Source organism: Lonchura striata, chromosome 10, assembly GCF_050655825.1.
Source record: "Lonchura striata isolate lonStrDom1 chromosome 10, ASM5065582v1, whole genome shotgun sequence".
In the NCBI taxonomy this organism is placed as follows: Eukaryota; Metazoa; Chordata; class Aves; order Passeriformes; family Estrildidae; genus Lonchura; species Lonchura striata.
The window spans coordinates 22,415,085-23,551,035 of NC_140712.1; the positions used below are offsets into that span (position 1 = coordinate 22,415,085).

At 45.5% G+C, this 1,135,951-nt stretch overlaps 31 protein-coding genes, 1 long non-coding RNA gene and 6 other non-coding genes across 99 annotated transcripts; 15 read left to right on the top strand and 23 right to left on the bottom strand.

Moving 5' to 3' along the window:
- Positions 1–1,530: 1,530 nt before the first annotated feature.
- Positions 1,531–55,302, bottom strand: PCSK6 (proprotein convertase subtilisin/kexin type 6). 2 transcript variants are annotated; one of them, XM_085588965.1, is made up of 24 exons: positions 53,625–55,302; positions 48,801–50,459; positions 48,523–48,632; positions 43,548–43,648; positions 30,747–30,851; positions 26,019–26,129; positions 25,267–25,410; positions 24,624–24,700; positions 23,903–23,991; positions 20,596–20,768; positions 16,743–16,955; positions 15,021–15,121; positions 13,379–13,482; positions 12,788–12,905; positions 11,765–11,953; positions 11,377–11,513; positions 9,279–9,458; positions 8,590–8,692; positions 7,834–8,030; positions 7,324–7,411; positions 6,127–6,218; positions 4,736–4,865; positions 3,620–3,732; positions 1,531–3,187 (listed from the first exon to the last, which is right to left on the bottom strand). In XM_085588965.1, the coding sequence occupies exons 3-24, from the start codon at positions 48,575–48,577 to the stop codon at positions 3,090–3,092; spliced, it is 2,718 nt and encodes a 905-aa protein (XP_085445091.1). In that variant the 5' UTR covers positions 48,578–48,632; positions 48,801–50,459; positions 53,625–55,302; the 3' UTR covers positions 1,531–3,089. The 2 variants fall into 2 exon arrangements, with proteins under 2 accessions (XP_085445091.1, XP_031361565.3); XM_031505705.3 differs by lacking the exons at positions 43,548–43,648; positions 48,523–48,632; positions 48,801–50,459; positions 53,625–55,302 and adding an exon at positions 35,774–36,007.
- Positions 53,053–79,765, top strand: PLEKHO2 (pleckstrin homology domain containing O2). Of its 2 annotated transcripts, none has more exons than XM_021552602.3 (6): positions 53,053–53,213; positions 57,645–57,797; positions 64,019–64,135; positions 70,965–71,069; positions 72,958–73,056; positions 75,296–79,765. In XM_021552602.3, the coding sequence occupies exons 1-6, from the start codon at positions 53,205–53,207 to the stop codon at positions 76,532–76,534; spliced, it is 1,722 nt and encodes a 573-aa protein (XP_021408277.3). In that variant the 5' UTR covers positions 53,053–53,204; the 3' UTR covers positions 76,535–79,765. The 2 variants fall into 2 exon arrangements, with proteins under 2 accessions (XP_021408277.3, XP_085445092.1); XM_085588966.1 differs by lacking the exon at positions 53,053–53,213 and adding an exon at positions 56,773–56,943.
- A 2,077-nt stretch (positions 79,766–81,842) lies between these two features.
- LOC144246942 (uncharacterized) lies at positions 81,843–93,102 on the bottom strand. 4 transcript variants are annotated; one of them, XR_014957708.1, is made up of 4 exons: positions 92,923–93,092; positions 91,230–91,362; positions 90,295–90,466; positions 81,843–86,114 (listed from the first exon to the last, which is right to left on the bottom strand). XR_014957708.1 is itself a non-coding variant. In XM_085588984.1 (3 exons), exons 1-3 carry the CDS (start codon positions 92,953–92,955, stop codon positions 90,396–90,398), a joined length of 237 nt encoding a protein of 78 aa, XP_085445110.1. In that variant the 5' UTR covers positions 92,956–93,092; the 3' UTR covers positions 81,843–90,395. The 4 variants fall into 4 exon arrangements, 1 of the variants encoding a protein (XP_085445110.1); XR_014957707.1 differs by having other exon boundaries at positions 81,843–90,466; positions 92,511–93,102; XR_014957709.1 differs by lacking the exon at positions 92,923–93,092 and adding an exon at positions 92,459–92,598 and having other exon boundaries at positions 81,843–90,466.
- Positions 92,629–105,610, top strand: ANKDD1A (ankyrin repeat and death domain containing 1A). 9 transcript variants are annotated; one of them, XM_085588973.1, is made up of 16 exons: positions 92,629–92,765; positions 95,074–95,177; positions 95,822–95,963; positions 96,484–96,582; positions 97,023–97,127; positions 97,369–97,467; positions 97,875–97,973; positions 99,101–99,199; positions 99,538–99,636; positions 99,852–99,950; positions 100,511–100,609; positions 101,917–102,012; positions 103,022–103,223; positions 103,941–104,072; positions 104,148–104,229; positions 104,315–105,610. In XM_085588973.1, exons 3-16 carry the CDS (start codon positions 95,907–95,909, stop codon positions 104,424–104,426), a joined length of 1,479 nt encoding a protein of 492 aa, XP_085445099.1. In that variant the 5' UTR covers positions 92,629–92,765; positions 95,074–95,177; positions 95,822–95,906; the 3' UTR covers positions 104,427–105,610. The 9 variants fall into 9 exon arrangements, with proteins under 9 accessions (XP_085445099.1, XP_085445095.1, XP_085445096.1 ...); XM_085588969.1 differs by having other exon boundaries at positions 95,822–95,920; XM_085588970.1 differs by having other exon boundaries at positions 95,822–95,920; positions 99,541–99,636.
- On the bottom strand, positions 105,240–116,695 carry SPG21 (SPG21 abhydrolase domain containing, maspardin). Of its 2 annotated transcripts, none has more exons than XM_085588983.1 (9): positions 116,643–116,695; positions 112,878–112,971; positions 109,371–109,532; positions 108,501–108,581; positions 107,753–107,898; positions 107,197–107,305; positions 106,640–106,747; positions 106,143–106,283; positions 105,240–105,894 (listed from the first exon to the last, which is right to left on the bottom strand). In XM_085588983.1, the coding sequence occupies exons 2-9, from the start codon at positions 112,938–112,940 to the stop codon at positions 105,772–105,774; spliced, it is 933 nt and encodes a 310-aa protein (XP_085445109.1). In that variant the 5' UTR covers positions 112,941–112,971; positions 116,643–116,695; the 3' UTR covers positions 105,240–105,771. The 2 variants fall into 2 exon arrangements, with proteins under 2 accessions (XP_085445109.1, XP_021408262.1); XM_021552587.3 differs by lacking the exon at positions 116,643–116,695 and adding an exon at positions 115,768–115,918.
- Positions 116,696–116,890: 195 nt separating this feature from the next.
- On the top strand, positions 116,891–136,118 carry CLPX (caseinolytic mitochondrial matrix peptidase chaperone subunit X). Of its 4 annotated transcripts, none has more exons than XM_085588967.1 (14): positions 116,891–117,020; positions 120,495–120,655; positions 122,001–122,118; positions 126,433–126,587; positions 127,407–127,566; positions 128,739–128,780; positions 129,255–129,431; positions 130,563–130,727; positions 131,034–131,122; positions 131,648–131,812; positions 132,430–132,729; positions 132,860–132,952; positions 133,173–133,329; positions 134,298–136,118. In XM_085588967.1, the coding sequence occupies exons 1-13, from the start codon at positions 116,951–116,953 to the stop codon at positions 133,281–133,283; spliced, it is 1,806 nt and encodes a 601-aa protein (XP_085445093.1). In that variant the 5' UTR covers positions 116,891–116,950; the 3' UTR covers positions 133,284–133,329; positions 134,298–136,118. The 4 variants fall into 4 exon arrangements, with proteins under 4 accessions (XP_085445093.1, XP_021408234.1, XP_085445094.1 ...); XM_021552559.3 differs by having other exon boundaries at positions 133,173–133,279; XM_085588968.1 differs by lacking the exon at positions 128,739–128,780.
- A 148-nt stretch (positions 136,119–136,266) lies between these two features.
- Positions 136,267–140,666, top strand: PDCD7 (programmed cell death 7). Its single transcript, XM_031505707.3, has 5 exons — positions 136,267–137,018; positions 138,086–138,224; positions 138,554–138,790; positions 139,390–139,477; positions 139,845–140,666. The coding sequence occupies exons 1-5, from the start codon at positions 136,332–136,334 to the stop codon at positions 139,960–139,962; spliced, it is 1,269 nt and encodes a 422-aa protein (XP_031361567.3). The 5' UTR covers positions 136,267–136,331; the 3' UTR covers positions 139,963–140,666.
- Positions 139,928–153,644, top strand: UBAP1L (ubiquitin associated protein 1 like). Of its 5 annotated transcripts, none has more exons than XM_021552651.4 (6): positions 139,928–140,066; positions 144,093–144,247; positions 145,512–146,264; positions 147,152–147,361; positions 150,327–150,428; positions 151,285–153,644. In XM_021552651.4, the coding sequence occupies exons 2-6, from the start codon at positions 144,116–144,118 to the stop codon at positions 151,417–151,419; spliced, it is 1,332 nt and encodes a 443-aa protein (XP_021408326.3). In that variant the 5' UTR covers positions 139,928–140,066; positions 144,093–144,115; the 3' UTR covers positions 151,420–153,644. The 5 variants fall into 5 exon arrangements, 4 of the variants coding, with proteins under 4 accessions (XP_021408326.3, XP_085445103.1, XP_021408325.3 ...); XM_085588977.1 differs by having other exon boundaries at positions 139,930–140,066; positions 144,096–144,247; XM_021552650.4 differs by lacking the exon at positions 139,928–140,066 and adding an exon at positions 140,804–143,963.
- Positions 153,645–154,773: 1,129 nt separating this feature from the next.
- KBTBD13 (kelch repeat and BTB domain containing 13) lies at positions 154,774–156,649 on the bottom strand. 2 transcript variants are annotated; one of them, XM_085588978.1, is made up of 2 exons: positions 156,513–156,649; positions 154,774–156,272 (listed from the first exon to the last, which is right to left on the bottom strand). In XM_085588978.1, the coding sequence occupies exons 1-2, from the start codon at positions 156,555–156,557 to the stop codon at positions 155,175–155,177; spliced, it is 1,143 nt and encodes a 380-aa protein (XP_085445104.1). In that variant the 5' UTR covers positions 156,558–156,649; the 3' UTR covers positions 154,774–155,174. The 2 variants fall into 2 exon arrangements, with proteins under 2 accessions (XP_085445104.1, XP_021408327.3); XM_021552652.4 differs by having other exon boundaries at positions 154,774–156,557.
- Positions 156,650–156,902: 253 nt separating this feature from the next.
- Positions 156,903–172,732, top strand: RASL12 (RAS like family 12). 5 transcript variants are annotated; one of them, XR_014957706.1, is made up of 8 exons: positions 156,903–158,791; positions 159,140–159,256; positions 159,334–159,390; positions 160,478–160,551; positions 160,636–160,826; positions 163,615–163,765; positions 164,654–169,283; positions 169,756–172,732. XR_014957706.1 is itself a non-coding variant. In XM_085588981.1 (7 exons), exons 1-7 carry the CDS (start codon positions 158,383–158,385, stop codon positions 164,822–164,824), a joined length of 1,170 nt encoding a protein of 389 aa, XP_085445107.1. In that variant the 5' UTR covers positions 156,903–158,382; the 3' UTR covers positions 164,825–169,498. The 5 variants fall into 5 exon arrangements, 4 of the variants coding, with proteins under 4 accessions (XP_085445107.1, XP_085445105.1, XP_077642063.2 ...); XM_085588981.1 differs by lacking the exon at positions 169,756–172,732 and having other exon boundaries at positions 164,654–169,498; XM_085588979.1 differs by lacking the exons at positions 163,615–163,765; positions 164,654–169,283; positions 169,756–172,732 and adding an exon at positions 161,464–162,410.
- SLC51B (SLC51 subunit beta) lies at positions 162,991–169,229 on the bottom strand. 2 transcript variants are annotated; one of them, XM_077785938.2, is made up of 5 exons: positions 169,107–169,229; positions 165,649–165,748; positions 164,864–165,004; positions 164,359–164,449; positions 162,991–163,608 (listed from the first exon to the last, which is right to left on the bottom strand). In XM_077785938.2, the coding sequence occupies exons 2-5, from the start codon at positions 165,686–165,688 to the stop codon at positions 163,389–163,391; spliced, it is 492 nt and encodes a 163-aa protein (XP_077642064.2). In that variant the 5' UTR covers positions 165,689–165,748; positions 169,107–169,229; the 3' UTR covers positions 162,991–163,388. The 2 variants fall into 2 exon arrangements, with proteins under 2 accessions (XP_077642064.2, XP_077642065.2); XM_077785939.2 differs by lacking the exon at positions 169,107–169,229 and adding an exon at positions 166,509–166,596.
- Positions 172,733–173,960: 1,228 nt separating the features above from the next.
- MTFMT (mitochondrial methionyl-tRNA formyltransferase) lies at positions 173,961–181,368 on the top strand. Of its 2 annotated transcripts, XR_014957710.1 has the most exons (11): positions 173,961–174,112; positions 174,891–175,103; positions 175,512–175,634; positions 176,437–176,539; positions 177,094–177,169; positions 177,714–177,805; positions 178,330–178,411; positions 178,724–178,806; positions 179,122–179,340; positions 180,276–180,433; positions 181,008–181,368. XR_014957710.1 is itself a non-coding variant. In XM_021552562.3 (9 exons), the coding sequence occupies exons 1-9, from the start codon at positions 173,988–173,990 to the stop codon at positions 179,320–179,322; spliced, it is 1,098 nt and encodes a 365-aa protein (XP_021408237.3). In that variant the 5' UTR covers positions 173,961–173,987; the 3' UTR covers positions 179,323–179,561. The 2 variants fall into 2 exon arrangements, 1 of the variants encoding a protein (XP_021408237.3); XM_021552562.3 differs by lacking the exons at positions 180,276–180,433; positions 181,008–181,368 and having other exon boundaries at positions 179,122–179,561.
- A 2,931-nt stretch (positions 181,369–184,299) lies between these two features.
- CILP (cartilage intermediate layer protein) lies at positions 184,300–195,560 on the bottom strand. 3 transcript variants are annotated; one of them, XM_021552607.3, is made up of 9 exons: positions 195,486–195,560; positions 193,669–193,792; positions 192,749–192,832; positions 191,954–192,007; positions 190,304–190,489; positions 188,889–189,203; positions 188,673–188,781; positions 188,074–188,231; positions 184,300–187,478 (listed from the first exon to the last, which is right to left on the bottom strand). In XM_021552607.3, exons 2-9 carry the CDS (start codon positions 193,724–193,726, stop codon positions 184,972–184,974), a joined length of 3,471 nt encoding a protein of 1,156 aa, XP_021408282.3. In that variant the 5' UTR covers positions 193,727–193,792; positions 195,486–195,560; the 3' UTR covers positions 184,300–184,971. The 3 variants fall into 3 exon arrangements, with proteins under 3 accessions (XP_021408282.3, XP_077642066.2, XP_077642067.2); XM_077785940.2 differs by lacking the exon at positions 195,486–195,560 and adding an exon at positions 195,333–195,472; XM_077785941.2 differs by lacking the exons at positions 190,304–190,489; positions 195,486–195,560 and adding an exon at positions 195,333–195,472.
- Positions 195,561–205,243: 9,683 nt separating this feature from the next.
- On the top strand, positions 205,244–208,423 carry LOC110482996 (gonadotropin-releasing hormone II receptor). Of its 3 annotated transcripts, none has more exons than XM_085588986.1 (4): positions 205,244–205,383; positions 206,618–207,130; positions 207,395–207,596; positions 207,879–208,423. In XM_085588986.1, the coding sequence occupies exons 2-4, from the start codon at positions 206,624–206,626 to the stop codon at positions 208,283–208,285; spliced, it is 1,116 nt and encodes a 371-aa protein (XP_085445112.1). In that variant the 5' UTR covers positions 205,244–205,383; positions 206,618–206,623; the 3' UTR covers positions 208,286–208,423. The 3 variants fall into 3 exon arrangements, with proteins under 3 accessions (XP_085445112.1, XP_085445113.1, XP_021408291.2); XM_085588987.1 differs by having other exon boundaries at positions 205,259–205,383; positions 206,621–207,130; XM_021552616.3 differs by lacking the exon at positions 205,244–205,383 and having other exon boundaries at positions 206,332–207,130.
- A 5,725-nt stretch (positions 208,424–214,148) lies between these two features.
- Positions 214,149–218,793, bottom strand: PARP16 (poly(ADP-ribose) polymerase family member 16). Of its 2 annotated transcripts, none has more exons than XM_021552568.3 (6): positions 218,560–218,793; positions 217,569–217,706; positions 216,762–216,968; positions 215,516–215,687; positions 215,034–215,175; positions 214,149–214,410 (listed from the first exon to the last, which is right to left on the bottom strand). In XM_021552568.3, exons 1-6 carry the CDS (start codon positions 218,749–218,751, stop codon positions 214,266–214,268), a joined length of 996 nt encoding a protein of 331 aa, XP_021408243.2. In that variant the 5' UTR covers positions 218,752–218,793; the 3' UTR covers positions 214,149–214,265. The 2 variants fall into 2 exon arrangements, with proteins under 2 accessions (XP_021408243.2, XP_085445114.1); XM_085588988.1 differs by having other exon boundaries at positions 216,762–216,989; positions 218,560–218,792.
- A 29,878-nt stretch (positions 218,794–248,671) lies between these two features.
- On the bottom strand, positions 248,672–344,497 carry IGDCC3 (immunoglobulin superfamily DCC subclass member 3). The gene is made up of 14 exons (XM_021552600.4): positions 344,205–344,497; positions 334,011–334,316; positions 287,440–287,584; positions 284,561–284,691; positions 279,971–280,108; positions 272,990–273,148; positions 265,631–265,796; positions 256,629–256,876; positions 255,917–256,081; positions 251,017–251,205; positions 250,658–250,762; positions 249,523–249,661; positions 249,096–249,303; positions 248,672–248,989 (listed from the first exon to the last, which is right to left on the bottom strand). The coding sequence occupies exons 1-14, from the start codon at positions 344,269–344,271 to the stop codon at positions 248,825–248,827; spliced, it is 2,331 nt and encodes a 776-aa protein (XP_021408275.2). The 5' UTR covers positions 344,272–344,497; the 3' UTR covers positions 248,672–248,824.
- Positions 344,498–348,119: 3,622 nt separating this feature from the next.
- On the bottom strand, positions 348,120–435,878 carry IGDCC4 (immunoglobulin superfamily DCC subclass member 4). Of its 2 annotated transcripts, none has more exons than XM_021552575.3 (20): positions 435,680–435,878; positions 405,609–405,938; positions 398,810–398,951; positions 393,655–393,788; positions 377,647–377,781; positions 374,991–375,146; positions 374,051–374,461; positions 373,188–373,352; positions 372,056–372,193; positions 370,458–370,628; positions 369,644–369,877; positions 365,267–365,374; positions 364,810–364,993; positions 364,064–364,191; positions 363,687–363,857; positions 363,044–363,181; positions 362,439–362,544; positions 361,293–361,527; positions 354,343–354,507; positions 348,120–352,780 (listed from the first exon to the last, which is right to left on the bottom strand). In XM_021552575.3, exons 1-20 carry the CDS (start codon positions 435,786–435,788, stop codon positions 352,256–352,258), a joined length of 3,885 nt encoding a protein of 1,294 aa, XP_021408250.3. In that variant the 5' UTR covers positions 435,789–435,878; the 3' UTR covers positions 348,120–352,255. The 2 variants fall into 2 exon arrangements, with proteins under 2 accessions (XP_021408250.3, XP_021408249.3); XM_021552574.3 differs by having other exon boundaries at positions 370,458–370,631.
- Positions 435,879–452,730: 16,852 nt separating this feature from the next.
- DPP8 (dipeptidyl peptidase 8) lies at positions 452,731–478,892 on the bottom strand. The gene is made up of 20 exons (XM_077785942.2): positions 478,818–478,892; positions 476,541–476,810; positions 474,947–475,059; positions 473,888–474,061; positions 472,841–473,009; positions 471,540–471,650; positions 471,068–471,196; positions 469,549–469,610; positions 468,400–468,500; positions 466,907–467,084; positions 465,557–465,716; positions 464,715–464,794; positions 464,174–464,326; positions 463,484–463,619; positions 462,587–462,732; positions 461,933–462,079; positions 461,375–461,527; positions 458,247–458,389; positions 457,473–457,584; positions 452,731–456,925 (listed from the first exon to the last, which is right to left on the bottom strand). Exons 2-20 carry the CDS (start codon positions 476,797–476,799, stop codon positions 456,803–456,805), a joined length of 2,649 nt encoding a protein of 882 aa, XP_077642068.2. The 5' UTR covers positions 476,800–476,810; positions 478,818–478,892; the 3' UTR covers positions 452,731–456,802.
- A 1,594-nt stretch (positions 478,893–480,486) lies between these two features.
- HACD3 (3-hydroxyacyl-CoA dehydratase 3) lies at positions 480,487–491,394 on the top strand. The gene is made up of 11 exons (XM_021552649.4): positions 480,487–480,604; positions 480,988–481,030; positions 482,076–482,149; positions 484,018–484,182; positions 485,088–485,139; positions 485,505–485,615; positions 486,227–486,354; positions 486,862–486,974; positions 487,472–487,578; positions 488,353–488,484; positions 489,447–491,394. Exons 1-11 carry the CDS (start codon positions 480,518–480,520, stop codon positions 489,521–489,523), a joined length of 1,089 nt encoding a protein of 362 aa, XP_021408324.1. The 5' UTR covers positions 480,487–480,517; the 3' UTR covers positions 489,524–491,394.
- Positions 491,395–491,558: 164 nt separating this feature from the next.
- On the bottom strand, positions 491,559–501,283 carry INTS14 (integrator complex subunit 14). Its single transcript, XM_021552648.3, has 12 exons — positions 500,968–501,283; positions 500,603–500,876; positions 499,347–499,454; positions 497,434–497,589; positions 496,311–496,429; positions 495,733–495,875; positions 494,919–495,011; positions 494,285–494,429; positions 493,898–494,031; positions 493,677–493,795; positions 493,236–493,301; positions 491,559–492,380 (listed from the first exon to the last, which is right to left on the bottom strand). The coding sequence occupies exons 2-12, from the start codon at positions 500,822–500,824 to the stop codon at positions 492,129–492,131; spliced, it is 1,557 nt and encodes a 518-aa protein (XP_021408323.1). The 5' UTR covers positions 500,825–500,876; positions 500,968–501,283; the 3' UTR covers positions 491,559–492,128.
- Positions 501,284–504,310: 3,027 nt separating this feature from the next.
- On the top strand, positions 504,311–518,739 carry SLC24A1 (solute carrier family 24 member 1). 2 transcript variants are annotated; one of them, XM_085589001.1, is made up of 10 exons: positions 504,311–505,382; positions 506,738–506,797; positions 507,267–507,375; positions 513,589–513,672; positions 514,055–514,057; positions 515,303–515,403; positions 516,020–516,220; positions 516,590–516,679; positions 517,525–517,691; positions 518,335–518,739. In XM_085589001.1, exons 1-10 carry the CDS (start codon positions 504,462–504,464, stop codon positions 518,582–518,584), a joined length of 1,986 nt encoding a protein of 661 aa, XP_085445127.1. In that variant the 5' UTR covers positions 504,311–504,461; the 3' UTR covers positions 518,585–518,739. The 2 variants fall into 2 exon arrangements, with proteins under 2 accessions (XP_085445127.1, XP_077642074.2); XM_077785948.2 differs by lacking the exon at positions 514,055–514,057 and having other exon boundaries at positions 513,589–513,696; positions 515,318–515,403; positions 518,335–518,711.
- Positions 518,740–519,428: 689 nt separating this feature from the next.
- DENND4A (DENN domain containing 4A) lies at positions 519,429–568,850 on the bottom strand. Of its 7 annotated transcripts, none has more exons than XM_077785943.2 (33): positions 568,721–568,842; positions 559,838–559,924; positions 555,010–555,342; positions 554,184–554,433; positions 553,101–553,170; positions 551,396–551,565; positions 550,485–550,723; positions 548,481–548,547; positions 545,402–545,460; positions 544,625–544,769; positions 543,894–544,069; positions 543,325–543,425; positions 541,583–541,801; positions 541,190–541,335; positions 538,013–538,146; positions 537,039–537,174; positions 536,294–536,500; positions 536,076–536,204; positions 535,671–535,815; positions 533,648–533,767; positions 532,055–532,195; positions 530,092–531,179; positions 529,128–529,338; positions 528,275–528,369; positions 527,326–527,501; positions 527,057–527,203; positions 526,363–526,606; positions 525,887–526,141; positions 525,262–525,379; positions 525,081–525,107; positions 524,444–524,606; positions 523,472–523,536; positions 519,549–523,243 (listed from the first exon to the last, which is right to left on the bottom strand). In XM_077785943.2, exons 3-33 carry the CDS (start codon positions 555,315–555,317, stop codon positions 523,107–523,109), a joined length of 5,688 nt encoding a protein of 1,895 aa, XP_077642069.2. In that variant the 5' UTR covers positions 555,318–555,342; positions 559,838–559,924; positions 568,721–568,842; the 3' UTR covers positions 519,549–523,106. The 7 variants fall into 7 exon arrangements, with proteins under 7 accessions (XP_085445118.1, XP_085445117.1, XP_077642069.2 ...); XM_085588990.1 differs by lacking the exon at positions 568,721–568,842 and adding an exon at positions 568,199–568,379 and having other exon boundaries at positions 526,387–526,606; XM_077785944.2 differs by lacking the exon at positions 568,721–568,842 and adding an exon at positions 568,199–568,379.
- An 18,225-nt stretch (positions 568,851–587,075) lies between these two features.
- Positions 587,076–587,147, bottom strand: TRNAQ-CUG (transfer RNA glutamine (anticodon CUG)). Its single transcript has one exon. It is a non-coding gene; the product is annotated as a tRNA-Gln (tRNA).
- A 223-nt stretch (positions 587,148–587,370) lies between these two features.
- On the top strand, positions 587,371–604,696 carry RAB11A (RAB11A, member RAS oncogene family). The gene is made up of 5 exons (XM_021552647.4): positions 587,371–587,501; positions 595,070–595,265; positions 596,175–596,368; positions 597,295–597,375; positions 603,013–604,696. Exons 1-5 carry the CDS (start codon positions 587,462–587,464, stop codon positions 603,150–603,152), a joined length of 651 nt encoding a protein of 216 aa, XP_021408322.1. The 5' UTR covers positions 587,371–587,461; the 3' UTR covers positions 603,153–604,696.
- A 1,946-nt stretch (positions 604,697–606,642) lies between these two features.
- MEGF11 (multiple EGF like domains 11) lies at positions 606,643–861,814 on the bottom strand. 12 transcript variants are annotated; one of them, XM_085588996.1, is made up of 28 exons: positions 833,746–833,864; positions 833,573–833,654; positions 803,596–803,708; positions 799,367–799,490; positions 797,262–797,363; positions 795,672–795,772; positions 774,970–775,062; positions 727,856–727,930; positions 700,894–701,140; positions 698,869–698,989; positions 693,004–693,140; positions 687,675–687,887; positions 681,041–681,215; positions 661,373–661,493; positions 659,787–659,950; positions 659,240–659,342; positions 645,421–645,567; positions 642,746–642,880; positions 639,428–639,556; positions 636,416–636,544; positions 635,594–635,722; positions 633,014–633,142; positions 632,635–632,868; positions 626,565–626,683; positions 619,807–619,873; positions 615,156–615,212; positions 609,222–609,428; positions 607,826–608,995 (listed from the first exon to the last, which is right to left on the bottom strand). In XM_085588996.1, the coding sequence occupies exons 4-28, from the start codon at positions 799,480–799,482 to the stop codon at positions 608,835–608,837; spliced, it is 3,411 nt and encodes a 1,136-aa protein (XP_085445122.1). In that variant the 5' UTR covers positions 799,483–799,490; positions 803,596–803,708; positions 833,573–833,654; positions 833,746–833,864; the 3' UTR covers positions 607,826–608,834. The 12 variants fall into 12 exon arrangements, 10 of the variants coding, with proteins under 10 accessions (XP_085445123.1, XP_021408313.1, XP_085445122.1 ...); XM_085588995.1 differs by lacking the exons at positions 833,573–833,654; positions 833,746–833,864 and adding an exon at positions 861,683–861,814; XM_085588994.1 differs by lacking the exons at positions 833,573–833,654; positions 833,746–833,864 and adding an exon at positions 860,809–860,947.
- A 15,198-nt stretch (positions 861,815–877,012) lies between these two features.
- DIS3L (DIS3 like exosome 3'-5' exoribonuclease) lies at positions 877,013–892,391 on the top strand. The gene is made up of 17 exons (XM_077785951.2): positions 877,013–877,270; positions 880,304–880,457; positions 881,158–881,286; positions 881,831–881,966; positions 882,702–882,878; positions 883,743–883,821; positions 884,711–884,890; positions 885,489–885,658; positions 885,983–886,144; positions 886,829–887,076; positions 887,823–887,915; positions 888,453–888,986; positions 889,746–889,900; positions 889,988–890,166; positions 890,787–890,932; positions 891,465–891,639; positions 891,712–892,391. Exons 1-17 carry the CDS (start codon positions 877,126–877,128, stop codon positions 892,018–892,020), a joined length of 3,171 nt encoding a protein of 1,056 aa, XP_077642077.2. The 5' UTR covers positions 877,013–877,125; the 3' UTR covers positions 892,021–892,391.
- TIPIN (TIMELESS interacting protein) lies at positions 890,400–899,130 on the bottom strand. 8 transcript variants are annotated; one of them, XM_021552593.4, is made up of 8 exons: positions 898,687–899,130; positions 898,184–898,343; positions 897,722–897,815; positions 897,427–897,502; positions 896,111–896,233; positions 895,573–895,636; positions 893,558–893,755; positions 890,400–893,270 (listed from the first exon to the last, which is right to left on the bottom strand). In XM_021552593.4, the coding sequence occupies exons 2-8, from the start codon at positions 898,314–898,316 to the stop codon at positions 893,119–893,121; spliced, it is 840 nt and encodes a 279-aa protein (XP_021408268.3). In that variant the 5' UTR covers positions 898,317–898,343; positions 898,687–899,130; the 3' UTR covers positions 890,400–893,118. The 8 variants fall into 8 exon arrangements, with proteins under 8 accessions (XP_021408268.3, XP_021408266.3, XP_031361574.3 ...); XM_021552591.4 differs by having other exon boundaries at positions 893,558–893,758; XM_031505714.3 differs by having other exon boundaries at positions 898,683–899,130.
- On the bottom strand, positions 894,606–894,740 carry LOC116184025 (small Cajal body-specific RNA 14). Its single transcript, XR_004148747.1, has one exon.
- Positions 899,131–906,572: 7,442 nt separating the features above from the next.
- MAP2K1 (mitogen-activated protein kinase kinase 1) lies at positions 906,573–940,252 on the top strand. Its single transcript, XM_077785952.2, has 11 exons — positions 906,573–906,893; positions 920,606–920,816; positions 922,741–922,887; positions 926,644–926,721; positions 927,223–927,274; positions 932,557–932,681; positions 934,790–934,997; positions 936,276–936,340; positions 937,519–937,580; positions 938,452–938,497; positions 939,340–940,252. The coding sequence occupies exons 1-11, from the start codon at positions 906,814–906,816 to the stop codon at positions 939,451–939,453; spliced, it is 1,188 nt and encodes a 395-aa protein (XP_077642078.1). The 5' UTR covers positions 906,573–906,813; the 3' UTR covers positions 939,454–940,252.
- A 435-nt stretch (positions 940,253–940,687) lies between these two features.
- SNAPC5 (small nuclear RNA activating complex polypeptide 5) lies at positions 940,688–943,778 on the bottom strand. The gene is made up of 3 exons (XM_021552625.4): positions 943,658–943,778; positions 942,689–942,778; positions 940,688–942,193 (listed from the first exon to the last, which is right to left on the bottom strand). Exons 1-3 carry the CDS (start codon positions 943,745–943,747, stop codon positions 942,080–942,082), a joined length of 294 nt encoding a protein of 97 aa, XP_021408300.2. The 5' UTR covers positions 943,748–943,778; the 3' UTR covers positions 940,688–942,079.
- Positions 943,779–943,904: 126 nt separating this feature from the next.
- RPL4 (ribosomal protein L4) lies at positions 943,905–949,310 on the bottom strand. Its single transcript, XM_021552624.4, has 10 exons — positions 949,249–949,310; positions 947,820–947,991; positions 946,559–946,665; positions 946,095–946,233; positions 945,645–945,769; positions 945,284–945,413; positions 944,726–944,882; positions 944,515–944,598; positions 944,213–944,333; positions 943,905–944,129 (listed from the first exon to the last, which is right to left on the bottom strand). The coding sequence occupies exons 1-10, from the start codon at positions 949,249–949,251 to the stop codon at positions 943,983–943,985; spliced, it is 1,185 nt and encodes a 394-aa protein (XP_021408299.1). The 5' UTR covers positions 949,252–949,310; the 3' UTR covers positions 943,905–943,982.
- On the bottom strand, positions 945,170–945,240 carry LOC116184027 (small nucleolar RNA SNORD18). Its single transcript, XR_004148749.3, has one exon. It is a non-coding gene; the product is annotated as a small nucleolar RNA SNORD18 (small nucleolar RNA).
- Positions 946,299–946,398, bottom strand: LOC116184028 (small nucleolar RNA SNORD16). The gene has a single exon (XR_004148750.1). It is a non-coding gene; the product is annotated as a small nucleolar RNA SNORD16 (small nucleolar RNA).
- Positions 946,736–946,806, bottom strand: LOC116184026 (small nucleolar RNA SNORD18). Its single transcript, XR_004148748.1, has one exon. It is a non-coding gene; the product is annotated as a small nucleolar RNA SNORD18 (small nucleolar RNA).
- Positions 948,063–948,163, bottom strand: LOC116184029 (small nucleolar RNA SNORD16). The gene has a single exon (XR_004148751.3). It is a non-coding gene; the product is annotated as a small nucleolar RNA SNORD16 (small nucleolar RNA).
- Positions 949,311–949,597: 287 nt separating the features above from the next.
- Positions 949,598–958,174, top strand: ZWILCH (zwilch kinetochore protein). Of its 3 annotated transcripts, none has more exons than XM_085589008.1 (18): positions 949,598–949,823; positions 949,913–949,964; positions 950,413–950,508; positions 950,616–950,734; positions 951,251–951,447; positions 951,931–952,010; positions 952,272–952,427; positions 952,643–952,714; positions 953,031–953,124; positions 953,498–953,553; positions 954,375–954,477; positions 955,048–955,127; positions 955,311–955,467; positions 956,052–956,080; positions 956,435–956,571; positions 956,846–956,941; positions 957,030–957,148; positions 957,779–958,174. In XM_085589008.1, the coding sequence occupies exons 3-18, from the start codon at positions 950,488–950,490 to the stop codon at positions 957,868–957,870; spliced, it is 1,608 nt and encodes a 535-aa protein (XP_085445134.1). In that variant the 5' UTR covers positions 949,598–949,823; positions 949,913–949,964; positions 950,413–950,487; the 3' UTR covers positions 957,871–958,174. The 3 variants fall into 3 exon arrangements, with proteins under 3 accessions (XP_085445134.1, XP_085445132.1, XP_085445133.1); XM_085589006.1 differs by having other exon boundaries at positions 949,598–949,724; XM_085589007.1 differs by having other exon boundaries at positions 949,598–949,679.
- Positions 958,175–959,358: 1,184 nt separating this feature from the next.
- Positions 959,359–966,328, bottom strand: LCTL (lactase like). The gene is made up of 11 exons (XM_021552618.4): positions 966,295–966,328; positions 965,949–966,058; positions 965,539–965,667; positions 964,464–964,559; positions 963,766–963,820; positions 963,523–963,684; positions 962,358–962,632; positions 961,916–962,042; positions 961,288–961,487; positions 960,716–960,779; positions 959,359–959,603 (listed from the first exon to the last, which is right to left on the bottom strand). The coding sequence occupies exons 1-11, from the start codon at positions 966,311–966,313 to the stop codon at positions 959,488–959,490; spliced, it is 1,353 nt and encodes a 450-aa protein (XP_021408293.3). The 5' UTR covers positions 966,314–966,328; the 3' UTR covers positions 959,359–959,487.
- A 19,975-nt stretch (positions 966,329–986,303) lies between these two features.
- Positions 986,304–1,020,805, top strand: LOC146766555 (uncharacterized). Its single transcript, XR_014957714.1, has 3 exons — positions 986,304–989,253; positions 1,014,134–1,014,286; positions 1,015,410–1,020,805. It is a non-coding gene; the product is annotated as an uncharacterized LOC146766555 (long non-coding RNA).
- Positions 1,020,806–1,135,951: the final 115,146 nt, after the last annotated feature.

Here is a 1,135,951-nt window from a genome sequence, read left to right on the forward strand (position 1 = left end):
CAATAGAATTGTAATTGCGAGCAGATGGATTCTGGGTCTCAGACGCTGCACACAAGCTCTCGACAGTCCTTTCTTTGCAGTGAAAACTCAAAGCAATGATTTTTAAGATCTGTTCTCCCCACCTGCCAACTGCACAATGGCAGATGGCCGTGGCTGCAACCCCAGGGCCAAACTGCAAACGAGGAGTCAGGCTGCGCTAAGATTTTCCAGAAAACAGCTATTATAGATTTGGCTTTGGTGCCAAGAGACAACAGAGAAATGAGCTTTAATAAATTGCCTAAATATGCATTTATCTTGAAGACACAGCCACTTTGATCCTCTGAGCATACCAGTCAGAATTTAATAGCTCTGAGCAAGTATTGCAACAGCTTGGAGAAATAATCTGAATTTTATTACTTTACAAGAATGATTTCTGAGGAAAACGCTGGAAGCTGATGTTGTTGCATGAATTCAATGTGCAGAATTTGTTTTTCTTTCCCTGGCAGGCTGGAAGGCAGCAGAAAGCAGGATAGAGCTGGAACTGCTGGGGACTGGTCATCTTAAATTGCCTTGCCTTCCCCAGTGTGTATTTTAAGTTATGTCAAGATGTAAGAGTAAGCATTTTCCTTTCTTTGTAGCATTTCAGTACATCTAAATATACCAGGGAGCAGTGTTTAGAGGCAGGCTGCTGTGAGCCAGAGAACTGGAAGGCTGGCACAGTACTCCTGATCCACAGCTCCTGTTTTCTCACTTACACAGCAGGAGAAATGAAGTTTGGTGTTTTCCAACCCAAGGGGCAGAAGCCAGGAGTGTGTCACCCCAGTTCTGACCTCTGGTTTGGCCTGAGACTGAAAGGGAAATCCTGCAGCAAAAGGAATCACTGTATGTGATTAATTCACATTTATCATCTGATGAATGTGAAGACCAACAAAATGCAGGAGCCCACAGCTGCACAACCCTGAGAAAGCATCTTCCCTTGTAGGAGGGCTCCATTTCTTTTATTTTTCCCCCCACTTAAAAAGCTCAGTTCCAGATTTCCAGGCACTACCCTGGGCACTTGGCCCATGGTTGTTGCAAAACCAACACGACAAACAAAGGGTTCTACAGCTCCCTGCATCCCCAGCCACAGCAGCAGCTCCTCTCCTTCCCAGACAGCCAACAAGGAACAGCTGCTGGGAGCTGCAGTGGGGAACTGGGAGCTCGGGATGCTCCTTGTATGAGTGGGGAAGGGGAGCAAGTTTTTCTGCCAGCTCATCCACACTGCAGAATACACCCACCCCAGCACGGCCCCAAACCCCAGTAAGATGGCCCTGGGTGCACCAGCCCGGCCTGGCACAGGGCAGGCACAGGGTGGTATTCTGGATTTGAGTTTCTTCTCTAGGTAAAAGACCTTTGCAACAACAATAGCGAGGTTTTTGCAGATGCAGCTCATCTGTTCCTGAGCATGTCTCCCACAGGTGCTCCAGCCAGGGGAGCTGCTTTGTCCAGCAAAGTAAGGACGTGCAGTGCTTCCAGTGAGGACTTAATGAATTTGGAAAAAGCACAGATTCATTTGTCAGGGGAGATCAATAGTTTATTAACTTAAAGATCAGTTCACCATAGCTCCATCTTTCCTTGGATTTGGTCCAGGCAGGTGAGGGCTGGAGACAGTGTGGCTTTCTCTCCTCACCTGGCTGAGGTGAGCTCTTGTGGGCAAGCCCAGGCAGGGCAGGTGTCGTTGCAGCCGAAACCAAGCAGGGATTATCCCAGTTCCGTGTGGAACTGGTGACAATTTCACTGGCAAGAGGTTTAACTCATTAAAACTATTAACAATGAAAATCAGAACATGCAGCGTAGGAAAGTTTACATATGTCTCGTGCAAAGAGTGGCTTTGCAGGGTCAGAGAGGAGAAAAGGAGAAGGAATAAGACACAAAAAGATACCCCACTCCCATATAAAAAATAGTCCACAGAGGAAAAAAACAAGGATTGTATAAGTTATTTTTTAAAAATCTGTAAAACAACATAGCCAAGGATATTTTAAACACAATTATATAAACACCACATGACTTACTATTAAGAGAGAGCATGAAAAGGTTTGTTTCAGGGAAGGGTTTTGTGGAATTAAGTTTCCTGGCTGGATCCCTGGAATGTCTCATTTGGGAAATAGATGCCCAAGAAAAATCACTGCCATGAACAGGAGGATTTTGTGTGAGAGAGAGAGGGGTGTACCCAGCGAAACAGGGGAAGGATCATAACACAAAATGCCAAGAAAGATTAACTGGGACAACATCTCGTTTAGAGGAAGGATTTAGCTTGTTCCAGAACTGACTTGATCAGCAATGCACAAGCAGTTCCAGGAGGGAAATACATTTCATGGTAAGGCTGGTCCATGTGGACAACCCCCCCCCAAAAACCCTACGACTCCTTGTAGGCACACGGGTTTTGCCTGGCTGCAGTTACCTGCAGGGCAAAGCCCCGCTGGGCTGACACACCTGCAGAGCCCCGTGGGGCAGCTCTGCCTTTGGTCCTCAAACCTCCAGTTATTGCCACGGCCAGAGGGAAGCAGCGACCGACGGAATCCGAACAGGAGCGCCCAAGGGGGCTGTGGGCCCTCTCTGGAGCCGCCTGGTTCATCGTTTTACCTATGTACAGAGCACGGCGCTGGCAGTGCAGGGTTAGCTCAGCTGGCACCTGGCACAAAAGGGTACCAAAAATGAGCCAGAATCGGCTCTTTCCTCGCAGGTGTGTGTGAAGTCCTGCATCCCTCGTGGCGAGGGCTCCCGCCGGCCGCTGGGAGCGGGCGGATCAGTAGGATTTCTGCGAAGAACCAAGTGTGTGTACATGGATCATGCATTGGTCCCGGCTCACCAGGAGTGTTTGAGAGTGTTAATATCACCACTTGTCTGCTGCTTCCAGGCCTTGATCACTCAGGGTACGCTCCAATCTCTGCTTAACATATTGCTATAGAAACGCGCCGACAGTGATATTAAAGCTATCAAACTTACGAGCGAATGCTTGACAGCACCATGTAAAGTCTCCCAAAGCTGAAAAAATAAACTTTTGTCCTAAACATTTGGCAAAACTGGGCTGGCAGTCAGTGGAAGTCCTGGATGGATGCAGCCGCTGAACTTTACCCGGCCATAAGACACGTCTGACAGCAGAACTGCACAAACAGCTTCTTTTCACAGAGCTTGTTTGATTTCACCATCTCACAGAAAGTCTTGTCAGCTGGGAGGTTGGGGTGAGCAACAAGAGAAAATGAGAGCAGATTAACATTTTAAATAAACAAACATTGCAGATAACAGGGTCAGCAACTGTGCCAGTGTTGCGGGAGACAGAATTGAATAGGAGTCGCTTTTTAAGGGCATCTTTCACGTGGCTTTAATAAAGGAATAAAGGGGCTTTGCTGTGAGTGGGAGAATTAGCCCCAAGACTAAACTATAACGAAATACAAGTGTTTGGATGTGTTTGAGCAACAGGCAGATATCCAGAAGCAATACCAGATGAGCCACCTGCCCTCCACAGCCAGAGCCCAGCCTGTTGCAGCCATGCCCCAGCAAGCCCAGGAGCTCCAGCACTTTGAATGGTGAAGGGAATCCCCCAAACCTCTAATTTTTGCTACCAGGAGAGCACTGCTTTGCCAGCAGCTCTGCCACTTACCATTGGTGCAGGTTTCGTTTGTCACACAGGAGCCACCAAGGAGGCTGTAACCTTCCTTACACCTGAGGCAGTTTCCACTGGAGCCCTCGCAGGCTGAGCAGTGGTCATCACACCTGGGGACAGAGACCTTGCTGTGACCTGAGCCAGCACCAACACCCTGGTTAGGCCACCCTAAATGGGCTGTCAGCCAAAAGACATCTGCTGGCACTGTGACAGCCAAACCAAACCAGAGGATGTAGAAAATGGCAAATTTGAAGCTTGAAATGCAATTGAAGCCCTGGGTTTGGTGAGGCCAGCTCAGTGCCCAGTGACAGCTAGTGACATCCCAAAAGCTCTTGCCTTCTGGGAAGATTCAGTGGGACATGCGCCTCACCTCCCAGCCATCCCAGCTAGAAAAAGAGCTGCAAAGGGAACCTGTGCTGCTCCCATCCATTTGCTCAGAGTAAAGAGCTCAGCACTGTGCTTCCTGCCTGGGGACAGTGGCTTGTGGAGATTGTGCCTGAAATCTCTGGGAAGGGATGCTGTTCCCTTGTTCCTCCCTGCTGAAGAAGCAGTGCAGGTGAGTGAAACCCCAGCAGGCAGGGATGGCGTTGTGTGTTCCCAAGTCAGTTTTAATCCTTGCCTTTCATGTTTGCTTTCATGACGCTGAATCCACTCCCACTCCCCACTTAAAGTGCAGAGCTCCGGAGAGAGTGGGAGCAAATTGTTGCCTCCTGGCATCTCCCTGTCTCCCGCACACAGCCCCGTGCTGGGCCAAGGAGTGGGGAACTCTGCTCCAACCTGGCCACGGGGCAAACAGAGCAGGTTTAATTGAAAGCTGGAATATTTATCTAAACATTGCTGTTCCTCCCACACCTCCTCCAGAGAGCCCGGGGCTGAGGCTGAGCCCCTTCCACCGTAGCCCTAAGACACCTTGGCAGGCTCTGGTGGGAGAGTGTGCAGCTCCACTGCTCTGAAATCCACAGGGCAGGGGCGTGTGGGGTCCAGCCCCACACCTGCCCTGGCTCCCTCATCCCTGTTTTAATTTCCATCAAGCTGTAAGCTGCTTCCAGCATGATCCTCTCATGGCTGCCAGTGTCCTCCATCAGCCCTGGCTTTGCTCTGGTGCTTTCCTACCTCTTGCAGACTTTGTTGGGCAGCCCGTGGCTGTCGGCGGGGTAGAAACCCTCTCGGCAGGTGGGGACACAGCGCCAGTGGGGTGCAGGGCCCTCGGGGGTGCAGGGGGTGCAATCCTCCTCACCTGGCCCTGTGGGGACAGGGAAAAGGGCAAAATGGCACCTGTGTGGTTTTGGAGACAGTGCAAGCGTGGCCATAGCCCCACATGTGATGGGGGCACCAGCTTGGCTTTGTCTTGCTCCTGAACAAGATGCTTGTTTTGCCATGGGGTCCCACACATGTTCTTGGTTCCCACCCATAAAATTCAGCTTCCATCCCAAAAAACCCAGCTGGGACCCAGTGTCTGTCTCTCTGCAGAGCCAAGAGCTGCCTACCAGGGCTTGGTGAGGAACAGCACATCAAAATCCCTTGTGGGCCATCAGCTGCCACTCCCAAGCATGCACAGGTTTGGATTTCCCCAGGGTGGAAAAGAAGATGCTGAACTGGGCCAGGGAGGAGCTGGAGGAGGAAAGTGCTCCAGAGAGGAGCTGGGAAAGCAGAGGGCCCACTCTGATGCCTGTGTGCTGTGGCTGGACAGCAAAGCTCAGTGATAGAGGTGGTATCATTAAAGGGCTTCCACGCACTAAGCTTGAGAAATGGTTATGCAGGAAAAGGAGGAAAGAAAAGGCTGGAAAAATAATTGTGGTGGAGTATGTTCACACTGACTGGAATAAGAATTAGAAGGGAAATCATTTTCTTCAGGGATTAAGAGCCCATTCCCTTCCAGCCTTGCCAACAAGATCAATAAATATTTTGGATTTAGACTAAGGCAATTGCCCATGTATGATAGAAGAGGTTCATGCCACTGAACACGGATTGTCTAGAGATCATATTATCATCAGATCTATGATGATTTCGAGGGCAGACGCAAACATTAACAATGGAAAATAATTGGACTTGCAGGAAGTAAGAAAGGCAGGATTTACAGGGAATGCTGATCAACTTGAGGCAGCTGGGGGAAGCCGGGAGCAGCCAGCCCAGCACCGTGGGGCAGCTGGGATAACATGGGATAACACAGGATAACACACCTCGGCTGCCTGACATTTTTATCCACTACAAAGCCACCTTCCATCACACCGAGAGGGTTTTACAGCCTCCCCTGCAACCTTATTAAACTGAAGCACCTGGCTTCGGGGAGCTCAAGAAATAAAAAATGGCTCTAATAAAAATGTAAAAACTCCCCTAAAAACCTTTCCAGCATGAACATATACCTCAGGGGACACGCTGGAGACTTGGGATTGCTTTCCCTCAAGCACGCTCTGCCTCGGCTCAGGGTGGGTGCAGTGGGGATTGGCATCTGCTGCAGGAGGGTTTGGGGTTTGGCATGGGATGCTGTGGGGCCAAGGACATACCTGTGCTGGCAGGGCAGGTCTCGCACAGCCGGGGCTCCCGGCTGAGGTACATGGCAGGCTGGCACTCTGGCACACAGCTCTCCCCTGCCAGGCTGCCGGGAAAGCAGAGAACATTTGCACCCAAAGCTATGGGATATGGGGACTCAGCACAGCCCGTTCCCATCTCCTCATCTCCCAGTGTCCTACAGCTTCCTTAGCCTGCAGCACAGGAGGTGTTGGAAAGCCAGCCAGTGTTTTAGGAGAAATTAAAGTCCTGCCTGGACCAAAGGGACAGCTGCCTATTCCTTAATTAAGCATCCAGGAGGAAATAAAATTATTTTTTTCCCATGGGCAGCCAGCCAGGCTCTCCTGAAGACCTTTTGCACTACTGAGGCTCCCTGGAATAAAAGGAAATTGGTTCAGCGCCGTGGCTGGGCCGGTGCTGCTTCGCCATGGCCGGGATGATTTGAATTCCCGGCTTAAAAGGATATTGGACAATAAAAAACAAGCGCCGTGTGGATTATGTCTGACAAGTGCCTCCACTTGTGCTTTTCTGAGGGAGTAGATAATCTTTTGGCAGTGGGAATTTCTTTGTCTGAGCAAGCCCCACTGCTACACTGTGGCCCTGGCTCACTTACAGTGCCTGAACACTACAGACTGCTATGGGATTGTACTTCCATGAGCAACTGGGTATGGAAAACAGCTTCTCCCTAGTGCTGGCACTGGGCTCTGTGTCCCACAGATGCCGTGGGGCCAGCAGCAGTGGCACCCAGTGGTCTTCACAGGGTCAGGGCTGCCCTGCCTGCAGTGCTGGAAAATCACTGTCCTATACTAGCCCCACTCAACAGGTACATCAAATAAAATTTTCAGCATGGATGAATATGAGGGAAGGGTTTCTGCATTTGCAGGGAGCATTCTCAGCCTGCCTGAAGCAGCTCAGGCTGGTACCAGCTCTATACAGCATTTACCCACCATCCTGGAAAGAGCTGGGAAAAATGAAATTAAATTTAAATCATGGTTTTCAGCTAAGAAAGAGACACTAATCACCACCTTAAAATTCCCAGACCTCCAGCACACTGCACCACAGCTGCAGCACCATGGAAGCAGGATCTCTGGTCTTGAACTTAATTCACTCTCTAATTTCCCATCGGTTTTCCCAAATTTAAACCAGAGGTACGAATGCTGCAGGTATGAACTCCTCCCATGCTGGTGTTTTACCTGAATCCTTCTTTGCATGCAGTACATTTGTCTGCTTCACCGACACATTTTTTACAGCTTTGATGACATTTCAGACAGCGTTTCTGACCTTTCAAAAAACAAAGCAAAGCAGAGAGAATAAAATCTGGACGGTGATTTGCAAGCAGCAGTTGGAGCCGCAAAGCTCCACTGCACCCCAGGGTGGAAAGGCACAACCCTCCCCAGCAGATCCCTGCTATTGCAGGTGACCTTATCTGTCACCACTTGCTAAAAAGAAATATGCTTTGCAAACAGTCAGGATCATTAATTGCAGTCTTCTAATTAAGAGCTTTGAGTCAAATACCTCTGCTTTGCACCACCCTCTGAACACCCAGTGGTTTCCCTCCTCCCTTCACCGTGCAAAGTGCGTCAAGAGGGAAATTCAAAGCCAATACTCAAGAATCAAGTTGTGTTCTCCACCCAGGGCATTTAAAATAGAAGCAACCCCTGCACATCCTCATGCTGCGACTTGCAAGTGATAAACATCCTTACGTTCCTCGGCGTAGAAGCCGGGCGGGCAGAGCAGAAGGCAGGTGCCCATCTCGGGGTGGTGGTAGAGGTTCCTCTTGCAGGCCGTGCACTGGCTGGCTCCCCTCCCGACGCAGCGCTCGCAGCCCTTGTGGCACCGCCGGCACCTCCGGGCGCCGTTATCACCGAAAAACCCAGCGGGGCACGAGCTCACACACATCCTGGGGAGGGAACCGGCGGCGCTGGGCTTTGGTGCCGGCATTGGCCACCTCCTGCCTCAGGCACCTGCCCCTGTCCCCTCTCCCGCAGCGTTTGGGGTGTCCTCCAGCCTTGGCAGCAATGTGAGCTCGTTTATTTCTTATTCTTATGTTTACAGTGTCTTGAAAGTCACAGCTCTAATACGGAGATGGGGAATCTCTTGTCACAGCTGTAGGTAAAGTTTCCCTGTGCCATCCCAAGAGATTGAGGAGTGGAAACCCCAGTTCCTGACAGTTCAACTGGCTGTCCCTTGGGTGTGGGTAACCTCAGCCCATAAAGCCAAAGCTTCTTCCCCAGCGTGATTATGTGGTCAAGATCCTCCAGGACCCTCCAGCTCCATGTCCTCCACCCCACTGTACCCTAATTCAGGACAGGGATCCTCACATCTCCTCCACCCATTTAATTTCTCATACACTTCTTTCTTTATGCAAACATCTATCACTCACACTAAGCTGTGAGATCTCAGGAAAGGTGCTGCTGTCCCCCCCAGGGACTCCACGGGGACACCCCACGATACCTCACCTGCCAGTTTTCATACTGCCCAGGCTGTAGTGGATGCAGTTCAAGCACTGGTCGGCGTTGGGGCCATCACAGCCCTGGTCACCGCACTCAGGGTGGCACGGGCCTGAGAAGGGAGAGAGCAGCACAGTGTGGAAGAAGCTGAGCACCCTCCAGACACCACTACCAGGATGCCCTGAGCACACTCTCCCTGGATTAAAGGACAACTGGACCCTTCCCCCATCTTATTCCATATCCTGTATCTATTATATTTTAAATTTTATCCTATCTATCCTATGGAGCTGCATGGCCTTGGGTGCTTGTCTTTCCTGCAGCTCATCCTTCCCAGAATGAATCCCACCCAGCCATACTCTGGCTGAACACTGGTGCAAGAGCAGCTTTGAAAGAGGGACTTGCTCCTAAGGGAGCAGCAGAGACACCCGCCCCTGCCTGTGCTGGAGGAGGGAAGGTGGGCAGAGGAGCTTTTTTTACCCCTCAGACAGCTGCACCACCAATTTGTGGCTGGGACGGGGCATTTTCCTACCTTCTAATTTCACCATCCTGCTGCCCTGTGCTGGCCACAGGCCCTGATCCTCCCAGCCTGCCTCAGCCCCAGGCAGGATCAGGCCTCGTGGCTCCCCCAGTTTTTACCAGGGTTTGCATTTTCCTGGGTACTCTGGGGGAAGCAACGTGGCAGCTCAGGCAGCGCTTACCCGCGTACTCCTCCTCCTCCTCCGCCACCTCCACCTGGCTCTGCAGGAAGGCGGCTCTCGATGGCTCCATCTCCGACGTTGGCACTTCCAGTGACCTCCCCCGGGACTGGGGCCCACTCAGGGCAGTGTAGGGGTGCTCGCCTGTCCCGTAGAAGATGAGGCTCCACTCCTTCAGCTTCCCTGCGGGGCAGATGCAACGTCACCCATCCCACTCCCTGTCTCCCCCATCTCTGGGGGACCCACTTTTGGGGGAAGCAGAAGGAGGGTGGACTGGACCATCAGGGTGTCACCACTGGCACAGCAATGCAGAAGAAAACATCGAATACCCAGAAATGTTCATGAGCCCCTGAGCTTCCAGCCCACACAAATGCAGCTGTTTAAGCCACTTACAAGGGATTTTTAATTCCATAACTCATTTTAATTCCATAACATCTGAGGAACTGCAGCATCACCACAGTCTCCGAGTCCAACACTGGAGAGAACCAGTAATTTTAAAAGCTCCACAATAGAGGATTATTTCTGTCTGACAAAAGCCACCTGGCACACACTGGATTATTTCTTGCTGCTGTTGCTCCAGCCCTCTCTTTGCCTGACACAACAGAAGTCTGAGCTTGGCATCCCCCAAAACACTGTAGTGCACCTGGTGAGACTCCCCCAAGGCCTTACACCCACACCAAGACCCTCCACAAGCCACATGGCTTTGGGGAGAGAGTCCAAAAAAGCTGCTCCTTCTTTCCAACACTGTTTTTCTTCCAATTCCCCATCAATGCGAGTCACTTCATGCCTGCAGTGTGCTCGGCTTTAACTCCTAATCCCTGTGTTACCAGGAAGGACTTAAAATTTGCAATACCCAAATCCCTTGGCTCTCCCAAAGGCAGGAGAGGACACACCTGCTGCACTCAGCACTGCTGGTGTGGAGCCTGCGAAGGGCCAAACTCCAGCAGCATCAGCTGGGGAAGTGCATTTGCCAAAAGAATTGAATTTCCTTTAAATCTAAAAGATCCTGCGTGAGGAAAGCCCAGGCTGCACAAGGCTGATGTGGGGGTGCAGCAGTACCAGTGACATGACACTTGTAGTACTTAATTTATATTAAATTAACGAATTTAGTGGTATTAAATTAACATTTAATACTCATTTCTGCTACAAGCTGGGAGCATCTTTTCTCTTTTTCCTCTTGCTGTCCCCTCTCTGCTTCAAACACAGTGCAGACTTTTTGAGGGGATGATTAAGGCACTCATTTTCATTTTGTTTTGCCAAGCCCTGATGCCTGTGAGGGGCTCAGAAACACCAGCCACAAACTGTAAATACCAGGGCAAAATCAGCTCTGTGGGCGCTTTGCTGCTGCTCTCTGAGTTCAAAAGATTTGGGGTGAGGGCAGCAAACAGAAACACTTTCTGTGCAATGCACCCCCACGTGCACCTCCCGCCAGAAAGTAGCGTGGGAGAAATTTTTAATATACTCCTGGCTTCCTATCAATGATTGTGTGGATTTTAACACCCCCACAACACACGGCAGCCCCAGGCAGGATGCTTCAGTCCTGCTGCCCCCAGCCAGCGAGGCGGGGCCGGATCCTGCCCACACAGCTCCTGTGCTGGGAAGGGGTCAGGGAGCAGGCGGCCAAGCTGGGCAAGGGGGACACAGCAGGGTTGGGGACATGCAGGGGGCCAGGCTGAGCCCGGCCACCCCCACCAGCATGGTGGCAGTCCAGGGAGGATGTCCATCCGTCTGCAGCCCGCGGGGCATCGTCCCCTTGCGCCGTTGCACAACCAACCCACATGCCAGATGTCCCAGAAGCGAAGCAAAACAAACAAACAACAATTACAGCTCTTGGGTTTCCTTGTTTTGACTCATTACAGTTTAATTTTGGAAACCTGGTTCTTGGGTGCAGGCAGTTTACTGCTACTGCTGCTGCTGCTGCGAGAAAACCAGCTTCCAGCTCAGCCAGACCAGCAGCCTCCTGCGTTCAGAGCTAACATTTCATTCCTATGTTTGAAAATCTGGGCAATACAGTACTCATAGCAAAATTTACAGCCAAGCGAAGCAGCCTAGAAAGGGATTTGGGAGCGAGAGGGCCTGGTGGGCTCTGGGGGATCCTTACCTTGCACGGCAGGGTTGCGCACTTGGGATGGCGTGTCGTGGATCTCCAGGGTCCACTCCCCTGCCGCCCGCTCCCCCCAGCAGTGGACAGTCATGAACTCCCAGCCCTTGAAGCCTTCATTGGAGTGGTCAAACACCCTGCAACGGCAATGCCACACACCAAGAAACTTGACTTTGAAATGTCGTATTTTATCAGAAACAGCAGATGGGTTGAAATCCTAAACTGAGGATTGTAGGGATCCCTGCACACCCTTGTCCACAAAGCTCTCCTGCAGCTGAAACCTGTTCATGTTTCCCACTTTTCCCCAAAAACCCAAGTAAACTTACAGCAACCCCCTGAAGGAGGATGCTGCCCAGCCCAGGCGTGCCGTGGCTCCGGCTGCTCTCACCTCCTGGCAAGGAGCTGTGACCGTGTCCCAGCTGGGGAGATGAGGCTGATCTGGAGGTCCCCCCGGCGCGGGTGGGCGATGCTGAGCCGCACCACGACGTGCTCCAGGTACAGCACGTGCTGGTCCCGCTGCTCGGCGCAGGCGCTGCTCAGGGTGCTGGCCCGCAGCACGTGGTCAGCTCGGATGTACCTGCCAGGGACGGGGCACGGCGTCAGGATGGGGACAGAGTGCTCCTGGCTCCCAGGCATGGACACCCTGTTAGATTTGGACCTGGTCTCCTGCTGCTTCACAGCAAAAATTATCTTATCTGCCACTGCAATTCCCAGTGTCCTAGCACGGGAATTTGCTGAATTGCTGGATGGTAACCAGATGAGTTTGAAGTGCTTCGAAGATCTATGCCTTATGGGCTCCAAGGGCGCTGCTTTATTATAATTACGAGTGCAGCACTCCTCTTTGGGCTGTAATTAGTGTCTGTATCAGATAAATAGCTTCATGAACACATTTGGCTCTGCACTCATTCCTGTTTTGCATATGCAAGTCTCTAAAAGACTTTTCTGATTAACAGCTCTCTTGCTCTACAGCCAGGCATTGGTTAATGAGTGTCCACTCGGTCAGATCCCTGATCCCACTGTTCACCTAGGAGAGACTGACCTACCAAGGATGAGATGTGAACCTGAGCTGGATTGAACCTGAAGCCAAATTCAAAGACAACCAAGACACTGAAAATTTGGTAATCTTTGCAACAAATTACCAGGTTTTAGTGTCTTCCATCAAGACAAAGTGTTCGGTGTAAGGGCAGAGAGACCAACACATCACTGCTCACACAGGACCTACCCAGCAGGCAAGGTGGGTTTGGTCTCTCACTGTCAGCCCTCAAAAATTCCCTGCTGATCACTTATCTGGGAAGTGAAATCTTGCAAAAGGAAAAAAAAAAAAACCCACCCACTGTCAAAACTGGCCCTGGAGAGCCCTAATGGGACCTGCACTTCACCGAGCCATAGGCACAGACCCCACAACACTCACTTGGGCACCCTGTCCAGGCTTCCCACGCAGATGTGCTGGGGAGGAACCATCCTCCACTTCTTGGCTTCCACCACAATAGCGTCAGCATCCACCAGCCCAAAGCCATATAGATGGCTAACTGGAAAGAGAGAAGACTCAGAAACCCTCAGCCTTCCCAGCAGGGATCAGGAGCTCCTCCTCAGTGCTTGGTGGAGCATCCTCCAACCATCAGGGAAGGTTTGGAGTTCACCCTGTTGGGGTTGTGAGGTATTTCAGCACATGGATCTCCTCACCCTGGCCAAGTTACACCCCAAATCCACACTGGCACAATGGAAAAGCCATTGCTGAGAGCAGCCCAAGGAAAGCAGCAGGAAATTCTGCAGCTCAAGAGAATCTCCACCAAACAAGTTTTCCAAATTTCCACCAAGCAAGAGCTCCAAGCATCTCACTCCATGAATTACTGCCCTCTCCTCCCTCAATTTAACAGCCTGAAGGTAGGAATGAACGTGATAATGGCCACCCACAGTGAATTGTCCCCATAAGTGAAGCTCTGGAGACCTTCATTTTCCCTTGGCTGGCCGTTCCTGCCCTGCCATCCCCATGGCCTCTCACCTTTATGCCCCGCTCCGTTGGTTTTCCAGTCGGGCGCTCGCAGGTGCCCCGGCCGTGAGGTTTTGACCAGCAGATGCTGGACATCCCTCCAGGTGAGCAGAGGGCTGCAATGACACGTGGCTCATGGGGTGCCTCTGCTGTTCTCAGTCTTCCTAGCAGCAGCAGGTACCCCACTGAGTTAAAAAAACCCCAAAAACCACACCAGCTGCCCTTCTTTCCTCTTTCCTGCTCAGAAAAAAAGCAATTAATGATTCAAATGCTGACACCCTCCACCACTTGAGGAGCCTGAGCAGAGTGGTGTGCCCCAGGAAGGGATGCCACATGCCCATGGGAATTGCAGGATTTACTCTTGATTAAGGCCATTTAGTTCTCAGGCTCTAGGGTAGAAATGAAGCAAATCAGGAAGGTTTTCCCCATTTTTTTTTGAAGGAGATGGGAGCAAAGCACATCCTGAGGCAGAACAGTGGGCTCAGCAGCTCGCTGATACACAGTGCTGAGCAAACCTTTCCTTTATAGGAATAACAGAAAAAAAACATGCTGGAAATAAAACCTGGGTTATTCATTAAACAGAAAAATTAAATCCAAAATGCCTCTACCTCCCCAGGCTGAGTTTGTGTGTTCAGAGTGCTGGACACTGAGTGCTCAATGCTTCTGAGCCCCCTCATGACCCCAGCTCAGGGATATTGCTGGAGAATTTTCCTGCTTTACTTACAATCAGTTGTTCAGCATCTCGAGCTGGGATTTATATTGCTCTTGAGCAACATTTAAAGAAAGAAATTCAATTTATTCTCTCTTGTCATAATGGAATGCCTCAGCACCAAGCTCTGGTAGTTAATGTTGCGGTTTATGCCTCAGCTAAACTATTCAAAAATTACATCTAAAGCTTTTAATGTATTTGTAATGAAAACTGCATCTCCGGAAATGCTCTTGCCCAACCTGGGTGTTGGGATTAAACCAGAGAGGAAGGAATGGAGCCACAATCACCATCCCTGGATGAGAGTGCAGCACTGCCCTGGGGCTTATTCTTATTCCCAGCCTTTATTTTATTTCCACTCTATAAAAATAATAATAAGCTCATGAGAAGACACTCCATGAAGCACAAGGATGCCCAAGGGCTGTTCCTGGGCTGGGGGACCATGATGGAACCAGGATGGGACTGGGATGGGGACAAGAGGAAAAGAGCAGCTGGTTTGAACCAGGGGTGTGTTGCTGACAATCAAATTCTGTGAGTTTTTGACATTATGAAAAAGTACTCCTTTTCTCCCAGAAATGCAACACTTGCTGAAAACCATCTCTTCTGCTGACATTTCCCAATGTCTGTGATATTTTCTGATTTTTTTTTCCCAGGAAGTATTTATAAAACTCCCGTTGGAGCTGGCTGTCAGCGATTTTAATGTACCTCCTGAAAAACCTGACTGATGTCACCAACCCCAAACTTTTCAACGCATGGCAACACGTGAAGAATTAGATCAATAAAACACCTGTGGGAAGATCAGATTCCAAACAACGACACTGCCAGAAAAGAGCAATTTGAAACAACTCATTTTGGTCACTCCAGAGGAAAAAAAGCCACCTTGTTTCCTTGAGGTTTTGCTCACCAGGTGCTAAATGTGGGAACATCTCCTGACCAGGTCACACTTACTTTGCCTCCAAAGCCAAGGCGATGATGCCCGCGACCATCGGGGCGGACACGGAGGTGCCGGTGTGGCCGTCGGTGCAGCGGTGCCGGAGATCCGTGGTGACCTGTGGAGAGAGCAGCTGCAGCCCCCAAAATGTTCCCAGCATGGCCACTACCCCATCCAGCACCCCAGATTTGCTTGGGATGCTGCTAGAGAGGAGATGAGCCTGCTGGTACCCAATGCCATCAGAGGGCACAGAGCCCCAAAAATGGGCTGCAGATACATTTGGTGCATGAGAAAACACCCCTGTACTTACGTTTTCCTTTGCTCAAAGGTGCAAAAACTATTTGAAAGGGGAAAAAAGTCAATTTGGGGGTGGATCAGCTGGAGGAAAATGGGGATGGAGCGGTGTGAGCTGGTGTGGGTACATGTTCAGAGGTTCATACTGAGCTGGGCCATATTAAACACATTCCTTAAAGCCTCCAGCTCCTGGTCTTGGACAAGAATTGCCATTTGCATAGGGGGAAAAAAAGCCATTTCCAGTTTTTTGGTTTTTTTTTTTTAAGACAGAGCATGATGTTTGGGTACCAAAAATTTGGATAGAGGTGGGGGGCCAAGAGATGCTTTCTCATTTTAACAGGCTCCTAAGTTTTGAGTTAACCTGGTGATTTCTGGATAGGAAGCTGGTTTGGGATTTTGCCCAACAGTGCTCCAGTAGCACTGGACTGGGGCTGGCCTCAGCCATGCAAACACTCCTGGAGTGCCATGAAAATGGCACTTGCATTCTGTTTTTTGGCTGGAAACTAATCTTTTGGAGGTCAAAGAAATCACTCCTTAACACACACACAAAAAAATTTACTTGTTAAAAAAAAAAATCCCACAATTTTTAGTCGGAAGACCCCACTTGGGTAGAAATCCCCAGGCTGGGTAAGGTGCTGTGTTGGTGTGAGATGTTCTACTTCCCAAGGTTCAGATGATGCACAGTGATGTCAGTAACAATCAGCCACGGTGTGACCAGGCCACAGCAGCTGTTGGGACAGGGCAAATACAGCCTGGGTAGCAGGGAAAACTGCACTGATCCACATGTGCACACACTTTCAGGCATCTCCTTGGCTCCAAAAAGTCTCATCTCCCAGTTTGGGGCTGCCACACCCTTGTTAAATGCCTCCATCCTCCCCATGTTTTCTCTCTCAGGCTAAAAATCCTTAAAATTCACTTTTTTTTTTAAGAAAAAACAAGATACAGTGAGCAAGTATCTTGGGGAACAGGTAAATATTTACATGGATATTTTTGCAAACCTCCAGCCCTTTCACCCATTTACCAGGGGAAACAGAATCACAGAACCACCAGGTTGGAAGAGACCTTCAAGATCATTGAGTCCAACCCAGGCCTAACACCTCAGCTAAACCCTGGCACCCAGTGCCACATCCAGTCTTTTTTTAAACATATCCAAGGATGGTGACTCCACCACCTCCTCAGGCAGGCCAGTCCAGAACTTTATCACTCTTTCAGTGAAAACCTATTTCCTAATATCCAACCTGTATTTCCCTTGATACAGCTTGAGACTGTGTCCTCTCCTTCACAAAACATGACATCCTTGAGCGAAAACCAGAGCAAAAACCAGAGCAAAACCCACTGCAGGCTAAGGACAAAGCCCAGCTCTTACAACTGAGCCATCACCCAGCCCAGCCATGCAGAGAACACCCGGGGGATGATGCCCTGCCCGATGTTGGGGTAAAACTCACAATTTTCCGCTCATAAAACGCCCCGCTGCTGTAGGTGGTGGCGAGGGTGGAGGCACACTCCTCCAGGTACCAGGGCTTGTAGCCGTTCTCGGTGGTGCTGCTGATGGAGATGGTGTAGATGCTGTTGGTGTAGCCATCACAGGAGCAGTAATCGCCCTCTCTGCCGCCGTTCCCCGACGCCCAGACGAAAATGGACCCCAGTCCCCTGCGACCCTGCGGGCACGGAGGGGATGGAGGGTTAGAGGAGGTGTTTGCCCAGGATGAGAGGTCATCTCAGCACGGGGAGGAGGGGTAAGTCTGATTTTTGAGTGTTTGGTTAGGGTGGAAGGATGGGTCCCACCCTGCCCAGCACTCAACCCCCTGTATCAGTCCCCACATGTGTCCCCCTGCTCAGTCAGTCCCAGTTTACAGGCAGTGACTTCCCAAAAGCATGGGAGAGCATCCAGCAATAGGATTTTGACATCTTCTATGGGGCAAAACATCTTGGGTACTCAAAGTCCCTGGACCAAGTGCTAATACACAGCATGGTGCTTTTAGGGATGGCCCTGCAGGAAGAACTGGCAGGGAGCCCCCAAACCCAAACCTCAAATCTTCCATGCCCACAAAGCTCCTCATGAACCACCCAAACCACCAGAAACCTTCTGCCAGCCTATCCTTTAAGGTTTCTTTTGCTTGTCTTTTATTTTTTAGATCCCACCCTTTTCTCCCCTCCCCATCACTTGGCTGGAACATCTGATGGAGCCATCCCCACTGGGTACAGCTATAGGACCCCACTGGGAATTGGGGGGTGGGAAGGGTGTGCCTGCTGCCCAGACCTCCCCGGAGCCAGGGGAAAATCCCACCTGGCAGCAGCAGCCGTGGTGCCAACGAGGGGGCCCTAAAGAAGTCAACCCCACAGGAACGAGCCTAATTCACCCCTCCATCCAACCACTGCCAGGACACCCAGGAACAACCCAGCCCCGCAGGGGTTCACAGCAAGGTGAACATCGCAAAAAGGAGGATTTTTGGTGAGCCAAAAGGGTTAGGGGCAGGAAATGAAGTGGCTGGTTCTCTTCCGTGCCCCGTAAGGCAGGGCTCTCGAGGAGGATGGAGCTGCTGGGCTTGGCAGGCGAGGGAAGCAGCGGAGCAGCCCCGGCCTCCCCGCGCCTGCTCCTGCCACAGAGAGATTTTGGTGCTCGCCTGGGCAGATCTGCTGTTTACCTCCCTCCCACTGCTCCGTGGCAGCTTCCTCCACAAAAAATAATAATAACAACAATAATAATAATAAAGCAGCTTTGCTCTGGAGGAATTCACTGGGATTTATTGTGGGCTTTAGGCGCCGGGGGGAGCGGGAAGGTTTATTACCTGTCTCACCCCCCTCCTGGGGCAGAGGCTTTCTGAGCTGACCCTGCCTCTGGATAGACAGTCTAAGTCAGGCTCTTTCCTTACTTTATGAAAGTTTTCATTATCTGGGCTGCCTCCCAGCAAAACTGGGTGGGTATTTCCCTAGCAAAGATTAATAGAGCTGTCTGGAGCTCTACAAGAAAAAGTGCAATTGCCAAGGGAATTACTGCCCTGCTCCGCATCACAGAGAGCTCAACCCAGCTTGCCAGCCCACCAAGCCTGCTGCTGGCATCTCCCATCTCATTTTCCAAGGTTTCCTGGATCTCCAAGGAGGCAGCATCCCAGCCCACAAACTCGGCGCAGACAGTGGCCGTCCAGCTCACCCACACCAAAGTCAAAACACCTCCAAGGATGGGTCCCACTGCATGCAACCCAAGCTTTCCCAAATCACTGATCAGAGGAATAAAACCAGACACAATTGGCCAGGCATCTGGAGATGGAGCAATGGTTTTGATTGGGATCAGAAGACTGGGAGCCCAGACCTCCCTTTCATCCCTCACCCCGAGCGTCACGCCCACAGGACCCAAGAAAGGCTCAGACCTGCTCCAAACCCACCTCCCCACGATGCCCAGGCAGGGCTGCACTGGGGGAAAGTGGGTTTGGAGACAGCACGGTCACATGAGGACATGAACAGGCACATGATTGACACTACAACAATGCACAGCTAACACCTGACAGCATTGCTTGGCAGAGCAAGAGCTCACCACATATTGCAGCTCCTTCAGATTGGAAAAATCCATTCTTTCCCTTTGTTCTCAAACAAGGAACAATCAAGATTTCTGTAAGCAGACCCCAAACATCCAGCTTCTTAATTTGCCATCCTCCTAAGACAATGCAATGCCAGTGAGGAGGTCCTGGCTGCTATAAAACCTGAAACTGGGCATCATTCAAACAAGGGAATCCCTCCCTGGCCAAGCTGGGGCTGATCCAGCTCATCCCAGCAGCTCATGGGTTGGCTGTGGGATGCACAGCATCTCCTGCTTCCACAGCACTGCAGGGCCTGGGTGTTTGCCCAACAGCACTCCATGAATGACCAGGATAAATATCCCCTCGTTAGCTCGGGAACTAATAAAGTGTGGCTGGAGGAACAAGAAACAAGATGATAAATTACCACAGCGCAGTCCTATCGCTAATAGATAAAGGTTATTTTAATGTTTCCATTAAAAACTCAATTTTAAGGATTTATAACTTGGTTACAGCTGTTTGCTCGGGCTAAAGGTGGCAGTTAACTATCTGCTTGCAGCTTTCCTCGTTATTTAAGGAGATGGAGTTGCCAATTACGAGTTGTGCATGTGGGATATTGGGTGCTGCAAACACGGGGTGGCAGTGGGGGGACCGGGGTGTCCCCTGGGAGGCAAAAACAAGCATCCTAAGGCAGTGGGGCTGTGCTAGGCAAGTACCCTGCTGCTGCCCATTTGCTCCTGCATGGAAAAACAAGGTCTAAAAAGCAGCTTGTTCCCCTATATTTACACGGCGTGAACTCCCCGGCACTTCAATGGATTCCTCGGCAGGCTCACCGCCCCAGCAGGAAATCAAGTAAACAGTGGGAAAAGCACTCCACCCTATTTTTAGATAAGAGGCTGCCCCAACTCCCAGCACACTGCAGGAAGAGGCAGCAGAGGAAGGAGTGGTGGCAGAGGTTGAAGTGGGGGCTTCACAGCCCAACCTGAGGCTGCTGGCAGTGGAATCCCATCCCTAGTTTTTCTGGAGCACCAGGGAACAGTCGCTCTGGAGCCCTGAGCCACTGCAACACTTACCCACAGCACCCACCGTGCTGCCAAAAAGGCCTTTATCCTAATGCTTTTAGCCAATATTTGGCATTTTTTTTAAGCACCTACAAAGGAAGGGGCACAGGAAGTCTATGGCATCCCCAGCAGGGACTGACAGCTGTGATGTTGGCCAAACAAGGACAACAATCCATTGTCAGATCCTGTGGCAACACCCACGTCCCTCCCCAGCCATGACACACAGCCACTTGTTCTGGGTGGAAAACCAGGGCAATGCTTAACGTGACAGAGCCCCCTGGGAAAGGACACCAGGAGCCCGAAGAGCATGGAGGAGAGGGTTGGGCATAGTAGGGTTTGGGATGCTGCTGTTTCCATCCACACCAGCATCCAGGGGGACATTTTGGGGTGCAAAATTACCCCCCAAGAACCACTTTGGGTTTCTCATCCCGGCAGAGCGTCACAACACAACCTGGGGCCTCCCTGCTCTGCCGGGACCGTGCTGAGGGCTCCCACCATCACCAGGCACCTCCCGCTGTCACCACCCTCGGCCACCAAATCCACCGGAGCTCTTGGGGACGCCGGGGGAATCTAGGAAAAGTTGGAGATGGTTGGCTCCCCCCGCCCCAGCCCGAGTGCTGGCATCGCCTCAGGGGGCCGAGCTGCCCAGACCCCGGCCGGCCACGGCCCTTCCCACGGGACAGGAGGAGGAGGGCGAGCGCGTCTGGGCGCTGTGGGATCCACACCTTTTTAATGCCTTGCTCAAAAGCCTGTTTGGCCAATAGACCAGGTCCATCAACTGTCTTCCCATCATCATCTGGCCCCCAGCTCGCGCTGTAAATGTCAATGTAATCGGGTCTGATGCCAAGCGACTTCGCTTCAACAACATCTGTTACATCTCCATCTAACATACGAATGCCTAAAAGCACAAAAACATCAGACATTAGGGCTTCATGGCGTGGATGACAGTGTGAGGATTGCAATCAAAGGGCTTTGTTAACGGCGGCGGAAACCACACGGCTCAGGCGCGCCTGGAATAGCTGCAGCCCGTGGCCCCGCATGCCAACAAGCCTGGCAGCAGGATGCTGGGGAGCTATGGGGAATGTTTTCTGCGTTGCTGGCTTCATGACAAGTGATGGAGAAGGGGGTGTTAAAATTCACTTCCCCTCCTCTGGTGGGGAATGGGTGGTAGTAGTGGTACTGCACTCCCCAGCAACAAAATCCCCCCACTAAAATCCTTTTTTCTCCCCTTTTAGCTCCTTGGTTAGCACATTTCTCCACCTGGAAGATTTTGGTGCTTCCTGAACACTCAGGCCCCCCAGCTTCAGGCACATTGGTGGGATGAAGACTTTCCCCTCGAGTGGGGATGACTGTGACTGTTCCCAAACCCCATCGCTGCCCAACTGATGCCAGCGGTTCCCTGGAGAGGGGAAAAACCCTAGGAAAACCCAGGCTGTGGTTTGTATGGACAAAATCAGAGCCAGGACCCCAACAAATGGTGGGACAAAAATGCCACCTGGGATAACTCTCACTTTCAGCTGGGAATGCCAGCAGGTACCAGTCAGGATGCTCACAGGCAGAGCCCACTAGCCATGGTGGGATGGGCTGGGGGATTGCTGCACAACCCCAGCCTCTGACTGCTGCAATATGACAGCACATCCCCCTCTGCTCTCCATCACCCTTTCCCTGCTGGATTTCCTCTCCATACACTGGGTAGAGGGTGCCAGGCACCCCAACAGGCTGACCAGAAGCAGCCCTTGAAGGAAAAGCGATGCTGGAAATTTCAGCATCGTATTTTGTCAGCCAGGGAGAGTCTGGTTTATAAAAACGCATTTCTTCTTCCACATGTATTTTGTCTTAAAGCAAACAAATGCAGGCAAGATGTCATTCCAGCTGCAGCTGCGCTCTGGACACCAGTCAACTCAAATATCTCCTTCTGACGCTGTCCCCAACCAGCCAAAACCAAGCTTAGAAATGTAAAATCAGGGAGCAGAGCTGTTCCCAAAAAATTTCACTTTGTCAACAAGAAAACACAAGGAGAAAGGGCGAAGAGCCAAGCCCAGGGTCTGAGCTGCACACGGCAAGGAAAGACAGCTGAGGGATGGGGTTTGTGCTTGCTGTATGTGGCTGTTCTCATCAGCAAGCCCAAAATCAGCCTAAAGTCAACCCAAAGCCAACCCAAAGTCTGCCCAGAGACAGCCACCCACAATGAGAGGGGCTCCCTGGTCAAACAATGGGGAGCAGGAGGGAGCAGGGGTGGCTACTGCAAAATAAATGAGCTTTGTGTCACACAGGGAGCGACCTCCAAAGCAAGTGTTGGAGGAGAGAGAAGGAATGGCAGGAGCCCTTTCCTTGAACAGTGATATGTTTTGCCCAGGGCATATGAAAAGCAATGCAAGAGCACTGAAGAGCAGCCAGTAAAATTAGATGGGAGCTCTCAGAGTGTGACAAATAGGCTTCCCCAACAAGTTGTGCTCATTAATCGCTGCTTTATTTGTGTAATCCATCTAAAATCACTCTCGCTGCAGCTATAGCGTATTTTCTTCCATTATTCCAAACTTGATACGGCTCAGACTCTATTTTTCCCCTTTGCCTACTCACATTGTGGGAAGCCCCCGGCCCCCAGCCCTCTGCCAGGTGTCTTGTCTCACTCAACACCTCCCCAGCACACCCCTGAGGCAAGGCACTCGTTAAAGGGAGCAAATTAAAATGAGACCCAGAGGTCGTCATAAAGTCAACAAGGAACGCTCGTCTCCACAGCTGCTGTAGAGAAAAGAGCGTGAAGGGAATGGCCTGATCCTGCAGGATCCAATAAATCCCACCATGAGCATTGCCTTGCTCTGCTGCTGCTTGCTGTGTGCTTCGAGATGGGTTTTTAGAGGCAAGGAGCCTCTAAGAAGCAAGAAGCCATCACACATGTAGGGGGCACAGGAGATGGGATGGGATGATGTGCCACAGCCCTTACAGCCCTACCAGTCCACTCTTCACCCTCCCTGGGGTTATTTCTTCCCTCTGGGGATTTTCCCAGCACAGACAACCACGGGAGGTACTTGGCCAAGAGCAAGATCCCTGTGGACACTGCTCCCATGCAGACACAACCCTAACAAAAGCTGTTTCCTGCACAGCCAGGATGAATAAACCAAAAGGAATTAAACCCCAAATCCACCAGTGGGCACTTGGATGCCTGCTGCTGATGGTCACTTCTCCCAGCACTGGGGTGGTAGGAGGGGCTGCAGGAAAAGCCCCTTTCCTGTTCCAACCATGCCAGGGATGGAGCTGAAGGCTGAAAGAAGCCAGCTCTAGGCATTTGCCCCTGACACAGTTCCACCAGCTATGTAAGGTGGGACACCACACTCCCATCCCCACTAAGATCCTCATCTCCCCAGAGCTGGCCAGAACTGCCCCAGCTCAAACCAGCTCAGCTAATGCAAATGAACTCAGCAATGCTAATTAGCACTAGGATTCAGTTTGGTGATATTCATTTGCTTTCCATACATGTTATTTGAGGGGCTGAGCAGAAAATCCCCCCTTATATGCATCTCTGGCCCCCTACTTTCTTGGTGTTTTTTCCCCCGAGGGTGTTTTTGGGGTTCTCCCCAGGCTCCCTGTTCTGAGCAGTTCCTCAGCATCCCTTGACCCCACAAACGAGCGACATCAGCTCTGAACCTCAGCCAGCACCACTGACCATAGCAAACACAGCCACTCCAAGGACAGACACCCCAAGAGCAGTTATGGACTTTTGGGGTGAAAACACCACATCCTCAATCCACATGCACCCTCACAGCAAGGATTCAGCCCAAGCAGAAAGTTTCCACCCTAAATACATGGAGCCAGAGTCCCCTGCATGCCATAGCACCCATCCTCCTCCCCCAACACCCCTGGCGCTCCCTGCAGCCAAGGCACCAAGGAGGAGGCTTTCTCCTGGGGGAGCAGCATCCCACCTCTCCCCCAGGAGCCCGTTGGTGTGACCATGGTCCCTCAGGGGGATGGTGAAGCCATGGTCCCTCAGGGGGATGGTGAAGGGCAGGGGAGCCGCGGAGGCGCCAGGCTCACCTCCGATGCGGGCGTTGTAGGCGATGCCCACGATGCAGTAGGAGTTGTTTGCTGCTGCTGCCACCTCCCCCGCACAGCGAGTGCCGTGCCTGCAAGGAGAAAATCCCATCAGCTCGTGCCCATGGCAAAGGATCCCTCCAGGCACACCCCACCCAGCACCCAAAACCAGCCCAAGGTTGGAGCACAGGAAGAAACTGCCCTTACCCAAAACCCACACCAAGCAGGTGATGGAAACCAATGCTGAAAGCAATTTGCTATTTGCATTTTGCACCTAAATCCAATTTGCTGTTTGCATTTTACACCTTGATACAACTTCCTCTTTGCATTTTGCACCTAAATGCAATTTCCTCTTTGCATCTTGCACCTCTATGCAGGCTGCTCCTTGCATTCCTATTTCCTTTCCACCTGTAACCATCCTGCTTTAACTGAAGCCCAAAAAATGCATCCAGGCTTTGCCATCTCAGCCACCCATCCTGACTCATGTGGTTCAATCCCCAGCCAGGGCAAGGAACCCCCTGGTGCTGGAGGATTCATTAGTAATTAGTGTGGTTGTCACCGGCTGAATTTGCATTAAACACAAGGACTTTGTGCAAAACCCTTAACATAGCCTCCTCCACAGCACTGAGAATGGGGAAGGGGACCTGGAAGACACCCCAGAGAGGCCACTCAGCCTCAGGAACACCCCCAAACCCTTTGCTCCATTACAATTATCATCACATACTTGTTCTCATTGCTGGCATCGTAGCGTGGAGTTGGGTCGTGGTCATTCCCATTAACATCATAGCTTGCAAGAGGGTCCTGAAAATATTAGATTCACCATTAGATCCAACTTACTAGGTGGTTGTGGTGGCCAGTAGCTGCAGTGATGACCAGTGCAGGCAAGCAGAGCAGAAAATTACATCTTCCCTTTAGTTTCTGTCTCTTTGCTCGGAATAAATAGTTTTAGACTGCAGTCCTGCATGTTTCCCAGGGGAAATATCCTGCTATCTCAAGAACTGCTCCTCCAAACCCCAAATCCTGCTGGGTTCAGCACTCCCTTCCCTCCCACTGTGGCCATGTGAGGTTTGAGCTGGGGCTGAACGGGTTTAAGCAGGTTTTTGGCTCTGCCCTGCTGAGCAAAGGGAGGAGGCTTCTTCCCAGGCAGCTGCAAAGGGAGTTCCCCCAGTCCTCTTTATCTAAAAACCTCATTTCCTTCTTAAAAACATCTCAAGTTTAAAAAAAAAAAAAAAAAAAAAAAATCCCAAACCTTTTCCTCTAAATATGCCAATGCACTGACTTCAGCTGTGTTTACACACTGAAATTCTCCATAAATCAATTCATGGTGAGGATCAGCCCCAGTCCATCCCGGCCATCCCCCAGCTCACATAGTTTTGCAGGAGGTCGGGGTGGTTCCTCTCTATGCCGTCATCCAGGATGGTGACCACCACGTTCTTGCCCGTGTAGCCCCTCTGCCAGGCTGCCAGGATGTTCATCTCTGACCTGCACCGACTGTTTTTATCACCGCAGTGCTACGGGGACAAACACAGCTGCAAAAGGGCTGCAACCCCATTCCAGCCCATCTAAGCAAACAGCCAGGCTGGGAGCCCATTTAATCAACCAGAAAATATATTTACAACCCACCCCCTGCCATATAACTTGCAGATTTGTTATAACTTTACTCCACAGATCAAACCCATCCTGCAGCAGTTAATCCAGGAAATGCTATCTCCACATTATTCTTTTCCTCTTCCATTGCAAGTACTATGGGCCCCTGGGTTTTGAAGTGTTTGCTTCCTTTCCGCCCTTAATTTTCAATGAATTTCCCTGTCAAATACAGATCGATGAAGCAGGCAGTAGAAAAATTATATTACAAATAGATGGCTGCAGCTCTGGGATGGGTAAAATACAGCGGTGCTGCTCCCAAGCCTTTGCTGTGCAGACCATGAAGAGGGGCTGCTAACAAGGGTGAAACACTTCAAACCAGACTCTCAGGTGTACCAATTCACAATTTTAAAATCCTGCTGCCAAGCACATTTGATGCTATTATTTCATTACTGGTTGGGCTGAGCAAAGATTGATGATGCATTTACTCAGAAATAAATGACCCCCCCTAAAGCAGAGACAGGGAGACACCCACCAGGTACCACATGTTGGGCCACACTGGGTCGTTGAAGGGCAGGGCATGTGGCTCCCCTCGGACCTGCCTCTTCACCCTCCTCTTCACCTCCTGCTGCTGCAGCCAGTCCACCTGCAAGCAGAGACCTGGGTCAGCATCAACCACGGGCACCGAGCCTGGCACTGCCCACTGAAATGGGAAGTGGGATGCAGAAACAATGCCAGCCTCAGCCTGAACCCATCCCCAGCATCGCCCCACGCCCTGGCAAACCCCCATCTCCGTGGCCAGAACTGCTGTGGAGACAGCAGCTCCATTTGGAAGGAGACAGGATGGATGGACAGACAGACAGGGTGAGCTCAGCTCATTGTGCTGTCTAAGCCAGAGCAGATTCCTCTGCTGCTGCAGCAGAACCCTGGAGCACAAATAACGCCGCCTGCGAGCACGTGCCTGAACCCCCCCGGCTCAGGGAAGCACAGAAGCACGCGCTGGAGTCAAACCACATATTTCAGTGTTTAGTCAAAGTTTTGGAGAAGACTCAGGTTCTTGGCTTCGACTTTGGGCTGATCCTTCCTGCCGGCTGGGAGGCAGCAGCTCAGCCCTGAGGCTCTTCCACCTGGCTCTGGGGCTGCTCATCCTTTGAGCTCCTTCCTCTGGATAAAATAATAACAACTGGGGGCACAACATGCATTTCCCAAAAATATGGGATGGCCACACACAGCTGTGGCAGATCTCAGGGGACGTGGTCAGCTCCACAAAAGTATTTTTGGCGGCGGCTGCATGTGAGGTGGCCTTGGAGCCGACCACTCTGACATTTGTTTGCGTTCCAGCGGGGCATGACACGCAGAGAGATCAAACGGGAAATGATCTGGAAAAGGCCATGATTGGGAAATGCTGGTGTTTGCCCACGGCGCTGCAGCAGGCGCTGCCTAAGGTGCTGCTTTGGAAGCAGTCCCATCCCATCCCTATCAAACATTAACCACCCCCTAGACCCTTTATTGCCACACAAAGGGCTTTCCTGCCTTCAGCATGGAGATGAAACACGAGTTCAGTGAAAAAAGGTTGTAAAAGTAATTTATAGACCAAATCTTTACAGATGTTCATGCTGGGGGAGAAAGGAAGCACGGGCCAATGGACTGTGAGGGCTGTGTGGCACATCCCTCCTTGCTGGACAGTTTCTTCCTGATGGCTCCGGGTGTTTTGGGAGCTGCTCATGGGGATGTCTCTATTGTTGTGACTAAGGTTTTGTAACAAAAGGAATAAAAACACAAGGTGCAACTTCTGTTGAGTTCATTTATGTAAAACTGTCAGCTGAACTGAGTTCTTGCACAGTTTATTGCTTTGTGCCTCAGATGGAGGTGGATGTCAGAAACCCGACAGCTTCCAGCCTACAGCTTGGGTTTTAAACACATATATATTATTAAAAAAAAGCACTGTTGAAAGGGGGAAAAAAAAATGTATTTCATAGAAAAATGATTTTCCACGGTGCCTTGGCTGCCGAGAGTGCACCACTTTGCTTACACAGTGATGGATTTAAACCCTGGAAGCAAAAATATAACTTCATGGTCTAGTTAAAAAAAAATAAAAATACATTAAATAGAGGTTATGGCCCAAATAACGGGCTTTTTTCCTTAAAGCACCACTCCCTGGCAGCATTTCCATGAGTCTGGCTGCCCAAGCCACAGCTACCACCTTTCCCTGCTGCTTTGCAGGATGCAGGGATGATGCTGAAGTGTGGGATTCTGGAGGTTTTGCCAGGAGCTGCCTCACAGGGATGTCTTAATCTCAAACAGGCTCCTGATCGACCCCAGCGCTGCCAGCCAGCAGTCAATGGAGTCATCGTGTGTGGACACAGAGAAATCAGCAGTTTAAGGACATTGATTTCAAGGAAGAGTTGATAAATCAATGTGGCTGGCATGGGAAAATTGGCAAGCAGGAAGGAGTTTGGGCATCCCTGCAACAGCTCCTGCAGATCATGAAGCTCAGATCAACTGATCCAGGGTGGGGAAAAGCCTCTTGGAAATGTAAAATAAAGGGGAAAAAAGATTTTTTTACTAATAGAAATGGCCCAAACTGTTATAGTCCTGAGGCCCAGTTCTACCCTTGCAAACCTTAATGATTGCAGAATCACAGAATGGTTTGGGTTTGGGGGGACCTTAAAGCTCATGTCACTCCAAATCTTCTGCCATGGGCAGGGACACGTTCCACCAGATCAGGTTGCTTCAAGCCCCATCCAACCTAGCCTTGAACACTTCCAGGGACAGGGCAGGCACAACTTTTCTGTGTAACCTGTGCCAGGGCCTCACGACCTTTGCAGCCAAGAATTTTTTCCTAGTATCTCATCTTCCCCTGCCCTGTCAGTGTGAAGCCATTCTCTCTTGTCCTGACACTGCAGACCCTCATCCAAAGTGCCTCTTCAGCTCTCCTGGAGCTCCTTTAGGTACTGACAGCAATTAGCAATAAGGAGGTGACTGTGAGTGGCACCAAAACACCCCATGAGGAAGCTGTGCACAGGCAGCCCCAAACTGGACCCTACACCCTTGCTGGAAACAGAACAGGAGCTTTTTATGTTTCCCCTCACTTTGAGATTTTCGGTGGATGAGACCCAGGTCTGGCCAGCCTGGGAGGCTCCACCAAGCACAATAACCAGCACATGTGAGGGTGCAATTCCCTTTGCAGCTCCAGAAAAGCGATAGTCTAACTTATCCCAGTGGCTATGTAGGAGTTAAAGTGGAGATCCAGGATAAACTAAATGGTTCCAGCACATGTTTGCCATAAAGCACAGCAAATAATTCAGATGGGGTTGATTTTGCCCTGGTGCATTGCCAAAGGCACAGGGACCAAGGCCATGGCATCCTCTGATGAGGATTAAGAGACTGGAGCCGTGAGGATGGAGGCTCAAGCACTGCATGGACCAACATGAGCATTCCACTGAGCAAGGAAAGTTTATGGCAGTAAACACAAGCAAGGGAAGTTTATGGCAGTAAGAGCTGCAAGTGGAACCCTAAGAGGAGTGGCACAGCATGGTGTGACCCCACTCTGCATTCCACTGTCCCTCCCCAGCTCCCACCACCATAAACTATCCCCAGAATTGCTGGATTTGCCACATCCTTCCTCCCTGTCCCTCACTTGCCACATCTCTTGGCTGGTATCAGCCCCAGCAGGAGCAGCCAGCTGCCCCAAGGGTCTCTTGGGGCAACAGGGCAGCTCAGCAGCAGCATGGTCACACAAGGATCAGGACCCTCTCTGCTTCCCCGTGTGTCCTGGAGTCTCCCCTTTCCCAGATTTCTCCTGGGGATGGAGAGCTTGGCCGTGGTCCTCCTGCCCAGCTCATGCCACCGAACCCCACAGCAAACAAACAACAGCGCTGGAAACAATGGCCCCCAGAAGGCAGGAACCACCCAACATCTGCAAGCAACTGGATTGGCTGGTTCCTCAGGATTTCTGCAAGATTTGTTTCCATCTTCCCTATTCCAGCTCCTGTCCTCTGCCTCGAGGTGATGTTTTCCTGCATGCATGCTAAGCTGGTGCCATCCAAATGCATCACTTAAACGATTTGTAAATGTACATAGAAGAGGAGGAGAGAAAGACATGCCAACAGGTTTTGAACTGATAAGGAAGGATTAAGAGAACAGGAGTTAATTGCTCCAGCTTGGAGCCCACAGAGCAAGGTAAGGTAAAAGTTAATATGACTAAAAGCCAATTGATTTAGTTTGCATTATAACCAGACTCATTTAAATGGGGGTATTTCAAATGCAGAGAATTCTGTTTGCTGGGATGCCTGTGCACCCCCTGAGGGCAAACAGCTTTAATTAAAGCCCAGCACACTTCCAGGGCACCAGGCTCCCCTTGACGAGGTTTCCCCCGCTGGCAAGGCAGCCACAAGAACGCCTCCTCCTCAAAAATGTGCTACAGACCTTGTCCAAATATTTAACAGCAAATCTCTCCGGAAAGCCTGGGGAGGGCAGGGCTGCTTTGCGTGTCTGGGGAGATGTGGATGGGACGTGTGATGCAGAGTGGGCTGGAGATGACTTGGGAAGGAGCATCCCAAGGGTGTCTGAGCACCCCAAGGATGGCCAGGCATCCCTGCAGGCACCAGCAGCTTGCCAAAATGGTTTTTTCTGCTTTTATGTCCCCCTCTCCCAAAAAAACCTTCCCACCATTAACCCTTCCCCTGCCCTACACAAGTCACATCTCACAGTGCTCAGTGGGAGCTGGGGGAGGAGGACAGCCAAAGGAGAGCCCCAACCCTTTCCCACTACTCCAAACCCAGCTCGCTCGGGTCCCTCCTTGCCTTCTTCTCCCCCTTCCCATTACTTTTGTCAATTCAGCTGTGCTGAAAATCCCTTTGGATGCTTGCTCTAGGAAAAAAGCAATGCAGAGCTATTGCCAAGGATTTCACACATAGCAACCATTGAGGCAGCAAATGTTGTGGCAACTGGATCAACACCCCAAGCATGCAACAGCCTTTCTGTCCTGGAAAGCTTTTCCCCCTTTTCTTCCTCCCGGCTTTCAGGCAGATGTTAGTGTTTAGTCACTTTTACGTATTTTTCACCACCGCTCTCTGTGCCCGTGTCCAATGAGTCACTCGTGTGTGTGCAGGGCTGTGGCTCCAGGGTAACATGGCATCCCGAGATGCTACAGCTCACTCTTGACCCAGATCAAGCCAACGGCCTTCTCCAGGGACAGGTGGGGACCCCCATCCCACCACCCCACAGGGGTTGGGGGACACCAGGGTGCCCAGCCCCGTACCTTGGGGTCCATGCGGAGGAAGTTGTGTGGTCCCCGGCTGCTCAGCGTGGAGCGCTTAAACGTCTTGCTGTGGTGAAAGTGGTAGTAGTTTTCCAAGCTTCCAATCTGGAAAAAAAAAAAAAAATAGAAGTTGTTTGGGTTGGTTTTTTTTAAAACTGTTTCCCCCTCCCCATTTTGTACTGGCAGCATCAGTGCAGCTATGCCCTGCACCCCAAATCCCTCCCTCCCACAGAGCTCCCAGGGCTGGGGAGGATACAGGATGCTGGCACGAGCCCTGGTGCCACCGCTGTGACAAACAGCATTGGTGGTCAGACGCTGCAGTGGCACAACAGAGCCTGGAAAACATTTTTATGATTTTTCACCCATTAAATGTATCTTTGAAAACTGTCTTTCATCAGCTCCCAAGCAGAAATAATGAGCTAAAAATGAGCTCAGCAGCTGCGGCGCAGCCAGGGGAGCTGTGCCTCATCCTCCTGCTTCTCCGCCCGACGCGCTTCGCCCTGGCTGCGCATAAGGAGAGGTGATGCTATCCCTGCTCGCCCTGGATGCTCCTGGGAAGCGTGGGATATAAATGTGCATTGCCTGGAGTGAGGGATGGCAGCATTTGCAGGAAAACATGGTGCCAGCCACACCACCCTGCCAAGCCCCGGGGTGGCTGTGCTACCTCCGGCCCTCTCATCCTGGCATCTGGAGACACCACAACTCCTCTTTTTTCATCCCAAAAGCACAGATAGGATAAAGTCCTGGGGCTATGTAATGAATCAAGGGATCTCAGCCAGACACCACATGTGAAACATCCCACGGGGATTCACAGCCAGAGGGATGGGAATGACCCAAAAGCTGCACTCACTGGTATGTGGCTCCTAGATCACATAAATTGGGTACAAATTGGGACTTTGCTATAAATTCACTTTTGCTGGAGTTTGGTTTGTTGGGGGTTTTTTTCCTACCCTGCCAAAAAACCCCACATTCCATGTCAGGACCGGGATGTTGGGAGCTGGTGGCATTCCCTGTGTCTTGCTCAGGGACCAGAAAGGGCCATCCTACAAGCACCATCTCCAGCCCATGAGGCAACATCTTGAAGACCCTGTGTGACCCAGGGGCCAGGGTGACATTCCTGAGGCCAGACCAGGCTGGTTGCAATGGAACAGCGGGGAACAAACAGGTTTGTCTGGATCAGATGCTAAAGCAGACGACAACTACTTGCATCTCTATCACACTTGATACCTTGAGATCTGCCAGTGTCTCTTATAAGCATTAAATATTTAATTAGTCTTGCTCTGCCTTTTATGCCAGGATGTCATTTCACCAACTTTACTGCTGTTAGTGTGACTTTTATAATTTATTTCCACTCAAATTAATTTGAACCCTCCCTCTTCCCCCTTCATATTACAGCACAACTGGGCATTTTCTTTAACATCCACATAAAGAGGTTGCTCATTGCAATCTGCATTTGCCTCTTAAACCCATTCTTCAAATCCATTTTCACTTAAAAAAGAGAAGGAGGGTGCTTCAACCTCTCCATATTTTAGGGGAACATTGACAAGGCCACTCTTCATCTTGTTCACTCTGCCTGGAAATCAGAGTATAGAGCTTGCCATAAAATCATAAAATCCTGCAATGGTTTGGGTTGGAAGAGAACTTAAAGACATCCAGTTCCAACCCCCTGCCATAAGCAGGGCCACCTTCCACTAGACCAGCTTGCTCCAAACTTCATCCAGCCTGGCCTGAAAGAGGGATGGGGCATCCACATCTTCTCTGGGCAACCTATGCCAGTGTCCCACCATGCCCACAGTAAACAATTCCTTCCTAAGTAAATTTCTTCCTTCCTTTTCACAAATAAATGCAAAATTACGACACAATGCAAAGCAGCAAAAGCACAGGGAAGGTAATGATCTGATCACAGGCTCTGGGGATTCATAGCCAGAGCAGCAGGAAAAGAACTCTGTGCCCCATTTCTTTATCCTCCTGGGTTTTATGGGCAGAAAAATAAGAAAAACCTTCCCATGCTGGGAATACCTTGAAAGTCTGAGCAGAGGTTGGTCCCGCTGGACCAGCCTGGTAGACCTCCAAATATCCTGTTCCACCTAAGACAGTCTAAGGATAAAAACTTGTAAATGCCAGTTTTCTTTAAATGAAAAAGGATTTGTTGTCCTCCTCATGGTCAGTCAGCTCAGTAAGGGCTCTGCAATGCAACTCCATCTCACCCGAACAACTTAATCTATGCAAAGTACAGCTACACTAGCACTGGTGCCTTCCAGAAGGGTGGATCCAACCGGGAAGGCAGTGAGCACTCCCCTCCTGGGGACACCACCCATTCCCGTCAGGGACAAGGGGTCCAGTCGCTGACCTCCTGCCTTCAGGAATGTAATTCTCAAATGATCACGGATGTGTTCAGCTCAGGAAGGATCAAGCCAAGAGCTGTGTGATGACAGGAATCCGGGAAAGCTCCAAATACAGCCCAAAATTAATCCCATCCCTCTCCTGCACTGCAGGTGAGACCAACTGAGGATGTTCCAGCCCTTCCAAAACTTCGTGTTGGACACCACAGATGGAAAAATGAATACAAACCCTGTAACCAGGATGGGAAGGGGGTCACCATCACCCCCGAGCCAGCAGCGCTGCCCGGGGCTCCGGCACCGTCCCCACAGCGCCCTCGGCCAGGGCCTGTCCCGGCTCGCCCCGGCACGGCCGGGGAACAAAGCCCGGCGGGGAGGAATGAGCAGGCGAGGAATGAGCAGGCGTTCGAGGGTGTAAAAGCCTTTCTTTTGTTTAGTTGTTTGCTTCACTTAAATGGAAGTTGACGCAAGTGATTCCCCAAGGGAAATGTCACTCTGCCATGACCCAGAAGGGTTTAGAGTGTGGTTTGGGCACAGGAAAATGCAGGGAGAGCTCAGAGCTGCGTGTGCCAGCCCCAGCAGTGCCTTTCCCGGGCAGTACCGTGTCAGGAGCCTCCAGGATCGCATCGCAGAGGAAAAGATGTCACCAGCCACCAAGGCAGGGCAGCACTCAGCTGGGTCCTCCAGCTGATCATCACCTCTCCTCCTCCCTCACCACTTCGGACTCCACTCGAACATCTTCCAGGGTGATAACATCCTTGGCAGAGTTTTCCAGCAGGTTCTGTCCAGATCTGGGCCCCCCAGGAGGGCACATCTCACTGGGGACAGTGCCATCATCAGCAGCTCCACAAGCTGATGATGCAGGAGGAGAAGAGTGGGACAGCCAGGTCCCCACAAGGCTCAGCATACCATGAACCTTGAGCACAACACTGCAAATGTCACAAATGAGCACACGTGCAGGGAAAGCAGTCCCTCAAGGTTTAACCCTGGACAGGACCCAGTGGGAAAGAGCCCAAAACCCAGTGGGAAAAGCTTGGAGAGATGGAGGGCTGAAGGCAGGGTGTTGAGAGCAGCTGGGGAAGCCCCAGAGGTGTGGGAGCCAGGAACACCCTGATGCAACCACAGAAATATTTCTCTTGCTCTCCAACCTGCACAGGGCTGCCCTGAGGAGAGGGCTCAGGGGGGAAGGATGGATGCTCCAGTGGAGCCACACTGCACCCATGGGCCAAATGCCTCCAGCATCATAGGGATGAGCTCACATAACCGGGATGCTGGGAAGGAGGGAGGGGTAACAGATGCTCCTGCAGGGAAGGGACACAGCAAAACCCCAAACCAGGAGCTGACGTTAGGCTGATGCAACTTGGGAGAGTGGGAAGTTCAATCAAGATATTCTCTGTCTGAAGAGGGATAAACACTGAAAAGCCCTTTGGGTTGCACAACCACCTTCACCCAGCCCTCAGATAGACGCAATTGAACAATACATGTGATTTTCTCCTTGGTGGGACGGGAGCTGAGCATGCAGGTAGGAGAGTGAGGGTGCGATGTGAGGAGTTATCCCCCACGGGAGCTCACAGACACGGGTGCACGAGACAATGTGCTCAATTCAGCCTCCCCCCAAAAAAATTGTTTATGCAGCACCCCGTGACCTTAATTATAGTTAAAAGCAGGGTTGCGATATAAAGCAAGGTTATAATTTGTAGTCCGGGAGACACCTTGGGCAGGAGGACAACCTGAAGTGTCACCCAGCCAAAAAAGCGCCGGGCAGAGCCATGGCAATAAACTCTGGAACAAAATCCGAGGACACCAGCCTGCATCTGGGATTGCAGAGGATGAATAAATTGAAAGGAAAACGAGCTGCTGTGTGTTAGACACCAGTGTTGTGCGGGGGTTTGAAAGCAAAAGTTCTCTGTGTTCCCAAGATCTCCGATAAAAACCCGGGCCAGAGAGTCCAAAGTTTGTTAAACCCACAAATACAACTTTCCGGGGTGGGAGGAACTTGTGCAACCCCCCAGCGGCGCGGGGCGAGGGCACCCCGAGGAGGGACATCCACTAGGGGGGAGCCCGCCCCCGGGCCAGAGCGCTCCGGCAGCATCCCCGCATCGGCCCCGTTCTCATCCCGACCGCCCCGGGGGGCTCATCTCCCGCTCCCGGGACCCCCGGCATCGCCTCGGTCCCGGCAGACCGGGCAGCTCGGCGAGACCTCCGCCAGCAGAGAGATCTCGGGGTCCATCTCCCGCTCCTGGGATCCTGCCCCGGTCCCGGGAGTGCCGGCAGTTCCACGGGATCCCCGCCGCCTCTCCGGTCCCGGGACCATCGTCGGTTTCCCGGTACCGGTAGTCCCAGTGCAACACGCCGGGCAGCTCCCCGGCGCCGAGCTCCCCGCTCCGGGGATCTGCCGCAGGCTCCCAGCGCCGGAATCCCCGGCAGTTTCCCGAGACCGCTCCGCCTTTCTGATCCCGGGACCCTCGGTAGCTTCCCAGAACCCTCGGCTCCTCTCCGGTTGCGGGACCCCTGGCGTGAGACCCCGGGCAGCTCCCCGAAGCCCCGCAGGCTCACGGTGCCACAACCCCCGGCAGCTCCCCGGTGCACCCGGCGGTCCCCAGTGCGACCCCCCAGCCCCGCATCCCCCGCTCCCGGTGCCCCAGCACCTGCCCGCTCCCGGAGCCCGCCGGCCCCGCCGCCCCTTACCTGCCCCAGGCTGATGTACCCGTAGGCGGCGGCGAGCCGGGCGGCCTCGGCGGGGCCCCCCCGCACCCGCACGGCCCAGTGGTTGGTGTAGACGGTGCGGGCGGGCTCGGCGGCGGCTCCGCGCCCGGGCAGCGCCAGCGGCAGCGCCAGGGCCAGCAGGCAGAGGCGGGCGGGCGGCGGGGCGGCCGCGCTCCCCGCGCCGGGGCCGGCGGCGGGCATGGTGCGGGGCCGGGCCGGGCTGGGCGGAGCGGGGCGCTGCGCCTTTTAACCGGCCCCGCAGCCCGCGGGGGCGGGGGGATGCTCGGGGGGGGCGGGGAGGGCCCGGGAGAGCGGGCGGACGGGGCGGCCCCCGCCGCTGCCCCCCCGCGTCCCCCCGCCTGCCGCCGGGCAGCCCCGCTGCGTGCCCGGCGCTGCTCCCCGGAAACCCCCCGGACACCCCTGCAGCCCCCCTGCCCGACTCCAGGCAGCTCCCCGGACCTCTCCGTGCGCGGCTCTGTGACCCTTCTCCGCGTATCTCCGGACAACTCCCTGTGCCCCCCAGCATTCCCCCTACGCGTCCCGGCGCTGGTCTCCGAACAGACCCCCTCGGTCCCCCCGCGTGTCGCGGTGCTGTTCCGCGGAACCCCCCCTGCCTCCCCGTGCATGTGACCGGACAGCCCCCTGTCCCCGCTGCATCCTCCCCTGCGCGCCCCGGTGCTGCTCCGTGAACAACCACCCGCATCCGCCCGCATCTCGCTGCATGCCCCAGCATCGCCCTCCGGGTTTCGCCCTGCGCCCCACTTCATCGCCCTTTGTGCTCCCGATTCCCGGGGCAACTCCCCTCCTTCCCCCGTAGACAGCCCCCACGCATCCTCCCAGCTCTGCTCCTCAGGTAACACATGGCACCCTTCCGAGAGAGCCCCCGCATCGCCCCCGCATCCCCCTGCATGCCCCGGCACTGCATCTTCTTTTGTGCATCTGCATTCCCCCCGGGCAGCCCTCCATGCATCCTCCCAGATCTGCTCTGCAGGCACCCCCTGAACCCCGCGAAGAGACTCCCCACGTAGTCCCTGCGTTCCCTCAGCCACCCATCATTCTTTCCACGGCTCCACTCCCCACGTAGCCCCTGCATCCCCCTGGGCAGCCAGTCTGAGCCCCCCTCCCCTTCTCTCCCTGGAATGCATTGGCACTGCCCACATCTCCCCCATCCCGTTCTCCCTGCATCCCCCCAGGCATCTCCCTCACCCTCATCCCTCTGTACTACCCCCACATGCACATCCCACTGCATCTCCCCCCTGCATCCCTCCAGCACTGCCCCCACACCCCTGGCATCCCCCCTGCACCCCCAGACGAACCCCAGACAGCTCCTCCTGGGCTTGGGAAAGGCCAGGAGGAACTGGCTGGTGGGGAGGATTTTGGGACAGGAGGCAGGATAAACCTGGCCGTGGACACACCCGAGGGGCAGCACCACAATCCACGAGCTGGGGCAGATGACTGGAGTGCTGACTCTGCCTCCCAGGGATGCTATTCAGGGAACTGCAGGGACCTCGGGGGGTATTAGAAACTGGGCTTTGTTTGGGGAAGGTGGTGGCACATACAAAGGCTGGGCTCAAGAGCAGCCCGGGGATGCTCTGTTCCACAGCCCTCCCTCCCCGCCAGTGTGGGCCCAGGCCGGCAGGGAGCTGACGACTGCCCAAAATGAAATAAAATTAAACCAGTGGCATTGCATTCACTCACACCACAGCTTTACCAGAATCATATCCGAGCTTCAGAAATGCACCCGGAGCTCTCAGGGCCCTGACAACGCGCAGCTGCATCTACAGGCTCTAGCCGGGATGGTCTCAGGGTGGCTGTGATTCCTGGAGTGGGTATTGTCTGTTTTCCAGACCCTGACCAGATTTGAATGGCATTTGGGCCACAAGCCCCACATCCCATCTCTCTGAATGCAAACACTTTCCCGAGCCCCAGACAGATTTGCAAAACCTACCTGGATGTGTAAGGATGAGGGGGCATCCAAGGAGCAGTAAGTACAACCCATCACTGGAGCTGAAGAGGAAAATCACAGCCTGGTGCCACCCACTTGTACCAGCCCTGCCACTGGGCAGGTGAGCTAGTGACAGCCTGAGGAAATAGGGAAGTACTCCCATCTTAACAATGAGATTAATGCAAGGGAAATTTATAGGGAGCCTGTTCAGATAGGGCCAAAATCCTCTGGCAGCTCCTGTGCTGGGCTGGCTTTGACCCATTTGCAGGCAGCAAATACATGGAAGGGGCAGATAGAGGTGAGTCCCTGTGCCACAGACAGGCTTATCCCAGGAAATTACAAATATCAGCAAAATGGGGATTTGGAGGGTTTCTGTGTGCAAAGAGTGTCGTGCTGGCATTAGAAATGTGACAATTTGCTGCCACAATTTGCAGGCACTGGGGAGTTTGGTGACTTTCACCATAAGATGTTACTGAAATCCCTGTGGGCTATCACTGCAGGGACACTGGAGCCTCCAGGACTCATCACCCCACATGTCCTCAACAGGGCTGCCCTGTAAGCACCCTGGGCAGAAAAGATGGGTTGTGTGTGACCATTCCTTCTGATTATGCAGTGAAGAATGGTTTCCATTAGCACCAACACATTGCAAATCCAATCCTCACTTCCCATCTGGTTTATGGGCTTTTCCTCAAGTTTCCCATTGATTAAGGTGTGTGAGATGGATGAGCAGGGCTGGCGGGTGCTAGATGTGCTACGTGTGTGATGCACATCCAGAGAGATGCAGCAGGGCAGAACCAGAGGAGAGGTGGGAATAGATGAAAGAAAACCCTTCGGTTTGAAAACATCCACCTCCCTCTGCTGGGGAAGGTCTGAGGGATGTCGGCAGGGGATGCAAAGTAGGGGCAAAGTATCTCCACAGGGAGCAGAGAAGGGCGAATGAGCTCTGGCAGAAGCAGGGAGGTTTTAGGTTATGGCAGTGGGAAAAGCTTTCTGAAGATTTTCAGAAGAAAGTGACGACAGGAAAGAGATTGCCTTTGTTGAGGGTGTGTGTGCAGAACCTCATTGTGTCTGTGCTAGGTGATAAAAAAATGGGCAAATCCCAGGAGAATCAGGCTAAATCCATGTTTGGGATTGCTCTGCATCCCACTGCAATGCTCAACAGTGATCATCATGGCCATCAAAACCTAGCTACGAGCCACTCACACACACTTCCATCCCAAGGCCATTCACCAAGACTCCTGATGTATCTGCCTGGGGAATAGTTACTGGTACCAGTAAACCCTGTGCCCTGCTGAGCCTGCAATATCATGTGAGCTGGGTGAGGTCCTTGCCCAAATGCTGACTGCAATGTTGGCACCCAGGTTTTCGTGCTCCCTGGTCCCTGCACTGCTCCTGACCTGTCTCCCACTGACATAATTTTGAAATTCAGGGTGGCAATTTTCCCAGATGAACCCAAGGGATTTACCAGGGGTGTCAGGAAAGACAGACTTTAGCCCCACATGCTTTGCAGTGGATGTAGACTAAGGCAGAGGTTCCAGTTAACTCTTTTCCTGGGATTATTTGAAAACCTGGAGAATTACACTGAGCCACCAACAATAAAATAAATTTTGTGAGCTAAGAAGTTAAACAGAAACTGCTGCAAAGGAAGCATGGAAAGAGGCACTGCTGAACCAGTAACGTTTAAACTCTCCTGAATAAAATTCATAATAACCCTGGCATTTTATACCTGTCCATGAATTACAGTTAAAATCCCACCAGGTCCCACACATGCTCATTGCTCTGTACAGCAGTAAGATTACAGCAAAGAGCTGGACGAGCAGGGAAGAATGTAATTTAAATGCTGCTCCTTTGAAAACCAAGCCCTTCTTTTTAAGGCACGTTCAGAAAAGGAAAGTATAAATAATGCACTCAGAAGGTACTATTTTTTCCAGGGGTGGGATGACAGGGCTGGCACTGAGCTGCCTGCCCAGGGCAGACAGGATTGTCACCCTGTTCCTGCCTGTGGAGGAGGGACAGGACAGTGGGAGCTGTGCCTCTGCCTGCTGCAGTGCAAGGAGTTAAACAAACAAAAGCCGTTTTGCAAACACCCACGGTTCAGAGGTGTCCCTGGGATGCCAGAACAGGGAAGCCACTTGGCTTGGAACCATCAGCCAGCCTTGCTGGCAGGAGCTGCCCGGTGAAACCCCCAGCCACAGGAGCCGGGGTTTTATCCTGTGCATGATGAGAGCCTGTCGACATGGAGATTACAGCACAAATCAGGTTAAAACCCATTTATCTGACCCAAGCAGAGCCCGTGTGCTGGGATGTGCAGAGGCGTGAGCGGGGCCATCGCCGTGCCGATGGCTGCGAACTTGTCCCGCTCTGCCGGAGAGTCTGACAAACCCCGTCCATGCATCTGTGCACGGTGGGTAATCCAGGGCATGCAATAATTACACCAGCATACCTGGAAATAGCTCTTTCTGTAGCTCCCAGGCTTAACCAAATGAATGAAATTTGCGCTGGCGTAATTAAAGCGATGCGGTTTCAGGATCTTGTCTGCAGCGGGGAGTTACTGCAGCTTGACTCTTCCCTCTCCGGTGACGGCCACGTGGAAGAACCCCCAGATCCAGCCCCTGACACGGCGGCTCCAGTGCTGACTTCTCACCATCAGGGTGCCCATTAACACCAGCCCATTAACACCAGTTCATTAACACCAGCCTTCAAACCTGTCCGGCAGCACAATGCCTCCAGCGTCCTCCGGCAGCTGCCCGGCTCACTCCAGCACACAGCAGCGATGGCAAAACACTCTGGGCTCTCGGCTGCAGTCCCTGCCCCCCTCTAAGGACTTGTAAATCTGCAGGAGAAATCAGTATTCTTCCATTATAACTATGCTAAACCACAACACATTTATATTCACTCATCTCAAACAATCTCTTTTTTTTTTTTTTTTTTTTTTTTTTTTCCTCTGCTTGCCCTTTTAGGTGTTAAAATAACCCCAGACTCACTAGTGGCCAGATGGTTTTGGGGATATTAATGGCAAAATCCTACACACAAGTGAGCTGCCAGTGAAACTTGCCAGTGGAAAATAAGATTTGGAGCCTCCGTGGAACTTCATTCCCATGGCTGATGTGTCACAGCAGCACTTGGGCTCTGGCAATGGCACCGGTGCTGTCAGTGTGCAGCAGCCACCAGCTTTGCAGCTGGGAAAGCCCTGGGTGAATTCCCAGGAGATTCATGCTCACTGGAAAAATCCTGTCCCTGCCTTTTTCCTTCCATTTCTAAATCTGGATTATGCTTTCAGTCTGAAGAGGTGACATCAAATGTGGCAGAGAGGAAGGAGGGGATGAGGTGGAGCAAAGCCCAAGGAGGTGTGGACAAGTGGCAGCTCTGTGTTGGTGCCCAGCCCTGGTCACAACATTGCTGGTACAGGGAAATTAATTTCCAAATTCTTGAAACACCCATTTTATAAATCTCTGACCCCTGGCAGCTCTCAGTGAGGAATGGGGAAACTTACAGGGGAAAAAGCACTCTGGCCAAGGTAGAAGAGCTCAGAAGCACAGGGATCACCAAGGAGGATGTGCCAATGGTTTTCTGCCATCCAGCACCTCTTTGAAGCACTGAAGGCAGCAGCCAAAGGGATTTAAATTGGGGATTAGAGAGGCTGCCTGGCTGCAGTGATACACTCAGGGTACAGAGCATCCCCAGTGCCAGAGGTTTTAGCTGTAATTAGACCAACATCTGTCCGGCAATGGTCGAGGCTTGCACAGTCGCTGTGTTGCTCCAGGCTGGGCTGGAGATTTCCCACAGGCTCCTCCTGCTCTGCTTTTCTGCAATTTCACAGATATCAGAATTTTTTTTCCATCTGATGAGTTCTTCCTTTCCAGAAAGATTAAATCTTGATTGTCAGGTACTGCTGTAGCAGGCAAGAAGATTTCCCTGACTAGTTCAAATGTCATCCTAGTAAAAATGCTAGTAATAAAAGATAAAAGAGAAAGGGCCCATTACGGACTCAGGCCTGAAAAAATATCCAAAAGATGGATGCTGAAGTTAAGAAACAATTGAAGCTTGGTGGCTGAAGGATGCTCTGGGGACTGCTGGGCCCAGCACACACATTCATAGGGTGGGGAAATCAATCAAAGATAATTGACTGTACTGGTCTTGAACTAAAAGGGAACAAACCCAAGCCTTTTCACCCATCTCAAATATGTTTGGAATTTATTGTTATTTTGGAAATTAGGGCATGGAAGGAAATGCCCAAGCAAGAGGTGGTAGAATGGGGAGATGCTCCACCTGAAGAGGGTGCTGGGACAGGGAGTGGACCATGGGATGTGGCACTTAACCCACTTGTGAAATAGGAATCTTTCCACCTATCCTGGTTGTTCCCACCATCCCAATTCATCTGAGAGCACTGCACCAGGGAGAAGCATTGGAGTCAAGAGGGAGCTGGTAATAAACTGAGCCAACCCAACCCCACCCCTGGAAGAGCAGGTCTTGGAAAAGCCGGTTACACCGGTGCCATGTGGGGACGTGTTGTCACCATGCAGGGGGGGCTATTTCAGGCTCCCCCAAAGGAAGCATGGCTGTTGCTGTCAGAATGATAGCTCCAGGGCTGGATTTGGGATCAAAAGTTGCACTCCTAGAAGGGGTTGGGGGTCACCAGGAAGGGACACTGCTGTCTGCTCTCTATGGCGGCTTTGTCAGATCAAACACGACTTTTCTATTTCACCCCCAGCTGGGGTGATGTACCAAAGACTTGGCTGTGACTGGCACAGGATGAGCCTCCCCACTGCATTTTCACTTCCCAAAAAACCCCACTGCACCAGGAGCAGAAGCACAAGAGGAGAGCAATGAGCTTGGAGGTGGAGAGATGCAAAGATCAAACCAGATCAAACCAAACCAGAGATGCAAAGACCAGCGATTTCAAAATAAAATCCAACAGCCCAGGGAAAACACGGTGTGTTCTTGCCAAGGCTATCATTTATGCCAATCAAAAAAAAAAAAAAAAACCAAACTGGCATGACACGAAGGAGAGCTGCATGGTATTTCCTGAAAAGGGTGTGGAGAGCATCCTTGGAAAGCCTGCCCTGCACAATGTGCTTGCTGTTTCCAGAAAAATAAAGTTTGCTGTGACCCACCTGTCCCTGAAAAGCAGCTATTTAGGGCTGGAACATGGTCAGCCTGGAGTCAGTGGCTGGGTCTGTCCTGACTGCAGAGCAGCTGGCACCTTTGCCAGGATTTGGGGTTTGGCATTTACCTGCAGCTTTTTAATTGCTGTAAAATGTCTTAGAAAAAAATGCAGGAGAGCTGCCCAAGCACCAAGTGCTCACAACTGAAGGTCTTTCCTCCACAGCTTTTGGCTGGTGGCCATTAACCCCCATACCAGTCCCCAGAGCCATGACAGAACAGGACAGGAGGGGTTTTCTCCTTTGCCACCTTTAGACTTTGGGAGTATTTTGACTCAGCTGGTAATCTGGGGGGTTTAAAGCAGCAGCTTTGGTGTTTGCTGTGGGAGTGATGGGTGGGAGCAGCCCCATGGGACAGTGGAGAGACTCTGCTGGCAAAGGACAGGAGAGCCCCCATTGGGAAGGGTCAGCTTTTGGTGGAGAAGGGAGTATCCCATGGGTTTGTGTCTCCTCATCCCCTGGCAAGCCAGGACCAGGACTCGCTCCCCATCCCAGTGGCAGAGCATGCTTGGGGCTCACCAAGGGCATTTCTGAAGGTTTTGGCAGCATGCCCAAGTGAGATGCTGGCAGCATCTCCAGTGATCTCCAAGTGAGCTTACCTTTGACATGGAATTTCAATGGAGAGCATGGAAAACAAACATAAACTCACAGTTTGGATGGGCTTTCTTCTGTCTGAGAAGCTCAGAAGCTGCAGGCAGGCAGTATTTGGGTGACCAGACTGGATCCAGTGTTCTCTGGGCGGCCACGATGCTGAAAGAGAAGCAGCTCCACCTTAGGGCAGGCACTGGTGCTGGAGTAGGGCCGACCTCGACACCAATTCAACCATCAGCCATCATCTGTGCCAGGGACTGGCAATATCTGCTTCAGCCTGCAGCCAGACTTGGAGCAAACACCAAGGTCTCAAGACTTGGGATCAGTTTGGGGCTGAAAATTTGAGATTCCTTTAGTCACATTGAATAAAAAAAACCTCTAATGTTTGTTTTCTTTCCTAATGAGGTTGGGGGGGTAAAAAAGGCTGTTTTCAGCAAATCACCCTTTGCATCCTGTGAAAGCACCCTGAGACCCACAGTGGGTGGAAATCCCACACAGAGCAAAACTCTGCAACAATAAAAACTTGTCCTTGGTGGAAAAATAACTTTAAAAAAAAAAAAAAAAAAAAAAAAGCCAGTCAAAGACAAAGCAGGGTTCTGTGAAGCCCTGGACATATCTGGATTAGTCCCATAAAAATCAGCTGTTGTGGCATATCGGCTTCCCTGCAGGAGACAGCAGGAGAGATGCTAACCTGGTCTTGATTTGAAAGCTGCTTATTAGTTCTCATCAAGCATAATTATGCTTCAAAGCCAAATGAGATGTCCAACTGAATTCTGAACACACATTAATGTTTTTAAATGTGAAAAAAACCAACAAAACCCTATTTATTGAATCCCAGCCAGACTCCAAATGATAAAATAGATGCTGCTAATGGCTCTGGGAAGGGAGGGCTGGAGCTTCACTGCAGTTTTGCCAATTAAATTGTTATTACTCACCAATTAGTCAGGAATCAACCCTGCTTTTAGTGATATCTGATTAAGTGTGTCCTGCAATTCAGCCTCAGTTGTTAACCAGGGGAAAGAAACACCTTCTCCCCATCAGCCCCACTGGATACTCAGACTGGGCAGGGTTTGTGCCCACCCTGCTCATGAAAAATCCCTTTTTCTTCCAGCACTACCACTGTCTTGGGGAAAATACATCTCAAGGACCCACGTAGGCACGGCAAAACCTTTCATAGCCAGGAAGGAAATGGGAAGGAAATGAAGGAAAAGGGGAAAATTAACCACATGCAGAGGGTGGCTTCTCCCCCTGCAGCTCGCAGGTTGCTGCTGCCCGGCACATGCTGAGCCATGCCCATTCACAGGCTTTTCCAAATATTATCCCAATATTTTCTTTCAGTTCCCAGATAAATGGGCCTCTTCAGCAAGCTTTAAGCTTGCTCTGTTCCAACATTTTCTTTAAAGCAGCAGAGGAAACCTTTGAGTTGTGCCAAGCTGCTGAATCCTGCTTTCAGGGCTGAGCTGCAAGGGGTTTTCCAACAAAAAATAGGGGCAGTGTTGGGCTTTTTCCTTGTTTCATCAGGAAATATGAAAGAGGCCACATCACCCCTTAATCTTCCTTTCTTCCTGCCTCCTCTCCCACCCTGCAGTCTGTCTTTCCTGTGCTTTCCTGTGGTCTTCAGAAATTTCTGAGCATATTCCCAGATCTCCATAGGATGCTATGGGTGAGGAAGAGCATCCTGCACAGCATCCTCCTTCTGAATACCCCTGAGCCATGGAGAAACTCCAGAGGACCTTGGTGTCCCCCATGGGGCTGGAACAGCAAGGCCACAGCACCTGAGGGAGCTGAGGAAAGTGCCTATGCAATGGCCAGGGAGGGTGGAGCCAGACAAAAGATAAGAAAACACAAAAGAATAAAAGAGCAAACTTTCAGAAAATGTTAGTGCAAAGATCCACTTCCTTCCAGGGACTGGGTGCAGCAATATGCAGAGGGTCCATCCAACCAAAATTATACTGAGCAGAGATGATTGCTCACCTCCTTGTTCCAGGTGAGGAGATAGCTCTGGATGCCCTGGCTGGCTTGGATAGCACCTGGACAGGGAGAACAGCCCTTGGCTACAGGGACAGGGCTGGTAAGAAGCTTTGTGGGGATCTGAGGTGCAACAGGGTGAAGGAGGGGAAGGAAAATCTAAAGATATGATAGCTTTGGGAGTCTCTGATGGGCTGGAGAGGGACAAGAGCAGACCTGGTACAAGGGGCATTCCTCAAGGCATTTCCTGGCTTCTTACTTTGCCCTACACATCTACAGCTGGTGCTTACAGGGCTTGAGGGGGGCAAGGGAGGTAATGCTCCCAAAGCACTGAGATTTGTGGGGTCTGTGGTAATGTGTCCTTGGGAAATACCACTAAGCACTCCAAAGCTGTGATGTGCAGGAACATCCCCAAAGTGATACCCAAAGGGGTCCAGCCCTGGTGATGGGACAAGCTCGGTGATTGGGGATGGGATGTGGCCCTTTCCCTTGTCCCCAGCTGGGTTCGTCTTCCTGGAAAGGGGGAAAATCCCGTTTTCTCGGTCCACAGGATGGGGCATGAGGAGGCCAACAGCCCCAGCAGATGTGGGATCCGTTGTGGTCTCTGCCTGTCCCCGTCCTCTGGAGCGGTGCAAAGGCCGCATCAGCTCGTTTCCTCCCACCGTTCCTTTATCCCGGAGCATCCCTCGGGGCTGGGGCACGAATATTCCCCGCAGGGCCGTGCCACGGGTGTCGGGGTGTAGCCGGGGACGTGGAGGAGATGCCAGTGTCCCCGGAGCCCGGGGAGCCCGGGGAGCCCCAGGGCTGCCCGCGGCCGGTGCGCCGGGCCGGCACTAGGTGGGGATGGCACCACGCCGCGGGGAGGAGGAAGGGAGGAAGGGCAGCGCCGGGGCTCGGGCTCGGCTGCTGCTGCTGCCCGGGGAGCAGCGGGGCTCGGGCTGCGGGGATGGGCTGAGAGGGGCTGTGGGGAACGGCTGAGGGGAGGGATGGGGCAGGGGTGCGGGCGGTATGGCTGCGATGCTGGAGACAGAGAGGCAGGGATGTCGGAGGCAGCAAGGACCCGGTACCACATCAGGCGTTATTGCAAAGGCTGTGCCTGTCCTTCTGAGGTCTGAGTCCCTCTCCTCGCCCCACTCAGGCTCGTAACGGTTCTTATTGACGTTAATTACATTTTGAAATCTTAGAAAGGAAGTATTTCCCACATGTTCTCAGTCAGACGTTCTCCTGCATCCCACAGCTTGTTCCATCCACGGCTCTGTGCTAAGGTGGGACGCTGGCACAGCTGAGAGCTGGGCAGTCGGTCACCAAGCTCTTGGAAAGGCTGGGAGGTGGCCACAGTGCTGGGAGAGGGATGCAAAGTGCCTTTGGCCTCAGTGCCACCTCACTGCAGGGCCAAAGAGGCATGGATCCAAGACAGGAGGAAAACTCCATCCCAGGGAGTGTTTCACACTGGCTGCCGGGCCATGCAGTACCTCAGAACCTGGCTGGGACACAGCAGATCAATGCAATAAGCCCTGCACTCAAAAGGATTTTCTTGCTGTAAATCTTTGCAGAATTCACTTGACCCAGTCCTACCTCACGAGTCACCACCAAAACCAGGGCACAGTGTAAATCTCACCCCCTCCCTGCTCACACCAAGACTCAGCTCATTTCCACAGCCACTGCACAAAGCATCTTCAGGGAAAGCATCACCCTAAAATCCTGATCCAAGAGACAAGATTTTTCCAGCCTCCTCCTGCAGGGACCCAAGCATTGGCAGCAGTAATTTGGCCATCAGCATCTGCAGGGAAACCCTGAGGTGAGAAACAACTGTTGATACACGTTTTTACACCAAATTTTGAGGAGCTGGTCTTACCACTGGGTTTGATCCATAGACCACAGCCATGGACAAGCTGTTTAATTTTTCTTTCCCTCTTCTCAACAAAAAAAAGCCCACAAACCAGCCCAATCCTGCAGCATGTTTGTCAAAGTCCATGTTCACCACAGAAATGGTGGCTCAGAATGAGCCATTGAGGTCTGCACCCTTGAATCAGGGGACAAAGGAAGTCAGCACGACTGGGACAGCAGCATTGAGTTAAATGTAACTATTGATTTAACCCCTTCTGCAGCCTCTCTGTGTTCCTCACATGCTCATCCAAATCAGAGAGAATGTAATTTCAGACAAACTCCATGGTTCCTTGCTGTGCAAGCCATCAGTCCCCAAAACTCACAAGTCCCTTTGTGCTCAGGAACCAGACAGGGTGGCAGGTAGGGATCAGAATCAGGATGGCCAAGGGAGAGCAAGAGTGCACGAAGCAGGATCATATTACTAGGGCCATCAGTGCTACAGGTACCAGATTACACCTCTCTGAGGGTTTGTTTCTTGCCACAGCAAACAATCCTCTTCTGAAGACATTATCATATATATATATAAAATATATTTATATAAAGCTGGTGGCTGCCATGCACCCTGCAATGTTGCTTCACCTTAAACTCATCTAAAAAAAATCCCTCCACAACCTTTGGGGCTGCAGCTTTACCTTCTCAAAGTGGCATGGACAGAGCAGAGGTGTTTTGGAGAGCTCCCATGCTTAGACAGAGCAGGGAGGCAGTGGGAGGTCAGGACTATGGAGCAGGAAGTGATCCCCCCCAAATTCAGTCCAGTTTGAAAGCCTGGCAAGCACTAACACTAACATACAGTCAGTGTGTTTATATCCCACCTTCCTGCTGGAGAGCAGAGGTTATTTTTGGCATATTTTGTCATTGGTGGAGATGTCAGTGAAGGCCAGGAACAGTGTAGAGCTGTTGGGAAAGCCCAGAGGCAACTGCCCCAGGCACAGGATGATGAGATGAGGGATGTGGGAAGCTGCTCCAAGCTATTTACATAAGAATTGGGTTTTGCCTGCAGGATATGGGGCACAGCCCTGGCTTCAAAACACCTGGGGATTAAGAACAGCATGGACTGTCCTATTCCAGCCCCATTCCAGCCCCACACTGCTCCCATTCACCCCATGCAGCAGTGGAGCAGGAGTGAGGAGCATCCTGAGCCCTCCCCCACCAGGTTCACTCCTTCCCACCTTTCCTACCTGTGCATGAACTGTGGCCATCAGCTGGGCACCAGCAGTGATGTTCTGGCATCATCAGTCACCTCTTCCACCCTGCACTCACTGTCTTTCATCAGGGCTTACTGCTCATGCTGAGTTAAAACAGAAAGGAAGAAGAGAGCACAAAGCAGCATCACTGTTGCCCACTTGCCATTGTGCCACAGAGCTTGGCCAAATTCCTTCCACTCACTGCTGGTTTTAAGATCATTTAAACCACTCACCTCCCATGTTTTCCCCCAGCAAGTGACCTCCTTACCTACCTGTAAGTAAGGATGACTGCTTTGTCCCTCCTGTGAGCACCAGACGTCCTCTGCAGCCAGGACTGCTCTTTCTGACAAAACCAGCAAGATCAGCAGGGAGAGCACACGAGTTCCCGTGAGTGCTTGCAAGCTGATGGCTTTGGCAGATAGTTGGGACTTCTCTTCCACACATAGAACTAAAATAGGGAGCATGAGTAGCTGGAAAGCCCAGGTTTGATTTGGGCAGAAGTTTAGACTGGTATCAGCCAAGAAAAAAAACAGGTAATACCAGGATTTTGGCAGGTCAGAAGTTACTGGCCAAACCTCACACCAGGTGTGATAACCCCAACTGCCCTACTGCAGCAGGGAATGTGGCTGGAAGCACCATCCTTTCACATGGCCTGCCCATAAAACACAAGATTTAAGCCCAAAAAGCTGGTAACAAAGAGAAACCTTCTTCCATGCCAGTTCCAGATGTTGTGGTTTCCCATCTCCTCCAGCCTTTGCTGTGGCTAATTCCCCATGCATCACCCACAGATCTGGCCACCCCACACTTCGTGTCTAGCACAGGTAGCACACTGCAGGCCACCTGAGAACTGATTTAGCCCCTCAACCATGGTGCACTTTGAGAAGATGCCACAGGCTCTACTTGGCATCAATAGTCTGAATTGAGCCCTACATTTGCACACCCATTCAGATCCAGCACTTTCACTGGGCCTCTTTGTTTTAGCCCCAACCAAGCAGATTGAAATGAAGAACATCCCCATTAATTCACCATGCATATGAAGGGATTGAGGATTTCTCCTCCAGCTCAGGAGCCCTGTGGCCTCACTGAGCCCAGCACTGGCTTCCAGTCTCACAGGCATGTTCACCTCCTCCCTCCCCAGTGCTGAGGAGATAACAGGGCAATTGCCATAATGAGTCTCTGTCTGTCCAGCCCTGCTCAAAGCAATTAACAAAGCCAGGCACTAATGAACTTGGCTTCAGAGCACCCTGGAGATGGGTTATTGTCATTTGAAGTGGAGGAAAACCAAGGCGAGAGCAGGTGGAGTGGCTGACCCTGGTCACGAGGTACCTTGGGTTGGATGCAGGAGACAGAGCTCCCTGCCTGGAGCAGGGAAAGGATGGCAGGTAGACACGAGGGCGACCACAGCTCTCTAATGTGGTGTCTGTGGCTGGAGAGACTGGTTTGTCCACGTTTGTGAGGGCAGGAGGGACTCCCCACCCATCCCAGTCCTGTCTCTGAGTGGCTGAGTGAATCCCTGAGTGGCTTTGGGGAAGCTGTATCTCTGCAACCAGAGCTCCTGACACCCACTTTGGTGGAACTCCTCTACATCCTGCAGCCCAAGTTTTGCAATACCCCAAATGTGGCCATTGAGGCACAGAGCAGAAGGATTCATGGGTCCCCTTGCAAAGAAACTTTCTTAGTCCATGACTCACCCTCCCACCCTCCCTGGTGTCACTTGTGACTCTGTTTCACTTTGCTGCAGCAGCATTTCCCCATCTCTTATCAATGCAGAAGACAACAGGGCAGCCTGTTCTGGCTGCAGACACACTCCCAACACTCCCTGCAGCATTTTTGGACCAACCTCCCCATTGTTGTGAACTGAACATCCTCTTGTAAACGACAGGTTCCCCTGCAATGCTGGAGGGGGTCAGAGTGGGCCTCTCCAGGTCTGCCTGCAAGGATGAGGATAGATGATAAATCCCAGGGATGTGGCCTCTGCACCGCATGCTCTCACAGCACACACGTCCTCACATGCACGTTGACAGCATGCTAAAAATATTCTTCACTTTTTGACCGATTAAAATTTTCCAGGAGAGTTGGAACCACAGCCCCCACCCTATCTGTACAGCCAGAGGCTTCCCCTCACCTCCCCCAGCCCTGCCAGGAAAACAGAGAATACTGAACAACAGTTCCGGTAATTTGGGGATTTTTGGTTCCTTTAAAAGCCTGGCTAAAATATAATATTTTTTCAATAGTTTATTTTGTGATGTCTGGCACCATTCTGGAGCTAAACTTGGCGCCCTGTCTTGCTCTCATACACCCACTGAGAAGGCTGTGGGTGAGCTAGGATAATCCCACTTCCCACCCAAAAACCCATTTTGATGGCTCAGGAAATTATACAAAGAAAATATGTTTTAAAACCAGCTCCCACTTGGTGTTAGGCAACAGAGAGCTAACACTGGCTTGGTGACAGCTCTGAATGTTGATGGCCAGTCACAATTTGATATATCTTTCAGAGGTGCCTGCTGTGCCAGGTAAAGAAGGAACCTGAAGGATGTTGTCAAATCCCTGACTACTGGCCAGGCCCCTCTGTGCCATCACTGATGCTTGTGGCAGCATTTTCTTTGCCTAATTTGGCTCTTGGCCATGGAGGGAAGGCACAGAAGGTGTTTATACAACATGGGGATTGTCTTGGAGACACCAGAGCCTTTGCCAAACTGAGCTGAGCTGATAGGAAGAAGATGTCATCAGTGTGTTTTTGATAATTATCACTAATAATTATTTGTGTGTAGTTTCTCTTAGGAGCTCCAGTCCTGGCTCAGCCCCTGCTGCTCTTGCAGCCCTGTAAAACTGAAGCAAACAGGGGGGTCCTACCCCAAAATCCTGCAGGTCAGAGGAGAGGGAGGGCAAGTGCAGTACTTGGGCAATGCCCTGACCATGGTGGCCAGCACAATGCATCCTCCCTCTTGATGTTCTCTCCCTGCTCACACCAGTCTGCTCACAGACACCCTGTCTGTCGTCCCTTGGCTTTTCTGAGTGTGTTTGGTGCCTCAGCCTCTTGTCAAAACCCAGATTCATCACAGCACAGCTATTAGCTGCTCCCTCCCATGTGAGATGTCTTTCTGCTGACACAGCAATCATTCTCCTGTCAACGTGCCTTGACAGTACCAGGATTTCTCATTTCAAGTCCTGGTGTGTCCCAGGGTGATTCCCAGCTCCTCCATTAACCCCTGGCCCTGCAGGATGGGAGTAGCCTGCCCTGATGGATGCTCTGCTATCCCTTCCACCTCTGGTTAGCAGAAGCTGCCTCTTGTTTTTCCTCTCAGCACTTGCTATACCTATGCAGAAGAGCATTTAACCTGGAGGTAGAGGGTGTCAGACTTTTATTCTCCTTTCCTTCTTATTTTCTGTGCTGAGAACAATGGAGGCAAGGTTTGCAGAGGGAGGTAATGTCTTTTTTTAGACTGACTGAAATAATTAGAAGAAAAACCAGGCAGGCTGTTGGGTACATGAGCCCTCCAGCAGGCCTGAAATAGCTGCAGCAGAAGTCTGCAAAGCTGAATACCAGTGGAGAACAATAGCTCTGAGCATGACTAGTGTTAACCACTTCTGCTAAAGACCACTCCCCAGCTGTTTTCCTTGGGGCATCACCCCTCTGCCAAAATCCACTGTCCAGAGACCACCCCATGGCCAGGAGCCACTGCTGTGGCTGAGGGAGCCACGTAGCTACACAGTTCTGAGCCCTGGACATTGCTCCATGGAGCATCCCTTGCCTCTCTCCACCCTGCGCCCTGTCCTGCTCCTGGGGCCTGACCTGACCCCAGCCCCAGTGACACTGTGCCACCCCGGACCCTGCCTCACCCTGGGACCCTGCCTGACCATGAGGAATCTCTGATTTCAGGCACTGTCTTACTCCAGGGTCTGACCTCATGGGACCCTCTCTGATGCCAGGGGACCTTGTGAGACACCAGGGAGCCCCCTGACCTTTGGGACCTTCTGATTTCAGCGACTCTCCTACTACAGGTCTAGCCTGATCCCTGGGGACCTTGCCTGACCCCAGGGGCTGTATCTGACCCCCGGGGACCCTTCCTAATCCTGAGGATCCTATTGGACCCTGAGGTCCCCGACAGACACAGGGGGCCTTCTGATTCCAGAGATCCTCCGATTTCACAGACATTGTCCCACCACGGGAGTTTTGCCGGATCCCTAATGACCCTATCCGACCCCGGGGTATCTCTCCTCCTCCAAACGCCATGTCCCGCTCCGGTTATCCTGTCATCCCTGGCTATTCTGCCCAGCCCAGTGTCCATGTCCCACCCCGTAGCCGCCGTCTGACCGCAGGGACCCCGTTCCGCCCCTGCCCTGGGCTCGGTCCCAGCCCGTCCCGGGGGATCCCACCCCCCGTTGTTGGCGGGGGGCCGGGGCCGGGGCCGGGCCAGGCGGGGGGGCCGGGCCAGGCGGCGGCGGGGCCGGGGCCGGCGGCGGGGGCATCCCCGCCTCCTCGCTGGCAGCGCCGGAGCCGCCGGAAACCCGGTGGTGCTGCTGCCGCCGCCGCTCCGGCTCCCCGAGAAGTTGTTGCCGAGGGAGAGCGGCGGGGCCCGGGCCGGCACCCCCGGCCCGCCCGGCATGACCGTCCGCCCGGAGCCCAGCGGGGCAGCGGGGCGGCGGCCGAGCCCCTGAGCGGGCGGCGAGGAGCCATGGAGCAAGTGAGTCCGGCCGGGAGCGGGACGGGCAGCGGGGGTGACCCCGGGAGCGGGGATCCCCGGGCCGGCCGGGGCAGCCGGACCGCACCGGCCACTTCGGGGTGTTTTCGGGTGTTGGCCGGCGCTGGGACATCCCGGCCCCGCTGCCCCGCGGGACGGCGAAGGAGACGGGCGGGGGGTTCCCCATCGCTGGCAGCCCCCGGAGCGGCTCGGGCAGAGCCTCGGCAGCGCATCCCCGCAGCCCTCGGGATGTTGGACCCGGCCGGGAGGGGCTGCCGGGCTCGGCCGGCGCTGGCACGGCCGGGCCGGTTCCACGCGGGCTCGGGCCATCCCGAGTGACTCCCGCTGGGGTGTTGTCCTGCCCTGCTGGAGCCCGGCCTGGCTCGAATCGCCAGCTTGGACATGTCTACGCACCTCCAGCCTTCCTCACTTCTGTTCTGCTCCTCCTTTCTGTTTGGGACGGGTTTAACTCGGAGAAGGGCAGTTCGATGCTTCTTCCGCACACGGTTTTCATGTCCACGGGATCAGACACCCCAATAATCCATCTCTGTGAGGATTGATTAAGATGCCACAAATTTGTTGGCAAGTTAAACAGGTCGCTTTCTCCCTTCGTCTGGCCACGCAATTATTGCTGCTTCCTTTCCTTGGATGAGGTTTTGCTGCTCATGCACAAAGAAAGCTCCCGGTAGGACGGACTGCCGGAGGACTTCAGGCTCTGTCTGGTACATGCGATCCCTGTAGCTGTGGCTTGTTTCTCCCCCCTCACACCCCCTTATTTCAGCTCCCAACATTCTGTGGCAAGAATGAAAGCTGTTTTAAAACAGCAGGGAGACAGTAAAGCAGCCCAAGTTGGTAGTGACTGAGAGTTGTTATTATCTGCTGGCATCCATGAAATTAATCCACAGCAGAGAAACTGCTTCCAGCTGGCAGCCACCGGCCAAAGGGGCTTCACACTTACCCCAGCGCTGGCTGGCCGTCTCACGGGCTTCTCTTCTTTAGTGATACATGAGTCCTCCAAGGATTGCTTGTAGAAGGGGTGTCAGAGGCAGTTCCCCAAGTTCCACGTGGATCTGAGCATTTTGTTTCCAGTGGAACAATCTGTTCTGCTCCAGCAGGCTGGGGAGAAGTGGAAGTGCTAACAGCAAGGTTTGGGAGCTAATGCAGAAAGGGAGTAAAAGAGTGGATGTGTGGGGATGCAGGTTGTCTCCTGGGAGTTGTTCATCAGCACCTTGGTAGAAGGGAGTGTGTGATAAGATGCTTGATTGAAATGAAGTTGATGTAACTGGCTAAGGCACTTCTCTGCTCTGTGTAACTTTAAAAGCACTGTGATTCAACTCATGGGGGTTTGTTTTGTTGGAAGACATGAAGATTGTGTGGGTTTGTGGGCCCATAAAATACAGGGCAGGGGAGGAGAGAAAAAACTGCCTAGTTGTTAAATAAAAAGCCATCTTGTCTGATTCGGGTTCTCTGCTGAGCTGCAAAATGTGAGACTGAACCAAGCTGAAGGAGTGTAACTTGTGTTTCACTTATAATGCCACCATGATATAAAATGCAAAAATGGCTCTTACTAATTGGTTTTGGGAGTGATGCCTTTGGCCTGAGCTGGCATTGGGATAATTTGGTTCTTTCATTTACACTGGCTCACTTGACTGATGTCAGGGGGCTTCTTGTAATGGAATTACCACAAGAATTAATCCAGCCCAAGAACATCCCAGAAAGGATATCTGAATATTCTGAATATTTCTTGTAGAATGCTCATATATAGCTGAGTTAACAACAGTAGCTCATGTCTTTGTGTCAAGTTCCCATTTTAATTGTGGAATTGCAGACAGGGGACACAGGATGGACACAATGCCCTGCTGCTGGTGCCCCTCCCTGCCCAACCTCCCATTGCCAATTTGGGGCAGAGCTGGCATAAAAATAATCTGCAAAAATGTCAGGCACCATCTCTGAGACTCTTCTTGCTTTTGCAGGAACAAAGTTTGCAGTTGAATCATCTGGGGTTTTTATGTCCTTAAGCCGCAGGTGAGACATTACCGCACCTGCCTCTGTTGTGGGATGTGCTGGGTACGTGTGAAGGGGAAGCTGCTGACCCAGAGCTCAGCAGCTCAGCATCTCTGTGATGCTGGATCTCACCCCTCACATCTGACTTGTAGCAGGGACTGGAGAAGGCAGCTCAGGCTTAGGTGACTCCTGTGCAGTGCAAGGGGCAGAGCCCTCTGCTTTTGGCTGCTGTCACTTGCTGAGACCAGCACTCTCCATCTCATTGCACCTTCCCTCACCTTCCCTCTCCTGGGCTGCTCAGGTGAGGTTTGGAGTCATGGATCCTCTGTGTGGATGCTTCCGGGGGCTGGCACAGCAGGAAGTCCTGCCTGGGATGGGGGGTTCCCCCAGGCATGGCTCCTTTCAGGCAGGGGTTCCAAGCAAGGCTCCTGATCTGGGGAGCTCCAAGGCATGCCTGCAGTGCCAAGGAGGAGAGATGCAGTCCCTGAAAGGCTGGAGAGCCAGACTCCAAACCAGCTCTGCCCCTGCTGTGCCTTGTACAGAGGTGCCAACATGAGCCTCTGTTGTTTTTCAGAGGTAGATGTTAGGTGCTGTGTCTTCACAGAGATACTTTTATTTTAAAACCAATGTAGCTTTTGCTCTGCAGAGCAGAGCATGGATAGACATATCTACCATGTGACTTCAGCCTTTTTGCCAGATGGGGAAAAAAAAGCCCAGCAAAAATTCACCTGCCAAGCAAAAAAAGCCTTAAAGAGTGAAAACATTTTAGCAGTTGTTGGTCTGGACTCACTTGAATAAACTCTTCATACAGCTACATCCATGCACAAGTGCTATGAGGGAGGTTAAAGTCCATGCCCAATTATCTAAAAATGACATCAAAAGGGTTCTCAATCAGGAAACCAGCAGGTCTGCATTTGTGCAGGAATTGATGTTTGCTGAAGTCGCAGATCTCAGCTGAATGCAACTTCCTGGCAACCTAAAAAGTCAAGTTTTAAAAAAAAACACGCTATGTAGTCCCTCCATTTCCCGGAAAACTTTTTGATGCTCAGTCATCCTGTATTGTGGCCATTTCAGATGCAGCTCAGTATAACTGAAATAACTTCTACAAAAGGCATCGAGGTTGTTAGAGGTTTCAGCCCAATTTTCTTTTAGGTGAAACAGTTTATTTGAGTTTCATGTTCCCAGTTTGCACCCAAGCCTACCGGCAAAGCCCAGCCTCTTCCAGATCTTAGTGGAGGTCAGAATAAATGTGGGTGCATGGGGTGTTTAAGATGTTTTTCTTCTTTTCATGGGTGCGAGCTCCCTCTTTGGAATAAGAGCTTACCCTGATAAAAGCTGCTGTCCAAGGGTGTGTTCAGTGGGAGTTTGGTGCATGAAACCAGATTCCTTAGCAAGGCTCTCCTCCAAATTTTTGAAGCTTGTCCATACACACTTGCTCTGTCCTGGCTGTGGGAGTGTCCAGCTCTGACTGTTCCATGCACTTGGGATTTTCTCATGTTATGAAACAAGATGTCTGAGCTTCAGCTGCTCCAGTTTGTGCAGTGAGGGCCATTTTGGGATGTTTGGGGCTCTCTTGCTTGTCACACACCCTCTTTTTGTGTGCCAGCTCTCTGCAGCAGGATTGCTGCTATTACATTTGGAGACATGGAGAAAACTAAGTCTGGGGGAAGTGGGGTCCCTGGGAGGAGGCTGGAGGATTTGGGCTTGGCCTCTCCTCACAAATCACAAGGTTGGTGAGGTGATTGTGTAAGGGGATTTGGCTCAGCGGGGGATTCTCCTTGCCTTGCTCCAGGAAAAGAGGCTTATTGAGGGGTCCATGGGGTGTGGGGGGCAGCAAGGTGCTCCAAGGGAGGGGTGCAGGGATCCAGCCTTTGCAAAGGCTCTTCCAGTGCGCTGGAGAGGAGGAAAATTTTCATCTTCAACCTTCTGGGAACATTTTAATGTGGATGTGGTGAAGTCCTGTCCCTCATGCTGTGGATTTGCCCACAGGAGTTGGTTTGGGGATGGTGACCAAGCATAGATGCCTGGAAGAAAAGCTTGCAGAAGTGGCCTTGGACTAAAATATAAGTGTTGCTACTGATTCCAGAAGAATCCATTGTGCTGGGATTCCTCAGAAAGCTGGAGGAGCAAAGAGGAGAGGAGGCTGCTCTTTCTCAAGGTGCACTTGGTGCACGAGTGAGCAAGGAGTACCTTCCCAGAGAGAAGCAGAGCCCCTGGGGGAGCAGAGGAGCAAGGTGGACTTGTTGCCATCCCAGCAGTGTCTCCAGGGATGGCTGGGGTCAGTCCTGTGGGAGCTGGTTGAGTTTTCCTCTGGAAGATGTCAGTCTCCTGTTGTGATGTAGTGGGGAGGGACCACGTTTGGTGGGTACCAAATCTTCTCTGGGCTGGCTTTCTGATGATGGAAACTCCTTATGCCTTCTGTCCTTGCAGGATACAAAGGAGGAAGTCTCAGAGAAACCAAAGTGTGCTCCAACTGCAGAGAAATATGGCTGGATTAAAAAAAGCAGCGGGGGGCTCCTGGGACTGTGGAAGGATCGTTACATCCAGCTACGGAAAACACAGCTCGTGGTCTACGAGGATGAGGTATGGTCACAGCTAATGGCCTTGAATGAGGGGCAGGAGCAGGCCCCTGGGGACACATGCATGTCCCTGTGTTTTTTACTCTTTCCTCCAGCCCATCCCTTCTGAAAGGGCTTCTCCAGTTATCTCCAGGAAGGGTAAACACTGTAAAAGAGACGGCAGCTGCATTTTAAATAGATTACATATTATAAATATTTTAGCCACTGAATATTTTGACAGAGCCATTGCCAAAATAAAAAAATAGGGGGCAGGACATCCTGTGAGAAGGTGAACAGTGTAAAGCTTTGGGTGGAAGCAGGATATGTGCAATGAGGTTTTGGCTTTTGAAGGATAAAAGTGGTTGTAGCAGGCTGATGTCCCACCTGCCACTTGAGAGGATGGCAGGCAACCCTACAGCCATTTGGCACCCCTCAAGCAGCTCAAATTGTTGCCAGCCAGACTCTTCAGGGATTCTTTTAGCCACTGAAGGATGCAGAGTGAGGTTGTGAGTGCTTGCTGTCCTCCTTAAGCATGGACAGTCTGGATTTGGCTCATCTATTCCCTTTACTTGAGCCAGTTCTGAGTAAAGGACCCCTGGGAGCCTCATCCTGGATTTCCCTAATAAACTTCATGCCTTAAGTTCATGGCCACACTTAGAGCTGTTTCCAGACAAATGAGGAGTAAGAGCCAAGCCAAATCTGTCCTGCATTTTCAGGCAAGAAGAATGAAAAGGGCAGGGCTGGTCCTGCCAGGATGCAAAGGTGGCTTTGTCCTGAGTCAAGCCTTGTTCTTGGGCTGGAAGCAGCTTCTGCAAGAGCAGAGTTTGCCCCAAAAGTTAGAAATGAGAGTGCAGAGCACAAACTACACCAAGAGAGGTTTGAGATGAGGGATGGGTTGGTCTGAGCCCTGTGCTGGCCTGTGTGTGCAGCAGGGTGGGGAACTGTGGTCTGCACAAGCACCACGTGCCTGTGAGGTGTCTGGCCCAAGAGGATCTGGGTCATTTGTGGGCATCAGGACGATATAAAAGCAAAATCATGTAAAACTTCATGTGCAGTGTGTCAAGGGAAGAAGAATGGGGAAATGTTTCAGCAGCTGCATTGCTGCAGTGGTTTCAGGAACAACAGGACCGACAGTTCAGTTCTCTTTTTTAAAAACATACTCTTGCCTAATAAAGAAAATTTGTTATAACAATTTAGGTTAAAGGGTACTACCTCTTCCCTTATGCTGAACACTCCTGCTCTTCCCAAATCCCAAAGCTTTCTGGTGTCATTTGTTCTTAGCTGTGAAATGTCAGGAAGAGTGCAAGAATAATGACAGGAGAAGTCAATGTCAGGTGATGAGCAGTTCAGAAGGCAGGAAAAGCAAGGGGGGGTTCTCTTACCCAGAGGGATGCAGCCTGGTCCTGCAAACTGTTGACTCTCTGTAGATCATTTCCCAGTGCCCTGGACACCTGTTGACTCCAGCTGAAGCTTCAGGAACCCGAAGATTCAAAATCTATAAACATGACGTAGGTTTTTTTTAAAGGGCATGCCCTTAAAAACAAGATACATGAAGGCTCTCATTACCACGAGGGAAAAGGAGGCTTTTAAAGTAAGATTAATTTTCACAGGCATTCAGAAGAAGGAAAAAATCCCAATCATTTAAAGGGTTATTTTATTATCTCAAGAAGGAAAATGGCATTTGTAACAACCAGGCATAATGTTTTCTGGTAGCCTGTGGATTGTGGTAACATCCTGTAATAAATTGCATCTGTAAGCTACAGTAGCTGCAAGGTCCCATTATTGTAAATAAGGGATCATGTTAATATCTATAGGCTATTAAACTGGCTTACAGTGAAGTCAAATGTCTTAGGAGAGGAAATTGCTGCAAAATTATCTGGTAGCACAATAGGATAACATGTGATTGTGCAGACTTACTACAGGGAAACCAAAGGAAATGGCAATTTTCTGCACTCAGGAGGGGTCTTGTTGCAACAGAATTGAGGCAGTTCATGTTTATTACTGTATTTATCTTCCTTTAATGTGAGTCAGGGCAGCGTGGCTGTCTCTATCTTACTAATGGGAAACTAAGTTTTTGAGATGGGAAGGGTTGATGTCTAGGCAGAATCTGTGGTGCAGTGTGCTATGGTGGTTTGCATTTCTGGAGTTCAAGGTGCCATTTTTCCCACTGGAAGTTCTCCACATATCTGCTCTATGTGACCCTGGAGAAGGACACAACATTCCAGACCATCCTCTGACTGAAACATTTACAAATGGGATTGTTCAGTGCTTGCTGAAAAGGAAAGGAGATAAAACCTCAGGCAACAGGAATAAAAGGCATATCTCCATATGTATGCTGAATTAGACTTGGATGGGTTAAATAGGGGGGTCAGCTTCCATGTGGGCAGGCAGGAGGCTGAGCATTTCAGCTGGTCTGAGCCCATCAGATTTCCAGGAACTGAGCAGTGCCTTGGACTCAGTGTGCTTTTCTCAGTCCCTCCCGTGTCCACCCCTTCACAAAGGGCTGCTAATGTTGCCTTTAGCAGTTGTTTCCTATGCAGGCCACCTCGTTGATGCAGTTGCATGAGCTTGGCTGCACTTGTAGCTGAGGTTTAGGTGCAAAACAAGAGCAGAGGGGACGGCCAACACGAGATAGAGACAAATACATTGTACAGTGTTGCTGGAAAGTATAGTCTGAGTAGCACACAAATACCATATATCATTATCAGTAGCAATCTCCAGGAATGTGCTCCTGACCTGCCCTGGGAATGTGTTCCCCAAGTTCCCTGCTAGTCAGGCTTTGGGTTTGGTTAAAAGCAGAGCCACCTCCTGAAGGAAATGGCAAATGCCTATTGTGTTACCTGGAGCAGATGGGGTGAATGAAAGTCATCCCACACGGATTCGGGTTTCTTTCAGTGGATGGAGAGTGAAGGGGGATGCATTTCTTCTCTGCTGTGCCTGCATTTACAGCACCCTGCATCTGTACCCTCACCTAAATGAAGATGCAATTAAGCAAGATGTTTGTATATTCCATACCCAGATGTCAGGAAAGGAGGCACTGATGCAAGTACAGGGTGCTCAGATCCCAAGAAACTGCTGTGCAGGTCAACATAGAACTAAGTGGGTTATTTTGTAGTGAGGTTTCTTGTCTTCTTGTCTCTGCATATTCTTGCAAGAATAAAAAAACCTACAGAGTTGTTTTTTTTTTCTGCCTGAAGACCAGGCAATTCTATATAGGGTGGCTAGACAGATCAATGTTATCACTTTATGGATTAGAAAGCATCAGTCTTGAGTTTGGACTTTTTTTACCCCCTAAACAGTGCAGCTAGTGCTTAGACTTGTTTTCTTCTTGTTTTAGGTTTTCTTTGTAAGTGTATTATTTGACAGGGAAAAATCCTACTAGATTCTAGAGACCAGAGGATCCACTTGGTGTTCAAGAAATGGACACTTAACATCTACATTTTGCCCCTGATAAAGTGATAGCAAGGTATACCCAAAACTGATTTGTTAAAACACTTTGAGAGCCTTAAATAGAGAAATATATTATTTCAGGTCTAAACATTTTACACTGAATGGAGGGTCTCAGCCCCTGAGTGTGTGTCAGTGAGGAGGTTTTTGCTGGGAATTACACCTTCATATAAATAAAAATTGCAGGGAATCTTTCCCCCCGCCTTTTTATAAACTTTTCATTAAGGAAATTGTTTACCAAGTGTGATTCTTCGGTTAAGCATATGCATTAATATGTCCAGGTGTTCAGTAACTTTCTTCTTAAGGGCCAAGCCAATAGACACAGATATGTTTGTCACAGGATGTGCTCCATGAAGAGTTAATGGAATAGTTTTTCTGCACTAAATCATGAATGTAAGGGTTCTGTACCAGGATTGGGCTTATCCAGAACATGTGTCAGGGCAGGACTCTGGAAGTGACCTTGTTTCTGCATGGTGCTGAGTGTCCTCCAGGTCCCAGGAAGCTGAAGGGACCTGGGGACCTGCATCAGGGTTGGATCTTTTTTCTGTATCTTAGTGTTGCAGGACAGACATAAAGGATCTCTTTGTGACCCAGGTAGGCTCACAGAGTGGGGATGGCTGCTTGCCAAGGGTAAAACATAGACAAAAGCCCCATTCTGGTGCTCCCTGAACTCAGATGCTTTTCCTTTGCCTCATACATGGAGTTTTTATAGTTCTCTGGCTGCTTTCTTACCTGCTTTCCCTGAAGAGGATAACTCACTTGAAAAGTTCAGGTCCTTGAGATGAAGGAGCCATAGCTTCAACAGTCAAGGTGTTTCTGGGAGACAGTGTCCTGCATGTCCACATCCTCTCTGCCCTTGTTCCCTGGCCAGGTCACAGTCCCCAAAGCCTCTCCAGGGAAAAGACAGGCAGCTTGAAGGCAAGAGGCAATCTCACAGCAAAACCACAACTCTCCACCCTGCCAAGTCCCCTTGTTCCCCAGCTTGGTGTTCCACAGCCCTTAGGAAGTGGAGCACAGCTTGCACGGTGAAGAGTTCCAAGAGGCAGGACGGGTGGCATGGACAAAGAGGGTGACAGGGGCTCTGCTGGGGACAGAAGCGCTCTTGAGAGCAGGGAGGGTTGGCAGGAGGCTTGGGGCTGGTCTCTGCTCAGAGTGCTGCCGGAGCTCTCTGCATCCTGAGCCCAGGGAAGGAGCTGGGAGCTGCACCGGCCGTGCGGCAGGGCTGTAACGTGGGCGGTCTTCCTCCGAAGGCCAGGATGAGATCACCCATCCCCGAGGCATGTATTCCTGACCTCACCCTTCTCTGTCATTTGTTGGCCGCGGAGGGGTTATTATTTCCATCCCTGTCCTTTTGCAGTGACATTGCGATACCAGGATTGCAGCAGGAGCCTTCAAAGGGCCTAGTAGCGTCAGCAGGATTTTATCGGCTGGGTTTTAGGTTTGGGCAGGATTAATCTCCTTCTCCTAGTATGCGTTTTCCCAGTTCACATTCACCTACTCAGTGTTAAATGAAATAAACAGTAATGTCATTAAAATAATAAACCTAAATTAGATCCAGACGTCCCTCGGTGGCTCAGGACTTGCTTTGTGTATTGGCATCAGCTCTCCAGGACCCCATCCCCAGATAGGAGGGTTAAAAAAACTGAAATGCAGGCTGAGTTCTGCACAGCGACTTAAATGTCAAGTGGTAAAGGGAGGAAATTCCCCGCAGCCCACTTCCCTCTGAACTCTCCATTCCCTGCCTCCAGCCACGCAGCAGCTTCCTGGCTATGACATGTTTCCTCATCCCACACCTCCTTCTCCGCTACAGGAATTGCTAAATACAAACTCATACGGGCACAAGGAGCTGCCTTGGGAGCAGATCCTGAGCTGGGGGTGGTTATGGCCAAGGATTTTAATTCAGGATGGTACTGAGAGGTTCATGAGCCATGCTGACTGTAGCACTTCACTGGCAAGAACTGCTCTGAGATTCTCACTGCTCATTTGTGCTTAGCAAAAAGGAGCTTTGGTCTCTGCTGGGATACTGAGACATGAATATTATCTGCGCAGTGTTACGCTGCAATTCCTATTAGGGATGGTGCTCTGCAGCTGAACTGAGCCACGCACCACGTGTGGAATTTTAGTTATGTTACTGGGAGAAATGAGCCAAGATCGCGGCCGGCAGTCATCAGTGGAGATACTCCAGAGATAAATATTCCCCACTGAGATGCTGGCCCAGACAGTTTTGCTGGCTGTATGGGGCTGTATTTCCAATCCTAAGCGTTTTGACAGCTCAGAGTGTGGCTGCAAGAGGGCTGTGTCCATCACACATGGCTCCTGCTGACCTTTGTGATGTGAGGACCAGTCTGCCCCAGCTCAGTGTTGCAACAGGGCTCCCCTCTTATCCCTGCTCTGGCTCAGGCTTCCTGAGGAGGCTGTTTGGACCATCGTGATGCTTGTGTCATCTTCCCTGTGAAGAAGCAGAATCACATCTCCTCCTTTCATTGTGGGATGGAGGTAGTGTCAATTCTGGCTGCAGATCCCTGGATGAGGCCAACAGCAATGACAGAAGCTGGTGTTACTGTCCCCAGCCTGTTATTTGCTCAGCCACTGTGGACCACTAGGCCTCTAGCTTAAAGACCAGGGTGTTTTCTTAATGAGATGCCAGCCTGCTTTATGGGGCTTTCTGGCTGCATGCAGGTTATTTTTAAGGCAGAAGAACTTTTAGACAGTTGCAAAGGGAAGAAATGCAGAATTTGATGATCTATGATTTATTTCAATGCCTCCTCTTCATAATAATGTTTCCTTCCCTCTCTGCAGGATGAACAGAAGTGCATAGAAACAGTGGAACTGGAGAGTTATGACAAGTGCCAGGAGCTGCGTGCACTACTAAAAAGGAAAAATCGTTTCATTTTAATCCGCTCCCCGGGTAAGAAGGTAGGATTGCCTTTCTCATCACCCTCGAGTTTGCTAACTCCAAAGTGAGTTCCAGCCAGCTGTACCCAGAGCAGATGAAAAGCTCTGAGACTGAGCTCCTTGGCAGCTGGGAGAAATGGCCTGTAGCTGTGACGGGTGTACATTGTGTAAGAAGGAAAGCCACTGTCATGTAGATTTCTTTCTTGTTGTGTGGGGAAAGGGTCTTCCTGTGGCTCGACCTTTTCCTCTTGTTTTTTTTTTTTCCTGCTTTAGCATTTTCTTTCTTCCAGTACACCCTAAGAAGTGGTACTTGTTAGATCATTCCCTATGGTTCCTCCTTGTCCTCTGAGCACATGTGGATGCTGCAGTTTTGCCCAAGTCCAGTGAAATCAATAATTCCAATCCATGTACTGAGACAGTTCCTGGAGTTAGAACCATTGATCTGAGAAACTCCAGTGCAAATTTACTTGCAGCCAAACACTTCCCAGGAGAAAAGATTTATTTTGCAGAATTCATGAAACCCTACATCTGCAACTTCCTGCACAGCATCTGGTTAGATCCAAAAGTTAAAAACCAGACTGGCATTGCAAAGAGACTATACATTCATCTGAGCACTGGGTGTATGCAAAGACATCCTGCTTTACTTCCTATCTGTATTCATCATCACGACACATCTTTCGATGTTCTCCTTAGCTCCTACTTGCATGCTATCCATTTCAGCATCTTTATGGGCTAGAATTCTTCATGGTTACTTCGGGGTATCGCACTTTGCCTTCTAATTTCAATGTGATTTTTTTGGCCTTAGAGTTCTTACTAAATCTCCCCGTGCAAATCTGAGAAATTTTGAGGGACAAAACACATTCATTTCCATAAGAACGTGAACAGGCACAAGTACCAACTTGCTGCATTCCCCTATCTCCATTTTGTTTAAATAAATGGAGATTGTTTGGTCCTTGTTGTCACTGTTGCTTATTCTTTCACTCCAGTCACTTAGTGTTTATTCATGTAATAAGACCCCAGCTGAGTTCAGAGCACCATTGTGCTAAACTTCATTCAAAACAACAAAACAAGGACTTTCCTGCCCCAGAACCCTGGGCTAGTGAGCTCCAGCAGAGCGCTGGAGCCCAGAACACATTAGGAAGGAATTCTTTCCTGCAAGGGTGGTGAGGCCCTGGCACAGGCTGCTCTGAGCAGCTGTGGCTGTCCCATCCCTGGAAGAGTCCAAGACCACGTTGGACAGGGCTTGGAGCAACCTGGAATAGTGGAAGGTGTCCATGTCCATGGCAGGAGGGCTGGAACCAGATGTTTTTTCTCTTCCAACCCAAATGATTCTAGGATTCTATGATTCTAAGTGTACACCTATTCCCAGGGAGGCCAATAATACCCTGTGTGCTCAGAGATGGGCAGCTGGTAGGAACAGGTATTATCTACCAGAATTTTACTGAGAGAATTGTGTAATAGCTGCATATATCTCTGCACTGCTCCATGAATCAATGCAGGGTGTGAGATGTGTTCCTAAACCTTTCATTTCTTGCTAGGAGAAAAATATGCCCAAACTGTGCCCAAAAGGGTAACTTCATCCTTTTGGCATGCTGGCAAGTTTACAGCTACCCTGTTTTTCATGCCACTGATTCAATGGAGACCTAGATAGAGGCTACTTTTTATAAGGCTCTTTTGGTGAAAGGAAGGGCTTTTACAAATGAAAAGTTCCCTGTTTGTGGCTCCCCTCCCACCCTTCTTTTGGCTGGGAATCTGGTGAGGGTGTTGACACACAACATACTTTGGCAGATGTTAGCACAGGCTTCAATTAGGAGGCCAACGTACACAACTGTCCTTCTTCTGTTTTGAAATCGCAGCTGTGGCGATATATATCAGTTAAACATTTTCCATTTGGGAGGCTTGCTGCCATCCACAGTTTAAAATCACCCTGTGAGCCAGCTTGCCAAGCCCTGCCACATCTTGCTAGGGTTTTTTTATTTTCACTCTCTCTCCTGAACATTATGCTGAAGAATGAGTTTGAGGGACTTAGCAACAAGCTAGGAAAAGCCATTTCTGTTTCAGTGCACAAATCTTGAATACAGCCCGGTTTAGTTGCAGGGGAATCCCAGTTTAAATCTTGGATGGGATATTTTTGAGCAGAGATGAATCAGTCAGTTAAAACTACTCTGCAGCTGAAGTTGCACCTGAATAAATAAGTTGTCCTGCTAAACACTGGTTGTTGATGAATGTACCCAAGATTTTGCTTGGCCTGTTGACAAGGATGACATTTTTGTTAAACTGTGACAATATGAGCATGTCACACGCCTGCACCAGTAAGGAACTGAAAGAAAGCACTGCCCCCTGAGCTTTAATTCTTCAGTGAAGGAAGCTGGCAGTGTGCAAAAGCCCTGTTCTGCTTAGAAATCTCAAATACTTCATTCCATCCACAGCAATTAAGGGAAAACTTTTGGATGCAGAAAGCTGAGCTTCTAAGAAAGGGCAGTAGCCTTGGCCTGGAGACTTTAAAATGTACTATTCACAATGCAGAAAAGCACTGTAAATGATGCTTGGTGTAAACTCTGAAAATTACCAAGACTGGCACAAGTCTGGTGCTCAGTGGATCTGAAAAGCTTCAGCTTCAGGGAAGTATTAATATTGGGAAGAGGGTGGTGGTAAGGAAAGAGTCCACCAGCAAGTCCTGCAGCTCCTCAGGCATCCTTGCACCTGTGGTCATGGATGGAAACTTCCATTGCTTATTTTTCCCTCCATCCATTTTTGAGGTACCTGGAACTGCCTTCATCAGGGGCCCAGCCTGGAAGCAGCAGTTGAATGCAGTGAGGTTTGGGGGGAGTCTGCTCCTGGGGTCTGCCAGTCTGGCTGAGATGCTGCATTGTTCCCAGGGATGATGTAGCTCTTGGTTCAGCTACAGAAAACCACCAGAATCCTCTGACAATTGTCTCATAGAAACATGGAATGGTTTGGTTTGAAAGGGACCTTGAAGATCACCTAGTTCCAACCTCCCTGTCATAGGCAGGGAGTCCCTTGTCTTCTCCTTTCCCCTTCATGTTACATAACCTGACAAAATCATGTAGAAGAAGGCAAGAAATGACCTCCAACCTGGCAGATAGATTCTGCTGCACTCCTGGTAGTTTAAGATGTTACTGACCTAACTCTGCTGCAGCTTCTGCTGGAGGTGACCATCCTGTACCAAAAGTCAGCAGAAGGGAACACATCCCCACCAGCAATTCACAGGCAATTCACAGTCCAGTTTAGCCTAGCCCTACCAGGCTTTGCACTAGAACAGAAAAGGACCAAGCACGGGTTTGTGTCACCTACCTCTGCATCAGATCTGCAGAATTCCTCAGCAAAGAAAAAGTGTTGGTAGCAGTCTTAAACTGCAGCTACAAGCTCTCCAGAGCTTGTCTATTAAATGACTTAGCACAGGTACAACAGACTGACCCCAGGAACACTTCTCATTCCTGGAAAGCAGGCTTGGCATTGCCATCAGCCTGTCAGTGCTGGAGAAGACTGATGTCTCAGGGAGGACAAGGAGCAGTGAGGGAGCTGGTGCCCGCTGCTGTCACAGACAGTGATCCGTGTGGGAGCTCCTGCTGCCTGACGTCTCGGCAGTGATTCAGCAGGAGCTGTGCTGTGCTCTGAGTAACTGTCAGTAAATTGTGTAGCCTGCATTCATGGCTTACAATGGTCACTAGGTTTGGCCATGACAGCTTTTCCTGGCACACCAGCCTGTTGTTTATGGCGTGACTCAGCCTCAGCTGGCTTAGCAAGGAGTGCAAATGTGTTACCCTGCCTGCTGTCCTCTCATATTGTCACTGACTCTTTGCCTTAAATTCCTGCTGGAGAGCAGACCCTGCTTAATGTTTTGTGGGAAATATCCATCCTTAGATGCATCTGCTGGCATCTGTAAATATTCAAATGAGTAAAGATACAGACAAAATAAATTAATTTGTTCCTTGTTTGCTGAGAGCCTGGGAGTCCCAGTGACAGGCAGGACTGAGACCAGCTTCTTTCTGTCTCTCCTCTGCAGCTTCCTTCTTTACAGAGAGCTCCCATCCCATTTGGGTGAGCTTTCTCTCCCCAGTGCTTTGGCCGAGGATAGGAGCCGAGGATGGATGCAGACAGACCAGGGACTGAAAGGCAGCAAAGAGGCTGTGGCTGGCAGCAGCCTGAGCATGAGCCTCTGAGTCCCAGCAGCCTGACTCTGCCTTGGTGTCTGTAGGTGTCTTATAAAAAGGAGAGAAAAAATTTCTAGGATACCTGGGCACTGGGAGGAACCTGCACCTCTGTGTCACAGCCCCAGGAAGCTGTGCAATCAGGGAGCAGAGCTGCAGCAACACGAGGCTGGCAGTGCCCACACTGCCCTGTGGGTCCCACTGTGCTGCTCATCCTCCCTCACCCAGCTCCCTTCTGCTGCCACCATGAGTCCCTTTCTCTCGCCATCCACTGGATCTGCACTGATGGCAAAGGGTTGCATGCCAGGGGGACATCTCAGCTTCTCATTAACGAGGAACTACCCCCCTGAGGTTCTCTCTGCTCTGCCACAGAGTTGCTGACACCAGTGCTTAGTCACAATCTGGGAGGCTTTATTTGGAATGAGGCACAGAAAGTGGCATTGGAAGAGGAAGCTTGAAGGGAGGCAGGAATCCTTCCCCTGAACAACGTGTATGGAGATTTCTAAACCCTGGTGCGGGCTGCCAGGTCTTTGCCAGGCAGTGCAGCAGCTCAGCTGCTCACAAGTAGAGCTTTCTCATAAGCTTTTATAATCACAAAGCTTTGGGGCAAAATCATTTCCAAACAAAAAAAGTTTTTAAGCACATACAAAACCAGGCCAGCTCGGACCAAAACAAAATCTGGCCGTCGCTCTGTTTTGGAGCCTTGCCTTCACTTACATTCCCTGGTTAGAGTGGCTCTTCTGCTTCCCAGACAAAGGGCTCTTTTTCCAGAGGGCTGTGGGTCAGGCCCTAACCTCCCCTCTGAGCTCTCAGGAAGGCATGGCAAACTGATCAAATAAAGAATCTTTCCCCAAATTACTCCTTAACTCCCTGCTTGCCATGATGGTTGTGAGTGTCTGGCACTTGGCAGCTGTGATGTAAATCCATGGCATTGGCATGAGAAATAAATACAGAAAGGAAGAACAGTTGGTTTCTAACAGCAAGAGCGGGTGTAAGGAGATCAGGCTTTAGTTCTGCAGAATTTCTGATGGTCCCTTCAGAAGTTGCTGAGACCCAGAACAGTTGCTGCTTTGTTGTGCCATGAACAGGGAGCTGCTAAGAGCACTTGACTGTCAGTCACCGTTAGCTTTGTCCCCATCATTTAATATAGTCCCTGTTTTATATAGACACTGCTGTGATTTTGGAATGTGGGGCCTCATTTAGAAAAAGGGTTGAGGCTACAACTGCTCTTGAAGGTAATGGGAAAGTGCAGAGTACCTATAGGATGTTAAATACCCCCAAAAAACTGCTCCAGGCAAAACCCCCATGAGGCTGTGTTTTGAACAAGCCTCTCTGGAGCTCACTTCTCCACCTGGAATTTCAGTTGCCCTGAAAAGGAATATGTGAAGCTCCCCAGATACTCTAGTGATAAGCAGGAAAGAAAAAAGACTGTCAGGGGAATCAGTAATTCTGTTTTCAGGGCAGGGCTGGAGCTGAGTGAAATCAATAAGACATATTGACCCAGGAGGATAAAACACATGATGGAATAACTCAGTAAGAAGTGCCACCCTGTTGTTAGGGACGGTGCTAGGAGTAGCACACACAGCAGGCTGACATCCCTGCAGCCCAGAAACAATAGGAGTGTCTAACTTTTAAGTGCTTCATTTTGCAATGTTGCTGGTGTCCTTTGGCACAGGAGTATTCCTGTGTACCTGTGCAGTGTGGATTAGGGCACCACATGGAGCTGTGTGGGTCCCAGCTGGTCTGCCATGGAGCCTCTTGTAAGGTGAGGATGATATTTCTCTCACCTGGAGTGTACTCTGGGGCAAAGCTACATAATACTGGTGAGGTGATCAGAGAAAACAGCAGTGAATTAAATAACACCCTGCCTATTGTCACTGCTGTGGGCAAGAAGAGATTGGAAACACTGAGCAAAGCCATGGGGCTGTCCTGGAGGAAGGGAAGAGCTGACTGGCTGGAAGACAGGCGATACAATCACCCATCCTCCCTCCTTATTTGGGACCCATACTTCTTGCCAGTTCCCTCTCATATGGCCAGCTCTTCCCTTCTTCTTGGGGCAGCTCTTCAGATCCCAGAGAGTGCCTGTCTGCAGTGTTCACTGCTGGATTTCATTTGCAAACAGAAAAAGATATGGTGAATTTTTGCACTTACATTGCTCTTAAGCTTCATCGTGTCTGTGCCCAGCTGGATCAGGGTTAGAGCAGCCAATGTCAGTGCCCCACATACCAGTATCAGTTCTGTTCTGCAGAGCCACAGGAACAGGGAAGCAGGCAGAACCCACTGCATGCAGCCTTCCCATTCCTGGTATTCTGGAGGAAGTGGGAGATAAACTGTTTTACTTCATCTGAACCAGCCAGTATGACTTGGACTTCCAGTCTGACTCTCTGCAGTGTGTGCATTTGCTGTACTCCACTGATGCTCCAAGAGCTATTCCAAGTGTTTTGCAGAAGGGAGAAACTTACGTTTTTACTACTTTAGTAGTTACCAAAATAAAACTACAACAAAAAGCTGTCCAGCATAACAAAATCCTGTTCATGGGAGCTATGCCAAAGCACAAAGGAATCTGTAGTTTAAACACAAGCTAGAAGTGCATGTTATATAGAAACTGAAGTGATCCAGAGGTACCTCTGGTCCTGAAAAGGAATGCTCAGCCAAAAATTCTCTCTCTGCTCTTGCAGGTTCATGATATCAAATTTCAAGCTCCAACTTTGGAAGAAAAGGAATCGTGGATAAAAGCTCTTAATGAAGGGATCAATAGAGGCAAAAACAAAGTATTTGATGAGGTAAGAGAAACAGTTTTCAAACTCCTGTGTTTCTGTATCTGTTCTTATTCATGGCTCCTTTAGCTAAAAACAGAACTTGCCTGAACTCCTGTTCTCCCCATCCTTCCTGCATGCCAGCCATGGTCCAAGGAAAGAGAAAGGTGGTGTGCAAGATAGGGCAGGTTCCTTCCCTTCAGAGCTTGGGATCAGAGGATTTCTGGGAGTCTGCCTCTCCCAATGGAAGCAGCTGGTGCAGAGAAGCAGCAGCAGCACTGAGTTGTGCAGAGCTGGGATGCAGCCTGGAGAGACTCATCTTCCCCACACTGCCATGGTCTACAGCACCAAGCAGCCTGGAAATGGAGGTACTTGGTTAGGATATAGCCCAGTCTTCAGGACTGGAAAAGTCTGAAGTGACTCAGTCCACCAGCTATTCTGCCTGCAATCTGGAGAGAAGTCTGGTGGAAAGTTACTCCATGGCCCTGGCCAAACCTGTCTGCCTCTCAGCTGGCCGCAGCACACCTGCACTTTCAAATTCTCCTCCCATCCTGCTGTACAGAGGGGAGGATGAAAATTGCACAATCTAGAGTCTGTTTAACCTTGCCCTGCTGCCTCTTAGTTTGTAAATCAGCCCTGAGCTAAACCAAAGGAGCAGCATCTCTTCTGCAGGTTTTTCATAACTGAAAGGAAATTAACGAAACCACCATGGGAATGACTCAAGAAAAAACGAGCAGGGTAAGGAGGGACAAGGAAATCAGCAAAGCTGTTTAGCAAAGGAAACCAAAGCACTGAGTAAAAGTTTTGAGAAAAGGGCTAACTTGTGTAGATACAGTGCTAGAGGTCTAAACTCTTACAAGTTGGACTTTGCTTTTTTTCAGCAGAGGGCAAAAGCATATAGGTACAGTGGGCAGTGAACTCTGCACACCCTTCAGCAGCACAGCAAGATGGGATCTTGGATCACCTCCCTGCCCTGTGATGTGGGGTTATCCTCCTTACAGAGGGATCCAGTCTCTAATTCTCAGTCATTCCAATAAGGATCAAACATCAGATTTAAAGTTTTTCCACACTGGCCAGGCATGGGCTAATGGGTCAAGACCTCAGGTGGCTTGGATTATCTGTTCTCCGCCGAAGGAGCTGTAAAACCACTCTGCCATACCAGCCATTTTTCTCTTTAAATCCCTTTTTCACCCTCACCAGCTTCCCTATTGTACAAAGCTATATCTGTTGTACCAAGGACACACAGATGTTCAATGTCCCTGGTCACTGGTGCTGCCCCTCCATGGGGAGCAGACTCCAGCCCTTGGCCATCACAGTGTGGGTGGATGGTCATAGAGCCAGCACAGAGAAACATCCGTCAGGGCACTGGAACCTCCCTCCTTAGGAGTGTGAGGCAGTGGATTTCTCAATCTGATTCCAGGAAATAAATTTGTTAATTCAGCTGGAGCTGCAATTAATCCAGGTCACTGCTCACACCTTCTCTTCAGTGTCCTGCAGTCATTAGAGCTGTGGAAAGGAAGGGCTGTAACAAAGTGCTGCTGATATAGTTCACAGTCAGGTCACAGTTATTAATGAGCTTTCACCTCTAAGATGGAAACAGCAGTTTTGGTGCTGTGTTCTGCCAGATGCAGGAGCTGGTCCAAGCACAGGCTGCAGTGAGGACAAAGCTCCTTGTGTCCTTTTTTCCCTGCCTCTTAGGTGGAGATAAGTTTAGCCATTGCAAACCTTTGAGACCTTAAGTATCCATCACATACATGCAGGGCTTTGCAGGCAGGCTGTAATTGAGCTCTGAGGTAAAGACTAGAGGTGAAATGCTTCATGTGTGCATTTCATGTGTGACAGTGACAACACTATGGACGTATCTTGAGAAATTAATGGCCCTCTTCTTTGTTTTCCTCCTCTTCCCCCATTAAAGGTGAAAGTGGATGAGAGCCTTTCCTTGGACCATGTGACTCGGGACAGGGTGAAGGTGTCCCATGGACGTCGGCCACCCACGAGAAGTCACCTAAAGGAGGTAAGTGCACCCTGATGGAGTGGGCCATCCCACCAGCTGGGATCCCCGAGAGCTGCTCCTTCCACTCAGGTACCAAACCCCAGGGGAAAGCTGACAAGGGAAACAACTTCCTGCAGGAAAGACTGTGCCAGCACCTCTCTAATGAAGCTCCAGGTTCCCATAGATCTCTATCTGCTGCAGCACCTTACCATATATTTAACTTTTCATAACTCATAAGCTGTTTCACTGTCTGGTCAGAGCCATTAGAGATTGAAGCTCCTATATTTATTTTCAAAGATAATTTTGTAGCCACAGTGGTCTAAGGGTAGAAGAACTGCATGGTCCACAGGGAGAAGCTGTATTTTTATTAAGCTAACCAGAGAAAGCAGACGAGCTTTCAAGCTTACAAGCCCTTCCCTAGGTCTGAAACAGAATACATTATTCCCCCAGGCAGTTTTATAGACTCACTTGTCTACTTTTAACTGATTTTCTGGGTCTGTCACTTTAAAAAAAAAAAGAAAAAACCACAAACCTGCATTTCATTTCCAGGGGAGAGTTCTTACTAATGTTTGATTCCTATGATTTATGAAAAAGTTTCTACAGACAGATTGATATTTTAGCAGAGCATTAATCACAAGCAAGGAAGGTTTTTAAATCAAACCTTCTTTCTTCAGACTTCCAAGACTCTGACTTATGTGCCTGCACAACACTCAGATGACCCTTGTGCATAAAATGATACCTTGAGACTTTTTACTTTGCATAGAAATGGAGGGAGAGTGTCTCTCCCAAAGAAATGCATGAGAATGAATCATAGATTCCCATCCTCCAGAAAACCGCAGAAGAAAACATGACAAAAGTCACAGCAACAATGAAGTGTGGATTCTGTTGCCTAATATGGGTTCAGTAAGGTGAGGAACCCTTCCCTGAGCATTAAAAACATCTCTCTTCCCCGCTCAGATCACTATTTTCACAAGATACCTCTGAGGTTAATACCTCTAAGACATCTCACCCTCAGCCAAAATCAGGGGAAACTGACTTACAAATTTAGCAGCAGGAATGAGGGGATAGAGCCTGCAGAAAGATGTGTATCATGGCTGCTGGCTGCAGATTCATGAAGGAAATGACATTAACATGGATTTTCAGTGTTCAAAGCCGGCCAGGTGTGGATGGGTGAGGGCCAAGCTGCCAGGAGGCAGCTTACCTTCATCTCTGTGCTGGCCTGGAAAGGCAGAGAGCCTTTAACTAAACTCTCTGCACTGCAGGAGCCTGGCCCTGGCTGCAGCTATGCCTTCGTGTGGTTTTGGGTTCCCTCACACAGGAACTGTCACTGCGGTTCTCCCTGTGGGGCACTGAGCTTACACACTGCAATGTCTTTGCTAAGTCCATCCTTTTTAGGAAAACCACCCTGCTAGTGAGATTTGCACACAGCCTGTGGTCTGAAGGAGGTTTAACCAGCTGAGGCTTGGCCCTGGTCAGGTCAGGATGACCAGGGGTTAGAGGAAGCAAGCAGAAGGTGACAGGATTTCAATCCCTGGCCAAGCAACCTAAAGATCAACTTGGTTTATGACAAGCTCAAAAGCAGAAAAGTGAGCCTTTGTGGGGGCACATTGTAAGTGAAGGGGGTAGAGGGATCCCACTACTACAGGACAGAGAATAAAAAAGCAGAGCTTAACACTAACGCCCACAGGAAAACCAAGAAATTAGGCTGTTGTGTTACAGGCTTTAAGACCGTCTTTTCAAAAGAAGTAGTAAAATAAGTTATGCACTTTTCTTAGACTCAGGGGCTGCTTTGGTTTGGAAGGGACCTTAAAAATCATCTGCAAGGGCAAAGAACTGTTCACTAGACCAGGTGCCCCTTCCAGCTTGGCCTTGAACACTCCAGGGATGGGGAGTCCACAGCTTCTCTGGGTAACCTGTGCCAGGGCCTCACCGCCCTTATAATGAATAATTTCTTCTGAATATCTAATCTAAACCTGTCCTCTTTCAGCCTAAGGCCATTCCCCCATGTCCTATCACTCTATGGTCTTGTGAAAAATCCCTCTCCAGCTCTCTTGGAAGTCCCCTTAGACACTGATAGGGACTTTAAGGTCTCCCTGAAGCCTTCTCTTCTTCTGGCTGAAAAGCCCCACCTCTTTCAGCTTGAAGCAGCAACCCCTTGCTTGCCATGCTGGTGGCAAGGGTTTTGCATTTTAACATGAAATTAAAGGATGAAACACAGGATCAATGATAGAAATTGAAAACTTTCTCTCTTGTTTTTCAGGCTGCCAAGTGTACATCAGATGGTATCCTGCGACTAGATCTGGATATAGTAGACAATGGACCACCAACCTTTGATTCCACTATCAGTGAAAGTGACAATGAACCACCTCAAAAAGAAACTCCCAAGCCCCCTATGCCACCCACAAAACCGACTGGCACAAAAGAAAACCAGGAGGCAGAGAACAATGTTCCTGACCAGGAACATAAAAAACCTCTGTCTCCTCCACTGCCTCCAGATAAGAAGCTTAAGGAATGCATCACATCAAAGGACAGTGTAAATGCCAAGGAAGAGGACTCTGGAAGTCCAGAGGAGAATGTGGAAGAATCCCAAGCACCAAGTGAAGAGAACAAGGAGAACCTCATTGAGGTCAGCAACAGGTTTATATCAAAAGCTCCAATTCCACTTCCTAAGAGCATGCCAGACAAGCTGAAAGTAGCTTGGGACCAACCAACCATTGAACCCAAAAAGACAGAAGACTTGGAATCATCAGGAGATGATGGCAAAGACAACCTGACTGAGATTGCTGCTGCAAATGTTTCAAAGCCTTCTGTTCCTCCTAAGGTGTTGCCAGAGAAAATGCTTGCCACAGAGAACTCCAGCCATGGTGACCTGGAAGCTGGGGTCTGGGAAGAACAAGAGTCTGGCAGCTCCAAGCCCCCAGTGAACGGGATCACAGCCAGCGAGGTAGCAGAGTTCACATCCCCGACAGCTGAAACAGAAGAAGGAAATGGGAGGACCACAGCCGAGAAGGAACAGCAAACTTCAGCAGAAGAGACAGAGACTTCCTTAGCTACAGAAACAGACCAGGAAAGTGTAAAAGCAACTATTGAGAAGAAAGATTCTACAGAAAACACTTCAGGTCTCAAACTTCGCTGTACTTCTCTGGGAGACTTGCTCTCTGATTCCAAAAATAAACAAAGAGCACTTCCAGGCCAAGGTTTCCCAAAGGATCCCCATCAATGCTTAGCTAAAATGGAGGAGAAAGTTGCTAATGAGAGGGAAAAAGCAGAAAAGCTTCTGCAGAAGGTTTTACGTGAAGGTTTGGAACAGGCCCAGGAGGGGAATGGACCCCCAGTGGTGGCAGAAACATTGCTCAATGAGGCAGTAGAACAGCTTCGGCAAGCTTCACAAGTTTTGCAAGAAATTAAAGGTCTTGGAGAACTGAAAAAAGAAGGAACACAGAAACAGAAAGAAAAGCAAAAGGATCTAGTGACTCTTTATAGGAGAAGTGCTCCCTGACACACTCTGTAGAGACTTCTTTTCCAAAATCAAAGCTAAACATTTGCATTTATGATTTGTACCATTGCTAGGCCAGTGTTTAAAGATGGTGTTTTGCTGTGTACACACCATGTTTGTGGGGCAGAATTGAGCTTTCAGTTATAGCATCTTTCTTTCTTCATGTTGTACATACCAGTCTGGTTCTAATCCTCTTAGCACAGCAGAAGGTTACAGGACAGTGAACAGTTTCAAAAATGTGAATGCTTTTTAAGGATTCTGTCCAAAGTCCTTTCAATGGATCAGGCCTTAAAAATTACTGGTAATCAGACCAAGCCAGATTTTTTGAAAGGAGCAGAATGGCTATTCTAGCAAAAGCCCCTGTCTCTCTGTATTTACAGGCAAGCAAATACCAGATTACACTGGCACCTATATGGTTTTCCTAGTTAAATCATTTAAGGATAAATGTAGTCAGTGTTCACTTGCTGGCATGGTTTCCCAGACCACCTGGCCCAGTAACATCTAGGGATGTAAAGATAAACGGTTTAATCTTCTCCAAAGATACTCATAAAACCACATCCACAGTTAAAAAGTGACCTCACACAGAGGCAAACCAAACTGGCCAATTCCTGACTCCAAGTAATGTCCCTGATGTGGAGCAGCTGTATGAAAGCTCTTTGAGGCTGGTTCTGCAGGGCTTTAGGTGTGCTAAGCACTGTGTGAGTGAACACAAGTCTCGAAGCATCATTGCCAGGCAAGTATTGATTGTTCCTTTTTCATTAATAGGGAAATTGAGATTACACTTGGCCTGTGAAAGTGTCTTCTACCAGGACAACACATTGATTATTGAGGACCATATCTCTCTGATAACTCTTAATTCCCTCAGCATTGTTAGGAACAAATAGCCAGGCATTTGGAGAAGTTGTGTCCAGGAGATCCCCAGGAGCTTCCTAGGGAATTGTCATAAAGCAGCTTTGGGGATGTGTGTTCCCTTAGTGTTGTCTTGGGATGTAACTGATGGGAGCAGGCACATCAGGCAGTGGGTCTGGATGAGATCCCCCCCTTCCCACTGAACATGTCTCTACCTGCTGTGTCCTGGCCAGCCTGAGAGCCGTGGTTTGGCCCAGATCTCTCTGATTTACACACATGGAGGGAAAATGCATTTTGCACACAAAACTTTGGGGCTGGTCCCAATGGCTTAAGTATATGAAAATAAAAATGCATTGCTATGGAAGGGTCTGAGGAAAGCATTGCAGAAGGCTCCAGCACAATTCCCAGTCTCCCCTGTCCACCACAGTTCCTGTGGTCTTCAGTCATTACAGCAGTGACAAAATCGTGTCTTTACACTGCTACTGTGTAGCCCTATACCCGAGCTGGGCCCTCTCCCCTATTCCCTATAAGTGTTTTGAGGAGAATTGTGTGACAGCCCAGAGGGCTTCTCCTTTTCTTGAGCCAGGCTCTGGAAACATAGAAAATGGCAATCTTCCCAGTCTGGTTTTGAGGAGCAACATGCTACCTAAACTCTTTTCTCTCATTTTCCAGTACTTTGTTCTTAGCTCATATGTTTCTTTTTCTCCTAATTTCCCAGGTCCCACAGTTCTGCAGGGGGATGCAAACACCACCCACAACAGCGGTAAAGTTTCATTTGAGCCTCCTCTTAGACTAGGCATAGGTACTTCAGGTATGAGCACAGAAAGGTTGGTTTTGGGCTTTCAGATACCCTGGTTTCTACCATCTGGAGCCAGCAAGACAGGTAGTGACCATAACTGATGCTTCTGCCTGTTTTGATTAAACTAGCCTTGGTTTTGGTAGTGAGTCCCCCTCTCAAGACAGACATAGATGTTGTATGAGAGTTTACTATTCTGTCACGTGGAAAGTTCTACATGGTCTCGAACACTCAGGACTCGGGTGCCACAAAGCTTTGCTTTGAGCCAAGGAATTTCCAATGTCCTAAGCCCACCTGGAGACACACAGCCTGAAGCAAACTCTGGACCTGTGCCATTTGCTGCCGTGGGTTCAATGTGAACTGTGGGTCATATTCAGCTTTCCAGACATACTTAGACAAGGGCTAAGAACACAGACAATACTGAGTGCCTATCTGCTATCTAAATGTATTTTTCTGCATGTGCACTTTTGTTTACCGAACACTGTGTGGTATGAATGTGAGCTGTCAGAACCTGGTGTGCACTGGAAGTTGAGGGACATCAGCTCCAGAGAGCAGGCAGGCTTTTGCAAGATGCAGTTCTGTAACAGCAGATAGATGGGGGAAAACCCAGTTCACACTAACAGGACTATACACAAACCAGGGCAAACTCTGGGTACAGGTTGATATCCCAAAGCTGAAGCCACTCCTGAACCTCAGGACAGGCAAATCAAAGCCTGGCACTGAAATCCAGGAGAATGACAACAGCTTATGGGGTAGCTCAGTCCCCTAACTTATACACAAATGCTTTTGCTCTCTCCAGTGTTTTCTTGTGGCAGTGTGTTCTGTGGATACTTGTCTGGCAAAGCACTGGTAAAAATACCCAGACATCCCTCTCTGTTACAGCCAAACCTACAGGATGTGCTTATATTTACTGTATATTTTTATATTATACTCAATATTCTAATGAATAAATGTCTGACATTTTACTGAATAGCCATCAGTAGGAACCCTAACAGATAAATACCCTCTACCTGTTAGGAAGTGGGCAAATTAAATAATTTTACAACCTACAGTTAATTACTGTATATGCTGTACTAACAGATCTTACTAGATTTGTATTATGTCTTGTAAATAGCTATAACTTAAGTGGAATCTCTGTATCACCCAGTAACTTTACTGCTGCAAATGCTATGTTAGAGAGTCTTAGTTTTAACTATTTTTTCTCATAGATTTAGCAGTTTCATCCTAAAACATCCAGCCTTCTATGGCAACTCCTATCTTCAGTGTACATCCTGCCACCATGCACTTTTGTTTTTTTAATCTTCCTTTAAACATGCATTTAAACTTGCATCTAATTCCTGGCTGCACTAAGGCTAGGGGGTTCTGTGCCTGAAAGCCCTCTGAGCTTGGAGTGCTGGAGTGTGAGTCTGTGTTTTGGGCTGTGCCACCAGTTTACATGTCTGTGACAGGAAGGAAGTGAGTTTGCAAGTGAGCAAGTGTGGATGACGATCTGAAAAGCAGCTGCTGCAGCTCGTGGAAAGGCAGCACTTTTTCTCCTGTTTGTAAAGAGCTTTGAAATTTGGCAATAAAACCTCCTTTTAAAAATCTGCTGTTTCAGAGTAACTTTGTCCTAAAGAGGAGCAAGGAAATGCCACCAGAAGCAGCACATCAAGGCTTTGCTCTGAAGGAGGGAATGCTGCACAGGCTGTGGTCAGGCTGAGGTCAGCTTGGTGCTGTGCTAACCACAAGACAGGAGGAAGGAGAAATGCTAGGGGCTGCAGCTGGCACAGAGCTGGAGCTGCTGCTGCACATAGGGCAGTTCCTGGCTCATCCCTGCCTGCCAGCTTGGCTGCCCTGGCCAGAAAGCATGGCTAAGGCCAGGATTTCCTTCTGGAAAGCAGTGGGAAGCATCACCTCACCAAGTGCAGTCTCCAGCAGAGCTGGCTGGGCTGCTCTTAACGCCTTCATGTGGACTCACTGGTGTCTACAGAGTGTGGAGCCCACTCAGCACTCATTCCCTTGGTGGTGAGCAACACTAGAGCCTTGTTCTTCTGCCCAGATGCCAGGAAGCTGCAACAAGAGAAGGGGGTGGTATCACAGTGACTGCTTCCCTTCTGGAATAACTGGTCAGAAATTGGCCAAAAGTAGGTAAGAAGTAGGTTCAAAAGTTACAAGGAAGCAGGGAAAAGAGTGCAAGAGTACGTGCCATCCTGTTGCACAATAAGAGCATTCATTTGGGTAAAAAATTGTGGTTAGCAAACCCTCTAACCCCTTGTTGGGAAAAGGGCTGTTCCTCAAAGGAACCTCCAAAACACAGGGAGATTTCTAAAGATACACTGTAGAGAAAGGCACTCTCATTAAGAAAACACACAACACATCACATTTTGGCCTGAAATTGGTGTTGATAAGAAAGGGAAATATCTAGCACTATGCAAAACAATAGAATATGTAAAAAAATACAAAAGAAAACATACATAGTATTGGCATATGAATAATTTGTCTGACTTGCTGTTAATTCAATGGATAGTTATGGTTTAGTGGTTCAAAGAGACTGTCTTGTGCAATAAATTCTGAAACAGACAGTGCAGGTCCTAGATTCCTTACTGTGACCCTACAGAACTCAATAATTTGCTACTGAAAAGGAGCAGAAAGATCTCTTCCAGTCCCAGGGGGCCAAAAGATTTACTACAACCTGAGCTAGTCTACACTGATGACTAATTATTCTTGCTATTAAAAAATGTGTGTTTTATCTTAAACATGAGTCATCCAGAGTGAAGCTCTCCAACACTTCCCCTTTCCAGTTTAAGACTCAGAAAATTTGTAGATGCAAAAGGTACCCACATTGTTTAGAGAATGGAGATCACTGTTTTGTTATGCTGTGAAAATTCACACACTCCAAAAGCCAGTGCTTAATTTATTCCAGGAAACTTAGTCACTGTGTTCTAGAGCCTTACCTCACAGCTAGAAGTCACTGTGATATTCTGTGATAGCCACTGGTAGGAGATGTTACAAAACATTAACAGACTCAGGGAATGATAAATCTCACAGGCTATTCATGTCTTTAGCCCTGGCTTCCCTCTCAGTGAGGAGTTGTGAGATGATCAATGTGGTGCCTCTGCAGACCCTGCTCACAGCTCCTCAGCCTGGCCTGCTCTCCCAAAATAGATCCTCTTCTGCTCTACATTTCAGTTCTCATCTTTCCTTACTTTTCTATCTCATGCCCCTTCTCTGCCAGAGCAACTGAGCTCTAGAAAGCTCAAAACTGTGTTGACAGAAACTTTACAAAAGTTTTGGTTGTGCAGCTGCCAGGAAAATCCTTACTCCCACCATCATGAGATTCACAATCCAGTTTCTAAATCCCTTGCATCTACAATCCCCATTTTTACATTTCCTATTTCCACCCCATGCCCATGAAGGATGTTTGTGCTTCAGAACATAGGCATTCTTGAAATTAATTTTAAAATTACTAGCTAAAAATAAATGAATAAAAGGGATCAAAATGTTCAAAGCTAGAACTACCTCTCTTCGTGGTTCTTTTATAGTGCTTTCTGGTACAAAGACCTAAAGGTGTTTTGTAGCCATGAATTCATTTTGCCTTGTGGTGCACCCAGGATGGATGACAGAGCCTCTCACCCTTCAGAATGAAGGCAAAAGCACAGAGCATTGAAGAGGTGGATTCCAAACCCATTCTCCTTCAGCAGATACTTTTATTTTTAGTTGGTGAACTAGTGACATTTTGCAATAAACATTGAATAATCAGAATATCCGATGACCACATGAAGTGCCTCTAAAAACAGAAAAAAACAAACAAACAAAGCCAATTCTGAGAACTTGTCCTTTGATGACTTTTCTTACCCTTAACAGGGATTGGGATGAACCTCCAAATTCTGCTTGTTTTGGACAATATGACAGTTAAAGAACTTGTATTCCCAGGCTATAAGTGGATAAGACATACTATGAAAATACTGTCTATATCTACAACATCAAGGATATTATTCATTTAAAACAAGAAATAAGAACTTGAAATATTTTGGAGATATTTTGTGGGGAAAAACAAAGCCATGTGGAGCAGAGACTATCAAGAGAAGAGGTCAGAGGCAGGAAGAGGGCAAGATGTGGGAATGCAATGCCAAGTACTAGCTGTCATTCATGGGTAAGGATATGACATTTATGCAATGCAAACAGATTCAAACTCTCCTTCCCCACAGAACTACACAGCAGGACATATCCAGAAATGAGGATATTTGAATGCTGATAACTGACTTTCCTTTACCCTTTATTGAAACATTTAATTCCCTCTTGGTCTCTAAATAGTTTCAGATGCTTGTGAAGTTCTTAACCATATTAATATTTTTCCTTTTCCATTCCACAAAAACTCTAGCTTTGGAGGAAAGATATTTTTTTCCTTCCAGAGAAACGTGCCTTGCACAGAAAGAAATGTTCCTTAGAGGACAACTTCTAATCTGCTTTAGATACAAGTTATCAAGCACACCACCATACACTGGGATATTGATCACTGAAACTGATAAAACATGAGAAGATCTCCAGAAGTCCAACAGATATGCAAGGCAGCATGACTAACTGGGCAAGGATCTGTGCAAACAAAACTGCAAGTTCCTCAGCTATTTCATTTGCAACAAGAGGCGAGTTTTGAAATGCTGGCAAAGTCTTCTGGGTTTGTTTATACCACATCACCATGACAGCAAAGCACTGCCCAGCTCTTCATGTATTGTACAGCTTTGCAAGAGACTGGTGAGGGGAAGCTCAAAGGAAAAACATGGCCAGATGTCATATGGGAGATCACAGGAGATACCCCAGCCTGTGGATAACCTTTCTCTCCAACCACAGAGCTTTCGACAGGCTCTAGAGCAACGCTGAATTTTCAACAGCATGGGTTGAATTTCCTGAGCAAGGCAAATATATTCCACTTATTTTCCATGGCCCAGAGCTAATGAACTTGTGAAAGGTCAGCAGTGCAAACAATAGTCATGTATTCAAAGGGCAGGACTGCTCTCAGCTTAGCCACACTTCTGGTCTTCCATCCAGGTGGGTTCAAAACCACCCACCTTCTCGGGTGGAACAAGACCTCATGGGAGTTGCTGGTGAGAAATTTTATGCCAAAACATTTTCAGGTCAAAACAGCAATGCAAGGCTGTTATCAGAGGACTCCAGATATAGAAAGTTGTGCTGGTTTAAAAACTGTACAAAAAATAATTTTGAGAAGCTGACATTTCAAAAGGTGACAATTTTGCTCTGCAGCTCAAAAACATGATTTCAACACTTTGGCTTACAATTTCTTAAGTAACTAACCCAAGCATTTTTAAAAATATGAAATTACATATGTTGATGGAGCTATTGTGATTGCTTCTTGGTTTTTCACAAAAGTTTAAAAATTTTTTAAATGTTTTTCCTTGCTCTAGATAAAGGGAAGAAAATTTAAGCCCTTGGGAAAGCTGAGAAGATGTGAAAGCTTTTTCAGTCCAATCTAGGCAAAGTAGGATTCCTGTCCATTTCATTCAAAATGAGGCACAAGGTTCCAGCCTGGCTCCTCTGCTCCTGAAAAAGGCATTGTTTCATTCTGAGATGATCCAGGCAGTCCATGAGCTGTGGTCCATTTATTTTGTCTCAAGACAACAGTAGCTGCACAGGTACAGAGTTGGTTTTTTAAATGAGAGAAAATGCCCACACAATCCCAGTAAATTTGCAGACATCAAAAGGAATCCCCAGAACGTCTGTAAGGAGTCTAGCCTCATTCCTGTGACAAGTTTGCATTCAAGAATGCCATGTTCTTCTAGTAAGCTGCTTGTTTGGAATTAAAGTATTTTCAGCACTAAACACAAGAGATGTAAATTTGGGGGCTTGCAGCCAAGGCCACCACTCCTATAGAATAGAAAGAGCACAAGCTGTTCTCTACAGCTCCTGTTCTGCTCATTGAGACAGAGGCAGAGGGCAACATCCACAGCAGCCCCATCCTGGTTAGACATCCTTCCTGTGGACTGTGAGACATGTCAGCAGAATAGAAGGAATTGTTCAGCCTCCAAATCAGGACCCTTGGAGGACCCTTCCCATTCACCACAGTGAATAACAGCAAATTGAAATGCAGCCACTGCCTAGCCCAGTTCCCTGCATTTAGCATATACTTGCATTAGTTAATTGTCACCAGTCCTGTCCTACCTAGAGCTCCCAAATATTGCAACAAACTGCTTTAGGGAAGAACAAGCACACAGGGGTCTGCACACACCAGAAATGCAGTGGGAATAGAAAGCATCTGGGTTTGAAGATGTAGCATCCACAGACTGGTTCTGCACAAATGCACTGATGAGGAGAGCCAGCCACTGGGTTCTGACCCCAATTTCTAGATTCAGCAACCAACAGAGGCCAACAGAGTTTAATTATGATTTTTTTTCCAAGTGGTTGGGCACTCAGCTGAGTTCCTGTGGCTGTAACTCAGCTGTGTTACAAGCCATCTCCAGCAAGAAGGCACTGGAGCAGGAGGTAATTGAGGGTTGGCTCCCAGAGGGAATTTTCCCTTAAAAGGATAACTACATTGTCATGAAGAAACCAGCTCACTTCCACTGCCCGCAGAGCTTTTTGCAAGCCCAGCTGCCAGAGCTGGGGGCGGTGGCGGGTATTAAGAGCAGACAGCCAGGAGCAACAGGGCAGTGCCTGCTCCCTACGTGCCACAACTACTGCAGCCTCTCTCAGCCATTCTCTGCCATGAAGGGCAGCAGGACATGCAGGCAGCCCCAGGAGGTCACTTCACTGCCATGGAACAAGATGCCAACTCCCATCATCTGCTTAAGGCAAAAAGAAACCCAAGTAAGGGATTGCAACAAGAAAAAAAACCCACACAAGAAGGATTTGCACTTAAAATGAGCAATATTTTCAGAGAGTGGAAGGCAGTGTTCCAGCTGAAAGTGTGCCAACTAATATTTCCAATTAAATATTTTTCCACCAGAAAATAACCAAAATCCCAGCTTTTCATTTGAGAGTTTGTGGAACAATTCTTACCAAAACTCTTAAGATGGGATCCAGGAGAATGATGAAAGAGCAGAACTCTGTGGTGGCCTCTCACCCAGCAGCAGACCACTGAGAAAGGAGAGCCAGGTTTAAGGCCAAGTTCCCCTCTGGAAGACTCAACCTGTTGTATTGAACCTCAGCTTCCCATAACCAAGAGGAAACTGCCCTGCTCCATACCCAGGATACCTTCTTGTCTGGACAGCCCACCCACCTGGAGCTTTGCACTGTGCTCTATTGTGCAGCTTTTACGCAGCATGAGGCTGGAATAGGAAAGGCTGGGGTTGGCCCAGCTGTAGTGGCAGGCACCAATTCCCATCTCACAGCTAAAGCTTCTCCTGGGTGAGGTTTTCAATTCTGACTCATGCTCCTCCAGTCTCTAGCACAGAATAAGCCACCTATCACACTGCAAGAGAAGGAACTGGGGCCTGGTGTTCCCCTGCACCCTGATGAGAGGACAAAATATGTGGAAGTGAGCAACAGCCAGGTCTGAAATGAGCAGATTCCTGAGATAGCAGTGTAACAGAGGCTTACACAGAGTAAAACACCATTCCTTTCTTTAAGGACAGGCAGCCCACAGAACCCCAGGCAGCTCAAGTCCTTCCACTGCAGTAGGAAGTCCAACCCAGAGAGTGGGTGAGACAGATTTCTGGTGACCAACACGTCATCACTGCTGGAAGCAGAATCTCCTAGTACTGAACACCTTTAAGAGATAGACCACCAGCAACTTCCTCCAGACCACAGAGGTCAGCTCAGGAGCTGCAGCAATTCTGCAGCTGCTCCATCTGGTCCCATCCGGTCCCATCCTGTTGCTATCTTTGTGAAGTGTCCACTTGAAATAGTTTAATTTCAGGAACTCCGCAAGCAGCCGTGGAGATTCAGCACACTTCCTCTTCACTTTAGAGGTAGAAAATTTTATTTTCTAATCAGTCTTCTTCCTCTCTAGAAAGAAGTATTAAAAGCTTCAGTAAGGTAAGTGTGTTAGTGTCAATAAACAGCAACTCATGCAGAGCAAAGCAGCAGAAAGCTGGAGAATTACAGGTGGCTACAGGCACAGACTGGTTGCCATTTGGCTTTTCATTTCTATGAGTAACAGCAAGAAAATGAGTCAGACTCTATGGCTGAGTCACAGTGAGTGAATATAAACTTGCTTTTCAGACCAAGAGAACTTGGGCAGGTGGAGGAAGAGCACTGTATAATCTGCCCTGGATAAACACAGCATGGTCCCCACGTGTTTAAGTCCTGCTCCGGGGCCTAGGATCTGCAAGCCTGTCCCAAAGGAAGACCTCATGGTGGAAATATATGATAAACATATGACAACATCTGCCTTCTGTTTCCTGTGCTGTGTACAGATTATCTCTCTCTACAGATAACCATGTCCTTTTCAAAGAGAAAGCTGGGGTTATGCTTTAAAAATACTGCTGATATCAGTGACAATTTGAGTCAGTTAATTCCGTACCTTTTCTCAGACCACGTGTATCACCACATCTCAGCACCATCTGCTCAACACCTGAGTGATGTGATTACACATCTGCCCGGGGTTGTTTGTTCCCTCATCCCTCCTGAGCACTGAAGCCAGAGGCAGGATAGGCAAAGTGTGCTTTCTGCATTCACGTGTGTGCTCTCTCCACACACAGAGTGGAGCTGATGCCCAGCTGAGCTCCCCCACCTCCTCTCCACTGGTGTCATTATTTTCCATGTTGCTTGTTGAGCCCAGCAGTGAAGAAGCCCATGTCAGAGCACGATCACCAGCAATTCCAGCAGAGGACTTTAAAGGGAAGCCTGATGGGCTGCAGTAAAGTAAAAATCATCAGGCTACAATTTGACATCACAGGGCTCCTTGTAGAACACATGACTCCAGCTGCTGTCCCAGCCCCCTCCCCGTGCCTCCAATTCCAAGACCATAAAATCACTCATTAGGCTTGGAACAAAACGCTCTCGGTGCACTTGCATGTGGCTGGAGGCAGAGACAGATGTTTTGGGCTCTGGAAGAAAATTGCTGAGAGACAGAAATGAAACACTTCCAAAGCTGCACTGTGCTTGCCTGCTCCTGTTGGACTGCATGGGGGTCAGATTAGAAGGGAGCAATGGCATCACTGAGCAACACTTTGCTTCCACTTAGCTTTTATTAAATCCTCAAACACAATTTTCTGTTTCACTTCAAGTTTTGCACTGAGTCCTTCAGCATGTCATAAGAGCAGCTCAGGGCTGTGCCTCTGGAAGTAGGTTTTATCACTTTGGGTTTATGGTTAAAAGATCCTACATTTCAGCTGTATTTTTGTCTTGAAGAGGGAGAGATTGCCTTTAGGAGCCAGACAATCCTCAGAGGCACAGGAAGCAGAAGATCCTCCCTCTTTTTACACATGCAGTAAAGTGAGAATAAAAACATTGCCTGCAGGCATGTCACTGAGGGGATTAGGATTCAGTGTCCCGATTATAGCTTGGTTTATACAAGGCAGCCGTTCCCACCTCCCATATCCAAACACTTGCTCAGTTAACCACCACATTCAAACGAGGGAGGGCAGTGACTCCAGCTCCATCACACCATTTCTCTTCTTAAATTCAAGAAAGAATATTCTGCCTTTAGATCCTTTCCTTTCCTGCTACATTTGCTACAGTAGGTGTTTTAAGACCATACTACTATTACATTCCTGGCTTTGAAAGACCAGGTTACATGATTCCAGTAAGGCAAGTAGTTCAAAGCACAGACAGAATGACCACTGCTACCTGATCACCACCATGAGACACAGACTGTCAAACCAGTAATCTCCCAGCTACTGGTCAAACCTAGTCCTCAGGCACTAAGAAAGTCTGAACGCAATGGGCTCAGACTTCCCTCAGCCAAGCATCACAGAAATAACACTTTTTTTCTCCTACATTTATTTCTAAGGTATCATTCAGGTACAAAAGACACTGGGGGGGTATTTTTTTGCCTCTCACATATTCCTGCAGGATAGATGCGAGCCCAATTCTCCACAGCTGGAAGGAGAATATATGGAGTTGGAAGATGTAGTGGCCGTCAGTAAGCTCCATGTGGAGGTCAGGGGTCAACAGGAGTGGCCAGACCCATCAGGAACACCCTCTGCCACAGCGCTAATTACATGTAAGCTTCACTTTCAAAGCTACATAGAAGCTTAAGCTCATTTATCTTTACAAGGGATTTAAAGGCCTATCGGCTTTGGGAAGTGAGAGTGACAGGAGAGGGAAGTGCCAAATCACCAGCTCAAACTTCCAGTTGCTGTTAATATGGACTGAGCTATCTGTGTCAGCACCATGCAGCACACTGGCAAGGCTCACTCACCAGCCCTGTCTGACATCTCTGCCTGGTTCCTTGAGACTTTTTCTTACCAACAAACAAACAAAACCTTCAGTTTCTCTAACATGATTTCCTCCCAATCCCATAATACTGGATTATTCTTAAGCCTAAAGCAAAGAATATCACTTTGTGATTCAGGCTGTTTCCTGAGCTAGGAGCAACAGCTCTGCTGAAATACCTCATTCTGTGCTGTCTGAAACATTACACAGCATCAGCCGAGTCTGGGAAGACAGGAAAAATGGAATTATAGGCTCGTGAAATGGACACTGACAAAAACCTGAAATGTTGAGCCCACTCAGATGCAGTCTGTGTTTAATCCAGCCATCAGACAGTCTCTGTTTAGCTAAATATTTGACTTCAGAATTGGGCCTGAATTATTATTGGCAAAACTTCCAAGCTCCACAGGTCCCTCTAACAAGCTGTTCCTCTGTGGAAGCCTTGCAAGGAAATGAATGCAGCCTTTGAGGAAACTGCTGGAACCCTTCTCAGGCTTCCAGAGTGGGTTTGCGGAGTCCCGTTAGGTGTCCAGCCTTCTGAAAGCTCCATATGTTGAGTGTTAGAAGCTACAGGGCTGATGTTTGTGTGCATTTCTGGGATGTTCCCAAAGGAGTTCTGGCTCCGCAGCATGTCACAGGAACAGAGTTATCAAAGAAAGCACCAAAAATAACCTAGTCTACAGAACAACTAAAAGCCAAACCCAGACAAAAAATAAATAAGCTGGAGCCACACATGAAGCCACGTAGCCAAAGTTGTAACGTGTGTTCCATTCTAATGGGACATATCTGAAAGAGCACAGAACTGGCATGGTTGGTCCCTTGTGGATACCCACAGCAGGGACATGAAGAAGCACAAACATACAATTCCTCATCAATGGCAGCTGTGTACCACAATGCCCAAAGATCTGGGTCAGGTGCTGCCAGGCAAGAGCCCATGGTTGCTATCTCACCACACTGGGAAGTTTGACACCTTGTCACGTAAAAACAGTCCATCAGCACTGAAAGAGGAAAGTGGTCATCCCCTCTCCCATGCAATATTCCATTTCCTGCCTGTAGCAGCATATGCCGAAAAACACAATCCTCCAAGGATGGGGGTTGTTCCTCAAACCAGGCTCCCCTGCTATGGGCAGCACCAGAGAAGCAGAAGCTTGGTTTCCCAAATTACAGGCAGCTGCAGGCAGGAGGAGTCACCTTCCAGTTTTGCTTCCAAAGGAAGATTATAAATTAAAGTCCAATTTGCTAAACCTCTAGGTAAGCAACTGTTTCTGCATAAACACACACTGGTTTGTGGGCTGTATTACATGGCTAACTGAAAATCTGACTGGCTTGAAAATCACACTGTATACAACTAAATCAGGGAGCTAACAGAGGCACATTTTTAAATTACATGGATTTAAGCAGCCTGGCTCATGATTTTTGAATGTGATAAAAAATAATGATTATCCCAAAGCACTACCAAAAAAATTGTGCATGCAAAATAAGAGCACAAAATTCTCTGACAGAGAGCTTCACTTCTAAGTGAGAAAGAGCACAAAGCTGGCTCAGCTAAAATTATTCATCAAGTGAAATAAAGTCAAAGATTTTAACGCCATTCTGAAGATGGGGTCAATGTCTGCAATATTTTGCAAAAAGGGGTCAAATTACCACCTTTGTGCTACAACATTAGTGGAAAAATCCAAGAGCTGTTTTAAGTCTGTTAGCTAATAAATGGATCGCCAGGCGAATGTTCAGTGTCATTAATAAATCGTCACAGCATTCTGTACTCAGTATCAGCAGAAAGTCTTGGTCCCTTCCACCCCTGAACACATACCACTTTGGGAAGGACAGAAGGAACTGCCTACATTGCCGTTTTTTCTGCCTGCTGGAAACATCCAAGCTCACAAACAGATGCGAACTCTCAGTGCATCTGCGCTATTCCTCCTCTGAGATCAGCATTAACCCGCAGGAGAGCCGTGGGTGATGAGTCCTGGCTGATTCAAGCTCTGAAAGACAATGACATTAACAGTGGCAGTTTAAATCCAGACAGCTTTCCATCCAAGGATCTCTTATAGCATAACAAAAGGCTAGCAAGTGCCGAGGTCCCATCCAAGGCTGGGATGCACAGCACCTCCATAGTCCGTGCAAGCAGGGATTATTCCCTGCCCTATTCAGGGTTGTTCCCCAGCCCCCAGGCACTAGGATACCCAGTGGGAAGGGCTCAGCCCTTCTCAGTCATCCCTGCTGGCGCCGTTCCAGTTTGTCTGAAGACACTTAAATATTCATCGAGAAAGCGCAAGACTCTGTCTTGCCGGGTGCACAGATTGCTCTCCAGGGAAACAGGACACCTGCCTTCTCCACTCCCTGCTCCATCAGATCATTAATTATTTAAAGTAACAGGAAAAAGCAAGAAAAACTCTCTGCATCAGATATGCTTGCTGCCTGTTGTATACAGTACTCTCTGGGGTCTTGTGTGGCCCGAGGTTTCCATCTCCCCTCCGGGAGAAACAAGGATCAAGCCCAGCTTTCCCCTTTCCTCGGGGAGGATGCTCTACCCGCTAAGCTATTGTACAAAAGAAGAGCTTCCCCTTTATCCAGACAGACCTTATGTTCACTTTTCCTACCAGAGAGAGTGTCTTGTTTTTTTTTTTTTTTAACTTCAGTTTGAATAAAAGACAAACAAAATATAAATCCAAATCTCTGAGAGCAGCAACTATCCATAAACCTCCACACATTCTGTATTTGCTCAAGAGCTTAGGGTCCACCTACCCATTTCACAGTTGGGCAGGCCAAGCTGTAGTGGTCCAACTGCATCAGCAAGTTGGCTACTGAATCTGTGGGTGATGGGTTTCAATGAAGTGGAAACCACTGTCTGCCTGCCCTGGAGACAGTTCTGGCGTACCTGTGTGCACAGAGGGACATGTCTGGAGAAGCAGAGGGTCTCTTCTTATCTGCCTCCCCCCATCTCCCAACACAAATGCCCCATCCTCTCTCACAGGAGCATCATGGATCCACACAAGGGTCCTCGAGATCGGGATGTATCCCAAAACTGTCCCAAGCCCAGGGAACAGCCCCATCTGCACCCTGGACTTTACTGCTAGAGCAGGAAGTCGCAGCAGGTGAACAGCACTGGCACCCTCATGTGGTGACAGGCATCAGAGTGAGCTCACAGCCAAAATCAGCTGTACAGAGAGAGATACTGCTCCAGGGGCACTTCTCCAGGGAATCCTTACAAAGACCATCTGCGGGCCAGCATAGACTAGGGACGGGATACAAACCTGATGTCACCTCTCCTATCATGAGACCAGCAGCAAAGAATCACAGAATGGTCTGGGCTGGAATGGACCTTAAGGATCATCCAGTTCCACCACCTTCCAGTATCCCAGGGTGCTCCAAGCCTCACCCAACCTGGCTTTGGATGCTTCCAGGATGGGGCTTCATATAATGTCTCCCCGGAGCTGTCTCTTCTCCAGGCTGAACACCCCCAGCTCTGCCACTCTGGCTCCAGAGCAGAGGTGCTCCAGCCCTTGGGGAATTTCTGTGGCCTCCTCTGGACTCACTCCAGCTACTCCATGTCCCTCTTATGTGGGGGAGTCCCAGAGATGGAAGCAGCATTACAGGGGAGCAGTACTGTGGGGGACCCACAGAAACAGATCTGATTATCCCCGCAACCTCAGCTCACCCTGGTTTCTTTCTTATCATACTATCAAAATGGAGAACAAAACAAAAGATAAAACCAGCCCAGACGCTGAAACTGGAGATTTCACTAAAACTTTGAGGGAAAAGCCCTTTTGCCCCCTGCTGCACCGCCTGAGGGACGTGTGGTAACAAGAGCACCTCATTCCCAGGAAACATCAACCCCTGAGCCTTGCTTTGAGGGGAAAACAAAAACAAAAATTTTTTTAAAAAGCCCCCGTATTTCCTACTGCTTAGAAATCCCTCTCCTCCCCAACTGCTCTGGAAACAGAATTAAACTAATCTTAAATTAAACCACCCACCACCTCGGAGCAGCAGCACTCAGCAGAGCCGCGCTGAGGCGAAAGGCGGCACCTGGTCGAAATGGCGGCAGCTGGATGTCCTCCCCAAACGGCCCGAAAACACCGCGTTCGCCTGGAAATTGGCTTGTTTTACGATCTTTTGCTTTAAAGAGCGGCAAAAGAGCAGCTCGGCGGCGGCGAGGCGGCCCGCGAGGAGGCGGGGACGCGGCTGTCAGCCCGCTCTGAGGCGGCGGGGACGGCGCTGGGGCCGCCGTGTCGCCGCCGTGTCGCGACATGGGAGACGACTTGGCGTGGGAAGGCGACAGCCGTGAGTGGGGCCGCGGCCGGCGGGGCTGCCCCGGCGGGGCGGGGGCGCAGCGCCGTGAGGGGCGGCTCGGCGGGCGGGCCTGAGGGGCAGAGCTGGCATCCCCTAAAATATAACGCCTGAAAACCCGCTCGGAAACAAAGCAGGTGGTTAAACCTACCCGGGAATCGAGATTGCTGTTGCCCCAGAGCATCCTGCGCCGCTGAGATGCTGCGCATAACTCTGGCACCCCGCACTTGGGGTTTTTGGCCCACTCGGTCCCCACCCCAAGTTGTCTTTGTGTCCTGCAGCCTCACGTAGGGCTCGGTGGATGGGTTTTGGACGTTTCTTTGCGTGTCTTTCTCCTCCTTTGCTGCTTTTTTACATCGCTTGCATAATAAACTGCCTGTGAGTTGGTGCACTGCATTGAGGGTAAATAATTTAAAATGTTTTCCACACTGTGATAACTGAATTCCTATTCAGTAAGCTATGAAGTACCCTGGAATCTGAGCTTGAAAGAGAAGGAACACTGCTGAATATCCACGGAAATGTTGCTGCTGGACAGCTGTATGCCATGATGAGGAGTGCACTTACGGAGCCGCTGTGGGTCTTAAATAGGAAACTCAGACCATCAAACTGTTACTCATGTGCTGCTGAAAATAAATAAATTGCAGCTTCTGCAGCCTTAGTGATGCCAGATTTGTTACTGCATCTTCACAGCTAGTGCAAAAAATAACTAAGGTGGTTTGGCATCTCTTGAAAATGATGCTTTTTGTGTCCATGAAATGTAAGGAAACATTTCTGTCACCTGGAGAGCAGGGTCAGCAGCATTTGCTTAATTGAAACATAGGATTTACTCCACTGAAGGGAGATAAGCATGTATAAGGAGGTGGTATGCATGTAGCCATTGGTGTTAATAATTAACAAAATCTCAGTGTGTTTTTCACCAGTTCTCTTGATATTTCCTCTCAAAGGAAGGGTCCATACAGGGTGAAATGCAATCCTGTTAACACAGCTGAAAAGGTGATAAGAGAGTCTTAGTATACAGCATAGGAAATCCAATTTCTTGCAGAAATCAGTGTCCAAATCCTATTGCCTTCATTGTAGCAGCAGGTCCAGCACTCTTGAATACACACTCTCAGATGACCATGTCTGCTGTTAAGTGGATAAACACACTATTGAATGAACCTGTCTAGCATTAAAATTTGTGTTATTTGCATTTTTCTTGAGCTAAAGTTCTTTTGTTTGAAGGCAAGGGGAATGGAAACTGAAGGATGAGGTTATACCTCTGTTGCTCTAAGTGTCCACGGTAGGGATGCCTTTCTTCTGTGCCCTACAAAGAGATGAATTAGGCAGCAAGTCTCCTGTTTGTGTCCCTCAGTGTGGTGGAATGGGAACAATAATATGTTTTGATGCCTTTTGTATGGCATGTGGGTGATACGCAGTCATTGAGCCCCTCAAACTGCAGCCTGGGCTCTGGAGAAGTGTAGAAGAGAGCAGAGCCTCTGGGCCAGCTCTCCAGTAGGATGTGACAGGCCAAGGGTCTGACTGAAGCACTTCTTAAAAGAATTCCCCAAAAGCACTGGGACAGAGACTGAGCCCAACAAACGCTGACACCAACCTTGCCAAAAGCCTTCAGAGCCTCCCTGTTGGGCTGTGGCAGTCACAGCCTTGCTCTTGTTTCTTGGCAGGAAGGTTTATTTGATGAAGGAGAAGATTGCTGGGGCAAGGCCCAGCATGGAGAGTAAACACTATTAAATTGTGCCTAACTGTGCAGGACAAATATTGCCAGTCATGGTAAATAATGTGCAGAACTGCCATGATTTATTAAGAGATGCAACACTAATCACAGGGCAGGCTGGCAGTTTTGTGCTGCTTGGCTGGTTCATGTTGCCTGGAGGGGGACCATGTGTAAAGGCCTCCTTGTAGGTGGAAGGGTGGAGGAAAGGGTCTGTGTCATCTCAGAGCCTTCACACTGACTCTGGGCCTCAGAGGGTATCCAGAGGATATGGACCTCATGGATCAAAAGGTTTTGCAGCTGGAGCAAATCCATGCAGAGGACGACACTGAAGTAGAAGAGAAGTGGGTAGGACTGGAAGAGCACTGATGTGGCACAGGGGTAGTCAGGGAAGGAGAGACAGTGGTAGAATATAAATCCAGTAAACATGTCAGCATCTGTACGTCTGGGATTCTTGCTTGAAGTCTTTTCTGCAGTCATCCTTCCCTGAAGCCATGGGGGCCGGTGAGATGAAGGGGAGGTTTGTTGGGGCATGCTGCTCCATGCCCCTTGCCAGCACTGTTTTATAATGCTCACTCTTCTGCTCTCCTGCAGTGCTTCAGTCAGAGAAGGAGTTCCATGACGCAGCGAAGCAAAATGATACAGCCAGGATGGAGGAACTCATCAGGAGAGGAGTTGATATCAAAGCCAAAAACAATGTAAGTCCTGGGTTTTTCCACCTCCATGCTGCAGGAAGTGCTGAGGATGTGTTTCAGAACTGCAGCTCCTTAATACTACTCTTCTCATTAACTGCTTAAATTGTCAAAAATTTAAAATACAACACCCAGTGCCAAATGGGGCCTGTGGGAACCAAGCACTTTTCACAACACACTGACTCCCAGCACTATCATCCTCGCCACACTGGAAAGCTGCAATTGCCAGATAGACATGATTACTATGAAAGGCTTTGATTTTCCTGTCACTGTACAGTAAGACTATGGGACAAACTCTGTTTCTGGTGCAGGTCTTTCCTTGTTGACTGGTAGGTTCATGGAGACACAGGATTGCTCCCATCCCTAGTGTTTCAATCTGCCCATTTATGGTCAGCAGTGTTCTTCACTCTGTGCTGTCATTATAATCCAGAACTGCAGCTCCTGAGCAGAAGGTGACTGACACCTGTCTGCCTGGCAGAAGAGCAGAGACAGAGGGCTGCATCCAAAGAAAACTCTGCACAGTGTGAGAAATTCTAGCTCCATAGATGGTCAAGGATATTTTGGCCTTCAGAAGGGCTGGTGGATGCACACACTGCATACATCAGCCTTCCCTGCCTCTGTCCTTCCCTGCCTCTGTGCTTCCCTTCCAGGCGGAGCGGACTGCCCTGCACTGGGCTGCGGGAGCAGGGAGCGTGGATGCTGTGAGGCTGCTCCTGGAGCACGACGTCCCCGTGGATGATGAAGACACTGTACAAAGGCGACTCTCCTTTGCATGTGCTGCAGATGTGTTCGGTGCTGGGGCAGCGCCGGGGACTGGGTGCTAGGCCAGCAGTTACAGACTGCACCTTAGCCCTGGGTGGGTGGCACAGGGTGGGCAAGGGGCTGGAGCAAGCCTTGTTGGCACGTGTGTCTGTGCTCTGAATTCTGGCCTTTTCCTTGCAGTGACTTGGAATAGGCTGGTAAAATCTCTGAAGTTTTCCACAGGGCATGAGGATGTTTGGCTTCTTCTGATTGTGTTGGTGGGGCTTTAGGATGACAGTGACAGCTAAAAAGTTTTCTCTCCTCCATGCAGCCAGGTTAATACACACCATTAAATAGGTAGTAGCTGCCAAGAAGCAGGTCTCTGCTCAGTTGCTGTGAATATCTGTGACAGAAATAATAATAATTGGAAAAAGTGCAACTAAAAAATATACCAGTGAGAAACAAATGGATTTGGAAAACTTCATTAAGCTAAGAGGACAGCTTTCCCTCCAGGATGGGGATGGTGGTGGCTGCAGTTTAACTGTAAGTATCTTTCTTCTTTTTTGCCCAGTTTGGAATGAATGCTCTTCTCCTGTCTGCCTGGTTTGGCCACCTCCGTGTCCTGCAGATCCTTGTCAATGCTGGGGCCAAGATTAACCGTGTCAATAGGGTGAGGGTCTCCTGTGTGGATCCATCACTTGGCTCTAGACAGTGTTGGGGGATAGAGGGAGGTTTACCTGTGAGCTCAGTCGTGTGTGATAGCATCTGATGGGGACTGCCATCTGCACTCTGACTTATCCCTGAAGCAGTTGTAATAATTGGAGCTCTGGAGATGCATAAATCTTCCTCTACTCATGTTTGGGCAGTGCTGATGTGGAAGGTGTTACAGAAATGGAAGATTGGTTTAGTGAATCGGCACTCCTTGTATGTTAAAACAGACCTTGTCTGGGAAAAAGGGGATTAATATTTCAGTTATAACTTGCTGTCTGCAGCAGAAGGAAGTTTAGTCCTGGAGGTGCAGGGAGGGCCCTTGCTAACAGCAGCAGGTTGTCAAAAGAGACTGACCACAGTCTTGGACTTTGAATGAGCAGTCCTTTGTCTCCTTTCCAGAATGGCAGGAACCTGCTTCACTGTGCAGCTCAGAGGGGCCACATCCAGGTCATGGAGTTTATCATGGAGGACTTGGAGGACATGTGTGTGGATGAGAGAGACAAGGTAGAAAGACTTTTCACAGCTTTGTTTCATGAAGTCTGGTCCTGCTCTGCTGAGCTTAGCAGGAATGTTGCCCTTGGTTTTGGGAAGAGAATCAGAGTCAGACACTACTCCCAGAAGTCTTCCTGCAGAGTGAGCTTGGGGATGATAGGAATTCTGGCTCTGGTCAAGCTTCTTGCAGCAGATGATCTGATCTTGTGCTTTCTGAGCCTTTTGAATTGTGTTTCTCTGTTTCCTTCCAAAGATGGACAGGACAGCGTTTCACCTGGCCGCAGAGTACGGGCAGCTGGAGGTGGTAGAGTTCCTCATTCGACTGGGTTGTTCTCACAGTGCCAAAGACAAGGTAGGGGCACAAAACCACATGCCAGGGAGGTGAAGTCCAAGGGTTAGGGGATGTGAAACAGAATTCCAGATGAGGCTCAGGCAGGCAAGTTGTCCACAGTTGTTATGTTGGCTGTGGATGTCAAGGCTTTTCTTCCCTATCTGCTTCAAGCAATTTTCTTGCTTAGTTCATGATTTCTCTCCAGGACTTTTCAGGCAGGATACACAACAAGCCTGGTGGACCATGCTCCATTTTGAGGTAGGAGGTGTTCTTCCCTTGCTGCTGCAACCATAGGAAGATTGCTTCATGTTTGTGCTGCTGGTTACAACCTGCTTTTCAGCCACACTGGATATACTCTGTGCAAGGTTGTGGTATATGATCGCTTAGTCCTGTGAGACATATGTTTATAAAGTAATGTTTACTTTCAGGAAGAAAATACAGCATTGCATTTAGCTGCTAAAAATGGACACCTCTCTGTGTTGGAGAAGATTATAGATGTTGGAGTGGACTTTGATGAAAAAAACTCAGTAAGTACACTTTAATCAAAACCACATCAGTTTTGCCCTTTTTCTCCCTAGAAATTCTCTCCTGCCACAGTCATCAGGTTGGAAAGCCAGTATTGACAGGAGAGGTCTAGAAAATAGCTGATTTTATCTAAAGCCGATGTGGGTGAAGGCAGGTCACACTTGCAGAGTATTAGTGAAAGGCGACATCCGTCTTGGACCAATTTCCGGCTTTAAAGTGTTGCCTTCTCTTCCTGCTGTATCTGCACACCTACCTTATCACTCCATTTAATCTCCCTTTCTCTCCCTGACCCTTGTACATTCAAGTGCCTAAATGGTTATTGAGTGTGTTTTAAACCAAACTTCATCGTGCTTTAAAGTATTGACTTAGTCACTGAACATATGGACCTTCTGTTTGAGATCTCTCTTTTGACAGATCCACTCTGGAAAATTATGTGGCTGGAACACAGTTAATGACCTAGATAGCAAATATTGGCTTAGTATCACAGTTATTTATTCCAGGGCACACTCCCAATTACGTTTATCAGCATTTTTTTTAGTCTTATTTGGTTACTGTCTTTAAAAAGTGTATTTGATTGTGATTAAGATCTGAAGGAAAGGGAGAGCCACCTTCTGTGGTAACTGGCAGCATTTGTCTACGCTCACATGAGCTGCCCTTTGTGCAAAGAGCAATAATAAAACCAGATGAAATCACTTAGGAATTCTGCTTGCTTGCTTCTGTTTTCTTATAATGAAATGAGCTGCAGCCCTCGGAAGGGAAAACCAGTGATAGAGGGTCACAGGTTTCCAGTTCTGTCTCTGAGCTATGGAAAATGGTTTGTCTTCACTGTCCGTGTGAAATCCTTCTTGGTTTATTGATGGGCTGGAGGGGAGGAAAGATAGTGAATACAATGTCTGTCTTGTGGCCCACAGCCAGTGACATTAAGGACAGAGCAGTACTCTGGTATGTCCAGGGCAGATAATTGTGTCCTCTATTTTTGTAACAATCAGCTGGAGATCCCTGGCACTCAGAACTGGTTTGTAATATGTCATGGATTCAGAAGACGGGGTAGAGTCTGTGACTCATTCCGCTGCTCTGTCTCGGCCTTGTCTACAGAAATGCTGCTTGTGTCCTTTCTTGCCTTGTGCAGGAAGGACTCACGGCTCTGCACCTGGCTGCTGAGGGGGGACACAGCCACTGTGTGAAGCTGCTCGTGGAAGTGGGTGCTGATGTCAATGCCCAAAGCCAGGTTAGCTCCATGGAGTTGATTCCATTCCCAAACATTACTATGTGGATTTATGCCCAGACCTGTAGTTTCCCAGGTCACCCATTATAGAGAGAGGTCATGTGGAGCCCTGCATTCAGGAATAGCACAGAGAGTTTAGAGAAAGGCAAACATGGTACAAAGAGGCAGGTGAAGCTCTCTTGGACTGGTTTGGCTGGAGACAATCTCCATGAATTTGTCAGTGCTGGGCCATAGGACTCTTGCAGGAGGGGGCAGGGAGTTCTTTGTGGGTAGTCTGTAACCACTGCAGCCTCTGGGAAGAATCCCTGAGTAACACTCCTGTCTTCTGACTTGCCTCTCAGAAGAAGATGAACTGCCTTCATTATGCAGCACTGCACGGCTATGAGGAGATAGCCAGGATCCTCATGGATGCAGGAATCCACACAGATGCTCTCAATCATGTGAGTCCCTCTCAATGCTCTCACCACTAAAAAAAGGGTAAATTCAGTTTGTGGAGCTGCTCAAGAGCACAAAGCAACTCTGGAAGCACCAATGCTGCAGTATCCTCATCAGCCCTCAGTGACTGGCAGCTGAGAATGGGACGTGCTGGGCACAGCATGGTCCTATCAGTGCTATGAGCTAAGCTCTCCCTAAGTGCAGGGTGTTCTTTCCACAGAAAAATGCATCAGCAATGCACATCGCAGTCCTGCAGAACTTCCCAGCCATGGTGAAGCTCTTCATCAGTGCAGAGTGTGACCTTGACATTCCAGATAATGTAAGACTGCAGCTCCTGTTCTTTGTGTTTGAAATGTGAACCAGTTTCATGGGGGATTTTATTACCTTGGGGACAGGATTAAAGAGGAGTGCTTTAAAATGTGGAGAACCTGGAAAGGCAGCTTAGGAAATGTGAAACCTGTGAAATTATTCTAAGTGTTACAGTGAGGTAATCACTTGATAGTGTTCAACATTAGGGCAGTCCTGTGTCCCTTGAAACATTGAATAGTCAAGCTCTCTTGTCCTTGCTGGAACAAGTAGGAGAAATTTCAAGATGGAATATATTCCGAAAAATGTTTGGAGGGTTGAGAATAGAAGGCAAACCTGGAGGTAGCTGGTTGTCTCACCAAACTGTAATTTTCTGAATGAGGGACTTCGTGTAGCTTGTTTCAGTTAATCTTCATACTTCTCTACTGATGATACCATAAAATTGACACATTTTATATTCAGATTTACTGGTTTCCTTTAAACAGTCCCAAGGCTCCTCCTGGTAGTGTTCTGTCCTTCCAGACTCACCCTTGTCCTTCTCTGAAGTGTAGTCCTTTCTCCCTCCTTCTGCAGAGGCAGCAGACCTCACTCCACATCGCTGCAGAGCACGGCAGGCAGGACATTGCTGAGATGATTCTCATTGCAGGAGTTAATCTGAAGCTAACAGACAAGGTAAAGGTCTTCATTGGTGAAACAGGTTCTGTGGGAGTATGGAGGGAAAATATACACAGAAGGTAATTTTTAATGTTTTTCATAATTTTCAAGGAAGGCTAGTAATATTAAAATTTGGATATTTCCAGGGATAAGCTCTTAAAACACAGCTGAGTAGGTTATTTTGATGTGTTTTCCAGGAAAGAAGTGACTGGTTCTTAGACAGGTAGAAAATAGATAACACAATGAACAACAATTTCCTTCTCAAAGTTGTTCTAGTTCCTTCTTGTACTATCATGAACACTAATATCAAAGATTTCCTCAAATAGTGGTAAGTAATATACCTGAAAAATTACAGCACACTTATTCTCATATGTTAAAAGGATCTGTTTGGTATAGATATGGCACAGTTCTGGGGTTTTTGGCATGTAATAAAACCAACAGAATTAATTTCAAGAGGCCTGAAAATGTAGTATGTGCCAAAAAATGCTGGAGGCCCTTGGGCAGGGATTAAAATAGTGTTTGCCATTACAGTGGGTTAGAGCAAGTGCAGACCTGAGGCCACTTCTCTGAACTGGCCTTCAGCTGTGGTGAATGTTTGTCACCTTCAGCACTCTGTGGAACTGCTGTGACACTCAGCACAGGGGACACATTCACACTTTTCTGTATGAAATTGGGTTTCTGCTCACATCTGAGGCTAGAACTGTTCTTCCTGTTGTGCCTGATGCCTGAGCTGGCTCGCTTTCCTTCATGCAACTTTCAAATCTTGTTCTTCTCTGCCTTCTGATTTTAGATAGAAATACAAATCTTCCCCTGCCCAATCCAAAATCATATTCATGAAATGAACATAGCCACATTTTCATAGCCTCATCAGCCTGTGCTTCTCCTAGGAGACCATTTTTAATCATGTGTATCTGGAGCCTGTAAAGTTAATGAGGTTGTATAAATCACTTTGGTTTCATGTGTCAGCAAACCTGCTGTGCAAAAGGCTATAGAAGACCTTGGACTGCAGAGCTGAGCTGGTCCTGTGATGGTAGCTCTCATGTTGGTGGGTTGCAGGAAGATTTCCAGTGGCTCCTGCAAAACAGGCAGATCCCTTGTAGCAACAGAGGAGATGCTGCAGAGCCTGGAAGACCACTCCCCATGCCCAGAATGCAGGAGCTTGACAGCAGCTCACATCTGTAGTGTTCACAGGGGGAGAACAGGTCCTGGTGGGTGCATTACTCAATACCTCATGTGCCAGCTGCTGCAGATGCTGGGTGGCCATGGAGGTGGTACCTCCTAAGGTGCAAAGTCTTTTCCAGCTCATTTTTCCTTTCTAATTTCAGCAAGGGAAAACATCTCTGGACGTTGCTGCCCGAGGCAATCACATCATCTTGGTGGACATGATTATCAAAGCTGATCGATTTTACAAATGGAAGAAGGTGAGCAGCTTACACAACAGCCCCTGTGCTTTCTCCTCTTCATTGAGACTCCACATACCAGCTGTCAAAGAAAAAGAAATACAGGACATCCTGTGACAGCCTGACCTCTATTTTCATTCCCCTACTTAAGAAAAACAGAAGTCCTCACCATGCCAACAGCATCTGCTTAAGGCTTTCCTTATTTGAAAAGGCCTCTGCTGTTAGAAATCCCAGGCGGCACTGATGGGAATAGGAGTTTCCAAAAATTATTTAACAGCTGCTCCCAAGGGGATAGAATTAATTCCTTTTCCCAGACGGAGAAACTGAAAGATTGAGCAAAAAAATGCTTGGCCTCAGGTCACCAAAATGGAATTTTGAGAGTTTTTCAGCAGTGGAAGGAGATAGCTCTCACTGGAGTCATACAACCAACTTCTCCCTCCAAGTGCAGCCTCTCAGCCCCAATCTCCCCTGTGAAACCCTGCCTACCCCAAGCCTGTGCCCAGACCAAGCTGAGCAGAGTGAGCTGAAAGTACAGCCCAATGCCACATCCCTTGCATGTTAAGATTTTGGTTGTCCTCCCATGGCAGTGCTCTAGAGGGGGAAGCGAAGGAATGAAAGGAGGGCATGTGCCTGTGGCTCAGGTGCAGATTCGGGGGTCATGCTCAGTGTATCAGACCCTTGCATTGGCTTCCCATGCAGCCCTAGAGAATGTCATGCAGCCTCTGCAGTCTGGCATGTAAGCACTGTGAGCACGAGCTGATGTTGCAGGGAAGCAGGAGATTTAATGAAATGATTCTGCCCCAAACCCCAGATAAAAGGGAGTATAGAAATGGAAATAGTAATCTGCATGGGCTTCCAGTGAAGTGGCCATTAATGGCGTTCTAACCATGATGAACAGAGAGTAAAATGAGAATAAAGGGAATAAAAAAATAACTGTGCCAGAAATAACTCACAGGGACCACAGAGCTGAGGATGTGGGAGGCTGCAGAGCTGCAGGCACTGCTGCAGCACTCCTGTTCTGGCTCTGCAGGACAACCTGAACAGCGACTCCGGCTCATGGGTGGCAAAGCACTTGACCTTTAAGCAGGATCACAGGCTGGAAACACAGCACATTCGCTCAGTCACGTGGAGATTAGCCACTAAGTACCTCAAACCCGGGGAATGGAAGAAGCTGGCACATTACTGGAAATTCACAGATGATCACATTAGGGCCATTGAGCAACAATGGACAGGTATAAAAAAAACTTCCCAGGTATTTTTCCTTTCTTTCCTTGGACTTTGTTTCTAGGAGGTAAAGCTGCAGTTAGAGGAAAGCATGAAGAAAGCCAGTTGGTTTATTTGAATCAACCAAAATATTAGGTTAAAAATTCTGCTTTTACTGAATGTGGAATTACCTATACACTGTAATTTATCTAGGAATAAAGCATGCAAGCAGGGGAATTAGTGGTTCTTTGCTCACTCCTTAGGAGACATTTGGCAGGGCTGCAAGTTCTTGCTACAATTCTTGTTCTATAGAACAGAAGAAACTTGCTGGTTTTACTTTTTTCTTTTGAGTAGCAATAAGGCAGTGAAATGAATTCTTTAGAATTTAAGAAATACATTAGCAACAGCAGGGTCCGAGGGCCAGAAACAGATCACTGCTAGTTCTGGCTGTTGCAAGAACTCTAGTTTGGGTGATGTGAGCAAGGGGCAAGCTGTGCTCTGAAGGCAGAAGTTGAATTGCCATTAAAGGCTGTGCAACAAACCCAAACTCAGCCATAGTCACTCCATTAAGTTCTACAGAAATCCAGCAATCACATCATAACCAGGAATTAAAACCATGCTTTACAGCCTCCTAGTAAAATCCAGAGAGGAGGGAGGGGTGTGCAAACACACCAGGGCAGAAGTCTGCTCTGGTCAGGGCCGTGCACTCTGAGTGTGGGATTTCATCTGTGGTTTGATCCTGCCAGGCACTAAAAGCTACAGGGAACACGGCCACAGAATGTTGCTGATCTGGCTCCATGGTGTGATCACTGCAGGAGAAAATCCAATCAAGGGACTGTATGAAGGCCTGGTGGGGATTGGGAGAAGAGATTTAGCAGGTAATACTTTTGTCTTCCTTTAAATAATGCAAACTGAGCATTATTTGAATTAATTTGCCCAAACTCTGCACTTAGACAAATACACAGAGGAAAACTTCAGGGAAGCCAACTCACACGAGCTGAAAGCCTCTGCTCTGCCCCCTTGCTTCCATTACATGTAATCTCTTTCTCTTGGGTTTGATAAATGAACAGATCCTGCCATGGCTTTATTGTTCTGTGCAGTAGATAATTCTCTCTTACAGAAAGTATCAGGAAAAAAGCAAATGCAGACTCCACCTCTCCACGAAAGTGCACAGCAATGTAATACCAGGAGCTGTTCTCACAGCCATAGGAGAAACACTTCTCTGCTGCTGAGAGAAGGCAGATGCAACCTAAGGGCTTCTTGTCACAAACTGCTGGCACTGCTGCACCCTTCTGGACAGGAAATGACAGGGGTAAAGCAAATGCTCATGGTCAAAAACATCTCTACACAGAAGGGAGGTTTTTATCAGCAATTTCAAATGGTCTGGGCGCTGTAATGAGTTTGGTGAGTGAGCCTTACTTGTACTGCATCAGGAAATTGCAGTCTTACTGTAAAACTTGTCTACAGAACATTTTTGTACATACATTTTCAACTGTCAAATTTTTAAGTTAATGAGAATGCTCTTTACTTATTTGGGGGTGTCTCATGTCTTAGGCATGTTCATGCATTCCCTCCCTAAGAGAAAAACTTAAGCAAAATCAAAGCTACTCTTTGGTCCTTTTGGAACTTGAGGGGTTGTGATCTTTAATGTTTTGACTCTTCACAAAAAGTTTGAGAATATCAACATATGCTGTTTATAAATGTACATTAATGTGTATGTTTATAAATCAAATAGGTGACTGACCTTTTCAAAACATCTTTTCATTTATCATGTAATCCTTCATACTTAGTTTTTACAGCATGTCAAGGGGAAAATGATGTCTGTATTTCAATAAATCCAGATTTTATCCTTTAAAGTTGCAAGTTTTATCTTGTCATCTTTATTAAAAAAACACTACAGCATTTTTTTTAGAGAAAAAACAGTAAACCTTATAGTTAAAGCTTAATCAGGTGGTGGTTGTTTTCTTCATTTCCAGAGGTGTTTGTAGAGGCAAACCAGTGAGCTTGGCTGCTGTTTTCTTGGAGTCAAAACAAGAGACACTTGCTGAAAGTGAAGTTTTATTGAAAACCATTTTTAAGCAGTAAGGAAGTTAAAAATTCAAATGCTTTATTTCAAATAGAAACAAACTAACTTACAACACAATGTACGAAGCAAATAAGTGATAGCAATATTGACACTTAAACATCTTTTAAATCAAAAATTCAACAAAAATATATGTCAGCTTTTAAGTACACAATCTGCATGTGGTAATATATACAGCCGAGTGAAAAATATAAAAAGAAATACCGTTCTGCTTAAGAACATGATATAGTGAAGACTTTGGTAGAAAAAAATGTCTTATTTTTAAAAGTGTAGTCTTCTAAGATGCTTCATTGAATCCAAAGACTAAAAATTAAACAGATCTATCCCATTACACTGCTGGAGGTTGCTGTCACAGGTAGTTCACCGACTGTTGATCCTGTTGGAATCACACAGTGATAATCGGCTAACACAAGGGAAAAGGCAGAGTGGGAACAGTTGATTGTACACAGGAAGACCACCAAACCAATGCCTCTGTTTCACTGGCACTCCCAAACCTACTGTTCTTCTTGCTCATTGCTATTGTGAAGGCTGATCTTTTGGACCTCCAGCTCTTCTGCACTGACCATGGAGGGATCAATGGCTGCGTACCGGGTACCATGGAACTGCAGCAAGTGGATCTGTTGGACACGGAAATAACACAGAAACAGGTGTAGGAGCACAGAATAGAAACCATGGCTCTGGACCATAAGAGTTGAGAGCCAGAAAACCCCCAAACCTGGCCCAGCATGGACACAGCTGCTCCCAGCCTGCCCTTTGGTATCAGCAGCACAGAGCACAGGGAAGTTAAGAAACAAAAGAAGCTCAGTGGGAGTTTCCTTCTGCTGTTGTGGCTAAACACATTCATAGATTGAATTCAGGAACTCACTTGAATGTACAGGTTGACCTCAGCACTCCTGCAGAGGTAGGGGAAGTTGCCTCCTGTTTTGAGGTGAGCTCTTCTGGCATTAGGGTAAAGCTTATACATTTCTTCTTTTGCTTCTGTTGAAAGTGCGCTTTGGTCAAACACCTGTGGAACAAGTCCCAGCAGTGAGTTCTGAACCTCAGATTTGTTGTTACATCAGATTGGCTGCATGCTGCTCCTGGAGGAGACCCTCAGCTTCTTTGTGGAATGGTGTTAATGAAACAAGCAAACCTGGGCACTGACAGCTACCAAGCCAATACTGCAATATTGAAACATATGGCACAGAACATCTAATTCGTAACGCGGCACAGGAAAGTCACAGTGTTGCCCAGTCAGCAGAAGGCTTCCCTAAATAGGAAGTTACACGCTGCAAATGCTTGCTAAGTTGCTAACTGAATATTGTGGCTTCATCTGCCAAAGGGAGGAAATAGTGTTTAATTAAAAAATTGAGATTCACTTACATCCATAATGGTTACAGGGATGTCTCGGATTTTGTGAGGTTCTACATAGGAGTTCTGGCAGTTGAGGGTGAGTCTCGAGGCCAGCTCGCTCTGGCCCAGGCTCTCCAGCTTGCAGTAGAGAGAAACATTGATTAACAACATATTTCACTGCAGGAAGTTAATGAAATATTAATAATACAGCCAAAGAGATTATAGTTTTAAGAGAGGAAGGTTGTAATTCCAATTTAGTATTACCCTGCATGGGACAAATGCCTAAGCCACAGTCCACAAGTTGTTCCTGCCCCCAGAGCATGGCCTACAGCTCTATCCCAGCATTTTCTCCTTTTCCACCTCAGTTCCTTAACTCCTCTTGATTGACACAAATAAACAGAACTCGGGCAGAGGGTCATTGAATCAGTTAAAGCGATTCAGTAATTGGCTGTGACAGACAACACCTGCTAAAGATCCACTTCCCACTCCTCCCTCCTGGGTCAGTGACTGAAGAAAGCAGCAGAAATATCTCCAACCTCCCACTCAGTGAGTACAGAGTGACACCACAGCCATCAGAGCACACCTACCCTGTCCACCATGAAATCAATCCCATCGGCCATTTCAGGATCTAGAGGACCAGATGCAAAATTCCCAAGGACAATTTTTTTCAGCATAAAAGCAGGCATCAGCCAAAAGCTAAAACAGAAAGAAGATGTAACAGTATCTTCAAGCACCAAGGATTCAACATCAAGATGCTGTATTGTAAATGCTTTCTTTCCTTGCAGAGAATTTGTGTTTTAACTTCAAATTAAATCCTTGAAGAAACTTCTAGTTACATGGCAAAAGTATACTTTAAACATGGTGAACAACACGTTTCTTGCTCTAAATGGTTTTGTTAGACAACAGGCAGAGCTCTTAAATCTGACCACACATACACAGAGGATCACAGAACAATTTGTTTAATTCCACACTCTGAATTGTTAACATTTCCATTCTCCTTGTGGTGTGCTTTTAAAAGTCACAAGTATTCCATCCCACATCATCCTCCCCAGGCCAGAATCAGGTTAGACATATATCCAACTAATCAATGTAACATTTCTTTGCAAAAAAAATTAATGCCATAAGTCTGCTTGTCTTCTTTACCTGTTTGCTGTCCATGTCTGATTGAAAATAGAAGTGTCACTAAAGGCATTACACAAGATCAAAGACTGGACTCTGGGAGATTTGTGTGTGTATTCAGCAAACTTTTGAGCCAGAAAGCCTCCCAGAGAAGCTCCAAAAAGGTGAACCTAATGCAAGGGAAAGAAAAAACCCAAACAGATGACGAAATGTAACCTTTGAGCACAGTGTTTCATTACAAAAATAGGTCATTCAAGCTTAGCTTGTCCTTATAACCCATTTTTTGAAAGAATCATTGTTCCATTCATCTCCTGGTTTTATGTGCAATATAAATGTGATAAATACTAAAAAAAGGAAATATTTTCCAAAGACTCACAGTGCTAATTTCTTTGTGTTTATCAAGCTTAAGAAAAAACTCAAACATTTCACTTTGTTCTCTATAGCTATTCCAGCCCAATAGACTCAACTGTGGTGTTCTGTACTATGTGTGTTAAGAAAGATAACTTCCACAGGATCTCACAAAAAATGAAGTTAACCCATACAATTTAATAGGCCTGGAATAGCAGTTGAATTTAGGCCAAGCATGACAATTTCCAAGGGCATTCACCTTCAAAAATAAACTAGTTTCAAATGTGAAATTGCAACACAGCCTCTTTATTTATATGCTGTATTTTTGTATCCTATTTTTCACACTGGCTCTTAAATGAGACTGTTTCAAATATCAGGTTTTTATTGCAACAATTTGTCCACTGCCTTGTCTCAGAGCACTCACTTTATCCAGCTGAAGGTGGTCTAAGAGTTTCCTGAATCCATCACAGAATTCAAGGTGATCCCAGTACACTGGATACTGCAACTGAAGTAGCACAAAGTTAGAAAAAACTGGCCGAGATCAATCTGCTTCAAAGTTGTACCAGTTCTCAAATTCAAGGTTTCAAGACAGTGCTTTGCCTCTCCCATGTTATGAAGTTCCTCTTCAAGGTCCCCAGAGCCTGAGGGTGCCAACACCTCCCCCTCAGTTACACAAAAACACAAAGTGCCACTGAGCAGAGTTTGCTGGGGAAAGTGCAGCATTGCCTCACTCTGTGATCAGTGGGAGTGGAGACTGGAATGGTTCTTCAGTGATTTTGTAGTGTGTAACAAACAGAAATCATTAATTGCTGCAAAAGACAGTGGTACTCCTAAAGCCAGGCTGTTTAATATATTGTACAAATCAACACTCCAGCTCAGGAGCTGAGAAGCCCCAGAAAAGCAGGTTGGAAGGATGTAAGGTGTGAATCTGCAGCTATTATATAGTCTGAGAACCATGTTATCCACCATTCCAAAGGAAAACATGGAAACCCTGAACTAACTCATGTGTTTGTCTCAGGGCTAACAGAGATGCAGCTGAAGGCAAAAAATATTTGTGTCCAGGACACACAAGGAGAAAAGTAGGCTGAGAAGTCAACATGGTTTTGGTAAATGCTGCTGTGGACATATAGCAGATTCCAGCCTGGATCCATATGCTAACTACTCTGTAGTGCAACTTAGCACAAAGTTTTTTGGTTGGTTCCCTAAGTCAAAACTAAGCAGTTCATTATCCAACCTCTAATCAGAGCAACAAGCACAAGTACACCACCTTTGACACAGGACTGAGAATACTCACAGCAATAACTCTGTAGCCCCATCCAGTCAGTGCCAGAATTTGCTGGAAAAACACATCTGCAGTTCCACTCACAGGAGGGAGAAATATGAGTGGGCAGCGAATGCTCCTTGGCCCTGCATCATACAGTGACCAGACTTTGCTGTCATCATCGTCTACTATTATCTGGAGAGAGAGACACAGAGGAGAGGAGAAACACAAGGCAGGTGAGGTTCTTCAACAGCTTCCAGGATGGTTTCTAGAAACTTCCAACTTCTAGTAAATGTTATAATACTCAAGGCCTTTTACTCTTCTTCACAATAGCATTCAGGCTGTTTTCTAACTGGAATGATAATGTGGATACACTTGGAGCAGAACTGTGGCCACACACCATCAGACTGAATATTTTGTGCATAGTGACATAAGCTGGATAATGAACTGCACATCAGGAAGGAGCCACCTTGCTCACAAGAGACCCAGGAGGTCAGTTCAGGGTACCAAGAGCAGCAGCTGGAGGCTGGAAGAGCCAGCACTGCCCCAGGGACAGCTTTTTAAACAGCCATTGATACTTGCACCCATGGACAGAAGATGTTACAGGTCTGGAACCACACAGGTCTGTGGAATTAAGCAGCTAGCACCACAAATTATTGATCTGAAACACTTACAGCTGCCTGCCAGAAACAGAGACACACAACTCCCAGGGCAGCACTGCAGGGCTGACCTGGAGGGAAAAATGCTTCCATCACCTGTCAGCATCTCAGGAGCACTGGATTGCCCAGGACACATGGCTGGCTGAGGGAGGTTTCTCACACACAAGGTGCTCTCTTTAATGAGCAGCTCCTCATACAGTACCACAAGTCCTAGCATAATTAGTGCCTTCAGAAGTGTTAAGAATTGGGTCTTCTTTCCTAGCAGCACCAAAGCTTGACTTGTTTTGACAAGGCCTATTCTACCAGAAACTGCTTTCTATACTCCAGATGTTCTTTCAACTCCACAACCCAGCAGAAGCTTCATCTTGTACCAGATCAACAAGCACAAACCCCTGGGGGAAAGCCTGAGTTAAGCATCCAGAATGCATCTCCTATGTATTGAGATTTTATAGCTTTTTGAACAGTAATATACAAGCACAATTTGCTTTTCCAACCCAGCAGTTAAGCTTCTCAGCAATCAGAGAGAACAGTGTATTACAAATCAGATTTGCTTGACTAACAAATCTGCTCCTAATAAAGCCAGTATTTCAGGCTCTGGGAGCATGTGAGGAATCACATGGTAATGTTGTTTTCTAGTCTTTATAAAAACAGACAGATTGCATACCAGAGCCTCCAGACCACTGAAACCATTTAAACATAAACCTCATACAAAAGCCTTCCCAATCCCCACCACGACAATTCCTTGCACACAACCCCTGGGCTCCAGGCCTTGCTGTTCTCAGCTGTAATTCCATCACCAATGCTGGATCCATTCAGGGTGGCTACTACCAAGTTTACCTTTAAGAGCATTTCCAAAGGCACACCATAGTCTTTGAAAAATCAACACCAAAGTTAGTTCATGCCAAGACAGTTGAGGCTGTTTCTTTCCTTGAGCCCAGACAGTGAATCAATGGTTTAAGCTCTTATTCTGGTTGATTTCTAGCCACATGCTGGACAGTTTAACTCCAACTCCTGAGCTGTATAGGCAGCAGTGTGGTTAACTCCTGATTTGGGAGGTCACCAAGGTTTTTCTTGTTCTGTTTGATCAATCAAGATCAGCTACAGTTCACACAGAAGGTAAAACCTGCACTGCCTCAAAACAAAGAGCAGAACTTTCTAGCAGGGCCTTGATGAAAACTTTTAGGAAGGACTCTGGTAAGAGAGCAAGTGGTGTATGCAAATGGAGGCACACAGGAAAAGCAGGAGATTTGGTTTACAAATGTTATTTTCTCAGCTGTACTTCCTATATCTAACATGGGCAGGAAGGAGGATGGAGCTGTGTATTTCCTGTGCCTGTCACGACAAACATCTCAGCACATTCTCAAACAAACTGCTCTGGCTCTGCTTCCTTAAGTTGATCTTACAGCAGTTACCAAGGCTGGTCATTCCCTCCTCTGTACTGCACATGCTTTGCACTTCTGGGGGAATAATGCAGGCAAATGTATTCCCAAAGACTGCTTCAGAGATTAATTGCATTTTCAAATCGGGCTTTTTAAAAATTTTTTTTCCAATAACCAGGACTAGTTTGTTTATGTATTCATAGCCCACATTCAGCCCTGTGGCATCATTTGCCTTTTGAGGAGATAGAAGCACTCAAGAGGGTAAGGCATTCCTCAGGCTGAAGGTCACCAGGTCACCATCAGCTTCAGCTTACACACATCCCCAGTTGTGAAACCCTGAGCACCGGCAACAGCTGCAGGCAGTGGGTGCTGGCACTGAGCTGCAGCAGAACCATGTTTCCTTGGAGCCAAAACCTCCAGTTCCTTCCATTCACCACCTTGCATCCCACCAAGCAGAGTCTCAGGGCACCAACACATCTTTCTGCTGGCCCTGGCTTTGGTGACCCAGTGAGGCACTGCCTGAAGGCAACAAGATGGGGTCAACAGCAATACACCTTTCTTATCTGCAGGACACAAACTGGCAAAAAATAATGAGAATGCTACAGCCTAAAGGTGCTTCTGCAGCCCACACAGTCATCCAGGCAAGGGAACCACACCAAAGTCAGCTTAGCCCAAAATCAAACTGTAACACACTTGAGGCTAGCCAGGACACTGCTGCTCAGCCTGTATAGCCACAGCAGCAGGGTGTAAAGGCAGGGCTGTCCCTCTGTCTGGCAGCAGTCTGGGCTGCTGCAGGTCACTCTGTAACCACAGCCCCAGCAGCCTGACCCGCAGAAGGTACATGGTGCTTTTCTGGGTCAGGAGTTACACACTGCACTGAATGCCCTCTGCCACTCGGCATGTAGAGAGCAGAAGTTGGAGCCCTGCACACCTCAAACACTCTCCTGTGGCTCAGTGAAAGGCTGTGGGGAAATCCAAGCAACAGGAGAAAGTGGTTGGACAGTGTGATTAAGCAGAAGAAACTGTCTGGGTTTTTCCCCCATGGTTAAAGTTATTTCCACTCTCAGGACTCTGTGTGCAGCTGACTGCTGGGAAGCTGCCTTTGGACATTGCTTTGGCCTGAGGACAATGGGCAGGAACAGTGGAGGTGGCTCTGGCAGCTCAGTCCAGTGCCCCCAGGCAGCTCTGAGAGGCCACAGATGAGATGCCCAGCACGCAGCACTCCCTTGGAGCCCCCTCCTCAGGCAGGGCTGGCACTAGGATGGCAGGTACTGCTGCCACAGCTCACAGCTGGGAGCCTCTGCTCCCCAGCACAGGCAGAAGTGACCTCCAAGAAGCATGTGAAGATGAAGGGTGTGCTTTCATGCACTCACATGACATGTGGGACAACAGTTCAGGAGATAAAGCAGCTCAGCAGCACAGCCACAACTGCTCTGCATTAATCACATTGAGTCTCTCCCCCTAAAACATGAGAGGATATTTCACCTACAAGATGTACATACCTTTTTAAGAGGAACTGTGCTTCTGAACCAGTTATAGTCAGGAGAGACTTTAATCTCTCCCATGATGTTTAGAAAAATCTCAGTTTGGGTCAGCCTGAAAAGAGAGAGAATGAGAAATCAATAGCACAGTTTCACCGTGGGCCACTCTCAAAAGCTGTGCTATGTAAATAAAGCAGTGCAGGCTGATTTGCTCTTATCAGTTGATGGCACTACCTCTGACTCACACCAAGTTCACTTTTGCTCAGTTTTCATCAAACCATGCAATTATTCTCCCAGGAGGCAGTCACCTGACTGCCTTACTGCACCAACCTAATTATGAAATGATGATGTTTCTGTAGAAGCATTCCCGTGTGACAGCTGCAGAGAAAGTCAATTGTATTTCAGGCTGTAAGTGGCTAAAAAACCTAAAGCATGTTCTTGGTTTCTTTTAAATTGATAAGGCACTCCAAGTTTATAGCTAATAAATATTCATACAATTCACTCAGGAATTCACACCACAGACATTATTTCATGAACCCACTCAGTATTCAGGTCTCGTTTTTCCATCTGAGTATAACTGACCCAAACGAGTCCCAGAGCACATCAGGAACATCACCTGATCCGAGGTTTAATTTACAGAAAATCCTTGAAATTTTAATTCTATCCACATGGAAGCAGGCTCTTGTCAGGAGTTACCAATGAAGAAATACTTGAAGCACACCAATTAATACAGCACAAATTGATTCTGAGTTGGGTCCACATAGGAATGCTACTAATTCATTCCCCAGCCAGAATGTCCAAGCATACATAATGAGTATCTTATAATACTCCATTAATTAGTAATAAACACTGACGTAGCTCCAAGATTTAATTGTTTGGGTTTTTTTTTTTAAGCAGCAAGAAACCATTAGCTTCCATTTATACAACAAATGTCATCAAACACTTCTGAAGTTTGCAGACTCAATAGCTTCACCCTGAAAGCCAGCTGCCTTGGGAGATTATTTTCATGAATTCACACACAGCACCGTGAAAAGACAAAAAGAAACTTTTGCGCTTGTTATTTAACAGTTGCCAAGTCTAAATCAATAGGTTTTGTTTCTTAATTCTTCATAAAATAAGACCTCGTTGTGTTCTGTGAGTCACTCCAATTCATTTGTCCCTGCAGGAGAGCTGCTGGTGAACAGCTTAACCAGTTTATGGGGTTACAGCTGGATTATCAGTGAGTTACAATTTCCTCATCTTTCAGTCTACATTTGCCATCTTCCAAGTGAAGAAAATATTAATTTTAAAAGGGAAAATACTTTCTAAACTACATGACAAACACACACCTTCCACAGAGCACGTGCTACACCTCCCATGTTCAAAGGTTTGAGATGGGTTGTTCAGCTGTGGCTATTATTTCAAATTTGAGTGGTTTCACTTTGCTGCTTGCACCAACTGTTCTGCTCTCTCTCAAAGTCTGGCAGCAGGTAAAATTGCAGCAAGGGTAAAATGAATTTATTCCAATGACCTGCAAAGCAGAGCAGGTGCAAGGATGCTTTCCTGGGCTGGGGGCCTGCAGCCATTGGAGCGAGGAAACCACGGCTCACACTAATTCCTTTCTGTAACCACACATCAATGGCCTCCTAAAAGCTCTTCAGCAAACGACAGTGTGACAAAATTATGGCAGACAAATTGCAGGAAATGCCTTAAAACACACATTATCTTGGCCTGGACCAAGAAGCAGAAGTCCTGGTCAGGGCCCCGCACGCTGGAGAGGGAGACTCTTCCTGCTGCAGAGGGTTGGCAGCCTCTTCCTGCTGGGATCACCTCGCTGCTTGTGCCACCTCAGTCTTGCAGCACCCTTGAGCGAATGGCTGGGGGCAGGGAGCACAGAGCTGTGCCATTACAGCTGATAAGGAAAAGGCAGCGTGCAGGTGGATTTTGTGCTGGCCCTGTACCTTGTCTGGTACCACAGCGAGTTTAGAGTCCATCCAAAACGCAAATTTTGAACTTCCCAGTTCACTTGTTACCACTCATGGAAGTGAGCCGCTGGCCACTAACGCCAGGGCTGATTGCCACCAGCTTTCTTCTGAAGGAGCACGTGTGATCACCACTCCTAAGGGCTGCCTTTCTTTCCACACAAGAAGAAACTTGTTTGTTCTCTTACTGAAATGGTTTTTTTTTTTCTCCTTTGCACAGAAATGCAGCATTAAATTTGTACACACAAATAACTGACATTAACAACAACTACATGTGATTTCCAGCCACAGAGAAGCTGAACCATGAACTCAAAACAGGAATTCAGCTACTGAAGGTAACTCAGACCACAAAGAGCCTGATGTTGATCATGATCAGCCTCTAAACACCCAAGTTTCATTTTTAGTAAAACCAAACAACCTGAAGAACTTCAAGCTTTTAAAAACAATTCCTCTGGAAGAATCACCTATGGACGTGCTCAGAGCATTTGGTAATAGTCTCTCTGTGAGTAATTTCACTACACTAATGACATACTCCATTCATTATTGATTTTACAAGACCATAAGAAGATTTATGGCTAACTGATGCGGCGGCAGCACCTTCCCCTCTGCCCCAGCGCTGCTCCCACCAACCCTGCCCCTGCTCCTTCCCCCTCCGCAACCACGTTTGGCCCCCCAGCTTTGCAGGGAGAAGGGGACAAACCCCCACACCCTCAGCACAGGCCGAGGCAGCCCCTTCCCCTGAGAGACCCCCCAGCAAACGGGGCCCGGGGGGGCTTCGGGCTCCCTGCGGGGCCGCGTCCCGACCCTCGCCCATCCCTCCCTCCCTCAGGGGCCGCCCCGCTCGCCTCAGCGCCCACGCGGCCCCTCAGAGCTCCCTGCTCGGTGCGGGGCGCTGAGCTCGGCGGCAGGCCCGGGGACCCCCGCCTCTCCCATGGCTGCGGGGCGCTCACCGGCTGGCCAGGCCCGGGGACGAGGAGCGGCACCGGGAGCTGCCAGCGGCACCGGGAGCTGCCAGCGGCACCGGGAGCTGCCAGCGGCCGCCGCCGCTGTCCCGCCCCGCCGGGAGCTCCCGCCGGCCGCCGCTTCCGGGTGCTGCGCCGTGCCGCCCACGTGACCGGGGCGGGGCGGAAGCGGCTCCGCCGCCATCGCTACCGAGGCGGAAGCCGCGTGAACTCAGGGAATGATTCGCCTTGGAAGGGAGTTTTTAAGAGTCGTTTTGTTCCAACCCCCCGCCCACGATCAGGGACTACCAGATCACGTTGCTCCGAGCCCCGTCTAACCTGTTCTTGAACACTTCCAGGGATGGGCCGCAGCTTCCCCGGCAATCTGTTCGCTGCGGGGCAGCTCAGGTTAATTGAGAAGAGCGACAGGTGATACCGAGTCATTCCTCTAATGAACAGCTGGAGTCAAGTAGCCCCGTTTAATTGCTATCTAATAAATAGGAGTTGAAGGTGAGCTGAAAGAAACAGACCTACAGTTGTCTGCAGTTATAGGTATATATAAGGTGTGTGTATATGCCTTATATATACCTATATATATACCTATATATATAAAAGGCGTGCCTAAAAAATACACTTCATTAGATAATATATATTTTTACAATACTCTTCCCTGATTGAAGACCGCCCCGCAACACACGGCATCATTTTCCATTCGCTCTCAAAATCGCTTCAGTTTGCCTGAAGTTTTTTTGCTCCTGTCTCAGCCTGATCTTTTCACGAAAGGCTTTAAAAAAAACACATTTCTGTGATCTAAGGGAAATATTCCTCTCGTATCGTATTTGGAAAGAGGAATTAAAGGGCGGAACCACCGGGAATAAACATACCTGGACGGTGTGCCCAGGACAGACCGAGAGAGCCGTGGGGGCGCTGCCGGTCACAGACTACACTTCCCGCAATGCCATGCGGCGCCCACGCACCCATTCACCGCTGGGACTACACTTCCCATGCCACCCCGCGAGGCGAGTGCGTTCCCGCGGGGCGCGCCGCGGCGCGATGCCCGCTGGGATCTGCAGTCCCTCGGTGACGCGCGGTGCCGTCACGGAGGCGTTACCGGGGCGGGCGGGGCCGCACCGTCGCCAGCGAGGCCTTGTCGGCGGCGGGGGGAGCCGGCCGGGCCCGCGGCCGCTGCACCATGTCCGCCTGCCACAGCTGCGCCGCCGCCGCCCGCCTGTTCGGCTCCACGCTGCCCTCCGCCCGCAGAGGTAACCGCGCTCCGGCCGCCGCCTTCCCTCAGCGGGCCCGGCGCGCTCGGCCCTGAGGGAGCCCGGCCCCGCCGCTGCCCTTATCGCGCTGTGACAGCGCCGGGCACGGCGGCCTTTCCCCCCTTTTTCCCTCCTTTTTGCCGGTTGCTGGTGCGGTGCGGGTGGGGGTGAGGGCAGCCTTACGCGCTGTGAAGTATCGGAGAATTCGCCCTCGCTGTGGGGAAGTGGGATGCGAAAATAGGGTTTATTTCTACAGAAGTGATGCTCGGCAGCTGTCGGCCAGTGTGTGTTACTCTGCAGTGGGAGTAAATGTGTTTCATGGGCTTAAAAATGGCTTAATTGCCTTACTTAATTAAAAGCCTACCTGTGTGGTAGCCTAAACTTGAAATATTTCTCATAAAAATGCGTTTAGTTAGCAATTAATTATTTCCAACTTGGTAGAAGGACAAGACTGTGCCAGCTGCTCGCTGGAAGTTGAGGGCTGTGGGAGGTTATTTTTTACTGTTTTTCCTTGTTTACCCTTTTTTTTGTATTCTTGGGGGTGCTGAGAGCAGACAAACAATGTGCTGCTTTGGGTGGAAAGCAGGGCACCCCCAAATTGTGCTGAAAAATATCTTTGTTGCCACTTTTGCAACAATATTTTCAATCACTCTACCCTCAGCAATAGCCTGGTGAGTCAGAGATCGTTTACTGCCCTTAAGAGGCGAGTTAACTCTTTGTAGGTGACTTTACATTTATATCTCGAATACCAGCCGTGCTGAAATGTTCTAACCTGTACTTTCAAATCCAGCCTGTCTGGCCCTACGCAATCCCTCTGAAACAATCAGCTTCAAAGCAAGCACTGTTTGAAATTCATTACAGAATTATCTTTTGTTAAGTTTGAGGGGTTTTTTGGTCAGAACTAAGATTCAAAAGGATTGTGTAAAAGAGCAAATGAGAATAAAATGTAGATACAGCTATACAATTATTTAACCACCGGCTTTCAATGAAAGTTGTTTAAAAATAAATGTATCTTACTTTAGTGTGTCTTTCATATTAAATTTGTATTAAATCTTGTCTTCTGCCAGGTGCTTTGTTTGCTGTTGCTGGTTGCTGCAAACTTGAGAGAGTTCAGAGTGCACAGATCAGTGAAATCAATCGAGTGTTATGTGGGACAGTTACAGTTTGTCACAATTTCCCTGTCACTTTCCTGAGCAGTAGATACCTCCAGGATCCCCCAGGCTTGCCCCAAAAGTCAGTATTTATTCTGTCAAGCATCAATTAAAGGTTAATAAGGTGTTAAGGAGCTTCCCATCATTTCTTAATGCGCCTGGATTGGTTCCATGGCTGCCAGGGACAAATCTTTTGAAGTTGGTGCTCCGAAAAAAAAAACATCACCTGAGCCACCCTGCCAGGTGTGTAAGCACATCCTGCCAGCTGTTACATACTGGAACATTTATCAGAGTCTGGATCCATCAGCAGCAGCTGCCAGGCATTGAGCTGGAATGTTGATTTCCCTTGGAAATCTCCCTCTGGGCTTATTGACTCAAGGAAGTAGTGGTGATAACTTTCTTATTGCTTCACTGTGGAATTATACCATGATATTTTGTCCAAAAACACCTCTCAGACCTCACAATAAGCACATGCTTAGCCACCAGCTGACGTAGCAGTATTAGGATGTTTTTCCCCTGGTTTAGGCTTCACAGCTCAGTAGTCAGTGCTGTGTAAGGTTTCATAGTTCATCCCATACAGTTCTCAGTGCATTTTCTGTCTCACAAGAGCATTCTGAATTAAAATGAGGACTGAAATGTTTCAGCTTTTGTGTTAGTGCTTCAGCCTTTCTCCACAGGTCAAATCCCCCCGTGTTACTTGTGTGACTCTAGGTTTTGTTCCAGGGAGGAGAGGTGGTCATTGTTTCATTTTTAAGGGGTCTTTTCTCAGTTTCTAAGCTGCTCAGAACAACTATTGCATTGTAAACACTCACCAAAGCTTGTTCTTTACTGACACACAGAGTTGTCAGAGTTCTCTGCACATTCAGTTAAAAAATACAACTGCTTCTGAGAGCCAGCCAGTGTTTTCAAGTTTTCTGTGTTGTTTTTATAGCTTACCCTCTGTAATCTAAAATGTGTTGCAATGGCACTCAGCAGAGGAATTTAAAATGGGGAAGCTCATTGATTGTTATTCCTCCCTCACGTTTACAGACAGAAGCAATGCTGTAAAGAGATTTTTAAAAAGTTAATTTTTAGTCATGTTAAAAATAGTACAAGTCATCTTCAGGTTAAGGAATCTTAAGCAGCATGTAAGTTAATAAACCAGCTTCAAATCTCATTTGACTGTCATCTTTATTGTGACTTTGAAGAGGCCTGTAAGAGTTTTCCTGGTAAATTAAGTTCCTTCTTCTTTATTTTTCTCCCTTCTTATTATAGTAACAAGGTGAATTTTCAGAGTATCCTCTTTCAGCTAAGCTCCCATCTCTTGGTTGTTGCTTCTTCTTTCAGAGCAAATGAGCTGTGCTTCTCTTGCCATTCCTAATTTTTCTTTTTTATTTTTGAAGAGTTTCTGGATTTTTCCATAGGATTCTCTTATCCTTATAACTATATGTTGTCAGCAAGTCTGTAGTTGCCATTGTTGCTGTATAGCTCTGCTGTCAGTAGAGCACAGAGTCCTGATCAAAACCAGCGAGCCAAGTGAGAAATTTGCCACTTGAAATGGGAGAGATGAGATACAGATTCCAGGCTGTTGTTGATGTTGAAATCACAAGCACAACATAGGTTGGCTCATGTCATGCCCTGCCATGAAATGCAATCCTGCCCGTGTTGCAAGAGGAGGAAAAGGCTGTTTAGTTTCTCAGTGAGGGTTTTTTTCATATTGGCAATAAAATATTTTAGCAAAGTTAAGATTACGCTGAGCTTGCCGGTGCCGGCCGTCGGTGAGTGCCAAATGGGACACGGCTGCTCAGTTTTCCTCAGCACAATTCTTGGTGCCAAGAGGTGCCTCAAATTCCTGGAAACTAATTTTTAATGGAGTTCCCAAGTGAAAGCCAAATCCAGACGTGCAGTCATTGAGTCTGAAACACCTAATCTTTGCATAATAAAGAGACTCTTCAAAAGTTTCTCTCGGGGAGTTGAATTATTTCATAATAGAAGCTGTAAGTCGATTGTGGTTATCGTTCTGAGGATCAGTTTCATAACTGAGATGTTCCCTATTTCATGCCACAACAGGACTCTCAGTTGTCTGATGTTAGAGGACCTGAAATTATTTTGGGGTCTTTTTTGGACAACCAAAGTAACTTTCAACAAGGTAAACATTAAGGTGGTAAAGATCATCTATTTTGGATAATTAAAATCTGTATGTTCAGAGCTGAATTCTGTTGCCAAAATCTTTAAGCTGCACTTAAAGTAAATCAGTTCTGAGATTTGGTGGCAATGGCATTAAAACAGGAGTATTTTAGTATTTACATTTTTTTTCTTTTTTTTTTTTTTTTTTTTTTTTTAGGTATTACTTGTGGTCGTACACGCATCCCTGTTTTAGGAAAACTTGGGACTTTTGAAACTTGTTCTCTAAAACGAATTCCTCTTAGAAACTTTTCAGAAACACCAGCATATTTTGCTTCAAAGGATGGTGCAAGCAAGGATGGTTCTGGAGATGGAAGCAAGGTAATTTCCACAAACTGGGGGTTTCAGTAGTTTATGTAAAATGTTCCTTGCATTTCTTTTTTATTTTTTTGCTTAAAATTAATCTTGAAATTTTGGCCAACTCCTGACATTTCTAATCCTTCAAATTGATGCAACTGGCAGTAAAGAAAAAATAAACTGTATTGGGAATTTTTTAGGAGATAAAGCTTGTAAACATCCCACAATGCTTTTCCCAGTTTTATAGCTCTTTTTGTTCAGTGTAAACTTGAAAACTTTATTGAATGTCATAAATCAAGAACAGGATTTCAGGAAAGAGTAGTAATCAGAGCTATTCTCCTTCAGAAGGCTGGTGCTTCCAAGTTGAAGTATATTTTAAATGCTTCTGGGTTTAGAACTGGTTTGTCTTAAGTAAGACAAGACAGTGAGGACATGAGCTCGCTTCTTGTTAGTCAGTTGTAGTCTATTTTTATCCTAGTAATTCTCTGTAATTATAGTTAATAAACAGCTTCTTCAGATAAATGATTACCTGAGAATAAAACTGCTCTTTAGTCAGCAAATAACATTTTGAGATTTTACAGGCAATAACTTTCCTTTAGTATGGTGTGTTGTGAACCTGAGGCGCTGTCCAGGTAACACAGGTCTCTTCTGAAGGTGCAATTAAACCTTTTAAAAAATAAATAAAGATTTTTAAATTTTTTTTTTCTTGAAAAGGGTTCAAGAAAGGTAAGGAGAAATCAGTAGGCAAGACAGGTTTAAACAATGAAGAATGTCTTAGAAATAGGAAGAGAGATTTTTTTTTGTTGTTTTCTACAATATAATAACAATACAATAATACTGTGTATTAATCACAGTATGAAGGCATAGATTCAGATACAAGTAAAAAATGCAGTATTTCCAAGCACTTTGAAACAAATGTTTTAGCTACACCTGCCAAGGAAGTGAGAGGAGCTGTGGCTTCAGAAATCCTTAGAACCCACACAGCTGAGATAATAAAATATTCTCTAAAAATTATTTGTTTTCTTGTCTGGCATTAAAACATTAAAATACATTATTAAAACACTGTTGACAGAGCTTGTTATTGTTTAGTGCCAGACAAGCAGCTCTAATGCAGGTATGGGGTAGCTCTTCTGTGGGCATCCAAGACTGGCAGACCTGGGAAATGCAGATGTATTTCTAAATGTAAAACACTTCCAAGTATTTGTCACATTCTTCTACATTTCCAAAGCCTTTAAAAAAATCCTGACAATAGCTACTTTGTTATTCAGCTATTGAAAAATTCAAATTATTTGATTCCATAAGCACACTGCTAAATGCTTGCTATACCAGCTCCATTGTTTGGGGCTAATTATCTGGAAATCTCTTTTAGAAATCTGTTGGTGAGGGTGGTGGTAAAAAGTCAAGTTCTGGAAGCTCTGGGAAAGGAGGGAACCAACTGCGCTGCCCGAAGTGTGGGGACTTGTGCACACACGTGGAGACCTTTGTGTGTAAGTATTCTTTAAAACTTCCTTTTTTTAAAATAGGCACAGATGTGACTTTGTGATTTAACATAGTCCTGACAGCTATGTGTTAGCCTACCTAATTACATGGTGTCAGAAATTTTGTTATGCTTAGTTTGGCCTTGTTGGTGTAACCAACATTTATTGTTTCCGTGGGTACATTTGTGTAATTCCCATGATGTGTGGGGATGTGGTAGTGGAATTCACATTGCATCTGTGAATATGCATTTTTAAAATAGTTCATGGCATTTTATACTTAATACAATTTGAACTACAGATACTTTCCTATTTCTGTTATATAAGTATATACTTTATATATGTACATTTGTAATGTCTGTCCTTTCTTTCCTAAAGAATATAACTTTAATCCTGCATGTACTATAACCAAAGTGCTTATCCAGCAGAGGAATTAGTATCTGACAGATGGCTTACTAGAACAGTCTTCCATGGCAAAGTCAAAGCTGTAATACATTCCAAATAGCAGGCTGGAAAGTCCAACTAGAAAAACCAAAATGCTTGTTCTCCAGCTGCAATTGCTTTTTTTTTTTTTTTTTAAGTATAATCCCAATTAATGCTATTTATTCTTTAGGTTCTATCAGTCTTGAAGATATTTCCTACCTTATTTCAGCATTTATGAGACCAGCTTAGAAAACAAGAGCTTTTGTCAGAAAGCAAATACCCATTGTTAGCTGGTGGGGCTCAAGGAGGAAGTATCAAGTCATAATCAGACTTGTGCACTAAGAGGCTTAAGACAAGGTCAGCATAAATGTGTTCCATCAGTTGTTAATGCTGGCAAAAATAATGAGTGGATGTGCTGTAATTTGCTGCTACTTGTATAAAATAGTATTTAAAATGATCAAATGTCACAAAACAGTTCTACAGTAATAACAATATATTTCTTTAGAGAAAGGATCAGTCCTCAGTAACTTTTTCTCCCCATAAATAAGGTTGTTTTTCCAGTCTGTTTGAAACTATAGGCAACAAGGTATTCTGCAAAACCTGGCACCAGCTCCTGGAACTGGAAATCTGATCCTGTCTGGTGTTCAGTGTGGTCTCTCCCTGGAGTAGGTGTGGTTGGAAACAGCAGAAGGATTTTTAATCTCATTTACCTTCTGATGATTCATGAGCAGGCAGAGATGTTTTTGAAACTCTCTCACTTCACTGGTGTGTTTCCCTTGGTACTGCAGGTTGTGCTTTTGTCTGGAAATGCCATTCAAGCACTGTCCCAGAACAATCCCTGGAAAGCAGGGATGTGATTTAGTGTTTTGTCAGTGTTGCTGGGAACACTTCAGCATGCCTGGAAACTTCCTTGGGAACATGATTTATTCATACCCACACTATGGGAGGACATATCTTGATAGATGCAATTTAAAATTCCCAGGTAGTGAACCCACTTGAATTGCAGCATCAGAATAACACAGGTTCTGTAAACAGCTTGGGACTGGAAATACACTTTTTTCTAAAGCTCCTGTGAGTCCTGGTGAAGTTTTTTCTGGACCTGTGTCATTCTGGTTTAATATGTTAATTTGAGCAGTCTGCTTCCCAACCACACTCTATAAAGCAGCTGGAAAACAGAAGTTTTAATTATCTTAAAATTTATTTGAAAAAAAGAAAAAAAAACCTAAGGAAAAGAAATCTATCCCATTCTGCCCAAAATGAATGGGTTGGAAGTTGTATTCAGTCTACTGTAACTTGATATTTTTGTTGTTGGTTAGTCAGGAAAAATGATGAATTTCCATAGTTCTGGTTAGAATTGCCAACCTGCAGAGCCTTAAATAAATATCTAAAACCAAAGGAAAACATGCAATTAGCATTTGTTTCAGTTTAGATATTAGATTTTCAGTCATTTTTTTTAGAGAAGTAGGGAAGCAAAATACTGAATAAAAGGCAAATTCCTTAGAAAATTAATTGCCAGTGAGTTGCAGTGTGACAGGCTGGTTTTCCAGTGGAGTTTGTTTTTGATGGAGCTTCTCTTTGTATCTGCAAATCTTGCAGAAAGATTTGCTTGGCAATGATTTTCCAGTAATTAACAATGAAGGGAAAATACTAGGCAAACAAAAAAGTCATTTTGCTTTGCCCTTCTTTCTCAGCAGTTCCTGTATTGTTTTGGGCTGCGAAGGTCTGTAAAGAGAGTTTGTGATCAGTGAAATAAGACTTGATCCTCAGATGTGGAGTGAAATCCAATAGCTGTAAAGCTGATTGACATAAGAAGCTTTATCTGGATGCTGCTTTTACTGTCTCCACCTGATGCCATCAGGTTACTCCACCCTCCAAAGCAGCACTTCCCTGCTGTTGGACATACTCAGAAGCCTCCCTGCTTTCTTTTTCCTGCTTTGGGGTTTATTTTTTACCTTAAAGCAATTTGATAGTAGCCCATTATCTTAACTCTACAACTCCTTTCAATTTTAATCCTCTGATTGTTTCTGTTTCCTGTATGTTTTGTAAAAACCTGGCATTTCTTTTTGGCAAGGTCAGCTCACACAGACTTTAGATGTGCCTTTGCTAATGCTGCCTCTGTGGCACTGTTGTCTGATCAAAAACAGTACTTGACTTGCATTTTGGCACACTGTAAATATTTGCAGACATCTTAATGACAGGGAGGTAACTTGACGTGGATGTTCTTTGTCGTGCTTTTATGTGTTTGCTAAAATAACATATGAAAACATGCCAGTATTTAGGATTAACAAAATTGCCTGCAACTCAGTTGTATACTGATTTTTTTTATTGAAGTTTTAAAGATCCCCCATAGCACTCTTACACTCCACTCATTATTTTCTGGGGTTTCTAAATGATTCATGTGGCTCTGTAAAGGGACCAACCGTTCTTATGGCTATTCTATCCTAAATAAGCCTTGTATAAGGAAGGAGAACAACCTCATGGCACTGTAGTCATAACAAATATCAGAGGTGTTTTGAGTGAGCCCTGGGAGGAAGGTTGGGTTGCTTTTTTTCCCTACAATATTGTTTCTAAATAATAGTTACGTAAGTGGAATGGGTTTGTGCAAGTGGGATTTCCATCACATTTCCATGGGGCAGATAACAGTAATTTGGAAGGTTGCCAGGAGAACTTTCACACTGTTACACAGATTTCTTTGAAGAAAAGTTAATAAATCTGTGTTGGTCGCAGTATTAGTTGCTACATTCTTAAAGTAATCTGTTAGTCTTGCTTATTCAGGTATAAAGTGGGATTAATGGTAAGAAAAACCCCACCCACTCCTCTTTTGCTGATGCCAGTCCTGTGGGAGACAACAAGTTATAAATAAGCAGCTTGTTTATTGCTAGAGGGTGTTGTTAGAGTCAGCTGGTGCTACAGTGCTCAAGCCATTTTCTAAAACCTTTTTATCATTTCAGAAGTTCTGACACTGAAGTTTGCACAGGGTTGTTTTTCTACGCTTACTTTAATTGAATACATTTACTAGTATATTTCATTTAAATCTATCCTATTGCTCATGATTTGCATTTAGTAGCATAGTAATATGGCTAGAAAGGATCTATTCTGAATTACTTCTATTCTGCTGTACTGTCTGTTTTAATATTTCAACTTGTTTGCCAAAGGAAAAGAAGAGCAATGCAGGTTCTCATTTTCAGGCTTATGAAACCAACCTATGCAGATTTCCTGGGACATAGTTCACAAAGTCAGCAGTAGGAGGGTTTAGCTTTTGGAATTTGAAAGATATTTGTCCTAGTCTTGACAGTAAAAATAAATAAGCAGAAGATCTTGCAAAACATCAAAGTCCTTGCTGGTCTGTTGCATACCAGAGCTGCCTCTTGTTGGGGTGAGCCCTTTGGGTGACCCCCCTGTGCTCAGTGTCCTGGGCTTGGGTGACTCAGGCCTGATCCACAGTGCTCCAAAGCCAGAGGGATGCAGAGAGCAGCAGCTGCCAGAGCCCTCCTGTAATGCTGTCTTTGATATTCTAGACTGCTTCCCTGCACTTTAGTCTGTGCCTAACCACAATATTTTATTTTGCTGTCAGTTTGAGAGTTAGGAACATTTCCTGCATAGCTAAAGGCTTCATTAATTTTGTCTTTCTCAGAAGTGTGATGCTACTGGATAAATATCAAAAAGAGTTTTGTGTTAAATCCATTTTCTGGTTGCTGCCCAGCATTCTGATTTTTTGGGGGCAAATTATGTTCCCTCTGTGTCAAGTTTCATAGGCCATAGGCTTTTAAAAGTTCTAAGGTGATCGAGAGAGAAGTGTTGTGTAAACACAGAGTGGCTGTGCTATCTTACAGGTGCTTGTCCTGTGTGATGAGCTTGGGCAGAAGCAATTCCTCTTACTGTTTTGTTTGACTTTTTCTGCAGCTTCCACCCGTTTTGTGAAGTGTGAAAAGTGTCACCACTTTTTTGTTGTCCTGTCAGAGGCAGACACAAAAAAGAGCATCATTAAAGAGCCCGAGTCAGCAGCAGAAGCTGTGAAATTGGCATTCCAGCAGAAGCCACCACCTCCACCGAAAAAGGTATGCTCTTAATTCCACCCAGAGTCCCCTTGAGTTGCAGCATGGAGAAATGTTTCCTTTAATCTGCATCAGGTGTGTAATGGGCTGCTGGGACGGAGCAACAAACAATAAAGATGATTAGCTCAAGATTAAACCTTTGTGAGCTGTGTGACCCAGCAGAGCACTGATAAAGGGAACAAGTAGATCCAATAAAGTTATTGGAGCTTGTTTTCCTCTGTCTTTGTCTTGTGATTTCATTTTTCTCCTGTGACCTTGAGGCTGACCTCAGCCCTCACCAACCATAGTAATTTTTCTTTCTCACTGTGGCCTTGCATTCTGTATGTTTATTTTAGCAGCTTCTTTCTGTAGCTGCAGAGCCTTTTTTTTTGGTGTGGGCTTGGGTGAGAGCTGTAGCTGATTAACTTGTGGCCATGATCCTTCTGAAGTCACTTGGTTTCCCTCTGGAGATTAGGGAGTAATCCTTTTATGTTTCTCAGTTCCTTGTGGACTATAATGGTTTCTGAACCTGCACACAGCTCCTTGATAGGTGTCTTTTAAGAAAATAAGTGCTCTTAAAAATTCTATTCCTCTTAAAAATTTGGGTGAAAATGGCAATGGGCTTATACATTAGCAGGGCAGAACTGAGACACAAAATGAGTGTGTAAGTGAATTGAATGTTTAAGTAAATTTATCGACAGGAATATGTTTTGTATTTTAGATGTTAGTTTCTGTTTCTCAGGTAATGACTCAGACCAAAGTCTGTATTTAGCAAATACACTATTTTTCCTTTTCTGCTGCAAGATGATTTAGAAGTGTTACTAAGATTAAGCTATTTTTCAGATTTACAACTACCTCGACAAATACGTTGTTGGTCAGTGTTTTGCGAAGAAGGTGCTTTCAGTTGCTGTGTATAATCATTACAAAAGAATTTACAATAATATTCCATCTAACCTAAGACAGCAAGCAGAAGTTGAGAAACAGTCTTCTTTAACACCAAGAGGTTTGTATGATATTTGGTATTTTTTCTGGTCAAATAAATTACCATTTCAAGGCCCTAACTTGGGAAATGTAAGAAAGGTTTTACCTTGACACTAGATGTTCTATAATTGAAATGATCTATAAGAATTTCTACTAAATATAGTTTTCACTGTGAACTTCTGTGATATATTTAAATGGAAATCAAAGGGTTTATGGTGCTTACCATATTAAATGCTTAGCCCTTTTTACTGATACATATTATGGGGTATTGTCCTTTAACTTTCTAAAGTGAGTCTCCTAATTTTTGCTTTCTAATCTCATTTACTACTTAATGGTAAATCTGCTGCTGAGTCTGAAAGCAGCAATGCAGATCAGGAAGGTGATATTTTGCATAGGTGAATTGATTAGTACTTAGATTTCTAACTTCCCTTGCTCCTGCTGGCAGCATCTGCTGGTCACCACAGTATTGTCCCACATCTAGCAGGTGTAGATGAAGTTACTCTTGGCAGTACTTCTGCTGTTGAGTAAGTGTGTAGCTATGCAGATCTAATTTATTTTTAGAAGTAAGATTAATTTACCATCTCTGACTCAAAGTGTACCTTGGGTGGTTTTTTTTTAACCGTTTTGTTCTGTCTTGCAAAATTTACCACAGAAATCTTCATTTTTTTGAATTAACCTAAGTCTCTTAAATGAAGAGGGAACATTAGTAGCACTCTTCTGGTAATGGTAAGAGAGCAGCTGTGTACCTGGCACCAGGAATTTCCTGACCCTCCACAGGGAGATAACAACATGGTCCATACCCACAGAGACTGACAGTGAATGTTTACATATTTCAGAGTTCTGTCTTAGAACAAAGAACATTGTAACACTCAGGGAGAGTTAAAGGAATCCTCTTCAAACCAAAATTGTTATTCCATTTTTCCCCTTCTATAATTGGTTTCAAAGTGAAAATCTAATTAGAGGTAATAGATTGTTGTTGTTTTTAGAAGTAGATAGCTAGCTGGCTTTTCAAAAATGTGCAGTTTGGGTTTTGGGTTAATTTTGACAGCAATAAAAATAGCTCTTGTGAGGATTTCTTGTTAGAAATACATTCATAGGAAGTGATGAGATGTATTCAGAAGAGGGCAAGAGGTGGAGAATTTATAAGCTTTTATAAACTTAGTTTTTTATGACTGTTTTCATCCTCTCTCTTAGAATTAGAAATCAGAAGACGGGAGGATGAGTACAGATTTACAAGTAAGTGAACCCTCTCCTCATGTCCTCTTCTGCAATATCTACCTTTATGACATGGAGAACAGTCTTTGGTGACTGCTAGTTTGAAATGTTGGGTGAGAGTGAAGCCCAGTGCTTGTACTTTTTCTTTGTCATGGAAATCAACAGCTTGGGTTTCTTTCTTCTCATATGTTAAAAAATAAAATAAAATGAGTAAATTTATAAGGACTGAAATTTTCTCTTGCTTTTTAATGTAGAAGGAATACTTTTAGGTAATCTACTCTGTCATTGGAAATTCTTTTCCTATATACCTCTGCAAAAGTATGGCTGCAACTCCTGTTTGAGTAAAAATTGTGCTGTATTTCTGGTGCTTCCCTCTCTGTAAGCTTCTGTACAGAGAGAATGCTAGGTTTGCAGAAGAACCTTGCTGTTATTGTCTTATTAAAGTAGTGACAGACCTGGTTGGTGCTCAAACAGTGCTGTTATTGTTCTCTTCAGAACTCCTGCAGATTGCTGGAATCAGTCCACACGGTAATGCTTTGGGAGCATCAATGCAGCAACAAATGAACCAGCAGATACCTCAGGAAAAACGGGGAGGAGAAGTACTAGATTCACCCAATGATGACATTAAACTTGAAAAAAGTAATATTTTGCTGCTTGGACCAACTGGATCAGGTATATGGATGCATGTTTCTATAGGTGTCCTATTTTTCATGGACTTTGTTGTTAATGGGTGATTTTCCTCTTCTGTGATTACTCAGATTAGCTTTATAAAAAAATTAAACTGGATTGGATTCCAGTGCTTTCATGCCATGTTAACATGCTGAACTAGTGGCCTTAAAAAAGAATGAGGTGTACTTGTGTGATTTTCTTTTTTTTAATGCCTATATTTACTGACTGACTAAAAGATGCTGATTAAGCTGCAACAAAATGCAGTTATAATTTCACTGCTTTAGCTGGCAAGCTGAGATGCTGCAGTTAGTGCTGTTGCACCTCTGGGACAGATTAATTGCAGGGGGTTGGAAAGAGAGATAATTTTGTATGTTCATAAGACTTGGGAGTGTTTGTGCTGAAGTGATGGCATTTTGCAGACTTTTTGGAAGAACATTCACTAAACATTATTTTAATTCTGTTTCTTCCCAACTTCAAAGCAGGAGCAATTGGACTTTGCACTGCACCCTGAGTGTCTGCAAAGGACTACTGATTTATTTAATCTTTAAACTCTGCAAGTACATGTATTATGGTTTTTATATTGTGTGACATTTTGTGATACTGTATGCATTTCAAGCTGCCTTAAATGTATATTATTAAACTAAAACCAGAAATACAGCCTGCCAATGTAAAAACCACTGCTTATGAAAGCTATCTCCCTTGGAAAATATTCTTGTATTAAGATGCTGGTATGACTCAGAATGTTTAATAAGAGTAATGATGGTCCTGTGGTAAATCCTTGAATGGTTTGGGTTGGAGGGTACCTTAAAGCTCTCCTTGTTCCACCCCTGCCATGGGCTGAGACACCTTCCACTATCCCAGGTTTCTCCAAACCCTGTGCAACCTGGCCTTTGACACTTCCAAGGATGAGGCAGCCACAGCTTCTCTGGGGAACCTGTGCCAGGGCCTCACCACTCTCACAGAAAAGGATTTCTTCCCAATGTCTCATCTAAAGCCACCCTATTTCAGTTTAAAGCCATTCCCCCTTGTCCTGTCTCTCCTCACCCTTATTAAAAGTCCCTGTCCAAGTACTTGGATTTGTGTGCTCTAAGAGAAATGTGGGTCAGTTCTAACATGCAGCTTTTATTTTGCCAGGTAAAACCTTGCTGGCTCAGACTCTGGCTAAATGCCTAGATGTCCCTTTTGCCATCTGTGATTGCACCACCTTGACTCAAGCTGGCTATGTTGGGGAAGACATTGAATCTGTCATTGCAAAACTCCTGCAAGATGCCAACTACAACATAGAAAAGGCACAGCAAGGTAAACTTCCACTGTGTGTTACAGAGACTGTTCATTTTGTTGAAGTACTCTAAGCTTTTGAGACCACCAGTACTCCTGAAATTCATGTCCTGCTGCCTGTACCCAAAGTTTAAATCAGGTAGAATAAACCTGAAGAGAGCTCAACGTGTATTTTTTTGGTTTTGTCCACAATTGGATAAAATTACACAAGTTTTTGCAGAGAGGAAGTAGAATAGATGCTGCTCCCTCAAATTTTACTATACTCTGTAAACTCTTGCTTCTCTTTAAAAGTAGGGTTGTCATTAAACCCATTTTCTGTAACTGCAGGTATTGTTTTTCTGGATGAAGTAGATAAGATTGGCAGTGTTCCTGGTATCCATCAGTTACGGGACGTTGGGGGAGAAGGTGTTCAACAGGTAAATACTTCCATGAAGTGATTTTACTTCTTGAGTGAACAGGACATAGGATCCTGTCATGTCAAAAAGCATGGAGTCACAGTTCTTCAGTTCCTTAGCTATTCACCTTCAAAAGGTGAGTCTTTCCTCTTGACTTCATTAAAAAACATAATCTCAAGAGCAGTTTGAGGCATCCTCATGGAAGCATTTTAGTTCAAGAATGTCTTTGCAGTATTCAGCCAGCCAGTTCATAATATTCAGATAACCAGTTACAAAGACAGGTAACATTTCCCATTTAAACAGAACTCTTAATGCAGCTAGTTGTTATATGCATAATGTGCATGGGAGCCATATTAAAGGGATGTTTTTATCCTTGAGTGGGACTGTCTCATAGGGAAAACTGACTTTTTTTGACACTTACTGTAAAGGTATAAGGGAGCAAAAAATACAGGTGTATTTGTGAATGTGAACATACCATGTTGTGCCCTTTTATATGATGGTACACAATGGGAATTTTTTATTGCTTATTTCTTCTTTCCTTCTTAGGGCTTGTTAAAATTACTTGAAGGCACAATAGTAAACGTTCCAGAAAAGAATTCTCGGAAACTACGTGGAGAAACGGTGCAGGTTGACACAACAAACATTCTGTTTGTAGCTTCTGGTGCTTTTAATGGTCTTGACAGAATTATCAGCAGGAGGAAAAATGAAAAAGTGAGTGCATCAGCCTGTGTCCAGGCTGAAAAATCATCATCTTGATTACTGTTCACAACACCAACTTTTACAGGTCTTGCTGTATTTGCAAACACACTAAATTTCTTTATTTCAGCAAATGGTGCCAAAAACCATCATCATCTTAGAACACTTTGTCCTGCATTTCACTGTTTCATAGATTAATGTCTGGGGACAGGGTTCTGGCTGCAGCATTCTGACAAAATATGCTCCCTGTCTCTAACACTAAAGGAGTGACTGAAATTTAAGTTAATGTTCATGTTAATTCATGTAGCTTCCCATGTAAGCAAACTTGCCTGCATTTGCTTTGCTTATGAAGTGTCACTGATACTTGTAAAATGACCAGAACATGTTGATAACCTTCTTTGTTTTAAGAAAAAAATGGCTCTTGTTCTGATGTATTAATCCTTTACTGAGGAAATTCAATTTTGTAAGAGCCTGATTGTATACAAGGGGTCTAATTTTACTCTTAAGTAGTTTCTTGAGCTCGAATTAGTATGTAATGACCTAATCAATCACTGCAGATTTTTTAATACTCATGGAGAGTAAGAAAATTCAGTTATTACAGTTCTCTAAGCAGAACATGTTTGTTCTTGCAGTACCTAGGATTTGGGACACCATCTAACATGGGGAAAGGCAGAAGGGCTGCAGCAGCAGCTGATCTTGCCAACATCAGCGGGGAGTCTGACCCACAGGAGGATATTGAGGAGAAGGATCGCTTGCTGCGGCACGTGGAAGCCAGGGACCTCATCGAGTTTGGCATGATTCCTGAATTTGTGGGACGTTTGCCTGTTGTGGTTCCCCTGCACAGCCTGGATGAGAAAACCCTCGTACGGATTCTCACGGAGCCACGGAACGCTGTGGTTCCTCAGTACCAGGCACTATTCAGCATGGATAAGGTTTGAGTTTTTATTTGATGACTCTTGGGTGTTCATTTTTATAAATAATGTTGTTTCAGTAATGCTTGCACTCGCCATGCCGAGTTATAAATTAAATGATTAACTGAACTTCCTATTTTTCTCTCTGTAGTGTGAATTAAATGTAACTGAAGATGCATTGAAGGCTATAGCCAGACTGGCCCTGGACAGAAAAACTGGTGCCAGAGGTCTTAGATCTATAATGGTGAGTAAATTAAGTCTTATAAACAATAAATGAAGCTTCTGGATTTGTGTGTATGGACCTAATCTTGACCATTTCCAGTTAAAGCCACACTTAGTTCTGGCCCTTACATGGATACAGTAAAGCTGTGAGTATTCAGAGTTCTTCCAAGAAGACTCTCTGAAAATCACTTGTTTATGTAGAAGAGGGCATAGAGTAATATTTTCCCTCTATTTTCTTGTAGGAAAAGCTGCTGCTGGAGCCCATGTTTGAAGTGCCCAATTCTGACATCGTATGTGTGGAAGTTGACAAAGATGTTGTAGAAGGCAAAAAAGAGCCAGGATACATTAGGTAAAATGGTAACAGAAGTAGCAGAACAGACCAGTAATACAACTAGACAGGTATTCTGATGGAATGAGCACAAATCCATGCACACAACTTAAAAAAGATTCAATGCTCTGTATATTGTACACAGCTGAATTAGTGCCTGTTCTGTCCTAGAGACTTTGGATTTGTATTGCTTTCATTTTTAAACAGAAATGTTAAAATAAACATATATGAAGTTACTTTCATGTGTGTATACCTGTAGAAATGGAAGTAAATTTTAAGGTAACAGTAAAAATTTGAAATTCAGTTGTGACTGTACTGAAATTTCTGAAATGAAACTGTTTCTTTCTTCCTACTTTTTACCACAGATGTGGGGGTTTTTATACAAGCTCCAGGCTGCAACAATTTTCTACATTACTCTTGCAGCAGTGGAGAGCCACAAAGGCACATTTATTGATTTGCTGAACTCTTGTTAAAATAATCAATTTAATGTTGTAAAGAGTATGGTAATGATGTAGAATGTTGAAAACATTGGACAAATCTGCATTTAAAAAAAAAATCTAACCATTTCCATGAATGGAGGGAATTGAGAGAGAATGGGTCAGGTTAAAACTGGTTAAAAAATTAATTTCTGAATTTCAGGCCTGAAATTTAGGAACTCTGTCTTGGTTTCTATCACTGACAATGTTGTTTGAATGGCTTCCTCCACTAAGGTACTTTTACTCATTCCAGCACCTTGTCTGTGCTGAAGCTTGGCTCCACCTTGTGTGGTTGGAGGGAGTGAAAATGTATTACACTGGTGGTTGCTTGAAGTAATTCTGTATAGCACCAGAAATACTAAATGTTATTGATTAAATCAAACAACTTACTGAAAGTCAGGCTAATTGAATTCAGCTAATGAGCCTGTGTGCTGGTGGCACTGCAAATGTGCACAGCAGCATTTCCAGATCAGAAGGTCAGAACTTTTGTCACGGGGCACTGTGCATGTGACATGTTTGTCAGAAGCTATGGAAAAGTATCTGATCATTCCTTCCAATCCTAGGGCTCCCACCAAGGACTCATCAGAAGAGGAGTATGACTCTGGAGTGGAGGAGGAAGGCTGGCCTCGACAGGCAGATGCTGCAAACCATTAAACACTGTCAGAACTCTCACCTGCAAAAAGCTCACTCGGTTCTTTCCTTGTGGCTGCCTCTGGCTCCAGCCTGTCCCCAAAGGCACCAGATCTGTCTCGGATACAATTCATGATGAGGACCTCCATTAGCTAAATCAGATCGTGTATTTTATTGCAGCATCACATTGATTTGATGGACAGAGTGTGGACTGGGATAGCATAATGTTCAAATATGAATTGTATATTACACTTGTTCAATTAAAATGTATAGCAAATGCAGCAGCACCTGCACTGCCCTTGCCAGAAACTAAACCAGCAGCACAGGTGCTGCCAATAGTTAGATTTAACAATAATGTTACTCTACAAGTGGGAAATCAAAATTAATAATTAGTAGAGGGTGCATAAACTTATCTTAGCTCCTGGTACAGCTCACAGGGGGTTATGTTCAGGTCAGTGTTAGAGTCCTGCTGGTGTGTGTAACCCAGCAGGCGCTGGAGTGGCTTGTTACATTGGTGGGGGAGGAAGCCCTTGTGGAAAAACTGGGACACACTTTGTGACACTGCTGGGACATCCTGCTAAAATGTGACACTGGTTTGTTACAGTCATTTGAATATCCAATAGTAATACCCTTCACGTCTCCATTGGGAGCTTTAATCACCTTGGATGCTGTGAAAGAAGGTGAAGTCTGGTTTTCCAGAGGGGTAAAGATTCCTAGGAAGCAGTAAAACCATCTAAATTTGGATGAGAAGTCAATATAAATTTTTAAATATTAATGTTCTAATATAGTACATTTTGTTTAACGTATTGGAACTATCATGCATCAATTTTTTGGTGCCAGGTATTTGCCCAACCTATCTTATAATGTTAAGAGATGAAAGAAGTAAATGTATAATATTTTTGCTGTAATCAGTAGTGATTGTTCACATGACAGTGCTTTTTAAGTTATATTCTCAAATGCTAGTATTGCATCTTGTGGATTTGTCTTTGATTTTAGTCTCACAGCAAGAAATCTTCCCTCTTCTGTTCTCCATCAAAATAAATTCAATCCTTTAGGAAAGCCTTTGTAAAAACACTAAAGGACCTGTATGTTTTTGATATGTTTCAGGAATTAAAATCGTCACTTAAAAGTTTTTGTCCTTTGGTGAAAATGTGGACTTGAGCTTCCCTAAAACTTTATTCACACTATTTAAATAAAACTTTCATCCTTCTTTTTAGTCTAGTGGCTGTTGTAGGACAGGAAAGGATACTGAAAAATCTATTGACCCTATTTTTGTTATTAATTTTTGTCATGTAAATTCTATGTAATACTTGTGTTCTTCCCTAGCAGCAGTGTGACATGCAGTTGTAGCCAGGTGCAACAGATACTTCCCGTGGGATTACAGATTTTTTTTCAGGTTAAATGACCCAGTAATGGTTCAGAAAAAGCTGTGTTTGGAGTTGAGGATATTTCTAAAGGCTTGGTCCCTTCAAAATGGGAGTTTGTGGTGAACTATCTGTAACTGCATCTTCACTTTCCTTTTTGTAGAGTGAAAAAACATAACAGCTTTTAATTCCGAATCCTTTAATTCAAATCCTTTTTTTAAACAGATAGAAAAGACACCACATTTTAGGTGAAACTGTTCAACAACTTAGTTTTGAAAGTTGTTTGGAATTCTGTAACCAAGAACTGTTTTTAAGGAAACAAAAATGCCATGTAATTACAGTTTGTACTTCACCTCTGGCGTTTGAATAAAAGCGAATATTCAAGCAGTAGCGAGTTGTCATCCCTGACGCCATCCCCAGGTATTTCGAGTTTTAGGAACTTAAGTTTTAAGCGGAGCGAGAGGCGGGTGGGGCGGGTCCTCCGGGCCGCCAGGGGGCGCTGTGGCCGCGGCGGCGCTGTCATGGCGGCGGGCGCTGAGGGCTGCGCTGAGGCGCTGAGGCGGTGCTGTCGTGGCGGCGGGCGCTGAGGGCTGCGGCGGGATCATGGCGCAGCCGCCACCTTTCCCCGCTCGCCTCCCGCCGCCCTTCCGCGCCTTCCCGCCGCCCTTCCCCAGCCCCGCCGTCCGCCCAGCGCCCTTCGCGGTGGGGCCGGCGGCACCCCCGCCTTTCTTCTTGCCGCCGCCGCCTGCGGGTGAGGGGGGACCGCGCTTCCCGCCGGGCGTCCCCTACTTAGCGGCGGCCGCGCCGCGGGCAGCGGCCGAGGAGGAGGCGGTGCAGCGGCAGCAGGACGAGCTGTGGCTCTCGCAGTTCCTGGGCCGCCGCCGCGCCGCTCCCCCGCCGCCGCCGCCGCCCGCCGCCGCCAGCCCCAGCAGCGCCCGGGCGCTGGCGGTGGCGGCGCTGCGCCGGGTGGCCCGGCTGACCGCGCTCTGCCGGGCCCTGCGGGGCAGCGAGCAGCGGGGCGACGAGCCGGGCTGGGCCCGGGCGCGGGAGGAGGCGGAGGCGGCGCTGCGGGAGCTGCGAGAGGTCGTGAGGCCCCTGCGGGAGCCCGGGTACGGCGAGGCGCTGCGCAGGAAGGCCGAGAGGGCGAGGAAGAAGAGGCTGCGCCTGCAGAGGAGGAAGCACGAAGCCAGGGCGGCCAGGGAAGAGGAGGCGGCCCGAGCCGCCGAGCGGGAGGCCAAGATCGACCAGTGGCGGGCTAAGTGCATCCAGGAGGTGGAAGAAAAGAACCGGGTATGGTCCCCAGTGCCTGGTCCTGCCTCTCCCCGGGGCTCCAGGACAGCGCGGTGGGGCAGGGCTGACCTGCCGGTAGTGGGGTCACGGCGGGCTGTGCCTGCCCCACACCTGCCTTTGACTCCCTTGCTTCATTGAGGTGCTGCACGACTTCAGCCTACTGAGAGACGTGCTGTTTCCAAGGTCTGCAGCCCTGCTTCTTGCTTAGAAGTCTTGGTGGGCATCTCGGTTTTGCCATCCTCATATTCTACGCCTTGACATGAAATTGGGGTTTAAGTTGTTTCTGAACTCCTGGAGGTTTTCCTCTCTGGTCCCAAGAGTCAGCCTGTCCACACAGTTACCCTGTGGTGATCCGTGCTGTTTCAGTATCCATCAGCCTTGCTTCCTGCTTTCATCCCTCTAAGGCTTGTGGTTTACAAGATTTTTGATCTCATGGGGAAGTAAAACATCTCCAAAGCAAAAAATACCGCCTCAAATTACACTGGGAAGTGCTGTAGGCACCTTTCTGTTTGTTTTTGGCTAAACTCCCTTTTCTGCTGTTCTACTGCTAGGATGGTCCAGAGCAGCTGCTGAGGAAGGGTTTGTGGTCAGACTGTGGCAGGTTAATGGTCTTAATTGCAGAACTGTGGAATTGGGATGGTTTCTGTTTATTGTAAAATATTTGCCCTAAATTTCTCTGGTTAAAGGTTCTCAGGCTTTCATAAATCATTTAGGAAGTGTTCAAAAATGTGTGGATGTGGCACTTGAGGATATGGTTTAATGGTGACCATGGTGGTGGTTCTGGGTTGACAGATGGACTTGATCTTTCCCAGCCTTAACAACTCCATGATTCTGTGATTTGGCCCAGATTTATGAGTCCCACAGCATTATTTTTTTTTTTCTGAAGTCTGTGGTATTTTAGCCTTTTTTCATAAAAAGTCAAGGCTGGATGGTTGACTTGACTTGTTGCTGTTACTGTGAAGTCACTCTGCTCTTCAGTGCTTTGCTAATGTCTGAAAATACCATTTTATTTGTGTCTTTGAGGAGTATTTCACACATCTCATCTGTTTTTTTCCTTCCTTGCCTAGGAGCAAGAGCTGAAGGCTGCTGCTGACAGTGTCCTGTCTGAAGTCCGGAAGAAACAAGCAGACACTAAGAGGATGATGGACATCCTGCGCGGGCTGGAAAAGCTTCGGAAACTGAGGAAAGAAGCTGCTGCCAGGAAAGGTTCATTACGAGATTGGTCTAAACTTTTATAATTGCACACACAGGAAATAAGATGAGGGCGCCCTGTGCTGACTAGCAAGGCACAGCTTCAAAAAGCTGTGTCTTCATTGTGATTTTAATTACAAGAATAGGTACAAAGTGCTGGTTTCAGTGGTTGTGTTCATATGTTTCCAAGCTCTTTGTGGAAGAAGGATTATTCCAGTGCGAATTCTGTCTGTTAACAAGGTTAAGCTCATGTTCCTCTGCCAGTTTGCAAGCTCTGCTCTCAAGTCTGGTATCAAGCCCCCTTCTGAATCTGAAAACTTAAAATCACTTCTGTTTCTGTTTAGGTGTTTGCCCACCTCCTTCAGCAGATGAAGCATTTGAAAATCAGGTGGAGAGTCTCCAAACATTGCTCAAAACTCGCACAGAACTTTATGAAGCTGAGGAAAGAGCATTAAGGGTTATGCTGGAGGGAGAACAGGAGGAGGAAAGGAAGAGGGAAATGGAAAAGAAACAGAAGAAGGAGAGGGAAAGACTACTACAGCAGAAACTGGAAATTGATTCTAAGCTGTTTGGGGATCCAGGTAAATTCTGCCTCCTGTTCTTAACAGTGTTTTTCCACATCACATCCCCATCTCACAGACACTGGATTTGAAATGCAGGCACAGATCTAGTTGAGAAAGGAATCATCCACTGGAGTAATTTGTGGTCTTAGAATGAGGGATAAACATAGTGCTGTTAACACCTGTGGTGTAAGAGGAACTGTTGCACTCTTCAACATGGACTGCAGCACATCTCAAGCTGGTTTCATGTTGTTTTGCAAGAAGAGGTTGTAGATTAAACTGAAGTGAGAATAAACTGAATAGATTGAATACTTCCAGAACCATAGATGCTTTAAGCTAGTGCTTTGGTAAGTGTAACTCAGGTAATCTGTAAAGATTCAGTATTCATATGTTCCCCTTTTTTAGATGGTGGAGTCAGGAGGTTTTGCTAGTCTTGGCTTTCCTCTGACAGCTGTGGTACAGACCAGGAAATGTGTAACACATAAACAGTGTTTCATATATTACTTATGGACCTGATGTCAGATTACATCTGGGCAGTAGCAAATGATTTTGCAAATTATGGGCTAGAATGGAAGGTTTTTCTGGATTATTAAACAATTTCTGTGTCTGTGTTTTTACAGCTGAATTCCCACTCGCCCATCTACTGCAGCCTTTCAGAGACTACTACTTACAAGCTGAACATTCAGTAGCAGCTCTAATCCAGATCAGGTAAAACCAAAGGAAGTATTTTATCATCAGGGAAGACAAACACTGTTTTTTGCAATTGTAAATTCAGTGCCCCTTTTGGTTTGTCAGCTTCCAAATATGGTTATGCAATGGATTGTTCTGGTTTTTTTCAAGTTTCATGCTTGAGTCATATCCAACAGATGCCCATGTGAGGCAGAGTGTACTTCCATGCATAACCATTCCATTTAACACCAGAACATTGAATTTTCACATTTGTCTTTTGAAAAACAAGTTTAAGAGTACAAGTATTGTGGATTTTGTATCGATCAGTAACGTCTATGTGGGTGTGGAAGTCTTACCACCAAATTAATCCCAGCTCTCCTCTCAAACAACACTTTCTCTGTTAAAGGCATGAATGGGATCAATACCTGGTGCCAGCCGACCACCCCGAAGGAAGCTGCATCCCTCCAGGATGGGTTCTCCCAAGTCTCCCCACCAATGACACTTGGGCCACTGCTGTCAGATAATTTCGCAATAAATTATTCCAACGTTGGAGGATTGTTTCGTTATAATTACATGTAAATATGAGAGGGTCCAAAGAGGAAGTCTCATCCTCTGTTTCAGCAGCCAGGTATTGGAATGTCTTTACTGCAACATCTTGAAAAAAAGTTTTAAGAATTGTTTTTGCTGATTGGCTGTGCAGGGAGATAGCTGAGCAAGCCCAGAGCTGCCAGGCCTCTCGTGGTGTGGAATTACAATCCAGCTGCGAGTTCGTGTTAAATCTCAATCTTAATAAAGGAACATTGCTGATGGTGGTATTTGTGCCAGTATTAACATCCTATTTTTAGTGGTTATTATCTTTATAAAGGATGATGAAAACTTCAGAAATGAAGAAATTAAAAAAAAAAAAGAAGAGGTCATTAAGTAAACATGTTTTTCTTCTGAAATGAAGCATGACAAGCATCACTGTCAAAATAATTCCTGTATTTTGGGGTGTAGAAACAAACCTATTGCAAGTTTAAACTAATTCTAAAGTACAAACAAGACAGGGTTTCTCAAGGTTGATTAAAGCAGCTGTTGACATTTTACTTTTGTGGACTAAAGCTGATACCAAAACATGGAAAAAATTCCCAGTTGTGGTAAAATAGGTCAGACAGCCATGTGAATAAATACAAATTTGATGAATAAGCCTGCTGGAAAAAAACCCTAATAAAATCTGAGGTCTAACCTACTGTGTTTTGACTATATAGATATTTTTGTATAGGGACATATCATCTCTATCATATTTGATTAAACATAACAGCTTTATTTTGTAAGCTGGTTGTTTTGTACAGAACAAGTAGAGAAAAATGGATTTTTGTTTAAAGCATTTTCATGCTAGGGAATAGATTTGTTTGAATGCTTGCATCGAATACAACTCCAACAGGGAGAGAATTGTTGGGAAAAGGTTTGTGTGAAGGAACTCCCTCCTGCAAAGTGACAGAGGTGACATCTGATATCAAAGCTTTCCATGTTCTGGACAGTTTGCTTGGAACTGTGATGGGCCATATGGATTTGGAGCTTTGCTGTTCTGCACAGATTGCTGTGGCACCTTTCCAGAGCTTCAGTCCTTATTCTTGCTTAGCTCCAGTGTGTGGGAATCGAGTTAATCTCTCCAGTGCTTTGCCTCTGGGCGTCACAACCGTGCGTAATTCACGTGTGTCATTGCCTAAATTCAGTACTTGGGCCTTAGGTGTCATGTTAGTGGTGTCCTGGCTGAACCTTTGCACTGGTTTTTGTCAGTAAGAGACATTAACTGGTAGTTCCTGATAGAACATGAGTGCAGAAGTTTGCAGTTCTTGCTCACCTGTAGCACCCCAAAATACAGATTGCCATGAAGTTCTCTGCAGTTGGTGTTCTGATTTGATCCTCTCTACATCCTCCCATCCCTAATGTCCCTTCTAGTATCTCATTACTCCAAACCCAAGGTTGAGTCAGATCCTGGGGAGTCTTCCCTGATGAAAACACACAAGATCAAATATAAAAATAAAAACAACTGCATAAAACAATACAAACTCAGCACTTTCAGTTCAGGCAGTTTAGTGACCAGAGGATGCTCTGCTTAAACAATTAAACAAAACTCCTTATCCCATCAGCATGTCTGATGGAACAGGCCAACTGCTTAAGCTATGATTATCTTAAAGCTGTCCAAGTCAGCTGCTTGTCTGACACTGCAGGAATTTAAAGAGCTGAGCAGTAGATAAGGAGGCAGCAAAGCAGCAGCCCTGTTCTCCCTGTCCTGCAAGGAGAGAGCTCCATGAGTTCATCTGATGGTAAGGACAGCTTCATATTGCTAATAAACATAGGGCTTGAAAATGCCAGGGGAGGATCCATCTTTTGGTGTGTTCTGTATATTTGCTCCTGTCTGATGATGTCTGCATTAAAATGTTTAATGGCTTTAGTGAGGAAGTTGTTGAAGCCATAGATGGGGAGGAACATTTAAAATCTCAACTCTTAAAATACATGGACACAGGGTATTAAATTAAAAAGTGTGTGTACAGACTCAACTCCCATTTTTCTGAGTATAGTATTTCCCACTGTTCTTGAATTTTAAAAACTTACTGTAGCTCAGAAGAAGAGAGAGGTTGGCTGTGAGTTTCCAAGATTCACTTGTATCCTATTCCTCTCTTGGTCTTGGTGCAGTTTGTGGTTTTCTTGCTGTTTAGGTATATCCTCTTCCTGATGTGAACTGGTTTGTGCACTGGCAAATGTCGATGTGAAAAGGGGCAGGGTTGGTGTGGAGAACATGAGGTCAGAGCCCTTGTAGGAGTTCCCTTCAGGTGGGAATTGGTGTTTATGACTGACCCTCTTTTATCCTCTTCTAGTAGCATTTTTGTCATGGTTACTCCTGCCCCAAAGTACTTCCTGTTTTCTAAACTGTTGTTTTGGGAATTAACACTTGTGTGAGTCTCTCTTAAAGCACAGCATTTAGGCAGTGAAATACAGAGAGGTACAATACCATCATCTTCTGATATTTTCTTTATTGTGGCTTCAAACACACTCACTACCCATCACCATCCCTTAAAGTATCATTTGAACTTGAGTGGAGCCACTCTGGGTGACAGATGCTGAGACACAGCTTTCCTCAGCACCCTGGGATTTTGGGAAGAGCCAGTTTACAGCCCAAGCTGCAGGGAAGGTCAGTCCCCCCCTGCATGCAGGGAGCAGCAGAAAGCTGAGGGAAGGTGGCTTTGCTTACAGATGTTTTCAGGCATCACCTTTGTCAGTGCTGACGTGGGTTGTCCCTTAGGCTGAGCCCTCGTAAGCTGAGCAGATGGCCTGGCTCCACGTGGGATCCCAACACGTTGCCTGTGTTGCATATTAGTGGCAGGACATGTGCAGGAGCACAAAGCTCGTTAGGGGCTCTGCTTGTGCAGGGATATCAAAGGCTCCTGGTGTAAGCAGGCAAAGTGACAACCCTGTTGTTATTCTGGTACAACCAGCTGAGTTGCCCAAGTGATTGTGCATGTTGATTGTGTGTGTCACTTTCTCTGCCTGGAAGCTCTTTGTGAGTCCTTTGTCAACACAGGAAACTGCCCTGAACCCCATCTCCCATTATAGGCTCTTTATTTTTGCTTTAAACAGGCAGTTTTATCATCCTTGTGTATATTCTTCTGCATATTTCCTTTTAGTGGAATGTTTATTCTTGTTGTCATAGAAGCTGTTTGTTTTTAAAGGAAAAACATAATTGGGAAAAGCACTTAGGGATGTCACACACATATTTACTGTGTGACCTGAGAATGAGTGCTGAGGACTTTGGGATGAGCAGGCACATGCTGCCAGTACCAGAACTTGGTGGAAGACTGGCTACCAGCTCCTAACAGTTTATAAAAGAAGTGATTTTACACACTGTCATCACTGGGAAGCTGAGAGCTCAAGGCTTCATGCAGCAAGTAATGGCTTTTCAGTAAATTGAGACATTTATAGAGACCTGATGGCGACACTTGAAGTAGTATTTTCCCTGAGAGCATTCCCAATTCACCAGCAATTTTTCTCTCCCCTGCAATTCCTGATCTAAAACCATCACCATACTTAAAATGAATGCATGGTTCCTAAAAGCTAATCTTAGAAATGGCTTGACATCCTCCTAATTCCCAAGCTTGCCTGATGCACCTTCTGCTTGCCTGGCTCCCAGTAAGCTGCTGCAGTGCCCGAAGGAATGCCCTCACCCAGCTCCCTCGGGATGCTCTGTGTGATGGCTTAGCTGCACGAGGCCATGTGCATGAGCTCTGTCACCACAGGTTGTGCAGACATGGGACACCTGCAAGGTGTCCTCCTTGGCTGTGCTTTCTCCTTCTGTAACTGGAAAAATTGCTCAGTCATCCCCAGCCTGGGGAAGGGAGCGTGCAATGGCACCAGAGGGAGAGGGAGAGACAGGAGCAATGGGAAGCAGCAGGGCAAGCATGGAGGAGAAAAATGCTCAGGATCTCTGCCAAAGGAAGCCATAAGCTTGGTCAAGTCCTTCTGGCTCAAGCTGAGAATAGCAAAGGTTAGTTCAGACAAAGCTTCCTGATGTCAGTAATTAAGATTTTGCCAATCTGTTTTTACCCAGCTCGTCTTTCTCTCCTTCCAGCCAGCTTAAGAGATGGTCTTACAGTTTCTGTTTCCCTTCCTCCAGCAGCAAGAAATCAGGCAGCAGCAATGAACTACCTGGATGAAGTTCCCTTCCGGACAGCCATGAGCCTCAATGGGGACTCAGAGGGAGAAATCCCTTTAGTCACTGCCCCAGACATTGAGCTCCCTGACTGCACTGACATCCTCATGAGCACCATGGTGAGTCCACACCCAAGTCACTGCTGGGGGATGCTCAAAGGGATGTCAGCAGTGTTCCCATGAAAGCAGGGAAGGGAAACCACCTAACTGATCACCTCTTCACTGGCTGGTTTGCAGCAATATTGGGAGGAGGTGCGGATGATTAGTGGTGTGTGGCAGTGATGATGGGGTTGGTTTGGGGTTGATTTCTAAAAATCCTTTCCAAGAAGTAAGGTTAAGGTTTTCTGGGATAGGAGGACAAACTTCAGGCTCTGCTCTGGGGTTGTTTTCTACTTTGGAGTTATCACTGTCTCATTTATTAACAATATTTATTAAATATTTACCAATAAATCTACCAGCTATAAGCAAGCAATACTACCTGTGCTGGAAGCATATATATATATATATATATATATATATATATATATATATATATATATATGCACCCGGTATTTCTCCCTATTTAGCGATGATCTAATGTTCCCCTCTGAGGCTAAACCATTGTGCTGCTGGTCCAGCCTGATCCTTATGGAGGGATGTGAGGGTGTTTTCCTTGGGGAAGCTGATTTGGGTCCACAGCTGACCCAAGTGGCAAGAACAGTAAAAACAGCATTCCTGGGCTGTGAATGTACTTGCCTGCCTGTCAGGAGGAGACCTTGTTTGGAGAGTTCTGGGACAGGCAAGGCTTGTTTGTTCCAGGAAAACCCTCAGATTTCAGTCACAAACACACTTATATTTTAAGCTGAACTATGTGGAAATGACAACTCTGTTTGGGGACCAGCCGAGACCCTGGCGCCACTAGATAATCTCATGGCTGGTTCTGCTTCTGCCTGAGGTGGCATCTCCCTCTTGCTGGCTTCCGAGCCCCTGAAGTGGCTCAGAAGTGGGTCACAAACAAACTCTGCCACCATTCTGGGGACAGCCTATGGCTGGATGCGGTGCCTCTCTGCAGCTGCCTAAAATTGGGATGTCTGCACACTCCTGCCTCCCACAGTCAAAGGGGCACAAACACCTCCAAGCATAAAATACTTCTCCAAAGAATTGTAGGTGCAACTCACAATAGTGACTTCATAGATAAGACTTTTTTGAAGTATAAATTTGGGGATTCCCTACAGAGATGAGGCTGGCACTGCCCAATCCTACTGCCAGCCCTAATGCTCAGGGAAATAGGAGCTAATATGGGAAGGCTGCAGCCCTTAAGATGCCTCATGGAGTGCACGGATTGCTCCATGCCACGCGCTCTGGGTTCTCATGTCCTCACCCGCTGCCTCTCGCTCTTCCGCAGCACGACTTCTCACTGGAAAGGAAAGTGCTGTACTGGGTGGAGGTGGCCTCTCAGCAGCAAACCTCCCGCCATCGAGTCACCTCTGAAGTTGTCCCCACGGCTCCCCCGTGCTGGCTGCTGCTGGTGGACCCCGCTGACAGCTACGGGGGGCGAGGTCGGGACGGGGCAGTGCGGCGCTCCATCAGCCTGAGCGCTGCCGACAGCTCCTACGGGCACGCCAAGGGCAGGGCGGTCCTGTCCGACACCGAGAGTGACACCTGGCACTCGGAGGAGGGCGAGTACTCGGATGATGAATACTCCTCCACCTCTTGGGAAGAGAATGACAAGGATGAAACGTTCCTCTCCAGGAGGAGAAGCTCTGCGAGAAGTGTGTCTTCACGCACTGGCTTTTACCAGACCCGACCAAAGACATCGCCCGGCTTGCTGGAGCCCTCACCAGAGAACAACATCCACAGCCCAGCCAGCCCAGATCCCAGCAAGCAGAGAAGATCCATGGTGATATTTAACAATATGAAGAACGAGCTGGGAGCTGCCAGGAGGAAGCTGGCTGCTTTGGTGCATCCTTTAAACAGAGCTGCCACAGGGAGCAGGGGGATCCTGGTGCCAAGGCTGCTGCCCCAGTGCCCCGGCACCAACCACAGCGTCAAGTACGGGCCAGATCCTGATGTGTCCCAGCAGAGCACCAGTGTGCCAACTCATCCGGCCACAGCCACACCGATTCCTCCCATCAAGCAGCACAAGCCCACAGTACCGGTGAGAAGCTTCCTTTGTTCATCACTGGGAGAGGAGCAAGGTGGGGGGCATTGAATTGGTCTCATTTGATGAGGGTTGGCCAGCAAAAAGGAAGCAAAATGGGGCTTTAGAAACACTGGACCCATGAGGAATTGCTGAAGTTTTCATGAGAAGTGAAGAAAGGGTTTGATTTTGCCACTGAGGTTGAAAGAAGCTTTCTGGGAGCACATTTACTTTCTCTGTCCAAAACATCTGTGTTTTTCCCAAGCAGGGTCTAATCTGATTTTCAATTGAAACACTAAAAGAAGAGTGAAATATGGAGGGATTGTCCTCTTTTTGCTACATTATCCCATTCTAACAGATAAAAGTGGGGTTTATAGGAAAATGTCCCCTTACAGTCTTTTCTAGGAAACTTTGGACTTCATAGTCTACTAGAAATACAGATCATTTAGTGATAGAGACAGTGATGTGAAAGGATGGAGTAAATAGTACTCTGTCAACTTAAATCCGAATTGCACCCTGCTTTTAAGAAATTGCATCTAATTCAGCTGCTTGAGAGATGTAGGAGATGAATTACTGAAAACTTGCAATAAAAGCATCAGACACTTGAATTACCAGGTTATTTATATGCAGTTGCATTTGACATGGAGTAATTAAGGAGAGATTAAATGCCCATGTGTATTTGTACAACACCCACCTTGAACATTCTTCTGTGACCTGTATCTCTAGCTGAGCCTGGATTTAATCCAGTCTCATTTGATGCTTATTTGATGTTCCTTGTATGGCTATTTTCCTCTTCTGGAGAGAGCAAGGTAACCATCAGTATTCAGAAGCATTGCCTCACCCTGGGTTGTTTCAGCTCATTCCATGACCTGGGGCAATAAGACCATCTGGTTTTTTCCTTGCAGTCCCTCAGCCCCTACACTTGCCTCCCCCCTGCCTCCACGCCTGGACGACCTCTCAGCTGCCACAGATCCCAGCCAGATTCCTCTGCTGACCTGCTCTCTGCACTGAGCCAAGAGGAGAGAGACCTCATCGAGCCCGTCATAGCCCTGGGCTACCCCACCCAGAAAGCCATCCTCACCCTCCAGAAGACAGGAAGGCAAAGCTTAAGTCAGGTTGGTAGAGCTGGCACAGCATTGTGAGAAACTTTTGGTAAAGGAAAGCTTGATTTTCATGGAGAAAGGAATGGCTGTCTTCTGTGGGGTAGATTTTTGAAGGCTTTGCCTTTCCACTTTGGTGTCAGACCACAGATGACAGGATTTTCCAAGAGATTATACTTTTGCTGTAATAAAATAGCAATGAGTTGCCCTTAGCTTCTCAGTGCATAATCACGGCTGGTTTGTTATCTGTTCAATCTGTTGTGTGAAGCATCATGTCCTTTTGAGGCACAAATTTTGCCCCCATATATGGAAACTTTTTGCACATCATTTTTCCCAGCTGTTGGATTCGTGTGATTATTGCCATGGCTCATCCTGTCAGAACGGGACTGTAGGAATACCTTGGAGATTTGGTTGGGCTCTCTCCAAAACACAACTTTCCTGTGCTGGAGCAAGCAGGGAATCCCTGCAAACATTGCAACGGAGTCCCAGAGCTCTTTTCCCAAGGAACCCTCTAAAATAACCTGAAATTTATTGAAAACACTTAGCCTGCAGCCTCCTCCTACCCCTGATATGTGAGTACATCCCTGCCTGCTGTGCTGCATCCTCATTCCCAATGTCTCTGGTTGTCCAGATGAATACCAGAAAGGTCCAGGTGGGTTCAGAGGCTCATGACATGAGGCAAGCTGCTGCCTTTGACTCCCTTGGCAAACTTGGGGCTGGACCTGCCCATCCCAGAGAGGAATTTAGGGCTAAATTATCCAAGTAGTTATTGCAAAGAGAGAAGGGTCTTAATCACAGCTGAGCAAGAAGAATATCCATGAGGCTGTCAAGCCAGGGAGCAGGAGCAGATCCTGGCAGGACATGAGCAGGCAGAGCACTGAGCAGCTGCTGCCAGCTGCCAGTCTCCTTCCCATTCCCCTGGGAGCTGCCTCTGCTGCGTGGGCCACGGAGCTGCTCTGTGGCTGGGTCATCCTGCAGCTTCCAGCTCCCTCCTTACTCACCCCAGCTGGACGAGCTCCCCAGAGCTCGCTGGAGTTTCAGGTGAGCTGAGGTGGGAAGGGAAGCTTTGTCTTCAGTCCATAGAGGTTTCAGCTAGGCAGAGCCCAGCCCATCTTGTTTCACAGAGCCATGCGAGGGCGTCTTGTAGCAGCTGCTGGCTTTAAAATGAAGAAGCAGTGTGTCTTATTAAGGGTGGAAATGGGTACAGCCTGTTCCCTTCATATAAACACCAGGACTCCCACTCCTTGCAGCACTCCCTACTGCACCAAAAGACAAGGTCTGCCTTCTTCATCAGCAGTTCCCATTTATGCCCAGTGCAGCCAAGATAAAGCATGACTCTTAAACATCTTTTAGAAGTACCAAACTACCAAAGTAGTCTAAATCTTCCTGGAAAATATGTTCCAGCTGAAGTTAAAAGGAAGACCTGTGCTCTTTATTGCTTGCTGTTGATACCTGAGGTTTTGATGTGTGACAATGACGACTTCAACTGTGAGGACTGATGGAAGTACTGGATGGTAGCCAAAAATTGCTCAACTTCCTTGCAGTGTCAAGTGAAACTGGCAGAGCCCACTCTAATAGAGGAGGCAAGGCCTTCTGTAGCTTTCTTTAGAAGCAATGCTTTCCTAATTTTGGTGGAAGAACTTCTCTGAAAGTCTCAAGCAGGATTAATTACCTCAGCATGCCAGAGGTTCATCATGTAGGATGACATGGCCAAAAAGGCACCATTGCATTTTGATCAATGATCAATTCAAAGTGCATCATTGGTCCATGGAGCCCTCAATGTACATATAAGCTGAGACATGACAAAAATTGTAGCTGGTCAGTGTTAAAAAAACTCTTCTTGTTTAGTCTTGAGGATATATACACACACACACACACACACACACACACACACACACACACACACACACACACATATATATATATACATATATATATATATACATGTATAATATTTTTAGTGATAAAATAAGTTGAGCTAACAAAGGCATTGATTTCATGCTGGGCTTGACCAGGCTGCCAGGACTATCTATGTTATGCTGTGCATGAGTGGCTGTTCTGCCACAAGAGAAGAAAACACAGCAATGATCTGGGGTTGTCATTAGCCTGATAACAAGGGAAAAAACATGAGGTGAAGAATGCAAATGACCAGTGACTGTCTCCTTTCTGAGTTACTGGGATGTAACAGCCTTAAGGCTGATATTTCTGAAAATCCCTACTTGACTGTTCAGCCAAAATAGATCAACTCAATGTTTGAGAGACTTTTTTGTCTTTTTCATATGTTTTATGGCCTTGCACTGAGTCCTTCTCCTTGTCTAAGGCAGTGCTGGGGAAGGTGGAGGTCTGTGTGCTGGTAAATCCGGGGAGAAATAAATCAGCTTCTCCTTGGTTGGAGAAGCTCTGGAGAGACCTATGGGATGTTTTTATTCCCCTTACTATTGTATAGCTCATTTATTACTGCCTGTCCCATATGTTTTTGGACAGTGAGTGATTCTTGCGATATTTAAAAGGTGCTGCTGGGAATTGTGCTGTCAGCACTCCAAGAACAACAGGAAAGCCAAAAATAACTGTTTACTTTCAGTAATGACAGCATACAGGTCTCCCCTGGGGAGCAAACCCACGGGTGCCTGAACCCCTTTGCATCAAAGGGATGCGGGGTCAGCTGAGTGAAGTCATCCCAGTGGGACAGGCTCTGTCTCACCCCGGAGGCCATCGCTCTGCATCTCCAGTGTTCACATGTTTGGTTTCCTCCTTGTTCCCATTCCCACCCTGGGAGGGTGAAGGTGGACCAAGACGTTGTCTCCCACTGGAAATCCTGCAGACAGACAGACAGACCTCCCTGGCTGAGCATTAGATGGGAACTGGCAAGTGGCTCATGTACCCTCCATGGTGTGTCCCTGGGAGGTGACAAGGGGGCTCCTGACTGGCCTTGCTCCCCATGCCTGCAAGGCTGGATTAACCTGTCTGTCTTCCTCTGCAGTTCCTGAGCTACCTGGGTGCCTGTGATCGGCTGCTGAAGCAGGGCTATGAGGAAGGGCAGGTGGAGGAAGCCATGGAAATGTTCCAGTACTCAGAGAAAAAGGTCAGAATGGGATGGCACAGCCCAGCCCTCTGTGCTGTGTCCTCCAGGCTCTCTTTTTCAGTGGGTTTCGCACCTCCCTCTGCCTCCACAGGCCCTCCTGCAGCCTCATGGAGGGCCAGACCCCTAGGGCAGTGTCACCATAAGGACCCCTGGGGTCCTTCACTCTTCTCCACCCTTCTTCTCACTGTTGTGTGTCACGATGCTCACTCAGCCCTTTGTGTGGGAATCCCGTCCCGAGCCCACCAACACTCACACTGTCTCCTGCCCTGACAGCTCTCCCTTCTACCCCCAGGGAGGAGAACTGGGCATTTGTCTCCATCATCAGTCTCCCCCTGGGGGTAATGGAAAGCCTGGGAAGGCAGAGCTGCATGCAATCCAGGCTGGCAGCGTTTGCCAGGATGCTGATACCTGTAGGATTGCTGTGTCACCGCTCCTTAGGGCAGTGGTAGTGGGAGGATGCCTGGGTTTGAGTGTCAGGGAAGGGTTTGTTTATTAAGGACATGGCTCAAGATGATGTTGTGGTGCTGGGGCCCAGCCTGAACAAAGCAGGGGAGCAGGACAAATGAATTCCAGCTGTGCTCACTGCCATTCCCTGCTCTCTTCATAATGCAGGCAAATACAGCATAGAATTTATATAAATAGTGTAAGGAATAGTGAAGCTAGAGGCTGGCTTTATTAAATATTCTTATTTAAGAAGCTTCAATGCTACCAGGGATATGTGTGCCCTCAATCTGCTGTCACAGTGATACAACTCAGCCAGATCTGAGTGCAGCCTTGTCCCACAGCACTGCTTTTTCTGCAACTACACAATATATCGATCCATGATAACATCATTCTCTCCTCCTTCCTCCTTCAGGCAGCTGAATTCTTGCACCTGTTGGCTCAGTTTAATGATATGGGCTTCCAGCAAAATGAAGTCAAAGAAGTTCTTTTGCTTTGTGGGAATCAGAGCGAGAGGGCACTGGAAGAGCTTGTGATGAAAACCCACTGAGCAGCATCCTGGAGCAGTCACAGCTTCCCCTCTCCACATCAGACCAGAAGGACTCAGGTGATTCTGCTGCTCCATCCCCGCCCCTGGAAGCACCAGACACACAACTTCAAAGTTCTGCCTGGTGTCTCATTTTATGGACATTGATCCTAAGAGTGTTTTTCATTCAGGCACTGAGTGCATAGCAGGAATGTTTATCTCCTCACCCACACATCCCCACCCTTGATCATCTCAGCTATTCAGATTAGAGAAGATCCAAACTGCCTTCGGCTTAGATTTTTGCAAAAACCAAACCAAACCAGTGTTCTCCCTCCACCTGGGGTGATGGGTGTCATGTTTTCAGCTAAAATCAAGTGGGGATTCTTAAAAGATTATATAAATCAACAGAATAAATTGTTTTCCTAAAATCGGAAGGCTCCTGCAGGAACATGTGTTAGTCCTGGCTTGGGAGGAGTCTCAGCTGACTTAGTCATGGTTGAATATTGTAATTTAAATCCACTTTGATCATATTAGCTTCTCCTTTTAAACCAGAAATATGAGGAAAATACACAGTTCCATGTGTATAAAGAAAGAAAACAAGCTGCCCTTGCTCTGAAATACATGAGGTTTATCCAGTGCAATGGAAACTGGTGGAGGAAAAGGTTTGTCCTCAGGCAACTTCATGAGATCAGAACAGAGAGATGGGGAACTGCTCACTGCCCTCATGCTCTGCCCAAATCAGGAAAATTCAGGGGATGCTTCCCTAAACTGTGAAGACAGTGGTTCCAAATGAAGTGAAGCATGAATGTCAGCATCAGGAACATCTGGATGCCCAAGGGAATTTTTGTGTGTAACTGAAGGACAGAGAATGGGAGATCCAGATCACTGTACAGGATGTGTGTCTTGGCTTGGCAGTGGAACAGTGGACAGTGTTTTCACATAAAGTGTGTTATTTTCTTGTGAATTAGAAACAGATGTAATTTCTTTGAGTAAAGATGCTTGGGGGGTTCTTCTGCAACATTTCTGTTTTTCTGTCAGCATGCCAACTGGCACAACCCAGCAGAGAAAATCTTTAGCTGTATTCGTACCATTTTCCATTGTGCCCTTCCAAACAATCTCCCAGTGCAATGTGCTTCCATCAAGGTAAAACACTATGTCCCTTCTCCTTGGATCTCCAGGTCGGTGCCAGACAACAACAGGAAGGTACAGCTCTCCATGGCTGCCTTCATTCTTGCCTGGATGCAACAAGGAAACTTGGCATCCATGATTTGGGGGAGTTGACCCATCCATCCCCAAGGATGTTTTATTCCTGCTCTTCTTTAATGGCATTGAAACAGAAAATGTGGTACCCTGTATGTCGTAGGGATATATTCCTGGGGAGCCCTTTTCTGAACTCCCAGCCCTGTTTTTCCTCCTGCTTTCCCTTGGTTATACAAGCTTTTATTTTTGATACAGCCCATATAAGGCAAGTCCATCTACAGACAGCTTTTCCTTACATTCCCCCTTGCCAAGATGATGTCACCTTAAAAACGAGACTTGCAAAAGGTTAAGCTGTGATCAGGCAGAGTGCGTCGCCTCAAACTGTGATCTTTGGCGGAGCAAACACCGTGAGGATGGAGAGGAGAAGATAAGGGGGCTGTGCTGGTGCCAGTGGTGCTGAATTCTGGTGGAGCAAAGCACCCTGGCAGCATTGTGCCAACTCACTGTGCAAAGGCTGAGCAGATTCTCGCCCTCCTTAGTTTGCTTGGTCCTGGATCTTGGATCATTTCTTGCAGAGGTAAGAAATGTATCTTTTTTACCTCCCTTTGCACCTAAAATTATTTTGGTTTTCTTTCTGGATCACAGTCTGGATTGATGGATGCAACAAATGGCTCTGGGGAGCATCCATGCCATACTCAGCTGCCTGCCAAGACTCTTACCTTCAAGTGCTACACTTAAAATCTTAAAACTTTTTGCATTTTGTTGACAAATTTCTTTGTAAACCCCTAAACTGTCAAGAAGCACCATGTGGAGGTGAGGAGAAGGTTGTATCACTTGGTGTTGGAGCTGAAGGGTTCGGGTGAGCCTGCCAAGTTCTGTGGTCTAGGGTTGGCCACAGGAACCCAACATAAATATTTTAGTAACAGAATTATTTTAACTTCATTTTAATGGATGTTTAAGCTGTTTGTTCAGCTTAAAATTGTTTTAAAGCAACATGTTTCCATGTGCTGCTCTCAGGAGAAGACAATGTGAAATGTTAATTCACAGAATTCTGTGAATTGTGTGAAATGTTAATTGGCTTTGTCTGGGAAGGGGACAATGATTTGGTTTGATGGGTTGCTCTAACATGCCACCTGGGGACTGCAATGCTGCTCAGCTCACAGTGCCCACAGTGCAGAGCTGGGACAGGTCTGTCAGTGTCCCCTGCCTCCCCCGTGCCACCACCAGACCTGCAGCTCCACCGGCAGCAGTCCCCTCATGGGTGACATCGGAGTGGTGGCCTGGCCCAGTGGCAGAGAGCAAATGGGGACAAGGCACATCCAGTGGTTTTCCATCTGGCTGTGGGTGCAAGCTGGGGTTTTCTGGTTTGTTTTGGTTTGCAGTTGTGTTGAGTGGGTTTATTCTCAAATGCGGGAACTGTTTTGAAAATGCTGAGAACTTGGCGGGGATCAGCAGCAGAGATATCTGAGGCATCCCAGCTGGTATCCCTTCTGCTCCCTCCCTGCCTGGACAGCACAGGCAGCCCAAAGCCTGCCCCATGGATGGGAAACCAGCTGAGCTGCTGCCCTGGTCCCTGTGGTCACAAAGGGGAGCTCTCTGCTACCCAGCCATCCCCAGAGCTGGTGCTGAGGGCTGTGAACCCCCAACACGAGGTAGTGGGATGTGATGGGAACAGATCCTCTGGCTGTGGAGCTCTGCAAGCCTGGTATCACCATGTAATGCCTCCCTAGCCCTCATTCCCTTTTGGCACTCTCTACTTCCAAGCTTTGCCATGTCCTCAAAAGACCCTGATTTGGCTCAAGCAAGTCTCTGGTGAGAGCCAGCACTTGCCACCCTGTTGGGTCTGTGCTGGGGCTTGAGGGGGGTGATTGATGGTTCCCAGGTCCCAGAAAACCCTTGGCACATTAAGCACCTGAAGCCCAGGAGCTGCTTTCCTTCATTCCCCATCTCCCCTCCTCCTCCCAGGACCCCACTGCAGCCACAGAGAATTCCCAGGGGAGTGCGGGGCTCTGTGGGAACCGCACTCCCACGTAAGGCTCTGAAACTGGGCCGCAGCTGAAAAAGCATTGGGGGCAGAAGCGAGTCCTGACACAGATCTCTGTTAGGAGGAATTTTCCTTCAGAAGCACGGGAGGAAAAAAATCCACAAGAGTAAATGAAAAACACAGCAATGAGAAGCTTTTCTATAGCTTTCCTTTTAATTCCGGCATGTAATGAATGATTTCCCATCAAGGCAGGGAGGAGGTGGAATGCTGCACACCCTCAGAGCACAGTCAGAATAAATAAATCCCATGTTTGCATCTCTGTGGTATCTGTCCTCTGCAGGAGCCACAATGTCCTGCACACAGCTGGGTTGTGAGCTCATGGCTAACAGGACTTTGTGCCCGTGCAGGGCAGGAAGAGGCAGACAGCAGCTGCCTTTCCCTCTGGCGGGGTCTAATGTCACCTCCAAGGTCCAACATGATGCATCCCTGGACCTGAGCACAGTTCCATGGGGGAGGAGAGGAGCCAAGGGGGGCAGTGAGTGCAGAGCTGAGGCCATGTGCAAGGAGAGCATCCTGACATGGGATGGGGGACCAGCTACGTCGCAATGTCATGGTCACGCCTTGGCAGCCGCAGGAGGAAAGTCTGCAGGGAGCCGCTGCGTGGGAAACCTGCCCGCTCCTTCTTCTGCTTCCAGGTCTCCTCTTCCACGGAGTAGAGGAGCGTCAGCATCTTGTTGACGGTGTAGATGGTGTCACCCCTGACGATGGCGGTGAAGAGAGCTCCCTTGCTGTTCATGAACTGCCCGGGCAGGGCACTCCACTGCCGGGACGTCAGGTTGAAGCAGTCGATGACACAACGCAAGAAGTCGTCGTAGGGGCCGTTGCGCATGACGTAGAGGTTGTCACGATGGGCCACCATGCAGTGCCCGTAGCTCTGGTGCCGCTTGAGCTCGGTGACGGGAAGCCACGCGTCTTGCTGGGTCTCGTACTCGTAGATGACAGTGGTGTCCAGTGGCTGCCACAAGCAAACGAAGATCTGCCCCAAGGCTTGGGCACAGGGTGCTGCCGTGCTCGGTTGCGGCAGGTCAGAGACGAACGTCCAGGTGCTGGAGGCCAGGTCGTACCTCTCCACGGACTTGAGTGAGATCTTCTCGTACTCGCCACCGATGGCGTAGAGGTAGCCCTCGTGGCCCACCAGCCTGACATCGTAGCGCAGCTGGTGAGGGCTGGGGAACTCGCTCCAGGCATTGGCATCAGCATCGTAGCAGAAGCTGCTCTCCACCACCTGCTTGTTGGCCCCGTAGACGCCACCCACGATGTAGATCTTATTATCCATGGTTGCCATGCCGGCTAGGAATGTGCTGGCGCTCAGCGGAAGGCAGGAGAGGGTCCTCCACGTGTTGGTCTCCTCGTCCAAGTAGCAGATGGTCCTGGAGAGGTCCTCCAAGAACTCGAAGGTGGGTGTGTGGGCACCCACTGCCACAAAGGTGCTGGGTAGGAGGGCTTCCACATAGGCCAGCAGGTCATCGGGGAGGCAGTCCAGGTACTCCTCCAGCTCAGCGTAGCTGTCCCTGATGTAGAGTGCAGCGCAGTGGAAGAGATCCAGGAGGCCGAATATGGCAGCGGCTTGGTACAGCAGGATGCAGTTGTCAGAATTGATGGAGTGGATTAAGTACTTGGCCAAGGGCTTCACCTGCAGGAAGGCAGCACATTCCACTGCCTGGAAGGTCTCCTCACTGCCAAGGACGGGCCTCTCGCCCGCCAGCACCCGCAGCATGGCGAGGAACCCGGCTGCACTCAGTTCCCCCAGCCCAATCTCCTCCTGAGTGCTTTCCCTCATGCCTGAGCGGAAGAGGGCACGGAAGTACTCACTGCTCTCCACCAGCAAGGTCTTCTCCACCGAGAATGACTGTTCCTCCACCCGGATACGCACCCGCTCCGGGGATCCTGCCTGGGAACCTTCCTCTTCTGGGGTCATCCTCGCCTGGGACCTCAGCAGCTCTCAGGGGTGGGGGAGGACCTGATGCCCCTCGGTGCTGTGCCCCTCCACAGCCTTCTCCGGCCTTCTCCACCCTTTGATGCCTTTGCTTCACTGCCCGGCAGCCTTGTAATATAAATACCTTGGGCTAAAGATAGCTGAGCTCGTGACCAGGGCCCTTCAAAGGAATCCACCAGGCTCAGCTGCCCCCCTCAAACTCAGGCAGGGTTCCAGTGTCACCAGCCAGCACTGGGCACGGCAGAGGTGCCTAGATCATCCCATAAAGTATGCCCAGCCACTCAGGAGAAACCGGGTTTTGCTGTCTCCCCTCTCAGGGATCCTCCTTATGATGCCCTAAGGAACAGTCTCCAACCTGGGGAGGGCAACACACTTGAATGGCTGGGAAGAACATCTGGCCACACTATTTTTTTTCCCTTTAAAACATAGAGTTTACAGCCCAGGGAGATTAACAACATCAGCAAATCTCACTGCCACCCAGCTTGGCCATGGGAAAGGAGCTTGGCTGTTTCTCAAGTGTTGCCATGGGTAGGGAGAGACCTTCCTTTGTGACCCTCCCTATAGCAGCAGCATCTGCAACATCCATCCCAGCTGCAAGGAGCCATAAGCCAGCCTGTGCTTCACTTGGGGATCTCATGGTGAAAAAAAGGAAGTGCAGCAACCTCTTCTCACCAAAAAACCTCTCCTCTGGCTTCAGGGTTTGCCCAGCTCCCCATAATACCTGGCTGTGGGAAGAGATAAACCTCTCTTTACTGACCCAGTGCTTGAGAATGAAGAAAAGTGTCATTTGTGTCACATCACTTGTTTGTGTGCTAATCACAGATTTTTCTGGCTAGAAATCCCATTTCAGCTCCGCCATGGAGTGCCAAGGAAGGCTGACATCAGGGGTCACCTGGGGGCTCCTTCCTGGATCTCCCCATTACTACCTGTGATTAGTTTGCAGCTGGTGTTTTCTTTTGATGAATAATTTAACCTGAGCATCTCATCCTGTTGAAGGTCTTTTTGCTCCCTCCTTAAGGCCCTCATCCCAGCAGCTGGGAACTTTCCAAGCAGTGCATGATGGCAAAGCTATTGCCTCAGAGTCATGGCCACAGCAGGTTCTCCCAAAAATCGGACTTTAGGGGAGAATGGGAGAATTTTGCACTTGCACCACTGTCATTGATCCTCATGGATATCCAGCTTAAAATACCATGTTTAGTTCCAATTGCTTTTAAGCATCCTAGACCTGTGACCAAAGGGGGTCTGGGGTAAAGGGTCCTCAGAGGGGCTCTGTTTCCCGCAGGGGAGTTATCCCCATCCTCCCCATCCCTGGGGCTTGCAGGGACTTCCACACTCCCAGACTATTTTGGGAGGGTTTAAAAATATCCTGCCTGTATTAACGGGCAATATTCCCAAGGGCGCAGCAGCCCCGCATGGCCACGGAGCAGCCTTGTCCCCCCAGCCTCGGCTGTGGCCCCCCCGCAGTCCCTCGGGGCCGCATCCTGTGGTCCCGGGCATCGAGCCCCATCCCAAATGGCTGTGATCACCATGACAACGCTGACTTCAGCCTCCGCCACCTACTCGGGCTCAGAGCCACTGGGTGCCGGCTGATGGATTGCTACGGGCACTGGTGAGTACTCCCCGGGCTCCCTCTTCCTCTTGGGACCGAGTCTTTTGGTTGGGAAAAGGGTATTTAAAATCTCTGCCTCGAAAGCCTCTGCCGGGAGCAGAAGGTGTCGGTGCTTAACCGCGCCCGAAGGAGCCGGGCAGGTGGTGCGCGGGATGGCACAGGCAGCTCCGGGCGCTGCTCCTGCCTGCCGGAGGTGTGATGAGTTCGCCGGCCTCAGACAGGACAGAGGGACCAGGTTTGGGCTGCTGGGGACACGGCGAGGAGCTGAGGGCTCACGAAGGTACCGGGACATGGCGAGGTGGCCACCAAGCCGAAGCACTGCAGGTCTCGGGCCCGGGGGTCCCTGCCCGAAGCCGGGGGAGCTCGGGGTGCCGCCTGTGCTCTGCCGGGGGGACCGTCCTCGGGGTGGCCGGGGCAGCGTGTCCAGCCCCGCGGCGTGGCTGCTTTCCTTACAAGGAGTTTGGCTGGAGCCCGAGCAGCGGGAGCCGCGCTCGCCTCCGCCTGCCTCATTCATCGCAGCCCCGGCCGTGCAGGGGCCGCTGCTGCCCCGGCCCCGCGCTCACGGAGAGCCCCGCGTCCCCTCCGGCCGTGGGTTTTAAGGTGGGAGGTACGTTTCTCTTCTCTTCTCTTCTCTTCTCTTCTCTTCTCTTCTCTTCTCTTCTCTTCTCTTCTCTTCTCTTCTCTTCTCTTCTCTTCTCTTCTCTTCTCTTTCTGGGGTGTGATGGGCGGGCAGAGGGCTGGGGGGGTCCTTCTCTTTCGGTGGGGTGCTGGCTGCCACTGTGGGATGAGGATGCCAGCCTGGCTCCAGGATGCGGATGGAAGAGAGGGGATCGCCCACCCTGGCGCTGCTGAGCCGCTCTCTACCCCAGGCTGGGGCACCCACGAGCCAGACAGTGAGGAGGTCCCTGTCCGACCTGGCAGCGGGTGCTCCATGTCCCCCCGCTCTTTCCCGCAGGACCGAGGATGTCCTCGATGTTCGGCAAACCCCGAAACAGCAGCGAGCGGCCGCCCCAGAGTCCCCTCCCCGAGTGCAACGTGGCCATCCTGGGGTGCAGAGGGGCCGGCAAGTCAGGTGAGACGGGCAGGGCAGGGCAGGGCATCGGGGAGCTGCGTGACACCTGCCTCACCTGCCTCTTTCACCTCCTGTAGCTCTGACCGTGAAGTTTCTAACCAAGAGGTTCATCAGTGAATATGATCCCAACTTGGGTAAGTAAGGCACGTCCTTATCCCATGGAGCATTCTTCCCATCTCCGATGTTTCCCATGAATGTGGCATGTAAAGAGAAAAAAAAAAACAACAACCCACCCAAAATTATATAAAAAACAACAAGAAGAGCTGGATTTGACCCAAAGCCATCTGCAAAAACAGAGGTGGAAGGAGTGCCCTCTCTAGGGGGACTTCCCATGGGAACGTTGGCTCCTTGCATTGCCCCCAAAAAACCAAAAGCTGAATTTTTGAGGCTCTTTCAGGAGCATCTCATGTCTGTTGCGCAGGGGAAAGGCTGAAGAAATGAGGATGGGCACAGCAGGCGACCCTGGGGCTGAGTTTTGCAGTGAGCAGTTCTGGGCATTTTTTTTTCAACTCATTTGAGAAATTAATAACTATTTTCCTAGGCCTGACTCCAGGCTGTGGGGAAGAATCATAAATGATTTATCGGGGACATTAAGGAGATGTGGACCTTGTCCAAGAACCAACTCCAGCCCCTAATAATTCAGTGACTCTTAGAAAGAAGGATAAATCCTTTCTTCCTTAGATATTTTTGGGAATGTGGTTTCATCTTCCCATGTCAAAACCTTTCCGAAACGCATCCGTTAAAAGCTGGCCCAAAGAAAACATCTTTCTCCTGGGGGAATGGCTCAATGGCTCTCCCTGCCTGCCTTCCTTCCAAAAGAAAGGACTGTTCTTCTCTCTTGATTTATTGGGAAACAGTCCCATGTCAAGCCTCCAGATTGCTTTATCTCATCAGGCCGTGGCTTTTAGATAAGGGCCAGGCCCTGGGTGCAGTGGTTGTTGTGCCAAGCTCCTTCCCCTCCCTCCTTCTCCTGTGGGAGCCCACACTTGCAGCACATGGGGAGAAATAAGCGCTCCTAGCCAGGCTTGCCCAGCAACATCACCACCAGTCCCCCAAAATAAAGTTGTCTCAGGAGGGAGTAAGGTGGGAGGCATTGGTGGGAGGATGCTTCTCATCAGGGCTGAAATTTTCCCGTGGTGTCCCAAGCATCCTGGGCTTTGCATGGCCTTGAAGAAGACAGAATGTGCCAGCCCATCCTCACAACCACCCTTCTTCTTGCAGAGGACACCTACTCCTCAGAGGAGCTGGTGGACCAGCAGCCTGTGCTCTTGAAGGTGATGGACACTGCTGACCAGGTAAGGCATTGTGGGGGTGATGACCAGCTGGACCATGGCTTGACCATGACTGGACTGCAGCTCAGCCACTCCTCTCACCCCCAGGATGGCCCCGGGAACTGCGAGCGCTACCTGTGCTGGGCCAGCGCCTTCCTGGTCGTCTACAGCATCGACAACAGGAAGAGCTTCGAGGGCTGCCAGCGCTACCTGGAGGTGCTCGCCCTGCACGCGCGGGGCTGCCAGCGCCGCTGCCCCGTGCTCCTGCTGGGAAACAAGCTGGACATGGAGCAGTACAGGTACCGGGCACGCGGTAAGGCTGCCTGCTCCCCGTGGGAGAGAGCTCACAGATGCCCATCCCTCCTGCTGGGATGCAAAACCCAAATCTGATTTCTTCACGGGTATTTCCACCCCCATTAGTATTCGCAACATCCTCCCACATCCCTAAAGTTGCTGTTCTCCTGCCTGAGGGCTGATGTGTTTATTTTGAGCCCGTTGATATTTTCAGTAGGATGTTTTTTGGCTGAGTGGTGAGGCAGCGTCACCATCCCTTGCAGGGCTTGAGCCAGAGGAGCCCCTCTGGACATGCCCTTCCCTTCCCTGGAGCCTTCTAGTTCCAGCCCCACTGCCAGGACTGGATGTGCCCAATATGTTTTTCTGGCCTTTTGTGCTGCTCTGTGGTCCCACGGGCCCGAGTCACGTGCATTGCTGGAACCCCCTTGCTCCCACGATGGAGGTATCCCCCTCCCCACAGCAAGGACCTGCCCCATCTCCTCCTTGCTTCCCAGTGCACTGTCATCACACTCACCCCTGGGTTCCTGGGACACATCCCTCACAGGAGAAGATATGTGATTCCCCAGGGACACAAAGAAACCATTACTCTGGGATTTTGAGAAAGGCAAAACTCTTTTGGACTCATGTACCTGCTTGTCCCAGGGCAGGGATGGGCAGGTGCTACCTTGGTGCTCTTTGGGAAGGAGGCGTGGGATGCATGATCTGTCACCTGCACCTTTTTTGGGTGGCTGCTGTGCTCCAAGGGATCCTGCACCCATCCCCTCCCGTCTCGCCAGGCAGGTGCTCTCAGCAGAAGGGATGTCCCTCGCCAGCAGGTTTGGGTGCCTCTTCCATGAGGTGTCAGCGTGCCAGGATTTCGCTCGGGTGCAGCACATCTTCCACGAGGCCGTGCGGGAGGTGCGGCGCCAGGCGGAGTGGAACCTCCCCGTGCGGCCACTCTTCATCTCTGAGGAGCAGCCCTGCCTGCCCGTGGCCACGCCGGTGGCCCTGCCCACCCACCACAGCTTGGCCACCTGCACCTTCAACACCCTCTCCCCTGTCAACTACAAGGAAATCCCCTCGGTGGCCCAGGCCAAGCTGGTCACCGTCAAGTCCTCACGGGCTCAGAGCAAAAGGAAGGCTCCCACGCTCACCTTGCTGAAAGGCTTCAAGATATTTTAGGACAACATCCCTGTGGGCTGCAGAGAGGGAGAAGAGAGACCCTCATCCACCCCCCAGCTCCACAGCAGCTGGGACCTTCTATGATGGACTCACAGGCACTACAGCAGCTGCTGGCAGACGGTGGCCCCGGTCTCCGTGCCGGGGCAAAGCCAGCAGTGGCAACCTGGCGAGCAGGCAGAGTGCCAAGGGTCTGACATGGGCTGTGGCATCGCTCTGCCTGCCCCTGCCCGATGCTGCTGTGGTGTTTGCACCCTGTCCTGCCACTGCCACTGGGGCCAGCCCAGTTTTCTGTGAGGATGCAAAAGCTCCCAAAGGAGCCAGAGCTGTGGATACCATTGGGAGGGGAAGGGCCAACCCCATGGCCACCAGCCAGCTTGGGCACCTGGCCCACAGCTACAGGAGCCCAGGAATGACGAACTAATCATTAATCCAGCATGGAGGCACCCATCTCGTTCATCCCACAGATACCCGACTAAGCAATAAGTAGGAGGAGTTTTTATTTTTTTTTAAATCCAGATAAAAAAGGTGCAGATACTGTTTCAGCTGCTTAAAGGCCTAAGGTGGCCTGAAACTCATACCTGCACATCAAGCTAAGTCACACCAAAATTGCTGCTTTTTTGCTCAGCTATTTTACACTATAGCATCCCTTTCCAAAGTCTTTGCAAAGAGATGCTTTGCTGACAAGGACGTGGTCTGCAAAGCCCGTGTTTAAAAGACTGATGTATTTCCAATAATGTCCTAAATTATTTCATGGCTTCTACACATGCCCAGTGGAGGACACAAAGGGAATCCTGGAGCAGACCAGGCTCTACCTGTGCCCAAGCCAGGGTCAAGGGCTGGATATTTGGTTTTAGGTGCTCTATCAGAGTAAATGTTCTGCTTCTCCATGGAGTCGCAGTTGCTTTGCAGAGTAAAATATCCATGTGTATATTTGTACATATAGCCATATAAATATATATATATGACCTTACTGACAGAGAGATTTAATATGGCATTTTGATCAACCACTTTGGAAAGTATTTTAATAAAGAGGATTCTGAAAAGAAGAAAAATGTCTCAGCTTCAGTGTTGCTGTTTTCCTGATGGGATGTGAGGGTGCTTTCCCTGGCTGACTGCAGGCCAAGCTTCCCACTTACTTCCCTGGCTCAGTTCCCACCTGTTTGCAGCACCTGGGGAAGGAGATGAAGCTGGCACTGGAGGGAAGGCTGGAAGCAGCCAGAGCAGTGGGGGAACACCAGCCAGGCAGGAGTTGAGCCCAGGGCCCCTCCTGCAGGTGCAACTCTGCTGCTTTCTTGTTTCACCCTTTTGTTTCTCCAGGCTAAACTGCATTTTTAAAATTGCACCTCTGTGAATTGAGACATTCTGATATCCTCCTTAAGGCCTAAATGGGATGATTCCAGCTGCCACTACATGGCCTCCTCAGACATCACTGTGTACAGGGACGTGACAGTCCCATCCTTCCACTGGACTGTCACATCCCCTGGTCTCTGGTCCTGGGGCCCTGGCTGCTGCTGTAGTGGCTCAACCTGGCTGTATTCCTGCACAGGCATCAGGGCTTGCTTGGCATCGAGGTCAGTCTCCTGTGTGGTTTGTGCTGCTTCTCCATTCACAAGGATCTTCCTTTTCCTGCAGGGAAGGCACAACAAGGACACACAAAGTGGAGCAAGCCCAGCCCACATCTGAGGGCACCCAGCCTGGTGAGGGTCACAGCCATCAATTTACACGGTGTTCCTGGAACACGCCAGCTGCTTGTGGGCAAACGCCGCCAGGTGAGCTGTGCCAGGTAAGTGCTCTGGAGTGTTTGAGCACACACAGATGTGGGATTCGCACTCGGAGAGCACCCAGCTCCTGACGCCAGGAGCAGCACGCAGCCAGCCATCACTAGAGGGAGAGCGAGGCAGGCTCGCAGCGTTAGCTCTTCTCGTCTGAAGACGGCAGCTCTGACACAGTGCTAAGTTTTCGTGCCTTAGCAAACAGCGAGTTTCTTCTCATCTGCGGGGTTGTGCAGCAACCAGGGAACTGTGTGGGGATATGGATAGGCTGGGAGTCCTACTCCAGAGCCCCTGTACTTAGGGGAGAGCATCTCACACCACCGTTATCATCACTTCCCTCCCAGCAGCCCTGTTGGGCTGGGCAGAGCTCTGCAGACCTTTATTTGATCCAGGGCCCAGAGAAGGGGCTTGTTCCAAGTGACACAAAGTGAGCAGGCATCAGGTAAGCTTTTATAACAAAAAATGGTTCAAAGGGAGTTTGTCTTTGCTCTTCTCTCCATTACTCAGGGCTTCTCCTGCCCTGCCAAACCCCTCTGTCTGTTTGCCTGGGAGGCTTTCAGGGCACCACCACACACCAAAAGATTCTCAAATTTTCCTGTCTCACCTGTTTCGCACAATGTTAATGGTCAGAAGAACAAGACCCAAAATCATGGTCGCAAGGGAAAGCGCAAGAACGGAATAATTCCATGTTGAGGCTGAGGGAAAGCAGAGAGACAGTGTTAGCAGGCACCACAGTGTGACCCACAGAGCCTGGCCAGGGGTTTTCTGAGGACATCCAAGATGCTCTGTCCTCAATTTTTGTAGCTTTGAAGTTGATCCTCATGACGCTGACTTGCTGCTATGTCAATCTGCTCCCTCCACCCTGCCAAAATCACAAGAGACCTTTGCTCTCTTGGCAGGCTCTGCCTGGAAAGAGGCTGAACCCCAGAGACACTATCTCAGCAAAGCCTCCTGACTGTCTTCACCTATGGCCTGCTTATTCCAGAGGCAAGACTGAGGGTTTGTGTGTCTGGGGTAAATCACCTCCTCAGGCAGTGCCCTCAGGCATCTCAGTTAGGCAAGAAAGTTAACAGCCTGTGCCTCAGCCCAGGAGCACCAATGGGACTTACAGTCTTCTCTGCGGAAGAACCAGAGCAGCTCCTCCAGCTGTTCCTGTTCCAAGCCCAGTGGAAGGGTAACGTTGCCTGTTGCATGCTCATCCACGTGTGTGCTGGCCATGGTGGTTGGGAGGTACTTGTGCTCTGCCTCAGCTGTGGTGGAAAGATGCAGCCCTTCAGACTGAAAGTGACCTTTCCCTTCACTCCCAGGATTGCCCAGCACATCTCTCCAAGCAGGCAGAACTCAGCACTGAGCCTGATCTCATGCAGTGGGAAGTGGAAAGTGTTTTTGGCTGCAGACCCCATTATGGTGAGGCAGCAGGGCTGCAAAGACTTCAGAATGCTGGTAGGGCCTTTCCACATTCCTCATCTCCCATCAAGGAGAGGCAGCTTCGTGTGCCACAATTCACCAAAGAGTTGCCTTGCCAAGACCAGTCCTGGAAATCTGACTCTGGACCACAGTCCTCCAGCAATAAATTCCTATTCATCAGACTGGCTTGTATACACAACTTGACTCTAGCATTTTTTAATCAAAAAAGCTTCAGTGTCTTCAAAGAAACCAACATATAAATGTGGCCAACCCCAGGCACAGAACATACACACAGAATGCAGATGGGAATGACACCCAGTTCTGGAACTGGGGTGCAATTTTTTACTTGGCTCAGTCAGGCTGCTGCTGGTGTATACTGAGGAAAATAGCCCCATAGAAAGAAAGAAACTGTATTTCCAGGAAGTTAAGGTCTTTGCACATATGACCTACTTTACCCACACCATTATCCTTTAAGCTAAGACTCTACCTTGCAGCAGGAAAAATGGGATTATCCAGAAGAACTTCATATTTGTATATGCGGGTGGGATGGATCACACCTTCACAGTATTTCTTCAGCGTGGAGATGCCTGCAAAATACAGAAAAACTAAGGAGTTGAGAGAGAACCTGATTCCCCTCCCTACTCAGCTCTTTTCAGAGAGGAGATCTCATGTACTCCAGCATCTGTTTCCTCCTGAGAACATGAGTCTGACCTGCCAGGACAGGGTGCAGGAATCCCTGGACCACTGAGGTGATAGCAGAGGGGGTCTGGCACAGCGTCTGCTGCCCAGGTTGGACCCCTTGCGAGGTGAACCTGTACAGGTGTGAGCTCAGCTGCTGTGAGCCAGCCCCTCCCCAGCTAACAAAGCTTCCCTGCTTGTTCCCCTGCCATAATCTCCAGAGAATATATACTTTGCATGTGACAACCTATTGCCAACCCATGGATGGCAGAATATGGGTGTGGAGATGAGGAAGTGGAAGGCTGAGCTCCAGGAGGAGGCAAGGCTGGCTTGCCATTGAGGCTGTGGTGTCTCCCATCCCTCCGGGAAACACAAAGTCCTCCTTGACCTTTAGTCCCTCATTTATTAGTGGCATCAATCCAACTTTTATGGCTGCTTGTCCAAATTAGTTCTTCGGAGTCCTTGGAAGGGACCTGCCCTGACCAGGGGTTCCTGGCTGTCCTGGTGAGACATTGAGGTGGCTCTCCCCAGCCCACTGCTCGCTGGCCATCACCCTCTGGCAGGTCAGTGACACCACAACACACATGCACCCCTCAGACATTCTGGCCCCACAGGCCATTAATTATTATATGAAGACTTTTACGTCAGTCTGATACTCCCAGCTTTTACCTGCCTTTGCTGTGTGGCCTGTTGCTGTCTGAAACTTGCCCCCAAGCATGTTCCACTGTGCCAGGCGTGTCAACAGCACTGTTGCTGACTCCTCTGGGAAGCATTTGTCCTGTCGGTTATAGACCTAATGATTGCTACTATTACCCCCCCCATTCTCAATGTCTTCACAATTCAAAGTTCACATTTTATAGCTAACCAGGCATTCAGGCTTACTCCCTGCTGCCAGAAAACCACTTCCTAGCAATTCTTTGAGGAGGGGACTCTCAACTATGCAGTCCACTCTGTATTTCAGAAAATACGGGTAAAGCTGCTCCCTGTAGTTAGGTGTGCCAATTACCCTTCCATCCAGGTAACCTTGAGCTTATTTACATGGATCACCCCTCACAAAGGAGGAAATAAAGTCTTGGTGCCAATGAAAATAAGTTACAAGTCAGCTGCACCCTAATAAGAAGTGGCACTTGAATGTGTTAAATCTTGCTGTGCAAGGCTTCTGAGTAATCATTTGCTCAAAGAGGAATATTTGACAAGCATGTTGCTGATTTTCCCCTAAGGTGTTTCATAAGCTATGGGCTACCTCCTGGTGTCTGTGCACAGCAGGGATGCTAGAAAGCTGGTGGAAGTACTTTGCTACTTCATCAAGTAGTGACCAGCAGCCAAATCTCCCCAGACATGGGAGGCCAGAACTTTGTGGGTAAAACACAGCAGCAGAATGGATACTTCTTGTGCATTAACAGGACATTTAAGTAAAAGAGTTTAAAACTTCTGTTATTTTAGAGATCTTTTATATCTAAGTCACATTAACAAATTTAGTTTAATTCAGAAAGCTACAAAGCAAAGTATTCTCAGGTCAGTGTGTCTACTCCAGCGGACACTGAGCAGAATTCTGCCTAAATCACCAGTTTCCCCAGTAAGAAAACAGTGACTCCTAGAGTTGGGCTGGACATGCTCTGAGGAGTTTGGATCTTCCAACCTGGAAGAGATTGTTAAAGGCATCTCCTCCAGCCTCTGCCACACAGCTGCTCTGTCCTGCTGCCCACATCCTAGTGTGGGCAAGCCCTGCTCCACGAGACCAGCTGGGACAGTGTGGGAGATGTTCTTCCCCACTGCTCCCCTGCCTGCACATCTCAGCAGTGGCTCTGGTGGCTGATGGACAAGGATGAGCCCTTAGATCCAGGTCTCTGCAACTCCGAGCGTGCACTTTGGTCTCCTCTCCCACTGAAGGCACCCAAGACCCTTTCTGAGGTTGCTTCCCAGCTTGGATGCAACAGGGAAAGCTCAAATGAGAGAGAGCTCATGCATTTTATGCTCATATGGAAAGAGGCAGAAAGAACAAAGAGGCCAGTGCCTCTCAAGAAACATTTTACCTGTGTTGAGTTTATATTGACTCCTGAACATCTTTGTTATTTCTTTCTTCTTGCAAATGGGATTTTTAACATCAAAAGCTGCAAAATCTGTACAGTATTATGTATTTCAGGAACAAAGAGTCACACAACAATGCTATTTCAAATCCTCCTGTGGATCTGTGGACTTTGCTAGCATTCAATGAAATCTCAAGATATTACAGGAAAATGTCAAGGGACTGCTTTTTGCTCTATGCATTGATCTCACCACTTTAATGGTAAAAACCTTTCTCATAATGGAAGCCCTTCAAGTTCTGAGACATATCACATACAGAAGGCAGAGCTGAGGGATTGGTGCTCTAAAGGTTGGCATAATCCAGCATGGGGGCTGTGCCATGTGGGAACATAGGAACACACACGTCCACAGCTGCACGTGGACTCTTTGCAGCCAGGGCACAGCACGTGGTGCTGTGAATCCACCCTGTGCTTGGTTTTTGTCAGCTCTGATATTCACAGTTCCTCGCCAAGACACATTCTGCAAATGAGAAGTCTTTAGATACGTATTATACTGGTCTAAGTAAAGATGGGGGGAAAGCTTTTGGAAAGACCATCAAGTAGAGCTTCTGCTGTGATGATAATGTCCTTCTGGGCTCTATATTCAAAACTCACTACACAATATGGGACAATGCATTTAGAATATCTCAGTCTTTTTAAATTAGTCTCCTCCTGTCATCAGACTCTCTCTCTGGTGGTTGTCCTTATCTTAGCAGATTGCATGAAAATGGGTCAGTTATTTCAAATACAGTAGTAAAGTGGGATGTCCTGTCTTTGGGATTCATAGAGGACATATATACAGTATCACGCCACAGACATGCAAATGGATGGTATGGTTTATAAAGGTACATTAAGGTCTGAACTCCATTAAGAAACACAAGGAATTGTTTAATATTTAAAATATTTAGGCAAGAAGGTAGTCTGTGCTATTTTTTAACCTCTGTAAAGTAAAAAAAGCTAAAGAACAAATCTAAGTTATATTACACATTTTCCTTTGACTCCTTTAATATGCAGGAGTTACCTCAGTCTGCTTCTTACTCACTATTCAGACAGTCTTTCCTTAAAAAGTTTGCCTTCACTTAAAATTTCCAAGGATTCAAGCTTTCTAACTGGAATAAATAAATAAGCCTTTCTTTACAGATAGCTATAAATTAACCCAGCAGCCAGTGCAGCAGGAACGCCCGTTAATCTCTGCTTAACTCACCAGAAACGTGGAGTTCCCAGCAGGGAGGAAGCTACATTTCTTCTTTAAGGCCTGTCATATGAAGACATCTCCTCCAAGCACCGTGGTAATACAAGGTTCCCTGTGCTCCTGCTCTGGGTATGCTACAAGCTGTGATTCACTCTGCTCCTGAGTCATGTGTGAAGGCCAGTTCAACAGGTGAGGTACACTCCAGCCCCTGAAAAAACACACCTCTTTAGTGGGACCATTTACAGCACGAGGTGAATGACCTTTTGCCAAAGAATGAGCTGTAGCAACTTCCAGTTTATTTGCTCAAGTTATTGGCATAATCAGTATTAAAAGAGCACGCTGAGTAGAATGACACTCAGTAATAAGTTACCCTTCAGTTAAAATAAATGATAATGTTCACTCTGCTTGGCTCAGTCCACATTGCATACAGGAAGCATGTCCTGATAAAGCAGATAGTATCCTTTTTATTTTTTTTTTTTTTTAATGAATGGCCATTCTAAGGCTGTCAGAGCATCTTACCAGAGCAAACTACTTTGAATGCAAAGCTTGAAGCACCAGTCAGAGATTCTGCCATCCTAGTTTCACAGGTACTGGTAATGCCTGGCCAAGTCAATAGTCTGCTAAGAGGCTCTGCAGACTGATGTGCTACTTTTTGTGACAGCTACATTGGGAAAGGAGGATTCCTCCCCCTGAACTACCTGATTCATGGTGGAGCTGCACACTGCAAAGCAAGAGAGACGTATCTCACCGATGGGCTTGGGACACACAGCTAACTCTGGTTAGCTCCAGCTGAACTACAGATGGTAGGTAGTATCCATATGTTTGTCCTGTTCTTGGAGGCTTTCAGCTTGAAATAAAGTGCTCAAGGCCATGTTTGACAGGGCTTGGAGCAATCTGGTCTAGTGCAAGGTGTCCCTGCCCATGGCAAGGGTATTGGAATGAGATGATCTTTATGGTCCCTTCCAACCCAACCCATTCTATGATTGTATGATCTTTGGCATTGAAGCTTTGTTCCATTGTGATTAATTCTCTGAATCCCATCTCACATCCAGAGTTTCCCTGGGCAGCCCCTGTGAAATATCACCCAGCAGACGTGTGCTCCCCAAACAGAGATATTTCACTACTGAGCCTCAGCCTGGCAGTGATCAGATGAGAGCTCAGAAATGCATCCCCCAGGAAACAAGAGCTGACCCCTGCTGCTGGAGGCATGTCCAGGCAGGACATCCCACCACATGGTAAATTGTGCTGTGTTTCCTTCTCAATTCCAGCTGGATCTTTTTAGACGTGCCACCATGGTGGGGAACACTTTTCTAGCATCTTTGGGAACTTTTTGTTGCCAGGGAAAGGGTGAACAGGGATAGGGCAGTAAGTGGTCTCACAATTAAACCCTCTGGCCTTGGGAAAGCACAAAGAAGACACTGGCCCCTGCAGAACAATCTATGAGTAGGGGGCTGGAGACACTGGCAATGATGAAGAGGTGACTGTAACATAAGGATGGTGACTGCAAAACTCCAGAAAGTTCCTTTTCATCCCAATTTTCTACATGGCTTGATGTATATATCTATGATCAGGATACAGGTAGGTGGCTGAGATATGTTTAGGACTCAGCATGATGTTCACAGAAATAAAACCAGTTCTCCACTGGTTAAAGTTGGCTCTTGTGCCCAGTAATCCTCTTTCCCAGAGAACCACAGATGTGCTCAGGAGTGCTCCTCTCCAGCAAGGGTGTATTTGGTTCTGTGTCTCTCCTGACAACACTGGCACTGGTTAATGGGAGATATCTTTTTACTTCTTGGAGACACTTGCAGCGTCTTTGGCCAGGAAGCAGAATGGAGATAAGATCTGATTCGTGTTGTTTCCTTCTCGGATTTGTCTTCACTACTCTTGGGAAGAATTTGTCTGACCTTGGTGTTTTAATTTTGCTTATCTTTTTTGATCCCTTCAGTGTCTTTGACCTGAAATGCCTGGTTACAGAATAACTAAACATTCAGGGTTGGAGTTTTTTTTCTTTCCATGTAGAAAAGCAGACTTCAAATGCAGCAGGAAAGCCAATTTTTTTTTTTTTTATTTTTGTGAAACAATCAGTTAGTTGCTTTCATTCTGAAAAAATTTATATAAAAATAAATCTTCAGTTAAAAATCAGGAACACTGCGTTGAAGGCATAATAATAAATAACAGCCATAATGTGTTTGAAATGTGCTGTCATAGCAGAGCTAAGGATGAATTACGTGGGAGCAAGTGTACTGGAGGGAATTTAAGTCCACTTCAAAAACTCACTGCAAATTAAACTTTAATCACTTTGTGCATATGTCTGGCAAAAGCTCAGTATGGAGTTACAGCATTTCCAGGAGCCTTAACTACAGCCAGAAGTGAGAATACATCTCTGGGCTTAAGTCCTGGAGGAACAGCAGGTGAAACTCAACACTCAGTGACATGTTCAGTGCCTGGATCTGATACCTGGAAATTAACACTGAGCAGCAGCTGGATTCTGGGTTCAAACCCACAACTTTTGGGCAATCCAGATATACACGTACGTCCCTGGGCTTTCTGAAGTGTCAGTGATGAATCCAGGGCTTCACCCAAGACCTCAGAGAACTGGTATTTGTGGTCACCACGCAGGACATCTCCTTCCAGCCTTTCTTCCGGCAATCACCCTCACTGCCTCTGTAAACCATGAGTATTTTTCAGCATCTGAGATAGTATGAGGTCAAATTTTTCACCATAAGAGATAAGGCTTGAAATTACACTCTGTGCTGAACAGTGCTCCTCGCGTTTGGGGCCTGACAGCCATGAGTGCCTGTAATCACTTAGTTATTGTGCAATGACAAATTGTTCCCTGTTTATTGTAAGTCAGACTGTTCACCTTCCCTTCTTTCCAAGCCACTTTCCAACATGAACCACGCTGGGAGCTTTAATCTCTTCTCAAGCACAAGCCATTCCTTCATCCTTGCTAGCCTCTTGTTTATATTTTATTTTTACTATCACCTTTCATTTATGCACTAAGATGAGGTAACCAGAGTTGAAGTGTACTGCCTGTGACTAAAACAAGTATTTTTATGGGACTCCCCAGTTAGTAGGGAATTGTAAAGGTTTTTGAGCATTTGATTTTTGCATACTGATTAGGAAATTACCTCAGTATTTGGTAGCATATTCTCCTTTTCTCAGGGTGCAGGAATGTAAGACCCCAGTTAGGATGGCCTGACTTTTTTTTTTTTTTTTTTTTACCAGTAACAGCAATTTTTCATTTTTTTCTCCTTATTACCACCACAGGAAACAATGGCTGAAAGAAGAAAACCCTAATGCTGGGAAAACAGACATGAAAAAGGGAAGGAATACATACAGCATTGCTTAGTGCGATACAAAATTTCACTTTTTTTAATTGATCCTTCATATATCCAACATAAAATTCTGCCATCCATTTTCCAAGTAATTTACATATTTCCACTGGCATATAGGACATCTAGAAATTCTCATACCCTATGCTGTAGAAATTCCTAGTGTCCAAGATTGTAGGATAGACTGTGATTTAGATGTGCAGGGAATTGATGTATGTGATTTACATTAAAAGCTACACAAATAAACCATCTTCCCATGGAGAGAAAAAATGTACTTAGCAGAATGATAAAATATTTTCATACTTACGTTATGGGAGTAGACAGTTCTTTAAGTGGTGATTCGGACCCCATAGTTTATAAGAAAACATTCTTTGAGTTACTGTCACTGTTAAAATGAAGCTGTCCATGGAGTCGGAAACTGAACTCTGTTTTTCAAATACTGTCAGAGCCAGATCAGTGGCTGTGGGGTCAACACCCCTTTCAGTCCCTGACGTTTTTCTGCATTATCTTTGCACTGAGGCAGCGCGGACAATTCCTGGTCAGAGTTAAGGGGCCACGGGTGACACCACTCAGGAGCATCGACACTGTGGGGCTGGAGCCATCGGCAGCACAGACCCTGAGGGCCGCCCTGATGGCTCCCACCACCCCACACCAAGATCATGGAATTGTAAGGGCTGGAAGGGACCTCTGGAGACCACCCAGTCCAAGCCCCTACCAAGGCAGGGTCATGCGGAGCATGGACACAGCGGGCCGTGTCCAGATGGGTTTGGAACATTTCCAGAGAGGGACACTCCGCACCCTCTCTGGGCAGCTGTCCCAGTGCTCTGCCACCCTCAACACAAGTATCTTCCTCAGGCTGAGATGGAACTTCTTGTGTTTTTATTTATGGACACTGCTCCTCATCCTGTTGCTGAGCACCACCCAAAAGACCCTTGCACTAGCATTTTAGCACACTAGGAGTTATTTTTGTGCATTAAAGAGATCCCCTGTCAGTGTTCTCCAGGCTAACCACATTATGAAGGCACTGTGCTCTTACAGAGCATCCAAAGGAGGCCACGAGGATGGGGAAAGTGTGGAAGGGAAGCTGTGTGAGTAGCAGCTGAAGGCACTTATTTTGTCACTCGTGGTCTTCAACCTCCTCCTGAGGGGCAGCAGAAGGGCAGACACTGCTCTCTTCACTCTCGTGACCAGTGACAACACCCAAGGGAACGACATAAAGATGAGCCCGGGGAGATTTAGGCTGGATGTCAGGAGAAGATTTCAGAGCGGCCTCTGGAAGGGGCTCCCAGGGAATGGTCAGGACCCCAAGGCTGTCGGAGCTCTAGAAGCGTTCGGACAACGCTCTCAGGCACAAGGTGGAATTATCGGGGTGTGCTGCGCAGGGCAGGACACCCCAATAACAGGTTGAACTCATCGGTCCTTTTGAGTCCCTTCCAACTCAGGCTCGCCGACAATTCTATGATTTTACGAGCACGGCGGCGCCGCCTCAGCGCTGAGGGCGGCCCCGGCGCGGGGCGGGTCCCGGCGCGTCATCGCCGCGCGCGGCCGCAGCCCCGCCATGCGGGCCCGGGTGCTGCGCGCCTGCCGCGACGGCGTGAGGGCGGCGGGGCCGCCGTGGCGCGTCCTGTTCTTCGGCACCGACCGCTTCGCCGTGACCACCCTGCGCGCCCTGTGGGCCGCCGGGTACCGCCCGGGCGCCGGGGAGAGGGGGCAGAGGGGACGCGGGAGGCGGGGACGTGAGGGAGGAGCCTGAGGGAGGAGATGGACCCTGAGGGGCGCGATGGACCCTGAGGGGGGAGATGGACCCTGAGGGGCGTGATGGACCCTGAGGGGGGAGATGGACCCTGAGGGGGGAGATGGACCCTGAGGGGCGTGATGGACTCTGAGGGGGGAGATGGACCCTGAAGGACGCGATGGACCCTGAGGGGCGCGATGGACCCTGAGGGGGGAGATGGACTCTGAGGGGCACGATGGACTCTGAGGGGGGAGATGGACCCTGAAGGACGCGATGGACCCTGAGGGGCGCGATGGACCCTGAGGGGCGTGATGGACTCTGAGGGGGGAGATGGACTCTGAGGGGGAGATGGACTCTGAGGGGGAGATGGACCCTGAGGGCCGCGATGGACTCTGAGGGGGAGATTTACTCTTGAGAGGCGCGGAGCCTGAGGGGACACAGCAGGGGCTGGGGAGGGTGAGAGGGGGTGGGGACCGAGGGATGGGAGATGAGGGCCGGTGGTGAGGCTCAGAGGTTATTGAGGGATGAGGTGGAGTCGCGCGGGAGGGACCGTGGGTTGGGCAGGGAGGATGACAGAGAAAGGAGCGGGAAGGAGCCTGAGCTTGGGACAGGGACTGGGATTACAGAGACTGTGGGGATTGGCACAGGGGCACAGCGAGGGTGGAGGTGACCCAGCCCTCGCCTCAGTCTACCTGCTCTACGCCTTCAACACCTTGTCCACCCCAGGGAGCCCAGCGAGGACTCGCTGGTGTCCCGGCTGGAGGTGGTGACCCTGCCCTCCCGCCTGCCCGGCCACCTGCCCGTGAGGAGCTGTGCCAGGGAGCTCCAGCTGCCTGTGCACGAGTGGCCACACACGGGACCCGCGGGGCAGTTTGATGTGGGTGTGGTGGCCTCTTTTGGACGTCTTCTAAGCGAGGAGCTCATTCTCCAATTCCCATAGTAAGTGCGTGGACTGGACATCTGTCACTGCTTCATTAGCAAAGCTGCACTCTTGTTTTGAGGCAGCATCTGTGATGTGCAGTAGGTGAGGTCAGCTTCCCTGTGTTCATATACTTAGCCTAAGCCCTATTGCTGTCATTTTGAAATTCAGTGTTCTTTGACACATGCGTGTAAATTTATGCAAATATTCAGCAGAATATTTGCCTTTATTCCTCACATCTCTTTTTGTGTTCGCTGAGAAACTGAAGTCTATATGGTGTGAATTTTCCTTCAAGTGCATATTTAAGCCAGTAACACATGAGAACGTATGTATGTGCAGATAGTAGTTTCACTGTAATATATATTGTACTCCATTTAGGTATGTTTCAGGTACCATTCCTGTTCTAACTTGTGAATATTTCATTCCAGTGGTGTGCTGAATGTCCATCCCAGCTGTCTCCCACGATGGCGTGGTCCTGCACCCATAGTCCACACGGTGCTTCACGATGATAAGGTGACAGGGGTGACAATCATGGAAATAAGGCCAAAAAGGTAGGTTTGGTGTGCCTGGCAGATGACTCATTGCTGTTGCCTCTCAGGGCTTTAAATAATTACTGCTGAAGTAATAATTTAACTCATTCTACATAACCACAATTTTTTAAATATATGTGATTCATTTTAAAGTTTGAAACACTTAAAAATGTTCATCTAACTATATGAGATTTGCCACAATTACAGTATTTTAGTAAGTGTGTGGTTTGCACTCTGGGCCTGGTTTCTAATTGTTAGCATTACCACAGGGAACAGAGAGCAGTCACACAGTTTTATCAATAGGCTTGGTATGACAGGACAGAAAAGATCTGGTTTTCAGACTTCAGAGTTGTCTGTAATGTCCTGCAAGTGGACAGAAAACAAGAAATTGCCTGTCCAGGCATGGGGAAGATGATATGTTTTAGTTTCAGCCCAAGGTCTGGCTTAAAATGCTTGTGAAAATACATTATTTTACTTTCCTTTCTTAGATGCTTGTCTAATAATAGATCTCAGGAAATTGTGAAGCAAGTTTCATCTTAAGTATTTCAAGTTGTTTCTTCTTAGATCTCATGTTCTGAACTGTAAATTGTGTGTTCATATTAGTCTCAGCTTGCTGAAGCGAATCTTGCTGCCAAGATTAGTATTCTCTTCTTTGTGTTGTCTTGTGAACCAAACATTTGATAATGTGAAATGACATATGAAAAATAGTTTTAGAGGGGATAAAAAATGATAATTAGTAACTGAGCTAATGTATTGAATGCAGACTTTTGAACTGCTAATTAAGCTTCAGCTTCTCCAGTAAGGTTTGTTTTCTACCTTGCAGGTTTGATGTAGGTCCAATTATTAAGCAAGAAGAGGTTGCTGTTCCTCCCCGCTGTACAGCACAGGAGCTGGAAGGGATGTTGGCAAAGATGGGTGCGAGCATGGTAAAGTCCTGCCAGCTGTGTCACCTCTGACTGGTACTTTGCTTTGAACATGTGCAAACAGAGTTCTTACTAATCTTGTTCTCAGCTGGCTTCAAATTTAGGAGGAGGATGATGTGAAACTTGGTGTTTGTGTGCACTTTGCCTTTTTGAGAGGAGAGCTCAGTGGTCTGTGATCAGGTGTCAGTGTCAATCCTGTATGTTGCTGTTGTGTTTCTATACAGTGAAGAACCCAAATGCTGTGGAAACAGTGCAGGCTCTTTCTTTTAAATGAATTTCTGCTTTTTTATTTTAATAGTCGGCTTTTGTCGTGTTCTGGGATTAATATCAGAGAAGTGATCATCCATTAAAAAAACCTTTGAGTTTTATAATTGTGATTCAGTGGGAATGAATATCTTTACTGTCTCTGTGTCAAGGATATGCATTTTCTGAATATACTGAGCCAATTTTCTGAAAGCTCACAGGACAGTTTCACTGTTGAAAAATTAGGTTTTACTATGTTTATTATTGCTTAAACTTATCTTGATTAATACTCTGTTCAAAATTTAATTTTGCAGCTGTTAGCAGTTTTGAAGAACTTACCTGAAAGTTTAAAAAATAAAAAAGAGCAGCCAAAAGAAGGAGTAACGTTTGGTAGGTACACATTTTTTTCAGTGTGACTTGTTAATTTTTTCCTTTATCAGCAGGAAAATTAATGTTTCCTGCCATGCTGCATTGTGGTTTTTTTAGATTAGTTTCTCCATGTGCTCTCTTCACTACCTTCTCTGGCTTAAAAAAGTCACACAGGAGAAAAAATGCTTTAGAATTCTTCAGACTTACTGCATTTTTTTTTCAGTTACTTGTACAATATCAAAAATCACTGTTGATGTCACAAGATCTGAGTTTTTTATTCTTCATTGTTGTAATGCAGATAGAAGGGTTAGAACTGTACTTAAAAACATGATACAAGTTTGCAGTGCAATGGGTAAATAAAGAGAACAACTGAGAATAAAAAATAATCCAAATTTAGATGTTTATAAAATCTTTTCTCCAGTTTTTTTCTGAGGTACCTTGGCTGAATGATAGGCCCACACTTGGTCAGGAAAAACTGAGGTTTAAAACAGGATAAAGTAGTACAGCTGTTTGCTAAAAGACATAAAGCAAAATAAGAAGTCTTATAATTTTTTTTTCCCCACAGCTCCGAAAATCTCTATAGCAAAGAGTTGTATAAAATGGGAAGAGCAAACAGCTGCACAAATAATTCAACTGCATCGTGCAATAGGAAGTATGGTGAGACTGGATTTTTTGGAACTGTTTTTTGTCCTGTAGCATGGCTGAGTTTGGTGTAGATATTTTAACTAATCACTATACCTCAATTTTAGTTATTTTAGCCTCTGTAACCTTGCATGTGTTTTAAAATCCTGGTAATTTGTCATTAGAGGTGGAATTTTCATGTACTTGATCCCAAATGTGGAATCAGCTCAAAAATTTTATATTGTTTCCTTAGCTCTGAGATTTTCCCTGATGTATTTGAGGAGGTTTGGAATGCTACAGTGACACCTCTGCATGGCAGTAAACAGTGCAGACATCCACAGTGAAGAGCTGCTGTAGCTAATTGTTTAACTAATTTCTGCATAGACTAATGGTTTAAGTTGAGGAAGACTCAGGAAAACTAAGTCTGATAAGAAAAATCTCCTATCTAGACATACAGCTAAATTTTCTCTTAATGTTAGTATCACAGGTATTTTGCTTGAGGAAAAAATAGCCTGGAAATGTGAAAATATTCTGAATGTGTCATCTGTTTCTGTTTCCAGTTTCCTTTGCAGACACTCTGGAAGGGTACTGCCATTAAACTCCTGGATTTTGTGGAAGTGGATAATATGCCTGGTTTTTCTGGTATTTACTCTTAAATTATTAAATTTTTTAAACCATTTTCTTTAAGAATCTGAGTGCAATGTGGGCCAAGGTGTGTGACTGTGATCAGGGTTTAGTGAGTGTTCATGGATCAGATATGGAGTAGTGCCAGAGAATAATTCTGTTCTGATTGTTTCTGTTCATTTGGTTATAATAAAACACAGAATACAATAAAATATTTTTCAGCAAAATAGTGACTCAAGATGGTTATCATGCTTCAAAGGAACAGAAGTGGTTCAAAATTTTGTGTACTTTTTGGCATAAAAATGCAGGATGATCCTTCTTTGCTTTTAGATCAAATACAAAATGACTGTGAAGTTGTTCCTGGTTCAGTGCTGTTCCATAAAAAGTCCCAAACATTGATAGCTCGCTGCAAGGTAGGCTTTCTTTATTTGTTTTATATTCACTGCACTAAAGATGAGGTTTTTAGTATTTGTGTGGTGCATAACTTTTATCTTAATTGTCCATTATTAGTTTCTGTACTAGTTTAGATCAGCACCAGATGTTTTATTTGATACCTTAAAGTTTTAATTTCCATTAACAGGCTTTGCACATTTGCAAGCAAGAATTTGACTTGTAAGCCTGATGACATTGATTTAAATGTTCTTCTGTAAGCCAGCCTATGGGAGCTAAAGATAGCTCTAAACATGAAGGAGCTTACTGCCTTTTTTTTTGTTGTTTTTTATATTTAGGAAGGCTGGGTTGGAATCAAAACAGTCATTTTAAAGAAGAAGCTTACAGCAGTTGACTTCTACAATGGATATATGCACTCTTGGTTCCAGCAGAATCCAAGAACAGTTCATCGGGAATGTAGATTTCAAACACTCAAACTTAGCATGGCAAAAAAGACTCTGAAAGAGAGGGGAACATTGGCACAGGATATAAAACCATAAATGTATTTTTCAATGTCTGTAAGTTAATATAAAATATTTCAAAGCCCACCTATAACATTGAACTTAATTAGGGGATTTCTTCCCATAGTGTTTGATCTTATTGTCATCCACATGTTTTCATGGTGGGTTCCTGAAGATACTTCTTCTCTTTCTTTGTTAAGGAGGAGAATCTCCATGAGTGCTGTAGATATTGAATAAATCCATTTCCACTGTTGAGAAATAAATTTATTTTTATACAACGTTTTTAGGGTGGTTTTTTTAGGACTTTGGTATAATCTTCTTCAGGCATAAGTTTTGGATAATTACTTTAATATGGAAATACTAAAATTCAGTGAGCTTTTTTAATGCTCACCAAGACTTAGACTGTCTAGTTTGATATTCTTGTGGATCCTAAAATTCTCTGTATCCCTGCATCGAGGTGAATAACTTAGCTAGGAACATAAAAGAACCTTTTCCTGTTCATCATGATTTTCTTTCTTCCCCTTTCTGTTTTCATGTCCTGGGATACATCCCATTTAAAATTTTTGTGCCCTCCATCCAGGAAATTTATGTTCTACTATTTCACTTTCTGATGTCAGAGGTTTTTACCTGATGAGGAGTTCTTAATCTAATCTAAGATTTTCCTCAACGTGTCTTTGCTTAGTTGCATATACAAGGAGTATTTGATGTCAAGAATCCCAAAACTTGTGTTTCTCACACTTTCTTGTCTTAGAAGAAGTAATGTAGCACTGAGTATAACAGCAGAGCAAAGACTGGCCATATTTTGGGAGCTGTTCTAATATTTACTAACTTTTCCTGCTTTTTCTGAGTTCTACTGAAGTAAAAGCAAAAAATCTAGAAAAATGTGTCATATCACAAGGATTAAAATGTTTCTGAAGAAGCATCTGTTAAAGCAGCTGCTGCAGTATTTTTCTTCTACTGCTGTTAGTCCATCAATTAATTACCTCTGACAGGTTTTCCAAAACACATGGTCCTCCAAGAAATCCAAGGCTATGAATCAGAGTCAAAAACTAGAAGCAAACAGCAAGGTGGAAGTCAGGCTCCTGTAGAGAATTCCTGTTGTTCCTGACCACAGACTCGGTGCAGTTTTGCTGCAGAAATTCTAAATCTGGCAAGTTTTCTTCCAAGAAAATGATGTATTTTTGTGTTTTGCTCCCTGCTACCTTTTGTAAGTGCAAGTTTTGGAGTCGCTTTGTTTTTATTCTGTTCAGATCAATCTGAAAACATTAGTAACAGCTTTATGCCAGTGGGAGGGTGGGTGGGTCAGTGAGTTTTCAGTGGTTTGTGGAGATAGCGGGTGGTTTGGAGAGTTTTCGGGGGTTTGCTACCTCACTATATGGCAAAACCCCACCACCACAATTTAGAGATAATTTTAAGCACTTACGGTAAAGAGTTATGGACTTAAGTGTTTTAGTTAACTGGGACTCAACAATTTCAGTGTTTCAGCATCCAACTTTTTAGATATTCCAGGTCCCTAGGCACTGGAAAATTAGTTCTTGTTCATTATAACTTGAGCAAAATGAGCAGTGCAGCATGACTCCCACAGAAAGAATACAGTCAAAAGTTCAGGCAGAAGAGTCCAAGTTAAAAGCTTTTAGATAATCAAACTGTTTTATCAATAGCTTCTTCCTAGCAGTGACATGAGGAAAACTCTTTTAACTCCTTTGTGTATCTTTCATCCTCAGTTTTAGGTCACGTCCGGTGTGAGACCTATTGCTGGCAGACAATAATCTGGCTCCCACTAAAGCATAAAGCAACATGAAGCGTTTGCCTGTGCTTTTGGGGAGTCTGAGGTGGCCTGTGCCCAGAATCCCTGTAGATGGAGCTCGCTGCATCCCTTTTGGGTGAAAACCAAGGACAGCTGGACAAAAGTTGGTGAAAATCTGGTACAGAATGCCTTCAGTTAGTTGTTTAATAGTGAATAATGTCTAAACCATATTTCAGCCAGGATCCCATATACTTGTAACTTAATCTTTTGATCTGTGCAGAGTTTGTTATAAGGCTTCTTTTGCTTTTTGTGTGAGAGGTTATAAAAGATTAGACCATTCTGTGTTGTTTAACAGCTAATGTCCTAGCTCTGAATATGCACAACTTTACCCAAGCCATTTTATGGAGCAAAAGAAGGTAAGATTAATTTATTTTTTTTATCGAGAAAGTCTTTGGCATGCTATTTTTGGCATGGTAGAGAAGTTTTAAATGGAATTGGTGTTCCCCAGGCAGCTGTTAGCCAAAATGTCTCTTTGGAAACTTTGCTTTCACCTGGCTCTGCAGGGATTTAACTCAATAAGTAATGAAAATCTGATTATTTTTGCAGAACAGACAAAACAAAAATGGGGCATTCGCTGATGAGGTGTGGAATAGCATGTCAGGGTTGACTCTGGAACACAGACAGTGATTCGATCCCCAGTACCATTAATGAGGTTGAGTACAGCTACCCTGGCCATTGGAACAGGATCTTAGCAAAATAAAACAGCTGTCCTTCTCTCAGAGGAGAGAGGGAAAGCAACAGAGGTATTCACAGACCCACTGTCCACCATGGCTCATTTTAACATCACTGGGACCAAATCACTGACAGAACTGCAAAATATTTGGGCACCAGAAGGGCTCTGGTGTGGGATAGGGGTGATTTCATCATGGATTTCAAATAAATGTTAGTAGAGGGAGTGATCCTTCCTAAGATGCTGGTGACTCACAATTAGATGCATCTGTTTCATGTTCTGCAACCTTACTACTCCCCCTGCTTCCTAGGAAACCTCTTTATTCTTGTTTTATGAATACATTACAAATAAATAAAAAGTATGAGTGAGTAATCAGAGAAGTACTTGAGCCTTTTTATAAAGTTGTTTGCAAAATCCCCCAATAATTTGCTGGTTGAGGCCAGACAAGAATATCTCTCCTTTTGTTTATCCTATCTGTTAGCGTCGTGATAGCTTCTGGGAAGCAATAGTTTCCTTCAAAAACAGGAGGGATAGGTCACTGGATTTATCTGTGGACTGGAAACAAAGTGACCTTAATGGGAGATGCTTTGCCATTAGCCACAAACCTGCCGATGTTTAGGAGCCAGGTCTCCTTCAGCCTGTTCCTCAAGGTTGGTGGTCCAAAGGCTAAGGCCAAGGGAGGAGCTGAGTCCCAGCCTTCCTGCATTCCTCCAGCTGATGGTCTCTGTTATGTGGGAGTGTGTGTTGGGTTTCAGGCTGCAGAAGGGACACTGCCATACACCGACCATAAACAAAAGTTGGAGGAGTCAGAACTGACATTGAACTGTAGCATAAAATTTGTGTGAGTAGCAGATGCCAGGACCCTGCTGTACCTTTGCTCCTATATAAACTTTTCTAAATGTATTTGGGATGGTGGCTCATCAGTAACGGTGAAGTGTTAGCGCTGAGTGGTGGTTATGTCATGGTTGTTTTCTGTTGGTAGTGCTTAAGCACCCGTGTTTGAAACCTGTGTCTTGCTCTGCGTCCAGCACAGTCTGCCAGAAGCCTCCTGGGAGAGCTCAGGGACTCAGTGAGTGCACAGATTAGTTTGTTCCTCCAAGTCAGTGCTAAGCTGCAGAGGGGGACAGTTCGGGGAAACTTGGAGAGCTTCTGGCTGTTCCAGGCTGTAGGGCCGTGACTATTTCAGTGCTGTTAAACACACATTTCTCCCCAGAAGGAAGAGCCCTGTAGTCTGCTGTGTTTGACTGGCAAGCCCACATGCAGCACAGGGATCAGATCCTGAGCCTGCTTTCATCCATCTATCTCCTGGGTTAGTCTGTAGAAGTCATTTGTGTTACTTCACTCTCAAAGTGATGAAACTAAGTTTGGGATTTGGCTGTCTGTCTGCAGAGGAGGAGGGGAGCAGAGGGAAGAGACATTTCTCTGCGTAAGCCAAGAGCTCTGTGGGAAGGTCCAAGCTAATGCTCCCCACTGGCCGCCTTGGCTCCAGCTCCTGCCAAGCCCTTGCAGCAGACTAGACACAAAAGAAAACACACTGAGTCTAAATTCATTGGTATGAAGAGGATGTGCCAGAGTATTCCACAGCTCTTCCTTTTCTGCTTTTCTTTGATAACTGTCAATTTGCATTAAAAAGTGGATTTTTAAGGGTTTTTTTACCTGTTAAGGCATAATTCAGCCTGCCCTTTGTCAGACTGGAGAACAACCTTGCTAAACGCTATTGAAAGATTCCCTATGCCCTTGATGGGCAGTGGGTATGGCAGCATTGGTCTAGAACTGGCTTCTTATCCATAGTGGGGGGATTAGGTAGGAGAGGGAAACCCATGTTGGAGCATGTGTTTGAATTCTAGTTTGCAACCAATTGTACTGCCCACCTTTTTATGATTTCTCTTGGTGGGAGTTTTGGTGTCAGAGACTTGCTGGTTTGTCTGCACCCCAAAAGTTTATTGCCAGTATTTGCAATGTCTTCTGTGCTGTGAGGTCCTTGATTTCACTCTAGGAAGGGTGGGGAGTTGAAAGGACAATTTAACAGGTCACTTGGAGAGGGATCACTGACCCCTTCTGTGGTCTGCTGTGCCTTTAGCTAAGAGCACCTTGTTGCCAGCTGCTTATGCTCACTGCTGCTGAGTGTGGAGGGGAGCCCATCTTCTCCCTGTCTCCACCCAGCACTGGTGCATAAACATTGCCTGGTTGCTGACCATCATTAAAGCACAAATTCCCAGCTCTCTTTTCCCTCCATCTTGTGCCACTCCTTAATTCACTCCTGCCCAGACTTGCTGCTCTGATTCTCCCAGAACCATTGCTGACTTTCACATGTCAAGCTGGGGAGAGATTCCCTGACTGCAGCATGCCATGGCCAAACCCTGGAGCTGCAGGAGAGCCAGAGCATCCACAAATGCCCTCACCCATATCCAGGATCAGTCTCACCAATAAAGTTGTGACCTGTTTGTGAACAGAAAGATGAAATCCTGCAGATTATTCTTTGATCAGCTCTACATGTGATTTATTTACTTGGGCATTTCAAACACAAAAGTGACACACATTGTCAAAGTTACAAAATTACTTTTTTTATTAACCTACCCTATCATAGAGCATAGATTTTCTTGTCAAATAATGCAAGAAGCAAGAGCAAACTCTAGCTGTATCTACGTGGAGCCTACAAATCCACATGGCTTCTCTGTGCTGTTGAGCATGTGAGTTCTTAGAAATGCAGCTGCCAGTAGTTTAGCTTGAATACAGTAATTCTAAAACAAGCTAGAAATAAATAAAATACTTACATTTCAAGTACGAAACCTTGCAGTTGAATTCAGTATGAGGAAATCAGTTTATTCCTTTTCATGTTAACCAACTACTGTACAAGTACTTGGGCTGGCAAAGTCTGCAGATGCAGAACAGAAGAATGTTTTATGTACATCACTTAATTGAATCGTATTTAGTCTTCCCTTTAGGCTATCATGTGAAGCTGTTTAATGTCAGGCAGAAAGAAGATTTTTATGGATGCATTTAATAAGACACAAACTCACTACCTCTGCTGGCCCCCAGTTCTCGCCTTACGTCTTTCCTTTCTGGTGGGGGAAAAAAAAATGGCACCTTAATTATGTCTCATAAATAATGACACCTACCAGCTTTCAATTACGTTATTTAGCAGGTTGATGTTACTTTCAAATTATATTGAATTGAGCATGAGTGACTTTACCAATGCTCCTATACAGCTCTAGTAGGTGGGACGTTGACCTGTCATTGGGATCCTGGCTTGGTTGTTATGGCGGCTTGCTGGTGGCCTTCGATACACAGGGCTTTGCCCTGGCATAACCAGGATGGACTGCTGGCCCAAGTCCCCTGGAGACTGCCGGACTGAGTCCCTTGGAGACTGCCGGACTGAGTCCCTTGGAGACTGCTGACCCAAGTCTCCCGGAGACTGCCGGCCTGAGTCCCTTGGAGATTGCCGGCCCGAGTCCCTCGGAGGCTGCCGGCCCGATTCCCTGGGAGACTGCTGGCCCAAGTTCCTCTGAGACTGGAAGATGCTTTGCTCTGTTGTGCTTCTCTCTGAACAGGTGAAAGTCAACCCAACGCCGACATCGCTCTTCATGATTCTGGATGTGCCATCAGATGTGCCATCAAAACACCTCCCCAGGGCAATTTCCTTGGCAATCCTTGGGTCTTGATCAGTGACTGTGTAGATGCCGTAGTTGTGTCCCAGCGGGTCAAGAGGTGCCAGCATTGTGTACTCACTGGTGTCATTGTTGGTGGCCATGGGGAGGTGGTTCACCAGGTACTCGTGGAGCATGCTGTTGACGCTCACTCGACGGCAGTTGCCTTGTGGGATCACTTTGACGAGCGTGCGATCCACACGGTCCTGGTCGAAGAGCATTCCGCTGCACTTGAACTCCAGGCAGGCTGCTGACACGTCCCGCTGCTGGGGGTCACGGATGCTGCGCACGTCCCTGATGCCGTAGAGCTTGCCGATGGTGCGTGGGTGTGTCCCACCCATGTTACGAGATCTTACATTCACTTCTTGGGGTCCATTTATTTTTACTTTAATGTAGCAGGCTCTAAATTCCATGGGCTTGGGCCACCATGCCAGGTAGTCATCGGTCCAACTCATGAGGTCATCTTCACTGAAGGGAACAGTGTTGTAGTCATACCGGTCTCCTTCTATCCTGTAAAACCTGAAGTGAGCAGCAGTGTATGGAGCTTCCTCACATTCACTGAGGTTTTCATAGGCATAAATAGGGCCATTGTTCTCTTCTGGCGAATTAGGGCTTGGCTTGGCCATGTTAATGCTGAATGCTGTTTTCTTGATGTTGGAGTCCTCATGGTCTGTTCTCCTGTAGTTAAGCTTGTTGAGGTATGGCTGTGGGACCCCAATAGCAGTAGGGTTGAGTTTGGGAGCAGAGGGCACAGCTTCGAGCTCTTCACCTCCCATGCTTGCTAAGATATAAGCTCCATAGGCTTCGGGGTTTTGTTCATCGCAGAAGGCAGGCACACAGGCACCATTGGGACCAGTGACTACACTGTCAAAACGGCCCCATGCTCTGGGGTTGGAGGAGAACCCTGGTTCTGGCTCCATGTTTATAATAGAAATCACAACCCCTTGGATCTGCTCGCTTTGCAGAAATCGCTCGCTTCTGTAGGCTCGGACTTTGACGTAGCACCGTCTGCTCTCAGGGACATCCAGGTTGAAAAGACGCCTCTCTTTGATCTCCATGTTCCCAACCAAAAAGGTTCTCTCCTCCCTTTTGCGCCGTGTGCTTCTCTCGAGGTTAAAGTCCCCTTCTTCCTCCCATAACCCTGTCTCTGGGTTCAGGGACCAAAGCTTCATCTCTTGCACATGCTCTGGCATCTTGACCTGAGCAGCATCCAAATGAACCTTCACCTTTTCTGCATTGAGGGACTCAGTGCCCTGTTCATCCGTGAAGTCCACAGAAAACATGCCATAAGTGCGGAGTGGAAATACATCTCCTTCCTCATCTACATAGTTCAGGTCACTTTGTGTCACAGGGGCTGTGGAGATGTTTCTTGGGTCCAGAAATGTCACGCTGGCTTTCACTTTGCCACTGTATACCTCTCCATTTTTCCTATAAAATGCATTGGGAGGAATTTCTAATTCAGCAATTGGATCATCTTCTTCCATTTCCCCCAAAGAAATCATGTTGGTTTCGGTTGATTCCAATGTAACAGGGGCTTTCTTTCTTAGTAGCTTGATGTCATGAAATACAGCACCTCCATTTTCCTTGAAGGGTAGAACTTTTGTTGTGTTCACAAACTTCTGCAGCCGGTCCACGAAAGTTAGAACCAGTCTCTCCATATCTGCTGGGACGTGGATGGAGAAGGTTCCTTTGTAGCCAGTCATGCTCACTCTCTTGTTCCCCATGTAGATGTGGCCAAACCTCAGTGGCTCACCATTATCTGCTGCTGTGGCTCTGCCTCGAACCAATATTTTAGTCTCAGTGCATATTTTGCAACCACATTCAACAATGACTTTAGTGGGGAGCGTGTAGCCATCGCAGGAGATGTCCCTGGTTTCCATCTTGGATACCCCACAGCAGTAGGAGACATTGTCCTTACACCTAAGTCCCTTATCCAGCTTCCCCACACAGGTCTTTGCTGGGCACTTGCCCACGTCGTAATAGAAGGAGTTTGTTGTTTTTTGGAAGCAATCGTGAGGAAGTCGGATGAGGTGGCTTTGGGGTTGGGAATCACAGGCTGCCTCTTGTCTTCCTGTTGAATAGATTTCTTAATGAGCAGCATGAAATAATTGTACAGTTATTGCTATGTTGTCTGAAACCTCCGAGCTAAACATTGCTCCTAAAAGTAGTGAGGTTTTCGCAGGAGTGGTGAGCTGGTTAGCTCATTTCAGTGAAGCAAGTAGCTCAGCTTTAGCTTTAGGACCCTGATTAAGAGCTGCTTGCAGGATCCTCCCTGCTCCTGCTTATCCACTATGGTCATCCAGCCCACCCTCAGCTAGATGCTCTGCTACTGCCTGGCTTTTTGACTATGGCAAGACTATGTCCCAAGACTTTAAAGACAACCCTAAACAAGCAGAAATACTCCCATGTCAGGCAGCAAGTCAGTGAGAAATCTCCTGACAGCAGCAGGTTGAGGTTGATAGGCCACCTGCAATCCAGAGCTCTCGTTTGTAGGGAGCATCTGGTTCATAACCAGCTCACTAAAGCTTGTCTACAAACAGATGAATAACATAAACCTCAAGAATTTTTCCTGTGACTTTCCTTTACCAGATGTATAACAGTTTCTGGTTCCTGCACACCAACACCTCCCCAGTTACTTGGAGAACATCAGGCACATTTTCTCTTACCTATGACAGCCAGCTTGGCAACCTGGGACTTTGCTGACCCCCCAGCACTGCTGGCCTTGCAGAAATACTCTCCTGACTGCTCTCTCTTCAGGTTCTTCAGAATCAGGTTGTTTTTATATTTGTACAAGGAGGGATCCAGCAGTGAGCCATTGTGGTACCTGCCAGGAACAGTTAAGGGACAGAGACTCACCATCTGGCTGGAGCACAGCAATGGCCTAATCCTGCATCCTACTATGTGGATTTTGCCAGATTTCCTGCCCCTGTTTCCCTGAAGTTTTAGTTTGGTTAAGTGGCATCACCTAAACATTTTTCCCCTATTCCAGGCAGTACTGTGATGTGGCTGCTGGACAGCTTGCAGGCAGACAGAGCTGCCAGTTGTGTCTGATGAGGTTTTTTAACTCTTTGTGTATTTTTCCAGTGAATCCTTCAGCAGATGACACTGCTGTGCCATCTTGAGGAAGCCATCGCTTGCAGCCATCAGTTCTCAGCGCATTTAACTGTTTTATAACTAAGCCCCCATTTATGGAGATGGTAAGGAGATAAAACTGGCATCCTTGGGACAGCTAAGACTTCTGGCAGATCAAATTCAAGCTCCTTACCAGAGGTAGCGGTCAGGAGCTGGGCTCCCTCGGGCATCGCAGCAGAGTGACACGCTCTGTCCCACTCTCCTGGCTTTGTCCTCAGGGCTCCTGAAAACATAGGGTTTGCCTGCAGGAGAAGGAAAAGGCCATCTCATTACTTTTCCTCTCATAAAACCACAGTTTATTTCTGATGTCCGCATAAAGCTTCTTAGACCCCCCCCTCTTTGGGGCTACCTGATCGGTGCAGCTGCACTTGGATTGCCAGGTTTCTCCGGTTGCTCTCAGGCACGGTGACAGTTGCTGTTGCATATTTGGCTTTCTTTATTTTAAGGGTGTTTTTCCCATCAGGACAAACCCCTGGGATCCTAAACATGCCTCTGTTATCAGCCATTGTCAACAGCTTGAGTTTCTTGGCTTGCAGGTAGACCCGAGCATCAGCAGCAGGTGACCCATCCTCAAGAGACACCTTCCCGTGCAGGGTGGCATCCTCACACATGCAAGTGTCACAGTCGGCGTTGACATGGCCCATGGGACAGGTGATGTTGCAGGCTGGAGGAAAAGCAGACAGGTCAAAAAATAGCCACAAGTCCCCACAACACTCACAGCATGTTCTTGCATCTGCTTTTCATTTAGATGCAATAAGGCAAATACTGCATAAGGAGTAAATTGTATCCAAAACATATTTTTCCTGATTACCCACAGCTGTGCATTAGAAAGTCAGGGCGATGTCATTTTGAACCTGACAATTAGTAGAAAGCAGCCACGTGGATATAATTACAGCTAGGAACTGTTATTTACCTTCCCCAAAGGGCTGAATTTCAGGGGAATTTGATTAGCATGTGAGCTCTTAGCTCAACCCTGGCAAAATTACAAATTCAATGTCATAAACTTTCTAGGTTTCTGTTACCAGTGCATGCCCAGAAGTTTTGACTTTGGTCTGTCCCAAAAGCTGTCTCCCCTTTTTCAATGGTATCCTGGCTTGGGCAGGATGTGGGGTAATTGCCAAGTTAGCATTACCAATGGGTTTAACATTTGGGCTCACAAATACTATTCTGTTCTCATTTACCTAGAGTGATTAATCCTAAATAATAATCTGTCTTTTCTCAAGACTTAGGCCATTCCTTTTACAATCACAGAGCATCACTGTACAGGAGCTATCTGATATTTCAAAGATGAAAATAAATGTAAGAAATCAGGGAAAACCTGAAACAACTTTTCTGCACAAAATGTATTTTCAGAATTTTTTCAGAATTATTTGGTTAAAAGGGGATTACAAGAATAATATAATTAATTACAAGCCCCTTCAGCAGTGACTATGGCAATTTGATATTCCCAAAACATCTCTTTCCTGGAGGTTTTATGGAGGAAGCTGTCTGCAGTCACTGGCTCCACCTTGAGTGCTGCTGTTATAAAAAGATTAATGAGGTTTTTTTTCTATATCCCCAAGATATTGTGAATCCCTGTTATCTTTCTGTTTGTTTATAAACTCGCCCTCCTCTGCTCTTTGTGATCTCCAGCCCTGCTCGAGAATCACTAAATTCTGTCAAAGGAGAGAAAGACGATAAAATGACAGCAAAGGGAGTTCAACACCTGGGCAGTGGTAAGACCACGACATCTTCCCCTGCCCATAAGTGAGTTTATAGGAGCACCTGAGCAAACATGTCCAATGCAGAGCCGCCCTTCCTCAGTTGCTTCATTACAGTGCACGCCCCAGAGGCTCTCAGCTAGGCAGGATCTGGTACGCTTCTGCACCCCGGTTTGGCCACACTTTGCTGAGCACTCGCTCCATTTTGACCATGGAGACAAAAACCTTTTTGAATCTTGCACCAGTGGACCTTGAATAACATCAGTGATGTGTTACTGAGACGCACATTACACATACAGCTGCCCAAAAACGGCCAGTTGGGTTTTAGCAGCTTCTATAGAGCTCAGACTATACATTTGGATATTACGTACCACATGGATTAAACAAAGTCAAAGCATGTTCAGGGAGCTGGAAATTAAAGCATGAGAAGGCGTCTGAAGGCTTCTGACTTAATTCCTCTCAGGCTGCCAAATTCAGGATGATTAAGATAAACCCAAGGGGAGCAAAGTGCAGGCAGCTCATGCTTAGTGTTGAATAACTTTGGCTTAAGGAAATCAAACACACATTCTCATTTAAATGTTGTTTGCGGGGCAATGCTTGTCTGTTTCAAATGTGGTAAATAGTTTAAATAAAAGCTAGAATGGTTAAATAGTTACCAAAAAAGGGTAAAATTGTTGGTATGATCATGTTAAATGTCTTTAACCAAATTTCAACATATGTTTTCTATAGGGGCAGTGTGTGTCCTATTGTGAGCACCATTTTTACTGAGTGCAAACCAGAAGCTTAAGATGCTACTAAGCATGTTGAACATGTCAGGAGCCAGCTGATTGGTAAAACAGAAAATTTGCAAAACACATTGGGAGTTTAATATGAGGTTATATTTTTAAAGTATTTTCTTTAATCGGGCTACTAGATGTTATTAATTTAAGCTACTTTGAATGGATGAGATCCACTCCAAGTCTGTGGTTTGGGCTTTTAAAAAAATGACAGTGTTCTAATAATGTTTATGAGGATGGACTAGTGACTAAAGTTTCTAAAAATGAAGTTTCTTGGAGACGTGTGCTATGTCATCTCCCATACCTATTCTTCCACCCAACTTGTAATAGAGCAGGTTGATTTGTTTCCTAGAAAGGCAGACAGGCACAGGGCTGGACTGTTCAAATTGTGAATGGGTGGTTGAAACCAATCCTGGCTCATAAAAGCAGGTGGGTGGGAAAGACCCTTGAAATGAGAGCAGATATGGAAGTGTCATGTCTGGCTTGGAGCGACCACTTGGCGTAAATGGGCAGGGTTTTAATCTGTTGGCACATCAGCATCTCTAGTTCAGCATCCCAAGTAGTGGGATCCATGACTTATTATTTAGCAATTTGAGGCATGCAGGAGGAGGTGGGCTTGGGGATGAGGTCACATCCTATGGGTAAATGCCTATTTTTGCTTGCCCCAAGCAAAAACTGGATGTGCAACAAATTAAAGTGGGATCTCAGCAAGATCCTAAGCTTGTTTGGGATCAGCTGCTTTAATCTGCAGGGCTGGTGATTATAGAAAATTAACAGGGGAATCCTGTGGAGGAAAATGGCATTATATGGCTCCAGGTAGCATTTTGACAGCAGAAAAAGCAGAACGTGGAGGATGAGGGAGAAGCTGAGGGATCGAGCATTGGTGGGACATGGAAAAGGACAGGGCTGCCCCGTGGCACTGGCTGGCAGGAACGTACTGCGTCTGACGTAGGTGAAGGTTGGGTCTCCCCGGCGAGAGCTGCTCCTCGTACCTGTGGGCAGAGGGGAGATTCAGGCAGGGTTTGCCAGCCAGGGAGCCAGCCCCAGTATCACTGCCTTGTGCCATCCACTTTCAAGGGGAAACTATTTTACCCGTGGTTCTCAAAAAAATACCCCTCAGTAAGTGGAGGGGACCTCTCAGTGCTTTGATTCTTCTCAGTGGCTAAGAGGGCTTCTGGGAGCTGGGGAAAAGGCTGGGAAAATCCACAAATCCTTCAGCATGGCCAGCCCTTTCAGTGCCTGCTGGAATTTAAATTCTAAGCCCTGGACAGTGAAGATGAGAGGTCAGGGCATTTCTTGGGGATTAATGAGCAGAGTGGTCTCTGCAGATTAATTAATTCCCCACAGACTTTAATTCTGAAGGAATGGTGTCACAAACTGCCCAGGGTGTGGGGCAGGCTGGGCAGGGTAAAGGCAGGTCAGAGCATGTGCTGGCCCATCCCTGGGCTCTTCTCACCCTCCCAGCCCGCGCGTGCCTCCCGCAGGAGCTGGGGCTGTGGTCACACGTTGACCTTCCCTTTTCCAGGAGAGGAGCCAACAGCATTTGTCAGTGATAGCCAAAACCCTACAGGAGGTCGTGGATGATTAACATTTATTCCATTGCCTAAATAATAGAATCATAGAATGATTCTAACCCTAAATGTCCTCTTCTACTCAAATAATACTGGTGAGTTGTAAGTTGTTGGGAAAATTGTCCAGTAAGGAAAATCCACCCAAGGTGGGAATTAACTTACTCTCCAAGCTGAGCATTACCAGCGGGCTGAAGGTTCTCTGTCCTATCTGGACCCTGGTGAGGGCTGGTTTCAGAATCCTTTGTCCTAAGGGTCAGTGAATGAAAGAATAAATTAGATTCAAGGAATTTGACATCCTTAGGCTCAATATTACAGCTTTCCCATTGGACTGTGGCTGGTTAGAGCTCCTGTAGGATGCAGTGCAGGAGATGCCAAGAGAAGGACACAATGGATATGTCCCACAGCATCACTGCAGCTCAAGTATGATACAAGTTTTCTATTTCTCTTTATCACCCAAGAAAAACTCTTTTATATTTTCTGTATTGGAGCAGCTCAGACCAACTCATCTTTTTATAGCTGGAGAGATAAAATATGTCCTTCCTGTCCATGTGCAAGGAAATATTAATCCAAGGTGGATTAATATTTGTTGTTTCTATGGGACAAGAGCTGGTTTCTGAACTTGCTGGCCACCTGCGTGCCTGATGGGAGCTGATGGCCGTGGCTGGTTCCTGGTTTGCTTGCTGGGAACAGTCCCATATAAACTGGAGAGCTGTGCCTCAGCACCAGCTCTCCCCTGTGCCCAACTCTGCCCCTGTGCTCTTCTGGGTGCAGACTAGACACTGGGATCTCAGAGACAGCAGGCAGGGATGGTCCTAGCATGACCAGTGGGCCGGGGAGCTCATCCCTGGTCAACCAGAGGCTCATTGACTCTCAGACAGGCTTTGCTCGAACTCTGGGGGCTGGATGGGAGCCAGTCCTTGTGTGGGAGTTGTCTGGCCGGGCAAACGCCGCAGTGACCCAGACCAGCACCCAGCATCGATGTCGGGCTGTGTCTGCTGGCTCAGCAGCTGCCAACGGACGTGCCTGCACTGGCACGGGCAGGGGACAGCACAGTGACCAGAATGGAAACGTTTAACCTTCACCTAAAACAGAAGTGGCACCCCAGAGGAGGAGGAGGATCCAGCCTTTCATGGTGACCATCGCTGTCTCCAGAGGTGACCAGGGGATTCCTGGAGTTTCTGCAGCCGTCCCACGCCTTCCCCAGTCCTGCAGAGACAAACCCGACCGTGTCAAAGCTCACCCAGATCCTGCTGCTTTTGGGGAGCTTCTCCCAGGCTGAGCCACTCCAAAACATGACACAGGGGCATTTATATCCCCTGTTCACCCATCCCCAGCAGCTCTTCATTTACTCCCCCAGGGGGAAGCAGCAGGGGCTCCACATCTGTGCTCGCATTCCCCCTGCTTCTCATCTGTGCCCAAATCTGAGCCCAAATCTATTCTGCAGAATACTACATTGTAACAGAATCTCCTTAACGTGCCTTGGAACAGCTTAAATACTTCTGCAGGGATCTCTCACAACCCACGCAGCTCTGCAGGTCCCCCAGCACCTAGCTCTTCTCCCCACAGGAGCAAGGACAGCCCCATGCCTCCATCCCTCTGCCTGCAAACTGGGCATAGTGTGAGCATCTTATCCCGGTACATCCCAGAGTGTGAGGAGAGGGGGGGCTCTGGAGCACTTCTGAAAACAGAAAAACCCATGTGCAAGCCAAGTCTTTCCTGCAAATGTAGCAAGAAGCTCAATATTTTCCTTTTCCCGCAGGCATGGATGTGGGACTGAGGCTTTGTGTCACTCTTCACCAGCTCAGCCACTTCAGATTTTGTTTTCAGTGAGTACCTTTGCCCTAGAGCATCAAGCATTTAGGTATTTAATTTCTGAAAGTACTTGTGGAGTTGATGCTATCCCTAGTGACCATCAGCTGGAATTCCAGGTGCTTTATTTTATGCACCCAAAATTAATGAACTGGGAGGAGGGAAGAGTATTACCCCAGCTGTTTGGTGCTTCAGTTTACCCATAAAATGGGGCTGACAAAGAGCAGTCACTGGCAAGAACACTTTGTTATTTGTAAGTGGTACTAACCATCCCCTCTGAGACCAGGGAATGTGGGACTAGGAAATACTTTGATTATGGCTCAGCAAATCCCAGTCAAGCAAAAATAACAAGCAACACATGAGCGGTATTTTGTGGGCTTATGGTGGGGTTGTGAACTCGCAGCCAGACAATAACCAGGAAAAAATTAACCCTGTTTCCTACTTGGCAACTATTTTTGGATCTGACTGCAACTTGTTCAGCACTGGGTTTGGTATTGGGATACATGCCTCTGTACCCAGACACGCGATGCTAGGAAAGGGGGGTTCCGGCGGCCGGATCTTGCAGCAGGGAAGGTTTGGAGCTGCCTGTGTCCCCTGTCTGGCAGGGGGCTGTGCGAGCCAGCGCTGGATAGAGCCGCGGGAGATGAAATCGCCCCACTTGAGCAAAGCCCCTCAGACCCCCGCTCCAGCTGTCCCACAGCCCTTCTTCCCCAAGCCCACTAGCTGGGACGAGGAACGGAGGAGCGGGACGCAGGGACCCGCATCCCCATCGATGTTTTCCAGCCTCTGTGCCGTCATCTGCCCATTAGTTAATTTCCACCTCACCTTAAATCACAGCCGCTCTTAATTACGCCTCCTTAACACAACAGAATTCTATAACCACTATCTGCCGCAGGTGGGAAAAAAAGCAGGATTGGGTTGGGTTTTTTCCTCTTACCTAAAAATCCATAAAAGCCCCACTTAAGGCGAGTCCCCTCTTCCCGCCGCGGAGCCGCCAGCCGAGCTGAGATCCGCGGGCGAGACGAGGGCTTTTCAGCTGCGTGTTCAGGGATTTGCAGCCGGTAGGGAAGAAGAGAGAACTGCGGCTTACCGAAACCTCCCCTGCGCCGAGCGGAGCCGGGCTGTGTGCGAGCCTCCCGCCGCCGAGGCGGCGAGGTCGCTTATATAGCCCGGCGTGTAGCTTAGGGGATGGCAGCGAGCCACCGGCCGCGAGCACAAACAGATCGGACGCGCGAGGAAACCGCAGCCTGAATAATCCCTTAATAAGGTGATGGTAAACAGAAACCTGTGGCGATACCACGGCGTGGCGGCTGCTGCTGGTGGTGGGACAGGGCACGGTGTGGGTACCACGTCCTGGTGTGGGCACCACATCCCAGCACAGCCAGGGGCTCAGCCAGGGTCTGGATCTGAAATAGATGCTGCTGAGTGTTGAAGGTGGAGATACAGCGAACAGGCAATGAGTTTTGGGGATGCTTTTTCGGCTTTACCCGGTTTGGGACAAACGTGGTGCCCACCCAGCAGTGCACGTGGATTTGCCCCATTTTGCAGGTGTGGGCTCAGCTGAGCACTGTTCCCTGCACTGCCTGTCCACCTCTGCCCCTGTGCTATGGGCAGAGGTCAGATGAGGATGCTGTGGGGATGTGAGGATGTGGGACAAAGCCAGTGGGATTGGTTTGAGCACCCATGGTAGCTCATAGCTGCAGAGGCAGGACCGTTGTAAATAAATGTGACTGCATCTTGAACCGTGGGGAGATCTAGCAACAACCCTCACCAGAGTTTCCTGCTTGCCCCAGTCTGGCTTCAGCCTTCCAGGCTTTCCCCCCCTCTGCAGCCACATTTTTCTCATATAACTTGTGGCAAATGGTCTGTGGACATAGGGCTCCTGGGTGTTGACAAGGCATGTGGCCTTGTGCAAGTGACTGCCACCCATGCATGCAGCCCTGGCGCCACTGGACTGTGCAGATGGTTGCTGCAGGAATGTGGTGTGAAAGCATGTGCTGTAGGAGCAACCCCCAACAGAAGGGGATGGGTGTTGGGGCAGCCAGTGGGGGGGTCAGTGGCGTCCCAAACCACCTCCCAGTAATCCTTGTCAGCCCTGCTGCCAGAGGGAGTGGTGCAGGAGGAACACAGATCAAGATGTCACATAAAAAATAGTCAGTGATGACCTACACTGGCTCCTGTTTATGTTTACGAGAGAAAAGGAAAAAACACCTGAGATCTGCCAAAAATGGTAGAATGTTTATCTGGTGGGCAAGGAGTGCACAGTGAGCTGGAAGCTGCAGACCTCTGACATAAACATGGAGATAATCTCTGTTTCCCCTCTGTGATGAAGATGAGATGTGGGAAAGGTGCTGTGGCAGAGCAAGGAATTTGTCTTCCCCAGATGGAACCTACCTCCCACCATGGCTGACCCACACTAAGCACAGCACCAGTGCCTTGGCAAGACATCTCCAGTCCCACTGGCTGCTTGCCCACATCCTAGCATCAATTCCTGTGGGTCGCACTGCTGGGTAAGGAAATGTGCTGTTCTACAAAGGGAATAAACTATTATTCCTTACATTATGGAAGTGGGATGGTAGTTCTAACCCAGTGCAGGTGCAGGCATTTCTGCAGGGGATTTTGCAGCCTCCTCAGCATGTCTGTTTTCTCTCTAGCATGTCTCCTTCTAGACAAGCTCTGGAGACATGTGTGTGGCTTTAGGAGCACGTTTGGGACATGTGAGTTCATGCAAACCCCAAGTCTCTAGAACAATTCATTGCACAGTTTCTCTTGGCTTGACCATCCTTGCTGCAGCTCTGACATGTGGCTGACCTTGGAGGGAACAGCATGAGAAGAGCCCCAGATGCTCCCAATGCTGAGCACCACCAGCTCTGGGAGAGGTTTTCCAGCTGCCTGGAGGTGAACAATGCCCCAACCCATGGGGTGGAGAGGACAAGTCAGGGGCTGCCCCATGTCTGGCGTATTCTGCAGGGCTGTAGTACCTGTGGTCAGTGACAAGGACACATCCCAGACCAAACTGCTCCTGTCTTTCTGCCCATAACCAGTGGCTTCAGCTGCCTAAGGCTGCTCCTTCCCATCAGAAAGCAGCAGATCCACAGCCTCTTGGACTCATTCCCCTTCTGGATTAATGCTGGGGAGCCTACCCAAATCTCATAGTTTTTTTCCATGGTTTCATCACTGATATGTAATTACAAAGCTATAAGGTATTTATGTGAATACTGCCATGCTTAATGCTGAGGCTGGGGCAGTGTCAGGGGAATGTGACAGCAGATGGTGCCAGCAGTATCTCCCTCCCCACACTTCTTTGTGGTTGTATCCATAACTTTTCTGATGTTCATCTAATAAATCCAGGGGAAAACTGGCTGATAATGCTCATCCTGGTTCTTCATGCCTCCCACCATTTCTAGTACAGAGTGGCTGAGTGGCCATCTCCAAAAGCCAACTGCACCATGCCAGAAGGATAGTAGGGTTGGAGGGGCTGTTCTCAGGGCTGCATGTGGAATTTACAGGCTGTGGGGTCTGCAAAATGCTCTGTGGGGCCCATAAATCCCCTTTTGGGCCAAGGCCATGCATAATTCCCTGCCGGCTGCCCTCGTCCTCCCTCCCTGTGCCCTCTCCACTCCGCCAAAGGGAGCTGACGGTTATTTTTCCCCTGCTGCATGTTTCTGGGCTTGCTTCTGTTTACGGAGATGGGAGTTAAAATAACTGATTGATGACTTTGTTCCATCCCAAACACTTTGGGGAAGTTTGCGTGGTTTAGAAGGGAGAGTTGGGAGCTGGGATTTCATTAAGCACTTGGCTCCCAGCACTTCTCCAGCCATGCTCCAGGGGTGGCTAATGTTGTTTTTTTAAAATCCTGTTTTGCTATCCCAGGAGCCGGAGTGGCGATTTCCATGGTTTGTAGGAGAACTTGGAGATGTAGCAGGTCCCTGAGGTTCCCTCTGAGCTCTGAAACACTAGCAAACCTCAATATTGTTTCACTTAAGCCCCTCCTCCACCGCTTCATCAGCACAAAATTGCACTCCAGCTGCCTAAAATCTTTGGAAAAGAGCCAGAAAAATGAATTACTGGAATTTGTTTTCATTGTGTGGATGAGGATTTACAGGCTATGACTGGGAGAAAAGGAGCGAGTGGACCTATTTCCCCTCTGGAAGTATTTGCTTGGGAGCTAAAACTTCTATGGGGACTCAGTAATGTTCAGCTCCATAAACATCATTTATGGAACAAATACAAAAGGCAGCACACAGTGGGGACACCAGGAGAGCCAGGATCCAGGAAAAGACTGATTTTAGCTCTGGAGATCAGGAAGGATTTTTCTGCAGTGGTGAAAGAGCCAGGAGTGAGGAGACAGTAAGTGTCTGTGCTGTTTGTGGGGTCTGTTCCACAGGGTAAGCCCTCAAATGTCTGCTGGCACCAGCACAACACAACTGACTCCTGACATGCAAAAGAGGGTGCCCTCTGTTCCATTATTCCATCTGTAAAGGAAAAGGGCTTTTGCTAGTGCTTTTGCAGGGCATGTTTGCTATTGGAGAGCCCAGGGACTGTCACCTTCCACCCTGCTGCACACACATAGACCCACGTACCCTGGGGAGGGATTCACTGCTCACTGTGATGTCCTGGACTGCAGAAGGGTCCCACTGGTATTTCCCTTCTAGGTGCTATGGCTATATCTACCATCTCTCCTTCCTGTCAGAGCTTGGAGAGGCAGAAACCATGATGCTGTGAGAGCACCAGAAGTGCCTCAATAGCGAATCCCTTTTTAATTAAGTGTCTGAGCTGGGGAAATTAAGATAAGAATACTGACTCATTTAGAAACTTTCTTTGAGATGGAGAAGGCCATTATTTCCAAGCTCTTCATGAATAATGGATATCCCAGCCTCTACCTGGAGCATTAACTGCTCAGGGACACTGACCGAGCAGCACCATGGTGTGGGGAACATCCTGCCCACAGATGTGGCAGGGCCTGAGCTATTGCACAACCTCTGATCAATGATGTAAAAGCGGTCACAGGATGGGAACAGGCGTGATGGGAATGTGGCCAGGTCCAAGCCAGGACAGCACCTCAATGGGGACATTTACACTGCAAAGGAAGGGCAGGAGCTGAGCTCCAACCCACAGTCCACCAGCTGTTTGCTTTAGCTCTGGACAAGGTTGGATGGACAAAGACCATCCTGTGTCAAAGTCCATGTTGATTTGGGCAATTAATTGCTTCTGAAGAGCTCCTTGATTTATTGCTCCTGTTTATGGGTATTGGCTTTGGGCTGGGATGCAATCCAGGCTGTGTATCCATGCTAGCATGGGGAGCAGCCTCCCACACATGGGATGGCAATCCCTGGTCTCATTTGTGCCTTCCATATTCTTGCTATAAACCAAGTTGAAGTGGGCAGGTTTGCAGTGATTTACACCAGCAAAATGTCAGCCAGTTTTCCCTAAAAACCAGCAAAATCCTGCCTGATCCATGAATGTGCAGGGGCAGGCTTGGTTCTTCCAGTTTGTTTTTGTCCTATTTTGCAGGGATTGCACTGGCAGCACATTGGAGAGGTGTAGGCTGTGTAAGTCAGAACAGAGGCAACAGTGATGGCAGTGAAAGTGAAGCTTTGAGTTAAAAAGTATTGCTTAGTGTTCAGACAAGCCTCTACATGGAATGGACAGAGAGATGGAGCCCTGAGGGTAGTGGGCACTCCTTGTTGAACCATGTGGGAATTTCCATCAGGTTAATTTTTGCACTGAGCAATGTGGAGCCGTGCCTGGGCTGGGGTAATCAGGGTTGATCCACCCCCAGGTTTCAGCTCCAAAAGGGTTTTCCAGCATTCCCACTGGCAAAAGAGAGCATGGAAATGCCTCCCCTTCCTGGAGTGCCTGTGGTCATGGGGGCGACCGGAGATGTAAAATATCTCATGACCTCATGCTCTATGCCAAGGACATGCTTGGAAAAGCCGGTCTCTGCCGAGCTAATTCCAGCACTGCTGGGATTCCCCCTGGAATACGTGGCCAGATCAGTTTTCACTGGAGGGTAAATGTGTGTTTGCCGGGAGCACACCAGAGGGTTTGGTGGGGCCAAGAGCTGCTGAAGGAAGGCCTGGCAGCTCCTAGTGTGAGCCTCTTGTCCCATCTGAGACAAAAACTGCTGGGAGCAGATTGCAAAGGAAGCCTGGGAGATGAGCACTTCTGCAGAGAAACAGCAGGAGCAACTTGGATGTTGGCTTCCATAAACACCTCCCTGGGAAGCCAAATCTGGATGGGGGAGATGTCAGCACTGATACTCATCCTAAGGGATAGTCACTGGATTCCTGCAGCCCCATAGCTTGGCTCAGAGCAGATTTCTTGTAGGAGGGTAAAAGCAGGGTTGGGGAGATAAATTATACCCCTCTGTCTCATCAAATTCAGCATTGATGATGCCTCACCCCACAAGACACTGATCCTTTCCTAAAAGCATAGAGAAGGATCATGTGCTTGCATAAAGTTCACCCAGGAGTATCTTTAAGCTTTGAAAACTGCTTGGAGATATGAAGCTCATGGAAAAGAGGAGTCAGGGGATGTGTTCACTGCTTTTTGCTCCTGAAAGCGCTGTGTAACTGCCAAGGGTCCCACAGGGATGTCAGCTTTCCCCACATCTCACCTCTCCCCCACTGCAACAAAGGAGAGCAGCCCTTGAATTTGGCCAATGTTTGGGAAGGCGCATCCAAAGGGAGCACCAAAATATGGCCTTGGGATGCACAATCCTATTTGAGGGCTTGGAGGGAGGAGGATATTTGGAGCAACATGATGGACAGGTCCCACAGGGAATTTAAAAAGCAGAGGATAAAAGAGGGCACAGAAGGCAAAGGCAAGGAGAGCAACTAAACCCTGTCCCAAAACAAGGGCAAAATTGTTCACTTCCATGGTTAGTCACAACGAAAACATTGGCATTTCATAACTTCTTCCAGCTCAAAAAAAATACCCCGTTAGGGCAGTGAGAGCCCTGACTGGGTCAGTGCATGCTGAAGCTGAAGGGGACCTATGGACCCTCCACTGTCCCTGTGGGTGATTTTCTTGCTTTACTGGGGACTGAGGTTCCAGGTGAAAGTTCCCAAATAATTTCCCCCCTAAATAAATTCCAGCCTGGGCAGGAAAGCAAAGCTGCTGTGGGGAAGCTCAGCTGAGTGGGGCAGTGATGCACACACGTCAGGTTTTATCGCTTGGTGGTGAACAGAAAGGGCTCAGCACCAGATCTCACCATGTTTCTTGGGGCATGACCTCAGGATTTGGTCTATTCCATCCTCTTTCTTTTCCAGTTTAGAGATGAGGAGGGGGGTGTCACTCAGATTGACATTTCCTGATGAAAGTTGGAGGAAAGACCCTGAGAGCTGCTGCTCTGCATGGGAAAGTGTAAATTTGGGGAATCACTGGGAATGATGCTCTGGACATCTGAGCTCAGCAGCATCAGGGACACTAGCCTGGGGTATTAAAAGGTGGGAATTGCAGCAGGTTTGAGCATGTTTTCCCCAGTATCTCTGTCCAACAGTGTGATACCCCTGAGAAGGGTTTTTATCAGTGAGGTTTTAATATACAAAGATGAATCAGAAACAGAGCATTGTCTCTCACCAAGAAATGGTCTAAAGGCACAGTTTACCAAGTAACAGCCTGGAAGGCAGAACAGATGTCTTCCTCTGCTTTAAACACAGGTTTTTAGGAGGGGGATGGGGTGACGCAGATTATCCCTAGGAGGGGCAGCAATTACCATCCCTCCTTGGCAGGTTGATCAGAGTGGCCAGGGCTGGCTGAGCAGGCAGAATAAGGTGCTGGTTTATCCCCGGTGATCACTGGGCTTTGTGTCTCTGTCTTTTGCTGCAGAGAGTTTGGGAAATTTTCAGACCTGTTTGTAAGCACAGTGGCACCATGCTAATTTTTATGATGCTGTTATTTAATGAAAAGGCTGAAAACTGGGAGCTTCCCAATTGCTTGACTTGTGAACTTTGGGTAAGAAGAGAAGCTGTTCCAGAGGTGAGCTCATTTCTAACCCCGGGAAATGACTTCATGGACGCTGGTATTTACTCACAAAAACATTGCATGTCAGATGTCCCTGACTAGACTTTCTGTTTCGAGTCCAGTATGAGACAAAAATTTCCTTGGATGAGCTGCTCCTAAGACAATTCAAAGTTTGGAGAAGGAGGAGAAGAATTGCAGGGGGGAAAAAAAGAATCAGCATTAAAAACACTCTGAAATCATGAGGTTTTTCTGAATAAAGGGAAATTTTTGGGCACCCAGCCTGGCAGAAGCACCTGTCTGAGGGGAGGGTTCAGGTGATGAATCCAGCAGAAGAATCACCCATCCTTACCCGCCACAACAACCAGCAGCTGGAGTTTCTCTCAGAGAGGAAAATACAAGTTTTTCTCTTTGGGAAGCCAAGCCCCCAGCAGTGATTTATCAGGACAAACAGCAGCAGGTTCCCTGCCCCATGTTTTCTATAGGTTAATGGAAATTATATCCCACTCTGCTCTCCCTTGATGAGATAGATCCCAGTATATACAGGGTGTCTGATGGAAAAACACAGTGCTTGCATTTTTATTCAGACTGTATTACCCAGTGTGGTTCCTGAGTTCTGTTTTCTCCAGCATCCAGGATGATCCATATGGATTTGGGGAGATCAGTCCTATTTGGGGACGCTGAGGGATGCTCTGTCCCCTCATGACCCAGCACTGGACTGCAGCTCTGGGGATGTACTGGGGCAGCATCCCAAGAGGAGGAGATTTCGGGAAGAGCCAAGCTGGGATGTATGGAAACAAGCCCTGCCTGCCAGCACTGTTTCCTAATCCTGGACACCAAAGTCCTCTGATCGTTAAACCAGTGTTCAGAGATTCGGCTGAAAGCTGCCATGCAGACAACATCCAAACTGACCTTTGAGGAGATGAGCAAAAGAAAAAAAGAGAAGAAAACACAAGGGGGTTACTGTGCAAATGCTGGAGAAAAGCAGTAATTTCAATAAGGGACCCCACCCTTAAAATAAGACATATTGCTAATGCATGCCCAGGACATTTCTGTGTGATGGTATGCTAAAAAAATCCCCTCCAAACTGGGACTAAAGGCTTTGTTGTGACATGAACAAGGCTTACACTTCCCAAGAAAAATCCTGTCCCTCTTTTGCATCATACAGCCAGGGATGGAGAGGACATTTCTAGACGAAAAGGCCATCAGCCAGGATGAAGGACAAACAGGGAATACATTCCTTACTTGCTACTTAATTGCTTTTGTGCAGGTGCAAAGGGCTAAATGAAAGGGAAAATAAGGATGAGTGTGTGTGGCCAAATTAATCTCAGCTTTAAGCAGGAACCTAATATCAGGAGGAGGTGGCTGCTGGAACAAACAGGCTTCCACCCAACTTCTATGAAGATTTTGTGCTATTTGTCCCCCAAGGGCCAGGCTCATTTCCAAGGCACTGGTGGGTGATGCCCCTATCATGTAAGGAGGTGATGGGGACAGTCCCATCCCATGTGGCAGGGCTGGCTGGTGCTCGCTGGCAATGCCAGCAGGGTCTGCTTTCCTCTTTCCCCCTGTATGGAAAACACTTCAGATGCAGGACTTGCCCTCTATGGCTCTGAGCAGAGAATTTCCATCCCGATTCCTTTTGGCAGCTCCATGAAGAAGTGATGGAAAGTTTAGGGTATTCCAGGGCAAACATGGTCCAGTGTCTGTAGCATCTCCTGGGTCTCAGGATCTGGTCCCTTTGCCACACAAGTTGACTCTTAAACCCACAAAGGTTTAAGAGTCAAATTGGAAATGGGGAAAATACCTTTTCTGCTTGTGCCCAGCATCACTCCTGCCAGCACAGCAGCCTCAGAGATGGTGCAACTACATTCAGAACTCAGGCATTTCCTCCTGAAATAAGTGGGAGTAGTTTTAATAATGGAAAACCTATTCCAGAAAGGGAATCTCCTCCTCTTGAAGAACAATGCAGGGCCACATTGCCAGCCCAGGATCTGCAGGGACCTGTATACCACGTACTCTTTAATTTAATAGCCTGGAAAATGTGAAGGTCTATCTGCATGTCATTAAAGTCCCAGAAAAGCCCCTGGGAGTGTGTTTGCCACTGCTGGCCCCCGCAGGGCTTGGGGCTGTCCCTCTTTCACCCCCACAGCTCCTTTGCTGGCCAGAAGATAAGGATGTCCTCAGTTTCCCTCCCTGTCCTTGCATTGCACTTCATATTTTCTAAGCTCTTTTGAGTTCTTTGTCCCTCTCAAGGTCCTTCCCTCTCACTGTGCTATGCTGCAAGAAATACAGAAAGAACAAGATGGGAACTAATAGACTGCAAGGAAAAAAGTGTATCCATTAAAATGGCAAAATGAACCACGTTTCTCCTTCTTAATTCCCTCCTTACAGCATTTCTAGTCCAGGCATGTACCTGTGATGCTTCCATGGACCTATGTGGTCCAGGAGCATCTCTGAGGTGCATGTGTGCGCGTGTCTGCGAGTCTCTCGGTTGTCTGAGCAACGGGACATTCATCACTAGCTCCCAGGATAATTAACTCATTTTCCTGTATTTACAGCAAACCAGTACAGGGACTGTTGGCACTTATCCCTGATGGAGCCACATTTGGCCACAACGTTTTGAATTTTGGCTGTTTCTTGCATTACGGCAGCTTTGTCATCATCCCTGCTGCCTGCTCATTAAGTGGGCAGCTCATTAAGCTAACAAGGGCAGGGGTGATGGTGGCTGCCTGAGCCAGGCTGCCCATGGGTGCCAGCCTCGGTGTGCCCCGTTCCTGGTTTGCCGGTGCAGGGGGTGTTTGCAGCAGAATTCCCATCTCCAGATGCCTGCATATGCCTGTGCTAACAGCAGCGTCGCTCCTGGCTTGCCTGCTGGCAAGGGGAAATTTTACTGCTTCAAGGTTTGTTGCAGGGATCTGATGCAAGGAAACATTGGAGCATCCTGACTCAGCACCGCAGCGGTGAGGGACCCGTGGGAAAGGCACGGAGCATCTTCTCTCAGCATCAGGGCATGCGTATGCCAGGTATGTTCCCATCAGCCGGGATAAATCCTGACCTGCACACAGATTTCTCGTTTATTCCAGACAAGCAATTTGGTACTTTTTAGCTGTTCTTTCTTTTTGCTGCTTGTTTGTTCAGTTGGTCTTTGGGGAGGGAGGGGTGAAGGAAACAAGGAGAAGGGATCTCGGGGTGCAGGTGGTGGGGCTGGAGGAGGGCGCATTGCTGCACGGTGTTGGCATCTCCTTCCTGCAGAGCTGGGGAGACAGATTTGATCTCTGTTGTTCCTGTTATTTGTACAAGGGTAAGGAATGCTTTATTTTGGAATCGGCAAACAGGAAGGTGCTTGAAACAGTAGGAGATGTGCTGTACCTGCAGCTGGGACTGTAAACAACTCGTGGCCGCAGGAGTTAGAAGTGTGTGTCCCCTGTGAGTTCTGCTCAGGTAAAAAGGGCAATGAAATCAAGCGTGGGGGACAACCACACTGCTCATCACTCCCCAGCCACCCCTGGTTTATGGAGGGTTCTACCTTTCCCTCCTCCTCCTGCTTTTCTTCCAGAAGGGAAAGGGACAGGGGTGTTGTGCTGGTGCTACTTGGGTCCTGGGAAGGTCCAGGCTCCTAAATGCCACTGTGATCCTCTCCTAGGAGCCACTGTAAGACTCTGGACAGTGTGGGATGCCCCTTCTCCTGCCTGGTCACCCCCAGCTGCTTCTGTCCATGACCTCAGATCTGGATCTGGCACTGGAGATGGATCATTAACACACTAATGGAAAGGGCTGTGGGGTTTCTAAAAAGCTGAGCCCTGCCTACAAGCCCCCTTTGGAAGGACAAGTCCTTGAACCAAGCACAGCTGCCCCAGCACAGGCTCAGCCAGCTCTGGTATGACCCATTCCCAGCAGGATGCTGGCAGACAGTGACTGGTTCCATGGTCCTGGCCACCATTCCTGCTTTCCCAGCTGCTCGGCCACCTCACAAAGAGCTAAAAATATATGTCTGTGTGAGCAGTCACTGTAGTTACAGCGGGGCCGAGCCAGAGAGGGTGGCCAGGCTGGGTCACTGTGGTGGGGGGAACACGGTGACTTCGCAAAATGGGCTACGCAGAGGGGACAGGCAGGGACAGGCTGGGACAAGACAGAATGGGAGACTGCTGCTGGTACCTCCAATGCAGATCCCACCATCTCCCCACTTGTCCATTTGTTGAAGCTGCAGCATTCTACACAGCCCCTAAGAAGGAGTTCACCTTTCTGCTTATGTTTCAGCAGGGGATGAGTGAGGAGCAGCTCCCTGCATCTCCCCACTGCCCCACCACGCGGGAGGACACCAATGCCTCGGCCTCTGCGTACCCCCAGTACTGGGTGGAGCCCCGGTTCACTCAAGCAGCGAAGGTCCGTGTGATCATCACAGCCATCTTCTTCCTGCTGGCAGCGGGCAGCAATGCGGCGGTGCTGGGCAGCCTGCTGAGGAAGAGGAGGAAATCCCACGTGCAGCCGCTGATCCTCAGCCTGGCGCTGGCTGACCTGCTGGTGACAGTGATGGTGATGCCCCTGGATGCAGCATGGAACGTGACAGTGCAGTGGTACGGAGGGGACATCTCCTGCAAGATCCTCAACTTCCTCAAGCTCTTTGCTATGTATGCAGCTGCCCTGGTACTGGTGGTCATCAGCCTGGACCGGCACGCAGCCATCCTCCATCCCTTCTCCCGTGCTCACCACCGCAATGGGATGCTGCTCCGTGCTGCCTGGGCTGGCAGCGTGCTCCTGGCTTTGCCCCAGGTAAAGTTCAGTGTCCTCCCCATGGAGTTTGCCTAGCAGGGGTGGTTTTGGAAAAGCGCTTCTCCATGCCAATATCCCCAACAAGTCCATCCCAATCCATGGACTCCACGAGCACCAGAATAAGGCATGAGTTAGGTGCCCAGAGCCTATCTCCCATTCTGACACCAGCAGGGAGGTGCTCTCCATGCACAGCCAGCAGCATCTCCAGGATATGGTGCTCTATTTCAAATCTTCTCTGAGTTATTATTTGGTTCTCCATTTCAGCTTTTCCTCTTCCACCTGAACACAATCCCAGGAGGGAATTTCACCCAGTGTGTTACTCATGGGAGCTTCCGTGCACACTGGGAGGAAACTGTCTACAACATGTTCACCTTCACCACCCTCTACATCACCCCCCTGAGTGTCATGATCGTCTGCTACATCCGGATCCTTTGGGAGATCAGTAAGCAGCTAAAGGTCAATAAAGGTAAGTAGATCCCAGCCCTTTAATGTCTTCCATGACTGAACTCCATCCTGGAATTGTTGTTGAGTGTGTCACAACATCCTTTGAAAGCTAAGCAGTTTTGCATAAAACAACTGAGAGGTTTCGCACAAACTTATTGACACCAGTCCTTGCTGTCTTTTGCTTCCTGTGGGACATGGAGAAGATTATGAGATTCTTCCATTTGTGGCAGAAGCAGAGTCATGGATGGTTATGTTGTCTTGGTTTTCCCCTATTGTCAACTATCTTTTTGACTCTCCTTGGCAGGTTTGACAAGAAATCAAAACGACCACATCTCCAAGGCACGCATGAAGACTATCAAGATGACCATAGTGATTGTTGCCACCTTCATCATCTGCTGGACCCCTTACTATCTCCTGGGCTTGTGGTACTGGTTCCAGCCAGCCATGATCCAGAAGATGCCAGAGTATGTCAACCACAGCTTCTTCCTCTTTGGCCTGCTGCACACCTGCACTGACCCTATCATTTATGGACTGTACACCCCTTCCTTTCGGGAGGACGTGCAGCTGTGTCTCAGGGGCATTGAAACAGCCATCACCAGGCAAAAGAGACACAAACCCATCTCAGCCTCAGAGAAGAACACAAAGGATGGTGCTGCAAATGGTGGGGTGGCATCAGGGGGCTCCAATGGGACAACTGTCAGCACAGTCTGATGAAGAGATGTACCCACAAGGGGATGGCAGGCACAGCTTTGGGACTGTTTTGTCCTGTAGGACCATTTTGGAAACTGTCATGATGAGGTTCCCTACTCAGCTGTTGTGGGGGAGGGTTTCTGACCAGAAACTGAGAATGTGTCTCCTCCCTGTACCCAGGGTGAAAAAAATTGGGGGTATTTCTGGTCATTCTGCTCTATTCTGGCAGTGCTGTGAAAACTAGAAAACATCCTTTTTGTACCTGAAACATGCTCCAGCTCTGATTCTGGAATCAAGCTTCACCACACTTCCAGAATCAATGTCTGGGAGGAAATTTACCATCTCCTCTGTGGTCCAGGGTCACATCTCTGGAGTGGCTGGTCTTCAAGTGCCCTTTGCACCTACACCCAGCTGTAGAGCTGCATGGATGGTGTCACCAGCTGTAGAGCTGCATGGATGGTGTCACCCAGCTGTAGAGCTGCATGGATGATCACACCCTGCAAAGGTGTGATCACAGGCTTTTACTCCGTTTTCTCCAGCCATTGTAGGAAAAGCTCTCTGGAAATTTCAGATCTCCTGACTCAGAACCTGTCTGGTTCTCCCTGGATATGTGACAAGCCCTGGGAAATATCTAAATATTTGGAGGTTGACTAATGCAGGGTCATTCATCCCCAGGCATGGTGGGCAGGGAGTGCTGTGGGGAGGGAGGGACTCGGGCAAGAGCAGTGCAAAGAACCACAGTGGGGTGGGGTGAGGTTTCTTCTCTCTTTTGAAGAGAGCCAGAAGAGAAAACAGTCCCTTCTACTGTTTTCTGGTGTGAAGGGGATGTACAGACAGACGTATCATTACACAGCAGCTCTATGGGACACAGGGCAAACCAGGAGAGAGAGTATTTGTGGTAATGAGAACCCGACCCGACACTGCCCAGCCCCCCTGACCTTTCTGTCCCCATGTCCCAGAGCACAGGCTGGCAGGTTGCAGGCCACACAATGGACACATTTGCTTTGCCCTATGCAACACCAGCCCCTCGGCTCTGCCCAGCAGAGCAGGTGCAGCCACCCCACAGGGGTTGTTCGAGGTGTCCCAATGACTGAAGTGATGGGATGCAGCTGAGAAGGGTCCATCAGGACCTTTAGTGCCAGATGGAGGTAAATGAAGGCTTCTGGAGGGATCACCTGAGCTGTGGTGAGTAATGTGGACTGTTTGCTTTCTACCATTGTGCCAAAAGCTACTTGTGAAGGCAGAAGTCTCTGGGTGTGGGTTGAAGAGATGAATTTATTTAACTGTGTTGTCCTTTCCAGGTAATTAGAAATAGTGGATTATTTCTTTTTTTCATTCTCTGATGATTGTTATTAAATGTGGGGTTTGCTTTTGAAGAGAAATTTACTTTTAAGCCAGGTGGGTTGTTATTTTCTTAGTTTAGTTAAATCTTTGGACAGCTCATGAGCTCTGGACTTGGCAGGAGGCCGTTCCTTGGCTATTTTTATGGCCAACAGCAGCTTTGAATGAGCATCTGGACTTTATCAGGATGAAAGAGCTTTGTTTTAAAAACAGCTCTTGTCTTGCTGCGGTTGCGTGTGTAGGGAGCTGGGAGATGTCTTCCCCTCAAGAAAACAAATCTCCTTTGGGCACTGAGGGGGCCTTTTCTCAACCCTGTTTCCAAGAGGTGTTGGCTCCCCATCAGCCAGAAAGGATCTGCTCTGGTCTCCCAGTTCACCAGCTAACAAATTATTGAAATTGGAGGGGTGGAAAGCAGCCCTTGCAGGCTGGCTGGGGCTGGGCAATGAGAACACAGGAAGCCACAGCACTCAGAGTGATGTTGAGCTGCACGTGGGTATCCAGCCTTTGCCCTTCTGGTACTAATTATTATTTATGCTAAACATGTAGCCCAGGGAGAAAAAAAAATCAATTAGAACTGCAGGAGCCCAGACCAACTGTGGGGACTAGTGTGAGCCATTTAGGAAGCATCCAAACTCCAATGAGATGCGTAATTGTAGTTTGGCTTTCCTGGGCTCATTCTGCCCAATGTTAATTACCCAGTGCTAACAGAGCAGGGGGTGCCTGATGCCAGAATGGCAAAAAAAAGGGCTTCTTGTAAGGTGGTGGAAATGGCTTGCAGTAGGGATAACTATTTATTCATCAGACACTCCTTTGGTCTCTTTGTTTATGGTGGTGATGGGAGGCAGACCTTGAAGGTGTGTTGGTTTTCTGGCAAACCTTGAATAAGTAGAAAAGTGTCTTTAATCTACTGAAAATTGTCTTCATCCACTTTTTGCTGAGTGGGAAAGAACAGATACAACATTGCTCATACACATGTCTCCTCTTGCCCAGCAACAGGAGACTCAGAGGTCTTCTCTGAGGAGCAAGAAATACTTTTTTCCTTGTGGGAAGGATTTTGCACCCCATGGGTACAGTAAAAAGGTAAAAATGGGTTTGGCTTCAGGGGGACTCGGTGATCTTGCAATAATTTAGATTGGATAATTTAGATCTCTATGAAGAGTAGGAAAATGGGGATTCTGGCAAGCATTTGTACTTTAGTCCTTAGGGGAAGCATGGCACATTCCTTGGGACTCTTGCAGGCACTCCAGTGTTGCTCCTTTTGCCCATCTCTTTCACACCTTCCCTCCTGTTGCTGATGTTAGAAGTGACATCTTGTGGAGTCTGGAGTGTGGGCAAGTTGCCCAATGTGATAGCTTTCATGAGAGAAGGAAAATGCCGCTGAAAGTGTGTGCTGCTAAGCCATGTGTCCACTGCAGGCAGGAAGGGCTCGGAGCAAGCAGGGGGGCAGCACCTTCCTGGGGAAGCTGGGATCAGTCTGGGTCCTGCCAGAGGTGGACCAAAGCCCAGGCCTGGTCTGGATATTCCTGCATTTCTGATTCTGCTTTTCTTGTATTTGCTCACACTTTAGAGAGCACAAGATTTTTGCATCACTTATTAGGAGCATGAATCCCCATGTCTTGCTTTCCCCCTGAACTCAGGGGTGGTCCTGCTTTCTGTGGTGCTTCCCTCTCTCTCCCCCATTGCCTCAAACCCTTTGTCTCCAATAGCACCTGCCCTTCTCCTCAGCTGGCTCCTGAGATCTCTGTATATAAATATATATAAAATAGAGAGAGAGAAAATACTTTTTATATTTATTATCTATTTATGCTTGTTGGAGGAAAATTCTCCCGCTTCCTCAAAACCTGCTCATTTCCACCAAGGAAACACCACACTTCTTGCAGTCCCAGCCAGGATCAGATTTGTCTAATTCAGTAACAATTCCTTAATATTCACCACAGTAATGTAATGAACATATTAATAAGAGCAGGTAGCTCTGTATTTTACAACTCCTCGACCTCACCCTGGGCTGCCTGCTTCAAACACAGCGGCCCTTTGTTCAGGAGGAAATTCTGATTCATTCCCTGTTAGTGTTTTTATAGCACTGTTCATGTTCAAAGAGCCAAGCAAGTGGCTTAAGAGGCTAACACAAACCTTGGGTTAATTCATAATACTGTTAGTTACTCAGCACAATACCCGCATTAATCCAGCTGACTGCCCCTCGCCACGTTGGGAAACACATGCTGAAATCAGCAGGGAGCTCAGAAAACAAGCGTGGGAGTAGGATATTAAGTATTTTGCCAGGCTGCTAGGTAGGATCTGAGCACCTTAAATGTATTTACAATATTTTCCCATTGGTGTTGCCTCGCTCCACAGCTGTGGAGCTGAAGCAATGATGAGGCTGTGCCCAGAATCCCTGCAGGCCTGAGCATGAGGTATGGGGCTGCAAGCTCCCTAAGGGATACTCGAGACACATCCATCAGGATTCAGCCCACACCTGAAACTGCCTCCTTTTTTTTTTTTTTGGGATCTAGTCAAACTGATCAAAGCAGGAAAAGCTGTTGTTTTTTTTTTTTTTTTTCCCTTTGATACCTGCTGATTTCATTGCAGAGCTGGACTGTACGTGTCTGCCATGAGCCCCCACAATGCTTTCTCTCTGGGGACATAGCCTGGAACTATTATTGCTTCTGCTTACTCAGAAACTTTCCTATGCAAAGAAACCCTAAGAAAAGAGCTTTAAATCCCTGCTGTGTTCTTTTCATCTGGCTCAGGAGCTCTCAGGATTGTGCCTTTCCGTGCAGTGCCAGCAGACAGCCATCCTACAACTGCTGCTCAACCTCCTCCTTTTCCAAAGGGCCCCAAACAGCCCATCTGTTCCAAAAGATGAGGTGGGTTTTTTTTTTCAAAAAAACCCAGGCTTTTACAAACCAGTACCCTTTAGACAGTGTCAAAAATACCTCCAGGTTTTCTTGCTGGCACATTATCTCCCCTAAATTTGTATATTTACATGGCACAACATTTAATATAACATGCTGAGGAAGATAAACATAGGCAAATATTCCCACGACCCCTGTGCACATCTCAAACCCCAAGTTTCTGCACTGAAATATCAAGGAGTAAACTATAAAGTTGTTGAACCTGTTGCACAATAAATTATTTGTTTATGTATATTTTAATTGCAAATCTCTGCTATAATTAGCACGGACTCTTCTTGGGCTGAGGCGCTGCAGTGTCCTTTGACAGTGAGCATTATTAACGGGCTGGAAAAGGCAATGGGGAATTGGATTATAATGTTCTTGTTTTGCAAGCTGTATGGTGAATAAATAAATTTGTTCTGGCAGCAAAATTAACTGGGATAAATGTGTTTAGCTCCAGTCACCAAGAAGAGGGTTGCTCTAAATGAACTTGTTCTCAGCCTTGAATTAAAAAATCTGATTACCAGGACATTATTTCTGGCAATTAGGTACCAGAACAACATCAGAAAAAGAAGAGATTTTCTTTGAAATATTTAATGAGTAAGGTAGTAATCACAGACTCATTTGCTGGAAATATGTGATGAGTTGGGGGGTTTTTGTGGTTAGGGTTCACTGTGCAATGAAAATCTGCATTTATCAAATCTACTAAAGGCTGGACTGAGAGACTGAACTGTGGCACCTATCTGACTTTTCCTTGCCTAGAATCCCTGGATCTTCATGGGGTTATCCCATCCCCAGTCACTAATTAGAGGACAGTGCTTTCCTCCTTTTTTGTGTTTCAGGCAGTTGTAGGGTGCTTTGCAAACACTAATGACAGGAGGGAGAGAAGAGAGCATTGCCCTGTGTATGCTGCATTACTAACTTGCACATAGTGTATTCTCTAACAAATCCCCAGTTTGGTAAGAACAATCCTTATTCAGTATTGATGCTGAAAACCCTGAGTTTGTCTAATCTGCACAGTAAGCTAGGATAAGATAGAGCAGGGCTGAGACCACAAGCCTTGTGGATGTTTGTGCTGGTTTTGTCTAGGATACAATGAATTTTCCTCATAGTAGTGCAGTAACTATGTTTTGGATTTGTGCTTAGCTGCCAGCTGGGATTAAAACGCAACCATGTTCTACAGAGGGGAAAAACACATACTAGAAACTGTTTAAGTTCTTCCATTTGGCAGTTGTTTTATTTCTTCTTGTTTTTTTTCTTACAATTATTATGCTCAAATATAAAAATTCCTGGCCAAAGTTAGTTTTAAAAGTTTAAAAGTAATTCCATCTGCATTGATACATGCCAAACATCATTAGATTCAATTTCTGAAAACATAATGATAAGACTCCAAATAGGTTGCTTTGCCTGACATCCAGAAAAATCCTCCTTTCCAACTTGTGCAAACACACTTCAGCTTGACAGAAAATAAGTTACACCTGAGTGTTTCCATGCTTAGTTTTCATTAATCTTAACCTTTTTTCCATGGACCCTTAACGATTGGCTCATGCTGAGCTGCACCACTGTGATCCTTTTCAGCTGTACTAGGCATCCTCATGAATCCCAGGAACACAGAAATAAGAATAAATGCAGAGGTGCCAAGAGGATTAATATACTGGTGACAGAACTGGGCAGATTTATTTCCAGAGCTCTGGAATAGATGCAGTGCACTGCAGATCAGCTATTGTTAAGGCACGTGGTGAAATCAACAGTTTATCATCTCAGGTGGTTCATCTCTCCGAGTCAAACATTCTGTGCCAGTAGTAGATGAAGGTTGGTGAGTTGCTAGCACCTATCACTATCAGCAACAGCAGGTACAGCATCATCAATACAGCAAAACGGTGGGTGTAGAACCAGGAAGATTCAGGAGAAGGCCTGAAAGGGGAAAAGGGCATGAATTCTGTCAGAGATGCACAAATGCCTTGGCAAAAAATACTTCAGGCTTCATTATTTTAAGCAAATCCACAAAACCAGAAAGTTGTTCCACAATGCCTGTAAATAATGAAGCCTGACTTTTTTACCACATCCCTTTTTCTTAAGCCTCCATGCACAATCCTGTCTTTTCTCCCCATGTTCACACCTTTCCCTGTGGTCTGGAGCTGTAGCTGCCTGGCCTGTAGACGTGTAGCTGAGTAGCTGAGTGAACACTGCCACTTAGGATAGATAAGGGCAGATTAAAACTGAGGCAGTTTTAAGAGATGCACTCACCAGACATCCACACTTGGTTTCCTGCCACAGACACTTAGACCTCTCAAAGACTCTAAGTGCTTAGAGGTCTGTCTGGTAAAAAAGCAAATTTAGCTGAGCCTGGGAATGTCAAAGAGGAAGAGAGAGGCAACATGATGGTGTGAGACTTATTTCCACAGGAAATGGGCTACATCAAATTCTGGCAGTGCAGTGTATCTTTCTTGGTTGTTTCCTGGGGTTTTTTTCCATCAATGAGATGTGTTTATCTGGCTGTTGTAATAGCTTATCCCTTTAGACAGCTGAACTCTTACCTCCTATGCTGCTTCTGTGAATACACTAGCAAGTATTTAACTCGTAAAAGCTGGTTGTTTGTGACAACAAAGTATTTCTGTGGTACATCTCCCCCTTCGCTATTTTTCACTCTTGCTCTTTTTCTGTCTATTTCTTCTGAATCTGAATTGGGAAAAGAAAAAAAAAAATGCAGTAACTGTAAAAAAGTAAACAACCAACACCCCCATACACACCCCCCAGAAGAATGGGAATGAGATAACCAAAAATCTAGTCTTGGTATTCCCCTGAATCCCTCAGCATCCAAGAATAGAGTGAGAAGTTTGCTTGAGGCTATACCACTCCTAGTCATCCTTGGTATGGGTGACATTATGGCCCAGACCAGGGTGACAAGGAGGTAACTCTCCCATCCAGTGCTCAAGAAGCCACTGATATTAACAGGGAAAGAAAAACAACATGAAGGACAGAAGTAACTACTACACAGTTATTACTGTGATAGATTTACCTTTCTTTTTCACCTGGCACTTTACATCTGGGTGGTCAATGATCTCACAAACAGCCACACAGCTGAGGATAGAGCCCAGAGCACTTTGCTGCCAGCCGAGACCATGAGGGCTGTACAGCAGAGCCAGGCTCAGGTCACTGGTCAGATAGGTGCCTTCACCAAACAGGGATGTCTGAAAGAGAGCAGAAACCTACCCTAAAATACATGTACTGCAAACCTCAAACAACATACAAGTGATCTTTCCTTTCAGACTGGCAGTTCTGCTCCTGAAGGTAAATTACGAAAGGCCTTTCTGACCCATGCTGGGCCTGGTCCATGCACTGTTTTTGTCCTGGCACAACTTCCCTGGGGTGGGGCTGCTGCCCTCTCCCATCCCTCAAATTAGCTGCTTGGCAGAGCACTTGGTGTGGACAGATTCATGCTTTCCCGGATTTGGAGTTAGTTTGCCAGCAAAAGTATTTTACATCAACATGACTGTGCTGCTGTTAAAAGACATTTCATCGATTTATTGAGACTGTCGTCATTCAAGTAATCCAAACTCCCCAAACAAGGCAAGGCTTTACTTCACTTAAATCCATGTTTTACTAGAAAAGAGGAAAGAGCTGTTCAATTTGCCACACTGGCTAAAATTACTACTCCAGTAAGTCCATTGTACCCAGTAAACCACTACTCATTGAGAATGTGGGGAAAAAACATACTTCAGGTTGACTGGAATGTCAAGCAGGTGCTGTGTCAAAGCTGCCTCACAGCTGACACAAAAAGCCAAGAGTCTCAACTTCCCTTCCACTGAAATCAGAAGATGTGCAAATCCTATGGGATGTTCCCTAAACCAAACCATTTTAAGAAGGCTCCACTGGCAAGTAGCACCTGAAACTTTGCTGATCTAAACAAAAGGCTAGGCAGAAACTCTCCATTATCCTCTGTCTCTGCAGACAGGCACTTCCCACCTGCAGGCTGTCAGACAGGCCAGGATTTTCAGAGGAATTATACCTCCTTATAAAGAAGCAAAGGACAGTCATAATTTGTCACGCTGGTGAAAAGAGTTTCATGCCACTTCCAGTTTTTGCCCTCAGGCTGCACTAGAAAATCCAACACAGCCATCCACAAAGGCCTACACTGAAATGAACACAGCAATACAAGAGCATCAGCACATTTCATACTCTGAAAGGAATCTGGGCCTATTTTTAAAACATGTCTCCAGCTGCAAGTGAGCAAGGGAAGATGCTGTCAATGGCAGGAGCCTCACCCTGTTCAAGTGGCAGTGCAGGCCGTGGTGCAGGATGGAATGGAAGTTCTCCAGGCGGCTCCCATGGAAGGCGTAGATAAGGTCCCGCTCTCCCTTGGTCTCAGCAAACTTGGTGTTCATTTGATCACAGTACACGATCTCAAAGAGGTAGTCTGGAGCAGGAACCGCAGCCCCAGACATCCCTGTGAGTTCCTGGATCTTCTCGTACTTAAAAACAGGAAGGAATCTCTCCAGAAAAAAACCCAACCCTGAATTATAATTATGAATTAATTTATGATGTGAGGACAATATCCCAATTCTACTTTGGCTACTAAGACAATATATTCATCAGCTGATCTTGCAAGAGAAAAAGCCATGAAAACAGAAGTTGTTTTCAGCTTGCTGCTAATCTCTACAACTATTTTGATCCCTGTTACAGAAGTGCCTCAGTGGCTCTGAACCTTTCCCTTTTTGGGGCAGAACACAAGAGCTGTCTTTCTCAGTGACAAGCAGGACCCAGCTCCATGACACCCGAATTTGTCTCTCTCAGACTAAATCATGCATGTACATGTTATGTTAACTGCAGTAACCAAATACAATCATTGCTCATCATCAACTACTGACACTGGTAACTATTTCTTCCAACCAGTGTTCCTGAAAATTTACTTAAAAAAACCCCTCTCTATATACAGAGAAGAATGGATTTATGTTCAGCTGTCAAGCTCTCACAAAAACCAACTTAATTCTGGAAGGAGGATATATTCTCTGAAGTGCAAGTTTGACTCAAAAACCAAATTCTAATTAAGATTTTCAGAATTCAAAACTTACCTCGTGTTTCTTAGTACTTTGTATCATGAAGACTTTAGATGATAGAATCCAACTAAACAGGTCCCAGGTCCTTTTATCTGTATTTGGAACAGACCCCAGAAGCTCTTTCAGGCTTGGCAGAGCCTTGGTATCTGCAAGCTAACAACAGAGGCATTTAGCAAAAGCTCCTTAGTGCCACTGCGATTAAACAGGGACCTCTAGTGAAAACAAAACAATATTTCACCCCAACAAACCGAAAAACTGGTTCTGTTCTGAGATATAAACACTTGTTTCAAGTTTGTGGGGAAGTCTGACGATTGCTCTGAACGCAAATACCAGGCAAGTTACAAACAGTGATATTTACCAGTATCTGCAGGGTTTGTACAGGAACAGTCAGACACACTCCTGAGAGAAAACAAGCTGTGACAGGGCACTATGTGCAGTGGACCCGACATGGGGGTGTTCAGACCATGTAATATGCAAATCCTTCAATATGAATTTGAATTTAATGTTGGCAAGCTCTCATAATTCACAGAACATTAGAAACATTAAGACTGGAAAACACGTCTGAGATGATTGAGTCCAACTCCTAAGGTAACTTTTCCAAGCCCACCTCTAAACCATGACCCCAAGTGCCACATCTCCATGTTTTCTAAACACCTCCAGGGATGGTGATTCCAACCCTTCCCTGGGCAGCCTGGTTAGCATTTCTAACCACCCTTTCAGGGTAGAAATGTTCCAGAATACTCAATCTTGAGCAGCTTGAGGCCGCTTCCTTTCGTCCTGCTGTCTCACTAGCTGTTACCTATCGCTTGTTACTTCACGCGCCGTCCACACCGGATCTGGGCGTTTCCCAGTGTGGGTTTATCGGTCAGAATCCCAGATACTCTTTTAAACCTGGATCTCTTGACTGGATGAACCCTTCATCCTGCTTTATCCGCTGCTCTCAGCTCTGCGGGCAGCCCGTGCTCCCCGTGGCGGGAGGTGCCCCGGCCCGGCCCCCGGCACTCACCAGCCCCTCGAAGTCCTTGCTGTCGCCGCTGGCGTAGCGGCCCGGGAAGGGCCTCAGCGCCGAGTCGCGCTTGTAGCTCTGCAGCGCGGCGGCGAACAGGCTGCACCGCAGGTCGGCGGCCAGCGGGTCCCGCCGCGCCGCCTCCCAGGCGCCCGGGGCCGCCTCGCTGGGGCCGGGGCCCGGCGCTGACATGCCCGGCGGCGGCTGCCGAGCGCCGGCCGCTCCGACGAGGCGGCAGCGCCCGCCCCGCCGGCGTCGCCCCTTCTGCCGCCGGGGCCGCGGCGTGGCCGCCCCGCCCCGCAGCCGCTTCCGCCCGCCCCGCCCCGCTGCGGAGCGCTCGGTCCCTGCGCCGCCGGAGCGGGGGCGGCCGGCGGTTGTGCCCGTTACGTGGGGACGGGGCGGAGGGACCCCCTGGGGGACGCCAGCCCTACAGGGGAATGGCGCCTTCGTCTTGGTAGGGACCGGAGGCCATTACAGAGGACAGTGCCATCTTCCCCTCAGGGAGAGCGGGGTTCAGGGGGCAGTGGCTTCTCCTCAGAGACTGGGACAGCGGTTCAGGGGGCAGTGGCATCTTCCCCTCAGGCAGAGACCGGGAGAAGGTTCTGAGGAACAGCGCTTTCCCCTCAGGCAGAGACTGGGGCAGCGGTTCAGGGGGCAGTGGCATCTTCCCCTCAGGCAGAGACCGGGAGAAGGTTCTGAGGAACAGCGCCTTCCCCTCAGGCAGAGACTGGGGCAGCGGTTCAGGGGGCAGTGGCATCTTCCCCTCAGGCAGAGACCTGGAGAAGGTTCTGAGGAACAGCGCCTTCCCCTCAGGCAGAGATCGGAAGAGGGGTACGAAAGAGAATGGCGCCTTTGCATCAGGTATGAGGAGGAAGTGGTGCTTTCCCCTCAGGATGAGACTGTGAGAGAGGTGCGGTGGGAAAATGGCGCCATCCCCTCAAGTGTTGATCAAGAGATGGGTGGAGTGGGCCATGGCATCTTCCCCTCAGGGGTGACCAGGAGAGGGGTATGGACAGCAGGGGCACCTTGCCCTCAGGTAGAGATTGGGAAGAGGGGTACAGGGGAAAATGGCGTCACCCTCACAGGTAAAGACTGGACAGGGGTATGGGAGAATGGTGTGCTTTCTCTTCAGGTGGAAACTGTGAGAGGCCTACAGAGTACAACAGCATCTCCTTCTCAGGTAGTGACCTGGAGGGGGTAAAGGGAGCAATTTCATCTTCCTCTTAGACACTGGAAGGGGTTGTGGGTTGGGGGAAAAATGTCACCTTTACCTCAGATACAGACCAATTCAGGTCCATGGCCCATGGGGGAAGGAAGGACATAGAGGGGGACACCATCTTGGGAGTTTGCATCCGTTTGAAACAGCAGATTAACCAGAAGGGCAAGACTGCTTTTTGTGTCAAATTTGGTTTTATGCAGCTCTAATTTTAACAGACAAGTCAAAAACATGTAGATGTCATTCCCTTTATCATCCAAATTTGTAGTCTCAAGGAAGAATCCTGGTTTGTTTGAGTCATCTCTGCAGGCTGGCATTGCAGGATTAAGGGAGACGAATTCACTTTTTCATTGAACCTCTTCATCAGGTTGCATTCCCTATGTTGCTTGAAATTGAGGCTCAGTGTTACTCCCTGGAATGCTGGTGTGGTGTTAGTGCTGCAAAGCATCTTTTCAGTCCCAAAGTGTCTTAGAAATTCCCATCATCAGGGTAGAAGCCTCCTCAGCCCAAAATACTTTTGGTGTCCTGAGTAAAATTTTGGAAATGTATATCAATATTTGATGTCTTCTAACACCTTGATTCGTTTCTTCATTCAGGAGGGATACTGCACATACCCATGAAGTAACTGATACAGGCATGCACAGATGCTCAGGAAAGTGCTAAGGTCAGTTGTGAATACCTGTTACTGGGCTCTCATCTCATAGCTGGATCTCCAGAAATAGCTGGAGCTGCAATTTTGCAGCTTTCTTGAACAGGAACACCAACTGTGTTATATCCTGTCTAATGCCAAACTGGTATCAAAGCAAAAAAAAAAAGAGGAACTTGATTCCAAAGTGCAGAATTCCTATTCTTAACTATCCACTTGAATGGCTTGAAGTTGAAGGTTTTCATAATTGTGAATACACTTAATAATAAGGAGATTTCAAAATTTTGGATAGAACCAGATAGATTATAGCCTGTGCACAGTTCCATTAAATTGTAAGATATTTCACAGTGATATATATAATTGAATTGAGTTGTAGCTTTGTTTGCTTGCTTTTTACTAGTTTATCCAAAAAAGCACTTTTCCATAGCAGCTGCATCAAAAAGTCTCTAACAGGAAGCCATCATTTCTAGGACAGTACAAACACTTGCTTGGGTCTGACATATTTAATGGCAACATGCAGACAAAAATATTTTAAAGGTTTAGTTTACATTATTCAATTTAGTAGATATCTGTACATATTTTTATCTTTAAAACATTGTCCAGTCTGTGAGGTCTGTGCTATGTTTTGACCCTCTTGCTCCAGAGGGTCTCCCACATGCCAGCAGCATGGATGGGTGCCTTAAGAAGAGAACTAGCACCACACAAAACCTTTTCTCTGGAGTTATGGAAATTACCCAGACTTGAAATGCAGCTAGAGTGATTCCTTTCCATATTTCTATATCCTTGAGAGGATGTATTTTACTTTATCTGATGTGGTGCCTTATTCTGGTGTAAATATCTGATATCTCTGACAGGCTGTTAGCAACACCATTCAGTGATCCAGCTCAGGACATATTTATTATCTCCCATGATATTAAATTGTTCTGTGTGATCCTTTTGAAAAATCAGTCCTTGGCTGTCTAATTGGATGATTTCATTCACTACTAAATCATTAGATGTAATATTTTTTGGTGCCTGTTGAAGAAGTTTAGAAAATGGTAGAGATGTCTCTTTCAATGCATTTGGGTGGAATTTTACATTGTTATTTTGAGCTTTTGAACTGATAGAATTCCAGTGCCCTCATTTAAGATACCAATTACTATGTTAGAGGAAAGAGGGGGAGTATTGCTCTTGATATGTGTGGGACAGGTAAAGACAGTCCATGTAGCAAAAGGTGTATCTCTTGTTTGGGAATTTCTGCATGCTGCATCTTTTACCTCACAGCATGCCCAGGGCTGTGCTTTTGGGACAGAGCATGGAGTCAAGAGCAGGACATGCAGGGCACTGCCTGCTGGGGCCCTGCTGTTGGAAGTGGGGCATCCTGGCATGTGATTAAGGAGTGGGAATAGGCAATAGTCCCTGAGGAGAAGCTGGAAGAGAAAGACAGTGTGGTGAAATGGGAATGGAGAGCTGGAGGGGAAAGGTTTTCCTTGGAACCACATCAGTTCTGGGGATGCTGGGCTTCCCGTGCCACCACTTTATTATTGTAAGAGAGTCAAAATGCAGTGAAAGACCTTCTGTGGCCTTGTTATGGTTTAAAGAAATGAACCCAAAATAGATCTAAAACATCACTGGCATTTTAATAGTTAATGGAGATTCTGAGAGCATTGATCCAAAACTGATGCCTACCTTTGGGATTCCAAATGGATGGTGCTCCCATTACGGCAAGCTCAGCTGCGTTTGGCAGTGACAGATACTGATGAGATAACAAGTTTGCTGTATTGATGTTGCCTGAGAGTGCTGCCTGCTCAAACTCATTTAACACTGGGCTAAACCCTGTTTTACAGAGCTGTCCCTAAGCCAGAGGTGAAGTGCTGAAAGCTTTTGGGGCTGTTTTAGGGGACGTGCCCCTTGGTGCACTGGTGATCCTGAACACCAGCCACTGTAAACTCAGGCCTGCAAAATGTGGGAGGATAAGCTTGGGTAACATCATTGTTCCTTTGGAGGGGAAGCACAATTCCCCTCAGGGTTAGCTGCAGCAGATAAGGTTTTCCAGCCTGTGCCTTGCAGAAACCCCAAACCCAAGCAGAGGTTTCTACTAATTTCTCTCCCGACAGCTCCAAGAGGCACTGTGGTGGCAAGGCTCTGGAGTCAGGAGAAATATGGAACAGCTGCTGGTTTAGCTTTGGTGTTGCTGCTTTTTAATTAAGTGCTGTGAGTGTGTGCCATGGGCTGGAGGTTGAAATTCAAAAGCATATTTCCAGTCCTCTGAAAAACAGCCCAATGAGCAATGTGTTGTACACCTCAGCATTTCTTTGTGACCACATCCCACATTCCAAGCTTTCTCCCACACCTTTGCGCCCCTGCTTGGTGTGTTTCGATACCTACAGGCAGGCAAGACTGGCTGGAATATTGGCAAGGAGCTCTCCTTTGGTTTTTTTTAGAAGGGCCCTTCAAACATGTTTCTCTTTTCCCATTTTATTTTCTTAGATAGAAAAGCTATCCTTGGTGATTTGCTGTGATTCAGTGCAGAGATGGCTTTGTAAAAGATACTGAAAGGGTCGTTGCCAGTGCAGGAATTTGAATAACATAGCTGTGTGGCTTCTTGTGAAATTGAAGATCTGATTATTAAACGTAGACTGTAATAAAAATAGTTTCTGGTGTTGGCGGATGCATTTCAGCAAAGAAATGTGGCTTAAATGTCTTCATTTAATTCCAGTGTGTTTAAAATTGATCTCATGGACCGGAAAAGAGGTTTTTATTCCCCCTTAACTAGGGTCTGTGAAGGAAATTAATACAGGGAAGGGAAAATAGAAATACAATACCCCACTCAGTGAAACAAATGCTTATGACTGAGGGCCTCGTTCCTTGCTAGCACCACTGGAACAGCCAGCTGTATAAGGTATGTTTTATTATGGAATTAACCTTGACCTAAGGTTCAAAGAGAAAGGTTAGTTTGAAATAAATCAGTAGTATGGTCAGGTCACTTCAAAGAGTCTAAAGCTGAGCTTGAAGATTGCATGCTGTTTATGTGTATCCAGTTGGAATAGAACATATGGTAAAGATAATAGGAGTAAACTATTTATCTCTTCCACCCGCCCCCACTTTGGATTTAACGCCTTTTTGTCCTTTGCATAGATCTGCTGCAGGGGATGTTTTTATCCTGGGATGTTTATTGAAAACAGAAATGTGGAATGAAACAACCTTTTTAAGTCAGCTGGGTAAAGCAGTTTTGCCTTTAACGTTTTTCCAATTGCTTAGATTAAAGTAAACCATTTTGGAAGTAGTCATGAATATGGTGAATCATATTTCTTTGTCACTTGTCTCAGTGAATTCAGACAGTCTTAGGAAAATCAAAATAAAATGTGCTCAGTTTTGAATTATTGTTGTTCTGACCTAAAAGCAGGATCACATTTCACTGTTACATGTGGGTTACATGGATTTAAGAGCTTCCCAAATACCAGATAATTCATGAAACATCCCAGTAAACTGGGCATGAGTATCCCAGCTAGCACAGGGAATGGGAACCAAGGATGGTTAAGCAATTTATCCAAAGCCACTTGTAAACTGTAGCAAAACACTCATTTGTCCTCATGGCTGCTTTAGATTCCAACCCTTTTTGATGGAGAGGATCAGAACCCTGCCTGGGAACTCCTGAATGACACTCTGCTGCTTTATCCAGAAGACCAGCTGTATCTTTTAGTCCATGTGCCCTTATTCTTTTGCTTTCTGTGCCATAAGAGAGGTACCAGGACATGAAAGGCAGCGTGCCACCAGGTTCAGCTTTGTGTAGGTCACTGCATAGGGGAAGTAAAAGAACTTTTCTCTTCTAAACACATTGGATGAAATGTGGTCTATTGAAAGGTGTTCCTGTCCATGGCAGTGGGGTGGAACAGGATAATATTTAAGGTCCCTTCCAATCCAACCATTCTTGAATGGGATGAAAGACAAGGCAGATGCAGCGAGGGGCTGGCAGTTGTCTTAGATGCAGAAGTTCTCCTTGTTGATTGCAGCACTGAATTGCTGTAGTGTGAGGCCAACACTGTAGTTTTGCAGTGCTTACAGGGAAGCAGTGGGAAGAGCAGTGCTTCTGGATGCTGGGAAGCAGAGGGGATCCTCTGCTGAAATTAAAACCAGCTGCTGAGCCAAGACATGGTCACTTGGTAATAGCTTTCCTCCACAGATTGGTTTTTCCATAATGCGTTACATGCAGTTTGCAGACAGTAGCATGTTTTAAGATTTATGATTGCCTTTTTCCATTAATAGGGAAATCTGATAATTGTCCATTTTAAAGCGATTGCTGAACAATAGGAAGGAGTATGCTTGTTGGAAGTAAACATAAAAGCGAGCTGGATCTATGTTAGGGTGCTGAGCCTTTGATAGATTTTCTCCTTACAGCAGTCTTTGATCTGCCACACCAGAAAATAAACTCAGTGGGAGACTGGATGGGATATAGAGCAGTTCACCTCTAGGTCATGGACTCCAATCCAAGCCAGGTCAGGAGTGAGGCTCTGGGTCAGTTCTGTCGGGAGCTGGGGGTGGCAGCACCCCCAATGTCTGCATTGCACCTGTGTCATGGCACAGGGGGTGTGTGGGTCTGCAAAGGGGGGACCTGTTGCTTCTTCCCCACATCCCAAATAAGAGCTTTGCAGCTTTGCTAAGAACATAAATTACATGGGAATGCCCAGGGAAGTGCAGGGGCTCCATCAGGATTTGTCTCTCAGGAATGTTCTTGCTGGAGAAAGCTGAGTGTTCTGGCTTGGTTTGTGTGCAGGTTGTGCCCAGTCTTTGACACCAATCTCTGTGTTCTCTATCTCCTAAAAAAAAAATGCAACAGCTGTACCTGTTAATTATCAGTTAATCTAAACAAAAGGGAAGTCTGCAAAGTGGTCATATCAGCCTTGTAGTAAGAGACGTGTTCATGTGCAGCAGCTGTCCTGGAGGCAGCAACATCTCTCTGCAAATAAAGGGTGATTTCCTGAGAAATATTTGAGCCCTGTGTCTCCCCATCTTTGGAGGGCTGATTTCAAAGGAAGAGCTGTGCAGCTTTATTTTGGAAGGAACAGAATGCAAATTTCTCCATGTAGGAAGCACAGCATATGTAACAGGTCACAAATAAATTGATAAAGTAGACTACCGTAAGGTTTTGGGGCTATAGAATGTGAATTTCTGGCTATGAACCTTGATATAAGCTGAGAAGGAACATGGATGAATTTAAACATCAGAACTGAAATACCAGAATTTCTCACTGTCAGGGAAGTCACTTGAATTTCTTTCTGATGGTTCCAAAAAGAGCAGAAACAGGGATTTTATTGCGCTTCAGCTGTGTCAGATGTGGGGAACTGGTTCTGTTTAATCTTGTGCAAGAGACAGCTGCCAAGCTTTATCTTTACAAGAGAGGAAACAGAAGTGAGAAAGGTTTGGAATCTCATGTAGCTCTGGCCAGAATTCTGTTATCTGAATGAACTGGTTATCTGAAGTTTGGCCAAGCCTCACTCTGCTGAAGAGTCTCAACAAGAGGCTAGATCTGTAGGGATAAATAGGAAGACCCAGGCTGTCTGCAAGGGGACTGGATTCTGAAGCTCTGGTCCAAATTCAGCACTGTGTGAACAGTACATAAGGAGCTGCCAGAGTGATCTGACTTAACTGAGTCCCAGCCTGGGACGCAGTGAGGCTTGTCCTTAACCTTCTGTGACTCACCTCCGTGGCTTTGGAGAGGATAAAGCGGCATTTAAAGGAAAATGTTGCCAGGAGAGGTCCAGCTTTCCCCTTTGAGCATCCCATCTGCTGCGTTGCTCTTTTTTGAGCCTAAGGATGCCTCTTCTCAGTGAAAACAGCCAAGGAGGGGCTTGGTGTAAGTGGTGTGTGTTGTGTCTGCTTTAGCTCTTGTCCCACAGAGAAGCCCTGTGCTGGATTCCAGTTGCCGGCTGATGGCAGCAGCGGATCTGCACAGAGGCAGCTCTGCCTCACCTGCCTCTGCCCTCCGCTGCTCTGACCACATTACTCCAAACATTGCAATTTCGGGTTATTCCCACTGCCCTGCTGCAAACCAGCCATTGCTTCTGATCAAGCAAGTCATACACAGGAGAATGGTGTGGAAATAATTCTGCTGCTTTGAAGGGGAAAAACTGCCAGAAACTTTCACTGTCTGCACACCCACCTGCTGATGTGTCCTTTCATGCACAGAACTGGTGAATCATCTCTAAAAATGTATGTCAGGTGCTGAGTTGTTCCTTTTTTAGACAGAGCTGATATTTCCTTGGGAGCTAGGAAACGATGGGACAATTCCCCCTCCCTTGGAGGGACTGTGGAGTTTGCCTCACTGCGACCCTGCTTTTCCCTGGGATGTGTCAGTGCATGGCATAGACTGAAAGGGAAAGATTCCCTGCTTGCCTTCTTAAACACAGTGATTTTAGGGGAAGAAAGCGGACAATATGCTATTGTTACATTGTTCCCTACCTCTGCCTCACACTGAAATATTTAAGGTCCCCCATGAATAATGCAGTCTCAGCCCCAAGCCTGTTTTACACTTCACACTAAGCGGGCCCATAAAACACCGGCATTGCTCCTGGCATACATTATGCTGTATAGAACATCTCCTACTGAGCAAAGCTTTGTCTTCACTGCCACAAAGGCTGTTGGGATTTTTTCCTCTGTCTCCAAGAGAGATAACGAGTACAAGAGCTCTTGTTTTAAAATGTAAGTGGGAACAAGTCACCTGTGGTGTTTTACCTGCTGCTAAGTAGCTGTGGTCCACACTGCATCTTCTTATGCTGATCCCATGTCATTCCCTTTTAATCCAGTGGCTAATGGCTTGAAGTTCATAACACACTCTATCACATCCAGCACGTCCCTTCCCAGGCCCCTGTAAAGTTCAAGAGAGATTTTTGTAGCATTTTAATGATCCTGTTATTGAGAACAGGATGCCTTTGGTGTCTGGTTTAGTCACTTCCAGCCATGCTGTGCAAAGGAAAACTGAGGCGAGAGGAAAAAAAATGTGTGGCCTCAACCCCTTCCAATGAAGATACCTTTGCACTCACCCTAAACTACAAAGGTGAGGCTCTTGATGAATTTTGGATTAAAAGGAGCATTATGTCTCCCTGGACATCTGGTTTGTCATCAATAATGACATTAGGATCTGTCACATAGGAATTGCCATCTGTGATCCGGTCAGAGGCCTTTCAAAGGGAAGGAAATAGGACGATGGAAATCAAGGAATGCTTTGGTGCAGGGAAGAGTGACTTAGAAGCCCCAGAGGTGACCATGCCCTTCCCTCAGCTCAGCAAATCACACCATTCCTCTATCAGCTCTAGGGCAAAGGTTTAAAAGTATTTTTGGGTTTTAGAAAAATCTTGGGAAGTGTTTGCTGAAGGGAGGAGATGAAGCAGGGAAAGATAGGATTGTATACAAGGTGGTTTAAAATAAAAGAGAACCATAGAATCTTAGAATAGTTTGGGTTGGAAGGGACCTTAATGATAACCTAATTCCAACTCCCCTGCCATGGGCAGGGAAACTTTCCTCTAGAACAGATTGCTCAGAGCTCCCTCCAGCTTGGCCTTAAACACTTCCAGGGATGCGGCATCCACAGCTTCCCTGGGCAGTCTATGCTGGTGCCATCCCACCCTCACAGGGTAAGATTTCTTTCTAATATCTAATCTAAGCCTACTCTTACTGAGTGCAAAGGTGCTTTCTTGCATTGTCTGGGTTACACCGTCTTCTAACTTGCTCTCAAACCAGTGCTGTTTGGAAAGGTGAACATCTCTGGAAACCCACCTAATACCAGCAATAATATTAAACCTCCCCAGGGACCCAATGATGCTATTTTTTCACATATTTTGTTTATCTCTTTATTAGCCAGGTATGAACTTTCCCCATTGATACTTAAGATTAATCAGATCATCATGCTATCAGCTGTTTATATAGAGGTAAATCCTTATCCTGTATTTTTGCCATCAATTCCCATTAGTTTCTCTATATGGGTGATTGAATAGTCCATTGCCTGTACTAATAAGCACCCATTAGTTGTCCCACAAAACTTTAGCTTTATTAGGAACAATTCATGTCAGTCTAGGCCAGAAGAAAGGCTTTTAGCTGGATTGTTTTGATTGAATTACTTAAAAGGTGGCTTTTGAGCACCTGGAAGGTTAGAGGGGTGCTGAATTCAACGGGGATGCCTTTGTGGAGAAATGCAGATGATACATCTGTGAGCAAGATGAAGATTTGCTGCAAGGACACACAAAATACATTTAAATCTGCAGAAATGGCTCTGTGGTTTGCCCTGTTTGGGTCAGTCTAGAAAGAATCTCCAAGATCTCAAAGTAAATGTTTCTGACACCTGTCTGGCTTAGGCCTTTGGAATGCCAGTCGATCTCAGGACATGCCATTGGTGTTTCTCTTCCTTTTTCATTCTCCGACTTCATTCCTCACACCACCAGCCCAGAAATTTCCTTTTTTGCAGCATTTCAGGCTGCAGTAAGCTAGTTACAAGCAATTTGGCTTGCTGCTCTGCAGAAAAAAAAGTGTGGAAGGCAGGAGGAATTGCTGCAAATCACTATTCAGCTGCTCTTCATCACACTGGCTCTGGCTTCCATCTACCCGACAGCCCTGCTAAAAGGATAATAATGCTTTAAAAATTAGAGTCAGCCGAACAACTACTTCATAAATTCATGGCCTTGCCCTGATCCTTTCCAGAAGTTTTTCTTTCAGATTGAGTCCACGTCAGACCTCGGATCTCTTCCCTTTGGAAATACTGCTGCTTTTCTACTTTGGGAGAACTCTCTGGGTCACCCACCTAAGCAAAGGGGGTTACTAATTATCTCTCATTACCTCAACAGAAACAAGCCTCATTTCAGGATAATCTTGTGCTCTCTCCTTCAGAGAATACAGGATAATCTCTCAGTGATGTTGTCTCATTGTGGGATTTTGTCCTTGATAGATAAACCGGTCCTGAAATCCTATTAAGAGATATTCTGCCTCCCCTTAAAACAGACAAACTCATAGATTAGACAAAATTCTGTGGAACGTGGAAGAGACCTTTGGCTTTGCCTACCTGATGGGAAACAGCTCTGGTTTGCAGCAGCAACTTCCCATCTGTGCAGCTTCTGAAAGCAGGTATAAAACAGCCCTGGCTTTTATAAGGGACTGATGGTTCTTCCCATCTGCTCAAATCCACCTCATGCTACCAGCAGGAAACCACAGCAAATGGACTGGGGGCTTGCTCGAGATGTGTTGGGAAGGGAGCACTGGTTGAATGGGTGGTACAGCATCTTTTCAATCCACATCATGTCCTACCAAGTGGCAAGGGATGAACTGTCCTGTTGGCTTTTCCACCTGCTCCAAAGGTGTGGAGTGCTAGAAAATGTGGATAAGAGAGATCCCACCATTGCCAGATGGAGGTGAGACTCAGCATTATTGTTCTGCTTCATAATTTGAAACTCAGCAGGAAGAATGCCTGACTGGCAGCTTCGAGGATTCTCAGCCTGGTCCCCTAAGGAAGGCAACCTCTTTGTGTGTTTCCCAAAATAACTTTGGTCTCACTTCATCTGTGTGAAGACAAGGATGAGATTGCCATTCATGAAGATATTAAAAGGCTCTGCAAGCATTAAATCCCTTCAAATTTAGGGTCTTTATGTCATTAAGGAAGTTTGGACAATAAAAGAAAACCATATCCATCAGTTGTGAGGGAAGCTTGAAAATGTCTTTTAGAAGGAAATTATATTACATAAAATTGAGTGAGGTGTAAAAATGAAATCTCTTATTTTACAAATGTAACAACTGCAGCAAAGTCAGGTTGCTTCTCAAGGGAAGAGAGAACCTACCCAAGTCTGGGCTTTGTAAAACTGGAAAGAAAATAGTTGATGTTGTGTTAGATTTGTTTGGGTTTTTCTTATTTATTCAGAGCTATTCAGCTGTGGAGGACTCAAATCCTGCTCTGTATCTGTAAGTTTTGTTGTGCATAGAATCGGTGTCTCTCTGTTGCTGTCTTTGTGACTAAAAGTAGTGACAGTGATCTATTTTCTTGGGTTCTTTTCTTAGCATTTTGCTTTTGGCCTTCTCTGAGCTTTGAGAGTCAGGGAGCTGCTTCACCCCTGAGTCAGGAAGCACATCTCCTGGTTTTGGGATGTACGAGAAGGGATCACCACACTTCTCCATTTCTGGGGGGAAAAATGTATGAATGGCTTTTTTTGAAAGTATGAATATATGAGATATAGTAATATATCTCATATGATAAGAATAATTTCCTTTCAGTGGTGTATTTCCATGTTCCCCCAGTTATACACTCCCCAACCCCTTCTAGTGCCCTTTCTTTTGGTGCACACAATAAATGCAACCGTGGAGATTAATTTTGGTAGAGCTGCAACAGGGTCTAGGTCTGGCACATCTCCACATAAAGAGAGGCTCTCTCCTCCAACTTGCAGAAGCTGCTGGGGCTGTAATCTGTCTCCTGTGCCTCATCCTCGCCCGAGGACTGGCAAGCCTGAGCCCAATCTTCAAAAATAAATCCATCACAGCAGCAGGGAGACGATGAAGCCTCTGCAGATATAAAGGTCAAACGATAAAGGCCATGTTAAAATATGCTCATAGGAAATGGCAGCTTATAAGTACTCTGTGATCTAATTACTTATGTCAGGCAGATAAGCCTGGACAGCAATTATTTTTAACCTAAATCACGCAAACAACTACTGTAGGAGCTTTGCCAGTTCTCAGCATTTATTTCAATTACTTTTGGAGCAAAATGAGGAGCTCTTCAGGACAAACAGCTGTCTTAAAGAATTGCTTTTCAGTTTTGTGAAGGTTTAGTTATGTATGGTTATCTTTCTTTTCCTCTTCTGAGAAAAATAAAACCTACATGTTATATGTAGTCCATGGGCAGCCCTGGTTTGCAGTGCACATGGAGCGGGACTGGGGTTTATTTTCCTGCTGGCATGGCTGGATATGGGCAGAGGGGAAAGCTGTAGCTGAAGACAATAGTTCCTCACACAGGAGGGTGTCAGCTCCTGGGATCTGCTGGGTTGGTGAGATTGAACAGTGATTTGGAGAGGGAGAGAGCTGGTCCCTTCCCTGCCACAGATAATGGCCTTAGGGGTTGAGCAAAGGACTGCACCTGAGAAAGGAGCCACACAGGAGTACATCAACTCTTGGTCTCTGTGAATAAAGGAGGTTCCATCTTAATTCTACACAGAGATGCTGTGAATTGACCCTAAGCCCAGAGCAAGAGCACAGGATAGGAACCTCATTGCCCTTTTGCAGGTGGCTGTCACAGCCTTCCGCTCCAGCCTGGCACACAAAATCCAGGTCTTCTTGGTCCAGCATCATCTTCCAGCACCTGCATGATTTAAAATTTTCCTTTGTGGTTCTGGAGAAGCTTTTTAGCCAAAAATATTTCTCTGTGTCTTAGAGAGAGATTTTGGGACCATATATCATCTTACATGATGCTTCAGTCTTGGCTTTTTGACCTGTGCCTGAGGGAGCTGCCACTGTTCTCTCAAGGTCATTTGAATATCAGCAGAGATGTTCATCATCCTGGGGCCTCAAGGAAGGTATTGATCACCTATGATGAATTGGCACATGTGCTGTGCAGGAGGAATGAGTAGTTAATGGATGAAAGATGTGAGAGCTCGTGCATTCATCCAAGTCACTGCTTTTTCTCCTTCTTCACATGAGGGTCCTCCTACCCCAGTGGTGTGGGAGATGCAGAGGGGAGAGAGACAGAGAAACAGAGAGCCAGTGGATGTTGATGGCCTTCTCCTGGGACACAGTCTGGTTGTTCCTACTTACTTTTACTTTCCAACTTGGCCTTGACTGACCATCTCTGAGCAGTGGGTTTGCAGCTCTAGCCATAAATGGTCCATAGGGAACACAAGAGATATGGGTGAGAGCCTGAGGCACCAGTGTGTAGTGGGATCATTTTGGAGTTCCATAGCTTTGGACTGAGGAGGAGGAGATGCTGTGTGCCTCTCAGTCATGCTGCTCTCCCAGCCTGCAGGAATTACTGCAAATGGTGATTTATTAAATCTTTGTAAACCAGCATGATATCGCATGTCCCCACTGAGAACTCTTCTGCACGAGGTGTTATTACAAAGGGCTGTTTCTGATTGATTTTTTTCACCTCCGATTTTTGTCCTGTATGAATGTTTTGGAAGAAAAGCATATTATTCTAAACGTGATTAAGTCATTTGGAAGAGGATTATGGTGTTTTGGAATAACACCCTCTTATTCCAGAATGAGATCAGTCACACAGGGAGTTAATCGGAAACAGCTATTTTGCTCCTCTGGGGAGCCTCTACCAGCATGACAAACAGTCATGGAGGAGCTGCTCCTACCCCTGCTGCCCACTGGTGCCTTGGTCCAGGTGGGTCTAAGGCCAGGTGGTACATTATGGCTCGGTAATTTAGAGATATAATTTAATTACTTCTGGCCTTGACTTTCTGGATTTCTGTAGTAGTGAAACCTCAGAGTCCCCCACAAAAGTCACAACAAATATAAGCATTTTGTGACTGAAAATCAAGATGATGAATAAAGGAGGTGTCACCTTCAAGAGATGTTTGCTTCCCCAAGAGCCTCTGTTTATTTCAGTAAGTGCTTGACTGAGCTGCACCAGAGGCAGCTGCATTCACCCCTCTGCATTGCTCTCCCAGTCAGCTGTGGCGAGCTGCATCCCTTGGCCTTCACACCAATTGTCATGAAGACGTTGGTGTGACCCGTGGTCTAGAGCAGCCTGGTCTAGCAGAAGTGCCCTTGCCCATGGCAGGTGGTTGGAGCCAGCTGACCTTTAGGTCCCTCCCAGCCCAAACTATTATAGGATTCTACAGTGCTCTGATCACACTGCATCCTCTGCACACACGGCTCTGCCGTCGCACTTCATGATGCAACAACCCAGAAACTTGTGGCTTCCATATGCCACAAATTATATTTTTTTCATCCTCTGATACGTATTTATTATTGAAATTAAAGGGTTTCCTAAATTTTTATTTCTGAGCTGGGCCAAACACAGCTTAGGCAGTAAGCAATGCATATTTATTTCCAGCTCATGAAGGAAAAATATAACATCTTTCCTTGTGTTTCTATAATTTCTTTTCTGTGCATATGCAAATTGCTGGTTTATTTGTGCAAGATTTATGCAACTAAATGATGGGGAATTATAGAGGCAATTCAGTGCTTAGAAAGAAGAGACACAATTGCTGCAATTTGCTCGTGCCATGCGCTAATTCCTTCGGAAAATGCTTTTGCTCATTTATTTGCACCGAGCACTGCTTTCTGCACCCCTAAGCAAGCTTGGGAAATGTTCTCTGGGCTCAATAGACTGCAAATGGTTTATATTTCTTTCTGCCTGTGCCATCACCTCTCCATAATACTTTATAGCAATTAGTAACAATAATGAAATATAGCTGTGATTTCTCAGCACTGGAGAAACGCAGCCAGCGGTTGTGAATCAAGCACATTTTCTGGTCAAATTGGCCATTTAAACATGCTGCTCAGGAAGCTTTAAATCCACCTCGATGGATCACTCTGAGCTAAGCTCCATGGGGGGCAAAACCACTGCTGGAAACACATTTTTTTTCCTTTCCAAAACTGAACCTGCTCTGTGAGGCAATGCTCACAGGTTTGGGAGAACCTCTCACCCAGGCACGAACCAACGCATTATGCTTGCTGACAAGCAGCATCCTCACTGCTGCAGGGAGACCTTGGCTCACAAAGAGAGTGGCAGCAGGAGCTGAGAGAGCTCCTAGATTTTTCTTCACATGCCTCCTTGGTGTGGCAAAATAGGGAAATCCTATGGGGCTGGGATCATGTAATGAAATCAATTAGGTTGGAAAAGATCATCAAGATCATTGAGGCCAATTGAGCCTCCTTTTCTCCAGACTGAGCCCCCTCAGCTCCCCTAAGCCACTCCTGGCACTCCAGGCTTTTCCCCAGCTCCATTCCCTTCTTTGGACATGCTCTAGGCCCTCACTGTCTGTCTTGGAGAGAGGGGCCCAAAACTGGCCCCAGGATTGGAGGTGCCTCAGCAGTGCCTAGTACAGGCAGACAGTCACTGCCCTGGTCCTGCTGGCCACATTATTGCTGATATGGGCCAGGTGCCATTGGCCTTCTTGCCCACTGGACACACTCTGGCTCATGTTTGCTGTCAGCCAGCACCCCCAGGTCCTTTCCCACCAGGCAGCAATTCAGCCACTCTTCCTAAGCTGTCATGTCACATGGGGTTGTTGTAACCCAAGTTCAGGACCCAGCACTTCACTTAATGCCTTATTTCCGATGCCCGGATGGGGACAGGAGACAGGACACAGGGATGGAGGTCCAGGGCCCCAGGAGCTAACCTGGAGGTCCTGCAAAAGGACTTGTTGTAGTTAAATGTCACAAGACAGCTGGTGCCCAGCACTTAGAGAAAGGGAAGTGATTTAGTTTTGGTCATTATCAGAAAAACATGTGTGGAGGACGGGCAATGAGAAGAGCAGCCGTTTTCTATTAGGATAAGAGTAGGTCAGGTGTAGTTAAAACTGGGTAAATGGAGCAGGAAATGTGGCTGTATATTACTCACCCAAGATATATTGCACACATTAGCCTTGTTTGATCGGGTTATTCGGAGATTCGGTACTCTGAGTGGTGTTTTAGGGTGGCCAAATCCAGGCTTTGTACTCTATTAAAATAAATATATTGCTCATGTTTAATAAAGTCTCTGAGTTTCCATTAACTGAAAGTCTGCAAGTGGTCTTTGCTGGAGTCTTAATGAGTCCCTGTCTGCAATAGGCTTTTGAAGGTGGAAGGTGTGATATTAATATTGTTTATGTAGCAAAATAATTTATGAATATTCATTTAATGATGTTGCAGGCTTCCAGCATGTATCTGCTCTTGGGAGCTCTAATGGGTTTTCTCTCCTGCCAGAGAGCTGCCTCATGGAAGTGCCAGAGGCTTTGCTGTGAGAGTTCCATGGGCTGCCCTGTGCTGTGGAAGTGTATCAGACTGGTGTAGCAAAGAACTGCAAGGCTGCTCTGCAATTTGGCTGTGAAAACTACCCTAGTTTTGCAGAAGAATTAGGAAAAGTTGCTTTTCTCTATTAAAAAGGCCCATGCCATGCAGAAGGCTTTATTAGCACTGGATGAGACAAAATATATTAGGTTGGGTTTTTTTTTAGTTTGTTAGAAGATTTTGAATCTTAATGAAGTGTGTCTTCTCAAAAGAAGTTGAGAGGGAGGTGCTAAGATGGACAGTTATTATATGCTTAATTTTACTTTATTAGATTATATTCTAAGAAATAATACCTTTTATCTCAACTGTATCCTTTGCAGCATCTTTGTCTGGATTTAGCTTTGGTGCTCTTTGACCGCCCTTTGTTACATGGACAGGCATGTTCCTTTAGCTCCTTCCTAACCTCTTGGATAAATATGATGGATTAATACATGCTTCTGGCATGGCAGCATCCTGCTTTCCTTTCAGAGATGGAAGACTGAGGTCCAGGTCTCTCAAATACCTTAGTCCACACAGGCAGGCTCTTCCCATGGTAGGGTGATATAAAAGGCAGAGCAAACCTCCCTGGGGCAAACCCTGCTCTGCAGCTCAGATCAGCTCTCCAAGCTCGGGAACTAGACATCCCAGCAGGACAGGGAATGAGTACAAGCAGGGAACCTCAGCCAAGCATTGGATCCACGAGACTTCCCAAATCCTGATGTCCAAAGAGCAGCCTTTGCTGCAGCTAAAGATGATGCTGCACATACAAAGTAGGAACCAAACTAAGTATGGGGGCACTTTCCCAGCTCTCTTTTCCCTGGCTGCCCCAGGGCGATGCTCGGTGCATCATCCACAACCACCATCCCATCTGTGGGCCGTAAATCCAGCGGCAGCCATCGGGGCTGACTGCGGCTTCGTTCCCCCTTTGCCTCTGACAAAGCTGTATTGTTTAGGTGTGACCTGCTTTTAGGAGCCCCCTGAGGTCCAGCCATATATCTGTCCTTGGCAGATCCTGGAGGGTGGCTGGGACCCCGGCGGGGTCAGCAAAAGGGTACGTCACGGCTGGACGGCAATTATCCTCTGGGCTGGGAAAAGCCAGGGCCGAGGCTGTGCCGTGACCTGGGGTCTCTTAAGAAACCTTTGAAAGGTTCCAGGCTAGTGAAGGTTGGGTTGCTTTGCCTCAGTGCCTCCTCCACATCCTCCCGCAGGCATCCTCTGCTAAAAAATTTCACTTGTTCTGCTTAACAGTTACTTTATTTGGACATCATGTAGCAAACACATCCTGCTTTGCCCTGCACTGGCACCCCTGGGCTGGAGGGAATGTCCTTTGACCCTTTCTTATGACATCCTGCAGGACTGAAGTACCCTGCTTCAAATCATTAGTCCCTTAGTTTCCCATTCTCTAGCTCTGGGCACCATCTGCCTGACAGAGTCACTAAATGGGCTTAAACCCAAAAGAAATGGTAAATTGTCCAAACTGCTGAGCTTGTGTTAATCAGGAGACAGAAGCAGAGTCTGGATTGAAATAACCAAACTAAACCCAGAAGACTGGTATCCAGGACAGCTCAGGAGGGGACAGCTGGGGAGGTGTCAATGTGCCCCTGTGATGGGCAGGAGGGGTGGCAGCCATTCTGGAGGGGAGCTCCACGTGCCACCTTCTGATGCTCGGCATCACTTTATTTCTTTAATTTCCTCCAAGCAAAAGCAGCCCAAGTCCCTCTCTAAGCAAGCTCCATGAATCAGTGGCAGAGCTGGCCAACCCCTTCCCATGGCTCCATCAGTCCATCAATCCACTAGAATAAAACTATGAGCAGAAGGTGTTAGTTTTGTGGGAAGGATACTGTCGCCCCGGGGAGATGCCAGTGTGTCCTGTATGCATTAATGAAACACTTTCTTTCCGGTTAGGACTTGAAGGATGCTCATTGAAAATCAGGCTGCCATGGAAACCAAAGGTGTTTAGTCTTTTGGGAATGCTGTTGGACAGAGGCAGGGAGAGGTGTGGGAGGCGGGAGAACAGTCCCTGAAGAAAAGGCATTTTAGCAAAACCCTCGATTCACCATCAGTCTGTGCCTGTCTGTTGCCTGTGGCTGCTGATTTTGGGAGGGAAGGGTTTATCCCTGTACTGGATGCTCTTCATGGCTCCAGGGGCCTCCTTGTTCTCAGAGTGTCCCTGGATGGATGGGGCATGTGGACCCTGCCGGCTGCAGGGACAGGGATTTGCTGTGGCAGCAGTGCAGGGTGAGGAGGGGATCGACAGCCGTGGAGCCCCGAGCAGCCTTGCTGCTGTCGGCACCAGGTCCCTGACAGGAGGCAGCAGTTCAGGGACCTTCAGCTGCTCAGGGACCCCGGTCCTGGCACCCTGCCCCTCCTCTCCCTCCTCTGCTCCTCGAGGATGAAACACAGGAAGGTGCAAGCATGGAGAAATAATGGAATTATTGCTCTGTCATGTACCATTCTTTTTAATTAACGCAGCATGCTGGCGCTGTGACAGCAGCATTAACGAAGGTTGGGAGATTACTCAAAACAATTTTGTCGTCCTACACCTTGTCACTTCCCAGCGCTGTCCCCTGACCAAATCCTCTCTCCTTCCCCTGTTCATTCCATTTTCCATTCTCAGGTCTTGCTGGGGGCTGCTCCCACTCCCTCTCGGCCCCGCACAACCCCTCACTATCAGAAGTACCTACTAACGCATATTTTAATTAGAATAATTAATAAGTTGCATTAGGGAAAGGACGGGAGTGGGTCCCTGTTGCACGCACAGAGCAGCTCTTTGTTGTGGCTCATACAAACCCTGCACTAATGCTGCAGGATGTTGTCATTAAGGCAAATTAATTGCAAAGATACCCTGTGCCTTCTGTTGGGCACCTTTGGACTGGGGGCTGCTCGGTGCAGCAGGGACAAACCCGCAGTGGCTCACCCTGGGCTTGAAGGCAAAATGCAAAGAAATAGATTAAAAGAGCTAACAGCCACCCTTCTTCCCATCAAATATTCCTGAAATCAGCACGTTCCTGCAGAAAACTTCAGCGCATTGGAAAATCCTCAGCGCTGAGGGCCGGGGCTGTCAGTGCCGGCTGCCTGAAGATCGATTCACCCGTGATTTGGATTTTTCCCTTCGCAGCAGTTAATGCTCTGCCCGTGTTTTGCCACCACATCCGGCTCCGTAATTACAGTGACTGCACGGATCAATTAGCACCGCTTAAAGCCATTAGCAGCCCAGCCCCTTAGCCTGCAGCTCATGGCCTGCAGCCCTGTGTGTGAGGAAGCCATGGAGGGACCCATCCGCACAGTATCTGCAGTGGGCAAGCCATCACTTCTTTTAAATTCAGCTTTATTTTGGTTTTCCATATTGTAACAATCTAATGATGACCTTAACAGGGACACTGGGACACACTTTGTCTGGATGAGAATGTTTCATTTCACTTGGATTTCCATATTGCCTCTTGGGGTTGCCCAAAAGGTGACAATTCTGTTTTGTGATGCGGTTTGTTATCAGAAATTTATTTTTGTTGACTGCCAAATTCAAAGCCTCTGAAGGTCTGGGACTGTCTTGAAGCATCCATTTGCAAGGGAGTAGCAAAAACTTTTCCCAGTGTCTCATCCAGGGGGATGAGGGAAGTGGGGTGAGAAGCAGAGGAGGGATGAGAGCAAACATATTTTCATATCTGAAGGGGAAGACAAATATTCTCTCAGTGCCTCAGTTTCTCTTTTAGAAATGCAAACTCTGCCACTACTGCCCATGTCACCTGCAGACCCAGAGCTCTGTGGGCTTAGTTAAATGATTTATCAACTGCAGGAAAACCAGGAGCCAGCCAGCTCCAGTTGGGTTGCTCAGTTAAAGGATGGAGATGAAGATCCAGGCTCTCCACAAATTAATCCCAATTTATTAATGAGCACAAACACCTCAAACACCAGGTTTCCATCTCTAATACAACTATTTCCATTCATTTTTTGTCTTACATCAGAATTTTCCCAAATGAGGGCTTTTCTACCAAGGTCTCCCCTAAAAGCATAGGTTAAAAAAGTCCTAGCAGAAGCCATGGCTGTTAACCAAATTTTGTAGCATTAACATTTCCCATGCAGGGACTTTTCCTCTCTTTTCCTTCCTTTGATGGAAGGCTTTTCTGGGTTTAATGCTGGCATGTCCCAACCTGTGTCCCCAGGCTGTCCCTGGGCAGAGCTGGGTGTCCCCAGCAGGGAGGATTCCTGTGTATTCAAAACATAAATAGCTCCAAGGTGCTTTCATTTTTTTTTCTTATTTCTTATTTCTCATAATTTTATAATATAAGAAAAAAATTAAGCTGGTGTAAACCCCATAGTTTCAACAGGAATGAATAACCCCATGTTCTGGAGACCCCACTGGGGATATGTTGGTCCATGAGGCAACTTGGTGGTCCCTGGGAGAATCTGGGGGGAGGGGGAGCTGATTTCCCAGGCCCAAATCATAAATCATGCATATAAAAAGTCACTCAGGGCACTCTAGCCCAGCATGGAGCAACTGTAAATATTTTTGATCTAAGGGATTATTTCCTCTTTGGGCAGTGTCTCACTCTGTGTGTGACATCTCATTCCTAGATCAATGTTTTATAGGCATGTGGGCCCTTGTATCTGCTCATGGTTAGTCGATAATGCCAAAACATATGGGCTGTTGTGTGCCTTTCCATGTATTCCTGCTATATAGACTCCGAAAATAACTTGAGGGTTAAAAACTAAATAAATCTCGAGGATGGTATTGTTTGTGCTAGATAAAATCCTGTGAACAAAGCAATTGGCATCATTTCACTTGCAAATTGAGCAGTGAAGCAAAATACCGTTTATGAAACTGTAATTTATTCTTGGAAAATCAAGCACTTACAATGTCGGCTTGTCGCAGGTTAAGTTACAGAACAGGGAAAAAATAGATTAATGATGAACGTGACAACATTTCAGGGGAAATCATCACAGCTAAAGCCTTTGAAAAGCCTGTTTGCTTCCTGCACAAATGGGATTTTTATTTTTTTCCTCCTAAGAATATTAAACCAGGGACTGCTTTGGGTTTCAGTGGTGCTGGGAGCAGCTAAGCAGGCAGTGGCAAGGTCCTTGTACCCCCTTTACCCCCATTCTGCTGCATCCTGTGTTGGGGAGCCCTCACTGCTTTTGGAAGCCAAAAAGCAAAGTCTGGCTCTTTTTTTTTTCCCCTGCCTACAAATAGTCCATTCCTTAAATATCTTCTTTCTTGCAGATGTTATTATATTCACAGAATCACAGTCTAGTTTAGGTTAGAAGAGACCTTAAACACCATCTAGTTCCAGCCCCCTGCTATGGGCAGGGAAGCCTTCCACTAGCCCAGGCTGCTCCAAGCTGGCCTTGAATGCTTCCAGGGTTGGAATATTCTTATGTTTTGGTTCTGTACAACTAACACCAGGCAACGTGAACAAGCAGCTCCCCAGTGGGGACATCACCAGTGCCAACAGTGGGGCATCAAACCTCATCATCAGCTCCTCCATATGATCCACAGATGTTCCTTGACAAAGATCTCCCAAGGTCTCTCATTTGCCCTGGCTTTTATTCCTTAGCCCTCTTAGCCTTTTTCCTTCTGGCCAGGAGACCATTCTCCACTGACAGATACCCCTTGAGAGTTGACAGACACCATGGAGTTGTTGCAATGGGGATGGGAAGGAAATGAATATAATTTGCACAACAGGACAGAGCTCATCAGAATAAGTCCATAGGTGATGAGGAGGCATAGCCTTGTCCCCTGCCATGTGAGAATTTATGGACCAGTTGGAGCCACAAATCCCAATATCCCAGAGCTGCACTCTGGGTGAGAATCTTATATCTTTATTTAAGGAAATATCAGCAAATAGTCCTAATCCCCATGATTTCTGCACCAGCATCTTTAAGGTCTCACTATTAAGTCCCAATCACTGCAATGACAAGGTATTTGGGGCAGGAACGGGTATTTCCATGATTCTGGCCGAGGCATCGCTCGTCCCCCGCGGCGCTTGCTGAAGGTGACGGTAAAACAGAGTTCACAACCCGAGGAGCGATTGCCGGCTGTAATAGTGTGTCACGTATTAAGGGAGCATGTTTGAAACCACGTTATATTATTAAAATTCATGGGAGTGATTTATAGGGGTTTTTAAAAACAGCAGCTTGCCAATATAAATTGGCTTAGGAAAGTCAACTGTAATCCACCCAGGTCCAAATAATGACATTTCCTCCAATACATCCAAAAAGCTGAAAAGCAGAAAATAATATCCAGGCTCCAGAGATAAGGCGAGCACCCAAGGGAAAAAGGACTCTGAAATATTCATGCAGCCGTAGATTGGATGGTGGAAATGGCCATTCCCAAAGGCTGCGTTTAGGGACTGATGAATTTAGTTACTGTACCTTTATATTTATCGCTCAATAAACAAGACAAGCTCCTTTACAAGGCCGAGCAAGACTAATTTAGCTATTTTAGCACTAAGGAAATGGCTTTCTGAGCAAGGCGAGGGGTTGGTAATTTTGCATGAAATTAGGAGACCTTTAATTTACCCAAGGCAGCGAGCACTGGCGGGGTCTGAAGGTGCTGGGAATAACAGGGCTGGAGATGACATCTGAGGGTTAAATCCCCCCTGGAGCAGTGGGGTTGGGGTGATCACCCTGGGTTTTGGGGGACCCCACACTGAGAGCAGAGCTTTTTCAAGCCACCTAGACCTGCTGATGAAGATGTTCCAGCTCTTGATTTTTAAGATGATATTTGGAGGCTTAGGCCATTGCTGTAAAGGTTTTACAGCAGCCGTGCTGGAATCAAGTGTGGCTCTGTAAAAGTGTCAGCAAATGAAGCGGTGATACCCGAGTGGTATTAACGCCAAAATGACCTTTGCGATAGTTAGGGCTTTATGGGATATTATAAATTCTCCCTGTGTTGGCAGGGTTATAACTAGGACATTAGCAGTAACATCTCCAGTGAAACCTGAGGCACGAACGCAGTGTTTGGAGCTGAAAACACCCAACTTAATTTTTTTTTAGTGTTTCTGTAGCTGAAGAGTTGATTTGAGGCGTTTCCAGCAGAAATTTGAATGCACATGGTCAAAAGGAGATTGCTTCTACTTAAGACGAATTTTGAGCACTCAAGTAGGGTTTTTTGGAGGGCTCTTAATATTTCCAACAGCCCAAAATCAAAGTGACTTAAACATATTGCTTGGGGTTTTTTATTTCCTTAGTTTCTAAGACTTCAGATTAATATTGTCAAACCTTTTTTTTTATTGCCATGAAGGCAGGGAAAGTCCTTTTTAATGAAAGCCACAAGCTCTATACAAAACCTTGACTCTGCAGCTGCTATCTGCAGTACCAGATTTCACTGAACTTACATGAAAATCCCCTGAGTGAGCCCACTCTGATCTTTTTTCACCTCTTGCATTTCCACTGGGAAATAAAATCAGTTTTTATGCTGTTATTTATTATAAAGTATATATTTAGACAATCCATGCTGCAATTTAGCAGTTCCGAGAGCTCTGGGGAGTTGTTTGCAGCAACTTTTCACTCGCCTCCTTATTGAAACCTCTTTAGAAAGTGCTGCTGGGCTCACTCTCGCTCATTTATTCTTCATAGCCTCTACTTTGCCTGTCCTTTGGCACTGAGGGCAGCAGCAGTAGTACATGGGACAGTGGCCATGGTTCACAGCCTGATTTGGGGAAAGGATACATCTTAGAATCCCAGAATGGTTTGGATTGGAAGGGGCCTTAACAATCATTCTGTTCCCACCCCCTGTCGTGGGCAGGGACACCTTCCACTATTCCAGGGTGCTCCAAGCCCCATCCAACCTGACCTTGGATACTTCAGGGATGGGGCAGCCACAGCTTCTCTGGGCATTTGTGCCAGGGCCTCTCCACCCTCACAGGTGCTGTCCTGTCAGTGCTGCAGGCAGCGGGAAAAGCAGCTGCAGCAATAGCTGAGCAAGAGCCAAGAGTAATTGGAAATTGATTTGCACTTCTCAGCACAGGTGTCACACTGTGACCCTGGAGGTCTCCTCTCACCCAGCTCCCAAAGAGAACCCGTGCTCCAGCAGGACTCTGCTGATGGCTTTGCTGGAGTTTATGAGGAAAGCATAAAAATAAAAACACTTCAGCCCTTAAATGCTGAATTTTGGAAGCTGCTCTTTGAGAGGAACCAGATTCATTGCCAGCCACTTGAAATGGTGATGTCCCAAATCGTCCTGAACAATCCCCACACCACAGTCCTGCATGTGAAAAGAAAAGCTCCAGACAGGCTCATTTATTCTAGTTTTATTTTTCTTGTACAAGTAGCCACAGGCTAAAATCTAAACAGAGCAAACTACAAAAAACCTGGGTTTTATTTTATTATTATTTTTTAATACAGAGCTAACAATCGTGGGATCAGTGGGATTTCAATATCAAGACAGTTCAAAGTAAGAAAGGTAGAAAATAAACAGTAGAAAAGTGCTTTGCAATTTGGGTTTTTTAGTATTACTCCTAACAGTTTATTCCCAAAAAGGACTGGGACAAAGGTTTATCATTGGTTTTATTATGACTTTCTTACAAATGCAAAGATATTGCAAGTTTAAATGATGGAAATAGGATCAAAGTACAAATCCCTCTTTGCTTTTTAAGTCAGACCCTGATCCAAAGCCCCGTGAAATCAGGCTTGTCCCCGACTCGCCGGGCTTCGCACTGGCCCCGTCCCTTCTTCTCACATGATGCTGAAGTCCAAGCTCTGCCCTTGGAGGAAACCTGGAGCCATTTCCCTGATTCCCAGTGTTCAGGGGGTTTCAGTGCCATGGCCCTGTGCCAGCAGCACTTTCAGCTGGGGCTGCTGGTGCTTCACTCGTCCCCATCTCCCAGCCCACAGCTCCAGCCCAGGCACCTTCCTTTTTCTTTCCCTTTTCTTAATTTGGCGGGTGAGGGAAATAAATGAGCCGGCATCAAGTTGCTCGATGGGATCTGTAACCTGCCTGCTCCGGCGCACACAGGGAGGGATAGATTTCCACACACTGTTTGCACAGATGAAGCAAGGAGCTCCCCCGCTTTGTTTTCATAAGCTTTTAATTTCCTTTTTTTAACCAATTTTCCCAGACTTAAGTGCTGTCAGAGAGGACTCAGATACTGCACTGATCCCCCCTGAAATGCCATGGGATGGTTATCCCACAGGAACACCCTCACAGGCAGCAAACTCTTCCCTTCACTATCCAGAAGCAACAACACTTCATAGCTTCTTTCCTCTTTTATTGCCAACTTAAAACCTACAGTCCCATGGTATAATTTTGGATGGAAGCTTTAAAATTCCCAAACTGGTCCAGCACTTAAATATATCAGCCCCTTTACAAAACAAGGAAGAAGAAAGATAATGGTAGACAAATAAATACCTGAAATCCAACAGTGTGAAAATACCCTGTCACAGCATAAAACTATTCCCTGTTCAACTAAAGACAATGTGGATACTATCCCTGAGGAAGCAGCCGTCTCTGGTTAACTTGACATCTCTAAGAAGAGGTTCTGCCCATTATGGGTTACCAAAAATAATTTAAAAAAACATCAACTTTTGGATATTTATTCTTTCCTATAATTTCATCTCACCACAGCCAGAAAATAAGAGGGGTTTTGGGATCAGCTGAGAAAAGGCAACAGGTTGAATTAGTGTAATTATTTGAAAAGTACTATAAGGATGAGATTCCTACCCCAAACAAAGGCAGTTTCCAGCAGTTTGCACCGGATCCAACACCTGCCCATCATTCAGTGGTTTTACCTTTGGGTAGAACTGTTTCCTCCCATCAGGGAAAAGTGGGGGAAAAAAAAAAGATTAAGAAACCTGGCAAGCTGTTCCTTAAATGTTATGGTATGTAAAGGAGTGAGAAGGGAGTGCTGCCCTTGGATGGCAGGTGGGTGCTGATGGTGAAAGGCGCTGGGAACCACCCTGGGACTGTCTGGCTGCCTCAGCCTCTGGTCTGGAGACATCAAAATGATGCCTCAACCCCTTTCCTATAGCCTATCTGCAACACACGGGGACCTGCTTTCCCATATCCACCCAAATACAATATGTCTACCCAAGTACAACTTGTCTACTTGAGTACAACTGTGCCCCAAACACAGAATGAAATTCTAACAGTTTCCTTCAAAACCAGGGCAGCAGATTGGATGAACGAAGGACAGACTGTCCCCCATGCTGAAAGCAAACACAAGCTCTTTTTAAAATTCCTTTTTCCTTCTCATTTCACAGATTAAGGGCCAGACATATGCTAGGTGATGTTTTCCTAAGTTTTGGACTGGGACAGCTTTGCTTCCAGCCCTGTTCAAGCACTGCAGTACAGCGAGTGGGGCTGTTACGTGTCACTGTACAAACAGCTTAGCGGCAGCCAGAGGCACAAAGCCAATATGTAATTTCGAGTGGGTTTTTTTTGCCCAGTTTGGTGGACTTAGATAATTTAGGGAAGACCATGGATCACCAGACTTCAGCCTCATCCCTTCAGGGACAGAGCTGCCACAACCGTCTGTGTTTGGTCCCAACGGTACTAATTGACAAGAGCAGAAAAGAAACCCCAAAAAAGAGGAAAAGCTAAACATCTAAAAATAGTCTTTAAAGATTTACATCCATCTTCAACCATCTCAAACCAACACAGAATCTGCATTGGTTTAAGCCACCATGTTTCTGCATAATTAAAAAACAACAAAAGAAAAAACTCTATTCTTGACATACTATTGTAATCCAACTAGTCAAATGGCACAGAATTTCCCTTTAATAAAAGGAAGTAGTGACAAATACTTGTTACTATTACAATATCACAATAATATGATATTAAATTAATAGCATGTTCACAGCTCCAGGAAGTCTGAGCTGAACACTACTCTAGGTTCTGTGTTCACTTTGGCAACGGTACTTATTCAATGTGAACGGCGGTGTTACACACACAAGAAAAACAATAAAAAGAAAAACTGGGCTGGAGTGGGAGTGGGATGGCAGGAGAGGGTCGGGTTATCTTTGATATGAGGTTATAACTTGAGCTGTTTGGTGTCTTCTCCTCCCTCCTGCCTTGCCCTAGCCCTGGCATCCTCTGGCTCCTGCGATGGGGTGGGCTGTGCTCTTGTCTCACACAGCACTGTCCCCCCACAGTCCCTCCCCAGGCTGTCTCCAGGTCCAGCATCACAGGTGTGAGCAGGGATCATCTGACAGCCCATTTAGCCTCTTTGGTGGGGTGGGGAAAGGTTGTTTGGGGGTGTTAATGAGAAAATTTAATCCTTTCCATCTTTTCTGTTCTGCATGATGTCTACAGGAGGACGAATTTTAATGGAAGAGGGCTAGGAACACTGAGCCTGAACAGCTCCTTGCTCTTGAGGTTGGTGCCATTACATCTTCTTGGGCCGAGCTGGATGAGGACAGAGTCATGTTTGCAGGTAACCCTGCCCTGCACCAGGACTCAGCTCTGGGAAGAGGCATTTGCTTAGCCTCCTATGTATTGTACTATTTACACAGTCATTGGTTGCATTCCATTGCCAGCTGGGCAGGTGACAGGGGTGTTTTTGACACAAGGGACTCTCCCACTGGTACCATTTAAAAAAATACAATTCATACTTTTTTTAAAACTTAAATGATTTTCCTTTCCTGATTCTGTTCACTGTCCTTGCAAGTACAGCAACGTTTGATTTACCACCACCTACACAAAGAGATCACACCTTCACATTTGCCTGGATTTAGCCACCTCACACAGCAGGGAAAGGGCTGCCCTCTGGCACCAGCTGGCACCTGGTGTCCCTGTCCCCTGTGTGTGCCCCCATCTCACCCATGGATGATGCTGGTCACACACTGACTCACAAGGCTGCATCATGCCAGGACAACCCAACCTCCACAGTGTCAGGTTGGTGGTTGATCTCTGGAGGGGACAAACCCTCTCTTTGGTGTCAGGAGCTCCTCTGCCCACCATGGGCATGGGAAGGGGCAGCTCTGGCAGCCCCCAGCAACCTCCTTGCCTTGTCCCTCCCAAGGAACCGAGCCCTTTTTGGCTCCACTCATCCTTTGGACGTTCCCTGTGGCTGGAAAGGTGCTGGAGGAGCTGGGGGCAGCTCAGTAGCATCTCAAGGGATTCTGGAAGTGGGTTTCCCCACGGGTTTCCTCACCGTGGTTTCCCCATGGGTGCTCCTGATAGCAGGGTGGGCTTTGGGACAAGACAGTGATGTCCAGGTTCTCACCTCCCAAGGGTGTTGTGCTGCTTATGCCAGCACATGCCATAGATGATCCTGGTGGGAATCAGCCTTGGGGAGCAGCACACTGATGGGGCAGAAGGGTGCTCTAGCCCCAGCACTGGAATCTGAGCACCCCATCCCTTCAAACCCAGGATGACCAGTGCCCAAATCAGCCCTGGAAAGGCAGTGGTGCCAGGGAGCCACAGGGCATCACACTGCTTGTCTGTGACCTCCCCAACAATCTTTAAAGTAAAAAACCACAACACAAATCTCCGCCACACAAAATCACACTGGAGCCCGCAAAAGTAAAGCTCATAACACCGGTGAAGCATAGTGCTTCATGTGGGGCTGGGTGGGAGAGGCAGGAATTGAGGGAGAGGGGAGGATACACACACACTCACACACACATGCGCACACACGAGTTTCTCTCACGCTTGAGGTAGAACATTGCTTTCAAAGGTTTGGAAGTGCTTTAGATGGGAACGACAACAAGGAAGCCACCAAGGTGGCGGGTACAGAGCGTGACTGCTGAGGTAGGACCATGCTTGTACTGACCAAGTGCTACACTACTTGTTTGTTTGAACACGAAGGAAGACGCAGGTATTTCTGCTTCCCAGAAGACATTCATTCCGGTTGAGGTAGGTTCTGAGTTCACTCGGGTTGTCTGTCCAAGTCTTTCAGTAGCCCTCAGGCATCCTTTGACACACACACACTCTTTTTTTTTTTTTTACCTTTTTTTTCATATTATTTAGAGTCCATCAGCAAAAAAAGTATCCTGAGAAATAGCAAAAGTGTACAAAATCATCAAATCCACGGAGAGACAGCCTTCCTAGGCCTCAATTTTTGGAGTCAAGTTAGAAGGATTTTTCCAAATCCAGTCTTATGGAAATAAAAATAGATCCAAAAAGTAGTTCTAAAGCTGCTGATGAAGGAAAAGTCTGGGATACCAAGAGATGGGGGCTCCACTGTATCCCCAGTCTGTCAGAGACTGGAGAGTTTGCCAAACTCTGCCAAGGAGTCTGTTACATAGCAGCTGTGGGGAAAATCCATCGTGACCAGTCTCCAGAGAGCCATCATTGGAAGAAATACATTGAGAGGCTCAAGAGAGGTCAGAAAGATAAACTTCACAGAGTTTCCAAAAGGCTGTATACATATATATATATATATATTTATATATATATATAAAAATAAAGCAAAACAAAAAAATAACAATCACACCATAGAAATCTTCAATTGACCTGAGATTGACAACTCGTAAAGACATCACCAGCCGCGGGTTTGGTTTCTGGTAACTCCTACAAGAGGCTTTGAATCTTGGCAGTTTTATCCTTCATTGGCAGGACCGTGGTTGGGAGCCGGAGCAGCAGGACTGCTGCCATGGGGGTTTTTTGGGAGGGGGTCCGGCTGCTCCTCAATGATGCTGAACTCATCCAGAGGGAGTGTGGAGATCTGGGTTTCATCGTGGGGGGCTGACAGGCTGTGAGCCGACTGGAGAGAGAGAGAAAAGGGGACAATGCAGTGACAGTGACAGTGACAGTGACAGTGACAGCTCTCCAATGCACAGCCAGGTGTGCTCCCATGCTGCTGGACTTACCATTATTCCCTTCTCCTGCTGCTCCTGGGATGGGGATGATGGGAATAACCTCTCCAGCTCGTTCATATCCAGCTGCTTTCCATTCAAGTCCCGGTCGTCCCTGTCCCTACGAGTGGCCCCATTCAGGACAAGGCCCGTGGCACTCCGCTGGCTCCGGGGGATCTGAGGGGTTGACAGCTGCTCCTGCACATTTTTGCACATCAGCAGCCTGAAAAATAAAGAGATGGAGCCTGAGAGTGAGAGAGGTGGTTCATCCTCTGTTCCTTCCCCCAGGCTGGCATCTGCCTTGTCCCTGTGCTACATTCCTTCATCCTTCAATCCATCTTATAAAGTTCAACATTACACTGGGGATGTGAGACTCAGGTGGGCACACCCACAGTACCAGGGAGCAGTATACCCTTGTGAGCAGTGGCATGAGCATCCCTACCTTCCTCGGTATCCAAACATAAGGAAGAGGATGCAGAATATGATGCATGTGACGCCGATGTGGATCCCGATGATGATGCCAGTCGTGGAGGTTTTATTGTTCTGCTCGTCCTTCATGCAGTCACAAGGAGGATTCAGCACTGCCAGGAAAAGGTGGATAAGTCAGTGGTGCTACTCTTCTATTGCTCCTCTGCCTTTTGAAGAGCCCAGAGCCAAAGTCAGAGCCTTGAGCAGTGCTGGGAGCTGTGTATAGGAAGAGGAGAACCATGTGGGAAGCAGGGGCTTGCTCCTGCCTATGCACCTCCCTTGCTCCCAGCACCCCAGGAAGGGAGACATAGCAAGCACAGGATTGGAATATCTGTAGTGAGCCAGCCCCATTACGTGGTTACTGTCATTAGACACAATTAATGAAAAAAATCCACTCTGATGATAATTTTTGCAATACCCCATGCTACAGTGGGAGGTAAGAGGCAGTCACCACACCAGAGCAGGCTGAAACTTGATGGAGTAGACAGATGCCAATGAGATTAGTATTTACTCCAGCACAGACAGAAGAGTAATAACTATCTCTTGAAGATATTCCCACTGGAGGCTTAAAAGGCTTCCAAGAGCAGCAGGATGTTTTTTACACATAGATGAATATGAAACGTGTGATAAGTTAAAGGATTCCCTCTAGAGATTTCTCCCTTGCTGCCATGTAACACAGGGCTCATGCTCTGCAGCCATTTCCCTTTCCAAAGCCACGAGTCCTCTCTTTTGACCAGTGAAGGCCAAAATACCCAGGACAGCTCCAGGAGAGCAGAGATGCTCAGTGCACCATATCTCACCTGAGGATGGCACCTGGTACCTTATACATGGGGGGTTGTTCATATTCATAGCTTCACCTCTGTCTTAGGGGACAAACCTGGCATGTGCAAAACATTTGGTCTGTCTTCTCCCCATTGGTAAAAAAGCCATCCAGGTGCTCTTAGCCCTGCAGAGTTTTGCTCAGCATTATTTGTGATGCTGAAAATAAATGAGTGTCTGAAGGTGAGATGAGGGTAATGCCACAGGGGGCACACAGGATGTGTTTGGTCCCACCACCTTCCTGCAGAGCTGTTTCCCAGACCAGCACTGAGACCACGGTCCCATCTCACCTGTCCTCTCCACAGTTTCCCTCAGGGACACAAAGCGGACAGTGGAGTTTCCGTCCCCGTGCTGGTTGTAGGCGAGGAGTTTGACTTCATACACCACCGACGCATCTGCCCAGGGGGACACAAGAGGGACAGTCAGGTGGAACCATGAGCCTTATCTCCCCCAGTGAAGCTTATATGGGAAAGAACACCTTACCAAATACACACGAGATGTTGCAAACAAGTACCTGTTGCTGGGAATGCACCCACAAAACCTAGGGGAAAGCTGCAGCATTTAGGGGCTGGGATACACATTTCAGCTCTCTCCTGCTAATCACAATAGGGTGGGCAGAGGGGACATGTCAAGGTGTCACCATACTCACCCAGGTGGGTAATGTTGTAGGCTGTGATGTTGCTGGCCAGGAGCACTGGACCTGTGTACTGGGAGAGGTGGACTTTGCGGTAATACAGCTTGAAGCCTTCATGCTGGCCCAGTTTGATGGAAGGTTCCCACGTTGCCTGCACAGTGGTGCTGTTAATGACTTTAATAAAGAGGGATGGCATGGCTGGGACTGAAACAGAGAGAGAAAGACAGTGGGTTGCATGTGCTTTTTCAGTCTGCATGATGAGAAATTCCCCAGCAGCCTTTCCCTGCAGTCACTGCACCAAAGAATGTGTCAGCTGAGACTGAGAAAAATCTGAGCAGACCAGAATCTGGTTTAACAGCTTTGAACTTCTTCAGGGAGCTGCAGGAGATTGCAAGGGTTCCCTCTGCTCAGATGAGCAAGGACAAACTACTTTTACACTTTGGCTGCAATATGATGCTCAGTCTGGCCGGGTCAGGGCAGGAATGCAGCAACTTTGGCAATACATTCTCAAATTCCAATTTTTGCCCTCACCCTGAGGCACAGACCTTTCAGAGTGATTAATCCCCCTGAGAGGAAGAAACCAGAAGGGACAGAGCTGGAGACATCTGTCTTAAATGTGTGCTAGGTACCTGTGCTGGCTTGCAGGGGGCTTGCTCTCCCCGTCAGCTTGAGGAGGGGGATTTGTGACTGTGCTGGGGATTCAGGGGAGAACCAGAGCATCTTCATCAACAGCTCCAAACAGCTGAGCAGCCTGAGATCCCTGCACAGCTGGGGCTGGCTTGTTTTGGGGGGCAGGCACTTACCTGGCCTGAGGGGCACACAGGGGATTAGCTGGGAAGATGTCCCTGCTGCTGATTCAAAGTCCACCAGGAACATGCTCCAGTCAATGCCCCAAAGCCCTGCCCTTGTTCTCGGGGTGTGCTGCAGAGTGGGTCAGACCATTCCCTCTCCAGATCCCTAAAAAGCTGCCTGTCCCCATCCTGCCCCATCGATCTTGCTTGAGAGGCAAAGATCTGCAAATTAAAGCCAATTTTCTTGTGATATCTGGGTTTTCCAAAGCTGGCTGTGCCCCAAGCCCAGCCTCATGCCCTGGGCAGCACTGGGGCACACAGTCCATGTTTTCCCCTCCCTCCCTTTCTCCTACACTGATCACACCATTACCAGATGTGTTGCAGCAGGACATTTCACTGATGATTTTTTTTCTCATTTCCACCAAACAACCCCAGGCTAAACTCTCCCATCAGTTCCCCAACCTTTGGCACCATCCAGAATGTGGATAGCATGAAGTGCTGCAGTCTCTGCCCTGCCCAGGGCTCTGCTCCAGCACTGACACCAGGAGGGAGAAAAGTTTTTGAGCACCAGGTACCAAGCTCAGCTCACCCCACAGCAAAATCATCCAGCAGAACAGCTCTACTTCTCCAGCATCCTCCAGGCTTTGAGGATTTTTCCAATCCCACAGGATTACAAGCTCAGCAGTTCCCACATACAAGGCTTGCTGGGCTTGCACTGGACCAAAGCTGCTTTCTGTCTTGTTTCTCCCCAAAGGGTCTCTAAGGATGAGTGGTGCAAACCCGACCTTTGGCAGAGAGTTCAGCACAACCATTAGTGAGCGATGTGGAAAAGCAGATGAAATGTGGCCATGTCAGAGTAAGACTGATGAGAGCTAAAAAGGGCATTTCCTCAATTTAACAGTAAATCTGCACAGCACAGCCATTTGCCTTTTCCCGGGTACTGAGAGCTCAACCTTTCCCATAAGGAGATTTTAGAGGAAGGATGGATGCCTCTCCAGTTGAGCAGGAGGGTCTGGGCAATCCTGTCTCTTCCCCAAGTGTTGCTCTCCCTCAGGCTGCATGGGCTTTGCTTGATGTCCTCTGAATAAGCCCATGGAGGTGAACAAGTCCCTGCTGACTGCCACATATCTCCACGTGGATTCAGGAGGAAAGACCCAGTGTTCTGAGATAAATGAGATTTCATCCTGCTTGAGTGCTGCCAATGGGAAAAAAATGGGCTGAAGTATTCCTTCTTGATAGGATTTATTCTGATGTGCATTTCATTGCTGGGAAGGCTGAACTTAACAATTCCTGGGTGCAAAACACAGAGTAAATTCTATTTATATCAGAATGTGTCATTCTTCCCAAGGCTGCATATTTTTGCAATCCAATTAAATTCTCCTTTTTTCTTATTCTCCCAATTCCCTCCAGGGCAAAAATTCCCTCTCTGAGAAGTTGGACCTTTGCTTAAAGCATCACTTTTCCAGCCAAGGGTGAAAACACCACAGAAAGGGAAATTATCACATTATCCCATGGACAAAGAAAGACTTATGTGGGCCATCCTGATTTGTGAAGAGTTGGCTTTATTTTATGGTTGCAGAGCCTTACATTTTATAAAAACCACAAGAATATCTCTCCTTTAAAATATGGAATATAATGTATTTATTCAAACTTTGAGTATATATATATATATATATGTATAATACTGATTATAGGTATATGCACTCGCAGAATGCATGTGCTGTTTATAATGTGATTACACAAATAAGTGTATACAATGGAATATATCTGTCTGTGTGTAAATATATGTACACACACCAGCAGATAGGTGCTTCACAGAAGTATATATTAGACATAATATGGAGCTAATATAAGGCATCTCCCTCATGCTAAGGGCTGGGATACTTGTTTTCCTCTTCCGTGCTGTTTGGAATTTTCCCCAGGTCATTTCAACTTTCTTCTTGAAGGCGTCTTTAGCCGAAGATGACTAAAGGAACAGTCTTCATCCTAGAGAAATGTCAAAAAGTCCTGGAGAAAACCCTAAAAAGCATTAAAAGACAAGAACAAGGAGTGTGTGCTGCTTAATGAAGCAGAGAGCGTTTGAGATTTAAAATACCATGGCATTTGTGAAACAGCATAAAGAGAACGACAGGGAGGAGGCAGAAAGGCCTTCCCAGAGAGTGAGGCTTATGGAGGAGGGCAAGGTTCACTCGAGTCCCTTCTCTACAGCATCTTCCCTTCTACTCTCCATCCAAAATCAGCGCTGGCACAAAGGAAGGAGCACTGTGTCTCTAGAAAGCATCAGAGGCTTCAGCCAAGCACCCTCTCAGCGTGCTGCCAGCCCTGAGAAGCTGATGGCCCCAAGCCAAAAGTAACCCTGTCCTCTGTTTTCTGTAGACTATTTCATATTCCTGCGCCACATAATTACCAGCATAACATGGTCACTCAGAGCAGTCTCCAGCTGGCAGCATCTCTGCTACCCTGGCTCCACTGAGCTGTCCCTGGTTGCCAGATATGGCATCTTGGAAAATGCACCTTTTCTGAAGCTGTTAGCACAGATCCAGAGGCTCCCCAAACTCAGGGGGAACTCAGCTCTCCTGCGCATCATTGTGAGGGCACAGGGTGAAGTGGCCTGGCCATGAGAAGAGACAAATCTGTGTGAAACCTGAATTTGGTGACAAAAGTCACTGGGCGCTGGCTCTCTGAGCCACTCTCTCCTCTATGAGCAGAAGGCAACAGGCACCTGAGTGAAACAAAGTGAACAAATGAAGCCAGAACTGGGGCTTTTAAATTTTTTTACCTTCCTACAAGGCAAACACAGGCTGGGTTGAGTGATCTGAACCAAGCCAACTTGTCCATCCAGAACAGGGAGCTAATTCCTAAAGCTTTGTTACACAGGACAAGCCTTTTTAAAAGGACAGCATGTCAGAGATACCTTAAAACTTCAGAGAGCCAGGAAATTTATGATCCCATTACCAGATACCTAACTATTCCTGTCATGATTGAAGGTAATAATGACAAAAAGTTCTCTCTCACTTGACCTGGACTTCTGTACAGTCACCAAGCTCTATAGAGCATGGCTGTCTTGTAGCCCCTGGGGCTGAACTTAGGGCATCAGGTCAAGAAGTTTCAAGCTTCCCCATAGGCCATCCTTCTGCCTCTAAATTGTGAGGAAAAACAAACTCCAAGGGTGACTGATTCCCTGCAGAGTACCAAGGAAAATAAACTTGCAGAGCAACAACCCAGCGGGTGAGGATTTACTGGTGTTTTGGCTTAAAGTCTGTAATAAATATCTGCAAGGGCTGAGAACAGAATGAAAGGGATCCCCCACCTGGAAGTCAACACACTTCCATTTGATCCTAAATAACATCCTCACACCCAAGGCCCTCTCCGTTGGAAATTCATAATTACTGAATGTTCATAAGAATGACTCCTAGGAAATTAGCCTCTCTATCTGAGACAAGCCAGGATTCAGAAATAGATGAGTCTCTAGAAAAACATTCTTCCAGTTCTGACTGACATATCGCACTGGGGCTGTGGTTTCTACCTGGTACCTGTGTGCAAGGGTCCTGTATTAAAACCCACTGTCTTTCTGAGGAAGCTAACTGGTGGCTAAGTCAGAAAAAAAAGCCTTAGAGATCACCTTAACTTCTCACTGAAACAGAAATCTGCTCCAGGGCATGGATTTATAGGTCAGGACAGCTCAGCTCTAGTGTGATTTGCCCTGAACAGAGCAGAAAATAATAAAATCTTTCAAAGTGTGGAACTTATCAAGTAAGAGCTGTGAGTACCAGGGCTGCTGGAAGATGATGAGATGCTGCTTGAACAGGAAGTCTGCATTTAGCAAGGAGTTTAGGAACAGCCCAGAGCAGCTGCAATGCACAAGGCCAGGCAGGTTTGCACTCACCCCCTGCTACAACATCAGCTGGGAGAGGCGATGCTGTGTTTAATCAGTGAACCCCCCTGCAAGGATACAAGTGAGTTTTACACAATATCCCAGAGTACAAGGAGCAGCAGGAACAAGGAGCAGCAGCACCACAGGCTACAGTGCCGCAGCGCTGCGGGGCGGTGTCGGGGTGAGCGGCGCCGCTGCTACGCACAGCGGGCGACGGCATCTGAGGGTCCCTGCACAAAGCGTTCCTTACCTTCCCCCAGCGTGCTCACCACTGTGACTTCTGAGGCTTTGCTGGCACCCCGGGAGGTGTAAGCCTTTATATAGAAGCTGTAGCTGGTCGAGGGCTCCAGATCAGTCACTAGCTGCTGGAAGGTGCTCTTGCTAACAGCCTCCTGGTACTCCATCTCTACAGGATCTGAAATGCAAAGGGAGAGAGAAATGAGTGGCGTTAGGTTTTGCAAGAGGTAAAGAGAATAAATAGATGTTGCATGCAGTAATTTTGGTCCCTGGGGTGGATATGTACCTTTTCACACACATTTCTGGTTACATTTCAAGGCCATTGAAATTGGTAATATTGGGACACGGTTTAACCTGATCTAGTGGGAGATGTTCCAGCCTCTGGCAGGGGTTGGAACTGGATAAGGCCCCTTCCAACCCAAACCATTCTATGATTCTCTGATTCTGTGATCTCTGTATGCTTTGCCAGAGCTAAATGGGCAGCAAGACTTGACTATGCGGCTTCATCTTCCCCGCCTTTTGATAATTACAATGGTATATTTAGTATTTGCAGGTATTTACAGTATATTACAGCCTCCTCTCCGCCCTTCAGAAACTGGGAGGTGACAGAAAACAGTGATGGCAGCATGGACCACTACAGTGCAGCGCTGGTTTTACTTAATGGGCTGTGTGGCTGAATTATGGGGAGGCTGAGGGTGCTCTGGGCAGTGGGTGTAACGCTGTACCTGCAGCTTTCCGGATGTGCAGCACGTAGCCGATGATCTCCTTGGTGTTCTGCAGGGGCTTTTCCCAGGACACCTGGATGGTGGTTGCAGAGACAGTCTCTGCCCTCACGCCCTGAGGAGGGCTGGGCAGCCCATCAGCCCACAGCACGGTGAGGCGGGCGCTGGCCTGCGTGGAGCCTGCACTGTTCTCGGCCAGGCACTGGTAGATGGCTTCATCTGCCTGGTTGATCCCATAGATGGAGAGAGTGCTGTGTGGGGACATGAGAGGGACAAGCATCACACTGACTGCTGTGGTCCCTGTGCTGACTCCCATGGCAGGGCATCCCACGGCCTCTGTTTCCACAGAAAGCTTTCTGGAAGCTATGGGCTGGTGCTTTTGGGGAAGAAGTCCAGGAGATGGATGTGTCATTCCCTGTGACTGGGCAGTTTCTCCGTCTCGATCTGCAGATACTGTGGTTCAAGTATAGCCAGATGTGGACACAGAGTGAGACAGGGACCAGCAGGATCTGAAGGTGTGGATTCAGGAAGATCCCAGCCACACCACAGAGCCAGTTTTGTGGCAAGTGCATCCACACAGCCAAAACAGCTTTAACTGGCTTAGCTCCAGTACACACCAGTGAGACCCATCCAGGCACTGCATGTAGTTACAAAGCCAAGTCCAATCAAACACAGCCAGAAAGCCCTCTGGTGATGCTCTAATTGCACTATAGCACATTAGAGCTGTCTAAGGGTAACACTGGGATTAGCTGATTTATTCAGCAGGGTTATAGCCTCAGCTCCCACTTCTGCACTTTCAGAAACACCATCACCAAGAGCCAAAAGCTGAAGCTTATGAGCAAGTCACAAGTTTTGTCTGCAGAACCTCTGAGTGTATTTTTGATGCTTGTGCATCAAAGCTTGCTGCCTTCAAGGGAAACAACCAGAGCAGTTCTTCCAGCCTGCTGTTGGAGGTTTCCATATCAGGTTTAGATGCTGTTTCCACCATCCAAGAAATGACAGGCACTGACTACCCTGGAAAACACCCCTAAAGCAAGGGGAAAGCCAGCCATGTACTAGCCTCCCAAATCTCTGCACAGGGACAGCCAGAATTTTAGTACATGTGGCCACATGAACTGGAGCCCCTTTCTGCACTGCAGGACCCTCCAGCAATGGCTGTGGACAACTGGAGCAAGTTCAGAGCCAGCTCAAAAGTTGCAACACCCAATATCTTTAAAACAACACCAGTGAATACTGACTTGGAAATAATTGTGCTCCACATTAGCTCTGTCTTGCCATTTGAACTCACAAAGCAGCTTTTCTTAATAACATCTGTTCACAAACAGGGACCCATCAATGAAAGCTCCACTCAAAGCCAAGCCAGAAACAACACGATTCAGGATGTTAACACATCAGACACAAGGCCTCCTAAATAAATAAATAAATAAAAAGTGTATCTCCCTTCTAAGGCATGGCATGGTCACTGTCACTACTGGGTACAGCTCTGAGCTGGAAAGGCAGATTTGACACAAGATGTTTTTTTACCCAGCTCTGAGACAGCACCTCAGGTGATGGTAAAATCTGCCTACAATGCCTTTGGTCCTGGGAGGACCAAAGGACATCCTTAGGAAAGCTTCAGAACATGAGCTTTTTCTTACTTTTCTGTAAGAAATGACCAAAACATAACGAAATCCATATCCACTACTTGCTTCTAAGGAGAAACAAATTACTTTTTTCTCCTGAAGTGAATTCTAGGTGGACCTGGAACTTGACTGCACATGAGTAAATCCCAAGCATCCCTGCTGATGCAGGGGGCATTTCAAGGCTTTTTGGGAATCACAATCAAAGCTGCCTTTTATGTAAATGAAAAACTGAACATTGGAAATGGAAATGATAAATAACCTGCCACTGCCTGCCTGTATGTCAGAAAAAATGCTTCTTCTAATTGCAGCAAAATATTGGTCTTCATATATTAAAATGTATTATTGCTGTTGATTTAACATTCCTATTTCTGCCTTGCAAATTATCAGGGGCATGGTGAGTGAGCAAATGTTTAACAGTCATCTATTTATGTCCTGTGCCTTTGTTTCCTTGGAAACATTGTAAATGGAATATCAAATGTGATGGTTTCAGCTGATATGGTGATTTTCGAGAATCAGCCCTAAGCTCCTCTCATAGCCACGGGCTCAACGTATCTGATTAAATGGAAGGAGAAAGGCAGAAGTGGGAGAGGGCGCGGGGAGGAAGGACCCGATGTGTGGCTCAGCTGTGTCAACAAGGGCTGACTCCTGTGAGGACAGATGGCAGAAGGCAGAATTACACCATCCCAGAGCTGCACTCCCAGCCCTGCACAAAGCAGATGTGTGGAAGAAGCAGCAGCACTTCCTTCTGCCCCATGAATGCAAGGATTATTTCCATGTGGCTGCTGTGCATCTGGGAACCCAGAGCGGCCAGGCCGGGCTGCCACACAGGGCTAGAGCAGCCTTAAGCTTCCCAAGCACAAAGCAGATCTGGACCAAGGAGTATTTAGGCTCCACCACCTCCAGGTGCATTTACTTGCTCTGCTTAAAGAGAGGAAGATGTGGAGCGAGGAAGGAAGAGGGGAGGTAGGCTGAAAAGCAGTGCAAGGAGCCTGATGGCAGCGCTGTGATTCTGTGACCAAAGACTTCTCTCTCCTTGGAGGATTTGGGGGTGAAAAAAGCTCCTCGTGTAGGACACAGATGATGTGAAGGATGCCATTGGTCATGGAAGAATAGCACTTGGACACTGGGATCTGGAGCTGAGCAGAGTCTCTGTCACACACAGTCAAGTCAAAAGAAATAAATACAGTATTTTCTAGGAAGTTGGCATGGCACATAGCTGGAAATTTGCTTCAGGCTTCAGAGAGTTCATTTTCATGGAGATTTCTTTGGCTGTGTTTGGATATGCTGTGCAATGAGAGCCTTGGCCATCCATTACCTGGAGCCCACATCGCCTAGAATGATACACAGGCAGTGGGACACTAAAACAGCTGGAGTTTTGGCTATGAGAGCATGCAGAAGCTGATGAACAAAATGCCCAGCATCTAGACATCAGCTCCATGAGAATCACCTCCCAACATGTGGAGGATGCAGTGCAGCAGGGCCAGTGTTCAGTCATAGGTTTTGCTGCTTTTTGTCTTTTTTTTTTTTTTTTTTAAGAAAGCTCAAACAAAAGGAAGATCTGTAGTTACCATGTGAGAAGGCACAGAGCGTCTCTGTGTGTCAACCATGTGAAATATGCAGTGTCCTTTTATTTCTTCCCATCAACATGAAAAAATCTGTCACTTTGGGACATCTGCTGCTGGAAAACTTTCCCGCGAGTGCCAGACTGGCAGCGCCGCGAGCACGTCAGACGAGGCGAGATGCCAGAAGGCTTTCTGCTGGTCACCAGAGCCGCTCGGCGAGCCGAGGGCTCCATCACATCTCCACACAATGCCCTGACAGGCATTGATGGAAGTGGGGAGAGGAGCTGCTGCAGATTCACACCCGGCTGAGCTGAAACGAGAGGCCTCCGCCGCTTGAAAGCCGCAGTATTCCCAAGCTGTCTTCCCAGTTCATAGGCAGTCAGGATGACTGATCTGGCTCGGGTCAGGGGTCCAGGCCGGTGACCGGAGATCGGCTTTCCAAAGGCTCTTCTGAAAAAGTCTGTGAACTGAAGGAAGCCTCTTCATCGATTCAGGAGCACAAAGAAGAGGGGCCCATCTGGGAAGGCATCAGCCTGCGCGCGCACAGGCACACAAAGGAGGGAGTGTGATGAAATTAATGCAGAGAGCAGGCTGTGGCTAGCAGGGACAGCATTCTGAGTGCCAGCAGATACAGAAAGCCACCAGTGCCACATTCAGATGCCCATCCCTACTCTAGCTCTGTTTGTCATGGCCTATGTTGTGCTGTGCTGCACTGAATGATCTGTTCCTGGGTTGGTGGCCTGTGACATGCTGGGAAGGATCCTTTGTCCCCCAGCTTTGCAGAAATTCCCTGTATTCTGAAGGTTGCCTCATACAGGCTGAAATTAAGGTGCAAAGCTTGAAAAGTGACACTCAGCAATCCAGAGGGACACTGCATATCATTCCCAGCATATATATGCAATATATATGAATATATGCATATTCTTATACATTCAGAAATTGAATATCATACAGAACATCCTAGGTGAAATTGGGTTGGGTTATGCAGAAGGACTAGTTTCTATTTTGCAGGTACTGCAGCTCACTGGCCAGGATTCCAGCCCAGTCTTGTGATTTCAGACTCATCCAAGAACAGCTTCTGGAAGGATGTTGCTCGTCCCACTCACTCTGTTTTTATGAGCCACAGAGTACAATCACAGACTTAACTGAATACTACCCCAGGAAGCAAAGAAGTCTTTACATCTTCAGGCCCATGGGGAAGCACAAAACATCTCAGGAAAAGCTACTGGAAGGGAGGGCAGAGCCTGTATTGGTAGGACTGCAAATACAGACATCTGGGAGAGCTCTCTGCTGCTAAATGGAAAGTCCCCCAAACCTTTTCCCAAGCAAGCAGCACACATACTGGAGAAGAAAAAGACCCAGCCAATTTAGGGAAGACTAATTTTAGGCTGCACCACGATGGGCTCAGTCCTGCCTCAAAGCCTCCTGTGTAAGGACCGTTCTCTGCCGATGGATTTTGCTGTGTGCAACAGTTGGAACAAACACTTAAACTCCTGACTCGATGCACTTCAAGAGCAGCTCAGTGGAGCAGTACAGAGAAATTACACAGGCAACTTGGCAGAAAAATAATCACAGCCACATGAGAAAGAGAAACTGATGCCTGTTGCCATTGGCTGATCTGGGGCTGCTGCAGGTCCTTTTTATGGGATATGGCTGTGTGATCCCAGCACAGGATCCCTGCTTGGAGCAGGGATCACACTGATTCCCCACTGCTTAGAGGGCTTTGTGCACTCGTGCAGCCATCCTCCTTGCAAAGGCCATTTCCACGTGACTTCCAAAGTCAAACCCATAAATTATCCTTCAATCAGGAGCAGCGGGTTCACATCCCCATTCTCCATGTACTTATTTGTCATGCTTCTGGGAACTGAAATATGATTTGCTATAGAGCACTCTTCCCTCAATCAGAATTGTCCTCAAACTCACAGCATAAGGAACTGCAGGCTTGCCTGTCCTCCCTTAAGTGGTCCAAAACCGTACAAATTGAAGTATTTGTAGGGAATGGGCACCATGAAGGGATATACAAACCCATCTGCACCTTTCCATGCCCAGCTAATGTAGGTTTTACAGAAAAAAGCCACATTGTGAATGACAGGCTCTGGTTTCCCTGGGTTTGGTACCAGAAGGGCTGTCAGGTCCCAGGTGCTGGGATGTTTGTACTTGAAGATCCCTCTCTGTTTCAGCACTGGGATTTAACAGCATGAGAACTGCAAGAAAAGCAAAGTTGCCTGATGTTTATTTACAAAGGAATATTTCCCCTGATGAGTCTTGAACATTCATTGCCCTGGAAGTGAGACATTTCCAGAGCACTAAACCAAGTGCAAACCAGTGAGGAGGAATTTACAAAGGTCACCGAGCAGAGCGAATGCCACCTGAGCCCAAATTCTAACAAAGCCTTTTTCCGGTGGAACAAATGAAGTCCCTTAATTACAATTTGTAAATATAATCTTCTTGGAAAATCAATATTTAGAGAGCCTGCCTTCTCTGAAGATGTTGGCCTTTGTTCCTTGCTATTATGGCAATATAAACCCCATAGAGTGATACACTTCCAGGCTGAAAATTACCCCCCTGAACCTGATTAGGTCAAAGGAAGAAAAGCAATAAACCTTTCACAGTGGTAATTTCGGGGCTATTTCATGCTTCCTTGTAAATGTTGAAGTAATAACCTAGAAACATAATTTTACACAAGCCTGTGTGTAAAATAATTTTACGCAAGTCCAACTTGGCCAGTAACCACACTTTCCTTCTGCAGCAGTACTCCACTTCTGGGATGGGCTGGTGATGCTGGGTAGGAATTTTGCTAGAAATTCCCTTTATACCGCTCAGGCATTTGGATCATGATCTATCAGAATCACTCCAGGAGCAACATGGGCATCTCTGATCAGCACAGAGGGACAAACTCTGCCACTGCAGGACACAGGGATGGCTCCACCAAAGGCCAAAAGGCTCCATCAGCTTCTCCCTTGGAGAGCTTGGCTCAGCACAGCATCACCTTGACAGCAATCAGCTGCATCCCCAGCCCAGGGGCTGCGTGGCAAGGCAGCCCCATCGTCAGCTCCTTCAGTCATTTTTATTCACAGCTTTTAATGGAAAAGACCACAATTCCCTATGCCTGAGCCTTCATGCATTTTTCATTAACAATTATCTGCTATCCCAGAACTGCTTTTGATTTTTTGCTAATCATCGATTGGCTATTTTGTTCCCACACAGCTGGCATTTTCAAAACATAACAACCACCTCTGGAGAGGGCACAGCAGAAGGCTGATCTTTAATGCTAATGTGCCCAGAAACCATCAACACATCAGGTGATGGGAATTCACATCTGAGGGACCACGAGAGATGAGATACTTATTGGATGCAGCCTGTGAGGCTGATTTTACTGTGCTGAAAGCCTGGCAAGTGAATGTCTGATGTTTACCAGCAGTCACATCCAATGTCCAGTGAATCCAGTCCTGAAGCTGCATCCCAGCAATGAAGGGTTTCTGGAGTCCCCTCACCTTGTGGGGTTTGCTCTCCTTGGATATGCAGTTACTGCATATGAGAGACAGTGTGGGGTGAGGCAGATGCAAAAGAGCCCTTCACAGCTTTGGGAAGCAACAGATCCACTGGCTGTGGGTTTGTGCTGCTGCCCACAGGGCCTCAAGCTTGCAGGAGTAGAGCAATATCTCAGACACACCATCTTCTGCAGAAGAATAACCTTGCTTTTGGCTGTGTTAGTTTACAAAAATGAAGTTGCTCCCAATGACACATTTTGCAATCAATTAGCACATGATATGTTTTGGGATGATTTACTCCTTTTTTTCCCCTAAAAATCCCTTAGGGGACATTCGGGCCTCTATGACAATATTAAGCAGAGTTTTAATCCAAATGAATTTTGTAGGAAACCATGTAATCTAATTAAAAAGCTCATAGTGTAGTTTAGTAGCTTCGTTACTAGTATATTTGAGATCCATCTTTACACAGACAAATATTTTCCAAGCGCAATAGACTGATAAATCCAAGACATAACCACAAACTGATTCCGCCTGGAACTAAGTGGGTTACAGCACTTAGTCCTGCCCATGAGAGTAGAACAAAGGGCAAACTTGAAAAAGCTCAGGTAAAAAATCATCCATTGATGTGTCTCCTCCACGCCATGGCACTCCCAGCCCTGCTGCACCAGTGAGGGCATTTTACAGACTGACAGCTTTGGAAACCACCAGGCATGGCCACTTGCCTGGAGCTGGAGGTTGGAGTCGACCAAGACTACTGTGAAAGACAACAAAAGTTCAGCACTGTTGAGTACAGCGGCCTGAGGGCTCAGCTTTACAATCGTGTTACTATAGCTTGAGAAGATGCCACGTGTCAGCTGAGCCCCAGGAACGGGCTGAGCTCCCTCAGCCTGTGCCAGATGCTGAAATCTGATCGTTCAGCTCGCTGTGGAAAAGTCCGATGCTAAATTGCATTAAATGACTCCCATAAGAAAACGATTACAGAGATGTTCACTGAGTTGCAGTTCATGGGCATGGGTAGCACAGCTCCAGGCACAGGGACCTGGCCAGGAGACGTGACCATGACCAAAGACCTGACCCCTGCTCTCCTCAAGTGAAGAGGAATGATTTCACAGGGAAAACATCTGGGCAAGACACAAAGCTGGATTCAGTGTCAGTTTTGCCATGGATTTAATGACCACTTGGACTTCATCACTTTTAGCTTCACTTCCTCATCAACAAAAAGGGATGCACTAAGTTCCCTCCTACCCCTTCTGCTCTGTTCATACCATTAAGGGCAAACATGCCTCAGAAAGCCATGCCATGAACTAGAAGACCACAGGCCTGAACTGTCATCTGTGTGTGCACAAAGTTTTCTGAAGCTCTAAAAATTCCAGTTTGGAGAAAACCTCCTCTGATTGAGATGGTTTTATTACCACTCACAACTTACCCTTCTTGTATCACACATCCTTCCATCACTCACATAACAAAGCTTTAAAACCCTTCAAATGAGAAAACAAAAAGCCACATTATACAGACACTCAGAAAAAATAAACTCACTCTTGTCCCCTGAGGAACAAGCCATGGTGCCTGCACAGCACTTCCCAACTGTCTAAACTGAAGGTCCAGACCCTCCAGTGAGGCTGGGTAGTTGCTTTCCTGAGACACATTTGTTAATATAGAGAGCAGCTCTATGACACCACAGAGTACAAACCTCTACCAATACATCAGGTTTACAACACAGGTGCTATTATTTTGTAGTATATTTTTTTCATGCTATTTCCATAGAAACTACATTGTTGACTGGTAATTTTCACACTAAGTGCATCATTTCCTCAGTACAAACATCCCCTCCCTTCCCAGGAAAATGCAGTTATTTAGTACTTAGAGTACTCACTCTTCCCTGGTGAGATAAAAGGCTAAAGTTTAGTGAAAGTCAGGCTCCACACAAATATTATTTCTACTGTATTTGCATTTGCACACCCAGGCAGGTCAATGTTCCAGTGTTAAAGCACAGTTCCTCCACTGAGGAGTCTATGTGGTCCCTGTCAGCTACAGGTACAACATTTAGCCCTTCCAGACACACACAGATGATGACCAAGACAAAACAGAAACTTTTCCTGGGTTCCTGCATCAACACATAAAAAATCATGGAGCACCAAACTGTAAGGCTATAAGGTGCAGCCAGCAGGACCGGAGCAGTGTTTCAGTTTATCAAAGCCCAAGCTGAATCCCCAGAACTGCTTCAGAACACTGCCACCTTTTCATCAACTCTTTGCTATGCAGAAGGAAATCCAACATCTCTGCCACTCCCATTTCCACAGCAGTGCAGAGCCCAGTGCACCAGGACCTACCTGTTGTTATTCTTCAGCTTGATGTGGTCACTGGTCTCCAGGATCTGCCCGTTCCTCAGCCATGTGATCTGGGGAGGGGGTTCCCCTTGGGCCACGCATGTGAAGATGGCAGTAGTCCCCACAGGTCTGGAAATGGACTGGGGATGCTGCACAAACTCTGCTGGGGCTGAGAGGAGAAAGGAGAAAGAGGGTGAGAAAAGTTATGATGATCCCACTTTATCCTGTACAAAAAAACACCTCGTCAATAAGTCTTGTCTACCTGGGAATGTGGAATATTTGGCCAACCCACAGCACAGGCAGCAGACAACTCTGGTTTGGATGGTGTGTCTGTAAATAATGCAAAGCTGCCTTTTGGTTGCCCACCCTGGCAGTCATAGCTTCACAGGAGGTGCCTGAAGGCCAAATCAGAAGTGATGGAAAGCCAAGATGAGTCCTGTGGGGTTCAGGCAAACAGGACCAAGGTTTAAGCCCCTTCACCTCTCCCTGGTCTCCCATGGAAAGCACCCCCAGTGCTGCAGCTGGAGAAATGGGCTGTTTCCTCAATGGCAGAGCTTGAGCAACATCCTGGCTGTGTCCAAAGGACCTGAATGGTATTAGCAAACTGCTTGAAACGGAAAGAAATGTATGGATATCATACAGCAATCTGGCAGGGTGTTCTCTCCCCAGTAAATATCAGATTTCCTGCCAACTTTTCCTGTCAGCAGAAGATTAGGGAACCTTTTTTATTCCAGATCTTCAGCCTGGGGCTTCTGCAATCCTGCCAAGCCTTGCAGAAGACTACACCATGCCTGTAACAGCTGCTCACCTTGTCACCAAATGTCTTCACCTTTGGCAGAAACATTTTTAAATGGAAAGCGATCTCTTCCTTCCAGCAGCTCAAATTAGATTTAAAATCATTTATCAGAATAAACCAGCGTATCAGCCTACAGAAAGCAGGGCCTGACAGACACTGTCAAATAGGTGAGATTATTCAAGCAGTTCTGCTTCAAAGGGCAAAGTGATAAATATACTGCATGTTGCTACTGAAACCTAAAATCAGGTGGAACCAGCAGCAGACACAATGAAGACAAACAGATAAGAGGCACAGACCCATAATAAATTTACTGACTAACATCACATAACGGATGGCTGACATTAAATTTTTTTGACAAAAGAAAGATCATTGAGGGAGACATGTTCAAAGCCACTCACTGGCACTTTCTAAGCATGAGGCTGGTGGCTGTGCCACAAGCAGAGATATAGGGATTGGAGAAGAGAGCAAACTGGTCTAGCAAAATACACTGAGGAGTGGCCAGGCTGCAGGTGGGGATGCAAGAGTTGAGCATGGCCAAAACACCCCTTGGGGTTTCCTGCAGCATCTTGAGGGGATAAAGGTCTTTCTCAGCTGTGTGCCAGTAAGGAAGAACATGGCCACTGCTGTAACACAGCCAAACTGCAGGGACAGGTGCTTGTGTGAGAGTAAAAGTCCAGATTCTAAGTCCTCCAAGCAGGAAGACAGACAGGTGCTTGTGTGAGAATAAAAGTCCAGATTCTAAGTCCTCCAAGCAGAAAGACAGAGGAATTCATCACAGAGCCCATCCCCCTTGAAGGAGCACCCTCCTTCATTTTTAATAATCAGAAGGAAGTGGAGCATGGCAGGTTTGACTTACGTTACTGGCAAAGGGTATCTGCCAGCAGAGTTTATTGTCTGGCCACCGCTGTCAGCGCTCAGCTCCACTAATGAACCTGATCACAGCAACCCAATGGACACGTACTTCCAGAACCTCCTGCTAAACTTCCCCATGTGCCAATCAATCTCTTGCCCTTTTACTTACCTTCTGTTTTTGCTCTAGACTTACAGATTAAAACAAAATTCAGGATGGGTTCAATAAAAGTTGGAAGCAAGGATAAACAGGGGAAAAACCCCTCATCCCTGCCATGAATGGCCCCTTTGTGGTGTACAGTGAGAGCATTAGAGACTTGATTTTCCTCAGCCTCCCGCCCTCCGCTTTGTGCTGGCGCAGTTTTGCAGGAGCAATTATTTTGCAAGTGGCTGTGCACCTCCCTGCTTTCATCTGGGCTCCCGAGCTGCACCCGCAGCACTCGCAGGTGCAAACCCACGATGCCAAGGAAGGGCACAGCCACCTTCCAGCTCCTCGCTGCAGCTTCATTAAAGATCCTCTTGGCTCTTTGCCTCTGCCTCCCCCTCGCTTCATCAAATCTCAAACCCGCCGTTTGTTCCAGCAGAAACAAAGTTGAAATATGGAAAGAAGCATCCGGCATAAGCCTTCTGGAACCACCGGCTCTCCTTATCCTCCCTTATTAGCCCGTGTCAAGAGGCGGTAATTGGAGCGGGGTCGTGTGTGACTCGGGGTAACGAACGTGCAGCTGCGGCCGCTGGCTCGGTGCCAGTCACACTGCTTGGTGCCATGGCCCGCGGGTTGCTCGGGTCCCTGCTCCCCTCTGCCATCCCTCCTCTTTGCTGCCTTGCTAAACACAACCCCAGCCCCTGCTTAACTTGCTTAAACTCTCTGGGGAGCAGGATCCCACCTCTGCTGTGCCAAGCTGTCCCCTGTTCCATGGCATCCCTCCCTACGAGACACAGATTGCCCTTCCACTGTTCCTGCTCTTCCTGGCTTTCCCCAGACATTGCTCTGTCCTGTTGAGGTCTCAACAGTGTAAAGTTGTAGTGCAAAAATGGCCCAGGTCAAAACAGAAACTGATGGAGTCAGAGAACATGCTCTGGAAACAGATGGAGTTTAAAGGACATGGATTGAGTGGGTGTCCCTCTGCTACCTGGACCAAGATGCACCCAACCTCTGTTCATAACCAGTGCCCCGAGGAAGGTGCCCTCAGGCGACTGCTCATGTGTGGCCTCAGAGCAAATGGTTCCTTTCCTGGGCAGAAAACCATCTCCTCTCCTCTCCTAGGTCCTCTCCCCTGCCCTTCCAAACAATTTCAACAGGATCCAAGAGTTTGCCTGGGTTAGTGGGGAAAGAGCAGAAGCCAACCCTGCCGACTGCCAGCCTTGTCTTCAGCCAAGCTCTGCCCACTGCCAGCCCTTCACCCTCCTCATTACTCATAATTAACAGAGCATCTTGTCAGGGCCCATCTCACCCTGCATGGAGGTGCAGTAGCCTGAACACCTCTGCGCCTTCCACACTACATGCCAAAAGACCAATGCAGGCAGCCAGAGGATGCATTTTTCAGTCCTCCATTAAGATTTAATAAAGATACTAATGGAGATCACTGTTAAGAGCAGAGGATTCAAACCTGGCAAGGAGGAGTGGGCAGGATCCAGCCCTGGCTTGTGAAATATGAAGAAACCAGAGCGTTGATTATTCAGGACTTAACAGGAGGGAGAGGATCATGCAGTTTTAATGAATATTTAAAGGCATGACATTGGCATCAAAAAGCAGTAACAGTTAATACTATCCCCAGAATTATTAACAAAGTGATTCAATAGCTTTTACTGTGCTCAGCAAACTGTGATAGCATGAAGATGCACTGCAACAGCAGCTTCTAACAGGAGACCCCTTTTGGGACATGTCAGCAGGGACCAGCAACCAGTGTGTCCCCCAAGGTATCAGGGAACTTTGCTGTCCTTGCTATGAGGTTGTGGTGTAGTGCTTATGGCAGTGCCTGATCGCTCACAGAAGGTCCCAAGGATCACTGAGAAGATCCTAAGTTTGAGAGAGCACTCACAGCCAATGCTCTGGTGCCAGACCAATGTGTGCCTCTTGCATCTCAGTAGGAAGTGTCATTAATTCTCAAGTGGACAGAGTGGCAAGGTCAGGGAAGGAGGCTGGGGTGAAGAGAAGAAAGAATAACATGGAAACAACAAAACCTCATAAATTAGGCTACTGGCACCCACAATAAGGGTATAAAGGAGAAGTCAGGTCAACGGGGAAGTCACTCAAGCACAGCAAATGGTGACAGGAGATTTAAGACAACTGCTTCTCACTTGGCTTCTCTCTATTCACTCTAGAGGATACTCAGATGTTTACTTGAGTAACTTACAGTAGCAGTGATGGGACTGCAATGGCCAAAGATGGAAACTGTGCTCATGTCCCCTGGAAAGCAGGCAGAGAACACTCAGGGGGGCTACCATGGAGCCTGCCTTTCATCCCTCATGAAATTCTTGTCCCAGCAAGGTGCAGGCTGGTGCTCCACAGCAGCAGGGTATGTTCCCATGTTATTCACAAGTGTGGTCCTGGAAGAATGGTCCACAGGGATCAGACACCCCAGTTCACTCCAGCATCCTGACAGACAAGATTTGAATATCCACCTGTCCCCTTGTGGTGGCTTTTCTTGAGAAGAAAATTGTGGACAGGAATGGAACTGCTCTTTGGGTGACTCTGACTCACACAGCACATATTGAAGCTGGTTTGCAAAATGAATTCAAGGCTAAACTCGAGGACAAACCAAGTACCACAGAGCCAAGCCTAAACCACAGCAACTGCATGAATTCCAGCCCCAGCCAAGGTTTGTGATGCCAGCAAGCAGGAACGATGGAAGAAACATCAGAAAGCGCAGCGGTGGCCGGAACTGCTGGACCAAGGAGCGCTGCCCAGTCCTGCCAACAGCAAGCAAGGCAAACAAGGCAGGCATTGTCAGCAGAGCCTTCAAACCCATGTCCTTAAGATGGGCCCTCATTTATGAGATGGGATCTCATTTTTCTGCATAGCTTTCAGGAGGAAATGAAGCGTGGAGTGGAGAACACTGGTGACCATCTGGCCATTCACAGCCCATCAGTTTGTTATGACACCAAACACATAATAAAGCACAAAAGATTGCACAGGAGGTAGAGGGAAAGTGCTTTGATAGATTTTTTCCCTTGCCACTGAAGCCTGCTCTTCCCTCGCCTCACTCACACGCACACCCTCGGTTTCAGTCGGCGCCGCATTCGGCCCTTCGACAACTCCCCCCGTGAGACTTTCATTCGAAGCCCAGCACAAAGCAATATTCAAATGGCTGCGCTGGGATCTGAAGGGAAAATGGAAACTTTCTTGTGTGAGAACCTTACAAAAGAGATCAAAGGAGCCTAAATAGCCAAGGGAGGGCAGGGAGGGAAGGAGTGGGGGATTGAGCCTTATCCTCTGGAGGGAGGAAGAATTCCCAGGAAGATAATAAAATGGTGTTAGATTATCTGAAGGGAAACCTGCAATGGAAAGGACATTACTGCTGGAGGAAGAGCAGAGCCCTGTGCTGGGACACCTCTGCCCATGCAGCTGCTGGATGGGACAAGGACCACCGCTGGCAGCAGGAGGGAGGACTCAGTGGTCTCAGTTCCAGCCTCCCGCTAACTCCTCGCCTTACAACAGGAAACATCGCCCTTTCTCCTCCAGTTTCCCACCTATAAAACGTCCCGCCTTCAAAAGACTGGAGCGAGTTAATTTGTGCCTCCAGGCACTTCAAGGGCCCCTGCATAAAGGCAGCAAGTACCTGGCCTGGTGTGCTTTGAGGATTCTGTATTGTTCTAGCCCTCTGCTAACTTCCTCTCCAACCAGGCTTTTGATAGCCCGCTCTTTGCTTTTCTTCTCTTTACGGATGTAATTTGCATCGCTGACATCTTGACAAAGATAAAACCCACAGTCTCCCATGTCAGTCATTATCAGTGTTTTCTTCCCAGACGAACCTGAACAGCAATCATTTGTACCTCTCAGCTGGAAAATTCAGGCAAAATGAGATGCAGAGGCAGGAAAAACTGCTTCCACAGGGAGGGTGAGCGAACCTGGGATGAGCTCAGCTGCCTGGCCAGGGTCTGCCCCTGCCCTGCTTGGGGAATGTTCCCCTAAAAAACCATGAAGCATTTTTAGAATGGGCAATACAGGCTGGGGTTCTGGACACTGCAGGTCCTGTCTAAGAGCTACTCCAAGGACACACTGGCCACATTTCTCCACACCACTGCCAGCTTCTCTGCTGATGCTGAATGCAGGAGGATCCTGCTTCCATAGAAAGACTGGGCTCCAATGGCCCCGTGAGTGACATTTTAGGGACAAATTCTTGTCTTGTCTTGCCAGAAGAAAATCCACAGTAATTCTGCATCAGCTTTGTTTTGGATCTGTCTCCCTGCCTCCTGGACATCGTGGCATTTCGACTTAGGAGACCTCTCCTACATGCACCATGTGCAGAGCTGTCCTGCAGCAGCTCTGAAGGGTTTGTATCAGTACAGAGAGGTTGCTCTTAATGCTGGGGTTGATGTTTGTTAATAAGGGGATTCATAGCTGCGCCACCTGGGAGGTCCCCTCATTGCACTGCTCACCCAGAAATCCAAGAGCAATAGAAACAATGAGTTTTCACCTTGTCTCATTGTCTGATCAGCACTTGGGGCTCAGAAGGCACAGGCAGCCCTTCCTACATTGCTCCTCCATGGCTGGCAGGATCCCTGCCTGGAACTCCTGCGATCTGTTGGGTGACATCAGGGCTGGAGCAGGTTGAGCATCAGGGCTGGAGCAGGGCACTTTCCCCATCAGCAGCAGAAAGGTTCAATTAGCAGCTCCGGCAGGAGGTGTGTAATTTTAGATTCAGGATATCATCAGTCAATAGTTAATGAGTGAACTGATGAGAGCGTGAGATGCTTTAAGTGGACTAGCTTGAAGAGGAGGTGAGTGCCCGTAATCAGGGGCGGATTGCTGCCATTCAGAGCACACTGCCAGCTGGGTTTGCCTCCTCAAATGCTTGCCTGGCTCCCCTCACCATGGAGACTGGTCGCAGGGAGCATGTGGTAGGGATTTGTGTGCTTTCCCTAGTGCTGATCTCTATTTTGAGCTGAACTGCCCTTTACAAGTAGCATTTCAGGACAGTTGCTGCAGGAAGAGGAGCAACCTGCATCCCATGGCCACAGTCCCCAAAGGGTGCTTCACTAGGTCCTGGCAACTGGCTTAGACATAGTGTCAACTGCTACATGAAACAGCCTCACAGGCTTTTTGGAAATGGTTTTAGACTTAGTGGTGTGCCATTTCAGTTGAAAAGCAATACTCTGTGAGTGGCATCCACTGCTGCATACCACTGCAGGAGTCATATCTGTCATTCAGAGGTGTCCAGTATAAGAACAGAGACCATGTCCTTATACCACTAAGGACCATGAGACAAATTTGGCTGATCAATTCAGGCTTTCTGCTGAGATGTACTAGTATGGTAACAAGTAACAAGCAGTGTCTGCTAAGACAAAGCCTGTGATGGGGTGAGAAATCACTGTAGGCCATACAGCTGATGCCTCAGTTGAACCATACCTGGTTGTGACTCACCTGTGTGGGACACAGACTCACACCCACTTGGGAAACCACATGTCTGGAAAAGAAGTTCTTTGTCTGGTACCACCAGAGAAGTGAAGTCAGCACCTGTCCAGCCCAAGCCCTCAGGGTCCCAGGGGCTCACCTTGCACCACGAGGCTGCCCTGTGCGGTGCGGCGCACGCGCGTGCCGGGTTTGTTGGCGGCGCACACGTAGATGCCGGAATGCTGCACCGTGAGGTCTGAGATCATCAGGTTTCCTGTGCCCAGCACCTGGATCCCCTCCACGCCAATCGGGCGGCCATCTGAAAGAAGGGGAGAAGGACAAGAGTCACATGCTGGACCTTTGGGCAGGTTCTCCGAGGCACAGCCCTCAGTGAGATCCAGTCTAAGTACTTATGGATGGTGCCATGTTCTGCTACTGCCATTTGCCAAGTAAAGTTAATGGGATTTAGCTGATGCTAAATCCCAAATCCCTCTTTGTTGCTGCTTAAAAACCCAAAATAATACCACAGGAAAAGTGAAAACTTTCAACCACATGTTCAGATTGAAATAAAGCACCCAGAACACAGTTCAACAGAATGGTTAAACCAAGCTAAATCAGGTTCCCTCAGTCATTGCCTGGGTTCTTGCATTAGAATCAGCAGGGATGCAATCAGCTCAATAGCCCATTTCCAACAGAAAGGCTTCAGGAAGAAGTCCACCTAACCTACTGCACTGCCTCCCTGATGCACTTTCCCAACCACCAGCAATTTATGACCTGCAGATTACCTGACCCAGAAGTTACACCACTTTACCTGATAACCCTTGATAAATTTTTGTGGCTTTTAAAAATAAGAGAACACTGGATTTGTAATTCCTTAGCCCTTGAACATACACTAGCTCAAGCCTGAGGAGCTGGTTTCTCAGCTGGTGGTTAGATCTCATTTACTCTGGCTTGGAAGGGCAACTGAAAGGGGCTGCCCCCACCCTGAGTGCTGGATATGAGGCACGTGAAATAGTTCAGTATCAGGGAATTCACTTTTATTCTGGTTTCTCTGGAAAATTCCCAACCAGCTCTAATTACAATGTGTTTCATTAGTATCAGGCTATTGCTTTCTATTGTTTCATTGATTTGTGTTTTAAGACACTGTCTGACAAAGGCAGCTCTAAATCAGGCCTAGGACATGTCAGGGTGTCTGAGCAGAGGGGCAAGGCAGGGGAGGAGTTTTACTAGAGGAGCAGTTAAAGGGAGCATATTTTCATCAGAAAGGAATCAGGAATTCAGTTCCCTCAGGTTTGCTCACGGAGTTTAAAGAACCTACAGAAACCAGAGAAGAAAGAACCAGCCCTGGTGATGTTCCCACCTGACCTCCCCCTGAGACTTCCATACTCATGTGCTCCACTACAGTAGAAGAGCCAGGTCTTGTGCTCCAAAGTGTGCTATAATCTTGCCAGGAACTTACACTTCAACACACACAGCATGCAGGGCTAGCTAAAAGTTACCCTGAAATCACATGTTTTGGATTTAATATCATGCTTTGCATAATAATAAATATTAGAGAATTTGGGTCATTCATAACAAACAGGTTCTGGAAGAGATTGGGAAAACTCCTTCTACACGGACTGCAGATGGATCTCTGCTTACCTGTGGAACTCCATGGGCTGCAGTGACACAGCTGCCCCACCACAGGCTGCACCCCAGCCTGCAGAGGAATCTCTGCTCTGGTGCTGGGAGCAGCTCCTGATCCTCCTTCTGCCCTGACCTTGGGGTCTGCAGGGCTGTTCCTCTCACATGTTCTCACTCCTCTCTCCAGCTGCAGTTTGCTCTTGTGCACTAACTTTTTTCCCTTCTTAAATTCGTTATCCCAGAGGTGCTACCACCACTGCTGATGGGCTTGGCCTTGGGCAGTGGTGAGCCCATCCTGAGGCTGGGTGGAATTGGCTCCATTGGATATGAGGAAGTTCACAGCAACTCCTCACGAAGTCCATCCCTGTAGCCCCCACACTACCAAATCCTTGTCATGCAAACCCAATCCAACCATAGGAGTGAAGGATCCTATTTCAGATTTCAGGCAGCATCCTGCTAGGAAACATGGGCAAAGCATGGGCTGAGAGCTACAAAAGCACTTTCCAAACCTATCTCCTGCCATGCTCTGCATATATTGCTTTTCAGGAAATTTTGAAGCTTAAAGGTTTTATTGCTTCATTAGACAGGAAATGCCAGACTTCTTCATTATCTGCATCGCAAAGAAAAATGCTTGGGTCTTTTAGAGAGAGAAAAACAATGTCATTAAAGGATCACACTGCTGGCCAAGCCACCACCGCAGTAAATGGTTTAGCCATAAAAAGGACAGTGAAACACGACCTGTCCCACATTTAATGAGCAATAACAAAGAACCATTCCTTCCAAACAGCATTTGAACTGAAGTGTAAAGAGGTCTGAATTAAATCCAAATTGAACTTGATTTCATCTTTTAAATTAGACCTTTTGGAAATCTGTATTACAATAGGTGTAAAAATCAAATCTCTCTCTTGAGGGAGGGGTGGGACCAGTGAAAAACACAAAGTGGTCGTACCTGGATCCTTCATCACATCACTGCCTTGAGAAATACCACGGAAATGTGACTTGAATGTCAGCAGTTTTACTGTATTATTTATAACGTGCTCCATCATTTAAGCATGCAAAGACAGCCCACAGCAGGTGCTCCCCCCTCAGTCCAAATACCAGCATCAGTATGCCCTCAATTATCTCTCTAACTCCAGCTATTAGAAGTCTGGTGGTCTGAGAAAACATCTCCTGTCCAAACATCTTTCATTTTCCTGGAGAACAAAGCCCTCCAAGCTCAGACGCCTTGGTGGATCTGCCATTTGGGTCAGTTTGGCCACCTCTAACAGCCAAAAAAGATCACTGTGCCTGATCATCTCAGACACCTCTCACTCAACTCCTCCCTTTCCAAAAGCACTGAAAAGGGCTTCTACAGAAACATCTCTACTTTCCCAGTCCGTTCCATCCTTCTCACTCTACTATGCCTCACTCAGCCTGAGCCATCCTGCAGTCAGCTAGAAGGTCTTCAGCTAATATATCATCCAACTTAGCAACACTGACAACGCATATAAATAATACAGAGTGTTTACACAAGAAATTCTTGCATCCTGAAAGCTCAGCATTTTGCAGAACCCCTGTGCTGAGGGACTGATGTCTCACACCTGCTTTGCAAAGGTTGCTATTTATTTTAACCCTGTTTTCTTTATACGGAGACCTGAAGAATAGTTTGGATCAGGCAGTCCAAACCCTGCAAATCCACCTTCCTTGCATCACCTGCCACCACAAAGTCATCTCTTCATGGAGGAGATCTGAAAGACTGCAAAACCCAACACTTGCTCAGTTCCTGAAGCTGTCAGGACCCAGGCAGGCTTGAAACCACTGCTCATTTAACATGACCTTCTACTTCTTTTAAAGAAGTCAAAAGCAGAAAATCTGAGGGCTGAAAAGAATCCAGTCTGGAGGGAAATGCCTGACAGATTTTCTCTTTCGATCCCTCAGCTGATGAGGACAAAAGGGGGAGGTTCAGCTCTTGTGAAGAGCAGAGTGACCTCTCATTAATAAAGGAGACCATTCTCCAAATGGGAGAGGTTCCCAAAAGATGCTCTGGCTATAGACAAGTAGAGACTTCACTGAATCACAGGATGGTTTGGTTTAGAAGGGACCATAAAGATCATCTCATTCCAATCCCTCTTCCATGGGCAGAGACACATTCCACTATCCCAGGTTGCTCCAAGCCCCATCCAACCTGGCCTTGGACACTTCCAGAGGTGAGGCAGTCACAGCTTCTCTGGGGAACCTGCACCAGGGCCTCCCCACCCTCACAGGGAAGAATTTCTTCCTAGCACCCAATCTAAATCTACCCTCTTTCAGCTTAAAGCCATTCCCACCTTGTCCTGTCACTGCACACCAGTGCAAAAAGTCCCCCTCCAGCCTTCCTTTAGGCCCCTTTAGGTACTTCCAGGTTCCCCATGGGGCTGAAGTCTGGATGAAGGATGCTTGCAGTTTGGGAGCCACATTATTTATTTTTCCAAGGTGTGTGTGATGCTTTCTGGAGCCCACTCTCCGCCTGCTGAGTGATTGGCACACCAGCACCAATTACAGAGCCCCTTAAAACGTGCCAGGCGATATGAATATGCAACAACACGAACGCCTTTCTTTTATAAGTAGCAAGTAGAAAGAAAGTAACAACTTTCTAATGTTGATCATTTAGGTCTTTTGTGAATTCTTTGTATTGTGTCATAGTAGCCTTCCACTTTTTAGACACATGGGTCTCCTGCTCCTGAGGACACTGGGCACTGTGGATTAGCATATTTAGAGTACATTGCAACAGTTGACTATTCAGTATGTGAAGTGGTGAAATTTACTCTATTATTTCTAAACACTTACGTGAACGGTGCTCCTGTCAACCAGTCAGCCATCTATTGCAAGCTTCTGTGTCCAATAAGTTACCAATTAATTGGCTCCTACAATTGTTGTATAGTTTACTTCTTGAATGGCTCCCTCTTTAGTAATTTCCTTCCCATTGTGCGGCCCTTTCTGACAACTTCTGTATAACGCTATCAGATAATCACTGTCCTTTCTTTCTTGCCTCACTTTTCTGTATCTCTCTAAATAGTTTATTATTCTGCTTTGGTACCTTTTATGGAGGCCAGCTCAGTGGCCTGTCAGTTAAAGGGTAAGGATACATTAAAATCGTCGTTCATTCAAAAGGCTTTGCAGTAAGTGCCCAGGATATTCATTTGTGCACACATACAGGTCCAAGCCTGAAGTGCGTAGCTCTGAAAGGAAAAGCCCTATCTTCCCTGAACAAACCCTTAATGATTTTACATCTCTCTCAGAGCCTGCTCTCTAATGAATGTTGACATTTCATGCACGGCAAGACATGAGAATTCTGTTTGTGGTCAGGGGCTACAACATATTCCCAAATAAATTAAATTCAAAATTGATTGTGTGACACTCAAAAACTGGCCCAGAATTTGAATGATTTCCTTCAAGCAAAATATAGCTAGCTGCTTTTCCCACTGAAAACCGGCCAGGTTTTAGCAAAGCCAAAGCAAGAAGTGCAAATGGTGTTTATGGATTGCTTTACCCTGTACCAGAAAGCTGTGAAAGTAAAATTGTTCTTTTGCTCCTTTTTGACAGAAGAAATGCTACAACAATGTCAAAACTGTGAGCAACGGGGCTCAGAGAGAGTTTCCAAAAAGGCAACGTGCCCTGCGCAAAGCCCCAGCACAACAGCAATGCCACAGCTCTTCCTTACTTCTACACAGCAAAAAAGATGCTCACACAGAATTGACTTCTTTTTTGCTTAAATTAAGCCATTCCTATTGTTAAATCACCTGCTTCTCTCTAAGACTTTGTGCTGTGGATTTTTTTTATTTCTGCAAATGGATTAAAAGTGATTTTTTTTCTTAAGTTGAGTGAGTTATCTGTAGGAGGAACTTCAGGAAGAAGACCTTCACATGGAGGAAGCCAGAGATGACAGACACTCTGAGGACCTCCCTGTCCAGCACAAACCCCTCTCCTTCCCCGTGATCACACAGACAAGGAGACATGAAAGTGCTTCCGAAATGGCTACAAAGAGATGACAAACCCTCCAAGTCATCAGAGAACCTGTGCACCGCGTCGCTGTCAGGATCACTTGTCATCTTAAATGAGACCTTGTGATGCTTTGGACAGGAAACATTCCTGCTGAAGGGAAGGGAAAAGAACAAGATCTTTTCCCATTCAGTAGTTCTGACTCTGCCACTGTGCTGCAAAGTAGCGTGGAGAGGGTATTTATTTTTGGTGGAAGGCAATGCTGAGCTCAGACCATCCAGACAAACATTACAGGGTGCTATTACATCTTCATTATTGCACTGCTCTGTAGAGACAAGTGTTTTGAAGAAGGTAATAAGCACTTATAATTAAAGCAATTATAAAGTAGTTTATTATAGTTGAGCACTAACATAGAGCTGTCTTGTGTCTAAGAGAACCAAACCAGTGATACAGAGTATCTGGGGAATTTTTAAAACAGCATCAATCTGATGCTTATGGCTCTGGAGGCAAAAATACCAGTTAGTGGTATACAAAGGCTGATTTTACAAGCCACTAGAGGATGCAAGGAGGGAAAACATGGAAAAAAATGTGCAATTGATACTGGATACAAGTCCTCATTCCCTGGCAGGCAGCTCTGGAGCAGGAAGTCACCCTGCCCATGAGCTGACCCTGACCCTCGGAGAGCCATGGGGGTGGAGTCCCACATCCAGCACAGCACCATGAGACAGAATTATCCCTGTTATTGCTTCACAGCCACCTTGGGAGACACTGGGAGATGAGCATCCCAAAGCTGATGTGACCTCGAGGACCACAAGATCTCTGGAAATCCCAGCTGAACCCAACCCCAGTGTGCACACAGGCAGAGTTACAAGCTCTGGGAGATAAAATTCATCAGCTCTTCACTCAGCACAGGTTTCTGTAGGGCAACGGCAGTGTTGCTCTGAGCAAAACAGTTTCGAAGTTATTGTCACAAAGTTAGAACCTAAAATAAACCTTAGAGAAACACAACCCTTTGCTCCTTCTCACTTGCATGATGCCATCAGACACTGTCTCTGGTTTCTATGCTGATTTAAAAACATATCACGGACCCCAGCAGCAAGCATTTGTTTTTTCAAGGCTTCAGACACACTTTAAACACTCTCTCCCCCTTAAAATTGTTTTAAAACTCCCTGAACAGGCAGAAAATTTCTTTCAAGTCTGTTTTTATGTGAAAGATGTGTTTGTGTATGATTTTGCTTCTCTAGGCCAACAGTGGTGATGTTTTTGATGCAGCAGCAGAAGATGCTGTCACTTGAGAAAAGATAAAATTATCACCTTTCATGAAACATCTACAGGTTTAACCAACCCACTTCTCTAACAGCTGAAAACAGAATCTTGGCAGAGAGAAAAAACAAAGTGTAGACATGAGGATAAAAAGCACTTCAAGCCTACAATTACCTTCTGTGGGAAGGGAGAGGGTGAATCAGTTGTTGTATAAAACAGCCAGTGGCACCTACCTATTTCCTATAGGATGGCTATGGAGAGGAGGAGGAGGAGGAAATCCCAGTGACCCAGGGCTTACCGAGGCGGCTCCAGGAGACGATGGGCCGGGGGTTGCCGGTGGCGATGCACTCCAGCACCGCGGTCTGGTGCACGGTCAGCGTCAGGTTCTCCGGGCCCACAAGAATCATGGGGTCCTTGTACACAGTGGAGTGGGAGCCTGCAATGACAGCACCATCATCAGAATGCTTCTGATTCCCTCTTGTTTAAAGGGAACATCGAGGACTTTGGGCATCCTCTAAATACATCCCTTCTAAGTACATATCCTCTTTCATCAGGAGCTGTAGTGACAGGAGTAATGAGTTCAAATTGGAAGAGGAGAAATTTAGGTTAGGTACTTGGAAGAGATTGTTCCCTGTTAGAGGGGTGAGGCCCTGGCACAGGTTGCCCAGAGAAGTTGTGAATTCCATCCCTGGAAGTGTTCAAGGCCAGGCTGGACAGGACTCAGAGCAACCTGCTCTAGTGGAAGGTGTCCCTGTCCATGGCAGGGGGTGCAATGAGATGATCTTTAAGGGTCCTTCCAATCCAAACCATTCAATTTAGGATTCTAAATTATGTGGCTGGTGTAACCCTCAATAAATCTCAGATGTACAGGAAACAAAAGGAGCACAGTGTTTGTGTGACAGTCACACTGAACATGTTTTAAGTGTGCATTGATTATTCCTGGGGAAAACCCCTGAAGCAATGATTCAGACACAATCAGCCCTGTTAACACCTAGATATCAGCAGCATAAAGAAGGAACTGCACTGTGAACTGCAAAGAGAAGATGTTTGTGGTATATAAGGAAAACACAACAAGAAAGACAGTAGGAATGCAAATAAATGAGGGAGCTGCTTTATCTTTCAGCATTTCAAGCCACAAAGTAATCCATACAGACCACAATGCCTGTCTCTGTGAGGATCCTCTTTTGCTGCTGGTGTCACTTGCTCCAAAAGATCTGGCCTGGGACAAGGTCTTGGATGTGATGGAGACAAGTGATAGGACAAGTGATGGAGGCAACAGTCTCTGACTCCTGCTGAGGAGCTTTCTGAGAGGAAACTCCTCTGATGACTGCACCCCACTTTTTCCTACCATTTTCCTGCAGGGTGAATATGCATCCCATTGCATTGATAGAACTGTGACATATTGGCTGCTCATGATACAATCCTTTATTATCCTTTTATTCCTATAGTAGCACCAAGTGGCAGCAAGAATAAAACCCATCATGCAAGATGGATGTACAGACCCATAATAGAACAAAATCCTGGCACAAGGACCCTGGACACCAGATAGGCACAAGAAAGGCAAAAGAAAACACATTTCACTAGACAGAATGACAGCATGGGACAAAAACACCATCCTGTGTTATGTATACCACAGCTGAACCCACATCTCCTGAGTCCCTAAAAAGTGCCTTATCCCTGGGCCAAAAGTCCCTGGTCCCATTTACTGGAAGCAAGAGATATTCTCAGTTCTCCATCAGTAAAAAGGAACACTGAAAATTAGTCTTCTTCCCCGTCTCTGATGAGAGCTGGGTTGTACTCCAGAAATGCTGAGTTCAAAGCAGTGTTTAAGGAATTCCATCAATCTTACAGCTGCTGGCAAAAAAAGCTGTGTACACCTGCAAAGAGAAATACTGGGCTGCTTATCTGCCCCAAGCAGGAGTGGGGCACAGGGAGGGCTGGGGAGCACAGCCCTGGCTGGACTTTGCCATAGGGATCAAACCACAATGACTCCCGTACACGGACTTCCCAATGTTTGAAAGAAATCTATCTACAGGGGCTTTTCTCCAAGAAAAACAATTTCTTCCTGCACTTTTAAGTGTTATCCTTTCACAGCAGCTCAGGGGCTGGAATCAGGGCATAGCAGGGGGATTCCACAGTGGTCCAAGGGCAAGCACAGATCAGAGCAGCTTGTTTGTTAATTGTTCCTACGGGGGCTAAGCCGGGACCGATAAAGCAACTCAGAGCTTGTGTGTAAATGGGCAAAATCCAAGAAAAATCACCGTGTCAGTGTGACTTAAGAGCTGAATTTCTCACTAAATGCATTTCACTGCAAGCCATAAAATGCAGATTTTTTGATGAGAACCAGAATGCACAATAAATTCATATGACCGGCTGGTTAACCCCAAGAGATCTGAAAAACAATACCTTCCCCTCAGTACCTCAGAGTGCCTTTAAAACCCTTGTAGATTTATTGTTCTGAATCACAATACTAAATGTTCACGCTTAGAATAATATGGTATTATCAGCGTATTATACAGCGATTTCAATATTTCAAAACATGGAGAAATGAAATGAATTGTCCAAGGTCACCCAAGAATATCAGCAAATGGGAGCCAAGCTCAAAGCAGAATTTATGAAACACACTACTTTGACAATAAAATATTTAAATATCACATTCTTTGATTTCTACTCTGAGTCTTAGATATTCAGTTTTTTTAGTGTGGATTCAGCTCCCTGAGTTTGGGCAAATGCCGTCCAACTCTGGAAATGGCATTTCCACCACTGCTCACCTTCTCCTGCAAAGGCCATGGAATGGCCCATAGCTCTGCTGCTGAGTCCACCACCCACAGCAGTGACAGCTCCAGGGCCAGCAGGGACTGGGACACAGCAGTCACATGCCAGCACTGCACAAAAGGGAACAACCATGTCCCAACATCAAGGAGGAGGTTTCCTTCTTCAATCAGACCAGGTCTTTGATGCAAGGTCAGGCAGGAAGGAGTGATAAAATGAGGGATTTTTGGCAGGCAAGTGCTGCTAGAGCTCAACAGGGTTCAGGGCAGCGCAGGGATTTATTCTGAAAAAGGAAAAGGCTCTAATGATGCCCGTGGCCCCCAGGGACTCAGCCAGCAGCAGTCACAGTGAGGATGGGGAGGTCCCCAGCACTGCCAGCAGTGACAGGCACTCCAGCAGGGATAGGAGCGTCGCCTGCCAGATCTTGATCAAAAGGACAGCAGCAGAGAGAGCCACAGCTCACACTGGAAAGGTGTCAGTGCAGAGAGGCAGGCAGCCCCCTCGGGAGCAGCTCCGCTGAGCAAGCACTTGAAAATAATCAATCAGCAGGACTGGAAGACATCTCCGTGCTGCTCACCGCCGGCAGCCCCGCCACCACCGGCAGGCAGAGGAGGGAGAGCGCTGCAAGCAGGCTCCTTCACTCCCCGCGGGCAGCTGCTCCTCCTCCTCCTCTCCTGCCGGCCTTGGCAGTGCCCTGCAGGGCACAGGCTTCCAGAGCCCATTCTCACCCTTTCCATCCTTCCTCCCGAGCCAGGGAGGAATTGGATTGGAAACCTCAGGTAGGCAGACCTGCTGCTTCTCTGTGGGTGAAGCTATGGCTGAAGCTGCTGCGTGGCAGGGAAAAGTGGGAGCCCTCCTGCCATCATGAAGAGCAGAGAGACCATTCCCTTCACTGTGACACAAGAGGGAGGTGATACAAAAGATTTTCAAGAATTCTGCTTACCCCATCATGCCTAATGCCATGTGCACAGCAGCACTCACGTTAGCTCAGTATTTACTGACACAACACCCACACCAGCAAAGCAATGCCCTGTGCACCTCTGTGGCTCACCACAGCCTCTGCTGCCGTGCCAAAGCCCTGAGTTCACATGCTAACACATACCTGCTGTCCTGATCTAACAGATATTTGTGTGTTCTTAGCAAACACCACAGAGTATAAACCTTTTCCATGGAGGTTTAACCCAGTACAATGAGTTTTCCTTGGAAATGGCCAGTTACAGCAGTGCAGGCAATGAAGCATGATCCAAACCCTTCAACAAACACTTACACACGGTGCCCATATACATCAACCAACTGCTTTAAGGAGAAGAAAAAATCACAAATGTTTCATGGACAGGAAACCTGGAAAATATCCATCTGCAATGAGGGATGGTCAGATGAGAACAATGAGAGCTTTCTGCCCTGCAAGAAATAATAACTCCAGCCACTAAACTGACACAAAGAACTTCAAAACATTGATAATTTACTGCTCTTTATTCCCTCTGTGTGGCTACTGTTTGCATAGATCAAGCAAACAGATAAGTAACAGGCACCCAAAGCTCCCAGGTCTTTCAGAACCAGTTAACCTGCTTTCTTTCCCCTACACAGCAACACTTTTCCCTCAGCTTCACCCCATTTCACATGTGCTGCTGTTTTACCATCAGCAGAGGCTAATATGACACTTGGTACAGGTGTTAAGTCTCTGCTCCAGAACCACTGGCCAGGCAGTGTTTTGGAGGGTGATGGGAAGCTGTGAGATGTATGCTGGAAAGCCTGCAGCTCCTGGGTACCAGCAATTACGTGTATATGAGGGACAGGAGCATCACAGCTCAGGGGAAAGACCTTTGGCTGCATGTAAGAAAGAACTCAGAAACACCCACTCAACCATCCCTGGGGAGACTTCCCTTGCCTGTTATCTCCAAAGATGCAATCTCCATTTCCACAGGGAGTCTGGGATGTCCCACACTGGAGGGGATCTTAACAACTAACAATGCAGAACAAGGAAGATGTTATGGCTGGACAGAGGAATGCCTCTCAGTGTGTTAGTCTGAAGCTCTCTTAAACTGTCCTGGTCCAGAACAGCAGTGGAAGAAGACAGGAAGGCAGACAGGACCAGTGCAGTGTAGCTGGCACTAACCTGACACGGTGAGTCGGGCCTCTCGGCTGAACTTCACGTTGGCAATGTTGGTGGCAACGCAGTGAAATATCCCACTGTCTTCTGCCCTCAGCCCCGTTATCTGGAGAACCCCCTTGGGAAGCAGTGTGTACCTGTGGGAAGAGAAAATAGAATCAAAAGCTTGCAAAGCAGGACACGATGTGACAGCAGGCTGCACACCCATCCAGGTGAGGCAAACTGGCTCCCTGCATTTCAGTGCAGAGGTGCCAATACCACCAAGATGTCAACACCCCTTTAGGCAGCCCACACCTGCTTCTGCATCAGTTTTTACTTTTTTGGGGATATTTGAGCCTCTGGTCTTCTTTTACGGGGATGGATGGATGGACGGGGCGGGGTGGTGGTGGTGGTAAAAGAAATTTATCTCCTGATGCATCCTTGAGAAATGGTGATTTTTGTTGGAAGGCTACAAAAAAGATGCTTCCTATTTAACCTGTGGAAAAGCTCTGGCAGTGCATTTGCATGTGAAGACAGCTGACATTAGAGTATTGTGATGTGGGAATTACCACTCATCAGCGGAAGCACAGTGACCATGGACAGGCATTAGAAACCTGTGCTCCATGCTCCCCACTCCAGGTGCAGGACTCAAATCCATATGACCTTAAAACCTCAGATGCATGAAAAGGTATGTTTAAAATAAATATTGAGTGGGCAAATGTAAACAGCAATAAATATTTTATATCTTTAAAACACAGGCACATTTAAATCATGCGTGCATACACACATATATGTACACATACATTACAGGTTGCTTGGCAACCACTTGTTTAAATTGGCTGATAGTAAGTCATTACAGTGTGATGAGTTAATAATCCATTTCCGCCCGGAAGATGAAGAATATCTTTCTCCATATCAGCATATGGTTAAGTGCCTATAACCTGCTCCCTGCGCCGGTTCCAAACGTGTGGCTCTGTGTCGGTGGCAGCATGACAGCAATCAGTTTTACATGGCCCGAAGTTGATTGCAATCTCTCTGGGACTTTAAAATGCCCATTGTTTTGGATGAATTATACTACAAGAAGCCTTCATTTTTGTTAACAATCTGCCCACAGCATTAGAAGATTCAATTCCAAGGCTATTATTCTGCCTTCAAAGCCTCCCAGTGCAAGACTCGGCATACAAATTTATATACACTTTATTCGCAGAAATGCACCAAGCATGATTAATGCAGAAATCCAATTCAGTTAGAGAAGCAACTCTCATCACCCAGGCTCTGGTGTCAGAGATTAATCTACTGAGCTGACAATAAAAAACTTCCCCAATAACTTTATTCTTACAAAAAGCCAAATCTCTTCAAAATCATGACACAAATGTAGGGAAACAGTTCCTAGGCTACATCCTCCAGGGCTTGGGCAAACTCCCTTCCCCAGAAGAGAAGCAGCAGGAGCAAGCACAGTTTGGATCTTTCTGGGTTGGAGAAAAGTCTCGGCTTCTTAGCCCTGGGGTTCCTCAGTCCTGGAGTTCCCCAGCCTTGGAGAAAAGAAGTCCTGGTCCTATTTAAATCCCTGCCACATTTTTGACCACAGCTGTGTCCCTGGGCTCAAATGCAAAGGAGCAATGATGCATGAAGGACTTCAGGGGAACTTCACTTGTCCTGCAACATCTCACTGGGATGTCACAAGGCATCAAGCACAGTTCTCCACCCCTTACTTCTGCTGATGCCACCTCGGATCAGTGGCTCTGCTCTACCACATCCCCAGTTCAGCACCTGTATGAGTAAGAAGCCTTCAGAGGAGATCAAGTTCAACAAATCAACACTGCGCTGGGCTAAAAAAAACTCAGCTGAAAAATGCAAGGAAAAACAAAACTTGACAGTTGCAGTTTTCCACAGCAGATTTGGGCCTCTTGGGTCCTTCTACTGTAAGTTCACTGCCACTCTGAGAAGGTCAGGCATTGTTCTAGCCCTCGTGTTTTCTCCTGCCTCCAAAGAGCCCAAACCACATTCTTCTGCAGAACTGACATTTTTAAGAATAGGGGCTTTCAAGAAAATATTTACACCTTCCTGGTTTCGCCTATTCCCAAGGCAGGGCCGTCAATCCGTGCTGGAGGTGTGCTGTGAGCGATTGTCTCCCAGCACCGGTTGTGCGGCTCCCGAGCTACAGCTGGGGCTGCCGGCAGCGGGCACGCGTTTCCTGCCACCTGTCCCGCGCCGGCCGGGATCAAACCCTGATGGGGAACGTTTCCGGCGCCAAGGGAGCAGCCTGTCAAACACAGGAAGCGGCGACGTGCTGCTCCAGGTCTAGGCTGGGAAGGGAGGCAGCTGGAGTTTCTCTTTAGGAGATTGTTTAGGAAATGGCAGCTCAGGGTGCTGTGGGAAGCTCTCTGCAGAGCCCCCCAGTTGCCACACATGAGGAAGTCCACCTGGGAATAGCAGCCACAGTGTAATTCAGCACTTGCAAGAGTCCAGGACCAATATGCAAGATCCTAAGTCAAAGATCTGTTTCAGAATAACAGAAGAGTTACACAAAATGGAGCCATGGAAGGATGAAGGATGCCAAAGCCACCCAGCTCTTTGAGGCTTGCTGGGCAGGTTTCAATGCTGGAAAATAAACCTCGAGCAGGGTTGATCAGAGACAATCAGTGCAAGCCCTTCAAAATCAGCTGACAGTTTTATCTACCTCTCCTGGGAAATGCCGGTACTCCTACAATATGTTTGGCCAAAAGGAGAACCAAACCAGAAAAGCCACAACACACTAAACAAGAGTCTTCCATGGTAGAAATACTGGCCAAGACCCTTAGCCCAGGTTAGTTGTGTCCAAGTACAACCATGGAAGCAACAGAAAATCTGGCCATCTTTTCCCACCTGGAGAAAGGCCAGCAGCACATGGCTTAGACATGCCTTACCTTTCGTTGTCTGTGTTGACAGGCATGCTGTTCTTATGCCATAGGATGACTGGCTCAGGCAATCCATGGATCTGGCACTGGAATCTTGCTACACCTCCTTCTTCCACCACTGCATTCTGAGGGTGGATGTGGAAGTCAGACATTGCTGGAAGACAAAAAGAGAGACAAAATTATTCACATGTGAAGAAAGACCCTTTGCTCCAAGGTCCTCAGCAAGGTCTGTTGGGGCAGCAAGGAACACGGACTGCACTGGCACTTATCAGAGGTCATTCCCAATAGCTTGAGCAGTCTTTGGATCCTAGTCCACATCTAAAGAGAGACAGATTCTTTCTGTTGCCATCAGTGTCTTACCTGTTGTAAATATCCTTCTGATATGTACAGCTTGACTCCTATTTAAATACCTTGAGCAGAAGAATGCCAAAATACCCTAGTGAAACATACAGCCCTCGATTTTCACCTGTTTGCATGTCCTCCTGCTCATTGCATACTCTGCCTTCCAGCACCACAGTAGGAACAGCCACAAGCCCAGGTTGGGGAGCAAAAGGATTCCGCCAAAAAAAAGAGCAGCTGCCAAGAGCTCAGCAAAATGAGGATTTTGGGGCTGGGGCCACCCAACAGCAAATGATAAGCCCCAGCACGCCCACACAGGGTGAATACAGACCAGCACATTCCAGCAAGCCACAGCTGTAACCACTGTGTGGAAGCACTCTGGCATGCTGCTAGAGCTACATAAATAATACTGTAATCATTACTATTAATTAATTGGAAGGTGCTGCCTGTTGACTCCGCAATAAACATATTCAAAGCTAATAAACATCCCAGTGGTTATTGAGCTCATGATTCATTTAAAGTGCTGCATCCACAGGAAGGTCTCTCGCATTACCATACAAAACAAACTCCAGGAGAGCCTCCTGCTCTGCCACCCCAGCCTGATGATGCCCCTCTCCCCAGCAAGAGAACCTTGTCAAATGCAATGACTGTGGGTCTGCTAAGGAACAAGCTGCCTATGTGTCAGGGCAGCTTAATCATTCATCTGCAAACTGCAGTTGGGCTCAGGCAGATGGGAGATGGCCATTAGCAATCATACATTAAATATGTGTTGCATTAACCTGCGCTGCTCCCGCAACCACCGCTCTCAACCCGCTGATGGCAGATTTGTTAAGCTGATGGAGTAACACGGAGCAAAGACCCAGCTCTGCACAGTTGCAGGGTTGGGAAGGTTTTGTGGGTATGAGGGTGGGATGGGCAGCCAGCCCCACATCGGGAGCCAGACCGGGGAGTGGCTGCATAATGTTCCAGCCAGATGGCAACACACCAGCACAAGGTGAAAGAGCACAGAAAATTGTATTTCTCGTTCCCAGGATAAAAGCCAATGCAATTATCCTCTCTGGTATAGGATTATAGGATGGAGCCCAATGGTGCAATGGCAATTTACCCAATTCATATAGATTTAGCCTTGAAATGAGACTGATCGTGGCCCAGAGCATTCAGACATGGAAAGGAACTCAAGGCTGCTAGGAGATCTCTCATCACCAGGTGATGCTGCTTCCAAGGTGGCAAGGGATGCTTCAAAAGATGCCTGCAGCAGGAGAGCTCAAGGGAGCCTGCAGAACATTTCAAGGCTGGAGACCCAGAGCAGGGTCAGCATTTTTGCAGAGCCCAAGCTTATAGATCCTCACCAAGAAATTAATCTAAGAATTACTGAGAATGACACAAAGCTCTCTAAGATAATTTTTCAAAAAGCAGGGATTCAGATGCCTGTAGGAAAATTCCTTTAAAATGTACAGGTGTTCAGTACTAAGGTTTTCTGGAGGCTGACAGGGTTGATAAAAGAGGGAGGTGTGAATGAGAATAGCCCCAACACAGACTTCGTTCTGCTGGCTACAGAATTCATCGCCATTCCCTTATTTCAATAATATCACCTCTTATAGGTAAAACTGCAGCAATAACCTCTACTCTTAAAGACACCAGTATTAATATTTATCATGAATAAAACATGGCAAGTTATAAATAATTCAGTTATGAGGATGTTAAGTAAAATATTACTCTTCAACGACACTATAATGTGGCTTTGAAGCACAGTTTTATGTTAAATGCCTAGGAAACACTGTGACCCTTGCCAAGACCAGCTGGTTTGCAGAAGATGCATTAAAAATTCATGCAATGAGCTACAAAATGCTATTTTTAAAACAGTTTTATGAGTTTATTTACAGTTGCAGAGACAAAAGACTTTTGGAGCATCTCCTGTAAAACAGCAACAAAACTTCAATGTGAGTGATTACTGGGTCTTCAGCCTGGGAATAAATTGCCGTGGAGAAGGAGAGGAGAGGGATAGGAGCTCAACTGCTTCACACAGCATTGCCTGGAGGAGCTAATTCTCTGCTGACCCATGAGAGGTTTTATATGTGTCCCAACTGGCTGTAACAAACTCATGCAGTAGTGTTTGCTCCTGTTTGTCACTTGTCTTCCTGTGGCAAGCAGCAGGACCCTGTTACCAGCCAGGCGCTTTTGTTCCAGCCGCCAAGGAGGAGAGCTGCACGTCAGCCCGGGTGGGGTTGGCCAGCAGCCAGGGAGCTGCAGCTCATTTCTATGCTAATGGCCATAATAATTTTAAAAATAAATACATGCAATCACAATATTCATCCACAAGCTCCTAAGAGGGGAGGCACTCACTAATCCATCTGCCAGCGGTCTCTGCCATCCAGCAATGCAGCATCCATGTGCCAATGGAGGGACTGGTGCTGCCCCAGGCCTTTTTTACCATCATCAGAGGGCTGAGTGCCACCATTAAACTTCCCTTTGCCATCTCCTTGTGTCATCAAGCCATAAAAATAACATAAATCACATGCACACACATTGCTCCACATTAATGCTCCAAGCTGTGATATCTCAGCGCTTCTGCTATCATCCCACCTGGATTTTGGCTGTGGTACTCAGCAACTGCCATAGGGCACAGAAAGACAAAATTAGGGCTTACAGCAGACAGGGAATAGTCCTAGCAGCCCTTTGATGCTGCAGGCATGGAGGAGCCTGCCCAAGGCTAAAGGCAGATTGAAAGTTGACTGTCTACAGGCACACAAACACATGAAGCAGAGGAGTTACTCTTCTTGTCTCCTTCTGCTGTGTTATATAACTAAGGACCTCAACTTGGGTGATGCTGGATCACAGGTGAGGCTCTTCCATAAAGAAACTCCCATGCTTGGGATTGCCCACCACTTAACCCCCACTGGGATGCAGTCCCTGAAGGTATATCCTATGGACACAGGTGAGCAGCAACTCTCATCCTCATCCATATTCATAGAGGATTCATTCTGGGGTCTCCTCTAATCAAATCATAAGCACTTTCTCCATCCCAACAGGCCCAGTGGAAAGGCCAATGGAATAAAAATGAAAATAGCTATCGAGTGAAATTTTCTCTACTCCATAAAAAAATAAATTGAAACCATTAGTGGCCAATCCTTTTTTTTGCTCAGTGCAGCATTAGTGCTAAGCCAGAGATTGACCTAGATTTGATATAGAAAAAGAAAACATTAACTTGGTATGTCAAAGCAAATCCCAGGCCTTTAGAGTCATTAAAACACAAACATTGTGAAGGCATAAGGCAAGGAGGAAGACTTGAAAGGTTCAGTGCCAAACATGGTGTTAGGAGAGCATTTGGGAAGGCCAGCTAGTTCTGCAATCAAATTCCCTCTTAATTTTAAATTACTTACAGGGAAACAGAGATCCAGGTTGGCTCTGACACAAGATGCTGGGGAGGAGTGAGCACCCACACCACCACAGATGCCACACAGTCCACAAATAGCAGCACACAGGTGAAGATCCTTTCTCCACATTTCTGCCACCAACCTGGTAAATTCAGACCTTTTCCAATGGAGGCACATGCTTAAAATGCCTCTCAGTTAACATAGTATAAGGAACAAGAGCTTTACAGGGATGTGCCTCCAGTACTGGAGTACTGGGCTTCCAGATGCTCCTACCAAGGAAGGCAGGATTCATTACCTCTGCCACAACTGAGGAAATTGAAATCTGGGAGGTAAATTATTTGCCCAGAGCAGAGTACAAGCCATGGGCAAGCTGTCCCCTTCCAAGATTGGCTGCATTCCAACAACCCTGAGCTGCTGATTTTTATACTGAATTTCTCTACTAATAAAATTGAATTCCTCCTCAGGTCAGCAGAAGCCAGGGTTGTTTTTAAAACACAACAAACACCATGCCAATTAATGCCAAACTTGAACCACTCTCAAATCAGGCTGACAGCTCCAGCAGAACCAACAATCAATATCTGTGAGACTCACGGAGCACCCACCTCCTTTTCCTGAAAGCCACCAGTGCCAAGGCAAGCAGAGGGATTAAATTTTCAATTCCCTCTTGGCTTAAGAGACCTTCACCACTAAGTCAGCAACCTGCCAGGGAACATTCTCAAAGAAGTCAGCAGGTGAAGGCTCTGCAGACTCAGGTCTTATTTGTCCCCTCCTCAGTCTGGAAATAGAAAATTTGCCAGTGAGAAGGAGCCAGCACAAAAGATGGGGGGTGTGTGGACACCACAAATACCATCCTCTCCTCTCTTCCCCCTGCCTTCAAACAGCAACGCCTGCCCAAGCCTTTAAGAAAAAGACACTGAATCTTCTTCCTATACTTTTTAAATAAAGATGCATTTTTATAAAGCTAAAAAACAAGCCCATGGCAGTCCAGCTCAGTGGCTACTCCAGCTGCAGAGCAGCCTCTGCGCCTGCAAGCCGGCCCTGCGTGTCTAATGACGCTATTGTGCGAGGTTGCTGCTGAACTGCCATCAGCCCAATTTTGAATGCAAGTTGCTTTGTGCATAGTGAAGCGTGAACAACAGCGCCGCCCATTTATCTATTTAATTCTCCAGGAGTAGCAGGAGCGGGGCCCTTCGCTCACATCTAAAGGGAAGAAAAATCGCCTTTCTCTCAGCTTTGGAAAGGGAGGGAAATATTAAAAAGCAGCCGTGCCTCTCCCAGCACAGAGGAAAATCCTCTCTGTCCCTGTCTGCTAATCGTAGCAGGGAAAATCCCAAATCTCTATTGTCCATGCTGAGCCTCAGATTTCAAAAGAATATGGGCTGCAAGATTCAGGAGAGTTTGAAGCAAGGAAGACATTTTAGAGGAATGTAGTTCATTTAAGAGGAACCTGGTAAGATAAAAGAGGGAGGATGACGCACCTTGGTCTGTGCAGAGGTACAGGGAAATGGTCAGTCCTGAACGCTTTTTATTTGGAATATTTGCAAACAAGTGCTTATTCCTCTTTGGCTTTGGCAGTTGGTTTCTTCCCCTGGAGCTAACAGGATGGCTCAGAGCATGAATGGAGGACGGTGCAGGCTCTGTTCTCTCTGCATTTTGCATCCTCGTGTCTCTTGTTTTCACCCGCAATCAAAGCTGACTGGAAGAATTTAAAACAGGCTGAGGAGACAGCACATCATACAGACCTCTCTAGCTGAGGAACAAAGTCTCCACCTGGCCTGTTTTCTTCTCCTGTCCCAAGCTCCTGGGACAGGGATGTAAAGGGAAACAACAGAGATAATGCCTCACAGTGGGACACAGCAGCTGCCCATGGGAGGGAACATGCAACAGATATTTTACAAGAAGAGTAGGGGGGGAAATCTACTACTTCATGACTCAAGTCAACCAGGAGGCGAATTTTTGTCTGGTCTGGGACTGTGGCTTCTCAACTTTTTGCATAACACATTAAATGATTGTGAGCCAAATCCAGCTCAGGTCACCTCCCCGCTGCATCGCAATGAACAGCCCTGATGGGCGCTACTGACCCATGACTTATTGTTGGGTTTGCTGCTTTCAGAAGCAGAAAAAAGCACAGAGCCCTGTAGGGGCTGCTTCCGTGCAGGGATGATAAATATCCTGTGAAAGTAATGAACACATCTTCGCTGCATGCAGAGCAGGGGTCAGAGGGAACATCCTCAGGAGCCCCTGGGTGCTCTACCCACCCTGCATGAGCGAAGGAACCAAGCTGTGGGAGAATGATGGGTTCTTCCTGAAAAGGTCCCTGTAGGGTGGCACCTGGAAACCCTTTGAATGTCTGCACTGCAGCTCCACTCCCCTTCCTGAGCATGACTGAATGTGCTGCTCATTGCCAGCACACCCAGTCTTTCCTGCACAATCACGGGTGTCTCCAAACCCATATTCCAGTCCCAGAGAACTTTGTATATTCACGGTATTTATTATAGCTCACTTATTGGAAAATTAACCATACCACCATCAGTTGTTGATGTAGGGGTAGTCTCCTGTGAGTGGGAAAGATTTTTGACTAGATAAATGCAGCCTCTGCACCATGCATGGAAATGAACAGGGGCCCTATGGCCCAAGGACTGTTTTATACTGCAGTATCTCACCATTTCTATAAAACTCACAAAATGCTGCACCTCTAGAGAGAGACTGTCCCCACACTGTTCCAGTACAACATGTGAGGGAGCATGCCCAACATTCAACAGCCCACCACCCATTTGTCTTAACTTAGGGGAGCAGAGAGCACCAGGGAGCTGCCAGAGGAAACCCTTGAGAGCATGTGGCATTTGCCATGCTCTCCCTTGTGCAGCAGCACTGCCCAAATGCTGCTTCCTGAGACCCAAGACCTACTACAATGTTGCTGCAGCCAGAAATCATCCCAGCCTGGAAGCTTGAGCAGAGAGTCCCTGTGCATTGGCACAAACACCCTCTCTGAGGTGCAGTGAGCAACCAGGGCTGTCTGAGCACACTCACACCTTTCCTATAAAGTCATTGCTTATTTTAGGGACAGGCACTAAGTGCCACCCATGGTCACAAATAAAACCCAACATCATCCCTCCCTTGAGTACCAATAGCACACTCTACCCATGAGGCAATGCTGCGCCTTATAAACCACTTTGAAAGATGCATCTTGGCAATCTCATTTCATATTTCTCACTTCCCTCCATGCTCAGAGCACATGGCAGCATCCCATCATGTTACCTGCTATGCCAAGTGCCCAGCAGACAGCCCAGGGTAGTTATTCATCTTCCAGCACCCTCTTGTTTTGCAGGGGTATCAACTAACAAACAGCCCCTTTAGCGCTCTCAAATTGCTTTCAGGGAGAGAAGAAGTTGCTGGTGGTGAGGGAGGCATTGCTGGGAGAGACCTTTATCAGGGAGCTCTATTGCAGTAATTTTTCAAGATGAAATTGCTCTCTGGCTCATGACAGCATTTAGTGTATCCTGAGGCGACCATTTGTGAAGCCAAACCTGTGGTCCTGCTGCCCTGCTGCTGGAGGGAAGGGGGAGTATTAAATGTCATAAACAACTCTTAATTTGCCTGGGTGGACTGCACATGGGGCTGATGATTCTGCAGTGCAGGAAGGGTTATCTGACAACTGCACAGGGCTCCAGCACCAAGGGTGGTGTTGGCCAGGCAACACTGGCTGCTGTGACACCTGCCCAGAGGTACTACAAAGGGCTCCTGTATTTTTGTGGGGTGACTTCTTAAGAAACCCCAGCATCACACGAGGCTCCTCCACCCTAAAGCAGGCCTCCCCTCCAGCATCACAGAAGATATCCCCTCCTGTTGCATTCACAGCAATGGCTTCTTCAGGACTTTCCTCCAAAGCACACATTAGCTCTTTGCAAAATAGCAATGATTTATCCCACTCAAGTGCCCCTGCAGACCCCTGAAGTAATGAGAAAATGAAAGGCAAGCTGTCCACAAGCCTATGGGAAAGGTTGGCTCAGCAAGGGCAGAGCAAAGCATGCAGTATGCTGCCAGCAGGCAGGTCTCTCATGCCAAAATCCAGAGCTCCTCGTGTTTTTCCTACTCTGACACACACAATTAAGACAAATTACATAGTTACCATTTTGATTTGTTGCACAATACTGATGTTTTCCATCCCTCTCCCAAATATTGATGGAGATAGTAAAAGAGGAAGCTCCCACACAGCTGGTTTTGGCCCTGGACCACTTTGTTTGCAGCCAACTCCTTCCAATATCGAGCGCGGATGGACGAGCCATCCTGCTTTTCATCAGCTCGGAGGGGCAGCGAGCCAAGCAAGCACGAGGTGTTATCCTCAGCAGCCCTCACAACACCTCTGAGTAGAAACATCCCAGTTCAGACCTCCCTGAGCAAAGTCAGCAGCTTCCCTGCCTTTTTGTGCTCACAGACAAGCGCACACTTTGTTTTGGCATCTCCAGAGGCACTGGTGGAATCCGTAAAGGTGAAGGCAAGGAAGCTTTTCATCACGGCTGCCCACGGAAATGCCATCAGCCTTGCTTTCAGACAGGGAGCTGTCCTGATTTACAGGCTAATGAATTTTAAATGAGATGCATTTTTTAATTTTTTGTTGTCAGCCCCCATTTTTCTGCCAGCAATCATTCCAGTAATAGCTTTAAATTTTCAGCATCTGTTTTTACCAGCTCTCTTGTAATTAGTTTACTAATGTATTTCACTGCGCCTTTGTTATTTTCAGAGAATTACTTCATTCCCAGCTATCAGAGATAGTGCACTTCAGTCTATAAGGAGTTTGGCCTTTGTTCCCCTGTGGTTATTCACATGGGGGAAGATGGCTCAGTGAATGACAAGCCTTTCTATCACTACACATTCTCCATTTAATGTCTTTATACTGGCTCATTAATTACCACAGAAAACTCCTTTCCAAATGGAACCTGTGATTTATAGAAGACTTGGGCAAGGTGCCATTTTTATCGGGTCGACAGCAAACAGCAGCAGTGCTGGCAATTCACTCTTCATTTTCCTCCTGCTGCAGCAGGGTCAGCCCTGCTGAGGTGGGAGCTTTGCAAGGGAGCTCAGTGAGGGCTCAGTGCTGCTGAGCTACAGGCATCATGCTTGGCTGGGATGGGATGGCCAAGCCCATGGCAAATTGAGATGCAGCCCGTTCTGCCTGCTGTACAGATTGAGATATTCCCTTGGGCAGCAGCTGGGGAGTGCCTGGAAGAGGTGAAACTGCCTCTAAGATGATCTCTTTCCCGAATCTGGTGGTCCAAGGGGTGGCAGTACATACAGCAAAGCATCTCGTAGGTCTTGGCCAAAACCCAAGCACAGCATGGAGACTCTGGCTTTCATGGTGGAGTGGGCAGCCAGAGGTGATGGGCTCTGTGGCACCCAGAGGCACCTCTCTGCTGTGTCCCATCACACAGCAGGCCTAAATGCAAACTGGATCCCTCAGACCCCAAAGCATTACAGACTTGCAAACCTCCCAGCACATGGGGTCCAGGCAGGGGGAAAAGCTGCCCAAAGACACAAGGCAAAGGCTCCCTGTGGACCCAAGGCAGCCAGAGCAGGGAGGAAAGGCGGCTGTGGAAGTACCCCAAACAACGGTCTCTCTGTCCGATGGAAATTAACTTTAAATCCTTCAGAACAGTATGTCTTTCACCACGTCCATACTCTGCTGAGCATGATAAACTATTCCCCTCCTTTATTAAGGAATGACACAGAAGTAGAAATGGTGCACACGATAACTAAAGAAGTTATTTAAATAGAAAAATAATCACAAAAGGCTGGATTCCCACAGAGGAATTGCCTTACATCACAGCAAGGGAAATACTCAGCATCCCCTGTGCACAGGGAGAGGAGAGACCACAGGATCAGAGCACTGAGCCAGAGCAAGTGGGGCACAGGGTTAGCATTGCAAAGAACTGCTCTAAAGCTCTTTTCTGCTCATTTTAACTCTGAATTTCACTCAAACACAGGTGATTTTTCTAAATGCTGAAAGCTGCTCTGCTTCCATCTCTTGGTGTTGAGCACAGATATTGTGCTTTGATGTTGCCCAGTCCAGATTGAAAGGGATAATGTCAAAGCTGTAGAAAGGACTGACTGTTGTGATCCTGAGAAAATCCAGGTTCCTCCCAGGTCTGCTTTTCCTCCTAGCAGCAGCTAAGCCGTTAGCTGTCATCTCATCCCTGTGGCTGAGTTACTATATAAATTCCTGTTCGCTCCTTGGCAATAGCAACAGCTTCCTATTTTGCTGGCAGCAATCCAGGGGAAATTCAAGCTGAATTACAGCCATTCTTCAGAAAAGAGGCCAAATCCACGAAAGCAGGACACATGACCGCAGACGTAGAGCTCGTCGTTTCTTCTATTTATTTCGCGGCGAGAAGCCCCGTTGGCTGGAAATAGCTTATCTCTGGAAGTCCCCCTTTCCGTTCACGCCGCCGCTCCTGGCTGCCAGCCAAACCATTACCACCTCAAAGAGAAAGTTCATAGCTCCAGCGTATCGGCCCCACGGTACAGGACGTGCGGTTTGATGTTTTCACTGATTTCTCTCTGGGAGCTCAGAGGAGATGGGGATTGTATTTCTGTGCACGAGGCAGTGAGTGTTAACTCCTTTCCTGCGCCTCCGCTGGGATGGGTGCACCTGGGGCTGTACCCCAGCATTGCCTGTCAGAGTAGACACAGTAGTGTGTATGCATGTGCACCTATGTGGACATATGATAGGAATAAATTTTAACCTGTGAGGGTGGGGAGGCCCTGGCACGGGCTGCCCAGAGAAGCTGTGGATGTCCCATCCCTGGAAGTGTTCAAGGCCAGCTTGGACAAGGCTTGAAGCAATCTGATCTGGTGGAAGGTGTTCCTGAGCATGGTAAGAGGTTGGAAGTAGATGATCTTTAATGTCCCTTCCAATGCAACGCAGTCTAGGATTCAATGATTTTATGATACAGTATGGGGGTGGCAACACAGGTCGGACTCTGCGAGCAAGGGTCCCTCCAGACACCCACTCCCACGACAAGGTGGCAGCTTCCATTTCATGCCAGGTCAATGTGAAGAAGCCACTCTATCAGAGCACCTCTGCCACCACAGTGAACCTTTTCTCCTCCCTGTGCACCCCATAGCATCCTAAATATGACTGGGAGACACATCACCACCCTGGCAGACAAATACAAGTAAGGATACAAGAAAATGTTTAAAGATAAGGATGTGGAAGATGGTGACACAGAGGAAGGAAGTGATAGCAGAGTTAGAAACCAGCAATCTCACCATCTTTATCTTCCTCGCTATCATCAAACCACCACTGAACCCGAGGAGCAGTGATGCATTCCAGAAAACACAGTTCTCCAGGGAGGACTGGCTTCTTGTCGATAAGAAACAGGGAGGTTTATCACCTAAACCCACTGTGACACCTCACCCTGGGCACAGTTTATCAAATTAAACTCATTACCTTTGAGGACTCATTGAAAAGAGGTGGCAGGAGAAAAGTCACAGGTCAAGGAGGCAGCACTGCCATCACCCTGCAGTGCTGCTCCTGGATCAGCGTGTCCTTTCCAGCACGTGCTGAGCAGCGGTGGCTGGTGGGACAACACTGCCTGGGAAATCAGCACCAGCACTGAACCATCCCAGAGCAGCAGATCAAGGAAGCAAAGTGACAGAAAAAGGGGACACATTGATTTCCTGACAGGCTCTCTGGTTTACTACACCTAGAGCTACACCAAGCAGGGCTTTGCTCGCCAGGTGAGATTCCTGATAGAAGATGATTTACAAGACCAGGTTTCAATACGGTAGAAAAACAACCTGGCTGTGCCCATGGGAGAGCCACAACTGTGACCTGCCATCACCCAACCTCTGTACTGTGTCACAGGCACATACAGAACTTTGCATATGCATCTCTTACTGCCACAGAGAACTAACCAAGTTCTTTATGTGAGGAATTTTTTTAATGAGCAGTCAAGCAAAACTAAATTTCAGCTTTGAGCACATTGCTAAGGCATTCAGATATATACTTCAGATGCTTCTAATTTTTTTTTGCTTTTTTATCCTTGATTAAACAAACACAGGTCACCTCAGGTGGTGCCTCTCCTCTTTTTGCAAAGACCTTTGGTACTGTTTATGGGCACAGGATATGTCAAGAAGCCCTGGGCAACAGGAGGAGAGGGCAGTGAGGCTCAGGAAGCCTTTGAAGAGCATTCCCATGGGATGCTCCAGGATTAGATAACTATCAGCTTGAAGGGCTACAAGGAGGGGCTTTATCAATTTGTTGGGAAAAGAAGAGGTTGGAAGAGCCTGTGTAAAAGATCCTACTGTAAAATTTGCAAATATTTCACCCAAATGTTTCTGCTTCTTCCTATGTTTGTGCACCCTGAAACTCGGGCAGGTTGTGGGGGGAAGGCAGCCAGACCACCTGAGCAGTGGTTCCCTGGCTAGGAGTCACAGATTCTCCTGTGACTACCAGCACCTAAGCCCTCTGCAAGTGCACCAAGTCCCTGTACCCTCCACTGATCTCCACTCATCCTACCAAACAACCCCTGGCAATAAAATTCAGTGCCATGGACAAAAGACAAGAGGAGGTGCTGAAAAAGAAACCCAGCATACAGTGCCAAGCCTGGAGAAGAGCTCAACCCTGACATTGCAGCTCCTGCCAAAGGAGGAAGAGTTAGAAGACATACTGGATAGTCAGGCAGCCACACAATTCAAACTTAAATACCAGCATTTCCTTTCAAAGACTGTCAGTGATGGGGCAGCCAGACAGTCCTGCAACTGCCTGGGACTCCTCTGTCCCCATCCCTGCTCATGCACTTGCTGTTCTCATTTGCTCCCCAGACTCATTCCCCATCCAGGTGCCAAGGTTAACATCATTTAGCCACTTAAGCTCTCTGTCAGCATGAAAATTCATTTTAATTAAAGCTTAAGTCTGGGATGCCCACATGAATGTGGAAAGCTGCGTGGGCTGGAGTGATGATAAATGCCAAGCAGCAGCACTGCAAAAGTGATGTGGGTTTTAGGGAGCAGGCAGAGGTCAAACACTGCACCTGAAGGGAGGGATTGCAGAGGGGCATTTTTAGTGAGTTTGAGCTCTGAACTTGAGCTTTGCCCCTGTGTTTGCAGCACACTGGGGAAATCAGAGCCAAAGCCCTGTAAGCCTGACCTTCAGGGGGCCCTTGCAGGGATGCTCAGTGTGTCCTGTACCAAACCTGAAGAATCAGTCCTCTCCCTCCTGAAATGTGCATCTTCATCAGGAGAAAACACTTGCGGCCCAAAACAGATGCCCCTCCAGTATTAACAAAAGAGATGAAAACTCTGTAACAAACAGGTGATTGTAGCACAGACTGTTAAGAGACCTGAAAAACTGCTGGAACACCTGAAATATTCAGGCAGGCAATTAAATCTATCTTAACAAAACCTCATGGCATATAATGGCCCCCCAAGAGACTCACTGTAATACCCTAATAAGTTGTTTATGTGACCCAAATGTCCAATGATGTTCTATGAGCGTGCGCATGCACATGGGACTGTGCACCCCACATGCATATTCAGGAAGAGAATAAAAAACAGGAGAAGCAAAGTCCTTAAGATACTTGTGTGGTGCAAGGCAGGAGCATCCGCATGGAAAACACTGTCAGCAACTTCACAGCCCTCGCCTCCACAAAGCAAATAAATAAATAAAGAGAGCTGCAGGAATTAGCTGTGAGGGTGACAGCACTGAAAGAAAATGAAAGCAGAAAGGGGGGTAAGAAAAAAAAAACATCCAGCCCGGCTTGCTTTTGTGTTCTCGCACAATGGGGCACGTCAGCTCCGGAGCCTCCGCAAGCCATCACCCGCCATCTGGCAGCGGGCTGGGCCGCTAATGGGAGGCCCGGAGCCCCAGCTGACTCCAGAGCCACAGGGGAAATCAAGCTGATGATCTCCCCACATTAAGCCATCGAAATTAATGCAGATGCGTGGCCCGATCGCGAGAGATTCGGGCGGGGAGCGGCGGCGAGGGGAGCGCAGCGCAGCGCTGCCCGCAGCAGGGCCGGGCCGCTGCGAGCCGCCCCCGCTCGTCCGCAGCACAAATCGGTGCCGAGGGGTTCTGGAAGCGCTGCCCTTTCCATCCAGCGCTGGCAGCTCGGCTGCCAGAGGCACAGCCCCGCCCAGATGCGAATTCTGCAGCAGCGGGGACAGCCCAGATTAACTCAGACCGTGCTCTCCGAACCAGCCTCGTTAACTAATGTCCCTGTAATGCCCTAACGGAGCAGACTGGCTGGGAAATTACCGTGCCTGGGATCCAGGCAAAGCAGGGGATAGAGGTGTCGATGTGAGTGCTCTGGGCCAAGTTCGGCAGCAGGAGCAGCCCCGATGGTTTTGGCAGGGTGAACCCCAGAGGACGCAGGTCCCAGAGGAACGTTTGCAGCCATGAATGTCTGAATTCCCTAAGCACTATGGCACTGGACAAGGGTGCAGAGCCTGGCAATGAATCACAAGGGAAAAGTCAGTGCTGGTGCAGCAGAGGACTGGCTGAGCGCCTTGTCAAGGATGTGAGTTCAGCTCCAGCCTCTCCCCTTGCTAGCTGTTGCATGAGGATCAAGAGAACAAGCCACAGGGGGTTAAAGATGCACAGTGCTCTCAAGGCATGGAAATGTGTGCTGGAGAGGGAATCTTCAGCCCAGGGGGACACACAATCCCTCCTTTTCCCCTGCACCTAACACAACTGTGCCTCCAAATTCTCCCAGGTGCTACCCTAGGGACATCTGGATGCTGATCCATATCTGTTGCAGGTCAGAGCTCTCTGAAGAGACTGAGCTCTGGCTGGAGCAATGCACAGAGATCTGCCCCCTCCATCTGGGTGCAAACAGGAAAGTCAACCTTCAAGGAGGAATTTTGTTTCTGCCCTCCGTCACTGGCTTCATGGAACTGATGGGAGCCCAGTTCCTGTAAACAGCAGTGCCACTTATCATCAGTGCCAAAAAACCACCACATACCTCCCCAGAGTGAGCTCCACCAGCAGAGGCCTCCTGGGAATTGCTGCGACAAACCTCAGACCATGTAAAACCCAAACTTTTAACAACTGAGGCACATTTCAGCCTCCCCAGGTCCAGCTGCTGTTGCACAGCCCAGGGAAGCTCTGGGGGTGGCAGTGATGCCTTGCAACAAGCAGGTATTTGGGGATCCATCACTGTCACTGACAGCTGAGATCCTGCTTACAGCACCAAGGGTAAGCCCAGACCCCTTCTAATGACTTTGAATTCATAACCTATTCCCCACAGATGGAAAATTTTATTCCCAAATGCACTGAGACCCACATGACAGCAGCCTGAGTGATTAAAGTCTCTGCTATCATTTGCAGGGAGGCAGAAAACCCCCCCATTTTACCTAAAGGGGAGGGTGGTAACATATGGTAGGCGTAGGTTACACTCAGCCCCAGGAGCAAAGCTGCAGCCCTTACACAGCTCACACTGCCTCTGAAGCCTGTTCCAGGTCAGTAATATCCCACCAGAAGAGAGGCAGAATTTTTCCTGGGGTAGGAGAAGGGGAGAAAACCTCCTCATGCAAAATTTGCTTCCAAATTCAAGCTAGTTGAAATAATCTGTTCGTAAACACAAAGCACCATTGGGGTAACAGCTGAGTGGAGGCCTATATTAAACAAGCATCTTCAGATGAAAATATCACTCATCTAAAAGGCATCACTATTCATTCATGCTCAATAAAACACAAAATGGTTACAGATAGAGCTGATGGAAAACGAGAGAGAGAAATGGAAGTAAAGGTAAAGCTGCCAGGCAGGAAACAGCACAAGAAAGGAAAAAAAAAAAAAAATCACTGTGAAGAGGTTGATTTAACATTCTGCTCTAGGAGAAATTTCAAAAGCAGGTTTTAATATCTGATAAGGCTTCACTGCTGGTTGCCATGCTGCCTGACAGAAGCACAGAAGGGGACTAATAGCCCTGGCATGCGACGTGATAAAACATTTTAAGCCGCATAACTTCACTTGGACTTGCCACTTTTCAGGCCGTTTTACGGTTCACTGCTATCCTTCAGTGTCCTACCAACAACCCCTGAGCATGCACAAGCTCTACTCTACCCACCAGGCAGGTAGCTTCCCCCAAGGATGAGTTTTTCCAGCCTGCAGATTGTCACAGGTGAATATTATCATTTGGCAGCATTGCTGCAAGAAACTGCAAGGGATGAGTGCAGGGTGCCCAGGCTGGTGGCTCTGGTCTTCTCACCAGACATCTGATTCCTCTGGGGCTCTCATCCCACTAAAACAGGATCCCTTCAAAGTCCTACATCATCCAAACCCTTCATCTGCCCAGCTGGATGCTGCTGAGTTGGCATTAACAAAAGACGTGGGGGGCTTGGTTTGAAATACACCTCTGCTTTATAGATGATTTCCCAACCTAATAAAGAGACAAAACATTATCTATCTTTCCTTCTCTTATTTCCCAAGGAACAGCAAGAGTAGAAACATCTTTCTGCCTCACCAATAAAACTTTTATAACCCACTTCCCTGGTGGCTTCTAAGCAAAGGCCCTTTTCCCAATGAGAAGCCTGGGAAAAATAGGGAAAGGAGAGGTGTGATCTGTATTCACAGCCCATCCTAGCTCTGGTGGTAGCACGAAACACTGGAGTCATGCCTGGATGCAGGCAGTAAAAATACTCCTTTTCCCTGGCTGCCTAGGGATTGTTCTTGCCAGGTAATCAATGCAGAGGGTTATTGGATACAGCACAGGAAAACTACCATTACCAAAACTTAAAAGCTACCTGGTTATTTGAAAAAGAAAAGAAAAAAAAAAACAAAACAAAACAAACAAAAAAAAAACCCCAGGCCACTGAAAAATAAGGCAATTAAAAAAACAAAGGCAACCAAGACCAAGATAGGGTGTATTGTTTAGGTTATTTTTTTCCAGTGAGCTGGTACCAGCTTTATCTACTGGCATCTATCCTGCCTTTTACAGTTTAATTTTACAGTATGAGAGGAGTGGAAAACTGGGTGAATTTGGGCACAGACTGGGTAGGTTTACCTACACATCCCTCTGGACACAGACCTCTCACTTGTAACTCTGCATTTCCAGGACTGCCAAACTGCTACAGGTGTATGGCCAAAACAGATGACACTACAGAGCTGGACATACTTTAAGTTAATTTTTTAAAAAAACACAGGATTATCAGCACACAAATACATCAACAGGTAGCAGTATCTCCACACTGTATTTCCAGCTGGAAGGAGGAAGAGCCAGCAGAAAACAGGCTGTCTGTCTGCAAGCAATAGTATTTCTCACTGTCTGCCCTGTGATTCTGACAGAATAATACTTTATAAACAATCACAAAATCGCAGAATGATTTGGGTTGGAAGGAACCTTAAAGCCCAACACATTCCACTCCCTGCTATGGGCAGGGACACCTTCCACTACCCCAGGCTCCAAAACCTGTCCAAATCAGTCCTGAACATTTCCAGGGATGGGGCAGCCACAGCTTCTCTGAGCACCTTCTGCCAGGGCCTCACAGGGAAGGATTTAATCTCAAAATCTAAGCTAACTCTGAGCTCCTTCATTTTAAAATCCCTCCTACATGGGAGACAAGCTCATCAGAATGTGTGAGAAGGGGCACAAACCCACTGACTCACATCACAGCTCCAGCTGAGTAAGGACAGGATGGGCCAAGGCAGGTGATTATAACAAAGCCCTAATAAGAAGGGACAGGAAGGACATGGAAATGGAAAAACATCAAAGCAATATGCTTAACTATCCTGGAGGAGCCTATCCCAAATGATTTGCTACAGCCTCCATCCACATATAGTTATCTTTTAAGATTGTTTCTAAATCCAGGAAACTTTTCCTGGCCATGAACACAGGGTCAGGAGGGGGAAGAAAGGAGAAAGCAAACTACTAAGGAGGAGAACAGGAAACTTATTTTTTAAAATGACATAAATCAAGCCAGGGAAAAGACTTCATGCCTCAGAAACCCAAGGCCAGGTTACTCATACATTCAATCATAAACTCCAGGAAGGAGAGGTCATTCCTTTCCTTCTGCAAAATGCTTTGGGTTTTTTTGGGTTTTTTTGTGGTTGTTTTTTTGTTTTGTTTTGTTTTGCTTTGTTTTTTTGGGTTTTTTTGTGGTGTTTTTTTTTTGGGTTTTTTTTGGTTTTTTTGGTTTTTTTTGTCAGGAATGGCTTTAATTAGTGTGCCCAAAGCTTGTGAGCAGCTCTGGGAGCTGAGAAGCCTGCTCTGCTAATGGTCTCAGAGAAAGTCAAGCACACCAGCAGGATTTGTCTCAGCTCCCAAATCTCATCCCTTTGGCTCCTTTGGAGATACCATTCCCATTTCCCTACACTTCTTTAGCCCACTCTTTAGTAACTGCTCATTAAAGCAGCATCTTGTTTAGAAGAGCCCACACCTCCTCCCTCTACATTAAAACAGCAACCTGACCTCAATAAAATATAAAACAATTAACTTACTAATTAGTCAACAAATAACTGTTTCACCCAAGTAGATACCAAGTTGTTAGGAAATCTATTAGCATTTCCACTGTAATTTCATGCTTTGCTGATGATGAATAAAACAAGGTTGAAAGGGACCTATTCATGTCCAGAGCACAATGCCCAGTGGCTGTAAGATATTTCGTGGAAAACTTCCTCAGGAGAGCCAAATACCAGCACCAGAACTAGAATCTGGACAATGTCACCAACACCACAGCAGCACCAAAACCTGGCAGGGTCAGTGTAAGGGCCAAAAGGAAGAGCAGAGGCTGAGAAATTCTGCCTGTACTTCCCAATCAATGTGTAGGACAAGTTCAAGTGTATTGGGCCAAATAACCCCAATGTTTTGCTTAAAATGATTCCTTTAAATTCCCTCAGTCAGCTCAACCATGGACAATACAAATCCTACTAAAAAACCCTCGGTTTTAGACACATCTCCATGTTTCTTTGTGCTGTGGTCAACAAGGAAGGCTATCAAAGTCTGCCCTCCTGCAAATGTGAGCAAATATTAATGTGTCTGTTCTGGTCCCAAGGATAAAAATTTGGGTCTCCCAGATGACATCCATTTTCCTCTTTCTGTGCCATCCTCTTCCCATGTCAGGACATGCTCCTTGGTTGCATTCTGAGAAAGGAACAGGGGAGATCTGAGAGCTGTCTAGTCCTGACTGGCTTCATGCCTGCCCTGGGTGTGCAGGTGGATGGGACCCCATCATGGCAAGGAAAAAGGACACAGCCAGCTCTGAAGTTAAGTCTACACAGTCTTGGATGAGCACACATGTCCAAGGATGTTCAGACAGTGATGGTAATACCTAAGGGACAAAGCACACAAGTTGCTGTTTAACAAGATGTACCAGAACTTAGGTCTCTGGTCTCTTTCCTACCTATGCATGTAAATCACCTAGAAAATGGGTGTGAAATTTGGATCTCATATAGTGAATCACTGGGTGCCCTGGACTGTCAGCAGGCACAGTCTGTCTGCCAGGGGTACATTCAGCCCACACCCTGACTTCACAGCTGCTCCCTGGCAAGGGCAAGAAGGCTGTAGACAAGCTGGTCTGTTCATATGGAAGCACATGGACAATCAAACCCCATGGCATGGGTCTTATGTAGAGAAAAAAATGAGTCACAATGCTTGGATCAGTGAAATATTCTGCAGCCATACACAGCTCTCCCCATTCAGGCAAGGGGCTGCTGTTTGGTTGCATTTAACCAACACTTCATTCATCCAGAAGACAACATCACCCTTGCAATTCCCAGAGAGCTTCTCAGAGACCTTGCACACAACACATCCAGGTCAGCACATCCAGCTGCCTGCAGAGAGCCCCATTCCACCCACACAACCTACACCCATGAAAAACATCCATTGCTTTCCTCTTAATCCAGCATCCACCAGCGTTGGAAAAAATTTGCATGTTAGAACAATTAGATGTGAAACATTACACGCCTTATCTCAGTGATATTACATAATTGGATTTGCGACGTACACAGATAATGGAAGCCAGAGCTTCCAGCAGTCAGAAATATAAATCATACGCTGGATTTTCTGCAGTTAAAGTTAGGAATATTTTAAGAGGTCACAGCAAATACATTGTTTATATTAAGAAATTGAATAATGTTATTAGGCTCGCTGTTCATCTAGTAAAATCTTTAAAAAGCTCATAAACTCGTTACTTTATTAGTTCAGACTTATTATATGTATTTGAAGCAATACTCAGAGGTATTGTTAAGCTACTGCAGGCAAGGGTTACAGGCCTTATGCATTTTCCTTTTGGTAGTACCAGATGTGTTGGAGGCAGAGGCTGTGCTGAGGGTTTGCTGGGAATCTCAAAGCCCAAGCAAACTTTCATGCGTGTGCTCCTGTTCACTGGAGACCACCGGCACATTTAGTGCACAGGCAGCTTTGCTTTTTCCACGGATAAATCTTCACCTGCCTGCCTGCCCACCCCTCCTACCCATCCTCACTCAGAAGAGGCCACCTGAGGGCTGCCAGTGTAAATGCAGCTGTAATCCTGCTCCAGAGGAAAGGATGCCTGGATTTCTTGCAGTAATTAAGCTAAACACGTTCCTGCTCTGCATCACCCATGGAGAGTGTGCAAGACCCTTCTCTGCATCACCAAAGCACCCACAGAGGGTGTGCAGAACTCCAGTGTGACATGTGTATCAGGGAATCATTTACAGTGCTGCTCCCACAGCACTTCATTTCCACCATCCTGTTGGATCCAGATTTAGGCAAATAGCTTAATGTGTTCATTTACATATTTGATGAATATGCATTGTCACACACATAGAAATGACAGCAAACATCCTAATTACCAGCACACAAGCCTGATCAGGCTGCAGGATGGAAGGAGCTTGAGAGCTGTGCCATGTTTCTGCTGGCTCCGGCTCCTCCATGCGCTGCCCAGCTGTTCCTGAAGCTGCTGCCCCTCATCCCATCAGCTCCTGATGTGCCCTCTGCATCAGGGCCCTCAGACTTTGCAGGGGCAGGTCAAAGACCATCTGATCCCAGAACGCTCCCAGTATTGCCAACACATGTGCTTTGATCTCCAGCCTTGCAATGGCCAGAGTTCCTTCCCAGCCACACTCGTGGGGACCAGCAGGAGGAGCTTGGCTTATTGGAATAAACAAACCCATCCCTGCTGGCTGCAGAGGAAAGTATCCTCTAAACATCCATAGCACAAATTCACAACACCAAAATGAGGGTAGTTTTCTTATCCTTTGGCAATCCTGTAATTTTTAACCCACTCTGTTGAGTTTTTGGGGTTGGACCTGACTCAAGAAAGCTGAAGTCTATCCAAAGCAGGATGTACAAACACAAGGACATGGAGCACCCCCAGCAAGCCTAAATCATGTTCCAGAGTCTCCAAGAGATGTTCAGGACCCAACTAAATCATTCTAGGCAGCAGTGCTCCAGTGTTCAATGCTTTCAACAGTCACTCTCACACAGGCAGGGCTTCACACCACCATCCCAGCACCATGAAAGATCTGCCCAGCCTGAAAACTGCACACCGAATTTGGCAGGCTATGGGGTAAAAGGCTCTCCCCACACTGCCTTCTCCATCCCTCTGCTTTCCCTGGGCTCCCTCCTCCTGGAGCAGCTGTGCACCAGGTGAGCTGGCCTGCAGGAAGGCTGGGCAAGGGGCTGGCAGGGAGGCTGGCAAGGGGCTCACAGGCCCCCTGACCCCACAGCTCCTCTCCCGCCTCCCCGGGGCCTGCCTGCCTTTGAAGCCTGGCTAATGACAAAATGACATCCTGCTCCCTTCACCTCCCCCTACCCACCAACGGGCCCCCTCGCCTGACCTTAAGGTGTGACGGCTCCTCAGGTTCAAAGCAAGGAGAGGATGCTCAGAGCTGAGCCCCAGGGGAGGTTGAGGGGGGGTGAAGGGGTTGTGGTGAGGAGCCCCACATCAGTCCACACTTCAGCTCTCCCCTCTGACCTCTTCTGACTGCTGGCTGAGAGGAACATTGCCATTTTGCAGCCACAGGGATGACAGATCTAATGGACAAGTCAAACCACCACGTTTCTCCTTCTACTGCAGCCCTGAAAGGCTCCAGAGATGGTTGATTTTCTCTGTCTCCTTTTGGTCAGCTGAAACCTCAGCAGATTCAATCACTACACTGAGATATTTTACCTGGAAATCAAGTCCTTTCCAGGTGATCAGCCACTGCAGCTCCCTGTGCCACCAGAGCCTAAATTCTTTATAAGGTCTAATTATTGATGCAGACAGGCATCACTCCTCAGCAGCATTTCAAAGAGGGATCAGATGAGAAGCAGCTCTCTATTTGATATGTCATTAAATCAGGTTTCCCTTACATGCTGCTCAGCTCAAACACTGGCAAAGAGAGACAAGACTATTTCTTACAGTGTTTCCTATCTCCTCTTTAAATAAAACCACAACAAACCACTAAACTTGAACAAAGCCATCCAAAGCTTTCCAAGCAGACAGGGAAAATATTTTTCATCTCTCCCTCTGCAGTTTAATATCAGCAATCAGTTACCACTGGCTCAGATTTATTTAACAGGATGTACAGCATGAACAAGCAACCCTCTACTATTAGAAACTGGGGATGCAAAAACTCCATCATTGGCGGCTGCAGCCATCGTAAAGGCCATTAAGGGAGCTACTCTGCCTAAATGCACATAATCAGCAAATTTATGGCCTGTTTCTTCTGCTCAGAGAGGAATTGGTAGAGTCTACAAAGATGTGTGATGCTGACAGCTTACAGGCAGGGCTGATGTGCTAGCTCAGAAACACTCTCAGCCCCAAAAGCGCAACAGTTTGGTGCACAAATGTGCCCCATGCATCTCACGGCAGCTCCATCAAACATGTGCACAAAGCTTCCCCCTCCAATTTAATTGATTCCCCCAAGGGCTTTGGGATGGGTTTTATAGTGCATAACTAATACTGATAAGCAGGCGTGATAAGGTAGTGTTATTACCCAACTAATGGGTCACTTCATCCACAAATACTTTCTAATTTAATTGAAAACAGGAACATGAGCTGCGAACAATCAAACCTCGGGTATCATCTGCACCAGCGTTCCTGGAATATTTTTTACTCTCCCCTTCCCACCTTCAGTAGCTGATGAACCTCAGCAGATGTCACAAATCCGTGTTTTGTGGCTACAGATTCACAGTTGAAGATCTCTGGATTCAATTCAGCCACGAAGCGAGGAAATGCAGCTCCCAGGAACTTCAAAGAGAATTGTATCCATCACTTTCAGCAGGGCTGAACTGGCCTTTGCTTATACCTACCTCCCTAGGTCTGCCCTGGAAAGGAAATTCCTGGAATAACTTTCATGTGCTTAACCCTTCGGAAATGGTAGGCATTAATAAAACCCTCCTCAGCATCCGCTTGCCTGGCAGAGGTTGGAGGCCATCCACGCCTGATCAGCAGCAATGTTTGCAGGTCATTAGCAGAAAAACATAACTCTGAATTTCCACTGTGCTGGAAAAGAGTGTCTTTCCAGTCTCTCCCGAGGACATTCCTGAAGAGCACAGTTACCATTATGCAAATTGCTATAAGGAGAGCCTGGCCTCCTCTAACAATACCTATGACCAGACAGAAATATCAGATTAACTTCTCAGTTACTGGGGTACTGAGGAAAAACACAGTGATTTCAAATTCAGAGAATAAAGTCTTTTCTCCATTTTCAGTTGGTCAAGTACAACTTCTCCTCCTTGGGGTATTTTTCCCTGTTCTCATCAATCCTGTGCCCAATACCATGGGATGTTACCACACTGCAATGCTCTAGCTTGGCTCACACTTGTAATCAGACCAATGTGTAAGGCTCGAACCAGGAATTATTAAGTATTAGTGATTACATCTCCCCCTTGTGCCTGCAAATGCTGTGAGAGACTACAAATCCATGTTCTGACACTGTTTCACATCAGAAGTTTTCTTTAACTGGGAGAGACAGACCTCATAGCAAAACTGAAGCCAGTCTAGCAGCAGAGGGCAAGGGCTTGACATGGTTAGAGTACCAGAGCACTGCTTGTGCCGTGGGTGGGCACACAAGTGAGCTCACACCAGGAGTGCACACCTCATTTGTCAGAAAACACTGGGTTTTTCTAAACTTTGCAAATCAAATGCTTCCCAGACTGTCTGTAAGTGCATTTCCCTTCATTAGCACTAAGATCAACAATTTAGCGGGAGGCAGCTAGGGGATAGCAAGACCAATCCAAACAGTTTTACTTAAATTCCATCTAAATGAACCCAGTTTTCTGGGCTTTTAGCAATAGAGGGATAATGTATGCCTATTAAAGAGCATGTCAAAGTCCCAGTCACACAGTCTGGGCATTCAGTTAAAGCGAAGGTCACAGATCTATGCCCTGGGGCCAGGGGAGAAAGGCTCAGAGGAAGAGGAGTGGCCATCTGGTCCCTCACTTATGCAGAGGTCACTGCTTTCTGTCACCCCCCCACCCGTGGCCTCTGACTTCTAGGACTCAAAGAGAAGGAAAAAAAAAAAAGCCAGGCATGATGAAAGTGGGGCCCTGATGTGCTGAGACAACTCGCTAAAAGAGCTCTAACTAAAAACAGCCACATGCTCTGCGTGGTTAAAGGGACAGCTCTCCCCTTCCCAGCGCACGCTGCAATGCCAAGATCTGCACGGGTGCATTTTTCCACACGTGTAAAATAGCTGGGATAAAATACTAAGCACGGTAAAAGCCGACCAAGCCTCCAGCAGCCCTAACGGGGAAGCCATGAGCCTTTTGTGACACGCAAATACAGCAGCAGCATGACTGGGAGGGAAAGAGAGGCAAAAAGCAGAAGTACAGCCTGTTTGCAAAGCTCTGTGAAGTGCCAGATACTTGCACATGCCTGAAAATCAGATTGATGCTATTCATGCCCGGCGTGCTCGTTTCCTGCTTGGCAATGGCATGTGCACTGAATCGAATCCACTAATTGTTTGTCTGCACCACGATTTGCAAACGAGATCGCTTAGGAGCCAAAAGAAAATAAATGAGGTGTTTATTAGAAGGAAGGCTGATTTCATATTCTTCATAAAAGCAAAACAGTTCAGATGCTCAGTGCCATCTCCAACCCGCCTTTCTGGTTGAGATGTGACTTTGAGCTGCTAAAGCTTTTATTCCTCTGGAGATACTTGTTCAGCATTCAAAGCAGAAAGGCATTATAGCAACTCTGCCATCTATTTTCAGAGTAAACAGGTTTCTTATTCATTAATTACATGGGTCTTCAGATAACACACAGAATTTCCCATTACCTGGACTCTGTGCAGTTTGTTCCCTGCATGCCAGCACACTGCAGACTTTTTATCAAGCAATTCTACTTCATTTTCATCTGTGATTTATCTGAGGGCCCAGCATCGATGCCTGAAGGGTATTGTTTAAGTAACAATACTGACGTACACATTCCCACATCAAATGTCAAGGGAGAAGAGGGCTGCTCCAGAGGATGCATGGGCTCAAAGGAAATCATTAAAAGCCACTGGCCTGCAGAAACTAAATTGTATTTGAAAAGAAAAACTAACAACAGACAGGAAGCTACTGGCAACCAGGCATTGCTTAGGAAAGTGGCTCTGAGGGGGAATAGCTTGGTTTCCCCTTACAAACTCTCATCATGGCCCAGATTTCTTTCTTAGGCAGTGACAGACACAAATTTAAATTCCAGTTCATACACACAGCCGCGGTGCATGGATCGGTGTTGTTTGGATTTAATTCTTGTTTTTCCCCAAAGTGCAGCAGAGTCTCACCACATCCCTTTGAGGCAACAGCAAACCTGCCACCACCCATGGATGGAGCTGGGATTTCACCAGCCTTCCTCACTCCCTGCCAGCTTTGAAGCCACTGGAAAATAGTGCAGCCCCATCAAAAGCAACAACTCCAATTAAAAGCTGTTGAGAACCTTCCCCACTTTATATCCCAAATGTGTTCCTGTTAAAGCACACCCTCGAGCAAGCACAGATCAGTCTCAGGAACGCCACAGTTTTGTGACAACAGGAAAAAGATATTTCATATTTGCTGACTCTGTCTATATTTGTTCAGGAAAAAAGAAATATTTATTTCTAGGATGTGATCTGCACTGTGATGCACTTAGAAGCTACTTTTAAATTAAGGGCAGGGCTATTTATAAGTGAATCAGTGCAATGCAGGGAGAAAGCAAACCATTAGTTTGGTCAGAAAAATCTTAAAAAGAGCTAATAAAGCAAGACTTCATTATCTCATTCCAGCTGCTCAAAAAACATCAACAGATGCTGCTAACACACCAAGGATGGAGGCAGCTTCCAAAGGTGTGCAAAGAGCCCTCAATCCAGCAGAGCAGCAAAGCACCTACACAATTTACAGCTGAGAGTAATGCCACCAAGTGTTGACTTCGTGGCTCTGATCCCAGAAAAGTTAACACTTCTGGAGACTCCAAGGAGATGGGTCCTACAGCTGCTGAAAAGCCCCAGGGTGCTGGCAGGAGCCCACACAGATGCCATTCTCCACAGACACATCATCTCTAAGAGTTTCCAGCTCTGCATGTACCTGTTCCTTGAGGGAACAGCACATTTTAGGGAAGTATTTGGGGCAGCTCTTCGAGCCCCACAACATCTCTTTTCCTCCAAGAAGCCCAACTCTTCAGCAGATCTTCAGGAGCACATGGCACAAAGCTCTGCAGGACTTCCAAAAGAAGGGAGCTACATAGGTGCTATTTCTTTAAGAAACCGATACCGAGCAGAGGGAGAAAGGGAGGATACTCTCCTTATTTGGCACCACCCCACTTCACTAGCAGGCAAAACCACAGCTACTTTAAATGCATTGTTTTGTTCAAAAATTAGACTGTTTTACTTTGCAGCTCCAGAAGTCCACATTCCTGGCTCACCAATATGATGGCTCCTCCAGCAATTAGGAGTTCACTCACAACTGACACATCAGCACAGCTGACATTGCCTGATCCAGGCCCAATTCAGGAAACATCCCACATAAGAACAGCCAACCAATAGGCTCAGCCTGGATTTACAGGTTCTTCAGCCCACAACGCCATGCTGCCCAAGATAAGCTGCAAGTCCAGCATATCTCACAGATCATCTCTCAGAACAATACAAAATACTCTCATCTTCAGGGAAAAAAAAAAAACATTTCCAATGTACTTCACACTAAGGAAGGGACAGAGGAATTAGATGCTAATTCATCTGCAAGTATAATTAAACTCTGCAACACTAAGACTTCACTGTTAATTTAGTTGCAGGCCCATGTCATATGTGCAACAAATCATAAACAGGCCTATTAATTTACAACTTTACATATAATATATTCAGAACATAGCATAAAATAGCAGGAATAGAGGCAGTTCCATCTAAAACTCTGCAGTTGGTAAATTAAATCTATTTGCAGCAAAGTAAATTGAAAAACATACTGAACTTATTACTGTCTCTGGTTTAATATCTACAAATGGGTTGGATTTCTCCAGGTGAATATTAGCCATATGCACTGAAAGAAATTTGGCTGTTTCCATCTCTCTGCTCAGAATATTGCTCTCATCCTAGAGGGGCTAATCAACCCTGACTGGCACTGGGGTTTGGGGTGAATGACGTGGCACATAAAAGTTTCAAAATTTGCCTGTTCTCCAAACATTTATAGGAATAAATATTGTATTTTCAAAACACATCAGTGCCTTGTAGTGACACTGCAAGGTGTCAGAGGCACAACTGGGAAAAAAAAAGGTGTTTTGGTCTGTCACAGAAGCATTTAGATGTTTTCATACCCTGGGGACCATCAAACATGCACTCAGGAAGGTCAGGGATGTCCCACAGGCTACTACAGCTGAGGCTTAGGACACAATGTAGGGTTAAGCAAAAATTTTAGGAGGAAGAAAATACTAATGTAACATCTTTTTTTCCACCCAAGACAGTTTCTAGTGGTAGGACCCCTTCACTCCCAAGCCAGCAAACCCAAAGGCAGTTGGACCAAATGTCTAATCAAGACACCCAGCCTGGGTGTGTAAGGATTTCCTAACTTCAGAGAGAAAATCCAGACCAGTGTGTGAGACTGTGCATGAATTTCATGCATCCCCTTTCTCCACCCCCACCACACTGCCCCTGCCTAATGGGCTTTATTTAAACTGGACTCACCAACAGCTCTGCCCCCATCCCCCTTAATACTTTCAATCCATAATGCCTGAAAGGCTCTTTCCCTGGACCTTGCACGGTTTATAGGGTTAATTGAATGCACACTGATCTACTAAGTGTCCATAAGAAGAAGCACCATTCTTTAAGATGTCATTTCTCCCCCCGGCCCCCTCCCTGGCCCCCCGGACAATGCTGCGGGGCTGTGCCCGGCCAGGCTTGGCCCCAGTGAGGTATTGTTCCCCTGCCGGGGGGGCCCTTGGAAAACAAAGCAAAACAAAAGAATCCCTCACATGCCTAAAAAAGGAGACTTCATGCCAGAGCTAACCTTTGAAGATTTATTCCCCGCTGCCCTTGTGACCCAATTCAACCTCCATTACTCAGGAATTCCCCAGACGAGCCCGGAAAGGCAGGGATGGAATTTCGGACTTTCTAACTCATTTGTTTGTGCAGGACAGGGTGGTCTGGCAACCCCAGCCAGACAGGGAACTCGTGTGCTGGGAGAGGCTTTATATAAATATACATCTGTATTTATAGGTACTTTAGGTATTATATGTCATTATCATGACGATTCCCTCTCCCTCTGCTTAAAATTGCAAATCCTCACCTTGCACAATGTGACTGGATTGTAATAAGCTTTTGTGTGGTTGCTTCCCTCAAGCCTTAGAATTCACCGCCTACTTTTGGGGCTGGAAACTGGAGGGGAAAAAATAAAAAGAAAGAAAAAAGAGAGGCTCATCTACATTATAAAACTGAAGCATGCTTCTCTTGAGAATATCTCTAGTGGGGTGAGAACTTGGGAAATGTTCTTTTGGGACATCTGCTCCAAAACACCTCTTGCAACAAAGCCTTGGGAGGGCTGCGGGGTGAGTGTGATCCATGATGTGCTGGGCTGGGCAGATCTTAATGCAGGGCCTAGGGAAATGCCCACAGAGATGTGTCTGTGCCTGGCAAAAAGTCAGAGAAACCTCAAAGGAAAGACATAAGAGCTATAAAGTCAAGACAGACCCACCCCAGGAGCATTATCTCTGCATCACTCTTCTGTCTGCAGATGGCTTTCCCAATGGCACCGGGGCGTCAGGGGAAGAAATCCAATTTTAACACTAAAAACTTGAAGGAAATAGCTTGGGAAGGAGTCATAAAAATGTCACATATGCCTAGTCTCATTAGTCCAGCAAGAGATGTGTCCCCACCCCCAGCATGCTGAACGCAAACTCATAGGGAGTGTGTGATTATCCCAGGTCCAGTTTGAGCCCTGGGTTTGAGCCCTGCTCTGCTGGGTGGTCACAGTCCACGAAAGCAAGGCCTTCACAGCCACTGAGGTCTGGGGCAGGAGCTGCACCCTCTTTTCAGGGTCCACTTTCTCTCGCTGTGCAGTAACGTGTGTGAGCTTTTTGGCCTGTATTTTGCTCAGGGCTCACTAATCAGCCATGGTTACCCTTGGACCCTTCTTCCAGGATGGCAAGGGGGATTTTACATGCCTCAGGTGCTGGGAACAATGAGATCTCGAACTCTGGAGGAGGGGGGACATTCTCTCCTTGTGGGTAGTGGTAGGTGACAAAACCTGGCTGAATGGAAAATAACTGCCTGGCTCTCCTGCTGCCCACCAGGAATGTTCTGCAAAAACAGATGCAAGCTGGCTGCAGAATTCCTCAGTTTTGAAAGAGCTCAAGCCAACATCTCCCCAAGGTGGAGGGGGACCTTTCCTGAGAATGCTCCCTACTCCAGTCCCACTGCATTGTGCTTGGTTGAGGAAAAATAACACTGTTAGAGCTGCTGAACACCTCACAAACTGAGAATCCAACAGAGGTTTATCTACAGAAAACCTCAGAGACACATTTGTCTTGAGACGAGGTGATCCACACTCCCACAGCACAAAATACTGTTCCAAAAGACATGAAACTGCCTGCCTACCTACCTGGGCAACAAGGCAGGAGCAGAGAGCTCTCACAGGCCATTAAGCCATGACATGAAAATATTCTGGGCCAAATGGAGTTTATACCCCAGCACAGATATAGCTCTTTGGAGAGCAGGGAGTTGTTGTCTGGTTCCACCACCATCCAACCTCAACAGCTGGCAACACCCTGCTCTTCACTTACAACACCAGAAAGATTTCACCAGCTCAAGAGTTACTCACAAACAGAGTGTCAAATCACTGAAGCTGCTTAAGTGCAATAATTAATGATCTTAGTGCCATTTGTGTGTTAAAAAGCATCGAATTAGAATGGGACCTTTTGATGTTGGCTTTGAATGAGCACGAATGACTCCAGCAGAGCAGGTTTGAATTCCTCCCCAGGCAGGGCACGCAGCCCCATCAAGAGACTGCAGGCTTTCCTGCTCCACATCAGCGCTGCAGCACAGCTCTGGACTGTCTCAGCAGCATCCCACCCCTCTTATTCCTTCCTGTGCCCTCTGAAAAATGACAGTGATACCGTTCACCTGCTCTGCTGGCCCTGCATGAATTCCCTCACTAATCTTGGCATAGTTCTTTGTAGATGGAGGGCTGTTCTCGGCTGGAGCTGTGCTGATACAGGCCAGCTGGAGTTCTGTTTCATTAAGGGGTAGGTGTTGCTGGGGTCTATGCTCAATACCTAGGAAACAGGCTTGAGAAATGAGGTTATGCACACAGCATGGTGCTGCACGTGAACTAGTAAAAAGAGCTTTACTTCTGCCTAGTTGCTGCAGCCCTGAGTGACTGCCTGATTACTCCATCTATATACAGTAAGGCTACACTGTAAATATGTCAGCATGGTGTCATACAGACCTCAGAAGTGGTAAGTACAAGGTGAGACTCTGGAATGTAAAAACAATCCCCCTTTTTTGCTGGTGTCTGCTAAGTACATTGGCTAAATGTCTAAACTGTTATAGGCAAGATCTTCAAAGTGACTGTCACTCAGCACAGCACATCTCAGGTGGATGCAACACAGCCCCACACTGGCCAGGGAAAAGTCATCTGCAAAATCCACTATACCATTATCCCAATCATTTACAAAGTCACACCAGAAAGCTTCCTGGATTTATTCTAAAACCTCTCTCCCTAGGAAAGACTGCAGAGGCCCTTGAATCCCATGCAGCCAAATCATCCCAGCCAAGCTGAAAAGCCCTGTAAACCTAAAATGCAGAGACATCTCCCAAACAAACACAAAGTAGGCTGAAATACCCTCACTAAGCAAAACTCCATTAAACTCCTGACCCTCCTCATTAAGATAAATGAGGTCTGACTGTCACTTTAACTTGCCACCCTTTCACTTAAAGCTGAGAAGGAAGCAGATGCTTAATTAGCATCCCTCATGGGTGTTCACAGGTCTCAGTGTAAGGAGGAAGCAATCTGCTACTTCTTCAAAATCCTGGGTGACATTCTCCATGCACCGACAGCAATGCACACTGCTCAAGTCCTTGGAGGAACAAAAACTCCAGGTGTGAAACTTGGGCTTTGCTAGGAGCCCATCTCTCACCTTCCTGTCCCAAGGCAGCCCAAGTCAAACACCTACAGCTACAAGGTCCGTGTGGTCTCTGTAGCTGTGGATAAAATTAAAGGTTTGCTGGCTCCTAGCCAAGATAAGCCATTCACTCCAGTTACAGACCCAGGAATGGAGTATTGTACAGATAAAAATCCCCATACGCTAATAGATGTGCAGTAAAAATAACCCAAACAAATAAATAAAGAAACCTCACCAAACCCCCCAAAATTTGTTTTCAAAACTTTTTAAATACCAAGGGTTTAAACCACTCATTTGAAGACCAGCAGCTACAAGGTGACTCTGACACAAACCACAAAACTCAAAAAACAAATGATGTGTATACAATGAGTGGAAATCTTCAGCCTGTTTTCAATCCTACAAAGACAACTTGGATTTAGCACCTTCATGAATTTCCCTGGGAACTTGCATCTTCCAGTACTACTCACCCAAATATCAGGAAGGAATTACTACAAGAAGCACTAAGAGGGAATAAAAAATCCCCAAGGTGCCAAGACTGTCTAAATAAATCACACTTTGAAGAGCAATTCAGCTATTCTTGTTCCCACCTGACAAGACACTCGGTGACTTTCTCCAGTGAAAACACAGCAAGTCTCCAAGTCAGAAAGAGCAACAGATTAGACTCCTTAGGAAAAAGATAAAATGGGCTATTGGTTGTTAAAGAGTCCTTGATTTGAGGATGGGATTGCAGTTCAATTTTATCAGCTGCTCAATAGGTACATTTAGTGAACCACATTTCTCAACTCAGGAATTAGCATTGAACTGGGAGAAAACAAAGCAATTTGACATAAAAATACATGACTGGAGCAACGTAGGATGGAGACCACTTTGACCTCCACAACACCGTGGAAATTTGCAGCTGAACCCATTGAGAAGTCCACAAATACCCTGGATTAAAATCCCAAAAAGTCACCTTTAAGCACCCCCTTCCTTTATTTTCCATTAAAAACTCCTGGTTGTGTAAATTGGATTCAAATGAACGTATTTACATTTGCAGTAGGAACCTGAAGTCAGGCTGTCAAAATGTCACTCTGTCACTCATGTTTTCATCACACCCCGTCACAACACCAAGATGTTTCACTCACCGCCTCGACAGCCTCCTTGGACACAAGGGAATGAGTGGCAGGAAGGAAGGACGGCTGCTGGGAGGGTGTCTCGTAAGGATGCTCTAGTGGAAAAGTGTTATTTGCCTGTGAATTCTGGCACACCAGGCTCTTATTGTTGTTGGATTTCAGCCAAGCACTGCCAGGACACAAAAAGTTAATTTATTTCAGGATTTTCACTGACTCACTACCGCTTGTCCCTCATGGTTTTGGGGCAGCTTATTATTGAAGCTGGCATTGGCTAAAAGAATACTTACTTTTCACGTAACCATTCATCCTAATTAACAGCATGCCAGGATGGAGAGTAAATTACAGCAGGACAAGATCATCTTCACTGTGAAAAATAGTGTGTTATTAATCTGGGACAAACTATTGTATGTCAAGGATTACATGATTCCTCTCATCTTAATTTAAAAAAAAAGTCCCCAGGGAAAAAACCAATTCTCTAAAATCAAACAGCTTAGAGCCATAAAATCCCACTCTTCTACATGAAGTTTCTGAAGGCAGTAGAAATCTCCAGAATGAAAATAAATCCCAAGTAGGACCAAGATTTAGTACTTGAGGCTCAGCTTTTAAGGGAAAGTATCACTGTATTGCTACTTTCTGTTCTGTAACAGGATGCTCACAGTACACTGGACATGAGGATATTTGCATCAGTCCCTACACAAGGACAGAGCAATGATGAAGAACTTAACCCCGTTTCTTCTAGTTTTTGTTCCCAGAACTGTTCTTTCCAGACTCTCTTTCCAGGTCTTTTGGGTAGCAGCTCCCAAGCATTTTGGAACCAACTTCAGAAAGCAAATCAGAGATGCACATGGGATGGTGTGAGACCAGCATTGTAGAGAAGACACTCACACAACCCAAGGGCAGAAATTCACCTCTTTTTTGGCTACTACCTGACAGATATTCCTGCAGAAAGAAACATCCAACTGCTGCCTCTCAGAACCCTGGTTTCACTTCTCTTCAGGAAAAATACCACAAAGGCCAGAACTGCTGCAACAGGATAAGGTTTTTCAGCTCCTGTCTAGTTACCTACCATGTCAGAGCAGTCTACTAGCTTTCCTGGCCCTATACTGGAAAGAAAAGCTGGAAAACAGTATGTTTACAGTCTCCAAAACCAGGACACTAGCCAAATTATCTCTTAGGAATCACCTCTTAAGCCCAGGTTATGATTTTTTAAACATAGCTACTCCCAGTCCAGAGATGGAAGCACAACCCATGAACCAGAATATCCAATGTTTAACTAATTATTTTTTAAATAAAAAATACTTATTCTCGATACCCCTATGTTGCTCTTTTCTCTGAACCAGCTGTTTTGGACCCTATCAGAATCAGGAGATTGCATTAACCAGAGCTGATGTACTAACCCATCAATTCTGCACTCCTCTGAGATGTTGCCTTCAAGCTCATTATCCAAAGCCTAAATTGACAGGAATCAGATACATTCACTCTGCATATCAGCAGGAAAAGGGGGAAGGAAAAAAAAAATCAAATATAATTTACAAGCCCACAATCTAATTAGGAGAAAAACTTCCAGTCCTGAAGCGTTTGTCAGTTTTTCATCCTGCAAAATGCATACTAATCCCCTGTCCCTGCCTGCTGCCTGGGATTGCCATTACTCCGCTTCCACAACATGCCAGGAATGATCAGCATTAGGCCTTCCTAATGTGTCTCCGAAACAATAGCAATTACAGAGTCGTCCATTCATATCTAAAGGCTTACAGACTACAACTTCCCTCAGGAGGCTAAAGACATTTCATCAAAGCAATTATATTTATGTAGCATTAAAATACTTTCTTTAAAGCCATGGCAGTCACCTTTTTGCATTCAAAGCAGAGCAGTAACGAGGAGCCCTCTCACCCCATCCAAACTCCTCCAAGCAAATTTTTTGCCTGTTTAAAGATTGCTAACACACACACACCTTGGGGGTTTTGCTGCCTTATTTTTAACGTTATTACACTCCTTTCCCCAAGGGATCTGACATGCAGATTGGAGCCTATTTACATGACAAGGGACCAGAATGGAAGAAGCTCATCAGTTTATTCAGCTTTCCCAGCTCTCATCATGTCATCAAGGAGCTTCTGATGTCTGGCAATGCCGTGAAACCCCAACTTCCAGGATTTCACAGTTCTGTCAACCTTAGCTCTCGTTATGCTAAAAGCAAAATGTTTTCAAGCTTCTTTTTTTCTCACAAATCACAAATGCTGGGAACATTTTTAAAGTGCATCAGCTAAAAGTCAATAGGCAACCTAAAGGAAATAATAATTTCTTATTTTTAAATATCAAAAATCCAGAGCAAGTGTTATGATTTTGGGAGCGAAAAGACAGCTCAGACCAGGTTTTTAACACTGGAAGCTGTCAATACAGAACATCATTTATTTTCCACTCTTCCACCTCACTTCTCCTACAGGAAGAAACACAGCTCCCTAGAAATATTCCACCTATGAATTTCACAGTATGCCTCACAAAATCAAAACGTGAAGCCTTGGCGTGACGTCTCAAATCTCTGCCATTCAACAGCTGATCATATTTTCCCTTTGAGCCGCACCAGCTGCACTCCACCGGCACGCCTGGCTCGCGCGGGGCTGCCCGCGGCAAGTTTGGCATCCTGGCTTGAAAAGACATTTCCTTCCAAAGCAAAGGCTGTGCCTTGCTCTGGTACAGAGGGGGGATTTTTTTGGTGCTTGAAACATTAACAAGAGGAAGGGATTTCTTGTGTTTGGCCAACATTTCCTTGGATCTGGGCTCTCTACCTTCCTTCCTGAGCTCTTTGTGTTGGTGGGCAAGAGCCATCACGACTCTACAGATGAGTGCTGCCCAGCTCGTGACCTCAGAAGGATCTCCTGCAGTTCTCCTGTGCTTTTTATGAAGTGAAATCACCAGCTTTGAATTTTGAAGCTAGTAGAGCACCTTGCAGGCACGAAACCTTACCCCATCCCTCCTGACTCCCTGAGTTCTGCTGTGGATGCCACAGGCTGGACCAGCTCCTGGCTGCTTTACCACGCTGCAGCCAAGCATTGTCCTGGCCTAAGGATGAACTTGTTGCCATGGCAGGAGTCGAGGCATGCGTTGCGCTGCCGGCATGGCGGCGAGCAGCAGCTCGGAGCGCCGGCTGCTCCGCCACAACGGCTTTTTGTTGTTCCTTTCTCACAGTGCGCCCGTCCTCTCTCCGTGCTGAAGCAGCCTGGCAAAACCCAGCTGACCGTAAAGCACAGTAGCACTGTGGCTGAGGGCTCAGCACTGCTTTTCTCTGCTGCAAACTCTTCCTCTTTCCTGCCCGCTGCAGGGCACAGCATGGGAAAGCCAATCCCATGGCACAGGTGAGCGTCCCACTGCAAAGACAGGACGTAAAGGGAAGCCAAAGTTCGGAGGCAGGAGCTCGGGCAGAGATTTTAAGAGAGGGGAGATAGCATCACTCCAAAAGGAGGTTGTCCCCAGCTAATGCATTTCCTCACTGCTGCTGGAATGTTTGCACAGGACAGGCTTAGCTTGGCTGCCTTTTAAAACTCCCTTACAGCTTTGATTAGCCTTGCTAAAACTAAGGGCATCTCTCTTTCACACACTAATTAAGGACAGGCTCAGAAGAGGCCAGTATCCCTCATTGCTGCAGATTTTAACAAGAAGAAATACAAAGGTAGACTTAAAATTAAAAGCAATGCTCCTTCCTGAGCAGTGGTTTCAGTGCCTCAGAGATTACAAGCCAGCCCCGCTCTGCGTGTCAGCAAGCCTTTCCAAAATAATGAGCTTGCTTCCGTCCCAAGCAGCTCCTGTTGCACTGGAGAAATGAGCAGAAAGGTATTATGGGCTCACACTCACCAGATGGATGTCCTGCTTTGTTCTCCACTTACTGAAAACCCTACACATACAGTTTGGATTATCTTCATTGTAATTCTAATCACCACCTCTCTGTTAGGGAAAGAAGCAGAAAGGGAGGGATCCTTGCCTCTGTCAGGAGAGCTAATTAAAAGTTGTGAGTCATCCAGACTTCTCCACACATTGGAAATGCTTTTGGAAGTTCAGGTAATCTCTCATTCTTGGGAGAACCTAGTTAGTAAAAGAAAAATTAAGCAGGCTCCCCTTGGGCAGGGAGCTGTAGGAGAACAAATCCATTTTCTGCACGGGATGCAGCAGTGTGAATCATTGAGGTGCTTCAAACATATGCAAACCACTGTCTAAAGCAGAAAGGCTCATACATGTTCCACAGCACAGCAACACAAACACTTCCCATGCACCTACACCATGCCAGCTTTTAAAACTCCTTCTCCAAGAGGCTTTTACATATGAATATCTATGGTGCAGGGACTTCTGTTTTCCCAGGAAAGAACTTCTGACCCCTCTGGCTGGTACCCGGATGGTTAGGCACAAGCTCAAAGGTCTCAGAAAAGTCAGAGCCAGAAGGCTCATGAAAATCGACAGCTGGCAGTGGCGTGAGGTGCACACAGTGCCCCAACTCCTCAGCCCCGATTAGGCACAGAGCAATCAGCACCGAGCAGCCGCCCCGAGGCACCCGGCCTCCCTGGCCCCACCGCGGTGGGAAGGAGCTGCCTGTGCTGGTAACGAGCTCTGACAGCTCCAAGTGGGGCAAGGGTCCCCCACACCAGCTGGGCAAGGACAGTGTGCAGGCAACGGGCCCCCAAACCCAATAGGAATGGGGAGATCTGGGGAGGACCAATGCCACCATCCCTAATTCCTAGAGATGCACAGTTGTCTGAGATCAGTAACAAGAGCCAGGCTTCCCAAGGCATCAACCAGGACACTGCTTTGGCAAAACAGTCAAGTCTGAATCCTTTAAGTGTAGCACCCAGACTCTGTATTTAAGATTTTGACCAGTCCCTGTCCTTTAGAGGTGGTGAGTGCCTACAGAGCTTGAGCCTGTGTGAAGGTCTACAGCACCCATGGATGTCCCAAGGGACAAGAAAGCTGTTTTCTCTTTGGTCATGCAAAAAAGCTTTAAAAAAATGGTAATTTCTGCTGTCATCGTTCCAATGGCCAGTCCAGCATGTGAAGACTTTTCTTCTCTTTCCCCTCCCTTTTTTTTGAGAGACAGTTCAAGCTGACCCCCTTGGGGCCCTGTCTCTTCTCCTGAGCATTAGGATCACTGATGGTAGATGCAGTCAGGACTTTCCCTCCCACCCCTTTACATGTTGCCGTGGGAAACTGTGGTGAGCTGGACACTGATGCTGCTCTGAGGAAACGAAATGCCTTGGCAAGCGCCCTCACCTCAGACACAGCTACCCTGCTGGGGCCCAAAGGGATGTGACTGCATTGCTTGGCCATTCAGGCAATGTCACCACAGGAGTCCAGGAAAAGAGCAAACCTCTGGACTCAGTGCCTGCTGGGGAAGATGCTGAGCTGCAGGGAAAAATATGTTTGTGGGCAAACAACGCCAAATAACAAGGGAAAATGAGATGCACTGCTGCTTCCACCTGATCATTTTGGAGATTTGATTGGTACCATAAATCTGTTTGGATTCAAATTCATTTAGGCTTTGCTTCATGGGAACCCCAAAGGCCCTGGAGAACTTCTTGGTGAAAGAATGCTCCAGCTGATGTTCCTACCTTTCTATCCGAGGCATATCTGGTCAAAAATAGACACAATTTTACCAAAGCCATGTGCAAACTAATTTTAACTGGCACAGCCTGGGCACCTGGACATTTGCAACCAGCCCATCCCAAACACACACTAGTCCTGACATTTTGTTGTATATTAAGGCTTAGGAAAATTGGAATCACACTTTTGCAATGCTTAGTGAAGCCATGAATCCAACTGGTGCAGTCTTGTTTTTCCTTGTCCTCCTTTCTGAATCCATGACATTCTCCTTGATGGAAGTTCACTGTGTCCCTTCCCTTTCTGACACCTCCAAATCAGCATTCCTCTGAGTCTCAGCAGACAGTGCAATCCTTGGTGGGGTGAGCTATGGCTTGGGATGAAAAATGGGCATCATCCTGCCCACAGAGCTGGTCAGGGACTTCCATGCACTGCACTCAAAAGGCACCAGGCAACGTGCAGTGTCATGCTCCAAGATGGACAAGGCAATTAAAAAATACAAGCTCCTGCTCCTGGTCAAAAACATCTCACAGGGATCAGCAATGACTTGATCTGGCAGGTTTGCTGTTCCTGCCCTTCCCAGGCACAGCAGGCAGGAAAATGCTTGGTTTTTCCTTGATGAATAAGCAACAGAAGAATCGATCAAATGCAGCTGAGTACAATGCTACAGCTGAAGTATGCACACACTGAACTCTTCTGCCACTGCAACACCGCCACTCATTTACACATCAGCAGCCTAAAACTATCTCTTTTGTACACCCAAATTGATCCTCACTCTTAATTAGTGCTCTCAGTTGCAGCAAAATTTCATTTGTTTCATCCAAATGTGGCCTGATCCATTGTCCCTCTCCCTTGACCTGTGAAAATTAGTCATTGAGCTCAGTGACAGTGGTAAGTGCAAAATGCAGCATCAAAGGGACATAATGGGGCCTCTTAGGACTGACAAAAAAACACCATTAATCAAGGCATGCTCAAGAGGTGCCAGCTTACTTAGGCATGTGAGTGGCGCAGGAGTGCAGGCCATCCCTCAAAAGGCAGAATGCAGAGGGATGCGTGGGTGCAGGAGAACCCCCCCTGCCCCAAGAACTGCAGTCTGCCCCACACTCCCAAGCACTCACTGCTGCTTCATGGGCAGATGGCCTCTGTTCTGTATGTCCCAGGCATTTGTACACCGGATTTCCAATAGAGGTTAAGGAGATGCACTTTTCCAGGCTGCTCCCTAGCTTGGAGAGCAGGAATGGAGTTCATCTTTAAAATGCTCTTTAAAGCTCTGCTTTAAGCTCGTCTGTGGCCTCTACTCTATCAGGAGTCATGTACAGGATGGACACCAGATCAGGAGGGAGATGTCAGCATCTGCTTTTCCAGAGCTAACACAAGAGTCTGCAGATTGACAGAGGTAAACACATGACGCTGTCCCTCCAGTAGCACCTTGCACTGACCCCCTTCTGTGATCCCAGAACCAAGCTAAGGGGAAAGACACAAACTGCACACACAGACCAGAGAGCTGTGGTGCTGGGGAATTAGACCAGGGATCAGGACCCAAGAGACCTATGGAGAAACCTGCACAGGTACAAAGATAGGGCAGCCCTGCAGTCAGTGAACTTTCAGGGCAGCTGAAAGGGTAAGGGACCAATTTTAGCTGGTCTTGCAGAGAGAGTTTTAACATCAGAAAACCAAAGCAAAGAGATAAATCTCTTCAAAATTCCTACCTCAGTAGCAAACAGTGTGTTTAAACCCTCTCTTGCAAATCCATGTCATTAAACAGAATAACTTGGACTCAGCAAATCCAAATGACTCTCACTTTCAAGGTCCTGCATTCAGAAGCCCACAATGGAGAACAATGAGGTGGGGAAAAAGCTGAGGATCTTGACGCTGCATTCAGGAGGCCATCTGGTCTGGCCAGCACAGCCAGCGCTGGGAACGGGCAGCATCATGGGCTGAGATTTAATCCGAGCCACTTATTGGGTGACCTCAGGCGAATCGTTTGACCTCCTTTTGCCTCAGTCAACCCAACTGTAAAATTGGGTTTAAAGCAAGAACCTCTCTGAAAACCATATGCTGTGCCTAGGAGGAGTGGGAGCAGACTCCTTTCCCAGCAACAGGGTAAGCCAAAACCAGAGCGGAAGAGGAGGTGCATAGTTAGAGCCAGCATCCCTTGGTGTCAGGAGGCTCTGGCTGATGTCTTTCCCAGGTCCCATCCTGCCACCTCTGGGACAGCAGCTTTGGCACCTGTCCAAGGGACTCACCTATAAGAAGGGATTTGTGAGGTCTGACCTCACTCATATCATTACTGCACGCAAAGGCCCAAAACATTCAAAGAAAGGTCCTCAAAACCCAATCTCAATGGTTACTCTCTAGATCAAGAGCATTGATTGCTCTGGTGATATGACCCCCCAAATTGATTCCTCCTCACAGTCCTGCCAATGAACAGTGGCAGAAAAGCAGCTTCTCTCTCACCTGAGCCCCAGTCTGGCCCCAAGACCCCTTGGAGAGAAGCAACAGTGAAGATGAAACACCATGGCCAGCTAACCTGGCTCCCTGATAAACACAAATCAGCAACTTGGCCCCCCAGTGTTCACAGGAGTGCGCAAATCATGGCACTGACTGTAGGCACATGCTGGCTTCACAGAAGGGAAACTGAGGCACAGCAGGTGCATGGATGTCACTGGCCACAACATAGCCAGCTGGGACCCTTGTAGGGCAAAATGAGAGTGCAAGCCATATAAGCAGAGACCTGCCCTCCTGACTAAAATAACACAGGAGAGTGGCCCAATACTTTGAGGAGAGGCTGGAGCAGAGCAGCAGGCAGAAGGACGAGCAGGGTACGAGCACATAGGGCTGGGCACTGTGCTGTCCCCACAGGACTGCTCATGCAGGTATCAAAGAGCTTCAACCCACCTTAAAAAAGAAGCAGAGAACTGCCTCATACTGCAGGTGCAGGCTGCAGCGATGTCAGAACTTCCTCAGCTGTGCTCCAAGAGTTAATTGAGACAAATAACTCAACAGTGCTGCCATTAATGAAATTCTTCTGATATATTTCCCCTGAGCTTTCTATAAATGACTAAGTGACATTACTGCCTGCAGTGCAAACCCCCTATATGAGAGAGAACGCTGCCGGAGCTAAGGTTGGCGCATCCACGTTAGAAGCCTTGGAAAGAAGTGCAAGATGATATTTAAATAACTATCACACTGCTAAGAAATGAGCAGCCAAAAGAAATATGGTCTTATAATATGCTCAAGTCTCAGGATGAATCCTGGCTGTTATGTGCAGACGCTGAAATGCAGTGGGTGGTAAGTGACAAACTCTTTTAATCCTGCAGATCTACTAAAATTCCCAGTCAAATCTCCAATTTTCCCCTGGTGACTCCTATATTTGTACATTTGTTTTGCAACACACACAGGGCCAACTGTACTGCAACAGTACAGATGTGAGAGGCAGCGTCATGTGAACCAGCATGTCCTAGGGGCAGCCAAAAGAGCTGATGGAGGGAAATAACCCATTCACCCATCATATCCATCTTCTGGAAACCTCTCACAGTGTTTCTGCTTTACTTAATTTCTTTTGCTTTCCTTTTTTTCCTCTTTAGTAATTCCTCATGGGTATTTTTCCCCTCTGACACCCACTGCTGCAAGCCCAGAATTTGCTCTGGGCTTGCCATAAGCACTCAAAGCACAGACAATATAGAAACATCACTGGCATTAGGGCTGAGCCCTTCTGCTAAGCACTGGAGAAGAAAGAGCAATAAATATGAGCAGAGCCACAACAGGGGTGGGGGAAATCTAGTTTATGGATGGAGGAAACTTGGTAAGTAACACCAACAGTTAAACTGCAATAAAATTCAAATGACCATTAGAAAAAAAGTTCCTGGGAGTAAAAGGAAGATGTCTCCAGAGCTGTAACTGACACAAGGGCAGACCTTTACCTCCAGCACATTTTGCACCAGTAAAGCAAGGAGTCACAAAAGTATCCCATATCCAAATGCAAAAACAGGTTAACTTGTCCTAAGCACAAGCCATAGGTAGGGCTCTGCTGCAACACAGATACTGTACAGGCACAAGATAAACCACCAGCAAACCCACGTGTTTAAGGTCTGCCTCGATGTTTTGAGCTGAGACTTGCAATCTGCATCCGAACAGTGGCATTGCCCAGGAAATACCTTGGTGACAACTTTGGTGCCACCTTATTTAAACCTTAATTTAAAATGCTAACTTCATAATGAGTGGAACAAAACTGTGTAAAAACATTTCCCACTCTAATCCTGGTTTGATCCCCCCCAGTATGGCCTTCTTTTGTAATTACATCCCTTTGTGATCTCACTCTAATGCCTTGTATTGTGACCCATAAAATAATCAGCCCCCTTTGTCTCTCCCTAATCCTTTTAGACTTCCTTCTTGTCTCTACACTCTTATAAATGCTGCCATTATTTGGGCTCAGCAGCTCTTCCCACCACCCCAGAGCCTGGAAAGGGGGCTGCAGGTTAAATCCTGAATATATTCTGTGCAGAGAAGCTGAAACGATGGGAAGATCTTTGGTGCTTTAAAATCCCTGTGATTCCCAACCTCCTCCCATAGCCACACATCTTGGCAGGGAAACCAACCTGCAAGTTTGCATATGCACTAGCCCTCTCCACTTCTGTATCTTGCTGATGACCTGAAGACCTTTGGCCTCGAGGTCACAGTGGCCAGTGTGTTTGTGGGGACCAGCATGCTTGTCCCCAGGCTGGGTGAGGGGAGCTGCTGCTGCTGTCTGCAGGGATCCATGCAGAGAGGAGTCACAGCATCTGCCTTGCCCAAGCTATCAATCCTGCCCTCCTGCTGGCAGGCTAAGTGCCATGGGCAGCCACACTCAGTGGGATGGAGGAGCAGAATTTGGAACAGGATGCAGAAGCAAAGGGGGTCAGGGAGAAGAGAAAAGCACAGGGATGTGTTCTGCTATGCTAACTACAAACCAGTCACCCTGCAGCAAGACATAGTGCAGAAAATGTCTTTACAAGCTCAGATCTGTTCAGAGTTATTATCAGGTCCTGCAGTACTTCAAATACTGGGCAGGTCCAATTCACCAAACTCCAAGAAATCTATTTGGCTGTAAATTGCACCATTGACTTAATTCCCCTTGTTCCTTTTTTTTGGTGTGTGGTTTTCTTTTGGTTGTTTTTAGTTGTTGCTGTTGTTTTTGTTTGTTTGTTTGTGGGGCTTGGTTTTTTATTTTTAGTTTTTTAGGGGTTTTTTTAAGCATCAGATCAAACAGGGAAAATTGCTACTCTCAAGCTGGATACGTGCAGAGCCTGATCTGATACCCAGTTTGATGGTGATTTCCAATTAGTGGTAACTGCTTGTTATTGAGTGATATAATCAATGGGTCTTACTCCACTGGCTGGGCTGTGATTTATGATGATGTAGAGCCAGGTCCATCAAATTACAGCATCGGCAAAAAGAGCTGTAAATGCCACGAGATGACACAATCAGAGCAAGTGAGGCCAAGTTAAGCAAAGGGTGGTGATGAGAAGAAAGGTGTCTGTGTTCTGGGGAGCCCACCTTCCTGAGGAGTGGACTCTGGATGTTAAAATTGCTGAGAGGGCATCTTCATCCACAGAGAGCCAAAGCATGTTCAGCTTCTGGCATGCATAAGGGAAATCCAGCTCCTCAGAGACCTGTGAATACACAGCCAAGTGGTGCCTCCAGAGAACACTCTGACTATGAAACTGATTTTAATTAAGACAGCTCACAGTCATGTGAAGCTACGAAACTGTCACTGAGAGACAGAAAAGATCTGTATTCAATAACCTGATCAGATTATAAAAACATGTTGCATTCCACAATCTTTTAAACTAACACACCAGGGTTTGAACAGACACAGAAAGAGCAACTGAAAGAATTCCAGCCGGGGTGTTAGGCAGAGAGTAGAAAAGCTGAGGGCCTCCCTGCTCAGTTCAGTCACACGTAGGCTTCTTGCACACTTGTTCTTGTTCAAAAAAAAGTTACACTACAAAAATGTTATCAATGTTTTTAGCACCTGACCAGTCAGTCCACAAACCACCCAAGGTCCACTTCCTTCTGCTGAGTATCTTTGATTAATAATGGTGACATACAGAAACACCTCAGAATTTAATGAAATCAATTTACTGAGTTAATTTTAGGAGGAAGGGTTTAAGATGCACCCACTTGGTGAGGAAACTGCCAGCACCTTGAGCCCATCAGGGCCGCACGTGCAGCGGCTGAGAGCAGCATATTCTTCCAGTTAAATTTTACTCAATGCCAAGTGTTGAAGTAAATTTGAAACATAAAAATATTATATCCAGCCCACATTTCCTGAATGCAAATATGTACATTCCTCTGAGCCAAGAAGATTATATTCCAAGCAATAATACAAAGCCCGGGTCTGTAACGGTGATACGAGACTAACAGCCTGCCTTTGAAGACAGCAAAAAGTGCAACAGAGCTCTCAAGGGGCTCCACTCTGTCAGATCTCTTTTATTCCTCTATAGCATGGCCTTGATCAACTTTCAAGATTTTTGTTTGTGAAAGGTTTTTATTTCTCCTTTGCTTTTGTGTTCAGATGTCAGGCTCAGAGGGAAGAAGAGATCAGCACTGGGATGAGGTTTTACCCACCGGCAGTATTTACTCTGCTCCGCAAAGGTCTGCTTAGCGCTTGGGTTTTTTTTCCTTCCAGGCAGCCAGCACCCATTCCTTCAATGCAAAGGTACCTAAAATGGGGATAATTACCCTTCTCCTTTGACTTGCTGACTGGGACTTGGAGCAAGGAAAATCACTGTCTCTTGTGTGTAACCACCCTGAGACTTCAGGGCTCAGGGTATAACTGTGATTAATTCTCAGGAGATTTCATCTGCGATTAAGCAGAGTCCTAAGTGTAAGTGTGTGTTCCTGTGGCTCAGGCACAGCAGGGGAGCTTGCCCTGAGCAGCAGGTTACATTTGCCCACAACATCCTGTTTTATTCCCATTATTTGCATGCACCTGTGGCATCAAGGCTGAGGGGGCCCTCTGTTTGTGCTGGCTTCACCCAGACCTCTTCTCAGGGCTGGCAACAAACCAAGCCTGAAGCTAGAATAGAGTCCAGAGTATTTCAACACGATCCCTTTTTCATTTTGATTCATGTGAAACTACAGCTACAAAAGGAAACACTATTCAGGGACACACAGCACATCACATACATATTGATGCAGGAGCCAAGATAACAGTGTTTATTGACAATCCACAGTCTCAAAGGTAATTCCTCTGGCTCTCATGTCTCCAGTTTACAGGTCCAAGAAGTTTGACATTGTGCTTGTGCATGAGTCGGCTTCCAGCTCATAAATGCCAGAGCCATTCACCAAAAGTGCTCCAAGGTTTAGCACCACAAGACTGACAAGTCTGAGATCCAGCTGCTAATCTGGCACGGCCCCAAAGCCCTTGGCTCCTGGACAATGTCACTTCTTACACTCCTGAAAAGCTAGGTTTGCAGATGGCCACTTCATGTACTTGGGAATTGTTATACACAAGGGCTGGAGTGTTTCCTTGGTGGGCTGCCAGCCGGCCCTGGCACTGCGGGGAGTGGGCGGCAGCGTTCCAAAAGGCCCCCTAGTTTGGGAAATGCACACAAGACCTCAGCCCCCAACTTTGCCTTAGACTTTTCCAGCTTTGCACCAAAAAATCATAGTGATATTTGCAATTGCAACAGAAGCATTAGTAAGTTGCTTGCACAGAAAGAAGAGCAGTAGCTATCTCCCAAACAAGTTGGAGAATCCTTCAGAAAACTTAACAAACCAGTGTTCCACCAGGTCTCGCAGCTGTACCACACACCCATCCTCACACTCACATAGAAATTGCTCCCAGCAGCAGCTTCTGGTTGAATGCAAAAAGAATCAGTGGCTGCACTCCCAGAGCCCCCAGACAGTCTGAGGGCAAAAAGAGCCACCAACACAACAGGGACAGAAACCACCACGGACCCCCCAGCTCTGCTGTGTGTCCTGGGACAAAAACCAACCAGCAACCAGAGCTGACAAAGGAGAACCAGGAGATCCAACAGGACAAACTGCTCTGACCAGGATAAAGCAATGGGCTAACATCAGGACATGTGCAAAGCTGGAGTCACAGCCTGCCCTGGACTTCTTCCTCCCCCACCTTTAAATTTCATTCCCTCATTGGCATTTTCATCTCTCTTCTCCTCCAGGCTCTCCCATCAGACAATCTGTCTGGTGTTGTTAGCCTTGCCCCCAAAGGCACTGCCACGCCAGGTAGTAAATAAGATCTTGCTGCCTCTACACTGCCAGCATTAAATAACAAAATGAAAGATACCATGACCTTCAGGAGGTCTTTGCCTATGGTTTGGGAAGCACTGCCTGCCAAGCAGAGCCCAGCTGTGCTGCACAGCAAAGGGGCTTCCAAACTCACTGCAGGAGATACACAAACCACAGACTACTTCACCACATGATCTTAATGTAACTTACACCTCCAACACAGAGAATTTGCTGTTGGAAGGTTGCTTTTAGTTTTCTACCCAAGAAAGCTGATGAGCTCTTCTTTCACATTTGGACAGCTACATAGATGCCTGCCAGATTTTGACACCAGCTCCAGGGCTTTTCTCTATTCCCTCTCTTTAATCCCCACTCCATGAAAACCCAGCACCCACCATGCTGCCCTCCTGCTTCCCAACAAAGCCAGTGCCCCTTGTGGGATTGCCCTGTGAGGTGGGGGTGGGACAGTGTCTGTACTTACTTGCTGCCTGAATCTTCGCCTTCCGGCTCACCAGCAGCCCGTAGTGGTTCTGTGCCATGCAGTCGTACTCGCCTTCATCCGAGGACCCATCTCCCCGGAGCCTCTGGAAGCGGGAGACGTAGAGAGACCCGTTGGCCAACATAAAGGCGTTCTCACTGTCCACGATCATCACGCCATTCTTCCGCCACGTGATGGTGATGGGCTGGATGCCCTCCACCTGGCAGTAGAGGATCAAGGGTTGCTCCTGCACTGCTATGTCATCACTAGGCTCCACAACAAACGCCAGTTCAGAGGAACGGCCAAAATCTAAAATGAAGAGAGAGTAGGGCAGAGTTAGCAGCATGTCCAGGAGCAGCAGGAAGAGTCAACTGCTATGGCAGGAAACTGGGGATGATGGAAATATTTTGAACGTGCTACAAACTGCAAGTGTTTCCGAGAAACACAAAACCCACAGGAGGCAGGCTTTGCCTCCCAAGACATTACTCTCTGAACCTCAGGATACAATTTCTTAAAGCACAACCACAGACAAAATCCTTCAAGGCTGCCTTTGGAGGCTCCAGTGAAGGGGACAGGCGGGCATACCCCTCCAGCAGCTTGCCAAACCCTAGCTCCACTCCCTACTGCCCTGAAGATTGCCTCTTCACCTCCCATTGCAGGTGTGCATCGTTAGACAATTAAAACTTGCACAAGCATAGGGCGTCATCCATTCCCTGCCCAGGAGAAGTGCACACCAGTGCTGGAAAGCCATTCCTCTCCTGACATAACCAGGCAGAGGGGCTGTGCCGTGCCCCAGACCCGTTTGCTGCACAGCCGGCGGGGGTGAAGGGAGGATCAGCAGCTCCCGATTCAGACCATATTGCCACCGGCATCTTCCCGACACTTCTCCCGCCTGGCAGAGCGGGAGGCTGTTTGCCTCTCGCACGCAACACCGTGCCCTTCTGTCGCTTTGGTCTCTCTCACGCTGTAACAGGCAAAGCATGGTGCTATTCAGCCCTTAATGAAGAGCAAGTTAAGCACCAAAATACAAATGCACAATGTTCCGGCTCAGCCACACAAAAGGTTTCTTGCAAAGCAATTACGCTAAACGATGTCCATGAGAGATAAGTTATTGCAGAATTTGTACCAACAATAGGGAAACCCTCACTTCCCATGACACAGATATGTCCTAATTTACTTCTTTTGCCACAAGAACATGCTTAAATGCTGTGTCTTTGGCACATTATGCTTCACTTGGTCACAGCACACCTTTTGAGGGTATAATTTGCCCTACAGTCATGATCAGACACTACAGAAGATGACAGAAATAGAACTATTGCTTAAAGACTGGCCAAAATACATGGAGACATGAAAGACAAAAAGAGACCAAGAAATGGGAGTTATATAGATATTTGAAGGCTGTAAATGCAGGAATGGAGGTGAACTGGGTTTTTTTAAAGAGGAGCAATGGTGAAGAAATTCCAGCAAAGAAAACTATAGTTTCATCCAAATATCGAGAGAGAGCCTTTCTAACAGACCCTTCAAGGTGGGGATTTCCCAACCTGTGATACAGCTTCTTTCCTCTTTCACAGGCTCAGGGGAACCAGTTTCACAGATGCTCACAGAATTGGGATGCACACAAGCAATATCTCTTGCCAAACACCAGCCACAGCACGGGTTTTGTAATGCCTGTCCCTCATACAGACCCCACCAAGGATAGGATTCCCCCACATTAGGCTCAAAAGCAGGGTGGAGGGCAGACTGTTAATTCATAGTAAGAATAACAGAGATGAGAAGAGGCAGTTACACTAAAGAAAGAGAAGAAAAAAAAGCTGTCTTTTCTGCTCTGCAAACCCAGTGAGATTTTTTTTTCTTTCTTTCTGTAAATCCCCACTGCTTTCTACGGCAACTTAAATTGGATTACGGGGGATAAACATTGAGTGCAACCTGAGCCGAGGCAGATGGACGGAGCAGACAAAGACAGCAGTGGCACTGCAGGGCCAGGCCAAAGGTACTGCCAACGAGGTATGAGTGTGTGCAAGGAATGGACAAACCCCACTTAGTGACAGGCACCTAAAACACACACTTTATTAACCCATTAAGTCTTAAAATGTCAGTCTAGCTCCAGCCATCTCGGTGATCTATCGCTCACTGTGACTCTTTTTTTATGAGATAGCCCTGGGGTCCTCTCAGCAAGTCAGACCGCAGCCAGCACAAACCCATCAATTACTTTTTTTTGGTGAAAATTAAGGAATTAGATGAATGCTCTGCATTTTTCTGCAAAGTGGCCAGAGTCTCAACACCATGCTGGGGCCCCATTCCCTATGTGGGTGCTCTGGTGAGTTAGGTAGGATAAGGACCCTTGCATCCTGATACTGAGCCAAGAGGGACTTGTGACTCAATTTTCTAATTGAAGATTTCAGAATTTAGCCTAATGCACAATCAGAAAAAAAAATCCACAATTAAATAAATGCCCCATCTTCCCCCAGCACCCCTGTACTCTTAGATAAAACAGCTTATTATTATATGTACAATAAAAGGAAGAATCAACATAATTACATGCCCTTCCTACAATTGCTGTCATTATAACAACCATCATTAAGGCCTGTGATTGGAGATAATCATGTTTGCCTCCATAAACATTCGGTCTGCATCCTCACTCCAGGCTGCTTGAACTGCAGGAGTGATGACGCTCGGAATTAGGACGGGGGTCCTCAGACACTTGCTGGAGTGGGGACAGACACTGGTCCTGAGGTTTCCTTGGGCTGCACTCAAGAGCAGGACTGTGCCTTGAGGAGTGACTCTGTGCAACTGGTTTGTTACCTGTAGACACCTTGCAGTGTCCAGAAGCACCCAAATTCCAACTCAACTCAGGTTTTTCTCATGGGATGTTTATCAGACTTTTAAGAACTCTTGCTGCCTCCTTCCTGGAGTTTCAGGCCCAGGTCACCAGCTAACCAGATGCATGGGGAGAAGCTAGTTCACCCTATCTGGGGATCTGGGAGAAGTCAAGCTCTGTCTTTCACCTCTCTTAAAGGCAGACTCTGAGCACAGAGCCCTCTTTTCCCAGGATGCTCAGGATGAGAGACAAAAGGACAGACACTCCCAGAGGAATCTCCCTGCTGGGACAAGAAGGTTCCTGGTGTTTGCTCTAGAGATCAGCTCAGAGGAGCCAGAGGGAGAGCACAGAAAGGATAAGGAGGCAATGGTGGGAGAAAAGAACCCACCCAATTCCATCAGCATAAAGAACTGATTACGGTTACCAGTGAGGCACAGAAATTATTCTGCAAAGTTGGAACTAAAGACACTCCGAAGACACGCGGAAATAGTAAAAGTGCAATTAATTGAGAGATCACAAGGAAATTGCTGAGGCTGTGCACATTCACTCAGGGAGTCTGAAAGCCCCATCCCTCTCCAACAGCTGGCTGTGTATCTAAACCCCTCTGATCCCACACAAATCCCAGGTACCTCCCAAAACAGACTGTGAGGCAGCGTGGCTCACAGGCACTCCCTGCTCGAGGCAGGAACTGTACAACTCTGCTCATGGCAGCTCAAGTTTGCAGTTGGAGTCGGGGCATCAGGCAGGCAGCTGAACAGCCCGCTTGTCTTGACGCCGCAGCGCGCGAGGGAAAACTGCTTTGCTCTCTGCAAAGGGATGGAGGGAGGAAGCGTGATTAGCTCTGACATAAAGGCCACAAGAAAATTACTGGAATCCTCATTCTACAAGTCTCCTTTTGAGAAACATTTACCATCTCCCTGAGCAATATAATATGTGACTATATGTGCAAATATTTAACAAAAACTATTTCCCCTATTGATCAAGCAGCCAGGCATACTCAGAGAAACCAATTAGCACTTGTGCTTTTGAACCAAGAGATTTATTTAGTGCTGAGAGAAAGAACTTTGAATTAATGGGAAGCTTAAACGACACTTTGAAGTACATTTAAAAAAAAAAAAAGTTTAATTATTTTTTACTTGACACTGTGATGCACATTCAGGGCTTCCAAAGAACTTGCTTGTACCCCTCTATTGTCCTTTTCCATTTGGGAAACACGATTTTGGCTTTCCGTCCTGTGTTTCAGTGGCTGACTAATGTCACCGCTCTAATTAGTGGTGACATCCATGGCCAAGGACCTCAGTCACATCCTGGCTCATCCTCCTGGACCCTATCCAGACCCACAGCCAGCAGGGCCATCCCTGCCTGGGAGCACATGGTCCTGACAGATGAAGCCCATATTATACCTCCTGTTCTAGACAGGGAACATTAATCACAGAGGGATTAAATAAGCTGCCAATGGCCCGTTCTGAGCTTGTGGCAAGGCAAGATATTGTGGGAGCAGTTGGGTCCACCCCACTTTTCCTGGTGCAGCATCATTGGGAGCACTGCTGGGGAGACCGAGGTAACATCAGCTCCTTCCTCATCACACAAACAGCACGACATCCACCTGCAAATTGCCTCACATCAGCACAAATTTGCCCCCTTCTGATTTACTGTGTTTATTCCCAGCATAACACAGCCTTAATCAGCAGCATAACCACCACCAAGGATAACCGCTCCAGTCCTGCTCCAATAAAGCCAAAAGAAGATGTGCAGGACCAGAGGATTTTAGTGGGATTTTATAGGTGAGTATCAGGACCAAAAACCTGGATGTAGATTGGGCCATGCACATGAAAAATAGCTCCTGTTTTTCTAGTGGTGGGTTGTTTTTCATTCAAATCCTTCTGCAGATGGAAGGATATGGAAGGAAGAGATATATGGACCTAAAAGATGTTCTCCAACAGATTATAACAAGCTTCAGGCTCATGAAATTGGCAGCCTAAAAATCCAGCTGGTGCCCTCTTAAATCTCCTTGAGCCTGACCCAGACCCTAAGGAGAAAAGCACTGCACCGCAGTAAAGTGCAAATTGGCTCTTTAGGGCATCCAGAAAATTTACATTTAAAGAAGAGGAGAATAGGCTGTAACAGGCCCCACATCTTGCTGGCAGTAAAGTTTACTAGCTCAGAATTTTTTATTCCCTTTCCTTTTGGACAGGAGGTTATATAAAGCGATTTTTCCATCAGGGAGCATAAACCACATCCACTCGTTAAACGATTGCAGGAGGTCTCTGACCTCCTAAAAGAGAGGGATAACACAACCTCTCAGCCACCTGACAGAGAGCCCAAAAACACCCAGCATCACTGACCTCACTGGGGACACCGATTTTAGCTGAGGAAGGCAAGGAGCATGGAAAGCCAAAGAAGTTGCCCAAAATAATTTTCAGATGTTTGAGACCAGACTGAGCAAATCCCAGGAGGTTGCTTGTTGAACACTGTGGAAGCTGGAAGCATTCACAGCACAAAGAGCCTTTCTAGGACAAGCTCCAAGTCCTCGTGGGCTCCCCCATCTCTAAAGAATGCAGAATAAAACCTGTTGGTATAGCTGGAAAGGGCAAAGACCTTTCCTGAGCTAATTACCCACAGTAGCTCCATCCACAGCAAGGCATCCTGAGAGCATGGCAGCAAGCCGAGTAGGATGCGCTGTTATTTGCATTCCCCACGTGTTTAACAGCCCTGACCAGATCACAGCCTCACCGCAGAGGGCATCAGCGACACAAACACAGAGCAGGAAACAACCGTGCACAAACACAGAGCAAAGGCACAGCCAAGATGGGAAATGCTGTGCCAGAGCCAGGGTCCCCCAGGCTTCAGCTCCCGAGGCTGCTTTAATGTAGGACAGGGGAACGGCTGGTTCATTCTCCAACCCTGCAGGAAAGCATCAGGGAGGTGGCTGTCCCCACAGCCAGGCCCTTGCACAAACCCAGCAGGAAATGGACTGGCCACTCAGTGAGTGACAGTGCTCATGGATCAGAGATGGTGGCTGGCATGATGGCACAAGGCTGCCAAAAAAGCCACAGGCACCTTGGCATCACAGTGCCAAACCCCACCAGCCAACACAGCCCTGCCACCAAGCCCTTGAATTTCAGCTTGAGTTCTGGCAGGCAGGGGTGGCATGCAAGGAAAAGGAAAGAATGGTCTTTCCCACAGGAAAGTTAGTGTGACAAACTGTGAAACTCTTAATTGTATCCAGGGGATACAATTAGTAGCAATACAATTACAAAAAGCAAACTCAGCGCTCTCTCCTCCCTGCTGCTCCCTCTGCCTTATCACCTCCCACCCTGAAATTCAGGATGGAGGAAAGCATCTTGGTTCTTTTCAAAGAGCAGAGCACTGCATGGATCCCTGCTCCTCCAAAACCAGCGCCTTGAAACACGAGCTCTTCTCTCTCTTTTCACGAACTCTCAGGTTTCAGCAGCAACGACCCTTCTGCAAAAGCATCTTCACAGCTCAGCAGAACCATTCACCACTACCCACATCCCCTGACTTGCCATCAGCTTCATCAACACTATCTCATGTGCTAGAATAACAACCACAAAAAAAAACCAAAACAAAACAAAAACAAAAACACCAAAACAGGCAGCAAATCCTTGACTCCACTCTGAAACTCTGGTTTTAAATTACCAACACGGAGCAGGTCTGGGTTGTTAAGTGACTGGGCTGCTCTCGAGTGGAAGGTGCGATACAATGGTGACATCTGATATAATAGCAAGGCCAGATCAGTGTGCTCAGAGCTTTCCTCATGCACTTGCCTATTTGCCTCTCGTCTCTTAAAGTGCAATTATTGACATGTTCTCCTTCTTAACCATCAGTTTTATATGCTTGCCAATGACTCCTGAACATGTGTAAACAATTATTTTTATTTTCTTGCAAAACCAAAATATTGGATATTCTTTTGGATAAGCAGACTCGGGTAGATTTTCATGAGCCCTGCTACATAATTTATTAGTTTCTAAACTCTGTAAAACTAAAAGCTCCACTAAAGTTCAAATAAGTTTGTGATTTCAAAGCAATTTTGAATGGACTATTCCTGTTTCTGACTAATGTTAGGCAATTGATTTAAATGGGAATTCTTAATCTACAGAGGTAGATTCTTGCATTGTTTTGTTAGTTAAATAAAAGGACAATATCATGGGCCAGAAGCCCGGGAGTGCAAATTATGAAATATTGTGGGGAAAAGGGACAGAGAAAAAAACATCTTCTGTCCCAGATCTGCTGCAGGCTCCAAAATTAAGTGCATGATCTGCTCATCCCATGGCTTTGGAGCAGAGTCTAAGGGTCTGTGAAGCAAGGGCTGGCACGGGGTCTGCTTGGCACTTCACACACTGTGACACAGGACCCTTAAGAAATAAAGAAAACCAGAAATAAAAAAGGTCCAGCAGACAGAAAGAGGGACAGAGATTTTCTCATTTGCACAGATAAAATGAAAGCAGTTTTGCAGCTCTCTGCCAGGCAGTGTTGCTGAGCTTAACCATGCTGGCCCATGCCAGGCTGACAGCACATGGGCCAAAACTGGGATTAAACAGGATAGAAGGGAGTGGGGAGCCAAGCTGCAATCCTGAATCTGGGACTCTCTGCCCAGATCCTCTCCCCTGGAACCCTCTACAAGCTCCTAAGTGAGCATGGGAACTTGTTCTGTGCCACATCCAGAGCCTGACAGGTAACAAGAAGAAGCACAAGTACACCAGCTTAATATTTCTAACTCCCTTTGCCAGGGGTGGTGGGGCAGATTAGAAAGGGAGAAACCTGTCCTGTTGCCCCCTCTCTCACCTTGCTTTATGCACTTCCAAAGTTTAATCTTGGCACCATGATGCCCCAGCAGGCACCTGAGTGCCACGAGCACAGATGGCTGCACACTCACACTGCTGTGCCAGCTCTGCCCCGAGCACAGGTCCCAAAGGTGGTGCATGCTGACACAGCTGTGCGACGCCTGCCCCATTTCATGGGCTGCCTGCTGCCTCCACGCGGGAAAACCACGTCCTGAGATTCTCCTGTTGAACTCCCAAGAGAAACAAAGTCCAAACGTGGGCTTGAATTTCATACCAAGTCTCTGAGCGTTCCTGGGGAAATGATACCTGATACTCTCTATGTATATTAAGAAAAAAGACAGGGTATTACACCAATTTAGTAGAAAGCAATCCTTCTTTATTTTTTTTTTTGTCTGAAAAAAGACAACAAAGCCATACAGAGTAGAAATTAGTGAAAGCTTATAGCTTCAATAATTTAGAAGTTAAGCCTACTTAAACATAAATGACGATGTTTAATTCCAAGGCTGTTACTGAGCAGAGCCGGGGAGCCTCTCGTATCCTATGCCTGCCTTTGAATGCCGGGCTCAGCAATAACAGACAAAAGCTGTCCACCACCCAGAACAAAGAGCTCCAGGAAATTAAAAAAAAAAAAAAAAAAAAAAAAAAGAAAATACTGTCGCGCTGCTGAGCCCACTCCCGCACGCTGACCAACAGCTCCCCGTGCCTGGTTCACAGTCGCCAGACAAGCGTTCTGGGGAGTTGGAAAACCACAGGGCTGGGAGTGGAGCATCGTGTCCCGCACTGCTCCGACACAGCATCCCCGGCGAGGCTGCTCCGGCGCTGATGGACACTGATGCGGGAGGGTTTATTAAACTCAGCAGAGCGCACAAACACCTTAGCTCGCTGTTATCCACGTCGAGAGCACAGAAATCCACTGAAAGGGGAGGGGGGGGGGAACCGTCAGAACCAAAAAACTTTGAAAGTATAGTCAAACACTCCTCAGCGGGGCCAGCAAAACACACTCCGAAGTCAGGAGCCACTGACCCGCCAAGGCGCAGCATAAACAAACACAGAGCAATTTGGACAGCAGCAGGCGATAAACCTAGACACAAATTCAAGTTGCTAAAGTTCTGCTTTTAAATATTCACTTCTTTTCATTTCTTCTGTCAAATAAATAAATAAATAAATAAATAAAGGAAAAAACCAAACCAAAACAAACTTTTTAAACCATCCTCATTTTACTACTCAAGAATCTTAACATAATAACAAGATCCACTTCTATTTTCCGTAAGTTACACTGGCTTCTCCTCCTCGAGCGGTTGCTACGGACCACGTGGCGAGATTTATGATACGACTAACCCACAGCTTTGCTTTCCAAACACCCTAGCAGCTAATCTTTGATAAATCTAACACACATTTTTCTCCCTCTGACCATGCTGGGCTGCTTACACGGCTTTTTTTTAATAGTTCATAGAATAAGCACAGAATGGTTTGGGCTGCAAGAGACTTTAATGACCGTCTCATTCCAACCCCCCCTACATGGGCAGGGACATCTTACACTAGCCCAGGTTGCTCAGGTCCTACTTTTCCTTATCTAGAAGGCTGTTAAAGAGAGACTAGAACAGGCTACACACGGGTATTTTGCTGCAGAACAGCATCTTTGTCAGATTAGACCCATGCTTAAGTAGCATCACCAGTAGAAGAAAAACACTGCCATTTATCTGCAGGACATGTGCACAGTAGGTCCAGGGAAAGCTCTCTTTTGATGTTTTGTTGTCCAGCCTGGTGGACTGTGTTACCAATGCGGACAGAGCTGGCGTTAACAGGAGAGCACAACATACTTATAAGTCTGAAGTTGATCGCCCTCATCCCTGCAACTTGTCTCCCAACATCTCTTCCCTGTCGCTATCAGAGCCTTTGCGGACGAACGCGACGCGTCCGTCGGGCGCTGCCTCCCGCTCCCACCGCGGTGACGATCCCGGCGGCTCTTACGATCCGGGCACGGGTAGATGGCCAGCCACACCACTGCCCCGGCAGCCACCACACCCCTTCCCCAGCGCCAGCGATGGGGGCTCGGGCTCCACAAACACCACCGTCCCTCCCTAGAGCCCCCCGCACTAGGGGTTTCCAACTGGAAGCACAGTTTCTGGGGAGCACTTCGGGATCTCTGCGCATGAAGGCGCTGGACGGGCTGGTGTGGGATTCTGCAGCCCCAAGCCACCACCCCTGCTCGCCCTCCCGGAGGGGGATGCTGGCCCGCGGGGACCCCACGCCGCCCCGGCGGACACACGCGGAGCTGCTCGGCCCCGTTCAGCCCCCGCGGCGGCCCGGGGCCACGGGGAAGGGCAGAGCGCGGGGCTGCCAGTGACCGCGGGCGAGCGAGGGAAACGGGACCGGCGGCGGGGATGGCGAGGGACAAGGGGACGAGCAATGCCCTGGCCAGCTCGGGGGTGATGAGGGGACGCGAAGTGCTGGAAGGACGGACGGACGGAGCGGCCGCGGGGAGCGGCGCTGGTGCCGGGTGCGGCGGCGGCAGGTCCATGTCCGCGCCCCTGCCCGCTCCCCCAGCCCAACCCAGCCCAGCTCGGCTCTTACCTCCGCGGCAGACAAGCAGCAGCAGCCCCAGCAGGCAGGCGGGCAGCGCGGAGCCCGGCGGAGCCATGGCATCCCGGGCGGGCGGGCTCGCCTCCCTGCGCCCCACGGGGAGGGAGCAGCACGCCGGCAGAGAGAGAGGGAGGGAGGGAGGGAGGGGAGGAGGGAGGGCGGCCAGGCGAGAACCACCCCCAGCTGTGGGGAGGGCGGGAGAGGGGGGAAAAAAAGGAAAGGGGAAAAAGGGGAAAAGCGGCTCTCAGCGGTGCTGCCCTCGGCGCGAACACGCCGCCGCGCCGGGCGGGCGGGGGGCGGCGCTGAGGGAGCGGGGCCGCCGGCGGGCGGGGGGCGGGCGGGCAGCGCCTTGCGCCATCTTGCGCATTCGCCGGGGCGCCGGCAGCGCCGGCCGGGCTGAGAGGCGGGGGCTGCTCCGTGAGGGGCCACTCCGCACCCGGGACCCGCGGGGAGTGTGCGGGGAGCCTCATGGGTCTGCCTTCACCGGAGCCCCCTCACGGCACTCCCGTCACAGAGCACGTCTCAACACCCACTCACGGGTCGAGCCTCACCGATCTCCCCTCATGTGTCTCGCTCACCAGAGCCCCGTCGTGTTTCTCCCTTCACAGGAGCCCTCTCTTCAGAACCCACTCACGGGTCTCCCCTCACTGGTGCCACTTCACGAGGCTCCCCTCACAGGGCTGCTCTCACCGGTGCCCCCTCACGGGGCTCCCCCACACCGAAGCCCTGTCACCGGTGCCCCCTCACGGGTCTCCCGTCACTGAGGCAGCCCCACAGGTCTCCCCTCAGCAGAGCTGCTCCAGGAGTCTCCCGTCACCGGTGTCCCCTCCTGTGTCTCCCTCACCAGAGACCCCTCAAGGGTGTCCCCTCCCTGCCACCGGAGCCCCCTCACAGATCTCTCCTCACCACTTTCGCTTCCCGGTGCTCCCTTCCCAGAGCTCCAGGGATACATCAGAGGGCTTCCCCTCACCTGTCTCCCCTCACTGGCGCAACCTCGCAGGGACACAGAAGAGCCTGGCTTGTCCCACCTCTGTGCTCCTGGTTTTAATGCTGTCCTAAGTGACTTACCCGAGTCAGTAATGCAGGTGTTGGACCAGCCCACTCACCTGGGAAGAAGCCCCAGTGAGGAAGGGCCAAGTAAGGGATGAGTGTGTTCCTAAATACTAAAGGACAGGACAATTTTCTGCCCTCCTGGCATAAAATAAGGATAACGTGTTCTCACAAGGCTCTCACCTCCTGTGCCCACACAGTATTTTGTGCCTTCCAACTGATCCTACCCTGTCCCTTGGCCCATGTTCTCCACAAACATAACTCATATCATCACTTCGAGCAGCAAAAGCCAGCTCTGCAAAGACAGCTCAGTGTTTTGTGGTGTTTGCTTGGCAAAAAGGAACTAAAATGAAATAAATGTCAATCCTAACCAATTTCTTTCTTCAGACTAAAACCAGATTTTGTGGACTGGGTTACTAAACCCTGTAACCATTCCTAGAAACCTGGGGAAAATCTCTTTTTGAAGAGGAGCAATGTGAGGCTTCCCTGGATGGTGCACCCTGAGCCTGTCGGAGTCGGCTAACGAGGAAAGAAGACGTCACTACATCTGCTCCACATTAAAGCTTCCTTCGTTTAGCAGAGGGTTGAGCTGTACGAGGCTCCTTCCAGCTGGGGAAGAATTTGCTCTGGCTCCGCCAGCCTCACGGTAACATCTGAATTTCTGTGCTGTCCCTGACCTTTTGGCACCAGCCGTGCTCTTGCTCCGACTCCCTGGCTCCTGCCATGAGGCCCCATCAGCATTTATGTAACGCTTGAAGCCATCATGGACTTGTGGCCATTATTACTGAGGATGGCTTGTGGGAATTAATAATTCCAAGAGAAACTGAGCACTATGTGCTTTACAGGGCTGCTTTCCCTGTTAACCACAGATTTTGTGTGCTTTTGCTGCCATGTGCCCTGGCAGCAGCCATGGGCTGGGGGAGGTAGATACGTGTTTAGGGTATCACCAAGTTCACCTTCACATTTTGCAAATTACACTGGTGCCAGCACTGGTGGCACATTCTGAAATCATCCACTGTGGCCAAACAATAGGACTTATATGAAAAACCATGAGATCTTTTAGGGAATAGGCAGGTTTGGGGCTTTTGGAGCCACCTAAGAGCAGGAATTCAGAGCACTCATATGTAAGTATGAGGGCTTAGAAAAGTTGCTTTGTACTGGAGGCAGGAATTTGCTTATCATACTGCGAGCAGAAATTGGAGCCTTTGGAAAAGCAGCTGGGTTACAGGAGTGACGGTGTCCAGCCCAAACTGAGGCTCCAAACCCTTTCCTGCAGAGCAGTTGATGGGTCCATTCTTCTGTCCCCCTTGCTGCTGAGGGGCACAGGATCTGTCTGTCCCTCTGCCCTCCCTCTCCATAATGCCCTCTGAGGGCATCGCTCACCCCTCACTCCCTGCACAGCAAATCTCCATCAGCTCCAATTGTGCTCCTGATTTACACCAATTAACTGCAAACTGAAGTCCCCAAGACACCATTAGTAGTTTCAGTGGATGAAGTGGGAGATTAACTTGTCTGAATTCACTCCATTTATTATTCTATGTGTAATTGTGGTTACCCTGCCTGCTAACAGCCTGGGAGCTTTTCCCTTATGTATGAAGATGCAGGGTTTTAGCATCCACTTCATGGTCAGTGAGCAACAGGGAGTGGGAGCTAAAATTGTGGCACTCACCTTGAGGCACTGAGCCAAGAGCCATGCCAGCAGTGCTGGGACAACCCCGGGATCTGTTTCTGGAAGACGTTTTCCCCAGCAGAAACCGTTTTCTCTGAGTCTGTTGAGAATCTGTGAAGCAAACCTGACCACCTCACTGCATCACACAGCCCACCGTCTCATGCTGTGCCTTGTTCCAGAGGGCTGAGTGGGCCATGCACTGCACTGGAAATTGTAACTCCCTGAATTACCTGAGACCAGGAGAAACCCAAGCCCACTGTAGTGTATTTCCAGCTGCATCCTTACACAGTGTGTCGGGGTGACAAAGGTTGGGAAGAGAAAGAAATGCAACCTGATGCTTTGCTGTTCACTTCTCTCCTGTAACTGCTGTGTCAGTCCATCTCTGTCATCCATTCCATCCCACCGTGGCTCCTCTCAGCAGCCTCCAATCAGCATCCTATGCTGTGAACTGGGAGCTGGAAGAGTGATTTGCAGTCACCCATCACCCCCTCCAAGGTCCTTCCTTGCTCGTTTGTGGGGTTACCTATCATTAGGAGAAAGACTCATCAGAGTTACAGTCTGACAGAGTTCCCTTTAACCACTATCAGAGAACACTGTGCTAAGTGCAGATTTATTACCTCTGTAATGCAGATAAAATGAGATTTTATGGCTCTGTAGTCGTGGCAGCATAAAGTAATAATGGAAACTATGTACTGAAGTAGGGAATGCATCCCAGGAAGGGAGATGCACAGGAGGGTAATAGTAGTGTCCTTGGGCACTGGCAGGTATCCTCTCACCAATCCTGCTGGACACAAGCCACCAAGGGCTCAGCCCAGTGTGCCATCCAAGAGAACTCTCACCACTCATCTGCTAGATGCCTCTACTTATTTTTACCATTAAAGTTTCCCAACAAGATAAAGCATGAAACTGGACAAATAGTTTTTCCTAAAGGAATCAGTTCAAAACTGAGAAAGCAGCAAGCATCCAGAAATGCCTAATGAATCCAAACTCTGCTCATGTCTGAAATTCCAGAAGAATCCCTAAGGAACCAGGTACCCACTGGTAACATCTCACAACCTTCACAGTGATGAGCTCTGGTGCTGAAGTGACGTGAGTGTGAATCCTGCATTCTGCTCCCACCACTGCTTCTGCCAGCAAGGTACAGCCTCACACAGCAGGAGCAGACTTAACTGTAAGATAAATTCCACTGTTTTTAAAAAAACATTTTATTAATAACCCATTAGTTAAGGAATATAAGGACAATGTATTACACTTTAACACTAAAGAGTATTTGTGGAGTAAGAACAGTGTCTGAAGAAAGAAAGTTATAATAAAGTACAGTATGGAACCAAACACAGACACAACCTTCAAACAAGATCAAGTTCTGGTTACACATCTTTATGCACTGTGCAGAAAATGAAATTTAACTTGAAAATACAAGCAAGGGAATACAGTAACAGAAGTAGATGGTAGATTTCTGCTGGTTAAACACTTCTTTTCTAACAAAAGTAGCAATTAGAAAAGACACAATGATTCCTTCAAAACACCTATTACTAATGAGATCAAAACCATATACAGCGTTCTATTAAAATGGTTGGGTTTTTTTACACAGCAATATTTCATGGGCTGATTGTTAGCTAGTAATGTAAAAAAAATCACAACTCTAAATCAGAAGTTATCTCATTTGAACTATTTAAACCAGAACTTTGCTGCCTGTTAAGTAAGAAATCAAGTCAACAAAAAGTTGATAGAGGTTTTTATCTGAGTTGCATGTTTCATGTAACAAGAAATGAAAAGAAATAAAAGGATGAGAATTGTGACTCTCACAGCAGCATGGGGAATATACAGTTGTGTAGCCAAAAAGTAACATTAATACTAGAAAATTATGCCAGTGAGACAAACCTGACATTTTAACAATGTAAAACAATATACACCAGCAAAAAAATTGAACAGCAATAATCTTTAGTGTTACTGAAAGGAAGAAAATGAAGAAAGGAGCCTGGTGTGCAGGAACATTAAGCATGATGGGTAATTAAAGGTATCAACAGTTTGTGTGCCTGTGAGAAATCTGCAAGAAAAAGCTACTTATTTCATGATAAAAAAATATATGCACTGGTTGTTTCAGCTTTACACATCAAAAGTGTATTATGTGTCTTCGATTCAGTTCCAGCTGAGACTGAAAGGTCCCTGCACGTTCAGGGCAGGGGGGACCTGGAGCACAGCTGAGTTGGACAAGGACATCCAGCACTGTGTGGACGTGTGCTCATCCAGGGACAGCTTTGGTGCTGCTGGTCAGTGGTGGCCTCTTGGCTCCAAGGGAACTGTCTGGCTTTTCTGCAACTCAGGTTTGCCCTACCAGCCCATGGCCTCCACAGTTCTTGGACAGCCAAACACTGCCAGCTTCACACCCTAGTATAGTTTGGTGAAGTGTAATGAGATCAGAACAAGCCTCAGCATATGGTGACAAAAGTGTTTTGGGGATGCATAAACAAAATTGTTTGTGGTCTGCTGCATCTCCCCAAAGCTCTCTGAGCCTCTAACTATTGTGTGGTTTGGTCCTCAGACCAAAGTGATCCAGGGGAATGGTGCCCACTGTTCCTGCTGCAGTGAGCTGCAGTGACAGGCAGGGACAGCCTTCAGGCAGCTCAGGGCTGTAGGACTGCTGAAGACTGTACAGGCAAAGCAGGGGGTGCATGTACAAGGGAGCACCCCCAAAAGTGTGGCACACTCCTCCATCAGCCTCTGTCCCCTTCCATCCCCCTGGATGGAAAGTGGCAATGGCAGTGTGGTTTGTGCAGGGCCTGTTCTGTCACTGAAGAAGGGCAAGAACTCTTCATGGAACTGGGACCTGAAGGCCACCCTCTCAGGTCAATGTCCCCCCACGCACTGCAGCGAGCGCCTGGCCTTGCCCAGCTGGAGGGTTTGTACGTCTGTGACTGCATCGCTCCCAGGGAACTGTGAATTGCCCTTATTGCCTGCAATAACACTTCACTGCTTATCTGTAACCCTGCTAAGTCATGAGTTTCAAAGTCTTGTGGCAGTGGGTTCTGGAGGTTATTGACACACTTCCTCTGCCCAGTTATGTTTCCTTGTGTTTTCCTCGCTCCAATAGCACACACACCAACTCCTGCATTCACCTGCTCACTGGCACTGATTTCCAGTCTCTGTCCCACAGATTCCAGAGTCATGGCTAGCTAGAGCACGGAACAGCATTTCTGAGACTCCTCAAGACACCAAGCTGGAGAAACAGAGCAATCCCAATGACTGGAAATACAGCTGGTTACCAGAACAGTGTGTCATACTGGGAGGAGATGCTGCCAGCTGAGGAGAAGTGGAAGCTCCAATATTCCTTCTCATCAGAGTACATGGAGGCTTGGAGGTTCTCATTTGCTGAAAAGCTGGAGGTAAAAGGGTTGCAGGGTGCTGGTGAAGTGACGTTTGCCATGCTGCAAGCAGTGGTACCTCCAACCCAGTCATCACCAGGAAAAACAAAATCTAAAGTCTTTTACAGGATCTCAAGTTGGCACACAGTTTCCCCATATACCCTGGGGAGAATTTCAGCAAGAAAAGAGGAAGGTGGGTATCTTTTCCTTCACTTTTTTAACAAATGGTGAGATGTCTGAATCCTCCAGGAAGGCAAAACATTCATCAAACACCCATGAACAGAATTATTGATCGTTGTTAACTCCAAGCAGCTGGTCCACTCTTGTAGCATTTGCAGTCAAACCGTGCAAGCCTAGAGCAGGACAGAGACCAGCTAAAAAAAGTAGAGAAAAGTCCACCTTCATCAGGGCCAGGCTGAGAGACATGTCAGCAGTAAGCATACAGCATCAGCAGGAAGAGTCAGTCGATGATTTTCAAGCCAGACTGACTCGTAGGAGACCAAAGATTTAATTTTAAGGCTCTGGTGGCATTCTGCTTTAAAAAAAAAACAAAAAGCACCCAAAAGCACTTTGGCCAGGACTATCAGAAGTGACTGGAAAATTTCACTTGTTCATCCAAGGCTTTCAGCAAGTCCACTGTTTACAGAAGGCTGGGTGCTGCTCTCTGTAAACCAAAACCATCTGAGATGTCTCCACACAGGCACCCAATAAAAGAGAAAATAAATACCTGCCCCCAGTATCACAAGTTACTTTTGCAATTGCTGGTTCTTCTTTCTATTTGTTAGTATAAGCTTGTTGAGGAAAGATGGATCGACATCCTGCCAGCTAAAGCAGTCTCCTTTGGCAGCTGCTGCAAAACACAGTCCTACAGAGAGACACAACCCAACTCTCTGGCTGTAGGGAAGGTGTCAAGAAACAAAGCATGAGAGACATCAGATCTGCAGCACTATGTGTTAAAGAAGAGTCAACAACCAGTGCAAACATATTCTTTAGAAAAAGGCAGTATAAGAATAAGTTAAAACCTATAATGGACTATAACAAATGAGTAGATCTACTGCTTTTTTTTTCCAACAGACATGAGGTAGTTGTGTTGTTAGGGAGGAAAAATAAAGAAAGAGAGAAGTAGTAAAAATGCTACTCTATACCACACACTATTCCACTTTATAAAATTAAATAATATAAAGATGTTCCAAGGAAATAAAAATACATGTTGTACATTAAAAGGACAGATGTGTACCTAAAATATTAGGTACAAGAACCTACATAAAACAAAGCCCAGGCTGGTGAAAAGACCCAGACGCTGCAGAAGGTTCTATATAGTACAAGTTGTTAGAGGCACTCGTAGAGTGTGTAATAAAAGGCCACTACATCAGCCTGCTAGTAGTAGTTACTGCAGCAGCGCACACAGAGAGCCTGGTAATCCTTCTAACCACGGGAGGGCAGAAAAGGCTGGTGCTTACAGCTCACTGCCTTTGTTTCTGGGGCTTCCACCCGCTCCTGGGACTCCTGTGCCAGAATTTATCCCAACGCTGCCAGGCAGTCAGTAGTGCCCGGGCACTCCCCAGGGAAGAGGCAGTTGAGAAGGATCCCTCGGTGCACTCTGCCACTTCCCAGTGTTAAAGGATGTCCTGCCAATCGCCTCGAGGGCCATGGTGAAGTGACAGCCCCAGCCTAGTGCAGAAGGCTCTGTTCCATCGTGGTTCCACGGCAGACTTTGGCAGATGGCTCAGTCCTGCTCCCACCAACACTCAGTTCTTCAGCAGCTTCAGTGGGAGGAAGATGGGCCCTTTCCAACCCACCTGGCTTCCCGAAGGCCTCTGTAGAGCTGACAGGTCCAAGCCCTGCTCTGGTGAGATGCTGCACCAGCTCCTGCTGGGCTCAGCCAGCTGAGGGCAGGCAGCACCTCATAGGGACAGGCTCTCCTCGTGCTTCAGCCCTGCTGTGATCAAAATCAGATTAGTTCATTCTTTGTGATTGTGGACATGTGGCATGTTCTCAGATGCTGAGGATGGACTGGTTAAACCAGAGTTACTACAGAGCAGGTCCTCCTCAGGTGCTGTGGAAAGCAACTGGCACTTGACTGGCTGCAAATCACCCCTGCCTTCCTGGCTGGAATCCGAATCTCCACTCTCCAAATCCAGACTTTCTCCATGCCTGTGGAAGCCATTGGTGAGCCCATGGATGCAAACAGCCTCTGGTTTGTCAGTCTTTGTGTTGGTACAGAGCAGCTCAGCCTGGGCCTGAACCTCCAAATTGTCCACACAGTCCACCACCACTTGGCCAGTGTCCTGCTGGGAACTGGGAAGAGCCAGCTCTGCTGAGGGGAGCTCTTCCAGCTCCCGGTCCTCAATTTCTGTCTCTTCGCTCTCCAGGGTGTGCAGCTGGGAGTTGTAGTCTCTGTCAGAGGCTGAAAAATCAGAATGGACGATGACTTCTGCTTCTACATGGTGGAGGCTGGCTGGCAGGTGGCTTTTCTTTGCTTCATTCTGTTATCAAGCAGGGGAGAAATTAAAAAAAAAAAAAAGGTAGCATAAGTGAAATTCAGATAACTGAGGCTGTGACCAAACCAAGCAATAAAATTTATTTATTTTTAATCCCATTGAGTGCAATGGGATGTACACATGTCTCTATTAAGCATTATCTTGATATGTTTCTCAGGGCTTAGGTCTTAAGAAGCAACTCAAATCATCTCAGGATCATTATTTCTATTTTACGTTTGAGAAAGCCAGTCCCAAGGGATCAAAGTTATTTGCTCACAGTTTCTTGGCAGGCTGGAGCAACCATTCCTCCAAGCTTCTGTCAAAGACCACAATTTTCAAATCTCATCAGTGTGTTTCCATATTAAGGGCCAGATTGTTAGAGGCTGAGTGGGCAGCACTGTAGGAAACTGGCTTCTGAGATGGATAAAGGGGCTCCCTTCACTTTCCTCATTTAATTTTGGCTACATATTACAAAGTGTGTGCTTGTTAAAGCCCTGGTCACAGCCTGCAAAAGTCTGTGTAAATTCAAGCACTTTAATTCAGAAAGAAAACAGTAAGTTCTGCTCCGCAGTGCTTAAGTGGAGTTCAGGCTACAGATCTCCACAAATCTGGCTGACAAGCAGGTCATTTTGTGAGATTATCACTCAATAATTTACCAGACAAATTATTGTAGAAGCTCACAAAGAGCTCCCTAGGCAATCAACGCTCAGATTCTGGGCTGAGTGTGATGTAGCAGCAAGAAGACAATTCAGAGTATGGAAGTGATATCCGACGTGTAATTTGCACTTTCTGTTGAAGCCAACTTTGAGCATCATTTACATATTTTAACACTTTTCTCTTTTGTTGACAAACTCTGATGGGTAAGCTGTGCTGTATATGCTGCCCTGTAATTGGGCTGTAAAACATTGTCTTAACTCTATCCACAATGTTAATTACATCCTGTGTATAATTGATTTTCACACCACAGCCTAGGTAGGTTACTTAGAAGTATTTGCTGGGGAGGGGGAATGAACTTTTTCAAAGAATAACCAAAGAAATCTGGTACAGAGTCAGTCTGAGCAGGTGTCAGCTTCCTTTGCTAAGACAGTTACACAGATGCACACTCTCCCAAACACAGGAGTGCATATTTATTCCAGTGATGCCATATCAGAAACAGGATTTCCTCCCAGAACACAAGCGCACTGAAAACTGCTCTGCCCTATCTGGAGAAGGGAGTTTAAATCAACCCTTGATCTTTGACTCCTCTTACAGCCAAAAATACAATTCCTCTGTCAGGCAAGCATGCTGTAGATCTTACTGACTGTGCTGAGCACTGCAGCTCCTAACTCACTCAGGCTGATTGCTGCCCAGCCACAGCAAAGACTGCAAGCAGACTGCTGGTGCCTGGCACCAGGTCCTCAGGAACCAGAACTGCCACAACCCTGCTGACAACCAAGCTTCTGACCCCACCTGGCCATCACCAGACCACCAAGCCCACAGAAAGGGGCTGGAAAAAGGAGAAAGGAAGATGGAGAAATAAATGGAAACCCACATGAGAACACACAAGTCAACAAAGCATCATCACCCACCATCACAGCGTCATAAACCAGGGCTTGTAAGAGAAGCTTCTGCCCTGCACTGGAGGGGAGCTTCAGTGACCCATTGACAGCAGAGAGAGGCTCTTTGGTGATGGTGTCCCCATATCTGGTGATGCTGTTTGTCCAGGCCTGGTTGGTTGATTTATTCCATGAAGACTGCAGGAGAAAAGTGGCAGGAGAAAAGATGCAGTTATCACAGACATGTATTCTTATCCTCATACACATGAAATGAGAAGCAGCTTGAAAAAGGAAAATGCAAGTTGTGAAAATACCATAAATGTGGAGGACACTTCTGATAGCATCAAAATAAAAATGCTGTGCAATGGACTCACACGGTCCCTGCCTTAGAACTGCCTTTATTGCTGTTACATGGGCTGATGCAGAGCACAGGGATAAAAGATGCCAGATGGTTCACAACTGGTTGCATAAGGGGCTTTCCACTGATTCAGTGGGTAAATCATGGCACAGACATCATTTAGAGGTCCACTAAAATCAACTCCCTGCAAAGCTGCAACAGCCCAGAGCAGAACAAGCCTACTGAGAAATACCACAGAGCTGGGAAGGGACAGGGAAATCTGGAGCTGAGTGACCACAGTCTTTGCTTTGGCAGAAGCCATGCTCCCCATCACAGAGGAGGACCCTCACCCTTGGGCAGTGCCCTGTGTGCTCCAGTAAGAGCTCGACATTCTGCTAAACCACTCACTCTGCAGCACAGACAAAAGCTCCTGCTCCAAGCCAGGACTTAGGAAAACACTCTGCCATTCCTCATCAACACAGAGGCACAAAACTGGGGGCTTTAATTTTTTTTAATTTTTTTACAACAGACCACCAAGCAATTCTTTGCTCAGCTTTAAATCCCCTGGGCAACCAGTGTTACCTTGTTTGTAGATCTAATTAAATTATATGGGCTGAACGCAATTTGTTCTGGGTTCTTTCAGCTTCCCCTTGCAATAAACTGTTGAATGCACACCTCTGTGTATGGGAAATGTGTGTCTTTAAGAGCTGAAGTTATTTAACAACTCAGACTATTAGTTCACAGGCAGAAAAGTATTTTCTTTCCAGGTTTTGATTTTATTGGGCTGTCCTGCATGTACCTGAGGTAAGTACTTGCTAGTACTCACATACATATACACATAAACACACAACTCATATTTAAGGACCACACAGGCCCATTATCTCTGGCTTTGTTCCACAGATGCTACATTATTGTGTGGGTACAAGAGAGGCTGATGCAGAGAAGAAGAGGAGAAAATCCTGACACGACAACAGCGACTTTACACATGCATGCAGAACACTGGTGATGTGAGGATGATGTTGTGTAGGGTGAAGATACCCTGCACATCTATTCAAACCCATGGACCCTTTATTGCTCACTGCCAGCAGAAGCCCAGGTTCCTGCTCTGCATATGTGGCTGCTCCTTAGGCCAAATCTATTCCAACAACTGCCAACGTAGTGTGAGTCCAGCTGAGACAGCGAGGAGATTTCTGACATCAGCCTGACCTTGGGTGAGTCATTTGACCTCTTTGTGCCTCAGCCCATCTGGCTGAAAATTAGGTAGAAATACACCACCAGATGTTGTATGTGAGCCAGGCATTCCTAAGTCAGCTATTTAGTAAGAAGCAAATGCCACCTCGTGCTGCCAGGGCTGGCAGAAGGACACTGCAGCACTCGTGTATGTGCTGAAGGGCAGCCAGAGCTGCTCCCAAGCTCTCTGTCCACCTTCACTCAGGCACCCAAATGGCTCAACACCTTGTGGGAGGCAGAGCCATGTTACATCCCAGCACCACCCCCAAGTCACAAAAGCTTTGCTGCTGCCTCAGGACAAATTTTTAGCAAATAAATAGTGAAAGGCTTCATTGATATGCCAACACCCTGCAGAACAGTGATGTCCAAGCTCAGCACTGTGGCTATCAAACATTTGCTAATTTAGATGTGGATGCTTGAGGCAGTGTCTTTTCCATTTCTCTCTCTGCAATCCTCAACAATATATTCTGAGCCAAAAGCCTTCCCTAATTGCTCTGTTTCTAAGTGGACAATCATTAAACTACGCTTTAATAGCGAGAAATCAACCAAGCGATCACAGAGAGCTCACAATAAGGAATATCTCCACATGCAAGTGCTCAAGGAGCGTGTTCAATTTGCTTCTGCTGCCATCTGAAAAGCTTTCTGCAGCTACATCCCTGACTGATGGCTTCTGTGCCTCTTCCAAGGAACATACGTTACTGAGCAAATAGTGCCTGGAAATTTCAGCGCTGAACCTACACAAATCTGCACACATGCACCAAATGTGTGTCCTGTTAAGAGATGCCTGCATGCATATTTGCCATCAGAGAGATCTGAGCATCATACGCAGACACACACACAGAGCAAACTTGAAAACCTTCTTGCAGGCATCTTGTGAATACCAAAAAACGTGGAAAGAAACAGGCAGCTCTACTGCAATCCCCCATGGACCATCTGTTAGCGGAAATGTCAATCTGCCATGTTTACATAGGTTTTGATGACTCTGGGAACAGCCTGTTCAGCTCTGGCTGAAATTGGCTGCAATGAAGAACAAACTTGTTTTGTACCAGTTTGCAACTTTCAACAAACAGAAAAAACCATCAGCCACACAACATGGCCTGTGTCCCACATGTTGTTCGAGCGCATTATGTTTGAGAAGGGGAAAAAAAAAAGCAAACGACAAACCCCTCTTGGGGCTTAGCCTCTGAGGTTGGGCATAGCAATTAACTCTAGGACTGTTTTCATCACAGACCTGAAGAAATCTTGTGTGCCTGAAAGCTTCACTGCTTTTTTAAGCAGCATTTTTTGGTGTAATAAATGATACTATTTCTTTTTACTCAAGGGAAGCTAGTGGGTGGCTGAAGGAAGGAAATTTTGTCTTGGTTTTTACAACACAGTAATGAAGGAAAGGAGCAAGGAGTGTCAGTCTAATACTAATATAAAGAGGGAAGAATCTCTTTGTCAGTTCACTGCAAACACGAGAATGAAAACTAATAAAAACATCTTCCAATAAAAGACATTTCCATTACAGCTAAATCCTTATCAAAGCAAACAAGCCTTTTCATTTTAGCCTTTTTATAGAAACTCCAACTGGTAAAAACGTGCCTAGATCGTGTTACCTTCTCAGTGACAAGTCATGATTTCATGCAAATATATGAGCTGAGAATAAACACATAGCAAAAGTTCAACTTGAAACCTTCCCTGTTTTTTCAGGGTGGTTATTTAAAGTAGCTTGAAGTCCTGTGCAAAACCAGGCTGGGGATATTTCAATGTGCCCAGGTTTTGAGAGTGGTGCAGCAGAGAGAAAGGATTCATTGCTGAACAGCAGTGGGTGGGAGTGGGAAAGCTCCGTGTCACGCAAACACAGCGACATCCCTGCCTGCATCTGGGATGCAACACAACACAGACCTCTGCCAGCAGATAAAGGAGTCTCTGCTTGCTGTCACCAGGAACACAGCTTTCGTCTGAAGCTTCTCAGAAAACACTGGGACTTCTTTTCCATGCAGAAAAATTTCAACATGAAAATGACAAACAACCCGGGTAGATCCAAGTTCCCTGATGTGTTACAGCTTCTGCTCTCCGAGTCACGGGGATGCTTCGTGGGAAGCGCAGTCCTGTGGGAAGGAGGCCCACAGGGAAGGAGAAGGGCAGCAAGCAAGGAAGGCTCCAGCTCACAAGAACAACAACAGCAAACATTTCCAAACCAAAATGCTTGGGTTTGGCTTCATTCAATGAAAAGCTGACGTTTTCCATGGAAAGCAGATGCTTTTTAACATTCTCCTCCACCCTTTAAATTGCTTGGCCCACAAGCAGCAGTGACAGAGATATCTGGAGCAGAGCCATTTTATCATCCTCAGCCCATCTGTCAGAGGAGACAGAGCTGCATCACCACAGCCCGTGCACAACTGTGTCATTTATAACAGGGCTACTGAGGGCATCAGTCCGGGGGGTGCTAGCAAGGGGAAGAGAGTAACAGAGGAAAATCACTTGTCAGTGTATTTAGAAATCCTTGTGTGTGACCACTGGAAACACATAAAGGAAAGAAAATGAACCACTGAATGGCAGGTTGTGAGCATCCAGAGGGGTCACATTATGACACCTTGACTGCAGTATTACCCTGCTGTTCTGGGGTCCAGGAGGTTCCTTTGTGACTCTCCCACCTTCCACTTGCACCAACCTGCACCTCCAGCACTGTCTGTAACAGCTCAAGAAGAATCACAGTCCTAAATTTGAAGGAGCTGATCTTAACCTGAAAATGACCAAGGGGACATCTCACAACTCTTCCCCACAATTCTTTGCAGGAATCAGCTCAAATCTCAGAGTTTTAAAGACTTCCTGCCCTCAGTCTGTTCTCCAGTCCCCACACCTGTAAAACGACACTCACTCATTTCTGACTCCATATGGCATGGGGACAGTCCCTTCTTTGTGTCTAACATGGAGCATCCAATCTCCACTGGAACCTCAGGCTGCCACAAGCATAAAAACAATAAAGAATAATCCATGGAATGGTAAGTAATGAGTCAGCATGGGAACAGCCTGCAGGGACAGAGCAGCCACTGCAAGTGCCAACCAGCCAACACAAACCAGGTTTCAGGAGAGTAACCTGAGGAGAGAGGGACAAGCAGGCAACTGGAGGTCACAGCTACACAAACCTGCCCTGCAGTGCCTGCAGCCTCAGCCCAAGGGTCTGCCCCAGCCAACGTCCTCAGCTCTGTGGTGACATGATATGCTGCTAAACAAAAGGGATTCTTGAGGCATTTCTCACTCCCTCTCTTCAGTGAATAAGACTGCAAGTCATAGTATCCAATCTAGAACACCCTGGGGAGCTTCCCCTTGCCAGGCTGGACAGGAATTTCCTTCCACAATGATTTTCTCTTTCCTGTGCCTCTCTTGCATTCCTTGCCATGGATTTTCACAGCCCCAACTTCACACAGCATGAGAGGAAAAAAAGAGAAGGCAACAAAAGCAGCTGGTCACTGCAGGGTGCAAAGCTTCCACAACACTCTGTTCCAGGCAGGGTCCCTGGGGATTTCCAACTTTAATGGATGCTGGGGGAAGATATTTGCAGCACACAGGACACCCACACCCACTCCACAGCCTCAGAGGCATTTTGTGTACAAGCAGGGAGATGCACACACTCACAACTGCTCCTGACTTGGTTTACACCCAGTGTAGGCACTAGGCATGTGTGCACCACTCTAGCCATGTACCTGAGACCTGCCCAACTAGGTAACATCTCATCACCATCCATGGGGCCTCTTGGCCACTGCAGCATAAAGGTGTTTCTTGGCCATATTCTTTTCACGCTTGATTATACAAGTCAGAGCAGAGAAAGGAAGTGATGGTGCTCAGGTGGCACTTCCAGCAGGAATGGGGCAGTGCAGGGAGCAGGGTCTCCTGAGTGGGAGCACATCTCCCTCCAGTGCCCGCTCCCAGCAACAACAGCCTGTTGCTCCCGGCCACCACTCGATCTTCACCTGCCGGGTCACCCTCCTGGTCGGCACGGGTGACAACGCTGCTCTCCGGGTGGCTGCTTCCCAGTGACCCCTGCTTCTCTAGCCACATCCATCAAAAAAACAAACCTCTCAGTGAATTTATCTCTCAGAGGCCGCTCCCCATCCAATTATGGATGAACAGTCCATCTCCCACAAAGCTCTGGTCTGTGACTGTGACTCTGCTGCTGGGCACTGCCCACTCTGAGGGCCCCCAGCTCTCAGGCTGGGCCTCACGTGGCCACGCCTTGGCACTGCCCTCTCCAGCCCCACTCTGCATGTATTCAAATCTTGGTGTAAGCCCTTGCGGGCAGGATTGCTGCTCTGGAAGAGAGAGCTGGATGTGCTGCCCCCAGAAAGGCCTCACAAAAAAGGAACTTCCCCCCACCCTGACCTGTTCTCAGGGGTAAGTCCCCATCACTGAAAACATTTGTTCCTTATTTAACTGAAAGAGCTGTAGGAAATTCCTCACACTCTTCGGCTTGGGTCCAGACAGGCAGCCACATTCCACCAAAATCCATAGATGTGGCTTGGCTGCAAACAAACAGCCTCTCCTCCAGCTGAGCGCTGGTCTGCCACAGCACGCAGGGATGGCCACGGGCACAGCTTCAGCTCGTGGGGCTAGTAAAGCCAGCAGAAGACTTTGTGTTTCCCAAAGATCACACCTGCACTGCCTCTAGCAGGCTCATGGTCAGCCAGGTACCTGAACTCACCTTCCCTCCAGTGACACACGAGTGCATCGTTGATGCAAACGTGAAATCCCATGTGCTCACAATGCATTTGTTTTACTGAACCTCCTAATTACTTTACAGGCTCTCCCAGGGCTACAAAGAGAGACATAAACAGATTAACTAAATTAGGCCAATTAAAGGTTCCCTAATGGAATGAAATGTTTCAGGCAAGCTTGAAAGAGGAAATGGGCAGGGAAGAATGAAAGACAATGCAGTGTCAGGCAAACCAAGTAGGGCAGGAAAAGACTACTTCAAAAAACAAGGTTCACCAAACCCTCTTGTTTATCTTCAAGAGTATTCCAGTGAACACACTATTTATGGAGACAGCTCCTTTTAGACAACCCTGGAAGGCACGTGTCTGCTCTAGACATCACACTTCCTCCCACCATCCACATGCCACAGCAACACGAATACCACAGCTTTCTGCAGCACCAAGTTTGGCAGCAGCTTCTCAGACTGAGGGGTCACTGTCCCAGGAGATGAAAATGGGTGATAGATTCACAAGGATCCCAAATTATATCCAACAGCCAAGGCTGAGCCAGTCAAGTTTTACAGAGAGGGGAAATGTGTGTCTGCCCAACACCAGCCTGCAGCCAAGACTTCTGTCACTGCAGAGCCAGGACAGGATCCCACCCTGGCTTCCCAGCAGCCACACACCAAACAAAGGCCCTTGTCAAAGGTGGCAGCCCAGTCACCATGTGCATGGGTCCTTACCTTCCTCTTCCCATGGAAGATGTCCTCAGGGAGGCTCGTGTGGATGAGACTGTGCACTTCTGCCAGCTCAGTGATGTCCCCCAGGGGCACAGGTGCATCTTCTGGTACTGGAGACATGAGGGACTCGAGCTCATGTGAGTCCAAGGTGGCACTGGGAGAGGCCAACCCTTGCCTGCTCCGGTGGTAGTATGTGTGGTTGCCAGCAGCCTGGGAATCCAGGCCTGGCAGGGCCTCCCTGAGGGAAAACAAGCAAGAGTTGACATCTCAGCTGGTCCTTGTGCAAGTGACTAAGCCGAAGTCATGCCCTGCCACTCCTGGGGATATTCTTTATCATCACATCCCACCATAATACCTTTCACTGCAGATGTATCTCTGCACCACCCTGGTTAATGCCAAAGCTCAGACAAATCCTACTGTGGGATGCAAAGCTGTCCCTCTGCCAGCAAACCCCAACAGCAGGAGATACTACAAGTCCCAGCACAAGCAAGAGCTCATCCACTCTGGTCCCCTGGTCCATGGGCAGCTGTGTCACTCCGGTCACCTGTGTTTTACAGGTTAGACATGCAACAGGACAGGAAAGTTTAGTGGCCACATTAGGATGAGACTTCAGAAGGTCTTTGTTGCTAACCCTGAGATCTGCTGTGAGCTCAGAGCTCTTCTGAACAACTGAGCTGTTTTCTGCTCATGGTCTTTTTCAAATGCTTGTGGCTGATCCAGATCCCTGGGACAGCAGAGGGCTTTGGGCTCTATCCAATCCTCCTTAAACTCACTACAAAGTCTTTCGTCATTTTCCCATGGAAGTTAACAAACCATTTCCAAACATCCTTAGAGCTGTTCAACCTCAGAAGCAAAATACTACCCAAATTAACACACACAGGTAATAAATCGGTTCTTCCATTTTCTTGGGGATTTTTCTTTCTCTGAAAAAACCTCTACTAGTCTAAGAATGCAAATTGAAGAGAAACTACTGAAAAAATAAATCAGTGAAAAGATTATACTAAATATACTCCTTATCCATCCACAGGTCCAAGCTGTGCACTAATTGGCCCCTACACCACATCCCAAGCAGCCCAGCTGAACAGGGGATGCAGCTCAGTGTTTTTGTCTCCTTCTACAGCAGCCCCCTTTACCTGAGGTATCACCCACCTGTGCTTGCTGTTGCGGAAGCTGGCACACATGCAGAAGAGAATGCAGAGCAGCCCCAGGCACACCCCCACGATGATCCCTGTCACAGAGTGGATATCCAGGACATCTACGAAGGGAAGGAATGACAGCCACATCGTTTCAGCTGCTAGCAGGAAGAGGGTACAAAGTGTCTCATGTTCAGAGAAGCACCAGCTGTACTAAACCAAACAGGTTTAAAAGGCCCTTCTTACCCAACTGTTCTGTGGTTCTCATTCTATGCACATAAACCAATAAAATTCTTTGGCAGTGACAATTCAGAGCAACTTAAAGCAAACTGGCATCTATGCCTATTCATTAATGTCATGCTACAGCAAGATGAAGGTTGCATGTACCCTTCCAGAGGAACCAGGATGGGGAAGACATGAAGTTTGGCTGTGGGATGGGTTCTGGAGCTGCACATCTGAGGGCTCTGCTGTGATCCTCGGCACTGCCCTGCAGGGAATCCTATCTCACATCCTACACAGCAACACCAGGCAATTGCTTGGCAAACAGAAATGTCACTGCTGACAAATCAGTCTCCAGCCATGCAATTCCCTTCCTGCCCTGGGGTAAGGAGGAATTCATACCAGACAGCTTCTCCCGGAGGGTGTGCACATCCTTAACGTTGGAATAGGGACCAGATCCCACCACTGTTTTTGCTCCCATCTTGAAGAAGTATCTGGTATCACTTTCCAGGCCATGCACTTCAGTGCTGAAGATGTTTCCTGACCAAAAGCAAATCAAAATATATTTAAAACGTTCTGTTTCAAGAGTACTCAGAGGCTACAGAAAGGCAGCTGTGGAATTTCTGGACCCTCAGAATTGAGGGATTTTGTGACCTTTTTGTACATTTCATACACTTCTTCAGTAATAATGAACTTCCTGCTTACAGATCCAAAAATACAGACTACTCGTGATGCCGCTGACACACATTTTTCTAGGAATTGCTGGCTGCCAGGCTACATCTGTAGATTATTTCCTGGATGATAATGGCTATTTCAGCCCCAGACACACATGATTTCATGTCTCTCAGTAGCCATGTCCCTGGACTCTCTGCTATGACCAGGTACAGCATATGCTTCAAGAAAATTACCAGGATGAGCTCTTGAATATTTATCTGTATGCAAAGTGAGGCAGAAATCAAGGCAGCAGGACTGAGCAACCAGGCTCCAGAGAGAGGAAGGGAGGCAGGAGGACTGTGGGGTATTGCAGTACCTGGAGGAGGCTCACCTTCTCGTGTCAGCAAGGTCCACATGTCATCTGGCTGTGTGTTGTTGGCATTGTACAGGATGAGATACTCCACAATGATGCCATTGGGCTCCACAGGTGGGCACCAGTGCACCTGGACAGCGTAGGGGTTGAGAGGGTGCAGCCGCAGGTCAGATGGAGGAGTGGAGGGCCCTGGCAGAGACAAATAAAGAGCCAGCATGAGCAGCAGGAAGAGGAGCAGAGCTTTCATGCCCAGAGGGCCTCCCAGCATGGACTTAAGGCTGTCAGAGCTTTGAAGGGGTCTGAGATCACATCTCTCAGGGACATATTAGGAAGGATCTGATAGAGACTCAAGGAAAGCCAGGAGAAATGAGGATTTGGTTCCCACAAACACTCACGGTCGGGCAGGGTGAAGCGCTCCACCACGCTGCCAAAGGGCCCATCGATGCCAACACCGTTGGACTGCACAGCAAACTCATACCTGGTGTAGGGCTTCAGCCCACTAATGAGAATGTCTTCATCTGAGCTGGAGAGAGAGCACACAGCACAAGGCCGTGAACACCTGAGGGGTTCTCCCAAGTCACCTTCACACCTCACCAGGAACACTCTAAGAGATTATCCTAACTCTGACTGTATTTGATTTTCCATCTCTTGCAGCCATGTGAATGCAAGAACACTCAGCTCCCATGGACAGAGCAAAACAGTTCCCAGTCTCCAGGACCATTTCTGATGTACTTGCAGGGAAAAGTGGAAGCAGCCTGGTTAGAGGCTAAAAATGGGCATAAGTATACAGATGTAAAATACATCCCCAAATGATAAAACTCTTAAACTCTAGCAATTTATAGACCAAAATTGTGAGTATCATCTCACAAATCATGAATGCATAATTGCAACCAGCCATGTTGTTAACAAGTCTGTAAGGTCAGCAAAAAAAATGCAGAGACCGGTTAATGATTCCTTAGTGTTCAAGACAAGTCCCACAGCCACATCTCAGCAGTCCTAAACATTATCTGTGACCATGGCAGATATTCCCAGCATATGGAACACCCAGGATTTTGCTAAATTCTGGAAATTCCACACAACTTCCTCCTGCCCTGTGTTCATTCCTGACATGAACAACACATGGCAGATGAACCCTCTGTACCTGGTGTAGTACGTCACAAGAGAGGCGTTTTTCAGGCCCCAGGGGCTGAAGCGCACGGTGTAGTTGACAATTTTGACTGTTGTGAAGTCAGGCTTCTTCCAGCGGAGCCAGATGGAAGTTGAGCTGTTGGACTCTGCATAGACTTGGACTGGAGGCAGTGGAGGCCCCTTCTGCACAGGGGGATCTATGGTGCAGCACAAAAAGAGATGTGGAGGTGTACATGACAGTAATGCCACTCACACCCAGTGGAAGAACAACCCTAATGAGAAGGGGGTATTTTCCTCCTTTCTCTCCATCCCAATGCCTCCAATGCATTTTGCAATGTCAAAGAAAGTTCCTTTATGTTATGACCTTCCCTATTTTGGTATTGTCCTTTTTGAAGTCCATCCTCTGTAATCCCTCCTCTGAAGCCACGTGCCAAGCAGAAGAGATACAACAACTGAAGGGCATTCCTCACCTACTGCTGTCACAGGTGCCTTTTCTGTTTTGCCCTTCCAAACCGCTGCGTACCCATCTTCGTGCTTATTGAATGCCACCAGCTTCACCTCGTACAGTTTCCCAGGAGCTGGAAAAATCAATCAGGGTTTGCCTTTGGTTATTTTTGTCACCAACCCTCCCTAGTAAGACACATTTTCTTTGATCCTGCCAGCTTTTCTCACCATCCAAGAAAGTAGGTTGAACATAATAAATATGTTTTTGTTACCTTATACCTAAGTAAATATCACCTAATACCTAAATTACAGCAGGGAGTCCCCCTTCCACTTACAGGCTTCCCACACACAAACACTGTCTCACAGCTGGTGTATGTTACCAGCACAGCTGCTTTTTGGTTCTCCCCTTGCTTTTGACAGAAATTATCAGCAGGAAGTGGGCTTGCCCCAGCCCTCAAGGGCTGACCAGTGTGCTGGCCTGTAGCAATCTACTCAGGATCTATAGATCTTCCTCTCTTACAAGCAACTAAAGAAACCTACACAGGCTGACTCCTCTCTCCACCATGGGAGTGACTGCACTGCACTGTTTATTCCTGAGGAGTGAGGACATTCTCTTCTCCCCCAAAATGCACCTCCTGTTCCTGAAGTATTTTCTGATTTATTCACTACTGTGAGGATCTTCCTTCCAGCAAGTCCTCAAATGCCCTGTTAAGTCACTGGCAGCCTTTGTTGCATGGTGTCTATTTTGCCCTCACAGTAGAGGTTTCCAATTTGCAATTAGAAAAGCAACAATGCACAGAAAACCCACACCAAAAACCTGAGGGTCCTCATTGCATGCTCTTCCCATCAGAGAGCCTCACACTCTGAGGAATCTCAAACTGAGCTGCAGGACAGGGTATTCTGTCTCCAAGCAGTGCTGCCCTGGTCCAAAAACCACTTCCCTCTTCCCTTCATCAGCTTCTTCATTTCTAATGGAGATATTTAATCGAAGAAACAACTTGGGAGATAAAAAGTTCTCAAAGAAGACATTCCCTGCAGCAGCCAGCCCCTTCAGGAGCTCAGCCAGAGAAGTCTACACTGCCTTTTGTTGCCTTGGCTGCAGTACATTGAGAAGTTTGTTAATTTGGGACATGCCTCTTCATTCCCTGCCCTCACAGATCACTGCTCACTTTGCCAGACAATGTAAGCAGAATGAAACCTTTCTTATTGATGCCAATTTTATTATTACTGCCCTGATTACATTCCCAAAGGCTGATGGTACCAATTACCAAAGGCTTTCTCTGCTCCACAACACATGCTCGCGCTCAGAATATAAAAACAGTTCAGCCACATTTTTCTCCCCCAAAGAATCCCAAAAGCAAACAGAGTTTTGTCTGCCTCCAAGACAGCCTGATCTGCATTTCCACACTCTCCAGCCACAGAAAAATGTTTTAAACACACACAAGGGGGATAAGGCCAAAGAGCACTCAACCTCCAAAGGGCTGGGACCACAGGCTCAGTGGAACAAAGAACCCCCAGCCCATTTCTTGCCAGCACCACACTCTCCTTCTGGCTGAACCTTGGGCTGGGCTTCACTGGGACATGAGCACATCATGGACGGTGCAATCCAAAACGATGAGGAAAAGCTCACAGATGTGAGGCAGCTGTGGGCAGCTCCTGTTGGAGGATGGAGTGAAGAAAAGGACAAGTCCTCTGTCTCCATCCCTGGGCAGGATCAATACAGCAGCTGCTTACACGTGACGCCAGGGGAGCTCGACTGCAAGATCAAGTACCTTACATCCTGCAAATAGGGGTATTTTGGATTTCTCAGTTAGAGGATTGGCTTCAATTTTTATACACAGGCCCAGATGTTCAAGCTCTTAGAACAGGCAGACATAAAACTCTATCAAGCTGTCAAGAAGCTGGTAGACAGCATGAAAACAGATGTATTTCACTGCATTCCATCATACATTAAATATAAGCAGAATAATCTAGTCCAGATCATTTTAAATCACTAATCTGGATGGCTGCGTAATATATCCAATATGCTAAATATGTTGCCTCACTTAGCATTTCAAGGTGCTTATATTGGCCAAGTGCCAGAAGCCATACTTTCCTTTAAGTGGGAAAACACCCTGATTTCCAGAGAGCAACTTTCAAAGGAATGCAATCTTCCTTCTTGGGAATGGGGAAGACAGGCTCACATCCCTGCCATTTATTTTTCACATAAATTATGGCCCTGGTAGTTGCACCTCAGTACAGGGAGTAAGTGCTAGAACATTAATGGAAGTCACTAAGAACTTCTCAGAGGAAACCCCTCCTGGTGACTCAGGAAAACTTCCTTCTGATTTTGTGGACTGATGAAATTGCTGGATTTCCTGTGTGCTCTTGACCAGCTGCCCATCTCTGACACAGGACTTCAGCACACACCTCTCAGACAAGACACATGGTACCATTAGTGATACCATTCTAAGGAGACATGGTTTGCTCCAGAGATTAGCACGAGATGGGAGAAGTCTTCGCTTTCAAGCCACACCTCAAACCAAGGCAAGGAGCAGAGCGCTGGCTTCAGTGACACTACAGAACTGTGGAGCCAAGGGACATGTAGTGACCACGCTGGACCTTGTCTGCACTGACATGAAACACACCACATCTGAGCTCAGCCTGGTATGCCCAGTGCCCAACCTGGGATTTCCTGACACCACTTCAAACACCAGAACACTTCCTAGAGCCGTGGTCGGTGCCTCAAGCCAATCAGTATCTAAAAGACAATTGGACAGAATTTGCTTTCATTTTTTATCAACACTGAGGTACCCAGGCAGTTGGACTCAATGACTCTTGAAGATAATCCCAAGAGATAGTGTTGTATTTGCTTTTATAGAGGGCTCTTAGGAGAGGTTTCCAGTGCTGTGCTTTCCAGTCAGACAACCCTGATCTGGGGAATCCCCCCAGCTAATTCCCCATCAGCCCAGATCACATCAGGGCAGCCAGCCCTTCCTGAGACCACTACCTGCTCTGTCTACAAGCTGCAGCCCTAGGTACTGGTACAGGGCAGTTCTGTGCCACAAAACTAAACCCTTCTAAATCCCAACCACTCCTCCTTGTTTCATGTGCAGAGCCCCTCCCTTCCTCAGCACAGCCAGATTCCTGACCCTTCCTTTACTGTGCGTGTGCAGGAGCACATCATTCAACAGCACAAGGGGAGCAGAGGGAACGTCCTGGGCTGGGAGAAACCCGAGCCTGCGCTCCCGACACAGGGATAGCCAATACACAGCCGCCAGATCATACGGAAACCATCAGGGCTTGACGGATGCCCAAATTCAAGGAAGTAATTACAGAAGAACAAGCAGCCTTCTCAGCATCATCGTGCCAGAGCATTTGGAACCAATTCAGCCCACTCCCAGCCCCTGCACCAACTGACTTGCCAGTGGTTGGAGCAGCACGTGATGATGTTCACATGTGGTTTCCTCTGCACAATAATTACAGACCTATATTCTTCAGAGAAACTCATCACTGTTACCACTCTCAATGGCAAGATGGCTGTGACAGAGCTGGAAACTCCACTTAGAGATGGCACAAACAGTCCTTCCAGGTGCTGCAGCCTGACCTTTACACTATGCATAATATATATGCTACAAGTGTACGATGAACCAGCACAACAGACATGCACCCTACAGTCTCCACTCACTGGGCAGTAACAGGGTGAAGCATAAAGTGGGGGATGGAAGAACTCTAGGAAGCAGAAAGCCTCTTTCAAGGGTGCATCTGCCACGACTCTCCATCCTGTATCAATAAGCAAATCAATTAATTAATACAAACAGATGTTAGGAACACAACCCCTTGTGGGAAATGCCAAGCACAGTGAGCCAGGCAGGCAGGTCTCACTGCTGCTCAGATCTTCTCCAGTCATGGACACTCACTCTTCCATCCCTCTTCCCTTAGTGGGAGGTGGAGGAGAATACTGGGCTAAAATTAGTATGCTGTGAATTATCCCATCTCTGCATTTTAATACAGAGAGATTTCAAACAGCATGCAATTATGGAGCTCCTTAGAAACAGACAGGGAAGGAGAGATAATTGTCCTGACTGGAGATTTCAATCTTGGCACTCTTTATAGTGACACAATAAAAACACTAATTAATTAAGAACCACTTATTAGCATATACAAAGTATATTGGTATCTTGGTTAAAATCCCTGCTAAATTTGCAGTAGAAATTTCTGTGCTTTAAACTCTGCTCAATACAAGCCTCAAGAGCCCCAGTCCAGAAAGGATTTTGGATGATCTTAAAACACCTCAGATGGTCCCGGCCCTATGTATCTCCAGTCATGCAAACAACTCTTGGGAGCATCCTGGGATGCTACAAAGTGCAAGAGACAGGCCCTGGGTTTCCACACCAAGTGGTAGGAAGATGAAGCCAGCTAACCTAGTCGAGTCAGCTCATACTGCTTCACTTTCTTCTTTAGTTTTATGGGTCCTACATCCCAGCTCTCATCTTCAGCACCATCCAAAGGGCTCTCATCACTGGACTCCTCTGGGCCCACCTCTCTGTAGTAGAGCTTGTAGCCAGATATCTGGGCATGGTTTGCTGGGGGCTGCCATGTTATCAGGAGAGACTCCATCTTCGCTCGGACTTTTAATTCTGTTGGGGCAAATGGAACTGGAAAAAGAAGACAAGAGAAAAAGATTGAGCCACATGTCTCCATTTCCCTGGTCTACTGAATCCTCCTGGTCCTCAGTAGTCAGGGAAGAGTGTGAGGAAAAGGCTGTCCTGAGTGGGATGTCTCTACTCCCTAACAGTGGAGAGTGGGACAGTCACACTCTACCACTGACTTTCCCAGCTGGGTGATATAGGAAACAATGATGTCACAAAGCCACTGTGCAGGTTTCTCAGTGTGTTCTGAGATATCACCATCTTTAACCACTGCTGGGGTCTGGCATGGGCTTGGCTCTGTTTGGCAAGATTGTCTATTCGCTCCCAAATGTCATAACACTGGGATCAGGAGTTCTGTTTGTTTTCTTTTTTTTTTTAAGAACTTTCACAGCTGCACATAGAGGGTGCAAAGTCCCGCTGCCCAGGCAAGCAGTGAGATGTAGAGGGGCTGCTGAGCAGCAAAGGTGAGCACTTTGGTCTGACCAAAACCAATGGCTGTAATTCCCAAAGGAAAGCAAATATCTCTGAAAATCCCTAAAGCTCCCCACACCCTATCCCAAACCCCAGGTACTCCCCAGTCTCCTACCATGTGTCTGGTTGTCTCTGTCAGGAGTCCGATGCTGGGTCCACTCGGAAGGGGCCCCATATCCCACACTGGTGCTGGCTGCGATCCGAACTTTGTACACTTTGTTGGGATGGAGTGAGTACAGGGTGATCTGGGTCTCATTTCCACCCACTTCGATGGAGGTGACCTGATCTGCTGGAACCAAGGGGACACCACTGAAAACAGGGATTTCCCAGCCAAAGGGAAGTACAGCTGAGCAGCCACAAGCCTTGTTACCCCCTCGTGGTCTGCACACCCTGGGCTGGCTTGGCTGTGCTCAGAGCAGTTTTATGCCACCAGAAAAAAACTGTAAGGTTGGGCAGAGCTGATATTCTGACTGACAACTCCCTTCATTACATTCTGAATTGCAAGCTGCCTTTAGCACCACAGAGCCTGCCCAGAGGGAGCTGTCAGAAACCTTGCTCTGATGATGTGATGGTGGAACATGAACACAGCTAATGGGAGCTGATGGCATGTTCCAATGTTTCTCACTGCTGTATTTAAACCCTCACCTTAATGTGAACCAGAACTGTCCAGCAGCCCTGCTTGCTGCAAAATTCACACCCTCATCCACACCTGACAGAGGTTTTACTGCTCCCTCTTCAGCCCACCCAAGCTCATAAGGGACGTAACAGGAAATTTAAACTGAGAATAGCCTGGGATTTTCACCATATCAGCTAACTGGTTTTGCTGAAGATTCATGTTTAGAGTACACAAAGGTCTTGATTTTAACTTCCTTTGCCGTTAACTCAGCCAGGAGCACTGTCCCTGCTATGTAACAGCATACTGCTGAGTGTGATCCCTGGACTACAAGTGTTTCCAAGGTTTTATGGTGCCACTGAGCCATGTGCAGGCTCAAGGCAAAAGAACCAGAGCCAGGAATCACAGCACAGACTACTGAGCCAATTCAAAGACATGGGAACATGTCCAGCACCTCATCACACTCACCATCCTTCTCTCAGGAAGAATCATGACCCTGGTAAGTGAGAAGCTGCAGAGATTTGACAGTTTTAAGAGCAAATACCCAGAAGGATTTGCAAAGCAAGCACACATGGAATTGGAACAGCCACATCCAGCAAACATAAATGTTACCATCCCTGCTGAACCCTGCTTAGTGTGCCTGACAATGTAAATAAAATCAGATAAAACTCGGAATAGAGCAACACAACCTGGACAGGGTATTTAGGGTTTTTTCCTACAAGGATCACTTTGATTGAACTCCATTTTAAGGAAATTGAAAGCATTTACTCCTCTTCCCCAAGCAGCATAAAGCTCTTTCCCCAAAACACAGTGCAGACGGCAGTGAAGGGCTACTCATGCAGACACTTCTGGGACAGCACAAACATGGGTCAGGCCATTCTCCTGGGGACACAGCTCCTCCACAATCACACAGAAAGGCACCTCGAGGTGGTGTGAAGTAGCACTGCCATAACCACCAGACAGAGCCAGGCTATGTAAGGGTTCTCCTCCCTTGGGTAAAACGGGTCCCTATTTCAGCTTTGCACCACCTGCCCTTCACATCACAGACTGTTAACATCACTGGAGCAGTCAACACAACCCCCAAATGGTGTTTCCCTCACCTTCCTTGAGGGTGCAGTAGTCGATCTTGTACTTGGTTATCTTGCCATTACTCAGCTCAGGAGGAGGAGGCAGCCACGTCACACGGATGTCACCAGGAGTCATGCTTGACAGGGACAGCTGAGGGGCTGCACTGGGAACTGGGTAAACAACCAAGAAAAGTCAGCAAAGACCAGAGCAACACCTCAACACATCTCTGCCAGCTCTCTGAGCTGGTTGGAGGCCACTGCCTTGTCTCTACCACAGCCACTGGTGATTTGGTGTCTGTCCTGCAGGAACCAACACACCACAGTCCTTTGGGGGTGTCTGGGAGGGGAGATGCTTGGCTGCTCCACTTCCAGGCTGACCAGAGCCTGCTGGCCCCAGCCACACTGCTCCCAGGGACCCGGGTCCAGGGCAAACTGGGCAGGGTGGCATACACCAACTCTCAGCTTGTGCTGTACTGTAGAGCATGAAGGAGACACAAAACCAAATGGCTCACAGATCCAAACTGCAGCCTGGGAATCCTCATTCCCTTGAGAACCACAGCTCTGGGCTGCAGGCAGCTTTCATGCTTTCAGCTCAGCCTTTCAGGCTTCAGACACACATGGGACCACGCAGGTCACCATGTCAGGAGTATTAAAAGCACATAATGCACATGAGGTCTGCCAAAACTATCTCTGCTTGCCTCTGTCCTGCAGCCTGTTGAAAGCTGTGCATGGCCTCCCGTTGGGCAGCTGTGCTTCTGGCACTCTGCCTTTACTGCTCACAAAATGCTATGTGATAAATGGTAAAATCAACACAAACTACTGGCTCTTAAGGGGTCTGACCTCAAGGCTCCTCCCACCCCTACAAATTGCAATAGATATTTCTTCTGAGCTGAAATCCAGTTTGGCCCAGAATGAAGCTTAGAGCAATATCACATGGGTTAGGTGAAAGCCCTTAGGAGCTGCCTGCAATTCCCAAAGGATTCTCATGGGCCTCACCATCAGCCAGGGTACTTTCATACCCTTCATCACCCAAGCTGATGAGGAGACTAGGGTGCAGGTTTAGGTTTCCAGGAGCTGCTACCACTCTCTGTAGCACATTCAGTGCTCACCATGAACCAGATCAAGAACATTTCCTAGGCACCAGTACCCATCTAATTCAACGCACCATCCTCCAGGGTCTGGACGACGATGGAAGAGGATGTCCGGCTGGCTCCGAGCTGGGAATATGCAACCACATAGAAGACATAGTTGGTGTTTGGTTCCAGATCCTTGACTTGCAGCTCAGTTGTGTCGTTATTGACAGCAAACTGGTATTCCACATTATCTGTTCCTAGAGCCAAGGAAACACTGATCAGCAGGTCAGTGAACTGCCAAGATACTCCTGAAAAAATCACTTAATTCACAAGGTCGACAGACTAAATCCACTTCAAAAATCACTGTATCTTTTCCAGTTTCCCCAGCACCTGCACAGCCTCATCTCTTATGTGAGTTTTTTGGGCAGAAATTCCAATGCCTCAACATTAATGTCTCCATTTAGACTCAAACTCCTTAATCCAAGCTGAAGCAGCTGCAGTTACCAGTTTAATTTTCAGAAGAGCTCTGGCAACAGTTCAGCAGGAGCATTGGCTTGCTGGCTGTTTGGGAAGACAGACCCCAAGACAGCCAGTGCCGCACTTCAGATTCTGGGTGTGGATAATCTAGTGATTGCCCAACACAATGCAGCTAGTTGATATCACTGTTAGCAATCACACTCTTTGCATACAAAATCATTATGTATAAAATCAGCAGTGCCTGGTGCCATAGAATCCAGACAACTCAGCTGTGTGGACATGCTACTGCCAATCAAGAAGTTAGAATATGTTGGCTAATGTACAGGCACTGTCGCCGTCTGATACTGACTCCAGGAGAAAATTCCTTTACCTGAAAGGAAAAGGGAATTGCCTGACACTTGTGACTAGCTGGGGAAGAAGGTCAGCCTGTGCCTTGTAGCTTTGACAGAGCTGTGCTGCCTAGGGAGGTGACACCTACCCACAGCCCGCTGGTAGTGCAAGGAGAAGCCGATGATCTGCTCGCTGTTGTGCTCCGGCCGCTCCCAGGACACGAGGACGGTGGTGCTGGAGAGGGACACGGCTGAGACCTTCTTGGGAGCGCTGGGCAAACCCTCCCGCACGATCACCGAGAGCTTGGCAGTGGCACAGGCCATGCCCAGGCTGTTCTCAGCCACACACTGGTAGTAGCCAGCATCCTCCAGGCCGATCTGGTTGATGACGAGGGTGCCGCTGCTCTGCACCTTCACGCGCCCGTTGGAGAGAATGGGCTCCCCGTTCTTCAGCCAGTGGATGGTGGGGACTGGCTCTCCCTCTGCCTTGCACACAAACCTGGCTGTGCTGGCTCGGGTGCGGGAGATGGTTTCAGGGGCCTGGGAGATGCTGGGAGTAGCTGGGAGGAGAGAGAAAAAATTAATGCAGGAAGGAGGAGGAAAAGATAGCAAAGCAAATCCCTTCTCCTCCCAACTCGGTGCTATGTTTTATTCAGTAGCAGCTTTGCTTACAAGATGGGATTTGCCAGGCAGACTCTAGAGGCTTAATTTAGACTGTGTCCAAAAGGAAAAATAAATTCTGTATCAATCATGTGCTGCATTCCCTGATCCTAGGCTGCTCTCCCTGCTGGCTTCCAGGATACTGAAAGTTAATTGCTGATAGAGATTTCCAACGGGGAGCCCTGGAGAACAAGAATAAGGCATAAAACGGTTCAGTAAATACCAGGAACTAAACCCCAAATTAAAGAGGAGACACTCCCACTGAGAGCAATCCCAGCTCAAGCTTCCTGGCTCTAACCTGGCTCCCATTTTACCCAGCACAGGCCACAAAGGCCACAAACCCTTGGGGATCTCCTGGATTTTGATTCATGCAACCCACAGCAAGCAGGTCAGCATTTGTACCTGAGAATTTGCCTGCTCTCTACTCACCGAGGATGCGGAGCTCAGCTGCGGCGGTAACGAACTGCCGGGTTTGGGGTTTGTTGGCTCGGCAGACGTACACCCCGGAGTGATGGGGCTGGCTGGAAGGAATGAGGAGATTTGTCCGGCCCAGCACAATCACATCTGTGGAAATGGACTTTCCATCTGCAGGAAGAAATGTGCACAAACATGGGAAGGAGCTCTAGGCTGCCCTTTATGAGGGCTTGTAAGCAATGCCAGGATCACAGCTGGGGAGTGGAGAGACCCCCAAACCACAGCACAGACAAGATTCCTGCCGGGACACTCCTCAGTGCTTGGCAGCCAGCTCAAGTCAACATTGCCTCAAGGTTTAGTTTAGCCTGTAATAATCCAAAAAGTTCTGATTTGGATCAAAACAGTCTCTGATGCCTAGGGTGTGCCTGCAATGAGAGCCCTAGAAATAGCCCATTCAAGGGAAAGCTGTGCTAACACACGGTTTGGAAAAGCTGCTGGATGTGCCTGCTGACCCCTATCATGAGCACAGGCACTCATTCATGCAATGTCAGCAAGACTATTGAATCACTGACAGCTCAGGGGCTTCTCCTCCTCCTCTGTGTCCTGGATGTGAACCCAAATTTACTGAGATTCCTGATCCATTCCTTGTTCACAGCTTGGCTGTGAGGTGTCAGAAAGACACCTGGTGCTCCCTGGGACTCTGGTGTTTATGTCAGACATGGGCCATGAGTTGCGTTCTCCTCATTCTCCAGGCTGGGTGCTCAGGACTGCTGAGTAGGGAAGGAGGAAAGGGCAGCTCCGTATCACCGGCCAGAAGCTAAGATGTCCTTCTACAACTTCAAGTAGCCCTGGGTTCCTCAGCATCACAGACAGGGCAGAGGCTGGTGCTGGGCACTTCATATTCTCAGCATCACTCTGAGGTGAGTAACTCAGGGATATGGCATTGGTACCTCTGAGAGTGTGTGGGAGACAAAGCCAAGAGCTGGGGACAAGCTGAGGAAAGGCTTGGATGGGAGGTCTGGCACAAGTCTACACCCTGGGAGAACCAGCCAGTTTGTGCAGTACCTGTGCACCACCAGACCTTGTTCCTCTCCACCTGCCGAAGCACCTCTTCAGCACTGCCTACCTTTATCTGTCCAGCTTCAGCTGAGCCTGGAGCTCACACAGAACAAACTCCCCATCTCCCCTGTGAATAGCTGCACTGACTTAGCGCTACCAGGGAATGTGGCTGAGAGCAGATCCTCTGTCCCCTCCCTGCATTTTGGGGGTCTTCAGATGGCCTCACAGTTCAGTGGCTGCACACTCAGAGCACACAGTCTGCACATCCCGTTTGCACTGGAGCGGTTGGTTGGAAAACTGACTCCAGATGGTAGCAATTAGCTGACACCACCAAGGCTGGCAAGAGCCAAACTGGAAACCTGGAGGTATATCCTTGGTATTCCCCACATGACTTATGGTCCAGTAACTCAGCCTGCTCCTTAATGAAGGCTTGGAAATAAACTTGTGTAACTCAGAATGACCTGTACTGTTACTCCATCTTTTTAAATTGAAGAGTCCACACAAGGAAGGAGAATGGGACCAAGAAAGCACTTGAAAATAGAGCATGGAAAGAACTGGTTCACCAATTCTTGCCCCTCCACTCTTGTCTTCCTTCCTTACGAAAAACTCTCATAATGATAATTAACTCTAATATTATCTACTTTACCATGGGCATCAGCAGCTCTCAGTAAAACAGTAAGTGATCTAGCATGGGAATGCTGAGCATTCGTAATTGTAAAGTGCATGGGATAAACTAAAAACATTTCTGCCATAACATTTAAGCCTTGCTCACTTGATTTCTGAAGTGGTATCCTCTGAGGGTTTTTTTGCTCCTTTTTTGTGGAGAAAAGTAAATATTTTTATATGCTAAAATCACCGCCTGCGGACAAATCTGGGCTGAAAACCAACCACAATAAATGGTTACAGGGGAGAGGAGTCTTAAATCATGACCTGGATTTATGAAAATGACTGAGAGCCTTTTCTAGGGGAGAATCAACCTCTTAGCTGAGAATATCTTCAGTCAGAGCCTTTGAAACACATCTGATGGATGTGACTCTCAGTGAAGTGACACTGGCATCCAACTCATGACTTTGGCTATCAGCCCTGGGTAACATCTGCCAGCCCAGCTCATTCATACACCTCTGATGAGACTTAAGCAGCTCCTCAATCCTACAATTTAACAAAAACCTCCCAGTAACAGTCCTAGTCACTCCAAGGATTAACAGATTTTATCAAGTTTTATAATGCTGCAAGACAATACAAGCTATTTCTCCAGTGCAATGGTAGATTCCACAGAATCCCCTGTGAAGCCTGGGGAGGAGTGGCACCTGACCCCATCTCATGACCTTTACTGCTCCAGGTCCCATGAGAAAGACTAATTTAGATCAAAAGGCATCCAGGCACAGGTCAAACAACTATAAATTGAACTGTGTGCTTTGTAACCTTCAAGATTTAATTAATAATTTCACTTTAGTAAGGACACCCCACACTGCGACACCACCTGTGTCATTAGGTATCGATGTTACAAGCAATCTTCCTGTTCCAGATTTTTCCACTCTTAATAGATTTTCGGACTGTAGTATCCACAGGTTCCTGTGGACAACAGAAATGTAGTCCTGTCCCTCATACTCACCCTGTCGTATCCAGGAGACAAAGGGGGTGGGATCAGCAGCTGCCATACACTCCATCACCACGCTCTCCCCAGCCACCACCGTGGTGTTCTCTGGAGCAGCAACGATGGTGACATCTCCTCCTGCTGCCTGGGAACCTAATGTCAAAAATTTAAAAAAAGTCTGTCCTTCCAAGATGCAAAGTTTCCAGAAAAAAAGAGCATTTAGAGTCCTGGCCCCCTAGCTGCACTTCCCTGGGCAGTCTCATGTGTGGAAATGGCTTGGGCCCAGCTGGGGGAGAAAAACAGGTCTTGCTTTTATCTGACTACAGAATTTTTACTAAAGAAACAAACAATCAACCCAGCAAAATTCACTCTAATCATGAGGGTCCTAATAACAGGATTTCCACATGGAAAACAAGTAGAATTTCAACCCAACACCTTAATGAACTGTTGCTACATGTTGCTTTGTTAGATGAAACAAGACACCACTGTCCTCAAACGGAGCAACACTATCACTCACCCTTCACCAAGGCACTGGAGCAGCTCAGAAAGAATCCAGTCACTTGGCTAAAGAAATTCTAATAGCCAGATGCTGGATTGTAAACTGCAATGCAGAGAGGTCATGGCTGCGTCCTGGCCTTCACCTGACAGCAGAAAAACTGATCAATCACCCCACATCTGGAGGAGACAGTGCTGTGTAGCTTGTACGTGCACAGACCAAGAGCCAACACTTAAATCAAGCAAGGTTTACAGGAAGGTCTCTGGGCTGCATTGCACAGTGCCTTGAGAGTGGGATGGGGATATTCTGCTTGAAATGAACCTTCTGCCTGTGCCTGCCCACTGCTGAGCAGAGGTTAAGGGAAGGTTAAGGAAATGCCTTTGCAGCGGCCAAATTTCTGTTGTCAGATGAAAACAACCGGAGCAGTCGTGAGCAGACCAGAGTGTTCATGACCCTCACCAGTTCCTCCAGCTCTCTCAAATACCTCTAACTCTAGGGGACACTTTTGTTGTTGTCCTCATGAAGGGAGAAATAACTGTAGAGGAGTCACGTAGTACCAGTAACACTTAGGTGTGCAATGAAAGTTATTGGCAGCAGGTATCAAACAAATAAAAGCAGGACCTTTCTGAACTCCGTGTATCAAGACGCTGCAGAGTTCAAAACCCAAGACATTCAGACATGCTCAAAAAGGACACATTTACCAGGACTGTTAAATATGGTCTCATTACAGTCCCCAAAATGTTCCTGGCTGCTGGGACACTCTGACTGGGACTCTGATTGTTAGATGCTGAGGGAGATGTCCAAGAAAAGCACCATATCCTCCCTGCTCAGTTTCTTTACATGTTGTCCTCTAGCACCTGCTCTGGTCACTTCTGGAGACCCTCACTGGCCATTCATGAAGCATCCAAACAATTCACCCATATGTGAATTCCTTGGGGATACAAACCAGTGGAGCTTCAGCCCCACACACAGAGCTGCCTCCACGGCAGGAGGCCCACACAGGGCTGCACTGAATGTGCTGTGCTCAGCCCAGCCCCAGGCTCGGTGCCAGTCAATCTAAGCAGGGCAGTCTTGCCAAAGCATTGGTTCCACGCTGAAATGTTCTCGCAGTCCATACGTGCGTGAAAGGGATTTCCATCTCTAGAATTACATGAGCACAGTCAAAAGGAGCCAGCAGAATCCTGAGGCACCAAGGGAAACTGGGAGTGAGCAGGAGCCAGTGCTTGTCCAGCAGATGGAAGCAGAGACCAAGGAGCGCCCACAGTGCCTGACCTGGGGCAGTGGCCGGACCACATCCCAGCCCTGGGCAAACTCCAGCAGGAGGAGCTGCCCTGGGGCAGGGAACAGCCAAGCCAGCTGTCGTCCTTCCAGCAGAATGAGTACCCTACACAGAGAGGTTGCTGTGGACAGGCAAACCTAGTCTCCTTCTGGGCTGGCCTGGGCTTTGCTCCATCACGTCCATTGCTGCTCCCATCGCCCACATCCACAGACACCTTCAGCCTCACAGCCAGCACACCTGGCTGCAGCAGGACAACTTGGGGGACAGCACAGGGACAGGAAGAAAACTCAGCAGATATGGATTCTGAGAAGTCACTGACAATCAGATCAAAATCCTGGTCACTCTGAACTACTGAGAGAGAAAATGGGCTTAATGCAAAAACTGACACAAGAGCTTCCACCCCAGATACATAAACTCAAGGATCAGAGAAACTCAAGGCTTTCTGCAACAGCAGCTTTCTTTTAACTCCAGCTCTAGTTCAACAAAGTTCTAAAATCCACAAGATATCATTAGTCCTGCACAAGAACTGAGCACAGGGACTTCAGTGGGGCCCAGTTTGATGGGTGAGGCTGCTCTGCACATTGTTAATACAAGGTCTCTACCCCATACAGCACATAGGGATGAGGCAACATCGGAGAAAGAACAAGGAGAAGGAGATTTCGAGCCAAGATTTGGAAGAAAACACATGAAAGATCATCAGAAACAAAGGCAAAGGGTTTACAGCAGCCATTGCAGGGAAGGTCACCGTGCTGGAAAGACACTGGAGAACCCAATCAGTTGTGATGAGTGAGCTGGGGAAAGCAGTGCAAAGGAGCCAGGTGAGGAACTGCTCTGTGCTTAGCAGGGCTGGATGTGGTCACACATCTCCACATAGCCTAGGCTCAGGCTCAGCTCACCCTGCACAGGGCTCAGAGGGCTCAGTGAGCCTAATCTGCTCACCCTGGACACCAATCACTCCCTGCAGGGCCACTGCAGCTTCTGATGAAAAGGAGCAGGGCAGCAGCTGACACCATATATCCTGGGAGCAGGAATATCCATGGTAGGATGTCCATCCTACCCTGGGAGTGAGATTCTTTACCCAACACCACCGGCTACCACGCACCTGCTGGGCAGGACATGGCTGAGGCATGTCTGTGTGCAAAAAGCTGTCTTTTTCTGCACTACTGGGGGAAAAAATAAATCTAGAGTTAAAAAAAAAAAAATAACACCGGCCAGATGGTAATATATTCCCTGACAGATTTCCAAGCAGCTTTCTCTACCAAGCTTAGAGAAAGAAAGAAAGCTGCTCAAACCTGACTGAAACACTCATCTGTTCCATCAGGTACATGGCCCCAGGTGTTGACTGGCAAAGCCAATTTACAGGTTATAGAAGCTTCACCTGAAAGCACTTGTCCTGTATCACTTGGTCCCTGACAGCTGCCTGGTAGTGCTGTCAGTCACTAGGAGAGGGGTTTTACCTCAGTTTCAGCCTTAAAAAGCTATTGGGAAATTTATTAGTGCAGGCCCCATATCTGATTATTACTGAAAATTATATTACAAACATAAACAGTTCTGTTTGCTTTCTCAGTGCATTCCTGGGTGTGTGCATGGATGAATGCCCCTTACACTTCTTGCACACACAAACACATTTCTCTCCAGCTTTGTATTCCATTGTGGGTGTCTCAGAGCAAGTCCACAAGTCAAGTTTCTCTTTAAACTGAGCCACTTTGGAGCACATTTTCCCCTTGCCACCTCTCTAGGCTGGTTGGACACAATGGATTGCAAGTTCACCCCTACAAACTGCTTCAGTGAGGAGTTCCCAAGAACAGTACTCAGCTAACCAGGGAAACTTCCACACAGGGGATTCCAACATGCATCCAAGAGTAAAACCAACGTGAGGCTTTTTGTCTCCACTGCCATTAAGACAATTTCAGGTCAAGAGGGAATATTGTCAGAACAAAAGCAAAAAAAGAGCTGCAGTTTCCAAGACATCTTTCACTGCCTGAACAAAACAGGTCACTGAATGCACCTGCGCCATGCTGGCTGCTCTGGGGCATTAAAAGCTTTCATAGAGCTGCTATTTAAAACTTGGGCTTTGAGATTTCTCCCCCTCTGCCAGCTTTGTTTTGTCTCTCCAAGCAGCAGAGCTGCTCCAGGCAAAAGCTTTGCACAGCCCAAGGCACAACCCATGGATTCACATCAAAACTCTCCATCACTGAGGCCTTTGTGGACTTTCTGCCCTTCTGAATCAGATGGATCAATTTTACTCTTTTCACATAGCGGGTGCCAGGAATGGCTCTGAAATCACTGTGAGTAGTGAACAGAACTGAGGGAAATCTTAAGGGCACTGAAAGAGTTTGAGAAGGGAGCTCTCTTCCTTCACACTTTGTTAACTCAACTCCTGCACAGGGAGACAACAGAGGTGCTACCACAGACCAAGAGCCCAAACTTACTGATCAGCTGCAAAAACATTTCAAAATATTGCCTGCAGTTTACTGTTTCCAAATGACTCACTACAGAGGACTTCTCAGTTTGTGTTTTTCTACTTTCCTGTCACGAGACAGAGGAGTCAGGCCAAACCTGGGTATCCACTTTGTTGTACCACTGCTCTCACCAGCAACCCTCAGTGCCTGGAGCTGTGTTTAAGACAGGCACAGAGGAAATATAACAAAGCATTTATGATGATGTGTGTTATAAATCAAAAAGGAGGTGGGGAGGGGAGCACAGGGAACCTGTGAGTGAGTGGCCAGACACACTTCAGCACACTCCAATTGTGTCATTTCACAGTGAAAGTGAACTCTGAGCAGGGGTGTCAAGGGAGGCACCAAGGGGAGTGATTGGGACAAAGCTCAAAATGTTTATTTGAGTTTATGGCTTGAGTTATAATATCTAGCAGTGATTTCAATCTCCAAGAGTTCATAACTTGGCTCTGCTTTTAATGCATCCATAATTCAAGAGCGATCCTCTCCCGCCTCCCTGCTCTTGTTAGTGCAGAGTATCAGCAAAAAATTCAGACAGTGCAACAGGAGGAAAATGCTTTTTGTTCAGCCAATTTGTGATGGTCGTTTGCAGTGACAAGAGGATGACTTCTTGGATGGGAACTAACACCTCTCTCCTGATTCCACGAACACTCTGCCTTGGCTAAAGTGCTGGAAGGTTAAACATGACTTGCATGGCGACACATTCAGCTCTCAGCTGTCAGCAGGTCAAGATTTGGAGATCTCTGACAATCAAGCAATAATCTTCTGTTCTGCGAACTTTCTCACCCTCTCTGGAGGAGGAGCATGAAACCTTATTCATCCCTGTGAGCCTCCTCCGGGAATAGATCCTAGCACTGAGCAGCTGTTCATTAGAGAAAGTCAATGCTGTCACTGCTGTTATTCTGCAGACAATAAAGGAGCAAATTACCCATTGCAAAGCACACACCTTCAAAAATGTGGGTGCTGTGTTTGCAGAGCATGCCCTACTCCCACTCCCCAGCTCTCTCTTCCTGAAAAACTCACACACCTCCTGGACTGCTAGGGAAGAAGCTGACAGCAACTGTGCAGGAGAAAAACATCAGCCAGACCTGCCCTTCTCCTCCCTTTACACTGCCATGGAAATTTATCTGTAATTTATTTCTACTTCAGGACAGGATAACTAGCATGTAAAATCTCTCAGCAAGATTCTTGCCCAGTTGTATCCAAACACACAGAATATTTGCTTTTGGGGCAATATAAACAATGTCAGATCTCACACCTGAGCATGCTTAGCAATAGGCATTTCTTCTTTTATAACTGTTCTTACCCGAAAATGGCAAGGCACGGCTTTGTGAACAGGAAAGCAAAAAAAAACTGGCACAAGGGAGTTTTCATAAGTGACTAGAGAAGGTGAGTGTTGCCCTTTTAACACCCTAAATCCGGTGTTCCCAAATGTCTTAAAAACTGCCTCCTCTTATCCCCAAATGCAAGCACATATCCTTTCTGAAACTTACCATTTACTTTTTGGGGTTTTTCTCCCACCTTTGCTGTATCAGTGCCTGTGGCACTTTGGATCCAAGTTTTCCTGTCATTGAAGGATGGGATGACTTTTGGTTACAAGATTATGGACTCAATTCCCCAACTTTAGTGCTCTCAGAACTCCTGCTCTGCAGCCTTTGGTCCCCAAGCCTTGCAGGATCCTTTAGGTGTGTGCCTCAGCAGAAACCACAGCACAGACAGTGCTTTGGTACTGGGAATACAGAGGTTGTCCCAGTACAATGTGTCAGCACCCAGTGCTCGTAGAAATGTTCCTTTCCCTTCACTTCCCAGGCACCTGTGGATTGTCTGGGTCAGCACACAAGTCATCCAGGAAGGGAGGCTGAAAAGGAACTTGGCTTCCATGGCTCAGTGTATTGGAGTAACAGGTTATTTCTGCCCAACAATACAGATGAGCTCAATAAATCAGTTTTGTATTGTCTTTTTACCTCATGTCTTCCAAATGTTTTGTAAGCAATTATGCATTTGCCAATGCAAATATTGAACTCAAAAGCTGAACAGGGAAGAATTTATCTCCATGTTTTAAAATGTCTCTCTTACAGAGTCTCTCTTCCTCCTTACTAAGATGGTGCTGCAGCAGAGCAGAGATATATCCTGTCATCTTTAAAGCAGCACACAAAGAAACATGTGGGATTAAAATACAGAAGTTCAGTAATTTTTTAGTGCTATTAAAAGACACAGCACTTGTATCACAAACTACAATCCCAAAATCCCCCAACGAATAAGTCAGCAAACAGATCCTAAAATATATGGTCCAACCTACACATTATAAAACCTGCTCCTCTACTGTTTGCATATACATGAAAAACAAAGAATTTAACAGATTAAATATACTTCTCTGATTAAAAAAAGATGCAGAGAGATTAATTAGTTTTGATGAGCATCCATTTACTATCTGGGTGCACTCTTCAGACCTCCACCTGCCACAACTTCTGGGGTCTCTCCACAGAGTGTGGCAGGAGAAGCTGCTCCAGGAACAGCTTCTTGTTTGGCTTAAGAAACAGCCTGTCCAACATTTTGCCCAGTTCCATGTCTGTGTCTGGAAGCCTGGGAGCACATGGATCCCAGTCCAGACAGGCAAAGGGGCCATCAGGCAGTCCTCTTTCATTCCTCTCAACTTCTTTATACAGCTGACAGATTTCAGCTCAGAAATTAAATCCATTAATGTACTAGCTCAGCCACAAGCTGACACCCTGAACTCTCTGTAACCAGAAGCCCAGGAAGAGTGGCAGGTTTCCAGAAATTGCCTTGGATTTCTAGGGGGGCTCTTCCCCCACTCCCCAAATCCTTGATCCTTCAGGCTGTGGAGTTTTGTACGTCCTGGGTACATTTAGCTCTGCTGCAAAGCAGTCGGAGTGTGCTTTACCCACCACTCCAGCTCTTGTAAAGCTGTCAACATTGGCTCTCTGTTTGCGTACACGCATTTGGAACTGCTCCTCATCACGCCAAGAGGGACAGGAGCCAGCCAGACTGCACGACGCATTCCTGCTCGCTTCCCCAGAGCGCTTGGAAGCGCCTCCATTTGCACCGCTCCGAGCCCGAGCCAGGCAAAATAAACAGGAGGGGCTGTGCCGGCAGCTGCGGCCAGGCGGCCCCACTGCACAGAGCTCTGAGAAATGGGGCTCTTCTGGCTTCTGCCACAGGCCAAAGGCTTGGACACCTCAGGCCTTCAGGCATCTCAATCCTCAGAAGCCTGAAGATACATCACAGAGAGTTTCTGGGAAGCAGAAGCAGCAGCCCATGGAGCCGGAATATGGCAGAGGGAATAGGAAACCCCAGCTCTCAGGGCACAGTGGATGCTGAGACCTAACAGAAAGACTGTGCTGGAGCAACACTGACAATGTCATCATTTTAGATAGTATCTACTGATTAATAAGTCTGTCTTGGCACATTGTCAGAGATTTTTGTGCAAACAAATTCCCTATAAGAAAGTTACTCAGTGTACAGAGGGAGTTGAGCCTCTATATCAGGTGAGAGGCCAACAAGGAGAAGTGAAGAAAGGAGCAGAGATACCTCAGAGTCTTTGTGTGGAGAACAGAGCAGCCTCTCTGCCCTAACCCTAAGATCCAGACAGTTTACGTAGCTCAAGCTGAGCCTTTAAAGCACTGCACACTCCAGCCATTCCCTTGCAGCTGCCAAACCCAGGGACTAGAAAAACAAGGGCTGCAAGAGGCTGTTTTGAAAAGTCACCACTGCAACTGGAACCTCCGTGGTACACCAGGAATGTCCCACGGTTGACAACTGTCAGGACGATGTCCCAGCTTCCGGTCCAGTGGCTCAAGACAGTCTCCCACGGTCTCTGTCACTGACTCACTGTGCTGCTCTGGGTACATCTCTCAGCATCTCTGGGACTCCATCTATTCACAGTTCACAACACAGCTATTCACAGAAGTGAAGGTGCAAAAATAATAGCCAGAGAGCATCAGAAGACCCTTAATAAAAGCCACAGTATCCACAATTTAAATAGAAATGCCTCCCAAATCAGTAAACATGAGATGACCCTGGGGACATAAGCTTGCCAGCCTCTGGGGTTCAGTGGGAACATCCTCATGCCTTTTTAGCCATCATTACACCAGCTCTCCTTGTCATTGTCCTAGGGCAGCACACCAACTTCCAAAATGATACATGAGAAACCTCCAAGAAAAAAAAAAGCTGTAAGCCCTTTTTTCTTTACCTCTTGCAGAAAAATGACACAGAGACATGGTCAACAGAATACCATTCTGGCTCACAAGTAACTCTGAAACTCCTCCTTACTCACCTTGCCTCAGTGACTGGAGCCATTTCACTCCTTGTGCTCTGAGGATGATGCTTCCCAGGGGCTGACACCTATTTCATCAGATCTATTTGCAATTCAGATTTGTAATATCAGATCCATCTGCAATTCAGGCACATCCAGCAAGAGCACAGAGGGATGAGGCTGGAGGCCATCCGCTGTCCTGAGCAGCCTTGAAAAGAAGAACTGTTGGGAAGGGATCTTGCAGAGGGGTCTCCCTGATACCAGGTACACAGAATGCTTCCCGCAAGTGATGCTACGAACACACAACATGCTGAGAGCCCACAGTAACACAGTCTGGCAGCAAACTGAGACTGCCAACTTGGAAGGGAGAGAACTAAAAGCAGATGGATGCATCTGCATTCACTCAGGACAATGCAAATCTGTTTTTCTAGGAAAAGTCCGGAAGAAAAGCTGGCTTTCCATGCGGAAAGAGCATTGCTGATATCCACAGATTCTGTCAAAGCCCTTTGGCTGGACACTTGCTCGATGCCACAGAGAACCCTGATGCAAGACTGTGCATTAAGACAGTGCTTGATAACACCACCTGCCCCTCCTTATCCCATCCTTCCTCTCTCTTCCTGCTCTTCATTCTTGTCCACAATCCACTTGGCATTGCCCCTGGCTGCACCAGAAACAGAGATGGGCAAGAACATCTCTGAAGACAAACTCCCAGCTGTGTTCTGAGCAACCCCTAGCATCCAAGCTATCCAAGCGAGGGCTCAGAGCAGCCCAGCTCTGCTCCTGACTCAGCCTCCCCTGTGACCCAGGCCTACTCCTCCCATTCCTGTTCCTCAGCACCCCTGTAGGTACTGGTGGGTCTTGAAGACAGGGACATCTCTGTCCCATGTCAAAAGTAATGGGATTAGACACCACTATGAGCTTTGCTGTGCCTTCAGACACTTCCCAACATCCTCACTGCAGCTGCTGGACACTGTCAGTGCCAGAGGGCACTACCAGCCCTCAACTTCAGAGAACTTCTGAGGCACAGCTGTAACACCAATGATTAATAATTAACTAGTGTCATCAGGAGCCCAACCACATCAACCTTCCTGTCCTGCAGCCCACTGCAAGCTGCTGACCTAATTATGGTCTCTACTCCTAACTCCATTCCAGCCTCCCCATGCAGGCATAGCCTGTCCCACACCCTCCAGGACAGGCTAGGTGTGATCCCTGTAATGCAGATGTGCCGATGCACCACAGGACTGCACCACCACCAAGGGACTCTGAGGAGAACTGAATTGGACCAACGGACTCTGAGGAGACCTGCTTAAATCCTCCTTCAGTCCAAGCCTTACCAAACACCAGTTATTTCAGGAAGCCTCAAAAGTGCAGCAGACCTGAATTAGTAAGAGATGCATGTGGAGAACACCAGAGGACCACAAACCATGCCTGAATCCAGACATTCCTCATCTGCAGGAGCTGAAGGCAGAGTAACACACGAGCCTGGCCACATCTGACAGCTCTAACATCATGCACAGCTACCACTGCATGTGGATTGGACCAGTTTCCCCTTAGGACCTGGAAACAGCTCACCTATTCCCAGCTGTACATCCCTTGTTCTGCTCTATTATCCTTGACACCTCTGTTGCCACTCACTTCGGTGCCATCCCCGGGCTTAGCTGTTGTGCTTAATGGGAGGTGAGGGCTCTGCATTTTGTATCAAACCCTCTGTCACTGCAGGCTGCTGTAGCTGTCAGGAGTGCAGCATATCATAGCCCCACGGAACTTCACAGACAGCTGAGCTGGAACTCCCCTTGGGCTCCCAGAGCAGTCTGCTGACACTGGAGCTTTCCCTCAGTGATGGGAGGAGTGTGATGCATCTTGGCCCTATAGGAACCCCAGCCAAGCAGAGCTGGGTGGTTGGATGGGTGCCCAACACACATCTGCATCAGCCTTTCACAAGTTTCACCCAGTATCAATGGGCTCAATCCTGTTCCACGTATTCTTGAAACCCACCAGCAATGACAGGCTCAGTAAAGTGAGATGGAGTTAAAGTTTACAGCTTGTTAGGGAGAAGGTCACTTCTAGCTTTGAAGATCTATTTATTAAGCAAGAAGTGTTGTGTACCTCCTCCTTGATCTTGCCATCCTCTGAATTCACACTTGCCATGGCTTGCTTAGCACCTTCTGCCACATGCAGGAGCAACAGCATTTTACAGAATCCATCAGATGCATTATGCAAACAACTTCAGATACCTGCTTCCCAGGAAACCAGAGCTAAGAAACACTCGTAAACAGAGTCCTCATGGCTGAGCTTTTGGGATGTCAAATGTAGAGCAGTTCCCTGCTTAACTGCTAGTGAAGTGAGAGACCAGAAGGCAAAGGAAAACAGAAGGATGCTAAAAGGAGATAGGGAAAAAAGTGACAGTTCTGTGTCCGGCACAGGAGGCACAGCGAACAGGAACATGGCAATTGCAGGCTGGAACTGGGATGTCTCCGTCTCTAGAGGTGATGCATCACTGATTCTGCTTATGCCAACAACTCACAGCAAAAATGCAACTCTGTTATCCCATCCCACACTTTCTCTCCCTACACATTCCCACAACTCATGTGTCCCAGAAGAAGTGTGCCATGCCTGCACACATTTGTATATAGCTCTGCTCCCACAACCACACAGGGCCCTGCTGTCCCTGCAATGGGTTCCTGCTGGAGGAAGGCCACCCTAATCCAGGTGGGACCACCCCTCCACTCTGGTTAACGCTGCCCTTCACTGTTTCTGGCAGCACACACAGGGTCAATGCCCAGCTGCAGTCAGGGAGGTCAGCCCAGAGCACCACTGACCCAAATCCAAAGTTCCCTGTCCCCTGGCTGCCCGGTACCTGTGTTGGAAGCCGCGAGGGGAGCAGAGCACGTGGCCAGGGCTCAGGCTGAGTGCCAAGCCAGCATCCAGCACGTCATTCGCACATGCAGGGACTGAAAATCCACTTGTGGTAACGGCACGTCTGTTTCTGCGAGGTGGTGGCCAACTGCGAGTGCTGCTCACTTCATCACCACCTTCCCCTCCATCCCTAAAGCTCATCCCAGTCAAGAGCTGCATTTTCCTACAGCCCTTTGGAGCAGGAACCACCTCCATCCCAGGCTCTGTGTGGGTACCTGCAAGCCACTGCAGCACAAACACCAAAAGAACAAAAAAAATGAAGGTGCTTCAGCTGCCCCCAAGCTCTATCCCTGTTATCACATTCATACAAATATTTGGCTGAAAAATCCATTTCCTGGGACACTGCTGCAGCAAGCTGCTACAACTGTCAGCGTAAATGATGTTCTGCCAGCGGCAATCTCGCAGTGTCATCTCTAATAACACGGCACTAAATCCCAGCTCGCGGGGGATGTGCTCAGCTGCTGGGAGACTCCTTTGTGACTCCTCAGCCCAGACCTCCACCCATCACCCTGCTCTGTTCTCCAATTTCTGCATTATTGCAGCACAGGGATATTCTGATTCTTGCCCATCTGATTTCAGGCAAGGGTTTTTCCCACACATGTCACGGCAGTCATGGCCACCCCACATGCACAGACCAGGAACAGGGTCCAGAGGACACAAGGAGGGGAAATCCCACACCCACACCGAGATACATGTCCACACCTCTCTCTTTATGTACCCCTAGATGGCCTCCTGCACCAAATGCCCATAATCATCCTCCAGACTGACCAATCCCTTCCAAAAGGACAACTCCAACTATTTATTACATTATCGCTATTTACAGAAATTTAAACATTCAGGAACTGATTCTCCTCTGCAGCCCAGCAACAGAGAGGGAGAGAGAAGCCAGGAGTCCTGGCTCTCAGAACTGTGCTCTGACAATCCTTCTGCAATAACCAATAAATATGAAAAGACACAAACACTGAGATCTGCACAAAGGAGCTCTGGGGTCAGGATCTCAAATTTGTTTCTTTCACTCCAGTGGGAGAAAACTATTCTATACTAAAATTGCCAAGATTTAAACTTTCTTTAGGTCACCTGCTTAGACGTACTCAAAGGGATTAAAAAATAAGGAGGAATAACAATGTGTTCAAGATTCCCAATCCTTTGCAACTAAAACTAATAGGATAAATCACAGGGAAGTGAAATGGGGGTTAGCTGTGGAGAAGAGAGATCCCAGCATTCATGCAATGAGGAAGATGGAATGAAAATTACAGGGAGCCACACTCCTTGTGACATTTAAAAATAAATAGATCAAATCTTTGTAAAAGTTTACTGTTCTTGCAGCAGCACAGCTTCTGACTGTTATTTGTGCTACTTTGTGTGCCAGTTGTAGGGCAAACACACAGCCAAGAGAGAGTCCCTGTTCCCATGAAAACACACAAAGAGCACGTGTGTGCATGACATGGAGGGGGAAAGCAAAGTGACAGGCAAAGTGACCTGCTGAGACCACACGTCATTCCCCAAGCCCTTTTGCTACTCTTCTTTGAAAGGTTTATGAAGCATGGCAACACTTCTGTGTGCATGTCAAGAACCTGGGAACACGACCTGGACACATAAGGAATTAGTTCTTTCTAAGTTCAGAGTAGGGCTCCAGAACCTACTTCCAGAAAAAGACACAGCTGACCCCAAGGAAAGGCAGCATGCACAGTTGGAGCCTGGGAAAGCATCCCACAGCCAGCTCCTAATGTCCTTTTTGGCAGAGAGAGACACAGTGTTCATTCATCACCTGTCCAGGTGAGGGGTGAAGGGACAGAGCTGCCAGATGTGTTTGGAACTCCATCCACTGGGAAGCAGTGGAGATCCAAGGGGAAAACCCAAGCTATCCCTGTTTCAGCAGCAGGCTCTGTTTCAGGGCTGTGTGACTGTATCCCGCTGTCCCGTCTGCTCTCTTCCCTTCCAGCTCCAAATGCTGCTTCCCCAGGGAAGGTCTGGAAATTTGCACCATGAAGTCTGCACAGCCAAAATATCTGCAGCCCGCCGCTGCCTGCCCTGCCTGGCCACAGCCAACATGTGCTGAGCCACGGACACACAGCACAACCCAAATTCCCCACAGGATGGGAAGTCACACTGCCCAGGGAAATAACACTTTTGGGGTTTTTAGACAGTGCAGATAGGACAGAAAGGGCTCATGTTAATTACTGCTTTTAACTGGGAAAAGGCCTTTAATAAGGGAGAGGGAACAATTCCCAGCCATCGTACAAGGAACAGAGAGGGAGGGGGGAGGAACAGGACAAGTGGGCAGAAGAGCTGTAGGGAAACTGATTCTTTTGCTATGCACAGCTCATTCAGATCCAGCCCTGGCTGGAAGGCAGAGGCATGAACACAAAATGTTCCCAGGCCTCATCCTTGGAAGCATTTGCATTATCACCAGCAAGACTCCAAAGTCTCCCAGGAGCACAGCCTCCAGGATCGTAACACAGCACTGCCAGTGCTGCCAGTGGGACAGCAGGTAAGGAGGCACAAAGTCATACTGCACAAACCTTTTCCAGGGGCCCTGGCAGTGCAGTGGGACTGAAAGGCTGGACTGTCACCTTATCTTGGCACAAAGGAGTCCCTTGCCAGGAGCAGGGAGGGAAGAAACAGTTTAGTTTCTCCTGTCTGCACAAGAGTTTGGTCCCTGAAATTTCCAAATAAGCAACACCAAATAGCTGTACTTCAGTCTGTTGTGGGTTTTTTGGTTTTTGGTTTTTTTTTTTGTCTTTCAGTTTATTTTTGTTTTTTTTCCTAGAATTCTTTGTTTTGGTTTAATTTGGTTTTATTTTTCACAATCAGGAAAGGATTTCTGCCTGACCAGTTCACTCCAACTATTATCAGCTGCTTCTGAAAAGGGAGGAAAAGACTCCTCAATCCAGTCCAGGCATCCAAAAATGTGCTCTGATGGTGAAGTGCTGAAACAAAAAAGGATCAATACCATGCCAGTCACTCATGGAGGAGTTTACAGCCTACACAGGTCACTGCAGTTTCCCATCTGTCTCCAAGATACTTCTCCCCAATTATAAAAAAACCCAGAGATTTAACAGGCATGTTTTTCATCACTATCAGCTCAATCTGGTGAAAAACTCAACCTCACATATTTGTTTTAGCAGCCAGCGGGTGGTGTGGTGCTGCAGAAGAGAGATTTGGGTGAGAACTCCAGGCAGAAATCTGCTCAGGCCGGCTGGTGCTCCAGAAGGAACGGTTCCCATTTAACCTCTTCCATTGCCTCCATTTGCAAAGCAGATTAAACATTGCAGAGCTACAAGATGCAATTATGCAGAATGAGTTATGATGCCAAGGACATCAAATTCACCTTTGCAGCTTGATCGATATTAGTTATCAATAGCACAGCAGAGCCAACACAGGAGCTGTCTCTGGAGCATGGAACTGCCCATAGGAAGCACTCCCCTCGGCTCAGAGCTTCATTAAACACACAGAGGATCTGGCAGGGACTGGCAATTAGACACAGAGCATTCAACCGCTCACGAATTCTCTGCAGATTCCACCCAGATTACCTCCATGACACAATCCATTGATCAGAGGTGTGTTCTCAGGCTCCACAGTTAATTACACTCCCTACTGATAGATGAACAGCAAAGCCATTGCTGGGAAAATACATTGGGAGCAGAATGCCAAGCAACGCAATCCTAAACAAAGATGAAAGGGGCTGGGAAGGATTTCAGAGCTTTCAAGGTTAAAGCTGCCTGCAAGATACACCAGGGTCAGCACGAACAGGAGACAGAGGTGGCCCGGGGCACTGTCCCAAGAGAAGGGACAGCTCAGCCAGACTCCCAGCCCTGGTGAGTTTGTCCATTTGCAGGACAGGGTGAAACAAAGCTGGGGAGGCAGCCAGGCAAGCTGGGAGGATGCTGGAGCCTGGAGACCCCCACTGCACTCACGCTCTCAGCTATGTCCTCATGTCCAGACTTGCCTGCTGCACTCTTGGCTTACAAAGGAAAATGCACTCAGAGGCTGAGGCCCAGATCAGGAGATGAAGGACAGCTTGCACCCAAAGCCTTGCTCCAAAGACCTGCATCACCAGAAGAAATCCCAGCTGGGGCCATTCCCAAATACCACATAAAGATCTCTGGAGCTCAGCAGAGCTCCAGCAATATGGACACAGAACACAAGTTGGATGTCACTGTGTTCAGCCTCCTCTGGACTGTGCTGGGCACCCTGGATAAACCGTCCTGCCAGCTACTCCAGCCTCCAGCTATTTCTCTTGCTTGCATGGGAAGCACCTCCATCTGTCCATGCCAGCCCTTGCTTCTCTTGCTATCCAATGCCACTGCAGAGAACACCACCAAAAATGCTGCCCTCCCCAAGGAGCAAATGGGCTGCCTCACCTTCTGATCACCCCAGAGCACAAAGGAGTCCTCCCAACACAGTCTCCTTTTCCCATCACCAGCAAAGAGAAACCTTTCATGAAATGCCTTCTCTGCAAGTTTTAACCAAAGCTGGCCATGTGTAGAGTCACACCAGGAGGGGAGATGGTCATTGGTACTTGAGCCCAGTTCCCCCCAGCACACACAATGATTACCTGGCAGACCTGCACCTAGCCAAGAGGCTGCTGGCAGCACCTCACCTTTCACCACACTGAGGGTGGCATCGTTGCTGTAGCGCTTTCGGGCGGCGTTGGTTGCCACGCAGTGGTAAATCCCAGCATCGCTCTCCTGCACATCCAGGATTTGGAGGACACCATTGGGAAGAGTTATAAACCTGAGTAACCAAAAAGAAGAGTGTGAGACTTACCCCAGATATTCATCACCCCAAAGCCCTTTTATCCCTTCCTTTTCTTCTGAAAAATCTCTCACGTCAGGTCCTGGTAATGACAGTAGAATTGGATCAGGGGAGCAATCCAACCCATGGTTTTCAAAAAGCAGCAGGTACAGACCTATCCATCACCTCAGAGTCTTCCAAATGCAAAAGCTGCTTTTGGGAGACCAGGCTAACAGGACTTTGCTGACACAAACCAACTCAACTGGCCAGTACAAACCAACTTGATACACTCACACTTTTACATACACATTTGTTTCCAAGCTTGAGCACATGCTACAGCCATTTTCAGCTCTTGCTTTTTTACAAAGGTTTAGTTGCCAGACAAAAAACACACTGCAAAGAAGTCTGAACATCATCTTTTTCTCACTGCACCTCAAGTACATGAAAAGGGACCAGTTGATACACAGCTGCACCTCCATGAGCCAAAGCAGCTACAGCACAACCACTTGAACCTGCCCCATTTCTGGGTTGTAGTGATTCCTTTCCTTCTTCCATAAGTTTCTGGCTTTCACAAGGTGACAAACTCACAGCTGGGCATTCAGTGTCCTCTGATTTGCCCATGGGATGCGACTTGGAAACACTTCCACAGACTGAAATGGCTACATTGCTCACGACATGAGCACAATCCTTGCTGCATTACACTGAACAAAGCAGATGATTAGCAATTAGCATAAAAGTAGGAGCAGGCTGTCAGCATCTCCATTTTCTGCCTGGATTCCTAGATGGCAGCCTCTTTATTCTTGAATGCAAGGCGCAAAGCCTACGTGATCCTTTTTAATTATATATGAGATCCATTTTTAATTGCAAGTCTCTATAAACAGAGCTGCCGAGGTTTGACAGGCAGCTCTGGGTTATCAGTCTTCATTATGAAGAGGACACATTCAAAGGCAATTGCTAAGGGGAGGGATAGCAGCTATTCTACAGGAACAGCACAAAGGCAAGTTATAACCATGAATGCCAGTCCTGCCATCCACAAAGATCACAGTAAGTCAAACTGTGGTTCTCCAGGTGCTGAGACAGCTGGAGTGCCACGAGTGAGGATCACTTCAGCCAGGAAGACATTAACAGGTCACTCATCCTATGTTCAAGCCATGGTCACCAACAGAATTCCTGCTTCTGCAGAGATTTATCCTAAATCTGCACTCATGGAAACACCTCCCTTGCCCTTAGCAGTCTGTTCCAGAGACAAATATCCCTGCTGTGAGTCTTGCATCGATCCTGGACCTCAGCTACTGCAGTTGAGCTCATCATGTCTTGTCCCCTTCACAGCTGATGAAGAAGGAAGAGCTACAGGAGCTCCTCCAGTGACCATTATGTCTCCACTGAAACAATCCTACAGCCTGATTCACGGACACAGACAGGCTGAAGCTTCCCATGTATAGAAATGCAATGCCTTACATCCCTAAAGCCACATTCCTGCTACTTACAAAGATATTTTGCTCAGGATCAAGCTCCAAAATACCTCTGAGGAGGTGATACCCAAAAAGCCCTCATCAGGATGCCTCATCAGGACTTGGGAGAAAGATGACAAATATTTGCATCCTCTCAGCTCTGTGGAGGGAAAGCCTCCCACTGCGATAATATTTATTTTTGTCGTGCATCTGCTATTTGAGTCTGTAATTAATATCAACATATTTCAAACACCAGGCAAGGCATCTCCCAGCCACAAAAAGACACTTCAGTAATGAATCATAGATTCACTGAGGCTAGGACAGACCTCTGGTCTGTGACCTTTCTACTCTCAGAGCAGGTTCACTATACCAGGGCATTCAGGACTCAGGTTCTCTTGAGGGCACAAAACAAGCCACTGTGTCTCTAAAGGGAGTAGGAACTAGAAACAAGGGAGTTGAATTGGGAGACTTCCTCAAAAGAGCTTGAGACAATCCCTTCAGCACCAGTGGTAGAAATCTACTCAATGCAGTACATCCTGTTGGGAAAACATGGCAGCGGTGAGGATCGCTCTGCTGGGGAAGCAAGGAGGGAAGAAAAGCAGGATTTCTCTATCCACCATTTCTCCCAGCAGCTCACAAAGCCTCCAGCTCTTCAGGGTCCCAGCCGCCCTGAACTAGAAGCCTTCAGGCAGCCTGCAAGGGCATTTGCTCTATCCCCAGGCTCCCTGCAAGGAAATTTGCCTGATGACTCAGAGCAGACAGTTGTCAGAGCTTTTCTTCCACACAAAGTGCTAATCTTTTTGTCTGCTCACCTTCACCAAGCATTAAGTAGGAAACAAAACCTAAAGGACAGACAGACAAAGGCCCTGGAAGCAACAGAAACGCTGGAACCTTGGCAGTCCCAGGAGTTTTGCTGTTGATAGCTGCAGTGTCAGGATCTCAGAGAAGCTTGCCTCAATGGGGGTGAAAGGCAAGCCCCCACCTGGATTACACTGAAGGACAGCACACTCGGAGCAGGGCCAACTGCCAGAGCTCCAAAGGCAGCAAGAACAGGGCACACCCATGGAGCTCTTCCCCTTCCTGGCAGCACTGAGGGGCTCAGGGCTGCTCACTAGAGCAGTGCCCAAGAACTGAAATCATGTGCCACTGCCTCGTGTCTAAACCCTGCAACCCTACAGCTCAGAGAATATCCTAGCATTAACAGCCCTATTCCCTTTCTTACCTTCTCCCTAGTAAATTGCCAGCACACCCTATCTTCAGCCTTTTGAAGATGCCTAGGACAGCCCAGAGCTGTTCTGAGCACAGTGAGGAACCTGCAGCTCTGTTGCAGGCTCAGTTTGGAAGCCCTTTTGCTCACAGTTCCAGAGTCCTGTACATGAACGTGAGCCACGTCAAGGCACTCCTGACACAGCACAGGAAATAAACTCTACACACAGCTAAAACCCTCACTTAGCCAAAATGTGGAAAAATATACTGTGATTGCAGAGCATGTGGTCTGTAGGTTATGGATTTGCTGTGCAGACCTCCAAAGACCTCCAGTTCCCAGTAAGTGCTCATCTTGGCTCTGGAGAAAATAAACAGAATTTTGGAGCCTGAACGTGAAACCCAGCCAGCACCTAAACCAGAGATTACGCCAAGAGATGTTGCACACACCCAAATCAACCGCAATCTCAGGGAATCCTGTGAGCCACCTTTCAGCAGCTGCTGCAGATTTAAGACTGTGTTTATTCAATGTGCTTCAGAACCAGAATTGCAAAATTATCTGTGCCTTACTCACATAGGGAATTTAGATTTTTGTCCTGAAGAGGGACAGGAAAGGTATTCCAAAAACACCAATCAGCACTTTGGTACACTTTAGGTTGTTTAAATATTTTTTTAAGATCAGTTTTCAGTACCTTTGAGGTGGCACCATGCTAGAACCTGCATCCAGGGGCAGAGGCAGAAAAGAGTGCCCCAAAGATAAGAACAACAAAGAAAAGTGGAAGGGGAAGAGGAAAAAAAGAGGGGAAAAGAGCAGGGGAAAGGAAGAAAAGAGAGGGGGAAAGGAAAAGCAAAGTGAGTTTAACATGATTATTCTATCCCTCTTAAATCACAAACACTGATGTAGTAGCACTACTCCAGGGCTGTACCTTCAATCCCCAAGCCTGATTTTGCACACCCTCCCAGCCCTGCTATTCTGGAGTATGAAATCATCCCCCTGACACCTGCCCAGCAAAAGGGCTACAATTTCACAGGCTCATCCCAAGTGTGCACAGGAGGGAGCCCACAGTAATCAGACCAGCCTGAGATCCCATCCTCAGGCACAATGCAGGGAGGATAACAGAGAGCTCTGGTTGGCAGCCAACATTTCCTGGAATTCACTTAATTCCTTCGAAAGCCGGTTATATTAAATCCAACAACAACTAGACAACAACAAAAAAAGCAAATCCTTCTGAAAAAGCATATTAGCTAGAACATGATTTAAAAAGCAAGATCTGCAGACAGAGATTATGGCCTCGCTTTTACAAGGAAAACAATTTTCAGGCTGCCCGTGATGAAAGCAATCTCTGAGCAAGTAATTTCACAATATCCATCAAGCTGTCTCATTAAAAAGCCATTGTATCTATGACACACTTCTCCCTACAATCTCTTCTTTTTTTTTTCTTTTTTTTTTTTATTAATTTTCTTCTCAACAGCCTCCTGTGCAACAGCCTCCTATGAACTTTTAGATGCCACACTCCAGACTCAAGGCTATAAGTGGGTATTCTTATAGAATCAGTCACTGCTTCAAAAGTATTTCTAAACTTCCCCCCCAAAACCCCCCTCTTTTTTCCCCTTCTGCAACTTGGATTAACTTCCCCAGGAGGGAAACACCTCTTTCTGAAGAACAGAAAAGGAGTTTTTAAGAACTAAAGGACAATTCAGTTACTGATTCCCTGCAGAAGTGATGTCTACAGACAGACAGCCAGCTAATAGTTTATCCCCCTCCTCTGTAACGGACTTTCATGAAGGAAAAAGTATCATGCTGCAGGACTCTCCTCTTTTATCCAGAAAAAGAAAATTCAGTGTCTTTTACTTGATGGTGTCTAAACATGGGAGTAAGGCAAAGGGAAAAGCCTTCCAACAAAACCACAAACAAAATCAAAGAACATCCACAAAATGGAGTTCAGTTGGGTACACCCAGGTCACAAATCCTCACCCCAGGCCACAGTGCCCCAAAGAATTCCATGTTATTTCACACAAGATGACAAACCAAAGCAGTCCATGCCTTGCCATGCCCCATCCTGAGTACACACAGGCTTTTGCAGGGTACAGGCTCTGTGCTGTAATAACTAGCACAGTATCAAGGGTTGTTTTTCCTTTGTGGTTTAACTATTTGGGGGAAAGTTAATTTTATTTAGGTGTTTATGGACCTTTTTTTCCTCAGTCCCTTTAATACCTCCTCTTACATCACTTAGTTATCAGGTCCAAATCTGATATCACGTATCACCTGTCTTGTCATTCTATCATTTTATACAATGATTTCCACATCCTAAATGGTCGTGTTTTGCTTTGCTCTTTTTCAAGCTGAGAAAGCAATCAGGGAATCACCTGGGCTCTGCAGGAACAGCTTCATGGTCCTTCTCCCAGGTGATGACAGGGGAGGGCAGCCCCTCGATCCGGCACTCAAACCGGGCCATGCCATTCTCTTCCACTGTCTGCGACTCCGGCTGCTGGAAAAAGCGTGATAATGCTGGGGAAAGAAGAAGGGAAGGAAAGTTAATAACTCAGTGTTTCTGCTGAGAAATGCAAACCTGTTATGATGCATCAGCTAACAGAAAGGCTTTTCTCTCCTGAAGACAGCCTGAAATGTAATTCCTCCCTTTCCTGTGCTCCTACAGACCCTCAGCAACAGTAACTGAAAGGTTTCAATGTATAAATTTACTGCTTTCCTCATTTTCTACCTTAAAGCAACAGTGTGAGTGAAAGACAGGCAATCCGGCAGCTTCAGCAGTTACCTTCCTAAATTGCTTCCTTATATGTTCACTTGCTCCATTTGGGAAGGACACAGAATGAGAAACAGAGGGGAAATGCCACAACACCAGAGATGAGAGTTTCTCCCTTGCCTTGTAGCATTCCTACAGCCACAGGAAATTAAAACAAAGCAAGAGGAAGAAGAAGCCAGATGTCAAATTACACAAATCAACTGCTCACAGACTGGCAGTGCTGGAGACCAGAGGCAGAGCCCATAAAGGTTTTGACCCTCCTTCTACCTGCAAAAACCAACTTCAACCTCGTCAAGCAGATGGGAGGCAGCCAAGGGGATCCAGACACCCTGGTAAGAGGAGGATGGATTTCATACATGCCAGGACACTTGTTTGCTCTCCAAGGCTCACCTCTCTCTATATGTCTTTCCATAGTAAAGTCACTGAACTGCTTTGGAGACAAAGCACTAAGGTTTGGAATTGCTCTTGGACCACAATCCACAGCTGCCTCATCTTCCAACCCTTCCATGCACACAGCAAAACCCTGCAGCAGAAATCCTCCCCCAAGGCTGTCAGCATCTGTCCAACCAACAGCATAACCCAAAGGCAATCTCAGTCACAGGTGGAGTTTTGAATATTCATGCAGGCTCCTGGATGAGGGCAGAAAGTCCCCAGAAGAACTGGCTTCTGCTTTATCCATTTCTGTTAAACTGCCTTTGCTGTGAAACCTACCCTGCTGGACCAATCCATTCAACAATGCTCTAACACAAGTGCCAGAAACCCCAAACATGGAACAAGAAACATGAATTTCAGCCAAAAACCACACTTGAATGCTGGGTTGAGCACAGCACTGTGCTCAGAAGGACCCAAGTGACCTCCTGGCCCTCCAACACAATTATGTCCTTGTCTCACCACTGCTTTCCAAGAACATCCATCACTGCTTTGGATTTTGTAGGACTCCAAACTTGAAGTTTTTCTTTGCAACTCTCACACACACAAACATTCATGCACACATATACATGCCTTATTGCAGTGTGAGCTTGAGAAAGTATGTACAGTTGGGAAAATGAAATGCTTTTGCATGACCCATTTTAACCTCGGCATATTCTCAGCTGTCATTAGTGTTTTTCTTTAATTTAAATAGTTATCACATGTTTCAAGCAACTCATTGCTCTCCGCAGCAGCTACAGACCAAATTCTCCCACCAGCTGTCTGCCACATTTAGTTTTTCAATTCAATGCAAATGGAATGAAAAATGTTTTCCTGGAAAATTTTGAAAAATACATTAATGTGTTAGGCCTTAATTCAGCCAAGTGGTTTAATATTCTCAAATATACACTGCAGACCACTTCACCACAGAGTAATTTCTACAAATTACAAAACCTTTTAAGCTCATGTTAATTAAACTTGCTGAATCCAAGAGTTTAAAAGAAAATCCATCAAATACCAGTGCATATTCAGGATGGCACCATCAAAACAACCTTCTCCTGACAGAGATACCCTTAATCCTCTTTCCCATTATTCTCCTCTTATCCTACAGGTATCAATGAGAATATTTTGGCAGGCTCAGGAGGGTCATGTACTCAGGAAGATCACGATGGGAAGCAGGAATCCTAAAAAATGGTATTTGTGGCATTTCTGTTTCCTCCACTTCACACAGCATCACCTGTCTCTCTGCTGTTCATTATTATGAGACATCATCTTGGTGTACAAAAAGACAGAGCCTCCTGGGCTCCCTGGATTACCAGGCAATAACCTGTCCTAATTATTCATGGCTATCATCTGCCAGGCCTGCTCCTGCAAGCTTTAAATTCCCAGCTGAGAACCAAATTTGGCCATTCATCTCCACCCAGCCCTATCTGCCCACTGTGCTGGAATGGCTCTTCCAAAGCCAAGAAAAGCACCCCTGACAAAACCTCACTAGGATGTGGAGGAGTGTGACCAAACAGCGACCCTGATTAGGGAGCACGGTGTCCCTGTTGCTCAGAGCACACAGAAACAGCCACACTTCCCAAGGGAAGTCACTGCTCATGGCAAAGCCATGACAGGCTGACAGCTCCGTGGGGGCTGGCGGTTCAACCATGGCAATGCCCAGCAAACCATCTCAAAACTCTTGGGGTGGGCTTCAGAGGCTGAGCAGCTCCATCATATTCCTTTCACAGCACGAGGTTAGGGACAGTGGGGAAAGGGATGGGCTGGAAAAAATCACCCCTGCAAGCTCTGAAAGAAGCAACCTGCAGACTCCTCCATGAAGGAGAGGACAGGGAACTTCAACTGGGATCTTTTGAGCACAGAAAGTAACACCAAATCAAAGCAAGAGAAGTGAAGAAGTTCCTTTGATGCAGAACTGAGCAAGATCCCTGGATGTCAGCCCTGAATGGGTCAGGCAGAGACAGACTTGCTGGCTGGGCTCATCACTGCTCCATAAGCATCTGCACCAGCTTAGGGCCAACATCACAGCATGCTGTGATCCCTTGTGTTCCTCCTCTCTCATCCTCAGGAGTACCAGGGTGGAATGGATGAGGCAGGACACATACAGCACCTCTAGTGAGATTCAGAGCTATGTTGCAAACAGCTGGTGCTGGGAGGGAAAAGAATCAGGCAAGGAAGAGAGGACTGGAGAGCAGGTCCTCCCACTTGGACATGCTACACGGACATGAGTGCAGGTCACAGCAAGTGCAGGACAGGCTCCAGCACACTGCTCACCCTGGGGCCACAGGATCTTTGGCTGTTATCCTCCCACAAACACAGTCTGGGCTGCTACAGAAGTGCTGCACAGTGAGAGGTTTTCCCATAGGGAGGCAGAGAAAGGAGATGCTTGAGGGGAAAAGGCAAGCAAAGATGACACATACTCAACATTATTTTCAACTTCTCAGCTAAGGTTTAGCTTGCAAAGCCATCCTGAGCCACAGAATCTCCCAGCCCCCTTGCACTGATTATCCTGAACACCTTAATAGGCCACTCAGTAAAAATTACCCACTGCAGGTGAGAAGGTGAAGAGCATTACAGCAAATTGCCCTCAGCAACAGCCGACCCAGTGGGCTCTGCACCTTCAGGAGTGGGGCAGGCAGCTCCCTCCCTGCTGACATGTTAAACCCAGCTGGAGCCAAGCCGTGTGTGCCAAGGCTTTTAGCCCTGAGCCCAGGGGTGACTGCAGGATGGTGAAACACAGCACCCTCCCCCTCTCCCAGCAGCGTGATCCGTGCAGGAGGCTGTGGGCTTGGAAAGGCTGCCAGCCAGCAACACTACACCCCAGGCAGAAAATGCAGTCTATGCAAGGAATTCAGCCTTCTGAAAGGGGCTCGCTGCTCTCTCCCACAGCGCTTTGCCCCCAGACTCTCCGTGTGCTCGTTCTCTTTGTACCTTCTACAATTACTAGGAGGTATTTCCAAGGTGGGGGCAACATCAGCCCCCACTCAGATCTCATACACCACCCAGGCTATCCCCCTCTGAGTCACTCACCTCTGAGCAGGCCGGGGGTGGAAGGGGAACGCTCAAAGAAAGTCGTGGGAGCGATTTGCCACGGCCCCCGGCACGGCGCAGGCACAGCCAGCACAGCGCTCGTCTGCAGGGCCATATGGCAGCACAGGATTGCTCCTGCTCTCCACAGGAGCCAGCTCCCCACCCACCCAGAACAGCATCTAAAGCCACATTTAAAGTCATGGTCCAGAGCCTGTGCATTCATCTTCAGGAAATTTTTCTGCCCAGCATGGTTCTGTCTACAGCCCCTGGCCCTCACTCACCTATGCCCCTAATTCACAAAATAAATAGGATAAAATCTATAAAATAAATCCTTAAAGTAAGAACAAATCCTACTCTGACATTCTTCAAATCCCAGATACACAGGGTGCCACAGAGAAGACACACTGTCCGTGTGGAGAGAGGACGATGAGAGATCCTGTGTGTTGATTCCTGCTGTGGCCTGTCCCTCCAGGTGCAGGAACACTCCAAACCTCTCCCGTGCTCCCTGCCAGCAGCCACACAATGCTGGCCCATTCCCTCCAGGCAAAGCAAACGTCTTCATCTGACAGTTACAATTACTGTAATTTTCTACAACCTCCCTTGCACAAAATGTTTAAGCTAAATTAAAAGCTTTAACAAATCTTCATCAATGTAGTTATTAATAGGTAGAAAGCTACACCTTCCCACAACTACAATTTCCACATGGGAGCACATGGGGCTCAGGAAAACCTGCAAACCCAATTTATCAGCCTGAGCAGCTGCTTGTTTAACATGCACACATGAGCCCTCACAGCCTTGCTCCTCCCCCATTTGCCATGGCCGCTACTGCCATGAGGTGTGGACAGGGACCATGCCATGGATCCCTTGGTGGCACACAGGGTGCCAGGGAACACTGGGCAGTGAGCCATATGTTTATCCAGTAAAATGCCAACAAACTGAATTCCTGGACCATGGTGGAAGGATGGAAGCCCTCACACTGTCACAGCCTTCACATGCCATTCAACCTCCAACACTCTAGCCTGACTGCTCCAAAAGGCCTCCTCCAGCCTCTGGGCTCACTGCTGCCAGAAGCATCCCCTCCTTCCACTGGGAAGCTGGCAGCCCTTAGAGGTGCCAAAGCTGCTGTTGGGGCTATCAGGGGGAGAAGTGGACTCCCACAAGACTGAAACATGTCAAATGACACCACACAGCACCAAACCAGTGCTGAGCAAGGGAGGTGCTACAAGTACCCAATGCTCTGACTTGTTACTGCAAGACTCAGTGGCACAGAGAGCCCTACAGCCCTGCATGGAAACCCCATTCCAGGGAAGGAAAGGACCTGCAGGACAGAAAATAACACATCCCACCTGCTGAACAGGTTTTCTACTACTGCCCTGTCCTGATTAGCAGTCCCCAAGGCAATCAGCACAAAAAGTAAGTCCATCCACTCCATCCAGCTTTGGATAGACTGTGTTCAGTGGCAGGGGAAAAAATGAAAAAACCCAAGCCTTTACAATCCTCACTTGCTCCAGCTGAATGCTAACAGAGCAAGTGCTTTTGCCCAACCCTTGGAACAAATCAAAGCGAGAGATGCATTTCATTAATCAATTCCCTCGCTGCTCCCTGCTCAGAAACGGATGTGTTACATCAGGTGCATGTGTGTGCCATGGAAGCAGCATTTTCCCTGTGCAGATGGTAATAAAAGGAGACATATGAGTACACATAAGGAAAGAGTTCACCTCCAATTTCCCATTTCTGGGAGAAACACAGAAGGGGATGGAGAGAGGCATCACCTATGTATGCTCCTCTGGAAAATTCAGGAGGAGAGAAGGCAATTTAAGTCAGCCTCCCCATTTTGAGATGTCTCCACTGTTCTAACTCGTAAGACACCAAACAATAAATCCAGGACCATAAAAGAGACACAGCTCATTGCCACTGGGCAAGACACAGCACACACTTCAACATAAGTCACCCCTAAAAACATATATCCTAACTCAGACTGTCTGGAACTGAGGCAGGAGCAGCTAAATAAATCCATCTGGACTAATGACAGCTCCTCCCAAACAATACCTGTGTGCAGGACCCCTGACTGCATGCTAAACATTTTCTGAGCAGCAAAGGAGGATGTGTTGCAAAGGTCAAAGATTTTTCCCTCATCTGGCAAAGCTTCACCAGCAGTTCTGGTTTCTACAGCACAGTGCTCATAGACTGAAACACTCACTTGGCCAAACCTGGATGGCCCTGTCTAGGGTACCAGAGCCTAAAAACATCCCAGTGTAAAGGGAATATCAAGACATTATCTCTGCACCTTTACCTCCCACAGGTCCCATGGTGTGCCTGTGCAGCTGTTTTTAACAACATGTAACATACACAACTAACTGTACTAGACAGAAGTGTTACTGTATTTGCATTATTTTCTAGCCTCACCTATTTGGCAGGTCAAAGAATCGTTTATTTGCACTCAAAACAAACCCCAGGAGCCAAGCCTGAATAGAAAGGAATTTTATTCTTGAACTCTGTGCAGAGATTCAGCAGTTCAGATCTCAGTGTCCTTCTTGATCCAAACAAAAACTGTCCTGAAGAACCCTTTCTTTCATCTCTTCCATACAAAGAGATATTCACCTCACAAGGCTGCCACAGCAAGACCCCCCCCCCACAGCCACCTCTCCAAGCACAGGGTGCTGCACTCAGGGCTCTGAAGTTCTCTGCAAAAACAAGTACTGTCTTTTGGGGAGAGGAGGGTCCTGTTTTTAATTCATAGCTGATGGCACTTACCTGGAAGAGTTACACAGGGTGTTAACAGTGGAGTAACAGGAAGACACCACACCACTGCTAATTTGTGGACTATCTCCAATCCCATCTATACATCATTATGACAATTTTATTTCACAGACATTTTATCTCAAGCTCCTGGGGAAGCAGATTTCTGAATAAGTACCAGGAGGAAAAGGAAAAAGAATGAACAAAACCCACAGAACACTTACTTGAAAATCTGACTGCAGCTATTTGACTGGTGACAGTCCCTAGGGAGGTGTGAGACACACAGGAGTAATTACCCTCAGCACCATCCCTCTCTGGATATTTACTGTCCTTTGCCACAGCCTGGGATGAAATGAAGAGTGATCCATTTGGAAGCACATGGAGATGTTCTTGCTCCACTAATGGAAACCCATTCTTCTTCCAAGTGATATTGATCACTTGCTCAACAGGAGTCAGGTTACAGTCCAAAATCACCACTTGGTTTGTCTCCAGTATCACCTTTGCAGGACCAGCACTACAGCTCAGCTCCAGAGAATCTCCTTCGGACAGCCTCCCTGCAAAGAAAAGACAGTGTTGCAGTGGGAGTTACTTTCCTTGATTTAGTCACATCCCAGTTTTACACAGCCAAGGAACCATGGCTGGAGGTACCAGGTGAAATTCAGCCCTTTTGGGTGACCAGCACAGTCCATGACTCTTGTGCACTGTGCTCTCCATCCCTCATCCCTATGCCTGTACAACCTGCACCATTTCTGCCATTCTCAATGGGCCCAGCAGCCACCCCTGTTGTGCCCTGTTGTCCACATTTGTTTCCATGCTGGATTCAAGCAGAAAGCAGCTGGAAGAAGTGAAGAGGTGGTAACAGTAAGAGCAAGCACAGAAGATGTGGAAGGGCCCCAGCCTCCCATGGCTGGCCGTGGCAGGCTTCCCTCTCAACCTGCATGTCAGAGCCTCCTCCAAGGCTGATCAGCCCCCACGTGACAATTAAATGCAAGGAAAAGTATCCAAGCCCCATGTGGCACTCCAGTGTCAATGACCACAACCTAGTTAGAGCTGCTCCCCGTCCTCTTACTGGCAGTAAGAGCTCAAGTCCAGTTGGGAAAGCAGCAACTCCTACTGATGTTCATGTTCTGGGAAACACATTTCAAAGGAAAGACAATAAAAGAACAATTAAAAATATGACCTGCTGTCTCTGAGCATTTTATCCCATATAAGTGAACCCAGAGTGAGAATGGATGGATGCATTTTCTGCACTAGAAAAGGATATTCCGATTATTAGCAGACAGTACCCAGCGCGTGCCCTTAGGCAACCTTCCTGCTGCAGCCAGAGGCCAGAGCAGTGACCAGCAACAAGCTCAGCTGAACAGATCTTGGTCTGGCTGACTTCCAAACCCACGTACTCGAGGGGGCTCCACCTCTGAAACAATGCTCAGCATTTCCTAAAAGAATATTGCCATTAATAAAATGCATTTGCCGTTAGAGTTCTCCAGAGACACTAAGTCAATGTTAGCTGGCAGCGCTGCTTCCACACACCAGCAATTTCAATCTCTGCTGTGCTCAAACCATCACCATCCACTCTTTTTATGGCTCTGCTCCAAATTATTTTGTCACTGCTCCAATCAGAAATGTTTCCTGCCTCTATAACAAGTTTATCAACACTGGATATGAACCACATGGCTCCCTGCCCGTCTCCTATCGCAGAAGGCTACAGATTAATTTTATAGGAATTCAAACACCCTATTAAACCTGCTACTACCTACTGCTGATAAAGGGGCTGCACTTTAAAAAGAGTGTGTGTTAAGCATGCAATTAGGGGCAATGACACGCAAAATTACATATGCAAGGAGATGGAATTGTTTCAAGGCGTGTGCTAGAAACTGCAGGTGCCCCTGGAAGGAAGGGCCTAACCTTGTCCCCATGCGTGGCCAAGTCAGTGCCCATGGGGCTGGGAACTTGTCAGGTTTGTCATCGCTGCTGGCTTGTACAATGGCCACTGAGAACTCAGTGTTGGCCAGCTCTGCTCCTTCAGTGACGAGAAGGCCACAAAAGAGCCCTGCCTGTTGATTGTCATTGTTATGGGACAGAACAGACCCTCTTCTGTCACCTTCACCAGGACATCCAGGGGGCAATCTCCCAAAGACAAATCCAGCAGGATACAGAGATGCCCACATCAGAGTCAGCACAACAGCCAGACACTGTACTCTGTGGCAAAGGGGCAGCCATTGCCAACACAGAGCTACCTGCAACTCCCTGGATTTAGGGTTTTCCCACATGGATGCTTCCACCATGCTGCTATCTCATACTCTGCAGGGAGAAAGCACAGGCAGAAGCAGCAGACATCCCTGAGCTCCCAGTGTGTACACACCACAATGGAATTCCTGGATTTTTCAGTCAGCACAGCCCTGGCAGGTCCAGGTCAGGCAAATGTCACCAGGTGCTCTCCTGTAGGGCAATTCTGCCCATTCATGTCCCCTAGGGCAGATTGGTCCTTTGAGGATCACATCAAGCTACAGAACTCAGTGGCTCCCCAGGAGGATAGATGGTTCCCAGGGGAACATGAAGCTGAAAGGCTGCCCTGGATGTACTGGAAAGACACTGCCTCTGGAAGCCTTTCATGCAAGACAGCTGGTACCAAAAAACTGTATGAGTAGTGAGAAATTTAGCACACCAAATAGCTGTGCAGGTGACATGGACAAACACAGGAGAGGGTTAGCAGCTGGAGAAAACTCAGCTGAGCTCAGGACAGGAGGCATGCCCAGATGCTGTCATGAGAACCCCCGTCCCTGAGAATCCTCATCCATGGAGGAGCAGTGACACAGACACTTTTCTGAAGGGATGTCCCTGCAGCAGCTGCTGCTGGCAGCATGTCACCAGGGCTCAGGCAGCCTGGGTGTACACATCACCTCTGTGGAGGCAGGACTGCTATGGCAAAGGCTGAGCTGTGTGATGCAGAGCTTATTCCAAAAGATTTGAAACTTTGTTGAGTAAAGTCTTCATTCTTTGCCTTTCCTTACATTTGCCATCTTTAGAAGCTCCTGTTCATCACTTGGGAAAACAGCCTGTATATGTGTCCTATTTTCTAGTTTTTTCAGACAGTAATTAGAATGGCATTTTGCTGAAAATAATCCTCCTCTTCCAAAGGTGAAGTGCGAGGGGACAGCCAGGAATAGAGAAGGGATCTGCAGTGCAGCTTCCCACAGTAAGAAGCAATTATCAGCCTCTCAAACTTCAACTCCTTAAAAAGTCAACTCAACCTGCTTGTAGCAGAGTAAGAATAGAACATACTTTCCATCACATAAAAAAAAAAGTATTTGCTTTTCAAAAACATGTGGTAATGTTTCTATATCCCAAAATCACCCAGTTCTTTTCCCCAAAGTCAAATATACAGGGATCCAAGCTTCTGCTTGGTTGGTCAAACATGTGTGACCACCCCTCCTTGTTTATTATTTACATAGCCTGCTGGGAAGGCCTCCAGCTGAGCAAATGAAGTTCCCACCCAACACCAGTCGGCTCTGACCTGTCCCAAATCATTCAGCCCTCCTTCCTGCCCTTTTGGCCCCAAAATACTGCAAGTTTATTAGTGACAAGCCATTTGCACATACAGAGGTTGAGCAGCAGGGTCCAGAGTGCAGACTTGGCACTGCAAAAAGCCCCAGTATGACTTTTGTCCCAAGACGTTCAAAGAACTGCATAAATACTCCCTGATTAAGGAAAAAATACCTTCCAAGCTCTGGAAACATTAGGAGGAGGTCTGGTTCAAAACACCACACTAAATTAGCAAGCCTGACAATGAGATAAAAGCCCCTTCAAGGGAAGGGATCAGAAGAGAGTAAAATTAGTCCAAGTGAGATCAAAGACAAATGAAATCAGGAATGTTAAGTGCTTACAGAAGCTGCTGACTATTTCCAACCTCCATTCTTCATCCTGTAGTGACAGAAATGGATAGGACTGTGGTTAAGCACAGAGCCATGTGTTTGTGCAGCCTCCTGCTCACCTCCACCCTCTTACCTGCCAGAGGTGATGCTGTAATGAATGTAGTCAAGGTGGGCTTCCAAGACAGGAGCCAGAAGGGCTTTTTACACATCAGTCCTAGGCAGGTGTTCCAGCTACAGACCTGTGCTTTGGAGCCAAACAGATTTTTGCTTTTGACTCCTGCTGGAAGTAGTTTCAGCTCCTGATCTATTCCAAGGTGAGTAGTAACAGCTTTCAGATCATAATGTATATGCAAGTAGACACTCACATGTAGATACACATGACATGTGCATTCACATACAGAGTTCTGGGGGAATGCAGATGTATTCAAACACAGAGAATGCTCTGAAATGGAGGGTCTTTGATGTAGCAAGTTAAAAGCATTTTGTTCCCATGAAAATTATATTTTCTGACCCAGGCTCTGCAGGGTTTTTTCACTCTCCCTCGTGTTGCTAGCCCCTAGGCTATATTGTGCATAAAAACAGCCCAGGAGAAAATGTTCTTTTTCTCCCATCTATTTCCTAACTTCCATCAGCCATCCATCCACCTCCAGCATCCAAGCCCAGTGAAGTAAATTAAAAAGTCTCCTGTTGAGTGGCATAAAAAAACAGGGCGTTTCAAACGAACAAAGGTCGTCAAATCTTCAAGGCACAAAGCTGTCCTCTGCCCTCCATGGGAGCAAAGCCCCTGCCAGCCTGAGTTCAGATCCAAGGCAGGCTTCTGAAAATCCACATTAAACCAGCCAACAGCCCTTCCCCGGTCGCACGTCTCAGCGTCCAGCCAAACCCCACTCCTATTATCTCCTCTCCCCAACATCAAAGGGAGGCAGGAATAGCCCAACATACCACTGAGTAAAGGGGAAAAAGAACGGATTCTGTTGTGTTTTAATTTTAAAATCTATAACTAAGCATGAGAAGTGTGAGCGAGCAACACAGCATGGTCTAACAGATTGCTGACAATGCAATTACTTGGGCAGAGGTGAGACCGTCACAGCAGTGGTTTTACATCCAGGGCATGCAGTACTCCAAACCCAAGGGTTTGGGAGCTTTCACTCCATGACTAAGAACAGCAGAACCCCCCACTTGTATCCTTGCACATAAGGCTATTTCCCATCCCTTCCCTGAGGTTTAACCACTTAAATCAAAGTGGAAAAACCTAGACAAGGGAGAAGGTTGTTCTGGTGAAATTTTGGCTATCACTAGTAAACATGTCCTTGAGCTCTGCTACACAGCACGAGCAAATAAAAGGTTACTGTTCAACAGGAGACAAATGGCTTTGTGCAGAGGAGAACGAGTCGTAGTTTAGTAATTACTGTGAAAACAAAACATTCAGGCATAAACCAAAAGGGATTCAGTGCACTGGCATATTTGTGTTCCTTTTCTAGCACAGCTGAAATCACCTGATCCACAACCCCTGAGTAAGGTCCATAACACTGACAGCACATCTCCATCAAGTCTGTCTTCTCTTGCAAGAAGCTCATTCATCTAAGGAAAGCCAAAGACATTGAAGCACACACAAAATCTCAAGGCACAACCACTCCTACAAACCCCAGCCCACTCAACAATTCCAAGGCTCAGACCTTCACTTCAAGGCAGGGGAGGCCCATCTTTAGCATAGCTGAGTGAGGCCCTGGGAGCAGCTCAAGGACACCCAGCCCAAAGCAACTTCCAGCACTGACAGCCTCCAGTGCCTTGCTGTGAAAGCCCTCCAACACTCCCAGCCCAAAACAAAGAGAGCTGAGCCAAGCCAGACAGGACCCATTACGGCACAGGCCTTGGGAGATTAATACTTCACAGGGAGCAAAGTACAAGGGTTTCTAATCTGACACACTTCCAGAGCTGACATCACTTCTAGTTCTTGGCAGCTGAAGATTTTCCTGGGGAGCTGCTGTTGTGCTGCAGGTCCCACAGGCTGGAGCCTGGCCAGCACGTTTCCTATTCCACACACATCTGGCACTTTGAAACTGGCTTGTGCACCTTGCAGAGATCCAGCCAAAGAAAACCTTCCCAGGAGCAAGAAAGTGGCTCAGGCAAGGAGAGCAGAGTGCTCGGTCGTCGTGTGTGTTCTGTGGGATATCAGGCAGTAAGAGGAAAGGGTTCCTCTCTCCCCTCCACATCCCACAGGAGGTGGCAGGAATTCAAACTGCATTTGAGCCTCTGCACTGTCGCCTGCCTTAATTTATGTATTTATTTTGGATGTTGAACTCCTGGAACTCAACAGCACAATTAATCTTATTTAATTGGGAGTGAACAGCACTGAAGAAAAGTGAAGTTACTCCTTCCAAAGGGTTTTCCTACCTCTCAGCAAGCCAACTACTGTGCCATTGTTCTGCTTAATGTAACCTTCTGCCGATGCTCTTCAGAGGCTCTTAGGAGCTGTAGAAAATCTTTACGTTCCCATTGTCTAATTCAAAGAGTGACTATACTTCAGTGTGTCCCCATTAAAGCCACACAAAGCTCTCTTTCTTCTTGGAAACTTTATGCATTGACAATTACAAGTCAATAGCTTGGTCTCAGTCTGTTTTTAGGGCAATTGCACTTGGCAAGTGGTGACCCAGAAAGAAATCTGGAGGAAGGTCTCCGACAGTCTGCGTGCTGGGTGCTCAGCAACACCAGCACTGAAAGCAGAACCAGAGGAGCTCTGGGCCTGGAGCACCCCACTCCCATGATCTCTACAGAATGGGAGGCTGAAAGAGGAGCTGGACACCTAAATCCCCTTGTGCATCACTTGTTCAGCCTCCCCACGGCACAATAAAATAGAAAACATTCTTCCACTAAACTGTAAGGAGCCCTGTGAGACAGAAGGGTCAAGATCCCTACATTCCCTGCTTAGTTACCAGATGTTACTGGAACTTTCCACCTTGTAATAGCAACAGGAATAAGACAGTTACACCTTCAACACCCATTAAGCCTCTCTGGAACAGAAGGCTCCTAAAACTAATCTCCAGAGCTGCTGAAAAGACCATTTTATTAACACTTGATATCCAGGCACAGCAGAGCAGTTCCAGTGCTGAGCAGTGCTCAACAGTGGGAAGCCAACCTTATCCTAATTCTGCATATAAGCAACCTGGATGGTTTATTTAATAATGCAGCATCTCCCACTGCTGCAGGAGTATTTATCCAGCTGGCAGCAAGGGACTCTCAGATCATCCCCTGTCACTAAGCTGATCCCAGCCTTTCATGAGCAGCTGGGTGCCAGCCCGGCACTGCAGGCAGCATGTGGAGAGTGTCACATTGTCCCCATATCAAGGGGCCGGGTAGGAAGCCATGCCAAGAGCATGCCCTTCACACCCTGCACACACCCAGCTGCAGCCATGGTGTATGTACAGTGTCCTGGTCACTCCCCAGCTTGGGCCTGGTACTCCTCAAGTCCTGGCACACATCCGGACGCTGGGTGACCACTGGCGGGGAAAGCTGGGGCATGCAACTCTCCCCAAAGAATAATGCTGGGTATGAGCCTCTGGCTTTTGTCCTGTTCAAATCCCCAGGTCAAAACAAAAGAGCAGAAGGGATGGCATGAAAGAAACATCTAAAACACATGCAATACTGTTTATGGGCCATACCTGGAAAGAATGATATCATCTAAAGCTGTAATTACAGTAAACAGATGTGCTGGTTTGGACTGGGATTGAATTAATTTTTTTCACATGGGGAAGTGAATACCTTTGTGTATAAATAATACACACCAAGGAAAACACCAAGGAAATACAACAGCTGAAAAGGTCTCCATGGCAGTATTATTGAAAATGTTCCTAATGCTGAAGTCAACTGAAGCTGTTCATTTCAGCCACCAAAGACCATGAAAGCCACCAACCCACACAGCCCTGGAAACTCCAACCCAGTAAAATGCCAACCAATTTCTAGAAAGGACTAATCTCCTGCTTCCACAGAAGCATCAGATTTGCACAAATATCTGTCTACAGATGATGCCTAACAGAGAGGAAAAAACACCACACCAGCTCTCAAGATTGAGCTCCTTCTCATTGAGACGTGTGTTATGCTGATGTATCCTCTGCAACAAATGGTCCAGAAAGATGAAACAAATCAATAGCAGTAGTAATTTATTCATTGTGTTGAATTGTCAATGGCAATTATAACAGTGAAGTGCTTGACTTTCACGAAGATTAAGTGTTCACTTTCTCCCCTCTGACCCCAGAAGGGTTTCTGAAGGCAGAGGAAGCCTAGAATTTCAAAATCCAGATTTGCTAAACTCAGTGTTTTTCAGGTCTTCTCCCCAAGGTGTCTCATAGCAGAACACGGAGAGTTGTCCTGTGTAGAGCAATATAAATGCGAGCCTCCCTTGCACTGAAGGATCCTCAAAGTGCCAAAGTGACTTAAACACTAAAATCCCTGAAAGCCACTTCAGGGATCCCCACACTGCCTGATCCAGGGAGGACTGAGCTGTTCCTGGGCCTTTCCCAGCCACTCCACACCCACCACGCAGAGCACCAAACCTCAGGCTTCACTCTGCAAACATCTCCAAGGCAATGTCCATCTCCTGGCCCTCATCTTTCCCTTAAAAAGCCAGTGAGGAATGCTGAGATGATCCCTGCAGAAGCTGCTGCAAGCACGGGATGCACAGGGAACTCGGGACAGAGCCCTGGGTTTGCATTCAGATATTTACAGTGTGGAGGCGCATTAAAATTACAAGATTGAACAAGCGCACTGGAACAATAACACATCACAGTCCTGTAATTGGGTCCTGAAATACACTTAGTGAAAAATACAGACCAGCTGCAATGCTGGAAATGCTCCTAATGCAATCCAAGGTAATTATTGGTAACAGACCATCAAACAAGTGCATTAATATGCTCTGATCAGAGCGAGAATCAGATGGACAGTCTGGCACAGCAGCTTGTACCTGCAAATTATGTAAATTATTTGAAAGAGCAAAGCCCCAAAGCCCTAGAAACACTAACTCTAATGAAAGTTATTAAATGCTATTTTTGTTATCTGCTGGTGTTAACATCAGAAGGCCCATTTGCTGCAGTGACTGTAATTGTGCTGCTGAGGGTCCAGGCTGAATAAGCCTGAGATTTGTAGACTAAAACAACTGCCTTGGATTTGCATGATCTCACCAACACCCGTTTAAACACATAATGACTTCCTGCATTTTTCACTGATGTTGAAAAGGAAACCCAGTTATTTTGCTTTTGTGAGATGCACAAGTTCCTGATTTTACTTCATCATACATACACTTTATCTGCAAATGACACAGAGGAGTCTGAAAGATCTCCTGTTACATTACCTATTTTTATACTTCAACTGTTTCAGTTTAGCATACTTTTAGGATACACTTTCATCTCTTCAAGTCTGAGAAAACTAGAAGTATGCAGTATGATACAAGTTTCAGTATCATCCCTTGAGAAAAGCCTCTTAACTAGAAACTAATATTGCCAAATAAATACACAAAAATCCTTCACCTGTGGGCTACAGTTCAAGAGTGTTTTGTAGCTCTTTCCCCCTGGGTTAATGACTTTGCATATTCCAAAGGTATGAATATAAATATATTAAATTTAAAAATGTTCAGTTCCGACAGTGAATATTTTATCACTCAAGTTCTCACCACCCTACACTATTAAAAAATAAATAAAATTTAAAAAAAAGGAAGCATACCCAATGCTAAACCTTAGGAAAAGTCAAAGAGGAATGAAACAGTGTCCTCACTCCAAGACCAAATCCAACAGGCAAACTTCCCAGCTAATACATCTATCCTCTCTACCAGACAATTCTTTAGCCTTTGTAACTCAAAATTTTACACACAAAATGCAGTGCATAGCTGTGGAGCAAGCAGACAGAGCCCATCCTGCTTCTCCCTCATTTTAAAGACCTCTAGAAACTTGGGCTATACTTTACTATTTCAAAAGAAACATATCACCTATAATCTTATTTTCTATTTTTTCACATTGTAAGACAGGCACTTCCAGCTTTAATGGTGCACCCAAAGACTCATCCACCTCCAGCGAGGGTCAGAGGTACCTCCATTGAATTTCATGGCTGGTTCACTGTCCATCCTGCTTCCCAGCATGTCAGGCGTGTTGCACGTCACCATGGACAGCAAGAAAGCTCGGCAGCAAAGGAAAGAGGAAGAGTATGTTACAGAGAAAGCACAGAAGCCCTTTGACTCTGCCCCTGTTTGGGCATAGAAGGCTTGTGCTTGGAGTGCCAGCTTGGCCCCAGAGCCCCAACTCGCCCAGCCTGGCTCTCTGCAAAGGAGGCAGGAGTGACAACAGCTGCTGTAATTTATTAGTTGTGTCTGTTCACGCTCACCAACCCTCCCTGGGACGCACCGCTTCAATCGCAGCCAGACGGAAACGGCGAGTATGACTCGAGGCAGCGGGAAAAACACTTCTCCATCACGTGTGCTTTCCCCTTCACAGGCTCCACTTCCAGTTGTCTTGCCTGTCATTAAAAGGAACTTACAACCTGCTGCTGAACGATGTACTGTAATCAATACAAACAGCCACAAGATCCCCTGGAAAGGATGTGGGAGCACTGCTCAGCAGCGATATTTATGAGTGCAGGATCCCACAGATCAGAGCAGTTCCAACTCTCCTGAGTATTTCCACTATTTACACTGAGATCAGAAAATTAAAACGATATTTTATGCTTAATGGTTTGAACAAGACCTGTGAAGTCCTTCTCTCGGTCCCATTTACAACACAAACGCCAATGACAGAGCACCAGATGGTCAGAAACACTCCCCTAGAATATTCAGGCGATTCAACTTGAATCTGTGCCCAAATCATTTAACTTTAATGGATTCTTTCATTAACAACCAAAGAAAGGGAATATGGTTGCCAGGACATTAAAATCACTTTTTCAATTATACTGTTATAAAATCGAACAAATTAGCTGTAATTCTTAGCTGAACCTTAAATGGAAGCATGACTTTATGAAAGAAATTAAAATTGATTTGGATTAGTGGGCATCAAGGGCTTTTTAAAAATTAACAAGATTCTTATGACTTCATAGCATGGATGGATTAGCTGCAGGTTTTGCTGCCCTGTGCTTGCTACCTGCCAAAGCATGGCAGCTGGCTTCACAGCATTCGTTACAGTGGGGTTTAATTAGACTGAGGGGAGAGAACACAAGGATTGAAGCCGGAAACAAAGTTCTAGAGAAAGAGGGTGGTGTCTGAATTCACCTTTTGGACCCAGCCCAGCAGTGTCTTGGCAAAACTCAGGGAAATCATAAGCTCTAAGCTTTAGCAGGACAAGGTCTATAGGTTGTAGCGTTTAGCTTGGGGTGAGCTTGGAAAACTGTACTGGATGCTTCAATAACAAAAAAAAATCAAGCCCAAGATGTCTGTTGTAAAGAACACACAACTTTCATGCAGGCTACTAAAAAAAAAAAAAAAAAAAAAAAAGGAAAAAAAAAAAAAGATCCAACATACCACAGACACCCAGAGCAGGTAAGGATTAACAATGGGAGCAGCAGAAAGAGCAATTCATAAAGGAAACAGGAACTGTAACACTGGGCACCAGGATGCAAGTTACCTACAACACAGAGCAATGGGGTCACACTAAGAAGAAAAATGTCCTTTATATTGTACAATATAAACTTAATGAAAGAGACCTTCACTGAACACAACTTGCATTGATCCTAAAGACCAGGAACCCTAAGATGTACTTTAGAGAGCCATCCCCCTGCCAGGGAAGGGAGTGATTTGGAACTGTTGCCCAGAAAAAAGAGACTGAAACCAAGCTGGAGACTTTTATACCTGCACTGGGCAAAACCTTTTAACATTTATTTATTTTAAAAAAAGAAAAAAAGGCACCAGTGGGAACAATCCTGTTTTGACCCCTGCGAGCTGGACGGGATGTTCCAGTACTCAGGCTCCGCCCCAAACAGCTCCAGGATGATGCACTGCTGAGAGCACCTGCCAGCTGGCACAACTGGCCTCTCTGTAAGGTAAATGCAGCAGAACATTTCAAAACCATTTTCATGAAATCTTGCAACACAAAGCACTTTAGATGACTCCCCTTTACAAGTCAGCATTTCATATTTAGTTATTTCTGCTCTTTATTGCAACACAGCGGGTGGCAATTTGCATCAGTAAAAGCTGGCTGGAAAAGTTAATCTTTCTTTGGACAATCCTGAATATTACTGCTTTGCCATAATCCTGCTGGTTTGTCACCCTGTATCTGGCCTTCAGATATGCCACAGAATAATGTTCTCCAATAAATCAAGAAGAGCTTTACCCTTTGAACCAAGCTTTGAATCGCTGTGGGTCTCCATGTGCTTGTTAGCAGGTCTTATATTTAAGAAAACAGAAGAACACATTTTAATCCAGAACCTTTCAAGATCCATGTGTCTTTGAGTTCTTTTAATGATTTAAAAATCAGAGCACCCTCTGGTTTTCTGTTAGAACTAATGGCAAGATTTGGCCTAGTAGGGTGGCAACTATGCACACATAACACACACAACCAAGACCTTTATCTCATCTAGGGCAGCGATCTGAAAAGCCTGGAGTTTGTAAGAAAGGAGACCCCTGGATGAGACTGTCACTGACAGTGATCTCTGCAGGGCCAGGCAGAACTGGATTCTGCAAACCAATGTTTTAGACCAAAGCTGACTTTTACTTTTGCACCACTGCAATGGCACAAGAGCAGGCACATCAAATTCAGGTGCTTCTGCTGAACGGCAGCAAATGTCACAGTAGGGAATGGTAATTTCCAGACAGGAGCACAGGAGCTTCTTCCTGATCCAACCAAGCAGCACAGACAGAACTGTACCTATGAAATCTGGCCTCCAGAGTCACATTACTCCCACACAGGAGCAGGTAGAGGAACTGCCACTGTAGGAACCAGCACCTCTGTCCATGAACTGTGAGTCAGAAGTACGTACAGGGACTTCTGAATATCCATTTTGACTTGTCTACCAGTAGAAGCTTATTATTATCATAATTATTAGTAACAATTATACAACTATTATATATGTTAATATATGTCAACAGAATAAGAATATTAATATATTCTCTACAGGGTATTTCACAGAATTAATGAGATCTCATAATGAGCCTAACCTTTATGACATCTCACTGATACTTATTTCTAAGCAAGCTACTAAATTCAGTATGCATCTGCTCCAGCATTGAACTGGCTTGCAACTCAACCCGATACCCCTAGTAAAAAGGAAGTGAATGCTGATAAAGGGAGGTTTCTGTCTTGCTGAGGGCAGTGATAGAAGAGGGAGATGTATATTTCCTCTTGTTGCCTTTATTTTCAATCTGGTTCCCTCTACTACAGGGAGCTCTGAGCAGCCAAGTCTTAAATCACCCCAGCTCCTGCTGCAGTGAATGGCAGCAAGTCCCCAAGAGCTCTTTGCCATTGACACATCAATTCAAGCACATCACAGGGCTGTCTCTATCTCCAGTCCCAACTCCTCCCCAAGACCTTCAAAGTCAACTCCAGCAAGGCTGAGGCTGCTGCTCCCAACACTGTTTTCCTAGTGGTCTTAGCTGGCATGAAGGGCTTCCCACCCTCTGGCACCTTCTCCAGCATGTCATAGAGAGGGAAGTGAGCACTCTGCCATGGACTGGGAAAGAAACCACAGTGCAGTCCTACAGTCAGTGAAATGTACCCTCAACATCCTCAGAACCAGAAACAGCAGAACACCCAGGGGCACACAAGGTACCTCTTGTGGTCATTTGCATCCTACCTCCAGGACAAGCTGAGATTTGGGAACAAGAGGTAACTCATTTCAGCACCAGATCCTAAAAGCCCTAATTCTCCAGTAGTGAATTCATCAGCAAAATTCCCACAAAGAGAAGGGTTTAGCTCTCGAGAAGTCCAAAACAAAAGCAGCATCTGTGACTCACCCATGAGACCCACAGCGACAACAGTGTAAAAATTACATTCACATGAACTTGATGCTACTCATGGAAAACAACTCTGAAGCCTTTCCCCTGGCAGACCCCATCTCTGAACACTCTTCTTCCCCTCTTTTGTTCTTTATATGACATTTGCATGGAAACAAGAGCTCCGTTTCTCAGCTGCTCATCTTGTCCTGCTGTCTGCCCTTCCTTAACAGAAGACAGACTTTTCAGAGAGGCTGTTCTCAGGCAAATAGCCTGGAATGACAGAAGAACAGAGCACATGAGCAGCTCCCAGAGCCAGAGTGCCAGTACCAAGCCAGGGATATCCCCTGTGCACAGCCAACCTCTCACTCTTTTGGTGATGAAAGCTGCTGGGTACACGGGAAGAGCTCACTGGGAGATCTTCAGAGCATCTTCCATGAAAAACAAGACTTACTTCAAGACCATGGTGAGAAGGTCCAGTTGTGTGGGATGCAACATCAATCACCAGTCAGGAAAAGCCCTGCTAGCCCAAGGTACCCCCAAAGTCAGCACTGATATGTGGCACCATCAATATGAAACTCAGGCTCCTTCAAAAAAACCAACCCAACAGTTAGGGCAGGTTCAGATTCTGCTCTTGCCCCTGAATCTTCCTGTAATTTTTGCTCTTTTGTAAGCATATTATTGTTGTTCCAGTGGGGTTGCCTAAGTGGAAAGTCTAAGCAAAGGGGGGGGAAGCTGACAGAGACCTGCTCCATGTATCTAACTCGGAGTGTGAGCCAGACAGCGCTGTCAAAGGGCAAAGAATACACTCTGGAAACAAAACCTCTTTGTTCCTCTAATTTTGTTCCAGTTAAGTCAGTTCAGCTGTTCCATATAGCCAGTCAAAAACATTCAGCATTTCCCAAAGTATTTTAAGACTTCAAAGTTGTAGGTTTTATTTTGACAGTTTTAAAGTGCATAGCTTCTTTTTTCTTTACAGTTTTTTTTTGCATTAAAAACAAGGCTGTTTAATAAATTAAGCTTTACAACAACCACTGCTGCTCTGCTTTTATCATGGCTTCAATTAAAATATTGTTTTCTGAAGACTGCTAACAGCTTCTGAGGAAAAAAAAATGAGGGTGTTTCACTGAGAATATTTTCAATAGACTCAATTTGTTAAAACTTGTGATTAAAACCAAACTCCAAGTAGGGCAGGCTCAAAACCAGGGGGGTTTAAAGCTGTCCAAGTTGCTGATATGAACACAAAACTTCACAGCCTTAAATGAGCATACCTAAAAAGTAAATTCTTCAACACCCAACAATGGAATATTTAGAAAAAAGTGACCTCTCCAACATTTCCTGATGAGGAAAATGTAGGAAAAACACATTTTAGAGCAGTACCTGGCAGCTCAGCAGAGATGGGAGCTCATCAGGAGCAGGCTGTTCCAGAACAAAACCTCTCTACATAACCCAGAAAACAGATCTGACCTTTACATCTACAAAAAACAGTCAGCCCACCAGTGAACTTGTTACTGGGGGAGATCTGCCCCTCAAACCCTTTTTTTTTTCCCACAGTCTCAGGGCCAAACCTGTTCTGACACTGATTGCCTCCTGTCAGGAAAGGGCTGGAACAGCTTAGGGACAAGACCTGTAATGAAACCACACCTGTCTGAGCTCTCCCTGTGTAACCTGAGCTTCACACACCCGCGCTGACATTGCCACCACACTGAACAGGAGCCAGGCAAGCAAACGAAGGACTCGTGTCTTCAAAAGCAAACAAAAGAGGGTTATAAAAACTAATTAGCTGTTTGTGCTCGCTGCTGCTCTTCTTTGCAAAGCTGTAACCACAGTGAGTACATCTCTGAGGGCTTCTCAACAGCAGCTCTGGGATGGCCCGGGCCGGGCCAGCTTCACGGTGCCAGCAGCACAGGCCCTAATCCCACAGTTTTGAGGTCAAAGCTCCACTCGCACAGTTCACAGTACAGCCCACAGCCAGCTGTGTCAGCACAACTGAGAAAGCAGGATCAAGCAGCCGTGGGGACGAAGCTTTTAAGCCTGCGATGCTGCCAAATGCTTCGTATCACAGCCCTGCCTATTTGCATTTCTGCCTTGGGCCCCATCTGTAGCTTTCCATCCATGTAAAAGCTGTCCCCAGGGAGAAGAAAGGCTACTGTCCATTTGTTCAACACTTCTCAAGTGCATCCAGCTTCAAATGAAATAGGTGGTAAACTTTTCCATGCAGGTCTGACTGTCTTGTCTGGAGGCAGGGAAGACCAGAAATGGAAGTAGCTGGTCCAGTGGCTTTGATCAGTCAGCACCAGGCACCAGTGCAGCTCTCAAGCCCTCCCAGCCTTCCATGCCAGCACCACATCCTCACCATCAGAAACACACACATTTAATTCTTTCCTCATTTCCGCTTTAGATAAAAGATCCTACAAAGTAGGTCTCCAAATGAAGTATCAGTTAAATCACTTTGTAAAAACACACAGGAATATCTTTAAAATATGGTTGCATCCTGTTACAGAAGTCTTAATGAGCCATATTTTTAGCCCAGGAACAACCTGAAAATCAGCAGAGACACACTGCAGCACTAAAACTATGTCACTGAAAAGCTATTTCATTACAAGCCATGGCTCTCTTTGCACAGATAATTTCTTCCAAGAGTCCAAGTAAGCTGTTACAAGGTTTTCCAGTAGACACATGTGTAGAGCAGCCAGAAATAAGCCTAGTCTACTAGGCAAAAGTTGAGAATCCGGAGAAAGAAAGGAATAAACAAAGGAGATGGGTCCATTTCAACACACGTGTCCCAGCAGAGGTCACTGCAATGACTGGGAGCTGGAGGAGGGCCAGGGCACCATGCATGCATCTGCCAGGGATCCCACCCAGGCTCCAGGCAGGCACCCTCACACCCACGACAACTGCAAGGCTGGAGAAAGCAGGAGCTCCAGCTGAGACCACCCAGCCTCTCGTGCCTCGCATTCACTACCTGCAGTGACAAAGTGACTGACACAGCCACAGCTGCCAGAGCTGCAGGAGGGAGCACAGACCATCCTCCAACAGCCATCTGCACCAGCACCAACATCCAGAGGTGGCACACACGTGGAAGAGAGGCAAGGCCAGGCATCCGGCACCTCAACTTGCTCACGCTTCATATAAGAAGCAAGGAGTAGCTGAGGTACAAACAGGATCCAGACATGACAGTGGCAGGCACTCCAAGGACATTTCTGCTTGTGCCCAGGGGTTTGAAGAATTCAGCAGCACCCACAGCTCATTCCCAAAGCCCTGGCCTGAACACTGCACTGCCTGGGAGTCCTGCATGGCCTGTGACCTCAGACGGGGCTGAGGAGAGGCCTGGACACAGCCCCCTTCATCCACGTTTCTTGGGAGAAGGCGCTCTCTCTAAAGAAAACAAGTTACAAAGACACCCCAAGCAAATGACAGTGTGAGACTCCAGTGCCTCTCAAGCTCTAGAGAGAAACTCTGAATTGCTTCTCTGCAAGTTGCACCTTCCCCGATCCTGGAAGAAAGCTGGGGTAAGGGAATACCCATACACTGCATATCTCCTTAACATGAGGAAAAGAAAAATCTAAAATGGGCTTCTCTCAATCAGCTCCAAAGCTATCTCAGAAAAGCTGCATTATCTCCCAGCAGCCCAAACCACTCCTATTTGTTACAGAATAATAAAACCATTACTACTGAGCAATCACACTATTACACTGTTGTTTTACATGGCTATAATTTAACAGTTCTTCACTGTTTGCTTTAGAAAATCTGTTCTTGAAAGGTCTATAAAATTATGAACTCTTGTTCCAATTTGAAAATATAGGCATGACACGGGATTTCTTTTTTCTAATAAACTACATACCCCTACTAGTAAACACCAGCTTATAAGAAACATCTTTTGTTTATTGAAAGTAAATAGCATGTGGACATTTTAAACAAAAAGAAGGTGGGAGGCAGAGGGGGACAGACAGATTATGTTTTTCACTTTCATTTTGCCTTGTGTCTAAACAAACAGTTCCTAACAGCTTTGTTTTCCAAACCAACTTTTTCCCAGCTGCTATATGGAACCACAGAAAGGGAAAGCAATACTCAAGATGTACAAAGATTACTTGACTTTGCACACTCGTTTTACTCAGCAATCAGTGGTCTGGCTACACAAGCCACAGGGAGAGTTGCTAGGAATAAGCAGTAGCCTTGGAGAGTGGTTGGCTTCACAACAGATCAGTTCTGGGAGGGCTCACTCAGACCCTCACATCGTGCCAGGGGAAACCAGCACTTTGCCAAGCTTTTGTGACAGGTCCAAATTTTGCCACAGGAACTGATTCGCTGCCTTCCACTTAACCACAACCACACAGAAACTTGGAAGATGACTCTGAACAACAGCTTAGAGAGAAGGTCAGAGAAAACAGCTCTTACAGACCCTTCAGGGACAGCTACCTGTAGCATCTGAAAACAAACTATCACCTTGATCCTTTTTAGCCATGGTTTTTACTGTTTCCATTAGGTACAGGAAGCACAGAGATACTGACCCAAAAAGACAGAAGAAATTAAACTAGGATGGAGCATACTCTAATGTTTCTGAATTTTTCATCATCTTCAAGATCAAAGATATTAATCTTCAAAGATCTTTCTCATCCCTCTGCCTTCAACTGATGATCAAGACACCAAATATTCCCACACACCTTTTTCTTGCCTTCTTGCTACATAGTTTAGTGTTACTTAGACTACCTCTACCTCACAAGTTCCTTGCCCACAAGAGATGTAGCAACACTTCAATAAAGTTGCAGGGTGGGAATAGCTAGAGTTAATATTTTAATCCCTTTCTTTCCAACAGCAGAAGATTCCTTACATCCAGGTATAAACACAGAGACATGACTCTAAGAGAGTCTCAGAAATCATGTGCAAATACATGGCTCTCATCACAGCTCTCACACACCGCTGAAACTTGCTATATTTAACCCACCACTTTCTTAATTACACATCATGTCACAGCTGAGCAGCCCCTCCACAGGCAATGGTCCAGCCCCTTCTGAGCTGGACCTTCATGACCATTACCCAAAAAAGGCATTTGAAGGGCCTCAGACTGAGTCCAGAACGTGGTAACTTCTCACTTACACCTCATTCAGCCATCCAGGTCTTGCAGGAAAGCACCTGTTCAGCTGGCAATGTGCAGGCAGCCCGAGCCAGCCTGCACTGTGGGAAGCAAACTCTCTGCACGAGCCCTTTCATGAGGCCTTTTTCTCCCACTGCTGCATAGCTGCCACAACAGCAAAGTCCCCCTGACAGCACATGGATTTTACTGCTAGTTGCAGTGCAAATGAGATAATTAAGTCAGAAATCTTCAAAGCCCTGCCACTGCCATGAGTAGTGAGATTTTGGAGCTCACCTGAAAATAAAAATGGAAGGAGAAGGGCAGGTAAAGCTCCTTCTCTACCAACAGCCTGAAGTCTAGCTGTGAAACCACCCAGGAAACAACTAAGTCCAGTTTCCATCAAGAAGACGTCCTTCCTAGCAGCTGGGAAGTCACTGTACGAATACAACCCTTAAAAAAGAGGAGCATTCATATGGGAAACCCAGGGTCACAACAGATTTGCCAATAAAATTCAAGGTACGAGCAGCCAAACTGCCACATTTTAATCAGTTACAGCCCTCTTTTCTTGCTGTGTGATGGCTTTCTGCTTGCAGAAAGAGACCAGATCACATCTCTGTTCTTATCTGAAATACTGTCTCCAAAAAGAAGAAGCAAAGAACCCTTCTGCAGGGGTGTCACTTCAGTGACAACCCAAGACACACACACTCCTCAGGCTGAGCTGAAAGCTTTCACAACAAGCAAAATCTCTGGCATGTATTTTGAACTATTTATTGTACAATTCTGTCTTTTATAAAAAAGTTAAGCAAAGAGCCTCACTTGTTTGTTCTTGATAGGCTGTGGCTCAAGACTGAAGTGTGTCTTCAGGGCAGGGTGTAAAGTGCCATAATGCAGAGCAGCTACAGAATGTCAAAGAACAGCTCTGGTTTCAATCCTACCAAGTACACAAGGAAATACACATTTAGACCCTCTCCCTGCTCCTTGTGCTTCCCAGCTCTCTCCAAACAGCCAACCTGTCCTGCAAAGTCCCTGTGGAAAAGCCTGGATCTGCAACTTGTCACTCAGAAAGGGCAAGAACCAACCCTCCCATGCTGCATTGGAAAAAAATCATCTACTTCCAAGAAGAGAAGTCAGGCTCCTCAAATTCCTGCCAACTCTCCTGCATTTCCCAGGTAATTGCACAAACCATGAATTAATAAGAAATAATGAGCCAGTACACAGGGGAAGAAAGGACAATTCAGAACAGCAATGAAGAGAACTAACGGAAAAGTACATTTTAATAGCTCAGTGCAGACGACTGTCACTGCAAGCCCACAATGCCCCAGGAGAGGTGTCACTTCCCGGAGAGGACACAAGGACACACACCACCCACGCAGCACAGGAACACAAGGCAAAGGTGAGGGGGGCTTAGGGTAGGAGTTAATTTTGCAGAGAGAACAGACAGCGTGGGCAGTCCTGACAAAGCACCAGCCTGACCAGGGATGGCCTTGTCACCACCCACCACATGGCCTTTGGGAAGTCACAAAACCCATCTGGGGTTCACTGCCTGGCTACAGCTGCAGTGTCTGACACCAGCTCCCTCCATGGGTGTGGGCCACCCCTGCTCTATCTAGACCTGCTCTGCTTCTTTCTGTTATCACCCAACCCCACAGGTATGTTATCAATGCAGCCAGCCAGCCTTGCTGGGACAATAGCAGATAAAAGGGTAGGTCTGACAGAGAAAATAATAAAATGGGAGATGATAAACTGTTAAGTCAAAGGGGTGCTCACAGCTAGACATGCATGGTCTTACCAAGGACTTGACCACCTTGGGAGTTTAATCCTCCTGGCTTAACTTCTTACCTATTCCTGTTTGAAAAGACAGTATCTGTGATCTGGAAACTCAGTTATTATTGAAAGAGCAAAGTGACTTACAGCTCAGGCATTGTGTTAGGAAAAATAGTAACATAATGACCATATCTGTGGCTACAAGGATGTACATAAAGGTGGAGGAAAACAAGGAGCAGTACAAACTTTTGAACATGGGTAGGATCGAGGGTCAGAATGGGTGGAAATCTGCCCTCCCGTTTCCAAACTTAAACTTACATCTATCATAACAACAGAAGGAAAATATATTTCACAACCTACTTCAAAAATGCCTCATACCTACTTAGCTGTTTAACTTTCCAGCATCTACAGTGCATTTACCCACTGTCAGCAAAAGTTCAGAGCACATAAATCTTTCTGTTTTCCAAAGCTGCAGCCAGCTGAAACCTGACAGTTTGAGGACAAAGCAGTAAAAGGCCCGGGTCTGCTTCCAAATGGTGAAGGACATGCCTTCGATACACACTATCCGAGCAGCAGAATTCTTGTGGGGACTGTCACACCACTCTGGGGCCCTCCTGGATCAACGGGGGTCTGGGCCTGGATATGATGCTCCTCCCTGGCTTCTCTCCTGGGCTTCTGCTTATCTCACTGAAACATATCTGAAAAAGAACACCTGGACTTAACACTGGGATTTCAACAAAAACACCCCAGATCATGCACCTTTCTCAACAGTGAGGACAGTTTTTATCTCTGTGCATCCGACTGCTGGATGAGCACTACAGATGGTGGCTGCTTTGGACCAAGGAATCCAACCTCATTTATTACTAAAACCAGGTTTATTTCCATTAATCTAGACTAATTACTGCTGCTCCTCCTTTAATGAGGTCCGTTGTGCCTCAGCACATAACACCAGCACAGGAGAAATCCTCATCTTCATAACTAGGCAATTTTGGGCCACTTTGAATAGCTCCTTCTCTACTTTTAGAAACAAATGATGAGAACGATGTCTCTTCCAGAGAGCCAGTTTTATTTCAGGGAATGCTGTGTGATCATTCTCACGTTCAGGTCAACAACAGCCTTGCAAAATCTCCTTTATCCAACTTTTACTGCTGAGCAGGGATTAACATTAATTGAGCCCAACCCATATTAGCCAAGGATTATTTGTTAGTCACCAGCCTATAATCACTTGCATTTTCCAGCAGAAACCTTTACATTGTTCAGATAACTTGCAGGATAATCCAAGTCACCTTTTTAATGAAATCTATATAAAAACACACATTCACATCATTGTCTTCCTCCTTCTAAAATACACAATTAGTTCAGCTTAGAAAATGCTATAAAAATTAGTTCTGTCAAATTTGCAGTCCAACAGGTTTCTGGTGAGAAGGAAATACTCCTTATGACGGCAGCATTTTTTTAAACCTCACAAATTTTAAAATACACAAAAAAGTATTCAGGAATTTTCATTTACAGGTCTGCACATACCACATACCAAATACCAACTTGGTTCTTCTGTTTAAAATCTAAATGGAAGTTACACAGATGTGCCCCGTCCTGATGCTTCCTCTGGTTTCCTGCTGCAACACCCCAAATCTGCCTCGGCAACGGCTCAGCTGCACCACAAGGAGACACTCTGGGGGATGAAGGTTTCCTTCCTTTTCCCTCAGCTGGCTCTGATCCCACCACATCTGGAAAACCACATCCAGTGCTGGCTGTCAGAGCTGAATGGCAGCTCTGAACTGAGCTGGGGGGAACTGGTGCCCTAGGGACCTGCATGGTCCAGATCCAAGAAGTCAGGCTCTGAACTGGAGCAGTAAGAGTTCCCCAGCAGAGCAAACACCTGACTGCTAAGAAAATCAGGGCTTACTTACTACTGTTACTATAGAAGGCTGAGATTATGGACAGAAAACAGGTGAAAGACTGAAAGAGCTGCATGTACTCAGCTCAGTAAAGAGTAGGTAATCAGGAAATTCAGTGAGCATACACATCCTCGCAGGGAGGCTCTTCATACCAGTACCTGTCTTCACATACCCATATAAACCCCAGGGGGCTGAACTCAAACTGAAGGTGCACATTGCTGAGCGAGGACATCAAGCCAGCCTCCTGAGGGGCTGTGATGGACAAGCACCCACGGCAAATGTTGAAGTCAGAAGTGGGTGTTGCTTTTTTTAAGAGATGCTCTTTTTCAAGCACAACCATTAAACCTGGAACAAGAAAAGTCTCAGCTTGCCACAGTGCACAAGAAGGCAGCGCAATATACTGCTTGCCTTAAACATACTGAACTATCCCAAGTGCCTTCACTGGTGTAAAAACAAAGAATGATCTGACAGCTCAGCCTCCTACCCGGATGCTGAAGTGTTGCTGAAGCCTTTCACCCCTCACTTAACTCCTCTGCTGCTAAACAGCAAATCCTGGCAGCAGCCATAAGCATGAAGTAAATGGGAAGCTCTTCTCTGCCACAGCTGGGAGAAACTTCCATCTCTCCCCCCTTTGCATGTACAGAAAACTCCACAATAGTACTTGTGCTAATGCTGCTCGCCAGATTTTCCACTGACAGACTCTTGAGGAAAGCCTCCAGATAGGAAACCTGCTCCTAAGGATCCTCTTCAATTGGATGACTTTTGACTTTGGGAACGTATGGCTCATCTTCTTGAGGAATGGTTCCTTTTGTTTTCAGTACAGAGAAAAAGAGTACAAAGGAAAAGAAACAAAAGTTGCATTTATTGTGACCTGGGGAACACAGAGCTAAATAAATTTGATCAATATTTTGATTTCTCTGACAAAAGCTGCAATCAGCACTGACACAAACAAGTCGTTAGCAAGCTGGGGGGACAGGAAGGGTAAATCAAACCGGAGTTTCAAGATACTTATCTTTCCATCACAACAACTACCACCAATGACAGTAATTTACATGGCTAATAGTCAGTATTATGTTTACAAAACCATTCTGGGGAGGGAAAATCTAAACAATTTTTGCCAGCCCAGCAAAGGAGCTGGTGTTGGATCTGATCCTGGGATTTTTTTTCCTTTTATCTTATCTGATGGTATTTTGCCAAGATGCCTTGCTATGGAACAACACAAAGTGCCTACAGAAGTGTCTTCACAAGCCACACAGACCTGTGGAGAACATGATCACCCTTCTGTCACAGCCTGAATTCTCCAACAGCAGGGCTGCCCTAGCCTCTATAACAAGAGGAAATACCATTAAGCAGAAAAACAAGGGAGCCAAGCCAGCAGTCCCAGCTCCTCCATCCCACGCCACGCTCTGGACCCCTCTGCTGAAGATAACCTCCAACGAGCCCCTTATCTCCCACACAGGGGCAGGTCCCATCCCCAAAACACATGCTGACCCCCACAACATCAGCCTGAACACCTGCTAATTCTCTGCCCTCCCTAGCCCTTGGTTTGGTTTTTCTTCCCATGAAAAGCTCCCTGTCCCTTTCTTACAAGCTCTTTCAAGGCTTTGCCACAGACAGACAGACAGACAGGTGGGACTGTGAGGCCACAGTAATGGACTCAAAAAGGCTCAGTACCTCTGGGTCTACAGAATTAGGAGGATTATGCTCATCATTCCTTTAAAGCAGCACAGATAAGCCCAGAAAGGCAAGAGCACATTTTCACTAGACTATCAGCTAAAAAGAGACAAAGATTTCCAAAAGAATATAAAAGCCTTTTCACATGCACAGAAAAAAAAAAAAATCAGTGAACTCTTGACTAGTTTTAATATCGGGGAAAATTCCACTTTTGTCTGGAAAATACACGCACCCACTCCGCAGCTGTACCCAGCAGCCAGCCAAGAGACACAGAGAGGACAATCCGGCCTTAAGTGCAAAACCTGAGGTAATTTTGGAACCTGTAAGCACTGATGATGTTTCTGAAAAAAAGAAAATTTATCACAGCCCTGAGTGCATGAACAATCAGATTTTGCTAAAACTCTCAGTGCATTGACAGGGCATGGGAAATCCATTTCATTAAGTAATGACCTTTTGGTCACACCAATTAACTTGATCATCTATCGACAGTCAATTTAGAAACGATCAAGGATGCACATTTCCCAGCACACAGTGAAACAGATGAAGGACTTTATCACATCCCTGCTGCCAGCCTGGCATCAATTCTGCACCCCAGGTTTGCTCCACCAAGTTCTGCCATCCCAGCACCATTTTAACTGTTTAATTTCCCCAAGTCTTACATTTAACAAGGTGCTAAGTCATCCCAAAGAGAACTTGGTTCAAAGACCTGAGCAGGAAATGAGACCAGGGAAGTCCGTCGGAGTAAGGGAAAGAGCCACAGCAGACTGAGAACAAATGCAATACTTTACATGCTAGATTTTAATTCTCCCACCAATCTGGGCTGAGAGCAAACCTTGAGGATGCTCACATTTCATTAACACACCTTTAATATTAATGACCTGTCCTCAAGAACTCCATGAAAGGTCTGGAAAAACAATTAAAAAATGAAAAAACAAGAAAAGATAGAATAAACCAGGTTATTCCATAGCTCAGCTGAATTTCATAAGGCAATAACAGGCAATTGTGTTTAAAATGCTGATAAAGACTTTTAAATTATTTAAGAACATCTAATACAAAAGTTTCTCTGGAACACAGTAATTGCTTATCATAACCACCACAAAGCATGTTTATTACCCACGGAGATAAGGCACGGCAGCTGCTGGACTTCTCAGATAAAACAAGCCCATATCACAACAGCAGGATCACCTGGATTAGGACCAGAGAGGATCTGACTCAGAGACACCAATGGGCATCAGTGACATGAACAAAAACATGTCCAAGGGAGAAGCTCCATGACCTACACACAAGATGTCCTGACACCTGCAAACAGGACAGTGTCAGATAGACTCAGACACTTGGTTTGGCTCTCCCATGGAATTTTCCTTCTCAGCAGCTGCAACTCCAGCAGATTTTTACCTTCTTGCAAGGAAACACTGACTAGCTCTTCCTCTTCCCTGAAGCTTTCATTACTCTTCAGAATTAGGAAATTCAATGGTGTTTCAAGGATGACTTCAGCATACTAGTGATAGACAAACTAGAAGCTCTTCAGACTTCCCCCCAAGTCTGGTGGAAGGTTTGGCAGTACTAGAAGGGCTTGTGAAAACACAGCTTAATGCTGCTTTGTATGAAGGTGGCAGATTCAGTTTTAGCAACTGTGGATCCTCTCACCAACAAGCTGTTAAGTCAGAAAAGCACAAGCAGCATTTGGAGGCCACTTACTCAAGGGATTTTAATAAATGCAAGAGGGTATTTAGAGTTATGGTGTTCTTCATGTTTGTGTAACAGCATCTTCTGCTCAGTGGAAACAAGTGGGGAAACTGAGGCAGAGACAGCAAGTGACTAACACAAAGCCACAGCAGCTCCAAACCCTGTGTTTGGAAGTGCTTTCCCAAAAAAAGGGAGGAAAGCAAAACAGACACCAAGCCCCATAATATGAATGCTGATGTAACCGTAAGTTATGTTTTACAGCAGAAAAGACTTCAAAAATAAACAAGTGAGTACAAGGACTTGAGATTGTGATTTCTTGCAGTTCTGTGTCTCATCCTACCCAAAAGAGGTTCACTATCTGCTCAAAGCTCCTCCTGCCATCAAGGTACTCAGGTTCCTCCACAAGAGGGTTTTCCAGGTCCCTGTCCTTCAGTCCATGCAGAAATGCATTTCCCTCCTCTACTGGTCACTTATTTTCAAAAACTCTGAATTTTCTTTGTCCAAACTAGTTATGACTGATTAGCATGTCCAGGAATAACTGGGAAAAAGAAAAGGGAGATGGACAGACATGGAATGGGATAATTATACCTCTTCACCTTCAAAGACCAGCTAAAAATACTGTAGGCAAGTGGATCCAGTTCTTCTCCAGAAAGTAACGAAATTGCACCAGAGTTGATTTTGGCCCAACACACACTTGGGAAGTACTGATAACACGGATTTACCATATCGCCTCTAGTATTACAGCTGACTATAAAACAAACATTTGCTTCCTACTGATAACAAAATGACTATGATCACTCGGAGTTTGTAAAGGTTAGGGTTTCTCTGTCACCCGAGGCAGACCTGTAATTCCCAGTATTCATGCAAAAAATACTTTGTATGTAACACTGATCTCAATTTTCCCTCAGATACCCACTCACCTCATGCAGAAATACAGTTTGGGATGGATTCCAGCAACAAATTACAATCAGATTAAATATTAATTTCCATCTTAATTATATAACCATAACTAGGCTTAATGGCCTTGAAGTCATTTAACCAAGAGAGGAGCATGTAAATTGTGCAAGCAGCATCTCTTACACTGCAAATGCCCAGACTGGTTCACAAGCACCTGGATTTTTTCCCTGGGAGAACAGCCAGCCTTTGGAAAAGCTGCTTCAAGGGAGGTAAGAATTCAAATCATCTGGCAAGCAATATGGTATCAGGAGTCACAAACCCATGGGACAGCACAGTGCTCGGCCCTCAGGATAGCTGTGAGCTAGAGTGAAAAAGATTGTATATGTGCTGAATACTTATTGATGAATTTCATCCTCACCTTTGACAGAGAGAAGCATCTCTACATTTGGCTGAAGTGGGCCATGAGGTTGCCAGAGCAGATGAAGTAACTGGTCCAGGACCACAGTGGGCACTCAGGAGAGACCTCCTGTATGCCACAGCCCACCCCAGCACTTCACAAACTCAGCAGGCCCAGGTGCTCCCAGTGCTGAGACACCTGTGTTGTCCCACAGAAGCCGCCTCTATCTCCAAATCAGACTATGTGCAGGGAAAATAATCTCCTTTCATCCCCAGGGAAAGGCAGATTGCCAAATATTTTCTTTTCCAATTCTTACTTGCGCCACTCTGAAGCGCCTCATGTATGACCAGAAGTCACCCACCCCCACAGGGCCCCCACAGCAGATCAAATCTGCTGCAGCTGCCAGGAGAAAGTCTGCTGCAAAAGAGGGGGATATGCCCAAAAATTAGCCCATTCTGCTTCACTTTGGACTTCAAGGCAGTGAAGGCAGAAAAGCCAACAAAATAAAAAAGGAAAAACCTAGGGAAAATAGAAGAGATAAAACCAGAACTAAGCCCGAGCAATTTCGCCTTCAGCTTCACAGACTAGAAGAGAAACAGAGAAATGCCACCAAAAGCATTCCCCATGCTGGAACAGCTCCTGCCTGGCTTGGAGACTGGCTGTCACAAGAGCCACGGCACAACGGCAGCGAGCTCCAAGCTCCGGCACGAGAACGCTGCCCCTGGAAACGGAATGCAGGTGAAGCCTCGCCAGCGCTGCGTGCACCGTGCTTGGCACGGTCAGCGTCCCCCGTTTCTTGGGGCTGTAGGAGACACCCCATCCCGGTGACACCGCAACGCCACGGTCACAGGGCCGGCGGACCCGCAGGCAGGTGACATCCAGCGAAGCGCAGCAGGCACACGCGATTCCGAACAATGGGAACGCCGACTTCCCCGGCACAGGCTTTCGCGGCAGGCAGCGGCTGCGGGGTCACGCCGCCAAGGCGAACGCGACAGGAAGGATAAAACAAATCACAACTCAAGCGAGGTGGTGTCGAAAAAGGAAATAGCAGGAGAACTCAACCACAAAACCGAATTACACAAAACCAGATGGATTTCAGCTTATCCCTCGGATGGAAAGCTCAGCTCACTTCCCACCAACACGTGTCCTGTAGAGAGCCCAAGGAAAGGAACGAGCACAGCCCCCTTTTTGGAGTCAACTGAAAAGGGGATGTTTAGTGCTTGTTTTTTTTTCCTTAAACCCCTTTCCTGCTACTGAAGGGAAAACAGGCTCAAAGTCAGACAGCAGAAAGCTTTCAAAAACACTGGATCACATCCCCAGCAAGTGTACACTGGCACTGCTTCCATCAAGTCCAGAGGGGGGAAGGTTTTCCATTCTACTTCTGTCCTACAAACTTCATACCCAGCGAAGCTTGAACTTTGTATCAAAACACATGCGGCTTTGGGATCAAACACACTTTCCCAAAACCATTTCAACTCTTTGCCAAATTAATTTCAGACTGAAACAAGTCCATGTTTTTCTTCTCAGAATCAAACCCACCTGTTGGAAAGCACATCCACACGTACCCAGCGGCACGTCTGAGGACTGTGCAGACACACTCACTGCCTCCCTATACAAAGACATGTCCCGTCACTAGAAAACACACAGCAACAATTTTCACGAGTTGCAAGAAACACCAAGAAGCCACAACTGCAAATTCTCGCAAAGCATCTAAAGTTTTCTTGTTGAAGTGGGTTTTGGAAAAACAACATCTACTACACCACCCCCATTTTTTGGTGGTTTTTTTTTTGTTTTGTTTTGGTTTTTTTTTTTTTTAATCATTGTTCTCCATTACATTGGGATCCACATAGCTATTTGCTCAAACACACCGGAGACACAGCTCACACTTAGTCCAGCCTACTGGCTCGACTGCTGGTGGGGTCACAGCTTGCCACCCATCTAGGAAAACCAACCCTCTCTGGTGACAATGGGCCATTTACATGGACCGTTATTCACCTCCACAACAGCTACCATAAAGCTGCACCTATGTTGAATCATAACCTAGCCCTAATGTAGCTCACAGTGTCCTGAGGAAAAAGAAAAGAAAAACAACCCTGCAGCCATCCACGTGCTGTTATTATGCTCTGCTGAACCTGAATGCATCATAAAAGGAATAAAAATGTACAATGACATGGGGATGGCTCCTCCACCACAACACCCTGTTTATGGGGGATTTTAAATGAGAGCAAGTCCCTGGCACACGCTCACATCTTTTGGTGCGGTTCTGCCAACCTGTACCTTTCCAAACCCTTCTCGGGGATGAGAACAAAACCTTTTGTGGGCTGTGCATACACAGAGAAAGAATCCCACACCCCAAGATCTGACAGTTCAGCCGACCCTCAATGCCAACTTCAGTGGCAACCACAGAGTGCCACCAACACGCCTGGTGGCCGCGTACGTGTGTCCTCGCACGGCGCTGTTTGCGTAACCGTTGCAAAACACAAGCGTGAGGAGCATGGCTATTCCTGGGTCACTTCCTTGACCAACGGGGTATGAGCCTACCCGTGTGTCCCACACCGGTGGGAGAAGGGCAGGGGAGGCGAGGGGCCCCTCCACAGCCCCTGGACACCTGGGCCTGCTCTGGGCCACGCTGTGCTGGCCAAGCTCTTCACTCCCCACCACCCTGGCACAGTCACTGTCCCTCTGGTGGAAACTTGCCACTGTCCAGGCAGAGGCTGTGGAATGCTGCTGCTGCTGGTCTGCTGTCCCCCTCAGCCCATACACTGACGGGTGGGGAATTGCCACCCTCAAAGTGTGAGGGTGTCACCCCCAATGTCACCCCCCACATGATGACTCCAAAAGAAGCACCATCTAGGCATGGGCCACGAGCACAGCTATCGTCCGACTTGGAGGAAAGAAGGGTATGGGGAGAGGGGGGGGATGGCCACGGAGGGACGGGACGGCCGCTACGGGGAGAAAGGACGACTGGGGTAAATGGCCACGAAAGGGGAAAGAGGGCTGGTACAGCGGGTGACCGGCCATGGAGCTCATCCCCGCGGAGCCGCCCGCTACCCATGTGAGGGCAGGTGGCATCGCTGCCGCCCGCGGGCTGGAGGGCACCGACCCCTTCCCTCCCTCCTCTTCCTCCTCACCCACCTTGCACGGCCAGGACGGCGAGGGCGGAGAAGCAGAGACAAAGCAGCAGGTCCTCCAGCGCCATGTAAGCCCCGCCGGGCGCCGGGAGCAGGGGCCGCCGCGGCCGCATCTACGAGGGGAGCGCGCTCTCCCGCCGCCCCACCGCCATCTTGTGCGAGCGCCCCGGCCCCAGCCCCGCGCTGCCCGCCGGGCCCCGCTGCCGGGGGCGGCCCTGGGCTGCCGCTGCTCCGCCTTTGTCAGCGGCCCGGCCGCCCCTCCGAGGGGCTCCTCCCGCCGCCCGGCAGCGCCCGCACCAACAGGTTGCTGCCAGCCCGCGGCGGGCGGAGCGGCCGCGTTCCCTCAGGGTGGGGGACGGCAGGTGCGGAGCTCCTCCGCCCGCCGGTGGCTCCACAAGCCACAAACATTTATAATATTTTATGTGTTTTTTTTTTTTTTTTAATAATTTGTTTCTTCGATCTCTTTAGTATTTTTCTCGGTTTTGCCACGGGTGAGCGTGGAGGGTACCGGGCCGCCTTCAGCAGCCGCGCTCCCCTCACGATGCCTCAGCCGGCCCCGGGAGTGGCCCCGCTCCCTGAGGGGCTGGACGGCAGGTGCGGGACTCTTCCGCCCGCCAGCAGCTCCACAAGCCACAAGCATTTGTAATATTTTATGTGGCTTTTTCAATTAAAAGTCCACCTCACACGTCTTTAGGGGTTTTTCTGCCCGGTTTGCCCCGGTTGCTCCCGCCGCCGCGCTCCCCTCGCGGCGCTGCCCGGGCCCGTCGGGGCTGCCGGGGCTCAGCGCGCCGAGCCCGGCTGGCAGCGGAAGCAAACGGACACCAGTGACCGCATCGCCATGGCTTTGCTGGGGCTCAGTTTCGAGGCACACTCCTTCATGTGTATATCGTTCTTTGGTTGTCAAAGCCTTGCCTGTGCTTCTCAGCTGACTGTAAAAATAAAGCAAATAAAATACATGGTGTGGCATGTCTGCACCCCATCGCTGAGGAGAGAGGCAAGACCTGTCCACCAGCTGAGCCAAGCAGTGGAAATGAGGCAAGGAGATGAGAGATGGAGTCCAAAGTTGCTGCCTCCCCGTTTGGCTTGGCTGGGTCCCAGACACAAACTCGCACCACATGTGTGTGCGTAAAGCCACAGGTGCAGGTTTAATCCCGAGAGCAAATGACACCAAGTCCTTTGGGCAGTGGTACCTGGCACCAAACACAAGGGCAGTCACAGAGTGGGTCTGCTTTGTCCTTCAAAAGGGTACCAAGGTGCCCAGCACACAGGCGTGTTTTATCACAGCAGTGAGGAATGCAGAGGGGGCTTCAGCTATGCAGAATGAAAAAAGAAACCTTTTAAATCCAGACCCTCCTATTTATTAGCTTGTATAATGAACTATGAAAACTTAAATGAAACCAGAAAGGCTGTGTGGTGGGAAGCAGGTTTCCCAGGAGTGTGAGTTATGCAATTCTAAGTTCATATTTGGCACTGCCAATACAGACAAGCCCTGAGAGGCAGCAGCCCCCTACTCTGTAGGGATGTGTAGAGAGGCTTTGCCCAACATCAGGTGGGCACTCCGCTGTGCACTTTGCTGGGAAGGAGTGCATAATAAGGCCACAGCATTCCACTGGCCCCATTCCTGCACCCTCTCACCTCCCTGTGGAAAGAAAAGTGGGTAGTAATATCCACATCCTTTTCTGCACCAGTCCAGCATGGAGGTAAAGATTAACATCCACAAACCCTTCTCTGAGTCCTTCCCACCTGCTCCTTTATGTGTGAGGTGGTTTTAAGGGTGCTGTCAATTTGCTTTAACTAGGCTGCAAAGAAATATCTACTTGTGTCTGCCAGTGTTTTCTTTCAGACACACCCCTGACCATTTTTCTTCAAATCCCAGACATTTCTCCTTCCTTTTATGCAAGAAAAAACTTTACCTTGCAGTGAGGCAAGTCTGACATTAATATAAACAAGGAAAATTGCTAGTTGTCTACAAAACATTAAAAGCATCTGCCTAGGTTAAGGCATTGACCAAGCCTCCATGTCAACAGGCCAGGATTAGACCAGGTTTGAAAAACCCAGGTTTAACCCATCTTAGCTCTCTACCTGATCTTAGTGTTACTTGATTCCTCTCTGGCACCTCTTTGTCTTCCCACATGTCTGTGGAAACAGGAATGAAAGCAGTATTTCGACAAACCCAAGCTTGCAACATATATTCCTTGAATATCTGTCCCTGGGGAAAAGAAAAAAGCAGCGACTTGGCAAACAGCCCCTGAACTGAGGGAGCAGCAGAAACATCACCCGGAGCACCAACTCCTTCACACTGACAATACCTGTGCTCTGCAGGAGCAACACCAAGTCCCAACATCTGCTCAGAGAGGTGAAATGATTCCCTGTGGCACTTACAGAGGGAGAGCCTGGCTAAAGAGCCACTTAGTAGCTTTGGGAAGGATCAGATAACTCCGTGGCTGTCAGTCTGTGGCAGCAGCCATGCCAACAGAAGAGATGTTCCTTCCCAGACAAAAGCACTTCTGCCCCAATACTCAAGGTAGCAAACCCCCATTTATGTGCTACAGACTCCCCAGCGTTCCTGTTCCTGTAGACGAGGCATTGCTGCCTTTCAATAGCTGCAAACCTTCCATACTTTGAGAGAAGAAAGTGTGACAGGTGGAGCAGCAGCAGTAAGTGGCAAGTGTTTGTAGTTCAGCTTTTTGTTCCCCCTTTGAGAGACATTATTTCTGTGCTACATAAAAATTTTGGTGAGTCAGGTGTATGGGCAGTGTATCGTACAGATATCTTGATTTGTATAAGATCCCAGGAATTACAGCCCACTAGGGAAATCCAGCAAAAATCTGCTATAAATTTATCTAGCTCAGCAGGAATTTTGAACATCCAAAGACACATTTTTACGGTGTAAAATCCCATTTTAAGGGTCAAAAAGCCTCATTTTTTAGGGTTTTTCCCATGCAGGTGGCTGGTAGCCAAGGGGGATCCATGCTTCTTGTAAGGCTGTAGTAGTGCAAGAGACCTTGGAGCAGAGCAACACATTACAGAGGGTTCTGAATCAGAACTTCTCCAGCCTCTGAATCCAAACCCACATGAAGAAGTCCATGTCCACTTCAAGCTGTGGGATTCAGACTACCAGGATGTAGTTATATGAGTTACTAAACAAATGTGGGTAAAGAATAATACCTGCTCCAAAAAAAGACACCCTAAAATAAAAGAAACCTGAACAACAAGGAGAAGGTATTTCAGAGAGAAAGCAGTGAGGAGCAAAAAGATTCACAGCTTAGGTCCTTTCTCTCCCAAGCAGGATTAAACTTCCCAGTCTCAAATATAGCCTTGCTCCGTTTTCTGACCATCCCTGACTCCAGACGTGTCTGCAGTGCTGAGGTTGACATTTATGATGGATTTAAGCAGCTCTAATTACCAGAAGAGTTGGCTGCTCTTTCCTTTGTGACGGCATTAGTGCTTGAATGAGCCTGGAGCTGGACAGAGGAAAGGATGGTGCTGAAAACTTAATTGGCGACAACATTAACAACAAAATCGGGGCCCTGCTCCAGCTCCCTGTGCAATCACTCAGGAGTTTGTGCCAGCACAAGAAAAGCAATGGGAATAGACAGACAGAGACATGAGGAAGTTTTCAACAGCAGTACAAAGCTGGATCAGCTCAAACTCACTGCAAGACTTCACCCTTGGTCTTCCCAGAAAAGAAGTCTCTCGGGGACCTTTACCACTAGGACTCACTTTGTTCCCAGACTTCTTCTGGTCTGGCAGCAACTTCAGCACCGGAGGGAACGTTGACTTCCAGACGAGGAAAGTGATGGTAGCCTCCTGTTCCGTATGCGTGAGCAATGCCAAACAGGAGCAGCTGGTTGCACATAATAACATGCATGGTGTAAGTGAGCAACACAATGAGCAATTTGCTCAACAACCCAGGGACATCAGGACAATTCTGTATCACAGGGAAGAAAGAAAAGAGGAAAAAAACATGTGATGACCAAACCCTAAGGGAGACTCAGCATCCTACACATCCATTTCATTACGCTTGCTCTTATAAATATTTATTACCCAGCCTATCTCATCATTCTTCCAGGAATGGGTGTTGTGTTATTGTTATACCCAGGGAGGGCTTTCCTTCTTCCTCTGGTCCTGCTGCAGGCAGTCAGCAGTTGCCAAAGATAGATTGGGAGCAAGAGTGTGACATTAACTATGGAAAATGCTGCTTAAAATGGAGCTCAGGGGCAGATATTGGCAGGTGCATTGTTAGGAGGAAAACGAATGGAAAAGGCAGCACGTAATGAGATTCGGAAGCTTGTATTTAAAATGTGTTCATGGCAAAAGGGATTTCTGCATGCAAGGGCCCTGGTCCAACAGCCAGAGCCACGGGTGAGGAAGGACTCACACCCTGAAAAAACCTGCATGGATCCAGGATGGGGGAGTTATGATGTAGAAGGTGCCAGGCTATGGAGCAGGAATGAGAGTAGGGTGGATTCTAAGTACCAACGTCATCCCTCTGCCTGCACATAGAAAAATATGTTAAAGCATTTTCCAGCATTTGCAAAGCTTTGCAGATCAAACTTGAAGTGGGTTTTTATGTCTCTTTGATTTGTATTGCTGCTGGGTGTCCCGGTGCCCTGTTTCTTGCTCTTCCTGGGACTTATAACCCGGATGAGGCTTTGCTAAATCAAATGTAAATTTACCTTACACAGAGACACATTGACTGATTCTGAAAGGAGCCAACAAAAAAGATGGGAGAGGGACTTCTAACAAGAGCATGGAGTGACAGGAACAAGGGAGAATGACTTCATACTAAAAGAGAGTAGGTGTAGATTAGATATTTGGAAAAAATCTTCCCTGTGGGGGTGGTGAGGCCCTGACATAGGTTATCCAGAAAAGCTGTGGTGCCCCATCCCTGGAAGTGCCTAAGACCAGGGTGAGTGGAGGGAGATTTGAGCAACCTGGTCTAGTGGAAGGTGTTCCAGCCCATAGCAGAGGTTGGAATGAGATGATCTTTAAGGTGCTCTCCAACTCAAACCATTCTGGGATGCTGTGATCATTTGAGATGAGTGATTTGCATTGGATTGCTGACAGTCCAGTTCAGAAAAAAAACATACCAAGACAATCCAGGCTGAGATTGTAGATTAAAGGAATCTGTTTCATTTCAGTTATTCTTCCTTACTGTCACAGACTTTTTTTGTGTGTATTTATTAACCAGCTCATTCACTGTCAGCAACAAACAAATAAAAACCTACTAGAACCATCCCAATGAGCCATAAAGCAGTCATGTGGAACATCACTGTCTTGTAAACATACAGGACTAGGAAAAATAATATTTGCTCATAAACAACACCTGTGGACTTCTCCCTAGAGCAGTTACCAAGGACCAATAAAAGTTTTGATCCTAAATAGTCTAAATTTTATAAGCTGCTCCAGTACCCACTAACTGAGCCTGGATTTAGGCATAAAGAGCACATGTAACATCAAGGAATATGCATAAAGAACACATGTAACATCAAGGCTCCATCAGGGCTGCCATCAGAAACACCTGGCAGGCTCATTTGTAGTGGGAAATATGCTCATGTGCCAAAAAATAAGGATCTGTTCCAAAGTTTTATTGGATCTACAGAGCTGGCTATAAAATGCCATGCAGCAAAGCAGGGAGGCTGCCTGGTGCACATCCTCATGCCACCCTCTTGTGGTTAATCCCAGAAAATATAGTGCTATACACCCAAGGACACAGAACAAGCACCACTACGGCATTTTTGGGGTGCCTTGCCCCCCCACTGATGATCTCATTACAGGGGCAAGCAGGAAAATCTAGACTGGTGACACTTGAAACCAGTTTAGGAGTGAAAAGCAAGGTTGAAATAAAACCATTCCTGAACTTGAAAAACCTTGAGATCTGGATCTGATCTGAGGATGAGATTTCAGCCAGTCCAGGATGGTGAAGGCCTGCAGATGTTCATGGATGTTTGGACAGATGTTTGATTTCCACAACCCTGGCTATTCTCTGCTCAGAAATTGGGACTGTCTGGTAAGATACTTTCAGCTATAAAATTGTGTCCTTGCTAATATTTCACACAGAGAATTTGATGCTTTTGTACATTTCTAAACCCTATTTCCTTTTACCTTCCAGAGAGTTCCCCAGATGAGCACCAGAAAGGTGACTGGGCAACTCTCACACCCCCTGTCTCCATCAAGAGTTTACTCAGAAACGGCCAATCTGCCCCAAAAGCAGGTGGTGGCTTTCACAAAGTCCTTGGTGCCCTCGTTGTATAATTCAGGCTATTCCCATCCATCAGACAGTTCTGCAAACCTAAATAGATGATGTATTTATTTATGGATTACTGACCACAAGAAAGAGAAGCTTTGCACTATTGTCAACCTCACAGCCTTCGGTCTCCTATAAATAATGCATCATTGTTCGGTGTTGGTTTATGGTTTAAGTTCCAATGAGCGGCGCAGACCAGCAGACTCAGCAAAGATGAAGGCAGCACAGGGTATTAGGAAGAGAAATTGGACCATCTGACCAAGAGTGTTAGAAAAACAAAGCAAAAATGTAATGTTCTCTGAGTTATTTTAACGTCAATTTCAACAGACCTGCTTTTACCTCTAACTGAGAACGACACAAATCTCTGCTTATCCCCTGCTTTTCACTCTGCTTTCTCGCAATTGTGAGCTAATTCGATTTCAGATAAACACTAATTAACACAAGAGTTCACTGCCGTGGCCAGCAGGCACCGTTGCAACGTGGCATTCAAACACACCAAGAGATCAAAAGAGCCTCCGCTGCTTCCTTTGAACTACCCAATTAAAACTTGCACAAATAAAGCTATTGTTTTACATCTGCCTCATCCAGGCAGGAGAGAGGGCAGGGAGCTAAGAGATCATTGCCTTTAATTGGGCTGTTTTCCCTCTCTTCTTACAGGTTTCCTCCATGTGGGTTTTTTCTTCAGACCAGTAGAAGAAAATGATGGCCAGACCCTCTGCGATGCAGCGATTACACGGCAAGGCTACAGCAGACTGAAAGCAAAGCCGTGGGGAATCCAATTTCCCTCTTGTGAGCAAAAGGGCATCAGTGCCTTTCTTGGAAGGTTTGATTGATAGCCCTTAAGAAGGACTCATAAAATGTGCCTCTCTGGCTATTTAGGCAATTCTCTTTTGAAGATGAAGGAGAATATTAGATTAATCCAACTGCTGTAACAGCATTATCTCCTGCTTTTAAAGAAAACATATTTTATGGCGTCCGCGCTCTAACGGAAACAACCTGCGGCCGCACGAGCCCTGGGCTGGTGCTTTGCTGCTAGACACCCCACGGCAGCCTTGGAAGGGGTTTTCATCCAGATTCTGGGGAGCTGCTGTAAACACCAAACTTGTACCTCCATCCCACATGGACAGCTTGTGGGCAACAGAGGAACCAAGGCTAGGGTGCACCACAGGGTCTGAATTCCACTCCTATCCATAGAGGAGCTCACTTAGACTAAGGCAAATTAGCAGGAGTGTAGGGAAAAGGCTACACAGCAAATGCCTGGGCTCTACACACTTGGAACATCAATCTTGAGAGCTGTAAGCACAGAGCATTCTGTAAAAAAAAAAAAAAAATAGATGGAAACACTGAGTGTCTGGTGTTATTCACCTGGAAAAGGTTTAGGAATTGTCAATGCTGGGGAGAAGATGGGTGCACCCCTGTGAGAGCACCCTGTCAAGTGTGTCCCACAGGAGGGTTTCCATCCTTTCTACAGGCAAGTCACACTAAAATCATCATCCACTACCCAGAAACGTCCCTGAGGAGGATGGGAAGGGAATGCAGAGCAGGTAAGTCTCAGGTGGGACATGTCAGCTCATCTACACCTCTGCCTGCTCTGTTCCCAGTTTGGGTCTGCTTCTGGCCGGGGGAACACAGCAGCTTGTGTTTGGAAAGATCTCAGGTCCTTGAGCAAGGAAGAAACAATTAATGGATTATTCCCTCCTGGAAATAAATGCTATCTCTTCTCAGTAGCACTGAAGGGAGTAAAAAACCAAGATTGTGACCATAACAGAGATCAGCCTGTGGCTTATGCTCACCAATGTCTTAAACTCATCTTCTGAGAACTCATTTATTGCTGCCAAAGGATGAAAAAAGATCGTGACTCCCCAAGACCAGAGCAGTTGCCATGAATTTGTGAAAGTCAATCCCTCACCTGGTCCAGAAGCTGTGATGAGCTCTGCCCAGCTTCTGGGTCTCAGGGCAAAGCCAGAGTGTCTGTTTTTGGGCTGCATCTCCTGTAGTTCCATTCTTGTCCCCTGATCCACCAGCTGAACAAAACTGATCCTGCAGTGAAGAAGCTGCTTTACCTTAAAATACTCATTTTCCTTGTGATGTACTCCTGGATACTGGAAACGCTGCCTTGCTTGTCCCAAGATTTAATCAGATTAATTAAGCGCACTTGTATTAATTTAAATTACAAGTATCTGAGGGCTCAGCCAAATCAAGTGATTTATGGGCCATATCAATCTAATTAATACCACCAACTCCTAAAATAAAAACCTAATAAATGAGTTTATTATACATCTGTAAGATCAACTTATTAGCTTTGGGTCTCTAGTGACACAGCCAATTTGATGGAAGTTTTATATCCTTGAAAAAGGGTGGTTTTTTTTTCTTTCCCTTTGCTGCATTTTTAAGAAGTATCTTCTACAGGCAGGAGGAAAGAGAAACAACACAAGCTCAGTTATCAAAACACCAGCCAAGCCAAGAGGTTCCCAAAGTCCTGCTGTACACGAATTGTGGGGGTTTTACACTGGTGAGCGCCCACAGGAGAACAGTTTATCTGACTTGTTGAAGGCAGAACCTGCCCTGGTCTGTGCCTTCCAGCTAAGCAGCCTGAAACTGTAGCTAGGCAGGGAATGAGGATGCAAAAGGAATAAGAAAAGAACTAAAAGCTTCTCAGAAGCAAATCTGAGCAGGAAGGAGCTGGGATGCTTTAGAAGGCACTGGTCATCACGGTGACTTTGCTGGGCTGACCTTGCACTGTCTGCAGCAGTGATAAAATGCCCCTTGCACAGAGACAAGTTAGAGATGCCAAAGCTTCCCTTTGTCACTGCAGTGAGGGACTTCAAAATCCATCATTGCAGTTAATTCCAGGGAATGCAGGAGGCACCTCCAAGCCACAGCCCAGTGGAAAGAAGAGTGGAGTAAGGAGGAGCAGGGCCCTGCTTGGCCGTGCCCTTGCCCACCACTCCCTTGGCAGATGGGCTCTGTGTTGATTGGCTTTTCAGCCGTGCTTTCCCTTCAGTCCTGGAGATCATGCTCGATTTCCTGAGCTGTAAGGTCGTTTCCCTTGCTTTGCAAATCCCCTTGGAGCAAACAGCCACGCGATGGAAACAGGAGCAGGCTCACTTTCTTTACCCTTTGCTTACAAAATAAGTTCTTCAAATGCATTTGTCATATTGTGTTCAGGATAACAACATGCTCCAGCAAAGAGAAGGGACTGGGAGGCCTTTCTGGGGGAGAAAATGGGGCAATTTATGGAATAATTATATAAAGACAGCAGCATCCTGTGTGTCTGTCGCCGTGATTTATTATAGCTACACAGAAAATTGGCTGCTTGGACCATAAAAGATGGCTGCAGGCAAACGTGGACCCCTTTGCTTTCCTCTTTGCCACTCCACACACACAAGTCCAATGAATTAACTCAGCAAATTTGCAGTAATGACCCATCATTTCTGTTTTCAAAGAGGTGCCAGAGCAAAAGTGCTGTGTGGAGCAGTTCCTCAGACACAGCCACATTGGCTGTGCCTGCTGCAAAGCCATGGGCTGACTCTCAACATGGGAAACCTCTGCAGCCCCCTGGTTCCTTTGCTGATGTACAGCAGGGTCTGGGAGCACTTTGCTCCATTCCATCAGGGTTATCTGGGTCATGCTGAGGGATTTTTTCAGTACCTCTTGCCTCCTTTCTGGCTGTCCCACCTTTGATGTGATCCTGCTGTATTCCACCCTTTCCATTCACTGCCCATAATTATCACTTTGCATTTGCCTACATCCAGCTGCATTTCCCATTTACCACTTCACTTGGCTAAAAAAATCCAGATCCATTTTGTATCAGACCAGGTGGCTTCTACTGCTTTCCACACACCACTCTCCTTTGAGTCACTTCTATTTATGCTAAAATAATTTTAGCAACCAGAGGTGCCATTAGCTGCAAGGGCAGGGACTCTGCTTAGGAGAGGACCAGACAGGATGAAATTTAACTTCCAGCTGCAAGGATGAGAGGATTTGGGCATTTTCATTCCTCCTCAGCACTTAAGATTGTAGGTCACCCAGGGCTGGGAATTCATTCTTCCACAGATGTTTAATCATGGGAAAAGCTTCCAGCTGCTGCTGGGCAGCTCTGTCAAATCTACACCAACACTTACCAATATCTTTTTTCCAAGGCTCCATGCTCATACCCAAACAGCCTCTCTGGTCCAACAGCGACTCACATATTTCTTCATTCCAAAGCTCAGCAAGAGCTTGTAAAAGTCTATCCCTTTGGTGCATGGGCAACCTGCATTGTATCCCACCCCCACAACCCCTTGTGCAACTAAAGAACAGCCTCTATTCAAAGGATGGGGCACAGGAGGCACAACATAATGGAAAGAAGGGGGTTGCAGTGGCACCTGGAAAAGGGGCTTGATCCTTAATCCTACCACAGCTCACCATGGAGGCAGAACAGTCTGAAGGTCCCCATGTCCTTCAGCTTATGATGGCAGCTCCCACACCACCCTTCACAGGTGAAGTCCCCTGGGTTTGTGTGGGTTGTGTATCACAATGTACCTGGAACAGGCAGGCTAAAAGTGATCTGGAAGGAAAACAACATAAGTATATGGAAAAAACAAGCTGCAGGATGATTTACAGATGATCCAGTTCCCTGCAAAGCCCAGTGGGGAAGGTACCTGATGGGTTCCAAAACACAACTCCTCTCCAATAATTCCTGCTCAGTTGTTAAACTGCTGCTGATCTTGCTGAAAGCAATAGTAGTTGTTGCTTCAGGCTGGTGGTTGACAATCTGCTTCTGCTCATCAAAAAAGCAAAGAAACATCTATTTTAGCTAAAGCAGAACTCATTTTTATCCTTCCCCCAAAGGAAAGTTACTCACCACCACTCCATGTAGACCAGCAGGCAAACCTCAGAGACTGTAACTTGCAATGATACATCAAAATTAATTGTTTAATTATAAAATTCTTGGAAGAGGAAATAATTTGAGGTACAAATATATTTTATTAAAAATAATTATATGCAGGAAGAGCAGGGACAAGTTTTATCCCAGCTGTGGTTCCAGACAGCATTTCAGGGTCATCATAGCAGGGCTCTGGTAAAGCCATGTCTGGATTGTGGGGCCAGTTATCACACAGATATTTCTGAATAAAAGCCTGAACTAATCCAGAAATGGTGTTAAAAGGTATGAAATGGCTGAATTGCACGGAAATGTTTAAATTTGTCCTTTGCTAATGGGGAAGCTCTGAGTAATACAACCAACCTCCAGCAGAAGAGTCAGGTCTGGCCAACAAAAGATGAGAAAAAAAATAGTTGTGTATATAGAGAAAAAGTAACTTTTAGTTCAGTACAGTTTCAAGCTGCATTGAAAAGAGTTGGGTTTCTTTCTTGGATGGTCTATATATAAAAAAAGACAACCACTTTAATTTAGTACCAAGTCATAGTCTGGCTGCAAACAAAAGCCAACCTTGGTGTGAAATACAATTATGAACTTGGGATAACTGAAAATAATAATCCTGAAAATCATGTCTGAAAGCAAAACCAGCCCAAGGGGCTGATGCTCCCACAGTGACACAGCACAGATTTTGGGAGGAAATGACCCCACTGGGATGCTTTACCCTCTGGAATTTAAGCTCTGCAGTGGCCTGGGGTGTGTTTGCATGTGTACATGTGCATGAAGGTGCTCCAGCCAGAAAAGAAGAGACAACCCAAGATGGAGAGGACATGGGCTGGGATCCTTCCAGGGCTGCAGCACCAGCCCTGCTGGGCTGGAAAGGCTCTGGGAATGTGTTTACTGCCCAAGGGCAGCAGCAGGGCTGGTGCTGCCTTTCCTGGTCCCGACTGATGCAAGAGGCAGGCGGAGCTGGGACAGCTGCAGCACGGCAATGGGAATTCCTCCGACCCAGAGAGTGCACAGCAGGGAAGAGCATAATCTCCGTGATTTACAGGCTGCAGCTCTAGTTTAAAATACATTAAACTCCAACTATTTAATTACTGGGCACTACCAAATCACAGAGACAGAGGAGTCAGTCACGTCTGCTAATGCCAACATTTATCATCCTATTTATCTACTCCAGCTTCTGAGACCCATATCGAATCACTTTCCTGTATTAGCTAATAACAGATGAGTTTATTCCTTGTACCTCTGGGCGGCCCTCAATGGATATTATCGCACTGCTGGCAGCACACATCCACCTAGGGAGAGATAAACTGGTTTAGAGCTTATAAAGAATCATAATCACCAGCCAAAACTCAAATCCAAATCAAAGACTTTTTCCCTGCTGCCTCCTGCCCCCAGATACTAATTCTCACCAGAGAGTGAATGCAAACAGTGCTCAGCCTCTCTAGTTTAAAGGCTGAAAATCTCCTGATACTTCTGAGAAATCATTAAATACCTACATTTTATAGTTACAGAAAAATGAAGTGACCGACAGAGTGGGAGAGCTCCAGCAACATTCCCCTGTCCTGCTCACCTGCACAGAGAGAGCAAAAATGAGCTGGTACAGGCATGGAGACAGAACACCCATGAAAGAAAATCAGTAGGTGAAGCAAATTTATCCAAGGAAATATACTGGGTGTTCAAAGAACAGCAAGAGGAGAGTGAGGAACTGTCAGGTGCTCAGCAAAGCTGCTCCTTGTGCTCAGCCTGTTCCCAGTAAAGTCCTGATCAACCCAGCATGATCTCCTTCTGTCTAATTTTCCCACTGGAAATGCTATGCTTTTTATTTTGCTTGCTTATGCTGCCTTTCACAAGGAAAAAAATTTAAATTGCTCTATATGGAAACTTTCAGCAGTCTTATTTTCAGAAAAAATATTCAGCATCCTCTCAGCTTTGCACAGTTGTCAGTCCTTAAGCTGAGCACGAAGAGGAAGAAAAAGAGACTTTTCCACTTTTTCCTGTTCCCAGGAGTCCAAAAAAAGCATAATAAAGCATATATATTTTTATTCCATGGCAGGTTTTGTTGCTGGTGCTTTTACTTACATCACTATGATGATTATCTCATTATAGCTTATTTATTACACCCTGTCATAAATATATATATATATATATATAAAATCTGGTGATTTATTATTAACCCCATCACCCTCTAGCTAATTCTACTAGCCAAGCAGGTAATCCTGCCTTTTGATGCCTGAAAAACCTGAATACGCTGAGCCCTGACCAAGTAGTCATAATGGAAAAAGCAGCTACATAAGGAACTGCAGGGAAATCAGGGAAATGATCTGTGGATCTTCACAAAGTCCCCTGGAAGAGTTCAGACATGGAGCTGTCTTAATTGACAGCATGGCCACTTAGGGGACCAGTATCCATAGAAACTCCAGGGCCTTGACAAGATGACAAACAACACCACGAGAGCCTAATAATAGGAGGAATAATGAGGTGTGGCCAAAAAAACCCAACAACAACAACAAGCCAGGCATCTCATGGCAGCGAATGGGTGGGCCCAGCTAATGAAAGCCTGGCAGATCTCCGTGACGGCGGGAGGGAGGCAAAGCACGACTGGAGGAGGGAAGAAAAGAGTCGCCAAAGCCGGACGGGATTCCAGACCCAGGGAGAAGCCCCGCGGCAGAAGGTGCCACTGGAGATGTGGCTGTGGGGCTCCGCTCTCCGTGCACATCGGCCATAAACTGTCAGCAGCATCACTGGGAGCATCTCACAGATGATGTCGTGTTTTGCCTTGGGGGTGGTGTTTTGGCCACCGCGGATGTCCAGTCAGGTTGGGACCCGGGGAGCACTTGGGAACCGCGGCGGGTGGTCTCAGCCCCTTTCCAGAGCCTCTCGCCGAGCTTTAATCACCTCTTGAGCCGAGCCCGGCTCTTCCTTTCCCAGGCGGCGGCGCCGCAGCCCGGCTGCCGCCCGCCGCTCGGGGCTGCGCGCACGCCGCTCCCGGGGCGCATTGCACCGCCGCTCCTCATTGTTCGGGGAGCCTGACCTTCTGCTTAATTAGCTTAAAACCGCACAATAAAAAAAAATCTAGAAAGGGAAAAAAAAAAGGAAGGGGAAAAAAATAGAAGGAAAAAAAAACCCTCGGTAAAAGCCAGTCGCAAATCAAAAGAGGCAACAGTGAGAGCAAGCAATGTGTCACCACAAGTGTCCGAGTCAATGGAAACCTTGTTAGGTGGGGAACAAGGGTCTGCGCTAACAAGCTCTTATCTGTGTTTTTGTTTTCTATTGAAGGTGCATGTCATTAGGAGGAGTGTTAACAAGAGCTCTCAATAGCTTCATATGGCCAATGGACTCTGAATATTCATGAAGGTGTGAACAGAATGTGGGAAAGCGGTGGAAGAAAAGGCAAGAAAAGCGGCAAGAGGGCTGATTGTGCCGAAAAGAAAGGAGCCAGGGCTCTGTGGGAAAAAGGGATCCTGAATCCCTCAAACAAGAGCGTATTCCCTAGGCAAAACCTGTCCTTCAAGCTGTGGGATGGTATTGATGGAGCCAAGGGGGTGGGATTTTTCTGAGCAGTGCTGGCAGGGAACCAGCTTCTGGCATTTGAGGTAACAGTGCCCAGGTTTTTTTTAAACAAAATCACAGCAGCCACTGGCACCTGTTTTTGGAGATGTGCAACCCTCTCTCCAGGCTTGTGGGATCACAGGAAGTGGTTTTCCCTGGATGCCCGATATTGAAATGGGGATGAACTCACAGTGGATGGAGAAGACGGGAGGCAAAGGAGCAAGTCTGCACTGTGCTCCAGCACTGCAGTGCTCATCCTGCCGAGGGAACAACTCATCTACACCCAGACAAAATCATGGAATCACAGAATCAGAGACTGTTTCATTTGGAAGGAACTGTAAACATCATCTCATTCCACCCACAGCCATGGGCAGGAACGCCTTCCACTGTCCCAGATTGCTCCAAGCCCATCCAACCTGGCCTTGAACACTTCCAGGGATGGGGCAGCCACAACTTGCTCCACATCCTCCTGATGTTGGGAACTCCAGTCAGACATTGTACACCTGCTGCCCAGCACCTGCCTCCCCTCCTGCACCTCCCTGCATCCCCAGCTCCAGAGAAATCCCTCATTTGCCTCTGACAAGAATCCAGCAGGGCTTCCCAGGGGGCAGGCAGGATAAGGAAAGATGCCTTTCCTATACACCACCTCTGTAGGCTGAGCAGCCACTGCTTCTACCCCGTCCTGGGGCCAGAGATTTCAGCTGGGTTGGTTTAACAGAGCTCTTGCTCTGCTCATTTTGGAGCAAAATTATACTGCAGAGTTGCCTCTTCTTGAAAGGCTCCAATCTCGCGTGTCAGTGCCAGATAAATAGTTTTCATTCAACAAATCAATGAATAGAAACAAAGTACAGCAAAATAATGTCAAGTCATTTCACTGATAACGACAGCTGCTGGGCTGCAAGGAGACAGGGAGAGCAGGAGGGGGTGTGGGGGAATAGATTAAAAAATGTAAAAAGCAATGAATCACAGCTGGGGGGAAAATCATAAAACCACAAGCCACTGCAGCTCCCACACAAACGTACACGGTATTTACTCATCTATTTCTAACGAAATTGCAAGTAGAATAGAAAGGAAAAGAGGGAGGGCAATGGTGAAAGCAAATTGTTCAAACTATCTTTGTTGGAAAAGCAAAAGGGCTTTTCTTCCAGCAGGAAGCAAACAGCATGGCTCCAAATGCTGAGGGAGGGAATGCAGTCCCAGCCCTGCACCACCACTCCTTCCTCCCACAGGTCCCTACCTTGCTGCTTTTGGGTCATCATTTCCTTGCTGCTGGTTTTCACCTTGGAGCAGTCTCTTGCTGTTTGCTTTTACAAGAGGAAATCCTGATTTTGGGAATTCCCTGGGAAACATGCAGTCTCATAGGGCCAGTCCATTGGTGTTGCATGCCTGTGCCAAGGAACAAAACTGAACCAGCACTGGTTCTCCATAGGTCTGTTTGGCAGGAGCAGTCTGGAACAATGATTATCCTGAGAAAAGATTTGATGCAGGGGAGGAAAACACAGCCCTTTAATCTCAGCTGACATTTGCAGTTTTGTTATTAATCCTGTAAAAGGACAGGAGGGTTAATTATCCTCAGGCCCTATGTTCTTCCAGGAAAGATTTTCCTGTTATCCTGTCCCAGACCAGCACTGTGACCCCAAACACTAAAAATATACCATGCCTTTAGCCTGAAAGGACTTTGCAAAATCTTCACTCCTTTGCCTCACAGCTCAGAAGCCTCCACAGATGCACACTAAGGATTGCAAACTGGGAACCATATATAGAAATGGGGCACAGCACAGACCAGTGCTTCCCCTCTTCCTGAACAGGGGGTGCTTCTCTGTGGGTGAAAAACCAGGAATGAATAAAAACATGAATTTTATCTGCCTTGAGCAGACCTTCAGGGATAGCACTGCATGGAACGGGGGTGCCTGCAAAGCCCATTCTGCTCGGAGAGACAAACAGGAGGCTGAGCACAAGGTGACTGCATGAAGGGACATCTCTTGCACTGCCCATTCCATTCCCACAGGTTCCTCCACCGGAGCTCCGGGCCACCTCTTCCCCGTGGCCCTTGTCCCACCTCGAGACCTCGTCCTGCAGTCCCCGGTGCGACAGCTCCAGCTGGTGGCTGCCGAGGGCTTCGAACAGCATTCACATGGAAACACTGGGAGAGGGAACATGGCTGTGCCAAGGAAATGCCTGATCTTCCTGATGGTATCCATCTCCCAAACCTCAAGGGACAGGAAACGTGGCAGATGCTTTTGTGGAACACCCAACGTGCATCAAACACACATCACTGCTGCTTTCCACAGCGCAGCGAGGGCACAGATTTAATTACACACAAGCTCTCCTAAATCAAGGGGAGAGACAGTTGAAAATAGGGTAGAAAAAAACCCAACATTTAATTCAATTTATTTAGCAGCATCTTTATTGCAACAAAGGTTTTGTAATAAAACGCAGCAAAACTAATGTCTCCACTTTACATGATTAAAAGCCATGGAGCTCGGGAGGGGGAGGGAGGGAGCCCAATAAGCCCACTGGAGTGAGACATGCAATTTTGTTAACGCAAACAGCAGGCACTTCATGTTCTCAAATTAAACACCTGAACTTCTACTGTGCAGAACAGCCAAGGAAAAACCACAGGAAGAGCTCTCTGCCCCTTCCACAGGGGCACACGGAAAGTCTCTGCAGGGTTCTGGCACTGAAGGAAACAGGCAGCCCAAGGCAGGGCCCTCACCTGGCCAATGCTTCCTTTTCTCAAGCTCTGTTATTGCCTGGGCAGGGGTTGGGTGTCACGGCAGCAGCAGGACAGCCAGACACACGGACACACACAGCAGGAGCACAGCCCACTCCTCCTGGCAGGGAATATGGGTTGGAACTCAGAGTATGAGAATTCTCCATAATTTCCTACCCAGGTTCAGGCACAGGTACTCCAGGGCTAAAGCATTACTACACTATCCCACTCAAAGTTTTTCCATAGCCTATTTCCAAATGCCACTAGTAAGTAGGGAATGCATTTTCCATTCTAATATAATGAAGTTAGTAATTTTTCAAAGCTTTGCTTGGTGCTTTGAGCTCATTTTCCTACTGAATTTGTAAAAATTAAGCAGTTCTGGGTAGATACTAATTTTACTGTGTTCTGAATAAAAAGAGATCATTGAGAACAAAAGGAGGTGGGGGTGAAACCCAACAGCTTTGCACATCCCACACTGACAAGGCATCACTGGAAGCTGCACTAAAATGGGGTGAAAGAACGTGCTTTCACCAGGAATGAACACAAGCAAACCCAACCACCTCAAAAGACAGGAAACTGCCTACACCAACACACAACAACTTCGGTATCTCAGCACCCAGATCCCCATATTTCATATATGTTCTTCAACATTCATCTCAAAGACACCTGTGCAACTAAATATCCACCATGCAAGGAAGGCTCAGTCCTGCTTCTGCTCAGAGCAGGGCAGACACAGAGCCTCTGGAAGGCAGAGGGATCTCCACAGGGACATACCAACCTCTGGTTTGGGAGCCACTGCAAAGGCTCCTCCTCACACCTTTTTGCTTCACGACCTCCCTTGCATGTGCTCCCCCAGGACCTCACCAGTTCTGCTTAAAACTCACATTAACCAAGAGATTTTTTAACATGCAGGAAGTGACAAAGTACAATCCCAAATATCAAACAGGCTGGAAACCTCCTTAAGTGACATTCCCATCTCCAGGACTGTAAGGCACAGCCTTGTCCTGGTCCTTGGCCAGGCCAACACTTCGCCATATGAGGTACAGGAATACCACTCCCCACAAAAAAAAAGGATGCAAAGTCCCTCAGCACTAACACCTTCCTACCTCTGCAGTCTCCATCACAATGGGGCCTTTCTCCACTGGGAATTTAGTTGGAATCAGACTTCATCTAAGGCATCTCTTTTGCAAGAACTACAAAACTCTGGCGATAAATCCTTCCAGCAATTCCACAGGATAAGAGAGCACGGGGTCTTAAAGTGCTTAACTACAGTAAAAAGAAAAGAAAATGGTAGGAAAGAAAGAATCCATAATTTATGTTGCAAAACAGAGCAGTTACAGTATATTGTACTTTAATAGCTTTTAGATGTCTATATTTTAAACAGTGGAAGGATGCATTATTAAAAATTCTATGTCAGCACTTATAATCACATCCTGCCTCAAATCCAAACCCAGCCGGGTTTACTCATGTAATGTTTAGCTCTTCAGTCCCCCAAAAAAGCACTGTTTGATGAAGGCCATTTTTGTTCTGTTTTTAAACAAAAGGATCAATTTCATCTTAAAAATAATATACATTTACATTCAAGGGTAATCACCTCTAGAAAAAGAACAAGAAGACCCCAAAAAAGCAAGTTAATTTAATATTGAACAAAATATAAACAACCTTGGAAAAGGTGAATACTATCCATGGGTAATTTTATACATATATGTATATATGAACAGATATAGATATATGTATATATAATACAGCATAAACACATTGGGAACACAATGGAATTCCAGAGAAAAAGCTTATTTTTGTCTTTACCCACTGTTGTGTTGCACATGTCCTCCTCTCTCGGTGCTGACTCTAAGACACTCCCCAGGGATGCTGCCTTTGCTTCAGCCACAATTAACTGCTGAGAGAAGACATTCCTGGGGCTGGGCTCCTTCTCTGCCATGCCCTTCCGAAAATCAACCTGTTACTGACCTGCTAATGGTGTTTTAACTGATCCACTTGTAACCACCTCGATCTGAACACCAGCAAACAGCCGGAACCAAGGCACCCCACTGCAGAGGGAACTCCCTGCACAAAGCCAGGGCTTTGGCTCTGGCTCCTTTGTGTATCCCAAAAACCAGATCCTGTTGTCACAAAAAGGCTTTTATAACCGTGTAACTGCCCCAGTTACCCTGGCTTTGGTGCACATGCCCAGCAGTTTAACTGAAAAACGATGCAGTTTGATCCGATACAGCCAGACTCTTAAATCCCAGAGTTCTGGCACCAAGCTGAACAGTACAAAATCAAGGGAAGTACATTACAGCATGTGGAGCTCTAAGAGCGTAAAGACTGAGAGTGATTCCAGATTTTCAGCAGATGAAAAGAAAAACACGCTCTGCTTCTCTCTAGTACCAAAACAGAAAGAAAAGGGAGTTCTTAGGTTTCTAAGAAAACCATTAAAATTATCAGAGTCTCAGAGGCAAGTCCCAAAGGGAAAATTTACTGGATTAATGAGAATAATTTTCTATTGATTTCTATCCTAAACTACCTGTTGCCAATTAAAAGTGCCTTCACACACTTATGCTTTTCAGCCAAGCCTGCTGCTTAGTTAAAACCTCAGTAGGGATTGCAATTCCTTGAGGGTTACCTGAAGCTGTACAGAAAAGGGTTCTCAAAGACAGCATCATCATCATGCACAGTAGTGCTAGAAAGGACCCAGGAACAGGGGACTGGACAGGGCATGAGCCTGGGAAATAGCCCCTCATACATGAGGAAATTCAACATTGCCTCACATGTAAGGTCTCCCCACACATACTCTGCAGACCTTGGAATTAGAGTATTGAATTTCTACATTGTAACAGGATGCATATGCCAATATCATGCTGATGTGAGGGTGAGGAAGGAGTATTGCAAACCCAGCTCCAGAGTGAACGTCAGCGAAAAATCTCAACAGGATGCACTGTGAAGCTTGTTTGAAAGTTTACAGTTTCTGATTTTTAACTTAAGTTAGTTTGCACCTCAGAATGAAAGATTCTTATGCCCATATCACAGTAAAGTATCAATTAACTTCTCCACTGAAATCAAGTACAATCAGGATAGGTTCTCAAGCTGCTGGAAGAAAAGAGAATGATTTATCCTAAGAGAGAAGGAATCAAAGAACCTGGCATCAACTGATCTGAATCCAAACTTTAAATATGTTAAGAGGCAGCTTAAAAGTCTTTCTTCTTAAAAAACAATTAACATCTAAACAGGAGATGTGTCCAACTTGTGACCACCTTCTAAGGAGTGAGACACATCCCTTTCACAAAGCATAAAAGCTATATGATAGCATTTAAAATTAATAAAAGTTGTAACCATTCAGGTAAACTCTTGCTGTGTAGTGAGTAAATCATCCAGTATAATGTAATAAGATACCAAGGAACACACTGTAAAAATACATCAATTATGCCATAATTCTTCTAAAAAGTGAAGATCTGGTGCTGTAGAAGTACGTTATTTTCAGCTTCAGCTCGTCCCCCAATAGAACACCCATGGTACTGTATTATACCACAGACATTGGATTTTATTTACAGCTTAAACTTAAAGTTTAATAACTAAAGTTATTAGATCACCGTACTTTAATTTCCCGTATGGCACCAAATTTACTTTTAAAAAAGTGTCTGTGAGGGTGTGTACGTGTGGCAGGCACCAGAAAGCAACGTTCCATTCTATTTTCTCTAGTTTCCTACACCTCCCTGTCCGCAGAGCAGCTGGAGCAGAGTTCTGAGGGCAGTCACATGGCCTTCATGGCAGCAATGCGAGAGCCCAGGTTCTCCTGCAGGTAGTAGAGCAGGTGCAGCTCGTAGTGCTCCCCCGACTCAGGGACCCTGATGCTGTGTCTCTCCTGAGGGTAGATCTGAAATGTAAAATAAACTCGTAAATATCCACCGGAGTTGAAGGCGCCAATATCTAAATCAGTCCCAGAGCCACATTCCCAATGTCCATGGAATGTCCCTGCATTAACTCTGCACCTGAACTGACACACCTCATCCTCCACTGCCTGAACCCAGGAGAACCCACTGGGACCCAGCTGTGCTGGAGGGGATCAGCCTGGCTGAGCAGAGGCAGCTCCTGGCCAGAGCACATTCCCACTTCTAGGGTGTGATGTGGGATCCCTGGGCTCCACCTGCACTGAGCCAGCAAGGTTTAATTAAATGCAGAACCCTATTCCATGCTGCATGATCACTGCTGCACTGCCTTCCAGCTGCAGATCTCCTCAGGAACAGCCTTAACTGCTTATTTGCCCATTTTTTCTTTTTGTTAATTCATAAAATATTAACATTTAAAAAATGCTTGGCTCAAATGTTACAATTTTTTAGAATTCCAAGTTGCCCAGCACAAGTTCCAATGCTGGACTCCTTGAAGGCACACACATTAACTTTACACCCTGGTTCTGGCCTTACCTGTAGGTCATAGGGTTTCCCAGCTCTCACCAAAAAGCTGAGCAAAATACTGGTGTGTGCAAAGTGAACATTCTCATCCAAGAATCCGTGCAGCAGCAGCAAACGGTTTGGTCTGGGAAAAGCAAGAGGCAAACAGTTCTAGACAGCATCCCACTCATTTCACAGTCCACACACCCCTACAAAAACACTCCCCAGAAAAGAGTATTTGCATTGAAAGCAGTAATTCTACAGTTGTAAACTGCTCTGGATAGACACATTTCTTGAACCTGTTCCTTCCTCCTCTGAAAATTCTTCCTGTACATGCATATTACAGTCAGATGTTTTACCCGAGTATCTTATTTATTTCTCAGCAATGCTTCCTAGCTTCAAGAATATGAGGCCTTAAACCTTGCTGACTGTCAGCTCTTTTGCAAGAAACCCCATGGCCCCATCTTGCTCTGCTGAGACAGCCTCAGAACATACAAAAACATCTCAAATAACTAATTTTTGTTTAGCTTAATGTAGCTCTAAAGTGCTAATCAAATTGAAGACATGCTTTGTTGTTTCTTTTGACACAAAATATGCATCTAAAGAAATGAAATATTCTCTAATTATGCAAATGTTCATTTGAGTATTAAGTTTATTAGTGTTGAGTATTGTGGGTTTTTATAATATTATTTAATGTGAGCATTTGTCATTAGAGAAATACCAAAAACAAGGAAATAAAAATATGTCTATGGAGCTTATACTTTCCTGGTAGGAAAAAGAAGACAAGAGCCAGAAGCAAAAACTTACTCAGAAGGAAACTTCTCAGCCTGCATGGCCACGGATCCCAGGTAGTAGCCCTGCTCGTTGTGCTCCGGGTGGCCCATGTAGCGCTCCGTGTACCCCGTGTCGTAGAAAATCCACAGCGTGACGGGGGCTCCAGCTATGGCCACCTGCCAGTGCCACAGAGAGGGGAATGACAGCACTGTCCTGACCTGGGAATGACAGCACTGCCCAATGACCTGGGAATGACAGCACTGCCCCTGACCTGGGAATGACAGCACTGCCCTGACCTGGGAATGACAGCACTGCCCCTGACCTGGGAATGACAGCACTGGCCCTGACCTGGGAATGACAGCACTGCCCTGACCTGGGAATGACAGCACTGCCCAATGACCTGGGAATGACAGCACTGCCCTGACCTGGGAATGACAGCACTGCCCAATGACCTGGGAATGACAGCACTACCCTGACCTGGGAATGACAGCACTGCCCCTGACCTGGGAATGACAGCACTGCCCAATGACCTGGGAATGACAGCACTGCCCCTGACCTGGGAATGACAGCGCTGTCCTGACCTGGGAATGACAGCACTGCCCCTGACCTGGGAATGACAGCGCTGTCCTGACCTGGGAATGACAGCACTGTCCTGACCTGGGAATGACAGCACTGCCCAATGACCTGGGAATGACAGCACTGCCCTGACCTGGGAATGACAGCACTGCCCAATGACCTGGGAATGACAGCACTGCCCCTGACCTGGGAATGACAGCGCTGTCCTGACCTGGGAATGACAGCACTGTCCTGACCTGGGAATGACAGCACTGCCCAATGACCTGGGAATGACAGCACTGCCCTGACCTGGGAATGACAGCACTGCCCAATGACCTGGGAATGACAGCACTGCCCCTGACCTGGGAATGACAGCACTGCCCCTGACCTGGGAATGACAGCACTGCCCAATGACCTGGGAATGACAGCACGTCCCCTGACCTGGGAATGACAGCACTGCCCAATGACCTGGGAATGACAGCACTGTCCTGACCTGGGAATGACAGCACTGCCCCTGACCTGGGAATGACAGCACTGCCCTGACCTGGGAATGACAGCACTGCCCCTGACCTGGGAATGACAGCACTGGCCCTGACCTGGGAATGACAGCACTGCCCTGACCTGGGAATGACAGCACTGCCCAATGACCTGGGAATGACAGCACTACCCTGACCTGGGAATGACAGCACTGCCCAATGACCTGGGAATGACAGCACTGCCCAATGACCTGGGAATGACAGCACTGCCCCTGACCTGGGAATGACAGCGCTGTCCTGACCTGGGAATGACAGCACTGTCCTGACCTGGGAATGACAGCACTGCCCAATGACCTGGGAATGACAGCACTGCCCTGACCTGGGAATGACAGCACTGCCCAATGACCTGGGAATGACAGCACTGCCCCTGACCTGGGAATGACAGCGCTGTCCTGACCTGGGAATGACAGCACTGCCCAATGACCTGGGAATGACAGCACTGCCCTGACCTGGGAATGACAGCACTGCCCAATGACCTGGGAATGACAGCACTGCCCAATGACCTGGGAATGACAGCACTGCCCCTGACCTGGGAATGACAGCGCTGTCCTGACCTGGGAATGACAGCACTGTCCTGACCTGGGAATGACAGCACTGCCCAATGACCTGGGAATGACAGCACTGCCCAATGACCTGGGAATGACAGCACTGCCCAATGACCTGGGAATGACAGCACTGCCCCTGACCTGGGAATGACAGCGCTGTCCTGACCTGGGAATGACAGCACTGTCCTGACCTGGGAATGACAGCACTGCCCAATGACCTGGGAATGACAGCACTGCCCTGACCTGGGAATGACAGCACTGCCTAATGACCTGGGATTGACAGCACGTCCCCTGACCTGGGAATGACAGCACTGCCCCTGACCTGGGAATGACAGCACTACCCTGACCTGGGAATGACAGCACTGCCCCTGACCTGGGAATGACAGCACTGCCCTGACCTGGGAATGACAGCACTACCCAATGACCTGGGAATGACAGCACTGCCCTGACCTGGCCACGTCCTTCCCTCCCATGCCTTCATCCCACTCTAACTGTGGAAGGAGCAAAGCAATCCTCCTGTCTCTGCCCCAGTTCACACACAGCACAGCACAGCTCAACTGTGATCCTTGAGCGCAGGAAACCAGGAAGAGCCTACAGCTAAATTGGAAACAACTCTAAACACACCCCTGCTGAGGGAAGTGCATTCTGTGAGGTTTTGTGGGTTTGGGTCCATTTGCATGTCTAACAGAAACAGCTTCCTAGGACTCCACAAACTACCCTGCATAGCTACTACCAGCTTGCAGAAAAAAATACCCAGGTGAAAAAAAACATCACAAAATCACCTAAAACCCCTTTGCAAGGCAGGTGTTTGTAACGGCAAAAATACAATTGTTAAAGATTTGAGACAAATAATGGTCAAACGTCCCAGAAATATTAAGGTTGGACTTAAGGAAAGCAAGAGTAGCCACAAAGAACAAAACACATCTCAATAACCAGCTTTTCCCACACCTGTACCCAAAGGCAGTCTGGCTGTTTATTATAGTGGTCTGAAGTCAGGCAGGCACAACAACCTCTTTCCAGTACCTCTCCCCCTCCCCAGGCTGTCCCCCTGGCTGCTTCAGAACACACTGCTATGCAGCAGCATGGGCAATTTGATCTGGCAATAGATCAGTCTGCAAAGGAACTACTCTCTCAGGGCCAAAAAGAGGATGAGAAGGAGGTGTTGTTTTTCACCAGGATCATTTCCCTTACCTGGTTCACAGCACAAACAGCTCAGCTGGCACGAAGTGGGCAGCAGTTGACACTACCTAAGGTACCTTCAGCACAGGTGACCAGAGAGAGGTAGAGGTACAGGAGCACAGCTAAGTCATTGCAAGCTCAACAGTCCAACAATTGCTAGAAAAGCAACTTCTCTCTGAAGTCACCCAAATAGAAGAGTGTTGAAAAAAACAGCCATTGCACTGTGTCCTAACTTGTTTAGAGCAAACTCCAAGGTTTTTGTGCTGTCACCACCCATGGAAGTCACATTATTAAAGGAAAAATTTTGTCTGCACCACCAGAGTAAGTACTCAATGCATGAACATACCCTGAAGATATCTGACCTCTGTGTTAAAGCCATGAGGGAGAGGTAGCCTCCGTAGGACCAGCCGTGAATGCCCACACGCTCCAAGTCGATGAAGTCGTACTGCGATGCCAAATACTGCAGCCCCTCCACCTGGTCATCAATTTCTATCTGTCCCTGGCAGGGCAGAGACAAAGTTCTGCTAGTTACATGCAAAAGTTACATTCTCAGGATTGCCCAAGGTAACCACCTTCAGAGCTTTGTACTCAGGAGTGATCCATGCTCAGAATGCAACTGTCCTGTTCATGTGAACTGCAAACTGTATCTTTGAGGAGTTGCAGTCTTGTTATGAACCACCCTGTGTCAGGCTGCAGCTGGTTCACAACCCCAAACCATGACATTTTATCTTTCCCACATCAAGCATCTTTCCTCCCTGAACTCTCACCTATACACATTTCCTGTCCCCAAACCCCAGAAGTGTCACAAAGGCAGTGTGCGCCAAACCAGTGCTTCAGTGCAGGTAACACTGGCACTCAAACCCATCTCTGGCTGAGAACAGAGCCAGACTCAGAGCCCACCTACCATTTTGTATTTAAAGGCTCCTTCAAACTTCAGCCCTCGGTGGCAGGAGCCCCTGTTGTCAATGACAACGACAACATAGCCTAAAGAGGCCAAAGTGTTCAGTCGGAAGTACTTGATGCCTTTAAACCGGTTGTTCACCAGCTGTACCTGGAACACAAGAGCAGCACAGAATCCAGAGGTCATCTATTAATCCAATTTCAGATTTTATTTATATTTACTTTTCTTTAAATCTTTAAACAATTTTATAATGTAAAGTTATCAAGATCCCTACTCCCTGCTGCAGGATTCCCTCTCCCTGTTATGCAATAAACTCTTCTCCCAGTAAAACAAACCATTCTGTGTTAGGTATGAAGAGCTGAACTGAGGTCCAGTGAGGCAACTGGAGAGGAGGAGGAGACAGAACTGGGAACAAGGACTACCTGATTCCCTTCTCCCCCAGCTCCAGCTCTGCTACTCTATACCTGTCCTCAGGCAAGTGGCAGTGCCTGGATCCATGACCTGGCAACAACGAATCCTTACAGCACCTTTGGCCAAGCATCTCCTCACCAAACAGGTAAAATGTCACCTGCTGCTCTCAGCACAGAGCAGGAAGTGTTCCTGCAGGAGAGCAGTGGAGTGATCTCTGCCAGCCCATCCCACTGCCTACCAACTCACCTGAGGGCCTCCATAGATGAAGAGCACCGTGGGATACTTCTTCCCAGGCTGCAGGTTGTGGGGTTTGTACATCATTCCATACAGTGTGAACCCCGTGGAGCTCTCGAAGGAGAACACTTCAGGGGGAATGTAATCGGGAAGAGGACCTGCCATGGGAGGGAACAGAGAGCCTCGTTTTAACAGGAATGGGTGAGTAACACAGCTCTGCTGCACCACTGTCCTGTCACCAGTCTCACTGCAATCCCAGTGGAGCTCTCCCACACTTTCCAGTGGGTGTGGCTGGATGCAGGCAGAGACTGGGAGTGCCCCAGCCCTAGGTGAGCTTTCTGAGCCCTGTCACATTCCCATGCCTGCTCTCCTGTGAATGGCAGTAACTCTTCTTCCCTGACACAGCCATTACAAATGTCCTATCTCTTCCTAATCCCACTTAGGACTCCCTACATTAACACATGGAAAGCATAGGACATGGAGTATGCCTCAGGTACGGAGAAATGAAAGGCAACAGAAATCCAGTGGAAGATTATAGCCCAGGAGCTGTCTCATGAAGACACGAGTAGGCAGCAGCACACACTATTTAAGAAGTGCACCTCCCTCCCCAGGAACACACTCTTCACCAGGCACACAGAGCAATGAGTGCACTTAAATTGCTCCTTGAGCTAAAACTGACAGGAGAAAAATGGTAATTTCCATTCTAAATTCCTTCATGGTCTGTTTATATCCATTTGTTGCTGAGCTGAAAACGTCCCTCCTGTACTTCACAGAACTCCTCACACAAGCCTGAGTTCCAGAGACAAATATGGTCAGTCACAACAGCAAATCTCAAGCAAGCACACGCTGAGATATCTTTTATTCTGTGATCCTGCTTGTCCTTTTCCTGTTCTTCACCCATGCCATTACCTGCTGAATCTAAAATGGTAGCCCAGATTTCCTTAGTCCTATGAGCTGCATCATCTTCTGATCCAGTCAGCCGGTACAGTGACACACAGTGGGGGTTCTTCTGATTACTGTACTTGCTAATGAACATGTCACAATCCTGGGGAGAAAAAGAACATGCCTTGAACTCCTCGGTGCACAACCACAAGCAAGTGATAATTTCTCTTGCATTTGATATTTCAGAAGATGCTTAAGGACCAAATTAAACCAGAAATCTGAGCACTTTTGCCTCTGAAACACTGCAGTCCTTAACATGCCAAACCCAAAGATACACCTGAAAATCAAAGAGCAGCATGAGGAGCTTGTCACACACGTTCTTCTGGGCCATGAATTCCCAGCTGGATTCCTGGAACTCCACCCAATGCTGCTCAGGCTCAGTTCCTCTGGTGATTGCTCTCTAGTCCACTGCAGGCAGAGAGTCAGGCTCAAAGAGTTTCAAACAATTCATCCCAGCTCCTTTTGCCTGAAGTGAGCTGGAGAGCAATGGAACCGGGAAATCAAGTCTGGTTTTACACAGACTGTGCAAAGTACATGAGAGCACAACACAGCCTAAAATCTGCTTTTGTTTTATATTAATACTGCCCTGTCTGCTGAGTGACAGGAGAAGCCTGCCTAAGGCAGAACAGCCCAGCCAGCCCTGGCAGGCACAGGTACCTGGCTGACACAGCAGGCGTGCGAGTAACCGCGCTCCGTCAGGCGCTTCACCTCCCCGGGGCTCTCGTAGCTAACAACGTACAAGTGATGCTCCAGAGGTGAGTCTTTTGTGCCTTGAAAGTACACCAGTTTTTTGGCTTCATCCACATAGATCTGTCAGGAACAAAACAAACAGCACATCCCTCAATATGCAGTTCTACCACCCCAAAGTCTACCCTAATCACTCCTGCCCCACTTCCATAATGCTGAGCTGGAGCCCAGCAATCTGCAAGGGATAAACCAAACAACTGCTCTCACTGTCTACAACTCTGTCAGTTTGATTCAAATGATCAAAGAATTCATCCAGCTCAGAGCTAGAGGAGCAGTGGTCTGGGGACCATTCCCTCCCTCCTTGTGCAAGCTCACAAGTTACACAGAACAGAAATACTGTGTATTTTGGCTAAAACCATACTGGATTAATAAACTGATGCTGATCCCTCCAAGGAACCATCTCCCTGCAGTGTGTGTGGCAGGATATCCATGAAGCAAGATCAAGACTTACGTTGGATCCATGTCTGCCAAGCACTTCCCACTCCCCACTGGTAATTGCTATCTCCTCTTTGATGTGGCACTTGAAATCACCTGCAAATGGCCAATGTACAGAGATTTTTATTCCTAAAAATATTTTGCCACTTGCATAGAAATAAAGGTTTTATACTGAAAAACAGGCAGGCAAAGGAAATATGAGGTGTCAAAAATACAGAATTTTGCAAGAACTCTGCTTTTATAAGATTATTTCATTTCCCTTAGAATGAGAGCGACTTAGCAAGAAAAACAACTCAGATGCATTCAGAGAAATCTAATCAGCTCAAGATATAATGCTATGTGGGAAAAAGACCCACAATAGTTGCATGAACCTGGAACCTCTAGTAAAATTAGGTGTATTTTTTGTGCATACAGAGGTCAGTAGGTGCCTTCAATACACACTAAGTAAATTAAGTATCACAGCATGAAACTGTGAATTTAAAAACACATGCTGTGGAAAAAAACACTCTGGGAGCTTTGCACACAGCAATTTCCTGCATCTGAGCAAGACCAAGCTCCAGCAGTGAAGAGGAAAAGCCAACTATGTCTCACAGTATCACAGGGAGCTTGTTTTCCATCTGGTTTTTGGAAAATTTTCCATCTATTCCATAAGGAAGGATCAGGGCTAAAACTAATGCATGCTGAAAATAGAATAACCCCTGTACAGTTTCCAGAGGAACGACTGTGCACTGAAGTGCTTTCCTGGACAATAGCAGAAGTTTCCAATAAGACAGTAATTTCTGCCAGCTGGAAGGACATTTATTTCCTCCCTGGTCAGCAACAAATGTCCAATTACAGCACCAGAACAATTCCCCTTACTCGGAGCAGGGAGGCTTCCACAGGACCGTTTGTACTTGCTCTCCTTCAGAACCGAGGTGACCTTGTACAGGTGCCGGAAACCAGTTTTGCACTCGGAGGCAAAAATGAACTCTATCTCATCTTCGTGGGTTTGAGGGAAGACATGGAAGATATCATGGATCTGAGGAGACAGAGCAGTGGATTATTATCAGCAGGACTCTGGCACTGCAGTCACACAAATTATGTTCCTCCTGCTGCTCAACACAGACCACACAGTCCAGGCTAACTGGGTGCAGCACTGTCCCTTACTGGGAGAACCAGTCACCCTTGGAGCCAGGGGGGTCTGCAGCCAGTGCCACATCCCTGCAGCTCCAGCCTTCTGCCAGTCTAACTCTGTATCCTGGTCACCAAAGTAATTAATTTTTTCTGCACCTGTCCTTCTAGCTTAGACAGAGGTGGGTCCAGCTCTTTAGACCTCTGTCCTGTGATGCCTCCAAGTGAAGGATTATTCAAAGAAGGATGAGCTGACATCATCTTCCCATTCATCAACAGCTCTTGCTTCAAGGGACAATCTCTGGAGGATTTGGGAGCATTTTTCTTCACAGTATAAGCTGCCAGTCAAGAACCACTTCAGACAGTAAGAATAATGGAGAAAGGGAAACTCACTGCACCATCCTAAAACTAAACACTAAGGAGAGAATGTGGTATGTAAGAGAACACTTGCTGTATAATGACCATTCACTGGAAGGCTTCGTGGAAATGTTCTCTGCTGAAAAATGCACCTGTGTGCCAGTGATTGATGCTCCAAGGCACACCTCCAAGGGATGTCACTGCAGAGTTACGTGCAGCAGTGTGAGGAGAGGCACAGTTTACAGGAGTTACCAGGCACACCCATGACTGCTCTCAGCACAGGCCCTGCAGCTCACCAGAACATGACACCCTTAATCTGTTTCACCAGACCAGATGTAGCTCGAGGGGGGTTCAGTGCCTGTTAACTGACTCAGGACTGTTCACCCAGTATCATCTTGATCCATCTTTGTTGCCTGGAGAATATTTCATCTGGTGGCACTGCTGGTGCCAGCAACTGGCACCAAGAACCTGGAAAGTGCCAGTGACACTGTGGGGAAGGGGCTACCTGGGAACACCCAGAGCCCTGGGCTCTACTACTGGCTCTGAGTATTGCATTAACTCAAGCACAGCAGGTCTGTTTTCACATCCCAAATCTGTTGTCTAGATCCTGTTTTTTATAGCAGGAAGCACTGAATATGCACAGAACTTGCAAGATGGGATCACTCCCCTTGGCAGCACAGTAACATCAATGTTGCTCGAGTGCTACAAACTGTCAGAGAAGGCTGAAATTCAAATTCTTACATTTATCCAGATGTCTGTTGTTTCTTCATAAATAATGAAAGGTGTAACAGAATCTGGTACAGCATCAATAAGTTTCTGTCTTTCCATTGCATCATCTTCTGTGGGGATGAATAATGCAGGAGGGATCAGGACTATCTGAAGCCGAGTTTGGGAGCGATCCAGCAAGATGGACCAGATGCTGTTGAGGACACAGATATTAGAGAAAATAACAGGCAAACATGAGTATGACACAAGTCTGAAAATCTCAGCAGACACTCAGTAGCACTAGGCTTTTTGAGGGAGTCAAGAATATTCTATTGCAGATTAAGTCACGTGCAAAATTTCACCCACATAAACAAATCTCTTCCATAACACAAGAACCTATTTCACTTCGTTTTAATATTGCATAAGCACTGCAAGTTCAAAAGTTTAACTCATTCTGCTCTCCCCGATTTGAACTGTGCTTCAAGGGAGAAAGAGAAGAGAAAAATCAGAGGGAACAATGAAGCAGAAAAAATTTCAGTTGAAATTTCAGGGTGCCTGTGAAAATACTATCGTTAGATCTACACTTGGCAGAGAATAACACTGGCACCTAAAGGGACCAGCAGCAGCCCCTGCCATATTCTGATGGCTTTATTTGTAGCTCCAACAATAATTCTGCAAAAAACAGGATAATACAGCGAATATGTCCCTGGATTTCTTCCAGACTTGGATGGGAAAGAAATTTAAAAGGTGAAAGCCATCTTTAGATTCAAAACCTGGAGGAGTGCACTTCTAGAAAACCATGGAAACATTTGGGGTGGAAAAGACCCTTAAGATCAAGTCCAACTATCCCTCCAGCACTGCCAAGCCCACCACTAACCATGTCCCCAAGTGCCACATCTACACAGCTTTAAAGTCCCTCCAGGGATGGTGATTCCACCACTGCCCTGGGCAGCCTGTGCCAGGGCTGGACAACTCTTTCAGTGAAATATCCTTTCGGAGAAGCTTCTGCTGAGTTAGAAACACTGTACTACATCATCTACAGGGTTAAAATGACATGCAAATGTAAGTAGCACTTACAGCAGGTTTTCTGATCAGTAAGTCTGGTCAGCAAGGATGGTCCAGTGGTTAGGGCGCTAGCCTAGGGCCTGGGGGACCTGGGCTCATTTCTCTCCTCAGCCACAGACTTCCTGCGTGACCATGGCAAGGCACTTAACCTCTCTGGGCTTCAGTTCCCCATCTGTAAAATGGGGATAATAGCACTGCACTCTCTCTCACAGGGATGCTGAGAGGACACACACATCAAAGGCTGCGAGTGCCCAAACCCAAAGCAGTAGGGCCAGGGAGCAGAGAAAGACACAAGGAGGGCTCTGGTTTGGCTTTTGGAAAAATGGTCCCCTTTGCACAAACAAGTTGGTAGCAATGTAAAAGTGAAAGCAGGCTTAAGCTGGAGGAAGACAGAGACCACTACAATCTGCTTCTGACTGTATGACCCCAAACCCTCTGAGCAGAGACAGGATTAACATACGCACTATTTTCCTTCTGGCGTCCACCCAGCTCTAGCAATGTACTCTACTCCTTCAAAGAGGATCTCGAAGGGCTGAACTAGCTCTTTATCCACAACATCTGCAATCTGTTGACAAAGCAGCAATTCAGTGACACTGAGATGAACCCCCACAACCAGTTTTTCATGCACCATGAGAGCCTGGACACAGAAGACTTTCTCTGTGCAGCTCATGCAATTTAGATTGTTCAGCCTTTGCAACACAGGGGACTGAACCCTGTCTGTAGCCAGACCCCAGCACAGCAGGAGAGCTGCACACTGCCAGTACAGCCAGGGCTGGGACCAGAGAAATCTGGATGCTGCTCACAAAGCCATCATTCATCTCTCACAACTCATTTAAGTTCTCAGTTCCCCCCTATAAAGGCGAGGTGATTTGTACCAAGCTCTTTTGTAGGATTTTCACAGATAGGTGCTGAACATCCTGCATGACACCCAGTTATCAATGTGGTTCTAATCCACGAAATGCAGTGCTGCAGTCTGTCCCTGCTGGGACTGGGAACAAATCCCAGTGGTACCCAAAAGGTCCTAAAGGCTTTCCCTGTCTTTGCTGGCTGACACCAGCATCACTATCCCAGCAGGTGATTACTGATGCCTGAAGTAGATAAAGAGTTGGGAGAATTCCAATAATTTATGACTGCTAATGTATCTATTTGATAAGATTAATTTCCCATCTGTCCAGAGATCTTGGACAGATCTGTGCTGTGGAAATTTCTGCATCTGTTTAAAACATCCCAGGGCAAAAGCAAAGTTCATCTCTTTCCATATGTTCATGCTTTTGTAAGTTGATACACTGTTTTTGCACTCCAATTTTCCCAATATCTGCAGCCAATCAAGAGATCAGTCACATAAGAAGGTCCAACCATCCAGACCTACATTTCTCTGCTCTGCAGCTGAGCTCACACACCAGTGGTAGCAAAGAAAAGCACAGCCTTGAGAAATACTGCTGCACACTGAGTATCTGCACAGGAATGAGCCAAGGGCACTGCCCCCAGAGAAGCCAGGAAGCCATCACAACCAGGAAAGTTTCTCTGTATAGAGCTGAAAAATTATTTTCACCAAAAAAAAAAAAATCAAAGCAATTAAATGTATTTACCAAACAAACAGAACATAGACTTACTCTGCCTTCTGCATTGATTGTCACTTCAGAGATCTTGAAAGTGACCTTTGGATTTGCTGTACCTATAAAAACAGATGTTAACAGTCAGGCATCAATTGCTTGCTGTGCATTATTGTGGTGTTATTCATACAGGACTGGAAAAGGCAAACAGCAGAATGCTCTTTGATCAAATAGCCTCCCTGCATGTCTGAGACAGCACAGAACCAGGCAGGGAAAAAAGAAACTGCAAATGTGGGGCGATTTAGAGGATGTAATCCTGCAAACAGATCAAGAGCCATGCTACTGTCCCAGTCAGTCTTCTCTCCCACAGTCAGTGCATGCAGTTTCAGGGTGGAAGTAAATGCTCAGGAGTGACTGGGATAGCAAAGCAAGCTTTGGTTCACTGTTTGGTTGTTATTCCAAGTGGTACATAGAAAGTGACCCAGTGCTAAAAAGCATCTGTGAAAATGAAACACCGAAAACCTATTGCCATCAGTAGTGCCACGACAATAATAAAGCTACATATTGTTTAAGGGATTTGGGCTTTTGTTAGCTTGTTTTCTTTGTATTGAATAGAGCCATGGCAAAATACCCTCAGAAATCTGAGTATTCACAAGCACCAAAAAACCACAAGGTGTCACCTCTTGCTTCTCAGCCTCACACTGATCCTTTCTCTATCCTTGATACAAGCAGTAAATCAGGAAAAGCTTTTCCAGTGAATTGGGGAATCAACAAGATCTTAATGAATTCTTCAGCTTGAGAAGGTCAGCCAAACAGAAGATATTTCTCCAAAAAATGAAGATTTCAGGAGTGAAGAACAGAGAGCAAACCACTGTTACCTGAGCAATGTGTCCTGCTGTGACTGCAGGGACATCTCAAAAAGGTTGAATTGTTCAAACTTGCCCCACACCTGACAGTGAATCAGCCCTCAGTAAGTCTGCTTAAATTCCACTTCCCTGTTTCCAGTGACACTCCACTTCAAGCCTGCCCTCAGCCCTTCACTGCTGAAGCCTCCAGATCATCCACTGTGTGCAAATGTGATCACAGGTGGTTTTTCTGGCAGGGTGCAGCAGGACAGGTTTGCTGTTCAAAGTCCAACAGCAAACTTGGAGCTCAGAGTCCTCCAGAACTTGAACTGCCAGGGCACTGCCAGCAGCTAAACAGAAACCCTCCCAAAACCCCAAAGGCTGTAATTGTGGAGCTGCTCCCTAAGAAACACAGGGCTGTAATGAGAATCAACTCCTCAAGAACTCAGGTTTTCCAGGATCCCAGAGAGTGGCTCAAACAGTGACAATGAGAGCGGGTTCCTGCCAGCTCCTGACACCCAGAGCCCTCAGTAATCACACGGCTGCAGTATCAGCACAGCCACCAGTGACTCACCCAGCCTCCAGAGCAGCTTCCCCAAACACATTTGCACCACTTGGACACCAGTTCAAAGACTCAACACCCCTCTGCTCTAGTCTTGTAGAGTCACTGCTGTCAGGAACATGGAATAAAACAGGTGTCTTCCAGAAACAGGGATGTAAGTTCAGGGTCTCACCAGTTTTGGGGTACCGGAAGGAATCTGTTCTTCTTGTCTCCAGCATGGGTGATGTGACATGGATAATTTCTACCTCTGACTCATCGTTTTCTTCATAAAGAATCTGAAGAACTTTACCCCCATCCAGTGCTGTAAATTAATTAACATTACAGAATTATAGAACAGAATTATCAGTTATTGCAGGCATCAATATTCTCTCAGGAGCTTGAACTGATTGGAAGGATGAAGAAAAATCCAACAAAGCCTGTGATTCATGTTTCATTAAGCAAAGCCCTGAGACTCCTACAACTCCCACCTCTGTTGTGAGAAGGGAATTCTCTCTCCCCACAGTACTCACAAGACCCCTGTAACCTGCCCCTGCTGCAGACAGCTCCAAAGGAGACAATTTCCAAATTACATAAAGATAAACAAGAGTGAGAGAGAGCTTTGCACTGGACAGGGCCTGTCAGACACCCTGGATCCCCACACTTACTGGGCTGTGCCTTTGGGCACCACCAGTAGCCAGTGTATCTGTCAAACTCCTCCTGCAGCACAAAAGTAGCCACGCCAGCAGATTTTGGATCTTCCTCAACATTAGCCAGTTCTAAAAAAAGACACCAAAGAATTAGTTCATGATGTGCTGCAGAACCAAACCAGTTCTGCATTATCCCAAATACAGCCCAAGTTCAGCCCCAGGGGAACAATTACATGATAGTAAATCTGACTTCTCAGCAGATTTGTTTTCTGCTTCCAGCCTTCTCTGTTCATATATTTAGGGAGGATTTAATCCTCTATGACATGGTAGATTCTTTTAGAAAAGGAAAGCCATTCTCTCTTCTTACTTCTACCTAATCAGGCTCTCAATTAGTCAAGGAAAGAAAATGTTCTCTCTACTTGAGCTCAGTGAATTGGAAGTACAACTTTTAAGAGAATCAAAACCCCAAACCTTTCTGAACGACTGAAACCGAAACCATGAATATTCAGAAAAATGAAAGCATCAGTATTTCATTCACTGTACATACCAAAAGTAACAGACTTACATAACATCTCAACATGATGGTATATCCATAGGGCTTCAATATTTTTCCTGTTACCCTGGAGGTAACTTAGCAGCACTCCATAAATAATTATCATCTGAGAAGGAGTCACTGCTACAGTTTATTTTTACTGTACTTACATAATATTTTAATATTAAGCATTTAAATAGTCTAAAGCATTCTTATGAAGTGTCAGAAATTTCAACGACTAAAATTTAAATTTTATTGTTTAAATACAAAATCAAATTGATTTTTAAAGTGTTTATCCACAATTTCCCATTTTCTTTCTTCCATGATAAATGCCTAAAACAGAGTTGAAGAGGGTAAGAAGTGAAAACCTAATTTATTGAGTATGAGGGGCCAACAGAAGCCTCAGTGCTATTCAGAAACTGCCTAAATTGTTCCTAAGTCTCTGCAGCCTGATTTCTCTGACAGAAACTTTCCTCCAGCTCTATTCCACCCACAGCTCCTCCACACAAAAAAGGCTGTTCCAGTGAAAAGCAATGTGCTGTGTTTCAGGAGAAGAGCCCTTCCATATGTATCCAACAAATAACTCATTCTGCCAGATTGCACAGTGCAGGGAAAAGAATCATCCCACAGTATCTGCACTACAGGAAGTCTATAAATGTGACAAACAAGGTGGAAAAAACAGTGGCCATTACCCCCATTTCAGAAGAACCTTTAGTGCCACTGCTGTATGCAATCTAGCAAGAACAAGTGCAGAGGAGGTAGAAGAATTTAATTCAGGATGCATTACCATTGTGCACAAACGTCAGCCTTCTTTCTTCCCTGGATTCTATATTAGATATCCAGATGTCATTGCAATGGATAAATGCAATCCAATTTGGATCAGCTGGACAAAGCTTGGGATCCATCCGGATATTTGGACAACTGGTCTCTACCAGAATGGGTCTTAAAGGCTGTTGCTATTTGGATTAAAAAGAAAAACACAGTAAGATATGATAACACAGGAACACATCCGCCAAGTACCCTCGATTTCAGAAGACTACAGTAGTGTGGACACTGACTTCAAATACATGTTTAGAGAGGAATCTACCCACTTTACACACAGAAAAATACCATGCAGATATTTTATAGGGAAAGTTGTGCCTCTGTCATGGTCCCACCAGGCCTCTTTACCCAGAGCTGAGGATCAGCTTCAAATCAGAGGGCAGCTTGTGTAGAGAAGCTTGGTACATTCTTAAAAACAGCACCCTAAAAGGGGCTGGCAGAACATGTAACCTTGTCCTTCAACAGCTACTCAAGACACAGTAAATTACCCCTGGCAGAGGGTTAGACAAACACCAGGTATCTATTATACTAATAATAAATTATTTCAGCTTTGAAGGCCAGCTTCAGCACTAGCAGAGTGAAGGCTGCTTGTTCTGCAAGTTGTACAGTTCAATGGTGTAAAAATGGTGTAAAACATCCAGCACTGACCATGGAACAGTGACCTGGAAACTGCAGCCTGGGGACAAAAGTTGTCTGTGACATGATGTCTAACTTCATGAAAGAGCACAGAGCCTTTTGTTGCTTTTTATGGATACTGTTAGTCATGAAAAATCAAACAAATCTGGTATCCTGCCTTGCTGCCACAGTTTACCACTTCTTGTAGCCCTGCATCTGGGTTTCTACAATAACGGAAACACAACCCTGTGGATAACCCTGTTTCCAGGGTCATCAAGGTCACTTCCTGTGCCAGTGCAATAACTGCTGATGATCTGCGCTTTGCTCTCACTCCAAGCCAAAGGAGCTCCTTGCCAGAGCAAGGTCCTGCAGAGAGACAGAAGATGAGTAAACTCACGGTGAATCCATGGGGGCCTCCATCTTTCACATGGTAAATCCCACTCCCTGCCTGGAACAGGAAGGTGCCGCTCTCTCTGTGGTAATCATAGGAGGCAATCCCAACGGTGCCGATCCGCTTCCTCTCCCGCAGCAACTCCTCCTCCCGGGAGTACATCCCATAGTCCAGGATGGCCTGAAAACAGGCAGAGAAGTCCAATCAACAGCTCTGCTCTGCACACCTTACCCTGCTTCCAGGAGCAGATGGCTGAGCAGACATCCTCCTCCTCCAGAATCTGCTGCCGGCTGGAAGCCCACTCCTGCTTTGCCTCTGCCATCAGCACTCGTAGGTGCAGGCCATGATCAGATCCCACACAACTGTAAACTGACAGCCACTCCTCCCATAGCAAGGCCAGCATTATTCCAAATATTCCATGGTAGAAGAAAGCTCAGACTGAGGGTCTGTTATTAGAATGAACAAGAGAAACTTTGCTCACTTTCACAGACATGCAGTGACTGGTCTGGTGGGAGGAGAGCACAGCCAGAGTTTCATGTATGGCTGACAGCCCCGGGAAATAACACAGGGAAAAATCCACCTCATTCCATGTGGGGTTTGTCCCACCTCCTCCAGCCTGTCAAGGTGCAAGGGATGGGATGGTGCAGGCTCGCTATGTGCAGCAGGGAAAAGGGAATTCACATCCCAGTGAGTGGGAAAGGGATCCTCTGCTCCAGCATGAGTCACGGAGCCACTGACTGATCCTTGGGGGAATCATCACTTCCCCTGCAAGACAGCAGGGAAGTGATTGGAGACTCCAGGCTCCTTCAGCAATCCCCAGGATCTCACAGTACAGAACTTGATGCAAATTAGCACTTGCCATCTCTGCCAGCAAAGGAATCAACCAGCAAGCAGAGCGCATGGAACTCCAAACACTGAGAAGAAAGCTGTGCTTCATTTTGGGATGGCTGCAGGGTTGGCATGGACAAGGAGAATCTTTACATTTTTAAGACAATAAACTTCAAGTTTTCACTATGAAAACCCCAAATCCCACGTGCTTAAAGCAAGAAAGAAATCACGACCCACCGGAAAAAGATCCAGAAGAGGCTTCCAGGAAAGCAGCAGGACGGCAGCTTTGTTTATGGTTTTGGGAATTTCAGAGTAGAAGAGCGTGTTCTCCCTGTTCTCCCCAGACATTGCTATTGTGAAAATGAGGTGAAAAAAAGTATATTAGCTTTCTGTTAATAATCCAAACACTCTCAAAGATGCCCAGGAACAGTTTCCCAGGCATTTCCTACCAGTGGAAGTACTGATGGTCTCTGCACTACAGCCTCGCTCTGGGAATCCCTTGCTTCACAGAAGTGCAAGTCACAGAGAAGGCAGAGAACAATGACACCCAGGCTTACCCCATGCTGCTCTAAGCACTCTGTGTCTTCTTACTGCCCTTTTATTCCATAAGCCTTATAAATCAAAGAGGGCTTTTGTGCCAATATCCCTGTCTGGGATATACAGCCTGTGTTTCACAGGTAACTGACCTTTAGGGAGGTTTGACCATCCCTGTCCTGCTCCTCTCTCTCAATGATACTCAAGATTTCTGAAGGCTCCTGCCCAGGCCCATGGGGATCAGCACAGAGAGAGGCAGGTGTGCTCCAAGGAAAGGCCAAGCCACATCTATAGATCAGCAAGTGGCACTTGGGAAACCAGAGCTCGTCCTAGGGGAATCAACCTCAACCCACCCGTGACGTGACTGAACTCAGCATCATCCAAGGATTATGACTCCCATCTTGTGAAAAGAGGAAAATGACCAGCAGTTTTCTGATTATGTCACTGCACAGCACATGCAAAGACTCTGTGAATCACAAACCTGAGCTTAAGCAAGTAGCCTAAGTGGCAAGCAGTGGGGCTAGAACATAGTTCTGGCTCCTAGGCCTCTGCTTCAGCCATTGCTTCTCTCCCTAAACCAGGTTTTCATGGATTTATGTTCAGCTACTGCAGCTCCTGACAAAAGCATTCCTCCACCACAAGGCCTGCTCCAAAAAGCCACTCAGGGGGTTGCCCACAGTATCACTTATGGTGCCAAATCAGTTCTATAAAGTGAACATTAATTAGTGAAACAATGCACAAGTGAGGCACTGAATCCAAGAATAACAAACTAAATTAAGTTTTTTATAATTAATGCAAAAAATTCTGAGAAAGGTATTTACTCTTTAAGCTGCCCCTGACCTATGCTGCTATTTATTCCCCACAGGATTCCTGGAAAACTTGCTCCATCGTCAACTGAGGCACAAACGACTTTCAAAATCTCTGCTTTGGAAGGAAACTTTGAAGAACAAAGTTCCACCCAACAGCTGTAATAGGAGAAAGGAGATAAACCTATATAGCTTTTGCAGAGAGTATTACTTGGAGTGACAGAAAAGGGACTGAACAGACTTCCAGCTTGGGAACATGCCCCAAAGGACATTTCCCAGCTCTTTTCCAAGCCTAATGGGTCACCTCCAATCATGCCACTCTCATGGGAGATGACCTCACAAGTTTTAATGAGGTATTACGATCACAATCATGACTTTTGACCAGCAAGTGTGGCCTGGAATCCCTTTAGATTTAATTGCCAGGAACTCCCAGCTGTCAGGAACAGTCAATCCCAAAGAGCCCTGCAGAGCCACTGTCACAGCCAGCTCACCCAGATAGTAGATCCTGTCGGAATGAGGTCCTTCGGGATCATTTTTCTTCACAAAGGTGAAGTCATGAGGGGCTTTTGCCATCATGTATCCATGATACTTCCGTGTATCTGTGAGCAGTTTCCGAAGCTGGCTCCAGGAATGCCTCTCTACATAGAAAGGTTCCAGTTTTGGCTGCTCCTCCCTCGGGACCTGCTCCTCATGACCCGCAGTCTCAAAGATTTCCAGGCCCGGCTGTTCAGTTTCCATGGCTGCTGCCATGTTGCATGTTTCTGGAAAAAACAGAACAGCAGAGCTTCAGCTCTAGCAAACCCTCGCTGCACACTCCCAACACACCCCACAGCAAAAATGCTTTATAATAACCATCCTTTCATGTGGGGAATAAAACCCACAGCAGAAGGAAGAAAACTAGGAAATATCTTTCTGCTCTGGAAAACAGGTTGGCACCACTCAGCCTTTCAGCAGGGACTAAAGACTTCACGGAGCCACAGATTTATTGTTGTGTTTCCCATGCCCACACATACCAACCACTCATTTTAGGTCATGAAGTGGAGAAATTCTTCCCCTTTAAGCTCCCACCTGCTTATTTCCCTCTGAGACCTCCACAAATCACCTCACTACACTGATATCAGAACAGGGGATGATTAGGAAAGGAGCAAAAGCAACAACTGCTGAGAAGAAATAACACTGGTAGCTGATCTGGAACCATCAGGCCACACAATAGGCTTAGGCAGCTCGTCCTTATTCCCATTATTCTCCATAACTTCTTGGGTTTGTTTGTATCTCCTTTCAAACTAAGTTCAGAAGGGTCTAGCAGTGATCACCACTATTATATTGTCCCAGTTACAAATACCAGAAGGGGACACAGTGAAAAAAGCATTTCCCAAATGCAGAAAAAAGCATTATCTGCAACACAAGCCTTATCTGCCCAACAGGCTGTTAATTCAGCAGATATCTCTTCCGGCAGTCAGCTGGGCTTTACAAAGTGTATCTGAGCTGAAATTGTCAGCCCAGAGGTCTGGCATGAGGAAACCAAGTCCTCCCACTATAAATCCCAGAGCTGAGGGCAGCTCCAAAAGGATCCAAGCTATGAACTCCTGTCACATAGTTCATTCCTGGAGAGCCCAAGGTGTAGGATTGTCAATCCTCAAAGGCAGGGAGGGGTGTCTATATATAGCATGGAAAGACTGCACAAGTACTGTGTACGCTGCGAGGGCAGAGCATGTTGGCCTGACAAAACACTAATACAGCCTAAATAAAGCATTTCCCCTGAGCAAACAGGACTGAAGGATCACTGGAGCTCAAGGCACAGGCTGGGGCAGCTGGCAGAGCTCTCTGATGGACTGGCTCTCCAGAGCAGCTGAGACATCTCCCCCAAAGGAGTAAAAAAGAAATGATCTGCACCTTGACACAAACCCATCTTAAATAGCTTAGTTTCACCTTTGGCAACACAAACAAAACAAACACTGGTCTTTCCTTTGCTCATGCTATTTACAGCATAAGAATCCAGAACAAAAGAGCCCTGTCCAATTGGAAGGAGGGTCCAAGGCATGCACTGAGCAGTGCTGTGCTCGAGTCAGCGTCAGGAACTGACAAAGAACCTTCAAACCCGAACTGCAAATTTCGTTTCATCTGAAGATTTCCAACAAAGAACAAATCTCCTCTCCCCACCTACCCCCAGATGCTGCTATTTCTTAACCCGACCTACTTCTCGCATGAAAAAGGATAAAAACCGAAGAGCAGCAGACGTTAACGAGCCAATAGCAGGGGGAACGGCCACCCGGCACGGCAATGTCAGCCCGGGGGGCTCTCAGCTCCGGGGGCTGCTCCATGGCCGGGGCAGGTCCCGGGGGGGGCGGCGGGCAGACCGCGGGGGTCCCTCCACGGCAGGGGACGGATGCGGGGGACCCTGCACAGCCCGGAGAGCACCTCGGGGCGTCCCTCCACGGGCAGGGGCAGATCCCGGTGGGCACTCCCCGGCAAGAGCACATCCCGGGGGAGCCTCCACGGCCAGAGTCAGATCCCGGGCGAGCCTGCACAGCCAGGGGCAGATCCCGGAGCGCCCCCACGGCCGGGCACAGATGCCGGGGTGGATGCGGGCAGAACCCGGGGGTCTCTCCACGGCCGGGGCGGCGGCCAGGCCTAGCCGGGGGCGGAAGGCCGGGCCACCCCGGGTCAAGCCCCCTCCTCTCGCCCACCTCAGGAGCCCCAAGGCCCTCGGGGGTCCTGCCCGAAGCGGAGCTCCCTGCCTGGCCCCCGAGGCTCCCCCCGGTACTCACGGAGCTCCGCGGCGGCGCTGCTGCCGAGCCGCCCCGCCGGGCCGCCACTGCCGCTTCCGCTTCCAGGAGCGGCCTCGGGCCCCGCGCCGTGCCGGAGACAGCGCTGCCTGCCGGCCGGGAGGACCAGGGCCGGGGATGCGACACCCCCGGGCACGGGGACCGGGACACGGGGACCTTTGCACTGGGGCTGCTCACACACATGTGTCATGTACGGGGGTCAGGTCATGCAGCCCCCAGTGCACAGGGACCCTGCCGTTTAAAAACCGCGGTTTTTTCCTCCCCAAAACATGCTGCTACCTCCACACTGATGTGCTTGTTTCCCATAAGGAAAGAAATTCTTCGCTGTAATTATGAGTGTTAAACCCCAGGTACACCCAGGGCACTGAACCCTCAATACACATTCAGCCCCCAGCAATGTGAGCCCCCCCAAACAACCCAAGGCTCCAGAGCTGTAAGTTCCCAGCCAAATGTTTCTACACCCCCGAATTTCCCTTTGCAAAGCAGTCCCTGTCTTCAAAGGAAAATGGGTTTTGGAACGCCTATAAACCAGAAAAAATAACTTTCTGCAGGTGCTCCCTCCTAATGCACATGCAAGTGGAAGCTCTGGGTCACACTGGGAGCTGAGGGCTGGTTTTCCCCACATACTGCCCCAAAGGGTCTGTGGGGTTTGTGTTCCCAAATAAATCCTCCTGGGACCATTGCTACAGCTCACCCCACCTTCTGTGGCAGCTTCACAGCACCAGGGGCTGGCAGAGGTGGGAATCCTCCATGCAGGGCCAGGCTGGGGCAGAGACTTGCTCTCCTCAGCAGAGATTGACACAGAGCGCCCTGAGGCTGCCACAATGGGGCTGAGGGAGGATGCATTAGCCCTTGGAATGAGGATGGCAACGGCAGGGGGCCCTTGTCTGAGCTGCTGAGGGAGTGAGTGATGGGCTTTTTGGAAACAACAAGTTGCTGCTGTCCTTTTTATCCTTGTTGTGATAGAATCATGGAAAAATGTGGATCAGAAGGGGCCTAAAAGCTCAGCCAGTTTCAAGCACAGGCAGCACCTAAATCAGGCGCCTCCAAGCCTCATCCAGCCTGGCCTTTAACACTCCCAGGGATGGCGCAGCCACAGTTTCTCTGGAAAACCTGTGCCAGTGCTTGGCCAGCAGAAGGTGCTGGGGCACGTAATAATGACAGTGTAAGAGTTTAAACAGATTGCACAGCTGCAGGATTGCTATTTGCTAAATTCTTATCAGCCTCTCCTGTCATGGCTGAGATGGAGTCAGTCTCTTTTACCACGTAACACGCTACAGGACAAGGGAAACAGGCTGAAGTTGTGCCAGGAGAGGTTTAGTTTGGGTATCAGTGAAAATTTCTTCACAGAAAGCCTTGTTGAACAGCCTGTGGCACAGGCTGCCCGGGGCAGCGGTGGAGTCCCCATCCTGGAGGGATTCCAATGCCGCGTGGATGTAAGGGCATGCCTTAGCGGTGGCCTCGGCAGTGCTGGGGAATGGTCAGAAGGGATCAGGGAGGGTTTTCCCAGCGCAGAAGACGCCGCGGCTCAGCGACTCCCCTCAGAGCCCATCGGAGCCCCTGAGGGCGCCCGGCCGCGGCCGCCCCGCCCGCCCCCCGCGGCGCGCGCAGGCGCGGGGCCCGCCCGGCGGGGGTCGGAGTGCGCAGGCGCGGGGCGCCGCGGGCCGGTGCGGGCCGGGACGATGGCGGGGCCCAGCCTGCGGCCGCACGTGCACTGGGCGCAGCGGCACCGCGAGCTCTTCCTGCGCGTGGACCTCAGCGACGTCCGGGTACGGCGGGGACAGCCCGGCACTCACCCGCGGCGGGCAGACTCACCGGGGACACCCGGCAGGGGACACCTGCGGACACCCCGGCGGTGACACCTGGGGAACGCCGGGCGGGGACACCCGTGGGGAATTGGGTGTGCGGGGAGACTCGCCTGGGGGATCCCGGGGGGAAATCACCTGTGGGACCCCTGGAAAGAGTCACCTGCGGGACACCCCGGCGGGCGGGGAACACCTGCGGATCCCCCCGGGGACAGCGGCAGCGGGGGGGTCTCGCAGCGGGGCTCGGCCGTCCGGGCAGGGCTGTGCTGGCGTGGGGCCGGCCGGGTGGGCGCACGGACCCCCGCGGGTTCGTGGGCTGCCAGCTAACGCGTGTTCTCCCTCCGCAGAACCCGGACATCACCATCACCGATAATGTCCTGCACTTCAGAGGTAGGGGCTCCACCGTGGGCTCTCAGCCTGGCCCCCACGCCAGGCCTGCCGCTGTCCCGGTTGTCCCCATCGGTGGCAGGAGCCACCGTGCTGGGCATGTTCAGATCCACCACACTCCCACTCGCAGCCCTCTTGTGTTCCAGTCCTGGTAGCCACAACAGGCCCTATCTTATCTAACAAGAAAACCCCGACCTCCCCATATTTAAATACTAGTGGAATTTTCATATATCCTTCCCATCCCGGGTCAGCCAAACCCCAGAGATAACTCACAGCACTTTTTTCCTTTCACAAAGACCTTGTGTGCAATTCTTATCAAGCCTTCACATCAGGAAACTAGTGCTCCATTTGGAAACTAAAGCAGATCTCACCCTGAAAGATGGGATTTTTGCAGCTGGGCAGCTGCACATTCCAGCACCATGGAATTTTTTAAGGTGTCTCATTAGGAGCTTCTGCCTCCTTGGTGAGCCGCAGCCAGGCCATTTGATAGGAGGGTATTGCACATGGTGTTCTCTTTGGGATCAGTTTACGGCGTGGAAGGGTGGGAATTAAACACAGTGTACGGTTTTGGAACCCTTCCGGGGACAGGATCAATGTGGGAGATGACAAATGAGCCCTGAGAAGTGCCCTTCTGCTGCTAGGAGGGACTCCCCACATCACCCTCCTACACACCCAGCAGCACCCATCTCCCTGGGTGCTGCATTGTGCAGAGGTTGGATCCCTCAAAGGCAGGAGATTTTTCTGCTGGGTTTGAGTTATCCATGAGCAGCCTTTTGATCCCCTCTTTTGGGAATTTGATACGCTGGCTTCCTGCAGCAGGGACCCTTTTGCAGCATGATGCAGATTTGCAGCAGCTTTAGCTGTTGACTCCTGCATCTGCCTCTCCAAGCAACGTTTTGGTGTCTTCTCTGTTATTGTGTGGTTTCCTCTTGCCTCTGAGGAAGGCCAGAAGAAAATGCTGCGTATAAGTGCTGAATATTTCTGTGTACAAAGCATCCTTTGCAGGTGGAGTGTGTGGAACCTCACACTGTCAATTCTTGTCTTTTAGCCCAGGGCCATGGTGCCAAAGGAGACAATATATATGAATTTGAGATCGAATTCCTGGAGCCAGTCGAGCCTAAAGTAGGTATTTTTACTTCTCTAATTCTTGCAAAGAAAAAATAAATTTTGAAGAATTTGAAAGGGAAATGGCTGTGCATAAAGTTCCAAATATACCGTTTACATTTTTCTGGTAACTCTGTAACAGCCAACTCTGTGGCAGTCCTGTGTTCCATTGTCTTGTTTTAATGCAAATCACCTCACTGGAGCTGGTGCTTGCATGGACCAGCTTTAGCACACACTTGCTTGTCACTTGTTATACAGCAATTTTAAGTTTTGTAAAGGATTTAAAGCAGCAAAATAATGGGAGAATCTGGCAATGTGTTGTCTGATGCAACCTTGACCGGAGGTCAGGGGAACATTGTGCAGTCAGTGTGATGTTTCATGGCTTCTTTTGTAGCTGGACAAAAGAAGAGAGTCAGGAGAATTTGTGTTTCTGTCTTGAGCAGATTTTTTAGGTTGTGCTATGTTGTGGCTCCTGTTGGAGAAGTCTTTCCTGAATTCCTGTTGCAGTCTGGGTGGAAAGAGCTCAGCTCAAAGAGCTGTTCCTCTGTGTTACCCACAGGTGGCTGTGAGGTCTGTCTCTGCCTCTCAGAGCTGTTGGGGGCACAGGAGAACTTGGGCTTTGCTCCTAGGACATGATTTGTGCTGCTTATTCCTGGCTGGGTTTGGGATAGCTCCAGGAGCCACTGTTCACCTCTGCTTTTCAGCAGGGAAGGAGAAGGGAAGGGAACCATTGGAGGGGGAATTTCCAGGCTCTTTCAGCAGGCACATTTCTGGTGTGGCTCCTGCCAGCTGCGGCATGGCAGACAGTGAACAGCGCTTGGTTCCAGAGTCTGGTCACTGCCTTATCATCTGCCTAGCTCACACTGTGGGAGAGGTGCCTGTCTCTGCCTGTGCTGGCAGACACAGGCTCTGCTGTGAGCCAGGCCTGGAAGGCAAGTCCTTGCCTCTGCAGAGCAGCCTCCTTCCCAAAGCTGTCACTCTGAGTCACTGTGGAGGGACTGGAGAACAGACTGAACTCTGTGTAACTACAGATGGTCAGGACCAGGCAGTATCACAGTCCAGGTTTTTCTCCTTTAGTTTTGATGTGTAGCATGAGTTCCCCTTGCTGGTGCCAGCAGTGAGAAATGGAGGCTGTGGCAGCAAGGATGAGGTGTAGTAGCTGTAAATTACAGCTGCAGCCTTCAGATGTCTGAGAAGCATCTAGCCAGCCTTGCCAGAGCAGAGCTGGTGCAATGTGCTCAGTTAGGAGTGTAGCTTGTGCAGCAGTTTCAGCTGGTCTGACAGGCAGTGCCATGTGGAGCAGTCTCAAGTGGTCAGAAGGGCTCCAAGGTGACAATGCTGTGGACTGTAAGGATGGAGAGGTTCTGGGCTGCCACTGTGCAGATGGAGAGGCCTTGTGGGGTGGCAGTGACCACACTGCCTGCTCTGTCAGCTCACCTTGTTTCCAGGCATTCCCTAAGGCTCTTAGCTCCTCTAGGTTCAGCAGGTGTCACATGTGGTCCCCTGTTTAGACATGTACCTGTGGCTGCTGGCAGTGTTATTTTTACTGCTGGCTAGAGGAGGTGGGTGGCTCACAGTACTAAGCGCAAGAAGGTGTAAAGCCAAGATCAGGGGTTCTGTCTAAGAAGGCTGGCACTGGGGTCTCTGCTATCTCTGTGGTGGGATGCAGTGGTGCTGTAATATGGGCAGGCTGTTCATCAAGTCGTGCAACCATCACAGCTGCCATCTTCAACTGGACTGCTCTTTGCTTCCATGCCTTGGGTGGCGGAGAGACATTTGTGCTGCAGCAGTTTTGTCATCCCTGCCTCCTTGATAAGGGGAGCTTGGGTATGAACTCAGCCTCAGAGCTTGTTTCATCAGACTTTTGCTGATGCCTCTACCCCCAGCCTGTGTGCAGGATGACCCAAAGGCAGCTGAACATCACTGTGCAGAAGAAGGAGAGTAACTGGTGGGAGAGGCTGACCAAGCAGGAGAAGCGCCCGCTCTTCCTGGCACCCGATTTCGACCGCTGGTTGGATGAGTCGGATGCTGAAATGGAGCTGAAGGAGAAGGTGGGTCCTGTGGGCACCTGGAGCTTGTGCTGCCACTTACAAAGCAAGGACAACTGTTCTCCTGTGCCTGAACCTGCATTCTTCATTTACCAGGAGTTCCTGGCATGTTGATTGTTATTGCTGTTCTATACAGAGTTGGTTCAGTGGTTCAAATTGTAAGCAGGAGTTTGGAAATGGGCACATTTTTGGTTAGAACTGGAGGCTCGTTGCATGTGCCCCTTGCCCATTGTGCTGATCCATAGAGGATCATGTCACTCTGCCATGTGGAGCCCAAAGGAGTGAGTCCTGGACATTGTCTGTCTGGGAAGCAGGGATTGCTGAGGCTTTCTGAGCCCCTGGCTGGCCCTGCTGGTGCATTCCCACCATCTGGTGAGCTTGAGTAGCTTACTGCAGTGGGGAGGTGCAAGATGGACTTGGAAAAGGCTTGAACAGACCACATTCCTGCAAATCCCTTTTACAACAAACACTGCCCTGTTCCCCTCTGCAGCCATGAGCTTGGCACAGAGAGGGGCACTGCAGTGCCAAGGCCCAGGAACATTGGGAAAGGCAGGCAGAGAACCTGAGCTGGATGTTCTCTGTTCTCTTCAGGTTGCTGGTGGGTCATGTAAGAAACAGCACAGTCATAAGTGAGAATTAACACAGAAAGCAGCGGCTTTTTCAGCACAAGCATCTAATTACTAGAACAAACCACACAGTGAAGGCAGGATAACTGGTTAACACCCTCTGGCTTTTACTGTACTATAATTTCTGGATGATGAATGTCCTGTTTTATACTTGTGAAAATTTAAACCTTCTAGCTACTGGCTGCTTGGCTGAGTTTTAGACCTACCAGCTTTGCAGTAGTATAGTTAACAAATCACTTGCTAATTACAGTAAGTCTTTAAAACCTTATCCTTCATCTTAAGGAAGAAGAAAAGATTAACAAAATGAAAATAGAATCCAGAGTCCCCAAAGACCGTAAGTAACTGCATCTTTTTAGTGGGTGAAGTGGGATTTAGAAAGTTTGTTCACACTTTGTGAACCTTGACTCTTAAGGAGCAGTTTTGAGTGGCTTGGTGTGTCGTGGAGGGGGATCTTTGTATTGTGAGCTATTAGAAATTAATTAAAAATGGGCTGAAATTTCCAAGGAATGTAAAAACTCTGACTAGCAAGTATCAAGTTCTGGCAGATGATGGCAAAAGCAGAACCCCAATGCACCCAACAATGCTATTATCACAATCAAGTACTTCCCTTTTCCTTATAAGCTTTATTCTCAGAAAGCCTGGTTTGCAGCTCTATTACCATTGTACTCTGCTCACCTGATGTGTTTATTATTATTTTAGCTTTCAAACACCTGAAGAAGGGCTACCTAGTCATGTATAATCTTGTACAGTTTTTGGGATTCTCTTGGATTTTTGTGAACATGACAGTACGACTGTTCATCTTAGGAAAAGGCAAGTAATGAGCACTATTTTATTTATATTGGAGGGTTTGGGTTGATTTTCAGTGTTGTTTTTAAGACTTTTCAAATAGCAAAATCTAAAGGGAGACATATTTAGGAACTAAACCTTGAATGCATTGCCAAAGAGCACAACAAGAGCCTTTCAAAGGTCATCAAAGTGTCAAGGGCAGGAAAATACTGTCCCCTTGTAAGTCACAGCCGTGTACTCTGTGAATGATACTAGTGCTCTGCCAGGATCACCTCTAACAAAATCAGCTGAAGCAAAATGTCTCGCTGACTGTCATGTCAATGTTTTTGAAAATGATCTGGACAGAATATTTTATTTTTGAGGCAAGAACGATCCATTCTGTTGAAGTACAGCACTATTGCCTTTTTTGTAAAGCAGTTACTGAAATAGCTCTTGATCCTTCTGTGTGTGAAATGGTTTCTGCCCCAGCTGCTGTGAGTTCAAGATAAGGCCTATAAAGAACTTATGTAATTATCCATCATGTTTTTCTCAAATACAACTAGCATCCTGTTATTACAAGCTGTGCCTCTGCACCAGCTTCCTGAGCATGGAAATTCATTTGTTCTCAAAAATGGTTGGTTTCCTCTGTCTTACAGATTCCTTCTATGACACGTTTCATACTATTTCTGATATGATGTATTTCTGTCAGACCCTGGCATTAATGGAGATCATGAATTCACTAATAGGGCTGGTCAGATCACCGCTGATACCTTCTGTAGTGCAGGTTGTATTTTTAAATTCTTCTCCTTGCTCTTATGTTTAAAGTAAATGTTTATTTTACACAAGTGCTGAGACTTTCCTAAAATAAGTGATGCAACCTCACTGGCACTTGACTGGAGGATTTCTTATTCATGAGGCAGGAATCCATGCTTTCCAGTCTTGGCTGTGACAGGCTGTCTGTCTCCTTCCATCACCTGGGTAAGGGAGTGCAGGACAGCAGAAGCAAGAAGCTGATAAAAGCACATGATTTTGATTTGGTGCCAGTGCCCTTTTTATCCTGGTTGTGGTTGTTGTGCATAAAAATGAGGATGGGTGATTTGAGACTGGGTCCCTTGGATTGTACCTAAATAAAGGGCAAGATGCCTCCTTGTAAGAATCAGGTCACAGCACAGCAGTGAGTTAGGTGTATGCTCAGATGTGTGAGGAGTAGGTATCTTGTGTTTCTGACAGCAAGGTCTTGCCTTCCTTTTGATGAAGAGTGAATGTTCCTTAATATGTTTTCCTTTAATAGGTATTTGGAAGAAACTTTGTGTTGTTTGTTATCCTTGGAACCTTGGAGGAAATGCAGAGCAAACCTGTGGTGTTCTTCATATTTTATTTCTGGAGTATCACTGAGCTGTTCAGGTTGGTGGGATTTTCCTCCTACCAAGTGTGCACAGAACCAAGTGGTTGTTCCCAATAACTCTGTAAAGATTTTGATCTTTGTATTTTTTGGAAGAGTTGGCCCCAGAGGAGAAAAGCTCTTTGAGTCATGGACTGTTCACAGCCTTCCTTCATCTGCCAAAAGCTAAAGCAGGGCTGGAGTCCAAAAGTGATACTGCCCATATTTCTTTGTTTCTTTGATGCTTTGAATGTCCATCGTTAAATGAGGTTTTTATCTTTGAAACAAAGTAATTTGAAAGGGTTATTAGGCAGCTAGGCAGTTGCCTTCATCCCTGTGTTCAGAATGGCCTGAGCCCTGTGAACTGCCCACTAACTGCGTGCCCATCATCATCCACAGGGACAATGCCTTGAATATTCTTGTGTCATTTGGGAATTGTGTTGAGCACTGTGTGCTCAACACAACACTAATTCTGGTAGTTGTTTCCATTTTAAAGTGTTTGTTTCTCCTGACACTGTAGGTATCCCTATTACATGCTTTCCTGCATTGGAATTGAATGGAAACCACTCACCTGGCTCCGTTACACTGTCTGGATCCCTCTCTACCCCTTAGGGGGATTGGCAGAAGGTATCTCCTTAAAACAGTTTACTAAATAATGAACTCAAGGCTAGGACAATAACTCGATTTCTTTTTTTGGCAGCTGGACTTAAAATAGTAAAATAGAACAACAGATAAATAAATTTGCTTTGAGGTGAACCAAATATAAGCATTTTGTCTTTCATACTGAATCAAATACTATTTTCAGTTTGATGTGAAGGCTTCCTTTTGGAGGAAAGAGTCCCTTTCTGGAGGGGGCAGGCAAGGACAGGTTGCATGAACAAATGGAACAAGAACAAGCTGCACAGGATGCCAGTGCTCACTTCCCTCTGCTGGACCAAAGCTTTGTCTGCTGGGCCTGACTTGCTCAGCCTGGCCTGGGTTCACACCAGCTCCCAGGTCCTGATATTATCTTGTAAATGACTGCAGAGGACAGGCAGGGGCTTATTCCTATGTTGCAAACCTGTGTGTGTGAGCCAGGAGGAGCTTTGGGCATTGCCCAACACAGAGCAGGGGGAGGAGTGTGCCTGTTTCATTGCTGGGGCTATTTCTGGATGGCAAATCCTGCTGGCACAGGCCCTGGGGCTGCAGCTGTGCATGAGAACAGAGTCTCACCAGGAAGGTTCCCTGTTGCACCCCCTCAGCCAGGTGCTTCCCACCCTACTGCATGTTCAACACCTTAAAAATTGCTGTCATTAATCAGCACTGGCAAATTAGAAGGGACTATGCTGAAATAGTTTGTGTGGGGTGTGTAATTATATATTTTATCTGTACTTGGTAATGATGGTGACCTTCTGCTTTCAGCTGTCTGTATTGTTCAGTCCATTCCAATCTTCAGTGAAACAGGGAAATTTAGCCTGGGATTGCCAAATCCACTGAATGTCACAATCCAGTTTCCATTTGTGCTTCAAATATATCTTATAGCCTTGTTTTTAGGTAAGTATTTAATTCTGTTTCTCAATATTGAAATAAAAAGGCCAGTTTCCCCTGAATAACTTGATTTTTCAAAGAAAATTAAATTCCTGCATCTTGGGGACCATGGCAACAAAAAAATTGTTTGAGGTTAAGTATTATTCTTGTGAAATGTTCATGTAAATTTGTCAGTGATGGAGTGGAACACACCTCCAACGAGCTCTGATTAGCCCTTCAAAAAGGTGATCTTGGTAAAAAATTAGCAGCATAAACTTGGGTTAAAGGAATCATTTTTACATGTTTTTATAACCACAGTATACTTAGTTTCAACCTATTAGGGGGTATCTGAGCTTTGGAATGATGTAATGGCAATCTAAACATAATTTCAAATTAAAGTAATTTAGTTAAATGTTGCAATATAATCACAAATGCAAGGTGAAGTCATGCTTTTCCACGAAACAATATAGAAAGAGCTCTCTTTAAATAGTATATTTAAAGAAGAAAACCTGCTTGAGACATAGTTGGTTTTTGTGTTACACCTGTAAATACAATTTAACTTCCTTGTACCCATACCCACACTGGGTATCTGCAACTCACCACAATCTAACCCAGAATTTTAAACTGAACTTTCACTAGATTTCTCCTGCTCAGAGACATTGCTTAAAGCCACCCTTCAGTTGAGTTTCACTCGGAAATACCCGGTTCAACCTCCTTAGCTCTGCACAGCTGGTGTCACAACTTCTTAAAGGTGACAAACAAACCTTCTAAGCAGCTCTTTACCAAACAACCTGTGCAGCAACTCCTGCCTCAGCCAGCAAGAAAACACTTGCATTAGCTTTCACTGCTATACACACCCCTAAATAATTTGTTTTGTTATGTGGTGGTTGGGTTAGTTGGGTTCTCTTATTTTTCCTTTAGATTTGGTACAGCAATTTAGCATAAAAAGATGCAGTGATGTCCTACCTAAAAACTTCCTTCTTTTCCAGGGTTATTTGTAAACTTCCGTCACCTCTACAAGCAAAGGAAACAGCACCTTGGACCAAAGAAGAGGAAGATGAAGTGAAGCAGGACTGCAATGCTTTCTTATCTCACTTGGGGACAAGATAAGCCTCTAATTCTTACGGTTTTACCCACTGTAATGCCAGAATTTTGTAAAATGAAATGATCACGCTAGATTTCATGATTTCATAGTGAATTCAGGTAACATTCCCTTTCCATCATCTATGCATGGCATTTACCATTGAACATTTAAACTTGTATCCTGTCAACCAGCATATTAGAAAGAAATCCTATTATCTGCACATGATATGCTTATAATCAGTGGAGCAGCACTAAATAGAAATAGTGTTTATCTTTTAATTGGAGATTTGCTCTTTCAATATTGCATGCAGATAGGGCTTCTGATGTGGGATATGCTTTTAGCTGGCCTGTGCTGTTCCTGGGAGGCACCTTGATGGCAGGAGGAAGCACAGTCTGAGGCCACTGTGCCGTGTTTGGGTGTTTATCAACCACTGGGATAAATTTGCTCAGTATATACCCCCCCTTTTCTTCTGCAGCATTATTGATGGTGCAGAATTAAAACTGGAAGTAGCTAACCCCGATTTAAATGCTACCAACTTAGTCTGTTTCTAGTTGAGCCTTAACAGAATAGGAGCTCTGTGTGGACCATAGCAATGTGTATTCCTGTAGCAACACATCCTGTCCAGTCATTAAGGAAGCTGCCACTGAGGGTAGAAATGCTTTCCTGGTTGGTAGAGCAAGCACTGAAATGGAACGAAACAAGGGAACATAGGTACCTGCTTTCCGCTGGCACGTGAACCCCAACAGAACTCCATCCAACCCCTGCAAAGGGAGGAATTCTCATGGGAGATGGGGCCCCTCTGATTCATCCTGGCAGGCCTGTGGCTCCTGTATTTACAGCCTTCAGCAAGGCAGCAAACTCACTCTTCTACCTGCAGTTAGGGGTGCAGCAGAGAAGTTGCTGTGTATGGTTTGACTGGCTCCTGGGGGGATGGAACAGGGGGTCAAGTAAACTGTATTATTTAGATAGCACATATCAAATCTTAGTAAGAGAGGCCCCACATAGGGTTTGAAGAACCCTCTTCTCTTTGCTTTAACCACCACCAACAAAGTGAAGCTCCCCCCCACATTTCAGGTCATCTGCTGTCTCACCTGGAAACCTCTGTCTCAGCTGACTTTATTCAGCATGTCCTTCTTCACACCGAGCCTCCTGTAGCTGATCCCAGATTCCTCTGGCCTCCTTAACCCAGCTTAGAAATGTACAGAAAGTTTACTTTAAACTGTACTGTGGTTATGAACAGGCTGTTTCCCAACTGCCTCTGCCCAGGCACTGCAGAGCAATGCCAGCAATCCAGAACAGACACAAGCTGAGATTAGCCTAGTGCCATGCTACCATTTATCTTTTTCTATTGTAAAACAATATGACCCCTACAGAAAATTATTTTATATATATTAAAAGTAACAAACAGCAGAAGGTTTGTGATATGGACCCAGTGCTTGTTACTGTAAATGAAATAGTGTTATAAGGAGACTAACAAAGAAGCAGTACAAGCTCCACGCTGCATTTCACAAATTGTGTTCTGTCAATAAGAGGCGTGATACAACTTCTCTTTGGGAGAAGCACAGCCTACTTTACTCAGGAGAGTTGAGCACTATTTACACAATATTTCACTCAGCACACACTGCACCTATGTTTGAAGTATGTGAAAGGGTTGAATTAGCTGAGTAACAGAACAGCAAGGATCACTTTCATACTTTAATTTCTTCTCTGGGCATTTAAAATTCTGTTACGAAATCTGTATGTATTCATCAGTGAAATTGTGTTACCTAGTGCAAGCTGTCATGGATCTTACACTACTGAATTTTAGTCCTTCAGAAAGAATGTGTTTCTATTAATAAAGATTTACAACCAAATTTTGTTTTAGTTCAGTTGTTTGTTCTTTCAAATTATACAACTTCCTGAGAAGTTGTATAATTTGATATTTGAGATTCAACAGCTGGGACCTGAGCCTTCACCAGGTCAGTGTTTTGGGCCACACAGCCTGGTTGTTATGAAAACAGAACAAACCCAACTTAAATTTTCATGAAGAATTATTCTTTATTTGTATTATGCAAATAAAAAAACATGTGTCCCAAGATCAAGTTAATTTCAGAAGTATAAGCACTGCAATGCAAGTGATAATGTTCAGTCTGCTGTCAAGTTGGGCATAAAGTCAGGCCCAGCACCCCAAAATCAGTTCTGTATCTGATCTTGCAGGGTGCTTCTCACACCTTTCTTTGGACTAATCAAGTTGATGTTTCAAGTGTAGTAGCTGCCTTTAGGGGTACTTTAACCAGTGAGTTCAGTTATGTAGTAACTGCATTTTGGGGAGGCCAGAACTCAAGAGCTGCCAATGGCAATTTTTTCTCTCCTCACATGTACTAAATAACTTCCACCCATCATCCAGCACCATCACTGGGTTTGGGACATATTCCACAGTTCTCAGGTCTGACTAAAAGCCACCACAAATGAGCTACGTTTGTTTAGAAAGCACTGATGCAAAACTTCCCCGTTTGGACAGGAATTTCTTCAAACAGTGATTGAACAGGCCAGAAGAAAATCTGAACCACTTGAGCCTTAACCTAGAGAAGCTCCCAAAATGGAGACTTCACATTCTCTCAGTGCTGCTACTGGAAAAGTCTGTCTGCAGAGGAGCAATGTTGTGATCATAGGCAGCGTATTCCGAGGCTCCAGTACTTGCCACTTTGAGCTGCTGGGCCGCGTGGGTGAGCTGGAAGGCGGCGTCGGGGTGCGCGGTGTCGGGGAGCAGGGTGCACTCCCGCTCCAGCATGTCTGCCACGCCCTTCAGCAGCTCCAGGAAGCCGAAGGCCAGCGCTGCCTTTCGCAAACGATTCAGCTCCTGCAAAGACACAAAACCCCTTTTAAAGCCACTCCAAACCTCGACATCCAACGTGGGTTTCCTGTATCTGTTTTTAAAGGTGATGTTACAGTACAGCTGCTGGAAACTGCCCAGCTGCTCGTGGATAGAAAGTCAGGGCTGAAGATAATAACAGTGGTCTTCCCTTGATCCTTTCTTATAAACCTCCACTTATTCCTTTTGTGCATTCAGCTATTGTACCTGCCTGCTTCATCTGTGTCCCAGCAGTGCTCGAGTTTAGGCTTCACTGACTTGAATCCTGCCTTTGACCACAGTGTCCAGTAAAATGTGGATACATTGATTTTTCTTCCCTGTAAACTGAACAGTGCTTATGTGCACTTAGGTAGGGCATTCATTCCTCACGTCTCTGGAGGCTGCAATACCAAACTGCTTCAGCACTAAGCTCACAAGAGGAATAATTATCTCCATCAACAGTCTGGTTATGGATCATTATGGTGTGGTCAGAAGTGCCTGGAACTTTGTCTTTCTCTGCTTCCATTGTAGATGAAAAGGAGGAAAGATTATCAAGACTCAGAATGAAATCTGTGTTCCTATTCCTCTCTGGACCCTCAGTTAATTTTTGCCTGGACAACAGCATAGAAGTTGAAGTCCTTCACCATGGAAGGAGGAGCAGACATCTTGAGGGGCACTTGCAGACATGACACATCTATGCCAGAAAATGTAGTGCCAGACCATTGAAATGACACCCCCTTGTCTCGTCTAACCAGTCTTAAATTTTTACAGAGCACTGCAAGCCTGAACAGAACACACAGTGTGGCTCCTCTGTCAAATGCACCACTATGGATCAAACTTAGGCCAGCCTGGAATGTTACTCACTTTATAGAAGGTTTGTGTTTTTTCAGGGAGTTTCCTTGCATTTCTCAAGATCTTCTGTACATCTGTCTGCAGAAAAGAGAAAAAAAAATTCCAAAAATCTTGGCAGCTTCTGGGAAAAGCTGCAGAACAACCGCCAACTCTTTATGGATAAATTATCCTGACCATTGACAAGACTGCAGCTCACAAAGGCTGAAACATAGCTGGTAATTATAGTAAATCAAATAAACCAAGCCAGATGCTCCACTGGAGACACAACTCTCATTAAACAAGCTATGCTTTCTGATTGCATTTTAATCATGACATTGTAAAGAGGCAGTGTTTATAAAAATGAAAGAAAAGCAATAAAGCAATTACATTAAATGGGCAAGACATGCACAGACCCAGTTCCTGCTGAAATGGCTCCTGCTGCTCCAGGTAAAGCAGCACAAGCTGGGTCATTACCTGGAGGCCACTGGGTTTGATCCAGACAGTGACATTCTGGGCATAGCTGCGCTTGTTCTTGGGCTGCAAAGGGAAAGGGCTCTTATTGTCATCCTCCCCATAAGGATTTTCTTTTGCATCTGGGAGAAAAAAGAAATTATAGACTTAGCAACTAAGAATTGCCAAGATCATTTACACAGCACTGAATGGTGAAGAGTTACTCAGAGGAGCATGACCAGTACCTGAAATGGGGCCAAGCTGTGCCATCTTCCCCAGCCATGGGAGGGGCTCAGGACCAGGTTCAAAGAGTGACATCATGAGGTTTGATTTCTTCTTGCTATCAGCTTGTGAATAAAGCATTCCATACCACTCTGGCCTGTGGAAAAGAGCAAACTCTGAAAGGCTGAATATCTTCCACGCCTCTGCCTAGAATGTGCCTCCCTCTCACTGTGTGGAGGCTCAGTGTTTGTAATTTGTATTGACAGAAACAAATCTGCAATTAAAAATCCACAGCTTAGTCTAGCAGTGCAGAGTTCTGCACAGAATACAGATATAAATAAGCATAATTTATAAATAAAGCCTAAATGAGCAAAGTAAGAGATTTTTCAGGCAGACATCCAACTCCATACCCCAACTGGACGAGAGCCACCATGCCTTCCACTTTCAGGCTGCCATGTAATAAAACACAGAAGTTGGGGATTTTCCCAGCAATCTGATTAGCTGAATTCTCATCTTCAGTGTCATCTGTGATCCCAGGTCCCACCTCATCCCCCTCTGGGGAAGAATCAAAGCAAGCAAAGAGAAAACATGAGAATACATTCAAACACAAGAGTTCTGTTTCCATGACACCACCCTTTAAGCCTGCAAGAGTTAATGAATACTTTCGTAGAACAAACAGCTGCAGAATGAACTTCTTGGGCAAAGTGGCACAATAATGATACATAAATATTCCACTGCAATATACTCAAGGACATTAAATATTCATCTTGCACCACATATTTCATGGCTCATTATTATTCTGAACTGTAAGTTTAGCATGTTCTATTAATAATGATGTTGTAAGGACCCTGGTCCCTCTACGAACTTCACAAAGAACATAGTTTGCAAAATAAGAAAGCCTGTGGTCAAGGTTTTAATCTTAATGCAATCACACATATATGACATCTGGTATTTTGATAGAGCAAAAAAAACTGCTTCCAGTCTAAACTTCATTACAAGGGAAGCTTAAAGTAGTTTTTGCTGAAATAAACCCAACTTGCTCACCTCTGTTAAGTGCAATGGGCAGTACCAAGTGTCTGGACAAGACAGGAGGGCTGGAAATGTCTGCAATATCTACAAACCCAACAATTTCTAGATCTGCAGGGAAACAACAGATTTAAATCAGATTTAAGACAGTTTAAGTCATATTTGGAAATAACTGAAATGTATTCAGAGGCTATTTATCACCACTTCTTACACCACCAGGTTTTCTGAACCAATGACTCGAGGTAGCACAAGAGAACCCAAACTCAACTGGAGTGTAAAGGTGTTAATAAGTTAGAAATACATAAAACACACAACTTTTGAAGGTGACTTTCAGCAGACACAGACTGCTGCTGGACACCTTGGTATTTACACTGTACACAATCCACTGCTGTCTTATAATTTCCAAAAGAGAAAAAGCAACCTGCTGCTCATGGGAGCTGTGTCCACTAACGGGAGGGCTGGGAAGGTTTTTTTTTTATGCACAGTTGTTTTTAAAAATAATTTCTCCTCCCTGAAGCTTATGAGGGTGCTCATGGAAAGCAGCCTGTGGCTGTCTTCCAGTCTCTACCCCTACAAATTGGCACCCTGAGCTCTGAAAGTGCCTCTACCCTACTCCAGCCTTTTAGCCAGGTACACACGGATGAAGTAGGATGATATTTTTATTCCTTGGTGCCACACATACACCAAAAAAATATACCAAAAAATCAGTCAGAGACTGATCCTTGCAGAGAAAAAAAAGTGGATGAAGCAGTAACTCCACAGGATGAGAGGTGGTAGTGAAAGGACAGAAATCAAATGGATTTTAGTAAAAAAGCAATCAAAGATTTGTTACCTGTATTAATTGCTTTAGGAATGGGGTCTATTTCCTCATCTATAATGAAAGGCTCTGGTCTGGGAAATACTTGCACATCAGATGTTAAGTGACCACACTTGAGGACAGCATGGAATGGTGTATAAGCCAGGTCTATTAGCTTTCTAGAACACAGTTATTAAGGAAAACATAATACATATTAAATGCAAACAGTTTCTCTAAAGCACACTAATTTAGCTCCCAAACCTGTTTTAACTACAGTTAATGCAATAGTTCTAGTGTTGCTAAATTATGAAACTAGAGCAGCATTATCCCACTCATGGCAAATGAACAATAATTATGGAAATTACTGTCTTCTATCTGCCAAGCATAAACAGATGCTACGGTTTTTACAAAGACTAAAATAAATATTGACCATAACCAGTGAAGGCCGAGATGAAATTACAGTTAACAAGATCATAAAATAAAAAAAAAAGGAGTTTAAAAAGGAGTTTAAAAAAGGACATGTCATATCACCAGATTTCTTATTGTATTTGCTTTCCTTTCAAGATAGCAACTGGGAACCTTCCCAAAGGTATATTATCTACAAGTGTGCTCACCCAAACATGGACTGCACATTCTTCAGGCACAGGGGGCCATCAATGGTGAAAATCTGCCCCTCCCCATTGTTTAAATCAATGAGCCGTTCCAGGCAGTCTAAGGAATCTGTGCTTTGAAGCTGCAGAAAAAGAAAGGGAAATATTTTTGTTGAGTGATCTTTTTATTCTCTTTTGTACTAACCAGTATTTTAAAAGAAAATATACACAATACAGCAAAAAGCATCTGATTGGATGCTCCCATGATTTTTTGTTCTCTCTCTTCTTTCCAAATAAACCAACATTCTTTGTCTCCCAGGCAATGTTCTCTTGTTACTTATCAGAAATAGATGATTTATTTTAAATACTTATTTTAAATATTTTCCCAGTTATTTGAGATGTCAACAGTGCTTCAATTCATCAGCTTACTCAAAAGCATCATCCATGACAGAGACCATGAAACTAAGCTATCTAGTTGATGCCTAAGCAGAAAACCCTTCTGTGAAGGACACAAGAATACAGGAGTCAAATCAAAAGTAATGCTATTAATAAAACTTAATCTAACAAATATTAGTCAAATAGGCTTCTTTTTAAACAAATGTTTGTGCAGCAGAATTCTAATTCCTGTGAAGATTTTTAAAGCTGGGATTGAAATTTGCAAGAAAAGGAGAAGAGAAGAAGAAATTTAACACCTTTCCTTCAAAACTAAGGGAAACTGGTTTGAACACTAGCTTGGAGATTTCAGTTGTCGCCTCTCACATTTCTACATACAGCTACTGTGTTTTAAATGCTGAGCATCTTTGCAAGACAAGTCATTTATTCAAGAATTTAATTGTAGATTAAGAAGAGCCCCAAAAGCATTCAACGTAATTAATACAGTAGTAATATAAACAGAGAAATTAAAATTCCATCATATTCTCCAGGGACAAACTGGCATGATTTATACAGATTATGATAATAAGGTGGTAGCAGCAGATAATAACAGTGCAATAATAAACCTTAAATTCTCTTTCACCCAATAACTAAGCACCAGAATGCCAGCTAAACCTTTGAGCACAAGAACATCAACGCAATGTTTTGTGCTGAGCTGGTCGTTAGTTCAGAGAAAACCAACACTTATGCAATGCAAGAAAGAATAAGGCATCACCTCTTCCAGGTTGGCCATGCACATGACGTAGAGCTTGGACGGGAACGGGAAGGGCAGTGGGAACCTGTTGCTGTCGCTGCGCTGGCTGTGGGTGGCCAGGGAGTGGCGCAGGGAGCCCCGGCCGATGCCCAGGCAGCCGTCGGTGACCAGCACAACCTGCGGGGACACGGGGGACACTTCAGCCGCACCGCACCGGCCACCTGAACACCGCACACTGCAGGAAAATCCCTGCTCCCACCGGGTTTCCTCCACAGAGCTGGGCAAAGAACTGCTGGCAAGATTTCCAGACTGAACCCCACAGCAAGGAGAAATTGAAGATTGAACCCTCGTAGTTTACATGGTGTGCATGGTAAATAAACGTTTTCTTGGCATTAGGTAATGGCACAAAAATTTGAATCTCATATATTTCATTTTTAAATGTACACTAGAAAGACAGTGACTACACAGCCAAAAACCAGCCTCTTGCTGTTGGACTCGATGATTCCAGGTTTGTTTTCAGATGGATGATGAAGCCCATTTCTTCTGCAGAATTTGGAGAGCAACTCAACTTCCACTACAAGCCACAGAAACCTCAAAAAAGGGTAGCATTAGTGATCTTAATTCTTTGCAAATACAGCTGCATTATGCTCATATTTTGCAGCAGAACTACTACAGCAAAACCACACACTTTTCCATTCAATTGCACATCCAGAGCCAATCCCTGTGGAAACCTGCACTAATTACACTGAATAATGGGATTATTTACACTCAGCTGTGACCCAGTCACTTTCAGAGGAGTAAAAAAGCTGCTCCCTTCAATGCTGCATGGCAACAGCAAGCATGATTTCTGGCTGGTAGATAAGGAAAATCAAATCCAATTGAAACCCCATGTGTAATTGCTACATCCAGATTTGTATTCTCCCTTCATCCTCAGTCCCTCTCACAGTCTCCTCAGAACTGGTGCTCACCAGTGATGTCTTCCACTACTCCGAGGCTGCACAGCACATTCCTCAGTGCCCTCCTCCACCCCAGCACCTGAAGTGCCAGTAAAATGAGATATGACACAAATGAGAGACAAAATAGTTGAGGTCTAATCTCTGCTTGGTTTTCACATCTTTCTTGTTCTTTGCTTCCCAAGGTGCCTTTTGTCCCTGTTGGATGATGAAGCACTGCTTAACCAATAAACTTCTATCCTTTTTTCTCCATAAGGAATATTGCTTCAGGCATCTTCCCAGTTCACTGAGCTGCAAAATTGCTGAACTTAAATCAAGTGTCTCAGAAAACCCAGGGTTAAAAGCAAACTCTGCCATAAAAGGCAGCAGATTTGGAAGGCTGAGAGCTTGCAGGGCTGAATGGGGTTTGTGAGCAGCTGCATGGCAAATGACTCATTTGGGAGAGAAGTCAGATCAAAACACACTCAGCAGCAGCCCCACGCTGTTGGTTGAGAGCTGGAATTGTTACAAGCCCTGGAAACCATCGGGGAAAGGCTCCTGAAGTGGGACTACACCTTTTCCAAATGCAGTGAGGCTCCTGGGACAGCAGACTGCATCCAGATCAAACACTAGGCCTGCACAACAGTGCTCCTGAGCCACATTTTACAATCCACTGCACTACAAGAACACATTGGGCAGGAAACAGTATCTTTTTTTTTTCTTTTTTTTTTTTTTTCTGCTGAATATTTTATAAAGATCACCTTCTGTTCATATTGCAGGTTTGGCCAAAATACTAATTCTTTGTGTTTGTGCAGCACCAGCGTGCCTGAGAGCATTCCAAACTTTCAAATTACATTTACATTTCTATGTGCAACTCGCAGGAATAGAATCAATCACAGGATGGTTTGTGTTGGAAGAGGTCTTAAACATCACCAAGTTCCAATCTCCCTGCCAGGCATAACTAAACATGCAGTGAACTCAAAGCAGTGCAATCAGCCATACCTGGCAAGGAATTGCTGCCCCCCATTCCTGCTGGACAATATTGCAAACCCCCAGCAGCGCCGACTCCAAACAGGTTTTGTCATAATCATCCATGTTACTCAGGGCTTCCTGCAAAGACAAACACCACAGTCACTGCTGGGGGAACATCCCTGCCAGGAGACACCCAGCAGGCACTCCTGGCTTTGAAGGAGCTGTAATATTATCACCACAGCTCTTTAAGAGTGAAAAACACCTTTGCATATCTTAAAAAAGTGAAAACCTGAGGCAACAGGAAATGTTTAGGTGAGAAAATCCTCACAGGTGTCAAAGCAGAGACCACAAGGAGTTTGTTTCACAAAAACTCTTTGGCACAGAAAACAAACTCAAAACTCACATCTGCACCCATAAACCAAAAGTAAAAACTTCTTTTCTCCTAGAAGTAAAAACCTCACACTTAACACAGCATCACCAGGGTGCAACTGTGAGATGAACTTGCTAAAGGAGCCTGGTTGGGCTCCTGGCTTGCAAAATTCCTCCAATGAACCTTTAGGGAAGTGAAAATTAATCTGCTAAACTGCAAACGTAACAGAGAACAGCTTTTAAAATCTCTTTGCCCAATGGACAAACCCAAACCATGGTGCCCTGTGACACAAATGTGTCATTTCCTCCTGCATGTGAGGGTCAGATATAAATGTACAATTTTTACTGGATTCAGAGGCTCCAGGGCCTTACTGCATTCATGTGAAATTTCCCTCTTGGACTTTCTCCTTTCCATTTCTTCCTCCCAATTTCCCAATTTGTGCATCTGTGAGGCCTAAAATCACTTATTCTCACTCTTGCACTCTTTTGACTTGTACACACTCTCAAGAGCAGCTTCTCTCCATCAAATCATTCGACTCAGAGCCTTTTTAAATGATCCTGTCACCTGCATTGTTTATCAAGAGCAAACCAACAACTACACATAAAAACAGGGGCATCACAGACCCACTTGGAGAACTTCACCAGGCAGCCCTTCCCTCCATCCCATTTTTAACTCCATCCCATTTCAGAGTCAATCAGCCACACCCCAGTGCTCACCTGCAAAGGTGCAACTGGCAAAATTCACTGTTTCAAACACACTGATTTCACCTGCCCTTAAAATTAGGACAAACCCACTCAATTCAAGACGTTGTGCATAGGATGATACCAAATCACACAGCTTCACTCTGCTTTGATGGTACAGTTAGATGATTTTAAAAAATGACAAAGGCTTTTTACTTAATGCTCACAGCCCCTACCTGGAGCGTATTGTAGTCTCTTGTGAAAGGCACCATGAGCTCCCAGAGGGATGAGAACACCACCAAGGCCGTGAACTCCAGCTTGTAGTTGGTGGCCATGTGCTCGAAGAGCATGGTGAGCCCGTGGGCCGCCAGGTGCTTGCGCTGGTACTCCTCGGAGCCCTCCACGGACACCGGCCGCGTCATGGACAGCGACACGTCCATCACCACCACGGTGGGCATGGCGAGCCGCTCCTCCGCCGCCCCCACGGCCGGCTCAGCCCGGATCTCCTGCCTGCAGCGGGAGGGAAGGCACAAAGCATTACCAAAGCTGCACTTGCGGAGCTCGCCCCCTCACGCTGACCCCGGGGAGAAGCGCCAATTACCCTTCTCCCCCTCACAACGCGGGGCTGAGCACGGATTAGCTGAACACACGCTGAACCCCACACGGCATTTCCAGCCGGCTGCGGCGCAAGGCCTGGAGACAGCAGGAGCTGAGCCTCGCTGGGGAAAAGGCGCAGCTTGGCCGCTCCGAGGGCGGTCGGGCAGGGACGCAGCCCTCCCTACGAGCCTTCGCCCTCAGCGGGGCTGTCCCCGGAGCGCCGGCGGGGCCGAGCGGCGGAGCGGGGCGGCGGAAGGGAAACGCTGCTGCACAGCCCGGCCCGCCGCGCCGCCATGCGTGCGGCAGCGAAAGCGGCCCCCGGAAGCGGCCCGTGAGGGCCGGCCCCGCGCGGGCAGTGAGGGCCGGCCCCGCGCGCGGCCCGTGAGGGCCGGCCCCGCGCGGGAAGCGGGAATGCGGGATGGCCGCGCCGGGGAACGTGTGCCCGCGTGAAACAGGGCCAAAATGACCGCTGTGTGTGGAGAAGGGTTTATGGATAAGCATCCCGGCTGGGCAGTGCGCCTCCTTCTCCTGGCTCTGTTCGTGTGGGAGTGGGGGGCGGGGAGGCAATAAACTCCAGTGCAAAACTGGGATATACTCCTGAAGTTGTGTGTTCGGAAAACAGTTTGCTTTAAAATTATCAGAGATTCACAGAATAGCTTAGCTGGAAAAACCTTCTAAGATCATCAAGTCCCACTGTTGCCCCAGCACTGCCAAGGCCACCATAAACCACCCCCGGGTGCCACATCCACACAGCTTTTAAATCCCTCCGGGGATGGGGGCTCCACCACTGCCCTGGGCAACCTGCTGCAATGCTGAACACGCCTTTAGCAGAGAAATTTTCCCTAGTATCCAACCTAAATCTCCCCTGGTACAACTTGAGGTTGTTCTCCCTCCTCCTGTCCCTGTTCCCTGGGAGCACAGCCCGACACCCCTGGCTGTCCCCTCCTGTCAGGGGTTGTGCAGAGCTACAAGGTTCCCCCTGAGCCTCCTTTTCTCCAGGCTGAGCCCCTTCCCAGCTCCCTCAGCCGCTCCAGACCCTGCCCAGCTCTGTTCCCTTCCCTGGACATGCTCCAGCACCTGAACATCCGTCTCGCCATGAGCGACCCAAAATCAAATCAGACTTCTAATTCTCCTGTGATAAATCTGACTATTAGATTGTTGTAGCTGTTAAATCCTTGGTCAGGGATGTTGTTATTTCTTCCCCTGTGGAGCTGCACCATATCAGTGCCACAGAAGAGTCACAGGCACCATCCCCAGGTCCCTGACTCAGTGCTCCTGGCATAGGCCCTGAGGGATTTTTCCAGGAGCCAACAAGTTATAAACCTTGCTCTGGCATTGCAAAGTCATCACATACTGTGGCAAAGAACAGCAGAGCTGCTTGTCTGGCATCTGGGCTGCCAGCCACAGGAGATGCCTCAAAATGCAGCTCCATGTGTCTTGTTTAAAAGTGTTTATAAATGTGATTTACCCGCTGCCAGTGCCATGAGGGTGGTCCGTGTCCATGGCTGGTGCTTCAGTCCAGGAGTTTGTGAAGGGGATAATCACCTGTCCTCACACTGAGAATAACCTGTGGTAGCAGACAAAGGTATTGGCTTCAGAGATAGACCCAAATCTATCTATCAATACTATTTAATCTTCTTAGGGGCTGTGGGTATTAAACTGGATTGGGAATTCCTCCACTAACATGTCCTTCACACCTGACCCGCTCTTGTTTTAGGACTCTGCCAGCAGAGGAGACATCTGGAAAATGGGATCATTTTCCCCTGCCTCTCTCTGCAACAGCATCTCCCATCTGGCTGTTAACTACCAAAGAAGCTTCCAGCAGTACACCTAGCCCCTGGAACTCCCCTTCCTCCTGGACAGACCTTTGGAAGGTAGGCTGGGGAGAGTTGTTTTATTGCTTGGATTTCGTGTTACTGAGACAGGAGGTGAGAAAAGGAGTTTATCAGGAACTGATCTAAACTAAGACTAGAGACACAATTCTTCTGCATTCTTCTGCATTCTTCTGGTCAGGAGTTGTGAAAGGCTGCAGAGCTCTTAGAACTGATCCTGGCTTTGGATTTCTTTCTGCTCACAAAATGTCTTTTAAGAAGCTCAATTTGGAGACCTGTCTTTATTAGGGAAAGTTATTTTATTTTAATATGCAATTTGTTATACCTTTTGTGATGTTCTGTCACATATATGTTTCTTTTCTTTTTATGTATGAAAAGCAAAGCTTGTGTCATCTGTTTATCTAGGTGCTCCCATGACCCTCTCTTACTGTTGCCTTAGTGATCCTCCCAACTATTTAAATTAACATTGCCTGTTTTGCAAGAAATTTAGGCTGATACCTTCCCTGGGTGTTATGCAAGAGTGTAAATGTGTGATAACTTGCATGAAGAGCTTATCTGAGAATGGCCTAGAAAACTATGATTCACAGCTAAAGAATAATGTAACATGCCCACTCTGGAAAAAAAAAAAAATCCATCGAGTGTCATTCTCAGGTAAAACATTCAAGCAGTGCTGAAGAGTGAATTCTGTCCAGTCCCAAAACACTGTCCCCATGCTGTCACAGCTGCAGGCACTGTCACTCTGGCATTTACAATTTCTCTCCCTTTCTAAATGCTGTTCACATAATTATGCAAGATATGCTAATTACCCCCTAATAAAAGGTATGATTACAATTCCACTTTGCCAGTTCTGATTTCTACAGAAAGCCCTGAAAAGATGTAGTCATAGAAACAAATGGCTGCTCAGCACCCACAATTTTACTAGAACCATGGTCTTCTCACCCTCTGCTCAAACTGAAGGAAAAACCTCACCCTTCCTTGGATGGTTTCCTGGGAAGTGAAAGGCTGGAGAGCCATGGAGAAGCATCACATCTAAACCAGTTTCCATCCTCCTGGGGTTATTTTGGTGAATAACTGGTTTAGCAGGGAGGTTTGAACAGCTTGGTCTTGTCTTCAGAGCATCATTTTTAGCAATTTAAAGTTGGTTCCTTGACAGAAGCCATACCTACTCTTTCTGCACAACACTGACCCAGTTGATAATATTACAGAATAATAACTGGACTCTGATCAATGAAGTCCTTAACAGCTCCTGGATATGGGCATTTGGTGGAACCAGAATTCAGCTTGGATTGGACAACTCCATTCTCTTAAACCAAATCTTTGATTATTAATCAGCGTAGCCTACAGTCACACTAAAAATAGACTGAAACCTGGATCTAGATATCTCTTTACTCATTTAAGTCCATTTGTTTTTATTGAAAAATAGACAAGCAATCAGTGAAGTGTTGCTGCCCAAATGGTGGAAAGTTGCAGTACTTTGTTTTTCACACCAGATTTTCTTTTGCAGGATTCCCCATTTTGTGCTGTGCAGTTCCACTCCTGATGCTCCAGATCAGCTAGAAATTGTGCTGTGTAGTTCCACTCCTGATGCTCCAGATCAGCAAACTGCTGACCAAGTGAAGTCTTCAGTGTCTTCTGGACACAGCTCTGAGTTTTGAACCTTTAGGAAATGCATTTACCACGGAGGAGACGGCTACGGAGGAACCGAATCCTCTTCTTGCTTGCCATAGTGTTGGTCTTCTCTGTCTGTCAGCTCCAGTTCAGCCCCTCTGCCCTTCCAGCATCACACAGAGCCCCCCAACCCACGGACCCTGTCAAAGTGACCTCCAGGGACCTCCCCAGCAACAAGACTGCTGTAAGAGGCAATGCCACAGCACCCAAAATAAGGCACTGCATCTATGTGGATCCTGAGCCAGCCGTGCCCGTCACCACATCAGTGGGGACAACACCACAGCAAGAAAATGCCAGTGAAAGCTCCCCAGATGAAAAACCACCCTATGAGTCCAAAGGAGAATATCCCCAGGACCTGTTCAGTGTGGAAGAACGCAGGCAAGGGTGGGTTGTCCTTCACATCTTTGGCATGATGTATGTGTTTGTGGCCTTGGCCATAGTGTGTGATGAGTATTTTGTGCCTGCTTTGGGAGTGATCACTGAGAAGTTGGAGATCTCTGAAGATGTGGCTGGAGCCACCTTCATGGCAGCAGGTGGATCAGCACCAGAACTCTTCACATCCCTCATAGGCGTCTTCATCTCACACAGCAATGTTGGCATCGGTACCATTGTGGGCTCAGCAGTGTTTAATATCCTCTTTGTCATTGGCACCTGTGCCCTCTTCTCGAGGCAGATACTCCACCTGACATGGTGGCCCTTATTTAGAGACATCACATTCTACATTGTAGACTTACTGATGCTCATCCTGTTTTTCCTAGACAGTGTCATTGATTGGTGGGAAAGCCTCCTTTTACTGACTGCCTATGCCACATACGTGTTCACCATGAAACAGAATGTGTTCCTGGAGCAATGGGTGAAGCAGGAGCTGAAAAAGAAGCTAAATGCTGTGCAGGCAGCACCAGCAGAGCATATACAGAAGGTTGGTGTCTTTAGAGTTCAGAGAGCAAGTTGGAAATAACTAGTGTAAACCACAAAGAAATAACTAGTGTAAACCACTGCATCTCCTTCACAAAGCACATATTTGAACCTCAGAGTACAGGTACTAGTAAAATTTATGGTTTTAAAATGGGGGCAATGCAAACTAGAGAGATTCTAAGAAATTGGAGAACATCACTAAAAGGGAGTTCTACCTGTGCAATTACTAAATATCTCTTAGCTACTTTCAAAGATGTGTGGGATTTTGCTTACTTGGTTGTTCAAAAGAAGTTTCAGAAAGAACACTTGCAGGAACACATTCTTGGTCTGGGAATAAGATTGGACAATTCTGGTAAATGGGAGAGAAGGCTTCTGTCCCAGCCTCTTGCAACTGAGAGATGTTGGAGGAAATTCTCTTTTCCCTCTCTGAAGCCAGATGTGTTGCTGGGATGCTGATGGTATCACTCCTTAACCGATCAGCAGCACAGAATGGCATCTGGCAGCTTTAGCAACCACTGCCTGCTCTCCTGGGCAGCATTTGGCACCAGAGTGAAGTGCCCAAACCCAGTTCCATGCCAGCAGATTTCAAACTGTCCCCTGGCACTGCATGCTCTGCTAGTCAGATGTGTCCCTGGCCCTCAAACATGCTTTGCCTTCTGATCCTGATACTCCACATCATTTAAGGAAAGGAAGGAAGCAGATAAAGAGAGTGAGGATAGTTGAAGTGGTGCAGAAATTGAGAAACTGCTTCTCTTTCCTACTGCTGGTTTGTTCTGCCAGTGCTCACAGCTGGGAGTCCTGAAAGCTCCTGGGTTACATTCCAGTGGGATACACATGTAAGAAACTGCAGTGACACACACACATCACTGTGGACATCACCAAGCATCACAAATTAGATCCAGCCCTGCATTTGAAGTTTACAGAGAACTCTCACTAATGTTTAGTAGCGTAACAGAGAGCTGCTGAACCTATCCCTTGGGAGAAATTAATCACAGAAATGATAAATGAGGGAAAGTAATGCTAATCACTGTTAAAAACTCCCTCTTTGAACCTTCACTTTGCTGGAAAATGAGTAAGGATACAGATGTTTGGGGATGAAGTCTGGGTCTGTCTGTAGCTACAGGAATCAGTTGTGAGTCTGCCCCCAGGTGCCTGCATCCTTACTGGGAGGCTTTAGGTAGAATCTTGCTTTTCTCAGAAGCCAGTAGTTTTAAGGAGGCTCATGGCTTTGGCTCTTTCAGTAGTGTCCATGGACATTTGTGTCAGTTGTGCCACTTCCACACAGGCAGCAGCCTGAAGGATCATTAGATCCTGAAGCAGCAGAGGTGATTGGTTATTTCTGTTCTTCATTGTTTGCAGACAAGCAGGGCAGCTGTAGATGATGGAACAATGAAGCCACCAGAGGTGAGGAAGCTGCAGGTAGGTCTAAGCAACTTTACAGGGATCTGAAATCATGGTATTTTGAATCTCTCCCCATATCAGGCCATAAATAAAAGTGTCAATTCCTGTGTCAAGAAACTGCCCCAAAGCCTGTATCATATCAGGCACAATTGCTTAAGAGGACACCAGTCTGAGTCCTGTCCTTTAAGGAATTTTTATAAAATTTAAGAGGCAGCTCAGGCTTCCCAGGTAGATTTAATTAGAAGAGTGCTGCTCATTCTCTGCTCTAAAACAGTCATATAGAAATTTAGAAAGTGACTCTTCTTATCTTGTCTCGTGGCTAAATTTCTTCCTGGGCTGTCATAGTAGAGGGTGGCGGGGTCTGTCCTTTCCCATAGCAAACACTGAACACTGTTGCTGTTGAATTGCTGCCCCATGGCCTGGAGAGGCCTTGTCTGATGCAGAGAACAAAGAAGCTGGAACTGACTGGCTCTGTGCCTCCCCACAGCCTGGGCCAGGCCTGCAGCGGGGCAGCAGCTCGGCCTCCCTGCACAACTCCCAGATGCGCGGCACCATCGTCCAGCTCATGATCCACACCCTGGACCCCCTGGCAGAAGGTGAGTGGATGCTCCACACCAGAGGGCCTTGGGTTCACAGCCCTGAGGGGTTCCACTGGGAAGACAATCAGTATTTTGGGGTCAGCAACTCACCCTTAGGGTGCAGCTGAGTATCGCAGATGGTGTCAGGTGTGGGGAGCTCTGTGACAGTGGGATGTGCCCCTTCTAATTGTGTCTGGCAAGGACAAACACCTCATGTTTTGGTCCTGCCAATCTACTTTTCCTGTGTCAAACTGGTTACTGCTGTGGTGGCAGCTGCTGCTGCTGGGGTCCCTGGAAGTGGTGACATCCCTGCTGTCTCTCTGACTTCAAGGGCAGCAAACCTGAGTTACAGGCTTCCTCTCTCATGTAGCACATCCCATCTTCCTCTTCTTAGCTCAGACCTCATCCAAGCCCTGAAACAGCAGCACAAAAAGAGGTTAAAACCCTTGAAGAACTCTCTTTTTGACAGTGGTTAAAATCCCAGCTGAGATTCTAATCATGATGGTGAGGCCAATTCTGTGTGATTCAGGCTGACATCTCTAAAAGCCCACCTATCATCATTGCCATGACAAAGTGTGCCCACAGCCCTGGCTGCTCCCCAGGGCCAGGGAATGACCAGCTCAGGTCCAAGACCTCTTTTAAACTGCCCAGGGTGCAGAGAAGACTCATCTCCAGTCAGACCAGGGTCTTTGTACACAACCTTTTAATGTGTTGCTTTATATTAACATTAATCCAATCACACTGTAGAGGTTTATTTTTAAATAAATAGTGAAACACATTAACAAAAAACATCTTTAAGATTTTCTTTCCTAGCTCAGAATATGCCCCACCCCTCCACTGCCCTACTTGTTCTAAAGAGATTATCTGCTGCCCATTCAAAGAGAGATTGAAGCTAAGCAGATCAACACTTCTTGTGTCCCTCACAGAGGTTACAAAGAGGACTCTCCAGATCAGAATCCTAGATGCACAAACTGATCGAGGGAACAAAGGAGGCTGGAGGAGGACAGCAAAGGCAGATCAGTGTCTGCTTTGACAGATTCCAGTGCAGGCACCCAATGTGTTGTCAACAGCAGCCTAACAAGAGCCAGACTCATCAGGGTTTGTTTCTTGCCTCTTGTGCCTCCAAAAGACTGTATCAGCAGCACCAGGATAGACCCAAAACCTGTCCCATTGCCTTGAGCATCAGAAAGTGCCAGAATTGAGGGGCTGCTGCCACTCAGAGACCTCCCAGCATCTTCCCACACCTCTAAATGTCTCTGTGCAGTATTGCCATCCCCAGGCCACCGTAAGTTTGGCTTTCTGATCCAGGTTGGTGCCCTTGTGAAACTCTGGGACTCCTCAGCAGGAGAGTTGTGTGGGGCTGAGGTTGGCAGCTAAGGCCAAGAAGAACCCTGCCAGTTCAGCCCAGAATAGGCTGCTGGGAGATTTCCACTGTCCTTGCTGAAGAGGCTGCTGTTTCCAGGCCTTGTGAATATGGAATAAACAGGACCGGGGACCAGATTGGATCTTCTCTCAAAGAGAACTTCCCTACTCAATACATAGAATCACAGAATCATTTTGGTTGAAAAAGACCTTTAAGATCATCAAATCCGACTGTTCCCCCAGCACTGCAAGGCACAGCCTTTAAATCCCTCCGGGGATGGTGACTCCCTGTGCCAGGGCTTGAGAACCTTTTGGGAGCAGAAATTTTCCCTGATATCCAGCACCCGGCGGCCCGGCAGGGTGTGAGTTCCCGTGTGTGTGCGGCAGCCACTAGATGGGAGTGTGACCGTGTGTATGTGCGCCTGCTACCGCAGGGACCGTGCGGGGATGGGCTGCAGCAGCCTCTCCAGGAGGGTTTTATATCCCAGAGCCTTTAATAACGCCACTGAGTTAATGGCAAAACCTCTGCCCCAGGTACCTGCCTGCTCCACTCAAGGCTGTGAGAAATGAGGCACCGCCTTATAAAATATAACAATGAAATTACTGATACTACAACAGCTCAGCACATAAAAATCAAGGAGCCAATGTGCCAAATCCTGTGTGACTTGTAGGAGATACTCCTTAATCTGATAATTTCCTGCCTAAAGAAAAGAGAGTTTGGAGAAAAGGAATTTCTGCGTAACCTGGGAAACCTAAGTGCCTTGAGGAGCTTGGCCAAAGAGATGGAATGACATCCCAAGGAAGGATGTGGAAAAGGATTTGAACCTGCCAAGGCTTATGTAGGGACTTGTGTTCTGATATGATAATAGTTCCTAGCCCTGTGTTAACAACAGCCCTGTGGGACTCTGGGGACAGCTGTACCTGCTTCCCATGGATCACCAACACCATCCCTCCCTTTGCTGTGTGTGCAGCACTCTATACAGGCACATTTCTGTAATTAGGCTGCCACATAAAAGATGATCCCAAAGCAATTTATCTTTCCTCAAGGGCCCTTGTTCCTTCTTGTCAAGGCCTGTAGCATCAACACTCTTACAGGCTGTGGAAATGAGCACTCGACAGAAGGGAAAGGTTGCCCAGCTGTTCCTCACTGAACCTGCTGCAATCAGGATTCTGTAGGGTTTCCTTCTTTTGGCTGCCCTCGCTTTTTATTTGGGCAGCACAGAAGTGGTTTCAGTGGAGCAAGGTCCAAAACATAGAAAAGCTGCCAGCACTGGGCCTCCAAACCCAACTTTAAGGGGCAGAGCTCTTGGAAATACAGTAGAAGTGTGAAATGCAAAGCTGCAACACCCCTTGTGTGAAACAAAATTTCTCTTTTGAAGAGTGGAATGAGTTCAGAATGTGAGGTTATTTCTTTTTGCATTAGGAAGGTATCATTACGTAAGTCTTTGTCTCAGAGAGACTATGTGTTTACTTTAGAAGTTCTAATATTTACATGGCATCCTGAATTATATTTTTGATAGAACATTTTACCTTCAATGTGCCTTTTTTAAAATTAGGAATTTCTAGCAAGTTTGTTCTTTTGTCCTTTTCCCAGTTTCCTGGGAAAGTGAGTAGAAGAAGAGCATGAGATCTTTTCCAGACCATCCCATTAGACACCAGAGGGAACTGTTGGGGAAGTAAAGGGAGCAAAGATTTTGGAAATGCCCAGGAACTCTCTCATTTCTGAACCTCTAGCCTTACCGCCAGACTCTTTAAACTCTAGTCACACAGGGAACAAAACAGAAGCTTACATTTCTTTTTGAATGAAGCAAAAGGCTCCAGCAGAGAGATTGTCAGAGCTGCCTGCCCTCACTATGCCCCAGTTAACAAGGTAATGATTTTGGAAATTAGACCAGAGCAGTGGGCACTGTTGCAGGCTGGAGAAGGCTGAAGGCAGCTACAGCTTCTCCTTGCTTCATTAGCATTTCAGATCCACAGGGGAAAAAGGAATCACAAGACTATTTTTTAAACTTCCACTTCTATACAACAGAATCTCCAATTCCTTCAGATTCATGCAAAATTGTAAAGAAAAAATCCTTCCTGCTGATTGTGTTGTCAATCCTGTTAGATTGAATATTAGAGCCAAAGAGTGAATTAAATGTAAGAGTGAAATTCAAGGTAGAAGCTCAGTTGCCACCTGAAGTCCATTCTGGATGCTGTCAATTCATAGAAGAATTCTCCTGGAGAGCATCTCAGGGCCACTGGACATAGACATGTCCTGTGTGATGGGTTCTGAGCTCTGGGGACAGAGTTGCCAGCAGTGAATGCCCCAGGGGACTGAGAGGGACACTGCCCTGCACAGCTGATCCTGCACAGCCCGGACTGAGCCCATGGACATCCTTCCTCCCCGTGCTGACCTGCAGATCTGGCCAGCTCAGAGCCAGCTCTGCCTCCAGTCTCAGTCCCTCCTGCAGGAACTGTGTGTCAGGGGAATTAACACCCTTTTAAACGAGGCTGATCTCATGAGAGCTGGACAGTGGCTGGGCCTAATCTGTTTATCCTGACAGAGATGCTCCCGGGCTCCACCCAGCACTCCCAGCCTGGGGCCTGGCTCAGGGCAGCAAGCCAGGAGCTTCAATTTCCATAATCTCAGGCTGAGCCTGACCGCTCTGACCCTGCTGACTGGAGCTGTTGCAGCAGCTTCAGGGAAAAGCCAAACAGAAGGATGTATTGCCCAGTGCTTAGAGGAGACTGGGAGCAAAAGGTCACCCCTGGACTGAGGGATGTGCATGAGCACAGGGGGAAGGAAGCCAAAACTTCACATCCCCTGACCTTCAGTATTGACAAGGAGCATGGAAGAGTCAAGCTCTTGAGTCTCAGCCAGCCTTTCAAAGGAGAAGAAATGATAATTTAGATTAGAAATTCTTACCTACAAGGTGGCGAGGCCCTGGCACAGGTGCCCAGAGAAGTTGTGACTGCCCCTGGATCCCTGGAATTGTCCAAGGCCAGGATGGATGGAGCCTGGATCACCCTGGGATAGTGGAAGGTGCCCCTGCTCATGGCAGGGACGTGGGACTGGATGGGTTTTAAGGCCCCTTCCAACCCAAACCATTCTGGTACTCCACGATAGTTTCATCTCAGCCAACCATCCCAGTGCTCAATGGAAATCCCAGCTGGTGAAAAATGTTTCTGTTGGACAGTAGCAGGAATCTCACCAGAGTAGGACTCATCCCCTGAGGTCTTCCTGTCTGAGTTGGGCCCAGTTATTGGATATATACATACAGCAGAATGTACTGATTTTCACAAGGTTCAGCTCAGAACAATAGTTCTGCCCACATGGCTGGACATGCTATTTCTATTATCTCAATGTCACTGTGATTAATAAAATGGCAGGGCCCTACCCTTGAGGCAATATGACAACTGCACCTTCTGGGTGCATAGTCAACAACACAGTAGATAAAATCAATGTGATAAAACTTTCAGAGAAAATTATTTTACAGCCCTGCACACAAGCCAAACACAGCATTGGCCAATTCTTGTGGCTACTGCCCATGTGCAAACCAGTGACCCCCAGTCATTTGGTGTACAGCTCAACACAGGACATAGATTAGAGCAAAATGGGGCTTTTCTTTGAGCCCATTCTCATTCACTTTCACTCAGAGTCAGCAGTCAGATATTTGAGCAAAAAACAACTACAAAGACACACAATTCCACAGTAAACTGTAAAACAGTAAAAAAAGCAGCCCAACTAAGTAAGGCAGAGCTTGGTTCACAGTGGAAGAAGCTCTCAGCTGTCCCAGAAGTAGAGCACCAAACCTGTGCTGGTGAAGAACATCTCTCAGACAGCCTGAACGATGCTGAACCTGGATACCAGGAATTCAGATCAGCTCCAGCAGGAGATACTTGTGTCTACTTAGAAAAATCAATAATTTTCCAGGGAACTGGAAGATAAAAGGTGTTTATTTTCCATTCCCATTAGTTCCCCAGGCTGCAAGCAGCACCCTAAAGCCTCTTCAACAGCCACATGGCAGGGGGAAGGTGTCATTTTTAGTTTGCTCATAATCTAGCCTAGGAAAAAAATCAATAGTCCATTGGGAACAAGATGATATTGCACCAAAACTCCTCGTCTGTTCTTTCTGCATTTTCTTCCTATAAAGTACAGATATGCTTTGTATTACTGACCTGGAAAGGATTTCTCATTCCTCTTGATGCCTTGAGAGGCTAGCTAAAACAGAGGCTAGGCAGTGTTACAGGAATAAAGTAGGTATCATTAAAAATGCCTTCAAAGGATACACCTTGGGCAGTGCAAGCTCCCGGCCATGGCTACACCCAAGATGGACAGCAGGTCACACATTTTCACACTTTTATAACTTTTGGTCCATTTCCATAGTGGGGTTAATTGTCCAATTACAGCTTCAGGTTATGCAGTCCCATCCTCCCAAATTGCTCTCCTCAGTTGGCTGTTTGTATCCTTTGGGCCTGAAGCCTCAATGCTGTCCTTAGTTCTGGGGCTGGAAAAGGATTGTTTTGTCTGACTGAACTGTGGACAGAACTTGATAACACTCTATTAAGTTCAGAGTTATGTACTAATGCAGTACCAAATCTAGAAAATATAAAAGTTAAAATTTTAAGCATCACTCTAGGGTGTCTTTAAATAGTTCCATGACAAATTGCTGGTGTAATTGCTGTAGCACTAAGCAGTTAAATACAAAGCTATGACCACCTAGCAGCAGCCAAAACCTGAGGTCACAGCTAGAACCAACCCTGGGGCAGCACTGGCTGCAGCACCTGCAGGAGGAAGGAGGCAAGAGCATGTGTATGTTGAGGGAGGCAGGTCCAGGGGGACTTTGCAGTGATAGCCCCTGATGATCGTGTCCTTCTCACCCACAGCAAAATTGAAAGACAGGGTTGACATCCTAAGCAATGTGGCCAAGGTCAAGGCTGAGACCCTGGAAGGACAAGGCTCCCAGCCAGGTGAGTGCAGGAAGAGCCAGCGCTGTTTGCCTTGCTTTGCACTGCAAGCTCTCACCTTCCCAGCACACAAAGCCCAAGGGCAGGCATGGAAACCCTGGGGTCTAACACAAATTTTTGTGCTGTTACTGGGCACAGATGGCTGCTGTAACAATGCAGCAGGCATCGATTGATGCACATGGGCAGGAGCAGCCATCCCCAGAGGAGCTGGTAGTGAGGCAGGGCAGGGAGAGCTGCAAGGAAGGACTGGAAATGGCCATAGAAAAGTGCAGGAGGGAAATCAGGGCACTGCAGACAGCACTGGGTGCTGCTGGCCTTTGGTAGACCCTGCAAATAAAGTGTTTGTTAAAACAAAGTACCTTCACACACTTGCAGAAGGGCACAGAAGGTTCCTCCAGAAGGATTAATCTACACTGTGTCTGTATCAATTCCAAGGACCTGTGCACCCTTCCTGTAATAGAATCACAGAATCATATAATGGTTTGGGTTGGAAGGAACCTTAGAGACCATCCCATTCCACCCCCTGCCATGGGCAGGGACACCTTCTACCATCCCAGGTGCTCCAAGCCCTGTCCAACCTGGCCTCGGACACTTCCAGGGATCCAGGGGCAGCCACAGCTTCTCTGGGCAACCTGTGCTGGGGCCTCACCACTCTCACATGGAAGCATTTCTAATCTAACATTTAACCTAGATCTGCCCTCTGTCAGTCACTACTGACACAAAGGCTGCCTTGGAGCCAGAGCTGACCTGTGCTACAACACAGATTTGTGTTGCCAGCAAGGCTGAAGATTTTGAACACCAAGAAACTTTGGTGTGGAAGGTCCCAGCTGCACATGACCCAGGCACCTGAGCACCTTCCAATTCTGGGCTTCATGGAGGTGAACGAGCCCAAATTCAAGAAAAACACTGTTTAAACCCCAAGTAAATTCTTGGTGCGTGCTATAAATACCACACTGACTTCAATCCCTCATCCCTGCTCTGTTATCCATATTTCTGCTCTGTTCCCACAGAGGTTTCTGTGTTCCTCTTGGCTATGCAGGTTAATGCAGAAACAGCAGGACATTGCAGTTATTTCCTTGTATGTGTCAGCACTTTTCTATTTGCTTTTGAATACCCACCAAAGGACCAGGGATTAAAGTCTGGCAGCACATCCTGGTCATTTCTCAGAAGCCTTGAAGAGTATCAGGTCCCTGGAGAATGCTGTGATCTATGAAGGGAGGGGGGAAGCTGGCGGGGGGAACCTGAGAAGCAAAGCTTTACATCTTTTCTGGGTTTTAAGGTTGGTTTTAATATAATCGTCAGAATCCAGAAAGAAACCAAGAAATTCTCATCAGCTGTAGATGAGGTAATTAGCATTTCCCTGCCCCTTACAGCAGTTCTGCATGGAAGGTCAGAGGGGCACCAAGGTCTCACTCTATTCCAGGTAGGCCAAATTCTGCCCAGATCTGCCAAACACAATCACAGCAGTCAAGGAGGACACAATAAACCAAAGCAATCTGAGGGTACTTAACCTGCAATACCATCACTGTGGTGGGGAGCTCAAAGCTCTGGTCACAGGGAAGGTGATGCCCTGATATGGTGGCCACCCATCCAGGATGACTGAAACCAGCATTCCTTCTTATTGCTTTTGCAGAAGAGGGAAAGAAAGCACCAAGCAGCGTCCAGGTAATTCCTGCCAGTGACTCTGAGCCCAGCAAAGGTACACAGAAGGCAGATGTGCCACAGGATGGACAGGTATCAAAACCAGGAGCACAGGCACTAAGTGCCCACCCAGGCTGACCTTTACGTGTACTTTCCTTCTTCCCTCTCCAGAGCTGTTGGGACAGGACCCAACCCATGCTCACATCTATAAATAGGCTCTCTGTGTAGTAATTTAAGATGCTGGATGAAACACTTTGGCTTACAAACACAAATTGGGTCCAAATTACGACACCAAGTGTTACTGGATAGTATTGTCCCCTCAAGTGACTCTTCTGAGGTCAGAGGGTACTCCAGGGTAAGAGGAGAGAAGAGCACCTGCCTGTCCTGTGCTCACCAGCAGACTGTTATGTTTTGCTCCCCAAATCCCTTTTGGGTGATGTTATTTGGCAGTTCCAATGAAAAAAAAAGGTTTTTTCAAGGACATGAAATATTTGTGTCTAAAAGGTGGTTCTAGTTAATGGATGTCAATTAGTTAACAATACACATGTACAGGGTTGGGGTGTGCCTGGGTCCTGTCCCACAAGAGCTGTGGCTGCCCTCAGCAGGTTACAAATGTGAGCTCTGCTCAGGTGAGGCCACAGTGAGTAACTGCAGCTCCTTGTTATTGTGGAAATATATTGGCTTTTTGATTTTTTATTCTGAGGTACAGCCCCTGTCAAGCAGTGACACCTCAGATGACAGCAGCTCTGAGAGCCAGGACGACAGTGATGGTGACAGCACAGAGGGTGATGAGAATGATGAGCCCTTATCTCTGGAATGGCCAGAATCAAGGACAAAACAAGCAATTTACCTTTTCCTCTTTCCCATTGTCTTTCCTCTCTGGAGCACTCTGCCTGATGTCAGAAACTCGGTAAGAATCCACCTTCCTTCTGCTCCTGGAGTCATTAACTGAGCTATGGATTTCCTCTGGGCCAGAGTCCCTGGGTCCATTTTTCCATGTCTGGAGTCTGCATAGTTTGAAGGGCTGTTACTGCTGCAGGGAGTGGGACAGGAGCCCCAGCTGCAGTGTAATGCCATTCCAGAGACTTAATTTAATAAACCACAAATTCTAGCAACTACAGGTCACCCAATCAAGCTGAAAAACAGCAAACAGAGACCAGGGTCCAAGTTAAAGCAATCAATTACAGTGAAGTGTTTCAGGTGAATAGTTTTCAATGGGGACTATTAACTTCCCTGAAACTTCTCTTTTTTTTTTCCTTTTCAAACTTGATTTCAACAGGAATCAAAAAAATTCTTTGTCATCACATTTTTTGGATCCATCCTCTGGATTGCTGCATTCTCTTATCTCATGGTGTGGTGGGCTCACCAGGTGAGAGGCTTTGTTCTTTCTGCATATCCCCATTTCAGAACAAGTAGGTGGAGAGGGGTCAGTGTTAGTGTGGCATTTTATCTGATTAATTACAGCTGCAGTCATCCATCACAACAGTAGAAAATTTGTTTTGTTAGAACACAAAAGGGAATTTTTGATTCCCTTTTTTTTTTTTATTTCACAAAGATTCATTCATTTCTGAGAGCTTCCAAGGGAGTTTGTGCACTAGTGAAAGGAAAAGCACCATCAAGATTCATCTTAATTCTGACTTTTCATTAATGAATGTTTCTGTGCAGAACATAATTATCCATTACCTAATTAAAATTCTAGGAAAATACAAGTTCTGATTCTGGAAGCTGCTAAATGTTCTTCACTCCCCCATCCTAATGTTCACCTCATATTCTGGGAAATAATAATTCCATCTTGTAGGAACAGCCCCCAATCTGTATTGAGTGATATATATATTGCAAATGCACAGTGATCATGCCATAAATCCAAGGATTGTCATCTCTAAAGGCCCTTAGATCTTGCACAGCTGATGTTAAATTTGCAAAGGTAGACAACATCCAGAAGAGGACTGAGGACAGAAAAATTGTGCTGTAGCTAACTTGACCTTGGCTCAGAGCTGGCATCACTGTGGTCAGATTTCTTACACTACAGAGCAAATCCAGAATCAACAGACACAGTAAAATGGGACATTTTAATCCTATAAAGCAGGAAAATACTACCACATTTATGGGACTTGGAATATTTTAACTCAAATATGGCACAAACCCTAACACTGCACTGAGCAATTACACTCCATGTTCCACTGCTAACAGCCCTATCAACGTTGTTTTGATCAGGTTGGTGAAACAATTGGGATATCAGAGGAAATTATGGGGTTGACCATACTGGCAGCAGGCACATCCATCCCTGACCTCATCACCAGTGTCATCGTGGCCCGGAAGGGCTTGGGGGACATGGCTGTGTCCAGCTCCGTGGGCAGCAACATCTTTGACATCACTGTTGGGTGAGTACCAGGGCCAGGCTAAGAGCTGCATTTCTTCTGAAACACAAAGTTACCTGGTTTGAGACCAGACATGCCTCAGTTAATTTCATTTTAGCTGTAGTTAAGAGAAAGGCAGCTGAGCAACCAGTTCCTTTTGAAGAAGCCCAACCCAAATCCAAGGAAAGACAAACTCTTATAACTCAGCCCACTGTCTTCACCCAATTTTGTGAATTGGGTGAACAATGAACAATGAACACAAAATTACCAATTTTTCAAGACAAAAATGCAAGACATCTTCAGCTAATGTCCAAACTATACAGGCAGGAGCTTTATGTGGTCACTCATTCAGCTCCTGGGGAAGATCAGTATCAGTGTCTGCATCTCCCATCCTAAACCATCAGGACATTTCTTTATTATAGCTCACCAAGGCACTTAATTCTTAGGTATTATTTTCAAACCATTTTACTCTAGGATTGCATTATGATAGTGCAAGCATTATCCAAATGCAGTTCTGACAGGAAAAACATCCAGTTTAGATTTATTGAGCTGGGCTATATTGAATACAATAATTTTTTCCTGTAACAGTTTGGAAAAATTGCTTAGTTATGATACAGATAACGAACTGCCTTAAAACACTTATTTCATTACTTTCCCTTCCTTGCAGCCTGCCAGTTCCCTGGTTCCTTTTTTCTATCTTCAATGGCCTCAGCCCTGTGGCAGTCAGCAGCAATGGTTTGTTTTGTGCAATTGTTCTCCTTTTCCTCATGCTCCTGTTTGTGATTGTCTCTATTGCTGCCTGTAAATGGAAAATGAACAAATTACTGGGCCTCACCATGTTTGCTCTTTACTTTGTGTTTCTGATCATCAGTGTGATGTTAGAGGACAAGATAATATCCTGCCCAGTATCTGTATGACATGTGGACTCTTCAAGATGTGTGTGAGGATCCAGCAACATCAAAGGGGGTTGAGGTAGCAGTTTTTCTACTGAAAAAAAGAAACCAGAACTGTAACAAACTTACTGAAAATAAGGTATTTTTAACATGCTAAAAAATAAATCAATCTTAACTGGTTTGTCAGCCTCTCCTGTTTTTCTTCAGGATCAGAAGAGATACTGAAATTACCAATACTAAACAACACACACTTAGGCACTTGTGGAAAGGCTGATACAATTTAGATGCATCAAATTTTCACTATGGCTAATCCTCTCAAGTTAAAAGAAGCTGATTTTCACCACATAATATTTACTCATTATAGGAAATTTTCAGGAACATGCTCTAAAATTAAGTCAGTGAACTGCCCAAACTCCCTGAAAACAATGAATTTTACTTCAGTGTGAAGACAATGAGACTGATGTGGCTGGGCCATTATGGAACTGCTCTGCTTAAAATCCCTGTGTGGGTGCACAGGCTGCAGCTCAGCAGCAGAGAACTCCCTCAAACTGCACTGAGCTCCTTTCAGATCTGTACCTGATCTTGCAATGCAGTGCCTAAAATTCCTGTGAAGTGCCACGGCTACAGGTGTGAGTCACCTGGGTTTACATCTTGCTGCAACAAGACTGAAAGGCTCAGGGCTTAGAGCAGCACATTGCCTCTAATCAAAACTAAAGGCAGGAATCAAATACAACAAGGAGCCAAATGCTGGGCGTTTGTTTTCATCCTGACACTAATCTCTGACAGTTACAGATTATTTAACCAGCACTAATTCCTCTTGTTAAACACTGACTTCTGCAGAGACAAGATGAAAAAAATGTCACTGACATCACCAAACCTGAGAGGTTTATTGTTAACACCTCGTGGGAGCACACAATGTGGTTAAGAGTTGCAGACATTTCTGTCACTCTAATCAATCTAATAAAATGTTAATTAATATAACCAGAAAGACTTTAAGCTTTTTATTGACTCACTGTAAAACTTTTTTTTTTTTGGATGAGACAAAAAAAAAACCCCTTAACATTGTGAACATTGACTTTGCATATTTTAAAGGAACTACAAACCAAAGCAAACATCCAACATACTGGTTTTTGGTAAATAAAATTTAAACATTACATATTTACAAATCTACAACCATTCATTTAAAAAGTGCTGCTTGCAGACTAACAAAGTACCATTTTTAAATCCTAGTGAGATAATATCCAGAAATACCCCTCTCTGTTATTACTATTTGCATCTCCCATTTGTTACACCAAGATTTTACATGCAGGAATTTTCCCTTCCTTGGGATACAAATAATTTAATTTGCCAGTGGAAGTCAAATTCATCAGTCTGTAACTGTACCAACAGCAAGCCTTCTCAAATGGGACACAGCAGTGTCAGAGAAACAGCATAATTTCTATTCACATTTCAGTACTTAATCTCCAATAATTATTCCAGTGGAACCATAAGTAAAGCAAAATATATATTGCACTGCAAATGTAAAACCTTTGTTTCAGGTTTTGGACATAAGCCTTATTTAGTACACAAAAGGAGAAAATTCAGTTCATACAAAATTTTAAATTGAAAATATGTCTCAAATATTTCATTTATTCATCTTTGTGGTATTGGAAAATATAGTCAAATTGCTTTTCTAATAAAGGAAAGTAAGATTTGAAAACTGTTTCAACACTAAACTGTATGATGTTCTAAAAATTATCGACCTCAAGATATGTTTGGAACATTGTGAATTGAATGAGGAAAATTTCCCACTTATAGTATGTTGTTATTTCGACTATTTTTATATATTTCTACAGTGGACTGACTTGCAACACACTTTATAAAACAATTCATTAAGTATAATGATTTCACTTGATGAGCTACTACATGATAGCATAATTTAAAAGCACACCCAAATTAACATTGGCAATGCTTCAGGAGAGCCACGCCGGGATGTGGAACAGAGGGATTGTGTGAAGGCTGCACGGACAGCCCTGCTCCCAGGGCAGTATCCACTCCCTGACAGTGCTGGGGGATGTTGGAAAGAATAAAACTGCTTGGGTTTCTAAGTCTGAAGGCAGCTGGAAGTCCTTACAAGGAAGCTGGGACCAGGATGGAGGAAGGGCCACATGTGACAGTGCTGCCCCCACACCTGCGCCGTGTCCTGGGGATGGGGACCGGGCTCGGCTCTTCGGCCACCCCACAGTGGGAGTGGGAAGCTGGGTCATAGCTCAGCCCCTCTAACACCCCACAGCAGCTCTGGAAAAAGCACTTGCTCTCTCTCCTTTCATGGCCTGAAGGTCCTATAGAACAGTGGCTGCCCCAGTGGAAATGGGAGACAGAACTGCAGGGAGCTGGGAACACGACCTTCCCCACGGCACACCCAGCTATGAGCTTCAGTACAGCAACTACTGGAGGCAAGATTTCCATGGTAATGCAGCATTCCCACTGTACAGAGCAGAGCAGCCATGCACACTAAGGGGTACTTACAGGGAATGTGTTCAAAAATAGCCTGTTTATTTCACAATAGTTCAGAGGAGTGAAGAGAGTATCTCTACCATGTATCTCGGTGAAAAAAGGAGCTTCATTTCATGCACAAGGAGACTGTACAAGCGTGGCAGTAAAAAGAGCATCACGAATTGTTAAAATAAATTAAATATGAAAGATGTTGCGAGTGTAGCATTGCTAGCTCCACCTCAGGTGGGGGGGGATATGTTCAAAAAGGTCAGCTACATAATTAGCAGCACGTTAGAGAAGAGGCATTACCCAATGGAAGCTGTATTCAAGACTGCATCCTGCAATTACCATCAGCACATACCTGCAAGCTCTACAGGTTTTAAATCCTTTCTTCTTGGGGCAGCTTCTTCTTACAACTTTACAGAGGTCTGGGAGGAGGTTACAGAGCTTCATAGCAGCATTACTTTTCATTTAAGCCTCCAAGGCTCGTTCTATTTCACTTAATAAAGTAAATGTGAGCTTTAAAGTTTATCACCTTTCTGCCTAAGTATTGCTGTTTTATTATACTTGCAAACTAAAGATGCTTTTAAAAACACCTACTGGTAGGCAGACTGCAAATTGAAATCTAATAGTTGAATATTTGGAAGTATTATAACAGCAACAACTAAAATTAGGAGTGGAAAATCATTAAGACTACTTAAAATAAAGCTATTTGTTAAAGCATGATTTAAATTTGTTTAGGGTGTTTTATACAGTTCCGTGGCTGCTTTCCCACCTCCATGAAAGACTTCTGGTATTTTCCCTGTAGCCTACCTTCTGGTGAGGAGTTGCTATGTGACTGAGAGCACAGAACATTTTTCAAATGTCTAGAACAAGAAAACATGAGGCAAAAGCCATGACTCCACCACAAGGACTGATATAGCAGTTTTCTTCAGAGAAAACAAAAAGTTGTTTTGCCTGTGAAACAGAGACAGAACATTCCAAGTATGTTTAACTAAGCACAATATGCCCAAGTAAGTTACATTCCCTATAATTCCCTGTAGCAAGTTTGCTGGATGCACTTGAGTTAGCAGCTTTGGATGGGCATTATGTGGTGTTGTACTGAGTGTTTCAAACACAACCACCGAGACTCCGAGCGCTGCGTGCTCATGGAGAACTCACTGCAGGCTGGCATTTGCTCTGGGTCACACCTGGAATGAGGCCACCCTAACAAATGCCAACAGCTGAGATGGGCTGATTCCATAACAAAATCCATAGGACTCTTCAATGTGGCTTCCCTTTCCTAGGGAGTGGGGAGGGAAGGGAACACGAGGAGATTTCTACAGAAGTGTTTCACAGAGACATCTGTGTATTCGTTAGAGTTTTACAAAATTTACCATACCTTCCTTCTGATTGCTGTGGTAACACGTTTTCCAAGTGTGCATGAGAGAAATCCTGGATCTCCAGTACTGTCTAGGTGAAGGTTAACATTTTCTATTCTGCTTTAAAAACAAATCACTCTTCAAAAAGTAATTGGACAAGTTACTATAAATAGCAGTGTACTGCAAAAAAAATAAGCACTGTATTGCTTCTGCAGCAAGTCCATTTAAAATTCACTCCAGTAATTTAAAAAAATTAAAAAAATATCAACTTACTATAAACAATTTAAAATATGTATAATACAACTTTGTATGCTCTTCATAACATCATGAATATTCTATGTAAACAATAGATTCTGAAGAATTTCCTTCGCTCACATTAGTTTCAGTGCATTGTTTCTGTCCACCTGTTACTCAATAATTTTTTTTTAAGGGAGCTGTAACATGTTGTCCCAAGTCAGAACTGATTTTGCTTAGAACCTGCCTCTCCACACACCGATTTGCAGAAAGGACAAGGGACAGGGAAATAATATTTGGCCCATTTTGCTCTCTGTCCATCTCCACAACCGCAGCCAGGCCGAATTTCCCGAGGCCTCCTGCCAGTCCATCCCACGCACGTTCCTGAACACTGAAGACTGAGATGTTCCTTGTGACTGAAGTGGTTATTTTACACAGGGATACGTCATAGATATCACCTCTTTAGCCAGGTCCATTTAAAGATATGGTTCTCCAAAAATCTTTCTGCATTCCATCACTCCAGTGCTGGGTGGTCTGTCGCAGTTATGAGTGTTCTTCACTTGATTAGCAGTGAGACGATCATAGGCCATTTTGTACTCTCTGTCAAAAGCATCTGCAGCAAGGGAAAAACAACTTTAGATACCAAGCTCAAAAACACCACCCAAATGCCACAACAGCTGCATTTATCAGCACAAAATATCTGTAAAGTCCTTTTTTTTATCTGGCACTCACCACAGAGTGGCACACATCTAATCTACAGATTATTTTTTTCTGGAAGCTGAACAACTAAGTCTGCATAAATTCATCATCTGTGCTCATTTGAATAGTTGGCAGAACTCACCTATATCAATGTTATCTCTTCCCAGGGCAACAAGTGAAAGAAACAGTATTTCTCTATAAAGGCTCCTGAAATGGTAAAAAACCTCAGTTTATATACTGCACTGATACAGCACAAAACCATCTCTATTAAAAATAGACTGAAGCATTTAAAGACAACTTATTAAAAAGAGGCATTTTGAACATAATTCCTGATTGTGCCTCCAAAATATTGTCATTTCTGAACTCTGGAGAATGCCCTGGATTCCTCACATATGGATGTTATCCATGGTAAGTCCCCCGAAGTTTCACCAAGTACATGCAGAGAGAAACACACACTTAAACACTCAACCAAATTCCACAAAATTTAACCAGGCAAGGAATTTGCTCTTCTGCATTTTCACATTAGCTTGGAAAAGCAGGCAGACAAACAAATAAACACCTTGTCAATGCTCCAGGTGTTGACAAGCCTGTTGTATATTCTAGTATAATCAGTAAATACAGGCAAGAAATGAAAATTCACAGGAATAATGTTCACCAATTCCACTGCTAAGGGAAAAATATCCCTGCCTAAATATGAGACATAACGTCTCTTAGCTCCTTTTCTGTCATCTATCGAAGACTTAAAAATAAATCCCAAATCTCTACCCATACACCCTAGAAATAAGTGTAGGGTTTTTATTTTAAAATGCCTACTAATTTATAAAAACATTCAGTAAAAAAAGTATACATATTTACACAATCCCTAGTTCCCGTTGTTCAGAAGTAAAATGAAATAGCTGTAAAGGGGAGGGGGAAAGAGTAAAAACCAAAAAAAGGAGGAACAACTAAGTTTGTGGAAGTTACCATAAAAAAAATTACCAGAGTGATAGATTTTAAAACACTGGTGAAAAACATTGCTTTTTTTCTTTAAAAAACACACTAGAAAAATATAATTCACATTAATAAGCTGATTATTGGCCAACTCTGCTCCAGCTAGGCTTGTTGGTGGTCTTACCTCTGTCTTTTAATATGTGGCCACTTGTTGAGCCTCTCCAGTATCTGACTCATTGGTCCATACACATCATTCATCTTAATGCTTTTCACCATGCTCCTCAAGAGCTCCTGGTTAAAGGAGTCATCATCTTTCTGCAATAACTGGACCATTGGGTACTTCTGGGCTGAAAAACATTAGAAAGGCTGTAAGAATAAATAGATTCTTTGTGTAGCAAGTAGAGTTTTAAAAAAAGGCTACAGAATTTGTGAAAATATCGACATGTATGCAGTGAATAAAACATCAAGCCAAAAAATTATCAATGTAGAACACAAAAAGCACATAAGGAAACTCAACAGATGCAATGGGCCCTGAGCTATTTTCAGGTGTGTGATCCAATACCAGCAACAAAACTGAGTAAGCAAATTCTAAAAATAAGAACATGAGCTAAGTGGATGATCAGCATCAATGAAATGTATTCCCTCTCATTCCTTGCATCCCAGTGAATAAAAAGCCCCTGGCAATACCAATCAATGATTTGAAACAGAAATGCTGGAAAACTAAAACTTGCTCAAGCAGTTTACTGCTAAGCATAGAACCAACCTCCCTCCCAAAACAAGTCACCCAAACTGAGAACAACAACACCAAACTTAACACTCACTCTCAAACAAAAGAGTGCGATTTTGACCTGCAAGACAAAAAGCAGTATGATCAAAAATCAATATTGTAGCTCGTGTGAACTATCCACAAAGACATCTTTTCTCAACACACATGCTTCAGTTGCTCAAAATGAAAATTGTTCTTAAAAAGTACCACCAAAATCCACACAAAACAAAACTTACTCTGAGCATTCCACAGAATATATAGAGGTTGCCTTGGATCCTGATGCAATTTCATATTGTCCCATAGCATCTGAATAAGAACATATTTACTGTCCTCTGACATACAGTTCCGTGGAATCTGAACAGGAGAATGCACAAAGGCATTTGATTACAAAGTCATGACAAAGGAGTTGTGTATTCAATATGAATTTTCAAATCTCTAGGTCTCATGGTAAAAAGTTTCGTTTTTAAAACTACATACAGAAAGCTAAATCTGAATGAGATCATCAGTGACATAGCAAATGAGTGTTTTGCCTATTTTCTTCAGTCCTACAATCTAAACTTCTTTCTACTGCTTAGCTACTCAAATAGCAACAAAACTGACTAGTAACTTATCCTCCTTCAAGCCAAGGATCACAAATTGCAGTGGGTTGAGTAAGAGCTAAATACCAGACCCCACAAGGACTGCTAAGCACATGTTCCAGAGTTTTGAATATCTTCCCTCAGCTGACACATTCTTTACCAATTCAGGACTGGGTTCAGCACAGTGCAAGACATTTCCAAGAGTTGCCGAATTATGTAGTAATTTCCTATATGGGAAAGCAGTCATTTCTCATATGTCAGTGTTTCCTATCAGATCCCAGACCTTGGAGTTCTTATTGCAGTGCTCAGAAGAAAGTATTAATCCTGGTAAGTTGCTGGGCAAGTCCAAGCGCCTGAAATACCACACCAAATTCCAGAACACGATGGGGTGATGATCTACAAAGTCTGCCACTGTTATTGCATGATCCCCTTCATTTTCAAGTAAGCTTTCAAGCTCTTTCCATACCACCAGAGGACTGAGGTAAGGAACCGTTATAGGATCAGGACTAGGCAAGCGCCATTCCAGGCCCAAGGAATCCTGCAGCAACAGAGAAAAAATGCCATTAATTGTAACTGATGTAATGAATGTAACAGTCTTTATAAAGTCTTATAAATGCTTTTGCTCCCTATGTCACACACCGACATCTAAAAGTTACAACTAGCATTAGTTTAAATAATACAATCTAGCATTTAGTGTAATTTAGGAAGGTTAATCCTGTTATACATATATCTAATCTATGGCAAACATGCAAAAATGACTTTTAAGGTAGAAAAACTACACACTGTTGGTCCTTGCAAAGTAGCAGGCAGGCTACCAGTAGGAATGATATGGTTGATCTTCTGGTTTTCCTTCTCATCTTCTTCTAAAGGACCAAAAGTACTGATGCTCCTTGCTACAGGGTGACTTGTACATTCTGACCCAGAGGCATTTTGTCTCCTTCCTGAAGGGATCTGGATACTTCTGGCATAAACATTGTCAACATTGTCATGTTGCTTAGATTTGCTAGAGGAGAGGAATAAAAGAAAAAAAAATAATCTCAGCTTTTTGTTTTACTCTTAGTGCTCCAATATGTACACACACAGACAGAAATAAACCGGAAATAATGGACCTGACATTGAATTCTGCCTTGTCAGTCACCACACTCATTCATGTTACTGTGCAAGTTTTATTCCCCCTTGCACTGATGATGAACACAAACATCCTCAAAAGATTTAATAAAACTTTCAGAATTACAAATACCAATGTGAATTTTTATATTAGGGATGAAATGGTGCATCTCAGGCAGAGAAGCCATGATGTGGCCAGCTGACAGATAAGGGAGAGGCAGCAGAGATCCTCTCTCAAATCAATCTCTCCTCTTCAAAGAGTAGAACAAATTTATTTCAGTTGATTAAAATACATGCATATGCACAGAGAATCTGAGGAATTTCTAGGCAAGAAATGAACATTTACCTATTTGAATTAACATCCTCTTGGACAGACATCAGGGATGTAGTGAGACCTACAGTGGCTGTGGTGTTACAGGACTTCCCACTCTGACTGGAGAAAAGGGATGGGAACTGCATATTTTCTGTAGAAGGGCTGGACTTCAGGAAATACCTGCAGGGAAAGCAAAAGCTTAACATCATCCAAAAAAGCCCCCAAAAAACCTAAACCCCAAACTAAAAGCACTTCCCATTATAAGCATTTAAAGTTGAGGAAAATTCAAATATTGTTATTACCGTCCAGGGCGCCGAAGATCTCTGATTTCTATGCTTAAAAAAGGCAGAAATAAATTGCCACAGAAGGGACACGTGGTATTGAGATTTGAATCATCTGCTGTCCAGCCTGCCATGATTTCTTCATCGTGAACCAAACAGTCACAAGTCCGACACCGAGAACAGCTCGAGATGAGGACCTGGCACAGGGCAGGAACAGAACGCACTAGAACATGTTCCCAGAGCTACTTTTGTGTCACAAAGCACTTAAAAGCCAAAATCTTTGCCCTTTGATGAATATTCCTCCCACTTGCATACAAGTTGATCCTCTAATTGCTTCTCAGATTAAAATCAACCAGTTGTTTAATAATATTTCTATTAACAATAACATGTCATCTCTAATCTGCAAGCATAAAAGGAATATTTATGCAGCTACATAAATTATGATTTGAATTTAAACATGCTTTTGTAGCGACTCTCAGCATTATAAAAAATGGGAAAAAAAAGATGCAAATGATCAGTTTTTAACCTAAATCCAGTGGAGGAGGAAGGGGGGAGCAAAGAAGATAATGAAGAGCCACCCAAACCAGCCTAACAGTGAAAAGAAAAGTGACCTTACTAGAAGTTACACCAAGAAATAGGTAGTTCTCTCTTCTGTATTTTTAAACCTCCAGTGCTACTTCAGACTTGGTATTTTCACTTTCAACAAATTTATCTTCACAAGGGATTTAGATGCCTGAATTCAATTGTATGCAATAGCAAACTCTTGAGAACTGAAGCTTTAAGGACCAAAAGATGTGACTGAAATAAAGACCTTTCTAGAGCAGGATTTGAAATTACTTTGCGACAGAAGTATCCATCTGTCTTTCAGTGTTTTAGTTTGAAGCTTTGAACTTTACCAGAGACACAGAAAATACTAATTTAAAGACACATGCTCCAAGTCCATTAATTAGATCAGGAAATTATCCTGTACCTCCATGGCATAGTTCTGGAACACACTGGTACTGCTGGTGCTGCAGGAAGACACCAACTCCGATTTGTCAGGTAAAGGGAACTTGGAAAGAGAACCTGTCAACAGAAGAAACCCAAAGTACCAGTTATTCAGAAAATGCATTTTTAGCACCCTGTTTTTCTGCTCAAACAATACTGCAGTTATAATAAAATGTGTGATGAAAGGTGCAACAAATGAGATACACTAGTACAGAACTGTGGAGTGTGAGGCTGCCATCTGCCCAGCACCAACCAAGGTAAAAATAAAAGCTACCAACAAACAATTTCCATATGTTCACTTTTCTTTGTTAACAACATTGGTAGCTAGGAAACAAATTTTAAGTAATTCATAGCCACACTTTCTGTGTGGACAACAACCAGGGAAGGACTAGAGGTGCTGTTTGTACTCCAAATGACATCAGAAAATGATACAACAGTCATGATCAATTATCCAGCACAGATTAGAAAAAAAATCTACAGTCTATCTGATAATCAGCTTCAACAGTGGCTTCTAAAAGATTATTAAAGATTTTTAAAAAGTATTTTTACTGTTTTTAGAAAATAGAACAAGACCAATGAAGTTACCATTACAATGTTTTTATGGACATTTTCTGCAGCTGTACAACTTACACAATTGAAGTGTTTACATGAATATTCAAGGACTCAAAGGGTTTTATATTTGAGTAAGAGTTTTCAGGTAGTAAAAGAAAAATTCACTTCTTCCACAAAAAGGACCAATGACTAGGGTGATCCTAAACTGAGAACTATGAAAGAGCAACTTTTACTGGAATGTTTTTGTGCAGATTGATGAATGCCATGCAAAAGTTGTCTCTTACCACACTGGTCAAACTGCTTAGCTGAGCTATCATGGGAAGCTGAGCTTTCCAGGCTTGTCTTGCTGATGCTAATTCCCTTAATTTCTGATGTGGTGTTCTCCTGAGGAGAAGCACTTTCAAAATCGTTGCAGACATCTTCATCAGTGAGAGAAGTAGATTCTGAGTCCAGAGCTCCAAGAGATGAAACACTTGCTCGGTCTGAATTTTGATCCTGAGAAAAGAAGTTCCAGTGAGAAAATTAAAGGAAAGCAAAAATATTTCAAGAAAAAGGGGGCAGACTTCTTTGTCTCAGTAAAGTGTAGGCATGGCCCTCCCTCCTTGGAGGATCACAGGCCTGTGTTCAGAACTGATGCAAGACAAGGCAAATCCCACTCTAGGTTAAACAGCTACACCAGGATTCTTTTTTTAAAGATCCTCCTAACAAAAATAATTAAGTGAAATCATAACCATTTTACTCTTATAACTTTTTCACCCCATTACTACAAGAATTATCAGCAGCTGTAGAAATACAATGTCTCTCTTCATTCCCAAGGACTGGGAACATAAGTAATTTTGGTTTGAATTGGTGGCAGCAAACAAAATTCTAACAAATTACCTCAGATCAAAATTAGCCTTAAATTATTTTTGCAACCAATGCAACCAGATTTCCCCTTACTCATAAAAGCGTAAAGACTTCAAACCAGTATTTCTTTACGTGTTTCTGCTTTAGGTTACAAAGGGAAACCAGAGCATTTTTGCTCTGTCAACACACTTATGTTCTCCCACTAAATGTATTCAGAACCCTAGCTAAAGTTTTATTCAGGGTATTAAAATTTGGATTCTAGTATATCAAACACGATTAAAACAACTTAATGTACACAGTCTACAATGACATGCCATGCAAGAGGTTCATCACGTGTGTGTCAGTAATTAAACCTTTATAAAGTTTTTTTCCTTAATTTATAGGTTCTTAAGAAACATTTACCTTTGCAGATGCAGCATACATTGCAAATTTGGAGTACCACTTGCTTGCTTTCTCTGCAACCCCTTTTCCAGCAGAGAACATGCTGCTTTTCAGAACATCAAACTTGGGAGTCAGCAGCGTGTCCAAGTTGAACGACGGTGATGACACAAGTGTCAACGCACTGGTTGTGTCCTGCTCCTTGGCTGGGCTGTTTGGGGAATAAGCTGGGGAAGACCAAAGCCTGTCCCTTGGCCTTTCTTCATGTTTTGCATGGTAGCTCTTGGATTTGGTAAGACTGGGTGGCCTTGGGGAGTTTGGGGGAAGGCTGGACCTCCTACAAGGCTGGATAATGGTTGGGCTCCTTTTATTCGCATTTCTGTCATCAAAGGGTTTTTGGAGCTCAATGCTTGGGGCACGACTGGACAAAGGGCTGCTCATGTTGTTCATGTACATGACTATTTCTTCAGCTAAATCTCTTCTTGCAGATGGAGTAGAAACACTTCTGTCATCATCCTCCTCCTCTTCCTCTTTCTGCTGCTCTGTCTCAGCAACCAGCAGAGACAATGGATCAAATCCAGTTTCAACATCTGTTTTTTCTACTGGCTTTACTGGAAAGCTGCTCTTTCTTTGCAGTTTTTTTGATTTTTCACTGGAAGTTTTCACTGCTGTAGGTGTTTCAGGTTCTCCATCCAGGTCTTCCAGATCAAAGATAACAGGAGACTCTGTTTTATCTGCAAAACTGCAGTCAAAGGCTGCATCTTCATCACTGGATTCTTTCTCCAGGCTTTCCCTCTTAGACTCTAAAGAGGAAGATCTGATATTAAGAGTTTTTGGCCTTATGCTTTTCTGTAATGCACTAGAGAGAATTTTGGCATCAGCTCCCAGTTTTTCAACCATTTCTCCCGGGTTTGCTTCTGGGTTGATTCTGTTTATCATGAGTCCCACTAAGCCATCTCCACTCAGGTTCCGATTCCTGCTTTCCCACGGCATCTCCCTTAAGTCAGCTTCCACTGCACTTTTATGTCTCTTTCTTAAGGACTTATTTTTTATAACTTCTGCTTCATTGGCATCCTCAAAAGTTGATGTAAACAGCAATCCTACAGAACTTTCTGAAAAACAAATGGAACAAGGTGCTTTATTTGTTGCTGTACAAGAAAACTGAATGAAGTACAGAAGAATGCAAATTTGTCTCATCTTTCCAACATTTTACAACACAGAGATGGAATTCACTGTGTTGTGCTAGAGATTGAAATATTGAGCTGGCCATGGAAGGGTAACTTTTAGGAAGGGACAGACAATAACACACTTAGAAGGCAGTAAAATCATACAACCTACAGAGAATTTTGAGAGACATCAAGTCTCAGCTGTATTTACTTCCCTCTTTTGGGGACATTACTACAAGGTTCAAAACTTAAGACTTAGCACAGGTATTGCAAAAAAAAAAAAGCATTACTTTCTAACTTAATGATTTAGAAACAGAGCCAACAAAAGGAATTATTGTCAGAGAAATCTCCATTGTTTAGCCAGAGCATAAAGATGCATGCTTTAAATTATATTACAATATTTCAAGCATAGCTGACAATATTATAATAACCAGAACTGACATTATTAAAGACTCATGAGAATGTCTGAAAGTGTCTTTTTAATTTTACTGCACAAAACCCCCTTGTCCATCCTGAAGGAATTAATTACTTCCTGGAGAGTATAAGAAAAAACCCAAGATTTTGGTGTTTTGTAAGAAGATGTTAACTACAGCCAAAAACAGAAGAAACAAGAAAAAAAGTCTGGAAGAGCAGAATATTGCCATGCATTCTCCTGACACAGCATATGCAGACTCCACCCTAAACTCCCTCCTCCACTTTGCATCAGCCACTGCTACTACAGGAATAAAACACTGCAAGTTTAGTGGACAACAGAACTTAGGAGTGATGCTCAGCAGCCCTTAGTAACAAATTCGATCTATGTGCATTTTCCCTGCACTCACCCCTGCTCCCCTCTGCCACGCTGCTGTCAATGGTGCCGTTGAGCCGCACGATGCTGGAAGTGGCTTTGTCACTCCTGCAGTTCTGGTAATTCAGTTTGGGCAGGCAGTCCCCACTCCCTTTTGTGCTCTCCACTTCAGACACTGCAGGCACAAAAGGACAGAGTTTTGTGGAATCCAAGGAAAACCCCTTAAATCTCAAGTCCCCATTACCCACCAGACACCTCACAGAGGATTAAGTGACACCTTGTTGCACCCATGAGGCACAGGCTGATCTCTGCCTGGGCATAGGTTTTTCACTATGGAAATTTAACTCCCAGCATTACTTCTGAAATGTTCCAAAAGATAGAAGTTCCATAAGCTTTGCTATACAGATCCTAAAAATCACTCCAAAATATCTCATGGTTGTAACGATTAAGACCACCCTTGCTCACTTGCATTGAAGAGGTGTAAGAGTATTTTTCTCTGGCCTTTGCAGGAGCTCAGCTTCACACAGATCTCAATTCCCCCAGGACTACACTGGAGGAATGAAGTAAATATGAATATTTATATTCAACTCTTTTCGGTATGAAACAAAAATTCCATTGCACTACCTAAAATAAAGAATTACTTCTCTAAGGGATTTCAGACAACTTTAATATTACTAAGCTGTTTCCAAAAGTGCAAAATGTTTTAGCACATCATATTATAGAGAGCTACATTTGTCTTAATTATGATCAAAAGTAATAAATTAGGGAGAATTAATTTTCTGTATTCTCAAAAGCTTTATTAAATGTAAATAAATGCCTGTAATCTTACATGTATGTTTTCATGATCATGTGTAAGACAACTCTTCAAGAAAAAAATACTAGTGCTGGAAGGAAGACTGTGGTGAAAACACTGAAGCAACTTATCTAATTCCATATTTCTTCAGACTTTTATATCATTTGATAATGGGATAGTTAACCCAAATAGTAGGAGAAAGCCCACTGAAAAATTTAAACAATTATATTATTAGGGAAACATTTGCTAAAGAAGGGTATTTTCCATGAATATACATGGGAGTCTGTAGTGCATATACAATTTTACTGCACAATCTGATCTTCTATGTACTTGCAAGAAGTTGATTCTGCTCAACTGCAGTTGAAGGAAACAAGAGCAGCAGATGCAAAACCTGAAGAAATTCTAATACATCTCCCAAACTTTGAGAATTCCAAGTAGCTGGGTAATTTAGATCTCTCAGACTAGCAAAATTTCAGCTGCTCCCCTATTAGAGGATTTATAAAGAAACCAGACTGGTAGAAAATGCTTTTCTGTAGATTATGCCTATGAGGCAACTTCATTTTTTTAAAAGACAAAAACATTAGGCTATAATTATCATAAGGCCTTTATGCTGCCATTATCACTTATTTGAAACACGAGAGAAAAAAGAACTGTAATTTTCCAAGTGAAACCATTAGACATCCAGAAAATTATACTTAGAGAAAGAATTTCTCTAAGTATAAATTGGCATTATCACACACACTCAGTGTGAGAAATCAGCTGTCCCACTTAGCTTTTGCTGGAATCCTCATTTATCCCCAGTGAACTAGATATCTGTATTCACAAGATACGTACAAGAACTGGAGTCACTCTCTCTCTTTTCCTCCTTTTGTTCTTGGATGTCTTCAAGACAAGTTTTCCCTTGTTTGGTTTCTTCTTTGAGTGATGTGTTATTGGCAGTGTCTGAAAGTCCCCCTATCAGTGCAGGGCAACATCAGAATAAAGACAATTATGGCATTTAATAGTGTGACATTGTTCAGGGGAATAAATTGAATACCAACAGTAATTCAAAGGCCTCTTATCAAGAACATTTCAATTAACAGTGAACATTTTACCACCAAATTAAAAAAAAAGAGAAAAAGGATTGGCTTATTATAGTATAAACATTGAAGTGATGCTTTAGAGGGTGAAATTAAAGGGGTAATGGGTAACATTTTTTTTTTTTAATACTCAACTAAAACACTGTTTGACTTTAATTCTGTTCCCTGGTTTATTTGATCAAAAGGTCATGCCTTTTCAAGAACTCCAAGAGGCATCTAAACATGGTTTTATTTTAGTGTAAAATGTTTCTCAGAAATACTAACAGAATTGTTAATGCATGTGATTCTCATTATTTTACTCTAGAGAGTAAAAAATGTACACAATGCAGTTGCAAACATGAGTTTGTCTGCAAAAATAGATTAATAAAATAACCAACATCATCCTAAAACTCCCTGCCAACATTCAAGCCACTTAGCTGCTCATTCTCAAGCCAAAACATTGCCCAGGTATGATTAATATGGTCTCTTTCCAAGATCAAGAGAGTTTAACATAATTAAAAGTTTCTTTCCCTCTTTTCCCTAAAGAGGCTGCACTGAATGGCTACAGACAGGGTAAAAGCCTTGTTTCTATGTAAAATATAAGAAAATATTCTGGAATTTATGGGAGAGATTTTGGATTTCCTGAGGAGACACCACACATTCCAGCTGTGAGATTTCATGCAAGGTAATCTTGAAAAATCAGATGATGTCAAAAGCAAATGCTATTAATTATATAAGTGACATTTATTTCATTAGGGATTATTTACAATTCCTTAGTTTACACAGTCTGAGTTGCAACCAGCATTGCTAAGCTCTTGCATAGTGCCTTGCATGGCTGGCTTTCAGTAAAGTGGATTACTAGGAAGCTCAGCTCCATGAAGAACAGGCAGAAATAAAGCAAAATTGTTCAAGGCCATCTAGAAGGTTAATGATAGAGCCAGAAATAGGACTGGAGTCTCTGGGGTCCATAGGAATCATCTAGCCATGAGGCCATCATATATGTTCTGTTTGTCAGGGCAAAGATTTATTTGTACACATCTGGAATCACAGAACAGCCCTGGATGGAAGGACTTTGAAAGCTGAGTCAGATGACCCACATACATTTATAAAAGTATGTTGTAAAGGTCTTCCAAGGTCAGCCTGCCCTAAACTAAACTGCATTGCTGCTACTTTACAATGTACTACTGTGCTTTACTACCAGGAAGTTATAAATACCATGGAAAGTAGTACCTTTAAAAAAATATAAATTACAGGCATGGCCGTATGACCATTTGATGGTCACATTATCTAAGTTTTCCCTGGAAAAAAAGGAAAGAACCCCAAAATTTAGAGCCTCATATATTTTACTTATATTCTAGATAAAAACAAACATGATCACTGCAGGTGGTATACAGAACCTGCAACTAGTACTGCAAACTCACAGACTAGCTCTAGTTGCCTCTCAGTTAAAAAAAAAAAAAGGGGAAAATACAAATAAAGCAAGGCTGGACAAAAGTTTCTGCCAATTATATGACTAGTTATTGGCTGAACTAGGATAATTACAACAAATTTCAGTTTCATATTTTGTCTCTGTTTGTCTTGTAAATAGCTGATATAATAAGTGAATAGCATACTTTCAGATTCAAAGGCATAAAGAAGAGCATTTGAAACTGAAATAGTCAGATTTTTTAAAATTATGCAGGAACTATTGAGTTTTTTTCTCTGAAACAGTTTTACCAAACTCAAAAAAGAAAGTTTATTAAAAAAAAAAAATAATATTATCATGAAAATATTAAAATAGAAGGATGTGAATACTTTACCAGGAACAGATGTATGTGCAGTGCTTGCTGGTGGCTTTTTCAATGCTTTTTTAAACTGTGCTATTCCTAAGACAACATTTCGTATTTTCATCCAGAGGAAATAGCCACCTCGATTGCTTGAAGGCCAGGTGCTTTCCAAAACAGCCTATTTTGGAAATATCAAAATCACGTAGTCATCTTCCAGAACAGTAAGGTGTGAAAACAGTACCTTAAATTTCAGACTGCGTTACATTGGCAGTAATACAGCAGATTTCTAAACCTACAAAACCAAAACCCACAAAACGATTCTGTCTTGTGTTTTACAAGAAATGACAGAATCACACCTGAACTGCTCTGTTATTTTCCTCCCTTCTATTTGCCTGGATAAAAATGCATTTTTGTCCCCCCCTGCTCTCTAAAACACACCTTGTTGTAGTAGCCATAGGTGATGGCATTGGGGTCGATGCCAGCCTTCTGCATTTCGAAGAGCACCCGGACTGCCAGCACGGGCTGCCCGTACTGCCCACACAGCTGCATGAGGACCCTGTAGCACACCTGCAAACACACACCTGTGAGCCCTGGGCTCCCAGCACTGCTGGCCCTCAGCCCCACGGGGCTCCTTCTGCAGTTGGGGGTTGTTTTACCTCGTCAGGTGGATCTATTTTTTTGGTATGCATTTTCTGTAGCACATCATAGGCAGTTCTCAGAGCCCTGACTTTGGAGTGGCAGACTTTCACATAGGCAGGGAGGCAGATGAACCAAAGGCCATAGCAGTGACGGAGCAAACACCTGGACCACATCTGGGGGATGGAGGAGTACTTCTTTGCAATTTTGTGGGCAGATTTAATTTCCTGGAAAGAAACACAGATTATTTGTGTGTGTTTATATCTACATCACACAAAGCTACATGTTAAAAACTGAACATGTACCATTATATCGATGGAAACTACAACAGTAATATTAACAATATGATAAAGTGGGAAGGAACATGAAAGCAGTGAGAAAGATTACAAGGAAGGCCACTGTGCAATATTCCACTGCTAAAACCTTGCATTTCTTTCAATCTCTATTACTTTGAAAATTAGAGCCCCTCAAAGTCCTGGGCAGTGAAAAGCAGTCAAGATGTGGACGTGGAAGATTCATGGAGAACGGTGTGAAGAAAGGGGAAGGGACAGCACAGCAAGCAACAACCTGAACAGGGGTACTTGTAGGATCTGGTGCAGGCAAGAAGCACACCCAAAGAACAATTAAAACAGTGACCTTACAGTCACCAGATCAGTGCAGAACTTAAGAACCATCAGGCTGCAGCCACTGCCAGTCAGGTTTTACAGCCAAACTCAAGCTGTCCCCTTCCAAAGCACCTCACACTCCAAGAACACCAGCAAGTACCTGTTTAGTTCTTCTGAACATTGGTGATGGGCTGTTGGGGCTACTGGCTTTTGAGGACAGTTTGTTATTTGGTGCTCTGAGAAATCCTTCAGGTCTTTCAAACAATTCTAGCTTTAATACTGGAAATCCATTATAGCTGTAAGAGAAATGTGTCAATTCTGGTAAGTCAGCTCCAAAGCAAACATGTCATACAATAGCAAAGGAAATCAACTGCACGCTTGCACCAGAGGCTTCCCAGGAAATAAACACAAAAAGTAAATCTTTAACAACATCACTGATAAAGTGGTTCACTAATCCCTCAGCATGGGCTCATATGCCTGCACAAACAGTCACAACCTGTTAAATTGATAAATGTATTTAATGTCATAGCATTTTCTTTAATTAATGTGTCAAATGCATTAGTATTGATTCTAGTTAATAAAAGAAAATCTGTGTGGCTTAGTCCCCAGTGAGCATCACATGACTGAGGTTTATGAAAATCAATAGGAACAATATCAAACTATCTAAAACATTAAATCAGATTAGATATTAAAATATTTCTCAGAATTAATGAAGAAACCAACAAACTCATCTGACATAATCACTAAATTAGTGACACTAGTTTTCAGTGATTTTTTGACATGTACGCTCTCTTTCCAAAGAGTATCTGCAGTTTATATCATTAGTAACAGCAGCAGGACAACAGACTGGGTCCACTAATTTCAACTTTAGGCAAAAAAGGTGCCAACAGCCAGCACAATGTAATATGGTCACCACCAGCTTTATTAAGTATTATTGTTTCTGTGTGTCCACACACAAAATTAAAACTTCAAAAGAACTGGCACAACAGCCATTTCACACACAACTTTTTCTTGAGCAACATAAAGGGACAAGAAAAATCTGTACTTCTTGACTCTCACAAGGACCTAGAAATTAAACTCTACAAGGGCAGCTGTTAGGATTTTGGCTAGCATCCTGCTGTGTCCTTAGGCTACCTGTATTGTAGAGGGTGCTCTTCCCCATTTGGCAGATGAGGGATCTCAGGGGGTGTTATGAAAACTGTGTGCTCACTCTTGTAGGAGTCATCCAGCTCTATAAGTCGTGTTTCCCCAGTTTTGTCCATATCTACCTGGAAGAGGAAGTTAAAAGAAAAAGAAGTTACCAAGGGCATCGTATTTTCTGCTGTTAACAACTGTATGATTAACAGGACAGAGTCTGCATTAGCTTCAAAGAACAGCACTTTAAATGAAAGGACACTTGCAAAGTTATAATGGCAATAGTAAGTGTTGCATTGGCTTTGTGAACTTCACCCCAGCCCAATAATGAGTGTTTAATGGTATAGTCTGAATTGCCTCTTTTCAGGTAAATATTTTAAGGACTATGTAGACATTAATCCTTCTGAGCACAACCATTTCTAGAACTATGTTTGCAACTGAAGCAGTAACTTGAAATTTATTTTAAAATATAAAAGAAAGATATCTTCCCCTCTTTTAACCACTAAAAACAATTCCAAGCTTTATCAAATTGTCTGATGCATACAGAAAGTACTACTAGCACCATCCAGAACTGCAATCACCTACACAGCACTTTGTTTTGATAGTCTGAAAAGACTGTAGAAATACACATGTACTGCAAGAGAATGGAATATAAATGTGTGACCATCCTGAAGTTAAAGAGAGAAAGGCACAGCTTTGTTTTTCTAATTTAAATTACTCTAAATGGTTTAAATGGCAATCAAATGACAGCCAAATGGTAGAATACTTCAAAGAAATGAATAAGCAACCTGTGGAACCCAAGAATGCATGTTTTTTATGCCTTAAGAATTTGGCAACAGAGAGTTAATGTATAAAAAGAAGCACATTCCACAGTTCTCTCCCCTCCAGTGAGGTGCAAATATATCAAGTAGTTTCAGTAAAATTCTTGAATATTTGAAGTTTGATAAACATACAAAGAGGTGTCCTTAATTACACATTTTGCTGCATGAGACAGATGGAAAGCATTAGCAAATTGAACCAGCCAAGTAGCAAGAACATATGGCTCCTGAGAAGCAGCAGTAAACGAAACCTTACTTGCAATTTAAATACTTCTAAGGATGTAAAAATCCCACAGCTACAAGTTTTACCAGTGATATAATAAAGCCAGTAGCTTAAATGTGTGTTGAATTAAGGTAATTTTTGAATTCCTGGAAAAATGAAAACTTGTGAGACAATTACACTGTATCTTTCAGTTGACAAAATGGGTAATCAATTACAATCTGCTGCTGCTGTCTAGGACCAAATAACATAGGAGAGATTACTCTTCATTTTAAACTATTCTTACTAATTATTTAAGGCAGGACTTAGTTGATATTTTATAGATAACTCATTTCACAGTACATAAAATTTGTCTCAAGCCAGTAGTCTGTAACTACCCAGAAGAAAGCACTGTCTCACCCTTCAACTCATGACATCACTCTTACCCAAAATCCTGTCAGGTACTGATTCACCTAATCAAAGATTAAATTTAAATACTGGCTTTACTGGAACAATTAAATTCTGATATCTGGTCTTGGCTACAGCTCTAGTTGGTACAGCAGTCCTTGGTATACTTTCATATTTTGACTCTGGGTGTTAGTGGTAAGAACAGTATCAGAAATTAGGAGAAATCAGGGAGGAGAAGCAGGAAAGATGTGGCAAATATATCACTGTTCAAAGAAATCCTACATGGGAACCTGCTCCCTCAGTCAGTGAATATCCAGTTTCACAAGCAATTCTAAAGCCATAGCAAATCCTAAAATCATTGCAATGCCAGTGCTTCAGTTTCCCCACCATTATCCCTGGCACAGAAGCAGCTGTCCCATTAATAAACCTGAATAAAATCCTCATTGCCAGTAATGGAAGTCAGAGAAGTGTATGTGCATTCTGGAAAATTTGCTCTCACCAAACTGTCATGAGCATTTTTAAAGTGGAAAGAAGCTGGCCAGGGCATCAAGTAGCAAAATACCTGGCACTAGGACAGACAAGTCTCTGTTTCAGCTGTACAAATGGCTACTTAACCTTTTCTAAAGGTGAAAGCTCCAACAGCTCCACAGATTATGTGCAGTCTCACAGTGACATCAGCAACCTAGATGACTTTTTTGAAAGAGATGTCTGAGTTCCCAGACAAGATAACTTTAGTTTGGGGCATTAACTTCAGCACCCTCATAAACTCTTCTATAAAATGAAATACATCAGATAGAATTTGACACTTACACAGTCATTGCATTCTGAATAAACATCCTTTTTAACATCAGCCAGAGAATTAAACTGCAGCGTAGAGGAAACCCAGTGCTGCTCAGCAGTTCAGTCACTGGAGTCTATTTCTGTCTAGGAGAGCTCCTGTTTCATGCACAAATTGGCACATGACAAAGCAAGCACTACATGTTGAAGGGTTTCTAACAGATATATGGGATTGACTCAACATTAGAGAAACATTTGTAAATAATTCCATTTACAGGCCATGAATACCTGCAAGTCATGCTACAGAAATGGGAAGCTATTACTGCTAAAATATTGACACTAGCAAAAGCTATAAAGAGCATTAAATATAATTATACCATGCTTTTATATTTCTCTCAAACTTCACTGTTTTCAGACTTCTTTTCAAAATAGCTCCTTTTAGCTCTGCTGCACTTCCATGGAAAAAACAGTCATAAACAGGAACTCTAAATAGCAGTTATCAGTCTTCAGTATTGATTCCCATGGAACAAACAGCAGGTGACCTACTTTCCAGGAAATCCTAAACAACTACACCCTGCTTAAACAGCAGTGACCCAGAACAGAGTGGTACAGGTAGCCAATAAGAGGACAATGATGTGTGGAACTTCTTATAATATCCATAGAAATAGGGTTGTAAGATTCTGGGTTTCAGTTCAGCCCTCCTTCTTGTACTTCTTACAACAGACCAGTATTTCAGAAGTTTACATAGCAGTGAAAATTAGCACCTCTAATTTTTTCTCATGGTATTATATTTACATTCAAGAATTTGAAGCAAAAAGTAGAATGAAGTCCAACAAAAAAGGAAAACTAAAGGTTACAGTGATGAGAAAATAGGAAAATAAAAGCAAAAACAAACTTGCATTTCACATACATGCTGGTAGATAAGGTGGACAACAGCAGAAGCTAAACATTGTATGCACAGTAAGACCTGCTTACTTTATCCACACAGTCATCAAAGAAGGCAAGGCTGGCATCCTTGTCACTGACAAAAGAACATTCCTCAATGAAGCGAATGAACATCTGGGTTTTGGTCATCAGGGTGTAGAACTTCTGATGGGAACGGTCTCTGCTCTTCAGGAACCCTGCAAAGTGCAGTCAGCAGCACTGTCAGAATGCCCACAAGGGAAAAGCCCCCACCAGAACTCAGTGTTGCTTCTACTTATAGGCAAAAAAGATTCCTGCAATCTCTGCCACTACTGTTCAATTTTGTCTAAACTTGTATTTCTCCCATCATTTGCAACATTAACGCGCAAATGTTTATATTCTGTAGATAAAAGACAATACAAAATAATAAATCAATACACACAAAACAAGTTTATAACTTTTTACCTTGTAGTTCAAAGAGAGAACTTGCATCTGTGGCTGTTTCAGAGGGTGCCTCTGTTATTGGCCTGAGGTAAGACCTGTAACCTTTTAGGATTGAAGCCATGAAACAGAGAAATGCTTCCTGGATCTCCAAATCTAACAGATGCAATTTCTTCCCAGAATTAAAATCATAATCATTCATTGCCAATTCCATTAATGCATCTTCTCTTGGTCGCTGTTGCACTGTGAACAAAACAACGTAATAGTGTTTTACTTTTTTCCCCATCAATACTGGCCAAAAATATTCTCTTTAACTTACTAGATTCAGTGATTACTGAACTCCATTACATTTGAAATAGGTTAAAATATACCCAAATTCACTCAGGACATGAGACAGTGGATTCAGCTTGACCTTCTGTACCTCATATATCTGTGGAAAACACCAAAAGCAGGATGCACTGGCCTGGTCAGCACAGCTACAGTAACAGAGAACCAGTGTGGACAGAGCCTTAAAAAGCCCTCAAAGAAAGCTGTTTGTAAAACCATGTGAAAATTTAGACAGGAGCTGATTAAAGCAGCATATTTTCAGGACAAACACGTGGATGGGTATTTTTTTTAATTGTGCCTTTCATGTCAAAAAGCAGCCAATGCACATTAAATACTGACATACACATAAAATCACCACTTAGAGGCAAAGTGGAGCCATTAAAACACAACGCTGCAGAATGCTGCTACAGACAAAATGTGTAGCAAAACCTGTATTCTTTAATTAAGTAGGTGTAGCAACATTTTAAAGTCATCAGAACTCTGAGACTTCACTGCTACACACAGTTTGGTAACAGTCTAATAATGTCTCAAGTAAGTGAAAGGATGGTTTTGTCACTGTCTTTCCACATCATATAATTACAGCCAACCATACTTTGATATAATTTTTAAGCAACCTACTCTGTAATAAGATTTAAGTTCACTACCAGTCTATTTTTACGTACAGAACATAAGGTTTAGTCTTTAAAATGTCTAAAAAATTCTGAAGCATCAGATAATTTTCATCACCCATCAGCTATACACTTCTTTGTGCAGTACATCCCAATAAACTTCTGTTTCTGTATGTTCTAATCAGAACACAAATTCTTGTGACCTCAATAGCCAGGAATGTAAACAGCCTTTAAAAAAAGTGCTTTGTTTTCAAGAATTTCACTAAACCCACCTCCAAACATTTTTATCATAACAAGGTTCAATATATCTTGCTCTGCAATATTTGAGGATTCTATCAACAACTAATTTTTACTTAGAGATATCCTGTAATTGTGCCTTACATTTAAACCCCTAATGATTAAAAACCACTTATTATTTCCATCTTCAATTTTTAGGTGAAGTACTATTAGCTTGACTGTCAAAATTATTCTCATTTCAATTGCCAGGACATCAGCAAAATTTGAGGATAAAGAAAAAAAAAAAAAGGTCTTTATTAGGTCCTGGCCTACACTTTGCTTTGCTTTCCTGTTCCTTTCTCATAGAAACTCTGCTTTTTTTTGTATGAGGCTAACATTAATAGGAAGAGATATATCTGTATGTGAAGTCTCCTCTGTCCCAGAAGTTCCCAAATAGTTTCTAATCTCTGGATTTAGAGCCAAGATTTTCCCATTCTGTAAAAATAAACGTTTAATGGAACTGATAACTTTGGAACATATTTAATTAGCTACATTTATCTGGTTTTGTGGCACACTGTGCCCACTCTAAAGCTTACGATGTACTTTCCCACTCACATTCTGCCAGTTGCTGATACAAAGTATTCAAAGTGTTCATCAGGTTTTTACAAGGTTTCTTTGGTAAAATCTTCCATGCAATAGCTTTCTTGTCTCCAGTTCTAGAAAGGAAAAAAAAAAAAAAAAGCATTCACTGGAATGTGTTCAGAGGTTGTTCCATCACACCAGAGAAGGAGGTTTCACTCCATTAAAGCTGGACTGAGAAGGACTGCAAACCAACTAACAAAGTCAAATTTGATTTACTGTGTGGAGATCTGATGAGAGCCATCCAACCAATGCCCCATATTTCAGGGTGATGATTACGCTGCCACACTCTTCAGCACTGAAATCAATCCAGTTACAACTCACCAGAGATGGATTAATGGTATTAAGCACCTGTTATTGCACCAGCAACCACCACTCATACCATGTTCTGAGCTCTAATTACTTCAACTGGCATGGACAAAAGGAAAAAAAAATTGAAAGAAAAACTAAAATACCCCTGCAAGTTTTGCCAAAAAGCCAGTTTTTGCTTTTGAAAAGAGGCAGAAAAAAATTTAACAGAAGAAAAAATGTTGATGAAAACTTACTGAGAAATTGTGTTGGTATCCAGGTCAACACAGCTGACATCAGGTGGGGGGTCATAGAGATCAAAGTATCTGGAATCAATTCCCACTATGAACGGGCACGGGGCACTCAGCACATCTGCCAGTGCCAGGGGACAGAGAGGAATATATGGGCAAGGCCAATGGAAGGGAAATATCATCTTGGAAAACATGCAGAGACAAAACCACAGGTTAAACATGTGCAATACAGCCTATGCAAGAATAAACCACAGTTTGCTAACTTTAAAATTATTTAACATGGCAGATTGCTATTACTGAGACTCTAGATGTAGATGATTAATTAAAAACTGCACTTCTGAATTTCTCTAAAATTCAATTTGTAGGAAAAAACTCTTCAGAATCACAGATTGCACACAGCAGAGGCAGCAAATAATGCTTAGTGATGACAGGCAGGGAAAATCATTCATTTAAAATTCCATAGGAATAGATACAGTGCTAGTTGGGAAAATCAGAAATTCTTATTTAATGCACTGTGATGATCAAACACATATTTACAATATTTACACAAAGAATCAACAATTTATCTTCTCTCTCCACAGGATATCATTACAACAGTGATTTTTCTTTCTAGTGATCTTTAATTCTTATTTTTAAGTAACCTTTAAGTTTAACAGCACTAATACTAAATCCAGATTTTATCTCAGAAGCATTCTTTCTGTCCTTTTACAGGTGTATTACTAAAAGCTGGTACTTACAGAGACCAATGCCTCTGTCACACTCGTGAGGACAGAAGGTCGCAATGAGTGGATGAGGATTTTATGTTCTGTCACAGCAAACACCAACAGAGTTACTGCATTTTCAGGTCCTAAATTCTGAAGTAGTGTAGAAAACTTGCCACCACTGTTAAAGGACAAAAACACCAGTGAGTTACAAGGGACAGTAAACAAAAGAAATGTTTGATAATAAAATAAATGGAAATCTGCAAATCTTTATTTTAGAGAAGATTACTTGGTACAATACTTGGCACATTTCACTGTCCAGTGAGGGACGGTTATTTCCCAACAGTAACCATGATTCCTTGAGACTTGACTCAGTCTAAACTGTTTTCAGGACACAGGAATGACAATTTTTCTTACTGAGAAGCAATTTACAGGAGACAACATGTGTTTCTTTAATCAGTCTCCTGCACTGAGATATGGAAGTCAAGACAGTAATAGAACTCCTTCAACTCCCTTCCAAAACAAAACTGAACTATCTTGGGAGCCCAGGGATGAACTCCTAGAAAGGGGATCTAATAATATATATTCTTCCTCAAGAACCACCAAAATTATTTTAACCCCCCCCAACACATTAATAATTGTGTATCCTTGTCAGGGTGCAGGTCTAATCACATGAATAAACTTCAGATCCACCAGCTTCCAAAGGCACCAGACAAGGTAAGTTAATTCATACAACTGCAACTCAAAATAGCAAATCTTTTCCATAACACAAATCAGAATACATCTCACAATTAACAAGATACTGCTACTTGCCTCAGTGGGAGTGGTGATGACACAGGCTGGCTAAGAATCAAGTTATCGTGTGGAGATAGCTGAGAAAAGATTTTAAAATACATTATTTTTATTCTGAACTTTAGAAATACTTATCAGAAATTATGCAACGATAACAAAGAACACTTAAAAATAATGGAAATTAAGCTGACTCTTGTATACCCCAGTTATGTATCTGTCTAAGAAGTGTTGCAATGTTATGCATCAGGAACTTTTACTAAAACTGGGCAAAGCATGATCTTTCTTTCTTGGCCAGAACTGAATACACTGCATATTCATAAAGAATACTAGCTAATGCTGCAAAAATTTGAATATATTAACTGCTGAAAAATGAAGCCTTCTGTACTTTAAGGGCTATGAATAACCATATTTCATACACAGCTTTCAGGAATTCTTTCTGGATTTAGGGGTAAAGAGAGGGATAAAAATTCATAAAGGGGAGAGATGGCAAGTCATAATGTAAACCTATATTTTCTTCTGAAGACATATGAGAATTAGGCTCTTGGCTGGTAGAAACTGCTTACCTCTGATAGAATCTTTAAAATGTGCATTAGCTGAAGATGCAGGAAGATCCTACTAAATCACATTTCTTTCTTATGGTGACATGGCATCAAGCAAGTCATTCACATGTTCAGCATGAATAGGAAGACTCGGGTAAGTACAAGAATAGCAAGAGACAATCACTTTATCAAAGCCCAGCTGATGTTTTCAGCCGTGGTAAATCCAGGGTAACAAGATACCAGCTGGCTTAATCCTCCTGCATTTTCTGTTGTTTAAAAGCAGTAATAACTCAGCCACAGCAATTTGCACAACTGAGCTGCAAGTCCAGACCATTTTTAGTAACATTTCAGGTTTGAGTGTGTTTCACCTTAGGCTCACTGCAGGTGACCAGGTAATAGAAGCCAGAAGACAAGACTGATGACTTAGAAGCACACAGTCACCTAATGCTGTGCCTGGAGAGCCACCAAATACAGGGAATTAAGGAGAGTCTGCAATGCTGTTTCACTGCACGTCTCACATCCCACTTCCCTGACAAATGTGAATGGCCACACCACAGGCTGGATTTGTCAAGTAAGTCACCTTGGGAGCACCAGCACCATTAGCTTGTTCAGTGGAAGAATTCAGAAGACTCATTTTTCCAGCCTGAGGCAAACCTTCATAAACCACTCTGAAAGGAAGCATCAGTCTGACATCCTCTGACTTCTGTGCTTTAGCAAAAGCACATAAACACAATTAAGCATCTATTCAAGGGGCACATCTCCCTCAGGCAGAAGGGGCACTTATTATCCCCCTTCCCCAGAGGGAGAAACATTACTCCACATGTTCTTGAAGTCTGCAGGTTGTGATACATTAGCACAGCAACCTCTGTGCAATGAGGGGATGCAGGACACAGTCCAGCAGATCTCAGGTCAGAAGGAAAGATCCTAGGCCAGAAGGAGCCCATCAACGCTGGCAGCTGGAAGCTGGCAAATGGGAATATTCCATAATGTTTTACTAATGGCTATAATTTCTTTGAGACTTGGAAGTTTAATTGCTTAGCAAAAGACTACCACATTTTCCATTAACAGGCGTCAGAGAGAAATGGAATCCTGAAAGCTTGCCATTTCCCACACTAATTTTGAGGAAAAGTCTAAGGTACAATCACCTGTGATTTTATTCACTGCAGTTTCAAACATAACTTAAGTCCCTGGAAGCAGCTGGAAGGAAGAATTTATTCACAGATCTCAATTACCACTGCCTACTGTAAAAGCAGTGTTTTCTCCATCTGTTCTATCAGCTCCTAAAGCTGTACTAATTTAATGCACATAACATTTTGAAAATAAGGTATAACTGACATAATTTTCACATCACTTATATCTAGATCTCCAGACTTTGTTCCAGGATATAAACCAATATATACTTTGACAAGATTCCCTAAAACTTCCCACAAAAAAAATTAAAAGCTTTTCTCTAAACTCAGCTATGATCTCTGTAAATAGGTGTTTAGTGTTTCCTAGCACAAATATTTTACTGCATATGAATTTAAAAAAACAAACCTAAAACAAGAAGTGGATTTTGAATTGAACTTTAAAGTCATAAGAAAAGGGACAGAAGTGCCTGATACAGTTTCAGCATAAGTGTTCTCTAATCCCTTTTCAGTAGCAGTAATAAACATCACTCCTTTAGAATACACTGAAGAGGATCTTCAATATTCAGTACATGCTATAAAGACATAACCCAGGATTGTATTTGCTCTGAAAGACTTCACTACCATATGGGTGACACAATTAAGGCTCAGAACTGCACAGGGCTCTCCACATGTTATACAAGTAATAACAGAATAGCATCATTTTGTAACTATTGAATCAAAACCAAAATTGGTAGAATACTATGACTGCAACAGAGCTCTCTTTTCTCTCCAATAAAAATTTTAACACCTCTCTACCTATTTTGCTTCTTCAGGAGGAAATAAAAAGATTTGATAACACTTCCGAAGTCCTCGAGACCGGGTTTTTTTCTTTCCTACCAACAGTGACAGGGTTGAAATTTCAAAGAGCAGGTAACAATTGCTGTAATTATTTCACTCCCACACAGCCCTGCAGGGAGGACAGAGCAAGGGCCAGGTTTGATAAAGGGGCTGTTATTGGGTGTGGCTCTTGCAGCTCTCACTGAGAGCACAAAGCCCTTTGGGAAGAGGGGCAATCATGGATGTACATTTCACATCTGGTTTTAGTTTTATTTATTTTACACTCAGCCTTCATACAGTAGTAAGAAGAAAGCAGGTCTAAAGTTATTGCAAAAGTCAGACCAGATGCTGACTTGGAGTAGTTTTTCATTTATTTCCATATAATTTGAATAAAATTTAAAGTTCTAAGCTCATTAAACAGCTTCTTGTAATAACTCACTGAAGTCATTAACTGAACTGGAAACAGAAGTTTTACAGATTTCTCACATTATGTGTATGAATTTAGGAAAAAGAAATCCTGAACGAAAATAATCTGGGCACAAAAATTACATTTCCCATTTATTAACCTGCTTTATCTTTACCTTAGACACAGTCATTAAAGAAAATGACACTTACCTGAACTAGAATTCTTGGCCTCTGAGGGGATGGAAAAGGTACTTTATGCATGAAATGGGAAATGTGTCTACAGGAAAAGAAAAATACTGGTTTAGTAGAAATTCACCTTAAACTACTTCACCTCAAGACAAAATTTTTGACAATAAGAGAAATTATTATATAAAAATGGCACATACTTACTCAGGAAACAGAGAAAAAAAATCCCAGCACTTAAACCCTATTGGGATATTCTGACCTTGAAAACCTATTTTCTACTGATCACAAGAAAATGGGAGGGCAGATTCTCTTTCAGAATACAAACACTGTTTGTGAGATTGACAAAATACAAAGAGGACTTTTTTAAATCTGTAAAGTAGAAATATTGATATTTGAACATCCCGGTCCCATTTTAAAATATTGCTTCTGACAGTGGTTGATACAGCACTAAACCTCAGCACTAGAACTGGTTACTTGCAAAAAAATATTAATGGCTGAATATCAAGGAAAATCATTAAGCTCATCTATTTTCTTCAGTTCTAAATACAAAATGTAATATAAAATTGCAGATGAAAAAGCTTTAAAGCTTTGTCACATACTACAAATAGAGAAAAATGTTTTTATAATGTGATAAATTTCTCAGTTTCATGAATTTATTAAACTTAGACAAGTTCTAGAAGTGTAATTCTATGCAATAGACACTTCTACATTAAAAGAAGCTACATGGGGTAAAATCTCATGAGAAATGGATATTCCACCCTAAATTTCACCTTACAGCACATATTTTACCAGGATTTCTACAAATGTTACCAGTATTATGAGACAGGCAGCTACATTTGGAAGAAATTCAGACAAACCCAGGAATAATTGATTTGGGTTTTATTTTATTACCAGTGTATGAAGATGCTGGCCCAAGTCTGGAACATGTCACACAACAAGGGAAAGCTGCTCTTTGCAGCAGCTGAGCTGACTGACAGTGTTCAGGCACAGACAAACCATCAGCATTAAAACAGCCAAAGGAAGGAGGGTGGATACTACATTAAAATCCTATATTTAAATTATCCACAGTAAACCGACCAGTTTAAAAATCAGAGAAATTAGAATAAATCCATAAAATCCAAATTGACAAAACACTTCTCATATCTACTTATCTTATTAATTCCCAAAAGTTAAAACACCAAACCCCTAAGCTTAAAAACAAAACAAATACATATATACATATGTATGTATGTATGTATATATATATATATATGTATGTATGTATGTACGTACGTATGTTTTTATCATTGGAAGTTTACACTATCAGAATTTTCAAACAAGTTCAGTGATGGGAACAGTATTAATGAAGGGGATAAGCAATCACAAGAAATACTTAATCCACATAGTCAAAGTCTTCTGAAAGCTAATATTTAAGCTGAAGCAGAAAAAAACTCCTGTGTAACAAAATAGAAAAGTAAACAGTGTACTTGAAATCTGCTGCATTAAAAGACTACATTATCCTAGAAATGTTACATGGTATTACATATCAATTACAAGTATTGACCATTTCGTTGTATAAGGATTTCCTCTGCATTTTATAATGTGAAATCCTTTATGTGAAAAAAAAATTAAGTTTATTTATCATAAATAGAAAATAATTACTAGTGTAAAATATTCAATCTGCTTTATCATCTCTCATTACACTACAAATAGGCATTTGAAAAAATTCAAATCTACTCATTTAATTCTCCTAACTTGATGTGTGCAAGATTAAGAAAGGATTTATACTCTTGCTTTTTCTAATCACTATGGCTAAAGGGTGCAAAGCTAATTAAAACAGCTTTCAGAGACCTTTGCAGGCACTTAAATCACAAATAAAAATCCAGACTTTTTCAGAAAGTAGGTAAAGAGACGTTAATTAAAGAAGAAAAGTGCAGCCATTATATTTAATGTTTGATGAGTAAAGCAAAAAGGATATTGCAGCAAATTTAGAACAAAAAAAACCACCCTCTTATCAAATTACAGTTATGAATTTTGGAAATTACTTACTTCTCAATGGGGAGGACATGTGGCCCAGAAATGGAGTAACGATACAGAAAGGTAAGAAACTTCTTGAAAGCATCAAAGAAAGGCCAGTGAGAGAGCAGACAGATGCATTTATTTGTCTGCACTGTTCTGCACGTGTCTTTTCCCTCGACAGCAGCTGCTAATCCCAGCTGAGATTTTTGTTTCTCTGTGAGGTTTTCTTCAGGATACAGCTCATAAAACTGAATAGCAGCACCGTATACCTGCAAACACAGTGTGGGTGTGAAGTCAGTAATCCTGCCTTGACCTTCAAAGCAGTCTAAGAAACCCCAAACACACAGAAAATCAACTCTGTATTACTGTTTGAAAAGATACATTAATGCAAAAGATGGTGATCTTTTGAAGCAATCCATTCTGGAATATTCTTATGGCTGTGAAAATCCAGACTGTCTATTATTTAATTAAAATACTTAATATCATATGAGAAAGAGTAATTTACAAAACAATTTATTTGAGAGAAACATAATGATTATAAAGAGTACAACTGCAGTCAACTGCTCCTCCAATTGCCTTTAAAGCTATTTTAGGAATCCTTTATACACAACTATATCCCCTGACATCAATTTACTTTTTAGAACAAGTATGTACATGCAAGATCGTTCTCATGCTTGCAATAAAAACAGCATTACTTGCATGTATATGCAGTCCAATTTTATAGCTCTCCAGTTTCACAGGCTAACAGGAAAGCAGAGGAGCTCAGGTTTATGATCAACTGAAACTACTGCAAGTCACTTTTCAAAGCAGTCTTGGAATCAAGCCCAAGAGAATAGGTTCAACCTCATCTATGAAAACATTCATTATCACCATCCTGAACAGATAAACAACTGAGTTTTTTCAATTAAATGAATAACTTTCTTTTCAAGATTTCAAAATACCTTTTCTGCAGAAGCTCCAGTTAGTACAAATGTAGAAAAAACTGGGAGAGGGTATTTACTGTTAGATGGCCAACATTCAATCGTTGCACCCATAGGGAGACAAAAAAGAGGCACAGATTCTGGTAATGGGAATGATTCATAATCTTCTTCGGGATATCTGCATATTAAACCTATAAATAGAATGAGCAGAGAAGCAGTTACAGAAAAGCCAGCAGAAACAGGTTTATAATAGCTCATTCCATGAAATAATTGCCAGAAAATTCAGATATGAGCATACAGTAACTTCAGAAGATGAGTGAAGATGTAAATAGGCACAGAGAATAGCTGGAAGGGGCAGATGCTCCCATGACCTAAGGAGAATCACCTGACTAAAGCTTTACACTGAAATCCTACTTTCCATTCTAGAAACTATTCATAACTGATCTATCTTTTCCTGTTTTCAGGCTGTGTGCATCTCATCTGTTATTATATAATAGTTCACATTCATCATGAGTATGAGCAAAGATTTAAAATCTAGTTTAAAAAAGGTAATGTGAATACTTGAGAAATAAGACTGATGTTTTCAACTATGGCACCAATTAATTCTGGCCAACAAACATTCCCTGAAAAATACGTTTGCTAGATAGTTTTTTAATATCAAAAGAATCAATTTGATTATGCTGATCCACCTCAGCTGAGGACTCGGCTCTTGTACTGCAAAGGCCAATGTGTTTAGATTTATTTTGAACACAGATGTGAAGCAGAGGCTTTGAGCACACAGGTCCTCAGTTACATGGGAGGCTGCAGCAATCCATCCTGTCTGACTGCCAGCCCAGGGGACTCCACACTGAGAACAGATTCCACATGAAAGGATTTAGGATTTCTCTCTGTTAGCATAATCACTATGCACTTTTCTAACAGAAATGGGAATATTAATAACCAATAAAAACTTGTAACCAAAAAAGGCAGTGAATCTCTTCGCGCCAAGAATCAAAATTTTGTGCAAGCTATTGCCAGATGTGGGGCCTTTAAAATTTTTTGTTTACAAACATAATGTCCACCCTTTAGTGCATCCTGAACTCCTGTTTACAGAGAGCAACCTCAAGAAGGGATGTAAGTGGATTAAAGCTTAAGTGTGAATCATGCTCATGACTTATATGCCAAACAAAATCAGGGTTTAAAAAAAAAACCAACAACAAATGCAAAGCCAACACGTTTCATCAGTCATAGCAAATCTAATTCTGTCTTATAAATAAAACAATAAAATAAAGATGATACATGATCCAAAAATACTTAAAGAACTCAGTGCCAATGATGCTCGAGGCAGTGTGGAAGTCTGCAGGATTCTTCAAAATGTTTCTTAAAGAAAGTTATCATGAAAATGCATCAAATAATTTCTGTGGTATTTTCATCTGCATATACACACATGTCCTTAAGAGACAGTTACCAGTAACGCAAACAGAGATGGGAGACACCCAGGTTTGTAGAAGCCTATCAAAACACAGCTGGGATTCCAAATTAAACACAGATTTTAAAACAGCATGGGCATGATACCCAGTTCTAAGGCCTCTTTTCTGACATGATTTAAAAAGAATTCTTTAGGGAGATTCCTTTTTGAATAATGGCTAGATACTGTCAATCCTTTAGTACAAAATGTATTAACATTACAAATGAGCCTGGACATTCTGAATTGAAGATTAAAAAAAGATACAAAGTAGTTACATACCAGCTTTATATGATATGGTGTTGGTTTTTGCCACAGACTTTTTATAACATAAATAGACAGCTGAGCCCCACTGTAAAATAAAAGTTATTGGATTAAGTGATGAAGTATAACAAATGGACATAACAGAATATAACTAATATTTATTATTACAAGTATTTAAATTCTCAATTTCCGGACATGAGAATAAAAAACAAGGAAAGCCATGGAACAGAAAAGGGCAGCACCCATAAGGGGAACACAGAACTTCTATGCAAGGGAGAAAGGTGCAACAACTTCCATAAGACAGCACTCCCATAACCCAGTCAATATGGGAACTATCAGAACTGAAAAATCCATTGACCAATGCCTACAGGCATTTAAAAACAAGCACAATTCAATTCCCATGATCTTTTTTACATGATCCTACTTGCAGAGAAGTCAGCATCCTGCTCAGCACACTGACTTCTGAGGACCCTGCAAGAGCCAGCACATGGGGCTGCAGATTTAACCAGGAAACACCTAAATATTCAGTTCTGCAAATCAAAGTTGTGTGAAACCTGAGTATTTTAGCAGGTCAGGCTTTGGAAGCATATTAAACATTTAAATGTGCTTACAGTCAACACATTTAAATGTGCTTACAGTCCAACATCACTCACATACAACTATATTTAAATAAGAAGTTTGTGAAAATACTGAGGAGAAAAACATTTATAAAATCGCATTGTAGGTAAAGGGAGGAGCTGGAAAATAAAACAGAAGCTGGTTGCTAGATATGGAATTCACACCACAACAGTAAAAAGTGTCAGAAACAGCCACATCTGTAAAACCTCCAGTTACACACACGTACTCAACAGGTTCTAAACAACCAGTCCAAAGATGCTGAAGTCAGCATTAAAAAAAACCCAAACATTTGCTCTAAGGCTTTCAGAAAGACTTTGTTTCAAGTAGGAATAAAGGAATGCAATCCTCCAACTCTTCCAATATTTGATTTATCTTTGGAGACCTCTTATGAAGATTTTTCACCAAATACTCCAAGGGCTGCCAAAAGTACTCCACAAAGGTCAGTGAGTATCAAGCATTCAAAGCCCAGCTTTTGAATCTTACCATGCTATTGTTCAGGTTCTTGTCCACCTTGCAGAAGGTGTGTGGAGGAGTCTCTCCTTTGCTGGGGATGATGATGCAGATGTCTGTGACAGCCAGGGTGTTCTGGGTCATGTTCTCGGAGGCCCTGCGGTAGGTGATGTACACCCGCTGGGACGAGGCGCTGCCGCTGATGTTGGCCGGCCGCCCATACGGCGTGCTCTGAATGATTTCACAGCCTTGCTTGACTCTTTCTTTCCCATCATATAAAACCCTAGTTAGAAGAGGAAGGAAAAAAGTCAGGAGGCACATTTTAAAAACACCGAGTTTTAATCACAGCTCTTGTCTCATTGCTGAAAAAAAACGTTTTTACTGACAAGTTCAGGTCACATTATCTCCAACTGTATTCTAACAGAAAAGCTCCATGATGTAACTATACTGGTTTTCCTTGTATATAATTGCTTTTAAGCATTTTGTTTACTGCGAAATAGTGATATTTTCAGTCTTAGTAAAGACTCATTGTCTGATCCTAAGAATGTCATATAACTTATCTCCTTCCAATCTGTGTTATATAGGTTAAGCATCTTATCCCAATCCAAACATATACATTAAAAATTATAAATGGCTTTGAAAACTCCAAAACGGAAAGGATTAAACTTGTCATTCAAATCCACTCAGCGTGCATTTTCCCTTCCATACTGGGTTCAGTATGCTCAAGTCAACAAGTGACTTCCTGTTTAGAGTTTTGCCTTGTATTTAAAAAATATGGCATTTCTGCAAACCTCCCTTATCTGCTCCTTAGTTAAATAAAATGGTGAAAATCACCCTCTGGAACAGGGAAAGCACTCACCCCAAATCAGTAAGTGGAGGCTTATCCCTCCCTCGGCGATAACAAAGGTATATCTGCGGTCCTACAAGGCTGCCGTTATTGAGATCTGCAGACAGGCCCGAGGGAGTGACATCTATGCACTTGTAGCCCTGAGGAACCTCCTCCCCCAGGGATTTATTGAGCACTGTCACGTCTGTGATGGGTTCTTTTGGTCTGGCGATTTTATGGCAGGCATCGTTGAAGTGGATCTCCTCCTCCAGTGGCTTTGAGATATCCGTTAGTCCTGCGACAACAAAGTAATCAGCAACACGGGCCCCTTTGTCTTCCATCTTCCATCACAAGGTGTTACGGCTTCTAAAAAAGAAATACAGGTCAGAAATGATAAAGTTATGGTTATTTTTAAAACCAGAAAATCATAGCTTGCAAATAAAGAAAATGCTTTCTGCTCTCACGTGGAACATTGAGAAATGGGCTAAAAATGTTTTTCCAAGACACCCATATGCGCTGGAATTTTGCTAGAGTAGCTTCAGGAAGTTTACTGTCATCAAGTTCCAGACTTTTCAAACCAGACAAGCTATTTAAGACTCTCTTTTGTTGAATTAATTTTGTTTGGGTGCAAAATTTTATTGTAAGAGAAACTGGAGTTTCAAGAGCTTGCTGACATTCTGAAACTGAACAACTAGAATTTAAAACTGTTTGAATGGTGATAGAAGACTTCAGTTTTCATGTAACTTTTATTCCCATGGCTTTATCTCCCTTTATTTCTTGCTCTAGGTAGCAAGTATTAAGACTTATCAAACTTCACACCATCATGATTCATGGATTTAACCAAGATTTTTGCTCAAACATAATAAATTCAGACATTTCTTACTGGTAATTTGGAAAATTATGTCCCAATCTGATAATGTGCATTTAATCAAATTGTTCCAAGCTGTCCTCAGATTTCCAGCACCAGCCCCTGCTCAAGAAGGAAGAATGTCAGGCTCTGGCTCTGCCTGGTCACCCCTACCAACCTCATCTACCAGCACAATAGAGGCAATTCCCTCTTCCTGCTCTGATTTTGTAGGTTGGTTGTATTTTACTGGACTTGAGAAGCTTCTAACGTTGCAAGGAAATTAGTAGAGTTTTTTTATTTTATGCTTATTTACATTGTTCTAGAAAATGCCAAGAAGAAAGCCCAAATTATCTTTTATTTTTCTATATGGCTAATAAGCCCTATAGAACAATCTAGAAAACATGATTACTGCAGGCAATCACCAATATATAGGAAAGTAACAGTCTGAAAATAACTTCAGTTTGTGTTTGAAGAGAGAATGCAGTTATAAAACTGAGCTTAGTTTAGCCTACATACAGTTATTTCAAACACATCTGGAATATGTTACTCAGCATATATATGAAAGTAATAACTACAAATTCAAACTCCTCCCTGAGTGATATATTCAAAGACACACAAACTCAACCTCTGCATATGCTGCCTATTATCTCTCTGTCCATCTGGCTCCAGAAAAATGCATGCAGAGAAGGAGATGTTTAACAAAGTATCCTTAAACGCTGGCCTAAGACCAAATACTGACATCTTTCAGCTAATAGGACAGAAGTCCTAGGTGTTTTGTTACATTAACAATTCTCTGTGAAACTACATTATAGCTATTGGAACACTGAAGTTTTTTTCCCTTTCTTACCAGCACCATTTCACAGAACCACACTGATTTCTAGAGTGATTCATGACGCCTTTTAGGATGAAATTATATATAATTTTTGATTACTAAATACTTGAGTAATCAAAAATTATACAAATGATGGCTGTTAAAACTGCAAGCAGAACCTATAACTCCAGTGTATTAACAGCACTCCAGTTTAAGCATTACAAATTATTAAACTTCATTTTAGCATTACAAATAAGCAGAATGATGTGTATGTATATATAATATCGGAGAATCATACCTTTACACTATTTAAACCTCACCACCATTCAATATAAATTTTATACCAAAAGTCCCAAATTCAAGCATTCCTTTATTCCCAAAAGCACTTTCAAGAAAAACTGGGACAAGCTCTCTTCATTTAGAGATAGTTAAAATTAGAATCCCCTACATACAAACACCTGCTTTCACATAAATTTGCTTCCTAAGGTTATAGCACATAATACACAAGTCAGCAAGACTTTCATAATTTAATGCAGATTTTACAGAAGAGAAGGGAAAACAAGGCCTGGCTGATGATGAATTATCCCTTCATATTTACCCCATCCCTGGCAGTGTCCAAGGCCAGGTTGGACAGGGCTTGGAGCAGCCTGGGACAGTGGAAGGTGTCCCTGCCTATGGTAGGAGTGGAATGAGATAAACTTTAAGGTCCCTTCCAACCATTCAGGGATTCTACAATGGTTTTATGATTTTTTGTCTTTTGATACAAAGGCTTACAATTAAAAATGGGATAAAAAAGTGGTATTTTAGTCTAAGGCTGAGTTAGACTCTACTAGAGCTACTGTGATACTCAAATTTTCAACATCAAGTTACTGGCAGAGCAGATCTATGCAAACTTTATGTAAATAGACCCCAGAAAAAGAAGGTATAAACTGTGAGCTAACTCACTGACAAATAATCATTCTGTGAAGAGCATTTCACATAAACTGATGGAGAATTTCTGTAGAAACTCCTACCGTGAAGCCATTCCACAATGATTTTACTCATGTATCTTACTCAGTTGTGGTTGTGCCTTTGTGGTGTGAATCTCAGGACAGCACCTGAGATAACCCTGGGATGGGGACAGGCATGAGTCCAAGGAGAGAGATTTCTCCACAGCTGCTGATTCCACAACAGAATCTCTTTCCTTATCTCCCCTGGTTTTCAGCTGCTGTGTGGCTCTATCAGCTACCAAGTCCCACAGTTCCCTCCTCTGAAAGGGTTTCTACACAGCCTGGCCATGGGGCCTCCACTCCACCCCTTGGATTGTGTTGTGTGGGAGATCAGGAACGCTGCTCAGTAGCAGATTTTTCCCTACAACATCTCGCCATATTGCAAGACATTTTTCAGGGCAAAAAAACAAAAACCCCAAACCAACCAAAGATGAAAAACACAGCAGAAGAAGTCACACTGCACAAGAGGGTTGCTTGAGGTAGCTAGTTACAGATGAAATTCAACATTAGGAATGCCACACTGAGAAACTTCCATTACTTCTCTACACTTCAGTACCCTGGGGACAAAAGGCTGCATGTTGAAGGCAATGCTATGGGATCATAACCATAATCTCTTACAAAAGTCCCCAGAAAAATGAAATATATGGTCTTTGAGCCACCTCATGATAATGAGTTCTAATGGATTTCATACAATTAATGCAACTGTAAATTAAACACCAGAAAGATCAGAAAGAATCAAAATATCCTTGCAAATAACAAAGTCATGTGTAAAAAAATTATTAACCCCCACACATACACGCACTAGATCATGACTATATAGATGGGAGCTCTTTGTAACATCTAAAAATGTAGGAACAGGAGAAACAATCATATAATCTCTCAGATCCACAAACTATTAGCTTGATTACTTTGCTGAAAGAAGAAGGTAAACACATTTTTCACTGTTTATTCAATGTAATTTTCTAACATCCTATTTTCCCGTAAACATTCAGGAAATACTAACTGAAGATTTTTACTGCTTGTCACCACCATTGTAATTCATTCAGTTTCCAAGCTTGTTGAACAGATCACATTCCTCATTCAAATACTCTAAGAGGAAAGCACACATCAGCTTTTCCCCACCACATGACCAGAACTGATGTGGATGAGCCATATATTCCATCTGTGCAGCAGGAACAGCCACAATGCCTCATGAAGTAGTTTACTACAGATGCACTACAACATTTGCAAGGAAAAAAATACTGATCTAATCCCTACAACCTGTTCCTACCCACAGAATTTTGCAGAGATAGCTTAAAAATGGCTGCAGACCAGAAGAATTGTTCCAGCCATGCCAGTTTCTTTCCAGGAGCCAACTTTCCCAGGCAGTAGTAAGGACCCTCTGACTCCATTAAAAGAGTTTCTACCAGTCCACCTCTGACAGACAAATACAACTGCCTTGTAATCTTTTAATCTGCCTTGTTGTCATTCTCATTCCTTCCTACATTCTTCTTTGAGAATATTAAATTGCTTATTAATTTGAGTTCCTTATTAGATCCATTTACTGTCTAAACCAGGTGATATTTCACTTTGTAATCCTTACTCCAAAGATGTTCCATGTGTAAACAAGCAATGAATGTCTCATAGAGTACACTGGAAACCAGTGCAGAGCAACCTTTTTTAAAAGAGTTCAAAGCTGGTTATTTATTTTTTTTTAATATTCATCATACAATAACACTCCAAGAACTTACTTCCTTTGAAGGAACATGAAGAGCAGAAGAACAGAGACACGAATCAGAGACTAATTATTAAAAATTGCCAGTAAAGTTCTAATAGTCCCCAGCATCTCATCTGTGCATTTCTACATTAGCCTGAAGTAACCAACCCACAGAGATGTGTCAGCTGGGCATGCAAGTGCAAAGTGAACTTAACTGGATCAGTCAGTCCTGCTCTGGCTACTCAGAACACTTCTCAGACATAACACGACACAAATCACAGGGGAGTTCATCAGTCTTAAGACATGGGAGTAACTGCAGTTACACAACGAAAAACTTCACTCCATCTCTGTACTGCCAAAATTGCCTAGCAAAATTGTCAGACAAGCCTTTTTCCCCCTCAACATTTTCTTCTCAGCAAGCAAACAATCCTGGGTACAAAGCAGAAGCCCTGTAATTTCACAGGAATTCCCAAGGCAGAACACAAGCCTTTTGCCCACTCTACCAATGTGCTCCCTACCTTTTCATCAGGGCATTGCTTCTACACTTTTCCTCTCTTGCTGTCAGCCAGGCTTTAACATAGACTTCTTGTTAAAAGTTTCATTCCCTATAGAAACAGTAAAAATAAGAATCAAACAATGAACACATTTGTTGAAACTTACTTTCTGCACACTCCACTGCACCAGTCACATGAAATGAACACTGTGGGTTGCTTTAGGAATCCTTGCTAAGATAATGTTACTTATCACTTCACTAAAAAAGTAAATTAAACCAGACTTTAAAGCTAAGAAACAAAATATCAAGTTTTATGCCGCACTGATATTTTAAGAACGCCAACAACAGTTAATGCTTTAAACCGAAATAAATCAAAGAAGAGATGAGCCAGCCACTTCAAATTACTTCATCTCTTCCATTATTTTTTGACAATCAATACCTTCTTTGTCCATTCCTAGGAGTTAGCCAGCTATCAAAGTGCTCTCTCAGCCCAAGAACCTTTCAAAACCTACTTCAAACCATTTTTCTTTGCAAGATTTGAATATTTAAGCAGATCCTTCTTACTCCACAATCAGCATCTTTCATCTAGTCACCTTACCCCAATTCCTTTAACAGTCTTCTTGCCCTTTACTGCCACAATTCATGATTTTTCTCCAGATGTGGTGAACACCAGTATGGCCACTTTTAAACATTGGTATCACCGCAGCCAGCCTGTACTTGTGTTTTACACTGAGGAACTTGCAAGCCCAGGAGCCTGTGCTACCTTGAAGTATTTTGCAGCAGCAGTTTTGCACCACAGGACCGAGGATAGCACCTCACTTGGGGCACTGAGACTCTGGGCTCTCAGAACAAGTCATTAGCACCAGCAAGGCTGTAGTAAAAAGTGAACTTTCCTTAAAGGAAGCTTCTGTTCCTCAAGACTTGTAGAACACTCTCAGAAGAGTATGGTGAGAAGACTGCAGCAAATAAAGTGTAACATAAGAGGCTCAGAACAAACACATCTCAGGAGGGTTGATGCAAACCATGAAAGATCTGTTTCCATTCCTGAAGTAGAAAAATCTGGGGAATTAGATTACCAGAATTGTATTTTTGGGATCACAAAGTTCAAGGTTGTGTTCATAACACCAATCTACAAGGTCATTTCTTCAAGATCTCACAGGAACAATCAGCACTGTTCACTGCTCTGACAGCCCAGGGAGCGAATCCAGCCCCAGTGATCTCAAACCCACACAGCACCATCGACCTGCACCAGTTACAGCCAGGTACTTTCCAGTATCTGACTTTGAACATTTTCTGACAAGACTACAAAGAGAGAATGCAGCAGCAGCACAACAATTTTCTCCAACTACAGAATCGTTAATATCAAGCTTCCAGGAGTGCCAGAAATTATACTTGCAGACATCAAGCACAGCTGAAGAAGTCCAAGAATTAGGCAGCATTAAAACATGATTAATTCCCCCATGGACACTTCAAAAAACTTCTTTTCTAGTCAGCTCTCTGGAAAACCAGTGAGGAGACTTAAATGAAAGCAAAAAATATAGATTTAGGCATCACAAGGAGCACAGCCAGAATGCTGCCAGTGTACTTGCAGGTCTATTTTGTATTACTTGCAGAACTGACTTATAACTAGCTTCTTGTCCTCCACATATGAGGTAAACGATCTACTTCTTCAAGAAACAAGAATGCAAAGGACTTACATCATTACCCAAACACAAACAGAACTTCTCATAGCATTTTCATTTTTAGTAGGACAATGTCTGCACTTCTTCCCATTTCCTACTACAGTTACACAAAAAACAGCAACAGAGAAACAGGGCTAAAGTAAATGGCACTACTTTTTCGACCCTACTGCACACATCTGCACCCAGTGATGTTAGACAACACAATAATTCTCAGGAAGCCATCAGCCTCCAATAAGCTCCATCAACTTTTATTAGAAAAGAAGAAAATTGACAATAACCCAAGAGAAAACCTAAGATTTTTCTGCCCTGCATCACTGGACTGGAAATGCTACCAAGTGTTTTGCAGACCCATTCACAATCATCTGTACCAAGTCATGGTTTACATCTCTGATCAAAACAGCAGAGGAAATAATCAAGAGAGCTCAGAAAACTTAGCAACAGAGGATCTCTAAGAGGTGCTGGGAAAAAGAAAAGTGCTGGATAAAATCAAAGGGACAAAACAAAATACCATGAATTTGGGAGAAGAAAACAGGAATGTAGCCAAGAACTGAGGGACAACCAGACGTGCTCAGCAGTGCTGAGGAAGAAAGAAAGGTTAGGCCTAAATTCAGAGGCTAATCTAGATTCAGCAGGATGAGTACAGCAAAGTGAGCAGGAGCTGGTCATCCACAGCTTCAAAGCTCAGAGGAGAAGAGTAAGTGGCAGGAAGAAGGCAGGAAGGAATAGATTTCACCCTGAGGGCGAGATCTGGCATATCCCACATCTACACATTTCTCCCTCACTCACCAAGTGTTCTATTTGTTTGTTTTTCAGTGCTGTTTGAAGTCTCAATCAAATCAAAGCACTTACTAAGAAGGTCTAACAAGGCTGCTTTGGTGATCATTCCAGTTGTGCCACAGCAAAATCCCATGAAATTCAACCCTGCCTACAAAAATTCAAGAAAGGGATGTTCCAGTGTCCTACAAGATCCATGACAGAGACAAATCTCAGTAGGGCCAGATTGAGAACTCCCACTTTTCTTTCTAGATTACAGTATTTATGGCCAAAAGGCACCACCAAAGACTGGAAAGGATTTCTGAAATACAACTGTGTTTGTAGGGAGGGACACAGAAAACAAATTGCAGAAAATCAGGGGGAGGAAAGCCAAAATAAGCACTATAAAATGTAAATATTACTTCATCCAAAACACAGTTCAGCAGAGCGGCCTGTTCATGTTTTTGTACAACTATTTACTATACAACAACTTTTTAAAAGGAGAAGCTCCCCAAACAGAATGTTCTGATTTTCTTGACACAGTAAAGGCAAATGAAAACAGAAAATCTTCCAATATTGAGCTTCAAACCCAAAATTTGTCACTGAAAATGTTGAAGTCCATCAACCAAGAGTGACAGAAGTGACCTGCTTTCACCCTGCCACATTTAGACACAAATGCCAACCTCAGTTCTGTTTTGAAACCATTCTCTACCCAAATTAAATTTTGAATTCATGGTGTGATAGAAGAAAAGACAGGCGGAGATTGTTTCTAACAGTATTTTGCTACATTTAAAAACACACTTTTGAGACTTTTAGAATGTTTTATACTATTTTCTTTTCCTTTGGCCAGCAAAAATGTTCTGTAATGTGAGAAAATGGGACCTAACCACACTGCAAATTACAGAGACAGCCATGCACAGACTGCATCTGCAGGGCTGGAACTGCTGCCTGCAGATCATCTGCACCCCACTGGAAAGGTTTAATGGAGGGATAACACTCCCTAATACCTCTCTCATCCAGCAAATCTCTACATCCACTTACCAAAATGTTCAGCATCTATTCCACAGAAAAATAAGTGTGCAAGTACCACCACCAGCTCAGCTACAAATACATCAATCAACTACCACATATTGCTAGGATAGCTTCCCAGCCAGCAAAGCAATAAACAACTTTAGGGTCTCCTCCCAAAAATCACCATAAATCAGCTGAAGAGCAACGACATGCCAAGGTAACTACTGCTCATCTTGATCACGAAGAGTTGGGAATTTGGAGAATAATTCCTTAGGCCCACAGGTTTCTTCTGAAGCTCAAGTCAAAACCAAAACTCAAGAGTCCAGCCCACAAAACTCTTCTCTATGTTTGCATAAAGCTTGCACACAAGGTGGGGGCTATCTCTTGGGACATTTTATTTACATACATGTACTTATACATCACACTTACTGCCTGTTCACTTCCATTTCAGATGGCCAGACTGAAATAACTTCATTAATTAGTATTAATGATTTTCCTGACCCAGATTTTTTAAAGTCAGGATTTACAGTAAGTATTAAACAGGGAGGATATAACTGGCTAACTTCTAACATTCTCCTTGTTCTTCTCATCCCATTTTTAGACTGCAGTTCCTCTTCCTTTCACTCCCCTCCCATTATTACTTAGTTCACGCTATATCAGCCTCCACACCATTATCTAATATACCCATTAGACACATGTACATTTTTCATATATATATATTAGATAATGCAATATCTTTTACATCTAATATATTGAAAAGGTAAAAATACACCATTTAAAATAGTCAGGCCAGTCAAAACTTTCTGAAGTCTTTCATTTCCACTTCTCAATTTCCTCCCGGTACTGTTTCTGAGCTCTTTAGGGAACTGCCAGTGACTAGTTCTGCATCACACACTGCTACTGAAATGAGTGTTATAGATCAAACCTCTGGGCATCACTACCCTGCATGGTTTAATTTTGACTCTGGAGTCTGTGGGAGCACTTAAGCATCAGCAGCCTATTTCCAGGGCAGCCACAGACCAAACTTGCAGATCAGGCACTGACTAAACCCGAACTGAAGGACAGCAGAAAACATCCAAGGATTATTATGCCATACAGCAGAGAACCTCCTTCATTTTAAGTAATTACTTGGTCAGTACCAGTGCTAGAAACAGCTGATTTTTAACAACAGTTGAACAGTAGTGATGCTTTCACAGCTCACACACACTCATCCCCTACTTGTTGGTTGCCATCAATTAAAATAAGGCATAGCTGGTTTTAGCTTCCACAGGATTTGCTGCTCTTAGTATGGCAAAAAATTGTGTCATGATTTGTGTCTGCAGTGGCAGATATTATTTACAGACAGAAGTGGTACATAAGTGAAGAGACCAAGGGCATTTTCTGTGCTCTTGTCACCACCCACTGAAGCTAGAGCAGAAGGACAAGGGACAGGTAATCTCAGCCCATCACACCTGCACTCTTGCATGAGAGCAAGCTCAACCTCAACTTTCTTCAAAGGTCCTACAGGTTTGGTTTTGGAGGGGGATTGCAAAGTGGGAAGGAACGGCCTGATTTAGATTTTGGGCTTTTTTTTGTTTGGGTTTTTTTTATGAGTCAACAAAAGTCTGAAATTTGAATATATCCCAGAGAAGCCTGATTAAAATACTGTAACAAGCAAGACAAACATACTGGAAATACACCAATCATCATAAATTGCGTCATGCTTTGTTAAGGCACTTGTACCGAAATTATTTTGGTGTCTTTCTTTTTTTTTTGTTCTTTCATTATTAACATTCTTCAGTATTACAGTTCTTTCCAGGAAACTTCAGAAAAAATACCTCAGTTTTACAGCAACACGTGTATCAAAACCTTTACCACTGGAACCCTGTCACACAGCAACATAGTCGGAAATCACCAAACATAAATTTGAACAACATTACAAGGCTATATTGAGTTTTTATTTCTTAATCCAAGATAAACTGGGCAACATTTGGCCTCCAAATTTCTGGTCATACCAACACCATATTTAAAGACTCAGGTCAAAGTTGAGGAAAGGACAAAAAACGGAAAGAAGGCTTCCTGCAAGTCTTCATTTCGGGAGATAAATTTAAGATTGAGGAAGCTTTTGAGGAAGAACCTATTGTACTATTTCCATTCCAACCTGCCTGTGTTTGGCCAGGAAAGCACAAATGTTTCTGCAGCCACTGTTATAAAAAGCATTTCAGCCTACTATGACTTGCAAAACTAACAGCAACTCAGCTGCTAGGGAGCATGATGGAAATAAAAAAGGATGTTGAATATTTAAGTGACGCTGCAAATTTCTTGTTCTTCTATTAAAACCTCAAGGTTACCAAACCCCATTATCATTCAGCTTGGTCTAGGAACTGTCTTCCTCTCTGAAGAGTCACAAGACAGTTTTCTCCAGCTATCACACACTACAGCAGGAATTAACCTAGAAATTAGTAAACCCTCAAAGCAAAATCCTGCAGATTAAAAACTGACAGACTGGCTTCTGGCAGTGGTGGTGCCCACAATTCTCTAAGAGTCACACAGAACAGCTGTATTAGTTACAACCTCACTCCCCTTAGGGACCAGTTGGCTTTACTCTCTCCCTTTCTACTTTCCCTTTCAAGCACATATTTGAAATAGAAGCAGGTTATTGACATTGTTTCTAAGGCTTGACCTGCATCAGCTGCGTGCACCTGAGCCCTATAGTGTGTGCCAGGCTATGTCAATATTTGTGCTTTTTCTAACTAATAATTAACTCTGGCTATATTAACTAGATAACTGCTAATATTGCCATTAACACATATAGTAATTCCATTAAGCGCCATACTGGGGTTATGTCATATAGAACAAGCTAAAACACAAACCTACAACCATACAGCTACAAAAAATATGAATACTCAGAAGTATGAAAACCTCAAATACTGGGAAAATATTTTTAAATAAGTCCCTGTTTAAAGAAAATAATCCTGGTGCTTTTTGTCTTACTGCTTGCAGAAGCAGATCTTATATTTTGTGCTGTTTTCTAATAAATTCACTTTTTAGAAGAGGCCATTGGGTAAAGCCTGTTCCAAAGGAGCAGAAGCCACTCAAACTTGAGGAAAGTACTCGTCCAGCTGGAGCCAAACATTTCCACAAGTAAAACATGTACATCACAGAAGCTCTTAAGGCTGTAGAGAAGCTTGATCTTTTTTGTTCTGTCTTTAAGGCTCCATACAACTTTCCCCTTCCTCAAGATAACCACAGACACTCTAATGCTCTATTTTTGATAATTAAACTATTTCAATGCCAAGTCACGATATCCCCTAAAAAACAGCTCCCTTTACTAGAGCTCCACTTTAATGCTCACTTTAAATAAGTTTACAGACTCTTCAACACTCTAAAAGCTAGCTGAAATTTCTTCAGCACTCTAAATATATGACTTTTTTTAACAGGATGAGAAAAGTAAGAGACTCTTACAAAATAAAATTGGCATGCTAGACACACAAACCAGAAATAATCCATTTACTCCCCCTCAACCTTTCTTGGCTGGACTAACTCAATTAGTATCCCTAACCACCAGACACTTGCCAAGATAACCTATTTGTGTTTAATCATTCAAAAAGTGAAATAATATGTACTGTAATGTAACACTTTTTACGGAAACCTCCAGTTGAGCAACAGTTCCAGCAAAAATTGTGAAATGAAGTAAAAAGCTACCCAGAACACCATACTTCCACTCAGTTAATTCAAAAAAATTAAGTTTCACAACTAGGCAGAAAGTCAAGACCTCATTTTTAGCAAAGTAGAATCGGCACATTTTTAAACGCAGCCTGTTTGGAATAACTTCGGAGTAACAACCATCATTGCGAAGTTATTGAATACCATCATCCCCCGGCCAGCAACTTGTGCCACACGCAGACCTCATGACAGAACGACGATAAAAATGCCAGGGCTGATTTCTACAGCCGCGTCCAGAGCGTTGCATCAATCCAGGTATAGGGTAACCCGGGCTGCCGAAGGGAAAGTCGGGACAGAAACACGCACCGTGGGGCTGAGCGCCGCCGGGCAATTCCGGCTGGCGCAGCGGTGCTGCGCGGAAAATCCGCACATGGCTCTGGGGGAAACACAGACACACGCGGATCCGGGGACACGCACACACGCGGATTTGGGGACACGAACACACGCGGATTTGGGGACACGAACACACGCGGATCCGGGGACACGCACACACACGCGGATCCGGGGACACGCACACACACGCGGATTTGGGGACACGCACACACGCGGATCCGGGGACACGAACACACACGCGGATCCGGGGACCGCGCACACACGCGGATCCGGGGACACGAACACACGCGGATTTGGGGACACGAACACACGCGGATTTGGGGACACGCACACACACGGATCCGGGGACACGCACACACACGCGGATCCGGGGACACGCACACACACGGATTCGGGGACACGCACACACACGGATCCGGGGACACGCACACACACGCGGATCCGGGGACACGCACACACACGCGGATCCGGGGACACGCACACACACGCGGATCCGGGGACACGCACACACACGCGGATCCGGGGACACGCACACACACGCGGATCCGGGGACACGCACACCCCGGCCCGCCGCCGCGCAGCCCGTACAACATGGTGGCAGGTCGGCGGTGAGGGCTCGGCCGGCCCCGCCGCCCTGGGAGCCCCGCGGGCCCGGCGGGAGCCTCGAGCCGACGGGCGCAAGGAGAAAGTTTTCCCCCTGCCACCGCGGCCCAGCGGAAAGTTACCGCCGCCCCCGCGGCGCCTCAGCCCCCGGCCCGCCAGCGCCGGCCTCCTCGCCCCCGCTGACAGCCCCGCGCCCCTTCCCCGCCGGCCCCGGAACGCGGCAGCGCCCGACCCGCGGCAGCGCCTCGGAGAACCCCCCGGCCCGCGCCCCGCGGCGGTGACAGCGCCGCCGCCCTCACCTCAGGCGGGTGCCGCGCCCCCCGGGGCGAGGAGCGGGCGGTGAAGGGGTTCGGGGGGCAGCGCGCTCGGTGCCCGCGCCCTTATCTCATCCCAGCGGAGCCCGGCTCGCCCCCGCCGCCTCCCGCCGTGTGGGCGGCTCAGGCGGGATCCCCCCTCCCCTCCGCCGCCATCTTGGCTGTCACGGGGCGGGGGAGGCGGGCGGCGACCCGTGATCGCGGCGGGGCGGGCGCGGGACGGCTCCGCGGCTGCTGAGGGGGAGGCGGCCGGGCCCCGCCGCCCGCCGGGTCCGTTCTGAGCCCTCCCCTCGCACCGCGGGCCCGCCGTTCCCGCCTTGCCCCTCACGGAGCGCGGCTCCGAGCCCTGAGGGGGGAGCGGGGCTCCCTAAGCGAAAGCGCCTGGAGCACAGCGCGCAGACCGCGGGCTCGACTCTGCCTCCCCCACCTCAGCCTTTTCACCCAGACAACATCTTTAATTTAAACAGAAATTAATCTCCGGCCCAGATAGGCCGGGATTTGGCTCACCTGCGGCGCCCGTCGCCTGGACCCGGAGGAGGTGCCGGCTGTCTGGAAAACAAGGGATGAGAAACCGAGGGATTTTCTGCAGGCTTGATGTAACCCGCAGCAGGCTGTTGCATCAAAGACTAGAAAAAGAACCCGAGACAAAAATAATCTTTTAAGAGCATGCAGCTAAGATTAGTGCAGCGTGTCAAGATGTTGCTGAGCGCAACAGAACGAGTCCTGCCTGTACCCACACAGAAAGAAATACTACTTTTCTGGCACCTTGTCCACTGCAACCCTGAGTTTCCAAATTTTATACCAAAGTGCTGATTACGGATAGGTTCCAACCATACAATTTTGAGTTTTAATTCAGTCTTACCTCAGTTCTGGATGTTTCGCTTAAGGGTGTTGATGTGACTCGTTATAAAGGACATACAATTCATATGAAGTTCTGAATTTGTAAATATTGTGAATTTATCAAAACTGAACTCAAAACACTCAGATATGTTCGGATCTACTCTCTTGGTTTACCTCATCCCTCTGAAAATCTGACCAAATAGGAGAATATAAAAGCCAGAAAGTATAAAATAACAGTGTGTTTCTGCACGTGTTTTTATTAATTAAGTTGTTTATAGCAGAAATGCTGCTCTTCGTACCCGCCATGTAGGAAATGTGGTGGCTGACATGAGTCGGTGTCTACCTGGGCAGGAGCACCCATGTGCAAGCCTGCACATGCAGGCGCAGCTCTGCGCTGCCAGGGTTGATACTTGGGAGCTAAGTCTGTCTTGTTTTTTTTCTCAGCAGGCAGCAAACCGAGTAAGGAGTGTGTCAGGGACTACAAGAACATTCCCATTCCCTGTGTTTCTACGTGAAATGCATTTCTAGCCACACCCATAAGGAACTTGTCTCTCCCACAGTACACAGTGGGGTAAGTGAGAGACCAAGAACCTAGAATGTCACTATTCAATACAGGAAGATGCTCTGCGCTCAGTAGTGTGTCCATAAATTATTTGGTGTGCTGGTAGAGACCTTTCTAAATCAATTTCAAATATATTTTAATCTTGGAAATGCTTTTCAAATAAATAGCAATACTGAACTCCATCTTCTGGCTAGTGTTAGTAATTTTTGATATTCAAACTGTTCTGTGCTTGCTGCCCTTGCTCATTTTTCAGGTAGGCTTAAACTTTAGGCTTCAGCGTTAACATCCAAGATTAATGGGTCTGTTCCTACTTCTAAGAGTATTGTTACAGCTGCCTGTACACTGAGCAAAATCCCTGCACTGATGTATGTATAGCTCACTTTGCAGGGTTTAAGTTCATAACCATTAAAATATTCTGGACTATTTCTAATGGAAACTCATTTTAGAGGAACAGAATTCTTAAATATTCTCTGTCAGCTTTCATACTTTTCAGCTCTTATATAAGTAAAGCATTGCGTAGATGACTTTGTTTTGCTGTTAATTCCTTTCTCTCCCCCATTTCTGTCCTTCTAGGACTATCTGCATTTAATTACACATTGTGTCAATGTCAACAGATTGTGGTCAGGGACGGGATTCTCTCTCTTCAAGGCCTGATACAAACACCAAAGTAGTTTCTGCCCCATACTGCTATAACAGCTAACAGTGCTTATCTCTGTCCTGTCTTTCTTGTTCTTACATCTCCCCCTTCTTCCCACCCTGTTCCATCAAACCTCTGCTGCATTCTCTCCCTGACCTACCTGCTGCTCATGCTCTTGGCTGTGGCACACTTTCTTCCCCACCAGCACATTTAATTGCAATGTTCCATTTCATTATTAGCTTGTCACCATTTTTATCAAGTCACCTTTCCAAACAAATCTCACTGCAAAGCTTTCCTGCACAGCTCATCATCAATTTTCCACTTTAAGGCTCTTCTAAAGCCATGTGCAAAAGGGCCTATGAAAAATTGTGAGTGTAGTTCTGTATTTATTTGTGAATAAAGAGCAGCATCAGTGAATAGTGCTACTGTACAGGCAGAGACAGATTTACTGTGTGCCCAGCTCCGGCCAGGCTCATTGCACAGAGATGTGTCTATGTGTCAGTCAGACAAAGCCTTTCCCTTCCCTTGGATTTTTGGGATCTCTAAGCAAGGATCTCTACTTGCACATGAAGACCCAAGCCCAAAATCATTAAGTCTCTGAAGTCTACTTAGTTATTCCAGTCAGTGTTGTATCAGATTCTTGTGCATAGTAAGCTAATTACCCAAGTTAACAACAGCATGTAGTGCAGGTGGGCAGGCACCAAGCACGCTTCATGTGGGATTCTGCTGCCTCTCAAGTGCAGGGTGGAGCCCTGGCAGCCAGATTTAGCCTCCCCTGTAGTGCAGCCAGAGAGACACGCAGGCTTTCTATGGACCAGCAACCACAGGACGATTTTTTTCCCATGTTACAACCCCAAATTTCTAGCTTGTGGCACTGAAGTAATTTTCAAAGCCTGGTTTAGATTATTTTAAATGCATTTTACACATGGGTAAACTCAAGCAAGACAGAGGACAAGTGGCAGATGGTCAGTGACAGAGCCAGGAATAGAATGGAGAACTCTGCTGTCCCAGGACATGATTTTAAGAGACTTTGTCCCAGGATTGTGGGTTTGATGATTTATTATTCATGGGTTTATTATTCAGAAGTGCTTAAAAAAAACTAAATGCAACTATCACTATTCCCAGTTTTTCCTGGCAGAGACTGGCTTCCATAAGCAAGACAATTTTAGTTCAGTTTCTTAAGTGTGCAATTTGGGACTTAATCTGTTCGCTTTCTCACCAGTTTTATGCCTTTTGAACTCACTTGGCTGTGCTGTGTGCACTGCTCATTTACCTCTACAGGGGAAGGATGAACCTCCAAGAGAACCCAACAGGATACCTTTCAAATAGACCTATCTGTAACCTTGGTAAAAATAACTATGGAGATAATGATAATGGATAATTATAAACTCCATAACTGGCAAAACAAGACTCTGCATTTCAGAAGATGAATTACCTTACCCTGTCCAGTAACCCACTTTAGAGTGCAGTAATGGATCTGCATCCGGAGGGTTATGCAATGAAATGGAGCCTTTGGCAAGCTGGAATCACACTGGAAATGAAGCAACATCTTCATGGGTTTTTTCATACATGCATATTTGTAAATCTGGGACTTATCCCTTTTGACATAAAGAGATCGTTCCAGCTTGGAATGATTAAATACTAGGACAGATTATGAAATAATAAAGCATTTAAATATTATGGTGCAGCAGTGCAACAGTGCAGTCACTCTTCCTTTTACCGATTCAAGTAAGGTATCTCTGAAAAGCTTTTTGCACTCCAGAGAAACTACTGACTATACATTATAAAACAGGAAATAGAATATCATATATGCATATTAAAAATATATCTATTTTTCAGACCTTTCTCTAGGTAATTACTGAAGCAGCTAAAAATATGGGGAAATGAAGCAAATACAAGCCCTGATCCAAAGGCCACTGAACTAAGCAGAAGCACTGGAGTCTTGTGTGTCATGAATTACAATTCACAAATGCAAATAAAGAAAGTTACTGCAAATGTGTAAGGATAAAGTCTAATTATCCAGTTGCAGTATCTAGGCATTCCACTTGGATAAAATGAGATTTTTTTTTTTCTCCAGCAGGTAGAGAGAGTTTCTCAGCAAATGTATTGTAATTTATGGGAGAGTTTGTGGTCCCAAAAGCACAGAAATACTGGGAAACAAAAAGGAAAGAAAATGTACCCAAGGAGGAGATCCAGCTGCTTCCAAATCATTTCTATAAATAAAAATCTGATGCAAACTCATTATCATTTCCCTTTCCAGCACCGATTTGCTTCCTCAAGATTTCATAGTGTGCATCTGAGGACTTAGGCTGCGCGTCGTAAAGTTTCCCTCGGCAACTGCTAAAATTATTCACAAGGCACAGCAGCGTGGCAGCAGCTATCAGCTTTGGAACGGTAGGAGAGGCAGGGGATGGCCTTTGGTGTTAGGGATAAAACAGTGAAGTTGTGCCTGGCTGTGTTGCTGTAGGTTGGGGTGTCAAGTGATGCCATCCGTACCTCTTGTCCTGTTGTTAGCAGGCAATCAGTGTGTACACTGGAGCACATTTCTGGACGCTGGAAGCTCCCAGACAAATATTTGCAGCCCATTTTGTGAGCACAGGACAGCAGAAGGGTTGCTTGAGGACGGTCCAAATCCTAATGCATCTATCAAAGCCAGCTTGCTGTCTGTGCCAGCACTAACCTGGTTTAAGTATTGCTGTCATCAGTAATGCCAGATAACAAAAGCGGCTCTTTGTGGACTAATATCAGGAAGGAAATTGTGCATGCAGATTCGCCAGCAAAAATAACAGTCTGGGGCTGTAAATGTACACACTGATACTGCTGGTTTGTTGCTATTTTCAGCAGCTCCTGTTCCCTCAGGGGTGAGAGGACTTAACTGCTATCCCTGCTGTTCGTGCATCAGCCTTAAAGGTTCCATGTGGATGCCTGCTCTTTGGCCCATCTGGGGGTGATTTCTGCAAATAGCAGTTTTCCTCTGAATCAGTATTCAATTCATCACCAGAGTCACACATGATACTATGGGGCCACAGAAAAACACTTTCCTTCACTAGAGATCTCTAGTGAAGAGTTCTTTATTATTTCCATTTTATATTCACCTTCAAATCGTGTCCAGGCCAAGCAATTGTCTTCCATGTAGCTAAATCTTCCCCACAGTTTTGCCTGATGGGATACTTCAGGCTCTAAACTCTTGTGTAGTCCTGCTGTTTAAAGTTTTTATATTTTGTTCTAGAGATTGCTTATATCATGGTGGGTGAAGTATATCTATCACTTAACCACTTCTCAGGAGTACTATTAGGCTTAATTAATGTTTGTAGAACACTATTGAGATTCTCAAGAGAAGCAGCTATAGAAGTGCAAAGGATTATAATTAATTTAAAACTAATTTTTGAGTAAACGGCTAATAACACTTAAGCTGAGATTTTCCAAGTAAAACTCATTTATTTGATTTTTAGACAAAAATATTCTGAAGTCTGGTTTCCATTTGCTACTACCACTGTATGATGCATTTTGATTTTTATTATTCTTCAAAATCCATTGATATATCCAGGTACGCAGTACACCTTGTTTTAGTTCAGGAAATACTGCCCAACATATGTAAGCCAAGTTAAAATGAAACTAACAAAGTAACTAAATTAATAAGCTCAAAGACAATTCCCATCACCATTTGCCTTTAGTATAATAAGAGTTTGAACCATAAAGCCTGTAATTAATATTTTGGAATAACTTCCATATTTATTTATAAGGCATCTAATTTACATAAATAGTCATTATCTGGAAATAAACCCGGATCATTAAAATTCTGAAAACTGATTGAGATCAGTCAAGGTGTACCAAAGAGATTTGCTGAACTCCTTGTTTGAAACTGTTCTGAGATGAAATCTCTTCTCCCAAACAAGCTGAAACAGGACTCTGCTGTGGGAATCCAAGCAGTGCTTCATGCACATGACATCATCAAACAGAACAGTGATTTTGTACGGTGAGAAAACATTGGGTCACTCTTCTCACTAACTGCCATGGAGAGTTTCCAAGGAACTGCATCTGACACATCTGCACTGAAAATCTGACCCAGATTGTAGCTGAAGCTCTCCTAACATGGATTTCTGCTTGTCTGAGATTCTACAATGCTCAAAATATCTTTCAAAATACTCATTTCTTCCAAAATGCTTTTAATGCTTACAGTATCTTCAATATTTTCAAAGGTATGCATCTAGTTAGAGAACACTTCATGCAGAAAAAAAGAGAAGAAATGGCAGTCTCATGTTTCTATTTGCAAGCTGGATTGATCACTCCTCAGTTATTAGCTAGAGAGTCACGGGTATTAAAAATTATAATAATGACAAAAATTTGTCACAAAGAATGCATCTCTGGTCCTGCTCTCAGTGCTTTTGCCTTTCAAGGTCCAGAGTGCTCTCTATTCAATTTTTTTCTCGATAGAAATAAACTCAACATTTTTTTAAAAAGCTACAGCTACAGAACGTATTTTTAAAAACTGGCAATTGCCCTGGAAAGTCAGACCTGAGTCTGACCTTTTTCAGTGTGAGATACATCTTTGAAGTGTGTCAGCCCAGAGTAAGGCAACACAGCACGACCTACCCTGTTTGGATGATTCCTTTGCTAATTCCTAGAGAATGGAAGTTGGCTCAAGTACTGAGTCACGAGGATTTCATCTCAATACAGATATTTTTAGTATCTGTTATTTTATCTTGGGTACTTTTAAAATCTGTATCACTGCCCAACTCCTCTCCTAATTATCTGAAATTCTTTTCTTCTGTAACAGCTTTGGAATGTGCCCTTCTATTATTACAAATACTGGCTGCATTAGATTGAGTCCTAACTGCTCATCCATCGATTGGGTTAGGTAAGAGTGTCCTTGTTTAAAGCTCAGCAAGTGCTGAGAAACCAGCAAAACAGAGGAACAACATTCAATCTCATGGTGAGTCACTGTGAATGTAGGTCAGCCCAGGCTCTGCCCTTTGCTGAGCTCTCAGAGGGTTGGCTCCAGGTTACCTGAAGGAGCCCCAACCCCAACAGACCCCCACAAAATTATGTTTGTGTTCCTTTCCAACACAGCACTGCCACTTCCATGGGGGAGTTTAGAGCAGATGAACACTTCCTTAGCAGCTGAGTCAAACCAAGAGCTGAGAAAGGATGGGAGAGAAAACACAAACCAAATCACCTTGCAAGTAAAATACACAACCTTTTTGTTTAACCCAATTTGTGCCAAATAACATTATGGATCCGCTCAATCTCAGCCACTTGAGGCTCAAAATCAATGTTGTAAGAGCAGAAGAGGGAGGGTGATGTATCTGCTCTGATTCATACCTGGGGGAGATCCTCTGCTGCAACAGTTAGGGGCTCTACATAATGAGGTAGGCAGAGAGGACTATGAATTCACTATTAATTAAACTGCTTGATCACCACCTTGGAAAATGTATGACCAAATGTTGATGCACAGAAAGTAATTTACATAATCAAGTTTGAATTTGATTCATAATACACTACCTTAATAAATGGCAATTTTTAAAAATCACACTCTGACTCTTGATACAAAAAAAAAAAAAGAGTACTTCCAGTACAAATAATGAGATGGGAGGAAATGTCCTTGGCAAGTCAATTTGTTCCATGCTGCTGATGGTTCCTGTTAGTGACAAGGACTTTTTTTTTCAAGAAGGAAACAATGGAAAACAAATGCAAAAGCATTTAGCAGAAGGCCAGGCAATGGCAGCTTTTCCAAAATGTCAAGTGTGCCGAATAGAGTCAATTTAAAAGAGAATTAATTATTTAAACAGAATTAATGTGACTACAGTGAAGCCCTGTTAAACCATCTCATCCATCCTGCTTCCAACTGTGCTACCCCTTACAGTCTAAGTCTAAATACTGTGACCTCAATTTTCAAACACTTCAAACAAAAACTCTCTTATCCAGTCATAGTACCAATATATTGATTTTTTTAATATATTTACTGCATCTCTACCAGGAATTCACCCACAGAATTGTGCTCACCTTCTCCACACTCCCAACTCATATGAATTTGACCTCTGGGTTCCCTTTTCTCATCTTTTCCTCTTTAATCTTCATAGTTCTTGTATTTTCCCAGATGCTTCAGGCAGTTTCTATCACTGCATTCTTCAGATCATCCTTTACCTGCAAATCTGCCCTTTGCATAAAGTCCTGATATCTTAATTTCAACAACTTTTCTCTTTTATTTCATGCATTGTCTTGTCCTTGTGTGCCTTTGGGGACAGGAAAGTGACTGAATTTTAGGTCTCTAGCTTTCATATGGAAGCTCATTTTCTCAAAAGAATGTCCACACTTACTTCCCCGGGAACCAAAGAGCTTCTGCTGTCCCAAAGAGCTTCAGTTCCTCCCGGACTATGAGGCATGATGTTGCAATATACTGAATATCACCCCTAGAAGGAATACTCTGTGCCCACTCTTTGCATTTTCCAGATCAAGATGAATTTGCAATGCTATCAACAATTTAAAGGTGCAACAATGGTTACCAAGTGCTCTTTTTCCTGGATAGTGTTACATGAAATGTGGCAAACATCAACAGAGCCACTGTGCCTCTTTTGTATCCCGCAGGAATATCTATAACCATGTCTACTAGTGATAAGTCAAAACCATCACTTTTGGTTTCCAGTTTCAACATGGGCAAAGGAACCATTCCAAATCCATCCTTTTCTGCAACCCTTTAAATCAAAACATCTGGACTAGAATTTACATAAAATAATTTTTCTTTATTTCTTCTATTTCATGGAGGAAAAGATCTATCTATCTAATAAGTAATGAACTTAATTGCCCTGGGTCTTGACTGTGTTGGGAATGCATATTAATTTAAATGCATCAGTGTAAAAATCAGTCTCATTAAACTATCTCAAAGCCCTAGAATAGATGGAGGACTGCATTAACACTTGCATGTAGTCATTCATATTAAAGTTATAATTTACAAGAGCTCATAATGAATATAAACAGGAATTAAAACTGAGCTGAGGTGCAATAAAAAGGATTAGTGGCAGTGATATTTAAATTGACAGTTAAAAACTCTTCTGGAGCACTTTCAAGGCCTTGGAGAAATACAGTTGGTTGGATATACTATTCTTTATTTCATGGTGTACTAGAAACAATGTATAAAACATGAGCACACCGAGGCCAAATGAACATCTTCACAGCAGAAATGTATTTCTTAAGATATTTTTTAATTTGAAATGTCATTTTCGTGTCGTGCGAGGGGAACGACTGATGCACATATGGAAAATTGTGAGCGAGTTCTTAGAAACCGTACTATTTTCTTGATCATTCATAACCAAATACATAAAGAACTCTTCAGCATATCACTATTGCACAGCTTGAACGAGATCTCCATAGCTACCCTTGGCACAACAAGCACAAAACCCAAGTGCCTTTGCAGGGCTGATAAGCAGACAGGAAGCAAGTGAACATCTGCTACAGCTTTAGATGGTTTTGCCTTCAGTAACCACCGAAGAACGTCAGGCTCTGCATTCCACGTCCTGCTTGCTTGGCCTTTGACACCACCAGCTGTTGGAAAGGAGATGTAAAATGCTATACCTACAGAAAGGGAGCTGCACTATTTTCTAAAGGACCATTGGGATATTTAATGGCATTTTTTTCTTTCCGTTCTCTGATGACTGGAAACACTGGATAGCAGAATCTGCATATGGAGTTACTTCCTGAAAGTCAACCACTTCCTATTTAACAATTTTTTTTTTGAATGCTCTGTTTTCCTTTCCAAACCTGCTTTGTTTTGTTTTGTTTTGTTCTGTTCTGTTTTAAACACCAAAAACAATTGACCCATAGACTGAATAGTAATTATATTCATCATAATCATTGTAAGGAAGCCATGTGCTTCCCTGGATCGGGGCTGGGGCTTCCAGCCCAGGCAATCTGTCTTCTTGGAGCATAACAGCATTTCTATAGCATGGACAGCCAAGGAACAGAGTTACACAAAATAAATATCAAACAATTTAGTGCAAACCCTTTCTTTGTTTAAAGAAAGAGCTACTGAACATGATGTTTTATAAAGGAGCTTGGCCAAATAATGCAGATTCTCTGCTCGTGTGCATGTGGAAAATCTGCTCCAGATAGTTCAGCAGTTCTCCACCACCACAGTATTTTCATTTGCATGGAAAGCTACTAACAGAGAACTGACAGCAGCATATTTTTAGGATATTGAGGCCCATGCATCTTTATGTACTTCCTCTGAGATTGTAATTTTGTCTAGGAGATTGCAACAGTTGTGATGAAATCGGATTTAGCCATGTATGGTAGATCCTATGGCTCTGACACAGTGAGATGAAAAGGGGTTCAGAGTAACAAGAAAGAGGAAGACATTACTCCAGAGTTATGTAAATGTATCTGAGAAGAGAATTTTGCCTACAAATTCTGTACTCTGTGCTTTGGAGTTCTATACATTTTTGTATATGTTCTATTCTTAAACTGCAGATGGATGCTGTTTTGCCAGGAAATAAACATGAAGATGACTTCAAATATTTGAAGGAATCATGTTGCCACTCAAAATACAGAAACATCTGTCATATAAACTGTCCTAGTGAGAACATAAAAGAAGAGACAGAGTGATCAAAGAAGAAAATCTAGGACTCTTACTCAATTCCTAATGAAAGCTATTTCTCTTTTAGGACCTTTTTAGGACCATGAGCCTACTGGCACAGAGATACTCTCATAGTCTACAAATACAGTTGCTGAGTACCTGAGGTGACTACTTTGCCAGTAGTTATTCAGTTAAATATAAGAATAGTCATAAAGACACTGGATTTAACCCTTAAGACTGACAAACGACCGACTTGGGTTATTCTTGTATAATGGAATCATAGAACCCCAGAATGGTTTGGGTTGGAAGGGACCTTAAAGATCATCCAGATCCAACCCCCCTGCCATAGAGAGGGGCACCTTCCACTATCCCAGGGTGCTCCAAGCTCTGTCCAAGCTGGCCTTGGACACTTCCAGGGACCCAGGGGCAGCCACAGCTTCTCTGGGCACCTGTGCCAGGGCCTCACCACTGTCACAGGGAACAATTCCTTCCCAATATCCCATCTATCCCTGCCCTCTGGCAGTGGTAAGCTATTTCCCCTTGTCCTCTCCCTCCAGGCCCTTGTACAAAGTCCTTCTCCAGCTCTCTTGGAGCCCCTTTAGACACTGGAAGGGTCTCTCAGGTCTCCCCAGAGCCTTCTTGTCTCCATACTGAGCATTCCCATCCTTCCCAGCCTGGCTCCAGAGCAGAGGGGCTCCAGCTTTTGCAGCATCTCCATGGTCACCTCTGGACTTGCTCCAGCAGCTCCAAATCCTTCTGCTGTTGTTCCCCAGGGCTGGAGGCAGCTCTGCACGTGAGGTCTCACCTGAGTGGGGCAGAAAGGCAGAATCTCCCCCTCATGGTGGGATGACTACAGGATATAGAGACTTTCTGGGCTGCTCTCTATGCTTTTTACCTTCTGCCTTTCACAGGGAACTGAATTTTAAAAACTATATTAATATTAGAATAATTAAATAGCTGTCTTGAACTGTGTGCACATTGCATTTAACCAGCTTGAAAGCAAGCCAAAACTTGAAGCCATTTTTAGAAGAATTGTAGAATCAATACATCAATTCCCATTAATTTGGTGTCAGAGGAAACTAATGTGTACCTGTCTGAAACGTGTGTGTTCCCTGCAGAGAAGTACTAAAATAGGCATCTTCTGTCTCACTGCCTTGCTGTGCCCTCCAACCATCAGAAACCAGGGTTAGAAAGAGGAAAAACCAGACTGGCTGCAAAATACATGAAAATGAAACATTTTTTTATTAACCCAGTATCCTGGACAAGTTATGCACCAACTGTGCCACATTGAAGCCATCCCAAGCTCTACCCCATCCACTGCACTGAGCCTTGTTTTCTCCCCTGATACTCCAGTCCCTCCCAAATACATCTCCTTTCCAGGGCTGAGAATATCTAGGCAAGCTGAGGTGAAACTGCATTCACTCTGTCACAGCCATAAACTGTCATTCTGCACAGCAGTGGGACAATCTTAGTGACTAATCCCAATCGAGAGTGCATCTTAAACCAGCCACAGTTCTGGATCAATCCAAGCTCCCTAAAATGTGCTGCATGGAAGCATCTTGAACATCTTGCTCACTGCACAGCTGGCTGCTGAGCAAATTCTTGTCTCGGGAGGTATGCTCAAGCACATGAAACATATTTTTAGCTTCCCAGAGGTGTGAGTACTCCCAGAGCTGAGAGTGGAACCTGGCTGACAGCAGGTTTCCAGAGGAAAGAGCAGGAAAGAAGCAATGGGTGATGAGATTACCCCCCACAGAAGGAGACTTCTGCTCGGAATATCAACACATCTTTTCAGTCTCTCATTGTGACTGTTTGTGCTTTCATCAGATTTTCCATTTGCTCCTTCAGCTACGGGACCAGATGGCTCCCACACATTAAGCTCTGAATCATGGCAAGGCTCGAGGTGTTTGCTGTGTGTCACTGCAAACACAGGCGCCGGACCACGTTAAACTCCCTCCCAGCCAGCATATGCTGCACCCTGCTCAGGGGTGGGACTGCAGCAGGTACCTCCAGGTACACACTGGGGTAGATCTGAGCATCCTTTTCTTCTTGCTGGAAAATGACTGCCATACCTCGAGCACAGAGAGCAGGGAAGAGTGGCAGAGCAGTGACACATGGCAGAGGACAGATGCTCGGCGCTTCCCGTGATGCACGATGCCTGATGGCAAGGAGTCCTGGTGGGCCAAGGACAGGAGGCTGTTGTTCCCCCTCTGATTTCCCCTTGAAGTTTGTGATTAAACTGGTGCTGACATCTTTCCCAGTGCCTGTTTGCAGAGCCAATAGCCCTGGGCAGGACTTCTGGCCATGAAGCACCTACTGGAAAAAGAGACAATCTCATTGTTTGAGAGCATCTCTGCCTCTGGCATTTGTTAAATAGAAAACAGAAGTGATTTTCTCCTCATTTACCTTGCACAGATCTGGGGTAGATCCAAGCTGTGGCAGCCCTCTGAAATGAGAGTGAACGGGAGGGGTGTTTGCAAATGCAATGGTCCCTATTTAGGAAAGCAAGACTGGGAGGATTACACAGAATGTGATTTGTGCTTCAGTTACAAGACCATAAAAATCACCCTGCAGTTCTCTCTCACTGAAATACTGCATTTCTGAGCACTGAAAACCACTGGAATAATGAAAGCTGCTTTTTCAATACCTAGGAAATATCTGCGGCTCCAAATAACAAATCCGGAGGCAGAGGAGGGATGTCCTGGATAGCACAATTGATACGGTGAGTGTGCTCCAGGTCACACCACAGAGGAGCAGCCAAGCAGCTGGAGACTGTCCAATGGCCACACTCCACCCCAAGTATTTTCTGAGATGAGAAAATTCCCCTTTGGCTGTTTTCAGAAAAAAAACCAAAAAAGCATAGTGTTTCTTGCTATGCATTTACATGGCCCCCCGTGTTAGAAGTGACAGGGCACCTTGTGAGGGTGTGCTGTGCTGGCCTTTGCTGACAGGTGCTGGCAATCAGGGAACACTCATCAGGGACAGGGACAGTGACCAGGAATGTCACAACCACAGCCTGTGCAGAGCAGCTCCCATGAAGGTTAAGGCGTGTTGCCACCACCTTTGAGGTCAGCGTTGGCCTCGCTTGAGCAGTCCTATAAATAGATGCCTAAGGTTGAGTGAGAAGAGGATTTGGCTCAGCTGGATCTTGTTTAGCATTCCCAGGAGAGGAAGGCAGATTCTTTTCCCTTTTTCTTTTCCAGCCTGTAACCTTGAGTTGGTCTCTGTGGGGAGCATTAGTGGCATTTGCCAAAAGCACTGCCGCTGTGAGCCGGATGTCCTGCTGTGTCACACAAACCACACGTACACGTCTCTTCAACCTGCAAACCCAGACCTAATTCCACTAAAGCCTCAAACTAATTCCTCCCTGGCAAAACTAGGGAAAAACCCAAACAAACCTTGAGCCTAATTGCTTGAAAACAGTAGGACACCTAGTGGATTTATAGGGAATATCTTTGGGATGATCAGCAACATTTTGTCATTTTCTTGGCACAACCAGCTGTGAATTTATTTATAGAGGGATCACTGAAATATCAGGGTTTCTGTTTAATAAATTAATCTTGTTATAGCTGTTACAGTCTCCAGCTTGCTTGAAGAAATTATTGCAACCTATAGAAAATCCAAAGAGCATTGTTCAAATGACTTGAAAAAAAAAAAAAGTATGGAAAACTGGATGGTTCCCAAGGTCTGGGAACAGGAGGAAGGATATTCTGCCAGATCAAAGCCATCCCAGTTGTTCCATCTGACAGCTCTCTAATGATCTTAATGAGCGAAGTTTTAGAGTCTCAGCCTGGCTCCCAGTACAGTCGTGCAGCTCCACAACAACGTGGCCATGCTGAGCACAGCCAGCCGGCCCCGCCGGTTGTTTCAGCAGAGAATGACTTGGCCACAGAACCCAAAGTGCTTCTTCATTCCCCAGGGCTGATCTTTCGGATCCAAATCAGAAGATGATGGGCCACGTGATAACGCCTGCGCTGCTGTCGCTGCATTTGCCTGGTACCAACTCCAACATCAAGCAAATTTTGACCCTAGATAGGGAATAAACCCCTCTGGAAGGGTGTGGAAGAGGAAGAATATTTTGAGTGATGATTCTGTAAAATTATATCTTGGCCAGCAATTATCCTGGGGCTGCCAGGGTTATCTTGCTGGTGTCTCTGGAGGCAGCAGACACAGACAAAGAGATGAGTGATGAATCCAAAATGGATTCAGGAGACTGATGACTTCATTTTGACAGTCATCACTAGGAACACCAAGTCGTTGAGTCTTGCATCAATTCCTGTTCCCAAAACACACTGAAAACTTTTCTTCCTTTCTGCTTACCATAATATTGTCCTAGTAAAAAATGTCTCCAGAAGATGGTTAATTTTTCTGTTCCCTTCCCAGTCTTTCTGCAGTGCTGCAGGGATTCCTAAAGAACAACAGAACCAGAATTAGATTTGATTTGGGATAAAAAATATGTTCAGATACAGGTCTTTTTTTTTTATTCCAAGTTCAAGGTTAGGAAAGGAAAGGCTAATTTTGAAATTAATTTTGATTTGGTATATTTCTTCTTATACCTTTTCTTCTTAAAGCTGTAGAAATCAGAAAGGACATAGCAGGTGATGGAATGCAGAAAAATTCATATTAACTCCATGTATTTTCATTATTCCTACCTGTGGCATAGAATTACCTGGAAAATAGAATCCTTGTACATTGTAAACCCTTTAAATTGGTCTAGGTTTCTAAAAATAATTGGTTTCTTTAAATTTCTGTGGAGAGATTTTATATTTGAAGGAGTTTTTTTCTGACTGACATGTGAAACTGAGGATAGTGCGTGCTAAGAGTACGCTTGTCTCTAATTTAGCAGCTGGATTCGAAAGCTTGAATTATCTCTGCATAATTGCAATGATTAATGGATTGTTAGGAAATTGCAAAGTATTGATTGAATTTTCCCCTTAGGAAATATTTCTCCTCTGATAAAACACAGTTCTGGGCCTTTGCTTTTGTCCTTCCTGCTTTCTGCCCCAGGAAAGCCAGGGGCTGCTTTTATCCAGGAAATGGGAATTTGGGTCAACAGCCCTTCAGGGACAATTTTGAATTATTGTGATTTCCAATCCCAAATCTTCTCTGAGCTTTGCAAAGAGATGGATTTGCAAAGTGTGAACAGGGATTTCCAAGCCAGAAAAACTTTTTCTTTTTTTGCTGGGACCAGCAGCAAATACTGGCCATCCCTGTTTCACATTCTGCCATTTCCATGTCAAATACCACCAGTGTGCTCTGCAAAAACATCTTGACCTTGTTGTGGGAATGCCACACCCATCAAGGCTGGTGGTAAATTTTCCACTTTATTAGGCCAGGATTACTCTGGGGGATCTCAGGAGTTGGTGGGAAGAGGGAAGTGGAGAATGAAGTGAGAATTGGATGCAGGGAGATCTTGATGCACAGTGCCTGGGGCTGGGCAGCTGAGACCTGGAAGCCCTGACACACATCTGCACCTTAATGGTGCTGGGCTCTTTTTGGCAGCTGCTCTGGGAATTTCCAGAACAGACCCATAAATACACAGTTATGAGTGTGACCTCTGCTTCTTTCTTTGCTAAATTGACCAGCCAAGGCCCAGCTGAGTATCATCCCTTGTCTCTGCTCCAGTTGCTTGGGATGTGCTGCCTCTGCAAATGGTTCTGCCTAAGTCAGGAATTATGAGAGCGTGCTAATTCAAGGTTTGCCATGAATTTAGTGTTCCTGCAAGGATGACACTAATGGCAATTAATGCAGCAGAAATGCCAGTGCTGAGTGACTGTTCTCACATTAAAAGCTGTCAGTTGGAGAGCACAGTCTCTGTTATTCCAGCCTGACCTCTGCTTTCTGGCTGTGTTTCCTGTGCACGGCAGGTGTCCCAGGCCATCCCATCTCTGCAGCAATTCACTCTGGGAGGGGACACAGGGAAAGAGCAGAGCAGCCCAAACCAGCCTGTGCTGACAGTGACATTTCCTGAGGCTTTGGATATTCTCCTCTGTGGCTTGAATAGCAACAAAATTAACCCAGAACTGAACAGGATATAAAACTTTAATTTCTGGAGCTCCTTGCTAGTTCAATGCTCTCCTCATGTCCTGCTCTGTTGATTCCTGTTTAGACACAGAGCTCTTTCTACTGTTTCAGTTTTCACCGTGAAGAATCTGATTTTAAATGTCAATTGCATTCAAACAGGCTTAGCTAGAAGTAATCCCTGCTGCTGCCCAATTCCATAGCAATCTGCACAACTAGTCATGTTTTGCTAAAAAAAATCAATGGTAAAAATGTCTTTGCTTTACAATGGCTCAAGTTCAACAAGTGACAGTGCTGCAGCAGTGTGGGGATTGTGATTTTTACCTAAGCCAGAAGAGCCACTGTCCTCACTCTGTGCCCTAAACTCTTGCACAGGGTAAGTCAGTTCCAGATGAGGAACATCTGCAATGTGATGCAAGAGGAAGTAATGCTTGCACACATGAAAAATGTAAATAAAGGGTGTTTCTAGGCTCACAAACACAATCCAAAGCATGAAAAGGAGAACAGCTCTTACAGGAGAATAACTAGAGGTACTTAATCTGTGTTATTTTAAGGCTTTTTAGCTCTAAAAGCAGTTCTGGAGGATGAAACCAGGTCTGAGAAACATCAAGTGAAAATTAATAGCTTTTTAACAACAAAGTTTAATGGACAAGTGCAAATAGGATATGAGATAGAAACCTGAGCTCCTGAATTATAAATATACCCAGCCTCTACACAGGCAAGTATCTGTTATCTATTTGATGTACTACTCAATGTCGGGGGATTGAGAAAGGCAGGAGCTGGATGAGCATTTTCAGGTTCAAAATTTTGTGTATTCTGGGTTTAGCTGGAGATAAAAAGGATGAATCCAACACAGATGCCTATAGCCCTCACCACTACACTACCCCCTGTGAGGAGCTGGAGGTGCAGGGCACATCAGAGGCTGGCAGCAGGGTGTGGGTGAGCCCAGACTGTGATGCCTCTGTGACCTGTGGAGGGACACGCTGCAGTCACCCTTCAGGTGTCTTTGTTATTAATGTTTGTTTTCCCCACTTGGAAGCTCTGAGGCAGCATGAAAGATTTCTCTTTAAATGCAGAGGATCACGTTCTGGCTCGTTATGGTGCCAGCAGACGGTAACTGCTGCACAGCACTGCTGCTGATGCCCGGGGGTTACTTTCCACACGCAGGAATGATGACACAGCCACTGACTGCAGTGATGGCAAACACGCTGCTGCTGAGGGCAGGCTGGTGGGAAAGAGCAGTTTTAAGGGATTCTGTTTAATCATCTGGACACAAGTGCTATTTTTATCCTCTGTTGTTTGTATCTCAAGCCTGCACCAGGAGAAGCTGATGACAAAGTTGGTGTCTGCCATGGCACAGGGGAGACAAGGGGAACCGGACACCTTTTGGGAAGGGAGAAGCAGGGTGGGCAGGTGTGGCAGTGGGAAAGGGGCCTGTGCTCATGGCTTTTTTGCACCTTATGAGCTGAAAGAGCTTGTTGGCCTCTCTAATACCTCCACAAGCTCATATGACTCTCTCAGCTCAGTTCACAGGAGGGATCTTCTTGGGGGGCTTCCCATCGACCAACCCCAAGCTCCCCTGTGCTAGTGGGTGGCTTTGGGATGAGCCAGTGCCTGCCCATGGAGGCAGGAGAAGGGCACCCACCCCATGGTGGGGGTTAAAGTTGGTGGGCTCCAGGCAAGAGGTGAGGTGAGATTATCACAGTGTGTGAAGAGGCCCAGGGAGCTCGGAGCATGCCCAGCCATCACTTGGGCACAGGATTCCGGGTAGCTCAGTGTACCCATCCATCCTTTGGGAATAGGCTCAGAGATCCTGGATGGACTGTGCCTGGGCATTGAGTACAGGGATCCGGAGAGCTCAGTGTGCCCATCCATCCTTTGGGAATAGGCTCAGAGATCCTGGATGGACTGTGCCTGGGCTGTACAGGAGTACAGGAGTCCGGGGAACTCAGTGTGCCCATCCATCCTTTGGGAATAGGCTCAGAGATCCTGGATGGAGTGTGCCTGGGCATTGAGTACAGGGATCCGGAGAGCTCAGTGTGCCCATCCATCCTTTGGGAATAGGCTCAGAGATCCTGGATGGAGTGTGCCTGGGCATTGAGTACAGGGATCCGGAGAGCTCAGTGTGCCCATCCATCCTTTGGGCACAGGGACTCCTCAGAGAAGCCCGAGCATCGTTTGGGCACACAAAGCCGAAAAGAAATAAAAGCGAACTGGGGGTAGAAAAAGATTCAGGTTCCACCGAGATTTGAACTCGGATCGCTGGATTCAGAGTCCAGAGTGCTAACCATTACACCATGGAACCGCTCTGCCACCACCCCCTCCCGGCTGCCCCTAGTTCCTCGCGCCGCTCCCCGCCGCAGCGCGGCCGCTCCCTCAGGGCGGCGGAGGGGGCTCGGCGCTGGGGGCTCCGGGGCCGGGCGGGACCCCCGCCCGCCGGGCCCCGCTGAGGGCGCGGCCGCGGCGCTGCCCCGGGCGCGGTCGTGCGGCGGCGCCGCTGCCCCGGAAGCGCCTGTGGGCGGGCGGGCGGAGCGCGGAGGGCGGAAGAGCTGCGGCGGCTGCAGGGAGGGTCCGGCCCCGCTCCGCTGCGCTCCCGGTCCCGCTCCTCCGCCACCCGCCATGGGCACCCGCGACGACGAGTACGATTATCTCTTCAAAGGTGAGGCGGGCAGGGCCCGGCGGGCGGGCGGGAGAGCGGCGGGGCCCGCGGGCGCGGCCCGGCGGGTGCGGGAGCGCTCCGGGCACCGCCGGGCCCCGCTCGGGTGTCCGGCCCTCCCTCACGCACAATGCCAGCTCCGGGCCGGCGGATTTGGTGCCAGCGCCCGCCCGAGGCCGCCCCGGCACGGTCTGCGGGGTGGCGAGCAGAGATCGCCAGGAAGGATGCCCAGGGCTGAAAAGGACTCCTCAAGGTTGACAAGAACCTTTCCAGCTGTTAAATAGAGCTTTAGAGTGGGCGAGATATACTCAGCATTGATAGATGATGCGCTCATTTAATCAAGTAATACTCCTTGCTGCCTTCTGTGTTCAGAGCCCATGGCGAGCAGTGGAATGTCCCTGCTGCTCCACGCCCAGAGATCATAAAATCCTCCTGCAATCATGGAATGGTTTGAGTGGGAAGGGACCTTAAGATGATCGCATTCCAACCCCCTGCCATGGGCAGGGAACCTTCCACTGTCCCAGGTTGCTCCAAGCCCCGTCCAGCCTGGCCTTGCTCTGTCCTGGCTCCCCCAGGGAAGGGCAGGAATGCCGTCATTCCCAGGGCTGATGCCCCTGCAGTCTGCGATGCGGTGGCAAGTCGGATTAAAACCTCCCAGGTTGTTGTTAAATACTCAATTTTCACTCCCTGCAGAGTAAAACACCGGCCTGCTGGACAGGTTCATGTGGCCTGCTGTGAAATGTGTACAGAAGTGCTGATATTTTGAAAGTTGACTATCCAGTTTTTAAAATCCCACTGTAAAAGCAAGCAAAGTAGTGTAAAAAAGTAGTTGTTTATTGTGATGTGATATTGTAAATTTGAATTTAGGATTAAGAGCATTACTTGTGTTTTAATGGTGGCAGACCCTGTGCTTGTCCTCACAAAGGTAAAATATTGATGTTTTTTTCTGTACCTTTAAGCTCCTGTAATAACTTTGAGGAATTACATTTTTTTTGTTGTTGTTGGCTGTTTTGTCCAGTTGCATGTGGAAAGTGCCATTATTTCTACCTATAAATCAGACATCTGTACTGTTATGGAAAGCAAATCAGGAAGGTCCAGAATGAGCTCTTTTCTCAGCTTGCAGCCCTGGCAAGGACCTTGCTGACCACTGTTTTAATGGCATCAGGCAATGTTGTTGTAGGTACAGGTTATCAAAGCCATTGAATTCCCATTGTTCTTGCAGTTCTGTCAGTGGGCTTGTAATTAATGTTCTAGCTGTGGAAGCCTGGGAATATCAGTGACACAGAGTTTATTGGGAGAGCTCCTATCTTTCATTTGGCCTGCTTCCTTTTCTAGTTGGGAAAATATAAAGTTGGAATCCAGTTATAGAGAGAAGTGCAAAGCTGATTTAATTGATTGCCTTTGCTAAAGCGTTTTCTGTTCAGCTTGGTTTATGGAAGCCATTGAGGGTGCAGGGAATGCTGTCAAAATGCTGTTGTGAAAATAAATGATTTGGATTTTTCCAGCCTAAAGTGGACTGCAGGAAGTTGATGCAATGTCTGTCACTTAACTGGGATTGATGTGGCAGCTGAAATAACACAAAAATGCAGAATAATGAAACTGTGGAAACTTTTGTAACTTCCCAGAGGTGATGGTGGTTCTAAACAAGCTGTCACCACTCTGGAATGATCTGGAAATTACTGCAAGGAGATCTCTGAACTGAATGTCTCTTGCCAGGCACTGGTCAAAAAGGCTAGGGGTAGGTAAATATTTTGGAAAAGGAAGTGGGAACTTGGGGACAGCGTTAAGTCAGTGCTTGAATTTGAGACATGAGCGTCTTGGGAATTGAGGTGATGTGTAGCCATGACAGACATAACCATTTTGAAAGGGATGTTGTAGAATTAAAAAGATGGAGAAAGGCATCAAAATGATCAGAAAAGAGACCTAATGGATTCATAGTCCTTATACTCAATTGATGTACAGCTTGATTAAAATTTAAACAGTGAGTGATAAGGGCAAATAGGGTAAGTTTCTCCTGTTTGTCGTAATTTCTCTGGATATCTGTAATGCTTCTTTTATTGGGTAGCGGGTGAAAGCAAAAGGAAAAAATCCCTCAGGTGTGTATGCAAATTTTGGAGTGGCGCATTGCCATGCATATTATAAATGGATTTGAAAGCCTGCACAAATTCATAGAAGCAAAAAATCTTGTTTGGGGTGTGTCAGTGTGACAGTTATGATGGCAAGTCTGAAGGCATTGCTTATTTGAAGATGCAGGGGCTGGCTAGGACAGAGATTAGCCTGTTTGCTGTGATGCACATCAGGGTTTTTGGACATCAGTTATTTGGAGTCAGACTCTGGGTGTTGGCCTGTCAGGACACTTCATCCAGCAGGACATTTCTGAGTTTCTTAAGGGACTGTATGGGTCGGTTGGTGGGACTGAGTTCAGAGTTTAACCTGGTTAAAACAATCATGTGATCTTCTCTAGTCTGGCTGTTTTTTACTGTTCCTGGGCTGAACTGCCACGTTTCTGTTTGTGAGACCTCTGGTTTTGTCCTGACTGCAGCTGTGTGTTGAAATCTGGTTGACTCTGCTGCTGGGAGAAAGCTGAGCCCACCTGTGCTGCTGTACAGTAAAATCCAGGGACCTGTTACAAAATACACTTCTCCTGACTGTGTTGCAACACTTCAGCATATAGGAAGGACTAAACCTAGCTTGATAAAAAACAGTTTCTGTTAAATTCTTCTCGTCCAGCTTCCAGTCTTTGTATTCTTCCATACTTTCACGGTCTGGCTGAGAGCAGTGCCTGCTGTTCCCAGAATGGCCCCTGAGGAAACACAAGGCCTATGAAGTACAGTTCATATAAATCTTGCTCTCATTTTAGTAGGAGGAAAATATAATAGTGATATATATCTATTACTTTATTACTTTATAAATTAAGCCTGGCTTTAGTACAGGAACCTTTTGCTCTTTCTGATCAATGTGCTTGCAATAGATGAGCAGTTATCAAAGGAACCCTCACTTGTATTAGATGTTTTCTATGGACAAAGCTCAGGATGATTATGTCTGCACCTTGGCCATCTAGGATTCTGGATTTGGGACAGATTCATGTCATGGACCTGACTTGTGGTGATGTTCAGTTGTCTGCTAGGAAAAACTCCAGTTTCAGCTCTCTGTTCATCTCTCCAACTTCTCTCTTTGATATTGAGGAAATGCACTGAAACAGAAGCAGCTTGCTGGTTTGGTGTTTAGAAGACCCATTTTTACTTGTGTGTTTACATAAATATGTGGCTGTGTGACATCTGTTGGTTTGACAGTGGTAGAAGCCCTTGACTTTCACTGCCTCAGATGTGGAGGCACTTTGGTGCTGCAACAAAGCTGCTGGTGCAGCCATTTACTGCAGAGCTGTTGGGAGGTGTTATTGATTGTATGGCCAGCTGATCCCTGCCCCAAAGGCCTCTGGGGCCAGTTCCCTTTCTGGCAGAAAAAGAGTGGATAAAATGGGGCACAGCTGAGGAGGCTGACTAAATTAAGTCATGACCATGTTGGGTTTATGACCACCTATGATGTGTAAGATCAAGTAATTTTTTTCACACGCCCTTCAAACTCCAGCTGAAGTGGGCAGGGAGAGGTATTCATCAGCAGGTTCTTCTGGGGGTAATGAAGACATGTCCAACCTTTTTATTGATATGTCTCTTAATAGCAGAGCTCAGTGCAGAGACAAGTTTTAGATATGGTGATTTTCTTGTGCTGGTGCACTTGTCCTAGATCATGTAATATGTGACTTGTGCAATAATTTTTGCCACAGACAACAGAAGCTAGTGCTGCTGGATTCTATTTTCAACCTGATTTCTTATTTATTGAGATAATTAAAATATTTTCTGAAAATTTAAACTAAGAGGTTTTACAGAAATAAAAAATGTGTGAATGAGCTGGAATATTGGTGAAAAATTAATAACCCTTTCTTGACATAGTTCTCTAAATTGCTTCTAATGCAGCATAGGAAATTGAGTTCTTATTTTGGTCTTCTACAGAAATAAATCTGGAATTACAGAGTGAAATTTATACAGTACTGTGGACTTCATACTCTTTTTTTTTTTTTTTTTTTTCCCTATCTTCACTGAATGCTTGTATGCTTGTCTTAAATGTTTGGGGTAGTAAATGTATAGAAAGTCAAATGCATTGATTGAAAGCACGTGGTTGCAAGTATTGAACTGTCCCACCACTAAATTGGTCACTTGGGGCTGGGAGATTATTTCCATGACTTTCAGATGTGCCAATACAATTCTCCTTGGTTGTGCAACTTCCTAAGGTGCTGCTCCTGTGAGGGAGGTGCTGCTCCCCAGCTGGTTATTGATTAATGTCAGGACTGGGTCTTGTGGCTGAACTGGCTAAAATGTTTCCTCCAGAGCTTCCTCCTTCCAGTGCTGGCCTAGAAAAGGAATTTGTGAGTGATGCAAGTTGGGTGGGACAGAGGAAGTGGGAGTGTGGCACTGAAAGTTGTGAGCAGATGAGGACTGTGGTCCTCCAGAGAAGCTGGGATTTGGGATGTAAGGGTTTATCCCTGAGGACTTGGACTCTGGTAAAGTAAAAGTTTGCCAACCTAAAGCTGAACAATTAGGTCTGATAACAGGCAGACTGAGCCATCAGGGTGAAATGGTCAGGAGAAAGAATTCCAGCTCCAGGTGTGCTTAGCAGAGATGGAAATACTGAAATTCTTGTTTGCATCACAGGGAGATCCCACTTAGAATGACATGTGCCCTTCTCACTGTGATGAAAAGAATTTGAAAACTTGTAGGGAGGGTGTTTGGGGAAATGAGCAATGTGTTTGTATGGAACCATTTGACAAGTTTTTGTATTTAGCAAATAGAGCAAAGCCCAGACAAGCTGTGGTTGCTTTCTGTAAATACCCCAGCCTAAACACCACTGGGAGAAGACACTAATAAGCTAATGGAGAATGCTGGCACATGGACACCACTGTCAGCTGACCACTAATTCCTTCCGAAAATCAGAAGGCACTTTCTAACCATTAGGAGTGAGTTTCTGGAAGAAAAGCCCAATGAAAGGGACAATGTGCAGGAACAATTAACTTTATCATGGGCTTAGATAACGTAATTTCCCTCCTAGAAACTGTTTCCTTAGGGTGTTTAGCATGGGACTTGGCCATCCAGGACCATTCCTACTGCATTTCTATGCTAAGAATGTAATACATGGGAACACTGTAGTATAAAATATCAAAATATGGTGGCTTGATAAGGAAAACAAAACTGAAATTAATAACACAACCTGAATGGTTGTTAAAGCTGTTTCAGTTCATAATTTTATTTAAAGAGTGATACTTACCCAGACTGGCAGAAATGCAGAAGGGGTGAGGACTCTTAGGCGCCTGCTGACATTCCAAGCTGTCCTCGTGCCTGTGTTCAAGAGGAGCTGCAATGGCCCAATTAAGTAGAGGAAATAGCTGACTTCAAGGAGGAAGGTATTATTTTCTCCTTATAATTGGGACACATTAATCCGGTGCTGGAAACCATTCAGAACATAAGCAGAGTGGGATTCAGACATGGTAAGGAAAAAACCTGGCTGAGGAATTAAAGGGATCCTTCTGTTGTTAAATGAATTAAAGGTGGGCTTTGCACTGAATTGCAAAAACAGGTTTGAGGAAATATTTAACAGATACATGATGCATCCTATTGGGAAAAGGAAATGGTGAATGTGGATTGCTTTTCTTGCTTCGAGAAGCTTCTGTCACTGCTGGGTGATAGCAAGACAGAGCTGTGCAAAGGGAGCTGTCAACTTTTCCTTCCTAAGAACTTGTGTGCCCCAGTGAGTACAAACATGATGTCATCTAAACCCGTGGTCCAAACCTGCCAAAACAGTTGAAGAAGTGACTTGCCAGTGGCAGAGGAAAGCTGTGGCTGTTTGCCAGGGGTGGTGATGCAAGCGGTGCCCTGTCCCCTGCACTGGGTTTATCAGGATGTAGCATCTCCGTGCCAGCAGAGCTGGTCAGCAGTGACCTGGCACGTAGGAAAGCAGCCTGCTGTTTGCATTCAGGGGCCTCACCTACCTGCACTTGTGATCTTCCCTCACAGGAGAGGTTAACAGAGGGTGCTTTCTGCAACTCGTGTGCTTGGCCGGCTGCGTGCTGAGTCAGCTGGCACGGGCAGCTGGGAAGATGTTTGTTTTGATGAAGAATTCTGCACAAGGCCGTGCTTGAAGCCAACGTTTTTTTTCGATTTTCATTTATGGAGGGAGTTTAAAAGGTGCTGCTCTGCCCTTCCAGTCAGAGCAAAGAGTTGCTCGGCATTATTTAAACAAAAGCTGCAGATGGGAGTGTTTCTGCTGCTAGACTGAGCTCCACGGGGGTGGTGTCATTGAGTGTTCTTGGTGCACTCCTTGCTTTGCTGTACTACACAGAGTCTCTAATGCTGTGTTGTGGTGTCTTAACAGTTAATGATGTGTGTTACTGAGCAAGTAATTGTTTTTTCTAATTAAACAAAGACACAGTGTTTGCTGTCACCTGAGTGTGCACTTTTTTGCTTGGACTGGCATTGATTCACTGCTGAACTTCGTTATTGGCCTTTCTTCTCAATGATTTAATCTTATTTTTCTTCCCTTTCCTTCACTACTAGTTTGGAACCTTATCATCCTTAAGGTCGTAGGATCACCCAATGTGACTCTGGTTGTGAGCACATTTCATCCACTGTTCTGCCTCTTGGTACTGAGTTTTAAGTTACAATGAAACTTGCACTTTCAACTCAGCATTACAAGATAATGCAGTGAATCCTCGTGATGCTGTTTTTCCTGCAGGATCTGGACTTTGAACCTTCTGTCAGTCTCTTGTCAAGCATAGCTGAATCCTTCCAATTAGTTTGCTTGGCACTGGTGCTGGGATGAGTCAAGCTGAGCCAGGGAATGGTGGATCCAGTGGTGAGGCTCAGCGATCCCCTGGCAGCTTTTTTGAGCAGTTTCAGTCTGTGGCCTCCTGTGTGCAGGGGCCACAGCAGCAGTGGGGACTGCAGAAGGGCAGAGAGCTGTGGCTCAGCAAACACTTCAAACTGGCTGGCAGGGTGATGGTGGCCTTGTGGGTTCTTTGGTTTGGTTCTCTTTTCATTCACAAAATTTTCTGCCCCAGTGGGGAGCAAAGGCATGAGGAGTGTAAAGTGAAAGCAGAGTCTGCTGCTTACCCTGTGTTTTGGACTTCTTCAGCAAAGCAGATTTCAGTTGTGTGGTTGTAGGGTTTGTGTTTTGCTTTTTACTTCTAGTATTATCTAAGGAAACAGAACTGGTCACCAATGTTTGCAGTGACAACCATGTATGTTGTTTCTAAAAGAGGAATGTTGTTCCAAACTGTGCAAAGGAGGCTGAAATATAACCATTGAAAATCAAGTCTAACATCTGTTCAAAATGCTGGTGAACGTGGCAGCTCTGGTTTTCCAGAAATATTGAGATTTGGACAGCAGATCCATGACAAGGATGGTGCTGTTGCCATTCTTTTCCTTCATGCTTCATTCTTTAAAAGAAATACTTCTTGTGTCTGATTTTCAATGTGTCATCTACATCTGGAGTCTGAGTCTGATATAATTTTTGTCTTGCAGTTGTACTTATTGGAGACTCTGGAGTAGGCAAGAGCAACCTCCTGTCTCGATTCACTCGCAATGAGTTTAACTTGGAAAGCAAAAGCACCATTGGAGTGGAGTTTGCAACGAGGAGCATCCAGGTGGATGGGAAGACAATAAAGGCTCAGATCTGGGACACAGCGGGGCAGGAGCGATACCGAGCCATAACCTCAGCGTAAGTGCAGCCCGGGTGGCTGAGGACAAGCTTTGGCTGAGGAGGGCAATTTTGGGCCCTTCCAGTTCCTCACCAGCTGCAAACAGGGGTGTTAGTGTTTTATTGGGTAATACCCCAACCTCTGGTGGTGGGAAGGTTAAATATTATTCACCCAGAAACTTGATCTGGCGTGTTCCTGCACAGACTGATTTCCTTTGCAGTGCTCTCATGACACGTAACTGGGGGCATTTCAAATTTAGAATGCAAGAGCTGTGAGAGACTCATTTCCATGGAAGTGAATGATAAAGGAATATCAGTGTTCCTGGTTGTTTTATCAGTGGTAACCTGAGAGCTGAAACCTTCCTGTAGCAGCCAGGAGACTGCTCACTTGTGTGCTTGTTTAGTTGTTAAAAACCAGCATAGCTAAAGCTGGATTTCAGTAGAACTGGAGGGGATTATGGGGTGGGAGAACACAGCCTGTTTCCTTTTGAATGCCTTGCTGTGGCTCTCGCTTGAAAGGAGCTGTGGCCTTTGGTAAAGGAAGTAGATCACGCTGACATTTTTATGACCCAGTGAGTCACTCTACAGTCTCCCTATCATTCTGGGCTGTGCCTGTGCTGCACCCACAGTGATGGGTGGGGGAGAATTTTTGGGAGTGGATCAGAGGTGGAAGGTGACAGCAGCTTCCCACAGAGCTTAGAGTTTCATGTCTGGGATGAAGGGTTTCCCCAGAGCCATGGGGTTTGCCTTGCTCCCAGACTCTGAGCTGGCCCTGTGGTGTAACTTCGGCTGCTCTGCTTCCTTGTGTCCTGTCCCACTGGGGAATTGCCCTGGGCACCGTTTGCACCGCTGGCCTAGCCAGAGCTGCTCCCCACCATGGCACAGCCTCCTGTGAGCTGAGGGTGTGTGGCTGGCTGTCCCCTGCCCCAGGTACTACCGTGGAGCCGTGGGGGCACTGCTGGTGTACGACATCGCCAAGCACCTCACGTACGAGAACGTGGAGCGGTGGCTGAAGGAGCTGCGGGACCACGCTGACAGCAACATCGTCATCATGCTCGTGGGCAACAAGAGCGACCTGCGCCACCTCAGGGCCGTCCCCACCGACGAGGCCAGAGCTTTCGCAGGTGGGGAACTCGGGAATGTCCTGCTGCTGTCCGGGGCTCTGCCCAGCTGGCCTGGGGAGGGTGTGGGCAGGAGGAGAAAACCTGCGGCTGGTCGTGTCCCTCAGTGTCACGTGTCACAGTCAGAAAGCAGATCTTGTAGAACATGCATGTTGTTTCAAGAATCAGCCAGAGGCACCTGAACATCTTAAACCGGATTTATTCTCTTGGCTGGGCACCGTTTGTCTTGCAGAAACTGTGCCTGTGGCTTTAGGTTTGAGTTTCTGGTGTGTTGGTAGCTTTGCCTTCAGTGTCCCAACTGACCTCCAGCCTTACACGGGTGCCTGTGGCTGAACACTTTCATTAAACTGGCTCTCTGACTTTTGTTATGTGATTAAGATCTGTGAACAGTATTTCTAGTTTCTGTAAGCCTTTGCCCAGTTTCTTTCATCCAGGAGTGTAGCTGGGTTCCTCACATTAAAGTTTGCTGTGGCTCCACTGGCAGAGTTTATGGCCAGTGAGGATCCCTGCCTGCAGCTGGAGGAGTGTCATTCCCCCTGCTGCTCTATTCCTGTTAAATAAACTCTTGTGATATATTAGCAGGTAGGAGGTGGAGAAACTTGATGAGGTTGAAGAAAATTTCAGAAACTTTCTCATGTAGAGAAACTGCAACAGATTATCCCTTTCAGTGCTGCAGGAAAATGTGCCTTAAAGTACACAGCATTGGGCTGATCCTGTGCTTGCGAGTGGGTGTAAATTCTAGTGTTGGTGTTGGGTGGTGTCACTTTCCCGTCACTTAAGGGGGAAAACCCCACAACTTGTTTTACTTTCTCTTGATACCTGGGTGTCTCATCAAGAACACTACAAATATTATCTGCTACAGAAGTTTTTCCAGATGGGAAACAGATATGTGCTGTACCTCTCTAATTATAGTATTTCTGTCCACACAGAGAAGAATGGTTTGTCATTTATTGAGACGTCTGCTTTAGACTCTACAAATGTGGAAGCAGCTTTCCAGACTATTCTGACAGGTGAGTCATCCAGGGCTTTGTGCTTCAAGGGGGAAGGGCAGAAGGCTGCTCAGATATGATGCAAATAGGCATTTCTTTGCCTATAAAGTGTTTAAAATGTCGCTGTTTAATCATTCCTCATTAGCCATAAGATTTGGAGTCCAGTTTCAAAGTGTCACAGTTGAAAGGCCAGCCTTGAACTGGGGAATGAATCCTTGTTCACTTTGATCTGCCCCAGGTTTCTTGTCAGCCTGGTTTGTGTCTCAGTTTCCATCTCCCATTAGAGGGAGTGCCCACAGAGGGAATTCTCTCATGCTGGCATCAAGTGAGAACAGACATTGTTTATCAAGGAGAAGTCAGTCCAGTTTGTTGCCATCTTTAATGGTGACCATAGCAGTTGCCAAGGAAAAAGGGATGAAAGAGCAGAGATCCATCCTTTGAGACACAGTGACTCCTGAGCTGCAGGAGTTGCTGTTGTTGCATTTAATAGTCCTGCCTGGACTTTTGGCCTGTGTAACATGTGACAGCAGTCAGTGCTGCAATTTTATGTTCTGTGGATAAAGTACTTCCTTTTTAGTTTAAAGCCTTGTTTAGGTAGGCAGAACTTGTTAAAGCTGAGATACTAAATTTGGAGAACCTTAACTTAAACCTGTGTTGTAAAGATGGGATAGGAATTCACAAATGGGTGTGGAAGTCACTCACTCTCATGAGGCTTCTGCATTTTTGAGCAGCCAGGGCACAGTGGGACACTGTGGCCTCTGGTTTTGGAGTTTTCATTATTCTCAGCTTTGGCAAATGCTCTAGTCTGAGTCTCCAAAATATCTGAGACACTCCTCTGCTTCCTGTGTTTCTGTTCTAGGTGTGCCAGGCAGTCTCTTGTTTTCTCCAACTGCCTACAATATGTTTTCCATGTTTAAATTTGCAAATTTAAAGTCCCTCCTTCCCAGTGTAGCATGTGCCAGGCTATGTGATGTGCTTAGTATGAGCAGTGGCCCCACTTCCAAACTGTCTGTAAATCAGATCTCATTGCTGTGACATTGACACCTAGTTAGTTCTGAACTACTTCTTCTCTTTGGCACCTAATTTAGACATTCCTTTAAAAACACACCAGAAAGGTCCTGGTAGCTATACTGGAACATGCATGTGAGGCTAGAACTAGGAGGTTATTTAGTAGTAAAAGTATAAATCCTGTAGCATTTCTTCAGTTGTTTGAAATGCCTTATGGACAGCCTGGCAGTGGAGAGGGGTGTTAGGCTACTGGGGTATTAGCTGCCTGTGTCCATCTGTTTGTTTTATCCTGAGTTGTAAGAGGCCTCTGACAGTTCTGACTCTGTTGTGTTTTTACCTGGGTTCCTAAGCAGTAGTGCTTAGGATACAGAAACAGAATTTGTTTCCTTTTTGATTGAACCATGTGGTTCCCTTTTACCTTCAGTGTAGGCATTTGGTTGTAATTCCAGCATTGCACAAATTTGTTTCAAAAGGAAACAAATTCTGTTAGCTCACACATTTGTTCCCTGCATGACAAACTGCCAGTGCCATCAGAGGGTGGATGACTAAGGAGTGGCTGAATGCAGAGGTGTTGGGAATCCTGCTGCATTTCCTGTTTTCTTCACATGCCTAAAGGCACTCCTGTCAAAAATGCGCATGGATTTTTCAGGAGAAAGACACTGCTCCCTTGTCAGTGCCAAAACCTGAGACTTGTTCCTTTATGCCCACATCCTTGGTAGCCCTTCTCTCAGGAGCACCTGGGTTTTGAGGTCAGATTTGGCTCAGTGTGCTGTTGTGGTGTAGGACAAGCCTTGCTGCTCCCACTTTCTGTTTGCAGGGAGCTCAGGGCTCTCAGGTGCAGGTTAGTTAATTACCAGCACTAATAACACAACCTCACATAAACCAGGCAGTGTTTATTCCCTCCTGAGGTGGCTGTCAGGCTGCCATGGCTGTGTAGTCTGGTCACCTCATAGTCCCCATCTCCTGCTGGCCCGTTGTGTTCTCTCTTGACACTGGAGAGGTGGGAAGTTTCCTGTGTGCCCTGGGCTGCCTTCAGAGCTGTGTGATGCCCAAAGGATGCACTGCTGCTGCCATGGGAGGCACCTCACCTCTTGGGCATGGGCTGGGCTTTCTTTATCTCTTCTCACGTGCTTGCCACAGTACCTTTTATTCCAGAAGTGAGATTGGATTCTAATCTGTGGAGGTTTGATTTTTTTTTCTGTGTGTAATGGGTGAACAGGTGGTGAAACTTGCTCATGGTGGGCTCTGACAGATTTTTGAGGCTGTTGCTTTTCCATGGATGTCAGTGTTGCCTGCATGTTGCTGTGACAGAGTTTGGGGTGAAGAGCTCTTGGGTTGTGAACAGGATCCTTGTGATCCTTGTTCAGGAGGGGTCAGTTCAGCTCTGCTGGAAGAAACACTTGTGCTTAGTGGGCATGTGCTCTGTGCAGACAGGAGCTCCTGTCGGGGGAGATAAAGGTGCAGTGAACAGTGCCTGAGCAGCAGGTCGGCTCCAGCTGGGCTCTGACTGGCACGCTGAGGAGGGCTGTTCTGGAGCTCACTTCACAGCTGGCTTTTTCTCTTAATGACTTGCTTTGGAGGAAGGAGGGGGGCAGTCATCTGAGGAATGTGGTTTTTGGAGTCACCCCGCAGGATCCTGGCTGCTGTGTGTCTGGCAGGGCTGCCTCCCAGCTCAGAGCCTGTGGGTGGAATGCTGGCTGTCCCTGGGAGCAGGAAGCTGGGGAAGCCAGCAGGCGTTGCCGGCGGCTGCGAGCAGAGCTGGCTGACAGAAGGGGCAGGATGAGCTGCTGCACCAGCCCTGCTGGTATTTGCAGTGCTGGGAACTGCACCAGACACCCCAGGCTGCTCGGAGCCTTTCCCCAGCTGCTGGGATCTCTCCTGAACAGGGTGTTGTGACCAAGGTCTGTAGCACCCCCCCTGTCTTTCCAGCCCTCCTGAAGCTGGTCTGGTTGGGACAGTGATGAAAGGTGGTGAAGGTGCTTCCCTTGGAGGTGTAGCAGGGTCCCTGTTAAGCTTCTCCACACCTGGATTCTCAGATCAAGCACTTTGGGTAGATGGCTTTGGCCATAGGAAATATGAATCCAGTGTCATCAGCACAGCCTGACTATGTGATCTGTTGCTACAGGTGGAATAAGGGATAAAAGTTCTTCTTTCTTCTCCCATATAGAGAGGACTTTTAGAGGGGGTGTATCATACATGTGGTGGGCTTCCTGTCCTGCTGTGGATTCCAGATGAGGTTTTGAGGACCTTTCCCATCTGTGACTTAGAGTAATGGTCCCTATCCAAATTATTCTGTTCCAAGATGTCTAGACTGCCAGGGCTGATTGTTGTGCACACAAAGCTGCTTTGTATCATCTGGCAAATAAGAGAGACTGGTATCATGATCCCAGCCACCCTGAGCATTCACAGCAGGATAAAGCATCCTTAAAGTAAACTGTAGTCTGCCTCCCTTCCCTGCCTGGCTCTGTGCCGTCTCTGTTCCCACACCGCATTCTGCCGTGGTTTCATCTCTAAGGAATCCCATCACCAAGGAAACAACATCAGAGAATTAATGTCAAAAAATTGAGGGATTTCCTCTTTTGTTGCCTCTGTACACCTGAAAATGAATGGAGCCCCAGTGCAGGCTGAGCAGCCAAGGCCTGGCCCAGCTCTTCCTGGGCAGCAGTGTCTCTTTCCCAGCTCTCACAGTGCAAGGCCTGTCTCTCACAGTTCCTATTATGCAGTGATGCATTCTGCTAGCTGTGCCCTTAATAAAGTCTCATTCAGCTCCTGAGCAGAGCCCAGAGTGCTGTGTCTTCATTAAAAAGGGCACATCTTCATTAGCCCAGAGCTCTCCGGGCACAGCAGTTCCGGTGCGGGCTTGGCTGCTGGGCATTCTGCCCCAGTGAGAGCAGGTTTGGGCTGCTCCCCTCCCCTGCCACAGCAGCACAGCCCTGTGTGCAGCTGGGTGTGCAGCTCACCAGGGAAGGGCAGGTTTTAGCATTTCAGCTGTGGCTGCACCAAGCTTTGTTCTGCACAGGAGGGAGAAGCAGCAAATTTGGGACTGTTTACAGTGGATTCATTTCCCAGCTGCTCGGGAGGTTGTGGAATTGAGCATCATCGGAAATGTTCCCAGAGTCAGGAGGAGTAGATTCATTATCAGTAAGGGAATTTGTGCTGTTAAGATTGTTTTTAAGGCTTTGGGGCTGTTTGCTGGAGATCTTTGCTGTCAGATGAGGCTGTTGCACAGAGGGAACCCTGTGTGAGTCCTGGCTCATGGGGTGGAGGAAATGTGTGATATGTCAGGGACTTGTATGAACTTGTTCAGGAAATTCTCAGTGAAACTGAGAATTGCTGCTGCTGGAGGTGCTACCAGAGGACTCCCAGTAACAAAGGTGGCCAGAGGCTTTTCCTGTTGATGGGAACAGGCATTGTTCTGCACTGGGAGTGAACTGGCTGTCAGCCCTGAGCATGAAGCTTGTCCTGAAGGTGCAGAGCAGATTTCTCCAGCTCTGCTCCTCCCACCTCGCACACAGGCTCTGCTGAGTGCTGCCACAGGGCCAAGCTGAGCCCTGTCTGCACATTCACACACCAGGCTGCAGGTGGCTTTGAAGGACTTCTTTCATGGGTTTCACTTATCTTGTGAGGTTGTTTGTGTGTAAGATGGTTGGAAAGAAGAGCAAGCTTGAGAAAGGGTGAAATCAAAGTCCTTTAACCTGTTCAGCTCTTGTTTGTTTGCCTCAATGACCTGATCTGTACCTGACTGCACATGGAAAAGCCATTTTAATGTACAGTTTGTTCCTTCAGAGTTTGAGCTGGGGCTTTTTGTAAATCTGATCTTTAGCAAGCTTTTATATTTTTAATGGTATTCAAATTTGCAAGTGAGTTCCCCATGTTCTATTTTTGGTGTCCTGTATTTCCTTTCTGGGGGTGAAGTGCTACACACGCTTTACTCTCTCAGTGCAGCTGAAGTGCTGCTGGAGTTGCTCTGAGTTTTTGTGCAGCACCATCAGCCATGACAAGCCCCAGGAATGGGACAAGGCTCTTGGTGCAGGTGTTTGTCCCATGCTCTCTGATTCCTTTGTTAAGAATCTATTCATCTGGTGCCCATATTTCTCACACAGCACATTTTGTAAAGGGTTTCTGTGCTGCTGAAGGGGCTGAGTCTCCCCCTTTGGGCCCAAATTAACCTTTTCTGAAGATTTAACACTGCTTGGATATGATAGACATGATGGGTATGCTCAGCAAGAAGAAATTGCCCTTGCTGTCCTATCAGGGAGAGAAATCTGGAATGGTTCCCTTTAATCCTGTTTGTGGCTACATCAGCAAACATGTGACCTTGTCCTTGGACACTGTCCTTGGAGTTTAAGAACCTTCAGAAGGAATGGATGGGCACATAGTTTCTCATTGATAGCATGGAGATTCATGAATTCTGTCCATTTACTGACTCTTAATCTCAAGAAAAGTAAAACAGTTGTTAAAAAAGTAATTTCTGTTGCAAAAATATATTTTATTTTCTGTATCTAGAAAACACCACAACTGAACTTTGTGTGGAAGCTTCATTGCATTACTTATGTAATTCCAAAGCTGTGTGTGGTTTCCCCCAGGTTTAACTCTTGGATGGCATTTTGCTGGTGTGCACATATTGATCAGCTCTTTCTCCTCTTCCAGAGATCTATCGGATTGTTTCCCAGAAGCAGATGTCTGACAGACGTGAGAATGACATGTCCCCAAGCAACAACGTGGTTCCCATCCATGTCCCTCCAACCACTGAAAACAAACCAAAGATGCAGTGCTGTCAGAATATATAAATTGTCCATTCTTTCCTAAAAGGCTGTGTATATTCCCCAGGTCCAAGATTTAAATATATTTGTAATTCTCGTGGTTACATTCTTGTGTTTAGTTACTGCTTATTCCTTCTCCATGAATTTCTCCATGTCTTAAAACACTTTGATTTCAGTGTTTATCAGTCTCTTACTTGGATGTGGCTGCAGTATTTTCCCAACACCGACCTGTTGGTTTGGGCTCAGTAAATTGCTTGGAGCTCAGCTGATCCCTTCCCAACATGATGCCCACTAGTCAGAGCACTGACACCTTTGGAGAGCCCTTGAAGACGTTATCCTGCTCCTCAGAAAACAATTACTGTCAGGTTAACAAGGAAAATCTCTCTGGGCAGAATAATCTTTCCTTGTCTTAAGGTGTTGCATTCTGCATCTGAAACTTGATGAAGCTCTGAAGTGCAATTTTATTGTAAGTTAAATGTTTTTGGCTACATCTTCAGATTGTCAAGTGAAGTTTTATAGGATATTATGGGGGAGAAAAGAGAATTTCTTGCAAACAAGCAGCAGTTAGCAGCAGTTTTGGCTACCTGTGAGAGAGGTGCTGTGGTTTGGCACCTGCTGCAGAGGAGGTTGATGTGAGGCAGAGCTGCTGGGACCCCACGGAGGTGCCCCTTGGGGAGGAGGTGAACACAGGAGCCACGTCCGTGAGGAGGGGTCACTCCAGCTCTGGAACTTGCAGCATCTTTGTGCTGCTGGAGGCTTGGCCTCCACAGTGCTGGTGGTATCAGGATTTGAGGATGCCTTTTTTTCTTTCATGGGACACAGACTTGAAGGGTGTTGGCACGTATTACATATCACATCTATCAATGCATGCCACATATATTAATATATACAAATGCTTGAGTTCATGAATGAATAACTTCTACTACCTGGCCTTAGTTTTCAGTTCTGGTTGATCCAGTATTTAAAAATTATTCCAGTGGTTTGGTGTATGTTCTTCAACAAAACCCTCTGGAGTAGTTTTCTGTCTGGATGTGTTCCTCCTGTGGTCTGTTGCTCCGTAGCAATCCTGTCCAATCTGCCTGTTCAGGGATCCATGACCTGTGCCTGTCACTCGCTCTGTGCTGTCCTGAGCACGCCTGACACTGGCACTGGGGGCCACAGCCACTGCATTCCCACAGGATTTAAAGGAACTCTCTGGCGTGTAAATGCCTGCAGTTATTTATACAATTACAAGGAAGAAATTGATTGTAGGGGATGTTTCTCAAACTCTGATATGACCCACTTGGAAGATCCAGATGTGGTTGGCACTTCCAGCTGTGTTCTGTTCCCAACCTTTCTGTCTCGCGGTGCTCATGACGTGTGAGGCACACAGAAGGCATTGCTGTAGTCGGTCACTTCTTGTTTTCTACTCCATTTCTCCTCCTGGTATTAGTTCTGAAGATGCTATTTTGATCTATTTGTAAATTACTTTGTATTTTATGCATGTACTGTACTTTGATTCATTATTTTTTTAGATTGATTTAAAATATATTCATCCATGATTCTAATAAAGAATTACAGGGGACAACTCACTGTGGTGTTGGTTGCACTTCTTGGGAGAATTGGGATTTGACTGAAGGTTTTACCTCTGAGCTGCTTGGAAGAGGCAGTGAGAAGACACTGGAATGGAAGTGTCTCTGGAAAAGGAGCTGAAAATGTTGTGTAGCACTGCTGCCTTCCCTGAGAGCAGCTCTGAGCTTCCTGGGGCTGCTGCAGTTTGTAGCCAGGGCACTTTGGCAGCTTCAGGAAGCTTTGAAGCTTAGAAAATTCTGTGGGTTCACTCTACTCAAACCTCTGATTAATTTCTACAAAGCTGTTTTTTTTCCCCCATGTTGCCACAAGGAAGAAAATTCAGCGGGAGAACTCCTGCCTTCTGCAGCAGATGATGGAAGCTTTGGATCCTGCTGTGGTGTGGTGATGAAGAGGCGCCCATGAGCACTAACGGGCACTGGTGGCCCTGGGGATGGCTCTGAGGGTGAGCTGGGAGCCCAGCCCCTCTCTCACTGCAGGAGCTGTTCTCGCAGAACATTCTCTGCCCATACTGGAGCAGGTTTTGGAATCAATCGATTTCCTTTGGCAGCCAAGTTCTAAAATTTGTCAGCTGGAAATGCAGGATGAGTTTCACTCTGCTTCCTTTTCTCATTCCTGTAAGCAGGTGATTTGACTCTGCTGTCACATTAGTCTGGATTTTGTGTGGTTTTAGGCAAAACTCTTCCTCCTGTAGCAGATGGAATTGTAGTGCAGATGGTGGGAGCACAAACCACTGTGGGAGGCTGAGGACTTCTAAAGCAAAATCCAATGGGGTGTGTACAGAAAAGGAACTTCTCACCTGAGAAATCCTGTTCTGGGGGTCTCTGCTGTGTTTTTCTAAGGATTGCAGGGACCTGGATGCAGATCCTGGCCTGGGCTGGGTGACACTCCTGGGACAGGAAGGATCTTTCAGAGGTGTTTTGGGAGAGACAAAGCAAGTCGTTATTCCATCTGAGTGCTTTCCAATGGGGGATTGTCCTGTTCAGCTGCTGATTAATCATTCTGTTCCATAATTGGCACTACTTGTGTACTGAAGTGTCTCCTCTCTGCTAATGGGAGACAACTGATGGCAACACACATTGCGTTGGGCCTGGAAGGAGCTTTTTGAGATTCTGGGAATTCCATATATTGCTTCAAAATGGGCTTTGCTTGCCAAAAGTTTTTGCTGTCATCTACATATTTGAAAGTCCCAATTTTTAAGAATTATTTAGTGAGCATCAGTGGTTCTTGTCTTTGATGGGAGTTGAGGTTCTGACTCTTAAGCAGAAAGGACATGGAATTGTTCTGATTTAAAGTCATTTTTATTAAGCTAGAATTACTTATTCTGTAAATTCAGACCTGATGAATTTCCTGTCTCAAATAGCTTATTGAGTGTGGCTTGTCAAATAAGAAGATTACACGCTGGGCTTTAGTTAACAAGATTTTTAGAAATATGAAGCACAAATAGTGAAAAGCTTCAGCACGTAGCAGTGGCTGCATTGCGTGGGACTCATTAATTCTGAAGGTGTTTCCACTGCAAATCTGTGATTTATTCATTGGGCTCCCTGGGAGCTGCTGGGCTGCCTCGTGTCGTGTCCCGTGGCTGCTGGGTGACCGTGGGTCCCCAGTGTCCACCCGAAGGGCTGGGGGCCTGTGAGTGGCCCAGGGCAGTGTCACCACACATGGTGGGTGTGCAGGGGCTCTTCCAGCTGGGATTGAGCATTCCCAGGAGTCTCACTGAGGTCAGACTGCTGAGGAACTGGGAGAAGGGTGTGCAGAGCCACTTACCTTTGGTTTACTCCAACTTGGAATGGCATCACTGGGTTTTCTGAGCCATCCTGCCAGTTCTGTCCTAGCCTGGTGCCTGGGGGGTTTTGGCTGAGGGGAGCGGCCACATCACCTGGAGAGCTCGGCTCTGTGCACAGCTGGAAGTTCTGCTCTGCAAATGAGTACGTTGGAGAACTACACATTGAGAGAAATTCAATTTATTTTGTACAAGGTAGGATACCTTTGCACAGTGAACAAATATATTACAAATCTGTCTTGCCTTAAAAAAGTATTGCCATTTTGGTGCCTGTTTCCTAAGCTAACGCTGATATACAAGAAGGTACTTTTTTGTTGGTTTTGCCTTTTTTTTTTTCCTGTTAAGCTCTATGCACATCATTGCATTTGGTTTCAAAATCCTGCTGTGAAAAAAACCAAACCAAACAACTGAGCACATCTCTGCTCTCTGGAGTCCCATTGCATACTACAGCAACACACAGACGTGGGTCAGGCCAGCAGCTCAGGCTGCTTGTGCTGGGTGCCAAGGTGGGTCTTAATGAGAGTATTCCTTATCCAACTGCCTTTCTCTTGGTATTTTTGAGGTAAACCTTTCTATTCATGTATGCAAAATATATTCCTACTGGGCCTACAAAATAATTGTTTCCTTGCATCTCAAATAAGGCTTTCCTGGAAAACAAAACTGCTATTGCTGATCAGCCACGGCCCCCATGCACACATGCAGCATTCGGGAAACCTCGTGGGCAGGATCCTGCAGCTCGGGCAGTGCCTGCTCCGGGAGCCTGGGGGTGTCCTGGGGGTGTCCAGGTTCAGACTGGGGTTCAGAGCCAGCCTGAGCACCTGGAGAGTCCTGGCTCCAAGGGGAAAGGCTCCCGGGGCAGAATGCCCAGAGCCAGGGGCTGTGACCCCAGGCCTGAGGGCTGAGCCCATCCGTGGGGACATGGCTGGGTGCCTCCACGGTGCTCCAGGAGTGTTCCCAGAGCTGGGATCCAGCTGCTGCCCCCGAGCTGGAGGGCTCCTCTTGCCAGTCCTGAGCCCTGCAGGTCACTCCTGGCATCGTGCTGGGAGCAAACCCACGGGCTGGTGTCGTCCTCTTCTGCTTCCATCAGACTGGCGAATGTGCAACAGAATATCTGCTATATTTAAAAGGCAATCAACTTGCTACTTCCACGTTTGCCTAATAAAATTACTTACTTAGAGTCAATACTACTTCATGCTCAAAATCTACAAGGAACTAACGGCAAGTGCTCTACTTTCTAGGTCAATAGAGATTATAAATTAAAAAAAATATCATGGTGGCTCAGTCCAAAATTTTACCATAGGTCAGACCCTTGATAATTATTTCACAAACAGCTGCTGAAAAAGAAAACCCAGTTTCAGCACCATTTAATGACATTTCAGGTAGAATCATCAACGGATAAATTTGCACTACATGGTAATGCACATCAGATTGAGGTGTCATCAGTGGCATGCTGACAGTGAATCATGAGGAGATGGTTTGGGGAGATGGGAGAGAGAAGCCGATGTGGCTCAGCTTGGAGAAAGGAAATGAAACCAGGCCTGGTCTGTGCAAACCTGCAGCGTCCCGGGGCAGGAATTGGAGGGGCAGCAGTTTAAACTGCCTGACAGATCTGCTGGATTTAGCTACCAAAATAGAAGCTGCATAAGGAAAGTCAAAGCCTACCTGTGCCAATCACCGTTAAAAGTGTGGTAAGTGGGTGTGAGACTCATTGTGGAAACTCCATTCATTAGCAAAGATCAGGGGATGTTTGGAAAGATATTAAAAACTGCACAGAAAGTGTCTGTGTTAATATTCCTCAACTCAAATTCTCTGGTACTGAATATAGAGATGACAATCTCAATGTTAATTACCAAGCATGATCTGCACAGGTTGCACATGGTGATGGCAGTATATGAGCTTTCCAGACAGTGAAATGACAAGTTTCCCTGCTCTCATTCAGAAAAATGTCCATTCCCTTGACAAAGATGAAAAATTCCAGCGTATTCCTAGTCACCTTGTTCCTAACAGTAAAAGGTTTCTTGATGCAGTTGGTAGAAATGTAAATCTTGAAGTCCTTCTACTTAGCATGTTTTTGTGGTTTATTTTACAGCAAAGCCAGGGTTAGAACACGCCACAGAGAGTTTTTGCCTGGAGCATGAAGACACCTTCCTGGGGTGATGTGCTCCAGTGCCACGTGGAGGAGGCTCTCGTTAGTTCCAGGTACCCATACAAAAATGTCTTTATAAATAACATCATGCAGCAGCAGTTGGCCCAAGCTGATGTCGTGTTAAGTCCTTGCCAGGAAAGGAAGGAATGGCTTCTCCTCTGCTTCCTCACAGTCTGTGTTGGCAGCACAGTGCCCAGTGAAGTCCATCCCTCTAGGACTGCTTGTCCCAGGAAGGCCCGTGCGTGGGGCTGTGCCGGACGGGGAGCAGGTCGTAGTGACCGGGAATGTGACTGTTCCTAGGCAGGTCGTAGGGATTCTGAAGGTAGCTGGCACTCCGACTGCGGGTGTCTTGGACTATGCTGACAGTGGGCTCTGGGGGAGCAAGGAGAACTGGGTTGTGGTGATCAGGAGCAGTCCCAAAACTCCTGATCCTAATGGCTCCCTTCCAGCTCAGGACATCCACCACTGTGGCTCAGCTCCCCAAACCAGCACACCAACGCCCAGGCCTTCCCCCTGTGCCATGCCAAGCCCAGGATCCTTGTGCCAGGACAGGGGAAAACCAGCATCTCCACCAAACCCCCTGCCACCCACTGCTTACCAACTTCGTAGATGTTTTTGTTGGCTGTTGATGAAGTTGGCATTTCGGAATACGGGGACTCCCTGTGACCAGGCGATTTCATTTCCACGTAGCTGCTCTCGGAGTGTTTGCAGGTTAAAATGGGGGGGTCTTTAATGGTGGCGTATGGGTTTTCACTGCTGTTCAGGGAACAAGTGCTGGAGCTGCACACAGATTCTTTCATATAATCTGCAAAACAAGAGCGGAGTGGGTGCGTTAGGATCATTAGCTTAATTAGGTTAATTACAGCTGAGCCTCTGCAGGAAGGCTGGGGGGGACAAGGGGGCAGGGGATAAGGAAGATCCTTGAAGCCTCCAGCACAGACACCCGGTGCTTGTGCTCTGGGTGTTCCACACCATTGCATCCACCACTCACTAGCAGGAAAGAAATGAAAACCTGCTGAGTACTGAAGGTTTTCCTGTGCAAGTTCCTAGCTGTCGTTTACAGCAGTATTTAATGTGAGGTGGCAATCCTTCCCTCCCTCCCCCTATCTCCTAGGGAGCCGTGTTCATCCCGCTAACCTGCCCACAGACCCCGGCACGGCTCTGCAGGCAGGAGCTGCTGCTGGCACCTGGGCTGCTGAGCCAGCTGCAGGGTGAGTCCCGGGGCCTCGGGCACATCCAGTGCCCTGCACTGGAGCACACGGCGCTGCCACAGGCTCACAACTGCACCAGTGCAGCCTCTGCATGTGCAGCCCCTGCCGGTTTTGGGGTTAGGCAGCATCCTACAATCGGGGAATGCTTGGGTTTCCACAGAGGGGGACAAGCCTCCATCTCAGCCTCACTTCTGCTCTGCTTTTTTCCCCACTTTGCTGCAGACATCTCCTGCTCCTCTCCCCTGGGCTGGAGAGGAGGTGATGGAGGCACTACTTGGGGAGAAGAAGGTTGGCATGAGAGCTGTGACCACTGGCCTGCCCGGTCAGTGACCCTGGCTGGGACAGACCAGCCTGCTGCAAGGTACAGTCTTGCTTTAAAAATAAAAAACAATAGAGAATAAATAGGTCTTAACATTGACATTCAAGAACGTGCCATTGCTGCTGTGTGCATCCTGCTGGGCAGTGCCAGTAATTTAGAATTAGAGCGATGCAATGAAAGATGAGGCATTTTCTTGTGCTGGGTTACAGTACAAAGGCAGATCCTGGTATATATGAAATACTCCCGGTGAAATAGGGGGACTTGCAAAATAGCTGCAATCCCAGCTGCCCCCGCTGTCTAGTATGGGAGACAAAAAGAGAAATTCAGGTTAAGAAATAGACAGACAACATGACATCACTTCTCCAAACCTTGGCTCTGAGCCTGCCAGCCCCGTCCTGCTCCCTCATGTGCCAGGTCTGCTCCACTGTGAGTGATTGTCCCTCCTTCAGCTCTGGGGTTGTGTCTGTGCCTGTATCTGCGTGTCTGTGTGTCCATCACCCCCAGCCTGGTGCCCCTGGGTACTGGTTCAGCCCTGAGGGAGGTGCCAGGTGAAGCCTTTCTGGGCCCTGATTTCAGTGGTACCAGCAAGGCTGGAGAGCCCTCAGGGTCAGTGAGAGCAGCTCACTGGGAAGCTCCACTGCACACAAAGGGCTGGGACCATCAGGGATGGGGAGGCTGGCAGAGGCCTGGCACCAGTGCAGTGTTTAGTTAGAAAATTTAGAAATCCCTTGTGTGACATCAGCCTGGTGAGGTGAGCAGTGCCTCTGCTTCCAAGTGAAACATGCCTGGTTTGGTACAGGACAGGAGATGGGAACCAAAGCAGCACTGACATTCCCTGGCTGTTGGCTGCAGGGTTTGTCCCTCCAGTGTCACCAGCCCCAGCCCAGTACAAGTGAGTGGAAAACTGCCCCATCCCATCCTTCTACAGAGAGATGGAGCAGCCCTGTGAGACCAAAGGCTTCTGCACATGAGTGAGCTCAGTGTTGGCTTTTGCTGTGTATGTGACTTAAATCCAGGTGCCACAGTCTGGGATGTGTTGGCTACTCCAGGAACGTAGAGCTCATTATGAGAACCTGGGCAGCCTCTAATGAGCCAGCTCTGCTTTTTGGGGTGAGGGACATGAGGATTATCATCAGCTTGCTTCTCCATTTCAAGCAGTGCTGCTGAGCAGATGCTCACAGGGTGAAAAGCAGGATTCCCTCTGTGCCCCAAGAGCCCCCTGCAAAGTGTTCCCTGTCCCACCATGGCTGGGAGGGAACAAATCAAACAAGAGTTTGGTGTAGATTCAGGAAATATTGATTATAAAGGATTGCTGGCTGCTGCGGCAAAGAGCAGAGTGAGAATTCCTCCCCCTGCAGAACTGCAGCTGCAGGTAAATAGCTGTGTGGTTTGTTTATGGAATTGGGCACATCGGAGCTGGCAAAGGCAAAATCCCAGCACATCAGCTGTTTTATTTCATCCAGCTCAGCTACTTTTATCTCCCTAAGCTAAAATCCACCTGTACTGCAGTTAGGGCTGACATTGCCTCCCAGGCAGGTGTCCCTTAGCCCTTCCCAGCACCAGCTGGAAGAGCCCATGAATGCCTTGGGCTGCCCAGACTTGTTTGGCCTCCCCCAGGAATTGCCTTTTCCCAGGAGCTGTTGAGAAACAACGTGCCTGGAGCCCATTGCTGCTGACGTAAACAGAGCTCTGTGCCTGCCTGGGATCAGACCTTTGCTTTGGACACAATATATTTTATAGAGCACCATAAAATGCTGGATGTTTGGGATTCTGGGTACACCAGGGAGTCATTAGCCCTCAAGAAACGTTACGTGCAAGATCACGGAGGATTTAACTCTGAAGGCTGTAGAAGCAGCTGAGTTACTTTGTTATTAAGGTAATTTGAGGATAATTAAGAAATCTGGTATCAATTGTCAAATTTTGTTTCATGAATTAATTTAAGCAGAACAAACATATTTATAGATTCTCAGCCTATGGTGCTGCAGGCCATGTGTAAGCCCTGGCTGTGCTGCCTCCTCATCCCTCCCTGCCACAGGGTGCAGCTCTCATGAAGGTGAATGCTCTCCCCCACAGTGCTGGGACTCACTGGAAGCACTCAATCAACTGGACTTCCAGAGAAATATTGGGAATATGCTCTAATTTTGAAGTCCCTGCCTTCTGTGTTGCCTGGATACCAATCACCAGACCTTTGGAGGGTTTATTTTTGTTAGCAGGGACTGGAAATGTCCCTCCCTCAGACTGGGTTCCTCTCTTCTGTCCTGAATTTCCCCTGGCATGCTGCAGAGAAGCCTTGGATCCCCCAGCCGAGGTGGAAGTGCTGAGGAGAGGTGCTCTCCTGCTCTTTAACCCTTGCTGGGTTGCAGTGCCTGTGCTGGCTGCTGTCCCTAACCTGGGCAGCCTGGCTGCTGCAGGGACAGTGACACAGTGAGGGCCCACTGCTGCCTCTCAGGAGTGGGGACACATCCTGTACAACAACCAGGGGAACCTCTCAGAGCCCAGCCCTGCATCCCTGGGATCAGTGCTTCTCTCTGCTGGGGTTTTCCTGGCTCTTCTGCAAAGCCATGGGTGTTTTTCCTTAAAATGGTCGTGCCTGAGGTCACATCATTCCATCAGTGCAGCTCTATTCATTTAAAAACCAAACCTCCAAAACCAGAAGAATTCAGCTGCAAGGAAAAGCTCAGGAATGGCATCACTGAGCACCATGCACAGGAAAGGAGCTGCTCAGAAACCTGCTCTGAAAACCCTTGTGCCTGGTGAGCCCCTGTCACCCGGTGCCACAGGGCTCAGGGCTGGCACTGTGACAGCCAGCCCCTCTCTGCTGCTCTGGCACTGGCCTTGGCACCTGGCAGATCTCTGTGCCCAGCCCTGGATCTCCACAGCAGCTCAGCCACCACAGCCCTGGTGCCAGGCTGCACAGGGGACACCCCTCTGCTGGTGCCCTGCTCTGGGCACAGCCCCCAGCTCTGGTCTCCTCAGAGAGATGGGGGAGCAGGAGGTGCCCCAGGGTTTCCACAGCCCCCTGTGCCCCGTCCCTGCAAGGCTCTGTCTGGTCCAGGGGCACCAGAGACCACTTCCAATGCAGGACAGGCTGTCCCCAGTTAGACCACACTGGTGGGAAAAGACATGGTTTTAAATTGGATGAAAGTAGCTAAAAACCAGGCACCTGCCTGCCAAGTCTTTTTGCTGACAGAATTCGATTGTTTGGGACTGGGAGTTTTTTCCTCTCCATTTTCTGAGGAATGTGGTGAGCCAGGGCCTGGCAGGGCAAGGACAGCTCACTCTGAGCACTGGACACCTTCCCAGCTCCTCCTGGGAGGAGACTCCCCTGGGACTGGGGGTGCCACGGAGCCCTGGAGCTGCCTGAGCCCAGGAATTGACCTCCAGAGGGGCTTTGGGAACCTTCAGCCAGCCAAAGGCAGCTGCTCCTGAGAGCCCTCAGCTCCTAAGTGCCTGCAGCTGAGCTCCCAAACATACCTGGGACGCCAGGTGTGCCCCTGTGACCCTGCCAGTGCCAGCCCTGCCTGTCTGAGGCAGCTGAGCAGCCCCAAACAGTTCCAACTGTGGCTTCTGAGCCTGGTTTTTCAATTTATAAAGAGATAAACATGTAAAGGAAATAGTTCAGATCCTAAAAATTAAAATATGGAGCAGCTGAAAATGTATTTCACAGTTCTCTGTCACTGTGATTCATTTTTTGTGCCCCACTGGTCCCTCTCTGTGTGACTGTGCCCGTGGGTGGGAGTTCTGCTGCATGTGCTTTGTAAACACAGTAAGTATGTTTAAACTAATGAAGTTAGTAGCTCCATGTAAAGGGAACAACTAACTCTATTATAGTAACATTTTTCTTTTGAAAAAGGGAATCATTGAAGTAGCTGAAACCAGTGGACTGAGTATTTTGTATATCATAAATTATATATATGATATACATACATAATCTATTCCATATTTTTACTTTAGCTTTATCAACAAAGACTTGGTTGTTGGTTCTTGGTTTCCTTTGGTGATTCTGTGTGGTAAGGTGATGTTCTAGCAAATATTGCATCCCTGTCTTTTGAAAACAGGGATGCTGTTTTCAAAAGTGAATGTTGATCTTTAGGCCTGGCTATAAACTGGTTAATGCTTTTTATGTGGAACAGCTTTTGATATTCCTTGTTGAGCCCAAGGTGTGGCTCTGGAGCCCTGAGCCATGGCAGAGAGGGGGGTCGGGCAGCAGCCCAGGGCACTGCAGGAAGAGGCTGTGTGCTGTTTCCCTCCTGGGCTCCCTGAGGGACATTCCCAGGCATAATTCAGATCCAGGACCTCGGCCTGAAAGCTGCTTATTCCCCAGGACACAGATTCCTTGCTCCATCTTCTGGAGCACAAGCTCAGTGTGCTAAACCCCAGCCCAGTCTGCCAGGAGCTGTGGGAACCACTGAGTTCCGTGGTCCAGACAGAGCTGGAATATTGAGAATGTAAATGTGGAGGAAAAGTGAAATGTAAAACCACTGGGCCCTGTGCTCGTGACTCATCTGAGCTCCTGTTTTAGACCTGCCCTGGAGTCAGTGCCCACAAGTGGTGCCAGCGTGAGGGAACCTCAGCCTCAGGGAGGGCTCTTCTCCAGCTCTGCTCTAAATCCCCCTCAGCAGAGGGCACGAGCAGGGGCAGCCTCTGTCCTTGGGCTTTCCTTAGCTCAGCATGGCCAGGAGCCAAGAGCAGGGAAGGGCAGCACTGCACACCAGCAGCTCCCCCAGAGCCCGTGTGGCCGGTGGCTCCTAGCAGAGTGTGCCCTGGCCAGCTCCACCTGCCCCTCCTGCCCTGAGCTGAGCCCTCCCTTTCTCCCTGTGCTGCAGAGCCCGTGGCCCTGGGAAGCTTTGCATCCATCATTCATGGCCCAGGAGTGCTGGGAGCCAGGCAGGCAGCTCGTGGGGGTGGTGGCTCTGTCCCTCCCTGCCTGGGCTCCTATCTCACCTCTTCTAGGACACCCTCCTCACACCTGGGCAGGGTTCTGCAGCTCTGGATACCATACCTTTGAAGCTTTTTTCCATTATGTATGTGTTCTGACGTCTATCCATCCCACAAGCACCTGCATAAAAATGATATATAATGGAAAACAAATAAATATTTATGTAAATTGGATTGCTTTGACTGCTGAGCAGCATATATTCTTCCCTCTAAATTGTACATCAAGGCCCTCATTTAGGGAGGCTCTTAAGCACATCCTCAGCTGTAACCACACACTCAGCTCTAGTGGGGAGTCTGTGCACGCCTGGAATTATGCATGTGCTTAAGAGTTTCCCTGGAAGGGAGAGCTCTCTGCAGCAGGGTTACCAAGAACTGCCATCCATCAGGAGATCAGGATAAAAACCATCTGCTGAGACATTCATTACTGGAATGGTGTGAAAGAAGCCTAAAACGTGTCCTTTCAAATCCGAGTCTGCAGGTTGCGTTGCAGCACTCTGTGACTAATGTTAGGCTTTGTTTTGTTTGTGGAGAGTGTATTATTTAACTCACAGCCTTACACTCTAATGTGTGCACAATCTCCTTAAAATTACCTACTGACACTTTGCTCATGAATTTGCACAGTTCAGTGACTGGTGTGACAACAGTCCCTAAGGGACCACTGTGCTCTGACAGCGCAGCACAGGGAGCAGAGCTGACAGTCAATAATTCTGCCTTGTGCAGCTCCAGAGGAACTTGCTGTTCCTCACAGAAGCTGAGGCAGAAGGGGATGGGGACCTTTTCCATTTTTACTTCTGCAAATTACCCTAGATATCAATCAGAAGGAAAATCTAATGTAAGCCTTTAAATCTTTTTAGCTATAGAGTCTGGTATTTCCTATTGACTGGGACAATCAATACAGATTTGGTTACTGAGGAATGTCCTTGTGGCTTATGGGATTCCCAGTCAAGTAACTGAGTTAGACTGGGAAAAGAGCCCCACAAACAGTGTCTCCCAGAGGTCTCCCAGCTATTTGTCCTTGTGTGTCCTCTGGTCTCTGCAGAAAAGTTGTCCTGGCTAGGTGCAATGCTGTACCAGCCCCTTTTTCATGACAGCTTCATTTTTTTTTTGCTAAATAAGGGAAATGACTAAATTAGACAATAAATATGTTACTGGCACATCAAAGACAAACCAACCCTTTGCTCTGGTTCTCAGTGCCCGTCCCTGAGCACAGGAAAGGGGCTGGTGGCACTGCCTGGCTCTCTGGGATGGGGCTCTTCTGGCCACGAGTGACCCCCCAGTCCATTCCAGCACCTTCTGCTTTGTTGTGCACCACGAGCCAGTTCCCAGACTCACCCTGCTGCACAGGGCAGGGCAGACTGGCAGCTTTGGGCAGCTCTGTCCCAGAGCAGGATGAGCTCTGTGCTCTTTCCTCGCTGTGCTCTGCCTGGGCAGAGTCAGAGCGAGGAGGATGGAGCCAATTGATCCCTTGGCCCACAGCCCCAGGGCTGGCCTGGGGGTCACACGTCCTCCTCCTGCCAGGGATGAGCACATCTCCAAGGGTAGCAGTCCAAGCAGCATCTGGAGCCCACCCCATGGAGCAAGGCTCCCAGCTGAGGCCCCCGGGGGCAGGGGCTGTACCCATGGAGAGGCAGAGGCAGGGAACAAAGGGACCCAGGCTGACCCATGGGGAGGGCCACACAACCCCACAAAGCTTCCCAACCAGAAATTCCCATAATTCCTCCTTTAGTTTTCTCTTTTATCTGTTATAATAATGTGGGTTTATGACCCATTTTTTTGTATTCACCAAGTTCCTTGGGAGGTGAAATGAATACTAGATACATTATTTTTTAAACTGCAAAAGTAGTTAATGTGGAAAAGTCCTAAACCTGCCAGAGATCTGGCACTTCAGGAAAGTCCAGGTTTAAGTCTGAAGCTAAATTACCTGCTGGGGTGAAATTAGACTCTCAGCTGGAAATAGTTTTCCACACCTTTTGGCTTTTGAGAAAAAAAGTGAAGTCAGCTGTGAATCAAACTTATAGCCTTTGGTCTCTGGAATAAATGCAGCTTTGAGTCACTCATGATGTGCTGCAAATCCCACTTTAGTGTCTGCATCCAGGACTGCTGTTAAAAAAGCATCACAGATAAACCCAGCCCTGCCTGCATCTGCTGTGGCCAGTTCCAGACAATGAGACAAGAACCTCTCCTGAGCTCAGGTCAGTGGTTTGGGAATTTTCACCTGCTTGGGATGGGAGCTGGAAGCTGGGCTCTGCCCCTGCCCCGTGCAGACTGCACTAGAGCAAGAGGGATTTCTCACAGGGCAAACAATTCCAGCTCTGCAACACGAGAGAGAGAAAAGGCAAGGACAAGCCATTCCCTGAAACAAGGACCAGGCTGCCTTGGGCAGGCAGTGACACACAGGAAGGTGACAAAGCCACCTCTTCTTGTCACCAGAGACTTCCCAAACTATGATATCTCAAGTCCACATTCATGGGAACTACTTGTGCTCCTCCCCAGACTCCACTGAGCACAATCAGCTCTCTAAAAACCTGGAATTTGAAGCTCATAAACAAATGTGCAGCAGTAAAAGTACAGCCTTTGTCCTTGCATTTCCCACTTGGAAAGAACATGAACGTGGCAAACAAAGTCCTACAAAACAGGCAAAACACCTGCAGTCTGGTGAGATCCACTGCAATTAAGAAAATCCTTATCAATGCAGGTTTTAGGAGATGAGTGTTCAAGTTGATTTTGGTGTGGATATTCTTACAATTTCCTTTCCCCAGCTCTAATTCATGTTTAGGACACCAGCAGTTTCTAGCAGGGCTGCAGGCATTTCTGGGAGCCTGGTTCTCCTCATCTGCTGGGTCCCATCCTTTGGGATCACCACAGAAGTCACTGACTGAAGAACCAGGAGCGAGTTTCCATCCATTCCAAATTTCTCTTCCATTTCTCTTCTATTTCCCTCTCCTTGGCTCACTCCCACATCTGCTCTCTGTGACAATTCATGGGGTCACAGCAGAGGAGTTGGGCAGTTGTCCACTGCTATTTTTAACTTTTTAACTGAGTCCAGCCCTGCCCAAGGCTTGGCTGCTCTTCCAACACAAGAGTTGGAGCATCTGTGTTATGAAACTAAGGCTGATCATGGCATCAGAAGGTTGAACACGTTTTCAACTGTGGTACTTCCTTGCTTGATGATGTTTGAAAGTCAGGATTCCCTGTGTGACCTTATCGGACTTTTATGTTATATTTATAATTCAAACTTGAAGATTTAAACTCTCTTTGGAAATTTTCATTAGAGGAACCTGCAGCTTTTATTGCACAACAGTAAAAGACGTGAAAACTTTTTATTTGCATGTAAAAACAGCCTTGATCTCAGCAAGGATTCAACGTTGTGAAAGTTAGCATGAGCAGGCATTAATTCTGGTCCTAAGAAGAAAGGAAAAAAAAAATCTAATTTTCATTAATTAGTTTGAAAAAAGAAAGAAAAAGTTATCTTGGATGCAAAATGCTATGGGAAAAAATGGAGTGTTTTGCTGGAGGCTCCTTAGCTAAAGTATTTATCACTTCTAGATCATTCTTGCTGCAGAGGCATTTAGCATCATTTCTGCTGGAAAAATAAAATGCATGAATGCAGAACAGAGGTGGCACATGGGGAGCTCAGGACAGCACAAGTTAAACACAAATAGAGCAAATAGTGTGCAAAAAAAGCTGCAAAATGGTAAAAGGAAAATTAATGTGGTTTGAGAAGCATTTGGAAACCCTCACACACAGCCACCTCCATGTCACATACAGGTAAGCACAACAGTGGTTCTGCAGCTTATTACATAGAAAACGTGGATGGTGTTAAGGATGAAAAGATTTTGCACTGAAGCTTGACAGATTTGTGATTTTCCTGATGCAAGCAAGAGTTACCTTTGGAGCAAGGCACGGCGTGGCAGGGCCATGATGTGATGCCTGGTGCTGCCCTATGTTCATTCCTTTGCCATGTGAGCTGTGAGATAGTTGACCTTGAAAATCCCATAATACCCCCTAATGCTGCACTTTCCCTCCTCCTGCATATTTTCAGTGAGATGTTACTAATCCCAGGAAAGGAAAGGGCAAAAGCTTTGGGCCACTGATGAGCCAAACTCCGAGTGCTCAGATAGGAAAACAAATAGCATCCAAAGCACTAAATCTGGGCAGGATTTGAGCTAAGAGCTGCTAAAAACCCTGTTAAAAGTCAAGCCAGGAAGAATAAACTCAGAAGAGGCAATTACACTTCACTCTTGGCTTGGTTGCACTGGCTGGTGGTTCAGAATTGCCACGGAATGATTTACTGGGAGATAATGGAGCATTGCACACCCAAGCTCCCACAGAGGCTCCACACCTTCATCAAGATGCCAGTATTTAGTGCTAAGCTTTATTAAGCATGAAAGAAAAAAAAAAAAAAGCCAAATTTGAATTTTTAATGTCCTGAGTTAGTCCTTAAAAAAACATTTATAGAGTAGATGATAGTGATTCAACAGAGCAACCTTGGAAGGGAGGCTAAAATGAATATTGACTTTGCTTTCCCAGTCTGTGGTTTGTGGTAAAGGAAACAATTTTTAATTCTCCATCTTTCACTACTGGCAATTCTGATTGTGAACTAAAGACAACACCAATATTCCTCATTATTGTTTATGCCTTTATGAAAGGCTGATTTGGATTTGGAATTGCTCTAGAGTCTACTAAAGTGATTAAAGTGTTTAAAAATTACTGACCTAGTTCATTCAGATAGCTGTAGGGTCTCCAGTCTGCAGTTTCTCTGTCAAGGATTTTGTAACTGAGCTGTTCAAAAAGTATGATAATGGGTTAATGCTGGAAGAGACAGACAGTTCCCACCCCAAACTACAGCCCAAGGATGTCAGGAGTAAAAATAGGAGGTGACTCCTGTCTTGGCCTCACCGTCTCAGCCCTTGATGTGTGTGAGCTGCACAGCTGTTCACTGGCATTAGGGAAAATCACAAAGGAAAGTCACTTCACCAAGCCATGAACACAAACATGCTGGAGAACACAGGATTTCCTTTGGAACCACGACAGGGATGCCTGTGGATGTGGGGTGACACGCTCCAAAATGTCCCATGGAGATGGATGGATCAGAGCCCTAGAGCAGCATGCACAGAGGGGCTGCCTGGAGCCTGGGGGTCTGTGACACAGCTGTGGGTGCACCGACAGGAGATGCAGGGACACGAGTTCTCTCAGCTCAAGGAAAATCTCTTTGGCAATGCTGGAGACAAAGGCCCCTGTGGATCTGCCAGCAGAGGAGAGTCCAGAGCTGCCCTGCAGGTGCTGCTGCTGGGACAGCTCCTCCCAGAGCGAGCAGTGAGAGGAGAGGAGAGGAGCCTCTGCTTTGGGCTGCCCGGCCCCACTGGGCTGGGACAGAGCAGAAGGGGCTCCACAGATCAGTGGTCACCAGCTGAGCCCTGCAGGGGGGTCTGGGAATTGCTGTAGGTGCTAAAACTGCTGAGTTTTCCTCCTCACATTATTGAGAGCCACACCTGCTGGAATACAGCTGGTCCAGAGGAAGTGTCAATTCAAGAGCAAATCCCAGCCTTGTTTCTGAAAAGATACGAAGCCATCACTGCCCTCCTGTGTCTGCTTCCATACTGGGAAGCCTCCTGCTGTGCTTGGAAGCATTCAGCTCTGCCATTTTACTGTATTTACAGGAAAATGCTAAACAGAAGGGAAGTTAAAATGGAAAGAGAGTATTCACAATTACCACAACATTTAATTTTTCCTGATCTATCATTCCTTTTTCCTTAGCTGTCTTAATAGGTTTTTAGACCTGGAAAAAAGCCCCCACTGATGTATTGAAGCCTATTGGGATATTAAATCCCAGCTGGGGCCCAGCACCTACAGCCACATTCCAAAGGCATTTTCACCCCTCCAGAGTCCTTTCCAACAGCCCTCAGTGCTGCTGCCACCCCACCCTGGGTACAGCATCCCTGTGGTGTCCCTGTGCCCTCCGTGCTCCTGCTGTCCCCAACACTGAGGAAGCTCTGCAGGAAGCCTGGAGAGCACAGGAGTCATTTCCTGATCATCCAGCAGCTCCCTGTGCTTCCCCAAACTAGGGATGGGAACAGAGACAGCAGAGGCAGGGATGGATGGATGGATGGATGATGGATGGACGGACGGATGGACGGATGGATGGACGGATGGATGGATGATGGATGGATGATGGATGGATGATGGATGATGGATGGACAGACGGACGGATGGATGGATGGATGGATGGATGATGGATGGATGGATGGGTGGATGATGGATGGATGATGGATGGATGGATGGATGATGGATGGATGGATGGGTGGATGATGGATGGATGATGGATGGATGGATGGATGATGGATGATGGATGGATGGATGGGTGGATGATGGATGGATGATGGATGGATGGATGATGGATGATGGATGATGGATGGATGGATGATGGATGGATGGATGGATGGATGGATGGATGATGGATGGATGGATGGATGATGGATGGACGGACGGACGGATGGACGGATGGATGGATGATGGACGGATGGATGGATGGATGATGGATGGATGGATGATGGATGGATGGATGGATGATGGACGGATGGATGGATGATGGATGGATAATGGATGATGGACGGATAGATGGATGATGGATGGATGATGGATGATGGATGGATGGATGATGGATGGATGGATGATGGATGGATGGATGATGGATGGATGGATGATGGATGGATGATGGATGGATGGATGATGGATGGATGGATGATGGATGGATGGATGGATGATGGATGGATGGATGATGGATGGATGGATGGATGGATGGATGGATGGGGCAGTTGGACAGCCCAGCAGTGGCAGGGGCATGAAGAGCAGATCCATTTGGAATATGGTCACTGGGAGGAATTTGACCCTTGGCACCATCAGTTCTCCTCAGCAGAGCCCATGGCTTTGTTCTGCTCTTCAAAACTTGCAGCCAGAACACAAATGCTGATTTTTCAACCCAGCTGCACCACTTAGAGCACATTTATTAAAGTCTTGGGGTTTCTATTAAAAGCTGTGGGTTTGCAGGATTTATAAATCAGCTCACAAACCTAAAATTTGGCATGAAGAGCTACGGGCTAGAATTGATTTTTTAAAATGAAATGATTTGGGGACATTTCTAAGTTTTACTGAATGTAGTTTTTCTGAATGTGATTATAGCTGTCTCTTTGTGCTACTATCATTTCTTAGCACACTATCATTTGTTAACTTTTTTTTTTTTAAGATAGAAAATATTTCAATTTTTACTGTGAGGCAAAATTGCTTTTCTGGAGGAAGAAATCCTTCATAGTAAACTTATCCATTAAAATTCCAGGCTGGTAATTTTAGCAATTTGGTTAAAACTACCTCATATCTGGCACCTTTTCTTTTAAGATCAACGAGATACCAGCCTGAGTAAACAAAGTCATTATCTGCCTGTCTGAAATAGCTGGATAGATGACAGTGGCCACTTGATCACCACCAGCCATTTGTCAATGCCCAGGTTTTTAAGTTCACGGTGATTAGGCAAAGAAGTGCTGGCAGGAATTCCATCATACCTGTATCCTCCAGGAGAGCAATCAATAATTTGACATTTATTTCCCTAACTACTGACTTCAGGTCTCCCTGGTCCAAGCTTGTGCTGCTCAGTTTTAGATGCCCATCCTGAATGTGCTGCAGCTATTCTGTATTTGCAGTCCTCCTTTTTCTTGGGCAAGTTTTAGTCAAAGGTACTTAAATGCTGCTTTCTGTACTGAATTCCTTTTTATTAGCTGGGTGACATCCAGTCAGACCATTTCCAGTGACCTCTGTTTTGCATTTTCTAATTTTATGTGAAGTCTTTGGTGGAATTTAGGACTTCCTTTAATAGATGTGAAACTGCTGGCTTTAAAAAATCAGGACATCTAATAGCAATTGATTTTTATGATGTCTGTAGAAACCAACACCTGGGTTTTTGCTGCTGGAAGGGAATGAGGATGGAATTATGAGCTTTGCAAAAGCTCAAGGTGAGAATTCTCCATTTGCTTCTGAGCTGTGCAGCAGCTTCATCCTTTACACAGAGGATTCTTCACAAACTTTGCAGCACTTGATAAAAGTGAGGTTTGTTTTGACTTCATGCACAATACAAAAACTCAGACGCAAAGCTGGCCTTGAAGCCCTGAGAGGGGTTCTGTGAGTGGTCCTGCCAAACATCCTCTGAGTAAAACAGGTCCTCAGCAGCTCTGAAATCTGAAATCTCTGAAATCTGCTCTGTGGCTCAGCAATGAGAGCTCTGATGTGAAGACACAGGTATGGAGGTATGTAATCTCCATTTATCTGCTTCAGAAATTTTTGCTAATTCTGTGGCAAAAGGTCACCTGAGCTCATGTCTCATACTCCTCAGCAACTTGCAGCATCATTACTAGTTGCTGTTGCACATGTCATGAGAAAAAAGGCCAAACCTATTGTAGGAACTCCTAAGCAAAGGTCAAGGTTTGGCTTCAGTTAAACTCACAGTAAAACATCTCTTGGCTCCAGTGGTTCCAGCACTTCTCCCGAGCTGACTTGCCAAGCTCTCTCCTGTGGGAAGAGCAATTACTTGTGGCAAAGTGCTGGGAGTTAAAAGCTTGCACTGAGATGCTGGAGCCTCCTCCTGAACCTCAGAGCTGCAGATCCATTCTCAGAGATGAAGCTCAGCCCTACAAGCTCCTGCTGGCACCTGGCACAGGCTTGGGGACAGGACTGGAAGGGCTTGGAGCCCCCAGTCCCTGTGTCCAGCTGCCTTTTATTGCAAACACCCAGGCACACAATCCCTCAGAGAGCTGATCAAGCTCCATTTTAACAGTAATCAGATTTCTTTGTCCCGTTAGTCTTCCTGGGAAATTATTCCAAAATCTCACTGATCTGATGGCAGAAATCTAATTTCCAGCTTCGATGCATTCATGGCCAGTTCTTCCTCATTTGTTCTCAAGCCAGCTCTGTCATCTCACTTAAATAGCTCTCCTCCCTCCTCGTGTTTACCTTGCTGTATTTATAGATGGCAATCACGCTCCCCCTCAGCATTCATTCTGCCAGATAAAAGCAGCTAAGCCTTTTTTCAGTCTCTTCTGATAGGCTCCCCCTTATCTTCCCACTTGTTTTCCTCCTGCCTGTGTTCCACTGGCACAACCCCAGCCCCAAACACACTGGGGAGGGTTTGGTGCCTCCACTGGTGCTTGTCTCTCAGCAGCTCCAGTTCACCTCCAGGACCTGAGCAGTGGCCAGGTGTGTGTCTGGCAGAGGGGGCATGAGGAGGTGAGATCCTTCCCCCTGCTGAAGGCTGGCCCTGCTCCCATCCCGTGCAGACAGACCCATGTCACAAACTGTGCCCAGTGCAGAGCTGGGCCCTTCAGCTCCTGCTAAAGCCTCACCCAGCTCCTTCCCTCCAGAGGTGCCACCCTGGGACTGCAGCAGGGTCAGCACACATCCTGGGGATGGGAGAGGAGGAACAAAATTGGAATGATAGGTGTAGAGCTGGGGGAGAAAAGAGAACAGGAATAGGGACGTGAGAAATAAAAAAGAGACTAGAGTGGAAAGATCACTAAGAAAAGAGGGGAGAAAATGCAAAAGACACAAAAAGAAAGGAGAGAAGGGCAGGGAAGCAGAGGAGAGAAAACTCTCCTCAAACTGGAGCAGGGCTCCCAGCTGTCCTGCCTCTGTGCTTTGCCCAGGCTCAGAGAGAGGAATGGCTCCAGCCCAGCACCTCCAGGCCTGATCTCCTTGGGGCACAGGGAGGTAACACATCCCGGGTCTGGCTCAGCCCTTCAGACATTCTGACATTCCTCTGCCTTTTTTTTTTTTTTTTTTTTTTTTTTTTTTTTTTTTTCCCCATTTTGCATCTGTGCTGGTTCCTTTGTGACCCCAGCTGGCACTCTAAAGAAATGAATCCTCCAAGTACAACTTGTGCACATTTCTCTGCAGAAAGTGAGAATGGCACCAGGCAAGCTGATTTGGAAATGAACTCGTTAAGGCAGCTATTAGAGCTTTATATGCTCCTTTGTCTTACTTGGCTGCAGAGCTGCAGACAGACAAAGTGTATTTTTGGCCATCCTCATCTATTCAGTCCTGCAAAGCATTCTCATTAATAAGTGAGATGGTGGGAGATCTAAAGGAAATATCAGGCCATATATTTTAATAAATACCCTGAAAATACCAGTTCTATTGGTCTTTCAGTGATTATCAGGACAACCTGGCTACAATGGCCAGAGCTGCAGCGGGGGAGCAGCTTCCAGGAAAGTCCCAAAGCACCACTTGGGGATTAAACCTTTCCAGCAGCTTAATTTTTGAAGTAGTTCTGTGAGAAGATGGCACTGCAGGCTAGAAATCCAGGATAGGTGCTGGCTTTGACCTTTTCTGAATTAATTTAAATTTCTGCAAAAGGATTAGTGGTCCAGATGGACACTCATCCTAAATTTGACATTATGGGCGTTTGCACTTTCAATTTGGGGAGCAAAAATTCATGATGCAAGGGGACCATCTACATCAAAAAACATATTTACACATCTGTCTAAACATTTCTCTGAGAAATCTCTGGAGCCAGCCTTTCTATTACATTTTAATGAGATTTTCTTTTAACAATTAAGAAATTACTTACAGGAGCACATGTACAGATATTTTTGCCTGTCCTGTACAATACTGTCTTTTTTGCACTGATCTTGTTCATAAGGCATTCCAGTTACATTTGGATTAAGGTGACACAGCCTGAAACATCGTCATTTTTAAAGCTGACAACCTTGATGAAATCAACTGCATTTCCTTTTCCCCCTGCTCCCTCTGCTTTGCCACACCTGGGCTTATTAAGGCTCCAAAGGAGGAGCTGTTTTACCATTTGCCATATCTAAATTTACTGCTAAAGTGCTGAATTGAGTCACGGTGTTGTTCATGAATGGTCTGAGGAAATCAATTGCAACAAATGATAAGGAAGGTGCTCCTGGATGTTCCAGTGATAGGGCTGGAATAGCTCTGCTGGAGAGCCAGGAGTGAAGCAGAGCTCCCAAAATGTCCCTGGATGAGTCAGGACAGTCCTCAAAAGCTAACCAGGTACCTTCTTGCATCCTTCTGCTTGTCTGTGTCAGCAGGGAATTTGTTTGTCTGATGTGGGAAACAATGAAACAGCAAAGAGAGATTACTGATTAATGCTTCATTGATTTACTGGTGTTGTGTTAGTGGATAATTATATTTACTGAGTTATTTATCTCTTCTGAGAAGCAAACATACCTCAGAGTTGCCAAGACACCAAGCCTTGCTGACCCAGACAGGCATGAGGCTGCAGTTCCCATTCCCAGAGACTGGGAAGATACAGGGAGGGGAAATCCAACCTTTCAGTGCTGGGACATCAGGAATGCTACCCTGGAGTTTGAAATAGTGCTGGCAGACAACAGGGCCCGAGAGACATTGCTTTGATTGATTTCCTTGAACTGATAAGAACATTGCTACAGTGGGGTGGGGTAATATCTACCTTACAGGAGCTGTTTCCATCCAGATTACTGGGAAAGAAGCGTGAAGTCACCCCACATGAGAGAGTGTGGTAGCTTGGATTGGAAAAACAATGAACACTGCTGCTACCCTGGGATATATCTGGGAAGAAAACAAGTCATCACAAAATACTTTGGAAGCCACAACAGTTCTTAAGAAACTGAAAACACAGCAGAGACAATGTAGTTTAGAAATCTTTGTTGGAGTACTGGGTGTTCTAAAACATCTGCAGATGCAATCTATCCTGCATTATGGTGTGAAGCTCTTGACTATTAGCATTAAATATAAGAGGAAAAAAAGCAAAATATTTTAAAAATACAGTGTTATCTTCTTGAAGGTGTTAATAACGTCATTCCTGACAGTCCAGCTGCTTTGCAGGTGAGGGGAAGGAGGCAAAACTCGGGAGATGCATGGGCTGCAACACAGCTGCCCATGGAAGAGCCCCTGAGCAGTCTTGCAGTTGAAACAAATGAAACCTTTTTGTTACAAAACCAGGAGTAATGTTAGAAATCAAGGTGCTGTAACTGTACCAAGGAGTACAAAACGTTTTCCATTGTGTGCAAAGGCTTTTCAAAAACCAAAGCTGGAGCCCTGAAAGGCAAACCTGGGCATTTACATTGTATGCTCAGAGATATTTTATCTACTTCCTCAATTTTAAGTTATAAACACATTTACCAAACAGAATAATTTACCAAGAAAGGCATCATATTTAATCTGGCAGTTCTAATGAAAGCATCAATCCCAATCTGGTTCCAGCTGCGTAACAAATGGATACACATTTCAAAGTACCATCAGGAGAAGGGATGGAAAATTTCAACTGGAGCAGCATCATTTAAACACCAAGGCCCTGTAAGGAGCAAATGAATGGGCTTTGCTAAAGCATGGGCTCAAACTGCAGGCAGAGAGGTTGGTTGTGGGGAACATCTTCATGTCAAAGGGTAATGAAGTGCTGGGGTGGCTGCTTGAGCCCATCACCTTTACTGAAGGCTGGCAGCGATGGGTGGGGAAGGGCAGGGACTTGGGGTCCCCAGCCACCATCACCTCCTCTCCTTGCCCTCTGCATTTGCCTCACTCTAAACATGCACTTTGCTTTGCTGACATCTTGTGGAGATCTAGATTGAGCCAAATTTACTGCAGAATATCCTGTTTCCAAGAAGTGGGTTTATCTGCAGGGTGTCTCTTACGTAAGGGCTGTGGCTCAGGGCTCAGGGGAAGCTGCTCCTGCATGTGCAGCTCTGACCAAGCACTGCTTTTCTGCTGAAACATGCAAAGAGATTTTCGAGGTCAGCTCTGTTTTGTGGTAAGTGCAGAGCCTTTGAGTCCCAGCTGTTTTCCAGAGTTGCTGCTAACAAATGATCTCAGATCAGGATGTGATTCCAGAGCTGAATTCTTTGCATTGAGTATCTGTCAGCCAGGCTGCCAGGGCTCTGCCATCTCCCCCTGCTACAACTCTGTGACATTTACAATCAAACCAACAGGAAGCACATCTCTCTTGGGGTCTGCCAGTGGGAACTGGGGCTGGAACCCACCCCTCATGTCATTGTGTGCCCCCAGCATTACAGCCTTCAGCCTGCTTTGGGGGCTTGGGCCCATCCTCCCTCCCCACAGCCCACAGTCCCAGTTAAACAGGACACTTGGATCTGTGTCTTTCTGCTCTGAAAGTGGTGGTGGAGTCAGCTCTGCCCTCCCCCTTCCCTTCCCCACTGGCTGTGAGCCAGGACCAGCTGGAAGGAAGAGCCAGGACCCTGTGGCTCTGCTGTGGGGTTTGAGGTGCCACCGATGTCACCGGGAGCCACCTGAGACAAGGCGAGTTCTCCCCCAGCTCAGCTGGCTGGAGCTTGTTCTCTGCACCCAAAATCAGCTGAAATAAAACTCTACCAGAGTGCTCCACTACTTAGCACAGTGTTGAATTAATGACCCTAGCTTGTACACATCCCCCAAAATCCTTTTCTAACCGCCCTTGCACGCAGCACCCTGAACTCAGAATTACTCTTTCTACATAGTTCCCTCTGGTCGATACCTAAGTAGCCACCCAGGCTGATTTACCTTGATAGCACAGTCCATTTTCTACACATTTATTCATGAAGCTCTTGTAACTGCTGGCTGGAAATACATCAAATTCAAATCTAATGCTATCCCTGTTTAAAAAAAAAACAACAAAAAAACCCACCAACCCACAAAAAAATTCTCTCTTCTCAAAGGTGAGAATTTTATTCTGGTCTAAACAGTAAGGAAAGAATTAAATGCCTAAAGGAAAGGCAATTAGACTGAGCTCCTGCTCTGAGCCTGGGCTGTGGGGTGCCACAGAGCGTCAGTCCCCATCCTGCAGGACAGTTTTGAGGAAACTGGGCACCAGCCCAGTCACAAAAAAGGGAATAAGTGAGCACTCTGCAGTAAATACAGAGCCAGACTTCTCAACTGCTAAATGGAGCTGCTTCCTTCTCTTTGTGTGGGTCTTCTCTGCCCACACAGTGTCAGTGAGACGGCTGAAGGCTCCAAACAGGAGGGTTCACTCTGCCACCTCCCACCACCCATCATCTGCAGATCATTTCTGGAAGTGTCTTGTCTAGGCTTCAGGATGCTTTATTTGTGTCAAGCTTTGCTTAGCTCTTGGCTCTCAGCAGAGGATTCACCCATACCAGAAAGTTTGATAAGACCTTGATAAGACCTCAAACATCACTTCAGCCCATAGCCAAGTTTTTGTGAAAGTCCCACTAAGAAATCCCTGCTGCTCTCCAGCACTACCACACAGTTTTCCATTCTGGTCCTATCTCCTTGAACTAAACAACGTGCACTTTAAAATCTTTTTTGGATGTAGTGCACTGCTCTCATGCTGAGGAGCACCATTTTGATTTCAGGAAAGTTTGCTCTTGGATCTATGTGCTGTGGCTAAGTCCTCCCAGCACGGGTGGTTTTCTTCTCCCCTGGCTGCTGGACAAAGTGTGTGTTTTGCTGCCACATCCTTCATCCACAAATGCAAAAGAGTCCAAGGGCTGCCCAGGGGGCTCCCCTTCCTCATAATCTCTCTCACACATATGCATGGATTATCAGTCTCACAGGAGCTGAGGATGTAAATACCAAAAACATCCTCCAGAAATAAATGTGCTGGAGGAAATTGCTGCCTCCAGGAGCTAGGGATCTGTGTATGTGACTCTATTCAGAAACAACACCACCATTACCCAAATAAGTAAACAGTCAAAAGAACAACTGGTGATTCAGGAGAGCCATAATGTTACAACCCACAGAAGGCTGGATGCTGCAGCCATCCAGGTGGAATTCTTGCCAAAGTGCATGGGTTTACATGGGATTCTATCCATTGGACAAGCCTTTATGGTATTCTGCCTTTAATGCACAAGCAAACCTGCAGGTGAAGGTTGGAATCCCTGTTCCCTCTGTGCAATATTGCTGTTGTTGCCTTGTGAAGGCTGACCTAGAACAGAGACTAAATGGAGTTAAAGAATAAAGCAGGGATTTATTCAAGGATCTCCTCCATGGATCCACCTTGGGCAGCACCAGAGCCCAGCCAGGGCTGTCCCAGGATGAACCAAAATGGTCCCAAAATGGTCCCAAAATGGTCCCAAAATGCACGAGCGCTCCCGGGGGCTCTCCCTGGGATCAGTTCTGCTCCATTGGCACCTTGGAGTACATTGTCCAATTCCAGCTTTAAGTTATGAAGTCCCTTCTTGTTTTTCTCTCTCCAGCCCATGTTGTTTGTGCTCTGGGGCTGAGATTTGGATCATTGTCCTTGTCCCCAGCTGGAGAAGGAATTGTTTTGTCTCCCTGCTCTGTGATGAGAGCTCTCCATCCCCTAGTATGAAGCTCAGAATGACACACTAAAGCAGCACAGAATGTGAAAAATATAAAAGCTAAAACTTGAGGCATCATTGCTGTCCTTCAGCATCCTCTGTAACACACCTGCCCTCAGACACACACGTGTTGTCTTGCCTGCCACAAATTCCTTTTCTGTGAGCTTGTCTCAGTATCCACCTCTCCACTTTCTGCTGAGGAAGGTGCACATCAGCACCTTTTCCTGCCTCTCTGCTCTAGGGAAGAGAAGCAGCATTGGTAAGGCCAAACTTGGGGCACTTACTGAAAGTCTCAGTAGGGGAATGTCAGGATTTGGAGGACAGTCAGGATTTGGCAGGGAGTTTTCAGAAGCTCTTGTCTAGAAACTGTAAATGCCCTTCTAAAAAGGGCAAAACCCCAAACTTGAAACAATGCTGGTACCTGCAGGTAATTTATAATGAGCTGAAGATGGAGCAGTGTGTTTCTGTCTTCTTAATCTTCCTCTGCAAGATGACCTCCAGAAAGAGATGCCTGACCCTACTCTGCTGCAGCTTCTTGAGTGATACAATTTCTATTGCTAGAAGGACTGCACAAAGCAAGTAAGAGGAAAGAAAAGGCCCAGTCTCTGCATCCCCATCCCTGACAGAGAAGAACAGGAAAGAACCATTATCCAATTCCTTTCTAGAGAAGCCCGTGAAAACCCCTGACCTGGTGCTGTTTGAGTTTGTGAGGATCTGGTATTCAGAGTTTTTATAAACTGACCTGACACAGAGCAGCAATGCCACGAGGGCCAGAACTAAACTCCCAGTCCAAGAAGCAAAAGAGATCCCAGGTTCAGTGCACATGAGGGATGTGATCCCAGCTATTTAGGATGTGTCCAGGAATTCAGCCATCTCCAAAATACTTTTGCTCCTCATGTACTTAAATATCATATGGCATCAGGAGCTCTGGGAAAGGTTGCTGCACCTGGGAGGAGTGTGAAGAACATCTGTTTGCTACCCAAATGGGCAGCTTAAGCAAGAGCCAGCAAAGCTAAAATTCAAAAATAAGAAGGAAAGAAAGGACATCCATGATAATTTCTCTCCCCTATTTTTTTGTAGCTATCAGAAAAAGGAATGCTCTACTGAGTGGTCTAGATATGAGACTAGTCCATGGTGTTCAGCAGGGAAGCCCATGATGTGGGACACACTGTGGCAGGAAAATGTCCCTGGCATGAGGACTGAAGTCACTGTGCCATAAGAAGCTCCATGATTAACTTCCAGTTATTACAGCAGGCATCACCATCCTTGGCTTAATGGGAGAGGCTCCTTCCAGGCACATCCTTGACAGGGAAATCCATAAAAAGCTTCCAGCTGTGCCACCCTGAGACAGCAGAGAAGCCAAGGGGCCTCATGCATTTAGAGCAGAAAGCAAAAAGAAAAAGACACTGCAGGCCTGGGGAAGCAAAGCTGCTGGGCCAACCCCTGCCTGCCCCAGAGGCTTGAATTTACCTGGACTTGGGGTTTCAGCCATTTAAAAAGAAGAGAACAAGTCAGAGAGCAGTAAACCCTAAGATCCCCAGAGACAACGGAGAAACCAGAAGGAAGTAAAGCCATCTCCTGCCTGGCATTGTCCCTGATGTTGGCCAGAGAGGAATGAGTAAGAATGACAGCATTGGAAAGGAGATCACATCCTCCAAAATTTAGACAATCTGTCAAGAAAAGCTGTCCTCCACAGCAGTAGCAGAGGATAGAAAGAAGGAAGAATGCTTTGATCCTGAAGAGCCTTTCTCTTGCTCTCTCCTGCTTTCCTCAGCTCCTGGGAAGACGATTCCTACCAGCTGTCTGCGTGACAAGGACTGGTCTGCACACAGCACAGAGTGACAACAAACAGACACCTCAAACCACAAACTGCAACACAGACAAAACCAAGACCTTAGGACTGACCCAGCCAATCCCCCTCCTCAAACCAAAAATGGCTTCCCAAGTTTTCACAAAGGGAAACATCTCCGCACTGCAACAGGAATGCACGTGACTCAAAATTCCATGCAGCAAATTTCCTGCCTAGGTATATTCCATATCAACTTCAACACAGAAAGCAGCTTAAATCAGTTTTATATTTGCTTTCCTGTGCCATTTATGTGTTTAAAGACCATGGTATTCTGAGGAAGAATGGAAGTGTCATTATTTTTGAGGTTCAATAACACATGTTACACATCACAGAAACTTGTATTTCCCCAACAGACAGGAATATGAGCCTGGATTTGATTAACATAAAAAGACCCTTACCAGAAAGTGAGTAATCTGTATTAGTCATCCTCATGGCTGGAGTGTAAGATACACTTGGCATGTCATGGCCCTTCTCCTTCTGTTTCCGTCGATACCACACAAAGAGTGCCAGCAAGACCATAATAATTAGAAGGAGAATAATAATTCCAATGATTGCTCCCACTGAGTGCCTCTCTGATCCAAGAGCAGGGCTAATTTTAGTATAGGGGTTTAATTCTTCCATCATAAGAGCCGCTGTTAAAAGTAATTCATAACACACTGTAAATTGAATCGTACATTCCATTTTTGAAATACTGTTTTTTTTTTAAGGCAAGTACATCATTGGAGAGGGGGAGAGAGAGAGGGAGAGAGGGATTTTATAGAGAGAATTCCACTGTACCTTGATCACATCGGATCCCTTTGAAGCCTGGACTGCAGTAGCAAGTGCCTGTGACGTGGTCACACGTTGCATTGTTCATGCACTCACACAGTTGTTTGCAACCATAACCAAATGTTCCTGGAGAGCACTCTGGGGAGCCAAAGAAAAACATTGGGAAGAATTCTTCTGGTTTTGGGAATGGGCACAACACCTGCCATGGGAAATCCCATAGAGAAGTCTCCCAGGTTTTAGGATCTCTAGGATAACACCCTAATGTGAAATTATTATTAGTCTAAAGCAGGAGCTAAATGTATTCTGTGTGCAGTTTGTTACTTATTAAGCTGTAACTTTCTGGAAAATTCATAGAATTAAATCAGTGATAGGTACAGAGGCTTTCAAAGACCTGATATGTAATACAAATGTTCAGAGTTTAACAGAGCTTGAGCTCAGAAGCTGTAGACAACAAAGCTCAGCATTCTTCACCAACCTACCTGTTTTATTTTTTCAGGGAGGGACTTGCAAAGAAAAGTTTTAATGAACCTTAATATGAACCCAACAGCCTTTACCAAACAAACCCCACATGCTTTCCTACTCATCCCCACCAGTGCCAGGTGAATAGAACTCTGTAGGTGGAATTTCAGAACTGAGCATCTGAATGGTTTGATTTGCTCTGCTTTGGTGTCAGGATTCCTACTACAGAAGGAATTTCTATCCTGTCTTTGTGTTTCTATCAAAGACAAAATACCTGAATGTCCAGCTGAGAAATTTATTCATGCAATTACCATGATGAGCTATTACAATAAATCTGTAGGCAGCTTACTGTACTTCTGGAAGCACTATTCAAGAATAAATTGAAAGAAACAATGTCTGTCACATCCCACTTATTTCCACGGAGAAGCTGCATTACTGAAAACATGCACTCTTGCTGTGATCCTGTGGAATATATTGTTCAAGATATGACTCCTCGTGTGTCACTGCAAATGTTTTTCATTGCATGACAACACCTCCCCAGTGTCAGTCTCAAAGTAGCTTCTGGTAGCCAAAATTTAATATTAAGTAGAGAACCATAGCCAGTATCTGTTTATTGATTTTTGCAGTGTATATTAAAATTGTATCTTTAATCTGTTGGTACTCAAACAAAGAAAAAAATAAAATTATTACAATTAATGCTCATTCTTTTATCAGCCTGCAGCCTACTTAAAATGAATAAGGCCTAAATTTTGGGACTGCACCACAGAAATGATGCCTGCAATTAAGCATTTCATCTGCAATGCAGTGTGACTGCCCATTCAGCAGGATTTGGAGAAGGAAGGAGCCTTAATGAAGAGATTCTTTTAAAATAAACAGTAGAAAAACAAGTAAATAAATACATTTCCAGTTTGTATAGAAAAGAAAGCATCAGGTTTATACAGGGGTCAAATCATAAAGCAGCTCCTTGTATAAAATCTGCTATTGTGCAGTTCTTTGTGGAATTCTTTAGTTTCCTATTTTCACTGTGGCTGCAGTGAAAGGTGTCCCCAAATTCCAGGAAGCTGGCCACTTACAGGATTACAGTGGTGCCATGTGCAATCCTCCAAGAGCACACAGATTTGGCCCTGAGATATTCACTTTGCTGAATGCAAGTGTGTGCAAAAACATATTTATGAATTAAGTTACGTGCACAAATTCTTCCATAAAGATCCATGTAGCAAACTGCAGTTAAAAAGCCTTCCCTTGCAAATCTGGCAGGAAAGTTATTGAATTACCTTACTGCCAAAAAAAGTGAGGGAACCCTGTGGAATTAGTGCCTTGGGAAGATGAAGTGGATTTCACCTGTGTTTAGAATCCCAGTAAGTGGGTGAGAATTTACTGGACAAACAAGTAATTAGCCAGTTACAACACATCCAGTTTCCAGGACCCTCGTTCTGTGTTCTTTAAAGAAGCCATTTGGCACAGACTGCTAAATATTCCAGTAGGACATGGACAACAGTTCCAGGAAAACATTCCAGATCCCTTGCAAGGCAATTGAGGTTCATTGGGAAACACTCACTGCTCAAGCTAAACACAGACCCTTCCCAAAATGGCAAGCAACCTTGTTTTCCTTGATCTGCTTTCACCGGAAAGATGAATCTTTATTTGGTCCATGCCTACATCATAACTTCTGTGGGAAAGCCCCATATCCCCAATATTCTTTGGAAGGCAGAGAGCAGAAAGGACTTATTGCTTTTAACCCTTTTGTGTTTGTACACTGGGAAACCTGGGGCTGCTGCTCTCAGCAGCATTGCCAAGGCCTGAGGCAGCCTCAGGGCTGGGGTGCATTTATCAGGTACAAGTGTTTTGGGAAGGCCCCATCCAGTCAGCACTGAGTGCAGGGATTTGCTTTCTCTCACTTAACTTCAGCCTGGGAATGAAAGGCCCAATTTGTAGGGATTCACTGAATTTATTTATGCTTAAACTGCCCAGTTTTCCAGAGGTGCCCTCTCCTCCCTATGGATTATATAAGGTGCCTGGGGTCATTGTCCTGCTGACAGCAACACCTCATTTAAGAGCCAGTTTGTGCAAGAATTGTGAAACACACCCCCCTCTCTGGAGAAAGAGGGGACTGAGGTCACTGGTACTTACTCTGCTCACACTGTTTGCCTGTAAATCCTGTCCTGCACGTGCACTGCCCAGTGATGTGGTCACAGTCGGCTCCGTTCTGGCACTGGCACACATTGGCACAGTTCTTCCCATAAAAAGCAGCTGGGCAACCTTTCAGCAATCAGAGCAAGGAAAGAGTAAGAAATAAGCTGAAAGTCAAATACAGATGTGTTATCAGCATAAAGTATGTGGGTGTATAAATCTATGAATTTTCAGCCTCTGTATATTTAATGACATTTATTTGATGGTCGAAATGCAGAGATACTGTGACAGCCAATTTTCTTGAAGTAATGTTTCTCATCTTTACAGAATTGCCTCTTAAGTGTTTCAGAAGAGTGAAAACTTGACCCATCTATACAAACTACATTTTCAAGAAGTGAAAGAAGATGCTAAACAGAAACTCTCTGGAAGACCAGGGATCAATCAATTATTTGCAAGTGAAAGAACCTTCATAAAAGGCTCGCCAGAACTGGATCTCCTCTTTCATCCTGGTAATTTGGCACTAGGGTGAGAAATCACTGACATTTTCCTAAATCAGACCATAAATATTGGGGCATTAACAAGCAGGGACACTGACTGTGCAAATTCTAACAATGAATCAATAATCTAAATGATTTTCCCCTCCTTTACCGAGTGCCAAAGGCATAAAAAACCTTGGAAAGCTTCAGGACTATTTTCTTAGGGGTGATGTGAGGTTATCAGGAGTAGGTAGCATGTGGTTTTCCAGGGAAAACTGCAGTACTTGGAAGAGACACGAGGTAGCAGCACATACTTTGACAGATTCCCTGTCTCTGAAAGGCTTACGCTGAGTGCAGTAGAGCCCCGTCCAACCATGGGTGCATCTACATTCTCCATCGTAGGGGCTGCACAGTGCTCCGTTGTGGCAGTTGCATGAATGAAAGCAATCAGGGCCCCAAAACCCAGTGGGACAAGCTATGAAAATAAAAAACATTTGTCAGCTGACAAAACAGAAAGCAATGATATTGTGTTAGTGCTGTGGAGGAGCAACAATAAAGGGAGAACCCGTGAGACATCAGCAAAGGCAGAACCTCGCACTGCTGAGCTTGGCAGTGACTCCTGGACAGTGACCAGTCCTTCCTGGGCAGTGATCAGTCCTTCCTGGACAGTGACCAGTCCTTCCTGGGCAGTGACCAGTCCTTCCTGGGCAGTGACTAGTCCTTCCTGGACAGTGACCAGTCCTTCCTGGACAGTGGCTGGTCTTTCCAAGCCACCAATTGCTCTCCAAAGCCTGGTGCCACCCTATAACCTCTCCCTGGTGCAGGGATTTCTCACAGTAGGTTGATGGAGAGGATTTTGCCCCTCTGCCCTGTTCAGAGGCTGCAGAGCTGCCTTCAGCCCTGGGGAACAACAGCAGAAGGATTTGGAGCTGCTGGAGCAAGTCCAGAGGAGACCATAGAGATGCTGCAAAAGCTGGAGCCCCTCTGCTCTGGAGCCAGGCTGGTAGAAATGGGAATGTTCAGTTTGGAGAAGAGAAGGCTCCAGGGAGAGCTCAGAGCCCCTTCCAGGACCTAAAGGGGGTCCAGGAAAGCTGGAGAGGACCTGGGACAAGGGATGGAGGGACAGGACACAGGGAATGGCTTCCCACTGCCAGAGGACAGGGATGGATGGGATATTGGAAAGAAATTCCTTCCTGTGAGGGTGGTGAGGCCCTGACTCAGGTTGCTCAAAGAAGCTGGGGCTGCCCCATGCCTGGAAGTGTCCAAAGCCAGGTTGGACACTGGGGCTTGGAGCAGCCTGGGATAGGGGAAGGTGTCCCTGCCTGTGGCAGGGGTGGAATGGGAAACCATCCCAGGATTCTGTGATTCTGTGATCCTCTGTGTAGGGCAGGAGGCAGGATCAGGTCTGTGCTGCAGTGACCCAGCGACCCTCAGCATGACCCTGCTCTGTCCTGTGCCCACTCTCCATGCCTCACTCGCATAATCTGTGAGGACAATTTAGGCAGGGTTGCAAGATATGGAGGTAATTTAATTTTCTTTTTGACATGCTGGAATTCTTGCATAATAAAGCCCAGCTATTCAGGTTTACCCTGCTATGCAATCAACCACTAAAATTACCACATTCATTTGAAGCACAGAGTGCTACTCCAATCATGAAAAAATGTAAAGAAAACTTCTTCCAGTATGAATTCCCATCCACAAATTCAGATTGCTATTGTTGTTGGGGGGCTAATATTAAATTAAAAACTCAGGGTCTATTTTATATTTCAACAAGTACAATATTAATACATTAAAAAAAGTTATTGTAAGCCTCCCTCCAGAAATGAATGCAGTAAGTTACAGTTATTAGTGCCAGACTAAAAGATCCGAAATTATGATAGGCCTTCAATATAACAACTATATTTTTGCTTTAAAAAGCACTTTCCATTGCTTCCTGCTAAAGACATGAATTAATAAGGCACAGTTCCCAGGAAACCTGAAAGTACAGACACCAGGCCTATTTCCATGGATGACAGTGGTTCCATGGATGAGAAATGCAAGTTTCTGGCATTTGACAGACACCTCTAAAGCCAGAATGAATGGCCAAAAAAACCCTGCCATGACGTAAATCAAGCAAAGGTCACTGGACTCACACAATGTAAAGCTGAGCAGGATTTGGCCTGAAGTGTTTGTGCTACAAGCAACCAGAAATACTTTTCCAATGCTGTTCTAAGGCAGAGCTGCAGGGGCTGTTAGTGAATCCAGAACTGGCTCTGGAGTTGGAGCTAAAATTATCTCCTGAGCAGCTCCAAGTCCAGGTCATTCCAGGTTAACGGGAGGGGAGGCCAGGTGCCCATGGGAGCCTGGAGTGGGACAGGGTCACCTTGGGAGAGGCTCCCTTTGTGTGCAAAGAGCCACGTCCCCCCATGCTCATCCAGACACAGAGCACCCACAGCCAGGGGCTGCCTGCTGAACGGGTCCTGCTGACCTGGCCTGCCTCGCTCTGTGAGGAAAACCATCTTTTTGCAAGGTTAACAGACACTAACAGACATTTCCCAAACAGATGGCTAAATATAATGAGGAATATGTGCAGCTTTCTGTCTTTTCCCCCTTTTTTTCCTGCTGTTTTTGAGTGACAGCAATATTCTGCTTGTGGAAGACACACAATAAAAGCAAAATTACAGCCGTCTGTTTTTATCCGATTCCTGCTTTATCACTTGGAGTTTAATATATTTTACTCTGGAATGCTGTCTAATATGCTAGTTGTATCCTGAATATGAAGTAACATTTCTGAATGATCGGATATTGCCTCCCTCTGCGATCTAGCTTCAATTAAGGGATGCTCTCAGGAAATGACACTTTGGGATCAGCAAATGCCAATCTTCTACCTGGGCAATTTTCAGAAAGAAATCCTTCATCCCTACAAGGCCATATTGACTTTTACAATTAAATTACATTTAATAGAAATATTTCAGCTACCTAATTTCTCAATTCTAGGGATTTGGTACATGAAAACATTTACTGGTTAATAATGTCTAAATGCAATAGCTGAAAGAAAATGATTTCAGAAAAATAAATAAAAAGGAATCCAACTAGAAATTAAAAGGGAACATAGAGCTTTCTTTTCTGATAAGAGCTTATGACCTCCCTTTCCTGGAATAAAAGCCAGTCAGGGCTTCTGCAAACTCCAAATGCAGAAACGAATTCAATCCAAAGCTAACTTAGATTAATTAAAAGAAATCCGCTTTAAAGGGAGTAAGGCACTGGCTGTAATACAACAGGGATTTCCCCAGAATCTGTCTTTAGCTTTGAGAAAGCACTAAACAAACACATAAATAGGATATGTGAAGGCAGAGATGGAAAATGACCCTTGGCTTACTCTGGGAGCAGTCCATGCCTATCCAGCCTGGGAAGCACTGGCACGAGCCGTCGATGGGGTTGCAGGTCCCGTTCTCGGTGCACTGACACACCTCAGCACAGTCCTTCCCGAACTTCCCACTGGGACACACTGAAAACACAAGGCAGGCTCTTCAAAAGGAATGTGAGGAAATCACAGGACTCAATATTTAGCAATTAGAGATAAAATTAATTACAACGGTTTTTCTTTGATGAAGCAAAATTCCTCTGGAAAGAAGGAAAAGTATTCGAGCCCATTTTGTTTGCATCCCAGGAGTGAAAACAATAGGAAAGAGTCATATCAAAATCCATTTTTCTGCTGGAAAATGAAGCTAATATAGTCATAAGATAACAATTATTGAAGGGCAGTATGGAAGGATTAAGAGAAGAGACAAAACAGAGAAGAGGGGTCATTAGGAAAAGAAGAGAACAAGAAAAACTTAGGAGAATTCACTGAATAGCAGCCATAAGTGAGTGGCTGGACTGATCTAATTTCCAAGGATTTATATTTTATATTTATATTTATGTGTGCTATATATCTGTTTGACTGAGAGCTATTTAACAAATGTGCTACATCCCAACAAAATCAGCACCTCTCCCTGTGTGCCCACCTAAGTGAAGTTGGAAGAAAAGAAACTCTCAATTTTTTTCCAGAGTCATCCTAAGCACAGTGACAGGAAACTAATAGACATGTAGATCTTCAACCTCCCACCAAATTATTGGAAATCTTTAACGTTAGAGTTGATGGAAAGCTCTGCTCAGTAATGAATGAAATGTTTCATTTCTGGGCTCTTATTGGCTGTGTTCCCTGACAAAAACTGATGCATTTTCAAAACAAGATAAAACATACAGTCCATCTTTGCAAAGAGTGTAACAAATGGAACTGGACTTGTATCCTGGTAAATAATAGCAATGTCAAAAAAGTGATTAAGGTGCTTCCCTGAATTATGCAGCTTTTTTACCACTTCAGCCTCTCTCACTTTCTCAAAAGTAGTCTCTGCAGGTGACCTCACTCTATCCTGACTGTGAATCAGCCACAGATTGAAATCCTGAGCTGTGATTCATTGGCTTTTATATAATATACCATCCTCTGCTCTTACAACAGCAGAGTATTGTTTTCTGCTTGTGTTTCTATAGACTATGGACTTATCTGTAGGAGTGGATAAAGCTGGGTTTGGCTTTCACACCGTGTGCTAAACAGAACTGTTCCTTAGTGAAAAGAGATAAAACTAAGCACAACACTCAGCCAGGATGGAAAGAATACACAAAGAAAGAAGGAAAGCAGAACCCTCCTATCACAGACAGCAAAAACTGAACTCATCTGTCAGCCCAGGCTCCTGGACAGGCCACACCAATATTCCCTTCCAGTGCTCTCCATGAAGCAGCTCCAGGCACTCTTTTATGCCATCTTTGAGATGGAGATAGGCAACACCACCTCAATGAAGGCTGGGGTTTGTATGTACAAAAATGGAATTCTCAAAGGACTTCCTTAGAAGAGGAGCTGATTTGTTCTGCACCATGGAATATTGATGGATCAGGGCAAGCTCTGATCCAAACAGAGCTGCTGGCAAAGGGACCAGGTCACTCTTTGGTGCTTTGGTGCACACAGGCAGAGGGGTTCCCTCCACAGGAGCTCCCCTTGTCTCTGGGAAATGGGATGATGCCCTCTGGAATGTCAGCACAGAGGGATGACAAAATGGTTTTTCTCTCTAATTTAAACACCTGGCTGTGGACTGACAGAGAGACTCTTGTGAAGATGTAAGATCCAAATCCAAGCCCTTTTTAAATGTCTCAATCATTTTTAGAGAGCTGTAAAACAAGGCCTAATGCTGCTTTCTTCAGCAGCAGTCTGACTGTACAACACAGATTGGGATGTTAATTAGCTCAGAAAGCTCTGAAGTGGGACTCCCAAAGTCCCTGTGGGATGTCAGGTGTGCTCTAGCAGTGATAACAAGTTATTATCAACCCATCTCGCTCTGGGATTGTGAAAGATATTAATAAAGCAGCTGTTTAGTTGTTTTCAGCTCCGAATCCTTGGTACAACTGAGTCAACCTGTGCAGTTTTGGGGTTTACACAGCTCCTCACATACACATACTGCTGGTGGAAAAATGTTCCTGCTGCCAATGGCACAAGGAAATGAAAATTCAGAAGTGAAATCTAAATTTCACGTTTTTCTAATGGAAAATTAATTAGCATTTTTCTTTCTACAAAATAAAGTTACATGTTAACTCATTATGACAAACTGCAACACAAATTGATTTTAATTAGGACATGAATATTTTAAGATTAATTTGCTAGATAGATCAACATTTCAAAGTAAAACCAGAAGTGCTGAACATCTGAGCAAAAATAAAATAGTTTTCTTAAGAGGATAATTAGACCTGCTTATGCTTTGAAATCTAGCTAACGTTTTACATAAAATGGACAAATTCACTGAAATACGTTCATTTTAATAAATTAATTGGTGTAATGTTTAGTTGACTACACAGCACAGGAAAAAAAAAAACAACTCCATGGTTATATTTAATCTATGTTTAATGATTTTGGGTAACTGCTGCCTGCAATCCCAACTTACTGAAAACCAGGTCATTGAAAGTGTCATTCAATTTTGGGAGGGATGGAGACTTCACAGGGGCAGTGGCCACTACAAATCACTTCTTTTAAATATCTGTGTAGAAAATACCCACTGCAGTATGCAGCAACTGAGAGTGCAGAAGGCTGAGGGATTTTGTGTGTATTTTTAGGATGAAAATGACACCTGGAGTTAAATGTGGAACTTTGAAAGGTACAGAAAGGTGATGGGTGTCTGGGGAGCGGAAGCTCCTCTTCACCTGTGAAAATGAACTCACATCCCTGCCTCACTGCAAACTTTCCTGTCTCCTCCACTTGTGTCCATGGTTTTAGCTATTCCCAGCCAGGTTCTGCACAGTGCCAATGAGGTTTTGTGCACAAGTGGCTGTTTGGGATTGCTCACCTGAGCCAGCCTTTACCTTAACCAGTACCTCCCTGTCCTGCTGCAAAGTTCACATGAAGGTGCTCTCAACATTCAGGTGAGGACAGGCTGAGCAGCCAGAAAAACGAAGCCATTGGATGCTGATGTATTTACAGCAGGTGTCTCATTCCACAGTCATTTCAATCCAGTGTGGCAGAGCTGGTTTATTTATGAAACCAGGGTGACAGAGTACCTGTTTGCATTTTCCCTCTGAAGGAAAGATTTGCCTGGGATGTGAAAGAAGTGCAAAAGGCAGGGGTCTGGGCTGGAGCTGCTGCAGAGCCCCAGCCCCGGCAGGGAGGCGGTACCTTGGTTGCAGAGGGGGCCGGAGAAGCCCGGCAGGCAGTCGCAGTGCCCGGACACGTGGTGGCAGGGACCATTGCTGTGCACGCACTGGGGACACGGCTGGCTGCAGTGGTGGCCGTAAAAACCGGGGGGGCAAACTGCAAACAGAACAAAGCAAGCTGTCACAGGTTTTCCAACGTTTTCTCATCACTCAGAGCTCGAGAATTCTTTGTCTGTCTTAATCCCAAACCAATATTTCTTAATTTGTCAGCCGCAGTTTTGTGGACAGCTGAAAGGATGAAGGCTGTTGGATTGTTGCATGTTCAATGAAGTGCAGGCTCTGGTAAACTGCTCCTGTGTTCAAACATTCCCACCTTCCTTCCTCATGGAAGTCCTCGGCTATTTAATACCACAGCGGAGTTCTCAGCAGCCTCTCTCAGGACATTAATTTCAGTCTCTCTGACCTGGACACTTTGACAAAACAGGAGTTTAAGATGTTTGAACCTCACAGCAGATATGGTTAATAACACACATTCCAAAGATTTTAGGATAGACAGGAAAAGAAACAGTTGGCATACATGTACAGACAACAGAAACTCAGAAATGGAAATTGAGTCAAGAAGTCAGAGAAGGTGTATTAGGAAACAATATTTTATGTCAAAACTACTCTGCCAAAAGCTGATTTCCAAACCTATCTGGTGCAATGTCCGTGCTCAGCTGGGGCAGTTATTTTATACATTTCATGGGAGGAGCAACAGCCGTCAAGTGATGAACAGAACCCAATAATGGTAATCATGTAACACCATACAAAATCACCTGATTTGAATCAGTAATCACACCAGATAGCTGGGTAAACTTGTAATGAATTGTGTGCTTATTTTGCCTAAAACCTGGATTGAAATTATTACAGAATTTGTACATCAGGTACAGAATCAGGATTATGGCTCAGTATCTCTTCTAAAAGCAGATTTTTGCTTCTAAGAGCATGTAGAGTGAAAAAGCATCCACTGTTCAAACATTCACAGCAATAGATAACACAAAGAAATGTTAAATTGCAGTAAGTGACAGTAAAAATAACTTTATATGTTTTTATTTTTACTCCTGCGATTCTCTGTTCTATAGTTCTGGCTCAGTGGTTACTAAATCATGTCTGTTCTATTTTTCCAGCAAATGAGAATTTTCTCTTGGACTGTATGTTCTCAGAGGGTGTCAGGCTCTTACCCCACTGCACATTTCCAGCTGGAGCTTAGCTGACAGGTTGGTTGATGATGCAGTAGCTATAAAACAACCTGGGTCATTCCTGGAGACATTTCTGCAGGCTTAAGAGCACTAAACCATCCCAGTGTCTCATGTAATCCTGATTACATGGACAGGACAAGTTGGCTGAGTATCATCTTTAGTATCAGCCTCAGCTCTGCCTTGTAATAAAACAGCCTAAATCCTGTTTCTAAATTAATTTCTAAGAGAAAAATGTGGATGATTTTGAGAACAAGCTTAGCAAGGTCTCCTGTTCATGAGGTATTCTTGAGCTGAAATCTCAGAAAAGAGCTGGAAGCAAGCTGGATTCCCAGGCCAAATACCCACAGAGGCAATAGCAGAAGCATCCACAGGATCCCTCTGCTGTCACCTCACTGGGGAGGAAAATTTCTCTCCATTAGATCCTTAGCAAACACCCTCAGGGAGCAGCCTGATTGCTGGGCTTGCAAACTGGGCAAGGCTTGCTCTTGTAGCCTGCATGCCAACAGCTGATAGAACCAAGCTGGGTTTTTCATCTCAGAAAGGTCAGAAACTATTAACTTCTGGAAGTTTTGCACTCTTAAGGTTTCAAATTTGTAAAACATTTTCTTCTTCATCTCCCTAAAGCTGTGAGCTCCACATTTTAGCCTTGGAGAGAGGTTTTACAGCTACACAGATATGCTGAAGCACCTGGAAATTGGGGTTTATAATGGAAATGCTTATAGGCCATTAATGACAGCAGTACTCAAGGTCATTGTTATAATGGCTTTAAATAAAAACTGTCAGCTACAAATTATTTTTAGAGATGAGTGTGTTCTAGTGTCAAGTGCAACTGGTGAAATCAAAGGGATGTATGAACTGGGCATGCAGAATGTCTTACAGCAAGAAGAAATGCTGAGCAGAATAGAAAGACAAATCCACTTCTCGTTTACATGGGAAGATGGTTGGTGTAGTTTGGATCAGTGAATTAGGGTCCCTATGGGGCAAATGCAGCTTCCCAGATAAAGCAAATGAGAAGATTTTTATCTGCTTGGTACATTTTAATATGTAGCAGCAGAGCATCAAACAGGAGCTATTTTGGGCTGCTGTGTTTCTTTTTCTGGCATTTAAGAAAACAGTGCCTTGTTATTTTGATGCCAACACTCATCCACTTGTCATGATATGATGGGTGGTGGCTGACTGTTTAACAGGTCTGCCTTCACTGCAAATCTGTGTCCTGCCAGCTTAGGTTTGTAAAGGTGCTGCTCCTCCTTCCAGGTCACCTGTGACCTCCAGGTGTGATTAGAAGATGAAACACAAGGCACAGCTCAGTGCAGGAGAGTTCTTGATGAAGGAGCATTTCCCAGGCTCTTTTGCCCTCAGGAAGTCATGAGCTAAAGCAGCTCAGAAACCGTGGATTTGTCTGTCTGGTGTTATAAAGGAGCATTTCTGCCTCGCTTCTGCCAGCTATGGGAAATCTTACTTCTCTGGCACAAGGGCCCTCTGTATCCCGGTGCACAGTCACAGGTTCCATCCTCAGGGGAGCAGGATCCCCCGTTCTCACAGCTGCAGGAGATGGAGCAGTTGGGTCCCCAGCGGCCCTGGCTGCAGATGTTGTCACAGTGGATGCCTAAGGACACAAAGCCACACGTTAGTCTTCCCACAATTCTTACTCTGCTCATTGATCAAAGAAATGCTTGGCTGGACTGATGCCTCACAGTCCCTCAGAGCCAGCGAGGGAGTCTGAGAAGGAAACAGCTCCTCTTTGATCTGCTTAATAAAGTGAAAATTAAGAAAATGCCAGAGAGGTGAATTCTGTAGGTGTTAGTGGGCACCTGTTCAGTCCTCAGCACCATTAAAGAAACTCTGCATGTCATCCAAGAGATGAAGGTCAGGAATTGTTTTAAAGTCACAAAATAGCTCAAATAACTGGTTTGGAAATAGGCAGTTGATTGAAGCCTGATTACTTACCTGTTGTGAATTGGACGACCATAAAAAGAAAAATCAGGATTTTGCAAAACCATGTTCAGTATTTGGATTCTTGAACACAAAATTAAGCTCTATTTTGTGTTCTGTTCCCTTCCTGGCTTAAAACCCCGTGCTCTGGTGTTTTGTGCACATACCCCACATCCACCCAGAACTCCCCAGTTCTGTTTGAATGAACTGAGTTCTGATCCAGCAAGTGGCCGTGTGTGAGCACAGGCTGAGCATTTGCATGTTAAACGGAGACTGAGACCTGCCAATCCAGCTCCCAGTACTTCCCAGGGTGCTGGTTTGTTATTTGTTATTATGAAGAGCAAAGCTTGGAAACACTGAAAGGAGCACACAGCCAGGAAACTTAACACGAGGCTTCTGGCATGGTTTCAACTGGCTTTGTTTAAACTGGTGATTTTTAAAAACAACCTTGTGCCATGGCTTGTCACATATAAATGTGATTGAAGGAGCTGATCCTGCACACTGTGTCTGAGAAGCTCTCACTCCACTGGAATAAGGCAGTACCAATGCCTGCAATTAGCAGAGCTAGTTGCATGATCAAGGGCTCCTTGGATGGGTTTGCAGGAGCATGAACACTGAGCAGTGCCAGCTGCAGGGAGTGGCACTGGCAGGAGCACCTAAAACAGCAGAAATGGATCAGAGACTGGCTTGGAAATTTTTCTTAGAACATGACCCCAGGGGGAACCTGGCTCTGAGATCGAGGGGTACCCAAACCAGCTGGGCTTTCAACCCTGACCTGAGATGTTCTTTATTACCCTTGACCTGAGATGTTCTTCACCATCCCCAGCCTGAGATGTTCTTCACCATCTCTGACCTGAGATGTTCTTCACCATCCCTGACCTGAGATGTTCTTTATCACCCATGCACATGTCCCACCGTGGGATCAAAGCAGCCCAGGGGTTGGGTTAGTGCAGCTCTCTGCAGAAACACAATCCAAATCATTTCCTGCACCTCTGATAACTTCATCTGGATGCTGGAGGTAATGCACTGCATTTGGGGAGCTGTGATCTGTACAGTCACCAAACCCTGAGCATTATTAAATCAGCTGAAAGTCATTATAAATACACTTACAGTGCAGTTTCAAGTTGGTTTTATAAATCTCTGAAGTTAACACAGTAAGAAATACTGCAGAGCCAAAATTTCCCTTTTCTGAAGATTAATCATACAATTATAATGTCCCTTCCTAGAAAATCTTAACCAAGTCTGGCAAAAGAACAGTTTGAAATGTGATTTCTAGTAATACATGATCTTAGCTTTATTTATAAAGAAACATGGACCATTCTGTACAGCTTAATAAAAAACACATTAAAATACAGTAAAAACTTTATACAAGCTCAATTCTTTCATATCCAAGTAAATAAATCTGAAAAAAGGGACCATGAAAAGAGACAAGGAACATTTGTATTAGTAAAACCAAGAAAAACAATTATTTTAAAGTCTTCCTTGATCCCTTTGTAATCAAATATATCCTTGGATTACTTAAAGAAGTGTTTTGTGTGTGCATTTATATCTTTTATCCACAGTACTCTGTAATTAAAAAGTCAGATGATAAATTTTAAATAAATAAATGTGATTGTATTTATAAATATATATAGATAATCACTTATAGCCTTGAGTCTCAGTATGAGCTCCCTGAACTGAAATTCAGACACAAACAGAAAAATGTGCATTCTTCCTCCCGACTGCAGCATTAAAATTACGATTTTTTTCATTGTATAATGTCTACTTATAAATGGGGACAATTAAACAGCATTATTTCTTGTCTCTTTTGACAAAGTTTGGGGAAGAATGACTCTTTTCTTGTGGAAGGCACCTGAATTTGAATGCCAGGGCTATTCTTGCAGCAGCAAAGCCCTTCCTTTGGTAATGGGTAATGAGGGATGTCTTCCCTCTCCTAAGGAAGGCAATGAGTCATTGTGGAGCTGATTGTTGTAGCAAAATGGAAAGGGGGAAAAGGAAACTTTCCAGAAGCCACTGGCACCCATTACAACCCTTATTTATTTGTACACTTCCAGAAGACAACTGATGTGGTGCCGCAATAGGGTTTTATGACTTTTTATTACTTCAAGTTAATTCTCATGGAAGACTTCATTTTTGAAGGCTCCTACATGCATTGAATTGCAAATGTAAATGAGAAGTTAAAATTGCATCTGGACATGCAAGTCTTATGGAATTGTGCTGGAAAAAGCACCTTAATGTTACAATTCCCTAACCTGACAGCATGTGAAGGGGGAGTCCATCCCTCCCAGCTACTTTACAATCAGAGTCAGTGAAGCAGCAAGATTCTGTAATGTAAAACTTTAATATTTATTTAGGAACTTGCTGATGAACATTTCTGATAAGCAATTAGTTTTCAATTTCCAGAACTACAAAACCTGCTGAAGTTGACACACCTCTGTATAACCTCATGTTACAACCACAGATTCCTAATTTATGAACAAAGTCCTGGTTTCTCATGCATGGTGTAGAAATTAGAAAGACAACTATCAGAAGTCCTTGAAGCTGCAGGAAGCAGCTCTATACATAAACTCTATTGCCTGGGTACCTGGGAATTATCTGCCAGCCCGAGGCTGTGGTTCACAATTGCAGACACTGGTATAAAATTACACTTCCAAGACATTTTTAAACAATGTTCTGGGGCTGAATTGTAGATGAAATTCACATAACTTATAAAATTGTAGTTATCCACTGGACATGGGCAAAAGATCTGCACTTTTGCAGTAAGACAGAACCCAGGTAAGAGCAGAGCCCACTGTGGCTTTAGTTCGGTCTGTGAAACAGCAGCCACAAAGTCTCCATGGCCCAGCAGGGATCTGGGATATTGGATTTCTGCAAGCACTGGCTGCTTTCCAGTGGGATTCCCTTTGGGCTGCTCTGTACATGGCATTTAGCTGACAATCCCAGGAGTGGCTTCACTCCCTTTTCCCCACACCAACCTCCTTTGCACACTTGGTGGGGAGGAAGACCAGCCCTGAGGGCCTGAATTACTGTGGAAAACACAAACTGGGCTCAACTCAGCCCATCAGAGCAGTCACAACTGCACTGCTCCAAGGGACAACCACACAGGAGAGCTGCTCCAAACTCCTGCCCCTCCAGGACAATTTCCAAGCAAGTGTCCAAGCAGCTGCTGTCTGGGACGTGGGGAATATCTGGGGTAACTCAGCCCAGGCTTCCCAAAGGTGAAGCCATTTGGCTGGACAGGGATCTTCCAATGTGGAACTGCAGGTAATCCTGATAAAGGAAAGCAGCAGGGAGAGGTGGAGGAGAAAGAGAATCCCAGAATCTCAGAATAGTTTGGGTTGGAAGGGACCTTAAAGCTCATCTTGTCCCACCCCTGCCATGGGCAGGGACACCTCCACTATCCCAGGGTGCTCCAAGCCCCATCCAACCTGGCCTTGGACACTTCCAGGAATCCAGGGGCAGCTCCAGCTTTTCTGGGCACCCTGTGCCAGGGCCTCCCCACCCTCACAGGGAAGAATTCCTTCCCACTATCCCATCTAACCCTGCCCTCTGGCAGTGGGAAGCTGTTGATAGAAACTTGTGTCTGTCTTACATGGAGCAGTTTCAAGTTTGACCAGATGAAATCAGTCTTTGTATTCAAATTTCGAAATCAACTGTGATGGATTAGTCCAACATCCACACAAGCATCAGGAAAAGGAGCAAGAAAAAGAAGAGGAAAAAACCCCCCAAGCCATACAACTGGGATGTGAGGCATCTATTGAAGAGCTCCTTCACAGGCTGCTTCTGTTAATAATCTTCAGTGGCTTCAAGAAAGTTTGTCAAAGTAATGCAGATTTAGTGCTGCCCATAACTACATCATGCTGAAGGACTTTGGAGGGGAAAATTCCTGAAAGCCAGACATAAGCAGAACTCCCTTTTTTCCCTCTCCAGCTTCTGCAATTGCACTCATGCTTGGGGATTACATCTCTGGTTCTTAATAAAGCTGCCATTGTTTCTCTGCTGTGTCTCTGGATAGTTGGAAACTAATACTCCAAACACAATAAAAGAGCAAAAATGGATGGAATAAATGAGAACCAGTGGCCTGGTTTTGACCACTGCTATCCCCCTGACAGTAGCCTCTGCAGCAGTGCCTGCACATTGCCCAGGATCTAATTATTTTTCAGGGATGTAGGAATTTGATAAATTATAGGATGTAGCTCCCTCCCCCCCCAAGTACTTTAATTTTACATCTACCAGTGTATAACTGTAATTATTTCTCTGAAAAGGATCTTCAGCTTTTTTTTTTTTCCCCTCAATAGTCCCAATCTAAAGACAGATGCAACATCAATTAAGAATGACAGGAATGATTTCAGCAGACATTTGAATCCAACACAAACACTGTGCTCTCCTCCACCTGTCTTTCAACATGACATGAAGTCATAATAATCTCTTATTTCTGGCATTTGAATAGCTTTGGAAAGAGCTGCTTTTGATGCAAAAATAGGCACAGGATTTATGCAGGCAATGCTGTGGAGGCCTGAGGTTTGGTGAGTCACGCTTGGCTTTGATGTGGAATGCTGGTGGCTCGTGTCTCTGGCAGGATGGAGCCTCAGAGGTGCTTTGTACCTGCTGACAGGTGCCCAGCACAGCACACACCCTCCAGCTGATGCTGCAAGGCTGCTTGGGGTGGGAGGTGTGGGCAGAGGCCAGCAGGGGGTTGAGGTACTGGGAACAGGATGGGAATGGCTCAGTGTGTGTGAGCTCTGGCGTGGGCTGCTCCCTGGAGGAGCAGGACACTCTCCTCTGCTCTCTGCCCCCCCTGCACTGATCCCACTGGCAGCAGCCCCAGCCAGCCCAGGTGGCTGTGCCAGGGGCAGAGCCTGAGGCCACCCAGGTCTCCCTGAATCCTGCCTTGGCCTTCTGATTTGTACATTTATTTCTGATAATGACTTCTATAATCACACATTCATGTTTTCTTTAACCTTATCCTCTTATCTTTCCCTAATACTCTCATTGCTGTTACATTTCTGTTGTCCTTGTAAATTCTTTTTAAATTGTATCTGAGGTTGGGTCCTTGTGCTTTCCTAAGCAGAGACTCTTTTGCTGCTTCATTCTCCAAAAGGGAAAAGGCAATTCACTGAGAACACAAGGAAGAACTGTCCAAGCTGTGGATCAGCTGCTCAGAGGGGCTATCACAGAGCTTGAACAAGAGTTCACAAAGAATTCTTGATGCTTTTCTATCACTTTTTGCATCTTTATATTTATTCCTACCTGAGGCAAACCCTGAAGTATTTGACTTGGAGCCAGTCAGAAGCACCACAGCACAATTTCTGACAGCTCAGCATTTAAGAATGCTGAAGAATGAGAAAATCAGTGTTGGGAGGACAGCAGATAGAAGAAAACATAAAGGGATCTCTCATAAAATTAAATGGAAACATTAAGAATTGATGGCTGCTCATCTAGTCTGCAAATAAGCTATTTTTGTTTTTATATAGTGAAACTACTCAGCAGAGAACAGCAACCACACTCACATTATCTATGAACTTCGGTGGTGTTCTCAAATGCTTTTTTCAATTATTTTTTTCCCAAATTGCTGCCATAGAGCCCTTATTTCTCTTGCTGAGCATCTTTCACCAGTGGATTGAGAGGGGCAACTCCTGAGTGTAACAGCCCATCAGTCTAAATGAAAGCTCCATGATCTGGTCCTAAATAATGAAGAATAAGCCCTTCCCTGCAGCCAGTGAAAAATTCTAAATTGTCCCTTCTCTCATCTGTACAGGGGCGATTTATGCACCCATTAATGTAAGTGTCTTCCTGCAAGTAATACACTTAGAGCCTAATGCACCTCTGTGGAGCTCTAATCCTACCCCTATTTTTAATTATCTAGAGAAATCTCCAGGTATGAATCACCCAACCTGGGGAATTTATGCAATAAAAGCTTCTGAGGCAAGAGACCTACCTCACAAGAAATTAGGCAAGTCAAAATGTTTGCTAAAATTAAGGATGATCTGGTTCCCTTTGCTCCAGGGTATTCTCCAGGGTGCACTCTTGCAGGGGAAGAGTTGCCCTGAGCAGGCAGGGCAGACCTGCAGAAAATGGGGCTAAAAGGAGTCAGGCCCTACACAGCCCTGCTTCATCTTCAGAGCTTTCCTATTTCTCAATGCTGCAAGAGTTTCAGGCCACGAGGGAAGAGAAAGCTGGGGAAGATCTGAGCAGACATTCAGCAGGCAAACAGGAGGAACTGGTAGCTGGGAAAAGCTGGGTTGTTTTCCTGCTGCAAATGTTCAAGATCCTGAACTAAACCATGAGTGGAGAACAGCTGAGCAAGAACTGGGGCACAACCACAGCCTTTTGTGGTCAATGATGTTGAAATTCCGCCCTTTCTCCTTGGTGTGGGAGGGGAAGGAAGATGTTTACAACATTTTTCACTGCAAACTCTTTCATGAATAATATAATGTAGCATAGAATTGTGGATGGTTCGGGCTGGGACATTAAAGATCATCCCATTCCCAGCCCCTGCCATGGCAGGGACAACTTCCACTGTCCCAGGCTGCTCCAAGCCCTGTCCAGCCTGGCTTTGGGCACTGCCAGGGATGGAGCAGCCACAGCTGCTCTGGGCACCTGTGCCAGGGCCTGCCCACCCTCACAGGGCAGGCAGCATAAAGAATATTTCTACTTTTATTAATATCCAATCCAACCCTAATCTCTGGCAGTGTGAAGCCACTCCCTCCTGACCTGTCACTACCTGCTCTTGTAAACAGTCTCTCCACTATATAAATATAAAAATATATATCCACACCTCATTTTAGCTTGCAGGCTGTTTGCTGAGCACTCTTCCCTCTCCTCCTTTCACACCCAGCATGCCAGCAGCCAGGATTTAGTCTGCTGAAATGTGCACAAATAATTTTTCCCCACTCCTCGCCCACATTTATTTATAGGTGACTATTGTACACATAGCCAGGCTTATATATAGAATGTCTCCACATTAAAATGGAAAAGGGTTGGGTACCTCTAACGTCAAGTCTCATGTTTTTAAAGCCCATTAAATTAGCATCACCCAGGATGCCATCCAAGCTCTGTCTTCTCTCAGAAATTTAAAAGCTGTCCTTTATTAAGCAAAATTAAACCCCAAAATAAATACAAACAAACTTGTGTATCTTCTGTGTTTATAAGATTATTACTGCAATGATTTGCATACATGCTGAAGTTTAGCAGTAGCCTTACTGCAGCTGCTAATTATAGTCTGAGGGTCTGATCCAACTCCCACTGAAGGAGTGGCAAAAATCCAACTGATTTCACAAAAGGTGAAATATATACAAAATCTGTCACAGGACAAACACAACTAAACCTCCCTCAGATGAAAATTAGGAGCCCCCCAGATACCTGCCAAGGAAGGCACAGACATAATTAATGTCAGGACATCAATGAAATCTTTGATATAACTTCAGAATTCATATTTTTGAAAATTAGCCCTATATCAGCAGGAACCATCCTTAAAGGTTCCTGTCAAAGAGAGAATTTTTAAGCACAGCCTGACATTAAAATCTTATCAACTCACTTGAAATTAAGTCAATGAAAAATTAAAGCTAATTTCTAATAAGCTTATCTTACATTCATAGACTAAAGGGCACTTGTCGAATCCAGCGAGTAAGCACACCTTTCATATGGAAAAGATTTTCACACTGGAAAGGCAGAGGCCAGGAGAGAGGTTAAAATGCACCATTTTAGACTGACTCTAGAAATTTCTAGTTTTCCTGTCCATTTAAAGCTAATGTAAGGATACAGAATAATCACAGAAATAAATTATTAATTTAAAAATCTCAGATAAGGCTGCCAGAAGTGATAAATGCAAAATATTGTGCAGATAATGGGACTAGACATCTAGAAAATGCATGTTTAATAGGAACTTACTATTGCTCCATTCTGGTATTTTAGGCTCTGTCTTACAAACCAATGGTACAATCTGATGGAAAAAAAAAAAGTCAACCCATGACATTGTGAATTCTAAAACACTCTGGATCTTTAGCTAAAAAGCTGCAGGTGCATGAAACAAGTCCTAGATTTTTTTCTGGTTTTAAAGAGGCATGGAAAACCAGCTCCCAGTTTTATCATCACATAGGTGAGGTTGATCTACTAATGACAAGAGAATTATTTAGGCTTCAACCCAGTACAGCTGAGGACAGGATCTGGTTCTAAGATTATAAATTTGATACAGCTGCAATGAAAGAAAAGTCATATAAATACCAACAAAATGCATTTTATAGAAAGGATGGGGTTTTTCCTTCAAGGATTTTTCACCTCCTTGCAAAGAACTCAGAGAAAATGAAGTTAAAAATACCTTAGAGCTCCTGTCAGCGTGGTCACTGCTCCTTTAAAATTCAAAAAGGCTTTCCCTTGAGTAACAGGCTTATCAGTTTTCCTGAATTAATGTGTCCACAGGAGGCAAGAAACACGTTTCTGTGTTTGAGTGACAGTGCAGATGTCACTGCCAGCCTGCAAATGTTCCCAGCCCTGCAGCCTGGTCCCTTGGAGCTGCCCAGGGCTGTGCCCAGCAGCACCTCCTGAGCCCACCCCTCCCTCACAGCCCCAGGTGAAATCCTGCAGCTCCAGACTCCCACAGCAGCTGGACACGAGCAGGGACCATCAGGAGCTGTGCTCTGGCAACGTGGGGAAGTGACTGGGCTTGTAAAGGACAGCGAAATGTGTCTTTTGATTTCCTGTGTAACAGCAAAGAGGGAGGCAGCTCTTATGAGCCAGGAATGGAGCCTGGAAGTCTAAAGCACCAAGGTAATAAGATGTTTGTTCCTCAGCAGCATGCATCATTTGCATACCTGTGTTTGCCATCCTGATTAATTAAGGAAAATCTATATGGGCTTCTTTTATGATTAACTATGGGATACACACTTTTATGTTTTCCATTTCGTATCTACAGCACCAGGCTAATTTTCCCCACATCTCTTTGGGATGTTAAAATATAATGAATAAACTCTGGATACTGAGAGAAGCCTCTGGGTACCCCAGCTCAGTGGGGAGCCGAGATACCATCGCCATAGCAGCTCTGCAAAACCAGAGCACCACACAAGAAAAAAGGCAGAACAAGATGCAGATAAGACAGCATTTCAGATTAAAGGAATTCAGATAAACAGGATTTTAACTGGCCTTAGCATTTAGAGGAGTGGAATAGATCACTTCCTGTTTAAACCCAGTGTAAGAGCTGGAAGGGTAACACAACACACACTGCCACAATTAACCTGGAGCACATGGGCTCCTCTCAGGGAGGAGCAGCCAGGCCTGTGGCTCTGCCTGTGGGCAGTCTGGGAGTGGGAAAATGGATGGACTCAGGTTTTGGGGGCAGGATGGGCAACACCTGGGTCTGTCTTCCCAGGGAGCCTTACCTGGCTCTGATCAAGCTCCTCCAGAAATCAGAGGACAGGCCAGCAGCTCTAATTTAATTATTGAGGGATTACTGAGGGAAGCAGCTAAAGGCTACACAGTTTCAACCACCTGGAATCGGTGAGGAAGCCATTTCTGGCACAAAACCTGCTGCCAGCAGCTGCCTGAGCTGGGATCAGGCTGAGGGAGTTTGAAGTTCACCCTGCATCCCCACAGGTGATGCAGCTGGAGCTGTCATCTCCAGAGCCTCAGCATTACATCTGGCACAGCAGCACTGTCATCCTGCTCACCCAGCAAGGCCACCAGGGCAGCTGGTCCTTTTCTGTCCACTTTCAGATTATAGTAATTAAGAGGAATCTTAACTGAAATTTATAAACTTGTCATTGTCACTTGAGCATCCAGGAGAGGATCTCCCTTTTTTTTTTTTTTTAATATTAAGATTGGGAGGTTAATAAGGATAGTGCAATGCCTGGATCTCCCTCACCTGGGAGAGGTGAGACTCATCCTGCTTCTCCAGGACCTGTTTGCTTGCAAAGGACTTCCAAGAGCTGCTCTACCATGCAGCATTTCTGTGTTTCCATTCCCTCTGTGGATTCAATGTGTGCAGGACCCCTAATTAACCAAACTTAATTAGCACTGAGCATTTTCATTTCAACCTGAGTGTATATAAAATAACACCTCTTCCACAAATGTCTGATGTGTTGGGAGCTCTAAGGGACCTGTGCACACACACAGAGCTGCAAGCACAGAAGTGTCTGTGCCTAAAGCAAAGGTGGAGAAAGAGATCCTTAAAAAACAGCCTGAACAATCAAGTCTTGGTCCTCTAAGAGCAAGACCTTTCCTTTTTAACCCAGCAGTAGATACAAGCATCTCTTGTTTGGATTTCCAGGGTACTATTTGTACACATGAAGTTACACATGCCCAACCTGGAGAAATCCATCCAGTGCAGGGCTGGGCTCTCAGTGTCACTGCATCCTCCATTTCCTTCCTGTGGAGGGAAATTCAGCTCTGCATGGCATCAGCAGGTCACAGATCTGATTTTGGCCACCATTTTGACAAGTTTCATTTTGTTTTTACCACGAGAGCATTTTGCCAATGTCATTTTGGGCTCCTGTTCTTGCTGAGCTATCTCCAAAGCCGTTGGTGGCCCCACGTGCCACTTGGCTGGCGATGTGCAGCAGTGACACCAGGTACAACCATCCCCAGAGCTGATCCAGCCCCTGCCTCTGGCTGCATGTGTTCCCCAGGGTGCTGACAGGGAGGGGATGTGCACAGCTGGAGCAGCTTGCTGCCTCTGTGCTCATTTATGCACCCAGCTGGTTTGCACAGCTTTGTGATCTCCTCCTTGAGACGTGGGGATCTCTTCATCATCTTCCCATCTGCCAGGGACACTCAGCTGCTGAAAATTACCTTCCCCCAGCTGGTATCCACAGAAGGTCATTGTCCTGAATAATAGTCTTGGGTGGCTGTCATGACATAATAAAAGGATGGTAGAGTGCCATTACCTTATATTGTGTGCTGCTTTGGACATGACTTTTTCCTTCTTTTGCCAGTCCTCCTCCATGCTGTTACCATCTATCAGTCCCTGAAGGTTTATATCAGTAACATCTTGAAACCACTTTAAAGGAAATGGGCTCAATCTTCCCCTTGATCTTTACATAAAACACAGACATCAAGAGGGAGTCCCACGTCTGGGATGAACATACAGAATATGCTGTTTCAGATGAAGTTTTGTGGCTATTAGGATCAGAAAGCCACGTGAATTCTCTGTTTAGTGTGAGTGGGCAGGAGAACCTTCAGAAGTTCCATGATCCTGAACTTTTCTGATATTTTTCAGGCCATGCCTAATTAGTACCAAAATCAGAAAGCAAAAATTTCAGCCTGAATTATTTATCACCTCATATTAATAAAATGCACCGCAATACATATCATGGCCCAGTTCACAACAACTGCAGATAAGATTAATCTTTCACTGATGCCATACTCCTTCATATGAAAATATAATTATCTAGCTGAAGAGTTTCTTAAATGACATACTTTCAAACTGGTAGGAGCAGAATTTATCCTTGTGTCTGGTGCCAAGCCAAGTGGAAAAAACATTGGAACAGAATTGACAAAATACGTGTTGGTTCTGTCTATCAACATCTCCACCTTACAGAGCCCTGTCACCATTGCAACTCCAACCTGGTCTCAAATATGGATATAATATTTTCCTCCCTGAAATGTAATCCTGAAAAAAAGAACTGCAGGAGCACACTGATGGATAAAGTGCTTAGGCTGCAGCAAACCCCCTCCAAGTTAATATACACTTACCTTGCTCAATATGGAAATTAAAAGAAGGACATCAGAAATTATTCTTGCCTTTAATTGATTAGTATCTGCATTTGATGGCCATTTACAGATGTGCATGGGAGTAAGCACAAAGTATTTGCTGCAAATTCCTTTAAGAAAAAGCCACACCTTCAATCTGCATTGCCTGCAAAGGTCAGTCCCTGCAGTTTCCTCTGGAATGCTACATCCAGAATATGTGTAATAAACTTTTAGAGTAGGTGTATATAAATATCTCTCTTCAAATTACTCTACTTTTAAAAGCCATTTTTTCCCTTGAAGAAGCTCACAGTGACTACAGGAAAATCCACCAGCTGTTTCTCTGCTGATCATCAATAATGAACAATAGAGTTTTAAAGCCTGATAGATGGATATATTGATGGCAAGGAGGTTCAGAGAAAGATAAATGATGCCCAGCCAGTGAGGAAGGCAAGAGAATGAAGGAGGGGATGCAAGTGAGCTTATAAAATGGATTTTCCTGGGGGAAAATTGTCCTTTTCACGGTTACATGTCCAATATCTTAGAAAAGTAGCTTTGCTGTACACAATATGTAGAACTTAGTATTTTTACATTTTATTTAATTCTTTAAAGATTATTTCCATTGTATGTTTTAGGCATAATTTAATTGCTTTTGCTTCATGCTCCTGGGATCTGGGCTGCTGGGGGGTGTCCTCTCCATCAGAAAAAGGAGGCATGTGTTGGTTTAAGGCATAAATCAATGGGAAAGGTGACACTATCCCAAATGTTGGCTGCCTGATCAGCTTGCCTTGCTCCATGCATCCATCCAACTTGTACTTGTTTGAAAAACAATTAAATTTTCCAAATGACTTGCTGTTAATATAAATGTATTTTGACTGTCAGTGCCACTGATGGTTCTGCAGTATATGGAACAGAACTTTATTTCCACCCAGGGCCTCAACAGAGAGCAGAGAGAGATTAACCAGCATTTTCGGCAGCAAAGTGTGAAATGGTTGGGTCAATAACTTTCCCCCTATTGCTGTCAAAAGCTGGAAAGAGAACATCAGTGTGGAGTCAAGTGCAGGTCTAATTGTACTGAGAACTCCAGCCCAGACTCTCCAACTTCACAGAATATTCCTCTCTGTTGCTGTGTAATCACAACAGCCCTGTCAAACCAGCATTAATCTGCTCTCTGCAACTACTCTGTGACAAGAACCACTGGAAAATGGGAAAATTCAGAGTTTTGTATGATGGAGCAGCTCTAATGCCTCATCAGAAATGCCCTGTCTGCATCCCAGGTATGATGGTCCTGGGATTCACCATCCCACAATTGCACCCCTGTGGAAAGGGCAGTTCAAGGAGAAAAACTCTGCAGGGTTATGGATGATCTGCATCCCTCCTGAGGATGCTTCTACAGAAGGCTAACATCTGGCTGCAGGTTTGGAGCCATCTTCAACTCATCTGAATACTAATTTAATGAATGCCAATTATTGTCACCATCATGAGTAAAGTGATTTAAATATGGGCAAGTTCAGCTGATCTTGTCTCAATCCATTATTTAGAAGTTTGTAGTCACAAGTCCAGGGCTATAATTGATGCAACAGCAAAGCAAAACAAGCCAACATAACCCCCCAAACCCCAAAATGAACCAAACCCCCAAGGTTTACAAAGGGAATTGCTGATTTTACCTGTCCAGCCTGCAAGGCAGCAGCAGTACCCAGTGACAGGATCACACCCATCTGCATGGTTGCAGTCACAACGCTCACTGCAATTAAGGCCATATGTTCCATCCTTCAGAAATATAAATAAAAAAGCCTCTCAGTGATCAGCTTTTTGTTCTGAAATGTGCAAAATCATCTATCACATCCCTCTTAATGCTGAGTTGCATGTTTTAAATTAACATACAGAGAAGACAGAAACTCAGTGCCTAATGTTTCTATACAGAACCAAATGAGGAATCACTTTAAAAAATGACGTTCAGGAAAATGCAGATAACACAGCAATAGCTCTGATAAAATACAGTGCAAAGTCTAATACATCCAGTTGACTGCTAGAACCCCAATCTGTTATTTGCACTTGATTTCCTCAGACATCACACACAAATTGAGATCCTCCCCTGTTCTCTGCTCAGCAGAGCTATGGGGACTGTGATTTACGGGGGTGGAATTGTTATTGTTAAATAACACCCCAAATTGTAATTGTTAAATAACACCCCAAATTGTTATTTGCACTCACAGGACAAGGCTGGTCACAGAAGTCCCCCTGCCATCCCGGGGAGCAGAGGCAGAAGCCATCGTCTGGCCTGCAGGATGCTCCATTGCTGCAGGAACACGTCTGGTTACAGTTCAGACCCCAGCTTCCACTTGAACAGGGAATGGAGCAATCCACTCCTTGCCACCCTGAGGAAACAGGGGAGAAACAGCATCTGGGATGTTTTCATGAAAACAGCAAGACAGGCAGCTGGCAAGCTGCAGCTCTTTGTTTCTAGGAGCAGTTTCTTGGTGTAAATTAAGACTGACTTGGGGTCAAAGATTGACCCTTTCACTGTGACCTCCCAGCTCCATCTCCCAGCATCTCTGCACGCAGATGGAGGTACCACAGTGCTGGCTGTAACCAGATTTAGGTGTCTGATGCCTTTCTGGGAACTGTTGGTACAGTCCCTCTCTGTCAGGCTGGAGACCTTCGGACCTACAGGACTGCAAGAACTTTTCATGTGATGCTGCCTGCTTCTTACCTCTTTTTTTTTCTTTTTTTGAGAATGCTATTTAATATAAAGATATAAAGTAGCTATTATACTTAAAATAAGACCAATGCCATCATTTCTAGCCATTAAGGCTCAAATTTTAACTACCAGGAGCACAATGACTTTCATTGCACTGCAGCTCTGTGTCATGGAGTTGAGCAGTAACTCATGGTTTATACACCCTCATTAAATGGTGTTCTACAGTGATCCATTAATTCATGTTTGAAATGCCAGATTTTATTGTTATTTGCCTCACTTCTGTTTTAGGGCTTTTGTATGTCATACAGGCATAGCTCATGTTGGGATTTTGGGGGAACAGAAGAGCTGCTGTGCCATGAAGCAGTGGAGGAATTCTCAGGTGTTTAATGGATCCATGGGATGTGCTCACCACCGTGTCCAGGAGGGAATTATAGACACATGTGGGAAGAAAAGATGTCAGTCCCCTTGGAGCAGGCAAGACTTCTTATTTCCCCAAATAAATGAGAGCCACAACCTAACCCCTGTGCTAGTTCAGGAGACAGGACACCTGCACAAGGCTGGGGTGTCACCATGTCAGGGTACAGGATAATGAGCAGCTGAGGATGGCAGCAAGGGCAGAGAGCTGGGATGAGCCAGGAGCCCAGGGCAGCAGGAATGAGACCAGCCCAAGGTGGAGATGGGCAGGCAGGAGTCAGGTCAGGGCTGGTGAGGATGACCAAAGCCAGGCACAGCCCAGTGCCAGGGGCTGCAGGACACACAGTTAGGAAGCTGCCTCCACTCCTGTGCCCAGTGGCTTTGGAATCTGGGAGAAACAGGGCAGCAAAGGCCTAAAAACCCAGCAGCCAGAGGACTGTTCTGCATTTCCCCTGGAGAGGAGCAGTGCTTCTGCCCCCACACCCAGCTCTCTGACACATTTGTGCAGCAGAGCAGACAAGTCTGGCCCCTGTTCAGGGCAGACTGGACTTGTAGTCCAGCCCCTGTTGAGCTGGGATACTTGGGAGGACAAGAAAATAGTGAAGTTCCTGACTGCACAGCTGTGCCTCTTTGATAGGGGACAGGCGTTGGTGGCAGGGACTTGTTAAATGTGAATTTTGTTTACCTTCCTTGCAGTAGCACAGCCCATCCACAGGGGAACAAGTGCCATCGTTCTTGCAGTTACAAACCGACGAGCAATTGGTGCCGTAGGTGCCTGCCTCGCAGGGAATGGTGCAGTCATCTCCCTGCAACCCAGAAAAGTCCGAGTCAGCTGAAGAAATCTGGCATGCAGGAAATTCCCACCTCGGCACAGGGAAGCTTTCTCTCTCTGAACAGCGAGCAGAGTGTTGTGAGTTGATTGCTGAGTCTTCAGCACTCGAGCAGTCACCGCTGCTTCCCATGATTATGATGCAATTAGTGCTTTGATTGACTTGGAGGAAAGGGACAAGTTTCTGGCATTCATTCAGCAGGAGGTGGGGAAGTTACAAAAACAAACCTCCTAGAGCAGATGTTAGATCATTAAGCAAAACATCACTTACGAAGCACTAATCACAAAATATACAGTCTGAAACCGTGCAGAGATTGCTCTGCGGTTCTTGGAAAATATATTCTAAGAATAGGGTTGTTAAAAACCTAAAGGGTCTCATACATGCTTATCTTCCACAAATTGGCAGAGAGGAAAACGACGTGGCAGGTGCATCAAACCTTTTTGATGTGTAGTTGGTACCTGCATTTGTTTTCAATTAATTTGCATGAGATTGTGACTTTAGGAAAAAGCAGAACAGGAGTGACGTGTGTGGCAGAGACAGGGGAAGAGCAGAACACAGAAACGTGGTCTCTGTCTTAATTCTGCTCTAGGTGTGGGCAAAGGGAGGGAAAGGAGAATAAATGCTTACATTTTACAGAAATACAGACTGCTCTAATGCTACATTCTGATGTGCTGCATGCACTGATCGTCTTGTGTGGTGAAAGGATAGACACAGTTCTTACTAATACTGTTCACCTGATACAACAAGGGAATTAAAATGTGAGCACAATAAGGTTTAAAGCAATTGTGGTTTAACCTCACTAATTGAGGTTTAAGCCTTAGTAAACTTACTGACTCCCACAGCTGGGTCTACACATTAACATATACAAGGTATTTTGGCTTCCTTTTCCTCTGTGTGTAATCCTGACTTTCAGATTGCAAATTAGCTCCTAAATTTACTACTTCAGTGAGTCAAACTTAAATAATTTAGTTGCATGCCAGGGAAAGTGAACGTACTACAAGTTAAAAAGTAACTCCATTGCACGGTGTAAGCTGTGCCATAGCTCAGGAGAAAAGATGTTGGTCAAAATGTATTTTTGCAGGTGAGAGGCTTCACTGTTTTGATAGGAGGATCCATTTATCAGGAGTGAAATGTGCACCATGTCAGCTTCCCTATGCTGTGACAAGTACCTCCAGGAGCCTGTATATCACACCGCAGACACCCAGACAGCACAAGGAAATATGAACAGATTTCTGAGCACCATAAACCCCCATCTGCTTTGCTGGAGCAGTTCTGCCTCACACCAGTGTGATTCATGCTATTTTAGATCTTTTAGAAAAACTTTGTTTCGGGGGAAGGAAAGGAAACAGTTAAAATATACTGCTCACAAGTAAATCCTGCAAGTCTCTGATTTTTGAGTGAAGGCACTGTTTGTAAAAGATGCTATCTTTGACCTTGGTGGAGTAAAACAAGTGCCCCTGGAAAGGCCTGGCAGGAAAAGATGCTGCCTTGACAGCCAGAAAATCCAAAGCAGGCTGCCCCTCATTACCCTGCCAGCATGCCTATGGAATGAGCTCCAGGAACCCGGGCTGGCAGAGGGGCATTCAGTCTCCACGCCTAATCAATCCTCTGCCTTTCTCCTGTGTGTGACAATTAGACAGCCAATTAGTGCCACTTAGGAACCCTTATCCTGTGTGAATGAAACTCCCAACTCATTTCATGTACTACATAGAACTGCTGGTACTGCTAATAATTTCTATGACAACTGACCTTATCTGGATTTGAACTAGTGATCCAGAAGGAAAAGAAAATTCCTTTGAAAAGGAAAGGAGAACAGAGTGATGTGGAGTTAAAATACCCATTGGGGAATCACATTAACCAACCACAGAATCATCAGGGTTAGGAGAGACTGAAGATCATCCAGTCCAACCATCAATCACCCCAATCCCCACATCCTGACACCTCTAAAACACCATCTGGGCCAGGGATGGAGGCAGCAGGGGGATTTCCAGTGTCTCAGCTGATGTTCTGTGACCAGAGAGCAGCTGGTGTTGGGGGCAGTGCTCCCTGGCCAGGCACAACTGGGGTGGATTCACTGGTTTTCTGTAACCACTTTAGATTATCTCAAAGAAAAGGGATACAACTCCCTGAAAAAGGGTTGTAGTGAGGTGGGTGTCAGTGTCTTCTCTCAGGTAACAAGTGACAGGATAATCAGGTGAGGAAATGGCCTCAAGTTGCACCAGGGGAAGTTTAGATTGGATATTAGGGACAATTTCTTCACAGGAAGGGCTGTCCAGCATTGGACAGGCTGCCCAGGGAAGTGGTGGAATCACCATTCCTGAAATCTTTAAAAAACATTGGGATGTGTCACCTGAGGACATGATTTAGTGGTGAACACAGTGGTGGTGCTGGACTTGGTGATCTCTGAGGCCTTTTCCAACCTTAAAGATTCTGTGATTGTCACAAGCTGAACATCAGGCTGTTTGTTCCAAGCCTTTGAGTGTTGGCATTTACTTTAATGTACTTGGCTTTATGGACTGACAGAGCTGGGCATTCTGGCTGCCCACCATCCCCTCACGTACTTTGCAAACAAACCTTAACTGAAAAAACCCCACCTGGTTTAATGAGATTTCTATCCCCAGGTTTGACAAGTGAGACCTTCAGAGCTCTCTGAGTGACAACTGCCAAATACACTTAACTTCTTAATTACATAAGAGGAAAATGCTCTTGAACTATAGCACTGGCTTTAAGATTTTATTAATTATAAATGCACACCTTGTTATTAACATTTTGAACTTGATTTGGGAGAATGACCTCTAAAATGAAATGCATTCAGGTACTGTTAAAGATATGTAAATTCCACTTCCCTCTCACCACCTGCCCAAGTGGATAATGCTGTAGTGTATGCATCCAGCTGTTAATGAGTTATATATTCTAATAAACTGATTTTAAATTGTGTGTATTGAATCTTGACTCTTGCAATATGGTACTTTATATTTCTATCCTATTTAGTAAAATTAATCAACAGCTGTGCTCCTTATGGTGATCATTCTTTTTGTTTTCTATTAAGATTGGGAGGTTAATGAGGATAGTGCAATGCCTGGATATGGTATCCATGCTATGAAGGAGTAGCTAATTCAATCAAACATATGCCCCTGGAAATGTTAAAGCTATATTAAGAAATTGAGCTATAAGTAATTTGGTATATTCCATCTCTGTGTTCCCAGTCAGAATGACCCATATGGACATTGCAAAGTTTCAAAGGTGTTTCATTTTCAATATTTTCACTTAGAAGGGCCAATTTATCAAAATATACCCCCAAATCTATCCACTGGATTATTTCTAATTTCAGGAGTCACATCTGACTTTAACATAAACAATGGAAAATCTCTTTAGGGAATGTGGGTCATGGCCAGCTGTGAGAAATGCCCTGCTCTGTGTGGAGCAACACATTCCTGCTCTCTGCTCTGCATCCCCCCAGCCTGGGAGAGGCCACCTCAGTGCCACCAAGCACGGGGTGTCCCACACCTCATCCCTGCTCAGCAATTACCACCACAGATCCTTTGGAAATCCAGACCTCAGGTGAGCATACCAACATGGCAAAGATAGAGGATGGAAGATACAATTCCTGCGACCCTAGAAGTCTCCTTTACACCAGAATGAATGGTGGCAGTGGCCTAAGCAGCCCCACCTATGACTTTCCATGCCTGTAAACCCTTCAGAAACACCCATTTTTGCTGGAACTGACAGCCCTTCCCAGCACCTCGAGAGCTTTGGGCATCCAGTTCTTGTTCTGGTTAATTCTCCCCCATGGATTGAGGGTGAGGTCCAAGGAACCAAACTCCATTAATAACTCAGGCTGCCAGCTCACATCCATCAGCATCAAATATTAATAGACTCCGAGGGCCACAGCATCCATCTTTCGAGATGGCAGTCAATAATCTGTCTTGTTCCTGTTCAGGGAGAGGGGAAGACTTTCCCCCACCAAAATTATTATTGTTCAATATTAGTAGAGCTTAAAGACACAAAGCTGCCTTAGGTGTTGGCTGTGTTAACAAGTTCTGGCTGCTTCAGAAAGTGTTTTCCCTGGATTAATGTTACACTAACAGGTTACATTTCTTCTTTCTTTTAAAAATTCATTCCTGCTATAAGCAGTGATCAACTCCCTTAAAAATCCTTTTCTGGTGATCAATATACAAATTTATATTTATTCCTGTGCATTTTGGATTAAGACTTTGAGCCTGTGAAATGTATTTTGAAAAGAAAAAAAAAAGGGTATCCCAGACCATAAAGAGAGTTAATAACACAGCAATGGTCAACAACATCCATCAAAGTTTGCACCCACACCTGGTCTGTCACCAAGTTTGCTATTTAAGGATGTGAAATTAAGGATTTCAGAAGTAGCTACAATCTACAGGAATACGATTCCCTTGGAGGGTTGAAGTCTGGTTCCACTGAACTCAGTGGCAAAACAGAAAATCAATTTTTCAAGGCTTCCGCAATGCAGAAGAGGAGCAGGGTGTTATTGAACCTGGCCTCAAGTTTGCATGACAAAGACCTGGGTGACAGCTTTGCTCTCGAGGTTTAATCTGCAAGGAGCTGAAATTCCTCAACTCCCACAGGTTACTGGGGGCGACTGACAGCGCTGAAAGGAAAAATATTGGAACTTTGGTAATGTGCAGTGGGACTCCAGCTAATCAGAGATTTCTAACACCTCATCTGATCCCTCCCTCGCCCCCTCCTCGCCAGGCTGGGCAGGTGAATCAGAGGTGCAGCCCCTGGCACCAGCCCAGGGCTGCTCCACGCTCGGTGCCCAGAGCGCTGAGTGGGAAGGAGGGCATGGTGCAGAGGCTCCTGTGTGTGCTGATCTGCGGATCAGGGACCAAAGTGCTGCTGCTGTTTGTACCCGAGGCCTGTGTGGCCAGATAAGCTGATCAGTATGGATTTAGCACATACAAATGTATATTCCTGTGTACACACAGCACGTGGGACACCAGCGTGCCGGGACACGGTGTCTGTGCACTGATGCAGATCACAGATACACTCCTGTATATTTACTTATTTAATTGTGACATTTACAATTAACCCAAAGTGGTTCTCCACAAACATTCCCTCAAGGTAAACATATGGTATCCAGCAACACAAACTGTCAGAACAAACTAATTTCCTTAATGGTGTTCAGTGGAAATTACTGCGCTCTTCATCAGCGCATCAGCAGCAGGGGGAAACTTTGCACTTGCACCAGGCTTGTCCTCCACCCTGGACTCAAACAATTTATTCATGACCTTACTACACAGCATCTTTAGCCTTCCAGACATAATGATGTCCTCTGGCAGAATTCCTTTCCCCTCTGGGTGTTACTAATTACTCCCTGCAGAGGCTATTATTGGTGCTAATGATAAGATGCAGTAAAACCTTGGGGAAGGCTCCTGTGCCAAGCGTTCCGTGTGCAGGTGATTGCTGTGACTGAGCACTGACAAAAGTTCTTTTACCCACCTTGGAACACGATGTGATGGAGCTGTGCTGGGGTTTGATACACATCTAAAAGGACACAATGAAACAAACCACCAATGATCTTACTCAGTCTCCTTTTCCCTGTGCCCTTTTCATGGGAAAGGCAGAAAGGATGGGAAAGAGTTTTCTTACCCTTAAAAAAGTGACTTTACAGCTCATGACTCATCCAAAGACAGAACCATTGGCAGCCTGAATGCCAGAGTCTTTCAGGAAATCATCAACCCCACCAAGAACCATCTGCAAAGCTTTCCCCAGTCTGCACCCCGGTGACACTGCATTCTCTGAGCAAAACACGGAGATGCCAAGCACGGATCCCTCTGGGAATGAGCAGAACCTCCCCTTTGCTTCCTATAACCTTACAGGCATTTACAAACCTTTACAAATGGATGTCAGCATTTTATTTCACCTCTGAATTTGTGCTAATATGCTAATTCATACAGTAAATTTCACAGTAAATGCCAAGTCCAGAATTACTCAGCCTGATACTAATTTTTAAATTTGATGATGGATCAGAAGTATTCAGCAGAACATGCACACAAACAAAATGGAAACTTCATTTGTTATAAAGACAGGGTAAGCAAAGTATTATAAATAATGTCAATTTTAAGTACCTACAGTACTTTATTAGATACAATTTAATTTTACTTTACTGATCAGAGTCTTTCCTAGCAAAGCTCTGAGCTATGAGAGGGGAGTAAAAGTTACCACAAAGTAACTGTAGTTGTTATTTTCCAAACTGTAAGAAATCTGGTTAAATTTCATGGATTCCTTTTTTATAAACCCAAATATATTTGCTGTGGCCTCTTACTGGCAGAACTCACATTACTCCCTCATTAAGGCCACAGAAGAACCAGGACCATTTGTTCCCATTTCTGGCCTCTTGGTCCCCAGAACTTCTCACTTCCTGCCTGGGTTGTTTCCCACTTCACAGCCTCAGAATTGATCTCAGATGCATTAACAGTATATTTGGGTTACTTTTATTAAAAAAAGAAAAAAAAACAAAGAAAAGAGTACTCACCCTATGGTGCCTGGGCTACAACGAGTTTCAGAGCAATAATTATCCATCCATCCTCCCAGAAGGGACCTTTCCCAACCCACTGCTCAGGCCCCTTGGGAATCATCTGTCACAGCTTAGGAGAGCCTTTGGATAGGATTTGGCTGCCTGGGGAATAATTTGAACCTATCAAGATGGAAGAACTTGTGCACCCCCCCAGTCTGGACACTGTGCATGTGGAGAACTGGAATTAACTGCACAGGGCTCATGGTTCCCAGCCCAGCAAATCCCAGCTGTGAGGGGTTTTTGTGGAGGATGCAAGGATGTGTGAGTCAGGCACTGCCTGTTGGCTCAGGGTCCTCTCACACTGGGTCTCCACTGGAAATTCATCTTTTCCAGTGGAGGGTGCACAGAATCTCACCACTCTCCTGCCCTCCAGCAGCTTGGCTCCAGCGTGCTCCATACAGCCAAAAGGAACAATGCCCTGGCACGGGAAAACTGATGAATAAAAGCAGCAAATCCTGGCTTTGGGAAGGATTTTTCCCCTCCATGAAATCCAGTGAAAACAAACACAAATAAAACCTTCATTAAAAAAATTGGATTTTGCATACTAAAAGCCAGCAAACCTGAGCTGGATTTCTGTCAGCAAACATTATAATCCCCCTCACCACCAGGGAACAGTTTTCTAGTTTGCACTAAAACTACGTCCAATACCAGTCAGTTATCTGCAATTAAAAAAATCCATTCCTACAGTACCAGTTAGCTAAACATGGTTATTAAAAAAGGAAAGAAAATTCAATAAAGAAAGCAGGCAAGAAATCCCACCTTCCCTCTCTCTTCCCGTAAATCAGGGCAGCACTTGCTGGCAAAAAAAAATCTAGCCTGACTTTACAACACTTGAATATCTGCCTGGTTTAGTATTTAGGCTTAACTGCAGAGCCCTTTAGTGTCAGCAAGGCAATGAATACAGCATCGTATAATTAAATGTATTCAGAAGGAAAGTAGTGTGGAGAGTACAAAAGATGATCATCAACCTCTGAACAAGAATATTTTTTTATGCAGTCAGCACTTTTCACCTAATAGAATATCACAAAACACATTTATCCAGGAAGGACCTCTCTAAACCCAGGGAATTGGATTTAGACTGGGTAAACCAGGTAGATTATCAAGGCAGGTAAATCATGTCTGTACCAGAGGGATTTCTTGTGTCCAGTGTGGGGCCAGCTGGGAAACCAGGTCCTCTCTAGTTAAAGCAATTTAAACCTGGAATTTAAACTTGGAATAAGGCCACTGCAGATTTATACAGGTGAGGCAGGGAGCAAACTCAGAATATTTGAAACTTAACTCTGGGGAAGCTGTAAAGAGTCAAGAACCTGTGGGGATCATTGCTCTCACTATTTCCAGCTTTGATCAGCTGCTGTTTTCAAATGCTCCAAAACACATGGCCAGATCACAATTAAATATCCTCAAAGGTAAAATGGCCTAGTCATCCTATGCATTATTTCAAGTTAGTGGGAATTATTTGCATCCCTGATAAGTATATCTCTGGCACATCTCCATGATGTGCCCAACAAGCTACTCATGTCCAAACTGGGGATGGAAGGTGGCTAAATGTCAAAAACAAACAACAGTCCTTGAATATATTGGTAAAGATTTAAAAAACTTGGGTTTTTTTGGCCTTTTTAAAATGAAGGCATCAAAATCAAGGTTACCACTGTGGCAAATTAAAGATTTTGACACACTCCGTGCAGTTCCATCAGTTCCTTCCCCAGATTTGGGCAGAGCAGATCAGTGGCTAACAGGAGCCTTTTGGAAATACAGATTAGCATTTCAGTGCCAGGCAGTGACCTTCAGAATGGGAACCCAGGGCTGCCTGTCAATCCTGCCCCAGCTATTTAATGGAAATACCTTTGCCTGGACATTTGAGATGGTTTCTGGTCTATCCACACAGCCTGAGTGCCACAGTCCAAGATCCACCTTGTAAAACACCTGTGCCCTCCTGACTTTTTTTTTTTTTTTTTTTTGTAATAATAAATGTGGTTTCTGGTTGTCAAGTCTGAACAGTTCTGCAAAAAGGACATCAGCTAAAATAGGAAATAGAAGGCATCATTTATACTTTCAGCCCCTATGATGTTTTCTGGCAAGAAGATCCACAGTTTAATTATAAATACAAATGAGAAGAAACATCTTTATCTGCTTGCTTCAAACCCACTGCCTGATTTTTAATTGGGAAACTTCTTATACTGTGATGAGTAGCAAGAATGCATTCCTCCTTCCCCTTGCCCCATGGAGTGAGAGACCTCTCACATCCCTACCCTCAGTGACCCCTTCTCTAAGCAGAATCATCCCACTGTTATTCCCATTTTATGGGAGCCATTTCACAACTTAATTACGCATTCTGTGAAAAGCACTCTCTTTGTTTTTAACCTGCTGTGCAATCATTTAATTGGTTGGCCCTTGTTCCTGGGTTATTAGAAATAGTAAATAACCATTCCTTGTTCATGTTCTGTGCACCATCCCCAGTTCCACAGATCTCTATCGTGTTCCTCCTCAGCCATCTGTTTTTGGAGCCGACTTCCCGCTTATTGAGTGACTCTCTATAGAAATTGTTCCATATAAAAGATGATCTTTGTCACCATTTCCATTCTACCCTTTGTAAGCAGGAATCAGATGAGCTGTGTGCAGTAATTTGAGACTTGGATATATTATGGATTTACACAATACCAAAAAAATGGCTTTTCCATCCTGTTTTATTCTCATCCCCATCATTCTAACTATTCTGTCAGGTGCTCTGGATTCGTTTGAGTTTTTAAGATTCATTGAGGGGTTGAGTTTTTCAGAAAACTACCCACAGTGATTGCCTGATCTCTTTCCCTGAATAGCAGGAATTAAATTCGAACTCATTTTTTGTGTATTTACTTAACATTATTTCCCTACCATCTATTACTCTACATTGTTAAATACTGAATTTCAACATACCCAGTAATTCAGGAACAGGAATCTTTCCCCAAATTTGCTATTGTCTTGACAATCCCAATATTTTTGCATTATTTGCAAACTTTCTTTTAGACTTTTGCCACAGCTGTATTGTGCAATTAAGGACAATGTCCAAGCACAGCTTCAAACCAATCCATCAGTGCACACCTGACCTCGTGTCCCCACCCCAAAGGACTGAGTCCAGGAGGAGCTAAAAGTGCTGGAAACAGCAGGAATTCTCCACTGGCCCCTTGCTATGAGCACCGTAGCCATGGAAGTAGCAATGTGGATGGAAAACACAAAGGAACAGGGCTAATGCTGCAAACAGCTGTGGTAGACCTTGGTGCTGAGCTGCAGGATCCACAGCTGAGAGGATCAAAGCAAAAAAACATCATCTAAAAATCTAAATAAAGAAAAGATCACCCAAAAAAAGAAAAGATGCTGAGTGTAAGCTAATAGGTTTTGTGACGTAATTCTGAAAAGCTGGTAAATAACCAGGTGACCACACACAGGCAGATAAGAGAGATCCCCTTCAAACTCTCCTAAATCAAAACCCTATGGCAAAAGACCTTGAGATCAGGTAAAATTGTAGCTGCTCTTTGGCATAAGAAAAACAAAATCAGGATTTTTCATTTCTGTATGTTTGATTGTGAAAGACAAAGACTATGACAGTACAGTTGCACAGCAAATAAAACACAAACCTAACCTATGACTTAAATCCTGTCCTTAGGAGGTTTTAACAAAGTCAGCTTGCAATTTGAACTAGTGGGAGAGTCAGCTACCAACACTTTCATGCACAGAACCATAGATAGTGTGGATAAAGATATATACATTTGGAAGCCTAATAGATGAAAGGAGGCACTCCTATTGGCAAGCAGTTCATCCCTCTGCAAAATTCAGATCAAATAACTCAGTCTGAGCAGAATATTGAGCTCCACTGGCTCTGAATGAGGCTACAGGAAGAGAAATGCAATTTGACACAGTCACATTGCCAATTAAGGATAAAACACATGAAATATGTCAACTAGCAACAAAGGCAGAGGCTTTCAGGCTTTCTGCACCAAGTTGGTTCCTTTGGACCCACTTAGGAAAACTTTGGAGTTATTCGGGTAAATAAAACTGCAGCAGAGCCCAGCAAAAGTAAATACGAGAAGAAAGAGAAGACCTGGGACTTGCTCAGAGCTCTTATCAAATTATAAACTCTGTGTGTGAGTGAATACGTTCTCATTAGTAGAGGCAGACACTGAGGCAAACCCCCCTCTTGTGTACCTGGGACAATCCCACTGAAGGCAGCAGTTGTGTTCAGGTAAACTTGGGCTGGCAAAGTAGATTTTGAGCTGTCATGGACAATTTCTGGAGCTTGTGCATTGAGAAGAGAGTGAGCAGAGAAAAATGAAATTGAATAGCTCATAAAAGGCTCTGAAAAGTTTAACTGAATTCAAAGAAAGGGCTGCAGCTTGCACAGCTGAGCGGGAGCCACTGTGTCCTGTGCATTCAGTGACCTTGTTAAACACTGCGGTACAACAGTTCAGCTGCTCTAAAGCATCCAGCAAACGCCCTGAGGCGGGAGCAGAGCCTCTGTTCCTGCCCCTGCAGCCGGGTGCTGACAGGGGCACTGCAGGGCAGGGACAGCACAGGGGCACTGCAGGTTTTGGGGGAGCACAGGGGCACTGCAGGTTTTGGGGGAGCACTGGAGGCTCTGGGACAGCACAGGGGCACTGGAGGCTCTGGGACAGCACAGGGGCACTGCAGGTTTTGGGGGAGCACAGGAGCACTGGAGGCTCTGGGACAGCACAGGGGTACTGCAGGTTTTGGGGGAGCACAGGAGCACTGGAGGCTCTGGGACAGCACAGGGGCACTGCAGGTTTTGGGGGAGCACAGGGGCACTGCAGGTTTTGGGAAAGCACAGGGGCACTGCAGGCTCCAGAGTGCTGTGGCTCCCACAGAAATCCCTAATTGGTCCATAGGAGCTCTGGGGGTAGAACAGCACAGGCCTGACTGACAGCACTGATATGAAAACCTCTATAAAACTGATAGAAAACACTGATATCAAAATCAATAGGGGAGCAGCTTGGTCTGGAACCCGGAATACACAGGTGGCCTCCCCATAATGATCTTCCCTGTTGGCACTGGAATGGAGATTGTCTCCTCCTGGAATTCAGCAGAGCCAGGAAAATACATTTGTGAGTAGTTACTGAAATCCTGGCTTAGCCCACATCCTTCTCTCTCGCACTGAGGTGATGTCCACTGTTCCCTGAATGACGTGTGGCAGTGCCACCCCACAGCTGGACTGATTTTCCAACTTCACCTTCCATTTGGGAAAGGTGCAGGACAAGCTGGGTGGCTCACAGTGCTCACGAGGAGTGCTGCTCCAAAAGCTCTCAGAACCTGTGTTCTTTGTCCCCAGAAAAAGCCCCACAGGGACCTTGAGATGGATCACACAGCCACGTCACCAGGCTTGACCTGAAGCAATGGTTTGTGAAGGGAAAACGGTAAAAAGGCTCAATGTGCCAGCAAATTTGCTGGTGGCTGGTGATAGAAATGGGGATTGTGATGTACACACTGATCCACAGGGAGCTGGACTGAGACCAAGTCATTCCATGCAGGGCACTGCACAGCCATGGGAAGATCATTCTCAGTCTGTACTGATCACACTGAGTAGTTTTGGGATGAAAAAATTTATAGTCTGTTATTAGCCCAAATGGACTACAAAAAAATCAAAGCACAGTCACTGCATACACACAAATATGTTCTTTTGTAAGCACTGAGAAGTGGGTAAGAAAATTCAGGTGCCATCAGTGAAAAGGGACATCAAGATGTGATTCATCTGCTCTGTGAAGGTGCAAAAATCTTGGTAAGTGCAAATGATCTGTGATCAGCTCTATTTATGTGGAAAATGTACCAAAACATTGTATGTGAGATGTTTTGATTTCTGTTTGTAAACTCAGACCTTCCAACTTGCAGCCCAGATGACAGGAAAACTTCTGTCCAATGGGAAAGTGTTCATTTCTTCATTTCAAAAATGTTTTCCCAGCTCACTATTGGGCTGTATGGAACAGAGAGACTTTGTGGCCTGCTTTGGTTGCATCCATTTCTTGTTCCGCTTGTGAAGTAATTTTTAAGCTTCAAAAAACAATCAGCTGAACTTACAGACTTATCTCTATCTAGAAGATACCAAGAAAATGCAAATTCAAAGCGGAGTGCATTCCTCAGAGACCAAAACCAAGAAAGAGGGATCTGGGATGCAGCCATAGTGTAGGGGGCCTGGTTGTGTTGTTTTGGCTGACTGATTTTTATCTTTATTCACTTTTTAGATACCAGGTGAATATAATTTTTTACTTTCATCGTGGTTTCCCAGGGCACAGCTACATCTTCCATTTTTTAAGGTTACTTTAGTTGAATTTCCTATATCTCTGCCTTTCACATCACCTCCAGACCTAAAACCGATACTGATATCTGTTATCAAAGAGACTGCATTTCCTTCTTGCTGGCTTTGACAAAAAGAGCCTCTCAAACCTGCTCAGAACACTCTGAATCTGCCAGATCTCTTTGGTGACTCTTCAGCTGCATCTCACTGCTCCCTGTATCCGAGCAGGGACTTCCCCTTTTGAGCTGTTCCTGGGATCACCAGGACAGTCCTCCTGCCTGCTTGGTCTCTCCCCTGTCTATGTCTCTTTACTTCATGGGTAGCTGAGGAATTAGTCAGGGCTACAGTGGGATATCCCCAAACTTCTTAAAATTAACTCTGCTAAGAACTTTTGGATAACTGAGGTGAAAGAATGGGAAAAAAACCAATAACCATTAAAGAGTTCAAAGGCTGGGAGAATTGGAACCAGTTTCTTCTATGTCTTGACTTCATATTCAACTTTTGCTCAGGCAAAACCCTTTTCTTTTTTAGGGAATGTGACCCATGGTACTTTAAACACGGTTATGCAGTCAGGGGATTAACTGAGTCTGAGGTCCCTGAGCTCACCTGAGTGTTCTTGGCCAGGTAAAGCATCAAAGGAGACCTGACAGCGTTACTGCAGCGGGGCAAGAGAGGCCAGAGGACTGAGGACAGAAATCAGTGGCAAACAAGGCTCTTGTAGCTCCCCAACTTCTAAGACAACTTGTTTTACTTTTATTTCCAATTAATAATTCATGCCCTGCCAGCTGCAGGCCATGCTCAGACCCACCTGCACAGTGAGGGTGCCTCTCCTCGTCACCTCTGCCTCTGCTCCTCGCCCTTCTCCGTGGGTTTGAGACACTGGGTCATGGACACAAATGGGAAACCAGAGAGGACAAAATGCATCTTCCCCCTGCAGCCAGGTAATTCATGAAACCAGACCCTGCAAACCATTCCTGTTGCCTGTGATACTCCAGTTAATTGGACAACTGCTGTGCCAGGAAACCTCTCCCCCATCCACAGCAAGTAAAATTTATACTGGTGGCTGGTAACAAGAACATCTTGATAAAATGGTTGAATTTATTTTATACCTAGAAATGAAAAGAGCTCTTAACAAAGGGGGGTAACTGATATGCTCCGTAAATCAAGGATAAAAGGACACAGGCTCTATTGAAGATTTTTTCCCCTCGTCTTTTCTTTTTAAACCTTTTGATGAGGTGCCCTGTTGCTTTGCGATGAGCTTCTACTGAAGTACTTTTGGAATTATCTCAAAGAAAAATGGATCATTTAAATGAGTGAAAGCCCCCAAACCAGATCCTCTATCTCCAGCCTTACGTTCATTTTTTATATTAAGAATTTTGTGAAATTTATAAAATAATTTTACTACCGAACCACGGGCTTATAACACAAAGAAGTCTCATCCATTTTTTCTCCTGCTTCCTTGTGAAGTGGTGAAGAATGATATATTTAGAATAAAGATGAAAGTTAGTATGCAGAAGAGAGGGAATACTCTAATAAATTTGTACCTTGTGTGTTTAGAAAACACCTACAGGCAATGATGCTTCCAATTTCTCCAGACCTGCCTGGGACTTGGGTCCTTCAGGGAAAATTCAATTGAAGATAAGATGCTCCTTTCTATTTACTCTGTTTTTTCCTTTCAGACAACAGAGAGAATTTTAAAGGTGTAGGACAGGAAAATAGGCTTCTACTTTCTTAATATAAAGATAATTTTTTCTCTCCTCTATGCTTTTTTAAGGGAACAAGAGATATGGTATGTGCCAGAAGGAAGCCTGTTAGGGCTGGAGTATTCAACAGACTGGATCTTTAAGTGTTTATGACCTCTAAAGGACCATAATCATGGTCCTTCTTATTCTATGGAACAGTAAATTGGTCATTTTACTCAGTGTGTAAGCACAGAGCAGGCTAAGACTGGTCTGAGTCTGTGTGTGGGTGTTTGCACTGACCAAGAGATTATCCATTGCAAAATTTGGTGTGCATTTGCTGTGCATTTGAATAGCTTTACAGCACTATAATTTATACTTATTTTTACTAAGTGCTTGAGCTACTGTTCATTGTGTGCTACGAGGGCTGACTTATACTCAGTGTGCAGGTAGGTTGTAAAGTTTTACTCTGATGTAAACCCTGGGAACCATTTGTTCCCCTGTGGTAGAAAAAGCATTATGGTGAGAAATTCAGGCATGCCAGACAAAATTACGGACTTACAGACCCAAATGAAGCCTGTGTTTCAGTACTTAAGTGCCTGGATTCCCACTGAGCCCAGCCAGAGATCCATACACATTAGCACCTCTACAAGGATATATTTGAAAGGCATTAATTGTGCTTTTAAAATGCAATTTTGATACAATGCCAACAGAAGATGCAAATAGCTATAGATGCACAGTAGTGGGATAAATCTTGGAAAGCTTTAGAGAATCCTAGGGTCATTCCAAAAACTGAAAACTCTTCTAGCAAGAGATCACCACTGCTGTAGTTTCCATACTTTGCAGCATGTGATTGGCTTGTGTGGGATCTACCAATATAGTAAAGAAATAGAGAAATGTCAAAATGGATTCTTTCATTTTGGTGATGAAGTGCTTGCTCTGCTTGCCAGCACTCAGGGTTCAATAAAAGCAGACAGGTCTTCAAAAAATAGCAGCATAAATAGATGAACTCTTTAAAGTAATATAAGTTCTGTCATCTGGATGTGAAATATAGACCTAAGTGCCCGCTGAAGTAAAAGCTGACCACACATTCCACGGAGAAGTGTTAAAAGTTTTCTCGGAGTGTCTTGGGCTGAGAAATGTTTTAACTAAATCTCTCCTTGCCACAACACAGAGAATGGAAGCATTTGAAGTTAAACCCATTTTTCAAAAGAAGAAAACAAAGCATCCATAAAGAAACAAAGGCATAGCACAGGATGAGGTCTCTAGGTAGCCACTGCTTTCAGGGAAGCTGCAATTAGCTGTGCCAGGGAGAAGGTGAGGTTACTTGTATCTAAATAGCATTTATAATGATTTCAGGAGCTAAAATGCTGATAGGTACGGGCAGGGAGCTGATTTCAAGATTTCCTTGTGAGACACAAGGTCAGGATTCCTGTGGTCTCCTGTCATATTTAATTCATATCCTCTGGCCTTCTCCACCATGTTTATTGAATTACAGGAATAAAATTCAATGAACCAAAAACAAAAGAAGAGAGAGAGGACATGGCAAGTCCCACTTTCTTTTATGTCCCTCCTGCACACCTGGGTTCAGTGGACTTACAGGAGAACATGTTGGAGCAGAATTTGGAAGGAGGGGGAGGTACAAGTTAGTATAACCCCTCTCACCATCCCCATAATTGCATCCAGATAATTTATTGCAAGCAGCAGCCATTTCCACATGGGAGTGAGGATCCAATTTCTATCATTCAAGACTCTCCCCTGGTGCTTTTTAGGGCTGATCTGTGCACTCCCTGTGTGTGTCTGCCAGGTTCCTTCTGGTCACAAGCGAGATGGCAGCAAGCAGAACAGCTTTACAAAACCATTTTTCAGAAGAGCATTCTGGCAATTCATCACTTCAGTGCTAAGAGGAAACCCTCAAATATGTTAAAAGTCCCAGTTGGAGGGAAGTGCCCTCTTGGTGTGCCTGTAATGAGGATTCCCTGCAATCATCCGAGTTAAACTGATACAGCCTTTATCCTCCTTTACAAGTGGGATGCAGGAAGCAAAGCATTCCCAACAGGCCTGTGGAGCAATGGGGAATAGGTCTGTGATTCTGGGGAGGATTTTCTTGTGTCTCCTCTACCATTATCCTGTTTTCATTGCCCTGTATGCTGCCTCTAAGAACTGCCTGGTTTGGGTCGTGGATCCCTCAGCCAAATCCACACCCAGTTCTGCAAGGTGGTTCAGAACCCACAGAGGTAAACAGAGCCATCTCTCCATGCTGTGGGGGGATCACAGCAGCACCTCACACAAATACCCTGACACCCAGTAACAGTTTTACAACTTTGTCATTTGGGTTGGGAGCCAGACATATGCAAATCTGGCTCTTCAGTCTGACCCAAAACATTCACAGAAAAAATAAGACAGGAGATCTTTTGAAATTCTATCCTGAACTGCAAGCTCACCACTATTTAGCTTGGGCATTTTAATTTTTGGAAATGTCACAGCTAATAAATAATGTATTTTCTTTAAGCTACCATATACATTTTTATTTTCCAACTTGAATCTGTTTAAATTTCTAACAATCAAGTGCTCTCCTCACGTACATGGCAGCCTATGGGATGGCTGCCTTTTCACTTAATACATTTAATAAAGGTGACCAGATGCTTTGTGTTTTTAATGGCTTGTTCTGCATCCCAACAAAATGTCCCTGTTTTGGCTGCGAGAGCAGATGATTCATCCTGAAACCCAGCCCAGCTGCCCTGACACAGGCAGGGTGAGTTAAAAACCCACCATCTGTGCTGGAGTGGGCAGGAGGAGTGCTTTGTCAGGAAAACACTGTCCTTCCTTGGGCACTGCATATTCCAGGCAGCCAGTAATCCTAAAGTCCTGTGGGTCCACCCCCTGTGCCTTTGCAGATAAATTCAGCAGTTATATCCCATTTCCACCATTTTTATTTCCTTTCCCCCTTCCTGAGAATCCCCCCAGACTGCTCTGCTCTAGGGTCACGAGTAGATCAAACATTGCTGTAAAATGTAAGATGTTGCTCCTGGTTTTATTCTTTCCAATTATGTGGCAAAATTCCTGCCCGTGTGGCTGCCTCGGCTTAGCCTCATACTTGAAAAAGCAAGAGGGATTCATTTCTGGCTTTTGTGAATAATTAGCTGTGCCCAGCTCTGCGTTAGCAGCACTGCACTGCCAGCTCTGCCAGAGGACACATCCTGAGCTCCCAGCTCTCCCCGTTCAAGGGCAAAGCTCGACCCCAGGCAAAGCTCCCCTGCTGCCTCAGCAAGAGCCAGGCAGGAATATCTGAAGGGAACGGCTGGCTTGGAGTGTGTCACTGGGATAAGGCACTTCCAGCCTGGTTCTGGCCCCACAACCTTTTCCAGGAACATCCTGGCAGGAAAATGCCCCAGGGTGGGAGGGGAAGGTTCCCAGCAACTTTTCTGCACAGCCTGTGTTCTGCAGCACTTGAAAGAACCATTGCAGCTCATCTGGCATGCACACGAATGACAAATATGCTTCAGAGGCAATAAATTAGCAATTTCAAGGCTTTACTTCCCCTCATGGACTAATTGCCAGAGATTATAGTATATTATGTGAGAGCAATGATACTAATGCCTAAATATGCTTCAGTGATTATAGAGCTATCCTCAATAACCAAGCTGTTTAAATGTCAATGCAAGAAAGCTCTTTATTATGAGATTAAATATTATTTTGAAGCAATGCAACAGGAACTTCCCAGGCTTTCTGCCTCCACTAATGCTGCCTTTGGGCAATGTATATTGGACAAGGTATGCTTTTTTAAAATGTGTACAGTAAAGGGTCCCTAAATGCTTTTGTGCTGCAAATTTGGATAGCATTCCTAATAAGAAGGAGGATCTTGGCATCTTTTTATTTTGTAATTGTTGCTAACATGCTGCTGCCTTCATCCTTCCTCCACTTGTGTATCAACTACTGTATAGAGAAGATAAATTCTTGTTTTCTGGTTGTGGAGTTGGGAATCAAACCTCAAAGACCTTTTCTTTTCCCCCCCCTCCATCCCCCTCTCTAAGTACCAGATGCTTTTGAGTCCAGCCCCTCACACCTAAATAGATCTGTTAATACCTGGCATTGAGACAACCCCTGAAAATCAGTGGAAGCTCCAAATTTCAGGTTCAGCTGCTGATAATTCATAATTGTTATAATATAGAAAACATAGATAGGCCCGCGGGGACAGATAATGTAAAATGAAAGACAGAGAGAGCCAACTTTTTGTGAAGTTTGGTGGAATTTTCTCTTTCAAGTATTTTTTTCCTTTAGGAATTATTGTTTCTTAAACACAGCCTGCACTTCTCCTCCACAGTGTGCTCCTGAGGGGCTGGAGCATCATATACAGATAACCATGGAACTTACTGGCAAGAATTCCATTCTGCCCAGCCTTAGCAGGACTGGACACCTGGATCCATGTCCCACTGCTTCTGCTGCAGCCTGGCAATTGTTGACTCTGAAGTTTTGATGTTTTCATCTTGGTTGGTTTCTTCAGCCATTTTACATCTCAACTATAAAATGCAATGCTTGTTTACCTCAGAATGTCTGAAGCTCTTTCTGATGCTCGGTAAAAGACACCTGCCACACAGGCTCAGAAAAGACATAAATTGCTCTATCATTTGTAACATTTTAAAATACCTTCATCTGTTAAAATCACAGTGTGACTGACAAGGAACATGCTGAATGGCCATGAGAATTCTTTCTCTGCTCTTCCAGGCAGACAATAATCTGACACCTTTTTTGTTATGTCTTGACTTAAATATACTATGGGAAACCATATCTTTATCTTTATAACAGCAATAAAGTTAGAACAGAGATGTTAACTAAACCAACAGCCACATACTGACACTGCTCAAAGGACAGCAATGTGGACTTAGCACAGAATGGGTGAAAATGACCCACATTTGGCTGCTTCTGTGCAAATATTATTTCAAATCAGATGAAACCCCTCTTTTATTTTTGCAGCCACTTGATGAAAGCTCTCCCCACGCCCAGCCCCACTCACCATGAAGCCTGGGGCACAGATGCAGCTGCCAGTGATGCTGTCACAGTCGGCCCCGTTGTGGCAGGGACAGGGCACCTGGCAGCCCTCGCCGTAGTAGCCCACGGGACACGTCTCGTTGCAGTAGAGCCCAGCCCAGCCAGCCTTGCAGCTGCACTCCCCAGACAGAGGATGGCAACTAATGAAGAGACAGATGTTAATGAGATGTGGGCAGGAAGGAAAAACACAGCCCAGAACATTTCACGTGTCACACTCAGAGCAGGGTAAGCCTGGAAACTCTTTAGGGTGGTGGATATGAGCAGCTGTATAATTTGGGGCATGAATAGAGAATCTGGTGCTAAATAGCCCAGCATTTCCAAACATCTGGGAACTGCCACAGCACTGGTTAGTTTACACCTTGAAGTTTATGCTCTTCCATTCTCAAATCAGTGGGACTTGGATTACTGGCATCACCCACACCATTAATCCTTACAAGCTGTAGACAAGTATGTGCTGCACTATTTGGCTGTAATGCAGACAGCTAAAGATGTGCAGGGATAGAACAAGTTCCAGTGGGTGGAGGAATCAAGAAAGCTGTGAAGATGAACCTGAGTTCAAGAGCACAGCATTTCTATTCTATTCTATTCTATTCTATTCTATTCTATTCTATTCTATTCTATTCTATTCTATTCTATTATGTTGCCAGAAATCCTGTTTTCTTTACTCTCAGAGCAAGAAGAATAGACTTCTGCAAGGTGGGATCTCTTTCTGGGCCTGTCTCCTGTTTTTTTGTATACCAGTTATTTACAGTTATTTATTGTTATTTATTGTTATTGTCTTGATTCCTCCAGTTTAAGACTGTAGACATGACTGAATGGGTTTTTTTAAACCTATAAAATTAATACTGTATATGTTAATTTTCAAGGTAACATCATAAAATGTAATTTCCAACTATGTTTCAGGCAATTTCTGTTAGGAGAGGTTGGTCATATAGTGTTGCAACTAAAAAAGATCAAATTTTTTAAGTGTCAAATGTTTCATCATAAATAGTGTTTTACTGACTAATTAAAACAATTCATCAGCATAACAAACTACCATCCATGACAAAGTAGTCCCTGAAATGATGGTTTTCACAAAACACCTCTTAACATTCAGATGAAAATAACAAAAGCTCATGTTTCCCCCTTGTGTCTATTAATCATTACCTAATAGGAGCAGAAAGCTCAACATTAAAGAAGGATTTTAAAATGAATTTCATGTTGCTCTCTTTCCACTACTACTACATGTATCATGTGCTTCCATGAGAACTGCATCTGGTGGGTAAATTAAACATTTCAAAGGTAATATATGACTAGGACAGTTTGAATCAGACTATGACAATTCAGCAGAAGATACTACACATGCTCAGAGTTTTTAATCTGAGGTTGGCTCCCTCATCAGCATGGACAGCTTTTTTGCATGGGATACAAGCTATGCATTAAGGGCTAAACCTCATCCTGATGTGCACTAAAACAAGAATCCAAACCAAACAGGCTTTTCCAGAAGAATCTACTGGAGACAGGGAACTTGGACTCCAAAACAAAGGCCAGTAGAAGTCTGAGGGCACATTTTGACCCATGAAAGCCTTGCCCACATTTCATGGGACTGTGAGCCAGAAAAATCCAGTGCAGATGTTTGGGTCCCTCCAGCCACATGAACTTCCCATTGAAGGAAGGATCATTTTGGCATCAGCCTGAGCAGATCAGGGTTTTGTTTTTCTCCCAACTCCAAAGCACTTGTTTGACAGTGCAGGTGCCTGATGCAGCGTTAACTTCAGGAGGACTGAGATGGAGATGCTTTCCCGAACTGCACAAGGCAGCTGTTCTCTTCCCAATCCTGCCAGGGAATCTTGGCCACATAACTGACTCTTCTGCCTTCATTATTCCCATTTCTAAAGCGATGCCATTCTCCCTTTGGAAACGCTTTCAAGATCTGCAGTTGATATCGATAAATAGTACAATAAATAGTACAACATTTTTCTATTAATTATTTTTTTCTCTCTGGTTTGTATGAACTATTCCACTAATTAAAGTGAGCAGAGTTACATGCTAAATATATTGCAGCTCATGATGTAGAAATAGTGTATGTGTGTGTTTCTTAGGAAGGTTTCTCTTCTGCTGGCATTTGTACAACCACATTCTGGTCAAATTATGTACCTAGATACAGAACAGAGCCAGGAAATTCATCTATCACCCATCCAAACATCCATGTATCCAGACTGCCCAGTTAATTAAATGCTATTTTGGACTGAAGCTGAAATGTTTGAGGCAGAACAAAGCTTGACTAGGAGATGGAAATACAGCTAGAAATTTTTATAAATATCTGTATAATTCCTCCTCTCCTGTTTTGAGTGTACCTTCCCAGGCCATGTAACACTTTGCCAGCAGGGGTCACAGTGCCTGTGAGGCATTTCTCCAGCCCCCAATAAACTGAAATTAATGAACACAATTCCTCTGCAGAAGGATGGCTGAAGGATGGGTGAGAGAATGGGAGGGTTCCAAAAGGATCCCAAAGGCAAACCCACCAACATCTGTTTTCTAAGCCTTGCTGGGAGCAGCGAGGGAACCTCACACTCTTCAAAGAGTTTGGCAGTGTTATCCTTTGTAGTTTGCATCAAATCTTAACTTTTATTTCTTCAACTTTCCTGCATTGCAGGAAGAAGCAGAGTAGAAACCAGGAGTGAACACAGGCAGCCAAGTGTTCCTGTGGCTCCAGGCCAAGCAGAGGTGGATCAGAGCTGGCCACACACACATCAGGGCTGACAAGGAAAGGGTTCCAGGGCTCCTGCTGCACTTTGAAATCTACTGTGCAATCCGTGGCTTTTCAGCCACATTTACATCAATAGAAGATTTATTTTAAAAATTTTTATTAGCTGAACTGAAAAGCGTAAGGGCATTTTTGACCTTTAAATTTTTTAAGCATCTAATTTTGAGGAAGTCTGAGGAAAGCAGGTAAATTTCTCAAGGCAAATTAAATGTGTTTTAAATAGCACAGTCTGTTCCAAATTCTGAATTTGTTATTCACACATCTTTCAGCCAAAGCAACATCTTCCCAGTGAATTTTCTGTTTTTCTCTTTATACAGCAGCACTAGTCCTCTCATTTTCGTTATCAGCAGCCTAATCCTAATTTTACAGTATTTTCTGTTTTATGGTGTCCACACTACATCCAGTTTCCCTCACTAAAAAGCCTCTTGTTTTAAAGCAGTGGCCACAGTGAGGCTCAGGGCTGCTCCTTCATCCTTGTCCAGCACGATTGACTCAGATCAAGGCAGAACTCCATGGAAGCTCCATGGGGTTTGGTCCTGCCCATCTTGCCAGTGTTGAGGCAGCAACTGGAGCCTCTGGAGATCTGCCCATTCAATTTGCCTTTGAACCAGTGGCTTTCTTCCTTCTCACATCTCTGACCTGGGGCACACGGCTCCCCAGGCTGGCTCCACAGCAGTGCTCAGGAAGGGTGGGTGCCCAGGGCTACTCCAGCTGCTCATTTCCCTCCCTGCCCCTTCCAGCTATTGTAGGCTGTCTTAACATGGACTTTTTGCAGAGGGGAGTTTTTTACAGGTGTATCCTTTCCAGTGGAAGGACAGTCCAAGTCTAACCACATTCTAAATCACCTAATTGTGGGGTTGTTCAAAGTCCTGTACAAAGTGTCTTTCAGTGTGCTTTGATGCAGAAATTATTGGATGGCGTCCTTCAGTCATTACCATGCTGGAGGTTAGACTAGATGATCACTCTGATCTCTTCAGACATTAAAATAGATAGATCTATGAAAATGGAAAAGCTGATTGTGTATTTCCTACTGTTCCTCCTCAGCTACTCCTCAAAGCCCTCAGAACTTTCCATTCCAGTCAACTCTCCAATAACCAGATCAAATGAGACAAATCCAGGGACAGGAGTTTCCTTCACCTTCTACAAGTGTTTATTAATTACCCTCTACACTTGGGGATCACAACAAGTAGCCAAGACCTTAAACTGCTCCTGGGGAAAATAGATGGCTGTGAATAAATAAATCACTTTGGAAGAGCCCAGTTTCAGTACAAGCACTCAGGGAGGAATGGGAAGAGGTGGGTGGGCAGAGAAGTGCACTGTATGGGACTGGTTAAACAATCAGTACAAAGATTTGTTCAGAATATGGAGTGCCTTTGGAAAAGTGGAGCTGAAATTCCATGGATGAATGAAAGAACATTTACTGACCTACAGCTTGCTGGTATCTCTTTGTTCCATAACAGCAGTGATAAGATGTAGGAAAAAGAGAGATTTTATCAACAGAGTGACCAGACTCATTTATTAAGTAACCAGAGATTCCATCTCAGCAGAGGATGCTGCAAGGGATGCTGACGGAGCAGTGTTGGGAGGGAAGGAATGAAATGTTCCCATCAGACAGCAAGCAGGCACAGGAGGGTGTGTAGGAATGACCACATGCCCGAAAAAGAGCTGGGAGAGGATTCAATCCTCCCCCTTTCTGAGCTCTCTCAAACCTCTCTGAGACCTCTTCTTTTCTCACAGCTGGAAGGTGCGAGTTTGTTCTTTCAGGAAAGATCCTCTGGCAAACTCACAGAGCACCTCCCAGGTAGTTCTGAGTAACACAGGGTGAATTCTTCCACCCTCCAACCCACAGTCTTACCTCACCTAAAAATCTCTTAATGAATTGAGCACGTAGCCGAGAAACTGCAGCCAAGCTCAGCCTTGCCTGTGGCCTGCAGTCCTTCCTTCCCCTCTATTTCTACCTTTATGGGAACAAACAGGTTTCTGCAGGCTCAGGAGGGGTGAAGACACAAGTCAGCTGCTGCCCACGAGCATCTTCTCACCCTCCTGTACACCTGAAGAACAGTTTACACAGAGGAGCAATTCAGCTTGGATTTACCACAGGTGCTGCAGTGATGAGACATGTAGGAATTCACCCCTCAGCTCACTCTGCAGTAGTTCCTGAGGCATCCCCCAACACAGAACTAACCTTTTGTGTTAATGTGCAGCTCATGCCTCAGGGATGGTATTTTTGCAGTGATTTCATGATACACAACATAATCAGAAGCGAAGGAAGACTCTTGTACAGAGCTCCCTGGGAGTCTCAAACCCTTTGGATCCTGGCTGTCAAACCCAATTGTGCTGGAGCTCTCTTGCTGCACAGGAGTTGTATCACCACAATTACAAGTTTTAAATAATCCATTGTGAGCTCCGACTTTCAGTTAAGCAAAGCCTCACCACTCACAGCTGAATTCACAAGGAAAATCAACTGTTTATTTCCAGAACTGAGACAAATAGGGTCTATCTCAAGTGCCCAGAGAGACTTGCCTGAAGTGTTTGTGTGTGTGTCTGTGTGTGCACACAAACAAGGTGCCATTTCTTGCATACATAATTGAGTGTGTTTCTATTTTAGCAGCAGCAAGATGGCAAGGTGGGTTTGTCAGAATTAGCAGGACAGTCAGATCCCCACCTGTCTGGTTCCAAACTGAAGAATGTCTATCAAGGGCATTTTTGCCTGGGCATCAATTATCTCCACTTCCCCCTGAAGCCTACACAACCCAAAACTGGCTCTTCCTCAGAACAGCAATGGGCAGGAAAAGGAGGGAATCCAGTGGGAGCTGAGGGGCTCAGCACTGTGCAGGTGAGGAAATGTGGCTCCAGAACATCAGACAGCTCAGGCTGAGGGTTTGGATGTCCAGGCTCCCTTTACTGCAAGTCAGGGAGTGAGGGAGGATTCTCCAAACAGCAATTCCAGCAGTCAGTAAGCAAGGCAAAGAGCTGCTTAAGGTAACAAAGAGGATAATAGGAAAGAGTCTTAAATTCTTCCTTCTTTTCAAGGTTTGCAAAACTTATTCAAGCCTGCAATGGAAAAGTAAATTCAAAGTGCTCAAGTCTGTTTGTGGCTCTGTCTCATAGTAAAGAGAACCTCCAGAATCAGATCTTTAAAAAAGCAAAAAAGGGAATAAAACATCAAACTCTGACCTTTTAAGTGAGGCTCATTCCATTGTAGGTCTAATTCCCTGATATTTATTTTCCTGAATATTTTCCACATACACAAAGAGAATGAAGAGCAAAAATGGGCTCGCGTGAGGAGTCTATTTTGACAATGTCAACCACGCTATAGTTCCACAGACTGACTCAGGGATATTGATTTCAGTCTATTTATACATCTGCCCCAAGTGTTTCCAACAAGGTAATTTGCCACGAGACATCAGCTGAAGCAAATTAGGTTTCATGTTGAAAGTCCCCTTGCTGTCTATAGATCTAACAAGCAAACCCATGTCATAAAAAAGAGGGCAAGTGTTGGATTTGAGTAAATATATATCTGTTTTTGAAACTTCAGTGGGTTATTATCCACACATATGAGCATCACCTGGTGGTTCTTATGCCTAGAGGGTTTACAGATTAAAGCTGTATGTCAGGCTGTTTCAGGTGTTACCAGAACTGTTAACAGATACATGCTTTGTATCTGACTGGACTGAGTCTTATGGTTCCAAACCCGAGGTCATTTAAATCAAAATTTTGCAAACCAGAAAAAAATCTCTGTGTTTGCACTTAAAACTACAGAGAAAAGGACAGTAACTGGAGTTAATCGAATTTTTCCCCAATGCTTTTATTGGACCAGTTCCTGCACTAGAATATGACACGATGTACATACCTGAGGGTGTTGGTAATATTGCAGGGGCATCTCTTGTTGCATTTGAGGCCATAGAAGCCTTCAGGACACATCCTTTCCTGGCAGTGGATGCCTTTGAAGCCGGGGTCACAGATGCAGGCCCCGTTGACGTGGTAGCACTTGGCGCCGTTCTGGCAGGCGCAGGTCTGCGCGCACTGGAAGCCGTAGGTGCCGATGGGACACTCCTCCTGGCACCTGCCATGGCACGGGACATGGCCTCCAGTCACATCCACAGTCTCTGCAGGACATTGCTTTTACACAGGAACCTCTTTGTTCATGAGTTAAATACCAAGCAGAGCAATTATTGCTCCTGTGTGGAAGTAACACACTAACTGATGGTATCACCGGAGTGATGGGGTATCTTGGGCATGCAAATTGCTGCTGGGGGAAACTGCATTCATCCTTGCCCAATTATATCCTGCCAAATTTGCATTAGTTCATATTACCTTCGTTCACAAGATGCATTCTTCTTTCCTGGACCTTGACAACTGTGTTCATCAATCGTAAGAAACTGATAGGCAATAAAAGATTTTATTATAAAACCCCTCACTTGCTTGACTTTTCTTTATCACTGTGCACCTCCCTTGAAAGCACATGGCCCTCTCAGTGATGAGGAGGGTTAAAAGGGAAAGTGTATTTAGAAATACTGAGCAAAATGTTTTCCAGCAATGTTTTAGTTTTACTTGCCCTCTTTGTTGACATTGCATCAGTTTTATACCAACTAGGAGAAAAGAAATCCCTTTGTGTTTGTGTGTGTTCTGAGTAACTAGAAGATTAAATTTTCTTTTCTTCTCCTACTCCAGGGTAGCTTGGTAGTATAAAATCTCAATAAAAATCACTTTCATGCTCCTTAGTGGAGAATCTTCTTAAAAATTGCCAACATTTTAATATTTGATGCACATACAATTGGAACCTGCAAACACTTTACAGAGATTGTTTTAAATTGCACCTTCCATGCACTGTTAAAAATATCTCCCTACTTGGATATGTTCTGAGATCTGCCAAAAAGTCTGTTTCCTTGTCCTACACAACCAATTTAAGAGTTCAGATTATTTCCTACTTGGAAAAGCTCAGCTAAGGTCCTGAAGAAAGCAACTGATTTGTGTGCTTGACATAATTCAGTGGTTTCAGAATTCTGCAATGAGTCAGTACCACAGTTTACATGATCCACCGTGAAATACAGATAGGCCTTTTCAGTTAATAAAAACAGAAAAAGAAGCCCAGAAAAGCCCAATTCCCTTATCACATGGATGCCAGGCATTGGAAATTGCCTATCAGCATTAATTTAAGCCTGAGCATTGATTAAAGTGTATACTGTAAACTCAGTGGATGGAGGCAATTGTTAAATGTCTTTCTGCAGGTCATTTCACAGCTGGCAGGTGAGAGTTAATATAATGATCAGTAATAAAAGATTAATGTGTGATGCAAGCCAGGCAAAACTGCAATGAACACAGGCAGTATATAAGAAGGGCATTACTTTTGCAGCTTCAGATTATCACGTTTTACTAAAAATAAATGAACACAGCAAAGGGCCTGGCTGGTGATTTAATTCCAGCAGGCACCGACACAGTTGCTGGTCACAAATCTGAGTTGAGTAGCTCATACAAGACTCAAAGTGAGAGGAGTTTGGGACAAAGAGGGAAAGAGTCTGGAGAGGCATGAGAGACAGAGCCCTGCTGCTCTCAGGGGGTTCAGCTGCAAAGGAAAGAGCCAGCAAAGAATGGGAACAGTGGGGCTGGAACACTCCCAGCAAATGAAATGCAAGGAGAAACAATGAAGCTCCTCATGTCCCCACTGCTGCACAGACCCCGAGTGAGCAGGAGAGCTCTGAGCTCCACGGGATGAACTCTTAGTCAATAGTGCACTGTATCATTCTATATTTATAGAAGATGAAGCATTACCTAGCAGGGAGAAAAGCATCTGGAAATGAAATATTGACGACCCAATCCATTTACATAATTAGCCTTTTTCTACTAACAATTTAACCAACTTATTTATTTGGAGATCAAGCAGCTACCTCTAATGAATTTTATACAAAGAATACTAATAATGACTCCTCTGGAACATGAGAATAATCACAGCAGGAATTAGCTTTCTACTTAAACATCTTTCCTTTGCAACATATCAATCTAATGTGTCCATAGCACCATTAACAACCAGATACATTGTTCAATTAAATTACAAAATGAGCTGCTAAGCCCTAGTTATGTTTCTTGTTTAATTTACATTGCTTTCTGCCTATCTGGGGAGATTCGTATTATAATATCCACTGAACTTTAATATGTACCATAATTATTTGGGTTGGGATAGGATAATATGGCTGTCACCTGTAGAATTAATGGAAGCAATTTCACAAAATATTAAACAGAAGACAGCATGCTTAACAGATGAACTTACTACATGCCCCTACATTTTTTCCCCACAATTTTCCTTTTTTGAGGAATAATGCTGCGAAGTTTTTTAGGCTGTCCTTTTTGTTTTGAAACAATGATCACGTTTATGTAGCACAGACAAATATGAAAAGCCATCCAAAATGCACTAACATGGAGATAAGAGATACAAGTACAAACACAACAAGAGGAGAGTAAATCTGCCCGTATAGTTCTAATAAATGTGAGATTTATGCTGTTAAGATTCAATCTTTCAACTTAAGGGCAATATGGAAAACAAAGCTAAACCAGCATGTTCACTTTTCCTGTGAGCCACTCAATTCAGAAACACTCCATTCTCAGCTTCTAACTGTGCTCCTGCTATTATTCCTTTCCAGTTTGTAAAACACATATTTCCATGACAGATCCAGTCATTTCAGTGAACACAAAGCATCCTGCAGTTATTAACAGTGCTGCCAATTTCCTAGAGATTTAGTGCAGTGCCACTCTTGGAAAACAGGTAGGGAACAAAAGTGTGGCAATTACACTCACAAAGACCTTTATGACCATTTCATCTCCACAGATATTTATCTAACTCTGTGTTATTATCTTCTGCACAAGATGATGAAATGTAGCATTATATAGTACTTATTGACAATTTAAAGATGATAGTAGGTAAAATGTATTTATGTCTTTATTGCTGTTATTCACAGCACCTGTCATTATTAAGCTTTTTTTTAATGCCTTGTAAAATGTTAAAGCAGGCAGTGTTTTGTTGTTCAGCAGAGTCTCCTGCTCTTCTTTTTGCTGTGACACTGCAACAGCTGCAGATGCAGAGTTGTAAAACAGACTCTGAGCTAAACTGGAGCTGCCTGCTCTGTCCCATTGTCCCTGTGGTGTGAGCACAAACCCAAGGAAAGACATTCAGACTCCTTAAAGACCTCGTCCCTCACTGAAATCAGTGGGCCCCCAGGCAGGTGAGGCAGGTGTGTGCTCAGAACAAACCAGCAGAGCCAGTACAAACCAGGGCTGCCCAGCAGAACTGCAGCTGGACACAAGAGGCCTGAGGTTTCCCCTCCCTTATAGGAGGGGGATTAAAGGCTGAGAGATGAACATGTTCTAACCTTCCAAGAACCTGTTGGAAAGATGGGAATTTCTAGGCTAATCCAGTTTTACCCTGCTGCAGCAGAGCTTTCCTAACTGCCTGTTTACCTTTTCAATCCTGTTCTCATTCATCCTTTCACACACCTGCATTTCTGCTCTCCTGCCTCTCCTCTCAGCGTCTTTTACTTCTCTGCTCTGGGATGGGGAAGGTGAGCCATTGCCAAGAGTTTTGCTTGGATCCAGATCCAGAATGTGACCTTCTTTTCCATTTCTCCCAGATGATTCTGCCTTATTTTTTTACTGTCTCCCTTCCCAAGTTATGTCTCTCTTTGGAGTCCAAATCTCTCTCCCTTTTCTCCAAGTACAGATCTCCAAGTCCACACTCCTTTTGCTCAAGGACAACCCCTGTGAGCTCCTGCCATGTCTGGCCTGAGGTGCCTCCTCTGCCCAGTCTCTCCCTGAGTTGCCCTCTCCAATGGCAATCAGCAGTAAAATCCTCTTCCCATCTCCTTTCCTCATCCCCAACAGGGATGCAAGCTGCTGGCTGGGAGCTCCCAAAAGCTCCAACACTTGATTGGACTGATCTATCTACAGCCAGGAATCCATCAGGGTGTGCAACAACCAAATGAGGAGAGCAAGAGAGGCTCTGCCAGCCTCCCCCAGCATGGCCAGCACTGGGAGCAGCTCAGGATTCAAGTGTGGTTCCCACTATAAAGTCCCAGGCTGCCTCCTTCAGTGGAAAAGTCCCCACAAAGACAGAAAGAACAACAGGAATTATATGGTACCACATGTCTGGGAACAGTCTCCAGATGGAGAATGGGGAGAGAGGCACACTGATGTCTTCTTCTCTAAATTACTTGGAAATAATTAGTATTTCCTCCATATTCAACCCCATGCAAATCCTGACATAAACTCCAATTATAACTGTCCATAAAATGGCAACAGAGAAGCTCCATGTGTAATGGGAAGGAGCAGCCTTCTGACCCCCCCACAGGGCTGAGGGTTGGATGTTTTTGCTACAACGACCTGCTGATTATTCAGTGAGGGCAGAGATGAGAAATTCCAATGAGCTTTGTTGCATAAAAATATAATTGCAGCATATGTCAGTATAGAGCTAATAAAAAAGGGAACATAGAGGAGAAAGTGCTTTAGAACAACATCCACTGGTGGGCTGTGCATTTCTGCAAACCCTGGTGCCACAGGCCCCATGCAAAGTGCTCCTGAGAGCTGCTTTAAGTGCATTTCCCACCCTTTGTTAGCCAGGATTAGCTGCAGGCTAAGGCAGCACGTGCTGCAATCCCTCATTGACTTTGCTGTGTAGTCATTTTGCTGAATCCATGACACCTTGGTAAAACAATATTATCATCTGCTCTGATCGATTCATGGGTGAAGGCTCTCGTTTATAAATTTTGAGGATTTATCACCTTTTGCTGGTGGCTGAGATGGATCAGTGCTACAGCAGCACAGAAGAATGAAGGAGACATTAAACTACAGCATTGCTTACTCTTGAGGATATTAATTTGTATAAAGATAGTTCATTTACATATCTTGTAAACATGTAATGCTCTCTATTAAATTTATCACTGTAAATATCTAAATTAAATTTAATCCATTAAATTTTAAAAGTTATATTAAAAACCCCTGTAAATGGAGAGCATTGCCAATAAAAAGTAATAACATTGCCACATTTATATTGCTTGAAGTGCTTCAGAAGGATGAACCTAATTGGAGCAATAGAAACATAACACCATTTTTCAGGGAGGTAAGATTGTCCTAGAAGGGATATAAATATTGACAGTCTGTGGTTAAAATGAAAGTCTTTGGGGGTTGATTTTTACCTGTCTCCTATATAGCCAGCTGTACACAGGCATTTTCCTGTCACGGGGTCACAGTGCCCTCCGTTGTGGCATGGACAGTCCTGGCTGCAGTTAATTCCAAAGGTTCCAGGAGGACAAGGCTGTGCACACACCAGCCCCTGGTAAGGTTGCAGAAAGAGCAATATTTCAGTCAACATTCATAATGCAATAAATTTCTCTACGCATCTTGGAATTTTATTGTCCTTCTTGCTAAAACTAGATGTAAGCGTAGTAGCAATATTTTATCTGCATAAGATGTGCTAAAGACAGTCTGAAAACTCTGCTACCACAGTAAATGCCTGCCTGGCCTGACTCCAGAAGGGATTTTTCTCACCACTGCACACTCAGGGATAATTCTCTTCCTTGGATCTCCCCCACAAACTGCAGCTGGGCTTGCACTACCCCTCGAGCAGCCACACAAAGATGTGGGAGAAGTTAAAGGCTACTAGAGAAGTCTACAAAACTGCTTGTGTGTTCCTGAGGTTTTTGTGAAATGGGGAGTCTGAAAAGCTGTTGGCCACCTGCTGCACAGAGGAGGTTTGGGAAGGAAGGGATTGTTGGGAAGGTTGCACTGGGAGGGTGTAGCTGTGCTGGTTTTGATGGTCTGTGATGATCTCTCCTGTTCAGCCAGTCTCATTCATCCAACCCAACTGGAGGCTGGAGATTCCTCTACTGCCCTTCACACCCTTCCCACTGCTCCTTCTGCTCTCTCCAGCCACACATCCATCTCTCAGATGGATGGATCTGCCAAAGCTTTGGGAAAGCCAAAGGGGCAGAATGGGAATGAGGATTAGAGCAGCTGCAGAAAGCCCCCAGTGATGGCACAGAAGCAATGTGAGTTTCCACATCAGCACTGCACCAGCCTTCTACCCAGAAGAAGGAATTTTGCAGTGGAATATCTACCTAATCCCTAAACAGTGACAGGATGCAGCCTCCAGCATCCTCCCAGCTCTTTATCCCCAACCCTGGAGCCACATCTCAGTCCCTGACCTGACTCAGCTGACATCCTGTTTTATGGTCCCAGCCCTCTGCTTTCTTGCCTCTTTATTCCAGTCTATTCCAAATCCTTGTTGCAGCCTTCCTTTTAATTCTCTCCTCCATCCAGACCCAAATGCTCATCTTTGAGATGTTTCCTCCTTCCCCTCCCTGCTGAACCAGCCCTGGGAGGAAGCAAAGCCAGACTGTCCCTGCTGTGCCCCTGGCACTGCCCACAAGTGAAGCAGCTCCCAGGTAATCCCTGCTCCAGCTGCTCAGCCCCAAGGCAGGGAATGTTCACCCTTGTGTGGGGTCATGTCTCTGGAGAATCCACCTGCCAGTCTCAGGTGGTTTCTCCCCAGGTATCCCATAATGTCCCTGCCAAGTATGAAGGCCATACAAGGATTTCCCCAGACTTTCTTAGAAGTTGTATGAATGTTTTTCTCCCTGTGAGCAAATATAAAGCCTGAGGCTGGCATCCAACTGAGGAACTTCAGCCAAAACAAGTCTGGCAGTGCTGGGATCTGAAGTTGTGGTCCTATAATGGAAAATGTTTGGCATCTGCAGCAAGTGGTGCTGCTGCCAGTGCCACCACAGTGCCCAGCATGAGACAGAAACAGTGTCTGGCCACGGGATTATTTGGGTTTAATTTCTCTGTTTCCCTAACCAAGCCCTGGGGCCTCTGGGTTTTGAGCAAAGCATGTATCAGACACAACTGATTCAAAATATAAACCAGGAATATAATGGCTGCTTTCACTCCTCAGGGCTTGGGAAGTTTAACTGTATCAACAGCCCCAAAGTGAAGAGGCTGCTCTTCAATGTCACCATAAAACAGATACTTTGAGCCTTTCCCAACCAGGGCTGTGTGGCTCCTTGGCTGTAAAACAGACAGGTTGGCCTCTGTTCAAGAACTTTCAGATTACAGCATTAAAAACTGGTGTCTCTGGACTTGAGTAATACACAACACTATATATCTGAAAACCTAAGTGTCCATTTATCTTGATAATAAATACTTTCTCCCTTCATGTCTCAAAAGGAACAGGATTTCTATCAACAAATGATGAGAAAGCAATACTCTGGGATGCATCCCCCCGGAGCCAAGAGAATCTTTAGCTGTACTTTTTGCATTAATATGTACTAAGGGAATTCAAAACATCCCTCTCTAGAGGATCAAATGTCAGACCAACATTTCCTGCTGCTTATACATCTAATCAGCAAAGTTCACCCCATCAGCACCTTTTTTAAGGCCCTGATCTTATCATCTTCTGCTTTTGACATTGTTTTCTGTACTTTGTAGGACAATAAAGATTTTTTTTTCCTCCTTCATTTTCTCAGACACGTCCATGTTTAAAATCCACAACAGAAAGAAAAATAGACAAAAATACAAATGATGCTTCACAATGCCCAGAATCAATAGCAGAGAAGTGCTGAGCAGAATGTGCTGTACTACCACAGCACCACCATGCCTTGGGAAGGGGGTCTGGGGCCAAACAGGGGGTGTTGCCAGTGACAAATGTTCTGTCACATCAGGAAATATTGTTACTTTCCTGAGTACAGAGATCTAGCCCTTCAAAAGGGCTTCTGAGAAGCATTGTAAATGCAAAATTAACTTCTCTCCCCACTTCCTGAGAGCGTTTGGAGAATTGAATATTGCCAGCGAGGAAGATGTACAGAATTAAATCTGTAAATTGTTCATGAGACCCTAAAGCAGCCACCCACTAAACTCCACAGCCACAAAAATGGAAAAAGCCCAACACTGTGGGAGGCTGGAAGCCACGTTCTGTTGACTGTTCAACAAGAGAGGCTGTTGGCCACCATCCTCCTGGTGAAGAACCCATGGGGTGGTAAAATCCCACAGGACACTGTCCGTGGAACTTGTGCTGCTGAGAGATTCAGCACTGGTGGGAGACATTACAAGTCATAAAAGAACCAGGCTTTGAAGATGGCAGCTCCAAGGAGGAACCTCAGAACCCCAGAACTTCTTTCTTTTAAAGTCAATGCCTTCCCTTCCCCATCCCACCAAACCCCAAGGGAGCTGAGCTCCTGTTAATAAGCCAGCCTAGGAAAGGATGAAAGTTGAAGCTCATCCAGCAGCAATAAAGTCCAAGTGGATTTGCACTTGTATAAATCTAGGGGGAATTCTCTCCTTCCAAAATGATGGTATATTCAATATATATGTGCAGTCTCAAGCCTCAAAATCAGCAAGTAAAATTCCTGGTGTCACAGAAATCCGTGGTGTGAAATAAAATGAATGCTGTCTAGCAATCCCATCTCGCCTGCTCCTTTACAGCCCCCTCATGTCTCACTTCCCAACCATTCCAACCACCAAGAGTTAAAAATATAGCATGAACACACACTTGTTATCTCTCTCTGTACACTGAATTACCAGCTTTTCATTAAAACCCTGGAGAGACCCTTTATACTTAAAATCTCAACATTTACAAGCTGAGTGCTTTTACTTATAATTTCAATTTCTTTCTGCAGAATACTTGATCTTTCTCTTCAATTTTCAGTTATGCTTGTTTCAAACATCAATTGTTAACTCTAGGGTTCCTCCAGGGACAGTACAGCCAACAACACAGTTTTCATAAAAGTCTCTCTGGGCTCCTAAAAATGCATAAAGGAACTCCAGGCTGTAAGGAATTGGGCAGGACTGGGCCAGAATACAACCACAGCTACTGTGCAGTGCTCTGGTTCTTCTTAGGGTCTGTGCTGCATCCTAAAAGACATCTAAAAATTCCTGTTCTATTCTGATATTCTTATTTGTTTGGTGATGTTTTAACTTTGAAAAACAGGGGAAAACTCCTGATAAAATACAAGTAAGGAATAATACAGAAAAACAACCCGGATCCTGAGAAATCTTGGCATGCAGGAGAAGAGATGAAAAAAATAATATTTTTATGTGAATCACTTTATTGATCACTTCTCAGGGGGTAGTGCCAGAATGGACTGATAGACCCTCAAAAAGATGTGAATTGCTTTCCTAATGCTCCAGCACTCAAGGAAAGAACCTTTTCTTTGCCACCACTGATTGCCAGCTGAGGGCAAGGGGCCATATTCATACTTCTGACAGGTTTTGCCTTTGCCATTTGGAATGGAATAACCTCATCACCACCCATGCCACGATGGGTGGTTTTAGAGAGATCCCAGCTCTCCAGTTAGAGATATTTTCCACCAAAAATGAAGAACACCAGTGCTCTCCCACAGAACATTGTTGCTGATGCACAGCAGAATCTCAGAGCTGGTACTTCTGAACTCAAAGCAGTTGATGTATAAATGGAAAGGGACATAAACCTCTCTCAGCTTTTGTATGTTTGAACAGGTAGAGGGTTCCCATCAGAATTCACAGTTGTGTGATGATCTGCAGGACCTTCCATGTAAAAATAAAAAGTTCAGAGTACTTGCATGCTTTAAAATCCATCAACTTTGCCAAGAGACTAATTGTCCAATAGAGGAAAAATGCCAGGAAGTTTAGTACAGCTAAATGGGATGAAGGCCTGTGAGACTTGGCACGCCCCAAGAGAGTTCATTATTACATTATTGATAAAGTTGAGGACTTTGAAAATGCTTGGCATTGCTTTCCTGACACAAAAGGATTAAAGGTTAGGTAGCTGTCTCTCTGCAGTGCAAGCCCTGACACAAGCAAATCTCTGGCAATCAATGGCAGAGGTGCCTGGGCAAGGACACGACACTGAAATGTGCCCTGGGCTCAGCTCTGCTGCCTGCCTGAGCCTCGGATTCCCCCAGGCTTCCCCCTCTCCCTGAAGGGGAACAGGACATTTTGTGCCTCTGACAGTGCTGAGCTGGGCTTTGGGCTTTCTGTCCTGTGTGAGGGCACTGGGTAAGGCTGCAGGGAGTATTCCAAGGAATTGGAACTCACAGACAGCTCTCTTATCCTGTGGCATGCTGCTGTTCTTGAACTCTGTGATGGCACCTGCCAGTCTGAGAATCACAGAGCCACCGAGGCTGGAAAAGCCCTCCAAGATGATCAAGTCCAACCATTCCCCCTGCACTGCCAGGCTCACCACTAACCCCTGTCCCCAGGTGCCACACCCACATTTTGGAACACTTCCAGGGAAGGTGGCAGGTCCCAAAGTGGTGGCCTGTCTGTGCAGGTGTTGTGCACACCCAGCAAATGTGGTTCCAGTTTGGGAATTGTTAGAGCCTGGCTGACACACATCAGTCACATCAGTGACTGTGAAAAATGCGTACTTTATGATTGGCTTTTCGCAAATATTAAAGTGAATATTATATGTGTTATGTTAGAAAGTTAGGCTGTATTAATTCTCTTAAGTAGTTGTTAAATATAGTTTTAGGTTATAACATAATGTTAAAATAGAAACTCTGAGATGTAAGATATTTTTTTACTAGCTCAAGAAAGAGATAAGATAATCAAGAAACTCTTTGCACAGAGATAACAGCAACAGGACACATAGTTACAGCCTCCTTATCAGAAAAAACATTCTTCCACCTTCTCTCTGTCTTTATGGAACCACCAGGATTAAGGAGAAGAAGTTGATTAAAACCAGAAACATTCTTAATTTGCAAGGAATTTATGCATCATGTATGAGATATATGAATATGCAACAGGCTATTGCTTTTAAGGTTATTCCTTTGTTCACAAAGCATGTTTTTGGCAACTTAGGGCCCAAAAACATCCGGACATCTGTAATTCTTTGCTTTTTATTGTCTTATAGTGTCCTAATCCTCACTGTCCAAATTTTTATTACTCTAATTTTATTACTATTTTTATAACTATTTTATTACTAATAAACTTTTAAGATTTAAAAAAACCCCCAAGTGACTGGCGTTTTTCCCAGTGACCAGTGACCAGGCAGTTGCAGTTCCTGAGGGAGGAGCAGCAGCACCCACCATCCATCCAGCAGGACAGGAGCACTCCCCGGTGACGTGGTGACAAACGCCGCCGTTCTGGCAGGGGCAGCGCAGCTCGCACTGCGCCCCGTGGCTGCCGGGGGGACACAGCTCCTCACAGCTTTGGGGAGAGAGAGAACAGCAAACAGAGACATCAGCTCAGAGAATTTACAGGCAACAGCCAGTGAGGCAAACACACAACACAGGTCATCACGGGAGTCATCGTGCAAATGATGAGACCCCAGCAAGGCTCAGCTGGCACTGCCAATTAGCTGAGATTCCTTTTATTCCTGCTGGGGTTGTTTATGTGGCCTGGATCCAGCCCTGTAAGGCTGATGCATGAGGTAACCTTTCTGCATGTACCAAATCCCACCCATCTCAACAGGACAACCCATAACCATTAAAATAGCCCAGGAAAATATGAGTTGTGGGATGAAGGCTTCAATGTGAATTATATGACATGGCACTAAAAGAAGCTGCAAACAGAATAAAAGGATGGAATTAAAACATTTGAAATTCCTCCAGTCACTATTGAATGTTAACATTTGCAGTGTATAATGGACTGGGAAGGACTCAACATCATTTAAAGGCTATTTAAGCTCATTGAGTCTCTCTCAGTACTCGTGGGGGGCAATGTGGGGGTAATCCCTGCAAAACCCAGTGTGTCCTACATCTGCACATCAGAGCTTTCAGCACTGAGGTTCTGAAATTATAGGATACTGTCCCCCTAACTGACTGTTGTCTAATGAGGATGTTCCTACAACACCAGGGCTGGCCCTGCTGACAACTGGCACGCTGATGTCAAGGGGAGCACTCCCAAGAGTAAATGGAGTCCTTAGCAGTGAGTGCTTCCATGACTAAGGTCACAAGTCTAGGAGGAAATCAGGTACTAAATAAAATATTCACAAGGCCCATCACTTATTTATGAGGGTTAACTCCATCCTTATTTTTTACCTTCCCCCTCATGCAGGTCAACAAATAATAATAGACTGCAAAACTATTAACTCACCTACAAGAGATCTCCAACCAAATTCAGTGACTAAATTCTCTTTTCCTCTTAAATAATTCTGAAAAACATAATTACTTCTGAAACTACTGAAAGATCTCTAATGAGAACTGATGTTACACTGTGGGCAATTTTAAACAAGAAACTATTGCTTGCTGTCCTAAAATTAATATGCAGATTCTGTGAATCCTACTGGTAAACTTTCCGTGTGGTGGATGGGGATTTAGCTACATGATTCTCGTTAAAGTTAATAGGAGTCACACCGCTAAATCCCTGCTCTCTGTGCTTAAAATTTACCCCCTAGATACTAAGCTGATATAGTTAACAGCAATGCTTTCTCAGTTAGATTGAAAGTCAAATAAATTGGGGATGGAAAAGTCCCATTTGATGCTGCACTAGACTACTAATGAGGAGAGAGTCCAACTGCTCATCAAAACTCCACTGTAATTTGGATTGTATTCACATTCTGAAATTAGGAATAAGTAGAGTTGTTGCACAAGTTGGAACATATAAATTATTTTTAAGCTTATTTTAGCACTATATTTTATTTTAATAGCATGGAATCATAGAACTCCAGAATGGTTTGGGTTGGAAGAGACATTGAAACCAGATCCAATGCCCTGCCATGGGCATGGGCACCTTTCACCATCCCAGGGTGCTCTAAACCCCATCCAACCTGGCCTTGGACACTTCCAGAGATCCAGGGGCAGCCCCAGCTTCTCTAGGCACCTGTGCCAGGGCCTGCCCACCCTCACAGGGAATAATTCCTTTCCAATATCCCATTTATCCCTGTTTAAAGCCATGTCCCTTTGTTCTATCACCACACACCCTTGTCCTAAGTTCCCCTCCATCTTTCTTGAAGGCTCCTTTCAGGGACACAGGTATAACCAGCAGCAAGAACAGAGGTTCCCTTAATCCATTCTCTCTGAAATCCCCTTCCCTCATTTCTACACCGACCAGTGTATAACGGGGTGGAAATCCAGCCAATTACTCCGTTACGCGGCCGCTGCTGCACTTACAACACGCCGGTGTATCCGGGCGCGCAGTGGCACTCGCCGGTCTGGTGGTCGCAGGTGGCGCCGTGGTGGCACTGGCACTGGAAGTGGCAGCCCTTGCCGTAGGTGCCCGGCTCGCAGAGCTCCTCGCAGCGCCAGCCGCGGAAGCCGTCGGCGCACACGCAGGCGCCCGTGATGGGGTTGCAGAGCGCTTCGTTCTGGCACTGGCAGCGGTTGCTGCAGTGCGGCCCCCAGTGCTCGCTGTCACAGCCTGCGAACGCACACGGAGTTAGCCAGGGGGGCACACGGGGCTGCCTCACCCCACAGCCCCGTGTGCGCCTCGGCCAGAGCCTCCCAAAGGAACCCCCGCTCCCAAACTGCCCCCCGGCCCGCCTTTAACATCTGCCCGCCCTCCGCCCCAGCTTCAGCTTCTGCTGCCCCGACCCGGCTTCAGCACCTTCCCCCAGACCCAGCTTCAGCATGTTCCTCCCAGACCCGGCTTCAGCACCTTCCCCCTAGACCCGGCTTCAGCATCTTCCTCCCAAACCCAGCTTCAGCACCTTCCTCCCAGATCCAGCTTCAGCACCTTCCTCCCAAACCCAGCTTCAGCATCTTCCTCCCAAACCCAGCTTCAGCACCTTCCCCCTAGACCCGGCTTCAGCACCTTCCTCCCAAACCCAGCTTCATCATCTTCCTCTCAAACCCAGCTTCAGCATCTTCCTCCCAAACCCAGCTTCATCATCTTCCCCCCAGACCCAGCTTCAGCACCTTCCTCCCAAACCCAGCTTCATCATCTTCCCCCCAGACCCGGCTTCAGCACCTTCCTCCCAAACCCAGCTTCAGCACCTTCCTCCCAAACCCAGCTTCAGCACCTTCCTCTCAGACCCAGCTTCATCATCTTCCTCCCAAACCCAGCTTCAGCACCTTCCTCCCAAACCCAGCTTCATCATCTTCCCCCCAAACCCAGCTTCAGCACCTTCCTCCCAAACCCAGCTTCAGCATCTTCCTCTCAGACCCAGCTTCATCATCTTCCCCCCAGACCCAGCTTCAGCACCTTCCTCCCAAACCCAGCTTCAGCACCTTCCTCTCAGACCCAGCTTCAGCATCTTCCCCCCAGACCCAGCTTCAGCACCTTCCTCCCAAACCCAGCTTCAGCACCTTCCTCTCAGACCCAGCTTCAGGGTGCAATGACACAATGGCACCACTGTTATACCTAAAGTTGAGGACTTGTTTAACACCTTAATGGATCAGAACTGAAATCTTTTAATATCCTGTCTCTTAGTGCTTTTAGATTGCTGGAAGGAATGAATTTATAGTGGAATTAGATGCAGAGGGTCACATCCTGCCTGCAGTGCACTTAATGGCAGGTGGTGCTGCCAAGCAAATCCTGTCGATTTAATAATGTCATCAAATATTGTTTCTTTGTTATGCTCCCATAAGATAACATACAAGATAATCTAAAGAAAGCTCTGTCCTTGGTGTTGTTTGTGTTCTGATTTATTTAATTATTTATTTACTTTTGTTGTCTGGACTAAGTAGATGGGAGGAAAGAAAATAACACTAGAGACAGGATGTCCTGAGGCTGCCCAGGCTCAGGGATGAAGGTATGGAGTGAATATATCGAGTAATTCCTGTGCTAATAACAGCAACACAGAAGGACCCCAAACCCTCTGGCCACTGACAGGGAGAGAAGGTTCCCTGTGGGATGCATTAAGGCACAGGGAGAACCCTCATGTGGCAATCCCTCCTGATCCCTCCTCTTTTGAAGAGCATGTGGAGGATGGGAGAGGGAAGTCAGCCCTACAGGAACAGTTTCTCCTGGTTTGCTATCGAAACAGCACCTGTACCACACCTCTTTGAGCTGCATGCACTGAACAGAGATCAAGCAGACACCTGAGGTCAAGGTTTCCTCAGCAAAACGTCTGCAAGAAAACAGGGAATTCTTCAGCAGCCCTACCCTCTGCTTAGCAGCCTTTCACCATAGCTGTGGCAAGGATGAAGAAAATCCTCATCCTATTCAGAAGAGGCTGCTGGGAAGGACACAGTTACTGATGGCTTTCCAGGCACTGCTGGCTGTGCTCAGAGCTGGTTTCCATTTCACCACCAACCCTCCTGCCAGTGGTGTAAATCCCACTGCCAGGCAGGAGAGGAGAGTGGAATCCCAGCAATAGGGTTGTCTTCACAAACTCTTTTATTTACAAACATGGAAACTAATCCCAGGTGACACATGCTGCTTCTCAGCCCTGGATCTGTTTCCAGGATTAGTGAGGTAAATGTAAAGCTCACTTAAGCCTGTGCTTTTGTCCTAGAAATTCCATAGCCCTCTCTTTCTACAGTACTTGGCTATAAACCCACACTGAAAAACTGCTTCTATCCATTAATTTTGGCAATATTTTTATTTATTATCCTTCATTTTGAGAGGGAGGATACTCATTGGTCAGAGTGATGATATCCAGTAGAAAAAGAAGACAGCTCTTAGTTAATTTGCACTGCTGATTACCAGTTCACAAATTTGTGTTTCTTGAGCAAGTGTTAAAAGCCTAAATAAACCTACAGAAGACAATTGCAAGGTCTCTAAAGGTCTGCAGGGTGTTAGAGGATGCAGGTGCAGAGGTTTCATGTCCTGAGCAGAGCACACCATGTCTCCCTGTGCATAATCCCACTCATGCCTCACCCCAGATCATTTATTGCTCTGCCTCACGTCCCCCACAGCTGAAAACAGGGATGATAGTTCCTTTCTAACACCACTGGGAGCCAAGCAAACAAAATCTTACTCTTTATAAGACTTAAATTATTACTGAGAATCTGTGGGAAGAGATGATATATCTTTATTTCACATAGACACTTGCTAAGGCTGTGAGAGCCTTCTGGGGCAGGGAGCAAAGCTGCTGGAGCTGCTGGAATTCCCCAGCAATTTCCATTCCAGAAACCCTGATTTATTTTCTGCACAACTTGAACATCAAGGGATGCAGTTCTGCACCTCCATAAAGAACACAAACCTGAACCACACGACCACAGCTGATGTCCCTCAGCACAGGAAAGTGGAGTTCAGGGATCAAACTGCACCCTGTGTGCTCTGGGAATTGATTCCTGCCTTCCCACACCTCACATCAGAGCCCCAGCTGCAGACTGTGGCTTCTTCTGAGCTGATACAGCTCCAGTTGCAATTAATTTCCCTAATATGAATAAATAACACTCATTACAAGATATGATTCTATCCTTGCTCTTTCATGTCTCAGGTGGATGCTCCAAGCATCCAATTTGTCTGCTGGGTTTGTGTTTTTCACTTTGAAAGGAAGTGAAGGAAAAAGAAAACCATTTGTAGGAAGGGAAAACCATTTCCCATCATTAGTTCAAGCATCTTGTTTCTACTGTACAGTGCCTGCCCCAAACACAGCTCCTTTTCTGTAAGTCCATCCTGCTTGAACACTTCTTTACAATCAGTATTTGATCATATGTTTGATTCCTCCCTGTAGCAAATTTCACCCCACAGTCTCACCAAAGGGAATTGAGTGAAATTTGTTAGCAATGTGTCCGTGTAAAATTTGGAAAATAAAATTCCATCCTCACCTGATTTTTTACACTGCAGTAACCTCACATGAAAATCAGATCTTTGCTGCTCAAAGTTTATCGGTTCCTGTTGCTTTTCTTTCCCCTTTCCTCTAAGTCCCATTTTGCAGTGACTCCAATGACTGTGGAATCATTTCTCTGGAACATGATGTGATATTTGTCTGATGATATAATGATAACTCTGAGATCTGCACTGTGGGCACTTCTGCACCTTTAGCAAGTAGATACAGGGATGATAAGCTAAAATCCAAGTACTTATTCATGCAATTAACTCCACTGAGCTCAGCAGGCTTGCTCAGGTCTGAGACTACTTGAGTGTGTGACTGGCTACAGGACTGGGATCCAGTAGCTCCCAGTAGAGAATTATAAAACAGAAGAAACAAACGACTTCAGCAACCAAAAAGGTATTTTTTCTCTCTACATCAGTGTGGCAAATCCTGGCTGGTGCGTGACAGTGACTCCAGGTTCTGGGACAGGGGCAGAGAGCAGAGCAAGGCACAGAGCCACAAGGTCCTGCTGCATTCTGGGATCATCAGCAAGTCCTCCCATGGACAAGGAGAGACCATTTTAAACCCCAGCCCCAGACTAGCACAGTCTGATCCTGCTCTTGTTGATTGCCTCCGTGAGTTACTGTAATAGAGATAAATAATAACAGCAACAACGTGTGAACAGAGAGCTGATTAAAGCTCACATGAGCGCTCTGCTGTAAATGCAGATGCCATTAAAAATGTCAAAATGATACAGAGACTTTAACCAGACCATCAATAAGGAAAGCAACCTGAGAGAGGTGATGTCAGGGAGGTACAAATGCTCCCCTTAGCAGCATGTGGGGATGTCAATACCGTGAGGGATGAGGCTGAAACAGCCTCTGTTCTCCTGGGAGATGCTACATTGAAGGGAACTGCCATATTTCAGGTACGTGCCCACACTCCCTGGCAAACTTGCTAACTTCCTCACTTTTTCACCTTCAGAAATATGGCTGGAGATGAGAAGTCAGCAGTAAAAATGAATGTGGCTCTGCAAGGGATGAGGCTGGGTGCCCAAGCACAACCACACTGGTGTGCACAGGGTGCTGTGACAGGGGAGTGGTTCTCTCCTCAGAGCAGCACCAGGGGTTTTCCTCCTATTGCCATCCCCACTCCCACACTGAAACCTCAATTCCTTCCTGAAATGAGGGCTAATTCCTGCAGGCTCTGCAAATAGAATCATCAAATCCTACAATCCGTAAGGTTGGAAAAGACCTCCAAGGTCACCAAGTCCAACTTTCAACTGAGCATCCCTGTGCCTACTAAACCATACAATGAAATGCCACTTCTGCTTGTTTTTGAACCCTTCTGGGGGTGGTGATTCCACTGCTTCACTCCTGCAGTGAAGAATTGTTTCTGCTGTGGTGGTGCATGGCACCCTGCTGGCAGCTGTGTCCTGGTGAATACACCTCCAGGACACAGGGAAGCACTGCTGAGCTCCCCGGGGGCTGCTTATCCCTGGAGGGATGATGAGGAAATTCCTGTGTTCTGGGGCAGTAGAGACACCCAGTACCCAGTGCAGCAGCACAAGTCAGGCACAATGAAGCAAACACAGGAGTTTGAAAAGGTAACAGATTAACTAAAGGTCTCCCAAGGAAGGGGTGGCATTTATGGAGCGACTTATTCCAAGGAGAGAGAGTCAAGAGTGCTATTCCAGAGCTTTTCCATCACTGCACACACTATTCATATGAAAACAGCATCTCCTGTCACAGCAGCAGCACAAGCTGTGGTCTCCAGTCTGAGTTTATTCTGCTCTCATCAGTATCAGCCTCCCTGTGGTTCTTTTATAGCCGGGGAGCAGTTCTGTATTGCAGGTCTGCAAAGTCAGCGGGGTGCTCACAAACATCCTGCACAAGGCACAGCTGAAAAAACCCAGCTCTGATTTCCTTGGCCCAAGCACTCAGGACCATACTGGGCTCATGGGGAACTTCAATTAATCCACACTTTAAAGAAGGTTTCTACAAATTTGCTAAAGCACGGAACATGCTCATATTCAATAATCAATATTCTGGAATATTTCCAAATTCCGTTTGTAATGTTTAAATGAGATGCTAGCTCTTAAAAATGCAAACAGGATATAAAATTAGCTTATTAAATCTAGGAGGACGTGGTTTAAGAGAGATTATTTTAGAATTTACTTTGAAATTAGGACTAGATTCTCCTCTTAATGTAACTGTACTGTTGTAAAATGATTCTATGCATACAAATTGAGGTGAAATGTGGATTTAGCTCTGGGTGGATTTTTTTTTGTCCAATTCAGTTTTGGAATCAGATGGTTGACCCAGCTAATGCACAGCAGGCAAAGAAATACTAAAAGGTAAAACATATACCTAAATATAATGAAGGAAAATTTAAAATAATCCATTAGGTTCTTATTCCCTCCACTTTATTCAGCAGAATTACAGCTCTGTGTTGAGCTGTGTCTGCTCCCTGCACAAACATGACTCCTTCTGGGACAGTGGTTTGGAACAAGGTCCATGAAGAGGGAATTCCCCTCCAGTGACACCTCCAGCACTTTGTGTTGGCTCTGAGCAGAGCTGAGCCCCTCAAGTGACACCAAGACACTGATAAAGGCAGGAGCCAGGTCACTGACACATCACCTGCTGATCTGCTTGATTCCAACTCAAAAATCTTTGTCTCATAAGACTGATCACCCTTGGAACATCTAACACATGTTAATAACGCTCAAAATAACCCAGATTTCAGAAGTGCCCTTCAAAAATGTTCATCCAAATGCTTAGAGACCAACATTCTAATTCCATGATTTCACCAGCTGGGACACCTGCCACTGCCACGGTCACATCAGGGGTGTGCTCATGTGTCCCCAGTGAAAATTCACCTGTACTCAATCAAACTATCAAAAATGCAATTTGCAGATACTCAGTGCCACCCCTGGATAACTCATTACCTGCCTTCCTCAAAGATTCCAACCGTATGAAAAGCAATCTGAAATGAAAGACTCAGGGCCTTAGCAGGACTCCTCTTACAATTTTTCTGGGAGAGCCACTGGCTGTTTAATCTGTGTGCAGCCCGTGGCCCATGGGGAGGGTGCCAGCCCTGTGCTCTCAGTCCATCACCCACATGTCAGGGCTTTGCTCTGTCCCTGCTGATGAACCACCTGAACATCAGCCTGATGACACTCTTGAAGAGATTTTCCTTATTCTTCATTTGCTTTCATTGGGTTCCCCAAAACATACAAGGAATATCCCATGTAAATAAGGCATTTGACTTATGGAGCTGCTGTCACAAAAATAAAATGTCAGATCAAAGGTTAGAAGGACAGCAGTAATTCAGTACTTCAGCCTGTGAATTATGATATTTTCTTTAATTATGTGAACTTAGGGTACCCTGGCACTTGCTGACTTCTGAGCTTGTAGCTTTGCAGCCTTAAGGTTCCCAGTCCTGGATTCCTTTTATCTCCAAAGCCAGACTTTCAGTCACAGCTCACACAATTATAATGAAGAAAATGCCAGTCTCAGTGTTTACCACTCTAAGACTGCCCAGAGAATGTATTTTGCATATGTAAATATGCATTTGTGTATCCACCCAAAAGGAAAACCCCTGGGGTTAATCTGAGGCTGGCAGGACTTGCAATCAGGCTCATCCTCCCAGTTTATGGATCAGTCTTCATCAGGTAGAAATGGAAACTTGGGAAGCAAACATCAGCTGATTTTTCCCAAAATGAATAAATTATTACTCACAGGAAGAAATCAACACCATTTCATGTTTAGGTTGTTTTTTTTTTTTTTTTTTCCCCTTTCTTAAGGACAGGAGAACAGATTTTCATCCTTCAAGAAAGATTTTGCTGATTCTACCTGAAGGTTCCTGCTCTGAATCAGATACAGAACATGTGGCTGATTTGGGCCCTGATTTAATCTTGGATGATGATCTCATTAGTCACTGACTCTCTAACATGTGGTACCTAACTCAGGCTCAGCACTTTAGAGACCCTGCAGTTGATTTAGTATCCTCTGAGGAAACATTTGCTTTCCAAAGTAATTATTGTTTAAAGAACATTCCTACGGTATTCTGCAGAATGCTTACAGCACTTACCTAGCTGGAGGTTTGTCTTTTGGATAAATGAAAACAAAATCACTCCAAGTCAAAGAACAGTTAAGTATTTGGATGTCAGCCTCATCAAATCCTGTAATGAACTCAATATATTTTGGAACCAGCAAAAAGGAAGAAACAACTTCTACTCCTGACAGATACCGAAGTGTGGCACTTACAGAATTTCTACTAAGAGTTATTTTGACAGACGCTTCAAAAGAAGTGAAAATTAGAACATTAAAAAAACCTGAGAATATTTCCTATTTCTTTCTGTAGAAATTACTGCTCTGTTTAATGAGCCTTTAACTCTACTGACACTCTGGATCTTACAAGGAGTTTAAAATCATGAAACGCTTCATAAGGGAGCGACAACATTCTATACAACACTGGCAGCTTGTCTTCTCATTATAATTTTTGTGGAGAAGATGCTGCATTCTTTAAAATGTTGTTTTTTTAAGTGTCATATTAATGGGAAGCAAAGTCTGTTCTTTAATTAGAATTTTACTGTGGTGAATTAAAAAATACATGGGCAGAGTATCAAGAGTCTAATAAAACTAAATGAAGATACTATCTTTCCTCTGTATGAAACCCAGCAGTCTTTGCTCTGGCAAAACTTCCATCAATACTTCATTATTATTGTCTAGGACAGGCTTGTAATAATAATATCTGCAAGTAACTTACTTCCAAATTCAGTCTTCCAACTGGGTAAAACATTCTCTCTCTCAGCATCTGTAACGGACTTTAGATGTTTTCATTGACTAGGTAATGAAATTTTCTGGTAATGCCTCTGCACAGAAGTAAAGTCAGTTTTACCTGCAAGAAGGGGTAGAAACACACTGGATATGCTTAAAACACTGCAGGGCAGGGATAGGGAGGAGATGAAGCCTTCAAGAAATTCATGTTGGAGGGACTCGGGGGTGGTGGCAGCAGAGGTGCTCAGAGAGGCCTCTGACCCTGGAGATTCAGAGCTGTTGACCCAACAGCAGTGCCTGGTGTGAGAAAGCCACATGCAGTATCCACATGGGCTCCTTCCTACTCTAAATAATCTAAATAAACAACCAAGGCAGTTGTGGGAGCAGAAGTAAACCCCCATGGTTCAGTAATTCCAGCTGACTTTGATGCAGTTTGGAGCAGACCCAGGAGGCTGCCCAGGCTGGCTCCCTTCAGCCACATCCTCCCCCAGCTCCTGCAGCTGGACAAATTCACACTTCACCTGGGGAATCCAGCAGGGGCAAAGGAACCTGATCCAGCCCCTGGAGGCACCTGTCCAGCCTGTGTGGCTGCAGAGGATGAGCAGGACCAACGCTGCCCAGCCAAGCTCTCAGCTCCTTGTTTTTCACAGAGCACAAACCCGGCCTTGTCGAAGGTCACCCTGCTGATGTTTTGCCAGATAGGCAATATCTCTTTATTTGCTGTTGAAGCAGTGCTTAAAGGAGAAAAGCTTCTTGTCACTACAACAAGGGGTAGAGGATGTTCCTTCTCCCTGTCCTTCCCATTCAGGGATGTGTCCCTTCTCTTGAAGCTGCTGAGCAGAGGGAGCAGAATTGAGACCTGGATTTGCTAATCAGGATTGGCCAAGCAGTGGGGAAAATCAAGACATGGATGTGGAAGAAATCCTGTATCCACCTCAGCAGCTGCAAATTGTACCATAAAGTTTCTCCTTCAGGGGGATGGATAAGCACATCCTTCATGCATAACGTAACTCGCAGCTCTGACTCATCAGTCATTTTTAAGATGGTCAATAAGCAATTTATTTTATTGTGTTGATATTGAAACACAAAATAAACACTGTGGATTGTGCTATTTGCTTTTATTTCCAACAGTGTAGCTGGAGAGTAAAAAGAACCACTTATTCTCTTTGCTACAATTCCCTCCCAATGACTAATCATAGAATCCTGGAATGGTTTGGGTAGGAAGGGACCTTAAAGAATTTGTTCCACGTCCTGCCATGGGCAGGGACACTTTCCACTATCCCAGGTGGTTCCAAGCCCTGCCCAGCCTGGCTTTGGACACTTCCAGGGATCCAGAGGCAGCCCCAGCTTCTCTGGGCACCCTGTGCCAGGGCCTCCCCACCCTCCCAGGGCAGAATTCCTTCCTAGCATCTAAGCAAAATCTCTCCTCTTTTAGTTTAAAACCCCTCCCCCTTGTCCTATCACTGGGTCACCTGTACACTTCTCTTCAGCTGAACAATATCAGCTTAAAGGATGATCTGCCCCAGCAACTGAATTCAGGAAAAATCTTACCTTTCCTAGTGTGAATTCTGTTACTTACAGACATTCGGAGAGAATTAGAGCAGCAGAAAGCCCAGTGGCTTTTGAAAGAGGGGTGTCTTTTATATCTAAAACAGTTCAAAGGCTTGCAAAAAGTTGTATGCAGGTATCCACACCAGCTACTTGCTGTTCTCTTTTCTTCTGGGCATACTTGAACCTTCATATGGCTCTTTAATGTTACCTAATGTCTTCAAGATATCTTAAATACACTGCTGTCTTTTTCTTATAAACCATTAATAGTAATGTCCCTTTCAGGCACAGAAAAAGAAACAGTTTTGTAAAAAAGTCCTGCCCTGTGTGACCCAGTAAAAACTGGAACATTCACTCATCTAAACACATTGCCAGACTCAGCACAGTCTCTGCAAACTTCTCTGATATTTACCAACAGAAAATAGCAAGTCTGAAACTACTGGTGGGAAAAAAAAAAAAAAGCAAAAATACTAAAATATTAGAATATTACACTCTCTTTTCACATCACTCAGACATGGAGATGTGGGATGTACTTTTGATAAAGAGATAATAATGAGGCAGACAAATACTGCATAGCTAAAATAGCAGGAGCCAAAGCCTGCGTGTCCCTGGGTGTGTTGGGAAAGGCAGAGGACACAGAGCCCTGCATCAGGAAAGGTTTATGCCAGAAAAATTCCAGTGTCCCTAGAGCAGCTCCTTAGACTGCACCACTGCTGCAGCTCTCCTGCACCACTTCTTTAGGATGCAAATGCTGAGAGAGCAGAGCAGCCTCAGCAGGCAAAGCACCAGCCCTGAGTGCTGGGCAGAACATTCAGGCACCTCTGCCTGTGTCCCTACAGCTTCCTCTGCCCACCAGTGGGGCTTGGGTTTCCTTCTGGAGACCCAGGCAGGAGGAGAAAGTCTTGTCTCATCTATTATTGAGATTGGATGTTTAAACCTTGATATTTTATTTTGACTTGCCAACATGTTCCAATGTTGTTCACAGAAGCGTAAATTAATGCCAATTTCTAAAGCAGAAGTTGCTCTAAACTGGGAAGTGAAACTTTCTTGTTATGATGTTAAAAACAGACAATTCTTAAACTGTTTTGCATTCTGAAAAACAGGCTGATCAAAACTGTTCATGCTCACAATCACTTAGGGGTGTGCTGAGCTGAAATGTTTTGACAAGATCCCAGCCATATGGAAGCTGGTGCTCTCGGAACAGCTTCCCCATTGTGGATTCCTGGATTAAGCCATCAAGTGTCAGGCAGGCAGAAACACGAAATCATCGCTCCATGTGGTTTTTCCTCATTGTTTACAAACAACCTGTTTGTGCCTGCAGCATTGTCCATGGGTCAGCCTCACAGAAACCAGGACAATCCACACAGCACCTCCACTTCCCAGGCTTGGGGTGTCAGTTCCTGGGGGTTCAGCTGCAGCCCAAGGAACTGTGGAACAGCTTCACCCCTGGGTTAATTTAATTTCTATTTTTTTTAGTGACAATTGCCACTGACAAGGAAAAAGCAAAACAGACACATGACTTCCAGGATGAATGGCAGCAGGGAGGTGAAAGGATTTTGCTGGAAGAGAGCACAGCACCTGTGCATTAAAGGTTTTAAATGTCAGACTCCCTTTAAGGTTCAGATCTCTATATTCTCCTAGTGGCAGCAGAGATATACCTTAAAAAAATCACAGGGAAAAGGAGGTTGTCTGATGAGACCATCACCTAAATTGTCACTGGCCACGCTGCACAGTGCCACCAGCAGCACCTGGGGCTCACCCCAGTGCCCTGTGCAGCCAGGGAATTTCTTCCCATCATCTGTAATCATCTCTGATAAGGGCTGGCCTCCGTGGGTTAAGTGAGAGCCATCTGGAAAATGACACTGATTCCACAACTTTGCTGCTTCCTTGGTAAGAAAGGTGCCCTGCTCCCTGCAGAGCCTCAGAGCAGAGCAAACACCGAACCCCAACTATTAAATAATCAATGGGCAGAAACAGGCACGAGCCCACAAGAGGAACCACCCAGGGAAATGCTGCATGTTCCTGATGCCTGTAGGATGGGACTGTGTGCTGGGTGGTGAGTTAGGAATGCTGCTGACACACATGCACAAATCTGATGACACAGGAAATTAGCATCCGTTCCTCTCCCCCTGCTTCAGAAGAATTACTAAATATAGCTCACTCTTTAAATATTAAGGATATCTGCAGAATGTTGTTGTTTTTGAAAGGGTTCTTTCCTGACTGGATTTTCCTCATCAGGCTTAGTAATCAAGTTGTTTTATTTGGAATGGATAATTATTAGTTGAGTGATTAATTATTCAGAGTACATTACTAAAGAAAATTCAAAGTACGCTGGTGTAATAAAAAAGTGACAATATGCAGCTATTTGGGTTCTAAACTGTGCAATAAGATCAGAACATGAAGGGTCTGTAGGTACATAAATGTGGTTTTGCACATTTAAGAGAATTGCCTCCATCACCAGAGGTAAATGTGGTTTTGCACATTTAACAGAACTGCTTCCATCACCAGAGTCCCATGCAAACACTGATTAATTCTCAGGGTCCATCTATGAGCTGAAAAATGTATTTAATCACCATTTCATAGAAGGGAAACTGAGACAGTCAAATTATATTAAACAACAAAACTCCCCAGAAGGGAAGTGATAGCACTGAGATAGGACAGCTCCAAGATCTAAAGTGTCAATTTATGCTATAAGTACCTTATAGGATATTTTTTCACTACATTTATAGTCCTGTGCTGAATTAAACAGAAAAATTACTCTTTAATATATACAGAGATTAATTAATAAAGTGTTGTTCTGTTTCTCATCAATAGCAGTGTTTAAAAAGTGGGAAGTTGGTACAAAGAGCATCCCTGGGATGCAAACTGCAGTGGGACGTGGTTGGTGCAGGACTTGAACGTCCTGGGGAAGGGACCCAGCCCCTCCATCCTGCTCAGCCAGGGCTGGGACACCGAGTGACACTTCCTGGGATTCTCCCTCCTGGTTTGCCAGGTCCCAGCTCCACCACTCTCTCTAAGGAAATCTGGGATTCTCCAGGTTTGCTTCTCTCCGTTTGCTTCCATCCCCATTAACCCCGACAGTGTTTTTTACAGACCTGTGCTGATCTTCTCCCTCATTTGCTCTCTAATAAACCAAACCCAAGTTATACAATATTTGCTGCAAAATTTTCCATAGACTGTGCTGGGACCTGGTAGGTTTTGTTTCCCTGCTGATTGCCAGGGTTGCACAATTGGAATTTTTGCAAGGCAAGGGATCCAAAAGGCAGTAAAACTCCACAGACAGAGACTGCTGGAGTTTCTTCAAATATTTGGTAATTAAAACTGCTACAAGCAAACAAATTAAGTTCGTATTGCACCAGAAGGACTTGCCCTTATAGAGACCTCACAGCCAGCAAATGGGAGAAGTTGTTCTGCAACTCCCATCTATGCACACTCCTCTGTTTGGCACATCCTTAATTTCTGTCAAACTAAAAGAATTCTAACATTTTCTGTCAGGGAGCTGGTGTAAAGCTTGAAGAAGGCTTAAAAAAACCTCTACTGTTGACTCATTTCACTCATTCCTAGGCAGATCTGAGAGAAAGAAGATTGAAAGCAACATTATAAGCCCAAGAATTATCCTCTACTCTTGAAAGGCACACAGAAAATTAAACTGGGGGATCAGGATCAAGGTAGTAGAAATTATTGGGTCTGTGCACTTAAAAGCTGAAGAAGGTGACTTCCCACTGAGACTTGAGAACACAGGTGCACATAATTTTAAAAATCTGCATTTTTAACCTTTAAAATTTGCTAGCAAAGCAAGGAAGTTGTTGAGAAACTGCAGTAAACATGGCAATTCAATCAGCTTCTTCCAGAGTCTAGCTCTCAGCTCTGTGATTGCTGAACCCAGCAGGTCAGTGGATCACAGAACGACTCCTTGGTAGCAGCTGAACGGAGCTGGGAGCAACACAGCACCACTTCCTTGGGGACTCCATAAAAAATCTCTGAATTCCCAGCTGGGGTGGCTCTGGCCACCAAAGGTCACTGTTGAAACCAATGTCCTGGTCCCTGCTCCTTCCAAAGAATGCAAGAGTTGTGTTAAGGGCTAAAGCCAACTTTCAATCAGCAGTCTGGGACAGGATTCAATTTTTCCAACTTTGGGATAAGTTTCTGCACATTTTTAAAAGCAAGGCTCTACAAGGTGATAACAGTATTTTTTTCAAGTTTTTTAAACGTGTCAGAAATGAACACAGATTTCTAGTGTTACTTTTCCTTGAATCAGCCAAAAGACTTCAGGCTTATTCTTATACTCATGGACTTAAAAATAATTATAACCTCATAATGCAAATACTGTGAATTTCATTAAAAATCAAAACGCCACTTGACTGCCAAGAAACAACAAGCACTTTTATGCATAAGCTAAGTAATTCCATTTTCAAAGCTTCTGAAAAAACAGTAATTGTAGCTCATCATGGCTACACCTTGAGAGATAACCTTGCACTTGCTCCTGCCTGCCCTGCAGTTTCAGAGGAATCACTGATGACTGTTTATATCTCACTTATGGCAACAGGACCCGTGGTGGAGCAGGGCCACAGCCGTGACATGTGACAACTGCTGTGACAAAGATTTATAAAGCAGAAACTCTAATTACAGCCCTGATCCACAGCCCACTGAAAGGAAAGCAAAAGACACCGCTCATTTTCCCAGATTAGCCTTATAACCTGATTTATCCTCTGATTTATCCTGGCAAAAAGAGTGTTGAGCTGCGGCCCACAAAATACTGCCAGGTGGAATCTTCGTAAAAAAGATTTGAAGCTGTCGATCCAAGTGCTTGTTTTCTCAAGTCTCAATTATGGGACCATTTTCCTCATGGGAGCTCTTTATTCCTTCCCATTGGGAGCACAACTCACCCCAAGCGTAGCTGCCAGAATTCCCCTCTCAGGTTCTGACTGCTCGAGTACATCCACCTTATTTTACACTATTTACACGAGTGCTGTAAAGTTTTTTATTGATGCCCAGGTTTTACAGCTTAATTTTAAGGTACTCAACAGTTGTGCTCAGATATAGTGGATGGATCCTCCTGCTTCCACATGTTCTCCATTGCCAGGGAGGTCCAAACTGGCAGCTTGCTGAGCCCGCCTCAGACATGGCCATAACTCTTTGGAATTGGGACTTTTAACAACTCTGCTTTTCCTGATTCTTGTGCAAACCAGTCAATCTGTCCTGGCTTTTAAACTAAAGACGTTTTTATTTGCTCTTACTTTTGACTGGTCTTGGAAATACACGTCAATGAAATACTGTTATTGTAAAACACCTTGAAAAACAGGTTTAGGACTAGAAAAGCTGTATGAATGAGATCATAAACTCCTGGAATGCTTTGGGTTGGAAGGGAGCTTGAGGATCATCCATCCTCAGCCCATGAGCAGGGACACCTCCACTATCTCAGAGTGCTCCAAGCCCCATCCAGCCTGGCCTTGGACATTCCCAGGGATCCAGAGGCAGCCCCAGCTTCTCTGGGCACCCTGTGCCAGGGTCTCCCCACCCTGCCAGGGAACAATTCCTTCCCAGTATCCCATCCAACCCTACCCTTTGGCAATGGGAGCTATTCCCTGTGTCCTGTACCTCCATCCCTTGTCCCAAGTCCCTTTCCTGGAGCTCTCCTGGAGCCCATTTAGACCTTGCAAGGGGCTCTGAGCCTTCTTTTCTCCAGGCTGAACAGCACAATCCCAGTTTACCACCAATGATTGCTAAAAGAACATTTTATTAACCAGCACCAGCAGTGACCAGTCACACATTTACCCAAACCAGTTGTCCTTTTTGCCCTCACATCTTTCATAGGTGTGAAAACTCAGAGAAAATATTTGGCTGTAGGTGAGCAAAACACAGGAGTATAAAGACCCAAAGCAATCCTGCACTTTCTTGCTTTCATGTGTACAAGCAGAACGGGGGGAAGAAAACAAGACATGGAAAGTTTTAGACAGAAAAAGGGAAATCAGTAAGAGTAGGAGGAAACAAAGAGAAAGAGTATGTAGGAAAAGAACACTGAGAGAGGTTAAAAGAAGGGGGAAAAAACCCCAACTATATAAAAACCTGAAAAACAGAGAGGAAAATAAAGAGCTGAATGAAAGACCACATGAATTCCTGCTGTCCCTGCCTTAGTGTCCCACATAATCTGTCCCTGAAAATAATGAAGGTCACCAGCACATTATAGGAAGTAGCCAGCAATGAGAAGCCCATTAAAACCAGCACAGAAATGATCAATTTGTTTATCCTTGTTATCTGAAAACAGAAAACAACGTGGGAAGGGGATGAGTTCATCTTGCTCCCCAAGGCTTTCGTTCCCCAGCTGCTTCTCCTTCCCAGTGCCACACACAAGACTCCTGCTTTTTACTGCTGGATAGGCAGAGAATAATGACTAACTGAAATAAAATAAATAGCTGCTTCTTGCACACAAGACATCTCCTGTCTGATTTCCTGGGAGCTGCATTAGCAGGGTTTATAAGTCAATTTTTAAAACTCAGGACAGCATTAAAAAACTGACAAATGCCACTCGGTCACGTCCCTGTTGTCACAGTTATTGAGGCCTCTAGAGAGAGTGTCAAAGAAATAAAGCAAATTTCTTTTTTTGCTTAATTTGTGTCAATTGATTTCCTATTTTTAATTAATAATTCTAATTATGATGCAGCAAATTTACCCAACAGACACAACTGGTTTAATCAGCATGTATTGATTGTAACAGTAGAATTATCCCAGTGTTCCTGACACCATTGATTTTCTGTTGTGTGACTGTAAGAAAACAGCAGCTGGACAGACTCTGGTGTCAGCTCACGGTGCTGATGATCCCTGAGTTATGAATTGGTGCTTCTGACCTGACAAATAAAAACACAGACATTATCTACTGCTTCAGTACTGCAGAGGAGGAATCTGGTGATTACAGGATGGCACAAATAAGGGGTTTGGTCACAGCAGTAGCAGCAGGAACGTGAAAGTGGGAGACACTGACTTGAGGCAAAAAGGCAGCAGTTAGAAAAGTCCTTGTAAAACTGGGTTAAATCATTTGGTGTAAGTTCCTAATTTGTCCTCATTTTGGACCTCCCCAAAATGTCTCTTTAAGCACAAGCCTAAATATCTGGGATAGAGATTTTAGGGTATGTTTGAGCCTGAGTCTTGCATTTTTTGTAGAATCACAGAAGCAGGGAATGGCTTGGGTTGGAAGGGACCTTAAAGTTCACCTGGACCTTAAATGTCCCCTCCTGCTATGGGACACCTTCCACTGTCCCACGGTGCTCCAAGTCCTGTCCAGCCTGGTCATGGGCACTTCCAGGGATCCAGGGGCAGCCACAGCTGTTCTGGGCATCCTGTGCCAGGGCCTGCCCACCCTCACAGGGAACAATTTCCTCCTAAGATCTAATCCAAACCTCTTCTCAGTTTGAATTTCTAGTTTTGTTTCAGTTTTTTCCCCTATTTTTACTCCATAGCTCCCCTCTGATGGTGCTCCCAGAGGCTGTAGAGGGTCCAGGCCATCAACACCTGCTACAGCTTGGGCTGTCTCAAATGTCACTGCTGTCCCCAGCTTCTTCCCCAGTGCTTTCCTCAGCACCGGGCTGAGAAAAGAAAGGGAATTTACAGAGAAGGCACAGTCTGACCTAAACTACTGTTCAGCCTTTTGCTGGAGTCATTGAAATTTCTGCAATTTTCTGCTCATTGAGTTCCAGATTCTGCAGAAATTATATTAAAAGCCTCTTGGAGCAGCACAGAGAATACAGATCCATTTGCAATTTGAACATTCCAACTTTGAACGTGTAAAAGGCTTTGCAGGAGCAGGTGGGTTTGGACTGACCCTCTGGAACCAAGATGTTCCAGGTTTGGAAGGAAAAATGAGGAGATCTGTAGGCTGGGCCAAATCAATCCAGAGGGGAGAAGAAAAACCAAGGTGGATGGTGAAGGCAGAGACATCCCACCATTCCCAGAGGGAGCAGAGGGCAGAGCCTTCCTTCACCTGAGGTGTAGCCTGGGAAAGGAACCAGCCTCTGGCAGAGGTGGGAAAGGGAAAGTCTGATTTGTTTCCTTGCAGAGTTAATCACAGTGGAGCAGAAGAGAATTCCCCAAGTTTCCCCTCATTTGGTTTTCCACAATAGCTGACAATAGGAGCACATTTAGCAGAAAAAGGTGCCGTGGTGGAGGGGAAATCACGAATAATAGAAAAATTATAATTTTTCCTGAAGCTGTTAATTCATATTAAACATTTTCAGTTCTGCTTACTCAAACTATAATGTGTCAGGAATAAACATGTGATTATACTAGTTAGCTTTTTGGCTAAAATATTTGGAACAGTAAAATTGATAGATAATTACAGTAACAATTATTTGTTCCCTGCCAAACCTGCACTAAGGCATGTCTGCCTGCAGACTTACGCCTTTTTAAGCACAAAAAAGATAAGCAGTACACATCATACATTCTGAATAATGAAGAAGATATCCTATGGCCAGCGTTTCAGAAGTGGAAACAGACTGTGGTTTGATTCAAACCATATCTATTTATGTAAAATGGGATTTTAATTGGAGCTACTTATCCCCATGATACAAATGAGGCAATGAAAAATGATTGATGCACTCGGGTAATTATTGTTATAGCACCTTGCAAACTACAACAAAAAAACTTTCATGTACATAATGGCTGTTTAAATTTTAATAAGGTACAGAACTGCTTGTCAGTAGACAAAATATTAATGCTACATTTGGAACAATATTTATATTTAAATACAAACAATATTTAACTGAAAAATCAGAATGATATTTCTGAGAAATGCTGGGTGGGTTTGTTTAAGTGATGAATAGATTTATTTTGGAAACATATGGAAGAAAGTAAAAATTGGATTAACTAGTTATTTTTCAGTGAGGACATCCAAAGGTGATACAGCACAAACTCTCTGTCTCCCAAAGTGTAAAAGCAGGCAGTGAGTGTGATGGTGCAGATATATCTGGTCTCATAAGAGTCACTGTTGCTGCTTCTCCATTTCTACCTAACAGCAAAGGTTAAGAGTGCAAACCCAGCTTTTGTTCATTATTATACAGCATGAATAGCAATATAAATTCTTAATAATTGTTATACCTAGGGGGGAAGTAAAGCAATTCTGCTCATTTAAATGAAATGAAAGCTGAGCGCTCCAGCCGTGCTTTCCCTCTGCAGCCACGGAACGCTGGCCCAGCAGGACGTGAGGCTGCTCCTGCTCTCTCCAGCACGGCCAGATCACACCTCCCGGAATACTGAGCAGCCAAGGAGGCTCAGAGAGGCTCTTCCAGAGCACAGGACTCGGGCAGTGCAGACACCAAGTGCAAGAGTCCTGCTGGGGATGAGTCTTCTGCAGATAAAAAACTGCAGCAAAGAGTCTGTCTATACAATGAACTCGTGTCATTTGTCAGGGAGGGAAGGTCGACGTTAGCCTGAAAAAAATGCCAAGAAGCTGCTTATAAGAGAAGAGGGTATTGAGTAACAGACCAAAGCAATCAAGACCTTCTCTGGTTATAATCTCATTTGTGCATTGACAGTATTTCAGTCAATAGCCTGTCATGCACTAGCCAAGAGTTGTATTGCAAAAATGTTTGGGCCATCATCTCAAATTTCATATCTGGTGCCCTACAAGGTCAAAGAGTGCAATCATTACTCTTAATAGGGTGAGTGATCAAGCCATAAATCCAGCAAAATCAAATTTTACTTTGGTGTTTCCTATAAGGAAAAATAATAAAACTTCCAAAACATTAAATTTTTATATGTCATCATTTTGAGTATCCAGATCCTATTGCATCAGGAAAATCAGAGTCCTCTCCATATAAAGCATGATCTCACTTTCACTGGAATCAATCACAAGTTCTCACTCTCTTTCAGAGAAGTAGGGGATAATCACAGCATCACAAATGGTTTGGGTTGGAAGGGAACTTGAAGATCATCCCATTCTACCCACTGCCCTTGCAGGGGCACCTTCCAAGCATCCTTGCAGGGTGCTCCAAGCCTTTTTCCACCTGGCCTTGGACACTGCCAGGGATCCAGGGCCAGCCACAGCTGCTCTGGGCACCTGTGCCAGGTTCTCACCCCTCTCCCAGGGAACAGTTCCTCCCTAACACCCAATCTAAATCTCTCTCATTTTTAGTTTAAAACTAGTCTCCCTTGCCCTATCACCATCTATCAGTGCAATAAGTTACTTCCTCTCTTTTATATAAGCCCCTTTAAGGCTTCAGTGGGGTCTCCCCAGAACCTTCTCCCCTCCAGGCTTAAGGGATATTTCATAATTCTGTGCAGTTCTGGATGCAGATTATCACCTTCTGGATGCTTCTGTTGGACCAAGCAAATGCAAAGCAGAACAGGGAGCTTGGCACATCCTCTCCCACTCCAGCAGCTGCAGTTCCACCCCTGCAGTGGGAGCTTTCCTGCAAATAAACACCTTCGTGGAAGTAGGGTCAGCACACAGGATCAGTCAAACTCTGTCACTCCAAAGATTTCTTTTGTTTCCTCAGCCTCTCAGTGAACCCGACTCAAGTACAAAACCCCAAATGAACCCCTCAGACCGTGGCATTTGGTTTGGTTTGCATTGTGGAACAGCTGCCCTGTGCAATGAAGGGGGGAGTGGTGCTGTTGACTACGGATAGGAGCAGTTGGTTAAAGCCACGACAGCATCACTGCACTGCTCATTTTTGTATCGCATTGCAGCTTCAGAATATAATTGAACTGTTTGGCTTTTGAGTGCCTTTTCATTGGAAATGCAATATTAATGAACCCTACTGAGCTTCCCCAAACAATAACAGGGATATGAATAAAAAATTACCCCTAACTGTCCTGATTCTACGTGAACCTTCCTAACCCAGCTATATTTAACATCAAAAAAAGGGGAAAAATACCCAAAGCAGAAGACATTAACAAATTGTGAAACATGGATCAAGGGCATTTTGCTTAAATCCCTGATTTGATCAGTTCAAGATATGTCCCTCTTATATACCAGTAATCACCTGGATACAGGGTTTAGCAACTAACTCTAATTATAGAGATGTTGAGCGGTGATTTTTTTAAACTGAGAGTTAAGCTGAGAAGAGCTTCTTGACTAGAAGCCAGTGTGCTCAATCAATTAAATTATCATAAGAGAAGAAGAATCAGACCAAGGGGGAATGCGGATGTGGATGTGAGGCTGATCATTAGCACAACTGAACTGTCACCTCGGTGTAGGCTGGAATGTGGCCATGCCAGGAGATTGATGGATGAATTTTGCTCAGCAGAGAACAGCCCACAGTGAATTTGCTGATAAGATCTGAAAATAAATCTTACAATATTACAAGGCAAGGTGGAACTGCAGCCTCTGCAGCCTTGCTGTGGCCCACAGGCTGAGCAGCTCCTCCTGTCTGTCTGCTCTGAGGGGCCTTTCCTGGGCTGAAGGTGATTCTTCTCCCCATGTTACAGGATGTTGCATCCATGATGTGTCACACAGCAGCTCATTAACAATGGAAGTGGATGAACTTGGAAAGATTTGGATGGGTTTGTGTGACCCAAAAATGCAGATTTTCCCTGTAACTCGTTTTTCTAGATGACAACTTCATGTCTGCCTATTAGAGGGAGTAGAGAGACTGGAACCACAGCAGTGCAAAGCCAAAGGGCAGTGTGGGATGGAGGGGGTGTATGGATGAAGCTGTCTGGCAGGTTGGTTTCTGGGTTCATGGAGGTATTATTGACCTGCAGAGTCCCTGTGAAGAGGGGATGGATGTCAGACAGCTCACTGAGAAAGGTCTCTTTGCTGTGCTCAACTATTTTAGTCCTCACTGTTCAGGGAACTTTGCTTTAAGCTCCCTCAGTAGAAGGAGAGACAAAGACTGATCTTGCCATTTAGAGTCAAACCTTAAACAGACAGTGGGAGATTCACAGTGAATTCATTAGGTGCCCACAGAGTCTCAGAAAAAGGCGGCCTGAGCTGCTGTCACGATCCCCTGGCTTGCAAGCTACAGCAATGTGACTCTGGAACCAGAAATCAGGGTATAAATCATGACAAGATGTGAACTTCATTCCTCACTTAGGAAGTTTGTGGTGTAAGAGATGTGAGGTTCATTCCCATCATTCCTCCAAGGAATGGCTTTACAAATGATTATAAATATCATTATTTAACTCCTGTAGGAGCTCAAAGACTCCCAGAGCTATGTGTGAGACTCGAAATGTCTTGTTTTGATACTTTACTGCAAGTAGATGTTTTTTTGAATACAATGTCCAAATTGAGAGACTTTATTCCCAAAATTGCATCCTAGATAAGAGTCACATTGGCTGATTTCTGTCTGGCTTGGACAAAGCTCCCACATTCCCCTTAAGAGTCCAGAGCACTCTAATTAAGCCTGTGGGTAATGAGTTGCCTTTTTATAGCGTGTGAAGTTCATAAAGCAAAGCCATTTCTACAGCTGCCCACTAAACCTCACACCCCTTTAAGGGCATGGTGAGATCTTTCCCAAAGCTTTGTAATATTCCTGTTCCAAGGGTTTTTAGTGTCAGTGACAGATGGCCAACTGAGAGCACGAGAAAGAGCAGCTCTTAACTTATCCATAAAGTTTGAGCTGGCACAAGGAGAAGTATAAAAAATCCTCAGAGTTACATGTCTCCCCGAAGGATGAAGGTCTCCATTCCTCAGTGTCCTTAAGGCACAGGGAAAGGGAAGGGTTTGTGGCAAGCAGGGCTGCAAAGCCCAGTATAAACCTCACTAAATAAATCAAAATCTTCCCACTGACCTAAGATGACTCTCTGTTAAAACCAAAACACTGAACTGAATTCAGATACATGGAAATGAGGTGCCGGTTCTTTTTATTTCTGGAAACAATCCAGGGCTCCCTTTTGCACTTCTCAGGTCTTCAAGCATTTTGAGGCTCCTCTCATGCTGCCCTCTCACCTCTGAGCTGCCTCATCAGCAGAAAAGGGATCGCGTTTGCTGCTCCTCGCGTGTCCGCCCGGAGCTCAGCGCTGCTCCTGCCTCCTCCTCCTCATGAGCTCAGCGGGACAGCTGCCGGGATCGGGGCAGGGTCCGCCTGGGCTGCTCCATCCCGGCAGGAGCCCGGGCAGCGCCCGGACGGTGGCAGCGCTGCATGCCAGGGATATGGAATTTCCAGTGAACCTCGGCGGCAGAAAATCACCTGGCCCAAGGACAAAGCTCCAGTTGCCTTGGCTCCTTTGCTTGGCAAACTCATCTCCTGACTGACGGGCAGATCTTTCGGTTCCCAGAGCCTTCAGTGCCTACAGAAAAAAGCACAACTCCCTGCGGGGAATAAGAGAATCCCAGAAACTAAAGAAAGGCTTGTGCTGGAAAGGACCGAATGGTTTGGGTTCACAGGGACCTTAAACATTGTCTCGTTCCAACCTCCTGCCATGGGCAGGGATGTCAATAATATGGATATAAATTCCAGCCTTCCTCTAGAAATGCTAAAATAATTTGTCAGCTGGTTTAGATGGCTCTGTGTGAACACTGTGCCCATCAGCACTCACCACTCTCTGCTAGTTCTTCTGTCATTCACAATTTTTTGCTGCAGTGATTCCATATTTACTCCTACATCAGTAATGTAAATATTTATAGGAGTAAGTGAAATAGCAGAAACCCACCAGAAATACATTTGATGTTTATTCCACATTGACAGCTGCTTTTTGAGATTTGTCATTTAGGTTTTATTCAATTATTAATACATGTTGTTGATAATTGTATGGTGCTGATTTTTTAATCAGAATATCCTTCAGTACTGAATCAAACACGTCAAAAAATTTATTTTATTTGCACAGCTACTCTAATAGAACTTGCAACTAAATCTGTGATTCCATCATAGAATGAAATCAGGTTTGTGTAGAATGAACAATTTCTTGTGAAATGCTAAACCTTATTTTATTATTTTGATTTTTCATTGATTGGATCCAAATAGCACCATAACTTCTTGGTTTTCCTCCTGAAGTGGATGACATCTTTTCCAAAATCTGCACAGGATTGTGAAAACATTCAAGTTTCTCTTTGGTTTTTCTTAAAGGACATTTTATAGAATTTTCTTAAAGAGATTTCTGAGAACTTGCAACCAAGGCATCCAGAAGAGCGACTTGGCTGCTGGGCTGGCACTGCAAGAAAGCCCAGGGGGAAGAAGGAATGTCTGAGTCATCCTCCCAACTCCCTTTTCCAGGTCTCTGAGAGCAGCAGGGAATTGTTCCCAGGCTGCTCCAGCGCAGGCAGAGATTGATTTGAAGCTGCAGGATGTTGCAGAGGCCTCGTGCTCTGCACAGGGCAGCTCAGGAGGGACAGGGACACCCCTCTGCTCCCAGGGCAGGGCATGAAGTGTTGGATACAGGTTGGATACTAAGCATGAGCAGCAAAGCAGCTCTGGCTTCTCCCCCCTGCTCCCCTCACTCTTTCCCTGCTCACAAAGGAATATGATTAAGATGTGAGTTGTTTAGATCCATTTTTAATATCTCCTGATCAAAAGTGGAAGCTTAAGGAGCATGTAAGGAATGACTTTGATATTAAAGAGACAGAAAGAAGAACAAATAGTTTAATTTGCTTCTTGTCTTTCTTGGCTTGGGAATTTGAAGCAGATGTTCATATGCGAACACAAAAAACCCATATTCCATCCAAGTCTGAGCACAAATTGCCTGGATCAGAGGGAGGATGTCTGGAGAGGGATGCACCAGGGTGCTGGCTGCTGGGAGAGGTGCAGGGATGGCACAGGCAACAACCCCTGGGAATGGTCTGAATTGTGGGATGAAAAAATGAGGGAAGAAATCCTTAAAATGGAATAAAATACTTGCAGGAAGCCATCCTCATAAAACAAGTGTGTGTTATTGCAGTGTATCCATGGATCTGAAAACTGGGAAAAAATGCAGATTGAGTATTACAGTAAGATTTTAATAGAGATCTTCAGAGACAAAGAAAGATGCAATGGTAAAAGAAAGGGGCTGATTTCTGCATCTTGAACTGATGAGAGCATGGGGTGGCACATATGAAACCTCTGATTAGTCATAAATAGGAGAAACAGACTCTCCATGTCATCCAAATTCTAAAGGGCAGCAATGTCAGATTTTCAAGAGGGTTTTGATTCATTTTGGTCTGTGCATGTAATGAGGAATGAGAGCTAAATTGTAGAAGCCACAGCCAGCACAGGAGAGAACCCAATCAGCACAGAATCAAACAGGAGGGTGTGGGATGTTTCACAGATCTCTTTAATCCATCACCTGAGAGAAATGGCCCAGTGCAGCAACTACCACCAACCTTGCAGCTACCCCACAGAGGCACTTTGCTCTCTAGCACAATTCCCTGCCCTCCAGGCTGACTCCAAACCTCGAGAAGAGCCAACCACTCACCTCAGCATTGCCAGGGAGAGAAGGGATGTGCACACAGGCACAGGCAGAGAACTTCCCAAGGGTAATCCTGCCCCATCCCCTTCAACATGGAACCATCACAGATGGACCTTATCACCGATTCCAGTGTTTCCTATGGGCTCATGATGATTTAAATAGATACTTTTTAGATACTTAATTTCCACCTATTTTAAAGAACCTCAGGAATACCCCCAGCTGTTCACATGAAGATGGGAGATGAAGGAGATGAGTATTAACAAAGAAAAAGACTTCAGGCTTGGTTATAAATCTGGGATATTTGATCCCACAGCAAGACAGTCCTGGAGCTCTTACCATTTAAAGCCAGATCCAGAGTGTGCAGGCATGAGTTCCACATGTACATACAGGCATTCCAGTGGATTTATGGAGACATTGCCAGTTATTTCTCTGGAAGCCAAAATGTGTCACAGGGACTTCTGTACCTCATAGTCTCCAAGCACATCTCGTGTCCTCCCCCTTGGAGAGTTAGTTCTAGTCACAGCCATCGCCTTCACCACCATGTTATGTTACAGGCCAAATACTCTTCCATTTTTGCTTCTATGTGTTCTGCATGTTCAGGTTTTATGTAGGAAATTACAACATTTCAGAATGTCTCTCTGTGCTTAGATTTGTATTGGTAGCACCGTATTTACCTTGCATTAACTGAGCATAAGCTGAGTGCAAAATCTGGTCCTTTATACAATGGGATAATTTTGGCACTGGGCCCAGACAAGAACAAAAAAACAATTGTCTGAATTTAATCAGTTGGTGTTACTTGGCAGTGCAAGAAGTCTTTATGCAGGTATTTATTTGTCCCAGCAATAACAAGAATATTGGAATTTATATCCAGGAGATAAGCGAGTACCTTGTCACTCAAGCACAACTAACAAGGGAATTGCTATTTGGTGCAGACATGTAAATGCCAAATGCTTAGTCTGGTTATTATTGTAAATTCCATTTTTACAACCTCTTGTTTTTAGAATGATCTCTAATTGATTTTTAATTATATTTTTCAATGACATTTAACTACACGTGCTTTGTAAATAAACCCACACACATCCCAAAATATATTAAAGGAGCAAACACCGACACAGTTGAGGCTCTCTTTTCCTGCCTGCTCTGAGTGCTCCCAGTAGATGCTTTGCATAAGGAAATGAGATCAAAGTGGTTCTGGGTAGAAGTGGATGCAGTTCTACAATAGGCAGCTGATGCCAGAAGATTTGGTCCTCAGACTGACAACAGAATGAAGGGGATGAAGCATAAAATGAACCAGAACATCCAATCCTGTGCCCTGTGATTCACCCAAGTTGAAATGTGGCCAGGACATACTGACCTAGAGCTGGTTTAATGTAAAACTCATGAGGTCTTTAGTGATCAGAAGAAGCTTTAACACCTCTTTAACCTCAGAGTACCACATGAAGGGAGAAGCAGAAGGAGTCTCATGTCTCCAGTGGGTGTTTTGGAGGTGAGCACCAGGCAGGCCTGTGGTACAACGTGCAGCATTTAAGGCCATGGAACTATAAATTGCATCCATCCAGCTGCCTAAAGCACAGGTTTAGGATGAATTTAAAAATCTGACCCAGTTAACTGAAACACTGCATGAAGCTACTCAATTCCCTTGAGTTTCTGCCTCAGCATCCCTCAGGTTTGGGGTCCAGAGGACTATGTGCCATTCAAGAGAGAAACCATGTCCAGGGACAGGCAGCAGCTCCCTCAGATCCCACCATGCTACAGGAGCCATTGGATTTGTTGGAAGCCACTCACTGTTGTAGTTGCTGTTTCCACCAGTCTCTGCCGAAGAGGTGCTGGACTCCCCCAGCCCATCAGAGGTGGCCAAATCTTATGGAAAATCAAAATAACAACTTGAAAATACCACTTCCCATGCATTCCTGAAAACACTGTATAACCTTGATGAAGTCAGCAGGATAACAACATGTGAGGACTTGCACCTTTTTCACCCAAACTTGCATTTCTGACATTTCCCACATACCTTTCCCATGGCCAGGATGTCACATTGTTATTAGCAGGGCTGTAATTTCATTAATGGTCACAAAGAAATGGAAAACACTGGAAACCCAGAATTTTGTATTTATCCATTTCCTAAGCTTAGCAATTATGGCAGAGGCATAGTGCTTTTGCTGGGGAAGGACCTGATTCCTTTAAGCTGTGGCACTCATAAAACCCACGGGGCTGGGGAATGACTCTATTGATCTTGGGTAAGATTCACTCCTGTGCAGAGATCCAGCACAAGCCAGCATTTCCCATCAATTTTGTTTAAGCCCCATCCTGTGGAATAAAGCAGCACGCAAATCACACATTCCTGGGACAATGATGCTTTGTTCCTAAATATTGCTACTCCTGAGGAGACTACAAAATGCTTTCAGAGGCTGTCAGAAATGAGATGTGTCTTGCCAAAGATCAGCCAGCAGGGAGCAGAGGAGCTGGGACACATCCAGGTGCCAGAGCAGAGATCTCTGTCCTGTACTCTGCCCTTCTCCACGGTACAAACACGCAGTGACAACTTCTGCCCCCCAAAATGTCTTATCAAAAACGCCTCGTGTAAAGTCTGCCTGCACAATGGGAGCTGAGTGTTCCTCACAAACTGCATTCATTAATTCAGGCTGTTTATTTTAATGTCAATGAAACCTGATTTAATTAGGTGTTGCATGTGTTCTGCATAGATGACTAAATCTCTTCTGATTTTTTTTCAGTGGGTACATATCTCACCTGATCTCTTTTTTTTGCAGTAGTAGCTTTTGTTCACTCATATCTCCTCCTGTGGGATCTGAGGAAAAAAGAACCCAACTGGCATCCCTTTCCACCCCTTAATGAAAGTAGGGTTCTGTTCCTGCCATAATGTGAAGACTGGTAAAGCATCTTTGCTGACAGTTTAAAAACTTTCAGAACACAGAAATTAAGCAAAAGGAATTGGAAATCTCAGGGACAGAGTCCAGCAGACAAATTGCACACTCAGTTCATTAACTGACTCTGAAGAAATGTGAGTTCTACATTTCATATGTGTCACAAACTCTTGAGAACAGCAAGCGTTCGCTAATGGACTTCTGGGGGGAAAGAAGCTAAACCAAGTGTCAAAGTTCTCTGCACTTCTGTGTCTCAGCAAAACTGGCTGCAAAATAGAGTAAACTGGGGATGTATTTCAGGGAGCTACAAGTAAAGTTTCAGATTAATCCATTCCTGAACTTGTGCTGTTGCTCAGAACAGTAATTGGAAAACAATCCTGGTAAGGTTTCATGCAGCAAGGATAAAAATCCTTCTTCAGCACAAGTCAGTCCTCTTATTTCCTGAGGAAGGGAACAAATGTTCCTGTGGGGATCCAATAATTGTTTGTTGTTTCTTTTTAAGCAAACATATATGCACCTGTACTTATGATTAGTTATGTTTTTATTTGGCCATAAAGTGCCCAAGTGGTCCTTTAAGCATATAATTCCTCACCTAATTGCACAGCCCTGAGTATTCAGGGACAAATTGTAATTACAAGTGCAGGTTCACTCTGTATGGACAGTCTCAATTTTAGTATTTTTAACTGCCAAAACACAAATGGTTTCAAATTATAAGAATCCCACCACTTCCCATTTTACATGAGCACAAGACAAATTTAATAACAAATCTTTAAAGGATCTTGGAATTCAGGTTGGCCCAGCAGCAGGTGCTGTGAGAAATCCCCCTCTCTTCAGACACATGAAGTGAGAGAAATGCAAGGTAGACCAAAAAGAATCAATTTGTCACAACCAGTAAAAGAGAGCTGAAGCTTCTGCTTTCATTTCTGATACCTGAACTGGCAAAGCACTTCAGCAGTGACATTTATTGATCATGTAGCCTCAAAACAAAGCTGGGGAAGCGTAGAGCCTGGACAGGCAAGAGGTATGCATTAAATACAACAGGGAAGTTCCAAAAATTGCTTTTAATGGCAGAAAAAAAAAAAAAAATCCCATTTATAGAGCTGGGAAGGATGGGAAGCATGCAGCCACTCTTACCGGCAAGAATTTGTTGGGATTTTGCTATTACATGGCTTCTCCTGTCATGTTTGATCACTGTTTTAGATGCAGAGGGGACATTGTGCCTGTTAATGTCACTGGCCTCAATCATGCAATCCTTAATCAAGCAGAAATCCCTGCAGCTTTGCCCATAAAAGAATTACAGACTTAGTTATAGGTTTTTTAGGTAGAGATTTGACCCCTGCTGCCTCCCTGCTGCAATAAAACTCCTAAACCCTTTTGGATCATTACTCCTACAACTTGCCTGAGGGCACAGGGGGTGCAGCATCCATGGGGGGGCTGTTTTCTGGTTTAATCCAAGAGCTGAGGATCCAGCCAGTGACTGCCCTGGCCAACAGACAGCATGAGCAACCATCTAAACCAGGGCCAGGGCTGGGAGGGAATTCTTGCCCCGCAGTAAAACATCCCACTAACTCACATTCCCTACAATTTTCTCATCCTTGCCAGAATGCCCTTTATGTAGAATAAAAAATAGGCTTCTTTGATGGCCAAAAAGGTTATTAGGATTGTTTATTCTAAGCTCTGAAATATTTGTTCAATGCTTAATTTGCTTATACGTCTTCTAATTACATAACACTGGGGTTCTGCCTTTGTAGTTATAATAGGAAGCTGATATAAAACCAAGACCAGAAAACATTAAGCATTGCAGTGACTGGAGTTGTTTTTTTGTGGCATTTTTCATCTCATTGCTTGTTTACCAGAATGAAATTTCCAATGCAGTTCTCTTTTTAACCTACAATATTAAGTGACAATATTAAACATGTTCACTGGCAGATGATTATTTAGCAGAGACAAAGCCAAAAAAAGCCATACCCTGCTTAAGGCAGAGCCTGCAACTCATTATGTTACATAATTCAAGGTCAGAGAGGAAGGAATTGAAAATGCTTTGGAAGGGAAGAGACCTTCAGGATCATCACACCTTCCAGGATCCCAACCTGGCCTTGGACACTTCTGCAAGTCCATACAAGAATTGCTATAATGTTGGTGGCCTAGTTGTATTCAAAGGCCATGGTTTCAACTGATCTTAAAATCCCCTCCATGATCAACAACAAATTCTTCTGGGTTCTCATTTTCAAGTTTAAAATTGTGCCAGGAAACATTAATTACAAACTAATCTAAATGCATCATCACCACATAGTTGATTGACCTCAGCCCTGAAAAGTGAAGTATGTTCCTAGGTGCAGCCAAAGGTGATTTTTGGGATAGGGCTCAGTATCCACAGGGTCTGTGGTAGCTGCTGAACATCAAAACTGACTCAAGACACCTGAAATTATTCTCCATTGAGATCCACAGGAACATTTTGATAATGCGAAGGGCTATACATCATTAGAACTCTTTATTCAAGGTACACTTTGTGCTTTGCTTGCCATATTATAATAGGAAATAGTAAAAATATTTTTTCTGTTGTCTTTGTTTGAATTGCTCAGTGTGTGAGAGCAACACGTGTCTGATTTTTCATCTCTCCTTGAACAGCCTGAACTGACAGATTGCCCATAATCTGTTCTACAATCTCAGTGCCAGAACATGACAATAGTCAGCCCCATGGAGTGGCTTGGGAATCTCAAAGGGAATAATTTCCCACTAACCAATAGCTGAAGGGTGACCCAGTTCAGAGAGGCCTGGAGAGAGACACATTGCTGGTGGCTCCAAGCATGTGTGGCTCCACGCAGGCACGGTTAAAAGGCAGATTAATCAGCACTCAGGTGTGAGCAACAAAGCCAAGGAGCCCTACGGGGACCACACGGCATCCAGCCCCTTTGGAAAGCACGGTATGAATTAACCTAGGCTGGGGTTTTTTAAACTGTGAGCATCCAAAGATTCACACCAGCGTTTCTCCAGCCTGATCTGTATTCCAAAGCAGTGCTGCTCACATAAATCTCTGTGCTGTTTTTTACTGGAGAGTGAAAGGGAGAAAACCCGCCGTTAAATCAATAGGCTGCGTCGCACACCACAGTATATGAAAGTCCTGGTGCTGTGCTTATCACTTGTGCTGCCACCAACTAATTGCTGTCCCTTGCACTTCATTATCCCCTGTAATATGGTTACAATAACAGAGGATGACAAATAAGAACTGTTATCTTCTCCAGGCCAGTCTTTCCTCGCAGGGTGAGTTCTCATTCCAGTCCATCTATCTGGATGAATAAGATTTACCAGATTACACATGGATTTAAAAGATTTAACACGAGCAGTGATGGAGAGCTGCCTTAGGAAATATTTTTACAGGCACACTTTGGGGAATCTGGCACAAAGAACTCTTTACTGCTGCTTTTGTACCCACCATGGTTTCCTTTAGCTCTCCCTGCATTTAAGGCAGCAATGCTGGCAGACAGAAAACCTGGTTCTATGAAATACATCCTTCCTGAATCAGGTCTGCCAGTCATTCACACACCAGAGAGGTGGTCTGATTCTTTTGATGTTAAATTAGGTCCTGGAACTAATAAAACTGCCTACATTGATTATGAAGCAGAAACAGGCAAAGAATATTATGGATAGGAGAAAAGAGTTTGTGTGGCAAGAAAGGATAAAAGTATCTGATCATTAATGGGTGGCCTAGTTAAAGGAAGTCCTTTGTTGCAGCAAAAAGGAGGAACTGTAAAAAATGTGAATGAAACCTCCAACAGCCACGTTAAGGCCACCTGGTCTCAGGTGAGGCTCAGGAGGGGAAGAGGAGCCTCTTCTGTGGCTTCCAAAGTCTCTGCAGGAGATCAGTTTTTCCCATTGGATGTAAAGGATGTGCATGGCATCAGAAGGAAGGAGAGATGGGGAAGCCATTATTACAAAGACTCTGTTTGTGCTAAAGATCCTCAAACCATCAGTGTGGGGAGGCAAACTCATGTGGACTACAGGAGACAGCAGTGGAAACTCAGATGTTTCAGCAATCAAATGAATACATTTATAAATTACATTTCTTTAATCCCATGGCAGCTTCACATGTGTCCCAAAAGTCAGCCTTTACCCCAGGCATCCACAGCACTCACAAATATCACCAACATTTGTCTCCACAATTGTATTAAGGCACACATTTGCATAATTAAAGACTCCCATAGGTGAAAGAGCACAAACAAAAGCATAACAAAGAACCATTTCTTTTCCAAAGCCTTCCAAACCAAATTTGAGGTCGCAAATTGTCCAGTATCTGGAGGTGGTTCCCACTCTTACCTTGAGCTGAGCTCTCTATAAATTTCTGAATTTTTCTAACTCCTTCAGGAGATGTTGTTTCTTTCCTTTTAATGTTCTAGATGCTCTTTTTGCTTTCTGCTTGGTTCCAAACTAGTTATGATCAAGAATTCCTCTCAGAAAACAGCATTACATAAGTGTCCATAATTCTGTGTAAACTGGCTCTAAATACCTAAGGACCCCAACAGTCCACAAAAATAAATCTGAATATGCCCATGAATCATTGTCTCATTTGTATTATTTCAAATGCTCTGCTAGTTAATGATGTCTTGAATTGGTTTATTATTATTATAACCTCTCTGATAGTTAAATCAATCAAATAATCAGTGCTGCAGTTCATCAAATATACACCTCCAGGAAAATGCTGCTTCCCTCACATAGTGCTGAGGAAAAACTGCTTTTCTTTATTAGAGACATGATTAGTTTGTCTTAATATCCTAGAAATGTGGTGAAATAGTGCCTTGGAGGTAACAGTTAAGTATTTTTGCATATGTTTATAGCATTTCTGTTTTTCTTAGAAAGACAAAGATGTAAATTGAACTGCACCAGTTCGGTGGGGGAGTCACTGGTGTGTCCTGGCTGCCATCTGTTACTCAACACTGCTTTGTCTCAGGCACTCGCCCCCTTCCACAAACCCACCCAGCACCTTTCTCCTCACAACTGTGCTGGATCACGCTGATTTTGCTTTTCCCCTTGTATTAAGCCACTCTTTCAGAAGCTTTGCTACATCTGTGTGGATATCAGCTTCTCTGTGAACAGCATTAAAAGGAACTACTTAGCACTGCATTGACATTATCATGGCAAATTGCTTTAAAATATCACTTGTAACTGTAATATTAGCACAATAAAATATTTTAAATTTGCCTACTGTGTCTCAGAGCTTGCCCTGATGGTGAATTACTCCTCATAGTACATTAACAACGATTCTAGTAATTGTCAGGAGCACTGATGGACATTTTGTTCTCCCCCATGAAGGGAGATCACAGCTCCAAGGACACAGGCAGTTTATTAAATTTCATAACTCTTGCTTTCAGGTAGGTGATGTGGAAGACTTACACCTATATATCAATTATAAATTTATGGAGCTAATAGCTGGTAGGATTAGAGCATCTGCAAGCTGCAGTTTTATGCAGAGCTCAGGATCAAGGCTTCCCGTGCAGTGCCTCCCATTACAGCCTAATAAAGATGAATGTGGCCAGTGTTGCTCAGAGAGAGCGCTCACTAAATGAAGAAAGCAGCTCAGTGAATGTGGAATCTGTACAGAAGCCAAACCCAACTCCTTTTTCTAACTCAGAGATGCAACATTTGGGCAGCTGCCCAAGGAAGGGAAGAGAAGGAAAACCAAGTCTGCATGCATTTTTATTTCTCACTGACTCTAAGCCCACAGTTATAAAACCTAACTAAATTCTTGATTTCTTTATATGCGCCGTTCCAGACTCTTTAATCTGTGATTATAGGAATGTAATTGATATGCAGGCCATGTTAAATGCATTATGGCAACTCTGCAGTTAGGGAAGTAACATATTCCCTCTAAATTTCAGTATGATGCAGTCCAAAGTGAAAACAAGATAAAAGGAATTCAGAAGATGAGAACTCAGTGGGGTTTCATAATCCTCAGCATGTGCATAGTTGAGAGGCAGAGCTCTAAATGACCTGGACAAATCTGCATAAAGTTTTTTAGCAAACATAAATGAATTCCTGAAGTAATCGCTCCATCAACACATGGGATTGTATCTCCACCTCTCCCACTCTTCACTTCTGCTTGCAGAAGAAGTCTTGCATAATAAGTAAAAACTGCACTTGCAATGTGCTATTTTTTGAGCCTTTAGGATGAACACTGCTCAACCTGACTACCAGGTGGATATATTTAATAATTTATCAAAAACATCTATGCTGTGCCTCATTCCAGGGAGACAAATAAGGAATGATAATCTGTAAACATTAGTTTGTTACACAGGTTTTAGATTCTAAAGGATGAACACTAGTGTAACCTCTGCATTGGACAAGGGAGAGAATTTGGCATTGACAGTGTGTTCCAAATTCGACCCATCCGTTTGAGGAAGGTTCTCAAAGATGGGATGGTTAAAAAATTAGCTTGGAAAGGAAGTTCCATTTGGAATAAGCAAAAGTCAAATTCTGGTTAAACTGAAACAATGTCACACAGTGGGATGATCCTGTGGGTCTCTTGCAGCACTGATTCTGTGCACGACCTGACACAGCAGATCCTCTGCAGAGGGTCAGCACAGCTGGGAGTGACTTCCAAAGTGCTCCTGGACAATGGGGAAGCTCCTCACTGGAGAGAACCCAGTGAGTGCCATTCTAGACATGCTCTGCACTGGGCTGTTCTCTCAGGTCCTGGTGCACAGGACAGCCCTGCCAGCCTCCCTTGGGACCACCACCCACAGCCCAAAGACCCAGAGGCTGCATTTCAGCTCAGCCCTGGACCCTCAGGCACTGCCTGAGCTAAGCTGGAGCTGTGCTGGTCTCCAGCTCTGTCCCAGCCAGGCCTTTGCCTGCCCAGGGACCCTGCTGATCCCAATCCCATGGACTGAGACCCAGCCTGACCTCGCTGCAGCCTCCTCAGCAAGGACCTGCTTGGTCCTTCCCACTTTAAACATGCTTAAATTTGCACATTTCTGAAATAATGGGTTTGAAATCACAGGTCATTTGTTCACGGTAATTAGTGTGTGACATCACTCCTGCTAACGTTCAATGTATGGTCTAATGCAATACTACATTATTTAGTGCTACATTATGTTACATAAGTGCAAAACATACAAAGAGTCAAGCAGCTGAAGTCTGCACTTGGTTATGTTAATCCTCTCAAGTACCACGGTATTTCACAGCACCTCTTAATAGCCAAATCTTTTCTGCATCTCTGCTGCCTGGCTGTCTGGCTAAGAGAGATGTGGGGGATCCATTCCTGTAGCTGAGATCTCACCCTGCCTGCAAGTGCCTCACCAGATGGTCAGCATATTGCATTTTCCCCTTGGTAACATCCTTTTTTCTCCCTGCATCTGGAACTCAAGTAGGAAAATACTTCTGTTGTTTCCTGTAGTGCTGGAGGTAGGGATATATCCTCAGCTCCTGCAGCTGCCCATGTCTGCACAGTGTTTTAATATGAGATACACCTGAATTTTGGTGCTTAGTTCCCCCTCTCACAGCCTGGTGATGCATCAGGCAGGAACTACTGTCTCTTTGATCAAGAATTTCCACAAAACAATTGCTTATTTGATCTCAGGTGCTTGAAGTGTTGCTTATCCTATTCCAGTGCTGGTTTGAAATGGCTTTTAACATTCATGACTTTCATCCTAAGATGCCTCTGTTAGTTGATCAAAAGGTATTCTTGACCCCATTCAAAAGTTCTAGAGCTCTTCCTGTCTGTTGTCCCCTAATTAGAGTCACAGCCCCAGCGTGATAATGTTCTCCAGGGGGACACTGAGTCACACAGGAGGTCAGTGGCATGAGGCTGCAGCCTCTGGATTGCTTTCTTGCTCTCAGCACCAAGGAATGGAATGGCTTTTTAGAAAACCCTGTGTTTGCATTAACTGGTAATGTGTTTGGGAGGGAATGACTTTTTTATTGTAACATTTTAGCAACAGCTCAGAGCTTTGAAAAGGCATCAGTTTAATATGCACGGTGCTCACCTCCTCAAAGAGCTGATACTCTAAAACACTTTCCAAAAGAGTTACACACATTACACAGTATTTTAGGAGTTCATTTCCCAGCATTTCCGATTTCTTTAGAGAACAACATCCTGAAATCACCAATCATTCCAGAGCCTACACTAACAGGACAGCTTGGCAAACAGAGTCAAAATGTGCTGCCTTGGCAGTGCCTGGGTGGGGTGTCCCTGGTGGCACCAGCCTCCAAAGCCACTTTGTCACTCCTCACCTGGGCAGATGACAGAAAATACAAACCTGGGGTCTGCAGAGCTCTTCCTCTCACTCCTCCCACCAACTGCAACTGCACAAGTTTGGGGTTTTCCCCATCTTAACTCTGTTATTCCAGTAAACCTCTGACAGGCTCAGCCTTGGCCAGTGTTGGATTGGTCTTGGAGCTGGCTGGCGTTGGCTCCATGGGACATGAGGGAACTTCTGGCAGCTTCTCACAGAATCTCCTCACTCCTGGGTCCCCCACAACCAAAGCTGGCCATGCAAACCCAATGCAGTGACTGCCCCTTCTTAAACTGGCCCCAGCAGCCAAAGGCAAGATCCACATAACCCAAGAAAGGATCTTCAAAAAGATCCTTTCTGCAGAAGAAAATCTTCAAAGGTTCTTCATATCATGAATCTAACTCAAACTTTCAGAAGGGATAGAAGGTTTAAAAGCTGATGCATAACTGGGTTTAAGTGTGTGAAGTGTTGATGCTGCAGCAGATTTCTCTGTGCTGTCTCAGGTGGTTCTGACTTTGCTGGAGCACACGTGGAGCATCGACAGACCCAGGCCTGGCTGCCAGGCCCCTCGAGGAGCTGCACAAAGCTCCTTGTACATGGGCATGTTCTGGCATCACAGCTACACAGATCCCACATCCATTCTCCAAGTGCAGTGTAAGACTTTTGAGAATTTCCCCCCCAGTTATTCCTCACTAATGTCTCTCGATGAGGTCAAATTCCTCTTCCCCTTTTACAAATGTGTAATACCTCTCCAGACTAATTTTGTTTTATAAACTATTAGCTTCAAGGAGTTACTGCAGAGTAACACTGTTGTGTGATCAGAATATAAACCAGAAGGAATTGCCTGTGTGTGTTCTGATCTATACCATTCCATCAGACTCTCCTTTTCCCTATTTCTTCACTCTCTGCTAGTTATCCCTCCCAGACATCTTCCAAATCCCTTTATTGGGTTTTGTATTTAACAAAGAAGCAATGAACCCACAGAACTCTCCCTTCATTACCAGAGTATTGTAATAGCATCTTTCTTTACCCATAAATAGAATTTCAGCACTGTGAACATCTGCACTGTGGGAAGAGAAAGTGGATTTGTCAACGGCCTGAACAACATCAGCTCAGAGACTCCTGGCTAAAAGACCTTCCAGTCATGTTATTTTGCATATTCAAAAGCACAACTATATCTGGAGAGCTTGATTTGCTTTAAGACATTTAAGATTCCCCTGATATCTCTTCAGAAGGACCATCAGCACACCTAAAGAAAATTTACATTTTCATGTGCCAGGATATGGAAAATTGTCTCAGGAATATGATATAACTCTGCAAACTTGAGTCAATTTTTTTTCCCGTGGATCTATCTAGAAGACACAACTTGACAGTGTAGGGTGAGAAGTTTATTCACAAGCACTTCAGATAACCCACTTAATTCTCACCTGGCTTTCCTGCATCACCCACACATTCAGCCCAGAAGCAGATCACATGGCTCAGACCATCTCCCTTGCCTTGTGGGGCAGCTGAAGTCATGGAAATCATTGAAGTCCTTAAAGCCTCTTAAAGAGCAATGACCAGGGTGCCGTATTCCACTGGCTTTCCATAAAGGAATTCCCATGGAAGTCACTGGGATCTCACATAAAACAATCAGTGCTGGATGTGTTCCCAAGCAATTCATCTCTTCAACCACGTGTCTCCAGCTTTGGAGATGGACATGAGTTCGCATTACTGCCAACAATTTTTACATACCTAATTAGTTCTCTGAGCTCCCTATTAAAACTTGGTGCAGAGTTTGGCCACAGTCTATATTTGGCCTTTTTGCTGGAGAAAATTCCACCTATTCGATACGAGATCCTGTAAGATTTAAAAAAACCTGGAACTAACCTTGACATTTGAGTCCCGAAGACATTTCATCCAAGAAAAACTGGATAAAGATGACAGGATTTGATGGCAAGGAGTGTTTTTTCTCTACAGCATGAGAAGAGCTTAGACAGCATCCTTGGATAAAAACAAAGTCAAACTTGATTCATACTGATTTATACAATAACCTAAACGGAACTTTTGAAGGATAAGGAGATGGGGAAGAGACAGAGATGCAGTTCCCTGTTACTGATGATGCTTTGGGCTATGGATAAAGCCAGAAAACCCAGGAAGCCTTCTGCCAATGTCCCTGGGATCCTTTGCTCTCAAATCAGAGTGCTGTGCATGGGGGTGCTCAGGCATTAGGCACACTACTGATGACTTTTCCAAAGCTGCTCATAACAGCAGCACTTACTCCAGCCAGACACTTACCCATAGGCTTCAACTGAAACTACTTCAAAGCATGAGATTAATGTTAAACCTGTTCTCAAAAGCTTTGTTGAACTGGGTTTAAATGAGTAAATACCACAAGCAAGGAGAGCAGTAAAGGAATCCACAGAACTGGAGCTGGGTAAACCCAGGGGCTGCAGGAATGGGATCCCAGCCTCACACAGAATATCCCCAACAAGAAGTAATGAACATGCCTGAAAGGGGATCCAAGCAGGCCTTTGCTCCTGTTGGTGTGGATCTTCTCCTCAACTCTGCCTCGTTCCCCTTCCTTTGTTTCTTCACTGATGGCTCATCCCTGGCTCCAGGGAAGAACACCTCACCTGAAACAGCTTTAAACCCCAACTCAGGGCTTACAAACCCATCCCCACCAATCCAAAGAAGACTTCTTTTGATGCACAGTTATGTTTGAAAGCATGTTTGTGATAATTTTTTTGGTAACTTATCCTTCTGGAACATCCAGGTGGCACCAGGGCTGAGCCACACCCTGGGAGAGCCATGGATACCCCAAGGAGTTGTTATTTGGCAGGTCAGTCTGTCCCCTTTAGGGGACACTAAAGGGCCCAGGGACAGACTGGATGCTCCAACACCAAAAGTTGCTGCAATGTGTAAGAGGCTCCCTCTGTCTCTTGCCTTTCCTTACAGGGAATGAAGAAGAGGGACATAAAACCTTTCAGTCATTCACTGAAGACTTCAGTGTTGCAAAGATAAAGCAGTTGGAAAGGAGCTGGAGTAATTTAGCAATTAACCGACATTTTAAAAAACAATTCTTTTGCAAGATTCAGGCAACTCTTTTTATTATCTAGTTAATGGCAGCACTTAGAGAAGCTAATTTTATGTGTAATAAAACTTCATTACTATCCCTTCTTCGGAGAGAAGGGTGCAGAGGACAATTGGAATAAGAAACATATGGTTTCTTATACTTTCTCAGTCATATACATGCATGTGATGCACTATAGGTACCTAAAACTTTCTCCTTTATCTTTTCTCCCCTCTTTCTTTCCCTTTTTGGCTGTGCACTGCTGTCTTCTTTCATGTCAGAGGTCACCTATCAAATCCTACTCTGCTTTTTTTCCCCCATCACAAATCAATGATGAGGACAACAGAAGGTTAGAGCCATTTTAAACGTGGCACTGATTTTTCTGCTTGCTTATTTGTGGTCTGGTGAGTCTCTTCCAGGCAGAGATTCCTAAGGAGAATGATCCAGACCAGCAAAAGTGGGAATGTGCTGATCCCCCACGTGCTGCAGCTCAGGGAACGGGGATGAGCTGCCTGGCCAAGCCCTCTCCAGCCTTTGGATCCTTGTGGGAACTGTCAGAGCAGCAGCTGGTGTGAGATGGAAGGGAAATGAAGGCTGAGCAGGGAGCACTGTCACACTGCAAGGTGACAGGATGACATGGCTTTTAACTCTTTTTCAATCAGTGGAGTTTTTCAGCTAACCCACCCCAATTCCCATGGAGATGGTTTTGTACTAGTCACTGTTATTAACCTGATATTTATTATATTCAGAGTGACAAAAGTGGACAGATTGACATTTCATATAATATAGTTTTTAAAGCAGAAGATGGAGATCTCATAAGGAAAGTGCAGACTTGCAGAGTACATCTACTATTTTCTAACACAAAGAAAGGAAAGAGCAACAAACCAGAGCTGGGGTTGCATAATTGCCACTACAGCAAGCAGGAACTTCCTCAGTGGTAAAATTCCAGTTTGTGTCAGATCACTGCATAATTCAGGTGCCTTTCACAGCTGCTCCACCAGTGCCACCTCACAGTAACAATGCTGTTTGCTACAGGTGAGGAGTTACAGATTTGTGCTGTAAGAATTTGTCCATTTTGCTGCTGAGGTGCCATCAATTGGCCCCCACAGAGGATCTGCTTGTGTCTTCCCTCTGTGGTTCAAGAAAAAGTAGCTGGACTGTGTGAAAAAGGCACTTATTAAAATACAAACACTTCTATCACAAAGAAAGATCATCTGGAAAGTGCTGGCAAAGGATATTTTGTTCTATCCTTTTCCTATTTGTTCTAGCAGGACGAGCCAAACTCAGCTGTCACTTGTAATGCTGCAAGCAGAACAAGCTGGTGGAAACTACAAAACTCCATTTGGAGTTGTAAGTGCTAATTTACACCGGGGGAGGAGCTGAGCCACTGGCAAATTCTACTGGTGCTGCTCAGCTTTAAGCAAAAGCAGGATTTTTCTCTGTATCTTTCACTTCTCTTAGAGTTGGAGGACTTTTATGAATATGTTTAACAATGAGTACCCCAGGGACACCTTGGTAAACCAAGCAAGAGGGAGAAGAAAGAAATTATAGCTCTGTTTTCCAGACATTACCACGTATGCTCAATGAGTGCTCATGTCTTTATGCATTCCAAATCCTTGCTGTGATGGGAGCAGACCCCTGCATTACTGCAAGTCAAAGGCAGGAGCAGCAATTTTAAAAAACCTTCTGATTTGGACCCAATTGTTTTCCATTCTTTGTAATTACTTTAACTTTCAACGTCAGCTTTTTCTGTGAGCAATTCAGTAAGCAAATCAATTTTCCCTATTCCTAGGAGAGATTCTGTCTAGATTTAACTTCAGAAAAAAATGCTCTGCGACAGGGTATTTCAGAAGTGTGCTCTTCATCTGAAGACAGCTCCTTCAGTCATTATTTCAGCTGCAGGTACAGTCTGTATCTATTTCCATCTAACTTTCCACAGACAGGTATATTTCCTCTACCCTATCTCTGGCAGTGATAGCCTTTAAAAATATTGGAGGGAACTCAAGGATCTCTGCTTTTCACTGTGATATACAGAACTTTCTTCTAATCATGGGATGGTTTAAGATAAAAACCCTGTAGAAACAGCATTGCTATCTCAGTGATCTGCACTGGTCGATTCATGACAACTTCGGGCTCTGTAGTAATTCCAATAAAATGATGCCGTGTGTCTTTGGAATATCTTCAGAAAACACTTTTTCTGCACAGCACGTGGCACAGGAAGGCCGTGGGGCAGAACAATGTGCAGGGAAGTGAGGAAGCACTGAGGCGGGGCAGCCAGAGGCCCGGGTTCCACGCCAGGCTCACCCTGCTCAGCCTCGTGTCAGCACTGGGTGCTCCCTCATGCGAGCTGGGCTTGCTCTGACTGCACAGCGTCTGCTTTGCTTCAAGCCATGCATATGCATATGTAAACTTGGCCTGGGATGTGCTAAATGCCTTTCTAAATATGGATGAACTCCTGAGTGGAGCCGGATCACAGTCATATTCCCACCTTTGTGAAATGTAAGAAGCAGTGGGAGGTGGTTTGTGCTTTGCAGTGCCGTAAGAATACAATGTTAGATGTGGCTCCGAGCCCATTGTACAGGGAATGATCTGAGAGCCCGGGGTGGAGAGAGAAGAGCCTGACCCACTGTGAGACATGAATCACGGCCCACATTTCATGCCTTGGTCAGCCTATCAGAAATCCTGCTCTGTGGTTTCTCAATTGTTTTCGTATTTCTTCAGTATTTCCAGATGAAAGGTGCTAATGTCCCAAACATCATTATTAACTGAAATTCATTGCCTAGTCAGAATATGTAAGAGCCTGATGTTATCTGAGACACACTGAGAACTGTATTACTACATAAAAGTAACTGCATTACACTTCACAAAGAACCTCGGCATTTGCAGAGCTGAAAGAATGGTTTGAAAAATACATTTGTAATTTTAAATTAGACTTCTTTAATCAAAGTGGTAGATTGCAGCTGCTACTCCAAACCTGGGTGCGTGACTAGGGTCCTAGTGAGGGTGTTCTTCAAACAGATGAGCAAAGTTTCAGGCTGAAAAATGTCCTTACAATTGCCAGTGCCTTCTGCAAGTACAAGCTAGAAAGGAACCTTAGGAATGAGAATTTAATGCATATTCTTTGAATCAAATGGTGCTGAGTTTTTTCCTCTTCTTTTTAGTTCTCTGTTTTTGCTGGACATTTGGAGCCTCTGTAGTCTGTTTATGAATTCATTCCTGAATGTCTGGGTTTTCTGACTGTCAGAGGCATCAGTAAATATTTTTTCCCTGTATAAATTTTCCAGTGAGGCAGGGAATTTAGCCAGTGCTCACTAGAGAGATGCACATGGAATGGCAGAGCTGCTGCCATGGAGGCACTTGTGTGGCATCACAGGACCCCAGGATGGATGGCTCTTGGCAAAGGACAGTACAAGGTCTGTTTGTCCCTTTAGCTGCACTCCCAGCTATGGAATTGCAGTCCCCAGGGCATCCCAGGGAGTGAATTCTCTGCTGGCTGCTGTTACACTCCCCCTGACAGGTGAGAGAACGGCCTGCTCTGCCAGCAGCACACATGGACATCCCCACCACCTCACACACCATTCCCACTGATTTCCAGCACTGGACTGGATCCTTTATCTGCCCTTCTGCTTCTCCCTCACTGTTCATTTCCTTTATTTCCCCCTCTTGTTATCAAGTGTGTGTTTACCTACACCAAGAAGAAATTATCAAGGCAAAAAACCATGAACTCTATTGTAGAGGGCATCTTCCCAGTTTATTCAGGTGCTCTGATGCTCAATTAGTTACTTAATGAAATACTTGGAACAAGAAGGTACAGAGCTCTACAAATGCAAGGATCTGTTATTTATTATTATATAATGTTAATCAGGGGGTGAGCCTGCTAAGACAACCAGAAATCTAGTGTGTGCTTCCACACACGGAGCAAAATTCATCAGATAAAACCAAATTTTCTCTTTAGAACCTTCACTAAATATATTCCAATATTGGGAAACTGTACAGAAGAGTTTTGCAGCTGGGCCACTGTTTAACAGTTTTCCAAATGCTGCCTTCAAAAGTGCTAATTTCCTCCAAGCAAAGCTTGGCTGATCCAGATATTTTAACATTTATGACCCTTGTAGTCTCTTTCAGAGTCCTGATTGTTAAAACATTAAAAGTTTCTACACTGCGCTAATGGAGAGAAGGTGAGCTGGTGTGAGACATCTGCTTCTTGATAATAATTATCAGAGTAATTAAGTTTTGCCATAGCTGCCACAATAAGGATCCGGTTTTGACATTTATAAGAGTGGCATTATGAAAAGCTGAACTCAGAATTATCTCTTTATCATACGACTAAAACAATTACAAATGTTCTATTGATGGATGCTGTGGTCCTCTTCTCAGCACAATAATTATCTTTTAATGAGCCCACATTAATGTAAATTGGATTCATCAGGAAATAAATTTCCCAATGAATGTGAGGCACTCTACAGGTAACCTTTCATGAAAGAAAAGCAAATACTAATCTTGATCCTTTGTGGACTAGGGAATTCCTTTCAGGTCTGAGACAAGGCAAAAAATCCAGGTGGATCACATTGTTTCCTGGTATTCCAGGCAACTGGAAAATTTAATGAAATTAGATCGAATTTGTCACTTTTCTAAAATTTGCTGTGGATAAAGGATGGATAACAATGCATGTTTTATGTGAGCTCCTGTTTCCATCATTCCCTAATTCAACTCAAAGAGTCACCAGTGCCATGGTACAAACACAAGGAAGCTCAGTGCCAAATCTGCTGGATTACTCCAGCTGCTGTGCTTTAGGAATCCCTGCTGCCTGCCTGCCTCTGTTCCACCCTGCACCACTTCTGCCATGTTCCTGGCTGTCTTGAGTTCTTTAAAAATCAAGTTCTACTAAATAAAAAAAACTTCCCAGCTCATATCCCCCAAAAACCAGTTAAAGAACAATTTTTAAAAATCTTATGAATATATAAAATTATATAGTATGGATATATGTGTATATATAATCACAAAATATGCAGAGCTGGAAGGCACCCACAAGAATCATTGAGTCCAACTCCTGTCCCTGCACAGGACCATCCCCAGTGTCAAATTTGGAAGACGCTGGATGGTTTTTGCTGGAAGTCTTCAACCCAAGACCATGAGGAGTAACTAAATACATGTATAGATAAGAAGCTGTGTCTGCTGTATTCAATTTCCTAAACCTTTTCTATATTCTTTATCCAGAAAATTAATTTATTGAAGGAAAAGACACAGTTATAATTGTTTTGTAACAGAATATGGGGGAAAAGCAATTCCTTTGCCCAAAATGTGAAATGCTGAGAGTCCAAGTCACTAATCAAGGAAAGGGTAAGGGGGGGAGCAGCTTTTCAGAGGAATTTCACCTCACAATTGGTTGTGCTCTCCTGTCACTGGGCTGGTCACAGCACCAGAGGGATACAGGGTGACCACGGAGCCGAGGTGTGACCCCGAGCTCTGGGGGCAACCTGCCCTAATCTGGACAGGTGAGGTCCCAAAATTTAGACATCAAGAGCATTGCTGCACCTGGATTTAGCCAGAGTTCTGGATGGGCTCGTAGGGTTTATGGTAAAAGCCTGTAGGTCCAGGGAGAAGTTTGAGGTGCATGTCCATACCTGTCCCTCACGGGCTCTAGGGCAGCCAGAGCTGGGGCTAAGGCAGGAGCCAACAATTCCTAAAAGGACAAAAGGGACCAAGGAGATGTCCTAGTCAGTGACAGACATAGCAGTGTCCTGGATCCATCACTGCCATCATGCCTTTTGAGAGACTTTTATCTGTGCCAGAAGCCAAAAAGGTCTATGTATTACTCCAGGACTATTTTGAGGACTGAAATGTGATTTCATAGGTACACAAGCTCACTTTGGCCTTCTGCAGAGAATGGTTTTCTCTCACATTGGAATATTTTAAACAGACTTCATTCAATTATGGTGACTACATCAGCTATTTTTCCCCCTGAAACAAACAGTGCCCTGGAACTCATCAGGAGATACACATTGAAATGCATGCAAATTGTGTACACACATTTGCTCTCTCCCAGCTATGGTAGAAGACTCCATTAAAAAAACATTCCCTTCCTTACTGCAGCATTTGTCTGCACCTTCTAAATGTCAATATTATCCCCAGTGAGAGGAGGTGGGAGGTGGGAAGGTTGGGAGCATTAGGGAGCTAATTGCCACCTGAAGCTGGGAGTTGGGAACACTCCATGCCTTGTGCTGCAGGGACCCTGCACTGTCAGGTCTCTCTGCACAACCCTGAATTTACAGAGCCACCCTTTGTGTTGCCATGATCATCACAGGAAATGAATTCATGGCAACAAGAAGGTGCAGCAGTAGATTAAAAGAATGTTCTTTACAATTTATTAATAATAGGGGCCTTTGAAATAAAACACAGAAAAATGCCTGTGTAAAACTGACTTCTCCAGATCATTCCCTGTTTCCATCAAGGACTTGGCCAATAAGCTGTGAGAGCTCAGCACTAAAAGACAAGCTTGAAGGGATTTTTTTGTGAAGATGCCACAAATAAGAAATAACACTCTATTTGAAGCAGCCGCGATCACCAATTTGACTCCATATGGCATTTTTGTTGCACATCAAAAATGGATGTTAGTCAGAAACTCCCTCCCCCATCCAATGCCAGGGAAAGCTGAACACTGAATTTCCTTGGACACCAAGACCATGCAGTGGATGGAGCAGTTCAAAGGTTAGGAGTTAGGTTCTCACTGAATGTCACCTGTGCCTCTGTGGACAAAACAAAACCATCAGAAGACACTGCTTTTTATCCAAAATTACTCTGCCACTCCCTTTAAATATAGCCATCTAGCAAAACATTTCACAAGGATATTTATTGAAATTAATCTTGGATCTTTAATATTTTCTAATACGCCACTCTTACTTTTCAAGTTTGGCTTTTGGAGTAGACTGCCAATAAATAAGTGATTTTTTCCCACCAGCAGGTTACCTCTTGAAGACAGTTTTCTATGGATGAAGGGAGAAGGGATGTGTTGACAGTCACAGATACCAGGACCATATGCTGCCTAATCTCATCTTGAGCACATACTCTGAACCTCATGAAATCTATGTGATATTTGAATGCATCTACACTACACAGCTCCACATCCACCAGATCCCCTGTTCCATGATCTCTCTGCACACAAACACCCATTGCCTAGGTGCTCTCCAATATCAGATCCTGTGGGGGTTGGGAGTTATGAGTTTGCTCTCTGGTTTCAGTGGATTTGCTGATGTTTTCCTGACTTTGATTGACATCAGAGGTTTGATTTGCCTTCTACAATTCTAGCAAGTTTTACTTTGTTTTACTAAAGACCCTGGGCATTCAGACAAGAACCTGAGCTGAGAAGATACTGGATTGAAAGATGTCTACTAATGCAAGACAGAAAAGTAAAAAGATCAGGAAAGTAAAAAGTGAAGAAAAAAAAATCTAGTCTAAAGGATCCTTTTTGTTTCCTTCTTTAAACAAGATTTATATTGTCTCTGTGTGTCTGTTTCTGCCTGTCTCCCCCTCCTCACTAGGAACTTGTTTTAACCCACCAACAGCCTTTGGCAGACTGGTGAATATCCAAAAATACTGCAGTTCTCTGGCTGCAGTTAGACAATGAGACAGAAAAGGATGATTTTATTACTGCCCTGAGGAAAAGAACTCTTTTTTTAAGCATCAAAGCATGCATATGGGACTAATCAGTTGGAGGCAAAGGCTTTTAAATTTTGTCTCCTGACAATGCCTATCACACCAAAGTGCTGCTCCTGGCTGGGGCTGCAAAACACCTCTGTAAATATTAATCCCAACATGTCCATCCCTGCCTCCAGCCTAGGAATAGCAGAGGAGTGGTATTTAATAAAACAGCCTTTTTGTAATTACAGAGGGATCACTGTTACAAGTGCAGCCCAGACACCAAATCTGTCTTTTGCCTCTACTGAGATTACAAGTGTGACAAGTGTGATTTGGAGAAACACACCATGATGGTACAATTTCATGCTCAGTTTGCCATGCTTACAATAAGGCAACAGGAAAAAAAAGCCTTCAAATGGTAAATGGAGTAAATTTGCTATGGAAATCACTGAGAGAAGATAAATATAGAGTCCTACAATGTCATTTTTACAGTCAATTTTCTCTCTGTATCTGAAGTTTATCTCAAAAGAAGGGAAATTACATAAACATTTCATCTGGACTGTAATAGTACTAAATTAGGTGCTCTAGAGATTATTTATATGATGTAGATAGGCTGTCAGTGGCAAACATGAGAAGTACAGTAACACTGAAACAGAATCCTCTCTAATTCATGTACAGGAATAAGTGGGAGCTTATGCAACTTCTAAATAAATGTTTTTTACATTTAAACCAGATATTTAAACCAGTTTCAGCTGAGCCATGTGTTGGAGAGATACAGTGGTTCTTTCTCCTCAGACACAGATTTCCTTTTGGGAAAACCTGGGTTGCTTTAGGGTTGAATGTTACATGGACTTTTCTTGTCCCCATCATCTGAGTGGGGAGACTGAGTGTATTAATGGTCACTGGTCCCACACCAGGTCCATGGTCAGAAGGAGCTGCTGGAGTGCATGGAGTTTTGTCCCAATCATGGGAATCAATCCTTTGCTCCAACTACCAGAGACATTCCCTCCCAAACCAAGGCACTGTGGAAGTCCCTCAGGTCTCACATCTCAACCAAACATGAAGGAGAGCAGCCATGGATCATCACAGCAAAGCCACGTCTGCTTCCCTCTCGGGATGCTGAACTAGAAGCAGAGCTAAAAGCAGAGAAAAAGGATTTTTCTCTTTGACTTACTCCCCATTACAGCTTTGTAGGAACAATGGGAATTTGAAGATCCCTACCAGATGCTTTCTCATGGGTGAAGCCACCAGGAGATGCAAACGTGATACAGCCAGTGCCCTCTGTCCCTGCAAAGGGGCATTTGTGGGGCAGGCTGGGAAGAGGGATGGGGTGGCAGCCAAAGTCCCTCCCAGGGATCTCAGTGGGATTTACACTCTTGCCTGTACCCAGTGGATCAGGGCCCCAGAGTTGCCCATCTGTCCAGCCCCTCCAAGCAGCTGTGAGGGGGCACCCAGCCAGCCTTTCCCTGGGCTGATGAGGGAGGTGGGTGTTTCCCTGGATCCCTTTCTTACAGCTGTTACCTCAGCTACAGAAACACCCTTGGCTGCAGTCCTGCTCCCCCTCCATGAGCAGGATGCACTCCACCACCACTTGTCAGGAAAAGCAGGGAGTTCTGCTACCTGCAGCCACAGAGGGAGCAGCAAACCAGCCCCTCCTGCAGCCCAGGACTCACTAAGTCTTGTGCTTTTACTCTAAAATGACATCTAAAGCATCATTCCCCCATTAGCTGATACTGCAGTAGTGGCAGATGCACAACAAATAATACATTATAGACCTGTACTTCAAAGGTCTGGGTAGTGCAAGTGCAGTATCTTCCTCACATTCAGTTTATTTAATGCTTTCCATAAAAATGGAGTGTGATATTTATTTATTTGTTTTCCACCTGAGTGCTTAGACTGTGGTTCCTTCCAGTTTTCATTCTCCTGCTTGGTGACCTGGCTGCTCTGGTGAGTGCAAAGGGCATTTCAGAAATAATATGGAGAGAAATACAGTTATTAATCAGCAGAGCTTACCAAAAATGAGCATTCTGCACAGGGCAAAGCCCCAAGGAAAGGAAAAAAGTCATGACATTTCTAGGAATGCCATTGGGAGCAGTGTGGCCAACCTCTGAATAATGAGATGAGAAGGTAAAATGAACGTGGTTGGGTGGCTGGAGGGGTTAAAGAAACATAAACCCCTGGCTGAGAGCAAAAACTTCCACAGGACTTCACTGTGTGTTCATGTTTTAAAGGTGTTCTCACAAAACTCCTGTTTTCATTTCATTCAGTTTTTTCTTCTACTTAGATCTTTTCTAGAGCAACATCCCAGGGCATACCATAAACCAGAGGGAAAGGTGGAAGCAGAGGTCCCAAGTGAGCTGCAGGGAGGAGGCACAGCCAAAAAGCAAATTCCAGGGTCATCAAAGCACTGGCCACTTCTGTCTCTGAGAGGGTTGCCAAGGAATTACAATTCCCAGAGCAGCAAACGGGATGAGTTGGGATGAATCCCTCACATGGGGCTGCACTTGATGGGCCCATGTGGTGAAAGGACCCTGGGACAGGACATTTAACCCCCAGGCAAACAGCTGGGCTGTGACTGCCCATGCATGACTGATTTTAGGACCACTCCATGCCTTGAGCAGGACAAGTGACTGTTCCTGCCATGAGGTGCACACCTGGGCAGGGATTGTCTCTCCAGCATTGGTTCCAATTGGTGGCCCTGCCTCACCTGCTGGGGAAGAACATCTCTGAACACCAGCTGCAATTAGAGATTAACAGCATTTTCAAATTAGCAACCAACTGATTTCATCCCCTCAAGACCATGACACACCCCAAAGCTCCTGCAGGTTTGCATACACACACACTTTCATGAATTGATTCTGATGTTTAGATTAGCTAATCAGATCTCAAGTTCCATGCACAGTAAATTTTCTTTACTGTACCAACTGTACACTGCAATGGAGATTAAATTAACAACGTTGTAGCAAAGCACAGACCACAGTTTATAATAGATTTATAAGTACTGTATGGACATGTTTGTCTTTTCCTTTATTTCCTCATAAGCGATGCTGTTATGACAGCCATAATTCTTACTTACTCGACTTGTAGGCTGCTGGCAATAGTATAAAAATAGATTTTGAGGATTTATATCATACATGCATCATAAGAAGGCAACAAAAGAACACAGGTAAAATTTATTTATGTTTAGAGCCAGTGCTCTTCATATTCATTTTCCCACTAACCCAGTTCCCCTAAGAGTCATCTGCTATGCTTTCCAACAGCCCAAGGACCTGACATTCCCAGCAAGACCAGCAGGAATTGCACTGGAACTGTTTGACTAACTTTGGGTTTAGAGCTTATACAGAAGTTGGAAACAGCACAAAAGCACAAATAAATTCCCCCAGGAACACTGTTACAGTCCCAGAATATTCACTCTCCAAACTGAGGAACTCATTGCTAATGCAAAATGCACCACATGTGACATCTCCTTTCAGCTTCACACAGAGGAGTTCACCCAGCAGCACTGAGAGAAAGCACCACTGACTCTGGGAGGGGATCAGCAATACACTGCTGAACTCCTCGGAACAGCATTGGTGTGGGATCTGGACACCAGGGCTGGAAAAACAACATTCCAAATGGCATTTGCAAGAATAACTCCACAGGACATTGTTTAGCTTGTGACGAATCTTGCAAGCAGAGAATTTTATCATCACCATTTTCAAGGGTGCCTGTTCTCAAAGGCAATGTCTGTTCTCACACTGGGCAGGTGCCAAAATGTGCACTCCCAGCAGTGCTGGGAGCTGCTGGGAGCTTCTCTCAGTGGGGCAGGGGGCTCCCAGAGACTCAGAGCCAGGGGAGGCTGTGGAAGGGACCAACGGTGCAAAACCTGAGCCCTCGTTGTACCCAAGTCTCCTTTCATGTGCACCTTTGTTTGTTCAGTGACAAAGCTGGAACTGTTCATTACCTTCATGTTCTGGGATGTTTGCTTTAACAGGACTTTCCTTCCACCTATTATAAATGTTCAGTGAAATATTCAATAAAAAAGGGAAGATTTGCAGTTATAGAGAAGAGCTCAAATAAAGTTCATGGTTTCTAAGTAATGCAGCTTTCAATTACCATACCCTTTTTAAACTGGGAAAGATGTAATGTTAATCAAACATGTAATTTGCAAGTGTTTTTCTTTAGTAAATGTCATGTACAAGTAGATATTTAGGATGTAATGCAAAAAGTAATTGCAGTTGGATAACTTTCCATGGTAATATTTATTTACATTAGAGCAGATGTGAGTATTCCTGAAAAAGGAAATTAATATTGTGCATAAAATCCAAACCTCACTGAAGTCAATTCCAAAATTCCCTTTGCCTGCCAGGACTAGAATGTCACCCTTTCTTTAATGCAGTATGTTAAGTAATCCCTTTTCTGCTGCTTATTAAATAAGAGTGGAAAATGGAGTCAGCAAAGGGAGTTCAGTGGAGGAAATGCTCAAACTTCTCCCAAGGTAAAAAATACCAAAGGAGAGTGATGAAAGTGCCTGGGAATCAGAGAAAGTGTTGAATTCAAATATGAACTCTGATGGCAGGGTTCCATTGGTTCCATCCCATGCTCCAGTTTGATGTCTACAGGTGTATCATGCCACATTTCAGGATCCCAGGAACCTTACAAATTTATTCTTCTGGTCAGGTATTTACATCAGGATTAGAGCAGCCAGACACTTCTGTGGGGTCACTCCAAATACCTAAATGGTTGTCACAAGTCAGTTCTTGTCTTGCATCCCTTCCACTGCCACCAGCTATAAATAATAATGAGATGTTTTATAAAGCTAATAGCCAAATTCAGTTTTACAAAAAAGATAAATTTTTGCTTTAATGAAAGAGTCTTCTCTACATGCACCAGCTGGAAACTGCTTTATCCAACGTGCAGGGGCCAATGGGAGAGGATTTTAAGCTAAAATGTTGTCTGAAAGGGAGGCCCATCAGGGCAACTTGGGAACTGTTGACAAGATGAGGAATTGGATACAACCAGTAGGAAAACAATCTTTACATTGATGGGAAGAGGTTTCACAATGGGCCCTCCTGGCTGTCAGCTGCAGGCTCTCAAACCACCCGGAGAGGTCAACTTGAGCCTGAGTTAATGGCTAAAAGTGAACTGCTAAATAGGGACTTTCATTGGGAAACAGATGTTCTTTGACAAATTCTCTGCCAATGGCACATTTCAAACTTCTGCAACATCCTTTCAGGAAGACTAAAGGCTCTGTCCTGCTCTCCACAGTTAAGTACACACATCCCCCCAGCAGCACCTCTGCCCTGCCCTGAGCTCCCAGCCATGCATTCACTGCAGCTCATTGAGTCCAGAGCAGGCTGGACAATGGAGAGGGGTGAGGTCCCTCCAGTGCCAGTTCCACAGCCCAGAACGAGGGTTCCTCCCTGGGCTGGAGTGGTGGAAACCCCCCCGGCCGTGGAGCCCAAACTTGGCAAGCAGGAGGCAGCTCTGATGCAGCACACACGCTGTGTGGATTCCCAGTGAGTGTTACCTGCTCCATGCTGGTATTTTCATACAGCATTTTTTCCTGACTTCCCACAAGCTACAGAATTCCTGGCAAGGCAACATTTACAAGGAACCCATCAGCCAGCAATTTGCCTCTACTTGTTTATGTTTACAAAGGATTTTGCACTGTTTCCTTTGCCTGGAAAATTGGTTATGTTATCAAAGAAAACTATTAGCTGCCTTTTGTACTATCTACCTTAGATAAATATATGTTCTTTTAAAATCCATTTTTCATTTACTTCTAGGCAATTGATTCTCTCAGTTCCTTAAAAATGTATTCCACGATGTTTATATTGTTGGGACTGGAAAAACAGGCCTCTAGCTAGGCACGTTATTTTCCCACTGTCAAATGTAGCAACTATGTTTTATTTTCTTCAGCTGCACAATACTGTGACCAAGGAATGAATGTGTGTTTTTCTGAGTTCTCTAGACCAGCATGGGGAGTGTAAACTTGGCTCAGCCCAACATGGAACATAAAACATATTAAAGATAAAGATAATTTGAAGGGACCAGTGGGCTTGAGTGGGTTTCAACCCACCTTCCTAGCACCCGGGACACAGAGTGTCAGGATGGTGAAGACATTTATGGAGAGCAGGGGTGAAATGTGTGTTTGGATTGTGATTCAGCTGTGTAACTGTGATTACACTCTGCTGAGTGTGGTTTGTGTGTAGTTTATGTGCACTACTGCCTCACTCTGCTAAATCCCAACCCTGAGTAACTTCAAATAAGTAAATTTTGCATGAAGCATTAATGCCCTCCACATGCAACACCTGCAGGAACCAGGTCAGCACATTCTGGGCTCTGACAAGTCCCCCTTTCACCTTGGCAGGATTCATTAACCTCTCCCCTGCTATCAGGTCACGTTTCCCATGCTGCTGTTTCAGAGCATGGCTGGCAGCTCACCCACCTGCTCTTCCAGGAGCACATGAATGCCTTCAGCTTGGGCTCCTGCCTCACTTGTGGCTGTTTCTTTCCCCTTCACTCATCATTTTCCTGACCCCACTTGCAGAATCTGCAGAAACATGTGTCTTGTTTTGGTGACACCACTATCCTACTCTCTTTCCCCTGAAGCAGGACTCCCCCATCCTTTTCTTGTCTCTTTTTACTCACACAGCTATTTTTGTTAATAGGCATAGCTTGACTTTTGGCAAATCTTACTTTATCCCTAATGTATTTTGACTTCTAAGTCAAAATAGTTTTGTCTGCTGTTCAGTTCTGCTTTCTATTCCTTACTACTTATCTGTACTATCTCTATTTATTTCAACTATCTTCCTTTTGATAACTAATATGAAAATGGCTCTAATGTCTCCAGCTACAAGTTTCTGCCTCTTAAGTTTAAGTTGCTGATTCCTGACAGTTTTCTTAGAACCTGAACTTCGGAGTATTTATCACATAAAATTTTTGGGTGTTCCAAGCCAAAACATTCCAAATGGATTTCCTTAGTTTTGAATGTTTGTTTTATAGCTGTGCAATTCATAAATGACTGATGTTATTTTCTACGGCCGGGTCATTTATTCTATCTTCATTACCTACAATACTACATCTGAAATAGCATTTTCCTGCTTCAGTAATCTGTTGGCAGGAATATCTACTATTTCAGTTACACTTGTTCTCCAAAATATATCAGAGGAATTAAAGCTTGGAAGCGATACAAGTCCTCGACGTATTTCTCTCTGTAGTAACATTTGACAGGCCTCTACACGGAGCCAGCTCAAGTGCTAAACCTGCAAAACAGATTTCCAGCACTACACCACTCCAAACTTTTAGCAGCCTCTACTACAGTGATTCTGACCTAAACAGATGTTGATGTATCTTTAGTGTCTTTTATTTCTCTTAAGCTGATCACAGCCCTACTGAATAATGCTACTCTGTCAGCTTAAGTGTCTTTTGTACATAAACCAAGATAAAGTGGCTCTGTGCATTTTTATAATCATATAATTACAGGATTTTGTGGAGGAGTTTATGCTTTCACAGATAACATCTCTTTGCACACAGCATGTGATGAAACCTTTACAGCTACAGAGAAGTTTTGCCTTCCTAAATGTTTAGGACTTGAAACAGCAGCTCTGTGCAGAGTGAATGTCTCAGAAACAGAAGGGACCAATTAGACCTGTGGGTGCAGCTGAATTACACCAGGTTCTCCAGGATGGAAAATTTAACTCTCAGTTCCTCATACAGAAAAAGTGATTTGACTCTGGATTCTTCCCGCTTCCATTTCCTCTCCAAAGTCCACCAGGTGTGGTGAGGGTGCTGCCTGGATCCAACTGGTTGTTGACAATTTTCCTAAAGATGCAGTGCTCGTTTCCCCAGCTACCTGCCCTGCCTTGATTGATCCCATCACCAGTGTTGGCAGCCCCACCCCAGCGGGGCATCCCCTCGCTCACCTCAGGGCTGCACAGCCAACCCTTGCAGCAAGAGTTTGCAGAAAGCACCTGGATGGGATTTTCTGTGGCATTGCCTTGGCAGAACCAATCTGAGAGGAGGTTTTTAACGTCAATCAACCCAGGACAACATCCACGAGAATATTTTGATTAAATTATATCAAATTTATATGATTGCATGATGCAACAGTTTATAAACATGGCAGGAAAGAACATTCTGATTTTGTGAATGTAAGCAAAACATTGTTATAAAGCCTCTGGGACACTTGCCTGCTCATGAAATACAGGATCAATCTGCTCCAGAGTCTGACATACAAGGACTTTATGTTTATGCTTAGGCTGATGTTTAGCATGCTGCAGTGCAGCAAACAGAAAAGTGTAGTTGAGCTGTCATGTAAGATAATTGATTTTGACACAACTACAAGTTAATTCGTCACTATTTTGCAACTTATTTGAAAATTCTTTGCAGCAATGTCCCAGAGGACAGCGTGTAATCGCTTGTAAACTGAAATTAGGTCCAGAGTTAAATATCATTAAATCTCAGGTACAGCCCGAGCTCAGCATGTGCCTACTAATGCGTTACCTTCCCTATTACATCAAGGACACAACTGTAGCAAAGGTTATGAGGATTATTGCTCAAGTTGCAAATTGCTTATAACCAGAGAATTAAATTGAGATAAATTTCCAGGCAGAGTAGAAATGGGTGGAAGAGAAAAGTCACTGAATGGACACTGACAATCACCAATGTCCTGTGCACTCACATTTTATTACTTTTCTTTTGCACCCACAAGCAAAAATCCCGGTGGGAAATAAGGAACTCAGAGAAGCTGTGGCTGCCCCATCACTGGAACTGTTCAAGGCCAGGCTGGACAGAGCTTGGAGCAACCTGGGATAGTGAATGGCATCCTGACCCATGGCAGGGGCTGGAACTGGGTGGTCTTTAAGGTCCCTTCCAACCCAAAATATGATTTTATTGTTCTGAATTAAATAAAGAGGAATATTAAAGCTCATCTTTGTACTAACCATAACCAAATTAAATCACCAGTCACATTAGCCCTTCCAGTCTTGTATTATAATAGAGGATGAAGGATTGGTAGATATTTCAAAACTGTATTGTGAAAACCATATTGTTTGACAGTTTTATTTGAGACTGTTAAATATTAATTGCTGAACAAAAGGGTGCATTAAAAAATTATGTGGAATACAAATAATTCAACTCCCTACAACCAGAAAGAATATTTGCATAATCACCCTCTCTCAAGCCACAGGTAAGGATCTCACTCTGGGTTGGTTGAGGGGGGTTTGATGGTCATTTCTACCAGAGTGGATGCACAACTGCATTAGCATTTGACTCACAGATTAAAGTGAAGGTGATGAGTACAGCCAAAACATCACACATCACCTTGTAACAGCAATTGAAGCAATGCCCCTCAACAATTGCAGAGGTTTCAACCTGAGACCTGTGTCTGGTTAGGATCTTTTGGGCTGGTAGGGAAGAGTCTGTCAAGGATCTTGAGTCAAGAGTCTATTAGGATCTTTTGGGCTGGTCTATCAAGAGATGCTGCTGCTGCCATCCAGGCTCCCCGGGACTCCTCACCTACATACACAAAGAATGCCCTGGGGGTCTTGGGCTGCTGCAATCTCAGGTGCACAAAAGTCAGAGTTGCCTGAGGGTGGCTGTGATTTATGAAATGTTTGTGTCCTGAAAGGGCAGAGGGAGCAGCCCCCCCACCTTGCAGTGCTACACAAAGTAGGCTGGGAAACCACAGGCTCTTCCTTCCCCAAGGCACAAACCCAGAGACAAACACAGGGACCTGGCCGTGCACGTTTTGATCCCTGGTGTGGAACACAAACTGTTGTGCCAGGAATTAAATTGAGATCCTTCACTAAAATCCATCTTGTTCTCAAACAGACAGTGTATTACAGTCAGAACTCCTTAATTTCACTAATTACTTTTTAATGACTATAAGCAAACAAAAGACAAGAGGTAGGTGCCATGTGCCAGGAGACTCAGTGCAGGGTCTGGTCAGAGTCAGAAATCTAATCATGCCCACCTGCTCTCCAAACCTGCCAGCATCAGAGATTGGTTTGGGTTCAATTTCTGAAGAAATGGAGACTCTGTTCATTCTAATTAGACTTTTGGAGCAAGGACACCTGAACTGAAAAGCCATCTGAGAGCAGGCTCAGATGGTGACTCTGATGTTTTTCAGCAGCAATCACTGATTTTGCAGGAACAATTCTATTCACATTACTAAGACTAAAAGGGTGTTTTATAGACTCTTATTTCTGAAATTTTAGAAAATGTCTCATAAGCCTTTATGTATGTCTCTTTTTATTCCTCTCTTTTCCTCCCCCCACTTAAAGTTCAAATATAGAACTACATTGCTGAAGTCCCCTGGGGTGGCAGCCTGGAAGCTTCTGCAAACGTTGAATTCACGGAATTAAATTACATTAAATAAGTGTTTCTGATTGCCTGTCTCTGTTTGTGAGAGGGAGACCCCAATGTGATACCAGTGGCACACTTGGCAGTTTCCACTTAAATGAGTGACTGGCTAAGCCAGTAACCCCACAGAATAACTGGTATTTGGCTGAAAGGCAGCCTGGCATTCTGAAACACATTAAAGGAATCTTTCTGTGATACAAAATGGTGTTGTAGACTCTTAGCCAGGCTACCCAAGCAACATCAGAGCAATCTAGAGAAGCCAAGGGATAACAGAGAACTCAAGGCACTAAAATCCTGCCACTGCTCTGCTTGAGAGCCATTTCCTTGCTCTATTCCAACGTCTCACTGTGGGTGAAGCCATGGGCAGCCCCTTGAATCCCACTTTACTCCCTGCCTGCTGGAGCAGACAATCAGGAGGCACCGAGTGGAGCTGCTGCTCAGGAGGCACAGCCCTGAGTGCTGGGGGGAGCAGGGGGATCTGAGCCCTTCCCACCCAGGAATGAGGAGGAATTGAGGCCAACAAGGGAGGGGAGCACAGGAAAAGAATGGAAAAAAGCAGAAAGCAAGAGCAAAGCGACACAGGAGGGAGATGGTAAGAGACAGAAGGGGGGACATGGAGACAAACAGCTCCGTTACAGGTCTGGGTCCAGCACAAAGGATCATCACTTCAGGCTGCTGTGGCAGTAGCATCTCAGGGTGTTTGTTCTAGGCTAGTGATGCCAGCTATACCCCAATAGGAATCCCAGCTCCCACTCCAACAAGGAAAAAACTGTACCTGCTTTCTGGCCTGTATCTGTTTGAGAGACAAAAATATTTTAGTAATGTGACATTGTTCACTGTGAGTGAGCTTTTTAACAAGATACAGGACTGCACTCAACTACTAAGCCAAAATTCATGTTTAATGTGTCCAGAGAAACCCTGTGTTGAAAGTCTGACATAAAAGAGTGGATGAGTGAGGAGTGAGCAGAAAGCCTCATTTAATGTGCTGGTTTATATTTACCATAACCTGTCAGATGTCCCTTTGTTAATGGGGGGCTGTGTATAAAGTGTCCTGGTCAGGGAGATTTTGGACCTTTGGCAGCACCCTCATGCAGGTGTTCCACAAGTTGTCCCTTATACAGAACATGTAACCACCCATGCTACATGGAAAAACAATTTCAGGGATCAAACACGTGATGTCAGTGGGAGCACTACAAGCAAAGCCCTTTGCTTCCTGGCTTTGAAATATTTTTTCACTATCTGCAGGTTAGGCTGAGCCAGTCATGCATTGATGCTTACAAACTTAGATAGAAGTGCAATAACTAACTCACACAAACCTCTTTCTTTCTCTTAAAAATAACAAGTAACCCAATTGTAACTTTCTCTGTGCTATACTTTATTTTTATGGAGTTTAAAACTCTCACACGCTCACAGAGCTCTGGTAGCTTTGTAGCACTGATCTCTCATAGAAGAGTGAGTTTGTTCTTTAAATCCTAACAAAATAACAAATATCTGCAACACATTTCAGAACTGTGCTCTGCATTAGAAGTTAATGTACTGATTAATTTATCTAATTACAGTAAACCAAACAATCCTGCAACTGAGGTTGTTGTGTTCACTTCCTTAAAATGCAATTACACACAGCCCCTGCTCAGATCGGATCTGCTGCTGCATATCTGAGGACTGGGCCATGATAAAATTTTAAATATTTCTTCTGGTCATGTTTCTATTTTTTAAGTCTGTCTCTTTTGAAATATCAGAGTCTAGTCTGACATTTCATTTCCATTTCTGTATTGAAACCAGGAAAATGTGTGGCTCTAGAGGAAGACACTGAGAGAAGCAAATATAAGCTAATCAGTCATGGAGCTAGGGATGGTGATGAACATGTTTGTTGTGTGGTGCCCAGGGAAAGAAAAGTTCAGTTTCTATTCAGAGAGCTCACAACAGATCCATTAACTCCTGAAATCCCCTTTAGGAGGGACAGGAGCTGGATCTGAGATCTTCACTGAAATGTAAGTGTCAGAGGAACCTCATCATCCTTCTCCCAGAGGGGTGAGCAGCATTGTAACTGCTCAGTGGACAGAGTTCCACTGACAAAGGAATTTTGTCATAAATGTGATTTATCCCAAATTTCAAAATTTTAAAACTGTGCTCTCTCCTGAATCCTGCTGCAATGGAACTATAAGAAGAAATTCTCAATTATGAAGAAAACGAGCATTTTTAACCTAATTTACTAGAATTTTGACTTGCCTTTCTTCAATGTTATGAAAGCTTCAATTTTCTATACAAGCTGCATGACCCATGTACCAGTCCTGATCACTGCTTATTTTATTAAAGAAACTATTAAATTTCAATGGGGAAAGTCTGTGTTGTGCAAGAAGCATAAGAGATGTTATGGAAACTGCCACTGACAGTTAGAACTGACCAAGACTGGACCCTGCTTCATCATTTCTGTTTTACTTTAACACGCTCTGCTGTTACTGCTGGGTTTTAATGTGTGAAAGACTTGCAGAAAAAGGAGGATTTGGATTTTGATCTGCATTAGAAAACAAAATATTAGAAGACCTATGTAACTTTGAGGGGAAGCAGCCTCCTCATTTGGCAGCACACTGGCCACAGTCCCAAGACTGGGATTTCCAAAAGGCAGCTGAAATGGCAATTGCAAATATCCTGAGAACCAGAATCAAGATGTACATTTTAGTTTACTTAATAGAGCATAATGCTTCCCTAGAGAGAGGTCTGGGTTGTGTTTCCCTGCTCTCCTGTTATGGCAATAGCAGCCCAACCCAGAGAATTCCCTGCAATTTCATTCCTTGATATCTGATGCTCCTCCTGCTCATGTTCTCCCTTTCACACTTGCTCGGGGTTAACAGACCCTTCCTGGGATATCCCACCCCCAAAGGTCACACCTGGAGTTTACCTAAGTCCCCTTCTCTAATCAGCCTAGAATCTCAGGTGAGAGGAGCTGTACCTGCTGTAAAGAAAGAACTCAGAAATGTTAAATGTTGAGTTTAAACACCTGACAGTGGCTGAGTTCCTGTTATGATTTCTATGAGCCCAGAATAATTCCACTTGTGTAGTTCTGTATTAATCAAACTGCGCTCCAAATGTGATCCCGAGATGCACCACATCCTTTACAACAACAAAGCAAATGAAGCAAAAGAGAATGAAAAGTGAATTAAAAAAACATTGATCTTGCAGATACAAAACAAAGTTGGGATAAATATTAGCACTGATGATTTCCGTTCCATTATCCACAATGTGTTTTTTTCCCACAAAAAAGAAAGAAAAAGGGAGAGGTTTAATACTATCTATCACTCATGGAAGGGATGGAGCATGAAAGATGCCTGGGAGCAACTTAATGCCTTGGCTGTGCCTCAATTTGTCATAGTCATCCACAGAGCAAAAATGCACCTCCTAATGCATTCCAACATGTTGCATCCTGGAAGAGCAACCCAACATCTGGACATCTCCAATACCGACTGCAGCATCATGACTGCACGTCAGGGTAATTAATTAATGTCATGTCTTGCTGTCAGATAGAACACATGCATCCACCACACAATACACAACAGAGGCTCTCACTCATCTGAGGAGAAACATCTATTTCTTCTCTAGCAGTTTTCATCCAGAAACTCCAGTATTCATCCAAATGTGGTCAGGCTCACCACTCCATAAACCAGAAAATGAAATACAGAGGGAAAGGACGTGTCCAGAATGATGCAGCAGTTGAGAAACAGAGTTGGGAACAGAGCCTGAATTCCTGAATATCAGCAAGCAATTCTAGTACTGTTGAAGTTACTGATGAAAATATATCCTGTCATAAGAATTTCCATGGCATTTCAAGATTTTGGAGTGAGAATTACCACATAATTCTTTGGACAGGCTAACCATAACAAAGTTCTGCTCTCAGACACAGGAGATTCCCAGGGGCTTTCAGAATGCTTTGACCTGCTGCTTAGATATTCTATGTTTTCTACCATATCCAGCAATCCACTAAACCTCCTGCTCTGATTCAGAGATCACTAAAGTTACAGGAATAAAATAATTCATAGAATCATAGAATTGTAGAACAGCTGAGGTAGAAAGGACCCCTGGAGATCATCTAGTCCAAGTTATCAAGGACTGTATCAAGTTGAATTTTGAGTATCTCCAAGGACAGGCTCCATAATCTCTTTGAACAGCCTATTCCAGTCTTTAATCACCCTTACAGCAGAGGGGTTTTTTAATGGCTAAATGGCACTTCTTGTGTTTGATTGAGCTCTAAGCTGTGAACGTGAGCACTCTGAAGAGCCCTGGAGGCAGAAGCTGAGGATGAAGGGTGGTGAAACTCTTATCAATGTCATGGATGGCTGGTTCCCAAGAAACCCAGAGCTGGGCTGCCACCATCAGATTCCATGGATAGGCTAAATAACAACACCCTCTTCCCAAAGGATTTCTGAGTAAGTTCTGACAAAAAGAATCCTTCACCTGATGCTGGAAACAATTTCATTGGGATTTGTCCTGCAGCTCCTATGGCCCATAGCCACACCAAGTCTGCAAGGGAGAGGTACCACAATCCACTGGCATCTGAGGAATTCCAGTGGCTGGAATTTGTCCTAGAAGGAGGAGATAATATTTCCAGAAATACATGTATTTTCTTATTGCTTTCCCAACTGAAGTGGATGCCATGTAATTGGGCAGCACTAAGAGGCTAAAGTAGATGATGAAGCAAAGGTTATTTTGGATTCCTAAGAATTCCTCAAAATGCCAGCTATGTCTCCCTTTCTCCCACCCTAGCAGCAAAGTGTGCAATCTCTATGGAAAAATTGATCTTCCATATGAATCCTCATATCTTTCTGCAAACCTGCCTCCTCCTGCAGTTTGTTTCCAGGATTTGATCTTTATTTAGGAAATTATCACTGCAATGTAGATAAGTCAGAGAGGGCATCAGATTTAGGGCCTTGGCTAAAAACTCTCCTGTAATCAATTTTTATGATTGACTCACAAAGTTGCATAATTAGCACTGCGGCTCTGTACATGGGGTTCAGAAAGGTGACATTTAAGAAGGCAGTAGGAAGGTTGAGAAACCCCTATGTGTAAATCACCCCAAGTGTCTGCTGTTTCATGTTTTAGCTGCTTCTGGTGAAATTTGAATTTTGCTGGCTAATTTCACCCTCTACCCTGAATTTGATGTACATATTTTTAAGCATCCTAGTCAGGGTTATAATACCTGGCATCCTCTGGCCTTCACATGAGCAAGCACTGTGTGATAGGCAGAGAAGCGACTGAAAATGAAAATTATGAACAGCAGAGACTTTTCACGTTGAATGACCACCCTTCATGATCAAAGAATAAGTGATTTATTTCTCTTTTTCCTGGTTGATGTTCATAAAGCTCTTCTGATATAAAATAATCTCAGTAACAATACACACATCATTTCCATCTGGCATTTACTGTTATTCCTAATGGGGCCTAAATCCTTCTTGCACAGCACACCCCAAAGCCATGAAAGTGGATAAAACCTACTGCTATAAAGTTGTTGTGGACAGAAACCTTTCTCACACTTTCTTTCCATTTTCCACCTTTCTCCCCTGTAGTTCTTCGAGCAGAAGACTCTGTGTACCAGTAGGTCCCTTTTGATTTCCCTGCACAACCCAAAAACTCATTGTGCATTGTTATTCTCTGACTTTAGTCATCTTTTAGGTCACTGATCATATTTCATGAGTCCTTTCCATTACAAAGACAGAGACACCCATATCTGTGACACTTGGGTCTCTTCCCAGCTTCCTTGACAAATGGCCTTCACTGGGCTTTCTTGGACATGACTGAAGTCTTTAGAACTCTCCTTTTCACTCCCAAACATCCAGATATTCTGCTGGGCTAACACTGGCATGTTTAATAAATAAAACCCTGCAGTTTCTCTGCACTGAATCAGGTCTTTTGGAGGTGTAAGGAAATGACTGGAAGATATGCTTGTTATATAGCACACATTTAAGGCAATCAAATAGTGTAAGGACTAAAGGTGTAAAGTATTTTTATGAGTACAGAAATACAAGTGAACTTTTGACTGTGTAAATTTTCCTTAACGTGCAAAATTACTGGTGTTTCACCTCTGCTTTTTTCGGTAACAAAATAAACCCTTGTCTATTGAAAACTGCACTTTCTTTGCTGGCATCATCCTTCCAGGCCAAGAAAAGGCATTTTTGGCAGTTGAATGCACTATAACTTCCAGCATCCCATTTCAATACATTGTGTTCAAACATTACATAGTGTTTATTAAAGTCATAGTGCTGTAAAAGATATTTACATCCCTTCATAAACACTTCCAACAGGTTTCTTTGCCAGCACCAAAAAAGACAAACCCCACTTAAACCTGAGCACTTCATCTCTAAACCCTTCTTCTGTCACCTGGTTGGATGCCCAGCCCATCCCAGGACAGCAATTGGTGCCTCCCAGTTTATTCACTGGCACAACATTCCATGGTATGGAATATCCCTTTGCCCAGTTCTGGTCAGCTGTCCTGGCCATGATCCCTCCCAATTTCTTATGGGCTCTTCCCTGGCAGAGCAGGTGAAAATGGAAAGTCCTTGACTTAGGGTGAGCACTACTGAGAAACAACTAAACTGTTTGTGATCAATATTATTCTCATCCTAAAGCCAAACCACAGAACTGGATCAGCACCAAGGAAGAAAAATAACTCTATTTCAGCTGGAACTAGAAAAATCTTTGCCCTTATTAATGTGCCTGTGGCATCTCCCATCACCATTCTATCCTCAGTCCTTCCACTTCACTTTCTCATTTAAAAAAATAATCTGTAATTTCTCCTTGGTAGAATCAGACAGTAATTGTCTACAAGGCTGAAATTGTAGGTACCTCACATGCATCACAGTGTTCATTTGTAAAACATTCAAATTCTACTATGTATTTTCTCAAGTCAGTTTTCTGCACACTGACCTCCCTTCCTATACCCACCTGCTTCTGCCTGTCGTCTCACATTGATTATTTTCCCAACATTTCCCCTGAATTCCTTCTTTGTCATGTCTCAATCTTTATTTTGCCCTGCTTTTTTATTCCATGCCTCCATGCCTATCACCTTCCCCTGCTTTTCTTGGCTTTGGTCTCTGTTCACAACTCTGTGTGGTGCAGTCCATGGTTATGCTACAACCACCTCCTCTGGAGTGTCAGGTATGATGCTGGCACTCCATCTGCTCATTTATTTCCTTAGGTCACAACACATTCCCTCATTTTCCATGCTTTTCCTTCTGGAGAGCTGCGGGGCTGCTCCTCTCCCTGCCCGAGCTCCATTAGCAGCGAGAACAAAACGCTCACCTGCAGCAGCCTGCGAGGCTCTGATCTGCCAGCCCCGCGTTTACAGCCACATTTGCACTTGTTAAAGTCCTCTGCTATCTCATTATTTCTCTCCCCAACAACAAGAGAGACAAGCTGTCAACAAACACTCATTTCATTGGGGACACAAAGTATCTACTCCTATGGCGAACACTTTTTTAGGGTTTTGTAAGGACTACAAATAAGTATCAGAGTATTATTTGAGGGGCTTAAGAGAGATTTTTGTGAGTGTAATTTAGGATAACAGAATTTCTCAGAAAAACGTCTAAAAACACTTCAGAACCTTGATATCAAACTCACAATAGCACAAACACTGGGTAAAACAAAGAAAACACCCTGAACTTTCTCATTTTATGCAGAGTGATTTAAGCTCACCATGGCCTCTTCCTGCATGGAGAAGCTACCAGAAATGCAAGTGATTTTAAGGCTAAAGAGAAACTCCAGAGTGTCACCTGTGTAATGGCAGCCACATCTCTAAAGAGGTCTCTTATTCCTGCACAGATATTTTATTGACATGGAAAGAATTTTAAACCAGTAAGTAGCAGAATACGCCGTTCTGCTGCCACGCCCCCATTAGGCGATGGAGGAGCTCGGTGCCATCGCTCTCACTTTAAACTGCCGTGTTCCATCACTTCTGCGTAGTCTCCTGCAGATGCAACCATCACACATCTCTAAAGTTAGTAAAGCTGCCTCCAGGCTGTATTTTAAATGCAGCCCACCCAAGACACCAAGGGCAGCTGTACATTAGAGCCTCCCTCCTCTTTAGCACAGATATTAACTGTGGCTGAGCTCTTCCCAGCCCACCACTGCCACCCCTTTTCAGCTCCAGCATGGGCCCAGTCAATCCAGACGACAAATATACTCAACTCCCACTGAAATCAAGGATAAATGAGGACTTCCCGCCCCATGGAGCCTGAGCTAAGTTCACACAAAATTAGGGTGAAGCCTGAGGACAAATCTCAGCATGTAACACTTTCCCTTGGAGCAGACACTGCCCACGCTGAACACCAGGTTAGTGGGCGGGGACATGGACGATGGGGACTGCTCAGTGCAGCCAAAGAGCAGCTAAAATACACCCAGCTGCTCTTTCCTGCAATAAAGTATTCCAGTGTCTTGGTATGTAGACCCTGCAATTTAAGCCTAGACAAAGAAACCCTCAGAACCAGGGAAAGCTGTGTGTTCATGTGCCTGCCTCCCATGCCTGGGCACACTCCCTGGTGCCTCCTGCAATGATTTCCTGCCTGTGCCTTGGCTCTCGGGTATCCACACACAGGCAGACTGGTGTCTAACACTGTGGGATGAATATCTCCCATTTTCTAGCAAATTTTACCTGCTAGAGGCCCAAGATAAATTTCAAGTCTAACTTTTGAATGAAACCTTTGGTTTTCCTTTTTGATTTCAATCCTTAGAGACTGCCCAGGAAATAGTATTTTATCTAAGAAGAACAGCACCTCTTAAAAAATCCTAAGAGCATGGGATGGAGCAGTAGGGTCTTTTCCAGTTGTAGCACTTGTCTTGGGGGACATTAATGCATAACCCAGGAAAAGTCAGAACATGCCTGAGGCTTCTCAAGCTTCAGGTACCTGAAATAACTCCTGAGGGATTTTCTGATCTTAGTGTTGGACTCTGAGCAGAACTCTGCCCTCTCCAAGCATGTCTTGGAATCTCTCACCATGTCTAACACAGGGAAAAGTGGTTTAGAAGCTTTCCCAAGGACCACTAATTTTTTGAGTGTATTTTTTAGCAAGCAAAAATCCCAGGAATACTTCTGAGTGGGTGTTCACAGCTGAGATTTTTGCCAATGCTTTACAAAAGGAAATTTTGCTCTTTTCTCCGAGTGACAGCTCTTAGTGACCAGGCCATAAAATTATACCAATGGTACTTTTAAATTGATCTAAAGTCTGTTCATTTGTGTAGTGCACATTTAAAGCCACATTATTGTAAGATGCTCCAGCAATGAAATTCAGCATTAGCAATTCAGTTCATTAAAGAGGATATTTTAGTAGGTTCTTTCTTTTATAGCTATTACCCTGTCTAAAGTGAGAAAAACCTCAGTCAAATTAATAAAACTAACAACTCGTCACACATACGCTGCCTCTCTGTGAAGTCTGCTCCGCTCTCACCAGTTTGGCAGCCAAGCAAAGATGTATGGGAGCCAAATTCCCTCTTGCATAACCACACAAACCTGCACGGGAAGCGTTTAGCCCATTCAGTGCTTGTAACCATGGTTTCATTTACTGAAAGTTACCCTGAAAATTCAAAGTTTTAGTCAATCATCAAGCCATTCCCCAGATCAGAGAGCAGTCACGCAGCTCAGTTGTGCTCCAGGTTCAGAGGGGCTGTGCTCTGGGAGGGCTTCACTGTTGCTCTGTTAGAAACACCTCAGCAGCACGGAGGTGCTCTGGGACACGGCTTCCCTGGATAGCCCTGCCTGCTCCCAAAGCCTCACACCCAGCTCTCTGCTCCAAAACCTAAATGTCTTTTCTCACTCACTTTTGGAAGCACCAGTCCCTGACATACTGCCCTACTGACAGGCAATCAGTGAGGCTTTAAACAATAAGATCTGCTCACAGCTTCCCTTTTCGGTTTTCAGCAGGAATTCAGTGTTGAATGCAAACTGACTTTGCAGATACCCCACATAAAGAATTGCAGTTCAGTTCCATGGAACACAGAATTTCATCCTGCTCAAGGATAGCTGTGCCCAGATTGTCACTGGGTCTTACCTGTCCTCTCACCTCCCGTTTGTCAGCTGTGAGACCCAAGCAATGTTCATGCCCTTGCTCATCTTGGATGACACTCAGTAACTATTGGCCCCTATAAAAGAGATCCTCACCCACCTGATTTCCACCTCAGAGTTCCCATTCAGGTAATGGCTTAAGCATTTATCTAACTTAAAGAAGTTAAGATTGTTCCTTATTGACTTTAAAAGGACTATTCATATATATAAAGTACAAGGCTGGATCAAGCCTTGGGAGCAAGGCACAAGCTGAAAGACAGAACTCCAGGGACTGGAACAGACCAAGTCAGGTCAGCTCAATTGACTCTTCAAATCATCCAAAAGAGGGAGTCTCAGAGGAGGGCTGGGAGTGCTGGGGAAATGATCTGTCACTACCTTGGCTTTAGACACAACTAGCTGATTTAGGGAAGGAAGAACTCTCCCAGACTCTGACAGGGAAGATGAAGCTGAAAAGTAAAAGGACACAGGGTGCTGAATTTCTATTTTTCACTCATTTTAGTACAAGACTTAGAACAACTGGCAGCTTATCTATTCATCACCAATGAATCACACAGAAGTACAGAAAACAGTTCCTTTCCAGAGTAAATCTTGGATCTACTTTTCCTTTTCCAAAATCAGCCCTCGCCCTTTGCCCAGCCCTGTTACTGTGGGAGAAGCCCAGGCTCATGTGACTCCAGTACCTTTCCATAAGCTTGCAGCACCTCCCAAGTGGTTAATTGATGGAAGCTGAGAGGATAAAGGATACACATCCCTCACAAATTGAGGAAAAGCTGCCACAAACGACTGGGCAGATATCAACAGCTTCAGCAAGAGACAAAATATTCCCACCGAATGAAAAGTGACGGATCAGCCCAGTTTAATGCAGCCAAATGATCTGTGTAAAAATACATGCAGGACATGCTGCTGTGCCACCAATGGCACTGCACAGCAGCTTGTGTTTACATCTCATTCTCTGTCACAGCCTGTCCTGCGTGGGCTGGGCCCAGGAAGAGCTGCTGCCACAGAGCCTGGGAACACATGAAACCCAGGGCCTGAGCCCTGGTGCGTGGGCCCAACATCCAGCAGAGGCAAAAATTAAACACAAGCTGTTTACCTGATTACACCAGTTCAGCAGTGATTGAAGGGAGATGGGTGTTTTTTAACTTTAAGGAAGAGCAAATTGTTAGAACTGAGAGACAGAAATCAATTCCACTCTGTAATTGCTATGGAAAGATCCTTCTATGAACCTTACTGGAGTTTGATTTTGTACATTTGCATTGCTTTGCATGATGCAGTTGTCACTGAATCTGCAAATAACATCAAAATTAAGCTGTAATTTGAGCTTGGCTTAAATGAAAAGTGTGTTAAAACTTTGAAGTCCACACACTATGTATATGAAATCCTGTTTCAGCTAAAGCAATAATTAAGACTGGATAGCAAATGCAGTTTAACAACTTCAAACAGATCTTTAGAAACTGCCTCTAAACCCAGCAGCTGGAATGCCAAATGAAACACTTGGGATGTGGTGGAAACAGGGACATTGTACCTGGTTCTGTGACCTCATCTGGCACTTGGATACAGCAGTCACTGAAGTACAAACCCCACAGTGACAAATTCCAGATGAGCCGTGGACAGGTGTCCCTCAGGAACAGACTCTGGATCTGAGCAGTAGGCCACCAACAGCTTGGAAGAGCTATGGTCTTGCACCTTTGCACCTCTTTGGTGAACTCTAGTGGTTTCCTGGTCAATCCTGTCCTAAAAATCTGAAGATGCAAAATCAGCTAATGATTCTGGCAGATCAGCCTCCCACATGAATTTTGTTTGAGTCTGATTCATGAATCAGGGATCTTTCCTTTGAACTTCATTTCCTCTTCGGAAATAGTTCAAAGCAGTTGGAGAATATGAATGCCAAAATCAAGCCTCAAAACCACCACAGCCTCACTTTAAAACACTTCATTTTTCTCCTGAGAGTTCTGCTGTTGCTTTTCATGGCATGTCAAACAACCCTGTTCAGATTTAGCACAGAATCTGGTGTTCCCATTCATCACGAGTCTCAGGACTAAGGCACTCCAGCTGCTCCAGGGCTATACCCTTAAAAGTGATCTTGCTGTGATGTTACAACAGCCTGTTGTTATGACCTTGGCTATTTTTGACAAAGATATAAAAATGAAATAGGTTCTTGTTCCTAATGACAGCTTGTACAAAACATCCTTTCCAAGGAAAACTATGTTATCCATATGTATACGTTATGGATCAGGCTATGCCAGACAGCAGCACTATAATCTCTCTCCCCCAGGTGACACAGCAAGAAAAATGGTTTGGCATTATTATGCCAACATCTCTTTAATTGCACTTTGGGAAAGTACTGTGTTTTGTCTCAAAACTAATAACAAATCAAACACTTTGAAAACCGCTTTATTTTTTCACTACAACCTCTGTGTTTGTTTACTTGGAAATTTCTCAGCCTGGCATGCACAATTTTGGAAGGTTTTCACTTTTAATTCGGCCCTGAATTTTCTTTTTTTTACCTGTTGCCCCTTTTCTGGGAATGTCCTACTAACTGGAAAGATTTCTGTGACCTTCCTCACAATAAATAATGCTCATGAAAGTCAAAATGGTCTTCAATAATCTATCTGATTAACATCTTGAAAGAAGGACCACCACGTTATCCCTCTCATGCCTGATGATTTCAATTAGAGCTTTGTATAGATTTCACTTAAGTTTTTTTTTAGCTGTTTCTTCAAAACTAACTTAAGAACCACCTAAATACTTAAGGCAGATGAAAAGTCCTACCTGTGTAAGGATAAGCTTAAATTCTTTGCTGGATGGTGGCCTAAGGGCCTGTAAATACAGATGGCTGTGCGCAAGACCCAGAAGAGGCCAGGTGACCACCAACAGGCATTTATATCCCCACCACAACTTCAAGCCAGTATATCATACTGTTTGAAGCTAATTGCTTTAAAATAATTGGAAAGGTGAGCAGGTAAGTTCACACAGAGCATTTGCAATATTGCTTTGTATTTAAGAGACCAACAGTCCAGATTGCATGGACAAAACAGGCATGATTCAATAAAACAAGTTAAAAGGAAGGGAAAGGTATGCAGTAGTCTTTAAAAAGAATTTTCCTTTTAATTTTTAGCATCATTAAAATGCTGAAAACATTTTGTTCAAGAGCTTCTTTAGTTAATACCTCATTACTTCTCTTTTTATTGTTATGGTAATCAAGCCTTAATATATTACAGCTTTATAGCATGAAATCAAGGCTAGGCCTGTGGGCATGGACAGATGTACAACAGCATGCAGTAAAACACAGGTACAGAGACATGCAGAGCTGAATATGGCACTGGGTTTTTTTATAATTGTTTAGCAATTCATCTGAAGTTATTTTAACCTTGACAACAGATGAACTCTAACATGTACCATGATCAGTCACTGGAAAGCTGCACTGAAAAGCAAATTTTGTAACTGTTGTCTTATAGGCTGGGTTCTAGGAAAGCATGAAACCAAGTCTGAGCAAGATGATTAAATTGTTTGCATGACTACAGGCTGTAGCTGTAACTATTCAAAACATTTAATTGAGAATATTTTAGCCAAGGGAGAATGATAGTGTTGGGGAACTGTTATTTTACACCAGAACTTTGCCCCTCCATGGGAAATTTGGGCTCAGTGTCAGCATTCAGACCCTCTCCAGGCATAGGCACACCAAAACAGAAGAATATTTGGAGCCGATTTCTGGTTCTGAGGTGACACTTGGACCTTGTGCTGGAGCTTTGCTAATGGTTGAATTTCACCCATCAAATCAAGTCAAAGTTAGATATAACTTTAGAAAGTTATAATGGCTGTGTCTGCAGAGTGTTGAAATGTATCTCAGGAAGAGTGAGCACCCTTAGATCTCCCCTGAGTAAATGACAACACACGACCCCCAGTGTCAGGGAGGCTCCCCTTCTCAGCGGTGCTTTCAGGAGAGATCACTCAGGAAACCATTCTAGCTCCTGGGAGCTTTGCTAAATTTAAAGGGAGTGTTTTGGCTGGCAATCCCTCTCCCAGTGAAAGCACTTCAAACAGCCAACATGAAAAGCAATATGCCTGTGACTGCATCCAATCCCTGATCCTGAGGAATGTATTGGGAAGTTCTTGAACCCCATGGGTTTGGGATGGCACCACTGACCATCAGCCTCGGTTTGTCCCAAGCACCCCGTGCAGGAACATCCCAAACAGCCTCAAGCTCTGCAAACACGTGACCTTCACTGGTTGCCCAACAGTCATGAAAGAACAGAAAGAAAGTAGGTACAGGTGACACATTATTCCAGTAGAAGTGAAAATTGTTTTCTACATTATAACTGGTTAACAGTAAAATATGATTTAACACATGGATCATGTATCAGAAAAATGTAACTAACCTCACTTAGGCAAAGCTTCCAGATTCCCCCTTCCCTGGAAATACTGGGAGTAACAATGTGCTGTATTCAGCTAAAATCTGTTCCTTTAAACCTTTGAATTTAAACAAAGTTCCCTAGCAATGAAGACTCCAGTTACTCAAATTTCTAGTGTCAAGCACAAAGGTGAGCAGCCCTCAGGGGCAGTAAATCTGACTTTCCCTCCTAGGAGCATTCCTTTGGGCAGAGCCTGTGGGATCAGACCTTGGGACAGGAACACGTGTTACCCAGCACATAACAAGTGGAATGAAAGACAATGGGCACTACAGGCCAGCAAACACACTAATTATATTAATAAAATGAAAGCTTAAATTTTGAAGCTAAACCTGGGCTATCATTTATAAAAGTTAACAGGGCATATTTAATTTAGGAATTGGCTAACACTTCTCTTTCCACCACTGAAACCTCATAAATGAAATATACTGGATCCCTGCCCAGTGCGGAAATAAAAGTTATGAATAATGTTTCTATCTCAATCATTGTCAGTGCTTTAATATTCCTAATTACTTTAAAAAGCTAAATATTCAATATAGGAAAAACCTTCTTTTTCTTTTATCTCCACTTGCAAGATTAGAGCAATTTAATAAGAGTCACTGGGTAGTTTTAGTCCACAAGACCATTCTGTACTTTGACATCTTATCCTTTCCTGGCCATTTTTACACAGAATGAAGTGCTTTTTACTCTTTGAGTGCACATATGTATAAATGTGTAATCTGTATGTCCTTACTGTCATAGTAATTTTATTATTATTATTTTTAACTTCTGTTAATGCACATGCACTGTACAAATACTCACTGGTAGGATAAACTAAATCTAGTACTAAGATAATAAAAACATTACATGAGTTCCTGAGAATCTGTACAGTATCTCACAATTGATGGTATTATTTTTATTTTTAAAAATATTTTAAAGATAGATATTCAATATATCATGATGCCCAGTTTTTCCCTTGTCTGCATTCCAGGTAATCCCAAAACGTTGCTTCAAAAACGGTAGTATGGCCTTTGTTTCCATCCTTGGAATCATATGATCCCAGAATGGTTTGGGTTGGAGGGACCTCACTGATCATCTCATCCCAACCCCTGCCATGGGTAGGGATGCCACCCCCACACCAGGTTACTCAGGGCTCTGTCCAGCCTGGCTTGAACACCCCCAGGGCTGGAATATCCACATCCCCTCTGGACTGAAGTCCTTCCTCCCTGCTCCCCTCCCTTTTCTGCTGGAATCGAGGGGATATTCAGCAGAGCTGCAGACAAAACCCCTGGAACCCATCCAGGAATCTGCCCTGCTGCCTTTAGGCTCTGGTTGTGTTCACCCTCAGGCACATTTACCTCCCATTCCCTCCCAGCTCCTCCCTCTATAGATCCCTTCTCTGTTACCTTCTTTTCCTTAAAATCCCAATCAATTTGGGAGAAAGGGGGGAAGCCAACACAAAACGAAGCATCCATTCAGTTTCATTTCACAGCATTTCTACCCATGCAGCTTTATTTACTTGCCTGATGCACAAATTGACTCCATTTATCAAGCTTATTGCTGTTTTGTCAATAATGTCTCAGGCCTGTGTTACGTCACACTCGGATGTTTGCGCTGCTTGTTCCATTCCAGCATGAACCAACCACTTCAGCTCACCGTTCCCAATTAACAGAGTTTAACAAACACAGCCTTACCAGCTGAAAGAATTGAAAGCCTCAAGTGTGGATTAATTCCCCAGCAAAAGGTGCAGAACTCCCTACTCCCATTTCCTTAACTTTGGCAGTATGGATTTAAGGAATGGATTGTAAGTCAGAGGAGAGAATCTGAGCTGCCTGAAAAGTCAATGGCAAAACTCCCACTGGCTTGAACAGGACAAGAATTCTATCTGGAGAGAGCGCTTTCCAAACAGTTCTGGCACTCCACAGAGTATTTCATGAAGAATGTGCTGTGCTAAAGATTTGAGAGAGCAAAAATTCTTTATAGAGCTCTATTATCTGTACTGGTATCATAATAACCGGACCAAAAGCATTAACAGCATCCTCCACTTCATTTCACATTTCTTTGCAAAACACAACCAAAAAAGTCCAATGTCATTATCCTGGGAAAGGGTATTTTCACATATTCATAGAACCACAGAATGATTGGGGTTGAAGGGACCTTAAAGGTCATTTTGTTCCAACCCAATATGAACTCTTACAAAATAACCAGCAGGCAATCCTCATTTTTCAGTTCAAAGCATCCAAGTTCTAAAGCCACTGCTTTATAATACCTGTTTTTTAATAGAAACACATATTTTTATCGTATTTTGGTATCTTTACTCACCACTTGAGCAATCAGTCCCTCCCCAGCCTGGTTCACAGTGACACGTGTCAGGAGAGACACATCTTCCATGCACACACTCCTCTGTGCACAGTGCTGTTGAGAGGAAACAACACACAGCATTGTAAACATATTAACTGGTTGCTAAACATACCCTAAACAATGCCTTAGAGAGCAATATTTTGTTTAAAAATATTAAACAAAGTAAACGCACAAAAAACAATTACTCACAAGATTTAATTACTGCTAAGTGACCAAAATAAAATATAGGTCTCTTGACAGCAATAAATTCATTTGTCACTTCAGCCCCGTAATGAAAAACTCACACACCAGAAATTCCTTTGGTTAGCAGTTTTGCTTTGTAATAAAGTTTTTACCAAACTGACATTTATTATAGAACAGCAGCTTCTTACATTGCACTCAAATTGCAACTGCTCATAAGATAAAATAGAGCTCAGTCTTGAAAGTATACTAAGATCTAAAATAGATTTAGTTTTAAAAACAGCTCCAGGAAAATAAATAATTTTACTCCATGATGCAGTGGCTGTAAATGCATTTTTGTCTTTTCATGGTCAGCCAGTTTTCCAGAACTACAGCTGTCTGTGTCACTGATATAAAATTGGAAGTTCAATACCCTCAAGTTCAAACCAAGACGAACAGGTTGGCTGAGGAACAACTCATAGTTTTTAGGATTCTCTTTTCCTATGCTGTTTCAGTGTCTGCCAGTTTCCAGTGTGGGCCCATCACATATTAAAGAACCTGGAGAGCACTGAATAACTGCTTTACAGATTGAACTTTGTTACTTACTACCTTGTTTCCATTTTACCACTGAGAACACTGCCAGAAACTCCTTGTGTCAGAGATTCAAATCGGATGGTCAAGCTGGAACACATAATTTCCATCTAGACCAACATGTATGAGTTATTAAAAATATGAAGCAGTGGCAATGAGGTCACTGTATGTACATATGTAAAAAATACATTATTTAGATCATATATAATCTGTGGCTGTATATCCTCTGTTTTTATATCAGATGGGAAACATGGATATTGAGTTAAACAAGAATTGTCTGAAGATGGACTAAAACGACTTATCCCAAGACAAAGATAATTCTTTCCTGTTTAAACCAAGGCTAACAAAGCTGATTTGGGAAGTAGCTTTGGGTTGCTGCAGTGAAAATGGAGCTGAAGGACCCAATTCCTTTGCAATCAGCCAGCAAAGCTTCTGGAAGTTTCCCTGATCTGCAGGTGGAATGAAAGCTGGAACCCTTTCAGTTCCCAGATCCCTCCTGCACTGAAGTCCTCCACCACTGCCTTGCTGCTTTGAGTGACTCCTACTACACCTGACGTTCTGGTTGGACTCCCAGACTGGATCACACCTTGGACCCACACCAGGTTGCCATCAAAGCTCATGGAAATGGTTTGCTGCCTATTCTCTGGTTGGGTCATTACAGACCAAACCCACTGAGCTGTTCACAAAATATTTAAATTCAACATCAAAATGCAGGTGAACTTAGAATAATCCTGGGGGACAAACTTTCCTGCTTTTTATCCAGCAGATCCCACATGACCAATGATTAGAATGCTGCCTCGTTAAAATGACTGCAAGATCTTTCTAAATTAATCATTTCCTTTCTATGTCTGCTGCATGTCAAAAATGCAATTTATTCTTATTCCATATCTTGTGTTTAGACAGTATTGCAGTGGCCATGAAATATTCATTGCTAATCTCTAGTCACTAATTGTCCTAATCTTTTGTGCATTTATTTTACTCGAGTTAGGCTTTCTGGAGACAGTGAAGCATCCTACTCTACAGCTGTGGGATGAAATTCAGGACAGGATATTAGATAAACAGGATATTCCAATAAAAATAGACATATTTTCCTACAATCATTTGAAAATGGCTGGATATCCAGAACAAGCTCCCATATAGAAAAGTCACAAATTTATAGGTTATTATTCAAACTAGCTGGGATAGGGATACCTTGGGAACTGTGCCCTGCACAGATTTGGCTGGGAATACATTTCTCATTGATGTGACATCCCAGTTTCATAAGAGATGTGGAAGTCAAAACTGAAGTTTTGCTGTTGCCTGCAAGGACATTTGAAATAATAAATCACTCGTAACATGTGTAGCATTTTTTACCCTTTTAACTTAGCCACGTTCTCACCTCAAGGCAAACATTATGAGTAAGAAGGTTGATGAGGGACTGGATATTTACTCTTCCAAGTAACAGAACTCCTGCACATTACTGCTCTAAATTTAGTTGATTCCCACACAAATTTATCACACCTCAACTATGTTAACGTAAATATGAAATAATAGTAACTAATTAAGCAATGAAGTTTCCTTGATCACTTGCCTAGCTGCAGTCCTATGGGAAGAGTGCAATGTGAGACTTAGCAGCAAGACTCAAGAGAGAGCTCCTCATTCTACAGCACTCAGTCACATGAAAAATATAAAAAATATATTATAAAGACCTGTATCCTTGTTTTCAGGTGTTCTGAAGTCCCAAATCACTGAAGATGACTATGTTTAATGAGCAATTAAAGATTCAAGTAAGGTGAAGATGCTTCTTGGAACCGTGGGCTCTCTCATCTCTGGTTGATTAATTGCTAAGCAAGTAGCAGCTCACGAGTGACTAATTCCAAATGTGGGGGTCACAGGAAACCCCCTTTTTTAAACTGAGAAGCTTTGACAGAAGTAATTTTATTACAAGTGGCAAACAATCAGATTCCTGCACTGACTGATCCAAATTAGGCTTATAAAGGTCAAATTAGGGTACAGCTCTAAAGTTTTACCATAGCGAATAAAATTTTGAATTTCTCCTATAAAAGGCAAGTCTTGCCTTGCTCAAGTCTTTAGAGTTTAAATTAATTTTTCATTCTATTAACATTCAACATAATAGGATACAATGGTCCCCAAGGCATTCTTCATAATACACTTTGTACAGTGGTTTGCAAATGATCCTACTAGTTAACGGAACTATAAAAATTACTTGCACATAAAGGTCAAGAAAAATAAAGATAAGTATATACTTTCTGACACTGTCCTGTTCAACACTCATCTAAAGGCCCCTGGAGTAAAGAAAACTTGTCCTAATGCAAGGAATATAATTCCTCCCAGTATAATAGCCCAAGCACTTCAACCTTTGGAATTCCAGACTTTTAATGTCTGCATTTTCCCTCGACCACTTCACTTGAGCAATCCAGCACCTCATTGATCAGTGTGTTATTAGCATTCTTGGCATGAGTTTGACATCAGTTTGTAGTTTGATTCAGCCTGGTAATAAAATGACCTACATCAAAGCCCTGCCAAAATGCCATCTTTGTCGCAATGTGTTTAGCATGAGTTATTTGCCCACATTCAAGGTTACACAGCAACTGCTTCTTATCATGCAATAAAGGCAACAAAAGGGGTCTGTAACAATCCATTTGATGCTTATCACTTACTTTATAATTACAGACTGGGCTTTTTTTAACATATAAGGTCAATCCTCAGGGAAATAGACCTAAAGATTAAACTCTTTTCACACCTGAAATGGCTGCACTGAGGAATGGATGTTAGAGAAACGGATTCCTCTAACACTAGTGCTTATTCTTTAATTGTTGCCCAGAATTTGAATTCAGATATGATGAATTGTTTGTCTGTGTCTCCTCTCCACAAAGGTGTGAAGTGCCCAGAATATTGCAATGAGGAGAAGAGCTCAGTGGAGCAAACAGCAGAATATTTCCACTGCAGAGCTCCTTCAGCTAAGGGGCACCACAGAGCGTTCATCCCAGACAAAAGCAGGGATGGACAGTTGTTCTGTCTTCCTTGATGCTGCATTCCTCTGTATGGACCCAAATTGTGATGTTACAGGATTTAATTTTGTTGTTACACCTTCACACCCTCCTCATCGCATCATCCACCCCACTGATTGCTGGCATCCACTGAGCTCCACAATCAGCCTCTTGCCCAGAGGCTGAGTTGCACTTAGGGAAAGTTTCATCCTAGGGGAACAAGTATGGAGTGACTAACTTGAAAAATTTTCATTGTCCAAAAATATAACCTGTATATTTATTTCACAAAAGAGAGAGGCACAAACAACCCAATTTGTGCTTGCACTGGAGTGTGGTAACATTTGTGGTGGTCCTTAGAACCTGTGGGAGTTCACAGCTACAGACCCAGCAACTCCCATCTGCCATTGTCCCACTTTGCCGTGCCAGACAATGAAAATCCCTCCAAAACAAAGAGCAGGGTAATTACAGAGTGTGAAGGACCCAGAGCAGAACAGAAATGAGGCTCTGTGAGCTGTGCTCGCTCACGGCAGCGCGTGCTGCGGGAGAGCCGTGCCCGAGCATTCCGTACACGCTGGAGTTTCCTGGGCTCTGTGGGATTCCTGCCCAGGATCATAGAGCAGCCAGGAGGTGACAGAAAGCATAAATAACTGTAGATACATTATGATAATGGAAAACATTGCTAAATGGAGATATGGATGCTGCTATGAGACACAATGAGAAATTCAGGCACTCGCCTGGAACTGCACAGAATGAACTGGTCTATTTGGACTGCACACATGGCACAAGGTCATTGCCTCAAAATATCTTTTCTCTGTCTTACCTCTGCCAGGTTTTCTTCACTATACACCGATCTTGCCCAAACTCTGACCAATTTCATTTATTTTCTGTGAAGCAATGTCAAGCCTGCATTTTTTCTTTTATGTTGCTAGTATTTTAACTTCAGATTATTTAATCAGCTTGCCCCATGCTTGATAGTTGTTGGACTAAACAAAGCAGAAATTTAATGGAAAAAGTGATGTTTTCCTTCAATATTTAATACATGTGTCTAGAATAATTCGGGCCATTTTAGCCCATTCCTCCATTCCCTTGTGTCACTTTTAGGGTAAAGAGTGATTTTGTTAGGTGAAATAGCTGTTACCCTACGGCCAGTGGTTCCAGATAATGCAGAGAGGTCAAAGTAGATGAAAAAGATGAAAAAGATTCTTGCTCCTTATCCATTAGGAATCTGTTCACTCAGGGCCTCTCTGGTGCTTCCATCTTAATGTACTGGCCTGGGTCCAGCTTGTGCTGAGTCTACAGCATCAGCTTCATTAGATAAGGCTGTAGTCAGCTTTTGGCTGGATTCTCTTAGCCTGTGCTCAGGAAAGAGAGGTTGGATAGCACAAGAAAGATGACTACAGCTAATGCATCCAGGTAGGTTTCCCTCATTCTTAGATTATTGCTTATTTGTGGAATGGATTATTTCCTCCCTAAATCACTGACTTTCCATCAGGAATCAAGCTGATTTGATGGTTTCCTGGATAATTGCTTCAATGAAGTGGGATAATAGCTCTTTGCATTGCTTAATGTCTGTTTCTGTGGTCATCACTCAGGATACATCCATTAATTTATCACCTTGGAAAGCACTTTCATGCAAGGTGTAATAGCTTCCAAAGATTAAGAGATCTCCAAGCCTGCTCAGGCTTTGAGGAATTTATTGTTTCAGTGCATAGCAACCTTTATTTTTCATCTTCCCATGAAAGTACCAGTGAAAAACACACACCCAAAGAGATCAATGTGAGCAAAGGAAAGATGAGACATGCAGAGCAGATAACATCAGTGGGTCACAAGATCAGCTCCTTTTCCTGTAGGTGCAATTCCAGCACTTCTTTTGCAGGTTTGGAATTAGACACTCTGCATCAATGCAATCAGAAGAGAATCAATGGTGTTTTTGTTGTCAGGGACATGGGGATCTCTGACCATCGCCTCAGTGAGGTATTGATCTGTTCCAGGTTGTGTTATGTTCAGTCTTGACACCCAGCCAAAGCTCAGGGATTAGGCCAGACATGACTTGTGAATGTCTGAAGTAAAAGAACTGTGGAGATCCATTTTGAGGGTTTTGTCTTTTCCCAAGAGCAGAATCTGACATGTGTCAGTGTCATCACTGACAATGGATCAGTAAATCCCTGTATCCATTTGCTGGGACACGAAAATTTGTTAATAAGCATAAACTCCAAGGTAGTTTTTTACCCTTTCTATCAGCAGGTAAATAACAACCTGGGGTTCTGATCACTGTAGAGGTGAACACAGAGCCTTCCACATTCTCGAGTGTCTCAGGCTTGTGACATGGACTAGTTTAGGGGTCCTGGAATAATTCCATCCAGGTCTCAATGTTTCAGACTCCAAGGGCCCTTCAGTAGGAATGTTTACAGTTTCCTGGCACTTGAAGGGCTAGCATTGACGAGAAACTCCTTCAGCCCATGCTGCAATGTGCTTTAGGCCTTACTCTTAGGGAGTGAATAGGGAAATAAACTGTGCCAGGGGAAGGGCAGGGTAGGGAAGAGACCATCACTTGTTCTGTGTGGAGCACAGTTTGGAATCCCAGTCTGGTTGGTTCTAAGAACAGCTGAGCTGGAGCAGCACATCCCTGAGACAGGAATGGTATCACATCACTGACCATAAAATAGTGACAGTGACAGAGAAGTTTGGAGCTGCAAAAGGAGAGGTCAGGGGAATCACACATTTAACAGAGTCTTTGTGGCATTTTGATGCCCCATTGGTTTCATCTGCTCTGGTGGAGAGAGGGAATGGGAGATAGCACTCACCATTTAGTGCTGTCTGAGCGAGAGCGGCAGAGCAGCCTCCTCATAGCAACAAATGTCAGAGAGCACGACTGGGGTCAGGAAGCTGAACTCTGCTGTACCTTTGGCTGTGTTAATAAAAAGTGCAGGAGGTGAAGGCACAAAAAGCGATGGTGGAAAGGCACTGAGGAACTCTAAGCACTCAGGTGCATCTGCCCTGCAAAGTGGACAGGTTACAGGGCTGGGTAAGAGCAGCGCTGATTCCATAGTGTGGAGATTAAGCCACAGCTCAGCTCCAGCCAAAGGAATGGGTGCAAAGGCAGGAGGGGGTCCAGTGTACGGAAGCAAATCCTGCAAGAAAGACAATGTCTGATCCAAAGAGCTCCTAACTCACCCCTCGGACCAAGGTCAGACACACCCACACAGGACTCCTGCTCCGCTCCAGAGGGATCAGGACACAGCGGAGCCTGGGCTTGACCTCGGGGCACAGAGAGAAATTCCTCCCTCCGCTGAAATCCTGACCCTCTGAGATGGCTCACGCTCCCAAATCCCTTACCGCTTTGTTGGGGGTTAGGATTTTCCCTTTTGTTTCTTTCTCTCATGGAATTTTGTCCCATCTATTGCTAAGAGATAATAACGACCAATATTTGAGACTAAAGAAATGGCCAAGGAGAGAGAAGGGCGCAGGCGCTGCTCTTACCTGGGGGGTTTTCTTTTCTGCCAGATGGGTGCGGAGCCAGGCTGCGGTCACTGTGGGGAGAATACACCGCACCTTGTGAGGTTTCATCTCCTGCTGTCTGCTCCTAAGGGAGTGCAGCTCTGCTTCTGGTGCACTGGAACTTTATTAAAGCCCTACCTCACTAATAAAACCCTCACCATCTCGGGTGCGTGAGGGGAAACCCCGCTCCAGAGGAACCTCTCTGGGCCGTGTTCAGGAGCTGGGCTGCCGCTGCCCAGCCCCACCATTTCTCTGAGTTTTTGGGTTTTACGCTGCCTGCTGGACACCCCGCAGCTCCTGCTACAGCTGCAGAGTTTCTGATACGGTTCCTGTGGGGAGCAGTTGCTGCTGCAGCCCATGTCCCCATCGGCCCCGGCCGCCATCGCCGCGTGAGGGGGAACGCGGCCGAGCCCGCGCAGCGCCCCCTGCAGGCCCGGCCGGCAGCCGGCAGCGCCCCCGCGGGCCGGGAGCGGAACTGCTGCGTTTGTGTCGGCGCTCCTTTCCTTTCCTTTCCTTTCCTTTCCTTTCCTCTCCTCTCCTCTCCTCTCCTCTCCTCTCCTCTCCTCTCCTCTCCTCTCCTCTCCTCTCCTCTCCTCTCCTCTCCTCTCCTCTCCTCTCCTCTCCTCTCCTCTCCTCTCCTCTCCTCTCCTCTCCTCTCCTCTCCTCTCCTCTCCTCTCCTCTCCTCTCCTCTCCTCTCCTCTCCTCTCCTCTCCTCTCCTCTCCTCTCCTCTCCTCTCCTCTCCTCTCCTCTCCTCTCCTCTCCTCTCCTCTCCTCTCCTCTCCTCTCCTCTCCTCTCCTCTCCTCTCCTCTCCTCTCCTCTCCTCTCCTCTCCTCTCCTCTCCTTCTCCTCTCCTCTCCTTCTCCTCTCTTTCTCTCTTCCTTCCTTCCTTCCTTCCTGCCTTCCCTCCTTCCTGCCTTCCTTCCTTTCTTTCTTTCTTCCTTTGCCATGTTACACACACCAGTAAAGAAATTTCTTTATTCCTCATCCCATCTCTTTGCCTGAGAGCCCTGTACTTTCAAACTTGTCATAATTCAGAGGTAAAGGCATACTCTGTTCCAGGGAGGTTCCCGCCTTGCTTGACAGATGCCAAACTAAGACAGTTTGTAAGGCTCAGTCTTTCTCATTGCCTTCACAGAAAGTGACTTGGAGCCAAGAGAGAAGTCACCAGGGATCAGCTAAATATTGATGATTGTTGATCCTTTGAGGCAGGCAACCAGTTTTATGCATTTTCTGTCATTGCTTCAAGTAGAAATAATCATTGCATTCTGCCATGTTGAGAGGAAAGAGTTACACAGATCAATTCTGCTGATCAATGTTCTAATACAATATTATTCTGTGGGACAATTTCAGTGTTTAACATTTTCTGGTAAATGATTTCCCATTGCTTCACTCAGGATTCAAACAATCATTAGCACTAGTTCAAACTGTTAATGAGGTTAAGGGAGATCCTGAATCAGCAGAGCAGAATCTGTGACCCTGGAAAGCTTTTTCCCTCCTGTGCCCTCTGTCTACTCCTTCCATTTTGGTAAATTGACCAACTCTTCCCAGCAATTTGTAGGAAATACATTTTCACTTGTTAATTTTCCACTGCAACTTGATTCATCCAACCAACAAACTTAATTTGTCTGCAAATTGTGCTCTGTGTGGCAACTTCAGAAAGAGCAGCACTATCTTTTTCTAAGCAATGCAGAAATATTAACATTTATTCTTGGCATGGTCCTTCATTCTCTCTGTGCACAGCCTAGGAGACCTCACTCCAGCAAAAAAACATAGGCTTTGCCTGCAGGAAGCTCCAGGTTTTTTGAGGACAGAAGTACCAAAACCAGAAAGGTTTCCCCAGTCATTCCATTCTTAACTTCAGGGGTTTCTTTGTTGTTACCTGAGGAAATTAAATTCTCGACAGGTTGGGAATGGAGGAGAAGCTTGTACCTAAGATCCCTGGTCCTTCCAGCTTTCCTGCCAGTCTCTGGAAGAGCAACCAAAGCTACCAGAAGAAGAGAAAGCATAACCTGGCCTGTCAAAGCACCTGTGAGGGCACACCAGACCCAGCACAGAGGCAGGAATGCCCCTTCTCCACTCCTGGGTAACATTCCTGCACTCAGCTCTCCTGGCATTTGTGCTGGAATGGAAAATGAGCTGCCAGCTGTGAAGTACTGAGCTGCAAATTAGCTAAAAGTGGTAAATCACAAACATTTTGATCATAGAAAGGCTGGAGGAACTCGCAGTGCCCTAAGGTGAGGAAGGTGAGAAGTAAATGACAGATGGGGAGGTGAGAGGTGTGGCAGAACTGGGTGAAACAGCTGCTGGGGGATATTTCCACCCTCACCACAGAAACCCCACCAGTACTGCTTTGCTTCCTGCCACAGCACCCCTGCTTTCCTCCCGTGACTGCAGCAATCCAAGAGACCAGGAATTTACAGGTTCCAGCACTGGCTGAGGAGCTGTTTAAATCAAACAGTGAGACAGGAAACACATGGGGAAAATGTCAAAGAAAATGAGCCATTATCAGAAAAAGCCCTCACACATTTATAATTGGAAGCATTTATATCTGGAAATCACCTCAAAATCACAGCACTTGCATATTTTGCTATAGGTTACCCACTCAGGGCACTGAGTGAATTTCTTTGTGTACAAATTCCATCAGCCTGTGACATATTTATTTTTAAATCTGGTAGCCTTGCTACATGTCCGTAGTTCTCTGATTACTGACTTGCCCTGAATTGTGGGTCTCATGCCAAGAAAATTCTATTTTCTGACAGCAAATGACACAGCTCCACTGCTGATTGATTTTCATAGGTACAGAGTGTGTGCTGTGTGTTAGAGTAAGGATTGAGGCATCAAAAATGTTGTTCCTAAAAGATCAAAAGTAGATCGATGAAGACATCTGGGCTGCATGACACTTCTGGCTGTCTTTGCTAGGCAATGCAACACTTAATAAAACCAAATTACACAGATGTTCCTAGAAAACTTTCAGTCCTGTAGCAAATTGAATAAACTATCGATGTTTCAAACAAAATCTTTCTTCATTCTTATTCCAAAATTTATCAAGTCAATCCAACAACAATCCTTTCTTTGTTTCTCACCAAAACAGGATGAATGTGGACAAATTTCTAAAGGCAAACCTGTCCTTGAGGCCAGGCACAGGCCCCAGAGGGCCAACACATTTCAGATTTCATTTCAAACCAAGGCCCACAATGCAAGTGAAGGTGACCCTGCTGGAATCAAGGACAGCCTGTGCTCTGTTTGAAGATCATGCTCGTGTATAAGCTACACTAATGTTCCTGGGGATGGAATATTTAAATGCAGACTCCTTTCACTTTTCTCTCATTTCAAAAGGAATCACAGCATGTGTTTCACAGCAGCCTTCTGAAAAGACCTGCAGAAGAGACAACACAGGAAACTTTTTTTTGTAATGATGGGGGCTGATTCTCATCTCAAGCCACTCGTTTAAACTTCCTGTCACCAACTCCAGATTTCAGAAGTTCAGATGATTTAGGATCAAGCCCAGTTTCTGGATGTTGAATGTCCAGAGAAACTTTCTATTAATGACACACAGCAAAATGCACTTTCCAGTTTCTGGGATTCACACTGTGGCCTGGAGATAGAAGATAGGAGCTGGAAACAAAAGCTTCTCCCTACATTATCAGAAACTACTGAAGGGGGCTACTGTTTGTAATAAGGTAAATATGGTACAGCATTGGCAGTATTTGGTAACAATAATTTTAGATGTTTTTAGTAATGGTTTTAAAAGGAATTCTATTTAAGCTGGACATCTGTCAAAACATGACACCTGTGAGTGCAGGTGTGGTGACATCAGATCCAAGATCTGCACCAGACAGCTGCTTCAGCAGAGCTCTTGAGCACAGCACTGCTGTACCTGAAACGGTTCAATTTCTTCACTCCTTAGAATGTGTTTCATACACATTATTTTATTTTTAATCAGAAAAAAATATTTATTTATTTTACATCTTTACAGCATAAGCTTTGTGAAGCAAGGCCATCTTCTAGTTTTGCACATGGATTTCTGGACATCACAGTAATGAAAGTAAATCATAGCATTCAGAAAGGAAAAATCTTGATAAAAAGAAAGAAAAGTTTGGGGTTAGATAGATTGATTAAATAGTTCCTCTTGACTTACAGCATGAGAGAAAGTGAGGTTTCCAAAAGTGAATACCTATGCTAGAAATACTGAGCTTAAGATAAACTATTCAAAACCGTTTTGTGATCAAATCTGCAATGGACTGAAGTTGCATGAAAAATCTCCCTTGGGAGCATTAAAACCCCTCTATGAAAATGGAAAGTGCAGCAGCAGACAATGTGAAGGGGAGTGCTGTAATCCTGACACAGAGAGGGAAAAGTCTGTAAAGGCAGTTCCAAGCACATCGGGTTCTAAAGGACAGCTCCATGGCTGCTTAGCAGAGCTCTGTCCCTGATTAGCTTTTTGACATCTGATTAATCCCCTCCCCTGTACTAAGTATGAGTGTTAACAGATGCTTTTCCAGCCAACATCATCTTCTTTCCCTTTGAACAATTAGGGAACCAGAAATGAAAGCTGATTTGCCAACTGACTCTATTGCAAACATAAAATTTCCATAGTGTGCCCTCTGGGCACCTTTAGTTCACTCCCATTACCCACTGTGCCCTCCCACACTCTTCTGTTTCCCTTGTCCCATGAAGAATTTCCCTTCACTATCAGCAGCTTCAACTGCCAGCGGGCAGGGATGGATGGGACATTGGGAAGGAATTGTTCCCTGGGAGGGTGGCAGGCCCTGGCACAGGTGCCCAGAGCAGCTGGGGCTGCCCCTGGATCCCTGGCAGTGCCCAAGGCCAGGTTGGACAGGGCTGGGAGGAGCCTGGGACAGTGGAAGTTGTCCCTACCCATGGCAGGGGTGGAATGGAATGGGATTTAAGGTCCCTTCCAACCCATAGCATTCCAAGATTCCATGAACTCACTCTGCAGATCATTTATTGCTGTGCCATGTTAACACCACTCAGAAATGGTGCACAGCCACAATTCTCACCAAAGGTGATGGAAATTGGAGTTCCCACCCTGTTTGATATCCAGGCTCCTGCTGCAAAGTTGTAGGTTCAATAGGAAGAAATTATTTCTTTCCCAAAGTCTCAGAGTGATTTTCTGCACAATTTGGCATCTTAATATTTTTACGTTTTGGTCTAAATGATTTATGCTTCAGAGTTGTAAGTATTTTATATTTTAACATAAGTTATTGCATTCTACAAATTTTCCAGACTTTTTCCATAAGAGAACAGTCAGTTTACATTAAGCTCCAGAGTAACTGCCCTTTTTTTATAGTCTCCACCACAAATAGATGCAGTTGCAGAAAATCCATGGAATAATATATCTTTATCCTACTATGAGATGTCAAATACGTGTCACAAAATCCAGAGTTAATTAGGAACAAAGGGAATGACAAGTTTTTTGAATTCCCACCCAGCAAACTCATTCCCAGGAATTACCCAGCTTTTGAGAAACCAGCATCAATAAACACAAGTAGACTAATAGAATCATAGAATCACAGGAGCTCAGAGCTGAAAAGGACTACAAGGATCACTGAATTCCAGCTCCTGGCCCTGCACAGAATCACACCATGTGCCTGGAATGGTATTTCTTCTGTCAGGCTCACGTGGTATTCCCTGTGTGAATGCCACTGGTATTGTTCAGAGGCACTGCTAAAAGGATGGAATAATTACAGACAGGCGTTCCAAAAGTTCACATAAAAGAAATGCACATTATGCACAGGAAGATGCTGAAAGCACTGGATACTCTGGGCCAAATTCCATCTGCCAAATGCTTCCACCACTCTCACTGCTGTGCTGGAGGAGATGGGGAGTAGCTGAACTGTAAGTAAGTGCACCCAGGTAGCCAAATGCCTCCTCCTGCTTGGCCAGGTTGCTGTATTTAGGGCATCCATGGCTGTTGCTATAAAAGGCTGTGAGAGCAGAGGGAGGCAGGAGCAAGGCCCACAACACCTCAGCCAGCCCAGACAACTGCCAGCACCAGCTTGTCCTTCCCAACGCTCTGAACAGAGAAAAAAACACTTGAAAAGAGTGGTTCACTCCAGTTCCAAAGTGCTCCCCTGCCACTACTGAAACCAATAGGTGGAAAGACAAAGAAAAACCATAAGGAGATTTCCTGAGGTTCATACTGATGAGTGTTTTATTATCTGTAGCATGGCTGGCTCTACTGGGCTGGCTGGGATGGGGTTAACTCCTCTCAGCTTGGATCATGCTGTGGTTTAGGTTGGTGACCAAACCAAAGCTGACCATGCTGACATTTCAGCTACTGCTGAACTGTGCTGGCACAGCACCCAGGCTTTCTCTGCTCCTCAGGATCATTCATTTGTTTTATCTCAATCCACAAGTTTTCTTTCTTTGGTTCTTCTTTCCTCTTCTCCCATCCCATCAGGCAAAGGGAATGGGAGCTGCAGGGATCAGTGAGCGGGGAGGCACTGGGTTAACCCACACCCCTGCTGTGTTATCATGTGTTATCACATGTTCTCATGTGTTATCATGCATTGTCATGTGTTATCATGTGTTCTCATATGCTACCATGTGTTATCATTCTATTGTAGCACTTCAACCACCCTTGCAGTGCCAGTGATTTGTTTTATTTACATTTTCAGGCTATAAGATGCCTCAAAAGGAGGAAGGGACCACTGGCACTGACAGCTGGCAGGAGGTTGCAGGAGCTCTTTTTTGTGGGCAAGAAGAAATCTGCTTGGTAATGGTCCCCCACATCTGACTGCTGGTTTCCCAGACATCCAGAGTTCATGGGGGAACTGCTCAGGGAAGGCCACAGCCAGAGGAATACAGAAAGGCAGCAGAAAGAGATGCTAGCTCAGATTTTGTATGTACATCAGGAGCTCTTTCTAAAGGCCATCTCGATTTAGGTAACTTCTTTTCCTCTCTCTACCTTTCCTTCCTTTTCTCCTGGGCTTTAAAACTTCTCCAGAGTACAAGAGAAATCTGTTAATGGGAGAAGGATGTAAAGGAGTGATCAAGAAAACAACTTGTGGGTTTGAACAAGCTGACCTTCAAGGTCCTTTCCAAACCATTCTATGATTCCAATTTCAATTTTAAACATGTTCCATTTCACACATTTGTCTTCTTTCTGACCCTATTGATTTCCATGAGTTAACCTGGCTCAGCACATGCCTGGACTACTCATGAACTGCAAACTGCTTTGGAGGGGAAAATCTTCCAGAATCTTGTGTCTTCATAACTGTGCTCTTCATAAAGAGCAAATGCTCTGGATGTCCACACCCTCATTCATCCCAGGGAGCACGGGACCCTGTTTTTATTCTGTGCAAGAATCCCCAGCAGTATGGGGAGGGCTGGGTCACAAAGGCATTGTGGACCAGCCCTGGTGCCTCCAGGCCATGCAGGATCAGTGCAGGCTGCCATGAACCACTGTGAGGTGCATCCCAGCAGGAGCAGGATTTGAAAGGGCATCCAGACACATCCTGGTGGATCTGTGCTGATTTAGAGCAGCTGGGGACCAGCCTGACTTTGCTAAAAGAGGGCAAATTAATGGACTAAACTTTGCACGGCTCTTTCTTTGAACTCAACAATGAATCACTTCTATGGTTTGTGTGCTTTTTTCTGGGCCTGCTGAAGCTCCCAGACATCCAGGCCATTAGCATGAGCACCATGAGGAGCTCTGGATCCAGTGCCTCCTTCTGTGTCTGCAGTCCCAGTGTGCTTTTATACTGATCCAACAGAGACTGCCTAAAGCAGCCAGAAAAGCTTTTTCTGCTACACTAGCAACAGTCTAAATCTTTTTCCAACCATAATGCCTGCATAATTTTTTCTCTGATATTTATTAAGCCCCTTGAGACATTACATAGCTTCAGCATTCCCCCCTTTTCAACTTTATGCTATTTTCATTCCTTTATACGAGCATTTTGTTTCTCCTCCTTCTCCTGCACTGCTTGCAGAAGTCCTTCCTTTATTTCACTACTGCTCCCCACCAGCATCTTTGCAAATCCTTCAGCATCCAGAGGCTGAGAGCAAACACAAAATAATGGATGGGAGATGAAAACTGACCCTTCCACCTTCACATCCAGGGTGTCTCTCCAGTGTCTTCAGGCTAAACAGCCACCCACTGGCTTCATCTGTGTCACCTGCTGAACTGACGTGCTTCTAGGGCTGGTGTCCCTCTGCCCTCACACTGCCATGTCCCAAGAGGTTCTGAATGAGCAAGCAAAGGCCCATTTTCTCCCAGTTCTCCTTCAGATGGGAACAAAGGATTGAAATAATATTCCCTATGTTCTTCACTGGCAAAAGATATATGGAGTCATCTCCATTGCATATAAAGGGAGAAATTTCAAAGTGTCTCCTACTGTCATTTCAATTCTATAATTAATAACTATATGCAGAAAGGCTTTCCACACCATTTTCTCGCTGTCACACTTCCCAAATCAGACAGAGAAAAAGAATGTCCCCTGATAGGAAGTATCTATGTCCTGCTATAGCATTTCCCCTAATTTAGGTTGCATTATTGATGTACAGGACTCTGTACTTGAATAATGTAACAGTAAGGCTCTCACAGAAAGCACCAGCATTGGCTTTAATGTGTGTCTATAAAGATAAGAAAAATGTATTTTAAAAGTCCAGCAGCTTTCAAACAATATATTTTCAAGTTGCAGGAATGCTCACCACAAGGAATTTAAAATTGAGGTGAGAAGGGGGGGCAACATTTCTTCTAAAATGCTAATGAGGTACTGCCTTATAAAGTGAAAAAAAAAATCAACAAATCTGACATATGAACAAACATTATGAATATTCAGGAAGTTTAAGCTGCTGATTTAACGTTTTCTAGGAGTGTACAACTTTTGCACTGATCACACAAGCCATTCTTTTTCTTCTCATCATGAGCACACTCGACTGTGGTGTCGGTGTGCTGCTGGAACATATGCGTGGAATTGCAGGGATTGTAATTCATCCAGATGGCAGGAAGCTCTGGAATTGTTACTCCTATGCTACAGATGTTTAACAATCCAACCATATGGCTGCAATAAGGCAGCCTTGTCAAGGAGTACAAAAACTGCACTAGCCACAGAGCCCTGTAAATGGGAATTCAGTCCTGAGGTGGGAATGTTCATATGGCTGCACTAGAAATGCACACATCACACTAGGAAGCTGGCGTGGCTATTGCAATTACAGAATTTATGAAACATTATTTAAACTCCTGAAAACAATCAGGCCTCATATTTGCATAATTTCCCCAAGTCAGCTATTGAAAGAACATTCCTCATTTGCTTTTGAAATTCATTAAAGGCATCAAACAAAGGTGAGTTGAAAAGCTGGGTAAATAAATACATGTTAATACAATAATGTCCCTAGCCTCTGGCCTGACGGAAATATCCCTGTAGGTAAAAACTGAGATTCAACCAGTGAGACCAACAATTTCTCTAGAAAAAGATTTGTCAAAGTCAGGGAGCCTTGCTGATGCTTGTGACAATTGTGATGTGGAAAGCTGAATGTTGAGAAACAATCTGAGATCAATAATATCTTGGCCAAGAAAGGAAAGCACCATGAAATGGTCCATCTATAACTCTACTGAATTTTGGCAGGTTTGAAAAACAGATAAATGGCAGCAAATCAGATTGTTAAATCACTAATCCTGTCATTATTACATCCTGTCACATTGCATAGATTTAGACATTAGAAAAAGAGTGTAAGGTAGGAGAGTGAAGAAAACACTTAAAAGCTCAACTCAATCTGTGAAGAAAAGGTGAATTCCCAAATTTTGTTTCATGGTTGATGCTTTTCTGCCCAAAAGTCAGTTGGCAGTAGCTGCTGCTCAGAGTTCCATCTGCCTTCCCTCTGATGTCAGGTCTCTGACCCTTTGTTCCCCACAAGAAGTGTCTCCTCTGTACAAATCTGTTGTGCAAGAATAAGATTAAAATGGACAGAATGAACAAAGCATTGGTCTCTCAGACAAAAATGCATCCATTTAGCACACAGGGCATCTTTCCACCTGACATATTCTTAAAGGGAACTATTCAATTACCATCTCCTCACAGGCTAGAGAGCACAAAAGAGCCATGTAATATTCTTTTTCTCTTTTTTTTTTTTTGAGCAGCAAAGTATTCAGAGCTGTTTTATCTACCACAGATACTAATCTAGGCAATATAATTTTAAAACATCCTTACAAAAACCTTGAAGGGCAGTTGAACCCTGTGGTTGTTTAAAAAAAGATTTTCTGCAGTTTATGCATTTGCTCTGCCAAAAGCTTACCTTAGCATACAAAGTACAGTAAATCATAGCTGCTCTGATTTACTGCCCAGACTGTGCTGTTTGTTTTCGGGGACAGCTCAGGGAAAAGCTCTGTCAAGTGTAAGAACATTCAGAGAAGGGGAATCGTTTTGCAAAGCTCCCACAATGGTAACAACATTTCTAAGGTATCAGTGAAGGAGAACAAAAATGCAGATGTGTATTTGCAGCATTTTTCAAGGGGGGATTTTTTGAATAACACTGCAACCCCAAAGTATTTCAGGCCCTTTGGAGGCACAAAAACAATTTCATACCCCAAAACTGTTTAGCCTAAGTATTAATGGACTGGCCGATTGTATAATTTACCAGGCAATCAGTTAAATTATTGGACCATGTGCCTGAATTCCACATTTTATGATGATGCCAAAAAGGGAAAGAAGACACCAGAGAAGTGGCAGATCAAGAGCTCTGGATCAACGTGATTATTTAGAACTGAGGGTAAATTTTATTAGACTTAATCTATTTAGTAAGCCCCAACAGGAGGACAAAGATAAAACCATATATCTGACATCCTTTTGAAAGTTAGTAAATGAAAAGGGAGAAGATCAAAACAGTAGCTGAAAGCCTTCACTTCTGTTTTAAAATCCAAGAAACAGTCATTAATAGAGATTTAAACTCAGCCCTCTCTAGTCTAAACATGTCACTGTTAATTACAAAGCCATTTAACTTTTGCAAGAAATAAAGACTGCTATTAATGAAAGAAGAACCAATTAGCCTTTAATCTACACACTGTTTTTTAATCAAACTTTCTTTTGATCATCAGACTCACTGCAGGATGTATCCCTCCTCCCCATGTTGTAGTGGCTTCCATGATTGCTAATGGAATGGATTTTAAAGGGCTGGCTGAGCAGGGAGAGCCCTCTCTGCAGGGCTGGAGCTTCCCTCCCTTCCTGCCAGGGACAGCTCAGGAAAAGCTCAGAAATTTGTGTCCTGGCCACTCCTGGAGCAGCTGCCTTTAGAGGAGCAGCACTGAATGTGTCTAGAGGAACGTTGGCCAAGAGTGCTGGACAACCTTGTTAGGAAACAGCAAAAAAAATAACAGTGGAAAGAGAAGTAAGAAATGGGATGGAAAAAGGCAAAAGCAGAGAAGTGCCTCCAGGAATGAAAATGGAATTCACTGCTGACTGCAAAGGATGATGAATGAGAGAATTTGCTTGTTGGCACAGGAAAATAATTGTGGAAAAACAAAACCAAACAAATGGGATCAGGGCTCGATGTCTTACAAACAAAAGGGGTGACACGAAAAGGATCCCATTAGCAAAATATTGTGCCTCCAAAGTGTTGTTTGAGGGCTCAGAGAATTTCAAGGAGGTTTTCTTTTTTTTTTTTTTTTTTTTTTCTGCTGTGTGGCTACTTGTAGTAGCAAACTAATAAGTCCAAGTATCTGGAATCCATCATGATGGAGAACTTCTTCCCTGACATCATTTCCCCCTTGGCTGCTGTTGCTGCTCCAATCTCCGGGAAGGGCAGAGAGCAGATGTCCCTGAGCACACACCAGGCTGATAATGAAATACAAGAACCTGACTCCTGCACATGTAAACAGCAGAGAGAGTGTAACCATTATCTGCTCTGTGTCAAACACAGGGCTCTTGGTCTGACCAGATACCTGCTGCCTGCTCTGCATTAGCAAAATTTCAGTGTATGCTGTTCTTTCTCCACCACAGAAAGATAAAATTTGCCTGGCGGCAGCAAAACACTAAGCATTAACACTACCAAAAAACCACTTCAAAACAAATGTTAATATCCTCAAAGAATCAGAAAGTCTGGAGAGATTTATTGTTGCAATAGTATGGCAATTAAAATTTTTTTTAAATAAAAAATCAATAGATTGCAGGGAGAAAAGTGATAATAAATATGGTCTGTGACAAGATTCTGAGTCATGAAATTCAAGACTGTAATAAAAGTATGTGGAACAACTGCTGACATGGTATTGACACCTGAGATATTTGAAGGTAGGTACATACTGACCATAGGAATGATTACAGCAAAGACAATAGGTTGCAATAAATGTTTTTCAGGACTTGACTAACAGCATTTTGCACTTCAAAAGATCAACTTACTACACTTTCTGTAAAATAATTCTAATGCCTTATCTCAAAGGGCTGGTGATTTTTCACAGTGCAAACCCCTTGAATGTAACTGTTTGGCTTAAAGGTCACTGAAAATGAGATCAGGGTCCATTCATGGTTTTCAGCTGCTCATGTATTACAATATGAGTCCAACACAAGAGCTCAGATAAAAACATCAACAGAGCTAAAAAGAAAGATCTGTAAAGCACAATGCCAAGATGTTTGAAGTGAGCTGGGTAATTGTATCATTTTCACATTTATTTCATGGCATTATAAACCTGTTAATAAAATTTGAATTCTGATGCTGATCAAAACCTCTTTGTGTTTTTCTGGTGTCATAATCTCATGACCCAAGACCTAGACAAGAGCTCCCATCTCCACTCTCCTTTTGAGCACATGCAGAACACTCAGAAGGCTGCAATACTGAAAACATGTGACACTAATGTACACTAATGGAGGGTATTTTTAATTAACAAAGCTCTTAGGCATTGCTGAAAGATCCATTTTGATTTTTGTCCCCCCTCATATTGACCTAAAACACTCCAGAGCTCTGTATTTATTTATACAGTACAGTCAGGAGAAAGTTCTTCTGATATTTGAGACGCTTTAAAAAGTTAAATTGTTGATGGGAACCACTGTGAAAAAAAATGAGATTTTAACTAATTTAACTTTTTTAGTAAGATCTTTCAAAGGTAAGAGGCAGAACCTTTACACTGATGCTTAAATTATGTGATGGCTTATTCCTGAGTGCTCTCAGTTCCCCTAATTCCTTAACACTGCTGAATACTTGCATTAATTACTCCCCAAAGTAAACTCTGAATCAAGAAGGCACTAAGGAACTTCACTAACTCCCTCCCCAAGGACTCCAGCCAAATTCTCCCTACTTACTCAAGACGCACATACCCAAACCGCCCCGAAATATTCCATCCCCGCAATCCTGCCTGCCATCAGCGCCGGCTGAAAACCCTAAAAACCAACCCTAATGCAGAGAATCTTTAATTTCTCTAGAGCTGCTCCAAAGGCCACCCTGAGCTGTGCCAGGTGAGTGTGTACATACGGATGCAGTAGTCGCTGCTCTCGTAGTAGCCGGGGCAGCACTGCGAGCGCCGGCGGTACATCGTGCGCAGCCCCCTGCGATACGCGGTCTTGTAGCTGATCCTGCAGCACGAGACACAAAACCATGGGACACTATTGAAAATCAATGCCTCCTGCTGCAATGATATTTGTGTTAAATTATGGTAAGGCTAGCATTCAATGATTATTTTTAAATGCATGAAAGCCTTTTGATAATAAACGCCACAATAAGGGAGGAATCGATACTTGTTTTGAAGCTTGAAATATGACTCGTGTTATGAGCACAATGCTCATGACAGTCACTGGAGCTCTTCCTGGGACAGCTGCTGCCTTAAAACATTTCCCCAGTCCTGCTGCAAGGGCAAGGAGGTTCTTCAAGAATAAATGACTTATTTTTGCACATCAGCAAGGTCAGATCTCATCAGTGGAAGGAACAGAGACCACTGTGTCAGCTGCTACACAAAACCTTACCACAGTGGCAGCTGCTCTCGATACACAGCTTGAGAAGTTAACCCCAAGTAATTTTTCCTGCTTGCTAAACCTTCCAAGGCACCAATACCTTGGAAAGTGTCATTATAGTCCCAGTTCAGCATGTAAAGCCTGGTTTCCCCACCACAATACTGTAGTGCACAGAAATTGAAAGGTGTTTAGCATTCTGAAGCATTCCTACATTTATTCATAGCATTAGCAAGGATAGCACCTTAGAAAGGTAATATTTAACTGCATATTTAACAGCAAACACTTCAAAACAGCTTTGCTAGTTTATGGAAATTACCTCAATTGAACAAAATCTATTGTCCCTCATGTTGGATAAACTGATCGAATTTACTCTGCTGCATTCCAATCTATACAATATTCCAGAAAGCTCTGCAGCTCTGTTCACTTCCAAACTCTAACTCAGGAGCTAAAAAGCCAAGTGCCTCAGTCCCACTGGGATGGTGCTCAACAGCCAACTTGCAACTGAATTCATGAGAGTTGAGATAAAAAAAGGCTTCTAAAACCCCCTTGAAAGATTGTGAATATTAGTGGATATTTATTAGGATACTTTGGAAGCAGAATGGATATAAAAGAAATATCCTGCAGCCTGGGAAAAATTAACTCTTTAGTACAAGTTTTCATTCAGTCCTAGAAATGGACCCATCTTCATTTTACCTGATTTTCAGTGCAGATTTGGGTGCACTAATTCTAACACAGATCCATTTCTAATTATCACTAACCCTCAAATGCCTGATTATTCACAATTTAGGATCTGCATGGACTTCCTTTTACAAACCTGGATATGCACCAGTCACTTGGAAAAGAGAATTGGTCATGTCTGGTCAGGGAATAGACACTTCCAATCCCATGTCAGGGCCAGTGGAATGATACATTCTCCTGGATGGCTTCATGAAGGACTGACTATCACTTATCTCACCCAAACTTCAGGCAAAAATCTCTGCATTTCTATTCAATGCCCTGGAATTCCAAACACACATCTTTGTATTGGAGCACCACAAACTTTTGGGTAAACAAGAGGTGTGTGAGGAGCTGAACAGGCAGCGGGAGGATGAGGTTTCTGAGGATGAGCTCCTACCTGTGCCTGGTGCACTTGAACCAGTTGAGGATGTCTGTGCATCGTGTGTAGTAGATCTGGTCAAAGGGGTGAGCGTAAGATTCCTGCACGGTCACGGCGTAGCTGAGGGGGGACAAGGAAAGAGGTGAGAGGCTGTGAAAAGCAGCAGTTCCCTGTATCTGCTGCTCATGGAAGTCCAGTATGAAACATATTTACATCAAGAATCTTAGAAACTTTGGGTATTAGCAAAAAGCAGAAAAGGGCTTCCTTCTGCTAGACCTCTTCCTGAAAAGTTTGGCTTTATGATACAGACATAGAGATATCACTGTGAGCAATAAACCATTCTCTTTTGGTAAAAAAAAAATATTACTAAAATTCATGGAAATTTAGAAGGTGAGAAGTGAACGGATATGGGCAAAACCTGGGCAATTTGCTGAGAAATCACAGAGCTCCAACAATAGTAAGAACTGAGCAATCCTCCCAAAACTTAGCCATGCAAACCACTTAGCCATGCAACAGGTTCCATGTTCGTTATTGTAGGGTGTCTCACATGATACAAGAACCCAAATCTCATGCTGGGGTCAGTGGTGGCAGAGCACTGTCCCACAGCAGGTGTGTGCAGTGCTCACGGGACTCCTGTCTCAGGTGCTGGTCTGGACACAGGCCCCACTTTATCAGATCCACAACATCTTTGGAGAGCAATACTCAAATCGACCTAGGCAGGTCAAGACCCAGGAATTAGATACTCTAGGTCACTCATTATATGGATTGTCTTAATTCTGCAGCTGATTTCCCCCTCATCAGCAGGACTGCAGATGTGATTAAGCCCTGGGAGATTGCACCTACAAGGCAATACCAAGATATTTACTTGGAGGGGCTGGCTGCCTTGAAATCGAAGATTGGGCTGTTCCTGCCCTGCTCGTCGTGTCCCTTCCAGAAAAGCCAAGGTTCCTCTGCTTTGACCCCTGTCACTGTTTGCTGGGTTTGGCAATAATGTTTTTACTTCTGCTAATGCCAAAATATAAAATATTTACATTGCTCATTATTAATGTAAGACAGTAACACTTGCAAATCTCAATTATTATTTTATGATCCCGTTTATTATCCAGCATTAGCCCCAACAATCTTTTCCCTTTGATTTATTAACATCTAACTAACAAAGTCATCTTGGTCAGTACAACCAATCAATTTTGGTATTTAATTTTTGTTTCTCCTTGATTGGGTCTCTAGGTTGCTGACTTTCTTCAGACAAAATCAATATTTTATTCCTGTGCTCTGAATGCACTTCCAGCACGCAGAATGCAAAATCCATTTCCTGTACAGCTTTTGCTTTGCAGTTGCATTATCTACAAAGAGTTAATTCTCTAATTAAGGCTTCAAAACATAGTCATTAAATACAATTCTATTTTTACCTTTGTTAAGGGGTGTATTTTGCTGAAGTGTACAGCAATTCAGATTTGTGTGGAATAGAACCAGAGAACAGAACTGGAAATGTATCAAGTTAAACTGAGAAGTACAGGACCTTTAGCCCCTGCAAACAACCCCTGTGTGAGTGTGAGCCCCATCAAAGGCTGTGGGTTTCTCTGTGCTCACAGGAACTGGCCTGCTCAGATCCACTTTTAGGACCAGGACACTGAAACAACAGAGAGAACAAGAAATTCCAGGGCCTTTCATGTTCAATGCTTTCGTTCACTCTTTGATGCCGACACGAATTTGGCAGGAAGAGCCCTGAAGTTCAGGCCAGACAAAAACAGCCAGGATGCTGCAGCAGGAAGGGCTTCAAACTTTCTTGCTGGACAACAAGCAGAAAAAAGCAGGACAGAATAAGGCCAGCATTTCTGTGGGTCTCTCCATGATGGATGCAAACACTTCAGTGCATTCCTGTTCATCAGACTCTGGAGGAGCTTCCCAAAGTGCACAGGGGGGATGTGGTCGATATCTGCAGCCTTAGAACCAATTTCTTGGGATGAGCCAAACCCTCCAAGGCACTCCAAAGTACTATTTCTGTAAAGCAAATCTCTTTTCTGAGACATGGTGGTATTTAGCTAATTATGGCTCTCAGCTTGCTTTCTAAATGTAAAAGCATTAAATGGATTATTAAAAAAAATTGGCAGGTTACACATTACCTTTCCCAATGACTACAAACATTGGGATCATCTGGATTTAGGGACAGAGTAGTTTTGAGCAGAAAAGTCAGAATAAGCCCTCTTAGAATCCACTGGAACAGCACATGTGCCACCATTGTTGTAGCTAGAGAAAGAGAAGAAAGTAGAGCCATTAGAGACAATTTTGAAGAAACTATCCTACTAGGCCTTTTCCTCCTTACTTTTGTGCAAATCCAAATACTGTGGAGCTATTCAGAAACTGAAATACTTGAAAAAGCAATCAACTAAACAGTAAAATGCTTTAAAAGTTCAAATCCATTCTAAAAGGAATTTATACATTTAAACCTAATAAAAGCAATGAATTTGATGATTAAGCCACCCAAGATATTGATAGCCCAAATGATTCTTCCAAAGAACATTTCTGATACTGATTATTTTTATGACAGGCTGTCTGTACTGACAAATAAATCACTGAGGTATTAAAGCAATCTATTCTTCCATCAACCTACAGGCAAGTGGGAGAATACCCAAATGCCCCCTTTGATTTATTTAAATGGGGCTTTACAGGTGTCAATATAGGCTGGATGTGAGACTCGTGCTTATTGCATGATGGAAGGAAAATCAATGCACTCCTCAAGCCCTGGATGGGGAACCACTGAGAATTACAGAGGTCAGTGCATTGGGGCACATTACATAGAACACTGAACATGAAATAAAAATATTTTCATTGCAACTGGAAAGAGGTTGTACAAAATTCACTGGGTGTGGTCTCTTCATCACCCTCCTGTTCATCTATTCAATGTACTGACTTTCATCTGCTTGGGGCTTTGAAACTAAAGTTGTGGTGTTGGCCTAGAAGTCTCCAATTATACCAGTCAAAAATTCAAAACAGATAGAAAATAAAATTGCTTTTTTTGTAACAGCATTAGAGGTGTTAATCTGTAAAACATTAAGTCAGGAAAAAGTATTTTTAAATATCCATTTCAGGCATTTACATGGACACATAATTCACCATTCAAATCAGAAGTCCTAGAAATTATTCCTGGCAACAAGATTGCCCTAAAAATAGATTGAGTCTTCATATGATCATCAAAAAAACACATGGCTCATTGCCTCAGGGCCCAGAACAGCAAAGGGATGTTAAGAGGTTTGCTCTGCAGGGCCCTGATATACAGCCCAGCATAAAGAAGCCATCACAAAGCAGAATGAAGAGCCAGGAAACTGCTCAGAAATTACCTCCTGACCCAGAGCCTTCTTAGCCAGTTCAAGGACACCCATTGCCTTTAGTGAATTCAAGTCAAAATCCCAATGGGAGCAATAGCTCATCTTTTAAATTATTCCTAGAGCACTGCTAAACCCAAAGAGAGGTCTTAAGCCATGTATTTCATATTAATGTTAATTAACATGATTTAATGCTAATGTTCCTCGTGAAATGGTTTTAAGTCAAGGAGTGACCATTTTTTACCTGTGGGCTTTTCCAAAGTCCCACAGCAACAATGCAGAAGCTTAGTCTGGAAATCCAGAGGGCTGACAAGGCAAGGATGTATTTATGGAAAAGCCACTGCCAATCCCTGTCCTGGGCACTGCATGTCCATGGAGAAAATTACTCTGGAGGAGCTGAGCTGTCAAAAGTCCCAATGTTTCAACAGTCAGAGCTGTGGGAGAGCAGAGCTCAACATCCCTGAGCACAGCATAGACAGGGGATGTGAACAACCCAGGGATGAGGCTGCACAAACTGGCAACCCTCTAACACAAATCCCTGCTAAAAATGCCTTTATTTGTGACTCTGGGCAGCACTGCAATAATGCCAAAGCACGGGGATAATTGTCTTGGCACTGTATTTCCAGGTTGTAATTTACCCTCCTTCTCCATCCTCTGCAGCTTTGGTACAGGGCAGGGCTGAGCAAGTGGGGCTAAAGAAAAGCTCCTTTTGATGGGCAGGTGTGGGCAAAGCTGCTCCAGGAGATGCAAATCTTCAGAGAGAGATTAAATCTAAACATAGTTCTGTGCTCAGTTTGTTAACTTCTGGAGAACATCAACAGCCTGGGTCTGTTACATTAATTACAAGCAGAAAGGCAGCCCGACTTTAAATCAGTAATTTATTGCCTGCATTTGCTTTCCATCAGTTATCAGGAACTGAAAGGTAAATAATAATTAATTCAAGCTAGAAATCAAACTTCTCCCTCACTCCAATTTCTTCTCCTTTGGTACCAACTGAAGCCAGTGTCCTTGAGTTCAGGAGAAAGAAAACTTTAAGAGATTTGCTTAGAATACACCAGATGCTAAGAAAGAGACTCTTAAGATCACTCATTCTTGCTGAAAATTACCCATTCTTTATATTGAATTTTATATATCCTTTATATTAAAGTATTCCCTACAAAATAAAAACAAATGAGAATAGAGCCCTGCTGCCTCACTCACTCTAAAGAAAATGAGGACTAAAGCAGCCCCATATTTGAATTCTGTAGTTCTCAGAGACTTCAATTTGTTCTTAAGAAAATGATGCCTCAGTTTAGTTTTTAAATCAAACAAATGTCAAAGAATTATTTATAATCCCTAATTGCATCCAGAATATTTTTTGCCATGTATTAGAAAGAGGTTCCAAACTGTTTTCTAAACTTGTATTGCTAATGCTCTGTTATTATCTGTTTGTGAGGGAGCTGCTTTGTGTCATTAATTTCCTAACTTTGTAAGTCAGATCGAAGATCAGAACCATCCAACTCCCCAAATCCAGCAGAACCTCATTCATCTCAAGTGTCTCTTTTTGTGACTCAAATGAAATATTTCACTTTGATCACTGTTAATAGAAAAGCCCTCGCACCAAAATGGAATGGTTGCTATTAAAGGAGTCAGAATAAAACTCTAAAAATAGGAGCACACATATTAAAAACCAATATCAAAAAAGAATCCAGTAATGACATCTAATGCTGTGCTTTCAGCTTTCACTGCTCACCACAGCACAGAGGAAAGTCCTGACTCAAATTCAGTGTTTGGGGCAGGTTCTCCAAGGAGGCAGCACCAGCCTTGAGGAGGACAATGCCTGTAACTTCATTAAAGCTACAGCCAAATTATTCCAACATTTCCAGAGCCTGCCACTCTCCCAGGACAGGCAGCCTGGTGGGCTGAACACCAAAATAAATGACACAAAGGTTCTCTGTGCAATCCCCACATGGACTCTGAACTTTTTGTCTTTCCAGGCCTGATTTTTCTTTTCAGGAGTAAAAGAAATCAATTTAGGTAAGATTTGGCAAGACCCTTTCAATCCAGAGGACAACCAGGTGGTTTTCACAAGTGTCTCACTCTGCTCATCATAACTGATGAGGTATCTGCTAACCTCCTTAGGCTATTTTCTCCTATCTTTCTCCTTCCTTAAAAATTTCACTATTTCACCTACAATATTGATACAAGTCAGTGGTTCCATCACAAAAGAAAAGAAAGCTCCAAATCTTAGCTACAGAAAATCTAGTAGGTTGCAAATCATTAATTTATTTATCTGTGGAGTCTCTTTACAAAAAAACTCCTTTGAGGAAACTGTGCTGGGGTTTGCAAAGAGACCTTGAGATGCAGATGATCCTTTAAACTTCATGAACATCAGAGTGTGGAAAAACCAGGTCTGATACTCTCCTGCAGCACTACCCCTGAGGGTAGGACCTACCTGCAAAGAAAATAAGATCTCAAAGAATCCTTGCTGAGTGAAATAAATATCCAATAAAGCTTTTTCTAGATGGCGAGGACTTGATTTTGTTAACATTCTTGTGAAAAAAAGACCAGTGTGTACTTTAAGTGGTCGAGGGAAAAAAAAGAAACCCAAAACTACAGGTTCAATTTCTCCTCTGCTTCCTTGGCTGACGGGCTAGAAAATCTAACTAAAAATGACCATTGGAGACCTTCGTGTTCAGGGCTTGAAGTGGTGAAACATTTCATTTTGACATCTCTGTCATAAAATATTTCATAACATGACTTTGACATGAAATTCAAAAAGAATTTTCAGTTCATGACAGAGTTCTAAATTGAATGTTTTTCCCTCAATTTGGGATGAAGTGAGCTCTAAACCAAGCAAAAACAACCCTAATTTTGTGTCTGGCTGTATGCAGAGGTGTTTTTCACTAGCCAACACCTTTCTTAAATCGTTCTGTACTTTCGAAGATCATAAAGTCGAAATGTTTATGCAGTCAGTTAACCTAGACTGAATTTTCCCCACAAATTTCCAAGCGACTCATTTAGCAAAGAGCCATGTTAAAAAGTCTTACCTTAAAGTGCTAAAAATTCCCAGTGGATCCTGTTTTTACCATTCCCCAGCACATGGAGACACAGGGCACATCAACAGGAGAGTGGGAGAAAACTCTTGGGAAGTCACTTGGCCCTGTGAGCAATCAGGAAAACCAGAAAACTGGGTCAGAGGAAATGTGTTTGGGGACGTGGAAACAAATCAAGGCAGAAATGGGACAAAACATTCAAAATAATTAGATAACAGAACATAATTGTGCTATTTCAGACCAATCCCACTATCCTGCTTTCAGGCAAGAGCAGGGAGCTTGGAAGGGGTGGAAGAACACGGGGGATGTAACACATCCCTCTTGCACCCTCCCAGCCTCCAGAAATTTGTTTCCTGTCATTTCTTACCTAATTTTGTTCCCATATAGACATTTCCTTCTTTAATATCCTAACAAGAAAGTCCAGTTTCTTTCAGGAAGTTTGATGTGAGTCCTTGAAAAAGCTTTCTGGAAATCTAACTGCACCTTCTTGATGTTCATGTTTCCTTTGAAGAGCTTTTACAGGTTAAGAAGGCTTCACAAAGCCATGTTGATTCTTCAAAAATATATTACATGCATCAAGATAAATAATTCTGTTCTTAACTCTGGTTTTTACCAAACAGGAAAATGAGGTGTGCCAAAATAAAAATTGGTCCTAGTATTTGTGTGGGAGCAATTGAGGAAAATTCAAGAGAGTGGTTGAGCCAGGAAACAAAAAGTTGGATTTCACTGGAGAAGCATTAAAGTGACGGAGTGTTTGCTGATTACACTATTTTAGTCTCTAAGTAGTAGCAAGCTTCCAACAAGCTGCCCTTGGTGGCATTCCTTCTTCTCATTCCATCTGAAATTTTCATGATAGTTTAGGCAAGGGATCATTTAAACACACACTTCATTTGGCTCCACATCAGATTTTGTTCGAAACAAGCTGTTATGAAAGCTAAATGAGGCCATGAGTTTCAAAACTGATCAGAGTTTTTTGGATGCCTCCATTTATGATTAATAACTTGAGATACCATGAAAAGACTGGATAATTTGCAGAGCTCAGGATACCTGCTCAGAACAGCTTGTTTTAATCAGGGCAGTGAAGAACAAAACCATTCAACCTCACCAGTCACCTCTAAAAGTTGTTGTCATGACCAACAGAAATATTGCCCGTGACAGGTTGTGGTTTTGTTTGTTTTTTAATGAAAATTTAAAGCTGTTTTAAACAGATAAACACTTCCAGGAAGGATCAGGTACTGAATACAAAAGCACTGACAATGTGATTCTTATCATCTGAGCACAGAGAAATTCAAGTGATGGAAGAAGTAGCAGAAACAGCAGACTGTGCCCTGGGCTGCTGTGTTCCCTCTGCTGGCACCTTGCACAATTAATGCAGGAGACAGGAGACAAGAATTAACATGTAATTAACATGACTTGGGAAATGAAAGAATAAACACAAAAGTCTGAGATTTTCACAGTTTATGGGGAAATCCTGCATCCTGAGTCCTGTGTGCTCAGTCCCACGGTCATCACCTCTGCTGCATCATCCTGTGAAGTGGGTGCTGTTCAGTACCAACAAAGGAGCCAACTCCATTTCCAAGATCTCATTTTAGAGGCTCTATTTTAAAGCCTGAATAAACACATCAGGGTCATAATTGCTGCAGTGCCCTCATGGCTCTCCCTTATACTCTCTGAACCAGTTGCTCAGTTTTCCAAAACGGGGCTGGGGGGCTGATTTCAGTGGGATCTGAACATCCAAAACTCTTAAGTTGCTTAAAGTTTCTAAGCTCTGAAATACATCCGTGTGAGTTGTGCTTGTTAGAGAGAACATTGTTACAGTTCCAGGGATAACTTATGGAGTCTGCAGATCTGCTTCAGTGCTAACGCTTTTCAGAGCTGACTTCTGGAGTCATCAGGAGCTTGGCCACAGCTAAGTGAGAATAAATAATGAAGTAAGTGCTGCTTAATCTATCAGATGTTATTTTTGGAAGCTCAAGATTGTTCCTTCAGTGCTCTCAGAGGAAAACTGGGTCAAAATACCACAGAGATGTGTCAGAGGCAAGAAATCTGGACAATTACTTCAGTTATGGCTAATGAAATATGTTTATCAAGAAAAAGACTGCTGGATGTGACTGAGCCTCTGCTTAAATCCCACTGGCAAAGATTCCAGGCCTGGCACTGGCTTAGCAGAGTGGGCAGGGCTGAGGTGGCTCCAATTTCCCCCAGGTTCTGCATCCAGTGTTTGCTATCTGAGACCACATACAGCACCAGGCTCTGGAACCTCAGGTGGAATTAATGACATTCAAGCTTTCAAAGTCCCAGAATCTTCCCCAGAGGAAGAGGAGTGGCCAGCCTGCCAGGTGCTTTGAAAATAAGCTTGTTACAAACTGAGAAGTGTTCATACACTGATGCAACAATGTGCAAACATGTTTGGCACTGCTCATCCATCCATGAGATTATTATCAGCATACAAAGAGGTGCAGACTGGATTTTATCAGTTCTTACACAAACTCCATGAACACTTGTGCAAAGCACAACTACCCATCCAAAAAGCTATTATTCACTACAATGCTAAACTTCTTTTTCTTAAATAATTGAACAGTTAATCAATAGTCCAGCAGAAATATAATGAAAATATTGCATTAACAACACCTAAAAACACTGCTGAACCAGTGCCCAAATCCACATAATTGCTGGCTCCTTTTCAGAAAGGTCAGCTTGGAAAAAGACTTTCTGTGATTTTCTGCCCATAATTTTGTACTTGTATACTCAACTACCAGTGTAAAAGTGGAAGCCAGCCCTTTGAACGTGTCCCTTGAAGTTATCAATCCAAACTCAAGGCCACTGAAATGTTTGTGCTCCTGGTAGTGCCTAAGCCTGAGCTGTCCTCCCAGGCCCTGCCAGGGACAGGGGCTGACCTTCCCTGGCACCTTCTGCCCAAAGCAGCTTGGTGCTGCAAGGCTACCAAGGCAAAACCCTGGGCCCTGAAGGATTTCACCACAGACATTGTCCTGCAGGCTGGGAGACCCTCCTGGGGCAGCTTTCTCTGAACCCTCTCCACTCAAACATGGAACAAGGAAAGTCAGGAAGAGGCACTTTGTGCCTTTGGCTGCTCCCTGCACCTGAGGGATGCAGCAGGGATGGCAGGAAGGGCCAGGCTCGGTGTCCTCCCCACTGCTCCCAGAAATGTCACTCAGTGGAATGTTAAAGCTGCTGGAATCTGTGTGGGGAGTCACACTGGCTCCTGACTGAACAGTGTATTTATATTCCCTGTGCCATGCCTTTTCAGGGAAACCTCCACAGACATTCCATCAGGAGAGAAGGAGTCTGACACTCATCAAAAAGCTCATCACTGAGAAGCCAAATGAGCCTGAGTTGAGCTCACACCCAGCCACCCACCCAGCCCATGTGCAAGATGGCAAACAATTACAGCATATGCCTCCTGAGACACTTGGAGCAACAAAGGCCTCGAATCCCAGAACACCCAGGATAAATAAAGCAACCTGAGTGTTACAGCCATGCCCAGATGAGGAAAAATGTTTCTAAATATTTAGTTTAAACACCTCAGCTATTGATTCCAACAGACTTTTTTACAGCATTTAAAGAGTGCACATAAAGTTGACCTGAAAATCAGAGTAACAAGCAATAAAATAAAAGGAGGTTCAATAGACGCACCATGAAATAAATTAACTGTGATCTGTGAAAGTGCTGTGAAAGTCAGAAAATAAAAAAAAACCTGTTTGAAAATGTAAAATATCCTTTACGGTTATATATTTTTAAAAATTACTTCTATTTGTCAAGAACAATTGACCCTTTCTTTTTGTCTTCATTTATCTCAGAGGAAAATAAAATGAAACAAACAGCAAAAAAGTCCCAAGTACAGTGAACAGCTGAGCCAGGGACAAATTAAGTAACACAGATTGATGGCTGTTGATCTACAGCAGTGCCATCACATCCCAATGCTACAGCTCATATTTTAAAGATCCATCTCTTCTTTTCCAGAAACAGGGCAGTATTTATGGGAGAAGGCTGATTTGCAAGCTTTAGAGCTGCACTGCAAATCCAGATTCAGTTTTTTCAATTTGGCTTTAAAGTTGGTGAATTCCTTGGACTTTTGAGGCACCAAGCCAACAAAAACAAAACCAAACACTGGAATAAAATTAACACTGAAGCGAAACATGTATTTTTAAAAAATGCTGCAGACAGGGAAAAGCTTTTTCTCTTCAGTAGCTTCACCAGGCAGAAAGGAAATAATGTTTGCTACCTCTGCATCTCCACCTTTACTGACCCCACTGGTCCAACAGCACATTATCCTCAGCTCTTCTCCTGGGGCTTTTCCTAGAGCTTTATCTTCCCTGGCATTCCCTATTACAGCAGCACACAGGTTTCCTCCTCCTGCATTCCATTCACCTCTCAGCCTCTTGAAACCTTAATCTAAGAGTTTTTAATTTCATAGCTATTAAAGACATTGATATCCCAGACAGAACATAACTTTTTCTGTGGATGTCTGGTAAGTATAAGATAAACGTTCAATCAATTTTTAGATTTCTAATGGCTTAAGAATTAGAGTGGCCACATAAAAACTGCCAATTTTACTTGAAATACAAGAGGTTTCCTCAGAAGCTGCAATAATCCTTTGGGCTTTCCTGTGTTTCTTACGGACACATCTGGAACACCGTCAATACTGGAGGATTGATATTTGGTTCAGTCAAAGCCTCAAGGTGGAAGTTCACAGAATTTATCTGGTTTTCAGAGCATGCATGCTGGTTACTCAGGTGCCTGGCTATAAACTGCCAGATTCAGGCATCCAACATGGAAAACAGGCTGAGCAGATGTGCCCTTTGCTAGGACACAGAGCTGATGCCATGGAGAAGGTGTGTGAGGAAGATTTCTGCAATCCCTGCTGGATTCCCCTGTGAACCAGGCAAGAGGAGTGCTGGGCATCAAGGGCTGCATTTGGGCTGGGGAAAGTCACTGCAAGAAGCAAAATATCTCTGCAATCCAGACTTAAACTTGGCTCTCTCAAGCACCCAGCACTGAGGGAGCCCCTCAGGCAACATCACCACAGAGGCCCCTGGTCACTCCCAGCACAGCAGCTGCACCTTCACTGAGAGGGGTCTCAGGGGGTTGAGGTGGGCAAGACCAGCAGCTGCAAACGCTCTCTGAAAACAGCCAGCTGCTACAGCCCTGTGTCTGCTTTCTCCTCTGTGTGCCCAAAACTCCCAGCAGATCTAAACAGTCCTCCAAAATCTCCTCACCTTTCCGGGAACCATCACAGACCCTGTTAGAGCACTAACTGCAGAGATAAACGAGAACATGACCCCAGCCTTATTTAATTTCACATCACTATGCAAAGCTCTTGACTCTGCTGTCTCCATGACCTACTTTATCTGTTGTTTATTCTTTTTTTTCTTTTTCCAGGAAACTCTTCATTAGGGATAAAAGCACCTGGCTTACAGTAACAGGGCACTGTGCAAAATGTCTGTCAAAAAGTCAAGGGAGGAACACTCATAAACACATCAGAAAGAGGAAACCCACGGAGAACTGCAGGATTGCAAGGGAGTATCTGAGGTGGAAGAAAGTCAAAGAAGATGCACGAGCCAAAGCCTCTACTGGTGTAAATGGCTGAAGTCCATTGAGTTCACTGTGCCAGTTTGATTCTGGGGAGAATTTGGATGTGCCAGCTCAGTCCGATGCAGATGGCACTGGAGCTACCCAGGTTAGAGCCAGAGTCTGTCTGCTGGCAGGAAAACAGGAGCTGGGAAAACCACTACGGACAAAACCAGACCTGAACAACTGGTGCGTGCAACTGCCTTGGCTTCCTCTTCCCCCTCTTCCTAAATTTGACACTAAAGACTTATTTAACTGTTTTGAGAAAAAAGATTAAGGAAAATTATAAAAGAGAGAGTTTATGGGGAAATTTTAGGACTTAATCTCCTTCATTTTCAGATGTACTAATTAAGGTTTTTTTCCTATCAGGTAGGACAAGCGCAGTTTTCTCTCTGTGTTCTTTTCACATGTACCATCTGCTGAGTCCTCTTACTGAGCCCTCTCCAGAGCTTGTTCTCAGCTCCACTGCTCTCAGATGACCAAGGACAACACTTCATTACCAGCCCTTTATCAATCTCTCTGCAGAGGCAAAAAAATCAGAGCTTAAAAATGGCTTATACTGCTTTGAACTTTGTGTAAAGTTTCACAGAGCTCACTGTGTGTTGATGTTCTCTGAGCAAACAGAGAACTCACTTATCCTGCTAATCAACCAAACCCAAGTCCTCCTCTCCACAAAGTGGGCACACCAGCTGCTGGCTGACAGGAAACAACAGAGCTCCCCATTTTCCTCTCCCATCAGATACCAGCCTCAGCACAGTCAGGAAAAAAGCACAAGCCTTGAGACTTTTGGTTTTGTTAGCACCACACTTGTGGAAAACTTGTATTTGTAAGTGTGAGCTGATGTTGATCTCCCTTGCAGAGCACAGCAGTAATGAAGGGTTTCTAAGCTCCCCACAGATTATCCCCCTCTTTCCACCTGCTCCACGTTTTTAGGTACATGCCATGAGTCCTGCTTCCCTCTTCAGCCATTTTTTCTGACCATCATCTTCCTGGTGTTGTTATCTCACACACAGCTGTCCAAAACTCCTCTGGAGAATTCCACTTAGGATTTTATGGGAACTTCTTCCTAGATCAACAACCACTTGCCACATCCCCTTCACAGATGTCACTACAGGCAATTGTCTCTCTCTTTATTTAAACTTCAACCCAACTCACTTGGTCTCCAAGGGAACCTGTGCAGTTTCCATGCTCTTAGCAATGAATTCCAGCACCTGCTGGGCCATGAGCTGCAGGGTAAAGGGTAAAGATTGTATAATTTAGTGATCCCTCTTTTGCCACAGAATAAACAAGTTTTCTCTGTGCATGAAAATGTTTGAGTGGAAGCAGGACAGGTGATTGTAAACTCTCTTCTGGCCACATGTTGGAATCTCAGTAGCCTGCACACCACTCTTGTGTCTCACCACCTCTTCCTTCCTTCTTCCATGGCATTACTTCCTTTCATGCAATTCCTTTCTTCAGATATGGAGAAGCTAAACTCCAGCTCTCTCCTCCTGACCCAGCTCTTTCCATGATTTACTGCTGCTATAGCTGGGCCACACAAATCTGGAGATATTTAACAGCTGTGCATGAGCCAGAGAAATCACTGTCCAAGAAAAAACTGCCACAAGGGGTAAATAGAAAAACACAACACCAAAATACCTGAACAAATCATTGATTACTAGTTTATAACCTGGGCTATTCAAAGAATAGCTCCTTACACAGATTTTTGAGGAATGTGCTGTTAATACAACTTGAAATATCCTTTGGGTTATCTAGCAAAAAGACAGTGCAGTGTGTGCTCCTCATCTGCTGAGGAATGAAACCCCTCATCCTCTGCCAAAGCAGACTCAGGCACACACAGATGCAGGGATGGGATGTGTTTTGCTCGTCTGTTTATTTGTTTAAGCTTGGAGCCCACCCACCAGCCCAGACATTCATTTCTCAGCCTGTTTCAATTCTTTGATTTGCTAACTAGGAAATCAAACAGAAGGTGGGAGTAGAAATGAGTAGGTGGGAACCAGAGCAGTCAGAAGTTTTTAGAATGTTATTCTAAGACCTTAAAAATCTGAAAATCGGAAGTAGATTTTTAAAAATTACAGTTAACTTCTCATTTTTCAGACACTTTTTTTTTCAGAATTCTGACTCTGACCAAGTCTTATCTGTCTGTAAGTTATTCCTCTGAAGGATTTTGTCAAAATCCTTTAAAACCTCAATGAAAATAGGCACAAAAAGGCCAGCTGGTATGTGGATAGTGGTTTAGCTCTAAAAGATGTTCAAACTTCACAATCTAAACAAAATATTTACTAGTAATATCTCACCTTATTATCATGAATTGAAAGTAAATTGAAATTCCATGCAACTGAATAGGCTAATCACATACATATACACATACTTTAAAATCTAGGCTTTTCATGTTCTTAAGTATAAGCAATTAAGGGTAAGAGTAACGTTTCATAATTATGTCATTGATCTCAATTCCTTTTCATTTTCCTATAAAAGCACTAAACTTACATAAGACGCATCTGAGGTTGCTCCTGTTGCTCAGATCCACATTTGTTCTAATTCAAATATTCACCTCATGGCTTGTTTTGGGTTTGTTTTTTTTTTTTTTCTGTTTTTGCCTTCACATGAAATAAAAATTTGAAAATTCTGAATGTATCATTAACTTTGAAAAAAAATGCTAAAAACTCATTTAAAAAAGAAAAAAAAGTCACAGGGAGCTATGGGAAATTCTGTCTTAAGCTGGCCTACTAATTAAAATCAACTATGCCACATTATTTCCACTGTTCAAAAGTATCCGCCTACAGATCTAAAATCTTTTCCGAATGATTAAAATCAGGAATAAAAAGCCCCAAATCTCTTCCCTCTTTCATGTGGAGCCACACAGAACACACTTTTGCAGCTTTCAGAGTCCATTAAAGCATCACCTTTGAAAACAGATGCACAAGCAGGCCCAGGAGTGATTTATGCAAGCGGGAGGCTCAGAACTGCCAGCGACTCCTCATGTTCAAAGCACCCCCAGCAGGCTCAGCAAGGTCCACTTTGGATCACTTGTAATGAGGATTCTTCAGACCAGAAAATCAATAATATAATTAGTAAATGGTATGTTATTTCTCAGAATCTTGCTGCAACTTATCCGCCTTTGATCAAGCCGAGTTGACTGCTAATGACATTTAATATTAATTAATGAAAATGCATGTGATAAAAAGTTCTTTGGAGAATTATCTAATTATGTACCGCAAAAAAAATGAAGCGTGCAATTTATGTTGAGATCAATGACTATTGTTTAGGCCACTCTGAGAAGACATTGGGGTTATGAGTTACCTTTAGCTCTGCTTTCTCCTGCCTGTCAGAACCACTTAGAGCAGATGAGCCACGTCATTAATGAGCTTTGTCTCATTAACAATGCCTAGGGCTGCAGGTAAATCCTTCCTCAGCTCTGGGACAGCACCTACGGAATATTTGATGAAATTCACTTCTCTTTTGACAATAGGTGATTGACAGCAAACCATCACGACTAGAGGTACTGACAAAATAAATAACTGTGGAGATTAAGCAGGATTTCAAAGGAACAACTGCAATCCTTAGGGAACAACGATTACAGAAAGGAAAAGTATTTCATTAACTCATAGAAATGCAGCACTTTGCTACCTCTCACTTTGACTGCCTGAGACCCCAGCTACTGAGAAACATTTACATTTTAAAATATTCCAATTTGATGTAACTTGTCTAAGTAACTCATGATTGTCAGGCACAGGAGAAAGGCAAAGGTAAATTCTTCATTATTATGAAACACTGCAGGATTCACCAGAAACATTGTACCTGGTTTAATAAAACTGGTTCTAAACTAAGAAGGAAGGGTGGAATAAATGCATTATGTTAACACCATAGGGCAGGTTCTATTAGGTCCCATTTCCCAAGACATTTTGGCTTTTTGAAAATATAAATTGGGAAATATATATCCTAATGCTCTTTCTTTATATCAGCCATCTATAGTAACTGACCCCTGGGTTTGGGAGACTATTCTAATTCCATAATCTGAGTACACAACTGATTTGCCAAGGTACTCACCTTTTCCAGCACAGGTGAGTAAAAGAGGAACAGCTGTCATATTATCTCACTCTTCTCTCTAATAACCATACAGAGAAGTATAATAATACTCAGAAATTGTCAATGTTCTTACAGCAGCTCCATCAATTCCACATTGGACATTCCCTGTTGCTCACTGGCACACTCTTGTCAGTGTGAGTGGGGAATACTGAATTTAGAAGTAAACTAAGGTTTTCAATTATCTGAATTCCTGGGAAAAAAATGATAAACTTGCTTCATCCCTCCCAGTTTTGTTTCTTTTGAAAGGCAACGTGTGAAATTGCTGAGAGCAGAACATTGGCTAAATAGGTGCCACTTGTTCTTGCCCCAGATGTGAAGGAGCTGGTTGCTCTCAATGCAAAGTGATTAATGATTGCTTGCAATCAGCCCTGGAAATCATTGGCATTGAGTGACAGAATGATTCTGTGACATCACACAGCCTCACATCTGATCCTTGTTCTTGGCCACATTGCTCCTCATGCTGCCATTTTTGGCACCGGGAGTGAGCTCAAAAAAATTATGGCCTTTATGATGTTCATGAATAAACAAGTTTTCACATGAGAGAGGTTTCTATTTCTTTCTGCCAAATTTATTCTTCTGTTCACTCATGACCTCTCCCATCCCCACTCTGCCTTGCAGGAACACTGCTTTGTACAAAGGTTCTGACATTTTTCCCTCTCTGTACAAAAATACTTTATTGAATCAGTTCTGGAACACCTGACTGCAACCAGATCTCTGTTCTCCTCTGTCCTATCCAAATGATGAGCCTCTACCTCACAGCAAAGACTGTTTATTTTAGTTAATTGCAGTTAATCTTTGTAGTTGCTGTGTTAAATTTCTTGCTGTTTTTACAGTGCACTAGGTCATCCAGTTCTTCCTCTATTAAAACCCACTGATACTGAGAAGATCATTAGTCCCCCAAATTAATCGTGGAGTGCCATTCGAGCAAGCAAGGAACAGGCAAGAACTCTGACATCTCAAAGCTTTCCCAGCTAAAACTCCCAAAACATAATAAATAAGGGGAAAAAATTGCAAAGGATTCTAGAGTCAAGCATTCAAGTCACCAAATTCTTCTTAATCCCATCAAGTTGTCTTTTATCATCAAAACTTTACATCTAGAAAATAGAAATGCAACCTCTGGGCCCTGCATTCATATTAATTAGAGGCTAAAGAGAATTTCATGAAGAAATAGCTGGATGCTCATAATTCAGTGTATAAAAGTGAAACTCAGTTTGATAAACCTGCTCCCTGTATTTCATTATTTGCAGTTTGCTTTCAGTGAAAGGTGTACAAGCATAAACAACTGGGAAGGACGCCTGCTTGGTAAATAACTTGTGGAAAATTTTAGAGAGGTTTTTTGGCCCAGTCTGCAGTGGGCCCTTGTGCTCAGTGCCCAACACAACCAGTATGACCAGTATGACCAGCACAGGTCAGGCTGCTGAGTTGCTGGGAACAACAGCAGCAGTGACACCTTGGAAGGAAATTATGTTTAAGCCACAGAAAAAGATGGAACAACATCCTAAGTGTCAGAGCAATTTTCCACCTTGGTAGCTGAACGCCTGAACTATTGCTTGTTTTTGCAGTGGGATTATTCCCAGTTTCTCTCTGCTCAGCTCTGAATCAGCTCAGAGATGTGTCATAAACAATGTTTGCCTCAAAGAGCCACGTGGGCCAGCACCGAGGAGGGACTTAATGAGGAGACAGTAATTCCATAAAAAAATAAAAATAAAGAGCTTGGTTCTTTTTCTGTAAACATCTGGGTTGTAAATAACTGTAGGCAGGATAGCATTAGACTGCCTCTGACTTAACATCATAAAGATTGAGTTCTTAATTTTAATTTAAAGCCACCGTAATTTTCAGTTTGAATGGGAACATAATGTTATAGTCTGGTAGCAGGTACCTCAGAAATGTAGCACAAATTGCAATATTCTTACACTTTTCACAGGAAAAAATGAGTAAAAAAATCTGTATTTGTTAGGAATTGTTAAAGGATTTTCCTAGTTCAGTAGCAGTGCACAAAAAAAGTTTAATTTCAAAATATATCAATTTTCCAGATTCAAAACAGCTTAATTATTTTCATGGTCTAAAAGAAATCTTAAAAAAATGTGAGGTATAAAAGAATAATTTGTTTCCAATGGTTAATCCTTCAAAAAGTCACAGGGAAAGAGACTCAGGATTCAGACATCATTAATGGTGGAGCAATTGCTGAGTTCTATTCCTAGAAACAAAGAAATAAAGACTACAGCTGGCTCCCAGAGGCAGGTGAGTTCTGGCTGACCTGCCAGGAGGGCTCTGAAAAGGCTCATTCAGAATCTAATCAAACTGCTGGTGTGGGGAAGATAAGGCTTGAGTATAATTTTCCAGAAAATACTCTTTAAATGGTTCCAGTCACATTTTTCTACTTGATGTCTCTCTTCAAGCTATTTTGATTCCTGTTTTCATTTTCCTGGAACTGCCCTCAAAGAGCCAAGTGAGTCAGTCCCTGACACCACCAAGCCCAGTGCCCAGGCAGGGATGGATGTGAGGATCTGTGAGGAGCTGACCCCTGTGAGGTGTCAGCCCAGGGATGTGGTGAACATCCACCTCCCACACCTTGCTCAAGCCCAGGGGGGTAAAACAGGCCTTAGCAAAAATACAGGGGAACACAAGACAAAGAACAGCAACTGCCAATCCAACCTCTGGGGAAAAAATATCCCTGCAGGAGCCTGAAGTGTCCCATGGCTGTGCTGGTGGGAAGCCAGGCTGTCCTCACTCCTGGTGAGGAAAATGCTCCCACTCCCTGTGGATGCTGACATGGAACCTGAAAGATGCTCAGTGCCTCTTCATTTTGTTGGCAAATATTGAGCAGAAGAAACACAGCTCTAATACAATTTTTCTTTACCTCACTCCTAAGGAATCCAGCAGAGTCCTGAAAAAGCAAATCCACCTGTGTGATCTCTTTCTTTCTCTGATGTGGGTGATAAGCCAGAAAGTTGTTGGGCACCAGGCCAGGGGGAGGGAGCAGGGACAAAGAAATGAATGAGAGTAGAGGTAATTATAGCACTTAATTCGATTAGGTGCAGATCACCAATGAACTCTTTTGCCACTTGTTTTCTCCTCAGGGAAATCTCACTTTCCCAGCTTTAATTTAATCATGGGAAAAATATGTCAAATATTGATTATAACTAGAAACTGAAGTCTACTACAAGCATGTTCACATTAACACTTTCACTCAGACATGACCTGGAAGAAATCCTCTGTTTGTCTTTCTTCCTTCCTGATTCCTGAACAGACTGTCTTACAGAGAACAGCATGTTCAAACTTACAAACATCAGTTTGGGTGATGAAAAGTCCAGGAGGGAATATGTTAAACCACTAAATTTATGTTGCTTGTGATTCTAAGTGTAACCAAAAGACACATCTTACATCTCTGAGAGCAGAACACAATAAAGCCTCTGAGGAAGTGCTGCATATCAACACAGATTTCCATTTATTGCAGTTTGAAATAATACTCCAGACAAGTCCAAAAGTCAGAGAATTTTTCAGAAACGCTGTGAAAATCCTAAATGGGTGCTGTTTGTTCATGACCCTTGAGAAATGAATGAAACTGTGACACACAGACACAATGCATTAGACTGGAAAGCAGGAACAGGAAATTAATAGAAGATTCTAAAAGTGACCCTCTGCCACTCCTCCACACCTGCCCACCCAGGCCACACTCTGCCCTTTGTTCTTTTGTCCATTCCAGACTCACATGGATGGCACATTTTGAAACTCAGCAGTATTAGAGAATGGCAATACACAGTTTCAAGTCCCTGAGAAAGTTCCCAAGACATCAAAGATTTGAAATGAATTCAGATCTTTTAGAGGAGAAGTAACAGTGGATGCTTTACCACACACCTGTCTATAATAGTTTATGTCATACTGCAGCCCCTAAACTCATTTGAAGAGGCAGGGATTAAGGCCCCTGGCCTAAATCAAGAACAGGCCTGTGAAACGGAGTCAGTTCCCACCCAAATTGCCAACTGGAGATGGGCAGCCCTTCTCCTGTGACCGGGAGCTCTCCCTCCTCCAGGGCAGTGCACAAGCTCTGGCAGTTTGATATTTTGGGATGGAGGAAGGCTGTGCTCAGCCAGCCCTCCGTGTGATTGCTGTGAGCCCAGCTCGGAGCAGGGTGACACTGGGCTCTGTGTGCTCCCAGGGAAGCCTGCACAGCACAGCCCCTTCTGGAACTGCTCTTGCATTCTGCAGGTCATGCAACACGGCCTTTTATTGCTTTATCTGTACCTCTGTAAGGAAAAAATCTTTCAGAGCAAACTCAAAGGAAAAACAACCAGCTTTGCTGAACCTCACTGAAGACATTCAACGGCTGAACAGTTCTACGTAGATTAAATTAACTTTATACAGCCTGGTTTTACTCACAAGTCCTATTTGATTTGGAAAAATCTAGGATTAACAGTATTATGCCTAAACGTGTAGCTGCAGAATGTGATCTCTGTGTTCAGTAGGAGATGCCTGCCAAGCCTCAGCAACTACAGAAAGGGAGAAAGCTGATTTCAGATAATATTTGAGTCCCACAAACAACCAGGAAAACTCAGGAAAATTTCTCCAGAGACACAAAATAACAGCCAGTCGCATATTCTGATTTTACAGACATAGACTTTCTGGAAATCTCCTGGAATAACAAGTGTTTTCTCCCTAACCACTCCAGTCATCTGTAAGAAGAACTAGAGAAAGTTCCTGAATATTCTGCCCATGGTTTTGGTTTGAGTTACTAAGTAATGACATTGTTAGAGAGATTAATGTTAGAGCTTAACTGCTCCTTTAGCACCTGTCCAGTCCATGCCTGACAGAGGAAGATAAATATATTTATAACACACAGCAAAGTGAATAACAAAGGGTTTATAAAGTTGTCTCTGACAAAACTGACAAGTTGTAGCTGGCAGCTTTAATCAGCTCCCAGCTGAGCCTGGGAAATTGGAGGGAACTGAGCACTGACCTTTCTGATGAATCTCTGAAGGAAGGTTAAAGTTTTGTTTACTTTTTTAATGGGCAGAGCTATCAGGTTCTGAGACCTTTGGATAAAAGGAGGATTCCTGTGCAAGAGCACTGTACACTGTATTTAACAAAGTCATTACTGGGTTAAAACTGATTTTTTCCAGTGAAGGATATGGCCCAGTGTTCCAGGGATGAAAGTTCCTATAATGCCACAAATAACTGCCAGATGCTGGAAATGTACTAGATATGTTTTTCATGTCTTGAATGTGAAAAATGCAGTAGAATGTAATTTAAATTTCATTTTTACAGATCAGTGGTTCTTAAACCACCAATTTGATTTATTTTTCAACAAGTATTCAGCTCCAGCTTCTTTAGTATGGAAACAGTGGGATCTTTCATGTACATTTATTTAACTAGTACCAAGAAGACAAATTCTTGGTAATGACCAATTATTTGTTCAGCTTTTTCAAAGTAAGCTATAATTTATTATATTGCAGTATGTATAAAATCCTAAACCATCACTCTCTTAAAAGTGAATTCCTTGGAGCCCTGTCTGAGGATTGGGAGATCCAGCAGCACTTCCCAAATGTTTCACCTTACAGTGCACACCCCACTGCAGCTGCTGCCCAACTGACACCACAGGGGACTTGGTTTTTCTGAAAGCCAAAATTGTTTTCTGATTAACAGCATTCTATCACAAAAGTGTCTGCTCTCGTTGCTGACTCAAGTGTCTACTCCATAGGAACAGCTGATACAGAGACCTCACAAGAGTTTAGGAAGGTTGGTAAATCAGGACCAAGGAGGGTTTTGCAGCAAACAAGCTGCAAACCTTTTACTTCTTCACAATCTAATTCACTGATTGCTTTCTGTCCACTGCCTTCTAAAAAATGAGCCCCCAGCTCTAAATCATCAGCACACATGGACTCACAGCCCTCCAAAGCTGTTTGTGAACCAGTCACTGTGTCACTCACTGTACAATTTTTCAAGCAGCACCGAAGGAACTTGGGCATTGATTTTTTCCAGAGCTGTACAGGATACACCTGAATGTCCATCAACAACACTTACACCAGTAAAACACCTCCATGTTCAAGTTTGCTTTTTATTTTTCTATGGTTCTGCTTCAATGGTTTTTACCTGGTAGCAGTGGCAGACACTGAAATTTGGTTTTAGATCTGGACCATCCAAATTTGTGTGTACAGTGTTACATGAACATTATACACACCTGTAATGTAGAAACATAAACATGAGCATGATAAAAACACTTCCTTCAGTTTGACATCTGTGGAATTATTAGACTGGACCAGTTATTTAAAGGGAAGATGACAAAGGACCTCATGGCACACAATTGCTGTAATGGAAAGGCCCTGACTGTAATTAAACCTCTTCTGTTCTCACACGTTTTGTTCAGAAATGTTTCCAGGGCATCAGTTTAATGGTGAGGGGAAATAATTTAAACTTCCCTTGTGAGATAAGGCTGTGCTGTCCTCTCAGAGTGAAGGGCATGAGGATCAGGGCCAGGCTGGATGGAGCTTGGAGCAGCCTGCTCTAGAGGAAACTGGGATTGGAACAAGAGGGTGTTGAAGGTCCCTTCCAACCCAAACCATTCCATGGACTCTGTGACCATTGAGAGGTAAAAAACCACATAAATGAAGCCCAGTTCCTGCTGCTCTCAGAGAAAGGCTCTGTTTCCTCAGCAGCAGAAAACAGCCAGTGAATTATATCCTCTCTGAAAGCATGAGACAACCCACACACTGCTGAAAAGTTTTTATAAATTGTGATGGATGACTCTGGAGCTTCTTCTGCCTGCTCCTGCACACGAGAACAAGGATCAGCTGATGAAATTAAAAGGGAACATGGAAGTTGCATTAACAAAAAATAGATGTTTATACTACTACAAAATTAATATGTTGGCATTGCAGATCTATATCCTCATTTAGCTGAGTTACAATCATTAAAATATACAAACAATATTATTAATATCATGGTAGGATATCAGTCAAAACCTTTCCCACCACCTAGAGCATAATAAAAAAAACCAAGTGGATTTTACAGTAATAAATCTCTTAGAGTGTGGGTCAGAAATAATTTATATATATATATAATCAATATATAAATAATTAGGATTCTGGTTTATGGTTGAAGGAATTCACATCCTGATAGAGAAATGCAGGAGAATTGGAGCACTTCCTCAGCTGATAAAAATCACCATATTGTCACTATCACTGCTGGTTCATAGCACTTGCAAAGTTGAAAATATTATAGAAATAAAAAGAGATTTAAAAAATGCTACATTTAGTCAAAGCAGCAGTCCAAGTAGTTCAGATCCCTTACTATTCACATGCTGGAGGCATGCAAGTGAATCTGGACTAGAAAACAGTGGATAATTTTTCTCATTTGCAAGAATGCCTGATTTTTCATACAAATTCTGCCAAATGAGGTATTCACAGCATCCCACTGAATCTCACCTCTGAGGTATTCACAGCATCCCAGAGTGGTGTGGGTGGGAAGGGACCTTAAAGCCCATCCAGTGCCACCCCTGCCATGGACAGGGGCACCTTCCATCATCCCAGGCTGCTCCAAGTCCCATCCAGCCTGGCCTTGGATGTTCCCCTTCCCTGACCCAGGTACAGGACCTTGCACCTTGGTCAAGTGCTGTTTCACATCTTCCCTTTTCATCTTTGTGTAACTTAAATTTCATTTGAGTTACAAGAGAAACCAATTTGAATGTCTGATCCACGCACTTCAGACTGCTCATCATTTATTATATAAATTTACTACCCATTTCTATTCTAATGTGAGCAATTTCTAGCTCTTCAACAGGCTAAAAAGCGTTTTGCTACATTTCAAAGCATTCCTGTCACATCTGTAGGACTCATTCAGCTGCTAGAGCAGCAACATTTTGAAACTTTATTTGCAAAATAGATTTATTTCTTATCTAAATTGTGTTGTTCAAAATGCATTCAAATGCAAAGAATTTTGTGATTCTAATTGGACTTTTAAAAGTGTTAAATCTGCTCTATAACCAGAGCATCACATGCTACCCTTCTCACTTGCCTGAGGAAGTGAGCAGATTCCTTGGATTGTTTCAAAGCTTCAGTGGAATGAGTGATTCAGTTAAACTCAGGATCTGAATCCAAGTGATTTACACTGCAAGGAAAGCACTTGGAAGAGCTCCACTCCTGTAGTCACAGAACAATCTCATGGTTTAATTCATTACTTTCACCAACATCAGACTGGAATTAGCTCCCTGACTGGAGGAGAGCTCCTTCCTGGTCAGTGAAACCAGAGGCAGGCTCCTGAACCTGAGTGCAGGATGGATAGGTCACCTCGGATTCTGCATGGAGAGCATATTAAATACATCTACATATATCACTCTGCTGGCAGACTCAGGGAACAAAAGCAGTAAAATATTTCCTCAGGGTAAAATACAGCTCCCAGGAGTGAGAAAGCCTGAAGCAAAAGGTTATTCTACCCAAGACAGATGCTGGATGCTTTATTATTTTTGGGCGGGGGGGGGGGGGGGGCGCAGTGGTGTTGTTCTAATATGTGGTGTTCCAATTCCTGAGACTTATCCTAGCTGCCCTTTGAAGACCTTGGAAGCAAAAATTCCTTAATGACACTGATGGGCAGAGAGGGAAATGGAACAGAGAAGTCAAGACAGCAGTGCAGAACCATTCCATGTTTAATGAAACACAGGGAAGGATGATGGATGTAGATAATTACCTGCAATTTGTATCTGAGACAATCTTGAAGTAAAAACACCACGTAAGGTTTTAAAAGTCCAAGGTGAGATTGCAGGTGGTGTAATTAATGGTAGGCAAAGCAGTCAGTACCTCAGGGAGAGGAAAGGGCAAGTGCTGGTCAGTATTTCAGGGTTACCTGTGTCCACATAACTGGAGATGACTTTCAGCACAGGCTCCAGCTTTCCTCAGGACAGCTAACAAACACCTCCTTCTGCTTGAAGGTCTCAAAGAGCAAGGAAGGAAAAAGATCACACAGGACTAAATCAAGAAGAAATTAAAATAAAAATAAACACAGTGTAAAATTTTCAACAGGAAAATCTACAAAATGTATGGAAAGTGAATATAATACAAGCAGCACAGTCAAAAGATAGAACAGTAGAAGCTCAGCAGAGAAAAGGCCCACACTGTGCATAAAAGGCCCAGTTGGATAATCCCAGAATCACAGAATGGTCTGAGTTGGAGGGACTCAGAAGGATCATTGAGTCCAGCTTTTAAGTGAATGGCCCATATGAGGACCAAACTCACAACCTTTTTCCCACTGTCTAAAACTCGTGTTTGGAAGGACACTGAGCTCCCAGCTGAGCCCACTCCTCACAGCACCAGGCAGAGCACGGGTTTGTGTTCCATTTCCAATCCACTGACCCACTGCTGAAATGTCTAAACATCCTGAATTTGGGCCTTTGTATCTGTTCCCATGCCTTGCTGCAGGCACTGCTCACAGGAAATACGCTGCATTTTTTGGATAATTTTGCAGGAAGGGCTGAGGGGCAGAGCTGAGTGGCCAGGCCAGCCTGACTGGGGACTGCTCAGTCCCACAGCCCTGTGATTCCAGACTTAGGGGGCTCATCTCCATGGACTCTCCATGTGCTACAGCTCTAACAGATCCCAAGGCAGAGTGTGGGGCATTGACTCATCAAAGTGGGGAAGAATCCAAACACTGTAACAGCATTTTTATCTCTGGGGAACTTTACAAAGAAACATCAGTTAGGGTAGAGGAGAAAATAACAGCCCAAATATTTCAACCTTGGAAATGTCCTATTAATGTATTTCCAACTTCTCTTTGTATGGAATGACTTGCATACAAATCCAACAGGACTAGACACAGCAGCTTCTGAACATGCATACAGAGGTTTGGGGTTTTTTCCTTCTTTTTGAACTAATGAAAGGACTAAATATTGAGGGTTTTCTTTTTTCTTTTTTAAATTGAGATTTACTCCCTGCTGTCTGGAGAGCTTCTGATAAAGCCACTGGGATCCTCAAATGTAGAAACCACAATTTAGGAAGCAGAGGAAAAACAAGGACTTGAATGCTGAGACAGAAAATCATCCACAGACGGTGAAGGATGGAAGAATTTGATAAAACACTTGGAGGGAGATGACTTGGGGTGTAACCCAGGTGAGGAGGCTTATCCAGGGTAACTGTGTTCATATCTTCTCCTGTCCTACACATTGATACTCCTCATTCCTGGGCATGTGTGCACATGACAAAGAGCCCTGTCTCAGGGGAAGGTGCTGAAAGAAGAGAAGACTGAATTGAGAGCTCAGATGCTGTTCTTAGCCAGCTCACAATCAATAGACTTATTCCTGCTTCATTATTATTTATATGGTGCAGTGTGGAAGGGATGGAGAACTCCCATGCTATTCCATAGGCACGAGCACAGAAAATTCTTCTAAGGCCAATTTATACCAAGTTTCTTTTCTTCAAATGCCTCACTCTTATGTTTACACCTCTGCAACAGAGATAAAGGTCTGTCTGCATCGGGGATTTTAACAAGATCCTTCTTTTCTCCTTGGTCCAGACATAAAATTTAGCCAGGGGGAAGGAAAATAATTTCTAAAAGCAGGCCAAGGTTGCCCAGCTGAGATGGTGCTCCAGACTGTTCCATCCCCTGTCAATAGCCACAAGCAACCAGGGGCAGCTCCCTGAACCCAGGGCCCTGGGGTCCTACACATGCTATTGTGACTGTGGAGCACAGAAAGCAAGGACATCTTCAGCTCTCAGTGAAAGCATTTTTTTGGTTGAAACATCATTCCTCACTGTTTGGAATGAAACCCATTATTACCAATTAACCTGCTGTGAACTCATATCACTGGCTGAATTGAGCATAATTATTCATCCATAGTAATAGCTAAAGTAAATTCTGGCAATCTCGGCTAACATTGACTTCTCCTTTGGGAAAATTTTCAATGATGCCATGTCCTTGGTTATGTTTCTAAAACCTTTTTTGTGTTAAACTGCAACTGAAAGTGTATCATTATGACTCATTTCTTCTTGTTTCATAATGTTGTTTTCTTTTTTCTTGCACAAACATCTATAAGTAAACTCTATTATCAGCTGAAAAATTACCTCCACATGATCAGAAACCTGATTTTACTTACACAAAGTTTTAGCATCAGTAGTCTGTGTAGGTTGTCTAAAAATAAATTTTGAAATTAGTTGTTACTTTTCATAGCTTTTTAACCACACAGTCTGATGAACCACAACCCTGTGAGCAAATGCAGGCATAAATTTTGGTTTGAATTTATTTCAGGTTGTCAAATGTAATTTACTAAGGGAATACCTGCCAAAAAAGAATCCAGAGGCAAACCAAAGTTGTCACCTTAAATTAAGTGTGGTTCCTTTTTGTTAATCTTTCTACATAAAAGGTTGTAAAATAGTGCATTAAAGATGCAGTCCTCTTTCCTAATAAAAAGGCAGAGGTAGAAAAAACAGAATAAAGACAGAATGTTTCTCTAGCTGAGGGAATGTGCTCAAAACCATTGAGTAAATGCTCCCTTGCTCTCCGAGAACTGCAGGCTGCAGTTTATTCATAGCCCATGTGCAAGGTGTGGAATGAACAACCTGACCACAGAAGAGGAAGAGCAGCAGAACATCTGCCTAAGCTTAGCATCACCCTTTTGCACAGCAGAATTACTCAGAAGGGCAAGAAATCTTTTGTGATAGCCCTGGACATGCTGGAGAGATCATGTTCCCTCCACTGGAACTGTGGAACTCATTAAGGACAGGATAGATCTGGTTCTCACTGAAGACATGTTTGACTTTCAGAGTCAAGAAACTCTGAATTATTAAACCATGTCCAAACCTTTGAGTCTTCACACCCATCCCCTCCTCTCAGCACAGGAAGGTTGTTCTTGCCTTCAGGGTCTGAATCAAGCAGTTATTGCTCTTTTCCTCCCTGTGGGTTCCCATCTCCTCCTCACCATCCATGTCCCAGTTGTTCACCTTAACCACAGGCAGCTCTTTGTATTTCCTCCACACCCTTCCCCTGTGTAAAACTGTCACAACTGATGCTCAAATCCTCCCTCCCAGATCCTGCAGGAAGTTTTCTACCACAGCTCCTTTCAATTAATCTGTAGCAGCAAAGAAAAATTCCAAATTTAGTTCCATAGTGGGAAAAATTTCTTTAACAAAAGGGTTGTCAAACCCTGGCAGTATTGGAGGCCCCATCCCTGGAGGGATTTAAAAGTCCTGTGGATGTGGCACTTGGGGACATGGGTCAGTGTCCCTTGGCAGTGCTGGGGGAACAGTTGCACTTGATGGTCTTAGAGGGCTTTTCCAACCTAAATGATTCTGTGAATATGAACTGAAAAAACTCAGATTTGACAGCCCTGCTGGCTGAGACATTCCCATGCCCCATTGCATTAAATTGAAATAATTTTAATCTAAACTAGGCAACCAAGTCTTATTTAATGCCCTGTTCCTACAACAACACCACTTTGGTACAGATGAGGATTTATGACTTTTGTTAGCCCAGGTAAACTTGTGTGCAATAGAGCTGGAAGGTTCCTTACCAGTTTCTATGACAGGACTCTACTCTGTGCCCAACTCCCAGATTTGAAACTGGACTGGGAATTCTCAGAGGCTGAAGACACTTCTAATGGGCCAGGGAAAGGTAAGTGAGAAAAAACAAGGCTCCTGGCATTTGACTTTTATTTGCTATAGAGAGAGCCATCCCTAAATTTGAATGTGTCCAGGAGTCACTAACTGAGCTCAATAAAGCAGATTTGTTAAAACTTCTATCTAAAAAGCCCAACTTTTTAGCTGAAACTCCTGAAATGTTTTTCAGCCCACAGGTCACTCTTTTGGCCTTTGATATGCCTGTCAGAGACTCCTTTGCTGATCAAGCATCTTCTTTCTCTGAGTAGGAGCTGAGGCCTCTATTTTTGGAGACAGGTGCTTTCTATATCCCCTCTGTGGGCAGATTTTTCACCAACAATATTATCACCACCAGGAAAAATGAATGTCCTATACAACTCCTCTGCCTACAGTGGTCTAAAAGCTGGGGTTTAGCAAGTGAGAGGCACGAGCACTCTGGCTTTAGTCAGATTTATATGCACCTCTGCTGTACCCTTGGCTCTTTGCATAGATTAAAAGACAATATTCTACACAACCCATTAAGATCTTATCATATTAATTGAACTGCCATTATAGCATTACCACAAGCCATCTAAGTAATCACTATATGATAACTCCTTATAAACCAGTTCAGTGACCTCCCAGATGCCTGCAGAAACCGTGGGGTTGGCAGTTTGCCCTGAAAGCTCAGAATCTGGCAAATAACTCTTAAAATAAGGGACCTTTTTCACCAAAATGAAGCCTCCTAGTTCTCTGTATAGGAAAGGAGAATAAGTGTTTTTTTTTTTTTCTTTATGGAAACATTTTTGAAGGTTTAAATAATGTCTAGACTCTGTTGAGAGGGAAAAAGGAAAAGATGAAGCTGACACACTTTGAAGATCCATCATTATCCATCATTTGAGATCAAGAGGAAGACAGTTTTTACAGGCCAAAGATCCAGATTCTTATTTAGGGTGGGAAGAAAGAGTTTGCCTTTACCCAGCAGAAACAGTAGGATAGTGGCATCAAGCAGACAATCCACCCTCATTTTGATAGAATGTGAATTTCTCTTGGAAGAAAAGACTTAGGAGAGAATATCCTGGTAGACAGATCACTGGAGCTGCTCACCCTCTGCTTCTCACAGAGCTCTGCAGTTTAACCCCAGTGGTTCCAGGCATGGATTGGCAGGAACTCTGGAGAACTGTGCCATGCTCCAAGGTGGGACACAGGCAGCTGCTTTCTGCTGCTCCCAGAGAGTTGTGCACATCTCCAGCATCCCATGGTGACCACTGCTTGAGTTGAATGGATTCAAACCAAACCCTAAGGATGACTGGAAAGCCCAGCATACAAAAGGGACATTCTTTGAGAGCTCATATAAGCAACCCATACCTTCATTCTGTGGGATATTTCCCAGTAGGTTGTAACAGAACTACACCGGGTAAAATATTATAGCTAAATTACCGAGTAAAGCCTTTTAAATTTTGGCATCACTAAACAATATTTTAAAAAACACTGTGTGGTTTACAACATGCCCCATCTGATGGCTTGAAGGTTTCTTGAAGCTGTTTGCAGTCTTGCAACACACTGAGTACCTGGGAAGATTCATGGAGCTGAGAGAAACCAAGTACTTAACACTTTCCAAGACTGTGAACCTGCAAATTTTCTGTCAAAATCCATAGCAGCAAATATGTCAGTAGCTTCCTTCAGCTTCACCTCAACCAAACAGATTAAAAAAACAATTTTTTCCTCTTTTTATTCCTTTTTTTTTTAACATGTTGTACCACCCCTGTTACCAATTCAAATACACAATGTCAATGTCCAACTAAAAGTATTCAGGGAATATCTCACCTGACAGGCAGCACAACCAAGTACCTGTGAATGGAGTGATAGTGAAATGATCCCTGCATTTCCTACATCCCAGCTTGTCTGTTGAAATCTGACTTTTATATTATTCATAGAAGAGCCATTATCTGAATTTTCACTTCTACAGTACAAAATCTTCAGCTCTGGTCAAAAGCTGTTTAATTTACAATCTCAAGTCTGAGCCATCGATTTTGGGTCAAGTGCTCCTGCTGAATAAGCCCCTCTGTTACCAAAGTGACACACGGGAGACTTCACAATAACAGATAGGGAACACCAAGATCTATCAGGTCACAGTAAGAATGCTCTGCAGTGATGCAAATCTCAAGTTTCTCTGATAAAACATGGATCAGGGCACTCAGAGAGCCTGTTCCTTCCCACCCTCTCCCCACGGAACAGCTTCTACCTCTATCTCTCTTCTTGTTTCTTGTTATTTCCCATTTTCAGCTCCCCAGCCCGGCTCAGTGCCTCACAGCCTCTTTGACATGTTAACCTCCCAGCAAACCAGACACATTTTTTCTTTCCTGGCACAGAGGATTTTCTCAGTGCTCTGTCATGCAAAGGCTCCTTATGTTCAGGTGGAGTGTTCTGTTGCCATCTCCTGCCCATTGCCCCTGATCCTCGTGCTCAGCACCCCAAGGAGATTCTGGCTCCATCCTCCTGCCGTGCCCCCCATGCAGCCAGACCCCCTCCCCACATCCCAGCCCACACCCACCTGCAGGAGCAGCAGGATGATGAGCAGCTCCAAGGGGCACAGCAGGACCATGGGGCACCTGAGAAGATCCTGCCATGGAAGGTGGGAACATCCAGGTGCAGCAAAGCCAGGTCTGTGGAACATTGTGTGATGGCTCCCTGCAGCCCAGAGCTTTTCCACCAGCGTTTCCACCTGTGTCCAGCCCTGTGGGTGGCCCCAGAGGATCACAGGCATTTCCTTCCCATCAGACAAAGTGAAAAAAGATTGAGCTGTTGTTTCTGTCAAACCAAACTGGCTCCAAGCAATGCTCAGTCCTCCTGTGGAGTTGGGTTGCTTCAGTCAGTCTGCACCTGCCACTTCCACACACAACAAATGGGCCACGGCTGCAATATTATTGCTATTTACAACTAACAATAAACATGTGTCTGGATAAAACAGCTCCTTGCAAATGCCATTCCCTAATAACTTCATCACTGTTTGCTAAAAATAAACACACACGACTTTCAATAGGAGCTGGGTTTATCTGGGTTTGTACCCAGGAAAGCTGCTTCTCTGTGATTTCAGACTTTGAAATGATGGCAAGTTCTGTCAAAGCTTATTTGAAAGAAAAAGTTCAGCATAGAATCCCAGAATCCCAGAACGGTTTGGGTGGGAAAGGACCTTAAAGCCCATCCACCCCCTGCCATGGACAGGGACACCTTCCACTGTCCCAGAGTGCTCCAAGCTCTATCCAGTCTGGCCTTGGGCACTCCCAGGGATCCAGGGGGAGGCACAGCTGCTCTGGGCACCTGTGCCAGGGCCTCACTACCTCAAATCCCTAGTATCTCATCTGAGCCTACCCTCATCCAGTTTGAAGCCATTCCCCCTTGTCCTGTCATTACACGCTCTTAAAAAGTCACTCTGAGATGCAGCTGAAATAGAAAGACCAGAAGTACATTATAGGAACTGTAAGAAAATTTAAGCTGGGCTGTCCCTAGACAATGTAATACCTGAAAATCCTATAATATACATTAAATTAACAGCTAAATTGCAGGAAGGTTTGTATTTCATTTTGTGCAGGTTCCTCTTTTACATAATGCATGCTGTCAGCAATCACTCTCTGCTTAATATGCATAGCAATTCCTCTTCTGTGTCACTTATTCAATATTTTTTCCCTTTCTACCAAAGAAAAGGCATGTGAAGCCCTAATCTTGCTCCAGGTCGTGCAGGCAGGGAGGTGGGAAGCCAAGCAGATGTGCCCTTTCCTGAAGGAACCCAGGCAAGCAGAAAACACACAGAGAGAGGGACAGAGGAGATGATGATGGGCTGTGAGGGGGAGAGCATTTGCAGGGGAATGAGGCACAGCTAAAGCTGCCTGACACCACCATCAAAGTTATGATGCATTCACTGCTCCTCACTTGCCTAAAATTCTGCCTCATACATGACCACGACTCCCTTCAGCTCCTTGAGGTCTTGCTACAACCCCAACCTGTGGAGAGACAGCAGCTGATGCAGGAAATTTTCATAGTTTTTTGTAGCCCAAAAAAATCTTGTCAATACTTCCTGACTTCCCAGATGAGCTGGGATTCAATCAGAGGCTTAAATACATGTCCAAGTACAAGCCCTTCAGCAGAACCAATGGCCCTGTTGTAAGGCAGGCAAGGAGTCTGTGCTGCACCCAGCCTGGGAGCAGGAATTCTGTTTCAGCCCTGGAGGTTGTGGCCATTCCAGGGACACTGTGCATTTCCTGCTTTACTTTCACTGCTGTTATTCTGGCTTATTGTTATTAAAGTAAAAGTTGTGGCACCAGAGACTTTAGATGAGGATTTATTTCACGATGCTGACAAAAAGAACGTGGATATTTCAGCCTGAATAAGTTTTCTTTAAGGAGGAAGAGATTTACCATAAAAAAAACCATCCAACTCTGTATCTGAACACAGCATATATTAGTAAACATTATTGTACCAGTGAGCTAATATTTGTGAAGATAATGCATTAAAAGTTTCAAACTCGGGATTGCAGGAAGCAAGAGAGAGCTGCAGCTCAGGAAAAAACAGCTACAGAGCTCAATAGTTTTCTTGCTAAGAACAGCCACAATGGAATTTTACACTTCCACTTCTTAATTTTTTTACTCCCATAAATCAAAAAAGTCTTGCATTACGAAAATTGGCCAGCAATCAGTCCAAGCAGACTAATTGCTTTTGCTATTTAAAAAGAACCTCATTTTAAATGGCTCAAGTGTTGTGGTGTAAAGTAGCTATTGTACGTGTGCATTAATTAATTTCCTAAGGATTTTTATTACATCTTCATGACACAGTCTAATTATCTGATAATGCTTTTTCCCATGTTGCTCCAGCATGTACTTCAGTTGTACTCCAGGAGCCGGGGAAGTGGGAAACCAAATGACTCAAGGTCTGTCTGTTCTGCTAAATAACACGTCAGGAAGCCCAACTGCAAAATCTCTTCATTCCCAAGGGATCCCAGAGATAATCTGTCAAACATCACTGTCCAACTTATGCATTTTTCATACTTTTTCAAAGACACGCAGAAAAAGTGAGGGAAAGCAAGTGCACAGTACCTGATTAAACATTTCCCTTCTTCCTGAATGAAAAATGCAAACCTTGGTCAGCATAAAGAATGAGGACAGTGCTGGCTGGCAGCCTCTCCCCCTCTACTCCCACCTATTCCTAACACTTGAAATGCTTTTTTTAAGTGTGACTCCCCATCACTGGAGGGATGGCCTGTCAGGCTCCCAGCTCAGGTCTGAGGGCTGGTGTGGAACTCTCAGAGCCAGGACACAGAGCACACCAACTTCCCAAAATCCTGAAGTCATTTTCAAAAGCTGAGGAAGAAATGTCACAGCGAGCAGGAGAAATGCAGAGCACAAACCCAAATCCTGGTCTCTGGAAAGTTCCAAATAGATTTGACACACAATGTGCCACAGGAATTTCCAGTTTTCCTCTGTGCTGCTATTCCACAATGAATCACAATAAGGGTTGAGGGATCCAAGCTAGGGAGAGTTCCCAGTGGGACTCTCACTCCTTACAATGCAAGGGGAAGATTCTTTTCACCAGAGGACAGGAGAGATGGTCCCAGTTTGGAACAAACAGAAGGGTGTATAAATATATACCACCCCCTATCCAATATTCACTAGAAGGAGAAGCCAAAGTCTATCAATTTCAAATGAGAAAAAAAATAAATGTCAGATTGAAAGTAAGGACTAGATAAAGGCTCAGAAATCTGCTCTTCCATTAAGTTACTGCAGCTGGCAGGTGAAAGAACTTGGATCTCAACAACAATGAGGAACTTGGAAAAATGCATGATAAATACAGGCCTTGGGAAAAAAGAATTTCTGTATGTTTGTCTTAATTTTCATTCTGCTTGGGAAAAACTCCAGTGAACTCAAATCTTGGCAATGACTTCGACTTCAAATTAATTTAGGCTAAATAGAGTAGCTAAGAGTAGTGGAAGGTTTCCCTGGGTTTGGTACAGTGCTCAGTGTGCATCTGAGCAGGGATCGAATAATTAGAGCCCCATGTCCCCTCAGACTGCATTGAAGTTCATGTGAAATCATTAACACCCTGTGAATACCCTGAGAGCCTCAGCACTGGAAATATGATCCACTTGCTGTAGCCCAGAAACCTCAAATGAGCACAGCCCTGCTGGCCCTGGCCTTGCAGAGATTGCTCCACTCTGTGTGGGACAAATCAAACAAAATTCTCCCAGCATATGGAATATGACCTGGGGGAGGGAAAGCTGGAGAGGCAGAAAACGAATTTGTAAAGTCTAATCTGTGTTTGATGCACACAAGTTGCTCCCATTAATTTGAAATCAAGTAATATCACACCAAAAAGAGACTGCAGTCCCAAAGTGGCTGTCTGGGCCCATCCACCCCTCCTCTGCAGCCTGTGCTGCCACAGAGCAGCCTCCTGCCAGCTGCTTCTCCAGATTTAACTCCTTATCCTTGTGCCAAAACTGGCTGAGGGTGAGCTTGGCATCATTGCTGGGTGAGGAATACACACAAATATTCAGATGTACTTCAAGGTTAGCTCTTGAGCTTCTGGGCCACGACTTGCAGCTTAAAGAAATGCAATGAATCCAGCAGACAAGTCAGGAGATCCCAGCCCTGGCCCAGCAGTGCCAGGGCATTTTCCCCTTGCTGGAATTCCATCCCTGCCTTCTCCCAGCCAGCAGCATCAGGCACAGGCTGCAGGGCTGTGGGTGATACCACATCCTCTTAAAGAAGAGTTCAAAGCTCAAGTCCAAACCTTCCCACCACTGAGCACCCTTAGGGAAATTCCTGCTCCCTGGGGAGACAAAACAGCTCTCAGGACCTTGCCCAAGTGGGATGGGGAACACAGAAAGGAAAAGGAACATGAGCTGTGCATCATTTGGAGATGTTGCCTCTCTGTTTTCTTGTATTCCATGTGCTTGGCATGGCCATGGGCCCCATCTGGCAGGGGAAAGGGGACTGGCTGGAAATGGGTGAGCAATAAAACATGGCAGCACTTGGAGGGAAACTGCAATTTCCATTCTATTGATCCTCTCTGGACATCAGTGACAGACTGAGTTTATTTGTATGCTCTAGTTGAGCTTGTTGGACTGACTAAAATTTAATTACATTTATTTTTCCATTCTAAGATACAGTAAAGAAATATACATTCACAGCTAAATAAGCATATTATTTGGCTGTATCATATTGAAATAAAACTTTCTGTGATAAAAAAGTGCATTTTATTAGTGGTTTATAAGATTAAAATTTCATTGTAAATTACTACCAAAACTATAGCAACAGAAAATTAAATTTTAATTAAAGTTCTTTTATAAGCAAAACCTCCAGGATCACTTATGCAGCAGCTTCAAATGGTGCACAACACTTTCCAAAAAACTTCTCCCAAAGACACAAATAGAAAAACTGGCACTTCAAAAAATCATTATGTAAAAATGGGTCTTTAATACTATCTGTCTGTAACATGTAATTCCTGACAGGAGTAAAATCCAGATATTAATTTGTTCCTTTTCAGAATGTGCATTCCTGCTCAAGTAATTTTGCTGACAACAAAGGTGCCAAGGACTTCCAAGCAGGTTGTTGTAAATGCAGCCTTCACTCCTTCCCTTGCTTATAAAAAACCACTGGCAGCCCCACTGAGGGTATCAGTATTGGATAGAAGTGCCTGGCCTCACTTAAGTGGAAAAACGTCAATAGGGAACAAGAGAAAATCATTACCTGATCCATAAATGATTATCTGGTGGTGGGATTTTATCACCTTGTGCACCACTGGCTGCAAAATCTGAGTTTTAAAAGAGTCCTGAAAAAAAAAAAATAAATAAAAGCCATTTTGCCCTTCAAAGTGCAGAGCAGGAACCTGAGTCAGCCTTTCTGGTGCCTTTGTTACCCACCCTCAGAGTGTCAGCGCTGCTCTGCTGCATCAGGGATGACAACGCTGCTCCTCAGTCCTGGAAACTTGGTTCCCAAAGCCCCTCGTGGAGTACCAGCAAGTGCTGACTCATGAACTTTCCTTGTCAGGCTTTGTTCCTCCCCTGCTGTAAACAGACTCAGTATTTGACATTCTAGTTTTCAATCATACATTTTTAATTCTTTTTAGGAGAGCTTGTCTGTTGTGAAATCTGCTCTAAATATTTCTTTGATTTTTCAGACTCCTGAATATTAAGAATATTTTTTCTATTTTTCTCTTTTTCTTTGGCACATCCCATGCATTCCTCAGTTCTGCTGTTCTGCTGCCATTATAATGCTCTTCAGACAGCACCTCTGTAACCAGGAGCTCAGGTGGGTGATGTAAACGCAGGTAAACCCTGGGAGGAAGGAGCATCACGTATTTAAATTCTGCCTGTCCTTATCCCACAGAATGTGGCAGAGTTTAGATAAGAATACATTAAGGATGATGTATGAACTGAGGTCCAGATCTTTCAATAAGTATTGTTCCAGATGAGATGAGTGAGCTCTTTAAATGAATTACTTTCCAGAAGAAAAGACTTTACTGCTGTGTTATCATAAATCTATATTTCCACGGCACAGACGCTGTAATTTAATTATGGTGTTTAGCTTCTGTAAGTTTAAGGTGCAACCATGTCTCCTTTCAAATCTACATGGACAGATGTCTTCTCTACCTCATGGACTATTTCATTGAAGTATTGTATAGGAAAAAGCAGGATCTGAAGCAGCAGAAGTACTTTTTACTAAGAAAATGATCAAAACACATCCAGGAGGTTCTGGACATGACAAAGAATAGACAATCACTTCAAGCAAGTGGTGTGGTTTTTGTAATAATGCTATTTGAATATTGAACCACTTGGCAAAACAAAATCCTATTGATTAGGAGCTGCTTTAAAGACAAATACACTTTTTATCCATTATTTTTATTATCCACAACTTTAAGCCAAGTCTGTAAGAATATTCAAACACCTTATACAACATGGTGTGGAAAGACTTCTTCCCAGAGTCCCCACAGGAAGAATGACATTCTACAAGAACAGTTTCACACTGAAGTAATGAGGAGGCAGAAAAGGTTGTTTTTGTGACTTCCTCACCTGCCAGTCACTGTCTAATTGATGGAATCAGGCAAATGGAACAGGTGAGTGCCTTTATCTGCTTGACTGCAAACTAAAACTAAAACACCAGCAAAGCCATCCAACTTTCTGTAGAGTTAATATCAAGTTAAGACTAAAAAGTATTAATTCACCCAGATCTGCTGAGGGAGGCAGTGCCTTAGAGCTGGGACATGCTCAGGAACATTGACCACATCTAGAAAGTGTCTCCAGGGCCTGACCTCAGTGGAAGCCATCAGGCAGCTGAGGGAGGCTGCGCTGACACCTTTGTCCTTAAGCCATTTATCCAACAAATGCTGTGTTCCAGAGCTCTGCCTGGGAGAGCTCAGAAGGACGTGAGCACTGTGAGGGGTGAGACTCAAGGACAGCTGTGGAGGAAGGATAGCAGGGGAGAAAACAGGAGAAAAACAGGAGAAAAGCTGAATCTCCAGGGACATCACCCAGCACCTGCTCTATGCTGCAACCCAGCAAAGGAGAACAAAGCTGTGGCCATCCTGAACTGGTGCCTTAAGTTTTAGCTTTTATATTTTCCAGATTCTGTATTGCATTAGTACATAACTCTGAACCTCATACAGAGTGTTAGCAAGTTCTCCTCACAGTTCAGTCAGACAAAACAATCCTTTTCCAGCCCCAGAACCAAGGACAGCGTTGCAGCTTCAGGCCCAAAAATTATAAACAACAAAACAATTGAGAAGAGTAATCTGGGAAGATGGGACTGCATAACCTGAAGCTGTAATTGGCCAATGAACCCCAATATGGAAATGGACCAAAAGTTATGAAAGTGTGAAAATGTGTGACCTGCTGTCGCTCTTTGGTCCATCTTGTGTAGCCACAAGCCAGGCTCTTGTACTGCCCAAGGTGTGTCCCTTGAGGCCTTCTTAATAAATACCTACTTTATTCCTGTAATACTGTCTGGCCTCTGTTCTAGCTGCATCATAATCACCTAACTGCTTGCTCTGCTCTGTGCAAACCTGGGGTGAAAGCACAAACCAAAATCAACATCACTTTTTTCCTGGGAAAAAAAAATTACATTTGCCACTGAAAAGAAAAATTACATTTCACTGATTGTGAAATGTCACAATCTGAAATTTTAATCTGTTTCTCCTCTGAGGGCTTTACCAAGGCACACTGGAATGTCCACATGGTGTGAGCTCCACTGGCAGTTTATTGTTGGAATTATGTCTCTGATTGTGCACTGCTCAACTATCCTGAGAATGGGAGACATGGACCTTTGCTCAGGAAATGAATTCTTCTAATCATGTTGCCTGCTTTCCATTCATTTTTCCAAAATCATATTTTAAACCACAATTATTGCGAATCTTACTGTATAGCAACATGAAAATCCTCTAAATAAAGAATATATAAATTAGATGTTTAATTAGATTAATTAGATGAAAAATCATTGAATAGATTTTCACGTGGGAGTTGAAAAAATATTTCTTAGCATAATGTCAGATTTCCCTATTTTCTTTTTATTGCTCCTGGGTTGCTTTTCTTTCCTGTGCCCTTCACAGCTCCTTTCATTCCTTTCAGGTAGACTTCCAGTGGGACAGATGGAGAACTCTGGCCAGCAACTCAGCCAGCACAGGACCCACAGTACCCAGTTTAGCTCAGGGCAGTAGGAAATACTTTTGTAGTTTTTTCTCCAGTCTTAGGAGGAAAAAAAAAAGCAAAGTCTTGTCTTTCACATGTTTTTACACTGCCTACTTATGTCAGCACAATTCACTGCTGAGAAACTTAGAATCTGTAACTTTTTCTGAGCAAGTCTGGCCAGCTGCCATTAGAGAAAAGAGCTCCACAAAACTATCCCATGTTTCCAAAGCTTGGACGTGAAAAATATGAATATTAGGAGTGTTCTCCAACCCCACTGAAATCTATGATATTTGCCCTTTGGTTCACACTGGTGGGTGATCAACATTTAAGGCAGTTTCTGTGTATAAGGGAAAGAAAAACTGGGGATTTGGGACACCGGGGCTGATCCTCTTTGGGCACAGAGCACACCTGCATGTCTCTGTGCCCAAGATGTTCCAGACAAAGCTCAGGAAGCTGTTCTCCCCCGTGGCCTGTGCTAAACCACAGATTTCACCTTTCCTCCAAGTATGGGAACAGATCAAAGAGCTGGAGAGGAAATGATTGATTTTACAGGACAAGATGCAGAGCAGCTGCAGTAAATCTGCATTTTGGCCACTGCACAGATGTGCTCCAGGTAATCCCTCCTGCAGCCAGAGACCGTGGCTGTGGCAGGAATTTGCTGTCTCTGTTCCCTGAGATGTGCCTGGCAGCTCACAAGCCTCAAGCCAAACACATCCAAAACAAATATTCACTCCGAGCCCTAAACTTGGGAATTTATCTTTTCATGCCCTTTTCTTACACACAACACACTGAGGTGTTTTTATCATCTCCAAAACATTTTTCCTTGGTCCTTTAATGCTGTACATGGGTGGCTACCAGGTCATCCTACTCAAAATGAGCTTGTGGCAGCATTAGCAGAAGAGCTGAGTGCCAAGGACAAAAGAAGTTGGATTCTGCCTTCAGCAGGAGGAGAAGGAGAATTTCATGGCACTCCTCACACCTGGCAGGGTCTCCTTGGTCCCCTCTTTGCTGTCACAGCCACTGCTGGCTCTGGTGCATTTCCAGCACAAATGGAACTGAACAAAGCTCATCCCAAGGTGTAAATTCCCCACACAGAAGGAAACCACAGGAAGAATCTTTCTGCTGCTCAGAGAATCTATTTTAAGCTATTGGCATTTGATATAAATAAAACAAAAGCTATTCAGGATTCATTGTTCTGTCTGCTGAGTAATGAACACCAACATGATAATTACATCAAAATTGATTGGTTTAAAAATGTCTACTTTAATTAATTTATTATAATACTTATAGGACAGTTTCAGACAAGCTCTAGTGCACCAAGGATTAAACGTCATTCACTTGCAGTGCCCAGGAGGCTGCATACACACCCATGTGTAGAGAATGGAAATAAAAATCAGAATCATAGAACTCATCACAGAGAGGCTTGGGTTGGAAGGGACCTCAAAGATCATGTAATTCCAACCCAGCAAATAGGTTTAACTTTTTTATTTCCCAATCCTAATTTTCTTTGCTCTCAGTATTATGTGAACATTTTTTATATTTAACTTTCTCCTTTCTTATCTTTTTTAAACAAGGAAAGGGAAATATGAGAGATCTCTGAAATCTCAGCTCATAACCTCCTTTTTCTCAGTCTGATGGAAAAACCTGGCTAGGGATTTCCCTGTTTATCCAGGCTGTGGAAGGACAGCTCTTCCAATGAGGTGGGAGTTTGGACACAGGCAGTAGCTGGAGAAAGATTTTCAAGCCCAGCAAGTAATTGAAGCATGTTGATTTCTTAATTTTCAGATACTTTGCCAACTAATTTAGACCACAAGAATAAGTTATAATTTCTGCATTTAGAATTTACATGCTCCAGCTGTGATCTGACCACACTGAGCTGAGCTTCTCAGAACAAACACTTAATTCTGGCTCTGAGTCACAGCCCACCCAGCCCAACTGCTGGGAAGGGTTCATTTAAAGAGTATAAATATGCCCTTCTGCTCAAATATATTGGCTGGAAAATATCAGGCAAGTGGAGATATAAGGGAAAAAAGGAGAAATCAGAATTCTCAGAACATTTGATCATTTATCTGACTCTTATATTGGTAACCTCGACTCAGTTTGGAAAGTAAATGCACAACCCACTGTGAGGGCAAGAGTTTTCCTTTTAGAGAAAGTCAGTTTACATTTCATCAACTGAACACAAGCTTTATTTCTTTTTTGTTTAGAAGCAGGAAAGCGTAATGCCACAAAGACCAAAAGCCCTCTGTTGGTTTATAAAAAACTGCTGTGCTCTGAGCAAGAGCTTGGCCTGCCTCAGAGTCCATTAATAGCTATCTGTACCAGAAAGACAGTCGTGTATTTCTGTTTGTTTCTGTTCTCCAATTCCTCCCCTCCAAAGGCTAAATTGTGCTGCTCCTAGTAAAGATTAAATAGCAAGCAATTCAACTTCTGGCACTAGACTTTCAAATACGAAAGAGGTTATGTCATGCAAGAAGAAAAGAGTTTTCTTTGGGATTGGGCATTCTTTTTCTTCCATGACATAATGAAAGGGAAGGGGGGGCTTTTAAAGCTTTGTGACACTATCAAACTTTGCCACAGTCATGCTGTGTGAAAGCCCTGCACATCACTGATGCTAAGGATAGACAGGAAATTATAATGAAAAAAATCAGTATTAATTGCTTGCAGGGTCAGGATCTGTTCCATCCCCGTGTACAAATAACTGCACAGCGCTGCCTCATTGCTTGTGGTACTGGAGCAGGGAAAAGTCACTTTCATACCCTGGTTGTTGACTCTGTAGAGTTACTCAGAGAATAGTAAGAAGAATCTGAGGTACAGCAAGTCAGCAAATAAATCACAACTGACAGGTTTTTTATTTCAGTCACACTGTGGTAAATTCAAATAATTCTAATGAAGTCAACTGCGCTGCTCCAGACTGACCCATCATCACACAGAGTGGGACAATCCCATGTTAATGTAACAAAGAGAAAAGATACACCGATAGATTTTTGCAGATCTGGTGATAGGCAACTTACATCCTTCATTAATAGTTTCTATTCAAGGCATTTAATTAGCATTATGATAAAACTAACCAAAGTGCCCACAGTGCACCAAACAATCGGAGCTGAGGCTGGGCAGTTAAAACCCTCTGACAGCTCTGACCGCCCGCAATCCTAATGGCCAGTCTGGCAATTAATGTTCACTCATTCATCACTACTAATTAACTTCATTGATTTTTAACACTGGGATTTCCACATTAAAGCATGCTGCAAGAAGCACCACATTTGTTATGATATAATATTCAGAGGAAATGAAATAAAAGAAGTGCTGTGTCAGGAGACAAAACCACCATTTAGGCCAGGATGTTAAGTTACACCAAAAATTATGCATTGATCTTCAGAGGCTTTTATTATAACCATCTGCTCTCTTGAGAAGGAAATGGCAACTATTTGTTACGTGGACATGGGGAAAAAATAAAAAAAAAGACAAAGTTTAATGAATGGACTGCAAAAGACAAAGTTTAATGAATGGACTGCAAAGTTGCTTTGCAGGTACACTGCTCTTGCATAAACTCCATCAGTTCCATACAGCCTAAAACCCCCACAGTTCCTGTATTGGAAGAACCATGGAGAAGGTAAATGATGTTTTTAAGAAAGGATTTAAAAGGTATTAAGGTTCTGCATTGATCAAATCTGTAGGAATGGAAGGGAAGAGGGGGGAGATGAAGATTTTACACAGTTTCTCTAACAGGTATCTAAACTTTCCACCATATGAGAAGATAATATAAAAATTACAATACTAATCAGGCATGGAGACCGAGTCTCTGAAGATGCAGAGGCAGTCAAGAAAGAGCAAACTATCAAAAGGAATTAAAGTTACACTGCATTGTTGGACTGGCTTGTGCAGGTAGATCAATAGAGCATTGACAACATATTTCTATGCCAGGAACGTCCACTAAAAGCACATGGTTTCATTGAGCTGGATAGTCTCAATAAAATATAAGTTATCACAGAGCAAAGAACTGAAGGAAAAAATATCCTGCTTATTTCTTTAAAGAGTGTTTGTAATAAACTAAAGATCTGGACTGGATTAGAGTGGTCCTGCTTGTCACTTGGCACTGATTTACTGTATAAACTTGTGCAAATCCTGTTCCCCACAAGTCTCAGGCTTCCCTCCACTTATAAATTTTAAAAACTGCTCTTGACGATTTTTCTTTTTATGAGAAGGGAGGACAGTATTTGAGGGTGCAAATGAGGACATTTTACAGCATAATAAATCATCAATAAATGCAAAAAGAAATTGGGTGAGGAAAAGTTTTATGTCTGGCAAACTTCTAGATCCTTTTCCACAGGCCAGTTACAGATGGTTTCAAGGTGACACCACAAAACACATAAAAGAAGAGGATACTTTCTCCTGAATTTCTGCTTAAAATACAACCTGAAAAAGTAGCAAATTCATGGTGCACAGGAGTTACTGAAGCTCTTCCAAATCTCCCATGAAGGCTGTGCTTAGCTTTCTAAATAGGCAACATAGGATGTGCTGCATACAGAGCAACTCGGTGATGGTGCAGCAGCCATGCAAGATTTTATGTAAGAATTACATAAAAGCAAACGCATGAAGATTTGCAAGATCAAAAGTTGTTCATCTGTGAAGTAAATGCCCAGTATTGTCTCTCCACTTCCTGCCTCACGCCTTGGGATGACACAGCCAACAAGGCTTCTTTTGTGGTTTAAGTTCTGCTTGATTGTACATTAATGCAGCAGATAGGACTGAATCATCTGTTCTTGTCTGTGAGTGGTGCTGAGGATTTATAGCTCTACAGTGGGGAGCTACAAGTGATGTGTATGGGCACAGCTGAAAGGAAGAAAGGCAAGGTCATCCACAAACAGCAGGCCTGAAAAAAGGGAGGCAGTAATAATTTAAAGAGAATTCATTCTGGGGAAGATATTAATAAATATATCACAGAGTTTCCATTATATTCTGATCATTCAAACCATTATAAGGCATGGAACAGAAAGACTTTGGTCTAGGGTCACTTGGTGCACAAGTTCAGGATTAATTTCTTTAGTGCCCAAGAAGTGTCTCAGTCCCAACCTGCCCCTTTCCCAGCTCAGGCTCCAGAATTCCCTGCTGGGGAGGCTTGGGGAGCTGCTGCCTCATATGAGGGATGGAGAGGAGCTCTCCACAAAGCAATGATTGTGTCACAGTAAGAGGACTCATAAATTAATATCCTTTCAACATACAGTGATGGAGAGATTTTAGAGGAAGCTGCTTTTTATCATATAGTGCTCAGGCAAGCCAAGGGTAGGTCAGATCCTGAGCACAGTTTTTTTGGATAGGGCATGTGAAACAAAGGATAAACAAACTTCAAGCAGCTTGGTGACACAGTTGCCATCATTCAGTTAAGATTAAGACATTGTGATTTTAAAGTTACATTTTTTGCAAATCTTTTTTTGTGGCTTTGGGATTTCTTTATGATTTTGGATGGCTCAGTTTGCAAAGATCTCTCTCGAGGCAGATTCTGTGTGGATCAAAGTTCAGGTCTGGAGTTCACAACACTTCTCCCTTTGACACTGACTTATAGATCTATTAAAAATAAGAACATATTGAAGTGCTTTCCTGTAGACCTACAAATTACAAAGCATTGCCAAGAATCCACCCCAGGAGAGCCCCTTTGTCAGATTCACACTCCTGTTTTATTCATTCAGACTGGACTCTCCTCAGAACCTGCATGAACTAATCTGGGGGTGGCTGAGTATTCCTCATTCTGGAATGAAGAATAATGTAATAGTTATAAATAATATAAAATATTCCCCATTTTGAAATGGGGAATAAGATTGAGAACATCTGCTGAAGATAAAAAAAGACACCCAACACACTTTCCTCTGGTTTTTCTCAGTTACATTCCTTCCCCTGAGCTGCTGCCTCAGTGCAAGTTTTGCCCCAGTGAGGACCCACTGAATTTCTTCTATCCTTGTTCCATGACAAAAACCCCTCATGGGACATCCTACCTGAAGTCTCATCCCAATCTCAGAGGTTTATATTGCATCCAGCTTGCTCAACACAGACACATGGCTCTGCTTATTCCTTTGTTCTCATCAAAGGCATTTTGAGGTGGCTTCCACAGTAAAAAATGGGACAATGGTGCCTCGGACAGACTGGAAAGCAGCAGAGGGTGGGATGAGCCCCGCCTGCGAGCCAGAGAGAGACACAAAACAGGAGCTTTTGCCAGTCCTACACAATGTGGTGCATTTGCCCCAGGAAAAAAAGATGCTTCCAAACAACCCAGTGCAGTCTTTGCTGTGCAATGAACTGAATCGAGATCTGATATTGAATGACATTCCATCAAGAGCAGGAGAAGCAAAGAACTGACTGAACCAGGCAGGGCAACTCAGCCTTCTTTGGAAGCACCAAACATCTTGTGGTGATTATCAGAGGAGGGGAAAGAGCTCAGAATAACACAGACCCATCAGCTGAATATGAAGAGTTCCAGAGAGTTCCCCGGAGCTGTGTCTGTGCAGCCCTGGCTGTCACATTCTTCATGGAACTGTTTGAGGGCTCTCCAAAACCTCCTGGATGTGCAGGGGACACTGAGAGAAAACTTGAGACTTTAGCACAGCACCATTAGCAGCTTCAAACAAGGAGCTTTTGGTAACCAAAGAAACATTTTCAAGATCTCAGCACAGCTTTGTCATATAAGTTTGAGAAATACTCTCCCTGCGATCTGAAATTACTTGAAGTTGCCATGGGCAAATTTACCTTTCTCTGCTGCTTGAGAAAAGCACCCTGCAAAGGTCATCAGCTCCTCACACAGAAGTGTAGAAGCCTTCAAAACCCAGAAAGTTCCCACTGTTTATGGTAAGGTCTCCTGTGATAATTATAACTTTTAGGTACTGGTGTAATTTAGGTGTTTTTATTCTGTTATATGCTTGGAAAAAAGACATGATTTTACATTAATCCTCCAACTGAATACTGACCCCAAAATCAACAGAAAGCTGCTAATACTCCCATTGCTGTGATGTGCATTGTACCATCTATACCTAAATATATACTTACTATGAACAGTTTTGTCAGCACGATGGAAAAAATGGCCTTTCTTTAACCAAGTAAAGGGAGTACCATGGAATCAAAACTCCAGAAAATAAAATCTATTGAATAATCTATTTTATATATATATGCACACACACACAGAGAATTTCTTTTACATAGGAATGTAGGTGTGTTTCTATCTCTATTTTCTCCCTAAACTGCCCTGCTCACAAACCTGAGAGCAGTCCTTCTAACTGCATTAAGAACTTACAAGAATGTAATTTTCCTGAAGGTTTCTCTCCCATAACAGAGGATTTCAATTTGAAATATTTCCTAATGATGATCAGAAAAGCATCACTCAAAGTATTCCAAGGTTCCAGTGGATGGTTCAAAGATAATTCACTGTAAGTTATCTGTACACAGTATGTCCTCATTTTTCAAAGAAACTGTAAATGATGTAAATCAGAAGTGCTCATCTTGTCAGCCAGCTCTACATTTATATCCAAATAACCAGTTGTTTCTCAAAAACATGAGGGTCAGGGAAGCCAGCAGGTACACTCAGACGTGGTTTGACTGATGTATTTTAAATGACTGAAAAATGTGCTTTTCCATGTTCTGACACCAGACAGATCCATGTACATCTGCTCCAGGAATGCGGTTTTTAATATTGAAGCTTAGGTTTGAGAGCACCAAGTGGTGTCTTTTCCTCTTGATGTGTTGCTGTATTAAAAGGAATTATGCATGTGAACTTGGCCACAGCAAGAAGAGACTTCATGTCTTGCACTGGGCCAGATTTGATTATCGAGATAAAGTTTGTAATAAAATGAAAACAGTGTCAGGGGAAAAAAAGAATGTAACTCCAGAGAAGAGGAAGACCTTCAGTAATAACATGTTTCTACCTGAAATCTTACACCTAAAGCAACTAGAATGATCCCTTTAAAGTCCCTTCCTTATTTTTGCCCTAAATGCTCATTTCCCTGCATCACTGAAGAATTCAGTGAGGCAATGAAATCACCAAAGTAGACCTGGACAAAATCTAAAATTTAACGAGCCTTGTAAAGCCTAGGAAGGCTCAGAGTGTGTGGGACAGAAGGGAGAAGTACCTGGAAGCTCACATAGTATAAGAATATGTACAACTTCTTTTGATAAACTTACTGATGGGCTGGGAATTTGTACTAAAAATATATTAAAATACAAGCTAAAACCAGAAACACCTGAAGTGCTTTGTAAGTTCTTTAAGGAAGTGAATTGAAAGGGGTAATGGCAGAGTTTCATGTGTGTATTTTCTGAGACAAAGCCATAGGACATGTTTTTTACCAGTGGCCAAAACCACGTTCCTTGTACAAGGCACAACATTTCCTCCAGGTACAGGATGTTCAGGGAAGGATATTTCTGGCTATTTCTAAGTTAGAAGTTATTCAGTTGAAGAACAAAGATTTTGCATTTAATTTGGAGCTGACTGGAAAATGTTATTGAGTTATTCCCTAACTAGATTGAAAATACAGCAGCAAAATCAAATCATGGGATGAGTTTCATGCTCTCTTACAGAAGTGCTTTAAATTTGCTGAAGTTAATGGTGTCTCTGCTGAATTACATCAGCTTTTTAGCTCTAAAAGAACATACTAGTATAAACTAAAGCATTATCAACTTCTTATCAGCAATCTCCTTGTCTCCTCCTGGCTGCAGAGCCAGAAAGAAACATTCTTATTTTAGACACAGTCCAGTGAACCAAGCAACCCCTACAATCCAAAGAAGTCAAAGCTCAAAGTAATAAAAGGCCTGAAATCCTACTAGATTCCTTGACAGTTCTGAAAGTATGAAACAAAAAAGTCCCTAGAAACAATTGCTTTTACCTCCAAACGTTCTGAAACCTGTGATTATTCTTCTTAAACATAGATCTGTCATCTAGATAATTTCCATCCTATTTTCTGACCTATGGCTCTGGTTGTGCTGAGCTAAGAGATCCCTGGAAATCACCCTGGATCTGCCCATGTACACACGGAATTCCCAAATGCCACTTTTCGTGTTACAAATCCTCAACAGTCCCAGTCCAGGTCTCAAATTCTCTCTGATTCACTCAGTGCCAAAAACTACAGACTCAAGGGCTGGGAATCAGAAAATCTCCACATTTAGAATTCTGCTTTCTGGAGTTCCAGCCAGATGATGAGCAAAGTCTTCACATTGCTTTCCATTATTGGCAAGCACAGGTTTTCCCTGGTATTTATCCTTGTGCTAACTGCCTTCACAGGATTCCATGATAAAACAAGTAGACTACTGCTGGGATTTGACACATATGGATGTGTGTACCCCAATCCTGGCACTACTCTAGTCTTGCCAGAAATAGAAAGCCCCTGGCAATGCAATTCTTTCAAAAGTATATTTGGAAGGCATAAAAAGTGGTAATTAATTGCCCTATACAAATGGCTCTGGACTGAATACAAACCAGTTTGATTACCTAACAAATAAAATCACCTTCTGAGGTGATAAACCAGTTCATAAAGTTGGGCAGAAAAATATTGATTACAAAGTCCTTGCTGAGTGCAGCCTCCTTCCCTGAGAGCTGGATGTCACTCAGGCCATGGCTTGAGCTGAGCTATACAGGCAGAGAGACAAAACCCAGCTCAAGAACACCCAGAGAGACAAAAGCCAGCTCAAGAACACCCAGCTTGGCCTCCCTTGGAAGCCTTGTGCTTTTCAGGGAGGAGGCAGGGATGCTCCTTCCCTTCACTGGTACCTCACAACGGAGTGGGTTACAGGAGAGGACTGACAAAAAGGGAAAGCCCATTCCTGCTGCTAAGGGACTGAGCTGGTTGTTGCTGAAGGCACTGGAAGAGCAGATGAACAACGAGCCCCCCTGAGTGGGGACTGGGATCTGAGACAACGTGAGATCTGAGAGAGTTCTGCTGTCAGCCTCAGTGGGTTTGTTGTTACAAAGATATTTAAACGTGAAGTGCCAACCCATGGACAGATTGGCTTTCCTCAGCAGCTTCCTTGGGTTTGGCCTTCCTCACCAGCTTCCCTGAGCTCTCTCTCCCAAATCCAGGGGCACTGTGGCCACAGGAATACCACACACCACTACAGCTGTCCAGGAACTGTCCCCAACCCACGTCGCACAGGTACAGCCACACCTCCTGTGTGCTCCCAGAGCATTCCCAGCCAAACAAGAGCTGCAAGAGAACCTCTGCCTGCTCCTGCCTTCTTTTCCTGCTAATTTCACCCCCATGAGCCTGGTAAAACCGCTGAGTCTCAAACTTCCAGAGAATGGAATTTGGCTCCAGCATTGTCTTTTCTGTTGAACATGTTTTGTTTGATCATAACAAATCAGCCCGGTGTGATGTAAACGAGCTGATCTTAATCAGCAGTGTACTAAATATCCATGTGACATCTGCATACATTGTTGGTTCCTGCCTGCTCTGCATGCACAATTTAATTAGATGAGTAATAAACGTGTCAAATTTATCAATGGTGTAAAACATTTGACTGCAGTGAATTTACGTCCTTGATTTGGATTGTTCACAGACACCTTATTAAAGCTAACATGACTTACCTATTTATTCTAAAAAATTAATAATTATCTTCTTGCTTTTACATTGATTTGTCCAATTTTCCAGGAGGGAAATACAATTAACCATAAATAAGAAAAAATGCCTCAAAGTTGACTGATAGAAGTTGTTTAAAGACACTCAGTTCAATTAGGCTAAAAGCATTCTTTCTTTGTGGCAACAGCACTTTCCAAATAAAACCTGAATTGCAACAGGAAGAAAGTGAAAACTCAACCAAAATTTGAGAATGGATTTTCCATCATTTCCTCTATTGATTGTGATTGAGCATTATACATAAGCAACATGAATTATTTGTTAAATTCTTAAAAAATAAATGTAGTTTCACAAGAGCTCTTTTACTTAACAGAATTTTAAAATATGAGACTTAGATACTGAAGTGGCTTTATGTGAATATGTTTAAAACCCTCTGCTTGGGTTCCTAAAATGTTCATCCCAGCCACACCAACTGAGCAATTCCTTTGAATTGAGTTGGGTTGGAATTAGGCCCAAAAAACTTCTCTACTTTCAAAAATCATAATAGATAATAGAATGGACTTGCACCAGTTTATTACACAGCCACTGGACACAAATGCACTCAATATAATCAAGTTGCTACTTCTCATATTTTAATTATAGGAAAAGCATTGTGAAAGCCAGACTTCCATTAAAAATAGGCAGTTTAATGAGACCTAATAATAAAATTTTTTATCAATAAGAATATTCAGAATTAACTTTCTGTGTACAAATTAGATTTCAAATAGCAGGTTCATTTCTCTGGTGATCTAATTTAGGTTTTGGTATCAAACAATGTCTCAAACACATAAAAACTCTCCTATGGTAAATTTTCATCCCTAATGTTTTCCAGCTGGTCTCTAATAACTATTCCTAATTGTACTTGTTAAAAAGTGGATTTATGAATCTCAATTAGACTGGTTTTATTTATGCAACAGCAATTTTCAGTAGCAACCAAGACTATTTCAAGATAGAAAAAAGTTTTATGTGGATGAAAGAATAATTATGAAAATAAAAAAGAAAATGCCTTTTATACAATTTAATTCTCAGTAATTCTATTTCAATAATGCAAAACAGAAAATACAGCGTGTAATAACCATTCTGGGAACTTTGTTCATTCCACGAGTTACAAGGTACTTTTATTACCAGGATACTCACTTTGTTTCTGTGCCCTACTGTGAGCATAAAGATTTACATCATTCTCAGTGAATCTATTTTAATTTTCTTTGCAAACTTAATATCCTGATTCAGCAAAGTGTTGAGATGGAAGCTTACCCTGAGCACACACTGAAACCCCCAGTCAGGGTAAATGTTCCTGGAATTCGTGCAGGGCAGTTTCAGCAAACTCATCTTTCAGATACTCAATCTTCAGCAGGTAGCCAGGTACCATTTATTTCATCATTTTGCTGACCTGTGTACTCAGTTGTGGAATAAAACCTCCAGGACACCCCTGCCAAGCCCTGTGCCCCTCCCATGCCTGGCACTGACTCTAATCCCAGTTCTCACAAATGCCCCATGCAAAATTTTCTGTCTTCCTGTGAAATGGATTCCTTCCCTTCCCCTCAGCTGTGGGACTTGATGGAATCATCGCAGAGAATCCTGGAATGGTTTGGGTGGGAAGGGAGCTTAAAGCCCATCCTGTCCCATGGGCAGGGACAGCTTCCACTGTGCCAGGCTGCTCCAAGCCCCATCCAACCTGGCCTGGGGCACTTCCAGGGATCCAGGGGCATCCACAGCTGCTCTGGGCACCTGTTGGTAAATGTGAATCTGTGCCTGCCATGCCATGTTTATGGCAAAGCCAAACTTTGCCAGGAAAAAAAAAAAAAAAAGTGACATAAACTGTTTTAGATAAAAACACCCCATCTATGGGCAGAAACTACTTCTACAAACACATTTTTTGTTACAGTCTCCTCCAACTTTCCCAGATGGCCAGGTAGTGGCTATTCCTTGGGAGTCACCATATGCTCTAAAATTAGTGACTCACATCTCTAACATTCAGATCTCTGAAAAATGCCCAGGAAATCAGAGTGGGTGACCAAGACCCTCCTGTATGAGAGGGAAAAGCAGGTTCTTCCATGGAAAATTCTGAAGTCCAAAGTCATTATCCCCAATGGAATAACCACGACCACTCTCCTGGAGCACCACTGTCAGCCAAGATAAGGGCCTGGACTGGTTGATTCCTGCACATTTCCTTCCTTGTGAGGCTGAATATAGATACAAGGATGTGACTTTTATAATTTTACAACACTGTTGTTGCAGCCAAACTCTTTGGCTTGAACATTTGACTTTAGATATGTGTTAAGCAATGCACAATAAATTCTCATCCAAAAGAAAGAGAAATACAGGAGCACATGCAAGGCAAGCTCTGGGCACAGAACAGTTAACACAGGCCTCCTGTCCACTCCACATTTTCCTTAAAAGCTGCTGTGAAAAAATCCAATTTCTCCCCAGAAGTATCATGATTGAAAGCAGCAACTTGAAAACAGCAATATTTTTATGGGCTCCTGTGAAGAGGATTCTCCAGTGCTCAGTAGGGTGAATCCAACCTTCTCAAAAACACTGATCCCATTATTCAGTTTTGGTAATTAAAATGTTTTCTAAATGATTGTTCCCCAGCAGGAGGAAATTGATTAATTTTAATGCATTATTGTATTTTAGCGTGGAACAATGTTGTCTTTTTATTCCTCCCTCCTTGTTCCTACCATTTGCAGATGAATTATTTAGATGTGAAGATTTGTCTGCTGTGTTTGACGTGAAGCTTTAGGGAGCAAGTGGAGAAACCTAAGGAGTGCCTCATCATTTGCAAATTCAATTTCTTTTTATTTGGATATTGATTAGCACAGCCCATATCACGAGGAAGTGGCTTGACTTAGGGAACATAAATATGACTTTAATAGCATTTACATATTTAAAAATGCATTTAGGAGTTCCATTATATACTGCTTTTTAAAACAAGTTGTTTCATTTTGAGGGGATAGTTTGCATTTTGTTTTGGTTTCCAAATTAGGCAACAGAATCTTATTTAATTTAAATATATTTTAATGACACTGAGTAGCATTTACCAGCATAGTGCCTCTTAATTTAGGTCCAAATTCTGAGTCCTTTGAAATACACTCATTAACTTCAGCTGGTTTTCAGTGAGGCTGCTAATGACTTACAAGTGTTAGAAAAGTTAACAGACACCTGGACAGCTGACATCAAACAGTGGTTCAAAACCAGATCCTGTCCCAGCTGAAGAAAAGAGATGTGTGGATCTCACAGTTCTATCACAGCAAGCAATATTTTAAATAATTAGAATGATTTTGTGTTTTTGTTCATCCTCTGTGGCATTTTGAGCGGAATCAATGCTGCCACAGATGACCTAACATTAAATAGTTTCTTCAAAGTGTTTCTCCTGCTCACCATATTTTTTTTATGAAAACTTCTGCTTAATTAGAAATTAAAAGGGAAATCCAATATTATTTTATCAGAGAAGAAAAGTTTGTTTACATATCAAGTTCTATTTTCAAGCAGACTTCAGATTGTTTTCTCAGATAGCTAAGAAAACAATCAGATCTTGTGGAATGAAACAATGATCATCCAATTGCATGAAATACAGCAACAAACTGGAACAGAACTACTTGGCTTTGGACTTAGCAACAACTGGCAGCAATCACCTCCATAAAATTAAGAGAAATGAGCAGAGCAGACTGATCTACAGCTAATGCAGGACTAATTTGCCTAGGGATGCCTACAGTGCACCCAAGAACTTTGCACAGGATCTTGGAGCACTCTACAAATATGCTAAGATTTAAAAAAAATAGCAGAAGCATTAGTATGCCCAAAAAATAGAAGGCTGTGGTATTAGAGGCAGGCTTTGACAAAGCCAAGGACAGGCTCCTCCTTTCCTGATCCTATAATGCATCATTTTTTCTGGCAGTAGGTTTATCAAATAAACAACATTCATCATAACATTTATTACTTAATATCAAATTTACTAAAGTGCTCAAGGGTCTCAAGCAGAATGAAGACCTCTATATTTTATGTAAAGACACCCAAAGAAACCGTGTGTCCTTAAATACTCACTGTCCTACCTATATCTGAAAAGTCTCATCTTCAAAGAACACAAGACTTCAGTGCAGTTGAATATCTCAGCTGTCAGCACTTCCCACCATCATGGACTTGGTTTGAAACTCAGTTTGAGAGAGACTTTCAACAACCAAACGCGTTGTCCTTCACACAGCAAATGGATAAAGTGTGTTAAACACACCAGTGAGCAACCAGGATATATTTTTGTCTTACAATGTATAGATTGAAATCTCATGTGCAATTGAAAATATTACAGTAGGAAGGGGAATGGCACGAAGACCACCTTATCCTATTTCCAAACTCCTTAGTTTCTCATCCCTTGGAATAATTATCTTTAGCTAGACAAGAAGAATTTTTTGTTCCTTATAAATTCCTACATAATGAATGACAAGCTACTATGCTAATATAAGAAAATACTTGTATCAAAGTATTTTTTCCTTGTATGACAGGCAACATGCAACATAAGACTTCTTTGAATTCCTAGACAGATGTCCAAGATTTTAGCTGGGAAGAGTCCAGCTGGCAGCTGGGGTTCAGTGTGAAATGCAAGCACTGCAGCACTTCTCTCTCCTGGGTGGGTCAGATGGCCTGAACAGGGACCACATCTGCTCAGACAGCTTTCTGCCTGTGGCTGCAGCATTTACCTGAAGTGACACAACTTCCAAAGGCTGCATTCCTCACACTGCTCCTTCAGGAGAGCAGATGTACTCACCCTCACACACAAGGAGTCAAGCTCATCCTTCCCTCCTATTTTTATACACATTGACTGCATTTCTTCTCTAGAGCTCTAATGCAGGACTGAAGATTTCATAGCACTTCTTATTTCTGCCATCCAGTGGAACAAATAAATGGTATGCAAGCATCATGAAATATGGGAAGAAGATGTTTTTAAATTTAGAAAAGTAACTTTTCTGTAAAGAGTCATAGCTCTCAGGAACATGGGGGGATTCTTGGGGTGCCCTGTGCCAGGTCCAGGAGTCAGCCTTCAGTTATCCTTGTGGGTCCCTTCTAATTCAGGATATTCTATGATTCTATGGTTCCCAAATGGATTCACTGAAGCAAACCCAGCACTAATCCAGGCATTGTGCTGCATTGTTGGCAATGGCAAAACCAAGCAATGGCCAAGCTGAGCCCATGCTCCATCAGCAGGAGGAAAAGCAGCACAGACACACCAGTCCTTCCCTCTCTGGGTGCTGCTTTGAGCACAGCTCAGCAGCACAGAACAATCAGAGCCCAACATTTCCATATCCCTTTGGCTAAATCCACCAGGCTCTGCCACCAGCATTTACATCCCAGCAGCACTTCTGCAAGCTGAGGATATTCCCCTTCAGCAGCCTGCTGCTGGCTGGGCTGTGTGTGAACACCAGAGCCTATTCCATTTAGAGTACCTGGGCAAACATGTTTCTCTTACAAAAGTCAACAGAACTACGAGTTTATATTCAGTTTCCAGTGCACATTATTTTAAGTAGATCTCCTGTCTTTCAATGCCTGCATGCAAAAGAAAACCCCAACCTTGGCTCTGTACTACAAGGGGAACATAGACCTTGAAATTCTCCTCTGATTAATGCTCTACCAAGCTGTCCCTCAAGTGGGAAACTTAATCTTTAACAAAGCCTAAAAGAAGGCTGGGGAGGATAAGGCAAAAGACTTGCAGGACAATAGAAGAGGAGGGAAAAACCCATTTGCAAAAAATTGGGAGGATGCTTGGATTATCTAGAAACCATCAGTGTTAGATGCTGGACACTACTCAGTGCAGCAGCATCCTGCTAATTATTTATCTCTCTTTTTGTCAGGCAAAAGGCTTTTGTACACCATACACAAATCTGATTCCTCACTTCACATTCTCAAGTCAGTGATTCGAGTGAGCCTTTAATCTGTTACTGAATTTTATTTAGTTGTATCTTTGTCCCTTCTTGTTTATTTTCTTAATTGTGTTTCTTTTTCTCACTTTTTTCTATATATAAGTGGCTTTCTGTGTCCTTCCTACCCACACACCTCTGCCTGCCTATTTCCCATTGCCTTTCTGTTTAACATCGTTTGCCTCTTATTCAGAGTTCCCACTTTTTTTGCATCTCACAGATCAGAGCAAGAAGAACAAGCTCAGTTTCCAGGCTGTGTTCAGATCATCCACAAACAATCCCACGGAACATATTTTGAGAAATAAATTTCACTTACATCTTCATGAGCCAGAGTGGTACAATATAAATCAAAATACAGTAAGAAAAATAAAACTTTTCAGATTCCTGTGGATTGGAATGGATGTAGCATCTGCCTCAACTGTTAAGAACACCTCCTGCATTCACTCATTTGCTACCTTCTGACCACAAGCAGCAGATGGTATTTTGTCATTGCACAGATCTCAGTTCCCATAAATCACAATTTCTGCCCTAGAGAATTCACAACCCAGTGTTGGGTAACAAGTGGATGGGTCCTCTCCTGCAACAGGTACTGCAAATGAGTTTCCTTCCACATGCAGCTCACAAATCTTTCTGTATATTTGACCACCAGTATTTATCATAAATGAATGTTTTGTAAATACAATTCACCACTCTTGTTGTTTTGGTGACATTCCCAGTAGCCCTCACTGCACAGACTCCATCTAATTAATCCTCAATTACTATTAACACATCCTATAGGCTACTGATGTCTTCCCTGTCCAACATATAACACATAATTTAAGACACTATAATGGCACTAAAGAATCTAACCCAAAAGGACTCTGAGGTAATTTACACTCACCACCATCAAAGAAAACTGATTTGTTAGAGTATTTAATTTTCAAGTATTTTTCAGTGTTATGGCAAACTTATTACCAGTAGTTCTGGTCAGTGACTGCAGTAACTGTACTTTGCTCCTCAAAACAAGTTCAACATAACTCAGTGCAATGACATTTCCAGCTGAAAGATTGCCTCCATTAGTTAGGGTTACATCCAAAAATCATCAGGGAAAGCTTACAGAAAAACAGCAAAACCATTGCTACATGCTCAGCTCTGTCATTCTGGAACACTACAGCTATCAAAACTCATCATGTCTAAACTGAAGCTCAGAGTTACAAATGATAATTTTCAAATTTGTTCATTCATTCATTTACCATAAGGTTTTTAGTCTTTCTTCACAAGTAAAATGAAAACCAGGCATTATTATGAAAGGATGGGATCCATCTCTCCAAATGGAAGTACAAAAGTTGGATGCCTGGTATGGTCTGGTCAGGACCAGCAGACTGCCAAGGACTACCTAGACCTCCATGGAGGAAGGGGGCAGGTGTCTTTTCCAGAAGGCAATTCATCCTAAAGGTGACATCCCCTGCCAAAACAAGCTTCCAAAAACCCAATCCTTTACAAAGAAATACGAGCATAAAACTCCTCTCTCCTTGGAGTTTCAGGGCATGACTGGTCACAAGGTGTTTGGAGAAAACGTTGCATAAGAACACCAAGAATGACATTTTCTGATGCCTGAATTGTGTCTATAAAATAACTGACTGGTCCTGTTTGGTTGATAAAATGCCTATGTGGAATATGCATGGAAAAAGAGAGTAGAAGTGGAGAAGGGGTGAAGAACATTGCTATATCAGATATTTTTCCTCAGTTTGAGGAATGGTAGGTGTTATGACTTCAGTGGTTTTGATTTGCCATATCCATTTTAAAGCACAGAAGTTAATACAAGTTCAAATTATTCAGCCAGCACTTCTTTAAAATAATATTTACAGCTTGTGCATTTAAATAAAGGAAAACAAAAGTAAAATTTATGCTACAATAAAGTATTATTGTCTTAATTCTTTAGCAGAATTAAGCTAGCTGTAGCAAGTAGATAAAAGCCCTTTGAAAAGTGAAACATTGCTGCAGTTTGTCTTGTCAAGGCTCCTGCTTCTAAGAATATTTATGGTTTTCCTGTTCCTTGAGAATCGTAAATGACACAGCAGGTCAACGAGACAGTTTCCACCTCAGTCTGGATATTTCCATCCAGAACGAGAGGATAATTCAGTCTCCATCCCCAGGTAACCCCAGCCTCTCTCTTTCCATTGCTAACAAAGGGCTTAATTCTGCACTTCCTCCTGAGAAACAAATTCCATAGCTTGTGCTAACCCCACGACTTGGCCAGGGCTGTGGAATGAAAATGAAAGCAGCATTTCCTGGTGCATTCAGAGAGCAGGAATCAGCCCCAGCACACAGGGGGCAGGGGCACTTTTCTGGAGGGACTGCCTGTCAGCAGGTACTGGACTGTGATGCACAACTCACATGACACACTGTCAGAGAAGTCACCTCCCAGTGTCCTGTGCTGTGCCAACAGCGTGCTGGCTGCTAAATGACTTTACATTCTTCTTTATTTTTCTGCAGAGCTTATTTTAGAAAGGTTGTATATCAATCTGGAAAGTGCTGTGAACATGATGTTATCATAATGGTACCATATGCCAGTTGACTACTTACAAATCATCCATGCTTCCCTCACTTGGTAGGTTTTAAAAGCATGATAAAGAACTTGATTCTCCTCATGCTTATACTGGATTTATATCAGTGCACCTCCGTGTTTTACACTGGTAAGAAAATATTTGTATCAAAATCTCTACAAAGTTTTTAAAGGCTCTTAAAACAGCAATGTCCAAATAATAGTTTTTACTATTCAAGTAATTGTTTCAAAAACAGATGTGAGTGTTAAAGACTTAAACATATAAAAAAAGTAGCATATAGTCCCAAACGCCTTATCCATCCCTACAATCTACAGAAATAGGTTACATCCTTTAGCTTTAAAGCTCTTTTAAAAGCTTCAAAGTTGTTAATTTACCTTCCTGGTTTGGCCCCTTTAGGAGGCCACTGTGAATTCCAATACTCCACCTGATCATTTCTCTATAGCTTTTTCCTACTATCTGTGTTCCAGAGAAATCAGATTTTCATGTGTCCACAACACTCTATAAACCTTGCAAAAATTGTGTTCTGAAAGACTCGTGATAAAGCGGGAAGTTAGCAAAAATCTAGATCTTAACAAGGAATCCAAGATAAAAGACCAAGTAAAACTTCTGCATATCTGAGCTTAGGAAAACCTGAAACTATTTCCACTCATATCTACCAGTTAAATATCAAAAGAATAAAAACCAAAAATAAAACAAACCAAGAAAAAAAAAACCCAACACAAACTTGTTTACAAATTCCTCACTTGGGAAACCTGTCAGCTGTCATATTCTGGCAAGATTTATGGTGCCTTTTTGACCCTTTAAAAATACTTTTCAGAATGACTATTAGTCTTTATAAAATGTTTTTGGTGAAAAAAACCTAGAAAATGAACTATGTGAAGTTAGTGCACATAGTTAGAACTATTTTCACTCAGTTACTCTCCCTTACTCCTCCTCCATGCAGAGCACATGTTTAGCAATGAATCTCATTTCAGCCTCGTGCCTATTCATTAATTCATTAGCCTTTGTTCTCAGGCTGGTACCGGGAGAAATTCTCAGTGCTAGTTCTTACTGCAAAGGGAAAAGTGAGCCCTAAAGTTCTGCTCTCCTTTGCAATCTGGTGTGAGTTGGGTGAGCTCTTCATTCCTGCTGCATTTCTGTGAGCGGGCTAAGTGGTGACCTTCATCTTGTACCTCTCTGCCTCGCTCAGAAAGAAGCTTTCATGCAAATTTCAATAGCTTCCCTTTAGAGCAGCAGCCAGATTAAAGAACCTGCCTGGAGGGCTGAGCTCTACTGGTCAGATACAAGTGTTTGTAAACACACTCATCCTGAAGAATTCTTGTGTTTGGTCATCTTGACTGAATGCCTCAGATTCTCTGGGCTGCAGCCCACTCTCACAGCTACTGAGTCTGATCTTCACAGCAGTGTGGGATATTGTCTCTTCATGAATTTTGTACTTTATCTGTAATTCATAAGGTAATTGTCACATTCTACAAACTCTTGAACAAAATTCCTCCTCTCTACCTGCACACATCAATTGTACATTACTCACAGGATTCACAGAGAAGTGTCATACGGCTGAATTCTTCTGGCAATCTCTAACTGATTCTGTCTGGGATTTGTCTCCTCTGAGACTGGCTCTTTTAATTTTCTACAAGGTTTTTCATGTCTCATTCTTTAACATACAGAACTTCTCCACTGAGGTTTCAATCAGTTTTGTGCAAAGGAACATACAGGTGGATCTGGCAGCATGGTCAGTCTGCAGGGCATAGAACAATGAAGGGGAAATTTTTCTCTCTTTTCCATTAATATCTGAACAAGTCTTTCTGAGGTAAGTAATTTATTCACAATGGTAATTGTAACTATTTCTTTGATGCAGGGTTTTACATATTAGCCATTTTTTGTAATATGTGAGATAATCAGGGCAGGATGCTGTGGCTTTACAGGGATCCCAAGTGCTATTTGAGACATATGAAGAAAGCCAAGATATCTGCATTGGGCACCAGATCCAGTGTGTGTCTCCCAGGACAACGGAATTCTGGTGGAGCAGAACTGGAGACCGGGCAGGATACCCTAAGGAATGTAAGGGGATTATGAAACCTGAATCCTACAGGCATCTACAGCGTGGTCTTAGGTCCATCACCACCCCTGAAGGGCCTTTGGCTCTGAATTGGCAACAGACTCTGCCTCTGGCAGCCTCACAGATTCCTTTGCATGGATAAGCAAGGCAGAGAGGGCAGTGGAAGTGCCTCCCATGTCTCCCAGCACTCCTCTGCAAGGTGCAACCAAACAGACATATTTGGATAAGATGACAAGATGACAATAAATCTGTAAATAGGTAATTCAGACCCAAAGAGGGCCAACAGATGATGGTTTGAGGGAGCCCACCACACTCTGTGCACCTCTATTACACAAAGGGAATGGCAAGCATAGATGCTGCGATAAGAAAAAGGTACAAACCAGTGCAGGCACTACACTCCACACTCCCCAGTGCCTGCAGCCCCCATGTTTCTAGAAGACTTATGGCTTTTATATAATGTAACTGTGAACCCTGTAAAATCTCCATTTAAATTCCTGACCCAGAGATTTGCACAGCAGTACTGCAAAAAGTAGTAATTACACGGAAGCTTTTTAATATGTAATGGTATGCAGCACTTCCCTTTTTAAGCTGAACAACCAAAGTAGTATCATAAATATTATATTTAAATAGTAGCCCAAACCACGTGGTTTTGAAAACAATAACCAAGCACATGCTTTGCAGGAACACAGTATTAGCAATGATTTCACATACAAGGATAAAAGGTTTGCAAGAATTGTGATCACGCTGGAGAAAAATAGTTTATGCTATTTCAGACTGTACTCAAAGGTATTTTCACAGCTCCAATATAATTGTTTTTAGTGATTTATAGTTTTGCCGTATGCATTTGCTTAAATATTAATTCTGCTGCCTGGAGTTTAAAGCACGATGGATTGTTCAAAGTGAAAATAGCTGAGTGCCTCATTCACAGTAAATATGGGACTTCTTAAAAGGGACTGTTGGCTTCTGTTTGATTCTTTGGACAATTAATTTATGTTTAATTTAAAAAAACCCAAGAGATCAAATTAGACCTTTTTCATAAGTAAAAAGCTGGACCAATGTAATGCAGCCTAATAGTGTGTGTTTATTATCAGCCAATTTGGGTTTTTAAACTAAAATTACAGAATTTTATAAAGTAGGTGACTGGGAATGACTGGAAATAAAGACAACACTGAGACCCTGTTTTGAAAAACAGATCACGGCCATATGACCATTTTCAATGTTTCATATGTTGAAACACTTTGACCATAAAACTTTTGCAATTCAGTAACAAATTTACTCAGGTATCAACAAGAAACATCAATAAAACTGAACTCACAAGTTTGAGCACTGAAGAAGCCTCCAGAGGTTGTTACTGACAAATAAGCCTTGAAACTAATTTTGCAAACGTATTTCACACATGCTTATTAAGGTTTATTAACCTAATGAAAGACAATTTCAGGTGCCCCAATCCAACTTTAAGAGGCTCCAGAGCAGGGCCCATGAACATCAACTTGTTCATAAGCAAGAACAGATCCACGCTCTGTAAAAGATTGGCTAAAATCCAGCCCTGTCGTGAGGCTTGTTCAGTTGGTTTGGTCACCTTTGTTTAGCAGCACTATGATCAAGGCAATACACCTGAAAGAATCCATTCAGCAGGCACTAACTCCTCTGAGAAGGAAAACTTGTGGGGTTTTATAACAAAGTAGACATGGCAGGAAGGTCCAAAGAGCAAGAGAGACAACCAAGCTCTGGATAGACTCTAGGAGACATCTAAGCATGGGAAGAATTCTCAGACTTGGATATTCCAGCATAAATCTTCTCAGATTTCCTTAGCCCAATTATGTGAAATTAAGACCCAATGTCCAATCACCTTTCTATTTCTATTACCAAAATACAGGGCTGAGGATGACAGGCGCTGGGATCTGCCCCATCTGACAGGTCGTGGAAGGCAGACAGGCTGCTCCATTCTGGCTAATTTATGTGTTACATACTTCTGTTCTAAGTGAGGGGATAATGAAGGCATGAGTTGTAGCCTTCCTTTGAGTTAACTCCGGACTTTCTTCCTGCCGGGGGGTAGGACGGGCTAAGCCCAATGTGCAGTGATCACCGGGCTGGAGATTCAGATAACGAGGAGCGATGGCTGCCTTGTTTCCCAACTATTGATGCCCTGTCCACCCCTCTGGATCAATCAGGTGCCCCGAGATAAACACAGCCACCAGAACTGCGCGCTGTCCCTGCGGAGCGCCGCTGAGCGCTGCGTTTGGGAGCTGATGTCCTGACACTCCCAAACTTGTCTCTTTGTTAGGAACCACCTGGCAGCGTGGCCAGAGTCCTGCCTAGGCGAAAGAAGGCAATGTTTGGCAGCAGCGAGTAGCACCAGCGAGAGGGAGATTCCACCCCCTTCCCAGGCTCTAAAAACGCAGGTGACGCTTACACACTGCATCCTACAACTTCTCCCTGCCCCAAGCACCTTCTCCCACCAAGAGCCCCGGCAGGGAAGCCACTATAATCTCAGCAGCGAGGCGCCAGCCCGAGTCCACTCGCCCGCGCAGCGCGGCAGCCCGAGAACGGGGACACGCCGGGGACACGAGGGGACCAAATCCGTCTCCCGCAATCAAAAGAAAGTTCGTGCCGATACAACACCCCAGTAAACCACGCGGGGGGCAGGAAGCGGCTTCTGAGAGAAGCGTTGATAGGGGAGAGTCCTAATAAAGCCGTAAGATCTCACCCACGCACACATCTCCTAGCTCAGCACTTCCAAAAGCACCAACGAGAATGCAAAGATTGAGGCAAGGGACTGGAGAGAGACTGCCTCCTCCCGGCTCTTCCTGGCTGCCTGGGCAGTTCCAGGAGGAGCAGGGCAGGGGCTCCGTCCCTCGCAGCCGGGGGTGTAGAGGATGCTCCTTGTCCCACAGCAGCGCCAGGAACAAACGGGGCGTGGGAGCCGCAGCTGCAGGCACGGGGCTCCGGTGCCGCGTCCCCGGCAGCGCCCAGCGCTTGTCCCGACTGGCACCTACCTTGGTGGGACCCGGGTCCGGCTCCGCGGGGCTGCGGCGAGACGGCGGCGGGAGGGGCGAGCGGAGCCCGAGCGGCCTCGGCCGAGCCGGGGCCGCTCGCACGGGGGCACCGCGCCGGTGCCGCTGCCCAGGACGGGCGGGCGATGCTGCTGCGGGGGACTCCGGGCGCCTCTTTGGCTCTGTTAGGAAAGTTACCGCGGCCACACGACCCACCTTAAACCCGCCTCCCCGCAGGACCCGGGGGAGGGGAAGGAAGAGGAGGGCGGGAGGAGACGGGGGTGGGGGCTCGGAGCCGCTCTTTTCCCGGCGCAGAACCAAGTCACAGCAGCATCTCTCGGGCAGTCGCTCCGGGATGCAGGGCTGGGCGCACCAGCGCATCCCCGGCTCTCGCAGGCGCTGGGCTGAGGCTGCGCTCCGCTCCCCTCCCCCTGGATTGTCGCTTTGACGTGCGGTACCAGCTTCAGAGCGCAGAAACTTTCCCGTTTCCTGCGGCGCTGACGCTCATTTTTGGCTTATTCGTTTGGTAATGGTTGGTTTGGCATCTCGTTATTTATTTAACCGTTTGTTGTGTCGGGGAAAGGGGATCTAGTCCTGATGCCTTAGGCTTTGTGAATGTGTTTTGGGGCTTTTTTTTTTCTGCCCGATTCAATTAAAATACATTCAGTAGCCTAAAAGGACAAAGAATCAGACTGGCACCCCGGCATCCCAAGGTTGCCGCCCGAACATGTGGGAATGAGGAAGCAAACTATAGCCGAGGCAGAAACACCTGGTGGCTCAGCAGAGGCAGGAGATGGGAGAAAGCACGGCTCCCTGCCTGCTGCGGCTGAAACACCGCGGTCTCCCGAGCAGAGACCTCTCAGACTCCGCGGATGTGTTCAGAGGGAGATCACGCAAACTTCTGGACCCATTTCAAGGTGCCGGGTTTGCAAGTAGAGGCACGCACGCAGCTGGAGGAGCGGGCACACACGGGCAGGCACACGCAGCTCGCAGTGCCTAAAGCAGCCCTGCACGGGGAGACGCTGGCCCGAGCTGATGCCACGCGAGGTTCAGGGGATGCTAATGGGGAAAAGCGCCGTGGAAAATTTACCTCTTCTCTAGCATCCTCTACCGTCCAGAGCATCTGCCCTTGCGCTGTCACATCGACTGCATCGCTGCTGCTCTCGGGTGGCTCAGTGCCGCTGCATGGTCAGAGAGGCATCAGCCAGGGAGTGAATCGCACCCCACGGTTGTCATTTTCTTCCTGAAAGATGTACCAGAAGTTACAAATGCATAATGATTAAAATCATTAGACCAAAAGGCTTATGACAGATGATTTGAACAGCTGCACTAACTTAGCTCTTAGCCAGCAATCTTACACTTGCACAGGCTTTTCAAGATGAAATGTTCTACTTGTGTTAGGTACTATTAGTGATTATATTCTAATTAGAATAATAATGTTGGCTGTGATCCTGCTTTTTTAACATCTTAGTATGTAAGAAACATAAGACCAAGTCTCTTTTTGATAGCAGACCAAAAGGATTAATAGAACTTTTTTTGTCACCGTAGCTATATGATGAATCCCCACATTGTACAGTATTTTATGTCCATATGAGGCTGCCAAAATCCTTTGTCCTGCACTGTGTGTTTCTTGGTCACATGCCAGCGCATGACTGCAGGTGATGGCAGTGTTTCAAAAAGGGGCCAGGACTGGTACATTGGCTCTGTAAGGGACTCCCTGCAACCTCCCAGCCTCCCAAAAAACTCCTTCAGTCCAGCACTGCCCTCGTGCCCCGAGGGTCCCAGCCTTGCCTTGCCTGGCTGGGCTGGTTTGCAGCACTCCTGGGACCTTGCACCAGCCCCCTGAGCCAGCAGCATGGGGCAGTGGAGAATCCCTGGGTGCTGGAGTGGCTGCTGGAGAGATTCCTCCTTCCCTACCTCTTTTCCAGGCCCACTTCTGCTCCCTCCCTGGCTCCACAAGCTATTTTTCTTCATTACCCATGACTAAGGCAACCTAAGCAGGATCTGCAGTGGTACTGGTACCTGAGGTGAATTCCTCACTATCTTTCTCTACCTGTTTTAAATTATTTTTTACCAAAATCTTAATGATGAATATCAATAATAAATTAGCAATCATGCTCATTTATTAAATAATTTTCAATATTTAATACAATTCAATAGATCAAATTTGAATTTGATTTATTGAATAAATAAAGATAATTAGGTTTTGTTGTTTGTCTAAGAATATTAAAAACCACCAGTTGCTCTATATTGATGCCATTGTTTAGAAGTCAGTTTTGTCACCAGTTTCCATTTGGGAAACTATTTAGCATCCTTGATTTTCCTTTTTAAATGGTAAGAAATGCATAGAGACTAAACCAGGCTGCTTAAAATGAATTAGGCAAGCCTGCTGCGACAATTTTTTTTCCTCTGGCTTTCAGTGTTCTCTGTAAAACTTTCCAAAGAAGTGGCCTGTCAAACTATGAGTTCTCTGGACACCAATGAAACCCAAGGTGCTACATTCTGCTGTATGACTTTTAACAGATATTTGAGGCAGAACATTCAGCCCCACTCTTCTTGCTCATATAAAATCCCATCCAGCTTAGTAATTTCCCATGGAAAGTTCTGGCATTCTCTGCACTGTGGTTGTCTGCTTGCAGGGGCGTAGATGTCAGTAAATGCCAATGAATGTGGCTATGGATGTTTCTCCATTTGAGAGAGACTACTGGAATACTCATTTCTTCTTGGTGTCTATTTAAATGCAACCCCCTTCTAAGGACATTCAGGACTAGATTGCAGCACACTTGTTCTAGTTCAGTGCTTCTGTTTTTAAAATGTGTAGTTTACAAAAAAGACATATAAAAAGACAGTTTGGTTTCTTTCTTATTATTGTTGACTCAATGAGTCTAGACTAGAGTTATAACTCTGTAAACTCCAGCTGAATCTTCAAGCTTGGCCAGATTCTTTCATAAATCAGATTGAGTTGTTGAGATTCTGAAGGACAAAATAACTCTCAGTTATGAGTGCACAGCTTCAGTTTGGTGAAATGATATCTGGTTATCCCCAAGAAACCTGAGCATCAACATGAAAATGAGAAAAGAATTTGAAAAAATAAGAGAAAAAAAAAAAAAAAAAAAAGCAGAAGTGTATTACAAGAGTGACTCTGCACAGAAAACTGCTTAATAATTCTGCTGATAAAGTGTGAGCCAGAGAAGAATTCATTTCCCTCTCCCAGAGCTCAGCTGGGGTGACAGGAGTTTAAAGAAGAGCAGCTCTTTCATAAAGGTGAGCAGGTATGTCCTTCACACAGACAACAGGAGTTTGAAAACACTGAAGTCACTGCGAGCTCTGCCGTTGACTTTTGGGGAGGCAGAATTTTACCCTTTGAAAAGATCTGCTGAGTAAAACCAGCCACTTGTACACATTTTCTCTTCAAAGTCCATTCACCTTTCAAGAGCATTTTGCTGCTTTCATTTGCTTGCATGTCCAATTCAAAACCAGTTCCTCTCCACTTTTTCATTTTCCATGTGTTCTTTGTTCTTAAAGGGGAAATTTGGCCTCAGAAAATAACAGCAAACCAAATCCTGCTAGTGTTTGTAAAAGCACAAGTTATCAACACTGGAAAATTATTATACTGTTAATATCAAAGCCCAAGAAATTAAATATGCATCATTTGTGTCTGAATGAACAATTACTATTGAAAATAATGCCTGAAAAAGAAAAACAAAGCTTCTCAGACATAACATGAATTTTAACTTGGGGTTTTTTTTTAGAAAACCAATCAGGGTTTTAGTTTATGCATCATTCTGTTCCCCACAATAATACTCTGTCTGTGCAATCAGTGATGATAAATGGTACATAATTGTAAACTTGATATTGGTTTTCAATATTGAATTCATCATCCTGTCCTCTTAACACATATTAAATACTTTAAAGAATTTATGTATTTGTTTGATTTATCTGTGATTTTTTTTCCAATATGTAAAATTTATTAGTTTTCTAGTTTTGAGGAACTAAGAGTAGACAACATCATTAATAACACTGAATAATAGTGCTGGCCTCATTTATGCCTGACTCCTTTCTACCAATACAAAGTGTCCAAATCAAATACAAACATATTAGTTGTAGGCAGTGTAGAAAATACAGTCTGAACTAGAGCCAGTTTTGCACAGGTTTTGTTTGAGTTTCCCAATCCATCCCTGATCTCTCCAAATAAGGATAGCAAGAATCACGTTCATTTATCTTTTCCCACATGATGGACCCATTACAAATACAAAGATTCACTCAAATTGTCCCAGTGCTCTTAAAGAATAAGTAATGAAAACATGATCAGAAAACATTAATCCTGCATTACAGTAGCAAAATATACAGGAATTGTTCATCTAATTCCAACAGACACTAAGCATTTAGGGCCTGGTTCAATCATGTCAATTGTTTTTTTCATTAACACAGCTTTTAAATCTGCTCTCCAATCCTAATAAAAAGGACACTCAAAATGAGTTAAGAACTGGCCAGTGACCAAGTGGTCTGTGTAAATCTTGACCTATAGGAAGTCAAATTCTGCCCTTAATCCTGTGTGTATGACCATCATTCTTAGTGGCTGCTATTTCTCTTAATCATGGTTTCTGCACTGCTCCAGGGCATGGCATTATTTTCTGCTTAGTATGATGTAAATTTAAAAATCAACAAAGGATTTGGTAAGTCTGAAGCAAATAATTATGCAATGATGAAAATGAACTCACAGCCTTCATTCAGCTGAACTGTAACTGGTTATTTCAGGGAAGAATTTGATGCACTAACAAAAACAACAGAGAAATTCAATTGTACATAGCTATTACTCCTTTTATTACAAAGTAAACTGGTTAAGAGACCAGCTTCCCACAAAAGGGATAAGTGGAACTCTGAGCTGCAGGATGGCTGTGACAGCTTTGTTGCATGAACACATCAGCTCTCTGGATGGATCAGAATGGCCTGAGCATGTAAGAGAGCTCCATGGAATCCTGGTTGGATCCAGCAGCTTCAGAGTGTAATTCTGTAGGAAACAGGATCCCAAGTACACCTGGTATCCAGAATGACACTCTGCCTTTATTTGGAGCACATGACTCTGGTAAGTATTGGGGAATGATATCAAAATAGCTTGACAACTACTCTGCAATGCCTAAATTCTTATTAATGTTAATGAGAGTAATGCGTATGAACTGAGAAGCCAAGAGGCCCCTCACAATGAAAAATAGGAAAAGCAGCATATATAATACATAATTAACAGCAATGTCATATAGGTCAGACTGCAAGTGTTGGCTGTTTAGTGCAAATTCCTGTGTGGAGGACTGGAAGATGAGATTTTTTTAATTTTATCCAGAAAATTCACACTGCAACTGAAAGCAAGAAATCAACAGCTTCCAAGCACACCTTCACCTTCTGGTTCTGAAAGGACAATTTCTTGCCATGTTCCTGTGTGTCTGCAGGACATCTCTCCTAGTACTGCCTGGGATGGAATCAAGGCTATGGGAGAAACCCGACCAATTCCCAGCATCCAGCACCAAACAGGCATTTACAGGTTGAACATTATCAGCTGCATTTGTGATTGAGTCAATTATTTGAATATTCCCCATCTCCTGGGTTTGTATCTCTTTGAATTTCTCTTACACCTTCACCTAAACCCAAAGGTTGGAACAGCCCTGAGCAAGCACAGACCAAAAAAGGGGCATAGACCCAGGAGCTTAAGAAGAATCCTGATTCTCTCCATCTGCTTACACCAATGCAATGAGGTTTCCCAAAGTTCTCCTCCTTCACAATGGAACCCAAAATCTGCTCTCCCTTAGAAAATTCCCATTTGGAGAAAGCTGACCAAACTTCCAAGTGATAGCAAACCAGAAATAGAGTTAAAATACAGACTGAAGCAGAAGAAAGTTGGTGCTTGGTATTCTGAAAGAAGTCCATAGAATACATTCATTCAGATTTTATTTACAAATACTTCTAAACATGCTGGGGCAAATTTATGATCAAGCTTAGCTGTTTTCTTCAAACAGCTGCCTCCAGATAGATAGAATATTAAGGAGAGAACTTAAATCTGCAGGAAATGTAGTGTTACAGCAATTGGCATTACTTGGACACATTGTGGAACAATGCTGCTCAGCTCTGCTTTTATCAAAAGAAATTTTGAGTTCACTGCTCTTGTACTCAGTGAGGAATGGGTTTGATTACAGAAAGAAGAGAGAAGCTGAAAGAAGCTGTGAATTTATCTTTAGGATCGATTTCTGCAGGAATTTTTATCCTGAAGTTTTAGGAACTAGTTGAATGCCAGCACTGAATATAAACATTCTCTGTTCTGAACTCCTTCTCTGCAAAAGCCAGAGTCCTCATTCCCAGTCCAAAACTCTGCCACTTGTGTAGCTCAGTGCTGTGGTCTCCTCTCTTCATCTGCAATGGGCTCAGCATGAGACTTCAGGAAAGAGGATCATTTGAATTTTTATCTGCTCTGCAAATTTTGTTACTGCTTTTGTTCATCACCGCAGAGATGAGCAGCCTGCAAAGCCAGTCCACCTGCACAACACTTTATCCTGTTGCAGTGAGATCTGAGGATGCACCTTCGACTGATTGTAATGACCCTTGGACTGGACCACACATTGTTTTATGCCTCACTTTCCTCCCTGCAATGGTGGAAACAGCATTCCATGTGATGGATAATATTGACTTCTGCCCAGAAACTTTGTTTTGCATATGCTACAGAGATGAAAATTAAATTGTACATTTTGAAATTTTGGAATTTCAAGGAATTATGTTCACTGACGTTTACATGTAAAAAAGAAACCAAGCAAATCCTAGCAGCAATTCCTCAAAGTTCATTCCTGTTTTCAAATAAATTTAAGAAAACTTGGCTGCAGGTATTTCATTTTCTTCCAGCTCTATAGTCATTCACAGAATTCTAAGTCAGGATCTAGCAGGAGTTGTACTCAAAATGACAGCCTGCCGAGATGCATTTATTTCTCTGGTTTGCCACTTTACAAGGGAAAAAAACACATTTCCAAGATATTTTTGGTAATGTATGACTAAGTAGCAAAATTAAAACTAGGAAATTAATAACTACATGGCATTTCAATCCCATCAACTCTAATCAACATAAATCCATTCTAATTAAAACCTGCAAATCCTGAGGATACCAAAGAGATGGCCCTCTGTTACAAGGAGATGGCAGCAACAGGTACATTCCATACAAATGGAGAGGATGCAAATCTCTGAAAGAGGCAAAGATGAAGCTGTACTAGAAGTTGTATTTTTAGAATACCACTAGACCCTAATAATCTCAAACTGGTGAAATAAAAAAAACTCATAAATTTTGCCCTTTAAAACTTAAAAAGGACTTTGACAATCTATATGAAGAAGTGTACATCTTTCAGGCTGAAAAGGGCCACTAACTTTATCACAATCATTCCTATAGTTTTAGAATATGATTAGCCCTTGCTAATCCCTAATTGGCAAAAACAAACACAAATTTTGTCCTTTAAAATGTAAAAAGCACTTGCACAAGCCAAACAGAAGATCTGAAGGAAGTGTACAACTGCGCAGCCTGCAAAAGGTTATCAAGTTTATCACAATCATCAAACCAGAAATAGGACAGAGATACAAAGCATGTTCTGATCAGAACGATGAATAACACACACCAGTTTAAAGAGAATAATAGAAATTATAGAATTGCACCAGGGCCTTTGTTTCCAAGTCAAAACATCTCAGCTCTTGAGTCTGTCTTTAGGACTTGATCAAAAGCCTATAAACATTAACAAGATTCTTTGCACTGACTCCCTTGGGTCTTGCACATGTCCTTAATACAACAGCTTCATGCATCTTAAATCAGTTCAGGAAGCTCCTTGTCTCTCCTACAATCCGTTCAATCTTGCACTTACAAGTGGCATCAGCTTTTAAATACAAAACTACAGATGCCAAATCTACCTGATCCTGGTAACTTCTCATATTATACCAAGATCAATAGTTCTCCTCTCCTCCTACTGCAGTGTCAGGGGAAAAGGGATCCAAAGTGAGCTTGGGTTTGTGCAATTTGTGCATATCCAGAGCAGCTACTACTGACACTCTGGGGTTTAAGGGGAGAACCCATCTTCACCCAGCTCTAAATCAGCTCTCTGAAAGAAGGCCTCTTTTGTCTACTGGTGGTTTTCATCCCCAACCAGCAGAGATTAAACAAATGCATGTGTTTGGCAGGCAGTGGTTGTCACCCTGCCAATTAGCTCAGCAGGAAGCAAACAACCTGCTGACCTTCCTGAGCCAGCATCTCTCCAAGGCAAGCAAAAGGGGCTGTGCTCAGTAGCTCAGTGTTGTTAACATCATATTCCATCACAAGCTTACCCTACCGTTCCCTGGAGTCACAGCAACAGTCCAGAGCCACGGAGTGTAGAGCTGCAGGGAACCAAAGCCATCATTATGTCTGGGGGTTTCCAAACTTCATTTGTGAAATAAATGTTGTCTTTATTCTGTTTGCAACAGCCAGTGACATTGAAGGAGTCTGGGGGTCTGTGCAGGAGTCCTGGGGGCTGGCAAGGATTTTCCAGATGAGAAAGTCTGGGAATCACTGATTTTACTACTGTGGCAAGGAACAAGTTACACCTGACTACTCTTAACATGTTTATTTCACATGTTCTTACAAATTGCCACACAGTCTCTTTATGCAAACTGTGCTAGATTTTAATACACTGATGTTGTTCAAGAATATTTAATGCTAGCTGTAGTTTCCTTTTCAAAACTGCAAGTTATGGTTCGGTTGGTTTTTTTCCTTGCAATGATGAAAAAATAGATCACATATAAAAAGGCTTTGACAGCATGATATTTAGAAAAGCAAGAATATAAAATCTATCATTTTTATCCATCCTAGCCTGTTGTGATGTCCAGTGGTGACAGCTTAGTAAAATATCTACTCCTTCTGTGTTTTCAGTGGGAGGCCTGGCCTTTGCTTTAATATAGCATGGTCTGCAATCAGGATCCAGAGATGCAAGAGGGCTTTAGTGGATAATGAGGAAGGCAGCTTCAGTAAAGGTTCCTCAGCTCTGAACACACACCCTTTTCAGGTGTAACTTTCATCTAAGTCTTCCCTGCATGTCATTCCATTGGATCAAATCAACAGGAGAAACTGAAAAATAGGCTGAGATAAAAATGTGTTGGGACACAGAAAGATGCTTTAATAGATAAAAAGCTACAGTCTCTTTTAGAAAGGATTTTTCCACTTTGTATTCCTATTGTCTGAAATCAGGCCTGAATAGAAGAAGATGACTTGATAAAATATAGGCAAAAAATCATATAAGGAAATAATGGAAATGCTGTTATGGATTTTTGTGAGTATAAATAGTTTCGGAAATGAAACTGTCAAGCCCAGCATCTGAAATGCTGTAGAAATAAAGTCGCTTTAATGGTCAGCCTGCTGCAACCACATAAGCATTCCCTAGTTCCTTTCACAGCCCAGCATCTTGTAATTTTTTTTTTTTTTTTTTAATCTGACATATGGGGAGACATTAGCTGGAGACTGAAGGAGACAGAATCTAAAAGAGAAGCAGAAAAGAGAAGATAAGGAACAGAAATCATCAACAGGAGATATTAAACTCCAAAAATAAAACTTGAAGGGATGGGACATTCTAGAAGAGGGAAAAAAAAAAAAAAAAAAAAAAGAAAGGGTGATGAGATAAGCTGGAAAATAACACAGTGAACTCAATTTTAAGCAAAAATATTAGACAGAAATAATCTGAGACAGCCCCTCCTCTTCTTCCATGCTTCTGAAGGTATGGGCTGTTGTATCTGTAAGAGCATTCCTGGCACCTGACTCTAAGTTAAATGAACATTTTGGTATTTGATTGGCATTCTAATGTCCTTCATATCCTCAGAAAGTTCCACATCTTATCAGCTGCCACAAATTACTAGTTCATGGTCCAATTTCTTCCTCTGGAAACATCTTTTGTATCTTGTTTTTCTTAAATTTTATTACCCATTAGACTGTTTCCTCATCATAATGGCAACTCAGTCTCTTTCAGAAATACATATTGTATACAATCCAGAAATATAAAATGTATAAAATCTGCCTAATACCTTCATAAAGCAGAATGAAATTTCCTATTTACATTCAAGGGTGATGAACCAAGAGAATGTATCTTTGGCTCAAACCCTGGATGAGCCACTGAGTTGCCATATGACCCCAGGCAAAGAATCTGATCCTCTTTAATTGAAGCAGTTAAAAATTTGGCTAAGAAGCAAGACCTTTCTGAAAAGCATCAGCCTTTGACCTCAGCTTGCATGAATAAATGCACTTCCAAAGTCTCAGGCTGAATGATGCAAGATGTTTTTTCAGTTATCTATCCCTAGAAGCTATGTGGTTGCTCCCATCACTTCGTATTTTCAGCATAATAAGGAACTACACCATTTAGTGAGGTAGTAACAAGCAGCACTTTGGTGGTTCTGTCAAGTGTTTGTTATCTAGAGGGCAGCTCTTGACCACCTGACTTACTTCAATTAGACTCGTGGCTGAAAGCAGTGGAGAGGAAGGAGCCTTGCATGCAGATCCTGCAGCCAGGAAAGTGAGTGAAGAATACAGGTGCAATTTATCTTGCAGGAGCTCAGCCTAAGTAGAAAATAAACATCAGTTACTGTTTTTTGTTCCCACAGTTGATTATGAGATCTTCGCCATCACTAAGACCCAGAGAGGGATAACTAATGTCCCTGAGGCCAGGATGAGCGAGGCCATTGGATGTCTCAGCTCTTAGCAAGGGCCAGAGACCTGAGTTCCTTTGACTCCACACTAAACTCAGCAGTCAGTATCACAACAAATTAGTTTTTGCCTCATTTGTAAAAGCAGCAGGCACGTGGTGAACACACTCTCACCTTGCCTCTCTCTAATGAACCACTTTAGCCATATCAAGAATGAATTTTGCATAATGACTGCAATATGAAGTAGTTAGGAGCATTTGTGATGGAAGCCTTGAGGACAATGACAAAGGCACCCATTAAGGAGACGATCAGCAGCTGAGTGTCCCAGTAGAGTTGGGCAAACACTGAAATCCATTTCCCTTGGATATTCATTTGAATTTTTAAATGAGTTTCTTTGACTGTTCACATCTCTTTTGTGCTCACTTTCCATGAATAGCAAATGAGCTTTAATAAGGAGAATAATCATGAAAAACACATTTTAAGCTTGAACATTTGCCAAATGAAAACTTCCAATTGCACAATAAGTGGTTAGCAGTACATATGTCATTTTATGACTTTTACATTCAATTAAAAATATTCACTGTTGGTCAGTTATCACACAGGGACATCAAGGAAACCCAAATAATATCACTACATACAGAACTGGGCAACACAGGTTAAAGTATTATTATGTGTAATTAAGTATTCCTGAATTACTTACTGGCTGAGATTTAGTTCTTGACAATAATAATGAAAAAAAAGTCTTGAAATCTTGTATTCTTTCCTCTGTATTTTTTTTTTTTAAAGAGTAACCTGTTATTTACCCAGACCTGCCAGGCAATATGATTTGCCAGAGGATAGAGTAGTTATGGGCATAAAATCTTAGCTCAAGGGCTTTTAGTAAGAAGAATTTAAGGCACCTAAGATGCACAGCTGCAGCCCAGAAATGCAGTGTAATACATTTTCCTTTAGTTTCCTTTTATACATCATTGAGCTCTCAAGGAAAACCTCTTATATCTCATTTGTAGAGCAAATCACAACTGCAGAGTTCCCCATGAGTCAACCCCATTTAATTTCTGCTGATAGCAGCCTAAGAGGGAATTAATCAGCTTCACCTAGAAACTTTGTGTTATTTTGAAAGCAGGGGGGTAAAAAGTCACCCTTGCTATTCTGTTTTCTATTTACTGGGGTATATAAATAAATAAACCTTAGAGCGTGATATTGTGCAGCACTGACCCCAGACTTGAGCGAGATGTACCAGAGGGAGCACTCCCAATTTGGAAGTGGGTGGAAAATCTGACCTGTTGGGTCTTTCCATCTCTGACCACCATTATCCTCTGAACCCTGCAGGAGCTGCTCTGCAGGCTGAGACAACCCTGAGCATCATCTCAGTGCAAGGGCTCCCACCAAATCAAATGCATTTTGATAACAAATGATTGATATGGTGGCCTTCTCCTTTGATCCAAAGTGTTTTCATAATTTCTAGAACAACAAATATAAGCATATTTTATGAAAGCAGAAAATCTGGACTACACCGAGTTATTAATCAGCTGCAAACAACCTAAAGCTCCCTGATCAGACAAAGTGTAGCATTCTAAATATCTCAGCATAAAGGCTTTTTTCTCTTTAAATAATATTGAGGCTCTCTCATCAATAAATCCAGTGGGAAACCCTGGGATAAACTAAGCCAAGGTACAGAAAATAAGTGAAACACTATAGTACACAACGTTGCATTCCTGTGCTGTAAACTTTTGAACTGCATCCATGGAAGAAAAGGATGGGGGAAAGAAGATCAAATGCATGCCATAGTAAATATCAGGTATTGTAATAAATTGCTTTTATGCTTCCAATAATTGTAAACATCGTGTAGTTTCATATTCCTGACATGCTTGAAGAGATCTGCAAGCCTTTTTTTTTATTATTATTTTATTATAGAGAAGCATCGCTTTCTAGTTTATTTTGTGGAGAAAATTGTCTTTTTATGCTATAAACAACTCCAAGCAGTTTGTCCACGGAAGCTGAAAGGTGGAATTTTAGCCCATTAGACACGGGCAGGGAAGCGAAAGTTCCGATTTCAACCCAAACTCGATTACAGAGCGTCGCCCAGCGGGGGTGTCCGGTACTGCAAACGCAAAACACTAAGCGGGTTTGGACGGACGGAAATCCACGGAGAATATTGGGAAGCCCAAAAATGCACGAATAAAAAATCGTTTTCGCTAAAATTAGAAGAACATTAGCATTCTAATTGTAACGCTGTATAAATTATTTTAAAGGATAAATGAGATAATCATCATTCAAAGTGCAATCCTAAGCAAAATAACAGAGTCTAATTAACATGAGATCTGACAAAAATAATTAAAGGAGGGGGACATAATTAATGCCAGTGGACATGGGATTACATAAAACAGACATTGTTAAGATCATCTAATGTCTTTCTTTTTTATGAGTTCAAGGAATGGCACATTAATCTCGAGACCTTTCTAGATGTGGGTGCAATTTTTACAATACTTGGCTTTTACTGAGCCAGCGATCCAGAAGGAATCTCCAAGAGAAGGGAGCATTTATCCAGTTTAGGTTGAGTTAGAAGGAGATGATGAATTGCTAATTGTTCCCCAATTGCTTTAAGAATGGGAGAACCAACTTCAAAAATATGCTATAAGATAATCAAATCTTGCATCCTCTACCTCAGTCACAGAGTACTTGGATGAAAAAAAAATATTAAAATCCCTTTTTCAAATGGAAAGATACAATTTCTATTGATTCCATGACTATGTGGATTCCAGATTTATCTTCTGCCTCTTGTTTGTGGCATTTGTCAGGTGAGTCAGGCTTCAGAAGCTTGAGCCAATTGCTGGTATTCTCCAGTGACCTCAAATTTCATGGCCCAAACACTTCTGTGAAAAGGTAACACTCTGAAATCTGTCCTGCATCTTCTGACAGGCTTCTCCAGGCAGGGAGAGCTCCCAAGAGGTTCCCACTTCCCATCCCAAGCAAGCACAACTGTAAAGACTTCCATTGCCCATGTGAAAATAAAAGCTTCTCTAGCACTCACTGTTGTTATACGCAGGGGCATTGCACAAAGTGAGGAATATATTCTACCATGATTTATTCCTTTACAAAGTACTTCATGAAGTTAAGCTGTATGAAGCAATAGATGTCCCATAGTTCTGCAAGCAGAGTGCACATCATCTTTATTCTTCAAGATTTGTTAAGATGTTCTAATATGGATACACCAACATTTTTGCAGCTTTTATTTTAAAACAATTAAATATATACATGTTATCTTGCTAGTTTTGGCTGTCCCTGCACAAATGCCTTGCCTTGTGTAAAGACAATAACAGATCAGCATGAAATAGCAGAGTGTGAAAGTTCACCTCTGATCTCACAGGGACAAATTCAGCTGTCAGATAAAGTGCCAAGAGCTCTCTTTGGCTCTAGTGACTCCAGCTTTGTCTTTTGCAGTCATTTGAGGTTTCTTCCAAGAGAGGAAAGAAGTGGGGAAACACTAGAATGAAAAAACTGCTCAGACTAGGATGTTATAAATACAAGTGCAGCTACTCAACAGTATCCCTAGGGTGTGAACTTGGCCCAAAGGTCTTCCATTTTCCTCTGTGAAACAGTGCACAAATGAGAGCAGTGATCTCAGCTACTTCTATTTAATTAACCTTCATTTTATTACAGTCATTGAATGTCACTGAGTAAGCACACTGGTCTGTGTTCCTCACTGTGTCAGCAATCAGCATCTGCTACATTTCAAACTCAACTAAATGTCTTTTTTTCCCAAATGTTGTGTTTTTATTACCCTTTCTATCAGCATGGGTTACTTCATCTTTGCTCCTGCTGAACAAGAGCTCCATCATTTTGCTCTCCATTTCCCTTTTCCTCTCACATCCTGCTTACATAATACATTTGAAGTCATCTTGACTCCCAAACCCAAGTCTACACTTTGGTCGTCTCTCACTAAGTTATAACACCTCCTCCTCCTCAGATGTTTGAGAACTTGGCTTCTGCAAATCAGCTACTTACAGATGGTGCTTCCATTTACTGGCACAAATTGGTTACTTAGAAGTATTAGTCATTGGAGATACACATTTTATAAAACATGTGAAAAATAAGAAGTAGAATAAACAGGAACATACAGTGACATACTGCCTTGGCTCTTTCCCAGTGTTTTTTCCCCTCCTAAGAACAAACACTACACAGCTCTCACCATGTATTTATGTTCAAGTGAAGTTATAGTGTAGGCACTTATTATTTGAGAAAGTATGAATGCTTTTCTAACAGTCAACACAATCATCCCCAAAATGGATGGCAGCATCACAGACACCAGAGACACTGCTTTGGACTCCTGACCTTCCACTGCTTTTCTGGTTCATCTTGGACCAGACTTCACCTGTCAGTGCCTTTATCTTCCCCTCTAAATGTGAAGGACAATATTGGTGATTACTGTAAAATAAGTTGTCATTAGGGCTTGCCTGCTCTCGTCATGCACCTTTTCCCTGATCCTCATTTCCTGGAGTGCTCTGACATGTGGTCACACAAAATCAGGGGTGAGGAACGGACCTGGGATTTCTCCTGGAAGATGACGAGAAAGAACATGGAGGTTCATACAACTGCATCCCTCACTTGAAGGGAATCCGCCCTCTGTGCCCGCTCAGCCACACAAGCCTGGGCTCCCTCAGGGCTTGCACTGATCGGGCTCCCCCTCAGCCCGCTCCTGCCCGCCCCTCAGGGCCGCCCTGGTTCCCTCAGCTCCGGTTCCAGTCCCCTCAGCTCGCTCCTCCAGGTCCCTCGGCCGCCTCGGCTCCCTCAGCTCGCTCCCTCTGTCCCTCAGCTCCAGTTCTAGCTCCCTCAGTTCGCTCCCACCCCGTCCTCAGACCGCCCCGGTCCCCTCAGCTCGTTCCCGCCCGGTTCCTCAGACTGTCCCGGTCCCCTCAGCTCGATCCTGCCCGGTTCCCTCAGCTCGATCCCGCCCGGTTCCTCAGACCGTCCCGGTCCCCTCAGCTCGATCCTGCCCGGTTCCCTCAGCTCGATCCCGCCCGGTTCCTCAGACCGTCCCGGTTCTCTCAGCTCGTTCCTGCCCAGTTCCTCAGACCGCCCCGGTCCCCTCAGCTCGATCCCGCCCGGTTCCTCAGACCGTCCCGGTTCTCTCAGCTCGTTCCTGCCCGGTTCCTCAGACCGCCCCGGTCCCCTCAGCTCGATCCCGCCCGGTTCCTCAGACTGTCCCGGTCTCCTCAGCTCGATCCCGCCCGACTCCTCAGACCGCCCTTTGTCCCCTCAGCTCGTTCCCGCCCGGTTCCTCAGACTGTCCCGGTCCCCTCACTTCAATCCTGCCTGGTTCCCTCAGACCGCCCCTTGTCCCCTCAGCTCGATCCTGCCCGGTTTCCTCAGACCGCCCCGGCTCCCTCAGCCCGATCCCGCCCGGTTCCTCAGACTGTCCCGGTTCCCTCAGCTCGATCCCGCCCGGTTCCTCAGACTGTCCCGGTTCCCTCAGCTCGATCCCGCCCGGTTCTTCAGCCCGCCCCGGTCCCCTCAGCCCGATCCCGCCCGGTTCCCTCAGCTCGATCCCGCCCGGTTCCTCAGCCCGCCCCGGTCCCCTCAGCCCGATCCTGCCCGGTTCCCCCAGCTCGTTCCCGCCCGGTTCCCTCAGCTCGATCCCGCCCGGTTCCTCAGCCCGCCCCGGTCCCCTCAGCCCGCCCCACCCGCGTTCTTCCCGCCCCTCGGTTGGAGCCGATCCCCGCGCTGTGACCCCGCGCCCCGCCCCGCGCAGGCGCCCCGGCAGTCGCGGCCTCGGGGCCGCCGGTCGCCGCCGTTCGCGGCCGGTCCCCGCCGTTCGCGGCCGGTCCCCGCCGTTCGCGGCCGGTCCCCGCCGCCCCGATGCTCCGCACGGAGAAGGTGCTGCAGCTGCGGGGGCAGCACGGCCGCGCCGTGCGGGTGGTGCGGGAGCACTACCTGCGGCCCGACGTGCCGTGCCGCAGCGCCCTGTGCCGCAGCGCCCAGTGCCGCGCCGCCCGCGCCCGCGGTGAGGCTCCGCCGTGAGGGGACTGGGGGGAGCCGGGACAGAGCCGGGACAGAGCCGGGACAGAGCCAGGACAGAGCCGGGACAGAGCCGGGACAGAGCCGGGATCGCCCGTGGGGCGGCGGGCGGCGTCCCCCGGGGCCGCGGGTGACGGGGGACAGAGCTGCGGGCAAAGTGATCCCTGGGCTGGGATGATCCCTGAGCTGGGGGGATCCCTAAGCTGTGGGGATCTCTGAGGATAGAGAATGATCCCTGAGCTGGGAGCATCCCTGAGGATAGGGAATGATCCCTGAGCTGGGAGCATCCCTGAGGACAGAGAATGATCCCTGAGCTGGGAGCATCCCTGAGCTGGGAGCATCCCTGAGGATAGAGAATGATCCCTGAGCTGAGGGAACCCCTGAGGACAGCATGATCCCTGAGCTGGGAGCATCCCTGAGGATAGAGAATGATCCCTGAGCTGAGGGAACCCCTGAGGACAGCATGATCCCTGAGCTGGGAGCATCCCTGAGGATAGAGAATGATCCCTGAGCTGAGGGAACCCCTGAGGACAGAGAATGATCCCTGAGCTGGGAGCATCCCTGAAGATAAAGAATGATCCCTGAGCTGGGAGCATCCCTGAGCTAGGAGCATCCCTGAGGACAGAGAATGATCCCTGAGCTGGGAGCATCCCTGAGGACAGAGAATGATCCCTGAGCTGGGAGCATCCCTGAGGACAGAGAATGATCCCTGAGCTGGGGGAACCCCTGGGGACAGGGAATGATCCCTGAGCTGGGGGAACCCCTGGGGACAGGGAATGATCCCTGAGCTGGATCCCTGAGGACAGAGAATGATCCTTGGGCAAGGGTTATCCCTGGTGGGGAAGGGGTGATCCCCGTTCTGGGGTGTCCGGATGGTGCTGAACAAATCACGGCTGTAGCAATAGTTTTCCTTTACAGCAAGACCCTTGAGAAACCAACGAGGCGTTAAGAGCAGAAGGAATCGTGGAGTTGATTGTTAGAGAGTTTAACTGTGAACAGTTTACTGGCAGTGATAAAAGGCTAAAGGATTGTTCAATTTTTACACTTCTCTTGTTTTAAAAGATCCTTTAAAATGAATTAATTTCTGCAGGGTGGTGGTTTATAGCATGAGTTAAATTCTATACATACCTGTTAAGTATTACAATGGGGCCAAGCCATTATCTTGAAGCCATTGTAATTCTTCATCAGTAGCTATTTCTGTTCAGTAATTAAATGTAATTGCCTGTGTTATATCAGGGCATTTCAGACACGGGAAGGTTGCCAGGCTCTGATGTCTGCATTTGTTGTTGTTTTTACGTACTGTGGTGCTGTTATGTGCATCGTAGATCATCACCAGAGCTGTGGTTGATATTTCAGTTGGGTTTGTTGTTGTGGTTGTTCAATAGCACAATTTATTTGATGCAGGAAACTGACTGGTAAATAACAAACATAATATCCAACTTGTTGAAATCGACTTGTTGAAATGACTTGCCTGAAAGAAAAGGTTGAGAATTGTGACAGTTTTTTTTTCTTTGGAACTATGATTGGGATAGATGTTTTCACTTTTGATTTAGGTTGCAATCGAGGGCAGAAGGTGTATTACTTAGATCATTAATAGTGTATTACTGCTATCTAGGAGATCAGGACTACTTACTGCTCCCTAAAATACATCATTTGGTTGTGAATTCCTCAAGGATAAATTAAAGGCACACATCAGAAAAAACTCTAACCTTTCCTGCTGTGCCTAACTCCCCCTCTTTTGTACTTAAATGTAAATTGTGCTATAGGTGACTGTCAGAATATGTCCCTGTGTGATTATTCAAGGTAACCCAGATGTGAGTGAGATATTTGTTTTCCTTCCAGACTCTACACAGTGTGCTGAGCAAATCTATTTCATGCCCTGTGAGAGACTACCTGCAAAAATCACATCAGCAGGTGCTTGTAAGGGTGAGCTCTGCCTGCCTGGGAGTCATTCTGCTCTAGATGGATGGGTTAGGCAAGGATAGCTTTGGATGGGCACAGCTCATAAATCTCCCAGTGACATTTCACTTCTAATGCTCTTCTGGATTATTAATAAATATTAGCTTTCTTGTACGCCTGCTGCCATCATCCATTATAAGCTTTCAGTGTGAGATGAGGCCAAGTTACTGCATGCACAGTTGTGCTGGCTGGATTCACAGTTCTTGTGGTCACAGCTCAAAGATTGCCCCCTGTCAGCTTCTAAGAAATACATTCAAATAACCTATATACTTTATTCTGTATAATTTGCCTGCACTGTGGGGAGTTTGGTGTTTATAATAAATAATAAATAGATATTACGAAAAAATACAGTGGAAATCCCCTCCCATCTGAAAGCTTTTGGGTAATCTTTGAAATACCAAAAGCAATTAAATTCTTGAATTTTGAGGTACTTTTTAAGATGTCATCTGTGATGTGTTGTGTCTGATATTTTCATGGCATATTCCTTAGGGATAGAGTCTCTGTAAAGAAAATTAACACTGATGGTTAATAGTTTAGGTTTAAAAACATCTTTTCTTTGCAGTAGCAGTGGTTTTCTCTACGTGCACCCTTACCTGTGCTCTTTTATGTAAAGAGCCTGCTGTAAATGATGTTTTTGAACAGAGAGAGCTGTGGGAGCAGGGTAAAGGAACTGCTCATAATTCTACAGCCTTTAGAAATTCCATGAAAAGATTTTCTGTGCCAGATGTATAGTCCCTTTTTCATATGGAAACAGAGAAGAAAGAACTGTAACCTTTTCTCTTAAGCTATAGCCTTTTCATAATGCAAGTGGATATTTTTCACTTCTTTGGATAGAATTTGCACAAAAGTTTGGCATCAGTTGATGCAAAAGGGTTTTTGTCACAAATTTATGGACTGTACCACAGAAGTTAACCATAAAATCCATAATTTTGTTCATCAGAAAAAGAAATGTACCCATTTGAGGAGGCACAACTCTAATTTTCTTACATCAGGAAATATTTTCAAGAAACCATTACTGCAACTGAAAGTTTGAACCTTGAAACTCTGAATTATCTTCTAGATGGCAAATTGTTATCAGATGATGTCACACACTACGTTGTCCCCGACTGCAAGGTTGTTCAGGACTACCTGGAGATTCTGGAATTTCCAGAGCTGAAAGGAATTATTTTCATGCAAACAGCTTGTCAGGCTGTGCAACATCAGAAAGGACGAAGGTACTTTTCCCATAAGAACTTATTTTTTATTTAGATTGAAGTAAAAATACAGATCTGTAAAATGTATAATTCTTTAGGCCTTTGTGATCCATGGATATCAATGCCTGGCATAGTTTTCACTTGATAGGAGCAATATGAAACCTGTAGCATTATTAACAAATCAAGTGGCTGGTGACAGGAATTAATTAGACTTTGCTGTAATGATCTATTATGTGCCCACAGCTAGAATATGGACAGGTTTTGGTTTGTTGTGTTGACACTTGAGCACTTGTCTTTGGGGAATAATTAATATTACTGTCTGTTACTTATCTCACCAGAATTAACCTGGGCATTGCCATGGCATTTCAGATTAAAATTTGCTCTCAGGGCCTTCCCATATTTCTAAAGCACAAAGGCTTTTGAAGAAATAGCCCTTGCCCCAAAAGTGACAAACAAAACAAGTTCCTGAACACTTAGGATGTTTTGTGGGGTTCACTGGAAAACAAGTATGTTTAAAATCAGAAGTGTTCACGATGGAACGTAAAAAAGTTTGCTTGCAGGTGATGGTTTAGGATTTATCATCAGTGGCGTAATGTAATTAATGCATTTCTCTGTGCAAGACAGTAATTTTCCTGGAGTTTTTCAGCTGTATTTTCACATGGAGTTAGAATAGCATTATCAAAAGCAGGCACAAGAATATATTTCTCTTTTTTCATTGCAGACAGTACAACAAGTTACGGAATCTATTGAAGGATCCCCGTCACGACTGTACTGTGTTTGCTAATGAATTTCACCAGCGCTGCTACCTGCCCAGGGAGAAGGGAGAATCCATGGAGAAGTGGCAGACCAGGTTTGTTTGAACCTCTGCAGTGTCACACTGCACAGCATCATGACTTTGTGTGCAGGAGTGTGAGCATGCACCAGCTACTGAGAGTTCATGCTCCTGCCCTGCTTAGCTCTGCAACTGGAAGTCTGCATTGTATTTTGTGATTATAAAGTACCAGCATTGTTTTCTTACGGAAATAGACAAAATGTAATTAAATTAAATGCAGCAATGCTAAAGAAAAAGCTGGAGCAGTTTAAAGTCACACTGTAGCATCAGAGTCTTAGCACCTCCAGCTTGCTTTTTACAGTCACTCAGAGGAACTTCATGTTGTGTTGCAGCCAGGGTACAAGTGGATGTACTGGGGAGAAAACATTCTATTCTCCTCTCTTCTTGTGGGGCTTAAGAGTGGCACAGGAATATTTTTGTAGAAAAGCATTTCTGTAGCTTGTAATATATCTCTCAAAAGTCTGAGTGTTAAATCAAAATCTTGTTTATACGAAGCCAGCAAAATTTTGCAAGTAGAAAATGAACTGTTGCAGAAATCTTATTTCAAACTTTGCTTTTCCAGGAATATTTACAATGCAGCAGCCTGGTATCACAATCACTGCCTGGGTCAGATGCCAGTTGTTATGGTAACAGAAGATGAAGATGCAATCAGGCAGTACGGAAATGAAACAGAAGGAGTGTTTGTGATTTCCTTCAAGGTAACATGCCAGAAAAATAAAAGGTTTCCTTTATGCTGCATCAAAATGATGAAGCAAGTACATTTAAGTATATTGCAGTCAGAGTTTACATTCAAGAAAACTCTGATGGTAACTCATGTCTCCATTTATCAAAGCAAGCAAATATGTCACTTATGGGAATGTCAGAAAAACCAGTGGCAGTGAGCAAAGGAAAGAGCTGAAAAGCTAAACAGCAGCTCTGATGATAGAGGTCATCTTTCTTAGGAGACCTTTTCCTTGTTTTCCTTGTTTTTAAGGAATTTGCCATTAACTAGCATTGGCCAGTTCCCTTGGGCAGCTGCCTAAATCTGGAGTGCAAGCATTCCATAAGCAACTGTAGCCTAAATATCCATCAACAATATTCTGCCAGTTACTTTGCCTGGACTGCTGAGGATACAGTGATGTCTGAGAAGACAATTCATTCTTCGTTTTAGTGTTTATCTCTGATACCACTGGAACTCAGTGGGAGCTGGGGATGGAATGTTTACGTTCAGCTGTGAAAGGATTTTGACTAAAAACTGCACCAAACTGATTGACCTTTGTTGTGTTTAGCAGTGGATTAGGCTGGACCTTGGACAGATGTGTGAGGTTTAGAGCAGACTCATCATTGCCATTGTGGTATTTGGGTACAGTGTGAGACAGATCCTTTCCAAATGCATTAGTAAAAGAACAGAGATCTCAGAGTACTTTTCTGTTTATTTCTATTTGTGCATACAGAATTACTTGGATAACTTCTGGCCTGACCTGAAGGCTGCCCATGAGCTCTTTGGCTCCATAGTCCAAGCTCGGCGTGAACGGGAGAGTGAAAGCCAAGAGAACCATGGCAAAGAATATCCTGAGCACTTACCTGTGGAAGTGTTGGAGGCTGGGATCAAGTCTGGAAGATACCTGCAGGTATTTGTTACACAGGGAACATGCACAGAACATTGCAGTCTTGTGCTTGATCCCTTGAGTTGCCTGAAGTAAAGTGATTAGAGAAAGAAATATGGCTGTGCTGGGAAGAGGGAAAGAAAACAAGAGGATGGAAGGGATTAGGATTCTTGAAATATTTCCCCTACACTGTGTTGTGATGTGGATTTTTTTTTTTTGCTTGTAGAAGTTAAAAGTAAGAATCAACTATTGAAGATTTGAAATTTGCTATGCATTTCTCTTCAGGTTGATATTTGATGTACCTGTAAATTGATAAACCAGATATGATTTGAAGCAGTGAGACCTCATTCTTAAATCTAAATAGTGCTGCACAAAAGCAGCAGAGCAGTTGTAAATTCATTTGCACAGAGATCTCCCAGTTAATGAAATTAATTTACAGGTTTGTGGCTGTTGAGGGCCTTAATATGGATTGTTGGTAGACAAGCATCCTTTTTTAAAAAATAATTTAAAGAATTAGAGGCAGTGATTTTTGGATAAAATATGAACAGAAAGACAGAAGTTTTTTTTTCTTGGAATAATGTCAAATTCTCTGCAAAGGCAGGCAGTAAAGGTAATCTTACACTGCCTGTGGTTGGAGTAAAATGTCATTTAGCATCTTACAAATAAATTCAACATTTAAAAGAATTTACTTTTCCAGAAGTGAATACTTCAAGCCTTACATCCTGAATTCCCCCTTATAGAGAGAACAGCTGTGTTCAAAATAAACCACGGATCAATAAAAACTAATTAATGTAAAAATAATTGTAATCCCCAAAATGTTATCCTTTAAAGTTGTCTATTTTTAGGGAGACTCTTTCATTCACTGGTTGGTTTGTTGGTCTCTTCCAGGGTGCCCTGAATGTCAATAAGCACCGAGCACAGCTGGAAGCTTTTGTTCGGCTGCAGGGGATTGGCAGCAAAGACACAGGTAGGTGAGACGTGTTCAGCTGTCAAAGGAGATGAGGGCTGAGACCCTGCAGTGCCTGTGTGGTTTTCATGGGCCAGAAAGGAGTTGAAGATTAACCAGAGGGTGGAACTGTGAGGGTGGAACTCCTTCCTCTTTCTTACCCCTTTGACCATATTCTGGCATCTTGTCCTGTTTCCCTGCACCCCTCTGAAGGGAAATGCTGGTGCAAATTGTCCCTTTGCTCTAACCTCAGGTGACCACTCATTTGACTGCAATGAGAGTTTGCATAGATGTTGGCAGGATTAGGAAGCTGGTCTTTGTGAACATAATTGGAAAATTGCCTTTTGGATCAAGCTGATCCAAAGTGATCCAGGATTGTCTCTCTGGCATGAGTTACTAATCAGCACCTTTGAAGGAACAGTCCATTGCCCTTGCACACACATTGGCCCAGCTCTCACTAATAACTACTTTCAAATGGTCCTGTGACAGATCCTGCAAACAAACCAGTGCTCAGTATACTCATTATTTTTTAAAAGCTTGTTTTATTCTGAATCCTCCCCAGAATCCTGTGGCAGTGGCTTTCACAATTTAACTATGCTGTCTGTTTTTCTAGCTGCTGTTTAAGAATAGTGAACTTATCCCAGCCTATCCTGCTTTTTATCCAAAAGTTCACTTACAGAATTCCTTAAAAGACACTTAAAAAAAAAAAAAAAAAAAAAAAGAGGAAAAGCTTTTCATTTCCTTGCAATATTATTTTCTTGCCAGTAGTCCTTTTTAGAGGAAATCATATTGGAAAAATTTTCCAACAGAAAAAAATTTCTGTTATTTCAACAGAATGCTGCCAAGAATGGAGGGATTTTAATTTTTTTAGCAGATTATTAGTTCTGTTTTCCTTTTATTTTAAATACAGAACTTCAAAGTGACATCCTTATTTATGGGGCCAAGGCTCGGAATCGTGCAATCCACGGGGATGTGGTTGTGGTTGAGTTGCTCCCTGTGCATGAATGGAAGGGAAGGACTGTTGCCCTCTGTGAAAATGAGACTGAGGAAAAAGCACCTGCAGACACCACAGGTGACCCTATGCCCACAGGTAAGAAGAAGCATACTTTTAATTCCCTTTGATAAATAATGGAAAGAAAAATGTTAGGTGAAAAAGTATCCCTGTGTGACAAGCCTGGGTACCATGGGAGCTTAGAGTCTGGTTTGAAATGATTGCTCTGCAGCTGTAGCTGCATCTTAAAGTTTGTTGAGTTCAGAGCTAAAAGCTTCAAGAGGTTAATTCTCTTTTTGTAGGGAAATCATGTTTAGTTTTGCTCTTTCAAGAGGTTAATTCTCTTTTTGTAGGGAAATCATGTTTAGTTTTGCTCTTTGCTATTAAAAATTCTCTGTATTACTAGAATTGGCCACATTTCAGCAGCAGTGGGGATCTCTGAATAATTTATGTTGTGTATCAGTTGAAATCTATACAATGAGTTAGTCTCCACATAAATAAAAGCTCATTAAAATCTGCCAGTGCCAGCAGTAGTTTATGACACACTTGTATTGTCTGCACACCATATGTTGTTGGCAGTTGTAACAGATTTGGGGACACATCAGTTGATTTTACAAAGTGGATCTCCTGCACCTCCCACATATTTGCTTTCTTGGTTCTGTTGAATTCTTTAATGCACAATGTTCCTTATTTAAAGGTAAAGTAGTTGGAATCATCCAGAAGAACTGGAGGGATTATGTGGTCACTTTCCCCTCCAAAGAAGAGAGCCAGTCCCAGGGCAGAAATGCTCAGAAAGTCCTTGTAACACCTTGGGATTACCGAATTCCCAAAATCCGGATCAGCACTCAGCAGGCTGAAGCATTGCAGGTAATTTAACTGGAATGTTTCTCTGTTCTGTGTTCCTACAAAGCTGTGTGGGCGTTATAGGCTCTAATGATGCTTTCCCTGACAAAAACATGGTAAAGCAAAATCTGTGAGGGTTCAATTTCTGCCTTGAAGGATTGTGTTCAATTCCTGTCAGGACCACTTCAGTTTCAGTTTGAGTTCTGAATTTCAGCCACAGTCCAGCTACCCTGAGCACTTCCATACCACTTGCTTTGGCTTTTTTCTGCTAAATTTAAGGTTGTGGTAGGGGAATAAATTGTGCTTGTCAGGGGCACAGAGCTGTTCTAACAGAGCTGTCTGCTGCAGGAGCACCGAGTTGTCGTGCGCATCGATTCCTGGGAGTCGACTTCCCTGTACCCCAACGGGCACTTTGTGAGAGTGCTGGGGAGAATTGGAGATCTTGAGGGCGAAATTGCAGCTATTCTGGTGGAGAACAGCATTTGTGCTGCCCCTTTCTCAGAAATCCAGGTTTGTCTCTGTGATCAGATCCAGTCTTTTCTGTTCATTCCCAAGGTCTTATTTCTCAAAGAGAGGGATCCTCTTACAGCTCAACATCTTTGTTGCCGGTGGGTTTTAGAAAGCCCACTTTGAAAGCTGAAAATTTATTATTATTTTACTTTATTTTTTCTGGAATCTCTTGGATCAATGGTTCTATTGATACTATGGATTTTCTAGTCAGTAGTGATTTAAAGATAATCCTTTTGCTGTGAGGAGAAGATTACAATCTCTTAATTCAAATTTGAGTTAGACTCTTAAAATTTTTCTGTCTTTAGTATGTGGTTATGCTGCTGATCTTAAAGGCCTCATCCTACTGAAATCATAGTATTAAATACTTTGTTTTCAACTGGGAGAAGAACCAGCTTTCATAGATAACTATTTTGATGATACCTACAATTAATAGAAAGAATAAGACTAAAAAAACAATATGTAGTGGTTATATTTGCCAGAGCTGCAGTATCACCACAGTAATAACATTGGTTACTAATACACATAGAATTCTTTTCAATTTTTTCACACTTTCCATAAAGTAAATGTAATGGACTTGGAAAATGAATCAAAAGAAGAATTAGAAAAACTAATTAAATCTAATTTATTGGCATCTTTTTGTAGAAAATACATAAATCTATGTTCATCAACAATATTTCTGTATAGATGAGTGAAATGCCAGCGAGTTCTCCAAAGAATCCATGGAAAGTGAGTCCAGAAGAGGAGAAAAAACGCCTCGACTTGAGAGATACCCACCTGATATTCAGCATTGACCCCAAGGGCTGTGAGGATGTGGATGATGCTCTCTCTGTCAGGACTCTGCCCAACGGGAACCTCGAGCTGGGGGTGCACATTGCAGATGTGACTCACTTCGTGGCAGCAAATTCCTACACTGATGTTGAGGCCAGAGCAAGGTGATTTATATAAATTAGAAAATTTATGGAGCTCAGAAGTTTGTGATGCTACCTTAAAGAAACTTTGGAGGGAAAGAAACATGCTTTCACCTTTCATACCTTACTAAAGACTTCTTAAAGCTAATTAAGCTATCAGGTAACTAATGACATTCTGCTTCTATTTGGACACATTTTCCAGAAAGCTATACAAATTTCTTCTTCCCTAATCACTCCTCTTTGCTTTATAGTCTAATTTAACATCTGTGACTTAAAGTATTTTTAAAAACCACTTGTTTGCATTCCAAGGGAAATGAACACCCACAAAATAGAATTAAGTCTTAGATTAATTTAATTCCAGAGGTATTTGTCAGGCTTATGTTTTCATATTCAGTCTTGTCTTTTAATGTGAAAATATTTCATTCTCTTTTTTCTTCTATTGCCAGTGTCTTGAACTTAAACTGCTGAATCACTTAATGAACTGTATTCTTTGTAGATTCAAAGAAGTATAATGTGGAGGCAGCAGAGATATCTGACATTTCTCTAGTGAGCAAATTCTGTCCAACCCTGGTTCTGCCCTTAATGGCAGCTGAAATACCAAGGAAGGCAAAGTTAGGGCTGTACTGTGCAAATAGCTATTTAAATAATTTGACTTCAGTATTGCACCTGTGAGTGTTCTGTGGGAATAACCTTTTCAAATCGGGCTGTGGAGCAATGCCTGTAGTCCCAGGAGTCCTGGTGGGAAGAGCAGTAGCTGTGTTTTGTTCCAGGGCTACCACGTATTACCTGGCAGACCGGCGCTATGACATGCTGCCCTCCGTCCTCAGCGCTGACCTGTGCTCCCTCCTCAGCGGAGTGGACAGGTAAGGCTTGGGAATTGTTCTCAGCAGGGACACTTCTACAAGTCATTTTGCATTATTATTGGAAGAACTGTATACATTAAAAATTACCTTTCCATTCTACCAGAGGTAGGGTGAATTTTATAGACCAGCTGATATCAATTTACAGGCTCAGTGAGGATACGCAAGGCTGCCCTGGGGATATTCAGGGTACAGAGGTGTTCATTGTGGATGCATCTGACTAGTAAAATAAAAATGGGTAAAAATAATTATCACAGTGCAGCTCTGCTTTAACATAAAGGAGACCTTACACCTTAGGGGTACTCCGTTTCAGCAGATGAATTGAAGATACTGCTGTGTAGCTGGTCCTCATTTCAGTTGTGATGCATGAGACTGAAAGGCAAGTGCATTATTTAGTGGTGTTGCTGAGCACTGGTTTAATGAAGAAAAAGATGCTTCCACAACCAGAATTAAATCTCTACATTTTTAAGAGTTGAAAGTGCTTGCAATGGGAGTTTAAGTCTGCCAGAGCTATTCCAGAACTGTGGTGTTGTCTTTAAGATACGCTGTGAGTGTCTTGTGGGAGCTGGAGAAGGAATCGTACGAGATGCTGAGGGTGCAGTACACCAGAACCCTGATCCGCTCTGCCTACAAGCTGGAATACGAGACAGCCCAGGGACTGTTGGATGGGGACACGAGTGTCGTGGGGGATATCCTGGAGCTGAAAAGCCTGGATGAAGGAACGAGGCAGAAGAAGCTGGCTGAGCTGGTTTGGGCCATATCCAAGCTCACCGACATAGCGCGACACGTCCGGGCTGAGCGGGACCGCTGCGGCGCGCTGGAGCTGGAAGGGATCGAGATCCGAGTGCAGCTGGATGACAAACGCAATATCCATGACCTCATCCCCAAGCAGCCGCTGGAAGTGCACGAGACCGTGGCGGAGTGCATGATCCTGGCCAACCACTGGGTGGCAAAAAGGATTGCCGAGGCTTTTCCCCACCAAGCCCTGCTGCGGCAGCACCCTCCACCACGCCAGGAATTCTTCACTGAGCTTCGGGACTGTGCCAGTGCCAAAGGCTTCTCCATAGACACACGGTAGCTTTTATTACTGAAGTTCTGTAATTAAAGTTAAGTAATTAACTATCTGGCCATGTTGTTGTTAAACAATTGCAGCTCTGAGTATCAATGTTAAGAGACACTGCATAGCTGCTCTTAAAAGGAGTTTTATCAGAACCTTTCTGATGCTGTAATGACCAGGAGAAGCCTGCCTGCCTTATGCTGGCTGTACAGCAAATGCCAGTGGCTGAATAATTTTAGACATACCCAGATGAAACATTTGTTCAGTCACTGTGCCCTGGTCAAGCTCTGCAGTGGCCTTATTTGCACTGTATTTCCTGCTTAAGAGACTACTGGTTTAAATTAGTGGAATTCTGTGCAATGAAGTCATTTTAAATGACTCAAAATAATTCAGAATTACTTGGGCAAGATAACATGAGAAGTCCGTGGTGAAGGGCATCAGTAGAGCCTCTGTGACCTGGGTGTCACCTTGTCCCATTTGTGCTGGACACAAAGGTTTGGACCAGCTCACTCTTTTGAACTGCACAGGATGGAGTTTGCTCCAGCCCCTGGTTCTCCAGGTTGCAGCAGACAACTGGGTGAAAACTGGGATTTTTCTAAACATTTTCTTAGAGCAGAGCTGTTACTAAACTGCATTGAGAGTTTCAATATCACTCTGCTTGCCATTTTTGTATGAATGTCTATTAACTTCTATGTGGGTTTTATGCTGTTGTGAATTGTGAGCCATTATAACCAGGGATAGTGTCATTTTCTTTGGAATTAACACCTTTTTGCCAGGTCTAACAAGGCTTTGGCCGAGTCTCTGGACAGAGCAAACGACCCCTCGGATCCCATTGTGAACAAACTGCTGCGCTCCATGGCCACCCACGCCATGTCCAACGCCCTGTACTTCTCAACTGGCTCTTGTCCCGAGGAGCAGTTTCATCATTATGGTACCTGGTCACTTTTCTGCCTTTCCTGCGAGTTCTGAGCTGTTGGGGGAGGCTTTGACTGCTCATCCCTGTTCCTGTCTTTGGCAGGGCTGGCCCTGGAGAAGTACACTCACTTCACTTCTCCCATCAGGAGATACGCTGACATCGTCGTGCACAGGCTCCTGCTGGCAGCCACCCTGCGGGGAAGCACGGGGGATGTGAAGGATAACATCATCAGTAACAAGGATCTGGAGGAATTGTGCAGACACATCAATAACAGGAACCGGGTAAGGGCGTCCTCGTGGGAGTCTCCATGGTGCACTAGGGAATGGGATACCAGTCCTGACTAGCTTCTGTGAATTAAGACTTTACTTTCATTTGTAGTGCTTTTCTTCTGAGAGTGGTAGTAAAAGTGCTCATACTTCACTTGTAATGCAAGTAGGATTTTCTTTTAGATGTGATTTTTCTTGGTGACAGGTAAGATGTCACCCAACGACACAAAGTAACTCACACACGGATGTTAGATGTAAAGAGGGAAGAAAAGAACTAAAAGAGAGCATTTTATTTCCTGACTCCACTATATATAGAATAGTAAAAGTGACAGTGGATTGGAGGGTGAAACTGCCACCTCTCCAACCACGCTGGTCAAACTAACAGTCTATCAATTCTGTCTACCTACAAAGAAGAATGCAAAACAATCATTATTTACATGAACAGTGTGAGAAGATTCAGTAGAAATATGTAAACATTAGAAGGCATGGAAAACTTTTAGAAGAACTTTAAAACTCTCAAAAGAATAGGGCAACAGTAAGAGACTAAATAATGGGAAAGAGCAGCTGGGAAATCAAAGGCAGAGATGCGTGTGGGAGTATTTATGTATTTTTGTCTCTGTGTGGGGTGCTGGCAGGCAGCCCAGCGTGCTCAGAAGCAGTCCACAGAGCTCTTCCAGTGCATGTACTTCCGAGACAGGAGCGCCGAGAGCGACGAGCGCTGCGTGGCCGACGGCGTCATCTACTCCATCCGCACCAACGGCGTGCTCGTCTTCGTGCCCCGGTGAGCGGGGCTGGGACGGGCTGGGAGTGACTCCTGCTGCTGCTGCAGTGTGTGAGGGCACAGCCTGGCACAGCTCAATTCACAGCTGGCATCTCCAGCATGCCACAGCAATGCCTCAAGAGCCTCCCCAGCCAGAAAAGGCTGCTGCCTTCAGAGAACCCAGGGCAAACACGCTGCTGCTATTCAAGGAGCTTTTTCTAAAATGGAGAACTGTCTCCTCGTGATCTGTCTGGAAAAACCTGTAAAGCAGCTCTTCTCCCATCACTGATCCATTCCAGGCCCCACCCAGCACTAAGATAATGGATCACTGACTATTTCACTTTTGCCTCGCTGCTCTCAAAACACTTACTGCATGCTGTTTCCATGTCTGGGTTTTTTTAACAACACCTCTCAGTGTTCCTGAGGCAGGGTTATCAGGCTGCTGTGCCTTCTCCCCCCCCTTGTTGCTTTTCTACAATTCCAGCCAGCCTGCAGGTTTTGAAACTAAGAGACCTGAAAATGGTTAGAACAGCTTCTCTCTGCTCTTTTGCAGGTATGGAATCAAAGGTGCAGCCTACATGAAAAACAAAGAGGGCTTGGTCATCTCCTGTCAAGGGGCTGGGAGCTGCCAGTGGAAGCCTGGATCCCTCCATCGCTCTCAGCATAAAATCACCTCCACTACAACTACTGGAGACTCGATGACCTTGAGCCTTTTTGATCACATCACAGTGAGTATCTCATGTGAGGGGAAGCAAAGGAAATAGCACCATCAGAAATGTAACCACAGTATTGCTGTGCAGGTGAGAATCCTTGTGCAGACCTCGCGCTGCCACGCCGAAACCATCAAGCTGGAGATCATCAGGAACGCGCCGCACCGCACTGCAGACATGGAGGCTGCCCACAGGAGCTTCCAGGTGAAGTCTGACCTGGTGAAAGAAGTCAGCCAGTCTGCAGAGGAGGCCCAGCGGGCCCAGGAGAGAGCCAGGGTGGAAGTGATGGATGAGGAGTCCCGGGAGTTCTGCCAGACCAAGGGGCCCAGCCTGTACCAGCTGCTGGAGGAGATCCGGGAGCTGGCACTGCTGGATGTGACAGAGGACATCAGGACTTGAACTGGGACCTGCCACCAGCTGCTGGGGCTGTCCCGCTCCTGTTCACTGTGCACAAGAGCTAGGGGGATCTTTAAAAAATGAGTTTATTTAAATATTCAAAAGTCCTTTCAATAAGAAGCTAAACATCTATTTTAAATATGAATTATTTTTATCTGATCGTGAGTATGGATGAGTTATGAAAAGATTTTATACCTGATAAAGCTCATATTTCAGACTAAAGGCCGTGTGCTGTAAATTCTCTTAAAAATCATTCAAAAAATTACTTTGCTCATGTTGTCTATTAATTAAGTTCTTAAAACCTAAATACTTCCTTCTTCCCTACAAGGATATAGAAAGCAAATTCCTTCATAAAGTAACACCTGTTGCCCTGAGGGTAGTGGTTTAATTCAGTGTGTAGAAATTCAGTACTTTTTATCCCTTTATTAGAAGAGGTGATTCCTCTTCATTCCTCAAAAGGGAAAAGCTGTTGTGTAAGGAAAACCAGGACTCTAAGAAGAGGATGGAGCAGAGGCTCAAGCAGAGCCAAGAACAGGGGAAGGACTTGTTCCCTGAGGGGAGGTGTTTGTCTGAGGAGAGACGTCTGACCCAAGGCATGGGGAAGTGTGGGAGCCCTGGCCTTGTAGCAGCCTCATAACAAGAATTTCAGATTTGACTTCTGGAATTTAACAGCTTCCATTTTATATGAAAAATATATAAATAATGGATAATCAGTTAAAAAAAAATCCAGTACCCCTGTTAAAAGACCTGTTAAAAAACCCCAAACACACCTTTAATAGCAACTTAATCCATCAACATCCCAGTTCATTCAGTCTAACATAAATGATAAACTATATTCAAAGTAGGTCCAAAAACTCATAAACATTTCCTAGAAAACATTCTGGGAGGTGGAAAAGATGGCTCAAGTGCAGCTGAAGAACTTTGTTCTGTTTCCTGGTGTATGGAGCTGCTCCCCTGCAGCTTCCAGGGAAGAGCTCTGTCCTTCAGTGACGCCATGGCAAAGACTTCCCTGAAGCTTCTGCAGTGCCAAGAGCCAGCAACGTTTCAGTACAATGCCAGTACTTACTGTTGGTCAAAAAAGGCATTCACGGTGTGAGGGAGCTACTGCTCTTCCCTGGCACTTTCCAATTCATCATTTCCATCTTCTGTGGGAGCATCCTTGGCTGCAGGAACCTGAGCGTCTTCAGTAAGGTCAGTGGGATCCTGAGCAACTGGGCTGTCCAACTCCTCTTCTGAGTAACTGCTGGGGAGCTCTGTGGAGGAAAAAAAGGAAAACCATGACCAGACACTTGCTGTGTTTAACTGACGTTTCCATCACCAGAATCCCAGGCTGTGGCAGTCAGCTCAGAGGTAAGAGGCTGAGTTTCATTTCACCAGAGACAAAGCTGTCACAGCTTGGTACAACCAGCAGGGAGTTTACAGGAAACCTGTTCAAATGTGAGAGTTGCACATTGCAGCACTCACTGGGAAAGCCACCGGGGCCATGAGCCAGCAGCTCAGGCCCCTGCCCTCCCTGTTCCCACAGGAATGGGGTCCTCACCCTGGTGCTGGGACTGGCTGAGGCCCTGCAGCCGCGCCTGCCTCCGCTCCAGGGCCAGCTGCCGGTTCCTCTTCATCCGCTCCTGCTGCTCCTCTGTCAGGCTTGTCCCAGGCAGGGAATTCAGCTCCTCTGCACCGCCAGAGTGGGAATGTGCATCTTCAGCAGCTGCATCCAGCCCATTGCTTTCCCCGTCTGCTTCTGCTTAAAAAGGAGGGGCGGCAGGGGGAAGAGGGGCAGAATCAACACTTTAAATCCATCGAGATCCACAACACATCAGTCAAGAGAATATTGTGGAAGCATTTATGTGTTCTATGTTTTGTATTGACAGCCAAAGCTCATCCCGTAATTTAATTTTAATGGGAAATTTTCTGCCTAGGCTCAGTATTCAAAGGGTACACGTGCTCAGAGCTCACACACACAACCATCAATGCCTGAGTGCAGAGAGACAGCTCTGTGTACTAAGATAACAACAGCAGCTGTGCTTGAAGGCTCAAAAGGGACAGGACATCCAGGCAAGCCTTAGGGCCAGCCTTCCTCCCAACCCTATTAATAAAGTACTGTCCTTTAGGAAGTGGCAGGAGTCCTGCAAGAATTCCAACCTTTCAAGGCCAGGCTGTGTGGCACTAACAGAAGGTGTCTCTGCTCATGGCAGGATGGGTTTTAAGGACCCTTTCCACCCCAACCAATCCAGGATTCTGTGAATCAGAAGTCTGAACACATACATTGAGTACTCAGTTCTGAATTCAGTGTGCTCTATTAGAGAGGTATTTACTCATCTACCAGCACTGAAACATGCAAAGTGGAGTCAATTCAGTTAGACAAACTTCACCCACCCAGAGAGCAGCAGAGCACCCCAAGCCTCTGCACCGCTTTAAGCCTGTGAATAGAAAGGAGAGCTGACAAAAAGGATGGGCTGCTAATACAACAGCCCGGGCTGAGGTTCATGTCACACCTGTGGGATGCCTACTCCAGCTGTTCCCCTGAAGGCTCAGCAGTGCCCTCAGCCCCCAGCTGAGGAGCAGCCCAGCTCCAGGCCCGTTCCAAGGGCAGTGTGTGGAACCATCGCACAGAACACTCTGATCGCTCTGCAGACGCTGTCGGCAGGAACCACTCGCGTTGCTCTGCGTGGCTGCTTCTGGCTGCACTGCAGCTCTCACAGTGCAGCAGCAGTGAAGGCAGCCACGACACCAACTGCCCCGAGGGCACCCCAAAGCCCAGGCCAGCTGCTCCCACTCATGAACTCATCCACAGCACCTTCCCAAGCACTGCCTGGGCTGGAGGCCGAGGTTCACGTGGAGACAAATGGGACAGTGGGCAGATAATGCTCTCAAGAGAGACTGACAGTAGAAATGCAAAACCCTGCACAGGTCCTTAGGAATGACAATGAAATTCCCTCCTTTCTGCTGCTAAAGTTTCTTACAAACTACCAGGTGAACTCTACTTCCTCTTTAATTAAATACTGTTGCTGTCTAATTTCTATCTGACTGGAAGAGACTCTTATGTCCTCACTAAGTGCTGGGTTCTGACCCTGGCAGAAGGAATTCTCCCAGAGCTGTGTGCCAGCTGACAGACACAACAGTGCCCCGAGCATGGGACAGCACACCCCGACTGCACTGCAGCTCCTCAGAGAATGATCAGCATGAGCTTGTGATTCCTGCTTTAGCAGCATCCAAGAGCTCTCCAGACTGCACTCATGTGAGACTGCAACACAAACCTGTGTGCTCAACAATTGCACTTTTAGGGTTTTTTTTTTGAAGAATATTTCTAACAATGCTGGTTAATCCCATTTTCCATTTCCTTTCAGCACTTTTATTTATTTTTACACACATATGTTCAAGTACCAGTTCAGCTTTGTCATCATAAGACTCACAGAAGCCTGGTTTTGAAGCAGAAATGTCTCAACAATTTCTTCTACACTTGAAATGCCTATCATGATCATTCACTTCAGGTCAGTAGGAAGGGAAATAAATAATGTTAAGCACTGAAGTACTGAACAAATAGCAGAGAGAGCTTACCTTCATTATGTTTGAAGTCTTCATGTAAAATAGGAAGATCAAGCCTAATCCGCTTCAGGCAGGTCTGCAGGTGGGACATTAAAAGACTGGTGTTCATCTGTAGCAAGTTTTTATGTGCAACTTTGGAAGGATGGGAAAACCACAGCAATTTTACTCTTTATTACTCTGAAAAAATACTCTCTCTTCATGTCCATTTGACACACAGACCTTCAATGCTGTGATCATCTTCCCAGTCCTTCATCTATCAACCAGCCATGTGAAGCTGAATTCTTTATCAGTCTTTTTTGCAAATTCAAACATTACAAATCAACCAAACAAAAGCCAATTCTCTGGAAGATTATTTCAAATAAAGAAAGGTTGTATCTAAATACAAACATAAATAACAGACAAAGCTCTAAACTGAGAGAAATTTATTTAAACATTATACTTCTCAGCAGTATGCACAACCTAAGTCTTCTTTTGCTGCATAACTGATCCCCTAAACCTACTTCTTTCACTATTCCAAACACCGTGAAGAGGAGCTGACAGAAATACATACCTGAACTTCCTTTTTGTTTCCCAAAGACTCCACTCTGTCAACAAAATCCTCGAACCGCAGCTGTGGGAACAGCCTGTGGGCCCAGTGCTCCATGTGCTGGATCAGTGTCTTCAGGTCCTCTGCCTGGAGCAGGAAAGACAACACCCAGCTACCAAAGCTGACAGAGAAGGGAGACTGCAGAGGGAAATGGGACAGAGATTCCTGAGCACATGGGGCAGCTGCAGCTTGCCAGTCCCTGCAAAGTGTCAGCAGTACCAATGTGAGGGAAACCTTTCCTTCCTCCTCCCACAATCCAGTGTCACTGTAATCTCAGGCTGTGAGAACAGCACTGATACAAGTTCAGAGGAGCATTTGCATAGCCTGTAAAACATCTGCAGGTCCTGAAGCATTGTCCTTAAACAATCAGGCCTGAACTCAGGCTGAAATAAATCCACAGGGGCACAGCTGGCATTGATCCTGATGTTTAGAATGAAGATACATCAAATTAGGCTGATCTAGGAAAGGTTTTTGCACCTTTCAGCACCACTGCCCAGTTCCTTTGTGCTCCAGTGGTAATGAGAACACATAAACCAGAGATGCACAGGTGTTCTTGCCAGTGTGCCAAGAGATCATGGAATTGTTTGGGTTGGAAAAGTCCTTGAAATCACCAAGCCCAGCCACTAAGCAGCACTGCCAAGGCCACCACTAAAACATGTCCCCAGGCGTCACATCTGAATGTCTTTTAATCCCTCCAGGGATGATGACTCCACAGCACAGGCTGCCAGGGCTGGACAACACTCCTGGTGAAGAAACTTCCCCTAATAACCAACCTGAACTCCCTTGGCACAACTTGAGGCCGTTTCCTCTTGTCCTATTGTTTGTTACTTGGGAGAAGAGACTGATCCTCCCCTACCTACAACAAACTCTATAATGATATGCAAAGGAGAATAAGCTCTGCATGTTGAAGTGCACCCAAAACATAAGAAATCTTGTAGAGAAAGTCCTTATTTCTCTTTCTCAAGTGCTATGACACATTTTTTTTTTAAAAAAACCTTGGGATTCAAAACCCTGCTTGCATGGACAATACAAGAGTCACAGATCGGATATTCTGCTTTTAGAGTCGAGGGAAAGAATTTTATGATCAAAAGATGGATTTTGTTAAAGCATTTAATGATTGTTTTTAAGTTTGAAGCTCCAAACAGCATCAGGGCTTGTCAGGCACTGCTGGGAAGCTGGCTAACCAGAATTCTATCAATGCTCCCCATAGCAGATGGGCAGCACTCTAGCAAATCTGCATTCACCTCCTGGAAACAAACCCAAAGTTCACCAGCTCTTACCTCGTGCCCTTTGCCCTTGAACTTCACGTTGTCAAACATGTGTCTCAGAGCTGGGATTCCTCTTTCTGAAATTAACCTGGGAATCCGAAATGGGGGAGTTATTTGAAACCTACTTTCTTCTTCCAATTAACAAGTAAAAAAAAAAACCAAAGAAAAAACTCTCACATTACTTGAGCAGCTTGGATTCTTTGTGTTGATTATAAAGAACTCACACCAGTTTTAGAGGTACCTGTATCATTCTCCCACAGCCCTACATCAAACTCAGCACACAAAGAAATATTCTGTATAAAGTTACCTCTGGGCATCTAATTTAGGCCTTTGTCTTTTTACTGCCTTCTGTGTGGTCACAGCAGAATCCTTTGTTTGGGACTGCTGGTTTCCATCTGGATCTGGGGGAGAAAAGCATCATATAAGTATTCAAAACAATTGCCATCACCCAGGATTGTGTCATGTGCATTGAGAGCACATCCAACACTCTTATCCCTCCTAAAAGCTAAGTCATAAAGAGTAATTATAGATCATTGCTGTATAATTATTTGTAGCAACATTGTGTCAGAGGAGCTTGAGTTTTATAAAGATTCCTTTGTGCACGTATTTTCATGGACTCTACAAAAATAAATTTTTCCCACAAGCTGGAAAGCATTGCATGATTAACAATTTACATTTACAGTTTTTCTGCCTATTTTTAAGCACTGAAGTCCAACACCACTAATTTCAACTGCACAGCATTAAAATGGGATTTTTAGGGGGTGCTCACCTCCATTAGCCTGAGCCCATTCTGCATCATCTCTTCCTGGAGAGGCAGGAGGTGGAAGAGGTGGGAAGGTTTCGTCTTCTGTGTTCTCATAATCAGGAAGATCAAACAAGTTGTTCTCTAACGGATCCAGCATTGCTACAAAGAAGCCTTCTTCCCCCTCCTGTGGAAAACACCAAAAGCGTTTAAAGAGAAGCAGCAAGGCTGACACAGAGCAGATAAACGTCAATTATATAAAACATTTACAGTTTTTTCAGGAAAAGATCTGCGAACCAGATCATCATACAAATTAAACAGCAGATACCGTACAGAGGATAACACAACCCAGCCTTGCTGAGCCGAATAAAATAAGGGTTTGTGATGTTTCAACTCGTCAGAGTTACTTGGGAGTGGCAGGAATTAACCTTAATAAATCGACTCCTGACTACAGCGCTTATCCATTCGCATGCCCGACCAAAGCCTACGGGGGGTGGAGTGGCAATTCCTCAAATTTACAGCTCACCCACTTCAAAACGCGGTCTGGAGGAGGAGTTCCCTTTTCCGGCTCCGCAAGTGAAGCTGACCCAGAGCCCCCGTTGGGCTGGGTTGGGCCGGGCTGAGGCGGTGCAGCCCGGTTCCGGGGCTGTTCCAGGGGCCGGGCTGAGGCGGTGCAGCCCGGCTCCGGGGCTGTTCCAGGGGCCGGGCTGAGGCGGTGCGGCCCGGTGCCGTTCCGGACGCGGGGCTGAGGCGGTGCGGCCCGGTGCCGTTCCGGACGCGGGGCTGAGGCGGTGCAGCCCGGCTCCGGGGCTGTTCCAGGGGCCGGGCTGAGGCGGTGCAGCCCGGTGCCGGTGCCGTTCCGGACGCGGGGCTGAGGCGGTGCAGCCCGGCTCCGGGGCTGTTCCAGGGGCCGGGCTGAGGCGGTGCAGCCCGGTGCCGTTCCGGACGCGCTCTGTGCCGGTCCGCTCCGCTCTGAGGGGCCGGGGCTGTCCCCGCGCGCGCCGGGTCCCGCGAGAGCCGCGAGTCTCGCGAGCTCCCGGAGGGGCGGCTCGGGGCTTTCGGCGCCAAAACGCGGCGGGCGGGGCGAGGCGGCTGAGGCGACCCCAGGGTTATGGAGGCCGGCAATGCTGAGGGTGGGAAAGAGCATTACAGATCATCTCATCCTCATTCCAACCCGCCTGCTGTCGGCAGGGGCACCTTGCACTATCCCAGCTTTCTCCAAGCCCCGTCCAGCCTGGCTTTGGACACTCAGGGATAGAACAGCTGCTCTGGGCAAACCGTGCCATGGCTGCACCACTGTCACAAGGAGGAATTTCATCCTAATAGCCCAGAATTTCATCCTAATATTCCATCTAAATCTGCTCTTCTGTTTGAAGCCATTCTCTCGTCCTGTCTCTCCAGACCCTTGTAAATAGTCCCTCTCCATCCTTCCTGTAAGGTCCCCTCACGAACTGGAAGGTCACCCCGAAGCTCCTCCAGGCTGAACAATCCCAGCTTTCCCAGCCTTTCCCCACAGGAGATGTGCTCCATCCCCTTGCTCATCCTGGTGCCCCCTCTGGACTCCCCTTCCTGTGCTGGGCCCCAAGGTGGTGCAGCTCTGCAGGTGGGGTCTCACCTGGGCAGGGCAGAGTGGCAGAATTCCCCCTCACCTGCTGCCCACGCTGTGGGATCAGCCCAGGACACACTTGGCTGTCTGGGCTGCCACTGCACATGGCCAGGGCATGTCCAGTGTGTCACCCACCAGCACCTCCAGCTGCCTGGAGTGTCACCTTGTCAGGGAAAACGTGCTGCGGATTACTGCTTAACTTGAAATATCCCATGTTGCAAAGCTCCACCATGAGTCACCTCCAGGAATGGGTTTTAAAATTGTTGAGCTCCTGTCACTTCACTGAATCACAGAATCCCTGAGGTTGGAAAAGACCTCCAAGGTCACCAAGTCCCAGCTGTGACTCATCTCCACCTTGTCACCAGCCCAGAGCACTGTGTGCCATGTCCAGGAATTCCTTGGACGTGAATTCCTCCAGGGATGGAGACTCCAAACCTCCCTGGGCAGCCCTTTCTGTGGAGAAATTCCTGCAGCTGTCCAACCTGAGCCTCCCCTGGTGCAGCTTCAGATGATGTCCTCTTCCTGTCCCTGTTCCCTGGGAACAGATCCTGACCCACCGGCTGTCCCCTTCTGTCAGGAGCTGGGAAGAGCCACAGGGTCCCCCTGAGCCTCCTTTTCTCCAGGCTCAGCCCCTTCCCAGCTCCCTCAGCCCCTCCTGGGGTTCCAGCCCCTTCCCAGCTCCGTTCCCCTCCCTGGTGTCTTGGTTTGAAAAGCCAGGTGTCTGCTACGGAAGGCAGGATCCTCCCTTGAAATGGAAAATGCAAACCCCGTCCCTCTGAATTATTATAATTTTGAAATTAAGGAGCTCTCAGGCAAAGATATGGGAGTAGAAATAACAGTTCTTTATCAGGCAACATAAAAATAAAACTGCAGTAATATAAAACCCCACTGCCAGAGCCAGAATAGGCCCTGTCCCCTGTGTGCCAGGGAGGTGGCACAGCCCCATCCCAGGGGGGCTCAGCCCTCCTGCAGTGCCAGCTGTGCTTCTGCTGGAGCAGGATCCTGCACAAGGGGGGAGTTTTCCTCTGGAGCTCCAGGGCTGGGGGAGATGGGCCTGGGCTCCTCTGGGAATGCAGTGGGGAAGGAAGCTGCTCCTCTGGGAATGCAGTGGGAAGAAAGCTGTTCCTCTGGGAATGCAGTGGGGAAGAAAGCTGCTCCCCTGGGAATGCAATGGGGAAGAAAGCTGCTCCCCTGGGAATGCAGGGGGAAGGAAGCTGTTCCTCTGGGAATGCAGGGGAAGAAAGCTGCTCCTCTGGGAATGCAGGGGGAAGGAAGCTGTTCCTCTGGGAATGCAGGGGGAAGGAAGCTGCTCCTCTGGGAATGCAGGGGGAAGGAAGCTGCTCCCCTGGGAATGCAATGGGGAAGAAAGCTGCTCCTCTGGGAATGCAGTGGGCAAAGGCTGCTGTGCTGTTCCCAGGTCAGATCATATCCAGGCAGGAAATTTTGGCTCTTCACCCTGGGCAGAGCATCTCCCAGTGGGATGACGGAATTTTATCAGTCATGCAGAGACACTCAGTGGCCCACGAACATAAGATAATTAATGGCCCATGAACAGAAGATATTTCCAGGAGGGAGGATTGGTTGTAGAAGAGATGAAGAAAACTGCCCAGTGAGCAGCAGACACCTGCCCCAGCTCTGACAGATGGCAATAGGACACACACCCCCAGCCACATCTTGCATTTCCAGCCCTGCACACGCTGAGCCTTGAACTGAGGGTCGGGCTCAGCACTGAGCAGCCCCTCCGCAGTGCCCAGCACGGGCACAAGCAGTGCCCCGCTCCTGTGGCCACGCTGCTGCCAGTGCAGCTCAGGGGTTCCCACCCTGGCTCACACCAGGCCCAGGACAGCGAGCCATCCTGAGATCTGCAGACAAAGCCCTGTGGGAGTTTCCAGCTGAACAGTTTGCAGTTGTCCAGGCTGGAATAAATATGCTGAGCCCTCGGAGGTTTGGCAGCTGTGCACATTAAGTGCCATGTAAGGATTTGGGCTGCAGGGACAACATGAGAGGCTCCAGGCTCCCGTCTCCAAAACACTCGGAGCTCTAAATTGTTCTTATATTTTTACAGCTCAGGTCATAGAATATCTGACTTAAATTATGGTCTCTTTGTTTAAACAAAACTATATCAATTACTGTAAAATATTAATCCATTAAAGGAATTGGTTTTCCCTTACTTCTCTATAAATTCAAATTTGACATACAGTGTTACTGGTAACTTAATGTATTCCTTCTAGTACGACAAAATCAATTGCAGTTACTTTCTGGTTAAAATTATTTTAACAGTTAATGTTTAAAATGTATATTCCCAATTGCTGCAGCATCTTTTATAATCAAGAATATATTAAATATAGGGAGAACAGACTAATGGATTTTTTAGCACTGAATCAATTAATCTTACCTTTTTAGATATGGCAAATTTCTTCAATCGATTGAGGCAGCTGAAGTATGAAAATTAACACAGAGATTTAATAATAATCATAGATCAAACACAAATTTCCAACACAAAATACTGTCATTGTCATATAAAATTACTGAAAATCAAATATCTAAATTATGAGCTCTTTTCATTGAAAATAATAGTCACTCTTTGTACTGAAAAATCCTTACCAACAAAACAAAAAAAAAGCAGAAGATCACTTACAATCTCTGCAGAGGACACTGGGTTATAAAAAATCCACCGTATTTATGCAACTTTGATTAATCAATATTTTTGAAGAGTGTTTAATTAGAAACTGGACTTGATGACCCAGGTGGTTCTTTCCAGTCCTATGTTCCTAATTAAATAAAAAGCAAATGTTGGCAGGCATTGATTATTGGTTTTTCCTCAGGAAATGAATAACCAGCCACATGCTGCTAAAATAATAAGTCAGGAAAAAACAAACAAAAACCCCCCTGCAGGCTGCCTCCATTCTAGAAAACACTTCTAGTTTCTAGCTTAGGTGAAAAGGAAATATTACTGCTTGTTTCTGTTTGATTACTGTAATTTCATTAGAAAAACTGCAGAAAATTAGCACCTTATTTTATATTTCAGTCTCATTTCCTGCTTTGTTACATGTAATATACAGCAAGGCAAATCTGTCAAATGGATAATTGCCTTCTTCCATGCTTGAAGGGGTTTATTCCTAAGGGAGCAGAATTTGCTCGGCAAAAAAACCTTCAAATATTGTGCTGGCAAAGCTGTTCATGCCATTAAACCCTCAGCACAACTGCTCCCATTGTATCTGTATTAATGGGAAGTCACATTTTAAGGATTAAGCAAATTTCAGTTATTTGTGCTTTATACTTATTTACATTTATACCTTGCTGATCTAATCTAAATTTGATATTATGCAGCCACCTTAAATGTTCATTTCTAACCTTATAGTGTATCACAAAGCATTCGAATTGTGCTGTGATCCACAGTGCTCTTTAAAATCTGTGTTTCTTGAGGAAAATAAGGTGCAAGGCAGGTTGTGATCTCTGTCAGCTCCCTTCAAATAATTTTTGATATTCTTGTCCAATTTTATTAAAATTCGGATCAGACTACTTAAATGCCATTGCTTTATGGGACTAATTATTTCCCTAGCTTGCTTTGCTAACCACTAAATAGATTAAGAAGTATTAAATCTTGCAAATAGAAGTTTGTGTGCACGTTTTGGCAGCAAAATGAGTGGCTTTATGTGGCAATCGAGTTTGAAAAGTTGGCTTAATTTAGATGCAATTGATCTATATAATAATTGTGGTTTTTCTTTTTTTTTTATTCAAGAAATTAGGCAAAATTTCAGTTTCTGTAAGGAGAAAAAAGTGGTAATGAAGACAAGCTTCTTTGTTCCACTTCTGTTTTCACAGAAAATTTATTTCTATTTTTCCAAGCAGTGGTGAAATCAATAAATCAGAAAGTCTCCCTGCTCAGAAGCCTCTCGCTGAAATGACAATGCCTTCTCTTTTTTCTTCACCTTTTCCTCTGTGATTCACCTCCAGAAACACCTGTTTGTACAGCAAAACACAGTTCCTGCCACGGAGAATATTCAATTTTCCAAAACATGTCTTCTGTTTTGGCTGGGGAAATGCACTTAATTTTTAGTAACTGAAGTTAAACCTATTTGTTTTACAGACAACATTACAGAAATTGTTTCTGCAGTGGCATCAATCCACATGCCCGTGAATTTATTTCTAGATACAGTGAACCCAAGATATTTTTTTGGGTTTTGTGCTTTGGTCAGAGGGATTTTGAAAGAGATTGATGAAATCAGTAATTTCACAGTCCAGTGTTCTCAGTGCAAATGTAAAGTGTCCAGAGGAGGGAGCTGTCCCTTAATATCTGGAATTGGAAGGAGGGAATATGTCTTTAATGGCAAAACCGTGGGGAAAAAATTTAATTTTTTAATTTTTATTTTAGAAATGGATGACAGGAACTATTCAGCATTTTTGCATTATATATGGGGAACTTTGTTCATCATTTCAGTTTCTGTAAAAACATGAATGTTTACTTTGATTAAAATATAATTGTACTTTTGCAAACCACAAAAATTTAAATCATAATGAATTCTGGCTGGTTCTTTATCCAAAGTATTCACAGTAGAAATTTTGTAATGGAATTAACTCTGCACTTCTTCTGGTGTCTGAATCAACTTACTGGAGTATAAAACCTGTCCACTGCTGGAAAGATGTTATTCATTCAGGTGGTGTATTCACATGTCTTATATATGAAAAGGACCATTAGGAAAATCAGGGAAAAATCAGGAAAAAAATCAGGAAAAAAAATCAGGAGAAAATGGAACTGCCAAAGAAACTGGTTTTTCACTCTTTTACCAATACCAAGGCACTACCTCCACCTTAGTGCTGAGTTCCTCAGTGCTGCTTCACTTCTTGGCTCACGTGTGTCTGTGAGAGGTTTCATTTATCACTTAAGCAAAATTATGAGTAACTGCAGTCTTTTCTGCTCCATGTGTCATGTTTGTTGACAGATGGAGCGCTGTGTGGTACAGAAATGTACAGCAGCAACAGAAAGAATTTCTCAGCTGTGTCAGAAATCAGAAGAAACCTGTAAGCCCTTCTCACTGTGTAACTCCTACAGGCCTTAAAAGAGTTTTCAGCTGAATTCTGCTGGATTCAGACAATGAGAAATTAATCTTATAAAGCAACTCAAACTTTAGCAAAGTTCTTTGCAGATCTCAGCAGCAGAGGCAGGATTGTAGTGTCACTTTGTTCACGGAAGTCAAATGCATGGAACTCCTTTTATCTCCTGAATCTTATCATACGATTATTGTATGATAATATATTTTGTGTGTGTCACAGTTAACTGCACACGTGTGTCCAGACTTGCTTTGCTGTCCAAACAGGGCCACTGCGTGCTGCAATATTCCATATCTTGCCCTGAAACCCCTGCAAGACCCACAGCGGAACAACAGAACCTTTACATTTCAACTCTCCTTCGTGGAGACAGAACTGCTATGGAAGAACACGGCCATAGAAAGGATATATATATATTGCTCTTGTGAAAAATGCATATTTTATGATTGGCTTTTCACAAAGGTTACAATCAATATTATACGTGCAATGTTAGAAAGTTAGGCTGTATTAATTCTCTTAAGTGGTGTGTTAAATATAGTTTTAGGTAATAACACAATGTTATGATAGAAACTATGCTATGTAAGATACTTTTTAACTAGCTCAAGAAAGAGATTAGATAATCAAGAAATTCTTCGCACAAAGATAACAGTGAAAAGGCCCATAGAGTTACAGCCTCCTTATCAGAAAAAACAAATGTTCTTCCACCTTCTCTCTGTCTTTATGTAACCACCAGGATTAAAGGGCAGAAGTTGACAAAACCAGAAACGTTCTTAATTTGCACGGAATTTATGCATCATGTATGAGATATATGAATATGCAACAGGCTATTGCTTTTAAGGTTATTACTTTGTTCACAAAGCATGTTTTTGGCAACTTAGGGCCCAAAAACATCCGGACATCTGTAATTCTTTGCTTTTTATTGTCTTGTAATTGTCTTAAGTCTAAATTTTATCACTCTAATTATATTACTATATATTACTTTGTCCAGCCGGTGGCACAGGACACCTCTGAGATCCCTCTGCTCCCGCTGCTTGTAACACTGCAGTTCGCACGTCCTTTTTTAAAAAAAAAAACAGGTTCTTCATCGATTTGTGGAAGCAAGTGGATTTAAAGCAAGGCTCTGTTTAAGTCATCATAGAACAGGTTGGGTTGAAAGGGACCTTAAAGCCCATCTAGTGCCACCCCTGCCATGGGCAGGGACACCTTCCACTGTCCCAGGTTGCTCCAGCCTTGCCTGGGGCACTTCCAAGGGATGGGGCAGCTCCAGCTTCTGTGTGCAGCCTGTGCCAGGACTGCCCACCCTGACAGGGCAGGGCGGGCTCCCGGCAGCAGCGCTGGGAGGGCAGCAGCGCTGTGAGGGCAGCAGGGCTCTGAGGGCAGCAGGGCTCTGAGGGCAGCAGCGCTGTGAGGGTAGCAGTGCTGTGAGGGTAGCAGTGCTGTGAGGGCAGCAGGGCTCTGAAGGCAGCAGCGCTGTGAGGGCAGCACCGCTGTGAGAACAGCAGGGCTCTGAAGGCAGCAGCGCTGTGAGGGCAGCAGCGCTCTGAGGGCAGCAGCGCTCTGAGGGTAGCAGCGCTGTGAGGGTAGCAGCGCTGTGAGGGCAGCAGCGCTCTGAGGGCAGCAGCGCTGTGAGGGCAGCAGCCCTCTGAGGGCAGCAGGGCTCTGAGGGCAGCAGCCCTCTGAGGGCAGCAGCGCTTCCCGCGGCCTCGCTCCCCGCCCTGCGCGTGCGCGCGCTCCCCGCGCAGGCGCGCGCCGGGCGCGGGCGGCGCGCGCCGGCGCGGTCCCGGCCGGGCACATCCCGATCCCGGGCAGTGCCCGCCGGAGCTCGGCGCGCTCGGAGCGGGGTCCGGCAGCCTCACGGCCACCTGCCCGCAGCCCGCGGGGGCACCTCCGCACAGGGCAGCTCCCCGCCCGGTTTGCCGCGCCGCAGGAAGTCCCTCGGACCTGTCCGAAGTGCGGCCGCGGCCGCTCCGTCCGCTCCCCTGCGCGCCGTGTGCGGGCGAAGATGCCGAAGAAGAAGCCCGGGCCGATCCAGCTGAACCCCGCTCCGGATGGATCCGCCGTGAACGGGACCAGCTCTGCGGAGTGAGTGCTGCCGGGGCGGGGTGCGGGCCGGGCCGGGCCGGGCGCTGTCCGCGGGGTGCGGTGCTCCCGAGCCCGCCCTGCCCCGCACGCCCCGGCCCCGCTGCCGGGCGGGACTCCCGGGTACCCCAGGGCGGGGGATGCTCGCAGTGCCCTCCGCGGAGGCAGGGGATGCTGCCTTCGGCAATAAACAAACTTCTGTCACATCGGCGGGGGAAAAAAACCTGCTGAAAAAACAGGGGGAAACTTGTATAACTCCTTTGTCCTAGCCCGTAATGGTGTCCGCTGGGTTCTTAGCTTATATAATTATCTAGTAATGCCAAATTACACGTTTCCGATGGCACGGTTCATAAACGTGTGTGTGGGAGAATTTATACTGGAGCCCGCAGATTTGTAGCAAAGGTGTTTGTTTTGTTTTCCTCGTCCTTGGCTTTAACCCAAACAATCGTTAATTGGAGCAGATCTGTCTGTCACTAATTGACGTGTTGTGCTGGGTACGGCAGGGAGTGTGTGTGGAGAAACAGCTTCGGAGCTCCTCTATGGGCAACACAAACATGACACTGTAAATGTGGGAAGGGCTGAGCTGATCACGGGGACACTTCTGAGGGAAAAAATACCGAATATTGGATGGTTGCATGGTTGCCGGTGAAGCCTCTGCTGCACATTTCTCACGGATGTGGGTGGGCAGGGTGGCCTCGGTCAGGCAGACAACACCGGCACCGCGAAGTGATGAAATGTTACGGCAGGTTTTCATTTGAGGTTCGCGGGTCAATGTTCGCACCTTGATTTTTAGACAATGGTGTCGGGCTAGCCCTTCAGTGAGCCTTGAAACAAAGGTGTGTCTTGGAGGAGCAGATTCCTGCCCCTGTATGGTCAGGTCGGTCCTCTCCGGGAGGTGGAAACTCAGCTGCGATGTGCTGCTGTAGCACGGTGACACAGAGGATGTCAGGCAGCCTTGCAGTGACATGTGCGACTCCTGGGCTTTAAAGTGCTCATCAGTGTTCATCAGTGACATGTTTTCACATAGGCTCAGATCTCCTTTAACCACCCAAACAGCTAAAAGAAAAAAAAAATCAAACAACCAAAACCAAATCAACCGCAAAAGAAATGTAACCCTGAAACCAAGCAAATACCTCCTGAAAAATAAAAAAATTCAGCATCTTGCAGCTCCAGTTGTGACATTTCTAGCAAACTCTTTTGATGATTAACTGAGCGATGAGCTGTTTAAAAACTGTTCTTTGGAAGGAGTTACTGATTGTATCTAAGCATTATGATCTAAATATTACAGGGCTTTTGTTCTGGATTGACAGGGGGGGAAAATACTGTGTTTTTATATTTGCCTGAGTAGCACTTCCCAGTCGATTTTCTCAAGGCAGTTGGGAATATGTTGATTTAGTCTTCGGGGATCTCTGTGTGTTTTAGTCTTGTTCTACAGAATAAATCTGATACACCAATCACTTGCTGCTTGTAGTATCTAATGTAAATCACCTCGCTCCCAATATACTCAATATCGTATCTCTTCCCGCAAGAAGTGTCATTAATTTTAAATTGCTTTTACATGCATGGTACTCATTTACTTGTTGGAAGCCTTTGGAGACTCCTGGGAGTGCTGGGTCTTTTTTGCACTGATGAACAGTTGTCTTGCTTCATTTTCTGCTCCGTGCGTTGATTTGGCTGGGCTCTGTGTGTGTGTCCCCCAGACTTCTGATCTGTGTCACACACAGGACCTTATACCGAGCTTTTGCCAGGCTTAGAGGTGTCCAGTATTTTTAAAAGAACTGGCTTAGTGAAAGTAAATTCAGCAACCAGTTGTCCTATATACAGCCTGGATTAATTAATCATGGAAATATCCCCTCATCCTGCTAATTTTAAGCTCTCATTGTGAAAGATCTCAAATAGCAAAGACCAGTTGCATCAGAATTTAAAAATGTTTTTGGAATTGAGTTGAAAACACTTTTGTTTTTCATTTCCTTAATCTGTAAGGTTGTTTATTTTCCTCCCTGAGCCTGCTCTGGGTTTTTTCCCCCTTTGGTCACTGCCTGAATTCCTCAGTCAGGTGTTTGTGAGGCTGTTGTGCATGCCGTGCATCCCTGCACTGCCATATTAACACTTGCTGAAGCCCCGAGCCTGCAGTCCAGGAATTTTGGCAATGTGAGGCTCTGGTTGCTCGTTGCATACACAAACCTGTCCCTCTCCAAACGCCTCGCTGCTCCTCGGGCACGGCAAAGCGCCCAAGGAGCTCCGCGGACTTGGCAAGGCAAAAAGGAAGATTCCGGGCGAGGCGATGAAATTCCTGTCTGGGAGTGCACCGAGGACCCAGCATCCAGAGGGAAGGAAGTTATTTAGGCTCAGAGGCGATTTTGGCACCAGCCCAAACGGATGTGCAGGGCCTGGGGAGTGCTGGAATTCCGAGACTTTCTCGCTGTCACTGGGGAAGGTTCTGTAACTCATTAATGCTGGTAGGAATGAGCACTTCTGACACCGTGACTTCCTGGCACAAAGGAAGGGGAAAGGGAGGAAATGAAAGAAGAGGCTGGATGATTCAGGATGTCCTGCTTTGCATTTGTGTCCTGTCCTCTGTCTTCGTCCTTATTTGGTGATGGGAGCCCACTGACTGGAGCAAGGGAAAGCTTTTTATGGCACGTGGTGTGGGGCTTTAGGAGTGTGCAGGAGGCCTGGGTATCATGTGCATGGCTCTTTTCTCTTTTTTCCTTTCTTTTCTTCCTATTTATCTCTTTTTTTTCCTGGCAAGATAGTATAAAGAGGAGTTAGTGCACTTACAATTTAAATACCTGTATCCCAAATACTTAAATGAAAATTTCACAATTTTTCTCTCCGACAGCAGATTTTATTGCTTGTGGCTATTACTTAACCCCAACATCCTGTACCAATAATTTTTCTCGAGGGCCTTCCCAATCCCTGGCTCTGCCCAGTTGGACAATGGAGACAACTTTACGAAAGATTTTCCTGTGCCCTGAGCTTCACTTCTGCTTTTGACACTTCCCGCGGAGCCGCGGTTGCACGGCGAGGGCTGAACCTTTCTGCTGCTCTGAGCTGCCTCAGCTCTTCAGGCTCAAACCAAGATGACACTGGCCAGCTGCAGATTTAATTTCAGTCCTTGGAGCTGCACAGATAGAATTGTGCAAAGCTTCTGCAGAGAAAGTTAAAAAAAAAAAACCCAACCGAGCAAACCTGAATGAAAATTAATTGAAGGAAAACTGTTCTGGCTGAATGTTTAGTGTCTTAACAGACAAAAGAAACAAGAACAAGTCTCCAATTTAAGGATTTATGTTCCTTTCAAATGTCTAACGCCCTGTTGCTTTGAATATCTGACAGTTTTCAACCAATTCTTGTTTCTCTAAAGCCAACCCAGCCTCAGAATGTGAAGTAGGAAAAAAAGCAGGTTTTGAGATAATGCCACTTTCCGTATTAAAATAAGGTTTGTGTTCATATGAAAAGAAAGGTGCATCATGAAGTTCTTTAATTGTATCTTTGAAATAAAAAAAAGTCAAAGAGAAGGGTCAAACTAATTGCTCTGAAACCTGACTTTTTACTTTGTCTCAATCCAAAAAACTTTCCTAGCTCTGGAGTTAAAATATAAACCTTCCAAAAGTACCTGGGATTTGATTAAATACAAAAATGAAAACAATTTTTTTTAAAACTGAGTGCCATTGACTTTTATGTATTTTATGAGCTTTGATACGATGGGATTGAAGTGTATTTTTTTTCCAAAATACATTTCTTTTCAAAATATAAGTGTGTTTTAGCAACAAGAGGTATCTCCCAAATCAAGCCTGAGCTGTGACCTCTGCAAATCTCAGATGTAAAGTATGAGCTACAATAGGAGGTTTGTGTTTAATTAAATAAAAATGAGAGCAAAAAAAAAAGTAGACAACAGAATTTGCATCTTCTCTGATGTGCTGAAAAGAAATGTGCTCTTGAGAGGGATTTAAGATCCTGTCCATAGGTCTTTACCACATTAAGAACTGTATTTCTTTTTAAAAAGAAAGAAAATCCAAAGCAAACTGTGAGTAGAGCCAAGCCATTGGGCACAATGTGGTTTTTCAGGGTTTTCTCTTTTTAAAGCGTTAATTATAGCAAATCTGTGCCTTAGAATTGTTCAAGCCAGAGAGTAATTTTGTAAGAATGGGTGACTGGAAATTCCAGTCATAGTTGGAGTATTAATTGCTGTTTATTCTGGTTAAATTGCATTTAGGAAGTCCCTGAATGACTGCTGCAAGTCCCCGTGTTTGCTTGGCTAAGCAAGGTTTGGGGATTGTGCAGAAGTGGGTTGCACTTCAATATATATTACAATTTGCAGAGTAAACAATTGCTTACTTACTATGCTTCCTGCAATTTTCATGTTTTTCAGTGTCTTTCTCAAGGGAGCTTCAGTTTGGGTTTTTGAGGAGGAGAAGGGCAGGTTGTGTCCCATCAGGGGAATGGGGTTGTGAGGTTTTGGGTTTGGGTTTTTGGGCTTTTAAGTTTCCATTGTGAGCTCTTTCCCAGTGGATCCTGTTTCAAGAGGATTTGTCCTCATGGAATAGATTTTTTTATCAGTTTTCTTGGATGTGAGATTAGATAAAAGGAAAGGAAGATTTTCACAGAGTTGTTCACTTTAATGCTTGCAGGGTCATTTCTTATTTGCTTCATGGGGGGGATTTGTTTTTTGGGGTTTTTTCCCCCTTTGGAATTCCTTGGACTTCAGGGGAGCTTTTTAGCCTGTGTGCCATGTTCTGGAAGATTAGACCCTGGAATTTTATCACTGATTTAGTTGGATTGCAGTTGCATTCAGTATTTACTGCAAGCTTGTAAATATTATAAAAAACCCCAAAAAACAAAGAAACAAGAGAAACTTTTTTTAAAATCCCTTACTAATGAAGGATTAATAAAGCTTCCAAATACATGTGATATGGGAGAGTGCATTTTAAATTAAAATAAACTCATGGACTGCTTTCTCTTTTAATGTGCTTGAGCCTGGCATAGTTCTTCACTGAATTAGAAATACCATTTTAATGTTACTTAAGTACAGTAATAGAACATGTGATCGGTTGTAATAAAATAATGAAAAGTCAGAGCCTGCAGCACCTCACAGACTTGTGCTGAAAAAAACTATGACTAAGAGTACACCAGTAGCACAGAAATTAATGAATTAAGGGGCACACTGACCTGTGCAGCTCTTGCTGGCTGTAGGCAGCTTTTTGTTGACAATTATGTACGTAGGAAGGATTTTAAAACATTTAATGCTGTCTTGTTATGTTCTGACAGTCAGATTTAGGCATAGTGATGGTAATGGAGGAATACTTTAGTTTGTATGAGTTTAAAAAGCTTCAATTGGTTTAAGGGGAGTTAAAAAGTGGGTGTAAAAATGAGCATTGCTGAGGAAATGTGGGGAGGGAAGTGCAGCTGTGCTCGTGGATCCAGCTGCTTTTCTTGTCCTTACAGGGAGGCTGCAGACAGGCACAGAGGTGAGATTTCCCAACAGAGCTTGTGCAAGATCCTGCTCCTTCTGCAGAGCCTCTCCTCTCCTGGCTGAGAACTCAGAGGAGTCCTCAGAGCTCTGTCCACCAGCACTGGGGTAGCCACAGGGTCATCTTAGCCAGGGAAATAATCCCACTGCAAATGGGATTTGATTTGGGAATGGGTTACTTGGGAATGAGAGCCTTGGGGCAGAGTGAGACCATCCCCTCCTGCCTTGGCAGGATGGAGTGACAGAGCACATTGAGATGCTGGAATTCAGGAATTCCAGCAATTCCTGAGCAGCACAGATTTTTATGGAGTAGGCTCAGGTCTCTGTCTCAAGAGGAACAAATCTCCTGCCAGACCTTCCAGTGTTATCTCACAGCAAGAAAAAGGGATTGAGAGGGTCTGGGTAAAGCTGACGTGTAGCTGAATTATTTATTGGTATAACAACAGTGCTGTTGTTAACCTGGGAAAAGGGGTTTTGAGTTAGCACTTACTTAAAAAAAACAAACATGAAAATTGTGGGGAATTTACATGAGGCAGGAAACCCACCAATTTCTAGAGCGGATTTTTAAACGTATTTCACTGTATACAGGGGAAACATTCTGAAATGAGCTGAGGAAGGAATTTTCTGTGAGGTCTGATAAACCTTTCCATCTCACCTTTAGGTAGTTTGTTCCCTTTCAATTACTGAGCTCTAAATTTTCCAGAAAAAAGCTCCTCCCCCTTTTTACCTGTGTAACCTTTTTTACAGCTGCATTTGTTCTCCCACCATTGCCCTGGGGGTTGCCTGGGCTGTGGAAAGTGTGCAAATTCCACTGCCAGAAGAATGTCTCTTGGAGGAAGAAATGTTAGCTGGCAAAACTGAATTTTTGGAGAGTCGTGTTCTGTCTTCCAAAGACTTCTTAATTTTGTTGGTTTTTTTGGGGTTTTTTTTGGTTGTTGTTGTTGGTTTTTTTGTTGTTTTGGTTTTTTTTTTTTTAAGGAAGCAGTGGATTTCTTTTTCTAATCACTTTTGTCCCTACAAATTAGTAATCAGATGATTCCTGCTTTGATACGTGCTCAGTATTACTCAGAGAAAAGCGTGGTTGCACTTTGGAACGGAAGTGCAAGGGGACAACTGGGAAAGGCTCATTCAGTGCTCCCCATCTCTTGGCAAACATCTGTGGAGGAGCCTTTGTCTCCCTGAGTCCTGCCTGGGCAGGAGGAAGGTGGATTCCAGCAGAACTCCTCCCTGCTGCCACCTCAGGATGGGATTTCCACCTGGATCCAGCCTCATCCATCAAGTTGAGTCCATAACAGGGCATACAAAAGAAGCAGATTATTTTCCTTTTGCATCCTGAGCACTAGGATGGAGACATTCCAACAGTGTGGGATTCTTTGGATGAACAAGAATTTTCTTAAAAACCTCCTTATGGGTTTTTATGACAAAGCCTTGAAACTTCCTGGCAGCTCTTCCCCCTTTCTTGCAGGGTTTTGTCCAACTCAGCATTGTTCTGTGCTTTTCCAGAACTTTTTTTTTTTTCAGTGTGGTGGGAAGATGAGTCAGCAGATTGCAGAACACATTCTTTTGGAAAAAAAAAAATGTTCTCTTTGGATATAGACATGTTAATATTTCTGTATGTATTGATACACTCCATTCATATATTAGGTAAAAGTTATTAATTTCTTTTGCTAAATGGCTGTGCTGACAAATGTTCAGTGTTATGCAATCCCTCCTTTTAAAATACAGGCAGACCTTCCATCCTTGGCTTTCTCAGAATCCCAGTTATGGGGTTTTTGTCTGTTTTCAGACAGTTTCTGGCAGTTTTCTTTTCCTGGTCCCTGGTGTGGGTGCTGTGGCTCTGCGTGGAGTTTGTCCTGCTCTGCTCCAGGCTCAGCCCATCTCAGTTCTAATCCTGGCCTGTTCAGGGGCCTTGGAAACAGATCCTGTAACTTCATCTTTTGTGTTATTGTCATGTCCCTCAAAGGCTGTGGAGCTGCCACATGGGAGAGCTGGGAAGATCCTGTTACTGTAACTACTGCATGTCTTCATCCTTTGGTTTTGTCATTATATTCAACTCCTAATTCAGAGACATAAAACAATGGAAATGCAGGCAAATGTTGATCAGAATTTATAATTCTGTCTGTCTTCTGTGTTGTGGTTTAAATATCCAATCAATAAGTTCATTTTTCTGTCCATAAGGAAGTTTTAATTGCCCTGTGGTTCCTTTATTCTGATAATGTGTAGTGTTGGCTGGGAAAAATCCATAGTGCACAGACATGAAAGGGAGATGGAGGGCTTGGATTTCTGAAGGTTTGGCTGTAGAATTTCTTAATTTGAGATTACAGAGTCGATTTAGGGCAAATTCTGAATGCAATGGCACAGTAAGTCCTGTGGAAGCCTCTTAACAGTAAAACCCACAAGCTCCCTCCCTGTGGCATTGGTTAGAGAGCTCAGCATGCCAAGGGGGTGTCTGAGCTGGCAGCTCCTGTGCCACTCAGGATGAGGGGCTGGAACACCAAGAGATGGCACCAGGAGGCACCCAGGGCACGACTCTGGAACCTCTGTGCCACTGCTGCCTTTTCTGCCTGCTGAGCTCTGCCTGCAGCTCACACCTGCTGTGTGATGGGCCTTGGCCAGTGTCTAATAGTATTGTTTTGCCTGCCTTTTACTGAGAAATATATTTTAATAAATTGTCTTCCGCTTACTGGGTATTTTTTTTTTTTCTGGCAATATTAAACCTCACTCTATGCCGTGCAATGTCACTGTGATGTGGACATGGATGGTGTGTTAGATATTAGGGAAAAATTCTTTACTGTGAGGGTGGGAGGCCCTGGCACAGATGCCCAGAGCAGCTGGGGCTGCTCCTGGATCCCTGGAATGTCCCAGGCCAGGTTGGACAGGGCTTGGAGCAGCCTGGGACAGTGGGAGGTGTCCCTGCCATGGCAGGGGTGGGACAAGATGAGCTTTAAGAAACCAGTCTGTGATGTTCAGATGATAAATTCACCTACAATTCCCACCTAAGTACAAGGGAAGTTTGTTAAGATCCTCTAACACATTGCAAGGATTGAAAATCAACGAGGGTTGAAAACCAGTGTATTTTTCCAAAACAGACTCACTGCATTTATAGGGAATTTGGATTTTTTTTGAGTTGATGATCTGACTGCAAGTTTTATGAGGCTGCACTGGAGTTAACCCAGACAGACACCTGTGCTCTAAGTTGGAGGACTTTTGGAATTACATTTATCTTCCATGTTATTCTGTGAACTGCTCTTTGCTAAAGGAAAAGTTTAATAAGAATTTTTCTTGTTGCTTGGATTTGGCAGAGTCACACAACATAGTAGTCTGTCTTCTCAAAACCACAGAATGTCTTCATGTTCCTAACACTTAATTTCAGCTCCCTGATTGAGGTTGTTCATGGAAATTATGTAGTGAACTGCCTACTTTCTTCTCCAAATTGACAGTTGTGTGGGCTTGGGGAAAGCATTAATGTCACTGTTCTGGAAAACAACCCCCAAGCTTTGTATCCTCATGCGACAGGAGATCTGAAAGTGAAAGTACTTCTTGATGCTTTCACTCATGCTAATTGTTCAGCTTGCAGCGCTGATAGTAATGCCTTTGAACAGATATTTGACAAATTACTGGTAAAGACTCTCCGATTTTTTTTTTTCTTTTTCCCCTGCCACATTTTTTTCTTCTCTCTCTGAAGCAGACTTTAGAGTTGAGTAACAGCTTTGCTGTAGCCTTTAGGCTTGAGCGTATGATTAACTTAGCACTAACATGAATTAAAAAAAAAAGCTCCCAGGGATTTGGAGTACTCGTATTAATTAAGGACTTATTTTCTGCTTTTTGTTATGCCTTTATGTGCTAGCAGACTACAAGCAGCATTACTCTTCCTGTTACTGCATCCAGGAGAACAAGTGTGCTCTGAAGTGTTCGTGCTCCTCCAGGAGTGCTTTCCTCAGTGCTGAGGTGGCTGTCCCCAAAGCCAGGAGCTGAGAAGCTGCACTTGCCTTCTGTGCACCTCTGGGTGCTGAGTGCTCTCTCTGCAGTCTGTGGCTCCTGTGGGAACACAAATTTCCTCCTTGTCCCCAAACTCACTGCTCCGTCCCTGCAGTGCCCAGCTGTGTGCCATGTGCACACATTCAGAGGTTAGAAATCAGTGGCTGGATCTTTAAAAAGAGAATCTCAAAACAACCCACAGCCAGCCCTTAAAGGGGCAGGGTGATGGGCTCAGAAAGTGCCTGGTGATGGGATGGTGTTGGTGGCACACCTTGTCTGTCCAGACCTTTGTGCACAGGAACATGTGCATGTCTGGGGAGCAGAGAACAGGATGCTCAGTGCAGCAGTGACTCGACGTGCTGCTGGGCATTTATTTGGGCTTCTTGTGTCCACCCAGGGTTCTTTTACTCAAACATCCACTTTTGGCCATTGGCAGAAGGTGAGGGACTGGGGGAGGTGAGAATTTAAAGCTCCCAGATGTGCCTGCCTGGGGTGAGGTGTCCCTGGGTCTGAAAAGCTCCCACATTCCCACAAACCCTTCTCACCTGCACAAGGTGGCAGCAGAAGGGCCGGGTGTGGGTTCCCCCAGGGTCTCAGATGGACAGGGATAAGAGGTGAGGTTCTCTACACCCATCAGGGCTCACTGTTTGGGGAAGGTTTGAGTTCTTTCTGCATTCTTTTCCAACTTGGGAGGTCACAGAAGTGCCATGGGGGGGGATGCTGTGCTGTCAGAACACTTCCTTGAGCACAGAAAGGAATAAACAGTGGGAGTTAATAGGAAAGATCCTTGCTGATCTGATGTGGGTGGAGAGAATTCCTCCTCTAGGGCACCTGTACCTCATGCTGCCCTTGGAAGAGAGAAAGAAACAACCAGCTTTCCCAAAAACTTGCCCTGAGTGTGTATTTTTTTGAACTTTCCATTTAGTCAGGAAGAGAGAGATCTCAGAGTAATTTGAAGACACAGCACTGAGTGCAGAGGTGTTGTGTGCTGGCTGAGCAGGGTGTTTATCCTTCTGCCAGCTGAGCAGGAAGGTGTTCACTGGTGGTGTTCTGTGGGATTCCTCTGTCTCCTTACCAAATGGAGGAAGCAGCACTGCCCTCCCCGTGGCTTCATCCCAAGGATCACTCTGTGAGAGCTGGATCCCATCCCTGGTGCAGTTTAGTGTGTGCTGGGCTTCCAAACTGCCAGCAAGAAATGAAATGATAATCTATTGCTTCAGAGTAGTGCTTGGCACCGTGGAGCCCTGAGCTGATTTGATGATTTCCTGCTTTGATGGATCCCTGGCAAAGCCATGGTGCCTTGACAGTGAAAAACACAACCCCAAGACTGCAGCAGGTAATGGTGCTGAATTTTAATAGGAATCTTTGTCTCTGAATAAGAGTTTTATATAAGATTAAGTGACTACCAGTGCTCTTTCTGGAGGCAGACACTTTCACAGTAGCATGTTGCTGTTTTGGCTGCCAAAGGTCTTGAACATTTTTTTGGTGCCTGGTGATGAACTGTCTAAAGTATTCCCTCTTCTGTATTCTGGATATGCTGGTTTCATTCAGTTTGTAAAACTTCTGTGTAATGATTTACTTTTCCACCTGTTTCTCTGTGCTTTGGAACTTGCTGTGATGCTTTTACCTGGAGAGGGCCCAGGTACCAGTCAGGGGAGTGTTCTTGTAGTGTAGTTGGAGTTAAAAACTGAAACTTCCAAAGTCCTGCCTCCTGGAAACACTCTGAGTCGGTTACACCACCCATTTAGATGACAAAAACACACCTTCTGTTTACCTATCAGCATTTTAAATTGATTAATGTCCAGTCCTTCGAGCAAAGAACCAGAATGAAAAAAATCAATTCTTTCCTGATGCCTGACATTCAGTTATTATAGTTCTGTTCTTATCCTAAAACTAACTGGAGATGTTGGTAGTTACACTGTGAATAGTGATTCTGACAATGCATTTGTTGGATTCATATCTTTCAGATTAATTCACTTTACAGTTAGAGAATTGGTCCTGAAAATCTGAGAACTTTATTGCTTGTCACTGCAAGTAATGAAATTAGAGTTTAGAACATTCTGGTGATTTTACTGGTGGCCACACCTGGTAGGGAAACCTGAGGTGCTGAAATTCATGAGATGGATGAATTTCAATCTCACTTTCCCATCTGGGAGAGTCTTTGGAACCTCTTGACTTGTATTCAAGCAGGGATCCCAGCAGTAATTCAGAGTTTCAAGCAAGGAAATGCCTATTTTAAGTGAATGCCAAGTTGATTTAGATTGAAACAGGTAACTTATAAAAAAAATAATCTTTATCCAGACAAACATTAGACTATATAGATGTGATAAGTGCTATCCTAGCAAATATTTTTGTTCCCAAAGCATCAGCAGGACAGTTGTTTGTTCATCACACCAGCAGTCTGTCTGCTCCAAGTCATGTGCTCAAGCATCTCTGTGTTGTCTCCAAAGCCAAAAACCCCCTTCTGCCTGAGAGAAAAACTGAATAGCTGTTTTCTTCAAAGCACAGCAAGGAAAGCCTTGTTGCATCCTGTTTCTGTGTCTCTAGTTTGGTTTTTGTTTTTTTTTTTTTTTTTTGTTTTTTTTTTTTTTCTTATTCCACATGGACAACCCTGCCTTATTCAGTAATCCTTAAAATGACAGCAAGTTTCTTTTCAAAGCTTGTAAATTATAATGAAGACTTGAGTTCGGGCTTCTCACAGCAGTAATTTTCCAGGGTGAAACATGGAATTTGTGTCCAGCATTTGTTGCTCTGCAGTTTATTGCAGGAAAGTGAGGGGTGCTTAAGCTTGCCTCAGCTTTTCTCTTGTTTGTGCTCATGGGGTAAGAAGAGCTGGTTCAGGTGTATTCACCTCACTTTGACTTCAGCCTGGAATTTGTTTGCTTCACTGGGCACATTTGATGGGGAAAAAAAATAATCCAGGGATTAATCATTCAATTATGCATTTCTGAATTTCAAAAAATGTGTTTCTTTCTTAATGATTAATCTTTAAAACAGAAACAGTAAAACAGGTTAACTTGGATGTTGTTGGAAGCCACATTTATCTTCCTGGGGGATTTTTCAGTGGGGAGACTCCAGGTGTGGGATTGTACAGGTATAAAACATGGTATGAGGACAGAAGTGATGCTTCTCTTTAAAAGGTAGTATAAAAAACCCTTTGTTTTGGTGCAGGTACTTGATTTTTAAGGTAAGATAGAGACAGTCGTGGTGGTAGCCATGCATCCTCTCAGCTGAGCAACTCCTCACTGGCTGTGAGGATGTTCCTTTATACAACATATTTTCAGAGTGAACACTTTATGAAGTGATAAATGGAAATAGTTTCGATTATTGGTGAAATTTAATTATTTTTTAAAATAGAAAGTAGTTCCATTCTTCATACTTCTGAAGAAATAGATTATTTTCCTCAAATTCTTCATCATAGCAACACTGTATTCTCTGGGAACATTGCATTAAATTTGGTGAAGCAAAACAGGTACTTGCTGTTAAATATTTACTCTTGCACCAACTTATTGTTGCAGTTGGAAGCAGAAAAGTTTAAAGGAGCCTTTAAGTTGTCATATTGGAATGAGCTGAAGTTGTAAAAATGTTCCTGGAACACTAAACTTGTGTCTGTAGTTCCAAACTTAACTACTGCATAAAGTTTTGGGTTTTTATTTTGTGTTGCTTAAAAACACAAATCCTCATGTTAAAATGAGGTTTCCAGCAGATCTGTCCTTAAACAAAATTAAAATAAGCTTAAAGCCTTTGGGCCAAAGACTTTTCACATTTCCAGTGACTGCATTTCGAGTGTGTTTGGCTGGGCTTGATGACTTTTTTACTGACAGCTAAATTAGAAACTTCTGAATGAATTGTTGTTTATACAGTCCTGTGGAAATCAGTCAATAAAACATTTAGGCAAACTCTGTAGGAAATTACAACACAACCTTGAAAACACGCAACTAAAAATAGCGTGGAGTGCTGTGCTGTGATTCAGGAGCTCTCTCTGAGCAGAAATGCAGAGTCATGAAGCCACTCCTGCAGGTGGTGAAACTCAGCATGTCTGGACTGGGGCAGGACCTGAGGGATGGGGAAGCTGGGTGTTTTGTGTTTGTCATTCTTTTATCTGGGATAAAACACTTAAATCAGAGTTGCCACAACACATCTCACGGGGGTGGCTGTGCAGGTTGGGTCCCTCTAAACAACGAGTGCAGGTGCAAAAGTGGAGTGATTCACTCTGCCCTCTGTCCCCTCACAGCTCTGCTCAATCCTGCCCTTCTTTCTCGTGCAGGACAAATTTGGAGGCACTTCAGAAGAAGCTGGAGGAGCTGGAGCTGGACGAGCAGCAGCGCAAGCGCCTGGAGGCGTTCCTCACCCAGAAGCAGAAGGTTGGGGAGCTGAAGGATGATGACTTTGAGAAGATCAGTGAGCTGGGAGCAGGGAATGGTGGTGTGGTCTTCAAAGTGTCTCACAAACCCTCCGGCCTCATAATGGCAAGAAAGGTGAGGGGGTCAGAAAGAACAGCTTGGGGATGGTGTTTATAGAGAACATTGTCTCTGAAATACAGTGATTTTATTTAGAGAAATAATTGCTGTTGACACACAAATATTCCTATTTAATGCCAGCTTTCAGAGAGTAGTTTCCATACGTAGAAAATACTGCAATTCTTCATCCTACATGAGCTTCCCAGTTTTTCAGAAATAGTGTCCCACGTTAGTAATGAAAGGATTGGCATTTGGTTCTCTTTTTTTCCCCTCTCAGGAGTAGGAAGCCTAAAAAATTACTGGAAATTATCAATTAGACAAAAGTGGCAATATTCTGTATTCTGGGCAGTAAATTTAGAGGAATGGAAAAGGTATCACCTGTCTTAAGAGCTTCCTTCACAGGCACACAGCAGAAAAGAGTTCTGGATGAGGCTGGAGAAGAAGAGAACTCAAAAAAATGGGAATGAGGGAATACATTGGAGTTCAGTGATGTCTCCTGTTCTGTAGTTCCATCCTGGGATGCAGTTTCTGGGCAGGAAGGGATTTTTCCTTCTCTGAGAGTATTTTTGATGCTTTACAACCTGGAGCAGTTGTGACCTAGTTTGCAAAAGAACTGAGATATTTTTTTTTTTTTTTTTTTCTGGACTGAAATATCTTGATGTTTTAATTCTCATTTTGTTTACATGAGGAGCTTTCACTTCCTGTCAATATCCCTGGGAACAGAACACTCATCCCAGGTCCCATTGTTTTACTACACTGGGAACTTCCCCTTTTTTGATTGAGAAGTTGAAGACTTCTTTAAAGGATAGTATAAAAATAATTTTCTTTTTAAGATATTTATTTTTAAGAAGGGGACAGTGTCATCTTCAGCAAAACTAAAGGAAAATGAGCATGTGCTAAGAATAAACTGTGCTGAGAACTTGCAGTTTGGGGAGAAGCAAAGGAAAATGCCCAATTCTGAGATGTGAGAATTACAAAATGCACAAGTCACTGAGGTTTTCTTGAAGTAAATCAATTTAATTGATTTCTGTTTTTTCACCTGCTGTGGGTTTAACAGGAAATTAATATTTGATGCAACTGAGATGTTTGCTGAATTGTGATTTTTCTTCCATTTATTAACCAAAATTTCAGTTCCATAATTCTCTTTCCATAATCTTTCCTTTCACATGGGGAACACACTTGTGTTGTATGGGATAAACAGTCTAGTGGGGAGAAGGTACTGGGGGGGTTTATAATGGGAGCTTCAGCTCATTCCTTCCTCTGATGCTTTGCAAACACCTGGACAGGTACTTTTCAGCAGCTGCCTCTGAGCTAGTGCATCTCTGACACATTTCCCTAAGGAAATGTGCTGCAACAAAAAGTTTCTGCTGGAGAAATGTTTTGTGGAAGGAGGATGGAATTCCTGCCTTTCCTGGGTGCTGTGTTGTAGTGTTTTCCCTTGCCCACTAGTGCTGGATTTTGCCCTTTTTTGACCCAGAGATGGGGCAACTGAGAGGTGTTTTAAAAACATTTATTTCATTTTCAGTCTCATGTGAAGGGTGGGACAGTACAGATGTTATAATTCACACCATCACGATCAGAAGCCAACTATTTTTTAATTACAATACATTATAAGTGTTTCTTAACCTATCAGCTTTTACATACAAACTATATATGTAAGTTTACATACAAATACATACTATGTGAACCTTCTGTCAAGCTTTAAGAATTCTCTACAAATCCATTTCCCACACACTAGGAAATCAAGGATGGATTATTTTACAGTTAAATTGTAGAATAATTCGGGTTGGAAAGGGCCTCTGGAGGTCATGAGATGCTCTAAGCAGAGTCAGCTCTGAGATCAGGGCATCTCAGGCCCTTTCAGGTATTGAAAACCTCTCTGAATGGCACAAATCAATGCTGAAGAGTGGATTTGATTTTATTTAGTGGCCTTCTTTTGCAGTTAATCCACCTGGAGATCAAGCCAGCCATCCGTAACCAGATCATCCGGGAGCTGCAGGTGCTGCACGAGTGCAACTCCCCCTACATTGTGGGCTTCTATGGAGCCTTCTACAGTGATGGGGAGATCTCCATCTGCATGGAGCACATGGTGAGTGCAGGAATGGGTTATCCACTGCTGGGGAGATCTGCATGGAGCACATGGTGAGTGCAGGAATGGGTTATCCACTGCTGGGGAGATCTCTGATGCCTTGGGAAGACTGACCTAGACCAGAGACTATGTAGAGTTACAAAATAAAGTAGGGATTTATTCAAGGGTCTCCTCCATTAGGCCACCTTGGGCAGCACCAGAGCCCAGCCAGGGCTGCCCCAGGATGAACCAAAATGGTCCCAAAATGGTCCCAAAATGCACGAGCACTCCCGGGGGCTCTCCCTGGAATCAGCTCTGCTCCATTGGCACCTTGGAGTTCATTGTCCCATTCCAGCTCCAGCCCAGGCAGTCCCATCCTTGTTTTTCTCTCTCCAGCCCACGGTGTTTGTGCTCCTGGGCTGAGGTTTGGATCATTGTCCTTGGTGCCCAGCTGGAGCAGGAATTGTTTTGTCTCTGCTCTGTGCAGAGAGCTCAGCATCCCCTGATACGGAGCCCAGATCCACACACTAAAGCAGCTCAGAATCTAAAAAGTATAAAAATTAAAACCTAAAAAAGGCATAATCTCCATCAGCATGGAGCACATGGTGGGTGCTCAGAAAATTTATTTCCTGGGAGTTTTCCCCTGGGATTATTCCCTGAACATTCCCTCAGTGCCACCAGCACTGCAGTTGCCAAAGCTCTCTGCTCCACTGAAGATGTGGTTTGGATTTACTCTGCAAATCTAAGGTTAGGATTGGTAGATGTTTTAGCCCCTTCTCCAGTGTCTGCCCTGCACAAATGTAGCTTCCCAATTGCTTCTCTTTTATTCTTTTGTTGTATTTCAAAATATTTACCCAGTCCTGCTACTTAAACACTTGTTCTGACTGGGGTTCAGCTTTGTTTTTTCTGCACAATGGACCAGATCACCGATACTACAGCTGTGCATATTCCATTTTTTCCTTATTTTTATGAATTTTGTCCCTTTTTTAAATTTTACAGAAAATGCAAACATGAACAATAGTGAACAAGCCCAGAGGGATCTTACACAACTTTTTTAATGCCAAAAAAATATTTTTCGCTGTGTTTCATTTTAATACAAAGTACACATTCTTCTCAACATCTGTTTGCCTTTCTCCAGCCATATGGACTCAAAACATGAAAAGTAAATTTTCTGTAATTAAAGGACAGTCAGATTTGTTGCCTCACTTGGTGGAGGTTTTTAACAACATGAAACACAATACAGCCAAAGACCTCTTTATTTTTTCCCCTGAAAAGAGCTGTTTCTTTGGAGAGAAGCTGTATTTTTTCTGGAAAGTGCATGTGATTGTTCTAATGCTTCTGTGGTCCCTCAGAATTTTGAGAAGGAATCGATGGTTGCTTAGGAACGAGCGCTCAGGATGTGAGAGCTGAGGGGAAGATGTGCACCCCCAAAATACAAATTCCTGCTGGGAAAGGGACAGTCAAGCTCTCAGAATTGAGAGAAAGAGTGAAAAATAGGAAAGTAGGTGTTAAAAAAACACTGTCTGGTATTGCTGGAGAATATGTTAAATGTCACAGATGTGCACAGCTGCAGTTGCTGAAGGAGCCTGTGTGTGTTAGCACATTCCAGAGGAGAAATAAAAGGCCTAAAGAGTCTCAATTTATTTGTCAATGAGAAAATCACCAGCAGCAGTCAGGGTTTGTAGGTTCCTAAGCAGGAAATAATATATCTGACAGAGAATATTATGTCTGACAGCAAACATTTTCAATTTAAGAGAAGGCAGGGGGAAATCTGGTGGCTCAGTGCTAAATCTGGTCCAAGCCAGACTGGATACAACATTTTACACATAGAACAACTGATCAAGAAGTTACTAAATCAAAAGAGAGGTGGATTATTATAGTCATAATTTATATTATTATACTATTATCTTATTATTACAGTCTTAATTTTTCATTAGGCTTAATGCAGATCACTGGTAGAAGTTTTTGGTCTCCTTTTGGATAAAAGATTGGATGAAGATCTCCACTGTGGTCTTTATTTTTTTCAGTTGTTACCACTCAGAAATCTTATTTTTAGCAGTGGGTTACAAAACCTAAGTAGGATTACGAACAAAAAGTTGGAGGTGGAACGGGAATGGAACTTGAGTGTTTGATATTTTTAGGTACCTAAATTCAAGATCAATGCCTAACTTTGCTCAGCAGCAGGTATTTAACAGGCAAAAGGCTTGGAGGCAGCTCCTGCAAGACACTGAAGGCTGCAGCCAAGACGAGGCAGCTGAATTGTGTTCAGCCTTGTCTGGGACCAGAGCTGCTCCTCAGGGAAGGGGAAAAAAGGGTTTTTTCTGTAATAAAATTATGGTTAATACACCAGTGTCTCAGCAGAGACAGCTGTCCAGAAATTCAGACTGGTTTAACAAGAGATTTCTGGAGATTTTTTTTTTTTTCTGCTGATGTATTTTTAATCAAGTGTGGACTATGTGGGTGTGTTTTTTACAAAAATACGTGATCAGATAAGTATTTATATTCTTCCCTTCTCATAAGAGTTGTAGATGTTAGTCCTCAAATAATAAACCTTTGTGTTCCAGTTTCTTTGCTTTCACCATGTGTAAATGTTGATGAAAATTTCCAAAGGGGAGGTTAAGGCAGAAGGCAATTAATGACTCCAGTTGGATCTTTATGGCAAGTATTGGGAGTTATCCAGTGCTGATCCAGACAACAGGATATGGTTTTAAATTGGAAAAATAACTTTTCCATTTCTTCTTTGGTTGTATATTCTCTGCTACAGGGAATCCAGACCTTATGCACAAGTCTATTGTTGAATCAGTTGCTAAAAATAAACAACATTTTTCCCAGTTTTCCTTTTGAAAAGCTCTTAGCAACAGTGGGATATATTTGCCTTTGCTGGGGGTGTGTGTGCATGCAGGCAGTTTATTTAATCTAATAAACAAGGCCATGGCTTCCCAGGGAACCTTCAAAACATTTTCTCCCTATTTTGCTTCTTTCTGTGCCAAAGCATCCTTGGAAGAGTCACCCTGGACCTGCAGAGCTGACAGAGGCAGCTCCTCCTGGGCAGGATCTGCTCTGGGACAGGGATCTGGGTTCTCTCATCATCCTGGGGTGCCACTGGCAGCTGGGGCTGCCCCTGGATCCCTGGCAGTGCCCAAGGCCAGGCTGGGCAGGGCTTGGAGCAGCCTGGGGCAGTGGGAGGTGTCCCTGCCCCAGGTCTCTTCCAGCCCCATCATTCTGGGATTTTCAAGAAGAAAACTCTGTCTCTCTCAGTATGATGAGTTTTCATCCCCATAATCAGGAGCAATAAAATCTCTTCTTTCTGTCTTTGGAGGAGAAGGATTATCGTGGATGGCTGTGACAAGAGCAAAATGCATTGGGCTGAAAATTACAGAAACCTGGGAAATGCTTCCTGCTTGCTTGTCACTGTTTGGGGACAGTGCTTCCTTAAGGAGATCCAAACCATGGAAGTGCTGCTCTGGAAGAGCATTGTGTGCAGTGTTTATTTGAGTGGATGTTGTTAGTGGCCAAATGTTTGTTTAAAATAAACACAAACCCGACTGATTCCTCCTGAGGAGTGATTTATTTATTTCAGATTTGCACCACAGCAGTGTTAAAGCAAACATGAAGAGCAACTTGGTTTTTTTTGTCTGTTTTATTTTGTTGTTATTGGTTTTTTTTTGTTTGTTTGTTTGTTTGTTTTTAACAAGTTGAGGCTTTAGATTACAGCCCTGCTTAAAATATTTTAGAAAAATTTGATTCAAGTTTGACTATTCAAATATTTCTGATTAGGATGGTGGCTCCTTGGATCAAGTGCTGAAAAAGGCTGGGAGGATTCCAGAGCAGATCCTGGGCAAAGTTAGCATTGCGGTGAGTGGGGATGGGGATGGCACCTCTGGGGCTTGGCTGGGCACTGCCACATCCAGGGGGATGAGGGAGAAGGGAATATCCCCAGATTTTTCAGTGTGTATTTTCATTTTTCAGTTTCTTTTTGTACGTGGTAGCTGTGGGCACTGGAATGAGTAACACATTCTGGGGTGTGTGCTTGGAGCTGCTGCTTTTGGATCAGTTGATGCTTCTGGATGAGAGCTGAATTAACACTTCCTTATTTTTCAGTATTACCTGTTCCTCTCCGTTCTGCAGCAAGAATGTATACAAAACTCTCTGTACACAGAACTCCCAGGAAGGGGTTGGCTTATTTTCCATTTTTCTAGTCCGAACTGGAGGGAAAAATTAAAACTCAGTATTGATTGGCAGTGATTACATTTTGGGATTTCTGTTAAGCTGCATGCACTTGGAATTCTTGTACAGACAAAGCATTCAACTCTCTCTTCTGGTTCCTAAATGAATTTATTTCTCATTTGTCTCTAGGTAATAAAAGGACTCACATATCTGAGAGAAAAGCATAAAATAATGCACAGAGGTGAGATAAAAGTTTGTATTTTAACTTTCCTTGAGTATAATTTTTATTCACATTAAAATATCTCTTCTTTTCTATGCTTGGTTCTTTATGGTTCCATATGACTTTGGTTCAAAGGGTTTTTCTTGGGCAGTATAAGGCAAACTTTTTGTTTCAAATCCAGATCTCTTACCATGACTATCAGGTGTCTTCAGACCCAGCTTGTCTGGGTTTATAATCCATGCTTGAGCTGCTGTTCTTGCATTATATGTGCACACAGAACTTGTCTGTGTTTCATACTGAATGCAATTAAAACCTCTGAGCTAAATTTCCAATAGTCATTGCCACAAAAACTTTTAAAAGAAAGTCACTTTTTTCCTGTGTATCTTACATTCACATGCTGCTTATTGAGAGCTGTCATGCAGAACTGCATTCTTTTCATACTTTAAAACAATTAAAAAACCATAGTGAAGCTGTGTAAAATGGGAGTGTTGCTTCTCCTGACTCTTTAGTTACTTTAGAACAAATGTATGAAATTATTTTCTGCTTTTAGTTGCCCTTCTTAAAATCCAGCTCCTCCATTAATCTGTTGCATGTTCTATTAAAGAAGAATGACCCTTGGTACAGTAATAAATCCATTTTTGCTGCTGTGGCTGTGCTGTGAAGGTGGAGCTGGAGCAGTGCTGCTGCCCTGTATGCAGCCCACAGCAGCTGCTGGGCAGCTTTGGACCACAGGAGAATATTCAGATTATAAAATATCTGCAGCAGACATTAATGCATGTCTGAATTTACTGCCCAGACCAAAAAGAGGAATCAGCAATCCCAGCTTGCACAAGCTGTTGTAGAATCACCTTACACATGAAGTTGTGTTTATCACACATTCCTGGTTTGTGGGGTTTTTTTAAACAAATATAGCTCTCTTGTGGAGCAAGGAGGTTGGAGGGAGACTCTAAACATTTCTGGTGACAGTTTCAAAGTCATTTGTCTCTGTTCAGAGCATAAGGACTCCAGGGAAAGAGATCTCCTTATTTTAGGGCATCCTGGAAGAGTTACTGCTGCATCTTGTCCTCAAGTCAGCCACAGCAGTGGGTTGTTACTACATTGGTTGCTTGGGGTTTTTTTTAGGTTGATCTCGATCAGCTGAGAAAGCAGTTTTTATTTATTTATTTTCAGTTTTACCATCTGTAAATCTGATAAATCCAAAGCGAAGCCCTCCTGATCTTGTTTAAGTGCAGCTTAACCTCACGGTGTTTGCTACGTCAGAGGTTACACTGCAGGTTCAAGGACCAGCAAATCAAAAATTCCTTTTCTGCATTGCTTCCAATTTTACTGGCTGGAGTGTGCCCTGCAGTGTAAAGCTCCATGTCCACATGGTGGTTTTTGTTTTCCAGCTCAGTTTCCCTCCTGTGTGCTCTGACAGCAGCAGGAATCCGTGACCTTGTGCGCTCCTTGCAGAAGCTGCTCTGTGATCACCTCACATCTGTGATGTCTGATAAAGAGGGAGCCAAAATGACATTTTGGGAGTTGATCATGGCCAGTGCTGGCAGCTAAAAGGAGAATCAGTCAGAGCAGTGAGTGGTTCTCCCATCTCTGCACGGCCAGAGCCAAACTTGCAGCTTCTGTCCTCGGTGCTGTCCGTGGGTCTGTCTGTGCCACAGACCTTGTGCATTATTTGCACTCCCCTTGTGAAGGCTGGGGTGCAGGTGAAGCTGCTTCTGGCAGTTTTTCCAAACTGCCTCTCCCTTGAATCCCAGCTGAGATAAACAGTGCTGGTGAAAGCACTTTTCTTGTAACTGTGTCAGCATTATTTTATACACAGCTCTAATAATTGGAGATTCTGTGCTTTGCTTCATCTCCTGCACTGACAAGGTGAGAACAGCATCTCACATGGGCTGTTTGTTCTCACTCATCCATCCCTGGGGAGAATGTGTGCACTTGGTGGGCTTGTTTTCAGCAGGATTTATTGGAGTTGTGCTGTGGGGAGAGTGGGTGACTTAAAAATGAAGAGACATCCCTGTTAAACATGAGAACATAGCAACAAAGGGCCAGAAAAATCTGTTCTTAAATCTAAAGACAGCCAGGCTTGTGAGAACTCATTTGCAAGAAGGAATTTATTCTGCTGCTATGTTTTATTACTTGTGTGGCAATATCAGCAAGTTTGGAATATTTAACCTAAACTGCTTCCATGCACAGCTGTGTCCTGGACTAACAGAGGAAAAGTGTTCACTTGTCATTCCAGACAGCTCAGGGAAGAAGTTTTTGGGGCTTATTAGAGCAGGAATGGAAAATACAGTCCTTTTATAGAGGAAAATTCTGTTTTTATAGAGGAGAAAGCAGTTCTTTTCTAGAGGGTTTGCTCATGGGGAGCTTTGTGTTCTGGCCCTCTCTGAGCAGACAGGAATGAAATCACAAAACCTCTGGAAGTTCAACTGGTGGGATCCAAGGCAGGCACAGAAAAGGAAAGGGTGAGGACATGACTGTGCTGGATATTTTAATAATATCTTCTGTTCTGTTAAATAAAGGTATCTGTGGTGCCGTCTGGAGTTTAATCCTCTCTGGAAAGTCTCTCCTTGCAGAGAAGCTGCTTTGCAAGGTTTTGAACCCCATCTGGAGGCAGCAGGGAAGTGTCACTGCTCTGTTCCAGGGCTGCACTTCCAGATCTTGTGAGATCCTGCCTGGGGAGATGGGAACTGATTGGAAGATCCCAAAAATGTGCTGCAAGACACATTTCTGGCCTGTGTCTGCTCACATGTCTGCTCTGTGACTGGTGCAGGGTGAATTCTGGCTGAAGGTGTTATGACAACATCCAGGCCCCCTTTCAGAATGAACCTGTGGGGCAGAGCAGAGGAAGGAACCTCTCACAGAGGTCATCAGGCATTCTGGAAACTTCTCTGTGTTACCAGCTCCCTTTGCAGGGCCATAAACCCATCCCCCTGGCAAAGGACTTCTCTAGAATTCTCTTCCTGGCTTGTCTGGGGTGGTATATAAAATACTTTCCACTTTCTTTAAAGCTGAAGTGCTTGCATAACACATTTAGTGTTCCTTTTGTCTGTTCCTTGCAAGTTCCAGCATACATTTTGCAGGATGCCTTGGCATTCCTGTTCCTCTGGCAATACAAATCTCTGGTTTCCAGAGAAACTGCTCAAGTGCTCAGAGGCTCTGGAGTGAAAATAGAATAGGTGCTACATTTAGAGGGGTGGAAATGTAAGCCTTCCAAACATCACACCAATCACGTGGGGTGCCTTGTGTGGAAAATGAAAATACTCCAGGGAGGAGAAGCTTTGTGCAGAAATCCAGAGAGGAGATGGAGCTGTGCTGGTCTGAGAGCTGCAGTGTGGCATTGCCACCTGCAAAAACACTGGGAGGGAAAAGGGAAACCTTCAAGAGACCAGGGGGATTATGAGACTTCAGAATGCTCATAGAGAGAATTCTGTCTGGCACTGACAGTGGAGTGGTAATGATTTTTTTCTTTGCCATTTAATTAAGAAGTATCAATGAACTCTAGAGATAGGAGTGAGGATTTACATCTTTGTTTTGAGTTTGTAGCTGTGCATTGGTGAGCAGCACAAACCTGGGTGTCGGTGATTTGTTCCAGCTCTGCTGTGCTTCCAGTGTGTTTTGCAAACACTTTTTTCCACCTTGCTTTTGCACAGAGCTTTGGGTGCAGATTCCTGTGCAGCTGGGAATCTCCAATGTCTGCTGGTTGCTACCCTGCTCCAGCTGCTTGGGCTCTGGCTTTGGTTGTTTTTTAGCTCCTGCTGGAGTTTCAGACTCGTAGGTGGAGCTCCCAGCCTGGATCCATCCTTTCCACAGTGAAAGGTCCCTGTGGTGAGGTCTCAGCAGGCAGAGCTTGCCCAGGGCAGGCAGAGCTTGCAGGAGGTGCAGCTGTGTGCCCAGCAGATCCTGTCCCAGCAGTGGGGAACTGAAAGCAGCACACACAAAATACCTGCCTGGATTTTCCATCCACAAATCAGACCAGGAAACTGTGCCCGGACAGTTTCAGTTGCCTGGAAAGGGATGGCAGGGACAAGAAAATGGAGCCACAATTTCCCCAAGTAGATTATTATCCAAACCTGGTGTTACTCCTCAAAAGGAGCTGGGGTGGGGAACAGCTGGAATTGTTTTATTTCCCCCTCCCCACGGATCTTGCTCAGTGAGGCACAAACCTCCTGCGTGGAGGCCTTTGTCATGTCAGTGTCCTCCTCCCAGGGACATCCCAGCCAAAGGGCAGCTCCTGGAATAGATCTGTGCTTAAAAGTGAAAAGCAAATGAAAACGTGACAGCTTATAGACTTCTCAGTCTGCTCTGAAGTGAAATCATGATTCTCTTTCTTCAAAACAATTTTCCAGTTCCCCTTTTTCTGCAGCATTTCTCTGCCAGTGTGGGCTGTTGGTTGCTTATTTTGATAATGGGTTGGTAATGACCAGCTAAGCAGTGAGATACAGTGAAAAACCTCCTTACAGCTATAAAAGAAACACGAAACACTTGTTCCCTGTACCTTTGCATTCACAAAGAGCTGTTATTAGTTGCTAAGCTACCAGTGACCCTTATTAAATTTCCATTTAGGAAAAGTGATGAATTCAAAATCATGAGGGGGCTCTGTCACAGGAAAAAAAAACTACCTCAAATTATTTTAAATACACATTTTCAATAATAGGAAAATTATTTTTTCAGAGCTTTAAAAAACAAAGGAAAAACCCAACAAACTCCAAATCTAAACCAACAATCAAACCCAAGACCACCACCCCAAAAAACTCCAACAAACCCAAACCCAGAAAGCAAGAACCCACTCCAGGGAGTGTTTGGCCATAGGATGGTTTATGCCTATGTAGATATGAAGGAATGATAGTGTGGCTGCTGTAATTCATTAACCTTTGTAAAATAAATATGTAGGGCCTCTTTATTGATCATTTCTAGGCAAAGTCTCATGATTCAGCAGGAGTTACACTCTTGTACACTTATTTATCTCAAAGGAGACCATTTATCTGCAAGGAGGATGTGGATGCCCAAACCTAATATTTAAAAGTCAGGAAAAAGGGTGAAATCAAATAGGGTGGGATCAAAAAGCTGACAACCTTTATTGCATGTGTAATTGCAAATATTTCTTTTTATTTATCTGTGCTTAAATAGACAGTCTGTGAGGTGAACCTGGAAGGGACCCAAATCCCTGATTATTCCAGAGAAGGGCCAGAATTGTGTCACAGAAGGGAAGCAAAGGGAGGCACATGAGAATTCTCACCTTGCATTGTCAGATTGCCTATTTTATCTCAAAAAAATTAATTCTTTTTTTTTTTTTTTTTTCCCAGATGTGAAACCATCCAACATTTTGGTAAACTCTAGAGGTGAAATCAAGCTTTGTGACTTTGGTGTCAGTGGGCAGCTGATAGATTCCATGGCAAACTCCTTTGTTGGCACACGCTCCTACATGTCTGTAAGTACAGATTTCAGTCCAGATTACACAGCTCTGAGTTTGTTAGGCTTGAGCTGCCCCAGTTCTGGTGATCAAACAAGAACCAACTGTTGCTGTTCTTGGTTCAGCTCTTCCTGCATTCCAGGAATATTCTGGTGTCGTATCAGATTGTGTGTGGGGGGGGAAGAGCTGTTGTAGGAAAAGCCAAAAACTTGGAATATTTCTAACACTCCGGAAGAGCTGGGGCTGTGTCTACACTGCAGAGCCCAGTCAGTTGTTGCCTTTGGGGGTTGCACAGGTTGTCTCCAGAAAAACCAAGTGTTTGTAGTTTGCTTTCCTTGGGAAGTGTGGTTCTCTTCCCACTCCAGCATTTGCTGGGCTCGCTCTGCAGGCAAAGTGCAGCCACAGGAGCAATCCTGGCAGTAGGCAGGGAGTTAATCTGGGGCTGTTCCAGGGTGTTCTGTGTCCCTGGGGGTGAGGAACACCTTGGAACTTCTTTCTGTGTGATGTGCAAGCCCCAGCTAATGGCAGTAGCAGCTCTTTTATTCTCACACACTTTGTGCAGCACACAATGAGCTGGTGCTCTTGTTCCCAGCTCTGGCTGAAGGATTAAAACTGTGTGGGCTTAGATTTACAGGGAAAAGCTTTAATGCTGCCTCTGTTCAGCAGGAGCCCTGCATTGTCTTTGTGTCATTTCTCCTTGGTGACACACCTGAAACCAGGCTGGGGTTGAAGTTCTCAGTCTGGGGGCTGCTGCTAATGAGCAAAACCAAATCCACAGCTCAGCTCATCCGTGCTCCTGCCTTGCCCTGGCTCTTCCAGGAGCAGGGATGAGAGCCAAGTGCTGTCTGCCTTCAGTTTTCTTCAGTTTGTTGTTTTTACAGGCTGAGGGTTTTAATTGGGGAGTTTTACTTTGCTCTCTGGCATCACAGACCAAGCCAGAAGGGGATTTTGTCCTGGTGGTGTCTGAGGGATCTTCTCCTGCAGTAGCTCCCTTTGCACACTACAATACAGAATTATTATATGCAAACATCCATTTTTACCACATGGAGGTGTGTAAAAACAACACTGTTTAACTAGAACAGATTTCTAGATTTTAATTATATTTATATAACAAGTGCTCTCTCTGTTTCCTGCTCTTTCTCATCCACCCACCTTCTTTTACACTTGCATTTTATGAAAATCTTGGGATTTGGGCATTACTGTTGCTGTCCAGCAGTTGTGTAGTTTGTCCAGATGGCTTTGGAACTGACTGAGGTTGGACACTGGAGAAAACTCAAAAATCTCAGTAAATGCTACAAAACTAATTAAACAAAACTATCACCCCCTTATGGCAGAAGGAAGAGGCTTTACTGCATTCTCACATTCTCTGAGAGGGAGTTTCAAATTGCATATGTATTTTTCCACAATGTGCATGTAATCAGAGAAGAATCTGCACCATTTTGGTAAAATATAAGCTTGATTTTAAAAAAAGTACAGAAAAGTGAACATTTTCTCTGAGAACTCTTAGTAAAAATGGATTTAAGGGTAAAGTAGATCAATGTATTAATAATTTCAGGAACCATATTCAGCACTGAACATAGACTGACAAAGCAGGTGTGCAAATTAAGCAAAAGGAGTTGGTGCAGCACTCATCTGCTGGTTTTGGCAGAAGCAGGAGCTGGATACACTGCTCAAAACTGAGGATCTGTTAAGCAGTGGGACTGGAATAGTCGGATACACTTCTGATCATGATTCAACTGACCAAAAAAATCCCATGCCTAAATATCTTTAGAGAGTGTGAATCTCCTAAAGACAATACAAAATAGATTTTTGGCTGAGTCTGATCTTGTCTCCAGGGCCTTGTGTAATAGGTTCATTAAAAGTGTGCTAAAGAAATAAAACAGCACATAAGAGAATAATTTCTGAAGAGTCTCACAGTTGTTTACAGTGCTGGAATGTTTGGGCAACTTCAGGAAATCCAGAGAACAGATTTCCAGGAAGATACCAAAAAGTCACTCATTTGAACCTGCTGCACTAATAAGTTGGGGTTTCACGCTTTAATTGATCCAGGTTATTGCAGAATGTGATTTTTTTTAATAATTCCTTGTCACAAAGCTGCCTCTCCTCCCCTCCCCTGTGTTTTGCAGCCCGAGAGGCTGCAGGGCACCCACTACTCGGTGCAGTCAGACATCTGGAGCATGGGGCTGTCCCTGGTGGAGATGGCCATCGGCAGGTACCCCATTCCCCCTCCCGACTCCAAGGAGCTGGAGCTGATGTTTGGCTGCCCCGTGGAGGGAGATTCTCCAGTGACAGAGACCTCGCCCAGGCAACGAGCGCCCGGCCGGCCCATGAGCTGTGAGTTACCACCCTCGGAGGCATTTCCACTTCCCTGCCCTGCCAGCCTCAAGCTGCTTTTCATCTGCTCCTGGGCTGCACAGAAACTTCGAAAAAATCGGGGTTGCATTGGGCACCTGGCTCAGCTTCACTGGGAGGAGCTCTGTGGGAGCAGAGCACCAGAGACCCTTTTGTTGGTGGTTCCTGTGAGCAGCCCCAGTGTTGAGGTGTTGGAATCCTGTTTACTGACAATTCCAGACTTTCTGTGCTGACAGGCACTGACCCCCTGAGAACACTGCATTTGACCTGAGGCTGTAGAGAAAACTTCCAAATTTGAATGGTAGAACTGGGATTTTGTGTGTGGAGTTTGACTGGAAGTGTGTAGTATCACTTAGTTAAAAACATGGAATTTAAGGTTTTAAAATATAGTAATATATATATATATATAACAAGATATAAAAGATACATATATATATAAAAAAACAAGATCCAAAAGATATATATATAAAACAAGATAGAAAAGATATATATAAAACAATATATTATATATATATATATATATATATATATATATATATATATATATATATATATATATAACAAGATAGAAGTTTTAGGGAAGAAGCTACTCCTACTTCTTCACCTTCTTCTCCATGGGTTTGGGTGGTTTTGTGTAATTGGATAAAAAAGTCCACGTTGCAAGCCACAAGTAATTAGTTATTAGGTTAAAAGTAAAAATAATTTAAGTGTCATTTCTTAATTAGACAGTTTAAAAGCTCTCTTTTTAAAAGGCTTTTTAAAAGTCTTGTAGAGCGAAAGATACAGCTCCATTTTTAGTTTTTTAAAGCGCTGTAAAACTTACAATTTGTGAAAAAAAGAACCAATAAACATCTGAGTCTGAACAAGAAATACCATCTCACACATTTAATCCCAACCTTAACAATAAAAAAGCCCAAAAACTCCACAAAGTGGTGCCCTGTGTGAGGATCAAACTCACAACCTTCAGATTATGGGACTGATAAAAAGCCAAAAACTCCACTCTGAGATCCTGGTCTGGTGCCCTGGTTTTCTCCAAGATGCTGATCTAAGGGCAGCAGGATATTCCCAGTGAAGTGAATGATTTGGGTCAGACCTGGAAATGTCTCTTTGCATGAAAGCATTTTGCTGTTGCACCTTTTCCCTGTAATCTGCTGGGTGCCAGAAGTGTCAGGCTTGGCCTTGCTAAAGCCACCCCTAAAGCCATGGAGGGAGAGTGACACTGATCCCAATTTCTCCAATTTCTCTCCCATTTCTTCCCAGCCTATGGATCAGACAGCAGACCCCCAATGGCAATCTTTGAACTTCTGGATTACATCGTCAATGAGGTAATTTATAAACTTAAAAATCTGCACTTCACTACTGTAAATTTCAAAATCATCCTGGAATTTGGGGTTGGTGCTGCTTAGTCTGGCTTAGCTTTATGACTGAGTCACAATTCTCTTTCTAATAGCTAAACTCCAAAGCTAGTTAGAGATTCATATTTTAGAATGGGTTGTTTCCAGTATTTTCACAAGTACACTGAAACTTGTGTGACTCCACTGCTTGTGTTCTAAAAAGAGAAAAGCATGCTCATGTTAGCTGTCACTTGGAGTAGCTGGATAACAATTGTTCCAGCTGGATGAATTATTGAAAACTGTCCAGCTCACCCATTTGAAAGGCACAGTTGGTGTCTGGGTCCCTGCATTGCCTGTGCCACTGATAAATTGATAAATTGCTTCTGTAACTCATCTGCTTGCACAATTCTCTCAGATTACAAATCTACTTTGCATATTATGTAACAGCCCAATCTGCCAGCACTAACTCTGGGAATGGAGATAGCATTGAATTACTTCAGCTGCTGTGGTCCTGCTCTTGCAGCATCCCTGAGGGGCTCAGTTTGGGCTGAAAAGCTGCAGTAGTTCAGAGTTTGGCAGGATTATCTTGTGCCACCTCTGATTTAGCACAGACTTCTCCAGCAGGAGCTGCTCCCTCCAACACAGGCTGTGCACCAGTCTCTGCCCTGTGTATAAAAATAACTCAGTGTAAAGATGGAAACTTAACCCTGATCCTGTGGCCAAGTCCTGGAGGATGAGACAATAACATGCAGGTTTATGCAGTCCCCCTTCTTTATTTGTCAGAATTCTGTCTGAATTCAGAGCCTGAACAAACTCAATCCCAGGGAAAGAAAACACACATCAAAAGGATTATGGAACTAATGATGTGCAGGGCATCTTCCCTCAGCAGTGTGAAGAATGACAGGGTGCTAATTAGTGCTCTGTGCCTTCTTTAATGAGAGCTGAGGCTGTGCTCACTCCATCCAGGTGTGTGTGTGGAGAAAACAGAACAACCAACCAACCAAACCCAACCAAACCCACCCCATGCCAGGGAAAGTCTGGTTTAGTTCTGAAACACCTGAAGTCTTGCAGCTGGGAGTAATAACCCAAATCAGCCAGGGTTGTACAGCTTTGCTGTAATGTTATGGTGAATGATTGCTGATTTTAAAAATGTATTTATTTATTTACAGCCACCTCCAAAACTACCCAATGGTGTCTTTGGTTCTGAATTTCAAGATTTTGTTAACAAATGGTGAGTAAATTTCTCTGGATTTTCTCTGTGGCTGAGTGGCAGAGGGACATGCTGGGCTCAGCTTTATCTGTCAGGCACTTGGCAATCCCTGCTCCAGGCCAGGGCAAATGTAAGGATTGCAATCAGCATAATTAACCCTCTTTGGGTGTTGATTGCCTAAAATTCATCTCACGGGCAACATGTGCATGCAGAGGATCCCCGAGGCTCAGGGAGATCTCCTCTTCAGCCCTGGAGTTCTGCTGCTGTGCAGCTCAGAGCAGTCCTTAGGGAGTGAGCCCAGCTCAGACAGCTTCTGCAGGGCTCAGGCACCTCATCCTGCAGTGGCTGTGCCATGGGGTGCAGAATCCTGCAGGATTCAGATGTTTTTCCTGGCCCATGAGCCAACACCTTTATCCCAGCAGCCATTCCCCCGTCTCTTCACCTTCCCAGCTGCACCTCAGTGGTGCCAGCACTGAACCAGTGCTAAGGGAGGCAGCTCATTGCAGAGCAAAAGTTTGTTTATTTATAAAATATCTCTATTTACAGCTTCCAAAAGGAAGGACAATCATGCAAAAACCCTACTTGATACTGAGCTTGAAGAGACCTGGGGCAGAGACATGTGAGGGATAAAGTTGTTTTAGTTGAAATGGGATTTATCTCCCCAGCTTGGTTTAGACACTCACCAGTCTCAGACAACTCAGGATTTCTTTCCTGGAGCTGTGGAACCTGCAGAAGGGAATGGGAATTGCAGGTTCCCACCTCTGTCTGAGAGGCACCTGGTGCTTTTACTGAGTGGTGCCAGAGCAGAGCAGTCCAACCTACGGCACACACCTCGAGCCTCATTTTAAAAGATAGTGGAGTGTAACTTGTGCACCACTTTGTGTTTTGCCAGTTTAATTAAGAATCCTGCTGAGAGAGCCGACTTGAAGCAGCTGATGGTAAGTGAAGGTTTTTCATTTGATCTAAGAGCCCTTTCCCAGGCAGGTTGGATTCCTGAGCTGGCCCAGAGCAGTGGCCTCGAGGGTGGCTGGTGAGCTCCATGAGGAGCTCAGCTTGAGGAGGAACAGCTTTTCTGAGTTAGAGATCAAGGGGCTGCAGGTTTCACACCCTCCTACAACAGGGACTGTCAAGGAGACCAAAAGTCTGGTGGGTTGTGGAGTCTGCCATTTAATAATCACAATGGGTGACTTAATTTAAAAAAGAATTCTCTCTTGAGTTTATTTGTTAATAATGAAGTATTAATACTTTTAGGATGACAAAAGAACAAAGCTCCACATACCATATGGACTAATTAAATACATTTTTAATCTTGTGAAACACAAGATTTGTCACTTTTTTACTGGCTTTGTCTGGCAAAATCTCTAGAACTCAACACAAATCCTGCATTTTTCTCGGTGTGAAATAACCATATCAGTCTCAGTGCATCTTTTTATGGTTTTAAGTGTAATGCCAGGACTGCCCTGACCCTGCTGCACAATAATGGTGCAAAATGCAAAAAGAGACTCTTTTTATTACAAAAAAGCTTTTTAGTGCCCAGGCAGACATTTTCCAGAGTATTACCTTGAGTGGCTGAGTCACATCCTCCTCATTTCTGTGGTGCAGCAGGCACTGTGGCAGGATTCCTCTGGGATACTTTGCCTCGTGCCGGCTGTTCTGCATTTCTGTGGAAGTTTCTCCACCTGCTTTGTAAAGTTTCACAGCTCCATTGCTCCAAGTGGATTTCTGGGTGCCCCTGAGCAGACTGAGAGCTGCCACACTGACCCTGTTCTCCTGTGCCCAGATCCATGCTTTCATCAAGAGATCCGAGGCGGAGGAGGTGGATTTTGCGGGGTGGCTCTGCTCCACCATCGGCCTTAACCAGCCCAGCACCCCCACGCACGCCGCCGGCGTCTGAGCCTGGGGGCAGCTCCTGGACTGTACCTCTGGTGACAACCACGCTCTCCTGGTCCTCTTTCCTCAGCTTGTACCTGTTCAAACATGTATTTCACCTCTTAAGGAAGAATGTCTTGATAGCATGTGCCAAAACGGTTTTAAATCTCGTCCTAAACTAATTGGTATCGTACCGGGTTCCGTCGTTCACTGACCAAATGTAAGCTGTGTAAGTTCCAGTGCTTGCTGATTTTAGGTGATTATGGATATTCTTTCTTAATGAAAATATCACTGGGGCAGGGGGGGTTGGCCCCTGGCTTGTTTGAACTTTATCAAGCCTCTTTGTAAATCGTTGGTACTTCAATCATGCTTTCCCTGAGCTCCCCGGGCTCGGGATCGGGATGCTCCGAGCCTGTCTGTGAGCATGCTTTGCTGCTGCCCAGCTGTTCCCAAAAGTTAGGCTCCAATTTTGCTGTTGTCTAGAGATCTCTCTCTTTGCAGGTGAAGAAGGCAAGAGCTCTGCATTTCTCAAAATGCACAGGGCAATATTCTAACTGTAGACTTGTCCATATTTCTATATTTATTTTTCGAACATATCATCATCCTTGGATTTAGTGATGTATGTCTTTCTAATTGATTTTTAAAAGTTAGTTCTTGGAAGTGTCCTATGGAATCAAGACAATGATCCAAGCACTTTGCTTTCTTTTAACCTAAAGAGTCATGACAACTGTGTTTAGTGTCTAAAAGTGTATGAAAATCCTTTATTGTTTTATTCTCTCAGATGTTTAGCAATGGGTTCTCTTAATAAATATATTATCAAGTAACTTCCTGAAGCTTTTTTTAAAACTTGACCAAGGCTTTTAATCTGGTCACTGCACTATAAATTTCATCTCTTTGAAAGGATGCTTTGGATGAGGAAATGCCTGAAATTCTTCCCCAGAAGGAATCCCCATCAGTAGGACATGAACTTCCACATGGCCAAAGGATTGGATATCAAAGGGCTGGCACGGCCTGGGCTAGCAGAGGCAGGAGATGACTCGGTGGCAATCCAGGCCTTCCTCCAGCCTGTCCTGGCTGGGATGAGACCTGAAGTGACAGCTGGGAGGGTGTAAATGGAACTCTGTCCTCAGCTTTACCTACACCCAGCAAACAGAGCCTTTTACTGTTTGCTGAAAGAAATACACAGCAAGGTTTGGGAGGTTTAACTCCCACTTTGGGTTGTCCCCCCAGACAGCAATAATTTGGCACTGGAAGCACAATTGTAAGGACAGCAGGAAAAGAACTTTATTGCAACATGCACTAGAACTGGGCTGTTTAAATCCAAAAGCACTCGTTCACAAAAGCAGCAGCAATTCTATCCATGAAAACTACTCTGGACCATGCTGGGCACAAATAACATTTTTCAAAAGTCAAAATTACCCTTTGGAGTTGAAATGTGCCAGGAAAGGCCAGGATGGCTCCTGAGCTCCTCCCAAACCAGCTCTTCACACACATCACTGCAAGGGTTTATCTGACCATTGCATTTCTGGCTCAGACTTTTGAGGTTTTGTTTAGCTGTCAGGCTTGGGAAAGCTTTGTTAAACAATCCCTGCACTCCTGTTCTGAATTCCTTCATGAAGACATCCAAAACTGAAACAGTCTTTAGTACAGGATGAAGCCACATTTATACCTCAACAGTTTCCATTGGTACAAACCAAACGAGAGCCAAATTAATACTCATTAAACAGGAATTCACTGGAGGCTGAATGTCAGTTCTGACCAGCCCCAGGATTCCAGACACTTTTCCAAATGCAAGAATTGTGGAGATTTCACATCACTTTCCATTTATAACTAAATGCTTACACTCCTCATGCTCCTCCTTAAAAATCACATGAAAGAGGTGAACTTGCCTTGATTTATTATGAGGTTACAATGAGGGGAAAAGAAAATAACAGCAATTTAAGAGTATTAGCTTAGTACAAGCACCACGGATCATTTCTTAGTCGACAATTCGTGGACAAATAAAAGGCTCCTTGGGTGCTGCTCTGAAGGAGCAGAAGTAGAAAGTCCTTCTCTGGGACAGACTGACAGAACTGAAGAGCACCAGGGGGACAGAGACCTCCCTGCTGGGCTCAGAATTGGGCTGACACTGGGAGGACTCTGGGAGCAACCCCAGCTTTCCGTGGAACTGAGAACACAGCAGCTGGAGACAGCTCTGGACACATCTTTTCTCATCTTAAATTGCCAGTTTAGGCAAATGAGGTTAGAATGTAATCACTGGGGCGGCAGCAGCCTCCAGGACCTGGATTTGTTTCTCACATCAGGAAGCGAGAACAGACAAGTTATTGCTTTTAGTGCACGTGTTAATTGGTCTGGTTGTTCAATTACTTCTCCCTTCCACATACAAAGATGTTGTAAGAGCTACATTAGGTTTGAAATGTGGAATGGATTATGCTACATATTTGTGCAGCAGATTTTCATTCTTTCAACATCTGAGTCAAGATGTGCCCAGCCTGTGAAGTTCACGTGTTGAGTGTCACTGCCCTCGACTCTGGTATGCCAAATAGTTCATACCCACACACAGCACAAAATGGAAATCACTTGGTGAGTTTCAGATGAATGAAGAAGAAATTCCTGAGTCTGTAGTAAAAACCATCTCTGATTTTTTTTTCTCAAGAATCAGATTCCTCTTCCTCCTCCTCCTCCTCCTGCTGTTTATCATCCTGAAGACTGAGGTGTAACTCAGTTTGATTGATGACAGCCTCATTGTCCATCTGCCCAAGAGTCTGTCAGAGAAAAGGGCTGATTACCAATCCTAGCACAAACACCAAACATTTCTCAAATCACTGTCAGAGCTGTGCAATCACTGGTAATTAAAGGTCCCAGAGCTAGAACTGCTGACTGAGAGCCCATCACAGCAACAAGGCCCTGGTCTCCATGGAAAAGCTTCACCTGGGTCAGGCTGGCCAGGTATTGAGTGAAAAGCTGCAGCACCTGAGCCTCCACCCCAGGGTCACAAGCATTACACAAAATATTTAACACATGGTGAACTGATGCTACACCACACAGGTACCTCCCAGTCCCCCTGGAAACACCGTGCTGCTTCTGGGGATGGGAAAGGTGAAACCCTCTAAACAGACCAGCAGCAAAACACATTTTACAGCCGAGCTGTGCAGTGATGAGAAGCATCAATGAGGTGCTGGGAGGAGCTGCACAACCCAGCCCTGCTGGTGCTGCCAGCCAGCCGTGGGGCCCCCTCCGAGCCCAGGGCCCCCCTTTACCTGCTGAGTGTCCTCGGCCAGCGCTGGCAGGGGCACCGGGACGTTCTCCTCGCCGGCCCTGATCATGGACTGCAGCGCCAGCTCCTCCACCTGCGGGGACCGCACTGAGCACACAGCACTGCCGGCCTGCCCAGCCCTGCCCCACGCTTCCCGTTCACCACTGGGGCTTTTCACCTCTCAAAGCTCTGTTAAATCTGCGGTTCTGTTCTAAGCGCCTTTATTATCATATGCATGAGTAGTCCCAAGTAGTCTTCAGTCCCACTACCTCAAATTGTGCCTTCTCCATCCATCAGCAAACCATGCACTCACATTTACCTCCTAGAGGTGTATCCTACTCATACTCACGTTTATCTCTTCATGTATCCTGCATACACTCACATTTACCTCTTAGAGGTGTATCCTACTCATACTCACATTTATCTCTTCATGTATCCTGCATACACTCACATTTACCTCTTAGAGGTGTATCCTACTCATACTCACGTTTATCTCTTCATGTATCCTCGCATTTATCTCTTAGAGGTGTCTCCTACTCACAATTACATTTATCTCTTCACGTCTCCTGCATACATGCACATTTACCTCTCAGAGATGTGTCCTATGCACACTCACATCTCTTAGTGTATCCTACATGCATCACACTCACATTTACCTCCTAGAGATCCAGTCTACATACCCTCACACTTACAATTATCTCTTAATGTACACATACACTCGCAATTACAGCTACTTTAATACAGATGCCCCCTACTCACCATTACATTTACTCTGAGATGCACCGCGCACAGTTACACTTACCTCTCAGAGCTCCGCAGATGGATCCCCCTTCCCCAGCACCCCGCAGCTCCTCCCTGCTCCCTCTCCCCAGCGACGGCCGCAGGGCCCGGCCCGTGGCGGAGCGCGGCCGCGCTGGGCCGGGCTAAGGGCCGGCCCCGCTCCCGCCCCGCTCCCGCCCCGCGCCCCGCGCACCCGCAGCCGGCGGAGCTGGTCGTGCAGCGCCGCCTTGACCCGCAGCAGCGTCTCCTCCTCCCGGCGCAGCTCCTGCAGCCGGCTCAGCATCGTCCCCGCCGGGCAGCGCCCGGCCCGCCCCGGCACGTCACGGACCGCCCCGGAACGTCCTCCGTCACCGCCGCCGCTCACCGCACCCGGCTCCTCCCCCTGCTCGCCCGCACGCTTCCCTCCGAACGCCTGCTCGGACACGCACACGCCACACGGCTTTCTGTTCCAACAGCGTTTATTAGGGACAGACCCCGGGCACGGCCCCCGCGGGGAGCCCGGGGCAGCTCGGCCGCGGTTACGCCTCGGCCTTGGCCTTTGCTGCGGGCTTGGCAGCCTTGGCTGTCTTGGCCTTCTTGGCAGGAGGCTCTGCCTTGGGTGCAGCTGGGGCCTGGGCTGCCAGCTTGGCCTGGGCCTTGGCTTTCTTCTCTTCCTTGAGCTTGTGCTAGAACAGAGAGAGAGATGATCAGAGACATGACCAGATGATCGACCTGAACCCCGAGTCCCAGCCCCAGCAGCCCCACTCACATTTCGTGCGTGCCGCAGGATGGTGTTGCGCCGCATGGTTTTGGCGTACGGGTTCAACTTGATCATGATTCTCAGGTTCTTCAGCGGGTTCTTCTTCAGGACTCTGCGCTGAATCTTCTTCCTGAAAGGCACAGCCATGTTGTATCATCAGCATATTTTGCAATGCCACTTCTGATAAATTCTCCCTGTAATCTGGACAACTGCAATTCCTTGTGTTTATACCCAGAAATTAGGAAATCCCAGCCTGGAACCCATTTCAAAGCTCCCCGCAAAGTCTCTGTTCATTACATAAAATCACTTACTTTGGAGCACGCAGGGCCTTCTGGATTTCCTGGCTTCTCATGATTCTTCCAATATCCGTATTGGTCATCTTGTGCATTGGCAGGCTGCAAAACCAACATTCAGTATGAGTTGGTGATAAAACCATGGCTAATTTACCATAACCAGGCATTTAGGAGCAAGCCCCAGCATCCTTTTTCCTGGGAAAAGGGGGAATCCCCTGGGTGCACTCACTTGTAGTCGCTCTTGAGCGTGGCAGCCTTGCGCCAGGTGCCGTACAGATCGTCCAGCTTGCGGAAGGCGCTCTCTGTCCAGATGCAGAAACGCCCCACATGGCCGCCGGGAGCGAGGCGCAGCAGGTTCAGCTTGTTCACGTTCAGCAGAGTGATTCCTGAAGGAAACCAGGCAAAGCAATCCCTTCAGTTTGTAATTTAAGCGAGGCTCAGCAGTAGACAAAATGAAGAAAGAGATTTGGGGGTTTTGGCTTTGACACTGTAGAGCTACACACACCTCTGCACGAACATCTACTGCATTTTAAGTTAACAATAATAAGCCTTTTTCCAGCAGCAAACTTACCAGCCTCATTTTTAACTGCCCCAAACAATTTCAGGGTTGGGAACAGCTGCAACATTTGTCACAATCACCCCAACAGGCTTTTACAAAGATCAACTACTGCAGCCCATCAGAACTTCCACACAATCATGTGTTTCAGAAACACGGACCAATGAAGTGGAACCTCATCATCGCAGGCAGTCTCCCAGCAGCAGAGTGAGCGTGTCCCAGGTTAACTACCTGGGATATTCCGGAAAGCTCTGATGATGCCGTTGTCCTCGTTGTAGATGATGCAGGGTCCCCTGCGCTGGATGCGGCGGCGATTCCTCATCTTGCCCTTCCCGGCCCGCATGCGCTGGGAAGCGTAAACCTGGGAAAAGCAGGAATTGAGCATCCCAACAAGCCCACAGCCTTCCAGCCAGACCCACTGCACTGCTTCAGTCAGAACTTCACCATCGTCACTGCGGATCAGCAACACGGACCAGTGAAAAGTTCATCACTCTCCAGAGTCAAAATACAGAACTGTTTGGAATTCCTACTCTAGTAACTGCACAGCAGAATCACCTGTGTTCTGCCCTTCATATCACACCTTCCAGCTCACCTTTTTGATGTCATTCCAAGCTTTAAGCTTCTTCAGGAGAAGAACAGCTTCCTTGGTTTTCTTGTAGCCCTCAACCTTGTCCTCAACAACCAGAGGAAGTTCTGGAATCTCCTCGATGCGGTGGCCTAGACAGGATTTCACAAGACACTCAGTGTTGCTCACTAACCTTGGCTGGACCCATTCCTCAAAGTTACTGTTTTGTATATTCAGAAATGATGCATGATACATTAAATTCATGGTAGAAATTCATGAAATGAAGTCAGGCACAGTAACCAGAACAGTGAAGTTCCAGTGGTCTTACAGGTCTCACACAGGACTTTGTGTACCAGAGTGTTGAGTAAATCTTTGCCTCCATGAATAGAAATCAAACCACACCACAGACTCCATTTCAGCCACCACAAAGTATCCAATGCTGGCTGAGACAAACAATTCCAGAGGCAGAATTCTCACCTTTAGACATGACCAGAGCTGGCAGGGCAGAGGCAGCCAGAGCAGAGCAGATGGCGTAACGCTTCTGCATGATGTTCACTCTGCGGTGCCAGCGCCGCCAGGTCTTGGTCGGGGCGAACATGCGGCCGCCACGACACATCTGGGAGCTGCAGTTAAGAACAACTTTTTGGAGCTTTCTTATCCCAAAGGGACTTCTTTATTGCTTGCTCAGCATTAATGGGTCGTCAACCACCTGTGCCAGGACTCTGACAGCAGGCAACTGTCCCTGGGCACAGGGTAAGGCGCAAATTACGACATCACGGCAAGACAGAATGGTTTATGTGGTTCAAGAGCGGGAATCACATCAAGTCTGAGCTGCAGCCATTACCTCAAGAGAAATATTGCATCTCATAATTAGATAATTAAAAATGTTTCTGCTGGCTGAGTTCAGTGCCCCCAAAGCCAGCACAGCCATGGAAGGATACATTGCCAAAGGCACCCTGGCCAGAGCGGTGAGTGCCACCACCCCGGACGCGCGGGATTCGAGCAACGGCTCTCCCAGTGCCCCATGACTCGGCACTGGTCTGGTGACCTGCAACAGAGAGAGACACGATGGTCATTCAGAGTGACATCACTGCCACAGGGATGCTGAACTCAGGGCACTGATCAGAACTTCCACACAATCATGTGTTTCAGAAACACGGACCAATGAAGTGGAACCTCATCATTTCAGCATAACAAATACGATCAAGAAAACTTAATCCTAGTCTATTACTGTACTTGATTCTGACCTAAGATCTTTAAGACATTTATTTTAAGCTTGATCCTCAATCTGGAGGTCTGACTTGGCATTGCTATATCTAGCAAGTTAAAGTGTTTGTGTGAAACCTAGAAATAAGGTTAAAATGGCATGTTCCCAGCACAGACTTCTTGGGAAGCAGACGTTATCTGCACAAACAGAAGCAAATCTACCAAACGCCTGTTTGCAGGAGTTTTTCCTTGGTGACTGCCTCAGGCAAGTCTCACGACGTCAATGTAGAGCAGGGATTTTCACATGTAACACTTTCAGCCATTTTATGTTTTTCCTGCAAAGAATGATGATTCCACTTGAGGACCTTGGCACTGTGACACTTCCAGGAACAAGCACTTCAAACAAGAGCACAGAGTATCCCAAAACACCACCTCGATGCTCCTCAGAATAATAAATTAACTGCTGCATTTCAAACCACACTATTAACAACTGGCCTTGCGTTCTACACAGAACCCCATGGATAAGCACTTTTCCCAACTCCATCTTTATTTTCATGTGAACCCCCCTGCAGTGCAGCCCTGATGCCTTGTGAAGGCTGACCTAGACAGTTACAGAATAAAGCAGGGATTTATTAAAAGGCCTCAATGGATGCACCTTGGGCAGCACAAGAGCCCAGCCAGGGCTACACCTGACATGAACCAAAATGGTCACAAATGCACGACTGGTCATGGGGTCTCTCACTTTGGTAAGTTCTGCTCTATCCAATTAAACCTTTATGTTATGAAGCCCCTTCTTGTTTTTCTCTCTTCAGCCCACATTGTGCTCTTGGGCCTGCAATTTGGATCACTGTCCTTGGCCCCCAGCTGGAGAAGGAATTGTTTTGCCTCCCTACTCTGCGCAGAGAGCTCACCACCCCCTAACACAAATCTCACGCTGAAGCAGTGCAGACCCTGAGCAGCAGCAAATGGCGGTGCTGAGCAGTAACCACGGCACACCTGCGAGCTCGCTGACGGCGTAGGGCTGCCGGTTGTTCTTGCGCAGGTTGGTGTGCACGAAGTTCACCACGTCGGGCCGGATGGGCGCCTTGAACACCGCGGGCAGCGTCACATTCTTGCCCGACGCCTCCCCCTTCTCGGAGTACACGGAGATCAGCGGCCGAGCGCAAGCCTGGGGAAGCACAAACCCTTAAGTACAAGTGAAGTGAGTGTGTGAATCGTTCAGTGTTTAACTCTGAGTATTGCTCAGAACCAAGGAGTCGTCAGCTCAGCAGTGCCAGCATGATGACAGCAGGCAACTGTCGCTGAGCACTGGATAAGACTCAAATTACGTCATCACAGCAATGTTGTACTTGAAGTTATGCTCCACAGCTCACCTGCAGAAAACTACACCTGCATTTCCAAGGCATTTGTACAACTCAGCCTCTGGGCTCTGTAACAAGCCCCTTCAAAAACTACTTCCCAGCTACTATTAAAAAAACCCACCTGTCTTAACCAAATACTTATAATTTCATTAGGAAATGTTGTACCAGCTCATCAAACAGTCAGAGGACAGTGAACAACCTCTGGTGCTCTAAAATTTGTGCACTGGAAAATTAAGTGCTCTCAAGCACCAGCTGCCTGTCATAAGGCTGAAAGGGTGCCCAAAACTAGCCACAGGATGAACAGAACCCTTTAAAAACAATTTTTTAGCATTATATGTTTCGGTTGCTAATTAATCTGGTGGTAACAGTACAAGCAAAGCATTTTGCTTGCCCTGTCTGCAGTTAATTTTAGAAGCATTAAAATACTCCAGCACTCCAAACTAAGTAGCTAACAGCAATGGAAGGGCCATCTCTGCAGGTGACACTGGTCACGAGCAAGGCTCTGGCCCTGATGTTAACCCAGAGACCCCAACACAAGCAACAAACTTGATTGGGATGAAAACATCAGAGCACAATTTGAGCTGTACTGGCAAAAGTTCTTCACCTGCAACCTGATTCTAGACCAAGGCCTCTTAAAACCTGTTCTGCAACAAAAAATAGGTTAGAAAAGAGATATATATAATCCGTTTTTCCCAGTCAAGATGGGCCTGTTTCGCTTTAGATAAATACATGGAAAAACTATAAAGCGCTGCCAGATGGCGATGGGGACCTATCCCATCCCTTCCCATGCCCATGGAAAGAAGAACTTCGGGCGCACCACGCCGAGTTCCCCCCCGCGGCCTCCCCGGCCCGGCCCCGCTCGGTCTCTCACGGGCTCCACGCGGCCGCCGAGCACTGACGGGCCCAAAATGGCGGCCGCGCGCCCCACGCCGCCAGCGCGGCCCCCGAGCTGCCCGCGGCTCGGTCCTGCCCGCTGGGCCCGGCTCCCCCGGGCCGGCCCTGCTGCCCGCGGCGCTCCCCGCCGCTGCCCCGCCGCCCCGGGCCGGGCCCGGCGCTCCCCTCACCATGGCGGCGGAGCTGCTCCTGCGGCCGCCCGCCCGCGCCGCGCCCCGACCGGAAAAGGAAGGACGCCTCACCCGCCCGTCACTACGTCCATGTCCCTCCGCTCCTTCACAGCCGCTTCTGCCGCGCCGGCCGGTCAACCCCACACACCCAGTCCCAGCTCCGGACCGAGCTCCAGCCCCGGTCCCGATCCCTGTCCAAGTCTCTTGGGCCCCGTCACGCCCATCCTGAGTTCTCCGGGCGCCTTTGTCCCGCTCGGTTCCCAGCCAAAGCAGGGGACTCTGTTCCGGCGGAGGGATCCAGCGTGGCGCGTCACCCTGCCCTCACGGGCGTCGCGTAGCGCCGGCGGGCGGGAGCTTCGAGCCTGGAGGGCGGCGATGGCGGCGGAGCGGCGGCGCCGGGCGGGCGGCGGCCTGGGCGGGCTCCTGCTCCGGTGCGGATCGGGGCTGTTCCCGGGGCTGTCCGGGCTCCTGCTCCGGTGTGGTTTCGGGGTCACTGCCTAGGGGTCTCGCCGCTCTGCTGAGCGAAGTCTGGCCCCGCTTGTGCGGAGGCTGCTGAGGTTCCGCTTGTAGCCTTGGTGTGTTTAATGCATGTGGGTAATGCTGCTGTTTAACGAGGAATGCTGTGGGGAAAAGTTGTGTATCTCAACGTTTTATTTTCTTTCAGGATACGTGAAGAAGGAAAGGACAGTATCCCCGAACATCCCTATCTCTATGAGGTAAAATCATAGATTAGTTTGGGTTGGAAGGGAACTTGAAGGTCATCCCATTCCCCTCCGGCCATGGCAGGGACACCTTCCACCATCCTGGGCTGCTCCCAGCCCTGTCCAGCCTGGCCTTGGACACTTCCAGTGATCCAGGAGCAGCCACAGCTTCTCTGGGAAACTGTGCGAGGCTCTCCCCACCCTCACAGGAAGGATTTCTTCCAAATTTCCAGCCTACACCTACTCTGTCAGTGGGAAGCCATTCCATCTTGTCCTGTCTCTCCATCTTTCCTTTCAGGCACTGCAGAAATGCTGCAAGTGGGTTGTGAATGGATGCAATAGGATTAGAAAACAATCTGTGTGACTATTTAATTTTGCAAATTCTGATATTAAAAAACTGCTGAAATGCAGTGTCTCTATACAGTGTATTAAAAAGTTTTGATTTTTTTTTTTTTTTTTCCAGACTGACGTAGAGATCTCACTGGTTGCTGGTAGTCACAAAAGTCCTGTTGAAAAATTTTGGAATGGAAGCAGTGCAATGTACATTTTGCAGAAAGCCGTAAGTATGCATGGTAGATATTAAATGTAATACAGAGTTTTGAATTTCCAACAGGTTGTTTTCACACACCTTGCAGTTTGTGACTTACGTGCATGTTTCTTTTCAAGACACACAACGAAGAAAGTGACTCCTTGGAGGAATCAAGAGCAGATGATGCTGTTTATGCCTCTGAGGTTTTGCCAAAGCAGAATCCTGGGGCACTGGCTCTTTCTGTTGGAAGAGCAAAGTAAGTGTGAAAGCTTTCCCTCCACTTTTGAGGGTGTTTTCTTTTGTAATTCTATGTCTTTTTCTAATATTCAGAACCTGTATTTTCAATCCCCTGGAGTAAAATTACTCATTACTTTATGAGGAGTTGTGGCTGTTTTCCATCCTGAAAAAGGGCCTCCCTACTTTTAATGCCTAGAAGTGTTTTAAGAAGTAGCTAAAATCCAGATATTGGAAAAGCACTGTGAGCTGGGCTGTTGGGTTAATTGGATTCACTGGGTGTAGATGAGCAAAAAAAGCTCAGTAAGACTTCAGTGCTTTTTTTTTTTTTGGTGAAAGCTCCTATTAAGAAAAGCCCTAAAAAACTGATTTGCATCTTTGGTGTTATTAAAATACTAATGCATGGTACCAAAACGTGGTTTACCTAACTAATGTATTCTCTTAATTAGCTTAAAATGTAATATTTAATTATAATTTTAGAATCTTCAGTCTACACAATTAATATATTTGTTGTTATCTTGCTTTCTCCCTGTTCTAGGCAGTTGATTTCCTTGTACACCATGGTGCAAAACCCAAACATGACCTCCCTGGGGATGAGTGACCCGGTTGTGCTTCCTCCCCTCTGGGCCAGGTGTGATGGTTCTGATCCTCAGCACACCTGCTGGATTGGAGCTGAGCCTCTCAAGGCTGGAAACAAAGTCACAGGGCTCAATATTTACCTGGTTTCATGTGATGGTAAGGTGGTCATGGTGCACAGAAAATTAAATGAGGAAGGCTAAAAAATGTGGGAATGCTGATGCCACAATGCTGTCTTTGTTCTTAGCATGATACGGCTTTGAAATGCTCTGTATTCCTGGTTTTAATGAGCAAGAAGGGATTAAAATAAAAGAAAAGATATTTTTAACCAATGCTGTGAGGGGGAAGTGGCTTTTTAATCTACTTGATGCACCTGTAGCTGTGCAGGCCCACCTCAACTCATTTTTAAATTTTGAAACTGCTGCCATTCAGCATCTTACACAATCTCTGACTCATTCTAAACATTTATATATGTTCATATCAGCTGTTATCACCTATATGGGAAATACAAGGAAAATTCCTGCTTTCTAAAGGACACCACGAGTCATGCTTCACCAAATGGAGTATTTGGGAATGAATTTAAATTCCAAATTTGAATTGTGTCAAATGGGTTTTTTGATTCTCACTTTTTTCCTTTCCTAGGTCCTACAGCTGATAAAACCTGTTTTCCAAAACTGGAAGAGCTCAAAATGGAACATAAAATAAGACATCATTCCTCTGTTGTAGGTTTTTATGTTCTGTCATGGCTTCAGTTGAAGTTTAAGAATTATTTTGGAATTTATGATGCTGGTTTGGGAAGCTTTTTAGATTCTCTATGGAAGCCACTTCAGTATAATTCCATAGTATAACAGCCTGACTTCAGGTCGTGTTTATAATGCATTTGTCTGGTATTAACTATTTTTTGCATGTTTGTGAAATGCTTTTAAAATTACTTTGCCTGTGGTAGTTTCGTTGTTTTTATTTTTGAAATCTGTTCATTGTAGGTGACAACAAAAGGATTTGCTCAGTATGAGCTGGTTGGAGCTGCTGCAATAGAGGACACCATTGCAGAATCTGGAAGCAGCATCTCTGTGGATATCACATGGAATGGTGTGGAAAAGATTCTGGAGACTCCCCCACTGATCTCTGCTGCCACCCTGGTAAATCAGGATGGAAAAAGCAAATAAACCCAAGCTCTTGGCACAATTCACATCATGGGTAGGATAAAGAATAAAGTAGTATAAAGAAGATAAAAGCAATGTAACTTATTCATAAGTTGAATTGTAAGTTGTGCTGACGTGCTTCTCACTGATGAAAATTTTAAGATACTTGATTTATAAAGTTTGAAACTGAGATAAACCTGTGGAACTTTCAGAATATTGCCCTGGAGTCAGGGGACCCCAGAAGTCCTGTGTTCCAGCTGTACCGAGAGCTGCAGTTCCTCTTGGTGAGTGCAGGGGACAAATTCCAATTTCACACTGGAGTGGAGTGGGGATTTTATGTGCTAATAATTTGCTTTATTGAAAACTTTATCAGACCTTTCAAAGATAACTTCAAGCATTTATTTTAGCTGAAACTCTGAGTTCAGTTTTAGAAATTTTGAATAGAAAGAGGACAAGTCATCCAGGAAATTCTGAGAATTTGTAACTCCTGGTTAGCTGTGCAGGGATTTGTGATTCTTGGTGAAGTTGTCTGTGAAAGATGACACATGCAGGACCCCCAAGAAGAACTGATTTCTGTTATGATTTTCCTTCTGCTTTTAGGTTTTGGCTGAAGGTCTGAAAACAGATGTGACTGAGTGGCCTGAGCCATCAGAGTCTGAATCAGCTCTTAAACTGGTCCAGGAATTTCTGACTGGTAATTGCTGCTTGTTCCGTGGGGAGGAAGGGGTGTGGCACTTCACAGGAATGAAAAGGAATTCCACATACAACTTTGAAAGCATTAGAACTGGGAATGCTCATTTCTGTGCTGTAACCACTGCACAGAGTAGTTAAATAGGTTAATACACATTTGTCATTTTTCTTTGTCCTAATATCATAGATCAAAGTAATAATAATAATAAAAAATATTTTTTAAAGTCTTTTCAGACTATATTCTTACCCAATAAAACCATTTGTAAACAACTCAGTTCTGTTATTCAGTGTATTAGTTATAATGTGCCTGGGGATTAATGATTGGTTTGATGACGCTTTTCATAGTGGTGGAACTTTTTTTTTTTTAACTCTACTAGATTTAAAGAAGAAGCTGGATGGAGATTATATATTTGAAAACAAGAATGAAACAGAGGTGTGTGCAATTTCCTAACAGCTGCTTTGTTATTTTGCTTCCATTTTAACTGCAGTTATTTCAGATTTTGACTAAATATTTTATATTGTTTATATCTGTAAATAGTGCTGTTAAGGAATATGATCTCTTGCTTCCTGTCTCTGCTGTGTAAAAATAATGGGAGAAGGTCTCTTTTCTTCCAGGAATTCTGACCTTTGTGCCGTTGCATTCTATCATTAATTTGCTTTTCTTGCCTAATTTAGTTACTTGGGGCCAATTTAATAGTATCAGTTGAATATGTCTAGAGGTTTATGATATTGTGAAGCAATGGGCAAATTTGAATTATAAAAAATTTATTTAGTTATATTAAGATTTTTTTTCCCCTCTCAGCCTACAAGGAAATGTTTAGGTCTATTTTCTGTTAAGAGAGAAGCAGCATTTTGCTGATAATCTGAGAATATATTAATTTCTATGTCAACAGAACTATTCTGTATCAGAATTACAGTAACTGTTCTGTATCAGGATTACACATGACATTGTTGTGTCTGGATTTTGTGCACCAGGGCACTGCTGGGTGCACAGACAATACCTGGCTGATATCTGAAGTCTCTCTGACAGTGGCTTTTGTTTCCTGGTCCAAGGCTAGCGGTTATCCAGTGTGATAATTCTGCAAAGAATCAGACTCAAATAAAAGTATATTTCCAAATTATTGTCTGGTAGTTTCCCTGGAAAAGGAGCAAAATCAGTGATGCAGCCAGTTTTGATCTCTGGAGAAATTCAGATGTGGAAAGTTTTTTACTTTCAGGCACAATTTTTCATTGAAGACTCATATTTTCTTGCAGAAAATCAAAAGTGATACAGCTGCTGTGGACAGTTGCATAAAAGCAATCTTTGGTGAGCGAGGAGACCTGGATTTTACTGAGCAATTATGGTGCAAAATGAAAAGTAAGTGTATTGTGCCCTGTTTTCCTTTCATTTTCTCCTCTATCTGCTAGACAGTATTGCTTTTTCAGGGAAGTTCCTGTCCATTTCTGAGTTTTAAGGACTCATCAGCCCTTCAGAAATTGCTATCAGCAATACCAATTGCTCTCTTCCTAAGAGAGCCTATTTTAAGGATGTAGGGTGGTCTGTTTTCTTACAACCTTCCAATGGCAGACCAGCACCTAGCAGGAGATAATTTCATTTTATTTGACTGCAAAAGTTGCTAAACCATTGGTAGTTGCTTTAAAGCTTGAAACTATCTGCCCTAAACCTGAAAACTTAATAATTCCTTTTTCTCCAGACATGAAGGACAATTTTCAGTGTATGTAGAGTTCAGTGGTCTCTGTTGATCATTGATTTTTAAAGTCATCATATGACAAAGCTGCCAAAAAACTTTGCAGTCTGTAATTTCAGCTCCCATTTTTTAATTGAGGGGTTTTGTTCTTGCAAGGGTGTGTTGGCCTTGTGTTATTGACTTAACAGCCAGAGAAAGAGCCTGGATTGATAATGAAAATATTGTGGTTTTCTTTCTAGCTGTCAGTTCCCATCAGGAGTTAATAGACTGTTTCACATTGGTCATAAAATCCCTGGAACGTGGTGAGATACAGCCATGGGTATGTATTTGTATTTCACAATAGATGTTAAAATTTGAAATAGTTTCAAGTAAAAGGCAGTTCTCATCCCTTCACTGCTCCTCATTTGTGTTGTTTTTAAATTGTGTGTTTCCCTGGTGCTGAACCTCTGAACAATATTGATGATGTTTCATGCACATCACAAAAAGACTTGTTTATTTTAAGATTCATCAGGGGAGTAGCAGTTTCTTAAGTCAATTGATCCAGCAGTCCTACCATGGAAAGATGGAGGATGTTTCCCTCAGTGACATCACTCCCATTCAGATGCTCCTGGAGCTTGGCTTGGAGAAGTTGAAGAAGGATTATGTCAGTTTTTTCATAGGTGAGCCTGACACTTGGTAACAGCAATGGGAATTCAAGAGAAAAGGTGTTCCATGCAGGAAATAATGAACTTTTTGGTTAATCTCTAGCTCTTCCTTCCCATCTGCTGAAGCAATTTCCAGCTTTGATAATAGAACTTTTCAGCTTTTAAATTTCAAAATTTTAAAAACTTACTTGTTTCAAAAGACACATAGTTTTCTTTTACCGTTGTTACCGCTTCATTTCTTTTTTGGCATCTGCCATCCTGTTCTCATTCTTTGTTTGCTTTTCTAATTTAATTTTTAAATTTTATTTTCACTACTTTTGTGAACTTGTACATCCTGAGGAGGGTGGGTGTCTCCAAGTACATGGTGGGTCTCTTCATTGCGCAGCCTTGGTGATAAATAAAATCATGCCTTGACCATACCACTTTAGAGTGGTTTTCTTCTTTGCAATCAATGATCATGTCAATAAATAACATCACACTCCTGCTGACTTTGTCCTTTAGTAGAATTTCCTGTTGGATTACCTGAATGTTGCTTATATTCATCTGATACCATTATGTATTAAATTTGAAATTTTTTTTTCCTGCTGTTCCTTTTACAGGCCAGGAACTTGCAACAGTAACCTACTTGGTAAGATGCTTTATTTTTATTTTATAAAGCAGAGCATTCTTAGCTGATGGTGCAAATCATATAAGCTGAGAAACTGAGCTGCAGATCATGAGGCTGGAAATGTCAGAAATGCAGAAATGTCATTGTTTTGTTTCCTTATTCCCATATAATTCTCTTGATATCTGATCTGGGTCACTGTCAAGGCAGTGAACATTTTGTCACATTTTGATGGGACTTTGTTCTGAGTCTGCTGGGCCACTCTAAAAAACTTGGCTTCTCCAAAGAAGCAGGAAAATGATTTTATTTGCTGAGGGTGTGTGGTGTGTCTGTAGCAATGGAGTGCTCAGGTAAGAGCAGAAGTCTTTGCTCTTCCAGGATTACTTCATCTCCACATCAGTGAATCTCCAGGAACAAGTCCACCGTGTTCAAAAGCTTCACCATATGCTGGAAATAATGGTCAGCTGTACAGGCTTACTGCAGTTCAGACATGAGAACCTCTTCCCTTTGACACAGTAATTATTTCATTTCTACTTTTGCTCTTTAAATGACAATCACAAATAGTTTGTTTGGCAGTTTTGAAGAAACACTAAAATGTTGGTGATAGTGAGACTGCAGAAGGAGCAGCTGGATCTTCCTACCAAATTTTGCTTTGGGACTAAAACTGAAAAACTAAAACTATAAACTAAAGGAAATTACAAAATGTGAGAGTATAGTTAATTTTGCACAAGATTTGTTCTCTGTTGTACAAGCATTTCTTGAAAGAAAGTAACCTGATGTCTCTTGTAGGATTTGCATGAAGTATTACAAGGAAAACCCTCTGAATGAGAAGCATGTGTTTCAGCTGCCCATCAGACCAGCTCTTGTGAAGAAATTCTATGAACAGTAAGAGAAACTTCAGTGTTTGCAGCATAAAATTCAGATGTGACTGAACACCTGACTCAATGTTGATGTTTTTTGATTATTCTCTCAGTGATAACCCTGAAGTCTGGAAGGTGGAGATAAGCAGTGGGCATGGACAGAAGGAGGTTAAAACAACGTGGCAAGTTAGTACCAATGCTCCTGTTGAACACGGGACATCAAACAATTCAGGTGGGGAATGTGGTGAGAAATAATCAAACCATAAACTTCAAACAAGTTCAGTTTTTATCTTGCATTCAGTGGGTCTGAGCTTTATATTTACTTCTTAGCAAAAGCAAAAGGATGTTTCACCTTTTACTAAAAGAGTGAGGTGGTATTTACAGAATTAAGGATACTCAGAAAGTGGTGACTTTTTGCCTTCTCACCTTGGCTGAGTTACATTTTTAGAGTTTAAATGACAGTATAGTTTCAAATAGGAGATGATTGATACCCGCAATATCTTGCACCTTATTTCGAAAATGTTTGCTACTGAAACTGAGAAGGGTTTTGAAGATAAATTTCTCTGTATTTAATGGTGGTCTCAAGTCAGAGAAGGTGAAAAGGAGAGGATCTGCCTTGCTGCAAGCCAATGCAGAACAAGAATGGGGAAGAATAAAGCAGAGAGACTGGTACAGAAATGCTTTGCCTTTTTGGCATGAGACTTGATGTGAGGGTTTGGTAAATCTTTCCTGTCACTGATTTTTGTCATGAAGTGCTTCAGTAAAACTGCACTTGGAAAACAGTTCTGGAAGCTGCTCCATGAACTAATCTCTACCTTCTAACAAGAGTGGCTAATGCCAACTTTTCCCTTTGTCCTTGCAGGTTTCTTGTCGGACTCCACAGTAAATGGAAGCAGTGAAGAAAGGCTGTATTTTATTACCATGACTCAGTGCAGTCAGTTGCAGTTCACTTAAGTTGATGTTACTGAGCAAGCAGGACTGGAAAGGTACAGGAAGGAGGAAAATTCGGTGTTTTCTGTCTTAACAGAACCTTTAGAAACTCTGGGCTTCAAACAGTTAATCTTCACTGATTTATTTGCTTTATTACACTTAAGTGGGACCTCATTTGTTAAAAATGCAGTGCAATTATGACTGTACAGTATAAATATTTTGTAAATATGGTGGATATTTTTCATATATTTACAGACATTCAACAAAGTTGTGCACTTTGGGGTTTCATATTTTATTTTCTGATCATTAAAAATGCAATCAAACACTGTTCAAAGTGTGAATTGTCTTAACCAACAAACCAAGCAATATTGTTATGTTCTTCTGGGATCAAGTGATGCTTCATCATCCTGAAGGATTTGGAAAGCTCTTCATCCAGGGCCTTGGGATCTTCAGCCAGTTTGGGTTTCTTTGTCCCTGTATTTATATTTTGCAGTATTCTTGAAAATACTTCTCTCTCCTCTTCAAATTAGTTTATTCCTTCAATGTGAAGTGAGTTATTTTAACAGTGTTGTTTTGTATGTTTTGCATAATTTTTTGAAAAAACAAAATCAGAATAATTGTTTGGACATAATCATTAAGATATGTTGGCAGTTGCATGTGTTAAGTTGATTAATCAGTGAGGTAACATCTTGGTGATCTGATTAAAGCAATTCCATAGTTTTGTTCATGCTGACTAAATAATCTGAGACAGAAATATTTCGCATTAAAAATGCGCATTAACTATGGATAAGTAAGAATAAGGAAAACCCCCAATATTCATGCTTTTAAAAACTATAAATTATAGATTATTATTGTGAATTTTTATAACTTCTGGTTTTAAGCAAAGCTGTATTTCAAGCACAGGCACCTGAATTGTGGAACCAAGTTGTTACAGTACTTGTTTCTACCTGCAGTAGAAGGGAATTTTAGGTGGAAAATTAATTTTGGAAGTACTTGGATTACTTAAATTCCACATTTTTTTGTGTAATATATTATAAAGTTTTAAAAGGTAAGTTTAAATTTCAGAGATGTGGTTTAAATCTGATTTAGAAATTGTCACCTTGGATTACTCACTTCAAACAACTCTTCATCACAACTAAATAGCAAGGAATGTATTATCCTAAATTGTAGACATGAATAAGTTCCCATTTAAGCAGTGCTCTTGGAGTATTTAAGTCCTTTTATATTTTAAAATCATGTCTGTCTTTCTTCAAATAGCAATTACAAGGTAATCAAAATGCTGTTGATGAACAGACTGAAATCAGAATTTGCAAGCAGCTTTTAATCACTTGAAATTTGTAAGATTTTGATCTCTTTACTCTTACCTATTTTTCTGATGAACAAAATATGTAATAGTTTGCAAAATAATAAGGATTGTAAAATCTACTACTTAGAATCAGTGGAAAGAGAATGTATTTTGGTAAAAACAAAGAAATGTTTTGGGAATTGAATAGAAAAACTATAAAAGCTCTAGGTGGATTGATAAATACTATTTCATTATAGGGGTATAAAAAGAACCATCTGTGGTAATTTTTAACTACTCAAATAAAGCAGCTGCAGCTTAGTCCTTTTGGCAAATGATGATGTGTGCAAACATCAATTTTAGCTGTGGTTTCGAAGGTAGAATATGAGGAGGACAATACTGATGAGAATGCAGAGTGTGAAAACTGTAGGAAGAACAATCTCTGTCACCATTTCCATGTGAGTAATCAGGGAATCTAAAATTTGAGAAATGAGGAATATGTAAGAGATTTAATCCCCTGGAGTACAGTAATACCTAACTTAGAGTTAACATAAAGATTTTTTTTGAACATAAAAATGTTGACACTGGCATAAACAGCAAACAAAGCAAACAGAATTTCCTAAGTCTGCAGATACTGGAGCAAATCCATGATAGTTTTCCCTCTCTTTTTCTTTTGAAGTTAAATTTCTGAAGATATGTCAGTGGTCAAAGGGCTGCAGAAATTGTCCTTGCTGTGAATTAGCTGCAGTGCATTAACAATAAATTACTGGTCCTCTGATATTTATTTCCCTCACTTCAAGGTGAAAGAGATTTGTCAAAGAGAAATCCTTAGGAAGCTTTGCCTTTTTATGATTGCTCTCTATCTACTTGAAAAATTAAATGGGTTTTATTTTGTAGAACTTTATTCCACAGAGAAACCTGGAAGAGCTCAGTAAACCCACTTCATTCACACTGAACATGACCTGGGAGTGGAGGCTGAGCAAGATTAACCTAAATTGACTGCTGGGATGTTTCCTACCATGTGGAACTTAGCTCATTTTTAAAAAATCTATAGTAGTTATTTGATCTTTCTTAATAAAATCCCTACTTCAGGAATTCTGAAAGGTCCTGAATTACACTAGGAGGTTTTTTAGGTGTTCTGGCTCAGTTGTGTTGGGGTTTCTTTGTTACCTGGAGCATCAGAGCCCAAATTTAATCTTAGGCCATCCTTGAGCCCTTTTATTTCTTTTTTTTTTTTTTTTAATTCCACTTTATGTAGAAGTCAAGCATTTAGAGATTTTCTATGTGATTATCTTGATTTCTCTGGGTTTGGTTTGTGTTTGAAAAAGCATTCAGCAGTTTTGTTTTAAGGAGAAAGCTGTCATCCCCAACCTCAATTTTAAGTATTAGCTCTTCCAGTTTCTGTATTTCAGTAACATCCACAGCTGATCCATTGGTTTTAGTTAGAGACAATAAATAAAAACATTTTTCTTTAGAGGGTTGTAGTGCTTTTGGGGAGAAAATACCTTTTAGCAGCATTCAGAGAGCAATTTAATAGCTGAACTTTACAGAATCTGCTTTCATAGAGCAAAACAGAGGCATCCTTACCTGCAGCAAGGTGTTGGTGTGTGGCAGAGCAGGTGTCCATGGCCTTCTGATGCCAGTGTTCCACCTGGGAAGGGTGACAGTTCTGAGAGACTGAGCATCCTCCTCACTCCCACAATTGTCCCTGCACCTAACTTAAAACCACTTTATTCTCCCAACACGTGGGTTTCTGAAAGTTTCTTTGTGGTGTTTATTTCAGTGTATTTCTTGGAGTTAATTGTTTAATAAAGTTTTTAATGGTACATAATACATCCCAGGTTATTTTCCAGTAGGATAGTACATATGTGGAGTTTTCTGCCTAGAAATCCGACAGCACTGCTAAATAACTTCTGATGGAGAAATTTTGACTGCATCAGGAAGTCCAGTTGGAGTTTGTGGAATGCTGTAGGAGCAGTAATTAAGGTTGTTCCCGCTTTCAATATCTGAGTATCTCTGTATTAAACAGATCCCTATTTTAGGGAATCAAAGTGTCACTTCTGTACCATATTCATACAAGTTGTTTCCTGAAATTCAATGTGACATTTGCACACAAAGAAGAAGGGGGAAAAAAAAATCAAAATTAACAGCTACATCACCTCTCTTGGGTTTGGAAATCCATTTGCACTGATAATCTTTTTATAGTAGTCAACAGATGCCTTTGGGTATCGTGGTTTGTTCTTGTTTTTGAAGTCAATGTAGTAAAGCCCAAATCTTTCAGAGAAGCCTTTGTTCCATTCAAATTTATCCAGCAGAGACCAGGCAGTGTAACCTTTGACATTTACACCATCATTTAGAGCTGGAAACAGAACACAAATGACTGATAAAGGTGGGTTTTGTCTTTAAAATGTGGTTCTGTAAATGTTTTGGTTTATAGCAGGAACAGGTGGGGAATAGGACAGAAAAATGAAGCACAAATTAATTCAGATTATTTGAATTGTTGTCTTTAGCTTAGAGGTACTAGAACTCTGGACATGATAATTTCTCCTTTCTGAGAGTGGAAACTGATGATTTATTGCAGTATTAAATCTCAGGTAGGTTATTGTAATTATTAGTATTAATATGTTTGCTTAGGTTATCATTTTGGTGAAAATTTGATGGTCTGGTTTGCTGTCCATTTTGACTTGTGAATAGTTATTTCTCTGTGATGGAAAGGACAAAGTAAAAAATAAGCAGAAGTTGAAAACACCCTGAAAATCAGATCCCATAAAGCTATTTTCAAGTGACCTTTGAGTATCTCGTTGATGTATCCCTTCAGGTACTGGATCCTCCACTCATCACACAGCTGAGGGCACTGCACAGTTTCAGACATTCCATTCTCTGTCACATAAATCAGGGGGTTCCCATACTGGGTCTGCAAACAGGAATGTTTAAATTTCTTCACATAAAATCATTTCATTTTTACAATATATGAATTAGCAAAGTACATTAAAAGCAATTTTCTACATTCACTTACCTAAGTAAGAAGAATATGTAGTAGGAATTTAAGTTAACTATGGGGTTTATTTTAAAATGACTGAATTCTGTAGTTTTCTGAGCTGAAATGCAGGGTTTTTTGACAACAAAAATTCCCACTAGGACAAGGCCAATAGCTGAAACTGTTGAACATCTAAATCTACACCAGGCATTTTGTTTGCTTCCTTTCCAATTAAAGATCTGCTCTACTCACCTTAATGAAGTTGAGCAACCTTCTGAACCCCCAGGGCACAGAGTAGAGCCACTTAGGGCCTGGAGCTGGCCAGTTGGGGTCCACCAGTTCAGCCAGGTCATGGTCAGTGTGGTAACTGGACACTTGGAGGAGGGGAAAGTTCTTCTGCAGAACATAACGAGTGGTAAAATGACCAATTCCCAGGAAATCCGAGGTGCCTTTAATATAGGTTTTCTCTTGAACTGAAAAAGTTGGTAATCTTGATGTCCCCAGGCCCTGCTGGGCACTCTTCCTGCCTAGCAAAATAATTACAGGAAACAACTTCTGAGGAGCACAGAAATTGGTTTTCTTTATCTCACCAGCAATAAATCGTAGAATCATAAAATCCTGGATGGTTTGTGTTGGAAGGGACTTTTAAAATCATCACCTCACCCCCTGCCATGAGCAGGAACACCTTTCACTATCCCAGGCTGCTCCCAGCCCTGTCCAGCCTGGCCTGGGACACTTCAGGGACCCATGGGCAGCCCCAGCTGCTCTGGGCACCCTGTGCTGGGGACAAATAGGGTTTTTCTGAATTTAGTGTTAATGTTGAGGGCACCTGAGCTTAATTGGTTTTTTAAAATGGGATAATATTTCATCCTTTTGGTTTGGAGAATTAAGTTGGGTACAATACATGAAGAAACAGTGATTTAAAGTGTCCTGGTGTGTCCCCAAAGTGCTTTAGGAGCTGTGTCCAGCCCGGGGGCCTTTGCTTTGCTGTGTCTCCCTGTTGCTGTTGAGGCAGGGATGGGAATGAAGAGGCTCTATCTTCAGAAGGCAAAGAATGATCTTTATTAAAAAGCACCTCTCTCTTTTATAGAGAACATTGTGAACATTAATTTCATTGGTCTTAAAGTAACAACATTTCACCTGATTGGTACACTTCGATTTAGGTCAGTCAGTGTGGTAGAACATACCTATAAACACTATGAACAGAAAACAAGATAATAGATTGTTTATATTCCTCTCAGACTTTTTCCCAGGCTTAGCCTGGCAGAAATATTTCTCTTTTTCTCTCTGACTGAACTGAGAATATCCACATCTCCCCTGTGCCCTCACTTGACTGAAGCACACATTGGCCAGGAGTTATTCCCCTGTAATGTGCTGGAAGTGTGGATCTGTTCATGTCACAGCTACTGGGACTTACCTACATAATTCTTCATAACTTCTGGGTAGTCCCCTCTGTAAATGGGGTTTGCAAACCATCCCAGGTGGAACTGGATGTACCTCTCAGCAGCATCTCTGTCTGTTTGGCTGTGTGGATCAACAGGTTCCCCCCAGCCACTCGTTAGGGAAATTCCAACCATCCCTTAAAACAAAGGGACAGTTCTGCAGTTCTTGAAGCCCTTAACAGAAACAGCAGCACAATCACAGAATGAATCCTCATTACCTCTCTGCTCCCTTCGCCAGGTGCTGTTGTAGGAGTGCCAAACCTTGGCATGAGTCTGTAAAAATAATGTAGAAATAGAATAAATCATGTGGCGTTTTCATCTCTTAGGGCATGGAAAACTGGTGAGCACTTTTTGCACTGAAGTCGGCCTAAAAATACCACAGAATTTTTTTTTTTTTTTGTGTGTTTGTTACAGAAAGCTCGATTTCATGTAAGACATTACAAAGTCCTTTATGCAAGATTCCTTCCCTGAATTCCAGGACATCCACATGGAGCTGACACAGCCCTCAGGACAGGGTTCTGTCCCTTGGCTCTGCGCTTTGGATGGCTTTCCCTAATTTATTCAGGCAGATGAAAGATTAATTTTTACCAGAAACTTCCTGAAGTCACTTGCAACATTCAGATACATTTCAACAGGCCAGGATGTTTTTTTCTAGACTAATCTGGATGTTTTCTTTTTCAACCACCTTGAAACCAACTAGAAGAGACATTTATAATATAAGGAAATTCAAATTGTTGCAAGTGTTAAATCAAGCACTGAACATTGGTGCCTTGGATTCTGCACTGGAAGTTTAAAGCCAGATGATAATTTCAGTGTCCTACTTGGAAATTACAGGGCTGTGAAACTGTATTTCAGTTTAAAGAGTGAAGTCTGCTAAAAATCCTGAACTGACACACAATTTCAGGAGGATTTTTACTTTAATGATGTGATGAGCAGCCTTGTAGGCGCCGCAGCCGCCGAGCTTCAGTCCTGGCGCGTGTTCTCCTGTTTCATAGCCCTGTTCAGCCACTGCCTGCAAACACAGAGTCACAGAGTCAGTCCTTCTCTGGGCTCCAGAGATGTTCTCCATCCTCTGCACCCTGGGCTCCAGAGATGGGCTCCATCCTCTGCACCCTGGGCTCCAGAGATGGGCTCCATCCTCTGCACCCTGTGCTCCAGAGATGGGCTCCATCCTCTGCACCCTGGGCTCCAGAGATGTGCTCCATCCTCTGCACCCTGTGCTCCAGAGATGGGCTCCATCCTCTGCACCCTGGGCTCCAGAGATGTTCTCCATCCTCTGCATCCTGGGCTCCAGAGATGTTCTCCATCCTCTGCATCTTGGGCTCCAGAGATGGGCTCCATCCTCTGCACCCTGGGCTCCAGAGATGGGCTCCATCCTCTGGATCCTGGGCTCCAGAGATGTTCTCCATCCTCTGCACCCGGGCTCCAGAGGTGGGCTCCATCCTCTGCACCCTGGGCTCCAGAGATGGGCTCCATCCTCTGGATCCTGGGCTCCAGAGATGGGCTCCATCCTCTGGATCCTGGGCTCCAGAGATGTTCTCCATCCTCTGTGTCCTGGGCTCCAGAGATGTTCTCCATCCTCTGTGTCCTGTGCTCCCCTGCCTGGGCTGGTCCTCCCCAATCCCCTCTTCCCTTCCTTGGCTCCCATCTCCTGCCTGCTTGTACTGAGCTCAGGGTATTGGTGAGGAGGGTTAGAGGGGTGAGCTGAGGAATGGGGAAGGGGAAATAACAGCTGCCTTTCCACTTCTTAATTTCTAATTTCAGTCTCTCCAGCTGAGGAGTTTTCAAAAATTTCCTGGAATTTCATGTCTTAAAACCCTGCCCTTGTGCAAAATCTGCTCGCTGAGATTTTTGGCCACAAGGATTAATGGTTTAAATATTTCTCCTTTCCATTTTTTTTTCACCTGCTCTCCTCTATTGTCACTCCCACAGAATTTTGGGAACAGAACAGTGTGATGGGAGAGTTTGGAAGGAAAGCATTCATGACTTACCCAAGGATTGCTGAATGTAATCCAGTGTTTCACACGGTCACCAAACTTCTCAAAACACAGATTTGCATAATCATTAAAATAATTAATCATGCTTATATTCTGCCAGCCACCATACTTTTCTTGGAGAACCTTTGGAAATAAGAATTTCAAGATTCAATAATTTTACTTGAAGGTCAGCTGCTGCTTAAAAAATACTTTTATTTCTATTTAATTCTGTTTCTATTTCTAGCTCAGAAAGGTATTTTAAAACTTCAATGCACGTAAAATCCAAATGAACAGGAAATGCAAAATCTTAAAATCATGCAGGTTTTTCTAATTTTTTTTAAGTACTCTTAGTTCTTAACCTTAGGAAATTATTTCTATCAGAAGGCTTTATTTGAGGTGTTTTACTAATTCAAATACTGTCTGACCTGTGGCAGATCCCAGTGGTAGAGGCTCACAATAGGGGTGATGTTGTTTTCCAGAAGGCTGTTAATTGTGTCATTGTAGAATTGTATTCCCTTCTCATTCAGTTGCTCAGCTGACAAAAAGCACAGACAAGGAATTACCTGCATTGGTTCCCAAATAACTGGAAGAACAGAAATCTAAAAATATTAAGCAAGGAATTTTACAGTACAGTGTTGGGAATTCTGTAACGGTGAAATGCAGACAAACAGAAATCTGGATAACAGGAATGCTGAACAACTGTGGGTTACTCAGGAGTAAAATCCCTTACAGGTAAGAATATTGGGAAGAATGTGGTGGAATTGTGCTTACCTTTGATGCCTGTGGGCATAATCCTTGGCCATGAGATAGACAAGAGGTAATGATTCACCTTCAGCTCCTTCAGTAACTGAATGTCATCCTGTGAGAAGAAAATCCAATTAACACATCCTGAGGCCAAGCAGAATAACTTCAGTTCTTAACTAATTCTGAATGCAGAAAATCCATGGAAGATTTGCACAAAAGAGGATTCAATCTGTTTTTTCTAATCTTTGAGGTGATGCCTTGTTCTGCTTGAAGCCTTCCTCTTTAACCACATTTTTGACAGCCCAAAGAAGTCCTGTAATGTTTTGTGCAACTGTGGAGACTGAATGTTTGCACTGCAGAAAAATGAGCTGAGGTTTTGTAGTACAATTATATTTATATCAGAATTTGTGTTAGAAAATAATAGAGGCCTGTAAATATTGACTTCAAACATTTCAGCTCAGGCTCAAAAACATAATTACTTGGGCTTTCCTTTACTGTCTAATACTGGAATGAGAAAACCCCCTAAATCCCATATGATTATATGTTCTTTTGCTAAGAAACTGTACATCTTCAGTGTTCAGTGAAAGTAGAAATTGGTGGTATTTGTGCCAAAGCAAAGAGAATTCTGATAATGAAAGCAAGAAGTGTTCTGATATAAAGAGGACCAGGTAAGTGGACAAATACAAGCAAGTTTTAGAAAATATTTCTAAATCCAAATTTTCTCTGTGTCAATCTTTTCTGGTGCCACACCCCAGTGAGGCTCAGAGTCCCAGTTTCTCTGAGATACTTTTTAAGCTCTTTCAAACTTTTTAAAGTTCTTTCAAACTTCTGGTTTGAGAGGTCAAATGAAACCTCACCTGCCATTTCCCATTTTAGGAGAGTAAGGCATAATTAGTTTATTTTCTATTAGTTTTTGCTGAGACCTCTGGTTCTCTCTTGGACTTCATCTTTGTGGAGAAACCTCACTGGACTATAACTTCTATTAAATTAGTTGCAATTCCAATTATGTAACCCTGCCTTCTCATAGTCATTTGGATTCTTCTTACTGTGTATCTGTCTTTCCTCCAGCACAGTAATTTGAAAATTGGTTTTGATGGTATTAGCCTTGGAAACATGTTGTGAACAGAGCTGCATTGATTATTTGTTTATTATCCTTTCAAAAAATGGGCAATATCCAGACTGAATTTTAAAGCCTCTGAAAAATACATAGAAAATCTCATACACACACACACACACACACACACAAAGTTAATTTTATTTAAAGGTCAAATATATTTCTTGTATTTCTAACTAAAGCATTTGGACTTCCTACAGCATCTAGAATATTTTTTGGACACAAAAGTCCTGAAAAGCTGAGATGTATCTGGGAAGCACTGTGGAATTATTGGTTTTATGAGCTTATAAAGGAAGAAGATTTTACTGTACTGCTTAAAAATATCAGCACTTGGCTTCCTAAGTTGAATAACCTTTAGAGCAGCTAAATTGTTCCTTCAAAACAGGAAAGCAGGATCGAGGGATGGCCCCAGAAGATTTGAATTGCTCTTGAGCCCTACCTTGACTCTGTAGTAGCCCTCACAGGCGGAATCTCCCGTCTCGTTCCCCAGCACCTTCCCTTTCCCGTGAGTGAAGGTGTCCCAGACGCTCGGCCCTTTGCCATCCTTGTCCCACGCCCCTTCGGTCTGGTAGGCAGAACTTCCCACACCCCACAAGAAACCTGAAGGGAAAACCAGGGCAGTTACTGAACCGTGTTCCTGCTGAATGGTCTCAGTGCTAAATGTTCGTAGGAGAAAGGAACTGGAAGTGAGAGCAAGCACTGCTGGAGAGGCCCAGGTTTTCTACATTTCCAAATGTGTCTGTGCCTAAATAGGTCTGGAAATGGGGAATAAATGAAGCTGTCCTGTTCTGATCCACTGAAAAAGAAATTGAATCTTTTCATTTATTAAGCCTGTAAAATCTGTATTTTACAGTGATGAGGTAGGGCACTGATAGCAGAAATATCTTACTGTAAAAAACAAATTAGGTTTCCACATAATTTCTCCCTCCTGGTTTTCATGGTAGTGTTAGCAACTACAAGTTTAGATGTTATGTAAGATATACAGAAATATTCTGGATTATTTTCCTATTGTTACACAAAATACCATATCATAAATTACTTAAAAACTTGAGCATGAAAACCAATCAGTGCCTCTATCTTTCTAGTTTTGATTTTGCTTGGATGAAATATGTTTAAGTATGCGTTGAAGAAAGAATAAGGTTTATAAATCCATACTGAAGAGTGGATTGAATAATACTGAACAGCTTGAAACAAAACCCAGCACAGTTATTTCACTGAGTTCTTAAATTAGCTGCATAACAAAGGGTGTTTTGGTTTATTTCATTAATTGTAGGTAATTTATAAAAAGGAGAAGAGTTCTCAGGTATGCCTTGTTACACTTGGACATGAGCTGTTATGTGTGAGCCTTTCCTCTGGATTTCCTGCTGAAGTGGATCTGTGGAATGCAGGCTCATGTGGATCCCTGTATGCCCAGGAGCAGATCCCAAAGCGTTCTGCATTCTGCAGCCACCTCCATTTCTGTTCCTGCCATTTCCCTGGAAGCACACAGAAAACCTCTGGCTCACTTCCTTGTGCAAACAGGAGCAAATTAGAACAATCCAAGCCCAGAGCAGCCGGGTTTGGACGGTACCAGCTGGAAAAGTGCCGTAGTAGAAGGAGCCTGGGTTGTTCTTGGTCCACGGGAAGTCCTCAGCCACGCTCAGTCCCATCGCTGCCACCAGCACAGCCCAGCACCTCAGGGTGTCCCTCCTCATCCTCACCAGCTGCTCCCTGCCGGGGAAAACACCAGAGCTCTCTCAGGGGTTGCTGCTCCACAAATCTGTGGGGTCCAAAGGGAAAAGCTGATTTTTTTTCTGCTGAATGGGAGCTATAATTGAAGGCTGAAAGCTTGGGCAAAGTGGAAGGAGCAGTTAAACTTCTGGCAGGGTGGGGAAAACAAGGAAACATTGATCACCTCAATCAAAATTATAATTATTAGAAGCCACATATTTTCGCTAATGTTACGTTATTCTAAAGGTCTCTTTGTTGGTAACTGTTTAGTTCTGAATTTCAAACTGTTCCACAAATATCAGTAAGTAAAATCCTCTAACCATGACAAAAAGAAACAATTATGCTGGTAGCATCTTCCCACCTGTCATGGCAACAAGCCCTGTGGAAGTTGGAAAGGAAAACTAATACTTGCAATTATTGCAGTTTTAACTAATTGCAGCTTTTATCTTGATGTTCTCCTTTTTATCCAATCCCAGCCTGAAATTTGAACTGTGACATTGAGTTAAATTATTAGACACATTTTAGCTGAGTTAAATAAAGTTTCAGAAGGGCTTTTTAGAAAAGCACTGTTTCCCCAAATTGATACAGTCCCCAAAGGATGTTTTGCATTCCTGAGCATCTGTTGCTGAATCTGAAGATGGGGCTGGGCCATGAGGAAAAGCAGAACAAATATTTTAAATAGTCATGTTTTCATTGGAGTACCTGAGCTTCTTTGCAGGTTGGCTCCTGACCAAAATGAACCCCCAAATGTGGCAAAAAGCAAAAGGTAAATGACTGAGCCCCTTTTCAGAACATGTAATAAATGTACAACCTCAGAGACCTCCTGTTCCTGTTTATTAATGATCATCCCGTATCTGCTAATTAACACAGGAGCTGCACAGCTGGCTTGGGAAAATGGAACTACTTCAGCACTCAAGGCTTTAGTCCTGGATTCAAAATATCTCCATCTCAGCATTCCAAGTGGGAGCATTTAGATTACAGGGTTTGTAGCAGACTACAGACATTTTAAATCAGGTCTAAATCTTCTAGAATTGCTTTTATTTTGAATATAAAATGTCGCAAATACATGTGATTTTAACTTAGACATTGCCAGTAGCTCTCTGTTTTAGTCAGTAAATTTAAATTTAGCATTGCCCTTCATCTTCTCATTAGCCCTGACCAACAGTCCCAGGAAAAGGAGGCAGGAGAGCAGGAAATGTTCCAGGGGGTCTGTGCATGTTTCTGCAGCTGAGCACTGCCCCAGGGCAGCAGGGCTGTGTGGTTTGACAGAGTGCTGCCAGGAGCTAGGAACTCGTTTGGAATTAGGCATAACAACAAAATCAATGTATTTTTCACTTTTGGCTTGATTATTCTTAGTAGTAGAATTAGAAATAATTTTAGTACCTCAAGAACAATAAAGAACTTTAGGATTTTACAGCACCCTGTACTGGATAAAACAATCTATGCACAGTCTGCTGTGGAATATTCAATCAAACACTTTTCAAATTCTTATGTGCATTTTGGAACTTTGCATTGCTCTGTTTTTCTGGCATGTATCTCTACAAACACAGTAGAAAAAACAGCTTTTCCAATAGTACAAAAATGTTTAATAAGTTCAGACTGTAAGGATGGTCCTGTAAAACCCTTTTCACCCCTGGTCTGGCAGCTGGGATCCCTTCTGCCCTGATTGTAGCTGGAGTTATTTCCATTTCCCCCATCCCTGCCTTACCTGGTGTTCTTCACAACAGATGTGTCCTGTCTGGGAGATTCCTCTGAACTGCCACAAACCTACCAGGGCATTCAGAATAAATTTACTTGCCCAGAATAATTGCATGGAATTAATCCAGGCTATCACAAAACCTCGGGAGAAACATCTAGTTGCAAACAGCATTTTGTTCACTTACAGTCACAACAAAAAAGAACAATCCTTTTGTATCCAGTCAATGCTGCAGGACGAGCTTTAGCTTAACCACAGGAATCTGTTAGCAATGAGGATTTTCCTTTGTAAGCAAAATTAGCTTTGCACTCATCTATACATTCATACAGGACTGCCTCTTGAACAGAGGGTTTGGAGACATTTTTCATCAGGAATTGCAGTGATGGGCCAAGGATGGGTTCAAACTGAAAGAGGAAATTTAGATGAGATATATAGAAGAAATTCTTCCCTGTGAGGGTGGCACAGGTGCCCAGAGCAGCTGTGGCTGCCTCTGGAATGTCCCAGGCCAGGTTGGATGGGGCTTGGAGGAGCCTGGGACAGTGGAAGGTGTTCCTGCCATGGCAGGGCAGAGGTGGAATCAGGTACAGACACATCTTTAATGTCCCTTCCAACTCAGAGCATTCTGGAATTCTGAATTCTATGATTTTCTCTTGGTGCTAATATCTGTGTCCTGGATGGTATTTGGCAGGGAGGACTCAGTGACAGATTTGGCGAGGCCAAGGGCTTTGATTTTACATTACATCATTTAAAATCAGATAATTAAGATGCAGGCTTGAAAAAAATCACATGCTTTTCTTTCTAAAGGAATTCTTTCTGGTGGTGTCTTTGTGGCAAAAACAAAGTCTGGATATTCAGCTCAAGCTACAACTCCTCATTTCTTTTACTTCTGGAGTTACATTCAGTCCCTCTCACAGATAATGTCCACTGAAAAGGCACAGAACCAGGTAAGCACTGCTGGGTGGAAAATGTGATTTCAGACTTTTCTGCACTTTTCTGGCTCTCAGGTGAGAAGACCTCTCTGTACTGAGGGAGAGGGGCAGAGCCTGGGGGTCACTGCTGCCCCCGTGCCTGAGCCAGGGCAGAGGGGGCTCTGGGCACGAACACGACAAAGGTGTGGGAGCTTTTCCCACCCCACCCTGAGGAAAGGGATCTCTGGGCAAGGGGAGCCTGGCCGGGCCAGCAGCAGCAGCTCAGCTCCTTTTGATGGTGGGGGATTTCCTCCTCCCTGCTGTGCACCCCCGAGCTGCTGGATGCTCTGGCTGGGTGACTCCTGCCTGGAACCTGCTCTCCTGTGCTTTTGCAGCTGTACAGTTTGTAAACAAAGCCCTCTTTTTTCCTTTAGTTACCTAGTTTTGTCTTTTTTACCTTTTTAATATTTTTTTTCCCCTGAGTAGTGTTGGTGCCCTCGCGTGGCCGATTTCATAACTGAGAATGTTGCCAGGTAGGGTCAAATAAATATCAACATTGCAGTTCTTACAGAGCCTCTCAGAAGAGAGATTTCAGAAGTAAAAAGTGCACTGAAATGAGAGCAGGAATATCACCAGGAGCTCCCTGTTCCTCCCTGCAGGTCTCTGTGTCCATTTGCCTGCCCCCCTGCTCCTCAGGAGGGACAGAGGTGATGATCCTTGAAAATCCTTCTGCACACAAAGGGCAGTGCTGTTTTCATAGCTCCTGCTGCAGGGGACATGGGTGCTGAAGGCACGTTTTTATCATTTTTTTTGGGCATTTGGCACATTTCATCTCCTGCAGAACCAGGTAGGGCAGTGAACCAGAGTCACCGCAGCGCTGAACGATGCCAGAGGTGTGGTGATTAAGGGTGGGCATTACTCACTCCTCATTAAATCATAATTGCACCTAAAAACACCTCAAGAACAAAGGCTTTGGCACGCCAGGAGAGGCTGGGACTGTTCAGAGAGCTGGCAGGGGAGCAGACTGACAGCTCAGCCCTCTCTCCATGGGAGAAGCTGCATGGATCTCACACAGGGAGCTTGGATCAGGCCAGGGCTGAGCTCAGAGCTCTGCTCTGGCTGCTGGTGCCATATTCATGAGCCAGGCTGCTGCTCTAGGGCATCCCTGAAATCACTTGGTGAATTGTCACTGACCCAGTGGTCAGGAGGAGGCAGCCCTTGGTGAGCATGAAAACATAATTCTTCCCAACTGCATTTAACATGGGCTGCCAGGAACATGATGCTGTTCCATTCTAAGTTGTGTTTGCATAGGTTTTCTTCTCTTAACATAATCTTTTCCTGTGGTGTTGTTTCCCAGTTTCCTGCATAAAACCCCAAATTAAAAAAAAAAAAAAAAAAAAAGATCGTATTTACATTGTGACAGCTTGGTCATTTTTTCCTCTTGGAAAAGTTTTATTAGTAGCAGTTTTTAAACCTTGCCAGACACACATCAAGGCTATAAAATCTTTTATTGTGTTTTATAGGTAAAAAGAATGTTTTTTAAAAAAATCTACTCCTTGGAGTCCATCCAAAATTGCCCAGTGAAGTAAAATGCAGTAAAATAACCTGGAAAGCAGCTTTTGCAGTGGGCTCGCTCCATGAGTGTGAAGTCAGGGGCTGACTCTGAGAGTGCTTCACTTGTCTCCAGCCTGGAGTGCATCTTATGCTGGAGATATTTATGGCTTCTCTTGCTGCAGGATCTGTGTGAGCACATCACAAAAGCTTTGGCACAGAGCCCACTGTGCTTATCCTCCCACTTTATTTTCTATCTGTGCCACTTTGTGTTGCAAAACTTCTTATCTCCAGCTAGACACCAGGGATGGAGCCACCCCTAAGAGCAAACACCCTAAACCTGCTCCTTATTGGATTTTTGCTTTTAGTCCCTGTGTTTTGAGGAAAAAGGAGAAGCTGTCTTTCCTAATTCCTGGCAGCTGTTCAGACAATGAGACCACATCAACCTCACACAATTCTGACCTATCTCCTCAGCTTCCTGATTCTTCATTCTTCTGAGCTACACTCCCTTTCCAACCTTGAATAGGCCTTTTCTGTCTCAGAGAGAAAAATCCTTTCTTATTATACAGCCACAGAAAACCATGTAATTTTTCCAGTGTGTGGTCTGCTGCAACTACACTGAGATATTGGAGTTTTTTCCAAATCAAAACAAAACCCACTTACAATTGTTCTTGGAACAAGAACACTTGTGTAACTGTGCTTGTATTTTTCTGTGTTACAAAATGACTTTCCTTGCATTATATTTGCTTCTTTTGGAAACTTTTTGTCCAAAGCTCCACTGGGTTTATGACCTGGTTTTGTTTTTCAGAGAAAAACATTGGAATTATGGAAGAATATTGAAAGGAAGAGAAATTGCTTTACTGTGGGGAACACCAGTCTGGTATCCTGGGAAATCTGTGGGCAGCTTCTGGAGACAGTCTTCATTGAAAGAAAACCTCCAGAGTCTGGGAATCTTGTGTTTGAACTGGGATTCCTGAGAAAAGGTGATGAGTGACTCTGAAACTTACACTGAATTTCCTTAGCAGCTCTTGCATTCTTATGAAAGACACTGCTCTCATATTTTATTTCATTGAGGAGCTGCTATCAGTAGCCACTGGCTTTATTGGGGTCATTATTTTAAAAAATGAAACTTTTTGAGAACCTACCACCTCTGTTTTGCGAAGATTATAAAGATTGGCAAAGACAGGATAAATCTGAAGAATCTATTCTGGCTGTACTGAAATCTCCAATTTTCAAGTGTAATTTTCAAACCAAACTGTATATTTTTAATGTTTCTTGGTGTGTGCAGAGAGGTGCAGACAATTCCTCCTTTTGTGGAACTCCCAGGTGGTCAAAACTCCTGAGACTTTGCACTGACACAGTCAAAGGTGCACACTGGATTTGGAATGCCCAAGCTCAGTGGTTGGTTAAAAATCCTAGCCATGATATATAATAAATGACAGATGTTATAGATACTCCTGGGTGCAATGAGGAAGGTCACAGAAATTTGCTTCTAAAAATCAATTTTAATTTCTCTTTTCCTGCTGACAGCTTGGTGCTAAGGGTGGGCCTCCATTTGATGTGAGCCCTGCAAGCTGCTGCAGGCTACCAGTGATTGGAATTTACTTGGATTAGTCTAATTGCTGCCTCTGCCATCATCTGTTTGCAATCACAAAGAGGAAGCTTCTGAAGCTTGGGAATGAGGGAAAATGAAGTGTCCTGACAACCACAAAACAGCAAGAAAGCTTTTGGAGGTTTTCCCATCACTGTTTGTGAGTAGGAACAAAAAGAAACAGTTATATTTTCTTTCCATGGCCATCTTTACCCTGCACCCATGACATAAATACATCCAGCACCAAAGAATAGTGGTAATTAGTGAAGGTCCCCAAGCACTGGCAGTTGATAATGAGTAAGAGCTCATGAATTGTTTTGGAAGGGGTTGAATTAGTTCATTATTGAATTAGCTGAATTAGGTCATTATTAAAAACATACAGTTGTTCTTTCTATGGATATTCAGTTTAGATTATGAAATATACACATTCAGGGCTTTAAATTCAGTTTTAAAACACATTTTATCTGTGGTTTTGCCCCAGAAGAGCCCTTTCTCATGCACCAGACAGGCACAAATTGCCAGGGAGTGGACAGATAAAACCGTTTAATAACTAAAGACATCCAGGCTCATTTTGCTTCTGCCCAGGGCTGGAGGTTGAGGCTGGAGAGTTTGGAGCCTGGGGACAGCCTGGGCACTGCCAGCCTGGCCGGGCCTCCTCAGCCCTTCAGCTGGGAGCAGGTTTGAAAAACCCCAGGGAAAGGTTCTGCACAGGGCACCAGGGAGCTGCAAACTCTGATTTCTGCCTGAGCAGTCAGGGAGCTCTGTCTGTCTGGCCAAGGCAGGTGGGGAAGGGCAGCAAAGGGAGCAGAAGGTTCTGTGCAGCCTCAGGAGCTGCAGTGTCAGGGCTGCCAGGGACAGGAGGGCTTTGCTCACACAAGAACAGCCTGAGAAAAGTCCTGTCTAAACTTTCAGGCTCCTTATTTCCTAAATAAAATTTAAAATTTCATGAAGAAACTGAATATGAACTGGGACAATCTAAATTCTTTCACAGCTCTCACAGTGACAGTTGTTTGGTGCCATGGCCTAACCTTCTTGTAGCTTATTTATCAAATCAAACAAACAAAAACAGGGAAGAAAAATTTAAAAATCTTTTACTTCTGCTTTTTCAGGGATAAATTCAGAGACAAGGCCTCACTAATGCTCCTTAGCAACTTCAGCTCAAGTCCAAACCCAAGTGATGTCCCTGGAGATTTAATGTGTTCTTAAAGTGAAATATCTGCCCCACTGCAGATACTGCACTTCAGTCCATCACAGCCTCTTTATTGTTTAAAAGGTAAATCAGTTAAAAGTGTAGCAAATTACAGCTTGACTTAGTGATTTCTGAGAGCCTCTGTCACTTTGCCATGGGAAGGGTTAAATACAGCATAAACACAATAATAATAGCAGTATTTTAATAGAAGAATTTAAGTATTCAAGATGCTGCTAAGTGGTACTTGAGATTATATTGGTGAACTTTCTTTTTGCTACATCAAATCAGGAAATAATCTTAGTCCCAGACATCTCTGAAATGCTTCAAGTTGATATGATCCAAACTGATTTAGCACATTTTTAAAAAGCAAAGCTACATTCTTTAGAATGAATCTTCTCATTATGCCAAAAATACAAATTCCAAAACATATTTGTAGTAATAATAATAACAATAATAATAATAACAATAATAATAATAACAATAATAACAATACTACTACTACTACTACTACTAATAATAATATTAATAATGTTCCAGACATGTTTCCAGTCTGGTGGATATAAACTGTTGGCATTGTGCATTTTTCTTTCAGTTGGCCTCTGAAGACAGCATCAGTGAGGAACAGTGGGAGATAAGCAACACAGACCAGAGGAAGGAAAAGAGATCCTAAGAGCTGTCAGAACAGTGAGTAAATGTTTTAAAAATCTTTCTAACAACCACTTTGCTCTGAGCCTGTGCTGTAAAACAAGCAGCATGACAGGGAATCAGGGATTGATTTCCAAGACAGGATGTGCATGTGGGACTGCAGGCTTGTATAAACTTCAAAATTGTATTTATCAAGTGGTTTCATACGTGTGGAAGAACCTGAAGCAACATTTTTTTCTAAAGTGTCTCAAAAGAAAAGATACTTGATTTGTAACACAGATCCAAATTCAAAGGGTAAATGTGAATTTTCTATGAGAGCAATTGTGTAGTGCCTGAGCTAATGTCTGCTAAACTTTTGCTGATGGTTGATTCACTGCTGAAAAAAAACCATTAACACTGCTGTGTGGTACCCATTCAAAGAAGTTTCAGGTTTTTTGTAATCAAATATGACAACATTTTGGGTTTAGGTGTATTACATAACCACATGCATGTTCAGAGGCCTGCAAACAGAAGTAGGAGTAATTCTTTTGCCTTTTAAATTGCAAATTTCAGTGTGAGTCCTTCAGAATCAAGCAAGCCAGGAATAATTTCACTCCAGCCTTACTTTGCTATGTTACTTTGCTTCAGATCAGGCCTTGCTTGTTTGCCCCATGGTCTTTAAACCACAGAGAACAAGGTTTGCAAATGCTGTGGCCACTGCTGAAAGGAAACAGATGCTTTTCCAAAAGCAGAACTCAGGGCACTGCAAGTTTTGGAGCTCTGTCCCAGAGAAATGGGGTTTTTGTTACTATTGGTTTGCTAAAACCCAAGAATATATTATACACTGTATTACATTCAGATGATCTCATCCTAAGCAAAACAAGCTTGTGGGACCTCTGATTCTGATTAAGCATTTGGGCTCAAGGGACTGTGCTACCATCCTACCTCACTGGCAGGGGTTTTGTCAGGAGACATTTGTTATGTTTTTGAAGCAAATATTTCTGTGATAAGTGTTATATTAAAACCCGCAAGGATGTGAATAATCGTGTTTTCAGTGAAGAGTTTAAATGGCATGCTATAAATAAAGCCAAGGCCACACATTGACTCGAAAAGGTAGGAAAAAACCCAACCAGAAATACTGAATAGCTCTGTTCATCCTGCCCACTAAATGGGGTGAGGCCATGGGGAAAAATAGCTTTTAATTGTATCACGCAGGAGATGTGAATTAGGAGTGCACAGGGCAGCCTTAACTCTGGTGTTTCCAGCCCTTAAACACTTGACTTTTCAACCTTAACTTAGGTGGGTGGGGAGGTTCTTATGAATTTTGTCACCGGCAGCTCAATTTCCCTTGAAAGCATTGGTGATTTCAAGTTTATTTTGAAAATAAATTCCATTTCATTTACTCAGTCCCAACTAGTTTTTAAACTGGGCTAGGAATGCTAAATTCTCCCTGAAAAGCATGATTTGGGTTAGGCTGAGGTGAATTAAAGCTCTCAGCTGCCACCTTCACTTCTCTCTGCTCACAAACCTCCAGCCAGGAGACGAAGCTCAGTGAGGCTCCTGCAAGGAATGGGCGCCCCAAGGAAAGCTGAGCAGCCTCCAAAACTATGGAAGTGCAGTGACATCAGCACTCAGACATTTCCAGTTGGCTTTTCCAGCACATCCAGGCAAGCAGGGGCTCTGGAGCCAGCACACACTGACTCTTTATGGCTCCCCCACTGGGAACACGGCTCTGTGAGAGACCCACTGCCAGTGCTGGGTCCAAAACACAAACAGGCTCGTTCTGTGCTGGGGGATTTGCCTTCCAAGCCTGGGCCGTGACTGTGTCCTTCAGCCAGAGCTTTTGTGGGGAGCAAAACTGAAATTCAGCCTTGTGGCACTGGCCCTGAGCTGTCTGACTGCTGGCCATCAGCCTCTGTGCATCTCACACACCTCTTGTGCCACCTGAAATCCCTCCTGACATTGCTGCTGGCCCCTCCTGAGAAGCTGAAAATTTCCTTGCTCTGTTGTATTCCATTTCCCAGTGTGGGGATAATGCTGAGCTCCCTTTTGAAGTGCTGTAAGGGCTGGAGATGAAAAACCCCCTCTGATGAGGGAGTGTTTTAGCTCTTAAGTATCACTGGTGATTCTCTAGAATTGTTCATTCCTTTAACTCCACCTGAAGGAAATCCAGTACTCTGAGCCCTGCTTTACTCATGGGAAGTAGATGCACTGGGCAGGATAAGAACTGGTTTTGTGCTTTCTTAGTGCAGCAGAAGTGGGGCAAGAACAGAGGAATACATTGAGGTTCTTGAGCCAGAATGTTTTACCTTTCCTCAATTGGTCTTTTTTTTTGGAGAATGTAATTTTCCTCAGCCTTCCCCATCTCCTTACTAATGTCTTTCCATGTAGAAATAATATTTGGGATCTGAGATTGTGCCCTCTGAAGTGGTTTCCATCTTGCTGTCCTCCTAAGAGAACTTTAACCTTTATTGAATGATCGTGTTCAGCTACATATAATTACAAATCCATAAAAAAACAAGTCCCCTTGTATTTGTACACACTGCAGCAAAATGTACCTTTAAGGAGAAAACATTGCTTCAGTGTGACTGTCTGAATTTATTGGCTATTAGAAGCCTTACAGTGTATGGCTCACATTTTAGAACTCTTGATTTCAAGCTTAATGTGGTCAGGAAATATAAAAATACATTTATTTATGTCATCTACTAAAAATCTCAACCTATGTTACTGCAAGTTGAACCCAATCTGTGTTTATGTTGGAGATGAATGATTGGTTTGTAGCTGCCTGTGTTTCTAGCCAGGCTCAATGGAATGATTCTGCAGCACAAGTCTGTGTGTATTTCTTTTTTTAAAAAACTTCTTTTTATTTACTGCATGTGGCAGCAATTTCCTTCCTCCCAGAAACCACTGCCCAGGTCTCAAGGGCAGTGTAGCTATCTGATAATAATAATTATTATTATCAGGTTGTGCATATGGAGTGCTAGGATTTACTGAATTGTTCAAAGTTGTCAAAAATCCAGGCAAATATTTCCTTACCACTGATACCTGTTCACTGTTGCAAGATTTCATTTGCTTTCCCAAGTCTTTGCAGCTGATATTTGCACAAGCATTAAACTGCAGGAAAAATCTGAACAGAATTTCTTCTCAGACTTTTGATAAGTGGATGTCTGTGTCACACAGGCTGCAGCAGCTTCCCTGTGGCACCTTCTTTCCCTGGAGTTTTCGATCTGGTTTTGCTCCTGGGCTGGAATCCCCACGGAGGACTCTCAGCTGATCTTCCATGTCCCAAGAACCAGGTGTGGCTCCCCTGAGCTGGGACTGCAGAGGGGTCTGGTGGCATTTCCTGCAGCAGGCACAGCTGAGCAGCTCTGCCCTCCTGCCATCAGCACATTTAACCTTTTTGTCCAGCAAATTTCCCACCCTCTGTAGGTGGACAATGAATATGAACACGATGCAAATGCTCTCCTTTTAAATGTGAAGGTTCCCTGGTTGAAAACACCATGTCCAGGCACCTGGGGCTCTTCTGCTCCCTCTGAACAGAACACCTGGTTGCCTTAGACTTTAGTGATTGTAGAAACAAACTCTTAAGTTTCAAATATGTTGAAAGTAAAATTTCTTTTCCCTCTGAAAGTGAGGGGGAATAACCAACCCAGTAAAAAAGGTGTAAAGAATGCAGAGTAGAAAAGGCCATGAAGATCTGGGGTAAAAATTCAGGGAAAGAAAAAAATAGCATTAAAATCTTGCTTGGGAGTCTGGAAGTTTGCCAGAAAATCAGAAGCTGAGGTTGGTAGAAAGGATTGTGGGACTTCTTTGGATAAAAGCAGAAAAATTGAGGAAAAGCTAAATCACTGTGCCTGGAACTTTCATATCTTCCTTACCATACTCCAAAATGAGGTTTGGATCACTCATCCACCTTCCCAGCTTCTGGGGAATTCATACCTTCAGCTTATTCACCCAGGGAGGAAATAATGTTTTAAGAATTTTTGGGTTTCCATGTCTTCTCTACTTTGTGTCTCCCTTCATACATATAGACTCTTAAATCAACATTAATGTGTGTTACAGAACTGAAAATAATACAAGTGTAGGGTAATTCTTTCACAAGGCTATTTCTTGATTCATATTAGCACTAATTTAGTTTAAAAAGTCATACATGCATCTGTCAGTCAGTATCAGAGCTCTGCTCATCCTGCAGTGTTGTATTTAATTTTTGTTGAAAGTTACTCTAAAATTATGGGAGAGCATTGATCATTCCAATATGTATATTTTAAATTAATTTCAATTTTAATTCTCATGGATGCCAGCAAACAATCTCAATGCTCTAGTGGGACAATAAATACGTGTAGAGCTCCCAGCCCTTGCAATCCAGCATGAAGAGTTGGGTGATTTTAAAGGAGCTGCTTTGTTTGCTCTAAGAATTCATCCATCTCTGGGGCAGAACTTCCAGTTGTTTTAACAGTGTGTGTCAGGATTAGCAGCCAAGTCCTGAATATTCTCAGCTCCTCAGGCCAACTCCTAAATGCATATTGTGAAGAAAAAAAAAAAATAAATAAAAGAGGAAAAACCACCCACAAAACCAGTTTGGGAAGGCCTTTTTATGGACGTGCTTGAAAGAAAATCAGCCAGAAATAATGTCCATCAAGCAATTCCATGTAGGAAAATGGGACAGTTCTGTAAAACAAGGCTTGAACCCCAGCAGCAGTGGAGAGTGTGTTGTTCTGCATGGGCTGTCTCTGGATATCCCCTTTATGAATGTTTTTGACTTCTCTAAGGATTTCTGCACAGATTTGCCATAAAGTAGCTGAGGTCTCCTGGGCTCCTCCGCCTTGTCCTGCCTCAGACATCTCATCCAACAGCCCTGGTTTGGGAAAGGAGCCATGAGGGAAAAAAAAGAACAGGCTCCTTTTGTAGCTAATAACTTCCTTTAATTGGTAATTAAGCTGCCTGCTACTTATAAATGTCAATAAAGGTCAAAATATTTAGAAGCAGAATCGTTTTAGTGGCTTCCCATTTCTCATTGCATAAGCTGCCTGCTCGGACCACACACAGGCACATTTGAAGATGGTTTGGATTTCAGAGCCCTCATCTTCCCACCAAATTCTTCCTAAAGCAGCCCAGGAGGGACAGAGCAGCTTTAGTCAGTAGGAGGGAGGATGTGAACGGAGTCTTCTGGGTGAGCATTCCTCACATTTTGGAATTGCACCGCAGGCGCTGGGCTGGAGCAGGCAGGGCCTGCCCAGATGGTGCTCTCATTTATTCCTGCATCCAGGGAAAGCAAGGGGCTGCATCCCATCCATGTGCAAAAGCACTCAAGGAAAAGCTGCCTGCTAACAGATTAAACATCAACTGCAGCTTGGAAATGAGAATTTAGTGTAAATCCTGTTGTTTCTTTCGAGCAGGGAGAGATACAGAGGGTTTTGCTTGGGGAGTTAACATGTACAAACACTTATCCTCACTGCGTGGATCTGCTGGGTTTGTGAGCACTCTTCCCACTGAAATTAATCAGTTTACAAGGGGGCAAGTGAGGGGACATGCAGCTTTGAAGAGTGCAGAGAATGTATTCCCAGAGGGATCTTTGATCTTTTTATGGTGTTTTGTTTCTGAAGTATGTGTGTGTGTGTCCTGCAGGGACTTGGCATTTTGGAAATCAGAGCCATGGGGACAAGACTTTGATATTGCACTGAATATAGCTGGAATAGTAGAATATGAATATGGCCTCCCTTTTAATGCTTTCCCAAAGGATCCTCAAGAAGCTCAGAGCCTAATTTACTATTCCATGAGCTCCCGGGGTAGGACAGGCTGGGGTTTTATGGGAGGACAATGCAGTGGTGCTTTGTTGAATCTGGAGGTGGAGATGAGCTGAGGATGTCAGGTAGAGCTGGGAATGGGAAATCTTTACTCCCAGACTAAACTGGGAATGTTGGTGAGTGCCACATGCCCCCAGCTCAAGTTTACTCTTGGTAGCATCAGTCTGGATAAGTGGGAGACCTGAAAATGTCCTGGAAGGGGAGATGTTCTCTTGGCACATTCATCCTGCCTGGGAAGTTGCCACTGGAGCCCCCAGCCCAGCCAGGGGCTGTCACTGGAGGCCAAGATTCCATGGGCTCCTGGGTGTGGAGAATCATTCCAGCCACGTGGAATCTCCAGCTTTTCTTGAGGCAGATTTGCTCACTGCCTGCACGGTGTGATCCCTGTTGCTGGGTAACTGATGAAACATTGCTGGTTTTACAAATAAAGGTACTTTTGCCATAAAAACATCGAGCCAGGGGAGCACGAGGCACTCGTGCTGATGTGACCTCTGCTGCCTTGTTTGCTCCCTGTGTCAGCCCCAGATGTTTTCTGCAAAAATTTGAAGGAAGTGGCTGTGAAGAGCAGCTGTAGAGATCTAAATGGTAGCTTTCAAAAGCCAAAAATGCTCTCTAAAGTCAGGAGATTTTGTTAAAGACCACAAGCTTAAAGCAGATAAGTATGCTTTCAAAATTCTTTGTTTCCTGGGTGTTTTTGAGTCATTGGAATATTTGTATCTATTTTCTTCCAAACTTTTATTCTGTGATTGTGATGGAGAGAAGCTTCTCATTAAAAACTCTGAAAACAGAGCACACTGAAAATCGCTTTTATGTTTTCAGAAGCTTCTCATTTCTAATAATACAAGTAATTATGGCAGAAGAGCAATAGGACTGTTTTGCCATCATAGAAAAATAATGTCTATTTTAATTTTTTTATATATTATTTTGACATTATTAATTTCGATGAATTTAATAGCATTTTGAGACTTTTGAGATGAAGTTCCTATTGCTTCATCTTTCATAAATCCTCTTATCATTTGACTGGAGATGATGGTGTCTACGTGTCCATCTTAAGAGCCAAAAATGGACAAATGAAGATAAACACTCAAGGAATTTAACTTTCATTTTCATCCCACATTTTCTGTAACATGATTAGGATTTGTTCTGATCCTTCTGCTAAAACTCTTCCCCAGTATCAGCACAGCCCTGCACCAGGCAGGATTTGTGTCTGTGCCTCCCTGGCTGCCCTGATCCATCCCTGTCCCACATCCTTCAGCTGATGGAATTTGCAGATTATTGGAGGAGGAACAGAGGAATGGGAAGGATGACTTATTTCTTACATCATGATTCTGTGCATCTCCAGTGGGATTGAAGGGAAAATCAAAAAGAGGGAAAGAAAATGAGTGAAAGATTAAAAACCAAAATATCCTTTTAAAAAGAGGATGAAAGCAAATAATTCCAAAGGCTTATTATTATGCTAAAATAAATCTATATATTCTCCTGGGATGTAGATAAGAAGCAATGAAGGAAAGGTGGGAAGAGCTGGGCTTTTCCTTTCCTTCAACCCATCTCCTTGTCTCCCTGCAAGTTTTTCTGTAGCTTGGGTGGTGTGGAAATGCCTGTGATCATCCTTAGGAATTCTTTCCTGTGTCCCTTCCTCTCCTCATTCACACAAACAGTAAATCCCTGCTGTCAGCCCTGTACCCCTGTGCTCACAGGATGCTGAGCACTGACAGCTCCAGCCACCAACAAATGGTGCTGCACATTTTCCTTATGGTTTCCCAGCACCGAGTGTATGATTTAGACCCTTCAGCCTCCAAAGTGCTCCACTGGGTGTCCTTTAATATTGCATTATATTACTCATGATGCATAGTCGATTCCACTGCTTCCATTTACTTTAGCAATGATAAATGGCACAAACTGGACGAGAAGTTTATAAATTTTAAGTGCTTTGTAGGCAACTGTTACCCAGAGAAATGTTCAAACTGTTTGTAACTTTGGGTCATGGAAAAATTGCTTCCAGAATCCTGGTTAATGAGTTTCAAAACAGGGTAAAATGCATTAATTCTTTATGACTGAGAAGCATATTAGTGTCAAGATTTTCCCTTCTGTAGGAATCGTCAATTCTGCACGGTTAATATTTTAAAAGGGTTACAAAAATATAGCAGAAAAACTCAAGGAAGTTGCAACTTAGTTTTTCTCACTGTGATGACTTCCTAAAAACTGTTCAGCTGCAGGGGCAGGGCTGGGCCATTGTGTCCCAGACGATTCCTGTGTATGGGAAGTTGAGGCAGCTGCAGTAGCCCATGCCCTGGTGAGTGAGTGAGATGTTAACACCAGTCTGTGCCATCCCTCTCCTCGTGTTTGGGGTATCCCAGAGGGGAGGCAGCTGGAGTTTGTGCCCTTTGGTGTGGCAGTGCTGCTTCCCCGGGGCTGATTTGGGCAGTCTGTGTAATCCTGCTCCCTCTGGCCACGCTGCAGGATGGAAATGGGGCTCCTGGCCTGCTGTCTGTGCTGCTGGAATGGTAAACAAAGCCAGCAGAGGGAATGGGGAAGGAGTTAAGGAGCATTTACAAGATCCAGTTCTCTCCATTTCCCACAAACAGCAAGGTAAAGCCTCAGCGAGAGGAGGACGGGATGATGGATTTACTGCACAGAAACGCTGAACCCTTGGGCATGGAACACGCCCAGAAATGTCCATTCCTATTTAACCCTCGCAGGAGGGGCCACTTGTGTCCTGCCTGACTGTGAGAGCTCGCCATCCCCAAAATTAGTCCTGAAGAAATCGGGTCTGCCCAAGCCCAGCAGTGCTTGACAGAGGGGATCATGGCTTTACACTGCCAGAGGGCAGGGATGGATGGGATATTGGGAAGCAATTCCTGGCTGCGAGGATGGGCAGCCCTGGCACAGGCGCCCAGAGCAGCTGCGGCTGCCCCTGGATCCCTGGCAGTGCCCCAGGCCGGGCTGTGCGGGGCTTGGAGCAGCCTGGGACAGTGGCGGAAGGTGTTGCTGCCCGTGGGGTGGAACGAGGTGGTCTCTAATGTCCCAACCCAAACCATTGCGGAATTCCGGCGAGCGGAGCGAGGAGCCGGCAGCGACCGCACGATGGCAGCGTGGGATCGGCGCTGCGGCCGCGGGGGCCGGGAGCGCCCCGAGGCACCGGGAACCCCGAGAGCACCGGGAACCCCGGGATCGGGGGATGCTCCGAGGACACCGGGAACCCCGAGAGCACCGGGAACCCCGGGATCGGGGGATGCCCCGAGAGCACCGGGAACCCCGAGAGCACCGGGAACCCCGGGATCGGGGGATGCCCCGAGGCACCGGGAACCCCGAGGCACCGGGAACCCCGAGAGCACCGGGAACCCCGGGATCGGGGGATGCCCCGAGGCACCGGGAACCCCGAGGCACCGGGAACCCCGAGAGCACCGGGAACCCCGGGATCGGGGGATGCTCCGAGGGCACCGGGAACCCCGAGAGCACCGGGAACCCCGGGATCGGGGGATGCCCCAGGACACCGGGAACCCCGAGAGCACCGGGAACCCCGGGATCGGGGGATGCCCCAAGGCACCGGGAACCCCCGGATCGGGGGATGCCCCGAGGGCACCGGGAACCCCGGGATCGGGGGATGCTCTGAGGGCACCGGGAACCCCGAGAGCACCGGGAACCCCGGGATCGGGGGATGCCCCAGGACACCGGGAACCCCGAGAGCACCGGGAACCCCGGGATCGGGGGATGCTCCGAGGGCACCGGGAACCCCGGGATCGGGAGAACCAGATGAGCCCCGGACTGCCGAGCGAACCGGGAGCATCCCGGGGCCGGGGGAGCCGCTGCGCTGCCGGGGGGTCGGGGGCCAGGCTGCAGCAGCAGCACGGCACAAAACGCCACTGTGCAAGATAATCCTTAGCCTTGTGCTGTCCCGCTGCCGCTGCAGCAGGTCAGGGTGATTTTAAATGAGACTTTGACATTTTACTTTCCTGTGTTTTGTGGTTTCCCTCCCCCCGCAGCCCAACCTTTGTGGGGGTGGTGGAAGAGGTGGAAGCCCAAGCGGTAAACGGGAGCTCACAGGAATATCGCACTTTGCAGAGGCTCCTTTACCGCACAGCATCCTCAGAGCTCGGCAGGCCGGCAGGATCCATCCCGGCCCCGAAGAAATCCTCAATGAAGAGCCCAGCCTTTAAAGCACGTGGGTGATGGGCACTGGGCAGGATCTTTGAAAGTCGGTACAAAAACAAGGCAGAACTGCTCATATCAGATCCATCTGGTAGAGCTGCACAAAAACATCCAGCCAGGCTTTCCTCCATTCCTCACAAACCGTGCTTACATTATATACATTGTCCCTATTGTGCATTGTAGGGGATGGTCTCTCTCAAATGCCAGCGTCTTCTGGCTTTCATTTGTTCCCAGACCTCCCACCAAGTGGCTGCTGATTGAAACCCTTTTTACTCTCCTGCCAGGTTTAGCAAAAAGGGCTTGGTGTACTCAGGGCCTTTGATCTATCTGCGATGAACATTTTCATTGAAAGAGGTGGATGAGTCACTCTATATTTGACATGGAGCTATCTTGGAATACCTCTGGATTTGCCTTTTCAAGCTCTTTTGTATTTTTTTTTTTTCTTTGCATGTGGCTATAAATATTTTTCTCTGCGAGAAGCATGAAGCTCTTTTTTGGAAATGAAAGAGCCCTATTCCAAATAGGAAAAACACACTTAGCTAAGGTTTGTGCAGTGCATAGTTAGTGGTGGAAGGTGCTGTGTTGGCCCTGCCTTGCTTTTCAATACAATATCCTGCAGTGTGAAATGAATGGCTGTATTTAGAGGTATCTGGAAGTGATGACTGATGTTTGGAGAAGTTACAAGGCTTTTCCTTTTCCACATGAACTCTCCAACCTGGCATTTCCACAGCAGTGAAATACTTCTGGGGCTGAGATCATCTGATAATTATTTCCTGTGTCATGTGCAGAATTTATTATTTTGTTGAATATTACAAATATATTCTTAAGTTGCCTGAGTTTGGGGTACTTCTGCAAAGTTCACTGGCATAACAGGGATATTGGACTGACAAAAATAACTTCTCCTTGGATATTGTTTTTCTGTGATTAGTGAATGAAAGTCACAAATGAAGGAGGGGAAAGGGAGAGTAGAATTCCCTAAAAACACTATGGAGATATTCTGTAAAAATTAAAATATATAGTTTTGCACTAATAACTGCTAAAAGCCAGAAATTTGGACTTTCTATTTGCTTCAATGTCTAATTTTTTTTTTTTTTCTTCTCTTCTTTGGGAAAGGTGAACACTTTTGTGCTAATGCAGGATTATTCCTGGTCACAGCAGAATCAGTGCTGCTACTGGGAATTGCAGAGGGCAATGGGTTCATTACCTCAAATATTTTCAGCAAGATTAAAAAAATCTATTTTATACCTCTAAAACCTGAAACAGAACAAAGATCTTAAATTGCCCAAAGAAGTCCCAATCCAGGGCATTCTGTGGTTCTATAAAATCCAGTAAAAGCTCTTCAGATAAATTGTGACATTAAAATGCCAATTTAAATTGTGTGCAGTCATTGCAAACATTAAATCAGGATATCAGAAATAGTGAGACTTATCTCCCATCTCAATGCAGTTGTTTTAAACTGGGCTTAATTCTCTAAAATCTGACTCAAATGCCACGTAGAGCATGCCTGAGCTGTTTTGTGTGTGCTCAGAGCAAGGTTTTTTGGGGCTCTTTTGCTTACAAATAGAGTGGGAGAATAAATAATTAAAAAAAAAATATTGGCACCTGGATTCCTGCAATTTGTGTATTTGTAACACCACCCATATTTCTTCCTGCCTTGTTTTGGACTCTTGCATGGTATGTAGGTCTTCATTAAGGGATATTTTGTCCTTTGGCTTTTCCTACACATGATTACACAGTAGCCATCCGTTCCCAACATCTGTGTTTATGAAAACCTTTCCAATAAATCTGTGCAGAAGGGAACTGTCCACATTTCCTCTGAGTCCCGCAAAGGATTCTCTTTTTCTTTGTGATGAATTGGTTCAAGATTACCCAGCTGAGATATTTGGTTTTGAGGTGAATCTTCAGCACCACTCCAGAAGTGGATTGGACATGGACCCTGGGTGGGCAGGCAGTGCCTCCAGGCCTGCCCAGGACTCCCTAAATCCTCAGCCTGGATGGCAAAGCCAGCTCGGGGTGTCCCAAGGAGGACATCTGAGGAATGATTTGGGCAATCAGCTCTCTGCCTGTGTGTCACCCTCTGCTCCTGGGGGTGGCTGCTGCAGCTCCCACTGGATCAGAAGCCCCTTGGCACAGACCAGCAGCGTGGGATTTTGGCCAGCATTGCCAGCTCTGTTCTCAGGCAGATTTTTGGCTCCCTGACTGCAGTCACATGAGGGTGCATGGCTCCAGTTGTGCTGTGGAACAAAAGCCACCGAGTGTCCCAGTGCTGGGAGGGAGCTTGTGAGAACATCAGCAGCCAGGCACAGCTGTGTGCTCTTGGCTGGGCAGCCTCAGCTCCTGCTCAGCTCTCACACCCAGCATGTTCTGGAGCACGTGTTCTGGACTTGAGTGTCACCAACCAAGGGGCAGGCTGGGAGTCCAATCCTCCCAGGTGATGCCAATTTGGGCAGATCCGTTATTAGTCTATAGGGACCACCTGAAAACATTTACAGAGCTAACGAGCTTTTATCAGGTGGCAGAAGTAGCTTGGGAATCTTTTTGTGGTGACATTTTGGGTAGCTCACCCTGCTCTGGATGTCTCTAAGGCCCAGGAATTATGAAGACAACCTGGATTTTGAAAAGCTTCACCACTCAGCTTTTGATCAGTCAGGTAACACTGCCTTTAACTCTTGGGGTGCTTGTGCTCTATGGTCTGTGGCACATTTATTGCAGACTAAATTCTCAACTATCATCAGAACTATTCGTCTGCTCTGCAAAACTTGCACAAACAGAGGCTGGTGCCCTCCAAACTTCTAGATTCAGGACTTACCTACTGTTTTTCTTTGAATAACTTTTGTTAACCTTGGCAACAGGGCCTGGGTTAATTTATCTTGGAACTGGGAGTGTTGAACAGGTGTGAGGACAGGGGTGCCTGAGGTGGTTTTTTTATTTCTTTCTGTGTCTGTGCTCAGTGGCTTGGACAGACTCAAGGATGGTGCAGAGGGGTTGGGTTTGGAGTTGAGTAACTCGACCTGAAGAGTTGCACAGAGATTTATGGATCAGGAGCTGGTCACTGTTGGATTAAGCTCAGTCAGGTGGTATTAGAGCATAAGCCCTGACTCTTTGGGACTGAGAGCACCTTCAGTTTTTCCAGCTCATACTCACCAAGAGACAAAACCTGAACTACAAACCTGCTCAGGTTCCTGTGTGCTGTCCCTACAGCCATTACGTGGCACTGTGAAACCACAGCTCTGCACCCATGTGATCTTAGAAGATATTGAAGAAATTCTTATTGATACTCTCTGGTTTTTGGACAAGGGATTTGTTCTCTGGCAGTCATCTGCCCATCAATAAAACTGCAGTATTTAGCTTCTAATTCCAGGCTGAGCCAATTTTCATGAAATTAAGGAAATGTCTTGCTTTTCTCTGATGCGAAAAATCAGACTTTTGAGGGCAGTATATCATTATCTTCAAACTCCTAGGGCTCCTGTTTTCCTGATATAAGTAGTGCTGAACCGAATGTTTTCTGAGTATTAAGCAACAAACATTTTGCTCAGTTTCTCCTCCAAAGTCTCAGGAATTCAGTGGGAAAAAGGCTCAGGCCTTTGTGGAGATGTCATTATCTGTCAGCTCTCTTTAAATTCCTTTGAGGGATTTTTATAACATTGTTTTTCCTTTCTTCTCATTTGTGTTTTATATACAAGTCCTGGTATTTTGGTTGAGCCCACAAACAACATGAAGCCTTAATTTTTCCTGCCTACTGCAAACCAGACTTTTCCCCAGCATCAATTATCCGGAAGGGAGCTGTGGATGTAAAACCACACCAAAAAGTTTGAAGCCCATACAAAAGTATTTGAGTTTCTGGTAAAAGCCCCTGGTCCTCAGTGTGTGCTGTCTTTGGGCCACCTTGTTTTCCACCATGGCTGAGAGGTGCTGCCCATTTTACCATCATCTTCCTCATGGTGGTTGCTCTGGCAAACAGGAGATTTATGGTTGTTGCCGAGGAGAAAAGAGTTCTCCACAGCTTCTGTAGAATTTCTCATTTTTATTTATGCTGTAGAAACCCAACCTAGAACTGAGGTTATGACAAACTGGTTGTGTGCAACTCCCCCTTCCAGTGACCAGTGCACTAAAGTTTGGTTTCAAGGAAGAAATGTTTTCAGGACTGGACTTTGTTTAAAGAGATAAAAGTGTCTGTGGGCCGTGTGTGGGCAGATTTGGCAGGGATGGCTGATGGGACCCTATGGAAATCATTCCTCAATCACCTCGGCCTGCAGCCCAGCAGTGTCACCTGAGCTGCCACCAATTTCAGTTTGTCACTGCTCAGGGCTGTGAAATGGGTGCAGCCCAGCTCTCCCAGGCTCTGCCTCAGGTGATGGGATCTGCAAGGATGAGGTAACACTGGACAGGACGAACTTCCCCTGGCTTGCCAAAGCTCCCTCAGGAAGAATCCACAGAGACAGCAACAATAAATGGCATTTAGATCTCTCTGTTATGCACCAGAGTCATAGTGCCCATTTTATTTCTTATTGTTTGTTTCTTACTGAGCTGCAGGGAGCAGGGGAAAATACAGCCAGGAAGCAGTTCAGTCCACAATGCTCTGATATTTGCATTTTCTGCCCCAAAGCATTTGCTGCTGGGAGCCGCTGGAGACAGGATGCTGTTCTATATGGACTTCTGATCTGATGCAGGTTGATTGTTTTCCTGCTTTTAAATACTTTAGGGCTGGATTTTGGCCAGATCTCCTGGGGCCTATATGAAGATAACAAATCAAAATGTCTTCCCCAAGGAGCAAACAATTTAAGCACAAGACAAGAAAGACACAGGAACAGAGACAGTCTGGGGAGTATTAAGAGCAAGTTTAAAATTTCCAGCTATTAATGAGAAAAGGTCTTTCATTTTTCATCCAGCTCTGGGGAGGACATCTGAAGAGTTTGGATTTCAGTTTCACGGTCTGGGAAGCCGTGCTGGCAGCGTTGTTGTTTATCTCTCCTGAGAAACAGCATGTTTCAAGTTGATTCTCTATCGAATAAAGGTTTAAGAAAAATATTTTGTTTGCTGCTTTCTCAGCTGTGCACAGCATTTGTCTTCATCCTTTGCTGGTATAATATTATAATAGTTTCTTGTAAGTGCTGAGCCTTTACTGCTGACAGCTGCTGAGAAATGATGCTGTCATGAATCATGCTTGCAAACACAGTTCTGTGATGTGACCAGCTCTCAGCCCCCATAATTAACAGCCAATTACTTCCTCTCTGAGAAGCCAAAGCTCCAACAGATGAAAGAAATAGTGTTGTGGGAGCAGATGTGTTGTATCAGTTCCTGTGTCCTTTGCAAACAGACAAACACTGGCTTACATGGGAGTGCAGCAGTGCAAGTCCCTAAAACCACGCCTGGGTTTGGTCATCTGGGTGAGGAGAGAGGAGGAGGAGGAGGAAAGGTCCATCCCAGCTCGGCTGCAGGTACACCAGTCACACTTTGGAGTTTTCTGCCCAGGGAGCTCCTGTGTTTATCAGTGGGGGTGTGCTGGAGGGCAGAGCTGCAGCCTGCCACGCCAAAGCCCTGCTGCAGTGGTGCCAGCCCTGCTGCAATGGTGCCAGCCCTGCTGCAATGGTGCCAGCCCTGCGCTGCAGCTTTTGTTGAACCAGGACACCCCGAGCTCAGCCTTCTCCAGCTGGTGTGGCACAAACCAGTGTGGTTTAGCTTTGTGACACAGCTGGGGGAATGGGAGCCAGCAGCTCCTGAGCTGAGCCTGCAGCAGTCATTTAATTTTTCTCCTCTTTATTCATTGCTTTTTACCAGAATTCCATTTTTCTTGGTTCACTTATGTTATCTGTGCAGGACTGATTTCCTGGGAGCAGATTTAAGCCTGTAAGATGTTCCCAAACATTTTGCTTTCTCTTTCTTCCATCGTTTTGTATGTCCAGTACTTGACTGGGTGACTAAATTCTGCATCCTGAAAGGCTGGCTGGGAATTTATAAGTAGAAAGAGTTAAATCAGGGTTTTAAAAGGAGTTTTTGCTCTGGATGTTTAATTATCAATCCTCCACATAGTACTTGGTTTTGTTGACATAACATTCACTAGCAATATTCATTGATATCATGAAATGTATGCAGAGATAATAAGGACCTAAAATTAACTAAAGGGTTCTCTTTTATTTGCTTCATCATAGCTGGTGTAAGGGTGGTGGTGCCACCAATCTCCTTTCCATAAATATATGATGGAATTTAAATTAAAACTTTATAATGATCACCAAACTGTAAGAATAAAAATGGGGGGTGAATGCTATTGTAGTAAATCTGTGTGTGCCATGAAAGGAGCATTCTTAAATATTCTGCAGTATTTTTTAGCTCTGGGTCTCCTCAAAACTGCTACCAACTGTCTGGCTTTGGAGAAAGTTACTTTCCTGCCTCTGCTGCTCCTATAAAATGTGTTCAGAACATTTACAGGAGGCTGGAGGAGTTAGTATTTCTGTAATTCTCTAAACATTTGAGAATACAAAATATTTGCAGATGTAGTGCCATATGTAACTCCATAACAAATTTTTATTCCTTGTATACTAAATTTCTGAATAGCAAGAAGTCTCTTGGCTGGCTGCTTCTCAGCTGTGAGACTCTGAGAGATGCTTTTTGGGGAATGAATCATGCAGGCTGTGCTCCCAAGCCAGGCTTTACCACCTCCCACCCCGGTTTGTTGTTGCTCTCACATCAAGAGCGGTGCAAAGCCAGAGCCTGCTCCTGTCTTTGAGCATCCTGTGTTCAGCTGGCTCTGTGATTCACTCTCTGGGATCAGCCCCACTTCAGAATGGATCAAGGAACAGGCTCTCTTGCCTTTTCACCTTCTGTAATTTGTACCAAGGCTTTCCTCTGCAGTTGCAAAATCTGCGTGTGTGAAAGCTTTGCTCACCAGCAAACCCTGTCAGCCTGACCAAAACCGAGTTTCATAATGTGTTATTTGGATTAGAAGAGTCTCCTTCTCTCCCCACCACCCCTCCTCCACAGGATTCAAAAAGTTGTGTGGAGTTTAACGTGGCCTCTCCCCCGTTAGAGCTGCATGATGCTAATGAAATAACTCACAGCTCATCAGCGTTATCCGCCTGGGTTTATGGAGCATATGGCCTTCAAATTCAGCCTTTCTGGTCAGCAGAAATCCCCCACATCCAATGAACCAACAGAATGCTTTTCCAAGAGAGCAGTGCTTTGGAAGAACTTGAGAGCCTGAGAAAAACCCCAAAATTGCCTTTTCTGGTTAATATGCCTGTAAGGAACGTGATGGCCTCAAATTCCAGAGGACTCCAGCAGGACCCAGGCCAGCCTCATGCTCCTGGGCCCTTCCAAGTGCCATCCCAAACCACTTCCTCTCTGTTTAATGTTCTTCTTCCTTCCATTTATCTTCATCTCCCTGCCACTGGCAGCCCAGCAGAGAAAACAGCTCGTGCTGCTAATGGAGACAGGGCTAGTGCTGGGTGGCAGAGCTGTCTCTGACCTGGAGCAGGGGAAAAGTGCTCCCCACTGGCCATTGCTGCCCATTCCAGCGTGCCTGGCCCAGGGGAAGAGGAACTATCAGCCCCTGGTGTCCCTGTCAGCCTCCCAGCTGTGCTGATATCCCACAGGAGGACGAACCTGGAAGCGCAGTTCTGATTTTGGAGATGGCTTTGGGTTTTGTTTCTGTCGAGTCTCAATTTCCAGGAAGAGCTTTGTTGGTCTTTGGTGAGAACTGGACATCTAAAACCCATTGCTGGGAATTCTGTACCTGCAAAAGTCTCAGAAATTTCCCTGGAGGCTTCACTCAGCACTGCTGGTGAGAGGGGCTCATAAGGCAGAACTGCTGCTTTAAACTTGCTATATCCCATGTCTCTTAAAACCATTGTAATCAGTTTATTTTAGGACTAGCTGTCCAATGACATCCTGGTCATTAAAAAAAATCAACAGGAAATTCAGAATATGAGTCATGCCTTTGTCTTAGTGTTTTTCAAGAGTTTTTGGAATTTATTAAAAAAAGGAAAAAAAGTAAATCCTTGATGTTGACACAAACAACCTCAAAGTCCAAGTACTGAGAAGTCCCTTAACAAGGAAAGAATGTCTGTAAACTCCATTATTTACTTGCTATCAAGTCTTTCTGATTAACCAAAACCCCACAACTCTCCCGAACCCCACAACTTCCAGGCTCATCCTTGGCTTTTGGGGACAGACCCAGTGTCCTGAATATTTCTCTGCCACCTGGGAAAGCTGAGTTTAATGCTTTGATGATAGGAAGGGTCTGCACTGTGGGACACTGCAGAAATCCCAGATGTTCCTGGGTATCAGATGCTTTAGGAACATGCAGGGATTAATCCTGTGCTCCCATCTGGAGCTCACAGACTCCTGATAAATGCATGGATGTAGCTGCCAGCTCGCTGCATTCCAAGGGCAGAAGCAAACTGCTTGGAGCAGTATGGAAAATGGGAGCACATTGGGAGGGACTGAGGCTCTGCAGAGGCTGGAGCACTCAAGCCAATCCCTGCCACAGGTCTTTTAATAATTGAAGACAGGGAATTGTTCTCAATCACATAAAAAAAGCTTGAAGTAGTATTGAAAATTTACTGTAGTGAAGTGTATGATTTCCCTTGTACTCCTCATGCCTTTCATGAGGAAGCAACAGGAATTAGAGGGGGATGGAGATGAAACCGTACATCCTCTGGTTGTCCTGATGTCCTTTGCCAGGAGTTTTTAGAGCAGCCCTTGTTCTCAGGAGGAGCATCATCCGTTTTTTGTGTGAGATTAGGCTGCTGAGTATTCATCCCCAAGTTACGGTCTTGTAGCTGACAGAATCAATTTCAAATAAAGGTGAAGCTGGATTCAGACGAGTATTGATCAATGCAGAAACACTTCTGCCAACCCCAGCCACCGTGGAAAACCACGTCAGGCTCTGACACTGCAGCAGTGCTGTAAGAATAACAAAAAATTGAAAGGGAAGGCAGCGAGATGAGCAGTTGGTGGGGTAGGGGAGCTGCTGTCCTTGGAAGAGGAGCCTCAGGTGGAGGTGGCCGTGCGTGGTACCGGCAGATGGTGCTCAACAACGCGGAATGTTCTCCTCGCAGGGAATGTTCTCCTCGCAGGGATGGCCGCTGCTCCCAGCCCTGCCCTCGGCACCTCTGGCACACCCAGAGCCGGCCTGGCCGTCCTGGAGGCGTTGGGTGTCGTTCTGCAGCCAGGCGTGGAGGGGAACACGCGTGCCGTGGGAGAGGTTGAGGCAGAGCGCTGGGACAGGGCAGTCCCCAGGCAGGGGGACTGGGTGTTGGGGTGTCCCCTTGGCCTGGGGCTGACCCTGGGGACAGTCCCACGCTGGGGAGCACACCAAGCTTTGCCCTGTGCCCCTGACACCTCTGAAGCACTCCCGTATCGCTCCTGCCACTGCAATCCCTGCTGAGGGGCGAGGGAGCTGGGGCAATGTGCAGCAGGAAAATCTCTTTGCTCAGGGCTTCTTGCTGTTGCTTTGCCATGGGTTTGTTTTTTTCTTTAAACCCTTACTGTACACTTGGAAAAGGGATCCTGTGCCCCAAGTCAAGTGAATTAATGTTTCGTAGAAGGAGGGTGTAATCATTTATTAGCATTGTGCTGGACAAAGTTCTTTGTCTTTGGAGATTTGGCCGAGTGCCCAGCCTCGGGCAGCCTCTGACTTTTGCTTTAGTCTCGAGATAAACTCTCAATGAAACAAGGCTGGAGCTGCCCCAGCTGACACAGATCCAGGGAGCAAACCCTGTCAGGAGGAACAGCTCGGAGCAGTGCCAAGCCCAGCAGAGATGGCAGAACCTGTCACAGATGTTTGGGGTGGTGTGGGATGGGGGCTGAGGGATCTGCTTCTGGGCAGGTTTTACTCCACTGAAGCTGCTCTGCTCATCCCTGGGACCAGATCTGATTAGGAAGCTCAGTTTTCTCTCATCTGTCTTCTTCTTTTTTTTTTTTTTTTTTTTTCCTATGGAGTATTGAATTTACCACTGCCCAAATATCACAACGTCCCTGGCTCGTTTTCAGCACTTGACTGTGGATTCTGTTTCCTCTGGACACTCACCCCACGTCTGCCTTGGGCTTTGTTTGAAACACACCGGCAGCTTCAAGGGCAGAGCCTTGAGCCCGAGCGCCGTTAATTCACTCTGAATGTCACTTTGAGCCTTTTCCCAACGTAATCTCTGCAAAGGTTAATCATAAAGTGAAGGAATGTGCTCTGGCTCCTGACACAATGCCTGACAAATATTTTCAGCAGGCCACCGCTAAAGAAACACAGGTGTGGTCTCGCTCTTAATGTCTCTGTGAGAGTGTTGTATCTTTGGAGAAACAAAGATAAATTGAGAGCTTAACCCATTGGCTTCTTGGCATTTAAAAAAAATTAAACTTCCACTTGTCCTGGTTTTGCTCATCCATAATTCCCTGGGGGAGATCGTGTTTCAGGGGGATGAAATACACTTGATGTCTTTATGAAAAATGCAAACAATGTGTTATTTCTAATGATGCCAAAGGTTTTCTGTGCTGTTGATTTCAGCAGGATGCTCAGAAGCCCAGTATTTACACAGTGAACTTTAACTGTTTTGGACTTGGAAACAAACAGTTTAAGAAGTTTAAATAATCTTACTGAAATATATGAATGATTTCTGGGATGATTCATTATTTTTTTAGTTAAGTTTTATCTATCATCCAGCATTCTTGTTTAAAAATAAATTGAAGAAAAAGGAGTAATTCTAAAATTGTTTCAGTCCCCAAAGGGGATGCACAGATCTGCTTTTACTAATTGGGGACATCTTGGTTTTTCTTTTCAAGCGCCACACTATTTTTTCTTAATATAACTTGTCATTTCCTTCTTTAGTCTTAGAACTTAGAATTAATAGATTTTGTTTTGTTGTGTTTGTTTCCTGAGATAGGATTGTATAGAGGGAAATGGGATGGTTTATGGAAACATAGGAAATCTTTCCAGCTCCTGTCCTGGTCATGAGCACAGCTTTTACTGAATTATGTAATGTTTACTGTGTCTTGCATCCTCAGAGTAGCTGCACGTCAGGAGTTGATCTTCTGCCGTGGGGAGGAATTGCACTGAACTCTGGTACTTGCACGAGTCATTAGAGAGATGAAAGAAAGCCCAGTGCAGAGTGTAAAGAGGTCTCCCACACAGCAGCTGCTTTCCTTGTGCAAGCAATTTTTGGTTTATCCTTTTAATTGTCACTTGAGGCTGCTCTCAAGCCGAGCACGTTCCTACCCTTTCCCTGAACCCTCCCCTTGGAGAGGGACAGAAGGCAGCAAGGAGCACTCGCTGCTCTTCCCCACCAGAGGCTCCTTGGTGTGGCTCTGGGGGAGAAGACTTCAGAACCCTTTCCTCTGGCATGTTTTACCTCTGAGGAGATTACTGTTTGCATTTATGGATCCAAACACTGCTTGAAACCCCTCAGCGTGTTGAATTTTGGTCCCTCCACTGCATTTCTCAGTGTGCCAGGCAATGTTGGCTGCAGGTTACGGCCTTCTAAGCCTTTGGGCAATCACACTTTGATCAGAGGTCTCACTTTCCTCAGCTCTTTGTTTTTTATCCTTTCTGTGCCTCCATGAGGTGATCCTGTTACTCCCTTACCACAGGTGCGAAAGTAAACCCCAAAAAGATAGAGAATTTCCCCCTGTTTCATAGAAAGTCTGTGGCAGGCCAAGAAGTGAAATTCAGGTTGCTAAAATCCTGGGTTAGAGCCTGACCTCTTGCCCTCCTTCCCCTGGGGAAGGTCCCAGGGAGGGGAGGTCCCTGCTCATGGAACACTCACACAAAACCCACCCAGGAATGCAAGTTTTAATGCCAGCCTGTAGTCCATGGACTTTCACTGAGGAATTCCTTCCCCGAGACACGCAGTCTGGGCTTGACATGAAAAACTGATTAAAGTAGCTGAAAAAATACAGGAGTACTTTCCAGCTTCCTCAAGTATCAGTTCCATTTTCCAGTGTCTGAAATCTGGTCAAATTAGAATGTTGCCTTTTGGAAGTCTGAGGGTGGGGGGAACCCCCTCCTACTGATAGATACTCATTCAAGGCATGCTGCAAAGTGACCATTATGATATTTCATTTGTCAGCATGTGCTGCACTCACTTGTTCTGGCTCCCTTGGGCAGGCTGCCTTCAAATCAATATTAATTATGGACCACTAGACAGTAGCTAATATGAAAGAAAGAACAGGTTTCCTTTAACAGCTGACTGATGGTTACGTCTTCCTTGGGGTTTGGTTTAGTTCTGGTTCCTTTTTTTTCCCCCCACTTTTGAGAAATCTCCTATCACAGTATTGGAGCATTAATTATGCTTTGCTTTATCTAGTAATTTTTTTTTTCTATGTATCACCTTGTTTTCCATAAATCTAACACGGCATTCAGAATATCCAGCATGCTCCTGACTGAGATTCTGTAAGATCCATCAGCACAGTTCAGCCCCAGCTCAGATACCTTCAGAGAGCTCACCCCTGGGTAACATTTTCATTCCTCCTGGCAGCTGTCCAGTGAGCAACAGAGGAACCTGACAAAAGTGGCTTTGAAATGTGTGTTTATTGCATTGTCATGATGCCAGAACGAGCAGTTTGTCTGGAATTTGTAAAACTGCTCCTCGTACTCGTGTCTGAGATTCTGCAGAGTGAGCCGAGAGCTGGAGGCTCTGCTGGCCGAGGCTGACAGCTGATTTCTGACAGGGTTCAATGTGTGTCCTGCTCCTCCTTCACTGCCAGTGTCAGCTGAAGGACACCTGGATTTTAGATTTATTAGCAAGTGTGTCAGTAATCAGCAAAGTTGTGGATGTTGGATATAAATTTGTTGTTGTAAAATTAGTGATGCAGGAGTAACAATCCAATTAATCACAGAATCATTAAGACTGGAGAAGACCTTTAAGATCATTGGGTCCATCTATTACTCTGCACCACCCCCATGTCCACCACTGAGCCAAGTTCTCAAGTGCCCCATCCACCACGTCCCTGGGCAGTTTGTTCCAATGCTTTGCTACAGAGCTGGTGGTGTGAAAGTGCTCAGGAATGGGAAGAGAAGATTGGGAAGCTCCTCAGAAGATCTCCCAGTCCCTTGCCATGACCACCTACACCAACATCACTGTTGACAGCTGTTTGTCCATCCTCAAACCTCACATGGTTACACCTCATGGTCTCCCCAGATGGATCAAACCAGAATTTCATCCAGTGTCCCGAGGGCTACAGCAGCTTCCTGGCAGATTTTTTTTTCTATTTTAGCCCTGCAACTCTGGGACCAAAGCCATGAGAAGCCTGACTTTGCTTCTGGTCAGTGCCTCAAATTTGGCACATGCCTGGCACCTCATGAAGTTGGAAGTTGTCTCTGTGCAGTTGGAAGTGCTGATATTTAGAATTTTTCTACCATGAGTTGTTCCTGGATTTGCAAAGAACAAAGTGTTACTTGATCTGGCCAGAGTGTCACTGCTACCCCCCATTTCTGCAGCTCTGGTTGCCTCTTAGCCCTGCCCTTGTGCTTTTCCAGCCATGGGTTTTGGGCCTCCTTTTTGGAGATTCCAATATCTATTAATCAACATTCTTGGGTCTTCCTTCATCGCCGTAACTCACTCGAGCCCGAGCAAGAAGAAAACTGTCAACTCTCCCTGTAAACTGAGCCACCAGCATCGTGAATAGCACTGGAATTTTATTTATTAAGCAAAGACTCTTGGATTTCTGGCTTTTGCTTTGGAATGGCAGCCGGGAAACTCAACCCTGCCCCGTGTGTCCCTGGGGAACGGAGCCTGGATGGAGCAGGCAGGGCAGGGGTCAATCTCATGGTAGAGGTGGCCCAACCACAGCTGCTTTTCAACAGCTTCTAAAGGAAGGAGGGTCTTCATGGAGCTTAGCACAGAGTCCTCCATGCCAGGGAAGGAACATCTGCTGAAGGAATCATACGGGAGAGACAATCCCTGCTGCTCTCTTCCTTATTCCATAGCACAGCTTTGCATCTGTTGCCTTTAAATCCTAAAGAAAAACCTTTCAAAAATCATTTTGGTCTTAGGTGAAGGTATGGCAGAAGCTTTAATTGTTGGGGTTCTATTTTAGGCAGCAAACTGTAAATACTTTGAAAATCATAACGCTTTGGATTGTACCCTGAACACAGTTGGGGAGTGGTGTGGTTTGGGTGTTTTATATGGAATGTCCGGAGCTGAAAGGGACCCACAAGGATTGTCAGATCCTTGGCTGTGCACAGATACCCCAGGAATCATTTCCTTGCTTGCTTGGCCACCCATGTCCATGGGAACAAGGGTTCTCCCTGATGAGAGACCAGCACTGCCATTATCATATAGATTCCTTTGAAAATTGGGGGGAAATGAAACAATGCAGCAAACAGTGTGAACACTGAGGAAGGCTTATCTTTCCATTCTCAGTGCTTTAGGAAATATCCCTGGGGAAGCTGTGGGAGGTAGACTCTAAACTCTCCAGACATTTAGATTAGGGAATTTAAGAATTTAGGGAAGTCTGAATTTTTTTTTTACAAATTGGAATGGGCATCATGTTCTCCCATAATCAAGCATATCTAAACATTATTACAAGTTACTCATTAGGATATATCAGAAAAACCTTTAAAACTAATCTTTGTTATCGTTCTGTCATCCACTTTCTCATATGTTACGGTCCTTAGTTGAAAACACATACAATTTGGAACAGAAGTGACTTCCCTTTTTAAAAAGGCTGTTGTAAAAATAAAAGTTATGTGCTCCCACTTGTAAGAGCACAGAAATAAGTACAATTGAAACATAAAAGCAATAAACAAACACTCACAGCTTGGACTTCTCTTTTATTTTGGTTAAAAAAATTTAAAACAAACTAGGCAATACTCCAGGAAATGGTTCTTGGTGTTTTAAATTTAGGTGATCCTTCACTTTATTAAATGGGTGGGGGGATTAAGAAACATTGTTGTACATTACCTGTTTATAAACTCTGCCTCCAGAAAAAACTGAGGGGCACAATTCATTTCAGCACTATCAGAAAGCAGATCATCTAATTCAAAGCTTAAAGGCTGAAATTCTTGTTTACCATTTCAACTTCACTTCATTTACTGTGTTTCTATTCAGATGAAGATGTAAATAAGATACAAAAAAAGAAATTGTTGTAGGCTGGATGTGAACTGAGATGCAAAAACCTTTTCCAGCGCTTTGTGTCCTGGTTTTGACCTTCGCTTGTGCAAATGCCTGCCTGAATTTGCAGGCACAGTCACTCAAACCTCCCTCGTTGTGTCACGTACAATTTTTGCTTGTCTCTTCATGGTTGTTGAATATCCGGAGAGCGTGGCTGTCCCATCCCTGGAAGTGTCCAGGAGCAGCTGGGACAGGCTTGGAGCACCCTGGGATAGTGGAAGATGTCTCTGCCCATGGCAGGGGGAGGAGTGCTGTGGTCTGTAAGGTCCCTTCCAGCCCAAAGCAGTCTGTAATTCTGGGAATATCATCAGGATGGCTGAAGCTGAGCCACCTTCTCGGGATGGTGCTCTGGGTGATCTCAGAGGTCCCTGGCTCAGCTCCTGTTGGCTTGTGGACTTGGTTGGCTTGGGTTTATAAAGCTGAGTTGCCAGTATTGCCCATCCTCCTGAGCTGGAAGCACTCCCTTGCCTTTTCCTGCCTGTTTGTATCCATCTCTTTTCCTGTTCCAAACACAGGCTTTGGAGCCAGAGCTGTCATTTTGAAAAGCACAGTTTCAGTGCCTGGTTTATGACCAGCAGTGCTGTGCATCATCAAGATGAGTCCCAAGCCTCCCAGATTTGAATATGTTGGAGAATCTGGGTCTGGAGGAACCCAAAGAGTGAGACATTATAGTCACTGAGGGAGTCAGTAACATAAAAGTACAAACAGCTCTTGGGTTTCCACACGTCCTTTGCACACCCAGCTGGGGCTGTCCACTCCTCAAGCCATGGATCTGCTCACTTTGCTGGATATTTGCATTCTTTGCATGTTAAAACTCTGGCTTTTTCCTTGAATTCTTCCATTAGCAAAGCAATTTACATTCCTCTGCCATCTGCAGTTTAATATATATTATATATAAATCTGGATTTATGGGAAATGTCTTTACTTATTTTTCAACTTCTTTTGGGACATTTATTGGAGAAGATGCATTTGGCCTGGGAGGCAAGGCTGGGATGCAGGACAACTGAGGTTTGCTTTCAGGAGAGGAGATCTCTCCAGAGAAGCAGGATTGTCTCCACTGAAGATTTACAGTCTGGCACAGCCCAGTACAAGCCTCCAAACCCTCCAAAAAAGAGCCATAGTAAGACTCTAAGACACAAGGCCACAATTTTCTCCCTTTCTGGGAGAATTTTTAATCTGGGCCAGCACTTCATTTTGGGGTTTGGCTCAGCAGTAGAAGTGGAGCTGCTCTCTAATTTCTGGATGTTAGATGGTGACCTGGTTCTTGAATGTTTGCTGTGTGGACATGTTGCTGTGGCTCAATAGGAGGCTGCCAGGGAAAACAAGCAGCAAGGAGACAAAGTCCCTGAGTGAGCCACCCAAATTCCTGGTGCTCTTTGGGACAATGGAAGGACTGGTGGCTTGGAGCAGTCTGGCTCAGCCTCAGACTGTATTTGCAGAGCTGCTGTGGGTGAGCAGGAATTCAAAGAACAAAGCAAGTCTGGCCAGATTATAAGGGACTCCCTTTCTGCAGAAATCTGGCACTGTGTGAGAGCCAGGTTACCACAGGTTCACTTTGAATGTTTTGAAGAAACCAATACTGCTAGAACTCTTTAACCTGTTTCAGAGAATTCAAGGTAAATGCAATTATTTATTGGCTGTGGAATGCTGCTGGATTTTTGGGTTTACAAATTAATCCCTCCCAGTTCCTAACTGCCTGCAGGACCGAGACACTTGATATAAGCTGATGTGAGAAAGGAATCACCTTGTCCATGTCCAGCCCACCTCCAGGTATCATTTTCCCTCACAGGACACCACCATGTAAAGTGTGAGTTAGAAGTAGGTGCTGCAGAGCCTGTTCTAGCCAAGGAACCTTCTGGGAGCACAGAGGATCTGAGTGCCATGGGAACAGGACAGACATTGATGTGTGGTTTTCCTCAGCACTGCCTAATCGAGCCAAAGGCTTGGTCTGGTGCCCTTTGGCAGCTGCTGAGGTGGGAGCATGATTTACCCCCTTGCAGTGATACTAAAGCTGTAACCTATATCTACAAATTAAAGTCAAGGATTTATGAACCTTGGAATATTTTACCCAAGCCTCTGAACTGCCAAGTGGAACTATTCTGGGCTGTAACCCAAAAAATAGTTTACTGAAATTCCACTGCTTTAATGATGACTTTTTTTTTTTCCTATAGAAAACAATATGAAACATTCTGCCATCCAAACATAATTACATTCTGCATCTGGAATTTGTTGATGTTTCCTTTTGCTGCTCATACACATTCAATTCAATGAAATGGTTGGTGAATGCTGTGTATCCTAAATCGTGGTTGCTGTCGGTGGTTACAGCTCTTGCATTACAAAAGAGAACTGTTGGATGGTGAATTCCAGTGACTACTGTGTGGAAGGAGCTCTGTTGTGTCCTTTTTCTCAGAGGGTTTGAAGAAGTAGGTCAGTCAGGCTGGAACATGTCTTGGGAGTGAAGGTGAAAGCAGCTGGGCGTGCATCACTCGACGTGGTGCGTGCCCTGTGTGCACAGCCAAGGCTCCTGCAGCTCTCACTCAGCAGGGATGCTGGAAGCAGAGTGCAAAAGGCACCTGGATCTGCACTTGACAGAGGCAGGAGTGTGAATCTCTTACAAAATGTTTGGTGGTTGCTGTGGCTACTGAGAGAGCAGGGAGATGCCACAGCCCCCAGCCTGCCAGAGCCCTGTGAGGAGAGCCCTGCTGGAGCTGGGCTGGGGAGATGTGTGTTTTATTTCTTTTTTGTCAGCCACATCCCCAGAGCATCTCCAGGAGAAATGTCCCATGATGAGGATGGTTGGAGCAGGAAATGGGAGATCTTTAGACAGAGTTACAACAAGCCTGATGGGTGAATCTCTGTTCAGCAGTTGTGCTTAGACAGGAGAAAAGATGGGAGAGCAAAAGTGATTTGATGGAGTTCCAAGGATACTGCTGGCATGGATTTCAGCAAACCTAAACTTCCCCCAGCCCTTTAACTACAGTGGAAATTAGGCTGGCCTTGGGTAGGATTGTGTGTGAAGGGCATTTTCTCTGGAATGCCTTAATCCAATGTGGCCGTCAGCTGAAAATGAGCAGGACCATGAGAGTCAGAAAACCCAGGCTGCTTCCTGCCTTCTGCCCGTGCACTTGAGAGGTTTCAGGGGTTTCTGTGTGTGTTTGTGTCTTTCAGCATTTTACAATGAAGATCCCTTTCAACCAGGGCTCTTCTGAAGTAATTTGGCAGAGTTGAGCTCTGTGCTCCTCGCCTGCGAGCTGAGGTTCAGCTCCATCTGTCAGCAGCAGCCACTTTAACCCGGCTGAGGATCCAGCTCTGAAATCCCCCCGGGCTACATTTGCTGAAGCAAGATGGTGACAGGTGAGGGAGGCACATTGCAATGCCTGGAATGAAACCCAGGGGAGTAAATGGACCTTAAACTTCCTCTGTGCTTTCATGAAACCTAGTGTCAGCTTCATAATTACCTGCTCACTGTGTGCTGCTGTGCTGCCCTTCACTTCCAGACACTGAAGTTTAATCAGAGAGGCTTGCCCAGGAAAAACATCTTCAAGGAAGCACAGCAGGACTCACAGAAGCAATTGGAGAATATTTCAGTAGGGCAGTGCAATGATGTTATCACCAGTGTGTTACCCCAGCAAACGACCCCTGCTCTGGGTGAGGCTATCACCCTTCCTTCTCTCATTTGATCCACTGGTATCAATCAGGGCATCTGTAATCTTGTAAATGAGGCTGGTAGGGTTTGAGAGAGGGACAGAGGCCTCGATGAGCAGCATAATGGACACAGCAACCTCCTCACCTGCACCAGCAATGTCCACAAAAAAACCATCAGCACAGTATAAGCACATCTATCTTTGCAACTTATATCTTGCCCTCTGAGAATACTCCTACATCATCTTTTTAGTGATACCCTTGGAGCTCATAAACATTAATCAAATGCCAGGATGTCGCCCTGGCTGGAAAGGAGGGGAATTTAGGAGAACATGAAGCACAAATTCAAGGTAAAACTGAGAAAATCCAGTTCCTGCAGTCACAGGCCACTACAGCCTCTCATCTTCTCTGAGAATTTATAAACAACCATTTTAAACCACAGTGACATTTTTTTGTGTGGTTTCTCCCATCCTGTTGGAAGGCTGTGCCAGAATCTTTCTGCACCTTTTTCTCATTTCTAGCAGAAATTTATTAAGGGCTGGCTTGTAGCCACTGCTTGTTGTGCAAATGTTTTCCTTCAGATTGGATGAGTTCTTCCTGCTGATTGCCCTTCTGATTTATCTGCAGAGAGCCCTGGGTGCCTCCTCTCAGCCTCACTTCTGGTGCATCCTAAAGGTGCATCTTTGCAGTGCTTGTGGGAGTGCTGCAGAGAATTCCAAGCTCCTGGTTCCAGGTGATGGGGAATGTGCTTTGCTGCCAGGTCCAAAAATCTGTCTGTCATTCATAGCCTGGGTTTGTGTCCAGGGGAATTCCAGGCGTGCTCCCATTCAGCTCGGACAACTGGAGTGAAGGGAAGATGAAAATGTTGAGGGTTTATCCTGAATGTCCTCCTGTCTCCTCACCTTGGATTTGTCAGGGTGTGTCAGGGCTTTGGAGCAGACCCTCCCCAGCCCCCTGTGCCATTCCATGTGTGATCAGGAATGGTTCATCCAGCCCTCAGACCCCAGCAAACCACCAACGGCTTGGTGGGATGGAAAACGTGGAAGTTATTAAAGAGAAATCACATCTCTTCCCATCCTGAAATTTGCTCAGCAGACAGGAAGTTTCCAGGAATAATTGAGGGCTCAGTGTGGTGCTTGCCTGGCAGGCTGTGTGCTCAGAGATGCGTGGCACAGAGCAGCACTCCCCTTGTCTGTCACGGAGAGATTTTGTGTCCTTTACAAGCACCTGACCCAGGCAACGCCGTGCTCACAGCAACAACTGCCTGGTAATGCAGGTTAATAGGAGTTCATGTGGCTGAGCCTTGAAACACTTAGCTCTCCTTTTCTGTCTGCCTGACAGCTTTATTGCTGCAAATACACTGAGGAGCCAGTTCAATAAGCTGAACACTATCAAAAGATTTTTCTTTATGGTCTTAAGAGGGCTTATCTGTAATTCCTGGCTGCACAGTCTTTGAAAACTATAATGTTACAGACAGTGAGGTTTTTTCTTTTTTTTCTTTTTTTTTTTTTTTTTTTAACATGTGGTTTATTTTGAAATAAAGACCTTCAGGGTCGTTGTTAACTCTTTTTCTCCCTCGGGTCTTTCAGGGAAACTGCAGATTTGACACAGTTGCTTTGTTTTATCAGTCTGTGGCAATTTCATTTAATTACTCAATTTGAAAGATTGCCTCAACAGTGCAGAGAGTTTAAATATTTCATAGTGAACTGAAGAAGTTTTGCTGTCATCCCCTCCACTGAGCACAGTTCCTACCTGGCCAGGGCTGCACTAGTCTGAGATTACTCATTCACCTTTTATTGGTACTGTAGTGATTTGCTTGTTCTAACCGAGGATTTGCAGGCAGAGTTTGCATCAGGAAATTCTTTAATTTCTGATCCAACCTGCTCCCATCATGCTCCCTTCTGGTTCTGGAAGTGAGTGGCACACATGGGACAGGAGGGAGCATCCATGTCAGGGATGGGATTCTGCCATGGGAAACACTGGCTGCCAGCCAAGGAAAGATCCTGCCCAAAGGCCTTCCCTTCCCTTTATCCTCCCACTTAGCAAAGGCACAAAGGGGCTGAACTGGTGGGACTTGAGCACGTCCCACCCGTGGGACATGGTGATGTGGCCACACATCTCAGCACTCCACAGAACACATCCCCAGCTGCTCTTTTGGGGCGCTCAGCATCGAGCTGCAAAGGATGAGTCAGGCTGAGAGTGAGCAATAAAAAACCTTCCCTGGAGCTGGCAGGAACTCCCAGTGGCAGAGAGGAGCTGCAGGAAGCCTGGCACACCAGCCCTGCTGCTTTTGATCCAGCAAGGGCCAGACCTGAGTGTTGTTTGTCTGACACTTTTGCCTTCATCTGCAAAGCTTGAAAGCTGGTTTTGAAAATGATGCTTCATTGTATCGTGGGTTCCAAAGGAGATTGCTTTGAAAGCAGTACCATGAATCTCAACATCACTTTGTTATGCTTTTAAACTCAAATTTCATCCCTAGAAGAAAAGCAAGGATTGCATGTCAGGTGTAACTGCAAAAATATCTAAGAATAGGAATGGAATCTAAGTAGAATAGGAATTTAACTGAATGCTGACACAGCTGGGATGTAGGAAGTAGCTGTAGCTGGAAATGTATCTGTAGGTGACCAAGGCACTGGAAATGTTTGATGATCAGTATGGGCTCTGTGGTTCTGGGCTGTCTGGAGAAAGGTGACTTGGAAGTTGTGTGCTCTCACCACCTGAAAACTTTAAAATTCTTCAAGATATCTAAGCTGAGAACTTGGTAACTGGAACATTTGAAATCAAGCAATTTCTGTAAGAATGTAGGCTTTGGTTTTACAGAATGGCACTGCTGCTGTCAGAGTGGCTGCTCCAAAGTGAGGGGTAAGCAAGCAGGAGAAAGGAAAGGTTGCAAATCTGGCCGTGCATTTTTCTGCTTCATCTCATTTGAAGGAATATTTCAGATTATTGTCAATGGGGAAGATGCATTGGATGCAAAGTCCACGTAGAGTCCAGCTCTGAGGCAGAGGAGGAGGAGGCACTGCCTGAGCCAGGGGTTGTGGGGAAATTTGTTCTGACTTTCTGTTCACACACAATGAAAGCTCTGCTCCCAGTGGGAGCAGCTCTCACTGCTGAGAGGGAGATGAGGGGGAGGACAGACTGTTCTGCTCCTGCTTTGTTTCTGGACACCACAGAAGAGCAGCATGACCTTCATTATATGAAGTGGGCAGTTTCAACATCTTTTTCAAATTACAGAAATGAAATTCTCAAATCCTTGGAGTATTCATCTCTTTTTAGATTGGGTGAACTGAGGAACTCTTCACAGAGAGATGCTCCTTCCACATCCTGGGTCTGCATGGGGCTCAGCCGAGTTCCAAATCCATTCTAGTCTTGGAATACACTTCAAAATATCACTCTGAAATTCTTGGTTTCTTCCTCTTCCAAAAGCAGAGCCCTCAGTGCTTCCTGAGAACAGGGCTGTAGCCAAATAAATACAGTCTTTCTATAGAGTGAGCAAGCCACACTTTTGAGATATGATGTTCCCAGAAATGGTAGCAGGCTTTTCAAAATTGAAAACCTCTGGACATTTTATTTATGCTCCTCTGTTAACAAATGCCTCATTTGATTGCTTTTAAATGTTGTGTTTCTGGAATGAAAATAGAATACTGGCATTTAATTCTGTATGTGTTATTATTTCAGCTTAGGAGAAGGCTGGGAGATGTTTTTTTTAAAAGACTGGATTGTTTTAAGGTCATTGTAAAGCCAAATGTTTAAATACAGACTGTTTTAACTTACTTCCAATACTCTGCTGTAATTGGTAGAAAGCCGGAATCTTTTTCTGTGACTTCTTAAAAAGTTCTGAGTTGATCAAAAAGTTTTTTGTCAAAGTCTTGGCTAACTTGGTGTACAAGACCCTGATGAAAATCTCTCGCACTCTGGGGTTTCTCTGATTTGTGGTGTTGCTTTTTAGCTGGACAGACTTTTCTGATAGTGAAAAATAAACCTATAGGCAATTTGCTTGCCAGGAAGCCATGCAGAAGTAGGATTTGGGGATATTTTGGTTTTAATGTCTGACACAAAGGTGAGCAGGAAAGGGAATAGATGTCAAGCATTGGAATAGAATGCTCTGAAATGTGCCTTAGGTCTGAATATTTCTCTGATTTTTGGGAAAATGTAAATCTCCACCTGATGTGGAGCAGGTTCTGTCCATGCTTTGCACGTGAACAATTGTTGGTTAGCCAGAACCTTCACCTGGCACCCAAATTTTTGCTCTTCTGTGAATCTGAACTTGTCTGAAAGGATCTTTCAACTATCCCAAGGACTAGGTCTAACAGTTTTTTCAATTTACCTTTTTTAAAATGTGCTGAGAAGTAAAATTATGTTCTCTATCAGGTGAAATTATTCGTCTGTGCTAAATTCTGCTTTTGCATGTCTGCAAATACTTATGAGGGGGAGGTTTTTTTTCTCTGAGGTGGATTTACATGGTCAGTTGTAGGAAAAGCACAGGTATTTACATTTCTAGTCCACTTCCAGATCTTCAACTTGTCCTAAAAATTAAAGGTGTTTTGGTTTAGTTTTTAATAAGTATTTTTATAGTTTCCTGAAAAGCCTGAAATAAGGAATGAGTTACAAACATCCATCCAATTTCTTCTGTGTGCTGAAAAGTTAGAAACCTTTGAAAAAACTTTGTGCAAAGTTTTAAATTGGCATTTATAGTGTTTATCACTACTTTACTCATAATTAGTGTCTAAATTTGTCAGCTCATATGGCATAGTTGCAGCTTCTTAGAACAGAAATACTTTCTGTTTTCTCTCCAGCTGGTTTCCTGTAAAGGGCTGAATTATTCTAGATTTTATGGGTCATTGTTAAACATGGCAGGAAGGGTCATTGTTAAAAATGTTTTCAGAACTTTGATAACCAGTTTATCAACTGATTCACATGTTTAATCAGTTAATAGGTTTTCCTTTTCAGTGCATGGGAATTTCTTTGTTTATCTTAACTGAGTAACTGTTTCTACAGTGGAAAGAACTGTAGTTGACTGATAATCTCTTCAAATATCTGGAGTTTGCTCTTGTGACACAACTTGCATGGACAGATCCTGTACTGTTACTCCTGAGTCTGTGTTTATGGGGAATATTCCATCAGAACAAGGGTTTGCATGTGCATGGAAGCCCCACATGGTCTGGTATTCTGAGGACACAGGGCGTGGAGCAAAAGTCATCAGGCATTTTATGATTAGGCTTTTGAAGGTGTTTGTTTATTAAAAAAAGAGGAGTAGGTGCTTTTGAGAAGCGCCAAACATCCATGGTTCCTCCAACACCTTGTCAAGAAGGTTTTTTACAATGTACTTTATCAAAAGTGTCAAAGGGCACGTGTTTAGCATGAAATATCTCCAAGAATCACCATGCTGTGGCTCTCTGGGCACCTGTCTGGGGGCTGCACCACCTTTCTGCTGAAAAGCTTTTTTGCTAATCTCCAATCTGAGCCTGCCAAGGCGCAGTTTTTGATGTTGCCCCTTGTTCCAGCATCTGTCTTGAACAAGAAGTTTGGCTCTGTCATCACTGTAATTTCTCTCCAAGTGAGGGAGTTGTATCTATCTCCTCTTAGATAACCTGTTATTAAATCACCTTCTCTTCAGCAGGCCCAAGAGGCCAAGGCCACACTCAGATGAAGCCCTCACTTGCTGAGAGCACTCTTGGCTCGTATTCAGCTTGAAGAAGGTTTTTTTTTTTTTGCCATCCCCATTGTAATAAGGCCAGTCTGCTCCTGTGTTTATAAACAAACTCGAGGCCAGGCAGAGCTGTAAACTTTAGTTTGCTTTTCTCAGAAAATAAATTCAATTATGTTTGCTTTCTACGTAAAGCGTGACTTGGCATGGAATAATACACAGCAATAAAGTTGCAAAATTTGAGTTTACATGACATTTATCTGCCTTGAAATTGCAGATATTTGGAGAGCCCTGAAAACCTCAGTTGGATTCGCAGGAGAATGATGTTCATGGAGTCACAGCAGCTCCTGGGAATTGGCATTTGTGAGAAAGAGTCAGCCGCTTGCTCTGTGCATTTGGGATTTTTAGATATTTTCATTCCTGTTGCTACAGGAAGGAAATGTGTTGAGATGAACACGAGCCCAAGTAAAACCCAAATGTCACGGGAAACCCAGACATGGGGGTTTGGTTGGGATGCCCTGGGCTGAGGAAGGCACTGCAGACCTTGTGGCTCACATCTCAGCTATAAATTCCTCCCATAAACAGAAAAGAGGTGAAAGTCTTAGATTAGACATAAGAAAGGAAATTTTTCAATAGTGGTGGTGAAACACTGGCACAGGTTGCCCAGAGGGGTGGTGGATGCCCCCTCCCTGGAAGTGTCCAAGGCCAGGTTGGATGGGAATTGGTGGAAGGTGCTCATGGCCTTTAGAAGGTGCCTTCCAACTCAAACTATTCCATGATTCTATGAAATGAAATCTATTCTGTCCTGTTGAGAGAGTGCTGGGAATTCTGATGGAGAGCCTTGGTTGGGAAACACGACTGAGCCTGGATACGTCCCAGGAAAAAGGATTCTCCTGGAGCCTGCCAGTCCTGGGTTGTGTTAAGCCAGGGGAGGACTGTGCTGCCATCCCAAGTGACTGCTCTGTCACTGATGTGAGAGACAATGAGCAGGGAGGAGCCTGCAGGGATTTGTTCTTTCCTGTGGCCACCAAAAAGCAGGAGTTGATGGGAGAGAAGCAATGGAATCTCGTGGATGTGGGTGAGAAGAAAGCAGAAGGTTGGGTGAAGGCAGTTGTAAAACTTGTGCTGATTCAGCCACTGTTTCATATGGAGCATTAATTCAGTGTTTTATTTGATAAAGCAAAACTTCCTGAGCCTTGAGCAGGATATTGAACTGTGGATATTGAAAACCAGGGATTACCAGTCCTGTTTATGCTGTTTGAGTAGTTACCTGTTAGAAAAAATATTTTATCAAAAAAGATGCTTATTTTAAAAATACTGCTGTGAAATGTGGGGAAGATAAATTAAGTGTTACATTGGAAACCTTTTTTTTTTTAATTTATTGTAATTTTTCTGTTCTCTTCTGCTAAAAAACTCCTCTGTGGTGGAGAGCCAGAAGCAAATACGATCGTCCAATTTGTTGCTGGAGCTTTCTGAAATTTAAACCAAATTCATTAGGTACAACGTAGGTGTAGAGCGTGGGCAGTCATTAGGATTTCAACAGCAAATAATGCAGCCCATGAAACATCAGACTTATTTCCTTCTCATGTAAAACACAGTAATGCGTTTCACCCTGGCTAAATGTGCTCTTGAGCTTTTATGTCAGAGTGAATCATGATCTAACGCTCACCAGATTAAATCTAAACGTTGCAGTATTTCCTTTCTAATTCTGGCTCTTCCCGCTAGGATAATATTATTTGTCTCGTCAGTTATGTGCAAGTGTGAATGAGGAGATGTAGTTTGTACATGTGTGCAAACACCGTGGAAGCGCGGCCCGCGCCGGCCCCGCGAGGAGAAAAGCCCGCCGGATAATTAGGCAAAACGCATCATAAGATCCATGTCCATAGGGCCAGTGTGGCCCAGAAGACTTTTCTTTGTGTGAATTCCTGGGACAGGCGGGAAGGGTCTTGCTGCCTCTCCAGGGAGGACCTTTGGGCCCGTGCCCGGCGGGCCCCGAGCGGCTGCGACAGCGCGGCCACCGCGGCCACCTGCGCCGGCCTCGTTAGGGCCCGTCCCCAAGGCCGTCCAGCCAACGGGCCCAATTAGCGGCCCTGAAAGGCCAGCCAGCCATCACTAACACTCCAGATCAAATTTGACATCTTCCCCCGGCTCCCCCTGCCCCAAACTCCAATTAATTGAAATGGTTTTACTCGGGGACCGTGGCTCTGCTGAAAAGGCAGAGGACTTTGCTTGGGTAATCAGCTTAAATAGCGGCCCGTTTCCTGCCCTCGCTGCTCCAAACTTCCCATTTGGGAGACATAAATACTGGTTTTATTTTAAAATCTTTTTTATCTCCAATTTCCTCCAGTTTTTCTGATGGGCCTCGTACACGACTCCGTTTCAAAGGGCAGGATGGTGCAGGCAGTAAAGTGGATGCAGACAGGAACTTTTAAGTTCAATGTTGAGTGCCTTTATTGGAAGGAGGGGGTAATGAGGGGTTTCACATGGAAAAGGTACATCTTTTCTGATGGTCACAAACTGATAATTAGGAAGAAATCCACAGTTTCATTTCTTTTTATACTTTTTAAACACTCCTGCCTAAACAAGTATTTTGAATCTTCTGCTGCAGTTGCAGAGCCATAACTTTTTTGAAGTTCAAAAGAAGGAACAGCTCATTGTGTACATTTTTATAAATATATTCACCTGAAAACATGCCAAGGTCTAGGTCAGCTGTAAGATAAGCTGTGAAATGCCAATATTCTGTAAAGATAGAAGTTGTTAAAGAAGCATCTGTAATTCAGTATAATACATAGTTCAGTTTCTGCCAGGGTTTGATTCTTCACTTTTCATTAATCAAAGGAATTGCCATGGAGTGGATGAGCTTTGTGGGATCAGGGTCTTTGCTCAGGTGAAAGACTTGAGTGTGTTTAATTTTAGGAGGGTAAACTGTGGAAATATTCCTGTGCTTCAAATTATGCATGCACACCATTTTATTCCTGTATTCACCATGATTTTTTTGTTCCAACACACATAAACTGATGGGGAAATTCTGTTTTCTAGGAGGAGAATTGAGGATCAGTTTGGGATCACTGCTTTTGGGTGTGTTTGTTTCTTTTAAATGGCCAATATTTCTCCAACTTAACATTCTCTCATTTTCTTAACAGGCAGCAGCACTTGGCCTAGAGGAGAAGCTGCCCTCCAGCCACAATCCCACCCCGTGGCTGATCCAGAGCCTTGGGAATCAGGCACGTGGTGACCTCCAGAGATGGCAGCCAGCAGCAAACCCACAGGACCTGCAGTGACCCAGCACAGCAAAAGTCAGTGTATCACCCTCTTCCCAGCTGACACATCAGCTCTCAGAAATTCCCTCTCACCCTTTTTAGGGATCTGCTAAAACTGTCCCATGTTTTTACACCAAAGGCTGTAACGTGACACTGCACAGGAGTCAGAAAATCGTTCATGGACTCCACTCCGATTTCTGGAGGCAGGTACATGTCACCTGCTAGGGGAGGTTCAGCCTCTCTTTAAAGCCCCAGTCAGCACCCCTGTGACTGTTCTGGGATTTGCATGGATTGGCAGGAATTGCGTTAGGAACACTGTGGTTGGCAATCTGTGTTCAGGACACAAATGAGATCTCCTGAGGAGTGCTCAGAAGCTCCTCCTATGTCAAGGAGAAGTGACCTGCAGGAAAATCAAGCTTTTCATCCCACCTTTTTATTTCAAAAGAAAGGGGCTGGCTGGTGTTGATGTTAATCACATTATATGACTGGAAATGGCTTTGGATTCCACATCCAGAATTTCCCATCCAGCAACTGGACCCAGCTCAGCTCCTGCAAGGGCACTAAAATAAATTTACAGACATTCAAGACTTGCTTAAGAACTTCCAAACTCAAGCTTAGGAAGCTGATAGCAGTCAAGCTTTCCTAAGCATGAACATGTTAACAGTAATGGTTGAAGGGTAATTTTGTTGGGGTGGGGGAAGGTGTCATGTTCTCCGCCTCATGGCAGCAAAGCCAGGATCCCCTTCCATCTATCCCAACCAGAAATGGATAATACCTTTCCCTGACTGGGTTTTAGGGGAAAAGCATGCTGTGTTCCCAGGTGTTTGAGAATTGAAGAATTACCTTTTTTTAATGTATTTTATTGATGTCAGTTTATACATTTATTACCTTTTTTAATGTTAGCCCTGTGTGTTGCTATTTCTCCAGTGCCAGTTTTCTAGCACTGCTTAATGATGAATCATGAACATTAACTTTATATATGTGTAATGCTTTATATATACACACATATATATTTATATAAAAATCTGGGTGGTGCAGGGAGAGACGAATTCTGTCTGCTGCATCTTTTGTTTGGATCTAGTTGCCATAGAAACTCTAGGATCAATTTTGACAGATTAAAATACTACAAATTACACTGTCGGATGACCTCATTACACAGGGCTGGCACGTTGGATTGCAACATTGCTGAAAGGAAAAGCGTGAACGCTGCAGGAATTTCTGCTCCATGGAAAAATGTTATTTTTGGATTCTTCAGGAAGGCGTGCACATAAAACCACCGGTTCCCTGGTGAGTGACTGGTCCCTGAGACCAGCACAACTTTCATCTTAATTTTTGGTTGTGGTAGGTGATGTCATATTTGGCCATACATTTCCTTAAGCTGCAACTGGCATCTCACTAAGACCTTCATGTTTTCCTGTTAAACACTGAGGTAACTGATTTCTTACAGGAAGACCGACAGAATTAGTCTTTTTTCTTCCTTTTTTTGGTGTCATCTGCTACCTGTGTGCCTTGGTATTGAAACAGCTGACGTTGGTTTTGTGGTTTTTTACCTTCCTGATCAATTAAGATACATTGAACTATGCCTTGTGTTTCAAAACTGGTTCATGCTGGAAACAAATGCCCCTTTAATTCCTGAGCAGTGTGTTGTGGGACGGATTCTCAGTTGCAATAGGAGGTCCCTGCAGCATGGGGACAGCTGTGACATCTCGGGTTGCTCTGGGTTTTCCTTCCATCCCGTTTCCATGCTGATATGGGCCTTGCAGTTTGACTCAGGGAAATGTCTCATGCAACTTTATTGCTGTGTAGTAAGAGACACGTTTAGTCCTGGGTTTTATTTAGACCCATTTATATGTTGGTATTATTTGTACACAGGGAGACAATGTGTGTGAGTTGGCAAACAGTTCAGCCATTCTCTTTTCCTTCTAGTCAAGAATATTACTCTTGCTCTATCTAATCTAGAGTTGTAAATTGCAGCAGAGGTACAAATCCAAAACAAACATTCTGAAGAATTTGAATGGAGTAGAGCCCCAATTTCCATTTCTGTTCTCTCTCTGTTGTCCAATTTGTTAAACACAAGTGGTCCCATGTGCGAGTAGCATGACTGCCAGAAGCACTCTGCAGCCATCTGCTTTTCTGGTAAGTCTTTGATTATTTCTCTGTCCAGTTTTCTATCCAAAATTAAAACTGGCAACTCAATTGGTTGATTAATATTGTATTTTTTATCATATAACATTTCCATCTTATGGCTAGGAAATGTCAGCAAGGTCATAAAAAGCATCAGAAATGAACTTTCCTTCTCAAGACCAACTTTACCCTGGTAGGACTTTTTTACCACGTTGCTCCATTCCCTTCAAGAGCAGCAAGAGAATTGAATAGGAAAAGTTTTACTGTTTGAGGGTAACACTAAAGTGGAAGGAAAACACAAAACATCCTGGATTAATCTGAGAGCTGTCTTGGATATGGGAAGAACTGTCAGGCGCTGATATAGGCATTCACATAGAGCTGAACTTAAAGCCAGCACTGCATATAAACTCAAACTAGGGGACTAGAGGAACCACTGACCTGAGTCTGTGATTTATTTGGGCTGAACTGTGGGGTTTAACACATTGGAAGTGGAGGGGAAGGTGGCTCTGAAGGAGGCACCCCAGAGGATTCCTGGTGCATGTTGTGGGCAGAGCCCTTCTGTGTTTGTGCATGTTCAAGGTTTCCGTTCACGAGCTGCATCAGTTGACAGAAACTGAAAGGTTTTAGATGCTAAAAGCAGAACTGGAAACACTGTGAGACAAGCAGAGGGTGAGTGAGAACTCTGGGTCATTGCCCTTGTATTTATTTACTGCATGAACTCCCTGGTGCATGACACGGGGCTGTTGGATCGGAGCGTGCCGGGTGTGTCCGAGCTGTGAGCCAGAGGAGGCAGGAATGGATGAGCCCTGTAGTACAGACTTGGCCACTGAGATTGCATGAGAAAGAGTGACTGAGGATTCATTTGTTTGTTTTTTTTCCCCTTTTTAAATAAATTGCATCAGAACTTTGGTCTGATCCAGCTGCATCTTGGAAATGCAGCGTGTTTGCAGGACAGTGGTTGAAATCTCACGTGCCACATGGAGAGGTTTGGTGTTTGCAGCACCACCTCAGCTGCAGATGGGATGGGTGAGGAAGAGAAAGGCTCTTGAGTGCAAGCTCACCTTGTGAAATGTGCCATATTCTGATGTTATTGATGGGGAAGGTGGCTGGTCCCTAACACAACCTCAGTCCATACATTCATCCTTGCATTTTTCTTACTGTGTAGGCAGCACTAAAATGTCTCCTTCAAACCTAGAGATCTCTGGAAATTGAACTCTCTTTGCATTTCTAGGATTGCCCTCTGGCTGGGTGGGAGACACTGATTTTTGTGGCAATATTATGCAGAAAATCAGAAGTTGACCAGACTCTGGTGGTTTCAGGGCTGCAGTTGAGGGTGGGCAGCTCTGGCTGCAGCTCTCCATGCTCAGGCAGCTGATGGGTCCTCAGGGCTCTCAGAGTGACAGGGAAGGGCAGGCACTGTCCAAATACACAAAGATGCAACACATTCAAAATATTTTTGTTTTAAATTATAATGGAGGAGGGGAATAATTTAGCAAGTGGGAATGTGGTGGGAGCCAGCCAGGCTGGGCTTTGCTAATATCTGAATTAGGCTGTTTAAAAAAAGTTCTAAATCTGCCAGAAGATCCTGAAAGTTCAGCTCTCCCCAGTTTAAGTTAGTGGTGACAGGATTGGACCCTCTATTACTTTTTTATGTGGTGTTAAAAATGACTTTCCCATATTTCCCAAGCCATTATTGAATCTTTTTAAAGCACGTTGTGAAATCATTGTGTGCATTACTTATCCATATGTACAGGAGGGTAATACAATATTTGGGCTTTTCCCTTTTGTTTGGCTGCTGCAAAGAATAGCAAACTAAAAATCTTTCCTCCTCTCCCCATTTTGATTTTTTTCCAGGTAGAATAATGGCAGACATGCTCAGCTCAGTTCCATATAACATATTGCTTACTGGAATAACCAATTTAGTTCTCTGCCCATTTACTGTAAACTTGGGGGTTAAATATATTTGTGATTTCCTTTGAACCATTTATAAACAGGTTAGAAATACCATTTCATGATTCTATTAATAATCAGGGCTCTTTATATGGGTTCTTTAGGAACCTTTCTGTCTAGTAGGAACAAACTCTGATAAACAAACACCTCCAAACTCTTCCTGCTGCACAAATATTCACTGCATTGTTTTGGTATTCCTTAGAGCATTCTGCCTTTGGTCAAAATGTTATAGTCAGGGATACAACTGGTAATTGTTATTTCCAGGAAGATTTTTGTTTTATTGTTCTTTTAGAGTACAAAAAGAAGTCATTTTTGCTACAGCATTCATGTTGCATGAAAAAAAAAACACAAAAAAACCTTTAAATCTTTTTGGACAATTGTGAGAGTTGGGATTTTGGTGCCAGATGCAGAAGGCTGCAGGTTTGCCTGCTCTGCCTGATCCAGCAGAGCCAAGACAGTGATTCACTGTCCTGGACTTGGTGACCTCAAAAGGTCCCTTCACACCTGAATTATTTCAGGGTTCTGGAAGGTTCCTTCTGCTGCTCTGGCACTTGGGCTCCTGTCTGAGCAGATTCATCTCACTGCACCTGCAGAAAACTGAGAAAAAGACCTGAGGATTTGTGCAGTTGGCATTGAAGTGCTGATAAAAGTTAAAGCTGGTGTAAAGGAGCAGCAGGATTGTGTGACAGGAAGAAAAAAAAAAAAAAGAGAAAAGATTGGGACAGACCTTTCAGCAGCATCAGCTCTGCCACTGTGCTGACCTAAAATGGGTTTGGCTGTGCCAAACCTCTCCTGTCCCTGTGCAGGGTGTGTGGACACCATCCTTGAGCTGTAATGTTGATAAGAGAGTGATAATGTTGATAAGAATCTTCTCAGTTCTGCTTTGCCCTTTGAGAGGTTCAGGTACCTGTGCTTAACTCTGAGGGTTTCCTTGGACAGAAGGATGGGAAGTTCCTGAGCAGTGCTGGAACATCTGAGTGCCTTGTGACAGCACTGCAGAGAAGGGTGGTGTCACCCAAGAAATGATCTCCCAGAGCTGGAGGAGTTCAGAATAAATGTTTTCTTATTGCTTTCTTCCCTCTAAATGTAAAATTCAGGCACCAACTTCTCAGCTGTGATAACCTTTTCATGAACTGTCCTGGCACTTAGGCTTTCACCTGTTAAAATAAATGACATTTATTAAAAAAAACCCAGTCACAATAACACCAAACCCGTATTTTCTTAGGGTATAAATCTACCACTTCAATTGCAGGAGCCTGTCAGTGAATTTCTGACACCAAGTTATGTTATTTAATGAGTGCTATTAGGTAGTTCTGTCACTTAATAGGATTGAGGGTTGGAAATGCCATGTAATATCACTTCACTGGAGAAAAAATCAACAAACAGCCCTCACTTAAAACCTTGTGTTGCCTTTGAAGTTGGTCAGAGCTGCTGTCACTTCAGAGGGAACCCGCAGGGCTGTTTTCACTCCCATTTTAGGGGAGGCAACAGTTATTCTTGGCAATTTACAGTAGGGGCACTCAGAAAAATCTCCCACCATCTGACTGGGAGTGAGGAAACAGAATAGTTATGGCAAAAAAAGGGGCCTTGGCAGGCTCCTGTCCGTAATTATCATCTCGTTCAAGGAAATGGGAATATGGGCTCTGCCCAGGAAAAGTGCTAATGGCCATTATTGTCATGGGCTGTCATTTGCACTCAGGTGCCACCTAAAATCCCTGGGTGAGGTCTGGGCTGCCTTCTGTCCCATGGAATTAGTGGGAGCTGGTTTTATCCTGACACCCTGGTGGTCAGGGAGTCTCCTGTGTCCCCCGTGTCCCTCTGGCTGCATCTTTATGGGAAGAAGGTGTTTAAAAAAGTGACAACAGGCAGGAGATAGCAAGATGGAGACTTGGCAGCTGAAATTTTGATTCAGGTATTACTTTGCACACCAGGGCAACTTAAATCCATCAGATTTTTATCTCCTGGTGTTTTCCCCTGTAAGGAAAAAAGGCTTTTTTTCTCCAGAGAGAATTCCCCACCTCACTGAGAGAACAGACACCAAGTACAGGTACTCCTGAGGAGAGCAGAGGGAGGAAATGTCCTCCCCTTGGAGCCTGAGTGTGGTTGGTGGCACAGTTTTCATCCAAAAAGTCAAATCCTCCCTTTGATCCTGGTGTCCAAAGTGTAGCAAAGGAACTAAAATCCCTCTGCAGCAGCTGAGCAACTTAAGTGGGTTAAAATCAGAAAGATTAGATTCCCTGGGAAAGTTTAATGGAAAAAGGTGTTTTGCCTTTCCAATTAGTTTCATTTGGAAGTCCCTGGGAGGGTGCTGGGGTTAAACTCGCTGTCAGTACCTTCATGAGGAGTCCCACATTTCTTCAGATCTTTCCTGAACTGGGCTTCCTGTGTTTGCAGGCTGTGAGCTGGTGACTGGTGGAGAGGATGACTCTGTGTTCCTTAAATTCTGAATTTCCCAAGGCTGCAGCCCTGTGTTGACACACAGGATGCAGTCTGTACTTTCTGGAGCCTGTGTGCAATAGCAAATAAAATCCCTAACCATTTGGAATAAGGGGAGCTACAACATTATATCCAAACCAGTTGTACTGGTTTGCTTCTGTAGACCTACCAGACTAGGGGGTGAAATGAAAAATGCTGGCTAAATGGTGAAATATGTGTAATAAAATAACAATTAAAGACATCAAAACTTTTTAAAGCTTGGCTGTGGAGGGCTGGGGATGGGCCCTGTGTGTGTACCTGGAGACAAGGAACATTCCAGCAGTGAAATACAGCTGCCCTGACATCCCTGACACAAGTCTCTCTCACCTCGGGGCAGCCAGGATTCCATCACAAATCCCACTGAGCCCATTTCAGCCTCCACAGACTCCGTGCAGTGGAAGTGAAAAGGTCCTGTACAATGGATCCAGTGTTTCCAGAGGGATCTGGAAGCTGGAAGTTGATGTTCTTCAGTCCTAAGCTGTACTTCAGGGTTTGAGATACACTCAACTTCTTCCTGTAACAAATCAGATTTGTCATTACTTGCAAAAGTGCTGATCGAGACCTAGGGAGAAGTTAAACCCTCTACAAAACTTCATGAAATAATACCAATGGCAATGTTTAAACAGAGAATTAGGCTGCAATATCCTTATTTCTTCCCTTATTTCAACTATTTCCCTGTGTGTGGCAGGTTTTGGCAATAAATCTGGATCTGGGAATTGAGGGTCTCTTAAAGACAGGACTTCTTACATTTCATTTTAGATGCTTCGGTTTTGCAGAATTATTTGGATTTCTGTGGGGCTGTTAATTAGTTGGTGTCCAGTTCAAAGTGGTTTCAAGTGGGATTTGTGACTCAGGAGAAAGTGGACTAGGCAAAAAATGGATTTGTCAGTATTAAGTTTGTGTTCTGTTGCAGCTGAAGACAGACTGCATAAAACTTGTCCTGTGGATCAAAATAATGTGTGTGTGTGGAGAGAGAAATGGAATCTCAGGGTGTGAATCCTCAGCATGAAGAAGGTTTATTAAGTGCATATCTTTTTTTGGACCTTAACACTGGCATCTAAATAGAAAGTGCCCAGCTAAGCTCAGTGAAGTCCTGTTGGGATAGGTCATTTTTGGAATAATCCAAACATGACTTGGGCCAGCTCTTTCTGTTCAGGAAGCTGCCCAGGTCCCTGATTTAAACCAGACCCTTTTTAAAGGGATTTTCTGTGTAAAGAATTGCCATGTGCAACCTCGGCATGAAATCGTTGCACAGATGGCTCCACTGTAGGGATATCCAGATTGAGCATACATCTATTCCCTCTGATTCATTTATTTTTGAATTCATGGAGCCCTGAAATCTTGAGGGCAAAGTTTCCCGTGGGGAGATGTTCATGCAAAGAGTGAGATGGGAAGTGAGTGAAGGGTGATGTTTGTGTGCCTCAGGGACAGCTGCTCAGCTGGGCTGACAGAGTTAACACTCATCACATCACCCCAGAGCCAGCACAAGCCTTCTGCCTCTGCAGACATTGACCATTAATATTTTGACACATATTTTGGTTCCTTCATCTCAGAAAGCAATTACTGTGTCCAGTAAATCAAAACCACGACCGTGCGAGGCCTCACCCTGACGGGACCACCTTGCTAAAACCACACTTAATGTGATTCTAATTGTGCAACATGTGTTGATGAGGAGCTGAGATTTCAGTGTCCTTTGTGAAATGTCATCCTTGTACCTCAGGGGCTCTGAACATGTGTCAGAGTGGGGTGTGAGGGAATCCCTCCTGGTGGGAGAGGCACGAGGGGAAGCTGGCCAGCAGCAAGGGGCAGTGTCACTGAACTGTGCCTGTCTGAGTGCTGCCAAGGCTTTGTTCCCTGCTTCATCCTGAAAAACCATTCATGAGGTTTAAACAGCACTTCTAAAGTGCAGCATGAGCTGATACAGCACAGTGAACCAATGGGAATCTGAGAGAAAGGAGTACAGGAGTATTCTGTAAAACACTCCGAAACATCAACAATCATCTTCTTTTGAATTCTCAAATTTCTTACGGAAATCCATTTCTCTTTTAGAATATCCTCTTTCTAAAAAGATGTATTGTTTTGGAAAAATGCCCAGAGTGCAGTTTGTGGTGGTGTGTTCAGAAGATGTTCCCAAAAGCAAGCAAGGCTGCTGTTAGGTGTCACTTCATCCTGAAATAATGAACTGCTGTTTGCACAACAGAAATCCCATCCCACTCTCCTCATTTTCCAGGTGTTTGTTGCTGCTGCCTCCCTTGCTCCAGCATCAGGGCAAAAACCTAGACCAGAAAAGAGATCCAGCTACGAACTAGCCAAACTATAAATAAATCAACTAAGTCCCCAGGTTGGCTTTAGGCCAGGCTGGAGTGCCTCTGCAACTTGCAGCAGGACAGAACCTTTAAAATTTGCCCAAAAATCTCCAGGTGGGAGGCATGCTAAGGAATGGGAGGAAATTTCCCAGGTGGGAAATGCTGAGGAATGTCCAGGTGGGAGCCATGCTAAGGAATGAACCACTGGAAGTTTGCCTCCTTTCCCAAAGGAGCTGCTCCCTGGCCAAGGTGAGCCACAGCCACTCACCAGAGCAGCTCCTCCACCTGGGAGCTGCCCTGCATTGACATTTTTTCCATGGGCTCAGGCTGGGAGAGACAGGTTCCTTCACATTCTCCTGGATGTGCATGAGAACAGCCTCCAGGAAGAGCTGGAGACTCCAGAGGCTCCCGTGGAGCAGCTCTGGTGTGGGAGCCCCGAGCGGCTGCTCGCGGGGCTCTGGCTCCTGTCCCAGCTCTCGGGATGCTCCTGTGCAGAGGCTGGAGGTGATTTACAGCTCCTCTGTTGGGAAAACAGCACTTGTGTCAATGGGTTTTCCTAGATAACCAGGAAATTTTGGAGACGTCTGGGAATCCTGGGTGAAAGACTTTAGATATTTATTTATTTTTCCATTTGAAGCAATGCTCCTCCTACTTGTATCCTAAATAGGAAGCATTTCTGTTTCAGAAGACTTTTTTTTTTCATATATTCTGTATAAAAGAAACACAAGGGTGAATTTTATCCTCCATCTCCTCCCAGACATCCCTGGTTATCCGTACATCCGTATTAATGGTCTGGTTTGGATTTTAGCAGATACATGACTGATTTTTTCAGTTCTGTTATAAGGGGAGGTTCTGGCTACTCCAAATCCAGCTGCTGACGTGGGGTAGGGATGGCTGGTGGTGAGACCCCGAGCAGAGCAGAGCTTTTCCTGAGCCCAGAGCCATTAGGCTGAGCCTGCTGGGTCCCTTCCAGCCAGCCTGCGTGATATTTCCTCTGCAGTTTCAATTGGATTAGATATTCATCTTCTCTTCCTGTCCCAAACTGTTGTTCAGTGCTGATGTGTCCTCTTAAGCCACTGCCAAGTTCCAGCACAGTGGTGGTGAAGCCAGTCCTAGTCTGTGCTGGGGCTTTTAATCTTTGGGAGAAGTTTAACCCTTTGTATCCGTTGAAATCAGCGGGATGTTTGCATCTTAATGGCTTTGGGAATTCCAGCTCTGCAGCCACTGAAAGGCCAAGGCAGCTCCAGACCCTCTTCCCTCTGTAAGGTGCAGAGTGATTATTTAGAATCTCTTTGGGAATGTCTGCAATAATAAGGGTTAATGTTTCTCTGGCAATTTAATTGGCAAAAACGCTTCATAAATGGCTATTGTTTTCCAAAAGGAGCAGATTCCTTGTGCTGTTGGGTTTTAAAATCCTTGGAGATACAATATATACATACACCACACTTGGTTATCCACATAGACTTAGTTTATTTGCATTTGCCTGCTTAGTGCAAACTCATTACTCTCCAGGAAAGTCCTCTGTTGACACATAAAGGCACTGGGGAAATACAATTTTTTTTTTTTTTTTTACAATAAAGTCTTGTATTCATATAAAATGTTTCTCATTGGTAAAACAAAATAAAGAACCCAGAAGCACTGGCATGCAGAAGTTCACAGCTTTTAATACAGTACATGTGTCATAGCACAGTGTGGCCACCTAATGAGGGGCCTAATACATTTTAAAAGTCTAATAATAACAGGACAGCTCAATGACTTTGAAAAGCCTTAAAAACTCATTGTCTGAGAGCATGAAGATGAATAACAAATAAGCTGAAATGTATTTACCTTTAGAACAATATGTTTTGTTCCTGTAAGTGCAAGCCTTTGATCCATTGAAAGGGCTCTGCTCATTTCTAAGGCGGGAGTCAAACAGGAATTCAAATTTTAAAATTGGTTAAGGAACTGTATGTACAAGAGCATTTTGCAGTTAGAAAAAAAGGCTGAAAATGCAGTAACCTGCTGCATTCTTTGGAAAACGTACCCCTAAGAGAGAGTTGAGATTCTGGGAGCTACCACACACAGTTTTCAGTGTGCATTGCAGATCCCAGAATGGTTCGAGTTGGAAGAGACCTTAAAGCTCCTCTCATTGCACCCCTGCCATGGGCAGGGCCACCTTCCACTATCCCAGTCCCAACCTGGCCTTGGCACTGCCAGGGGTGGGGAGGCCACAGTGATGTGTCCCCGCTCACAGGGAGTGTTGGGGAGGATGCCCAGGGGTGGGGAGGCCACAGTGAGGTGTCCCCGCTCACAGGGAGCACCGGGGAGGATGCCAGGAGGATGCCCAGGGGTGGGGAGGCCACAGTGAGGTGTCCCTGCTCACAGGGAGTGTTGGGGAGGATGCCCAGGGGTGGGGAGGCCACAGTGAGGTGTCCCCACTCACAGGGAGCACTGGGGAGGATGCCAGGAGGATGCCCAGGGGTGGGGAGGCCACAGTGAGGTGTCCCTGCTCACAGGGAGTGTTGGGGAGGATGCCAGGAGGATGCCCAGGGGTGGGGAGGCCACAGTGAGGTGTCCCTGCTCACAGGGAGCATCGGGGAGGATGCCAGGAGGATGCCCAGGGGTGGGGATGCCACAGTGAGGTGTCCCTGCTCACAGGGAGTGTTGAGGAGGATGCCAGGAGGATGCCCAGGGGTGGGGATGCCACAGTGAGGTGTCCCTGCTCACAGGGAGTGTTGGGGAGGATGCCCAGGGGTGGGGATGCCACAGTGAGGTGTCCCCACTCACAGGGAGCGCTGGGGAGGATGCCAGGAGGATGCCCAAGGTCAGAGCCCCTGGCTGAGGCTGTGCCCTGCCCCAGGGCACTGTGCTGGGGGATCCCTGTGCAGCACAGAGCACACACTGTTCTGCAGCTCAGTCTGCTACTGGCTGCCACATTTACAGAGAAGCAACACCCTGCGTGCCAGAATGACATCAATGCCAGTGCTTTCCTACAGACTAAACCTCACACCGGGGAGGTGTGATTACCTCATGCTCACCTCTGCACCTGGGGAGCACTGGAGGCCAGCAGAGAGGCAGAGCCAGCAGAGCTGCTGCCCCTGGCTGCTTTGGGGTGTGCAGGGCAGAGTTCAGGGCAGGGGCACCGCGCTGCTCCCAGCCCTGCTCTGGGTTTGTGCAGCTCAGGCTGCCCAGCAGTGCCCAGAGCCAGCTCTGCCTGCCCCAAGGGACCAGGCTGTGCTGGGCAAAGGGAGAGGCCCTGCTGGGTGCCCCTGTCTGCAGGGCAAGCCTCGTGTTCCAGCGGCGTGACGTTGTTGTGTGCTGCCGTGGGGTGTTGGTTCCCCCAGCTTTGACAGAGATGGGGGTGGCTGAGATGTGTTTGAAAAGATTTTATTCTGTCATCGGTTTCAATGAAGGATGAGACAGAAGAGATTTAAAACTTATCACTGTTCCATCCAAAGCTAAACTATTTCTTGGTTATGATACTTTATAAATGTTTTGCAACCTATTAACTTTTGCCACACAACGCTGCTATTACTTCTGACACTAATCACAGAAAAAAGCTGTGTGAGCCTTCTGTCAAGTTTTGAGAATTCTTTACAAATCCATTTCTCACAGTGGGGCTGTCCAAGCTCTGTCACCTGCCCATGCAGAGTCCTGGTCAGAGCAGAGACAAAACAGGAGCTTTCCTGTAGGGAAGGACAGGAGGTGCTCAGAGACAATGATAACCAGGTCAGGCCAGCTTTGCTAGGACAAGAAGGACCTTTTTGGCCCAAGCAGGGTTTTCACAGTCTTTTTTATTTGTTGTTGTTTGTGTTAAAACTGGTTGATTTTAAATCAGAATAATCTTTCAAGAAAAAACGAGAATGCATTTACCTTTCATGAAGTAAAAGTTCCTTTCTCACTGTACTAAGCAATGAAAGGCAAAGCCATGACTGTTCTCCCTATGGAACAGAAAGCTGACCTGTGATAAGGACCCCTCTGCATTCCTTTCTGCTCCACTTTTGCAAGGCATTTTGAGCTGAGTGATGTCAGAGGCAGCAGGAAACCAGGGCAGGCTATGGGACTTGCTGAATTTAGAGAAAGTGCTGCAGGGTCTTCTCCAAAAGCAGCAAAACACCCCGAGTGTTTCCCCAGAGCCATAAATCCAGGTGGATTCCTGGTATCTCCAGAGCCTTGCAGCTTTCCCAGCCATTCCAGAGGTGACTGGAGGATGCCCAGTGCCTTCACTCTCATGTCACCTGCTCTCTGATGCTGTTTGGGAGCTGGTTTTCCAAGGAAAAGTTGCTTTGTTTCTGTGTGTGTTCACAGACAGACACAGCTGAAGCTGTCACTCAAAGGAATTTAACACTCCCCACCTTCTGTGATGCAGAGAAGCTGCCCTGACAAGGGAGATGCCAGGAATATTTTGGGTTTGACAAGCTCTCACATTTTGCTAAACATCCCAGAATCCACACAGGACTGAGGCACCACTGTGACTCCACCACAGGCTGTGTCACAAACCAAACTCATCCAGGTTTCCCCAATTCCTGTGTTCCCAAATTACTGGGTTTATTTTCACCCATCTGCCTTTTTGGTTGGTGCTCCTCAAGAGTTTTGGGGCTCCCTCCTTCTCTCTGTTCTTTTCCACTGTTCCTCAAGTCTTGCCTGCCCTGGTAAACCAGAATATTTTTACATAATTGACTTAATTAGCCCAATCAAAGGAGCGATGGCGCAATGAACTGAATATTCAAGCTTTCTTCTAGAAGAATGAAGCTGTACATGTTCTCTGGGATTACAGCTCTCCTTTAATCCCCTGCCAAGCACTTGACTTGGTTTGTATCGTGACTTGATAAAGAAATGACATCATTAATACAATAATAACAAATCATTTCTATGTAAATCAGGGGACCTTCTACTTGGATCATTTTAATGATTGCCCTCCAGCTCACTTTTTCTTTCAAGCAGCATCTTTGCATCCAGTAATAACTATTTGTTAATTTAATTCACATTATCTTGGACTTGATGAAGTAAGCAAATAGGGTAGAACACTTCAGAAGCTTCAGAATCCAAAGAAATCAGGTGTTATATTGCCTTTTTCAGGTTCTTGCAGTTTTGATTCAAGTTTTAATTTTGGGGTTTTTCCCTGAGTTTTTGAGATTTAGAATCCAAAGTAATCCTTTATTATTGTTACCGTTCTACAATACCAAGATTATTTTATCCTTTCTATAGGAAAGCAATGTTTCTTACAGTTCAGGTTGTCTCTTCAGAAAAATATGAGGTTTGTGGGATGATCTGAAGTCAGGTGAAATTTGTTTTGATGGAGAGCATCCATTGGGGGGAGTTTCCTGTCAGCTGGGACTGGAACCGAACCTTCCAACCTCTTTTTCTGCCTCTGCCTCTAAGTCACTGTCTGGATCTTGTAATTTAATTAACTTTTTAGCATTTGCCTGCAAAACAGGAATGATTATTTTATCCTCACAAAGGAGTGTTAAGAAATTTAATTAAGTTCTGCCTTTAAAGTGCATCCTTTCATACACTACAAAAGATCAGTGAGCTAACATATATCACATGCATTACATATAAATAGCTTTATTCCACGAGCATTAAGGGAATGTGTACTTTGGAAAAGGCCTTTGTGTGCATCTCCACTCGTGGCAGGATTTTATGTCAACTCATTTCTTTGAGTAATTAATTCCTTGTTGTGCCTGAAATACAAAGCTCCTCAATGAGCAATGTGCAGGTGATAATTAACTCTGTTCAGTGACAGTCTGAGCTACCTGATCATGGCTGATATTTTAGGGATGGGCAGTGAGGAGCTGAAATCGTTTTTTTAAAAGATGATTTAGTCCTGTAGGAATGCAGTCATTTGAAAAGTACCTATGATAGATGGGGAAAAAATGCTTCATTCTTCCATAACGAGGTCTCTGCAATGGTTCCCTGTGATCCACATAACACATGTCAAAAACTGAGTTGACGTGGCCCAAGGCTTGGCAGCTTTCAGTGCCAAAGCCATGCAGTGCTCTGAGGAGCTGGCAAGGTGCTGGGGCTGAGGCAGCCCACACTTAGGTGATAATTTATGGCTACCTGTAACCTCCTCGAAATAGAAACCATTCATATTCTCTCCAGGGAAGGGAGAAGTGACCAGACAAGGTGAGTTCAGCCAAACCAAGACTCCATATAACTTTACAGAAGACAAACGCTCTCTGGTACTGACATTAACAATGCTGTGGGCTCTTAGAAAGGGTTCGCCCGTAGGTTTTATTTATTTTAGTATTGTTTGCTTGTGTAATTTCAGAAACTGGCCATTTATAAGAGTTGAAGTTGAGTTTTAACTCTTGGACTTTGATTCTGTTTATTTAAAGCATAAAAAGGCCTCAAGAGCAGCCCAAGCCAGTGCAGGGCCTTGCAGTGGGGTCCGTGCTCTCCTGAGGGGTGACTTGCTGATAATTCCAAACGTGTGTGACTGACACCATCAGCCCCTGATGCTATCAGAGTCTCTCCAGAGCTGCAGAATTGCTGCAGACTCTCTCCTGTGCTTTGGCTCTCCCTGGAGAGCTCCTGCCCCTCTCTGGGAGCTTTGGGGCGCTGGCAGGGCAGGCAGGGACCACATCCCCCAGGGCTGGGGGTGCTGCTCCACTCCTCAGCACGGGGCTGGGGACCCTGGGGACACCCTGGTGCTTTGGAAGAAATCAGTGAGCAAGAGTTCATCTAAGTCCTTGTGCTACTGGGACTGTGCCACCCTCCAGGTGTGGAACCTTCCAGGAAGAGTCTGAGCCTTTCTGGGAGATCAGGTGAGCTCAGGCTGTTGGAAAGGAAGAAGGGAGAGTTCTTCCTCCATTCACAGCTCCTCAGTGTCCTCACTCCATTTATGATTCCCACAGCTGGTGGTGTAGAGGATTGGGATGTTATCCCTGCCCATAGTCACACACTGGGGTTAACTGGTCCAGATTGAGAATCTCAGCTTAGATCTGCCTTTTCCTCCATCCTTATTTATTCATGTGCTGAGATCAAGGACTGCACCTCAAATTCCCTTAATTCTGTGGGTGCTGATGTTAATTTTGGTCTGAGCTATTCTTTGCTCTGCTGTTTGTCCCTATGTGCTGTTTATCTCTGGACATCTGCATATTTATACATTATTATTTATGGAAGTTCTTCCTCATCCTCCTGAAGAGAGTGAAATACTGGAAGGGGACAGGGACTGTTTATTCCTTATACAAAGTAATGCAATACAGCTTTTAGATATCCCTGGAACTCAGATCATTAATTCCACTGTGTTTAACCAGTGAGGAAAACTTTATTGTATAACTGTTCTTTGTGGTTTATTAACTTCTCTTTTGTGGACCAGCAGGTTCAAGTCTTCTCTCCCTCTTTTTTCTTATTCTTTTTTTTAAGTTTTCTTTTTTTGTAACTGTTAAGCAATTCCACCTGGAGATGTGAAAACTTCACAGGCTGTAAAGCTTATATCCTGCAAATCTCCCTATCCAATATTAAAACATCTAAAGGAGGGGAGGCACCGTTGAAATATTTTGAGCTATGTTTAGGAATGAACACAGGGATTGGATTTATTCAACAAAATAGCCTTTGTGGTTTTAGGCACAGCCCAGTGAATGAGTCTGGTTGCAGTGGAAGTATGGAAAATATCTTTTACCAGGTAGTGGGATGAAAGAACTTCTTTAAAACTGGGTAGAGTTAAAGCCAAATGGAAAAGATCTTAAAAGCAGAAGGGACAGTGGCCAGAGCTGCCACTGCCTTGTGTAAATCCTGGAAGTCCTTCTCTCCCACTGATGACCTTTGAAAAGATGCTTTTCCTTGCAGAGGGGAAACATCTGTTTCTCGTGTAAGTTAATACTTAACCTAAGATACACAGTAGAAATATCTTATCAAAAATAGGATGGAGGCAAAGACTGCAGGGATTGCTTTATCCATATGGAATCAAGGTGGTGCTTTCACATCAAGGAGAAGAATGTGGATTTTAGGTCCAAAACTATCTTATAATGGGATGGTTTGTGTGTATATTTGTGCCTGTATATGTAATTAATAAAGCTTCTCATAGGTTATGTTTTTGAAAGCACTGACCTTTGTGTTGTTACTCTTATCCTCAGATTTATTTGATATGCTTGGGAGGGTCTCTGAGTTACACTGAGTGTCACTTGTTTCTTGCTAACTTACAGGAAAATATTCCAGTTCCACTCCAAACCCTCCTGCAGTTTCCCCTGCCACCACACAGCAGTGCATGCCCTGCTCCTTGGGACAAAGAGGGAATGCCAAAGCAGATGGCACTGCAGGGATCTAGAGCAAATCCACACAGCATGTTTATAGATGTGCTTGCTGAGCAAGGAAAACCAAAGTCTGGTGTCACAGGACTGAAAAAGAGCATGAGAGTGCACAGTTGTGTTATTGAAGTCTCACTGTGTCTCTGCTGAAGTGTAGGCTGCAGTATGTGGAGTTTTGTGGATCTTTATGCCTTAAAGGAAAACCTTAGAACTTGTTTTCTTTCGTGTTGCCATAACACTTTGTATCTTAGCAATAAAATTTGGGTAAATTTAATGTTATCACAAGAAATTTGTGCTCCAGAGATTTACTGTTCCACTCCCACAGTGCCTTTAAACCCCATGTCAGGAGTAGGACAGCAATTCCTGGCCTGTGTTAGGACCAATTTACCTCATTTCCTCTGCTTCAGCAAAGTGAGATTGAAGAGGTTAGAAAAATAACAAACATAAAACGAGGAGGAAAGTGATTGCCAGTCTGTGTGAATGATTCTGCCCAAGTCACCGTGCAGGACAAACCCAAAGGTACTGAGGGGAAATCATTCTGCTCTGGTACTCCTAAGCAGGGCCCTGCTGGAACCCAGCTCGTCCCTGTTGTCACATCTCATCTGGGTGTCTTTAACATGCAGTAAAATATTGCTGTGCTGAGGACCAAAAAAACCAAGTGGAAAATGTACTCATCTGCATCCCTCACTTATGCCAAAGAATTTTTCATTCCCACCTCAGCTCTAATTTGAAATGTGTTAAATAAAAAACTCCAGGAGAGTATCCAGAATAGATAGGCATGTTTGGGTCAACCTACAACTTGGCATTGCCATGGGCCTCATCTCTAATTACTAAAGAAATAGTGAGTTAGTGAGTTAAAATACCCAGTGACTGTGATCTAAATCATTTCCACTCTGGATACTGGACTGAAATAAAAAGGGCTTTTCATTAGCGTGGCGCAGATTTAGTGTCGTGGGACACAGTTTGTGCTTCGCAGGAAGCGTGGTCAATGGGCCATTAAGTTCTGAAACAGGAGGCAAGGCATCCTCTAATGCTGCTGACAATAAATATTGGGGAATGGCTTAATATGGATTCATGGCAGCCATGCCACAGCCACTCAAGGAAACTCAGATTTGTGATCCCTGAATGCGCCCGCACGGCCTCCACATAATGGAGGGATCGTTTGCAGGTCCCGAGGGAAATCTTTCCTTTCAGCCCTGCAAGATGAGAAACCCACTGGGAACTCTAACCCAGGGTAGGATTGAGTGGCAATTACTTGTGTTGGGGGATTTGCTTTTCCCTCGTGGAAAATTAAAATGTTCCAATTAGAAAACAGTCGCTGAATTTTGGCGGTTTTCTGTTTAAAAACAAGCAAACAAACAAAGCTTCGGAGGAAGATTCGTACCTTGTGGGTGTGCAGGGAAGGCTCCAAAGCTGGGGAGAGCAGCACTGGAAAGGGGGAGGATGGGAAGAGTTTCTGGGCTGTCACTGAAGTAGGTCTGACTCCACTTGTGAGTTCTGTGCTTATCTGCAGCCTCAGCTACCTGCGTGCCCATGCTGGGAAGGGAGGCCACCCCACATGGGAGAGAGCTGCTCATTTAATTTGCTGTGTGTGTGCAGGATATTAATCCTTCCTCTTTATTCTCCACGTGGGCAAGGCCATCCTTGCAGCAAGCAGTGAAAACTCCAGTCTGGACATCCATTTCTCATGTGTTTGCATGGTTTTCACCAGTTTTTCAACTGAATGCTTCACTAAGATGATTGACTTTTCCCAATGTTTCCAATCAAGAGAAATGGGTTTTTACTATCATTTAGAGGTAGCTCAGGATTTTTTCATAGAATAAATACATATAAAAATAAACCAAGCAAATAATGGTGCCTAGTCTGAAACAGTTAGAATCCAAATTTTTTGGAATGTGTGTCATCAAACACTTTAATGCAGCGCTTAACTTTATATTCCTTTCCAGAACAATTGGGGTTTAAATGACTGTGAGCAATTCAGCTAGAAAAAGACACTTGCTTGGAAGATCACAACCCAAATGTTGAAAGTAATCAAAGAATAATTAGGAGGAAATAGTATTTTACAAGCCAAGCAATGCTAGTAGCAGGCTCTGGGGATGGCTACAAGTGAATGCTACAAATTTCTCTGATTTGGAGGAACTAAAAGCATTGTTTGATGGGCAGTTCACATCCAGCCTGCACCTTGTAGAAGTCACAGGTTGTGCCAAAGGCTGCCCCCTCACTGAGCCCATCCCTCTCAGCCCATGTTCAGAGGGGCAGTGCTGGGTCAGCTCTGGGATGTCCAGATGTCCCCCCCAGCTCTGCTGCCCCTCACTCTGTGAGCAGCACTGCGAGGGGAGCAGGAAAAGCTTGACACAAAATCTATATAGGCAGAGGCACATATGGGGCATGTGGATGAATATGTGGGCAAAAAAAGAAAAAAGAAAGCTACAGCTCAATCACTGCAGGACTATTTCTCTCAAAGAAATTATTTAACTCTCGAAGAATGTAAAAGTGTGACTCTTAAATGCCATTAAAATCTGGTTTTCTTCAGGCCTGGCTTGGCCTGGCAGCTATCCCTGCTGCATCCCAGGGGAGCACAGCTGGGAGAGGTGGCCAGAGCCACTGCTGGACACTGAAACTTGGGGGCTGCTTAAAAACCTTCTTAAGTGGCTGAAATTCTCAGAGAAACTTAAGTCACATGGGCAAAGAGAGTCCTGGATCCGGGGTGGGCTTAGCTGTGGTCCAGTGGGCTCACAGAACTTTGGGAATAGCCCAGGCAGGAGCTCGGGCTGTGCATCCCTCCAGCCTGGGAGCCCCTCCAGCATTCCAGCAGCTTCTGTGCCCAGAGCAGATGGAGGCAGGACCTTATCTGGACCTGGCTCTGGAATGCCATGGCCTGGGGGAGGTTGGCCCAACTGATTTGGGGTCTGATTTGCTCCTCCAGTCCCTGCCCCAGGCATTTGGGGCTCTCCCTCTCCAGGGCACCACAGGGGCTTGAGGCCAATGTTTACCAGATGCTGGCAGAACAAAAGGTACCTTAAAAATCCATTTCTTCAGTAGTGAAGGAATTCTTTAATAAGGCTGGAGAAATACCATGGCTGCCTCAGCACAGCCCTGGCAGGAGTTGGCATCTCTAGCCAAGAAGTCGAGCTGAAGGCAGAGGGGGAGAGTGCCTGCCATGCCAACCAGTGAGGGGAATGAGGACACAACAAAGTCCCACCTGCCTCCAAACCATTGAAAAATGCCCAGATAAGTGACAAAAAGCAGCTGTTGGAATTGTGCAGCTCTTTGGTGGCCGTCCTTGCTGCCACAGCTACACCCAGCCTGCAGCAGTGGTGGCTCCCAGCACCTTGGCTGTAGCCCTGCTTTCTTCAGAGCATGGCAAGGTGGTTTTTATGGATGTGAGCTCCTCAGATTGTGCCACACTGTTGAAAACATTTGGAAATGGAGCTGTAATGCAGGAGCTGTGCAGCTGTTCTAACAAAGTCTCCTGGACTTTGCCCATTTTGAAAAGTTTTTATTCAGGAAAAGAGTGATGCTAATGGGAATTAAAAATCCGAAGGCAGGAGAATTTGTCTAAGCGAGGGCTGAGCTGGAGGGAAGAGCCAAAATTTGCAAGGAAACATTTTGCTTGGCTCCAGGAGCACGTAATGGCATCATGTGGGGATGTGGCACCTGGAATCCTCTCCTAGAGAAAAACACAGGACACTGGCTCTCCCAGACAGGCCTGCAGAATTCCTGGGATACAGGAAGGCACAACACAGCCCACAGAGTGTGGGGGAGCTGCTGCCCAATCCCAGACTGGAGTTCCCATACTCAGGAGTTGATCCAAGGGTTTTGGCTTGGTACCAGCTGAAAAGATGAGGTGAATGTTTTTAAGGCAGCTGTGAAACTGGAAAGCAAGAGAAGAACAAAAATTGCCCTTCAAAAATTAAGATTGTTGCCTGTTTCCAGCTTCTCATGAGCACCAGGGCCACTTTCATCTGCCTGGCAGGAGGGTGAGCCCTGCCTGGTGTCCTTGTTCCCAAAGCTGGAGCCTGGAGAAAGGATAAAGCCTCTTCTGCATGTCCCCCCTGCCAGGGGGGCCATACCTGCCACACATCCTGGGAAAAGATGAACCTGGGGAACATCCTTGGCAGAACTGGTCAAGGAAAAAAACTTCCAGTGGCTGTGAGAGCTGCCGGGGGGCTGCCTGCTGATCCTTTGGTTTTGGAATAACAAACTCACCTTCAAAATGTAAAAACTGAGAGTGTGTTTCTACCCAGGGTGTTTCAGTGCTTGTATGGAAAACAATTTTCTGCTCACTGTATTGATATGTTTGGAGCTCTGTGCAAAGAGTTAAGTTATTGTATATTTTAGTTTTTTAATTGACTCCATATCTGCTGGCAGCAGAATAGACATTGATCTGGTTTTTTCCTTCACTTTATTTAGGAAAATACAGCACAGAGTGTTTACTCTGCCTCCATACAGCATTGCTTTGTAGGGTGAAAGTGAGGGCGAGACCACAGTGAAGAATTCCCTCATTGTCAATTTTAAAGGCTTCATAATAAATGGTAGGCTTTTCTGGATGGGAATCAGAAATGTTTTCATGACAGTGTTTTGCTTAACTTTTTGTATTCAGCTGGGATTTTCTAAACCCTTTTGAATTTGCTGGTTTGATCATTTAAACATCTTCTTTCTCGCCACCAACTACTTGATCAAATGACTGCAGTGACACTGTACCTGACAGCTGCTCAATAGGGATTTGAAAAGCTCAAACTTGTGAGTGTAAATTAAAATTTAGTTGTACCAGGCAGCATTTCCCTGGAGACAACATCTAGCCTGCCTTTCAGGGGGAGAGGATGAGGAACTGGACCTGTAATTCAGCATGGAGAGAGGCAGAACTGTGTCCACACTGAGTTTTGACTGAGGAAGGGAGTGTGAAGGACTGGATGCCAACTATTGATCCGCTCTATATATTCCAGCTGAACTATCTACTGAATTTGATTAGCATTGGGCCAGGCCAAAAACATTAATTAGTGGCACTTAGCTCCTCACGACTCTCCATTTCAACACAATTTGTGGAGCTGTGATGCTGTGTCCTTCCAGGGCCCTTAGCAAGAGCTGTGTGGCTCCTGGGCAGGGCTGATGGCTCGTGCTGCACGTGGGCTGGGGGCACAGCAGGATTGTACTGAAGATTTCCACACTCCCCTGGGCTTGAGGCAGTGGTGGTTTACTGAGCCCTTCACAGTGTCCTGCAGGCTTTCACGGGTTACTCTTGCTTTCCTCTGAAAACTCTCCAGGCCTTTTGTTTGTTTTTCCTCTGGCCTTTTTCTTTCGGTTGGTTTTGGTTTTTTGTTTTGTTTTTTTTTTTTTTCCTCTGGAGTGCTTTGTTGTTGGAGGTCAATCTGTGCAGTTTTGCCCTGGGGAGGCTCCTTGGCGTGGCTCTGGCCCCACTGCTCGGGGCTTGCCCGCTGGAGAAGGTCCTGAGCAGGGAGAAGGGAGGGAAGGAACCCTCTGGAAGGCGTCTGCGTTCTCCCCAACTGTAACAGCACAAAGCAAAGTGTGATTCCTGTGATGGATGAGCAGCTGAGCTATTGATGCCTTTTTCCATGCAGTCAGCCCCGAGTTCATGCATCTCCTGGAATGACCACTGCTTGTAATGCCTGCTTCTTTCACTTCTTTTTTAAACAGCAAAACGTCCTTTGAAAAAGAAAACCTTGTTACCCTTAATGCAATGCAAGCCACCCACGGAGCCTCTCAACAATCCCAGGCTTGCCGGGGTCCCTGTGTTTATTTTCCCCGGGATCACTAACAGTCCCAGGACTATTTTGCTTGTGCTGCTGAAAGATGTCCTGGAGATGTGTTTTATCATCTTAGCACCACAAACTACTTTCATTCTTTCAGGCCTCTTGCAGAATTGCACGTGAGTGGCAGGACGTGTCCTGCATAGGGGAATTTTTATGAGGCAGAACTTCACTTGGGAGGTTTAATTTACTCCCAGTGGTACTGAGTGAGTAGCTGTGGTGGACTGAGCTCATCACCCATTTATTGCATTTAACCATTGGAATACACCTTGGTGAAGACCATTTTGCTGTTTCTCCATTTTCCTGGTGATGTAAAAATTCTGCTCCACCGTTGCATTTTCAGTCTGAACTGTGTGGGCCGGTGTCGTTCAGTTGTAATAAACAAGTTCCACTTCAAGGAACTGCCCTGATTTGTGTTTGTGTCAACCTGCTGATCATCATCTCCAGATTCCCATGGTTTTGGGGCAGAAGAATCTCATGGGCATATCCAGTTACTTCAGAACATGAATTAGAGCTTTAATACTGTAAATGCTTATTCTGTTCTCTCTCCCCCTTCCTGATGGCTGTAGGCTTGGAGTTTCCTTTTCTTTCCTTCCTTCCCCAAAAGCTTTGGGGAAGAGGGTGATCGGTAGAGATACAAATCCCCAACGTTTGTGTTGTTCAGCTGGGATTCTTTGCTTCGTATCTTTTCCTCACCCCATGAAATCTGTTTTTCTCCTCTCAGTGTACAAGAGTGTTTTCCCTTCCCTGGCATAGAAATAATACACTCCAACATGTTTCAGTACAGGAAATCCTATATCCAGCGTGGGGAGGAAAGGCCTTAATCAGTCCAAATTCCATTGTGTTTATATCAATCCTGACCCTCGGTGTCATTGGGACAAAGCTTTTTAGTCTGGGCCCCAGGCACTGGTTGGTGCTGCTGGTTCACAGCTATGTCACTGCCAGCACACGGGGCCCAGACTGGCCACATTTCTGCTCCTGAAGTTCTTTTTTATGGAGATTGCCTGGCCTTTCCATGGGAGGGGCTGAGATGGGGGCAAGTATGCAGGGAGCTCTTCTTAATTGCAAGCTTTTCCCCTTCTTTGGAGGATAGGTTAATCCCCCAGCATTTCCTGAGTATGAAGGGCTTTCATAAGAGAAAAGAGGAGAATTCAAGAGAATTTGTGATCTATTTCACAATCCTTAGCCCTATTTTCTAGGCCAAGTTGGCTGCATCATGAGCATGGTCTAGAGGGAAGGAGCCCAGTGAGATCCTGGTCCTCTCTGAGCTCTCTAAGGTCCTGTGTGAGAGCAAAGGTCCATGGTGTGAGTGTTTAAATCAGCAGGAAACTTGCCAAGCAGCCTGGCCCGTTAGTGGAAGCTTTAAACAGAGGATTGACTCTCCATAAAAAGAGCCCTGCACAAACAAACATCCCAGCAGCACCCTTCCTTCAGCTTTCAATGTGTTTTTTATCAGGCCTTGAATTAAACCACTGTCCAATTATTTGAAGGCATGATTTTCAGGAGTCATCCAAAACATAATTAATGACATGGCAATGCATTCCCTGGGAGGGGAAGGAAGGGCTCTCCCTGCCCTGGCTTAAAGAGGCAGCTCAGTGGAGCTCTCCCATGGGTGCTGGACCAGCCTGGGAGGGAGCCTGGATCCTCTGGCTGACCCTGTGGCTCTCTGCGAGGTGGCAGAGGTGACAGGGGACATGACTGAGGCACAGGATGAGCGCTGGCTCCAGCCTGGTGCTGGGAATGAGCTGGGAGCAGCTCCCCGAGGTGTCTGTGGGCAGCCAGCAGAGACCTCTGCCTTATTTTCCCTTCCTTCCTCCCTCCAGCTCTTTCTTCAGAGCAGCAGCTCCCCGGGGCTCCCTCCTGGCTGCCGGCAGAGCAGGAGCAGCCTGGCCTGCTGCTGCTCCTCTGTGTCCCCCCGACTGCTCCCCTCCATCCCTGTCCTGACCCCGCCGTGCCTCTGGCTGAAATCCTTCCCCCAAGCTCCACATCTTGCTCCTTTTTTTGGAGAAAAGGCTGTGGTGGTCTCCTTGGGATTGTCCCATGGTTCATCCCAGGAGCTGCCAGTAGCTTTTCTTTGGGAGCAGCCTTGTTGCTTTTCCTGCACATCCGAGGCATTCCCACGTGTGGCATCTGAGGATGCTCTTTAATATTTTCATCTTGTGGGTAACAAAGGAAAGTAAGTCACTTTACCAGCACTTTTCTGAGTGTTTAATTAAAGCTGTGCATTTATGACAGGAAATGGGAACCAATTTTTGACCTCTGAAGTGTTTATACAATTGATATATCACTTTTTCTTACCTCATCCCTTGTTTGTGTACAAGATACTCTGTCAGTACATTCCCAACACAATGCAACACTTCATTATACAATAGACATTTAAATAGCAAATTATTTCTTTAATAGTCAGGGGTATCTGCTGTAATTCTTGGCCTGGGAAATGGGCTGGCCAGAATCTTTAGATGCAGATGGCATCAGTTCAGGCACTAGTATTATTGTTATTTTTTGCCAAATAACCAAATTAACATTGAGTAGTTTGGCTTGGTGCTGAAAAATTCACTTTTGGAAGTGAATTAAGTTGGTTTTTTTTTTTTTTTTTGCCTTCCAAGTCCTGGCATGTGTTGCAAGGGCCTTAATATTGGAAGAAATAGACTTGGATGCTCTTCAAAGATCTCTGGTGTGGTTCTGCCATTTTTAACTTTTTACCTTGCTGTTCTTTCTCCCCACCTCTTCCCAGGGGAACTGAAGGTAAATGATTGATACTCTGTCTCTCCTGCTCACTTTCTTTTTTTAAATATCTTTTGGCTAGACTTCTCTAATGTAGAAATATTTACCAAAAGGAAAATCGCAAGGGTGGGGGAATGGAGAGAAAAAAGAAGGAGTTGAGCAATAAAATATAAACATTCAGCAGTCCAGGATGGTGACTTTGTTGGGGAAAGAGGCCGAATTGTTTGTAGAACCTAATGAGATTTAGGATTAGATTTCCTGTATCAGTGGGCAGCCACTGGGGAAAAGTAAATTCCCTGCACTTAAAGCACTTTGCAGGAGAGGCATTTATTCAGTGTGTTTGCAGATGGCCGTACCTGAGGGGTCCCAGCTCAGGAGGTGCCTGCCCCCAAAGACATTCCTGCCCCAGTCACAGCAGAGGAAAAGGCAGGGAAAGGACCTAGGAGCATGGAGAAAAGGGCAGCTAAAGGTGTTTGCTGGCAGTGCTCATAGGTGGGGTGAGATCTGGGCTGTTCACAGCTGGATTGCTCCAGCTTTATGTGCCAGAGTCTGAATGTTTTGGGAATTCCTCAGTGGAAGGTGACTTTGCAGGTACACGGTTCAACTTTACATTAATACCTTTTGACCTGACAGGCGCTTATCTTTTAGCTCAGATAAAATATTCCAGTTTTAGAGTTGTTCTCCTACAGCTTTCCTTACAGTAAGGACTGAAGCATTCCTATCCAGGAACTCACTGAGTGCAATTTTCACTTCAGTTGTCTGCTGCCACATCCTGGCTCGGTGTAAATTGAGTCCCCAAGGAGGGATGGAGGTTGCTCTGTCCATCCCCAGGCAGGGGACACAGCAGAGCTCTCCTGGATGCATCCCCACCAGCTTCAACCTCAGGGCAGGATTTCCAGATTCCCTGTGAGGCTGAGCAAGAACAATACCCCACAGAAACACAAAGTCACTGAATCAACTAGGCTGGAAAAGACCTTTGAGATCATCGAGTCCAGCCTATGACCTAACATTACCTTATCAGCTAGACCACTCCACTAGGATGAAGCTCTAAATTTTAATCCTTTGAAATTAGACTTTTCCCGCCCAGGCAGGTGGCTTTGGAGGATTACTGAGGCAGCCTGGGCTCCAGTGGAAACCAGGTACCTGGGAATTCTTCTTGAAAGACCAGACACCTCATGAGTCACCCTGACTTGTTTTTCTGTAGTTGTACCAATAGATGTACTTTTTTTCCTCTCCTCTCCTAAGCCACAGATCACACTCTTGTGCCTTGGCGTCATTGAAAGTTCTGGTTTTCACATCAGACTATGAAAATGGTCTTGCCAGATCAACTCTGGCAGCTGTCAGCAGCCTAAGGTGCAGGAAATTCTTCCTTTTGGGGGACCTGGCTCAGTGAAATGTCACCTCTGACGTTAAGGTAGATGCAGAAGATCCAGCAGAGGTGGGACAGAGCTTTGAAGCCTGTGGCTGCTCCTTGCCAGCTGGAGGTAGGAGAATGCTGAGAGCATTCCTGAGGTGTTTAGACCTCTGGCTTGGGAGGGAGGATGGGAGAGGCACTGATGTTTGATTTCTAAGGTGCAGTTCCCTCCTCTCTGCCTCTGCCTGGGTTTTTCAGCCAGCCTCTGTTAAAGAAAATTCCTGGGCTTTCACTTGGAAGGGTCAGTGGAGCCGTGGCTCTTCTGCCAACACAACAACTGGAGGCAGTGCTTTGGAGAAGGATCTTGCATCATCCATGGGCTAAGGAGGCAGAGATTCACCCCTCAGCCCTGGGGAGCTCTGAGGCACCTGAGCTGCAGCTTCTGGGCTAAACCCCACACTTAGCACAGGCCCTGCTAAGAACATCACATTTTGTAATCCTCGGCAATGTTGTACCAGGCCATTGTGATTCCACTGCACTAAAAATGTCCTCGATGTCTTGTTTGTTTTTTTAAGCCAACCTCTGTTTCCCTTTGTGATACAGATCCCTTTTCCCCGCCAAAATAAAATTCTTCCTGAGACTTAGTAACAGTTTTTAATATATACACATAAAACAAATTTCCTTCCCCAACCATTTGTGTGGTTTTTCAAATCATTAAGGGAGTTTCCTCATTCTGTGATGTCAAGAGTCACCCAGATCAAAGCCTTTACTGATATTACAATTAAGCACTCTGCACCATTAAATTCACTTTCCACACTGTAATTTTTATAATAGGTCGGGAAGGAGCTTCATGGTTTGATTTCAGTCCAGCCATGGCGCCAGATTCTGATTTCTCATTAGTTCCTGCGCCGAAGTTTGTGAAATCCTGGAGTTAACAAGGAGCCTGGATTAATATTGGACTGGAACCTGTCCAGCTCACTGGTGTTCAGTGGACTTGGTGCATATGGGATGTCAGGCAAATTACACAGTCAAGAGAAAGGAGTAGCTTCAAGATAAGGATGAGGTAATCCCTCTTCTTCCTCCCAAAATCCATTCCTGGGTGAAGCGAGGTTGTGCAGAGCAGATCCAAGCAGTTGCTTCAGTTCTGCATCCTTGCAGTAGAAATATAAGGCAGAGAAAAGAAACTCTGAGAGGGGAAAAGGGTCAGGCTGAAAATGGATATTGCAGCAAAGGCAGAGAGGGAAAGAAAAGATAAAAAAAGAAAAGAAAGATTCCTCTTTTTTCCTTGAGGGATAATGGAATAGCTCTCTTTGCCTTCTTTGCAGGTGCCTGGAGGGAGTGCTAAGTGCTCTCAAAATGGAAAAGGTCATTGGAGTGCCTTAGATTAAAAAAATAAATGTAGGTGTTTGCTTTTCTATGTGGGGAGGAATGAAAGGGAAGAAGCATCCTGTGCTCAGCATTCCCAGCAATGGGAATTGCATGAGGGCAAGCAGCTGGGTTCTGGGTTCACTGCAGCTGTGACCTGCAGGGATGGGGAGTTCTGCTGGAAGCTGCTCCGAGCCTGGCTGAAATCAGCATCCAGCCCTGCAAAGGAGAAATCAGGGAGAGCTCCTGATCCGGAATCTCACACACCAGCTCACTCTGGGTGGGTGTTTCTGGAAAACTCTTCCAGCAAATGTCCAAAAAATGATCCAAAGGGAGTGTTTTCGGGCAAATTTTTGGAGATGGAATAGCTGCTGCACTCGTGCCTCGAGCCACGGAGCCGCAGCGCTGCGTCCTGAGGGTGATGTGGAACAGATGCCCTTCATTACCTGTGCAAATCAGGTCTGGGAGCAAAGGAGGAAATATTGGACAAGTTGGGAGCCGGGGTAAATTTATACAGATTGGTCCTAAACCTGCAGCAAACACCACCACCTCATCCAAGAGGTTCTGCTGAGCCAGGACTCGGACTCGGTTCTGCACCAGCAAGATTTACAGCCTGAGCGTGCTGGGTTTAGCTGCAGACTTTGCTCTGGGCTCTGAGGCTTGTATTTGAAAAAAGAGGAAAGTGTTTTCTAATGTGTTTTTCCAGGAAGTTCCCTCCGTGAGCACCTCCATTCCAGATGCAATTTCACACTGCAGCCAGACAGTTTTAAGGGCAGCTACTGAGTTGGGGTGGTGACAGCTGATAGCTGTGACAGCACTGCTGCAGTGCATGTGCCCTCCCTCCCCACTGCAGTAAAAGGGCCATGCTGGGCTGCAGCAGTGGCTGCAGCCACTGGGATTCCTCCCACTGGTGGCTGCTTTGTGGGGACAGAGCTGTCATCTATCAGTTTTATGCACTTTTTTGGCACTAGGATGTGGACTTGGGAACCTTCCTAATGAAAACACAGTTACAACCCCAGAGCCTCAGACTTTGGGGAACCATCCATCTCCCCCGAAGAGCCAATTCTGAGCTGAGAATTTCCATGGTGGGCAGAACCCAGCCCCAGATCTACACTGCTTTGGCATGGGAAACCTGGTCCCTGCTTGGAAGGAGTTTGAAGCCATCTCTGCTATCAGGAGCTTCAGGGACTCCAGTTCATAATATTGCAAATTAAATCAGAGTTTCATGACACACCCCAAGTTCATAAACCCAAAAAGGAGATACAGCCATACCTCAGCTGACATCATGTGGGTAACAGTCTTCATTCAGTTTGGGTGATACTCCTGCAGAGTTAATAATCCAAGCCTCATTTAGTGTGAGCAGCTCCTGAGCACAAGACAGAGCTTGTTGGTGGATCCGGGTGGTGCTGACCTGCAGTGGAGGTGAGTGAGAGCTCCCACTGTGCCCCAGGAGCACCAGGGAGGCCCAGCAGCTTCCAGGTGGGAGGCAGGGGCAGGAGAGCACATCTCATGTGGCACACACAGGCCTGGACATGTGGCCACGTTCCCTGCTCTCCTTTCCAGCCCTCTCTCTCAGCCAGGGAACCTCTGAGAGAAGAGAGAACGTTGAGGAGCTGTTTGACATTGTGATCACCACACTTGGTGCTGCACTTTCTCAGGGCTGTTCAAACAAGATTTCTGCCTCCTGTCATTTATCTGGTCCCAAAAAGTGTGGGGCTCCTCTGCTGGGGCTCTGCAAAGCTTCAGTTCAAAAGCCCAATGATAAATTTTCTACCTTATGTTCAAATTTCTGTTAGGCCAGGGGCCAAATGCCAAGCTATGGTTTTGCTGGTTTTGCTGTTCAGCAGCAGCACATTTTTCTCCAGTGCTACTGAAAAATCTCTGCAGGTTCATGATCATATCCAAGATGATCTTCCTGTGGCAGAAAGAAGAAGTGCTGCTCCTTGAACCCTCTAGAAAGATGTTTTTGCTGGAATTCTGACTGTCAGGCTTCAGTGCTGCTCTTTGCTTTTGCCTGTGGCTTGTTTGGCATCTGATTTAAATTAGAGGCATCTCAGTGCCTGGTTTGACACGGATGTCACCTCTGCTGCCACTCCTGGTGGCTCCAGCAGTCCTGAGCTGCTCTGGGAGCTGGAGGGGGGGATTCAGGGAATTTGTCCCTGCTGCAGGTGAAACTGAGAGCTTTGGAGTGGGAGCTGTGCCTCAGGAATGAGCTCAAAAAGATAAACCAGGAGTGGTTCACGCTGTTCCATTCATGGTGGCTCTGAGGAGCTGTAACACATCACAGGCTCAATAACCTCACACTTGCACTTCAAACAAAAAGCCTATTTTTCCTATCTTTTAACAGAAATCCCCTGGAAACTGCAGAACTGCCTTCTATCTGTGTTTTTTTTTTTTTTTTCTTTACACATTCCTGCAAAAAGTAGCATGAAACTCTCTCTGTTTTAGGCAAAATATTTTGCAATTTTCCAATGACCTTGCCAATAAGCAAATGATTCCCCATATATCATGGGAAATGCCTGCTCTCTCACAAGGCTGCAATGTTCAACTATCAGCAGTGAAGGATTCTGCTGGCTGCAAGTTTGGCAGGAACACGAAGATCTTCTGGTATGGTACATTACATGAACTATTGACTGGAGAATGCCAAAAGCTTCACCCCACTTTAAATGAGCTCCATTTTTTAAACTAAATCAGCATAGGAATCGAATGTGTTTCTTCCAGAAAATGAGAGTCTCAGCCTCTGTCCCGAGTTTACATCATTGCCCTTTTTAGCCCAGGAATCAATCTCCAGTTAACGGTTGAATTGCTTCATCATCTCATCAAACACTTGGGTTGGATCCTGCGCTCCCAGGGACAGTCCAGGACCATTTTGCAGCTAAGTGTTAATATTCTCCTGCCTAGACATGTCCCTTTCCCTGGCTGGGTGCTGGGGTGAGCATGCCAGGAGCTATTCATTATGGATGAAGAATGGTTTGTGGTTCAAGTCCTGGACTGTGTTGTGGGAGATCTGAGTTCAGTCCCAGATTCTTCTTCCATTTCCCTGTGTGCCTGTGCTAGGAGCGAGTTGTTTCATCTTTCAGTGCCTCGATTTTCCTTTGGTAAAATGGGAATAATCCTATTTCCTTTCTTCCACCCTCCCCTTTCACAGTGTTTGTTTTCACAGTTGCTTGTTTATCACATCTGTGGGACACAGCATACAGTAACAGGAGTGTTAAAACATTGCAAAACTGTGAATAATAATTTAGCTTTTCACTTAATTTTTCATATCCCACTTTTACATTGAGGAAGATAAGGAAAGCTTGATGGCAGTGCTGTCTGTTTATGTGCTATGACCTACTTGTCCCAGAAAGCAGCACGGCCAAGAAATTGAAACAAGATCTTGTGAAGTGCCATTGCAAATAAATCTGCTCCACTTCCCTTCTGTCAAGGCATCTCACGCTAGGGAAGACCACTGGGAGTCATTAATTGTATAATGGATATACTGGATTCTTTAAAAGGGCTGTTTTCCCAAAGATTAAAGCAATTATGAGCAAAGTGGTTTGAAAAGAAAGAAAAAAAAAAAAGAAAAACACCCTAAAGCAAACAATGTGGATGATAATGGGAAAAGGTTTAAGAAAACTTCAGCAGATGCTGTAGAAGTCACAGTTTTGCAGTTGTGGAAGAGGATTTTGTCAATGGGAACCAAACACCCCCTTCCCCTCCTTCAGCCCAGCAAAGAAGGGAAATGGAAGCTGCTGTGTGAAAATGCGTGTGCAAAGAGGCACTTGCATATATATGAGTGCAGGAATGGAAATAAAGGGGAAATGGACTGATAATGAGGCTGGAAAATATCAGTATTTACGAGATAAAGATGGCTGATGAAGGAAAATAAGGAAAATCATTGAAAGTTGTTGATGGGGCTGTAAGACTGGCTACAGCAACACAAAACAGAGAGGAAAATGTGCAAAAACAGCAACAAAAATCCCTGATGAACTCTCTGAACACTGTTCCCCACCCATGGAATTAAGGTAGGAGTTTGCCCTGCCCCAGGTGCAAGCTCCCTCCTGCAGCTCAGGTTGGGGTCACCACCAAAACATGCTGGGATTGTGATGGAGACACCTTTCCTTGATTTCAAGTGTTTCAAGGTAGGAGCTCAACTTTTAACAAAGGAAATACCAGAGAATAAAGGAATTGTAACTTGTGAGCTTCCACAGAGTCCTTGCAGGTGTACTTGGCATTTTCACGAGGGTGGTGACACATGAAAGTTGCCATTAATCACTCTAAAACTAAAGCTTGGCAGAGAGCACAGTGCCACAAGAAGCACCAGCTAAGCTTCAGTTAATGCTAAAGCAGATCTGGAAAATGACCTCAAACCAAATCAACATCATCATCTCAGTTCAAAGAAAAAAAAAATCATCTTGGAAGCGCAGAAACAATTCCATGTGTCCACCTGGACATCAGTTCATCCTGATAGTTCGGTTTGTATATAAATAATTTCTGTTCATTTAATTCCTTAAATAAGATAGTGGCTTCTGACTCCCATATCTGTGAATAGCAGAGCCTGGGTTCCTGGCTGAAATTCCTGCCATAAACAAGTGGATCCTCCCTTTAGGAGTGCAACAGCATGAAATGCATTTTCTTGAAAGCAAGATCCAGTCCCCTGATAGTGCAGGGATAGAAACCAACCCCTAACCTGAAGAAGCTGTGCCTCTGCACGTGACCTTGTTAGTTCTTTTTTGGAAGACAGCACAGGAGTAATAATTAGCTTTTGCAAAATGTTTTGAAGGAGCAAAGTCTTTCATCCTGTCTGGATGCCTTTGGAGCCACGACAGCGAAACTGTGGGACTTGGGATGGAGCTGCAGAGCCAATCCAAGTGTGCATTTACACAGGAATCCACTGCAGCAGCTGCAGTGACCCCACAGCTCTGGCACTGTGTTTGTAGGGTTCCTTTCACCTGGCAGTGGAGCAGGGTGGTTCCATCTCCTGCCTGCTGCTCCTCCTCATGCCAGCTCCTCTCCTGTGCTGACATCCCCTTGTTGTGGGTTTGGTTGTTGCTGGGACAGTTCCCTGCTCTGGATCCGGGACCGTGCTGCTGGCACAGGGCAGGCAGCAAAGTAAGCAGGGATGAGGAGAACACGGTGCCAGGTGATTTATGCTGGAATTAATGACCCTGCAATTGCATCCTGGTGTTTTCCACAGCTTTTCTCCACCCCTTTGGAATAGTTGAAAATAGGATGGAAGGCAGAGAGCAAAAGGGTTGTGTGCAGGGTTTGGTGTGGGTACTGCACGTACCAGTCCCGTCACAGAAGAGGTTGGATGCAGAGATAAGCACTTATCTTAAGTTCTGTGTGCTGAGGGTTGGGGCAGCCCAAATCATGCTTGAATTTTGATGTCTTTCGTTCCTGTTGAAATTTTAAAAGCAGTAATCTACAGGCAATTCTTATGTTCTCCTAACCTTCCAAACTCTGTTCTTGTGACCCTCATTACAAACAGCCTTTCAGAGCTGGAGAAGTACCTGTCTCACAGAGCTGCTTTCACCTTTCTGTGGGGCAATAATTCCATTCCAGGGCTCCCAGAGAGGAGTGCAGTCACAGTTTACACCTTTATACAGAAGTCATTAAAAAGGAAAATAATTTAAGGCTTAAATTGTACATCAGTTGATAACACAGCAACCTCTTCTTCTTAACTTTCTTCAATCCAAAGCGTCCACATCTCAAAGAGATGCTCTGTGCTCATGTGTGCACAGGTTTTGTCTTTGCATTTTGGTAGATTTAATTTATTCCTGTATTCATTTCAGCTGGGTGTGAATGTGTGCAAACAGATGCTCAGCACCCAGGGATGTGCTTGTTTTCTCTTACATCCAAACCTGAGCTGCCTTTAAAGGTTCTTTTTCTGCAAAGTCAAGTGCTTGGCTGCTCAGAACTGTCACAGTTCACCTTCAGCTGACCCCCTGGCACATGTATTGTGTTATCTGTCTTTAATGACAGGTTACCAGGGGGGTTTGTTCCTTTGTTTTAACCCTTTTCCTCTGAAGTTGCTGAACCATTTGGTTAGGGAAAAAAAAAAAAAAAAACCAACCCAATACTTAGCACAGAAAGCTTCAGCAGGAATGGTTAGTTTGGCAAGGTGACAGGAAATTGTAAAAGCGTTTCTTTCTGGCAAACTTGGGAAATCTTGATAAAAAGAAGGGTTGCAACCTGCATGTGAGCTAATAGCTCCTGCACAATTGTTAATTCCTAAATAAAAGCAAGGCAGAGGCCACTGTTTATTCAATAAACAGGATAAGTTTGATTAACCAGAGAAACAATTTGGCAGAACCTTGATTTATGTAAAAAGTTATTGAAAGCACAGCTAAATTTAAATTAAAAAGAACACATCATCACCACAGTTAATATTTTTCTGTAGCCTAGTTTTGAAAACCATTAGTAGTAATAAACTTTCCTCCCATAAAATTTCTGCCATTTTAATTTCCAATTAGAACTTGCAAAAGATATATACATGGCAGTAAAAGTAAAGAAATTAAGTCTCAGCCCATGCTGCAGCCTGACACAATGATGCCCCAATGCTCATAAATCAGTTTCTGTTTGTTGTGAGCCTCTTAAATCCACACTGGTAAGAGGTGTAGAGGTATTTGTCTCCCATGAAAACATTCTCCCACACCCTTTGTAATTAAAAGTAATCTTAAATTTCATCTAGTTCCATGAGAAAGAGCTTTCATACAGTAATTTGAGTTGGACTCCAGAACGATGGAATGCAAGTTGAAAGTTTAATGAATTTACTCTATAAATCTTTTTCTCTGTTTTTCTTGTCAGTTGTATCAGGGCATTACACATATTTTTCCTTGCACTGCTAGCTGGGGAATTTTTTTAAGAGAACCTCAGCGCGTGTTTTTGTGTGGAGCCGCGTCTGCTGAAGTTGGGTTTATTAATCCTGTAGCATGACTGCTGCTTTTGGGGATCAGGGCTGGATGCCATTCTTCCCATGAAACAAGACTGGGAAAGCTCCTCTTGGTTAAGTGATTTCATGAGTGTTGTTTTAGTTTATTGGCTCTGTAGCCCGATAGCACAGCAGAGCGTTGGTTGTGCTTTCAGCTGAGTTATTTATCCAGTGGGATTTACTCAGAGCAGCCCTTGAGCTCTTCCAGCTTCTAGAAGGGGCTTGAGAATGGAAACCTGCTAAGAAGGAGTTGCTGGATATTGTTACTTCTTTTTGCTCCTGGAAATGATGCTGTGACCTCAGTTGTGCTGACAGGTGAGGAATGGTCCCTGCTCAGCACAAAACGCAGCCGGCGCTGCCAGCGGGGCTCTGCTTTACCGGGGTGGGGGACAGGACACAGGGAATGGCTCCCACTGCCAGGGACAGGGGTGGGTGGGAGATTGGGAAGGAATTTCCCTGGGAGGGTGGGCAGACCCTGGCACAGGTGCCCAGAGCAGCTGGGGCTGCCCCTGGAATATCCAAGGCCAGGTTGGACGGGGCTGGGAGCAGCCTGGGACGGTGGAAGGTGTCCCTGCCACGGCACTGGGTGAGATTCAAGGTCTCTTCCAACACAAACCACTCTGGGATTCTGGGATTCTTTACTGCTCAGACTTGCCATGTGCTTTCCTTTAAGGACTTCATTATTGCTCTTGAAGTTGTCCTCACGTGCGTTTCCTTCCAGGTGCGCTGGGATTGGTATTAAATGAATAAAGGAACAACGGGAATGATGACAGGATGGAGCAGGGGAGGGGAGCAGAGGGGTGAGGACAAGGAGAAGGTGGGAAAAATTGCCAAAGGAGTTTGGCAATTAGGCCTTTGGAGTGACCTCACCATTCTCCCACGCAGAACAATTTTCTGAAACAAGACAGATTTATAAGGATTATGGGAAAGTTTATTTTGCACTACCTACTGCATTTTGTTCTATGTATGTATATAAACAGAGCTGAGAGTTCCTTAAACATCTTTACAGAACATAATTCAGCAGTGGCCAGAAAGATTAAAAGCATTCAGGAGGACTTTGTGTAAATAAAAGAAAATGTTAAAAGAAAAGGAGATGAGCGGGGAAAGGCCAGAGGGGGAAGGAGGGAGTGCTGCTCCCCATTACCCCACGTGTTACAGGGAATACAGATGAGCTAAAATCCTCTCTGTGGGACAACTGGAAGGTGGATTAAGGAGAGACCTGATGGTTTCTGTTACCAGAAGCTACCCCTTTTCTGGTGGTATCTGCAGGAGTGTGGAGTGAGGGTAAAAATCCACTTTTCTGCTCTGGCAGCAGCACAACCCATTTGTACCAGCACAGGTACCTCATAATAAGTTGCAGAGAGAAGTTAAAGTTGAGCTTTCCATCACCTCAGCTGCTTCTTGAGTTTTTCAGGATCAAACTATGGAACATTAATTAACAATACATTGAATTCCCACATGCTGCTGGCTGAAGCAAATAGAAGTGGCTCTTCTATGTTGACAGCTTACAAGAGGAACTCTGAGCTTTGAATTTTTTAATAATAAAAGTGATCATGAGTGATCAAAAAGAACATGTCAAAACACACAATCATAAAGGGCAATTGTGTGGTTAAACAGAGAGAGCCCCTGTTTTGTGCTGGCCTTTTGTGGGAGTGCTCCTGCTCCTCCAGCTCCATGCTCCGAAGGAGGCACAGCATGGATCAACAGATTTGTTTTCCTCCTTCATCTTTCAGTTTGGGAGACCACAATCTGTCACCTGTCAACAGTATCTTTATTATATTGGAGAAGCCAGGGGGAAGAAAACATGCCTTGAGGTGTTTCCATATCAGCAGACGTCGCAGTGTGCTCTTTGTAGCCAAAAATATGTTGGAATATCACAGGTTTTTCTTCCTGCTACTTTCCCTGTTCCATCCCCAGCAACCTGCCTTCAGATGGAAGCAGGCTCTGGCTGGATGATGCCCCTGTGCCTCAGATGCCAGCTGTGCCCTGCCTGCCTCACAGGCTCAGGGCAGCACTTGTGACAGGGTCACCATCCCTGGGAGTGTTCACCAACCCAGCAGATGTGGCTTTTTGGGATGAGGTTGAGTGGGAAAGAGGATATTGGTCAAAAGATGGATTTTAATGATCTTGGAGGTCTTTTCCAGCCTTAGTGATTCTATAAATCCTCAGTTTAGATCTCTGCAGAGTTGCCCCCACAAATAAAATGAGGCAAGTGCTGGAAGGTGGGAACTCAGCTGCTTGGGCAGGAAGTTCTTCCAGCTGCCTCTGCCACATCCAGTCCCTCAGTGCAGCTGAGTCTGGCAGTGTCCTAGCCCAGATTGCTGTCACCAGAAAAAATGGGATGTGTTTTGGCCTTGCAGGCAGGAACTTTACCAAGTAACTGATTTTCTTGAACCTGAATACCCCAAATGTATAAAAATGGAATTGTGAAGTGCAGCCATGGGGATCAGCAGCCAGGAGAGCTGCTTCTCCATGCAAACTGACTGTCACAAATGCTCTGTTGCTTTTCCTTAGGTGCTTTGCTCTGACATGCTAAATTCTCCTTTTCCATCCAAAAAAAGAGAGGAAAAGTGCAGGAAGATCCTGGTGGGACTGGCCAACCCAACTCACAGATCAAAGTCCACTCAAATGGCCAGCAGTCCATCCCATCTATCCCATAAAAATCTTCAGCAGCACTCAGTCCAAACCCACTATTTAGGTTTCTTTTTGGAAAAAAAAAAGGCAGCAAATTGTGATGATTAATGTGGAAGTCCCAGGGAAAGCAATGGGTATAAAGGGCTCTTCATTTTTGACAGGTGCATTGTGCACTCTGGGCTCCCAGCCAAGACACATTGTCATCAAATGTTAATCAAATCTGCAAATAATATACAAAGTATTAAATTGTGCTTATTCTCAGAGTAATTTGAGACATAAATTTATCAAGCTGTGCTATATGTTAAGGTCCCTTAAAATGAAGAAAATCAGGACTATGAGGCAGATAAAGAGATTGGGACAACAAAGGGCTTTCTGTGAGCCCTGGTTCAGGAGAACTAAATATTTAAAACCTCTCAGTATTTTCCTTCAGAAAAGGTTCTGATGTAAACAAGTAAATCCACAAGTAAAGAGAAGCAGGCCGGGATGAGAAAACATGTGAAACCTCTCTGCAGCTGCACACTTAAAATAGTAATTTCAGTTTTCTACATGTGGCTGTGCCCTTCCTCACCAGGACTGTGGCTGCAGGTCCCACCCCCCAGCAGTTATTCTGCACCTGAGAAAAACATCTGTATTAGCATCAGAAACTCAGTTTTCAGGCAGGAGGACTTTCTGCAGCTGTGTTTCATGTGCTTTTGGCTGCTCACCCTGCTTCCTGCCAGGATCCTGGGGCAGTTTTTGGGATGCTCTCAGTCTTCTCCTTTGGAGCTCAGATCCCCAGTGTTTGTGTCTGAGTGACAGCATTCAGAAAGTTACTGAATCTTCTGACTTTGGAAGCTCTGCTTTAATAAGTTAATTATTGTTTGAATTAAGTATTCTTTACTATGCAATTAAGAAATAGTCAAAATTAAATAGAATGGGCAAATGAAATGCAGAGTGTGAAGATGCTCTAGATCAGCCTGCCAGCACAGGAGGCCTTTCCTACTGACCCAAGCTCTGTGATGCTCTTCCCAAGCAACATAAGGATTTTCAATTGTATTTCCTTTCCCTGGCAGAATCCTTCCCCTTTTTTTTTTTTTTCTCTAAGCCTACCCAGAAGGGATTTTCCTGGAGTAAGCTTCTTCCCCACTGGTGCCAGTGGGATGGGTGGATAAGAGTGTAACTGTGTAAATGCAGGTGAGGACCAAACTCTCACACAGAAGCTCTGTAGCGAGGCCATCAGCTCTTTAATGAGACATTTCTTTTCTCTGCTGGGTTTTGGAGAGTGGAGCTGTGCTGTTTCTACCCAGCAGGGGAATAAAGAGGGGCTGGCAGAGCCCTGATCCTGCCTCCCTCCCACCTTCCCCTGCCACATCCAGCACAGGGCAGCTCTCCCAGCCTGTCTGCCCTCAAGAATGCAATTGCTTCACTGCCTATCCCCTTAGCAAAGCAGAAATCCAGCAGCCCAAACTCTTCCTCCTCAAGAATGTGCCTTGCCAATGGCCTTTGTCAGGGCCAGGTTGTTATCAGGGTAATGCCTGGTGTTTACTTTTCAGTGCCAGTAAATAAATCTCAGTCCTGCTTGACCCTTCGCTCTCTGGCCTCCCCCGAGCTGAAAACAAAAATGCTGTTCTGGATACAATCAACCAGTTGGGTTCAAGTCCTGCTTTTCAGGATCTGAGTCTGAAACTGGTGGTCTCTGAGTCTCTTAATGCCATTAAAGCTCAGATTTCAAAGATGTGTGCCTTGGAGCTTTTGGGTTTGATTTAAAGATAAGCCACTCAAGCTATGTTGATCAAGGGAGTGTCTTTATGTGAATTTTCCTTTTCAAATAAATCCAGGCCAAGATTTATCGGATCCTTCTAAAGGCATTTGTTACTGGAAAACATTCCTGCCTGCTTCCAGCTCGTCTTTTTTCTTCCTTTAAGGAAGGATCCTGAACTGGCCCTTTCCTTTCTCACAGCACCAGGAGCCCTAGCTGGATTTTAGGCAGTCTATAAAACAATGACATCTTCTCATATGCTGGGGCTCTGTGTGATTTGTGAAGCCTCCGTGACCATTCCTCACTTTCCTATTCCTTTTTTTTTTTTTAATTTTGTTAAAATTTATGAGAGTCTTTCCACTTCCAGCAAAGCAGTGGAAATAGCCAGGAAAGTGGGACCTGGTGGGAATTAAAGGCTTCTCATCCACCAGCACAATGGGAATCAGTGGAGCTGTCTCACCAAAATGCCACAAGTGATGCTTGTTCTTCTCTTGCATATAAAATGTCACCCTGGGCACCTGCAAATCACCCCTGCCTGAGCTGGCCAGAGCAGCACCAGGGCTGAAAAATTCTGCAGGAATGACCTGAGTGTGTGAAACACCTCAGACACTTATTTTCACTTTTTTAGAACATGTGCTGTTTACATTTTCTAGTTATTTTGACTCTTCTCCACAAATTTCTACAAAATCAATTTCAGGCCTTTCAGAATAGCAGCAGATTCTGTTATTTTGGTAGAAATGATGCTTATTTGTAAATATTTTAGAGATTCTCTTAATATTTGTAAAATATATTCCAAATACAGGTGGTAACATGGGCAGTGGCAAGAGTTCTGAAGAATTGCTGGATCTGAGGGCAAAGATGTTGCTGCTGGGCTGTTGTCATAGGGATAGGCATGAATCTGTTTCCTTTTCTCCTTGCTCACCTTATAATTTTCTTTCTTTTTCCCTCTTTTTGCCCTTAGTGGGGTTTATGCTGCTGCCTTGTATTCTTTCATGTTTAAAAACTCTTTCATATTCTTTCATGTTTTGTATTCTTTCATCTTTAAAACAATTCATAAACCTGCATAAGGGCAATTTCCTTCACAGAGAATTATCATTATTTTATGTATTTTGTATGTATTTTATAGTTACAAATTGGACAACCAAAACCCTACCTTATGCTGCTTCCCCTCACTTTTCACATTGGCTGGAAGAGCTGGGCCAAACCCCAGGAAATGTGAGTTGTGGGGATTTCTGGTGAAGGGCTGGTGCCCACGTTTGAGGATCCAAGGGCTCCTGTGCAGGGCTGGGATTTCTGGGGGGCAGAGAAGCGAGGTCTGGCTCTCTCCAGGTGGAGTCCCCAGCTGCCCTTTGCCCCTTTCCCAGTGCTCTGAATCCCCAGGGGGGTTTTCCTGACAGTTCATCCTGATCTTTTCCAGGAGAACAGAGCCTGTGAGACAAATTTTAGATGACAAAGAGGAGAGCAAAAGCTGCACATCTGTCAGGAGCAAACCAAACCAAACCAAACCAAACCAAACCAAACCAAACCAAACCAAACCAAACCAAACCAAACCATCAGGGCTTCTTTGCTCTATAAATATCTTCAGAAATCCAAACCTAAGCCCCATTCCCTCCCTATTCCATGAAGTTTTCACAAGTCAACTCTGCTGAGTAAAACAATCCCATTTGGGTTTTTTCCCTCCCTGCTTTTTGTGCTCACTTTGGTCCAGCTCTGCCCCTACAGAAGTCCTGCCAATAGGAATCCCACCCAAAACCTTTCAGGTTTCAGGGCTGGTAAAACACCTAATTCAGCAGTTGAAATATTTGGAAGGAGCACAGCATCCTAAGGCCAGCTGGAGCATGGGGAGAGGCAGCAGCTCCATGGGGGAGGGAAGAGCAGGATCTGGGGGAGGGCGAGGGTCTGTGGGAGCAGCCTGGAGACATCCTGTAAGCTGAGCCCAAATATCTCAGAGCTCAATTCAGCAGCTTTTTGGGGAACCACTGCAGTGAGAGCAGCACTTGGCAGGGGTGTCCCCAGGGGTGCCAACTGCCCCTGACCCAAAGCTGTTCCCTGCTGGGTAACACAACCCTGCAAGGACCTGTAACAGGAAGAACAGGTTTCTGGTCAGCAGGGCTGCTTTCACCTCCTCCAGGTCTCAGTCCTTCCCCTAGAGATATATCCTTCCCATATATATATATATATATATATATATATATATATATGTGTGTGTGTGTGTATACATATATATATATATATATATATATGTATGTATGTGTGTGTGTGTGTGTGTTTGTGTGTGTGTACATATATATATATGTGTGTGTGTATGTATGTATGCGTGTGTATGTATATATGTGTATATATACACACAGATATATAGATATGTATATATAGGTGTGTATGTATATGTACACACCTATATATATATATAATATATATATATATAATATATATAATATATATATAAGATATATATAAAAATAATATATATATTATATATATTAAATAATATAAAATATATATATAAAATATATATTATATATATATATAAAATATATAAAAAAATATATATATAAAATATATATATATAAAATATATATAGAGTGGAGCTATATATATACACATATACATATATATGTATATATATGTGTGTGTATATATATATATATATACACATATATCTATGTACAGACATTAATTGTTGTGGGGGCTAGCAAGCCAGAGCCCCTGCTGGCCCCTCAAGCCCATGTGGCACGTGCCCATCAGGTGACAGTGACCTGGCCCAGAGCCACCTGTCCCCCCAGTGTGTGCCAGGTGTCCCCTGCCCCTGGCAGGTTTTGTCCCCGTTGCTCCCCTCTCCTTTCCCGATGACCACAGGGTGAGCTCAGGTGGTCACTGGCAGCCTCCTCTCCAAAAGGAGTTTTGCTCTTAACCAGGCCTCTGATGAAAACTGGAAATACTGAGATAAAACTCCACGATTTGTGACATTTCAGTGGAAAATATTTTCAAAATAAGCCATAAACACCTCATTTCTGTAGCAGGGGATACGGTTTCAGGCTAAGATGGTTTCTGCAGAAGAGATTTTGCTTACAGCCAGCCAATAAGGGGCACTCCAGTTGGGCATTCCCAGGAGGAATCTCTTCTCCTGGAGCTCCTGGCAGGGGAAATGCTGCTTGGTGCCTGCTGTGGAGCTGGGGATGGGGCTGAGAGGGACCTTCCCAGCCTGAGCCCAGATAAACCAGCCTCATCTCATCCCCTCTCCCTTCCAGCCCTTCAGCCAGCCCCAAATGAGATGCTGTTTTCTAGAAGGATATCTGATTTGGGGTAAGATTTCTGAGCAATAGGGCAGCTACCTTTCATGAGGAGTGGTTCCAGTATGTCATTACCCTCTCAGCTATGAGATTACATCTGAATACAAGGTCGAATATGTCTAGTTGCAAGTTCCAGTCATTAGATCTCATTAAGCAAGGTTGAAAAGTCCCCCACTATCAGATCCCTTTTTGAAGTTCCTCTGCGTAGTAATAAAATTGTCTCTTAATTTTTGGGAGACAGTCTTTGGAGAGAGGCCTAAACATAGCACTGAGCATAATAAAATGAAGTTTAAATTGGCAGAGAAACAAAAAAAAAAAAAAAAAAAAGGCTAACAAACCACCAACCACCCAAACCCAACCCTGAAGCCCATCCCTTCCCTTCCCTCCAAGAACTTTAAGGAACTGAATTAAAAATGAAAGCTGGGAAATTTCAGGTTTGTGGTTGCACACCCACCCACCTGGGCTGTCTGTGCTGCAGCTGCAGGAGATACCAAGAGGTTGCATGAGAGATGGGTTTGAAATTTATCAAATAAAGCTGCAGCTCTCTTATCTCACATGCCTTGTGCCCTGAGTTATGGTGGGGAGAGCCTTGCCTTGGTTTGTGGGTTTCTGCTACATGGCTTACGTTAATTTAAAATAGATCTCTGTGGTTTCATAGCTCTCCATTTGCGGTGTGGTTATCTGAAAAACACAATTCTGTCTCTTCAGGAAGACAGAGAATGGGAAAACAAAGACTGAAAATGCTGTGCTGAAAGAGCTGCTGCCTTCACCATGGGTTTAATGCTCCCCTCATCCCTCCCAGCCGGAGCAGGGGTCTGTTACTCCAGTTGCCCAGCTGGATTCCAGTTTGGATAATCACCCTCTGCCCACTGGAGTTTCTTCCTGCAGTTTCAACTGAATGTTATTTTTTGCTTCCTCCTTTGAAAAGAAACCCATTGTTAGCATAATTGGCACCGAGGTGGCAGCAGTGGTAGGGACAGGGATCTGGGTATCTAGGAGAAGGTGTTATTTAATATAATTAACTGGAGCGTGGATCTGCTGCCTCCCTCTCTGGGTTCAGCTCCCAGCTCAGACCCAGGCTCTGCTCCTGGTTTTAAAGCTGGTTCTTCAGGAACTGGAGCAGTTTTCCAACACACAGGTCTGATCCTGTACTGTGCTGAGCAGCCTCAGCTCTCAGTGGAGGGAACGAGAGCAGAGGTAACTCAGCATCTCCCAGAAGGAGGGATTTGAATGGGAGATGAGTTGAGGGTATGGTTTTGGGATCAACGTTTGGTTCATGACTCTGGGGTTAAGGGCTTAAAATAATTCTGCTATGAGCAGGTTTAGAGTTTAGCTACCTGAGAGCTAAATGTTGAAAACATGCCTTACAGCAGGGATCCACCTTCATCAGCCTGGCTGAGGGCTGACCACAAGTGGAAGTTGTCTGGAATAACCCCTCAGTAACAGCCCCCTCACTGACCATAATTCCAAATGGAGTCATGCTGGAGCAGCAGCAGCACTTCTCTGCTTCCCTCCTCACCCCTCTGATTCCCAGAATAAACCCCAAGTGGCTCATTCATCCTTTTGGGTTTCATTTCTCTTTCCATTCTGTGCTGTGTTTCACCTGCAAGATTTCACCTGTGGCTGGATTTCACCAGCAGCAGGGTGACCAAAGCAACAGAATCCTGCCAGTATTTATACAAACTGTGCTAAATCTTCAAAAAGACCATCTGTTCCATCATTTCCTCTCACTAACTCCAAGTGTCTGATTTAGTTCAAGCCCCTGATTTACATCAGAGTGTCTGTTTGTAAGTGGTTTGTCCACCTGGAGTGGCATTATTGCTACACAAGTGGAATGTCCCCCTGATGACCAGGCTCACCTAAGAGTCAGTGACAGTGATGCATTAACAGCATTAACATCCTGACTCAAGCAGTGAGCTAGAAACTGGCATTTATAGGCTATTTCCATAAATAGATTTGATTTCTACTAAACCCTGGTGTTGCTAGCAGGATCTGCTGAGAAGGATCCTCAGGAGATGCCACCCACAGATCTGCATGGGGTGAGCAAACCCCAGAGGGGGAGGAGGTTCTGTTTTGATATCCAGCCAAGAGTTGCTCTAGAAACAAGGCTAATAACAGTCTGCTGGGGATGGGCTTTTACTTGTGATGTCTTTGGTTCTCCCTGGCTGTTCATGCAGAACCAGGAAATGGAGAAAGGTGCATCCAACATCAAAGAGCTTTCAAGTAGGCATTTTTACCTAATATCCTAAGGAAATGAGCCTTGTGTGATCCCGCTGCCTCTGGGGGTGTGTGTGTGTGTGTCTGAAAGCTTTTGAATTCACTGGCCAGTTCCAGCCAGATTTAGCAAAAGGGTGAAGATCTCAAAGAGGGATCTGCTCCTGCAAACTGGGGGAAAACAGGGGAAGGGGAATGGGTGGGAGAGCTCCTGTTAGCACCTCCTGAGGGAGGAGGCCAAGCTCACCTTCCATGGAACAGCAGAAAGCCACACAGGGGAAGGAGGTGAAGAAAGACTGGGAGTCACACAAGTGGAAGACAAGCCTGAGTTAGTTTTGCTCACCATGGCTGTGCTGCCATGTGTGTGAAATCCCAGACCTGATCTGTTCTATTTGCTGCACTGTGCATCCTCCAGAAGTTCTGTGCAGCTGCATCACAGGACTCCCTTTTGGCCAACACCTCCCTGGGAAGATGCTGGATGCTTTGAGGGGGCAAAAATCTTGTCTGGAGCCTACAAACGCCCAAACCCTAAGCTGGATAGGAATGGATTCCATGTGAGGTTCCCCAAATCACAGCAAAGCTGCTTATTCAAGGCTTTAAATAAAATGATCAATTTTTAGTCCTTGCTTGGCTGCCTCCAGGGAGATGCAGCCCTTAATCACAGGAGAACATATGGCATTTTAAAGGGCCCAAAGGCTTTTTGAATTATGTTTATAGCGACCAAAGTCTTTGAGCACAAATGTTTGATTCTAATAATCTGTCTGGCAGTGTCACTAATAAAGATTTATATGCAGAATTTTTCAGGGATGCCTAAGCTAACGCTCTTCCCATAGGGAAAATCCTCTGGAACAGAAATCTGCTGGACTAAAATTGAGAAGTACTTGCTGCTAGGAAATACCATCCAACAGAAAAAGGTCCTAAAAACTCCTTCTTACTTGCTGGGTGACCAGCTTTTGCAGTTGGTTTTGTAGATGGAGCCCAGATCCAGGCATGTCCAAGGAAGGGAGGAAGGCTTGGAGGGTGTATTTAAAATGTCAAGGAATGCATAGGAAATACTCAGATATTTCTTAGACTTACTCAGATATTTCCTGGTTGACTCTGCACCCTCTTAGAGCAGAGTTCCCTCACACAGGCTCAGCATGAAATAAAACCATATATTGAGGAAACATCCCCATTCCCAGTCTGCTGGGTCATGTTGGGAAGAACAGTTTCAGCACCTTGGGCACCAAAGTGTAAAGCCCTGGCTGAAAAATGTAAGTGTTGGCAAAGTGGCAAATGGAGTTGGCAATTTTCTCTCTTAACTCATCCAGCTGCTCTCCTGAGAGCTGCTTTAATGAGCTTCCCTGACTCACTGCCACAATGGGCAGATTTCAGAACCTGCCACTTCCTAAGAGGGAAAATATTTGCTGCAGAATATTAGATTGGCCCATTTTGATTCAACTTCCAGCAAGTGCTGTGCTGAAATCACAGACGTACTTCAGCTGGAGAGTTCACTTCCTCGTGCTCCTGCAGGTACACACAGGGACACATTGGGCTCCATTCATTGCTGGGGCAGCCACTTCTTTCTTTCTTTCTTTCTTTTTTTTTTTTTTTTCCAAAAACAAGAAGTTAAATACCAAAAAATGGTGGTTGTGACATAGTGGGTGGGATTCCCACAGGGAAAATGGAGCAGGCAGGTTGGATTTCTCCTCAGAGTCCTAACAGATATGGCATTCACACTTGTCAGAGTTTGAAAATTAGTACTGAGTCACGTCCATGGGGCTGCACAATCCACTGCCAGTTCAGCGGCCATGTGTGAGGAAGGAGTTTTGCAAAGCTGTGGCCCCCAAACTTTAACTGCAGAGCAGTTTGGCCTTGATATCCAAAACACTTGGATGCATAACTAATGCTAATTTTCTTTATATGGTCACATTTCTATCCAAACAGCTTAATGCTAAGTGTACACTGCAATTCTTGCTGGGATTAATGCAAGACCCTGGAGCTGGTGCCTCGTTTCCTTTGGTAGCTCATGTTGTCAGACTCCTCACGTTTCATAATTGCTGAGCCTTGGCACAGTTAATTCACAGCAGTGGGGGAAAGTGCTGGTTCTGTTCAGGTCAAACCCTAGGACTGAGTCCATGGATGAGCCTGGTGGAAGGTGCCCTGCCTTGGACAGGGGAGTCAATGAGATGAGCTTCAAGGTCCTCTCCAACACAAACCATTCTCTGATTTTATCATTTTCCTTCACCCTGAAAAAAAGCAAACCAGGGGAATAGCATCTGCTTTTCACAATGACACTGCAATTGGCTGAGAAATAAAATAAGAAGCCTCAAAGAAAAAAAATGCAAAGTTGTCTCAGTTCTGCTCTCCACCTTTGTAAAAAAATGCCACAGTTGTTTTCAGTTGGATGTATTGAACACCTGTGGATGGGCAGGTTCCATCTATTGGCCTCTTTTCTCTATCTAACATTCAAGTAATTCTAATAAGACAGATGAATGTAAAAAAATAGGAAAAAAAGAAAACTAGTCATAAGAAGATAGGAAGTGATGAAGTTGGCAGTTAGGTGCAGTAGAAAAAAAATGCCAGTTTTATTACATGCCTTTCCAATAAGAAAACTCTTTTTTTGGGGTGTTTCAGCTATCTGTAATAGGCCAGAGTAATCCCTCACCCTACAGACTCATTTGAAAAAAATTCCTACCTCTGTATAAAACAGTTTATTCCTGCTCCTCCAGGAAACAAGGGTGGAGCATGCAGAAAAAGAACATCTATAAATCACATCTTTGATGCCAGATGAATGAGATGTGAGCTATGAATCATGTGGAAGGATGAGCAGGCTCTGCCTTCCATTATCACAACGGACCAACATCTTTGTTTGCATTAACTGTTCTCATCCCATGAGCAGCACACTCCAAATTAAAAAATCTGAAAATATCACACTTTCAGGTTTCTTTCAAATACTTGAGGAGGAACCCAATGGCTGAGCATTTTGTGTTCAGGCATTGATGTTAGGAGGAAATTTAGTCTGTTGGGCTCTGAAGTATCCCTTGGTTGGGAATGAGTGGTCGAGGGAAGGGTAAAGTAAGTAAATACTTCATCTCTTTCATTTTTCTGACAGGCATGCTTGGAATCCTCCCCCATCAATAGAGGTTTTGCTGGATGCTGGCAGTGCCCCTCAGGCAGTGCACAAGATTAATAGGACTCCCTATCTAATTACAGTTATACTGACAGATATTACTGAGGCCCCTGCAATGCAAGCTCCCTACATTGCACTTTCCCCCCCGTCTAGAGCTCACAGAAAGAAAAAGAGGCAGAAAACCAAAAGTACTGAGGGAACAAGGCACGAGTCCAACCCTGTACCTGCTGGAGGAGTGAGCATTTTGCTCCTAAAGCAGTGCAAATTTAAAAGTAACTTGTTTTTAAACAACCATCCAGGTCTGTGTGAGAACTGCATGGTTTGCAGGCTGGAGATAATCACAAGGAGGAGCAAAAGGAGTTTTCTTTGACAGTTTGTGCATAGTGGCAAATAACTCTTACCAGATAATGCCCTGTCAGGGTGCTCATAGGCAGAATTTCACCCCTTGCTTTAGCTGCTGCTTTTCTCATTTTCCTTAAAAGTTGGGTAAAGACTTCAGGAATTAAACACAAAACCAAACATCCTCTAAGCTTACCCCTAAACAAAACAAAACAGCCCCTTCCCCCTTTCAGATGTCCAAATTAGGGGTAGGAAAATGCCATTTCTGTTCAGATTTGCAACCGTGGCAGATTCTGGTGATTGAAACATGAGATTTAATGGGATTTTCAGTCCTGAATCTAAAGGTGGAATTAGAAAAGGGGAAAACAGCAATAGAAATAAGAAATAAAACACAGAGTTTACTGTGCTCTGACATTTCCATCCCTAAAGGTTTGTGATCCCACAGGTTTATTATCTCCTCAATGCACAGGCACTTTTGGGATGGCTGCTGTTGCAGGGGATCTATTTCCCTTCTAGGTACACATTGGAAATTTAAATCCTTTCAGCCAGCTATCAGGTCTCTGTAGGTGGTTTTCTTTCTAGGAAACAGCTTTTTTCTCACAACATGACAAGTAACAACGACTCAAGACTCCCTCCCACATTAAAAGGGTCCTAGAGGAACTTCTAATTGTTGTGGAAATGCCGATTTAATGTTCCAGGATAATTTTCGTGGACTGGTTTCATGAAATTAATTTTCATCCTACATCCTTTCTAGCATAATTAATTGGGTCGAGGCCATTAGTGGAATTTCCTCCTGGGAAGGGTCTCCAGGGCTGTGACAGGGACCCTGCCCAGGAGCCTTCCAGCTCGGGGCTGCGCGTGGCTCTCCCGCTCCGCTGCTCCAGGGAGGGCTGGGAGAGCAGCAAAGCCTCGCTCCACTGGACTTCTCACTTACTCTTTTCCTCCCCTTTCTGTGTGTTGTCTTCTAATAATCCCTTCTCTCTGAATCCATCGCCTGCAGCGCAGACATTAGATAAATAAAGCTGGCGTGGGCCCCGAGCCAGCCGGGATTGCATAAATACCCCGAGCTCTGCAGCACGGAGCCTCTGCCTGTGAGACAGGGCCAGGGCTGCCTGGTACCAGTCTGGGCTTTGCTGACAACTGGGGGAGACTGGAAGGGGCCAGGCAGGAGGAGGGAGGGGTGAGGGACACTCTGGGGGTGTTGCAGTTTGACTCCATGTCAGCCTTTCCAGCAGCTAAAATTCCCTCCTCCCCACTTCCATCTGTGCCTCTGCGAGGGGGATGCAGGGTGGCACCAATCTCCAGTTTCTATGAAATAGAAGTGGAAGGTCTCAGGGAGTAACCCACAGCCCCAAAGCTCCATCCCCTCCTTCCCAGGGGTACTCAGAGGGTTTAAATGGGACAGGGATGAAAGAGGAAGAATTGCACTGCCTGACACCGCAGCCTGTAGCTGGCTGGGCTGAAGATGGGAAACCAGTTTGTCCAGCTTTGGCTTCACAAGAAGGTTCAGGGATGAATTTTCTTGTAGTAAAACCCACCCCCACCACGGGTCCCCCAGGCACAGCCTGGGCTGAGGGGAGAGCACTGGGCTCATTCCCTTCTCACCCTCCTGCCAAGGACTGCAGTGAATTCTCTGCCCACTTTATTCCACTCACTTCAGCAGCTTGTGCAGGATTGCTCCAGGTTTTCCTGGGCTTTCCCTGAGCCAGCAGCATGAAATTTCTCTCATTTCAGAGGTGTGCCATCACTGAAGTCCCTGTGCTCTCAGATATTGTTACATGAATTCACCATCCATGCTCCAGGGCTTCAGATGATCATGCTGGGATGGGTTTTGATGGGGCTGGGTTTACTGGGATGGGTTTTGCTGGGCCAGGGCTATTCTGGAGCACACTTGTGTATCTTATAACTCCCAGCTAGAACACACCTCAAGGAACTCGGGTCTGACCAGGCTCACTTGTCTCCGTGCTCCTTTCCAGCCTGTTTTCTGTTTGGGCAGAAAACACAATTATTTGGAAACACTTGAATTGTGCTGTGCTCCCCCCAAAAGGATGTTGAGGACCTGGCACGTTCATAAAGGACTTTGTAGTGTGTTATTCCTCTCTCTGCTGAGTGTGACAAGGCTCTGGTGCCAGTGGACCGTGGTTCTGTAAAACATTTTGAAATGCCAATAAATCACAGGCAAGGTTTGGAAGCTGCCAGCTGGAATTTGCTATTGAGCTTAAACAAGTTGGGCATATGTGCTTACTCCTGTTTTATTTGCCTAGGTGTAGTGAGAGCAGTGCAGTGACTGGGGGTTTTATTGGAAAAGTTTGGGAAAGGGGAATCTGGAAAGAGCCATGCTGAGTTTGTCTCCTCATCCTCGCTGCTGAAACACTCAGGTCATTTTATGCCACGTTGTAGGGAGTTTGTAGGCAACCCTAATGACACTTCCATGGTGCTGGTTGGAAATACCATCCTTCAGATTTGCACAAAAGTGGTTATTTCACTCTTTTTGCTTGTTTATTGGCTTCCAGCTGAAACCTAAACCCGAGCTTGTGAGCTCTGGAGGGCATTAAGGATCCCCGACAGCTTTTTGCAAATGTAAGGGTATTAAACCCAAAGGCTTGGCTGAATTCCAAATGAGCAAATCTTATTCTGAAACCTTTAGGTTTCCCCTCTACTTAAGGGAATTTAAGATGTTTTGCACTTCTTAGATCTCACATGATTATAAGCGACTTGCCCAGGTCACACAGGAAATCTGCTGGGGAGAAGACCCATATCTCAGTTTTCCTGACTTCCCAGAGAGCTTCTGGCCAGACTAAGGGATGTGCTGGGTGAGGAAGGGCTGGGGTTTAGAAGTGATTCCCAAAGCACCCCTGAGCTTTGGGATCCTCAGGAAAGCACCTGTGAGAATTTCCAGCAGTGGAAGAGTTGTGAGCTCCCTCTCTTCCAAAGGGGAAACAAAACTCCCCTGTCTTCCTCACCTGGCAGCCTGTCCTCATGGAACTTGAAGAATTTAATCTCTGAGGCTGCTGAGTGTGAGCCTGGGAATGCACCTAGGTTAAACAGCAACACGGGGATGCTGCTGCTGCATCCAAGAGTCAGAGCAGTGCCAGGGTGGTTCCCAGCAGCATCCGTGACAAAAGAGAGCAGCCACAGGCTGAGAGTCTCTTCCTGGGACAATGTCACCCACTGGCAGACACTGGGACACACTGGTGGCACCTTTGTCCAAGTCCTGGTCGTGGCTCTGTGCTGTGGATTTCCACACTGGCTTCTGCCCTGTAGAAAAATGCCTGGTTTGGCTAAACCCAAATCCTCAGAGGCCTAAAATCAGGCAGAGCTGCCTTTGACACTTTGAGCAGATCCAAGTCTTGCTGCTGCTGCCTTTGCCTCTGCAGGCTTTGAGAGGAGGTGCCAAGATCATGCCTTGGAGCAGGGAAGCAGATCCCTCTGGGGAGCCAGAGTTGGCCTCTGGGGCCTGGGAGCATCCCTGGGCACAGTGGTGGCTGTGGGCTCTTTTAGCAGCCCTGCTAATTGCTTTGATTTGTAAAGTGAGGGGCTCAGCAAAGCAGGAGGAACACAGATGAAAAACAGACCTCGATGAAGTGTCTCATTAAGTAAAAAGGCAGAAATTTTGGGCACTGCCCACCCCCCACCCATGTGGAAGGCTGGTTGTGATGTCTTGGCCAACAGGGATTAAAGAGATGGTCAGAGCACACCTTGGAGCAGGGGCAGGTTTGTGCTGCTGCTGCTGCTTTTTTGGGGTGTAATTGCACTGCCACGGAGGTGCCCCAGAGCAGGAGGGGATCCAGGCTCTTCCCCTGCCTCTCTCTGCCCTGGGCCTTTTCCTTCCCATGTGCTGAGCTCACAGTGAAGGAACCAGAAAGAGGATCAACCCAAACCAGTGCAAAAAAGCTCTTTCCAAGGGTATCAGAGCTCAGAGAGGCAGAATGAGTCATCCTGCCGGCAATGAGTATTGCCACACTTATCTCTGTTTCCAGCTTCAGTCATCCCAAAGAGCAAATGGAACCTGACCAAACAGACCTGTTGGAGTTTGGGTGGCTGGAGCTCACACCTCATGAAAGGCACTGGGATTCTCTTTGTTTCTGCTAATAGAAAGGGAAACAGAACAGCTACATAACTGGAAAAAAAAAAAAAAAAAGCTGTATTTAGCACTCTCAGAAATGATTTCTTATTTAATGAAATGTCTCTTTAGGCTGAACAAAGGAATTTTCAGAGAGGAGAGCACTGAAGGGTGGGACAGAGAAGACAGGCAAGAACACAGTTTATTACAGGGACTAAAATCCTCTCCGTTTGTGGGAGATCTCATTAAAACCCTTGCCAGGCCAGAGCAAAGGCTGCTTTTTTATAGAGATTTTCTGTATCTATTCCTGCTGGGGGCACGGGGAGCCACCATCCATGGCTGGCCCGGAGGGATGTGCAGCTCATTCCTGCAGGCACAGCTTCAGAGGGCTCTGCTTGCTTTTCCACCAGCCTGGTCCATTCTCCAAGCAGGGATGCTGCCAGGGCTGGAACACCCTGAGCCCTTTGGAAAGGAAACTGGCTGTGGATGAGTGGCTCTGGCAGAGGGAAGGAGGGTGGGAGTAAAATAGAATTAAGGCTGGAAACGACTTCTAAGGTCATCGAGTCCAAGTAGGGAGCAGGGAGCACTTTGGAGGTGTCTCCCTTCCCTGGCACACTGGGACCACAGGGCTGGGGTGGTGTTACACCCCAAGGCTCAGCTGGAGGGAGAGAGGATCTGCAGAAGGGGAGCAGGAAGCACAGGGTGCTGCAGGAGGTGAATCCATGGTGGGAGCCACCAGCCTTGGTGTGTGTCAGAGATTTATTGATCCCATCCTGGTGGGGGAGAAGCTTTCCACAACTTCAAGTGAAGCTCGTCATCTCTTTGTTTATTTCTTTACCTTTTTAAAATGTAATTTATTGTTTTATTTAAGGTCCTCTTTAGGAAAACTCTGCTGGTCTCTCTTTTATTGCTTGGATTAATTGACTAATGAGCACTGTAACTTACAGCAAAGTGGGGTTGGGTAGGAAATAACAGAGGATTTAACCTGTAGCACTGCTGTAAAAGCAGCCTTAGTCATATCTGAGGTAAATAATGCAGCTGTGGAAATCACCTTTCTCCAGTTTATGCTGGGGGAAAAAAATCTCCTGTAATTAAGTAAGACCCTGAACCTTTGGTGTTAAGTGTCATGGGCAGGGTCAGGGATGGAACATGGGCTCATTCTAAATGCCCAAAAAAGGGACTTATGATCCAAAACCAAGGAGATGTCCCTCCTGAGGCAGTGGGTGAGGCCACAACCAGCTGAGCCAGGAAAGGACAAATCTGAGGCCAGGCACAGCCCGGAGCGAGGCAGCAGAGTCCAGCCCTGGTGACCTGGAGCCTGGGAGAGCTGGAGGAACGGGGGGTTTGGTGCATGGGGGAGCTCCTGCTGCTCCCAAAACACAGCTCTCCTCTGGCCCTCCCTCCTCACAGAGCCTTGCCTTTGGTCTGGCTCCACATTTCCTTGAAATAGGACAATGTGGTGGCCCTAGGGCTTGGAGCACTTTGGGGTTTGTTCTAATATCAAAAAGCAGCTTGTGACCGAAGACAGACACTGGGATAAGCTCTGGCAGCCCTTCAGAGCTGTCCCAGCTCGGGGACCGTGTCACCCACGCCATCAGTGCCAGCAGGAAAACAGGCAGGAATCCACAGACTCCCTGAGGCTCAGGAAACTCCTGAAATCCAGGGTTAAACAGCAGGTTCTAAACTACCACTGCCCTCAGGCTGGTTTGAGAAGCTCTTTGCTCTGAGGATTGTTGCATGCTGGCAATCACCCCAACATAATTGAGTAGTTTATTCTGTCATGTTTTGATAAATTCCAACCTTCACCCTCTGGCTTACCTTGGGAAGGCTTGGTCCGTGTGCTGCCTAGTGTTTGTGGTACACAGGGATTTGTTATGCTGTTCATTAATTCTTTCACATTAAATGGACTTGGGAAGGAAAAATACTGATGGAGAAATAAAGAGCAACTTTCTCACCAAGGGCTGCAGCAAGTTCTGCCTGGAATCCTGATTCACACTAAGCCAAGTTTTTCCAGTCTCGTGAAACCATAGGTTTTCCTGCTACAAATTGATAAAACATACCTGTTTGCATTTAAAAACTGATATCCAGGTGCAGCACATTGCTGTGAAAAAAGCATAACATGACCTCAGCAGGATCCAGCTTTGGTTTTGGTAATGCCTCTTTGGCATTTGTTAGCCAAGGCAAATGCAAATCACATGCTGGAATGATTAAAGGATTCAGCCCTCGCCTTAGCTCATGTTTTGACTCTGCAAAGTAGGTATAACTTGCACTCGAGCCTCAGTCAAAAACAGTTTCTAGCAGCAATTCTGTCTAGAAGGATGCCAAAAATGAGGGGGAACTGAATATCCCATTGCTTCCAGGCTGCTGGTTGGAGCCAGCCTTGGGGTGCCATGCTGGGGGTGACCATGGGGGATATTTACTCAACTGTAATTAACTTAATCAGCCACTGGGTATCAGTATTGTCTCACATCCATATATAAAAAAGGGGATTTTTATGGAGCTGATCACCTCGGCTTGGAGGCATTGCTGAGGGCTGGCCCTGCCTGGCAGGGGTGTGAGGGGTCAGGGGGAGAATCCCCTCCAGCTCTGACAGAGCCCTGAGCCCAAAGCACCACTGACTGCACAGAGCCAGGGAACTGAGGGAGAGGTGGGCAGCAGCACAGGGATGGGGTGCAGGGTATTCCCAGTACCTTCATCCCCAGGGAATGGCCCTGCTCTGCTCCTGCTCCTGCTCCTGCTCTATTCCTGCTCTGCTCCTGCTCCTGCTCCTGCTCCTGCTCCTGCTCCTGTCCCTGCTCTATTCCTGCTCCTGCTCCTGCTCCTGCTCCTGTTCCTGTTCTGTTCCTGCTCCTGCTCCTGCTCCTGCTCCTGCTCCTGTTCCTGCTCTGTTCCTGCTCCTGCTCCTGCTCCTGCTCCTGCTCCTGCTCCTGCTCCTGCTCCTGCTCTGCTCTGTTCCTGCTCCTGCTCCTGCTCCTGCTCCTGCTCCTGTTCCTGCTCTGTTCCTGCTCCTGCTCCTGCTCCTGCTCCTGCTCCTGCTCCTGCTCCTGCTCCTGCTCCTGCTCTGCTCTGTTCCTGCTCCTGCTCCTGCTCCTGCTCCTGCTCCTGCTCCTGCTCCTGCTCCTGCTCTGCTCTGTTCCTGCTCCTGCTCCTGCTCCTGCTCCTGCTCCTGCTCCTGCTCCTGCTCCTGCTCCTGCTCTGCTCTGTTCCTGCTCCTGCTCCTGCTCCTGCTCCTGTTCCTGTTCTGTTCCTGCTCCTGCTCCTGCTCCTGCTCCTGTTCTGCTCCAGCTCCTGCTCCAGCTCCTGCTCCTGCTCCTGCTCTGCTCTGTTCCTGTTCTTGCTCCTGCTCCTGCTCTGCTCCTGCTCCTGTTCCTGCTCCTGTTCCTGTCCCACCACAGACCCTGGGAAGCTGAGCACGCTGCAGGCTGGCTGAGCTGCTCCTCCCAGGAAAAGGGCTGTGCAGAGTTGCTGTGTGACCTCTGCCGTGGCTGTCAGGTGGGATTTGGGGATGTTGGTCCCAGGGATAGGCTGTGCTGGGAGTGAGCAGGGTGCCTGTGACACTGTGGAGGTGTCGAGTGCCCCGAGTGCTGCTGCTGGCAAGAGCACACCGAGCAAGGGATGGCAGGAGATTTAAGGTCCCTTCCAACCCAAACCATCCTGGGATTCTTTGATTCCATGGGAGCATTTTCCAGCTGGATTCCCCGTGTGTGGTGGCCCTGTCCCTTCCCGCTGAAGCAGGAATATTTGTGTTCATGTTTGTGGTTAATGGGGTGCTCCACCCCAGATGCTCCATGAACACACCTGGGACCACCCAACTTGCAGGTTTAGCCCTCAGCCCCCTGTGGGGTGGGTTTGGAGCTTCCAGCTCTCTGGGTGATGGATCCAGGAGGGAAAAACCCACCTGAGTGAGATGTGTCCCACTGCCAGGGCTTCATCAGCAGGGCTTCATCAGCTGCAAAGGCTTGGGCAGGTTTTTCTCTTGGGCCCTTCACCTTCTGCTCTAGGGATGGGACTCCAGCACTCGTGGGATTTCTGCCTGAGTTTCCATTCAGTTTTGGCTCCAGGTAACAGTTGCTTCCCTCACTGCTGCCTTCCAGCCTCACTTGCCTTGCCAAAATGCTAATTTAGCCCTTCAGCTATGTTTAAAAATAAAAGATCCTCCACTTCTCAGGGTATTAAAAGGCCAAAAGGAATATAAAAAGTTCACCAGACTGGTCAGTTCAGTCCCTGCTGTGTCTTCCTGGGGCGTTGCAGCAAAAACACAGGCACAAAATCCAAAGCAAACAGCTCCCTCCTCCCTCCTCAGCCTCCCCTGGAGCCTCTGGCTCCCAGCTCTGTGCCCATCTCCCTCCAGCCCCTGCCTCCCCACCCTGCCCTGGCCATCTCCCCAGCCTCTGGGGGCATCTTCTGCACCACTCCAGCCACACTCAGAGGCTGCTTTTCCAACACCTGAGTCATTCCTATTCCTGCATTCTCCTGGCCCTAAAATTTCCCACCAACTTCTGGGCTGCTCAGGCACAAACCCAGCAACAAGGATTTTTCCCCACTAGTTCCTCCTGGAGTAAGATAATATATCCACATCCTCCCTGCTGTTCCTGCCATTCCCAGGCATCCCACAAAGAGACCCCACTGAAGTGTTCTGCTTGACTTTATTTCTTGGAAGCTGCAGAGGGATCTATTTAAAAATCCAAACAGGATTGTGGCTGTGCATTGGGTTTCATGGGAGCTCTGCAAGGTTGGTAAAACCTGGAGGGTCACAAGATTCATATTTATTCCTACTTACTTAAAGCCTTATGTTATAGTACAGGGATCTTGGATAACTAGGGCTGAATAAAAGGTCATTTAATGGTTGGAAATTTTTAGCGTTTCCTGACTTTAATGCTGGTTGTGACTTAAATTGCTCTGCTTTAAAAAGTGCTGTGGGTTAGGACTGGAGTCCCTGAATGAGATCCTTTTGTTCCTCAGGCTTTCCATTCCTCACAAACTGAGAAGTGCAGCTCTCTCCTTCCTACAAAGGTAAAGAGGTGACACTTTGAAGCAGCCATGGAGAAGGAGAGGTCTTGTTTAGATTATTTCATTTTGGGGCCTGTTTCAGTTTAGAGCTGCTCACTGTATGGAGAGAGAGCCCATTCATGTTCTTCCAAATGAGCTGTCACTTCCCAGAGCTGATTAATCACCACGAGACACCAGGCCTGGTATCACTGCACGGCTTCAAAAGGCTGAGTCAGCCAAACATGGCACGCCATCCCACGGCCAGGCTAACCACACGCTGCTGCCAGCCCGCTCCAGCCTGCAGGAATTTAGCAAAATCCATTCGATTGACTGGCACCAGGAAGGATCCAACACTGCACAGGGACAGTGCCCAGCTGGTGCCCAGCAACGGGATGGGAAGGGAAACTGGCATGGAATAAAGAACGGGGAAACGTGGTTCCAACTCTTAAGCAGATAAATAAAATCCCAACACAATCCCAGTTGCAAATTCTGCAAAGATATTTTTTAGCGGAACTCACGTTGAGTGTTTGAGTTCAACCAGTTTGTACTCCAACACATGGCTTTTCTCCATTAATGCTTATCCTGTTCTCATCAGTTTTGCTTGCTTTTTTTTTTTTTCCATCAAATATCTTTTTTTCCTCAACAAGAAAGACCCTAATCACTTCAGGGTGCTTGCCACCTACTATCAGTGGTTATTTTGGGGATAGCTCAGCAAAGCTTTAAAATGTCTGAACTGCATTAAAATGAATTGTTGGCATTCCAGCCCAAACCTCAGGAGGCAGGAATCTGCCATGAGAGCATGGAGGGAAGCACTGTTGTAATAAAGGATACATGTAATGAGGTTTGAAGTGCTTGAAATTCAGAATCTGGTCCATATTACGAAACATTCACTGGATTAACGAAATCAGTTTCAAATTGATCTAATTAAACTCCTAGACAGCTTTAGTGTAGACATCTTCATATTGGTTTTAGCCATTCTTAAACCAGTTTAGCTGAGATGTGTTAGGGATAAAATGCCCAGGAACTCCTCAGATGGGAGCTGGTTGTCATTTACAGATCTGAGCTAAGTTCACTTTTCAGGTTTGTTCTCTGTGTTCTGCTTCTTTAGCTTCTTGCAAATCTCAAGTTTGTGCTTCTTTAACTCTGGACTCTTGGAGATTTTGGGCACCATTAACTGGCCTTGGATTGGAGCATATGGCTCCAGGAGAGAGGAGGAGGAGGAGGAGGAGGAGGAGGAGGAGGAGGAGGAGGAGGAGGATGAGGATGGCCATCCCAGTCATGCAATGTCCAGTCAGGAGCAAAGCAGGAGTGCAAGAGGCTCCTGTGAGACCCACGTAGATTCTGATCTCCTTTGATAAACTGGGAATTGAAATGGCTCAAGGCTGAACATTCAGTGTCCTGACTTCAGGCTCGTGCTTCTGGTGGAGTTTCCAGGCTGGAATCCACAACAGAGCTGGATCCATGGCAGATTCACAGCACGTGAGGAGCTGCAGATCCATGAGCTGGTAAAACCTTCACACAGAACTTCATCTTCAGTGCTGCCCTGCACAGAACATCAGTGTCTGACCCATCTAGAAAGACTTTGTGCTCCCAAGTGGGAATTCCCAGTCCCAGGAGCTGCTGCTGGCCTTTGGACAGGCAGCATTCCCACTTGGCAGCCTCAGACTGCCACGGAGCTGCAGGGTGGGACCGAGGGATGCCACTGAAAGAATCCCTTCTAATGGGAAAGAGAAGCTCAGTGATTCCCTCCTGGTGGGACAGAAAGGCTCAGTGTTGAGCTTGCTTGGTTTTCTTTGCAGGAGCAGGAGGGATGATGCCAATTCTGAACTCACCCATGGATTTTGCAGAGGTTAATGCACCCCCCGAGAGCGTGGAACAAAACTGTCTGTCAAACAAAACTGGCTTTTGGGGCAGGGAGGTGCAGTGCATAAAAGTACATTTTATTCTGTTGACCATTAATTGTATAAATAAACCAGCACTAAGAATGTTTTTATATGCCACTCTGTTTTCTTATAAAATAGAGGGGTTCTTGAAGCTGCGTAGAAATTCCATAGTAAACAGAAAATCTGGCAAGTTTTACCCATCTCGTGGAATATTGACAGAGATTTGCAACTCTGCACATCACAGGAGCAGGAGAGGCTGCAGGTTTCCCACCAACGGCAGGGCCAGAGCAGCAGAACAGAAACCTCCAGCAGCTCTGACCCCACATGCCCTCTCTGGGGAAGGGAGCTGTCATCCCCGGGGCGAGGGAATCCCTCTTCCTCAGAGAGCACAGGTGATGCTTTATGGGGATTAGCGATTTGAACACGATGTTCTGGTGTTGAAACCCTCCCAGAGGGCAGGAGAGGTGTGGAGAAATCAGTGCCTTGCTCACATCCTGCTCCCCAGTGCTGTCTGGGAGACATGGATATGTTTTTTTGGAAAATTTTTCGGGCACTTCTGAGCGATTCTGACAGCGGCCGCCTGCCTGTGGCTAATGAAAGGTTTTCACATTCCTTTCCATATGCTTTGAAATGCCAGAGGAAATGTCCCAGCGACTCAAATTATAGGTGTTACTTGGGAGTAACTGCTGCATTATTGTTGAACACCTGGAATTGGCAGCAGGCAGCCTGTGTGCTGGAAAAAATGGGAATTGGATACTGAGCCAGCCCTTCCTACCTCCAACATCCCTGGTTTTGTTCACCTGCAACAGGAACAGAGGGTGCAGGTGGGCATTCAGATGAACCTTGTCCCATTGCCACCCTCTGCTCTGATTCTGCCCCCCAAATACTCCTGTTCCCTGCTGAAACACCTGAGAATTTAGTTCAGAATCTGTTCTGATTCTGCCGCCCAAATATTCCTGTTCCCTGCTGAAACACCTGAGAATTTAGTTCAGAATCTGTGTTCTGATTCTGCCGCCCAAATATTCCTGTTCCCTGCTGAAACACCTGAGAATTTAGTTCAGAATCTGTGTTCTGATTCTGCCCCCCAATTATTCCTGTTCCCTGCTGAAACACCTGAGAATTTAGTTCAGTGCAAAGTATTCATTCCACAAAGTTAAGCCATGGATGGATTTGGATGGGGATCTGCAGATATTAAGGATGCTCCCAGAGGATAAAGTGCATCTTCCTTCCACAGAGAAAGGCATCTGGAGTCACCTGTTATTTATTTCATTTAGTCAACATCTTGACAGTAAAACCCTTGGAACTGGCTTTGCCAAAGATATTTCTTTTCCTTCCAACTTATCCTGTCCTCTCAAGCTGTCTAAGGAGAGCATTCTTGGCATGGCAGGGGCAGCCCTTCCTCCCACTGCTCTGCCTGGGAATTTGGGCTCTCCAGCACATCTGGTAATGCAGATTTACCTGCTCTGACTGGTGTCCTGCTGCTCTCTGGGTGTGTGTAGGGAGAGGCATTGAGGATTTTTTTCTCCCCATTGAGTGGTGCAGAAAGGAGCATTTTTGTTTAAGGGTCTTAAAATGTGCAAGGTCACATCTATTACTTAGAAATTATAACAGATCTGGTTAGGCTGGTTCAAATCTCTTTTCTAGATAAGGCTGAAAATTCCCAATATTCAGTTACTACAATCAGAATCCTTCTCTGTATTTGGTCTAAGGCACATTATGGTGAGGTTGTTTTCAGGCACCAGGCTCAAATGCTAACAAGATTAAATAACACCTTTTTTCTCAGTTCCTTCTCCTGATTTATGACAAGGATTTCTATGGGCTTCCATGGTTTGATCCAGAAAAGTGGGAATGGGTTTGTAAACTATGTGTAGCTAAGCTTTGCTCAGCTCTTGACTGGAATTATCAGTTTTATTTAAACTTTGTTTTGTAAGTGTTGCCTTTACTACCCACTGCACCAATGCAATATTAACAGGCTGGGAATCTTGGTGGCTTACAGCTACCATTGAAAAATTATCTTTCTGGTAAAGTCTCTGGGGGTTTCTGGGATTTTCTTGGTCTTGATGCCTTTTATTGTTTCTCTGCATCTTGAGTAGGAGCTTCCAAAGACTAACCTAGTAGTAACTTCATTAAAGTGCATCTGCCATGTGAGATATAACCTTATTTCATGCATCACTCCATGTTGCTTCTTTAACTTTTTGTTTTGTTTTGTTAAGGTTGGGATTGAAGTGAGATGGTATTTTGTGCTTAGACTCACGTTTGTTATTTCTTATCTATATTATGGTTTTTCTAGTTGTGAGTTTTATAGCATTCTATTGGCAGGTTATAAAATGGTTAACTATCTTGTTTTATAAGTCCTTTTAAGGTTAAACTATTTAATTAAGAAATTACACAAATTATTTTTACCTTTAACTTAATCATTAATCTTTTGTGTCTCACAATGTGGACTTTGTTATCTAATTATAAAATCCTACCTAAACTCATGAAGAAGAAGGTGTAGCTACTTCTCTAAAACTTCTATCTTAGTTTTATATATATTATTATATTCTAAAACCTTAAACACTAAGTTGGGGCTGGAGCCCCATGGAAGCACCTGCCCCTCTCTGTTTGGGCTGCAGCAGCTCCAGTCCCAAGTTTTTCCTGCCTTGTTGCCCCCTTTTCCAAGGAAATCAGAGATCCAAGCTGGGGAGGAATCGTGTGTGGTGGTGGGAGAGCACAGACACAGCAGTGAGATGTGGAACACCCATCTGGGATAAATGCTGCCTCAGGTCTGCTGTGAATTCAGACTCCCAACCCAAAATAAAAAAAACTGGGCCTCAGGAAGAAGTGTCTGGGTGACATTTTGGGTTGTGTTTATGAACTAGTGGGGGTAGAAAATCTGTTAAAGACCTCAGAGGCTTTAATAGCTTGGATGATGATTTACAGCTGTTTTATTCCATGATTTATAGACTGCTCCTTATCACAGAGGCAGGATACAAATACTGAATTTAATAAAGGAACACAATTCTCATTTCTTTCTCAGAAACATATAGACAGACAGGCTATTCCACAGTAAAAGCAGCCTCTTCCCTCATCTAACCACCCCCTGACAGAGACTTGAGGCTGCAGAGCACGGCCAGCACTGCCTGGGCACATCTCTTCCCATATAATTTCCATAACACAGCCCTTTCCCTGGCTGTAATGCAGCCTCCCTAAATCCACAGCCTGCTCCCATAATGTCACATCCCCACTCCCCCTGTCTGTGACAGCAACCTCAAAATAGCTCAGGAGACCTTGGCTCTCAGAGCCCCAGAGGAAAGGATCAGGGGCTGTGGCAGTGACCCACATTCCCCAGGAGCAGACCCCAGTGGGCTCCTCATCCTCACCTGGGCTCCATGAACTGATCTTGTCTGATCCCAGCTCTGTCACACCAACAAACTCGAAAGGAGTGAGGAAAGGGAGCCCTGGCTCACAGCTGGGGCTGCCCTGGATCCATGGAATGTCCCAGGCCAGGCTGGACAGGGTTGGGAGCAGCCTGGCATGGTGGAAGGTGCCCCTGGCGTGGCAGGGGTGAGGTGATCTGAGCTCCCTTCTAACCCAAACCAGTCTGGGATTCTGTGATCGGGGGAAGGACATGGCCACGGCCACCCTGACCTCACCTCTGCCTGCTGGGCCTTGCTGCTTCCTCACAGCTGAGCAGGACTCTGCTCAGAGCCCTCCCTCCCAGCCCCGAGAGCTCTCAGAGAAAGCCTGGGGTCTGCAGAGCTGTCAGAGAAAGCCTGGGGTCTGCAGAGCTCTCAGAGAAAGCCTGGGGTCTGCAGAGCTGTCAGAGAAAGCCTGGGGTCTGCAGAGCTCTCAGAGAAAGCCTGGGGTCTGCAGAGCTGTCAGAGAAAGCCTGGGGTCTGCAGAGCTCTCAGAGAAAGTCTGGGGTCTGCAGAGCTGTCAGAGAAAGTCTGGGGTCTGCAGAGCTCTCAGAGAAAGCCTGGGGTCTGCAGAGCTCTCAGAGAAAGCCTGGGGTCTGCAGAGCTCTCAGAGAAAGTCTGGGGTCTGCAGAGCTGTCAGAGAAAGTCTGGGGTCTGCAGAGCTCTCAGAGAAAGCCTGGGGTCTGCAGAGGTCTCAGAGAAAGCCTGGGGTCTGCAGAGCTGTCAGAGAAAGTCTGGGGTCTGCAGAGGTCTCAGAGAAAGCCTGGGGTCTGCAGAGCTTTCAGAGAAAGCCTGGGGTCTGCAGAGCTGTCAGAGAAAGCCTGGGGTCTGCAGAGCTCTCAGAGAAAGCCTGGGGTCTGCAGAGCTGTCAGAGAAAGCCTGGGGTCTGCAGAGCTGTCAGAGAAAGCCTGGGGTCTGCAGAGCTGTTAGAGAAAGCCTGGGGTCTGCAGAGCTCTCAGAGAAAGCCTGGGGTCTGCAGAGCTGTGGCTGATGCTCAGGGGATGGTGAGGTTGCTGCTGTCCCCAGCACAGGTCTGTGTGTGCAGGTCCCTCAGCCCAGCTGCTCTGGTTTGGGTGTTTAACTCCAGCAGCATCAGCACCATCTGCCCACAGCAAAAAAAAAAAACCTGCATTTCCACGTGGTACCTCTTTGCTGGGAAGCCTAAACCAGTGTGTAAACAGGAATTAACTGGATCACCCCAGTGTAATGAGTCATTTTCATTAACCCTGCTCCCAGACTCATACATTTTGCTTCAGAGATCCCAGATGACTTCTCCAAACAAAACCAGGAGGAGTCCCTCAGGATCCTCAGGATCCTGCTGGAAGGTGTCACTGCCCTGGCCCCTGGTCCTGCTCTCCTCCAGCAGCCCTGCTGGGGTAGCTAAGAGGGGGAAAGTTCTGCCTGTCCTAAATATCATTGTTAAATATCTCCTGAGTGCTGTAATCTTCCAGTTATATTGTGATCCTCTGATTTCTCCTCCTGGCCTTAGTAATTGGGGTTCTTTGCAGGTAGAAGTAGCTTGAGGCAGAACTGGAAAGCAAGCAAGATCACAGTGACTAAATCCCTCTTCACAGGTCTCTTCTTTGTGTACTCCTTTTATCAGATAGGTTCAAAGAAAGCATCTCCTTACTCTGCCTGCACTGTTTAGCATTTTTTATTAACAAAGTCCTCTTTTAGGCTGTAGTCCATTGAGGTTCATTAATCAACAATTGCCATGAAGTGAAAAATTCTCAAACTTCCAAAAATCTTTTTCTTGGAGTGAGCTAATACTAACAATGAAGTTTTCCTTGGCTAAGTGTCCCCTGCTTTGATGTGTCTGGGTGAGAACCTAAAAGCCACAAAGGTGTTATAAACTAGGCACCAATCACAGATTTAGACAGGCTGGTATGTGCTTTTAACCAATAAATATATATAATATCACAAGAATTAGTGTTTTGTTTGTGCGAGAGAGAATTTTTGGCATTTGAATGATCTTCTTATCGGTTTTCCATTAGTCGCGCTATTATTATTTTTTTTTTTTTTAAAGAACAGCAAATTCCCCTCAGCGTCCTGAAAATGGCCCTGAAAGTGGCCACCCCAGCCCCATTCCTCGAGTAACGTTGGTTTACGTTATTTCTGGCAGGAGCCATAATACAGCTCTTCTTAATTTTGGGAGCGGGCTGTTATTCAAACACATCCCTGCGCCGCTTGGCCCGGCCTGGAGCGCCTCTGGAAGTCCTGGCCCAGGAGCTGTGACCCCGCTCAGGGTCCATCCCTGGGGCCACACCTGGCACGGGTGGCAGCCACAGCCCTGCAGATGGGACAGGAGCTGACAGGAGGGGTTTGCCCACTGGTGCTGCAGCTCAGAAAAAAGCTTTTCTTTATAAAAACACCGGCTGGGGGGATCGCTCTTGAGGGTGTCAAGTCCCTAAACCTGCTCCAGGCTGCCTCCCCAAACAAAGCCTGCTCCTGAGGGCAGTAAAATAAATAGGAAGACTCCCACGGCTTTCCAAGGGCCAGCGGAGGGGTTGGAAGGAGCAAAGAGCTCCTGGGAGCAGCCGGGACTGCTGGAAAGCTGCTTCGGCCTGGCCACATCCCTGCTCCCAAGGTCAGGGGGAGGCAGAGCATTCCTCAGGCCGAGATTGCAGAGGAATGAGCGCTGCCCCTCAAACCACAGGCTCCAGCAGTCCCCAGCCCAAGGAGGGAGAGCTCCTGCTTTGTTCCTCGGGTTTGCCTCGGCTGCTCCGATTGCTCAGGCACAGGGAAGCTGCTGCTCGCCTCATCCTTCCACGGCAATATTGTTATTTTTTAACCTGCTATAAAAAGCCAGCAGAAACAAGAGGAGCTGCTCTGGCCTCCCGAAATAAGGATCCGTGTTTACCATTGATCACAGTTACCAGGGTGCTTCTTCCTGCAGTGGCTCTGAAGTGGATCAAATCAGCCCTCTTTGTTTCTGTTTTTGTGTGCCTCTATTTCTGTTGCTCGCATTTCAAATGCCTGTATTTTTCTAGCAGTTAAAGGCTGAGTTTTGCACGCATAGCACATTCTATAAAACCTTTGGAAAAAAAAAAAAAGAAAAAAAAAAAAAATTGGCAGTGTGAATTCTCTCTCCAGTGGGGCTGGAAGGATTTTAAAGTCTCCTGGAGGAAAGAAAGGCCATGCCAGCTCTCTGCACAGAAATTCTGCACCGAGCAGGGGTGATCAAATAGCTGATGTGCACGTTTGATACACACACACACACACACACACACACACACACACACACACACACAGGGAGCACCAGCCCTGGGAGAAACGACAGGTTTATGAACCAGAGCTCCTTCCTTATCTCACATCAGCTCATATTCCAGCAAAGTCAATATTTCACTGCAGCAGCAGAGCTCTAAAACCTGCGGGGTGACATGGGTGAGGTCCCCTTGCCTGGAGCGCAGGGTGGGAGCCTGGAGGGCCGTGGGTGCTCCTGCAGCTCTGCCATTCCTCATTGCTTTGAGGGGTGAGGGTCTCTGTGGACACGGGGGTGTCCCCTGGAGAGCCACAGGCTCCTCCTGGGACACAGGGGAAGCTTCTTCCTGTGGTGGGAAGGGGCTTTGGTAGGGCCAGTTTGGGGGAAAAGAAGTGAAAATGAATGGGAGCGTCACCCAGTAGTGTCCTGTCGCTTGGAAAGTTCCTGGAGATGCAGAATCATGGAATGGTTCGGGTTGGAAGGGACCTCAAAGCTCACCTAGCTCCAAGCAGGGCCATGGGCAGGTTTTGGAAATGCAGGTGAGCCCAGGGGAAGAAATGCTGATGTCTGACTCAGTCCAGAAGGCTGAATGATTTCTTTATTAGAACTATACTATAATACATTAATATATTATTTAAAGGAGATACTAAAACTACAAACCTACTTTCTCTAACTCCCATATCTCACTCACTCACATCTCCTGGCCCTCTCTGAGAGCCCAGCCCCAGGTGGATTGGATTTGCCATCAGCTCAAAACAATCCTCACCAAAATCCAACCAAGCACTCACCCCAGGTAAACAATTCTCCAAACACATTCCACATGGGAAAAACAAGGAGTAGAAATAGAAATTGTTTTATCTTTCTTCTCTCTGTACTCCTCTATGAAAAAATCCTGAGAAAGAGAAAAATGTGCCTGCCACAGGCAGGGATGGGGCTCGCTGGCTCAGGGCCCCACCCGGCCTGGCCTGACATGCAGGTGACACTCGTGGTGATCTGTACCAACTTATCCATTTCAGCTTAGTGATATCTAAAACAAACCTAATAGAGGTGGCAATTCTTCCATAGTTAGCTGGGTAGTTCCAGCATTGTCCTTATTTTTATATAGTTTTAACAAGGCTGTTTTTCCACTCTGCTTCCACTCTGTGGCTTTGCTTTCCCTGAAGAGAGTAAACAACTCTGTGCAGGAAGGTGCCCTGATTTCCACTGCTAATAACCAGTGAATCAGTGAGAAATGCTGTTTACAAATTTAAAAAAAAAATAAATATATATATAAATACAAGAAATCAGAAGCTCTGTTTGGCTTTGCAAACAAAAGTAGCCCAAAAATAAACAGGCCTATCCAGCAGAAAGGAGACTGGGAGGGGAAGTGGATGCCAACTGAAGATGCAGATGTAAAGAGCATTTCCTATTTGGTTTAGCAACTGCAGACTTTTGTCTCCAGTCTGCCTGCATTTCCTCCAATGATTCATCATAAATGTGCATTTATAAATAAACTCCACCTTGGCCTGGTACATTGATTGCAGGCTGGTTACTTAGGGAAATAATAAAAAAAATAATAAAAAAAAAAAGGAACCATACTCTCCCCAATTTTGAATGATACCTGTGTGGCAATATAATTTTAAAGAACTGTTTTCAGGCTGTTTATTTGATTTATGTTGAGGGATTGTGACCATGAGAGAGTGGACCTCATTTCATGAGGGTAACAGTTCATTAAGGAGCTTGGAATGATGTGTGTGCACGTGCAGGGAGTGGAGTTTGAGGCTGGGATGGTGGAGCCCAGGGCAGTGGGGTGTTTTGGGGCTGGAGAAAGGGTCAGTATCACAGATTTAGATGTATCACACATTTAGGTGTATCAGAGATTTAGGTCTATCACACATTTAGGTGTATCACAGATTTAGGTGTATCACAGATTTAGGTCTATCACAAATTTAGGTGTATCACAAATTTAGGTGTATCACAGATTGATTTAGGTGTCTCACAGATGTCGGTGTATTCACAAATACACAGTTTATAAGCCCTGGAGGCTTTCCCCTCTTTGCTGCCCCCATCCCAGCACGGAGTCACAGAGTCCCTGAGGCTGGAGAAGCCCCCTGAGATCATCCTTTAGCAGCAGTGCCAAGGCCACCACTGACCTGTGTCCCCAGGGCTCACATCCAACACCTCTGTTCAGTCCCTCCAGGGATGGTGACTCCACCACTGCCCTGAGCAGCCTGTGCCACCTGCTCAGTGAAGATATTTTTCCTGATATCCAACCTGAAGCTCCCCGGGTGCAACTTGAGGCCATTTCCCATTTCTTCCTGTTCTGTTGATGCCTTAGGATTTTAGCTTTTATATTTTTCGTGTATTTGCAATCCTGCAGTTCTTCAGTGTATAACTCTGAACTCCATATTCAGTGTTAGCTACTGCATTCACATTTTGGTCAGACACAACAATTCCTCTCTAGGCCTGGAAGTCAAGGACAGACACCCCAGGCATCAGAATCACTTGTTACCTGGGGAGAAGATGCTGCTGGGTGGAATGAGATGAGCTTTAGGGTCCCTTCCCACCCAAGTGATTCTGTATTTGAATCTCTGTTTGAATAGAGCTAGAGGAGTAGTTAAATAAATATTTTAAAATTTGTTTTTTAAGAGCAAGAGCTAGTTGATAGTAAGTTTTCCTAGGTTTTTTTGGTGTTTTTTTTTTTTTTTTTTACCAGACCCTGAGCATGTGCAGAGCACTCCTGAACTTTTCCTGACTTGTGGAGCCACAGCAAAATCTGCAAAGCAAAGGGCTGCTCTCTCTGCAGCCACTGTAAAGGTGCAGCACAGAGAAAACAAAGGCAAGGCAGTCCCAGACTGCACAGCACATGATTCCCTAATAAAAAATGTTTGGCCTCTTCTCAGGAATAACATGGCCATGCTTGTAGCTCCAAAAGAAGCCCTGAATGATATTAATACATTCATTAGAACAAGTTCAAAGAAAATCATCTTAATTAGCTTGCCTGGCTGAAACTGAGGTTCATTAATCTCAAGTAGATTAACCTGATGGTAATGCCATGAAAGCTGGCTGGGATATTAATGAAATATATGCAGTTGCAGAGAGCCCAAACGTCCTGCTGATAAAACCGCCCGTGTTTCCTGCACTTGGGGCTGTTCTGAGGAATTCCCGTCCCTTTTCCAGCCACCAGCCCGGCCCTGCAGCTCAGCCGTGGCACTGCTCTGGGACACACCGTGAAGGGAGACAAAATTCCACATTCCACGGGGAAAACTCGGGAAAACTCGGGAAAACAACTCCCTGGAGCTCCTGCGCAGGGAACCTGCCGGAGCAGAGCGTGCACGCGCACGTCCGGAGCAGGCAGGGATCTGCCCGTGCAGGGAGCACACGGCTTCTCATGAGGCAAACGTGGCAAAGGACTTCCCAAATGTGACCTGATTTGCAGCTCTGTGCTGGTGCACAGTGTGCAGCAAGGGTCTAAAAAGCTTCCAGAAACCCAGCTTAGACCCAGCGGGCTTAAAATGGCCTTCTCCTCTCCCCAGGCTCCAGTGTTCTTAATCTGAACTCTTTTTTAGTCTTTGACACATCATTAAAGTGACAGTTCAAGAACAGCTCCGAGATCAAAGGGCTGCAGAGCTTCTCTCGTGTTGCAAGGCTCTGGGCAGCTCCTTCTGCACTTCTGCTCCTCAGCTCCTGCCTGCAGCCAGCAGGAATTGTCCCGCTGCTGCCTCGCCCCAAAGGTCACTGGGCCAAGATTAGGTGTATCACTAATTCAGGTGTATCACTAATTCAGGTGTATCACAAATTTAGGTGTATCACATACTTAGGTGTATCACAAATTTAGGTGTATCACTAATTTAGGTGTATCACATATTTATGTGTATTCACTAATTTAGGTGTATCACAAATTGAGATGTATCACAGATTTAGGTGTATCACAGATTTAAGTGTGCCACAAATTAGGTGTATTCACAAATTTAGGTGTATCACAAATTTAGCTTTATCACAGATTTAGGTTTATCGTAGATTTAGATGTATTCACAAATTTAGGTGTATCACAGATTTGGGTGTATCACAGATTTAGGTGTATCACAGATTTAAGTGTGCCACAAATTAGGTGTATCACAGATTTGGGTGTATCACAAATTCAGGTGCTCTCACAAATTGAGGTGTATCAAAGATTTAGGTGTATCACAAATTTAGGTGTATCAAAGATTTAGGTGTATCACAGATTTAGGTGTATCACAAATTTAGGTTTATCACAGATTTAGATGTATTCACAAATTTAGGTGTATGACAGATCTAGGTGTATGACAGATTTAGGTGTATCACAAATTTAGGTGTATGACAGATCTAGGTGTATGACAGATTTAGGTGTATCACAGATTTAGGTGTATGACAGATCTAGGTGTATCACAGATTTAGGTGTATCGCAGATTTAGATGTATTCACAAATTTAGGTGTATCACAGATTTAGGTGTATCACAAATTTAGGTGTATGACAGATCTAGGTGTATCAAGGATTTAGGTGTATCGCAGATATAAGTCTATTCACAAATTCAGGTGTATTCACAAATTTAGGTGTATTTGTGCTGCCAAAACAACTCCAGGTTTGGGCACGGCCGTATACAAATATACACAAATCCCAAATGCAAACAGGGAGGATTTGCAAAATCTGCTCTGCTCTGGAGTGCCAGGAGAAGGCACAGGATGCAGGATGGGATGGGGGACTGGGGACATCAGGGCTCCTCTGCCAGCTTTTCCCTTGGCTGAGCTGCTGATGCCCTGGAGGGGCTCCTGGGTTCTGCCCGGTGTGCCAATGCCCAGAGAGAGCTGATTGCTGCAGTGCTGAGAGAAGGAAGCTCAGGAAGTGCTGCTTTTCTGTTTACAGACCCCCACCTCTACCTAAACGTTGAGGAAATTCTGCAGCTCCGTTGATGCATCTTTCTAGAAAGCTCTGTGATCCAAAAGGGAAAGGAAACCCATATGGACACGGTGCTGCTCAGGACAAGATCTTCCTTCCTCGGCGTAGCTCGGGTGTGGAATTTCAGATCACAGAATCACAGAACACCTTGAGCTGGCAGTGATCCACAGGATATTCCAGCTCCAGTGCTCAGGACTGACCTCGCTTGGTGCCTCTCCCTAAAGCTGAATATTCAGTGACTAAGTGTCTTTGCCTTGTTTCCCCGTGAAAGGCTCGGCTGGCCCACAGCTTATTTACAAGGTACCATGGTGTGATGCATCATAAAGACACTTTTGAAGAATTTCTGTTATTAAAAACTGCCCGTGGAAAGAATTAGGTCAGGTGTTTACAAGTCAAAGCTTTGGGGATAATTAGGTGGAAGGCAGCAACTGTAGAAAAGAAGGTTATTTTCCAGCCCTCCAAGAAGTGTGGAGTAATGCCTGTGTTACAGAAACCTCTCGGCAGCCAGGTTCCCACCTCCTTAGTGCAGGATCTGTTACAGTCACTGCTTTGGGCATGGGGAAGAAAGCAGGGCTTAGAAAAGCCTCCAAAAATACAGAACCCCCTGAGCAAACCTATTGGTGTCGGGGTGTTACATAAACAGCCATCCGAGTCCTCTTAAGGGGGTGCTTGTAAATACAAGCTGTAGCTGCTACTGCTGCACAGCTAGGGTGAATTCTACACCACCTAAGAGGGAAGAAAGTTGTTTTCTTTCCTTTTTTTTTTTTTTTTTAAAAAAAAAAAAAAAAAAAGGGCACTTGTTCCTGGTGGCAGAGTATGTGTGTGTGTGAGGAGGGACGGGACAGGGCGCTGGCTGTTTGTGCACTTCAAGCAGAGCGACCTCCTTGAACCTCACCGTGCACAATGATGCTTTCCATGGAAAGTCTGGCTCTATATTACCTTTGGCAAGGGCTGAGGGAATATTTTTGGAAGCTTTAAAATCCTCTGTGGAACACGCTTCATTTTTTGTTCATATACAGTATCTTTATATTTATTCAGTTAAAAAAAAAAAAATTAAAAAAAAAAAGTTTCTGTTTTGCTGCCTGACCCTAACCCTTCAGCTCTTCTCCAGCAGTGCCCAGGGAGTCGGGAAGGGTGGGACAAGGAAAAGATCAGGCCTGAACCAGCAGCCCCTGCCATATTGTACTGGTTAAAGCTCAGTTGCTCCCCTCTCCTAAAAGTTTGTTTAAAGTGGTAAGAATAGAACCTGTTCAAAGTGAGCCCTCCAAGGGCCTGGTTCCCATTTGCATTTAAGCCTTTCTGTGGAGCTGGAGCTGGGTAAAGGGGCCCTCGGTCCTAAATGGGAATCAGACTCCACAGCTGCACTTTCCAGTGTCCTTCCCTTCTGCCAGCAAAGCCAGGAAACGGCTCTTGACTGGGAAAGGGACAGCTAAACACCAAAAAAACTGCAAATCAAGGTTGGCAGGGCTGGAGGGCACATCTGGTGTCACCTGTGGACACTGTCCTGGCTGCATCCCCAGGATCTCAGCCTGGATCCCCCTGCACAGAGGCTGAGGTGTAAAACACAGGAGGTCTTAAATTCAGTTTTTGCTTTAGGGTTGCATTTGGTAGCTGGAAGAAGCAGAATATGGAATGTGGAAGTCGAATGATCACTGCAGCATCCCTAAGAGGAGTTTTTATAACTTTTAATATTAGTAAATTTAGGAAAGCAGTGTGATTTGCTGTCTCTGCCTCTCCTGGTTCAGCTGTGATGGCTAAAACAGCGTTGCCAGGAGGAGGAGGTGCCCAGGTGCCACCAGCCTGAGCATCCCAGAGCTGAGGGGGTGGAGCAGGACAGGTGATCCTGCACTCAGGATCTAGATGACAGCAGATGCAGGCAAAGTTGCTGCTTTAGCTTAGCCATTCTTTCACGTTTTTAGCCTGTCTGGCAGTGCTTTGGGAAGCATTGGAGAGGAGCAGTGGGAGCTGGTTGACAGCCAGCCAGAACAACACAACACCCAACCGTAGCCCTGTGCAGTTGCCACAAGGGATCTTTCTCATTTGTAGAGATAGAGTTTGGCCATGAGTTTAGACAGAGCTTGACATTCCATCAACTGTGGAAAGTGGTCCATGTAGCTTTGGGAGACTTTGCTGACACCTGACATAAAAATGGCAGGTGTGAGTCTGATATTTCCTAAACATGGAATGGTTTGGGTTGAAATGGACCTTAAAGATCATCTTGTTCCACTCCTCCCCCATGGGCAGGGATGCCACCCACCAGACCAGGTGGCATCGTGGGATGGAAATTCTACCTAACCCTTATACTCCTTTCTATAATTGTCTTGATATCTATCCTGAACCTTCCCCTTGCTGTGGTTATCTTTGTCCTTCCTATCCTGGACACGGAGGAGGAGAGCCCAAATTTGATTTACCCTGCTGCTGTGCCAGGTTGGAGTTTGCAGGTTAAAATCCCCGGAGTGATGCCGTGATAAAATCTGGCAATAATGGCAGAAATCCCTCTTGCTTCACCAAGTTTCAGGCCCAAAAGAATGTGTGAGGATGAGTTAAACCCCAGGGAATTGGGATCTCTAGTAAAAACAAACACGAGCAGCCTCTTCACTATTGCAACTCCACTATCAAAACCCCTTTTCAGAAAATGTTTAGTTAAAGATTTAGTTTGGAACAAACATTGTTAAAGCATGACCATCGGGCTGCTTATTGGAGCCAGATGTTGACTCTAAGGACATTTGGGTCCATTCAGGGATTTTTTCATGCCCTCATCAACTGGGGTGAGCAGAAGGATTTGGAAAGCTCTGACTCAAATTCTCAACTTGCCCAAAAATGCAGAACCCCACTGAAAGTGCCTCACCCTGTGCCATTACAGGGCAATATTCCATGATGGCCAGTATCCCTTTTGTCTTTCTGTTTTTTTCTAAGGAATGACTGGCCTCTCCCAATCTGTGCTTTTGATTTTTCTGTTAATCCTACATACTTGTTGAACAATCTTTTAGGAATACTTCTCCCTGAAGGCTGACTTTCTTCCCAATTAAAAAATGAGTATCTGTTGACCTAATCCTGCGAGCTGGCTGGGTGTGACCAGCCCACGTTTTCCAGTGGAATGGTGCCCTCGGAAGATGTTCCAAAATCTGACCCCTGTTTCCAAACCAAAGGCCAGCAGAGCCACGGGCCCTGCACATTGCATGAAACTTTGGCCAAATTCATGTGCTGAAAAAAAAAAAACCCAAAAAATCAGACCCAACCAAAGCTTTGCAAGGCTGATTTTAATAGATTTTAGAGCTGCTTCTTCTATTTTTATTGCTTGAATGTTGCTTACTGGCTGCTTTGTGGATGGAAATCTCACTGGAGGTGCTCAGCAGGAGAAAAACAAACATGGGAAAGGACCAAAGTGTGTTCCACATCCTCCAGACCAGGCTGACCTGGGTTTTTGGGACCTGATCCTTGATGGAAATGGGGTTTGGAGCAGATCAGGGCACTGCAGGCCCCTGGGGGAGAAGCCACTCAATGGCCACGTGTCCTTGCCCCTCGTGTGCCCCACTGCCCTGTGCAGGCTGGGCTGTGCCAGCCTGGAGACCCTCAGGGCTGCTGGAGCTGCCCTGGTGTGGGAACCCCAGCCTTGCTCTGGGGTTCCACGTGGTGGTGAAATTCCTCCTCCAAGCTGAGCTTCCAAAAAACTGCTCAGGCTCTTGCTGCTGGGTCTCAAGGCAGTTTATTGTGAGTTATCGAAAAGATTTTCTTCTGGGGCTGCTGTGGTTTGCTCACAGCTCAGGCAGAGGCACACACACACCCTGACATCCTCTCTGTCTGTGTCTTCTTCTACTCTCCCCACCCAGGGCTGCTGCTCTCTTTTATATGATATATTATGTATTACATGTTTACAGTTTTACCCCAATACCTACTACCTATATTGCAAAGTGCTTTTCTACTCTAAACCAATCTGTGAGTGCCAACACCACCAAGAACAGGGAGGTGAGGAAGAAGAAGGAGGAAGAACAGGATCAGCCCACTTTGCTCCATCTTAGAACTTCTGACCCCCATGTACAAAGTAAAAACCCCCCTGGACAGCTGCTAAAACCCCCCTGTACAACACTAAAAAAAATTCCCCTCTGTTTTGTCACTACTTTTACTATGCCATCTAACCCTTTGTGACTGCTCGTTCCACCTCCAAAGTTGGTAACTCATTCCATGGCTCAAACTCAAAATCCCAGCTGTTTCCAGCTGCCTGTCAGGGTCTAAAACGCTTCTGACCAAGGCCTGGAACCTCTAAAAATGTCTGAGGGACATTTTGAGTTCCAACACCCTGGGAGCAGATCTGTGTCAGGGGCAGCGTTTGGGGGGAGGGAACAGCAGCCCCACAGCTGGGACAGCTGTGTCACACGTGTGACACCCAGAGGTGGCACCTGCATCCCTGGGCAGTCAGGCTGAGCTGTCCCTGCCCTGCTGGGGAGGAGCAAGGAGCCAGCAGGATGTGGAGGTAGGACCAGACTCCCCTGGAGCTGGATGAGGTGACTCAGCTGGGGTTTAGTGCAGGAAGGGTTCTGATGTGTAAAACCACGTTGGGTTTTTCCATCCTGGACCTCCTTGAGTTTAGAAAATGAGAATATGGGGGAAAACACAAGAACAGCAGGACAGATCCTCACAGCCTCTTCTGCTGATGTAGAATTTGGGGCTCACAACTGTTCACACACCTGCGGATTGCCCTCACAGGAAAACCACGTGTGGCAATGGGAAAGAACTTTGGGAAGAACAGTGGGAATTTGGGGAACTTTGGGAAGAACAGTGGGAATTTGCTTCAGAGGTGCACTCTGGAGGTACAGCAGCCCTGCAGGACATCCCTGCTTGCTCTCCTGCCCTCCCTTTTGCAGGACACGAGGGCAGCTCTGTCCCCAGAGCCCACAGCTCCATGCAGGCATGGATTTTTGGATTTTGTGCTGCTGAAAGACACCAAAGCATTTACAGAAAACATCCCAGCATGGCCAAGGTGGAAAAAAAAAACAACTTCTTGTGACATGAAAATGGAATTGGCATCGTCAGAAAAACATGAGCTTGCCCCTAGGAGCACATCAGCCCTCGGAATGTCGCTGTCCCTCTTTCCCATCCCCTCTGCCGGGGAGCAGGGGGTGTCAGAGGGGTGCAGCCCCAGTGCCCAGCAGAGGTGGGTGACTGCTGCTTCCTGGCAGGGGTGGCTCCCTGGAGCTCAGCCTGCCCGGACAGCTCTGCTCACTGGGACCATTGTCCAGGGCTCATAAGACTTTCCACTGCCTCGACGTTCTGTGACGTGACTCAGAGTTGTAAACATTGGCACCAGCTGCTCTTCTCACTGAAACCATAAACCCATTAAGGGAAATTTGTTTTCTAAAAATAATCTGATCAATGAAAGGACTCTCTCAGTGTCCCCAGCCCCTCTTCCCCGCCTCCCTCGTAATGACTTCCTCGTAAATACTCTCCCTTGGAGGAGGAGGATGCCTCGTGCCAGTCTCCATTGACCAGCTCCAGTTCTCCAGTGAAGACAGTTCAGGGGTAGCTCAGGGCCTCATTCAGAGATATTTTGCTCTTTGGGAGGAGCAGCACAGCAGGGGAAGGTGTGACTGCAGCAGTTTCCGTGGGGAGAGGAGAACACGGCCCAGGTGCTTGGGAAGGTTTGTGATTTCTGTGTCAGATTTATCATATCAGTGCCTGTGGATGGTCAGCACTGTGAAGTGATGGTCAGCCCAGGCAGGCAGGCTGGGCTTTGGCTGAATGAGTGAATCCTGTAGCATTAAATGCCCTGGATAACTCTGCTGTACCTTTGCTGTGCCACAGAAGGGAATCTCAATTCACCCCTCGGGTTTCCAGGGAATCAAGGGCTCCTCTCCACAGCACCCTCTGGGTGGGGACACTTTGTGGATGCTTCTCTCAGGTGCCTCCACCTTCATGGCAGTGGGTGATGGAGTGGAAGGGGAGAGCTTTTCTGGTGTAGCAAGGCTGTGCCTTTGTAGGTCTGGTGTGAGCAGGTCAGAGCCCTCAATATCTGTGTAGGTTTTCATGGTCCCCCAAACAACCCAGCCCCACAGCCCTTCCCAGGCTCGCAGCCGTGCTCTTCCCAAAAAACATCACCAGGCCAATGAGAACTCCAGGCTGCTGGAGTTCTGGGTCACAGACCTTATCTCTTTATCTCTCACCTTTCAAAAGCACTGCTGTCATTTCTGAGCAGTGCATTTATGGCCCATTCTGCCCCAGACAGAAGGAAAGGGCAGCGTGCATTTGGCAGCAGCAGGTTTTGTGTTCAGTGGGAGCTCAGGGAATGGTGGCCTGCCCTGTGATCTCCCTCCAGGGGTGACACTTGGAGACCCCAGTGTCCCCTGATGGCAGCTGGACGTGGCTGTGGTGCCTCTTGTGCAGCCCTCGAGGACACCTCAGTGGTTTGTCACAGAGCAGAGCTAAGGGAGAAAATTCCAGACGAGTTGGCACAAGGCATCTCAGCCTTCCTGATGCCATTTCCTCTCCAAACCCGCCCCTGACTTCTTCTGGAGGAGCAGTATCTTTGTAAATAAATGGGAAATGATCCCTTTGAGGCAGAATGGGTGCAGTCACCTGGTGCTGGCTGCAGAGCAGAGCCACTCCTGCAGTGCTCTGCCATCAGGGAGCACCGTGCCACGGAGGTCACTTGGTGCTTTCATTCAGAAAGAACCACATTTCATTACTTCTGCTGCTGCTCCTGTGGTTTGCAAACTGCAACTGTGAACCTGTTTAATCTGGCTATTAAGTGGAGATTTTGAAACAGCCCAGACCCAAACTGCTGGCTGAGGGGAAAGGTGCCAGCACAACTGTGACCACAATGGAAAGGAACCTATCCCAGGATTAACTCCTGGGGCCATGGACTGATCTTTCCACAGGGAGGTCTTGGAGCCTTCCTTTGCCTCACTTGTCCCTGGACAGAGCTCCCCTTTTATCTGATCCTGCTGCCCTGTATTTTGCTGCTTGAGACACCAGGGGTTTATTATTTTAATAAACCTGCCTGGGTTTGCCCAAGGCCAGATTGAAGCGAGCCCTACCCCTGTAATTGGGGTCTGGGGTGGTTTGGGAGGCTTTTGTGCTCTGCTGCTGCTCCAGGAATGCCTGGAGCTCCCTCCCATCACACTGAAGACCTGAGCTGACCCCGGGGGCTGCTCTGCTCCTCCTGTGCAGGCTCAGGTGGCCCCACCTGGGGTGTCCCACCAGCTCCAGGGGTGCCTTGTCCCAGGAGAGCAGCCAGGAGCTGCCACGTGGGTGCTGCCCACTTCAAACGCTGCCAGCGTGCCTGGGAGGGTGGTGGGCACACAGGGGGCTCCAGAGGGGCCAGGGTGGGAGGAAGGGAGCATCCAACCATGGCAGCAGCCCCGTTCCTCCCACAGCCTGCCCCAGATAAGGAGCTCTGGGGAGCAGCTGCAGCTCAGCAGGAAGGAAGGAAAGAGGGAATGTGGAAAGAGCAGGGTGGTTTCCAAGAGAGAGATGGGAAAGGAAGGGATTTCTTCAGGAGGGAAGAGGATGAGCTGGGAGATAGGAGTGCTTGGAGCAGTGGAGATAACCCAGCCTCTGGCCCGGTGGACTCCCAGAGGAGTAGGAGACCCCTGGAATGGGGTGGCTGTGTGGAGAGACCCCAAAGCAGCATCAGTGAGGTGCCCTCAAATCCCTTTTGTTGTCCTGGAAATTCCCATTGAAACACTTGCCCAGGTGTCTCCCTACCATCCTTTTGTATCGTGTGGGGGTGACCCTCAGCACCCCAAATCCATCTCCTGGGGGAGCCAGGGTCCACCTCAAAAAGCAGGAATGTGGCTGCAGTCCTGATCCGTAAGGGATCATTTCCATGGGAGTGTTACCACTGCTGTGGCATTGTCACTGTCCTGATCCCCAATCTCACCAAACATAATTAGTTTATTTTTAATGACTGCTGAGATTCTTGCACAATCAAATCAAAGGGCTTTAAGATAAAGTTAAAAAGTTGCTAAATTAAGAAACTGGGGCTTGTGACCAGCAGAGACCATTGGAGAGCTGACATAAAAGCGTGCTGGGGGTAAAACCAGAAGGGAAATTAAAAACAACAATTTCTTTTTAATTTTCATTCTGCTGCTGCTGCTAGGCATAGTAGAAACCATAACCCGAGAATTTTAGCTGGTGGATTTTAACACATCATAACGGGAAGGGGCTGAGGAGGGGTCTTGACAGCTCAGGAGCTGGCTGCCAGCGCCGGGAGCAGCCTGGCTCCTGCGAGGGAGCAGCTCCCAGCCCCGGCCCTGCCTCGGCTGATGCCACAGCGAGATTTCTTTTCTAAACATGTGTGCTTTGAAAGGGAAAAGGTTGCTGCCAGCATGTCTGACTCCTTGGTCCTGACAACATCCGACCATCCATGTTATCAAGCCTTGCTGGGACCTATCAAGAGACATAGTTAAACAAGCTGCTGTTTATCTGGGGGAAGCTGTATTAATTGCGCAGTGGGATAAAGAACTGGCCGGCACCAGGCAAATCTCTCTGGCATGGGAAAGGGACGGCCGCCTCCGCTAACAATGGGCTGGGCAGAGAAAGTCTCTCCGTGCTGGAGCCTTTTTGCTGTGCAGACTTCAGGATTTTTTTTTTTTTTTTTTTTTTTTTTTTAATAGCTCGAAGTGGCGTGTTTTGTTTGCCCGTTTTACAATGAGACCTCGGCCGTGGCTGTGCCGCGGGGAAGCGCCGCCGCAGGAAACGGGAGCGGGGCCGCGGAGCCGGGCCGGGCCCGGGGGCTGCGACCCCTCCATCCTGCCCTGCTCACTGCCACAGCTCCCCCGAGCCAGCCCTGCTCCGCTGGGAGTGCTGAGCTTCCAGCCAGGCATCCCTAAACTCTGCTCCACGAGCACCCGGAATCCCACAAGGGCTGGAGCTGGAAGAGACCTGGAGGATCACCACGCTCCGACCCCTGCCGTGGGCAGGGACCTTCCCCTGGAGCACAAAATGTGTTTGGGGTTTGCTCGGGGCTTTGGGGCTGGGATTGGGGTCGAACTGCTGTCGTGGTGGAGGTTCAGCAGGGAATCCTTGGAAAAGACACTGCTTTTCCCAAGGGAGCATGGCTTGTTAGCACTGTTGTTACCATCCTGGAGCAAGGGTAGAAGGAGACTTTGCAGCCAAAGCCCATCAAAGCATCCACCAGCGAGGAGTGTCCGAGAGCGCGGAGCTCGGCCTTGTTTGCGGGCTCGTGCTCCTCCATCGGCTGCCCAGAAAACTCGGGTGGAAATATTTACAAATCTCCTTCTTTCACAGGGTTAAGCTTGTGAAAATTGGTACTCAAAGTGTGTGGTTTGCTGGTGCAAAAAACCCACCCAAACCCTCTGCCAGTTGCAAGCTCAGAGCCATTGAGGCAGCAGTGACCCACCCAGACCAGCAAAGGGAGAATTTCTCCCTGATGGCAGCGCTGGTTCAGTTTGGGCATGATTCCCTTATCAGCTGAAGGGAATTCTGTTGGCCTGCCGAGCCCAGCTGGGCTGTGGGATGGGGAAGAGAGGGAATTTCATCCCTGCTGTGCCATGGAGGCAGCAGTGACCACCCACAGGGGCAGAAGCAGCCCTGCATCGTGTCCTCTTGTGAAGAAGCAAATTGTCATGGAGGGGCAGCTTTCGCCCGATGATGCTTCACTCGAAGCAAGATGTAAGAAAAGGGAAACTACCAAATGAATCACATCCCTTTTCTAATCTTATTTTCTCTTGGGGGTGGATTTGGGCATGCTCCAAAGCCACAGCCTAATTTAAATCAGGAGAAAGGTGGCTGGGAAGAGCAGAGAAGCAAAAAAGCTGGGAAAAGTGGACAGAAATATTTGTCCCTCCGTGAATGAATATCTGTCCTGCTGGGAAACGGCCACATCTGGTGATAGAAAACAGAGGTTGCTTCTAGACACTAATCTCCTGCTTTTTATCTGGGGTTCACGAGCCATTTTAAATGCTGTGCTGTGATGTGACTGGGGCTTAGGAGGAGGAATGGTTCCTGCCTTCCCCAAGTCTGCTGCCCTTCCTCGGGGATGCTGACAAATGTCTTGGGGAGATAGTGAGCAGCTTGCAGGAAGGAGCCTCTTCAAAGTCCTCTCTCCCTTATCTCCCCGCTGGAGTTGTTTTGACAGGGGCCAGTTAGAGACAGGAGCCCTTGCTGGGATGAAGTCAAGATTGCCAGAAAAAAAACAAACCCAAGAGACTGCATCAGCAGCACAGGCCATAACTCTCCTCTGGAGCGGGCAGATGGAGTCGGTGGGATTGCTGCTGGGCCAGGGGAGCCCAGCCAGGCTAAACAGTCCTGGAGGTAACGTGAAAGGTCACTGCTGGTGGAGTTCAGCAGTTCAGTGCTGCCAGAGCTCCGAGCGCTGCTGCAGCTCCCAGCGGGCTCCTGGTGGGGTTTGTGAGGGGCAAGAGCAGCCCCTGCTTCTCCTTGGCCTGCTGGGCTGGGCAATGGCTCAGGGATCTCACCTGGTTCCTGGGCAATGGCTCAGGGATCTCACCTGGCTCAGGGATCTCACCTGGTTCCTGGGCAATGGCCCAGGGATCTCTCCAGGTTCCTCTGTGAAGTTTTCAGGGCTCTCACCAGATTTCTAGTGAGGTTCTCAGGGCTCTCACCTGGTTCCTCGTTGAAGTTTTTAGGGCTCCACCAGGTTGTCAGTGGTGTTCTCAGGGCTCCTATCACCACATTATCAGTGAAGTTCTCAGGGCTCTCACCTGGTTCCTGAAGGGCTCAGGCTCTCCCCTGGATTCCTGGCTCCATTCCCTTTGCAGCCCTGTGTTATCCAGCCCCGTGTGTGTCCCTGGCTCGCCCCCACACCATTCCAATCACTCAGAGGTCTCACCCTGGCTTCTTTCCCACCTCTTGTGCCAAGTGCCCTGTGCCTGACCCCCCCAGGCTGCTGCTGCAATCCCTGGCACTCAGATCCCGGGATGGAGCTGGCTCTGGGGGCTGTGCTTGCCCTCAGCTCCTCAGTGCCCAGGAGGGAGCTGGGGCACGTGGCCACTCAGTCCCCCTTGTAGCCACGGAGATGTCCCCACTGGGCTGTGCCCGGGGCTTGCAGCCAGGTAAATGTGTCCCCAGATCAGATTCTGGCTTTCCAATGAGATTTGCTGCCAAAGCCATGCTGGAGAGCAAAGCCAGCTCATGCCAGACCTGAAGAAATGCAGCTTTGATAAATGGTCACCAAAAGAATTTCATTGTGGTGGCTCTGGTGCTTCCCTCAGCAGCCTCTGCCATCTCAACATGCAGGTGACAGACACCCTGGCACCTTTGGGATCCGTGTCAGGCAGCAGTGGGGTCCCACTGGGTTTTCTGTCACCCCAGTGCTCATCTGTCCAGTCATTTCCATTTTTCAGTGCAGTTAAAGAACCCAAACTGTGCCTCTCTTTTTAAAGGTTTTGGCAATATTTTTAGCCCCTCGAGCTATGTAATCACAGCTCCATGACACAGAGAGATAAGGTAAGTATGCAGGAACACAGACGGGATCTGGGATGTGGCCCAGCTAGTCCTGTACCCTCTCTCTGACAGTAGCCAGCAGGAAATGAATGAGAAAGTTTTGCAAAAAAGGCTGGAAAGATGATAAGCCTCTCTCCCCAGATGCTGCCTCGTGCACTGTTTCAGTAAAGATCCTTTGTAATGGATTAAAAACAACAGTTTCCAAAAACCCCTGTCATTTTTTACTTGGTTCCCAAATCAGAGAATCACAGAATCCTGGAATGTTTTGGGTTGGAAAAGACCTTAAAGCCCATCTCATCCCACCCCCTGCCACCTTCAACAATCCCAGGTTGTCCCAAGCCTTGTCCAGCTTGGCCTTGGACACTTCCAGGGATGGACCAAGGGCTTTGATGGGCTGAGGAACACCCAGACTTTGGCATTTGATGCCTCTGAGTGACCCCCAGCCACCAGCACACATCACAAACCCAAGGTTTGCATTTGCACTGGAAAAGGCTGTTGGGTTTTTGGCCGGTTTCGAGCAGCACTGGAGCATCCTTGAAGCATCTATAAATAAGGAATTATAATTTCAGGGACCCTTGGCATTAGTGGTTGCCATGGCAATGAATGTTGGGTCTCTGCTGGGGCCAGACTGAGCATTATTGTCCAACATTCATCCAAACAACTTCCAGTCGTGGTGCAGTCTCTTAAAGACCCAGCAGATGGTCTACAGTAAATTCAGCTCCGAGCTGTGCACCCTGGCAAAGTGCCACGCTCCAATATTGATGCTGAATATGTAAAGACTACTGGATTTCTCTGTTAAAAAAAAAAAAAAAAAAGTTTGTTAATTGTCTGTACCAAGCCTGTCTAATTAATGGCACATGTCTCCACCCTCATGCACAGGGAGAAATGGGAGTGAATCCGTTCTGCCACGACTTCCCAAAGTGCTCTAAGTGCATGTAAAAGCTGTAATCAGGGGCTGTAATGGCTTCCTAGTTGGAGGCTGCTCTGTAGCCTATGAAAATATGCTGTGTGGAAATAAACCATTTGTGCATCAGGCTGAATTAAAACCAAATGCTTGAACTTCTAATTAATTTTTTTTTTTTTTTTGAGTCGGGGAAAGGAAAAGCTTAATTACCACCAACCCCTTCCTTTTTATTTCTTTCTTTAATTTTTTTTTTCTTGTGTCATTGTTCATAATTATCTGTGTCCCATAGTTTTGGGGACATCTCCCATTCCTGGCCAAGCAGCCCCAAAAGCCAGGTTGGCTTTGCAGGGCTACCTGCCCATGTGGTCCTCGTTGGCTCTGCTTTCAAAGTTTACTGCAAACACATGGATGGCTGCCTACACATTCCAGATGCTGAGAAGGCTTTAGGAAAATGGAGGGGGGAGAGGAAAAAAGAGGGAGAAGTGTGCGTGGGGTGGAGGGGGAATGAGCAGAGCTAAGGAGATCCCGTTCCTGGCAGACAGAGATGCTCCTTCCACGGGTTTGCTGTTCCTCCCTATCTTGCACCCTGTATAATAGAGGGCTTTTTTTGAACTTTAGCATTTGGACTCCTCAACAGACTGTTCTTTAGTGTGGTTTGGGAAGGACAAAAGAAAGACTTTTGTTGATTTGGCATAAATTATGCAGTGGGTATTTTTGGCAGAAATGTTGGAGTTTGATGCCTTTTTGTTGGTTTGGCAAAATATACCTTGAAATCACAAAAATATGCTTCTAATTACAGAATGCATGTTGCAGTGATGTGGGACAGTGAAGTAAGGAACCTTTCAGTATTTATATTAACTGAATCAAAAAATTAACCTCTTCCTGTTGAATGTTTACAGCTGGAACCCAGTCAAGGAATCTGAGGCTGGAGCTAGTAATGCCTAATACATTTCTGCCTCAACAGCAAAGATAAGTAATTCATTATTCAGATTTTAAGCATTCAGCAGGCCAGTCCCTGCTATTAGGGCTTAGACTTGCTTGAGAACTGTCAGGTACCCTGGGCCCCACATTTCAGCTGTGTGGTTATGTTGTTTGAAGCCCTCCATGAAGAGAAATCTTGCAGGGAAATAAAAGGGCAAAACTGCAATGAAAACAGGGTTTTGTTCAAGCTGAAAGCTCCTCCTGCCACTTTTGGCACTTGAGCATTTCAGCAGCCTGCTGGAGCTCACAGGCGAGAGCAAAGCTGAGTGCACTGCCCACCCAGCCCTGCTGGATCCCCAGCCCAGCCCAGCCCAGGGCAGGGTGGCAGAGTGCTGATTCTGGATCCCCATCCCTGCTGGATCCCCAGCCCTGCTGGATCCCTGTCCCTGCTGGATCTCCATCCCTGCTGGATCCCCATCCCATCCCATCCCAGCCTTCCAGGGCAGGGTGGCAGAGTGCTGATTCTGGATCCCCATCCCTGCTGGATCTCCATCCCTGCTGGATCCCCATCCCTTTTGGATGCTCATCCCTTTTGGATTCCCATCCAATCCTTCCAGAACAGGGTGGCAGAGTGCTGATTCTGGATCCCCATCCCTGCTGGATCCCCATCCCTGCTGGATCCCCAGCCCTGCTGGATCCCTGTCCCTGCTGGATCCCATCCCTGCTGGATCCCCATCCCTGCTGGATCCCATCCCTGCTGGATCCCCAGCCCAGCCCAGGGCAGGGTGGCAGAGTGCTGACTCTGCCTCTCCAGCCGTGATAAGATCGTTCTGCAGAGGAGTCAATGACCCTAATTAAGAGCCTATGTAATGTTTTGCCTGAAGAGCTTCCTGTGCGTGTCTCTCCCAACATGCCTGTCTTGTTCAGAGATGCTCTTTCTGGAATTACCATTAAATTGCAGCGCTGGGTAATTGCTCCGAAGGGTTGTAAATCCAACTTAACCCTTCCCGGGTTCTGGAATGCGAGCACCGCGGAGCATTTCCAAGGGGTTGGGTCTGAGTGCACTCTTTATATAGGAAGAAAGAGTTTTCTGGGAGCTTTTTTTTTATTATTTCAATGCATATATATTTCTCCTGAAGGGCTTTTTATTAACCTGGGCAGCGAGCATCGAGTGCAAGAACAACTGACTAATTTAGAGCACCCTAGACAGCTCTGAAGGAGATTGCAAAGGTTTGCTTGACAAAACAGGCACCAAACATGTCAACTTTTGGGAATGTTACAGAGAGACTATTATGATTCCAGGCCCTTCCAACACCAGCAGTAGGAAACTACCTCGCCCTGCGGCGTATGGGCAGCAAAAAGCAAAAACAATGAGTGTGAAACCCACTCTGGCTCTATATGTGCAGTCTCAGCTTCAGCAAATCCTATCAGCTCTCACGTCATAAAATATAGAAAGGAATAAATGTTTTCCCCTTCCCGTTTCTTTAGGAATGGTTATACAATTCCTGTGGTAAAAGCTGCTTGGCTGTGCTGGTTGCTAAGATAATAGGATCATGTTTTGAACGGGGGGGGGGGAAGCAGTCTTTTTATTGCTGTATATAATGGCTTTTCCTGTTTCTTCGTCATGATAGTTATGCTTTTTCTTTTCTTTTTTATTTTTCCCACGTTTCTCAGTCCTTCTGAGAAACATGAAGAGAAGACTCAGTTTTCTAAGATACTTGATGGCAAAGCAGTAGGATGCACACAGGTCAATTGTTGCCACTCTGGAAGAGTTGGTCCCCTCAGAACTCGGGGGAAGTTGGTGGCAGTGGTCATTTTTCTGTTATTGTTTTCATTTTTGTACTAAAGACAAGGGAGCCCCAGTTTTGTGCATGATGTTCTCTGGTGATGGTTCAGTTGGAGAAAGGTTCCCCATTCTCAGACAGGTTTTTTATGATACTGGGCAGGGGATGGCATCTCTCCAGGCACCTCTTCCCTGCCCAAACTATGGAGATAGGAAAATTTCAGGATAGTGAAAGGACTTGGTGAGCTGCTGGTTTGATGTGCTGTATATAGGGCAGAGACTATTTATTCCTAATAATTATCCATCACCATTTTAAAGCCTCAGTTCCCTTATGGCTCTTCCTGAATACTCTTAATTGTTTTTTTCTCAAATTAATACCACAAACGGTCTTGCAGGGGAGGCAAAGGGATGAAATGGAAATGTGGAGCAGAGGTTTCTAAGGTGAATTTTGCTCAGGTACCATCAGCCAAGGCTTTCCACACCAAGGACAGGTTGATGCCCTTTCCCTGCTCCAAGTTTTGGTTTCACATCATTTCCATCAGGGTGAGAGATTGATGGCAACTCTTTGAACTGTCTGTACAGGAGACACCCCCTCAGTTCTCCACTGCTTTCTCCCCTTGGGATGATTTCTCACAGAGATCTGAAAACAAAAAAAAAGTGATCCATTTCCCATTCTTTGAAGAGAGACCTTTAACTTCCTTGGATAAAATAATGTGTAAAACAATGTTTGGGAAAACTTCCAGGGGGCTCATTTGGGCTTTACAAAGGAACCCTCAGCATTTGACTCCTGATGGGAAGAGAAGATAATTCCCCAGCACTGTTTAGTTATCCAGGGTACAAACAGCCATCCTCTCCTCATCTCCTGAGAATGCAGAGCTGCTTGGGAACCAGTGTGAGGAACAACTGCAATAAACTCCACATTCCCCAGGAGATCGTGGGCTCTGTCCCCATCCCTGCTTGAGGTCTGTCAGTAGGGCTGTGGATCTGAAGGTTGCTATTCACGTCTCCAGGGCCATTTGCTGAGGTCTCCAGATGATTTTAGTGTTTTAAAGAACCCAGACGTTAATTATATGCACAGTCATGGCCATCAGCTCTTTCCCTGGCGTCTGTCAGCTCCCCAGAAGCTGTGAGTGCCATCACTGGGGAAAAGAAGAGCTGGGAGGTCTCTTGGACAATCCAGGATGAGGGAGAAGGAGAATTCAAGGGGCAGGAGGAGCCTTTGGGGACAGCTGTGCTGGAGGGAGCGTGGCAGGGACCATGGGAGGAGCAGGGACAGGCCTGTGGCTTCTCCCTCGTGGCATTTGGCTCCTGGGCCGGGCAGCAGGGCTGGGAGGGGAGGGAGCCCTGCTGGGGTTGGCTTTGCAGCCTGGAGGGATCAGCCCCATGGGCTTGGAGGGAAAGCCTGGATCCCCGGGAGCAGGAAGGGCCAGCAGGGACAGCAGTGTGTCCTCCCCTTATCTAGAACCTTCCCTAATCATCCTGGAAGTACTCAGGGGGAGGTCAGAGGTGTTATCCTCATTCCATGGGAGGGGAGCTATTACTCATTTTGCTCGTGACATTTCTCTCATTGCTGTGCCCTTACCAAGCCCTGTAGGAGCAGAGATCCCTTCCCCTCGGATTTATCTGCAGGGAAGGATGCTGGAGCAGTGACAGCGCTGGTTGGAGACCTGTGAGTGAGAAGAGCAGTGGTTAAGTCAGCCAGAGGAATGTTTTGCCAGTTTGTCTCTGTTATTTTTTGTTTGTTTGTGTATTCAGCAGAGCACTCTGTTATCTTCCGCCCGTTCCGACGCCATGCTTTTCCTGTTTAAAATTCCGACTTCTGATTTTCCCTTTGGGTTTTTGTCCTGTTTTTTTTTTTTTTTCTTTTATACTTCCCCAATTGTTCTAGCTTTATGTTCCCAGCACCAATTACCAAATGATATCCAACGAAAGCATTTGAGGACACAGTAATCTGGTGCCTCTCTCCTGACGTGTTCCCTGTGCAACACGTGGTTCTCCTCTCTCGTTTCCAAGACCAGCTCTGGATTTCCCTGTTTCATTGGCTAAATTTTACCTGGTGACCCCTCTTTGCAAAGGGAGGTCATGACATGAAGGAGGAGGAGCTGAGGGAGCTGAGAAGGGGCTCAGCCTGGAGAAAAGGAGGCTCAGAGGGGACCTTGTGGCTCTGCACAGCTCCTGACAGGAGGGGACAGCCGGTGGGTCAGGCTGGGGACAGGGAACAGGGACAGGAGGAGAGGGAACAGCCTCGAGTTGTTCCAGGGAGATTTAGGTTGAATATTGGGAAAAATTTCTCTGCTCAAAGGGATTCCCAGCCCTGGCACAGGCTGCCAGAGACAGTGGTAGAGTCACCATCCCTGGAAGTGTCCAAAACACCTGTGGATGTGGCACTTGAGGATGTGGTTTAGGGGTGAACACGGTGGTGGAGCTGGTTGATGGTTGGACTGGATGATCTCAGAAGTTTTTTCCAACCAAAACTATTCCATGATTCTTTAAGTGGAGGCAAAGCTGGAGGGGAAACTCCAGTTCCTTCCTGGACACCCTGGCTGCTGTTGAGTGCATTGGATGGGCTTGAAGGTCTTTCAAACCATGAAACAGAGGAATCACTGAGGCTTGGGGCTCTGCAGGTGTCACCTTTTCCCTTGGTGCTTCTCAGGTGTTGCACAGAAAAGAGGAACCTCTGTAAAAGGACAAAACATCCCCCCAAATATTGGGGTTGGAACAAGATGGTGTTTAAGGTCCCTCCCAACCCAAACCATTCCATGATAAAATCTTAACTTTTTTAATCATCAGTTTATGACTCATTTCACTCAACATTCTTGTCATGTACAGAATAGGGTTTCAAACAGGAAATATTCATTGTAAATTTATTGTGGGGATAGAATGGTTGAGCTTAGAGGGTTGTTCAGAATCTCTGATACTGGCTGTGGGTGCGGAGTACTCAGAAGTTTTGTGGAAATCCAGAAGCAGTAATGGTGCACCTTGTATAATTTTGTTGATTTCTGTGACAAAATTGGGCTGTTTTGTCAGGAATTGTACAACAGAACTACAAGATAGTGTGAAAGAAGTGAAAAAATCAACAGTCTGCAAATGGGATGAAATAGGAGCAATATTTAGTGAGGACTGGAGTGCTGTGGGTCCATCACAGGGACAAGTTGCAGTGGTTTGGATCCCTGTGCCATGAATCCAAGCAGGAATGCTAAGGAAGCAGTTCTGTGCCTCTCTTACACACATACAAACACACTCAGTATTTTGTAAAGATGTTCCTTTGTCCCTCTCTGCATGGGAAAATGTGCTTTCCACCCAAACATAAATTACTGTGCAAACTGCAGCCTGTGATTCAGGAGGCTGCGTTTTTAGTGGCAAAGTCTGCAGATCATTTTGGCACCAGCTCTGAGCAAAGTCACCAGAGAAAAAAGGACTTTGGGTGAGCAGCGAAGAAGCAAACAACCTGAATTCACTATAATGAACTTTTTTGGAAGTCCTGAAGAACATTTTCACAGCAGGGACTGTTTTAAAATGCATTCTGGGAATACAGAACTCAGAGAAACCAAAAAAAGCCAGCAAAAACTGAACCCAAGTCTATCAATAACATCAGAGATCAGAATCTACTCATGCTTGTTCCCAGTTCATTAATTAATGCCAGGGAATAACAACCTGAAGGAATCACAATCCCCTCACCCAGACAATCCCAGATTTTGCAGGTTCCCTTAAAGTCTCCTATTCCAGCATAGTCCCTGATTTGTGGCATTCAGCTTTTTATAGTTTTGCTTATCCTAGAATTTAAGGTATTTTCAAACTTTCATACACTTTAATTTGTTACATTTGGAATGAGATGCTGGGTTCAGCACATAAAAAGGGTATTTTCCTTGGAGATGGGACTAGCAGTTCAGTGAGGAGGAACTTCTGACCGTGGCACCCTGCCATGCCCCAGGTAGAGCAGAGCACAGCAATTCCCAGGGTGCAGCAATCCCACCACAAGGCTCACGTGGGCAGGGGACACCTGGGACCCTCCAGAGAGCCCCAAAGCCCAGATCTGCCCAGTCCCTGGGAGACACAGGGCTGGGAATGGTTTCCAGTGGGTTCCAGGGAGCTCAGCACCCAGCTGGATCTCACCCACAGGATGGAGGAGGGAGCACAGAGATCTTGCAGGATAAATGGGGGCAGAAGGTCAAGTTCAGAGACATTTCACTGGGGGAATAGCTGACCTGGTTGATCAATCAAAGGTTGATGATCTTGGAGGTCTTCTCCAACCTAAACAATTCTGTGGCCTCAGGCAGGCCTGACTGAAGCAGCAGTGGTGGGAAGGGGGGACAGCGTGGCTGGAATGGGCAAAGGAAGGTGGGAATGGCCTTGGGATCTGCAGCCAGCACTGAGGGTCTGGCACTGGGACATGGCCTCTGCAGAAAGCTTAATGAACTTATTGAGCATTTAACTCTCCCCTGTTTCCATCTGATTCTGTGGCAGCTCAGAGCCAGTGCCAGGGAATTCTGTTTGGATTTCCTGCTCTGTGCCCTCCCAGTTTGATGGAAAGGGTCAATCTGCTGATTTGGAGCAAGGGAACTGTTCCAGAGGGATAAACCCCGAGTGATTTTGGGTGGTGCTGGGAAGGAGCAGCATTCCCCCCTCTGCCAGGCAGTGCCATGGCTTCAGGGCCATTTTCTGCTCAGAGAACTGCCATGGAAAGTCCAGCAGGGAAAGGCTCCAGACCTGGCAACACACAAAATTCATTGCACAGTTCTGTGCTTCTGTGGATCCATCCCACACTTCTTCAGGCATTTCACTGCTTGGGATACCTGATGCAGAACTTGGACCCCTCTGTAGTGGAGGAATGCAGGTGAACACCTCCAGGGATTAATTAAGATCTTAGGGAGTAATTGAGGTCTTAAGCAGTGCCCACTGGAGATGCACAAGAGCTCTCCATGTGCTGTGGAGGGAGCTTGAGATGACCAGAGTGAGAGGGCTGTGAAATGTCTGTGGAGGGGGGTTCAGTCCTGGCTCAGGACTCACTGCATGCTCTGAGCTCTGCAGGTGGTACCAGGGACCACAACTTTTATCCATCCTGTTCAGGATCCCTCTGGCAGGTGTGAAAACAGGAAACATTACACACGGATGGACTTCCACATGCTTTGTTCCCTCTATCTCAGAATGTTCCCTAGTGCTTGTGCTATCATTTTGGATGGAAAGTTCTCCTTGACATTTAATTATTATCAGAATTAGTCATTAGCACTGTCGTCATCCCAAGGAGTTTGGCCACTGATGTGTTTGGGATGCAGCCTGTGAAAATTACTGTGTGGGATCAGCTTTACCTGAGGGGATTCATCAATCCCCAGACTTCTCCCAGGGAATTTGATGACCTTACAGGAGTGTCCCAGAGCCCATCTTTACTGAAGGATGAGGGATGCTGCATCCAGGATCCATCTTTGTGCTTGCTGGAAAGGGAATTTGTTGTGCAGCTCTTGGTTGGCGAACACGAAATCCAGCAAGAGCATTCACCTTGAAAGGAATGCTGAAAAAACTGTGTGATTTCCCAGGCATTCCCCATTTCCACAAGTGCTTTCTCCTAATGAATTTCGGGTGTTATCATATTGATAACACACAGAGGAGCCTCTCAGCCCACAGCTGTGCACATCTGGCTGGCACAGCAGTGCCCTGTGCTGCCGGCTTTGATGCGGAGCCTCTTTCCCTGCTCTTGCTGAGCCCCAGAGCTCTGTCCCCACCACCAGACCCCTTCCAGAGCCCCTCCAGCCCTGCCTGGGCTGGGCAGAGCCGTGTCCCATGGCCAGGCCAGCAGCCAGCAGGTCCCTTTGGGACTCTGGAGCTCCTGGCTCCCCCCAGGATCTCTTTCCGCTGCCCCAGGCGCTGACTTTCCCCGACTGAGATATCAGAGATTGGCTGGATTATCTACGGGCTGTTTCCAGGCTGCTGTTTGTTTGGAGAAATCATGCTGGAGATAAGATGGTAAAATACAGATAATTAAGTTTCCTTGATACGAGTGTAATTGTGAGCTGAGATTTAAATAGCCTGCTTTGAATCCTACGTGCCTCTCCCGGGATTTGCTTTGGGTCTCTGCTGAAGGAGACCAGGGGGAAGAGCCCTGCATTGTTGACATTTGCTCTACAAAAACATTTCCAGCTCTTCTTAGGGCTTTTTTCAGAGAAAGAAACCAGTTCAACCACTTCCCCACGAACATTAAGTTCTTTACACAGCTCCCTGGGCTGGCTGCAGTTCATTCCTTTGCCTTGCTCTCATTAACACCTCTTCGGCTCACACCGGGGAAATTTGGGAAGTTTCATCTCGAACAGAGGGCAAATTGAACCGTGAGGAGACCCTCCTTAACAATGTGCAAAGCCCTTACACAGGGACCTAAAAGAAAATAGAAAAGCTTTCCAAACCTGTCAATTATGGCAGCCGTGAAATGCAATAAACTCTTTAACCAGCCCTGATTGATGTGGGATTCTGTTTGCTCTGCTGCTCTGGCAATAAACGCTCTGTCACGACAGCCCCTCCGTGGCCAGGCCTGGGACGAGGTGGGATGTGGGGTTTGTGAGCTCAGGGAGGTGCTGGCAGCTCAGGACCTGCTCCTTCCCTGTCCAAACTGCGCCTGCCCTAAGCCCCAGACACAGTCTGGGGGAAATGAATGAGCAACTGAAAAGAGAGTTCAAAGCAGAGAAGTCTGGGTGATCAACCAGTAGCAATTATCCCCAATCTGCCGGAAACCGAGCTGTCTCGGGCTAATTTGAGCCTTCTGAAGATATTAGACTGCTGGTTTGAATCATAGTCCTGAAACTGGGTAAGAGGCAGATGAATCACAGCATGGTTTGGGTTGGAAGGGACCTTACAGCTCATCCCATGGGCAGGGACACCTTCCACTGTGTCAGGGTGCTCCAAGCCCCATCCAGCCTGGCCTAGTGGAATGCTGAAAATGGAATAAATGTGATTTACCAGGGTAAATCACTGCAGCCTGCGCTGGGCAGCTGGGCTTGGTGCTGGCCAAAGCCTGACCTTCATCCCCCAAGAGCCAGCACCAGGGCAGAGCTTTGCCACCGTTCCAGCCTTGATGGCAGCACATGGATCACGTCAGCAGAGCTCTGGGCTGCCCACAGGACACACCAGGGCCGGTGCTGACGCCCAGCAAACATCTGGAACTGCCTGGAAGGTCAGGGGAGGTTTTGATAGGAGAGACATCACGCCCAGCTCTGCTGTCGCCTCCGATTCAGGCTGTCCGGCTGATGAGGGAGAGGTTACTTGGAGAAGAGGCAGAGCAGCTCTTATCGGGCTGCTGCTGAGGCAGAAGGGTTTTTTCATGGTCATGAAACCCCTCTGTGAGGGTAAAATCCCGTGTGAGGCTGCCAGGCTGCGCCGTGGAGCTTTGAAATCCGAGTGGGCTCCTCCGGGCGATGTTTACGCTCCGGAGTAATTTGTGTGTGTGAAAGAGCCTCTGCTTCTGTTTCAGCAACACGGCAAGGATGGAAGTAATACCCTGTGACAGCCTCTCTCCCTGCTCACGGACAGGTTTGGGGTGTTAGTCCACGAGGGACTCCTGGCTGAGCAACAAACGTGTCCCGAGAGGATGGGGAAACCATCCCAAAAAGCAGCTCCTGCCCCAAACTCACACCTCAAACCCTCTTGTTGGAGCCTTAAGTTGGTGAAGGCTTTGGACCCTTTCCTGCTCATTTCTCTCCAAGAAGTGTCATCATGTCCCTTGGCCACTCAGAGGACACCACACCATCAGGGACGCTGGAATGTCGCTGGAATTCCCAGCACCTGCCTGCTTCCCTGAAATATCCTCATGGGAAAGGAGAGTTTCCTCGATACAAATGACCCATTATCTGCAGCACTGCAGCATTATAGTGCTGTAAAGCAATTTCTGCCCTCTCAAAATGATGTGTCAGTTGTGAAATGGAAGTTCTGTAATGGTGGAAGAGAGACCTGAAAACACAGGAACAACCAACCTGACGCCACCAACAATTTTGCTAATGGTCAGTTGTGCAAGCAGGAGAGAGGCAAAATTACATCTGACTCCAAATCCGAGCCATCTCAAAATCTCTGCCTCCCCCACCTCCCTGAAAGAGCATCCTTAAGTGGGTGTTTAAATAGATTTAATTGGAATTATTTGAACTTGCTTGAAAAACAGAAATCACCCTGTGAGAGCTCCAGATCCCAATGGAATTATATCCTTAAGAAATGAAAAGAACAGAAATTCCACGAACGCCATGAAAGGTTTGGGAGCTCTGATACAGGGAAGGGATTTGGGCACGCTGTAAAAACCTAAGATGGGCAGAGAGCTCGGAATCCTTTTACATTTGGGATCAGCCATGCGAGGCAGCTCACATCCAGCACTGCCTGCCTTCCCATTCCTCTTCCACTTACAGTAATGGATTCAAGGGCTTCCAAGTGTCCTGCACTATTGATTGGAGATTTTAATGAGCTTTAAATTACCGAAGGGATTTATGGGTCAGGTGCAGGAATTGTTCACAGGTTCAGGAGCTGCTCCCGAAGCCACACAGGCAGGGCTCAGGAGCCTCTGGCTGCCAAGTGCCCGAGTGCCCTTGCCTTGCCCTACTTATCTGAAGAGGCTGTCAGCATGTTCTATAACCAGTGGAAACCACTTTAGAGCTGGAGCCAGACACCGAGGTGCCGGGGTCCACATTTCATTTCTGTGCCTGGGAAAGTTCGGAAGCAGATACGGCCAGAGCCTTCTCCCAGCAACATTTTTCTGCCTATCTCGTTCTCAGCCCTGAGCTGGCATGTCTGGAGATTGACACAAGCCCTGTTATTTGTAGATATTAAAGTTTTTTTCCCTAGGAAAGAGAAAGTTGTGACCATCAGAAATTGCTGCAGAAGACGAAGCTGTAGCAGCTTTTAGAGCAGTCTGAGAATTTTAATTGTATGTTTGCAGAGAATTTCAGCTCCGCTGTGGGAAGCGTGTCCCAGCACACTGTAAACCCCAAAATCCAGCTGAACTTCTGCTTGAAATTCATCCCATTAGCAGCTATTTAGGCGGAATGACATCCAGGAAACATATTGGAAAGTTGTTTCAAGCTGGTTCCCCTCGGACTGTGTAATTAAACCGGTTGTTCATTAAGCAGCAGCGCTAACAAAGCTTGGTTTTGTTGGGATTTGTAGTCTCTGGCCCTGTAATAATCCCATCTGGTGATTCCCATCCCAGTCCCTGCTGCTGCCGTGGGACAGGCAGTGGGAGGTGATGTCACTGCCTGAGTGCCCTGCTCACTTTTTTGGGGGAACAAATCCCTGTCTTGTCCCACCACAGGGCAGCTGCGGGGAAATTCGGGGTCTCGAGGTCTCTGTTCCTCTCAGTGCTGGAAATTTGGCTCAGCAGGTGAGGAGGAGGAGGAGGAGGAGGAGGAGGAGGAGGAGGAGGGACCAAGTGGCCCAGCAGGGTGATGGCTTCTCTGGCAGGAGAGGTGAAACCTGGCTCCTTATAGATATTCCCAATTATCCATGGGCTGTGTGGGAACAGCTTTTCCTCCTCCCTCTGGGCTGATAGGAGAGTTCTGGGCTGGGATTAGTGGGATTCAGAGGTACAGGGTAACAGGAGCCCACCAGGAATGTTGTGTGAGCAAAGGATCCTACACAGATACAGAAATCTCACCTAAAGATGGAAAAACAGAGCTTTGAGTGCTGAATGCTCTGTGATTCCAGACATTTGGACTTCCTTTGTCAGGCAAAGCAATATTATTTTAAAAGAAGGAGAATGTTTTCCTAAGGACAGGTTATGCTCCTTAAAAAACACTTCAGATATTATTACTCTACACAGATTCTTGGTGGGGAATAAGCAGAGTTTAAAAACTGACAGAACTGTTAAAATTTATGGTATCAAAATATATTCTGTCAAAATATTTATACCATAAACTAGGATCATTAACTGTCCCCTCGTCCTGCTCCTGGGAAAGGAGAGAGAGAAATCTGAGATGTCTGATGTGTAAATTCCTTCATTTATCGCTGCTTTACTGCCTGGCAGAGCAACAACAAGTGGCTTCAGAGCTTGAATGGATATGGATCTGAAGGAATTCCTGTTGTTGAACAGTGTTTCTGTGGGCTAAAGGGGTGTTTTCCAAGTGACATATTTCCAGAGGCACCTCCACACATACTTCACATCCCAGCCCACATGCCAGCGCATGTTATTAGCCTGCAATTACTCTCCAGGAGTTGAGCAAGCAGATTCTGCTCCCATCGAGTTGTGTGGCAGCAGGAAGGGACTTTCTGGGGCTTTTCTTGTGTGGAAAATGGATGTGCTGAGCCCCTGACGTTCTGATCTGCTTGGTTCTGCTTTTCCTTTGAGGAAAAGCTGAGCAAAGTTGTAAAGCTGGGGACAGATCCTCGACACCAGCACACCTGTGAAATCTCCTCTGCAATTCTTTGCCCTACAGAGATTAATTAGGAGGTCCCAGGGGCGTGTTCTTTATTTTAGAAGCCCCCACGGTGTGATGCTGATCTGTCAAACATAGGTGGAGATGCACTGGTGCAGGGACAATGCCCTGAGCTCTGCATCCTGCACCCTCCACAGCCCTTGACCCATGGGCTGCAACAGGTCTGACCTTTCATTCCCACTGCCACCACCAGCAATGAATGTTTTGCCACCAGAAAAAAGCAAACAGTACCTCAGTCTTTCATAAAAATTAACTGTCCTACTTCCTGGGATTATTACTTTCTGTCTTAACACTTATCTATTAATTGCTTTGGGATGGAAAGCAGCAGATGGACAGGAGTGCATTGCACACATTATTTAAAGCCCAGGGTTACGTGTCACTTTATTTTATTATTTCTCAGGAGCTGGGGTCTAACACAGTGATTGTTGATATTTGGGTTGGTTTGCCTGCGAGTGCCTGGAAAGAAAAGGCATCTCCTGGGTTTATTTTTCTTGGCAGAGGCAGCCTGTACATACAATGCATCTTTAGTTTTTGTAACCAGTTGAGAAGCAGCCTGGAAAGGGTGATGCTGAGTCCTTGGTGAAGGACTGCCCAGGGGGAGAGCCCCCAGCAGGGTGTTGCTCTGGACCCCATTTCCAAAGGAGGTGCTGGAGCAGGGTCCTGTGCTGTGTTCCCAAAATTCTGCCAACCCCAGCTCACAAGATTCCCTTAAAACTCCAGCAAATGAATATTCTTTTAAATTGTAACAAGGGAGTTCTTTCTTCTGCCTCCTACCTTTGGCATTATTTGGGTTCCTGGGGTTCTCTGGAACCATCAAGGCCAGAAAATCATTCCTGAAAAAAAGAGGAAAGTTGAGATTCTGGTACATTCACAGGTCTCCCAGGACTGAGGCCTTACAAACCCCATCAGCTATGAGGATATGTTTGTAAGAGTTGGCAGTGACCAGGTTTTCATGTCCAAGTGTTTGTGCAAGTGAAAGCCCAGATTTTCATTCGTCTGAAAATTATATGGTGTGATAAGGAAACGAAGTGCATGAAAAATATGGCCAAGCAAAAGCAGCCTCCAGCTTCAGAGCACGTGAAAATGTGTTCCATTAAGTGGGTGAAATGATGGGTTTCATGTAATGCAGGGGTTTTTTTATCCCTTTCTATTTTTTGGGGACATAAATATGTGAGGAGACATGGGGGGTGTGCAGTGAGGGTGTGCAAGGGAGGTACCTGTTAATAAATAGAACTTCTGTAAATAGAGCAGTGGGTGATCCAGGCAAGTTTGCCCATGTTATTAAATGAAAGAAGGAAAAAAACAAACCCTGCTGTTTCTGCATTAAATCCTGTGGACTTTAAGGGATTATTCAGGGCTGCAACCTGCAGGCACCGTGCTGCAGCACCGCTGCCTTCCTGTGGGCCAGAGCAAGGTGACAGCAACAATTGTCCCACCAGAAAATGCCACCACTGGAGTGATTAACCCCAGGACTACTGGGAGAGTGGCTTTTTGTCAAAGAACAAAGGTAGATGGAGTGTTGTGGGGAGACAACTCCTAAACAGAGCTGATGGAAAATGCTCTCCCCGGGCTGCGGGCCAAGGGCAGGGGCCTGGCTCCTCGCTATCTCTTTGGCCATTTGCACCAGTCCTGGGGGATAAATGAAGCCACTGAGGTTTGATAGTGTGCTGCAAACATTTTGTTCCTCTTTTGCAACGTGTCAGCCTTTCAAGACACCAGTGTGGAGCGCAGGGCAGTGGAAATCCATGCCCACAACAGCAGAGCCGTGGATCCCAAAGGGCAGCGCCGCTGACCCTGAGGCCATGGGAAGGAGCTGCAGCTCATCTGGAGATGTCTGCAAGGGGCTCCTGGTGCTCCACAGCACGGATTTGGGAGCCATCAGGCAAACCATGAGGCAGAGGGACTGGGAGCCATCAGGAATGAGTTGTTCCCTTGGGTGGCAGCACCTGTGCCATGAACAGTCCCTGGTGCAAGACTGGGCAAGGGACACGAGGAGCCTCTGCCTCTCCTCTATCCCCTCATCCATCTCTTACACTGGGGTGGCCCTGCTTGCTCCTTTGCCATGAGAAGGAGCCTGGGACAGGCTGGGGATGGCCTGGGAGAAGCAGGTGAGGACGGGGGCTCACCGAGCCACTGCCAGCCCCTGAGCTGCCGTCGCTCCCTGTGAGGAGAGGAATCCTGGGCTTCACAGAGACAGGGCCAGGACAGGCTCCAGAGCCCAAGTCAGCAGCTCCCACCAAGCTTGGCCTGGTGAGAGTCACCCAAACCCAGCTGGGAGCTGGCAGCCATCCCCGCCAGGCCCCAGAGCCCCTTTGCAGAGGTGTGAGGAGCAGGTTTGGCTGGCACGGAGGGCAGGAGCAGAGACGTGTGCTGGGATTTCACTGCTACTGCTGTGCAAAGCCAAACTCTTTATTCTCCCTCAGAAATCTATATAATGCTTTAGGCAGCCAGGCTGGCAGTGCCCTGGGGCAGCAGATGTGTCAGGAGTTGAGGCTGGTTCCTCTCTGGCACTGTGGCAGCAGAAGTGCCAGAGCTGTGCTTGTGCAATGCAAACCCACGTGAGCCAAGTGTCACCACCACGAGAGGGAGGTCAGGGTCAGGAGAGGAAAGGGTCAGGAAAGGAAAGGAAAGGGTCAGGGTCAGGAAAGTGCCCGAGCAGGGGGCTCCAGCCCGAGGATGTCCCAGGCAGCCCCGAGCTGCTCCAGCCCAGGTTTCAACTTGCCCACATTTCCGAACCGCTCCTGCTTTCAGCAAGCCTGGCTTGTTTTCAGCTCAGCCTGTGCCTGGGTTAGAGAAACCATAAAAAATGTCCAACACAATAAAAACAAGGGGTCTCAGGGAAGCTGTCTTGGGTAACAAGAGCACTCCAGGAAGGAGATTAACTGGGGGTGCAGCATCACCTCACCGTGACCATGGGCAGGACAAAACCATCAGGAACATCCTGCTAAGGAGCCCCCAAAATGTGTGGGCAGGCTCCTTCCAGGGTGGATGGTTTGTGAGAGGCTTCTCCTGCACTGGGATGTTCCTCCCTCTGGGTTTGTGGGATGTTGGTGTTAAGAGGAAAGCAAATCTCCTTGACAAGATCTGGTTGTGGGCTGAGCTTCCATTTTTCATATGAAGAGGCTTTGTGGTACCAGGACAGCCCTTTGCAGGCCGATACATTTTCTGAAAGGATGTTTGAGCACAGATAAGAGTGTTTCCAAAGCTATTTGTGTCCCAGCCAAAGAACTCTGGAATGGGAGCAGACCTGCATTTAATCTCCCAGAGGGAAATGAGTAAAATTAGTTTTTCTGGAGGGACAGGGTGAGATGGGATGTTTAGTAGCCCAAGCCCTAAGTTACACACGGAGATAGCTGGAAGTTGGACTTTACTGGCCAAACTTTTTCCTGTCCTAAACCCTCCCAAAGGGAATCAGTAAAGTTCCAAACACAGTGGAGGTAAGCAGAGGTCACAAAGCAAGGTTTGGATAGCTCAGGGTGGTACTGGGATGCAGCAGGAGGGAAATAAGTCACTGCAATATAAAAAACCCTATGACCATTTATCCAGGGTTTTTAGTGGATTAACACCAGATTTTAATGAAGGATTTGTCTCCTTCTCCTGTTATTATTTTCCCTTCTCAGCACAAGAGGGATCTGTGTGGCAGCGCAGGGTACAGGAAGGGCTCTAGCTCACCTCACTTGCAGAATGTGAAGGGTGCAGGAGGCACAAAAGCTTTTATATAAATTTAGGATGAACCAACCGACCTCCAAAAGCAAATCTTTAATTTCAGGAGCACTGCAGGGACCTGTGTGTCCACATCTCTGGGATTTGAGCTTCTGATTCCAGCTTGGAGAGCTGAGTCATGTGAAGGCTGCAAATCTGATTCTCTGTCTGTGACCAGACCTCCAGGCTTCAGTGGCAGGCAGGGTTTGGCCTGCTCCAGTCATCCCAAATACATCTGCTTGTCTCAAGTGAAATCTAATTTGGCACTTTTGTGAGATTTGGCCATTGTTAATTATGCCTTCAATTAATGGCATAATGTAGGCTCCGAGAGCTGCTGAACTGGAGTCTGCTGCCGAGTCAGGGCTTGGCTTGGAAAAATGTTGTGAGATGCCATTCTTGGAGAGGATGTTTCATGGGCACTTCATTTAGGACAAGTCCTAATGTGCATTTGGCTCGCAGAAGAACTAATGGTTGCACAGACTATTTAAACGTGACCCCAGAGATTATAGGTTGGCAATGTGTGCTGAGCACAACCATCTCCTGCAAAATGAAACTTAATCACGCACCCAAAAGCAGTGAGACGTCAAGCTAGCAGAAAGTTTGCCCTGCCGTTATTAACTCTGATTTGTTACTTTAAAAAACTGCCTCTTACTTGATTTTTCTAGTGGGATCTTGCAAAGCAAAATCCTCCTACTCCCCTCGGAAAAGCAGGAAAGCATATTAAGAGCGCTGATAAAAGGTAAACAAACCAGGAGACACAAAGTTTCTTGATATGCTCTAATTGAGCTGGTTTCCTTACTTCTGCTTTGAAAAGGAACAGCCATGAGGCATTCTTGAGAGAGCCAAGTGAACTGCTGTTATCTCAAAAAGGTCTCCTTAATGTCTCGCTCGTGGGGGCTCCAAGTCTGCTCTGGCCATTGCCTGGAAGTCTAAGAAAAGAAGTCTACTGGCCTCTGTGATAAAGCTCCCATTTTTAGGCCTTGGGAAGGATGGGGTTGTTGACAGTTCATTCCTGTGAAAATTCAGTGCGGGCCCAGTCTCGGGATTGTAAATGGAAGGAATAGATGGCAGCACTAATGCAAAAGGTATGTGATTAGATAGTCCTGTCTGCTATCTGCCCCAGCGTCCTGCTGATAGGCAGCTCTCTCCTGGTGCTAAATGGGAGCCATCAGAGTTGCCAGACTGACGCCAGGCCCTTCATCAGCTGCCTCCCAGATAAGGGGGGAGGCTGCAATCTTCACGTAACACCACGTTTCCCCAGTGGGTGAACTTGAGCATTCCTGGCTGCATCTTTCACAGGCATCTTGAGGGGCCAGAACGGGGATAATTTATAGTTTCAAACTGCAAGGAGTCCAAAAGTTCAGTGAGAAGGATCCTGTGGCAGCCACACACAGCTCCTGGTGCCTGCCCAGGCTGGAACCTTCTCCTGAGCGCTTCCAGACACGACCTTGGATGGTGCTGGTGTTCCAGGCTCCTCAAGGTGGGAGCCTGCCTGGCCACAGCACACCCCGTGGGATAACCCACCTCAAACCCCTGCTCACGGGAGAGACAAAAAGAGATGGAAATGACCTGCAGTGAAGGACCCACTCAGGGGTGCTCCAAGAGGGCACCCCCAGGGCTCCTGGGGGAGATCTGTGCCCTGGCAGGGCAGCAGCCCCCAGGCATGGTGGGCTGAGCCCTTCAAGAACCCTGCAAGGCACAGGGAAGGTGGTTTCAGCATGGACATGATGGAGCTCCAGGCTGCTCCAGTTTGAGCCCTGAGCTCTGTGGTGTGAGTGGAGCAGGTTCTTGCTTACCTGTAGTGCTGCTTTGTCCCACAAAGCTCTTGCACAGAACCCAAGAGATGACCTTCCATGGCCTTCCCACCCACAAAACATCCAAACTTCTGAGGGGTAAGCCAGCAAAATCAGCTGCCTCACCCTGTGTGGCCACCGCTGGTTCCTGCTGCTGCTGGGCAGCTGGAGCAGTCTCAGCCTGCTCCTGCCCTTTACTTGGGGCGTGTGGGAGATGCTCCTGGTGCTACAGCTGTCTCTGCAGACCTCCAGGGATCTAGACAGGCTCAGCAGAGTTTTTCCCACCATTAGCTTCCCTGCATGCTGTAGCTCAAGTGAATGATCCTTATAAAGTCTTAGCACTTGGCAGGGGGTGATGACCTTCATAAAACCTAGAAACCCTGCCCAGTGAAATGCACTGCAACCAGAATCTCGGGTACACTGGTTCCAGCCAGTCCAGAACATGATGCAAAGGCACCCATAATTCATAGGATCAAATGCCAGCTGTTTCTAGGAACGTGCTGGAAGCACTTGGTAGACCTGAAGGCTCCACAGACAATTGCATTTCCTCCTTAAGCCTTATCTTTTTCCACACCCTAGAAAAACCTTAGAGCTTATTCATTCATTAAAACAGAGGGGAACTTTCCTCTAATCTTTTCTGGGTGACTCACAGGCTGCCAGAGCTGCCATGGGAGGCGTGACCAGGCCGTGGGGATGTTGACCCAAGTTTCCTCTGGCCTTTTCAGCCTGGGTGCCCCAAATGGTGTTCCCATGGCAGAGTGGATTCCCACGTGTGTGCCAAGCCCTGGGTGACACCACAATGGGAGTTCTTTGGGTCTGGAGGAACCTCCTGTTGGTCCCAATGGTCTCTCCACCTCACACGTGTGACACAGCCAGGCTGGAGAGCACAGCTCCCTCAGAGCCATGTGTGGGCTCCTGTTAGTCATTGTTTGCAAGGATTTGAGCGATGGCCAGCACTGATAGAAATGTCTACACAGCCCTGGAGATTCATAACTGTCGGCACAGAGGAGCCTCCTACAGAAAATCCTTAGCCTGGAATCCCTAAATCCAGGTGCCAGGCCTTTGCTGGCAGCTGGGGCAGGGATGCCAGCGCTCTCCTGTCTGGCAGCTGGAAGGCTGGACAAGACACAAAGCCAGATGTTGCATGGAGTTGGTGTGAAATTCAGTTTAACTGCTCTTCAAACAGGAAGGAAAAACAGGGGTGACATTTGCAGCAAAGCTGCACTCCATAAATGACATCCCTGGGCTCATTGCAGTGCATTTACTGGAGGATTGTTTTGTTCTTCTCTTCCTTTGTGCTTCCTCTGTCTCTTTTTAAAACTGCCTTGGTTTTCATGTCTTCTCCATGAAGTAACTACACCAGTAATTTTGGAGTGAGGTGACTGTCAGATTTCACATGAAGTTGTTCCTGATTTCTTTGAGCTGCCAGTTTAACAAGGTGTGTGAGGCTAGAGGTGTTTGAGTGGGTACAACTCAGGTGCAGAGCATTGCTTAGCATAAAAGGGAAAGGAACATGATTTTGGGGAGCTGCTAGGTGGCACCAGCTCTGACATCCCATGCATGGCTGGCTGGGTCTGGGCATCACCTCCTCCAGCCAAAGAGCCAAAAGAGAAAGGGAAAGGAGATATAAATGCTTTTTTTTTGCATGCCTGCTGAGAGCTGCATTTCTGTGCGTGCTAAACCAGACTTTTGAAGCAAGTTTAGAATTTCAACATTCATTTTGAAGGAGGTTCCAACCACCTCTATTAGGGACATCCTGTCGGATGCTGCTGCTGCAGGGAGTGTGGGCCCTTCATTTCTGGGAGCCAATTTAAAAGCCAAGTTTAAACATGCAGACCACTGCTTATTTCAGTGAATCATGCATGCTTAGGACCTGATCCTGCGAGCTCCAGAACATCTCCTGGGAGATCTTGAGAGCTCTCCTTGATACTGCAATTATCCCTTTGCAACTGGAAGACTAAGGCAGCAACTGTGTTGCTTGAAGAATTGCAAGGGAGGGCTCAGTGGTTTGGGTTCTGCTGATGAAAAAACCCATTAGGGGCGAGCTCACCCCATTAATTGCCCCAGTAGCATCTTGCAGCGTGGGCAAACAAGTGGTTACACGAACAGCAGAAGCAGGTGGACACACAGCCATGGGTTGTTCCTACTTGTTTGTTCACTGTTTATATCAGAGGTTAATTTAAGGAGCTGACTTGAAGACCATCACCTTTTCCATCAGCAGAACCCACCCACGCAGGGGATGATCACGGCCACATTCTCCCCCATCACATTGTCCATTTTCTACCCACTGTGAAGCTCAGGGCTGCCAGGAGTAGGACAGTCAGGGCTATCTATGAGGTTTGAATCCATATTTGCTTCAAATCATCACCTTTCCTTTTTCATTCAGACAGAGCAGATCTCAGTCTTAACCACTGGGCAAGATCAGATAAGCCCAGCACAATCAGATAAACCCCTCCCATACGAAGGAATGAAGCTGTGGCTGCCCCTGGATCCCTGGAAGTGTCCGAGGCCAGGCTGGATGGGGTTTGGAGCCCCAAACTGGGCTAGTGGAAGGTGCCTTGCCCATGGGGACAAGATGAGCTTTAAGATCCCTCCCAGGAGTCAATAACTCTGAGAGCACACCCCTGTTCACATGGGTTTATCTCTGTCCTTTACTGCACCTCCTGTTTGCTGCTTGGCAACTGGAATAATATTATTGCACACACACATGAAATGAGGTTTTACCTGCAGTTAGGGTTTCTTTCTCATTCCAGGTGAGCAGATGCAAGCCCTGCCATTTTGAAGGCTGCTCCCGTTGCTGCACAGAGCAGCTGCCAAAAGGGAGGCAGCTTAGAGCGCTGAGGGAATGACTCACGTTCTTACACACTCGACAGGATTAGACATTTCACTCCTTAATGCTTAAATGGAAGGTCATTAAAACAACCCTGTGGTTTGGGGAGGATAGCAATTCCATAAGTTGCTTATTTTGGTGGCAAGTGAAAAGCCTGGTTTGAATCTAAATTGGTTTTCAGTGTCGTGGCAGAGCGGAGCAGCACGGCCGGGCTCCTGCGTGCTGCTGCCTCTGCTCTCGCTCTGTTGTGTCCAGCCAAGGCTCAGGAAAGTGGGAACTTTTCTGGTCTATAGCAGGGTCCTGCTGGAGCACAGGAGCTGCTGTGCCCCAGGAAGGCACACAAGATCCCCTGCTCCAAGAGTACAATGTCAGGGGATCAGGCAAAACAATGGATATGGGAAACTCTGGGGAGAGATCCAGGCTGGAGGGAGACTGTTATGCTTTACCTGGGGTTAGTGGTCACCACCCTTTCCAGAGAGAGGTTTTAGAGAGCCAGTGGTACCTCCCCAAACCTCTCAAGGCAGATCTTTTTTTATTGTGATCATAAAAATAACTTGCCCCATGAGCAGCGGAAATACTGAAGCTCTGGTTTCCTCCCTATTTTTACCTTGCGCTGGGATTTCTGGGTGACAGCAAAAAAGCAGCTTCCAATTCCAGCTTTTTCTGACACAGTATTTCCATCCTGCCAGTAAATTCCTTGGTGTCACATCTTCTGGGCTGTAGGTTGGTCCTTCCCCAGCAGTGGTGCTCAGAGGCTGCTGGAATGTTCATGGAGCCCCTCTCCTGTGGCACAGCTAAATTAGGTGGTGACTGACCCTCAAAAGCCACTGCCATGGTTGGGGAACGTGTGCTCACATCCACTGAGAGCATCTCCACAAGCTTAGAGGAGCAGGTTAAAGCACAGGAGGTGTGTTCTGGATAAGGCCATGCTGGGTATGACCTCCTGGTTTCCCAGACTGAGCCCAGGGGGGAGGCAGGACAGCAGCAGTGGCTGCAGCTGACCCGGCGTGGAAAGCCTTGGGAAGTGCCTGGAAGCAGCAGCACTTCAGGCTGGGCTCACCCAGGCTACAAAACATCTGCAGCAGGTTGAGGTAAAGCACCATGAAAATCGTTTTCACAGCCAAACCTCCCCGTGGAGCTGGAGCTGTCAGGCTGTGTCTCCATCAGGGCTGCTCCACTCCGATGGAGCTGTGAGCAATTCCCAAACCCAAAGGCCTTTTGCCTTCTAATGGAGTGATGAAGCTGGGAGGTGGATGATGAAACGTGTTTCTCTTTAATCTGCCTGGATTAGGAATGTTTCATTGCTCACTGGGAAGAAACTCCAGCAGGATAAGTGATGTTAACAGCAGCTAATCAGATGGTGCCAAAGCAAGTCCCTGCACATCAGGCAAAGCCTCATCCACGGGGAGACAGGGGAACAGGCTCCAGTCTCTCAGGGAAGCACATGGACAAGGAGCTCTGAGGGCCAGGAGCAAGCACAGGTGATCATGGGGAAGGGGAAGGCACCAGCCCTCACCCTGGGCAAGCAGTGGTTTCATTCCAGGACAGGCAGGAAAATAGAGGTGACCCACCCCAGTGTTGTTTGGGGGCAGGTGAATGCCAAGGAGGGACAGTTGTTGCATGGAAGGGAAGCTGCCAGGCTTTCTTGGTGCTGGAGATAGTGGAAGAAAGTGAAACCTGTAGTTATCTGGGGATTTTGAATTTAAAAATTACTGAAATTTAGGCTCAAGTTTATTTTGGGAGTTGGGTGGGGGGCAGGTGCTGGTTTGTGGTTTGTGAGTGCAAATTGAACACTTGGCTTGTGCTGTTTCTTGTTTCAGAGCTCTATTAATTTTATAAATTTTTAAAAGTAAAATAATGAAACCCCTCTGTTCTCTGGGAGATCCATACCAGTGTGGCACCTGGACTCAGTGCTCAGCCTTCTCTGTCAGCCTTACAGCCCCGTGTCAGTTCTGTGTGCATCCCATTCCAGAACTGGTGCTAAAATCTGGTTTTGGCTCCTCTACCACAGATCCAGAGCAACTCCATTGGCTTCAAGTATCACTTGGAGAAAGATCTGGCACATGGTCTTGTTCCTTTTGTGCTTTCACGGGACCTCTGGTCCCATCTCTAGGCTGGACGTTGTGCTCACATATTTTAAATATCATCTCCCCCACTACCAAAGTAACTCTCAGCCTCTTCCTGTGATCCCTGACTGCTTCCTGCTGCTGGACACTCTTGGTTTTATCCAAAGTGAGATTGAGAGTCTGGTCCTGTGCCTGGAGTAAGATTTAACATTGAACAGGGAGCACAGACTTCAGCTGTGTTTTCATCCCCATTGGCTGCTTGAATTGGACCTTGGTGTCCCAAATAATGGAGCAGTTTTTCTTTTTAAACCTAAAGGTTATGTTCTGCAGAACCTGGTGGGGCCAGCAGAGAAAACCTTGATCCCAAAGCACGGTCTCATCCTCCTGCTGAGCTCCCTGACTTCAGCTCTGTGCCTTAACCACAGGGCCACCCCTTGTCCCCTTCATGGGACCATTTATTGGTGAATCCAAACCAAGCTGATGGAAGCCACCAAAGAGCCCCAACTCAGAGAAAGCCTCTGCAGAGCTCGTTCAGCCCAGGGCCAGCACAGGCAGGCTGGGCTGTGGTGGCTCCAGAGCCAGCAGTGACGTGCTGGATAATCACCACATGTCCCTCAGAAGGTTCACAGGGATGAAAAGGCTCTGTGCAATTGTAGATTTTATTTTTTCCCCTCTAAGGCCAGCATTTGCCTTGGGCTCCCCAAAGCAGTTCAGTTTATTAATAGTCTGTTTCTGGAGCCGAAGCGACTCCGTAGAGGGGAGTTACTGCACACAAAACAAAACAGGAAAAGCAAACAATGTCCCACTGCTCCATGCTCAGAGAGCTGCATTGTTCCACCTCCACACAGAGAGGGGAGACCCAGCACAGAGCAGCCTGGCAGGAGCAGGGTGCTGGGGTCAGGCCCAGGGACAGAGAGAGAATCTGGGGATGAAATGTGGCTGACTGCCGAAAATGAGTCTGTTCCTGGCCAGGTCACTGCTTTAGGCGCTCAGAGGGAGCCGGGGGGAGCTGGCAGGCAGCACACAGGGTGTCACCCATGGGACCCCAGTGCTGGCTCCCCCGGGGCAGCAGGACCTGTCACTCCCCCTGCTGCTGGCCAGCTCTGTGCTGGGCACCAACACCTGAACAGGAAATGTTCCCTGTCTCTTCAGCCTGAGGTGATGTGGGACCCTCATTTTGGATCTTTTGCACCCCTCTGGATCAGCGCTGCTGGTTCCTCACCTCAGCCAGTGCGTGGGGAGAAGGTGGAGCAGGGACACAGGGGGACAGAAGATCCAGGGGGAAGCACCCAGGAACAGCAGGCAGGAACTTCTTCAGGGACTGTAAAGACTAAAGGAGACATCAGCTCAGGAGAGCCGGGGAGGATCAGGCTGGAATCTCAAAATTGTTTAGGTTGGAAAAGACTTTACAATCACAGAACCCCAGAATGGTTTAGGTTGGAAGGGACCTTAAAGCTTGTCCCATCCCACCCCTGCCATGGGCAGGGACACCTTCCCCTATTCCAGGGTGCTCCAATCTGGCCTTGGACACTTCCAGGGATCCAGGGGCAGCCTCAGCTTCTCTGAGCACCCTGTGCCAGGGCCTCAGCACCCTCACAGCCAGGAATTCCTTCCCAATATCCAACATAAAGTCCCTTCACCAAGTACAGCCATTAAGCCAGTTGTTTCTTTTTTGCAACTGATGGTGTGGTGTTTGTTTATGCTTTCCAAATCTTCTTCCCATCCTGGCAAATAAAGCCACATGGGCTGAAAAGGACATGGAAAGGGCAAGTAGGATTGCTCCAGCTCTGTATCATGAACAACCTGGTGGGAAACACAGGAGACAGCTGTTCCTCAGGAAAATGAAACGTGGAACTTTTCCCCATGGCAGGGAGAAATGTTCTTTATCATGAATAACCCAGCATCATCCAGCTCCTGCCTTCCCCCTCCTCTGCCTAAATATAAAATATTCCTCTCATGCCTCGTTCTGCTGGGATCCTGCAGTGCTTTGAGCATTGCTGCCTTTTTTCACTGCCATATTTCTGCATGTGCCCCTGTGACAGAAGCCAAGTGCCTCCCATCAGGTTCAGAGCTTGGCATCATTCTCCCACAAGAGGAGAACAAGCTGGAAGCATCCCCTCACCAGGGCTGCTGAAGCCTGGGATGAGTCTGGGGAATTCCATGAATCTTGGTGACAGTACAAGGTATCCACTTAATGACATCTTCAGCTTCCAGCACTTCCAGAACGTTTATTACATTAAATCTGGGATGAAAACTGATCATTGGCAGTTGCAAATTTTTGTTCTAGTTCCGAATAAACCAGATTCTTTTCTGGGAAATGAGGGCTTGAACAAAAATGTTGGTTGAATGCATGGGTGGATTTGATCTCCAAACTTTGTAGCATTTTAAAATTAGCATGAAGTGTTGGTTAGAAATGGAGATTTTTTTTTTTTCAATTCAAAGAGTCAAAACGCTTCATTCTGAAATTCTCTGAATTTCTTCTCATTGAAATTGCACATCCATATTGTGAGGAAGCTGGGGCACGTCTGAGACAGCAAATTTTGAATTTTTAGCTTAAAATCACTCCTGTGGGTGGAGGAGCACAGGGCCCATCAGCAGCCACGTCTGAGGGAGGGTGAGCTGGGCACCAGGTAGGCTGGAGGCAAATTAACTCATTACTGCACAGGCTCCCCAGCTCCTTCCCCTCCTTTGAACACCACAGAATTCCTCCTCCTTAGTCACTCTTCATACAGTTGCACACAGATTTTTTCTTAAGCATTCACATATTTTACGAAGTCAGAGAACACTTTTAAGATGCAAAAACCCTGATGGTTTTAATGAGTTTTACAATAAACAGGCAGAGACTAAAGCGTGCACAGTGCTGGGGTCAAACCCACACTGAATTTCCACTGGCCTCAGCTCAGAGGAGCTTCAGGCCCAAGTGCTTTCACTTCCAAATCACGCTGGGCTGGTGAAAACAGAGTTTTTACCCAAGCTTCACACATAAATGGGGAATTTTGGAGTGCTGGGGGTCACTCGGAGCTCCTTGCTGGGTGCTGGGTGCTGCTTTGGGTGAGTTTCTACAGAGGAACCCTTCAGTTTAGGTTGCTGCTGGCACCCAGCACTGATCTGGCAGCAGAAAACTTTCTTCACATGCCTTTACATTTAACTGAGGCAACTTAATTGTTACTCACTGAAAGCCCAAATCTGCAGCAGAGGCATCGCTCCACGCCAGGGAGAGGAACTGGGATGAAAGAGCTGGCAGGGAGAGACCCTTATGCAAGGGCAGGAAGATCATTCAGAAATACCCATAAAAAACACGAGACAAATCTTTAAATATTTATTAAAAACAAAGTTTGACTGTTAATTCCCCCTCACACATGACCCGTGAAAGAGATTGTAGAGATGGGGAAATGAAACCACAAAGCCAGTAAGGGATTTGCCTGAGGCCTCGGCCATAAATCAGGCTCTCAATGCAGAGCAGCTCTTCCTGCTCCCTCCTGACTCCATCTCCTCTCCCCAAAAATCCACCAAGGGCCGAGGATTTGGCCGTGTCCCCCCGGGTGCCACCTGGGAGTGATGCTCAGAGCTCAGGATGAACCCTGCAGCTGCACAGGGAGCACAGGGAGTGCCTGGGATCTCCTTATTGCTCCCAAATCTTACCCTGCCCTGGTGAAACAGCCAGCCTTCTCCAGCTGGGGTGAAACAACTGGGACTTGCTGCCTGCAGCTTGGGAGTGCTTTCCTGGCCTTGTCAATGAAAGCACACCTGAATTTTACTGAGTACTCTGCCTTGTTAGTGGGGAAAATGATGGATGTTGGCAGTTTTTTTGTTTAAAAAGAGCATTTAAGTCTCTTTTTGGAGCCTTTCTGACTTTGCCCAGCTGTTCTGTGATTTTTCCTCTGGCTAGCTCAATCCCTACCTGCAAAAGCATGAGACCACCTGTGGACCAGCAGCCCTGGTCCCTCTGCCAGAGACAAATGTCAGAGGCTCCTACACAAATCCATCTCTCTCCATTCCCTTTTGCAAGCTGGTTGAGCCTTACCCCAGCACCCATGAGCAGCCAGGCTTCCCAAACCCCCTGGGCTCCCCAAACCCAAACCCCCTGAGCTCCCCAAACCCAAATCCCCTGAGCTCCCCAAACCCAAATCCCCTGAGCTCCCCAAATCCCCTGGGCTCCCCAACCCCCCTGGGCTCCCCAAATCCCCTGAGCTCCCCAAACCCAAATGCTCTGAGCTTCCCAAACCCAAATCCTCTGAGCTCCCCAAACCCAAATCCCCTGAGCTCCCCAAACCCAAATCCCCTGAGCTCCCCAAACCCAAACCCCCTGGGCTCCCCAAACCCCAATCCCCTGAGCTCCCCAAACCCAAATCCTCTGAGCTCCCCAAACCCAAATCCTCTGAGCTCCCCAAACCCAAATCCCCTGAGCTCCCCAAACCATCTGGTCTTCCCAGACCCCTCTGGGCTTCCCAAACCCCCTGGGCTCCCCAAACCCAAATCCCCTGAGCTCCCCAAACCGTCTGGTCTCCCCAGACCCCCCTGGTCTCCCAAAAACCCCTGGGCTCCATAAAGCCAAACCCGCTGGTCTCCCCAGACCCCTCTGGTGTCCCCAGAGCCCCCGGGTGCCCTGGCAGTGTGGCGTCCCCGCCGTGTCACAGACGGAGCCTCGGAGCCTCGGCCAGCGCCACTTCCTCCCGTGGGACTCTCCAGATAAGTCACTTGTGTATTAAAAGTTGTTTACCCCGTGCTCCAGCAGGATGCTTCCCTTATCTGCAGGCAGAGCCAATTCCCCCAGTGCCTCCATCCCTGGCTCTGCCTTATCTCCAGCCAGACCCTGCCCCAGCAGCCCCGGGCTCCCAGTGCCCGCTCCTGCCCCTTCAAAGGCTCCAAATTGCTCTGTAATTTGAATCTTTAACAACACAGGGAGAAATCTCCCGGAGCTGGCCTGTGTCATGTCTGCGAGTGGATTCATAAATACCACGCTGAGGAATTTGGGTTTTCTCCTGCGTGTTGTGTGCGTGAGTGTCCGTGAGGGATGTTTGCGTCCTAAAAAATGCATTTTCTGCTGTCCTCTGGAAAAACTACTACAGATCTACTGTGCAGCTCCTCTTCCTCACCCTTCCATCCTTGCTCTTGTTCCCTCATCGAGGGCAGGGTTTAGGCCCCATCCCTAATTCCCAAGCCAGAGGGCTCCAGTGGCTCCTCCTTGGCCACCACCATGGTCAAACCCCCATCCCCATCTTCCTGAGATGCACAAGCCACATGCAGAAAGTCAGGATAGGAAAAAAAAAAGCTTGATGGAATGTATTTATCTGAAAACAATGGTGTGTCTGGATGGAAAAGGCAGCGTTTTACACCAATCATGTGGTTGTTATTAGTGTTTTCCAAAACACCCAGAGGTACCTTATGTGTTAAGTAAGGGTGGCCTGGCCTATTCTGCCTAAAAAGCAAAAAGTGCATCTCTGCACCTCAAAGTGCTCTTGTGTTCCAGCCCTGCACCGAGGCTGCCAGAGGAATTTCCCGTTCCCCCAAATCTGCAGTCACGGGGCTTGAGCTCAGCCCAAGGTGCTGCAGCAAATATTTACGGTCGTGTTTCAGCGCTCCCTTCCCAGTCCCTTCCCCAGAGCAGGAGCGTCCTGGAAGGAGCCCGGGCCGGGCCTGGCAGCCCTGCTTGTCTCTGTGGGTTTGGGATGCCATTCCCAGCACCCGGCTCTCCTGCAGCCCAGGAGCTCTGGGGTGACCCTGCTGGAGCGGGGACGCTGGAGCAGATGTCCCCGGCGCCGTCCCTCCCAAGCGGAGCCGTTCTGGGCTCTGTGGGACCCCGTGGGATGATGCTCATGGGCGATGGGGCCATGGCTCCAGCTCCATCCTGCAGAGCTGCTACAAGGAGGGATCGTTTGAAGCCGCTCCAGCCGAGCCGGAGGCTCCATTTCCTCGGCTGAGGCAGCCCCAGAAACCCAAGATGCACTGATAGCCATTGAGCGAGGATTTCCATTTTTGGTGCGAGCTCAGACTTAAAATAGACAGTCTTGAGCGAGGAAGAAACTCTGTTGACAGAACATAGGGAACATTCCTCCAGTGTACTTTTGCAAAGGACTATCTCTGTCTTTAATCTCCGCGGCGTTTCCTGCAGGTCTCCCGGGCCCAGCTTCCCTCTCATTGTTCCTGGCGCTTTTGGAAATGACCTCAGGCAGTTTGCAGTGACTGGCGACCCACGGTCAGAATGACTAACCCAGTCTGTCTCCATCCCTTGGACATGTCCCATTGACTAAATAAATGACAGGCGCTGACATGTGAATAGAAACAAAAACAGCCTGACAAGTGAAATCTTAACTCTTTGGAGCAAAGAGACGTCTGGACTCGGGCTCATCCCGCACAGGGAATCGCTGCAAAAAGTCCTGACCAAGGATAAAAACCATAAAAACGCAGCGAGGCTCCCCAGCTGCCCGGGACACATGCAGACTGGGGAGACAAACGCCTCTAATATTACTTTTAATTGTTGAAAATTGGTTTGCGCAGCTTTTTATCTCGGCACATCTTTAATTAAAAGCGCAGCTTGGTGTTTATGCGGCCGTTTGGGTGTCTGGGCTCAGCATGAATAATTCCACTGAACATAACGAGGGGCAGTGAGGCTGGGGCTGTCACAGCCCTGGAATCTTCTTCCCATCCTGGCAAATAAAGCCACATGGGCTGAAAAGGACACGGAGAGGGGAGTCCAGGCCCATATTGGACCCCCAAATGGTCCAGGGGAGCCTGGAGATGCTTCCTGCCATTCCCACTCCCTCCTACTGCACACAACCACCCTTTGGAGAGGTGATCCTGGCTCCCCAAGCCTGCACGGACCTGCCTGCATCCAAATTTTTAGGGAATATGTGGATTTATGCCCCTCCTAAAAGCCACCAGTGCTGTTGCTGCCAGGTTTCAGGGACAGAATTCCTCATTTTGCTCAGCTCTCTCCATCCCCATCCCAGCTAAGTGACACCACAGTTTGGGAACGTGCCCCACCATCCCAGCATGAGCCATTTTTTTAATGCTGTCTTTTTTGGTGCTGTTTATGCACCAAACTTGCTCTCTTTGAAATCTAACAATAGTTTTACCAATAAGAATAGAATCCGTGTTAATAAGCTACATTTGTGGAATTTTTTTTTGTTGTTGGAAAAGTAGGCAAGTATTCTCTTTAATATCATCAATTAAACGCTGTAATTACAATAATTAACAATGCTGTTTAGCAGTTATTAGCACTGGGTGCCTTGTTAGGATGTCTGTGTTAGCTCAGGTTTAATAATGAACTTCATATAAATCCAAAAAGAAGAAAATAATGATAGGGGGAGTGGTTGTAGCACTGTGGTCTGAGGGCTTCTTGCTTTAATGTAAGCAACAAATAATTCCCTCTGGCTCTCAGCATTTGTGGATAAGGCCATAAAAAAGGAGGAGAAGGGGGAAAAAAAAAAGAAAGAAAGGAGGAAACCTCAGCTAATAAAAATGCCACCCTGGCTTTATGGCCGCACGAGGAGCGTTTGTTGTTTGGCTGATGATGATGGGAACAGCTCCTGTTGGGGTGGCCACTGTCCCTCTGTCCTCCTGTCCCACCTGGGGGTTGGCACTGGCAGCTGGGTCACTGTCCCTGCCATGGGCACTGCCCTCGGCTGGAGGCAGCTTTGGGAGGGCTTGGCAGAAGCAGCCAAAAACGTTGTCCTGAGCAGGCTTTGGGAATTTATTCATTTATTTCCCTTGTCTGAGCTGGTGCTGAGCAGCTGCTGTGCCTAGCACAGGGCTGGTGGAGCTCAGTGAAGAGAGGGAAGGTCCCGTGAAAAGTGGGACAAGAATTGCTGGGGTTTGGTTCCTGCAGCCTCTCAGCTGAGCTCTCCACGCTCCTCCTCTCTCGTTGCAGGTTTGGTTTGGGTTCAGCACATCTGCTCGCTGTGCATCAACCATTTCCCAGCTGAATACAAAGAGGCTGGCAGCTAAACCTCACTCACTTCTAAAAAATGAAGTTTCTGTCGAGTGCCTGCTCCGGGCAGGGCTCCATCCTCTTCCCTCACCCCAGCATGGCCTGCTGGGCTGTGGGGAGCTCTTTGCACACAGCAGGTCAGTTTTGCATCCCTGAGCCAGGCTGGATTTTGGGAAGGGTGGGCAAGAGCCAGCGTGCCAGGTCAGGCTGGGCAGTGAGGTGTTGCAGCCATGCCCCACCTCAGGAGGGAAATCAAGGTCAGGATTCTGCTGGGACCTGTCTGGGGTGGGGGTGACAGATGTTACATCAGGGTTTGGCTCACCAAAACACCAGGGTTTAGTGTCAGAAATGCATGTCCAGCCATGGAAAAGCCCAGCCCTGGCTCCGAGAGGATGGAAAGGGTCTGCAGAGGGCACCTGCAGCCCAGAGCTGCCTGGCATGGCCAGGAGTGGCCGTGCTGGCAGCCAGGATCCCTGTGCAGCAGGGATGGGTGCTGCTGGCACCCACAGAGCCCTGGGGAAGGAGCTGCTGCTGCTGATCCTCTCCCAAGAGCCTGGGATGTCAGAGCCAGCGTTTTCCTGGACAGACACGGCTTCTCAGCAGAGCTGGAGGAACAGAAGGGCCAAGCCTGGGGGTGCCAGCTCAGAGAGGGGTTTTCTCATTCCGTGGTGTGGCAATGGAATGGAGAAGATCCCCTGGAGGCCTGACTGGCTTCCAGCCCCCATCTGCCCTCTCAGCAGAGCCTGCTCCTGTGCTGGGTGTGTGAGCTGGGTGTTTGCTGGGCCAAAGTGGGTCCTGCTGTGTCCCAGTGTCTGTTCAAGGGTGATCTGCTCTCAGTCACACCCAGCAGTGCCAGTGACTCCAGGCTCAGCTCCTTTCCTCCCTAATCCTGCTCTCTGCTGGAAAAGCAGCCCTGGAGATGCTGCAGGCAGCTGCCAGCAGGGACACTCCAAACGCAGTTTCAGCACAAAAAGAGATGGAGCTGTGGTGCTTCAGCAACGAGTGCCTCTGGCTACCTTTGGTCGACTCACAACAGAGAAGCCAATATTCTCTTTTCCCCCCCATGATTTTCACATCCCCATTGAGAGGCTGTGAGAAATCCGGGGAAGCAGCAGCCCAGCGTGTGCTGATCCCACAGCCGTGTCCCAGGACCAGCTTTAGCAGCCTGCCTTTTTCAATTTCCCCTTGCTGCCTCTCCAGCCACTGACTCAATCCCTATTTCTATTCTCTTCCCACTTCTGTTCCTGCTTCTCCAAAGTTCTGGTCAGTGGCAGCAGCTTTTGCTGATGTCTTGTGGCTGCTCCTCTCGGAGTTATTATTGGAGATGCCTACGAAATAACAGTGCTGCTCTGTGAGATGCTGCTGCAGCACTGCAGAAAATATTTACCAAAGCTGTGGTAAGCAGCTCTTTACTGGAGTGACTGGCGTCGGCTCTGAAGCTGCCCAGACGCCACTCACTCCAGCAAAGAGCTGCTGCAACACAACAAATTGCCCAGGGCAGCACATCTTGGGCAGGGAGAAAAGCCAGCAGCCCAGTCTGTCTGTCTTTGTGTTTTCGAAGGGAGAAAAATTATCTTTTTACAAGCCTGCCCTAGTTGGCTCTGGCCAGCTCTTCCCAGAAAATACCATCATAAATAGGAGAGCAAACTACTGCAGAAATGGACAGGTTGCCATTTAGGGCTGACCTTTCTCAGATCTGCTTTGGTGTCTTCCTCAACCTTCCTTCTCCTTCAGCCTCACTGTGTTTTTAGCTCCTGCTTCTAGCAGAGCACCACTGGACACAACAAACCTCAGTTAAAATCCATTTTGGACATAAACATATGCATTTATATATACTCTCTTTGCTTTCTGGACCAGCTCCAAATAGAATAATCCCTTTTTTAATCCTATCCCGCTGGGGAACTTCTAGTTTTATGTTTGCAAATTGTATGGGTAAACATGGACAGGGGTAGATTTACTTCTTTTGGGGACACTGGGCTTGGCATGGTACACAGTTTGTTGCTGGATCAGCACGGTGGCAGCACACAGAGCTGTTTTTCTTACTCAAATAGTCCCTTTCCAGCTCAAAAATGACAATTCACCAAAGCCAAGCCAACAAGAACGTCAAGGGCAGTTTCAGAACTGGGTGTTATCTGCCTGGAAAAGGCTCCAGAAAGGCAGACTGTCTCCACGAGCTGCTGAATAAAAGCTGATGGAAGGACAAACTGCTGGTGTCTGCTAGGGGGGTGTGATTTCTGATGTCCTCTGGCTGTACTTCCCTTCCCACCCGAGCAGTGCAGCTGGTTCTTGTGGCAGAGCTGGGCTCCTGCATCCCGAGCAGGACAGGAGGGGTTTGGGAGCTGCTGGTCCCTCTGAGGCTGGGGAAGGAAGGATTGAGGCTGAGGAAGATGGTCCAAATTCCCAAATTCCATGCACGCAGGGGCTGGACTCAGCATGGGCCTCTCTGTCCTGCAGGAGCCTCAGAGGCTGCATCATTTTCGGAGGTGCTGAAGGTGACTTTTCCTCCCTGACCCCCTCTTCATGTGACAGAATCCCAGAATGGTTTGTGTTGGAAGGGATCTTAAATCTTATCTTGTCTGGGCAGGGACACCTTTCCCTATCCCAGGCTGCTCCAAGCCCCATCCAGCCTGGCCTTGGGCACTTCATGGATCCAGGGGCAGCCCCAGCTGCTCTGGGCACCTGTGCCAGGGCCTGCCACCCTCCCAGAAAAGAACTTCCTCCTAATATGCAACCCAACACTTCTGTCTGTTTTAATCAGTTCCCTGCTGTCCTGTCACTCCAGGCTCTGGTAAGAAGTCCCCTCTCCATCTTTCCTCCAGTACTGGGAGGACCGTGCCCTTCATCCTTCTCTGCCTTGCTGAGCTGATTCTGCTTTTTCTGAAGGTGCCCAAGGCTGCTTGGGGAGGATTGGACTCCCCAGAGGGGATTTTCAGCACCACTGGGAATGACAGGAGATGCTTCTCCTGCTTCACGTTTCACCCTGTGACTGAGCAAGAACCACAGGGTGTCTCTGGCTTCTTCTGCCTTGGGAAAAATGGAAATGAATCTTTTTTTCAGGAGAAAAGCCCCGCTTTTCTCTCTGTGGAGGCTGGCATTGTGTTTGGATGAAGGCACTCTTCCTGTGCTACAAAGCTGGAGGCACCAATGCTTTCCTTGGATTGCAGCAGGGCTTTTCTGGGATGCCTTGAGTTTGTTTTCCTAAAAATGAAAGCAGCAGCACGGGGGATGATCCTGTACTCGTGGCACTGGCCTGACTCGTGGTTCAATCCTTGTTTGTCATGAGCCAATCCAGGGAACTGAACCCAATGCTCCCTATCTCAGATCAAGGCTCTCCTCCCCAGTGCTAAAGTCAGACTCTTTTCCCCTCAGAAACTGCTTAATTATTTTTTACAATTTGGCCCAGCTCCACCTAGAAGGGATTTAAAGAATCCATGTCCCTGCTCCAAGCAAGGGACCTTTCCTGGGATGGGCACCACCAGGAATGGAGGCCATCACCCCCCCAAGGACCTCTGGGGAGATAATTTTACCTCTGTGGGTTTGACCAGAAATCCAGGCTCACTCCCAGAAAACTTTTCCAAGCAACATTTCATGGAAACTGGTACTTTGCTACCAAAAAAAAAAAAAAAAAAAAAGAAAAATCTGGTTTTGCCCAAGTGACATTTTTTGACCCAAGAAAACATTTTGTCAAAAAGCTTCCCAACCACTCTGCTGGGAATGTGCTCTTTGCCATCAGTCCCCAAGGCTGGAGCGCCGGGTGTTGAAATGTTACTACAGCCCTGGAAACTGTGAGTCAGCTTGTCCCCACCCACAGCAGATACTCGTGGGAAGGGCCTTGAAGAGCCTGGAAACTCAGCAGCTCCTGCCTCGCGCAGCTCCCATTAACCCGTTCCCAAGAATTCCCGGTGAAACACCGTGCCTGGCCCATTCCGGCTGGATTTTGCCTCTTCTTCCTCCTTCCTGGTGATGAGGAATTTGGAGGATATTTCATTTGGAGGATAATTAAGCAATTTGGCTGTTTCGGCCCCAGTTCACCCTCACAGGCAGCAGATGCAGCCTCAGCACGGGGCCACAGTGGGATTGGGATGGGATGAGATGGATGATGGATGGATGGATGGATGGATGGATGGATGGATGGATGATGGATGGATGGATGGATGACGGATGGATGGATGGATGGATGGATGGATGGATGATGGATGGATAGATGGATGGATGGATGATGGATGGATGGATGGATGGATGATGGATGGATGGATGGATGGATGGATGGATGGATGGATGGATGATGGATAGATGATGGATGGATGGATGGATGATGGATGGATGATGGATGGATGGATGGATGAATGGATGGATGGGTGGATGGATGGATGATGGATGGATGGATGGATGGATGATGGATGGATGGATGGATGGATGGATGGATGATGGATGGATGATGGATGGATGGATGGATGGATGATGGATGGATGATGGATGGATGATGGATGGATGGATGGATGGATGGATGGATGATGGATGGATGATGGATGGGTGGATGGATGGATGATGGATGGATGATGGATGGATGGATGGATGGATGGATGGATGGATGGATGATGGATGGATGGATGGATGATGGATGGATGATGGATGGATGGATGGATGATGGATGGATGGATGATGGATGGATGGATGGATGGATGGATGGATGGATGATGGATGGATGATGGATGGATGATGGATGGATGGATGATGGATGGATGGATGGATGGATGATGGATAGATGATGGATGGATGGATGGATGATGGATGGATGATGGATGGATGATGGAGGGATGGATGGATGGATGGATGATGGATGGATGGATGGATGGATGGATGGATGGATGATGGATGGATGGATGGATGGATGGATGATGGATGGAGGGATGGATGGATGGATGGATGATGGATGGATGGATGGATGGATGATGGATGGATGGATGGATGGATGGATGGATGGATGGATGATGGATGGGTGGATGGATGGATGATGGATGGATGGATGGATGGATGGATGGATGATGGATGGATGATGGATGGATGGATGGATGGATGATGGATGGATGATGGATGGATGATGGATGGATGGATGGATAATGGATGGATGGATGGATGGATGATGGATGGATGGATGGAGGGATGGATGGATGGATGGATGGATGATGGATGGATGATGGATGGATGGATGGATGGATGATGGATAGATGGATGGATGATGGATGGATGGATGGATGGATGGATGGATGGATGGATGGATGGATGGATGATGGATGGATGGGGAAACTTCCTCCCTTGGAGGAAAGGTGCCAGAGCAGAACTGGCCTCTGGGCTGGTCTGGGAATGTTCCTCTGGAAAAGGATCCAGGGAATCCTCAGAGCCCCTTGCAGGGCCTGAAGGGGCTCCAGGAGAGCTGGAGAGGGACTGGGGACAAGGGATGGAGGAACAGGACACAGGGAATGGCAGGGATGGGTGGGATATTGGGAAGAAATTCTTCCCTGTGAGGGTGGGCAGCCCTGGCACAGGTGCCCAGAGCAGCTGGGGCTGCCCCTGGATCCCTGGCAGTGCCCAAGGCCAGGCTGGACAGGGCTGGGAGCAGCCTGGCACGGTGGAAGGTGTCCCTGCCATGGCAGGGGTGACACTGGATGGGTTTAAAGTCCCTTCCAAAGGAAACCATTGCAGGACTTTATGCCCCAGGAGAGTTGGGGAAGTGTGGCTCCATCCCATGGGAAGGGTTTTGCCAAGGCTGCAGCTCCTCCAGGATGGGGGCACAGCCTGAGCTGCTGAGATCCCATCTCTGCCAAAAGGGTTTCAAGATGCCAAGGAGCTCTGGGAGTGTGGAGTCCAGCAGTTGGGAAATGCTCCATGGAGGAAAACTCTTCAAACATGATTTTTTAATACTTTGGATTTATCAAAATGCCTCATTCCGATTTTAGCTTTTTCCATTTTGAAGAGGGTCCAAGGTCCTATCACAGTGTGTTACCACCCAGGGTATAACATTTGCAAGAGTAAAATGAAAAATCAGTTAGAACTGGAAAATCATGGCAATGTCATGAAAACAAAGGAAACGGGACATTCTGATGTTGTCAAAACATTTTTTTTCTGGTTCCTTTCAAAATCAGCTTCCAGCAAAACCAGCAGGATTTTATGAGGCATTTTAGTTTTTGGCAGAGCCCCTGGCTCTGGCGCAGCAGGTTTGGGGTGATTTCTCTGGCTGGGCTCAGACACTCCAAGCCCCCATTCCTGGATGGAAAAGGGGGTGCAACGTGTCCCCCAGCCCTCCCCACCCCTTGGGGGTCCCCATCTGCCCCCCTTTTTCAAGGCATTAAAATAGCCCACAAGCTGAGCTCCTACTACATCATTAAAGTGTCAATTATTCATTTTGTGTTTCATTTTGCATTCTTCTTTTTGATCAGGAATGTATCAAATACTAGAGATTAATTTAAAAAGAAGCAGAAAATGATGATATTAATTTTCCTTACTGAACACCTGGAGTGCCACAGTCAGGGTTTGGGCTCTACTGATGCCTTTGAGGGTGCTGGCAAAGGCAGGGCTGGTCCCTGTCCCCCTTTTTTCCCCCATCCCAGCTGCAGTTTGGTTTTGGGAAGAGGTCGGTGCCCTCCTGGCCACCCACAGTCCTCTTGGGCCCAGGAGGATTTGGCTTTCTGTCATACCTGGGAGATCCATGTCAGATAACACTGGCAGCCTTTCAAAAGCTTCTCTCCAGCTTCCCTGCCAAGACCTATAGGATGTGTTCCAGAGCATCTCCCAGGAATGTTTGTTATTATGACAGGCAAAATTTAAAAAAAAAAAAACAAAAAAGAAAAAAGCAGTGAGAGAGGACATTGCTGTTAATCAGCAGCAATCCTTTAATAACCAACATTACTATAAATTCTCCGTGCATTGTGGCGGGCACAATCGAGGGCTCTGTTCTGGCTGCCCACGTTGGGCAGGAGCAGGAACA

Excerpts from the sequence above, each read along its gene's own strand:
- IGDCC4 (XM_021552574.3), bottom strand. The coding sequence starts at position 435,788 with ATGCGGCCGCGGCGGCCCCTGCTCCCGGCGCCCGGCGGGGCTTACATG. Across the intron at positions 398,952-405,608 it reads AGCTGCAGTCAGATTTTCAA|CATTATCACGCTTTTTCCAG; the intron begins GTAAGTGTTCTG and ends TTCTTTCCCCAG. Across the intron at positions 363,182-363,686 it reads GACCTTGCTGACACGAGAAG|GAAACATCTTCAGCACTGAA; the intron begins GTGAGCCTCCTC and ends GCTTTTGGTCAG.
- UBAP1L (XM_021552650.4), top strand. The coding sequence starts at position 143,891 with ATGCTCAGGATCTCTGCCAAAGGAAGCCATAAGCTTGGTCAAGTCCTT. Across the intron at positions 146,265-147,151 it reads AGCACAAGCCCACAGTACCG|TCCCTCAGCCCCTACACTTG; the intron begins GTGAGAAGCTTC and ends TTTTCCTTGCAG. Across the intron at positions 147,362-150,326 it reads GAAGGCAAAGCTTAAGTCAG|TTCCTGAGCTACCTGGGTGC; the intron begins GTTGGTAGAGCT and ends CTTCCTCTGCAG.
- INTS14 (XM_021552648.3), bottom strand. The coding sequence starts at position 500,824 with ATGCCCACCGTGGTGGTGATGGACGTGTCGCTGTCCATGACGCGGCCG. Across the intron at positions 493,796-493,897 it reads ACAGCTTGGCCCCATTTCAG|ATGCAAAAGAAAATCCTTAT; the intron begins GTACTGGTCATG and ends TTTTTCTCCCAG. Across the intron at positions 493,302-493,676 it reads TCAAACCCAGTGGCCTCCAG|ACAGATGTACAGAAGATCTT; the intron begins GTAATGACCCAG and ends TCTTTTCTGCAG.
- DENND4A (XM_077785945.2), bottom strand. The coding sequence starts at position 555,317 with ATGGAAGACAAAGGGGCCCGTGTTGCTGATTACTTTGTTGTCGCAGGA. Across the intron at positions 544,770-545,401 it reads TCATCACCACTCCCACTGAG|TGGTGGCAAGTTTTCTACAC; the intron begins GCAAGTAGCAGT and ends GTCCTTTAACAG. Across the intron at positions 525,380-525,886 it reads ACTGCAATAAGAACTCCAAG|ATTCCACGGAACTGTATGTC; the intron begins GTCTGGGATCTG and ends TCTCCTGTTCAG.
- PCSK6 (XM_031505705.3), bottom strand. The coding sequence starts at position 35,992 with ATGCCCGCCGCCGGCCCCGGCGCGGGGAGCGCGGCCGCCCCGCCGCCC. Across the intron at positions 11,514-11,764 it reads TCACAGCTCCTTGCCAGGAG|GGTGTTTGACCACTCCAATG; the intron begins GTGAGAGCAGCC and ends TTGCCGTTGCAG. Across the intron at positions 8,031-8,589 it reads GGCAGTATGAAAACTGGCAG|GATGTGTGTGAGCTCGTGCC; the intron begins GTGAGGTATCGT and ends TTCCCTCCCCAG.
- SNAPC5 (XM_021552625.4), bottom strand. The coding sequence starts at position 943,747 with ATGCTGAGCCGGCTGCAGGAGCTGCGCCGGGAGGAGGAGACGCTGCTG. Across the intron at positions 942,779-943,657 it reads ACCAGCTCCGCCGGCTGCGG|GTGGAGGAGCTGGCGCTGCA; the intron begins GTGCGCGGGGCG and ends CGGTCCCCGCAG. Across the intron at positions 942,194-942,688 it reads TGGCCGAGGACACTCAGCAG|ACTCTTGGGCAGATGGACAA; the intron begins GTAAAGGGGGGC and ends TTTCTCTGACAG.
- IGDCC3 (XM_021552600.4), bottom strand. The coding sequence starts at position 344,271 with ATGGCTCCGCCGGGCTCCGCGCTGCCCGCCTGCCTGCTGGGGCTGCTG. Across the intron at positions 273,149-279,970 it reads CGTCTCCTGGAGCCGCCTCG|ATGGCCGCCCGATTGGCGTG; the intron begins GTAAGCCCTGGG and ends CCCTTCTTTCAG. Across the intron at positions 248,990-249,095 it reads AGCAGGAGAAGGGAATAATG|TCGGCTCACAGCCTGTCAGC; the intron begins GTAAGTCCAGCA and ends CTCTCTCTCCAG.
- PLEKHO2 (XM_085588966.1), top strand. The coding sequence starts at position 56,773 with ATGTTTGGGGCTCTCTTGCTTGTCACACACCCTCTTTTTGTGTGCCAG. Across the intron at positions 57,798-64,018 it reads TCGTGGTCTACGAGGATGAG|GATGAACAGAAGTGCATAGA; the intron begins GTATGGTCACAG and ends CCCTCTCTGCAG. Across the intron at positions 71,070-72,957 it reads AAAACAAAGTATTTGATGAG|GTGAAAGTGGATGAGAGCCT; the intron begins GTAAGAGAAACA and ends CCCCCATTAAAG.
- RAB11A (XM_021552647.4), top strand. The coding sequence starts at position 587,462 with ATGGGCACCCGCGACGACGAGTACGATTATCTCTTCAAAG. Across the intron at positions 587,502-595,069 it reads GTACGATTATCTCTTCAAAG|TTGTACTTATTGGAGACTCT; the intron begins GTGAGGCGGGCA and ends TTTGTCTTGCAG. Across the intron at positions 597,376-603,012 it reads TTTCCAGACTATTCTGACAG|AGATCTATCGGATTGTTTCC; the intron begins GTGAGTCATCCA and ends CTCCTCTTCCAG.
- HACD3 (XM_021552649.4), top strand. The coding sequence starts at position 480,518 with ATGGCGGGGCCCAGCCTGCGGCCGCACGTGCACTGGGCGCAGCGGCAC. Across the intron at positions 480,605-480,987 it reads TGGACCTCAGCGACGTCCGG|AACCCGGACATCACCATCAC; the intron begins GTACGGCGGGGA and ends CTCCCTCCGCAG. Across the intron at positions 487,579-488,352 it reads CTTAGGGGGATTGGCAGAAG|CTGTCTGTATTGTTCAGTCC; the intron begins GTATCTCCTTAA and ends TTCTGCTTTCAG.
- TIPIN (XM_085589004.1), bottom strand. The coding sequence starts at position 898,316 with ATGCTGGATCCGTTAGAGAACAACTTGTTTGATCTTCCTGATTATGAG. Across the intron at positions 897,503-897,721 it reads CCTAAATTAGATGCCCAGAG|GTTAATTTCAGAAAGAGGAA; the intron begins GTAACTTTATAC and ends TCGGATTCCCAG. Across the intron at positions 893,271-893,557 it reads CAGCCAGTCCCAGCACCAGG|AGCTCCCCAGCAGTTACTCA; the intron begins GTGAGGACCCCA and ends TTTCCTCCACAG.
- ANKDD1A (XM_085588969.1), top strand. The coding sequence starts at position 92,732 with ATGGGAGACGACTTGGCGTGGGAAGGCGACAGCC. Across the intron at positions 97,974-99,100 it reads ACTTTGATGAAAAAAACTCA|GAAGGACTCACGGCTCTGCA; the intron begins GTAAGTACACTT and ends TGCCTTGTGCAG. Across the intron at positions 99,637-99,851 it reads ACACAGATGCTCTCAATCAT|AAAAATGCATCAGCAATGCA; the intron begins GTGAGTCCCTCT and ends TTCTTTCCACAG.
- LOC144246942 (XM_085588984.1), bottom strand. The coding sequence starts at position 92,955 with ATGCTCTGGGGCAACAGCAATCTCGATTCCCGG. Across the intron at positions 91,363-92,922 it reads ACAGCAATCTCGATTCCCGG|GTACGCCAGAACTGTCTCCA; the intron begins GTAGGTTTAACC and ends CTGTGCACACAG. Across the intron at positions 90,467-91,229 it reads CCTGCCCAACTGTGAAATGG|AGCTTGAATCAGCCAGGACT; the intron begins GTAGGTGGACCC and ends ATTGTCTTTCAG.
- PARP16 (XM_085588988.1), bottom strand. The coding sequence starts at position 218,751 with ATGTCAGCGCCGGGCCCCGGCCCCAGCGAGGCGGCCCCGGGCGCCTGG. Across the intron at positions 216,990-217,568 it reads AAAGTACTAAGAAACACGAG|AGATTCCTTCCTGTTTTTAA; the intron begins GTAAGTTTTGAA and ends TTTTTTCTGGAG. Across the intron at positions 214,411-215,033 it reads TCACAGAAGCAGCATAGGAG|GCCTTCTCCTGAATCTTCCT; the intron begins GTAAGAGTTCAG and ends TTCCCCTTTCAG.
- CLPX (XM_021552559.3), top strand. The coding sequence starts at position 116,951 with ATGTCCGCCTGCCACAGCTGCGCCGCCGCCGCCCGCCTGTTCGGCTCC. Across the intron at positions 120,656-122,000 it reads GTTCTGGAGATGGAAGCAAG|AAATCTGTTGGTGAGGGTGG; the intron begins GTAATTTCCACA and ends AATCTCTTTTAG. Across the intron at positions 130,728-131,033 it reads CATAGAAAAGGCACAGCAAG|GTATTGTTTTTCTGGATGAA; the intron begins GTAAACTTCCAC and ends CTGTAACTGCAG.
- RASL12 (XM_085588979.1), top strand. The coding sequence starts at position 158,383 with ATGAGTTCGCCGGCCTCAGACAGGACAGAGGGACCAGGTTTGGGCTGC. Across the intron at positions 159,257-159,333 it reads CAGAGGGGCCGGCAAGTCAG|CTCTGACCGTGAAGTTTCTA; the intron begins GTGAGACGGGCA and ends CACCTCCTGTAG. Across the intron at positions 160,827-161,463 it reads CTGGACATGGAGCAGTACAG|GGCAGGGATGGGCAGGTGCT; the intron begins GTACCGGGCACG and ends TGCTTGTCCCAG.
- KBTBD13 (XM_021552652.4), bottom strand. The coding sequence starts at position 156,557 with ATGACCCCAGAAGAGGAAGGTTCCCAGGCAGGATCCCCGGAGCGGGTG.
- SLC24A1 (XM_077785948.2), top strand. The coding sequence starts at position 504,462 with ATGCATTTACCACGGAGGAGACGGCTACGGAGGAACCGAATCCTCTTC. Across the intron at positions 516,221-516,589 it reads TGCCTGATGTCAGAAACTCG|GAATCAAAAAAATTCTTTGT; the intron begins GTAAGAATCCAC and ends TGATTTCAACAG. Across the intron at positions 516,680-517,524 it reads TGGTGTGGTGGGCTCACCAG|GTTGGTGAAACAATTGGGAT; the intron begins GTGAGAGGCTTT and ends TGTTTTGATCAG.
- LCTL (XM_021552618.4), bottom strand. Across the intron at positions 963,685-963,765 it reads CTGGCGAAGGGAGCAGAGAG|GGATGGTTGGAATTTCCCTA; the intron begins GTAATGAGGATT and ends CTTTGTTTTAAG. Across the intron at positions 962,043-962,357 it reads GGTTGCTCAACTTCATTAAG|ACCCAGTATGGGAACCCCCT; the intron begins GTGAGTAGAGCA and ends TCCTGTTTGCAG.
- PDCD7 (XM_031505707.3), top strand. The coding sequence starts at position 136,332 with ATGGCGCAGCCGCCACCTTTCCCCGCTCGCCTCCCGCCGCCCTTCCGC. Across the intron at positions 138,225-138,553 it reads AGAAGCTGCTGCCAGGAAAG|GTGTTTGCCCACCTCCTTCA; the intron begins GTTCATTACGAG and ends GTTTCTGTTTAG. Across the intron at positions 138,791-139,389 it reads TAAGCTGTTTGGGGATCCAG|CTGAATTCCCACTCGCCCAT; the intron begins GTAAATTCTGCC and ends GTGTTTTTACAG.
- LOC110482996 (XM_021552616.3), top strand. The coding sequence starts at position 206,447 with ATGGGCTACGCAGAGGGGACAGGCAGGGACAGGCTGGGACAAGACAGA. Across the intron at positions 207,131-207,394 it reads TGCTCCTGGCTTTGCCCCAG|CTTTTCCTCTTCCACCTGAA; the intron begins GTAAAGTTCAGT and ends TCTCCATTTCAG. Across the intron at positions 207,597-207,878 it reads GCAGCTAAAGGTCAATAAAG|GTTTGACAAGAAATCAAAAC; the intron begins GTAAGTAGATCC and ends TCTCCTTGGCAG.
- SLC51B (XM_077785938.2), bottom strand. The coding sequence starts at position 165,688 with ATGAAGTTCTTCTGGATAATCCCATTTTTCCTGCTGCAAG. Across the intron at positions 164,450-164,863 it reads GTTCTTCCGCAGAGAAGACT|CCTCAACATGGAATTATTCC; the intron begins GTAAGTCCCATT and ends GCTTTCCCTCAG. Across the intron at positions 163,609-164,358 it reads ATTAACATTGTGCGAAACAG|GAAAAGGAAGATCCTTGTGA; the intron begins GTGAGACAGGAA and ends CCTTCCCTGCAG.
- RPL4 (XM_021552624.4), bottom strand. Across the intron at positions 946,666-947,819 it reads CGCCGTCAGCGAGCTCGCAG|GTCACCAGACCAGTGCCGAG; the intron begins GTGTGCCGTGGT and ends TCTCTGTTGCAG. Across the intron at positions 945,414-945,644 it reads CTTGGAATGACATCAAAAAG|GTTTACGCTTCCCAGCGCAT; the intron begins GTGAGCTGGAAG and ends TGCTTTTCCCAG.
- ZWILCH (XM_085589006.1), top strand. The coding sequence starts at position 949,624 with ATGGCGGCGGAGCGGCGGCGCCGGGCGGGCGGCGGCCTGGGCGGGCTC. Across the intron at positions 949,725-949,912 it reads CTGTCCGGGCTCCTGCTCCG|GATACGTGAAGAAGGAAAGG; the intron begins GTGTGGTTTCGG and ends ATTTTCTTTCAG. Across the intron at positions 949,965-950,412 it reads AACATCCCTATCTCTATGAG|ACTGACGTAGAGATCTCACT; the intron begins GTAAAATCATAG and ends TTTTTTTTCCAG.
- MEGF11 (XM_085588995.1), bottom strand. The coding sequence starts at position 799,482 with ATGGTGGCACATGTGCTGTTCCAGTGGATTCTAAGAGGGCTTATTCTG. Across the intron at positions 795,773-797,261 it reads TTCAAGTGCACCAGGCACAG|GATCAGCTACAAGACCGCGT; the intron begins GTAGGAGCTCAT and ends CTCGTGCTGCAG. Across the intron at positions 609,429-615,155 it reads AATGGAAAAAAGCTTCAAAG|ATTATATGAAAGAATCTGTG; the intron begins GTATGGTATCCA and ends CTTGTTTTGCAG.
- MAP2K1 (XM_077785952.2), top strand. The coding sequence starts at position 906,814 with ATGCCGAAGAAGAAGCCCGGGCCGATCCAGCTGAACCCCGCTCCGGAT. Across the intron at positions 934,998-936,275 it reads GCCCGGCCGGCCCATGAGCT|CCTATGGATCAGACAGCAGA; the intron begins GTGAGTTACCAC and ends ATTTCTTCCCAG. Across the intron at positions 938,498-939,339 it reads CCGACTTGAAGCAGCTGATG|ATCCATGCTTTCATCAAGAG; the intron begins GTAAGTGAAGGT and ends TCCTGTGCCCAG.
- CILP (XM_021552607.3), bottom strand. The coding sequence starts at position 193,726 with ATGGTCACCATGAAAGGCTGGATCCTCCTCCTCCTCTGGGGTGCCACT. Across the intron at positions 192,008-192,748 it reads GGTAATGCTCAGCTTGGAGA|GTACGAGGAGCAGCTCTCGC; the intron begins GTAAGTTAATTC and ends CTCTGCCCACAG. Across the intron at positions 187,479-188,073 it reads TGCCAAGCTGGCTGTCATAG|GAAGACAAGAGGCAGCCTGT; the intron begins GTAAGAGAAAAT and ends TCTATTCAACAG.
- DPP8 (XM_077785942.2), bottom strand. The coding sequence starts at position 476,799 with ATGGCAGCAGCCATGGAAACTGAACAGCCGGGCCTGGAAATCTTTGAG. Across the intron at positions 471,651-472,840 it reads GCTGACGTTTGTGCACAATG|AACTGGCTAATGTTGAGGAA; the intron begins GTAATGCATCCT and ends GTCTTTTTTTAG. Across the intron at positions 471,197-471,539 it reads GTGCCCAAAGGCACAGCCCA|CACTGGATGGGGGTAAAGTT; the intron begins GTAAGTGTGGGG and ends ATTAATTTACAG.
- MTFMT (XM_021552562.3), top strand. The coding sequence starts at position 173,988 with ATGCGGGCCCGGGTGCTGCGCGCCTGCCGCGACGGCGTGAGGGCGGCG. Across the intron at positions 174,113-174,890 it reads CGCGCCCTGTGGGCCGCCGG|GGAGCCCAGCGAGGACTCGC; the intron begins GTACCGCCCGGG and ends TGTCCACCCCAG. Across the intron at positions 177,806-178,329 it reads ATCGTGCAATAGGAAGTATG|TTTCCTTTGCAGACACTCTG; the intron begins GTGAGACTGGAT and ends TTCTGTTTCCAG.
- SPG21 (XM_085588983.1), bottom strand. The coding sequence starts at position 112,940 with ATGGGAGAGATTAAAGTCTCTCCTGACTATAACTGGTTCAGAAGCACA. Across the intron at positions 106,284-106,639 it reads TCCCTGTAACCATTATGGAT|GTGTTTGACCAAAGCGCACT; the intron begins GTAAGTGAATCT and ends CTTGTTCCACAG. Across the intron at positions 105,895-106,142 it reads AGGTCAACCTGTACATTCAA|ATCCACTTGCTGCAGTTCCA; the intron begins GTGAGTTCCTGA and ends CGTGTCCAACAG.
- DIS3L (XM_077785951.2), top strand. The coding sequence starts at position 877,126 with ATGCTCCGCACGGAGAAGGTGCTGCAGCTGCGGGGGCAGCACGGCCGC. Across the intron at positions 886,145-886,828 it reads CCCCTTTCTCAGAAATCCAG|ATGAGTGAAATGCCAGCGAG; the intron begins GTTTGTCTCTGT and ends ATTTCTGTATAG. Across the intron at positions 887,916-888,452 it reads CTCCTCAGCGGAGTGGACAG|ATACGCTGTGAGTGTCTTGT; the intron begins GTAAGGCTTGGG and ends GTTGTCTTTAAG.